The sequence below is a fragment of the Poecilia reticulata genome, chromosome 20 (genome assembly GCF_904066995.2).
Source record: "Poecilia reticulata chromosome 20, P_reticulata-male-v2, whole genome shotgun sequence".
In the NCBI taxonomy this organism is placed as follows: domain Eukaryota; kingdom Metazoa; phylum Chordata; class Actinopteri; order Cyprinodontiformes; family Poeciliidae; genus Poecilia; species Poecilia reticulata.
The window spans coordinates 16587006-17621974 of NC_088849.1; the positions used below are offsets into that span (position 1 = coordinate 16587006).

General features: G+C 38.8%; 23 protein-coding genes and 10 long non-coding RNA genes across 82 annotated transcripts in view; 18 read left to right on the forward strand and 15 right to left on the reverse strand.

Moving 5' to 3' along the window:
• Window positions 1-11101: 11101 nt before the first annotated feature.
• On the reverse strand, window positions 11102-12175 carry LOC103456546 (uncharacterized). Its single transcript, XR_532273.2, has 2 exons — window positions 12013-12175; window positions 11102-11589 (listed from the first exon to the last, which is right to left on the reverse strand). It is a non-coding gene; the product is annotated as an uncharacterized LOC103456546 (long non-coding RNA).
• A 17382-nt stretch (window positions 12176-29557) lies between these two features.
• On the reverse strand, window positions 29558-34861 carry zic1 (zic family member 1 (odd-paired homolog, Drosophila)). The gene is made up of 3 exons (XM_008396167.3): window positions 31509-34861; window positions 30988-31151; window positions 29558-30529 (listed from the first exon to the last, which is right to left on the reverse strand). The coding sequence occupies exons 1-3, from the start codon at window positions 32470-32472 to the stop codon at window positions 30332-30334; spliced, it is 1326 nt and encodes a 441-aa protein (XP_008394389.1). The 5' UTR covers window positions 32473-34861; the 3' UTR covers window positions 29558-30331.
• A 312-nt stretch (window positions 34862-35173) lies between these two features.
• zic4 (zic family member 4) lies at window positions 35174-41228 on the forward strand. 2 transcript variants are annotated; one of them, XM_081601502.1, is made up of 3 exons: window positions 35174-36669; window positions 36778-37443; window positions 39780-41228. In XM_081601502.1, exons 1-3 carry the CDS (start codon window positions 36243-36245, stop codon window positions 40244-40246), a joined length of 1560 nt encoding a protein of 519 aa, XP_081457628.1. In that variant the 5' UTR covers window positions 35174-36242; the 3' UTR covers window positions 40247-41228. The 2 variants fall into 2 exon arrangements, with proteins under 2 accessions (XP_081457628.1, XP_081457627.1); XM_081601501.1 differs by having other exon boundaries at window positions 35174-37443.
• Window positions 41229-50046: 8818 nt separating this feature from the next.
• LOC145549449 (uncharacterized) lies at window positions 50047-57026 on the forward strand. 2 transcript variants are annotated; one of them, XM_081601906.1, is made up of 7 exons: window positions 50081-50174; window positions 52152-52223; window positions 52619-52690; window positions 54439-54510; window positions 55770-55841; window positions 56643-56699; window positions 56770-57026. In XM_081601906.1, exons 1-7 carry the CDS (start codon window positions 50112-50114, stop codon window positions 56968-56970), a joined length of 609 nt encoding a protein of 202 aa, XP_081458032.1. In that variant the 5' UTR covers window positions 50081-50111; the 3' UTR covers window positions 56971-57026. The 2 variants fall into 2 exon arrangements, with proteins under 2 accessions (XP_081458033.1, XP_081458032.1); XM_081601907.1 differs by having other exon boundaries at window positions 50047-50174; window positions 56643-57026.
• Window positions 57027-121557: 64531 nt separating this feature from the next.
• Window positions 121558-179562, forward strand: LOC145549321 (uncharacterized). Of its 6 annotated transcripts, none has more exons than XR_014085239.1 (6): window positions 121559-121973; window positions 127192-127306; window positions 136575-136663; window positions 138748-138809; window positions 138923-139014; window positions 179474-179562. It is a non-coding gene; the product is annotated as an uncharacterized LOC145549321 (long non-coding RNA). The 6 variants fall into 6 exon arrangements; XR_014085238.1 differs by lacking the exon at window positions 179474-179562 and adding an exon at window positions 139936-140788; XR_014085236.1 differs by lacking the exons at window positions 138748-138809; window positions 138923-139014; window positions 179474-179562 and adding exons at window positions 151492-151622; window positions 152166-152254 and having other exon boundaries at window positions 121558-121973.
• On the reverse strand, window positions 137136-178338 carry LOC145549320 (uncharacterized). Of its 3 annotated transcripts, XR_014085233.1 has the most exons (6): window positions 176299-178338; window positions 172661-172912; window positions 153039-153101; window positions 152373-152410; window positions 152153-152230; window positions 137136-138989 (listed from the first exon to the last, which is right to left on the reverse strand). It is a non-coding gene; the product is annotated as an uncharacterized LOC145549320 (long non-coding RNA). The 3 variants fall into 3 exon arrangements; XR_014085234.1 differs by lacking the exon at window positions 176299-178338 and having other exon boundaries at window positions 172661-173398; XR_014085235.1 differs by having other exon boundaries at window positions 152153-153101; window positions 177029-178338.
• Window positions 179495-185758, forward strand: LOC103456928 (phospholipid scramblase 1). Of its 3 annotated transcripts, none has more exons than XM_017301992.2 (7): window positions 179495-179582; window positions 180223-180301; window positions 180845-180887; window positions 180971-181191; window positions 181698-181859; window positions 182250-182411; window positions 183899-185758. In XM_017301992.2, exons 2-7 carry the CDS (start codon window positions 180233-180235, stop codon window positions 183926-183928), a joined length of 687 nt encoding a protein of 228 aa, XP_017157481.1. In that variant the 5' UTR covers window positions 179495-179582; window positions 180223-180232; the 3' UTR covers window positions 183929-185758. The 3 variants fall into 3 exon arrangements, with proteins under 3 accessions (XP_017157481.1, XP_017157480.1, XP_017157482.1); XM_017301991.2 differs by lacking the exon at window positions 179495-179582 and adding an exon at window positions 179589-179703; XM_017301993.2 differs by lacking the exon at window positions 179495-179582 and adding an exon at window positions 179710-179881.
• Window positions 185759-195346: 9588 nt separating this feature from the next.
• Window positions 195347-231622, forward strand: plod2 (procollagen-lysine, 2-oxoglutarate 5-dioxygenase 2). Of its 2 annotated transcripts, XM_008396812.3 has the most exons (20): window positions 195347-195957; window positions 208141-208232; window positions 209710-209846; window positions 211871-212034; window positions 215124-215236; window positions 215330-215393; window positions 215510-215607; window positions 218808-218909; window positions 221339-221464; window positions 221561-221682; window positions 222470-222574; window positions 223438-223563; window positions 224419-224560; window positions 225420-225482; window positions 227007-227120; window positions 227354-227419; window positions 227619-227723; window positions 228970-229116; window positions 229615-229740; window positions 230702-231622. In XM_008396812.3, exons 1-20 carry the CDS (start codon window positions 195855-195857, stop codon window positions 230855-230857), a joined length of 2271 nt encoding a protein of 756 aa, XP_008395034.1. In that variant the 5' UTR covers window positions 195347-195854; the 3' UTR covers window positions 230858-231622. The 2 variants fall into 2 exon arrangements, with proteins under 2 accessions (XP_008395034.1, XP_008395035.1); XM_008396813.3 differs by lacking the exon at window positions 225420-225482.
• A 119987-nt stretch (window positions 231623-351609) lies between these two features.
• On the forward strand, window positions 351610-355620 carry LOC145549319 (uncharacterized). Its single transcript, XR_014085232.1, has 3 exons — window positions 351610-352263; window positions 355005-355080; window positions 355183-355620. It is a non-coding gene; the product is annotated as an uncharacterized LOC145549319 (long non-coding RNA).
• A 611-nt stretch (window positions 355621-356231) lies between these two features.
• LOC145549415 (uncharacterized) lies at window positions 356232-357211 on the reverse strand. Its single transcript, XR_014085385.1, has 2 exons — window positions 356948-357211; window positions 356232-356874 (listed from the first exon to the last, which is right to left on the reverse strand). It is a non-coding gene; the product is annotated as an uncharacterized LOC145549415 (long non-coding RNA).
• Window positions 357212-363719: 6508 nt separating this feature from the next.
• Window positions 363720-383045, forward strand: LOC145549387 (uncharacterized). The gene is made up of 2 exons (XR_014085338.1): window positions 363720-364502; window positions 382815-383045. It is a non-coding gene; the product is annotated as an uncharacterized LOC145549387 (long non-coding RNA).
• Window positions 376551-381037, reverse strand: LOC145549386 (uncharacterized). The gene is made up of 2 exons (XR_014085337.1): window positions 378383-381037; window positions 376551-376921 (listed from the first exon to the last, which is right to left on the reverse strand). It is a non-coding gene; the product is annotated as an uncharacterized LOC145549386 (long non-coding RNA).
• Window positions 383046-460859: 77814 nt separating the features above from the next.
• On the reverse strand, window positions 460860-500729 carry dipk2ab (divergent protein kinase domain 2Ab). The gene is made up of 4 exons (XM_008396811.3): window positions 500044-500729; window positions 489143-490017; window positions 470072-470375; window positions 460860-464079 (listed from the first exon to the last, which is right to left on the reverse strand). The coding sequence occupies exons 2-4, from the start codon at window positions 489794-489796 to the stop codon at window positions 463733-463735; spliced, it is 1305 nt and encodes a 434-aa protein (XP_008395033.1). The 5' UTR covers window positions 489797-490017; window positions 500044-500729; the 3' UTR covers window positions 460860-463732.
• Window positions 500730-502117: 1388 nt separating this feature from the next.
• On the forward strand, window positions 502118-580668 carry LOC103456924 (sodium/hydrogen exchanger 9). The gene is made up of 16 exons (XM_008396808.3): window positions 502118-502541; window positions 503425-503624; window positions 509451-509528; window positions 509682-509758; window positions 515032-515147; window positions 522704-522809; window positions 527300-527438; window positions 528923-529028; window positions 533069-533157; window positions 535330-535443; window positions 539412-539523; window positions 540432-540585; window positions 565296-565341; window positions 566480-566535; window positions 579255-579360; window positions 579450-580668. The coding sequence occupies exons 1-16, from the start codon at window positions 502391-502393 to the stop codon at window positions 579615-579617; spliced, it is 1818 nt and encodes a 605-aa protein (XP_008395030.2). The 5' UTR covers window positions 502118-502390; the 3' UTR covers window positions 579618-580668.
• A 2807-nt stretch (window positions 580669-583475) lies between these two features.
• chst2b (carbohydrate (N-acetylglucosamine-6-O) sulfotransferase 2b) lies at window positions 583476-587631 on the reverse strand. Its single transcript, XM_008396807.3, has one exon. The coding sequence runs from the start codon at window positions 587090-587092 to the stop codon at window positions 585695-585697; it is 1398 nt and encodes a 465-aa protein (XP_008395029.1). The 5' UTR covers window positions 587093-587631; the 3' UTR covers window positions 583476-585694.
• A 3465-nt stretch (window positions 587632-591096) lies between these two features.
• Window positions 591097-620535, forward strand: trpc1 (transient receptor potential cation channel, subfamily C, member 1). Of its 5 annotated transcripts, none has more exons than XM_008396805.3 (13): window positions 591097-591972; window positions 592513-592667; window positions 593141-593263; window positions 593365-593567; window positions 595067-595198; window positions 595528-595723; window positions 609208-609544; window positions 611633-611772; window positions 613447-613608; window positions 617332-617525; window positions 618092-618293; window positions 618573-618767; window positions 620032-620535. In XM_008396805.3, the coding sequence occupies exons 1-13, from the start codon at window positions 591807-591809 to the stop codon at window positions 620257-620259; spliced, it is 2433 nt and encodes an 810-aa protein (XP_008395027.1). In that variant the 5' UTR covers window positions 591097-591806; the 3' UTR covers window positions 620260-620535. The 5 variants fall into 5 exon arrangements, with proteins under 5 accessions (XP_008395027.1, XP_008395028.1, XP_081457837.1 ...); XM_008396806.3 differs by having other exon boundaries at window positions 591099-591972; window positions 593141-593242; XM_081601711.1 differs by lacking the exons at window positions 591097-591972; window positions 592513-592667; window positions 593141-593263; ... (1 more) ...; window positions 595067-595198; window positions 595528-595723 and adding an exon at window positions 600622-600676.
• A 737-nt stretch (window positions 620536-621272) lies between these two features.
• Window positions 621273-631304, reverse strand: pcolce2b (procollagen C-endopeptidase enhancer 2b). Of its 2 annotated transcripts, XM_081601715.1 has the most exons (10): window positions 631202-631304; window positions 630195-630396; window positions 629833-629941; window positions 628585-628840; window positions 627234-627358; window positions 626692-626828; window positions 626421-626584; window positions 624627-624710; window positions 622617-622784; window positions 621273-622276 (listed from the first exon to the last, which is right to left on the reverse strand). In XM_081601715.1, the coding sequence occupies exons 2-10, from the start codon at window positions 630317-630319 to the stop codon at window positions 622146-622148; spliced, it is 1299 nt and encodes a 432-aa protein (XP_081457841.1). In that variant the 5' UTR covers window positions 630320-630396; window positions 631202-631304; the 3' UTR covers window positions 621273-622145. The 2 variants fall into 2 exon arrangements, with proteins under 2 accessions (XP_081457841.1, XP_081457840.1); XM_081601714.1 differs by lacking the exons at window positions 621273-622276; window positions 622617-622784; window positions 631202-631304 and adding an exon at window positions 622791-623852 and having other exon boundaries at window positions 630195-630409.
• Window positions 631265-643581, forward strand: u2surp (U2 snRNP-associated SURP domain containing). 3 transcript variants are annotated; one of them, XM_081601709.1, is made up of 26 exons: window positions 631265-631394; window positions 632097-632199; window positions 632312-632422; window positions 633782-633906; window positions 633994-634064; window positions 634177-634265; window positions 634413-634448; window positions 634557-634639; window positions 634828-634993; window positions 635089-635300; window positions 635644-635687; window positions 638208-638312; window positions 638404-638470; window positions 638586-638749; window positions 639410-639572; window positions 639654-639733; window positions 639820-639907; window positions 640011-640145; window positions 640229-640418; window positions 640536-640616; window positions 640694-640745; window positions 640836-640983; window positions 642094-642204; window positions 642291-642418; window positions 642511-642696; window positions 643054-643581. In XM_081601709.1, exons 1-26 carry the CDS (start codon window positions 631353-631355, stop codon window positions 643190-643192), a joined length of 2919 nt encoding a protein of 972 aa, XP_081457835.1. In that variant the 5' UTR covers window positions 631265-631352; the 3' UTR covers window positions 643193-643581. The 3 variants fall into 3 exon arrangements, with proteins under 3 accessions (XP_081457835.1, XP_017157352.2, XP_017157353.1); XM_017301863.2 differs by lacking the exon at window positions 634413-634448; XM_017301864.2 differs by lacking the exons at window positions 631265-631394; window positions 632097-632199; window positions 632312-632422; ... (5 more) ...; window positions 634828-634993; window positions 635644-635687 and having other exon boundaries at window positions 635165-635300.
• A 32-nt stretch (window positions 643582-643613) lies between these two features.
• LOC103456915 (nephronophthisis 3) lies at window positions 643614-686918 on the reverse strand. Of its 2 annotated transcripts, XM_008396794.3 has the most exons (46): window positions 685551-686918; window positions 684991-685116; window positions 684739-684889; window positions 684491-684643; window positions 684018-684151; window positions 683006-683166; window positions 682376-682532; window positions 681643-681717; window positions 681342-681512; window positions 681128-681231; window positions 680805-680919; window positions 680567-680710; window positions 680369-680466; window positions 679925-680027; window positions 679758-679840; window positions 679252-679390; window positions 678975-679139; window positions 677870-677964; window positions 677652-677774; window positions 677375-677564; window positions 677033-677274; window positions 676825-676900; window positions 675860-675987; window positions 675477-675717; window positions 675246-675371; window positions 674767-674882; window positions 674513-674677; window positions 668289-668388; window positions 667552-667677; window positions 667105-667266; window positions 666846-667010; window positions 666623-666764; window positions 666412-666536; window positions 665154-665260; window positions 664643-664754; window positions 664199-664276; window positions 663893-664031; window positions 662213-662320; window positions 660029-660127; window positions 645913-645982; window positions 645226-645311; window positions 645066-645137; window positions 644779-644933; window positions 644580-644696; window positions 644237-644346; window positions 643614-644008 (listed from the first exon to the last, which is right to left on the reverse strand). In XM_008396794.3, the coding sequence occupies exons 1-46, from the start codon at window positions 685872-685874 to the stop codon at window positions 643894-643896; spliced, it is 6093 nt and encodes a 2030-aa protein (XP_008395016.2). In that variant the 5' UTR covers window positions 685875-686918; the 3' UTR covers window positions 643614-643893. The 2 variants fall into 2 exon arrangements, with proteins under 2 accessions (XP_008395016.2, XP_008395020.1); XM_008396798.2 differs by lacking the exons at window positions 674513-674677; window positions 674767-674882; window positions 675246-675371; ... (22 more) ...; window positions 684991-685116; window positions 685551-686918 and adding an exon at window positions 668473-668706.
• Window positions 648946-654050, forward strand: ackr4b (atypical chemokine receptor 4b). Of its 2 annotated transcripts, none has more exons than XM_081601717.1 (2): window positions 648946-649133; window positions 651813-654050. In XM_081601717.1, the coding sequence occupies exon 2, from the start codon at window positions 651834-651836 to the stop codon at window positions 652947-652949; it is 1116 nt and encodes a 371-aa protein (XP_081457843.1). In that variant the 5' UTR covers window positions 648946-649133; window positions 651813-651833; the 3' UTR covers window positions 652950-654050. The 2 variants fall into 2 exon arrangements, with proteins under 2 accessions (XP_081457843.1, XP_017157354.2); XM_017301865.2 differs by having other exon boundaries at window positions 651829-654050.
• uba5 (ubiquitin-like modifier activating enzyme 5) lies at window positions 669981-673069 on the forward strand. 2 transcript variants are annotated; one of them, XM_008396796.3, is made up of 12 exons: window positions 669981-670285; window positions 670446-670491; window positions 670762-670851; window positions 670951-671060; window positions 671168-671254; window positions 671335-671419; window positions 671502-671606; window positions 671694-671821; window positions 671928-672063; window positions 672236-672314; window positions 672400-672506; window positions 672651-673069. In XM_008396796.3, the coding sequence occupies exons 1-12, from the start codon at window positions 670134-670136 to the stop codon at window positions 672726-672728; spliced, it is 1203 nt and encodes a 400-aa protein (XP_008395018.1). In that variant the 5' UTR covers window positions 669981-670133; the 3' UTR covers window positions 672729-673069. The 2 variants fall into 2 exon arrangements, with proteins under 2 accessions (XP_008395018.1, XP_017157484.1); XM_017301995.2 differs by lacking the exons at window positions 669981-670285; window positions 670446-670491 and having other exon boundaries at window positions 670767-670846.
• A 1011-nt stretch (window positions 686919-687929) lies between the features above and the next one.
• Window positions 687930-691113, reverse strand: LOC103456914 (uracil nucleotide/cysteinyl leukotriene receptor). Its single transcript, XM_081601718.1, has 2 exons — window positions 690993-691113; window positions 687930-689570 (listed from the first exon to the last, which is right to left on the reverse strand). The coding sequence occupies exon 2, from the start codon at window positions 689555-689557 to the stop codon at window positions 688646-688648; it is 912 nt and encodes a 303-aa protein (XP_081457844.1). The 5' UTR covers window positions 689558-689570; window positions 690993-691113; the 3' UTR covers window positions 687930-688645.
• Window positions 691114-691258: 145 nt separating this feature from the next.
• kiaa1217 (KIAA1217 ortholog) lies at window positions 691259-818001 on the reverse strand. Of its 24 annotated transcripts, XM_081601693.1 has the most exons (23): window positions 793624-794917; window positions 746744-747030; window positions 727809-727889; window positions 726670-726865; window positions 721166-721364; window positions 719523-719616; window positions 714186-715018; window positions 712209-712313; window positions 711715-711764; window positions 709500-709642; window positions 709170-709345; window positions 704498-704628; window positions 703482-703629; window positions 702556-703051; window positions 701182-701380; window positions 700823-701088; window positions 700389-700544; window positions 699987-700109; window positions 697183-697263; window positions 695425-697077; window positions 694779-694910; window positions 692623-692899; window positions 691259-692490 (listed from the first exon to the last, which is right to left on the reverse strand). In XM_081601693.1, the coding sequence occupies exons 1-23, from the start codon at window positions 793964-793966 to the stop codon at window positions 692375-692377; spliced, it is 6285 nt and encodes a 2094-aa protein (XP_081457819.1). In that variant the 5' UTR covers window positions 793967-794917; the 3' UTR covers window positions 691259-692374. The 24 variants fall into 24 exon arrangements, with proteins under 24 accessions (XP_081457819.1, XP_008394985.1, XP_081457821.1 ...); XM_008396763.3 differs by lacking the exon at window positions 793624-794917 and adding an exon at window positions 817383-818001 and having other exon boundaries at window positions 691259-692899; XM_081601695.1 differs by lacking the exon at window positions 692623-692899 and having other exon boundaries at window positions 691259-692596; window positions 793624-794918.
• On the reverse strand, window positions 790606-791334 carry LOC145549410 (uncharacterized). The gene is made up of 2 exons (XR_014085379.1): window positions 790751-791334; window positions 790606-790677 (listed from the first exon to the last, which is right to left on the reverse strand). It is a non-coding gene; the product is annotated as an uncharacterized LOC145549410 (long non-coding RNA).
• Window positions 818002-818857: 856 nt separating the features above from the next.
• On the reverse strand, window positions 818858-822067 carry otud1 (OTU deubiquitinase 1). The gene has a single exon (XM_008396757.3). The coding sequence runs from the start codon at window positions 821803-821805 to the stop codon at window positions 820585-820587; it is 1221 nt and encodes a 406-aa protein (XP_008394979.2). The 5' UTR covers window positions 821806-822067; the 3' UTR covers window positions 818858-820584.
• A 3416-nt stretch (window positions 822068-825483) lies between these two features.
• On the forward strand, window positions 825484-832403 carry tgif1 (TGFB-induced factor homeobox 1). The gene is made up of 3 exons (XM_008396756.3): window positions 825484-825970; window positions 828689-828918; window positions 830759-832403. Exons 1-3 carry the CDS (start codon window positions 825874-825876, stop codon window positions 831413-831415), a joined length of 984 nt encoding a protein of 327 aa, XP_008394978.1. The 5' UTR covers window positions 825484-825873; the 3' UTR covers window positions 831416-832403.
• A 2425-nt stretch (window positions 832404-834828) lies between these two features.
• dlgap1b (discs, large (Drosophila) homolog-associated protein 1b) lies at window positions 834829-946586 on the reverse strand. 4 transcript variants are annotated; one of them, XM_008396753.2, is made up of 12 exons: window positions 946267-946573; window positions 910123-910208; window positions 879792-880908; window positions 877060-877274; window positions 871341-871518; window positions 870518-870773; window positions 847018-847391; window positions 846867-846946; window positions 842295-842716; window positions 841262-841353; window positions 840380-840532; window positions 834829-839896 (listed from the first exon to the last, which is right to left on the reverse strand). In XM_008396753.2, the coding sequence occupies exons 3-12, from the start codon at window positions 880839-880841 to the stop codon at window positions 839681-839683; spliced, it is 3036 nt and encodes a 1011-aa protein (XP_008394975.2). In that variant the 5' UTR covers window positions 880842-880908; window positions 910123-910208; window positions 946267-946573; the 3' UTR covers window positions 834829-839680. The 4 variants fall into 4 exon arrangements, with proteins under 4 accessions (XP_008394975.2, XP_008394976.2, XP_081457834.1 ...); XM_008396755.3 differs by having other exon boundaries at window positions 839773-840181; window positions 946267-946578; XM_008396754.2 differs by lacking the exon at window positions 840380-840532 and having other exon boundaries at window positions 946267-946586.
• LOC145549411 (uncharacterized) lies at window positions 862083-863464 on the forward strand. 2 transcript variants are annotated; one of them, XR_014085380.1, is made up of 2 exons: window positions 862083-862614; window positions 862680-863464. It is a non-coding gene; the product is annotated as an uncharacterized LOC145549411 (long non-coding RNA). The 2 variants fall into 2 exon arrangements; XR_014085381.1 differs by having other exon boundaries at window positions 862688-863464.
• Window positions 946587-962800: 16214 nt separating the features above from the next.
• On the forward strand, window positions 962801-967269 carry LOC108165700 (uncharacterized). Its single transcript, XM_081601926.1, has 3 exons — window positions 962801-966215; window positions 966330-966463; window positions 966832-967269. The coding sequence occupies exons 1-3, from the start codon at window positions 966175-966177 to the stop codon at window positions 966978-966980; spliced, it is 324 nt and encodes a 107-aa protein (XP_081458052.1). The 5' UTR covers window positions 962801-966174; the 3' UTR covers window positions 966981-967269.
• A 589-nt stretch (window positions 967270-967858) lies between these two features.
• On the reverse strand, window positions 967859-970369 carry LOC145549454 (uncharacterized). Its single transcript, XR_014085441.1, has 3 exons — window positions 970280-970369; window positions 970040-970199; window positions 967859-967945 (listed from the first exon to the last, which is right to left on the reverse strand). It is a non-coding gene; the product is annotated as an uncharacterized LOC145549454 (long non-coding RNA).
• Window positions 967939-970806, forward strand: LOC103456906 (uncharacterized). The gene is made up of 6 exons (XM_081601924.1): window positions 967939-968283; window positions 968358-968471; window positions 968551-968695; window positions 969824-969972; window positions 970065-970204; window positions 970286-970806. The coding sequence occupies exons 1-6, from the start codon at window positions 968195-968197 to the stop codon at window positions 970441-970443; spliced, it is 795 nt and encodes a 264-aa protein (XP_081458050.1). The 5' UTR covers window positions 967939-968194; the 3' UTR covers window positions 970444-970806.
• Window positions 970807-990720: 19914 nt separating this feature from the next.
• Window positions 990721-1007649, forward strand: htr5ab (5-hydroxytryptamine (serotonin) receptor 5A, genome duplicate b). Its single transcript, XM_008396751.3, has 3 exons — window positions 990721-991316; window positions 995617-996397; window positions 1004306-1007649. The coding sequence occupies exons 2-3, from the start codon at window positions 995690-995692 to the stop codon at window positions 1004636-1004638; spliced, it is 1041 nt and encodes a 346-aa protein (XP_008394973.1). The 5' UTR covers window positions 990721-991316; window positions 995617-995689; the 3' UTR covers window positions 1004639-1007649.
• Window positions 1007650-1029419: 21770 nt separating this feature from the next.
• Window positions 1029420-1034969, forward strand: part of LOC145549495 (uncharacterized) — a 6536-nt gene continuing 986 nt past the window's right edge. The window contains exons 1-5 of the mRNA XM_081602020.1: window positions 1029420-1029606; window positions 1031569-1031640; window positions 1032036-1032107; window positions 1033853-1033924; window positions 1034752-1034823. Coding sequence (XP_081458146.1) covers window positions 1029544-1029606; window positions 1031569-1031640; window positions 1032036-1032107; window positions 1033853-1033924; window positions 1034752-1034823 — 351 coding nt within the window. The 5' untranslated portion in view covers window positions 1029420-1029543. The remainder of the gene's footprint in view (window positions 1029607-1031568; window positions 1031641-1032035; window positions 1032108-1033852; window positions 1033925-1034751; window positions 1034824-1034969) is intronic.

The window sequence follows — 1034969 nt, forward strand, 5'->3', positions numbered from 1 at the left end:
CAGCACAGACACACACTGAACCTTCAAGGTCAAAGCCTGCGAAATAATGAAACAGCGAGTCGAAGAAAGAGACACACACACACAAACACGCAATTGGGAGGTAAGACAAAACTAGAGAGTCGTTAAGGCTTTTATCTTCTGGTTTGAAGGAGAAAGATCCACCTGACATCCCAGAGGGCGCTGATCAATCACGGCCTGACTGGTTCAAACTGTTTGTGCTGGATTCCACATTTATCACCATGCGATGGAGCTCCGTGTCCGTCTACAACGCCTGAAAAAAAGAGGGAGCACTTTCAATTAGGGCATGGTAAAATAGATTCACTTCTTGATTTATAGTGCACGACTAATTACACAGGGCCTGTTTTTTGTTTTTTTTGTCTTCAAAATGCAGATGGAGCTGAGACTTACCCTCGTACTTAAGGATCTTATTGTGCTATGCTTAAAAAAAAAAGAGAGAGAAAAGGTTCTTTATGTTACGACAAATGTAAGAGACGCTTTGATGTTTTGAAACAAAAAATACTTTTAACTGATGATGAGAAAACATGTTTCATTTGAGACTTCACAGAAACCAACAAAATGGCATGTCAAAAAAAAAAAATGAAAACAAAGTTAGAATAGTTGATCTTTAATGGTGATTTTATGCAAAATTGTAGATAATTTTTTTATTATTATGGTAGTGTGCTTAAGCTATGCTGAATAATATTAGGGATAGTAAACTAATCAGTCCCTTGATCTATCAAAAGTCAGTATACAGTGCAATTTATTTACCTCTTTAAGGAATCTATATATTCAGAATTTATTTACAATCAAAAATAAATCATTCCTTTTCAGCTAAGATCATAATAAGAATCTATCAGAGCTGGAAATCAAAAACTACATCTAATAATTAATGAACTACTATAGGTTTTAAATGCTACACTGAAGAAAAGAAACAAACAAACCCAAAGACTAACTTTGATTCTAATTTCTAATCCAAAGAGAGGAGGGGAAGGAAAAGGACCAATGTCTTTAACTGAGATCCATGAGCCTCCTGCATCATGAGGGAAATAAAAAGTTGCTAATCTTTAAACCCCATTGTTTTATGGAGCATTTACAGATTCTTGTAAATGTTGCACAGATTGATTTAGGGAGTGCCCCAGTGAAATGAGTAACTGTGTCTTCAGCATGTAGAGGAATTTTGGCTACTGGTAGCCCGGCCATTGACTTCCTGTGCAATTCCGCTTTAAAAAAAAAAAATCTCCCTCCCAGCACAGACTGGGCTTTCTCCCCTTGACTGTCTCCGGTCGATTTTTGACCGGTCCAATCAGCGAACAGAAGGAGACAAAGGTTTATTTTCTGCGCTGTTTTAGAATTGTAGTCTGCCTGTAGTTTTAGCAATGGCAGTGGAGGAAGTGAACAAAGTCGTTCAGTCCGTACTGGCCGTGCGTCCAAAAATGTAAACCTTATTTAGGTCGGCACTTCTCTTTGGAGGATGGTTGCTTACAGTGCAGGCAATTTAAGGTAAGCTTCATAGTGTCATACTGCCACATTACCCATTACCCATCGTTATGGGCAAAAGTTAGCAATAGGCTAAATTTAAAACCTCAACACAGTCCACACTTCCAGCAAGGCAGCGATCGTTTCTCAACAGCCGAGAGCCCAGACCCTCTGTGTACTACACAGGGCTGGTTTTTACCAGGCGAGGCTTCTGGTAATCACTGTCAAAAATAACTATCGAGTTATGTTGTCTAAAATCAACTGACAACTGTTCAATAAGTTGCACTGAATCAAATCTTTTCAGTAGATGTTTGTGATCTCGTGAATCTTTGACTACATCAAAAAAATAACATAGCACTGTCTAATGAGTTGATGTTATCATTTGTAACCAGTGCTGCTACTGTAAAAGCCTGACGGAGCAAAAATATTATTATTTATCAGAAACTGTATGGTTATGTCATTTCCTTAAGTGGAGACGCTAGCATTCTCCTTCAGGGGGAACATAAGAAAGGCTTAGCAATAGGTACAATCTACAGGCAGATCACCAGGGCACATTGGAGTTCATGAATATCATTAAACGGGATCTGTTTTTGTATTACACGGGGATTACATCTAACCCTGGAATGTAGCCTGATTGTGAGTGCATATAGAAAATGTAAGAGCACAACTAAGTAATCATCATGTTAAACCATCCCAGTTGGTCTTTTATGTAGACAGGATATTGATGGGATGGTGATAAAGATTGAGCCTTTCTTTCTCTCTCCGTGCATATAGCACATATAGTCAGTTCCTTCTGGCAGCTGCAGGATCTAAAACGTCACAGGCCTCACTTGCCATAGGTAATGAGAGAAAATATTCTGCGGATTGATGAGACTAAAGTCTAATCTTTTGGAAGGTGTGTATTCCTTTCCATTTGATATAAAAAGCATGTCAGAAAAATATATAGTCAAAAATATATAGTCTGCCACATAGCAGAGCTAGCCGGCTAATATGAACCATTTCAGTAAGATAAAAATAAATAAAAAAATCAACAGAAATAAAACCTCATGGCACTATATGCCATTATTGTCTGTATAAAACAGCTTGATGTAACATCCTGTTATTAGTTTTTATTGCTATTTTATCATGAAACAAAGTGATTAAATGGATCTAATGGTGAAAAATATGAGTACTGAATGGATAGTGACACATTCTTTCTTGCTAGATTTGTCTTGTGTATCGTAGAAGAGTTCTCTCATTACAGACACTTTTATTTTATGTTCTAATCTATAAAATGAAGAGGGGACACAGCAGCCCATCTAACAAAAATATTAAAAGCAGTACCTAATGTGTTACCATAGTACCATCTAATGATAGGATCTCTCTTTTTAAATTCACAACTGATTTGAGTGTTTGAAGTTGCAAAAATGTTTTTTGAGTTGAATATTTACACCAACAAAACTGTTGTGCTAAGATAATAGACAGTTGTGATTTCACAAAAATACTGAGGATATTTTTCGAGTGAAACATTTGTACAGTGCCAGTTTTTCAAATTCACTACAGCTTTTGTGTTAACTTGCAAAGTGATGTAGACATTGTTTAAAGTTAAACAGTCAGAGTTTACTTGCGTTTTTATTCTCAGATTTGCAAAAAAACAGCAATAAGAGACATTATTGATAAGTGAAAGAGTACTGGCTCCTGCTAATTCCAAACTACGTGTCGACTGATCAATATTGGGTGCCTAAAAAAAGGTAGTAGTGACACCTCTTGATATTTTTTTTCACTCTGATAGAATGCACTTAATTAATCTAAATTAAGTGCTATAATCAAAGAATAAATACAGAATACAAAATTAAGTACAATACCAAAAAAAACTAACTTTACAAGAATCATTTTATAACCCTCCAAGTTATTAATCTATTTTCAATCTAGTTTCATTCAATAAAAGTAAGACTGTGCCCCAGCATCGATAGCAAAGTCGGTTATCTCAAGCCACTGGATCCGTGCTAAGGGAAGGTGCCAGAAGCTTGGTGTAAAGTTGGAAATTTAGACACTTTTTTCTCTGGTAAACCTAAAAGGATTTCACACTCTCACTTAAAACAGTCGACACCCCGTATTAGGTGTTAGATCGCACATGAGAGATGAGAATATGATGTTGGTTTGAGGGGAGAAGACTGTCTCCAGGGACAAATGAGAATTTTTGAAACCACTTTCTTGGCAGACTTAAGCCACCGCAAAAATGATTATGATAAATATACTAATAATAATGTACAAAAGTCGACATGAGACTTTTAGAAATTTATATGAATAATTTTAATGTAGTTGTTTTGCCAGACCAGAATGCCAAATTATGCTGAAGCTTATAATTCTAAATACCTTAAACATAGCTTCGGTGATTGCTAAAAGAGGCTTTCTTTGAGTTTTCTACATTTTTTTATAACTGAAATGCCTCATTTTAATTACACAGATTTATTTCTTTAGCTTTTTAGGTTACTTGTTATGTTTGATTTGATTTTGTTTTTCAAAGAAGGATTTGAAGTTGCAGTAAAAAAAGCTTAGACTTAAAAAAAAAAAACAACTGCTCTGACACTGACAAGAGGTTCCACTCTGATTAAATTTGAGAGCTGCTGATCAACCTCCAGTTAAGGCCAACCGATCAGGACCGAGGTGTCGGCGCAGAGCTTAGCTGGAGGCATGAATGCCACACTCCTTCTTTAAACGAGATGAAAGAATGTTCCGCTTGATATGTACACCTCCTAAACACTTTGACGGAGGCGATCGACCAATCCCTCCCCCAAAGACGAGCGGTGACAACAGATGATCTACTCAGGTAAGCACCGTCTTGCTTTTCAAAGTGCTTTGCACTGCAACTCATCATAAGAGGTTGATTTCAAAGTCATTGCAAGTCTGCAGCGCGACAGATTTCCTGCCCATGTGGATATGTGACGAAGTCACGGATGTCTTGGAGGCACAGGTGATAATAGGGCCTTAATCGCCCTGCTGGTTCTGCTTGTCCCTCTCAATGTCACATATCCGGATGAATGCAGTAAAAATCAGTCCTTAGCTGGAATAATGCCACTTTATCTGCTTTTGTCAGACCAAGGTCTTGGTCACAAGAAGTGGGTGAAAGATGAAAGGTGTGCATGATTTGTGGAATTTTTAAAGCCAGTGTGCTGTATAATCACTGGGTTAATACTATTTGGATGGTACAAGTTTGAAACTCAAGGATTAAAAATAAAGCTGAAATGCATATTTTTGCATGCAAGATGTAAAGGCTTTTTGAAATACAGGCGGCTCCTTAGCATTTTCGACACATGCAGGTGATCAGAGCTTAGGCGTGTGATGATTTCACCTCTTGGTCAATGCGTTCTGTTGAGCAATAACACTGTTGGAAAGAGGACTTTAAAAAAGTAGATGCGTTGTTGATGTTTAACCAAATGATTAAATGCACTAGCCATACTTTTCTTCAAAACTAAATTTAAATCTACTACTTTACATTTAGTGACATTACAAGAGGCATCAGGTGACCTCTTGTGGCTTGTAGTTTTTTTTTTTTGTTTTTTTTTCTACTCTCATTTGGATGTCTTTGGTCAAATCCCCCCTTCGACTGTGTTTTCCTGTATTCTGCACGGTTTGGAGGAACACTGACGGCTATCATGCACATTCTTTGTGAAGAAGGACATGGCAGCCTGGAATATTCAGATTCAAAGATCTTCAGTGATATTTTAAAGCAAAGTTCAAAAGAACATGACCTGGTCAGTTGGTTGAATTTTAAATTTTCATGTTTTCACGATGTTTTGTGCTGCACGTCATATATGTTTACAAGTATGTGTTTTACAAGTTAAAGTCAAGTGACTTTAACATTTTCACAGCAAATGTATACCATCTAGATTGCTTGAAACCATGGTATTGCCCCAGGTTATCAATTCAACTCATTATCCTTTAACTTATTTTACAGAGGAACATCTCTATTGTATAGTGAACATACTTTATATTTTTTGCACCACAATTTCAAAAGCAAACAACAGAAAAACACAATTCTTCCAGAAGGATTGTCTGACAAAGAAAGCTCTCGGCCACTCTACCTCCTCTTACCCCTGACTCCGCTCCCCGTACCTCATTGAGCTTTGCCGAACCGGCCCCCCTGCTGCGCGATACCATCTCATTTGTCATGTATCAAATGCAAACTTCAATGTATTGCCCTCACATATGCTGTGGAAGCAAAGAATATGATGGCCTGGCTGCTGTCCAATCCTCAGCTGAATAAACACAGGGGCCATTTGCAGGTTGGCAGACGCCAAGATGTTTGTCTTTCAAGGCAATCTTCCACCATCTCTCCCCTCCAGTTTGCCCCACTGTCAACTCAAACACAAAGGTGGATAGTCGATGAAAACTAAGCGCTGAACAAGTCACTGTGCTGCTCATAGGCTGACATAAATTGTTGTGACAGGCGGAGAAACATGAAATAATGTGTAAGATAATAAATCAAATAGAACAAGAGGCTAACTGTGCAAAGGTGCTGCATTGTGCTTGACACAATGGCACCACTGATGTTGGGAAAGACATGGACAGAACCTGTGGGGTCTGGACTTTGCTGGAGGGTAGTGTTGTTAAGTCGCAAGACCAAAAATGATTTAAGTGTAACAACACACATGCACTCAAATTCAAAAATAATATTAGTTGTGGAGTTATTTAACCAATTACAAAGGACCCCTGCCAATCTGCAGTTCAGTGTTTGCCAATTCACCTATTCACAGATTTTCCTATGAAACTTAACTCCAAATTGGTCGCAGAAGGTTCGGCTATACATACATGTTTTTCATAAGAGTGTATGTAAAATATGCTAAAGAAAATGCATATTGGAAGTTTGAAAAAAGAGGCAGAATGGTACAGGGCATCCTATTTGCTGGTATTTGCAAAAGCAGCAATCCAGGAGCGACATTAATTTTCCCCACTGCTGATTGACTGAACCCTCAAGAGTGGACATAAGGAAAGCCATAGATGTTAGATATGGATGTAGTGCCAAGACATTTTCCACCGCATACTTTGGCAAATTAAGATATATTTGATTTTCAAATCATTAAAATGGGCAGCAATAAGAATTTTTAAAGGAGTCTCAAGTATTTCAGCTGGTCGCAGTCCCTATCCTCCAGTAATAACAGAGGTCCACGATATACAGCCATGGAAAATTCACAAACAACAAATTAAAAACTGTGGAAGCTCCAAGTGTGTTCCAGTAAAGGAACATCCATAAGTTGTTGTGATAGATTTATGTTTTGGGTCAGCATAGGGGACGCATAGACGTGAATCAAGTACCAGGTGCAAAAAAATATGATTTTGTCTTTCAGAGCATTTGGATCTTTACAGTGGTGAGTGTCAAGACATGAATTTTGCCCAAAACTTCTTTTGAGATAAATATATGACAAACATAATTTCCATACAGAAAGTTCAAATATATTTTAAATTTTCATATTTTTAAAAAATATTTGTAAAGACTAAGATTGGCTCCTGTAAGTATGTTTTTTTTATTCATAGATTGACCTGCAAAATTTCTATTCTAAAGGCAGAAAGAGAATATTCATGCAAAAGTGTTCATTTCTAATAAGCAAGTTTTTTTTAATATATATATTTATAAAGAACTTTATTAGTATGATTATTTGAGACATTCAGTCATTCAGAAAATGTAATTTGACTTTTATCAGATTATTAAAAATATATTAGTTATACATAATATGGCCTTAGTATTTTTTTTTCTTGACATTTGGCAAAAAAAAAAAATGACGTAGGTCTTTTATTTTAGGACGGTGATGATATGGAAGACAGGTTTATTATATTCCAACATGTAAAATAAATACATATACAATACATTCATAAAAACTGTGTATGTCATTCGGTATGTCACTCTACTTGAAAAATAAACCTTATTGTATGAACTCAAAAAAGCAAAAAGTTGAGGGGAAAAATCTACCAACTGGAAAACTGATCAGAAGAAACAAAAAGCTACTACTTCATGTATTCATGACCAGGCTCTTGTTTGGAGGTGGCCCTTTTTACAAAACACAAAAGCAAGCAGGTTCTGCTGTTTCTGTCGATTTAAACAAATAACGATGCAACAAAAGTGCTTCCAGTGAATGGGAAATACACTGCTGAATTACCAGTGGAGCTCCACAATAGTTAGCCATGCATCACAACAGCCAGGACAGGCTCAATATTAACATTTCCTTTGACAAGTGGCAAAAAGGTTTTTTTTTTTTTTTTTAACCCACCGAGGTTGAATAGGAATCAGTGAATAATAAGAAATTAAAAGCTACAGAGGACACAGGGGAAGAGTGAGGGAGAAAGCCAAATCCTTGCCCCGGGGCTTAATGTTAGAACACAATGGCCGCTGAAGCAGCAAAGGAGTTGACGTTTCTTATTCGCCCCCTCCTCCTAGAGCCACCTGCATTACAATTAACCTCATGGCAACCTTGAGGTCTCTGATTAGTGATGGCCTATTGTCTCGAACCCATTAATGCTCGGCCCCCAATCTGCCCTCAGCACACTTGCATCAACAAATCAAACCTGGTTTCCGGCATGGGCTCTTACTGCAGGGAGCTGGCCTCTAATGCGGGACATTTGAGGCCAGCTAAGAGATGGGAGCCCAGGGGGCCTGCAGGGAACAGCTGTAAGCACCTGTGACCTCAGGTAAAAGTTGCAAGAGGAAATGTATGAAGTATACGTAAAGGTAAATCAGCATAACAAGATTTAGCCCCACACAGATTTCTTTTGTTTGTGTCCCACTTTAATGTTCCGTATTCTTATTAAGCACTTTTTGAATTATGTTTTCGTTTGTTTAAAGGGCCGCAGCTATCCAACCCAATGTACCGTTGTGAAAGAAAATAGTAGATCCTGTTGTTAACTCATGTATTAACTGAGCCTGGCCAAAATTTATAGAGAGCTTAGTTGATTCCACTAACCATACGCAGACCTGATCCCTGTAGAACAATAAAATCCCGTGTGACAACAAGAAGTAGACTAGAACATTCACGAACAAGTGATTAAAAATTCACTGACAGCTGTTGATCTGGAAAGGCCTCCCAAAGTTATGAGGATTTGAGACAGAAGCAACCTCAGTTATAGCCTCAGTTATAGCCTTTATCTATGGATTTACAGTAGAGAAATTGTGGTTAGCATTGCCAGAAGTAGCCAGGTTATAGAAACTGCATTTCTCCAAAAGCTAATTGATGATAATCAAGACTATTGAAAAAGTTTTTGTGGACTGATAAGACATAAATCAACTTTTTTTTTTTTTTTGTAGAACTCTATGCCCTGTTAAATGTGTTCTAAAACCACCACACAGTTTTAGAAAAAGCACACCAGATTAAGAGTAAAGCATAGTGATGGTTGTCTATAAGCTTAGAGCAGCTTCTCTGCTTCAGGATCTGGACAGGTTACCTTTAGCTCCTTAGCTGATGCAGCAAGATAATGATCCAAAGCACAGCAACAAGGCCACCTCTGCTTGCTTGACTGAAAACAAACCAAAACAAACAGTGCGGTTCTAAATCTGACCGAGATGCTGAGACGTGATCTTACACATGCTTTCACGCTGTCAAGTTATTGCAAACATTTGATGGCAGTCGTTGGCACCAAGGCTGCACGACCATTCGCTAGGTTTGGGGAGCATTTGCTTTTCATACAGGCTCAACTGTGCTTGGATTGATTTTACCCAAATAAGTAGCAACATCATTTGAAAATTAAACTTTTAATTTTCCTCAGGTTGTTTGGGTTATTTTTGGAACGTTTGTTCAATCATCTGAAACAGAGAAGCAAAACCTGAAGAAATCAGCATAGAGACAAATATTTTCACTCTGCACTGTACGCCGTTGTATATTAGAATACTGAGAAATGACCTATTCAGTCTGAGGAATGCGTCGGTGACTCTCTGGAGAAGTGAAAGACTTAGAAGAGGGAGCATTCGAGGAATTAAAATCGTGCCAGATGTTGGGAGCCCCTCAAGGACTAAAGCGACACATTAAACATAATATCACCTCGTGCACTGGAGTGCAATCACTAGTTCTCTCCAGGGAGCTGTTACACTATGTGTTGCTGCCACAGTTTAAATCTCAAGAAGTAAAAAGTAATGCAGCACAGACGGGGGGTTGGCCCACTCAAAGAGGACACTTGGGAGCTGGAGCGGGGTCTGCCACTGTGGTGCAGACTGTGTTTCTATTTGAATTGGGTTAAAAAAGAATCAACTGAGTCAGTTGAAAGAATTCAGATTGAAATCATTTATAAAATACGTATACTGTATGCATAATTTCGTAGCAGAAATGATCAAAAATTGTGTAAAGACAAAACATGTTATTTACAATAAAATAAAAACAAACTGGAAAATCTATTAATGTGGCAAACATCAAACGATATTTTGATATTTATGAATTAGAAAGCTTTTCAAGTTTTTTTGATAAGTGCTAAATCTGAGATGTGTGATAAAACTGTTGGGTTAAAATTGAAGACTAAATTACAGCAATGTCATTTCTGTAATGAAATGAAATGACTCCAATTATTACACTCTAATTATTGTAAATACAAGATGTTTAATTTGAGTTTGATAATTAGCTGTGCTCTGAAGTAATACATTAATTTCATATCACAGGGTCTGAAATTGTGCGTTGGCATTAGGAGTTTAGCAGAGATAAATTCACAGTGAAAGATGCCAAACTCATTTTGTGTGTTTGTGTGACTGTGTTGTAATCTGAGCATCTTCATTTTATGTCCCGCCTTAGAAAGTACTTAGTACATAGCCCATAAAGTAAGAAAAAAAAACTTTTTACAGCATCCAGGCAAATAAAAACACAGTACTATCAGGAATACAAATAATTTAAACATGCACAGATAAAATTAAACAGAAACTAGAAACTAATAACATTGGTTCAAAAAATAAAAAATGTGAAAATGTGTTTTTTTCTGCAGTTTGTGAATTTAGTATCTTATGTTTTTTTTCTTTTCTTTTCTGGTGTCTCTCTATACAATTAAAATTCCATGCATTTGCAAAATAGTGTGACAAGGATATTAGACTAAAGGCAACATTGTCTCTTCTATGTCTTTTATTCAAAACAGCGCTCAGTGGAGGAAGTTGGCTGACCAGCACAGTACCAATGTCAACCTGACAGAACATCCCTAGGATGAGTTAGAGAGAACATTTCAATCCAGTGAAATAACGGATTAATACCATTTTGCCATTTTATGATATATTACCATATATCATGGATATGTTTATAAGTATATCTTCAAATAAAAGGTGGCAAATATTTGATGTAATCTGGGACATATTGGCGACTTGTTCAGAGTGTAGCTCTCCTCTCACCAAGTACTGCTGTTTTTCAAAAAATAAATAGCAGAAAGTTGTTGATTTTGCTTAAATATATTTTTGTTATACAGAGCTTATCTCTTGTTTTATCATTGTAAACGTTCATCATCTGTTCACGGCTCTTCCACTGCATGAATTTGCTTTCATTACAGTGCTACAGGGCATTTGAGTTTCACAGCCAGTTTGCTCCAAATAAGGATTTTAATTAAGTAGACTATGCAACCTCTTGGGTTTATTTTTATTTATTTATTTATTTTTGCTCCATTCTTATTCCCAGTAAGTAATTTCAACTTTAAAAAAAAAAATTAGTTGGAAAATTAAGTTTTCCAACTCTCATTAGTCATCAAAAGTGAAGCTTTGTTACACATCTACTCTCCACCACTCACATCTTCTTTTGCCAATAAGTTGCAGATGCTATCGAGTTTCTTTCTGCAGGTAAAAGGTCAACAAGAAGATAAATGGGTTTAATTTAGCTCAATCCTTTATGCAATTTCATATTCATCGTGGTCCATTGAGATTCGAAATTGTAAACAAGAGATTCTCTCCTCCAGAAGCCAGGCAAGCCATTAAGCATTTAATTCAAGCAAGCCCAGGTGTGTCTCTCTCTGTCTAGCTAAGCAATAAAACAGTTCAGACCACTTATGAAGTGTCCAGTGTGCAGGTGGCAGAGAAGCTTCTGGGGCACACCTGCCAGCTGATTCACCCATTAGAGGACGTGCCACACCGTCTACAGGCCCCGTCCCATGAGGGAGTCCCTGACCACGCAGGTGCAGATGCAGATAAACCTGTGATGGATTACACCAAATTTAGCACTAGTTTCCTCAAAAACCTCTTTCGTGAGTTCAAATGATGGAACTGAATGTTTAGTTTCAATGCATTGGAGAAGGTTATGTTTCCATGGGGGAGTAAGTATCTTCGAATGTAAGCAACATGAAAGAATGAAGTCAAATTAGGCAGTTTTCTGCTCTCCTTGTGTGTTTATTAACACAATTTAGCAGTAAGCCTAACTCCAATAGAATGAATGCTTGAGTCAGGATGCAGGTTCTTTACTTCCGCTTTATTCTGGTGACCCGAGTAACATGGAGTAAACTAACATCAGTAAAATAGCTGCATTTATTATGACTAGAAAAGAGTTAAAACAAAGAACACATTCTTAACAAATAAGATATTAAATAAAATCTACTCTTGAATATTAAACGAAAACTTACAGACGGTGATGTCAATGGCGCAAACGAAAGGCTGACTGACAGATTCACCTCTTGTGTGACTGAGTAAAAAAAAAACTAAACGAAATGGCTGACTTCCTGTCCCACACCTACCCTGACCTTCAAAATAAAAGCCTTATAACTCTAACAAAAAATTAAACTAAGAACCTATTTTACAATGAATTAACGGGCAGAACAGGCAGGAAGATATAGATTGAAGATGTGCGTTTTGCAAAACAAACAAACAAAAAAAAATCATGTTTCCTGAATTTCTTTCATATGCTGTCAAATTATAATCACAAACCGGAATGTAAATCGATGGGGTTTCGATGTGATGGAGCAACACAAAGTAGTGCATTGTTGAAAAATTATGTCTGTTTCAAAAAAAAGAAAAGAGTTTTGACACATGAAATTCTAAGAAGTTGGTAGGTCAAAGTATTCACTCACCTTTGCCAAAACAGAAAAGAGTGTAAAATTTAATCAACATGAATCTTCAGTAAAATCTTTATCAACGAGAAGCAAACCTTGCAAATTATTGAAAGAAAATCCCCCAAAAATTATTGCCAACAAATCAGCTGATCAACGGGTCAATTTGACCCAGAACAGTATAAGTGTCTCAAGTTCAATTATAAAGATCACCCACTGAAAAACAAAATCATAATGTAATAGATGTTTTTTTTTTTTTTTTTTTTTTTTTTTTACAAAAGATCAATTTCAAGGAAATTATTGTTTTTTTTTGGGTCTAGGTTTTCCACTTTTTATGTCCAAATGAGTAAATTAGTAAGTTGCTGTCATTGATCCTTTATTTGTGAGAACTAAACAATAATAATAATTGCATAAATATTGGTTAAAATGGTTAGTATTGCAGTTAATAATCAGAAACAAAAATGTTTTGGAGGATTTTTTTTTGTTTTTGACACTACTGCATGATTAAACACTTCCCCAGGTCAAACTGGCCCAGGAACAATATTGCTGTACCTCAGAAACAAACAAAACAGGAGGGTTAATTATTAAACTGCTTTGCTGTACAAAATAGCTTTTTGGTTTTACCACTACTGACCATTTATTGTTTCTTTATTACTTATTCTAACACATTTTTGGTCTCTTATCCAGCACAAAAAAACTGAAACAGCAAAGAAACAGCTAATTTTCTGTGTGCTCATCACTTAGAATTCAAACTTTTTTTTTTACAAGTTATCTTCATTTAATATCTCCAAATATACTGTGGTAGACATCACTGAAACTGAATAGCTAATGTGATGAAAACTCAATAATCCACTTCTATTGTCAGAGGACAATAGAAAATTGAGGAAATGCAAGCAGCTCCATTCTGCAAGCACACCCTGGTACGAAGAAAACCTCAGCTTACACTGGCTTCACCAGGTTGCTGCTACAGAATTTTAAAGGAAAATTAAAAGATTTCATTTAACTTTACCAATTAATTACACAGCAGAAATTGGCTTGATAAACAACAAATGAAATATACAAATTTCACAATTGCAGCAGGGGGTGGACAAATCATATCCATCTGCTGTTTTGGATAAATTCAAAACCCACTAAGCATTTTTAGTAAGCTGTAAATGTTGTCCTAAGTGGTTATAAAAGCATGATTATTATTATTATTTTTTTTACATAGACAAGTTGCACTTTATTAATCGGTCTCCCAAATTAGTGATATTTTCTCAAATTCCATTGTATCCCCTAGCAAACATACCGCATTAAAGCTTATTCTTTTATCTTTTTAATGAAAACTTTACTAAGTCAAACTTTTTTGATGTAAAACAAAATAGTAATTTGTCAACAGCTGGTAATGAATAACATGGAAACTCATAAGCACCTGGGATGTTTACCCAGGAATATAAATAGTGGGTGCTCTATTAATATTTTTAAGGGAATGCTTAGGCATGGCATTATGTTCAACAAGATTTATCAGTGTGAGAAATTATTTCCCCGACCCCCCACGATTGCAATTCTTTATTCTTGCCACTGTCTAAACTGAATAATTGAATTAAAAAAGAATTATTATTTTCCTTTACACACAAACTGTAAGATAACCCAAAGTAAATTCAGACAAGTGAGTATATACGTTCTTGTTATATTAGTCACAGGTGATACAAATTTAGGGCAAGAAAAAAGGAGTTTGATTATTATGAATCCATTCAGATCTCTTCAGTCAGAAGTGGGCTATTTCTTTATGCAGAAGAACTCCCTGGAGTATTTTGTCATAATGTTGTATGTTAGCACAGCTAAATGAACACTTGATTTTAATGTAGGTATGTTATGTTAGTTTATTAGTTTCTGGTCATCATACAAAACATACACATATATACTAATATTATTGATGTCTTGATAATATACGCATTTTTTGTTTTGCTTCATAGTTATTTATCGCTAGATATTAATATGTGCTTTCAATACTTTAAAATAGTGGTCAGTCAAATACATGGATGTTTGCAGTTGCTCTTCTTAGCCAGGTATTCTGAACTAATCTCTAAAGACTTGTGGACAAAAATGTCAGAGTAAAGATGTTCAAAGAAGTAATCAAAGAAGTTTTATAAGTGCAACAGAAGCAAAACTATTGACTCAAAACTTAAACCAGACCACAATTTTCTAGTTTTATTCAGAAAAAAATATTGATAATCATGTCTCCAGAATTGTGCATCATGTTTTGATCTGTCACATACAATAGACAAAATTAATAAGTCAACACAATGCGGAAACGTTAATGTGGTGTAAATACTTTCGCGAGGCAGTGCGGATACATGTAAGCAACAAACACATTGGGGTGTTTGGGTTTTTCTCCAGCTTGACTTTGTAAGAAATTCTGAGCAACGCAGTTATCCGATCAAACAATCAAAACAACTGTTTACCGTGCAACGCAAGCCAACAGTTCTGCCTTGGTAAAATATGATACCAGGTGAAGCCACGAGCCTTGACAGGTCACCATTTCGGGGCCACTAATTTGGTCCCATTCTGGCAGTAGCAACTCCCAGCACAGCAGCAAGACAATTATATCCAGGTGCAAGGATTTGATTCAACAAATTCTAGGTGGATCATTTCTACATGCGCCAAGCCATACCACCACCCCCCCTCACCCCAACCCTCCGCTTTCATCACCCCCACCCCTCCGCTGTGTTGTCTGTCTTCTGGGCCAGCTTTGAACAGATGCCCTTGAAAAATCCACAGCCCTCATGTGTGACTGAGGACCTTGACAAAAAAAAATCTGAAGCACTTCCAGAAACTTGAATGTCATGAACCGCGTTGTATATTATAATAATTGGAGTGGCAGCAAGTGGAAACATTCCCCTGAATATTCCAGGAGATAATGGGACATGCTAATGAGCATGGAATCAAGCCAATCCAAGAAATGAGAGAGGAGGAGAAAGGGTGAAAGGTGCCCAAAAGAAAAAAGGATAAATTAAAGACAGTGATACGTTTGGGTGCACGGGCTGTGATCTATGTGTGCTCTGTGTTTTTGGAGAGCACAATAGCAGTGTACAGCTCCTCCTGTCAAACTGTCGATGAACGTTTGGGGGGAGTATAATTTAGGAACCCGCACCTGGCAGACTCTGGGATTTCATGCCATGCTGCTATGCCAGGGCGCGCAAGTAATGCTGAGCTAAACCCACAGCATTTCCCTGCTTGCTACACGCAAAACATGACAAAGTGGACATAAATATCAATGCTTTTCCAGGTGAGAGTTCTACCAAACTTGATTTGCTTCCTAAAGGACTTTGGCAGAAACTGCTTGGTAAATTTAAAATTTGATTGGTGTCTTACTTTTGACCAATCTGGATAGAAAAGAAAATCTGTTAACGCCAAAGTCACTGAGTGCTTGTGACCCAGTGGTAGAAAACAAAAATATAACTCAGCAGTAAGTAACTTTACACAAATGTTATACAATAGTAATAAAGCACATGATGCATACAGAAATCTGGATCTGCTTGGTGAAGCTTGCTTGTTAAACCAACCAGGGAAAAGCTACTTGTTGCTTCCGTGTGTTCTTCTTTGTTTTCCTCTTAGTGCACTTTTTGGATAAAATTAGTCAGCAGGCCATTCCTTAGAAAGACAACCACTGTTACAAGTTTTCTCTTTTCATAGATATTGGCTCACACTGTGGTTTCCCGGAGTCACAATATCCTGGACTTTGCTTCATAACCCTAACCCAACAGACAAATGTGAATTTCTAAGATGCGTTTCTTTTTTTATCAGTACTTGAATTTCCTCAGATTGTGGCATAATGTGCTGCTTTTTTGAGATATTTTAGTTTGCTTTGCATTGTCAGACAGGTTGCTTTCTCAGTGATTTCTTTGTGTTACAGGTTTGGCAGAAATCATCTCTCGGTGAAAATCGGACTGAAGAATAACAATTGGACAGTTATAGATATTTTTTATAGATATTTTGGATCACCGTTGTTTGCCTTCGTCATCACACCATCATTTGAAAACTGGAGTTTGTGTTCACTTGTCAGATATTCTCATTTATTTATTGATCAGGAAAAACTATATGTGGCAAAAGGGCAAAAGCAGCACAAGTCTGTTGTCCAGAGCACGTGCAGTCAATCCAATAGCTTATAAAGAAGCTTATAAACACTTCCTGGTTGTTTGATGGTCTACATTAGCGTAATATTTCCAATACATCATATTATAAGTATATTAAGTGGGTGTACAGGGAACCATCTTATTAAAAACGCTGCATTGCATCTTTGCCTTACAACAAACTCTGTCATCAGTGACACACTACATCTCAATCCTGCGGACAGTTGATTGGATTTACTCAAAACTTGGGGCTGGAGAAAGTCTCACGCTGTGAGTAAAATTGACTTAGGCCCTGTATTCAGAGAGAAAGATGAAGGGCATCCAGTCTTATCATTCTCCATCCCATGTCTCCCTGCAGCCTCTTGCATTACGTTCCATGTGAGAATCCGCCTCATATGATATCAACATCAAGTCGGGACGCAAAGTCGGGGGACTTTGAATCAGGGGTGATAAAGCATTTTATGCCTTCGGGAGCCGAGATCATCGGGCAAAGATGTGAGCGAGAAAGGCTTGTGAATAAGATGAATCTTCAAGTTTGCTGATGATTTGGGAAAATTGTCAAAGTTACCTCTGCTTGCTTCGTTAAAATCATCAATTCATTTATTTCAGGGGCTAAACTAATATTTCCGATTGATGAATGTGTTCACGGCATCAACATTTTATTGTATCCTGCATTTATTCGATAAACCTCTGCAGCCTCTCCAGAACAGTAATATATAAAAATGCAGACGGTGTAACCAGGGGTGCTGTGTATAATTTCATTCCCAGTGCATCCTCACTGGGGTGCTGCTTCTTAGGCTTTAGCCAGAACACAAGCCTTTATTTGATTTAGGGAACTCTCCCTCCCTCTTCCATGTGTCTCCTCCGCTCATGAAGTGTCCCAGTATGGAATGTCTGCATTATTGCTCCGCTGACAGAGATTGATGCTTCACCAAAACCATCTGCACATGCAGCAATCATCAACTTGAATGAACTTAATTGCAGACAAAAGAGAGGGGATTAAGAAAGAGGCTGTTTAGGAGAAGAAAATATGATGATTTCATTTTGGAAGTTGTGAAACACATGTTTGGTGGGGGGGAGCAAAAAGAGATTTCTTGGTGGATATATAGGATTAGAACAGGTCCATTGGTGGGTGATGCCTCTGGTGAATTTGTTTGATCTACAAGTAGATAAAGCTAATCAGGGAAGGTTGATCACAACACCTTCCACCACCAACCAAAAGCTCCAAATGTCTTAAACTTTGTATTTTGTCACCGACAGTAAATCAGAGGCACCTTGAGGTTTTCAAAGGGACAGCTAGGTGGGGGGTTGCTAATTAGCTTGGAACGGTAGACCAAAAACCAGAGAATTGCCGTTTTACAATTTAGGTAGGTGAGAGGTGCGGAGTGGTGTGAAATTAATATAAGGATAATAGAAGCATGAATAAATATGACAAATAAATCACTAAATAAACAAAAAAGTTGCATCAAATTGAAGACTACCTTCTCCACTCTTGAGTTCAAACTCATGAATTATTCTTTTTTTCTCCAGGTCCCCAACAAGCAACAATTGAATCTTTATTATTTTCTAACTCAATACTATTCCACTTTAATTCCATGGCACGCTCCCCCGTCTGTTCCACTTTCAGGACTGGTTAAATGGGATAATAGAAGTTATTGAGAAATAATTAGAAGTTGCTAGGCACTTTAACAATAAAGTAAAAGGGATTATAGAAATAAGTAAGTTTAAAGAAGTATGAGGTTTTTTTTGTGACCATTTCTTGATTTGCCAAGTTCAGCATGTGTCAAACTTACTTAAATGGCATGTTCTCTAGCCTTTCTCATTTTGAAGAGTGCCTTAGTGAAGCACCAATAATGTGGCAAAGGACATAACATAACATAACATAACAGTTATGATTCACATCAGCATAAAAGAAACTACAGAGAAAATCCCAGTAGGATAAACTGTTCAAACTCTTTGCATTGTGTCACCTTTTTGTCTAACAGGCCTCAGGATCAGAACACTAATCCTTCACACTCCCCTTGGTTATAATTAGCTTTTAGTGCCTGATGCAAACACTATTTTAAACATGTTTCTATGGGCTCTAATCCTGTTCCAATCTGTACTAACTAGAGGAGTTGAGGAGAAAAGACAAGGTAACTTTTTTGGTTCACTCTCACTGTGCCTCTTACTTTGTCTTGTCGGCGAAGCCTGACGAGTATGTTTGCATAAACAGGCTGTAATTTCTTTCTGTCTTGGATTCAGCATGAAAGAAGATATTTTGATTTGCCTGATTGGGAAGTGTGACTAAAACTTGAAAATTGTTTAATTTATTCAACAAGAGAAAGCAGAAAAAACACTAAAACATTTGGATTAAACATCAGACTCCTTTATTTCCAACTTTTACAAAACTCATCACTTGCATAATTAAAAGCATAAACAACTCCCGCGGAGCAGTGACAGTTTAAACAGTAAGACTCAATTACAGATTGAGACTTTAAGGATAAACAAGATCATTTCTAAAGATTTTCCACATACACAGACAAATTACGGGGGGATTTAAACACGAAAGTGCTGAAATAATTTGCAAAAATGGGTGCTTTCAAAACAATCCTCCTATACTCACCATTAGGTAAGCAACATGCAGCCATTTATGTGCGCGATGATGACAGAGCAGCAGTTCTCTGTGAAGCAATGACAGACGAACAGTAACATCACATAAGATTGGGAGCAACGTTTAACCGGGGGCTCTGCTCTTTTCAGAGACAGCTTATCAGTTGTCCATATAACCCAGTCCACTGCTGCGTGTGGCATTATGTGTCTAATGACAAAGTGTGGATGCAGGGCAGGGGGTTGTCATATACTAAAGAAATGAACTAAATAAAGTCAAGTCAATTGACAACTAAACATTAGTCCTGATATTTACTGCGCTGAGAGTAAACAGGTGTTCACATCAACTTAAGCCAAGATTTGATATTAGTACCAGAACAAATGTTATTATATCCTTTGAACTTTTTTTTAGATTGTCACTTTGCAAACTGAACTTATGTGTCTTATTGAGATTTTATGTGATAAACAAATACAATGTAGAATTGTAAAGCGCAATGAAAAGGTTTAGCTTTTTTTTTTTGTTTCTTTTTGGATTAAGTCCACACACTTTATGCGTTTTGAAAAGTATGCATTTAGTCATTTTTTTGTAAATAAATAAAATTCAAGACCCGTATATGATTGGATTTAAAACGTAACTTTTCACTGGGGCATTCTAGCGTTTTGTTTTAGATCTGTGTGTAAGCTCAGTGTCATTGTCCCACAAGAGGGTGAATCTCTGACCAGGTTTTAAGACTTTTGAAACCTTCTTACCAGCCATTTATTTAGCACACACCTCCTCCCAGTAACTTCTGCTTCCCTGTCCCTGTTGAAGAAATGCATGCCTACTGCATATTGTCATGCACTACATGTTTCATATTATGTGTTATGTACGGTATTAGTTTCATTTCACGCATAATGTTTTTTCATGCAGTCAAAGAGTTGATATATGGTCTTCTCTGACCTGAACCTCTTTGTCCACATACTTGCTATGTCTGTTTTATGGCTTGCTTTACAAACAGCACTTCTGGTTTTCTTGAATCAAATGCTTTCTTCTTAGTAATGGTCAAATTTGTGCAGTGTGCATCTCTTAGATGTCCTTTCTGACAGAATCCACCACCTGAGCTGTGGATCTCTGCAGCTCCCCAGACGTTACAGTAAAAACCTTTGGCTGCATCTCTGATTGGGTAGGCCATGTCTTGCACTTATGATCGGAGTATAAGAAGAGGTATTCGTGCTTATTAGACAAGTTCTGAATTGAAGTGGTTGTTCTTGATTTTTTTTTGGGGGGGGGGGTTACCAGAGTGCAGAAGTGTACAATACAAAAGCACACCAAGCTGTTCAGATTTTTTTTTTTTTAATGGAAAATGGAAAACTATGAATAAGTTTCACATATACTTCAGAACTGAGAAAGTCTTGCATGCCTTAAAATGTAAGGTTATAATGTGACGAAATATAAAAAAAATGTTTAATGAGCACAAATACCTTTGGCAGGTATTTCATTATAATAATAAAAAGCTTTAAAATTGAATTTGTAACATACATTTTTGAGATGCCACAGCTGCTGCAAAGCCCTCAGCAAAGCCATAAACAACAGTACTGGTGAGGCAATATGTTGACTGTTGTTCTGATGTGGGATCGCACAATTGCTCTAACATAAACTTTCATTCAGGGTGGAGCTGCAGCGCTCCCACTTTTTAGCAGGTTCAGACCTTGTTAGACGCTTAAAGCTTCGCTGTTTTTCAGAACTTGATCTTGTGAAAGGATCTGACCTTTCACGAGCGTTAACATTTTATTTGCCCTTTTGCTGGAGTGCTTTCATTATACCTCAGCAAAGCTGAGCTGCAGCGCGCAGGCATTCAAGTAACTTCACTCACACACACACACACACACAAAAGAGAGAGGGAACATCTTCAAATGAGTCGGAGTAATGAAAGAAGCTCAATGTTTTCGTGTTTTCTGTGTGGAGGTGACACATTTTATTGTAAAGGTCTTTATTATTGCAGCGCTTATTCAAACACATTCCAGTCTGGCAGTGAAGTGCTTCCATATGTCGACATAAAAATCCATCACACTGAACTTACCTCGGCCAAGAGAGAGACTCCTCTAGAACTGCAATGACCCAATCAGAGCGGGTTATTTTTTTTGCTCTTTATGTCACTCAGACTTCATAGCTTTTTAAAAACAAAAATGTTTTATTGCAAACCCAAACACTTGTCAATAAGCATTTTGATATTTATCCTTCCAAGGAAGCATATTGCTGTGAGGATTTTGCCAGAAGTGAGGAAATAATAATTTCCATCGCAGGTGGAAAACACCAATTAGTGATTAATTGGAGAAGGAGGGAAAATAATAAACAGCAAACACCTGGACCCAGCAGATTTGGGCCAATTGTTATCAATCAAGCCGTGAGTGAGCAACGGGCAGCTGGAAGGAAGCAGGAAAAAAAGAAAAAAAAAAGAAATAATACACACACATAAGCCTTGCAATGCAGAAAATGTTTTCTTCATAAATTAATATTTGCAGACAAATTTAACGATCACAGTTGCAACTGTCAAGCGGTTGGTTACTCGGTTAGAACAGATAAATCTTTTTTGCGAAAACATAAAATGGTGCACTAATGAAAGACTGAATTTGTTGATAATACGCGCTACAACAAGAAAAGAAAAGGAAGTAAAGCTTGATTCATTTATGCAGTTTCATCAAAATTAGACCTTGAGTTGTATGTGTTTTGAATCCTTAACCCTTACATGTCTACTAGTTAACTCCAGTATCACATTGTTGTGTCTTAATAAGAATCTGGAATCGCTTTAAACCTCCTGGATGTGTTTCTTGTAGTCAGAAAAGGTGTTTTATCATATCCCATGTGAGGAGATCTAGGAGGTCGTTGCAGCTTCTGGGACCAAAGTGACACTATTATATCACTCAGTTAACTGTGGGATCAAAGAAGGTCAGAGTCAGAGATGTAAAAAATGGAGCTGGAGTCAGCTGCTGCAAACAGGTCGGGGCTATGTGCTGCACACTGGGGGCTTGCCGAGAAGTATTTGGTACATCTCACTTAGTATGGGGTTATCGGCAACTTCCTTAAACCGAAGCATTTTTCATTGGTTTTGTTTTCTTGTTAGAAGCCATTACAGCCACTGTTTTGTTTACTTTCCTTTGGTTTTGAAGTTTTCTTTGCATTCCTGTTCTCTTGGAATCGGTTTGGGCTTGGCTGTCCAAATTCCTTCCTCTGACAGCATCGTGTAATATATCCTGGCTGTGTTAGATTGGTGCAGAGTCCTACAAACACTCCCACACAGACAGACACGTTCAGGGTCCAAGTCTTTCCTGGCTCTCGCAGTCGCTCGCCTTGCATTTCCACCTGTGTCCCGCTGATGCAGCTGGCAAAAAAATGCTTTGTGCCAAATGCTCCTTTACGCTGATGATACCTTGATTTCCGCATTCTGTTGCCAAATTTTACCTTTAATTGCCCTCTTTCTGCATTGCTTGTATAATTGTAAATGGGTGCACACACACACTCTGCAGAGATGGCCTGGGATTGAGGCATCGGCATTAGCCGGCTGCCGTTGATTTGTTGCTTAGCAGTGTTGTGATCCTACAGATAAGATGTCAGAATGACTGAAAGGTCAGCGCAAATGTGGAATGAAAATATGTTTCTAGCTTAGCTGCACGCTTCCAGCAAGTAATAAAATTTTACTACAGGGTTTTGGGGGTAGGGGGAAGGGGGTTGAGTTCTGGATTGAGAACTCTGTAACAGTTTTATTCCATTCTTAACCGTCTCTGGCTCAGAAGAGCTTTCATAATAAAAGGATGGAAAGTGTCCAAATGTGCACACGACAAACACGATGTAAGTAAAGCTTTCTTGAATTGCTATACCTGTTTATCAGGTGCCATCACACATTACCAAAAAAAAAAAACAGATAGTATATCTTGACTTTACCACAGAGAATAGCAGCAGTTGTGTTTGCACAAACCGAGTAACCAGGGGAATTATGAATCCAGTTTATTTCTTTGCACACTTTTTTTTCTTTTGTTTCCTGGAATGATTCAGCCACTAGGGAGCGAGAAAATGCAACTCGTTTTATTTAAAATATCTTCACTCAAAACACAAGGCAGGCAAAACAACTTATATTTATTGCTCGTTGTCTTTGAGAAATATTTGGAAGGCTTTGGGCCGCAGCCCAAAGAAAGAAAAAAAAAAGACAAAATAAAATAGAGAGGGAAAGAAAAAAAAACAAGAGGATATATAACCCTGAGACTCTGTGCGTGTGCAGAGGATAGAGAGATTGTTTGACTTGATGACATGTTGTTCATACTGAATTAGGGAAGAAATACTGCCAGATAAAAGGGGCTTTTTATTATGACTTTCACATATCAATCTAGAGGTCTGATTTTGTAAGATTTTATTTAATTTTTTTAAGTTAGAGAAATAGTTGACACCCCACGTAAGATATTGAGAGCAAAAGTAAATCGGGTAATAATTTGAAGTCATTGCTTAAAAACAAAAAGTCTACAACAAAATGAGAACTATAAGATTTGTCCATATCACACTTAGGGTGTTGTAAAATACAGTTATATCCTGGCAGGATTTGGTTCCAGCTATGATTTCACCCAAAATCACCTTCACTCTAATAATACAAAGCATGGTGATGCAGAAAGGATCAGTTCCAGGCTGTTCCTGATTATCTTTGGCTCGTCGTCCTCACTGCAGAATAAGGTGTCATTTTCAGACTTATCAGACAAACAGATGTCGACAAGCGACTCCGTAAGCGAGAAGACCTTTTCTCCATTGAGCAGCTTTAAGGCACCATATGTACATTAAATTTAAAAAAAAAATATGGGCAAATGATTAATTCATTAAAGGCAATACTGCCAGGATTTGAGCTTTCCACTTACACCACTAACATGTAGTGGAAATGAACATGTGGAGGTTGGTTTAGCTCTTCAATGGAGATCTTTGTTTGGGAAACACATTCTTTTGGTTTAAAAGAACAAACAAAAAAATAATGCTTTTTTGATTTTCTCTTTTCAAGTGGCATATGTCCAATGTTATCTTTTGCCAATGATCCCACTTTTCCTGTTTATAATTATTCTAAGCAAAGATATTGAACATTATCCTCGGTTAACACCATTTCACCAACTCAAACAACTTTTATTGCAAATTTAAACAGCAGCAGCCTTTTTTTGACATTCCACCTTTGAAGCACAACGTTGGCTAAACCTACTAATAATTTTTTGTTCAGAAATATGCTTAACAATGTCCAAACAGTCAGATTGGTATTTGGTCAATATTTAAAACAGCTGAAGACGTGCAAAAGAAAGATATAGATTTATTGGCAATTTAGATAAGATTAACTAGGAAAGAAAAATAAAATCTGAAACGAGCCAGGATCTGACCAATAGAGCGGTGTACCACAGACTTATCACTTATATCCTCCACATTGAAGTCCGTTCCGACGGTTTTCCCTTTTCCAATGTTTATCCAGAGCAAGCAACGTATGAACATGCGTGTTTGTTTTCCGTGAGACTTCAGAGGTGCGCAGCGGTCTCACGCTGCCGCAGAGCGCTAATTGGAGTGGCCTCATTTAGCAACGAGTCAATAAAAAAAAAAAAAAAAATGGAGAGACGCGTCACGAGGACACCGTGTCAGTGCCTCCACAAATCTCCCGCGCGCTCTCAACTTTAATGGCGTGTCAGACTTCACAACTGATGCGAAGGGGGTCACCGTGAGCCTATGCTTCACTCTAACGAACCTCCTCTCTTCCCCAAATCCCTGGTACCGCGGTAGCAAAGCGGAGATTAATGTCCCAAGCGGTGACATGGCTAAATAATAATAATAATAAATAATAATAATTAAGAGTCATAGAATAATAACAATAATAATGAGAATAAAGAAACAAATCAAGACATCATATATATATATATATATATATATATATATATATATATATATATATATATATATATATATATATATATATATATATCTTGATTAGTAGATTCATTCTGCAATACACAGAGCACAGAGAAAACTATAACTTTCTTATATTTAGAGGAGATGTCATCTATAGGTCTGCATTTTCATTTACACCTTTAGTGTACTATTGAGCCATACTATTTGAGCATTCTTTACACATTCAACCATTTGAAGCACCGTAAAAATTCAACTACATAATGTTGTCCCCCCCCCCCACCCCCACCCCTCCCGCACCCAACCAAATTAGATAAAACTTCTGTTTCTCAACTATTGCTTCAAATAATCTCTTATGCCTTTGCTCTGCCCTAGAAGCTAACATCTACACGCATGGAGATGATGAGGTGGTGAACGTTTTAATATACAACACATGGAAACAAAGGCTTAGAAAGACTAATGAAATTATGTCAAATAGATTTTAAGTACAGTCCTTTAAGGGTTAATACCAGTTATGTGGTGATACTTATGAAATTATAACCCTTGTTTAAAATGCTGAGTAGACCAATTTAATTATTTGAATTATTTTTCGGTATACGAATAGTTAAAAAAAAAGACATTTGTCTAATAATAATGTGAAATATAGAAGAGATAAACGATCATCGAATTTTAATTCCTGACACCATCTGGATTTTTGTTGTAAGTAAATTTTTATATATATTTTTTTCGATTGATTCTGACATGTGGAATCGTTTCATGGCTGAAACTGTATAAAAAAGTTGCGGTTTTATAAATGTCTGCAGACTAATAATGTGCACTAAAGTGCCCTTGACTTGAATTTGACCTTTTCTCTATGGATCTTCAAGCGGAGCAGATACAGTATATGGATAGCGACGTTTTTTTTTTTGTTTTGTTTTGTTTTTCACTCCCTAAATTGCATTTTTTTTGCACACACAAAAACAACCAGCAACAACAACAACAACAAAAGAAACATTAAAGTTAAATTTAAGTGCAAATGTCGAATTTATTGATTTGGTCCTGCTCTGTAATCAGGGTGTAGCAATTATTCCCAAAAAATAGTTAGTCTAAAGGCTGCAATTATCTGCAAAATGTTGCATGCGTTTAAAAAAAAGTCTGCAAAGACAAAAAAAAAGTACTTCCCTCTGAAATCAGAACCTAAGAAAACACGAGAAACAAATCTCCTCATGTTTCTTCTTCTTTCCAAACGTGCCACGATAGCCTGCACCCATGCACCGACTGTTGTTTGTTGTCAAACAGACAATTCCGCCTCTAAATGTGTGAGCAGCAGCATTCTGATGCGCAAATAAGCTGCAGACTGCGCCTGCACCTTTTGCTAACACACACACACACACTTCAGGCTCGGTTTGCTGGCCACAAGTGAAGTGCTGCTGATAAATATTCATGACGGTGGCACTTGCGCCTTCTCCGATATCTGGAGCGGTTGTCATTTCCAGACTTTGCGCGTAAATATATCTGAAGTAGATGTTTTGGATGCCCCGTGTCCCCCCTGTCTGTCCCCCACACCCCGCCATACTATTTGAGCAACTTGTCAACACATTTTTTTTACGAGCTTTTTCCTTTTTTTTTATGTATGTGATTGCTTGGAGTGTATAGGTTTGACAGTATAAAAAACTGTTTGAAATTAAATAGTATGTTCAAAGACCGGATTTTTTTTTTTTTCTGTAAGTCGAACTGGCAGGCAAGACCAAAGGCGTTGCCAAGCAATTTTTTTTTACTGGGGTTCGTGCACTTAATAAAATTCTCCGATTCGATATCCGAGAAAAATGTGTGAACATAAAATAAAAGAAATTGCCTAAATATCCACGAAAGCTAAAATGCTTGGATAATAATAATAATAATAATAATAATAATAATAATAATAATAATAATAATAATAATAATAATAATAATAATAATAATAATAATAATAATAAAACAAATTCACTGTAAAAGTTTCGAAAAATCGAAGAAATGTTGCTTGTCCATGTCTGAACACGGAAGCAGCAAGTTACACTGTAAAACATTTCTGTTGATTTAACAAGAAAGTTATAGTTTTTAATTTGCTGTTGGAACAATCGCAATAATTCATGGTTTTCACAGTTAACCCAATGATATTGTCTCACTGTAGATTTGAAACGCCTTCTGAAAACAATCTGGTTCACTAACCAACCAGGAAAAACAGGAGGACTGCACCCTGAACGGGATACTATTCTTGACTAAAGTGGAATATTCTCCACCGACCAACATTTTTTTAATTATTATTTTTACATTTGCTAAAAAAACAAACAAACAAACAAACAAAAAAACAGCCTTAAGGTGTACAACAAACCTGCACCATAACGTGCATTAATTGTTATAAATTGTGTTCTGTTCAAAGGTAACTCTGGAAATTATTGTTGCTTCATTTTATGGTAAAACCGTTTTGTAGTTGTGCCACTATTACTCAACACGTAACTTACTGGATGGTTGTTGACAGCAACACACAGTTTAGAATGTAACACAAATGTTTCAACTCTAATGTGGTTCTAGAAAAAAGATCGTCTTACGCTGAAGAAGACTTGAAACTTATTTAGACCATATATTTTAGTCAGAAAAAAATGCCTTTCTCCTGCCTTAGAAGTTGTTACCTTCTGCCCATTGTTAATTCCACATAGATAACAAACTATTGGAGTACATATTAGTATGTACTAGTTCATTTAAAGTAAAAAATAATAATAATACAATTTGGAATTATTTATATTCCGACATTATGCCCCAATAGCGTCTAGCATCTCCCTTGCATGCCTGTTGTTGTTGACTGTAAAGTTCTGCACACAATTAAAGAAGAACAATCAAGTCAAATTTGCAGCTATGTGCAGCAGTGGGTGAGCAGGAATTCATACAAAACTCCTAACATCTTGGGAAGTCTTTAACGCTCCAGCGCTTCCCTTTTGTAAATGATGGCAACGGAGCTGGATTTAAATGACAAACAAAGCCATTTTATCTGAATGTCGGTCATAGTTTTAAACGAAATGCACGCGTCCACTTTAAATTTTTGTTTTGTTTTGTTTTGTTTTAATCTATAAAGCTGCTAAGTGACTTCCTCGGCCTGGGAAGTGCGAATTGTCCCCCTGTCGCGGTGCGTCGTTGGTGCATCTGCACTGAGACCAGATAGATAGATAGTGTTAAATAGAGTCGAAAAAAAGTCATTTTATTGCCATCCTTCATTTATCTTCACGTGTAATAGTCCGTGAAAAGAAAATATGAATACATTTCAATACATTTCCAGCATAATCATCTCATATGAAGCTTGCTCTGCTTGCTATACGCTGCAGCGTTTTGAGTTTTTCTTCTCTTCTCTTTTCTTTTCTTCCTTTTTTAAGGGTTGACATTTTTATTTCGGCTGCATGTGCCTGCAAACTGACAGATCGCGGCGGATCCGTGCGCCCTGGCAGTGTTAACCATGATCAGTGGCGGCTGCTGATGTGATCTCTGCCTAATGGGGCGGTCAAGCAAGCTGCAGCCAGGAACAATGAAGTGTGTGTGGAAAAAGGAGGGATGAGTGGAGAAGGGGAGGAGGGGTCCCACGTTGACTCCCAGGCTCTCCCTCTTTCCCTCTCTCTCACTCTCTCTATTTCTCTCTTTCTGTCTCTATCTTCCTCTCTGTCTCTCTTTTTATCTTAATCTAGGATAGGAAATCCGGAAAAAAACAACAACAACAAAAAAAAACGCAAGAAGAAAAAGGAAAAAGAAAATAAATTAGATTTGAAAATTAGATTCCCGAACAATTAAGTAACGCAAAATAGCTTACTCCGGTTTTATCCACCGAGGAACAACAGCCGTGATTAATCGATTTAATTTGCGCATTACTGGAGGGCAGAGCGGTGGATGTTAATTTTGGATAAACAGAAGATCTAGAAGCAGCAGAAAGAGAGAAAGAGGGGGGAAGTGAATTTAGTAGTTATTATCGAGTGTCAGGAAAGTTCTAACACACACACACGCTCACACACCACACCTCACACACACACACTCTCGTCATCTCTCCATTACTCTCTCTCTCCGTGTTTCTCTCGGTCCCTCTCTATCTATCTCTCTCTCTCTCTCTCACACACACACACGCAAACACACGCCCACATACGCACGCACACGCACACACGTCATTATAATGAAGACTTTAACTTATTTGCTTTAGAATTATCCACGTAAATAAATTACTTTACATAGGAAAAGATCTAATTTGGTACTTATTTTCAGTGTAATTTAAAAATCAACTCCCAATAACCTCCAATGAAATACATGTTCTGTATTTTTTTACAGTCCTTTAATATAGTACGAAATGTATCCAAACATTTTTTTTTTCATTATTATTATTATTATTATTAATATTATTATTGTAAACTAAAATTTGACATACTGTACGAGCGCATTTCTCCATAAATACCGATCATATTCTAACATGTTACCGGCCCTTTTACATGCGGATAAATATGGAAAAATCCAGGTACTTTACATGGAATAATACTTCCTCTCAGACAGAGCAATTGACAGATTTTTATATATATATTTAGCACGTACATAAACAGATTGACACGGATTTTTTTTTTTTTTTTTCACTACACGATTCATCGACATGACATTAAATAACAACAATGATACTCTGTGCTATTCAAACTGGACCTTAATTGGACGAAAATTAAGAAAAAAAATAAAAAAATAAAAATATGCTGCACTGGATAGGCTACAAAAAGCACATTAATACTAAGAGTCGGTTAGGTCGACGTGTAGACTGTAGTAATACTGAATAATTCACATTTTGGTACACAACTAAACATTCTTGTCCCCCACAGTAACCTTAGAGGCCATCCTCATATATCTAAGGGACCATTACATTTTTCACAAATTCCCCTCCCCCCACTTAAAACTGTGATATTTACAAAATAAAATATTACATTTCCTTTTCTTTTTTTTTCCTTTCTTGCTGTGGGTTCCAGTTTGGTGAAATCCATATTTACAAAAAAGCAAAGAGAAAAAAGAAAAAAAAAAAATCAGGCCTCTACTCGGAGATAGCATGCTTTTTCTTTTTGAGATCTGCTTCTGTACAGTCTCTCAGTAAAAGGAGGAGCAGACCGTGTTTCTGTCCATGCATGATGACAGTCTTTAACTTCACCTCCCCTGCTTTTTTCCAAGTCCATCTTTCTCACTTAGAAAGGTCGAAAAAGTTTTTTGCTTTTTTTTTTTTCCTCATGTCTTCATAAATTTTCCATTGTCTTTTTGTGCGTTTTTTTTTTTTTTTTTTCAAAAATATTTACACGTACCATTCATTGAAATTTGACGACAGCGTGCTGTGGCTGGTTGTGTGGTGGACTGCTGAAGCTGCTGGTGATATGGAGCTGCTGCTCTGGTTCTCTGTGGACGGTGACACGATGGTGGGAGGCGTGGAGGACTCGTACCCTGAACTGGCAGCTGGGGAAGGCTGCGATCCGGGGTTGGTGGATTCGTGGACCTGGGAAAGTGAAAAGAAGGGAAAAGGGGAAGTGTTGGGGGTGGGGGGGTGATGCAGTACACTCGATTTACTTAGAAGCAGAAAACAGAGGAAGAGACGCTATTTTACTTCTGACATGACTGCTTTGGACATGCTCACAAATCGAAAACAGAGTAAAGCCCAATTATTCTCATTCAAATCCTAATCTTATTTTGCGCTTGAGAAAAGATAGGATTAACTTTCTTTATCTTGCTAAAAATAAAACAAACAGCCCCCCCCCCCAAAAAAAAAAAACAGCAACAAAAAAATAGTAATAAAAAAAAACTAAATAAAAAAACTACACATAAAAAGAGAAGAAAACGACATTCTACTATAACACATATAACATGAGTTTCTAAGGTTATTTTTGCAAAGAGAAATAAAAAAAACACACACGTATATATAATTTACAATATTAGTATATAATTTTTCTCTTTTACCTTCATGTGTTTTCGGAGGGAGCTGGGATGCGTGTACGACTTGTCGCACATTTTGCACAGATATGGCTTGTCCGACGTGTGGACGTGCATGTGTTTCTTGCGGTCACTGCTGTTTGCGAACCTCCTGTCGCAGCCGTCGAACTCGCACTTAAAAGGCTTCTCACCTAAATAATGCAAAGAATGAAATATGTTTTTTGTTGTTGTTTTGTTTTTAAAACAGGCACTTTGATGAAATGCATGTTTTTTTTTTAGAAGTTGTATTCAAACATTGTGCAGTACGCATGCACTGCACATAATTCATTAATGCTAAAATTACATTTAAACAATATTTTTGCAATGAAGTATTTTCTGTCGACAGCTATAAAGCATCGCATGTCACTTTGCAGGTTCCAACTGCCCCTACTGTAGTAAATAACCACCCGGATCGCATGCATGTTTCGGATGGGATTTTGTCGGCATCGATTTGGCAGAATATTTCTTCATTTTTTATTTTTTCATTTTTTTTTTTTGCCATTTCTTACCGGTATGAGTCCTTTTGTGAATTTTTAGATTTTCCGATCGGGCAAACACTTTGCCGCAGCCGGGAAACGGACACGGAAAGGGCTTTTCTCCGGTGTGTACTCTGATGTGATTTACAAGTTTGTATTTGGCTTTGAAGGGCTTCCCTTCTCTGGAGCAGTCCTCCCAAAAGCAGATATGGTTCGTCTGTTCAGGCCCCCCCACGTGCTCCACTGTCAGGTGGGTCACCAGCTCGTGCATGGTGCTGAAAGTTTTGTTACACGACTTTTTGGGGTTTGTCAACTGCTCCGGCTCGATCCACTTGCAGATCAGCTCCTGCTTGATGGGCTGCCTCATGTAGCGGAAAAAGGCCCCCGCTCCGTGGTGCGCAGCCATATTCATGTTCATGGGGCCGTAGCCGTGTAGCTGTGTGGACGCGTAGTGATCGGAACGCGGGCTCGTGACATGCCCATACTGATCAGCCCGGCCGTACACGTCCCCCGAGAAGCCCAGTCGCATCTGGCTGTTCACCACGTTGGAGGACGCGTGGCTCGCCGCCTGCTCGTGGAGCCCTGGGAAGAGCAGGTGCCCCGCCGCGTCCGAATGTCCGTGCGGCCCCCCGAAGCTGCCGGAGGCAAACAGGCTGTGCTGCGCCCCAGCCGCGTCCCCGAAACCCCGATTTCTGAAGAGAAAGTCCCTGGTGGAGTTGAACGCCGCCGTGGAGTAGGAACCAACGTGGGTCGGGTGATGGTGGTGTCCCAGGGCGGCCGCCGCTGCATAGCCGGGAGCCTGGGATGAGAACGCTGTCTGCCCGGAGCTGATGTCGTGGGAGCTGTGGTTGATCTTGAAGGCGCCCATGCCGTCCGCGAAAGGGTTGATCCCCAGCGCCACTTCCCGCTCCGCCACCTCTCCTGTTGAGTGATGCCGAGAGGAGCCGAAAGTAGTGACTCCTATGGTGGGATACTGCGGTCCTGCGTCCAAGAGCATCTTCAGTCTTGACTCTTCGAGACGACTGAGCGCAGAACTCAAAGAAAACACGCGCAGATATTCTTCCTCCTCCTCTCTCTCTGCAGCTTATCTCTTCTGAACTCGAATCCAACGAATTCTCTGTTTACTTTTTTTTCGTTCACGACGCAAGGAATTCCCCTGCACCGCTCATCCGATGCGTAAAAAAAAAACAACAACATGTATTTACTACATGCAATATTGTCTTTTTGCGGTTTATCTTCCTGTGGCGCAACTTTCACCTCCTCAGTCAGACGGTGAGCTCTAGACTGATAGTCGCAATCATTCCTGCAGATAAATGAATTGAAAAGACAACACAGTCCAGCCCTGATGAATGGGAGAGGAGAGGGGGCGGTCACGTGGGAGCTGCAGCTGCTCGTTCATTGGTGCTCCCCAATAACATGCACTCACCAAATAACAATCCACCATGCTGTGGCCCGCACGTCCATGTCTCTTGACATCATCAGTCGCAGATATTTTCAGATTGCTGACTGGGAATTTAGTTAAACGGCGAAATAGTGAGGGGGGGAAACAAATATTACCTCAGAACATAAAGAAAATATGCGATGACCATAAAGTGTTCCATTTTCTTTGTCAACCACATTAAATTGGGAAGAGCAGCCCTTCGATGCCTAATTGGACACATTTAGTTCAATTAAGAACATTGACGAACGGACTTTAGATTGTCAAGTCTGTCCGTCTAATGTTTCCTAAAAGAAAAAAGGACAGAATGGGCTTCTAGTGGTCAGGGCAGTTTTTGTTCTCAGGTAGAAGCTCTTTAGTTTTGGAGGAAAATTGGAGACGTTTTCATTTCAAGTATGTTTCTCTAAAGACCAACGGGGAGTCTCGTCTAACGACCTTCTGAATTTTGTTTTATTATGAAATTATCACTTTACCTCAGAGGATATCAAAATCTGAATACCTTGTTTGCCTGTCTAAATTGTGGAACATCTGTGATTTCGGTTTCCACCTTATTGTTTAACTTGGACGTACAACCACGATCCCTAATGCGTCCATCGCGATTCGCCTGTTTGCGGTAGAGCAGCATGGCCCCTTCTTTGCAAGCCAGTGGTGCATATAGTCCATGGGGTTGTCTAAGTTATCAAGTGGGATTTGCGGTGTTCTCTCTGCAGGAGCCTCCGGGTGCTGGTGGTCAAAGCCAAAAGAAACAACCCAGACCAGACCATTATGGGTCACTCGAATTGGGTTGTAGAATCTGAACGCTGCTTTTCCAAATCACTCTTGGAAACCCAAGAGGAGAAGGTTTGGTATGAATACGCAAACGAAGACAAAATGCTTTAAGAAAACAGTAAAAGTTCAGGAGTAGAGATTTGAGATTTTTGGGGGCTTTTTTTAAGGTATGAACTTAATATGCATTGCAAAAAATCAAAGGGATCTCCTTTGACACGTGCAAGTGTCACAACAGCAGGTAATGAGCAACAAGTGAGAATTAACATAAATCTGGGTGACGAGGAAAAAAAATGTTGAGTAAAAGTTATTCAAATGAATAAGAGACCTAATTTTGAAGTGCAAATTATGTTGCATAACTAAAAGAGCGAGTCTTGTCTAGTGCAGTGACAAGAATGCGCAGAATTTGAATGTCACCACCATGTTTATTGTCACGGATTTACAGCAGATTTAAGGCCAACACCACTTTATGAGATGTCGCTGCAATATGCGGCGTTTATGTTTATGATCCTGTGCAGCTTTCCTGCCTACATGTCGCCAAGAGCTACTCGGTGACTCATTGAGTGAGTGCATGCTCAACTTGGATCAGAAATAGCCCCTTGCCGACCAAGTTTTGCATTACACTGCTCACTGTTGCTGTGATGCCCCTCTTTGAATTCTGCAGCTGTGAGTCGGTCGCGCGTAAAAGGCCTTTTAATAAACGTCTTCGGGATCCACCACGTCTCCAAATATTGACTTATGATCTAACGCGATGCTGTCAGCGAAGGCACTGACAGATCAATTCGTGGCAAATGTAAAATAACAGGGCAGTTTTGTCTTTCATTTGAAGTAATAAGAAATGATAATTAACCAGGCAAGTGCATTAAATTAATTTTAAACCATTACTTTTTTTCAATTATCCAAAAAGGAAAGTCACCTAAACGCTCCTGCCATCATATGGACCTCTTTTTTTTTTAGCACAAACATAAAAGAAAAGCAATGAGATTAAATTAATGCTCACTAATCTTGAAGTATAACTTTCTCAAAATCATATAAAGTTAAAGTTAACACCAACGCGACATGTTCTCTATATAAAAACTTTTAAAAGCGCATTTCTTCTTAATTTTTGAGTTTTTATCATTAATATTAAACAAATAATACAGTCCAAACGTTGAAAAACGTGATGTGTTCGAACAGTTTTTTAGAAAACAAGCAGGTTAAAAACTTATAAAGCAGAGAAGTGATGGAAGTTTTGGTCTTGATAACAAAAGCGGAAAATCCACATTTCACCGTCCAGGGAATTGTTATTGATTCTGCAACTTTGTTTCATAAATGTCTAACCATGCAATATCTGCTAATTGTTATATTAACTTAAAAAAAACGATCACTTTCGTCAGCGAATTAAAATAGAACGTCCGCAAAGGTTGCTAAAAGAAATTTCCCAAGCATTATTTTTTTCTTTCAGTATTCAGATCAAACCCGAAATTGTTATGTAAGAGAATGTTATTCTCTGGGGTACTCACAGCACACACTCGTTTTATTTTGGAATTAAAGTCTTCGACGGAACCACCTCCTGTGACCCTCATCTGCTGCCGTCCTTAGGTCTAACGCAAAGGGGGGAAAAAATCGCTCCGAATCATAACAACAGGTCCCGTCCATTACATTTTTCATCCTCTCCGGGAGCATGGCCGCGGGTCGCCCGAATGGTTCAGGCGCTGAACACACACAGACACGGATCCGGATCTCCCTCGGGCTACAGCGGCGAGCCAACTCCGCTGCAGACGCTGAAGAGCATGGGCGGCTGCATATTTTTAATACGAAGCTTCTTCCAAAGCGCTTATTAACTATTTTTTGCTTCGGTCTATTTTAAAGCTCGACACGCGGTGCGAATCTTTGCACAACTTTTTTTTTTCTCCCCCTCCACTACTATCAGCGATCATTTTACGTGCGTAAAATTGTGCGTAATTTGCGCGTATAGTTGGGGCTGCGCGCGTTGCGGTTCAAAATGAAGATATCACTGCATTATTTATGATCTACATAATTTTAGAAATATATACGTCAATATGCACGCTCTTTCATGTAGCCGCGGAAAGAAAGAAGAGGGTTGAGGGTGTATCCTTTCACTTCAGCCTTTGTTTGCTGCGTCAACATCAAAGGACACCGAATATCCAGATAAACTTTTTAATAGTTATATTCTATAATAACCTTTCCATAACTATTTTTTTTCACAAGCGCTGCCTCCAGCACAGCGCATGCGCACTGACTGCTCGCTGTCACTAAGACATTTTTCATCACGTTGGGAACTGTCACTGGTGACGTCAATCACAGAGCTCTGACCAATTAGAGCGCGGGGTGATTGTTTGGCTCCACGGGCTGCAGCGCCTACCATGAATCTCTATTCAGTATCAAAGCGTCCTGCTGCTGCCTCTCAACCGAATGGGATTCCATGTTGTCTGCAGATAGATTTAACTTTATAAAGTTTTTTTTTTTCCTTTATTTTTTTTTTTTTTCATTGCGATTAAAATATATTTGCCATCATCATTATTATTTTGCCTGCTGTCAAGTTATTCTAAAATTAGGAAGTAATGAGCGTGGATGCTTTGGGAAGCCCCGTGATGGACCCTGCGTTTTCCAAACGGAACACGGCGCTGAGATTAGTTGACTTGGCAGGGGCTCACCACCATCACCATCATCACCACCATACCCCTCAGAGCGTGACAGGCTTCCCGGGGTTCGGCAGCCATCCACACTCAATGGCTCACTCGCACCCTGGGGAGATTACTGCGGAACCCCGCCTGGGGCCGAGTCCATTCGGGCCAGAACACATGGGGCACTCCGCGGCCCTCAAAATCAGCCCAGCCCATCATTATCCCCACCACCATCACCACCACCACAATCATCATATGGCAGGCCACAGTGAAGTGGTCTCCAGTCAAACGGGAGCTTTTGGCCCGGTTCAGCCGACGTCGGTCCCTTATTCTATGCCCCATACTGCCCAGGCTCTATCCGCAGGTAGGGATTTCCTCATCCGGAGAGATCTGACGGCTCAAGCCATGCCGGTACTGACCGACCAGACTGCTGGTCCAGCTTCTCACCACGGAATGTTTGTCTCAACAACAGGTAGCTATCCCGGACACTATGGTCACCACCCTGACGCAGGGAACCACACCACCCTCTTCTCCGGACTCCACCACGAGCAGCCTTCCAGCGGATCACCGGGTGGCCAGGCGCTGAATGGACAAATAAGGTTAGGACTACCTGGAGAAATGTACGTTCGGTCTGATCACTTGAGTCAAGTAGCAAGCTCCAGGGCTGATCCCTTCTCCGCCTCGCCTCTGCACGGCTACGGCGGTCTGAATCTGAACATGAATCTCGGCGCTCACCACCACCACCACCACCACCACCCGCACCATCCCCACCACCACCACCACGGAGGACCGGGGGCTTTTTTCCGCTACATGAGGCAGCCGATAAAGCAAGAGCTGATTTGCAAGTGGCTGGAGCCGGAGCACTCGCCCAAGAAACTCTGCTCTAAAACTTACAGCACCATGCACGAACTCGTCACGCATGTGACGGTGGAGCACGTCGGAGGACCGGAGCAGGCGAACCACATATGCTTTTGGGAAGAGTGTCCGAGGGAAGGCAAGCCGTTTAAGGCGAAATACAAACTGGTGAATCACATTCGAGTGCACACCGGTGAGAAACCGTTCCCCTGCCCCTTCCCTGGCTGCGGTAAAGTGTTTGCAAGATCCGAGAATCTAAAAATCCATAAAAGGACACACACAGGTGAGTGAGGGGGGAAAAAATGCATACACGTAAAATGCTTTGGAGGGGTATTTTTTTTTTAATGCATGGAGTAAAATTATCAAGTTGCATGAATAAATTATTAACCTCTAAAACAATTTTCGCAATATTTTAAAATTTGCCCCGATTTTAAAAGTTCGAAAATTCCGCTTTAACCAGCACGCAACAGGCACCTGTTATAAGAGTGTATTGCAAGTTTCTCAAAGGACGGATTTGGAGGGGGGTGGGGGGATTATGGTACAGCTCACTCAGGCGTTTGACGGTTCAAACCTCTTGTTTACATCGCGGTACAAAAGCTGGAGGCCCACGTCACGTCTTGTGTGAGCAGCTCAGTGTGTGCCAAACCATGACTGGATAGCAAAAGTTGGAGAGAGTTGCATCTTTCACAATAACGGATACGGTGATGTTTCTTTATTTACATTTTTTGCTCTTTTTTCCCACTTGTTTTGACGACTGCTTTTTAATTACATGGTGGATTTTGGAGTGATTTGCATTCAGTCACTAGAGCAGTTGTTGTTTTGTTTTGTTTTGTTTTGTTTTGTTTTGTTTTGTTGCGTGATGAACTGTTTCAAATAGTGGTTTGCAAGCCAAATGCAACAAGTTGACTTGTGCAGATCAGATCAGAGTATACTAGTATATAAGGAGTTTGCATACTGACTTGTGTGTGTGCTGCGCAGATGTAGCATAAAAAAAAAATCTAATGGGTCAATATGGCTGCCTGCCTCTGTGAGCCAGAAGGAAAATAAAGGCCTCAAAATGTCGAGTCAGACTTGTAAATGATTACAGTGACTACAGCACTCCCCCCAGCCCCCTCCACACACACATACACACCACCCCTCCTTCTTCTGCTCCATTCCTGCACCCCCCCCCCCGCCCCCCCAACAATGTATTATTCATATCATTTGCTCACATTACCTTAGTACAAATCTGTTGAATTATTTCTGTGTGTTGACTCCCGAGGGGCCTGGTCTTTTTGGTATCATGTTTAAAACCCAAGCTGAAAGTGTGGTTATGACTAGGGTCTGCCCCTGGGGTCTGTTTCCTCGAACGGTTTCTTGTACTACACTAATATCCTTGATTGGCTCTCTCAACCCAACAGCTGAAGGTCAAATTGATATTCAACCCGCAAGTGTAATTAGACAGAGGCAATTACATATTCTCAAAAGCTTTAATCGGAGGAGGAGAAGAAGAAAAAACTCAGCGGTGGATGATTTCCGTCTAATTTATTCAGATAGTCTTTTTTTTCCACCTCTTTCTCCCTCACTTTTCACTCATATTTAATCAGAAATACTCAATGATAATAAAAAAAAAGCCAATTTAGATTCAGTCCATATTTGAGGGGTGTGTGGTAGAATCGGGTAGCCTGTGCTACCAATCAATATCCTGAGGATATTGTGTTGTTCTTAATATTTATCAGCGTTTCCAGTCAGGTGTAAGTCGACGGTGCATGGCCAGGTAAAGACACAGGACAGCAGGAGCGCAGAAACCCCGTTTAAAAAAAAAATAAAAAAACTCACATCTCCAGAAAACTTTAGACAATGCAACTATGGACATGGTTAATAGATGTAAATGTTAGAACATTTAGATTTGCAATGAAAACCTTGCAATAAATAAATAAATAAATAAATAAATAAATAAATAAATAAATAAATAATGATAATTTCCCCAAATGCATCAACCCCCACCCCCCAAAAAAGTCAACTTCAAGTATTCATATTGCTTTTGAAGGTAATAGTAATTGGCTGTTCATTTTTTTTACCCCATGCAAGCAAAGAATAAATCAACAGAAAAATAATCAGTTGATCATCTTATATATATTGGAACCAATAAATGCAAGCTTAAAATTAATCCAGTTGTTTATATAGCTACAATTCAATGCACTCTTATTTTGCTATATAAGTAGGTCTAATTCCTTTCCAGGTATACAGAAAAAAAAAAATTAATCTTGAAGTATGATGTCCACAAAAGGCATTCGAAAACTACTAAAGATTTAACTAAAAATCTCGACATCCTACATAACAGCTATTCATAGTTTCTAATGGTACGACTTTTGACTGATCATGCAGTCCATTACATATCCACACAGACCGATCAAATGGTCAGATTCAGCTGTAAATATAACACAGTGCAGTCAAACGCAATCAATGCCAACTCATAAAACGTTACCTATCTACGGACGCTCAGCAGAATACTTAAGTCTCTCATCTTGAGCAAACAAATGAACGCTTGCATTTAGCAACAGGAATCAATGCGGTTAATGGGCAACGTCAAATATTTAATGCATTCTATGTCTTATTGTGTCTCCACGCTGCAAACAGGCGAGAAACCCTTTAAGTGTGAATTCGACGGCTGCGACCGACGCTTCGCCAACAGTAGCGACAGGAAGAAGCATTCCCACGTGCACACCAGCGACAAGCCCTACAACTGCAAAGTTCGGGGCTGCGACAAGTCCTACACGCACCCCAGCTCCCTGCGGAAGCACATGAAGGTGCACTGCAAGTCCCCCCCGCCCAGCTCGGGTTATGAGTCGTCCACTCCCTCTCTGGTGTCCCCGTCTTCGGACTTGGGTCGGGAGCCAGCCGGGGGACCGTCGGTGGTGTCAGAGCCGCCGGTGGGGGCATCTCAGCAGCAGCAGCAGCAGCAGCAGCCAGCCAATTTAAGCGAGTGGTACGTGTGCCACAGCTCAGGTGCTAGCGGTGGCCAGACACCACCCAGCGGCCACTCCACGCCCGACCCTTCGGAGGAACCTGCTTACAGGAACCCCCAACCAAGGGACGCGTTTTGAGTTCCTTGCCAGTACTTATTTCCTAACACTCAACTTCTAAAATGGTTTGGCTTTAGTGCCTATATACCTGTGAGGGCCCTCTGGTCCGCTCCCACCGCCCCCCCCCCCCCCCCCCCCGCACCCCCACCCCCAATTCCTTGTTTTGTTTTGGATAAGCCACCAAAACTGGTACTCAGAGCCAAGAGACGCACTTAACTGCACTGGACGGAAAATGCGCAATCCTTCCAGACGGGCTTTCAAGTAACAGGAGCATATATTATTATTATTATTATTATTATTATTATTATTATTATTATTATTATTATTATTATTATTATTATTGTTTTGAAGTTTATCCAAAACTGATGGATGGGTGCTTCTCCTGCGAACTGTTCCACTTGTGGGGAGGGTCGTGTAAATCTCATTAGACTATGTCGTACATTATTGTAGGCTGTAAGGCATGATGGTGTGCAGCTTTTTTTTGTAAAAAAAAAAAAACAAAACAACAAAAAACAGACAAACAAAAAAAAATCCCTTCTGCCTTCAGTATGATTTTTTAATTTATTTTTCAATCGCATATGGAGGTATTTTGTACGATCGAACCAAAGTGCATGTTTTCAAAACCGGAGCAGAATTGTACATTTGTAAATTTTGAACAAGTTTCAATGTGTTTGGATGTTGACTAGATTTGTAAAGAGCGGTTTACATCTTTTTATATTATTTTTACTTTATTTGCAAATGGATTTGTGCAAAAAAAGGGAGAAAAACAACCCCCCCCCACCCACCCCAGCTGTTTCATAAGCTTACAGTATTTCGTAAATGACGTTAATTATAAATGTTTTATCAAAGTAAAAAAAAAAAAAAAAGAAATCTGGTGATTTTTGTATCATTGTCTGTTTTAAAATTTATTTTTGTTTTATCTTAAAATTGAGCACTAAATGCGTACCGAACTGCCTTGTATTTTGTGAGTATTTGGAATAAATCTTGTACGAAAGTGAAAAAATTTTGAGCAACGCAGATCTGTGGGAAATTTTTTTTTTTCAACATATGGACACAAAAAACGTCAACATTTTTGCTGTCCCAATACTTCGTTTGAATATAATTTTTACATGTGTATTAATATATATATATTTATTTCCGAATTATTTTTTTCCAACACTGATCTCTCATCAAGTCTTTGAACCCACAGAACACCAACAATTACTATTGCAGTTTTCATTTTTATTTACCGGCGGAAGAGGGAAAGTATTGTGCATTATGCTCCACTCGTGTTAAATCTTACTCAGCTCAGCTTTGCTTTGGCCCAGACTGTGGGCTGCGAGTTTGATGAAAGGCTACAATATTCGGATCCAGACTTCAAAGAGCCATTTTGCACAATGAAACCATTTTTTTTTCTTTTTTGCACAACGGTGAATCCTCATGGTGAATTAAGATTTCTATAGCAATAGCCAAGTCAAACTCAAATGATATGGGGCCAGGTCCCAAGGACTCAAAAGCTGGCTCCAAAGAATGTAATATTTGCTACCCATGGGGTAGGAAACGGTAATCTACGTCCTTTATGCTGCAGACCAGAGCGGCAAAAAAGAAAGGGGGGGAAAAATATATTCTTTTGCTTTAAGGCCTACTTTGGGAAAAATCAAAGGAGTGGCCGCTGAAACGCAGTTGTTTGTCACCGCAATAGACTCCTTTTGCAAAATGAGGCTCAAAGAAGACCCTCATATTTCTGCGTCTATACATTAGCGATAACGACGCGTTTTAATTGCAAGGAGGGTAGTTGATTATCGTCTAGGAAGAAGCGCGAAAGGAATGTTTTCATTTTCTTGAAATTGTAGCGAAAGTAGGTCGAAGAAGAACTCAGCTGTTTTGGACGGGGAAACTTGTGGCGGCGTATAGAGTTTCACTCTGGCCTTGACTTAACCAGAAGAGGGACGGGGGCGGAGGGGGAACGGCAATACTGATACTTTTACAGAGTTTGGTTAAGTTCATGACGGAAAGCAGTTCAAAAGAAGAGCAGGAGGAGGAGGATGCCTCTCTCCCTGCACCAGCTCCTGTCGCTTGCGCAAAAAGAGAGAGAGAGAGAGAGAGAGAGAGAGAGAGAGAGAGAGAGAGAGAGAGAGAGAGAGAGAGAGAGAGAGAGAGACAGAGAGAGAGAGAGAGAGAGAGAGAGAGAGAGAGAGAGAGAGAGAGAGAGAGAGAGTTGGATCTCAATTGAAAGCGATTCTTTGAAGTGTGGAGTTAGTATCAGAGGGATTCTTTCTGGGTCGTCTGAACGACGTTGATGACACGGAAAGCCTTTTGTCGCCGATTTGCTGGGATCCTCTCTCTCTATTTCAACTCTGAGCATCAAAATAGAAAAGAATGTGCGACGTTTTAAAAAAAAAAAAAAGGTTGTTTGGTTAGAAAAAAAGTAAGAGGGCGAGCTTGGAAAAAGCAGTGCAATTAGATATGGAAAACTTTTTTTTTCTTCATTTTTCCGGATTCGGTTTTGAAGTTTGAATAAAATATTTTTTTTTTTTTACTTTGACAGTGAAAACTACAGTTAGACAGAGCATCGTTTCTGCACGTTTGTTAGTGTGTGTTCTGCAGTCGCTTGGTGACCTTAATGCTTATTAACCATACAACACCAATCGAGAGTTGCTTTCACAAAGTTGCTACTGTCCCTTAAAGTCTGCTGTCTGGAACGGATGGACGCAGCTTCTATACAGATATGGTTGTTTCCGCCGTATGGAAATATAAAATTGTGCGTCATATTCTTTTGGCTGGGAAAATAGGACAATTACGTCACCATTATTGGCGAAAGTGTCAATTTTGATGCAAAATAGAGAAATTCAAAATTATTGAAATACTGTCTTATTATTTGCATCCAATTAATATTTACGGTTTTTCCATGTGTAATGTAAATAAAAACATGCCCTAAAATGCCAAACGTATCAAATATGGTACTGATCCAAGACAAACCCCAGCGAGGTTTTTTTTTTAAATCTCTCTTTTTTTTATAACAAGCCAGTTAAGTTTGAAAGCTGCATTATTTTAAAAACCTATGATAGTGAAAGTGTAAGTTATACAGTTTTATCACATAAAAAAATAATCAAGAGTCATATGCAAATTGTTTTTGAAATTAGGTATGTTAAATAAATACATCATCAAAAATACGTTCACTATTCATTATAATATAATAAGTAAACAGCTCAGTTTTTTTCTAATTATTTAAATACATAACCAAACATGTGTTACTAATCAATTTCAATTAATCCAGAGGATATTTAAAAACAAATTGACATATTAAAGTTATATTTCTTGAGGGTTATCTGGATAATTTGTGATCAATGTGTTTTTGAGTGAGCAAATGAATAGTGTGCAAATCTTTGAAACACGTGGGTATAAACTGATGGTTTGAATTTGTAGGAAGGATGAGTTACCAGTTAAGGTAAATATGATCGTCTTTACGCACTGATTCTGTTATGGACCTTTGATCTGAGAGCAACCTAAGGGTGAAGAATCAAGAACAGGTGTGTGTGTGTGTGTGTGTGTGTGTGTGTGTGTGTGTGTGTGTGTGTGTGTGTGTGTGTGTGTGTGTGTGCGTTGGTAAATGTGGTTTAGCAGGACATTTCGTCAGAATACACACAACACTAGCAGGACATTTTGAATTAACGGGACAGGAGCGGTGTCCTGCTAATTTTGACAAAAATCTAAAAGCGTAGAAAAGTTTCTATTGGTCTAATAACCCCAAAAATGCAAAAAAAACGAGATGTCCGGTTAATACACATAAACCTGATTTTGTGTATAATCTGTGTATCACCACAGCGCCCCCTATGGCAGGTTTGTGTAATAGCAGGACCTCATGAATATTCACACAACCTCTCATTCTGATTGGTTGTCTGCCGGAAGGTCCTGCTAATTACTACAGTGTCTTTCTAATTCACGTGTCGCTGTTTACACACATGAATTGTGTGTAAATTGCCAACTCTTACACTGGGGATGAGATGGCAATATGATTACTCTGTGCTATAAGACTGAATATTTTATAAAGGTTAGTTGGATGCCTAAACCCAACTTTGGAATGTATGTGGCACCTAAAAATATACAGAAATTAATATATATTTTGATCAAATTTTGTTTAATTAAAATATTATGAATAATAAATGTGTGGAATAAGTGCATGGATAAAAATAAATATAAACCATAATAAAGCAATTTTTTCACCAAACTATTCCACTGCTAACAGTTTGTTGATTCTGGTCTGCTCTGCATCCCCAGAACCAAGCATTTTGAAGCAGAATTTAGCTTCAATGTACCACAAATCTTGAATAAACTTCCAGAAAACTGCAACACAGTTGAATTCCTTTAAATCAAGGCTTAAACCACACCAATTTACAGTTGTTTCTGAATCTTAATCATTGGTAGATGTATCAATATATTTTATGTATATGATTTTAATTTTGATTTTACTTTGTTTTTCTTTTTATGGTAAATGTATGTTATTTTTATGACTTTTTAGTTCTTTAATGTAAAGCACTTTGGCCTTGTGGCTGAAATATGCTATACAAATAAAATTGACTTGTCAGCAGTTTTCAGATCTTGCCAAAGAATCTCTGCTGAGTTTATGTCTAGACTTTGACTTTGCCATTCTAACACATAAATATGTTTTTATTTAAACCATTCCATTGTAGATCTGGCTTTATGTTTAGGGTAGTTGTCCTTCTGGAAGGTGAACCTCTGCCCCAGCCTCAAGTCTTTTGCAGACTCCAGGTTCAGGTGTGTTCAGGTTTTCTTCCAAGATTACCCTGTATTTGGCTTAGTCCATATTACAATCAACTCTAACAATTTTCCCTGTCCCTGAAGAAAAGAAGCACCCTTAGAGCAAGATGCTGCCACCACCATGTTTGTCAGTGGGGAAGGTGTGCTCAGATTGATGTGCAGTGTTTGTTCTCCACCACAAATAGTGCTTTGCATTTTTGCCAAAAAGTTCATTTTGGTCTTGTCTTATCATTTTTGCTGTATCCCAATATGGCTTTTGGCAAACTGCAACTTCTCATAGTTATAGGGACTTCTTATAGTTTTCTTTATACCATGGCTTTTCTATTGCCACTCTTCCATAAAACCACATTTTTGCAGTGCATGACTAATAGTTATACTGTGGACAGATTCCCCCACCTGAGGTGTGGATATCTCTGCATTTCATCCAGATCCACCATGAGCCTCTTGGCTGTATCTCTGATCAGTGCTCTTCTTGCTCAGCCTGTAAGTTTAGGTGGATGACCTTTTCTTGGTAGGTTCACAGCTGTGTGATTTGCTCTTTCCATTTCCAGATGATTAATGGAACAGTAGTCTGTGAGATGGCCTAAGCCTGCTTTAAGCTTCTCCACAACTTTATCCCTGTCCTGTCTGGTGTGTTCCTTGGACTTCATGCTGTTTGTTCCCCAATATTCTCTTAGCAAACTTTTGTGGCAGTCATAGAGGAGTTGAATTTTTTACCATTAGCAGTCAACTTCTGAAGACAATTGGTTGCATTCAGGGGACGGGGGCTGAATACTGGACTTTTAGCTTTTATTTTCCATAAAATTCTGTGAAAATATATTTGCAGTTGTGACAAAATATGGAAAAGTTCAAGGGCTATGGATACTTTTGCAAGCCACTGTACTTACAAATAGTAAGGCAAGTCCAATGACAGAAACAAGGTCCAGACAATCAACAGGTATGCACTGACAGCTCCATTTGACAAAGTCTTAGACTGAACCACAACACAGAGGCAGTATTCATGATGGCACATAAGCAGGTCCCTAGAACCAGAGCAATAACGACCCAGATTTGTAATACCAAGCAAGATATTCAGTGAATGCTATGCAATGAGTCCCCTGAGACAATCTAGTAGCTAACACCAGGATGCAAGATGGTAGCATGATAAGAATACATGGAACGCCACAACCAAGTACCCAGAATAGTGTGAAGAAACATCTGAAGGGAATATAACCTTGAACACACCTCTTTAAAATGGGAAATGCCACACAAGGTGGTAGAAAACGTACAAGCTAAGATTCTGTGGGCCTTCCATATACAGGAAGACAAAACAGGAAAAGCAAACCAACTGAACATGGTGATCATTGAGCAGCAGAGCAAAGCAGTTGTTATGATGTAGCTATCCTGAATGAACAGAAGGTACAGAAAAAAACTAGAGAAATACCAAAGACTAAAAAGAACCATCATCCTCCTAGAACCTGAGAAAAAATTTGTCCACATAAGTGGATGACTTATTTTGGACTGTCTAGTCCACAATACTAAATTTTGCTCTAGATGGGGTCTGGTGTCCACACGTTAGGCCATTATTTTATGACTTAGTGGTGGTGGAAGATTATAACACATTACAGGTTAGACTCAAGATGTTCAGTGTTTCTTTTGTTGTGTAAGTTTACAAAAGTTAGCAACTGTATAGCTTTACCATGGTGCTAAACATGGTGATTTAAAATGAATAAGTATTTTTCTGAGAAAAATGATGTCCAGATATCATATAAAAAGATAATTCTTTGTTTTTGCAATCATTAGGTCCCAATCAACCCAAATATCAGACGAATTAATAATGCATGCCATGCAAGAGTTTGGGTCTTAGGTGGTTACAAAGAATGTGGAAGTTGAAGTCAACAGTAGTGCCTGTGGTCACTGAAACCCTCAGGGTAATGACCCCTAAACTGGAACAGTGACTCAAACAAATACCTGGAGATACATCAGACCTCTTGATACAGAGAAGCACACCTTTGGGAACTGCTAATATACTGTGAAGACCACTCACGCTCCAAGGCTTGTGGTAGAGGACCCAAGCTTTTTTTTATTTAATTTCCCTTTTAGGATCAATAAAGTATTTTTGAATTTGAAAGAAGGGATAACCAGTCATGGAGTAATACAGAATTACAAATATAAAAATAAAAAGCATTTATTTAAAAAATATTTAAAGTGCCAAAAATATCATGATTACTTATGTTACTGTTAGCACAAAACTTTTAAAATGTATATTTTGTCGTAATCTCAATGTCGCTACTCTGCATGCATGTAGATTGTCTAGGTAGTCTAAATTGTCTATTGGCAGGTACATCAGCCAACCTTTTTCTGCAGGTGTTGTGTCTGCCATTAGACAACAGTTTATGTTGGATCTTTATCATAAAAACAGTTTGTTTTTATGATAGTGTTTGGAACTGCCCTGCTGCTGAAATGTGCTATACAAATAAACATAATTAATTGATTGAACAGAAATGATTAAAAGAAGTGACAACATTGCTGGTGGGAGATACCATCTAACTGTTGCCTCTTAAATAAAGAAAAATGTATGATAAACTATTTAACTTTGAAATATTGAATGAAAGTTACAAAATATTACTCAAATAGTTTTTTCTTGTTCCTGGAAAAAAATCAGACCTTGTGTGCTTCAGAAACAAAATGGAATTCTCCTTTTGTTGTATCCCTCCTCCTCCATCAACTTGGTACAATCCGACAAGTCCAGGTGCAAGCCATTAGTATTCATTTAACTTGTTTCATTTGTTTTGCGTGGAGAAAGAGGTAAGACTCATACAGAATCTCTTAAGACATTTAAGTACATATAGTTTAGTAATTTTGCAGAATGTTGTAGGTTACTTGATGCTTGGATACACCAAAGCATCTGATTTGCAGCAGTTTAGCTAGTAATTACCAACCATGTTAGCCAGTGTACCAGAGTTTAAAGGGAAGGTGGCTCACTCCAGAATTAGATAAAACTGTATTTGGTCATTTTCTGTACATCAGTGAGTGATATTGTTTCACAGGCACAAATTATCCTAGATAGTAATCATTAGTATTAAGATGATGTTTTAATTTTTTTAAGATTTTGAGAACCTGTCAATAGAAAGTCAATTATGTAGAACTGTGTACTTCAGTACATCATTTTCGCATAAAATAACACCAAATCATATTATGTACAGCAGGGGTGTCAAACTCAAGGTCTTGAGGGCTGGTGTCCAGCAACATTTAGATGTGTTTCTGATATCACATGGCTGGATCAGATGGGATGGTCATCAACTTGACTGCACTGAGAAGCTATTTCAGTAATATACTTAAGGTGTTTTAGACCAGACAGACATGTAAAAGTTGCAGTACACTGGCCCAGGAGGCCTGGAGTTTAACACCCCTGGTGTACAGTATCATGTTGTTACTCAGCAACACATTCTCTGATCTTTGCAGAAGATGTCAGCAAAGAGGTCTCAGAGAGCAAACATGATTCCAATTGTTATTGCACCTTAGGTGAAGATAAAGAAGGATTTGATGTAAAATACCCCAATTCATTTAAAGGTGAGTTGTGACTTTATTATGCATAGGATTCCAGTGTTTATTAAAGGATTGTTTTTTCCTTTGTTTTGCTTTTTCACTTTTAAACTATTTTTATACTACACATTATTAGCATAGATCATGTTCGATGATCATTATAATCAGAATACCTTTCTTTTTCCAAAGGAGACAAGCAACTGCTCAAAATACAAAAGCTTATATTATATATATATATATATATATATATATATATATATATATATATATATATATATATATATATATATATATATATATATATATTACTCAAATAGTTTTTTCTTGTTCCTGGTAAAACAAGGAACAAAAACAATAGGGAGGACTGTTTTCATATATATATATGAAAACAGTCTGAGTTTTGAAATTACAAGTACAAAATAATGAGTTGCATTCAGTTGACAAAAAATGTTTAAGTAACCACAGAAAGACATACAATTAGATCAATTGATTTTGAAAAATGTTAATTTCATTTGCTACTATTTGATATATCTGCATTGTTTAAAGTTTATCCTACTTATTATGTGTACCTACAGGTAGAGGTGTGTTCAGCTAAAGGTGCTTTGCTCATATAGTTGGTGGACTTTATTTATGGAATAATTCAGTGTACATCCCTTCATTTCAGATTTCCAAAGTTGAACCGTCAGGCTGGTGATGTGGACATGTGGATCCTGTTCAACCAACCCTCCAAAGGTAATTTTGGTCTCCAACGACCAACTTATTCTCTAAAATAAAGTAATTGAAATGATATTAAATATTGTTCAAACACACATGTGTTGTGTAATACTAGATATGTTAGCTGCATAAAAAGGAGGACTGAGTTTTGGAATGACAAGTATAGAAGAATGAAAATTACATTTAGAAGCGCACATACACACAGGTCCTGTGTAATACTCAAAATGTAAGGTGCAGGAATAGGGAGGACTGAGTTTTGAAATTACAAGTATAGAAGAATGAAAGTTACATTGAGGAGCACACATACACACAGGTCCTGTGTAATACTCAAAATGTAAGGTGCAGGAATAGGGAGGACTGTTTTCTACATTGGGAACAAACTCACATATAGTGAGTGTTCTTTACATTTCAGATTTCTAAAGATGAACTGTGTCAGGCTGGTGACGTGGATGCATGCGGATTCTGTTCAACCAACCCTTGCAGAGGTAATTTTGGTCTCCATCGACCAACTTATTCTCTAAAATAAAGTAATTGAAATCATATTAAGTACTGTTCAAACACATAGGTGTTGTGTAATACTAAATATGTTAGCTGGATTAAAAGGGAGGACTGAGTTTTGAAATTACAAGTATAGAAGAATGAAAATTACATTTAGAAGCACACATACACACAGGTCCTGTGTAATACTCAAAATGTAAGGTGCAGGAATAGGGAGGACTGAGTTTTGAAATTACAGGTACAGAAGAATGAAGTTACATTGAGGAGCACACATACACACAGGTCCTGTGTAATACTCAAAATGTAAGGTGCAGGAATAGGGAGGACTGTTTTCTACATTGGGAACAAACTCACATTTAGTGAGTGTTCTTTACATTTCAGATTTCCAAAGATGAACTGTGTCAGGCTGGTGACGTGGATTCATGCGGATTCTGTTCAACCAACCCTTGCAGAGGTAATTTTGGTCTCCATCGACCAACTTGTTCTTTAAAATAAAGTAATTGAAATGATATTAAGTACTGTTCAAATACATAGGTGTTGTGTAATACTAAATATGTTAGCTGGATTAAAAGGGAGGACTGAGTTTTGAAATTACTAGTATAGAAGAATGAAAATTACATTTAGAAGCACACATACACTCCTGATCAAAATCTTAAGACCAGTTAAAAAACTGCAAGAATTTACATTTCGCACTATTGGATCTTAAGAAGGTTCTAAGTAGAGCTTCACAATGTTAAGAGAAGAAATCAGCATAATAGACAAAAACGTTTGAGTGGGGAATTCATTGAAAACTGCATTTACACTCAAACATGATTTTTTTCAGCTGATCAAAAGTTTAAAACCATAGCTCAAAAAAACCAGAGAAACCCCCCAAAACAGAAATCAGAGTGTCAAAAAAAGGACTCAGTAATGAGTAGCTCCACCATTCTTGTGGAGCTACAAGAATGGTAGCTCTTCAAGAATGATTGAAGTTGATGACTTCAATCATTTAGGCATGCTTGATGCCAATGTTTCCAGGAGGCTAGTGGAAACGTTGCTCCAAGTGTTGAAGATGGCTTCACGAAGGGCATTCACTGTCTGGAACTGATGTCCATTTTTGTAAACTTACGTTGCCATCCATCCCCAAATGTTCTCAATTGGGTTTAGATCCGGGGAACATGCACGATGGTCAAAAAGAGTGATGTCATTCTCTTGGAAGAACTCCCTTGTCAGGCGGGCATTGTGAACTGCAGCATTGTCCTGTTGAAAAACCCAATCATTACCACACAGACAAGGGCCCTCAGTCATGAGGGATTCCCGCTGCAACATCTTCCCTTATGAACCTGCACAACCTGAAGCTCAATTGTTCCATTGAAGGAAACGCACCCCAAATCATGATGGCGCCCCACCACTGTGCCATGTAGAAAACATCTCAGGTGGGATCTCCTTGTCATGCCAGTAACGTTGGAAGCCATCAGGACCATCAAGGTTAAATGTTTTCTCATCAGAGAAGATAACTTTCTTCCACCTTTCAATGTCCCATGTTTGGCGCACCCTTGCAAAGTCCAAACGGGAAATTTTGTGGCGTTAAAGAAGACGTGGCCTTTGAAGACGTTTTTTGTGTTTTGTTTCTGAAGCCCTTCTTTCTCTCGCAGATGCGGTCTGATGGTTATTGGGCTGCAGTCAGCACCAGTAATGGCCTTAATTTGGGTAGAGGATCGTCCCGTGTCTTGACGTACAGCCAATCCGATCCTGTGGCTCAGAGCTGGTGAAATTGTTTTGGGTCTAAAACTTGACTTTTTTGTTCCATAACCCTCAGGATCATTTAAAAAATGCAAAATGACTGTCTTACTGCGTCTAACCTCAGCAGCGATGGCACATTGTGAGAGGCCTTGCTTATGCAGCTCAGCAATCCTACTACGTTCAAAGTCAGTGTGCTTTTTTGCTTTTGCCATCACGAGGTCTTGACAGTGTAAAGACTTGACAGAAAATGACATGGAATCCAGAGTTTGGCACATCTTTTGGCTTTTAAAGACTATGGTCTTAAACTTTTGATCAGCTGAAAAAAATCATGTTTGAGTGTAAATGCAGTTTTCAGAAAATTGCCTGCTCAAAAGTTCTTGTCTCTTGCACTGATTTTTTCCTTTAACATTGTGAAGCTCTAATTTGGACTTAAGATCCAATAGTGCAAAATGCAAATTCTTGCAATTTTTTGACTGGTCTTAAGATTTTGATCAGGAGTACTCACAGGTCTTGTGTAATACTCAAAATGTAAGGTGCAGGAATAGGGAGGACTGAGTTTCGAAATTACAAGTACAGAAGAATGAAAGTTACATTGAGAAGCACAAATACTCAGGTCCTGTGTAATACTCAAAATGTGAGGTGCAGGAATAAGGACTGTTTTCTACATTGGGAACAAACTCACATTTAGTGAGTGTTCTTTACATTTCAGATTTCCAAAGATGAACTGTGTCAGGGTGGTGACATGGATGCATGTGGATTCTGTTCAACCAATCCTACAGAGGTAATTTTGGTCTCAATCGACCAACTTATTCTCTAAAATAAAGTAATTGAAATGATATTAAGTACTGTTAAAACACATAGGTGTTGTCTAATATTAAATATGTTGGCTGCATAAAAAGAGAGGACTGAGTTTTGAAATTACAAGTATAGAAAAATGAAAATTGCATTTAGAAGCGCACATACACACAAGTCCTGTGTAATACTCAAAATGTAAGGTGCAGGAATAGGGAGGACTGAGTTTCGAAATTACAAGTACAGAAGAATGAAAGTTACATTGAGAAGGACACATACTCACAGGTCCTGTGTAATACTCAAAATGTAAGGTGCAGGAATAGAGAGGACTGTTTTCTACATTGGGAACAAACTCACATTTAGTGAGTGTTCTTTACATTTCAGATTTCCAAAGATGAACTGTGTCAGGCTGGTGACGTGGATGCATGCGGATTCTGTTCAACCAACCTTGCAGAGGTAATTTTGGTCTCCATCGACCAACTTATTTTCTAAGATAAAGTCTTTGAAATGATATTAAGTACCAGTGGTCCCCATCCTTTTTATCACCGCGGACCGGTGAAGACTTGGCCATTTTTCTGTGGCTCGGGTTCTTCTTTTTTTACCCCGAATTTCTCCTTACAACAATCTTAGAACGTTGCTTGCGATAATCGTAACCGTTCATCCTGCCATCTATGGCATGCTAAGACTGATCACATCCAGTCGTAGGAACATTGGGACTGCTCCGATCTAAAATCGGGCATATTCTCACAGCTTGTAGGGTTTTCCTTGATTGGGAGCTAGAACTCAACCTGTTCAATTTGACAGGCAGCCAATCAGAAAACGCTGTGACGTAGCTCATGGAGGGGAATCCCAAACAGCTGAGTTGACATGCCCAAAATGAGTCCGGTGGACATCGGAGATATGTAGAAACAGCATGAATGTTTATTCAGCATTTTGTACAAAGAATATCCACAGAAATGATGACGAGTGGAGTTGGAGCAAAATTGCTACCACAGTTGATAAACCCGGTAACTTTTCAGCTATCCATCATTAAATTAACGTGACACAAAGCTATTCATTCAGTCAAGGCTTGATGCTTGCACTAGCTATATGCATTGCAGGTAGATTGTAGTTGTGACATCATTTTGTACTAAAGCCTGCTCACATGGCAAGATTTGCTCCTGTTATGTGGCTGGACACATAAACCTGTTGTACTTTTATCAGCTCTGTGGTCACAGAATTTGGAAAATCGTCTGACAATCCTAAAATCTTGCCGTGTGAACCAGACTTAAGACTTAAAAGCTATACTCCTCTTTTCTCGTCTCGATCACTGCCATAATGCTCTCTGACTCTAGTCGCTATGCTAACGTTCACACATCCCTTCAATATAAGATTTGAAAATGCCACAAAAACGAATATTTATTTTCATGAAAATTTTAACTTACGACAATGACAAATTAATGGGAGTCCTGAGCTTGTTTCTCTGCAATGAGATGATCCGACCTTGGAAACGATGACACACAATGCAGAGGGTGTAATGGCAAAGCAGTTTGAAGCTCCATTGCCTCATTTGTAAGCCGGTACATATTATGCAGAGTGGGCTTGGAACATGGGAGTCACCTACAAGTCCAGGATAAATCCACTCTCCTGTCTCTGGTCCTTTTCCCCTTTTCCAAAGAAACTTTCCTAACATATCGCTTTCTTACTCATTGTGGGCTCAATGTTGGTGAGCAAGACGTAACCGAGAGAATCCGGTTAAAGGGTTTTCAAAATAAACGATCCTCCATACTCAGACAATATGTAACACAAAAATATTTTTCTTGTGCGGCCCGGTACCAATTGGTTCACGGACTGGTACTGATCTGCGGCCTGTGGTTGGGGATGACTGTTAAGTACGGTTCAAACACACAGGTCTTGTGTAATACTTGATATGTAAGCTGCATAAAAAGGGAGGACTGAGTTTTGAAATTACATGTACAAAAGAATGAAAGTTACATTTAGAAGCGCACATACACACAGGTCCAGTGTAATACTCAAAATGTAAGGTGCCGGAATAAGGAGGACTACGTTTTGAAATTACAAGTACAGAAGAATGAAAGCTGTTTTAGAAGCGATCATACACACAGGTCCTGTGTAATACTCAAAATGGAAGGGGCAGGAATAGGGAGGACTGTTTTCTAAATTGGGAACAAACTCATATTCAGTGAGTGTTCTTTATATTTCAGATTTCCAAAGATGAACCGTGTCAGGCTGGTGACGTGGATTCAGGCGGGTCCTGTTCAATCAACCCTCCAGAGGTAATTTTGGTCTCCAACGACCAACTTATTTTCTAAAATACAGTTTTTGATATGATGTTAAGTACTGTTCAAACACACAAGTCTTGCGTAACACTTGATATGTAAGCTGCATAAAAGGAGAGAACTGAGGTTTGAAATTACAAGTACAAAAGAATGAAAGCTACATTTAGAAGCGCACATACACACAGGTCCTGTGTAATACTCAAAATATAAGGTGCAGGAATAGGGAGGACTGAGTATTGAAATTACAAGTACAGAAAAATGAAAGTCACATTTAGGAGTGCACATACACACTGGTCTTGTGTAATACTCATCATGTAAGTTGCAGAAATTTGGAAACCTGAATTTTGAAATTACAGGTAGAAAAGAATGAAAATGACATTTAGAAACGCACATACACACAGGTCCTGTGTAATACTCAAAATATAAGGTGCAGGAATAGTGAGGACTGAGTATTGAAATTACAAGTACAGAAAAATGAAAGTCACATTTAGGAGTGCACATACACACTGGTCTTGTGTAATACTCATCATGTAAGTTGCAGAAATTTGGAAACCTGAATTTTGAAATTACAGGTAGAAAAGAATGAAAATGACATTTAGAAACGCACATACACACAGGTCCTGTGTAATACTCAAAATATAAGGTGCAGGAATAGTGAGGACTGAGTATTGAAATTACAAGTACAGAAAAATGAAAGTCACATTTAGGAGTGCACATACACACTGGTCTTGTGTAATATTCATCATGTAAGTTGCAGAAATTTGGAAACCTGAATTTTGAAATTACAGGTAGAAAAGAATGAAAATGACATTTAGAAACACACATACACACAGGTCCTGTGTAATACTCAAAATATAAGGTGCAGGAATAGTGAGGACTGAGTATTGAAATTACAAGTACAGAAAAATGAAAGTCACATTTAGGAGTGCACATACACACTGGTCTTATGTAATACTCATCATGTAAGTTGCAGAAATTTGGAAACCTGAATTTTGAAATTACAGGTTGAAAAGAATGAAAATTACATTTAGAAACGCACATACACACGGGTCCTGTGTAGTACTCAAAATATAAGGTGCAGGAATAGGGAGGACTGAGTATTGAAATTACAAGTACAGAAGAATGAAAGTCACATTTAGGAGTGGACATACACATGGGTCCAGTGTAATACTCAAAATGTAAGGTGCAGGAATAGGGAGGACTGTTCTCTACATTGGCAACAAACTCACATTTAGTGAGTGTTCTTTACATTTCAGATTTCCAAAGATGAACTGTGTCAGGCTGGTGACGTGGATGTATGCGGATCCAGTTCAACCAACCCTCCAGAGGTATTTTTGGTCTCCGACAACCAACTTTGTTTCTTATATAAAGTCATTGAAATAATATTAAGTACTATTCAAACACACTGGTCTTGTGTAATACTCATCATGTAAGGTGCAGAAATTTGGAGGACTGAGTTTTGAAATTACATGTAGAAAAGAATGAAAGTTAAGTTCAGATGAGCACAGACACATGGATCCTCTGTAATAAACTGGATAGGTTCATACATTAGGTGGACATTGTTTTATTTTTAGAAACAATCATTCAGTGTTTATCCCTTCATTTTAGCTCTCCATAGAGATGCCTTGTCAGGCTGCTGAGTTGGATGCATGCAAATTATTTTCTGGCAACTCACCTGACATAAGTTTTATCTCAATGACCTTTTTATTTTCTAAAATAGTCATGAGAATACTAAGTACTGTTCAAACACATGGTTATTGCGATTCAAAACAATTAATCATAACAATTCATTGGTTTTGATACCTACACAAGTGTCAGGATCAAATTCTTATTTTAAGATTACACTTTTTTCGGTTAACGGTGGTTAACTGTGTGTGAGATCATGATATCATCCATGATGAAATGTCAAGTTTAGAAAAATATTTATTTGAAGGACTGTTTTCACCTCTGAAATGGAGTGGTGTGTGATGTAAAGGTAATTTTTTTGAGAATGGGAATTGGGTTCATCTTTTGAATATGATCTTCCATGTCTAGTTGTGCTGTATGTTGAAATTGAGTCATAGTGCAGCACTGACTTTTTAAATACTTATGCTACCTCCCTTTGTCAATTCTTACTTTTCTCTGTCTAGTTTGCAACCAGTCCCTGCACAAAATGTGTTATTGTAAATAAAAGGAGGACATCACTGGTAAGCTTTTAGTAGAAATATTCTTGCTGAAACGCTTTCAATGTATACAAAATATGTTTTTAATCAACAGGTCTGTCCAGAACAAAGTTCAAGTGAAGCGATATCATCAGAAGAGGAGTATGCTCCTGATTCCGTAGATGATTCAGACATCTCATGGGATGACAAATGCACTCCACAGAAATATGGACTAGTTATAGTCCATATTTCCATTTTTGGACTTCTTAATGCACATGAGTTTTATGTTTTTTGTATGTGTATGCCATGGTCCTGATAAATAAAATTGGCCCTGACAATTACTGTTGGTGTCATGGGCGGAGCCAAGCACCTCATTATCGTTTGTCCTTTTAATACAGCATTGGGTCACATTCTTGTATTTTGAGTTCTGAAGTGTGTATCTAAATTTTTAAGTGAGATCTATGTTGTGTAACTCTAACAAGATTTTTGACAACTTACTACGTCTTTCTAGCATAAGTGGAAAGGGGTGTCCGTTTAGTGTTGCAAAAAACTGGTTTGAAAAAAGTGTCCTGCTAGTACACCAAAACCAGTATAGGTGTGTGTGTGTGTGTGTGTGTGTGTGTGTGTGTGTGTGAGCACTAGAGACCCTGGAAACCAGTGGCCGAAGGGTAGTTTCACCGGAAATACATATCCACATTAATTACCGTTGTTCGAAGATCTGGAAAGAAATGGGAGGTTCTCAACTTCCAAAGCGTTACAAAAGCAAAAGAAAATGAATCTATTTCATTTCTTGCTAGAGAATGTCACCGCCACGGCTGCGTCCAACACAAGGTTTCATTTGAGTGTGAAATGTCATTTCTTTGTAAAATAATGGAGGCGGTAATCCGACTTCCGGAAACTGTCCGGCGTTATTGAACAAAGCCCCTTTAATAGGGGGATTAGCAGTCTTGGAGTAAAAAGGACCCCCCCGCCCCCCTTACACTCCTCTTACACACACACACACACACACACACACACACACACACACACACACACACACACACACACACACACACACACACACACCGCTTTCCACCTCCCTCTTGTACTCCAACTCCTATACCCAACTCCAACTCTAAACCATCAGCACTTCTAGCACCAACCAGGTCACAATAATCAGGAATGAAGTGGCCGGAATAGGCATGGTAATGGGAACGAACAGGCACGGCTGAAGGGCAGGTGCAATAGTAATCTGAGAAAGGAAGAAGAAAAAAAGATGGCTTCACTTGATCAATGAGATTAATTAGAATTATTACATAAATAGCCACGTCCCTGTTTGCGTAAATTCGCGTCACTTTTTAATTACAGGACCTCGATGGAATACGCAGAGGCGAGGTCAAAAGCCAAACCGCGCACCGCGCATAAGTTAAACACAACCATAAAGGCTGTCACGAATATTAAATATTTCACCCTGATACCATCCAAGGTTAAGTTTCCAAAGGGGATGCCGAGCGATCACGCTGACTGTGATATATTGGCCAGCACGGGCTTCCGTGATAAAGATTTATGACTGCCTTTAAAGCCGAATTAACTGTATTTGGTGTGCATTAAAGAATAAGAAAAAGCAAACAAACAATAAACAGTGAGCAGGCTGGAATTGCTTTTTTAAAGAGCAGTCCAAATACACACGTCACTATATATATATATATATAATTTATTGCTTCTACTTTTCTACATTCTTGTGCAAATTTTAGGATCTCCATCAGTGTGAATCACCCCTCTTTGCTATCCAGCATATATAGGGCTCGAACACGGATTTCTAACAACCCTCCACATTATATGGCAGAATGTGCCACATACTTCACACCTGCACCCTGAATAGCGGCTCCCTTTCAGACCGTGATACGCCTGTTGGCCCTGCTCTCAATGCAGCTGCGTGAGTGAATCGGGCGACCCGCTTTATTTGCTCTCTTTTGATCTGAGATCTCTCATTTGGTGCGGCAGTTCTGAGTTGAGGACTATCTAGTTAGCAGGAGCCGTGTGATGACTTGTATTATGCCCCCCCCGCCCCCCCCCGGCCCCCCACCCCACCCACCGCCTCCTCCTTCAACAAGCAGATTTTACACATGCGTGAGGAGGAGAACTTGTTGCCTCAACTGGATAGACATTTATTTCAAATGTCGCTGGAGGTCTATTCAGTCAGAATGCGTGCGTTAGGTAGGAACAAATATGAAGAGTAATGCGTTAAAAACAAAATAGAGCTGACGTCTACGGATGTATTTATTCAGGCCGTTTCAGGTCTCACAGTCTCTGTATTTATCGAGGTCAGAGAAGAGTTGAGAATGTCATATTAAACCGAAGCTGTCAGGTTTTTTTTTTTTTTTTTAGCGAATGTGACCAACCCCAGCAACCTCTGAGGCACAGTTAAATATTAATAGATGTCTTTAAGTGTTCTTTGAACTTTCACTTTGTAACTATCAACCTAAAAGGGAACCTTTTTTAATCAAATGGGGACTGTGAGTACTTTTGATTGCAATATAACCGAGCGTGGATTACGATCAAATGTAAATTATTTTTCCCCCGATCACTTCTCCGTTGGGCTTAAATAGGTATTTGTTGTGATTAAGTGCTTTATAGACAAGAATAAATTAATTAAAAACAGATACACCTTACAATCACGTGGCCACAGATGACATTTTTTTGTTAGCATTAAAACAATGAAATGACAGCAACTTTCCCATTTAACTTTTTGCCACATGTTTTATGCATTTTTAGATTGCTGACAACAGTTGTAAATTGGTCCTGAAAAATGAATCAAACTGAATTTAACCGAATCTATGTTTTTGACTTCCTCCTGCTTTGAACCTGTGTGCCCAGTTTTTTTTAAGAGAAAAAACCATTTGCTATAAACAGTTTCCATTTAAAAATGAACTGAGTTAAACAGAACTTGGCAGACTCGTTTAAATATCTTTCTAACCACATTTTCACTTTTTTAGGCTGTAAACAAGTAACAATGTTTATTGCTATATAAATACGTGAGCACTTCTGTTGACACGTTTTCACATCTCAAATCCGTTTTGAACTTACTTAGATGAAAGGTGACGTTGCCTTTTCTGTTTTTCAGCCAAATTTGATTCCGGCTCATGTGACTGTACGAATCTGATTTCTTCGGAAACTGTTTTTTGCAGCTTCATTACAGGCCTAGAGAAGCCGTGAAAACTTTTTTATTCAAAACACAATTCTACATAGAAATAACAGAAAACATGTCCTGACCGATGTTTGACCAAGTCTTGCGATTATAAAGTAAACTAATCTGATCTATGAGGATTTCTTTTTTTTTCTTCTGGAGCTTTTTTTTTTTCATGCAAACGTTTGGTTTCATTATATCCAGCATATTATAAATAAGAGCTTAGTTGGGTTTATGTCTTCGAAAAATAATATATAAAAAAGTAAAACCAGGCTCTGGAAGCAGATTTACTCAGTCGATACATGCGTCATATTCCATATTTTCAAATGTTCGGGACGCACAAATCTAGCTTAAGAAAATGGTGAAAGCCAGAGCGCTGCTAAAATAAAAACAAGAATACGACATTGCCTCGCTTCATACTGGAAGTGCTTCACAAACAGGGAAATGGGCCGTTTTAAGGACAAAAAAAAAGGGTGGGGGAAAGATCCCTCCTACTGATTTAGTCAGAGTCATAATGGCCAAAGTGCGTTCACACACTCGATAAAAGAGACAGTACATCATCATATATCAAAATAACACGCAGTATTAGGAGATGCAAATGCTGCCAGCATTATGAATCATTGCTTTATCTGCACTATTTCACACGTCGGATGGGGAAACTGCGCACAAACAGACGCGCAAACGCACAGTTTGAGTAGCAGTATAATGCCCGTGATCACTCTAGCAGCATCAAAAGAGTTTGGGTCATTTCGCCATCTCCCGCAGGAAAGACATTACGCCTCTCCCGTATTTACATACTCTTTAATATTTGTCAAACATTCATAAATTACACACTAATGAAATGTTCGACGGTCCTTGGAGATGCAGCTAATGAAGACATGGACTTTTTTTCCCCCCTCTTCTCTTCTTTTGCTTCGTGACATGTCTTTGTTGAGTTTTTAATACCACTCCCTACATCACGCTCTATTAACTATTATTATAGTTATGTCAGGCCACCGCTGACACGTTGCGACATGAGGATCACCTGCTGTAGGTGGGCCCGCCGTGGGAAACCAAATGACCTCCATCTATAATACCAATAGCCTATAAAAGTGCTAAACGTTTGTAAGACAATTTTTTTCAAACAGTCTCCCCTCCACCCTCCCGAAAGCATCTGGATGCACATTATTGGTTTCTTTAAAGTGGCAAAAAAAATTGAAATTACTTGTTCTTTTTATTCGTTCGGGGATTTTTCTTTCTTTCTTTTTTTTTCTTTTTTTTTTTTTAACCAGCCCTTACTGCACTTTAAGTCCAAACTAGGCGCAAAATGTTTTTGAAGTAAATGTTGTCCCGCTCGGCTTGGGTGACCACTACAGCAGCGTCAAGAGGCACTTCTTGGACTGAGGAAGAAAAGGGCAGGAGAGGAAGAGGAGGTGTAAAAGGATGCAAAGAGGGAAGACACCAATTAAGGAGAATCGTCACCAACGTGGAGTTAATTTCCACTCTGGCCATGTTTTCGTTTTATTTATTGATTGAGTAGTTTTTATCATCATTTAAAAAAAAAAAAACAGCTTACAACTTTCTAACAAAAATGTAAAACAAAATGAAGCTGAACAAGCAAAACACGACACAAAAAGCTAAAAGTAACTTACAACAAATCAAAAAAAAAATATCTAGAATGTTGACTTCATTGTCACTGCGACAAATATGGATCCTTGGAGACGTGTTTATTTGACAGAGCAAATCCCCAGCGTGTCAAGGTTGTCATATCCCCCCCCCCCCCTTTCAATGTCCAATGCAAATGTCTCGGCAGCAGCATGACGCGTTTATTACCTTGTCAATCATTTGGAGACGCGCAATATTGAAACAAACGACTTCGCGTCTGGTAATGGAATCAATGTCAATTAAGTAATATTTAATCTTTTTTAAAGTTATTTATGTGATTTGTAATACGTTATAATAATATGTGCAGATTATTATTATTATTATTATTATTATCATTATTATTATTATTATTATTATTATTATTATTATTATTATTACAACTTGCTCTTGGAGAATCTTTTGAACTACAGAACACTTGATCCTGACACAAAGGAGAACTTCCCTCTAATTTTATTCGCGCTCTGTAAGGCTTATCCTCCTTGTCCATGAGTCAGTTCAACAAAAGAAAAAAAAAAGTTTCAATAAGATTCGTTTTTTTTTCTATTCCCTCCCTCTCCCCTTCGCACTTGCTTTCAATAATAAACCCACCACTGTGACATTCTTTGAGCTTACGCGCTATCTTCATACACATTTGTGTGGTCAAGGAAACTGTTCAGACCAGACCAAGACCAAAGCTTGACGGACTCTTTCTTATAGTCTTTTTTTCATAATATATATATATATATATATATATATATATATATATATATATATATATATATATATATATATATATATATATATATGAAGAAAACCAAAGCAAACAGATGAAGCGCACAGAGGGTAAGTATAGCTGTTGCTGTATGGTAGCTGAGAGCGAGTCCCTGTCTCTCTTATTTCCTTTTTTCCCCTCTCTGTCCCTACCCAGACGCTGGAGCTGTCTAATTTCCAGGCATAATTAACTTTATGCTCAAAATCAATTGTTTCCTGTACGCAGCCAGGGTCCAGGACTCCAAGCAGCGAGAGGCCTATTTGAGCATGTGAGAAAGCAGGAAGCAGCCCTACCTGCCACTCATTAAGCCCACAAAAACTCAATAGAAAGAGGGGGGAGAAAGAGGGATTAGACCTGCTCGTTATACCTGCCGCGCAATTAACACTGCTTATTCTTCTAATCCCTCTGTTCTGGGAATAATTCAGTAGCCTACGGCAATAAGGACGCGAAAGACAATTCAGATCAAATGTCTAAATTGTAGAACAATGGGTCTTTTTTTAAAATTTCGTTTTACCATTAGTGCGTGTAAAAACAATTATAAGAAGTTTCCTATTGGACGAGGGAGTCGGGCTGCCGCGCCGTTTACGCCCGCAGTCAGCGTGGATGTTGCCTCCTCTAATTTTCATCTGAATTAGGTGTAGAGATGCGTCCTCCTCCTCTTCCTCCTCCTTCTCCTGCGTGAGGCGGGTATAATCACACCGCCCTTTTGGAAACGGAGGTAAAGCAGCAACTCTTTGTGCCCGTTGTGTTGTAGGTGAATCGCAGCACACTTGAACTGAAAGAGGACTTGACCTTTGCCTTTATGCTTCCCACCCCAATGTTTGTCTAAATCACAATCGTCTTTTGTGCTTGGGGACATGCGCGGCCCGCGACACGTCCCATTTAAGGCGGATGGATGTTCCCCCATCACACAAAAGCGCTGAGCGGGTCCATGGCTCATGTAGGTGTTTTGTAACTAGGAAACAACAAAAGCAATATAGGACTACTGGATAAAAAAAAAATAGAATAAACAGTTGAGAATGCAAATTGGAAACTTATTTTTCTGTTTTAGCGTTTTACACACCAACTTTTTTTGTGCTCCTGTCATCAGTTTTGTGGGTCAGCGCAGCTCTTCCGGTTTCTTCCGTTTTTCCACGGACAAACATCGCTTCACAGCTTGAGATTTTACAACTGATGATAGATGATCACCACTCAACAAAAATGCACCTTGAACTCTAAACATCACAATTTGGTACATTTATTTTTCTCTTTCGGTTTATAACAATTAGAAGAGGAACAGAAATCACATCATGACGTGACGTGACAGAAGAAACGTAGTCGAATCAAAACATTCTTAAACATGACGTATTTTCACGACTTGGATATTTTAAATTCATATTTATTCACGTTGATAAATGTCTGCATTCATATCTGAATCTAGTTTTTTTTTTCCTTATTTCAAATACCAAAAATCTCAAAAAGAAAGAAGAAAACAAAAGTCAATTCTAACTCATTTTCAAATAGAATTTAGTTTTATTTCCTTTACTTTTTTCAGGTTGTTATTTATTATTAATTTGTTTTGTTTGTTAATTGATTGTTTTTAGATTTTTTTCACCAATCACCTGATATATATATGTGCATTTATTACTGATTTTGAACAACACATTTTTCACTTCCCCTCCCACACACAAACCATAACCATCACAAAAAACATCTTCCCAACTTTTCAGTTTTTACTGTATCTTTATTTTGTGCAGTTGCAACCTTGTTGCATATCTTCTCTTCTCTTCTCTTCTCTTCTCTTCTCTTCTCTTCTCTTCTCTTCTCTTCTCTTCTCTTCTCTTCTCTTCTCTTCTCTTCTCTTCTCTTCTCTTCTCTTCTCTTCTCTTCTTCCCTCTCCTCTCCTCTCTTCTTTTCTAAAAGCTGCGGGATGGTTGCATTGGGAGCGAAAGAAAAACATTATAAGGGAGGCCGTAAAAGCACCGCTGTTTATGACAGAAGGGGACATGATGGCGCAGCTCTCAGCCTATAGGGGAGCAAGAGTACGTTCATTTATCACGACTGCATGGCAGCGTGCGAGATGACAGAGAATCCAGATCAACCCCCCCCCCCACCCATCTCCTTCTTTTTCTTCCCCCCCTTTATCTTGAAGCGACATTAGAAGATGATGACGATGATAACAACTCCCCTGCTCTGTTTTTTTTCCCCCAGCCTGTATAGTTTTCCACATATCTATGATACTAGGTCAAAACATGTGAGTGACATGCTTCTGTAAAAGAATGAAGCTCTGTCAACTTTAGGTTGGAAGTGAAAATGCAAATCATTCCCTTCTTACGCTGCGTTTCCTTTGACACCATGCAACAATCAGCTATTCCTAACATCTACCTTCTACTTTTAAAACTTGAAAACAACTTGGTTGTCCTGCAAGTTTGCCTGCCTGATCACATAATCTGATTTGCAGAACAACTGCCTTTGGTGGTATCTTTCAGGGGTCGGAGTGTGACCTCAAAAGAGCTACTTTTGTTGAACTGTTTTTAGTTTTTTTTTTTTCTCACAGGTGAGATGACCTGTTAACAGATACTGTACCCACTCAATTGACTTCAGCATTGAAGATCTCACAAGGGTTTCTGAACATCATAATTAATGTGCAAGGCAGATTTGGAAATGGGAAGACTCTGGCGTGGCCTTGAGGGATTGAGGGAGAATGTGTGGAATTTCATGAGCCTAGCACTTAGCCTGCAGAAAGATCTGCAAATTGAGTTGCTGCAATAACTCTGCGACATTTTGCCAGTCTTTTTTTCACTCTTTGCACAGTGATTAAGATGCTATAATCAGAAACTCTTTTAAAAGTTTAAAATGTGCACTCAGCAGTGAGCTTAAATTATGCATAGTTCACTTGTCATCTTTGGAATATTTGATTTCTCACAAAAAAGGAGTTTTCATTGTGGGACTGATGTTAAATGACTTACAAAATATGAGTAGGAAACCAGCACTAGTTATAGACAGAAGGCCTTTATGTTACTAAATCACTCTCTGTTATGTATGGGTTCAGGTCGGCTTTAATGATTTGGAGTTCCCCCAAAAAATGTTGTATGTTTAAAAACAAAAAAGAAAAAAAGAAAACAGTTAACAAAAAAGAATTAAGAGTTTTCAAAACTGCTCAATTCGTTTCCAAATAAAAAATACAAAACATCCAGGCATTTTTTTTTAAAATATGATATTTGGGGACGAAGCTAATACACCACTGTTTTCGAAATAAGATCTTATAACCAAATGTTCACCCTCATTTGATGTAACAGCAAACACACTTTCCATACTTTTTTCTTCTGGTTTAGTGAAGCCTATTACAGGGACTTGGACACAGCACCACATACAGGACTGGCATAGTTACTGCAGCAATTTGGGTCTCATTAAATTAACTTCTGGACCAGTTTGTATTCTGGGCCTCCAACAGTTTGGGTACAAAATCGAACAGTGATAATATGTGAGGGGAGTTGTGTGAGGTGGAAGCTCGGCTGGCAACTGGAACTCCAAGAAGGAGCTACGAAAAAATAGGCGGTGTTTGTGAAACCAAGCATTTAGGCACCCCTCAAATGTTTCCCATGGTAGATTCAATGATTTCTCAAAACATAAATCCAAGAATCCAAGCAACACGTCATGTATGTTTCTGATGAGGGAATAACATTATTACTGGGGTACTACTTTGGATAATACCCAACATTTATGTTGAATGACTGTGCTATTGCTAGAGTTAATCTTAGTAGAAAGTTGAGCTTGTTATTTGTGGGAAAATATACACTTGTTAGCTTGTTAGCAATAGGTTTCAAAAGTGCATCACTATTTCAATCATATTGTATACCTTAGTTGCATAACTGCTCTTATTTCTTGTTTCTAACTTGACAGAGTGTGAAAAAAGGCCAAATAATCAGGGCACAAATGACACTGACTGTATTTAAAGTTGTATACTTACACGGTTCAGAAATATGTGAGAAAATATATTTAAATAAAATGTATGCATTTGTTAATGACTTAAATTATAACAGCTGATGTTGATGCTGGATTTGATGTCATTCAAGAGCCTTACTTTTATTTTAAAATTTCCTCTCATAATCACAACTATTTTTCTTGATATCTTCCAAATCAAAATGTGAGCACTTTGAAAAAAAAAAAAAAAAGACTTTAATGTCAAGTCAAATTTTGACTCACTCACATCTATCGGCACCCTGCTGTGGCCACGTCTCGAAACTATTTCCCACCAGACATGGACCACAGATGCTCCCTGGAAGAATCCTTAGGAGGAGAAAGCAACTTGGCTGCAGCTAAAAAGCTTCGGATTCCTACAGTCAGGAGCATTAAATCGACACCCGGGACCCTTTCTCAGCCTCTCCTCCCTCTCCTTTCTGCGGACTGACATGTCTGATAGACCACACTTTCTTGCCGCATTGTGGCCCCTGTCATCCTAACAATGTACATCTTTGGGACACCAATTTTCGAGGCCTTTGATCTGTGGAGCGAGAAGAAACAGAGTTATGGAGAGGAGAGGGTGACAGACTTCTTTTTTTTTCTCCTCTCTTAAGGTTCCACTTTAACAAAGCTGAAAGAATGAATGTGGCCTTTGCAGAACCCTTCCCTGTGTCAGCGCTCACATAAATGTCATATATTTTTGCAAAGCTTGTAAGTTATTAAGTGCAATAGAATCAAAGACTGATTCCAGGGCATTCGGGCCTTTGGGCTGGAACAAGTTGTGGTGCCCTACCCCACACAAGTTTCTTCTAACCACTCTAAGCATACAAATAGATTGACAGCACACATCATCTTGACTTTGATGTTGTTAAAAACACAACAATTTTAAATGAATAAATAAACACATGAATTTGATTTTACTAATCCAGAGAGATCCAACAAAACATCAGCAATGGCTGCAGATCAAATATTTCCCTATATTAATTTTTTTGCTGTATTAATTTGAGGAATGAATATTTGAGCAAGGGGACAGACAAGACCCTGAGAAAAAGACACAACCCCTCAACCCCCCCCAAAACTTGAATGCAGGTATTGTTCCCGGCTTTCGAATTCTGATTCACCATATCATAACCCCTGCAAGGAAAAGAAACATCAATATCTGTGGGTGGACAGGACGGGTTTCTATGGGAAAAAAAACCTTAGGAGTTATTTTTTTTTCTTTGCACTAAACCGATCTAGCACAGAAAAAATTCAGGCATCAACTGTGCGACTCAGTGGGGCTTTTTGTGCAGACATTTTGCGATGAAAATTAAGTTTTCAATTACACATTTGAAAAAAAACCCACACAAAATAAAGTCCTTTCATTTGTAAATTGAAAAAACTAAATTTGTGACAGTTTTCCTTTTCTGTAAAAAAAAAATGCAGTCACACCTGGCGTTAAATGAAATTGACATCGTGCTTTCTACGTTTTATTCTTCGTATAAACCCGACAGCAGACAGGAAAGCTGGTAGCTGAAATGTCTCAATTTCTACATCTGTGCACATTTGATCTGTCCTCCCTGTCTCACGGCATAGGAGAAAAAGAAAGAATGAAGGAAAAAAGAAAAACCAACACTAAAACACACAGGACTAACCGGAGACTAGTCCCTTTGTTGTGCCAAAGGCAGCTGCCCGGCCCTCTATTATCGGGGAGCAGACTGACCGCATCCTTCCCCACTGCCCCCTCACCAACCCATTGCACAAAAAGAGAGGGATGTTCTGCTTGCATGGGCAACACTGTCGTTCCAGCCCTTAGCAGTCCTCTTACACCCCATTGAAAGGAGTGGGAGTAGTGGACACAGCCTGATCTACGAAGTACAAAGGGCCCTCCGTAGAGTCCCATTGGAGTGAAAGGAATGAAGGGGATGGAAATTCATGAAAGAGGGTCGCAAGGCTTAGAAAAAGAACGGAAGTTTTTTTGTTGTGCTTGATTTCCCTTCTGAACTAAAGGATGGAGTGGCTGGATAAACCACTTGTAGGTAGTTTACTCACCTCTTATAGCAAGAAATCAATTGTCTTTTAAAGTATGTCTGTTTTTGGCAGAAAATATAGCTTATCACAACAAAAACGGTCTGTATTTCACAGACAAAGTTATTATAGTTTACATACTATAGGTTATATTTGCTGTTTACTATGTTTTGAATCATAACCCCTCTTGCATGAATTGGGCCATGTGTGACTCCCTCCTCCATCTGGCCCTCCAAATTATTTTTGCTTTCAAAAACCGATTATGATGTTTCAAAAATTCTAATTATGGTTTAGAGTACCTTCAGCGTTGGCAGAGAAATCCAGCTTTGAACCTACTATACATTTTGTTTTTCTTTTTGCTTATTTCATCAACAGGTGCAGGGGTCACTCCAGTAAATTGTATGAGGATTTGCCAAATGACATTTTCCTCCCAATGCTGGCGCCGTTTCTAGAGTAGACAATAATATTCAACCTTTTCTTTTTTGTTTCTTACATAAAAAATGGTTTCCGAAATATTCTGGGTCTCAAAGACCATTCATTTCAGGTCTGATCAGCTCCGCGTTCAATGCTCAAATGTACAGCAGATTCTTTTGAAGATGACAGAAATAGCAAATTGAAATAGCAGGTAATCGGAATCTGTAATTCAAGTACCAACTTCAGCACCCTTATTCAAGTGGTGTGCAGCTTTCCTTTCTTGCAGTGCTTATACCGTAGTAGCAAAACGTCAATCCTTCTAGGCCTCTGCTTTGAGCATATCTGAAAAAGAAACACAATTTTTGAGGTGAAACTGATTCATTTTTCCGATCCCCAGATTTAATGGCATCCTGCATGGGTAGAAAAAACGCCATGGATAATAACTCCCGAAAGTTAACAAACATACGATTAGAAAGTTTGACATTGAATACGCTGCCTGTCAGAGGAAGGACGGGGAGGCCCATGTGTCCCGTCGGGAATCCCATGCTGGCAGGGTTTATGTGGACACACACACACAATTTAAACAAGGATCCAACATGAGCCTGTTGTTTCAAAATGGCCTCCTGATTTATACCCATCTAGGTTTTAAGAGGCTTGTCATTTCTGCTGAAATAGAGGTGTTGACAGCCGCACTTGACAGCTTCTGGCTCATACTGTTTTTATGTTGGCAAGGCATTGCTGTTTCATGTGCTGAACTGAATACTCACCACATAGGCACACTGTACTAAGAAGCACATGCATGTGTTTGTTTTGCTATGGCTTCATGCTTCAAATTCAAATAATCTTGCAGGTCTTAATGGTTTCAAGTTTCACGATCCACGAATCAAAGAAAAAAGAGCGTTACAAGTGATTGTCTCTTGTGCAAATACAGGAAAGCAACGTGAGAGTTCAGTTGAAGGTGGCAAAAACGCACAAATAAATGGTTCGACACAGAGGTGGGCTTTTAGTATCCCTTTGAGAAAGTCATGCAGTCTGAGAATCACTTTTAAAGGCAAATTCCACATGTCACAGTGCAGACATGGCACAGTCAGGCTGCTCCATCCATATCAACATTTGCGTGGGCTGCACAGCAGCCCCCAGGCCAAAAGGAAACATGCATGGGAGTTCTCTGCCTATAGTTAGCGAAAGCCCAGCTCCTTGAACGGGGCAAGCGACTGAGCACAGGCAGCTCTCAGAGGAACTCTGTCCAATGAGGCTGATAAGGCTGAGACTCGTTCTGTACGCTGTGGTTAACTGGTAACGGAGATCCGCTGGTGGTTACCACACACAGCAGGTCTCACACATCTTGCATAAATAAAGGAGACCCTGTGTTTTGCTACCAGGTTATTCCAGATTCGAGTGAGTGCTATTTTAACTCTGTGACACCGCACCGCACCACACCCCCCCACCCTCCACTTGCAATATAATTACATCATCTTGAGCCATGTCATTCAGACAGTAGCATGTGAAGCATGTAAACCCCACGCTCAGTCATATATCACCCTGCTTTGCTTGACGTTTATGCACAGCAAAGGTCTTATGTAACTATGAGCATGTACTGTTCAGTCAAACATTTAATGCCTTGTAAAACAGTCAACAATGTGTACTGTACAGTGAACGGAGAGGCTCCTGTCTGTGAGAGGACGTTAATAAGACTGCAGTAGTAACATGCCATCATGCACCACTAAGAAGTCATCACACTCAGTTTGGAGTAAGAAAGAAATATGTGCAAATGTGTCAAAACGTATTTGTCTCATGACAGAATACTTTTTGTGTTATTTTCTTAGTCAAACTTTACTGCTTCAGACATTTTACAACCACACAAATATAACCATATAACAAACCAAATGTGTTTTTTTTTTTTTTTTTGTTTTTTAAATCATGATTTAATTTCTTCAGTGAAGAAACTCCGGGGAAGGTTCACCTCTCGTTCATATTGTCTTTCAAAGCAAAAGTATGGCATCAATGGCAACAGCAGCTCCTTCAGTGATTTTATAGGAGAAAAACGTAGTTAAACATATGAGCTCTAAGCCAGTACTGAAATCTGTGCCTACAACACAGTAATAGCTCCTACAATTGCAGTGTCTATGAGAAAGGCAAAGTTAAACACAAAGAGGAAGAGTCAACTTTTTTTCATTTGTAGCGAAAAAGAACATACTCCTTCACAGTCACCCTCAAAATGCTTACATGTTAGACTAGCGGTTCTCAACGTGGGCGGTACCGCCCCCCAGGTTGCGTTCAGAGGACGGCAGGGGGCGCTGGCGGACATTTTTACAAAAGGGGAGCGGATGCCTTTGGGGGGCGTTTAGTCGAAGGTAAACTTTACACCTTAAATCCACAACAATACCAGTTTAGACTTTGAGCTACTTGGTAAAACTGTATTGTGTAACATTAAACCATGCTTGGCTGCAACTGTATCGATGGCAGCTCTTCTTCTATTCAGTGTTTGTAGCTTCTTGGCACAACTCCTCATCAGTTCAGCGTTACACCCGCTGATGACGCTGCTGTGATTCACTTTGTCTGGTATTTATGTAGGCTACAGGTTTTGGCAGTTCTGTGATCATGTCAAAGCAGCAATTTATAGTAAAAAGTGTTTTATTTCCGTTTGAAAGCTGCCCGCTTCCATGGAAGGACAACAGAAAATCGCTCTTATAAACATGTAATTACTAAAATAACGACTTTGTATCCCTCTGAAAAATGAACCCATTTAAATAAAGAAATCCCTCCATGGGTGATACCATGATAGAGAGCGTTCATTTTATAGCGTTAACACCGGTGCTGCAAGTGGTCCGGTGTGAAACGGGGGTGATAGAACAACACAGCACTTTTAAATTTCAATAATTGGAATACCGAAATTGTTTCCGTTGTTTTAAAAGGTTTATGTCAGTCTGCCTTTTCCCCATCGATACGATTCCCGACCGCCCTGCATCTTTGGGAGTTAAAAAAAAACAACAACAAAAAAAAAAAAAAACCGCCGCGCGCATTGCAAACTCTGAAACAGGAGAAGCGGGACATAAAACGGAGCGACGAATTAGATGTGAATTATGGCATTAAAACAGAGAATCCGACGCTGAACAGTGAAAAAAATCAACACATGATGTGAAACACATGATGATTAGGCGGTGCAGCAGGTGATGAGTGAAAATTACTGGTGGTCAATAAACAATAAAATAAATCTAGCAACAGGAAAGAAACTAAAGTGAACATAGCAATAAACCAAAAGAGGATAATGCTAATCAAATGAAACTAAATGAAAATGAATGAAGAACAAAATGCAAGAATAAACTAATAAACTAAAGTAAATACGGAGGAATAAACCTGTATGGCAAGACCTTTAGAGCAATAATTAATACAGAGACTGTATGGCAAGACTAAACAGACACTATTTCCAGATAAAAGGTAAAATAATATTGTCGAAGTGCCATGGGTAGGGGCGCAACTACACATTATTCAGGTGGATGAGAAAACATAAATCGGCGCCCCCCCCACGAAGGAGCGTAGAAACATACACTCGCCTCCCCCCTCCTCCAGATGCCGATACATTTAGGGCAAAACTCGCTACATTTACCCCGTTATGTGCGCGAGGTGAAGGAGCGTAAGGCGCGCTGAAGTGAACGGGAAAACATAATCGGTGCGCCGATTCAAAACATCTACAATAATGATAGTAACATTAATAATAAAATAATTGTCAGTGCAAAGTAACCTATAAATTCTTTGGTGGGGGGCGGTGAGGGACCTGGATAAAGGCTAGGGGGGCGCTGGCCCAAAAAAGTTTGAAAAACACTGTGTTAGAACAATGTGTTCACGAGAACACCAGTGTCCTCATGACAGTCAAGGGGTTAAAGTTTTGGTAGCAGTAGTCCACCCAACGACCCCCTTCAGGAAGCTGTCACGGCTAAACACAAGTTTCTATGAAGAGGAAAACAGAGAGAAATAAAGTTAACACATAATAGAAAGTATTTCCCAGTGTTTAAACTTCCTAGAGGACAATCTTCAACTCACTATCCAAACTCAGAAAAGAGAATAGCATAACTAAAAACTGACAGGCACATGTCCATTCACCTGGATAAACCAGTTAACCTGTCCAGTCCGAGAGGCTCAAAGTGCTGTGGAGGATCTGCAGAGATCCACTGCTCAGGTGGGAGTATCTGTTGACAGGACAGGTTCATCCCACACACCTGACATTCATGGAATAATGGCAAAAAGAAAGACATTGCTGAAAGAAAGCCATAACAAATCCGTTTTGCAGCTCGTCGTGAGTAACACGGGAGATGGCAAATGTGGAAAAAGATGTTCTAGTTAAGCAAAACTGAATCTGAATGTTGTGTCCCACATGCAAACTCTCTACACAAAACTAACCAAACTAACTACCTAACTAGACCATGAAGTCATCATTTCCTTGTTGAGACGTGGAGTTGGCAGCATCGCGCTATGGTTATGCTCTTCTTCAGCCGTAACAGGGGATCTGGTCAGAGTTGTAGGAAGATGAAAACCAATAAATACAGGGTAACCCTGGAAGAAAACATGCTGCAGGCTGCAAAAGACAAATCAACTCTTTCTCTCTCACAGAAAACTACAGCTGTGGTCCTTTATATTTTCATATGTTTCTGAGTCCAGGAAAAGAATTCCACTGTGATTCTTCTCAGAGCATATCTTAGACACTATTGTCAACATCTGCAAACCATGGTTTCACACTCCGCCATATAAATAGAAATTGAAGTCCTTGCCTATTTTGTGCAAAACTCGGTCCAAGGCGTTCTCTGCAACTGAGTTTTTCTAACTATGTTTATGTTCTTTTAAGTTTTGGAAATCAAGCAGTTCAAACATCCGAGGAGAGCAGAAAAGCAAGAAACCGGTGACACATTCAAACTCACATGACAAGATATTTATACATTTCAGAAAGTCAGTTTTGTCATTCTGAGACAAGATTCGGTGCATTAAGCTTTTGTCAACACTCAACTGAGACATGCAGGTATTGTCACTCTATTTACTTACACTTTCAACATGGCCCCAGTTATTTGACGCATATTGCCAATGCCACTAATTTCCACTTTGAACAAGCGGCACGATGTCAAAGGGAAGCGGCACATATCCAACCTAAAAAGATCGGGGCCTAATGAATGCACAAAAGGCAGAGAGAGCTCTTTGAAATAAGGCTGAACACATGGCGCTTGAATGTGTTAACTCAAAGCAAGTTGCCTGTTTCTCCCCATGGGGAACTCGATGTGTGGGAATAGAGGCTCCATGCATGGTTGCCATGCATTGGCCCTTACGTTTTGCACATGTAGGTAAACAATCCCGCCTTGTCTACTGAGAGGCCTGCGTTTATACATGGGTGCAAAACATGTGTTGCAGCCAAAGTCGCATCAAAGGTCACTAAGCTATGCTTTGAACACTTCAAAGCCAGGGGGATGAGACTGTAGCTTTTAAGTTTTATGGCAGGTGTAAGCAGGGGTTGCTGACCAGCCCAGGGTGGTCTGCTCCCCGGTCCGCATGAGGCTGCTGGTAGTTAGCCCAGTAGCTGTGGCGTTTGGAGGTCTGGGCCCGACTCGGCCAAGGCGTCCTCATGCAGCACGTCACATTTGGACTCCTTGCATCTGAAAGGGTTTCTGGGAGCAGACCGGACACAGGCAGACGTCCACTTCAAGGGTCTCCGGTTTCAGAGGACCTCAGCAGGGTACATCTAAAGGCCTGTCTCAGTCCCGTTTTGAGACAGATACAGTGGCAGAGAGCAGCTAGGGGGCCAAAGCCTGATGACCATACCACGGAGTGACCACACCACTGCAACCCCTCCCCTGACAGACTAGAAACAGACCCTGTAGCAAGTTCAAAGGACCCTAAAGGGGTCTTGCCAAAGTTCATTTGCTGGGCTTCATTCATCTCAGCACCTGATGGGGTTGACTGTGTTGGTTAAAATGTGGGACTTCAAAGGTGGCGAGAATATTAAGAGTTGTCATTCCTAATGATTCTTTTAGCTGCAGAGCTTTACTTGTTTTTTTTGTTTTTTTTTAGTTTGCATCCTGTCAAATAGAGAATAATTCTCATTTGTAAAAAAAATAACAAACTGCAGCAAACATATTTTCTTTTAATCAAGTCCTAAATCATCCACTACTTTTCTTCGGCCTTATGAATGACTTTTATGAAAATGAAACGGATCTTATTAGACTGCTAAAACGTGAGAAATATTCTCACCTCAAGTTGTACAAAGTCCATAATCTCTAAAAGAGCTCCGAGTTCTCACAGTCAGGAGCTCTTTTATGTGCCACATTGCGAACATTGAAATCAAACACAAAGTGGCTTAATAACTCCTCCGGTGACATAGTCTGGTAAATTGATCATTTGAACGCCTTACAATATTCATAATTATGCGAGCGGAATACAAGGTGGTGCTGTGCGTCTGCTTGATGATCCCACTATGACAGGCCTATAACAGCCCTCTCTCCTTGAGCTAGTCGGAGAGCCACATGCACATTGAGAAAAGCCATTACAGGCCCGGGGTGAAGCAGGTGTGTTTGCGGCACTTCACAGATGGCTGGGAGTGCTGTTAATGGGAGAATGGTAAACAGCAGAAAACTTCTTATCTTTGATGTGTGATTGTTTGGACAAGTGTGCCCGCTCTGACGCATCTGAGAGGTGGAATGTGAGGTCAGCTCCTACGTATGATTTGACTGACCTCTGCTAACAAGGTCTCTCACACCCTTGGCACACTTTTGTCATACATTTCACTGAAATTTATTTATTTATTTTTTACAGATTTTGACATTTGGAGCTTTTTGAATAGAAACACCATTATTCGCATGGATGTTGCAAGAGCTAACTACATTTATTCAAAACTGAACAGAAGTCAAATATCCGTACGAATTCTGCTCAAATAATATAACTAATTGGTTATTGCAACTATAGTCACAATGTTAAAACAATTTATTTGACTTTTAGACAGAGACAGTTTTGCTCTGTTTGTTTGGTTTGTAGAGAACGAAAGAAATCCTCACAGAGGCCCAGCTCTTACTGAAAATATGTCCAAACTGTCCGATCCACTGCTGTGCTATTAAGTTTTAGACATCTACACTTTCAAAAAAAAAGAATATTGTTGGGATTTCATTTTTTTTTTCTTAGCCATTCAAAGATCCTGTATTTGAATGGCTAGACAAATGTATCGGTTTAAACTGCTGGTGTAATTTTATCAAGAGAATAAGTTTCCAAACAAATAGGAGAGCTAGAAAAACGCCTGAGTAAATTATATTTGACGCTGTTGGACGAATGATCTTTACTGATCTTGGCTGACCAGCTGGAATGACACAGCAACCCCAAGCCAGCCCAAAGCATAAGCAAACTACTACACCTGCTTAGGACCCCTAAGCTATCAGGGCCCTCCCCTAAGTACTTGAACTTTGACAGAGACCACACATTTAAAATGTATATTTTTGTTTAAATAGAATCTTTTACTGTTTTTTTATTTTAATTGAAGATGAAAAGTGCAAAGAATTATCTTTGTTTGATTGATGTGTAAACATGATTAAAATCTGATTCTTCAAGTTTAATCTTTTCTTTGTGTTTGAGCCCTTTTGGTTTACAAATTCAAATAAGAAAATTTACATTTTTTAGAAGGGCCCAACTAAACTTGGCCCCTTCTAGTATACAAGGGAAAAGTTTAATAGTGTTCTTTCAATCTTCTGACTAGTAGAGTACAGTAACAGGTGTGTGATGGGGAATAACATCCACTGTTTGTTTTAAACAGCCTGAGAAAGACTTTGGTCACTCCCACAATTTCTGTAGCATTCTATTAAAATGACTTTAAATCACAAAGAATTGTACAGAAACATAACATATAGTTTTCTTTAACCATAACTTTAAAAAAAAAGGTGAATCTTGATAGTAGTCTTGTCTCATTGTCAATCTCAGACAATTAATTCTAAATCTGTATTAACGATGATTCTCATTATATTTCAACAAACAGAACAAAACACACATGTGGATAGTGGCTAAATCAACCAGAATGCTAATGGTTAGCCTTATTACAAGCCAGCTGACCAGCAGTCTGCAACAACGCCTGGGGAGAGGTGTCACTCCAGAACTTTTATTGACATCTAAGGATTTCTGTAGTAATGAAAAAAAGAAACAAAGTTGTTTTGGAATAGAAACATTTAAAACTTTAGCGTACCTTAATAACGAGAATGGAACAATAACCCGGATGGTCACCACACAAGTTTTTTTTTTTTTCTTTCTTCCTGTAACATGCCTTACAACTTCCATTTTTTGGCAGCGCAGCCAAAAAGACGAAGAACTTCTTACAGACTATTTATTAATTGTTTCATATTAAAAAGGAACACTTTGCAACACCCAGAGACACATCATCTTCACAGAATGTGGGACTTCTTTCTGCTTTATTGTTGCCCTGAGATCTTGAAGTGAGATGATTAAAAAGTGCATTACCTGGCGCTTCATTGAATGAGCCAAGGTAAATTGGCCATTTTCCACCTCGTGATAGATTGAGCTTCCATAGACGCGCTTTGTTTTTCTGTCGCCCAGTCATCACCTATTATCAAAGACAAATTTTCAATATCACACTGGGAGTCCAATTAAGGATTTACATTGTGACAGTATTTTTCACTTTAATTACCGTGCGCGGCGCAAAGGTTTGACGCATTTCCATATTTATCAAGCAACATAGTGGAATGGAATTCATCAAGGAAATGGATAGTTACTGGAAAGCGTAATTGCGGCTCTTTTCGCAGGTGAGAGAAAAACTGAAATAAGATGTTGCAACACAGCATTTCCATATTTTAGTTCAAAAGATCCATGGCGACGTGGGGATTGAAAACAAATGGAAAGAGGAAGATTAAAATATTTAACTTCTCAAATGAAGTAGCACAATTCCTGCCTACTACGCCACGGGTTCCCAAAACACAATTGGTTGTGGGATTGGGGAGAACATGTAAGGTCAGTGATATAAATTTAATTCTGCCTCATGTCGGGCAAACAGTGGGAATCGCTTTTTAACCGGCGGCACTGGAAGCAGCAACTGGATGGCCACCAAATTCGACTGGTACACTGAGGCGTTTGACACAGGCATTCAGGGACTCACTCGTAACACTTAAAACCTAAACGCCTCATTGCTGGCGACGGCTGCAGAAGTGATGAAGTTAAATGACTTCACATTGAAATTTCCTGTGGGTTTCCAGACTTTGCATATGGAGACAGTAAGAAGTCCAATGGCCCCGGATAAATGTAAATTTTCTTCTCGTGGGTCTGCAGGGTAAGAGGAATGCTGACAGTTCCTCTATGCGGACGTACTTTGAATAATCATCTCATTTTTATGAGAAAAAAAAAATGCAATAAATAAAAAATACTGTGGCGATCCTCACTAAGTGATGGTTCCCTGGAAGCACGGCCTGCAGTAGATTGAAGCAACCCATGGCACCCTGCTTAATACCCAATTTCCATAGAGTATCTCTATCAGCTCCTTTGTGTGACCCTGCAAATATCCTCTGGGCCTCTTCATTAGTCTGTCAGGCCTGTGTGCAAAGGCTCTCCAGTTAATTTGCCCTGGCGAGACTGTTTTCCTGACTGGAGATTGGCCTGGAAGAAAAAAAAAAAAGAAAAAAAAATTGCCTGCTGCAGTCTCTTGAAGATTCATAGAGGCACGCTTCATGCAAATATATATATAGCTGGTTTCTGTTTCTCTGTTTTTTAGCACGTCCCTCCTCATCCATTTTAAGTGCTCCAGCAAATCTCTCACACCACTCATTGGCTTGTTTATTGCCAGCTTTCTGGGGCCGATCTTGTCATGCACTGGTGATATGAGCACGGTGGTGGTTCTTCTTTTTTCTGCATTGTTTGGCCGACCACTTGCTGCTACAATTGACCTGCAAGTGGAGCTGATGACCAAGATGACTAACCCCTGGGGAGCCCAAGTCAGGGAAATCATGCGAGAGATGGAGAAAGACAGCCAGGCAGACCGACTCACACAACACGACACAACAAAACACAACACAACACACACACACACACACTCTCTGTACCATATTTCCACAGCGCTCTCCGTGGCTGAGCTCCCTGGTTGAAGCATTTGCGGCAAGGAGAGATGCCACATTTATGCAGCACAAGGCCGTCATTTCTTTCTGGGGTTTAGGAGCTCCTAGTGTGATGCTGGCGTGATGCGCCCAGCTCTGACAGGTGCTGCCATCCCAGCAGCTCAGCCAGGCCCGCCGACCAGACATGAGATGTCTGCTCAAGCCGCGGAAGATCCAGAACCTTGCTGGGAGCATGATCCCAAACTTGGCACGGAGCGGCGCAACAATCACTGGAGCCAATTTAATTGTGTTACTCTTGGGAATAAAGAAGCCAGAGGAAAATAGAAACAAAAAGGCTCGGAATCGCCACCGCATTTTACCTCGGAACACAATTTTTTTATTTTTTATAGAAAGTGTCTTGCAATCACTAAGACACCTTATCATATAAATATATATATATTTTTTATTATCATTATTATTTTTTACATTTTCACATGTTACTAGAGACTTCAAAAGAGCTTTCTAGGACTCCTTTTGCTGTTTTGGGGGGAATCTTTGGCTTTCTGAGAAATGTTGCAATGTAGCTCAAGTTCAATCAGGTTAAATCCGACATCTGTCTGTCAATCTGTCTACAGTTTTATTCCGTGAAAGTGGGCTATGTGACTTTTATTCAAAAGAATTTTTGTTTTTTATTTACTTATGTTTTTAGATTTGTTAAAATTGTCAACGTGTTATGTCAGTATAAAATGAGACAGATAATTGGTGGGAAAAAAATCAACCTCCTCCTAATGCTGATATTGCCGTCTGAAGAAACGCACCACTCCCAGTCAAAAACAAGCATTCAGAGTGAGTAGGAGTGTCTTAGCGCCGTCAATCAAACTCGTGCATGCTCTGCTTAATGTGCTAATGGTGGAGGAAAAAACTTATTGTTTCATGAAAATCGCTTTCCCCCGGTCATCGGTGGCCATCGGTGCTAAGTAGACTGAGCATCCACAACAGCTTCTTTAGACAGGGAGAAGCTGTAGTGTAGCATAGAGCAAGAGGGAAGCTGTGTGCAGCATGTACATGAGCCAGATTGACATCGCTAAGACCCGCCTCCTGACTTTGATTGATTGTTTCGGATCAAGCTGTGTATTTCTATAGTTAGCACTGGGAGAAGGCAGAGGAGCTATTTTTTTCCCCAGAGATGATCTAAAACATAGCTTTTATAAAAGTTACATATCCCAGGTTCAATGCTTCTATTCAGATACATATTATTAAGAAGTTTTTTTGTTTTTTTTTGTGTAGAACAAACTTCTAATGTATTGTGGGGTAGCAGTGATTAGCACTATTGGCTCGTAGCAAGAGAATCTCTGATCCAAATTTCTGCCTGGGGATGGACAGAGGGACGGAGGGACCGAGGGATGGATTTTGCTATTAAAGTAAATATTTTTGGTTGTGGCTGTATCAACAACCACTACTGAAGGCACTTGAGTGTAAATGCATCCCACACTTTTCAGATTTTTATGTGTAAAATAAAATTACAAACCTCCAGTCATTAACCTCCATTTCGGGATAATGCACTCTACCACATAAAACCCTGTTAACGTACCTCAGGACATGCAACTGGAACTTGAAAAAGTTGAAGGGGTATGACTGCTCTCGCGTATGTAGCCCTAACAGCTCCCTCCTCGGGCTTCAGATGAAGCATTTTCGTTTTCTAAATTGCCAAGGCAGGGTGCATCGTCCAATAGCTGTGCCGTGTGTGATCTGAGGGGAAACAGAAGGAGACAAACCCTCACCGCGAAACATGTCTTTTTCCCCTCCAGGATTGTGTAGCTGCACATGGAAAACATTAAGCAATTTAGAGATCGAATAGGGACGGGCTAATAAAAGTCAGGCAATTTCAATAAGCAGAACCAAACCAAACTGGGTGTGACTCCATCAGTAGCCTCCCGAGATGGCGCTACATTCAATAAGAATAAACAGTCCTCACCAGGTCGTGTCTTACTCTGCAATTAACTCACGTGAAGGTATTTTTATTTATGATCTATGGAATGAGGAAGTGACAGTAAATTGATTCTAAGTTGAACGGAAGGTTAGAGAAATATGAATGAGGTAGGAATTTCTCGATACATCTGTAAAAGTGTAATGAAGCATCCCCAGTTCCTTTTAAACATTTTTGAGCACAGCTGCTATTCACGCTGAACAGAGAACGATGCTGTTGAAAGGAAGAGAACCTTTAAAAGAGATGAGATTAGCACTGTGGTCCTGTAAAAAAGATCAAATTCTAAGTTGACGAGATTGAATCTGTCAGGTGTAATTTGGGACTTTTGGCTCGGCTCAGTGTGCAGATGATCTGGTCTGCACTTTTTATTGGACAGTGTCCAAACATGCCTATGTGGAAGAGTTACTGGGGCATGGGTCTTTGTCCACACACCCCTAGGAGAGCTAAGATGGGCCCCATTTTCATTGGTTGCAGTGGGTAAAAAGCACAGTGGGGTTTTATGACTGGATGTTAAATATCTACATGAAACTTGTCTTTGATCATCAGACGCAAAAGTTGTCCTGATCAGACAGCATTGCCTTTTTTGTAATTTTTTTTTTCCTTTTTATTATTTGTCCTGTTTGGATAGAAAACAGCCACTGTTTGTGAGAGGAGATGCCAAAAATATTCATGCTTTTAAAAAAGTTCCACCATCTGCCTCATGTCTTATTTACTCATCCTCAGTGCCAACACACACTCAAAGTTTTTCCCTCTTATGCCTGAACTTAGGAGAAGTTTAGATAATGAAGCTGTACTCATGAAGTGACCATTTTTCCTGCTCATCCCTCAGCTCTGAGATTTACAGGGGGTAGAGCCGTCAGAGTAAAATCATAGGTCTACAGATGTTTTCAAGATGTTTTTTTCCTGTCAGTTGCAGATTATCCCCTGTAGCAAAATCTCATTAAAGTGCAATTTACAGAGCTGCGCTGATGTTGCCATCAACCAAAATTAAAGGCATTAATTTTTCAAAGGAAGTTCACTGAAGTCCTCGCAATAAATGATGTAGCACTTTGTAAGAATGATTAGCCAGTGCATTATTTTTGGGGGAAGAAATTAACTCACATTAACATTGCGAGGGGATTGGACATGGACAGCGAATAAAAAAAAAAAAAGAAAAAAGAAAAAGAAGGAGATGTGCAAATGTGGCCATTTAGTTAGAGCGTGTCGGTATGGAGACATGCATATTAACGCTATCATGCTGGCACAGATGAGGGAAGAGGGAAATATGAAAGCCTGATGGAGGTTATGACATAGAGAGATGTGTGCACTGGAGGGCTAAAGAGCTACCCCTTCTCTTCCACTCACTGGTGATGAATGCAGAGAAATTTGAAAAATGTACAAGCTTTTTGGTTTCAAGTACTCTCCAATAAAAAGTTAACAGTATTAAGATGTACAATAAAATTGTTAAATTGCTTTTATGTTGGACGTAATGGCTTTACCTTATTCCAGTCTTTACTTGTGTATTACTTCTGCACACATGCACACACTCAAAAATGAAAATATATATTTATATTTTTTTTTGCATCATACTTTTTCCATATTAGCACATGTGGTAGATATTTAAAATGATCTACTTTCTCAAATTTTTTTTTCATTTGAGTTATTTTTTCTGTTGTATTTATGTAAAAAAAAAAAAATCAGAAACATAAACAATTACACACAAGCAAACCTAAAACCTTGAATACTAACACTGAATTGAAGACATAAAATATTAAAAGTATAAATGTTTACATGTATTCTCATAACAAAAACGACTGTTTGGATCCTAAAACATAACAGACAAAATTATAAAATCGTTAAATTATTATTAATGATATTAAAGTAGTTCCGGTAATAATAATAATAATAATAATAATAATAATAATAATAATAATAATAATAATAATAATAATAATAATAATAATAATAATAATAATAATAACTTTTTTTTCTGCTGTTCTAATGAACCTAGTCTCGTTTATTTCAGTGACATATCACAGAAATTACACCCAGGGCGGATTTTAATATCGCGTAATTCACATTATGAATTACAAGTGATTAGAAAATGGACAATGGGCATGGGAAGTGGGAGTCCATCTTTTATCTGCATTAAAATGAATTCCATAAAACGGTCTGTGTGCGTGTGAAGAGTGCGCGGCCACAGTCCTGCAGGCTGCAGGGCTGTGATTTATAATGATGGGGATGTTCTCCAGCAGACCAGGCAGGGGACATTAAAAAACTCGGAGCATAATGTTACAGTGTCCGGTGATGAATGTTTGTATTTATGATTCGGAAACGGCGCAATTAACTTTCGGTGACTTGTGGTCCGAATAAACGCGGCTATACGGTGCACTTCATCAAAGTTAGTTAGACGCATTTTTTATTTTTTTTCACGGCTTCATTATCTTCGTTTCTTTGAAAAGTTTAACTTTTGTTCGTCTTTTCAAAGTCGCTGGCCGTGACATGTCTTTGTTTTTAGAAGTTGAAGGTCTGTCTGGGCGAAACAATGTAAAGGCGGATATAGGTTTAATTAAGTTAACTGGTGAAAAAAGATGTCACAGCATGCAGCCGGGCACATTATGGAGTCTGAAGTACAAAAAAAAAAAAAAAAACAAAGAAGAAGAAGAAGAAGAAAAAAAAACCCGGCTGTCTTACAGCTGATGCTTTCTGAGACATTTGTTTTTGTCCTCTGCTTTCGAGGTTGTGCACGCCAAAGCCCATCAGCTAAATATCAAAGATGGAAAGTATCGGGATCTTTCCGCTTTGCATTTTTACCTTATTTCATTCCATCCCACCTGCTGTCGCCGGTTAAGTTATTTAAATGCAGCTTCTTTTGGGGACGCCGCCGCTCGGTCAAAGTGCCATTGTCTTTTCTTTTTCTCTTTTTTTTATTCGTTTCATCTTCAAATACAGAATTATTTGCAAAGAAATTATGGGCCTCGCGAGGGCACGTCTTTTCCATATTAATTTTGTTAGACTTACCTCCTGTGGTCAACGTGCGATGTGACCATTAGTGGGGGCATAATGTTTTTGGCTCCTTTGAAAATAAAAGAAATAGTCTTTGTAGTATAGAGACAATTTATTATTTATACTATACGCTAAATATAAATTTTAGAGAACGATATAGATAAACCTAGAACGAGGCCTTTAAAAGATACGTACAAGCAGAGCCGGATTTATAAGGATTTTGGCCCTGGGGCAGAAAAGCCACTTTTGGTGCCTTGGTCTCACAAACAGCAGCGGTTGTTGCAACTATCCCCCGCCTGGTCCAGATTAAACCCATAATGTGCCCAATATTCACAATTCCATATACACAAAAAATGAGACAAGAAGACATTTTAACTATATTTTTGAGAAGACTAAAAATTTATTTTTTGTGACGTTTTCTTTAAAAAGTGTAATAACAGTAAATGAATATACAGCTACGTTCATGAACAGCATCATGCATAGTGTTTTCTAGGAAGAACAAAGAAACAGATGAAATAAAAACAGTTCAATCACTTAAAAGACTGACTTTAGTTCACAAAAAACCATAAAACAGACAAAATAATCATTTAAACGTAAGTACGGGCGTAAGAAAGGTTAAGTCTTAGTTTTATACATATATTGCTATATTTAAACTTGTTTCAATGCGGGGATCCAATAAATGCATTTAAATTGTTACTTTTTATGCTTTCACAAACAAATGAAAATTTTAAAACTGGCATATCAATAACTTCTGCAGGCAAATTTAAGTTCAACCAATCTGGTCCTTTGGTTTCCGGACTAGGAGTTTTTCTTGAAAAAGAATTTTTCTTGAAAAACAGAGAATTAGACCTTTAATTTTGCACCAAACTTAACCTAAATATGTAGAAAATGTGTAAGCTAAGTGTCAGTTACGATAGCAGTGTCAAATTCCTACTGGCTGAAGATGCAAATGAGAATTAAAAAGAAAACTTTGTCGGTGCAACTAGGAGAACCTTTAACAGGCTGTGCTCTGACGGAGTGGCACCCCGCTCAATTAGTAACATTGTCCATATCAAAAACTGCTATTGCACACAACTTTATTTGTTGCATGCAAAATGCAAGAAAAAGACTGGTAAGCTCGGGCGTCAAAGTTTTTAGGCTTCATCCACACAAACACTTCTGTTGATATATTTGAAAATGGGGGGGGGGGATGATGCAAATGTTACAGCATCTGTGCCAATCCAGTATGACAAAACTGTTACAATTTAAACAAAGGGTTCAATAAATACACATTAATCTTTTTTGAAAATAATTCTGCAAGTTTAAAAGTTAAAACACATCAATCGGTAAAAAATTTCTGCAGATTTTTAAAATGTATCTTCTCAACTAAGTAAAATAATTTTTTTTTGCTCATTTTGTTTGTTTGTGCTAAATGTTAAAAAGAAGCAATAATTAGGAACTGGTTTGTAAACATGTAATCAAAATTCCTCTCCAAATCAATTCCGACAAGGTGTCACGTAAACGTTTTCTGTAACAGGCACAGCTATAATGAACCATTTAATGGCAACATTTGCCTCAGTGTTAAGAAACTTATCTTGCAAGTTTGATATTTAGCATTACTACTGTTGCTGAACTAGCCGCATTGTGTTTAGGGCCCCAACATTTAGGATTAACTTCTTTTTTTTCCCCTTTAAAACTGAAACCTTCTCAGGTACCTCTTTTATGACAGCTGTTAATATTTACTAAGTTAATATATGAATTACATAATACAGTACAGCACTGTTATCTGTTGGACAGAGCACACAACAAATGGGAATGACCAGCTGAACAAACATTTTCAGTTTAAATTCAGATTTCTAGGCGAGATTGGTGAGAGTAACTTCTGTTCTTTATATTTAATCATTATGGAAAATGACATATATTAATTTGCTTAATTTGGTAGATTTAAATGAGGCCATTTAAATCTACCCCATTTAACTGATTGCGATGGCTAATGTTTTACGCTCTTGAAATCTCGTTTTTTTATGGTGTAGCACACAGGCCAGTGGTTTTAGGCACATGTGGCAATCTCATATTATACCTCTGTAATATCACACCTGCATGTGTTTTAAGGAGTTATTAACCTTGCATGGCCAAACTTGGAATTCCTAATCATGTTTACTATTTTCCAAACCACTGACTTTTATTTCTGCATTCTTACTCAGCCTTCTATGCTTGATAGAGTTACACAACCCCACAAATCTGCTTTTATTAACCAGTCACAACAACAACAAAAAAAGGTTTTAAAAATGTGAAAGGAAATATTTTATACAGCCTTGAAAAATAAACACTTTCCCTGTCCACAGATTTGTTAAAAAGTGAAGCAGAGGCGACAGAGATTTTTACTGTTGGCTACTCCTCGTGGGGGAGGTTGGTGAGTTTGAATGGCAGAGGAGGGGAGGGAGAGAGGGCTTCAAAAGCTGCTTACCAGCAGGTGGCGGCAGCATAACGTTTGAGGAGCCCCACCCCTCCAGCTTCTGGGGTTGTGGACTTTTCTCTTGGTATTGACAGGTGTTTTATCCTTCAGCTCTGGAGAAATTAAAACCGTCAACATGTCTGCAGAAATGATTCCATTGATCACTGATGAGAAAAAATTCAAAGCATCAGTCAGATGGTGTCTGGAAAAGACTTGAGTTGAGTTAAAAAAAACACCACGTTTGGCCAGTAATGACCATGTTTCCATGGTGGACTCCTGCAGGCACGTGTCTGATTTTGAAGATAACACCTTTTAGGCAAGACTTTTCTGTGTAACTCAAACAAGATTAACAGAATTTTGTACAAGCAGGATATTTATTGTGGATGTTTTGTGACTCGCCCTTAGTGGTCAAATTCCCTTTGTGCTACAGGAGACATTCAGAAGATGAATCACACTATGCATTTTTAATTTCCCAGCCGTGGCTCTTGTCCAGGACTCAGTGGGTCTGATGGAAATTAGCTCTGGACAGGCCAGCGACATCAGTCGAAGAGGGCTGCAGCACTTAAGGCATGATGTACGACGGTCATTACCGGAGGCTGGTCAGAAGGGAGTCCAGGTCATCCCTGACAGCAAAGAGAAACAGCAGATGAGACAGAATGCTTCTAGCCAGCTTAAAAAATACCAGCATCTCTTTTGGTCCCTCTCTGGGAATGCACACAGGGCCCCTGATAGGCGAAAGGTCCCCAAAGACAGCAAGAGATTATTACCCATCCTCACCTCTTGCTCTTTGTTCTTGTACAGTAGTGCAGCTTGAAGCAAAAGGCGCTCTCATTCGCTCTCGGTTGCATCACAAATAATGGTCTGACATATGTGCCACTTATCAACACGTCTGCAGACAAGTTGGCAAGTCACACGTCTATTTTAGTTTGAGGTCGACTGATTAGCGGCACTGATACGGGATGGAGCACATGTGTCACTTGCACTCCTTGTGTTGGTGTAACTCCAGCACAGTGGAGGTTCGGGCTAATTACCATCGTCTGACGGCCTTTTTCTTTCCCTACCTTTGATTGAGGGTTTGACTTTAGTCTTCTCGGTCATGTCATTTAATGGCTCTTCTTTGTTAATGCTCTTCTGGGTGGCAAGTAGAGCAACTGGTCGCAATACGGGGCCCTCTGTGTTGTGTCTGGTGTCACAATATTTGGGCTACCAGATAGGGCAAATAGATTAGAGCAAAGCAAGGTGTGAATGTCATTGACTATCACCACACGTATGTCAACTATAAGATTTCTCTTAGCTTCGCTGCCGAGAGAGGAAGGGGCATTCAAAATTAAACAAAAGTGTCTGACAAGTGGAAAGTTAATTGCATTCAAAGCCAGTTCAAACCTGGCATCTCTAACACGAGGAGAGGACAGCATGTCAAGGAGATTAAGAAGTGAATCAAGCAAGGAGAGAAAAGGGGAGGGGTAAAAAAAAAAGAAAAAAAATGAAAGGAAATAACTAAAATGAAATAATGTGCTGGACCACCTCTTGAGCATGTACAAGCGTGGCATCTGTGTCAGATGTTGTTAATTAACGTCAGTATGTTCTTCGCTGGCACTCGGCTTCTTGTCCTTCGTGCAGGGCAGATACTGAAGGAGAAGTGCTTATGGGGAACAAATTTGCGTGTGTGTGCGGGTGTGTGTGTGTATGTGGCTGGTTCTAAGTGGGGGAGGAAGAAGGGTACAACCAGTGTCGGTAGGGGGTGTTAATCCCACTCATTATAATTCCAGTTTGTGGCCTTTCTTGGAAAGGGGACCACAGGGGCCCTACGCTGTATCTTATCAGTATGTATTTCTGTTTTTTCACCTTTCCAATTGGCCCCTGAGAGCACTCTGGCATACATACCCTCTGTTTGTAAAAGTATAATGTAATATGTCATTGATATATAGTGAGATTTAGCCTTTTACATTTGGGGTCATAAGCTAGAATAGCACCACAAACAGCATCATATAACAAAAGCAAGCTATGTACTTTTTATTTGCGTATGCATTTAGTTAATAATGAGTTAAAACATACTTCCATGAGAAATGCAATCTTGTTATCATTTTGTGAGTTTCATGTATATATGAAGTTAATAATCATCAGTAAAAAAAAAAAATCTCCCTTTGCATGGGAGACATAAACTACAACAGAACCAACAAAGGCATCGTGTAACGAACCAGTGTGCCTAAACCTAGTTATGTTATCATCTCTACTTTTAAAATGTAGTATCAGAAAAAAATCTAATTAGGTTTAATTTTAAGAACTTGATGAGAATTTGGAATATGAAGCAGAGGATCATCAGCACATGGTGGGGATATAAATTGTTTCACTTTTGCTTCAGATGATGCATGTATTTAGTTAATATTCCTTAAAGTTTTGCATAGGTGCATTACCGAAAAATACATTTAGGACTTTGCTTCGCTACAATAGCACAGATACAATCACCATGCAACAGAGTCAACTTCATTTATGAGCACTTTTAAAACCGCAAACTGAACGCCGAACAGAAATCATATAAAAACATCAAAATAAAACAATCACAATCAAGATGTAACACACAACTTGACAAATAAAATGACCTTTGTCATGCTGAGTCAAAAGGCAATGAAAAGAGATGGGTTTTCAAAGCGGTTTTAAAAACAGACAGTGAAGAGGACTGCCTAATGTGTAGAGGCAGTACATTTCAAAACTTTGGAACTGCCACAGAAAAAGCGTTCTCTCCTCTGAGCTTGCGCTGAGTCCAGGAGAAGCTGGTTTGCTGACGAAAATGTTATGTTATGAATAGTGTTAAGTAATTTATCATCAGTATAAAATGTAGTAAGGTTGTAAACTACAACAGCACTGGTAAAAAAAAGAAAAAAAAGAAAAAAAAAAGAAAAACATGTATCAAAATCAAACCATGCATTATTTTAATTGTTGTGCAAGTGTTCATTTTCTATCCAATTAAAATGTACCGCCACAATAAATGTAACCAAGTTTCCATTTCATGAGCTTGATATCAGTGTTTTCTTTAGCACAGTTTCACTTTGCACAGTATCTTATATCGAGTACTTGTACATTTTACCCCGTCTTTGGGGAAATCAAGAAGGTAAATTATTTTTAATGCTTGCACAAAAAAAAAAAATAATAGACCATTTTCTAAATGATGTGCCATGCTGGTGCCTGGGATCATCAAAATGCCAGTTTTGCCTCCCTGTTGATCAGCTAATTTGAGAATGAGCGCACCTGGTGTGTCATATTGCACTGCAAAAGTACAGAAATGGCAGTCAATCTAAAGCGTTTGGTTATTTCCATGTAAAACTGCGGTACACACAATGCCAACATTATCAGACACCAATAAAGTGCCGATAGATGAAGTCGTTTCTGCAAAAACAAAGAGAGAAGTTATTGCACATTTGCTGAAAAAGAGCTCAAAAAGGGATGAAGGTGAAAAAGAAGCTGGGTTTTCAAAATGGCCACTGTACCAAGTGGTTTGTTTTTTATACGTCCTCCACTGTGCAGGGTCTCAGATTATTGCAGACAGAAGTGTGACAGAAAAAGTCAAAATAGACTGCTGTCGTAGTGATCCCACTGGATCTTGTTTCAAATGGTGCATGCCAGATGACAAAATCGAAATGGCCGTGCAGATGTTTGAAATGTCTGCAGCCAACACATACCCAAGGAAAGCTTTAAAACCTTTAAAAACACTGCAGAGGGTGATGCTTAAGGTTCTGAGTATTGAGGTCCATGGGGCCCGTTTATCGCCTTCACATGCCCCGATTGCTCGACTGGGATGCCTGAGTGGAGACCGCTTTCACGGGAGCTTATCTTTTCAACAGGTTTTGCATTGCTGTGGACAGCAAAATCAGGGTCTGGGCTCAGTGAAGGAGTGGAGCACAGTTTGGGGTGGCGCCACACCTCGGTACTAATTTCAGGGTTAGCAGAACGCCCAACAGGAGGACGGCATTGCCATGGCAACTGCCAACAGCTACAATCTGATAGGGGCCCCCAAATAATCAGTCATCATGACACACAGCCGATTACTGCAGTCTTTTTCTATCATGGAAAATTTCAGCAACGGCCTGTTTCACATTTCTGTGTTGCAGAAGGATCTTTTTTTTTTTTTTATGTTGAAGATTAGGCGTGCTTTCATTTTTAGATTTGCTACTAAAGCCTTTTACTTAGCATTAACACACTACACTAGGACAATAGCTTTACCCATTTGTCTCTCATTTACTACTTTGTTGATGTTCTACAATAAAAACACCATTACAGCTGTTTTCCAAACCAACCAGGCAAATTTACTCTCTACATGTCCTGTGCATGATGTTGAAATTATATTTTTTTTTTCTTTCCTCCATACATACGAGTGATAAAAAAAAAAAAAAAAAAGCGAACTGAGATTGTAGGAGTTGATGGCAAATCGGAGCGAGGGAGTGGTAGTCAGTCAGGGGCAGCCACAATGTACTTTCCATCAGGATCTAGTCAATTTATCAGTGCAGAGATGTTATTAGCTTCCAGATAGCTGCTGCAAGAGCATGTAGGTATTTTCCTCCCCATCAGTCTCCTTTTATATTTTTAGATGTTCTTTATGTGAGTACAATGGCCTCAATATCAAACATTTTAAATGATGCTTGAAATACTAGTCACTTGACTTTGATGTCACAGGCAATTAAATCCAACCTAACCTCTTTCCACCGTTAATAACAGCAATCTTGCCCGACCTAGTGCCTAATTAATATGTGCTATTTGTCACTTTGCCTTGACACATGTATATCAAAGCGGGGGTTGGGGAGATCGGCTGGAGGGGTAAAGAGGTGGTTTCGTAAGGGGGAGTAGGAGGTGGTTGGAGTGGTATTCTGTGCTTTCATTAGGTTGCAAGGTAGCACTCCTCTTTTCCCTCCCTCTCCTCACTGCTGGGTTAACGGCAGGTGTAGCATCGTTTGATTTTTTAGTCTCGGGCGTAAAGCAATGCACAGAAAGGACTTTAAAGCCAGTTCTTCAAACACTAGACATCAATGGACATCTTTTTTTTAAGAATATGTAAGGTTGAGTAAATCCTTATTACTTGGCTGAGAGAATATGATTGAAAACTGGATGATTTAGATGTTTAAAGCCATGGTGGTCAAGGTCTTTTAATCTACCCTCATAAATATTCTGTGTGTCCTAGATGGATTTTTCTCCACAACTTTTGAACCGCATTTTGACTTTACTATGCTGTTTTTTTTTTCAATAGCTACTTTTTTCAATAGCTGTTTTTTCGATAGAGTATTTCCACAATAAGCCCTTAAAAATAAGTATGTACCCCAGAATATTCTTTGACTGACATGTATATCAGCATTGTTCAGGAAACCTGACCATGGTCAGGCGTGTTTTTACTTTAAGTCCTATGACCAGCTGATAAATACTACATCACATTCTTGAACCAGAGGGACAGCTCATCCCTATGTAAGTCCTCTGAAACAGGACTTTCAGAGGACTCTGAGGTGGCTTCTTGCGTGCCACCTCAAACCCCTGTCTCGTTCTGGTTCTTTACAGAAAACAGAGAGGGACACCAAGAAGCCATTTCAGCTTTTGCTTTAAATGAGATTTGGGAAAGATGCTGATGTCCACTGTTATTCAGACAAAGTGTGGTTATGGTGCTTGAAGTGGTAAGTGAAAAAAAAAGGTGTTTCTCAACGGTGACGCATATGAGTGAAGTGACGCGTTTTTTTTATAGCTTGATTTTACAAGAAAAATCTTCATTTCATTTGCTTTGTCTGTAATTTTGCGCCTTTTAGGAATATCATCATCCTTCAGTGGAGTTTGAATGTGGCAAACCAGTGCCTATAATTAGGCGTGCATTTGTTTGTTTGTTTGCGTGTCTGCCTGCTTGTGCATTATGCATTGTGCATGAGCGCATGGCCCATCACTGCCAGTTTCAGCTTGGTCTCGGTGGGTGGGGAGGGCCTTCCTGAAACGTCGCAATGAAATCAATGATCCATGCTTCTTTAGATATGACCAACAAACTACGTCGTCATCTCATTCCAAAACAAAAGGGCTGACTGTGGGGGGAAAAAAGTTGAAAGTGGCCCTGTGCCAAAGCCATTAAGGATTACATTGCAAATGCGCTGGCTTTCTTTGAGAGTTGCATTTCTAAGCGAGGTCAGTAGAGAAATATTCGCACTTCATATCGATTTAATATTCTGTCCTTCTTTTTTTGTGCCTGAAACCTTTTTGCCGAGTGCTGCCAGGAGTTCACTTCTGTGCCGAAAATGAATTGTATCCCAGAGCCCTCTGAGTCAAGGATTCACTTGTAAAGAATGCAGTTTTATTGGATGAACAGACTAATGTACCATGCAATGTAGTTGCACTAGCATTTTATGCCACATTGAAAGAGTCAATTAATTTGCATAATTCAAACGAGTGTACTGCCGCTTTGAAGGCATGGCTGGGCATCTTGGCTAGTCAAGTCAGCTCCTCCGTTTCTGATAGATTAATCATTCCTGCCATACAATTAATTACATTTTATGACAATTTGAACCCTTTTTTTTGTCCCACCCACTGGTACGGCAATTTTACAGCCAGGCGGCGATATCAGCGCATCCTGATGAAACCCTTGTGATTTAGTGAACACCTTAACACAGAGCCTGTGCCTAGGGCTGCAAAAAAATTAATATTTTGTTTCCCATCTGGTGGAATCAGCAGAATTAATGAGGGAAGGAGGCCTGTAGCAAAGCAGGATCCAGGGATCAATCTGCCTTTCTCTGCTGGTTACTATATTCGATGCTGGAGGTGTGTGTGTAAAGCCGGGGGGCTGGGGGGGGGATGCAGGATGAGATGGAGAAGATATTGGTTTATGCACTTCCATAGCATGGGCATCTACAATAGGGTGATCACTACTGTAAATGAGTGATTACAGCAGCTCCAGTGCCCTTCCACTTCCACACCCTGACAGACAGCGCCGCTCCCTACCCACCACTACCCCACTGATTAATTTTCAGCCTTTGCTGCCCGTCTGTCTTTTCCTTTGTCACTTGTTTACAGCCTTTAATTGAATCGCACTGGGGCAAATGTTGATGTCGTCGGCACAGAGTGACGGCGGTAAAGTGACAAGGCAGAGTGGGGCTGGTTTTGAGCAAATAGCTCAGCGGCAGCTAATCTACTTGTGGTTCTCGGCACCGTGAGGAAGGATGAGGGTCAGATAGATTCTGGCTGCTGTCCAATCAAAAGTAAGAACCGCATGAACTATTTCCTTGAATTCAGTGCACATTTAAAGACAAATATAAACAGTCTGGTCAAAACAAAAGGTCAGACACTCTACTGTTTTGTTGGACCGCCTTTGACTTTGGTTATAGCGCACGTTTGAGGTGGTAAGGTGAGTGTTACATTCATTTTTCATCAAGAGTTCACATCTGTGCCGGCTTTGAGTATTGCTGACCACTACTCAAAGCCTTTTCCACCACATCTCAAAAATGTTGTGCTGACATCATGGATACATCACTTCGTCTGGTTCTCTTCTTACCCTGACACACTCATCTCTCTGGAAGAGGGCAAATCTGCACTCATCAGATCACATGATCTTCTTATATCGCTCTAGAGTCCAATCTTCATTCTTCCTTGAAAATTGTAGCTTTTTTCTCCGGTTAGCCTCATTAATGAGTGGTTTTCTTATGACTACACAGCTGTTCAGTCCCAATCCCTGGAGTTCCCTTCGCAATATGAATGTGGAAATATAGCATTTAGGTTACTTCTAATCAAACTTTCTATGGAAAAAAATGCATCTAAATCAACAAGCTAGGAGGAAGGTCATTATTCTTCAGACTGCCATTTTGACAGCATCCTGATCAGACCTCAAAGAACATTTTCGACAGGTTCAGTGAAGAAATGACTATGACAAAATTATGACGTATTTTAATGTTAATTACGCCCTGCGACAGACTGGCGACTTGTCCAGGGTGTATCCCGCCTCTCGCCCGGAACGTTAGCTGGAGATAGGCACCAGCAACCCTTACGACCCCATTAAGGGACAAGGGTGTAAAGAAAATGGATGGATGGATAATGTTAATTACCTTTTTTATTAGTAATCCTGTCGTGGTCTTAAGTCAATTTCCAAAACCACACACACACACAAAAATACCTTGTAAAAGTACACAGGGAATCATTTAGACCCCACAAGTTTTTTACTCTGTGCGTGGTCCAGCAGGGTTGCACTGACCCCGCTTTTACAAGGATTTTTTTTGTTTGTGTGTGTGTGTGGTTTAGAAAATTGACGCTCTGCTGGGAAAACTCTCCTCTGCCCCATCACTGTTGACCATGGTATTTTCTGCACTCCTCCTGAGCGTTATGCTAAGACCACAGGAGGGTTAAAAAAGAACAGTTTTGTTGACTTCCCATAGAATTAGTTTTTGCTTTTTAAGTGGGCCAGCTACCAACAGCTACATTAACTCTTTCGCCAAAAAAAAAACAATTGTTCAGTTTAAAGACGGTTTCTCTTTTTTTTTGGTTTTAGCCAAAATCATTTACATGAATTAACTTTTTTTGTTGTTGTTTTTTTGGGTGTTTTTTTTTTTACCAAGAATACAATGAGCACCACAGACATCTGAATTATGTGTATCTAAACCAGTCTGTCTTTTTGTGCATCTGTAGCTTGTAGAAGACACCCCAGCAACTCAGGCTTGTGTTCTTAGTGCTGGCGGAATGTGTTCTACTGGGAGACGGGGGGGCCAGACACTGGGTTCTGCTATGTGTTAAGATCTTGGAGGATTTATTTATTTTTCCAGCCACACTTCTTCTCACATCTCACATGCAGTATCAGTAAACTGTAAAACAAATATGGCAGATGGAGTGTGGAATAACCTCATAGCTACAATGTCCTGGTGGGAGAAGGATCTCAGAAATTCTAAACTTCCAGAAAACACACAGAGATAACTAATACCCGCTAATGGGCCATTTATATCATTAAATTACATTTACAGTACACACTGAGTGTAATTTTTTTTCAGCCCAGCTTTTAGAAGTCTTAACATTAAGCATAACTCAACTTAACTTGAATTGAACACCTTATGCTGGTTTTGTGTTTTTTATTTGTTTATTTTAGCAGTTTTTATAGTTTTTAGAATGTACAATAGAAACAGCAACCAGAAGGGTGAATGCCACAAATTAAAAATTATGTGGTTTTTCATCTATGATTAAAAACACAAAATGCAAAAGTATTATGACATTTGTCAATAAGGTATAGACGAAACAAAGCTACAGTATACATATGTATATTTTGTATTTTGAAACATCTTGCTATAAAAAGCAGTCATCGAATGAGAGATGGGGTGTAGCCTAGATTAGGGGTTCTGAAACATGTTCATAGGTCTAAGTCTTATTTTCAAAAGGTTTCTGAAATTATGTTTCTGTTTTAGTTATATTTTTCTTTGTAGGAAAAAGCAGCAAACATATATGGAAGTAAATCATTTGTGTAAAATAAAATCTCTACATATAAACCTGACATGGGGGCCTGATCATTAAAGGAAAACGAAGCAACACATATTGCACATGCATACTCACATCTAAGGGGAAACCTGGAGAAGCAATTATACCTTGCATGCATGTGTTCTGAGTGTGGGAGTCCATAGAACTGACACATGCATGTAATGAACATGCAAACTCTACAAAGACAGGCATGACCAGGATCTGAAAATCCGGACTATATCAGGATTATATGCAAAAAGAAGAACAAAAACATGTGGACAGGTGTGGGATAAAGATGGAGACATGACTTAAGGTGTCCTTAGGTGCAGCATTAATTTTGTTTTGATTTTTTTTTAATCAAAATAAAATAAAACAGAATAGAACATGTGCTTTTCAAGCAATAAACTCAAACAGCGTCCACATAAAACAAAGAAAAGCAGCTTCCCTCCTTCCAGAACAATGTTTAATTTTCTGTAAGCCTTGCCCCAAGCTGCTCTTGCTTTTTCAAAACTTCATTTATACATTTCAGAGATATTTTTCAAAACAGTAGACTTAACTAACTTATGAAATATTTTTGAAATATTTCGTAACATTGAAAGTGGATAAAAGGATTTGAAATGTACTATCTTGGAAATTTGCTCCGAAACTAAGAAAAAAAACGCCACGTGTTCACTCAGCATACAATGTCTTAGCTTGGACACAGTTTACTTCTGTAGCTGTCAATTTATCACTTAGATTGGAATAGAAGAAGAGACAAGGAAAGCACTTGTATGACAGAAACCGCAATCCCACTATGTCATCCATTCTGGGCACCCCATTAACTCCTTCTCTTTTTCTGTTTGTCTCTTGACGGTGAGCTTCTGTTTGTGTCTTTGCCGTTTGAGCTGTCACCCCTCGCCACCTCCCCCTTGTCTGCCTTGCCTGCTCCGGGTGGCATTTTGTCGCTCAGAGAAGGTGCTAGTGGTCTCTTTGAAGTATCACTTCAATTACAGGGTTTAACCCCACAGGTCAGCCCTTGATTATTTACACAAAGCTGGTGTAATTCTGTCGGAAAGCCTCGCCTTTTGCCATGAATACAAAGCCAGGCTTCAGTCTAATAGACTGAGTTTCACATCAACACTCATTCTGCTTTGACCTGCATGTGATAGTGTGAGTGTGGGGGTGTGGTTCACCTTTAATGTTTGAACTCACCGGATGCGCACAGGCGGCAATGCGATTCAGACGAAGTGCGAAAAAAGTAGGAAGTCGTGTTATTCTTGTTTTTGCAATGTAATTTTGGTCAGGCCAGGGGCGTTAGATCATATTAGTCATGTTGACATTAAGGTCTCACCATATTAACTCATTACTTTGCTATCAAACTGGTAATTTGCAGATCCTTATGATTCCAGTTGGCATGACACCTTCACAGATGCTTCAATATTTACAAAGTGAAATTTATTATCTGCTTGGCTTACTTGTTAAAGAAGGACCTTGTAAAAAAAAAAAAAAAAAAAAAAAAAAGATCTTGCCAGAAACGGAATTAAATAATAGATAGTTTTGTTGATCAGGTTTCTATTTACCTGCCCACCTTTTCAAATTCCCCATTCTCTCTCCTCGCAGCTGGCAGCCTTCAATAGACTTGTTATTTTTTCATGAAGCGAAGTGAGGACGACACCGAGTGCCGCGCTCCTTCTTAAATAATATAAACAAGAGAACAACAAAAGGAGGTAAAGTCTAAGTCATCTTCCCTGTTAGTTCATTTCAGCTCAGATGGCCCTCGTTCGCTGGAGCATGATGCATGCAATGGAAATACGAGCGTCCTCCTCTCTCCGAGGGACGTGTGCACCACACAGCCCACCAAACCCCCCCCCCATAAAAGTTGCAACTGCCAGCTCAGGTGGAAAAATGTTTCAGGGTAAAAGATGTATTCAATAAATAGAGAAGGACAGCATGGGGTCTGGGGAAAGTGTGCATGAGACGGAGGTTTGGAGAGTGGAATAATGGAAGAGAAGGTAGATGGGGCATGAGTGTACATTAAACAGCGGTGCTTGACGCCTGCGAGAAAAAGCATACCGCTGGGAATATAACTCTTAACTAGTATTGTCTCCTTTCAATTTGAAGGTAGAATGAGGGCTGTCATCTATGTATTTCCTTTTTTTTTAGGTGAATAGCATTTTTCATTAAAGTAGATTTTATCACTAATCAGAGTTTCTTTGTACTTTTTGTGCCCTGGTACCACTGCTTCATATAGAACTTCCCCTTACAGTCAAAATCTCACTGATTTTGATTGCATCTAAGAATAAATTAGTGCTTTTCTGCAGACTTAGTAGAGGCACAAAAAGCAGTCTGTCCGTGTTGGAGACATGTATATTAAACGCTCAGAAAGGCATTTTTTTTGTCTTAGATGGTCAAAATAAAGTCTCGGTCATACCCATTTTAAATTTGGTATGTAGACAGCACTCTCCACACTTACTAGAGAGACTCATCTTCTCTAGATATGTTTTCAGTTTTAATCCCCTTTGGTTTGGCTTTTGATTGAGTATAGCATTTTAATTTTATTTTGATCTTATTGTTTTTTTCTGATTTCTTGGTTTTATTATTTTTTTATTATGCCTTTTTTTTTTTACATTTATTCTATGTCTTTCATGAGGGTACAATTTGAGATTGGACTGAAGTGGAAACTTTGATCAATGTGTTCTTTACCAGAAGTCACAAAATGTCTGTAGGTCATTGTATTCGCACTGCATGGATAATGAAAAATAAAACAAATATTAATTTCAAGAAATTTAGCAAACTAGCAAACGATATATTTTCATTAAACTGCACCTTTCCTAAATCATATAGTACCCTGGAGATAACTATGTTACATTACAAGTAAGAAATTCACACTCAAATGTTATTTTGAGTGTGCTATTTTGTGTTTAGTGCTATTTTTAAAGGGGCAGTATTATATGTTTTCCAAGAACAAAGTTCCATTTTCCGTCACAATAAATTAACTTTGCTTTCAATTGCTATAAAAATGCTGTCAAACATGACTTGAGAGACTTCACAATTTAACAACTTGAAATTGGGCATCTGTCTCTTTAAGAAGTTCCAGCTTATCACAACAACGTTTCTCCACTAAGCCGTTAAAGGGGGAGTATTATGTAAAGTTGATTTTTTTGAAGCTTTACATCATCTTATAATATTATTCTCTCATCAGAAACATACTTGAAGTTTTGCTTTGATCTTGTTGTGCCTGTTTGGGAAGTATTTGAATCTCTTGTGGCAGCCATTTGGCTGTGCAAAATTATTGATGGGGGCTGAGGGCTGCTTTCGAGGGCGAAGCTCCTCCTCAGTGCTGAAGTTTCCAATCTGTTGAGCTTACATTACAGATCACCCCTCCCTGGCGACTCTGCCGCTCCTCCTTCAGATTAGCCAACAGCAACTAGCAAAAAACCTGGTGGAACTTTGCATCTGCTGAATTCATTATACGAGCAACTTCTCAGTGCAATGGGGTTAAAATGTTATTAAAGGGTTGACAGAAAAGTGCTGTTGTGATGACTTCCTGAAGGCAGAGTGTCAGAAAGATCACAATTTTCTTAAAGAGACAGAGGCCCGATTTCAAGGAATTAAACTACAAAATCAAAATTATTTTAAGTCATATTTGATATGTACAGCATTTTTATAACAACTGAAGGTAGCGTGGTTACTTGATTGTGCCATAAAATGTGGTTGGAAAACACGTAATGCTGCCCCTTAACATCACTTTGCACTAAGAAGTAGTTCCTATGATAAACTCCACAGATGCGTGGTTCTATCAGGTGTTGGCTAATTGCTGCTTCCGCGAGTCTCAAGGAGCTGAGTAGGGTAGTTGTGTTGGCAGGGTGTTCTGTGAAGAGGAAGCTCGGCTTGGAGACTGCAGTTTTTAGGAGGACCTGTGTGGAGAAGGCAGCATTCAGTGAAAACAAGCGCTTAAGTACCCCAGAGTTGGCTGCCACTGGAGATTAAAGGACTTCTCAAACAAGCATGAAAGAAACACCTAATGATGAGGATATAAGACTATGACATGATGTAAAGCTCAAACAAGTTGATTTGATATAGTACACTCTTTAAATAGTGTGGTTACATAATATAAAGCAGTACATGTCAGACATTTTATCACTAAATATACTGTGTGCTAACTTTCTAACAATCATACCAAATATAATCACCAGGTTTCACAGTATAGATGAAAGAAAAAAATCTCAGCTCTTGAAAGACACATGCAGTCTGAAATGTCCTCGTGCTGTTGGATATGCATAACAAAGAGTTCTTGGAAACCCTGACATGCATGTCCTTCGCTGAATAAATACAATACGTAACTTCTGGAGTAAAGGGTTTCTCCCCAAGAGCCAACTACCAATAAGAAGACCTGTGTAGGTCTTTATTTTTCACAGTGAGGGTAATTACAGAGGAGGATTTCCAATAATCAATCAAGCCGATCTTAAACTGTCAAAAGTGAGCACAGAAAAGTGTCATTGTCATGGCGGTGATGGCGACGGTGATGTGGCTTTGAGGTTCACTTGTCAGATCAGCACTCTCCTGACCTCCAGTGCCTCTGTTTGTCAGTTGCACAAGACAAGAATGATGTGAAACACTCTGCATTCAGTGCATTTTAGACTTCATACATCGAGACAGCAGCATGAATCCTTGGAATAGTCTTAGAAATTGTTGCGGCATTATTGCTCCTTACCACAGCACTTGTTGATGGATACAAATTTTTCTTAGTTTGACTCTTTTAAACTGCCAGCCCTCTGTGCTTTCAAAAGCGAGTCAGAACGCCCCAGAGCCGAATCCCACAATGTCCCGGTGGACTGTTTTTGTGCTTCTGGGACTCTCTTCATTCATTATACCTCCTTCTGTCAATTTTAGACAACACATCAATTTGAAGATGAGAGGTACCACAGAGTGGGAAACTGTCACATTTTCTTAGTCAACAGTGGCTATATTTCTCTTCCCATGGCCTGGATGAAAGGAATGGCCTCGCCATGCATCTGTGCCATCTTTTCATTCCCCACAGAGATGTTTGACTGTGAGATGACGCTCCCTGCGTGCCATGTACACACACAAGAAAACCAAATGAATGCATACATAGTTCATTTTGGGGTTATACAAACCAATAAAAGCAGTTTTGAAGTACTTTGTTTTAAAACAAGCTGAAATACACGGTCTTTCGCATTCTGTCTCCTAACTACAAACTTCATAAACTTTTCGTATTTTGTTCTGAACTTTATGTGATTGATGAACATAAAATAGCACATATTTTGATGTAGAAAGGAAATTATACAAGGAAACATTTCTTTACAAATAAATAACTAAAAAGAGTAGGGTGCATTTCTTTCGACCACCACTACTGATATACCTCTAAATCAGTGGTTCTTAACCTGGGTTCGATTGAACCCCAGGGGTTCGGTGAGTCGGTCTCAGGGGTTCGGCGGAGCCTCTGCCGCGGAGGTAAAGACACACTTGTGTAAAGTCGTGATGACGCCCCGCTTTGCCATCACTTGCTGCAGAGGATCACGTTACATTGCTTAGCCAATCAGAGCTGCAGAGGAGCCCTGATTGAAGGAGCTCCACTCTCAGCATGGATTTGAACTTTAGTCTTTAATTACTTCAACTAAACTCACCGTTTTTACCAAATTCTGTAGTCTAAATCTGCTCCTTAGTCGCATCGTTTCGGGGTTGCTACTGCCTCTAGTGGTGTGGGGGTGGTTACACAGCTAATATAATTACATTACTAAATCAGAATACCGCAAAGTTATTTGTGTGTCGGGGTGATGGGGGGGTTGGAATAAGAAGGGTTCGGTGAATGCGCATATGCAACTGGGGGGTTCGGTACCTCAAAAAAGGCTAAGAACCACTGCTCTAAATAAAATCTAGTGAAACAAATGGCCTTTAAAAGTCACCTTGACAGTAAATGGAGTCCAAGTTTATAGCTTTGACAATCCTTCTAATAATCTGGAAATTGTTAGAGAACATCATGAAGACCAAGGAACACAGCAGACAAGTCAGGGAGAATATTGTGGAGAGGTTTAAAGCAGATTTAAGTTACAAAGCATTTCACAGGATCTCACATAAGTCAGCATATGGAAACACAAAGAGCATAGCAAATCTGAAAACCGACTAAGACAAATTAGGATACTCATTGAGACCATTAGTCAGAATGAGCCAAGAGGCCTGTGGTAAAATTGAAGGAGTTGTAAAAGTTTCTGGTGAAGGACCATACAATACAAAAATCTGAAAGCGTTGCAAGAAGGGCATATAATTGCAGAGTGACGTAACACCTGTTACAACACCAGATAAAGTCCCAGCACACATTGTAAGCTAGAAAAAAAAGGAATAAAATGTAAAACTGATCCACTAGTGAGATGGTATCATCCTGCAGGGATGCTTTTTTTACAGCAAACATTGTAAAGTTGGATGGATCTAAATAGGACAGTCCTGGAATAAAACCTGTTAGATGCAGTAAAAGACTTAAGCTGGAAATGGTGGGAAAGTTCAAAGGGGAAACGTGTTTATAAACTGTAGTCTAAAACCTACTTTAAAAATTCACCCAATGTGTTTTTTTTTTTTTCCATGCTAGCTGTGAAGCGCCGTTGTTGTAAAGGATGTGTGGCTCTACTAAAAGAACAACTGGTAGACTCATCTCCTTGCTAAAAACACTTTTCTGACCCCTTCCTTTGCTGACCATTCATCTAAAACGCTAATGAAAACTCATCGGCCTTGGATGATTTACCTTCGGATTCTATGTTTAGAGCTGAAATATTTGAGCTTTGCTAAAGCTAAATTATGACAATACCACAGCACATTATAACTGTGGTCATTAAAGGCTGAAGACAATAGCCTAACAGGATCAACAATGAGGCGACAGCGATTTCAGCTATGCAGCCTGGCTTTATTAGCACGGCTTTATCTCTGATATCATCAAAACACTATCATCAACTAAAAGTTAACAGCATAAACCCTGAGCTCCTCTATCTCCTGAATGCGACGCACCATCATTTGGTGGGGTTTTTTTTCCCCCTGCCCCTGTGACTGATTATCATTACCTTTTCTTGCAAATACCATGCTCATTACGTTAGTGTACAGCCAAAACATTAGTAGAGGAAGCCTATCTCTCTCCCACAAAGGGGAGAGGAGAGGAGAAGAGCTATAGAGGCAGATTTTCCCCTAGCCTCAGCAGCCAGCACTGGCACGCTCGGCTATTAACCACAATGAACATGGGCTTTGTTATTAACATCTGTTCATCAGGGATCGGGCCCAGGCCTAATCACCCCTCACACCTTCTGTTTCTGCACAAGAAGAGAGGCAATCAAGGGCATCATTTGGCAGCTGGCTGGAACTACTAATGCTTTCTCCTGCGTCTACTCCGGCACTCCCTCCCAACCCCCCCGTTGCATTTTCTCTCCTCGCTGCAATCATTTTTTTCTTCCTGTTTTCTCTTCTTATCCTCAAAAAAAAAAAAAAAAAAGCCCTCTTATGGGATTATGAAAACACACAGCGGAACAAACAAACAAACACGCTCACACAAACACAGGCAGGGCGAGAGTGAAACCTCCGACAACGACGAGATGGTAGATTTACAGACGGCCGAAACGAGTCCAGCGCCGCGGGTGGTTCACGCGAACTCAACCTCATCTCAACCTTTCTGGCCTGCTCCTCCCGCTGTACCACAGGCAGATGTTCACAGGTTCACATGAACCCTCCGAAACGAGAAAAAAAAAAAAAACTGATGGGGTGTGAAAGAAAAGACAGACACAGGAAGAAATAGAAAGAGAGATGTGAGAACCAACAATAGTGAGAAACCAAGAGATAATAGCATATTAGTAGTAGGGGAAATAAGCCAGTGGGAAAAACACATCCCCAAAGCATATAAATATCCAAAAGACTATTCTTTGGAGATATTTTTGTCTGTAAAATATGTAAGACGTACTAATGCAAGCCATAAGCTACATCTCATTTTAATTTTGGAAGTTTTTATGGTTTTCTTTGAAATGACTGCTGGTTTGTGGCAGAGTTGTTGTGAACATATGATATGTATTTCTCTGCTGTGACTCATGCCAGAGATTGCACCATTTGTTGTCATCGGATTAATCCCTTTGTCAGCTCTGGCCTCTTGAGCACATTGTGTCTCCTTCTGTTGCCCACAGGAAGGAAGGACTGGGCATCTGTGTTTGGGTTGGCTATGTCTAAATCAGCATTCCTTGTCCTGCCGCACACACACACACACACACGCACGCACACTTTTGCTTTTCCAGTCTGTTTTTAAGTAGGAACAACATGTACTTTTCTGTCTCGGTAAAGATGGTATGCTATAATCTTTTTTTTTCTTCTTTTTTTTTATGTGTGGGTGGTGGTCCACAATGGTTGTCACACATATTTTATGAGTTATCTGGGGCTGTCAGCTTGAGGTGATGATTACCAGGATGTTGCTGTCAGTCAAAAAATTCACTGTTTTTGACAGTGTTTTGCTGTCATTTTTGGCCAGTACAGCTCTACCAAATCTCAAACCATTATATACAGTAAAAAGAATATATTGAAAACCTTCACACCGGTTCCAAATTTTAATCAAGCTTAGATTTAGTTTTTAGTTTTGTTTGGAGTCAGCTGGTTAGCAAGTCTTTTTTTCTTCTTCTCAAAATCAAATCTTAAGTATTTAAGGACAAGTTAGGTCCTTATCATGTAGTATTACCTCTATCATAAGTACACTCAGAATGTATTCAAATAACTAGTAAAGACCTCAAAATCTTAAAGACTGCACTAATTGAGATTATCTCATACTTTGGTGATGTAAAAGTTGGATGAAAAGTGACACGACCACTTAGAGTGAATTTAAATTTTTATTTTTTTTAAATGAAGCAATGATTTAAGTAGACAATTTAAGACTATACATGCTAGAGGTATGTATCTGATGTAAAAAGAAATCAGATTGCTGCAATTTACACCGTCTTAAAAAAAACAAAAAAAACAATAGGTCACATATATTCATAAAAGTCCAATTGGGGCCATTTTTTCCACATGGCCATAGAAACACCAACGAAAAGATAGCCTTTTAAAATATCTCAAAGTTTATATCCATTGGATGCTGTGTTATCTTATTAGTAGATGTTAAGCCTTCAAAACAGAACATTTTCAAATTTGTCACATTTTTTTATTCAGTAAAAACAGCTTCTAACAGTGGGAAATAATAATCCATCATGATTAACTGATAGGGTTGATACACTGATTAAACTTCTTTTTTTTTTAACATCTGACATCCAAACACAATATGAAACCTTTCAACCCCATGCTACGTTTACGACCTGTAATTGCGAGCAAGATCTGTATAATATGTCTTTTTCACAGGCTTCAAACATCACTTTTAATGAGGTAACAGGTCCTCCAGGTCATTTCCTTTATTCCAGCTTGTGTGTCCTTATTTCCAGGCAAGTGTGCGTGTGTGTAGGGGTATACGTGCGCGCGTGTGTGTGTGTGTGTGTTTTCTCTACCGTCTGTTTGTTTGTATCCTCCTTTTAATTTGAAAATGTTGACTCAGGTTGTCTCCATCTGCTAAGTGAGGAGCAGCATGACTGCAAATAATTATGACCTTTGTTGTGTGTCTCCTCTCACGCTGCTGTACTTTCATGAAAAGAGTAGCTTATAAAGGTAAAAATAGAATACATCCACTGTTGCTTTTCTTTTTTTTACATGACTATAAATACAGTGGTGTGAAAAAGTGTTTGCCCTTTCATGGTTTCCTTATTTTGTTGCAAGTTTGTCACAATCCAGTGTTTCAGAACATCAGACCAATGAAAATATGAATCAAAGACAATACAAAAAGCACAAAATGCTCTGTTTAAATAAAGGTGTTTATTAATAAGGTATAAAGAACTTGAAATTTACATGGTCAACTCGTGTGTGAAAAAGGGATGGACACTGGTCAGCCAGGCACTCCTAAGAAGGGTTACCATCGTTTCATGTTCTCAACATTTGTGGATAATTGCTCTCACTGTGGTTCGTCCCAAAGTTGTAGAAATTGCTTTACAACCCTTTCCAGACTGTCTCAGTTACTTTCTTTATTTGCTCCTGAATTTCCTTGGATCTCTGAATAATGGCTAACTTTTGGGGATCTTTTTGTGTTCTTCTTTTTGTTAGACAGGTCTACAATTAAGGGATGTCTTGATGGAGAACAATTGAGGCAGTAATCAGGGTGAGGTAATCATGTTTTTACACAGGAACACTTAGGGTTTTTTTTTTCCCTTTCTTAATTATGAACATCTTTCTTTGAAACTGCATTTTGCGTTTACTTGTGTTGACTTTAACCAATGTTTAAAATGCTTTGACGTTCTGAAACACTGAAGGGTGACAAACATGCAAAACACAAGAAACCCGGGAGGGGGCAAGCACTTTTTCACACCACTGTATATTACCTGATTATACTTTAACAGTGCTATGTTTAGACAATTGTCTCAATATGAGTCTTTTCTCTTCAATGTCACACAACCACTGTTTGTCTGTAATTCTTATTTGCTTCCTCCATTTTCCTTCTTTTTCTCCATTTCTAGCCACAGGGGTCAAAGATAATGCAAACGGTTGACGTTAGTCAACAATAGCTTTTTGGTCATGGCTCACAGCATCCACACTTTGCCTCTAAAGACAAGGGTCGTCAATTTTATTGTTTAAAAGTCATTCTGCCTAACCTCTACGACTCCATTTTCTTTCATTTCTTGACCTAACTACCCATACAGTTCTCGTCTCCCTCTCGCCTGATGGTTTCAGAGTGTATGTATTCACCACGCAAGAGCTCTCTCATTTCCAGAGTTCTTCCCATTGTCATCTCATTCCTCACGGACAGCTCGATTTCTGTAATGGTGCATGGTCAACCATTATCTCTCTATCATACATTTCCGTGTAAGGTATTTACCCATATATAGATTGAGATTGTCACCTTTGTGTCACCTAGGATTGTGATGTTATGGCTATTTGTATCTGTCTGAAACTAGTTTCCAGAACCAGGCTGTACAACTCCAGCCCTATTGGGTGAGATTTGCTGCCATTCACATCAGAAATTGGTGCATTAAGAGGAGGACGTGTGCCCACAGTGGAAAAGATAACCGAAGAGCCGGTGTGGGTCCACATAGCCAGGGGAATGCTGTGGTCCCTTCTCTGTCAAAGTAAAAACGGTGAGGTGCTAAACACCTTCCATACCAGCATTGGCAGGGGGGCTCACAATGCCATTAGAAAAAGTGGCGAAACACTGTGCGTGTCAATTCCTCACACTGGTTTTACTGCAAGACTCTGCATGTCCAGGGATGCCGCTTCCTTACCAATAAGACAGAGCGTAAGAGAGGGAGGTGCTCTGAAAAATATAAACACAACTTAGACGGAACAAGAGGAGGACGAGGACGGGTGCGGAGGGTTTGTTTGCTCCCAGGAAAAGGAAGAAAAAAATACATAATTTCACTTTTATTTGCCCTTTTGGATCTTGTAGAGCACACGAATGATGGCAAATAAGACTGAACCTACATAAAGAGAGAAATGCATGCAATTGTAGAGGTACACTTTGTTAGAAAGACACAGTTGAATGTTATTGGAAAGAAAAAGTCGACCAGGACTTGATGGGTTAAATGGCCATGTCCCCCCTGTGTTGAGGGGGAATGTGCTCCTGTGCTGTGAGCGATTGCTTCCTCTCTCAGGGGCTCCAGCATGGGGCCAGACTGGTGGCTGTTAGCTGGAGATGGATGACTCCTCATCATGCCTCTTCCGACAAGCAGAGTCTGTAGACAGAAAACAGCACAGATATCCTGTAAAAGCCACCGGAGTAACTACGGTGTAAACACAACTGACTTGGACGCTCACCTGGATGAGTTTAATGGAGAGGGGAAAAGAATAAAATGTAAAAGTGTAACAGCACATTTGGGCTAAGACACAGTGTGTCACAAGTGATCACAGGAGGTCAGTATGTGGCCTCATGATCTCTCTTAAGTGTAGGATTTCAGACTGTACCTCAAAATAAATCCACCACTTCAGTGTCCGTATTTTTTTTACAAATAAACTACCAGCCAAGATTTTTGCTAAGTACGTGTTATGCCGTTCATTTACCTTTGAAATTGATACTTTTATTTGGGAATGCCATCATGCCTAACTTTGCTGTGTTCGGATTTCAAGATGTAAAATACATAATTCTCTAAAAGGGACAGCTTCTGATCCTGAAAATGAGTAATACTATCCAACTATGTATAAATATGTACATGATGAAAATAGAACTAAACGTCATACAAATGCTACCTTCCCCCAAGCCACTCTTGGGGGGAGGAAGGGATTTTGAAGTGTGATACTTCACTAGCGCCACTACAACTAGCTAAACCCAGTTACAGGGGTGCTAGTGCAAGTCAAACAGTGGCCCACCTTAATTTTGCATTAAAAAATTTTCAAAGTTGACAAGAAATTTGAATGTAGAACTAAGTAATTATGTATTATTGGAGGCCATCCTTCTGTATACTTAAACATCAACTTTAGTGTTTTTTTTTTTTTTTTTGGTCGTCAGTTAAATCTTAATTAACCCTTGTAAACTGTTGGGGTCTGTGGGACCCGTTTTCACTTTTTATTATAGCAAAGTGAATAAAAGTAATTATTTTTTCAAACTGAGACTCATTGGCCATGGGTGTCTTTCTGTGAAGAACATTATTCAGAATAATTCACCCACCGTACACTCCCCTACACATTTACAATACACTCAGGATGTTTGGGTCTACCAGCCCCAGACCTGATAAAACTGGGTACGTTCATGCTGTGCTTCTTTCCAGCCCTGTTGTTTGTGTGTATGCATGTGTCCGTGTGTGTGTGTGTTTGATTATTATAGCCATTTTCACAAACAAAGAGAAGTCATTTGTTGAAACTGAGAACATTTTCCTGGTCTTTATTTCTTTCAGTTGCACTATTTCTACATTTCCTGTCAACTTAACATTTTTTAATACAGAGAACACAGTGGCCCACTGGTGGACCACACTGGCACCTCGCCTACCATGCTTTGCAAGGTTTTTGTGGTAAACCCTTCTCTAAACTCTGGAAGGACATATAAATAGAACCGGATTCTGTTTATGATCAGGTATAAACTCTTAACGGATGGATGAAAATAAACATATAATTACTCAATCTTTCAACACATTGTATCCACAAGCCAGTCATGTTGGATTGTGAAGATGGAGCTAGTTATACATTTTTAGTTGTGATGCAGAAACACACGCATACACTTTTCTTTGTAATACACATGCTCTATACAAAGCAGAGGGGCAACACGTACTTCATCTCCATGCACGTAATAAGACAATTTCTTATTACGTGCTTCATTAGTTCATCTTTAAAACCATGTGGAACCATGTGATTCAAAACATATGTGCCTTCAAATGAAAAAAGTTTGACAGCAGCTTCAAAATGAGCAACCTCCAGACATGAGGTTGAAATTTCTAATCCTGGAAGAGATACAAAAATCCCAAAGCTAACAAGGAAATGCCTACAGAGATCACTGCGACTTAAAAAATATGCATTAGCATGTTCTACTGCAGAATAACACTGGAAAAGACCACTAAATGTAGACTATAATTTTAAAAAGATAATTTAGCTCTAATGGGCGAAAGCTTTAAAACAAAGTTATATCAAGTACATTCACAAAATTGGGAACTTAATGTTTTTTATAGGTTGAAGTGTCTTTGATAATTCTCTTCCTGGACTTTCAATAGAAAATAATAATCAATCAATTCGTCTGTGCATCTGTCCATCCATATGTGATCGCCTTCTGAAGACATATGTACTTTTTCTATATAAAGTTTTATAAAAGGTGACAATTTCCCAGCACTGACATGGTGATGAGGTCTTATTCAAAATCTTATTCAAAGAGTTTAGCTCCAAATAATTCACAAGGAGTTCATTTAAAAAACCCTCACTAAAATGAAACATATCATGTCAAAAAACAGCTGAGAAAACACAAAGTATACTATGATGTCAAAAATGACTAAAATGACAAACAGTATGCTCCGACGTTAAAAGAAGGAAAGCCATCCTCCTTCCTCCATGTGTTTTGACCATATGAGCTTAGAGCACTTCATCATTCATCTACATGGTCCAAAAATCTGAGGTCACCCTCAAAGCCCAGCACAAAGAGTGGACTGATCCTGTGGTGTTGACTTTAACATAATGTCCTCCCTCCCCTCCATGGCGTTCAGAGGGGCCTGGGCAATGTATCTGAACTGAAGTTCGCTCAGCAGGTGGAGGTTCAAATGGGTCTGAGACCAGAGGCACATTGGGAAGGATCAAATGGCTGTTGCCTGAAGGCCTGGCCAAAGTTTGACCCAAACCAAAAACAAAACAAAGAAAAACCAATGAAAAAAAACAACAGTCTTGTTCCAGACCATTGGTGCTCAACCCCCTCTTGCTAAAACAACACAGAGGAAAGTGTGTCATTTTAAGTATGGGTTCTGTTTTAAATAGTGTGCATGTGAGTCTATAAAGGGCTTAAGGTGTACATGCACCTCAAAATACTGGCCCAAACACCTAACTAACCACACAGTTGTCCTTTATGGTTTTCCTTTCGAGAACTTGCAATGTTCCCCTGAATGTGTCAGTGCATGAACATGAGGTATAATGTATGAGATATATAAGATATATAAGATATATATATATATATATATATATATATATATATATATATATATATATATATATATATATATATATATATATATATATATATATATATATATATATATATATGAGGTGATGTTAAAAATTTAGACAAATTTAGACATTTTTGTGTCCAGATCAGAGTACAAATTGAAGCTTCTTTTTTTCTGTTTTACAGAACAATTATGTACATCTTTTCTCGGTTTTGTCTTCTAGTTCTAAAATCATGTAGCATATAATGATATAGATGTAGATCGAATCTCCTGAAAACATGTCTAAAACACGGAGAATAAGCCAGACATATCATACAGCTGAGATCTCTCAAGATCTTAAGAGCCACTGATGACCGCCAGCTGTTGGGCCCCACCCTTTGCTCAGTGAGCGATTGGCCAAACTTGACCTTCTCTCTGAGAGGCACGATCTTTGGAGCTGGGGGAGATTGAAAGTATCCTCTGAGCGATAGCTGCTTTAGAGACTTGAGGCACAGAAAACACAACCTGTGAGTCACTCTCTGAAAAAGCAAACAGTGACAGACCAGATATGCCACTGTCCAAGGGAATTCATTCATATTGTTACATCTAAACACAGAAAGCTATAATCTTAAACTGATTATATGCAGATGAGGTAGGTTTGAAAAAAGCATAGATCATGACACCAGGCTTGGAGAATCACATTGTCAGAATCTTCCTTTCAGGAGTTTTTAAAGAGACAGAGGCGACATTTCAGGGTGTTAAATTATGAAGTAGAATATATTTTAAGTTATATGTGTTGTATGTATAATTTTTATAACAACAAAAGTTAATATAGTTAGGAGTTTGTGCAATAAAATGACACAATGTGCCAAGAAAGCACACGATACTTCCCCTTTAAGACATTTTCAAAAGAAACCATTTCTGAGTCTCCACTCAGAGGAGCCAAGTAACTTGACATTCCTGTGCATGTCAGGTGGTAGTGGAAGGAAGCCAGACCCTCACATGCATAGGGAGAACATGTAGAAGTTATCTCCCTGTAAAATTGTGAGAAAATCTGAATTTGCCACACATGTGCCTGTGTAAGTCTGTGCTCACTATAATCTGCATGCTTTGATGATACAATCTGTGCTTAATTCACTTAGTATTTGCAAATATTCTAATCTGTGGAGTTATTTAAATGTTGGATAACCTGCAAGTGGCCCCAGAGAGTCGGAGTCAGGAGAGGAATAGAGAAAAGAAGCTACCACTTAAAATGTATTTTAAAAAAAGGTGGTGTTCTGAATCACTCACGCTAGTACTATAAATTATAATTTTATCTTTTGTGTTATATTAGTTTCTCGGACATGTGCAGTAAGAGAAAAAACTGAGTTGTTAAAGGAAGATACATAAACAAAGAAGTAACATGCACAGCTTAGCTAACACCGTCATCTCTGTACTACGTCTCCTACCGCAGCGTGTAATACCCACTGTCGACAGCGCATGCTTGGTTCCCCAAATTAGTGGAAACAGACGTCAGCTCTCAACTAAACACCAACATTTGAAGGCATCTGAATGGAACCAGTTTATAAACAAGAATTATTTTGATGGAAAAGGCCTATTTTTGTTCTGCCTATGTGTACTTTGTGTGTACTTTATGTGTACTTTGCTGTCTTCAGAGGCTTTTTTGAGTATGTAGATCAAAATATTTCAGAATGAATGAATATACTTTATTAATCCCAGGGGAACATTCACATTTCAGTACAATCTGACCAAATAGTCAGGTGCTTGAGGCTGCAGCCCTCCACCCTAAAGAGGGCGCCACCGTGAAAAGACCAACAAGATTAGATTTCCTCTACTCTACATGGAGAAAGATCCCAGGTGAGCTTTAAACCTAAGATCTCCTTGTATCATTGTGCTGGCCTAAGAATGAATTATTTCTGAGGCCAAACTCACCTCACATGGCTTACATTTCCCAGAAAAAATGCTCACGATCAATTTAGAGAAGAAACTCCATGAAATGATGAGACAAAACTGGACGTTTTGAAACAATGTGCATCCTGCTATGTCTGGTATAATATTAACAATTTTTTTTTTTAAATAACATCATGTCAAGCATAGTGATGGTAGTGTAATGAACTGGGACTGCTTGGAAAACTTGCCATAGTTTTTGGAACTAATCTGCTCTCTGTCATAAAATCCTGAAGGAGAATGTCCAGTCATCATCGTGTGGCCTTAAGTGTAAGTGCAAGTTGGTAATTCAGAGAAAAATAATCTAAAGCACACTAGCAGGTCCACATATGACAATCTGGTATTTTTTTTTCTGCTCACAGTTAATTAAAACTGCAAACAGAACATGCCATGAACCAATTTGTCAGCCAGCCATGACACACAGTTGAAGCAAGCTAAAATTAGCAACCAAGTCCCTATGCTAATACTTTAATAGTGTGTGATGCCTGTTTTTAAACCTTTTTGTAGCTATACTTCTAAGTCTGATACTCCTTCAGAAATAAATGATAAAGTTGGATGTATTTTGGTGAATTCTTGTTAACACATTATAGCAGCGCTGTAAACTCCTGTTAAGACAGTGTTGGAGCAATTATAGATTATATTATTACAATCTGAGGACAAAAATAAAATTGAATTTGCAAATATAACATGTTGAGGGATGAAAAGATAACTAAGTTAATCACATTTAGGCAAAATTCATATACAATTAGAGAGTTTGTTCCACATTAGTGTTATAATTTATAGGAGAGCATGGTCACAAACAAAAAATCTTTGGCATAAAGGGTAACAATAAATTAGCAAAATTTGCTTTAAACCTTTGTTGCTTGTCCCGATTAACTTTAACTTTAATCTTGAAGCCATATTTGGATCTCTGAACATTAAGTTTGATGGGCACTTTATACTATATTATGAAATATATGATGTATTGAAAGACTCATAGACCTTTTTTCAGGGTGAAAACTTAAAGTTTAGCTGGTTGACTTTTAATTACATAATGCTATGCACCTTCTGTAGACATTTTGCCTACAGAATTTTTCAAAATCCCTCTAAACTCTATTCATTGCATAACAGAAAAGCAAAGAAAAACACATAAATCACATCTTACTACAAAAAAATGCAATTAAGCATAGCAAAATCAAATTCCATAAAATAAAAATAACTACACACTAACAACGAAAAACAGGATGAATTGATTAACCAGGGGAGTAGTACATGCTGAAGCTCATGAGACAACACCCAGTATTGGGATCAAGATGAGAAAGATGAGAAAGTATTTATCTTTTTTTTTCAGAGGGGAGGTTAAGTGCATAAATTTCTTTCTCGACATAAATAAAGATCTCCCAAATCACAAACTACGTTTTATACAATCTAATCAAACTGGAACATGCCGTTCTAGTTTGACTAGTCCCTATGGTAGTTTTTATGTTTCAAAACAGATGACATTAGCGTTATTATCTACTAATGCAGAGACTGTTGCATTACTATATCAGAGCTTACAGGTCATTTGTGTCTTGACTCTGTAGCATCATTTATTTTCTTACACTGAGTAACCAGGTTACTGCCACACGAATAGGCTAGTTGTAAGCTAACGCTAAAAAGAACTCTTTACTTGTCGACAAAAACACTCAAATCAAGAAGTACTTGACTGACATTTTTTGTGGTTTTGACTTGGACTAAAACGCAGGAGTACAGAAAAAACATGATGGATTTTAATATATACACAAAGAACAAAAACTTACAGTGAGGCATGAAGAGAACAGCACAAAACCTGGGCAGATAGAAACAGAAGAAACTAGCAGTAAACTCTGGAAACTAGGGAACCTATACACAGAGATGTGATCACTGACATGGAAACCAGGTAATTATAATTGCAATGTTGCCTGAAACCAGTGGTGGGAACTTAAGTACAATTTTTGTGTATCTGTACTTTACTTAAGTATATTTAATAATGGGTACTTTCTACTTTTACTCCACTACATTTTACAGTAAGTATCTGTACTTTCTACTTCACTACATTTCTACAAAACTGTCGCGTTACTCGTTACATCCAAGTCGCGTTGCTCTTTTTTTCCGTTAAAATGTGAAGTTCAAGGATTTAAGGTGGCGCCGTAAAATCCGATCAATAACGTGACTTACGTGTCTGTTGTCACCCATCGCCTCCACCTTTACTCGCACACGAAGCTTCAAGACATGCGCAGTGGTTTCCTCTGAGCGGGAGGAGATGTCCATCTAATGTCAGTAATATAATAGCGCTGCATAAATTGGTATGGCGACAAGTAAAATAAGCAGCGCTTCGCTTTCACAAATGGTGGGGACAAGTAAAATGTTCGTTTTTGTGGCGCATCTGTATCTTATTTTGAAGGGATAGGTAAACGTTACCATAGCGACCAGCGTCAGAACGTTTGGGCTGCGGTCGAGAGGAGATGAGTAGAGCTTGAGTCTTAAGTCTGGTTTAGACGGAAAGATTTAAGAATTGTCAGCCGATTCTCCAAACCTCTGTGACCTTAGAGCTGATAAAAGTCCAACAGGTTCGATCGGTTCGTGAGTCCAAGGCAGGAGCAACACGAACCGATTCCAGTCACGAACATCCCGATTCCAGAGGATAATCCAGTTAAACCCCCAACATAGCGGGAATTTAGAATAACCAAACACGGATAACAATGTAGAAGCAATAGTGATAATTTGTGGAGTCATTTTAAGAGATAAAAGACGTAACGAAAAGAAAAGGCGGTGGATAAAAGACGACGGGAGCAGCCGCTCTATTTGCTGCACTATGATTTGGAGGTGAATATGTTTTTTCATAGTTAACATTTTTAACTGAATAAACATAATAATGACCTTTAGATTTAATAATAAACATTTCCACATATTAACTCCGATATCCACCCGACTCAGTTGCGCAATATGTCAGCTGTTTGGGATTCCCCTCAGTTCTTACGTCACCGCGCTTTTTGATTGGCGATGTGGAGGTTCCTCCACCTTTTCCTCAGTGTTAGTAATTATTTAAATGTTTTCATGTAATATATTTAGAATTTCACTTTTTCTTTGGTGGTTTTTCTTTGGTGGTGGTTATTGCATTAGGTTGTTCACTAATTTGGGTGCACACATTTAGTAAACACCTTATGTTTATTTAAGATCGAAGGGGGTTGGCTGAAAAGAAAACCAGGAAGTGGAACAATCCATCAGGCTGCTGGAAGCAGGGGACTTGATGTGAAACAATCTGCCTCTCTCCACTAATAGCATAATTGCTAAAACCTTTTTGGTTTAGGTTATTTTGGTTTTTATAGTTGTGATAAAGTTAAAATGTTTTACTTTGAATTAGTCATTTATGTTTATACATTTGTCTTTGTCTCCTTCCCTACCCCTCCTCGTTTGTGTAGGCTAGCCTGTTTGTAGAAATTCCCCTGTATGTTCATTGTTAGGTCAGTCTTTGGTTTGTTACCTTGAGTTATGTTGCCTTAGTTGATTTCTTTTGGGCCCATTTTGTTATATATTTTTTAGATTTGTTGTTGAACCTTTTTGTTATGATATTCATTGGAAAAAATAAATAGAACATATTTTTTTATATATGCCTCTGTCCTTTTGTTTTACTGGTCGGACCGTAACAGGCGACCTGTCACATTCAGCAGGTCGTATTCTCATTCGCAGACAGGAAAAAGCTCCAAAACTCCAAGACAACCCAAATTGGGTATATTCAGGATTTAGCGGGAACACCAACCCCCATCCCGGGAGAGAGAAGACTTGTGGTGCGAGATGCTCTGGAGAGTTTTGGAGACCGGAGAGCAGCGAAGCTTTGGTTTTTACTAGGAGTGTTTCGGATGAGTTTTTTTAGACGATAAGTGTGTTAGTTGGAATTCGTGAGTGTGTGTGCAGTGTTTGTAGCAGTTTTGTTGGTCTGTGTGTCAAAATAAGCCATCGCTACATGGCTGCAGAGCCAGCTCTGATGCACGGAAGAGGAGCAGACAGCCCTCACCCCTGTATACCAGTAAAATGGTCCCACAAGGCATCAAATACAGAACACACACCCACACACAACAGGCTTCTAGTGGCTTTGATGTACCAGTGATGTCACTCATGCTCTATGACATCACTAATGACTCCCTTTAATGCTAACTCATTTGCTGTGCATGTCAGAAGAAGAACACTGCAGACGAGATGGACAGAACACGAGAGCAAGAAAACCAGGAGCTAAAACAGACCGTCGAAGCCCTCCGGCGAAAGGTCGAGAGCTTAAACTCTCGCCCTTGCAGGTCTAGTCGCCTGCAAGCACGATATAACCTCCTGGAGAGCAATTACAGCGCTATCCAGGAGCAGGTGGCGTCGGTTTCTGCAAGGCTGGACCAGAGAGAGCGAAACTGTCAGGATCACCGGACGGAGCTACAAACCTCAGAGGAGAAGATGGACCATCAGGCTAGAGAGCTGGACGATCTTTGGGGACAGCTCTATGATCTGCGCGGCCAGCAGCGGACCAATAAAAAAAGAATCAAGATCCTGACAAAGCAGACAGCAGAGGCGATGGACGAAGTGGTTCTCCTTCGACAAGGGCAGGCAGAAGAGAAGAAGCAGAAGCCAGCATCAGTTGTGAGAGAAGCCGCTGCATGGACAGGCACAGTTTTAAAGACCATGTACCAGTCGGGAACTTTGAGATATTTTGTCCCGTTTTGGATATTCTAGTTCCACTGGGTTGGTCTTTAAAACTGGTGCTTGCTCTACGAGGGAGTACCCAAAAGTTTCCAGTTTTTGTAGTACACGATTCTGCAGCTAGTTATTTGTTCAACCACGCCTTCTCAATCAGTATACCAAGCGGTGTTGATGTGGAAGGTTTCGTCTACCTCCAGTGAGTTTTCTTGGAAGAGCCGTTTTGTCCAGCCGTCGTTTTTCTTCATGGAGAAGTTTTATTAGCAGCGCGTGGCTGAAGTTTTGCTTCCTGCTCGGGGAAAAAAGCATCGGAAACCGTTCAAATGTTGAAGACCGCTTACAAGGATGACGCTATGTGTCAAGCTCAAGTTTACTCGTGGTTCACCCGCTTTAAAAATGGTGAAATGTCAATTGATCAACTGCTTTTTTCCGGCTTCACAGCACAGCTGTGAAGTTTTGCTTCATGCTCCGGAAAAAAAAGCAGTTGATGTTCAATTGACATTTCACCATTTTTCAAGCAGGTGAACCACGAGTAAACTTGAGCTTGACACATAGCGTCATCCTTGTAAGCGGTCTTCAACATTTGAACGGTTTCCGATGCTTTTTTCCCCGAGCAGGAAGCAAAGCTTCAGCCACGCGCTGCTCATAGAACTTCTCCATGAAGAAAAACGACGGCTTGTTAAAACAGCTCTTCCAAGAAAACTCACTGCAGGTAGACGAAACCTTCCTCATCAACACTGCTTGGCACACTGATTGAGAAGGCGTGGTTGAACAAATAACTAGCTGCAGAATCGCGTACTACAAAAACTGCGCGTGCAGCAGCTTCATTCTGGAAACTTTTGGGTACCCCCTTGTAAATGCTGGCTTCTCGAGTCGCTGCTGGCTTCTCGAGTCGCTGTAGTCTGCCCGAGTCGCTGGTGGCCGTCCTCGACTCGCTGCTGGCTTCTCGAATCGCTGCAGGCTGCCTGACTCGCCGGTGGCCGTCCTCGACTCGCCGGTGGCCGTCCTCGACTCGCCGGTGGCCGTCCTCGACTCGCCGGTGGCCGTCCTCGACTCGCCGGTGGCCCTCCTCGACTCGCCGGTGGCCCTCCTCGACTCGCCGGTGGCCGTCCTCGACTCGCCGGTGGCCGTCCTCGACTCGCCGGTGGCCCTCCTCGACTCGCCGGTGGCCCTCCTCGACTCTCCGGTGGCCCTCCACGACTCACCGGTGGCCCTCCTCGACTCTCCGGTGGCCCTCCGTCCTCGACTCGCCGGTGGCCCTCTGTCCTCGACTCGCCGGTGGCCCTCCGTCCTCGACTCGCCGGTGGCCGTCCTCGACTCGCCGGTGGCCCTCCTCGACTCGCTGGTGGCCCTCCTCGACTCGCTGGTGGCCCTCCTCGACTCGCTGGTGGCCGTCCTCGACTCGCTGGTGGCCGACCTCGACTCGCTGGTGGCCGACCTCGACTCGCTGGTGGCTCTCCTCGACTCGCTGGTAGCCCTCCTCGACTCGCTGGTGGCCGTCCTCGACTCGCTGGTGGCCGTCCTCGACTCGCTGGTGGCTCTCCTCGACTCGCTGGTGGCCGTCCTCGACTCGCTGGTGGCTCTCCTCGACCCCCTGGTGGCTCTCCTCGACTCTCTGGTGGCTCTCCTCGACCCCCTGGTGGCCCTCCTCGACCCCCTGGTGGCCATCCTCGACACCCTGGTGGCCGTCCTCGACACCCTGGTGGCCCTCCTCGACCCCCTGGTGGCCGTCCTCGACACCCTGGTGGCTCTCCTCGACTCGCTGGTGGGTCTCCTCGACTCTCTGGTGGCTCTTTTCGACTCTCTGGTGTCTGTCCTCGACTCTCTGGTGTCTGTCCTCGACTCTCTGGTGGCTCTTCACGACTCTCTGGTGGCTCTTTTCGACTCTCTGGTGTCTGTCCTCGACTCTCTGGTGGCCCTGCTCGACTCACCGGTGGCCCTCCTCGACTCGCCGGTGGCCGTCCATCCTCGACTCGCTGGTGGCTCTCCTCGACTCGCTGGTGGCCGTCCTCGACTCGCTGGTGGCTCTCCTCGACTCGCTGGTGGCCGTCCTCGACTCGCTGGTGGCCGTCCTCGACTCGCTGGTGGCTCTCCTCGACTCGCTGGTGGCCGTCCTCGACTCGCTGGTGTCCGTCCTCGACTCGCTGGTGGCCGTCCTCGACTCGCTGGTGGCTCTCCTCGACTCGCTGGTGGCTCTCCTCGACTCGCTGGTGGCCGTCCTCGACTCGCTGGTAGCTCTCCTCGACTCGCTGGTGGCTGTCCTCGACTCGCTGGTGGCCGTCCTCGACTCGCTGGTGGCTCTCCTCGACTCGCTGGTGGCCGTCCTCGACTCGCTGGTGGCTCTCCTCGACTCTCTGGTGGCTCTCCTCGACTCTCTGGTGGCTATTCTCCACCCTATGGTGGCTCTCCTCAACCCTCTGGTGGTTTTCGACTCTCTGGTGGCTCTCCTCGACTCGCTGGGGGCTCTCCTCGACTCTCTGGTGGTTTTCGACTCTGTGGTGGCTCTCCTCGACTCGCTGGGGGCTCTCCTCGACTCTCTGGTGGCTCTCCTCGACTCGCTGGGGGCTCTCCTCGACTCTCTGGTGGCTCTTCTCGACTCTCTGGTGTCTGTCCTCGACTCTCTGGTGGCTCTTATCGGCTCTGTGGTGGCTCTTCTCGACTCTGGTGGTTTTCGACTCTCTGGTGGCTCTTTTCGACTCTGGTGGTTTTCGACTCTCTGGTGGCTCTTCTCGACTTTGGTGGTTTTCGACTCTCTGGTGGCTCTTTTCGACTCTGGTGGCTCTTATCGGCTCTGTGGTGGCTCTTCTCGACTCTGGTGGCTCTTTTCGACTCTGGTGGTTTTCGACTCTCTGGTGGCTCTTCTCGACTTTGGTGGTTTTCGACTCTGGTGGCTCTTTTCGACTCTGGTGGTTTTTGACTCTCTGGTGGCTCTTCTCGACTTTGGTGGTTTTCGACTCTGGTGGCTCTTTTCGACTCTGGTGGTTTTTGACTCTCTGGTGGCTCTTCTCGACTCTCTGGTGGCTCTTCACGACTCTCTGGTGACTCCTCGACTTAACTGACTAAAGTCTTGATCTACTTTAGCATAAATTCATCATTTGTGTTTTAAGAAGTGATGAAAGTTATCGATTGAGTTCATCTAAAGTTGATTGATTGATAGGCCCGTCACAATAAATCAGTTCATTATATAATAAATTAAAACAAACCCAATATTTTCAGTTTGCATTATTTATCGTTTTTCCAAAAACTGGATAATTCTTTAGTTAGACGTTTAAGACAATTTTGTTTCCAGAGATTTCATAATTCATTTTATTCGCTTTATTTATACAATTTAAAATGTTTTCCACTTCCAGCGTTTAAAGTTGATTGATCTTTGAGAATGTTCTTGTATTATGCCAACACCATTATATTAATTAAAAATGGTTTCAAAACAATATCATCGTTAATCGCAGTACCTTCTGGGACAATTTATCGTTCAGCAAAATTTATCATGAAGGGCTAAATTTTTCATAAAACAATAAATTTAACAAAATAAATTACCATTTTGTCTCATCTGTTAAATACAGGCTAAATGAACAGAAATGTCTTTATTTTTCTCATGATAGGTCCATGGACACATACTCCCGTCGATTTTACTGCAAGACTCCGCCTCCCCCAGTCTCACTTTCTTTTTTATTTTTTTATTGATTTTTATAACTTTGTATAAAACATCAACAGAAGTAAACAAAAACAACCCACCATAAATCAACAAGGAGCACTGCAGTATTCGCATAAAAACATACATGTAGCCTACATACACAAAGTACAGACAGACATTCTGTCTGGTTCCAAGTAGTCAAACTGTTGGACAGCCAAGTGAGTAATACATAAGACTGAGATTCCAGATCCAACCATAAAGAGTTCCCTCTATTCATAAACCAATTTGATATGATTTTAAGTTGTGCTGACCAATAATAAAATTGCAGGGATGGTAATGATAGCCCTCCAAGATGTTTTGGTTTAGTTAATATAGAAAACTTGACTCTTGGCTGTTTATTGTCCCAGATAAAGCGAGATAAATAAGAATTTAGTGATTTGAAGTGTGCAGAGGATAAGTAGCAGGAAAGATTTTGCTATGAATAGTTGAGTCGCGGAAGGATGTTCATTTTTATAGTGTTAATTCTCCCTAAGAAAGAGGTTGGTAGGGAAGCCCAGTTTATTAAATAATTTTTCATCTTCTGAATTAAAGGTGAATAATTAGTTTCAAAGAGATAATTGAGATCAGGTGTAACAAAAATACCCAGATATTTGAAGCCTCTCATAGACATTTGAAAGGGAGATTGCATCAACCTTTCTGGGGGGATGCTGAAAGGGGTGGCGACAGACTTTCCTAAGTTGATTTTGTATCCTGACAAATCACTGAATGTAGCCATAGACTCCAGGATAGCTGGGATTGATTTCTCAGGATTGCACAGATACAAAAGCACATCATCTGCGAGTAATGAAATCACATGGTTTCTACTGCCTATATTAATTCCAGATACATCTGGATTAGTCCTGGTGATCTCGGCCAGAGGTTCAATAAACAATGTAAACAATAAGGGTGAAAGGGGGCACCCCTGCCTACAACCGCTATGATTCTTGAAGGGCTCAGACATCAAACCATTTGTGTTAACTGAGGCTGTTGGGTCTGAGTAAAAACTTTTAACCAGATTGATCAAATTTAGGCCCCGACCAAATTTATATAACACCTGAAAAAGAAACGGCCATTCAACACGGTCAAAAGCCTTCTCGGCATTGAGGGAAACAATTACTGTTGGCTCTTTGTGAGTATTAAGGTACTGAACAACGCGTCGTATATTGTCTGTGCCATATCTCATCCTTATAAACCCCGCCTGATCTGGGTTTTTTATTTTAGGGAGGATGTTTTCCAATCTCCGGGCTAATACTTTTGCCACAATTTTATAATCGACATTAAGTAAACTAATAGGTCTAAAGGAGGAACAACGCAGGGGACTTTTACCTTCTTTTAAAAGCCAACTAATGGAGGAGTGTCTCCATGAGCTGTTGATGCCATTTCTCAAAATGTCATCAACAGCGGGCATGAATATTGGTTGAATCTCAGGCCAAAATGACTTAAAAAATTCCAACGGAAACCCGTTGGGTCCAGGACATTTTCTGTTTGGCATAGATTTAATTTCAGCCCAAACTTCCTCCGGAGTGATAGCAGCATCTAAGAAGGCACGATCCTCTCCCGTGAAAGAAGGTAGAGATATACTGCTGAAATAAGAGGCGACATCTTCTGGGTCAGCCACGTCCGTGTCGTATAGTGTTACGAAGAACATAAGGTAGCCGTTGATGTTGTAACTGTTATTTTTATTGCCGAGTGCTTTACGCGGACATGCCAGTTAAACTGTAAATAACGTTAAAAAAAAAAGACAAACAAAACGTCAATACTTAATATTGCAATATTCAAAGGACACAAACTAAAACATAGGTTTACATCATTAATATTATAACTCACCACCAGTGGTGGGAAGTAACGTTACTGTACTTAAGTAGAGTTTTCGTGTATCTGTACTTTACTTAAGTAGATTTAATAATGGGGACTTTCTACTTTTACTCCACTACATTTTACAGTAAGTATCTGTACTTTCTACTTCACTACATTTCTACAAAACTGTCGCGTTACTCGTTACATCCAAGTCTCGTTGCGCTTTTTTCCGTTAAAATGTGAAGTTCAGGGGTTTAAGGTGGCGCCGTAAAATCCAAGCAATAACGTGACTTAGTGTCTGTTGTCACCCATCGGCTCCACCTTTACTCGCACGCGGAGCTCCAGACATGCGCAGTGGTTTCCTCTGAGCGGCAGGAGATGTTTGTTTAATCGATAATAGCTGCATAAATCATAAGATATGGCGACATGTAAAATAGCAGCGCTTCGCTTTCACAGACGGTGGGACTTCGTACAACTTTTAGCGTCACTTGGAAGGAAAGCTTAAAGAAAGGTAAGATCTGTGGACGTGATGCTAGCAAAGCTAGCTGTTCAGAGACACATGTTGCATCTGATGAAAAAAAGTTGTCACTCATGCTCTGAATTATTGTGTGGAGGTGTTGACTGAGGTGTCGCAAATATGGGACAACGCTGTGACCAAAGTCTGCAATATAGTGATATAACATTCAGGAACGATCCGATTCTTCTGGACGGATCTTTACTAAGTCCTAAGGACTGAAGCCGACGAGGGTCCCCGTGGTCAATCAGTGTTGCTTCCTAAGTGGACAGTTTGATTTCACAGAAGTTTGATTTACTTGGAGTTATATTGTGTTGTTTAAGTGTTCCCTTTATTTTTTTGAGCAGTGTATGTGCTCAAAAAAGCACATACATATATATATATATATATATATATATATATATATATATATATATATATATATAGTGATGTGATTACTAATCACATCACTAATTATGTGATTAGTCATAGATCCCATGGGTAGGATCATCAGGTGCCTAACAGTCATGCTTTTGGACTTTGGGAGGAAGCCGGAGTATCCGGAGAGAACCCACGCATGCATGGGGAGAACATGCAAACTCCATGCAGTTACTATGAACCCCTAGAGATCGGGCAGGAGACGGACAGGACGCGCTATGAAGACCTGGAGAAGTGTATTGCATATTGCATTTTCAAAAGTGTAGTGGAGAAGTTTCCGACCACGCGTCTGAATACCGGTGGCTGCTTCTGTGGCTGTGGCTGGTCTGAAGCAGCTCCAAAACACGTGATTAATGATGTGATTAGTGATCCCATGGGTAGGATCGTCAGATGCCTAACAGTAATGCTTTTCTAATTTGGGAGGAAGCCGGAGTACCAGGAGAGAACCCACGCATGGGGAGAACATGCAAACTCCATGCAGTTACTATGAACCCCTAGAGATCGGGCAGGAGACGGACAGGACGCGCTATGAAGTCCTGGAGAAGTGTATTGCATATTGCATTTTCAAAAGTGTAGTGGAGAAGTTTCTGACCACGCGTCTGAATACTGGTGGCTGCTTCTGTGGCTGTGGCTGGTCTGAAACAGCTCCTAAACACGTGATTAATGATGTGATTAGTGATCCCATGGGTAGGATCATCAGGTGCCTAACAGTCATGATTTTGGACTTTTGAGGGAAACCGGAGTACCCGGAGAGAACCCACGCATGCATGGGGAGAACATGCAAACTCCATGCAGTTACTATGAACCCCTAAAGATCGGGCAGGAGACGGACAGGACGCGCTATGAAGACCTGGAGAAGTGTATTGCATATTGCACTTTCTACTTCACTACATTTCTACAAAACTGCCGCGTTACTCGTTACATCCAAGTCGCGTTACTCTTTTTTTCCTTTAAAATGTGAAGTTCAGGGACTTAAGGTGGCGCCGTAAAATCCGAGCAATAACGTGACTTAGTGTCTGTTGTCACCCATCGGCTCCACCTTTACTCGCACGCGGAGCTCCAGACATGCGCAGTGGTTTCCTCTGAGCGGGAGGAGATGTTTGTCTATAATATAATAGCGCGGCATAAATCATAAGATATGGCGACATGTAAAATCAGCAGCGCTTCGCTTTCACAGACGGTGGGACTTCGTCCAACTTTTAGCGTCACTTGGAAGGAAAGCTTAAAGAAAGATAAGATCTGTGGACGTGATGCTAGCAAAGTTAGCTGTACTGAGACACATGTTGCATCTGATGAAAAAAAGTCACTCATGCGCTGAATTATTGTGTGGAGGTGTTGACTGAGGTGTCGCAAATATGGGACAACGCTGTGACCAAAGTCTGCGATATAGTGATATGACATTCAGGAACGATCCGATTCTTCTGGACGGATCTTTACTAAGTCCTAAGGACTGAAGCTTCACTTAGAGCCGTTCTTTGTTCTTGTGTACACTGTGGTAGCTATATATATATATATATATATAGACATTTATTTAATTGCTGAATAAGTAAAAGTTGAACGTATGAACACAGAGCATGCTCATTGCTCATTGATTGATTTCGTCTCCTGTCATGGTGGCAAACATCGCAGCAGGAGGGAGGGTGAGAACAGTCACGGTGCTCATTCTGCTTGGTTACTTGTTGTGCCGTTGGACAGTGTTCATAGTTGAACGTTATTTACCGTTAATTGTGATGTTTCAGTTGTGGTTCTGACATGGGCAATATGGGCAACCGCCCAGGGCGTTATTTTTCTAGGAATAGCAGGAGACCTCTGCGGATTGTAGCACAGCGATGAAAGCAAAACAGAATGAAGTGAGTTTTAATTGATACTGGTTAAATTCATTTCAGCTCTTAAGTATTTAATATCTAGGTGTTTTTATGGGAATGTGGATCTTTCAGATCAATCTGAAAACCAATTTTGATAGGTAAACTTAATGTTATTGTGTCATTTAGCGCGGGGCGCTGGTCTTGGGTTCGGTGGTCTTGACTACAACTCTGCTACATGGCTCCTTGGTTGCATGTCCTCCACCCCCCCCACACCTTCTTTACATCCCCTTTCAGTTGGATTTCTTTCTAAATAAATGTGACTAATGAAGTTCATGCTATGTTAGGACAGGAGACAAAATGTTTCCATCCCTGAAATTATGATTCATAGAATCACATATCCAAGTCTAAACTGTTACAGAGAATAAACACAATAAGAACATGTTTAATCTGTGGTAGTGTTAATTAAAATGGCAAATTTCTGATGTATTAAAATTAAATACGATCGGCACACTTAATGATATTAGCGATTAGGTGATGCATTCAGCGAGTACTTTTACTTTTAATACTTAAGTATTTTTAAAAGCCAGGACTTTTTTACTTTTACTTAAGTAAAATGTTAATGTGGTACTTTGACTTTTACTTAAGTACATTTTTGACTGTGTATTTGTACTTTTACTTAAGTAAATGTTTTGAGTACTTTCTCCACCACTGCCTGAAACTGAACCATGAAACAGAATAATAGTTTTTTCATTTGATATTGATTATTATCTCCCAACGTTATCATGCTCACAAAAGAAATGACCGACCCAGGCATGTATTAAATCATAGTAGACATGGGAATTTTACACATACATAGACAATGCACTATTCTCTGATTATAGGTACAATGTGGGGAGAAAAAAAATAAATAAAAAGGGAGACGACAGTGGGTGCTTTTTGATTATAATTGATGAAAAGACCGTTTTAAGAATCCAGAGGTGGGTGATATGCGATGGTGGAAATGTCTGATATGCTGCTGATTTACAGTCTTTCAATTTAAATCAGTCATGTCAACTTAAAAAGGCATCGGGAGAGGATTCATCTTTTTGTCTTTATTGATAGGACAAGCTGGCATTTTAATAATTCCTCTCACTTGTAGATGAAATTAACTATATCAAATTCAATTGTGGTGGTAACTGAAGTTTCCCTCCCCTATTTGTTAGATGGTAATATTTATATTTTGTGATGTGATACTATTTACAACGTCCTCCATGATTATTTCTATCCCTGTAAAATGTCTTACAAAAGTCTAGAAATAAATGGCCACTACAGAGACCCGATGAGTTCAACAACTGTTCAATGTGATACTGACCAGTTTATCTCTTCAGATGGGCTGGGTATAATATATGGTTAAAATTACACATTAAATGGTCAAAGAGCTCCAAAATCTAGAATCCTGATGGACATTTTGGAAAAAGGAAATAGCGGGAAGAGGAAAAAAAATACTTGTGGGGTTCCTCAAAGCTGACCACTGGAGACACTGTTTTTACTTTTTCCTCTTGAACATTTTCAACATTTTTAAAATGTCACCAGGTATACTCTTTGTAACAAAGAGGGATGTAAACATGTTACAGATCATGACGCTAATAAATATAATTACAACAAGAACTTTGACCAGCTACTACTTTTTTCATGCCATTTAATTTCTTTTAGGTCAAATAAAATAAATAAACAGCTATGAACTACTTCCATTAAACATTAATATATTAACTAAAATAAATAGCTTCTGTAAAAAAAATCCTTTGAGGAGCAGTTCATATTATGTTTTTAGTATAGTTTCGCAAAACGTGTCATCCACAGTACTGCATGCAAATGAGGAGGCAAACATTAAATGAAATAACTAATTTTAGTTCCTGTTGTTCAGTTGTGTTGCTTTCTAGTGATAAATTAGCATTGGTATTTTCAACATAGCCATTATCTTACTTATTACTATTATTTTTTATAGTAGTAACAATAGTAAATATGTTGATTTTAACATTTATGATTCCCAAAATTTATTGCATTTTATTTTAAGAACTTAGAAATAGATCATTTGCAAAAGCAGCAACAGAAAAGCCGTCCAGATGAACGACAAACACCGTGTGTGTTGGGTTGAAGCAGCCAGATACCACATTAAAGGGGACATCTCTTGATAGTCATGCTTGAGAGACGGCATGAGGAAAATGATAGGCACCCAGGTGGTCAAATGTTCTTTTTTTTGTGCTTCCCTCAACAGACAAACAGTGCTGCTTTTGTTGTTGTTCATCACTTTGAAGAAGGACCCATGGAGGGTGTTTACGGTTCCTCGCTTTCCCCTCCGTCCTGCATGCTTCCATGCTCCTCTGGTCAGGGTAAGCAGGAGCTTTGGTTGTGGGAGGGCGAGAGAAAACTTACATGAGCTTATGGTATGTAGTGTGAAGGTGTAAGATGTATGGTTCAACTGAGTCCCTCCACAACTAGAGTCCCTCAAGCTCTACATATTACATAGAGCAACCCATTTATTCTAATGAACAAGAATATACATATATATACACAATGAAACTGCTAAAATATGGTGTTGCCAGTCATTAAGGCTAGATTAAGACATATGTATTTATATAAAAAGGAACAAAATGATATTGCTCAAGGCTGAGATCCATAAATTGCGAAGATATAGTGTCACCAGATAGAAGGCATATGGCCATGGTAGGACACTGCTCCTTGTAATTGAGCGGTAGAGCAAGCAGTCCATAAAGATGCCAAGACATAGTTAAATATTTATGTAGATGAATGGAGTAATAAATAAATGGTTCAATGAATAATGGCTCGATTAAAGCGATTGCAATAGATAAGTCATGTTTTATTCAGGACCTCTAACCCGTTTAGGATTTTTTTTTTTTTTTTAAGACGTTACTCTAATGAGTGGTTTGTTTAATTTGGGAGAGTTATTTTGACAGATCTACATTTTTAATGCATGCTTTTATAATCTCAATAAATTCACACACTTACTCAAAAAAAAAAATAGTATCATTCTGTATTCTCTTGCATTATATGAGTAGTTGTTTCAGTCACTGCAAAATGATGTAAAATCAGCAAAGAAATGTTGCAACAATTTTGTTGTTCATCTCTCTCAACCAAAAAAATCTCTTCCCTTTGTAGACAGATGAAAGTCGCACTGTGTTTCCTCCTGCTGAGGATATTGTATGTCCATGGACTCACACTGAGCTTGACCAAGATTACTGCTTTGGCATGCCCTCTACAGGTTAACTGTGGAACTGTGATCACAGGGAGTTTTTAAACATAATAATACAGTTTTGTAACACGAGTTGAGGTTACGATGAATAGAAAAAAAAAAACAATTAGCTACTTTATTTCTAAATTTCTACATATGTACAGAGCAAACACTTAATCTGATCTTTATCATCTAAAACTGAACCAACATAACCATTAAAATCAGAAACATTTAAGTTTTCTGCTTTCCATCTACAACACTTTTGCTGCTTGTCTGGATCACCTCAGGCCTTCTCCGCAGGCTACTAGAATCCCCCCTTTTTGTCTTCCAGATTCTTCTCCTGTGACACTTTTGGTGAATAAAAACGCTGCATAGCGACAAATGCGGGACAATACATTAGTCTGTTTTTGCACAGTAAGGGCAAAAGAAGAGGTTTCAAAAAAAAGATATAAAGGGGAGCAGCAAGGCGAGAGGCAAAAAAAAAAAAATAAATCATGGAAAAATATTTACAGGAACATACTTAACGTTTGGTTTAGTTTGAAGGATGGGAAAGAGATGTGTTGATGATGAGGAGGAGGAAAAGACAGGAGAGGTACACATGAATTATAGGTTCCAAAAATTCTAGTAAGAGATTTAAAGCTGAAACCATAAATAATAAAGAGGATAAATGTTACATATCTTACTGTACTACATACAATTATATTTGTTGATGGTAAACAGAGTTGAGCTCAAACTCACTTTAATTCAAATAACTCCATTAATCTCAGCAGTAAAATCATATTTAAATAAAATTACTTAAAATTCACAAACAATCCAATGGAGATACATACTGTATATGATAAACTGTCAAATTAGGAATATAAGTTCACGCACATAAATTAGGATCAAATTAGGAATATAAGTTCACGCACATACAATTTATGTTGAAAGCCTATTAGATGTGGGACGGGTACAGGTTTTAAAACCACCACAGTGTGCTGTCGTAGCATTTGGACAATTTGAAGTCCTTTAAATGGAAAACTAGAGAAAGTTCTGTAGTGGTCCATTTTTTGGGGTGTGAGGAGTATAGTAGCATAGTGCTGCCTTTCTCCCACCTGTTGATGCCAACAATTGTAGCTTTTCCACTTCATGGAAGTTGTTTCTGTTTTTGCATAACATAGTGATGTGAAGCCATATTATTTTTACTCAAGGACATACTGTGAGAATCTCATATTGACCCGTGTCCCATCACTGCTATTAATCCAGAACTGTCACGCAGAGTCTTTGCAGATTTTTGTTCGTGTGTATTTATGTGGAGGGTTAAAAATATATACACATGTATTAAATACATGTATCCATCCATCCATCCATTTTCTGTACACCCTTGTGTCTGGTGGAGTCGGGTGGGGTGGGGGGTGCTGGCTCTTATCTCCAGTAAGACATTTCGGGCGAGAGGCGAGGTAAACCCTGGACAGGTCTTAAAAATATTAAAACATAAAAAAAAAAAAAATAGAATTAGGTTTTATTGTTATTATTATTTTTTGTTCTTTCTACCTGGAGAGTGAGTGGAATTAATTAGTGAACTTGTTGCCAAAAAACTACACTTACATGCCCCTTTATTTTTTTGATCCACACTTGGAGACACTTTCATCAGAGCCCCTGCAGAATATTAAAAATATGTGTGCTATATTTGCACAGAAGCCACCAAAACTGTCACAAAAACACATAAGCAAAGATGTAGTGACACATTCAGAGTCGCTCAAAGACCCATTATAGGAGAAATTAGGCAAACAGGAGATGAAGAAAGGAGAGAAACGCAGCAGGATTTCATGATTTGTCTGCAGAAGCTGCATGATACTATGGTGCAAAAAAGCACTATTGCAAGAACATTGCTTTTTGGGTTTCTTTTTTTGGGGGTGCGGGGAGTGTCTTTGTTTGCTTGTGTGTATTTGACTGGGCTTTGAAGACACTCCCTTCCCCTGTGCATCTTTATTACGGAGCAGCTGAATCCCTTCCTCAAGCTCTGTCCAGCAGACACCAGCTGCATTCACCGTCACAGACCTCTGTTGGCCTTTGATGTCTGCTCCACTGCCCGGCCTCTGACCACGAAGACTCCGTGTATCTCCGACCATCTCCACAAACAAAAGACAGAAACAATAAAGGACAAAACTACCTTATTACTATTTACATGGTTCCTTTATCTAACGGAAAAGGAGAAGTTGTTTGATATTGTGAACAACAACAGAAAAAAAAAAAAAAAATCAAGTGATTTTGGGGTGTGATCGCTCTGGGGTGTCGGGCTGATTGACTGCATGGGCAAAGTTCCCAGGGTCTGCCTTTGTGTCCAACAGCTTTTCAAACAGCCCCAGGCTTGAGAGATTTTCGCCTCAGGCAGGAAAAAAAAAAGATAAATTACAATTACATTTTGCCAAATCAGAGTCTGGAAGGTTGGCCGAATATCCTAGAAAGGTGCAAAAGAGTGAAATGAGATAGCCTTTTATCACGTGCAATCAAAGGACAATGGCGTTGGCGACAATGTAGATGTCCCATGAATATGCAAAATGAGAGCCAGGGATTCCCCGCTGATGGCATTTGATGGGACATATTTTATTTGGTTTTTGGATTTTCATGTTTTGCACATTAGCATTGAGACCCACAATTTGAAGAGCTGGATTAGGATTTCTTTGATGCCGCCTGAAATGTTCATGCTTAATAGCAATGTTCTGCATGACCATGTCTCCCAGTAGGAATTGTCAAATAATGTATTGACTCACAATGCTGTGCAATTGAACACTTTCACATTTTGTCACGATGCAACCTTATACTGTAAAATGTGTCCTATTGTGGTTTCTTTTAGTTGATCATTAAAAATTGATCATTTAAAAACAACACGTACATGTGAAATGGGATGGGGAATGAGAAATGGTGTTGTGTTTTTAATTCTCACCATCCTAGAGTTTTTCCTTGGCTACCATATTTTCACTGTAATTGAACCTGGAATATGTTTCTAGCACCTTTGCATAACCCTACCCTAACCTCAACTAATTTGTTTTTTGCAAAATAGCTTAAGCCCAGTCAAATGTGATACAAGAGTTTTCTGTGAACATCAACTCTTTAGTGTAGCTGCAGGTTCTACATTGCATATAGATCTGGACTTTTTGTAATTTTACCACATCTAAATCGTTCCATCATGGGTTCTGTATGTTTCTGGTCATTGTCCTGCTGATAACTGAATCTCTGCCCCAGTTTCTAGTTTTTAAAGCCTCTAACATAATTTCTTCCAGGATATTTAGATTCTTCAAGTTCCCTTTCTAACAAGTGCCACTGTCCTTGTTGATGAAAAAGCATTCTCACACCACGATGCTGCCAAGTTAAACAATTGGGAAGATGTCAGGTTTTTTTCCACATATGCAGTTTGCATGTAGGTTAACGTTTTAGTCTCCTCTGACCAGAGCAACTCTCCTTCCCATGTTTCCAATGTGATCTACATTACTTGTGAAAAACTGCAAATTGGACTTCTGATCATTTTCTGTGAACAACAGCTTTTTCTCTTCCACTTTTCTATGTAGGTCTGAGTTTGCAGAGTGCACGATTAACAACTGTGCTGTCAAAAATGTCTCCCTCCTTGGTTGGGGATCATTGCAGCTCCTCCAGAGTTTGGCTATTTCTCGGATTAATGCTATCTTTGGACATCCTGTCATCTTATGTGGACTGTCAAGTCTTGGTGGTTTACAGTTATCCCATGCTCTTCCCATTTTCAGTTGATAGATTGTTGCACTGGATTTCACTGAGGAATATCAGAATAAATAGAGTTTACGTGGAGATGCTTGCCACATTTTAACGATAATTTTTTTGAACAATTGAAGATTATTTATCTTTCTGCTTAATTTCATAATGAACTTCATAATTTCTTAATGATGTCGTAGTTTTATTTGTCCACTCAAATTCCATTAAAATACACGAAAGTCTGTGCTAGTGTCTAAACAGAAAATGCATCAAATAGTCAGATCGGTTTGCAGTTTAAGAGTGCTGTTCTCACCAAGGCTAAACTAGTCCTCCAGTGCCGACAATGCCACTCCAGAGATAATTCAACTACATAGCTCAAAATATCCTCTTGCAGGAGGATATTTTGGGCCAACTTTTGGAACTGGACTGTGAATACAGAAGTGTCCAGTCAGCTTGAAGCCCCTGGATGAGTGCAGCACAGAATGTGAAAAAGAAAACAACATGCCTCTCTCCTATTACCCACCTGTGTTTCCACAGCAGCAGGTTTTTCAGACAGGGTTTGCATCATCACCCCTTAGAAATTCCCCAGGTAACGTCGCCTCCATCAGAGGCTCCGCTGCATCCCAGACAGATGACACCGGCGGCCATGCAAACCCCTGGATGGCGCCTTGCTTCACGAGCGTTGTTAGCCTTAAAGCCCTTGCGCAAGCAACTCACAAATGCCTAATGGTCTTTATCATAAATATCAGTACTGCAAAGGTTATAGTTGGATGGATATGTCCCTGCGCTCCATTTAGCCGCATCGCAGACAGCTCTGACTGATGCTGCTTTCAAATGCGTGGATGCACATTGATAGAGGAGGCTTAGAGCAAAATAACAAGTGGATTGCTCTTGGGGTAATCTTAATGCAGGTGAAATATCTGCGCTTGTTTAAAGGTTATCTCAATATAACTTCTACATTGTTTTCTCAAATCTCAGCAACCTCCTCAGTTAAACTAATGGAAGACCTTGCCATTTTACAAGAGAGTAAAAGCAGCTGAGTGGGGAAAAAGGCTCTCCATCAAAATATAACCGTAACAACAGAAAAAAATAAAAGAAACTGCAGCTTTCCCAAAGAAAGCCCATTTAAGTTTTGATTAATGGTTTACTTGACTAAATTATAATCACATCATGATATCTATTGACCGTCATTGATTTGCTATTAGAGGACTAGTTTAACCTTGATTTATAGCAGTAGACTTGTCGAGTTCAAGGCCATAAAGGGATCATTGACAAGCAACAATGGGGTTTCCTAACATGCCCCTAAGGTCCCCTTCAGCAGCAGATCAATAACTGACCTCTATGGCTATTATTTACAAGCAAATGCATTTCAGCTTTTCTTGAAAATGATGTACAGTATCTGTCTGAGAACAAAATGAACACATTGCTCTTAACATTGGGCAAATAGAGTTTTGCAGATCCTGATGACAAAAACAAAGCAAAACAATAACAAAAAAAACAGAACAAACCTCAGAAATACCTCATGCCATGGAATATTAATGAAAACCAGACAGCCGATATACACAATTTTACTACATTTATTTATACTTTAAGTGTTTATTCATATTTTTCTGTAACTATTTCAACTCTACTTTTTGAATGCTATCTTGGAGTTATAGAAAACATATATAGGATTTGATGTAGACGGTTTTTAAAGTACATACAAACTGTGTTAAAGAGTTGGAGGACTAAAAGACTGGAGATACAAAAAAGAGCTGCTGTTATGCAAGATCAAAATGATCTTTAACAAGTGTTTTTTTCTCTATTGTTAATGTTATTACACTTATTCTGCATACTGCATACTATTTCAAAAAGTATCATTCAACCCTTGAAAAATAATTTTACAAGGGTAAAAGTATTATATTATACACAAAATTAAACAAAAAAACAACAACAAGAAAAGATGATTAAAACTTTGGGCACAATTAGCCCTTTTAACCCTTAAGAAGAGTAGTAAAATATCTAGAAGTTTGTTGATGCTTCAGAGAATGAGCAGCTTCTCAACAAAGGGACATTTCACCAAATACTGGTGAGGGGTGTATATGTGTGCGTGTGTGTGTTTATATTTGTGCCTGCATGTATAACTTGTACATTGTATCATTAATTATATAAGCGCTCAAATTAATAATTAAAAGTCCCATAATATTATGATTAAGGCTGATGAGAATTATATGAAAACCTCCCACTGGACTGTGTTTAAATCATGGTTGATTAGAGAAAAACTCTACATCCATAATCGCCTCTTGGTTTATTGAGTTATATTTGCATGTATGTTCTTTTTAGATATCTGGTTAAGTTGCCTCCCCTGAATGTAAATTAAACTTCTTGTCTGACAAAAACAACAACAACAACAAATAAAATAGCTTTCCATTAATGAAAAATAAATGGGGGGGAATTGTGTGTGTTTTTTTTTTTTCATATCATTTGTTGTGCGGACACAAAAAAATTATCATCTTTACCAAAGTTGTCCTTTGATAGCAGCTGAGATGTGAGCATAATGAGTTCATGCTGTATTATCCGTCAGCAGAGTGCACTTGCTTCGAAAAGCTACAGTGGCTCCACATTAAGAAGGACCTGAAGGGACAGAGAATCTCTCATCCAGTGACCTTTATTGTGAACACAGCCCATGGGTCATTGGATGTGACACATATGTATTACGCTGATTAGGGGTGCAGCCCTGACCAGTGTCTGCAGGTGTCCAGCAGCATGAAACCGGCAGCCTCTCTCCATCCGAATTAAAAGTAAATGACGGAGGCTTGTGACCTTTTTAGTTAGGGAATAAAGCGGCGTCACTAAGACATCCGGCGAAGGAAAAAAACACCTTTTCAACAAGGTGTTTCTTCCAAGCTAATGGTTAAAAAACAAATGAAAATGCTGCTTATATTGTTCTACTTGACATGATATATCTTTAAAACTTTAAACTTTAAGCTTTAGCTACAGTGCCTTGCAAGTATCCATGTTTTCACACTATTTTGCACATTTTTAAAACATTAAAATCACAGTCTCCAATGTGTTTTAATGGGATTTAAATTAAACACGAGGCTGTGTGTAATTGTACAGAGGAAGAAAAATTATGCATGGTTTTAAAACTTGCTTTTTTTGTTGTTTTTGTTTTTTACAATTATCAATTTAAAGAGTGTGGCTTGTGTTTGTGTAGAGCGCTTGTACTTTGATAACCCTAAAAACTGTGAAGTCCAACCAAATTCCCAACAGAGGTCAATTTATTCCTGGGGGGTGGTGGCTCAGGAGGTAGGGATTAGTCCTGCAACCGTTCAACACATGGACTCAGGTGGAAGAATCTGTTGACATTTATTTGTCATGGAATTCACAAATCTGGTCTTTAAGAAACACTGGCGGGAAAGAAACCGTGGTTAAAACGAAACCATTAGAAGATCCAGTTTGCAGTCTGCTAAAAGCCATATAGGGGACACAGTGAATATGATATGGTGAGCTAAGATGACATTTTAACAAGTTGACTGATAAAAAAAAGAAAAAAACTGAGGGAAACTGATTATGTAGATGGAGTTAAATATAGTATAATACAATACAAAAAAGAGAGAAAACATCTATTAGGACACACCAAATGTTTAGGATTGCTATTTCTTAAAAAAAAAATTAAAAAATGGTGTTCTCTATTTGGTCTATAACTTAAAGTCTAAAAAAAAAAAAAAATAGTGATTTACGTTGTTACGCGAAAAACTGTAGAAAACATCAATTAGTACTTTTGCCAGACACTGTAACTCAATATGTCATTTACTAATCATAGAAGTGCAGAGAAATTACCAATAAATATTAACATTTCAGTCAGCATCAAATAAGCTCTTCACATCCCATGTGTAGATGATCCTGGCTGAGATTGCATGATTACCTTTTACATCAGTGTTAGAGTGCGCCGGTCAACAGAATCCATTTGGACAGGTGATGTGAGTGAGTAATTCATTATAAGGCTACAGAATCCCTTCCTCAGCAGTGCACAGTTTGAGTGCACTCTGTGAGACCCTGGCGGGCCCCAGAGCCAGGGCCTGTCAAGCCAGTACAAGCAGTGATGGAGAGGCCACACCACGGTGCACTGGAGTCCTGCTTTCACCCACGCATGTCACTTATGCTGCACATCCAGCAACCTGTTCGGTCGCTGCAACCCAATCCAGATGTACTGATCATACATGTATGCAGGCATGTGTGAGTTGGTTGGTACATTCACATGTTCTTGTCATAAGAGCATAGGCATCTGTGCCAAAAGAGAGTCAGTGGAGATTAAGACATTTCCTGCTACTCTCCTTGTCTGAATGTCTGTCTGTCTCTGGGGTTTATAATATTCCCATTACTGAAGGGAAATTTACTCAAATCCCTCATCCTTGACAGCCATTGACATGTAGTCACAGGGGACGCTGGGTTTTCCCTCAATGGGACGTTAATGAAAAGGCTGCCAGCTCCCCGAAGAAATACTACACTGCATAGTGCCGCACCAGATAATGGCCAAGGGAAACTAAAAAGTTAACTCAAATTTTCCATGAAGTCATTTCTACATGTCTCCTCATACAAAGGTATTTCCTGTATTTCATGATAACTTGAGATAATAGATCAGAAAGTCCGAAAAACATATATTGGCCAGAGCAAGTGCTCACATTAACTCTGTTCTCTTTTTTATTTCCTCTCGTTGCAAGTCACGACTGGAGCTGGAGGTCTCTTCCTGCTGAAAGTGAGTTTTCCTCTCCACTGTAACCAAATGCTGGCTCATGATGAGGGATTACTGGTAAGTCATGAACTTGATGCGATTGGTTTCTCTTCCTTTTAGAGAGTGTTTTACCAGTCACTAAAGCAAACTGAAACTATGTATCATGTGGAATCAAATATGCATCTATCATTAAATTTATATTGGTCGATGTCATTGTATTGTATTGGACTGATTCAGTGACACAGCAGTTGTACAGGAATGAATTGTAGCTGTTTTTCCTCAGTGTACAGCGAACACCGAGGAAATACATACACTGTACTTTAGTGAAATAACAACCTATGATATAAAAGCTCAAAACTCACACTTCAAAAATACAGAACTATCCCGTTTTAAAGAGCTCATAAAATCGGTCTAAACAAACAGATGATTCCAGACAATTTTGAATTAGTTTTTTTGTTGTTGTACAAGACTATAAGCATCCATATCCATTTTATGTTATTGATAAACAACATCAAAATTGAAATATACAAACTATACTATACAAACAAGGTAAACACAATTCAATTTTATTATAAAGCAAATCTCACTGTGTTGATTGAACCAAAAGCAGAAGCCTAAAATTCACTTACTGGCACGGTGATGTTTCCATTTTCTCATGGAGAAGTGTGTGTGTGTGTGTGAGAGAGAGAGAAAAAGAAAGTTTTTTTTTTTTTTTTCAACCACCCTCAGTGAATAAAGATGCACTGGATTATTATAAAACTAAATCAATAGTGTGTGGCACTGCTGCGTCTTTATTGTTTGTCTGGGGAGCATTCAGTCTTAAAAAACTCACCATATTACAGCATGGGATTTGTTAGCTTCACAGTTTGGGTTATTAGATTTTAAAAACAAAATCAAATCTCTGGATAGCAATTCTGTTTATTTAGAGATACATAAGTCTACAATAGTGATTCATGAAATAATGAGATTGTAAGTGTAGACATGATATTGGTTTCCTTAATATTTAGATTAGCATGGAAACAGATGTTAAGCATGTTCTCTAGCTCCACAGATAAGCAAAAACAAAAACAAAAAATAGGTCTAACAATTCAGATCAAACAAACCTCGACGAATGACTATAGCATGATGCACTGATGTGCGTTTGAGTGTGTGGTTATGGAGGGAAATATCGTAATGTGCGTACTCACGAGCGTTGTCAGCCTGAAAATCAGTTTGGGACTCTCTGTCAGAGCACTGGGATCCGGTATTCAGATCTGCTTGGAAAAGCTTCCACATCATTAAATTATATTGCACTGGAAAGGTCACATTGTCTCACTGAGAAAGTTCGGCTAATTTTCTTACTTCCTCCGTACAGAACACTGTGTTCCACAAAGACTTTCTCCGAATGAAACTAAGTGCCCGCCAAACTTTATAAATTTTTTTTTGAGATTATTCAAGACATCTGTCTTTCTGAAGAAAACGACTTGACATTCTGGATCGTTCAAATATTTAGTTGGTTCATTTCCATTGCTTATGATTTAAGGTGTAAAAAAACTTGCTTAGTAAAAACTGACATCAAACAAAAGATGCTAAGGTTTAGAGAGACAAATTTTGAATTAAAAATCCTAGTTTTTTTTTTTTTTAAATGAAAACAGAACTACTTTCGTGTGAAAAAGTTAGGACCCCCCAACATTATCACCTTGTGTTACCCCATTTTTGCTGAAATAACGTAAGTAGAAAAGGTCTTCTACCTGCTAACCGTCGACATCAGTCTGAGGAAAGTTTGGTAGGTGATAAAGATTATCTGAAATGAGTTTGAAGGATTTTACAGAAATGTCCTGTTAGTAGCTTTAAGATTTTCGTCTCTTGTGATAGTTATCCACTTTCCCCACCAGACACGTTCTGCTTCAGCTGTGAGACTGCCAACATTCCCAGAGTGCTGTCTTTGAACTCTTATTTATATTTCGCCGCGGTGAATATTGCTCCAGATATTTGTACAGCTACATACTGATGTAGTTGCATAAGTTAACCGTCTATCATCAAAATATCATTAGCCGTAATTGAAACTCCGTGCAGATCTCTGCCCTCTAGGTGTTAGAGCCGTCAAAGCTGGTTATGTAAAGGACGAGATGACAGTGGATGATGTTTGTGTGTGTCTTTTTTTTTTTGCCTATGTGTGAAAGGTGAGTGTTGCTGCTAGCTTGGACAGTTCGCAGCCCAGCGGGGACATCGACACTCCGGCTGGGTAGGTAATGACATCAGATGCCGCGCTTGACAACAACAGGTGCCTTGGCACTGCCACCTTCTTCTGCCACGCTGTGTCAATGACATCAACACCGACCCACTGGTTAATTATAGATCAGCAATCCTCCTGCATCTTCGCTGCCCGGCAATGACAGGCGCTTGACGGGATGGGGGCGATGTTCTGTGGAAGTGGGATGACAGATTTGGTAAGGAACATTAACAAGATTTTTTTTTTTTTTCTTTTTACACTTTTTCCAACATCCTTCATGCATATAAATTAACTATGCACATGCGTGGACTGAACTGAATGAAGACTTTGTCCCTGCTTTATCACAACACACCAAAACGTGATTGCATAATCTTACTTTTTGCACCTTGTGAATAAAAACATGTCTCCCTCACAAGAGACATAGAAATTTTGTTGTCAGTTGCCTCGCATGTTTTCGAAGCCCCTGTCACTAATTCAGTGGAAGCGCTCGGCTCCGGGGTGGAGATTGGGAGCAGATTTAGGTGCAGCATTTGGATGACCATATGGAACTCTTTGTGGCGCCAAGAGACCATGCAGCTTGGAAACCTGATCACCATCTCCCCGGTGACAGCTGGAGCCTTTACACCATCAGAGCATTTGTAGACTTCTAATTTGTCATAACCACCTCCTGTGGCAAGGAAATATGCTGTAAAATTAGGTAGGCAAAGTTTGGAATTTCTAGAATTGGGGGTGGGGGGGAGATTTCAGGAGCGGGGCCAAGGCGAAAAGACGGATGAGGAAGTGGCAGGGAATGCGTGTTAGTCTGTGCTTGAGAGTATGTGAGAATCTTGTTTTAAGCTTCTATAGTTTCGTCCACCTTGTTCACAGACACAGACGTTCTGGTTTAAAGTTAAAGGGTTTTGTTTCTAAGTTTCTTCAATATTTCTTTAGTTTGTAAAATATTTGCATAGCTCTTTTATAAGTTCTGCATTTCATAAAGGTATGGGAGGTGATGTCACTGCGTCCATTTTGTGAAACTGTGAATGGCAACTTTCAAGTCCTGTAGATCTTCAGTTAGATTTACATCTGGACTTTGACTGTCATGTCTTATTGTTGAGATGACAGCTTTGGAGTGATATTCATTAATTTTCCTCCACAGATTGAAGTTGTGATGCACCATGACAAAACCAGGAACAAGTTGCTAGAGCAGAAACTGATGAAAGACATAAAAATCGTACATTTCTAAGAAAATATAGATTGTTTGTTTGTTTTTTTTTGCTGCGTGTACTAGCTGAAGTCATGAAGAAATCAACCTCTAATTTAAATAGCAGTTTTTATAGTTTTTAAATTGTAAACTTTATGTTTGAATTCAGCCTGTTTACAGAGTAAATCGGAGCCATTTTGATGGTTGGGGAAAAACTCACACCTGATTGACATACCAGGTTCAATAGTAAGTGGCAAATGACCTGTTCTTGTACACAAGTGTGGGACAAGTGTGCTGATATTCAAATTGAATGATGCCCTTCGTGTATTTTTTACTTCTATCTGTTTGACATCATTAGAAAGTTTGAAATCCACACCACTACTAACTGTCCTGTCCACAGATCCCCTAACTTAAGCTCAGCAGCAACGTCTTGGTAGGTTTTGCAGTTGTTCTCTGTGAGATCTTCAAAGCCTAGGATGTTATTTTATAACCTGACCTGACCTGCTTTGCATTTCTCCACAACCTTCTCTGCACCCATCTGCTGTGTTGCTTCGTTATACTGCTTGCTTACTAATGTTCTGTAACAAATATCTGAGGCCTCCACAAACTAGCTCTATTTACAACGAGACACTTAATTAGGTGATTTCTGCAGGGAATTGCTTGAACTGGATTTTAATTGAAAGCGTAAGACTGAAAGGGGCTGGATATAAATCCACACACCATTTTTCAGATCTTAATTTGTTAAAATCTTTAAGGACCATGTGTTCTTTTCAATTTACTTAAAGATAATGCACTACATACAAAAAAAAGTTAGTAATTTTTGTGTAACAAAATCTGAAAAGGTTCTTTGAGGTATATAAGCTTTTATAACTCAATGAGAACATTTCGGTTCATGTACATCTTCACCCAGTCAAACAAGCCCTACATCTCTTCCTGGATTCCCTAAAGACACCTGCTTGTTGTGGCTGCTTTTCGGTAAATATACCCCATAAATATTTCATGAAATTGTATTTCTGTTTTTTTTTTTTCTCTCAACTTACCTTCTTGTCTTTAAGCCATTTGTCTGAACCAACCGTGTACCTTATGCTCATTGAGCAGAAAATACTCCCCTCCACCCACTCCCCTATCTCTGGTGTATTACCTCTTACCCCTAAGGGGTATAATAAATTTCCGCCTGACAAAAACACACAAAGTAATCACTTATAGCCTCACAGCTATTAGATTTAATAAGAACTTTGGTACCTCTGTAAAGGTAAGATGTCATAGAATGGTTTTCTGGTGTCAGCACCATTGTAGCTTTGACCCTGCCTGAAATATTAGGGACAAAATACAAAATATTTTGCATTTTTTTTAACCTCGCCAAAATTTTCTTTGAAATAAACATTGAAAACACTACCAAAATAGTATTTGTAACACAAAAAAGTAGTACAGACTTTTAAATCTAAATGTTGTGTAAAGTATACCAAATTTGGACTCAATCAGATGAATCATATTTACTTTAGAATGGTATTAGTGAGAAATGTCTTAGGCGGAGAGGCCATTTTGGCACATTTATCCAAAATGTCACCAAACTGTGCCAAATGTGTTTTTTACATCAATACTGGGGGTTTGTTAAAATTAAATAGCTTATTACCATCTAATGACACTTTCTACATATAATATAACCATTGGTCATGACATTTACCCCATTTATATGCAAAATGTACCATTGTGCACAGTGTAATATGTATAATAATGATGACCTGAAAGCTCTTTCTTTGACTCCAAATAGAAAACTTTTATTGAAACAAGATAAAACAGTCAAAAATACTTTTTGAATAATTTAAAAGAGCAAATAAACAATTTTGAAAATCCACCACCACCATCACCACCAAAAAATGGACATCTTACCTCAAAGAAGGTGAAGAATCATGAGAGGTGGGGGAGGTGGGGGGAGGTTCAGCTCCACCTGAGCTTGATGGTTCGGCTTCCACTCGACTATAAATAAAAATAAAGTATTTGAAGAATTAGAGGTTTATTACAAAGTAATGAACCAAAGTAAACATGAAATCCTTACTAGTAAAATAAAACATATTTTAGTAAAACATAAATAAACAAATAACCACATGGTTTTACTTCCTGCCGTTATTACAAGCATATAATCACTGAAATAAATAAATAAATAGAACCAAAACATCAAATATTTTGTGTGAAATTGCGGGGGGAAACTTACACATCACCGAGATCAAGTCTGTCTGCTGTGTCCGGCTCGTCCTCTTCCTCCTCGTCCGAATCCCACCAGCTATCAGAAGAGCTAGCTCCACTCGTAGCAAATCGGAAAACCGTTGTTGTTCAAAAGCCTTCAAAAGCCTCTAAATCGTCCAGTTTCTGCTGCTATGATCGATTTATCATAAATAAATCAAAACTGAACTCACGGAACCGAGATAACTCCACGTGCTCAGACTCCCGTATACCACACATGCTTACGCACGGAGAACGCTTGGAGAGCGCAAGAATTACGCATTCATTTAGATGGGGTTCCGGAAAATACGTTATGATTTTGCGTAGCCGACATCTTGTGCCATACTCTGAGAGTCTTTCCACTCTCACGTGAAGCCATAAAATGGCCGTGATGATCAGCTGATCGGGGGTTTTCCGGGCAGTTGCGTCATCGCCCGAGGACCTTTAAATCTCATCAGCTGTTTTTAAATAGCTCTAAAATCTTAACATTTTGGGCAAAACCTTTATGCGGAATAGTTTTTGAAAGATTAAAGCCTCTTTTAGCGGATAATAATAAAAAAATTTAAAGGCACACGAGCCTTTGTTTACAGAGCGAGTCGAGGTCACATGGCAGCTGGAACCTCGGAGGGTCCGTCGGCTTAACAGGTTAAGTGTTTTCTGCCTGAAGGCACAATGCTCTTGTCATTGTTGTATACTCTGGGCCTTGTTGTGCTGTGATGTAATTGTTTTCTTTGGAGACCCTTAACAGCAGCAAACTGAAAACAAAGAACGGTTTCGTGATCGGCGCGACTCCGAACCCTTTTTAGACTCACAGTGAGGAATTGTAAATTGCGACTGCTCAGCTTACAAATAAAGGTGTGCAAGCAAATACAAGATGCAATAATTGCTTGAATACAACTCCGTTATCAGAAACCAACTGGGTGCTGCTGTGGGTTTGTATCGCCGGCAGCAAACCGAGAGACCTGAATGCTCATTGCACTTAAAGGAGCTCTGGGAAAGGCTTGTAATGCAGCATTTTCTAGTGGGAAATAGACCTTAGTGTATTTTTGTTGCTTGGTGGTAATGCGCTCTAATGCTGATGGTTGACTCACTGCATGCAGTCTCAACAATTCTCTGATGGGCCTTCCCTAAAGCACAGACTGAATTAAGTGGATATGGCTGCTGGATTTTTAAAGTGTGTCACAGGGCAAAGACTGCTGGTCCGCCGTGACATTAGGTGGTTGTTAACTGTTCTTTAGTGGATTTCAGCAGACAATGGCATGTGTCTGAATGGGCACATAAAATCCAGTTTGCAGTGAACACATGAGGGACAGATTCTATTTCCCAGAGAACAGCAGAGAGAAGAAATAGCAAACATAAGATTTAGTTTTGGGGACAATCAAAAGGAACCCAACGCCTTAAGGATAAAATAAAATCCACTGGTTTCAATTTGATTTGGCATGTGTGAGATAGAAACTGCAATGGAACCACTGCACATCTGCAAAGCAATTTTTTCCCCCAACATGAGACAGCTGATTTTTGTAACAGCACAATCTATTTTTCGCTTCCACAACAAATCTAATGAAGATACAAAGATTAGAAGATCATGCCGTTGAGTTAAAAAGTGAAAATAAAACACTTTACAAAAGGTGAAAAGATGCTTGTGATCAACGTGGACTACAAACATGAATCAGTTACACAAGATCAGTCAAGAAAAATGGTCCAGAATTCCAGTAAACCATAGTGAAAGGTTTGAGGAAGGACACCCAGAAGCACAGAAAAAGATTATCTTCTTATGGGGGGAAAGGAAACAAAAACAGACCAGAGAAAATAAATGGCAACAATACAATTCAAAACAATTGACAGCTTCATTGAGAAATGAGATGCACATTTACCTTAATAACTCCTTTAATTTTGACGTCATACTTTTTTTAGCACTAGAAATATCAAGAAACAGCTAAATGTATATTTATTTTATGCAAAAGCTGACTACAGTTTTCTATCAGCCAGCTGACCTGCAGTGTACTGCAGCAGGTGGGGTAAGGGCATTACTGCATCACTCCAGTTATTTCAGGACTTTTGCTGACATCATTTCAGCCGTATGAATGATATGATGGCTTTGAAACCTTCAAGTTTTGTCAAATGCTTACTAAAGAAGTAACAAAAGCATTAAATGACAGATGGTGAGGAAATGTTGAAAAGCTGTGTTTAAAGTCTGATTAGGTTTTTTTTTTCTTTTTTTTTTTTTTTACAATTAATTATCATAACACCTGTAAGTCTAAATGAAGCTGGGTACTTTCCCTGTAACTGTTGTGGTGACCAGTTTTTATTTTTTTGTCCTTGTTCCATCTGAGCACAGAAATAGAAATTGAAAAGGGCTAACCTTAGAAATGCTCAGGCAAAGTGGACTGTAACATAGATATGTAGTTTTGCAGAGTGAGAGAGAAGGCTATGGATTTTAATCCATCAGTCGATAAAGGTCAGTGTTCAAAAAGGCTTTATTCCTCAGCTCCACATCAAAGTGTAAATCCGCTGATTGCAGGCCCTCAATGGGGAGACAACAAGGCTCCATTTGTGGTCTGTTTCTATGGCTCAGTGTGTGTAAGGCTCCGCGTGCGCAGACCCATAATACAGGGGGTTTCTATCAGGGGCCCCCTAGATCAATGGGCCGCATGACCTTTGCATTGTGCTGCCGGCTTGGCCCGTGATGTCATGCCATCTATCCGGTGGCTCCACTTAAAGGGGTGAAAGAAAAGCAAAGCAAAGTCCCACACCTTCCACCCACTGAGTTGCAGAAAAGATAGCATGAAAGGCATCATCTGCAAATGTATCCACCTGAAACCGGATTTATTCCCCTTAAACCACCTCGACAGATTTTGGTGCCTCTCTGAGAACTCGGTAGACGCTCAGACTGAGTCTGACTGCGACACTGACGGCTCCAGGTTATGGCTCGGTCACTGCTTGAATGCATGTTTGTTAATGTTAACAAAAGTCCTGCGTGCCGATTCAGATAGTCCCATCACTTCTGGAGTGTTGTTCAGCATTGATCTATGGCTACTGAAATTAAACATGGTGGAGCAGAGACTCTGTGCCGAGAGAAAAGAGAAGCCCTCTCATTGTTCCCGAGTGAAAGGTCCTCTTTGTAGCGAGGAGAGACGATGGCAGCTGGTAGGTTCTTCCCTCTATAGAAGATAGAGCACTTTCACAGAGTTGTGGAGTGCATTTGAATGGAAATCTAAAGAGGTAGGCGTGAACCATTTGTTTTGCCGTGTTTGTGTTTGCTGTCAACATGTCTGTCTCTGTTGTGGGGCGGCCCCTTTTTACTACACAAAGTGACTAAACCCCCACAATCTCCGCATCCCTGCCCCCCCCCTCTCTCCCCCCCAAAACCAAGACACATTCAAGGGGTAGGAAGAGTTACCCCCAAAAGAGAGTGGAGGAGCCATCTTTGTCATGATGACAGATGTTGTAATTGCCAACTGATGGATCACTTGTCAAGGGTGTCATTAGGACTTTGGTGGCCAAGCGCAATGGAAGAAGAAAAGGGGTTAAAAAGAACAAGTGGGAAAAGACAGAGCTGGCTCAGGCGGGAATGGATGGCAGATCAGGTCACATATATTAGCCCTTTGACTAATAATGTGATTGGCCACGCATTAGAGGAGACACCATCAAGAATAAAAGGGATTCTGCCGCTGCCTCCTTGTGATGGCATGAAAAGTCTAAAAGATGGGGCGTCTTAACAAAACAAACCCTCTGTGGTGTCCCTTAAAGCCCCATCTCGCACTCTGGCATTGTGTTTCAAGAGATGGACTTTGTGTGACAAATGTTGTCCACATGTAGATTCTCCCACAAGTGCTTTCCGCCCCCTCCCCAATTCTGCAAGTGGATTCAGAAAAATATTTAAAAATGTACCCCATAAAGGGGAAAAAGCCAACAGGATCTCTAAGGAGACTGTCATGAGGCACATTCAGTGTCATTTACCAAAGTGAAGTGTTACTCAGGACCAAAGTGAATTGTCAGTTTGTTTATTCTTGCCATTTGATTGTGCAAGCCACCCTCCACCACCACACACATGCACACCCACGCACACATACGTATGCACACACCAAAAGCTCCCCAGAGGTCAATTAGGACAGACAAGGGGCTTTCAAACAAAGGGTGCTAGTGGCCCAGAGCAGCCAAGGGAGTGACATAATTAACAGTTATAAAGTACTTTGCTCTGTTAATTTAATTAGTTAATCCTTTTATCAGTGATGCTTTGTGGAAGTGACTCATTACGGGGCTCCTCTTCCGCTGTCGGGGCTGAACGCTTGGTAATGGAGCTTTGCAAGTGATCAGATCTGCGAATGGCCTCGGTGGCACACACAGAGGGCCCAGAGCTGTGGATTTTATTTGGAACGTCCTATGTTGATTTTCTACACCAGCCTGCAGCCATGGCGGGGTGTGCAGTGGTTTGTAGCATTCATGGCAGCTGGATGTTTTCCACATTTAGTCACTTTGCAGCCAAAAACTTTGATATTATTTTATATTTTAATGGGGTATTTTTTATGTGGGTTTACACCAACACAAAGTGGTACAGCATTATGAAATGGAATTATAATGAGATAACATTTCAAATAGTTTTTTGACAAATTTTCCAGAAGCTCCGGCACATGTTCATATAAGAGACGACCTGAGTGTGATTTAATGTAAGCGTGCATACACTGTTCTGTGATAGAGAATGTCAGATTCATGCAATATATTAGATTAGATTGATGATTTATGAAGTTGAGGAGAGGTTTAAAGCAAGGTTATGCTCTAAAATAAAATCAAAAGTTTTGAATATTTCACATGGCCAAAAATTAAAAGTACATGGAAGAATTGCTACAACCTACAAAGACATTGTCATCCAACTAAAATGACAATTCAGGAAATTAAAGGCTCAAGAAAAAAAAAAAAAAAAAACCATAAGAAAAGCCAATGGTAATTCCAGAGCAGCTGTTTGAAAATCTGAGGACAAGATAACTATTAGTGGTCCACTCCACAAATCTGATCTTTTTGGCAAAAAGAATAACCATTGCTAGAAAGCCAACTGAAGTCAAGGGTGACCTATGACACAAACTACATAGGAGAACATCTGGAAAAGATTTGGTTACGTGAGACAACGATAAAGGCTTTTACCTACAAAATATTGTATGCATATATCAACACAGGGGTTTGAGAACACTTACCAGACATTTAAGATTTTTGGTTGTAAAAAAATGCTCAAATTGTAGCTTTTTTCTTTAAATTGCTTTTTCTTCCTTTCCAAATGGATAGTACTTTGTCCAAGTCTATCGCATAAATTCCCAACAATTTTGCACCTGAAATGAGGTGAGATTCCTGTGCATTATTAGATACTTGAAATCAAACGAATGTTACGCCTTCATGTCCTTCTTTGAACACTCCCCAAAAAAGCATATCTGTATTTGCACTCTTGAAATTATTCAAATGAGCAGAACTTGTTGCTACGTGTATTTTACACTGCCACTTGAAGTGTTAACAATAACGTGCATGTAATCCTGTGTGATGTCGATGTCACCTCCTTTCAGGTGCAGCACCTTTGAACATCAAATATTTATTTTTTATTTTTTTGAAAATGTCTAGCTAATCAGCTCTGCTGCCCCCTGTCAGGCGGTTGAACCTGCCGTCCTTGGATCAGGTAAAGCTACAAGACACCCTCCAGCCCTTCCCCTGGCAGCACTTTACACAGCCGTTTAACTCACGCCCAGGGATAACACTGTGAGGCAACTTTAAAATTTACCTCCAAATATTCACAGAGGAAAGAAAAAAAATAAAAAAATCATCATCCAGCTCTGTGTGTGCCGTCACCCCCCATTCTGTATTAAAGTGGAACACAATGTCCCGCTGATTGCTACAAGCCTCACAGTCACAGCATAAAACCATTACTGATGCGCATTCTGGGTTGCAGGTAGAATTTTGTGCCACTGCATGTAAATATTCTGCCACACAGTTTGTGTAACACCTTCACATTTGCGATGGTGCATTTTGTTGATAAAACATGAGCAGCGAATGTGGCGTGTCTGTGCCGCACGACGGAACATTAAGCAGCGCCTCTTTCTTCCTGAAGCACATTTGTCACACCTTGGGTAATCATAAGAAGACCCCGGTTGTAATAACTCAAGAACACTGCAGTTGTCAAGTTTGCCTAACCAAGGCAGTGACTGACGGATGACAAAAGAACAGAACCCAAAACGATAGTCCTCGTCTGACCAGATGGCTGATTGTTTGCTTGTGAGAGAAGAAAAATGCGTGTCACTGATTGCAATCATCCTCAACCATCGCGGCCTCATTAGGCAGCATTTGGAAATCGTGACAATGTGGGCACAGAACCCTTGTTAGTTACCATCTTAATGTGGCTCCGGACCGACACGTCTTCCCAAACATGTCAAGAGGAAGTCCGAAGGCATGTTATACCGACTTCAAATTAGCCTCCAGTTAATTAGGTGCACCTGCTTGAGCTTGCTCTGCAGCACTTCCTCTTCTTCTCCTCATCAAAACCGATCAGCGTACTGATCGTCGGTGTTGGTGTGTAATTTACCTCAAGTACAGCAAAGAAATACTTGGATCACAAGCCTTACAAATGTTCCATAAAAGCTTCGGTGTCTAAATGCATTAAGTTGTTTTTACCTATTAAACATAGAAAAGAAAAGCTTGCAAATTATTAAATGTAAAAATGTCAAACGATCCTATTTCATTGTTCAAGCTCTTAATGAGGAGGAGACCCTTTAATGCATTTAATCAAATGCTGCAATCAAGTGTTTGATTTTTGACATTGTCACGCTCTACTCTAGTGGTTACGTTTGTATTTGGCGATATTCTCAATTGCATAGTGCTGTTGAGGAAAAGATGAAGTGTTAATCCAATATATTTAATTGGAAGTTATACACTTACACACAGAGCTGTGAAAAGATTTGTTCCATTTTAGTTTTATTGCAACACATCAACATCTACAGAAGTTTAAAATCAGGCAAAAATACCCCGAGTGAAACAAAAAACGCAATTTCATTTACGGTATTTCATTTATTCAGGGAACCAACCCATATAAACAATTCAGACCCTTCGTGCAAAAGTAATTGCCCCCTTAGCCAAATAACTGTCTGTGTTCCTTTTACACCAGCAACTAGCATATCAAGTATTTGTGATCATTTTTATTGAGCCTATAACATTTCTGTGGTTTATTTAAGCCACAGACCTTGTCTGGACCACTTCAAAAAAGAAAAAAAGAAAAAAAAAAAAACACAAAGCAACTCAAAACAATCATCAATGGGATTATGTCCTTTTTCCGAAATGATATCCTAGTTTTACACCTGATGTAACAGAAAGCACAGCTTCTGAAAAGGTCCATATTTATCTGATGTGTTCTGAGAATATTTGCTCAAAAATTTGTTTGCTGTAATCAAGTGCATTTGCATTATTTTTGGTCAGCAGTCGTTTTCACTTTTGACAGCTGTCTGCCTCATTCTTGAGTCATAAGCCTTTACCTTGACCAAGTCAAGTTAAAACTTCAGTGTTTTAGATGTTGTCCTTGTTGACCTCCTGGAAGAGTCGTCAATACACATTCGAATTTATGTTGGACAGTTTACCATTGTTTCATGCCTCATGCGGCTTTCACTTGTTGTCATTGGAGCCTTAAAATTGGCTATGTGACCCTTTCTATGCTGATAAATGTCATTGATATCTTGAAAATCGATTCTTTAAATTTTAGACAGGGTCATTATATGTTGTTTTTTTTTAGCTGCTTAGCTTATTCTATTTTGTTTGAGTTTTTTAACAAAACTGTTATGTTTGAGTAAACAAAATGTGAATAAGGTTTGTTAGACTTCTCAAGTTTTCTTCAAGAATCTTGTCTCGTCTCATTCCTAAGACGTCAACGTTGACTATTAGCTTGTCTGTAGTTTGTAGATAATCAGATGCAGATTTCACAAAAGCAATCTGAGTCTACTTGCGTCTTTATCAATGTGTCCCTGCTTAAATCTTATTTTTGCCAACATAATATTTGTTGTGCATGTACTTAAGCCATAGCATATCAGAAACTGGTATCAGTTTCCAATTTGTTGGTGGATTAACATTTGAATGAAAAAGGATGACAAGTAATCATATTAATTCTCAAATCTCAGATATGAGGAATTATGACTCCTAAGATATTCAAATTAACTTCAGCGGGTGGATTTTATGTATTGATTTTCAAAAACTGCATTTTCTTACAGAAAAGAGTAACTTGATGAATGAAAATGATTTTCTATGATGTGTTTTCAAAGCTTGTGCGAACGCTAGGTACAAGTCAGCACAAGATGGTCTGTTTGAAACTAAAAAAATACAACACAGAAAATGAGTAAAATAACTACTCTACCAAAAACATATATAATGAATATCCACCTATAAACCTGAACATATAGGACTTAAAAACATTTCAACCACATCGTTAACATCAAAATATATTAAAGAAGTCCAGCACATGGACAAACTGACTTTATTGTAGATTTAATCTACTGCATGCATACATAATAAATGCTAATGTAGTGCTATAACCAACTCAACTATAGGCTATACCATCAAGTTTATGACTCCCCCCATCAATGAGAAAATGCCTTCTTTATGATTTCTGGCAGTCTTTGATTGGGGATTTGTGCCCAAATGAAAATGCATTTGAAATGAGCAGCCCTCTGTGGTTCCCACAGTGTGCAAAGATGGCATACAGCAATAATCTTAAAAAAATGTAATTAAACACAGATAAGATTAATACAATCAGGGAGAGATGATTGAAAGATGCTGTTGTTGTGTAGGAGGGTGGTCAGGCCCCGGGGCCCCGAGACCCCCCAAAAAAACGGGTAAAAACGAGGCGAGGAGCTGCGGGGAGGGAGGGGGGAGGCCTTCGCGCTGGGATTAGCTCGGCCAGGTGGGGGAGCTTCGTGGTTGGAGCATTTAAATTAGCGGTGAGATGACAACCCCCATTAGGAGGGATTAAAGGCCTGCTGGCAGGCAGAAATGCACTGGCACTGGCAGGGGCATCCGTCACGGAAAACCCAAGGCAATGTGGCACAAGTCAGTCACTCGACAGCTGCTGTGGCCCTCATTACAATCACACTTGACAATGTAAAGTAATCTAGTTGTATTTAAATTGCTTTTTGATCAAAGCACAGGAGGGTATTTTTTATTTATTTATTTATTTTTTCCGCAATTACAGATGTAACATCACGTCATAGTTTCATCCTGATCCTAGAGCACTGTAAGTTTAGGTCTGGCTGTCTATTGATTTGTTTAAAACTCTAGACGCCAAGCCACGCGGCGTCCCTTCATGTTGACTCAACAGAACAAGACCCGAGTTCAAAGGTGAGATCGTGGACAAGTTCAATCGCCGTGGAAGTCCCTGCAGAGAGCCTGTCTGTTGGTGAAAATATGCGGTAAGAGTAATCATTGGCTTACAATGCCGCTCTTTGTTTCAGACGCATTCTCCAGTTATGGAGGCAAAAACGAAAACAAAGCCATAACCAGCAATCCGATTAAACCAATCTCTTTTTGGGTCTTGATTAACATACATTTACATGAGAATAGCCCACCACGATCAAACGGTGGTAGGTGAGTGTGGTACCCTACGCGGCATGATGGCCCCACACCACAATCGCAGCAACGAGACTGTTTGGCCTGCAACCGTCATCGTAAATGTGTCATTTCTCCCGCGGCAGCTTAAAAACATGAAGTTTTAAAGCTCACCACCCACTGCCCTTGGAGCTGGGATCAGGGCGTGATCAGAGGATCGTATCTCTATGCAAACTAACGATGACAACTTCCAGCTAGACATGAAAACAGCTGAGGGGAAAAAAAACCCCCAGAAATATCAGGCAGAGGGGATCTCATATTTGAAACCCTACTGAAAAGAAACTCTGAAAAAATATATTTTGTAGTTTTTTTAATTGGTAACAGTTGTTCTTACCTTGTGACTGCAGGTAAGGCTGAGAAATCATGCCAAATTGTCGACTGCTGCTCCAGACGGCATGGTGGGAACTGGATACTAAAAAAAAAAAAAACAGGAAATGGAGACAGACAGCGTCGGATGTCACAATTTGGTATTTCTACAAAGCTCCAGAGAGAAAGGCTAGCCTAAAGCCATCACAGCGTTATAGACAAATAAAGGGAGGACGAGCTGTTCCCACCTGGTCTTTTTTCTCCCCTCTGCAGAGAACCGAACTCTCTGGTGAGCACAGAAAAATCAAACAATTAACAAGAGGGTAGCATTTTTTGCCCTCTGAACCTTGTGGAATATGGCAGCGGTATTTAGAAAATGCTGCTGTCTTTTCCAAGCACTGTAAAATATACCAATGCGAAGAAAAACATTGTTTTATTTTTTAAACAAACAAGAAAAAAAGTTATAATCTCTTTCTGAAAATTATGTATGAGGACATCATATAAACATTCACTCTGATTTTATTTATGAATCCAAATGAAATAAATTTATCTGGTAAAAATTAAGTACAATGTTAAAAGTGGAAAACAGACCAGCCATATGTTTAAGCATCATGCACATTTTTCTCTCACAGATATTGATTTGTATAGATTCAGTAGGGAATACAATGTTAAAAAAAACTCCAATAAAAAAAAAGAAAGAAATGCAAGTTTATGACTCATCCAAAATTGTTTTCATGTAGTTCTGCTCAGCCAGATGGGCATTGAAGCTCCATTTAAAAGGCTAACCGAAGCAGTTTCAGAAGAGAGCGAGCGAGAACATGAATCTACCCCCGTACCGTGTCCGAGTGCAGCGCACTCTCTAAGTGGAAATCTTAACTATGGGACCTCTTCACAGCGAGGAGTTCTCTGCTTACATAAAAGAGCCGGGCGGCGTCTGGGACATTGCACTCGGGACTGGGTCATCCCGGTCCTCTTGTCTGAGTGGAAAAGAGAAAAAACACGGACATTAATGTAAAAGCAAGAAAACAGGGAACATGTTTTTTTATTTACAGATGGGGTTGAAAGTTTCCGGCTGGAGTTGTTTCGTGTGAACTCAGTGTACTTAAATGTGGGACAACACGCAGGGAGTAACAGTTTCTGGACTGTATATTTATTATTTGGAGACATATGTTTTACCATCCTGTGGATCTAAAGTATTGTTTTAGATTTTTTCTTTTTCTTTCGACAATGATATATTTATTGAAGTAGATTCAGGATTTAGACATTATAGGACATAAAAAACATAAATAGCAAAGAAAAATGCTGTAGTTTTTTTTTTTTTTAGATTGTTTTGTCAGATGAAACAAATGGAAGAATCAATATGTTTTATTTTAGGGTGTTCGCTTTGGTTATAAAATGCACTTGCACTGCATGTTGCATGTTGCACTTGCATGTTTATAAAATATATTTTCTGTATTATTTATTAACTTGCAGTAAACTGCTGTATCTCTGCAGAAGACGACTTCAAGACAGTACTGCAAATGGTTCTGTTAGAATTTAATATCATTGAATCGTAATCTGTTTGTCCTGTTAGTTGTGCTGAGACTTTACATTTAATATGAACTGACACTGTGTTCATAAAACAAATTGAACTGAACTGAATATTAGTTCTTTTGCACACTTCCTGGAAAAATTACCAGGAATTTGTCTCGGCTACATTAAAGTGACATTAATATATATATATATATATATATATATATTTTTTTTAAGAATATATATATATATATATATATATATATATATATATATATATATATATAAGTGCCAATATGTAAATATTGGCAAAAATTAAATCAGAACTACTAAACATAAATCATATATACGGTGTAAACAGAGCAGAAAAGAAACTGGATTTTGGCTCTTAATTGTTACCATACTAAATCATAGCTAATGGAAATGAAAAGATTTGATGGTGTGTGTCTAAGAGAAAATAGTCAAACTGACTTCCTTTTTTGGATGAAGCAAAGTGCAGAGAGTGTTTCTGTTAACAAGAAAAAACGTATAAATCAAATGCTTAACCAATATTTGTGACAGCTCGTTAAAAATATCTAATTTATCATTATTTTTCAGGTTTTTCAATCGGTTATTTACCTGAGTGTATATTGGAAGTATCTGTCATACGCAACCTTTTCTTCTTAAATGTTAAAACTGAATAATCAACTTTTTTCCCCATTCCTTTGCAACATTGATTGTACCAAATTTCCTTCTTTTTGGCAATTGTTTTTTTCCGACTCCCTTTGCTCGTTTCATCCTGTCTCTTCACATGAAGCCGAGAACACACACTGTTCAGAGTCCATAGAGCCACTGGAGTCCAGTGTTGGCCTGACCTGTCCACATTTTCTCCAGCCTGTCTCCGTGCTCCCAACATACCCTTGTAAAGCGTAGTGCTTCACACTCAGGCACCCCGACTCAGACTTACGGGGCGCAGGGGGGTGTTTGCTTTGGTAAAAAATGGATGCACTGGTCCTACACTGCCCTCAAATGGCAGCAGCCGCACTCGCACTCGTCATCATTTCTGCCAGTTAAGAGAGGAGTGATGGAGGCTGAGGCCACAGTGAGGCCAAAGACAAGAGGCGCCCAATCTGGAAAATCAGCAGATGCGTGTGTACAGATGAGGCATGTAGCTGGAAGGTTACAGGCAAGTGGCAAGAAATTTGCTTCCAAATGAATTCTCAGTTGTTAAGGGTTTAGTCATTGCATCCTTTGTGAGTTAAAAAGTCAAAACATTTTACATTTTAAGATGTAAAATGTTTTTTTATTTATTATTATACACGATATAATAATGGCGATACATGCATATATAACGTGGAAAATATATATACATGCATATAAAGTAAAAAATATATGTATATGAAGTTAAAAAAACTACATATGGAAATCCACCACATCCACTACACCCCATAAACAAGGGGCCCATAAAATATACTTGAAGTGTGTAGCACTTGATGCACACATTTTCACCACAGTTTTCTTATCAAACATAAGTGGGATTTAGTAGTATTAAATGTATTGCTGATTTAAAAATACTTCCTTAAATAATAACTTGTCTTATATTCTGGATCCATTAAAAGTAGCTATCACACTCCATGAAAGCTATGCTTCTTAGAAAATAAATGCAGCCGTATTAGACTTAGTTCTCCCACCATGAAGTAGAAGTAGAGGATTTTATATGTTCTTTTTTTGAGGAATGTGACAGCTTTGTTAAGTATAATAAATATAAAGATCTCAGAAATATGAGTAACATAAATTATTGATGTTACCTCAATAGGTTAAGGTGTACAAAGTTCAACAATGTGGATTTAATGTCTCCAACTTTGGTTAAAATTGCACATATATTTGCAAATTCTTAAAAACTGCTCAATTCTAAAACTTGTGCAGTTTGATGCTTTGGGCAAAATAGTTTTTAAAATAATTTTGCCAGGATTTCTCTTGCTTGCATACAAATTAATACAACAGGTATAATGCGCATTTCATAAATCCCCTCACCAACAGAAAGGATGTGTATTGTTTGCCTTAAACATACAAAATAGAAATTACATTAAAAAAACAGTAACTATAAAATACAGAAACTTTTGGTACCAACATTTTGTTTTTTGGATAAATGTTATTTCTGTATCTATTGAGAAATGAATTTATCCTCCATAAAAACTCTACTTCTTAGAATGTGTGTGTAGTCATCTCAATCTCCAAACTTCCACAAGAGGGCAGAAGGTAGGTGTCAAATTTGATACAGCAGGTTTAAGAGGAAAGTACAAACTTTTTTTAAAAGAGATAATTTAAAGAGAAATTAAAAAAATATATATACATTTGGTGCCATCTGCTTAAATTACTAGCCATTAAGCCAAAAAGTTAGGATTTTTGGTCATTTGACAGGTCTTAATTGTTTTTCTCTAACCAAAGAACCCCAAAAACATAAAAAAAAGTACCTCAAGTGTAAAACTAGATTCACACATTTTGATTTTTTTTTTATGAAACTCCTATACCCCTGCGTTTTTATGCCAAAAATAATTTTGCTTTTTAAAATGTGCTGGTAGCTTTCATAGACTATGCTTGTCCAAGATGGCTATATGCACCTATGATGATGCAGTTCTTTGAAAAAAGCAACACATTTACTTAAGATGAAAAATGTGTATTAAAAATCATGAATTTGGGATTATAGCGGTAAGCTTTCCAAACCACAACAATGTAAATCTGTTGACGGCTACCGTTTTTCTCTACTTCTATATTTTAACAAGTACGCACACTGCAATAACTCCCATGCAAATAGGCACCAATAAGCAAACTTGCGCACAGTGCTGCATATAGTTCATAAAGATAAATCTAGGCAGTGAGCTGAGGCCCAGATGGCTTAGTCACAATGGCGGTGCAGGGCCGCCTTTGATGGGTGTGAGTGATTGATTTCAGGCTTGACTGGTTCTGATAGAGTCACCTCAGGAGGCGCCTGGCAACCGCAGGCCCATGCCAGAGCCTTTCTGCAAGGAACAAGATGGAGCTCAAATTTGTTGGATGCCCAGCAGCTTCATTCCCTGTCCTCATAGAAGTCCAATACATTCTGGGTACTTAGGAACCACTGGAATTGGATAGATTTTGTCACTAGCTTCAACTTTCAATGGCGAAAAGCAGTTTACAGTGGCGTAATTGGTCATTCAATACGTCCCAGCATGTTATCCTCAACACAAAACACGTCTATTTTCAAGTATTTCTTCTTCGTTTTTTTTTTTTATATCTCATCCTCTGAAAAAGCCCAGAAACAACAGCGAGGCCGTGATTTACAACAAAACCCAAAGATAAGCACAATTGGTATGGTACAGACGACTCACTCAAATAATTCTGCTTGATTTTACATCCATATGGTTTTTCCTTTGTTGCTTTATGCTCTGTTGAAAACGCTGTAATTTGCCCGGCGTGAAGATATTGAGCGATAGCTGTAATGGAATATGACTGTCATCTTGGGGTGACATTTTCAGCACTGCCACTGTGCTGCGACCGACTCCGCTGAGCTTGCTGGGCGGGAGGGCACTGTGTTCTCCAGTAACATATTTGCCCCGGAGTCATCTCAGTTACCCGCTACAGTGTGACATGATTTGACAATCAATTAACCGTCCCCTCGACGAACGAGACCCCTCGATTAGAGCCAGTCCGTGACGTAGCGAAAGATTTTCCTCAAATAGAAGACCAGTCGTTGTAAAAGGAAAAGTTTTGTCTTAAAAATGAGTCTGAATTAACGTTTACTTTGTTCCCGACAAGCATTTTCCTGAAGGAACATACATGCACGGGTTATAGAGAGAAAATAATGAAAGGAGCTGTTAAAAACTACACTCACAAGATGAAAATAGCCTGTAAAAATGAAAAAAATTGACTTAAATCTGCAATTATATTTTATTTCTAATCACACCGCCTAATTGCTTTAACTAAGAAACCGCACTCTGATTTGCCATGGCAGTAGAATTTCCATGGTAATAATTACTACTCCGATGACATTGACATCAGGCAGGTACACTTGGCCTCATTTGAATAATTAACATCTTAAGACGCACTGCTCTTTCTCCGTTTCCCCTCTTTCTTCAATCATCCTCCGTTTCTGCTTCTAATTGTGAGTTGTTGTTTTCTTTAAGGATGGGATTGATGAGGCCTGTGCATAATTTACCAATTAGTTCTACACATGTATGAAACTGCAGCATATAATAACAGTGTCACATTTATTTAAGATTAAAGTTTAATGTGTCTTGCTGCCGATGACTTGAGAAATTAATTTATCTAAGAATATCCCCGAAGCTATTTTTTCTGGAATATGAATTATATGTTAGAATACATTTGAGGAAAGAGCAGAAATATTGTCACCCAAAGTCTTAATTAATATCTACTTTAAATTATGCTGCTGATGGTAAACAAGCTGTTGAAGAAGCTGTTTGAAATCCAAATCTTTTTTTTTTTTTTCTCAGACATAAAAATCTATCAGAGGGGTATAGCTGCCACTCACACAGGCCCGGCTCCAAACAGGCATATATCTCACTGGAGACGGAGGGGCGGGCAGCGAGGTGACAGAGAGGGCAGGACAGCGCTGCCCGCCTGGGGAGTTTGGCATGTGCCCTCCCTGGGCCTCCTGCAGACCTGAGGTCAAAGTAAATAAAGGGGCGATCGCGAACCGCCTCCAGCAACCCCCTTACAAACTCCTTCCCCTGCACCCCAGTAGCAGGAATTGGGCTCTTTATGAAGTAGCCACGCCCTCTCTGCGCTATCCATACCCCTACTATCTATGCCGCCTTTTTCTGCATTCTCCAGCTCCACGTTGAGGCCAAGGCCCCTTTTCTCCACCATGTCTAACATGGCAACAGTGTTGGGCTATGCGATGTGGAATATAGTGAAACATGTGCACTTAAAATGTACAGCTGTACTTGAATCGTGTGTAAACATATACACAAGAAACAGCGCCTCGCAGAAATTCAACATTTATCCCGCAACCTTTCCTGTGTTTTGTCACATTATAACCACAAACTCCATTGTGTCATGGTATGATAGAACAAGGCAAAGTGGAATATAATTGTGAACCAAGTGTGGCTTTTTGCACAGGCACATTTAGTGATAAATAAACACAACCATTTTTTGGCAATTATCTGTAAATAAGCCAAAGCTCAACAGGAAAAAAATGGAGAGAGTCTGTAAACAACAATTTTCAAGTCTTGTCACAAGTTCTTGATGTGGTCTGAACTCTAACGGAGCCATTCTGACACATGAATACTTTGATCTAAGTCATTAAATGACACCACTGACTGTATATTTAGGGTTATTCTGCTGGAAAGTGATCGTCCTTACACAGACAGCATGTAGCCAATCAGCCCAGCGTTTGAGTCACGTGACCCAAACACCTTCTTCCGTGCATGACTTTGGGTCGGTCAATCATTTCAAGTACCGATAGAATTGTTCTATCAAAACGGAAGTCAGGGGATCTGAATACTAAATCTAGCTGTAGGATTGTGACACATCACACCGCACACATGCACGCATTTACACACTTACATACCTATCTGTTCTCCATCTTACAGAGATTACAGGCGAGCCACATGCATAAACACAAGCATATGTCCATGAAGACACGCACACCTTCTCCGGTAATGAAATCCAAACCTCCATTTCATTCAAACAGATGAATAAGGCCTGCTGACTGATTTCAACTAGACACGGTGTTGGGGAAAGAGTGTGCATTCCCCCTATAAGTTTAAAAAGTGGAAAATGGTTCACAGATAATAAAACAATAAGAAGCTGTGGTTCTCGCTGAGCTCATAGCAGGAACCACAGGTTTTGCAGTGTGAGATGAGAGCTTAGGAGACTTGTAAGGTCATGTTAAATGTCTGCTCATAGTGGACTACACTCACGTTATTCTCCTGAAAAGGTTTTTTTTTTTTTTTTACCAGTATAATAAAGCAAACTTTCACTCTTGTTACACATTTTGACACCCAGTCGCCTCAGAATGCATGGCGGCGAAGCATCTGGAGCTTTACCACATCTGAAATCATTTACAACAATCCACAAAAGAACACTATGCCTACATCCTCTAAGTTAACGTCAGGGCAAAGACGACACATGGAGAACAACTCCCTCTCTCCTCCTCCTCCACCACCTTTTCCCATCCCTCCATCCTCCCGTCCCGTCCCTCCCGCTGGAGGAATTCCCAACCCTCTCTGCAGGTAGCCAGCCAGCCAAGACCAGCAGAACATGTGTTTTCCTGCCCTGTTTGGGTCAAAGCGGGGTCGTTCATTCATTCCCCGTGATATAGCGGCCCAACTCGCCTGCTTATGCGCTTTGTATCGCATGCCGGGGCCCTCACAACAGTTGATGAATTCCACTCATACAAGTATGGATAGATAGGAAGATGGAGGACATAAGCAGGATAGCAATGAAAGGACTCCAGCGAGAGAGTAAGAGACCCCCCTCTGCTGCCTGCAGACGCATCTCGTCTCAGCCAGTTTGCAACTCAATCAGAGACATGTGCAATGTTTGGAGAGGATTTGTATGTTATGCCGTTTTTTTTTTTTTTTTTTACCCACTTTTCAGATGTTCAAGCCGGGGATGGTTTTGAACTTTGACCACAAAGTTATGAATTTTCTTTTAAGGCTCAAAGGAACTTAAGGAAAACATTTCCAGGAGAAAGTACACAGGATATTCGACTTTCAAAAGCCAGTTCGTATTATACGGGGTTGTCGTGCTTTTAATCATGCTGTTTCCTCAAGTTGGTTTAGTTCAGTCTTTGGAACATCCATAATATTTCTTTAAGGAGCTCAAGACTACAAAAACACAACACGGTTAAACGATATTATGATACTTCAATTTATTTTGTTAACATGTAAGGCAAGGCTGTAGATAAATGTTTAAAAAATGACAAATTCCACTCTTTAATATGTTCAGTTAAAAATAGCTGATTTAAGCTAAATTCCTTTGTTTCCCCATTCTAAAATAAACAGAGTGAGCGATCTCAGTGGTTGACATCAAAGCCACTAAAGGAGCAGATTTTTAAAAAATGACATGACTTGGTTGTAGATTGCTTGATTTACTTTCTTTTTTTTCTTTTTCAAAGAAGATAGACCAAAAAAAATGCTTACACTGGTTTTCTTTCCTATTGAACATCTTCTTGGCTCACTGCTGCTGTGCTTAGATGTTTCATTTTTGGACAAAGTCATTGAGATGACATTTGTTGCGAATTTGGTGCATTATTAATGAACTAAATTGAATTTTAAAAAAAGTAGTCACTTGGGAAAATATCCTAATTATATAAATCGATTCTGCTTTCATCTGCAATCCCGATGAAAGAGTCTTTTTTTTTTCACTCTTCAAAGAAAAAAAATATATAATCCTTTGTGCAACATTAGCATACGGTTATGCATGCAAGCCCCTGTAACAACAGCTGTAGACAAGCTGAGATGGCTGCAGCACTAATGAGACATAAAATGAATAAACAACAATAATAACACTTAGGTATCGCAGCCTGTACTTAATGTTTATCAGGTGTCGTGGCGCCCATGACACAGTGCTGAGTAAGACTCGCAACAGGAGGCATCCCCTTGGCCCCGCAACCAGCATGTGGGCACCGACTGGAGCTGAAAAGGCGAGACAAGAGATTAAGGAGGCAAGGAGCTTTGTCTGTGCACCCTCTTTGCCTCAAACCCAAGCCTGCTCCTCCGCTACAACACACACGCACACGCGCACATACATCGTGGTCCCATTTTTTCTTATTACCGTAAGCACGGAGAGAAAGGGAAGAGTGGAATAGTACTTACTAATGGACCAAAAATGTACCTAACTCCCTTGCTTTTCACTTTCCAAAAGCGCTGAAGAACCATGCACTCACCAAATCTGTTCTCTGTCCCACTGTTAAGGACTACATTTAGTCAATCATACAGAGCCCTGTAAGGACGGGATTTCGGGACATTTTGCAAGACTGGATGAAATTCGAGTTAATGGGTAGAGAGTTGGTGGCTGAGTGAAGAAGCCAGGGAGAGTAGGTAGTTAAAGAGCAGAACAGTGCCTTAGGGGTACTCAGTGTATCCGGACTCACACTGGGAAAAGTGTATTTATCAACTTAATAGCAGGTGTCTGATTGAACATGACTATGATTACAGTAAGTTGTTCCTTCTCTTGGCTCCTCTTCTTCCTCATCACGCGGCCCCCCTTTCTCCGCTTCCTCCTGCTTTCAACCTCACCATCAGCCACCTTCTTTTAACAAACATTGTACAGCAGCTGCTATTGTCAACAGAAACTGATTTTTTTCCCCCCCAATGGCATATTACAAATTAAAGGCATGCTTATGTAAATGCAGAGTACAAGTAGTGTCAACAGCTTGAATCGGCAGTGCCGTATCAAACACGGTGGTTGTTTCCTAAATTTTCACGACAAAATTTTGCTAAGCTGTGTGAGCTAAAGTGAAGGGTTGCCATGCAACAGCAGCTTTGGCAGTATAAAATTATTAGAACTTTTTGAAACATTTTTAACAAGTCACCTTTAAAAAAAAAAGTTATACATGTAATTTAATAACAGACAATGAAGCAGAAAAAAAACTAACGTCCTTCAATATTTTGATTTTTCAGAAATCTCCAGTTTGACGCGTTTCTTCGCTGACCAGTCTTTTTCCTCTTTTATTGCCTTTTCCTGTTTAGATGTGTATCAAACAGTCGTTTAGGGATCGTATTGCCATTGCAAATTTGCATTTTCCAAACATTCTGTGGCGTGCCTTATTTACTTTAGTCCAAATACGTACAAATAAATCTGAAATAAATAGATGTCTTTGCTGATTTCTATAACGCGCGATGTTGCATTTTGCACAGACCTGAAGGAAAAGCTTGTGCGTGTGCTTTTCTGAGAGGGAAACATTTGAATAAACAAAACTGACTTGTGGAATAGGGGGAGAGGGAGCCATTTAGCTGATAAGGCAAGGAAGGCCCTTCAGGTGTCTCCTGCTCCACTGCTGTGTAAATGAGCTCCAATTAAACAGGCGGCCCCTTGCTCCGGGTCTCCCCGCAGCCCTCCCCAGACTCCTCCATCGCTAAAGCCTCCCCCAGCCCCTTGCTGCTCGCCGTAAGGCCCAGCCCACCCCACGGCTCCTGCAGCTGCTCGCTCACTCCCAGTCTCTGCTTCTAACTCACACTGCGTGACCCAAAGGCCTGCTCGACTTGTGTGTGTGTGTGTGTGTGCGTGCGTGCGTGTGTGTGTGTTAACAGTTGTCTATTGATGTGTTTGCTTGTCTTTGCATTTCTCTGTGTTTGGAAGCCCAGCAGCATTTCAGCCTGTTGTCATCTCCTGATAAGTGACAGAGCGATCCAAGTGTCGCATCTCTACGTCAAGTTGCTTTGTTCGCATTGCCGTTATTGCTCCGAAATTAAAAACTTTGTTGTTTAAACATGGAATAAAAATAAAAAAAGAAGACCTTTGTATGATAGGAATTGTTTCCTTATAACCCATGCACCCATATGTTATGATATCTAGATGCATTTTTTGGCCAATGACAGAATGTTAACAGTTTGCAAACATCATCTGATTCCTCAGAAGGCCTTTGACATGCAACAACAGGGGCCAGGGAGCAGCAGGCGTTTTGGCCAATTAGACAAGGTGGTGATTTAGGTGACCAGATTGGGAAAGTCACTGCTGGCTCCTGGCCAGGCCACTGGGTTGCAGCCCTCAGATGAGGAAACCATGCCACGAGTTCCTGGAGGACCAAACCATCAAGATTCAAGTTTTAAAAGTATTGCCGCAACATTCGGAGTAAAGTATGTTGGGGCAGCAATGACATTTTTTATGCTAAATTAATTTATCTAAGAATATTGCTGAAGCTATTCTTACATAAATCGGCAATGATACTTTTTTATGCGTTAAGGTGCATAAAAAAGAAGTTAGATCAGATTAATCTTAATTATTAGAACACAGATGAGCTGTAAATAAGATATTATGAGCTGTATCATTACCTATTATCATGAGCTTGTGGTTTAAACTTGACATGCTCCTGTATTAATGTTTAAGGCTTTTACTTTGAAGTAAGACAAGAAGTAGTTCTTGAGATTTATGTTGTGTAATTTTCCACTTTCGAACTGAGTGGCAACATTTCGGTCACTCCAGAGGAAAAAGGTAACTGGGTAAGCAACTAACTTCTAACAACACAATAATTATGGAGCTTCTTATTGGGTTTTAATTCAAGGGCTATTAAGATCAGACTGAATATGAGCTTTTTTTCTATTTTTAGCTCGAAATCTAAAAAAAAAACAACCTAAACTGGATCACTTGATAGTTTGGAAAGGTTCTCTTTTAAAAAAAAATATTTCAAGATTCATAAAACTTTTCTATTTCTGATAGACACTGGGCCCATTAAAACTACAGTGTGGGTGTCAAAACTTTTAAGCGTATACTAATTCAAAGCAAGCATTTTGACAGCCAGACAAGCTTCCTCAAAATCCAAATGTTAGCAGACAAGCCAACCTTAGCTAATTATTTCTGTACCACATTCTGAAAATGTACAATTATGTTTTTGTACGGGGCAATAAAAGGATTAAGTGTTAAAGTTTAAATGCATCAATACTATTCTCCTGTCTTGTGGGGTTGAAAATTCTGTCTGCATAGGATCTAAAATTGCCTCTGTTTATGTCAGAGCCGCTAGTCAATCTGCTTCCCAGGTCGGTCCCACTTACCGTAAGAGAAAGAAACAATTACCTGCTCTCCTCAAGGTATATAGGCCCTGTCAGTGGTGCCTCGTGCATAATACATACCTGACATTCTTCAAACGTTACCTGCCACATGTAACCAGTCTAACAGTAAAAGGTATTTGTCTGCACCCCTGCTGCTCCAAATGCTAGATATTTAAAATTAATGGCAGAGATTAAGATACCTTAAAACCCACAAATGGTATATTTAAATATTAAGTCACATGTAATTAAGCAGGAAGAAATATTCATTCCTGTTGTTAGGGCAATTATAACAATTTCCATCAAGGGATTTCTCAGCTTGGCTTTTGTTCTGAGCGATAGTTATTAACATTGCGTCTAATTGAAGTCATTTTCCCAGACTTGGGTTATTTCTCATCCCTGGCCTCAGAAAAAGAGGAAGCTGGACAGAGCGCCAGCAGCAGGTGGCAGTGGAGGTTTTAACTATTTGATTTTCTCCTCCCTGGTTTCTTCCTGTGAGCATATTTGACTGTGCATGGGGGGGTCATCCGCAGGTGCCTGTGCTGGTCAGTTTTCCCAGAGGGAGAGGTGAATCAGTGGACAGTCGGAGATGAGGACACAGTGGGGGAACGCCACTGGGGTTAGCAGCCATTTCCTTACATCACTTAGGAAAAAGAAAGGAATTAATTGTGTGATGTCCACCTTGTTGGGTGGTAGCCGCTCGCTAAAAAAATCACAATGTTGTGTTTTCCTCTTAATCAGACGAGCCTATTAAAATGACAGTGGGAGTCAATCTTTTAAAGTGAGTTCAAAATTAGTAATTTTATGGATAACTTTATGATGTCTCTAACTTTTACCTCAACAAGAACATTCGGTAGCTTAATTTAACATCAAACATATTTTAGAAGGATATAAATTCTTTGATTTAACTTGAAAGTAGTCTGTATTTTTATTTTTACTGTTTTTGGCTCTAACAGCCCTTTATTTGAAAGTGCTCAGACATAAAAGTAGAGTATTCAGAGAGAGAAGACATGCAGCAAAGGGCATCAGGCCAGGAATTGAACCTGCGACAGCCGCATTTAGGACCAAGGCCTCCTTATGTGGGTTGTGCTTAAACCCTGCGCCACAGCACCCCAAAAGTAGTCAATATTTTAACTAATTTGGTATTACGTTGCTGATGAATTTCAGAAAATATTGTTGAACTTCCTGTGAGGAAGTAGAAATTTGAGTATCCCCTCTCTGGACCATGTGAGGGAGAATGGATGGGGAGGATAGACACAATTTGAAAAAAGGATCAGTTTATCAGCATGACAGTATTTTCCAGGTTCTTACTTTGATGCCATTAAAACCTCTGAGGTGCTTTGAAAAGAATCCAACTGTCTGAACACTAATGAAATCACTGTTCTAGAACACTGATCAGTGTGGACAGTTTTTTTTTTAATCCCTTTTATCTGAGACACTTGTTGGCATCAATATGTGATTTATTTAGGGGAGGAAAACCAGAATGTTTTGTCTTTATGGACATTGTTTACCTCAAGCAAATTGCTCCAACATTTAATGTATGGTGCTCTGATTTTGACACAAAGCAGTGTTCTGTTTGGGAAAGGGTTTGTCTTTATGCTATAAAAATACTTTTGCTATTTTAAGACGGTTTATGTTATATTTTGAACCTGCCAACATATTGACTTATGTATTCATTATTGGTGTCAAAAAGCAAGGCTCCACTCGGAGTTCCAACGGCGGAGCGTTCCAACAGGCCTGGTAAGTCGGAGCACAGATTATGAAAATTGTCACATAAACACTTCGCGATCAAGGAGATGATAGAGTAGTTTATTTCCATAGTTACCATAGTGACCACGGTAACTACGGAGGAGCTGCTGAGATCCACAGGTGAGATGGGAGAATCTAGACAAAACACATTTTAAGTCTGGCATTCCTCAACTCAAATTTTTGGAAGAGTAGTAAAAAGAAAGAAGTCATAAAAATACCATATGCAACTTATTATGACTGTGGTACCGTTTGCCACATGCCATGTGGGGAACAATGTGCAGATGCACTTGTCAGAATAGTCCAAAGTTGAATTTTTTTGGCCTACATGCAAAATGTATTTGACAGATAATACTCACTCACTGTACATACAATCTCCATGGTGACACGTGGTGATGGCTGCATGATGCTGTAGGGATCATGTTGTTTCTTAGGGACCAAGAAATTAATTCGAAGTTGAAGGAATAATGGCCAAAAGTTGAGACTGTTGTTGTGCAATGCTGACAGGAACACAGGCTAAACGACAAGTTGTTGTAATTGCATGTAAATGCTTTTGAGCCTTGTACTGAGTGAGAAGGACTGAATACAAAAGCTTACCATACATTTTAGTTTACTTTTTGTAAAGCATGTTGAAAGCATTCTGCCTTTTTGTCATTGTGTCATCAATTACTCTGTGTTGGTCTGACGTAACTGTGATAAAATGCCATTAAAATTAGTTTTAGTTTGAGGCTGTCGTGAAGTTGTGACAAAATTTAAACTTCAAGTTTAAGGGCTATAAGGCCTTTGCGATGCACTGGGTAGCTGTGACTACCCACAGCATTATCAATTCCATTTTTGGGAGAAAACTTTAGGAACATTAAGATGCACAAAGCCAAGATATGTTCTATTTTTAAAATTCTGGTAGTTCAAGAATGTTTTGCATTGGCATAGACTTTGACTGGACATCCCCACATAACAGCAGCAGCAAAATGACTCAATTCCTAGTATGTGTGCGAGTTTTAAAGTCAACATAATATTAAAATCAACATCTCTGACAATCGCATGGAAGGTTGCAAGAGTGTACTTAAGAACTGTCTGGGATTGCATGAAGAGTACAGCAGCCTTCCTTGTCATTGAACTAAGTCAGTGGTTTCTGAAAGCTCTTAGAACAAACTAGATGAGTAAGCACTAAAACATTCATGTACCTGTACCTCCGGTAATTTCCAAATCCAATTTACAACTTCAGACGTGAGTATGTACCTGGTCCACTGTTGTCCACTTCACATTATTCTGGAAGTTTTTGATTTTTATTTTTTTTTACAAATGTTCTTAAGCACATTTTATAATATATATGGTTCACTTATTCATGGTGGGCTATGTTTACATTAGAAAATGTTTACTAGCTCCTAAATGGGGTATTAATAACTGCCTATGCTGAAAATAGATCTTTGTATTGCTGAGGTGGACAACTAATAGAGGACAAGGCAGCAAGACTAAGTACGGTTGACATTGTCAGTCAAACTGATGAAGTGGTATATTGAATTTCTGTTTTGGATGACAAGTTCACAACTGCTGTTTGTCATTTATCAGGATTGTCATTCATAACTCCCAAGTTATTTAACTAATCATTTGTCAAAACCCAGCCAAACTATCTAAAGGCTGCAGCACAGAAAGAGGTCCAAGTTATCTTGATACCTTCATTAGCTGGTGTCCGTGCCAGATAGTGAAACTCTATTTCCAAACGTGTCTCGGTGTAAGTAATATGCCTGCACACTGCTATGAGTGACACGGGTCTCTCTTCGGCAGCGCGTGACCCGTTTTAAAGATCAACGCCATCCCATGAGCGTGTACGCAGCAGTTGTCCTCACACTGAATGTTATTACAGAGAGAAGGAAGGTCAGACTGCTGCCTTGATGATACATGGGAAGCACTTTCAGATTAAAGAAAAAAAAAAAGTCTTCCCTTTTTTTCTGTCGTGTCGCATATTGACCTTGGCATTTTTGACAATAGCATCCATCACACGAGTAAAACCGTTCCAACAGGCAACGCTGGTCCTCCGAGCAGCCAAGTGAATCAGATTAAGGAATAACACCAGTAGATGGATGCTTGACGTCAAAGAAACAGAGGGATCAGTCTTCCCATTCCGTATGCATTCCACTTCCTCTGCTAACCCCCCACATACCCGCAGCCTGGCTGGATTATGTTTCTCCAATTTTGACACTAATGATTAACGGCTGTGAGATTACAGCATTTTTTTTTTAATCGATCCGCCAGCACCGAAGGGGTGATTAATATAGACGAGCATTGAGAGGTTGTCAATTTAATCATCTGTTGACCACATGGTCAATCAGTTTAGAAAATGATGGTGCTTTGTCTCCATGATGACAATTACTCATGTAATTTCAGCACGATTTGTACTCTTGGGGATTTTTATTTTTTTTTACTGTAATTTAAAAAATATATAAATATAATACATATAATGAACTTTAAATATTCCTCATGCATCAGTATGGGCTTGCAGATATATTGATAGCTATTAGTACTAATGAAATACACATTCACCCCTTTGATATTTCTGCGGATGATTTTGCAAGAAATTTCTATATCTAAAAAAAACCCTGACAGAAGCAATATCAAGATAAAAAAGAATTATTTATTAAATAAAGCCACTTAGCTTGAAGTTAAAAATACGTATACATTTTAATATAAGTACTATAAAATGTGTTCAATTAAATAAAAAAAAAGGCATTAGAATAAATATATGTTTTCTTTTTTAAAATCAGCAGAGAATAATTTAAGCTTCATGAAAAAATACAGGGCTTAACTCTCTGCTCTAATGTAGAAAAATGCTAAAATGTACAAGTTGCATTAAATAACTACCTCCTATTAAAAAATAAGATGATTAAATTGTTTAAATAAACCTAACAAACTGTTAGGAAATTGCCTTTTTTTTTTTCCTGAGTAGCTGTAGGAAGGCTACGATCTCCTCGACTGCTGGGATTTCCTGGCTTTTGTGGTGAAGTACAGGCAGCACAAAAGCCAAAGCTTTATACAGAGCCAACATGGAAAAAGACATTAACTCTGCACGCGTGGATGTGTGTGTGCATGTTTCAGAGAAGGGCTGCACTGCAGCACTCAGCTGGGAGCATCCAGTCACTGACCCCTGTCTTCCCAACTGTGTGGAGAAAACTCTTCAGCGTGCATATATGTGTGTGTGTGCGCGTGTGCCTGCGTGAGTATGAAAGAGGAAGAGGAGTGTATGTCTGCAGGACAGAAAGTCAGTGAGACAGAAGTACAGCACAAAGAACAGAGGAGCATTGTGCACCTCAGGCCCTGTCGTCCACATGCTGTCTGTACACAGCCCGAGGAGAAGTCCTGAACCGCACCGGCCTTTGCTCTTTGCACTGACACTGACTCACGCAGGGCAACATGGCGGGCCTCGCTGTGTTTTTTCTGGTCTGACCGGGTTCCTCGGACTCCTGAAACTGTAAATACTCAAACTGTCGGAGCCGTTTCTAATTGAACCGTTTTCCTTTTTCAAATTCGGCAGGGCCTTTCATTCAAAACTGAATTCTGTAAATATTGCCTGTGTGCCTAAACTTCAAAATGTATGATTATAAGAATAAGTGCAATGTGTGAAACGTAAATAAAAAGTACGTATAAGTTGCAATTTTCACAAAAAACTCCAGAAAAAACAATCACTTTTAAGAAAAGTCCAGCTGCTGACAATTTTGATGGAATAAAAATCTGAATCTAAAAATGTAAATGACAATGAAATTTACAAAATACCCAATAATGGTAAAACAAAATTTTGCACAATCAACAATCCACAAAAAATAACAGAAAAGTAGCGTTTGCGAAGCCATTTCTTTCCCGTCTGCTGCTGCAACCAAATTTGAAAATAAAAGCCTCTCTGATTTTCCCCTTTAGTGGTCTTAGTGTGATGGGTGTTTTCTACAATCAAGTTTTACTGTGTGCCAGCAGGACCCTGTGTCCACGGGGACTCTCTGGAGAAAGAGGTGAGCACCAAGTGCTGTGTTTCCCCACTCATGCTATCACCACCACACCGTCATGGCTTTCTGTCCCACGTTACTTTCCGTCCGGCCTCCCCAGATGCTGCAAAACAACAGGATGGCACCACAACAGCTGCATGATCTGCAGCTCTGTCCACTTAAAGCTCGTTTCAAACAATTCACTGAAGCTTTTATTCATGCTGATATGACTACTACGAAAGAAAAAGACTGACCTTTCTAGCGACTTACAAACTACCCTAAAATGAAGACAATACTTTCATTGTTTCTTCTTTTTGAAGAGCGGGGATACTGGGTAGCAATGCAGGGCTGCAATGCGCCGAGCAACATCAAACATGGAACAGGAGCACCCTCTACTTATCGAAAGTCAAAATGCAGGATTTCGCCGCGTTCCCAAAATCCTCCCTGTTCCTACGGCTGCAACTGTCCGAGAGCCAAAGGCCGCGGTACCGCTTTCCACAATTTTAACAGAAACCATGAGAAAGGAAACAGCTTTAAAGGCTTCATCAACTGTGACCAACCGCCGTCAGCGGTAACCCGTGTTATACAGGCCGCAGTTATGACACCCTCAAAGGGCTGCCCCTGGGGAGGCGGGCGACAGGGAGGGGTTACAAGCGGGGAACGGGGCCTCAGAAGTTTCCCACCTTCCCTTGAACCACAGCCGCACACCCTCGGCAGGAGGCGGACAGGGCCAGCTTTGAAAAATAACACCTTTGTGATCCCCTGTCTTTGGGGATGGACCGTGGCCTGCAGATGGCTCTGGATACTCTCTGTGTGGATGGATGAAAAGGAGAGAAAAGAGCAGGATGAGGAGGAAAAACCAAACTGAAAACTCTAATATTAGGATTTTTTTCTTTTTGTTTTTGTTTTGTTTTGTTTTGTTTTGTTTTCAGGGATTTGCATTCAAAACCATACTAATTATTTGCATCTACCTAAGAAATTTTGATTGACCTTTGCACATAGATGCAAAAAATCTGTCAATACAAGGTTGACATAATGGCAGCCTAATAGCTGCATAAATAGCTTGAAAATGTATTGATGCCCTTTAAATATTTTCATATTTTACCATGTCTATTAAAAAAAAGAACAAAACAAAGTCATAGATAATTATTAAGCCTACGAAAAATGATGCATGGTTTGAGCATTTTTTTTTTACAGATAAAGATTGTGAAAGTGATGGAAAAAATTTTTCAGCCCCCTTTACTATTATCACCAAGTACAATTCAGTTCCACCAATTGCTTTCAGAAGTCACCTAGTTAGCAAAGAGAGTCTAGTAAAGACTAGACTCTCTTTCCCATTTCAAAGTCTAGGAATATTGTTCTCTTATTCAATATTGTAAGAAAACAATTTCATATGAACCACAAAATGGAAACCCAGGTCTACAGCAGATATGTAATTAATAAAATTGTGAAGTGGTTTAAAGCAGTGTTAGATTATAAAATCGTAAGCTTTCAATATTTTCCAGAGTGCCTGTTAATTCCTCATCTCAAATTGGAAATAGTATGATAAAACTCCAAACTTACCAAGACATGTACATCAACTAAAACTGACCGACTGGATTGGGAAAGGTAAACATTTATAAGAGAAGCAGGCAACATCTCCACAGAAACTCAGGAAGAATTTAAGAGACCCGCTGCTCAGATGAAGGAATCTGTTGACAGGACAACAATTAAATACGTTTTCTAAAAGAAACTGACCAGGTAAGAGACACAGCAGAGACACAGCAGACATGTGGAAGAAGGTGAACTGGTTAAATGAAATGTAAACTTTCTTTTTAACAAAAAAGCATCTGCTGTATTCTTCCTCAAAGACAGAAGCTAGTCAGGTACTATGTGAAGGTTGATAAAACTTAAGACTTGAGACTGTGGTGACGGTTCACCTTCCAGTTTGGCAACAACCTCCAAGCTCCATTGTAATGATTTAGATCAGAAAATATTCATGTGTTGACTTGTTTTGCTATTGGCCGTGCAAAGCATGTCTCTAGATGTGCACAGCTGGTGGAAACATCTCCCAAAAGACTGATACTGAAATGAAAAGTATGGAATTGAGGGACTAAATACACTTTTTAGATTATTTGTAAAACAAAATAAATTTAAAAAAAAGCATAAGAATTACTATTATCTGACTACCATGCGTCAGTTTTCTCCCAGTTAATTATACCTCTGTCTTGGTCTATTTCATGAGATCTCAACAAAATGCCTCATAGTTTCTGGTTTTCATTTTACAAAATGTGACAAGTTTAATAAGTATGAATACTTTGCAAGCCACTGTAAATAAAGTCAAACAGAAAGACAGACATTCAAAATACACTTCCAAGTTATGCAGTGGAAGGTGAACTTCTGTTGACCCAAACGTCCTGACAGTATTGAATTGAAAACATCAAACTAATTTCTTACCCTAAATTTTGGATTGAACTTTAGTTGTCCCACTATAACATTTCTTTTTTTTAAATAAAGTAGATTTTTTTTTTATCTTTTTGCCACAGCATGATTTTCCACTCTTTCAAGACAGAAAATGTTTTCATCCAGACACTTTTTCTGTTTCCACACATTTGAACTTCAAAATGCATTGGTTCTCACCTACAAGAAGTGAAGTTACAGCTTTCAAACACAAGCATGCTGCTTGCAAAGTCAGCACGGGTGTAGGTCTGGAAGAAGACAGCGTCTTGCGGAGGGCTTGTGTTGCCTCCAAACAGCTGTGGTTGCCTCCTTTGTGTTATTTGGAGGGCCTGTTGCCCCCTTCCCTATTCACGGCTTTCAAACCAGTCTCACTCACTTCTCACTCCCTGGGTTCCTCCTCACAGGTCATAAATTAAGCCGAGGGAGGGGAGGCTAGAGATCAGAAGGGGAGAAGAGGGGAAAAAAGATCAGTCAGGGCCTTATTTCAGTTACACAGTTAAACATATGAAAGAATACTGTTTCCAAGAGTTTCCCTGAGCAACTTGTGAGAGACATTTGTAGATTGGTAATTTAGCCGGAGCGATTGGGCTCATCTCGTTGCTGTTGACAATATATGTTATTTTAATGACCTCAATTCGTGGCTAAGAGCTTCTGTGATGCTGTGCATATGTTGGTGCGCAAGAAGAAGGGTGGGTTGTGGAGTCGCAATATGGTTATGGTGACAACCAAACAGCCTCTCCTGTCAAAACAAAGCCTGCTTGGGGTGAATTAAAGCCAGTAGCAGCACAGTTCCAACCTTTTTGTTGCCATGGACTTGAGCTCAGATGGACCAAATCCTTATTTTCGCTTCCTATTTTTTGGGGCTAAAGAAGCATAATAGACACATTGTATTCAGTAAGGTTGGCAGAACATACTGTGACAATGACTTAATGACATGAATAGGAGAAATATTGCACAGTTCAGCGGCTCACTTCACGTGCCATTATCCCCTTTTGTGATACGGAGAGATCAAAATTATGAAATATCATGCGGCACATGTGGGATCTATTCAGCGATGTCACAAAAAACTCCCATTGCAAAAAAAAAAAAAAAAAAAAAACGGAAAAAAGAGAAAAGCGTTAAATGGCTTTGCATGGCTGTGTACGCAACCATATGGACACCTCCACATCTCCTCATTTCATACATGTTTCTTTTGACATCAATAATGCCTTGGTATCCAGTGGCGTCTGGAACGCATCCAAAACAATTATAAAGTTGCCTTGGAAACTGAGGTCCTGTGCCAGGGCGAGGCATACTGTCTGCGCTCAGATAACCACATGGAAAGTCAGAGCAAACAAAGCACTTGACAGGGGTGCAGAAATGAGAGAAATGAAGAGACAGAGGGAGGCGAGGGATGGGCAGAGGTGGAGAGACAAAGATGGAACAAAAGCCGGGGTTTTTTGGAAAGGAATAAAATTATTATTATTATTAATTGGAATATTTTTAAACTAGGGTGTGAATACTTCAAGAAAACGTCTGCCAGTTACCAAAATTCCATAAGAAAAAAAAAAATATGTCTACACTGAAGATCAAAATCGTTTCAAGGTTAAGCTGCACCTTCAGTGACACTCAATTGTCCATGTACAACATAGGGGCTAGATGCACTGTAACCTTATATGCTAACCTAATGAACAAGAGGATGAAAGTGGTGTAATGGGGGTATTTTTACATTCATCTTTAGGCTCCTCATTATGCGGCCAATCTGACAACCTCGTTAGGAGTGCACGAAAGATTACCCAAGCGTATAAAGAGCAGTACCTTTACACAAAAAAAAAAAATAAGAGCAGAGAAGAAGAAAAGGAATCTTAGAATAGGTAGGAATGTCAAGCGCAAAGCCTCTATGATTGGTACACACATGCATATTATCCAAAGGCTTCACCCCAGTGGGAGTAAGTGGGCTGTGGGAGTCAGTAAGTCAATCTGAAAGGCTTTCAAAGACCCCTGACTGTCCAGTCTGTTTATTCAGATGAGAGCGACTATTTCACAGTCACTGCATCACTTTGTTTTGATCACACTGATGAAGAACATGTGTTTTGCTTCTTTGTGAGCAGTTGGTATGATAAAGAAACATGTCCGTTTGGGTCCCAATGCATTAAACATTTTTATTTCACAGTTTTAAAACACCAAAGTTGTCTATTGCTTTACCAACACAAGGTCACTATAAGCGATGGCCATAAAACCAATCAATTAAAACGCATTTTTAGGCATTTGCACCTGAAGTGTCAGCAGATCTGCGTGCGAGTCATCATTTGTTCTCATTAGCGTTACTTGAAAAAAAAATCAGTAGCCAGCCCTTGAGAAAATCAGGTAATTTGTATTCGCAAATAAGGATACTCGACCTAACAACGGCACACAATTTATTAAGCGGCAGCAAGTGCATTTGTGTGCATCTGTGTGCGCCGAGTAGGGTTGAGTGCAGCCCTTTGCAACTAAAGGGGTAACTCCGCCGTTTGGCCAACGTTACCCTGTGATTCTAGCTCAACACTGCACTCTAGTGGATGCAAAGTGTCATAGTGCAAATTTAGAGTTTTTTTATTGTGTTTGTGCTTTGGTATTATTTGGAAGAAAAAATAAGGTTTGTGCAAAATATTCTATTATTCAGCTCTCCTACTCTAGGACTCTAGGACAATCTAACAACTTTCTTAATTTATGCTTTCAATAATTAATATGCAACATCGCAAGCTTGAAATTTATTCTCAGTCCACTTTACAAGCTAAGAACATATTAGCTTTAAATGCAATACCATACAATACAGTGATATTGCACTTAAAGAACATTTGCAAATGCAATGCCACTGTGGAAAACTGATGACAATTTTGATTATGATCACCTATATTTTCCAAATGCTTCTGTTTTTTTTTTTTGCGAACTGTAGCATCTCATCATCCACAACAAATGCACATCAGGTGTGAGCAATAAAGGTTGTTAGAATCCTTTCAGCTGGCCAAATATTTCATCAACATGCAGTGCATGAGTGCTTAAAACTGTGAATAATGTAGCCAACCAAGTATTACATCCAAACAGTATTTTGGGACATAGAATATGGTTGATATGTATTACAGGTCCCAAGTACCAGGACAGCGAAAACAGTGATGTGCACAATCTGAAGAATAATAAAGTAAGATTCAGTAATGATGACCGAACGACTGGTTTTCAGATTGCGTCTGTTTCATTTGTTAACCAACAACCTTTTTACAGTGTACAATATTAATAATTTACATTACCTTTGTTTTATAAGACTAATTTACTTTTCTGAATACTAACAAGTAACATCATACATGACCCATTTCGCGTTACAATCCCATCACTGAGAACAACCACGATATAGTGTATTAAACAGGATAAAGCAACTGTTTTTAGTAGAGATGTGCCGATCAGGTTTTTTCCTGCCGATACCGATTCTGATCACCCATGAGGGCCAATCACCGATACCGATCACCGATACCGATCACATAATTATTATTTTTTTAATCAAAAGCACTACCGGTTACATGTGGAAAAAGGAACCATGAATTCACCTTAATTTAGACAAAAATTACTTTTTAATAACTTTTCCCAAGAAAAAAACAGGCATTGTGCAAATTGTACTGCTATCGGTAATACTATCTTTAACAGACTGAAAACATATGAAGGCTCTGAAGAGGCTAAATAATGCAAAGAGCCAAAATAAAACCTCTCAACATTGCCAAAAAATTCTAGTATAAAACTTAACATTCAAAGGCAAATACAGGATCCATTACAATAAACAATCCTGAGTTACTGAGTGAAAACTGCTTTACCTGCTGTCTGATCCTCCATGTCTTTTTTACTGCTGTGAGCCTCGATGTAGCCAAACTCCATCAAGTATGGCATTGTTTTTATGCCATATTAGATTCGTCGTGTTGATGCATTTTGACGTACTTCACCCCACGTGCTTCAATTTTCTGCCGCAACAGGCAAACTTCCCCATTCACTCAGTGCGTTATAGTTCCACATCGCATAGGATTTGTTGCTGCGCATTTGCGCAGTGTGAAGGAAAGAGGAGCCTAGCTGCATAGGCAGGCTGCGAAATGAGATGCAGGTGATCGGTTTGTGTGATCGGCAACAAGAGACCGTGATCGGCGATCACCGATGATACACATTTCCACGGAAATCGGCCGATTATGATCGGTGGCCGATCGATCGGCACACCTCTAGTTTTTAGTTTTACTGCATTTAGATGCATATTAGCTGGCATGGATATCAAAACGCACACTGATTTTAACTTAATGATCAAAAACAGAATAACATGACTTGCAAAAAATACTAAATTTAACATGGCATTGTTTCAACTTCTGAATTCCCACACTTCATGAACAAAGATTAGTTTCTCTACCTTTAACTTTGGCTGGGCTCACTTTACTCATGATCTGAACTAGTTTATGAGTCAACAAGCAACATGCACTGAATATTATTCAAACAAACCTAGAAAAACAGAACTCCTAAAAACAGGAGTAAGGACTTCTAATTACCTAACCCCGCGGGACTTACCCAGCACGGGTTGGCATCCTGCCAGTCCTAACGTCTGCTGATAAAACTTACGACTACCAGCAGAACGGTGCACAGGAACCTCAACACAGTGTTATTTCCTGATAAAAAATAAGAGGTAAACATCGTACAGAGTAGTTTTGATGTGTTTTCACTGTGTACTAACATGAAGAATAATGAAATAAATTTCAACAATCACAACTGAAATACTACTTTTAGCATTCGCATTTGCGTCTGAGCTATGCGTCTGAGGCTAACAGGAAGTCCGCCCCAAAACCAACCCGGAAGCAACGTCCCCTAAACAAAGGTTCCGTTTCACCACTACTGCTCCCATCTCAACCTCAGGAAAACACTATCACTGCAGACAGAATACCATGTCAAAAAGCAAACAAAATCTAATTTATTTAGAAAAAAAAGATAGAATACAATGTACATGAAAATATTTCAAAAATTCTAAAACCAAAATAATGTGGTGACATTTTTAAGAGACATTTTAAGTCCACCATGCATGATGTCATTATTGTGCAGCTATTATGAATCATCTGGAAACCCTCAGGTCATCAGAGACATCTCCACCAAAAGTTGACTAGAGCTAAACTTTATTATTCCCTCTATTATTGAAATGTTGTTTATTTATTTAAATTTTAGTCTGATCATATTCTGCACAGTTGTTTGTTTACTGTAGTCAAACTTATTTGATTTTCTGGAGTTAGGATTTTTTGGTATGTATTTTCTTGTATTTATGTTGGTCTTTGGGACCCCAGAATTGACTGATGAGTACCGGCAGTCCAAATGGAATGCGGCTCTGGGCGCTGAGGCAAAAACTGAGGCGTAGGAGGAGTTCGGAGAGACCATGGAGAACAACTTCCATACAATTTTGAGGCGTGTGTGGTCCACCATCCGGTGTCTCAGGCGGCAGAAGTGGTGTGTCACCAACACCGTTTATGGTGGGGATAGTATGCTGCTGATATTGACTCAGGACTATGTAGATCGGTGGGTAGAATACTTCGAAGACCTCCTCATTCATACTGTCATTTCCAGTGAGAAATTATAATGGATGGACGTTGGGTCTAGATGTGATCCTCCTATTCATAAAGGGGGATCACATTCCCAAGCCACCCTGGTAAGGTCTATTCAGGGGTTCTGGAGAGGAGGGTCAAATCTTCGATTCAGGAAGATCAATGTGGTTTTTATTCTGTTTGTGGAAAACTGGCCCACCTCTACACCCTCAGCAGAGCGCTGGGTGGTGAATGGAGTTTGCTCACGCATTTTGTATTGCCTTGTTGCAAAAAATGTGTATAAATAAAATGACCTTTACCTCTACCAGCCAGCATACGTTTTGTGGACCTTGAGAAGACATTCAGTCATGTCCCTTGGGGAATCCTGTGGTGGGTACTCTGGGAATGTGGGGTACCAGGCTCTTTCATATGGACTTTCAGTATCAGAGCTAGGTCTGCGTTACCAGCAGCAAGCCAGATTCGTTTACAGTAAGAGTTGGTCTCCGCCAAGGTTTCCCTTTGCCACCAATTTGGTTCATAACCTTTATGGACAGAATTTCTAGGAAAGGTCAAGGTGTAACCTTGTGATCGTGTCTCTGCTTTTGGCAGCTTATGCAATCCTATCGCCGTCATCAGGTTGTGATGAACTTCGAAATTTGGAGTAAGCAATGGAACACTCAGATATGGCAAAAAGGCCTAATGTCAAATGTTTATCCCACCAACCAGAAATTTGCTTCTAAATGTTTCACTTTGGCAAATTTAAAAACTATCATGTCGAAAGATAAATTAAAAGTAGTAACCCATGCCGTTGTAACAAGTGGGCTGGTTTGTGCTGTAATTACTTGTACCTTAGATTTATTAAGTCATCTTTCTAATCCCTTCAGTTCATGTAAAATACAGCATTTTTTAACTGGAACACAAAGAAGAGCACACGTCCCTCCAATTTTATCCTCTCTGCAATGCTTGCCTGTCCATTTTATAGTTCCGTTTCAATTTTTTTGTTTTTAAATCATTAAATGATCTTGCCTCTCCCTGCCTCTCTTATCTACCACTTATTTTTACTCTTATTAATTTTATCGGTTTTAAATTGTCATGTTTTGTTACAATAAGCAAATACATATCAAACAATTTGCTCTCTCGCTATGCTGACATTAAGTTGTGTTTATGTAAATATAGTTAGGAATCATGGATTTAAACTTTGACTCCAAGAGTGGCCAAACGATAAATTCTTATTTCCTATTGTTGATTCAAACTTTATCTCTGAGTCGATAACAAGGTAGAAAAACAGATGAAACATTTGATAAATATATGTTTTTTTATTATTTAAGGATTTCCTGCATTAAAACTCCCAGCTTGCAACACCTCCGTGTGCTCTATTTATTTCAGCTCTAGTCGCTTCTGTTTGCTTCTGTTCGCTTAGATCTACTGTTCTATATTCCCATTGGCGCAGGAGAGTAGGAAGCGCTGTGACGTCGTCCAATCAGATTAGAGGTTTATTCCACGGCTTTGCTTCCATTCTGAGTGACCCGTTATTATTGGAAGTAGCACGTCAAAGACCGGTGAGTATTTATTTGTCTCGCGTTTTATTTCTCGGTTTTAATGTGGAGTTTCAAGCTGTGCGCGACACGCGTGGAAAAAGCAGCCATACGGGAAGCTTTGCACGAGTGTTTCAATGAAGAGGTGGGCAGATGAGAGGTCGGTGAGCGCTCGATTCTCTAACTGACGAGACGTGAGGAGTAAACATTCTAACACGACCCGTCGCCGCGATCTCCATTGATGCAACCTCCAGGGACACGGCTGGCGTGCTTATTGTTGGAGTTCACGTTTAAGTCTGTTGTTCGCGTGTAAACGAGAGCAAGTAAGAGGATTTCCCACGCTGCCGAGTTATATCTGGAAGCCTTTCACTTCCAGATATAACCAGGAATGTCTGTGTCGCCCACCAAGCACGTAGACCCCATGTAGCAATGAGATCCCCCTGGCGATACCGATGACTTGAGGGAAAACTCACTTCCTCATTTTTTTTTTATATTTAAAGATATTAACTTTTATATATATATATATATATTTTGTTAAATGAAGCAAAGACACTGTATGAATTTCCTCAACTGCGATGGTTCAGCACTTGTTTATGACTGTGACCTAAATTATCACAAGATGGCGCCAGTTTGCTGTTTTAAACAGTTTCCTACACATCAACAGGTCTGAAAACATGAACATGTACGCTGTGCCCAGCCCAGGAATACCAGGGTGTCCACCGGGATTAGAGTACCTGACAACTGTAAGACCATGTTGCCCTACATTAAAGTTAAAGTGCACCTTGATATGCATTGAAAAAGTCAAAAGTATGTTCCCAGTGCCTTGTGAAAGTACTTTTCACAAGGCACTGTGAAAAGTGCCTTGTGAAACAAAAATGCCAGCAGGCATTTTTGTTTGTTTTTGGTACATTACAACTTGTATTTACATGTCTTTATTTAATTTAATTTCTTGATAATACATCTGCACAAAATATTCTAAGTCAGTGAAGTGAAATAAAAAAAAATCTATGTATAAATAATAACTTAAAATATGCATGCTCACCCCTTTTCCTATGAAGCCTCTAAAAAGTTTCTGGCCTTCAGATGTTCCATGCGTGGTGAAATAAAATACACTTGTGTGCCACATGATCTGTCACCATACACCTTTTGTAACACTTCATGCATTGTCTCCTTTGTCCAAGCCTTGTGAATCCTGCCACATAATGTCTAAAACAACCCCCACCCCAACAAACTCCCTTCTTTGTTTCTATTTTTATTTTTTTGCATAAAAAAAAAAAAAATTCCAGGTGGATCAGCTCCTCATCAAACAGAAGGTTGAGGTTGTTGAAGGTACAGTATATAGCATGAGTATTTTCCTCTTTTTTTTTTTTTGCTGCAACAACAGCTAATGTTGTGTGCTTCAATTCACACAGCCCTAGTCGGTTTTGAAAGCAATAACAAGTATGAGGTGCGAAACGTCATGGGTCAGAATGTGTTCTACGCCGTCGAGGAGAACGACTGTCTGAGCCGGCAGTGCTGCGGCCCCCTGCGGCCCTTTAACATCCATGTCCTCGACAACTTTGGCCAGGAGATCATCAGCATCACCAGGCCGCTGAAGTGCATGTCTTGCTTCTTCCCGTGCTGCTTACAAGAAGTGAGTTCAATCGCCTTTTTTTTTTTTTTTTTTTTTTTTTTTGACAAGTGACAAAAAATACAGTTCTGAACGTAAAGCCAGCAAAATCTTCTCAACAGGACACATTAAACATGTGGAAGTAGGTGCTTAGGTCAGATGAGGCCAAAAACAAACATTCTGACCTTGCAAAACACTATGTGTGGCAAAATATCTATAGCCACGCAACATCCTAATCTCACCATTCTATGGTGAAGCGGTGGCGGCAGCATCGTGGTGTGGGGATGTTGTTCTTCAGCAGAAAGTGGCTGTAAAAGACTTGAGACTCAGGAGTAAGTTTATCTTCAAGCAGGACGATAACATAGAGAACTCTTATTAAATAAAATTCCAGTCAAATAGGTTTACTTTTGTGGCATGATGTCAAAACGTATGCATGGCACAATATTTGTTTTTTGTATTTTGCATGTATTTTGAAAGCTTGGTGGTTTAGGGTGTAATAAATACCAGTCACGTTTCTCTGCCTCTTCCAGCTGGAGGTGCAGGCGCCGCCCGGCAACACGGTGGGCTACGTGATACAGCAGTGGCATCCGTTGTCTCCTAAATTTATTGTAGCAAATGAACACAATGAACCTGTACTGAAGATCCATGGGCCCTTCTGTGGCTGGAGCTGCCTTCCTGATGTTGACTTCGAGGTGGGACTCTTTATTTAAATGACTTGAATCAAACAGTCTAACAGCTTTTCCCTTTAACAAATGTCAGGAAGTTTCCAGTGACGAACAGGACACACTGACATTTTGGTCACAACCTGGCCTTTGCTCCGTGGTTCGCGTAGTTTTATTGGACTGAGCCGTAAAGGGGGTTCGGGGTCAGTGATGTAGACGTTTTACAAGACCCTGAGGATGGGAAAATGAAACATGTTTTACGGCCATGATTTCTCTCTCGGGTCTTTGAAGACTTTACAGAAACAAAGAAATTCCTTTGGTCATAAGTAACAATATACATGACTATAAACTGCTCACCGATCCGTATCCTAATTCAACACACTTTTTTTTTTCTATATCCTGGATGCTTTCTTTCCACAGATTTTGACAATGGACGAAGTCAGCAAGATCGGAAAAATCAGCAAGCAGTGGACAGGACTGCTACGGGAGGCATTCACAGACGCTGACAACTTCGGCATCCAGTTTCCCATGGATCTGGATGTGAGGATGAAAGCTGTAATGATCGGCGCATGTTTTCTCATTGTAAGTGCAGCATAAAAAACATTTCTCTTATAGTACATATACTTATAGCAGTAAATCAGCCTGAAATGTGATGATGACTTGTAATGTCAGGATCTTGTAAAGGATGCAGTTTGGGGATTCTCACGTTGTAATTTGAAAGCAAGCATCTGTATAAGTGCGGCTGCCGCAGACGCCCTGGCCTCACTTGACCCTGCTCTCATCGGGAAAGTTTCTTGTTGCTGGTAGTCAGGATCTTCATGGAGCTTCTAATTAGATTACCACTGAGGCTACATTTAGTATTATTTATGACCTAAAACGAAACCCAGTCCAAGACTGAGCTACAGTTTGGATGAAACGTTTACATGGACCTACAAAGGCCAGGAATGCCATTTTAATTTGGGGGTTTCGATGATTTATTTGATTATTTTTCTTACACAGGGTTGAATTTGGAGATTTTTTTTTCTTCCCCACACAGGGTCAATTGTGTACATATGCCCAATTAAGTATTTAAGTAAATATCCTGAGGCAAGTTGACCACAGGCATTCTGTAGTCTTCAGCAAGCTGCTAACATGATTCTGGCTTTAAAAAAAAAAGTGATCTTGTGATTTTGGTTGTCTAAAGGTGTAGCGAGGCGGAAGCGGAGGAGAACTTTGGCCAGTGTTCTAACATAGACTTGACTGTTGAGGGTAGTTTGCAAATTTCCAATAAGGCCTGGCTTTCCAAAAAGCTCACTATTGTCCTATTTTATCCACTCTAAAGCCAGATTTGGTGTGTGCTTCAATGCATATAGAGAGGGATGGAGATGAAGTCCTTATTTCCTCATAATTCCTTCTATTTTGTGCCAGCACTAATTGCAGCAAAAGGAACCCAACAACATAATGCTACCAACATTCTGACTGACAGTTGAAACAATGTTTTTTGGTTGGAAAATCTCACCTTCACAAAATTAAATTATTGTCCCCTCTATCCATAAAAATAAGGCATTGGTCTTTCCCTTTTGGCACCTGCAAAGTTCAGATGAGCCTGAAGGTGTTGACTTTGGATTGAGGGCTTCATTCTTGGCCTTTAGCCTTTCAATACATGGTCTCGTTAAAGCCTCGTTTAATGTTTTTAGTTTTACATAAAATCAGGATCTAGAGCTAAACATTGGACACAATCTGGTATCGCTATCCCCAAACTCACATCAAAATTGAATTTTGGATAATAGATAAAGCTGGTTACTATTAATCTTTTGGAGTGACCTCCCCAAAGCCTTCACTGCAACTGTGTTTTGTGGACCAGACTTAAAAGTTGAGTCAGAATCTGGATCAAACTAATAATAACGAGCTGCACGTACAATAAAATAAAGGTAAAATATGACTTATTGTCGACTTACTGTCAATTTCCATTCAGTAAATGTATTCCGAGCCCTTTCATGATACATTTCCACCCAATAAGTGACACATGAGTACGAGTTTTAGTTTTGGCTTCATCATTAACACTTTCTTCTTGTTCTCGTTAACAACAGGATTTCATGTTTTTTGAGACTACCAACTGAGACTAGGAGCCAAGCAGGATTTCTACATCGCATTCCTAGTGGAACAAGGCCACAAAGCCATGATGATCAGTCCCAAAATGCAGATCGATCAAACAACCTTCAATAAATAGAGTACAAAAATGAGCCCAAAAGTTCTAACGTTGCATGAACAATGAAATGTAGAAGGTTTGTTTTTTGCTTCAGCTGCTCAGGTTCGTTTGTCGTGTTTCTGTGGCTGTGTGGGTTTTGTTATTATTATATTTTTTATTTTTTATTTAATAGCAGTGATTGTATGGATGTTGCTGTGTTTATTTATAGGGTGTATTTACATGATGGCTACTGATTACATATTGAGCCCAAGAGTTTTAATAACTGCTATGAATTTTTTTTTTTTTACAGTAAGAAGACACTGGTTTAAGATTTAGAAAAGGAAAAATAGCCATGTTCCGTTATACACTTTGAAAAAAAGTATGCTAATAGAATTTTGTCCATTCAGATATTTAACACACACGTTGCCAATTTTGTAGGTATGTTAGGTGGTGTGACAAACGATTCATGTAATGTAGAAGTTTGGAATTGTGAAAAGCAAAACAAGCTTTGAGTGTGTGTTAAGTGATTCATATACTGTAACGTTTTAAGGTTGTGCAGCATCTATAATTTTATTTACACAGTGGATATATGTATAATTTTTTTTAGGGAGGAACTGTAGCTTCTTATGACATGTCAGCAGTGACCAGGAGAGGGAGCTAGATAATTACTTAGTATTGGTTCATTTTTCCAAATGAACAATTTCAAAACTCACTAATAGAAGTTGGTTATCTATTTATTATTTTTTTTCCATACTAGTCTGTATTTTTGGACATACTCAGGTTGAAATGCATGCTGCTGCACTGTAGTTCTGATTACTACTGATTTTGGAAATTACACACCTGCATTTAATTCTACATATATCAAGATGATTTATTTATTTATTTATGTATTTATTTATTTTTGTTTCCATCCTGTGGAGCATGCATGGCATGTGTATCCATGTTCTTGCAGTTCCATTGTGATAGTTTTGCAGTTTAAATATTAGAAAGCATACAAAGCCAATAGGTTCTATTAAAGCCACTGGCAGCTACTTGCTCTTTGACCAAGTGGAAATGTAACAAGAAAAACATGGATCATGTTCTTAATAATGCCAGTATTTTTATAGTGCTGTTAAGGAGTTTTATAATTTTTTTGGTTTGTTTTGTTTAGGCTTTTTTTTTTTTTTTACTACCCCCATCAATTTGCAAACTTTGAAAAAAAGACCCATCTTAAGACATTGTATGTCATATTTAAGTCCTGAAATTCTATAGACTTTTATTTTTGTAAAGAATACTGCCAGTTAGAGAAATTGATTATACCTGTGTAAACCTAAGATGTCCTCTGTCAACAGTGTTTTTCTCTGCCTTCAGTGAGCCGACACTTACTTGTAGAATTACCATAAGTGGATTTAATTCACCAGATCTATTTCCATTTTGATTTGGAGACTTTATGAGTAGTTCTTGAGTTGGTTGTCTTTTTCTAATTTAATGGCATACAGATTACCAAGGTAAATCTGGTAAAATATCATTTCCGCTGACCCGATCATTTTACAGCGCAGTACAAGTTTGAGATGCAAATGCATTTTGTTTGGGCGTAACCTTCGGTTTGGGACAGAATGTGATGCAGTGTAACTTTTAAACAGATAAAGCCTGTATTCTACTTTTGCACTAATACTGTGAATTAATAAAATGTTTAGTCCTTGCAATGTATTGAAACTGAGCTTGGCTTAAATTGTGCAAATAGTCTGTAAAACCACCTCAATAAAATTTGCAAATTGTTCAATTGCAACCTGTTCAATTTTACATTTTATACTTAATTGAAGACTTTCTGGAAGCAGTCTATGCCACTGTATTTCCAGTCTCAAAAATATACATACACCCTCTCTGATAACTGGTTTGGTAGCCCTCAGTACGCATCTCCCCTAATTTCCTATTTTGAGCTGTAACGCAAGGAAGAATGGGAAAAGAGCATCTGTCTCTATGTGTTTATTTCTCTTTGAAAGGGTCTAACCGCATATCTAACCACGACCAGAAAACTCCCCTCACCCCCAGAAAGAAAACATCTCTGATTCACTGCTGGAAAACATTCATTTCTTGATTAAACTGAACATTGCACAACAAAATCAGATGTTGAGTAATAGTCAACATTTGGTGTGAATTAGATTCAGCGACCACAGGAATACATAGATGTCAATAACACAGTGATTTGCTGCTTGAGAGATCTCAATCTGTGGGAAATAAATGAGCTGGTGCTCAAGTGAGAAGATGTCAAGTGGAACACCCTGTTTTGACCAAAGCTTTAACATGTGTTCTTATGGACACATGTCAAAGCTTGGCTTCTCATAAACGGTAAAGTCTCTGTATGTTCTCTATATGGGAGTCAAGCAATTTAAACAAACAGCAGTTGAGACATTTTTGATTCGTTCTGTTTGACTGAGTAGGATTTGCCAGATGGAGCAGCCAGAGACCGTTTGTTGTACCCTGTTTACACCCCTGATGGATTCCCATCGTATTGGGTGTTGGGTGTTGACCATTTAGTTTTTAACAGAGCAGTCCCTGTTCATTAAACATATTTGGATTGGCTTATATTTAAAAATATGGACCTTAAATATTATTTTAAATTCAATTTTTTTTTTCTTTTTGAATCAGGAGATTTTTTTTTCATTTTTAATGCAAACTGTGGTTCATAAACATATACAGATCTGAGCCAGTGGAGCCATTTCATCCTATGACAAGTCATAAAAAAATAATACTTTCATAATTCCTGCAACTTAGCATGCACTGGGAGCTCTGTGGAATGCATTGTGCTCTGCAATGAGGTGACTCTGTACTGGTGTTCTCAAAGGCACTCACTGGAATTTGAGCTATTTGTGTTTCAAACATATTGGGACAAACACATGGCTGAATCCACATCTGAGCAAGCACAGCCTGAGAAAACAACACACCCAGTAGGTTAAAGACACAATCTGTAATTGTCACATAATTGTTTACTTTACTCTAGAATAAGAAAGACAAATCAAGAACAAAAGAGGAGCTAAAGTTAAGCTCTTCATAAGTCAAGTGTACTGTATTGGCTAAGTGGGTTGCACTATTTCACTCACCAATGCCCACAGTCAAACATGGTCATGACAGCATTATGATGTGGGACCATGGCTGCGAAGCTACAGACTAGTAATTAGCGAGCCAGTTTAAAAGCCATCTGGATTTTTGACAGGATTGAAAAAAACCCTAATATTTCAGTAAAACTTGGTTCATAAATGAAAGTGGCCCAAAGGACACATGATGCATACGATCCAAATTAGCCTCAGTGGTGGAACTAAAATTTCAAAAGAGCACTGCCAAAAAAAAAAAAAAAGAGGTGGAAACGTCTAAGAGTAAAATATTTGGTAGTTGCTTCCCTGCCTATCCAAACATTAAAAGCAAAAATGGACTAACAGAATTAATGGTAACTCCTAACTCAACCAACGCCACAATCCAATAAAATATAGATTCAAAAGCATTTCTTCAAGTGGCAGGATGCCTGTTGATGGAAGCAGAGGATGGGACTTAGGTCCTGCCTCTGGGTTTTTATGTGCTAGGCAGCCAGACAACCCTGAAGAGAGCTCCCCATAACCACTAAGGAGAGCTCAATCATAAAACACACACACAAGGCATAAAACACCAAAAACAAATTAACTTAAAAATCTCTAAAAACACACTAGTGCTTCAAGTTTCAGTCCCAGCTGAAGAAAATCAAAAAATATCCAGTGAAGAAAAACTGTCAAAGAAAAAAAACCACCATTAATAATGTAGAATTATCTTCAAACTTATGAAAATTTACATTCTGATGAAAGTAACTCTTGTCTCTCAAGATTAAACGGAAAGAAGGCAAACAGTCTTGCAGGAATTTACGATTACACACACTAACTCAAGTGTAGCAGCACTTATCGCAACCAAATCTTGACAGGGTGACTGGTCCTCATTCCAACTGATTGTGCAAGTTTTCTTGTGGTTCTGATGTTGTTTTTCTTTTTCTTGTCGGAGCCTGAATCTCAGAAGTCCTACGCAAATGGAATATCTGGGAGACGATGATCACAACTGATCAACTAATCAGTGGTGAAATTTGGAAAATGTTTGGCCATGTCATTTTACTAAGTGTGTTAAAAAAATAAAGAAATTGGAACCTAAAATTTTTCTTATCACATTATTTGAACTCAGTGACATGGAAAGTAATTAATGCAAGCAAATTTCGCCTGTTTACAATCCTTCTCTTGCTGGCTAAAGCAGCCTCCCACATCAAAATTTTAAACATATTTCCATTCAGTAAAGCTATAAACAGATCACACAGTCTGATACATAATAAAAATGTTAAGTTAGCACTGAATATAAAGGAATTCTATATTATTTTAAATGCTCTATCACTTTTTAAATAATAAAAGAAACAACATTCACATATGAAGGATGCTTAGACAACATCTACACAGAAAACTTTTGAAAGCTTAAGTTCCTGGATGCATTTTGACCAGATTTATACTCGTGGCAAACTCTAAAAGAATGTGAAAGATCTGATCCGGTGTGTTTCTGCGCTCTATACTGCTGTGTTCTTCTTTTGTAGCTTTGTTATTGTTCTCTAGCCAAAAGTCTTTTGCAATCACATTTCTCTTTATATAAAAAAACAAATTGTCAAATTGTCATCTTGTTCTGTTTGTGTAAAGTTATTGCTTAATTATCTTTCTCTATTGTTTGAGGGCTGTGGCAGCCTGGCAGATCCCGTGATTCCTGGGCAACTATATTACCCTTAATTTACAATAAACAGCCCTATGATCCTTTTAAGTTTGATCACTTCTTATAACCCTAATTCAATAATTAGGGTTATAAGCTTATAACCCTAATTCAATTTACTTTTAAGCTTTAAAACTGCTAGATTTCCTAGATAGCACACGATGCTGAGTTTTTAGATGTCAAGGCTTATTAAACAGGAGTTTTTGCAGTAACCATGTTATGAATATGCCTGGTCGAGGTGTGGTAAGAACATTTCAGATCCTATTTTTAGTTACATGGACAAAAGTGACTCGCTGAAAGACTAAACAAAAATGCCAGCCCATCCTTTTTTCTGTTTATCCAAAATTGTGATGCTGGTGCACCAGGTCTGGGAAAGGAACCAGATATGTCTGTCCCCAGCAACATTCACCAGTTCCCTGTAGTGTTGCCAGACCGAAAGAGGGTCCCTCCATCGAGTTCTGAGTCTACTTAATCTCCTCCAAGTGGAACATGCCTCTAAAACATGCAGAACAGCAGCATCTCTACTTCAAACTTCTCTATGATGATTGAGTTCCTCACACTATCTGTAAGGTTGAGCCCAGTCACCCAACAGTAGAAGTTTATGTCTGCAACTTGTGTCCAAATCCTTATTCTTTCACCCATGATCATCTAATGAGTCTAGTTGACAGCAGGACCTTTGGCGAACCAGGGACCAGAAAGTATGTTCCAGATATAAAGAGGTCACACATCTCAACCTCCTTGAAAACATATTACAGTGTTTGAAAAAACAGGGTTTGACCATTAGATGAGATTCCGATTTAGGAGATTTGTGGCTTTTGTCCACCGTCACAGAGTTACTGAGGTGTAAGAAATGTGATTTTATAGACCTCATTTGCTTTGTGGATCTGTATGCATTTGGCTCATCCAGTTCTTGAACAACTAGAGCAATTCACTTTCTCTCTTGCGCTCAATGAAGGCGGACACTTTTTTCCCCTGCTTCCTCCCTGCCCATGCATGTCCTACTTGCTCTGTTTTTGTCCTGTCTTTTTCTATGTTTTTGGAGCCTTTCTTTGCATATCATCCAAATCTACAAATTATGGATCTGGTCAACCGATCTCTCAATGCAATTGATCACATTTTTGACAAGAAGTCTGGGCACAGGAGAGCCCGCTTGTCCTCCAGGGACACACCCGATGGGATTCACCCTGGATTTATTCATGATAACAGGATTTCTGCTGTTTGGAGTTTGTGGATTCCTGGATTATCAACAAATTTGTGACGGACTTGGCCAAACTGGCGAACACTCGGACTGTTGGTGTGGACAGAGACGAGGACTCTAAAACTCACTAACAGGATGGAATTGATCTTGGAGAAGTTGCTAGTTTCGGTTCAGTGGAATGACCAAACTAATTTGGATGATTGGGAACTGAGATGTATCGGAGAGACTTTGGGGAAGATTTAAATTTATAATCTTCCCGACCTAAGACATTCTGTTTATGAATTGGCTTTTCCTGTGTGGCCTCGGAACGGCAGCATATTTCCAATCTCCTTGAAGATATGTAAACACACAACGCTCTTCCCTCCTCACCCCCTCCTGTATCCATGAAGGTGTGAAGCTGGACACTCCCAAGGACATAATGCGTTGATAACAACACCTCAGTAATGTGAACTCATGGCCCTTTGACGTCACCGCCTTCACTCGTGTCTTTGTTTTGCCTTTTATTTTGTCTGAATGTTGCCATTTGCCCTAATGTGTCCTTTCCTCTTTTTTGTTTTAGAAACGGCGAACTACTCCCTATTTAACCCAGAAACGGATTATTTTAGTTTATTAGTAATATCATAAATTGTAGAGTACGCATTATTTAGATCAATATTATACAGCCCAGAAATAGAATCAGAATTAGAATTAGAATAACTACGAACTTGGAATCCAGAAATACTTAACAGGAACAGTCACTGCTTGGTTTATATTACTTATAACCCAGAAAAGGATATAGAATAAACTTAGAATTGTGGAGTACTCACTTTAACCCTGAACAGGAATTAAATCAGACACTCTTTAGCTTATTTTATCAGAAACTGTAGAATACTCACTATTTAGAAATGGAATTAGTTACTTAGCAAGCCTGAACAGGAGCACTTAGTTTACATACTTTAGAACAACATTAGATTAGTTTTCTTTCCTATTCTTTTTCTTTCCTTTGGTTTATTTTGTTTGGATTAATTTTTTACTCATGTAAAGCACTTTGAATTGCCTTGTTGCTGAAAATGTGCCATATAAATACAATTACCTTACCTTAAAGCAAGAGATCTTACCACAAAACTGAGCTTGTTCCCATTGAACTCTCCATGGGATTACTCTTGTTCTACGTCCTGTTATAGGTGTTTATGAACAACCAAAGTGTAGTCATGGAGACGAGGGTACGTTTGGAAAACTCAGGGTTTTATCCTTGCTTGTCTGTTTCTGCATTCCGGCCATGATGGTCTATGTGTACTGAGTATGAAGCAGCTGAGGGGAGTGTTTGCTCCTTTAAATCTGCGACCTTAGTTCTCCATCAGAAAAAGGTGGGACTACTGAGTACCTGACTTGCAGAGGGAACAACAATCTTGGTATCAAAACAAAAATGAGAAAGTAAAAGTAAATAACAAGAAAGGGTTTTTAACAATCTGTACTAGTGACCGTGAATTGCAGTAGTTAGACAGGAAATGGGCAGAGAGTGGAAGACATGCAGCACAGAAACTATGGATGCCTGCATCAAAGATTAATAGCTTCTTTACCTTTGAGTGGCGTGCCACCCCATAATGAGATAGGTTTAACAAAAATCTAGTTTTCACTGTCTTCAATGATTGGAATCACAGCATTGGTTTTGTCTTAGAAAAGCTAATAAGTAATGTGTGGCTATCCTCCATGGCAATGAGAGTGCACTGTAAGGAAAGGTTTGGAGGAGGGTTTATTTTTTATTTTCACAAGCTTTGTGGTTTTAACATGTGGTTGCCGAATAAGGATATTCTAATGAAACTGCCCAAAGAACTCATTATGTGTAATTCTGAGAACACTGTCCAAGTACCTCAATCTGCCAAATGTAAAATTAATTGAGGTATAGCATGTGCAAATATCTTCAACTGTTGCTCACAGTAAAAAAAAAAAATCCTAGATAAGGTTTGAAGTGAAATAATCAAAACATAGCCTCTTACGGAAAAGTTTTGCACAAGTACTAAAATGCAAAAGATTCACTGGGTAAAGTTCTTGAGTCTTTAATTAAACAAACCAATAGCAAATCCCCTAAAGAGGTCCTTTATAGTCTACCTCTCCACCACACCCCAGGTCAATAGATGATTTGCATTCCCATAAGTGTGACCACAAGAGTCTGAACTAAACAGGGCATGACGCAGAGATTACATTTTTTTTTTAGGAGGATGAGCTAACTAAAGTAAATGACCGATATGCTTTCCACCCATCTGGATCATAATTAAACTTTCTGTGAGGTGATCAAAGAGTTTGAGATAAAAATACAACCTATTCTTTAACAATCATAGAGCAGTTGCGGGTTCCCGAGAAAAGGTTTAGGGGGATGACTTTCTAGGTTATGTGACTCACCAGCATGATTGCAAAACCATCCAGTTTTACCACTAAAAGAAGTTGAAAGTGGTGTAGAAAGTAGATTGAAATTCAAGGTCTTTCTCAACTACTTCTCAAAGAAATTTGCTGTCTTGTGTAGCCTATGAACAACTTTTTGAATAACCTAACAGTTTTGTAGCTATTGAAGAAAACAAAATAAGTTAAAAAATGTTAACATGGGCACGTTCGCTTGAAGACGGTTTTTGCTTATTATTCATCACCCTCTTTGCAGGCTGCATTCTAAGTGGAGTCTAATTACACAGTGCTTGCAAACCCACTGTCTCCACAACAGCACCAAAACAGAGGATACATCACTGCTGTCAAGGAACGGCATCACTAATGCTTGTCATCAGGGAAGTCTGCAGGCTTGTGAGTTGAGAAAATAATAAATAAAGCGAAATAAAAAAACTAACACTATCCATTGTGACATAAAAAAAATTCCATGTGGCTTTTTTTTTTTGGCTAAAATGTTTATAGCTTGAGGGCCGTTGCAGCATCCACTGGTACCCAGGCAGAGTGGAGATAATTATTTGCAGCTTTGCCTTGTTGTCCACACAGGCTCCAAGCCTTTTACTCTGTCCTCCTCCAGCTAACCACAGCCACCTCTTTACTGAGGTATTTTACCATTTTTGAGCAATTAAATGTCATTTTCTCACCCACTGCTCCTGTACCCCACATTTAAAATTGTCGCCAGTCTCACTGCCTCTACCTACCTACAGTTTACTTGCAAGTACCGACTCAGAAAGGTAGAGTTGCACAAACGCATTGTCTTGTAAAATGCTTTGACAATACAACCTCTATGGTATAAACCAATTGTAATTTATAGGGATTTTAAGTGGTAGACCAACACAAAGTACCACATAACCACATGGTAAAAAATGCTGTATTACTTTATTACTTTAAATAAATATCTAAACTAATGTGCTGTGTAGTCAGTTTGTATTTTGAGTTGGAGGTTGGTGAGTTGGTGAACAATTTCTGAACATGTGGAATATCACCATTAGGGTATTTCCTATTTTCTTGTCCAAGTTAAAAATAAAAAAATAAAAAAAGGTTATTAAAAAAAAGCATGCCCACAGCATGATACTGCCACCTCAATATTTTAAGGTGGTTATTGTGTATTCTGGATTATTTGCATTTACCTCACAATAAAATAAATCATGGTCTCATTTTTGCAGGCTTTTGGGTGCCTTGATTTTATTAAAGGATATTAAATTAAATGAGTCTGAACACAAATGCAAACTATAAAAATTTTGAAAACTAGATTTTTTTAATCCCTCTCCCAAATGGTTTAATTTGTATTGGTCTGTCTCATAAAACTAAACAAAACACAATGACATTTGTCGTCTAAATATTTCAAAAATGTGTAAAATAAAAAGGAGCATGAATACTTTTTCAACACACTGTGGGTATCTGACTCAGAATAATCTTCTCAGAACATGGCATTGATGGAACGATAATCCGCTCAAAGGATATTAACACGTGTAATGCTTTCCTCAAACTAATAAATATAATGAATTTCAAAATCGATGGCAGGTGTGAAATGAAATAAGCCAATGAAATAAAGCAACGCCATATATCATTCTGCAAAAATGTGTCACCGTTTCCAACCCCCCTGCCCATATTCTATTATCTTCATGTTTCAGACAATCGCTCACAAGCCCAAACAAACAAATGAATGTATTTATGTCATGTATTTGTCTTGAGCTGTTTAAAATCACCTTTGAATACAAATGTAGAACTGACACCTCTAAGCAACAACCAAGACGAGGGGTAATCTGTTATTGTTACTTTGTGTTTGAGTTTCACAGTGGGGAGACTGACCTTTGTCTGATGTGTTACAATACGAGAGACAGACAGCAAGCGTCAAAGTGGTAATTTTCTCATGACATACCAATTTCCATAGACATGCCTGCTCCTTACTCACTCTAGTGTGAGTTGCATGCTAAGAAGAATGGCTGACGTCCAATTCAAGCTTCTTATGCTGGTTTTCTGGCACAACTCTGCATTTCCGAGGTTTATCAGGGCCTCACTGGAAGCATGTAATTTACTTCATATAAAAGCTTGAATTTCTACTCACTCTGCATTCGGATGCATAAACCCATGATGTCATTACATATGCTGGAAGTCATCAGCTCTGCCACTCACTGCCAAAAAAACAATGTTAGCGCTTAAGAGGCAACTTTATTCTAAAGCCCTCTATATATTGTGACTTCAATGGGAAACAAAATCCTCTTCATAAAATAAAAATCCCTCCTCGTAAACTTGGATTCTTACAATTCATTCCCCCTGCTTATGTTATTATGGAAATAATCTACTGCCAGTCATCACAATGTCCTGTCAAGTGTTTGCAAGGAGGAGAAACCAGTCGGGGGAGGTATGTCTTTTCTTATTAATAAGGAATGGAGAGAAACAAATGAGATGTAGCATTTGGTTTAAGGTTCAGCTGGGACACAGATTAAGTCTGACAGTAATTGGAAGCCACATTCAGTGCCTGTGTTTTTGCTTCATTCACCCATTTCCCAAAGTAAGGAGGGACAATTGGTTTATAACATTGAGGCTGATGTATTTACCAGAAACGGTACCAACTACTAAATAAACATCTGTCAAGACTGGTTGAAGGAATCTTGACAAACTCAGTTCTCCAACTACAAATACCACTGTTGTGACACGGGTTTTACTCCTGTAAAAAGAAGCAGATACAATTAGACAACCGTGACTTTCTTACCTCTTCGTAATCCTGCATTATGTTGTGCTGGTCCATGACACTTCCTACGTAGCCCCAAAACAAACCAAAAGAATAAAATAATTTAAATGTGTGGTAGTAAGCAAATATTCAACAGGTTTTTGTCACAGAGCACACTATTTGCAGGATATATATTTTCAATGAAACATCTAAAATGTTTTTTTGAATCAATACAAAACAAACAAAAAAACTGCTATTGGGAATATATATTTTTTTGCCTTATTGAAAGCTAGGTTTTAAAATGGGGGTGCCACAATTGTTGAGCTTTCCTGTGCTGTGGGTGTGATTTCCATGCGTTTCCCTTAATGAGCTTGAGTGTACAGCTAAAAATGGTCAGCTTGACGCTCAGAGGGGAGGAAACCATAGTGGAGACACAGCCAGTGGGTGTGGGGCACAAACACAGCTGTGTTTAGTCGCACTTTCACGCAGGACGTCCCTGTGTCCGTGAGGAGGACCGTTATCCTCCCTTTCTCCTCCCTCCTCATACCCTCTGCTACGGAAACGCAAGTGGCTGCTGCGGCAATTAGTGAACCACGCCTGCTGGGCTCTAATTTCTCTGAATTGTGCTCCTTATATACAACCCCCCTCCGCAGCTGAACAAACTTGTCTCCAGTGGCTGCAGGTCTGCTCGTCCAGAAAACGCCCTATTATACTTGTTCAATTATTCTAACCTCGCGAGAGCTTAGAGTTAGACCCCTCCGGGGCTTCTTTTGACGGGCAGGGAATTGGAAGCTCAGTCGGTCACACTGACCGGTAACAAGCCCAGCGACAGCCATGGACCCCTTCAGGTTCTGTTTGATGTTATCATTCTACATGAAGTTTGGAAGTTCTGTCTTCTCAAATAATACGCCTCAAACTCTTGCGCCTATTCCTAATGGTAAGACATCATCTTTTTTTTTTTTTGTTTTTTTTTTGCGCCTATTCTAATTTTAAAGTGAGTTAATGTGTGAATACCGCTCACTATGTGAAGGGAACTTCTGGGCTAATGCCTAAGATTTATACCACGAAAATGATGTCACTGCAGCCTATATAAACATGCAGGGTGCATTCACGTGTGGGAATGTCATCGTGTTTGGAGCAAACATATGTGTACAGCGTGGAATTGATAGTGCGGTTTCTCGCAGTCTTGTCTTGTTTTATGCTATTTGGCGCAGCTTTTATGTTACATACGAGATGCAGTAAAAGTTTTAGTGCCAGAAGCGCTAATTGGTGAGCAGAGTCTTTGAAGTTTTTTCTGTAAATACCGCAACGAGGGTAGATGGTACACATGATATAGGCTACCAAACCGTAGAAAGTAAAAAAAAAAAAAGTTTATAACTCATTTAAATTGTCATTGAGAAACAGAGATGTGCTTGTAAGTTTGTTTATGGGCAACTGAGAAAAGCATTTCCTCCTTGAACCTGTACTGTTGAACCCATATGTCTAACTTTTATTGACCTAGATATCCCTTCCATGTCGGCAAATTGCTTCTGGCGGATTGTACCAAATTACCCTCAAATCCAGACAGACATTCACACAGAGGTCTTGTAAAATATGTGGATGTTTAAATGTTTATGTTTAGTCTGGAAATCTGAAGATAAATTGCTATATAGGCCTGTAAAAAACAATCACTGGAAGAAACACACCACTAGAAACAAAAACATGAGCTTTTATCATACTCTTAGTCTGTTTTAGAAGAACGAGCTTGTTTTTTATCGAGCAATCTAAGTTTAAATGTAAAACAATGTACCAAAATCTGTGTTTCCACTGTATCTTTAATTTGTGTAGAACCCTGACCAGAATTTGATAAGGTGCCTGGATCAACCTCAAGCCACCACTGCTATTTCTTTCAAATTGTTTGAGTCTGATTGCTGCATTGTGCTATGTTTATAATCTCTAAATAAATGTTTTACTACTGAGCTTACAACTAAATTGAGGGCTAGTTTGTATTTTTTTTTGGATGAGTTTGTGTGAATATATATCAGGAGTAGTTCCTTATCTTAGGTGCACATAGATAAGAAACCGTCCATGTGAACAATATTGAATAAATAAAAGAAGTGCTGGAAGCCTTTGAAGCCTAACATGTTGTCAGATGGTTGCACCATTTCTGCAGTTTTTAGCTGTTTAAAATGACTGAAACCTAAAGTGATCATATTATTTGCATTCAAAGCAGCATTAATGGAGATTAAATATTTGCCCTTTCTTAAAAGACTGCAGTTATTAAAATGAAAATTACATTGGCTTAGTCTGCTGGTTGTATCAGTCCACAAGGGTAATTTCTGTGAAAAGTCAAGCTCTAGTAGCTGGCCTGCTTGTAGCTGCTCATTTCTCTTATGCCTTAGACTGGCACTGTGCAGTATAGTGGGCTGAGGAAATGACCTTTGTGAACTCACTTGCAGGACACCCAGGAGGCTGTGGTTTAAATCCCCAGGGCACTTTCAACACATGTTTGGTTTACATTTAGAATTTTTTAAAAAGTTTATGAAAGAGAACACATTTCTTGGTTTACGGGACTCTATAGGATCCTAACTGTAAGGTAAACACTTCACTGTAGCTTCCACACACAACTGACAAAAAACAATCTTGAACTGATTAAGATTGACCATTTTTAGGAAATGTTTTGTGAGTGGAACCTAATGTGAAACTAATCATAATGGACAGGCTTCCTGCAGCAATAGTTGAGTCAGAAATAAGAAAAAAAATAAAAAAGGATTGGGCTTATTTCACAGCAAAGATGTGAGTTTTCATTGTGAGAATCTAAACCTCACCGCATTCTCACAGCTTTCCCCATCTCTTTCCTGAGAGCTCCCTTCCGCGGCCAGAGCTCAGATACAGACAGTGATTCAACAGTGAAAGGGAGCAGTGGAAGAAGGAGGAATGCAGAGCTCTCCGTTTCTCACCAGCTTGCACCTGGCCGGTCACTGGGAACAGTGGACATTGCTGTTGGTGTGGTCAGTTTTGGAAAGTTACAAAAATTGGGCCATGCAGACAGCCGCTGTCCAGCCACCTGAAAGGACCCTTTCACTTATGTTTGACTGTTTGAACAGCAATTCTAACAAAGTAGTGAATTTAAGATGTTGGTCTTGGTGTAAGTTAGAAACTCTGCAAAGTTTTGTGCCTTGCTCTGATACTGAATACTTTGTATTTTAGTATCAGAATAAATGTTTTAGTATTTTTTTAGGGCATTTAGAGAGATGTATCTTAAATTTGATAATTTGGTCAAGTGTTATCTGAGTCCTTGATTTGTTCTGCCCTAATGCTAAGTTAACTAACCATTTGTTTTTTTTGCTTATCAACATACTATTCCCATTTCTTAACATTCATCCTCATTATGCATACAAAATACTCATGGACTGATTATTTCTTATCAAATATGTGTAATCTGGATGTTTTTGAAGGAGTAATGTCCTAGCTAAAGAATGTTAAAATTTAAATTATGATCTGTTTTAATCAAAAAGTCACTTTCTCCATTCCATACATCCAAATTGGTAGATTTACTGTACATAAAAATAGCTTTACAGAGTGGAAAGTAATAAAACATGAGCACGTCACCGCCACTGTCACATGACCAAACACATACCACATACAAACCTCCACCAGAAACCAGTGGCAGCAAGATGGAAATACATATTGGTTGTTGATATCAACCCAGTTTTATTTATTGGACCGATACGGATATTTGAAAATATGACTAACATCAATATTAGTGCCAGTATATTCTACATCCCATAAGAAAAGTATTCAAGAAAACATTTTTAAATAGGAGTCAAAGTTTAAAAACTTATAAAATACTTGAAGAAAAAAAATGCATTTAAAAAATACACAACTTGTTCAAGTGCTATGCAATACAATCACAGTTAATACAAACAACAATACAATTAAAAACAAAAAAGACGATGTAGATGTCAAACTAGCCCAGGAGACCTAAATGGTAACATTTATTTTGGAACACTAATATTTAGGTGAGGCTTGGTAAATGCCATCATTCATTATCTAGTAAAGTGCCCCTCTTCTACACAGTAAAAGCGACTCTAGATTATACCTTACCCAGACATCTCTGACGTGACAGCAAGGAGAACTTTATAGAAATGCAAAGGAAACTCCACCTAAGGCTGTCTATGCCATTCTGTGAAACAACACTCTCTATTGCCTGTAATGCCAGTCTAACAAACTAACAAACCCTGCTGGCAGGCATGGTCTATAATCATCCCGCAAGACATTGTCACTGTATCACCACAAGGTTGGGTCCATGCCTTCTTTCAGCCAAACATGTGTTGAGCTGTTTGTTTTTAACTTAGAGTGTTTTTACAGTAAAGCACTCTAAAAACTACTGAGTTACACATAGCATCTTCATATGTACTTCAAAGACAGACTTTTATGGATTTTTCTTGTTTGTTTTCTTGAGGAAATATCTGTATTTTTTTTCTGAAGAAGTCTTTAGGTTATTGCTAGGCATTGACTGTTTTTTCACTCATTTACATTTGATTCAGTCCAATCAATGCCAATAAAATAGTAAATATTCAATATAAAAGAATATAATGCCAGTTATGCCATCTTGGTTTTTTTTTGCAATGCAGTTCGGTTAGCCTGACAAACTGAAAAGTTTGAGCTAGTCTCAGTCTCAGTATCAAGCTATCAAGCTATCAGTATCAAGCAAATTAGGGCTATGTTATTGTGAGACATATGCCAATTCTTGTTGGCTTTGCAAACATTTACATTAGACTGCTGATACCTTAAATCAGAGGTTCCCAAACTGTGGGGCGCGCCCCCTAGAGGGGGCGCCGTGCCATTGCAAAACAAAACAAAACATGAAAACAGTATGCGCTGTGTTTTTACCTTAGAATGGCCAACTCTCTGTTATTCCTTTGTCAATTTGATACAATAGGGGCTTCCGCACTTCCTATATCTGTGTCCTCTGTCACTTTTATCAGCAGTTAAAACTGTTTAATCCGTTGTTAACATGTCGTAACCTGTTTTTCCGAGCCGCCTTTAAACGCAACATGAACGCTACGACGCTCGCGCTGGGTCGTAGCGCGAGCGTCGACCCAGCGCGAGCTGCTGCTCGCGAAGGAGAGCAGAGACCTGCTGCTGCTGTGCAGAGCTACTCAGGTGTGTTAGAATCATGACAGCAAACCAGCAAAGCGCAAAGAACTTTTCACAGTTTTTCCCCCAAACTAACAGACTGAGTTGAGTAAAGCTGTTGGATGCAGGTAATGTTAGCTAAAGGATGACTAGCTAGCTAATATCAATACTACACCTTGAGCTTGTTAACAAGTAGCTTGTAGGCTGCTGGTGTTGTTGTCTATGTTCAGCTATGATTCATTTTGCCCCCCAAAAAGTTGATTCCCTCCACCCCTTGTTCGTTTGGAACCGGGGCTGAGTATAACAGGGAGTCTCTAAGAATCCACCCACCCCCTTCGCTCACATACATCGTTCAACCAGACAGCTATTTGTAAGCCACAGGGGGGTCCCAGAAAGAGTTTGGAAACCACTGGGGGGGGGGGGAAAGTTTGAGAACCACTGCCTTAAATAAATATTCATGATTATTAGGATTTATGCTCTTTGAAGTTTTTATTAGTAATAGTTCATTTGCCTGTAGTCGAAAGACGCTATGCCATAGTGAGTTTCTAGAAAAGTGAAGAAATCCTGAGAGTGATCGAAGCCTATGTGAAACAGTAATTGAGTCCTAAACCTTACCACTGGTTGTTTCAGTCTTGGTGGCAACATCTGCCATCAGCCGTAATGCATTAGCTTACAAAAGTGGCAATGCCAATAGTTTTTACAGAATTGCTGCATTTTAGTCAAGAATTAATTGCCTGTTGAGGGTCACCCTGCGGCTAGGCAACAAAACCTTCATTTTGTTTGTTAAGCTATTTAGAGGTGTGTATTTTGGAGTGCAGTGTATTTTTCACCTGCTGTATAACCCAAAAGCCTTTGAGGAAGGAATTCATGTCCAAATCATGAAACAGCTGCAACCATATTTGACTACATGTGTAATGCTCATTTTCTTAAATGCTATATTTTTATATTTTTTAAGTTAGATGTAGTTTCATTGACTGCACCTTCCAAAACGTTAGTCTTTTGTTCAACAGTCTGCAGAATATTTTCTCAGAGGTTTTAGGGTCCGTCACGATCATTGTGGGCATAGTAAGACAGACAGGGATTTGTGTTATTTTTGCTCATCATTGGTTTTTCAGGATTTTATCATTGATGCTATTTTTGCTGTTCTATTTCCTACTTTCAAACAATCACTGCTATATTTAACTGAGCCAAGAGAAGTCAATAAATCTTTGGATTGAATTTAGTTTGGGGTTCTTTTATGACCTCCTGGATGACTTGTAGGTACACTGCTATGTAATTTCCGTTGGCCACTTTTTGAAAGGTTTGTCCTCGTTCCATGTTTTCTACATTTGTAGATAAGATTAGCTCACAGTGTGGCCTACCAGAGTTGCCAGTCTTTAAAAATATTTAGTTTTACCCTCAGACTGACAGACGTCAGTGGCTTTGATTCTGATCTGTTCTCAATGTTTTCTTTTTTTCTTTTACATTGGGTTATGGTGTGGGTTGTTTAAATGGATTTTTTTTATTCTATAGCTTAGGCAGCAATCAGGTCTGTGTATGTCATTTGAAATTGAACAAAAGCCAAAAATTGAACCAAACCAAAACTGCAGCTAAATTTCTTAAAGCTGCATTATGCAGCTTTAATGTGTTAAAACTATCACTATGACAGATAAGCAACAGATAAAGTCTTTGTGTTGCTCACACCCTTCCTGCTCCTCTCTGCTACCCTACAGCTGGTTCATCACAACAGACAAGGTATTTATTTTTGGTTATTTCAAAAATAAAATGAAATTGGAGTGTATCAGGTGCAGTTTCAGGCCCTCGCCCACTAAAATTAACACTCCCACACACTTTATTTATGACTTGTTAACAGTTACTAAATTGTATCGTTTGGTAAATCTGCCTCATAATGTGCAATGCTAATTTATGAGTGAGGATTATCTCAGTAATTGGAAACTTAATGGTCTAAAGAAAATGGCCATCATAACTGCTGGCACGCCACCTGAAGCAAACATCAAAGCTGCTTTTGTAGGATTCCGAGCTATTCTTGACGCAATATTTTCTCTGACGTGACAAAAATTGTTTTTGGCAAAATATTTTAGAGAGGCATGCCACATCCTAAGGCTAAAGTGCCTGTGGTTTCACACATGTAATTGAAAATATTATTATTTTTTCTGTGGGTTCAGAGTGTGCCTAAAATTTCATGATAATTTTGTGCATTAGGGCAACATTAAAAGAACATTATAAATAGGATGTCTTTATGTTTTTCCCTTCTTTTCTTATTTGACTAAATTACTGCAATGTGCTAAACTCACTTCCAAATACCTTAATCTAACTTCTTTGAGTTTTATGTTAGTTTTGCAAAGTTCTCTTAATATTTCACACAAATATGCTTATTCTCTTTTTCCTCTTTTAGCTAAAAACATAAACAATTATTGATGAGTTATCTATCTCAAGAGATGGCGCAATCTCCTGAGATTGGGAAAATTTCCCATTTTCTGATTTGTGTTTTGAAGAAATACAAACACAAAGAGGGCACTGATGATCTGACTTACATTGATCACAGGAATGGTATCAAAGTTCCTGAAATCGCTTGTATTTCCCCTGAACTGAGAGTTTTAGTGACTCTTGGAGTAAAAACCTTCTTTTGTTTGAATGCCCAAAATAGAGCAGCAGTTTGCGCTCAGAAGCCCCAACAAATAAATCCTGTTACTCTTTTGAGATACTCTCCCTCGATGGTTTCCCTTTTGAAAAGAAACGTATACCTAAGTTATTCTCTACCGAGTAAATCAGGACTTCTGCTCACTGAAGTGTGAAAGTTTAGCCAAACATCGCAACCAAACGTGGGCCACAAAAATTGTGCAAAGGAAAAAATTGCTTAGAGAGTCTATGCCTTTCTTGGTGAAGAAATTCAGTAGCTCCGTTTGCTCTACATTCCTCTCCTCCTGGGCTGTTCAAACAGCACTGTCAGGAGAGAATGCTGTTTATTCTGACTGGACACTCGTCCTCTAAAATACCAGCTTCATGAGAAGCTCCCTTGTTTGCTGATGATGTCTGGATCTCAACTGTGCTTTAACATTTGTCAGTCTACGACAAAAAACCCCCAAAAAAACAAAACACTTCAAAGAATTGAACAATTTGCGGAAGATGAGATTTCAGTTGAAAAATGTAACATAATTTGATTTGCTAAACTTTCTTTGTCTGTGTCTAAGCAAAAACAATGAAGCGTTACAATATATCTCTACATACAGTTATTCAAATACTTGAGTAGGACTCAAAAACTGGTGTGGAAAACACTGTCATGAAAAGAGGAGTTAGAAGTCCCCAAGAGAACAATTTGAGACATCTGGCATTTTTGGGTGTTTGTGATTCAAAAGAACATTATTTAATTCCTAGTTTATTACATATTGGTACTTAATCTGGAGTGAACACAGTTGTGAGGGTAGTGTCTTAAGGTAAATTGTGTCTTTCTTATTCACTCACCGCTGAAGAAATACTAGAAATACTTACATTATTATGTTTTTGGGAGGAGGAGTACAAGGAGTAGATTAAAGATAACTTGGTGCAGAAAGGGTGTTTGATGACATAAGGCAGGAACAAAGATGGTGTTCCATTTAACAGCAAGAAATTGTAATTAGGAATAAAAATATGTCTTCATGAGGATGTCTATATGGTTAAAAACGTTTGGTTGACTTGAACAGAGCTTGATTTTTAATTTTAAGCTCAATTTGGCCAAGACATATAAGAAAGTCAAGATTGTTTCTCCAAAATAAATAAAGAGAAACAATAACCTTAAACTGAAATAGCCATAAGATCTCCAGTATCTGGAGGGTCACAAGCTGTTTAGTTTTTTTTTGTATTGCTACTGATGAATACACTTAAAAACACATACGCATGCCTATAGTAGTAGGCAATGTTCCACTCATTGTGCCAGACAAGAAGCTGCACTTTGGCTTTAGTGAATATACTGTATTATGTGTCATGTCACCTTAGAAATGTACATTCAGCTGATGAATAGACGACGTCAGTTTTTTTTATATTGTGTCCAGAGTTGCGGAGAAGTCTGTTAGTGATTAGTGTGAACTCAAGTATTGTAGAAACCACATTTAAACAGTGTAATATTTTTCTGACATTGGTTACTAAAATGACAGTTAAAACTAGCCTATTGTTTACCAATGTTATTAATTAGAATTTTCTAGAACATGGTTGTTTAACACTTTGTTTGATTAAAAAAGTGAAAGAAAACTCCTCTTTTCATGCAGATAGCCGTAGGACAAAAGCCTGACCTCTCAAACAATAATCAGAAACATAGTAGTAGCACTTATTGTCTGTTAGGGAGATTTTATGTATTGTTTTGTCAAGTTACCCATAGAAAGTCATGCTGTGTTTGACTTGATTTAACATATACTGTTATAGAAAACAGAAATTTCCTACTTGTCAACTCCTTCAAGTGTTGTTTTGAATACAGATACCGATGGTCTGGAAAAGCGAACTTTTGATGAGTGTATGTAGTTAGCTGTTACAGTTGTTTGAGATGTGAGACTTTTCTTTTACAAGCAGAATTTAGATTTGATTTGATGCAATAGGAGTAAAAATGTATTTGCTTACTATGCTGTGATCTCTTCACACACGGTCATCTTGATATACAACAAAGATTTTCCGATATTATTTGCAGTAGATGACACATTTTTTCCACCAGTTGTGTATGGAGAAACCACAGGCAAACTGTCTGAGTAGTTCATGTAAGGCCAGAACCCTACGTTTTTCCTCGTCTCTTTTAAATCCGAGACAGTGTGCACTTCAGGGTGTTTAGGGTGTACTTTCATGGGAGCTTGCATATTTGAATGCATTCATTTGGCCTTTATGTTTATGAAAGACTAAAAGGTGTGATTCTATAAGTTCAGGGAAATGTTAAAGGGGTTGTTAGTGATGTTATATGTGCTTTTTTTCTTTCTCTTTTTTGCTACTGGGAAATATCTTGGTGACATGATGAGTATTTCATAAATGTAGTTTATGAAATACTCATAAACAGCATGTCACTGCAAGCTGTTTTTAGTATTCAGTGTCTTTGCTGAAGTAGAACCTCTCATTGTTTGGCTCTTTGTGAATGTTAAAAATGTCAAACTATTTGTTCAAAGTAATCAGATGAAAATGTAGCTTTGTTGCTTCAACATTAAATATATTTTCACATATTATTATTTTTTTCTCAGACTTGGCCTTGAGACAAGACATGTGGCAAAGAAAAAAAATCTTATGTCCAAGAAAAACACCAATGAGTCACTGAATGACTTTTGTTACAAGGTGGGATATTTTGAAAATAATATTTTTGGACAGGATAACATTAACTCTACAAAGTGTTGAGCCAACAGCAGCACATTCTGCTATTGTCCATGCGTGGATTTGATGCTTATCCAAGGTAGTCGTTTTACTCATAATTCTAAGAAATAGCTCCTTGACCAGAGTTAAATAATGTTCACCGAGAGTAACTTATTTCAAAAGTCCAGAAACATTTGGCAATTATCAGATTTTTTTTTTTTTGTAAATTGAAACTGTAGGCGTTAAATAAACATTGATAACAATGTCGTAAGATTTTAAACTACCTCCAAGAAACTTTTTGGATCTTAACGTAATTGAGAATCCGTGATCACCTTCTAAGAAGTATATCAACAGAAGCAAGTACTGTGATAGACAGTAAGCACTAATAAGTCAAAAAAAGTATCATCAATAAGGAATTGCTCAAGGATTTAATAGTGAGCATGTGACTACACAATACAGTAGAAACATAAAGGAAGGATGAACCTTAATAGTTATTCTATATATAAAAGTGATGTGTTAGTTGATTTTATTTCCTTTAACATACATTAGAAATATTTGACCATGGGTGTAGATTTAACTGTTAGGGGAAATAGAGGCCTGTAATTGATGAATGGAATCGTTTTACATTTCTGTAAAACAGCTCCTGCTGTTTTACACAGTTGTAGGAAAATGTGTTTCCTAAGGGACATTATCTCCTTGGCAGTGCTTTGCTCAAGTCTTTCTTCACACTTAGAATTGGAACAGGGAATGCATGTTGCTCACAATAGGTTACATTTTATTCCTGGTGGTAAAACCAATGGTCTTCTGAACTGCCTTTTTTGGGATAATGTATTGTAATACTAGGACAGAAAGTAACAATTATCTTGTGCCTAACCGCGGATTAGGCACAAGATGATCAGGCATAACATTGTAACTAAAGACAGGCGTGAATAACAGATTATCTCTCCATTATACTGTCTGCTAAGGAGGGGGATATAGCATGCTGCAAGTGAACATTTTGTTCTTAAAGTTGATGTGTTTGAAGCTGGAAGAAAATATTCAAGTGTAAAGATTTTTGAGTTCCACAAATCTTTACACTTTTTATATTGGGATGGACTGGATTACAGAATCTCTATAAGTGAAGTTCTTCCCATTTTGCAGTGTTACCTACAATACCTATTGGAAGTGGTTGAAGAAAGAAACAGAGGCCAAGGCTCTTTTGTTGCAAGTGGGCAATGAAGTTTGAACCATGTCTTCTGATCCAACTGCTGGTGTAGTTTAGCTCTAATTTGGAAGAAGTTGAACAGATTCTGATAGAAAAGCTTTTTAAACCCTGGCAGATCACATTTTGATATGTTTTGTGCTACACAGCTTCGGACCAGTCAGGGTGTCTATGCTGACCCCTTTCCACTGCTGGAAGTGCCAGCTGTGAGCACATGATTATTAGAATTGGACCATGGACCTATAAAAATCAGGATGATGTTCTCATCCTGAAAGCGAATGATCACAGCAACTGGTTTGAGGTGTTTACTCGGCCTCCAAAACTCACTAGGTCTCAATTACACCAAACATCTATGGACTATGCAGGATAATAAAGTCCAATCTAAAGAGGCTCAACCTCACAACTTGCAAATACATTCTGCCTCTAACATCATGGTGTCATATAATGCATCATACATTCAGGGTAGTAGAAAAGTCCATTCCTTGAAGGGTTAACATGGGTGTCAGAAGAGAACCAGCACACTATCAGCCAGGTGGTCATATTGTAATGCCTCATCAGTGTAAAATGCATTATTATCAATGAGGGTTGTACTTGCTCTTTAGCTATGATGAGGCTCAAAATGTCATTTCAATTAGCTCTGTTAAAGACTTTTAAAAGACACAGGGGGATTCTCTTTCAGACTTGATTCATAACCAGTTTAATGTCCCATTGACTCATAAATGATTTACAAGTGGTTGATGTAACATGCTGTCTATTAAATAAAGGTCAGATTTGCTTTTCGTTTTCAAGTAGTCTTATAAAACTGTTTTAATGGGCCAATAAGTTTTTGTTGCCCTCTCTGAAGATTAGCTCATGTTTAGCAGACTTCTACTGTCTGCCAGGAGCAAATTAGTCTTCTCCCTCCGTGCAGTAATAACATCTGATGAACAAGATGTAGAGATGTTGGAAATTTTCTCACCAAACCTTCCATTCAAGGTTTGGAGGTTATTCAAAAAAACTCTTCCTCTTTCTAGTGTTACATTAGACTACTGGTGAAAATGTGTGTTTGGCTAACCCGTTCTAAAACCTCAAACTTCAGCACTCAAGGCAACTGGGAATGTCCCTGAGGTTTCTGGGAACCTCTCTATCCCAAGAGGAAATAGATAATTGAGTCTGTGTTTGAAAATGTGCCACTGTTTTTAAATGAAATTAAAATTACAACAGTCATTCCTAAATCAAGACATAGGTTCAGACTGCTACACCAAATGGTCAACAGTATGTTGACATAGGTTTGAGGTTTACAAGGGACATGCTTCACAGGATAGCAGAGGGAATCTCAATACTTATATTTAAGCTTAGGAAAATAAATGTTTGCGGATATGTTTTAACTCCAGCCAATTTTTTTTTTTTTTTACAACTTTATATGTTGTAGTTTCCCTGTGTATGGACATATCCCTTCATCCCTATAATTTAGCAGCCAAAAAAATATGTCATGAATTTTAACCAAAGTTGTGTCCATTTCAGAAAAGCTGGTAGTTTTAACTGTGGCAACTAAGGAAACAGATGGCTTCCAGCGCTTTATGCAGACCGCCAGTTATTTCAACTACACTGTGAAGGTAAGAGCATCTCATTTACTAAATCCATGCCCAAACATTCGTATTGTTTGTAATTATACAGAACTAACACACACTCTGCAGGAAAATGTTTTCCACACACAGTTGCCAGAATCAATTGAGCCTGTTAAAGGAAACACAGATGTGCAGGAAACTCCATGATGTAGCTCCATAATTGACTTTTGTGGTTAGAAGAAACCATTTTGTTTGTTCTTAGCTTGGAGGTTGGTGGGGACATGTCTGCACTGCTAACCTCATGCGCCCCTATATGCAGTACTTTTACTGTAGTTTGATTCTAAAACTAATCTCAAATCTTCAGTAATCAGGTTACAGAACCAGAGAATATAACTATATTGGTGTCTTAATTATGTTGTCATTTTAAGTAAATTAGATTATTTTTTGACTTCTTATTTTTTTTCTATAATTCACTTCACCCTTAATTGTGATTAAATGATAATTGTTTAACTCTTCATTTAAAATTAGAATTTCATCAAACATATAAATAAAAAACACATAAATGTGGGCTTAATGAAAATTATTATTAATATTAATTTAAAAGTTATTATGTTGACAAGCTGCTTTTAATATTTCTCTATCAAGTTACTTAAGACTTTGGTCCATAACCAGTATACATTTTACTGAAGGTTATGAAAGTCTACCTCCTGTCTTAATTGTCATCATCTTTTTTATAAATAACTCCAGATTTCAAACATTAACTAAAAGACAGATGTTTGAGGTAAAATAGTGATATAATAATGTGGAGGTTGAAATGGTGCAAAAACCTAGTTGCTTTGTTTTACATATCTTAAACTAATACTTCTCCACATTTTCACCCAGAATCACTATTCAGTCTTCTTCCGTAGGTGTTCCATTCATTAACTCAGCAGTATTTGTCCACTGTTATATAAAGACTCTCCAAATCTGTCAGATTCTGATCACATCTCTCGTCCCTCGCCCTCTCCAGGGGATTCTTTCACAGATCATCTCTGAGATTTAGTTCTGCTTCTGATGACAGAAGTGCATACAAGAAGATTGGAATTGAATCAAAATGTAGATTAGGGGTGTAATCTACATATTCATATTTTCCCTCTTAGAGTTATTTTTTTTTCCAGTTGAATTAGACGTGTTGTTCTAAAAGGTCTAATGTTTTTAACATCACAGAAACATGGTAATTCAAGAGGTGTGGGTAGACCTTTTATATCCATTGTTCATCAGCAAAAACACACATGAAATAAATCTCCCCATTAAAAATGTACATGGATACATGTACATGGTTTTTTGGTAGCATTTATAAATAGGAATTAGTGAAATGTTCCTTCCAGCTCTCTGACGTATGACTTAGAAACATGGGGTCGACTCCTTCAGAGGTTTTCCAATTAGGAGACTTATGGCTGCTTAGATGTAGATGTAAATGGACATTTCCACAAACAAACTTTATGTGTTCAGCCAGTTCACAGTCTGTCTTTTTTGTCTGCATCAGGTCTTGGGAATGGGAGAGATGTGGAAAGGCGGTGATGTTGGTCGTTCTATTGGTGGAGGGCAAAAAGTCAGACTACTGAAGGAGGCCATGGAGAATCTGGCTGCTCAGGAAGATCTTGTCGTTTTGTTTGTGGATAGGTATGTTATGAGCCAAACTAATGTTTTGCATCAGTCTTTTTATTGTAACATATGACATACTTGGCTTTGAGTTTGTTTTGTTACTTTACAAACGTTAGTTTGATTTACCTTTCATTTGATCTACATTTAACTTCCAACCAAAAAAGGGAGCCAAAGCACTTTTTGCAGCCTGGTGCAAATGCTAACCACCATGTGCTGTAATAACAGATTTGAAAGCCAGAACTTCTTAGTGAAAGGTGTTTTTGTTGAAGCAAAAACACCAATCAAACATTCAGAAACGGGCATTATTATACGTGAGGAGAACGATTCTCAAATACAGGTAGCTGAACTGTAAACTTTTAACACGGATGGAAAATACTTCCGTGGGTAAAGCGAGGGGATTTAAAATAAATACTTTGCACAAGTCTTTATCTTTAAATAGAGCAAAAAAGAATATTTACAGTGACGTCTTAAATGTATAATTTTAGTCATAATTGCAGGTCATAGCACCTTGAAGCAGGTTGTTAGAGAGTAATTTTCTCTCTTTTAAAAGAAGCAGTTGTGGTCTAATAAACTACTTGGAAATGTCAGAGGATTACAAGTAATTCAGTGTGTTTTTATATTTGAAATCCTCCTGGCCCACCAGGAGTGTTTTGGCAGGTACTGATTCGACCTTGCATCTTGTTTTACGATTCAGTCACCTATAAAGTTAAGTATGAATTAACTTATCAGTTTTTTATTGTAAAGAAATGCGATTCAGAACATGCATAGTTTCTGAAATGAATAGAAAAGACTACAAACACTTGTCAAGCAGCATCATTTCAGACTTAAACCTATTACTGAATGTCTTTTGCATTACTATGCCTAGCAAAATGATTAATTCCCTATAACGTTTTTACATCTTGTAAAGTTACAGCCTCAAACTTCAACATTGCATTGTTACTGTCAGAGATGGAAAAGCACAACATCTTTTATGTTTGGGAAGTGGAAGGAAAATGATACATGGTTATACAATTATTTATCCTATAAAAAATGTGGCATGAAATTCCTTTAGGCAGATATCGCACTGCCCCTCTGCCATGATAAATAAAGAGCTCCATGTTTAGCATTGCTGCTCCCCTTGCTGCTGGCTAACTCATCACTCAATTCAGTGTTAAAATCGTTTAACATATCCTTCACAATCATATGATATTATTTAGTCTTTTTAGTTCCATTACAGACGCTCTCATTTTGGTAAACACTACAGGCAGCCTGAAAAGCAATATAATAAAATACTTATAAATGGAAATTTGAGATTTCCAAGCTAGACTTGTCTTGAATTTATTTCCGTGTAATTCTCAGACACAATCTTGAATGGTTTTATGGAGAGCAGACCTATGTTAACGGGATAAGTACGTGATTTATGATTTAACAAGTCGCAAGGGATCTTTATATGAACATGTGTCTGCCAGATGTCAGCAAAACTTTTCAACTTCCTCGCCTACGTCAGGCTTCCTCTCGTGGCTCAACCTTTACTTTTCCTGCCATCTTCTTTAAATGGGCCACATACTGCACTATTTTTAGACCCACATACAAGCTGAATATGCTCTCAAGCTTTCAAACTCGTGCTGTCACACGAGCAGAATAAAAGCTCCCATTAATTGAAGAAGCTACAGTCAATGACTCTTGTGAAATTCTCACAATTTAGCTCTAAAGACCAACTGCACACGCCAAACTAATAAAAGCACCAAATAAATTAAATTACTGATACTTTAAGATCCGATAATTATGTTGTTTTGTGTGTGTTAATGTCTGGAAAAATAAACCCCATTTGGAACCATGGCACTGCACAGGCAGTGCCATGGTTCCAATTCTCATACAGTCTTACCAAACACAAACGCTGTGCTATGCTTTGCTTACATTCAGATTTCTATTAGTCCAAGACAAATGAAAGCCTATACTCTGTGTCAAACTCAGTGAAATATGTTGAAGACAAAACTGCTCCTCCAGGATAAATAAAAGGCTAACAATCTGTTATATTGTATCTTCTTTGCTCCCCCCCTAAGTTATGACCTTATCTTCGCTGGGGGACCAGAGGAGATTCTCAGGAAGTTCCAACAAGCCAATCACAAAGTGCTGTTTGCTGCAGAGGGAGTGATATGGCCAGATAAGAGGCTAGCTGACAAGTACCCTTTAGTCCGAAGTGGCAAGCGCTACCTCAACTCTGGAGGTGGGTTCCAAAAGTTCAGTTTGTCTTTAAGGGCTGAAGTGTTTTGATTGCTGTTGGAAGCCTGATCATTGCTGTTCACACTGTAAAACTCACCCACAGAAATCTTACAAACTAACGTTGCACCTAAAATATATTCATTGACTAGCACAAAAGTGAGACAATCACATTTCTCAAATTTCTATTTGTTTATTGTCAAATATTAGCAGATGTTCTGTAAAAATGCGTAATGATATCAGTAAAAGTTGTCAATGAAATATGTATCTCAAGTCATGCATTAAATTCTTTCTGCCAGATATTTTTAACACATAAATAGCTTTTTATAACATGTACCACATCAAATAAAGTTTGTTCTTTTTTTATGCACCACTGAGATAACAGATATTTCAAAACAGAATTTTGCTCAAATGGAAACTTGATACATGCATTTTCACATAGGGCTAGGTTCGTCTGGACAGCTAACATTGGATAGTTAACATCAATTCACCATTTGAAATTTGTTTTAAGTTTCTACTAAGGCGTTTTTGTATGGTTTTAGCATTGGTTTGAAGATGTGATGCAAAAAAGCTAATTAAACCTGTAAAGGGGCAAACAGTGTCTCAGCACTTTACCTGAAGGCATAATCTAGACGAGTGCAACAAACACTGGGATCACTGCTTGTTTATGTAGCTATTTAAACTGTCTGTCTGAGCTTATAACAGTCTTTTACATACTAATATAGATGTATTTCCATAGTATAAGTACAGGGATTCCACACAGAGCTTTAAATATGTGGGTTTCCATCTATATTATGTCTTTAGGGTACAATAACTCCTAAACCACCCCCAATTTGATACCTGTGTTTAACCACACTTTACACTATGTCTAACATTTGCAGAAGATTTTATTGCAGTCTACTCTATGCATGCGTAGAAAATTGAAGTAATGCTGGATTACACAGGTTAAAACCACTTACTCACCCCAGTTCTCTGGATGTAACACATTCCACCATTAGCTGTTGAACTCTGAGGACTTGCAGGCCTCTTTCTGGAATTCAGTGGGCTAATCACACTGTTCTAGTATTCGGTGCAAAGAGTGTAGCAGCACCAAAAAGGAATAGTAATTAGCATGTGTTAGTTTTAAAATAGAAAACCCCAGGATCTTTATTGCTAATTCCTGGTGTAAAATTTGAGTATATTTTCCAAGTAAACTTGGATTGTGAAGTATTTCCTGTCTATGGTGAGCAGAATGTGGGAGGAGGAAATTTGCCCAAAGTTTAACCTTATGCTTAGACATCTTTTTTTAGCTGTTATCCTCCCAGTGGTCCATTAAACGTAATTACGGTTACATGTCGGGATGCTTTCTAAAAGTAATTGCAAATGGTGCATCATGGAGACTTAAAAAATCTACGTAGGTAAAACATTTTGCAACAAAGCAAAAGCTTATTTGTGGCTGACCTAAACCCCATCGTTTCCAATTCTCTGGAGCATTGGACTGCTCCTTTCCCTGTGGTCATCAATTTGGTGCGACCTCCCATAGTGGAGCCTTGCTGTCTCAGACTGATCAGAGACTGCTTTTTGCGTTCATTGTCATTGACTTGACATGTGGATTTGTCTTGGGCCCCTGAGTTGTGCCACAGTTTGCATGAAATTGCAGGTTTTGTTTGTGTTCCTACGGCTACCGCCCAAGTGACCAGTGAAGAAAGTTTTATAGCATTTGGACATGCACAGTTGTGCCACAGAGAGTGTAGTACTCTGGGGATGGAGGAGTTGAGATGGAGAGATTCCGTATTGGTGTTAGACTGTGAATATTTAAACAGAAGAGCAAGAAGGTCACTTCAGGTCACTTTCATTTTGCTCCTCGATATAAAGCAAAGTTTTGTCAGACAAAATGTTTTCCAGTGCCAAGTCTCAATTTTACATACTGTTCTTCCAATTTTTTACATCATAGATTTCACACTAGTTAAACTCATCTTGCCAGCATGATGATTAAGTTGCAAAGCTCAGTTAATCTCATACTGTTCTTCTTGTGCAGCGCAATAAGTTCACTGTTCTCCAATGACCTCTATTGGATCACAGTTTGGTCTAGCACTTTTGGGATTTGCTGGAAATGCTCAGGAAGGTTGCAGACTGCAGACATGTACACCACACTATTTGGTACATTCCACTACAACATTTCTTGTAATTAGTTTCAGACAACATTAGAGCACTGACATAGATCAGGATTTGAGTGCCTTGAGCTGCTGTAATGCAAAGTATTATCAAGGCATCAAAAAAATAATGCCTTAATAAACATCCCAAAAACTCTGATCATGTCTGGGAATTCCAGGATAAAGCTAATTAAAGATGGAACATTTGAATTGGAGTAAATTCAGCATAATAATCTATTACCGTGTTCAATTAAATCCAGAAGTTTCATGCTACATTGTTCATGTCTTTTTGGTATTTTGCAGAAGGAATATTTTAGAGGGATCAGAGGATCATTGTGTCTTTTTCGCTCTAAAGGATAGGAAGACTAAGGCAGACTGTTCACTGCACTTTCCCAGGATCTGTAAAATGAACCACATACCAACAATATAATCTGCATAAAATTGATGATTTTGCTTTGAACTTTCTTCCCTCGTTCCTACCATTTATATTATGTCATGTCTGTCCATTGACTTGTTTACAGTGTCTGAGGTTTTTCCCCAATGATGGGATATAAAACGACACACACCAGCAACATAGCTAAACCCTGCAATCTGTTACTGTGGTTGCTGTCCTTGAGCGACAGAGTGAGAGAAGAAAAAGGAGCTCAAGTTAGAGAGGAGTATACCATGAGAATGTACATTTAGAGTTTAAGTGTGTGATGTAAGATGGTCACAACAAATGGATTGCAGCTTTTTGCAAACCGCTTTTACTTTCTGTGGAAAAGAAAACGTCCCTGCCCTGTGTTTATGTGTGCCTCAGATAATTGCCAAAAATCACACTTTGTTTAAGGCGTCATGGCTTCCTCGGATGAAGTTGGAGGCTGTTAAGCCAGCCAGCCACCCAGCAGCCTGCCAGTTGTGTAAACATCTCTCACCATATCATTTACACGTTGGTATGCATTTCACACTGTTCATTTATTTGCAGGTATAATTGGCTATGCCCCGTATGTAAACAGAATAGTTTCACAGTGGGATCTCCACGACAATGATGACGACCAGCTCTTTTACACTAAGATTTACCTGGATCCATTGAAACGAGTAGGTCGTTGTTTTTTTTTTTGTTTTTGTATTGGCATTTTTCAAAAGAAATGTTTTGGACACCTAGTACATTTTTATGTTCACATCTTACAGGAATCTCTGAACATGACTCTGGACCACAAGTGCCAGATTTTCCAGAATCTGAACGGGGCTGTTGGTAAGTAATTATTAGTATTAACTGAGCTAGTGAGAAGACTTAGTTCTTGGTGAACTAACGTCATATTGACATCAAATCTGACCTTGAAATCTGGTGGTCTTTATGTTTTTTGGCAGATGAGGTGCTTCTTAAGTTTGGAACCGACAGAGTGCGAGTAAGAAACACAGCGTACAATTCTTTGCCTGTTGTCGTCCATGGAAATGGAAACACTAAAGTGAGTATGAAGCTCTGCCCTTTGGTACAAGTGGGAATGGGCTTGCAATCTCTTTAAGAATATTTTAGTTTCCAAGCAACCCCAAAAGTATGCAAAATGTCTATCATTATCCAACTTTTTTTCTTTAACAGTCAGACAATAAAAAGCAACAGTTATTTCTGCTGCTACTCAGATAATGTATCACATAATTATTTTTAGTTATAAAAATAACATCTTTAACATTTATTGTTTGTTTCCTTGTTAACCATTTGCTAAATCAAACATTTTGAATTACCACCTGGTAAATTTTGTGGTAACTTTAAAGTTGTTGATTAAACAGGACATGCATACATATTTTTATCCTTTGTTTTTTATAGAGTAACATTATAACTACTTGATATTAACTGTGTAATTAGTCAAGCTGTCTGAATAAAGACTGAAGAAGTTGTGGTTTTAAAAAACAAAAGGGTTTAAAACCACATCAAAGTTTAAGGTGCCTTACTGGCTAGACTTTCTTTTTAATGATTCAACTCTTGTTAGATACATTTTACTATTTATAAAACAAAATCGTAGTTTTTCACATAGTTGTGCTATTTCATTCTAAACCAGTATTTACTTTGAGTATGTGGAATGTAAGCTGTTTTTTTGTTTGTTTGTTTGTTTATTTCTTCTTTTGTGAAATTATGTATTACTATGTTCAGCGAATGCACTTTTAACAGTGCTTTATTTCACCTTGAGGCAGCTATGACTCTGTGGAACGAGTAGTTACCCTGCAATTGTAAAGTTATGAGTTTAATTCCAGCTCCCCCTATGCCAGATGCAATTGGTTTGCATTTGGGCAAGCCTCTTCACACCAAGTTGCCTATTTGTGTTTGTGCATGTTAGCTAATTCGACTAAGTGAATGTGGCACTTGCACTAAAGCGCTTTGGTCAAAGTGATGCTATAAATGTTCAGTCTATTTACTGTTTGTAGTAGACTGTGTGCATATAACTAACTGAGGCAATACTAACAGAATGTGGCAATTATGAATGGAGAACATGTAAGGAAATAAGTATGATGGAACACATCCATCCATCCATTTTCTTACACCCTTGTCCCTCTGTGAGGTCGGGAGGGTTGCCTATCTCCAGCTAACGTTCCGGGCGAGAGGCGGGGTACACCCTGGACAGGTCGCCAGTCTGTCACAGGGCAACACAGAGACACACAGGACAAACAACCATGCACACACACTCACACCTAGGGACAATTTAGAGAGACCAATTAATCTGACAGTTATGTTTTTTTGGACTGTGGGAGGAAGCCGGAGTACCCGGAGAAAACCCACGCATGCACAGGGAGAACATGCAAACTCTATGCAGAAAGACCGGGAATCGAACCCAGAACCTTCTTGCTGCAAGGCAACAGCTCTACCAACTGCGCCACTGTGCAGCCCTGATGGAACACATAAGATAGGAAAATAAGGTTCAAACCAGTTTAGGTTTTAAAGATGGTCATTATTCACACCTGGAGATATTTCCAGAGAGAAGATTTTGTCTTTCTTCTAAGTGAGGGAAAGGTTTAGCTGTTTCATTCAGCCACCTAACCACCTGTGCAGCAACAAGTTGGGGAGGAGCAGCACTACATTGCTCTATGCTCCATAAAACCAGGAAATATTTTAGTCTGTCTGGCAACTTACCGTAAGGAATGTAAAACTCTAGGAACAGTATAATGAGAACTTTTGGTGGTTTTGAAACCACAACTGGTATACCTTGATGTTAGATGGATTTCTTTTTACCCTAGTCCTTTATGTCTTTCACAGTAACCACTCATGATGAATAGTGTATTTCACTTGATACATTCCCCCACAATGAGTGGAAAAAAAAATGCAGCCTACTGGATACTTGCCAGATGACCCTCGCCATAGTTGGCTTCTCATCCATGTCAAGGTTGCTTGCTAATGCTCCTGACCATGTGTTTCTCATTTGCTCAATGCCATCATTCAGTTATCAGTCCAAGAGAGTCAGTAAGTTAACAGGATGTCTGTAAGATAATGCTGCAGTTCTGCGGAAGTTTAGTCTGATATTTCCCGTCCTTTAACTCATCACAATCTTTTTCCACTAATGACCACACGAGCTTTGAACGAAACCCACCAATTTATTGAGTCATTTTCCCCAAAATGTCATACCAGCTGGAGCTGAAGCGCTTAATGGTAGAGCACTAAATCCATGCCTTTCTAGGACTGGACAGTTGAATAACTGGCATATATTTAAATACTACCTCATGTTTAATCATCTGCAGCTCATTCTGGTTGCAAGAAGATTATATGTTTACTTTAGCATGGGGAAATTAGCAAAGTAAATTAGATACTCTTATACAAAATGCTTTTGTTAAGATAAATATCCAAGCACTCAGCAGCAGTTAATGAGATCAGGATATTTAGTAAATAATTTAAAAAATATTAGGATACCACTTGAAAAAGTTTTGCAGTGGTCAGAATTTGAAATACTTTTTTTTTTTTTTACCAAACACTCAAGTTTTTTTTTTTTTTTTTTTAGATAAATGTTCAATCCAGTGCATGTCTCTTACTTATATGGCACAATGTATAGGGGAATAAACAGGGTTTCCAATATTATGAGACATATTGCTGAGAAATATTGTTACAAAAAGATAAAAAAAATGTTACCAAACATATTTCTTACTTTTCTAAAGTCTACTTGCTTTTGTTTACACAATGCTTCATGTATTAGAGTAATACAAACCAACTCATTGGTGAAATAGATTGTTTTAAAATCAATATTGGTGGTGGCTTGACTTCTTGTCACTAATGACCTAATTTCATTTTCTGTACATAAGTGTTTCGCTTTGGATTTATTTAATTGAAAAACAAAACTAGAATGTCTTTTTCTCATTTTACAAGACTGACATAGAGGAGGCTCAAATGAAAATAATATTAACACAACTTAAAACAAGAAAATCAATAAAATGTTAATTGAGATGAAAAAAACAACAACATATGAGCTAGTCATGTATACTTGGCACCAATATTTGAAATGTTGTATTCCAGTTACTTTTATTACAGTAATCAAAATACACAGATTTGTCCATTACATGAATTACTGAACATTCTCTGATTTCTAAACCAATCGTTTTGTTGCACCACTAATTTTGACCACTTTTGCTGAATAGAAGTCTAGAATAGAAAATAAATAACCATTATACACTGACTTTGTTCTTTCCACAGATGTACTTGAACTACCTGGGGAACTATGTCCCCAACTCATGGAATTATGAACATGGGTGCAGCCACTGTGATGACGATCTTATGGATTTGTCTCAGTTACATGTAAGTGATTCACATTTAGCACTTTTCCATCTGTTTGTAATGCTTGTTCTTTCTAAAACTGTTGCCATGGAAACTTTTTTTTTTTTTACGTTTAATTTTTGGTGAAGTAAGGAAAAGATGAAACAGTTTCTTGTATTTCCAGTACGAGCCGTCTAGCTCCGGGTAACCGTCTAGACAGACGGAGCAGAGCTCGGTTTGTCTTCTTTCAACAGATAAGTGAGGCTGTCAGTTTGGCCTTCTCTCCTGCAATAATAGCCTCATACGTTTTTGGACATTTTTAAGGCGCACAAACGTGATGTGATCCACTCTGGAGAAAAGGGAAGCATTGCATGGCTGTGGTGCAGGATATGGTTTCTGAGGTTTTGAGAAGTGCTCATTTAAAGGGGAGTCACTGTTGACCAGCCTGCCTTTTAGTGGGCTCCGCAATCCGGCTTTTTTCCACAATAGTGAGTTATAGCGGTCATGCTGAAAATTTGTCAGTCTAGGCTGGAGTTGGGCAAGACTGGCAGGCTTTCGGAAGCTTCTCAGGCAGTGTGCTGCAATCTGTGAAGAATGTTATCAAATTTGTCACTCTGGGCATTGAGCTTGGAATCTATCACCGATTTCTTTTTTATTTATCTATTGCTTTGTTTTTGTAAGTTTTTCTTCACAGTTTAATAACATCAGGACTTTGCGTTTGAAAAAAAAAAAAATCATTCACCTTTCTCATTTCAACCACAAATGTCAATGTTGCTTTAGGAATTTTCTGTGATGGTCCAATGCAAAATTGCATATAATTCTAAGTGAATTTAAACATGGCTTGCATTTGTATTCAGGACACTTTACTCTGATATTCCTGCAAAATTTCACTTCTACCAATTACCTTGGAGACTACAATTATTAATTCTAGTCTCAGTGGAAATGCAGCTTTTTTGTAAAGGCCTCGTGGGTTTATTAAAATGCAGTAGAAAAATATGTAGAACAATACAGGAAAAGGTCCAGGAGAAAGTTGTGGGAATTTTGAACCTGGGTTTAGATTTAAACAATGGAACTAAATGCGTAAAATGAGAAAAATGTGTTTATTCTCAGCGAATTCTGCACATGTTGACTATAAATTTCATGCCACCACAAACCCACCAAGACAGTAGCTTGCGGTTTCTGACACTGAGCTAATTTGCAAGGAAAATTGACAAAGATTTCAGTCTCTGAATGTGCAACGATGCTGGAGAAATACCCCAAAATACTTGCAGCTCTAAAAACCAATTGACAAGGGAGGGTTGAACGCAACTTTCAGATTTGAGAAAAAAAAAAAAAGGAAAAATATATAATTTCCTATCCTCTTTACAAGTATGCACTGCTTGCCTTGTTTTGTTTGTTTATTTGTTTGTGTTTTTCTTTATATAAAATACCAATAAAATAGACTGGAGTTTGCAGTTACCCTGTCACAAATGTGAGAATGTCCAGTGGCTACAAATGTTTTAAACTTTTAAAAGTACATTCACACTAACTGAGGCACATAAAAAGCCTCCAGCTGACCTTTCACAATGAATGCAGAAATGTTTGCTGAAGTAAAATAGTCTGAGAAGACATATCATTCCGCTGTGTCTCTTTGTTTGTTTGGGACAGAGACGACCAGGACATCGGGTCACGTGGGAACACTGTTCCAACTGTGTCTACACTGTGCCTTTCTACTCGGGTGAACTCAGTCCACTGACAGTCCTGTGTGGCTTTTACGAACTTTAACTTTGAACCTTTGGCCCTGCAAAGACACTGGACGTCTTAACCCACCAACAAAGACTAGCCATCCAGATAAGCCCAATTTCTGGGTCTGCTTCATGTTAAACCTTATTGTAAATGCTCCAGTCTGTCAATGCGACCTTTTCTTCTTTATTGGTCGGCCCTATCCACAGTCCTGGTGTAACAATTTAAGCTTGTGTTGGCTTGATGTTTGAGGTTCCTTTCCTGTGCCTGAAATACAGTCATTGCGGAACGTGCAAATTAGACGGTTCGGCAAAGGAGGCATTTTATCCCTGGCCCAGACCTTTTGCTGTGAACTGGTCAAGACGATCACAAGTCCAGACTGGCCCGTGTGGGCTAAGCAGAGTATCATGGGAAAGTCTTTCCTCATCTCTGTGTCCTCTTTTATTCCCATCTATGTATAGCATGTCCACAGTGTCATTTCGTGAGTCTTTTATGTGCCTTCAATCATCACTTGGGCTTGAGTGTAGGAGAAAAGCATGCAATGCAAAGAATAGCACTAAGTAAGGCTATTCTGTTGAAGCATTACTTAGTGCTTTGCGATGTTGGCGACATCTGCAGAGCCATAATGTTTATATATCTGTACGTTTGAAGCGAACTGTAAATATTCTTGATTTATTTGAAACAGTGTTGCATCACTCTGATTAGCTGTTTAAAGCAGAAATGATTTATCTTTCCTTTTATCCAAACAGGAGTATCCAGACGTGCTGGTCGGAGTGTTCATTGAACAGCCAACTCCATTCCTCCCTGAATTCTTCCAGCGACTGCTCACTCTAGACTATCCAAAAGATAAACTGAAACTCTTTGTTCATAACAACGTGAGTGTGTGCAGCTGCTTTTTGGGGTTTTCTTTTTCTACATTACTGCAGTTCAAATCCCTCCCAATAATCTGTTAATATTGGCTCCCTGCCCAGGAGGTTTATCACGAGAAGCACATTCAGAGGTTCTGGGAGGAGAATAGGGATGTGTTCAAGAGCTTCAAAGTTGTGGGACCAGAGGAAAATTTGAGCCAAGGAGAAGCCAGGAACATGGGAATGTATGTCCGCTTCCTCTAAGTCAAATATCTTTCAGAATCTTGTGCTTGAAAAACAAAACAAGATTGAGGTAACCAGTTCATAATGGAATAGCTCTGAAAAACCTTTGTATTTAAGCTACTGATGCACCAAATCTCACCTGCCAGCACAAGCTTTTCTTCAAGAACTGTAATTAAAAAGACAGCATTTTTTGTACACAAAAAGTCAGTTATGAAATTATCCAAACTGAAAAATTAGAGAAAAAGGAAAAAGGATTCTCAACCATTCACAGGTTTAGTTTTTTACTATAGTTGCCTGAATGTACAGCTTATATGGAAATTGCATTTTTTTTTCCCTTACATGGAATTTTATTCCCTTACATGGAAATTGCATTTCCCGTTTAAATAACAACTCCCGCACTATGAGCACAACCTGTCTAATGCTAACATACATTGTTATGACTGGAAAAATATTTTTTTGAGTTTCCAATCCTCCTGTAGTTTGTTTAAAAGTTAATCTATCGGTGCATCTCTAGTTAAAATATCTTCAATACGTTTAAATTAAATATATTAAATGTATGTTTCTTAACATCTCCAGTCTGAAAGACAAAATCAATTGAATCCCACTATAAACAATTCATGCTCTCTGCATTTACCTGGATAGATGACACTTAAGTATGAAATATACAACCAATGTTCTATATAATTCATCATCTACATAAAGCTTAAAGATACTCAGACTATGTGCTTAAAATTCTCTTATGCATTAAAAGAAGAGATGTTTGACAATGTTCCGTGTTTATTTTATCAGGGATCTTTGCCGCAAAGATGCTTCATGTGGCTACTACTTCAGCATAGATTCCGATGTCATGCTCACCAACCGGCAAACGCTGAAGCTCCTCATTGAACAAAACAGGTACTCACACAGCAGCTGAAACAGGAGTCATACCAGAAGTTACAGAAGTTAGCTGTAACGTCAGCGTGCTGAAGTGTGGGATTCATTCCTAAAGTGGCAAACCCACAAGAACATTACAGCCAAGTTAATTCAAGTTTTAAAAAGGTTGCTTTGTGTTCCAGTATTTTTGCCCTGCCTCATAGAAACAGATGGAGTCGGGCGCACTAGTCCTAAAATGCTACTTGGAAATACCTAAAAAAAAAAAACACACACATACAAAAAACAACAACAAAAAACACGCAAACCCTTTTTCCCCATCTGCAGCGTATGATTGTGAAGAAACCTTCCCATAAACTGGATGTCACTGTGGCTTTTGTTACCGACTGGAAGCATGCAAGGCGAGAGACTTTCTAGGATATTTAAAGGCACCATGGGAATTTTCTCCTGGCACTGGGGCTGTTGGGGAAAAAAAAAAAGAATAGAGAATGCGCTTTGCACGAGTCTGTCGTAGAACATACGACTACCTAATTTAAATTAAAACAATTTTGGTGTATCTTTTTTTTATTAAGCTGTAACAAAACAATATTTCACAATACATTTAGAATATTTTCATTAATAATAAGATTTGTCAAAGCACTTCCCCTCCAAAATGTGACACAGTGAAACATTTTTAGAACAACCAGAGGCAAGGCATGGGAATCATTTTAATTCAATCAAGCATAGTAAGTGGGCCTGGTTTCCATTAAATGTTTATGGGATTTGTTACTGAATTGGCAGTTATTTCAAGCAAAAGTTAATTGCTCAGCTCCGGCAGGTTTTTAAAGGGAATCTGTACATTAGACGGTGGTCTAGTTTTATCCGTTTTTTCCACTTTGCCTCCACAGAAAAGTCATTGGACCACTTGTCACTCGTCACGGCAAGCTCTGGTCAAATTTCTGGGGAGCCTTGAGTCTGGATGGCTACTATGCACGATCTGAGGATTATGTTGACATTGTACAAAGGAAACGAGTGTGAGTCAAGCGTATACCACTGAACAACGTTTCTTTTTTTTTCATCTTTTTAAACACAGCATGCATGTTTTAATCTCCGAGTGTTGATGTAACTCCTATCAAATGCATCTCAGCGTTTTGACAACATTTTTAGCCACTATTAGCGATACATAGCAACACAAGTCCAGTAGCTCATTGGAATCAGTGCAAATACTTGAACGTTCACCTTTAAAGTGCACATTTGTTACATATTCTACATAGTGCTGTGTTACACTTAACTCACCTTCCATTGCTACTCAGGACAACGTAATATGTTCTGTGTTTTTCATGACAGAAAATTGCTTTGCTGTTCTGCTAGACAACTGTTACAGTATCATTCTCACTGTAACTCTCTTTGTAAAGGCGTAAGAACAGATTGATTAGACTCCGTTTGTCAACATAATGTGTGTAGCCTAAGATGAGCTTGCTGGCATTTTAAAAAATGGCTGTTTAAAAAAAAGACTACTGCACAACATACTAGTGCCAAACAACAGCCATATTAGCAACACTAATTGTACAGTAATTGTATTATGTGCAGATTATATAAACAATTGACATTTGGATGATAAAGAGTTTTGGCAGGAATTAATATGTACGATAATCTAAAAATGCCATTACTTGGATCCCAAACCAAACAGTCCCAAGCAAAAAAAAAAAAAAACAGAAAACAAACTTTTGAATATCACATAACTTACATCAACTTTGTTAACCACATAGTTACTACAAGTCAGTAGTTGTTAAATCCTAAATCATGCATGAAGTGAATCAAATCACCAAACTCTCTTTCTTCCCTTAAGATAGTAAAGTGAAATATTTTATGTTTCTTTTTGCTTTAAGGGGTGTGTGGAACATTCCTTTCATGGCGCACATATACCTCATCAAGGGAACTGTATTGAGGAATGAACTTAAAGAAAGGAATCATTTTGTTCTGGAGAAACTGGACCCAGATATGGCTTTGTGTAGAAACTCCAGAGAAATGGTAAGAAGGTGGGGGAAAAATGGTGTGTAGGATTTTTAATATTACAATGAATATGTTTTGCTATTAATAAGCTTCTGCCACACTGTTTCTATACTTGGCACATATTTTGGCACATCTGAAAATGTTTTTTAAGATAAATGCATATGCTACAATATCAGTTTTGTAGAATGGCAAATGTTGGAGTGTTTAATGACATGCTGGGAATAGTAAAAATACAAGGCAGCTAGGCAATAGTGTGACAGAAGTGTTAAGGTATTAGAAAAGGATTTTGTTTATATACCAAGAAGGCTTAATAATGCCAGTAGAAAATGCAACACATCTAACTTGTAATAAAAGTCAGTGACTCAATGGAAACCAAAAACAGGGAAGTATGTAGGTGTTTTGAAATGTATTTGTCACCAAGGCATGACCCAACTATGTTCTTGGTTTGTCTACAGAGCCTTAAGGTACTCTGCTCTACTTGCATCCCATCATCCTTTGTTTTTTGCTACCATTATTGCCATGATCTCAGTCAGTTGTAATGCTTGGCTTGGCAGCTGACAACACGTATCTTGCTTCTTGCTTTTTTTCTTTTCTGAACACCTTTAAACTGTTCACTTGGCTCCGCTCTGTGCCACCTACTTGTCACCTCTCATCAGAGCTGAAGCACTGCCCTGCTCTGGATGCACTCCTCCCATACTAACCCCGAAAAAACATCAGCTTCAGAGGGAATCTTGCTCTTTTGATCATGCGGGCGCGTTTTCACTCCTACTAAGTTCTACTATGTGTGACATGGACATATTTTAATTGTCACTTTGTCTCCTACTGTTGAGCAAAATTGATACAGCCTTATTTACATGATGCTTCTCCTTTATTGTAGACCAGTCACAGGGAAAAAGACTCCCCTTCTCCGGAATCATTCCATATGCTCAGGTCCCCAAAGGTCAATATTTGCTTTGATTGTTCTGCTGTCTGATATTTTCATTTTCAATGGTATTGCACTCAGACATGAATTGATTGTGACTCTTGTAGTAGGTAGTGCTAAGTTAAAATGTCAGGTTCCAATAACATTTAACATTGAGATCGAGAATTTTCTACGATCTCAAAGTTCTACGACCCCTTGAACTTTTTCCACATTTTGTCATTTTACAATGGCAAACTTCAGTGTATTTAATTGGAATTTCATATGGTTAACCCACACACAAGTTTGCCAAATTAGTGACATGTAAGGAGAAGAATACATCATTTTTAAAACCAGTGCAATCAGTTCATAATTAATTTCTGTCAACCTGAAAAATAGAGGTCTCTGTGGTGTGGGCAGCAACATGCTGTGAGGATGTTTTTTTGTTTTTTTTTTGTTTTTTATAAACACAGACAGGGAAGCTGGTGAGACTTGCAGGGAGGTAAATACATTGTAATTAGGAAAATCTGTCTAGAGCTGTAAGAGGCAAAGGTTCATCTTCCAGTATGATGGCATCAATACAAATACATTATTTTCATTCAATTTCTCAACTATGCATAAAGAAAAACAGATAAGATACGACCTGCGTTTGTGTATGAAACATGAAAAAATGTAAAAAAAACAAAAATAATAAGCAAAAGTTCAAGGGTTTGAATGCTTTTACAGTGTCTGTCACAGTGTAAGAAGCAACAACAAAAAAATAATTCTTACAGTTTTGGGGAAAATAACGTGAACCTTTTGTTTGTGAAAAGTTTAAATTTATAAGCAGTTTAGATTTAGATAGACTTTAAAGGGCTTAAGAGTCATTTTGCAAGTCCTCTACTCTGATGCTTTACCCCTACAAGCCAATCACGCGTTAGCAGCACCTCCCCCACTGAACACACCGACTGATCTCAGACTAGGCTCCAACACAACACACCCTTTTACCTCGCTTCTTATGCATTTGGCCTGAATCACATCTTTGCAAACACGAACCGAGACATTTGCAATTTGGAAACTCGGCACCACACGACTGCCAAACAGACCCATAATCTGTGATTTCTGACATTAACAAAGCCTAGTCTGATAGTGAGTCCAGATCCACTCCCACACAGCACCCTCCCTATGCATCACTGAAATTAGAGCGTCCTCTCTAGATCTGCTTCATCCCAAGATGCCCTTCTGGTCTTTCCTCCCCCCTCCCCCAAACCCCTTAATGACTCTGTCTTGTCCTTACAAGAGCAACTCAGAGAAGACTGACCAATAAATAATCTCGGATTATTTATATGCCACCTGTCTACTTGAACCTAGAGTTAAGCATGATTTCAGTGTGTTTTTAGACACACTTAAATCGGTTTTTATTCTCTTTCGTATGCCAAAACCACTAAGGGATTTACCGAGCTTTAAATCTGCATGTTTTATGGTTATGTAGACGCACATCTGTTGTAAATAGTGAGACATCAAGAGATTTTTCACCTTCAGCATTTGTATGGCATTTAAGAGCATTTATTTCCCTGTTTGCTGCAGGGAGTATTCATGTACATAACCAACCGTCATGAGTTTGGGAGGCTCATTTCCACAGCTAATTACAACGTATCTCGTTACAACAACGACTTGTGGCAGATATTTGAAAACCCTGCGGTAAGTCATTATGGTCTTTCATTATTTTTACATGCATGTGAAATCTATTTTTTGCCACCTGTAAAACTTATTAGAGGTAATGGAAGGATTAGAAATATGAGACAATAGAAAGCTGTAGTGCAAAAAAAAAAATGTTCCTGGCTGGTAGGGAGAGTGATTAGCCCTGTGAGGTATGCAAGTCCGTAAACAGCGTGAAAAAATGTCTGCTTATCTAAAAATCTTTCTGCATGCAGGACTGGAAGGAGAAGTACATCCACCCAAACTACACACAAATTTTCACTCAGAACCAGTTGGAGGAGGTTTGTGTTTATGTGTGGCTTTCACATGTACCGACTGAGAGTGCGAGAAAGACAGTGACATAATGTCGCCTGGAAATCCCAACATCTGGTTTTAGCATGTCTGGGTATTGTATTACAGCAGCTACAACCCCAGGTGAAGATGTGAATCAAGTCTTTCCTCTGTAGTCACTCCATGCATGTGTTCATGTGTGTGTTGCAGCCTTGTCCAGATGTGTTCTGGTTCCCGGTGCTCTCAGAGAAGGCGTGTGATGAAATAGTTGAGGAGATGGAGCATTATGGTTTATGGTCTGGAGGCAAACATGAGGTCAGTACTGTTGGTGGAGACTTCCTGAGCATAAAAGTGAAAGGTATTGCAATACTAGTGCATGCCTGTGGCCACTGTTTTCTGGGATTTCTTTTTTGCTTTTTATAAGCATTTTGTGTGTTTAAAAATAATATTCTGCTTCTAAGCAATTTTTTTCTTCTTTTCTTTTATTCTTATGTATAACTTTTGATTTAATGGCTACATCTACAGTTATGGTAAGAGAAAAGTACACCCTGTTCTAAGGTTTCACTGTATAAATGATATGGCATAATTTGGTTTCTATAATCATTTCAGTCACCACTCACCACAAATTCCTCACTGCCAATAGTTATTGAACAATGACTGGGTCAAATGGATTTTTTTTTTCAAAAAAGCATAATACACTACAGAAACCCAAGATGCTTACAAAATGTGTCAATTCCTACAATTTTCTTTTTGCAATGATTATATGCAATGTAAAAAGTCATATTGGAGAAGTAGAAGCTGAATACAGCTAGTTCCTTGTTTTTAAATGTATTTAGTTTCATAAATAAATGGAAAATCCAAAAGCATGTATAGCTAGTTTGAGGTAGCAGTTTGTGGCTAAGATATTTTCATGCTCTCAAATACATCTCAGTCTTAGCTGAATGACAGCATGGGCTTTAATAAGAATCAACCAGCGTAAAAAAAAGTTATAACTTCAATCACTGGGTGTGACATAAAATCTTCTGAAAATAGGTTACAATTAAACCTGATAAAGTTCAATACATACCCTGCAAGGATACAAATCCTATCTCTTTCCCAGGGCTACAAGTTTGAGTAATTGCATCCCTGGTTTGGGAGCTCTAACAATGCTGCCTTCCTACTTTATAACAGAAAAGCTCATAGACACAGAACTAACATACAGTAGTTCCCATGTCTAAAATGAGAAGCTGCACTAAAGAAAGAACTAATGATCAACATTTATTTTCATGGTGTTTGGCCTGTTTTATGTTGCTTTAAATTGGTAATACGGTGTGTCTGTGAGTTTTCCGGGACAGACTGAATTCATACAGACACTTTGAATAGCTCTGTTCGGGAAGTGACTCTCCTGGATGGGTCATTAAGCTTCATGCTGACAGACAACAGCCCTGCCTGTGGTTTTATTGGCACACAGACACACCAGCATCATCATCACGGTGAAAGCTGTGGTCACACACTTTTGAGAACGGCGGGTCATTTGTTCCATTGTTAATCGCACTACTTTCTTTTATCGTCCTTCTTTCAGGACAAGAGGATCGCCGGAGGCTACGAGACCGTTCCGACGGATGACATTCACATGAAACAAATTGGCTTTGATAAGGAGTGGCTGCACTTTCTCCGGGAGTTCATATCGCCCGTCACATTGAAGGTTTTCTCCGGCTATTACACAAAGGTTAGTTTGACATGACTCAAACCCCTCTTCTTTCTTCTAAAAGCTAAAACTTGTCTCATAAACCCCCCGGGGGATGGAAAAGGTAACAATATCATGAATAGAATGTCCAATTGACTTTTTTTTCCCCAGATTCTAATGTAATACCCTCAAAACGCTATGCAAGTTGTGTTGCTTTGATTCCTTCATTCTTGCTTGAGGAAACGTTGGATCTCTCATAAAGCACCAACTATTTCCACAAAGCTCCTCCCTGGAGCTGCAGTCTCCAGCTGACCTTCTGCTTCACAGAGCAACCCTCCGCAACGCTTTCCACACACAGCTCCACCCTTCTGGCTCTGTTGTTTTGCTGCCAGAAACGTGTTTCTTTTAAATATAGGACACAATTCAGGAATTGTTTTGCTTTATAAAAACATTTAGCCTGATGATGTTTACAGGCCCTATTTGTGTGTCATTCAGATTTTCTAGCCAGTAACGCAGTGTGTTTCTGTTCTATCACGGCAGGGATACGCATTGATGAACTTTGTAGTTAAATACACACCCAACAGACAGGCCTTCTTGAAGCCCCATCACGACTCCTCCACCTTCACCATCAACATCGCTCTCAACAACAAGAATACTGATTTTCAGGTAAGATGCATTTTGAAAATAAGTCACATACTGCCATTTTGGTTTCTTTAGACTAGAGCAGTTTATTCTAATATTGCTATTAGGTCGGTCATTTTTCTTTCTTTGGCCAGAAACACAATGGATGCAGTGGTGATAGACAAAATCTTGGACCTTTTGGTTATTTTAACCAAAACGCTTTTGCCCCTTCATAAAATTTAAGCAAATTTTTGTCTTGAATAATATAATTTATATTATTTTGAATATGAATATGAATGTGAATTCTTTTGAATTCTCTTATAAACTTCTTTTGCCTCTCAGTATTTTCTGTCTCAAATCAAATTACATATATATGTAATTTATATATATATATATATATATATAGTCATGAGATGCCTAAGTAAAATGGGTATCTCATGGCAACACCAAGCAGGTGATGTAATCCAAACGTTGTTCTGCAGACGTCTGCAGGATTTACAGGAAGGACTGACCTGGTATTGTATTATATGTACTATGTACATATAATACATCAAATTATATGTAATTTGATGTATATCCCTTGAGAATTTTTTTGTTCTAACAACTCCTGTTCAAAATACATCTGTTTGAATTTACTAATACTGCAAGCTGATGAGAACTTTTAATTCTGGCCTGGTGTTTAAATCCCTGCATGCAATCAAAGTTGCATGTTTTTACTGTTTTTCTAAGTGATGTTTTTGTAAGTGTTGTAAATCAGACAAACAGAATTTATTTTGCGAGACAGAAGTAAAACTCTTTTTGGAGAAAAGCATCTATTGACTCCATGAAAACATTCCTATGTTGGAGACGATGGGGCAACGCTAGCTTGGAATAAGACATTAAAATGAAAATACCTGTGGTCTAGCAAGGATATATTAAAGGGACTTGGTGAAAGTTCTTGTTTGTTGCACTTTGGGCATCTTAAAAACACAATGTTTTTCATCTGCTCTGTTTACAACCAAATTAGGGGGGAGGCTGCCGTTTCCATCGGTACAACTGCTCCATAGAATCACCAAGAAAAGGCTGGAGCTTCATGCACCCAGGACGCCTGACTCATCTCCACGAAGGTCTACCCACAACCAATGGCACTCGCTACATCGCTGTGTCCTTTGTTGATCCTTGAACTGTCCTTGAATGCCCTGCTATAAATTATTTTTTTCTTTATTTTTGCTTTAGTATTTTTTTTTTTGGTTCGTTTTTGTGTTTTGTCATCACACGATGCAATTCTCTTTTTTTTAAAGCAAATGCTTTGAAAGAATTATTTTTTTTTCAAAGAATCTCTGTCAAACAGAGTGAAAATGGTAAAGAAAAGTGACTGAAATAAATGGCATAGAGCAGATTGGAAGTAAAGCTAAATCAGACAACATTTATGTGTACTGTAGGTTGCCATAATGTTTATAATACTGATTTTACCATCATGGTAGCCGTCATACACACTGGTATCTTCACAAACAAGCAGCTGAAGCATGTGCACATTTAACTGGAGTAATTGTGTTTCATGTATAAAATGTTCTTCACAGTTTGAAGCTTACTACTACTGGTGCTACTCGACTTCTTTATTTGCTGGATAGCATGTTAATTTGATTTTCTGTACTGAAGCAGCTTATTCAAGACTTTTATTGACAAAACTTTGAAAATGGCTATTTTCTCAGTATTTTTACTAACAAGCAAGTCAGCAGATTTCAGTGCACCTGTTAGAATTTTCACATTTTCCTGCCCTCTGCTATTTTTTGCTTTATTGAAAATACCAAACATTTGCTTTTCTGTAAATAAAAATACCTTTTTTTCCAGAGAGATGTGAGTGACTGAATTTGGAAACTCAGAAAGCGAACATGTTTAAGTTATTGTCGAGATTGAATAAAATCTGGTTGCTCCTGTATTATTTTGATGATTGTGCTCCTGTTCCGGTTTCTCATACCAGGTCAGCCCTTCCTGTAAATCCTGCAGACGTCTGCAGAACAACGTTTGGATTACATCACCTGCTTGGTGTTGCCATGAGATACCCATTTTACTTAGGCATCTCATGACTTCGTTAACATTGATTTGACATGCAACTTCCTGACTTGGAATCTATATAATTGAGTTGAATTTACTTTTTTTATTACATGTGAAGTGGTATAAGAGGACAAGTGTTTGTTGTAAATTAGTGAACAGAATTGAACTGAATTTAATTGACACTTGTATCTCTATGCTTAAACCCAACTGAGACATTTTTTTTATCTGGTCTCTGAAGTTGCTACACTGTTCTTTCTGAGGATCTTAGGCAGCTTTCTTGATCTTACCATGATATTCACTCTCACTTCAACAATAAGGAGCACACTGAACTAAGAAGGGTCAAAGGTCCTTCTCCAAAGACCTATCAGCTTATCATCTTGCCCACTCATCACTTTTACAGACAGACCTACATGTTAACCTGTTTCAGGTTGTTATCACGTTTAGACATGTCACATGTAGAATCAATCAGGCCTGTTTGCTCTGAAGGGAGCCGCACGTGTGTGTTTTGAGGTGTGGTGTGATGATATACATAGGTAAGAATGTAGTTCAGTGTATCTTGGAGGGAGTGTGCAAACATGTACATGTACACCTAAAGAAAACTTTGCAGGTCAGAGATGTAAAGACTGAGAGCGTGCAGATGGGGAACCTATAGCGGGTGAAATGGGGTAAGGTGTCATGCTTTAAAATAGTGATGTTCAGTCAGTTTGAATAAATTCAAACCGGTGCTTCACTGATATGAAACATCTAAGGTCTCACATTTCTCATCAGTTCTCATTATATTTTAACATCCACAACCTCTAGAGAGTTGTCCCCACCTCTAGGGGCCATGTTTTCACCATACGCTGCTGGCTGCCTGACCAAAGGCACGTTTCTGCTGCTTGTAAAGCTGAGATGAAGGCTGAATGTCTGAGTAGCTGCTATGAGCCAGGGGGGGGTGGACGCGGGGGAGATTTGGGTCAGACTAGGGAGGGAGACTTATTGCTGCTGAAAGAGCCTTTTGTGTCCATCATTTCCCCCTGAACTGGCTCGACTTCATACCCTCTGAAAGGTGACATTGATTGTAACCAGGAATGCAGCAAAACCTGCACTCTGACCGAGATAGAAAAGTGCCACATAAATGGTTTTATCAAATAGAGGAAGGGATAAAGAAAGCTCGATTTATTTTAGTCCAACGCAAGGAAATGTAAAGAAGATGTTGTATTTGAATCTTAAAAGGCAGGTTGTGTTAGGCACGCTTTAACTTGTTGACATTTCATGCTTAAAAGTAAAGTAACAGAATAACATACATTGACGTAAATAGAAATATGTCAATAACTATACTGTTCCCAGGGGGAGTGCAGTGATTTAGGCATTGCCACAGTTTACACTCTGCCCTGAATGGATTTTTAAGAAGTGTGTTTATAATCACAACTGAAATGCCTTAACCCAGCCAGTGTGTGATCACAGTTGGCCCATGTCTCAAAACTGGGGAATGTGACGACAGCAGCTACCTATCTATCATTTCGGTCTCCTGGTCATGTAACAAACAAATACCTAAAACATTTAGTCAAAATCTGATATGTTTGTCAAGATATTTGCCTATTTTTAACAAATTCTTAATGATCAACCCAGGTATGCTTCAGTGGTACAGGTATGACCTATAAAAACAAAAACACAAAGCTATGTGTTGCATCACCTCTGATTCTGAAAGAAATTGCTTGTGGCACACACTACCCTAATAATCCCACTGCGCATTCATCTGCAAACATATTTTGTTGAAATGTTACATTGAAGAAATACATTAAGTTACGTCTCATGATGCTTGGTTTTATTTTATTTTTTTAAGTAGTAATCTGAATTCAGATTTAAGTCTCTTAAGTCCATAGCTACAAGCAAAATACTACCACAGTTTTCGAATATGATTTAAGTCTGCATGTTTGAAGGTGTATTCTAACACATTGACATACCCTTTCATCTAAATTATTACATTGTAGCTCAACTGTAGTTTAGATGTCCTGCTGGATCATACAACGTCTGCCCCAGTTTTAATTCTGTTGCAACTTTTAATAGATCTAGGTTTTCTTCCAGCAATGCCCAGTATTTAGCTCCATTCATTTTCTAATCCGTTTTCATGTTGTTGGGAAAATTATCCCACCATGGTGCATTGTGCTTTCAAGAAACTATTCGATTAATAAAGGCCACACTTCAAACTTTTAATTGTAATCCAAATATTTTCTTTCCACTCCCCAACCACACAAGACTTTCTCTATCAAAGAAAATCACAATAAAATGTGGCACTAATTGGTTGTTTATAGCTGTAGCACTGGGAGCATATTTCTCATACCAAACTGTCACAAAACAGTGAGATTTGAAAAAATATGTAAAAAAAATAAATAAATAAATAAAAAAATATATAAAATATAATAAAAAAAAAAATATATATATATATATAAAACTGAATTTTGCGTTAAAACAAATACTGCAGTCAAAATAATTGGAATTCACTAATGACATAGGAAATTTGTTGGTAAACGGAACAAACTATTTGCTAACTTTACATAGGTGATTTACAAACTTCTGCTTGGCTTCATGCTGAAAAATTCTGAAAATATATAAACTTCCAGAAACCTATCTTTAATATCTAGCCCAAATCAGCTTTTCTGTGAGGAATTATGAGGAATGCAGCCACAGCTTTTTAAACCCAGGCACATCACTTGAAGAGGCCCAACTATTTCTGCACTTGTGCATTGTATATACAGGATACCACATGGCTAGCTCACTGTAAATTTCTCTAATTATGTTTGAGGAAGAGGGCGGAGGTTGGGGATATCTGGGTTCAGGCACAGTGCAATTTAGAGTTAGTGGAAAAATACTCCAAAGAGACAAAAAAGTGAGGAGAGATTCGGTGCAGCTGTGTATTTTCTGGCCTCGTGCATCACTGTAAGATTTTTGAAATCATTAATCTTCATTTCACACAAATGTTAAAAAGTGGAATGACAAAAAATCCATCGAAAAACTGAAAAGTAAAAACATATTTTTTATACACTTAACTTATGCTTTGTACTTTCGAATCACTGGCGGTGGGAGGCCTCTTTAACATATGCTCTCTTTATCCTCACTTTATTATTATCTTGCTATGTTGTTTAATGTCTTTTTAAATTGTTTTGTGTTGATAAAGCTCCATCTGGGGACATGCATTGCAAATTAGATAAGGCCATAATTGGTATAGTGCTCTGTTTTCGTTCATAATGAACATGTCTCCCCATGCAAATGAACAATAAAGAAAGAAAGTATGCATGACGTGTTCTGCTGGACCAACACCTGTTCATTAAGTGTTTGTGTGTCAGCTTTAAATGAAACACATTTTTTAGACAAAGTTTCCATCCTTTGTTGTGAGCCAAAGCTTAATATAAGAGCTGTTTTATTGCAATTTTATTATTGTTGCCTTGGCCGGTTATTTGCTCAACTTTCCCATCCTGTTCTGTTTAGAATGAACACATCTATTGTATTGACAACAATTAGGAAAATATTCTGAGTATTATTTTTTTTCCCCCATTTTATGTGCCATAGCCATTTATGTTTTTTTTATAGGGATTTTATGCAACAGACCAACACAAAGCAGTGTATAACTGTAAAATAGAAAAAAGGCTATAAAGGCACTTCTAAAGATGCTCAGTCCCTAATAAGCCTCCTTTACTTTAAAAAAAGAAAACTTATGCCTGAATGAAATCTCTTTCAATCTGAAAGCAGTGTCCAAGACCTTCCAAAACATGGCTGCCCACCTATCCTCAAAGGCCTGGCAAAGAGAGCATTTAGTACAGTACAGTATCAACCTGGAGGGTTATGGTATCTCAGTATCAGCTGCAAACATCCAGGGTTCAGGTGGAAAAATCTGATAAACATTAATCATGCTTCACAAATAGTCCCTGAATAGAAAAAATGTCAGGAGGAAAGCAACTACTGCACCAAAACCATAAGAAGCAAACATGTTTATTAAACTTTGTATTTGCTTACATGACAAAATCCTCCGTTCGATGCATACTTATTGTCTCGCTGCAAGATAAAGTTCTTTGCCAGCTGTAGTAAGCAGTTGGATTAAATTCCTTCAATTTGAAATCAAATAAATACTTGGCTGCAGTAAATGCAGCTGTAGCATTAATACACCGTCTTGGACCCCGTCTTAGAAACGTAAGATTCGTATCCTGTGTGAGGTCTCACTCATCCTGAGTTTGTGTGTGGTTTGGGGAACTGACTCCCCCACCGCCCCCTTTTCTCTCCCTCCCTATCCCCGCTGTCCAACATCCCACACTCCTCCTGAGCGTCACTCTAAAACCGCGAGAAGATTAAAAAAAAAAAAAAAAAGTCAATAGAATTTACCATTTCAAGCCTATGTATGAAATCACAAATAATATACCTGTGTGGATGGACTCCCTTCTGGCAGCCTAATATCTATGATTATAAGCAACCCAATGATGTGCTGGCAGGGACAAGAAATGGGAACTTTGATCCGGGCGATTTAACAAAAAAAAGGGGGATTATTACGAGCCTGTCATCACGCCTATCATTCAGGTGGGTAATCAAATATGCTCAGATTATACACCACCAATTATAGCATGCCTTGAGACTATCAGCACACTCCCTTTCTAACCAGCCAGACTGTTTACCATCGTCATAGCAAACTGTTTGTACATACCATTTATCCAAATTACACATCTACACTCTGTAAAAACAATCAGCAGCCCCACACTCCCAAACATATATTGATTTATGGAGAAGACAAAAGTGGAACAGAGGATGGGTGGAGGATGGGGAGTTGTCAAAAGCCACAGGAGCTCCATTTATAGCCAGCTAAGAAAATCAAAGCAGGACTTTTATGAGCTATTCTGGAGACTTCTGAATGATCTTTCAGAGTGTTTAGTCTGACTTTTGCGCCTTCAATCATTTCTTTGTAGGTTGAATTTCAGCTGAAAAAAAAAAATAGCAGTGTAGGGTAATTTGGTGTCAGGGTGTGTCTGTACGGGTACACAGAGGCTACGTGTCTTAGGTCGATAAAAGTGCATGAAAAAAAAAAGAGGCTTGCGTTTGGGTCCCTCTGTTTACAATCTATCAATCCTAAAGTAGATGCAATCTTTTCTAAAGATTATTGAAAGAAAGCTCCAAAGACAAACTGTGAAATACCAGTGGAAATGTGAAGAACTGTTTTGCAACCATATTAAGGCTTTAATTGCTGTAATTCCATATTTCTTTTCCATTGGTTGAGAAGATAATAAATATCAGTGTGCCATTGTTTAATAAAAATGTAAATAAAATACTTTTGTTTTTTCAAACTGACCCAAATTGCGCTTTTTACATTGATCATTTTTGCAGAGATGCCAATCTTATTTCCTTCCAGAAACAAACTTCTTGGTAAAAATGGAAAAGCCTTTTCTGTTAGTTGTTTTGAGGTTTGTTTATCTTTTTTTTTGTTCCCTTCATCTCGTCTTTTTTCTGTTTTATTGGTGATTCTAGTTTATTTCTTGTCTCTAGTTATTCTTTGTTACTTTGTCATGTGTCTTAGATTGAGTTATTCCTTAGTATTAGATTTATTTTCTTGGCTCCTGTGTGCTCTCTCTCGCCCCCTGTGCCACGTTGTCTCTCTCTCCCCTCACACTTGCAACCTGTTAGCTAATCAGCTCAGATCTTTTGTTCCAGCATTGACCCTGGTAACCTTTCTCTTGCTCATACTCCTTGCTAATTCCTCCTGTTAATTCCCATTGACCCTGGATACCAGTCAATGGGATTTTCCTGGATTTTCCTGAAGGTGTTTTTTTCTGGATTCTTGGTTTTTGTTTGGCTCTGTGTCCCTGTGCTCCCATGGTTTTTTGTAAGTTTTTGTATGTATTTCTCCATTAACGTGCTCCCAGCTCCTGTCTGCATTTAGGTCCATTCTTAAACTCTCACATCATGACATTTTCAATCTAAATTTGCCAGGTGCATGACTAATTTTGGGCCTACCTTTTTTGCTGTCTTTGTTTAGTTTGATCATTTCAGTTGCCAGTTTTAAGTTCAGTCCACATGTGGACTGCAAATTATGATTTTTACCTTTCAGAGGAACACACTTGTTTTTGTAGACGCAAGAAGAAGCTAAAACAATGAACTGAGGTACAGACCTACAAAACTGGTCATTCTGACCACATGTTTTGACCTAGATGACAAAATGGAGCAAGAGTAATTTGGGGAAACTTTGGAATATTCAAAAGACTGTATTTGGACACTGAAATCAAAACACTTGATGTTTGATAAAGACGGGCAGTGGCAGCAAATGGTTCAGAAGAGTCTGCTTGCTTCAGTGTTTGTTTTCGTATAAACACATTTGGTTCTGCTTACACGAAGTCAATTTCCTTGCTACTTGCACCAGAGATGGTTTGTGATTCTTGGCATGACACAAGAGACAGCCACCCAAACTTATCGTTTTCATACTGGATCGCAGTGTAATAAAGTTCTGTCAATCATATCCGTCTTTCACAACCAATATTCCAATACTTGGTTGAGGGGATAATTGCTTAGGTCATAAATGTGACTTAGCTGTCATCTACAGCTTAGACCCTATCAAGTTAAAACCAGTCCAGGTTATCGTTTTTGGTCTGAAATACTATTAAAATATCTGCACCTAGCTGAGGCCCACAATAATCTATTTCCCAGGTCTTTGTCCCTGCTGCCACTTGTTGGTGCTAAGTAAAATGTATTTCATTTTATGCTGATAATAGCTATATAGCCAGTTTTCCTTGACTGCCTGGTTTAAATAAGCAGATGGATGGCACCGGATTTTCTGAATGCTGTTAAGGTCCCACATCAAAAGCAGGACCCACTATATCACTATTTTTTCCCTAAATTTGTGAGAACCATTAATGTTAGTTTTCCCCCAAATGTAGTTCCCCATGAGTTATTGCAAATACCTGCCCTTTATATGTTGGGATCTAAAACGCAAGAACTTGAGAGCGATTATCCTGAAAAAGTTTGGTTCTTGAAAACATTTTGACCCCTGTGGCCCTATTTTCTCAAAATGGACTGATCAAAGTGCAGTCTTCATGGATGTGGTAAAACGTTTTCAGTTTTCCTTTTTCTTTGCTGGCCACACGTTGAACACATGGGTCACGTTGGACACATGACGTTGGCTGGAAACGTTGGACATGGGAGACATGTTGAATACATGGGGGACGCATGGGGGACACATAGAGACATGTAAACATAAATTTATTATATACCCATTAACATATAAAGTACATTTTATTATTTAAGACATTACATTAGTTTGCGTAATTGCGCAATTAATATGAGTTTGTGTTTTGGAATCATAAGTAACTTGAAACTTATCTTTGTGTCATTTGCCATTTGACAGCCATGCTGTGTACACCATGGAAGTCACCCAGTCTGACATTCATGAGGTTGGCTCCCTGCACTCACAGTCACTTACAGACTATGCTGTGTCACAGTATGCTAAGTTGTCAGACTTTCTGGGAGCCGACATCAGAATGTGTTTTCACTCCCCCTACGTTAGAGAACTGAACGTGACGTCACGTTTAGGTTCGATACTGACGGCCTGGTGGTGGAGCTGTAACGTGCTGCGGCACTTTTAGCTCCCATCCACTATCTGCTGCTGCCGCATTGTCAGGTCCACATGCTTCAGGATTGTTATAACTTCCTGAAAAAGCATGTGGACCTGACACAGTGTGCCCCCACAGGGCTTGAGTACCCTAAGACAGCTGTGGGCACACAATTGGACCTGTGGATGGTGGTTACCACCTGACAATAATATTCACACACGCCTCCTTGACCCACCCAGACACACGTCTCACAAAGAAGTCCCTGTTTGGGATTTACGCTTGTGAGATGTTTAATTGCATTGTGTTTGAGTTACAGAAGGAGCTGAAGGCGGCAAAGGGAGAGGATAAAAGCAGGCCGACCATACAGAAGCAAATACTGACCAATAAGAGTCGATATCAGGTCTCACCTGTTCTCGGGTCTCGCCAAAGCACTTACAAAGCACTTTGCTGTGCTTTGTATTCCAAAGAACAGCGAAGTACAAAAAGCCAACAAACTTCCAAGATAAAGCATTAGATTATTGTTAAACTTTAATAGTCAATGCATGTCTGTTTGTTAGAACCATACCATAAATTAAGGATAATGGCTGGTTGTTTTCTAGTGGTTAGATAACCCCCAAAGTTAATAATCAAGAGTAAGGTAGTAATTATGTAATGTCAGTTATACTCAAAGGCACTTAAACAAAGAAAAACAATAGTTTCATTGATAATTTCAACATACACAAAGCTTCACGAGTCTGCCTGAACGTGTTCTTTTATAATTAAACACCTCACCTCATTAATCTTTGGCGAGGTTCCTCCAGGAAAATAAAACTCAACCACAAATACCATTTTCAGTCTGCATTTCTACCATTTTTGTTATATTTTCAGCGCCGAAGGTTACGTAAATGTTTTCAGGAAAAGAAGACATGAGATCATTCCCATAGTAACTCTTGATCTTTCATTTTATAGAAAGCACTGTGCCATTTCCTTTCTGTATAATAGTTATAGTTAATTGTAGGCTGCCAGTCTCGAGCCTCAGTAAGATTTGCAGCAGGCACTTCTGTCCTGAAGTCTGATCAGATATTTCAGATGAAGAATCCCTCACACGCTGAGGGTGTGTCTGTTTTGAGCCATCCGTGTGAACCTGTTGCCCTCTAAGGAGAAAGAGGCATTGGAAGCACTGCAGTAGCAGACTGGCAATCTGGTAACCACAACACATCAAGACAAAACCCAGTGGTGATCCACCCTTATCCTTTTTTGGCTGCAACCTAAAAGACCAACCACAAGTAAGGGATTTGTTTTTTTTCTTTGAATATTGTTGGTGCTTTTACAATGGAATATTCCCTACTGGACACTGTGGTCTGCAGGCCACTACTGTGCCACTGTGTCTTCCATCTGGGAATCTTGCCTTGGTCTTTGTTTTGCTCTCAGATTCACAAATTTGTCTAAATGGATAAAACTATTTTACAAGAGAAGTTTGCACAGAACAAACAACAAAAAAACAAGCCTGAGTAAAACAGGTGAAGGAAGATCAGCAATGGATTTTGGATTCTTAAACTAACAACAATTTTTCTCATGCAGTTTTTGAATTAGAAACGTTGCACACGATGGGCCTGTGTAGTGTGTTACGTGAGTTGTTATCTGCTGATATTTTTGGAAACAGGAAGTAATGTTCCTTGGTTTGGTATATGTTTAGAGGTACTTCTCTGTAATATTAGGTTGGTCAGTAATTATAGAGCTAAACCAAGCTTAGCAGTGGGTCCTCACCGTGAGATGGCTGAGTAAATTTAGCCTTAGAAGGTGAAGGTCTGATGAAATCAGCACAGAGCACAATCCAAAGTCAAGTGGTTATTATGAAGGACATGTGGAAACTCTGCTTCCTTGCGTGAGGTTAGAAGCCACAGGAAGTTGAGAGAGCTAGAAATCACACAGATCTGTTGAAAATAACAAGCTCTCTGGAATGCAAAGCTGAAAACTGACTCAAAAGGTCAAATGTCTTTCCTCCCTCTCATGGCCAATCCTTTTAATTTCCTCTCACTCCAGCATTTTGAGTTCCATTGCTGTAAAGTATGTGTGACAACTCATTAAAACTGCTAATTACTGCAGACTGTTGGACATTTTCTGCTTTAGGTCATGGGAGTAACCAAAGAATGCAACTATGTGGTAAAATTTCACCAAATTCTGGAAAAGGAAGAACAAATATTATGATTTTTATCTGTTTAAATGAGCATTCATCCTCCTTCAAAAAAACTTTATTATAAGACCTTGCATAGAACTATCAATCTTTATGAATATTTTTTTTTCAGATATGAGGTGTGCTGTAGCCTACGAAGGTTAATTATGAGGTTTACCCAATTATACTGTAAATTCTAGCAATGCCTTTTTTAACACCAATCTTCTAATTTTATGGGGGTTTTTTTATATTAAAACTGTTCTTTGGTGATTCTTGTTTTTCATATTAAAATATATAAAGATAACAAATATGTTTTTCTAAGAGGTACAATGAATCAAGAGGATTCATTGTACACTCCAGTGTTCATTGCGAACACTGGAGTTCGCAATGAAGCGAACTCCAGTGTTCGTTTCATTGCACTTCCTATTTCAAGATCAATTTAATCTTCCTCTATTTGTTTTAAATGTCTTAATGAGCAGCTTCTTCATGCATTTTCATCTTGTTCATCAATATGGTGCTGGATGACTCCTAAATCACAGAATACATCAAGAGTGACTGAGAGTTTTATGTTGTGGCCCCAAAGCTCTGGATTGAGCTTCCTCAGCACGTAAGAAGAGATCGCTTTGTTCTTGTGTTTAAATCTTAGTCAAAAACATTCTTTTGTTAACCCAGTGTGAAAGTAGCAGTGATTGTTAGCGTTTTAAGGGTTTAATTGTTTTTGACTGTGTCTCATGTTTTACCTGTTGTGCAGTACTTTGATCAACCATGTGTTGTATTTTATAGAGCTGTAAAACTAATCATGATGGGTAGCATTCAAGACTTCTACAGCTAGACCAAAAGTTTATTCCAGCCAAAAGTCTTTCAAATCTCCACTGAGGCCTGATGGTGTTGTTTGAATTTTATGGCTTCAATTTAAGATCAAAGAAGTATTTTGAGAGAAACAATTGTACAAAAGATGTAAAGTAATTACACGGCTGTATTTTGAACTATTGACATGATTTTAAGACGTCCACAAACACTTACACTCTAACCCTGAATTGTCCCACTTCTTACCTTCATCTGTTACTCCAAACAGCATTTTTGTCCATGTTGAAGGAACAAATTCCCACAAAATGATAGTGATGAAAACACTATATTTTATAATGGGGAAAGTGTGTCTACAGTTAAGTTTCTGACTCCCTAAACAAACCAAAAACACCAAAAAGTTAATCTGGTCTTTCAAAGAGAACCTTTATATTCATGATTGATTTTTTTTTAATGGTATTGTTCTTTCCAATCTTTCATTAACATAAGTACACAACTTATTTGCTGTCGTTTCCCCCACCTGAGATGTATCTCTACCACTCCTCAAGAGCTTGAGAGACACTTTCTGGTAGGCTTACAGTTTGTTTTTGGCTTAAAGATGGAAATTATGTTGTACCTTGAAAAAGAACTGCACAATAAAGAGATGGTGTAAACTTTTGGTGAAGCCATAGACATGGAGAGAAAGTGAACTCAAAAGATGCTGTTGGAAAAAAATATTTCAATCATAAATGCCAGAGTTGGTATAAAAATATTTGAGAAATAGGTGAAACAAGACCCTTTATAAAAATGGCAGCAATAAAGTTGTACAAGTTACTGTTTATAAAGGTATGGAGGAATAAAGGCAATTTCTCATGAACCAAGGTATACCACATCGTCTATCAAAGTTGGAGCAGGGAGTGTAACAGCAAGACCCTGAGAAGCTGCCGAGCCGACTGATGTTTGACGTGGCTGCTGAAGACAGAAGCAGCACGAGTGACTCTGAGCTATATTTAGGATGCAACTTGAGTTTACGATATTGTTCACTTGTAAGTAGTGACCCAACACATATCAAACCACTAATCGAGAATTACTTTTATGTAAAGAAGTTAAGTTTGGTGAACTGGTAAGACTTTGTGCTCCTTGGTCACCCATTTATCTCTAACAAATCTTCATGAGGTCATAACGGAGCAGCTGTATTTGTGCTGAGATTAAATGCCACGTTAAATGCTCTCTACTAATTAGATTAATTTTATAGGCAATTGCTTGCAAAGGATATTTAAAAAAAAATAAGATAAATAGGATTAAATAAAACGGAACACATGGTAATATCACAAAAAAATATTATTAAATGTTAGAATATGTGGCTGTGATGTGACAAAGTAAAGATTAATGCTTTTAAAATGCACTAGTTTTGATTTGTGTGATTCCAGCAAAGTTGGTTGTTTTACATGTGGTCTTTGTGAGACAATTGAGGTAAATGGAGGAGGTTTGACAGATCACCTCCCACGCAGTTTGGTGGGTTTCCTAGATAATTATTGCAGACATAGTAAAAACCATTAAGTAACCAAGGTATTACAAGGGTAATCCAGGGGAGAAACAAGGTGAGCTTCAGGAAGGTAATTGAAAGGCACAAAAACTTCAAGGAGAATGTAGCAAGCTTTCCCTGGAGGCATAAAAAGAAAAAGAGCTGAAATACCACAACTGAGACAAACAATCTGGCAATGGCTGGGAGTCCCGCTGGTGCTTTTATACCAACTCGATGACATGATACATTGCAGGTGGGTGAGCAGTGTAGCAGGAACAGCCTTGGCAGCAGGAACAACCTTTGTCTCGGAAGAGATCAACGCCACAACAGGAAAATGGGGTAAAAGGAAAGGTGAGAGAAAACCAACAACACACAAACAATCCAGCTGGTGAACATCCCAATTTTACAAATGTAGCATTGCGGTAGTCTTCAGAATTAAAACAAAAGCCCATCAGATCATATTGTTTGTTAAAAGGTATGACCGATGTGAAGAGCTCAAAAAATAGAAGAAATAAATAATTTTAATAGTTTTAGTTGGGTTCTTTGAGGTCTAATTCCAAGGTTGAGTCTCACTCAGCTCAGCAGATTTGCTCCTGCCAAACAATAACAAAAGTCATGTCAACTCTGACCTAACTATTTTAGCTCTGACATAAGCAGAAGAAATGGGGCATGATATCCTGCAAAAAAATAAAAAATATTAATAAAAAATCAAACCCTTGAGCAAATCTAAAGGATACAACTCACAGTCACACACAGATTATCTCAAATCACATATTTTAGGTAGTCAAATACTTTGACCCGACAGAAAGGGGAACTGGGCTGTATTTGTCTACGTGCACACTCATGCATAATCGTCTATAATTTCTGTTTGTGCTGCAAGCAGGTTAAACGGCCTCCCAAGAATGCACGGTTTAGCGTCAGGCGAGCTGACTACCTGCTGTTTTCAAGTTCTCCTACAGAGATCTTATGATCTACCTCCCCTCTGAAAGGAACGTTCCTTGGTGTTGACTTTGCTTTGTAGAGGTTTTAGTGGACTACCTCCTGTTCCCATTTCATGGTTAAGACTCCAAACTTAAGAAAAATAATAATAATAAATAAAATAAAAATACCCACAGAAGGCTCTAAATCACTGCGATTTACAGCTCCCTGTGTATAAGAGTTCAACCTGCAGTCTGAACCCTGTATAAACTCTCTGGCTTGTTTGTAATGGAGAGAAGAAACATGAAAATCCAGTATGTGTTGAGAGCAGAATGTAACGCACCAGGTATTTTTCCCTCTCAGCGTGGCACTGCCAAGACGGCCACAACTGCCAGGGCCCCCCTAATATAGGGCAACATGAAAGCTCAGGCTGAAACTAATGAATCATGGTAGTCTGGGCAAAGGGTGACATCATTTCCTTTAAGCCTCATTGGGTCTGGAATCTGACACCGCTCCTCACCCTCCCTGAAGCCCTGGCGGCACAGAGCTGTGTAACACATCCAAAATACTAGAATGTTCTTCAATGGTGATACAGGCTGCAGCACGCCTAAAGAATGCTTTCACTTAGGGTATTTTAAGCTCCATTATGAGAATAATGGAAGCCTGCAAAGACGGCAATATTCTGGTTCTTCCCAAAGCTGCTTTTTATGGAGATGAACAGTAATCTATTTTTTAAATTGTAGGGTACTGCTGCTGCAAAAAAAAAAAAACACCCATTAAGAGGCTGATTCTTCCCATTGTGTTTCACTCACAAATGGAACATTAAGTTAAATTTCACGCTGCACAGTGTCATTATTTTTGGCCCAATGAAACGTATTAGAGTTTAAACAGAAGTGTGTAACAGAAGGGCCGAGTGATATGCATTGAGAGGATTGGAGAAGCTTTTCTCCGCTCCCCGAGAGCCCAAAAGAGCGATTCTTTAAAATGACGTCTTTTCCCGAGAGTTATTTCCGCTGAACTGACTTTGTGACTCAGCGCTGATAAAGTGGATAAATTCCCTGGCGGCTTGAAGTGATGTATGAAGGAGAGGTCTGTTAAGAGTCATACATAATGGCTGTAACACTCTATAGCCTCTCTGCTGCGTGGGACAGACATATGGTCGGTGAAGAATGGAAGTGGGATGAAGCCAGTCATGCAGCAATGTAAGAACAAACCTCTTGCTCCCACGAGTTTTAGCTCTACTGAAATGTAAGACGAGTCTTACATTTTTCAACCCTAATAAGATGATTGAAACCTTAGTTTGTGTTATTGACTTGATTTGTATAGGGAAACAATGAATCAAACTACACCAATCGGTAATTCATCTTAACAGTAGTGGACATTTTGCCCTCAAAACCGATGTGTTGGAAGCAGGGGAAAAAAATGAGCAATTCTAAGAATTTGAGTTAGTTTGATAAAGCTAGACAGCTGGGCGTGAGTATCTCCAGAAGCGCAGCTGTTGTGATGTTGCTCAATGCATTAGTCAGTAACTATCAAAAATGAGCACCTTGGAGACCAAGGCTCACGGAGGCATGTGGGGTGCAAAGCCTGACCTGTGTGTTATCCCTGACTACAAGAAGAAGAGGTGTTAGAGTAAATCACAGTTTGTTCCTGCTGACCATTCAGGTTGTCCATGGTGTTCACTGTCCAGCCCTGAAAGCATCAGCAATCTGGATGTAAACTTAGTAAATGGACGACAGGACAATAGAAGAAGGGGGTTTGGTCAGATGAATCTTGTTATCTTACTTGAAGAACCTGACATCAGGATGCATGGCAGGAAAAAAAGTAAAGCTAGTGAAGGCAGTGATAATGGGCCTTGCTACTTAACACTGTAAAACTCCACTGTGGGCTTGTAAAACCCCACTAGCTCTAGCATTGTTGGACCAAATGATAAGAGAGCTTTCTATTGAAGGTAAGATATTAAGTTCATGAGATCATGGGCTTTTCACAAAGCCTTTCTTGGAAGAAACCCTCAGCTATGTGATAAACAATATCTTTCCTTTTTGTAAATAAGAAAGGCTTATTTGCTATAAAAAAAAATAATACAAATTTTTTAAAAATGATTCTGTTATGCTGAATCTTTATTCGTTGTGTCATTTCTGAACACTGAAAGACCAAGAAGTAAGATTTTCTGAAAATCCATCCATCCATCCATCCATCCATCCATCCATCCATCCATCCATCCATCCATCCATCCATCCATCCATATTCTTCCGCTTCATCCGGGGTCGGGTCGCGGGGGCAGCAGCTTCAGAAGGGAGGCCCAGACCTCCCTCTCCTCAGCCACTTCTTCCAGCTCCTCCGGAGGAATCCCAAGGCGTTCCCAGGCCAGCCGAGAGACATAGTCCCTCCAGCGTGTCCTGGATCTTCCCTGAGGCCTCCTCCCGGTGGGACGTGCCCGGAACACCTCACCAGGGAGGCGTCCAGGAGGTATCCTGACCAGATACCCGAGCCACCTCAACTGGCTCCTCTCGACGTGGAGGAGCAGCGGCTCTACTCTGAGTCCCTCCCGGATGACCGAGCTTCTCACCCTATCTCTAAGGGAGAGCCCATTTCGGCCGCTTGTACCCATGATCTCGTTCTTTCAGTCATGACCCAAAGCTCATGACCATAGATGAGGGTGGGAACATAGATCGACCGGTAAATCGAGAGCTTCGCTTTTTGACTCAGCTCTCTCTTCACCACGACGGTCCGGTACAGCGCCCGCTGCACGGCAGATGCTGCCCCAATCCGCCTGTCGACCTCCCAAAATCCCAAAGAGTTTTTTTAGTTTCTTTTGCTAGTGGATCCACATTTCAAATCCCATTATCTAATTACCCTAACTTTGTCCTTCAGCAATCATATAATCATAAATTAAAACCATTAATTTGCACTTTTTTAGTCAACTAAAATGGAGGGCTAATATATCTTGATATTCTTTTCACTCCACAGCTTACATATTTCCTGTCAGTAAAAAAACATTTAACCCCACACCTTTCTCCTTTTTGAATTTCCCTCAACACCAGGTCGACTGTTGAGTTATTTCAGGTAAAAATTAATAAAATGTTCTAAGCCAAGGGACCAAATCAACGCGTCATGAGCGTTTATGCATAATTTCCCCTAAAGAAACTGTTACATCTGATGATTGGACTGTATGTGTCTGTATCTGTGTGGACATGTTAATTACTATGGGAGAAATATGTTCAAGCTGTAATGGGAACTTGAGAGGCAACTATAGAGCAGCATTACAAAATATTGATAGATGGTACAATATTATTGTTCAATATTTCATTTAAAAAAAACACACAAATTGGACTTGAAGTTGAGATATTCTAATTGCATTGTCTTATGCATGTTTCTGCCTTCATGATTTAAAAGTCTGATGGCAAACCCAGTCGTCCTGGCACTGTCTGTAACAGAGATTCACGTTCTGTGATGAATGCAAACATGTTGCTGATGTCCTCCACAGGGTGTCACTGTCAGATCAAGCCTGCTTCCAGCATTAATATCTCCAGCCTAAAGCAAGATAATCACATTTCAGAGAGAGTTTAAAAGTTTGCTTCTTAAAACAGCTTGGATCAAAAATTCAAATTACCATTTGCTCATTTGCATTTGTCAAACACCCAGCCATCAAAATTATCAGACGCTGACTGAAGTTTGTGTCAACATCATTAACAACAAAGCAGAATTTCAAATGAAAAGGAAATATTTGATCACTGAGATGAGACGCTCAGACCTTTTCATCTGCTCCACTTCTTTCCCCATGCTCTGCGAAAGATGGGGCGCAAATTCGGGCGGGGGGGGGGGGGAATTAAACTTGCAAGCATATACTTGAAAAGCCCTAATCTCTGCTTTTAGAGAAAGAGAAAGGCTGCAGGGATGTCTGATCTTGGCAAAGAAAAAAAATAAAGTAAACATCAGTAATTACCTTATGTAACCTGCTGTGCTATTCAAAACAGATCTTAAAAATTGAGCAGTAAGCTCTACTGTTAACATATTTAAAAGGTTTTCCACTAAAGAATAGAAAGAAAAAAAAAACATGTTCGCTGCCACACCACAAGGGAGCGCCAGTGATCTTTAAATAGATTCCTTGTTTAGGTTGTAGCCAAGCAGCAGTTTAACTCCAAAACTAACTGCTGGCACTGACTGTGAGCCCTTAATTCATGGTGTGTTTTTTTTTTCTTTTTTTTTATCGGTTTCTGCTTTCTGTGTGATTCACTCAGAGCAAACTAGGTCATAATTAACAAACATCATTTAATAATAATGCCAATTCATTAGTGCAAGACCCAGGCAATCTCTTTCATCAGTAGAATAGAATAATGCCAGTGGGGTTTGAAAAGCGGGTCGGGGGATGGGGTGGTGGTTGAAGAGAAGCAGGGATGCGGGGGTAAACAGCACTGCTGATTCTCTGCTTTATTGTGGCTTCCTGGTGGATTTTTCTTTGCCCTCTGTGAATTTGTAATCACAAACAAACCCAATCTCCTAAGCATAAAGGCTTTTCTTTTACAAGGTGAGGAACAATTTGGAAAACAATTTACATCACGAGGAAAAAACAAAAAAAAAAAGCTCTCTTTATAAAGAAACTTGTTGGCCCAAATCTTTTTTTGAGAATAATAATTTTAAAAAAAAATGCAGGATGTATATCCCCGTGAAGATAAAAAAAATAAAAAAATCCTATTGGTGTCAGGATTTTCTGAGGCAGCTGGAGTTTTAAAGTGTTGTAAACAAGAGTTTTCATTCAGTCATCCGGCTTTGTAGATGATCAAAGGAGACTGCGGCAGTAAAAGAAGAGGTTGTCATGACAGAAGCCAGGTTTATATCCCAAGTATTTGTGTTCACGGTGATATATTAGATTCTAGGACAGCAAGCGGCTTCCACACAGCAATAATACACAGTTGAATGTGTGAGTTTCTTCAGCCCGGGGTCTTGTGTCACCCCAGGATTAGAATGCTTATCTATGAAAATTGCACTCCTGAGATGAAGCATCAGGTGGAAAAAGGAGCAGAACTGGCAGTGATCCTGCTCTTTGTGTCTGATAAATAGAGCCACCATAGGCACTTTCATCACATATTGTATAGCAGTCTTGTTGGAAATCTTCACTCATGTTTGAGACAGTGTGGAGAGTGAATGTGAACAGGAGTGGCAACAAAAGAATAAGCAACAAACCAAGAAATTGCACTGATCACTGACTTTTTTTTTGTCTGCATTCTGGTCTCCTGTATTTTGAGTTATTCCTGTGTTCTGTGCTCTCAGTGTGTCTTTTGTTTTTACACATATTTAGTTATTGGGCTCATTTACCTATTCCCCCCAGCCCCCTGTGCATTTTACTCTTTTAATTTCCTTGGCTACCAAAAGCTCCTGGTGCACAGGTGTTCTACATCAGTGTAAATAAACTCACCTTGTCCTTGTCTCAGCAATCAGTGCCCCTCGTGTTTATACTCCTGGTATGCTTCCAGTCATTGCCAGATTCACAATTTACCTCTTCCAGTGGCTCAGTGGTTTGAGCCTTGTTTGAACCTTCCTCTGGAGAATAATGTTTCTGTTGCACATCTACCCATTTTGTCACAAGATGCAACTCCATCATCACTCCATTTGCCACCTGTGTGCATTTGAGTCATCTACAACACAAACCTTTCACAAAGCACTAAAATAATAAAATTCTTTTGGTTTTTACTTGTAATAGTTCACTGCCACTGCTACAGAGTTAATGAAGGTTTTGCGCAAAGGTTTCACCCAGGAGCTGATGTTAAAACTGCAGCAGGCAACTTTTATTAAAAATATGGTTTTTGTATTCATTTTTTAAAACTTAATGTGCCCTGACAATATAGGAAAGACAATCTTCGCTGCTTCCTCCCTGTGGTCCTACTGTTTGGTCAGAAACATCCAGTCAGATCCAGGAGGAGGGTTGTAGCACTGTCAATCATGCTTGTGTATATGCTGCTCTCACCCTCTCCCTTGCATTCTGCGACACTACGGCTTTTTCTACACAGCGGAGCTTGCACGGTCTAGTAAGCAGGACCACTGATGGAAGTGGATAAACAATTTTCGCTAAGTAAGGTTAAGTTATTACACCACCATTACCACACATAGAGCACATACACAAGCGTGATTGACAGTGCAAAGACACTTCTCCTGGTACTAATTGGTAGTTTTTATATGAAATTACATACCTTTTAGCAGAAAATAATTTAAAAATCTCTTAGTTATGGGTTGGTATTGATTTTCTTCCATCGTGAAAAAATAACAAGAATTAGCCGCACTGATGGGAGGCGAGGTCAGGGATGGATTAGGTGTATTTTTGAAAGCCTGTTAAAGACTGACTAACTGTGGGTCAGCTGAGTTCACATCCTGCCTATTAAGTTATGATAATGTTCAGCAGTGTTCAAAGACATAATCCCGTACCTCAGTGATACAGCACATTGAATTCTGAAAGCATTTGAAATTGCTCATCACCCAAACCAATAACGTGAGTCGTAGAACAGGACAATGCAGGAGGTGAATTAATTCAGCCATGGATAAAATCTATTCAGATCTTCGCATACATTTTAATTTCTTAGATAAAATCCCCCCTTCCCTGTGGAACAGATTATTAATAGAAGGCATAATTCAGCCTGGCATGCCTGTCTGGTACAAAGCTTATTTTACCCCAAAAAACAGACAATAATCCAATACAAATACAGACAATACAAAGTCAACTCCTTTAATTCGAAGAATGTTTTTTATACTAATTTTGTAGAATAGAAAGTACACATACTCATGCTGCCGAGACATCTCCTTAAAACTTTAGTTACTTACTAGAGCCTTTGTGAACTCTGCCTTCGCAGTGTTTCAGCGGGCCTCTAGAGTATCACAGTCCCCACTCCTGTGTGGGTGACAAAGGCATCAATAGTGGCAGCAGGTGGTATCTCGGTGATAAATTTACGAACAATGTGGGAGGTGAATCATAAATTGAGACATCACCTTTCTACCCCTGCAGGCTGTTGCCTGAAGTTCTCTATCTGACACATTCCCATTACATTCTCCCACCGTGTTTCTCCTCCGGTGAATCAAAGAAAAGTGGTAAATAAGAGAACCAATGAAAGATAAAAACAAAAATAAAAAAATACGGAGGGAGAGAACCTGAAATGCAGCTCTGTATCTGTAGTCCTCCTTTCATAAACGCTGTTGTCAGTGCTGGATGTACAAACAATTAATCTCAGCCTGGGGAGGAAAACAGCTGAAATGCACAAGAACAAAAGCTCAAGATGACAAGATCTAGTTCGTTTTATTCTTCTTTTTTTTTGCTGTCATGAATGGAATTATATGCAAACGTGTTAATATTGTAAGTATTTCTTATGTTTGGCTTGTATTTGGTGACATCACCCATGATCTTTTGCAGAAGCAAAACAAAAAATGAACAAGGATTTGTAATATTTGTGCAGTCTATGATATATTGGTAATTAACTTAACATACACTCTAGATGCTTATCCAAAGAAAAGTATATTTTATAAAATATATAACCTGGACATTGTCTTCCTGTGCAATTCTGCTCCAAAAAAAAAAAATTCTCGTTTACACACAGTCTGAGTTTTCTCCCTTTGACTTGGATTGTCTCCAGTCGATTTTCTATTGGGCCAATCAGTGAACAGCAGGAGAAGCTGTAAACAATGACACTGATTTCCTGCGCTGTTTTAGAATTGTAGTCTGCCTGTAGCTTAACAATGTTAGCAGAGGAAGTGCCATTCAGTCCGTGTTGGTCATGCTTCCAAATATTGAATTAACATTAATAGTTAGTTGTAGAAATAATAATAGTAGTAGTACGAGTATTTGTATGTTAACTGGAAGCATTTTTTTTACTCAAAATACAAATGAATCTTTATGTGATTTTCTACAATTAGCTTTCATGATCTGGGATGTGTGGCGTCTTGATGGGTAAGCACACTTCAGCAACCAAAAATATGCATACAAATTAGGTAAAGTCAGGATTTGAGAGCAGTAAGATAAGTATAATGAACAAAGGTGGAAGATTAAATAATTAATTACAACAATTAAGACAAATTAAGCTGAAAAACTATTTTAATGTCAAACATTGTAACAGTACAAATTTGATTAAATGCTAAATTGAATCCTTTACTGATTCAATGACCATCAAAATTAGATAACAAAGATCATTCAGAATATCTTAATTATATTTGAGCTCCTTGCATAACCTAAAGTTTAGTTAGTTTCAGAGTAAAATTTTAATCTGCTTTTGTTATTAAATTTCAATAGATTTTTCACACAGTGACAACTTGGTTTAGATAACTTTTTCCTCTTATTAAATGAAATCCCTTTTGATTCTTGCGTTTTCTGATGTTATCTTTGTCTGATATTAAAATTAGTTTTAAGATCAAAAGAAACCTCGAAGGCAGGATGGGGTGTTGCAGCCTTATTGTCAGTGCAATCATTCGAACTTCCAGGAAAAAAAAAAAAGAAACCTTTGGCAAAACCCTGCCTTAACCCTGGCTTTCTTGATTTTACTTTCTGCAATGTGAAAATTGTGTCTCACATTGTTTTGTATATGACCGTGAGCAATAAGACGCTACTGTTATAGTACAGGACCTCGTATGTGTATTAAATTGAAACATATTTTTGCTTCTGTGTGTTGAATAATGGGAACTTTGGGAAATTACTAGAATCTGTCAGGATATGAAAACTTTACAACATGTATAATCATGATGACAGATGATTAATGGTAATCTGCTTGTGTGTCAATACTTAGCATCTGAAAGGAAAACCTTCGGCACACATTTTTCATCTTAACATGACTTGACATGTTATAAAGTACTGCTACAGTTGCAGTACTTTATGCACAATGCATTACCCATCCCAATTGCATCCTTTCCCTTACCTTACTCCCTTTTTGCATACACCATTGCTACTCTGGAAAAATAGATTTTAGTTTACAAAAAAAATTAAAATCGGTTTCTGTCAAAGACGTGGTGGCAGTTGAGTTTCCAAAGAACTGACAGTAATAAACATGCATGGTACTTCTGTGACAGATGGCATGAGTCTTGTCACTGATATTTCAAAGAAAGTACAAATCCTGGACTAAAAATCCTCAGAGCTACATTACGTCTTGTACCGCTGTGACAGCTGGATATGTTTTCTTTAAAATTTTAGAATGTTGTTCAGCGTCTGACTCATTTCTCAGGACATCAAACAGCTCTAGGATACAAACGGTAAACACAGACTGCAGAGCGAACGAGCGTATGTGCAGCACAAAGGTATGCAGACGCTAAGTGAAAAATGATGAAATAACCTAAACTGAAACAAATTTATCCAACTCACTAATGACAAAAACTTTAGCATGGGCTTTCACGTTGTACATATTTGCAGGAGGTACAAACACAGTAAGTAAACAGGTTATGCTTAAATAAAGTTCTGTCACCTTGAGGCATACAAAACTTACAATTGTGAGTAAAGTCCATGCAAAAGACCTTTTTTTTCTTTTACATGGAAATTCAAATTACAAATACAAATCAGACATCTTTTAACTGGTTTTACCATAAAACGTTTGCTGCTGTGGAGTTATGTCCATTCAAATGATCATAGAGCTTTTTGTGCAGTTTTATTTTCATTGAGACAAGACGAACTCAGGTTTGGAACTTAGTTGAATGTGTTGCTTTTTTGAGCCACAGACTGGATTTGTTTTTGTGTGTGTGCGTGTGTGTGTGTGTGTGTGTGTGTGCGTGTGTGTGCGTGTGTGTGCGTGTGTGTGTGTGTGTGTGGGGGTGCGTTTGCGTGTGTGTGTGCGTGTGTGTGTTTTATTTGTTTTTGTGTTCCATCAAAATTAAAAGTTTAATTAAAATACTATACAAAAGTAAGATCACCTGCTCTCATAAGAGAACCAATACATAAATTCAGGCAAGTATAAGGCTTCTTCTAGGAACATATTTGTCAAAAAAAATTATTTAAAAAAATTTAACTTTGCAAAGAATTTTGTATGAAAAAAATGATTTTATCTTTTTGATTGTAGATGTTAATAAACACATTTTTACAATCAATTTTCAGTACCTCTGACTCGGTGAAGGGTTTTATTAGCCACGCTATAATTCTATGGGATTTCTACCATGTTTTTGTTTGTTTATGACATGGAGCAACTAAATTGCTACATTTAATATGCAGGTAAGCACTGACAATGTTTGCTAAAAGCACATACACAGACAGGCACATTAAAAAAATGCTTAAAAAGCCTGAGGGGAAAAGGTAAACTTACATTGCATCAGAAAGAGCATTAATCCATTGTACACATGCAGAAAACACTAACAAACTGAAAATATTAAAAGACCAAGGTATTTGGGGGTTATATAGTAATTTCTGTTTAATTTTTGAGAATGAGTCATTGCAGTTTATTTTTAGAGGCAGCCATCAAATGATGGAAATTTTTTTTCTGTAATTGGGTTCTATTGAAGAAGGGGTTTACTTTTAATGCCACTGAGGAACTGGATGTCCCAGGGACGTGAGCAATGGAGGAAATTATGTTTACAGAAGCAAAGAAGCACCCTTCTCTCAGAGGTGCTTAACCACTTTACATTACAAAAGAGGGAAACGGCAACAGGGAAAGCTCATTATAAGTCTGATATTTACTATTCAGCCAGACAATCTAACACAGAGGGTTGTTTTTGTAATTTTTGTCTCTGTATTTGATAAGATACGGAACACAGGTCCGACTTTTAATAAGCACCACGCTGCCTTTCTTGCTCCCCCCCAAAAAAAAATCCACCGGAGAGAGACGGGGAAAATGCATACCAAATGGGAAATCATTATTTCTGTCTTTGACAATGCAAAAAATTAAGGGGCAAGAGGTTTTTTTTGTTTGGTTGGAGGGTGGATGGAAATCATTTAATTCTTATTTTATTATATATTACTGTCTGTTTCAAACAGCTCAGAGAGCTTTTCATTTCTGTGTTCAAGAGCGAAGCCAAGAATAAACCATAAATTGTGCAATAACACAAGTAACCTTTAGCAAGGCATTAATGATTTCCAAACAATAAACACTGACAGTGTCATGTACTTTGAGAAAAGAAAAAATGACTGCTAATTAAAAAGCTGAACCCAAGGCTACGTTCAGATTCTGCATGAAAAAATATATTTCTTCTGGTTATACGTTATTCCAAACACCAAGGACTTTGAATTTTATAGCTATACATTTTATGCTCAACCTACAAACAATGTAGAGGCAGACTTGCTTGGTTATTTCAAATCTGATTGGGGTCCATTTGAGGAGATGATTTATTTTATATAATTCTTTGGGCTGTCCTGTGGATTCCTTAAAGAAAATTAAAATAGGCAACATTTCTAATCTCCCTATAGCTGTTTTCTTGGATGGTCTCCACTTCTATAAGGTTAGTACTTGACACATAAATAAACCCTGGATATCTTGGGATGCTTCGCAAATATTAACTTTGGTTCCACTTGATGATCTAAAATAAGAGAAGCTTGGTCTGATTTAACTTCCGACAGAAAGAAAAAGCTGAATGTGCCTTCTTATCTGGGGTATGCAAACTTCTGGTTTCGATTGTAAATGAACAACCCACCATATTGTTGGCACATATAACTTAACAGAAAGACGGAATATGCAAAGGAATAACACAAAAAGCAAGAAAAAAAACATTTACATTTAATTTTTATTACTGAGCGCAATAAGAAGCAAAAATACTTTGATTGTGAAACTGATGTCGGCAAGCATAAGGCTAAATACTATATCCCTTGAAGTTGGTGAACAGGCCTGCACACATCTAAGAAGTGATTTGGCTCCACTTCCCTATGCAGATGCTTTAAAAATCCTGAGGGGTTTTTGTGCAAAATGTATGTGTACATGCATTTAGGTCGTTTTGAGATGTCTCAAGGCTTGTCTAGCACTGCATGTTTTGAAACAATTTGTCCTTCTTTAGATTTTTAGCGTTTGATGTGCGTACAGTGCTTTCAAAGTGGCAGATGCTAGAGTTGGAGAATCAGAACTTTTGCAGCTGGACGAGGCACATCAATCAATCAATCAATCAATCAATCAATCAATCAATCAATCAATCAATCAATCAATCAATCAATCAATCAGATATGTGATGTGGTAGCCTGTAGTTGGAAATGCAGGCCCCGATGCCGGTTAGCCGGTTGTCAGACTGGGCATGGGTGAGACGAAAATAGCATTGAAAGCAATCCTCATCACCGTTCAGCTTCTGGTGTAGGTGGTGAAACTCATTAATCTCAGAACATCTCCAAATTATGGAGATAATTTGGAGATGTTCTGAGATTAGAACATCTCAGAACATGTTCTAATCTCATTTAGATTAGAACATGCGCCCAGAGGCATCTGCGTCTGCGTCTGGGACGCAGACGCAGATGCCTCTGCGTCTGGGTGCAGAGGCATCTGCACCCAGACGCGGCGCAGAGGCATCCAACGATGACGCTTCTCTTGCTTTCAGGAAAAAAAGACACTGAAAAAAGTGACTCACAGAGACTAATGGCAAAAGGAAAGAGGCTCCCTGCAAATGTGCATCTTTCAACACTTTGCTCAGACACATGCTGAGAGCGATTTTGACGCTTGATATCAAGTGTCTGACTTACACAACCACAAGCGTCCAGCACCACAAGCTGGATGTCTATTGACCTTTTTGACACTCGTTCATTCTAAATGCAGCCTTACTCTTCCTGTATGTTAGTAGAAAAGCTCCAAAGCATAATGTTTCTACCTCCATGTGGCTGTGGGGATGGTATTCTTGAATTCATGGTCCATCTGTCACCAAACCTCAAGGTGATGTTAAACATCTTGGCATTGGCCACACATTCTTCCCATCCTTCTCTGATATTTTAAGGTGCTCATTGGGCCTGTAAATGTGCCTCCTTGACCAGCTAAACATTGAAGGCACTACAGATGATTATGGCAAAGTGAGTTACCAGTGGCTTTCTTTGTGACTGCAGTCCCAGCTTTCTGGAGATCATTAACAAGTTTTTTCTGTGAAATTGTGGGTTGATCCTTTACCGTTCTCACAATCTTTCTTACCCCATGCACAGAGCTCCAAAGACGAGCGATTGTTACGTTGTACTTTTCTATTTTGAAATTCTCAAGCCGGCATTGATCATCTTCACACCAATCCTTTTGCTGATGATCTCATGTCCCATCCCCACCTGTAGGCGGTCTATTGTCCTGCTCCTGAATTCTTATGACAGCTCTTTTGTCCAGTATTGCTTCAAGGGACAAGACCAACATGCGATCCTCATGGGCACATATTTAGAGTAAGAATTATTCCGTTGTCTTTGTATGCTAGAGCTAAATTTGTCTGACTTTGTGCAAATAACTCTACCATAGAGATAAGAGACAAATTCTTTGTTAGGGCCTACTTTTCAGTCACGGATCAACTAATAAACTGAACTGATTCAGAATATGTCTGAAAACTTTTTATTAAGGGATGTTAATGGCTGTGTTTTTCTATGCATGCAATTCTTTCCATGTGAGGTGCTTAGGGTTGCTAAACAAATTACTTTAATATCACTTCCCTCTGTATTAGTCATTCAGAATTCACCAGGCAGTGCTATGCGTAATCTGCTTCATATTTCAGAATTGTGCTACTTCTATAAAGATACCCATAAACAGCTCAGATTTTATTTATGTGGTGATGCACAGTCCTCCTTACAGAAACCAAGAACAAGAGATTGTTTGTCGATTGCCAAAGTTATAACCCTAAGCCACAAATATTTAAGCTATGTTGTATCCAGAATGTTATTGACCAATTTCGTCTGAGTAAAACTCCACTATACAATGATGAACAGCTGATGCAAGGAGTAAGACATCCCATTTCTCTGGTCTCTCTCACAGCAATTTGGCTTTTACTTATATTCTAAATGAAATAAAACTGTAGGAGCCTGGTGGAAAGCCTCCAGTTCAGGGAACAGTTTGATAGATTACTCCTGGTTTAATTACAATGTACATTTTAGCGGCAATGGAGAAACGTTTGCTTCAACTAAACTATTCGAGAAAGGACAACAACTGTGCTCTTGAAAGTAACATAAACTTGCTTTCATTGTTGTTTTTACATAAATGAATAAACATGGAACGTAGGTTATTTTTAGAGTGCTGAGTGTAGAGGTACTGTTGTCTGAGGTCTCGTTCAACAGCTACTTAGTGGCTTGAGAACAGATGGCCGCTCAGTTAGACTTGGGCCACGAGTCAATAATATTTGCATATTGGATCGCTGTTGGCACAGAAGTCACTCAGTTTGATTTTACCTGTTTCACTTCAGGCCAATTGAAATGTCTGTATATTGTGCCTCGGTGCATAGTGAGATGCTTCGGGATAAAGCAGTGATGAAAAATGATCGCGTTTCAGTTCCTACATTTGTTTGAAACAAGTTGTTAACATTAGTTTTAAGTGTTATCAGTTGTGAGCAAGGATATTTTCCTTGAAATAACAAATGTCCCAATGAAAATGCCAGAATCGGTTCAAAGACACTGCATTTTTCTTGCGGGGAATTCATCCTGTGACCTTCTGCTTGTGCACCTCCGGAATAGGAAATCCAGTACAAACTATCTTACAAAGATAAAACAGTTTGTCATGATCAGATTCCAATGTATTTCATTGTCATTTTATTTCTCTGCTTCTTTAATTATGTTTACAAATAAAAATCTGAAAAAAATAGGTTGCGCATGCACTTGTATTTAGCCTCCTTTTTTCTGATACTCTACATGAAAATGCAGTTTAGAGAACTTCCTTCAGAGATCACCTGATCAGTAAGTAGAATATGACTGCAAGTGCGTTAAAGCATAAATGCAGCTATTCTGCGAAGGCCTCAAAGGTTTATGAGAGAACGTGAATGAACAAGCTTCATCATGTCGACCAGACAACACCACAGACAGATCACGGTTGAGGTTTAAAGGGATTTTCAAAGCGGGGTTTGCTTATAATGCAATATCCAAGCTACAATTCAATAGCAGAAAACTGAAAGATTATGGCACAACATGCAAACCCTACTAGGACCTGACCACCAACCTCCAACATGCAAGTAGAGCAAGTGGAACATTAATCATAGAGGCAGCCGGGAGGTCCATGGGAACCCTGCAGAGATTTACAGCTCAAGAGGGAAGAATGTGTTGACAGGACAACTATTGGGTTTGCACTGTGCAAAGTCTTGCCTTTAGACTTGTGGCCTAAAGACTTGCAGTTGTAATTTCAGCAAAAGGACAAAAAGCGTCGACTCAGAAGGGGGTCTAAATAGAACTCTATCCCTTATTTCTATTTCTATTTGTAAACTAAACTACGTGTTCTTTTGCTTTTGCGTCACAATTCTGAGCTACTTTGCGTTGGCACACATAAACTTGTAACCTTTATGGAAAGTGGCAAGCAACATGTAAGCAAGGCTCTATTACATTTGCTTTAGCTAAAACTGTCAAAGCAATGAATTTCAAGGAACCAGTAAAAATAAACATAAAATTTCTCAAGCATCTTAAAAGATTTCCTCACAAAGAAAACCTGTTAGTTCTTTCAAGACAGGTGCTAACAATGATGAAAGAGAAGCTCTTTCTGGGGGCAGAAGAAAGGTACGCTCCACACTTTTGGGAATAACTTTTCTTATTTTTTTGTGGTTACGCACAATGAGGCTTGTAATGAACTTGCTCACTTCATGCTTGCAGGTTATAGAGAAAGATTATGTGCCTGATTGGACTTTTCTTTCAGATTTTCCTTCTGAGCTCTTTGTGGCTGTTTGCTGGAAGGGCGCTTTGCCCCCCACACCGCACCCCCTAGCTCGTAAATTAAAGCAGGCAAATGTGATTTATCTCCTCCCGTTTGGATCCTTTCAGCTAACTCCCTGAAATAACAGCAAACATAAATAGGGGGTTATAAAAGGAGCCCTGAAAGCTTGAAAGTGTGGATTATGCTATGAATCAGTTTATTAACGGCAGCCCATGGAGCAGTGCTGGGACCGGAGGAAATTTATTCATTCATAAAGCAGTGTTTACAGCATTTATCTTCACCTGAGAGCATGCCTCTTAAAATGTAACAAAGCACCCCAAGACAAAGATTTTGCATGATGGATCTAAGAGTCGCTGTGTCAGAGCTGCCAGCAGACTCAAAAGGTATTTCTCTGCTTGTAGGTTTGCTGAGGGATAATATCCTCCTCTAAACTGTGATGTGTGGCAGACAATGCTGCTATTGTTTCTGCACCCTGATTGGATCTGGGTAATGTGGAACAATTCTCCTGTGAGACTGACACAGGTGGAAATAAATGACACTTCAGAAGATCAGGGATCTCAAGGTATTGTAATCTGTAATCTGTAAAAATGTCTTACAAGATATGGAATTTTTTTTTTTTTTTGTTAAACATTCCTTAAATATTGTGATTTTACTTTTCTTTTCACTCACATATTTCTTTATAAATAAGTTCCTGGTTGTTCAGTATAAGTTTTAGGAGAAATGAAAAATAACCGACTTAATCCAGTGTCCAGTATCGGAGAGCTCTAACTGAGCACTTATGTGCAGAAGCCTATGAAGTTTAATCCATATTTATAAGTGTGGTTATAGCCTTGAACTTTAAAGAGCCATTAAAAGAGCATTTCTGTCACAAATTTCTAAGTCAAATGACAAAGCCAAGAGAGAACATGATACAAATGCATGAAGATAAAGTGGGAAGGTGATTTCCAAAAAAAAAAAAAAAAGAAGGAGTAAAAGCGTACTGATTACCATCATCTTTTTAGGTTCAAGTTTTCATCAATATTCCAGAATTTCCAGCAGATAAATGTTGCAAGTTAATGTCGGTCAAATTTGCCGACGTCTCATGCTGAATTTTTACATCGCAGCCAATTGATTAGATGGACGAAAAGATGGATGGAGTTAAATAGAAAGCAATTTTAGAAGACAACCTGTAAGATGATGGAAAAGGGCTGGAAACCATTTACAACATGCCGTTAAGCTAAAATGGGCTGACTTACATCAAAATTCAAAATATCATCATACGAGTTCGCTGTCTTCAAATTCGGCTGAGGAAAAAGGATAAGCTGGGAAGCATTTTCTAAAAAAAAAACAATAAAATAAAATCAGAATTTGACATAATAAATGTTCAAGGAGGAAGCACAGTGTTTCACATTCTTAATATGAACCATGAAAACCTCAAGTGTTCTCAACAGCAGCACCTTGCCTGCTATATTTGTGTGAATAGGAACGCCATTTTACGCAACTTGTCAAAGGTCAGTGTGGCTCAATGCCTTCTTTCTTCTTTTTTTTATTCAAAACGAGTTCAAAGACTATCTGCAAGATTAAAAAGAGACAGACATTTAACTAACTAAATTGTCTCTTTGTAAGAACATTGTGATTCTGCAGCACGGTGGAAAAACCTATTTGAAAACTGGTTCAAATTAGAAAGATAAAACAGTTTTTGGCATATATATCCATATATATTTTAACTATATAAAAAAGTACTCTTGCTGATTAGAAGCATTCACTCATTGCTGCTTTTAAGCTGCCACCCTTGGGTAGAAGGTATTGCTCCCTGGTCCTCTTAAAAAAATAAAATATACTGCAAAACAATCATTTTTACTGGAAGCAACTTTCTTAAGCATGACAAAGCAAAATATCTTAATAAAGTGTCTTTCATGGTCAACAGGTCGGAACTGGTGTAACTTTTAATTTTCTTCTTTTCTTCGCTTATGTGTGTTTTGACGGAAATTGCGTGTCTAACTACTCTACTTTTTGTTTTGCTTTTATGTTTATAAGTCAATATAAATGCCTAGCGTCATCCGTTCATTCACTGAGAAAAACCTTCAGATTTAGACAATAAAGTATGTGTTCCCTTCATTTGCATCATCTTCCACATTTTTTGGCACCCTTGTAAAGACCATTAAAACGCCTAAAGAAATCTTTTATTGCAGTAGCATATTTTTCAGGCTGAAAACAACTGGAGTCATTAGAGGTTGCTTTTACCCTTCTTGTCATTCTGCTCACTGTATACAGTGGCAAGATAAGCCTGTGACGTCCTTTAGCCTTGCTTGTTCCAGCTTTTTTAAACGTTATTTCTTCTAAATATGGACAAGTGAGTGTCTATTTTCTTCCTAACTAAGAAAGTTTAAAAAACATGAAATACTGAAGTAGCATGTTTTCTTGTCTTTCTCATTTATAAGAGTGGCAGAGAGAATTCAACTATAAAAACAAATGCCTTTTAAAGGAGTTTGCAGGTGGACAATCAGTGCTACGCTCTGTTATTCTACTGCTGCAATAAAATATATATTGCAATGTTCAATTTCTGTTGCTGCTGTGGATAAATAAGTCTTATTCTGCAGCAGCACATTAAGAACACATCTTTAGTATCTGAACTGTCTGGAAGTATTTTTTCTCTTCTACTAAGCTGCTGAGCTTTAGAAGCACAGTCATCATTCTGCAATAAAATATGACCATGAACCCCAGCTAAAGATTTTGTGCTGTGGTTTTTTTATTGTATTATAATTATTCAGAATGAAAGTTAGACCCCACGCTCTCACGGTGGGATGCCTTCCTGGAAACTGCAGGCAGTGCTGGTGCTTCTCTTCTATATTACTGACTGTGGTAAAGAGGTGAGAGGTGACTGCCTCAGAAGCAGAAGTAAAAGTGTTCTTAGTCCACATCTGTTGATCTAACAGTTACAGTAACAGTTGATGCTGCATATTTGTAAGTGCTGTCAAGTTCAACACTGCTATTACTTTCTACTTCAGAGATATTCAAAGAACAGCCTAACAGCCACTGGTGGCCCTTGAAAAGATTTTCTGTGGTTCATCACTGCAATTTGAGAAAAATACAAATTTGGCCCTTAAGCACGAGCGACTGGTGCAGAAAACCAATTATTTAATGTTTCTGGGTCAGCTTTTTTACAGAAAAGTGAAAAAGGAAAATATTAGACACAATGCAAAGTACTTGTGTTTTATTAATCAAATTGGTAACACTTTATTTGAAGGGGTGTGCATAATACTGACATGACACTGTCATAAACATGACATAACACCTGTTATGAACATAAAGAAGTCTTTATGAATGTTTATGACAGTTGTCATGAAGTGTCATTCAGTAAATAATGACACTTTCAATGCAAAGTTGCTCTAAAAGTTGCATTAAAAGTCCATTAAAAATGCCAACTTTGCATTAAATTATCATAATTTACAAAATCATGCAAAAGTATGAGAAAACATTTTAATGTGTAAATATAAAGTGTATTTTTTAATGTCTGTACTGTTTAGAGAAAGAAAGAACATTAAGTTAAGTACTTCACTCTCACTTGTTGCCTCCAATCACTGTGCCTACTGCTTATGCTAAGTTAGTTAGAAAGTGTGGCAGTTCACCTGGGTGAAAAAAGCTAGTCTTATCAGCACAACCAGTCTTTTTATGTATAAAAACGTATATATGCTAATGAACAGCCAACTGTACCTATTCGATTTACAGCAGTAATGTTGAAAACTATCTATTTTTTCGTTTGGGACTTGGTTTTACCTCTCCTGAAGGCTTAGTCTTGTCTTGGTCTTGGCATGGTCTGGTCTGGTCTGGTAGGTGGAAAAACTACTTTCAACTTACTGATTTTGGCTCAAATGGCAAAATGTTTGGATACCATTATTCTGTTGGACTTACATTGTGATGTAAGCAGGTTCAGCAGCTTTTTTGCTTGTGCAGTCAAGAGAACACAGAGACTCTATCAGTTGATTCTGAAAGATTGAAATAATCTGTATGTCGCAGCATAGCATATAGCATTTTATGAGGATGTTCCAAGATATTAAAAAACACAAAAAAATATGCTAATAACAAAATTAAACATGAGTGTTCAAAAGTTTAACATGCAGTGTGGCTTGAAATAATATTTCTACGCCTTTGACCATCAATAACACCACAGTGATACCCTACAAGACAAAGCAACAGAGGTCATAACCGAACAGCAACTTTGACTCCTGACAGAGTCCACAAAGTGTACAACAAGAGAGCAGATAGATGGTAAAGGGACTTTGAGATGAAATGTAGAGCAGATGGCACTCTGTGGGTGGTACCGACCATCTCTGATATGGGCAGTCATGCTGGGTGAGACACAGTCTGTCACTGATTGGTGTCTATCTGCCCCACTGGTTGGTTGATTTCTAGCATCAAACACAGCAGGAGACGAGGCCCAGTGTTTTTTGTGATGACAGCATGGTGGAGGAATCATTATTACCAAGGACTGACTTCAGTGGTCATCAAGACATCATTCAAGAAAAAAAAAAGAAGGAAAAACTAAAGGATGCTTCAGTCTGAATCATGATTGACAGCTGAAGAATAAATATGTTACGTTGCATACCGGTAAATCTAAAAAAATTAGAACATTGTGAAACAATTACATATTTTTTGTCACTCTTTCCAGAAAACAAAACTGAGATATGTAGATTCATTAGACATAGAGTGACATTTTCAAGTTGTTATATATCTATTTTGATGATTATATTTTACACATAATAAAAACCCAGAATTTAGTTTTAGAATATGAAATAACATTTTAAGTACTTTTAATGCATACACATCAATGATCCTTTGCATGTGACATCACACTCTTCAGAAAGTGGCCCACTCCACCATGATGGATGACAAAACTGAGATATGTAGATTCATTAGACATAGAGTGAAATTTTTAAGTTGTTATTTATCTATTTTAATGATTATAGTTTACACATGTCAGGGTTTGGTGGGTGGAAGTGGTGAGGAGAAACGCTGAGACCCAGGTTATTGATGAAAGAATGAAGAATTTAATGAAAGTGTTCCACAACAGTCCAGGACAGGCAGCACGGCAGCTAATTAGCACACAGCTAATACCGGTAGCAACTGACAACTGAAGACTTAAACGAGACCTAAGCAAACCAGGACTTCACAGTTCTACTGGAGAGCTTCAACGAACGACATAAGACGAATGACGACTAACGTATGACGAAAGACAAGGATCCGACGAGGAACACAGACAACAGGTGAGACTAAATACACTAGGAGGGTAATTACAGGAACTAGACACAGCTGGGATCCATCAATGGGGAGGACAGGACAGAGACTCACAGGGAAACAGGACTAAACACAGAAAATCTCAAAATAAACTACACTGAACAATACAGATCATAACAACACATAATAAAAGCTTTTCAAAAAGTAGTCTAATGTTGGTTGTATTTAGTTCATTTTATAGTAACAATGGTCATAGGCTGCTGCACAGTCAGCTGCACAAACAGACAAGGATGCAAACCAAACTTGATATTTTATTGTAAACCTTTTGATGAGGAAAGAAGACTGTGGCAGATAGCAAAATAGAACAATTATAAGGACTGGTAGCCTTCGGCGCATTCGCAGATTTGCAGTGAACACTTTTGACAAGATAAGAAGATTAACATTCATGTACTGAGAAAGTCAGATTAGGAAGATGCAATCAAATATTGCATTATGGCGAAGTTAGATATATAATCCTGACCCTGGAGAAAATGCCCTGCCATCATGTAGGAATAAAACCGGTACGCATCTAGACTTTTACAAAGGTCTAGATGTCTGCTCCAGTGACACAGTGCTATAAATCATGTGAAATAAATTCTGACAAAGTCAGCGATTTAATCAGAGCATCATACCTACGACAGCTGGTTGTATAAAGGATGTTGGGTCAGCAGCAATGACCACAATCTTGAGATCATTGTCAAGCAAAATCAAAAATCAAGATCCGTAAGTGGGAACAAATTCTACTCATGGGCTACTAATGTCACATTCCTTGTGTCAAAGTCCCTTCAAACCAGAGATCTCAGAAGTGTCTGACCTGGGCTAAACAGAAAACTTATTTAAGCTATTGCTTGGAGGGTAAAAGTCCTCTTTAAATCAAAGTAAAGTTTGCATTTCATTTGGATGTAAAGGTCCTAGAGTCAGGTGGAAGAGTGGAGAGACGCAGAATTCACGTTGCTTAACTAAGTAGTGAGTTAAAAGAAATGAACATGTTCTCAGAAGCCATACATTTCTGTTTAAAAAAATGGGCAGCCATGCACTGGTTGGCTCAGGGTTCGGACCGGAGACAACTTGAGGAGCATCCTGTGTTCTTGCTCTACCTCTGATCCACGTGGCGCCCAAGAATTATACATTTTATCTAAAAAAACTGGGTGTAGTGTTTGTTTTTTATCAATCACTTTCAATGTTCTCATCGGTTTATTTGGAAATGTCATGTTTGTACTCAGACAAAACTCTTAAGATACTGCATTATTATATTCACTTAAATAAAGCATGTGACCTTACAACACTTCTGTACCCTGAATTATTAACATAAATATAATGCATTATTCTAAGTGCATATGTGGCCAAATTATCTGTACTAACCTGTATGAGCACCGAGATCAATCTTTGCACTGCGCAAATTACTGTCTGTAATATGGATGCACTACACAAAATTGCTTCTTTGAACCTCTCTATTCAGCTGCCAGAGAGGCCACAGCACTGCCTTACGTGATTATAAATCATACAGCTGATTCAAAGCTTGGAAATGTAAATAAGGTTGTACCCCAAAATAGGATTTGTTTATAGCACAACTGATCTTGCTAATATAAGCTACAGAGTAAGGAGTAGGCATCATTTCTTAGAGGTATGCAGTATGTAAGGAAGATAATACAGTGTTGATCTTGAAATGATTCACATGAATATTTTCAGTAGGAATTTTAGGCAGACAATTCATAATAAAAAAAAAAAGAAAAAAAAACTTGTAAATTGTCCGAAATAAGTGCATTTGGTGCAGTTGCTGTAAAGTTCGTCTTGCAGTCAGGGCGTCAAGGATTTAATTCTCCGAACAGAGTTTGAACAATCTCCCATTGCACGTGTGGGTTCTCTTCCTTCCACAGCCCAAAACTATAACTGTGAAGTCTAAAACAGGCCTTAGGGATGATTATGTGCATGCATGGCTGTGCTTCCTTTGTTCCTTCGTATTTCCCTCTAATGGATTGGGAAATTGTTCAAAAAGTAGCCAATCTCTCGCCCAAAGACAATTGGAGACACCTGTCCACTGCAATCCTCCAAGGATATACAGGCATAGGCAATGGAGGGATAAATGGATAGTTTGGAGTCTTATGTCCAATGTCTGTCAAATCACTCAATGAGGATGTGTTTCTCAGTGAATTATTTTTCCAGAAGAAGGAAATAAAGAAGTGTCAAATAGACAAAATAGGAATTTTGCATCCCGTGAAGACAGCACTGGCTGGAAGGACTATCGGTACATCGGTTCAGTAGTTCAGTCTGCAGAGCCTGCTGTAGGAACGGACTTAATCTGGTGCGGGTTTAGCATAGAAAAGCTATACAAATAAAGCCATAGCTTAATGTATTTAGTCACTTACAGCTTTTCTCTCCATTCAATATATTAATAACTAAAGGAGAACAAATATTTAATTTGTTTGAGTGACTAGTTTTGTCAACTAGTTCTTTTAAACATAATCAGGATTTTACCAACCAGGATCAGCAAAGTGACTGCAATTAATATGACTTTCAAATGGACACATTTGTCAAAATGTAAAATTTTGCTTTTGGACAATTGAAGCAGGAACATATGTAAATGAAATCTAACTTCTTGGGGGATTCCTTATAAGCAAATGGAACAGACAGGAGAAAAATAATCAGATAGCAAAATAAATGTGCTAGAACAAGAGCAGTGACTATTTTAACGGAATGAGACAGTTATGTCTGACTCACAAAAAATATTCACACCGAATAATCATTTTTTCATTTTTTTTTCCCATAATAACAAACTGCAGCGGATTATACAGGAGCGTGAATGCTTCTGGAAGATGCTGTGTGGTCGTCTTAAATTGATAGCGGTTTTGTTGCTGAACACTTCATTTTATAGATACCCATCAACTTGAACAAGCGATGGTGTGCTTTCATCTTCTCTTTACATAAAGCATCTGAGGCCACGACAAGCTGTTGCTAGGAGGCGTGGGAGTGGGCTGCAAGCGTCAGGGAAAGGCACAAGCCAGCAGGTGGGCACAGAGGAGCCAGAGCAAGAGAGACATGGAGGTCAATTGCATTAACTGTCTATAGGTGCAGGGATACCGCTTTGTCTCTCTTACTGTATTGGGAAAAAAATGGATACAGCTATCAAGTGTGTGTATGTGCTGTGTGATATGTTCCAAGTCAACCATGCAGATAAAAAATACACTTCATGCTAGATTAAGCAGCTATTAATTGGAATTCCTCCTGCTCATCTTCAGGTTGCCCGAGGATATTAGAAACATCTGAGGAAATAAATGAAACATGCCATCTAGACAAGACACTCTTCAAACCTGGCACAACTGGACCAGTTATGAGAAGTGGGCCAAAAAATCATTTTTTTTCCAGTGAAGATTGTGCAAGAAAATATCTAGTTTATGTCCAGGCCTGTTTCATTTATCTTTTTTTTTATGTATGTGTTGACCACAATTTAATAGCAATTTCTGCTTTCTTATTCATTACTTTTGTCAAGTTCATGTCATTCTGGTGACAATTGTGGGATTTTCATTCATTAACAGAGGCATACCAATAATTTTGATCATGTACAGTATGTATGTGTACATTGTAAATATATAACCAACATTTTTGATTCGCTATTTTTAGCTTTCAAGTAACATTTTTATACATTTATGATCCACACAGCAGGAAATTTCAGCCCTGCAGTAATCTCCATCATGTTTTCCCATACAGCCATGTTCCTCAAGTCCAATGCTATAAAAAGTTTGCCCACATCGAAAGTACTGCTGCTAGTAACATGAATTTATCTGCTGTTGGTTTGTGTACAATGTGGGCTGTGGCCCCAGAAAAGGATTTTTATGATTATCCTACACTTTTGGTGAAAAGTTAAGAAAGCCAGATTCTCGCAGAATATTAAAAGAAATCTATTCTTGGAATTAAGGATGAGCCCAAAACCCTGTGATGCATAGACAACATAGTTCTTGTTCATCACTTCAGCTTGTTACAGGTAGCTTGAGCAGTCAACAGCCAAACCATCAGTCTCTGCCACTGCTGTTCTTTGTGAACAAAATATTTATCAAGTGAGAAAAGGCTTTATGTGGCAGCATTCCTTACCATTTATGTGATCTGTCAGTACAAAATGTCTGAGGATGTCAACAGATCAAATCAAGAAACTGTTTTCTTTGAATGATTATTCTGCATTGTTGTCTAAAAATATGTCCTGCAGCAAAATAAATATTCCAAATATTCCCAAAAGTAAATATTACAAAAGTACTCAACCAGCAAGATTAAGGCATTCGGTAACACTTGATTTGAAGGGTGTGCATAAAACTGACATGACACTGTCATAAACATGACAAAGCATCTAACATGAACATAAAGAAGTCTTTATGAATGTTTATGACAGTTGTCATGAAGTGTCATTCGGTAAATAATGACACTTTTAATGCAACGTTGCTCTAAAAGTTGCATTGAAAGTCCATTAAAAATGCCAACTTTGCATAATTTTGTAAATTATGATAATTTAATGCAAAGCAAATGCATTCTTGTGCTTGTCCTCACCAATGGAGTATGTGCTACAAGCATAGAGGAAAAAAATGCTGCTCCACTCATGCGTTTATCTGGCTTTATGACGTCATGGGGATTCCAGCTGTGACTCCTCTCTCCTGGGAGCGGTACATAAAAATGGCTTAACACACATTCTGGGATTCAAGTTTTCATCGGTCTCTTTTGGGGTTTTTAGTTCAGTTTGTTTTCTTCTTCATAGGGTTAGACTGCGTTTTGTGTTGCAATTAGAGAAAAACAAGATACATTCTTTTTTATTCATCAACAAGTTTTGAACATCAAATACTTTCCTGAAGATCCCAAAAAGTTTACAGTCCTCAGCTGTATTTTTATTCTGTTACTACACCAGGTTTTCAGAGGATTTATGCACTTTAGAGGTGACAGGCTAATTTCAAATGAGTCCCCTCTTTCTTTATGCTGTTTCAACACATTTTCTGGAGCAGCATTGAAATTCAGCAGATCTAGTCCCATTTTTTTATATATTACACATGTATGTTCTCTCCGCTCTTTCTTAGATCCCTACCTGTGAAGGGAAACACTAAATGATTTAATGCACCATCTCTGTGCGTACCGGGAGAGAGTATCCACGTGGCTTTTGTCTGTGTTCCTAGCTGCAGTACAGAAAACGCATTTATAATGTAATTTTTTTTTTTCAAAGCTGCAGTTCAGCTCACCTGGATCTTCGGCTGGAAAGGCTTCAAAAGTGCTAAGTGCATTCGGAAATGTTACGTGCTTAACATTCATATATGAGTCTCTGATCCTCTGAAAAACACACATTGTTCACCGTCTTTCCTTTCACGGCTACGTTGTTGGCATGCTCTATTGCTCCGACCTGCTCTCAACCACGGACCTTATTAGCTACTTGAGAAAGGTCTTTTGTCCGGGGTCTTGTCTCAGGAGTCTTGATTGGCCTAATAAAGCATGTCCACAGGCATGTACTGCACATTGATTCAGCCAATTAAGAGGGTGACAAACCCTGGACATGCTCTCTATGCAGACGCAGACTCCCATGTTGGGATAATGATTCAGGGGATGAATTCTGAAAAGCTATGTCCAGATAAAGCAGTGTTAAAGATGTCACAGTCAAGTAATAGTGCTCAAAGTCAAACAGTTGCTTTCCCCAACACTTTAATCAGGTTGATCAAGACTTACTTTCATTGTTAATTGTAAAGATAAACTTCATTTTAGATGAACACTGATCAGTAATTGTGTTCTTCAGATTTATTGAAGAGCACATTACTTAACAAATTTCAATACTTAAATTTAAGAAGCTGATTCCTCACTAGAAGCTTACAAGGTGTTGATTACTGTACTTCTAGTTCTTCTGGTTAGTGTTTCAAGAGACTCAAACAACTTTTGTTATTTCTTCATAGGACTGCAAGCTGTGTTGTTCATTTGAAGGAATCCAATAGAAAAAGAAACAGATGAAGGACCATTGATTCTTCGAGCACTGACTGGGCTAACACTATGAAATACCAAATACAGAAACAGTCAAAAGACCAAATATTGTGACCGACAACAGGTAGGGGGAGAAAACTTTGCTCCTCTTATTAACAACAGTAATTCATGTAGAGTCTGATTGTTACAATTACATTTCACTTTTTATTATCTTTTTATGCTTATGTGTTAGTGTAGAAATTATGCACATTTTGTGAAATATTATTCACACATTGTAACAATTCAAGTTTGCTCTTCAGTTTTTTGTTTTTTTTGCCATATTACCATCTTGTCTTTTTTTTCTCTCTCTACCTATGTAATGATTGACTGAAAGTCCAACATGTTCAATCAAAGTCCTATTGTGTCCCAAAGAGGTCAGATAATTGTTCACTGAATTAAATAAATCAAATCCAACTTCCTCACTGTGTAAGCCATTTCATACACTTGGCAAGCCAAAGTCAGCAGATCATCCGTGCTGACAAAGTCTCCATAAATAAAACGTTGAAATACAGTATGTATTGTGCTATAAGAGTCGTGTTGTATCTGAATTATTTAACCTGGATACTGTGAGTCTTGGACATGTGGTGTACTTTTAAAAATATTACATTTTAGGAACAGCAACAACAACCTTATGTCACTACACTTATCGCCTATAAATGTGCTTAAACACATTTGTCATCAGTTAATTTTTTTGGCTACTGTTAAAATTATACTGTATCGCAAAAATAAGTTTTAGTATTTTACTATGTCAGCTTACAAAGGCAAGGATGGCGTGTAAGAGAAAAAATTTTATGCAGGATGCAACGTTTCTTTTTTAACCTCAGTTTGAAGGTGACATAAATCACTTTCTTAGTGAGTGCTTACATTCCACCTTGAGAGCACCTAGTCCCATTTTTATCAGTATTAATGGTTGTCCCCCTTACTTAGCCAAAGCTATTTCACACTTGGTTAGGCCTGGTATTAGAACGTCTCCTTGCCTGTATATTTAGCAAAGCCCTCCTAAATATTTTCGAAATCCCTAATAAACCAAGCAAAGGCTACAACCAACACGCTGTGCAAACTAACAAAAGTAATTCATTTTTGTTTCCCATGCCACGCATCTCTGAGTTAACGTGCCACGCTGTCTGCAGTAAGGGTCTTTAAGAATCCTAAGTGGTAAATGTTCAATAATGCTAAGAAGTCCTGGCTCAGACTGTATGCAGGAATACTGACCCACACTTACACACTCCCTCCACCCCCGCAGTCAGCCCGCTTAAAAAAATCACTGACTTTCAGTGATGCTTAACATGCTGAAGCAACTTTTGACAAAAGTGCCTAAAGGAGCGATAGATTGGTGGGATTGGTTTAATAAAGACACTTTTAAGAGAAGTTGTTCAAAGGAAAAAATAAAAATGAAGATGAACTTCATTTCACAGAAAAGCCCAAAATTTATATTTTCCAGCACGAGAAGCTTTACTGGATCACAATTGTTAAACTTCCACAAAGCCAGGCTTTATCCCTCACCCCATGTGGCCTCCACAGAAGCACCGTTTCTTCCTTCCTACTCCGCGTTTGGAACACACTGAGGAGAATGTGGGTCAATATCTGCATAGTTTCCTGTCTCCATACTCTTCTCCCACTTGATTCACTCGTACTTATATAGCTCCTGGAAAAGAAAAAGAAAAAAAGAAAAAAATGAACTCGGGCACACAGCCATGCTCACAGGATCTCATAAAGGCAGGTGGAAACCATTTGGTATTCAATTCCCATTACTAAAAGGTATGTTCAGGTTGGGAGGTAAGGTTATATCCTTGGCTAAGGTAGAGCTCAGCTCATAGGACCTGAATGTGCATAAGGTGATCTTATTATTTCACTTAAAGGTACAGACTTGCCCTTCTTTAAAACAAATTCTGAACTGTGAAGGTGAACTGTAGAGAAGACTTTCATATTTAATTTGAAAAGGGGTTAAAATTCACTGTGGGATCATTTTTGAGGGTGCAAACATGAGACCAGAATAGCTGTTCGCACAATTCTCGCTAAATCACTTTTAAAACGGCGCGCAATATGCTTTGCGTAACTCACACCTAAACATAACACATATGAAATGTGTTCCTCAATGGCCTAAGCTCTATTTAAATCTAACAAGGCATGAAATAGAGTTTGTTTCTCAGTTAAATCCAAAGCATCCTTCTTGACTTTGACAAACTAAAACAGCATACAGAGCCAGTGACAAATTTACCCACACTCATTATGAACAGGGATGTCATTTGAGCTGTATAGCTTAGATGCGGCAAGTTTTAATGAAAAAAAAAATAGAATTGGTTGCAAGTTTTATACATATCTTTAATCAAACTCTAGTCCATTTGCCTAGACAGTTTGTTTGGGGGTTTCTCAATCAAAGTCTTGATTGTGACCAAAAAGCAACCTCTGGTTCGTCTAAAAACCTAGATCTCAGTTTGGTTGAATTCAACTCTGGCACAGTTCAAATGCATTATGTGAATGCAAAGCGGACAAAAGGAGGAAGCACAGGGCGTTCTAGGTAAATGTAACCAAAACAAATATGCGAGTCTAGCACTAGCGGGACAAACTGTCTCTTTTGTCAAAAAATCTGACACCGCTCCATTTTTGTTTATATTTTGTGAAGAAGAAAGTTTTGCTCAGTGTCTTCTTCAGAGGTTTTTGTGTCATTTCCTTCAGTGGTTCTTGGGGCAGCGCCACCACAGGCAAGGCAGTAAACAGGTTTTTAAAAGTTTTGGATTGTCTGACAGTGCAGTGTGAAAGCGAATTGCACCAGCTGAAAAGATATCACGTGCTGCAATTTTGGTCGCAGTTTGAACCACGTCTACTGGAGTATCAGTTGTGGAAACACCCTGAAAATAAAAAATGTAACACTCGTTACAATTATAGAAACTTCTCCCCAACATATTATAGACAGCACAAGTACTGTGTTCCAGAAAAAAAGAAAGCCGAAGACCACGTTTTTGCAGCGAATTTAATGAAATTTTAAAGTATTTCCAATTTCACAGATGTGATCAACCATTTCGGGAGCAGAGGTAGTTGTCTCTCTCTGTATGTGGCATGATGTCCCACTCTCTCTGAAAAAGAAGCATGGATCTAATGAGTAAGTTCATAGGTTTCTGCTCCACCCGTTGTCACTCCTCTGTCTTGATGATTCGAAGACTCTTTCTCTCTGCAGTAGCAGGATGCTCGCAGCACACCGCTGGACCATGAAACTGCCAAGCTTGCCCTTAAAGCAGCTGGTCTACCCTTGAGAGCACACTCTGGCCTGAGTAATTTTAGGATATAAAATTTGACTTCAATAAGAGTATAGATGTTCCTCCCATAGTGATGACAAACATTACTTTGACAGAAATGATGATTAACAGCTTTGTAACAGGCCCTCCGCTAACATCAAGCGCTATTGTTGACTATAGTGAACCCAACTACTCATTTACCTTGAAGGTCAATTGAGAACATTTAATGGAACCGAGGCCCTTCCTCTCCTCCCCACTCCACCAAGAGCCGTCTAACATTAACTTTAAGTGTGACTGCAGGTGTAATCTGTCAAATGGGCCCCTCACAGTGAGTCATTGGCTGAGTGCGCATGGATTCAGCCCAGACCTCGGAAAAAGCCCATGATTAAATGGGAAGTGTGACATAACTCTTGTTTAATGGTAGAAAAACAGTGTGTTGGCAAACAGCCTGGCCCATGGAACATGAATTCCATGTCCCCGACGAATGGTGCTTGTAAAAGGTCAGCATGACTTTGAATTATTTTACTCCTAAGAGTTAAGAAGAGGCAGAGGACACTGATCCCTTTTTTTTTCCCTTTTTGTTTGAAGATCCCCAAATACCACATTTGTTAAGAGAGGCAACAGGTTGTTCTTAAAACTGGAGGAAACTTAAAATAAATAAATAAATACCAATATTCTTCACATTTCTTATGCATTTGCTGTTTTCTCTGTCTCCAAGTCCTACACATGTAAATCAGCCCAAGGAGTGGATCAGGTATCGGCTTTTTGTGGTCTTATTCAAAGATTCCCACTCATTTTTGTTTATACTGTATTTTGTTGTATTGAAATCACACACTTTATCATTGGAATGTTAGATAATCAATAGCCTGGTCATTGCCTTCTTGTGCAATTCCGCTCGAAAAGAAAAATCTCGCTTCCATCACAATCTGGACTTTCTCCTCTTGAGTCGAGATTGTCTCCGGTAGGTTAATGGGCCAATCAGCGGACAGAAGTAGTTGTGAATGATGACGTCAATTTTCTGTAATTTTAGTAACTGCAGCGGAGGAAGTGAACGAAGCTTTTGAATTAACATTAACAGCCGCCTTGTTCGCATTGGTACATCTCTCTTCGCAGTGGAGGATGGTTGTTTACAGAGCAGGCAATTTCCGGTAAGCTTCTTAGCGTTGAAATGGCGCATTACATGTGTCATGGGCAGATGTTAGCAATTGGGTAAAATTAAAAACCCCAACAAAGTCCACACCTCTCGACTGTTTCTCAACAGTCGAGAGCCCAGACCCTCTGGACGAAACAAGTAGCATAGTAGGGGAGGCTTAATTTTACCACGTGATGCCATCAGCAAAACTGGCAAATAATGGGAAAGTGGAAGCACATATTTGACATAGTTTTAAAGTTAGAAAATAATCACAAAAACCTGAAAAAAATGAATGTATTCAGCGGGACTGAATACATTCATTCAGTCCCGCTGTACTCTGATAAGCCAAAAATAGAATCCAAGGTAACCAAATGCCTTTAAGGGGAAATTGATTAGCACGTAGAGTCCACTCGGGTGCAATTTAATCTCAGGATAAATCCAGCTGTTCTATGAGTGCCTTAGAGAAAGAAAAAGCATTATGTAGACCAAAGAACATATAGAATAGGAAAGAGAGGAAGTTGTGGAGAAGCGTAAAGCAGAGTTAGGCTACACAAAACCACCATGAGCTTTGAACATAATCGCACAGCTCTCTAGCACAACTGCAAACATACTAAGAAATGGTTGAGTGCCTAAACTTACAGGCCAGGAATGGAACGCATTAAACAGAGAAGCAGCCAAGCTCTGGAGCTGCTGCTGAGAACCATCGCTCAGATGTTTGACAGGACAATTATTAGGCATGCTCTCCACAAACCTGATCTTTATGGAGGACTTCTAAGAAGAAATCTGTCTCTCATTAATTTATAGAGGACAAACCTGAGTCTGTTTTTGTTTTTTTTTTTTTTGTTTTTTTCCCTTGACCTGGTCTCTTTTTGGATATATAAATTAAAGGACCAACTGCTGTCAATGACTATAAATAGCCTGTTTTTCCTCCCATAGATTTGACCACTGGCTATGGTTTATCTTTGTTTCTCTCTAACATGAAGCCACTGAAACAGTTACAGATGATTGTAACTTAATGTTTTCTTTAACATAGAAAGTATTCTTGGACTAGAGCTTCTTTTTATGTTGTCTCTCTTGCTGTGTTTTCTCATATTCCCAGCAGGTTCAGTAGATGGTTGCTCCCATTGAGCTGGGTTCTGCTGGAGACTTCTTCCTGTAAAAAGGATGTCCTTGTTCTCCACTGGCACCACCTACATATACATGTAGACAATAGGGAGGCTTTTATTCGGCAGGGACAGGAATGCTGTCCACAGCTGTGGGAAGACAAACGGAGCTAAATAAAGGGGGATCCTGGTAGAAAAGCTAACGACTGTAAATACCACAAGGCGGAGGTGGAGGTTCAGTTTTCAGTAGGACAACAGCGTACTACACTCAGAGACGCAATGAAAGCAGATTAATATGTTAAATGACCCAGTCGAAATTAAGACCTACAGCCACTGAGCATCCATGGCAAGAAAGTAGCTGTTTACACACATTCTCTGTTCAATCTGATTGAACTCGAGATATTTTGCAAAAAAATAAAAACAAATATTGAAGCTGGAATTGCAAACAAAAGGTGATTTGACAAAGTGCTGCCTCAGTGGAGCCGAATTCAGATGTACCCAAAACTTTTTAGATTTTTATTGGTAAAAAAAAAATTGGAGACACATATCTCATTTTCCTTTCACTTCACAATATGCGCCCCTTTGTGTTGCTCTATTATATAAAATCCGAACAAACTGCTGTGAAGTTTTTGGCAATAACGCAGAAAAATGGGTTTGGCATGAAGACTTACTGAAGGCTCGGTAAAATCATAAACTAAACTTTTATTTCTTATTTTAAAGTGGAATTTTTTAAGTATTACTTGTATTTGGACTTAATCAAAGTAATAAATCAAGAAAACAACACAGCATATAGTTAGACCTGGAAAGGCATTAAGGCAAAATATGGTTAGAGACAAATTTTTTGCCCAGGAAGCAAAAGAGATGATGATTTCCAGCTACGCCAGCAGCTTTAATACATCACCCTCAGTGCACCTTGATAAATATCCCCTGGTGTCGCTTGTGTCCATAATACCACCGCGTCAAAGTCAATTCTCTGACCGCCTGACAAGCGTGCCTTTAAGAAAAAGCAAAGCAAAGCATATGACACAAAGAAATTGACTTTGCCTAGGGTCCTTCTCTGCTTGACCAAAAAAAAAAAATAGAGAGAGAAAAGGACAACAACTCAGCTAGTTCTTGGGAATAATCGACTTTTCCTTAGAGGATGCAATGAATAATTCTCTTTTACCAGGAGAGACGGAAAAAAACTCCCCCGGGGTATTGAACCAAATCGTCTTTTCTCTCTTCATTAGAAAAAAAAAAAAAAAAAAGTCTACAAAGTCTTATCAGCAGTCTGCATTCTCTGCCATTGGAGCTCAGATAATTGATTATGTTTAGGAGGTTCACTATTGGATATGCTGTGCCTTCGCAGTGGAAAGAGATATAGCAGTAAATTAAGTTTACCTTCACAGGGCACAGTCAGACAGAGATTCTGTGACCTCAGAGAATACAGGTAAATTGAAATTAGATTATATGGGGGGAGAAAAAACATCTAGAAGCCCAAATGGCTGCACATGTGGTACCAATTGTCCTTTTTTTTTTTTTTTATGCAAGACAAAAACATGACGGATATTTTTTTACGTCTATGCGAGCTTGTGTTTAACGGCTGAATTGAACTGCTTTTGATGGTGCTGTAATAATAGCATTTAGAGGAGCTGTTGTTCCCAGGTAATTTTACTATGCAGTCGAAACTGTTCTTTCCCCTGAACCACCAATGCTGGTTCACAAACATGTAAACTAGACCACTGAAAAATAGCTTTTCTGAGTTGCACGCCTGTCAAAGTGTGTCTCCATCTGAACTCACAGGTGGGCTTCAGCTGGTCTGCCAAAGGGGTTACTAATTTTATCTTATTATATTTTTTTTCTCCTCTCAAAATTTCCCTCAAAATAGCATATAAAAACTTGTTCCTATCCAGACTGTGCCTTTAAAAAAAAAGGTAGAGGTCTTCTTGAGGTTACAGCTTACAAAAATCATTAGTTAACCTTCCATCTGCTCTTTGTGCCACGGTAATTTGTTACTCTGTGAGCAGTGTCAAGCTGTGTGCACTGTGTAGCAGAGGTGTTGACAGAGAAATCCACCAGTTTTGGCTTTTACCCTGCAAATACAAAAAAATAAAATAAAAACGCCGTGTCCCAGCCAAGAACACAGCTGACAATATTTAGTTTACATTTTCAGCTTGTTTGGAGGTTTTGTCGGGACAAATAAATGTTGGCAGAAATGCAAAATAATATTCCAAAGGGTACCAATGCAGAACCAAGTATATTATCTCTATGCACCAAGATAATTTGTCCACCAAAACTGATATTTTTCACCAAAATGTTATCCAATACATGCCAATCAATGTAATAATAATAATAATTTTAAAAAATGCTGCATCATTCCACACCTGCACTGTAAACAAATATAACAGTTCCTCTCTTTATTTATTTGTTTTATCTTCGGAGGAAGTAAATGGTAAGAGAGTGCTGACACAATAGGTGTTGTCATTAGAACATGCAGGTGTCAAACAGAAAAAGCTGTAATCTTCACCGGCTGCTGCATCCTTCCACCCATAAAACAGCACAAAATCATAACAAAACATTTATCCCACACAAAAAATGTACATCTACCCTAACAGTACAATTTCCCCCCTCTCTTTGATTACTCCTGAAGATGGGTGCACATCTCCGGGTAGGAAAAAAAAAACAAAAAACTACATCCTCCCATGCTTGTTGTGAAAGTGAGGGTTCATCTTATTGCCTCCAGAGTGAATAGAGAATCCTCCAACGAGGTTTCTTATATGAAAAGCCTCCAGTATAAATATTCAAACCACAGTTTCTTTTTTTGCTCTACAGTTGGATACATCCTCTGTTCATGAATGTTTCTTTTATCACAGTCCACAGAGGGACCTTGGGAGATGAAGGGGGCTATTAAGAAAATAAATAAGAGCGTGTTCAAACACTTAGCTTGATCAAGACCAAGCATTAAATAATTACTGTAATTCACTTAGGTTTCTTTTAGGCTGCCTAACGATTTTTTTTTTGTTTCCCTTCTGCATAAAATTGATCTGAAGAGGAGGACTAAACAAAGGACCTTTAAATTAATTGGGATTCTGTCCTCCGAAAAAGTAGTGCATCTGTCTCTGTGCAGACTCGAAAAAGCTTTCACAGAAATGTAGATAGGACGGTGTGAATGAAAAAAAAAAATCTGAAAAACCTGCTACAACCTTTGCATCAGGCAGAAATGTTGTAATGAAATTGAAGGTGACTGGTACATTTAGAGAACCAAAGCCACAGAGTGAATTGGAATATCACCTTGTCCTTCTCCTCCAAGAGAGACAGAAAGAGAACAAGAAGAAAGAGCGAGAGGGGGGGAAAAAAAAATAGAATAAAATGTTTGAGCGAACACATTTCTCTCCATGTTCACTGTGCGTCTGCATCAATGCTGAGGTCAGTGAGCTGTAAAATAGACCGAATGAGGGGGAGACATGAAAGAACTAAAGAGAAGAAAAGCACTTAAAGAAGCCACACCCGAGGTGGACATCACTGGACATGACACAAAGTTAATCTAGACAATTTCGGGTGGGCAAGCTTCGAGGCCAAATCCTCTCAAAGTCAGCTAACGTTATCCTCGTAACACAGCCGCCGATCGGCGTCCGTCTTCCAGAGTGAAACAAGTGTCCAGAGGCAGAGGCAGAGCCGTGAAGTGAACAGTAATGTCAGTGCCGCTCTGCACCCATTCCCCCCCATCTCGTACTCCTGGTGGTGGTGCTTCAAAGAACCTGTCCTCCTTTGAAGTAGAAGGGCAGTTCGCTTGGGGAGGAAGTTTTTTTTTTTTTTCTTCATTCCATAGGCTAATGAATCAAATTCTACTCCTAATTATCTCTCCGTATGGAGGGAAATTGCAGAAACATCTCTATTCGTCTTGCTTTTCTTTTGCCGTCAGCAGAGAGGCAATTGTGAGCACTGAGATTCCACAGGTGTTTGACTTCAGTCCATGAAAGCAATTTCAGAGTCCGCTCTATTAATGTGCAGAGGAGGAAGAAAACTCAGATAAGGCATTAACCCTTACACCAAGCAAACAGTGTTTGTGACTAATGCGTAGACAGAGCTGAAACGCCGTCATAAATCTAGAACTAATTTTCCCTGATTCTTATAAAAAGGACAATTAAAAACCCAATCCCCTTGCCTTTCAAACACTTTCATCTATCAGAGAACTTCATGTTATGTCAGAGCCGCCTTTTGTCGGGGGTGGGGGGCGATGCTACAAATACTAATAGAGCAATTAGAGTAATAGTTTCCAGATGAGCTTGACTAATAAAGTAAATACACTTTAACTGAAGTTAATTGCAGATTTGAAAAAAAAAGACTTATTTGACCTGTCTTCATAGGGTAGTTTGATCTCCTTTAAGATGGCTTGTAACGATGAAATCTTTTATAAAAAAATCAATACAAAAACGGAAATACAGATCATTGTTATAATGTTTTACAAAGGTATCTATGCTGTTTGAAATTGTTCACATTTGGCCAAGCTACAACTCCAAACTTTTTGGGGGATTATATGTGAAAGACCAACACACACCAGCACATAATTTTAAAGTGGAAGGAAATTGTTCCATAATTTACAAATAATAAATGATTTTAGTGTCTCCAGGCTATTGCACTTTGCTATCTAAAACAGCAGTATTTGTTATGTCTCGCTAGCTGACATCAGCTAAAATGGGATGCCGTTGATAATATCACCCAACATCTAAGGAAGATTTACATGTAGAAAAAAAGTGAATTAAAATAACATATCAAGAACAAGTCTGTTGACAAAAGCAACATTAAAATCCACTTTTGAGTAATCTACGTCTGACCACTGAAGTAAATGTCTGGCCATATCCATTTTCTTCTCAGTAAGTACCTCTTTAGGGAAATGCTAGGTCTATTATCAATGCATTCCCAATTTACCAGCTTGTAGCAAGACTTTCCTATTTGCTAAGGTTTTCAGTTAATAAAGTTAACTTAGATTAATGACGGCTATTTAACTGTTATTAAAAAATAAAAGTATGCTTGAGCCTGAAAGAAGGCTGAGAAGAACAAACAACAGAAAGCTCATCTAAAGATGCATAAATGGCATCTGCGTAATCAGCTTGTCTGTGCCGTTCTCATTGCATGTAAAATTTGGAATTACAGCTGTACTCATTCCTTTATCAATCTCCATTATCGCTTCTCATTGAGTAAAACTCTTAAATTCTAAATATACACCATATCCCATTCAATTCAAACAACTGACAGCAAGCAAACTTTATCACAGGACTTTTTTTGTGGCATAGTCTTGTTTGTGCCATTCTAGAATAGGAATGTTTCTTTTTCTGGTGAAGTAATTTTCACTCTGTACTGTTTCATTAAGTCTGTGTTCATGCGTGATGTTGGCTAACATTAATAACACCTTACGTCTATTTAGCCGCTACTGTCACTCCGAAAACATCCGAAAACATTTACATGTTGTCCAGTTGGTTCAGGAGGACACTCATGTCCTCATGACAGTTACGTTTACTTCCATCCGACTTGAAGCGGCAGCAGTGGATAAATAAGGGCATGACAAATTGCAATGGTAACGGAAAAAAATAAGTATGTGAAATTACAAATTTATCTTAATCATGTCTATACATGATTAAGAAATACTGTTAGACACGAGTTAGTCACTATCACTAAGGGAGTAGCACTGAGCCAGATGGCAGTAAGTCTGGTTCACGGGTGTATTACAGCTAAGTGAGCACATTTTAATTTAATTTCAATTGTATTTTAATCAGATCACACATAGAACTCAATGTTGTGATTGGACACAATATGAATATCGCCTCTGATAATCAGCAAGGCTAATAATTAGTAGAAGCTCTAATTTGCAAAATACAAAGCTACTGAGCAATACTGTCATTATTCACATCCGCTCTGTGAATGAGAGGAATACAAGTGGGCCTTCATTGTTCTACTCATGTGTGAACAATCAGATACATGAGAGGATTTTACTGGTAGCAAAAGATATTATTTGAGGTACCTCTATTTAGAGCTAAAAGAAAAAAAAAACATTTATGTAATTCCAGTTTTCTTTGCATTGGTGTTAGTTTGGAGCAGTATGAATGCTATTACCCAACATAGTCACAAATGTGGAAATATAATATGGAATATATAGTTCCCATTTCTGATAAATCAATCGTATGATACATCTAAATGTGTTTTAGATTTTGTAAAACAAACATTCATGATTATTATCAAATACACATTTGAAATGTAAGCATTCCATCCATTTTCTTTACACCCTTGTCCCTCAGTGGGGTCGGGAGGGTTGCTGGTGCCTATCTCCAGCTAACGTTCCAGGTGAGAGGTGGGGTTCACCCAGGACAGGTCGCCAGTCTGTCGCAGGGCAACACAGAGACACACAGGACAAACAACCATGCACACACACTCACACCTAGGGACAATTTAGAGAGGCCAATTATTGTGACAGTCATGTTTTTGGACTGTGGGAGGAAACCGGAGTACCCGAAGAAAACCCACGCATGCACAGGGAGAACATGCAAACTCCATGCAGAAAGACAGAGGCTGGGAATCGAACCCAGAACCTTCTTGCTGCAAGGCAACAGCTCTACTGCGTCACTGTGCAGCCCTCTGTAACAACTTTGACTGGTTGTTTATGTACATGTCAGTAGGATCACAGTCAGGAGACTGTTTTTTTTTTTTCATAGATTATTATGTAAAACTGTCAGGACATCCATCCATCCATCCATCCATTTTCTTTACACCCTTGTCCCTTAGTGGGGTCAGGAGGGGTCCTGATGCCTATCTCCAGCTCTGTCAGGACATAGTGAACGTGATAAAAACTAATATGAAAAAAAAAAAAATTAATAGAATCTTCTCCTATGGCACTGTATTTCTGTGCTGAGAAGTAATAATGGGTATTGCCAGTTACAGTGAATACGCCGAAGATTATTTTTATTTGTTAGTGTGTTCCGTTGATATTTCGATAGTCTGCTTTCTTTGTATCATAAAATTAAACACGTTATAAAACTGGGTTAGGGGTAGGAATGTTTTATTGGATAATTTGCTTCAATTTCTTCTGACAGAGAACAAACTAAGTATAACAGAGAATTTTTACATTCGAGCCCTGTATGTCCATGAAACAAGTGCAGCTTCCTCCTAATGGGAAATCAGAAAGACAATGGTGTAATCTCGTTGTGGGATGTGAGATGTCTTTTGGTGTTTGACTGCTGACTAATAAGGCTTAATGCCAGCAAGCTTTATTAAGGCTGAACCTACGATGAGATTTCTGCTTTGGGCACATGCAGCGTTGTGGCAGATTGAAATGAATCACCCCCTCAAATCCGTATCTCTCTCCCTCCAGTGTTGTTTTTCACAGCAACATGACTGCAACAGCATCAACCCACCCGAAACGCTGCACCTTTCTTCTTTTCTGACATAAATTGGCAAAAAAAAAAAAAAAGGACCTACTTCATGGAAGCTTTTACTGTGCCTTAAAACAGATGCAAAGAAACACCATCTGCCCCAAATAGAAAATCCAATCCTATTTAACTGTGTCATTTGGGGGACCTGTGGCATAGCAAGGAAAACAGTAAGCTGCTCCTTTCTTAAGGGCAGCATGAGGCGAGTGGGAAGCATTAATCACCAGGGCACGCATGGAAGCAGCACGAAAGTGAGGATTGGAGTGGGGAGTGGGTGGTTGAAAGGTTGCGCTGGCAGAAATTACCACCAGTTTGTCACTGTTGTGGGTTCGAAAGCTGGAGGCACCTGCAGACCAAGTTAGCACTGATTACTGTTGGTTCCAGCGACATCAGGTTTGGAATGACTAATCAGATTACAGAAGCTAGAGAATAACTACATTCAAATGTAGTTATTGCATACCAATAGCTGGTATGCAAGTCATTCAACAAGCTATGTCCATGTGCATAAGTTTATTGTCATAGTGATTGACAGTCTGATGTCTGTAAATGTATAACTGGCTTTGCATTTGTTATACTGGGAGTGTTCATGTGGAGCAAAGCAACATTTCAATACATTAAGTTCTGAACTGTTAAGTATATAATGGAAACTAGATATATGCACTGTATAAACAGATCCTGAAGCTTCATTGGATTTAGATAATAGAGTTTAGATCATGTAAGTTATTTCAATTTTACCAAATTGAACTACTTTTTCACATTAACACGAGTGACCATTTTTGTGAGATCTTTTTTTATTGCTGCTTTTAAAGACATATATTTACATACACTAAGATTACGTTGCCTCTAAATAATTTAAATGATGATGATGATGTCATGGCTTTGTGTGCTTCTGATAACGGTTAAAAAAAGATGCAGCTGTGGTTGTTAGTTTAGTTGATTTCAGAAGAAATCAACTAAAATATAACGACAAAAATACTGGTCCTCCACAAGTGTGGTTCATCCTTGGATATAATTTGAAAATCCATGAAAGATTCCACATCCATCTGTTTAAACAGTCATGAAAAGTATAGCTATACAGATGTATCCATTTACAGTGTTGTCAGATTATCCTCTATTTTCAGTGCAACCAGCTCACAATAAAGTTAATCATATTCATTATTCCCCATCTCATCATTTTGAACAAGTTTAGAGTTCCGACATGAACTAGTTCTCATTCATTTATCTTATTGTCATTGTCTGGCATCTGTATAATTTTCTCCTGCTCTCTTTGTCCACATATACTGTGATTCATGGTGACTCAAATTCCAAAGCAGCATTCACATATTTTAGTGCTTTTATCAAGAGGAAGAAAAACTGAAACTTTGACTGATAAATGGTCCATGTGGACTCCAACTACAGTCACTTCTAACCTTCTTTTTATTATCAAGCTATAGCAGATTTGACAGCAGATTTGCCTTTGTTTTTGTTTTTTCTACCATTGGAATGACTATTGCATTGTCACAAATTCACATGCTCAAAACACCATAGGAATACTGAACAATTGCCAAAGTTCTCTTGGATTTTGGTTCATGATAGAATTTTTCAAAATACTCACTGGAATAAAACAGAAAAAAGTTTAATCAGTGTTTTTTTTCAGTCCATCACAGCAAAAGTTTGTCATTTTACACTGTGGTGCAGCTGTTGGTGTAAAACGTTTTTTTTAATCAGTTTAGAGAGTTGTTTTGTAAATGTGAAATATGTTGGAGAGTTTTATTGCTCTGCATCCCTGCAGACCATTCTATTGGAACACAATGAGCATTGATAGTATACGCTATTATAAAGGGAAGGAAGAAGTCGGTGTATATCTACAGAAAGTCATTTGTGAAAGTTAGTTTGTCTCTTTTTAAGAAGCATTGACTTTCAACATCTGTGATTCAGCACAAGAGTTGAATCTTTTCAGGACTTGATGCAATCTTAACACCAACTTCTACCTGTAAAAACGTTGTCGTCAAACTGGAAAAAAAATAAAATATTTTTATCATAAAACCTTTAACTTTTGAATTCATATTATTCTGTTTCTTAGACGGAAAATTGTGCAGCAGCAGCAAGACGTAAACAATTAACAACTCTACATTTTTGAACTAAAACGATTTACTTTTGCAGTTTTCCGGAAGCCTTATATTACCAGTCTGAGAGGAGTACCGCAAAATCCGGTATTAAGTTCTAGCCCAGTCTGTGACTATTATCGAGGTGTTTATGATGCCATGAGGTGAAACCATATTCTCCGGGGCCTGAAAGTCAAAAGGACCCACACCATCACAGATTCTCCACCGTCCTCAGCAGTAGACATGAGGACGTTTTATTTGTGATGGGCCATTCATACACGCATTTGTGCTAGTTTCCAACAAAGTTGTTCTTAGATTTATTTAACCAAAGCACAAAGTTCCAGTTAAAACCCCAGTAAGATTTAACAGTCTTCACATATTTGCATAAATAAAAGGGGGAACATAAAAGGCATTCTCTTTGTTTGCCTTCCAGATAACAGATGGGGATGTACATAGTGTTCATTGGCTATTGGAGACTGGGATACTCCCAAGATGCCACTCTTTGCTGCAGTTCTCTACAAGCAGGCTTTAGAAATATTCGTTGAGGAGGTAATGGAGTTTATGTTAATTTTAGCCCATTTCCTTCTGGAAATGTCTTCAAATTTTCTCCAAAATATTGCAGTTTTATAGGTCAGAATAATAGCTAGCCTCAACAGGGGAAAAAAGGAACAAGGAAATCACATTTGGCATTTGGGCTTTTTCAAACAAATAACTGCATATTTAAATTTTATTGCAGATGGCCAAAATGCCAATATCTCCAAAGCATTGGAAAACTGCATTTGACCTTTTGTTTTTCCTCAGTCTGATAATAAAAACAGGCTGTCAACATCCTCCGTAGGCCTTATTGCTCCAACACGCTCATGCTGATATTCATCTCACATTCTGTATAAACATATCCGGAGAATTAATTAACATTTTTCTCCATTTAGCTGTCAAAGTCAGCACATCCAGACTGTGCCAGTTTTGTATGAGTCTCGGTTTTAAAGTATTTCATGCAATGCATAGATACTTGGGAGTTATCGGTGTGTCAATGGTTCAATTCTACATGTGCTAAAAGCTTACAGTATGAAAAGACAGCCTTTTGACAAACTCCCCCCCCCCCAAAAAAACACTTTGGTGGTAACAGAAGGTCTAAGATCTGCTGATTGCCCCTTGGTGACATTTAAAGTCATTCAACCTTTTGTAGAATCTGCAAAGCTCGAGGTGCTTCACAGATCAAATTAAAGTTGTTTACAATTTTTCAAAGGTTGTTCGCACCAAAAATATAGCTAAAGGATAGCATTTTGTTGTGCTTCACAGAAGTCTCCTGGCTGATTTCTTGGCATTTGGCTTGAGGAAAAAAAAGCTGAAGATGTTGAGTTTTCTTTCATGAAGTAATTACAGGGTCTTTCATGCGTGTGCTTTTACATCAACTTCTCCTAATCTGTCCTCAGGAAAGAGACTTTTAATACAAAAAAAGAAAAAAAAAAGTTCAGTTTCTGTGCACTGATCATAGTGATTATTGGTGTTGCCAGCAAAAACAGTCTGCTAATGGACTCTAAGCCATTCACACCGTGATGACCTGGGCCCTACTGTTGCAATCTCGTAAGATATCAAACCAAAAGACAAGCTTGCTGTGCAATGAGAATACCCACCACAATTCATGGAGATCAGCCCAGCCCAGCACCTTTAGTGTCCTAGGCATAACTTTAAACTCCAGCTTGTATCACTCAATCATTCAAATTTACATACTCATACACTGAACACTGTTTTTTTGTTTTCTTTTATTCGGAAACACAAACTGTTAACCAGAACAATCTATCTATAAACCAAAAATGCTGAAAATATTACTTAAATCTTCATGGCACAGACTTTGTTCAGGCGTGTATCGATTAATTTGCATAACACACTTGTGAATAGAGTAGGACTGTTTTAGTGCCAGATGACAGTTGTTGGCATATTGGCAGCTATGATGTCTCATTTTTTACGCTTTATAATGTACATGGTCATGGAAAAAAAAAAATGTAAGTGAACATGCTTTTACAAAAAAGATATTTCCATAACATCAAAAGTTGGGTAATAACAGGTTTGAAATAGAATAACTCAGTGCTATAACGTTAGCTCTTAACAAACCACTTCATCTTAAGGGATGACTTTTAACATCTGAGACAAAACAGTGCAGGCGGGAAGAAGAGCATGTCTTGTGTAGGATGAGGGGAACACGTGATATCTAACTCTCTTGGGACATAAAACTTTAACTTCCAAATTTTTTTACACATCAAACCATCTTCACCACAACTCTCTATTCCCCTGCAGGAGCAGCCTCACTCAAAACCCCCTGCTTCGCAGTAGCCCCATCAAAACTGGTGCCATCTGTAGCTTCGGTAATGATGATGGCAAAGAGACCAAGCAAAGCTTTGAAAGTCAGCGCTTTGACTTTGCTGGGCCAAGATTAGGAATTGGTATGTGCTGCTTGGAACAGTCCTGTGACTTTGAACCCTCATATGGTTTGGGATGTAGGTGCGCATCCAAATCTGCTATCTGTGATACACACACTTCCTAATTCTACGTGTGATGTCAGTTCTATTAACCTCATCGGTCCAAACACCGGTCACATCAATGAGACGGTTTTTTTTTTGACAAAAAGAAATTCCCAACAAATTTTACTGACAGATTGCTATGCTTCTAAAAAGAGCAGAATGCCAAATATGTAGGAATACACCGATCAAAATGCTGTGGCTGATTTCCAATGTCAAAGACAGACATATTGTCTCTGACATTTGGTATTTCTGAAACATTGACCTGCTGCCACTAATTTTAAACAATTTTGATTTCTCTTTAAAAACTATTATATACTTGTGTTTAATAACAAAAGTCTTTAGGCTTGACATTGAACGCAATTTATTTTTTGTCTCCAAACAAACCTGACATGTTTTGACAGCTGGCTTCCTTCAGAACATGTCAGCCATGCTAAATGGAAACAACTTCATCAAGTCCGGAGTCCCCCAAAGGGTTTCACACTACATCCAACAATTCACCCATTCACATTCATATTCACACTGATGGTGGCAAACTACAGCTACCCTGGGGTAGTCTGACATAAGTGAAGATGCTATATTCACTGATGTCAGCAGACCGCCTGACCCCCACCACCAGGCAAGGCGGGTGAAGTGACTTTTTTTTTTTTTTGTAACTTTATGTGAATTCCAAAGTTTACATACATGTGGTCCATATCAGGCAAACTTGTATTTAAAAGAGGATGACTTGGGTCAAACCTTTTGGGTACTACTGGGAACCAGGCAACCTTCTGCAGGAAAGAGGTCAAAATAGGGAATGCGGTTAATCTGCAATATGTAATATTAAAGCAATAACTTTACACATGTACATAAATAAAATGTAAAGTATTTCATAGAAAAGTAAGTCGTATTTAATAAATGTCACAAAATGTAAATGTACACAGTGAATTCTTCAATAGTTGTAGGGTCAGTGTAATAATTTAAATAATGATTAGAGTTTCAGTTTGCATAGTCCCTATTTTTATTCAAGTTTATCACATGGTGAGAATCTCATAGCGGCCCATACCATGGGAGAGAAAAGGTTTTCTTCTTCTGGACTTCATTGTGGTCTCCATACACACTGCAGCTTTAATGTGACTAAAATATTAAATCAGTTAACCCAAGAGTTAATAGTATCACATAAACAGGATCCTAAAAGTCGTATACCAACCCTGTGTATATCTTATGATCTCAAAACTACATGTATTATAGTTTTATGTATAGTATGTATATAGTGTGTGTGCAGTTTTAAAGTGTGTGTGTGCAGTTTTAAAGGAACACTGCTATCGGTATTGGTTGTGGCATCACACACATATTTCACAGCTATTCCTTTGAGTTAATCATCAGAACAAATAAATCGATTATGACTTAGAATTTTAAATGCAAACACTGTGAATAATTCACGAGAAACTCTGCAATTTGGACACAACCGGCCTTTTCATGTTTTGAAAAATGTGTAAAATATTGATGCTGTCCCTGGATCCACGTTCAGTAGCAGAACAACAAAGATGTGAATCACAAGCAGATCTAGCTATTTTTTTTTTCTATTTTTGGTTCAAAGCAACTTAGAGAAATCTTTTGTCTGTGTTATTATGCTTTCCTCTGAATCACTTTGTCTTTGAAAGTAAATTACAGGATGAGTTGCGGTGCAATTCAAACAGCTTTACTCTCACTGGGATTTGTGCCACTTCTGCATCTTAGTTAAAACTTATATTTCCACTGCTTCACAAAGCATTTCTAATAATGAGAAGATTTGCGGCAATCTTTTAGTGGCTTATTTGCATATATAAGAGTGGATTTGCTTTCACTGATCTCCTCAAAAGATAAAAACGACACTGTGCAGTGAGCTGAAAAGGGACAGGTTATTGTACAAAGATTTGCTTAGGCCACTGGAAATGGAAAACCATAGTTGTATGAGGTAAAATATTAAAAATGCAACAAACTGTAGATAATTGCCTAAATAGACCTTTCAGCACATTTAGATGAAAATCATCTATATACAGTACAAAAGGATCTTATTCTGCAGATTAAGACTTTATCAACGCCACACAGGATCAAAAGAAATATTCTGTAAGTATTCCTGCTGCATAATCCATCTTTGAGATCATATTTTCTCCAAAATACAGACATGTCCATCCACATATTTTGAAATGAAAATCAGATCCCTTTTACGTCTTTCACTCTCCCAGATTGAAAAAAAACAACAACTGCAGTAGACAGCAGTGTTTATGAGATTGTTGATTGAAACCATGACTCAAAAATATTTGCACCGCTTTTGTCTGACACAACATGTTTTAACAGACAGGTTTGCTCTTTCAACTGTCAATCTTAAAACGAAAAGGGAATTTTGTGCTCTGCCTCATTTTCCTCCTTAGCCTTATCTCCTATAAACTGTGTCATTTTATCAGACCGAGCAATCATCACTGTTTTTGAACGCATCTGAAGTAGCAAGTCAACGAGCTGTCTAAGAAATCCCCTCAAAGTGAAATCCTGATATTTGCTTTTATCTGTGTTGCTGTAAGTCACTAAATTCCTTGTCATCTGTGCCATCTCTCTGATGCACACAGTGTGGCAAATCAGGGAGTTGTTAGCTATGATAGCTAATTATGTGCAGCATAGGATGTGGCTTTCCCCCAAACTGTGGATCATGAAGCCCGTGAAGAGGAAAAAGGAGTGATTAAACATTCTCCAGCCGTTCCAGCTACCCCCCTCTGCATTTAAACAGGCTTTCCCCTGTGCTGTCACACCTTGTAAAAGCTTTTTTTACGCAGATGAACAGAAGCATGCTTTTACCACACATATAAGTCTCCAGAAGCGACATCTATTTTTTCTGTTGAGATTGTCTGTCTGATTTTAGTGTCTTTATGTAACTAACGGAGCAAGTCGCATAAAATAATCCAAAACATAGTGGGACATTGTCATTCTGACATAGTACGTGCAGTACGAGCTGTACCTTGCAGTGAAGATCAACCAGGGTTTTCTTCAATGGCAATTACAGTCACTGATTTTCTAATCCAATCTGCCACACCTAACATTCCCACAGGAAAATGTGATTGAATGTGACTGATCTGAACATCCTGGAATCGGTCCGGGATAACATTAAGAGACAGTCGGAATTGGCAAATCAAATCCACAAACCAACTGTGGCAGGATGACTGGGACAACTATATGTAGTATCACATATATATAATTTTTGTAGATCAAGAAACGACTTGAATATGTTGTAACCCTTTGGAGTTTTCCACCTCTATTATCAGCAACAGAATGAGAAAGGGGACCTGTCAGAATATCCATCATCATTATCAGAAAAATCACATCTGTATTCAGCATCAGATGTGGGGCGAAATGTGAACCTGCTTATCATCCCTCATGGGCTACGGGTCACTCTTCAAAAGTCAAAGACAGATCCTGCATGCCAAGATAGTCATCATGTACCACATTTTCCATCTCTCTTTGAACTTTAGATATATTCTCTGGAGAAATAATAATGCTTGCCCGTGAAAAATGCCACTTGCTAGATCAAATGCCCCATCAGCTCCAGCATTTTCATTATGTTCTGATGTTTTGAAGTTCCTCTGAACATTACATTGTTCATCTTGGATGTGAACAAATCAGTTATATGTACTGTGTCATTTTAGAAGATTACCTCTAAAAGGACAGAGAAACATCATTGTCCCTCACAGAAATTTGTCTCCAGAACACATCACAGTTCTCCACAAAACCACTGAGATATTTTATATATAAAAAAAAAAAAGAGTCTATTTGAAAATGATTCACAATCAAGGACCATGACACAAAGATATAAATTTAAAAGTTTAATGAAGGAAATGTTTGGGGGAATAGATGGATTGGATGTGAGAATAGATCATCTGGGAAGACTTTGCTGATGTAGGCTGGGGAGGATGAGACTTATCGTGGAGGTGCGGTTTTCAGGAAATGGCTTTCCCTGAGTCCACTTTGGACCCCTAAGGTGGAACCTGCTACAAAGAGGAAAGGATAGAGATAAATAATGACACTAGGAAATAGGAAAAAGGATGAGGTTATGGGTGATGAAAAGCAGAAAGAGAGATTGGGTGACAGCTGGTTGACGGCAAGGGAAGGTGAGGTTGAAGGAATGTGACTAGAGGAGTGATTGAACTGGTTGTAAGAATGCTGCTGGGTAATTAGACGTGTGGTTGAGATGTGGCCCTGCTCCCAAAGCTGAGTTAACATATTAGCTTTAGCATGTTGATGGTGATTGCTGGATGCACTTTTTCTTGATTTTTTTTTTCTTCAATCTCCTTTGGAGTGTCCATCAAAAGAAAAACAGAAAAGCAGCTCAAGGGTAAACTCACTAGGTGGTGGTGTCACACATCTGATGCATTTTTTTTTCTCATCAGTTTGAGGCCTCTTTGCATTCTGTGTGCTGTACATCTCCTCTGAGAAAAACATAAAGTCAAACAGCCACAGAATAATTCCACCATCCTGACCTCTACTGGGATCATACCTTCTTAATGCAGACAATTACAGTCTTATTGACTTGGAAAACAATTTCGGTGCAGTAACTCTGCAAGGCTGAGCAACGGTGCGGCATGGGGAATTAGAGGATGGGAGATCTTTAGTTTGGTTCTTTTCTTTCTTAATGTTTTTCGTGTAAATCATACAAACATGATCAAAGCCTAATTGGAACAGTTTTCATTTCCGAATGGAATTGTAATGTTTAAATTGAAAAGTAATGTAAGTATAATGTCTAATTTAAACAGATATTGTGTTGTGATTTTAAATACTACTCATATCTTAATCAATCTGACCTTTTTTTTTTTGGCTGGATGAAATAATTGAAGTCAAAAATTATTCTAACCACTGAAAAGGATTGTTCAGTCATCAAAGATTATTTGTTAAATGTTTATCACAATTTCGTAAAGAGCTTTTGAACTGTTTTGGCCGGATTTGAGGCCACAACAACAAATAATTGCTTTTGGGAAAATGGGAAAAAATATTGATTTTTTTTTCCCCTCAATCTTAATCACCTCTAATAATAACATATCCACTGTGAGTGTTTTTGCTCACGTTCATACTCCCAGATTAGCTAATCTAGTTTTAACTAAATTAAGATCATGAAAGTTATGTATTACTGGTGGTAACCAAACAAAATTTGCTAATTTGTGAAATTCTGAACTATCCCTTTAAGACACGGGTCTACTGCATAATACAGAGAGAGCTCTATCAGGCAATCCCAGTCTTATTCAGAAGCACACTTTAAATCTGTTTGATAATGGATTTAATAAAATATTTTTCGAGATCTTAATGTAGCAATACACTAAAAAATGTAGCACTCAGTAGGAAAGTGTTATGAATTATGACTGTACAGCTTTTGATTCAAACATGGCGTTCTCCTCCTTGCATGTGCCGTGACATCTAACAAAAGAGCAAAGTGTAGATTAGAGTGGGCAGTTTGATTAGGTAAGGATTTTTCTGTCAGGGGGTAAGAAAGGTGGGTCTGTGAGGATGCTGGCACATCCCTCCTTTCTCTTATCCCCATGCTGATTAATGGCAGAGTCTCACATCCCTCTGACAGATCACTGAGGCCCAGGGAAACCTCCAGAGATGAGGCTCCCTGCCAATTACCTTCCTCAATAATGCCTGCTCAATGCCTGAATGACAGGGATCCTCCCCCAAGGATCTAACTGAGTCGCTATTAAAACCAAAAAGGTGGCGGCTTTGTGATTTGTGTGGCTGCATAAGGACACATCTGTAGGTGGGGGAGAATAAAAATGTATTATTGCTACAACACTGCTGCTACCCATCACAGCTTCTGCTGTGTGATTATGTATGAAAGAGTGTGAAGAGGGTGAAGAAGAAGCCATAATTCAGCTATCATGGGCAGGAAAGTAAAGCCTGCATAAACACAATGATCTCAACAGCTGAATGTTTTAAAGATATTGGTAAAATACTATACTATTGTGTAAGGCAGTGTTTTTCAACCACTGTTCCGTGGCACACTAGTTTACGGTGAGTGATCGTCAGGTGTGCCGTGGAAATTATCCAATTTCACCTACCGTATTTTCCGGACTATAAGCTGCTACTTCTTTCCTACACTTTGAACATGCGGCTTTTCTGTGGATTTCGGTGCAGTAACCCCTGCAGTAACCCCTTCAACCACCAGGGGGCTCTTTAGCAGGAAGTGAATCATTGGAAGTCAAAATTGGAAATCAAAGAACACGCTAATTTTAATTTCAAACAAGCACATGCTAGCAGCAGGCACGAAGGAGAAATGTTTTCAAACTCATATGATGCAGCTTCTAAGTTGAGGAGTATCGATCTGGCAGTACAGGAGGGAAGTAGAGCCGCTGCACGTAAACTCGGCGTGAACAAAACCGGATTTGGAGACGGAGAACTGCATCCTTAATATATCCAGCAGTTATTAGGACGCGTCCCTCTGCTGCCCTCTGCTGGGTCCTTATGGGAAACCGAGAGCGGCAGAGATACCAGCGGCCTGTAGCCCAGTGCGGCTGATATGTGTAAGTTTCCAGGGGGGCAGTGGGGTTCAAAGAATTTGAAGGTATGGTTTAGTATGGTGCGCTCATAGTCCGGAAAATACAATTGGTCTTAAAAGATTTTTTGAAAACCAATTAATTATCTGCAAATAATGCCATCTTTCAGTGTCTTTGCTGTAGTAGTGACTAGCGGCGTAATCATGTAATTTTATTATCACTAGATGGCAGTAGGTACAGAGCATTTTACATTAAAACAAGAGAATTAGTGATGCATGACATTCATGCATCACACATGACAGTGTTGTGGCACTGTTCATGTGTATTTTTGAAGTGGACATGTTAAGTGCAATTTGAAATAAGAAATGTAAAATATGATAAAAAATAAATACATTTTTGGGTTTATTTGATTCCTATTCAAGACACTTTGATAAGAATGACTCTACTGTATATATAATATAGAGTATCTTTGTTTACATTTTTGGTTGGTGGTGTGCCTCTTGATTTTTTCAATTAAAACAATGTACCTTGGCTCAAAAAAGGTTGAAAAACACTGGTGTAAGGCAATATGCACGGAGGGCTAAAAAAAAATAGCACAAAAGTCATTTATGGCTGTAAAAAAAGAAAAAGAAATTCTAAAGTCTGAATATTTTTCCAAAATATTGGAAAAAACATTCCAAAATATGCAATGGGCAAGTCTTGGGGATCATCACAATGTGCTTCCACAGATATGAGACAAACATGTATGTTTATTTTAGTCAGCAGATGCTTTGTTTTTTAACTATTTGTACTATTCATTCCATTTTTGCCCAGTCTTTTTATTCATTTTGACACATTAACGCTGACCTCAACTAGGAGGGATGCAGTTTCTCTGAAGTTAGTTTGACTTTATCAACTTGAGTTGTCAATGCTATTTCGGGTTAAGTTTGGAAAATCAACCTCTCTTTGGAAAGTTCATCATTTGCTCCCGTTGACTATATTATTGCGCAATATGACATTTTCTAAAATAAATTCTATTAATGGAAAAAAAAAAACTTGTGTTTTTTTTGTTTGCGTTTTTTTATTTTATTTTATTTTATTTATTTCACAGTAATGAGACCTGGGTGTGATTGGTGAAAATAATCTCACTTATCCAAAAATGGGGATAGTCACAGTTAATTTATAATTTAACAAAAATATCTATTTTATTTTTCACAAAGGGAAAGGCTGGGTTGAATATTGCTTTACCTCTTGATAAATTCAATCATCACTTCAAAACTGTCTTTGACTGATAGTGAAATGTGGATGTGATCATAAGAAAAGCTAAGGAAGAAGAAATCTGCAATGGGCAAATACTTTTTTGTCAACACTGTACACAGAGGCAGGGAAATCAGAGGTTACAGGCTGAAGTTCTCTGCACTAAACTTTTAGATTACATATCTGGGGAGCAAGAAGTTAGCTTTCAAGGATAGGGCACAAGGACTTCCAGTTGTTCCCCGTTTGGAAAACTTCCTCTGAGATAGTGCAGATAAATGAGGCTGGAAAGAGAGATTAGGAGCTTGCAGGAGAATCTGCTTCTCCCTGCTGATTTGGACATTCATTTTAATGGAACACTTAACACTTATTCAGGAGCTGGACTAGGAGGCTCAGGGTTCCTCATAGCACAGTCAAACAGCTCCCTTAGCAGGGAAATGGTAGCCATTGAGAGCATCAAAAATGTATTACCTAAGCTCCATCTGCTCAGTATTCTCATCAGTCCTGTGGCTTATTGTCAGCATGGTACCTCACTAACAGGAATCATTTGCAGAATAAAAGAAACAGTGTTGAAAAAAAAAAAAGACAGAAGAAATAATTCCAGACATTATAATTATATTGCAGCAGCACAAAATGGCTATCCTTAGCTAAGAAAGTGGCTGATATTTCTTGAGAGGAAAAAAAAAGAGGAAAATTATTTTATTTAATTACCTACAATTTCAGAAGTAATCTTAACTTGAAATATTTGTTCATAATGCAAAAGGGAGAAAGCTAACCCGCAATGAGATCTCTAGAACATTTTGTTTTTGATTTCTAAGGAGTTGGTACTTAACTCCGTGGTTCTTTTGTCCAGGAGACAGATCGATTCTCAGAGTGATATCTCATTAATTGTTTTCACTGTAGAGCTACTTACATTCAGCTTCTTTCTGAAAGTGGGACTGTCCAATCATGTAGGGTCGACAGACACTGTGAAAATCGATTCCAAAGACACTGAAGGTATAACATCAGGAACACTGATAAGAGACATCAGCAAAAAGGTGTAATTGAAAATTACAGAGATCTGCCCACTGACAAAAAATGTGGCCTTCAGCACCTTCTTGCATTTTATAACCTAAGAAACTATGGGTGCATGCTTGAAAGCATCAGGTATTCCTGTTTTCCCACACAAAGTTACACCTAAAGCTAGATGATTACATACACTAAATTAGTTGACATTTTTTACGTTTTCAAATACAATGATGTTTTTCATTTAAGTATTTTTGTGGATTGGATTGGACTGTCTTGATTCTTGACTATATCAGAAAATATTGTTCAGCTATTACTCAATCAATGGCTTTAATTTTCTTGTTAACTGTGTTACATTTCAAGTGACTGTGTTTCCTCTAATGGTATTTTAGGAGTAATCCACAAGCATCTTTGCTTGTGAACAAGACATGATATTCTTTATGGAATAATTTACGTACATGTGTGTGTAAATAGCAAATATATGCAGGAAGCAATCGAGGTGAGAAGGTTGTTGTGTGGTAATGAGCACACTTCTGGAAAAAAAAAATTCTGAAACAAACACCTCTAAAATGTCTACATGAAACTGACCAATGAATAACAAGAATCCTGTAATTACAAAACAATAATTTCTTAAATTTCCCTCTTTTATTGTGTTTTAAGTGTACACATGTAAAAATACAAAACAGCAAATTTGATGTCCTTTGTTTCTTTTGTTCCTTTTTCTAAAAACATAAAGCAATGTTTGTAGAGAGTGACGTCCTATTTGGGTTTGTAGCTACTTGAGACCAGATGCAAAAATGGCCATTAGTTCAAATTGCAAAGCAGGATCATTGGTTTCATATATATTTCCAGTCTGTTGCATTTAAATTTAGGAGCTACCTCCCTATTTAACAATGTTATGTTGCCTCATGTACCCTGTTTAACACTCAGCCCTCAACCTGTAACCCAGGGGTCCCCAAACGTTTTCCTGTGAGGGCCACATAACTTTTTCCTTCTCTGGTGGGGGGCCGGAGTCAGTTTGTAACAGAAAAAGTGTGACGATTGTGCACATTATTCAGGTGGATGCGAAAACATAAATCGGGCCCCCGCCCCGAAGGAAGGTACGTCAGGGTGAAGGAGTGTAGAAAACATACGCTGGACTATTTTCCGAACTATGAGCCGCACCGGACTATAAGCCACAACCCTAAAGTTTTTTTTATTTTTTAAACCAGTAAAAATACACATAAGCCGCAGATATCTCTGCCGCTCCAGGTTTTTCACAACGATGCAGCAGCAGCGGGGGCGGACACCCAAAATTTGAGTCATAACAGGTCAATTGAATATTACATTTATTACGGTTGAAAAACAAAAAGTTGCCAAGATTAGATTTAACTGAACTGATTATGGTAGTTTCTGAACGGTAACTGTAACAGTAAAAGTGCTGATCCTTTGTGTCTGCTACTAGCATGTGCCAAATGAAAATGGGCATCTTCTTCTTCTTTAGATTTCAACAGCAGCTTGCATCCATTATTGTTGCACTACTGCCATCTACTGAATCCTAATATCTATACCTCAAATTCTCATAACGATCCCAGTATTATTTAAAAAATAATAATAATATTTTTCCCCTCAGTGCTATTTAACTGATCAACAACATTCTCAAATTTCAATTTCCTATTAAAACCTAATTCCGTTTTAATGGGCGCTTTCTTCTTTTATTTCCAATTTTGACTTCCAATGATTCACTTCCTGCTAAAGAGCCCCCTGGTGGTTGAAGAAAAGTCCACATGCTCTCTGGTATTGTTCAGGGGACCGGACCAAATGTGGAGGCGGGCCGGATCCGGCCCGCGGGCCGTAGTTTGGGGACCACTGCTGTAACCACTTCTATATTATACATGCAGTGAATGTACAATTGCATACATAGTTGTAATGTGGAGGCGGGCCAGATCCGGCCCGCGGGCCGTAGTTTGGGGACCACTGCTGTAACCACTTCTATATTATACATGCAGTGAATGTACAATTGCATACATAGTTGTAATTGTATTCAAATTGAAAGAAATCACTGGTAAATAATAGCGGAAGCAACAAAATGCCTTATACATGTGTGATTGCTGCACTGTAGTCAGCTACATGTCCAGGTTTAATTATCTGCTCTTCTGGTTCCCACTCTATTTCTCTGTTTTGCCACATGTAAACTTGCTGGTAGATGGCTATGTCATTTTCTAAAGCTCTGCAGCTGAATAATTTGATGACTTGTGTTTGTGTAAGTTTTCATGATTTTAAAATTTCAAATGAATTTTACATCATTATAACTCTTTATTTACTTGTTCCACCACATCCCCATGAATATTTGAAAATGGGCTTTTGTAATGTCTTTGCTGTATTGTTTTTGTTTTTTTGTTTTTTTCGGTGTTTGAGCTCACAAATCCCAAAAAACAACTTAGAGTCTCAGGAGGTAACCAATTTTAAGCCATTACAGGCAGAGCCAATTAGACTGAGTCAAGTACTGTAACAAAGCCCCCCCATCAAATTATTTTTCTCATTTCCCCTTTTTGTCCTCAGTAGAAACAGAGGCTTCAGACTGTTATGAACTTTGTGCATGCTGTGTGCATTCATATCATGTGATAATTCATGTCTATGAAAAAGGACAAATTACGGTCTTCATCCACTCAAAGCTAGAACACACTTACTTGATGGAAGTAAAAAATATGTTGGCAGTGCCATCCTCAAACAGATTTATTTATTTTTTTGATTTTTTCATTTTTTCCAACTCTGATCTGCATCTTTTGACTATCTCTAAATAGCTTTTCTTTGGTCATTTTAATTACATGCTACATTAACAATGATACTATATTCTTTAATTTTAGAATTCAAAAACTGTATGAAATTCACTGATCAATTCTTTTTCTAGAAAAACTGTCTAGTCTTTTAGTTGCTATAAATCTATTCTTTATCGAGAGAATATTTATTCCATCCATCCATCCATCCATCCATCCATCCATCCATCCATCCATCCATCCATCCATCCATCCATCCATCCATCCATCCATCCATCCATCCATCCATCCATCCATCCATCCATCCATCCATCCATCCATCCATTTTCTGCCGCTTATCCAGGGTTGGGTCGCGGGGGCAGCAGCTTCAGAAGGGAGGCCCAGACTTCCCTCTCCCGAGCCACTTCTTCCAGCTCCTCTGGGGGAACCCCAAGGCGTACCCCCCTGATCCGGAGAAGGCACTCTACCCTTTTCCGGCTCAAGACCATGGCCTCGGATTTGGAGGTACTGAGCCTCATCCCGGCCGCTTCACACTCGGCCGCGAACCGTTCCAGGGAGAGCTGCAGATCACGATCTGACGAAGCCAACAGAACCACATCATCTGCAAAAAGCAGAGATGCGATCTTAAGGCCACCAAGACGGATCCCCTCAACACCTCGGCTGCGCCTAGAAATTCTGTTCATGAAAGTAATGAACAGAATCGGTGACAAAGGGCAGCCATGGCGGAGTCCAACTCTCACCGGAAACGAGCCCGACTTACTGCCGGCAATGCGGACCAGACTCTGACGCCGGTCATACAGGGACCTGACAGCCCGTATCAAAGGGCCCGGTACCCCATACTCCCAGAGAACCTCCCACAAAGCCCCCCTGGGGACACGGTCAAACGCCTTCTCCAAGTCCACAAAACACATGTAGACTGGTTGGGTGAACTTCCATGCACCCTCCAGGGCCCTGCTGAAGGTGTAGAGCTGGTCCAGTGTTCCACGACCAGGATGAAAACCACACTGCTCTTCCTGAATCTGAGGTTCGACTATCCGACGGACCCACCTCTCCAGGACCCCTAAATAGACCTTACCAGGGAGGCTTAAGAGTGTGACCCCCCTGCAATTGGAGCACACCCTCCAGGGGGACCACCACCCTAGTCTGCCAATCCAGGGGAACTGCCCCCGATGTCCATGTGATATTGCAGAGTCGTGTGAGCCAACACAAGCCTACAACATCCAGAGCCTTAAGGAACTCAGGTCGGATCTCATCCACCCCCGGGGCCCTGCCACTGAGGAGCTTTTAGACCACCTCGGCGACCTCGTCCCCAGAGATTGGCGAGCCCAACCCAGAGTCTGCAGGCTCAGCTTCCTCAACAGAAGGCATGTTGGTGGGATTGAGGAGGTCTTCGAAGTATTCCGCCCACCGGCCCACAGCGTCCCGAGTTGAGGTCAGCAGCGCACCATCCCCACCATAAACAGCGTTGGTGCTGCACTGCTTCCCCCTCCTGAGACGCTGGATGGTGGACCAGAATCGCCTCAAAGCCGTACGGAATTCTTTCTCCATGGCCTCTCCAAACTCCTCCCACACCCGAGTTTTTGCCTCAGGAACCACCCGAGCCGCATGCCACTTTGCCTGCCGGTACCCATCAGCTGCTTCCCACCGGTCAAAAAGACCCGATAGGACTCCTTCTTCAACTTGACAGCATCCCTCACCGAAGGTGTCCACCAAGGGGTTCGAGAGTTGCTGCCGCGACAGGCACCAACAACCTTGCGGCCTCAGCTTCGATAAGCCGCCTCGGCAATGGAGGTACGGAACATGATCCACTCAGACTCAATGACACCCACCTTCCCCGGAATATGTTCGAAGTTCTGCCGGAGATGGGAGTTAAAATTCTGTCTCACAGGGGACTCCGCCAGACGTTCCCAGCAGACCCTCCCTACACGTTTGGGCCTGCCAAGTCTGACCGGCTTCCTCCCCCACCACCGGAGCCAACTCACCACCAAGTAGTGGTCAGTGGAGAGCTCAGCACCTCTCTTCACCCGAGTGCCTAAGACATTCGGCCACAGATCCGATGAAACGATGACAAAATCGATCATCGAACTGTGGCCTAGGGTGTCCTGGTGCCAAGTGCACATATGGACACCCTTATGCTTGAACATGGTGTTCATGATGGACAATCCGTGACGAGCACAGAAGTCCAACAACATAACAACACTCGAGTTCAGATCAGGGGGGGCGTCCTTCCAACCACGCCCCTCCAGGTCTCACTGTCATTGCCCCTCCAGGTCTCACTGTCATTGCCCACGTGAGCGTTGAAGTCTCCCAGTAGAACAAGGGAGTCCCCAGGAGGGGCACTGTCCAGTACAGCCTCTAAGGACTCCGGGTAATCTGATGTTCAGATTACTCGCAGATTACTGTGCTTACAGACAACGGGTTCTGACTGTTGTCTGTAAGCACAGACAACAGTCAGAACCCGTCCCCCCACCCGTAGGCGGAAGGAGGCTACCCTCTCGTTCACCGGGGTGAACCCCAACGTACAGGCGCCAAGATGGAGGGCCACAAGTATGCCCACTCCTGCCCTGCGCCTCTCACCGTGAGCAACTCCAGAGTGGAAGTATGTCCAGCCCCTCTCAAGGAGACTGGTTCCAGAACCAGAGCCATGCGTCGAGGTGAGGCCGACTATTTCTAGCCGGAACCTCTCAGCCTCACACACTAGCTCTGGTTCCTTCCCCACCAGAGAGGTGACATTCCACTACCCAAGAGCCAGCTTCTGCAGCCGAGGATCAGACCGCCAGGGTCCCCTCCCTCGGCTGCCGCCCATAACACATTGCACCCGACCCCTTTGGCCCCTCCGACAGGTGGTGAGACCATTGGAAGGGGGACCCACGTCTCCTCTTCGGGCTGAGCCCGGCCGGGCTCCGTGGGTAAAAGCCTGGCCACCAGGCGCTCGCCATCGTGCCCCACCTCCAGGCCTGGCTGCAGAGTGGGGCCCCGGTGACCCGCGTCCAGGCAGGGGAACACCAGATCCAAAGTTATTACTCATCATAAGGGGTCTTTGGGCTGCGCTTTGTCTGGTTCCTCACCTAGGACCTGTTTGCCTTGGGTGACCCTACCAGGGGCATGAAGCCCCAGACAGCATAGCTCCTAGGGTCATTAGGACACTCAAACCCCTCCACCACGATAAGGTGGCAGCCCAAGGAGGGGAAAATATTTATTTTTCAAGCTAATGTGACAAGCACACATCTTGGCCGTTAGGCTTCATTTAGCAACATAGTATGGGAAGAAAGAAATGCTGAAAGGCTAAGTATATAACAATTACTTTTGGTCTCCTGTAGGATTATTGTATTTCTAGCTTGTATCTTAATGTTTTGCAAATATATGTAGCTTTAAGTAAAAAAGCATAACAGTTGGGAGCATTTAATACTGTTGAATTGCAAGGCTGTCATGGCTTCTTTGGACAAACCCCAAATATTTGCAGCATGAGCAATGCTACTCTAAGAGAAGTAAATGACAATAAACCAATTTCTGCAGTACTGACTTAGAGTATCTAACAGCACTGATAAGGATTCACTCACCACAGCCTGCCAGAAGCTCGCAGTGAACTGAACAGTAGGGCAGTCCTACCTATTTTTAGATTAATGTTTTTTTTATATTATTTGACCCAAAAGGAAATTATTGTAGTAATTGGCTTTGTACTTGCATAGCACCTTTTCAAGCCCAGGGTTTCCCAAAGCGCTTCACTATAGTCATTCACCCATTCACGCACACCTCACAAACTGATTGTGTGAGGAAAGCTACTGGACAGTGGCCACAACTGTTCTGGGGCAGTCTGACCACCACCAGCAGCCAAGGCAGGTAAAGTGTCTTGCCCAAGGATGCAACGAGAGAGGTGGATGGAGCAGGGATCGAACCAGCAACCCACCAATTGTGGGGAGAACTTCTACCCCTGCTGCCACCATCATATGATGCTTTAACTAAAAATGAAACAATGACGCCATGGAAAATGTAGCTTAATCTTTTCTGCTGCAGCAGCAAACTGCATTTCACACCGTTGGCCTGAAGTCGCATCATCAGCAGCTCCCATATGTCCTAAATGTCAAGACTTATTGTTTCATAAATGTGCTTACTTTCTTCACATTTAGATCCTGTGCTTTTAAATAACCCAACATATAATATTGAAAATATTAGGGCAATGTGGAACGGAATATTTATAGAAACATGGATTTTTTTTAAAGAATCTTTTTGGATCTAGTGGCTTTTATTTGATGGTGAAGTGACAGGAAAGGACTCGAAGCTGTGACAGCCATGTCCAGGACTGATGTCTCGAATGTGGGTCGTCTGCTGTACCCCTGTGCTATTGCCATGCCCAGAGACATGGATTTTTTACATAAATTTTAAAAATACAGACAATTAAAGTAATATAAAGGTAACACATTTGAAATGTTCAGGTTAAATCCTGAAAAAATGCACCATCTACAGGTCATAAATTTAACTGCATTCACCCTTAGACGGCAAGACAATCTTCAGCTGACGATCGTTGCTGAGGTAAACTGTCTCTGCAATGTCTGACAAAGAAAAAAATGTTATTTTGTATGTATAAAGTACACTTATAGGTATCACATACATGGAAAAGATTCATTCAGTTTTTATGCTTCTCAAATCTAGAACAAACATCCAGAAAATTGTGAAACAGCTAAAACATTGTAAATCAAGGCTAAATACCCACTTTCTTAGAGTTCCCATTCACAACAGGCATATTTATCAATATATTTTATTAATATTTGATGATAATTATTCTTGATGACTTTTGATTTGACAAAATGTAAAGCTTGTTGCTTGTTATTGTTATTTAGCAAGACACCGCTGCAGTTGAAATCATTCTACGATGTACCTTTGCTCAAGAAACATAATAGGAACTTGAAAACAACACTCCGTTTCTGACTGGAAGGAGTGCATTTCTGCAGATGGTAGTTGGTCCACAGAGAGAGGACAGATTAGCTTGATTTTATTTTTTCACAGCAATCACAGACATGAAATGTTCACAGCAATGCATACAGAACACAGCGTATCAATTTGCAAAGTACTTTTCATCTCCCCCACTCTTCCATTGTTGATAAGGGCAATAATGGGAATACGAGGGAAAGCAGGAAAGAGAGGGTCAGCTTGTTTGGTTGAATTGCCTTCCTTATCTGAACTCAATCCATTGACCTTCTGTCTCTAATCTCCTAGAGAACAGCAAAGGTGGCGTCTGAGCTTACCTACCTTTACATTTTGCTGATTTGCCTAAGGGCGTCGTCAATACTTTTGTTTTCACATTTAAACACACCAGTGAATTACAGTAGAGTGGGAAGCAGAACGCCTCGGCCCATGTAAACGTGATACAGACGATGATACCAACTGATGTCACAGGTACAATTGAAAACTGGGGCTAAAATGTGACTTTAACTCAAGCCATCACCTCAAATGATGCTGACATTAATGCATTTATTTCTGGTGGCTGAAGTTCCAAAAAAAAAAAAAAAAAAAAGAAATGTTCAGCTTTACGCAGACACTAATCCCATCAGACGTGAACCCTTCTCTGCCTTCACTGATTTCAACCATGTCACTCAAGATTCTGATTATTTGAGAAAAAACTATTACTTTCTCAACAAGGATGATTTTTACAGCACAACGTATCCACAGAAAGGAAAGAGCGCTTTATAATAAAAAGAAAAAAATAATAAATATTAGACATTTTTTTAAAGCAAAACCACCACCTTGTGACTTTTTATGTAGCCTTTTTCTTTTCTTTTTGGATTATCATCTTCAAACAACCACTTAACTGTTTTGAAAGAAAATTAAGTTTTTCATGTGGTGGGTCCAACTGTGGCAGAACCCAAAATTGGTGATCAGAGCCAACATTTCTGTGGCTCATTAAAAAATATAATTGTAGAACCGTATTGTTTACTTTGGAATTCCACGAACTATGCTAAAATCATATTATTTTCTATTACACACTTCAAATGCAAATAGTAACTGTGATACATTGAAGCTTTTCTTACGAAAATATTTGTAATTTTTATTCTGAAAAGATAAATTAAACCAATTTCCATCACTGGTTGAGTTTCAGATGTACAGACTATCCTAATTCTGCAATTTGGTTAAATATGAAGGTTTTTGATTTTTTTTACAGTATGTTTGATGTGGAAAGCCCAGCATAGTGCTATTTAGTCACAAGGAGCCTACTATAGTATTGCGAGGCCTTCCATAAGATGAAAAATAAGAGCTCATCAGTATCTTTCAGAGCTGCCAAAAATGGCCTTATTAAGCTATTATTGTTTCTCCTTTCAAAGTATCTATTTGTCTATTTTTTAAACCCACTTTGTGCTTGCAATGTCACAGGGGACTGAGAACTAGATCAAGTGTATAATAGGCAAGAAGAAAGGCATACACTGAATAGGTCGATAATCCATGGAGACGTAGAACTATGCATCCACACACTTACTCCTAAGGACAATTTAGAGAGACCAGCTAACCTAACTTGCATTATTTTACATTAAGGGATGAAACTGGAGTGCCCAAAGTGAACACAGACATGCATGGGGAGAACATTCAAACTTCATGCATAAGCTGGACAGAACTGAACCCAACACCTTCTTGTTTCAATGCGATACTGCTAACATCTTCACCACTATGTGCCTCCCTTTCAGAACACACTCTGTCTCTGTTAGTATGTTATGCAGTTTTTACAAACTCATGTCATGGCATTCTGGCTTTAGGCTCGAAATAAAAGCCACTAAACGGTTAGTGGAAGGAGACTCTTTTAGATTCCCAGGCAGATCTAAGATGGCCTTAATAGAAAATAGTGCTAATAGCATTAAAGTGACAAACATCATTGACCGACCTGAGTAATAGGGGCCAGTTGGTGTTAAACAGTTCACCCAGGCTAATAGGCTCTGAGTTTTTTTATTGATTGCAATTCTGCTCTGACTGGTGAACAAACAGTTTCCCAGCAAGCCTTTGTTCTAAGTGTAGTGCATTACAAAGTAAAGTATGTATGTGTTTGACAGATGTGTTTATCACCACATAGCAAAATGAGAAAAAAAAAAAACTGCACTGTTTAAAACCTTACGTGATCTATAGAAGCTGTTAAGTGTTAACTAAAATGTTCCAGAGCACAGCTGTAGCACAAGTAAATAAAAACTATTTCTTTGCTTTTCATCTCTTTATCCAGCACTTTCTTTATTATGACTTGAATAGCTACCCAAAACAAACGGTAATGGAATACTTTCTTTCACTCTGATATTTATACAGCCCTCGTGCCCCCTCCCCAGCAGACTTTCCGAAGCTTAAAATTACCCTGAATATTTGTGCTCAGTTCCTTTTTCAGACCAAGATAAATATTGCCAATCTGGCCTCCCCTGCCTCCTGCTCGGCTTCTATACTGTGGCCAAAAAAGAGAAAAATAGTCTGCTCTCCCAAAGGGGCAGAGGCGACGCGGCTACGTGCAGGGCTATCAGGACTATATTTTAGATATTAGATTGCAATTCCTGCCATGAAAAAAAAAAGCCATTTATCTCTCCAGTCTCTTCCACTTCAATTGGTGGAGATGGCTTTGTCTGTACAGATGTCACGGGTGACATTTCGAGACATCCAGCTCAAATTGAACGTTTGAAGTCAGTCAGCACAATACCTCAAATGTTGACGGCACAGGGTTTGCCAAGTCATATGAGAGTACATCCCTCAAGTGATGCATTTTAGAGGCTGGCTCCACCATATGCCAGATGGAACAAGATTATGATGCCCTGGAAACTCTGACAGCATCTGGTCTTGTGCTGGCAAACGCAGAATGCTAAATTTGTTTACATATCAATAGCTACCTGTCTACATAGCCACATCAACAGAATTTCTTCATTATCCTGCTCGGAAGGAGAATCATTTGTAGCTCAAACTGATTGAATGAAAGTTCAATTTGCACTTTACTTTGACGGAATGATAGATACGTTTTCAGTGGAAGAAATCATGGTTTTGGATAGGTGTTCGATAGCCGTGGTGATTGAAAACTATGATGCCTTCGATCACAATTATAAGTGTGAATTGTTCCTTTATAGGGGTGTCAAGACATGTTTAAAGTGGTGAGATCTTGGCTTCAATCGGCAACCTAACACTTCTACAATAGTAATTAGCTCCTCTGAGACATAAACAACACAGTGCAGAAAAAGATATCATTACTTCCTCGTGCTCCTGTCAGGAGTCGTGAATCCTGTCCCAGTTAAATAAATACACTAAAATCAACAACTTTTAAATGTAAAACATGTCATTATAACATCTGTCTGTGTTTTCCAGGGATGTTTAGTTGTCTTCTTTGAATCAGACGTGAACAGGGAAATGCATATTTCCACATAAATTCTGCGCTCTGGCATTGTGTTTTCAAAAGGGAATACAGATTCAATATAAAAATTGAAAGTGCTACGTTATATATTTTTCGAGGATTTGTTTTGTGCTCCCTTTCAGATGACTCTTGTAATTCCCCAGATTAAGTTGTTGTTGCCCTGAACCCACCTTGATTCAATAAACATGAAACAAGGCCAGACATAGATAAAAAGACAGACAATACATTATAAACAGAGTAGGGAAAGCACTTCCATAGAATATGAATGACACTATAAGGTTGGCTAAGTTCGAGACTGTGAATACATTATTATAAAATAATGCTAACCTAAGGGGAAATGTGAAATAACTGTTTATTGTTGCAACAATATCATTTGTAAAACTTTTGCTGTTTTAGCATGATGAATGATAATAAGAAAATATTGAAGGGGGGCAGCATAATTAAATGACAAAAATAATTCCTGGACACAGCAGCTGGTACAGTCCGTCCGTCCGTCCGTCCGTCCGTCCGTCCGTCCGTCCGTCCGTCCATCCATTTTCTTTACACCCTTGTCCCTTAGAGGGGTCGGGAGGGTTTGGTACAGTATAAAAAATCATAAAGAGTGAGCAGAGTTGGGCAGTCTGGTGTATAAGACTGGGGAAGACCCAAAGGAAGAAGCAGTGGAGTTAGTTTGGTGCAGCAGCAGCAGCACATCAAAAATGGAGCACTGTTTCTCGAGGCTCCATAACCAACCCTGAGCAATAACTATATACCCAAATACAACAACAATGTATCACTCTGGATACATTACATGTATAGAGGCATTACATGCCCAAATCTAAGATGAAGTACAGCTTAATTTCTATACTTTTGAAAGAAAAATGTCTTTGTTATGGTTCCTTATTCTAAAAGATGTTAATATGACAAGGAGCAGAAAACCCTTGGAAAACACAATCAGACAACATTGAATGATCTAACTCCTGCCAAAAACAATATTATTTATGGGAGAAAAAAATAAGTTAGGTGTTCAAAAGTGTGGCACCATTACAAAATCATGTTATATTGATTTACAAGAGCCTCTGGACACTTGGAGTTATTTCACACACTGAACCTGTGCAGACCACAGAGATGTATACCTTGGCAGAGCCACAGAGAAAGCCAGTGTATTCTGTCTTCATAGCGACTCAGGTTATTTGTTTTCTCTGTATTAGATTGATTCCCTACTGCGTTCCACTTGTAATGCCTGGCTGCTGTCTGCTTTGTCAGCTGTTAAGGTGAGCCTTGAATGGGTCCTTTAAGCTTGGGCAACAAAACAGGAAAAAACCTAAAACGCAGCATAACTCTGACAATTGATGATAAACGACAAGTCTTCAGTTTTTTTTTTTTGTTTTTTTTTTCCTTTCAGTATGGAAATCATAATAAGAAAAGCCTACTTTTTCTTTTATTTGTTGATCCTGCAATATATTTTTAATCAATTTGGTATTGATGACTATGCAAATGGCTTCGTAATATGAACTGTGAAGCTAAATGCATTCGCCAAAGCTAGTTGAGCAGGTAAAACAAATTGATCTCTACTGTGTCGAAAACCAACAATATATTATCACATTTTCTTTAGACAACTGTTCGTTTTTTGTTTTTTTTTTCAAACGAAACTGCAAATTGTGTTTATCACAGTTAAATAAACCAATGCACTTTGAAGCAAAATTACGAAGCATATAGTCAACAACTTTTTATTTAATGGATAGAGTGTTATTGTTTATCATGGTACGGTGCTGTGAAAATGAATTTGCTCATGCCAATCTGATCAGCTATTTGTGCTTGACCTGCATTTAGCAGTACTGAAGAGAAACGTTTTGCATACTATTCACAAGCTAGCTGAGCTACTCGAATGGATCATTTTTCACGTTCACCGCTCTTCATGAAGAACTACTGAAGAGAGAAGAAGCAGCAGAATACTTTTACAACACCCAGTATGAACCTAACAATGGTAGCGAACAATGAACTTCTACTACATTTATTCATGTTTCAAATCTATTGATAGTTGCTGATGCTCTTATAAAACAGTGGGGAAAATATCAGATATAACAATTGCAGAAATAATTTATAGTATTTAGTTCAACTCCTGTTGTACTTTTGATATTTACTGAGGTCATGCTTGTTATAAAAAGGTTGAAAACCACTGCGATAGATCACATTTTAATTCACACATTTGTGACTCTCTTTGTTACATCATCTGCGTGCCCCCTTTGAGTAACTGAGAGCAATAATGTTGCAAAAGATAGGAGGTGCTTTTGGATGGGAAAATATGGTGCAGTTCTCCTCTAACAAGGCTTGGCAGGCTTTGAATCTTCTCCCTATTTTGTTTAATAAAAGTTGAAGCCCCATAAATACATATGCAACATGACCAGGCACAAAGATCACCGAGTCATTGCCTTCCAGGCATACATTTTTGGCTGTTACTGTATAATAAATACAATCATTTGCAAATTTTTTGCAAAGCTTACTTTGCGCAAAACACAAAGACATGATTAAACTGGCCTTGAGCTTCTTTCATCTTTATAAGAGAAAATTCCCCTAAGGTTCATAACATTTTGAATCATTCCACATTAAAATGTCAGAGAAAACGCAGAGTATTCACACCTGGGGTTACACTGTTCCTACGATAGCTGGTGACACCTGCATCCAGACTGACAGCTACATAAGCATCTGCTTACAACAGAGGCCTTCTGTTGTTAATGCTGCACACTTATCTAAGATATCCTGGGGCAATGTTGTCTGTGCGGACAATACATCAAGCTGTGAAATTATGTGTGCTTGCCTACAAACAAATGAAAGCGTCTGAATGTTTCCACCAGAAAGACTTGCTTGAGCCTGCTGGAAACATGTTCTTGTGTTTTAAACAGCATTTAGAAAAATGAATCGCTTTGGAACCATGGTACATGAAAAGAAAATACATTTTTAAGAAAAACATACAGATGTATATTAATATATTCCACTTGGTAAATTGTTTACCTGCTAACAGATGTAAATTCAGAGAGCAGGTCTCCTTATTTTACGTATTTGTGGCCCATTGCATCATTCCATGATTTTCCACATTTAAGAACTTCAACATATAAAGAGCAAGACCTACCAATCCAATCCATAACAAAGTTGTTACCGACATAATTATGTAGGTGAAAATAAAATAAAATTAGAAAAACACATACATGCACATGTATTAATTTTTTCCAATACATCACTCAATATGTCGTTAAATACTTGAATGTATAAAATTTGTATTTGTAAAATTTATTTTATTTTTTCAAAGTTGATCGCCCGTTGTCTTTGAGTTTTGGGCGCAATAACTGTTTATTGATGCATCTCCTTATGCCATTGCTATTCTACTTTAATTTGTCAAGCTTTAAGAAGTATTGCTCCTAAAATACATATATTTTGTTTAAGCCACAGTGACAATGTTTTCTGTCCAAAGACATCCAAAGATTGTGTAGGAAGAATTTTATCACCATATAGTCAGCGATTTACATTTTTGATTATTTGCAGTCAAAATATCTAATGTGCAGTCTATTATCTAATATCTATTCCATGTGCAGTTTATTATATTTAATTTAGCATAGGTTAGTTAAGGACTGTCTGATCATCTTGAGAAGAGGGTTCAAGTCAATACAGAGTGAGTGACTCCTTTATCAAAATGAGTCGACTTTATTTAAAAGTAGCTCAGATTGCCCTGCTGTTTACCCACTTCAGCATTTGGCATGCTGATGTGAGTTAATCTTTAGTGAAGTCAGAGATCATACAGAGCAAAACATAAAATTAATTACAATTATTATTGACTTATTAGTGTCTTTCCTGGATCAAAACAATGCTATCATCTGACTGCTTCTAGTCAGTAAAGTCTATACAATGACATCAGTTCTTGGCTTATGGCAGCCATTAATAAGAAAAAAGAGCATTGTGGTTTTTCACCATCTTTAAAAAGCTCCATTGGTTTGAACTGTAGTTCAAATGAGCCCAAAAAATAATTTTGTCCAATATAATGTTTTTGAACACTACAAGACACATTCTTGGTCCAGCCATGAATTGAATGAGAATCAAGAGAAAACTTGGACCAACCTAAAAATGAAATTTTGCTCATATTACAGCAATCTCACTTGGGAAAAAGTCTGAACTAGTTAATAGGGGGGGAAAAAAAAGGTTGAAACTTAATGGCAAGTAGATTTACACATCTTTAACCCTAAGCCTATCATGCAAATATCTTCAATGAATGCACTGTTTGCTTCCACTTTCAGGTGAAACATAAAACAATCGCATTCATAGAGTAATAGAGTTCATTTTTTATTCTTTTCACTGACAGCTGTAATTTGAGGCACTTGGCTGGGATTGCCTGAAGACGGTCCACAATCTCCTCGTCCTACAGTGAGCTCGCTCACACTCTTTATGACAAAATGAAGTGCTACTCCTAGTTCACACTTCATTACCCACAGTAATGCCTAAGCACAATGATGTATGGAACTCTTCTCTTTCCTAGACTTGCTTCTGGCAGGGAAGGCTTGCCAAACTTGTGAAAGTGCTCCAAAGAAATGTGTCAAACAACTAATTTGTCTTGCATTTCTACACTATCACAGGATGAAACTCAAGGTATACTTGAAGAGAAAGTCTAACACACTTTTGAATTAAACACATCACAGACAGTTTCATGAAAAGCATTCAGTTCCCAGGAGGAATGGCAAATTTAATTTTAAGGCTACAGTACAGTTCATCCAAAAGTGAACTGATTTTAAATATGCAATTTATTTTTATTATGATAGAAGGCGAAAAGCATGGTGCTACAGTTTCTACACACCTTGAACTCTTTCACATGTTGCCACATTAGAAAAAGAAGCTTACATACCAACACAAGGGCTGTTGTGTGAAAGGAAAAGAAACAATGTTTTTCAAAAGTTTTTACAACTAATTTCTGATATAATTGAGTCATATATTTTTTAAGCACCATGAATCGATATTTTGTAGAACTGCCTACTTACGCAATTACAGCAAGTCTTTTGAGGGACATCACTAACAGTATATCTGGAGACTGAAATGTTTTATCCACTGGTGGAAAATATTTCAAGCTCAGTCGTATTGGACGGAGACCATCTGTGAACAGCCTTTTTTTAAACTCTTCCCATACATTCTTAGTTGGACATGAGTAAGCACATGAGTTTGTTTTGACATAAAAGCCTCTGCGGTGACCAAGTATGAGTTTGGGAATCCAACTATAGGACACATTGAGGGTATCCATGTGCCATCTAGTCAGAAAAAGAGTCTGTGGCCAAATTACTTCACCTTAGTATGACAGGTACCCATTCTCATTTCAGCTGTCTACACTGATGATAATAAAACTGCACTTATGGGGCAATTAAATCTGTTTGAAAGAAATACAATTTTTCTTTCAAATAGATTATATTTAAAAGAAAGCAGACATTTTGAGTGCAAATATTACAAAGGTATCAAATCCTGCTCTCGTATAGAAAATGTAAGCTCCCGGTACTTCACATTTTAATTTCTGCATATGCCCTGGAATACTTTGCTGAACATATGGAAGAGAAATGACAAGCAGAAGTATTGATCTTATCAATCTGAAACAAATATTTTCCCTTGTATCAATATTATTGATATTTAGATTGATACGCCCAGCCCTACGTTTCAGCAAATTTAGCCTCTTAAGCTGTGGATCTCTAGACCTCTGACGTTCTCGTCGAACGACTTGTCAGTTTAGATGTTAGTTTAGGTGGACATCCAAAATATCCTTGAAGTTTGTTGTTGGAGCATGACAAATAATTGAAAAGCATTCAGTAGTGCTGCATTTGTTTCACTGTTGGTACAACACTTGTACCAACAGTTATTCCTTTGTAAACTCTGGCGTTCAACTCATGACTACAGACGAAAACAAAGACGTAAAACTTCTGACACAGTGTACCCTCCCCTTGCTGCCCATCAATAACCACACCTTACATTTTCTCTCAATGATACACTTCCCTTTTCACTTCTCCTCCAACATCATGCCATTAATCATCCACTCACCCACCTTAATCACCCTAAAGAGACCACTGTGAGCAAAGTTAATTGGAATTGTGTGGTAACCCATATAAAATGCAGATTGAAGACCCACTAACAGAGAAAAAGAGTGATAGACTGAGAGTGCAACACTTAATGGAAGCACATAAGAGTATCTTAAAAAAAAGAGAGTAGAAACTACTGCCCCCTTAATGGTCTTAAAGTAGAGTAAGTACATAAAAAGCTGCAGTTTTTTTTTTTTTTTAACAATCTTGATTCTAATGAAGACCTGTATGTAAATGTATTGAGTTACTTTACCTTTTTATTCAAGCAAGTACAACTTACTTGAGTAAAGTAACTGGTACATTACTCGAATCTAAGATAATTAATTGTAATTAGCTGTAAAAACCAATGTAATAAATAGCACTCTGGAAGAAACAGCCATGCTGAATGCACCAGTGATCTCAACTATTGACCAATAAAGTACGTAGGCCCTGCACGACCTTGAACAGCACAAAGTAGGTACAGGAAATTGAAAAGTAGGTAAATACAATTCTAAAAGCTGAATAACATGAGTTAAAAATAATGAAAACTAAGAAAAAAAAAACAAGATTCACATCTCTAACCGAAGTTTGTAATTATAGTTATCATGGAAAAAAAACCTTCTGTGTTGCCTGGAATTAGTTGATTAGAATCTGATTAAAAACAAACATTAAACAAATTGTCTAAGAGTAAAAAGGCAATTTCTTTAGCTTTTCTATTTCTTCTTCTTGTTGTTAAACAGCCATATTTTTTCAAATACAATATTCTAACCATCCCAAGTGAGCAATCATACTTAAAAAAAAACACCTCTAGTGGCATGAGTAACTAATTTCCTCCCAGATAATGATGAGAGTTCCAAGAGAGGGCCGTGCAAAACCCTCATTATTATTATTATTATTTTCTTTTTGCTGTCAACAGTTTTCATCAAATTTTTGATGGGTAATTGAGATGTGAAATACACCAGGACTCACATAAAGAGGCAAACTGAAATTAGCCACAGCCACAAGGCTGTTCCTTTCCTCAAACAATTAAAATGAAATATGTGCAATGCTTTTCAGCATTGGCCAAATTGAGCTGAAAGACTATTTTTAACTTTGAGTGCCGCATAATGACAAAATAGGTGTACAGAGGCAACCAGACCATTTTAGCTTGTTTTTTTTGTTTTTTGTTTTTTTTTGACAAAGCAAACACTCTAAATTTTAATAAAAAGTTAAGATAGCTATTTAGAGAAAATTTGCTTTGCTCTCTCAGGATCACCAGATTATTAAGATGTTACCACAGCAAAAGTTGCGCTGCTTTAGGTAACGCTCCAGTCCAGACATTCTTAAGCACCTGATACTGTAGTATGTACCTTATGATTATCATCTAAACTGGGCCAGACTTATTTAGATATGTTCAAAGAACACATGGAACAGCATATAGGTATACAATAAATATGCACCACTGCTACAAAGGTAACAGGTACTCCCCAAATTTTGCCTAATTATTCCGTTATCGAGCCTTATGCTGCAGAATCTGGCCACAGCTCAGTGTGTCCTGAGGTAAAATCTCCTCGGCACGCAAAATGCTTGGAGTGGTCAAAACTGCAGACAGTTCAACCTACTTAATATTTGCCGATTATTCGGTTAATAATTAGTTGACCACTTGAGGTTAATTGTAGAATGTGTATAAAGTAGATTTAATTAGGGGAATATTAAGCATAAGAAAATGAGAAGGCGATAGGATTGGTGTTGATTAAAAGTCAGTAGTAAAGTTCACTTATTTCAATCTAACATGCTTCATTAAAAAGCAGAGATTACTCTGACCTGACAGGAGTTGGTGTTTTACAAAATGGGCTCTTTTCTCTTTGTTTATACCCAATACAGAAACAGAAATTTTAGAAATGACAAAAATATCCAAAGGTTAAAATAATAATAACAATAATAATCTCAATTTGAACACTTTCTCTAATCATCTGGTCAAAGGTTTAATCAAAACAACCTCACTTTATGCATCCATGATAGCAGTCTTTGCAAATGCTATCTTTCACAGCACTGTCAACTTTTATTGGTAACTTTTAAAGGACAGCTTCTCAAGACAGTTCCCTGGTGGAAAACCCTTTCTGACTTTCAAAAGAGAGAATCATTTTCAACATTCATTTTATAACTTTAAATATTTAAATCTCACACCAATTACATTGCTAAACACAACTTGTCATGTTTTATATATGTCTTCCTTTGAGCACCAAAACACGTCTGAGCTGCCTAAGCTAGTTTATAATACATCTAAAGCCGTTGAGTAGGATTCGGGTTGCTCTCTATTCACTTTTAGATCTCTTTAATCATTCCTTAAAATAACAAGTACAGCTCAAGAATTGTGGATATCTTTAAAATGCTCAATATCTTTTGTCTTTGAGTGAAACTTATGGTGCATCAATTCATTCCGCACTGTGGAGCATTTCAAGCCTTTCATTATGTGATGTGATGAATGTGGCTTGCAAATAAAACTTAAAATTCTGTGTCGTAGAAAATTTGATGACATAAGATCAATAAAAAGGAGATTTTGAAGAAACAATGTGGGCTTATGGAAAGGATGCTTATTTCTATGCAGTGGTTTGGCATTCTTTTGCATACGTTACTGCATCAATGTGGAACAGTTTGGTGACAATCTGTGGCACTGCTGAGGTTTAAGTTCAGTTTGCATCGATAGAGGCCCTTAGGCAATCTGCATTGTTGGGTTTGATTTGAGTTGTGTTTTCTGTGTGCCACCATAGCCCTCAGACCCCTCACAAACCGTAGTTTGTGTTTCTCTTTGTTTCTAATAATTCTTATATCTATCGATGTTCCTTTGCGTTCTTCTTCACTTAAAGTTGTAATTTCAAATGGAAAGACTGATGAAAGGTAATCACTGGTCTCAAGTAAAAGTTGATTCTAATCAACCATTGTTTATTTGATACTGATTAACTCAACAAAAGAAGCAAAATTCTCCAAACTGCTTTTGAGGTTCAGGTGAGAAACTCTTCTGATGAGACATTAGACAGGTAGGAACTAAAATGCTGTGGCTCTTCCGGGTTTAACCAAGTCAGATGGAAGTGACAAACCAATAAGATGCAGTATTATGTAGCACATATATGGTGCATATACCATATATTTTAAATAAATTGGAACTTGTCCATCCATCCATCCATTTTCTTGCACTCTTGTCCCTTAGTGGGGTTGGGAGGGGTTGCTGGTGCCCATCTCCAGCTAACGTTTCGGGCGAGAGGCAGGGTACACCCTGGACAGGTCGCCAGTCTGTCGCAGGGCAACACAGAGAGACAGACAGGACACCCAACCATGCACACACACACTCACACCTAGGGGCAATTTGTTGTTTTTGGACTGTGGGAGGAAACCGGAGTACCCGGAGAAAACCCACGCATGCACAGGGAGAACATGCAAACTCCATGCAGAAAGACCGGGGCCAGGAATCGAACCCAGAATCTTCTTGCTGCAAGGCAACAGCTCTACCAACGGCGCCACTGTGCAGCCCGAACTTGTTCCAATGAGGCATATTTTCCAGATTAAAAGTAGCTTTTAAAAATAACTTTTCAGCAAGTAAATTTAATTAACTCCATTTTATTTTATTTTTTTTTTATTTTTGTCCCAATCTTCTAAGCAATTAAATATTGTTTTAATTAGTTAATATTAGCAGAAAATGATCATAAACATAAAAAGTAAGGATTAAAAATATTGGCCTGTATGTAATTAACTTGTGTTTTGCCTAGTATATTGAGTTACTGAAATGAAACAACGTTTTGATAATGTTCTAACTTTCTGAGATACACCTGTAATTATTTCAAAGTTTAATTTAAAAAAAGCCTTATAAAATGCACATATTATCACGGATAAAACAACCTATTTTTTTACCCGTGGTAATTAATACAGACAGTGACATTGATTAGATTATCAACCATTTTTCTTTAATCTTAAATTTATAATCTACATTAATTAGAGAACACACCACTACTTTAAAGGTCTGACACAATCATTAACCGGTAACTAATGATACATCAATGCATGGTGTGCCGAATTTCTCTCTTAGAAAATTAGGAAGGACAGATATTCAGGCACACACCTTGAGCATAGCAATGGCCTACGTATTTTGTGTTGTTGAACTGTGGGGCACTAACTCCATGACCAGGGAATTAACTTTAACTGGATCAAAGGCGATCTGGAGGAAAGACATCTTAAGAATGTCAGAGTTCACCTTAGCAGGCCTTGGCTACATGCTGTGCAAAATTAAGTGCAGTGTCACGACAAGCTGGGTCACAACAATCTTCTTGGTATTTAGTTTTTTTGGAATGTTTTCAACAAGTGGAAAAACTGTCTAGTCTTCCAGTGTTGCAGTCGTTGCTTGTTTCTTCCTTATTTACAAAAATGTGCATTTCCATGGTGACACAGCTTTGCAAGGACCAGGAGCCCTTGGCTCGGACTCTGTGCTGCTGCAGACTCTCAAGGTGCTGCCTTAAGGTAGCTATGGGGCCTTACTTAGTAATGACGATGGTGTATCATTGTTTTCTTGGGTTGCTAACAACAACCATCAAATCTGACTGTTAAAGTAAGTTTACCAAAGGCAGGACAACACTTGACTGCAGAAAATGTCAATCTTAACCACCTAAAGTAATTAATAATCATTCAAATGATTTTAATATGGTTTTTCATGGAAATTAAATTAGATATTTGGTTCCAAACCTATTTTTTTCTGTTGTATCGCTGGAAAATTAACCAAAAAGTTACAGTCCTGCTAAACATTATGGAAACATGTTTGTGTAAGAATCCCCTGCTTTATCATTTTACTCACAACAGGACACATTTTTCTCTGTTTATTGTCAGAACCAAGTAAGAGAGAGCACACATAGAGATGCAAATACCAGCTACTCAACTGAGATCAAACAGTCCCGATTATCCTCCCATTAACCTACAAAAACCTCCAAACAACAGTCACATGACAACATCAAAGTAAATCTTTTAAAAGCTCTTTGTTGGCTGAAATCTGCAGCTGGCTGATAATAACAATTATTCTTAACAGTGGATGGAGCCCATCCACAACCTAATTACAGGGTCACAATGTAAGTGGGCACTTAATTGCTCAATGACACTAATCTACGTTGAGTTATTCAATTTTCTTTGTTAAAATACTGCTTTTCGGGTGTAATTTGTTATTTTCATGCTCGTCAGACAGGATTTGTCTTCTCCCCAAAATCAGGCGGAAAATCCTGATGGAAAGCTTAGAACAGATAACTGGCGATGGCTGCTAATGCCAGCCCAAATGAGTATTAACCTATGCCCCTAGAATATTGACAGGGAACTAAAAGCTTGGCCCTAAAGAAATCCTGTTTCGAGAAGACTTTCTCGAGAGCAGACATCAGAATTCCAACGCTGTCAACTTTGCAGAATAAATTATGGAGTTAGGGTTTTCATCCACCTTCTCAACATCCAAAGGTGATGCAACGCTGCACAATAGCACACCACTACATCATGGTTCGGTGGTGAAGATCAGAATTTGAACATTGACACAATATATACGTATGTTACCAGCATGCGTACATCTTAGTAATGAGACATTCGGTGCATGGTAGTAGAGGTTCAATTTGTGTGAGTTGAACCCAGTTAAGTGATCTTGCCTCAATTTTCATATTAAAACTTTACTTACAACAGGTAAAGTTTAGGAACAAATTAGTTTTAGTCTAACAACAGAAATAATATCCACATCTAGAGGCCTTATTGGAGCACACCCACTCACGGCAAGCAGAGACCTGCTATCGCTCGTGATGTTTCCGGGTACATAATGATCGCCTAGACCTTGTTTGACAACAGATTGGGAAATACAGAGTATGCAGCAAATTATTTGTTCACGTGGCTGACTAGAGCTTGAGCAAACTCTTCTAAAATAACTGATATCCTTGTCGTTAGTTTTTAGTGGTTTATTTGAGATGATTGCAGGTTCTGTAAGAAAATTGTACTTTCATCTTAATATTTATCATTTTGACATTCCAAAATCCTTGCTGTCTGTTTTAGGTGATACAGATTATGGTAACTGAGGCCTCAGTGAGAAAGACGTGCATAGAAGTTTTTCAAAAACAGAGCAATTTTTAAAGAATCAGTTCCTCTTTAAAGTGCCAAATAGCAGCGCCTACTATCCTCTTACGACAACTAAGCAGTTTCACGTCCCCAACAGTTCCAAAAAGCAAGTTTCATGAAATTTCATGCTTTGTTTTAAATGTTGTCATCACTTTTCTCAGTTTAGTTTTACAATCCAACAGTTAAACGGATACTTTAGAGGTTTTTACAACTCTACTTTATCGGTACCTCCAATAAAGATGTTTAAAAAAAAATCTAAACAAAACAATGTCTTAATAGTATAATACCCCATAAACTCACATTTAAAAAAGTTGCAACTTTTGCAGTTTTTAAAAAGTGATAATAAAAGATTTTAAAAGTTAGAGATTAAGGTGCTGCAGTAAAATATAAATGTATTTTAAAGCTTTTTCCTCATCATCATTGTTTCTTGCCCAAAAATATAGAGGGGGTTGGACTGGACAAGATAAGGTTAATAATAGTGGATCTATCCATTTGTCAATTTTTTTTCAGTTCAGAGATTTTTCTGTCAAAAAAAAAAAAAAAAAAACAGCTGCTGGGTCAAGTGCTGTTCAGTGTTCCTTCATCGTTTGGGTTTTATTTTGAGGAATTTTCCTCTGAAAGTCGAAACATTCACTGACTGCTGACAGAAGAATCAAAGGACCTGCTGTTTGTACCTAAATAAAAATAGAAATACTTTCCAGTTAAAACTAAGCTGGCAGCTGGAATTAAGGGATGATGATATAATCATGCTCCTGCTGATATTTGTGCACTTCTGTCAAGCTGCCTCAGAGCTTTACTCACTGGATTAGGCTGTTGACCAGAAAAAAAAGAAAAGAAAATAAAACAATATTGGCTTGGCCAACCTTGTCTCTCAGCCATAATTTACTTTTTACTGCACTGTGAATAGCTCCAAGGGCATATTGCAGGTATTCATTATGAATCAAATTAGAGTACAAGTACTAAAATATGCACTCCGTAAATCTAACAAACAGGCCAATTTTGAAAACGATGTGGCTTTTTTCACCATTAGGGTACAGGAATCGATGACTTTTGAGTTTAGTACAAGCATCATAGAGGAGAACAATGCATTATTTATTTAGTTTTATTTTTTTTTTTAATTGAGCTCTTCTTGGTTGATTAAGAAACAAAGGTTAATCCATGGCTTGGTAATAAATCAAAGCGTGAACCCAACAAAAAAATTGAACTCTCGATGACCAGTAACGTGAGTTTTTACTTAATGGTTGGTTCATCAGGTAGTTTTTATATGGTACATTTTTTGCAAAGGCTAGAACAAAAATGTTCCAGATGGATTCCAAACAAATTGACTGCAATCCAGTACAATGGCTCATGAAGTGTTTTGATATCGTCATACTTCTGTGACTTCCTCCACAATGTCTTTCAGCTCTTCTCGGATGCCCTGCAACAACATTGTGTGACCAGAATCCCATTCGCATTCATCCCCTCTCCACAGCGTTTAGTCTCTATTGTTAGTACCTCACACATTAGCATCCGACTTATTATCATGCCCAAAGGTGGTAGCGTGGATCAAAGGCAAGGATGTACTGTTTAATATTTCTGCCTCATTACAGTGGAAGGGCTTTTGATTATTTGCCTTTGTGTGGTGTTGTCAATTTAATGCAGCGATGTCCTTTGCTGTGCAGCAGGAAGTGCAAAATTACTAGAGGCACGTCACTCCTAAATTAGGAAAGCATGGAAGCTGCTGCAGAGTGACTTTTATGATGACAGGTTCTGTAATTGGTCTTCGTATGTCACCTGTCTGACAGTGTTCCTAATTTGGGAAAACTCCTGTGCCCGTCAAATTATAGTATATATACACTGAGGTTCTGCCTTAAGTGTAACGGAAAGAGTACTCCTATCGCTTGACCTTTTATATTTTGTCACATTAAAACCACAAGATTCAATGCATCTTTTGGAGCTTTCATGACATCCAGCACAAAGTGCTGGTTGCATGTACAACAACGTGGAAGGAAAATAGCACATGTTTTTAAATCACCTTTCAAACTGAAATCAGAAGTCATACCTTGTGTGTAATTTTAAAGGACAACTGTTCTATTGGAGAACATTAGTGAACAAGCAACATCATGAAGCCCAAGGAACATAGCAGACATTAGAGACAAAGGTGAGGAGAACTTTAAAGCAGGATTAGATTATAAAATATTATCCCAAGCTGCACCTCCTCATGACCTCCAACCCCAGATGGCAAACAGAGAGCGAGGCTGTGAAAGACCTGACTTTATAATCACCTAAATAAAATCCTTTAGGTCAATACATCTACAAGATAGCTGGAAAAAAAATGCCTGTGTACTTTTTGCTAATATATAACCAAACAATTTGACCACCTTTTACCAGAAGTTCTTGATGAATACAGTTAATATGTACTGAATGCCCCATGGCCTTAAGGAGAAAGCGACTGACTAATTCAGTCTGAATCAAAGCTACTACTTAATGCACCGCAACATGCCATCAGTGAGCATGAGCGCTGCAGTCCAACCCTGTGTCAGTGTTATGCAGATCAGGCCATTATCTGCTCATTCACTGGTCTGAGGATGCATCGCTCATTTCTAGCTCTAAGACATCCATTTGCTTTCTAAGCTATCCAGGTGGCCATATCTTGGTCCTCTATGCTTGAGCGGTCATCGGCAGAACCTCAGGCAAGCATGAAGGTTGTTATTGTTTACCATGGATGAATAAACAGAGTGATGAGATGGGCTGGCAGACTGATGGCACAAGAACTACCCTGGTGTCAATGCATCGATTCACTCGCAGGCTGAAGCCAATGGTGCCGATAGCGCCGTGATCATCGCCCCCTCCTCTCTGACCACAAAAAAAATATAAAAAATCAATGTCTCAGCTACAGGAAAGTAAATATTGGCTTTGTCAATACGTTGTCTCTTTCATAGAACGGGATTATATAGTGCGTCCTAATGTTTAGCTCACGCCATATTTTCTACAGACAACCACTTCCACCTGTTAGGTCATGCAGAGGCTATTAAAGTATCGACAGAATGAGATTAAGTACTTTAGTTAAAGCCGGGAGTAATGATCTGATGACCAGATCTTTCAAATCTTTTGTGTGTTTTGTGTGTAGTGGATTAAAAAAAAGGGTTTTGAGTAGAGGAACACCATATCATTTAGAATTCCTATTAAATTTTGACATTCAGTCATATGATAGCGGAACAATAACATGTTTGGGTAAGCATTAATTTTATAGATCCTCCATTCTTAACTTTGGTATTAGCAAAGGGAAGCAATTGCAAGAACATCTACTCTATGGAGAATTGGTTGTAAATGTGTAATCCACATGAATTCATTAGAAACAGCCATGGAACTACAACTACCAATGCCTCTGCAATAGTGAAGGTTAAAGTTGAAGGATGTCTGGCGCATTGCTGTTAGGTGGAAATTTGATTACATTTAGAAACAGCATAAAACCGGATGTAGAAGGCTAAGCAGCATCTTGGTAGGTGTTAACCTTGTTCTCTGAAGGAGCCAACCCTCCATAAAAGTCGTGCAGATCAGTGATTGGGTTAAATCAGTGCAGAATATCCATTTCTCCTTTCAGGCATTCAGTCTTGCATATCCATGGTTTTTGCTATGTAGGTACCAAGCAAGATACTTTCCTTTTCTTTTTCTTTTTTTTCCCCTGGTGTTTTATTGGTTATATACACATGATGAAAAGTACAGTAAAACTATATGGTGATCAAGTATCAATATTTTTGAGGGTTTTACAGAACCTAAATAAACCAAATACAATTAAATTCATTATAGAAATTAACTTTCAGATTTTTTTGAGTTTAAGCCATTGATTTTAAATTAGGAGACTCCACCTCTTTAAACCAAATGGGTATCCCTCATTGTGTTTTGTGGGTGGTGTGGGGGTTGTACGGAGAATCGAAGATGTTTTTAAAAGCTCCCTGGTTTCTCTTTGACCAATGCAAGATGTGTGTCCTTATTCTTGACAGAAAGCTGAGCTTGTTCCCTTCTTACTAGCTGTTACCATCTTTGTACGTATTTTGACAATATAATTTTGGTGGTGAGCTCCACCTGCTTAAGGGTTTATTTATTTATTTATTTTTCTCATTGCTTTCAGCTTCTTAAATGCGAAGAAGAAGTAGAACACCTGCTTCCCTTTCGTGCCTATGAAGTTCAGCACTGCCCCCTGTCACTGCAGCACAGTAATTTCTGCCTCACACTGTGCAGTTTCCCTGTGCATTCATGGCCAGTCAAAAACAGTAAATATGTCACTCTCATCCATTAAATACATTAGGCACACTGTGTATTATCAGAATGTGTAGCACATATCCACTACTTGCTTCATTCAGTGTGTGTGAGACAGCGCCACCTAAGGTGAGGCATAAAACAGCACTGTATCACCCTGCAGTACTTTCATATGTTTGAACAGTCACATTGTAAAATGTAAACAGATTAATAGGATAGTCAAGTAGGTAAACCGTTTTTTTCTCTACACATCAACTGCTTCTTCTGACTGCATATCACTGTGTTTTTTTTTTTTTTATATATTGAGTTATTGCTGCTACATTTATGTCAATTCTGTAGTACTGGTGTATAGAATATATTGCATCTCTAATTTGTATTTCTCTTGCCACTATTTTTTCCAGGTTCTGAAAGCCAGACAGGACATTTCAGATGCTCTGAAATGTGCTGTTGTGTAAAAACAACGCTAGAGCATTATTGTAATCAAGAAATGCAAAGCTGATTTAAAAGTATTAACAGAGGTGTAAATCATTTGCTTTGGTGTATTTCAATAGATTACATTTAATATTCTAGTCAATTTTCCCTTTCAAGTCTACAAAATACCTGTATGTTTTGTAGCTCAAATGATTTGCAGCAAAAATGCCTGTGAAACGTCATTCTTTACCTTCCCTTCTATTACATTTAAACAGTCTTCCTTGAGCATAATATTCTATACATATGAGGCATAACTTTGTAATGATTTGTTGGTAACCCCTTTTTTGGCAACAATGTGGACTCCTCTGTATTTCTGATGGTGTGGTACGATGTGCAATGTGATGCAGTAGTGCTAAGGGAGGTGGCCAATGAAACACCCACATAAGAAACATGACCCAAGATTACAAAATGTTGCATGATTTTATCTCAGTTGGTTTGTCTTCTCCATGTAGCTGATCTTGGTGCCTCGTGTTTCCCGGGCGCGAAAGCATCTACCCAACCGTTCACGCGATGTGAACAAACAAGACTAATCAAACCAAGTCATCTTCTACATTGCTTTGTATTCCGGTCAAAATGCACGTGCCCATTATTAGTTTTCTCAGCAGGAGACTAGTGTCATCCGGGGGCACCGTGACTTGTCTTTGGATGTGAAGCTCAACATGCAACAAAATGCGATGCACTATGTAATCTTACACCGTTCCAGGAATATCAACACTATTCAGCATTTTTAGCTTTGCTCTCCACATCCATCAGTGAGCATTGATTCGTTTACTGACAGAACTCGACAATACCAGTTGAAAACAATCAAATACATCTTTGAAAATGTAAATATCTGAGCTATGTTAATTGGGACATAAGAGAACTCTCTTACTACTAATTAAACGTGGCCCTAATTAAGCAATCCCTCAACAACTACTCTTGTGTCTTGTGTGTTAATGTTTCACTGGTGACTAGTATTTACTTATTCAATATAATGCAGCAGTTCTGACATTTGCATTGAATTTGAACTGGTTTTTAAGTCATTTGTCAATTTTGCCGTCTTTCATACATATTTAGCTCAAGTTTTAGATAAATGATGAAGTTCTGTTTGAAGAGTGGGGTAGTTTAATATTCAAAGACTGAATGAAACTTATCTATACTTCATTTATTATATATATATATATATATATATATATATATATATATATATATATATATATATATATATATATATATATATATATATATATATATATATATATATATATATATATATTTGTGTATGACAGTAGTTTTAGAACTCACCCACTTCATTCCTAATGCCACTTGAAATTCTCATGGAAATTTAAATTATAGCCTCTCAGGGCTTATTATGGCCTCACAGATCGGCTAGACAGCATTTATTTCACATAAAGCTAAATCACCAGAAATAATGGATAAATATATTGAGCAATTTCCCCCAATATTTGTTAACAGCAGCTATAAACACAGCCTATTTTGCACAGAGTATAATAATACCTATTAAGGCCATTTTATATATGCCCTACGACTTGAACGCAGGAGATGATTTACACAAAAGTGGATAGAAACGATTAGATGATTTCGCAAACACTCCTTTTTCTGCACAGAAGAACCAACAAAGCATTGCACACCTCTTGTTTATACAGATGAAAAGGCCAACTTTTAGCAGTGTGTAGCATTAAATGAGGCGGATTCCCTCTGATGTTCCTTATCACCTCATCCCGCTCATCTCCAGGGTCCACTAATGCCTCACTGCTTCCCCCACTCCTCGCTGATGCTTGACAGAGCCAATGCAGCCTGGAATGAGATGTGCGGCTGGCCCAGATATGACAGAGAAACAGACAATGCTGAGGTCCTCTGCCCAGTAGGGATGGGAGTAATTACTGACAATATTATCTCCAGCTGTGGGCTGCTTGTACTGTTGTATTTTTTTTTTCCCGCTCTTTGCCTCGAAGCCTCAAGGTCCACTGGGAGCTCCTTCTGTTGTTTTTCTCCTTAACATTTTCAATTTACTGCACAGTTGCTAGAAACGGGATGCAAATTTGAAGCGAAATATGCAACACTGAGAAAAAGTATCTCCTCTCTGTCATATTTATGCTTTTTTTCCACACCTAAAATTGCCAGATGACTCAACAAATTTCAAATAACCAACAAAGGTAACATGAGTAAATGCAAAAAATACGTTTTGAAGTTATTTAGTGTATGAATTATTCAAACGAACTTGGTCATGAATAAAAAGTATGCTCAGTACCTATTCAAAAAATGAATTTTGAATACCAACATCATTGGATGCCTGACTTTAATTTTCCCAACTGTGGTCATGCCTGATTACGATCTGACTTGAGGAACTAAAAATTTACTTAAACAAAACCCACCTGACAATATGAAGTAGGGTAAAATATTTCAAAAAACAATGGCATGCCCAGATTACAAGCATAACTACTTTCTGCTGCTCTTTGTGGCTTTTAGGACCTCAGGCAGCAATTTGTTATGCAAGAAACCGTTAATTCTACTCTCAACTACACCTTAATCTGAAGCACACTTGAGATTCTTTGCAATGCCCCAAAATCCTTCAGTGTGGATGAATTAAAACATCTTGCAAGAACAGACTCGCTACCACTTCTTGCAAATATTTGATGAAAATTATTGCCATCAAAGACGGTGCAAGAAACTTTCCGGTTTACTGGCAGGTACTTTTCACATAAGGCCAGTTCGGTTTGGTCATCATTTTTAAATTGCATTTGCTTGCAATGTTAGCGTCTGATATTACCATTTGTCTAATGATGTGAATCACTTTTGTGCGACAAAAAAGAAAGAAAAAAAGAAAGAAAGAAAAAAGTCTAATATAGGTCATGCACTTTTTCACAGCCTTGTAGTATAAATGCTTGAATATGTCTCTTAAGAATGTACAACCACACTCTTTGCATGTTTTTTTTTTTTTTTTTACTACTCTGCAGTAATGGATGCGTGTTATCATTCTGCAAAAGATCCTGACAATCTGTAAATTAAGTGAGAGGAGAGTCTTGTTAATCATTGTCTGTTACATTCTAACCTCAGGGAAATTACATCTCAACCGCAGTTTTGTTTTCATTGTTAAGGGCACGTGAGGATGGAAATCCATTATAGGCACTGGGGATTAAAAAAATGAAATGCTCCTCGCCTTGTTAAAACATGCGCATGGCTCAGGAAGGAAAGTTAAATAATGAACCAATTCCTGCATTCTTTCTTTTTTTAGAATAAAAGCTTGAGAGAACTAATGGTCCGAAGATGACAAATGTATTTTAGTCCAAGCTTTTTCTGCCTTAGCAGGGCTGTTTATCATGATGAGAAGTACCCCATAGAGCTTATGTCAGTCACTCTAGTAAAGGCAAAAGTGTAATCAGCTCATTATGGCTCTGGAGAAAGCTTCTTCCCATCCACCTATATATTTGTGGCACATATTACCGCTGGGAAAGTGCATAAAATAGAAAAAGAGCTGCATTGCTTAGCTGCATTCATGGTAATTTTTCTAAAACTGAGAGTCGAGCTGGGATTTCAGGTCACACCGACAGGATCTCTGTACATACTCGATGTTGCATTATACAAAACAAAGAAAATGGCTTATTGATTTTGCCATTTGTAGTTGAATAGAGTTAAGGATGCAGGTATCTTTGCTTTACAGAAAGCCAAAGTACCATTGCTTTTCTCGTCCACTGCAGAGCTGCAATACACAGGTCTTTCGTCCACAAATAATACCTTGTTAAAGTGTGTTTTCACAATTTGTCATTGTGCAAATACAAACTTCGATTTGTATCTCAACATATGTTTTTGGGGAATTGAGGCGACAGGACCGAAACAAAGTAGCACGAAACTATGATGTGGAAGATAAATTCTAAATGAATTAGTTTTAATTCTTTCAAAAGTGAAACACTCAGGTAGAATTTGTATTCAGCATCCCCTAGTCAAAGATTTACGGAATAAATAAAAGCTGATAGCAATGTCTTGGTAGGCTATGAATATTGTGATTATTGCAGTTGTTGCCATAATCTTCCCATTTTGGCAGGACGTATTGAACAGTGCCCTCAGAGATGTTCAAAGCTGGAATACTGTTTGACAACACAGCCCAGCTTCAAACTTCCCCTCAACTTTATCCCTGATGTAGCTCCTTCTCCTGCTGTTAACAGTGAAAAACAAAAGCTGAATTTTCAAAACAAAAAGCTTTTTTCATGTATTTCATGGACATTTTTTTTTTATTAATCTGAATACCAAACTAAAACAGTTGGAAAGATATTATTATGTTAAGCAGTTGTTAGTTGATGACTTCATGTTTGGTTATCACAGACCGATTGCATGTACTCCGACAGGAATTACAGTAACTTCAAATTAATGTATATGTACTACATGCTGTGATCAAACAAAACGATATGTCAAAGTTACTGTCTCTGATCCTTTTCTAAGACTTAAACACACTTTAAGTGGTCCTCGACAGGTATTATTAATGAGTTGCAGCAGCTTAATTGATCAGAGCCTAAGAGAAGATTATCAAAAGCATTTGAGAGAGAAAGTATTGATTCTTTGGGTTGGTTGCTTAGCTATTCCACTGAAATCTCATTAAGGATGAAGAGCCCTGCCACAGCTGGCTTTGAGCTGTGTTTACCATTTTCCACATAGAATTTTTTTAATTATAGGAGCTGCCTAGCTGCCAGAATCGATAGTTACGAATCTCACATTGGGTGAATTGGAGGAGCAGAGGGACAGGAAGCCCTTCTTCAGTCTGGAACTGGGGAAATGAAACAGATGGAGCTGAGCTCTTTGCACGGGGGCCCAGATTAGCTGCAGTGTCCTTCAAAATCTGTATTTAACCCGCGGTAATGTGCCAAACGCAACGAGATCAAAGAGCCAGGCCGTAGTTTAGAGGCAAAAGTTTTCATTTTAATTTTCTTCTTACATAATAAAAGAGTAATCAGTGTCAAGTTCTAACCCTTTTACCATCTCTTCATTTATTTTTTCCTGTCTCCACATCGATTTTTGCCATTTATGAAAAATGTTTCAGTTGCACCTCCAGCAGATCTTAATTATGACTACTTTATTTTATTCTGTGTAAAATCCACAACAGCACCAATGCTTTTTTTTTTTTGCTTTTTTTTTATAGCACCAGGAAAATGAAATATTTGCACTGGAGCACCGAGACTCTGTTTAAGCCTAAATCTAACTGTGACTGCTGCTGTGGTAAAATGTGTTTAGCCTCACTTCATGTCAGTCTCTTTCTGTTTGGGCAATCATATCTGCTTGTCCAGCACAGATAAGATTTGATGAAGCCATTGTGCAGAAAACTGCTGAGACCTTTTTAAACAACATAGCTGTTCCTGACATGGATCTTTGGAGTCCACTCACATGATTGAAAAAATAAAAATGGAGTGCCTGGCATAAGTATCCCAGGTCTGGTCTTTAAAAAAGCCATTCAAAGACATTTATTTGATTTGGTCCAAACTATTTAATTGTAATCCTGTTAAGAACATCTTCTTTTTTTTTTCTTCTTTGATTTTTTTATGCATAAATTAAGTTACCCGCATGTGGACTTTGTTTCCAAATTATGTGACTTCTCAATGCCATTTATTTGTTGTTCAGAATGGCAGAAGAAGTAGGTTAAATACATATGCACCAACTCATTTCAGATTTTCTTCATATAAATTTTAAAAACTCCTTTCTTTCACTTCACAATTATTTATTAGATGGTGTTGGTTTGTTGGGGGGAAAAAAAAAAAACATCCCAATTAAATACAATTGAAATTTGTGGTTGCAACATAGCAACATGTGACATTCTTCCAGGCATGTGAATAGTTTTGGAAATCTTTTTTCTGAATCACAAAGAAAAACAACCTGCTGCAGTCTGGTAACACTCATGCACAGCTCAACCCCACATACAACATTTTGCTGCTCTTGAATTTGGTATAGCGCTTCCAAATTTCACCACTTTTCAATCAAATCGTGTCAAGCTTAATTTTATCAAAAACAAAAAAGGCCAACATCATTACAGAAGATACCAAAAACCTTCTCAAAGTTAGCCATTTCCTTCTGCATTAGAAATGAACTCACATAGCAAACATGGCTGAAGAAAATCTGGATTTAATGAGAGCAATGCTGCATCAGAGCTGGTGAGAGAGTATAAATTTTTCATTGAGTAGACCGAAAAGGTTCATACAGCCTCTGAATTTGACTCCAGGCAACAAGGCAATGAAACAATTCTGAGACCTGTCATAATATTTGACTGTGTTTCAGACATATTGGAGTTACCAAGTTTAAAAAAAAACGTAAAGTTGAAGATGAGGCTCCTGAATGCTTGGGTGTGTTCCTATTAAAGCGGGTCTCCAAAGGCTAATCAAAGCAGTGCACGGAGATGTCAACATTGATCAGAGTAGTTTTCCAGACGGAGCGTTAGAAGGTTCATTACATGCTGAATACATAGCTGAAAAAGGTTTAGAGGAGCTTAATTCAATTAGCCGTTTCCCTAAAATAATGAACCCTTCTTTTCACTCACCACGCTTACATCCACCCAGTCTGCTGAAGCCAATAAATAACAAGCCATAATTAGCATGAGTAACAGTAGCCCTTTCTTTCTCTGCACATCAAGAAACCTTTATGCTGTTTGAATAAAGTTTCATATTAAATTAAACCCAACCCCAACTGTGAGATTTTGATCAGCTAACATAGAAATTACCTTCAAATTCTGCAGGAGCACGAGTAAGCAGCAGGAACGGCTTTTTAACCACTGGAAAGAGTTGAGATCACGACACTAAATACAGCGTGACACTCCTTCATTGTCCACTCAGTCTGTTTTATGGCTAATGAAGGCTTATCCAATTTTGCTGAACACGGCGCGTGACTGCGAGAGGGAGCAACATAAACAGTATCGACACACAGCATACATGTTTTCTTGATGTCCTCGTCAAGCTGTCGGGCTTAAAAGCCAGCTGCTGTAATTAGCTATGGATTTGCTTGTATGGTGACTCGTCCTCATTATTTGACATGATAGTTTATGTCCGAACTGTAAGTGTTGGAGCAGCTGCAATATCCTGAACGGGAGCAATAAAAGATTATACAGGAGTGGAGAATGTCCAGAACTGCCTTTTCCAACCTTTCCTAGCTCATACAATTCTAGAGTACTAATTTAGTCAAAACAGGATGCAGAGACGTCACACTATCACTTTCTTTTGCCACAAATTCTTAGCTGTTTCATTAGAGGCAGATTTAATTGTTAAATTCCTGTCTCCATTTTGCACATCTCCTCGTATTTCAGTGGTACATTGAGATTAATGGCAATAAGAAAGCAACGTAAAAGCTTTGCCTATTGCCTAGTCTAGCATATCAAGCCGAGTTTGTAGTAACCCCAAGTTGCACCAAGTTGCAGGAAGTTTTATTGCTAAATTGGTTAGTAAATTCTAAGCCAGGATCGCAGCAAATAATCTGAAGGAGTAAGGAAACATCATATTCAGATCTGATCAAATCTACTGGAAAAGAAAGCAATTTCATTTCACTCAACTAACCAGAAAGCCTTGTTTTACCTATCAAGCAAATCATTTTATCAATATGGACTTTGCTAGCAGAGGACACCCTACCTCCCAGTAGCTTAAGTAACTAAAATAATGCCAACAAAACAGTTTAGAGTCATCCTTTCTTCCATTCCCAACTCTTCACTTTCAGTTATGTTTCAGGATTTTTTTTTTTTCCAGGTGGTGTCAAATTTTCTCTCAAACACTAATATACAGGAGAATTCATCGTGATTTGTATTAGTCAAGGGTTGCACGACTTCAAGGTCAACATGATAAAAGTCGAGTCGACTTTGACTATTTGCTGTAAACCCATTTAAAAAGAAAGAGAGCGAGGGCTTCACAGCAACGTTCAGGCTTCACTAGCATTATTCACAGCAAACACTGACAGCTTAGACAATATTCTATTATGCAGAATAAAAAGAAGAGAAAACATGACATTTTCCTGGACTTCTTCTGCAGCAGCAGAGCAGTAATCTCCTGACACCGTGGTCCAAAACATTTCACAAAGTTCACATTTTTTTCACAACATCAGCTGGTACTGATGATCATGGAATATGCTCATTTTGGAAAGCGGCAACTATAGGAGTCAAATTATTATGTCTACTACCATTGTGCAAGTTAGAACATTATAAACTAAGCGTATTTTAAACGGGCCATCTTTGATTGAGGGTACAGTTAAATTCAGCAATGTGCAGAAGGATTCTCTGACAACATTGTGGTACAAACCCAAAATGCAGATGACAGCAGGGACAGACTCTGTCAGATCCTCAGAATGCAGCTTAAAATGTAAATTCCAGATGTTGTCAGAGTTTCTATAAGAGCGTAAAACGCACAAAGCAATAAAGTGCCTGACATGTAATGTGTCACATATCACAACTGTAGCCATTGCTGGAGTTTGCAGCATTTGCACATTGTTTTTTTTTCAAACTGTTAAGTCACACTATGACATTCCACACCCAATTCCTCATCTTCCTTTTCTTGGAAAAATGACCTTTTATCATGTGATTGCGACTTGTCGACTTGAAACGTAAAAAAGTCATTGCAGAGCCCAGAATCAACTAATCTAAATGTCAACAAGTTGGTGCAACTCTTAAATAGTGAACTGGCTTGTCATTGCATCTATAAACTATGCCACTTCCAACTCTGCTTAACTGTTGGCAAGAGGGTCCTTTCTTGGAATGCTTTATTACTTATTGTTTACTACTAAAAATGTCCTCTGTTCTGGTGTTGAAATACAGTCCTGGTTTAGTCCACGCTCTTGTTTTTCTTAGAAAGCAAAAAAGCAGAAAAATCTTCATAATTTTCTTCGCACATTCCTTTTCGTGGTATGTAAATTGTGAAGCAAAAGAAAAACTACATAGTTTCCATCATTTCTATCAATAGTTATAGTTGTGGCAAAATGTGAAGGGACAATGAATACCTTTGCAAGGCTTTGAGTATTTTACTTGAAGGGTAAGATTTAAAAAAATAACAATAAGAACAGTATTTTCAAATATCTCCAACTCATCTCTGGCAAACTGGCTTAGCTGATGGTCCCATTGCGTATACTGCAGTGTCAGATGTCCAGAAAGGCAATGCTGGGCCATTATTTATTGAAAGCCGCTTATCTTCTTCATGTATTATAGAAATGGGAGGTAGATATGTGATACAGTAGTAGGAGTTGAATGGATCCACATTAACATGGCATCTGCATCAAAATTTGCTTTGTTTCTTCAGTGCTGTAAAGTAGCATTTTTAAATACATACAGTTAATTGACAAAAGCACGACATATTCAATAGTGCACAAGCCAGAAACGTAACTTTAAAATCAAGTACAACATTGACACGACACTTATCCAATTATTTTTTTGATCTGAGATGGATTGTTGGAGGATGTGTTTTATGCAAGAGGAGAATTAGTAGCTGATTTCATTTGCAAATACTCTCTTCTCACTATTGTTAATGCCACACACAAAAATATCTCAAGTTTTTATTCCAACTTCTGAGGCTCAGGAAAAAGTATAATTTCTGCTTAATGTGACGTTATGACATTTAATTTCCCTTCATTGATGTTGAACTCAAGCAAATCTGCAGGACGTTTGCTTTGAAATATACTTGCATCAACAAGAACAACACCAATGTTATCCATGACATTGACCAAGTTCCGATTAGTGCCCCGAGCTTTTAGAGAAATCCTGACAATGAGCAGCAGGACACCCTCTCCCGAGGGAAAGCCAGTCTCATTAAAACACCTGTGCATTTCCACCTGCCACAAGTAAACATGGGCAAAGTGGTAGAACCAAAAAATATACTTTTCGTATTTCTGAAAAGAGAAGAGTTATGATTTCATAACATTAGAGAAGGCATGTATTAAAGTCAAGATATTTTGTATTTAAGAAACTCTCACATTTCTACGGCAGCCCTGAACAGACAAACAAAGCGGCATGTAGCAGAAATAGGTCTTTCTTTATATATATGGTTTAGTGGCCTCTGTAGAGTCACCTACCCCACAAATACCAAGGCGTGGACTGGGTGAGATCGATTAGTCCTTGAAAATAGTCCCTGTGCTCTGGTAGAAACCAGAGTAAAATGAGCTGGAGGCCTAATTTATTATCTCCTTTAGCTCTGGGCATATTGACTATCCTTAATGAAAGGACAGGAGGTAATGTCACACTACACTACATTCAAAGCAATACCAAATTATTTGCTGACAACTAATTGGTATTCATGTAAATTATTTTTAGGACAACTTTAACAGGGTGAATGTGGACAATAAATAGTTCTAATGCATCCCGATCCTTCTTCACATTCCTGCATTGCTTCAACTCACAGGCCTTAGTCATAAAGAAATGTTTTATGTCCGTCATCATTTTTCTTCTAATAGCCTGCATAAATTATACATAGAACATATGGAGCAACATAGTTTATGCTCTCTTTCAGCCCAATGTGTGGAAGCTTCATTCTTACACATCCACCTCTCTAACATCTAAACTGAATGTGGCCTTGCTCTGTTTGCAGTGCAGACACTTTTCTGAAACTACTAAGGGGGCAGTATTATTAAAAAATTGACTTCTTGAGATTTACATCAAGTTATAATTATATACTAGCCTAAAAACAGACACTACTTGTTGAATTGATTCTTTCGTGCATGTTTGAGAAATCTTTTGCTCTACCCTATTACTCTATTCAGGGTGCATTAACACTTGCGCTCCCCCACTCAACTCCTTCAGACTAGTGGCAGCAGCATTTAGCCAACACCTGGTGGAGCTGCACATCTTCTGAGCTTATCATAGGAGCTACTTCTTAGTGCTATATTTGAAAGGATGTTAGCAATGAAGAACAATAAAAATACGCAATGAAGAATAATAGTAGTATGCAATGAAGTGTGCATACTAGGATTTTGAAAAAAACAATAAAATAAAAATAAACAGTGACACAGTTTATAAGTTAAGATTGATGGATAAATTTAATGATTCCAAAACATCACAAAAAAAGTAGGATGTTTGCTCTGCCTTTATCTTTTTGAGTCAATAGAGGTACTGTACCCTGATCCTAAATATCTATGTGGCCTGTAATGAAGGAGGTTTTTAATATGTGCTAAAAGTCAATGTTTTGTCAGTAATGTTTTTTTTTTGTTTGTTTTTGCTCTTTTCCACCCACATGGATCTCCTAGGGAGCCACAATCTCACTCAGACTAGAATATTAACATCGATTCTTAGGTATGTTGTTGCAAAAATATATTTATTTGTCATCAGCAACATTCTCACTTTTCCTTTGCGCATTGAAACTGCTGTAGTTCGAAATCAGTAAAGCCTTGAAATAGGAAGTTACATTCATTTCCTCAGTGAGCTGTTCTGTTTTGTGATTTATTTGTCCTGCAGTGTAACTGAACAGCAAAGTTTACACGACCTAGAAACTGTTAATTTTTTTTCTCTCTCCCCCACATGAACAGAACTAATAGTTCAGCAATGTTCAGATGACGCTGTTTCCAGTTGCAGTGCAACGAAGTGGCAGAGAGATTAGATTGCAAGAATGCACTGTTCCAACAAAATTTAAAACCACCTGCACCAACACCTGCACAAACACCTGCGAGGCGTCCCATGTGGAGTTCTGTGCAACGCTGCTTTCAACACAAACTAAATCAGCACACAATGTTCTTATTTAAGAAAAGAGAATTTCACAATGTGCTTCCGCTGCATTACACTAAATCAGCCCATCAGCTTTCTCTTTTTATGCTCCCAACCAGGGGAAAAAGTCAAGGAAAACTATGCACCCCTCTTTGGTTCTCGATAAGAACAAGACATTTTGATTTCCAAAATGTGCATAAGTCAAAAAGCACAATGCACAAATAACCTCACCGCTGATTCATTTTCATTTCAATTTCAAACATGCCTTCATAAGCTCTTAAAGTGACTTTCCAGTATCTGTAGGACTGTGGGAGGAGCCAAGCTTAGGCATAAAAGAAAGAATGAGGTGCAAACTTCACTTAGTGTAACTAACCCCAACTGAGTGTGTAGAAGAGCAGAGGGGATTGTGGGTACGCTTAGGATTGTTGACGACTGTAGTGGAAAATTTTAAGATTACCATATGATTTTGAGTAAAAAAATGCATAACAGTTTCATGATTCTTGTGAGACACACACCTGCTCTAAAGGGAGTCTAGGGAGTCTTCCAGAGCAGTTCCTCTGTCCTTGGTAGTACAATAAATCTATGGAGTCATTATCTTTCCTGGAATGTTGTACATAGTTTCTGGATTGTTTCTGATAAAACTGCAAGTTTTGTTTGCTCGGGGATCTTTCTCCTGACTGTGATCAGTGAGCAGAGACTTCGAACGCTGTAGAGCCTTCGAATAAATACTGATTAAGAATATATTCTTTCTCTGGTTCCTTGGGTTTTTGAAACAGTTTTTCCTCACTCCTTGTTAAAGGAAAATCTCCACAACACGACTTATCAACCTTTGTCGCTACATTTAATGATTTTTCAGACTCCCTTAGTGACTTTTTTCTTGAGTTTGTTTCATGTTCCGACTGGTTGATGATTAAAAAAAAAACTGTTCCAAAAAAATTTCAAACTTAAAATAAAACTTCCACTTCAAATTTGAGTAGTTTGTGTTGCTGAACTCTGGGTCTTTGAAACATGCCTCCAACCATCTTTTCTGCTCTGTTTGCACGTCATGTTAAAGTACAAAATGTATTTTTATAAAGAAAACCAAGCTTTTCCAAAACTTCACATATAACTACGCATTATTATTTGGACTGTCTCAGTTAAACATACAATGTAGACTGCAGGACTTAATGACTGATAGTTAAGGATAAATGGTGTCAAAGAAAAAGAAAATCTTTGCACTGTATAGATTTTTTTAAAGTGTCATTTTATTGTAGATGCCCTGAGTGTTCCAACCTTTAAAATGGCTCATTCTGATTAATGGAAAAAAAAAAAAAGTATGGATACTGTTTAAGTAGGTAAAATGATATCTGTACTTAGGGTAATTCAGAAACATTCAAATAAAATGAAATAATAGAATTACTAAATCATAATGACAGCTTATCATTCCTTGTGAGGTAATTGGGTATCAGACAGAGTTAAGTTAAACTAAATTCTGCAAACTCTAGAATGTTATGCTCTGCTACATACAAATTAAACAACACGAATACTGAACCGCATTACCTTTTCGACATGTTATTTTACACGCAGATTTCCCCTTCTGAATGTGAAGTGAATTGACTGCGCAGTTGATTTATCATTTCGGGTTCAGCTGAGCATGACAAATGTATTTTATAGTACAGCTAACTCAGTCAACAAGACTAGAACAAACCTTCGTTCTGCATGAGCACGAGCGGCAACGATTTCCTCTGTGACTGATCTTCTGTTTTATCTCCGTTTCCACAAACTCAAACGTATCCAGGCGATGTCCACAGTTCTTCAAGGTTAATTGTGGAAGCAGTGTTTCCCCTTCTTGTAGCCTTTGCCATGTTTCTTTCAGACAATATTAATGTTTGCAGATCTGAAACAAAAATAACATGGGAAGACCTTAACGCGGACAGATAAGGCAAATTTCAATGCAAGCTTAAGTTTCGTCTTTTAGGGAAAGTAAAGTAGGAGGGTTATTAAAGCAATCTATCTGGCACAGTAATTGGGTGTTATTTTAGTTTTTGTTCCCATATAGTTTAATGCATGAGTTATGCTCTTTACGGGCTTCAACTTCTTATAATTGCGGACCGCTACTTTTCTTGAATCTGTCATAGGAGTACATAGAAAATTAATTTTACCTTTTGCTAACTTCTACAAAATATATTCACAAACCTTGTACTAAAAAAGCTGAACTCACAACTGGCAGCAGTGAAGAGGAATAATCAATTTGACTAAGCTGAAACACAAAAGGTAAGGAGCAATTAAAATTAGGACGACGCTGGCAGACAGTTGTGGTGTAATTAAAGCTGTTTGGCATCTCTGTTTCCACACTAGAAGAAGTGCCACTCAGTGCCAGGTCTCCTCTGAGCCTGCTGAGTGGATTCTCGTAAAGATACCAGCAGGCACTGCAATATATTCGTTCATTACCAGATTTGTACGCTGCATCTCTTTTTTCAAAGCTAATTAAAAAGTTTGTTCTTAACTTTCTTTCATGTTATTACCACAAATAACTTACGATGGCAATCTTACCATTGGATCCAACTAAGTCTCACACCTTATCGTAGTTGTAGTAGCCATCACTATTATTAAAATCTGTACCCTGCCCATGGAAAAAAAAGGGGGGGGGGAAAAGAAACTGTGCCTACTTCAGCACATCAGTTGCTGAATGTGCATAACCGAGTTTTGTATGTGATCTATTAATATTCATTCTAAGTTATTGGGTTTCAGAGCAGCTTAACCCTGTCCAGTGCTTTGAAAGATTTATGTGTTTTAAACTTCAATCATTAATCTTTCATCACAACATAACGCAACAGAAGGATTTCTTTTTTTTTTTTAAACGTGTAATTTGCAAAGCCATACATTTTTGTGAGGGTTAATTTGATGTCTTTGCAGAACCACATCATCACCAAGACAATAACTGGACATTGTCTAATATTGCTGAAGAAGTTAAATAGTGATAATGATGATAATTTCTAGATTTACAGTAATGGTAAAAAGCAAAAAAAAAAAAAGATTTAAACACCGTTAAATAAATCATAATATTAAAAGCTAATCCAAAATATTACATCAAAGTTTGAAAGTAATTTTATTGTTTGTCTTGCAGTTGATAAAATAGCTAATAAATAAGTTGTCATTGTGTTTACATCCATAAGTATATTTTTGTAGTAATATTACAGACATTTATTTATGCCTAGATTCATTTATAGCCGTTTTTACACTTTTTTTGCATTTTGCCACATATGGTGGCTTGTTTGAAAAAAGTTATACATGGCTCTAAAAATGAAGCAATGAGGGATAATTTGTGAAAAACTAAGTCATGTTAATGAAAAATGTGTTGTGTTTGATTTACCCTAGTTATGTATGATGGTTGTATATTGGAAAAATAATGGTAAGAGATAATATTTTCTCCAGGAATGCCACTTTCTAAATATTTTTTTATGCTGTTGTTTTTATCATGGCATGGCGTTGCCCTCAGGCAACAAACCATATATCTGCACCTCACGTCGCTCTTTTATTTTAATTTTGGGTGTTGATGATTTAAAATACCTCCAGACATATTTTTGTCCAAATAAAAGAGGTATTGAGGTTCATGTGACCTTTTACATGGAAGAGGAGCAGCTTTTTATGAAGCAGAGGTGCATGCTGCACTTTGCCTCCTACTTGTAAGTTATACATCACGTTTCTTCATGTTTAAATTTGGGTCACTCTAACTAAAAATATTTTCATATCTGTGAGTATGTAAAGAAGCATTGTAGATTATTTCAAGACAATTTTTTTAAAATAATTTATATGCTAAAACTGTGTTTTTTTGTTTGTTGCCTCAGGGCAACATTGCACAGTTAGGGCCCATTTGCTCGGACAATATTATTCTAATGTGATGATATGCAATTGATTACAAAATAATTATCACAGCCAATTTTGTAAACTTTATTATTGACTAACAGCAACAGGAGATGGATGCAAGGTCATTTCATGGACAAAATGTGCATGGTTCATAAGTTGGGGTCATTCCGATGAAAACACGAGGATCCACTGTAAAACCATTATTTCATTGTTTGTTTATCCTCAAAACTGACTTCAGTCTCAAAGGGCGATGACCTGGCCATCAATGAACAAATGGCCCCATTCCAAGGCAGGCAAAGACTGAAGCAATACATGCCAAACCCAAATATACGGGTCTGCAGGGTACTTTGTGTGGCTGATGTAGAAGATGTTCCTTACAACTTGAAAATCTACACAGGGCGGGTCGTGCAACCACCTAATCTACCAGATATGGGAGCTGGTGGAAATGTCCTTTGTTTGGCTCAAATTCTAACAAAGAATCAGAACTACAAACTCTCAAAAAAGAACCTGCAGCCCTAACTCCAGTCACTGATGGGAATCTGGTCGCCACAACCCATAGATAATCAGTTAAACAGATGGTGAGTCCCAGGTACGCCAATAATCAAGTGCCAAAAATGTGATATACACTCTTTTCACATCAGCAAGCAATTCCTTCCTGATGTTTAACATATAATAGGAAAAAAGACTGATTTCAACATCCTTAGTGATTCTAACTCCACCAAACATTACACACATACAAACACACAAATGCTTGTTTTAGTAATTTGCTTAAATGTACCGTTCATTAATGACAGTTAGTTGTTTATTTTATATTTGGTGAGTTGGAACCATGTCTGATTTATTTTTGTAAAGAAAAAGTTTTTTTTATGAATATAGTTTTTGTTTGATTTGTATTTCACTTCTCATATTCACTGTAGAAAACCTTGGTGTTTTAGACCCCTTATAGCACAATGTTGCCCTGAGGCAACAAACCCAAATCCGGTTCCGGGAGGTGTCAGGGTCCAATTTTATGATTGATATGTAATTAAGGGCCAACAAGCTCCCAAAGAATGCAGAAAAATATTTTTTCCCCCAAAAAATAAAAAGTCATGCCATAGAGGGCTAATAATCATTTCACCAACCAGAACCACAACACATCACTCTTCATTCATTAATCTGAGATTTTGATTTTCGATGCAAGATTCTATGAATCTGATAAACAAATATAATTTGGTTTTACAACTTACACTTGACATCACAGCAGGATTCCAAAAAATTGGCATCAACCAATAACAATGAAAAGAGCAGAGGGCCATCAGCACTGGATCAAAAGTTAAAGACAAAAAATCAAGAATAAAATACAGATAAAAGAAGAGTGACAGCCTACTTAAACACTGATAGCATAAGGCAACTGCAAAAGGACATTTAATGGCAAAAATATCAAAGAAAGAATTTGTGAAGGGAGCCAGAAAATATGGTATTTACTTGTTTATCCAAATGACACATTTGATTTGTTTTTTGTTGTTTTTCTTTCCCCGTGTAGACGTAGATTTGACTTTTAACTACTATTTTGACTTAATATGCAAGTCCGTCTTGTCAACAACTCAATGTTGGAAAAACGGGTGGGAAACCCACTAATTAATTGAATCAATGATAGAATGGCTGGAAAACAAAACAATCATCCTGGTACAATGGGTTAGTTAAGGCCAGACCTTAATTCAATACTGTAGAGTGAGCCCTATGGGGTTTGCATGCTATTTACATCACAAAACTAACACTTTACATTTTCATGAGGCAACTAAAAAATCTTGCACTTGCCAAAGTCCACACATGCACATTTAGTCTGCGGTAATTGATTACTCTCCAAGAGCGTGCACTGTATGTGAAACATCAATATCAAACTCTGAGAGACAGAGAGAAATCGGTTATATTAATTTCACCGTCCACACACGCCCTGCAAATCAAAGCTGGTTTTACAGTCATGAGTATTGCACTGAAGTTTGTCCATGTAGCAACGACTGCTGAAGTGCTGAAATCTGCACTGGATATTAGTAGATTCACATTTGTCATCCATATTTTCAATCACCTTGTATGGTCAGTCAGCAGTCACCCAAAAGCCAATTCTTAATACTAATGGATCTTTTGTGTTAATTACTATAATGAAACACAATTAACTTAAGTATCGGTCGGGTGTCAAACATTTGCCAAAGAAATACTTTAAACGGTAAGTGATTTCACACCATAACTGAACAGCCATTAAGAAGTTTCCGCTAAAAGCTTGAAAATACATTGAAATTCTAATTCTTACTTAAATGTTATGTATATTGACATTGCTTCGATGCACGTTGGATATTTTCTGGATGGTCTGACTCAGATTATCACAATGTATTAAAGATACCAGAGGGACACACGGTGACAGTTGTGTCCACAGTAATTCTGAGAAGTGATAAGAATTCGCTTTCATTCCCCCTGACAGCCCTTTTGTCCACTTTTCCAGCTCCTTCCCTTGTCATCTTTGTGCTGTCACTTTCTTTTGATCACAATGTCAATATCTATTCCAAGTCCATTTCACAACACGAGTTACTGTCGTTTAGACATAAAAATTCATTCGGCAACTTATTAATACTTGATCGCAAGAGACATTTTTTTTTTTTTTTCTGTAACATTTCTTTACATTTCCTGAATATCCCTTGGACTTTCTCCAAATTTTAATTCCATTCGGTTATTGTTGAGTAGTGTAAGTGCCCGTGTCAGGACATAATTCAAATTAAAATTCTGAAACTCTGCTTGGGGTGAGAAATGGAATACGCATGAGGATATTCAACAAGCTGACTGAAATGACAGATGCTGGGAGGGAGCCACCCACCATGTAATTGCTTGTGCATTGTTATTCCCCATTTATTCTCCAAGAAAATGTTGCATGCATATTAAACTCTGATCCATAAGCAGTACAATAACAACGGACTCTCTGGCATTCATACCTAAGATAAAATGTGCCATAGACCACAGAGATAATATAAAGTTAATCTCCATCCCTCAGATGTTTAAGTTTATGTAATTGAGATAATTATAGCTAATGGAGACACAAAGAGCATCTTATAAAAATGTTAAATTTTCTTGCCTAACTGCATACTGGAACGTAACGAGAGTAACGGGGTACGGTCGTGGTCGTGCATACGAAATTGTCATTACATATGCATAGCCATTAATAGCAACTTTAATATGACGGATACAAAAGAGCGTTTTCAGATGACAATGTCATTCATCAAGAATCAAAAAGCTTTTCTGAATGTACCTAAAACCCTAAGAATGAACTAATGAATGCAGACAATTTTATAGTTTTTGAATTGATTTACTCAAATAAATGTAGTAAGTGTCAGAAGTGTTTCACTTTCAGTAAAGCGCTCTGTAGTACAGCTAGATGTCTAAATCACTAAAATGATGCAATGATATGGGCTTATTTGCTATTACTTGCTACTGGTTTCAAATGCTAAGCTGATTCAAACTCAGTTTAACCCTGGTATTCGCTGGGGTTAGGCCTGATCCTGATTCTTAAAGGTTCATTTCATATATTCAAGGTTCCATTCGTTTTGCATAAAGTTTGGAGCTGTCATCCAACAGTACCTCTGGCTTATTAAAACGTAAAAAAAAATCAGCATTCTCCATAATCTGACTTCTGCAATGGATTCCAGGAGTTGGGTTATAGAGCATAGCTCCTCTTGTTTTAATGCAACATGAATTTGACATGAATAATTATTTGATATTAAATGGTTTGACTCCCCATCTGCAATATTATCTCAGTGTTTACAGAGGATTCATTTATCTCTTCAAAAAAAATCCCTTTCGGAAAAATAATGGTGCGCTGTTTAGATAGATGGACACAAACAACGTGAACGTTTGCCCCATTTTTAGTAACTGTAACCAACTTAATATGTTGATTATTTTCAGCGGACTCTTCATTTATTTAATAACCTTTTATCCTTCCTTAGCTTATCTATCATACGGCAGGGAAATAAGAAAAAGCATCGCAGACGGAGCCTAAATGGTCCATATTTTACCTCCCGTCTCTCTCTCTCTCTCTCTCTCTTTTAAAGCAATTTCGCCAAATCTCTTAATCAAAACTTCAGAGCAGTGAAGGATATTATGGATGAATGTTTTTGCACTAAAATTAAATGGATCGCATCTTTTGTCATTACAGAGCCCTCGTTGGTTCCCTTTCCCCAGTTGGCACAGTTGATAAAGAACCTTGTAGAAATGCAAGAAGAATGTCCTCTGTCATTTAAGCCATTCAGCCACAACGCATGTGGCGTTGCCACAGCCACGGCCCTTTTAGAGAATGACATATTCCATTGTCTCATCGACAATGTCAGCTAATGATAAACAATCCTGTAACTGTCAACCTGTGCTTGCGTCTTGTGCTCTTTTCCAATTGCATCCTGGTTGAGTGTTATTGTTGGCAATGAAAATAGGCTGGCATAATGGCAGCTAATGGGGCTTTAATGGAGAGTGTCATGAAATAATCAATCTAAGGCAGAGAGCAGAGGAACAGTAGCGCTAATGAATTTCTGCAACAATAAAACAATATTTTTCTTACAGCATCTTGTGCGGTTCATTGGGAATTTAAACAAACACAGACAAACAGAAGGCCACGGGGTTTTGAATTCAATTTGTATAATACAGTCACTTCCGCAAAACAAACAGAAAGAAAACATTGTATTTTTTTAAAAATCGACGTCGTCTTTGCCACAGCTTGAGTGCATAACGGTGTCAAAACATCCTGGAAAAGGTACTGAACATGTCGATGGCTTTCTCACTAAGTATCTTTCAAGTTAAGCTTTTCACAAAATGTTGGCAACTTTCAGGCATTCTACACCAATGCATGCATAGATTGTACCTAAAAGTATTCAACAGACCTACTGAATATTAGTAAATACTTCTAAATGTCTTCCAGTTTCTTTTTCAAATGTTTTGCTTCAAAGAACCTTAAACAACCTTACACATGCTTTTTTTCTTCAGCAGTGGAGCCTTGTACAGTGACGCCATTATGGTTGAATGGATTGATTATTCGCTTACTGAAAAATAAATACCTGCTAATTCCAGATATTGCATAGCTCTCTCTCTCTCTCTCTCTCTCTCTCTCTCTCTCTCTTAGTGATCATTGGCTCTTCAAAAACTGCTCTGAGTATTCTTTGAACTTTTCAATCTTCCAAGAAGCAGGGTCAGGATTGGTTTATGATGCGTCTTCTTTATTCACTTTTAAACAATAGCCCTAATGCTGCTTACTGGAATATTCAGAAGTTTGAAAATACATCTATGAGATTTTGCAACAATGAGAAAGATTTTTACCCATTTGTTAAAACTGTGCCATGACAGTATAGTATTGTGTACGCACTGCTCAATATGGTAATGTCGGAGAAGCAACTTACTAATAATCTGTTTATCCTCTGTCATCATGAATACTAACCTGAGCATTCGAGACATGATCTACCGGTAGATGTAGCAGAGAGTAAAAGGGAAGGTGTGAGCAGCGTGTATACAAGAATGTTTGACAGCAGTGTATTTCTGAAAATGGCAATAGGAGCATTGGAACAATGCATTGATTGAATGTTTTCACAGATTATTTGTGAAAACATTCGCAAATAATACTGACAGTTTTAACAATTATGTAGACAACATATTTTTTTAATAAACGTTAAATACCTCAACTTTAAAGGGAACTTGAGAAAACATGGGCATGTTCAATCTTTATTTTATCCATTGTATACATTATTTACTACTTTATTTCACTAATGGCATTGGTAATTTTTGAAACAAGTTCACAAATTGACTGAAACGGAAATTGTGCGCCTGTGTGTTGAGATTTTTTTTTTAACCACCTACAGTCCTTTCTATGGTCTTGTGATAGATCTGAGTCACTCACACTGACCTAGATGTCAACTCTTTTTGCTGCACAGCTAAACATTCAGCAGGACCGGTGAACCAGTGTGTGGCAAGTTCAGGGCCAAAGCCACTTGATATGAAAAGAAACATTTTTTTTTTCTTTTCAAAAATATTCCAGACATTTTGATGAATAAGAAGTGACATCGCTGCCAAATCACGGCTTACTTCAAACACTGTGGTTCTGTCTAAAGACGGTGATTCAGGCAGGAAGAGGTCCACACTGCAGCCCTGTGCCAGACGCTTTGGAGCTTTAACTGACTACAATTCTAATGATTTGGTTGAACAAGACTGCTGGCATTTTAGCCTTCTTCCACTGAGATATTAAATTACTTCTTTGTACTCCACTGGACTAGAAACTATTCTTGGACCATCTATCAGCATACAATAAGTAGACCTCAGAGTGTCCAATAGATGGGCTTCCCCCAGGGGCCCTGCTGTAAGCAGATAGATCAAGATAGTGAAATTGTTTTGTAGTCACTCAGATGAGCTTTTTATTTCTGTTGCAGGTTTGACATCCTCAAGCACAACAATGAATACAATATTCTTGTTACAAATACTAAAGAATGGACAGTGTAGAAAGCTCTACTCTCTGGTTTGTATTAGAGCTATAAGATTTTAACATTTCTACTTTGTATATTTGACCTTTGTATGTCGAAATGGGATCCAACCGACCCCACACACGTAAAACTTGTATCATTTTCCATAGTCCTCTACGTTTGCCTCAGTCCTCGCACGCACAAGGGTTAAATCTGTTACCATAGCGCATTCTGTGAATAGATTGTATGTTAAACAGTCTGGATCAAGTAATGTCACCTACTGGTTTGATGGTTTGAAGTTTTTGCTTGCATAAGACTTTTAGATGACCCTCAGAATTTCAATAAAGCATCCATAAACACAGAAGAAAAACAGAGAAGTAAAATTTTTTCCTCTAGGGTGACCTAATTTATCTTTCCATCAACAGTTTCTTTCTTCAACATTATGTTCCCTAAAAAAGCATTCGCACAATAAATTGCAAAGTGCACAAAAAAAGTGCATAGATATGAAGTGGACAGGAAACTTGTGGTTTTCAGGAATTTTGACATAAAAAGTGAAGCATTCGCCAGGGTTTACTTAACATCTTTCACTTCATCAGCTACTCTAATTACCTCAGTCTTAATTGAAATCTGGCAATATTTTGGCGCCTCCCTCTCATTTCTCCAAGGCAACTAAATTTGGTATTGCTACGAGAGTGATGTTTTGGATGAACAAAGATGAGCAGGAGCCAAACCTTAAAAAAAAAAAATCTTGTTATATCATTTGCTAAATGTGTGTCACGAGGAATATCTTTAATCAATATTTTCTCGTCTAATCCTCTTCTGCCTGCCCTCTCACTTTTCAAAATATGGATCGGCCTGACTGTTTTACAGTATGTATTACATTTTGTCATCGAATTCTTCCTCCTCAACCACACCCTCCATCACTGCCGAGCACTTCTGCAGAGCACTGATCAATTACGAGCTGGCCTGCCAAGCGATCAAGTCTATAATAACACAATCTCTCTATCTTGTTCTGCTGCAGTAAATTACCTTAGCTGCAGGACAAGCTTCTCACCCCGACCAATCCTGGAGGAATCTTAGTTATTGCCCGAGCTTTACATCAAATATATAGCCAGGTGTCCTGTAATAGGAATCAACACCAAGCCTGGACTGATTTAAATGTTAATATCGGTCAAAATCAATCAACCGGCTAAGCATACTTTTTCTTTTGTTAATAACGCAGGATCAGAGGTGTGTGTTTGAGTGAGATGGTGAGGAGGTGGAGTGGCTTCACATACTATTCCATCGATACCTCTCACTTGAGACTTTGGCATGAAACATCGTGGCATTATAAAATCAGCAAACTAGCTTTACACACTTACCGTCAGTCAAGCAGAAGCCCGACAGGCCCTCGCTCTCCGTGTAACCGTTGCCCCTCCCTCATCTGCCAGCTCCTCAGGCTCAGAGCTGAATATGAGCGAGCTGGAAGTTGAAAAGCAAAGGAGAACAGACGAATAAGAAAACAACAACAAACTTGTGGTAATTAAACATCAAGGGTGTGGAAAGGGGAAGTGCTAATCCGCCCGACTCAGCTGATTCCAACATTCCGAAAGCATTTACACTTTCATTAAAGTGTGCAACCAAGTAGAACAAAATCATTTGGAAGCCCCTTACATAAACACCAGAAGTGAACCTGTGGCTGTCTAGTCGGCGCAGTTTGGAATACAATAATTAGGGAGTAGCTGCTGTAGTTTCAGAGAGAAACTTCTTAAAAGAAAAAAGCAGCGTCGGATTACTTCAGCCTCCACAACAGATCCTGCTGATGAAAAAAAATATTTAATCGTTTGTTATTTTTGTACAATCGAGCATTTTTAATAATTTGCTTCATTGCTGACATTTTTTGCAATGCAACAAAACAAACAATAAATGCATTTGCAATACATTTGTGTATTCACTAATCAGAGGCATTGTCTTTTTTTTTATCTTGATTTTAATGTAATTTGAGAAAATCATCTTGGTGGGATTTTGTTAAAATACTGTAGAGTAAAAAAACTAAGATGCAAAATTTTCAGATTTCATATGCGGTGGGCATTTACAATTAAAACCCTTTTAATTGTAAAAGTAGTTTCCTAAAGCATATTTTGCCTCTATAGCCAATTTCCACTCTGTGTATGGCACACATTTTCTGCCATCACTGCCAAAGTTTGCAGAGGAAAAAAAGGCCACTGCTTTAATTGTACACTGTACATGGGAAAATTGTGGCACGTTTAGGACAGTATCTATTTCTACTTTCACATATCATATCAAAGACCTTTGTGTATGCCCTCATTAAAAAAATGAGAAAACAAGAATAAATTTAGTCCTGAATGACCTTACATAACTCACCAAAAAGAAAGAACACCATAAACAAATGGATGTTTTTCTCATCAGTGAATATAGCAAACATAACCCTCTTATAGTGCCCCACACCAACCAGCTGGAGCACCAGGCCATCTCTCAAGATAAACTTTTTTTGTCCCCAAGGAGCAATTTATTTTGCAGCCAGCAAAGAACAAAAGCAAAGAGAAGCACAAATACTTCTCTTTGAAATAGAAAAAATAACCACAACATCCATGATACAACCAGGACACAAGCCTAGTCTGCTACAATCTCTGTTTTGGCCAATCAGGTTAAATGACCTATGAAAAGCGAGTGCAAGTCAAGCCTCAAGCCTTTTGGACCAATTCAGAGTCATGGCTCAAGTCACCAACAACTAAAATAAATATTTTCTTATCACATTTACTTCAGCTCTCCCTGCACGGCTCTGGGTTGGGATTCCAATCCAGCACTGTTTGTCCCTCGGCCATTCATTACATGAGTATTTTGTATATGACATTTATTGTATTGGAATTTTTCAAATGATTATCTTTTAATCATTTACTATTTTACTTACCATTCAGAAATCTACCAGAAGCAGATTCATGTGATTCTGAAAGTAGTTCAGTGTAACATTTACACCTGGTGATCTGTTCAGGTTGTATCCAGCCTTTTGCTCAATGACATCTGTGAAACCTTTCATCAGCATCGACTTAAATCTCAGACCGTTTCAAGTCTTTTAGGCACAAGCCTAAATGAAATCTGAAGTTTTTTTGTTTTTTTTGCGACTTAAGTTTGATTCTAAAACTTAAGTTACCACTTCTTCTACGTTTCTACCATTTCTCACTATAAAAAATTCTAAAGACAGATATTCCACAAGCTTCTCTCATGTCTTACTTCTAAAAGAGAAATTAACAGGACTCATTGTTGGGATAAAACATTTTTAAATAACCCGGCTTTAGAACGTAATTGAACAATGGATTTGCATTTGAATTTATAATTATTTTAGTCATCTGCCAAAAGAAGGTAAAAGACAGCCTTTTCGAATGAAACTTTGTAGTGGTTGTCATCTCATTCAAGTTAAACATTATGTTGAAATATCGAGGTAAGACTGTTTGATGGGTTGAAGATCAGCTCTGAGAGAAACTTTTAAACAGGGAAGATGAAAAGGGCTCAAAAAGAAGAGTTTAAAAATGTATATTTCATGAGAACTGCCAAGTTCCATCTGCTAGCAGAGCAAAGAACCTTGAAGAGAGAATGCTGGGTCAGATTTTCAAGATTGTCTGCCGTGTTAATGTGTTAAATATTGTTGAAGTGGTGTTTATGGCCCCGGTACAAGACAAGAATTTTGATATATTTGACTTTGCAGTTGATGGAAAAAAAAATAAATAAAAAATGAGACATACTTTTGCAAATGTATAAACTCATAAATATGTTATTTTCACAGATCACTGCAAATTAAGAGCAAGTTAAAGCCAGAAATGATCGATCTATTGCAATGATTAAATACAGTGTACAGCAGATAATAGGATGACTGCAATTTATAAATGTGTGGTCATTAATTACTTTACAGCAGATATGGATTACTGTTTAGTCATTTTTGGTAATTTATTTGTATATAATAACAACAAGATTTTATGGAGCCTCCTTTTAAATTGATTAAATCATAAAGCTTTTAATTATGCATGGCAAAATAACTCACTAACTTCAGCCACATAGGAAATGCCGAACTCTATGATGTCTTTTTCTTCCTCCTGTTCATACAGTTCATTAAGTTTTAAAATAGGAAAATCAATGCCCGGAATCTATATTGTCAGCGGTGGTTTTGAGTAAATGCAGTCAGTCGGTGGGCAGAAGTGGAAGTCAATTCGAGACGTTCGAAAAGGCTCACACTGCTACCGCTCCCACCTGCTTCGCTGCCATCAGCATCAGGCATTTATTTTTTAATGACTGTGTTTTGAGCAGCTAAGTGCAGCAGAGCACGCCCGGGATGTGTGCTCGGAGCGTATTGACAGGAGGAGGTAAAGGGGAGAGAGAGAGCAAACCTCAAAAGCGCTAGCCGCAGAGTTCACAGGAGAGAGTTCAGAACGTGTGGCTCTGGCGGCTGCGACTGGGGACATCAAAGTCAACACTGCGACTGGAACGAGCTGCCTCTGCAAATTGCTTGGTCAGAATGACTTCCCTTTGCCTCTTGAAATGGTGAGGATCATTTCGACAATTTATGCCAAAAGCATTAAAAAAAGAAAAAAAAAAGGAAAATCACATCTGGATTCTAATCTAATTATAGCCATGCACTGATAACAGTGAAGTTAATTCTGATGAAAGGTTTTACAGATGCCTACTGTTGTACCATGTCAGCTCAAGCTCTTTGTTTCTAATCAGCTAGGTCCTATAGGCTAAGGGTTCAGTGTGCTTGACACTGTTACATATCTTGCCATGTTTATTTGGTTTATCTCAATGCATGCAAATATGAGCAAACTAAGCACATTTTGGGAGTCTTAAAGTTAGTCAGCTGTGAGAGGTTCATTATTTATAGTGCATGTATACTAGGAAGAATGGTGTGAAACATTTATAAAGTGCTGCTGCTTCATGGCAAAGATACTTATTATTGTCACTGACATCACTTTATCTATTCCTAATGATCGTCTGACTACCATCTGGCACTTTTCCACTTGATTTTGACATGAATATCCAGATAAAGCCAGTTTTCTAACTAAAGCTGTGCTTACCTGCTGAGAGTTGCATTAGAAACTACACCTTAAGCACACATTCAAAAGTCTGTTACTAAAACCCAAAGTAATTTCCAGAAGCAATTAAACCTGCAATGTAAAAGTAAAGTTGGTTTTGTGAAGGAAGTTAGATTTAGGCCCTATAATCACTTGCGTCCATTAGGTAAATGTTATCGAAGTCCCTTTACTGACTTTTATTGAGGCTAAAATTATCCATATCAAATTATTTGACTCAAACACAGGAGCTCTGAAACTTTGCCCTTTCCTACTCAGACTGTGAGATCTCATACATTCTACTACAAAAGACTGTCAGTGGGTGCACAAAGTAGAGCCACCCTTAAAATCCTGACAAGTTAATGTGAAACTTTAAAACCAGCAGAACGGACACGAATTATAATTGCTTTACATATTTCTTTGATATTCTGAACCTTCAAAGGCCCTCCATGACAGATCACATTGTGAGCTTTTCACGCTAACAGTTGAGAGAATAAAATAAAAAAAAAAGTGTCAGTACCTGATTTTCTTTGTACCAACTTTACTGGTAACCAATGACCAATGTGAAGAATATTTAAACGACACTTTGGAATTGTAGTCCAGGAGTCTTTTTTTATCTAAATGTTCATTTTTTGTAAGGATACTCCTCAGTCTGAGTAATCACGGAGAATGAGGAGCTAAGCTAACATTGAGCGAAAGATTAAAAAACAAATGGTTTCCATACTAAACAACTCAAACTATGGCATCACCTAACAGTACGAAAGCAATTTTGCCACTTGTCACTTTTACAATCAATGCTTACCTTTTTCAACTCTCTCTATACCAAAAATTATACATGTTATCTCTGCATATTACTGCAGCTGATCGGATGTAATTAATCTCCGGCTGATTCTTCTGCATTCGTCTCTCTCCATGCAACATAGTGTTGCAACACAGATGTTAATTGTTTGACAAAACCGAAGATGAAATGAATAAAAGTTTGATGCAAAAGTGAGAGTGTATAAAAGTATGTTGCGCCGACTAAATCAACATGAAAGTGTTTAGCTTTTGGTTGTTTTAAAGCATATTCAGTTGAAACAATAAGTCTACATATGCTGAATTAAAAGACACACAACTTTTTTTTCTTACTGTCTAAAGCTAAATCATGCTAACCTTCTTTTCTTTCATCTTTGTTAGTATAACCAAAAATAACTTTTATCTACTAACTGGCGCAATATAAGGTGAATTAATAAGTTAGCTGTATTTAAATCTCCAAATCAGAAGTTTACAACACTAAAAAACAAACATTGGTTAAAAAAATCTGCTCAGCTTTTTTCAACCCTGAATTTATTTGCAGTTATCAGGTTAGCAATGGGGAAACAATTATCTCAACTCGAGGAGGTTTTTTTCACCTCAGGGGTGTTTTGATGCTGTTTAGACCATCAATGTTAAATGGTGCTAAGATCAAAAATTCCAAAAATATTTGCCTCTCTCCCAAAGTTATACAGAATCAATGAACCCCAAAGGCAGTCCTAAAGCAATGATCATCATTAAACCTTTCCAAACGTTAGCATAGATTATTTGCACATCAATTACACAGACAGAAGGCTGGATTTAATTTTCAAGTGACATCACTGGCGAGTAAAACAGTTTATTTCTTTGTTTTACTGCATCAGTACTTTTACTACACAGCTGCTGTCTGTTGTTCAACCCCATTTGCTTCCACATTGTCTCCATCAACAAACTCTTTCTCCTTGAAGAGTTGTCCTCCACTTTATCTGCGTGCTTATTGTACCAGCTTATGCACTTCAACTTAACTAAAATCACAAATGCAAAAAGAGAAGGTCATTCTGAACACATATGAAGAAAATCTATGGCACAAACATTCAATCTGTTGAATATGCGCAGATATCAATAACTCTAAACTTCCGAAAGGAAGAAAAAAGAAAAACAGAATTATGTGATCATTAACTAACTCAGCATGGTGGCTCTAATTAGGTCTCTTATTGGTGAGAGCCGGTGTAAACTCACCAAGTCGACACAAAAATCAAAATGACTTCACGCAGTTATTTGTCCCGCTCATAAAAACAGCTTGGGTTTGGTTGTTATGCATAGGTGAATGCTTTTTATTCATTCGCTTGTTTATTCATAGTCAATAATTAGACATCCAGTGGTTCAGAAATTCAGGAGCAGCCATGACAATACCTCAAAACTCATGTCCCCCTTGTTCAAATCTAGACCCTGTTTTTCTCTCCGCGGCTGAAATCGAGCATCCTTGCAGCGGAATGGTCTCGCCCTTATCCTCAACGTGCAGGTACACGAACATCAAAGCTTGCCAAGTGCCTGGTCGCTTTTTAATTAGGCCAGCGTTCAAATGTATCTGGAAAACACTGTTCATCTCTGTGTGCGACAGCAGCATGTGGCTTGATTACACCAAGCACTTACAGCGGAGGACATCCATCTCCAGCACATGCAGAGCCTGCAAAACCGATCTCATCAGTTGGCTTTGCGCTGCCTCAACCTGCAAAGCGTCCACTCCTGTCCAAAAGGAGACAAATGACAGGTAAATACACCAAACAGCCTGTCACTGTACTCATCCACTGCCCATTTTTCATTCGGTAGTAACAATGCAGGGTGGAGAGTGTTTTTTGTTGGGGCTGCCGGTGCGTGAATAAGTTGGGGAGGAAATAGGACCAGTAATTATTCTTTCTTCCACTTGTTCTTCCTGTGGCATCCCACCATTGCTCATACACTGAAGATACAAGCAGCTGAATTCTGATGAAATCACAGCAAAGCAACAGCTTGCATACCTGATGCATCACCACAGTGCCTTGCAAAAACACTCCAAACCTTTTTACTCTCTCTCTCTCTATATATATATATATATATATATATATAGTCTGATTATAATTTAGAAAGGAGGTCAGGTAAATTGTTGTGAAGTTTATTTAAATTTATTATTAAACAATGACCAAAATTATGCAAATTTCCTTGCTTGATTCATTATTTTGAAAACGGAACAAAAGCAGAAAAGTGCAAAACTTGCATGATGACAGCTGCAAGAAGTGGACTGGCAAAAAGAGAAGCAGAATCTGATGGCAGGCAAACTATTAATCCTGTTTGCAGTTTGCCACAGGCCATGTAGAAGACAACAAACATGTGGAAGAGTGTGTTTTTGGCCTGTTGACATCATGCTGTGCCATTTCCTTTTTCAGCAGGAACAAGAACGCTGGTCAGAGTAGTTGGGGGGAAATAGATGGAGCTAAATAAAGGGCAATCCTGGAAGAAAGGCTGTTAGAGGTGTGGCAACCTGGGGGGTGGATTTTCTTTATTTTTAATTATGAACCCAAGATATAAACTCTTACAGGTTATAATGACCAACAACGCCACCTGGAATAATTCCAGGAAAATGTAATGAAAGGACGCAAGTACGTTCTGCTGGAAAATGAGACAAGATTCAGGAAGTTCTACAAAGTTTATTCATCTTTATAATCTCTTTTTAAAATAATGATCTGAAATTGAATGGTTAAAACAGTGAATGCAGTTAACAAGATTTATCATAAAACGTCTAAATTGCAAAGGAAACTGAGGCTTACCAGTGGGGAAGTAGTGAGGGAAAGGGGCAACATCCAGTGCAGAAAAAGGGAATCACCTAGACACTACAAAAACACGGCAAAGAAAGAAAAGGTGCTCCAACAAAACACGCGAGACAAGACACCGCCACCAGGGGTCACCACCGCCACCACAGAAGCCTCAGTCCCTAAAAGAAAGACAAAAAAATGAAACAATACAAGTAAAACAGTGGTACAATGGCGCTACAATGTTGCAGTTCATTCCTTCAATAGCGCCATCACTGCTCCCAGAAGCAGGGCAAGTTCAAGTTGGTCTTTTTAAAACAATTTGGAGTTAGGCAAAACAATTTGGAGTTAGGCAAAACAGCAGCGAGTATCAATCCAGGTGCAATGCCGAAGAGTCATCAGGTGGCTAAAAAAATATAGCAAATTAATTCAACTGCTACAACAAAATTTATAACTTGCAGCAGCCGTTTACCTGTGACCTGATAAATGCCCAATAATCAGATCCTCAGTACCACCTAGATGCAGTGCAACTGTAATAAAAAACGGTATGTGAAGGTTTTGTTTACATGAAACAGGTGTTACTTAGCCACGCTAAGCTCTTACCTTCCTATCAGCAGAAATGAATGGACAGATCGACCCCGATATTAAAGGTGCAGCGAAGGAGGCTAAGCAGACAGACCAGTTGACATTAATAGCCATTCCTAAAGCTGACAAATGATAAAACAGCCACGCTTACCCAGAACGGCGCAAACAAAGGGAGCAACTTCAATTTGACGTCACGACGCAAGCAGCCTCATGTCAGGTGAACGCTTGCTTATATGCAGCAGCTGAAATTACTCTTAAAGTGGCAGCGTACCATTTATGCTGCTACAGAGGTGCCAGAATGTTGGTAGTAGGTTGATGGTTCACCCTTCAGCAAGAGAACAACTTGAAAGATACAGTCAGAGAGGAAAGGATGGTTTGGATCTAACAATCGCACAGTGTCCAATTAAGAATATGTGATAATGCTTTAAAATGTATGTTCCCAGTCATTCCCTATCCAATCTAACTGAGCTTGAAGTGTTTTGAACAGAAAAATGTACAAAAATGTATATCTTTTGATGTGTAAAGCTGGAAGCAACCCACCTCTAAAAACGTCTTGCTATAATTGCAGAAAAAAAAAAGCAGTTTTGCAAAGGTTTGACTTACAGAGTTGAATACTAATGTGTGTCCCTCTTTCCAAATTTACATCCCAAAGAACTTAAAAATGCATAAAGTTTTCCTTCCACTTAATTTGTGTTGGTCTGTCACATAAAACCCCAATGAAACTCGTTAAGATTTACACTTTTTAACATGACAAAAATCATAAGAAATATTCACTGAATATTTATACTTTTCAAGACTCTGTGTGCAGCAGTGAATGGTTATACCCACACACTGGATTTGAAGGACTGGCACCTATTCACTACACACAGTAAAGAGTACAAGCTGTATAAAGTGATCAGTCTGTAGGGGGATTAAACACATATTTCATGTTTTCTGCGCCGTAAGCTAATGGAAATAATATCAGCCAGTCAGGTGTGTCAAGTGTTAGGCACGGAATTTATTCCTGAGTGATAGCACAACCAGTTTGTTACGCAGAGTAAGCATAATATGAAAATATGGAGTATTAAATAGAATGTCAAAACAGAAGGAAGAGAAGAGCTAACCTCAGGCCAAATGCAAATGCCCTGTAGCATAAATGCATGACAAAAATCTACTTAGCGCAAGTGAGTCATGGCCGCAAGATGGGGGAATTGCGAAAAATGGTAACACTGACCTTTACTATGGTAATATAAATATGTAGTGATGTTCTACAACAGGAGGACGTATGCGTTTTATTTACATTGAACCGTTTTTTTCTTGGCACAGCTGAAATAGAGAAAAAAAAGTCTGTTGACCTGTGAAAAGCTCCTGCTCTCCCAGGTTTCTAAAATAAAATCCCTCAGTCTGATAGTCTCTTTGAGCCCATGAAAAGAATACATTACTCAATAAATATCTATTATTAATATGTACTGTCTTGTGTGCAGACTCTAAACCATCACACACGGGGCTTTCATCTCCTGATAAAAACAAATGAGCTTTTCTTCCAGTTGTTTGGGTGTGCATCTGAGGAATTCATCTGTCCACCGTGGTTCAGATAAAATATTCACTGCTCAGTGTGCACCCTTGTGCAGTCTCTGTGCAAACACCCGGCAGAGCACAATAAAGACAAGGGCCAGAGTGTGCTGCTCCAGATGGCAATGCTGCTGTGCTGGGGAGGATGGGAAGGGCTACTGAAAGGGCTGGCTGCTGGAGGACATGAAGATTTTCTCCCTTCTGGGAGACGGAGGTCTCTCTGGGAACGTAGAACTGCTGCAACACAGTTTCAACTGTCAAGGCAATGACTACATAAATAGATTTGGAACTTTTGAAAAGAATAAATAAAAATTCAACAACCACACCCATCTATGTATTTTATTAGGATTTTATGTGAAAGACTAACACGTAGACGCACAAAGAAGGGGAATCTAAAAAGTTGTGGTGTGCAATTCCTATTACTCTGATGAGTCTAAATGTAATCCAGCTGCCTTTGAAGATCACCTGATGAGTCAGCTTTGTTGCCCTTATTTAATAATAATAATAATAATACACCACAGTGGTAATGTTTCTGTGATTGCCTCTGAGGCATCTCTGCGTACAAATCAACATCATGGAAACAAAAGAATGCACCAAATATGTCATGGATAAAGCTTGAGAGAGGCTGCAAACCTATTAAGCCTCGACTTTTCACCCAAACTGACAGACAGCGAATCCACCAAAATTGGTCAGAGTTGATTGGGGGGAAAATGGACGGAGCTAAAGCCAGAGCAAACTTTAAAGAACAACCAAAGGCAAAGTTAAGGTTCACCTTCAGCAGGACAGAAACCCTAAACATAGAACCTGAGCTAAAATGGACTGATGTACTTTAAAATCCATTTTGTGGAAAAATGTGAAAAAGTTTAAAGACACTGAATGCTTTTAGCAGGCACTCTGAAAAAGTTCTACTCCCTGCCTTGACCTTTGAAACCATGTTGCAACAATTCTGTGTCCATTTGTGTGATGGTTTCTCCGCTTCCGTTGGCTTACAGTGAGACAAATTATTTTACAAATTCCTCCATCTTCTGCCCTTCTTGAGCCTACAATCCCACTTGTTCAAACAAGAGAAGAGCCAAGGCAAAACCTGTCATAACAAATGACTTAAAGAGATTTCAGTGCATGTTCACAGAGGCGTGTAGCCAGTCAGAAGCAACAAATATCGAACAGGCACGTCACAAAGAAGAGCCCACAAGCGTACCAGCTTTTGTGCATGAGCAGCGGCACTTTCAGGTCATCCCAGGTCTATGTTCAGAGGTGGATTTTTAAAATTATGATTATGAGGCTGATGACAGCAAAATAAAGCAAATCTGACAGTAATGAGAATGAAGGGCATGCATTTGTAGGTGGAATAATGCGGCTTGCGTGCCCACCCCCTTGAAACACCTCCATGGGTCGACCTGTGCCTCAGGTTAGGTATGTAATCAGATGTCAGAGTGTGTTAGTTCTCAGCAGGTCCTCCACCTTTGTTTTTTTTTTTTTTTCTTTTTCTTGTCTGCAGGTTCAGCCCACACATTCACCGGCCATAAATTCACATCACAACAGCAGCGGCAGCAGCCGCAGCCTTGGCCACTCGTCAGCTTTGGTTTTCCCACTCTGCTAAAACTTCACACTCGTTTCAGTCAAGGTCCATTGACTTTGTATGCCCTTAGTCCTCGTCTAGAACACTTGTTACCTTGCATGTATTACATGCTCTGACGGACTCTTGCTGAGTATAAGAGGGAAAAAGCAGAAGGCAAAGAGGGAAAGAGAGTTGACAGAAGTCACAGAGGTGCATGGATTTCTGAGTCACGGTGTCATTATTTCATTAGTTTTCTTATGCAGACCACAAAATACTCCACAAGAGAAACTATTTTAGGGTGTCACAATTGTGAGTTAGGTCACTTCTCATTTACCTTGAAAAGCTTTCAGATTGCTATGTAAATACAATTTCAATTTGAAGGTCAGGGTTTATCTTTAAATAAAGAAAAACAAAATCACATTATAAGTATAGCGAGCATACATTTTTGCAAATTACGGTAACTGTGGATTTAGCCATCCAGCAAAATTATACTTAACTATACTTTTAGGGCTGCAACCACACATGTAAAGAATTTTGAACAAACACAAAAAAAGCATCACCAAAGCAAAACAGTGCAGAGAAACTAGAACTCAAAGACCATTGATTTGCACTAGAGGGCAAATATAATAATATGTTAAAGCCAGGAAGTCTTAAAAACTATTGTGTTTAGAAAAATGAATTACAATCACTCGTTTTATCATTTGTTAAAGGCGATAGGGAAAAAATGCTTAGACAAAATTATGGGGCTCTTTGAACTACAGCTATGACAGGAAGGCAACAGCCAGGCCACTCATAGAAATGGTATTTCTTTTTAGGAGTGTGAATTTTATCAGTAAAGAAAAATCCTTCAGTCGCTGTGTTTTTATTTTTTTCTATGACGCATCTCTCAACACAAATGACCTGTTTACATTTACAAATTAATTTATAAAATAAAAATAATACCTCTATCTTTTCAAATGTAAAAGCTAACAGAACCATAAACCTTCAATCTGAAATATTACTGAATCCATACTGAATTGTGACTTAAAACGAACTTCAGCTATTTTGATTGATGCTACATGTTTAGCATGTAGGCAACATCTGGAACGACTGGATTATTTATGTGACTGGAAAAAAGAAAATCTGAATATTATACTCTGAATGTGTATTCACTGAAGTACAATTAAGCACAACTAATTAAGCATGACAGCATGTAAAGCCCTGACACCTTGGTTTCTTGCACAAAACACACATTTCTGAGCTATCAGGTGACCAGGAAGGAAGAAAGCAATTTGCAATTATGCTTCATTCCGACTAACCATCCCTGACAATGATCAGTGTGGATCATAAACCTCAGCTCCAGCAGGTTTAAGTCTTGCCCAGTAAAGAAATTAACAAATATGACCTTTTGTGAGCACGTAAATTCTTAAATCAGTGGCTGCAGCCATTATTGTTAACAAGCCCAATCCATCCATTTGTTCCCTCTGCTCCCCAAGACTGGCTGTAAACAGGCTATTAAAAAGGTCTGCCCATGTCTCAAGCGGCCTCTGGCCTTGGGCTCGCAGCACCTGCAATGGAGCTCTTAATGAGGCGGAAAATTAAAAGGTTTGGCTGGACACTGAAAGCTTGTTTCCTTCTGTGGAGTTTGTTTTCCATTCATCTTCTTCTCGTCTCGTTTTCTCAACATGGCCCTCCACTGTCACGAAATTATAGGTGGTGGTTATTTTATTTAACTAGCAAAGGGCTTCTTATGTAAGAAAGAGAAACAAGTCCGTCTGGAAAAAGTTTTATTGTTTTTGTAACCCGTTTCAGTTTCAATTGTAAGACTTAAAGTGAAAGGAAATGGTTTATGAATATAAAGTAAATTTCACTTTCTGAAATAAGTGACAAAAATAGTGAACTTTTTCATGACGTTCAATTTTTTTATATGTACCTGTATATACAGTATAGCCCATTAATTCAATAAAAAGAAATTGAGCCAAACTTACCATTACATGTGCAAAACATTCCAAATGTAAAAATGTTTTTCCATACATTTCACATTACAATTGAACATTCAAATGTTCCTGAATTATTTGTTAAAAATGAAATTAATCAAACATAGAAGCCAGTTATGGTATTATCCTTTATAAAGTTCATTTCAGTGTTTTAAAAGCTTTTGCCAGTTTTGTACATTTTATTATCAGAACGGTTCTACGTTCCCCAAGTACGCAATCTGTTTTACAGAACCCTCAAGTAATTTTTAACGTGAAACAGTACAAGGTTACTCCCACCCACTGTATCACAAGTTATGTTTGATTTTGCACATGTGAAATGTATGTTTATGCCTGCAAAGGGAAAAGCAATGAAGAGATGTAAGGATTAGGAACAAAGACTTTTCTTCCAGGTATTTTGAAGAAGACTTTTAGTAAAATCCCACATAAATTATAAGAGATGTGTGTTTCCAGATCGCCAGTTTACCTCTGAGCAGAAAAGAAAGTCTAATAAGGAAATGATTGCAGGATTTGCACAGATGGAAAAAAAACAACAATAAAGTGGTAAATCAAAGCAAAAGAATATGATGGTGGGTGTGTTTTCTTAGGTTGTTTACGTCAGTTAAAATGCTTAAGTCAGAATTTGTCTTGTCCGGTTCAATTTATTGGAGAAAATCATACCTATAAGTGTGGTCCTGTTGTGCTTTGAATATGTCACCTCCTTATCAAGAAACCATTACACAGGAAAACCAACCCTGACATCCTGTTAACCTAATGCTATGAAATATTAACCAGTCTTTATGGCTTCCGTTTTGTACAAGCTGGACCCACTTAACTGTCTGACAGCAGTTTCAATTCAATAAACAGGTACAAAGAGAGCTCTATCTGTGACAAGATCAAATGATACTCTTAAATGCCACTCATTTTGCCTTTTAAAAACATCAGAAATGTTGTCACCCTCCCAAGAGACCGTTTAAAAATGAAGGGACAGAAATTACGCCTAGTCTGCTTTTTCTATTTTTTATAAAAGGACAGCAATAGATTTAAAGGTCTGAGGGTCTGAAGCAGACCCATAAAGCCCAGGAAGTCACTTTTTTGAGGTGAAATGTAAGTGTCAATATCACAAGCCCACTTGCTCTAATTAAATTTTAAGAGCTCAGCTGAGAGAAATCCTGAAATTCTTTTGAGAGGAAGCGAGAGAGCCCACAAACACGGCTGATTGGTAGCCAAGGGACGGGAAAATAGTTTGCCAAAAGGTAACAGGAACTTTCCTCTGGAAATGGCTTGCTGACCCCTTCCATTGACCTCAATCAGTCAGTCTTGCCGCGTCTCACTGTTCCCCCCCCCATCGTCTGGCAGTTTCCCCGGGTTACCACGGTAATGGCCTAATTTGGAAGAGGTTGTGGGAGGAGAGAACGAAGACACTTACTGCGGGAAAAGGACCTGAGTCTTCAAACCAAGGATTTGGCCCGGTGACCTTCTGTTCCTGCTTTATTTGTGTTGTTTTGCTGAGCAAACATCGGAACTGGTTTGGCTTTTGTGTTTAGGTCTACCGTCCTGGAGGAACTCAAAAAGAGGACTGTGTAAATGTAACTTACTGACAAAACAATTCTTTCAGCGAAATTCCAAAGCTAAGCCGTATTCCAACACAGGGTTTCTTACTGCACTTCAAATCATATCCATTCCAAATCAACCAGAGAAGAATGACGATATTGTTCAGGGTGGTCAAACCATTACAGTTAAAGTCCTGCTTTTTTTTTCAATTTAAGAATTTGATACACTAAAACATATAAAGGCTTTACTATTTAAAACATTTTTATTTAAAGATAATTTTGTTCTTTTGGTGTTACTGATCCAATTGTAATAGACCAAAAAGGCATCAAGGGTTGAAAAAGAATTGCATGATCAAAACTGCAGTCGTCAAACTGAAGAGAGCAAAATGGAAAACTCCAGCAAACTCTACAACAGAGAAAATCAGTGGGCTTAAATAAAGACACGGTGTGATTAGTAGCATTGAAAACAGGTGAGTTTGATTGGAGCACTAATGAACAGCTGATTGAAAGTACTGAGTAGGGGAGCTGTTGAGCCAGTAACAAGCATGGTTGTAACAGTAAAATGTGTTGGACATCCAATCATGGGCCAAAACTGAATCCAAGAACCGGTATGATAACTATTGATTGATTCCAGCAGAAGGAAGAGTAGTTGTTTCAGGATGGAAACGGTTTTGTCATGGAAGCCGATAACAGACAGGGATGGTGACATCCGGGAGACTGTGTGCTATTTGAACCCCTTTCTTCACAGATGGAGGAAGGCAGCTCCTTATCCGGGAGCTATGGACCCCAAAACTATGCAGGTTCCAGAAGACTGCTGTGGACAACTGATGCTGGCTGCCCTGTTCCAAGCCTATTTTCCATTGCTGGGCAGTGTTTTGCTAGCCACAGCAGCTAATGAATCCTGACACAGACGTTCCGAATGGAGCAGGTCCCAGATCACAGTGTTGGTGAGGCTAGAAGTAATTTAACTGTTCAAGCTTCATTCCAGTTTGATCACTGATAGTCCGGTAACATGAACTCATCTGTACTTCGGTACAAAGAGGCCATGGATCCAATGGTATGAACAATATTACATGAGTGTTGACCCATAAAGGGTTGTTTTAATCACATAGTGCTTACTCCCTTTTACATGAGTTTTGCTTTAATAAGCTAGAGGCAGCTGTAGATACAAAAGACATTTATATGGTTTGTTTTGATTGTAGGATATTTTAAAATGGAAATTATTGCTCTATTGTTGATGTCAAACATCTACGCAGCCCTCCATGTATGGATATATTTTGCATGGAACACACTTGGGTTCAACCAAGTCAGGCAAGCTGCCATTGGTAGTCAATGAAATTTGGCAAAAAGTGACAAGTTTTCTTTGATGTTGATCAAACACCCGAAAAGCACGGCTAACGGGGCAAATGTGTTTTTTCCCCCAAAGCTGACCCGAGGTAAGCTTTGGAGCACAAAGTTGTTAAGCTTTTCTACAGATAGATGTCCAAGGCTTCTGTACTCTGATCCGGTCCAATGAGTCCTCAGCGAAGTGGTCACACAGAAGTATGCTGTCCTGTCTCCCTGTCACACCAGTTTCACGCAGTGCTGCTTTGATGATAAGCTGAGTCATCCAAACTGAAGGCTGCTGTGAAAAACCAAAGCACAGAAATGTACCTGGTGCCAGAATCAAACAGAAAATGTGGTAAGCCATTTCAGAGAGGACAACACAACTAATTAAATAGCGCTATGGTATTCTAGTATTTATTATAAAAAATATTATCAATGTAATAAACTTATATATATATATATATATATATATATATATATATATATAATCAATCATAACTCAACTGATGTCTCAATGAAGGATTGAGTTCATGCATATCAAGAGGAGAAAGATGAATCTCAGGGAAGAGAGAAAAAAAACTAAACAGACTTACAAACAAGATGTAAAAAAAAAAGAAAAAATCCTCTAGCTTGTGTTTATCATTCCAGATGTCTAGCAGAAATCTGTTTATGCTATGATTATGTGGCTTGGAAAACTGAACTACAGGAAAGGAAACCCACACTTATTTTGATTTAGATTAGAATTTAGAAATATGCTAACAATTTGGTATCGTATGTCTGTGACCTCTTTTTGTTTGTGTCTTTTTGTCTTCTTCTGTCTGTTCCCATCTTTCTCTTTTTCAAAAAAAAGCCCACCAAGAAACAACTGGTACACACAACTCACTAAAGTTTAATGTTGTATAAACCCAACAGTTAATTCGGCAAATTACATTAAAGAACAAGATTCCTGATACAAGCAATTGTAATGAGCACCCACCGCAGTTTGATTGGTCTAAATCAATCAAACTACGGTGCCTGCTTTAGCTCCTACTAGTGAGAACAAGAAGTTGTGTCGACATGAAGCTCCCCAACAGAGGGAAGCATTAAGCCCTCTAAAATCTCCTGGTAGTGGACTGAGCTGACAGTGGACTACATCAAACACAACACCAGCACGTGACATGGCTCCCCAAATCATTACTGGGTGTAGAAACACCTTACTGTACATTAAGCAACTTTTATTCTGTGCAAATTAAATGCAAAATATATTTCTATGTGAAAAGAGAACTTTATTCCACTCAACAGTTTGTTGCTGCCTAGGGATGTCCAAATCCCAATTAGAAGGGGACAGTGGTGGGAAGTAACGAAGTACATGTACTTTGTTACTGTACTTAAGTACAATTTTCGTGTATCTGTACTTTACTTAAGTAGATTTAATAATGGGTACTTTATACTTTTACTCCACTACATTTTACAGTAAGTATCTGTACTTTCTACTTCACTACATTTCTACAAAAGTGTCGCGTTACTCGTTACATCCAAGTCGCGTTGAGCTTTTTTTTCCGTTAAAATGTGAAGTTCGGTGTCTTAAGATGGCGCCGTAAAATCCAAGCAATAACGTGACTTACGTGTCTGTTGTCACCCATCGCCTCCAACTTTACTCGCACGTGAAGCTCCCGACATGTGCAGTGGTTTCCTCTGAGCGGGAGAAGATGTCTGTCTAATCGTCAGTTATATAATAGCGCTGCATAAACCATAAGATATGGCGACATGTAAAATCAGCAGCGCTTCGCTTTCACAGACGGTGGGGACTTCGTCCAACTTTTAGCGTCACTTGCATAGGCGTAGGAAGCGGGGGACATGCCTCCCCCTAACCCCCCCCCCAATATTGAAAAGAGTCACATTCGTCCCCCCCAATAATTTCACCTCAGTTGCGAAGAATTTTAAAATCTTCCACTCGCATGCTTTTACAGCGCATTAGCAGAGCGCTTAAATAAGCTAAATTATTTTATTATGAGAGGAGCAGATCAGGCATAGGAGAGCCAGGTGGAGTTTCAGAGTGTGAAGATATAAAAATTATATTAATTAATTATATTAATTATATAAAAATTATATTAATTACATGAGACAATAAGAAAAGTGCTTGAGGAGAGGTTTAAAAATAAATTAGTGAACATTTTTTGCTACAAATAGAGTTGAGATGTATAATAATGTATACATCTGAAAATGAAGTTGTTTAAATTCTCATTCTGTATGATAAAAACATACTTTTTATATTTAGTTCACATTCTGATCCTGTAAATTACTGTAGTGTCTGTTGTAAATCCATGAATCCATGCAGGAACACCAGGTTGCAGAGAGTCAGAGGGAGGCAGAGACAGAAACACATATCTGTAGATATTTTTAATTAAATGTTTGCGGCTAAAAATGACAGGAGAATAAAAACATTTAGGCTTTTTGCCTCAGTGTTTTTTATGGCTCATGTTTGCTAAGTTACTGAATGCAGGGCTGGAAAGTGAGACTGAGTTAACAGTGAAGAGCTAAAGTGTCTGTTAGACTGAAAAGTATCATTTTTATTTATTTTGTAGATCAAACTGTTGCACTGATGTAGAGAGTTGTTTAGATTTTATTTTTGTTGGTCAAACTGCTGTATTGAGTTTAAAACTGCCGAGTCCTATTTTATTATTTGTTTTTTACTTTGGTTTTAGAAAGAAGTAGAACCAGTTCAACTGCAAGTCAATTTATATCAGTGCATTTTGACCAATAATCAAATGTCTTTTGACCAATAAGATATATCAGAATCTGTTAGCCTGTCTGTGCTACCAGAGTATGTAGCTTGCTAGTTGTGAGGCAAATGCTAAAGTGAGTGTTCATCCTGGAATCCTGATTATTGGATTGTAAATAGTAACGTGTTAGAATACTTCTTACTGAAACAAGGGTCAGATTAGAGTAACGCATTACTGATGTGTTGGTGGCATAATTGTTTGACATTTCTGCTCAAAATATTTACTGATCTGTCAGGTTTCCGATATGCGTCGCCCCCAATGACAGACTCGTTCCTACGCCCTTGCCTAGAACACTCTAAAAGGCAATACCTATTCTTACTTAAATTAGGTTTGTATGCTTTACTCAAGTCTCACTAAATTGTTTATTCAACTCAAGTAATGTGAGCAATGTACATGTTTGGCCTGAGAAAAGTACAAGACTACATTATTTTGAGTAAACTGGATTTGACTATTTTTGTCACTGGAGTGAATGCTTCAGCTCAGCGGTGCGCATGCGCAGTAAAATGCGGGAAGCTTCCATTGGAAGAAACAGAGCTTCTTTAAAGGTGAGTTATTCGTCTTTAGTATATTTTCATGTGCCATGTATGCCTTTACTACTCGCATATATGGTTACAGGTTAATTTTTCTTTGAAAAGATGACGCATAAAAGTCTTTGCAGGCTAATATGCTAATGTTAGCATTGGCTCATGGGTCCAACATTAGCTAAAACTGCCACGCCTTTTACTTGAGAGCCTTTAATGTTTTTGTCCATTGTTGTGGAAAAAAAACTTACCAAGCACTGTTCAGGTAAAATCACTCAATCAGGTTTATTTATGAATTATGCACAATACAGAGAGCTTGTAGGACAATCAATCATGAAGCAATTCTGGATGGAAAGCTCTGCCAGGCAGAGACAACACATGAGTCTTTTACACACATTAAAGTTAATTTTAAATTGACTTCTCTTATGTCTAGAAGAATGAATTTCTAAACTCTTAAACATCCTTAGGAGTCAAACAACTAAGAATGATCATAATTAAGCTACCCAATTTCATGTGTTTTCTAGAAAACCCAACAAAACAAAAAAATTACATTAGTGCAGTGAAGGTATAGATAAGTGTCCGTTCAAAACCCAACAAGAAAGCGCAGATTTTCCATCTGGAAAGTAGGTAAAGCGTAGAAGCAGGAACACTGATCGCCTGCTCAGGAGGATTTGTTACCTCCTGTCATAAAAGTATAAATCTTCACTCTCTGCTTCGGTCACTCGACAGTGGACCAGCAATAGTTCTTTGAGTGGAGAGCCTTTCAGAAACATCTAAACTAGCTGTTGCTCTGGACATTGTCCTCTTTGGTGTTAAAAGTTGAAGTACTTGATACTTGGTAGAGTGAAGTTTTGCTGCTCACGCTGTTGCTCTGTTGTTTCAGATTTAAAGTCGTGATATAGATGGACGTTACAGACAAGTCGTCCTTCACAGTGGTTGGTGTGGATTCATGTTGTTCCTTCCTTCTCGCCCCTCTCCCCCACTCGGTCTCGGCGTTGCTGAAGCCAAATCCTCCCCCGTCTCTTTCCTCTGGCTTCCTGTCAGTCCAACTGGTTCTGGTGTTGGATCTTTGGGTTGTCCAGATCGTCCCTCAGGAAATGTCCATGTTGTCCACAGATGAAACAAGCGTCAACAGTTCAGAGTCGTCTTCTCTCACAGCTCTGAAGCATGTTTAGCTTTTCTTCCTCTACGCTGATACTGGACAGCAGACCAGTGGAGGTTGTTAAAGCTCAGTCTCACACAGTTTTCAGTCCAAATGCCCAACAGGAGACTGACAGTTGTCCCCTGGAGGTGACGGAGGTCTTTTCTGTCTTCTTGATCCTCCAGATCTCCTCGATCATTTTCATCGGCTGGTTTTGTAGGAGGGACATCATCTGGTCCATGGGAGGACAGATGGGAGGAGTTGAGGTCGGAGGTCAGATGCACCGCGCGAGGCTCAGACAGAGAGAAAGAGAAAAAGCAAATAGAAATCAATTAGGGTTTGTTTTGTCATTTTCCTTGTTGTTTTCTATACATATATATTTATGAATCTTATTTTAACCTTTTACGTGATCATATAGTTTTAGTCATTTATTATTCATCCAGTATTATGGCTCCTGTTTGTGGAACAGTTTGTTATTTCCAATAAAGGTCTTTAGGATTCCAAAAAGGTTTGGTTCCCTCAATTTAGAAAACTCAAGGAATCACCTGCCTTATTTACCTTCCCTATGACTTGTGTTTAGTCAGAATGCTTGATTTGGGGTGGAGCCCTCCATGCATGGTCAGTAGTTTCCGAGTGTCTTAACATCGGTGGCCTTCATCTCCTCCTTTGGCCAGCTGATTATTCCTGCAGGGTCTCTGATTACTCTGGTGAGTAGCTGTTTATCGCACGGATCTTGTTCTTGCCATTAAGCTGGCTTCTCAGGACTTGCCTTATTCGTTGGAGGTACGAGGGGGTGCCCAAAAGTTTCCAGAATGACGCTGCTGCACGCGCAGTTTTTGTAGTACACGATTCTGCCTCTAGTTATTTGTTCAACCACGCCTTCTCAATCAGTGTGCCAAGCAGCGTTGATGTGGAAGGTTTCATCTACCCACAGTAAATTTTCTTGTAAGAGCTGTTTTGTCCAGCCGTCGTTTTTCTTCATGGAGAAGTTCTATGAGCAGCGCGCGGTTGAAGCTTTGCTTCCTGCTCGGGAAAAAAGGATTGGAAACCGTTCAAATGTTGAAGACCGCTTACAAGGATGACGCTATGTGTCAAGCTCACAGGTTGATGATCAACCGGAAAAAACCGGTTGATCATCAATTGACAATTCACCATTTTTAAAGCGGGTGAATCACGAGTAAACTTGAGCTTGACACATAGCGTCATCCTTGTAAGCGGTCTTTAACATTTGAACGGTTTCCGATGCTTTTTTCCTGAGCAGGAAGCAAAGCTTCAGCCACGCGAACTTCTCCATGAAGAAAAACTTCACCCACATGGCATTTATTGTGCAAACCAGAGCTTTCAGTGGAAAAACAAAAGTTCCAGGTCCTTTTAATGCCGTACAAATATGAGACAGAAACATGGATTATATCTTTATATAGACCTGACTATTGATTTATAGATTAATAGTTTTACTGGACAGAAATTACAAAGAACAAATCTGGTTCTTAATCAAATCCTAATGAGTCAAATTGAAAGTGTCATGGAATCATCAGCCTCATGACATTAACACTGACATGAAAATTAATATTGAAGAAATAAATATATCAAAGCTAATTAAAAACATAAATAAGTGATCAGTTCTTTACTGTTATGGTCTGTAAGATATATTTATTCTCAGTACTAGATGTGGTCTCAACAAACCCATGACATTTCAACAATATTTTACCTTTATCTGGAAATAGTGTCTGTTTATTCTTGCCATACAGTCCTCTGTATTAATTATTGCTCGAAAGGTCTTGCCATACCAGTTTATTCCTCTGTATTTACTTTAGTTTCTTAGTTAATTCTTGCATTTTGTTCTTCATTCATTTCCATTTAGTTGCCTTTGATTAGTATTATCCTCTCTTGATTTATTGCTATGTCCACTTTAGTTTCTTTCCTGTTGCTAGATTTATTTTATCATTTATTGACGCTCACCGTCAGTAATTTTTACTCATCACCTGCTGCGCCGTCTAATCGTCATGTGTTTCACATCATGTGTTGATTTTTTTCAATATTCAGTGTCGGATTCTCTGTTTTTATGCCATAATTCACATCTAGTTCGTCGTTCCGTTTTATGTCCCGCTTCTCCTGTTTCAGAGTTTTGCGCAATGTGCGCGTCTTTTTTTTAAGCCCACAAGGTGCTCGGCGGTCGGGAAGATTATCGATGGGGAAAAGCGATGCAGCACATATAGGCTATACTGCATTCTGATTATTGAAATTTAAAAGTGCTGTGTTGTTCTATCACACCAGTTTCATACCGGACCACTTACAGCACCAATGTTAACGCTATAAAATGAACGCCCCTCTATCATGGTATCACCCATGGAGGGATTTCTTGATTTATTTATTTAAATGGGTTCATTTTTCAGAGGGATACACAGCGAGGGTATCGTGATTTTAGCTACCAGTAGAAGAAGAACGGAGCTGCGCCAAGAAGCTAACAGAAGCTACAAATACTGAATAGAAGAAGAGCTGCCATCAATACAGCTGCAGCCAAGCATGGTTTAATGTTACACAATACAGTTTTACCAAGTTGCTCAAAGTCTAAACTGGCATTGTTGTGCATTTAAGGTGTGAAGTTAACCTTCGACTAAACGCCCCCTCAAGCATCCCAGCGCCCCCCTTTTGAAAAAATGTCCGCCAGCGCCCCCTGCCGTCCTCTGAACGCCCCCTGGGAACCGCTAGAATAGAAGAAGAGCTGCCATCAATACAGCTGCAGCCAAGAATGGTTTAATGTTACACAATACAGTTTTACTAAGTTGCTCAAAGTCTAAACTGGCATTGTTGTGCATTTAAGGTGTAAAGTTTACCTTCGACTAAACGCCCCCCAGCGCCCCCCTTTTGAAAAAATGTCCGCCAGCGCCCCCTGCCGTCCTCTGAACGCCCCCTGGGGGGCGGCAACGCCCACGTTGAGAACCGCTAACCTAGAGGCAGTATCGTGTACTACGAAAACTGCGCGTGCAGCAGCATCATTCTGGAAACTTTTGGGTACCCCCTCATATTTGGCTGTGGCCCCTTTCCTTGTGACCTCATTCAGGTTGCCATTTGCTTGTGGTATTCCCAGGTACTTGTAACTGTCCTCACTGTCTGCTATTGTTCCTTCTGGGAGTGAGACCCCTTCTGTGTGGATGACGTTCCCTCCATCCGCCACAGTTCTCTAGTCCGAATGACATCCCAATGTCAGTGCTGTAGGTCCTGGTGGTGCGGATCAGTGAGTCGATGTCTCGCTCGCTCTTGGCGTACAGCTTGATGCCATCCATGTAGAGGAGGAGACTTTTGGTGGCTGCATTCTTGAGTCGGTATCCGTGGCCAGTCTGGTTGAAGTTTGGAGCCATCCCGTTCTTCCAAACAGCGATGGTGCTCAGAGGGGCTTTCCTCCCTCATTGCTCCTTCCCACCTGCCTCACCCGGAGAGCCAGGCCGCTGCTGCTGGGGCCTCTGTCCGTGGAGCGCCGGCTCCTTCGTCCAAAGAGGCGCAGGCGATTCTTCTTTGTGCCTGTGTCCTTGAGCTACAGGCGCACCACCTGTAGCTCTGTATGTTCTTTTTTTTTTGCCACCATTCGGATCACAGAAACGTGGGTGGGCATCTGCCTGCGCCTGCTTACCAGCAGGTTTCTGGAGGTCCATATGGTGGCTAGGGTGAGCCACATCTCCATGAGGCCCTTTTTTATGTTTTCCGGTGGCTCACCCCGTGCAGCACTAGCTGCGTGTCGAGGACCTCCCTTACTGGCAAGTATGGGAATTGCAAGGAGCCGGCCTTTGCCCACAGGTCCACAGCAGCGCTACACTCCCACAGAAGGTGCCTAACCGACTCCGGGTCGGGGGCAGATGTCGCGGGAGTGCATGACGGCTCTGACCGGGAGGATCCCATGAGTCACCATCCTGGAGTCTGTTTGGAAGGACGGGATGGCTCACGTTGGTGATTTGGCTGAGGGGATTCAGACCTATGCAGAACAGCAGTGGGGGCAGAGAGTTTCCTGGAAAGAATTATGATTCTTTCCAGAGTTTTTGATTTCTGCCCCATTTGATTAACACTTGTGCAAGTGGTTTGCAGTTGCAGGTTTTTTTAATTTATTTATTTATTTATTTTTTAATATATATACTGCAAACTGCACAATTGGTTTGCAGTTGCAGTTTTTTATCCATCCATCCATTTTCTTACACCCTTGTCCCTTAGTGGGGTTTGGAAGGGTTGCTGGTGCCTATCTCCAGCTAACATTCTGGGCGAGAGGCGGGATACACCCTGGACAGGTCGCCAGTCTGTCGCAGGGCAGTTTTTTATTTATTCCATCCATCCATCCATTTTCTTTACACCCTTGTCCCTAAGTGGGGTTGGGAGGGTTGCTGGTGCCTATCTCCAGCTAACGTTCCTGGCGAGAGGCGGGGTACACCCTGGACAGGTCGCCAATCTGTCTCAGGGATGTTTTTTATTTATTTATTTATTTATTTATTTTTTTGAATATATACTGCAAACCACTTGCACAATTGGTTTGCAGTTGCAGTTTTGTTTTTTTATTTTATTTTTTATTTATATATAATGCAAACTGCAAACCACTTGCACAAGTGTCCACTGCTGTTCTGCATCTGAACCCCCTCAGCCAAATCACCAACAAGACTGGCTACGGATACCGACTCAAGAATGGGGCCACCATTAATGTTACCCTAACCCTCCTCTACATGGATGACATTAAGCTGTACGCCAACAGCAAGCGAGACATCAACTCACTAATACACACCACCAGGATCTCCAGCACTGACATTGGGATGTTATTCGGACTAGAGAAGTGTGGTCGGATGGAGGGAAGGTCGTCCACACAGAAGGGGTCTCACTCCCAGAAGGAACAATAGCAGACATTGAGGACAGTTACAAGTACCTGGGAATACCACAAGCAAATGGCAACCTCGATGAGGTCACAAGGAAAGTAGTCACAGCCAAATACCTCCAACGAATAAGGCAAGTCCTGAGAAGCCAGCTCAATGGCAAGAACAAGATCAGTGCAATAAACAGCTACGCCTTACCAGTAATCAGAGATCCTGCAGGAATATTAAAACTGTATAATTCATGTTTAAGGTCAGAAATCAGCAACTTCCACCCAATATACAGAAAATGTTTTGTGACAGAGAGGGAAGTTATAATTTAAGAGGTGATGGACATTTTAAAAAACAATGTATTAGAACAACCATGCAGAGTTTTTGTTTATCGGTGCGTGGATGAATGGATTGAATGATGAGTTCAAAAAAGTTTTTGAACTGAAAGTTTTTGAAAGCTGGTTTTTTAAACCAGCTTAAAAAACTGATTAAAAAGAAGCTTATTGCAAAATGTTCTATAAGATGACTGTTTTAAAGTCTGTAAATACTATTGATGATATAAATACTTTTTAAATAATGAGACATCTTTAAATGTCATGTAAAATGGAAACAAGTTGTCTCGTTTTGATGTTTTGACAGTTAATTGATTATAAATTGATAAGTATGAAAGGGGCAGGACATTATAAGATATTACATCTTCTGCTCCTTTTCAAACAGAAAATATAAAATTTGCATGTCACTTGGGCATAATTTGTTTTACCTCTTATTTCTCTAGTCTGTTTCATTCTATTTTATTTTTTGCTTTCTTGATTGTCTTTTCTGTCTGTTATAAATAAAAATAAATACATAAATAAATAATTAGCTGGCCAAAGGAGGAGATGAACACCCCGGATGTTAATACTCAGAACCTACTAACCATGCATGGAGGGTCCCACCCCAAATCCAGCACCCTGAGACTAGCCACAAGGAAAGAGGCAGAGGACTAGTGAGTATGAGAGCCACTGTCCAGGATGAAACATCCAAGATCCATAAATACACCAAGAACAAGATCTCAACAGGCAATGTGCTCAATAAATGTCTCATACAATGGGGAACAGAGGATGAGGTGCTGGAGGTACCATCATGGGAGGACAAGCTCCTACATGGGATGTACCACAGACAAATAAATGAAGTGGCTGATATCAGGAAATCCTACCAATGGCTGGAAAAAGCTGGACTCAATAAAGCACAGAGGCTCTCATCCTGGCTGCACCGGAACAAGCCCTAAACACCAGAGCAATAGAGGCTCAGATCTACCGAACCCGACAAGACCAGAGGTGTAGGTTGTGCAAGGAGGCCCCTGAGACAGTCCAGCACCTAACAGCAGGGTGCAAAATGCTAGCAGGGAAAGCATACATGGAATGACATAACCAAGTGGCAGGCATAGTGTACAGGAACATCTGCAGACTGGAAGATCAAAGTGGGGAACACCCCCAAAGGTGGTGGAGAATAACCGCGCTAAGATCCTGTGGGACTTCCAGATCCAGACAGACAAAATGGTAATGGCGAACCAACCGGACATTGTGGTGGTGGATAAACAACAGAGGAAAGCCGTTGTGGTGGATGTGGCAGTACCAAGTGACTACAACATCAGGAAAAAGGAGCACGAGAAACACCAGGGCCTCAGAGAGGAACTGGAAAAGGCCTGGAAGGTGAAAACCACAGTACCATACCATCCCATACCAACTTTATTTATGAAGCACTTTATACACCAATAAATTGATTAAAAACAGAAGAAAACTGACCAGCAGTAGAAGGGTTAAGAACACGATAGAACCGAGCTGCAGTGCATGCTTTAGCTTTAGCACAGGACAGCGTTATCTCAAATAAAACAGGCATATGGTCTGAAAATAATGAGTCACCAATCACTAAATTACAAACTGGTAGACCATAAGATAAAACCAGATCAAAACTGTGACCATACTCATGGATAGCACCAGTCAGACTACACAAAATTAAAAGAATTGGTTACATTAAGAAATGACTGAGCCATAGGTGAAGTAGGACGACAGACAAGAATATTAAAATCACCAACAATGAGAACTCAGTCATACCTTGGCATAATATCAGCCAGGAAATCAGAAAAGTCATTTATAAAGTTTTTGTTGTACTTCGGTGGCCGATAGACCGCTGCACACAGCACAGTGTGAGAGCTGCCAAGTTCAAATAGGCTGATTTCAAAGCTACTAAACGAGGCCAGAGCCAACTGTTTACAAGTAAAACTGCTTTTAAAAACAGTCACTATACCTCCACTGGACCCTGACATCCTTGGAGCATTAAAATAGCCGCAGTACCGTGGTACAAGTTCATTAAAAATGCTGGAGTCATCAAACCACTTGTCCATGATTCTGTTAATAAAACATCCAATCAATAAGAGGAAAAGAAATTCCTAATGACGAAAGTTTTATTTGTCAGCGACCTGGCATTTACCAAACTGATCCTGGCAGAAATCGGCGGGTCTACACCATCAGGTGGCATCCGGTGCTCCCGGCAAAGAGGCCGCAGGTTGCTAGGATTCACCCTGCGTCTACAGGGCCGAGGAGCGCAGGGACCTGTGGTAGTCTAGCCTGTGGTCATTGGGGCCCTCGTGGCAGTCATCCCCAAACTGGAGCAGTGGCTAAAACAGATCCCAGGAACAGCATCAGCCATCTCAGTCCAGAAATGTCAGGTTCTAGGCACAGCCAAGATACTGTGCAGAACCCTCAAGCTCCCAGGCCTCTGGTAGAGGACCCAAGCTCAGAGGATGAAAGAGTCCACCTGTGGAAGGGTGAGAAGGGAATTTATATAAATATGAATAAATATATATACACATTGTCTGAGTATCTCTAAGTAGGTTTGATTTTAACTAGCGTTTCACCTAGCAGTAAACTACATTATTTTTTTCGTATGTGCACAACTATCAAACGTTTCCCAAATACAATGTGACCCCAACACTGAAACTGTGAGTTTCTGTAACAGTATATGTTGAGTAACTGAGGGAAATAACATAAACATACAATATTTAGGGCTCTCTAACAAGCACCATGATGTGCAGAAGTGCTTACATCCCATAACTATTTCTAGCATTTGCAATGCTGCAGCCACAAATTCCAAGATATTTTACAACAAAGATGATTACTTCAGATCAACACAAAGTGCTGCATAACTGTAAAGTGTAAAGAAAATAATTTGCAAACTTTCTACCTTTCTGATAACATTTTAAAACTTAGAAATCTGACTCGTTATCAAATTTCTGGGCCTCGTCAGAGAACTTAGGAACAGGAAATTTAACAAGGCAAGTGATATCAGATCTGAACCTGTCTGAACAATATCAGATGATAAATAAGGTGCTCACAGAAAGGAACATTTTAAGTCTGCTTGTAATAGAATTCCTTTAACTCAAGAATTAAAGCCAGTTCTAGGAGTTTAAGATAAATGGTGTTTTTTTTTCTCATTTCTGCCTTTGCAATGATTCTGCTTAAACATCTCTTTCTGTAAATATTTCTGTCTTTGTTCTGTAGCCTATACTTGGTATCACAAAACATTAGGCAATATCAAGATCGAATAATGGTAATATTAGCCTAAATGCAGCAAGTGGCATGTGGGCTATAACTAGCATGTTGTCTTACATTGACTTCCTCCATTCAGTGTGCTAAACATGGTTAATAAATAAATAAAATAGCTAAAAAGCTTATTTTAGGAAAAAGCCTACTTTTAATGTGGGCAATAGTTACATTAGAAATGTTTGTGCTCTGCTTTTTGTTCACTTCGTGGCACTTGGTTACCAGTAAACACACTCATCTCTTAGCAACAGATTAGCAACAAAAAATTGTTATTGTTCAAAAAACATAGGATTTCTTCTGCTCTCTCTCAGACGTTTACTTTATGGAACTTTGTGGAACTTGGTTACCAGAAAACGCGATCATCTCTAAGCAACAGATTAACAGCGTAGCAACAAAAAATTCTTATTGATAAAAAAAATAATGTTTCTCCCGCTCTTTTGAAATACCACTTATTTTACACTAACAAGAATTGTGCAGTTGGTCAATTTTGCAGAAAAGTTATTTTTTTGTCATTAATGGCAAATAGGCTATATTAAACACACATTCAACACAAAAGTAAAAATCTCGATTTATACTTCGTGGCAGTGCGTTACCAGAAAAAACCCCGCTTATCTCTTAAAACCAAATTAATAACAAGTAGTTTATAAAACAAAAGCTCTTTTGAAATAACGCTTACCTGATTAGATACAAGACATTTACCGTTGGCAAATTACGCTAAAGTAAATATCTGAAGTTCACTTCGTGGCTCTTGGTTACCAGTAAACACACTCATCTCTTAGCAACAGATTAGCAACAAAAAATTGTTATTGTTCAAAAACCATAGGATTTCTTCTGCTGTCTCTCAGAAGTTTACTTTATGGAACTTTGTGGAACTTGGTTACCAGAAAACGCGATCATCTCTTAGCAACAGATTAACAGCGTAGCAACAAAAAATTCTTATTGATAAAAAAATTATAATGTTTCTCCCGCTCTTTTGAAATACCACTTATTTTACACTAACAAGAATTGTGCAGTTGGTCAATTTTGCAGAAAAGTTTTTTTTTTGTCACTAATGGCAAATAGGCTATATTAAACACACATTCAACACAAAAGTAAAAATCTCGATTTATACTTCGTGGCAGTTCGTTACCAGAAAAAACCCGCTTATCTCTTAAAACCAAATTAATAACAAGTAGTTTATAAAACAAAAGCTCTTTTGAAATAACGCTTACCTGATTAGATACAAGACATTTACCGTTGGCAAATTACGCTAAAGTAAATATCTGAAGTTCACTTCGTGGCTCTTGGTTACCAGTAAACACACTCATCTCTTAGCAACAGATTAGCAACAAAAAATTGTTATTGTTCAAAAAACAGGATTTCTTCTGCTGTCTCTCAGACGTTTACTTTATGGAACTTTGTGGAACTTGGTTACCAGAAAACGCGATCATCTCTTAGCAACAGATTAACAGCGTAGCAACAAAAAATTCTTATTGATAATAAATTATAATGTTTCTCCCGCTCTTTTGAAATACCACTTATTTTACACTAACAAGAATTGTGCAGTTGGTCAATTTTGCAGAAAAGTATTTTTTTTTGTCATTAATGGCAAATAGGCTATATTAAACACACATTCAACACAAAAGTAAAAATCTCGATTTATACTTCGTGGCAGTTCGTTACCAGAAAAAACCCCGCTTATCTCTTAAAACCAAATTAATAACAAGTAGTTTATAAAACAAAAGCTCTTTCGAAATAACGCTTACCTGATTAGATACAAGACATTTACCGTTGGCAAATTACGCTAAAGTAAATATCTGAAGTTCACTTCGTGGCTCTTGGTTACCAGTAAACACACTCATCTCTTAGCAACAGATTAGCAACAAAAAATTGTTATTGTTCAAAAACCATAGGATTTCTTCTGCTGTCTCTCAGAAGTTTACTTTTATAATGTTTCTCCCGCTCTTTTGACATACCACTTATTTTACAGAGAGCAAGGAAAAGCCAAAAACTGGACACATTTTGTTCGTCGTCTTGGAGATGAAGCGGAGTTTTTTGTTGGCAGCGATTCAGACCCGCCAAAACTGCCAGCCCAGCCAGGGAGCCAGGATAGTTACAGGTAGCAACTCTAATGTTAATCACAATGTGTGAGTTAACTGATTATAAACTGTACCAGCCCCAAGGTTTATAGTTAAGGTTTACATTGGAGCCGCCTGGGAGAGCGGCGCGCGTGATCCGCACCGAGTTGCAAAGATCCAGAGATGCACGAGGCGCTGCGACACGCTGCGCATGCGGCGACGTCAGCTCGTGCCGCTGCGTGTCCGCTTCAACGCGCACAATGAACCGAGCTACGTGCTCATGATAAATTAAAACAAATTCAATAATTTCCATTAGCATGATTTATCACTTCTCTTTTTATTTCTCTTTCTTTCTACAAAAAACTGTATGATAAAAGCTTTCAGGTTGGTGCTTTGGTCTCAGCTAAACCTTTTTTTGAAGGAACATTTTATTTACAAAGACTTCAAAATTCATTTTATTTTTGTCATTTTGTTTATTTATTTTGGATATTTGAAATGCCTTCCAGTTGCAGTGTTAAATGCTCATTATAATTTAAAGTTTACTGATCTTTCAGATTGTGTTCTTGCATTATAATTTTCCCATTAACATTTATTACTTAAAAATGGTCTAAAAACAACAATAATATTGTTTATCAAAAATCAAAATTTGTTATTGTGACAAGTCTACACACATATGATTTATAGTGTAGTTAGTTTATTGCCATGGATGGCATAGTTACTTTGAAAGAGTAATTTGATCACTCAATGAAAAATTCATCCATCAGGTATAAAATGTGCCTCTCTTTTCCCTCCATCGTTTACGTTTGTGTCGCTGTTATGAAACCTATTTCCCCAAGGAAAAAGAAGAAAGCAACAATATGTGTTTTCTGAAAATAATCACAAATACATAAATCTTTCAGATCAATTTGAGAAGCAATTTTAATAGGTAAAACTAAATTTTTTGTGTCACGTAGCGCGAGGTGCTGGTCTTGACTTGGTCTTCTTGGGTAGGTCGTCTTGACAACAATTCTGCTATGTGGCTCCTTAGTTCCATGTCCTCTCCCACCCACCTTCTTTCCATCCCCTTTCTGTTGGATTTCTTTCAAAATAAATGCCACCAGTGGCAAAAAAAAGTGAAGTTCATGCTATGTTAGGACAGGAGACCAGATGTTTCTATCCCTGAAATTATGATGCATAGAATCACATATCTAAGTCTAAACTATGTTACAGAGAGTAAACATAATAAGAACATGTTTTATCTGTGACATTGTTCATTAAATGGCACATTTCTAATGTATTAAAATTAAATACGATCGGTACACTTAATGATATTAGTGATTAGGTAATCCATTCAGCAAGTACTTTTACTTTTAATACTTAAGTGTTTTTAAAAGCCAGTACTTTTTTACTTTTACTTAAGTACAAATGTTAATGTGGTAGTTTTACTTTTACTTGAGTACATTTTTGTCTGTGTATTTGTACTTTTACTTAAGTACATTTTTTGAGTACTTTCTCCACCACTGGAAGGGGATCCATTTTTATCAGTCCTCTGGTAGTCATCTTCACATCATTTTCTTTTCTTTTATGATTGGTCTGGGTGGGGTGTAAATTCAGGGTGAGCTAAAACAACAAAGGTCTATTTGAAATGCCATACCACAACAAAAACAGAAAAAAATAAGTTATAAGTTAAAAGACAGTTCATCCCTACAAACTTTACAAAGTGATTTTCACAAAAACTCCACTTGTGGGCTACAGCAGCGACATCCAATCCTCTTGAGCCCAGTTATAATTCAGACATTATCTCTGGTTCGGGAGTGGTTTATCACCAGGATGGCTTCAATTAAAGCTCATATTACCTGCACAACCATTTTTCCATGTATTTCCCTTTCACTGAACCTTTTTTGTTTTTATGCTTAGACTAATCCCTTTGTGATCTTTCTAGCAATGACATTTTGCATTTTGTGACTTACCCTCCTTGTTGAGGGTGTCATAACTTTCAAGTCAGTCGTCAAAGTAATACCTTTGCCAAACACTTCTGTATTTTGTTTTTCCATTTGTCACATTCAAATTTTCTGAGAATCACATTTGGCGTTTTCATTAGCTGGAAGCCAAGATCATCATAATTAAATGAAAAACAAAGACTTGAAATGTAGTCCTCCTGTGTGCAATAGAGCTTTACAGCCTAAGTTTCAGTTTTTAAATTGAATTAGTGAAACACAAACTTTCTGATGATAGTCTAATATAGTGATATGCACTTGTCACTTCTGACATAAAATGAATGAGAGATATTAGGGAGACTTGGATTCCCTAGTTTAGCAGTTTAGCTAATATGTCCACCTCCAGTAAACAGGACACATTAGGTGGATGGATTTACATCTGAATCCCAACAGAAAAAAGAGAAAAATAAGTTCATAGACTGAAACAAAAATATTCATCATACTATAGCTAGTGAATAAAACCTCTTGAAGCATTATACACAATTTGCATGCCATTCCATGGCACAATTGGAAGCATATTGTGATAATATAAAAGGCATAATAGGAAATAAAATGCTGTTGGAGAAAAAAAAAAAAGTTTACCCGAGATGTGTCCTAATAAACTACACCACTAAGTGTGTTTTCTCACCAGTGTCACATAAATAATAGAAACCCTTTCCAAGGACCACCACAGAGACCAGAAGCCTGTCAATTACATCAGAGACCAGAGAGCAGAAGATTCTAAATTAGTCCTTTTCTGGGAAAGACTCTACTCCAATATGCAGTTTTGTTCCTAAATGCACACTTAGGATGTTATAAATATTAAACAATCAGAGAGTGTGATCAAAATACTCATGATCATTTTATTAATGTGCTGTGAAAAGCCCAGAACAAGGAAGGAATTATCTACGCTTGGCTGATTGACAGACCAAAGTTATCGCTCATGATTTTCTCCCACTGATCCGGTACGTCTCCGGGACTGTACGTATATATCTGCAAAACTGGCAGAGACATCACTCGCTTTCTTCTCCATTCTTGATACTTGTGATGAAGTGGTGGGTGTGATAGAAAATCTCTCTCATCCCTTTCCCTGCAGTTAAGATGGCAACCAGACGAGCAGGAAGAGAAAGCGGCATGCCATGGCGGCTTCCATCACTTATCCGCCACTCATCCATGATTGAAAGGCATCTGCAAGCCTGAAGGATTGCAACATTTATATCATGCCCCTTAAAAAAATCAAAAGGGAAGTATCGGATTCAGTTAATATTGACAGAAAACTAAAGAGAACGAGAAAGTCTAAATAAAGTGTAAGTTGGTTTCCTCTTGGGTAAAGCTTCGACTTTTTGTCTTTCGTTTTTCCTTAGTTCCTGCACTAATCTTTTGGATGGATTCAGCTATATTCTTACAGTATGTGAGACAACATAAACGGAGAGTATCCAGGGATTTGGAGGCACTATTAAGGAGACAAAATGATCTATCAAAGCAGCTGTTGGGAAAGGAAGCGGGAAGTAAGGATGATGTGAGAGAAAAAGCTATTTTAGTAGAAACGCAGCATCTCTTTCTCCTCTTCCTCTTTTTTCATCTTTTTCCAAGCCTCCTTCGCTCTCTTGATCTGACAACCCAACTGTGATGACCTTGTTGTGTGTTTTCTTGCTCTACTTAGTCTTGCTTACATTAACACGAATACATTATACCGGACCTTTCGGACCTTTGACAACACAAGAAACTGAGCCACAACGGGGTCAGGGCCTCACGCCAACACCGTGGGCTCACAGATGGACGATCACAGTGAGAAATGAGAGCAAGTTTCTGTCTTTTTTTTTATTTCTCTCCCTTCTTGTCCTCCTTCTTGGTATCAGTAGCTTCAGGAAAGCAGAAGATTTCTGCCATCAGTCAGAGCCCAGGGGTGTCTGATGCGTTGAATCTTCATTAGATGCCTGGCTGGTGTTGAGAGAGAAAGGGTTGAGGAAATGGTAGGAGGTGGAGGATGGGGGTCACCAAACTGATTAATGGAAGAAAGCAGCATAGCACTGCACGCTCCATTTTTTTTTTTTTTTTCCCCACCCACATCCTGCTCAGAAAGCAGAGAGATACATCCAGCACACTGCTGCTGCAAAAACGCAACCATCATCCAGCTCTGGATAGTGAGTTAGAGAAGCCAGCTTATGTTTTAGATGTTTTTTTTTTCCCCTTCTCTTTCTCTGTGCCAGCGATGGATGGCTTGGACCTGTCAGTCACAGGTGCAACTGGGGTTTGATGCCTTTAGAACATGTGATATCATGCTGCGATAGGAGGCCAGAACCCAAAGAACTCAGGCAGGGAGTCCAGCAGGGAATCGAAAACACTGCAGTATTTTAAGCAATGTTTTAGGAGCCTTTTGGCATACAAAACAGAAGAAAAAAAAACAATGAAAAAATGAGGTTTACATAATGAAAATTTATGGTGCCTTTCTTTAAACTTTTTCGCATATTAAAACCACCGAATTGAACACCGTTGCTTTGAACACTTTTCAGTCTTTAATGTGTAAATAGAGTCAGAGCACAGTTTCCTTTCACTTCAGGAATAAACACTAATTTCTGTCCATTCAAAGAATTACAAAAAAATGTAAAGATTTTGGTTTGAACCTACCCTCTCAATGTCCTGAAAGGAAACATTAATATTCAGTTCATGTATCTGTTGTTTCCCTCATTGTTTGGTAATTATATTTTACTTGGTGTAAATGCTAACCTTTGTATTTTTTCCATTCAATTTGGCATAAAATAGTCAATGGGAAGGTTTTCTTCTACAAGCTGATGTTAGCATTGTTTGTAACTTTTGAAAGGGTTGTCCTAAGAGCAGCTGCCTTATTTAACTGCTGAAAGCTTAAACTCAGACGGTAACTTCAGTCGGGCATTTTCCCAGCTGAAACTGATGTGAACTGATTTTTGAACAGCCTTGTGGGACTGTGTTTTCTCTGCGGAAAGCCAACATGGTGCATCTCAGCTGTTGTTGTATGTTGAAGATCTGTTTTTTCCTGGCAGATGTGCTCTAGAACAGTTCACAGCTTATGCTAAGCCAATAAGTTAGAGTCACACCATAGTTTTCCCCAGGGCACCACAATGATTGGAACAAGCTCTGGTTCAGTGGAAAATATTTCCAGAGCTCCAAGTTTAAACGAAAGTAGACGAGAACAGCCAAGAATAATTTTCGATGGTTTCTTGTTTACTTTTGAAATCAGAAAGTGACGCAGGGAGTGACATCAAACTGAGCTAATAGTGTTTGAATTGCCAGAAAAGTCAGAAGCCCACAGCAGAATCATAGTTCCTTCCTGTTCTCAGTTACAAACTAACTACTACTGGAAATGCTATTAGCGTTCAAATTTATTTGAGGTATTCAAGTGTTAAACAAAAATCTGCCCAGACATAATTTTGTAGAAAGAAACAAAATTGCAGAAGTGTATGTAGCCATTTTTTTTTTTTGCTTCAATATTGAGAGGTTGTGATAAACTTCTGACTATTCCACAAGGAATTCTGACCTTGGAAGACCATGCTGCTTATTTATCCAACTTGGACCTTGAAAATATTTACTTTTAAGTAAACATGGAACGCAAAATCAATTCATATGATTCTCCAAAATGGGCATTGTCAGTTTATTTTTCCCTGTGAAAAATATCCACAAACTAGAAAAGTCAAGGCCCTGCTATATTAATATTTTAGAATATCTGTCACTGGAGTGGTAACAATTGAAGTGTGAAGTCAGAAATGGTACTTGTTAGAGAACAGTTGTCTAAAAGTGTTTTTTAGTCACACAAACAGCAGCCATCTTAGGCATTAACTAAGAAAAATTACACTTCCAACCTAACTTAATGTTAAGCAAAGTGAACAAAACTCCAGATAACCTCACCAGTAATAGGAACGCAGACTGTTTCACAGATTTAAAACTCCTGCTCATTATAATTTTTGTACAAAAAAGTTGAAATAGTTGCTCTGCGTCTCCAAAAATATTTCGAAGATGAGCTTGGCACAGCGAGCGTCAGGGTCGCGTCCTTAAATCCTGTGCAAGTCTGAGATAAGGATGGTGATAATATCTGGCCAGCAGATCAGAAATCAAAAGAGAGAATCCTGCCAGGTGGTGGGGGAAGAGATGATAAAAATCAGACAGAATATTTAAGGAAAAGTACATTTAATCTTCTCCTCAGTTCCCATCAAATAAGCACCACTGCTCTGTGAATTTAATTAATGCCTTGTGCAGCTGTGGCAAGCATCATCAAGTGGCTTCAGTCGTCTGATAAACATTAATGGTAAGTGTTTGAGGATGTCCGCTTGTTCTTATCTTTAGTTTGCAGGGAGAGTTTAGTAGCCCAAAAAATGTCATAAACGCATGAAAAAATAAGTTATTCTCTGCGCGATTAGCTTTTCATGCCTCTGCATAAATTCAAGCTGCCTAATTACAGTTAAATAATATAAATATTTGTTCAGAAGTCATACAGGTTCTTGCATCACACATTATGTGTATTTACATTTAGTACATTGTTTGTTCTATAACTTTATGCTTTGACAGAATTGTTTCTCTCCAAGAAATTAACTTTTCTCTTTGTGATAATTACCTGTCACTAACATGGCTGCTTGAACTAGTTTTATTACTCCTTAATACTTTTTTACGACATATTTTATTAGGATTTTTTTTAAACATACATATTCAAATACATACCTAATTAATTTAAATGACAACGCAATCATATGACTACACTTCATCCTCATAAACTAAATAATCTGACATGAAGGATCATGTTAATGAGAGAGGAGGCACTTTCACTAAACACTTCAAGGCAGGATTAAGATACCTTTTTGACATCTCTGTGCCTGGTTGTTTCATTCCTGTGCAGTTCTGTTTGATTATAATCTCACAGTTTGCGCTTTCTCCCATTGACTTGGATTCCACCAGCAGAATTTCTGCTGGGCCAATCAGTGAACCGACAAAGACATTATGAACAATCACGTTGATTTTCTGAAGTGTTTTTAGAATTGTCATCTGTCTTCTTAGCAATTGCAGCAGAGGAACTGAACGAAACCGTTCAGTCTGTGTTGGCCACACATTCAAAAATGTAATTAACATGAACAGTGCCTGGTTCAGCTCAGCACTTCTCTCGTCGCTGTGCTGGATGGTTGTTTGCAGCGGAGGTGATCTCCGGTAAGCTTCTTAGCATCAAGCGGTAGCATTGAATACGTCACTGCCTGGTGCAGATTCCCGCACCAGCAATGTTTTTTCAGTAAATATTATGTTTTAAAACAGAACAAAACCTCCCAACACTGATGTGTTTAACCTTTCAAAATTTTATTACACTTAAGCTCAGGTTTGAGGGACATCAGCGGCTTGATATGCAACTTTCAAATGACCAGAAGCAGCTAAGAGAAGGGCATCCGCTCTGTTTTAAGACAGAACTCATAGAAAAGTTCCTAAATGACTACTAGTCTACTAAGTACTCTTACAGAATACAGATTTGATTTACAAAAAAACTGTTGCATCAGACCACCTTATCGGCCCCCTCCCCCCATCCCAGTCATGCTGTTGTGAATAATGTGTGGCTCCTGCCAGAAGACTTGTTTGATCTGTTAAGCATAGATAAAAGACAAACAGCAATGGATAGACCGACTGAAAAGAAAATACTGTGCAGCTACAACAAACAATGGGAAGCAAAGCATTTTGTACATAAGTTTAACTTATCAGCAATGGCTTAAACTACATGACCTAGGTGCATTTCTGATTGTTAAAAAACAGCAAGGTCAATCAATGTCAAGGGAGGTCATGAAGAAAAAAAAAGCAATAGGAGAAAATAGTCATAAACTTATACTGCTGACACATGTAAGTGACTTTCAAGTTGAATTGTTGGCTTTCATAAATACTACTTGAACAGAATTCAACTCAGATTGTGAAGAGTTCTAATCCAGTCTGATTTTTTTTTTCTTTGAAGAATACTACTCTGAAATCTTGTTCAGTACACAGTCAGTTCAGTCTGAAATGTTTAGACTAGAATATGATTCTAATAATCCACAAACTATGATTGATGTTGGCGTCAATACAGAGGCTGAAATAAGCAGTGAAAAGTTAATAATTGTCCACAAAACCTAAACCAGGATGAATCTAGTTATACTGCTTAATGTTGCTCATTTGATTGATTTTTTTGCCCATATTAAATTGCCACTGGGAAATGGCAATTTTCTCGTTCTCAATTATGTGACATGCCAGCAGAGCAGTCATACCGGTGACATATAAATCCACTGTTAGATACATTAAACACTCTGCAAAGTGCATGAGCAGACCAGAGCACTTAATTTTGTGACTTGTTCAGAACTGAGTGGGGGGGCTCCATCTAAATGTTCGCTCTTTCAGTCGCATATCAATCTTTATGCTGTGAATAAAAATGTACCTTGGAATATCTTTAATGCAAAGTCAAGTTTGGATTTACTGGTTCCACTGAGACGTATCCTCGGTCTCTCTGTTTGGCAGCCCTTGCAAGTTTTGGGAGGTTTTGCAGCTGTTTTCAGGTGAATGAAATCTTCATGTTTCAGACACCCTGGTCCTCTTCGTAAACCACTTTCAATGTGTTTTCTATTTCTGAATTATCCTGGAGCCTACGCAGTCTTCTCCATATCCTGTGAGTTGTTCCACAACCACACATAACACACAAGTAACCCCTTTTTTTTTTTACAAAAAATGTGAATTAAATGGCATGAAGAAAAACCCAAATAGATGTGCATTGAGTACATTACTAACACCTACTATGTCTCTCGCTGATGTGCACAAAATACAGAATTTGGTTTGTTTTAAGATTGAACACATTGGAAAAATGAGAGTGAAATTTTTTTCAAAACATGCTGCTTCATTTTGACAGACACTTAACGTTTATCTTGCAATCATGTTTAAATAACACGCAGAAGAAAGCACGTATCAAAATTAAAAATGGAATTTGAAAATGCAAATGGAAAAATGTGCTTCAAAGCAAATTTTAAATTTGATCATGGGATGAACCAATGCCAGATGCCACGTATGAAGTGTAGTTGGCACACTTCATACGTGGCCAACTACACTCGCTACTGTGTAGTCGCTACTGAGGGACAGTAGCTGAGGATGTAGGGATTTGTCCAGTAACCGGTGGGTTGCCAGTTTGAATCCTTGTTCCGTCCATCTCAGTCATCTCGTCTCAGCTTTGGACAGAGCACATCACCCGCTTTGCCTGCTTGCGTTGATCAGAGGGGCTGATGGCGCCAATTCAATGGTGGTCTCACTTCTGTCAGTCTACCCCATAGTGGCTATGTGTAGCGTATCATCATCACTGTGTGAACATATATGTATGACTGAGTGAACCTAAATGTAAATGGACAGATCACTCAAAGCAGTTTACACTACAGACATATTCACCCATGCGCACTCACATCGGAAGGCAACTTGGGGTTAAGTGATTTGCCCGGGGACACATAGATATGTGACAGTGTGTAATGTAAAGCGTTTTGGACGTCTCAGCCTTGATAAAGCTCTATACAAGTGCAGATATTTTACCATTTTCCATTTACCTAACATTTAAGACAGACATGGAAAAATACAGCTGTCGGTACTGGCAAGGTAATCATTTTTATTTTGCTTTATTTACTTATTGGCAAGCACTATCTCAAAATCATCACTTGAAAACCTTGTCTGTAAGATGCTCTCTTTACATGTCCTATCTTGGCATTTCTGGCATGTAAAAAGAAGAATGGGGTTGCCTACATGTGCCAGGGCAGTTTACTCTACAGAAAGCCAGTGGTGGGAAGTAACGAAGTACAAGTACGTCGTTACTGTACTTAAGTACAATTTTCGTGTATCTGTACTTTACTTAAGTAGATTTAATAATGGGTACTTTCTACTTTTACTCCACTACATTTTACAGTAAGTATCTGTACTTTCTACTTCACTACATTTCTACAAAACTGTCGCGTTACTCGTTACATCCAAGTCGCATTGTGTTTTTTTTTCCGTTAAAATGTGAAGTTCAGGGATTTAAGGTGGCGCCGTAAAATCCGAGCAATAACGTGACTTAGTGTCTGTTGTCACCCATCGCCTCCACCTTTACTCGCACGCGGAGCTCCAGACATGCGCAGTGGTTTCCTCTGAGCGTCAGTAATATAATAGTACGGAAGCGCTGCATAAATCATAAGATATGGCGACATGTAAAATCAGCAGCGCTTCGCTTTCACAGACGGTGGGACTTTGTCCAATTTTTAACGTCACTTGGAAGGAAAGCTTAAAGAAAGGTAAGCTCCGTGGACGTGATGCTAGCAAAGCTAGCTGTATTGACTGAGACACATGTTGCATCTGCGATGACTGACATGTCGCATATATGGGACAACGCTGTGACCAAAGTGCAATATTGTAATATGACATTCATGGACGATCCGATTCTTCTGGACGGATCTTGACTAAGTCATATAGTACTGAAGCCTCAGTGAGAGCCGTTCTTTGTTCTTGTAATGCTTTGCGTAGACTGCAGTAGCTATTTTATTTCATTAAAATATCTTTATATTTAATTGGTGAATAAATAAAACAAGAACGTAAGAACACAGAGCATGCTCATTGCTCTTTGTTTTCGTCACCTGTCGTGGTGGAAGACATTGCAGCAGGAGGGAGGATGAGAACAGTCACGGTGCTCCTCCTGCTTGGTTACTTCTTGCTTATTGGGCCTTGGACAGTGTTCATAGTTGAGCATTGTTAATTGCTGTTTAATGGTGCAGACAATTATTATTTCTGACATTGGCAATATGGGCAACTGCACAGGGCATTATTTCTTTAGGGATGGCAGGAGACCTCTGTGGATTGTGGCACAGAGATGAAAGCAAAACAGAATGAGGAAGAGTTTGAATTGATACTGGTTAAATTTATTTGAGCTCTAAGTATTTAATATCTAGGTGGGAAAGTGAATCTTTCAGATCAATTTGAGAAGCAGTTTTGATAGGTGCACTTAATTTTATTGTCATGTAGCATGGGGTGCTGGTTTTGATTTGGTCTTGGGTTCAGTGGTCTAGACTACAACTCTGCTACGTGGCTCCTTGGTTCCATGTCCTCCTCTGCCAGTTGGATTTCTTTCAAAATAAATGTGTGGCAAAAAAAGTGAAGTTCATGTTATGTTAGGACAGGAGACGAGATGTTTCCATCCCTGAAATTATGATGCATAGAATCATATATCTAAGTCTAATCTATGTTACAGAATAAACGCAATAAAAACATGTTTTATCTGTGGCATATGATCATATGATCGGTACACTTAATGACATTAGTGATAAGGCAATGCATTCAGCAAGTACTTTTACTTTTAATACTTAAGTATTTTCAAAAACCAGTACTATTTTACTTTTACTTAAGTAAAATGTTAATGTGGTACTTTGACTTTTACTTGAGTACATTTTTGTCTGTGTATTTGTACTTTTACTTAAGTAAATTTTTTGAGTACTTTCTCCACCACTGCAGAAAGCATATGCTTATCTGAAGAGAATATTACTTGCATATCTGCACTATTCACGCCTGCAAGGTCCATCATCCTACAGTCATGGAAAATTGTGTTTCCTGTGTTTCTGTGGATGTCTAATCCCCTCTCAAACCGTCATAGCGGAAACCGGAACAAGGGACACGAGCAGTGAAAACGTGAGCAGTCAGCATTCCCACCTGCCAGTCGGGATCTAGAGATCTCCAAGATCAACCAGGATCAACCAGGATCAACCAGGATCCCAATCATCATCAGACGAGCAGATTAACATGGCTCCTTATTGTTAGGCTTAAACCTGGACCCAGCCCAAACATTAGCTTGGTGATTACACACCAATACATCTCTTTTTTTCTCTAGAAAATATGAGATCAATTTCCTTATAGTAATATCAGTAAATGCAGTCATGATGAAGTGAATGACAAAAGTCAACAATACATAATGACAACAAGATTGTGATAACCACTGTTTACTTACCCTGGTTTGTGACCGGTAAATGAGAAAATGTTTCAACTATCCTCGTTATCTCTTATAACTTCAGTTTACAATAGCTCAAAAATGTAATTTTGTCAAATAAAATCCATATCTGGCTTCGCTCAGGTTGCAGACTCTGTTGCAGCTGTCCAATTTAATATATATATTTTTTCTTAAACAAAAATATGAACAATATCTTTACTCTAGAGTAAGCCAAGTATACTGTCTATTGAGCTTCTGGCAGATTGCTTTTTGACCTCAGTTTAAGAGGAAAAGTTAGCAACCTTGTCAGCTTGCACAGTAGCTACAACTACATAGTAGCTAGTGAGAGAACTTTAGCCTCAGCGGTACACCCACCTTCCACTCACCTGTCCCAACTATTTTTTTTTTTTACAAAAAAAAGATTGACAGTCTGCACAAGACACAGCTTTACACTTTCCCTCATTTACTCCTTTTCTTCTAACAACCAGAAGAAGCTTATCATCCAAACTTCATGGGGGAATTACCTGTGATTGATTGTGGCGGCCTACTTTTCAAGGACTCACCAGAAGGATGCGTTTGGGGACAGGTATGCTTAGCTGACCTCCCTGGCTGTTGATTAATGCTTTGTGTGCTGCTGATTTGTATCACTCTGCCTGAGAGTGCTCAGAGAGGCCCTGGAAGACGTAGTCCTCACTGCTTTGATAAAACTGGTGAAGGGAGAAAAACACACTTTCCATGCCCTCTTATAGGCAAATACCAAGTGATTTAGGTGGTAGAAACTCAGGCACTCCAGCTTTGAGCTCTTCCTATCTGTTGCTTCTACTGCTGCTTCCAATAAGTTGCAAGGACATTGCCCAGAGGCTGACAAAGGAAAAAGTGAATGAAACAGAGCTTCGCTACTGACACAACCCATAAAATGAGAAAAGCCGGGAAACTTTTGTGTAAACACAATTGTGCTTTTGTGCCTCCAGGGAGAAGATTTAACATCCCAAGAAAGGTTCCCGTGGACAGAGAGGCTCATGCTTAAAATCACACCCAGGCACTGTTTAGTAACATGCTGCTGAAAGGAAACAGCCTCGGCACATGCAGACGGGGGCGAGGCACGCGATTCGTTTCATGTGTTTATACTCAAGGCCAAAGAGCAAAACAGGCCAGCGCTGTCTATCCCCAGGCAAAGGGTTTTTGTTTGACACAGATCTGTTGAACTTTGTTTGCCATTTCCTTGATTTTCTATTTGGGTTCCTCTCTCCACAGCTGCGGGGCTAAACACATGTTTTGTTGCAGAGGATTGGAGTGATACCTAAAGTCCCCTGGCTCAGAGTTGAGTGTTTTGACTGATAGACAGGTTCCCCTTTGGACAATGCAGCATGTCTTTCTTTGCCTACTAATACTCAGAGCATCAGATGAGAGGCAAAAATGCCTCAAAACGAAAAAGAAATAACTAGAGGGAGTTATTTTGATGTAGACAGAAGTATTCTACTTTTTCCAGTTTGGGGAGTTCAATAAATTCTTTAATTTTACACAAAAAAAAAAAAAAATTATGATTAACAAACTTTACAGCTGCAGTGTTTTTGTTTTTTTTTATTCCATACTCTACTAGTTAAAGGTTGATGTAATCTCAGTACATCACAATTTTTATGGATGGTCATTTACATATGGAGACAGAATCATCAGAGAATCCACATAAGTAATGTAAATTATGAAACATAAACATTCCTATTTATGCACATGCAAATTTCACCTGATGCTTATGAAGCACCATCTGAAGTATTCATATCTGTTTAAAGGTTTTCACATTTCAATGCAAATGCAGCTGTAAGTATTTTGGGGTATGTCTCTGCCAGCTTTGTGCTGCCGGCTACACACTGAAATGTTTTCCCGTTCTGCTTTGCAACGTAGGTCAAACACAGTTTGATCGAATTAAACCATTTGCATACTTCATCAGTTTTCAATTGTTCAGTTCGTATAATCGTGACGCATATTAGTTGTATTCAAAAAACCTAATGTGTATTTGAAAACAGAGCTGTAAAGGTTTTTTCAGAATTTTTAGAAAAAGTTTTTAAAGAAATATAGGCCACAAATATTTTTAAAAATTTAAATGATTTTCTCTTATTGCTATCTTAAAAGTCTGTCTGCCAACTTCACACATTCTTTTTTGATGAGCTTTAAAACCAGTCACGTAAAAGGTGACTTCCTGTTGAGAATGGAAAGGAATGAGACAAATTGCTACAGTGGGGAGAGCATGTCCCATGGGTGAGCCCAGAACAATACGAGCTGCTAGCACAGGTCAGGAAATCACATGTATGGGCATTTTCAGGCACACGGAATGTGTGAAATGTGCAGTCCAAGTGAGGTAATAAATAGGCCGTAAAAATGACAGATCAGAGGCGAAGATAGGGAAAAAAAACGGCACAGAAAAGCGTGGGAGGGGCACGGGGTATCATCCATCCAGGTCTGCGGGTGATCCATCAGGACACGTCGGGGTCCAGTAAAAGGCCATACCCAGGAAAAGTAGCAGCGGATCTGGCCGCCAGATGCTGAGCACTCTTGTGGGGATGGATCATCTTCCTGTTTTGTGTGCTGCTCAGGGAAAGAAGCCCAAAAAAAAATGATCTGAGAATATCTGAATGGTCATGCATTTGAATGAGGGAGGCAGGGTGTGGGGCATCCAGCTGTGCCTGTCTGCCTGAGAATTACCGGATACCACAGGAATTCAGACAAAGCAAAGGTAGGGCTGCAAATACGGTGAATATTATGTGCTTGTGCATATAGTTAAGACAAATAATAAAAGAAATGAAAATCCAGGATCACAAGCTGTGCATAAAACTCTGCAATGGACTGGGAATACATGAATATGTTTAGATTAGAACACCATTGTGTATGACCGTTTGTGCAATTCAAATATACTTAGGGTTATTGGCCTGCATTAAAAAGCTGTGGCACACATGTATCAACCAGCTTGGCGCAGACACTGTGCACGAGAGGAGCTACATGACGAAGGGCTAAAACAATATCCTTTGTGATAACTGGAGAGTGAATGGGAGGGAGATTTGCTCCAGTGTTTATGCAGTCAGACACAGCAGCCGCTTTGATGCGTGATCATACTGTCGATGGCTTGAGAGTGCACACACAAAATGACAGTTTGGCAATTCATATATATATATATATATATATATATATTTATATTTATATATCCAAGACACCCAGTCCAATAGGCACACAATCAGTAATACACACTAATCCACAGAACGTTGACTTGGCATCCTAGAGTAAAAGGTGAGCGAAAACTTAAAATCACTGTTGCTACCTGAGGTTGCCGAATCAAACAACATAGCTCCTGAGAAGAATGTTTGACAAACATTGTTTTGTATCTGCAGTATCTTGCAGAAGTATTAATAACCCATCACACACAACAAAACTTCAATTTATTTTCTTTTTATATATATATATATATATATATATATATATATATATATATATATATATATATATATATATATATAAACAACAGAAAACAATGCTTAAATATATTTTGGGTTGAAAAGCATGCATAGTTTTCAACATAGTTCACATATAAACATCTGATGACCCTGAACAAAGTGCAGTAAAACCAATGATGGCATTATTCAGAGAAGCAATCGAGAAGTCTAAGGCAAGTCAAACCACAGTCTGATAACAGAACAAGTATTTGCATTGACCTACACAAGTATGACCTCAGTGGAAGAGTGGACAGATTGTTTAGTTGTTGAAAAGAATATTAGTCCCAAACTGTGGAACTTTGACATGTCCAAATAAATCTATGGTGACCTTGCTTATCTGATGGTTAAATTATGTATAGCAGAATGGCAAATTGCTGGTAAATGAGTGCTATTTTTCTATTGTATGTTGTGCTATTAATGGTGTAATAAAGGCATGTAACACATTGCCAGAAGTGCAAAATGGCCAGGGTGGCATCCTGCTGTGAAGATGCCCATCTTTAGCAGGTACAGGAAAAGGTGGTCAGTGTTGATGGGAAGATGATTGGAGCTAAATTCAGAGCAATCTGGGGAGAAAAAAAAAGAATCTGTCAGACACTAAGAAAACTGTGACAGAGATTCACCTGCTATGATGTAGATCTCAATTTAATGAAATATTTATTACAAGACTTGTTAACTGATGATCAGATATGCTCTGTGACTGAACTAGTTTAAAAAGAAAAATGACTAAATTTTAATCTTGCAGTTGGTAGAGAGATACCTAAAAAAACGTGTTGCAGTGATTGCAGTGAATTGTAGTTCTACAAACTGAATAGATATCAATGTCACAATTTTCAGGTTGTAGTTTGTAAAAAAAACTTTTGAAAACTTGTATGACATCCCTCCTGCCTCAAAATTATGCCGCGTGTTGTGTTGCCTATCACAAAAGTCTCTGTACCGGATTTGAAAACGGTCAAAGCTAGTAAATATATGCTACCAGATATATTAGAAGATGAGGAAAAGCCCTGCAACATACAGACACACGGCCGAAAATTCATACCAGCTCAAGGCGACTACGATACGTGAACGCTGCCGACTACAACCCAGAGACAGAACATTAAAAAAATCAAGATCAAATCTAAGCTTCTCTGCTTTGATACACATCTTCACCCTTGTATCCAATGTGTTATCAGACAGCGGGAGCAGCAAAAAAAAAAACACCATAAAGACATTTTGTCTCTGAGTACTCCCTCATTAGCTGAGGCACATTTACAATGTTTACATTAATAAAGCAGCAACTTTAAATGCCATTATTCGTGTTAAGTCTGCAACAGCAGCAATGAAGCCAGCTCATCTTTGCGACAGCATTAGGGACATATGCACTGGTTAATGATGTCTCCAGATTGCAGAGGGCTGATTAATTGATTAGGCCCATTAGGAAAGGCACATTAGAAGAGCTATTAATTTTGCAGCAGCAGCGCCCCTACATGTGCTCCCAGAGAGCAGATGGCAATGAAAGATGTATTTTGTTAGAACAGTAAATATTGACAGGTGCGCCTGGTAGCCTCCTCGGGCTCCCCATAGATTGTGCAAAGGGAGAGGACTCTAATTAACCGTGTCCAGCGAGGAGACCTCTGGAAAGCAGATCTCCTGACCCACTTAGGTCTTAAAATGGCCAGAGTTAACTAGGCCTTGTGCGTTGCCCTCTGTAATATATGTCTAGATGGAGAGTTGGAAAGTGGAGGAGATTTTGAATCTAATGGTCTGGGCTTGACCAGTGGAATGGTCTGTAATAGGTCCTCGCCTCGCACCTCTTTGCCTCCAGTCACAGTGTAGCACAACATTTCAATCAAAAAGCCAAGAAAAAACTCATTTCTGAGCAACCTTGGCATCTGCTGCACTTTGTTGCTCAGTGGTAATTTTTAATCTACAGCTACGGATCCTCTCCTAGACCGAACCGATTTCTCATACACAGAAAAGTAACAAAATAGAGGTACAGCAACAATGAAGCTACACTGATTGGCATCATTCATCCTCTTTTTATGACATATGTATCAAAGCTGTTACCTGCCTCACTCCTAAAAGAAAATGTTTCTGTGGTTTTTACTCAAGTAGACAGAGATGATCTTGCAATGCAACATATTTATTTTTTATTTTTATTTACCCAATTTGTGCTTTTCAACGGGAAAAGAAGAAACAGCTCAGAAACATGTGAAAAGCAAGATGTCATTAACGTATTGATCATATGTCCTTCATGCTGAGAGGCAGCAGAGCTACCAACTGAGAGATGTGTCTGCGAGGAGCAAGGAAGCAGATCCCCTGGGGTTTGGGTACCATCAAGATAATTTCAGTAGACCCAGGTCAGTAGCTCGAAGGTGGGGGTGATGGCGGGTGGCCACATAACTGAAATGATCCTCAGCTGGGATCATAGTGAGGAGAGCAGCTGTGCAAAAACATCAAACAGTACCTATTATGGATGCTCAATGAATAAATAGGAATAGATATAAAAACACATTCTATATGCAAAGTTAAATGTTGCGCCATGTTTTTTTTTTGTTTTTTTTTTTGGAGATGTTACCTTGACTTGACTTTAACAATAAAATACAAAAAAAAAGAGGAGATCCTGACTAGAAAATACAACTGATTTCTTCCTCGGTCTTCTAAAATATTTGTGTAAATAAAAAAAAAAAAAGAAAAAAAAAAAAGAAATATTTTACAAAAAGCTGTATGCAGTAGTTTTTAGGGGTATTAACAATTTCTTTTAAACTAAACATTAGGCAACTTTTGCAAGTGCAAAATTGTCTGATATTACATAAGATTAAACAATTTTTGTTTTATGAGTCAAAACAATCTGAAAGATGAATGTGTTGTAAGTTGATCTACTAACTGGTTTTAAGATTATTATCACTTTAAAGCTGCTGTATGGAACTATTATTAAAAATCACATGTTTTTAACAATAGTTAAAGACAATCACAATCAATCACAATCTATCACAATCAAAACACCATACTATCATGTATGGTGTGCAATAGATAATCTCTGACAAAGTAAAGCTCCTTCATCTCTCTCTAGTGCTACTATGGCCATCTGTAGAAATGCACCGCCCCCATTCAAAAACAACCAATCAGAGACAGGAGAAAGGTCCTAGCACTGTCAATCAACCTGGTGTAGGAGATCAATGTGCTCATGGTGGAGAAACAACTTAGTTTTCAGGAAAACTGTTTATCCTTTGTCTTTGTTGGCAATATCTGAGCATTCACAACAGGCTCTTCTGTCGGGAAGAAGCTGTGGCATTGCAAAGAGCAAAGGTGAAGGGTGTGAACAGCACATACACATGAGTGATTGACAGCACTAAGACCATCCTTCTGGCTCCGATTGTTGCTTCTGACCAATCAGAACCACTGGGAGCACATGGAGAAGGCAATTTAGCTCATGTTTCCACAGATTGTCTGTTTCATAATATACTGTCATGACATATTGGGAGTTTTATGAAATATGTAAAAGTTACATTCTGCAGGCAATCTCACAGGCAGACTGCAGGCAGCAAACACTGGCTGCAGTCTGAGCCGAAAGGAGACCGATTCCACTTCGTGTCCACATTGCAAATGAATCACAATCAAAACAGCATCAATCAATGCTCGCAATTCCAACTCCTGACTCGCCAATTGGGGGCCTGAGTGAGATAGTTATACACCCAAACACAGGGCTGTGACGTAAACACCAACCAAGCTGCACCGTTTGTCACCAACAGGACAATTCCACTGCAGCCTCCTTTCAACCCAAATAGGTCAGCACTAAGACAGTTTTAGCCTCAATATTGCAGAATTAAGCAAATGTCACAATTTGCACAATAATATAAATATAGAAACCTTAAGGCCAATTTGTACAATCTATCTGCAAAGAAATGATGTGGGTTTAGCTACACTTCAAAACAATTTCACGAGCAAAGAAATTGTATTTAATTTATGTTGTTATGATATGTAAAGCGCTCTATACTGAGCAGCTTTATATTGCTTTACTCACATCTTTGGCAGAGTCACAGAGGCTCAAACTGTGTGGAAAAAAAATACACTCAGCCTTTCAGTTACACGACAAAGATGACTGTTGTTTGATAGAATTGTTTTCTAAGAAGCTTTTCCTTCCAGTGATACGTGTCGTTTTTGTTATTTTCCAACCAGCCATGGTCCCCAGGAGAAAACAGCTGATGATCCTCAGAAGTATCTATCTGGAAAGTGAAGGAAGAAAAGCTCCCCTCCTTCCATACTCCATGCTTCCTCTGTCTCTTAAGTGTGCTGCGTGTTGGTCTTTGAAACTCAGCAGCACGCTGTTCCAGTTTTGTTTTTGAAAACCTTTACAAGATGAGTGTTTTTGGTCTGCTTGTTATTTTCAAGCATATTATTTTTGATGATGTGCCTATTTTGTAGCACTCAAAAGACACAGACTAAAATGAGCATTTATTAGATTAACTCTCACTTTCTCATTTATTTAATATTTAGAGAAAATTATGCTTTTTGAATCTTTTCTAGTTTTTGCCTAGGCTTGACCTCTTCCTTTTAATAGTCATGCATTTAAAAAAAAAAGTAGGCAGCATCTAAAACATAAAATGGCAAATTAAGTTAAAAAAAGACTCCATCGAGAACTATTGTGAAGAAGCACTGTGATGCAGTTACATATATATAATTTATTAAATTTATGTATTTTAAAGTTTTCTATTTGGTTACAGGTAGCATAAAAAAGGTTAAGACAAAACAAAAACAGGATATGAGCTTTTTACCAATGTGTAATTATTATGCTTCCATGTCTTTGCTCATGTTTTTACGGTCCAAATGGGTTTTTGAAGATGATTCATCGTTAATATTTATTTCTTATAAAAACTGCAGTAATCTACGAGAGGGGAAGGCATTTCTAAACAGACACTTCAACCTTCTCCCTCTTTGGACTATGCAAAATCTTGTTTTGATATCCTAATGCCAACTTTTATAACTATTGTTGCATCTTTATCTGTCTTCTTTTCATTTTGATCTATTTCTATCTTGAAATTAATAAAATAAATTACATAAACTGTACAACATTCAATCATAAAGAATTCAGTTGCACACATTCCGGTTTTATCTTCGTTATAAAGCAGTTCAATTAAGCAATTTTTTTTCCGTTATTTAGTACGATTCCCATCAAAAGAAACCTAATCATTTACTTTGTAGCAATCCATCATTTTGTGCATGCATGTGGAGACAATGGAAAGAAAGACTGCCTTTCAACAGAAAGAAACCAACAGCTGTACCTAGTTCAGTGTGAGTCTGCTGAATGAGGCTATAAGAAGACCCAACACACAACAAACACAGAAGCATTGGCCTTTGAGTACTTTATCAGTTAGAGAAAAAGCAAGGAGCTAATTGCAGCAGTTGCTACTCATCTTGGAAGAGTTGGAAAATCTAGAGAACAAAAACAGCGCATGCAGTCACAGCAAAGGCTGATTCCTTTGCTTCATCTAGGAGAGACCAAGGGATAAACACAAAAACCCAGGCAGATGTGTCGTCTATGGAAAGAGAACATTAAAGTACTGGCAGGAGTAGCCGATGGCAATGTCCCATCCAGGAAGCTAATCAGTGCCACTTCTGATGAAACGTCTTTGATGGGAAAAACAGACATAAAATATAGAGCTTTAGGCAAAAATAAATAGTGAAATAAAGTAGAAGAGCAAGGACAGGTTCTCAACGGTCAGTTTGTCCTCCAGCAGCATAAGCCTGTAGCAAAATAACTACAGGATGTGTATGACAGAGATGTGAACTTACCACTGTTCCTCCATCTCTTTCCCTGCTCACATTTATTGACTGGTGTCTACTCACCCTTCGCACAAAGGTCACAGTCCAAAAACACCATGTTTGGAAGTGTGAAGTGAAAGCTGAGGGCGGTGTCTGTGCAGGGAAACGGACTCAACACACGCATGTTTTCTACGAAAACACTGACATGATTATTTTTTTCATTCTAGTTTCCTTTGATTTTCTTGGCATTTTTTTTAATAAAGCATGATGACAGAGATGAATGCTATGCGAGCAATTAAAAGGTTACCCAGCTGAATAAAAATTCATTTGGTTATGTTTGTAATATGTGGTGCTTTAAGCTTCACCAGAAAATGTTTTGCTTTTAAAGACTCCTTATGGAAGGACAGCTCTTTCATAAAGATGTGACCTTTAGTATTAACATCCAAGTATATTGGGTATTTTCTTTTCCGTGATGCACTGCTGAGTTTCTGGGCACATTATGAAGTTTGATCAGTGTTGGGGGTTTATAATGGAAAGCCGTAGGCATGCACCTGTCTCCCTTTTTTTTTGCCTGAGAACTACTGCTTAGCTTTTTTCTTTTTCATTGTATTCTGCAGAGCATTCCCCCAAAAGACACTACTTCTCTGACATTAAGAAACTGCTGCGCGTCATTTACTCAGTCAAAAAAAAATATCATCAGCCACAAAGTACCCCTCCATTGATCAGCCACAACCCAATATATGGCCCTGGTGCTCGTAGGCAAGATCATTGCTGAGCCGTCCCGCATTGGCCCGACACTTTGAAATTTTTTTCCCTGAGGAAGAGAATAAGGATCCAAAAAACAAAAAATCCTGCAGGAGTAAGGACTAATGTTTTTACTGGAGAGCCTGCTCTGCTAAAACTGCACATTTAATATTATCTGTACTGGTAGTTTATTGATTTATTGGGTGCACATCTCTCATATAATCCTTCCACAACTTTCAAGAAATGTCATCTAAGTTGACATTTGCTCAAAATAGCCGTAGTCCATCATAATTATGCGATAGCTTCCACCTCCACTGTAATTCAGTTAATTATATACGGGCTGTCATTTAATTATGCCTCTCTGATAGTCATATGTCCACCTTCCTCATACATTGCAAGGATAATATTTAATTACACATGTACAGATCTGATATTTTAATGGAGTTGACATTTAAACAACCGATGGATCCGCCTATCAGAATGTTCTTTTACACAACTGCTTGCGGTCACTTTGTAAGATATATTTAAGTCCGAGTCTATTATGACTCTGAAGACTATTAGAATCTGTGTAAGTAAGTAAGAAATGATGCCAGGCTGCCCTTCAACCCAGGAACCCGAATGTTTTTTAGGCACTGAGCCAATTACACAACACCCCACTCATTCATTATTTAGCTACATAAGAGCAAATAAAGGGAGCTAGCTATGGAAGACATTGCCAGTAGAGGACAAGTGAAGAGAAAGAGGTGAGTCATTCTTCCAGTGTCGTCCTCTAAGCCTTATTAGCAAGAAAGAAATTGAACACAGCTGATGCATTATGGAAAAAAAAAAGGACTAAAAACCCAGGCTATCTCTAATTGTCTTCACCCTTGAATAAAAGGATGAAATAAGGTCTTTGTCAGCAGTTTGGGCATCTCTCCTCATTCCCTCCTGCTTGCCTTGAGATAAAAGAATCATCAAAGTTGCATAATGATTGTTAATGGGATCTTTATTAACCAAATTATTGTCTCGCAGATAATAGCTCTCTCAATGTCATGTAACTTTTTTACACTGCAATTGAATTAAAGTTGGACATTAGTGGGGTTGGTTAGCTACTATCAGAGTGCCTCTCCACCACCTTTTTGACTGGGACAATAAAGCGAATTTCGCTTTAGGCGTTATCTGTGTTGTTACTGGTCTTCGTCCGGTGGTGTGGGACTTTGTTGGCATAACAACAGAGGAAAATGATCACAATTTTATGGCATTGAGCTAAAACATATTAAAAAAAAATGCAGCACCCACAGATTATTGTATTTCTTTTATTTAAGAAGAAAATAGGTATTACTCTATTTTGGCAAAAATACTCTGTTGCACAGATTATCACTATAGCTATACGATTGCTTTATTACTTGTTTTTAGGAATTTTGAATTTCACTTTAATGTATGCATCTGTCTAAGGATTGCAAGTGAAAAATAGCCTTCTGGCTAACCCTGGCATATTGATAGAAAATATTATGAATATGCACTGTCCCTGTGATAAATAAATATGATAATAATAATTTAATTTAAATCAGGGTCATATTTTGAAAAAGAGAGCCAACAGGCAGTGTGAAAACAAATGCAAAAGAATGAAAAACTCAAATTAACATCCAAATCCACCTGCCATATATTGTAGTTGTATACTACTATTACATTTATTTATTACATTTACTGATTTTAGCTAATTAATTAGCCATGCTGCATATTTTACCTGCAAACTTGATGTTCAAAGTAGCAGTGACTTAAAAAAAAAATACTGGGTGGCATCCATCTGGCGTAATGTATTTTTCTTTTTCTTTTATGAACAAAGTATAATATTTAAATTTGTGTTATTCAACACTCATGTTACATAGCTTGCAGAAACTTGTGGGGGAGATTAAATGCTACTTTTAAAAGCAATACAATCTGTAATTGTTGTGGCATTACACTACAGGCAATTTAAACCACAGGAACTCTATGATACAAATATTTCTATTTTTTTTAGCTATTCCTTTTCGTCGGCAATTTATTTCTTTTCTTTTCTCAACAGAAAGGCTAACTCTTGTCGATTAGTGAAAACATTTTGTTTTGAAACAGCAATGACCCACTGGTAGTCAAACCATGTCTGTGTTTTTACTATCAAAACAAACATCTGCTTTTTTTTTCTTCTGTTTTTTTTTTTTTTTTTAAATCAAGAAGAAATGTTGCTTTCTCACATTGGAGATAGCAACAACATGTGGGGAAAGAGAAGGATTATTCTATAGTGTTCGGAAAATTAGTTTTTGTTTACTGCTTGCTTTTTTAGATGCCCTTACTCTCATGGCTTGATGCAAAATGTTTGTTTCAAAACAGCAGTGCACTAAGAAGAGTCCTCGCCGGCACTCTACTGGTAGCAGAGCCGCGGCCGCCTTTGTATTTAGTCACCTAAAGGATAGATAGAAAAGTTGGCATTTCATATGTTTACATTTTAAATACTTTTTTTAACACAATTTCTATCCCCATATTAGGCATCAGACTTAACTGGGCAAACATTTTGGTAAAGAAAACACTTCTACGAACATCATACAATTTAAGAGTGTCCTAACGTGTTTACCGGATCACACTGAAATCCTTTAATCCATGGAAAAAAAATATGACCCAAAATCTTAAATTGAGCCTTTATAAACTGTGCTTTTTCTTTAAATCAAAACATGTTACTTCACAAGCAGTATTTTTCATACGTTGCTTCACATATATCTAAATTATGTGCAGAGTTTACGTTTTATTCCACCGGAAAGTGGAAAATATTTACATTTTTGTTCCTTTTAATTCAATAATTAGCTAGTAAGAACTTCGTTACAGAGCAAACAATGTTGAAACGATTATATTGTGTCTTCGGATATTAGTGCAATAAAGGTTAAAATACTATAATGAAAATCAATTAATCTCCACAAAAAGATACCTGTACAAAGGCGTCTATCTTGTATGTGTTGGGTTATAAGAAACCTCAGACTTCCATCTAAAAAACCATTATGTTGAAAGGACAGAGACGAGCTTTGCTTCTATTTAATTATTGGCCCAGCAGACTTAACCCCACCTCATCAGTCTAACTGAACTACGGCCCCACAATTAATTGACTCCTCTAAGTTGTCATGGAACTTCATTTCCTAAGGATACTTTGAGTGTGCCTCTGAGTTCCCAACACATTTTGCTTACACAAGTTTCGAGCATTCACTTGTAATATGCAAAGTCCTACAGGGACTTTGAAGTTCAACATTTCCATCTTTCTTAAAGCCGCAAGACATATTCGTCTGTCTTAAGAGTTCAGCCACTAATCAAAAAATTATCTTCTTTCATTTTTTCCCCCCTCTGCCTATGTCTCTTTTCCAATTTGTTTCAGGTTTAATTGTTCTTTTGAACTGCCAGTACATTCACGCAGGCTCCAGCCGGTGACTCTAATGCTTTTCCTATCAAGCTGTCAAGAGAATCTGAGTTATACTTTTGAATTGTCAGAAAAATAGAATGCAAATTAGGTCCATTTTCATTAACGGCTGAAAGGCATAAATTGTCTTCCGTGAGACAAAACTTGCTCAGACAGAAAATGCAACCTGAAGAAAACAGAGGATGTCTTCATGCTGCATCGTTTTTAAGAAAAATGGAACTATCAATTATGTCTTTGCTGTTTGTAAGCATAACTGTCCTTAGAAATGAAGCTTCATCACAAGCTAATAATTTAAAAGCCTCAGCCTCGCTGAATAATCAGTGGTAATGGAGAGTTTGGTATCCAAAAATATAAAAGTAGACATATACACTTAGCTGGATCGAATACTGTATGACATTAGCAAAATATATGATTAAACCTTGACTGAAGCTGTACAACCTTAAATCAGCTAGAGCACTGTAATAAAACCCTTCCTTTAATGAATAACAAACCATCCCAGTAGTGTAACACATTTAATTATCAATTTAAACTACCACTTAGGTGATCAAGCATGTATTTGGATAGAGTATGGATGGATGGATGGATGGATGGATGGATGGATGGATGGATGGATGGATGGATGGATGGATGGATGGATGGATGGATGGATGGATGGATGGATGGATGGATGGATGGATGGATGGATGGATAGATGGATGGATGGATGGATGGATGGATAACGCAAAGCATCTTAAATGAAACGTAAAATGTAAATCACCTGGATATACTGGGTTCAATGTCAGAGGGTGTGCTTCAGACATATAGTGTGGTGCAAAGTATTTACAAATATCTTCTATTTTGGCTTTGTTTTTTGGGGGAGGGTCAAACTTAAATTATAAATCAACAAATTTTAGTATCAGTTGGAGGAAATATCACTGTACAAGTCTTGAACTTGTTTAGACAACTAATAGCTGCTTTTAGTTTTTTGGGGGAATATAGTCAAATCAGAGCACAACTCACCTGGTCTCCATCCTCCAACATTCATAATTAATGCTTCAGTCCCAGTCACTTCCTGAAATAGACAAGTTGAAGTTAGCTAAGAATGCAGACTGTTCCTAACAATGAAGGTAGCAGGAATTGATGTGCATCTGAATCAAAGTACATTTAGTGTTACATGGTACGACACAGTCAGGATGATTTTCATGCTCACCGCCACAACAGACACAGACTGTCTGAATCCCAGTTCATCCAGGCTGCAGCACAGAACCAGCAGCATAAAACTGAACCAGGCCACATTTGGTGAAGCCATCCTGACTGGACAGAAGATCAAACCAAACATCAGTAACACAGTTAAGCATTGACTTACTGAATCATGCATTTAAGGGACAAAAAACAGAAACTGTGAGAGATGCAGCATTAATGAGGTGGAATTTGTTTTTCTCCTATGGATGAATTTTTACAAAATGTCTAAATAACCCATCATGCTTTCTAGGGTTACATGCAATGTGTTATTTTTGTATTGCAATGAGACAAAATTTCAATTCGATTTTGTTCATTCAAAAAATGAATTAATTTGGATTCATTTTTCCAACTAATTGAATCTACTAACTGACATTAGTAGATGGATGGATGGATGGATGGATGGATGGATGGATGGATGGATGGATGGATGGATGGATGGATGGATGGATGGATGGATGGATGGATGGATGGATGGATGGATGGATGGATGGATGGATGGATGGATGGATGGATGGATGGATGGATGGATGGATGGGTGGGTGTGTTCACGCTTGTGTGTGTATATCACCCAGAGAAGAAAACAGAATATTAACACAAACACAAGGTAAATCTCCGAGCTCCACACAGAAGGGCTCCCGATGGAATATGGCCTTCTTTCTGTGAGGCAACAGCCAACACACCATCAGTTTAAATGTTTCTCCACACATTCTCCACAGGAGACTTGTCAGGACTGGAGGCAGTGTCCTGTACCCTTCTCTTTTACCGCCAGACCCCACAATGTGTACAGAATGCGGTTTTCCATTGCACTATTGAAAAATGCATTGACGTTCCTGAAAATGTTTTTGCCTGAAGGCAGCATATTGCTCAAAACTCAGTCTGCTAAAACTACATGAATGAAGGAGCAAACATGCATTTACACAAGTAACACTGAAGGGTTTTAGTTGAATAGTCAAAAAAAATAAAAAATAAAGGTGTGACTTGACATTTAATCAAAGAAACATAAAACAGCAAATCAGCCAACAGTAAGCTATAAGCACTATTAAGTCACGCCAAGAAGCGAAAAGGATCTAACCGTAGGAAACAGAAACAGAATATACTGGGTAATTTTGTATAAGGTCCCATTGTAGGACTGAGTCTTGACTGCTAAATATTTTATTTATCCAAAGCTAAATATATATATATTTTTTCTATTTCATTGTTCAACAATTTTTTAATTTCAGCTGCAATTTAATCTATTTCTACCCTGAAATCACCTTTTATCTGCTTGGGTGATTTTTGTCCCCCCAAAACAATGGGAATTTAAGTGAAAATGTTTTTTTTTTTCATTTTGTTTTTTTTTCCTTTTTTTGTAATTCCTCTCATAGGCCCTTGATAACCCCATTGAGATTTTTGTGAATTTAACAATGAAAGAACAGGCTTCATGTGGAAATTACCTAAACTCAGTTCTGTAACAGTTTTTTTTTGTGTTTTTTTCATCTTTTTCTGCTGGAAAAAGATTTCTGGTCTTTGCTCTCCTCTCCTCTCTGATTCTCTTACTTTTCTCCCTCCTGCTATGAATCACCACAGCAACCAGTTAGCAGGTGATTGGCTGACTATAGTTCTTCCATAGTGTTTCAGCTAGGCGCCATGTTGAAGCACCAGAGCCTCCGTGGCTCTGGAAGAGGCTGCATTTCTGGGACTTGTTTCAGCCTTTGAAATAGGACAACTTTCATCATACCGTTGTTTTTTTAGGTGAACTTTAGACAGGCATTAAAGTGGAACACAATTATCATTTTTTCCTCATAGGATGACATACCCTATACACCTACAGCTTGTTGAGGCAACAATTTGTAATACATAAAAAAACTTTGATGTTTAGTTTTTTAGGAAAATGTTACACATTTCAAAAATATTTTGCATATAAAATCTGAAGACTGTGGGACGCTTTTGTATTCAGATCCTTTTACTCTGATGCCTCTGAATAAAATTCCACCTAAGCAGACAGACCAGGAAAGCGTAGATCAGAGAAGCAGAAAAGAGATATACGGAAAATATGGAGAAGATACACAGATCAGGTGGGAGAATAATATGTCACCAAGGCAAATATAAGAAGTGCACTACATGTGGCTTCCATAGAAAAGTGAAAAGTAGAAAAATATTTTTAAAATAAAGTACAAATTAATATTGTTTGCAATTTGCCACAAGCTCAAGAAGAGACTGTAGCACACATTATGAAACAGGTCCACCATTTAGATGAGACCGAAAATAAACCTACATCCCAATTGCGTTAGTTTGATCAACCAGTAATCATGTAGGTAAGTTATTTTGTGTTTGTGTTATGTTAAATTAAAAATATGGCTTCAGTTTATTTTATTTTATTGTGTTACTTCTTTTATCTTACCTTTATTTTTTTATCTTTCAATGGCCCTGTATTAATTGTTCGAACTTATTGTTTTGGGAAAATCGATTATTTTCTTTCTTTTTTTTTAATTACCTCTGTGTTCTCATTGGCTAACTGGCTCAGTCCCTCACACTCGGAAGTAAAACCATTAACCTTGCCAATTAAAAGCAGCTACATAATGATTCATGAAATTTTGGCAATTATGACAGAATTTTTCTTTCCATCTGGTTTTAAAGTGTAGCAGTCTGAGCTGCAGTCAGCATTCTGTAGACGGCAGATTGCGACACTTAAACTGCACAATAAGGCAAGTGTCCTTTTCTTTAGTACGAGGGTTGTAAAAAATAAATTTAATGTATTCATCTGCAAAGGAAATCTGCATCCATACAGATGTCACAATTTGCAACCAGAATGCTACAGAGAATATTTTCACGAAGTTATTTATTGCACGGTAAACTTCACTTTTTCATTTTGAAATATGCCAAATGGTGACAAAGATGCTTACTGCTTATAAATGTTTCAGTCTGCACTATCCCATTAAGCTGACATAGATTTGAAAGTAGACGTATTTATGGTTGATGAAGTGCAATCTTTAACGTGCAGCACTGAATTTGCAGCAGAGCTGCATGAGCTCAGCAGGAGCGCAGCATTTATACTGAGTCCCATCTGTTATACCTAGCTACACACACAGTCGCAACTCCCATGCAGAGCATCGTCTCCCTGGGAAGATAATCTTTTGCATAGACTCGGTGAAACGAGTCAATCTTTGTAGAAGCAAACTGTATTTTTGCAGCGCCTCTTCTCTGAGAAGAAACCAAAGTGTTTTGATAACGGCATTAACTTAAGACTTCTCAATATTATTAGTGTTTCGCCCCACTTTAAGCAGCAACACATTGGACTTAATATGATATGATTCACACAGGATAAACACTGGATATTTGTAAAAGCAAATACCTTGATGCATTTGAGATATACACTATGCAAGACTGTTAAAATCTAAACAAATAGCAAACTTGTCCATGCAACCAATTAGGTAAATATAATTAAACTTCATCGGTTTTAGTTCCATTGGCATTGCTAACATTCTATCCCTTTTCTAATTAAGAGGAAATATTTTTTTATAATGTAATTTTTAGAATTTTTATGACAAATTTGTAGGCTGCCTTCCTTGCTCACACACACAATTAAAGTTGTGTTTTCACATATTCCACAGGACAGAGATCAGGGGTTTGTGATGGCCACTCAAGAACATTGACTTTGTTCTTCTCATGCCACTCTGTTACTCCCCATGTTGAAGGAAGCCCAATTTGCACCAGAGCTTCCTGGCTAATGTCTTGAGATGCTGCTTTGTCATTTTCATTTCATGTTCTTTTCTCTTGATACCATCAATTCTGCAAAGTGCTTCATGCCCTCCTGAAAACATCGACCCGGCATGATGCCGCCTCCTCCATACATCAGAGTTGGGATGAAGTTCTCAAGTCATTATGGTCAAACGTTGAAACTTCGTCAGATGTTCTCAAATTTTAGGATCTTCGTCCCTGAGTGTGTTATGCACTATGTGTATTATGAGGTCAAGCTGAGATGAGATTTTAATCTTTTGGATTAAGATACTTTTTTCTCTCTACTCAAACCCAACTGTTTAGATTTGCTTTTGAACCATAATGAATAGAAAATTGACCAACATATTTTAGTTTTCATGGACGATTTTAACGATGGGTTTAGAAATGAACTTTATCACCAGTTTTGCTTGCTCATACAGATTCAACGAGACTCCATTTAGTCTTCATTGCAAATATAAAAAACAGAATTGTCTGTTAGGATACTTCTTCCCTATAATGTGTCTGTATACCATGAGTTTCCCTTCTTGGAGACATAAAAAGAAACATTATTTTACTTTTTCCTGGTGTCACCTAGAGCTGTCCTTTTAAAGAGCTTTTAGTTTAATTTCTTTCCCCCACCTCCATAACTACTTCTTCTTAAATTAATGGGCCCCTAAACGTCTATCAGTTGAACACATTTAGCAGTGCTTCACTGTGCCTCAATCACTGCCAATGCTTTCAAGCATTATAATTTTCCTGCTTTGCATCAGTTAGAAACATTCACCATGTGCATTAACCTCATTACAATTTTATTCAGAGCTCAGAACACTTGCTAAGGAAAAGAAAAAAAAAAGGAAATAACTTCAAATGAAGGTACTTTAAGAAAGTTTATGATTATATCTTCATTTCTTTTCATGCGCTGACATAGGAAACTTGGATTAGCAATGAGCAGTAGATGTCAGTAATTATTGCTCCATCCAGAAACACTTTCAAATGAGTCACCTAACAACCACTTATTATTCAAGTGAAGGACACATTGTCAAGGTCCTGTGTACGCATAAAGAGGTCCTGACATGCTGCACACTAAGTAATCATATTTCATTAAAAGCAGTTTCACATTTTCTTTGGTTGGGTAGTGCAAGAGAAACAGCTTATGTTATCATTCATTCTTTCTTTCATTCTTTCAGAAGAAGAGGCATGCAAAGCTTCTTTTTTTTCCCCCTTCATATTGTGTTTTCACATTTTGCTACATGACAAGTGCTTTCTCCAGTGTAATGCTGTGTAGTGGAAACAAGATGACACACAGTTTTAATGTTCAGTGCTATTGTGCCCGTGGAAGGTCCACCTCTATAGATTTTCTTCCAGTATGTCCCGTATTTAGCTCCATCTATGCTCCTTTCAGCTCAGAGCAGCTTGCAGATTATTTCTATGCCTTATAGTCTTAACAGAAGTACACTTAGAGGCGCAGAAATGAATCAACATATGAAACTCAAGGTTGCAATGTATTTTATTCAGGGGTAATAGAGAGCAATAGGGTGATTTTTATTTGTAGCAAGTTTTGAAAACCACGTATCTTCATCTTTCCCCTTCGTAGTCACCTTACATAATTACTTTAGCGTGACAAATTTTCAGGGATATGGATATTTTCGCAAAACATATTACGACTTGATCGACAGCAGCTGAAGCACTGACATTACAAATAATAGCCTTTGAGTCCAGCTGGCATATAAGATGTTATCAAAAGGTACAAGCTGGGGAAGATGAAACATGTTGGAGAAATGATCAAAGAAGTCATGGAGTATGATGTTTTCCTGCTGTCTCATGAGAAAATGCAATTTAGGCGACACATCAGGGGAGGGTGCCGAGGGGTACCACTGTCTCCAGTTGAGGCCGACGTGTGATTCGTGTATCCTTTTTTGTTAAGCTGTCATGTGTGGATGACACAGATCAGCCCCTGCTTGTTTATGCCAGGAACAAGCAACGAGGCTGCGAATGAATGGCGCAGAGACGTGGCTGATCTGGAATCACACACACGTACGCGCACGCATGCAGACAAACACAGCTGCCGCTTGTTGTCAAACACAACACACTCCTACTACAGTATCATATTGCACACTCAGCCCACAACAAGATATAGGGGCTATCACATTCCCATGTGAAACATCAGAGGTAAAACTGCAGGCGAGCGCACATATGAAATGTATCAGAATTTATTCAGGAGGAGGCGAGGGGGTCCAGAGAGTGTTTGCCGTTGCCGTCTTTTCTCCCTCCATTTCTGGCCGGCGAGGATGGAGCCTCTGCCAGGTTGGGAAAGGACACAAAGGAGGGAGCCTTCAAAAACCACAGAGTTCTTCATTTCCTTTCAAATGTGCTCCTATTTATCCATCAACCTGCCAAGAAAGGAGCAAAGGGAAAGGGACGAAGCGGGGACTCAGGAGGGGGTGAGGGGCTGGGGGTTCAGAGGGGGAGTTTGTTGACCACAAATTAAACTGATGGAACAACTCTGAATATGATTAATGAAAAAAACAGAAATAAGACGCATAGGACTGAATCATCCATTTAAGGAGTTGTAATGCCTCTTCATACGGGCTTGGCGAAGTCAGAAATGAATCAAATAAATGAAGAAGTCAATGCTCATTTGGAAATGGGCCAATAAAGCAGTCCTCCCGGCTGGACTCATATTCGACATTCATTGCGTTTGACTTCTCGCAGACGTGCCGCGTGCACTCTGCCGTTTGCTCAAGGCTGCATCAAGAGGCAAGGCCATATCTAAACTGAGCATGCATCCCATTTTCTGCCAGACTTAACAGGTTTATATTGATTTCAGAAAAGGCAAAGAAAAAAAAAAGAAAAGAAAATGCAAACATTTTGAATATGTCTGCTGCAGCCAGAGCTCTCAGGATCCAAGTGTAAAGTCCTCTTTAGAATCAAAGTATAAGCCCTCTGTGTTGCAGTCGTTTTTGCAGCTCAACTCAAGCTGTAGCAAAGTGTTATTGTCAGGTCGCCTTTGTTTTGTGGTGTTAGCCATTTTAAATGTAATTAGCTGTCAGGGTTAGTGAAAGAGGCTAATTCTCGTTCTATTTTTTGCCTTCCCAAGAGGGTGCGCTCAAGTCTGACACTGACAATAATTAAAACTCTGCCTTGATGGTCTCTTGTGAGCTGTTTCACTTTCGTTTTCACCCGAAAAGTTAAGTGTGTGCAATAAAACCAACTTTGCCCTCACCTTTATCCCCCACCCCCTTTTGAGTAATTTGTTCCCCCTCAAGGGTTTGACCCTTCACAAGAGAGGGTTGAACATTTTAACAATGCTATCACTCTAAAGCCTAGTTAAGAAGTGTTCAAACTCAAGCCCTTTTAAAGTCACTGGAATACAAAAGCTAATAGCAAAGTTTGTTTTCCATAAACTTCAGCATTCATGAAGAGAGAATATGACTTAAGGGATTCAACAATCCCCCAAAACAGCCATTGGTTTTTATAACTTTTATATCTTGTTTTGTTTTACACTCTCAATACTAAATAACTAATTATTGCACACACTTAATTAAAGTTTAAGGATGCACATAGTGTCAGGAGGAGACAAGAAATTGTTTGTTTGTTTTTTGTTTTTTGCTGCAGCTAAAAAAGAAAAAAAATCAACCAGGTCTTCTGCAGGGAACTCTAGTGCTATTTGGATATTTTTTAACTATCTTGTTTGGAAGGGATAGTTCAAATGTGCAAATATGGAATTTCACTGACTAGTTTTGACAGACAGTATCCTAACTGCAGACCAGGAGACGGTGGTTTGAAATTAACAACTTTTTCTTCAAGGATGAATAAAGGCAGCTTAAAATAAATATATCAATTAAATATTATGAAAAACTATTTTAACTATAATAATAAATATGTGACCATTTTTAGAATTGGGAGCAACAAATGCTGTCTTTCTGCCTCTCATATATTACACATGTACTTTTATCTAAACACTTTAAATGTCATTTTTATAGACTGTTTTCATACTATGAGAACCTCTTACCAGCCTATGACTTTGTCCTTGTGAAAACTAACTCATCCCTCCAACTGAAACAAAAGATCTATTGTCTTAGACTGATAGTAGATTGTGAAAACTACTTGTCAAAGCATGCCAGTGTTTTTCATCCAGCTGAACAGCAGTGCATGTGCAGTGAAGTCTGAATGGAGGATGGGGAACTTTGCTGTACTAAGCTGGAGAAAACTGACTTAAAACCAAACAAGAGGAGGGGCACACTTCACTGTGGATTATTTATTTTAATTCATACAAGATGTGTCCAGTGTAGAACACACACACACACACACACACACACAAAAATAATTAAAAAATAAAGAAAAAAGTCTCCAGCCACTGTCTGGATCTATTTATTCCTCACAGAATTATGCATCTAGATAGCGAGAGCCGCTTCTCTAATCATTCTCTTTAGCACTCATCTCAGTGTCATCATTACGCTCATCATCATCTTAACCATTGTGTTTACAGAAAGAGAAGAAATTGATCCCTGCATATTTTCAGCCACGCACACACAAAAAAAGGCTGTTTAAGAATGTGAGACCGACGCAGCAACTTGTATGACACGGCGATATTCAGACAGCAAATTGCAATCACTTTATCCAATTAACGTCAAGCTGTAGTCATGGTAACCCTGTTGGTAAAATAAAACCCACTTAGGATTATGTCTTATATTTGAGAGGGAGATGCACATATGTTTGCACTCAGAAAATGTTCTCTTTAAAGACTCTACATATAATAACTCGCAAAAATATTCATACCTCTTGCACTTTTTTTTTCTTTTACTGTAGTGTAGACACTGAGATTAGGTGAAGAAATGGAAACGAAACAAAATGTGTGAAAAGATTAAATGTAATCCTTTAAATATTTGTGAAATGTGTTTTTTTTTTTTTTTTGAATCTCTTGAGGTTTTATAACTTGGTTTGCATAACAAGTCGATATTTTTAAGTACGTTTTTTCAATGTTATATATGATATATAACACGAAGTGGTTCAGACATGGAGGAAAAATGAAGCACATTAAAGGAGGGTACTATGTATTTTCCAGGCACATAGTGAGACTACATAGCACAATCAAATAACTATGTCACCTTCAGTTGTTATAAAATGCTGTAGATATAAAAAAAAATCTTGTATGATGCAAGTTTGTCGTTGTATCATAGCCGTATCTCACACTTTGAAATCAAACTGACCTCGGTCTCTTTAACAACCACAAGTTGTAAACTGACTGACAAACTATAAAAAGGGGTGAATATTTGTATCAAGGCACTGGAATTGGAGATACATTAACAGCAACTTTAGTGTGGAAAAAGTAGTGCTCGGGCAGCCGTTCTCCAGACACACGGACTAGACATCTCTTTAATTTGTTATACGCTCAGTATTCTGCTGCGTGGATCAAAGGGACACTTAATTTTCCTCCCCTCTCCCCATTATGTGCAGTGAGGAATGAGGCCTAACCTCGCGGGAGCAGATTTGATTACGGTTTATCATTACTGTCACTCTCCATGATGACAGAGGGGCTGATCCCAAAGCCACCAAATAGATTAGCAAGAAGACCTTTATTTTCTGCTGTGATTTTATGCACCACTTGCACTCTAAAGTCTTGTTAAATTTTAATTGTGAGGTTGTTGTACGGCATATTATTTCCCCGTGCCAACAGCAACATTTTCTAAGATTGCACTTGTCCTCCAGCAATGGAGAGCTATTTAGGAACCAAGTTTAGACAAATAAAACTATTCTTTAAAAAAAGTATAAACAGCTGTAAATCCATTGTATTTACTATACAGGGGACCAAACAACACATAATTATCTCCAGTTTTCAGTGTCTCTGCCTCCAGTCCTTCCTTATGCATGACTCTCACTTTAAACCCACTCCAGCCCCTGCACAATTGCGAATATTTCCTAACCTCTCACTACAACGGTATTCATTTTCAATTTGGAGATACTGCACTTTCATCTCTCAAGTGAAGCTGGTAATTTTTTATTCGATTTGCTCCCCTCCGTAACGCTTTTTTTTCTTCTCTCTTCCTCTCCTTGTGTGATATTTTCCTGTGTCTACATTAGCATAAGTGCAGCACTGATCTGCTTCAGGTTGACGGTTTTTAATAGGGCGGCATTTCCATTTCACAGAGGACGCATGTGGTGGCGGGATGTCGAGAAGGGCTTTTTGGTAGTAGACATGAGGAAGAGGGGGTGCGGGAGGGGGTGTGGGGGGGGGCAGTGTTGGTGATGGGGGTAAGGGAAACAGTACAAAGAGAATGGGAGAGGCACGCTGCAACGAATCCTGTCACACTTAATAATGCAGCAGAGATGGGAAAGAAGCAGTCATCTTCATCCTTAAATGGCAGACCTCAGTTGCGTGGCCAAGAACGCCACAGAGTCTAATTATAAGAGAAAGTCTGCTTTCTTATCCAAAGGGACGTAAGCACCAATGGGAAACCACAAGAGAGCCTGGCAGAGCTATAAGGTTTTCTCAAAGGGCTTCCACAGAGCAGAGGTGACACACAGGTAAGTCACAGGGCCTGGGGGGACAGTGACATACCAGGAACTTGTCATGAATGTCAGAGGGACTTGACCCAGTTGCTGGATAGAGTGCTGGCAGCTGTCTTGTCAACTGAGCGTCTGTCAGTCATTTTCTGCCAAATCCACATGCGAGAAACATGAAATGGCGACGAAACTCTCAAACTAGCTGATCCTCTTAAGAGATAAGTGGGCATTAGGAAAATGTAATCCAAGAGATACGAACAGTAGTTTGGGTCAGCGATGTGGAACCGGGCTTAAGAAGTTGTGATTCCACCTACACATTCACTCTGCACTGTGTTAGGCACCCCTCTTTGGTACCAAGTTGAAAAACTGTTCTTCTTCAGAAGTACCAGAGTTCTTCATTGCACATATTGCCCAAGGTTTTTGACCCATAATTATATGATAGCATCACTGTCAGGAATGTGATCTGTGGAGTCTTTGTGGTATTGGAGCTATAGAAGCCAGTTGATGGCACCATGGAGTTCCTGAGGCTGGAACCAGCAGGTTCCCAAGGATGATTGACAGTGCTAAGACATTCATCTTGGCTCTGATTGGTTGTTTCTGGCCAAGAGGAGTATATTTCTGCAGATGGTAGTAGGACTACATTGAGAAGAGGGAGGAGCTTGATCTTTTTCACAGATTATCTGTTCACCGGCCCATGACTGTTAATGTCAATACTAATGTTAATTTTTGCACTTCTGCTGCTGCAACATGTTCATTAAAGAAAACGTTACAATACTAAGAATAATATTTAAGATGCACCATCATCGTTGCAAATTAAGACACTTTTACTGCAGCTATCACTAAATTTATATGCAAGGATTTGGTGTTAAGCCTCAAAGTCATGGTTGAAAGAAAAATCCCTGATGTTCCCATTCAGAATTCTCACCACAAGGGACTTTCCTCCTGATTTATCCAATGTCAGACTTGGAAATTTCAGTTTCTGAGTAAAAATGGAGCACATATTTAAACTGAATTCTTAAAATAATCATGCTGTGTCAAAGAATAAGAATTTTTCTTCCTCTTATTTTGTTCTATTTTCCTGACATACCAAAACAAGTTAAACATGTTTAATCCTGTAGTGCTGATTTAAAATGTTCCTCAAGAGGTACTTGTTACAAAACTAAACTAAACAAAAAATAATACAATCTGTGTACCGTTTTTAAACTTTGAACTTTAAAATACTGCTGCCCTAATTTTGCTCACACAGCTTCCATCTTCTTCTAAGAGCAACACAAAGGTCAGCTTGTTTATATGTGTATCAGTCGTAAGACAACAGAAAGATACTGATTAGTCAATCAATTTGGGTGCAACAAGGTCAAATCATTTTTTGTAAATAACATCGCAATCTCAAGAAAAGCAGACCTCGGCTTGTATCATTTCTACCTTATCTTAGTTCTACAGTTTTCCCAGTAGTGTCATATATCTTACAGAAAATAGAAACTCTAAAGAAATGTATGTATTCATCAACTTTCATTCTTTTTATTTTATTATGTTGATTTGGTCTGTAAAAGTCTTTCCCTCAATGTTATAGAACAGATAATAAATGGGGGGTTGTAGCGATGTATTTAAACCCCATACGTTTGCAGTCAAAAGTCACATTTAAATGTGTTGGGTGTCGCTTGACGATTGTTGTGAAAGTTAACTGGTCTGTAGATTTTGTACTCATCATGGGCTTTCAAGCAGATGATATGAGAACCATATTTATTACTTTATAATTACAACCTTTTATGGTATTCTTGTCCACGTAGTCCAGAAAACTGTGAATGATTTTCCAGATTTTTACTTTTCGTGCTTCTCAATAAGCCACTGATAAACAAAACTTTTGATCACGAATCTTTTGAAAAACTTCAGCTATTGTTCAGGATAGGCCTATAACTTGCTTGCTTGTTTGACAAAAAAGTATCTGCTAATAAGTTTAGTGCCATGTTTCCCAATGGATTGAATTAGCATGTGTTTTAGTGATTTCCTTCAAAGAGCCATAGATGGGCATGTCCTTTCATTGTTCAAAGTTTTGACCTGGTAAGGATCCAAGTTGGATCGAAACATTAGCTAATGAAAATCTTATTCCCACTGTGAAGGTCAAGTGTTAAGGCCCTTCTTTATTCATCTTCATTAAAAGCCTTTTACAATCCTGCACCTTCTTCTATTAACTTCCTATTTTAAATCCCATTTTAAGAATATATGTATAGTCCACTTCTTAAGACAGTTTTTGTGATTTACTTTTTTATCCAGTCTATTTTATCATTTGCCTGTTACTGTATTCTAAAGACATGCATGGACTTGATATTCCACAAATGTTTTATTTTATCATGTTTACATTTCCACAGCACATGCTTTTCAATATTCCTGCACACAAGGCAAGAGAGGAAGTAGTTTGACAGCAGCTTAGAAACCTTTACTTTGGGAAATGTTTGCCTTAAGGTTTATTTTCACACGAAAAATTCAATGTTTGATTGTGGGTAACTTTCGCCCCAGAACCAACAGGATAGATTCATGTCCAGAAGCACTGTATGGGGCTCGTTGGAGACAGTGAAAGCTATTTGTTTTGTAAATTTTCATTACCACATGTTATCTCTTTGGTCTGGCATCAAAGGATGTGCACTGTTATCTACATGATAAGAAATCAGCGGGAGAGACAGACAGGGTAGTGCTGGCGCCGACCTTGTTAACCAAGGTTTTTTTTTTTTGTTTTTTTGTTTTTTCTGTCAGACCTCTGGATAGTGGAAATATTTAAAGATCCAAGCAAATTTTGTTGCAGAATGTAGGGATAGTTTTGTGTTGTTTTCAACTTTAGGTGGACACAGACAAGAATAGGGGCAGCGGTTATTTCTTGATTGTTATATGACCTTTGATTCTGCACAAAAAAATGGCAAAATAAAAAGCTAATCTTGATATAGCAATTATTTTTATATCAAAGCAACTCTAGACATTAAGATGTTATAAGTTGCAGTTCCTCTGATTTAAAAAGACCTTTTTTGAATAGCAAGTTCACATTCGCAAATTAATCAGTTGCTTTCTGTGTAATTTACTGCTTTCTGATTTGGTGTTTCTTTATTTCTGTTTTGCAAATTTTAAAAAATGTATGAAATAGAGTGTCATCCATGGTTCCCATGGAGGCAGTTTGTACCATGTCACAGAGGCACATTTCTCTTTCCCACTCTTCAAAATGGGGAACCCCAAAAAAAGGCCTTTTTAAATCAGAGAGGAACTACAATTAGACTTGAAATAACACCTTTGTTTCATTCCCATGAAATGCAGATTGCAATGTTGCAGACTTATTAATAAGAATAGGATTGTGTTTACCAACACACCATGCATTTAAATGCCAAAGTACCACCACATCATTGAGTCCAGCAGAATCTGAGGTTAAATCCAAAGAGACCAGCATTTAAATTCACATGCAAAGTTACCGCCTGTATTCATTTGGAGGAAGACACATGTACTTGGAATGCAAAGGCTTGTGGAAAGGTGAGCACTGAACATTTGCGAGCAGGGAGGGACACTCAAAAAAGGAGAGCTCAGGTTGTCTATGTAAATTTAAGCAGAGTGAAGGAAGTGTTGGATAATGAACCGCCAGGTGTCTTTTTGATTGATGCCTGCTCGTAAAACATGCTCACCTAACTTTGCCTGCACTGCCCGAAGTGTGCAATTTAAGACAAACATTGTCACAGAAAACAAAATCCCCAGTATTCTCAGGTTTTTTTTGTTTTTTGTTTTTTTTCTGGGTTTTTACATAAATAAATAGATTGAGATATAGGGAAACAGAAAGTGGTCTAGCAATGTAAAATGTTGTGAGCATACACTAAATCCACATATTTGCTGAGAGTTATTTTGGCCAAATGGCTTACAGACTTGCATAAAGCACATTCTGACATTCTCAACCTCTTCTGTGTACTTTTGCTTCACAAATCCCCTCTTGTGACTTTATCAGAAAATTTCAGCTTTTTGCACATCTTCAGCAACACAAAATAATATTCCCTTTGAAATGAAAGCGAGCTCCCGGTTTTTGTTTGTTTGGCCGAGTCTGGGCATGCTGGCACCATCCTGATCGGTGAAGCAAAATATCAGGTGGCACATAGCCTTGTGTGGGATTCTAATACTCCCTGTCATTTTTAGCACGCTTGTAAGAAGCCGACAAGAGCTGGGGGGGGAAAAAAAAACGTTGGAAATGTCGAGTAAATGACGCTCTGGATCGACAAGCAGAATCCACTGAAGCAGCCGTGTTTCGGCACACAAAACAGAAGCGTCTCCTCCAGCGGAGACAAGCCACTCTGTGTTTCTTTCACTGTTTTATTTCATTTGCATAATTACAAACAGTGAAGGCGAGACAGGGCTGACACACACACACACAAAAAAAGCAACAATGAAGTAAAGTTGAGGCAGCAGCCAGAAAGGAACCGGCAGTAGTGAAAGCTTTTGATTTTAATTACAGATCATTAGAGTTTTAGCAAATATTGAGCTGAGTAAAATGCTGTCAAATATACAGTCCATATAACAATCTGTGATCTTTGTTATGTCACAAACATACAAAGGACTCCGAAAAAAGCATTGCATACAGTGTTTTTTTCTGTGTCATATTAGTAAAATACTGCCAATTAAGTAAAAAATAAAAATAAAAATAAAAACTGCAGAAATGTGTAATGTAGATTTCCTGCTGTTCTTTTGCAGCAATGTAAGTCAAATGAAAGTATGACTCCCCATGGGTATCCTGTAAAAATGCTGGCCTAGAACATCTCATTTATCCAGCAGCTTTCTGGTAATGAACACAAAGTGCAACAGTGTGCGTGTGGCATGGGTCTAATCACAGCTGGCCCTGCAGTTTACAGAGCAGCAGCCGCAGCAAGGTTACTGAATAAACACAACAATGGAGCGGCAGCTAATACAACAAAACGAGCCCAACATAATACAAGGGAGATGTAAATAGTGGCTCATAATTAATGCAGCACAATGGGAAAAGCATACATGTTTTACAAGGAGAATGGAGACCAACATGTGTTGACCATTTCTTGTTGACAAGTCGGTTTATTCACCTTTGATGCTTAAACATTATATTTAGAAAATTTCCCCCCCCTCATAGTTTGATACTTTGCTTGATTTTAGTTTTCTTTGAGCATATTTTAGTTTAGATTCTGATACACATAAATAATCTACTTGGAAAAACAACATATTATTTGGGAAAACAAAACAAAACAAATGCAGCACTGCTCTTGTTCAAAAAGTTAATAAATATTTATTTATTTTTATTTTGTACACCTGAAAGTAAATATGTTGCTTCTTTCATCCATTGACATCTGACAGGCATCACCACATGTCAGTGATTTAAACTCACAGCCAGAATTAGAATCAAATGGCTTAGCTGTAAGCATATACGTTTGATATAATGGACCAGTCAAAGTCCAGACAAAGTGTTGGGTTTAATTACAGCAGGTCCTGCAGTAACACAACACTTACGCATCCACATTCAGGGAACTGACTAAACATGGTGAATGAGTGAGAACACAAAGACCCCGACATAATGAAAGGGAGACGTAAATAATGACTCAGTGCATGCAGGACAATGGAAAAACACACCAGCTGTTAGAAAGGGCAACGTAATCTGATGTGCCAGTTTATTCGTGATCATTGCTTGAAAGACACTCTCTGTCTACTACGGTCAGAAATGTCCGTAGTTTACTGACAGCTGGTCTAAAGACTAATTGTGTAGTCACTTTCAGTTTGGAAGTTTAGCTGGAGCATTTCCAATATGAAAAGCTGAAGGTTCTCTTCGATCCCGACTTCAACTATTGCTAACGTAATGAATCTTCAGCTAAATATCACTTAATTTTGATCATCGTAGTGGTTTATCAGTAAATCAGCCCCACAGATTATATACCACACAAATTCTGGTAGAAACGATGTGGCTACAATGTTTGTATTTTCAAAACACAGAAAAAAAGGCATTGCTGTTAGCTTGTAAAACTAATAGCATCTTTAAGCGTAGAGTTAATGAGTGAGCGCTTGTTTTTTTCAAATGACATCTAGTCTAATAACTTGCATATAGAACATGATTAAATTGGGGGTAGTGTCTGTTGCCGTTTGGAGTTCAGTCATCTGAAACATTCAAAATGTTTTAGTCAAGTGGTGACAACATGGTATCGAGAACAGATCAGTTGGGTAGTTGTCCTGACATCAATATTTGTTAATATGTTGTTAACAGGTTTCAAGTAAGTCGTCACAGACTAATTTAGTTGTCTTCTCCAATTTTTGGGGGATTAAAATTCTATAAATATAGATTTTTTTTTGTAGCCAACCCCAAGTGGGATTTGGATAAACTGCAGCTGTTTGCATTTTCATGTCCTCGGCTACATTATTATACAGATAGATCATTTGCACTTCTATTAAAACCTTGGCAATAACTTCCTTTCAATTGAAAAACAGTCAGATAAAAACTCATTACAAGAACTATATGAGAAACCCACTGTGGTCTGTTGTATTTGCTTCTTCGTCTTGCATATTAAATTCCCACTGTTACAGGTACTAGACCTATTTACATCTTGACCTGCCAATGTAATGAAAGGGCAGAGAGTTATTTCCTATTTAGGGAAACTTATGCTTCTCGGCACACTGGCTTGTTCTGTTTGCTTACTAGGATGAAAGTAATGCTATCTGATATGGAAATTCAAAATGCAACTCGTGAAACACCTTTGTTATAGTAATATGAACTTTACATAAAATTATATATTCCTGTTGTCACACTGTCTTTTTTCTCACCCTTTATTCCTTTGTATTAAAATGCATTATTTAGGTCTCAGTATGAGGAAATTAAGCATGTTTTGGAGAACATTAGATCCTGTTCGGTCTTTGTAGCATTATGTGCTTCCATAAAATGAATAGGACATGCATAATGGAATCAAAAGTGCACAGATCACATTGTTCTGCTGCATCAGGACAGGATGTGGTAATTTTGTCATGACTTCTCATGTGTCTGTTGATTTAAAGATCAACATGCAAAATGGGAATAAAATTAAACAGAAAGTAAGTCTTTGTGTATGGTATAGTGTGCAATGTATGTCAAGTCAGTGTTGTAATGTCCTTAATCTTTGCATCAACTCATTAAAACCAGTTAGGCTATAATATGACAGAGTTATAGGGAATAGAACTGCACTTCTCTTCTCTTATTCAGAAAAGTAGTGTATTCCTTCAGATAATATGAGACATTTCAAACAGAATGTGGGGCAGGAGCAGCAAATGTCACATTTCTTGACATCCAAGCAGGAGCAGACTTGCCTAGGAAATGGGTGATTTACTGGTCAGAAATGTTTCTCCAAGTCAGCATCCAGAGTCTCTATGGTAAAGAAAATGTAATCAATACAACACTACCTAACATCGATTGTATACAGGGTCTGGTACTTTTTGATGCATTTGTTTGGGGGTTCAACTCTCGTCCTTGAGCTCTTTGCCTTATGCCGTCCCCTGTTCTCTTTCTCTGTGCCTTTATTGACAGAAATCTTTGTGATTCCTGTCAATAAAAACCAGTTATGCTTCAAAATCTTAAAAATGGTTTGTAGTGAAGTAAAAAACAGCAATATATTTGTGTTTACATAATTATTTTTTTTGTATGTCGTTCCTTTAACATTATTGAGAGTGGAATTGGGATTGAACACTAGTGTGACAGGCTGTTACCACAACTCTCGGGAACTGAGACTTCAGACGGCTATCTTTTGCTGGTAAGACAACGTCTCTTGACAATTCTACAGAATCTCACTTCAAACCTGAGCGTTTTTTTGTGCTATTCCTTACTTATAGCCATGTAATACCTACTATTTTTTTTTTTACATTACCCAGTGTAGAAAACTTCCGAGGTGAATTTTTGTCCTGGAAGGTTATTTTTACTGATGTAGCTGTTTCAGGTAGTCGTTGCCCGGAAACATGCATCAGAAAAGGTTTTTAAAAAATGTATTATGTCAACGGGACATCATTAAAATGGGTATAAGCATTCCAAAAAACTTAATTGCAGCCGTTGGACTAACTCTTGACAGTTAGTAGTGTATTGTTCTTTATTCACTCCCAGCACATCAAAGTAGTGCCATAACAAGATTAATTGTCCAATCTTCAAAGTTCCTAGTGAGCTTGAGAAGGCGTAAAGCCTTAATTGAAACTCTGACAATAAACACACATCACACTGTTCAAAAAAAGTAACATAATAATTGATTTCAAATGAATTTCCTACATAACAGACATGCAAAAGTACATGCCTGTAGCACCAAAAAGAAAGGTTAAAAATAAACTTGGTGAGAATGATGTGAGATTGAGATCTTACCCTTGAGCTTAAATATGCAAACATCACCTTAGACAATGGACTATCAGGGGACTGAAAAGAAATGCAGCACAAAAAACGTTTCCTGGATTCTAAAATTGTTAACTCATAATTAAGTTGACAATGTTTTATCTTTTTATGTTCATACTACATGTCACAATGAATCAAATTTCTTTCTTTTCACCAGAAATGAAATAGATGCAAAACTTTCGGTAACACTTTATTTGAAGTGTTACTTCAAATAAATAAGAATAAGACTGACATGACACTGTCATAAACACCTGTCATGGGCATGAATAAACCTTCATAAATATTTATGACTGCTGTCATAAAGCGTCATTCGGTAAATTATATTCAAAATGTCTTCGCTATGACAACTTGACATTAACTAAGAAATCATTACTGATATAAATTTGTTATAAAAGTATTACTGATTGCACTTTAAAAATTAGGTATCTTTGTAAAGTTTAAACAGTAATGATTTCTTGGTTAATGTCAAGTTGTCATAACGAAGACATTTTGAATAATGTCAACTTTGTATTAAAAGTGTCATAATTTAGCGAATGACGCTTTATGACAACAGTCATAAATATTCATGAAGGCTTATTCATGTTCATGACAGATGTTATGTCATGTTTATGAAAGTGTCATGACAGTCTTATTCACCCCCCTTCAAATAAAGTGTTACCAAACATTCATTGCTTTTCTTGCTTTTATTAACATGATTTCAATTAAGGCTTACAGTGAAGGTGTAGCAACACTGTGTGCATAGGTTGTGATACTTTAGGTGGCGTTTTATAATTAAATGCATCAGTTGTCTTAAAAAAGAAATCAGCCTTGGAGAAAATGTGAATCACTTACACCTGATATTTACATACCCTGTATAAAAAAAATATACATAGTCACTATTTCATTAAAACAAACAAGGATTTGCAATATCCATTTGCAAAATTCCATAATCATGAGAGAAGAGGGGATTTTTTAAATTTTAATTATTTTTTTAAGAATGTGCTACCTTCTTCAAATTTGGTAAATAACACATACTAAGAGTACAATGCCTTTAAGGAATTTTGGGAAGCCCAGTTAAAGATCCCATGGCTTTGTAGGCTTCTAGTTAACTCACAGCATTTGAGTTCATTGGAGGCTGTTTGCAGTTAGAGGAGAACCTACCATGTTTTGAGTACAAATGGATCTTCCAATCTGACAATGACTCTAAACGCGCCACCAAATTAGTTGAAAAGGGGCTTAAAGACAGCAAATTAAAGCCAGTGTTTTGGGTTGTCCGTTGGGAAGCCCTAATCCCACAGAAAAGCAGAGCTAAAAGGAAGCTGCGAGTGAGCAAGGCAGCTTACAATCCTGACCAAGTTACACCAGTTATTTAAGGAGAAATGAGCTTCTCAACTGATGCCAGAAGCTCAAGGGAGGACACCCAAATGTTTGAACCACAATATACAGTAAAGATGCAATAGTAGGTAAATATATGGTTTCAATAGTACATGGCCATAAACGTCTACCATAAGATATTACATAAAAAAAAAACAGAAAACAAGGTGTGTTTGTGGTTTTTGTCAAGTGTAAGAATTTTCTGAAAGTTTTAAAGACTTAAAGAGTGAAGAGCTATGTTGCTGAATGCCTTTGTTTATTATTTATAAGAGACATAATCATTAAAAATAAAGGGGATTATACTACCTACTTAAGGTCCCTCTTCATTTTTAATAAAAAAAAAAAAGTCAGTGTTTTGTCTATGTTCATGGTTTTAATGAAGTAAAATGTCATTCATTTTGAGCTGACAGAGGTCTGTAACTCCTATAGCAGAGCTGACATAAATCAATGTATTTAGCAGGAACCTATACATGATCTGAGTAGGCAGTTGGCAATTTTTTTTTTAATCTCCATCTCAGCTGCTACGGGCAGCCAGGCATTCGCGAGCAGATGGCACTTTATGTACTTATAATTGTCCAAACATTGTAAGAACCTCTCAGTATTTGGATCCTGTGCACACTAATTAGCCTGATGGATATAAATAAAGTACTTAGGATTTTTGTACATCAAGCGTTAATGCGAGTATGTGTTTTACACCGATGCCTGGGCATAAAGTGTGCACTCAGCCAGATACCGTCTAATATGTATTTCTAAGCAACACCTACCTGCTTCCATTATCTTGCTATTCGATGTGCTGGCAAAAGGTTCACTCTCAGAAGCCAGAAATTAATCTGAATATTTTGTATCTCTTCACTTTGAAAGAAAAGCAACCAAAATATAAGTATTTTTTTACACTAGTATTCTTTGAATTTTTTCATATTTTGCCACAATGCAACCATAAACTTCAAGCCTGTATTCAGTTGGAATTGAAGTAATTAACCAGTGATGTAGTGAACTGGAATGTAACTTATGCAATTTCAGCAATTGTTTATCAATTAACACTCTGAAAATTATGACAAATATTCAGGTCAAAGTCAATAACAGAATAGACACTTTTTTCCTGATGGATACATCATCTAAGATGTAATATCACTGCTCAGTAATGGTAACACAAATGTTAACCCTAAATTGCTACCATGTTGTTGTTTTTTTGTTTTTTTTTTAACTTTATGATTCATGCCAGCATTTCCAGGAATCTCTTAAGCAATAATATAAAAATCAGTCAAACTTATTTGTATTACTGAAAATTGGAGTTATTTTCATATTGTTGAGAGAGAAATACCTTTTAGGTCACAGGAGAAACCTGAGGACTGACATGGCTCAGCAAGATTTTTGAAGTCTGCATAAATTACCATTTCAGGAGTGACGGCGCCATGTAAGAGCAGCTGTTACAAAATAAAACCTTGACACTGACATTGTGTTATTGTTTTTTTGAAGGACCCAAAGGCAAATCACAAATTCCGACTGCAGTCATGGGTTACATACATATGCAAAACCTGGCCTAAAATATTTCGGAATTTTATGGAACACAAACCATGGCCTACTTGGGTTCCAGCATATTTTAAATCACGCTGACCTGTGTGTTATCACCTGACTTTAAATTTTTAGACAGTTCTCTGGCAATCTTTGGTGCTACAAAAGGTTACTGCTGCAGGTCGCCACTCAGAAATGATTTTTAAAAAAGTAAATTCAATATGTTCTGACAGTGTATTCCCCACAGCTTTGTTTGGTGTTACTTAGTGAGCTTAGACAGAGGGAGACTTACTTCTTTTCTGCTTTTTCACTGATGTAAAGTTTAATTATTAGTTTCATGTGCTTCTGTCAAGGTTTTTTTTTTTAACAATTATAAAGGCAGGTTAAATTCAACGATCTAACTCCAAACTAAACATCTGACATATTTTTGAGGTTAACTGTTTAGAAAATGACAAAAAGAGCAGTTATGCTGTTAAATACAACAAGATATTTACCACAGGTTGAAATATATATATATAATGAACACAAGCTTTTTCTCAGGAAATATACATTTGATGTTATTGCATTTAGAAGATTAACGCTTCAACAATAAGTCATATTGTCACAAGAATTTTTTTATGAGAAGAATCAAGGAAGTGTTTGATTTGAATATTATGTATTAAAATAAATATCTTTGGATCAATACATTTGAAAAGCAAAGCTTTTCTATTACAATTGAACATTTTCTAAATCACATCCATCCAAGGATGAAGAAGCCTCCACTCTGGGAAAATTTAACATGAAAAGCAGATAGAAAAAAAATATATTTTGATTAAAACATTCTACACCAACATAACATTTAAAACACAGTGGAACAAGCACGTCATACGCTGATATACAGAATGATCTCATTGAATGTTTTGATTTTACAAAAAAGATCTTACTTTTTTCATTCCACTTCTGAGTCAACTAAACATGAAGGACCAAATAATTCCCTACTGCTTTTAACCACAAGCTACATTGAGAGCTGCTCACATCGCTGATCCAATACAATGAGAGCTGACCCCATTCCTAATCAGTAACTTTGTTACTGCGGGGTAAAAATATATCTGTTACCATCTGTAACACAGCAACGCAGCCCTTCTGCCCTCCCAGTAAATGGTCTTCTCAAGAAGTACGGATCAGAAATACAATATTCCAAAGGTTGTTTGTTTCTTTATCATTCTTAAAGGAATGTCAAACTGTGTAAGCAGCACTATTCTTTTGCTTTTGCTCTTGTCTCCTTGATGCGCATTTAAAAGGAGATAAAATCCCTCATGGTAGGGAAGAACACACAGTTTCAAAGTCTCAAGATTATGGAAGGCATGTACAAGCACACATTATACAAATTAGAGTTATCCACAGGGTGCTTTGAACTTGGCTTCATCCTTGGAATCCACTAATAACCAATTTATAAAACTGAGGGTATAGAGTCACGCATCCTAAGTAAATAGTGGAAGATCCATTATAATTTGGAGTGCAAGGTGTCATTGCTGCTAGTTGAATTTGTATTGCCTCAATCCAAACTGAAGATTTGTAGTCAGACTGTTATGCTGGGAAATACGGCAATCTTTTCATCCAGATATGCTCATGATAAAGTCACATTTCACCTCTGATGAAGTGTTTACATGTGAAAGGCTTTCCTATTATGATAATGTTAATGCTAGTTCAGTTCTTTTTGTTTAAATACGTCTTTAATGCTACAGACACGCCACTCTGGTCAATTTATAAATGTTTCATTTAAAACAAAGGAAAGCATGATTCCCCATCCATTTAGTCAAATGTTTCTAAATTGATCCAACATAAAACCTATTTGCACATCCTTGACCGGGTTACGTTTAGCTCCAAATTTAACCTCACTGTATGATATATAAGAATCCTCTCATTTGGTAAAAGATTTGATGGGTTAAGTAGCTGTTGAAGTCTGGACAGAGAAAATGTATAATTTGTAATTTGTGTTCTTATGTAACCTGTTAGCAGATTAAATTGGTCTTAACCATAAAAAATATATTTTTACTGTTTCAACCCCTTAAATTGCTCTGTACAAGTCAAGAATTTTTTTTTTTTATTATTATTATTATTTTTTTTAACTCTATTACCTTTTTGATTCAGCACCTTCTGTAGCTTCTCGGACACCATGATCTGTGTCAGGTGTGGACCTCCAATGCACTGACGCTACATAAACAGGCTGGATATCTGATAGGCAAAATGTGTTTTCAAAGCACTTGGGAGATATTTGCTGACTGTTTTTGTATTCTCACCTGTCAAATATTTATTGCACAGACCGATATTGCGATGACAATATACGTCTGATGTATCGTGCAGCACAGACTGTTACTTCTAAAGCCAATTTAATAGCAAAATTATCTAGCATTGTACAATGCTGAAGTGTCAAGCAGACTGATGTATTGGATTTTAATTTTATAGATGCTCAACCTCGGTGTTAAGAATGTTTTGGGAACCATTTTACCTAGCCTGGTGCCATTGCTAATGAGAAGGAAAAACTGATTAAACCTACTTCAAGAAACTGTTCTCATTACACAGAAGTCCTTACTGCAAGTGTGTTTAAGTGCATTGTTATTGGAGAGACTTCAACAGCACTCTTCACAATTCTCCATAAAGTCACACCTTTTTCACATTCACTTCACTCAAGCCTCTTCCGTTTGTTTACGTTACATGCGAGCCGCGATAATTATGCAAGAGCGCTATTGTAATTTATGGGAAACGTGTCCCATTTTGATGTAGAAGGATTAAGATGCCTGCGAGGCTTTTTGACACCAATTCACATGGGAATGAATGTAAAACATTCCGTGTTTGTCGCCAGCAGCCAAATCTGCATCAACAAAATTGTGCCGTGGAAAAAAGAAATAGAGAGAATATGCTTATGATGAGCGTGCTCAGTAGGTTTAGTCATCCAAACACTTTGTTACTTTTTTTTTCTCTCTTGATGTACAGCAGAGCTGTTGTCTGGCCTCATTTCTACACAACTGTTCCTGTTTTAACTGATTGAACAAGAATTTAAAAAAAGAGAAAAAAAAAACATGCATCCAGGGCTTCTTAAAGCTGCCTTCAAGAAAATACTTTTAAGGTATAAGTCAAATTGTCTTCGTTTTCTCTCTTTTTTACAGATGTAATTTCTAGTACTCGTTTTAAATATGTCTTTGGAAGAAAAACAAGAAGTTTTGATTGTTCTTTAAAGCCCCCTTATGGCAAAACTAAAAATGCTTTAAATGATTCAATAAGGCGGTCAAACACAGTGCCATACAAATGTCCCTCTTCACAGTTATTCACATCACAGCCAAAACCTGCAAACTAACACATAATAGTAGCACATGACTGTGAACTGTAAGGAAGAATCTGATAATTTAGTTATTTTACAAATACTGCGTCTGAGTAGTACCACCTTTATTTGAAATTACAGCTGTTGGTATTTTGAGGTTTGTTTCTGACAGATTTGCAAGTGCCCAGTCAGAGTGAATGCAGCATGTTTGCATGAAAAGCAATAATTCAAGTCTAGCTACAGATTATCAGATTTGGGTCTATTCTTTGATTTGCCCATTCTGACATGTACCTTATTATATCTGAGACAGTCCAGTGTAGTTATGGTTATAGTTATGTGTTTCGGGTTACTTTCTTGTTTGAAGGTGAACCTCTGCCTCAGTTAGACACCCTCAGTCCAAACCATATGTGGTGGATGCTCTTAGCACCACCACATCTTTTTTTTCTTTATTTACATTATTATTAGTTACAGATTACAGTAAACATAAATTAAAGTTATTTGATTTAGATATATATTTTCTAATGGGTGCACACTTTAATTTGTATTTGAATGGTTTACTCACACTTGTTCTTTTTGCTTTGAGGTTCAGCCAACAGATCAGCTGGAGGAGGAAGTCTGGAACATACCGCTTCTATTTCCAAAAGACTGAGGCGGGAACTTTATTTGTTAAACTTGACCTTGGCCATTTAATTTTGTCACTTTAATGTTCACCTATAGTCGTGTTGAGTTAAAATTAGTTTTGCTTTTTTGTCTCATATGTTGCTTTAAGCTTATTTTGTAAGGGAAAAAAATACTAACACTATGTGGCGGTGATAGGAGCATCCATCACAGGGTAGCAGGATAAAAGGCGCTCAATTTAAGTGCACGCCACACTTTACAGATTCCACATTGCTAAAAAAAAGCCTTTTAATATTGACTCTTTTCTACACCTTCAGTGATGCACTAGTTTTTACTTATAATATGTCATTAAGACATTTCAAAAGAACATCTAGATACAAAGTAAATGCACATGGAACTGAAATACATATAATATGGGGGATGTTAGACATTTTCTTCCACTGTTTACTTAACATGAAAAACCCAAATGCCTCAGGGAGGCCAAGATTTATCTGGAACAAACAGGCTCTGCTCTCTGGGCATCAAGCTTCTCCTGTCATCTCTTCACAGCAAATAAAAATCCATTTGCTCTCACTTAAAGCATCATCAGCTACATCCATGTGGGCACAGTAAATAAAACATATTGACAGAATGATACTGCTTTTCTCACCCGACCCACAACCCCAACATGTTTGTTTCTCTTTCCTGCCAACATGTGCGTGGGTTTGGTTTATTGGAGTCCTCTGGTAAGTGCTTTGTTCTGGATTCACATGAAAACAAAATAAACTTTCATTCCTGTAATGTCATATTTAGCAGCGCAAAGACTGCCTTGTGGGACACACAAAAGCTTCGCTGCGCTCACAGAATAACTCAGCCGCAAATGAGATCCTATTTGTTTTTAGATTTCGTAGTGCTGAATCACTGAACTCTCTCAGCTTTGAGGTACATGCAAAACCTTAAAAAAAAAAAGAAAAAGTGTGACTTTGTGTAAGTAAAAGCCATAGCTACATCTCTGTCTCACGTGATGCATTAGACTTTTCTCTCTCGGCTTCAACATGGTTCAATATTTATACGCCCATTGGCGATTTTAAAACGTAAAAAAAAAAAAGCTGCAGTGAATCATTACTCAGTCCATAGCACTGTCAGAATTTTAAGTCTTGTTTTGCAGTCTTAGTCCATCTGTGGTATAAAAAGATGTGATTTCTTCCAACTTACTGTATTAATATATGTGATAATGTAATGTGCCTTTACCCTTTTTTTAAGGATGGCCACACTTTCCAAAATATTAATAGAATTGAGTACATGTCAAACAGTACTGGGTATACGTTCTTACGTAATGGCTATATGTTCTTAATTATTTGATTTACAAAGACCCAGTGCATCTTGACAGAAGAGGCATGAAGTGAAGAAAAGCAGTTACCATGCAATTGCTAAAGCATTGAGAGTTAATCACACCAATGAGTGAGGACACCTCAAAGCCTTGTCGATACATTCATAGAAGTGCACTCCAGAAGTGCTGTGGATATTTTTTACTCATATATACATGGTATTTGAAGGTGCCTTTTCAAAGCCCCAGAACATAAAAGTGAGAAAATATAAAACAGTAAAAAAAAGCACGAATTGACTTGGTTCCCCTTAAAATAATATTGATTAATTTCTTGGTGCTTTTCTTGGGCGCAGGAAAGGAATATGCATCTGTGCTTCATTTTAAAATAAAATAAAAAATCTTATCATGACTGGATAAAGAGGAATATTCAAATTCCATGAAAGGTGTATATTCTCTGCAGCCTGTGGTGCTCAAGGAGACATATGTTTAATATTGACTCCATGCAGGGTTTCTGCTTTGTTTTCAGGGGAGATAAGGATAATCGTCAATGACGTCTGAAAGAAAATGCTTACTACAGGGCACATTCTTGTGGAGGCTGCCAGTAGTTGATCAAGCTGACTGAGTTTGGATGCATAAAATACAATGTGCTTGGATACAGCAGAGTCATTAACTGAGCTCTTAGCAGGCCTGCATGAAACAATCAGACCACTGTTCTTACTGCTAATGCTTGGTCCTTAAATCAAAGGGGGGATTATTTACAGCTGCAAATAAGAGACTGCAGCATTATTATTCTGCACCATGTCAATACCAAAACATATACCCGGGACAATACAATACCCCAGCACTACTAGTTGTTTAGGGTTCTAATATCCTTCCAGCCAGATAACAAAGGGACGGGTCTGCTACATCCTAATGTTGTGGCGTATATGGATTAAAGCAAAAGAAGCAACAACAACTGGCTACCATGGAGACTGGAAGCAGGCTGGTAGAGACGACACGCAGCTGTCTAAAGAGTTTCACAGATTTCTTTGGCAAGTCCTACTTCTGCTTGGATGTCAAGAGATGTAAAATGTGCTGCTTGCCCCAACCACCAAAGGGGAAATTAATGAACAAATAACAAGGAATACTTGGGGAAAGGTTGAGTGTTACTTTGAAAATGCATCTGCTTTTACTAAATTTTGCAAGCATCGACAAAGCATTGTAAGAAATGTGTAGCCTTTTGCTCTGCATTACTTTGATTTATCCGAGCGATCCAGAGGAATTTCAGTGTGCAGCGGAAACAAAAAGTGCACACCGACACGAACGATCGGAAAGAGGAAATGTTTTACAAAATATCCGTTCCAGGGTCACGTTCAAAGACGAGATGATTTGAGCAAGAATTTTTCAATTAGCTTACCCAAAGGCAACACCCATCTGACTTAGCTCCTATGCACAGCAAGGACTTTGTACAGCAGCAGAGACATGTCATGTTTTTAAGACAGAGAAGTATTAGGGTTTTTTTTTTTTAAGATCAGTGGTTCCAAAACATGGTCCACAGGAGACAGTGCCCTGCATGTTTTAGGTGTCTCCTTATTGCCACACATCTGACTTAATAGACTTCTGCCACAGTTAGTGGCAGAAGATATCATGCAATCATTTGAATCTGGAATAGAGACTCATCTAAAACATGCAGGACTGCGGTCCCTGAGGACCGAGGTTGGGAACCACTGCTTCAGATGATCCATGAAAAGACCCACTGTTTTTCCAAATCAAGGTACAAACCAGAAATAACTTATTTTTTTTTTTTGATTTTGTCAATGTAAAAATTCTCACTTTAAGTGTTGTGAGAATTAAAAAGCAGCGTCATGAAGCTACAAAATTACTGTCCCAACTTATCAGCCTTGTCAAGCCTAAGATTTAAGGATTAAGATTTATGCAAATGCGATGCTGTTGTTGATTTTCCATTTTTCCGTACTGAAATTGTCTGCTTTTCAGAGCGTACTTCATAGTGTGTTTAAATCAGTTGGCTTACCTGACCTCTTTCCACAGATAATGATGGAAAATGCTATTTTAATGTGTTTTTCCTTAAACAAAGCAAATCACACTGAGTAATTGCCAGATTTAAAGCTGACCACGCAACGTCAGACCAAATCGTCCATGGAAGGTTTAATTTTAAATAGTTTTGGTTAAATCTTAGCATTCTGTGTTAAATCAGCTTTAATTCTTATCTCCTGCTATAAAGTTAGCGTGTGGATTAACATACTGCTCAAATTTGACTGCGAAGAGAATTTTAAATTAGAACATTTTTCAAAGAGAGCCCATTATTTATAGAATTAGTTCAAATTGGGTTTTGGCTGTGATGCAGAAGCACAGTGTGTCCTTTAAGGTACACAGAGAAGAGATAAAGTGAATGAAAGTGTATCACTCAGCCAAATCCCGTCGACTGTGTACTTTGCCAAACGTGGTGTTATTGTTTCATGGATCTTTAGATGGCTGGTTTCCAGCACGGGCAATTTTGTCATATTTCCAGCTCATCATCCGATCACTCTCTGTCTCTCGTTTTTTTTTTTTTAGTTTTTCCACTGCGAGCAGCTCTCCTTATCAGGCTTCGCCTCTTGCCTTTTCTTTCTTTGCTTTAATGCACGTTGTCAAATTGGGTGTCTCAGAGTCGCAACTCCTTCATTTGTGAATTACAGAACCCTGTAGGGAGTCTTTTCTTCTTCTTCTTCTTCTTTTTTTTTCTAAAACTCTGCCTTCACTCTATTCCTTCCTCTGCATATTATTCTGTATCCTCCTTTCACATTACTTTTTTATGTGCCAAGATAATAGGTCTGCACTGGCAATAAGCTTCTTATCCCAAACTCTCACCTTCTCCGGCATTCATGATTGTGGAAAAACAGCAGGGAAAAAAAAAAAAAGGACAAGTAAATACCAGGTCACGTTAACAGTTTCTGTGCGTATGCACCTCTAGCTCATGTTAACAGGACAAGACTTCATCCTGCTGAGGATTTACATTAAGTGGTCAGACTTTCAGTAAACAGCTGTGACATGTGAAAGCACATCTGCGTGTCAAATCTCCTTCTTCTTCTAAGCCAAGAGTATCACAAATAGCCTTATGTGTGTGAGGGTGAGGTTAAAGCACAAAAATAAAGTAACAAACTCAGCAAGAGTGACCTACTTAAACCAGTGGTTATGTGCTTCCTTTTGATTAATGTCCCAATTGCAAGTTCTGTGAAGATTTTTAAACTTTACTGAATAGTCTTAAGGGTTTAGGACCACACAAGTTAGGCTGCGGCCTTTTATCTTTAAGTTTTTTTTTCTCTAGCAATCAGTGGAGAAGTGTGTCATTTTCAGTCTGGTCTTCTCACACAGAACGTTTAAATGAATTTTATTGGGACTTCATGTGATATACCAGTGAAGTAGGATGTGATTGTGAGCTGGATTAAAGGTGTATAATTTCGAATGTTTGTTGCCATTTTTCATTTAAACAGTGTGGTCACATTTGCGTAGGCCTCCTTAACTCTGATTCCCATAAATAAAATTGATTGTATCCTAAATGGTTTCAGTAGTCCCATAATCAATAAATAGATTTTATGTGAAAAAACTTTTCAAGCATCAGAGGTTTGTCAGACAACAGTGAAGAAAGATATAGATAAAAATATAGTGCCAAAGGATAATAATGTTTTTCTCCTTTTTTGTTTTTATTGTGGCATAACACAACAAGCTGCAATAAAATCCAGTTCTATCACTGTTGGACAAAGTTAATAAAGATAGTGATGCTTGGTAAAAGCTGTGTTTACTCAGGTGGAACTTTGATTTGAAAGTTACAACTAGTCTAAAGTGTTGACACTGCCGATAATGTTTGAGTTTTATTTACACAGGAACTGAAGGCCACAGGGTGTAAATCAGTCTATGCTCCAACAAACACAAAGAATTTGTTCTTTCATTGGAAATAATGGGATGGGTTTCATTCAAGTAGCTGGTTAAAACACAGTCACTACATTTTCTTTATTCTTTCCTTCTCCATCAAAGAAAGCACACAACCACTGTACAGATAGATAGTCATAGTATCAGAAGTTGATTTGCTGAGTGAGCTCAGTGAACCGCCACCATTTATAAAGATTTCTATTTTATTTATTTATTTATTTTCTTTAAACTTCTTTGGTCTCAGCAGGAGGCTGTATTTGTTAATTTCTCACATCTCTGCCCAGGAAAGTGAGAGTTGCCAGAATGAAAAAAAAAAAAAAAGAAGAAGAAGGAAGGAAGGAAGGAAACCTTCTCCTCCTGTCTTGTCCGTGATTTCTCCCGTTCTCGCTCAGCTCAGCACCCCATGGCGCGGTGAAGCCGAGCAGACGGCTGTCCAGACTCCCCAGATCATTACACGGGAGTCACACTGGGAGAGGTGTGTGGGAAGTGGCTGTGACTCAGTGTGCGCACCAGTGTTTACTGACATTCATCTCCATATGTCACAACCCCAGCCAATCAGAAAGCGTGTAGTTGTGTTTGGATTTGAAGTTTAACACCCAGGTGCTGCGTACTATACGTTTATTATTGCACTAGATAAGATTGTGGCCGCCCTGACACAGTTCATTTGTGCTCCCTACCCCATCCAGATAAGACAGCGATTTTCACTGTACGCACTGATTGAGGTGTGGGTTTGGTAAAGCACACTGTTCCGGCGATATGATTCCCATGGAAGGAAAGGAAATCTCAAACGAACACTCTCGGATCTCCGACGAAAACAAGCGACTCTTGTACAGACTTCAATTACATTTTGGCATATCAGTATGAGAATACACACTCCAGAGCAAATTAAGCGCCGAGCTTAACCAACCACTCCCCCCCAGCAATTCAATTCTATGCCGAGCTGAAATCACTTCTCTGACTACCCTGCCAATCTCTCCATATAAGGGGAAAAAATTCGCTCTTGAGTTTTTTTTTTTCCTACTGAAAGTCTAATAAGATGAACCCTCACACTTGCCACAGTTAGATAAGAAGTCACTTGAGCGTGTTCAAGTGTTTACCAGACCTTAGAGTTGGTTTCCATTCACGACAACCCTACCCCCCCTTCCACCCTTTAAAGTGCCTTAACCATTTCATTTCTTCACAAGTGCTTTCAGAACAAAGCTGCATCAGTTTTTCTTTGCTTTTTATTAAATATGAATAGACTTTCTTTGATTATATTTAATTATCTGTCTCTCAAATAATGAAGAAAGTTTATTTCTTGTCATTGCCAAGGTCTGGGTTGATTATTAGGAAAAAATGGAATACTGCAGCACTTGTGAAATGACCCATGAGAGGAGCACCCTGGAAGGCCTTGGAAAAGCTCAAGGTTAGTGAAACTGGGTATCAATTGCATCAATTTTTTATACTCGCAAAAATTCCCAGTGGGATTTCGGGTCTGACCTTTGACTAGACCGTTATAGCGCATGCATATTTTTTGATCTGAACTATTTTATTTTAGTTCTGGCTGTATGTTTTGAATCGTTATCCTGCTGGAAGGTGAACTTCAGCCCCAGTCTCAAGTGTCTCACAGCCTCAACCACTGTGATTTACGGTGAATTCAAGGTGTATTGGCAGTTTTTTTTTTGTTTGTTTGTTTGTTTTGTTTTTTAACCACATAGAATTTTGCAAGTAGACCAAAACATTCAGGTTCAGTCTTGTTTTACTGAACCTTCATTCACATGTTTGCCACGTCCTCTACACTATTTGTGGTAAACAAGGAACTAAACCTCTGGTTGCTTTCCTTCACTTCATTATTACTCTTCCAGAATTTGTGCAGTCCTTGTCCATGTCAGAGATCCTCTTTGCAGATTCTCCAGAGTTACTCTGGAGTTCGTGGGCACTCATATCTTGGTTTCAACCCAAAGAATTAACCCAATTCTTTGGGTTAATTCTCAGCCCTTTAATGCATTTCTCTGAAGATTATCCTTGCCCTGTTCATTTCTCTGAAATGCTGTGTTGTTTATTCACTAATATTCTGTCGAGATTTGTGGCTGTGCCATGACAAAATATGGAGAAGTTCAACGGGTATGAATACTTTGATATGGCACTGTAAATTGCATAATTGCACATTAGTCTTTACCTATCAGCTGGACCAATGCAAATCCCTGGTGCAGTGCTGCTAATGTCATCACAAAGCATGAATTGTGTGTCCTCTCTGATCAACCTCATGTTGCCGATGCATCAGCTTACCCGGCCCTCCGACACCCACGCGAGAGCATACGTTTCAACGTGATAGCTGGCATTTAGGCTGCTATGAGGGGGCCACGTTAAAGCACTGGAGCAAAATGCAGCACGATCGCTGTTCATTAATGAGATTAGTCTTTCAAGTGAGCTGGAAGAGGTTTGCAAACATGACCTCAGTGTGGTAATTTTTGCACACACTCCCACTCACATAAGCTGAACTGTCAAAAGAGGATTTTCTTCTTGCTAAAAAAGAGCAAATAACTTAGAAACATTTGCTATTTTTGACATCCAACCCTTTAAATAAATGAGTATCAATGTGATATTTTTTGTATATGCAGTAGTTTATTTGAAGTATTTTTTTAATTATTATTTTCAAAGGTGGAATGTTCATGTGGCAAATTAAATAAATTGTACCGCCACCATTTAACCTTTTAATAAATTGTCATGGGTTTTCTACATCCCACAAAGTCTAAACTCAAGCATGTACATACATTCATGGACAAAATTGCTGGAACCCTTCTGTTAATGACTGAAAATGAAACAAGAAAAGACTTAAAATGAACCAGTTTTCAATTGTGTCTAACTAGTGAAACAGGCTTAGTCAAAAATGATACTACCTCTGAAAAAGATTAAAAATCATTTCACCATGGGGACATGTTAAACTCCAGTGTGTCCTCTAATTAGCAATACAGATGTCTTCAAGCTTGGTTATGTTCTGCATCTGCTTTGCTCCATTTGACACAGTGTGCCTTGAATCTGTGCAGGGCACAATGAAACCGCAAGACCATCAAGGCATTCTGGAGAGAAATGTGCTGCCTACTGTCAGAAAGCAGAAAGCGTCAGAAAGCGTCAGAAAGCTGTATTGTATAAACAACTAAACCAGTCGGGCGTTTCACCTGAACAATAATTCCAAACATCAAAACTGATTCCAGAAAACATGAAGCAGACATGTATTTACTGGATTGACTTTGAGCGTACAATCTACCCTGTAACAGTCTTTATTTATCAACAAAAAAGCAACTCTTGCTTTAAGTCGTTGTCCATCGCAAACATTGTAGAAGCCATTAGTTTACAGAACAAGTTGTTAAGTCAAATTACATTTATTTGTGTTTTTCTTTGTGTCTTATTTACTTTTATTCTTCAGAAAGATTTACTCGTGTTCTCTACAGTTACAACAAAACCCTTGGGCCGCATGTTATAAACACTGCATCTTTTTCTGGGTAATTTGGCAGCAAAAAGACGGAGCCAGGTGGACTGAAAAGGGGCAGATTGTGTTTCCCAGTACCAACTATATATTCTGCCAGAACCTGTGAATCTTCCACATTCTCTGCCTCAACAGCTGAGAATAATCGCCAAAGACGCAGACAGATGATTGGTTCAGTTAAACCAGGTAGGCCCAACATGGCTGCATGTGCGACATGATCCAAAGTATGTTATTGATTGCAGCATAAACAGAGAGATGTCTTGCAGGGAGTAAAAGACACGAAAAGCAACTCCTGCTTCAGTTTTGTCACGAAATAAAGTGCTTCACTTTGTGGACTTTGACTTTCTCATTAGGAATTCATGCTTCAGGAGCCATTAAAGTTAATAAACATGTACTGTCTGTCCTTATAATACCATCCGGTGACTCAGAAGTTCACATTGCAGAAACAACATGCTTTTTTATGCTAAATTTCTGCATTTAAAAGAAAGACAATTCCTTTTAAATGAAATCGTACAGTGGAGAAAGTACACTTCCGGTGACTTATTTCTAAACTCTTGGAGAGCCCTGATCTCAGCTGCATTGAACATTTGAAGACTGTGCTTAAAAGTAAGGTCTGTGGAAGGGAAACCAACTAATTAAAATAAAATCTACTAATTCTGTCAAGAAAAATGGTCAAAAACCAAGCTAAAATTATGCCAGAAACTGATGGTTACAAAAAGTGGGTGGAATTAATGTCATTTCATGAAGGTTTTAACCAAACACAGTAATAGTTGGCATAAAGGTTTGTTCATTTTTGACCCAGTACAGACCAGACAAAACCCATAACAAAACCATCCATCCTTCAATCCATCCATTGTATCCTGCTTATTCAAGATCAGGTTGGGAAATCAACAGGTCCAGGAGCAAAATATCCCTCTCCCCGGTAATAATTTTGTATACTGCTGAGTGTATTTTCAGTTTCCTCCACATTGGATGTGGTTAGAAAATCTCCATGCCAATTTGCCCAGGAGACATCCTGATCAGGTGCTCAACGCACTTCAACTGACTCCACTTGATGAAGGGGATCAGTGGCCCTACGCCAAGTTCTCCTCTGAATAATGGAGCTGCTCAACTTATCTCACAGGTAAAGCCCGGTCAACCTGTGGAGGAAGGTAATTTCAGCTGTTTGCATCTAGAATCCCTTTCTTTCTTTGAGAATCAATACCTTAAGCTCAGAGGTGAGGGCCAGAGGATGGATGGTCTAGTAAATTGAGAGCTTGGGGTTTTTGGCCCCAGCCTTTTCTTGTCCACATTAGAGAAGACAAGGCCTAAATCCATCTTTCCGTTTTCCGTCTCCTTCCACCATCACTCATGAACATGACAGCAAGATGAACTCCTCCGCCTTAGGCAGAGAACGTCTCCCCAAACCTCCGTCTCCTGTAGAGCTGTTTACTTTTTCTTGGCCTGAGAACCATGGCCTCCGACATGGAGAACCTAAATAAAAGCACAAAAGTTCTACAGCAGCCATACCAACGATGAGTCCGAACCTAATACCAGAACACTTGCTGATATTCTCGGTGTAAAGTATATCTTGCTGTTGCTCCAGTCTTTTCGTGACGTTTGTGCATATTTTTAGAAATGCCAGCAATGACCATCTATTTATAACAGTGATTGCAGAAGCGCCGGGTTACAATCAGCGCTCACAATGCAACTTAAGCGACCTGCATTGGCTGATTGTTCTCGTTGAGCGACAGGTTCTTCTTTGATTATTGCAGATTGATTGCTGCAGGGAAAGAACACATAGCTGCATGCTCTCACAGATGGTCTTCTCACCCTCTGCAGCTTCGTTGTCAGGATGTGACCCTTTTGTAATCAGTGTAACTCTTCTTGTGATAGCTGTGCGTGCTGGAGGAATGAGTTTACTACCGGAGTCAGCTGCTGCTTAATCTACTTGGCTCCTAGGTTGTAATCCTCCTTCTTAGACCCTGACCTCGAGGGGTCTAGAACACAAGAGTGAATACACCATTCTATTGAGATGATATAATAATAATAATGATCTCTCCTCCTTCTGAGCTGTGCCCCTGCCTGCACCGCACGCCGCCATGGATCTCTGTAATTATCTCTGTGCCACACATGTTAATATTCCGAGGAGTAAAATGAGGATGCACACATTTCTTGAGGTTACTCAGTGCAACACCCCTACCTGAATATTAATAGCATGAGTATAACTGCAAGGAGGGCTGCTGTGAGAGTGGTTTACGTTGGTAATTGGCGATTTTCCACTCCAGCACAGGGTGAGGAATGGAAGGTAACAGATGTCTGTCTGACAGAGATGTAGGTCAGCGAGTTTCCTGCATGAGCCTCGGAGCGATGCCATCGGATAAAGACGTGGCTGTTTCTGAGGCCGCTCCCCGCCACGACGTCCTATCTGATCTATCGCCCCGTCCCACTTCCTGCGCTTGAGGAAAATCTATGTCTTTCGAGAGTGCTGTAGAGGACACATCGGAGTAATTACTGTGCAATGATAAAATCTACCCTCCGCTGATCCTTTAATGGCAACAAAAGCCAAATCCTTACATTGTGAGACCCCAATCTTTTGTGTTCCTAATCCATAAACTGGACGTGCTTTTATTTTTGGAAATATGTTGCTATCTTGTGACGCGATCAGTAAGGGATGACTGGCATTGATGGATGCCATCAGGCCCTGATAATATGCTTAATTATGCATTTTTCTCCCAAAAAACGGGCGCCAGAAAATCCTAAACACTATTCTCTCTAAGCATCTTTTATGATTTGCTTCATGCAATAGGGTTAACAAGGAGCTTAATGGTGTAATCTCTTCAGCTGCCAATCTGGCGGACTGTCCTCTTAGTGACTTAACGTCTTGGCTGCGGGTCAAAGTGCACAATCCAAAACACAAAGCAGAACACTCCTGTTAAATCCAAGAAGACTTGCATGTATTAATACGTGAAATTTACATAAATAAACAGATGGGTTTTCACTGACACATGCTTTTGCCTTTGAATACCTCACAGGCCAGACCTTCCTCGATCACATCCCGCAAAGTTGACCCTCCAGTCAGCACCACCTGGCACGAGGCCTCTATGGCCCTCACAAAGCGCAGCAGATTAGGAGAATGCCTTGGGGCAGGCTGACTGGCTGGTTTCACTCTTTGCCAGGCGTGACCCACATCCTGCTTCCTGGCTAATCCTTTTGTTCCTGCAATCTCTGAGTACCTAGCCACATCTAATCCTGTGTGCTGCTTTATTTTCAGAGATAGATTTCATCTCGTCCGAGCGTCTTTCTGACAAATTACCCCCATCCCCCATTGGCGGCTCCTTGGCGTGAGTGGAGTCTCTTTTAGCAAGGGGTTAGGGACATAATTGAAACTGGGTTTCTAAGGAGCCTTGAAAAATGTAATTTCATCAAAAAAATATATTTCCTACGCCTGGATAAGTGTGGACAGAAAAAAATGTTTTCATTTCTTTACATTACATCCTCCTATAACCAACCAACCAACCATACATACATCCATCTATCCATCCTACAAACTCTTTACAGTATTTGGGTTTTGCAGAAGTGATTCTTAAAAAACATCTGCAAGAAGTTTTGTTCTCTTTGTTTTAGAAACTACAAAAAAAAAATGTACTGAAGACACATAAAATGTCTGGACAAACGTGACCCATTGATGTATAGATATGTGGAAACCTATTTAAAATAGCTCCTTGTTAATGTACCCTTATCAACCAAAAGTCCAGCAAATTGGTGAATGAACTGCATCATGACATGCTAATAACAAATTAACTTACAAATAATACACTTTTAAATGATTGCAGCTCACAAATGATAATGCTTTTGTTGCACAGAGTGAAAGGAGCAAAATTGAACTGGAAAGTTATTTGGCCTCTTGCATTGACTGGTCCATCCTGACTGGATTTCATATGGCGTAAATATATATTTGGAGCCCTGAGAAGAAATACTCAGTATGGACTTGAATAAATAATACATTCTACATCTATTATGCATGAATGGACACCAAGAGGAGAAATAAACTAGTACACAAATTAAACCAATGTTACAGTAAAGGGCTCTGTGGCTCTGTTAGAAAATATGAAAGTTGGATATATTTCTGTGCTGCACATAAAGTGTACAGTATTTTTAAAATAAGAATAAACTCAACAGTCAAATATTCATACTAAATGCACAAAACTACTTTTGCAGGCAAGGGGAAAATGATTCAAGCACTCACCTAAATATAAAAACGAGTAAGAACATTTTCCTCTCAGACCATTATCTCTCCTAAAGTCCAAATATGCTCCGTTACGTCAACCAGCATGCAGGATAAACCGCTAAATTAATTGTTTTTGTTAAACAAGTCTCTACATTAAAATTTTTTTCTCCGTAGATTTATCACATCTACGGAATACAGCTCTTTTTTTCTTTTAGGGAAAAAAAGAGCTGTTTTTATGCCAACATTTTATATTTATCAGTTTGTTAGTATTCAGACACAAGAGGAAACACATTCTTAGGAGGGGGGCAAATGTAATCGTCTAAACCAGGTGTTCTCTACATTTATTGGAAAAAAAAAACACCTCTGTAAATATCAAGTTTTCCAAGCACCATGATCTTGACTTAACAAAATAGTGTCAAACAAATACAGCAAATTATATTTTAAAAATGAATAGATAGATAAATATAATTCTCCACAACTGGTTATAATGTGCAATCCAGCTATGTGTTATATTTTTACACGAGTGAAAACTGTCACATTGAAAATACCTAGAGGCATTAAGTTAAAGTGTGAAAGTTGTGGATTTATCAACAGTCCCGCTTTCAAAATCCATTATGGCCACCTTGTCTGTAGTGAACAGGTAAAATGCTAATACTTGTTCACTGAGCATATCAATAAGCCGACCCTGCTGGACGACATGAATAGATTTTCTATTCTTAAATCCAATTTCTAACTTCAAAGATAAATGGAATGCAGCGTAAATGCTCCCTCATATTTCTTCCTTCCTTTTTCTTCAGAACATACTGGGAGTTCCCAAAATGTTCGTAACTGCTTAATTCCTCTCGAGAGGATTTTGACCAAGTTAAGATGAATGAGTTTGGGCAACTCACTCATTTGGTATTTGTTGCCTATTAGCTCGACGTTACAGCTCATTGTTTTCATTTACAAACAAACCCAAATCTTTTTCATGTCTGTCAGTGACACTTATGTTCTTTTGATTGTTGATTCTGTGTTGCATGACTTTGTGTTTTTGTGTTTGTTATGATGTGAAGCACTTTGAAATGCCTTGCTGCTGAAATGTGCTGCACAAATAAAATTTGATTGATTACATTTTGATTGACTTATACTATAGATTATGAGACATAATGGTTGAAACAATCATTTCCATGTCCCAAGCAAATCACTAGTTATAAAGCTTGTGCATCATTGACATTCTGGAAAATTGACAATATGGCTGGAACAACTTCATCAGAGAGGGTTTTTATCTTGATATTAACGTAAACAACAATATTGAAAACTGATAAAAACATAACCATACAAAAAAAAATTTAAAAATTAAAACATTTTAACCAACAGCTTTCTGGAATTTTACCACTTTTCTGACTTCCAGTGGCAGCTTGCTGTACTGTTGTACAAGGATTGATTTGGTCCCAGAGGTGTGGTATTCATTCACTGCTCTGTACCAGTTACCTCAAACTTGCAAAAGAAAAAAAAAAAAAAGCAGGAACAGCAAGTGAAGAATCGATCTTGGCTGTATTATTTTTATTTCTCCTCCACAGGCTAACAAAATATTTGTGAGCTTATCCACTTGTAAAGAAAAAAAAAATGATGCTCTTTGCGGAATCCTGTCTAATGTTCCAGTTCAGTAAGCTGCTATTTCTTTATCTGTCACAGTTCCTGCAATCCCCCATTTGCCGCCCTCATGCTTGTATTTTGCTGATAGTCTCCTAGGCATTGTGGTATTCGAAACACACACACACCTGTTTCCTATAAAAACAGAAGCATGACAAGAAAGTTTTGCTATGCTTTTGCATTGTCCTGGGGGAGGTAGTCTCCGAATAGCTACAGTTCACAAATATGTCAACTCTTTTCTCAGGCGGACAACATTCTGGTAGCAGAAGCTGCCTGGTTTCTTATACTTGAGTCGTTTTTTTATATTCATTCATTTATTCGTTCATTCAAATTCAGTGTGAAAAACAGCAAGTACATTTTATGACTCAGCTTTTAATTTGTGTTTGATAATTAAGGGCCATTTTATTTATTGTTATAAATATTTTTTTACATGTCATAAGGATTTTGCTGGAAGGCTAAAAATATTTAATTTAGCAGATGGAATTTCTCTAAGAAAAAAAATGTTAGCAAAATTTGTGGTTATTGATTATAGAAGTGCCAAACAGGAGCAAATTGTGATAAAAATGTCTCTTAAAAATGTACTTTTTGCGCTGAGGAAAGAAAGCCAAATGACTTTACAACAGTCTTTAAAAAACTAAAGTGAAATCTGAATGTTGTGTGTTGTCGTTTGCTATTCCACAAAGACAAAGTGTGAACATTTCTTGATGACACCCTTTGGTTTGTGGTCTACTATTTTTAGGGATTGAAGATGGCATTTAATTTTTTTTAGACATTATAATGTAATGGGAATGAGCAGCTGCATTTCCTGCTTCTAAGGGCAACATGGCCAGATGGGAAGATTAAAAAATCATATAAGGGGCTTTAAGTGATCATCTTTTAAGAAAAAATATTATCTCCAAGTTACAACAAAGAGGGCAAAACGTGTAGTATATCTTAGTTTTAAAGAATCTGAACATTTCAACACCCACTTCAGCACATGCTTAAATAGTTGCAGCCTTGTGAAGCAGTTCTCATGCAAGATTTATTGTTCTATTGCAGTGTGGGTGGTAACTTTTACAGAGATTAAAAGAACTGCCGTAACATTCGTCATTCCATCTTCAGACAGAATTAGGATCTATGGGAAAAGTAGAGAGCTAAGATGTGTTACAAGTATAATCCCAACATCCAGGAAAGCTTAGAAGTGCATTAAAGTGAAATACAAAAAAACTAAACCTATTTTTTTTTTCTTATTTGAAAGCTTCTGACCTTATTAGAATGGTTGAACTGAACTAGACTCAACTCTTTGACCCCAGCCACATAAGGGGCAGATACCAGAAACTCTTGCACTAATGTAGATTTTCCACATGCAAAACATTTGCAAACCTTTTGAGTATGATTCAAAAGGAAGAACATTTGGAAGTGTGCTAACCTTTTGGAATATGCATGTACAAGTCTGGTATTTATGGGGTTCACATAAATACCAGAGATCACAACCAATACAACAACTTCTAGATATTAGTCAAGGTTAAGAAAGACAAATTACACTAAAAAGGGGGAAGGGAGAAACCACCAACTTTATCAGCGGTGGGACTACTATGTAAAATAATCTATGATGTGGAAGAGCTTTTGTAAATGTATGATTTCTTAGTAGTTCATCCTTAACAACAACTTATTTTAAGTGAAGTTTACACAGGTGACAATTTAATGAATCCCTGCTCACACTCACAATTTGTACTAAATGCACAGCACCACAATGAAATCACTTTTTTCATCAGCCTTTTAATGAAATAAAGTCTTTCAAACTATGAAGATCATGACATTACGCAGCCAATTTGCATTTCGATTATGCCATTGCCTAGCATTTGCAACAGCCCCCTTTTTATCTATTAAATTCTCAGCTGTTCTCTTTTCTTGCTGCAATTTGAATTAGCAGAATTTTTAATAAAGCTGCTTTGATCCACACAAATTACGTTCTTGTTGTGATTGTCAGAAAGCAAAACGAGTCTGGATGTCAGTTTGGAAAGCGGTCCGGTGAGAATATGAGATAGGTGTCTCTCTTTATTAAAATCCAGATTTGTGTCAATTGACAAAATTGTCATTTAAGCAAATGAGTTATTTCAGATGTAGCTGCCTCTGCGATCGCCGGTTAGAAAAACTAGAAAACGGATGCATTAAGAGACCGTTTCTATGCTCTACTTGTCTCTGCCGCACATCTCGGCTCCGTCACCTGCAGGAAGGCTCCTGCAAAATAATAGAACAAGGGTGCAGAAACAACAACGCCGTCTTATCATTTGTGAAGAGAAGGTCCCGAACCTTCGCTTCAGTGCACATCAAGAGGAGAGAAGCATGCATATTATCTCTTTGTGCCACACCTGTGCACAGGCTAAGAAGCTCCTGCTATTGAAGGGAAATGCCTTCTCTGTCCACAAAAAGCTAAAGGGTCCCCTGAATGTTTTTCGGTTCACCGAGTGTTCACCCTTGAATGGAGCGCTATTGAATTGCACCAGACAGAATGATGTTTAATGCAAGTTCATCATGTGAAAAACAGCACTAATAAATCCCACTGTTGTCCAAAATTATTAACACCAAATCATTACTAACACCCTCATTTGAGCACATTTGTGCACAACATTGTTAATAATATATTTAAAATAGTAACATTTTACCCATTATAAATGAGTTTGGGTCTGAGGGAGCCAAATGTATAACAGAGCGAGCGAAACAAGTCTATTCTTCCAACGTTTTACAAACTCTGCGATCCCCCGTTGTTCCGTCGATCTTCTTTACAGACTTGCTCGATATATGGATTCATATTTCTGATATGCACTGAGTTGGTGTTTAAGATTTCCTTCAGGATGGGATCAAACGAAAAAATTACAACTTTTTATCTTTTTATTTTCACAACTCACTTCCTTTGACATAAAACTCATTGTTAAAAGATGCAGATGCATTCTTACATTTAAGCCACTTAAGCCTCAGCGGACATGTGGTTTTTGGCACTTTTCATCTGAAGAAATGCACAAACAAGCGCCAATCAATTTGTCCTGAAGAAACTCGGGGGACTGAAATGATCAGCTGGTACATTTTTACTGCTCTTTTACTGTTTTGTAAAACTGTATTAAGTAATCAGTGTCATGCCTTGTTAATAGATTTTATTAACGACAATTTTCTTCTGTTTTAATATCACTCTAGTATCCTGTTCTCACAGAACAGACCATAAATTAGAGCAAAATGCAACTGCGGTTTTAATCTATTAGTGTTTTATTTGGTGACGTTATATTAAAAATAATCCGTCAAATGCAATGTCTCCAACAAGTACAATTTTGCATATTGTGTAGTTTATTATATTATTTTCTGATTGCGAGATTTTCCTCGCTCCAATGTTAGCACAATTGCTTCAGGTGAGCAGAAGGGTCGCTGATTCATTCATGTAAAATGAAGGCAGTTTCAGCATGTGATTTATTGTAAGAAATGTCAACATGAAGGTTGAAAACCAATATTTCACCTACATAAATAAGTCAAACACTGTCCTGGGTTTCATAAATATGGAGAATTTACCACGGTTATCACAAATGGTAAAATGTAATTATGCCAGATTTACAATCAACAGCCGGGTTACATCAAAAAAATAACTCGCAGTGTATTTTCCAATAAGGTCCCAGTTATCCGTCTTAAGTAACGTCTGCAGTCACTTTCAGCACCTGTCTTTGTACTCCTGTCAGTGAAAAATCTCTGATTGGCTAGCGAAGATCCAATTTAGACAGTGTGTCCCTTTCAAGGTTGTGCTTTTCCACTTTGCTCTTCTGTGCACCAATCTCATTTTCCCTTAACGCTTGCCTGATCCAGTCTCAGGAGAAGGAACCAATTTGATCTTATGCAAGCTCAGATTATCCCAGAGATAAGCAGTTAACAGCCACCAATTTACTCAGAGGATTAAAAAGGACACCACAGTTCATTGTGTCCGATGTGCAAACACATTAAAAACGAAATGAAACAGAAAATCAAAACCCGAAACATAAGAAAGATAGTGTGACTTCATAAAGCAAGCCAAAAGAAACAGAAAAAAAGATAGTTAATTTAAATTAAAGAAATTTTGGTTCTAAACTACATATTTTGCAAAAAAATGCTACTTCCCCAGTTTGTGTGTTCACCATTCTGTTCTCTTCTTTCCAGACTTTTGTAGTGATGAAAGGGAGATGTCTGGCAATGGTTTCCACAGCGTGAACCTTTGACCACTGATCATGTAATGCAATCTTCTATAATCTAATAATGATATAAAATAATAAATAATAGAATTTACCTCCACATGGGGTAGTCCTGGCATGAATGGCATCATGGGTGCGTTATTTTGTTTGTAACCCATATGCTGGCACACACACACAGACACACCCCCACACGCACACTCACATCTTGACATAGAAGTCCAATGAAAATCAAGTAGCCGTGTTTTAAACACTTTTCTGAAAAACCAAGAATACCTCTTTTTGGTGTAATCAGAAAGCTGTTAAAGATTTTCCAAATCTCAAACTCTTTCATTAAATAATCTGCAGTTGATTGTCAGTTTGAGTTCAATCGGGTTGTTCCAACGACAAAAAAGAAATGGAACAATATCTTATTTTGGGTTTTCACTCACAGAATCTACCTGAAGAAGAACATCAAACGTTGAATTGGAAATTGTGAGATGCAGCCCAGAGTCTTTTAAAATAAGTAGTAATTTCATTTTGAGACCATTCAATGGCTCCTATCACTAACCAGCCTCAGTCATTAGCCAAAAGCCCTGCAAACCCATATTTCTTTTTCTGTACTTATACATCATTCTTCATTGGCAAGATATGCTGATTAGCAGCACGACATTAATTCAAGGCGGCTGAAATAATTACAAATATATATCCTTAAACATTGTCGCATCTCCTGAAAGGTTTGTCCTTTGGGCAGTTAGCCAGTTCTGAACTTCTTTATGGACTTGGACAGTGTGACAGCAATAAATATTGTTTATTAACATGAGGTTGCACAGTTATTTTTTGCTTGATTGGGGGTCATAACTAAACTGTGCAGAGACAATATCTCTAATAAGACAGACTTAAGCATTTTCCTTCAGAATTGTTCAACATTCAACTGTATTTAACAAAAGAAGCTAGGAGTGATTCATTAAATGGAAGAAAAAAAGGTGTAATTTCACTGGCACAAAGTGGAAGTAAACTTTATTTATAGAGCACCTTTTACAGGTTAAAAACCACAAAGTATATTTTTAAAAAATTGAATATTAAAAACATGGTCTTGAAATGTGTTTGTGGAACTATTTACCAGCCTTTGACCAGACGATCTCAGGCTGCAAGAAGAGGCATAAGCGCTCCACAAGGTCAAAGAATAGAAGAAGATTGGGATAAAACAGCAACATCTTGGAGCGTTCTGTTTTTGGGGATGGGTGTGTCACCTGCAGACACTTATTGTTAGTTTATTTTTTTTTCTTTTCTTAAAAAGTAGTTTTAAGCCACAATTTTAGATTTTTTTTTTTCCTTTAAGTATCCTGGCGTGTAAGCTGTTTTTTTTGTTTTTTTTTAAGTTCTGTGCGTTCTTGCTTTTTGTCATGTCTTGTGGAGCTGTAATTTTGTGTATTTGTGTGTTTGTTTGTTTGTTTTTTTTAATCTCGCGCTGCTGTAGTTAGATTTCCTGTTATCAGGGGATTTCCAGCCGTTAACAGTTGTGATGTTACGTTGAGTGAAAATGTGCTTTCAGCCTTTAGTTGTGTTCTCCGTTTTGTTGTGATTTATTACATCTTTTGGTGTCTTCACGCTAGTTTCATCCAGTGTGTTTTTCTTGCTTCACAACTTTAGCATACTGTGCGTGTGGACTGCTGGCAGGGAACAAAAAAAAAAAAAAAAAGGGCTTATGTTTTGTCTCAGTGTACATACCCACTCTCGCGGACCCCCTCCTCTCGTCGGCCTCTCGCGCTCACATGCCACCTGCTTCTTGGCAGTCGAACACCGTAACTACTCAACAAATTGCCGTCCGGCCCGCTGTAGGCCCGTGAGCATTGTGTCTTAGTATTGGAGCGACAGCTTTGAATTGCTTATGAAGCAGTTTCTCTGGAGTGATCTGCTTGCACATGCAAGCTACAGTCTCGGTGCAGCAGCAGCTGAGTAGGGAAACTGTGGAAATAATTGTCTGTCTTTCCTTGTTGGCTGCTTTGACGTCTAGCGAATCCCTCAGAGGGCCACTAACAGAGCTGTTTGAAGTCTCTGTCAGCATAGTGGCACAGCACAAACGTGCGCTACATGCTAGTTCACATCTGCGTTGCATCTAGCTATCAACACAGAGTGGCTGGTGGGCAGATGAGAGCTGACGGAAGGAGATGGGTGCATTTAATTGCTGCTGGTGAGACCCCAGCAGATAAACATGACAACTTCTGATTGGGTGTTTCAATTTGTTGTTCTTTTTATTATTATCTACAGACCAAAGCAGTTTTTAACCAAAGTGCAGGGAGGGGCAAGGGGGGGGGATGTTGCTCAAAAAGTTCTCTGCGAAGAAATTACAGAAAGTAATAGCATTTAGAAAATTTCCCCCCAGATTTCCCAGTTTGATTCGAGCAGGAATATCTGCAGCATTAATCAAAATCTAAAGTAAATAATATTGCCCCATAGCTCACTATCGACCCTAATGATGGATGTGGGTGTCTAATGCTCACTCGGGCATTGTATCTGAAATATTTATTCTCACAGTGCTTCCAGTCAAAGCTGGAATGGAAACCGTTGAATAACTGTAATCAACTTTTCATGAATTTTGCGCTTGTCAGGGAGAAAATCGTGCAAGATTATAACAAGGCTCCTCCACTTTGCTCGTGTCAAAATTCCATACTTTTCCATTACTCAAGTTCCTAGTCCATATGTAACCATTTGTAAACAGTTGATGCTAAAGCTCACTATGAATTTAATGTAGATATACTGGGACTTCTGTAAGAATCACAGATGCAGGAATAGAAGGATGGGCTATCGCCACTCTGTAGTATTAAAACGGCATATACTGTAGTTGTCTTTTAGATATAATTTTTTTTGTACCTGTCCATTGTGGAGACCCATTTTCTAAACTCAAAGGAGAATTGAGCAAACAGGACACAATCCAGAGAAGAAGCTTTCCCCCTTACGCTATCGGCTTTAGCCCGCTGTCACTCACTGAGCTGGACAGACAGCACAGAAAATGTTTCATTTTGTCCACTCAAGTGTCACTAAGTGATGGGTGCCTCTGGAGTGTGTCGGGCTGAAGTTGTGCAACCGCCTGCGGGTTGGGGGAACGTGAAAAGCTCCGAGGATTTTAGCGCTGCTTTTCACAGGCACAGCGCACATGCCATGTGAGGTCACACAGGAGTAAATTTATCCCAGAGGGAGTGAGGACCTCACATCAGATGTGCCGTCCTCATCGTCCTCCGGAGGGCACCTCAATTTAGGCCGGTGAAGGGCAAGAAATGGCCGCCTAATGCTCTAATGGATTATAGGATTTTTCTGCCCGTGCGATATAAAGATGTCTGAAGTGTCTTATCTTAGTTTCTGTTATTGCGTCTGCAGCGACATCCCTCCGTTCTGGCGACATTTTGCACCCTCCCTCTCCAGTGAAGCTGCGAACGGTTATCACAATCAGTGGAAATGCCACCTAGTGTCATCGTCGACTTGCTAAATGCTTATTACATCTTGCCTGAATCACAGCATTCCATATGGCAAGTGATAAGATTTGGGGAAAAGAAAAAAAACAGAATTTAATCTCAGCTTTCCTGTGGACAGCCTGAAAAATTCAGTGGAATAAAACAGGGAATTTAACAGATGTACACGTCAGATTTTGATTCATGGGGCTAGAGTCTGTGATTGATGCTGCCTTTCATCTGGACCACTGATGCTGCTGGTGATCTGTGATACAGAAACTTGTAAAATATTCATACCCCTTAAGCTTTTTCTCATTTTTCCATGCAACAAATCAATGTGTCTTATTGGGATTTTATGTGATAGTAGTTCTTTTTTTTTTCAAACAAAAAACATAAAAGTGGGGCATGTATCTTTGTTTTCAGATCCCTTAAATCAATTTATAGATCCACTTTTGGCTAGTGTGGGTGGGTGTTAGGGTATAAGATATTGGACAAAAATGTTTTATTCATGTTTATAAAAAAATAAATAAATAAAAAAGCCCAAGCTCCATCAGTTTGGATGGACAATGTCTGAACAGCAGTTGTCAATTTTGGCACCAATTCTTCTAACTATCTGTGCTACCCATGAATCCATCCTACCTTGCGGTAATGCGCATGTGCACATCGATGCACATGATGTACCTCTTACTCGCACAGATAGTCGGAACACAAATTCTCAATTTTTCCTATGTCTGGCCTTTTGAACGCCCCATTCTAACCTTTCAGTGTGGCTGTGTGTTTATGGTCGTTTTCCTTCTGGAAGGTGAACCTCTGCCCTCAGTCTTAAGTTTATTGCAGTCTAAAAATTTTTTTTTTTTTTCTGAGGATTTCCCTGTGTTTAGCTTCATCCTTCTTTCTATAAATCCTAACCAGCTTCTTTGTTACTTGCTGAAGAAAAGCACCCCCTGCTGACACCCCCATGTTTCACTATGTTTGGTGAACGATGCTCAATGAAAGGTCAAACGCCTAATATATGGTTGTACAGCTTAACTGCTAATAAATTCGCCACAGCTCCTGTCTGCTGTGTTCCTTTGTCTTCATGTCTTCGTAACGCTGTATGTTCACTGATTCGATTCAGTTTCAGTTCAGTGTATTTGTCCAGCATCAATTCACAGCACATATCAGTTGAAGGCATCCATGGAAAAAAAAAACAGAAAAAAATTATGTCCAATCATAACATCCATTCCAATTATTTGTCAAACGATGCAGTCGAGTTCAGTTTACTATTCAAATGTGTTAACATCTAAGCGAACCCAGCAGATTGCTTCAAGTGATTTGCAGCATTCACTCATCTCGATTTTCTATGACAAACCTTTGAGGCCTTTATCAAACTGCTGTATTTATAATGAGATTAAATTACCCACATGTGCAATTCAAGTTGCTGACCTCTTAAGGAATCTTTTTGAACAGGATTTTATTTACGTGTATCCGTTTAATGGGAGGCATGCCACAATATTTGTGCAAAGAAAAAGAAAAAAACATGTCTATTCTTTTACAATTGCTAATTTGTATAAATCTGTGAAGTAAGACCCCAAGAAACTCGCTGAAATTTGTACCTATGACATGATCGATCTAAACACTATTGCACACCACAGCATTTTACATTTAAGGGCAAAGAACACACGCCTGAACGAAGGGGTTTGCTGAATAAATGATGGTTTTAATCACTGCCCTGGGTGTTAACTAATGTGTCGAGGGAGATGAGGAGGGAGCCTGTGGAGCTCCTCATCTATCCAAGCTACCCCCACCAAATGGAGATGATTATGTGCATCTAAACTGCTGCATAGATGGGTAATGGGATTGCAGGCATGCTGGTCCCCTGGTATATTAGACCCCCTAAGAGTGCCTGTGACCTCTCCCCCAGTGGAGAGGACAGAGAGCCACAGCATGGCTCCCATTTGTTTGTCTTTGGGTTGGAACCTTTATGAAAGAGCAATACGGGTAATGATAAGTGAGATGGTTATGAGCTGCAAATAAAAGCTAAGAAAGAAATACAAGTTGAAAGACGGCAGATAAAGAATCAAAACACATGTGCTTAAAATTTCTATGACTTTTCAGATTGAAGTTACTGGAACATTCTTAACCTCTATGAACCTTTTTTTTTTTATACGTCTTGGAAAAAAAGAATATATTCAATTTGTATACTGACAATCACAGAGTATTTACACGATAGGTACTCTTAATGATATTGTATTAGCGATTAGGTGATACATTCAGCAAGTACTTGTACTTTTAATACTTAAGTATTTTTAAAAGCCAGTACTTTCTTATTTTTACTCAAGTAAAACTGTTAATGTGGTACTTTTACTAGAGTACGTTTTTGTCTGTTTATTTGTACTTTTCCTTAAATACATTGTTTGAGTACTTTCTCCGGCACTGCAGAGTAAACATCCAGAGCTAAGAGACTGCATGTGGTTAGCAGTTACTGTTCCCCTTTTGCCAAAGTGACCTTGTGACCTCTTTCTGAAAGCAGTTTGGTCCAGTCAGCATGTCAGTCAGCATGTGTTGTAATGAGTTTCCAGACGGTTTTGTCAGATTTAGTACTTTTCACTGTGATTTGGACATGATTGAAGTCCTTTTGGATTTCTGTAGTTATTTTATAAACAGTGCTGCTAACACACTGCTGTGGAACATTCAGATTAGCCTTTAAAACATGGAAAAAATACTTTTCCTTGCATTTTTGGAAAAGTATTTCCCAAAATGCTCGGGTTTTGTGATTGTGTTCATGTTTTGCACTTAAAAAGAAAAATCCCCCCCAAACATACATATCGCACCTTTCGTGTGGAGATCGCTGATCATTAGGTTAAAAGTTCAACATAAAACTTGGGTTATTGCCTCATTTAGTGTACAAATAATTAATATAGTTTGGATTAAAAAATAAGCACATTGATAGATCAGCTTTTACAGAAAGTAGCAGTTAACGGGGTCTTGAAGTGCAAAACTCAACATTTGTGATGAGATAGCATATGTTCTAAGCTACCCTTTATTTAAAGTGTCGCTCATAATTTAAAACAAATTTTTTTTTACGTTTTTTGAAGAGAGCATTGATTTATTTATTGTGATAATCTTTGACAATCACAAAATCACAGATATTTCAGGTGTTTCATTGCTCTACATTTAATTTTGCCATGCATTTGTGCTTCCGTTTTGATCTTTAGGAAATGTTGAACATGCCCGGGTTTTGTGATTTTTGTTTTATTTTTTTTTATTTTTCTGCCATATGCTAGTTGTTTGTGGTGTAGTTCTCCTTCGCTGCATGTCCTCCACTTTTGAGTCACTCAGTAAGCGTGCTCTCACAATCAATGAAAAGGCTGCAAAAACTCTGCTCTTTTTTTTTTTTTTAGGAAACCGTCCTAAAGTGCATCTGAAGTCAAGTTTGGCTGAAAGAGCTCATCAAACTGAAACCAAAATGAGCTCTTAGAAAGTCAAAGCAAATCCTTTCTCCTAGAATACTTTCCTTTCTCCTGCCTGTCAAGCACACAGAGCACAAATATTTTCACTGGTGCACTTTTATGTTGGGCCAAAGTGTGCTGTGGTGTTTGAAGAAAAAAAAAAGAAAAAAAAAAGCATCCCAGCATTTTCCAAATGAGGCATAATAGATGTGTTGGTGACATAAACATGTTGAAGCGATGTAAGCGGCCTGACAGGAACATCGCTTCTAGCAAGTCCTGTGTTGCATTAGTGATGATTTTCCAGGAGGAGCTTACAAAGAACCTTCGGAGCATTCAGACCCGGAAAAGACCCAAAACAACAGGCCGTGCTCACACGGGTGAGTGCTCCGAAAAACACAGCTTGGCACGCCGTTATTCCTGACCCACTCCGAACACTAAACAATCTACCCTCGGAAAAAAAAAATATATATAGGTCATTCTGGGTCTAAAAATGGCTGGCTGTCCCTGAGGCTCGCCGGAGCATGAAATAGACTTTACATCACTTTAGCCGAGCCACAACAACCAGGAAACTTTCAGCTTTTGCCTCATTTTTTTTATGCCCTTTTATAGCCATAATCAAACATTTGGCACTTCCCTCGCCTCCCATTCTTTCTTTCAGTTGATGACCTGAATAAGATATCAGCAGTTTCCCCGGGTTTGTAATATGACAGGCGAGGCTAAAGTTATGTCGAGATTTAGATAACATGGCTTGCTGAACACTAAATACGTTGTGCACCTCTGCGCTCCAGACGTCCCCCTGTCCCGATAAGCTAGAAACCAGGGGTGGATTTATTTTATTTTATTTATTTTTTTTTAAACCTGTGGACTTGTGATATTGGAAAGATAGTCACATGACAGGCACCATATTTATTTCCAGCCACCCGCCTCCCCAACTACAGGCAGATTTCTATTAGAATGATAACAAGATGTCCTCCTATAGGGTGCATTCTGCATAGTTGCAAGCCACGCTAAGCAAGCTGCTGTCGCTTGTTTTCGACGCCGACAACTTCAGGCTGCAATTTGCGAAAGTAAACTCGCTCGCAGCAAATTGGACAGCGTGGTGAGGAAATTTCTATTTCTATTTGTGGTAATTTCTAGATGCTTTTCCTCCACAGCCATACTGTTTGTCTCATCCCTCCACCCCCCACCACCCACCACCCTACCGGCACCGACTTCTTCCCCTCTCTGTGCCTAATGTAGAAAAATCCCCGGTGAATTTGCCCCGGAAATGGCCTCATGTTTATTTAAGCCTGTTTATTAAAGTCGAGCGCCCGCTTCCTCCTCCTCCTCCTCAGCCCCCCACATTCATTTTTTCTGCGGTGTTTTCTTACAGCTGGCCAACCCTGGATTCATTCATCAATTGGGCCTACAGCACGGGGACCTTTAACAGCTCTTCACCACAACGACTGTGACATCAGCTCCGTGCACAAACCAGCGGGTGTATCAAAGAGACGCACAATTACAGAGGAGGAGATGGGAATAGGTAGAAAAAAAATGACCATGCAGAGGATGAACAGAAAGTGTGTGTGGGTGTGGGGAAGTGGCAACGAGTGTCAGCGATGCAGCTTCTAATTGTGGTTGTGGGTTAAGCACTACTATGTCTCATTGTGAGAACTTGGGCTACAATTAGCAAAGACAACACTCCTGCACAACTCCAGGTCAAAGACTTTACAAACACTCATCAGCACAAAGTTTTGTCCATCCATCCATTTTCTTGCACCCTTGTCCCTTAGTGGGGTCGGGAGGGTTGCTGGTGCCTATCTCCAGCTATCGTTTCAGGCGAGAGGCAGGGTTCACCCTGGACAGGTCGCCAGTCTGTCACAGGGCAACACAGAGACACACAACCATGCACACACACACATCTAGGGGCAATTTGGTGAGGTCAATTAACCTAACAGTCATGTTTTTGGACTGTTGGAGGAAACCGGAGTACCCGGAGAAAACCCACGCATGCACAGGGAGAACATGCAAACTCCATGCAGAAAGACCCCAGGCTGGGAATCGAACCCAGAACCTTCTTGCTGCAAGGCAACAGCTCTACCAACTGCACCACTGTGCAGCCCGTACAAAGTTTTGTCAATTGAGTTTTATATCAACTTATTTGGAGAAAATCAGCAAACAGTGTAATAATAGCCAATGTTATAGGCCTAAATATTTTTGATTATTTTAGAAGTCAAGCCAAATCACCCCTAACAAGAATTAGTTCTAGATTCAGTTTGTTCACATTAAATTGCGTGAATTAATGTCGCTGCTTAACACTCACAGTTCCCACGTGAACTAGATCTCGTTCATTTATCATGCTGTCTGAAGTTGTTTATGCCGTTGCTCGAAATCTGTTCAATTCTTTCCTGTTGTCTTTGCGAACATAAACTGTGTTTTGAAATGGTCGAATTCCCAAAACAGCTGCTCCCATTCACATTTTTAAGCTTCTGCTTTCAGAAAAAAAATAAATAAAAATGAGTCTGAAATGTTCACCCAAAACACAGAAATGTAAAAAAAGACTAAAGCTGCAATTTATTCACCTGTCTTTTCTGTATCTTCTGCCCAGAAAACAATATTTGGTGATGTTAAAAATCCTCGGCTTAATCTATTAATTCTGAGAAGTGGTACTTGAGATTTCAAGTAAAATTCTTCTGCATAAAGTAAAGCACGAGGTGGCACAGGCAAGATTAAAGGCAGATGATGCACGATATTGGTTTGCAATAATAAAACGGCTTAACTCTGACAAATATACCCACCCACACACATACACACACACACACAAACCACGCACACAAGCTCACCTTGAGAGAAAATGCTGTGCCCGTTTGTCATTTGAAAACATAAACCATGTCCAGTCCAAAATTATTCATATCCCTGGCAGTGTAGGGTTTGTTGATAATCTTAAATTTTTTTTCATTGTACCAACATGTTTCAAGTATCAACGTTTCTGAAGGCGTCTAGCCAGAGTCCCAACTTGAATCTGACAGATCATTAATTAATTAAATGAAGCAACAGCCAAGAAGGTTTCCAACTTTAAAGATTTGAAGCCCATCACCAAAAATAAAATGTAAAGATACTAGCGCAAACATCCTGGTCTTCAGTTATATGAAGGTGTTGATTTCATACTCGGTTTATATTATCTTGTGAGATATATCCACCAGAAACAATCCTCCTTGATTGCATTAAAATATTTAATGAAATCTGCTGGGGGTGGGAATAATTCTGGGCTTCACTCTATGCGTGAGGAGTAATTTTTCTGTGGAAACTGTACTTGCACAATAATAAAAAAAAAGAACAATTTTACTATCTGTGTGACCAAATTGAAGTGTGTAAGAGGAAAGCTTCACTGAAAGGTTACCATATTAATATTTAAAGCAATCTTTGTGTAAAGATGTTGAATGAAAATAATAAAACCGGATAAAAAGGGAAAGACTCGCATCTTAGTTCAGTGGAGAGCACAACAAAAGGAAGCCTGGGCTTTTAATTTGAGGGAAGATGAAGATATAAAAGATCAAAACAAAGGATAACTAAAAAAGACTTGGCAAACATCGATATCCAGCTGTGCTGCAGTGAATCAGTTTTCTTTTTTTTAAGCAACCAAACTGGAGCCAACTCAAAAAAAACAAAAAAACAGGAAACAGAATCAAGAAGAGTCCACACAGAGCATGAGTATATTTATATCTATATATATATTTATATATATATATATATCTTCATTTATTTTAATATTTAAATCCACTAAAAGTTGTAAATACAACTTTTGAATGAAAGGCACAGGAAAAATCAGACAACGCTGATATAATACTTAAAAGAAAATTACAGTACAAAAGTGGACAGTTAGTTACGCATGAACAAATCCCTCTAGGTTCAATGTCCTCCATAGTTAAATATATCCGACACATGGGTAAACAAACAGCTGTCACAACAAATGATGGAGTTGAAACAAGAGAGAGAGAGAAACGACAAAAAAAACATAATCCATAAGCCAAACTTGTCTTTATTGCTTTTCCTAGCTGGCAAGAGTCATACCAGTTTCATCAAATGAAGCATTCATTTGATTATTATCCCAACTTTTTATGGTCTGCATTAAACAAACCTCCACTGGGTATTTTAGGATCCTACTTAAACCTACAAAAAAAACAAACAAATGGGACTTCGAGGCAGATTTTTCTTCTTTTTAAACCAAGTTATGCTGAGTAATGTATCCTATAAACCAAGAGCAAAATGAGCCAGTATTTGTGATTATGCTTTTAATTTGTTGGTCCACCGAGTGTAAAACCATCCTCAACCTCTTAAGTGGTGAAGAGTGTTTAAATATTTAAACGCAGAGATTTCTCGGCTGCAAAATTTAGAAAGTGCAGGTCCGGAAGCCGCTTCTGGAACAAGAAAGTAATTTTAAATCTTCATTCCCTTTTCTTATACCACTGACCTGACAGAGGTTATTGCATCGAGCAGCACTTGGAGAACTCTAATTCATTCATCAAATCAAGACAAAGAAGGGGAAATGGAATGGGGATTAATCATGTGTTCTGGTTCTTTCAGAATCACTTCATTTTCTCTTAAATCAAGTGGCTTTATGACACTGATGGAGGGAAAAGTGTTCAACAAATCATTTATCAATTCTGCTGGAGGCCGACAAAGTAAAGGGGAATCGTTCAAAACAGCTATGGCTGATCATTGTTTAGGAGAAAGAATATCAGTACTCAGTCAGTTCTTCAGCGTGGACCAGGCGTTAGGAAAGGTGTGGTCTCTTACTACCAGTAGCCTCTTTGGTATCGGCACATCTGCATTAACGGACTGCCACAGTCCAATTATCGCCTTCCTTTTCCTATGAGCAGCTGTCTCACCGTTTCAGATTCCTAGTAAACAGAAAACTAATAATCCACGCAAAAAAAAAAAAAACAAAAAACACAAAATGATTGCCACAATCCTGAAACCTGAATGATTGGAAAACAACAACAAAAAAGGTGCATCTCAATAAATGTGAATATTATCGAAAAGTTGGTTTCTTTCAGCAATTCAATTAAAGGCAATTAAGGATTCTTTACACACAGTTATACAATTCAACCACTTATTTCAGTTCCTTTAGATCATTATGGCTTATAGCTAAAGAAATCTATTACTTTTTTTTTATTTCAATGCTACCTGAAATAGGGCTTCACAATACATCTCAGATTTGCAAGTCATGTTGTTTTTGTATACTGCAAGTCAGATTGCTATAGAAATATTCACCAGAATGCTACTAAAGCTGTATGCTTTTCCAAAAGCTTGCAGTCCTAATGTAATGACCAATAAGCAGCATTTGTTTTCGTCTTTTCTGTTTTGCATTGGGTAAGCCTCAAAAAGGCATTGCTAAAGAAAATGGGCTATTTACAGAGTGCCGTTACCAGGCACATAAATGGAATGGAAAGTTTAGTGGATGGAAGAAAAGGTTTAGGGGGAACAAAAGAATTGTGAAGGAAAGACTATTCAAGCATCATTCATGGCCACAGACCATCACTTCTTCAAGAAAGAGTTTTATTTAGATGTGTGACGCAAGTGTCATACATGAATATATATTTTCAGTCTAATTTAATAATCAGAAAAAATAGATTTAGAATTTTAAATCAGCTACAAGCCATAATAATCAAATTTAGCAGAAATAAACACTTGAAAGATTTTACCCTGCGTGTTATGAATACATCTATACATTTTTCTTTTTAAACTGTATTACTGAAGTAAATTGACTTTTTGATTATTTCTGATGATCATTGAGATGTACCTGTACATAAAGAGTAGCTGTCAAGTTTTTTTGTACATGTCCTCTGAAATCCAAAACTTTCTAACCCACTTTTTTTTTTCCTCCTCTTTTTTTTTAATTTTTTTTACCTCTTCTCCCTTGGCCTTTCCTGCCATCCTGCAGCAGGTGATTCATGCTACTTCCACCTTCCAGGCAGCATTGCTACAGAAAATAAAGAGCCACAACACAGCAAAAAATAACCATGGCTCAAATGACTACAATTCAGCTCTGCAAAACAGAATCAACCCTTCTAGAAATGAAATAAAACTGAGAACTATGACTAAAACAGATGTTAAGGTTTTTAATGGTATGAAAAAAAAAAGAAGAAGAAACTGAGGCATAAAAAGGAAAATAATCATCATCTGGGCTGTGTGATGTTACGGCTGCTGTTGCTTGGTTACTGTTGATTTGCGTTAGCCTGACTCCAATGACGGATGCGCTTACCGGAGCCTCCTTATTTCTGCTCCGGAGGTGGTAGCCCACCCTGAGAGCCGACAGGTTAACCCCGTAACCTCGCTCTCTTGGCTCAGGTAGGTTTTTTTTTTTTTTCTTTTTTTTTGCAGTGCCACAATCCTCTCAAACAAAGCAGAAAAGTCAAGGTAAAAGCTAGGGCTTTAATAAAGTTTGATTCAAACACCTTCTTCTTGCTCCAATGCGCAAAGGGAGCGAATGACATCATGAACAAGAACCGATAGTTCAAGAGTCCGGAGATAAAGAGTACAAAATCGTGTCTCGAAGCGTCGGGCTAACGCCGACCCCATGCATTACCTTGCCATGGCGGAGGAGGATGCGGCAGATAGCCGTGTGAGGTATTCGCGCAGTTCCTTGGCCGCCTGAAAGCGGCCGTAGCGCTTTTTAGGTTTGGTGCACTCGTCCAACAAAGCCTCGAGTTGTCCATCTTTGGCTATGTGAGCGGGCGGGTCGTGAAGGAGGCCGCCAGTGGTTCCCCGCCACGTGGCGTACTGCGACAGTAAGTTCTGGCACACGGCATAATAGTTGTGGTCCACGGTGACCCGGGAGCAGAGGGCCTCCTTGGAGAAAGAAAGGCAGGCCTCCCTGTCACACTCCTCGAAGCGGCTCTCATACCACGCGTCGTAGTTCTCCGGCTTGTCTGCAGGTGGACACACATGAAAATGTTTATATTACTTTTTTTTTTTTTTTTTTAAATCACCTTTGCAGTGGGTGAAACATTTAATTTAATACTGTTCAGATTTAAGTGATTCTGATATAGAATCACCTAAACCTTTAGTTAATACTTTTTTTTCCCTTCTTGGCTTTTCATAAATAAATAAAAAAAAAAGAGACTTTGTTAGATTACTAATACAATTACTAATACAATACACAATAGTAATAGTAAACATTGTGAATTGCATAATTTTATTTACTATGTTTGCATTTCATTTAGTTGGTTTGGTCATTGGTACAACTTAAGCACTATTGACCTTTTTTTTTTTATTATTTTAGATCTGCTTTATGTATAAAGTTGACATCAGATTTTTTCCCCCAGAGAGAGGAGGATGTTTTGGGTTCTTTCTTTTTTCTTTGGTTCTTTTAAGGCTTTGTTCTGCCAATAGCAATTTTAACTTTAATTTCTTTCAAATGACCATTTTGTGACAGATATGAAAACAAATTATATTTTTAAGCTTTCTCCTGTAAGTGGTCATTAATTATAGCTTAACAATGTTAAGGGGGATGTCACCGCAAAACAGTGTTCAAGTATTTCAAAAACAGAAGTAAAAAGCAAAACATTTTAAATTTGCTTCGCATCTTATATTAGCTACTAGCATGACTAGCATTACATAAACAGTATTATTTGCCGTTTTCTCTTGGATCCTTATCTTTTCTCTAAGACTCTCAAAAAAAATTTCACAACCCACTATGCATCATAGCATGAACATGACACGTTTTAAAATGTTTTATAATAATAAACCAGAGCACCTTTTCCTCCTTGTTGAGCGACCCTGTTATCTGATGAAAGCCTTGCTCTCTTGCAGCCTCAGTGAATGGAAAACACATCTCAATGTGTCATTGAAAACACTTTTCTTTTAAATATGTCACAACCTCTGCTTTTGCTTCTTGTAGTAAGTTTTAAAACACCCTGGTAATACTGAAATGTTCAACTTTGAATGTCTTCACTCAGTAACTGCATCCTAACCAATGCAACAAAGTGTGGTGTTGTAAGCATGACTTGGTAATGATTATGTATGGTGTATTCACTGATCAGAAAAATACTGGGATTTTCTTTAAACAACAGAGTTCTCTTAGAGAGAAAGGTGAGAAATGTTTTATCACTTTAAGGCTTCACATTTGCTGGTTGGATATCTCACTGTAAATCTTTATCATTGACAAATACACAGGTTACAGTTACAAATTCTAACCAGGTAAATTGCAAACATAAGGTTGCTTGTAATCATTGTCAAATCAGAGTTTGCTGAAAAATGCTAAAAATGGGCTAAAAAACAAGAAATGTCAAAAATAAAATTTAAAAATCAGATTTTTGCATATAGCAGGTTTAAGATTGGGGCTTTATTGACTCCTGGTTGCTCCACGTTTTAGAATATTTTAATGATAAAAAAAAAAAAGGTAAACTACAAAACTAAAAATGTTGAGCAGAATTTACACACACACCTCTCGTAGTTGGAGACTTTGTTCTTTGTCATTTATATTTATGTAACAATTGCGTTTATTTTTTTAAATAACCCCCAAAAATTTAATAAACATATCAGCCGCTGAAGAAACCAAAGAATCTCTAAGAAGTCTCCAGCTATTGAGAGAAGGGCTTTTTTTTTTTTTTTTCAGGGCTCACAGCCGAACAACCATCTACAGTTTTATTTGACAGAAATGAACCCTTTTACTTGATTTACAGAGCAAATAAAATTCTTTCCCCTGCTCATTTTATTTTCCTTTTTCATTCTCTTTAGAGGATTGGGTTAGGAAAGAAGGGAGGCAATAAAAAAAATAAAAAAAACCTGGAATGATGAGAGAGCTATTGGTTTGCGCATTAAAAGCAGATCAATAACACTGTTGGTAGACTGGAGGGGACCCAGAGGATGCAAACATATAATCAGTGCATCAGGCACTATAATGCACTTCTCCTCTGGCTCATCAGAACAACTCAATCAAACATCCAGAACTGGTCCGTTAGTAAGAAGAGGGGGGTCCCACTGTGGGGCCCACCCCCCAAAAGAGGCGAGACACATCAACCTCAATCAGTGTGGGTGATGAAGATGGATATATCTGCGCACCGGTGCATATAAAGATGTACACGAAAACGCAGCGAGGTGAGGTGAAAAGCAATTAATGCTTCAGAGCCGGTCAGGCGTCAAACCTCAACGCTGATTGACAGATGGCATCGGGAGAGTGTCCTGCTCTTCTCACAAAATTGTACCCCCCGCACACACACGCACACACACACGCCGGTTAGAAAAACCTCAGAAGAAAAAAATAGGGCCGAGAAAGATATACTCAAGGACACATATGCAAAGTATTTTGAGTCTCAGAAAAAAGTGAAAAGGACGTTATGAGGCCCAATATAGTGCCTTCCAAGAGCACCTTTTCACATTTCGTCAAGATGCCTTTTCAAATGTAAATGCCCTTCGTTGAGATTTTGTGCCATATGCAGACTGTAATGCACACCTGAGGAGGAAGGAAAATGAGGGAAAAATAAAAATGAATTCAAATCCCAAAAGTGTGGCATGCATTTTTATTTAGACTAACAGTCACTCTCAAAATGCTTCCAAGTAAGTCAATAGATCTACGAGGACACCGATGGCATGATGGCAGTTAAGGAGTTTTTCAGATGCCCCCAAATAAAATCTAAAAAACAAACAAATGAAAATAGTGTCTTCATTGACTAACTATGTAGTAATTAGTTGGGGCAGGGCAGCAGCACATGGCCCCCAAATACTTTTTCCTTTGTTATGACTACATGTTTTGCATTGTATTTTATATAAGGGTGTCTTTACGTCTGATAGTCCGGTAGATTCTGTTTGACTGGGGACCAAAATTGTAACATTAAATTTTAGGTGGTGTGGCTCGCTTTCACACCGATATAAATTTCAGTATATCAAATGAACGAAACCCTTTGAAAAATCTGCCTCCCGAAACCCACATGTGGTGGTGCTGCACCAATTACTACTCAAGACAAGTAGAAGACGTGAGCGCAATTTCCTTCTTTGCAAAATGCTAAGATGGAGTTACAAAGATCCACAGCTCATTGCAGCTCTTAATTGTGTAGACAAAAATGTTGTCCTTAATTGCAAGAAGAAAACCAGTGTTCAGAGAACATCATAAGAAGCTCTGTTTCCAGAGGCGGCAGATATGGCAAACATGTGAAAAAAGATCTCAAGGTCATTTAAGTCTTCGTACAAAACAGTATTTGAGGTGGAAAGCCAACACTACAAATCACACCATTCCCATTATGAAACAAGGTGGTGGCATCATGTTGCTGTGTTAGTGGGGATAGAGATGTTAGTTAAAGCTGAATACAAATCCAGGCCAGCCTTAAAAATGTGCATTCGTTTAAAAAAAAAACAAAAAAACAGTATATCAATCGTATGTTTTTGTGTTAGTTTATTACACGAGATGCTCATAAAAATATGTTGAAGCACATTAGTTCAAGGACGATGAATGCTTTTTGTAAGACATCTACCCTAGTTTTTTTTTCTACCTGCAGTTCTGGGCAAATTTACAAAGCAAACTAAATCATTTTCAATTCAAATCAGCGGCAGAATCAGGTGAGGTATGACCATCGAGCCCCATGTGTCTCAGGTATCTGGCATCTTCCATGTTAAAGAGCTCAGACTGGACCTGTGTGCATTCCTCTCACACCTCTGCCTTCACAAGGTTGAACAAACTTTGAAGGCATGGCCTGAGACCTCGTTAACATAGCCTTACTGTTGAGTTCAGAAGAGAAAGTCGGATATTGGGAACGGAGACAAGTGTGAGAGGAAAAGCAAGTGCATCTTTGGGAGACTGTGTAAAGGAGAAAGAGGAAAATGAGTGACACGAGTGTTGTCAAGCCAGCCAGTGACGCCATGAGCTCAATCATGGGGAAATCACTCCTTTCGCATCGCTGGACTGTGCAGACAAAAAGGGCACAGCTCCCCGTCTCCGGAACCCCCTGCATCCATATGGATGATTCTAATAAGAGGGTGGATTGGCACGTTGCTTTCTGCGCGTTTGATTTACAAATCGATTGGTTTCAGTTTGGACCGATGACTCTGGCGTCGCACGCTTCAGCATGCTTTCCCAGCTCAGGCACTAATTGTAGGGATTGGCTTCTCTGTTCCCAGAGCCTTGGGAAGTTGCCGCGCCTGTTTCCTACTGCTGTTCACCACACGGCCGTGACCTAGTAATGCTCATTATCGCCATGATCCCCCCCCTCTTCTTCCTGCTGCGTTGCAGCGCTTTGGCACACATACACACACACACACACAAACAGATCCAGGCACACAAACACGAAGGAAGCAAATAAACTTGAGGCTTAAGCTCTGAAAGGCCAGGGGTAAGCAGCTTGAGTTGTCAGGCTCTAAATGTGTCGGGCCAGACAAAGGGAGTATCAACCTGGATTGTGCTCCAGGACTGGCAAAGGGCTTCGGTGACAGGCTGGAAAATTGCAGCTCTTGGCAACAAAGATAAATATACACACTTCTGAGGAAGGCAAATACATGAACACACATAAGCATAATCATGCAGAAATGAAGCAGAAATTCAAGTGAAAAACAGCAGGGATGTTGGAGTTCCTTCACACGTTCTACATTACTTTGTGGTTCCCTGGAGTTGAAGCTTGTAATTTGGTAAAATGCCGCTTTATCCCGGGATAAATTTATCACAATGCTTCTATTATGTGTTAAAAAAAAAAGGAAATGCACACTCCCTTTCACTTACGAGCAATATCTCATATCCGTCACAGGGTACAATGGTGAAGCCTCAACATCTAGCAACACAATAGTTTATCACTTTAATAGGATTTCAGCACAAGGGGACAAATCTAAGTGTCGGACGAGGTGGCCGTCGCTCTCTCTGAAGTGGCCCCTGGAAGGAAGACTGAAGGGAGGCGAGCAGCAGCACTCAGGGTGTGATGTATAGCTTTCCTGGACCTTGTTATGGGCTCTTTTTTTTTTTCTTTTTTTTTCCGCGAGGCAAAAATCTAGGGCAGCAGAGATGGCTCGTTATCCGAACAATCTTTGCTTTGATGGGGACGCATGTGTTAGAGAGAGTGGGGGTGCCGGCTGGATATATTCTTAGAAGAGAGGAGACTTCCAGCATATGCAAATCTAGCCTAAAGTCTCAAGAGGCCATTCCTAAAACATTCAGTGATTGCTCATTCGAATCTCTTTTCTGCAGAATTGAAACTATGGTCAATGCTTCATGTCATGTCCGAGCTTCTGAGCAAGAGTGATGAACAAGAGATGGACCAGTAGTAAGGTTATGGATGGAATTTCACTTTTAAAATTTCAATTTGTGCAAATTACATGAAGTAAAAGCAAACTGTTTCTCCAGAGAAGAGCTGGAAACATGGTCTATTTAAAACACCCTTGTCAAAAGATGTATAAAAAGCCTTAAAAAAAATTAGTCTAATTGCAAATGCTCGATGTCATACTGAGAAAAATTTAACCTTTTCAATTTTTCTCTGAAGGTTTAACAAATTTTCATGCAAAGAAATGATTGTTTCACAAAATCATTTAATAATCCTTTTAAAATTAATTTAGTTTTTTTTCTTAAAAATTCTGAGTTACTTTTTCAAGTTGACAAGATTTACAGAAGCTTTATTAGTAATCCATAGCGCCTGGTTTCTCTCATGTGGTACTGTTAACATTTGGGGGATGTCACACAGCCACATTTAAACTGGGATTGAATACATAAAAATAGATCATGACCTTGTATGTTTATATTCCAACTCTTAAGTATGGTGGAGGATCTAAGATGCTGTGGATCCATTTGTCCTCCAAAACCCCTGAAAATAGTTCTTAGAAATACCAGGAGATTTTGAAGAGAAATCTAGACTAACTATATACTGAAATGTCAAAAACGAAAAAAAAAGAAAAAAAAAGAAGAAATGGAAGCAGCTATGTGATAAACAATTAGGCAATGACCCTCACCTTGCTTTATCTGTCTTTTGTCTGCTACCAGGACGTTTTCGGCATCGACTATGATGACTTTTCCGTCCCGAGGGCCGACTGCAAAGTTATCAAAACTGACATCCAGCAGGTACAGGGCAAAGTCAAAGTCATTGTTGGTAAGCTGCTCGGCAATGTCCATCAGCTGCCGCGCCAGGTCAACCCTCTTCTCCCACGGCGCATTGTAGAAGCTCCACAGCTCCTCGCCCACGTAGTTGACAGCTACCATGCGCCCACACGCTCCCAGGTACTTGGCGAACGGCCACCCTTCATCCGATGGAAAGCTCTGAGAAGAAAAAACGTGGATAAAAAGGGTCAGGTGGTGAAAAAAAATGAAGGTAAAGGCTAACAAATGAATTGTGGAAACAGTCACCATGTCAAAGGATAGTTTTTTAATTTGCTCTGAAATCAGTTCCTGAATCCAGAGAAAGATGAAAGGGAAAAAAAAAAAACAAGATGCTAGTGAAGCCTTGGGTGATTTCTGATATACAATTTTAAACACAATAGCTGAAAATGAGCCAGAGAATCACGTGAAGCAGCGCAAGCTTGGGGTATAACGGATTAAATTTAATAAAAGCAAAGAGTCCGTTTGTGTTTAAGCCCTACAGCTACGAGCCGAAGCTTGCTGCTGTACTGTGTGCTTCCAGAGAACTGATAGGGGGTGATTTGTGGCAGGAGCAGTTAGCAGGAAAGCCTTATGCTTTCTGATGCGACTGCAGGGCGCTTAAACTGCTTCGTGGTGCCGTTTAACCCGGTTAAATGCAGTTTGGGAAACTGACAGCATTTCACTGCATCTTATGGGTTCCAACTTATTCAGAACACCAAGATAAACCTACAGCTTAGCAGGTTTATCTTTTAAATGCTGCTGCATACCATCAATAAATGAAAGCCAAATTTGCCTATAAATAAATAAAACAAACTTTCTCTCTCCAGCCGCTATGAGACTACAGCTCTGGCATTTCCCAATGTTCCTTCCCTCCGTTTCCCTCTTCTAGATCCATTTCATTGTCTCAGGCAGTTGCAGCGGTCGAACAAAATCGATGGAAAATAACAGACGGAATCCAACTTTTCTGCAGACGCAAGGCTTTTTTTTTTTTTTTTTGCTGCAAATGATAATAAGCTCCCATCATGTAACATAAACTCTCCACCAAGGGCCTCAATCTTTCATAATAAACACCTGCCATATGCTCGGCTAATGACAGCTCACAATTTCTATCCAACAAATTTCTGCCGTTTTTCTGGCCCGCAGCCGACGCACACACACATCCGGCAGCGCTTCATTGCTTCTCTCTAAAAAGAGATGTTGGAAAGGAAACACCAAGACGCTGCAGCTAAGGTGTGAACTATTATGACTGTTGCGTCCCAGCCTGCTCTCTTGGTAATTCAATATTTTACCAGCTTTCAATTTCTGCTGAGAGGCTATTGGGGGGGTTAAATATGCATGGCTGCCTCGACTTGTTTTAAACTTTAATGGAATACAAATTATTTACAGGCGTACGTGTTAACCACCCTCTGCAACGCTCCCCACCGGTTACGTAGAGGGTGTATCTCCAGGATAACAGCTGGACCCGTACCGCATATAAACTATAGATCTAAGTAGGTGCAAAAGCTAAAGAATAGGCAACTGTGCTTTGTGAAAGTAATCATACCCTGTGAACTTTTTCACATTTACCATGTTGTAGTAAAATACCTAAATGTATTATACATGATAGCCATAAAGTTAAGCAGTACATTTAAGAGGGAGGAGGGAAATGGTTTTAAATTTCATGTTTTTTAAATTTCCAAGCATTTGAAAAGAGTGGCAAGCAATTGTCAAGTCACCTAATAAACAAATTAAACATCTGAAGATAAAGACAGATTATGGAACAACTAGAAACGAGGGCCGCCCACAATATGGCTGAAAAAGGTATCTTATATAAGCATTTCCCATCAGTCAATTTTGATAATTATTGATTAGATTTTTATTTTAAATATCTAAAATACTGCCAAGCAAGTGACGTCATGTGATCTTTCCTCTTTTATTCACAATAAAAGAGGGGCAGCTGGGGTGGCATGTCATACTCGGTCTCCCTTCACTTCACTCTCATTTTTATTTGGAGTTATGGCACAGCAGCAAAACGCAAAACTGATTCCACATACTATGGCGCGTTGTCTTAAGGTCTGTGGCCGCGCACTGTCCAGAAGGTTTGGATTTCATACTAATGGTAGTAACGTTTAAAATCTAATAGTAGTAAAATCCCAATAAAACAGACTGAAGTTTGAGATTGTAACTAGGCAAAATGTGAAAAAGCTCATGGAGGTTCAAACCATTTGGAAATGCACTGGAAACAAAATGTGCAGTTTCACTTTAGAATCACAGACAATCACTGAGGAATTTCACCTTAAGCAATCCTCATAGTGTGTTGAGCAACATGCAACAAAGTAATAATTCCTTCAAGAGAGCAAAATAGGATCACTTTAAAAATCAACAAGTTTATGCCGCAATAATTTTCCACACATAAGATCGACCTTTTACAGAACATTACTTTTTTATGGAATTAATCCATTGATTCTGTCCGATTTAAGAAAAAGCAGGGAATGATGATAAACTACATGCCATATTAGTAGGATCCATTTCCCTGAGGTGGCCCAATCAATTGTGGGCAAGACAAAAAGTCTGTCCACAAAGCAGTGCTTGCTTCCCTGCAGCCTGTCTGTCTGTGCCTGTCACTTGGCAATGACTCACCGGGACTTCTCCAAATCATCTCGCCTTATTATCCTTCCTCTACATTTTCAGAGACAGAAAACTTGACAGGATGAAGGTTCTGTGGCTGTAAAAAATAAAATAATAAAACAGAGTTGAACTGACTGCACTTTCCAAATACTAGCTGGATAGGAGACAATCATGTAAGCTTTCCCCTCATAGGAGATTTCAGGATTAGAGACTTAATAGGCTATAAATCTAAAATGGCTTTCTAATTTCTAAAGTTGCCTATAAAACGATTAAGCAGATGATGGATCAGATGGTACATCCTTTTTAAGCCCACACACCGTACTTTGACCCATAATAAACGCTACTGGAATGTATTTTTTCCCGTTGGTGGAAATATTTGAAGCTTTCAGTGCTGTTGACAAAATGCAGCCCATCCACTGTTGCAGCTAAACTAGCTTTGTAAAACACCAGCGTCCCTCTCTCACCCCCGCAGGGCAGATAGATAAATGAGGGAAAGGTGGATGGAGGAGGTGGTTGGCTGGTGGGGTGGGGGGAGGAGTGCGAAGGAGGAGAAATGAGAGATGACGAACAGAAGAGACAAACAGAGCGTCTTTCGCTTCTTCGCTTCAGTAGACAGGAGGAGTAAACCGGCAAAGACCTGCCTGCTAAACACATCTCTCTCTTTGTTGTCAGATTGCAGGCCTGAATGGGAGCAAAAGTAAAGCGACGGCAGAATGGGAGTGTGGAGGGGGGTTGCTGGATGAATGCCTCGAGGCTACTTTCAGACACTGTCAATGGCTGTTATGAGAAGGCCTTCATGTCTGTCTGGCCCCCGTCCTCGGCTCTCAACATAGTTGTCGGTCATTTACACACACTGGCAGGCCCGTTGCCTAGCGATCTGCGCCTCAACTTGTACTTCCGCACTGCTTTAATGAGCTTCTTAAATTTAAACTTTTGAATGCTAAAACGCCTTAAGGAGAGAACTACTGAACAGTGCATGCAGGCACATGGAAGAGCGCACCTGAGCATCCAGATTCAAGCCCTCCTATTGCGCGGGTTGATAAATACTACACTCATTCTTCCTTAGCACTCCCTAAATGGTTACACTGCAGAAGTCATTAACGGCCGCAATGAGGCGTTCTGAGGGAAGTACTGGTGGTGAGGGAGGCAATATAGAAAGGCTCAGCCAAATATTACATCTTTTTGCACTGTAAGTAGACCTAGGAAGTAAAGTGTGAAGATGTGTGTGGTTGTGAATTTTACCAGTCGTCTCCTGATGGTATTAAGCTTTTCAAAAATGCTGAGGGTGCTAAACTGCCAATGACATCCTAGAAACTTACTACTTTTAAAGGCCTGATCATCCTGTCCCATGATAAAAAAGAAAAACACTCCCTTTAAAATTGTTTTAATTACATTTCCAGCACAATATAAATCCTCTTCCTCAAGACTTATAAAACGTGCACACTTTGTCAAACTGAATTTTTTCAAAACTTCCAGTTGACTTTACAACGTTCCGGACCTTTGAGTAAAAACCAACTTGGGTTTTATTCATCGTTTTCCCTCAAATCAAGCTAAAGCTGGCTTTAGATTCTGCTGTGTGGCAAAGGTACACAGCAAAGTTTTCATTTTTAGAAAACTTAGATCAGTTAAAAGTGTATAATACTTAGAAAAGATTTTAAAAAATCTGATCTTTCTGCTCTGTGAATGACAACAATGACAACTCTCTTTAGTATTTCTTACTGAGAAGATTTGAAGTTGGCTATTTTCAATATCAGAGAGCTGCTAAAATACAGACAGAATTACATGGCAATTTGAAATTGCCATGTAATTTGAAAAAAAAAGAAAAAAGATCAGTGCATCAAGAGGTAAAGCAAAACGAACATACAATCTTGTTCAAGATTGTTTACCAGTAACTTACAGAGCCAAGGCTTTTTTAAATCTAATTTTAAAGGTTCAGCTGGTGCACTGCAGCAGCATCAAGTCCATGTTGGAGGGGGGTTGATTTTTGACTCCTTTACCCTGGAACACAACAGGCTCACTGGAGTCTTCTCCTCAGGGTGGGATGGGCGGGGAGGCGGGAGGGGGCCGAAATGAAACAGGGCCACAGACAAATGGGCCGCCTCTGGAGAAGAGGATGAAACGAGTGAAGCGAGAGGCGTAGGAACACACACCTGCGTCCTGACATCTGCTGACAAAGGCGTGCCCTTCTACAGGACCACTCAGGGAAAAGCATTTTTTGTGTGTGCGCTTGTGGAGGGTTCGAAAAGAGGCTCCTTGTTTTTTTTTTCCTCGTGTGCAAGTGAGAGCGTGTCTATGCGCAAGTGTATCTGAGTGAATGTGAATGAGAACATGCAACGTGACCGGGGCTGATAACAACCTCTATTCAGGAGCCGAGTAAACACGAGTGGCTCCCAAGATTATTGCTTTGGCTGCCTTGCAAAGAACACTGGCCCATCAAACACATACACACACAAATATGGTGAGCACACATCAGTGTTTTATTAATGCAATATTTATGAGGAAACAGAAGCATTGCTTTTGCATCTACAACTACTTCCAGCCAAAAAAAAAAAGAAGGGGAAATTAGCAGTTTGCCCCAAAGTGTTGCATGTGAGCGGCTTAATAAAACCCTGAGTGGGGTGTGGTGTAAATTCTTAACATTTTCTCTCCTGAATAAAACCGTATTGTTTCAACAGCAAACAAGCATGGACACGTCTCATCTGGAGTCCAGGGATCACTTTTCAAAGAAAGAAAATGCAGCGGGCGACAGCATTACGCCAAACAAAGCCTACATAAACCTAAGATTGCCAGATGAAAACTTTTTAGTCTGTTTATCACAGGGGCTTATTGCTAAAGAAGAAGTCACATTTGCTCTGTAAGGCTGGCAGCACGGGGCTGCCAGGCTGGAGTTAGAAACACATTGCTTTTCTGTGTAGCTCTCCTGTTGACCTTGAGTGTCTGGAAGGAAGTGTGGTGAGCCCCGTCTGGCATTTTGCTGGCCATTTAAGTTTAAAATACAGTCTGTTAGTCCAAGGCGAGTGCTCAGGCCCCACAGGGGAGCATGCGTTAACTCCTCAGCCAAGGCACACATGGTCACTACCGCTTTTTTTCCCCCCCCGTAGTGCGGCTCGTATCAAGCTGCTACTGCTGCTGCTTTTCCTGCTAACCCCCCCATCCTATCTTTGTTCCATCCACAAACCCAACAATGATTCTGTTGTAACCGTAAAGCCAGAAGCGCTCTAATCAGATACTGTAGAGTCACGGTGGTTGTTTTCAAACCAAAAGTTTTAAGGAAGGGAATTACTAAACCCCGAGTAAAAATACCAGGTTCACACAATCATTTGTATAAGCATTTAAAATAGAGCTGTTTAACATAATACAGTTATTTTTAGTTTTAACAGCAAAGCATGTAATTCTACTGATGCCAATTTAGGAAGCCGATGTTAGCTGGTTTATTATAAGGAAATTTACTAGATTTTTCCCCTCAGTTGGCCCTGACCTGGTCAGAAATACAAAAATCGGATCATTTTTCTGGATCAGTGAACGCACCATTATAAGCTCAACCTGGTCATGCAGTAAAAAACAAAATCAAGCCCAATTTTTTGGGGGTTGTAAAACAAACTCCTATGACTGTTCTCTTCCACACAGTGGCATGTCTTCACTCCGGCTTCTAATAAAATTTAACAAGTTGAGGAGTGCTCACATAAGGAAGGCTAGGAAAAAAAAAAAAAGAAAAAAACGTTTTCAATGCTGTTCTCACATCTTAAAGTTCTCAATAAGAAACTGGAATTTATAAACACTTTAGATAATCATCTAAAGTGAGTGGGGTATGGTGCAAGTAATTCCAAGTAATCATCTTAGAATCCTAATCTGTGAATCTATTATTTTTGCCTGATTCTTTACTGGTATAGCTCACCTGCACTCAGCTGTTTTAAAGGTCATTCTTTTAACACAGCATTACCTTTATGCAACCAAAGGAAGGTGGTCCTTTATTTGATAGATTACGACAGTTGTTCACAAATGTTATAGCTTTTTTTCCAGGCAGATGACCAATAATTCAGAATGGTGGCACTTTCTTTAGGTGAGGTTTAAACCATTAATGCACGTTACGTCATTAACAATGGTATCGGTCAAATGTTAGTCATTTCTTCACATATTGTATCGGCCTGATGAGAGAAAACTGGGCTGACATAAGAATCAATACTTTTTTCTATGCTGGTGCTGCTGGGGACATGTTTTTGGGGGAGTCCGCCATGTGGGGCTTGGTCATGTAACAGTAGTAGTGATGCTACTAAGTTATAGATACTGTCTATATAATATAGATAAATATTGGTCAAAGGCCCACTGTAAATTATAGAAACAGCACAGACTTGCAGTGGTTTTGAAACTTTGAAGAGGATAAGACCCTTTTCAAAGGTTCTTAACACCAGACTTGCCATTAATATATCTGGTGTGTGTTTTTGAAAGGATAACTGTATCCAACACAAAAACATGAATAGTAAGAATCATCCGAGATTTTACATTCTCAAACCAGGAAAAGTAAAGCTTTACAGCACTGACAGAAAGGGCACACACGTGACTCTGTTCCGTCACACTGACAGAAATAGGTTACATAGGTCTTTGAGTTTTTCAGGCCTTTGCTCTGTAGAGAGAATGAGAACAGGATGAAGAATGAGTGCAGGGGACAGTGCAGCTTGAGGTTGAAAGCGCATACAGCGTTGTTAGTGGACAGACAAAACCTTTTCCCGACCTGGAGCTGAACCACTGAACATAAAGGCACCTCGAGCCCACCCTGCTGGAAGATGAGGAATGTATTAAGTCACAGGCAGTGGGGTGTTGACTCTCTAGGTGGTATTGCTGCCCACACAACAGTGAAGGAGCCTGAGTGAAACTTGGCCTCAGACCTGACGAGTGTGGGTTTAAAGGCCTACATGAAGGCCTGTACGTTTCAGAGCAACACCAATTATCTCGGGGGCAGCTGGGGTGGCATGGCGAGCAGGAAGAGTGCCGTCACTGACCTCACACTTCAACCCGTCTTTGAGAAGAGCATGCACAAACCCCCCACCACCATACAACCCCAGTTAAATATCTCAAATGTCAGCGGAGACCTCAGACCTAATAAGAGGTGCCAGGGTTTGACCAGCTTCCCCCCTAACATCCACAGAGAGTTTTGATTAAAGTAAGTCATTTTTGCTGTAGTAGGGGGTGCAAATGCTAAAACATGAAAGCGATGCAGTATACTGCTGACCTCTCAATTTCTCCAGCAGGAACCAGGTGCTTCGTGCTTTAATGCAGTGGGCAGTTTTATTACTGCAGGCAAGCTGATGTGCTAAAAAGCATATTCTAGCTCTAACATTAGAGCCTAATCTCCCCAGAGGACAAAGTAAAAAGCTGCTTGTTACTGATCCATATTGGCCATCTTAAGGGGCCCTGAGAGAGTTGGGCATGTCTTTCACAGCAGAACTGTGTCCTCTCAAGCTGGGCATCTGGTAGGTTGCGGTGCACTCTGTAACAGTAGGAAGCTGGGGCAGGGGGGCTGAGGGGTGAATCTAAAAAAGGAGCTGGAGGGTGGGATTGGGGGTGGAAAAGGGAAAGGGGGGTCGCCACAGGCATTTACCTAACCAAACACAGCTGTCAGGCGTGTGTGTATGTGTGTGTTTCAATATGGCAGGAAAGAGAGGGATTATGGTAACACAAGCAGTCTGGCTCATTCAAATGGGAGAAAACACCACAAAATTGTGGCTAGAACAAAACCCAGTGGCAGAAATGCTCTGTACATCTCTTCTCCTTTCCATCAGGACCCATGTTCAGTGAGGGCCCGCCAAAAAGAAGGGAGTCAAGCTCAGATAACTCTCTGTCTTAGCCTAACAGGATTCAGTCTGTACACAAAGACCTACAGGAATAATGAAAGGAGGTTTGGGAGCACTTGAAGCAGGGTTAAGCAGCATGCACAACCTCTTTTATGTGCCAAGAGTGCCATAATCCCCCAGACCTAAAAACAAAAGTACTAATCAAAGACTAGCAACTTAAAACGTAAAGACTATTTACTGGTGGACATCAACCACAGAGTGAGAACATTCTATTGCTCTCTAAAACTGAAACACCGTGTAACTTGTTGATTAAATAGCAGGAATATATATAAATGAACCAAAATGGGATCACAGAAAAACGATGTCTTACAAACTAATCCATGTTTTCTGCATTCCATTACATTCTTCCAACAAAAATGAATGTACTTTATCTTAATTTTATGTGACTAAAGAACTAATTTTTATTGCATAAACACGCTTTGATTGGAATCCCTCCATTCTAAGCTTAGGGCAGTTATCCTGCTGGATGCTCAACTTGTAACACCCTGTCTCAACTACATTCTAGGCCAGGGGTGTCAAACTCCAGTCCTCGAGGGCCGGTGTCCTGCAACTTTTAGAAGTGCCTCTGCTGCACCACACCTGAATAGAATAATTAGGTCATTAGCAAGGTTCTGGAGAACTGAGGAGGTAATTAAGCCATTTGATTCAGGTGTTTTGCACCTGTGGCACATCTAAAAACTGCAGGACAGTGGCCCTTCAGGACTGGAGTTTGACACCCCTGTTCTAGGCTATAAAACATTTGCATCATCCTCCCATCAATTCTGACCACATTCCATCTACTGTTTAGGGAAAAAAAATCCCAAACCATGATACTGCCACCCCCACCATATTTCACAATGGGTAATTTGTGCAGAGTCCTTATGAGAGATCAGGAGCGCCGCCAGGAATCTTGGGCCCCATGACAAAAAATTAGATTGGGCTCCCCCACGCAGCTGCTGTTACAATTTTTTGAGTCCATTTGTCCCACAAAAATCATCACAATTTTAAAGGCTTGCAACTGCCTTGCTTTCTTTGGTAAAAATTTGAAAACCTTTGGTCCAATGCTTTGGTCCAATACTAGGACAATATTTACTGCTCATGAATTTTATATAACAGTTCACATACAGTATGCAAGTAGGTTGCTTACATTTTTTCCATTACTGAAATGGCTCTCTCCACATCAACAGTCATAGGCAACGTACAAAAATATATATAGAGCAATCCAGACTTCTCAAAAAATGCTATGTAGTTGCATTTTATTCAAGATGCAGCATATAACTTTAATAAAAACTATGTTTTATCCACATTAGTTAAAGATGTCATGTCGTGCCAGTTTGGTATGAGACAGATAATCTGTGAAAACAACCAAATTCCTCCACCTCCTCCCTGAACTACTATTGCTAGCTAAAGTAATGCAATGTTCCGGAAAAAGCAACCAATCAGAACCAGTAGGACGGTCTTAGCGCTGTCAATCAACTCATTCACTCACTGTTAAATATGCTAATGGGGAAGAAAAAACTTATTACAGGAAAACAGTTTATCTGCCATCGTTGGTAGCTTTTCTAACTAGAATGAGCATTTACAACAAGCTGCGCTAGCTACAGCATAGCACAGAGCGAGGGGGATTGGGGATGAGCAGCCACATAAAATTGTGATTGACAGCACTAAAACTTTCCTGCCACTGATTGGTTGTTTCTAGATAGCACTGGAAGAAGGCAGAGGAAATAGATTTTTCGCAGATTATCTCTCATGCCGTACTGTCACAATATAAAGACAGTTTTAACAAATACGTAAAAAATATATATATTTTTAAAAAGTTACATACTGCAGCTTTAATTTCACTTAGGAGAGGGCAGGTCAGTAGGGACGTGGGTTAGAGCTGCTGCTGACTGATTCATCTGTTGTTAAGTGTGATAAAAGGTACAGGGACAAGTTAAATAATTTGTTGGTAATTTTTTTTACTTAATTCATTAAATGCTAGTGAAACGGAGGCAAGCAGTAGTCTATAGCTAAGCTAATTATGCTGAATGGTTGACAATCTGACCGTCTACTCACCTCTCGGAGAAAAACTGGGTTGCAAATTGACACTCTTGTATTTTGCTCTCCCTTATCTCAATTTTTTTGAAAACATGATTTTCTAAAAAAAAATTTGTAGCAAAATAACCGTTAGTCATTCTTGCCTTCTACTGACTGCTGCTGAACACTGTCACCATCAAGCGCGCTAAGCAGGAATGAACCATTTCATGCAGATCAGTACAAATATGGATGTGTGCTTTTTGGGCTGGCAGTGGTAACATTTAATTTTTACTGATAACAATTTTAGAAAACACAATGATTAATTTTGTAACTGACAGGGCCCCATTTTATTTAATTTCTACAAAAAATAAAATAAAATGTGGAGGGCCCCTGTTGGTCAGGGGCCCTTGAAATTGTCCTAACTTTCCCCCCCTATTTGGCACCCCTGTGAGAGATTCCAGGAGAGTTGATATTATGTGACTTGTTCATTGTTGCTACATGCTTGTCCAGGGGGATGGATCGCTACAAACTCAGTGACTCAATCCGACTGGGTTTCCTTAGAAAACCTTTGTAGCAACTGGCATAATAAATGGAAGTATGGCTGCAATGTTTTATGACTAGAATCAAACTAGCATGGATGTTATTGACTGGGTTTCTGGTGACAAAAATACAGAAGTAGGACTTTTATTGGATTCCTTCCACTAATGGCTTGCGCTCTCTAACAGTTTTATAAAAACTACATTTGTGAAGTGCAAAAATGACAATGTTCTCAAATTCAAACAAGCTGTGGATTTCTGAAGCTCCTCCAGTTAAAGTGGGTCTCACAGCAGCTTTGGTGATTGATGCAATGCTTTTCCTGCCTTCGAGTTAAAGTGGACGGCTGTGCCTAGATAGTCTGGAACCAATGCAAACCTATTTTTAGATGTTTTATCAAACCGTGCTATGAGATTATTAAAGATTAAAATATTATTTTATTACCATACTCTGCTTTATTACGATTTCCTACCTAAATAGAGTTTTGCATTTCTTGGTCATCATGATGCCGTTTCTTATCAAATGTTCTCTGACAAACCAATTAGCATTGCACAGAAATACAGCACTTTGCACTTAGAATAACTTCTGAAGGGAATTTGATGCACTGGAGTAAAGGGAGTGAATACAAACAGATGTCTGATTTTTCAGATTTATTTGTTTGTAAAAATATTAATAGTATTCATTCTTTTCCTTTCACAATTATGTACTACATAAAATCCCAATCAAATTCATGAAAATGTGAAAAAAAGGGGTGTGAATACTTTTCAAAGCCACTGTGTATGACTGATGGGGGTGCCAGTCTAAAATAGAGCAAATTGCATTTTTCTTTTTTACCAGTTTTTGAAACACTCTAAAAATATTGCTTTTCTGAAGTGGATTTTAAACAAAGAAAAATAAAACCAGAAAAAGCTAAATATTTGTTTTGTCCTAATTTCTTACATCATGTTACTAGGTCAAACCACTGGATTACATTACACATTTAGTTACCAAACCACCGTTTGAAATACCTTCAGTCCATCAGGTTTTCAAATTTTTATCTTCTTGTTTTTTGTATGTTTCTGAGTGAGCTTTGAATAATTGGTGTTTGAAAAATGCTAACAGAACAGTAGATAAGAAAGTATATCAACCTCCATCCTGGTTTCAAACAGAGCAAAAGCTACACAAGGAGTTCATGCCATCTCATAAGTACATCTTCTGGTCAGGTGATGCAAGCAAGTTAGAAAGAGCATGAAGGCAGAGGAAGAAGTAGATGAGAGACGGTAATGAAAATATGGAGAGGGGTGGCTGGACTGCACAGATTTGAGTTTTAGAGGAGATGAGCGTACCACTGACTGAGTTAACCCCACAGGCCTGTCACATCCTATTCTCGGCTTCGCTGAGCACGACATGGCTGAGGACTGAAAAAGGGTGCAAGTGCAGTCACATGCTTCTGGCAAACTCGCCGAGCTTAATGATTCGGAAGGCAGAGCTGGGCTAAATCGAACTAATTTAAGGTTGGACCAGATGCACTTCATCAAACACAACCATCACCTGATGAATCAGTGAGTCATCTCGCTTGAAGGAGAGAATCCAAGGATGGCAAATAAGATTCGAGCCATGGAAATGAGTAGAATAAATTACTCACTTCTCATGCAAACCAAGTTATTCTTGAATAAGGAGTAAAATTAAACAGGATCATGTAATTCCTCCGATAGTCAAAGAGACAAGACCTTGACAAAAGTTGATTAATCAAAGTTATACAAAGACTTCAAAAGCAATTTAACAGAAATGGTAAGAGGAAACAGAAATATGATTAAGTTAAGAGGAGATGTCTCTCATTGCACAAGGATTTTTTTTTTTGTTTGCCTGTCGTTATTTTGTCTTCCAAAAATATTTACTCCTCAAAGCCAAAATGTCCTCCACGTGACAATGAAGAGGGGGTGGAGTGTGTGTGTAAGCGTGCACAGAGAACACACAGAAAACCCATTGTTGGCCAGACCCGAAAACAACACAGCAGATTGTTTCTCCACGGACAAAGGAGGTCTGGTTTCTCATAGTGATTCGGAGCCGATTTACTGCCTGTGGCTTCAAAAGAGTGGAAACAGAAGCCCCTTCTAAGTGTGCATGCAGCTCACTGGGCAGGCAGCAGAAATGTTATTCACATTTTTCAACTGTAAAAACAAAACAAGGAGGAGAAAAGAGAATCTAAAGATTATTACTTTAGTTTCACATAATGCAAAATGTAATGTGGTACTTGAAGTCATCTAAAATATTTTAAAGTGGTGATATTTAGATTACTACAGGTGTTCACCGCAAGTAAAATATGCAAAATATTTGTGGCAACATGATATTAGACTAATAAAGGATTTGAACATGTCGAGCATGAAGGCAGTTCAAAATAGATAATTCAATATAAATTCCACGATATAAAAGGTAAGACTTTCATTTTTCTGAGCTGGTGCTTACAGACAAAGTTATGGATAGAAATCATAACATTGGTGCTGGAAATCTAAAACCATCAGAACAAGGCATGAACGTCTGGAGAAGAGCCAATGCGACTCTCTTGGGCAGCTGTGACTCAGTGGGAAGAGTAATCATCTTGCAATTGGATAGTTATGAGCTGCTGCCCAACACATGTCGATTTGCAGTTAGGCAAGGCGTTTAACCCCAAGTTGCCTACCAATCTTCATATCATCACAATAATGGATGCACATTTATGACCGAGGCCGGATGAATACTGCTTGTAGTGTAGAAGCACTTTGAATGGTGGGTAGGATTAGAAAAGCACTACACACATTCAGGGCTACCATCCCATTTATCTTTAGTCAAAAGGTAAAAGGAAAATGCTTCTTAAGAGGCATTTTGTAGATGAGGCAGACAAACAGGAGGCAAAGGGTGTCCATAAACTTTTTGGATGCTGTGCGTCATAGTGACGACTAGCAAATGGAGCTGCGCTACAAATTAGTGGAGCATCTTAAAAACACTGATATTCAAGAAGCTTAAAAAGGTCATTGAGATTTAAATCTATGAGTGTTAAACATTCCAAATGGATAAACAAACATCCTTTAGAAACTTTCTGCTACTCCCGTTACAACTCCTTCCTGCTACGAAACCATCAGCAGCAGATCTCTTCATTTCATACCAAAGAGTCTTGTTTAAAACAGCTACCAAAATAAATTAAATGGTGATATGACATGAAACTCAGTCTTAATTTTTCCATTCAATAGTAAGACAAAGAAATTAGCAGCTATGGCTTGTAATAAAGTTATTAATATTTAAGAAAGCATTCATGCTGCACATTTCAATGCTAATAAACAGTATTAGTATAGATTTACTTGATATTCACATCATTAAAACACATGCAAAATAGTGAAATTCAACTAATTGGAATCCACAATAACACACATAATATTGTTGGATTTGTTCATTTGTAGATTAGAGCTGCAAAATACGTCGCAAATATAGTGTCTCTGTGATATCAACGAGTTGATAACAGTTTTACGATATGTATACTGCACGCACTGATATAAAACTGAGTCCACATCCCATTGTCTCTTGTTCAGAATCAATCACAAAGTAGTAGCCTAACCTCTGGAAAAACAGGAGACTGAGGTGTTGTAGTGCAGCACGTCTCCTGTTCAACTTCTACAGACGCCATTAATTCTTTATGGTTCACTGCTGCCTAACCTTGTGTATACGGTCTCACAGTCTCTCAGCAAATTTTCTCATCTTTTGAGCTCAGTGATGCTGACGAACTGAGGATACCTGAGAGGTTTCTTCACATCCCATCCAACCACACAACCCTATATGTGTGATACCCCCATGGGTCACAAGTTTTGCACAAGATAAACAATTCATGAGTCCCTGTAAACATGTGAGGGCTACAGAGAGTGGGAGAGAAAAGAGAGCTGTGGACAATGTGTGTGCATGATGTGTTGGTGTGAGATGTCTGAAGCTCTTTGCAAGACAAGGTGATTCACCAAGCCTCTGAACTGAAGCGTAATGGCATTAAAAAACACTGATGGCATTATCCGTGGAGGGAACACTCACAGAAAAGAGAGCCAAGCAGGGACATGGACTGACAGAATAAAACGCTGGGGAAAGGAAGGAAAGGAAGGAAAGAGGACAGCGAGCAACTACACAAGGCTAATCAGATTATATAGATTTGGCCAAGCAAAAAAAAAAAAACAAGGTCTCCTTTTGTCCTCCAAAATGCCCAGAGCAATGTGGTATGTGTAAGGTGAGGAGGGGTTAGCACACGTTATTCAATGTCTACATGGGCTCAAGACCATTGTTGTTGTGTCCTCTCACGAGACGGGGTCAATGCCAAATAGAAATTGAAATTGATTGGCTGCTCATAAATCAGTGAGGGGAAAAGATGTGGAGCGTGTTTATAGGGCATATGGAGGGGCAGGGTTTGACATGTTGGATGACAGAACAAAGATGGGCCACATTTTTATTTCCAACATCCTCTCAAATACAAGTAAGCATATTTTTTATATAAGAAATGTTTAACATTATTAAAAAGTAAAAATAAAAACACTTGTGCTTTTGAAATAATCTCGCTCAAAATGATGATTGCAGTAATTACATGTTGTGTTGTATTAGTTAATTTAGTTTTCTAATAAAAGCAACATTTCCATAATGTGAAACTCATCTCCAGAGGAAAACATATTTAGAAACAAAGAAAAAAAAACTCTTGGAAGATTAATGAAGGATGAAGAATACTGGATCTGATCCCACTTAGCAGCTCTCAAGAGATCCTGCTGCTCCAGTCGCCCACAACTGACAGGAGTCCAGACGACATGGATGTATATTAAAATTAAAAACAACTTGGACCGTTTACAAATGCATCCTTGAATAATTCAGAACTGCCCTACATTTGGTGTTAAATATGCAATTTTGCCGCCAGCCAAAAATCCCTCATTTTTTTCAGAGGCCACAGCCTTCAACTCGTCTCTATTCTGAGCAGAGGCTCCTGCTCCACATAGTGGCGTGCCGTCGCGCTCTAGTCTAGAGTTTAGGAAAGGGTGTAATTGCTCGTCTGAGATCTATAGAAGAGGAAGGAAAAAGATGATCCCCACCCTATAATTTACTGAGGGGCTTTTAGTGGCCAACACCCTGGTTCTGATGCTCTGATCCTGCCGTACGTAATCCAAGATCTGCAGTTCATACACTAGCATGGTAACACCTGCTGCAGCAGATCAGGTGACAAACATCTATTTATGTAAATGTAATTTATTATCCTCTTGTCCGACAGTCAAACATTCTTCTGAGAACAATTTAAAACCGTGTTCTCTCCAGAGATAACTCAAGATTAAAGTAAACATTTTTTCCAAAGCATACCATCTGGTCTGCCTATAGCACTGAACTGCTGTAGGTTATGAATTTAGGAACCGTTTTATTTTTAGAAACATTCAACCATTATCCTTTCAAAGATATAAAATTCGATTTAAAAAGCTGTTGTACTGTAAACTGCTGTGCAAATTAAGTTACTAGAAAGACAGTATCAGTCAAGTTTTAAAAACGGTTTCAAAACCACTACAAATACAATAAGTAACAAGTTGTTTTAATGAGAAACCAGTGTTATGATTTTAGCAAGTGTGGAGATCATATTTCTTTTTGAAAACAAAAGCAATCGTGTCATGTTAAATATTTGTTTAAATCTACGTCTCAATACTGTGACTATTTTCAAGTATATCGTACTGTAAGGATTCCATTTCTGTCACAAATACATTTCTTTCCTCAAAGAAAATTACCGTATTTTCCGCACTATAAGGCGCACCGGATTGTAAGGCGCATCTTCAATGAATGGCCCATTTTGAAACTTTTTTTATATACAAGGCGCACCGCATTATAAGGCGCATAGAATAGACGCTACAGTCTGGGTTGCCATAGTCTATTATTACTATTTCGCAGCCTGCCTGTGCAGCTAGTCTCCTCTTTCCTTCACACTGCGCAAACGCGCAGCAACAAATCCTAAACAATGTTGAACTATAACGCACTGAGTGAATGGGGACGTTTGCGTGTTGCGGCGGAAAATTGAAGCATGTCAAAATGCATCAACACAACGAAGTTAATACGACATAATAACAATGGCATACTTGACGGAGTTTGGCTACATCGAGGCTCACTGCAGTAAAAAAGACATATGGAGGATCAGATTGCAGGTAAAGCAGCGCACAGCTACAAACACTCACCCGGATTATTAGCATGATGGTCAGAAAGCTAAACAAATAACCCAAAAAATTATTTAAGTTTTCGAACTGCGATGTAAGACGCTGGTTCTGCTCTCGCTGTTGAACCGCTGCTACGCGCTACAGGTAGTAATATTTCACAGACGGAGCGCCGCTTCTGCTCCACCTGGTAGTGACTCTCACACCGAACCTCTGTTTAAAGCTGCAGCATCTAACCTAAAAAAATACATTTTACATACGTATTAAAACTTTCACTGTCCTAACATGAGACACATAATCTCTAAAAAAAAAAAAAAAAAAAAAAAAAAAAAATCGATCCTTCCCTGTTCTGCATAATTACTCCACTCAGTCAGAAACAGCCACTCAGAACTAGCAGTAATCAGCTAGCCGCCATGCTATCAGGAAGTTTTCATTCAGTAACTCTGGATTGTTTATTGTAATGGATCCTGTATTTGCCATTGAATGCCAAGTTTTATACTTGAATTTTTTTGGCAATGTTGAGAGGTTTTATGTTGGATCTTTGCATTATTTAGCCTCTTCAGAGCCTTCATATGTTATCAGTCTGTTAAAGATATTATTATTGATAGCAATACAATTTGCACAATGCCTGTTTTGTTTAGTTTTCTTCTTGGAAAAAGTTATTAAAAACAAGTTTTTGTCTAAATTAAGGTGAATTCATGGTTCCTTTTTCCACATAATGTAACTGGTAGTGTTTATGATTTTAAAAAAAAGTAATAATAATTATGTGATCGGTATCGGTGATCGGCCCTCATGGGTGATCGGTATCGGCAGGAAAAAACTTGATCAGCACATCTCTAATTATTACACATCCACATTTGTAAAGAAGAGGTCCCCGAGTACTTTATATAGTAGTCTTCCCCAGTCATTGTTTCACTCACGGTATTGCGATATTGTGCCTAACTGCTTTCTGGGTAACACAGACCAACCGACATGCTGCCGCCGCAGTCTCTGTTTATCTTCCCCAGCCCCCCCTGCCCCCGCTGGCTTTCAATGTATTATCAAACATCATTAACAAACCAGCATTCTGACAACTATCCCAGCATGCACCGCGCACTTCTTCTACGGGGAAAATGAAGTCGGCGGCTGCTTACCGTAGTTGCTAGACCTGTTGTGGCTCAATATTGGTCCATATACAAGGTGCACCGGATTATAAGGCGCACTGTCGGCTTTTGAGGAAATTGAAGGTTTTTAGGTGCGCCTTATAGTGCGGAAAATACGGTAGTAGAAATAGTTGGAAATATATTCATGTCTAACTTCTGAATGAATCCAACAGGAAGTGGTTATATTTTGAAAAATGTGAAATGTCCAATGAATGATGTCGTAATCATCTACAACTTTACCACACAGAGAACAATGAAGGGTTGGGAGGGTTTTCTTTTCCATGCCAAGTCAGAAGATTTGAATGATTTACAGCAAACCTTATAGCATCTGCATTTTTAAAATTTTTGGTGAATCTAAAACTTGTCCAAAACCATACATAACATACAAAATTATGTAATTATTATAAAGTTACTGCATGAATTTGTTATCATTTGCATACACCCATCAGATATGTGATCAGTGGTTTAAATACTGGCTTTCTTTTATCCCTAATGACATGACAATATAATTTCTAAGTTTTAAACCTCATTTGAGTCAAATCTCAAGTATTTTGAGCATAAATCTAAGTCAAGTCTAAAGCCTTTGTATACAGATCTAAAAGCAACTAGAATTACCATCTTTGGTTAAAACATACCAAATTAAGAAAGGAGATAAGATACAATACCTGCAGTACAAGTGGTTCTGGGTTGAATGCCAAAGTCATCAACAGCTGCATTCTCTCCGTGTCTTTCAAGTTCTTTAGCAGGAAGCTGCCCGAGTCTTTAGTTTCAGCATATCTTCGGACCACACGGTCCAACAGCCTCTGTGAGGGGCAGTGCACCAGGTCCGACCAGCCCTCCACCACGCCTGGGGTGAGCAAGCGAACATCCCCATTGATCCGGGCAAACTCAGTCTTGTACATGGCCTGGATGAGGTCACAGCGTGGTCTGCCTGTTGCCCTCTTGCAGATTTTCTGGTCTATTTCGGCCAGCTCCTGATTGGAGCCAAGTCGCTTGAGCACCACGCGTCGCGTTCCCTCCCTGGGCTCTCCGTACTGCGCGAAGTAAACATTCTTGACATTGAAGACGTCTAGAAACCTCAGTCGACCCCAGGTCTCAAAGGAAACCTGACCGTTCATGAACTTGCGGCACCAGCTGGTGCCGAAGCAGGCGGGACACTTGTTGAGGTTAATGAATCGTCTGTCAGTCAGCTCATTCTTCTGAAAGGAGGCGAACAGGTTGTGAGTGTTCATCAACAAGATGACGGACAAACCCAGCACTAACAGCAGCTTCAGACAGCGGTACAGTCGGCCCAGTTTGAGAGGCAGGAACCGCAGCATGTTGGGAACGGGTGGGGATGGTTGGGTACCAAGGGATGGGGAAGCAGGAAGGGTATTGAGTCAAATGTCAGGGAATAAACCTTAATGATTATCTGTCATGGTGCAGTGGAAACTTCTAAAGCTGCAGGCGGGGGCCCGGTTGGCACATCTGCCCACTGCCGCTCTCTGGCAGTGGTGAGTGCGTCATGTTCTCTCTTCCTGGAGTCTGGGAGCCAGCAGTTCTGAAATTAAACACAGAGAGAAAAAGGAGAACTCATAACTTTGGGTAAAATAAAAGAGAACTGCACTGCCTAAATCTAAAATTGTCCCTTTGGTCAGAGATAACAATTTGAAAAATGGTTATTTCATCTGGCCCTAACCCAATTCCCAAAGTGTGAAACATCAAATAAAAGAAAAAAAGGACTTTCAGTGGCATAGGAAATTGTCTCACAAATTTGAATTGCTTGGGTCATTTAGGAGATTTCATTACTTTTCTGGACAAAATGAGTTGGCCTACAGCCAATGCAATAAACCTGCCAGTGCCGTCAGAGCCCTCTCTTTCTTAAACTCCTTGTATATTCTACTGTGAGACAAAAGCAGGAGGGGGGAGAAAAAATAAAGTGTCAGCTTTCAAATTAAGAGGAAATATACAACTCTCTTACAGTGTAAATGAAAACGTACACACTCTGAGGATGATTGCTCAGAGGAGCTCACACAAAAATCCATCACTTGTCCTCCCAAGAACGGCTAAATAACTCGCAGTCTGCTTGCCTCGACAGTTACGCTGTGCTCAGGAATCTTAGGAGGAATCTTGCTCTGCATTGTGAAGTCAGTCACGCTGTGCAAAATTTAACCTTTGATCAGAGCTGCCCTGCTTCCTTTTAATCACACTTTGAAGTGGTTTCTTTGAAAAAAAAAAACAAAAAAAAACGGCGGGTGTCACTGGAATAACGTTTGTGATTGAGGGAGAGGGGGTCTGAGAATATCCCCACTAAGCAAACTGGTGTCAGCAGAGGAGTGAAATGGTAAAAGCAATGAATGAAAGAGATTAGGCAACAGAGGGAGAATAAAAGCTCCTGATAGTATACCCCTGATGAAGACGTTCCAGACTCTCCAATCAGGTTTTTAGCAAAGAGTCTTTCTTCTAAGGCGCTTTAAGAAAGACAATGACTCAGGCTACGCAAATTAGCCATTCTCAATTAGAACTCATTAAGACACGCCTATCAGGACTGCTGACTTGAGAGGGCATGGCTAACGAGGAGGCGCGCTAGTACCAGCAGGCGTGTCAACGGGCTCCTTGGATTCTCGTCTCAGATCGAAGCAGCAGAGACTTTTAAAAGGCGAGGTTTGAGCGCAGCCAGGGAGCAGAGGTTCTGAGAGATGCCTGCAATGTGTCAGATAAGAGCAAAAGGCATTTACTCTTGCGTCTCGTTTCTGTCTGAGAAATACCTTGATCAGATCAGGCTAACATGAGTAATGTAAAAATAGAAAATATCCAAAACATGGAGGACACAGAGAGTTATGTTGCAATTTTTTAAAGGCAAAAACAGTTTTTGTTTACTGCTTTTTATCTTCTAAGAGAAAAATATTTAAAACTTTCAAATTTCTTAAAATAATTTGGGTCTGCTTCTTCAGCTGATATTTCATAAAACACAAAGACTGTTATTGTAGGCATAAACATTTACAAGAGGTAATTTTATAAAAGTACATTTTGTCACCTTATAACCACTAACTTCAATTTATTTTACTGTGATTTTATTGTTTTTAATTGGAAAAAAATTGATGGATAGTTTAAGATTTTAACAAATACAATCTTGCAAGGTGTGGATTTGTACAAGCCCCCCCTTTTACTCTGCTACACCTGAATTAAAATTCAGGGTAAAACATAAAACAATATGCCTTTAAACATCACACTGTGCACTATTCATTTGATTCCTGAAAGATGGTAGTGGCAGCATCATGATGTGGGTAGGTTTTTCTTCAGCAGGAACAGGAAGTCGATCATGGCTGATGGGAGGATGAACTTAGCTAGATACAGGGTGATTCTGGAGGACAATCTGCTACAGGCTACAAAAACGTTGAAACTGGGGCGGTGTGCACCTTGTAACAAGTTCAAACACAACCAGAGCTACAAGGGAACGGTTAAGATCAGTGGTTCTCAACTGGTCAGATTTCAAGAGCTTCCCCTTAATGACAAGTCATGACCCACATCAGTCAAGTTTCATGGAGCTGTGATATTGTAGAAAGGAATATCACAGCTTGGCAGAACATACTTGGCAGCTCGATGATGAACCAAAACTAAATTTACACTATGAGTTATAATTAAAAAACATTTATAAAAAAAAAAAGAAATAAGAAAAATCCCTTTTCATGAAGAGAATCAAAAGTAATTTTGTGCACCAGACATAAAGACGTTCACCTTACTAACTAATTGAGTAATTTGATTAAAATGATAATATTAAAAAAACAGTGGCACATTTTGCAGATTTTTTTTAACCATTCAAGCTTATTTTGTAGATTAATACAAATTCATAAAGATACAAATAAATAAATAATTCCTTTTTTAAATAGGAAAAGCATTATATTACTTAAATGCAACAATTTTGTATTCCTTTACAGAAGCAAAGCATGAATACAATTAAAAATATATTAACATTTTAACAAGTGAAAAGCTCAGCCTTTCCTACTTGACTTATCAATAAGGCTGATGTTGATTTTCTTTATTAAATTAATAATTGGATATTAAAAGGTGCCTAATAGTACATTCTTTTTAAATAATTTGAACCAGCTGTAGCCAACTATACTACTTGAGGAGTATGGGTCTATCATATTTACACACAAAGAAGGATCTCATCTTAAATGCAAAATATATGTGTTTTGTACCGTTTTGGCTTAATTACTACTACGAGGATGTTATTCTTACAGAAAAATGGCATGTTTCAATCTGTATATTCTAGTCAACTATTAACCAATTGCTAGATTAGTTAACTGAAAATGCATTGAACTGAAATTAAAATGTGCAAGTATCCTTTAAAAAATGATTGAATTGATGAATTACTGGCCTTTTCTTACAAAATGTAGGAAACATTGCCTACTTAAAAAAATTAACTCCATGTTTGTTTTTCTTCCACATTACAGTTAAGCACAACTTTACATAACTGTAATCCCTTTAAATTGTATTAAAGTCTGTGACCTTAAAGGGGCACACTGTGGATGGGGGTATGAATACTTTTACAAAAGGAATACAGTGGAGTTGCGCCTCCACCCCTCTCAAAAACAACAGCTTCAGAAGGATTCACAAGGATGTGCTTGCCTTCTGCTGCAGAGACGTGAGAGGAAGCTGATTGCTTGAGAGGAAAACTGAATATCCTGCTGCTCTAAAAGCCCGATTCAAGTGCCGTTTAGTGTTTGACACAGGCAACCGCAGCAGACGTAGCTCCAAAATCTTGGGAGCAAGATATGACATTTAAGTAGGACGAACTAAAGACTTGAATGCCACCCCACAAAACCATGGAGTTGTTTCACCTCTCTCTTCATTTGGGAGAAAGACAGAAACAGCCTGGGTGAGCGACATCAAGAGCTTAACATCACTGACTAATGAGGTGCAAAAGGTGACGAGTGATACGGGCGATTATTTGGCGTATTACTAAAGAGGTTTTTTATAATTTGAACAAGATCAAATCATACAGCTGAATAAGGCACCAAAAATACATTCCAACTTCTTACACAGTTTTCTCACATACACGATGTTTACATTTTTTTGTAGGAGCTGGCCCAAGTAACTGGAGAGAGGGAAGTCTGGTTCTCTCAGATTACGCTGCTGCCCTCATGACCTGACCTGCGAACATGACTGATTGATTGATTTATGGATGGACTCATCAAGGAGGACACAAAAGCACCCAGAACATCTGAAGCACTGCAGGCTTTACTTGCCTCAGTTAGAAGAAACATGTTTAACAAAAATAGTGTTTGAGCGTGTGCCCAATAGCTGGAGGCAGCTGTCTGGGGTTCTATTCCCGAGCTCAGCACTTTCGATGCATCTCTTCCCCTGTTCTCTCTCTGCCTGTTTCCTTATGACTGTGAGTAAAAGCCGCTGTTGACGCAAACGTTTAGAAAAGACTGGGCAAAAATGGCCGCCATGGGTGACCCCAAGAACACTACTGAAAAGGAAGAATGCAAAGTCATATCTGAGATTTTGGGGAGAAAAAAAAAAAAAAGACATCTTGATGACCCGACAGACTTGGTAGATCAACGTTTTCCGTAGAACTTTTCAGAAGGTGTTTGTCCTGTTACATCTGGTGTAAAAAAAACAAAAAAGAATGGGGATCAGTGATAAAGCATAAACTTTGACTCTAAAGATCTAAACAAGGGATCTAATTGGATACTCTCTAGACAAGTGAGACTCAGTTTTGTTTCATTGAGTATTACTGGTATACACTAAATGACAATTTTTAAAAACTTTTTATTCTTCTTAGCGTTTAATGGCACTACTGTGACAATGCTGTCAGATTACTGAAAGCATAATGTTTCATTTCAACGGAAGATGCTGTCAGCACACAGCTAAGCCGCTGCTCCCCTGTCAAAAAGCTCAACGTTCTCTAGAGGTACAGTTCTCATGAAAACACTGCATTTTGACATTAAAATTGGGTTTCGAGCAAATAAAAAGCCAGTACTTCATTAAAACCGTGACAAGCGAGACTTGTAAATACCGACTGGCTATAACGTCAGACAGTAGCAGATCTGCACTGGAGATGCGTGAATGTTCTCTCATTTATTTAGCTGACAGTGAAAACAATGAGTAGTGATCTGACCGAATCATCTTAGCAGTTGATAATTGTTTGAATCAACTTACGGTACTGTTGATCCGCACATGAGTTGAAGCAACTGTAACGTCTTGTGATGCGACACATTGTTCCTCAAATTTGTGTCACAGAACGCTAACCACCTCTCCCCCAACCCAAGAAATAAAAACTTCACACAAACATGTCCGGTTGTCACCTGATTAATGAAAAGCAGCTTATGTGTCAAACTTGATTAAGTGCACTAATTGTTCAAGTGATGGGTTAATTTACACACGCCGTTCTGTTAATGAAAAAGACGTGAGGTGAGGCGATAACATCCTTAATATATTGTCAGTTACATCTATAAATCGAGCATATGGCTCATCTGTGATTCTTTTTCCTGGGAATATTAGGCAGAGAATTTATCAACCAGGAAGTTAATAGATTAAAAAAATATTTCCTGTAGCGGGCTGGTGCTGAAGTTTAAATCAAGATTAAATCATTCAGTTAATTGAAAGGATAATATGGTGAAATAAGACTGGGATATTTTTTCCCTCAATTAATTACCCACTGAGTGACTTTTTTTATTATCATTTCACACCTGCAAAACCTTTTATTTAATTTGTTCAGGGTCTACAGCTAAATACAGAAACCTTGACGTTCATTGGCACTCCTGGAAAGGATAAGGCATGCACTGAGAAATTGGCCAAGTCAGGCAATTTTCAGCTCGATCAGCCTTGATGAGGTGACCAATGGATAGGAAACTCAGAACTCCAATCTTTTTCCAATCAGTGAATGTCGCATTGAGCTCTACCACGTGTTGACAGACACTCTTTGGTTTGGATCGTGTTATTGAACAAAGAAAAGTCGAAGTTATTCAGTTTTTGCATCAACAACAGAGTACAACAAAGTAGCCGTTTCATCTTTTAAAGTTTTCCATCTCTGTCATAAAATAGGGCTGGGTACTAAATATAAAAATATACATGTAGACATATGATAAATTTTAACAGAAAGTACATCTGAAAGAATATTTTATAATTTCACTGAACTCCGATCCAGAACCGCACAGCATTCTGGGGGATGTAGGCAGAGGAAAGGCTATGGCCTCTCAATTTCTCAAGGCCAGCTGAGAAAGGTGAGTGGCATCAACTTAATTACTCATTGGTAACCTAGCAACAACTTGTTGAGTGACTTGCGCAACAACAGCAGAGTCAGGTTTAATTTATTTTAAAAAACAATAGCGTGGAATGAAAGGAGAAAATGCGTACAGCAGCTTGAGAGGAAATATTTACGCAAAACGGGGAAGGTCACGTCACCAGTTTGGCAGTATTTCAAATACTTCAAACAAAACAAAAAAATCAATAATTATAGACATTGACTGATATAAATTGGTTATATTGTGATGAAAGACATGGATTAGGTTTTGTAGATCTCAGAGTTGAGGTAAGGATTATAAAGACAATTACACATAAAGATGATAGCAGGGTTAGCCATTTAGGAAGAGTTTGGTGGACTAGCCATAATATTTTTCCCTACAAGGAATAAATACACTTCTGTTTAAAGTTGCATTTTTACAAAAGTTCTGATAATTATTTAGAGATAACTTTATTGCAACATTTTAAGGCTTTTTAAACAGGGTTTAAAAAGGGTTTGTTTAAAGCTCCTTCAGCCAACAAATGAAGCACATTTAGCCATATGTGCGAGTTAAAGGCATACTGTGAGGCACTGAAGGGGCAAGGTCACCAACTAGAGTTCTTGACAAGGGTAAAGTTCAGTTGAAGCTCTTTAAAAAAGCCAGATGCTTTGCATTCAAGCACAGATGTTACACACTGGAATGCATAGTGTTAACCTTTAAAGCTGAGTTGTCTTTTTAGACAAACCTGACGGTGCCCACAGAAAACTTGTGTTTCTAATTAGTCACCCCCACACTACTGCTCTCCCACGGTGACACAGAGATAAAGAGAGAGGGCCTAGATCAAGAGGAACACCTTATTTGGAGCAAGCACCAATCATTAAAAGAAGAAGAAAACAAAAACACTACCAAATTTGGAACTTGGGGGGGCAGGAGGGGGGAACAAAAAAAGAAAAAAAAGGTTTGTCAGCATGCTTTTTCTACAAAGTACTTCGGTGAGCACTTTCCAAGAAAAGAGGGCAAATCAAAAGGGTGCCTGACTCCTCATGCATTGGAGATGAGTCTTGCAAGCAGAACGTTCCAAGTTTGGCAGATGTTAAGAGCCGCAAAATGGCTCATTACTGGGACAGAAGAAAGCACAAGATAAAGCAACAGGCTCAGCGTAGGCTTAAAACAGAATGGCAAAGGTCGACACAGTGGAGGAGGACAGGGTAATCTAATATTTCGTTTTGCATTAAACTTACATTTTTGACAGAATAACTGATAAGACAGAGGGAGGTTAAAATGGAAATGTTCACCCATTTTCCCCAGCTCTTTGTGTAAAACTGGTTTCAGATAATAGGAGTACAAAGGAAAAGCCGACATTTGGGGGTAAGCGGTTTCTTTCGCGGCACCTGGGGGTAAACTTCATTACAACATAATGAAGTCAAGCCACACAGCAACATGCTTGATTTATTCCACTGGAAATGCAAAAGGAGGGTGCATGTTGGAATTATGAGGACTCAGTCAAATGGAGCAAAATATGCGTCTAATTAAAATCCAGCAAGAAGGGAAACTTTGAGTTATTGCTTTTGTGACTGAATCAGAGTGGCTGTTCTCCTCTGTCTGACAGAACGCCCGCACAAACGCACTAATGTCTGCTCGGGAGGCTGCCGGCATCATCACAAAGCCCCAAAGCTCAGGAAAGAGTCCGCTCTATAGCCACCAGCCTCCGGCCGCGTAGCACTGTCCGCTTCTTGCTGTGGAAACAAACTACTGTACTGTAGCCAAGGTTACTGATGGGGCAAATTGATAATGTTTTATAATAAAAAAAATAAAAAAAATGTTTCAACAACAGCTGGATCGCCTCGAAACAGCAAACATGTGGGACAGTCAGACGCAAGTCAAAGGGGACGTTTTGACAAAAAGAAAAATAAAAGTGCTTCCAATATCTGCACAAATTACCTGCATCACTTTGACATTAGCTTATCCGTCTCATCCTTAAATCAAAGAGCAGCTGGTTTTAAGAGAATATCAATACTGCGCGCTCTGCAACAAAAAGATGCAGCAAATCAGAAGCACAGGCAGGTTTGGATTCCAAAGCAGATATTTGTTTTGTTTGATTTGCTCAACAGCATGTTTCACAACCTACATCCCTCTGCTGGAGTTTGAAGAGCCATCCATTGATTTAAGTCCATGCAGTACGCAAGAGAAACACATCAAGTTTGGCAACGTTATCGATTAAAAACAAGCTGTTGAAAGATGCAGCAATTTGAAGTAAAAAGATGGAGGAAAACGTTTGGACAATTGACTGATTACATGACGTTTCCAGACACGTTCGTCTGTCTGCTGTAGCTGTTGTTTTAGCTTTAAGTCGACTTCCAGGTAAAAAAAAATTAAATAAAAATACGCCGCTCCCTTGGGAGCTTTTAGGCAGCAATTACAAAACGACCCCCCCACAGAGCAATCAGAAAAATTCAAATCAACCACCAGCAGAAAGTCTTAAATTAATCTTTTATACAATTCTAGTAAGATATTTTCCTGTGAAATAAAATCAAAGGCACAACTGTGAAAGGAAATTATGTTCTCACTTTTGTAGGTTTTAAATTTAAATAAAGATTTTTCAAAGACGTTAAAAAGTTAAACTATTTCTATATTTTAAACTTTTCGAGATCAATTTTATTTTAAAACTATCAAGATCTAAAAAAATTAAAAATAGAATGTTAAAAAAATGGGTTTTTTTTAAGCACAGGCAGGCAACTCCAGTACTTGCGTCGGTAGGTTCATTAACTTTACCCCCCTTCTGTCAGTATATTATTATTAGTACCGTTTTTGATGGCAGGTTTTACCCAACCAATTAAAACAATTATACTTTTAAGTCAAACCCAGTTAAATATGCACAAATGGTAATGAATGCTGTAATGAATTAAACTATAATAAGCCTCTTTCAGCACCAGAAATTTAAGACACCAGTAAAAATGTCATTCAAGACCTCTTAGGACCCATTAGAGCTGAAACTTTGTATTTTTTTAAGCAATAATTTAGACTCTTTAAAGCCCCACAGCAGCCATATATTACGGAGTGAATCTCACAATAAATGTCTTTTAGCAATTAATCTAAATAATGATTTTTGTCTAAACTAGAAATTCATCAATAAGAGATTGGAAGGCCTTTATCTGCAAGTTAAATACTGAAAAATATATATATTTTCTATTCCTTAATTGCATAAAAGCAAAGATTTTGCACCATTTCCAGTTTACAAAAAATATATTAATTAAAAGCATGCACTCTGATGTACCCAAAAACACCTGATAAAGTTTAGGAACTTATTTTCTCATGCATAAACTCATTAGGACTTGTATTGTAACCCCTACCGTTTCATTTTGGAGTCATAAGAAGCATCCTATTAAGGAAACTGCAGCACAAATCAGCAGGTCAAACTAAAGAAAATTTGAGATCAGCATGAGTAAAGAAAAGCCTCATCAGTGCACCTCTTTACGGTGTTATTATTGGGCAATAATCTCATGTAGGAGCCTGCTGATGATGGGCAGTTATCGTTTTCATTTAAAAGCTATGGTGAATTTGATCCATCCCAAAAACTGACACCATGATTGAGTGTGTTACTCTTAACTACGCACTTGTTGGTATTCTGAGATCAAGACAAAATGCACATGATTAAATGAAGTTAGTGTGATATGTTTAGCCACACTGTATTTTATTAGATAGTGAGTCAAATTAATTTTTAGAGCAGCATTAGATGGTGTGTTTGGTATAAATGTAGTGACATATTTTGTACCTTAAAAAAAACGGGATGAATTTGCAAATACAGTTTATTATTGTTGCAAAAAATCTGCAGCAATATAGTTTGTTTTAGGTTGTCTGAATATTGTATCAGCATCTTTTCTACCTCCTTTTCGTTTCGTTTCTTTCTCCTATGCATTAATGACATTACTTAAAATGTCAGCTGTGTATTCAATTCTTAATGACGCTTTATTGTAAGATCACTTTTTGTTTATTAAAAAGATAACTTTACATATAGTGTGTACATGTCTGTATTGTAAACAGTTTTGTCTAAATTAAGAAAATTATTAAAAGGGAGATTATTTGAAATACATTAGGTAGATTTGTCGTACTGATAGCAAAAAGCCTCCTCGTGACCACGAGGGGTTTTATATTAGAAGTTAATGATCTTTCAAGTCCCAACAGTGACGCTCAAAGTATCGCTGAACCGCAGAGAAACACAAAGGAGTTTTTTTTCTGCCTTCAGAAATTGAGGGAATCTGGGATTCAAGAAGCGGATTACAGTAATTCAAGATAAACCAGTTCACGTGAGATTCAGCTATATTGATCAAGAGAGAAGAAACAATGAAACAAACCTGACAGACTTCTCCGCTCTTCTGGCTGTGAAGTAATAGTGAAATGGTCAGAGCTCACTCAGCTGATATCATTCTTTAAAGTTGCGCCTACTTTCGAGTCGAGCGTACGGTGCTTTAAAAAAAAAAAAAAAAAAAAAAAAAAAATCTCAGCCAACGCTTATCTCTTCACGGAAAAGCCGCTTCTCCAGAGCTCGACGACTCCACACGGACTTCCAGTTTCCAGCTCAGTTACACACATCTAGCCGAAGAGCTAGCCTGCTAGCTGCTGAAATAAACACTTGGCTTTGTGGGGGCTCTTAACTCTTCAATTTCCGGATCTTTTTCCGAGTGGACGTAAAGGTCCCTCTTCACAGGGGGCGGCAGCAGACGTGTCGTGTATAAACGTTCATTTCTGTCCCCCTTTTAATAGTCCTCTTTGTGCTCACACAATTTCTTCTTTTCTCCTTCTCTCAGACAGCCGCTCACTCCTCTTCAACACACCACAATGGGTTCTGTGCCGACTCTTTTCAACACAAGCGTCCTTACTCGTTACGACGTCCGACGTCGCTTTGCGGCAGTGGTTGCTTAGCGACATTTTTAATACATGTTGTCGAGTCTGGAACGCCGCCTCCCTGTGCATAATTTCTCCCTTTTTATTATTCTCATTGTATTGAGAACTCTAAGATTAAGCGAAATTAAACCTTATTTTGGGTTTATTTATGAATATTTTACAAAAGTGCTCAGGCTTTATGTGTGCAAGGTGCAAGATGCTATAAGGATCCATGTATGGATGTTGGATAGTTTTACAAGAAACATTAAATAAAAATATTAAAGTGGTCATACAATACAAAGTGAAATGACAAATGTAATTTTTTTTATAGTCAGGTATCAAATTGTACGATTATTATACAATTATATATGAGGTGCTCTTTGTTCATTCATATTCACCACAAATAACTGCAAATTCTTAATGGATTTAGACAAGGATGAAGAAAAGAAAATTGTATCAGTTATTGCATTTGGAGCCAAATCGTAACTACTCACCCCCATGCGTATGGGCAGTGACGTCACTGGAGTACATATTTGCACAAACTCAGGGGTAGTGGCTGGATATAAGTAGGCTATGTTTTGTTTCTTTTTTTTTTATCTATAAATAATTCCAAGTAGTATTTCCTGTACTGAATATACAATATTTTGGGATGATATATATATATATATATATATATATATATATATATATATATATATATATATATATATATATATATATATATATTATTATTTTTTTTTTACATAAATGATAGAATTTATTGTGGCCATCCCGTCCCGAACTAAACAACAGGAAGATGAATCCACAATTCCACAATCACTAGGAACAAAATGAATAAAACAATTACTGGATTTTTTGTTTATCAAAACCCACAATAAATAAATAAATAAACATTGCTCTTTGATTTTAGTTGTAATATAGTTATTAAAGTGAAATTCAAGGTTATTTAACAAATTTGATGTTCATGAAATGACTGTTTAATACAATAAAATCTTAAAATCTCAAAGATAAGGGAAAATGTTTTTCAGTAGTGGTTCATCGCGGGGAAAGTACAATTATCTCAACTTCTACGGATTATAAATAAATTTGTGAATATGACCTAATACATTTTCCCCCACAAAAACAACTTTTAGCTCTAGACTAGTGTACTCTACAACGTCAATGAGCAGCAAGATTTTACTGAAATTTTGAAGGCACTGCCTGCATTAGTTTGTCTACTGCGCCATCTGGTGGAAGATGAAAAACTTTACTCATTACTTTAGATATTTTCAAATGCTGAATAAGTATCCCCAGCAATCATACAAGCCAAAATAAATGAATGAATAAATAAATAAAAATAAAACTCAAAGCATTAACTCGTTTAACAGCAAATACGGAAAATCACAATTCTATAAAAAAGATACAAATAAAATGCAATAATAAATAGCCTAGAGTTTACTACACAAGAAGCTAATATAAAGTCAAAAAATTACATTTAAATAATTGACAAATTAAAAAAGCTAATTCTTCGTTTTAAAAAAAAAAGCACACTGTCAACTATTCTTTAGTGTTTATGTTCATGTTCAGAGTCGAAACTTGTCCACGTTAGGTAAAGATATATTTAACCTTGCTCGTCTTTAAGTAATTACATACTAAGATCAATATCAGCTAAGGCGTCCTTCCCTGATAAGTTTATCATTAGTCCGTGACGAGAAAACAAGAATTTCCGAGTTATCTGAAAGGCGTCACGCACGTTGCAGATGCGGATGTTGCAGCGGCGTCTTTCCGAAGTGTCACAGTTAACTCAGAGGAGGAAAGTTTGACCCAAACACGGTGAAGATGTCAAACGCCGCGAGGGGCCGACAAGATAGTGCGGCACTGTTTGTTCTATCCGCAGTATGTTTAGCCTTAATAACAATTATCAGCGTTTGGAAATTAAAGAAATTCAAATACAGGCTCATTAATGAAGCTGGAGGTGCAATGTTTTACGGTAAGTAACCCCAGACCCAGCTCTTACAGGGTAAATCGCGGAAGCTGCTGCTCGGCAACACTTCCTGGACTCAGTTCAATTAATGTGCCACAGTGTTGCATCTTAGTAAATTAGAATATCATTGAGCAAGTAGATTAATCACACACATAGCCGCATAATTGGGGTTTATTTTAATCCATTGTTGCTTACATCTAAGCAACAATTAAAAGAAAATAACCTGTTTCTCAGAAAATGTTAATTTTGCCTAAGGTCAACTAGAAAAAAAAAATACAGACATGCTATATAGGATCATGTTATGGTCCATCCACTCTTGCTCCATTGACCTCAGAGAAATAAAATTGACTAATTGACAGCAAGGATGTGCAGTGAATCACAAACTTGTAAAGGACATTTGGACAGGAAAAAATATAATTAAATTATGCAAGTCCAATGAATTGGTGCTCTGTAGGCCAGTAATACATTTTGTGATGCTCCTGCTAAAGCAGCAGAAACTGTTTTATGGGGACATTAAGATGTTTCAGTAAAGACATTAAGAAACTGTATTGCCAAGCAACTTAGTTTTCCATTAGCCAGATGAAAAGTTCTGTTCTGTTACTCCCTCCTCACGTCTGTGCTCACAATAAACTCAAAGCTAGAAGAGTATTTTGTTTATTGTATTTAAGTCATATCATCATTACTGCATTCACCACTATTATCGCATGATTTTCTTTTACTGCTGAGCCCTAAGCTGCAACAAGCGTAAGGGGAAATTGAAAAGATAATAATCAGCCATTATGCATTATTTGCATAGTTTATATATATATATATATATATATATATTTTTTAAATTATTTGATTGACCTTGATTATATTTCGCAAGCATTTTTTTGTGAATCTTTTGCAGGTGTCTTTCTGGGCTTAGCCATCAGGTACTTGTGGGTGGACCGAGAGGAGCATTCGGAGAACATGGGCAGCATTTGTTCTTGCCACGGTCTAAATGGCACCCCTCACGTCATAATGGTCAGCATCTCATCCCACGAGCACTGTTACAGACTTATTGAAAAGAAGGGCCAACGATGCTCGCAGCTCCCAAGTCCTCACACGGTAACTATGGCAATTTAGTTTGACCTTCAGCGCAGATGCATGGCAAAGCAAATCTTTTACACGGATAAACTTTTGTATGTTGTGTGATTAGTACAACTTGAAGCGCCGTGTCCTACAATCCCACTGGCTTTGAAAAGACGTTTAATTAGCATCGGAGCAGGAATGTTTGAAGCGTTCTGGATGCACCCCAAGAATTTGCATCAACAGGATCCGCTAATGGCTTCTGGTTATTAGTTTTCCGAGTCGTTTTCATGGTCCGTTTGTTATTAGAAAAGCACGGTAGCGCATATAAAGAAAGGAAGGCAGCTATTTAATTCATATTAGGGATTATTAGCGGACAAATACGGAAGATTGCTTTTTTTCCATGTGTCGTGTAAGGACACTCGAGTGAAGCAGCTTATTTTCATTCTTAGGTTGATATTTGTAGCAACAACAAACTGAAACTCTTTGAATGCATAATTTAACCTGCTTGAAAAAAAAAAAGTCTACTCAGGACAATTTCCCAGTTTGTTGTCTCCATGCTGAATTCCCATAATAAGATACTTTGGCGAGGGGGTATTGGTGGCAGATTGCACTGCACTGCAGAAAAGAGAGGAAAGTGTCTGAGCAGACTCTGCAGGTTTTCTCCTCTTGAATAGACACCTTACACGTCAACCTGTGGCACAGGGCTCAGTAATGGATGTAGATAGCTCCCATCCTTTTTAAAATGACAGGCTCTATTATAACACAGACACTAAAGCATACAGTGATGTGTACAGTTTATGGTAATTGTAGCCTTGGAGAGATTTATGGCTGATGAAGACTTAGAGAGGTGGAAATGGAGGTAATTAATTTCATTTATAAAGGCTGCAGCGAGATCATTATTCCTAAGAGATTGAAGATTTTATGTAGGAATATGCTCTGTCATTGTTTTCTTATCAACTCCATTGGAGAAATGGTGTTTAAAATGCTGATGAGAAAGTTTTAGACTATGTAGACACATTTCCTCATGCTACATCTTAAGCCTGTATTTTTGCACAAACCTGACGTGGAAGTCAAAACACATAGGCACACGTTTTCTTGAAATTGCAGCTTAATCACTGTAAGATGCTTACAAATCAAATGCAATACTAATGCATTTGATTGTCATTTAGCTGAGATGACATTGAAAAACACAGAAAATGTTTGTGTTATATAGACTAATTGCACACGGAGTGATTTATTTCATGAATTTATTTCTGTGAAGTTGGTGGCCTATATCAAATGTATAATAATTATAAGCTTTATATAAAAGCTTATAATGTAACCATTTGATGAGCTGTACCAGATTATAGCATAAGCTAATGAAAATTATTTTTGATGAAAAGTGTTATATTATCATGGCCTTCACGGACATGTGGAAGTCTGCTTTCACAAAGTGTAGTAACGAAAAGTTAAGTGGATGAAAAAAGTTTGGTAGAAAAAAAGAGCCCAAGCAGCAGGGACAAAAACACCCATGAGGAAATTTTTACAGTTAAGTCTATCTAAGAGTTTTGGGGAGAATAAATGTGAACTGTGGTGGAATGAGTGCTTCAGCAGTAACAACACAGAGATGGGTCCATAATGCTTGTTGAACCCGAGATAACTTCAGAAGCAAGTCTCTACTCTGGAGTGGGCTTATCCTGTTCCCCATAGTTTCTGGCTCTCAAATGTTTGCTTTTCAACAGCTGAATGGTGCTGACCTACCTTCCAGTACTTGTAATCAATATTTTATCTGTGCAAATAGTGTAGGAAAAATTATGTTAAATAAAAATGAGCTGAGACGGGGGGAAAAAAAAAAGAGAAGAATTTACAATAATTAACAGTAAAACCATGTGGCAAACGATCAAAATTTATCCTTGAGTGATTAAAACAACAGTATAGAAAAAACATCAGTAACACTTTATTTGAAGGGGTGACATGACACTGTCAAAAACATGACATAACATCTGTCATGAACATAAAAAAGTCTTTATGAGTGTTTATGACAGTTGTCATGAAGTGTCATTTGGTAAATAATGACACTTTTAATGCAAAGTTGCTCTAAAAGTTGCATTGAAAGTTCATTAAAAATGCCAACTTTGCACTTTTAACTGCCCGCTCAACCATTTGGTTGAGCACATTTTGGGTCTCTATATCTCAAATGAGCAGTGCCTAACTTAGCTTAACCTGATTGAGCCATCTCTGCCACTTGCTTGAAGTATAATATGCTAAAGAAATTAACTAGAGGGCACTGTTTCTTTAAATAGTATTCTTCTTCTTCCCCTCTCCAACCAGGAAGTCAGAAACACAAAACTCTTGTCACAAATATCGACTGGTTGTGGTAAAACTTTGAGAAGTTGGAATAGTTTAAGCTAATGTAGTTGACATTTATTTTTTTTGGTATAAAATCAAAAGTCATTTTCCTCTATTGGTGCAAATATGAAACAACAAGTGTTATTACAGTGTTATACACTAAGAATAATTATAACATTATCTTACTAAATAATTTTTGTGACTTTCTGAGTTGATATTAGCAAATATGGTAAAATTTTAGAATAAATGTGGGAAAATCATAATTTTCACAACTACTAACTAATTTTAACTTTTCAACCGCCACTAGATTTACGCTAAATCCTTCTATGGTGCTTGACCACGCAGTCTTCTTGCCCTTGTACCAAAAAATCCTCAAGAATCTGATGGTGATCTGATCGATGATGACCAAGAAGAAGATCCTGATCATCAGCCCACACAAGCAGATGATTCTGGAGACTGCTCTTTTGAATCCCTGGATGAAGAGGAGGCTCCCTCAACAAGCAGATCTTCTACACAGCCACCTTGTAAAAAGAGCAGGAAAGGGAAACACACACTAAACACTGTTCCCTTGGAGCAGCCAAATGACAACGCCGACCCAAGTTACACCTCAGGCCCCAACAAAAGCACAAGAAGAATCTGGAAGCAGGAAGACATTGATGAGTTCCAGGTTCTTGATTCAAGATTTGAACCCCCTGAAGCTGTGCCCTCACCCTTTCAGTATTTCAAAATGCTCTTCACTAATGAGATGATTGAACATATCACACCAATTTGTACTCTGCTCAAGAGCTGGGGGATCCAATCAAGATTAGCCCTGAAGAAATAGAGCATTTCCTAGCGATCGTTCTTTTTATGGGTGTTTTCAATTTCCCGTCACTGGAGGACTACTGGCACCATGAATCACGCTTCGACCTGATTGCTGACACTGACTGAAGATGGGAAAATTAAAAATGCAATATTTCCTTGTTCGACGCAATGTTTTCCTTGGTTGAAATTAAAACCAGTGTTTTGTGGCATTTTGACAGAAATATCCAATACCCCAGACATTTTTTGTAGTTTATTTCTTTATAAATTTGCATTTTATTTTAATTTATCTACTGTACTTGGTATTTTTATTAGGTCATGTACCTAAACCATTAAGTGACATCTCAACCGTTTGGTAGAGATCAATATTTCAAAAACCACAGGGTCTGTTGGAAAAAAAAATATTGATTGTGTTTATGAATCACCCTAAGGTAAAAGAAATACAAAGAAAAAAAATGTTCACAGGTTTTTTTCTTGGTGTGGTTGTCTAATTTACAATTACAATCATTCAAAGTTGGCACTTTTAATGGACTTTTAATGGAACTTTTAGAGCAACTTTGCATTAAAAGTGTCATTATTTACTGAATGACACTTCATGACAACTGTCATAGACATTCAAAAATACTTATTTATGCTCACAGCAGGTTTTATGTCATGTTTATGACTGTGTCGTGTCAGTCTTATGCGAACCCCTTCAAATAAAGTGTTACCACAACATCAATATACCAGCATCTGAGATTATATTTTAGTGATTTGATGTGAGAAATGTGTCATACGAAAAGGCCAGGTAAGTTATTTTCTGCACTTCACACATACTCAGCAAGCATGAATGTGGAGTGTGTTTAGAAATTTGTTGATGAAGCTTAGGGGATGTTTTAAACCAGGAAGTGACCAGCTGTGGACCTTACAAATCATGCAGGCCAAGTGTAACTCTTCTCTAATGGCTTCGACTCCTTGGCCCGTTATGAAAGCCAAGGTCTCATTAGTAAACCAGCAGAGGCTACCACAGAGGCCATTACATCAGTCAGATCGTGTGTAGACTTTGAGCCATTAGGCCTGATACATATGGGGAGCTAGCAGAGAGAGATAAGGATTTCATCGCATTACTGAGTCCATTATGTGCCACCGGGGAGAACAGCATTAAAGTTTGTGGTCTGATTAAATTTAGCACTGCTGGGCTGAGAAGACAATTAGTGTACACAGCACACCTCCATCCTCAGCGTAGTGGTGCAGGTGGCCCTTAGAATAAAGCTGCCAAGATATGCATAATTTACTCGCTGCAGTGGCCATATTGGTTTGTGTCGTGCTTATTTGTGTTTATCTTATATTTTAAAAATTCATGGATGCTGTTCTTTGTTGGTAATTGCAGCCACACAAAAGTAATTTATAGAGTGCTGGGTTATGGCTGCAGAGCAATTTGTAGATCTAGTTACCTCTTTAAATGCAGAATTACTCAGAGAGCATGCTGGCTCGCTGGTTTCTATAATGGACTTTCCAACATTGGATGTGTTCTGTAATTTTATGAAACATGCAACTAATTCACCTCTGGTAAATATTCATTAGAGTACGAGGATGTCCTAGATCGAAAACATTAGTAGAGGCTTTCATCTATTCACTTCTTTGATGCTCTTCAGGCTGTTATTTTAGTTAGTTCAAGGGCAGTTTTTGGTTGTTCTCACCAAACCTCATCATTTGGATAGAACATGTGACTATTCCAAATCTTTTTTTTTTATTATTCCTTATATTCCTTAATAATATGTATTTTTAAATAAAACCAGAAGGTTGTTGCAGTTTTTTTTTTCTTTACAAATCTACCCACAATACAAATTAAAATCATCCAAGGGTGAAATTGTACATGGAATCCTGCCTTACAGATTGGCTGGTATTGCATCTCATTGGCTGAGATGAGAAACATTCAGAGAGGATATAAATACAGAAATGTCTCACAGTATGGCTACTGTTTGTGTTGAAGGTAATTCGCAGCATGGATTTTATTGCTAATTTATGGCACAGCTCAGCTTTAATGGTGGTACTTTCTTATTTGTATATGTTCTAGAAGCTTCTTGGATACAGACGGCTGCAATTTTCATTTTGCATTGTGCTTTTCATTAATCATATAACCTCAAGACACATTGGCAGTGTGCTAAATCAGTACACTGTCATAAAGTCACTAAGTGCAGGAGAGCTTTGAGGCAGCTAATAACATCAATTCCAGCTTTCAGCAACTATGTCAGTTCATACTGGCACTACAATCAAAGTTTCTTATGTTCCCCATTTTTTCTGACACCTCATATATTTCTGATATGTTTTTATTTATTAGAATTGATTACAACCTTTTAATTCAAGCAAAAAAAAACCACTGGCAGTGCTTCAAATCATACAGAGAACCTACTTTTAATGTAAACTTTACATTTGTTAAAACTTTGCTTCATTTCCCTTTAAAGGTAATTCAACAAAGACCATTTGTCTATTATATATCTACATGCCTTTATGTGAAGTAAGCAAATAAAACTGTTAAGACTGATTTATCATTTCATTTACAAAGAATCAATCTTTCTTACCTTTGAGTGGTCGTTAGCACAGAAAAAGAAACGCAAAGAGATCTCTGTACACCCCTTAAGATTCAGACTTTATTCAAAATCAATGCAAAAAAAAAACAACACTTCGATTAAGCATGTGTTTTTAAATACAACTGAATCAATCATCCAATAAATGAAGTGTCTCTCTTTTCAGGCTATGCTTGATCCGCAAATCCTGTTCGACCTTTTCCTGCCACCCATCATCTTCTTTGGGGCTTACACCCTGAATCAGGTGAGACGGCTGCGTTTGATGTCCACTGGCCCACCAGATGAAAAAATAAAATAGAATTGTATTTTGTGCTGCCTCATTTATGGATGTGTTGACAACAAATCTTGTTTGTTTCATGTTTTATTGACTGCATCTGCCTTTTGATTCGTGTTCTAGAGGCGATTTGTGGAGAATCTGGGCTCTATTGTGACCTATGCTTTTCTGGGCACCATGATCAGCTCCTTGTGCATAGGGTAAGTGTTCTGTTCATTCACACTGATCAATACCAAACAACAAACACTCCAGAATGTGTATCTCAGTTTCTATGTACGTTATGTTTTAATCAGTTTATGTCTATGTGTAGACACAAACATGTCATATATGCAGGAACTCGGTTTCTCTATGTACTCATTATCCACTGGTTTTTGCTGTTGAACGACAGATGTTTGCAAGCTGCAGCAAAGCAGCTAGTTTTGATATGTGATGAGCTTTTTATTTTTTTAAGTGATTGGTTTGCAGTTTTTTTTCCTGCAACATTTAATAAAAATAGCAACTGGTTCCTAACCAGATTATTTCACTGCTGGATCAAGACCAGACTATCTGAGTTAGTTTGTCTTCATTACTTTCATCCATCTGACAATTCATACTCCAAATTATCAAAGCAGCTAACTCAGGCCTAAAAAGCTGCACTCATGGTTAAAGTGACATATTTTGTTTGCAAAAGGCTCTAACCAGACCAAAACATTTAAAACATGAAGCAAAACCAAATATTACCTTCAGCCAACTGCATGAAATTTCCAATCATCCACTACATAATGGACAACAAAATACGGCACTTGCTTGTCAGTGTTGTCCAGGGGTTTTCAAAGTGTGGGAGAGCTAAACCCTTTTGAGAGCAAATAGAAACTGTAAAATACATTTCTACTATTCATTCGCAGTCTCATCTGCATTGGATCCATGCTGGTAAAGAACAACACAGAGATGGCACGTTTAAGGACTGCAAACTGATTGTGGGAAGTAAAAATTTGTGGGATGTACAGTGAAACAGGTGCTTCAAAGGGTTTATACTGATTTTGGTAGCTTCTAATAGTTTGAACAGGGGATTTCTGTTTTTTTTTTAATTACTAAATAATGGAGTTTGGACTGCTTGAATGGCATCTGTTTTAAATGTTTTGCTAAAGGGTGGGGAGAATATGTCAAACCAATCAGAAATGGTTCCTACATTTGCAAAATAAATCATCTGGTCTGCTGAACTTCTGATGATGATAACTAAGTGGATCCCAGTTCCTTTAAGCAGATCCAAGCAATCAAGAAAACCTGTAAATCCTACAGTTCTAGATTGTGTATTTATTCCAAGGACAAACCCCAGGTCCAATAAAAGTTGCTGTTTTTGGGCTAGGTTGAGGACTAAGGTGTAAGCTGAATTTAGTTTAGGTTTAGGCGTTTACACTTAATGGTTACATTTAGGGTACGAGTCAGGATTAGGCTATGGAAATGAATACAAAATTAATGCAAGTCAGCGAAAAGTACTTGTGAAAAAAGAAAGGCATACTATGTGTATGCGTGTGTGTTGGGGTGTGCGGGGGTGCGTGTGTGTGTGTGTGTGTGCGCATGCGTGTGTGTCTTGGTGTCACTCATGCTCGTGGTGTTGGAGAGTGAAGTAGAACATCTGCACTCTTATCTGTGAAACTCCGTTCTTCCTTCCTTGTTCAGCATGTCTCACAACAATAAATGAAAATGCAAAAAGAATGAAATAAAACATAATCCACAATTCAAAGTTTGAACAGCATCCCAGCACATCGTGCTGTCCACTGCTACACCAAAAACACCAAAGCAATACTGTAATATTAATATTTCTGTAGTTGCAGAGTGTACAAAGCAGATAAATGCGAGTTAATGCTGCAATTTATTTGTCAGTCCAAGTAAAAGTCACTATTATCACATTTTGCTGGTGTGACCGTCAGTTTTGCATCTCTGTATAAAATTCCTCCTTGCTTTATTGTGCATAGTGTTGTTAAACCAAGAATAGCAGAGGTGCAGCAAATAACGTTAATTACGTTCTGGAAGCGGGGCTGCACAGTGGCGCAGTTGGTAGAGCTGTTGCCTTGCAGCAAGAAGGCTCTGGGTTCGATTCCCGGCCTGGGGTCTTTCTGCATGGAGTTTGCATGTTCTCCCTGTGCATGCGTGGGTTTTCTCCGGGTACTCCGGTTTCCTCCCACAGTCCAAAAACATGACTGTCAGGTTAATTAGTCTGCCCCTCGGTGTGAGTGTGAGTGTGTGTGTGCATGTGTGTGTGTCCTGTGTGTCTCTGTGTTGCCCTGTGACAGACTGGCGACCTGTCCAGGGTGTACCCCGCCTCTCGCCCGGCACGCTAGCTGCAGATAGGCACCAGCAACCCTCCCGACCCCACTGAGGGACAAGGGTGAAAGAAAATGGATGGATGGATGGACGTTCTGGAAGCGCCCCAATCATCTGGTTTCAGTGTGTCAGTGTTGGTGTGGTAGCTGCACCCTGGAACTGATGGACTGAGCTGTCATTAATCACACCTGTGCAGCTTATTAAGTGATGAATTACAATGTCTGCAAATGCTCTTAGTGTGCTGAACTGTGCTAAAGATGTTAAAAGGTCTTGGAATCATCTGACTCTGCTAGTGGAGCCAGAATATATTGATTTATTTTTTTTAATCAGCTACTGTGCTGATGCATAGTGTTGCAATTCTGTCCTGAAAGCACTAGATGGCAGTCTCTGACTTTGGATCCCTGTTAGCTAAATGACTACAGCCACAGATAATGTTAACCATCCTGTAGCATCTGTTTGAAGTTTTTTTTTTTTTTTTTTTTTTTTTTTTTTTTTTTGGAGGATTTTGACTTTAGGATGAAATTTTTTAGCGAAAGCATTTGGTCTTCAGTAGAATAAAATCCAGTGCTTGCTCTTATGATACGCTAAATATTTCATAGGTTCTGCGTCAAGAGATCATTCTGAATTCCAATCACAAAAAAAGGTAATTTCCGTATGCTAGTTGCTTTATCTAACTGTTGATTAAGACATTGTGCTCCCCAGCACAACTACTAAACATGTTGGCGAACTTATACTTCTGCTTCACTAACTCCAGACATTTTTATGCAATGCAAATCTCAGCTTGCATTAGGTAGACTTCAAGATTGTGCAAATACGGAAATAAAATAATGAAACATGGAAATGAATCATTCTAAAGATTTGCATATCCCTAGTGTACTACTATATAGTAGGAGGAATGCTAGACCATTGCAATTATAACATCTGTGCAGACATACTACACTTTACATCGCAGACTGAACCAGGACCTTAATAGAATTTGATATTAGCAGTTAAAATAACCAAAAATATACTTGTTTTTGTGTAAAAAAAAAAAAAAAAAAACTGGAGCGTGCATGCCTTTTAAAAACTGCAGATAATATAATTGCTCTCCAGATTTGCAGAGTTGCTGTGGATGGTAATATTGTGGGCAGTAAGATTCTCCAGTGTTGGTCAGTTTTGCAACAAATATGAAGAGGTTTCTGACTGAAATATGTTGCTGTGTCGCAGTCTCATGACAGTAACACGCCTTGGATGATGCAATCAGTTGTCGGCAAGCACTGCTAATCCACCTCATTTGCTTTTGTTGCTCTTCTTTAAGTCACTGTCTGATTTAAAGAGTATGTCTCTCTGCCCCAGCTGGTTAGAAAGCCCAGGTAGAGACACACACAAATAAATTATTTTATAAAAATCATACATTGTGATTTACGGATTTTTTTTTTCTTTTTTCTTTTAGATTATGTCTCTCACAGTGGACATGCACCTTAGATGAACATTTCAGACCCCTCTATGATTTCTAAATGGGGGAACTCACAAAGTCCTCAATGTAAATCAACAAATTCTAACAAGCTTCATTTCTTTCTGCTTTTCATTCCTAGCTAAACCATAGTTTTATTGAGAAAATTGCCCCTGGCCTCATCTGCTGCTTTGTAAAAGATGGAGCTTAGCTTATCTGTACTTTATTGAATTTTATGCTCTTCGAAAGCATTTTCTACTAAACTAATTAAGTTCATTCACTTGAACTCTTGGCATAGAGTTCCCAATTTAGCTAATATATTTTGTTGTCATGTGAGTTCTTTGGTTTGTGAAACTTGCATCCAGGAAATGGTTTGTTCATTGACACCCATCCACAACTTTAGGGAAAACACAGGAAGAAACGGAGTGTGACCAACTCAACTGAAGCTAAATTTTTCTTAAGTCTACAGCCTTTGTAATATTCCATACTGGGTTATTTTTTTTTTAATTGGCTAGAAAAACAAACAAACAATAAAACTGCAATTACTTTTACTTTACAGCCTGATGCAGAAATGTGAGTTTAGTTTGTGTGATTTCCAAACAGTAAGTGTTTCCTCTTTCCTATTATGTTTTTCTTCTCAAACTGATTCAGTGCCACTGCGAGATAAGCCACTTACCTCACACCCTCCCTTCTCCACACGCTGTTAGAGCTGCTGATATTTTGTTGAAACACCTGTGTGAAGTTTGCAAACCCATGTTTAAAACGTGCATATAACCTTACATTTAGATGTTATAATGCAGGCTACAGGTTGGTGCCATTGCTTGTAATGTGTCCTGTTTGAGAACCTAACGGGCAAATCTGCCAGACACTCCTCCTGCCTGCTTCTCACTGTGTGTGCGTGTGCCTGAGTGCCTGACCCTAACTGGCATGCTCATACATGTGCATGCACACAAACACCCCACCGGTGGAAACACAATCACTCTAACCTCAAATCTCCCCTTAAGATACATGAATAAGGCAGCTTATGTTGTTCAACGTGAGGACAGTGCTTTAAATCCCGACCATAGGGACACAGTTGTGTGCCAGCTCCATGGTAACAAAGTGACACTGAGTGCTCCCCAGAAGACTCAGTGGCATATTGATTATTATGGGATGTGTCTTTGCTAACTGGATTAGGACTTAACACACCTCGGTCTTCGATTCAGGAGCTGGCCTGCAGTTATGAATGCTGAATAGAAAAGTTTTTTTTTTTTTCCTTTGCCTTCAGAGTGCCTCACTTTTAAGGGCGAGATAAAGCCGGGGACAGTTGGAGTTTGAGATTTATTCCAGGCTCCAGGGTTGATAAGAAAATTCTTTCTCTGTATTATTCTGCTGTGATGCCCTTCACAAGGTCTTCTCAAAGTCTTTTTTTGAGAAGTGTTTTTGTTAAAACACTTCACACACAGAGATTTCAGTTTGCATCCAATTATTGTTCAATTCAAAATTAAACTCCGAATCGTGTCTGTAGACTGAGAATGAAAAAAAAAGGTTGCTTTGTTTGTATTGCTATTACTATCTGGAAAAGGGTCAATGCGCCTGCTGGTTGTGTCTAGCCCCATTAGCCTGACTACTTTGAGGGGTGGGGAAGCCCTGCTGCGTTTAGTAGGATGACTGATAGGTTTGCACCTCCCTGCTCTTCCAGAAAAAAAAAAATGACCACAGTGTGTTTTTCTACTGTCTGTTTGATCCCAATACCAGGGCCCTTGTCTACGGCTTCACCAGACTCATGGTGCTTCTGAGACGAGCGGCAGATGGAGAGTTCTCCCTCACTGACTGCCTCCTGTTTGGTGCAATCATGTCAGCCACTGATCCTGGTAGGTCACCTACAGAAAAAAATCTTCACATAAAAGTTGTTTTCCTTCGTACCGGCCGAACCGATCTGGCTTCACGCAAGTACACTCCACACATATGTGAAAAAGAGGAAATGGTTAACTTTAAACATGCAAAACGAAACACTTTTATAAGAAAATCAAGATCTGTAATATGTTGTTACACTTTGCGCTATATAAATAACCCATTGAACAAAATTGACTTAAATGCTATAGGAATAAGCAACAAACAAACAATGAAAACTATAACCTGCAGCAAAATGAGATGCTAAGAGTTCCCAACCGCTGGACTTAACGTGTCTACCTGTCTTAATGCAATCTAGTGCAGAAATAAAGCAGATAGCAAATCTGTTGCAAAAAAATATAGAGCAGATTGCTCTCCTATGTGAATTTCTCTCTGTGTTCCCTAAGACATGTTAAACCATTATTCAATGAAGTGACTCCGACAATGATGAAGTTCTTGCTGCAGATGAATTATTTATACCAATAAGTGATCTCGGTGAGCATCAAAGGCAGGATTTAAATTGTGGTTCAGCTGAGAGGCAATACTTTTCAATGCCACGCTGTGCTCATTCGTTTTGACCCCAGTGCACTCGTCACTTTGATTAGACTCAAACTGAATGCCTAAAATTGTAAGGCCCATAGGCTCTGTATTGTGCTGTCAAAATATAAAATCCAAACCCCAGACCTTCTGATTTTTAATTCAGCATTTTAGTGTGCAATCCCGCATAGGCTGGCTTAAGTTTGTGGCCTTCAAGAAGATGTAACAATTAAGCAATACCGCAAGCTGCATATAATCAGATATTACCCAATTTAAAAAAAAAACAAAAAAAACAAGAAATAAGAGCTTTCTTACCTCTTAAACTTTCCCTACATTTTAATGGATGTAGTGGGATTTTATGCGATAGACCATCACAAAGTATTGTGTAATAAAGAAATGGAATGGGGATGAATCAGGATTTTAAAGTGTAACTGATCTTCTGCAAACATAAAAAGAGAATCACACAAATCCAAAAAAAACAGGACATGGCTGTTCACATAATGGTAACTCTAGAAAAGCTGCAGAGAACCATATTCAGGTGGGAGGATCAGCAGGACAGCTATTTCTGCTCTCGATAAATCTGCTTTTTATGGAAGAGCATCCCACCGGCGTAATGCTTGGCTTAAAATGCAAACTGCGCATCAGTTTGAATACACCAACCTCACAGAGAAACTCTGTACTGACAGCATCATGGTGAGGGGAGGTTGCTCATAAGTGAGGAGAGGGCATATGGAGTTCATGGGAAGATGAGTTGAGCAACATACTGAAAGTGACCACATTTACGCAGTATGAATACTTCTGCATGGTCTTTTATCTTTACATAATGATTAGTTTAAGGCAATCTGTGGTTCTGTAACATCTAGCCATGATGTTTTAGATTTTACTAAGCTGAACTGCACGCAGCTTCTCTGAAACCCAGCTACTCAGATTTATTCTTATTTTCCAGAGTATGCTGTGCAGCTTGTGGAGATGTGGATTAAGCGTCTCCATTTATTAAAAAACTGTTCAAACAAATTCATGTAGTTAAAAATGTTTCAATATTTTCCTAACTTTTGAAAGTTGAACTTTTCTTTTTTGACATTTACTATGCATGAGGCACCTTTGTTTTAAGAGTAAACTGAAATCTATGGTTTAAGTAGCTGGTTTTACACTGTGGTGGCTGAGGACTTTAGCTCAGCTGAGCTACTTCTTAAACGTGTGACTGTTGCAAGGACTTCTCGCCTTCAACTGGAGAAAGACAAGACGACCAAATGAAGATTGTGTTTTGTTGTCAGCATACAAGTCATTAAAAAAACGTCAATATTCTTCTAGAGTTCTTTGTATAATTGCTAGAGACAATATGGTAGTATTGTAAAAATTATAATCTCATAAAAAAAAGAAACCATGTTATGGTTTAGAGGTCAAATAAATTCTGCCGTCATTTAAAGGGAGATTAAAATAAAGGTAAGTAGGGATGAAGAGGCATCGATGTATGATGCCTCTTCATTGCAGTGATGAATTAAATTCAGCCACATAGTGAAAATCTTTTATCCTTTTTCAAAATATGTGTTTCATTCACTTTTCTTCTTAAATGTCTTTTCCCAGCAATTCTCAGCAGAAAACAAGAATAAAATTTGAAATCAAATGAACATATATCTACAGTTTTGATAAGTTTGAACAAAGATAAATAAAATCCTGTCACTGTTTTTTTTTCTTACCATGTATGAAAAATGACACAAAGTACTGACAAAGTGAGCTGTTTAGAGTGATTGTGCTGTCAAGTTTTTAATTGGTTTTTTTATTTCCTAAAATATTTTGCTGTTGAGTTTTATGCAATCAGTGCAGAATAAGCTGATCAGACTCTGTGATGTCTCCTGATCCCAAAGGAGCCCTCCTCCACTACCAGCATGCAGCCTGGTTTTAGCACAGATATGCACCACAAAACTAGGTCCAATGGATAAACATTTTTTAACAGACATAAATAATCCATTATTTTAGCCCTGAAACTAATATTAAGACAGAGGGGACAGAGTGGTGAGTGACACAGAACCATATTATCAGGAAAAAAAAGTTGGGTTTTATTCCTAACTGGCTAGCTAACAGTTAAGTAAAGTAAGTTTGTTTTAATCTCTTCATGCACTCATATTATAGAAACGAACAACTGTATTTATTCATTTATTTCATTTAGAGTTGCAGTCATAAAGAACAGTGTTTAGGACATGCTGTAAATGCCTCTTCTTCTACAGTGTTTGTTCACAATAGCATATGTCAGTTAAAATTATTTATTCAAATAATAATGAAGTAAGATACCATAGAAAGTGAGTATCTCTACAGAATTCTCATGTCATCTTAAATACTAATACTGCAAATAACAACATAAGTCAATCTGAATCTTCATAAGACAACTGCTCGTTCAGCTGCACTCTCAGGTGAATTTTCTTGATTTGGTGGCACATACATGTCATCAGTTCGCCATGCAAAAGCATTAACCTTGACCAAATTGCTTCCAGTCTGTCTCTGAATCAAACCTTTTTCAAGATCCTTGCTGTAGTTACTTACTTTTAAGCACAAAATAATAAGCTGTAAACAGCCTTAAGCGAGTTTTCAGATACTTCAGCTTTCTTGACATAGGTTTTTGCATTTTCTTCAAAACCAGTGCCTGTTTAGTTTGTGGTAAAAGATTCTTCTTTGGTTAAGAATAAGCATAACATTGAAAAAGGTTCATAGGGGAGAGTTAATACCTTAAATATTTTTGTTGGGAGTAGGAGCAAATACACATTTAAATCTGCTTTAAATGTCATAGAAAGTCTGCTTTGATGCTCTTTTTCAGTATGCATCATTTGATTTTACAAAATAACCAGTTTTCTACTCAGTCTAACTGTTCTTCCCTGATTTAAATATAGGACCAATAGTTCGGATCAAAAACCAGGAGGCCTGCTGTGCTGCATTTATAGCTGCAGGGGTGGTTACTAAGGGTCGGTGAAATTCTCACTTAACATGAGTATTTTTCAGTTCCACGGTTCTTCCTTTCATCTTAGAGTTCGTATTTTTGTAGTTCTCCTCACACGAAAGAGAGTGCACATACATTTTGTGTCTGCGCACTGCAGACTTTAAAATAATGCCAGATGGTAAAAATTTTTAGCAGTACAAATGTAGTTTCCCTTCTCGGTTATTACTCATTGAAATAGATTTTTGTTTTGTTTGTCAACAGACAATCATCCCAGACCCAGTGCACAGCTGGCCAAAAAAACAAAAGAAGAAAAGGATTAGATCCTTAAACTTTCTAAAAATTTATGGAGTGTGTCAAAAAGCTAAGCCAGTGCCAGGACACCAACCAATTAAAATGAGCTCTACCATTTCTGCCAGCTCTTTTAATCTGCCAGCAGTCTGCCAGAAGCTTTTTGATGGCATCTAGGAGTGCATAGTTTCTCTGCAACTTGCTAAGGAGCAGTTAGCAAGATAATATTGAGTATATCTATACCCCCATGCACCCCATGGATTAGATAATATCAGTAGTTGAACAAAACTGTACAGTCACTCCAGTTTGAATAAAACCATCAAAACGTTCCCAATAATTAGTGAATGTTCATTTTTTGTCAGAACTGTCATTTATTCAGGGCTAGTGACTTTCTAAAACTTAGTATTAAAAAGCATCGAATCTGGTAATGAGTCCATGGCACAATTTTAATTAAGGAGAGGTACAAATGTTCCATCCTTCTTTAAAACCTCAGTGTTGCCACAAAACATAAACTACACCAGATCAGGCTTCAAAAACTCTAACCCAAAAGTTACTTTGATCAAAATTCACAATATAAATTTATTATATTGCAATAAACATTTAGAGACTTTGTTTTTGTAAGTTAGTTAGTATGGGTCATCACTTACAAATCCTCCCTGCGTTTCCACACTGAACTCACTAACTGTTGACCATTGCCGTTATGGCATTGATTTTCCGAAAATGCTTCCATCAAATATACATGAAAAAAAATCTTTGATGTAACCTCTTCTGAAGTTGTAAAATGCTTGCCCATCAGAAATCTTAAACGCTTGTATTTATGACTTTACCACTCAGCGCTTCACACGTTATAGCAATTTTTCTCCACTGTTTATTTTGTATCACTTTCAGCATTGTCTGCCTAATTCACTCAAGTAAACAAGCAAATCCTCTGCTTTTTTGCTTCTCGTTGTCACAATCTTTGTCTCCGCTAAACATCTGCATCCGGGGTAATTTGACCTGATAAGACTTCTTTCGACCCTCTCAGCTGTGTTATGTTGGAGATAATTGTATACTGTCTACCTTATGCTGTTGCTGTGGAAACTGACAAACAATTGACAGCTGTAGGACTGGTTGCCATGACTACACTGCCACCCTCCTTGTGTGAGAGGAGATGATTTTTTTTGTTTTTTTTCTCGTCTCCGTCTTCTTGTTTTTGTCTAGCAGCGTAAGTGTTACACAACATGCTCGCACCAGTCAGGCATTATGGGAGCGGGAAGATGGAACAATCCTTACTCCGGGCCCTGAACTCAGAAGAACTCTAAGCCCATCAAAGACCAAAGAGCCAGATCTGTCAAAATATGTCTGGAGGCAGTTGTCTCGCTATTGTCAGTCTGCTCATTTCCTGTCTTCCTTGCCCCTCGCTGGCCTGTCATTTCCCACAGGGCCAAACATTACTGTTAGAACTGACTCTTTATTCAGATCACAAACTTCACTAAGGCTAATTTTGTGGATTACTTATGCACTATGGTCCCATCAAATGGGATTTGAATCCACTTGGAGCCTATTTCATCTTGAAAATCACATTATATATTGCCAGCTTAGTACTATAGTAGGTCACATGCATCTGCATCCAATGTAATAGTAGTTTGAAATGAAATATTACATTATTTGTATCACAAAACTTCCATTAAAGGATATATTTTACAGTTGATCCATTGTAGAAGATTAACCAACTCATTGTGAAGTGTACAGGCAAGTCTAATTAGGGTCAAGATTCCTTCTGAAACATTTAGACCACCCTCTAATGCCAAACAACTTACAGCATCCACAAGTACAACTGGCGAAATGTGTAAAAAGCCTGTTTTTTAAATGTATTTTAAGTTGTCATGTCTCATGTCTGAAGAATGTTTGTATTTTCCCTGCACATCAAAACACCAGTAGAATGAACCTAGCATCCGGCATCGTAAAGACTTCATAGCGCTCTGGTAGCATTAGCTTTAATATCCTGGGTCTTCTGAGACAATGCAAAATTATCTTCATCATGTGGTGAAAAAAGGGTAGAGTGATCATATTTTCACAATTTTGGCAAATGAAAACCACAAACATCAATGTATTGTATTGGCATTTAGACTAATTCTTATATTGAATTAAAATGACGCACGTTTGTTTATTGTCTTTGTTTGTTTCTAATTTTTTGTTAGCAAAACCTGTTTGTACTTGGCTATTTCCACTCCCAACAACCATAAATGACATCCCTTGCATCTACCTTCCTACTGTGTATAGTTTGATATCATTGCAATTACAGATGTTCTGTAAAGACTAAAGAACACAGATCAAGGATAAAATTGTGAAGAAGTTTAAGTCATGGTTAGGTTATAAGACGATATGCCTAATTTTAAATATTTCTGAACATGGAAAGATAATGGCACGACTGCAAACCTTCGAAAACTTGGCTATCCACCTGCACTGGCATTCCAGGCAAGGAGGAGGTGCTCTTTATAATTTACATCTAGAATGCTACCGATGCCTAACATCATTATTCAAGACACACCCATGTGGGGATTTCAAATGTGGCCCATTTGATAAGATGCAGCGAGTGCATCTTATCAAAGCAGGGAGTTGCTTGCCAGCAGTTCATCCACATCAAGTTGTAATTAACTTTTCTGCATGTTTTAATCAGCTGATTATGAAGCTCAAGCCTCCCTTCCTTCTTCCTCTAGCAGCGTCCTTTCATTCCAAGACTGCTAGCTGTTGTAAAGAACGCCTGTATATTTATGTTTTGCAAGTAGCACCGCAATATAGAACAGAAACCTGTGCCGCTCTCATAAGGAAAGTGTAATATGCTGTATGTTCAGGATAAACACGATCAGAACATCTGTTGTTTTGCAGTTGCACTTTGTGACCAGTAGGTTCAGTTTTATTGCATTTCTAGTTATGTGCTCTAACATCCAAACACATTTGAAACATTGACAAAGGACCATTAACATGCAACCATGATATTATTTTTGAGAAATTATCAAAAATCAGCCACAAACGGCATTCATTAGCAATGCTAAGCCTTAAGTGTTTTGTTCACACAGCAGATCTTGATCCAATTTGCTGCTGAAATCCTTTTTTTTGTTGTTGTTTGCGTGGTCGTACATACTGTTAGTTTTACAAAGCATGCCATTCAAGTAAGGCAAATAAAGATAAAAAATACTCCAGATAACATATTTTTTAACCTTCACCAAGAGTACCTTTTTGTAAAACAAATATTTAAATAAAAGAAAAAAAGTTCCCAGAGCTGCAAATCAGTTGAGTTGAACTTATATATGCAGAATAATATATATATTATTATTTATATACAATTATAGGTTCTATTTATGAGTAGGTTTTAATTTGCCACTTTAAACCATCAACAAATGTCAACATTAAGAATAAGCTGACCAAACTCGTCAACAGATACTATAAGAGAATAATTAGTCTAACCATTTAATTTCTCGGTACTTTAACATAATTACTAGACTTTATGATAGAAAGTGTTTTTCTTTGATCTTTGCCTGAATACAATTTGCTTTGTTAGTGTTTCAGACAACTTTTCTTTTCCTTATCATGGTGATTTCACATTTCCCATTAGTTTTTATTGTCGCATTGTGATGTTACCGCCCTTGCTCTTCTCTGCTTATTGCAGTAGAGTTCCCGAATTACGCTGCGTCTTTGCAGAGTAATTTAGTTAATTACTTTTTCTCTTTACGCATGTGTTGTTTTAGCGTCCTGCAGTCTTTAAGGGCAGCTTCTGTTTTGTTTGTTTGTCTTTTTTTAAAGTCTCAGTCCTCGGGCTATTGTCGGACCTACGTGTGGACTCGGATTTACACACCCTGCTGTTTGGCGAGAGTGTCCTTAATGATGCCGTGGCCATTGTCTTGACACAGTAAGTATCTCTCTGTGTTCGTCTTTGCCCTTTGAATGAGTAAGTTTTCCAGTTTAATTGTGTGGGTGTGAGGAATTCGCCAGCTGGCAGCGTGGAGGCGGACGCGTAGCGGTGGAGGAAAACTGAATGGAAGCTGCCAGCTGTACAGGAAAGGTGTGATTGCGTAAAGCAGCATGGCCGCCTTGACGGTATGCAGTGGGCTACATAAGCAAGTTGCCTCCAGCGATGTCAGCATCTCATTAAAGAAGTCAGCTCCTGGAGTTACAACACACTCCCAGGATAACACAATGGGCTACTAGCCTGTATGTGCTGTCAAATTCAGGCTGAACTCGGCATAAAATATGTGAAAGCTCAATGGATTATCCATTATAAACTTGTCCCTTGTCCATGCAGTGCAATCCTCCTATTCTTTTCAGTCTGCTGTCCCATCTTTCTCTTGCACGGCTCTCAAATATGCATTCAGATTCTTGCTAGGGATTGTCTGGTATGTTTATACAAAGCCAGTCTTAAAGATGAGCAAACAGATGGCAGATAGAAAGAGTTCAAAATTCACATACAGAGAACTATAAAATTAATGCAATCCACTTGGATTATTGCGCATAATGAGTCGTCACGGTATACACTGCAGACCACTGCATGGAGCCTGAGCATTCTCCCAGACAAAGCTGCATAGTGCCACATTTGTTCATAAAGTGGCGTGACTGTCCCTCATGCCGCCTCCTGTCACTTGACTGCCGCGCTGAGGCTCCACCACACAAAGCTGGACCTTTTTACCGAGTCGTGTCGATTCCTGGCACCGGATTGCTAACGAGCTCGGGAGGCAACTCAGCCGTAAGCTGATGTGCCCTCTCCCAGGCGTGTTACTGCTCCCACCCATACCGCCACTCAGGCAGGTCCAGCATTTAAAAATGTTGAGGTTGTGGCCGAAAGCGAGCAGCACCAAACCATTGAACACGCAGTCTTTAGTAGTGCACACTAAAGAAATTGACTTGTGGCTAAATTAAGTGTGCTAACGCAATCGGAGTCTTTATTTCCACAGAGGGGGTAATAGATTTTCTCTTTTCATTTGCAGAGCTCATTAGTGACAACTTGATTGATTTCTCCCTTCCTGCCATGGAGATGAAAAATGCTGTGCTGTTACTGGCTCATTTCAACTTTAAGCTACTAGTCAGACCTTTCTGTAAAATGTATAAAATCAATCAAACCCATTTTAGGTACTTTTTGTCTCCTTTAAAATGACATAGCATGGTAAGATTTTGTATTTGTTTGGCTGTTAAGCTGTAAATGTAGTGAAGGAATGTAAAAATCAACCCTCTCAAAACAAAGCTACATCCATATTCCTCTGTTAACTTTACATAAGCCTTAAACTAACTGATCAATATTTTTAAAAAGCACTTGGTTTTTCCTTTTTTCCCTCTCTTTTTACATGGTTTTATTTAAATTCCTTATTCACAAATGTCTACTTGTATGTATGATCCCCCCAAAATGATTAAGCCATGTGTGAAAACACCACACAGGTGTTTTAAGGAAAACTTGATTAAATAAGCCATCCTACTCTGGATTTTTGGAACAGAATTTTAATTCTGTTCTGTTTCCAAAAACATCAAGTTTCGGATGTTTTTGGAAAGCTCTGAGCACCCAATACAAGTTGTAAGTGAGTCAGACAGATTTCTCTTCAAGAAATAGAAGGATATGAGAAGAGCAGTCAAAATATACGGAATCTAGCTCTCTAAATTAATGTGAGGCAGAAAGAATAGGGCATTAAAAATGAACATGAAACAATCAGACAGAAAATTTAAAAAAGGAATGAAGTAGAATTTTTCTCCCAAGTTGAAGCTTTGAAGGTTGTTCTCTATGCCACACACAGCAGCAGCACTTCTGACTTGGGGGAACATCAAAGTGAAACTTTGACTTTAAAGCTTAAGCTTGAAATATGTTGCTACTGACATGATTCAGAATCAACCAATTTTTAAGTTTCATAATTCAGTCATCAGCCAAACATCAATGTCAGCAAATGTAACTCAAATACAAACAGAGCAATGTTAGTTTTCTTACTGTAATGTTATGAATTCCTACAGCAGAAATCAATATACTTCATTACTTGCTTATATTTTTATTGTTGGCATACATTTGTCATAATTTAAAAAAAAAATTAGACCACAAAAAAAGTCCTTTATACATACTCATCTATTTTTAAGACTCTGTGTACTGTATGTGTTTTTGTGATCAGTAATATGAGACCTTTTGTGAGTTTTAGTTAACTCAGAGTCCTAACAGTGTTGCTATATGTGGTCTGCTGTGGTTAATGTAATCATGTCATTCCACAAATGCAGCCGCCTCTGTCGGTTACTTGCATGGCTGCTTGTCCCTGCATGCTTCACAGCTGTCGCCTCCTTTTCTCTCACACACACACTCGCGCACACACACATGCACACCCACACAGTCAATCAGATAATTTCTCTTTCCCTCCTTCTTGCCTGCGAGGGTTATTTTGCACTTGGTGACTTGCATGTTGAAGTCCCCCATCACTCCAACAGAGTAAATATGATAGCAGCACATATAACGTTATGCTGCTATTTTTATGATCAGCAGCAGTGTCCCCCTCCTCTTTCCAACACTGCTCTGAAGTGTTTGTGAGGGAAATCATCTGGAATGTGTTGTTTTCCTGAAGCAGATTATTCTTCCTTAGAAGGCCATGTGTATGTAGAAGTGACTGCAGGAAACTAAACTTGGAGGGCTTTGCTCAGCATGTTAACATTGGAAATGTATGCTCTCTGCTGCAGACTGCTTCACACCTAGAGATTATCGAGTCATTTTTCTAATAACGCCACTTGACTCAGACCAATAAGCTATATTTTTACATTATAATAGAGCATTTACAAAACCATATTTTGTAAATGCTCTATTTACAAATGGAGCGTTTGCTCTGTTTGCAAATGCTCTATTTGCAAATAGAGCATTTACAGTACCTTGATAAAGTTTGACTTTTACCTGTTTTTTCACATTAAAGCCATAACCTCCTCTGTGTTTTTAGCTAATTTTATGTGATGGACCAAAATGACTGTAGCTCAGTTATTTGAAGAAAAAAAGAACAGTGTCTGGGTCAATCTCACACATGATTGATCAAAACTAGCAGTGTCAAATGCAATCACAGAAGGAGCCAAAACATGAAACACTGGGAGATATTAATTAAAAATTATTTTTAGACAAGCAAGAATCTTGTTTCTAATCAATGGGAAGCTTTAAATTCCTCTAGGTGGCAAGTTAATGGTGACCCAAAGTTCTAGCTCCATCTTTATTTCTCTTATTTACTGACAAAGTTGAAACCAGATATTTACATACACAGAAAAAAAGACACAAACTGTTTGAAGTTAAATCAGACCAAATTTTTCTTCTTTTAGCTTAGTTAGAATTACCAAAATTATTTCTATTTGCCAAAAAGCCAGAAAATTAGGCAAGGACATTTTTCAGTAGTTTGTAATTACTTGGCAATCCGGAAAACTGGGAAAATGTCCCAGTTAAACGAATCTATATCTAGGTGAGAATCCTTGTTAAATGACATCTTAACTAAAACTCTGAGGTTTGAGAATCCTTGTTAAATGGCTTTTAAACTAAAACTCTGAGGTCTGAGACGTTTAACTGAAGTCCTACAAGGGGTGTGGGTTTTAATGTTTTTATCTTTTTTTAACCTTTTTTTTTTCTTTTAAAAAAAATTATTTGTCTTTCTGTTTATTCACTGTCACATGCTGTTTTTATTTAATTATGTAAAGCACTTTGAAATGCCTTGCTGCTGAAATGTGCTATAAAAAATTTTTAATTTGATTGATTGATTGATTGATTGATAATTCTTTCTTGTTGTATCGAAGCTTGTGCAGCACTGTCTTGAGCTGAAGTAGCCGTTGCGGTGCGTTTATAAAACATGTAGCGTTATCGGTGTGAGCACTATGTAACTTTGTGGTGGGCTCTGATATTTGGTCAATAAAATAACCTCACTGCTCGGATTTGGCCTGTGAATTTTGACCTCGACGTCTGATCTAAACCTTTCGATTGTAGCCCTCAGGCTGAATTCTTTTTCTCATTGTCCTGCTAGAAGATGAACATTTGACCCAGATTGAACTCCTCTGCTGCCTCTCACAGGTTTTCATCTTGGATAGCGCTGGATTTACAAATCCAGTTACAAATAGAGGTCAGAAGTAGATGTACTCAACTTGCTAATTAGGTAACTTCTCCAGGCAAGTGGTTGAACTCTATTACATTTTGAGGTATGGCAGTGAAATGGAGTGAATACAAATTCACAGCACACCTTTTAAGAGTTTATTTGGTAAAAATGTATAAATAGTTTTCCTTCCATTTGCCAATTATGCATTAGTTTCTGTTAGTCTACCACCACATAAAATTCCATTCAAATATATTGAAGTTTGTGGAAAAAAAAAAAAAAGTTCAATACTTTTTCACTGGTTTAATTTCTCCTTGCATCTTTTTTCTCCCAGTGCCATCGCCTCCTATGACCAGATGGAAACAGGAAACGTCTTTCAGACACCTGCCTTCTTTCGCTCTGTTGGTTTCTTTGTCGGAGTGCTCATTGGCTCCTTCCTCCTTGGATTCATATTCACAGTAATAACAGCCCTCATATCCTTTCATCCACTCCTCTTCCCTCCACCCCAGACTCAATTATCACCTCGGCATCCGCTGCAGTAAATCTACTTCCTCGGCTCTGTAACTGCCCCCTCCTCCTCCCTAACAAACCCAATGCTGCACCCCTTCATCAGCAAAAGTAACAGGATGGGGTCTGAAGTGCTGCTGTGGGTTTGATGGTCTCAGAGATGTCGTGAATCACACCAAAAGCGTGTGATGAAATTTCGACTGGCGAGGGGGTCCTGCGTCTTTCTCTCTCTCTCTCTCTCTCTCTCTCTCTCTCTCTCTCTGACTTTAGTTAATTAGACTTTAGAGTGAAAAATGAGGAGGTGTCAAGTGGGGTGCTCATTTCTTATGTAAAGGGACTGATGTTTATGTGCAGGCAACCAACAAATTGAACTTTTTATTAAAATTTTGCTGACAGCAGCCATAGCAACAAATTGCTCCCTTCATGCCCTCTGTTCAAACACAAGGTCCTTATAGACTGCTTATGGCAAACATAAAGTCATTAGCACATCCATATGTTTTGTTTTTAATGCTGCGAGGCATCATGAGGGAAATAAGCAGTTAGCATCTTGTTGTAGTCTCAGTAACAGAGATCCCAGTCTGGGTTGCATTTAACAAGGAAACGTAAGAAGAAACGTAAGGAGCTCATCTTTGAGATTTAATTGTCAGACCTAAAGGAAGCTTAGTCATTAACATAATAGTTGCTGTAGACGTAGCTACTTAAAGCCCCTCATTATTGCCAGCTTCCTATCTTTGAAGACTGCACCCATCTGTACTATGCCTACTCTGAGACACTCTCACAGGTGTGTTGTTTCCTGTATCTCACTATAACCTGAAAAGCTTCTCTGTTTTACACGTTACACTCAGATCTGACACGGAAAAGAAACGGTATCCGCAAAGCTTAAGCTTCCATCAGCTTGCCAGGAAGGTTTTATTGTATTTGTAGTGACATGACAAGTGTTGATCTGGTGGAAGAAAATTCTTCTTGATTTGATGAAATAAAGTTTTAAACTGGATATTTAGATTTTTCCAGTAGAGAAGTAATGATAAAATCTCATCTGCAAATGAAGAGCTCGGAATACTCACATATTCATGTAATCAGTTGAAACACTGGGTTTTGGGAAACCCAGTGTTTGCTTCTATGAAAAATCAAACACATAGTTGGTCAGGAAACTTAGATGCAGCATAGGTGGGAAAGTGATGTAAAGAAGGGGGGGGGGGGGGGTGGGGAATTTTCTCATTCAGGTCCGGTTCTTATTGTATATGGCAGGACTCCAGGCTTATTGAGCACCTACTGCATTGGCTTGTTATTTGCAGGCACAGCACTGCAGTAATTCTCAGCCTCCTGTCTGCTGCATTGGAACGTACATGTACAAATTTGTACTGCAGATGCACCAGAAACTTTAGTTTTATTGGAAAAGGTGTAAAAACTGCATGATTATCATCTTGTAAATCTTTAACCCTCTCTCCACTTCACCAAACTCACCCGACTCCATGAGAGTCCTCTGCTGGAAACATCAATCTTCTTCCTGCTGTCCTGGAGCAGCTTCCTCTCAGCAGAAGCCTGCGGACTGTCAGGTGAGCGTTTCTTCTCTTCTGTTACTCGTGTGTCTGTGGCCATATCAGAACTGTGTTGGTGGCTGGCTGCTGGATAAAAATCCTTTCAGTGAGTCTCGGCCTTCATCACCTTCCGCTAACAACATCCCCCTGTCCCTTCCCCCAGTCATCACTTCTAAGCTGCATGCGCTAACTTGCATGCGACCCCTCGGCATCGGTCGCACAGGCAGCTGTTTGGTTGGCATGTCCTGCTGCTGCATCAAGGGGAAATCTGACAGTGCATACTCAAAGGTTTAGAGACAGTGCCAACTTTATAAATCTCCAGTCCAAATCCGAGTCACTTCTCTTCATGGCAACCTCGTTTTTTGAATACAGCAGCCTGCACTGTGCCTACTATGCCTCTCCGCAGTAAAACTTTGATGTATTTTACTGCGATTTTATGTGATGGACCAAAACGTAGTAGTACATAGTTAGAATAATTCTTATTCTAGTGCATTCACAGATTATTTCTGACTGCAATGTCTTGGAGGGTTTGCAATGTACCAATACACTGTTTTTGTTCGAAAGATGGGCAGTTGTATTTAATGTATCCCTGCTGTGCTCTGTCTGGCATGTTTCTTTGACAGGGTTCATGATGCTTTTTGCACACTGGTGTGCTCTAAAAAAACCTCTGAGGCCTTTAAGAACAGCTGGATTTTACACTGAGATATTACACACAGCCGCACTATATTTATCCAATAGCTGTCTTCTATAAGGTTCCAATTGATTTCATTTAAGGCAGAGATAAAAAGCATCCCCTACTTCTCAAATTTTTACTAGTGAAAAATTTCAAGAAGGATGAATGCTTTTGTAAGGAACTATTTACATTATATTTACATATATGTAAAAATGAATCACTCAAAAATTCTTGGATTATTGGAAAACTATATCACACATTCCAGTCTTCATGGAAATGCACTTATCTTCTTTGTGGTCAGTACATATAAATGTAATAATTTAACACCAGTTTTTTTCTGAATGTTAATGCAAGGTTTCCTCAAAATCTACTCTAATGTAAATTTGATTTAGTTTAATGAGGGACATTGGAACACTATGTCATTCTGCTTTGGAATTGTTAGTGTGTTGCATTTGGAAGAATAAGTCTTGACTTTCTTGCCTGATATTGTCTTCCTCCACGCTGACCACAATGATGGGGCTTTAGAATATTAATTTAGCATTTGTATTCAACAAACACTGTGGTCTTGTTCCTCCTGCCGTGGCTTTATCAGAGGAATACCACTGAATCAGCTGACAAGCTCGCTCTTGCTTGGCAGTTAGTCTCTGTGGCCTGTGGAGGAAGAGAAGATGGTTTCTAATGAAATAGCTTGACCTTTATCCTTTTGGCCCTGTTTGTGAAGAGCACCGCCCTGCATATTACCCAATGTGGTACATACACACACACACACCGCAGAAACACACATGTTATGCCAGTGGTTCTTATAATGCTTCTTAAGATCAGAAGAAATTCTGCATTGAAGAAAATGTCAATTTTATTTGTTTTTTTTGGGGTGGGGGGAGTTTACCACTACAAACTGGAAACTGGGAAACTACTCTGTCCTTGTTAATGAGCTTAATGTAATAGTCATCTCAGAGGGCTGCAGAAGGTATATCTCGTTCTCAGGATGAATGAGCATGAGTTGAGTGGGAGCTGGTCGTTCTCCCTGGTGTTGTCTGGTTATCGAAGCACTTTCTGTTTCCGATAATTGCTTCAGTTTAGGGGGAGGGCGATACCTAATGACCCTTAACTCTACAATTATTAATCTTACACCCTTTGCAGCTCCTTATTATAGGATACATGTAATCTATTTACAAATTCCCTCCTTGCTTTTTTTGTAGATGGTGGATGAAATGTTACCTCCGTCGGTGTTAAATAAACCAATGAGGATGGTAAACTAAAAAGGACCAAAAAGCAAAGCCAAATTCTGGTTGAAAGCGCATTCTGAGCACTGGTCGCTGAAAGTAGCATACAGTGGCAGGTCAGTGTGTAATGATTTTATGGTGGCTGGTAAATAGAGAGTATTTGTCCAGCTGTGGTGATGTGCTATTTACTCTGTTGGTGCTTTTATTGCACACATCTTGACCAGTGCAAGTGTTGCTCCCTATCTGAGTAAATTCGCGTGATTCCTTTTTATGTGATTCTCCCTCAAAGAAGAGAGGTGGAAAAAAAAGTATGAAATTCAATCCCTGCAACAAAACAAGCATGTCCTGTGAGGCAGCAACCTTCTTTCTGTGTGACACGCTTCAGATTTCTGTTCACCGACGGGGGCTCTCTGAGTGAAACTATCTTTTTTTATGAATTTGTACTGCACTTGTTTTTTCTTTTCTTTTTTTTTTTGTCTTTGTTTGTTTATGTCTGTTCATGACTTATCGAACAAGGAACCAGTATTGAACTTCAATGTATATCATTGGGGTGGAAGGACAAACTCTAGGTTATTAAACAATATTACAAACTTTAAACATTTCACATTCCATTATCTCAAAATGAGAGAGTATGGTACAGATGCAAACCTTTCAAGACATGATCTTTCATTTTAACTGACAGACAAGGAACCTATTGATGAGAGAAGCATCAAGGATGCAGGTAGTAACTTTAAAGGGGCCACAAGTCATTTATTGGACAAGGCAAAGGAAATAAGATGCTGTGGTCAGATGTACCAGTGTGGCACTAGGGCTGTGTAATAATATCGATTTTGCAAAATATATATTGATATTTTCTTTCCTAGAAAAAAATTGATATTCATCCGCAAGTATCATAACATCCAACTGTCACCTTGCTCACTCACTGCTTGCTTCGCCGGGAGAATGATTAGGTCATCAGGTTTAGAGTGATTCTTTCAGATGTTAAGTGTCGAGGTTAAAAAGGTATCAAACTATTCAGAGCAGGGTACTTGGTGGACTTTATTTACTTTACAAATGCATGTGAGCTACAGTTTGTACTGTTTCAATTAAAAGAAACATGTTTTCTCACCACTTCTTTGATTCATTTTGTCCAGCTGTCGACTTTAAGTCTGTGTCCATGTCCAACCAGAGCCAGGTATTGTGTAGTTGGTGCTTTTAGTCAGTTTTCAGTTAAATTAATTCAGTCCAACTCTATAACAGTCACAAAACGTCACCAAAATCACTCTGTCCCTCTAAAATCTTTCAGAAAATCACAAAAGAATTGTATCGTTTGTTGAATATCGCAATATATATCGTGCTGTGAGCAGAATATTGTGTATCGTATCGTATTGTATCATGAGATTATTGTATCACTACAGCCCTATGTGGCACACTTCTAGGGTTTTTTTTGCAACATATTTATAATCCTTTATTGTTTTCATTTAAATGTACAATTATGCACAACTTTGTGTTGATCTTTCACCAACCCAATACCCAGTTAAACACATTGATGTTTTGGGGATTAATGCTTTTACATGACACTGTGATATTTTAATTACATTTTACCAAATGAAAATTAGATGGCGATCTTATTTTAGTAGTGTAGATGAAATTTGAACATGTACTTAGTCATTTTGGCCTCACAGCTAGTCTTCAGTACTGTCCTACAGGATGACATTTATAGAATTAGAAATCTGACCCTTTTAGAGAATATAATATCTGACGTTTTTATGTTTTCATATCCTGACAAATTTCAAGCAATGTACCAGACTTCTGTCTCTATGTCCTCTTTCGTCTGTCCTTTGGTTTTCTGGTTGTGGCCTGGTTAATGCCTTTGTGCAGATAAGAGATGCAAGAGCTGTAACTGGCTGAGTATGATAACATGAACAGGAAGATTGCCCTGCCCTATAAATTTCCCAAGAGAACTGTTTGTTATTGTTGCAACTTTGCCAGACCCCAGACCTCTGTGCAAATCTCTATAATCTTAGTATAACGAAATAAAACATGCAAACATCTCTTTTTGTGAAACCACTGAATCTGACCGATCCCCATTATTCTTCCACAATTTGCCCCCAAAGTAGATTGATTGCACTTTCAGAAGTTTAATCGACTTCATTTGCACATGTTTTGTTTTGTTATTTCAGGCATTGTGGCAGTTCTGTTTTGTGGCCTAAGCCAGGCAAAGTACACAAATCTCAATTTGTCGCACGAGGGGAGCACAAGAACCAAACAGGTATATTTATTTTCAACAACTTCAACTAATCTTACTTCCACTTTCAAGGAACATTTTTCAGTTTTATTCATTCATATGTTGTTGTTTTTTTATGGAAGTCTGTTTATCATCTCTGCATGTAGAGCCAGATATTAATTTCTATTAGTGTTCTGGTCATCCTGTAGATGTCTGTGGGGCAGACAACCCTCCACCTTATCTGCTTAAAAAGCCTAGCACAGATGGGGGCCAGCACTTCTGATATACTGAGCAGACAAGCTTCACAGTGGAGCAAATAAATCAAAAGTGTACACATAAACTCATCTGTGCATTTATTATGCATTATCGGTGCCACGGTGCAGCTGTTTATCACGGAAAAGCTTTCTAAAAGGTAACACAGTTGAACACCTCGCCTACAAAGTAGATCTGAATAGAGCAGTGTGTTTACTTGGCAGCATGCCTGTATCCATTATTTCATGTTTTATACATGCAGCTCCAGCTGAAATAAAAAAAGGTACAAAGAGAGCATTTGAATAGTGAGTCGAAAATATATTCTTTCACTGGTGCATCTCTGGTTAATTCAAGCTCATGCTTTCTATAGAAGCTTTAAACCAAAACAGCTTTATGTAATATAAAACATATTTTTTAAGTAATTAATAAAAGCTAAATGTCTACTTTATTGTTTATGAGTAACATTAATTAATGGCTTTATGAAGAAATGAATTGGAAAAAATGTATTTGTTTTCAATAGAGGTAAATAAGATCTGTTGGATTTTTCTATCTGGAAGTATCAAAAAAGCTTAACCAACATTCTGTCTTTTTTAATGGTCAATATTCTGTCTTTTTGCTTTTCACTTATTACGGCAACCCACATATTTGCAATAAAACTCCTTTGAGTGTAAACCGAAAAAAGAGTAAAAGAGACTAAAACAACTCAGCTGTTGAACGCCAAAAAGCATCATGCCCTCGGGCCGCAGATTTCTGCAGCTGCTTCCTCAAAGGGAATAACGTCAAAAGTGAATTTGTCATGTTTGTACAAATGTCAGCTTATTTAGTGAGGAGTCCTTCACTGTCAGACTCACATTGCATCTACATCGCATGCAGACAGACTTCCATAAATACTGATCTGTGGAAGGAGATGAATTGAGGCTTCATCTCAAACACCACTGACACCAAGCTGTTTTCTTGGACTGAAATCCTTTGGCGACTTATTATTTGATCTTAATGAACACTGAAACAAAGGAAGTTCAGAGGAACTATTTTCGGATGGATTTATAAAGCACTCGGGTGTGATGCAGAGATTTTAGCTGACATAAATAAACGTACAGTAGCTGGCAGAGAGCCGTAATGAAGGTCGCTTTGTGCGGCACAGAGACATTAACAAATGCAGGCAGGCAATCTTAAAACATTAAGGAGACAAAAGGATAATAATAATATCAAAAGTCTACAGTTCCATCTGAGCTTTACAATCATTGACATGTCGTCACATTAGTTTTCTGACTTTAATGATGCATTTGAAGCATTTTTCCATCATAGAGGAATATCATAACATGGCTTCAGGGTACATTTTCCAAACAAGATTTGGGTGCACATGTTTGAATTTATTGTAGACTTTCTCTAATCTACATGATGTCAGAGTCATGCAGGCTCAATAGGTACCTCCAAGTGAAAAAAACATTAATGTATGAAAATTTCTAATGTAATAAAAATGAACATATTAATAGAAATAAGAGCTTGAAAACACCCGACTGTGTGTCATTAATCTATTTAATGTGTTTCTCTTAGTGAAACAAATTACTGAAATTAATTTACCTCTTAATAATAATCTAAGTTGTGGAATATTACAATATATTTAGACTCTGTGCATGTAATTTAACTCTGTATAAATAAGAGCGAATTAAAACACTATGAAGCTTATGTACTCAAATTGTAATTATTTGAACGCACACTGCAGATGTATAAAACCACTCCTACAAACATAACAATTTAAATGAATGCCATTAATGTCCTCTAGGAGTAGATGTAAAGTTCTGAGCCAGGCTGTACCGTAACTCCACCAGCAAACGGCTTCACACATTCCCCCTCTCTCTCTCTCTCTCTCTCTCTCTCTCTCTCTCTCTCTCTCTCTCTACATACATGCTCATCTTTCTGACCCTCTCTCTCAAGATTCTTTTAATCCTTTTTTATAATTTGCAGCTCTTTGAAGTCCTCAACTTCCTCGGGGAGATTTTCATCTTCGGCTACATGGGATATATATGGTTTACATTTCGTCACCATGCCTTCAGAGCTCTCTTCATCTCTGGAGCATTTGTATCCTTTTTCTGCAATGCAACAGAGTCTTTCCACCCCCTGCTGTGCAGCCTCTGGATTTCAGTCAGAACTCACTCCGTTTGATTTCTCTCAGTCTGCTGTACTTTGAGACCGATCCCTTTTTGTACAGTTACTGGAACATCTTTCTTGTTTTCAATTTGGGATCCCGATCATCCCAACAGCCCTTCAAATAATAATAAAAAAAACACAACCCAAATCTTAAGCTGCTCTGAAATGAATTTTATTTGACTGCACAGATGGCATTCAGCTGCCTGTCTGTGCTTTAATTCTGCAAATTCACACCCAACAGTACATCTTCACTATAAAATTCCCATAAATTTAAATAGGTCATTTATTATAATCATTGTTGCTAGTTTTCCATTTGCTGAAAAACAATTGGAAATTGTGGCTATTTCATAAAACTCAGAAAGGAGGATCTTGTTGAATTGTTTTTATAATTTCTGTCTTTTTTTAAAGGTAGATTCAATTAAAAAAATTATTTTGTTATATATATTATTTAAGCTGATCATGGGCAGATTTGGGCATAATTACATATTTAAAACAATTAAAAGAGTCTTAGACAAATACTTAATTACTCAACTCAGAAATTGAGGCTCAATTGACAGCACCAACTTTATATACACTATTATCCCTATATAAATCTATGTAAGTCTAGGTGAAGACATTGTTGGATGTTTGCACATTCAAAATTAATAACCAGGGCCCAATGGTACTCATACGTTAAATATTTTAATGTGTACCATTAATTTTTAGTATAGGTTGTAATCTCCGTCGTGCAGCAATAACCTTCTAAAATTTGGCATATAATTTATTTATTTATTATTTTTTTGTTGTGTTTCTCCTGCTCGCCAGATTTAGATAAAGTTCTTTGTGAGTTTGGTTCTGCAAGAATATAGAGAGCACATCCCAATCATCTTGGGGGTGGGCTTGGCATTTTGCGTTCAGGTTAGATGGATTTACTTCAGAACTGCCCTTTTATCTGTTTTTGCACAGCTTGAAAACATCAGAAAGTATTTGTATTTTTTTTTTGCAGGAAAATCAGTTATCTCTTCATGAAACTGTATAATGAGCTCTGCAGGGTCCAGCACCAAACAAGCAAGCCAGATTTTTGACTTTTCAGAGGGAGTTGATTTCTCAGTCAATTCATTCCCAACTTGGCAAACAGTAGAGCGGAGACAAAACATTGGTATGCAAAATAAATTTAAATATTTAGTTGATTTTCGTGCAGGCTGAGGCTGAGAGTAATATACAGAGTTTTAGGTCATGAAAGATGCCACTTTGGGAGAAATGAGACATCCAGTTCAGAAAACAAGACTCAGAGTGGTTGCATAGGAAAGAGGTGATGAGACGTCAGCAATATTTGGGGGTGTAGGGAGAATTAACGACATTTTGTTCTGTCTTTGCTATATGCTGATTAGTCTGCTTATATCAATTTTAAGATTGTGCAGCTAGAGTTAGTTTGAAATAATATCCCACGTCCCTACGATGCTGAAATAGTACGGTAGCTGCAACGTTATGTATGCTAACTTATCTTGTTAGCATTTTCTTTGTAAAATATTCTTTGTTTGTAAAATAAATGACCTTTTTACGCTTTTTCAGGTATTGTAACTTACATTTATCATCTCTATTTGGTCAACTGCTTCCAGTGTTGTTGATAAAACTCTAAAGTGTTTATAGCTTTAAAAAAAAACTGATACGTGGTAACAAAAGCATTAATGGTACCTAAGTAGCTTTGGCAAAGTTTGACTACGATAAGACAAGTCTTATGCTCGAAGCTGCTGTTGTAGCCGTCAGCTGTTCTTTGTTGGAGAATGAAAGGGAGATTTATTTGTAGGAACTGGGTGTTATTCATTGTACAATCATCCTTTCTTCAGAGCTGGCATAGAAGTAAAAGTGGCTGCACTCCAAGGAGTTGTTCTTTCACAGTCCACTGCTCAGACGACCAGCAATTATTATTACAGATCACCGTCCAGCACAGGGTCAAGGGGGGTACAGAAACATGGACAGAGCCGATTCCTATCCCAGTGCTCCTGTTTAGTCTGAGTGGCTGGCAGTGGAGGAAAACTTATGACTTGAGTATAACTGTTCTGCTCTATAATATCCACCAAAATCTCACAATCATCTCCCACTGGAAGCTGACCGGGTTGTATAAACAGAAAGAAATGGAGGTCAGAGTCATCTTGCAGGGCCGTAAACGTGACTATAAAAATGAAATAACCCGAGTCATTCACCCCATGTTAATCGCTCTTTGGCTATTTAGTAGATTTTAATCGCTGTGGCCTCCAGCCTTAGTTGGTGACAATGGAGATTGGCTTTTATTGGAAATGGAGCTGAGATGAAAGTGCTTAATTACCTCCATTCAAATAGCTCAGAGGTCTTTGTCGGAGAGCAATGCCTGCTTTTGGGAGCAGGATATTGCTTTTGAAATTCCATAGGGTTCAGAAGATTTAATATTGACTGCAGGATGCAAGAGAACTCTGTTTTAGTAATAGCTCTGTCAGACTAACGTCCCCTGTCGTAGATATTGATGCTGTTTTGATTTCTTGCATCATATTTGAATTTCCCTTGAGAAAGACTAAAATCTATTCCCTCCATGGATCTAAAACAAGGTTACCTGTCTGCATAAATGACTCTCATGCATCAAAGATTAAAAAAGGGTTTGAAAATACGTTTGGCTCTCTTTAGCCCTGTCCTCTTAGTGTCACAAATGCAGATTGTCACATAATAACAAGAAAACTGTAGGTTCAATCAAGGTCAGACGACACTAAAAGAGGGCAATTGGAGCTTTTTTGACAAAAGACACTAAGTGTTTTGAAAATGGCAGCTATGTCCCTGATAATTGCCCACCTATCATCTTCTGTGTTACTGCCCTGGACACTTAGCATTCAGTACCATCCTGTGTGGGCCATCAAAGTGGATGTTTAGAACCGAGACAGCAAGCAGCGCCTGATTGGTTTCATGCATCTGCAAGGTGCCACACTGCTGCGTTTGCATCATAAACCACACATTGTTTAGAAATCTTTTATATATATATATATATATATATATATATATATATATATATATATATATATATATACACTCAGAGTTTGTGTTTGAACCTTCATATCATATCACAGTTGAAGCTAGAGGTTTGCATAAAGATATAGCATGTTTTTCTCATAATCTGGCATTAAATTAAACTGAACCCATCGTGTTTTAAGTCCATTTTGATTACAAAAATTATTTACATTTGCTAAATGTCAGAATAATCAGTCTTGCAAGTTCCCATTTTTTTTTCTTTCAAATGTAACAATCAACATTATGACCAGAAAATTTGAAGTTGCTTTTGGAGTTATGGTTTCTTCCTCAAAGAGTAGTCTTTGCTTTTTGCCTGGGAGTTAAGTACATTTCACAACACATCATATTCATCTCTGGGACACAGCTTACCAATTCCCTCCCTAATATCTTGGCTTATTTTGATGATGCTACACAAGCAGCACGTTTGAGGTGTTACTTTGAAATGCGTCTTGAGGTTCTGTAATCAAACCTGACAATGAAAAACAACACATCAAGTCCCTTGTGGTGATCGGTGCTTATATAATTATTTTTTTAGAGAGCACTAAATAGAGTTCAGCTTTCTCTACATTTTAAAAGTTACTTCAGTAAAGTTATATTTAATAATATTGCACCAAAATCATATGTTTAATGAAATAACACAAGATGGATAATCTAGGGTTCACAATAAGATTTGTGGTTTTATTAACAATAATGGGTTGATGTGTTTAATGCTGAGATAGACTGAACATTTTTACCACCATAGGAATTAATTTACTATATTGCTTTGTTAACTAGAGAAGCATTTACACACGTGATGACTTGTTTGCTCCTTGACGTTAGCATCAAACATTTAGTTTTTTCCCAGGTGAATTTCATATATTGTCCTTAACCGTACTCAATTCCTGCAGTTATCCATTTTTATTTCAAGAGCCTGCAACATCTACCCTTTGTCTTTCCTGATAAACCTGGGTCGCACAAAGAAGATTTCCCGCAACTTCCAACACTTCATGGTGTTTGCAGGTACTGTTTTCCTCAACTTCTAATCATCACTAAGCCTTCAGCATTGATACAGTTGGGATTGCTGGAGTGATAAAAGTTGGATTTCCAATCCTTTTTTTCTGCAAGTTTTGAAAAAAGAAAACTTTCCCATTTCATTCATCCCATCATTTAGGGCCTGCAGCTACTATTGTTCGTGAGGACGATAAGGGAAGGTGTCTCTTGTGGAACGAGTGTAACACAATGTCTTGATGAAGTTAGTTTGACAGTCACAAACGCCAGCACCTACTTAAAGCCTTTAATATTTCATTACTTTTTGCTCCTGAGAGCAGTTCTGCTTAAACGGATATATTCAGAATCACCAATGTTTTTATTTTTCACTCTTACCCTGTTAGTTTATGTTTAAAGTGATGTAAATAAATCATTACCTTTATATAGGTGTGTTTGACAGTAATATTTCAAATGCTTTACAGTTAAAAGACTAGGGAAAGGGAAAGAAATGTTTTATAGAAAGTAATACACCATCATGTACTGTATGTTTGCAGGTCTGACCTACTTTACAGCTTATGTAAGAATGCTTCGTTATGAAAACCCCTTATCTTGCAGTTTTTTTTTTGTTTTTTTTTTATGTATCCACCAACATAAGCAACCAACACCTCCCCCATTTTTTCCCACGGAGGCCAATTAATTTCCATGGGACATTTCTTTGCTTTTACACTCTTCATCACGCAATCTAAACTATTTGTTGGCCAAATGGTTTATGGTGACAGTGATAGTCAGAGTGTAATCTGTTTCCCTTCTACGGCCTTATTATCTGGATGGCTTGCTGCCTTTTATGCACAATAGTTGTTTGATATATTTCTGGTAGTTTTACAGATGCCATTAACTCATATGTTTGCTCAAAAACAGATTTGTTTTCTATCTGTACCAAGGTTTAAGAGGGGCTGTTTCTTTTAGCCTGGCTGTAAGAGACACTTCAACAGAAGCACGACGCACCATCCTCACCACCACTCTGCTTCTGATTGGCTTCACCGTCTGGGTGCTGGGTGCAGCTGCCGATCCCCTGCTGGGCCATCTGAACCTCAGGTCAGTGTTTGCTGGCTATTTAAAGTCTGGTTCTGGTGTTGGATATCTGAATGTTTCTCTTGCTGAAAAAAAAACAAAACTATTGTATGGAGAAAAGCTAGATAAAAGTGGCGAATAATGGCGAAAATGTCCCGCAAAGGAAAAAAAACTGCTTTTCTCAACCAAATAAAGCAGAGTGATGATGCTTGGATTGATTTAATTGGGGTTGTCTTGTTGGTGCTGTGGTTTCGTTCCCTGTCTCAGCTCACAGAAAACCTTGCACAGTTGCATCAGCCTTCTGTTACCAACCCTTTCTGAAGGATTAAAAAAAAAAAACACAAGCCATTGGCAAAGTTATGGTAAGAAATTAAGACAATTCTCTTACTGAAATCTTTGGCTTCCTACAAGGTTTTATCTGTTACTCTATCAAGACAAGACAAGTGTGTAGTCTGAATTAAACACACTAAATTACTTTTCAAGTGATTCAACTAATTATGAATTACTCATGGATCATTTTGAAAACTTACTGAGTTATTAACTAGAATAAGATCTTTCACTTTAAAAGGTCCATTTAACATGTATTAATGTGCATGTATTAATAAACAGTTTCCTGATCATAACTCCTCAGGGACATAAAAATAAATCAGCTGAAGACAATACAAGGTTGATCTTGAATACCAACTTGGCAAAAATATTAATTTAGCTCAAAGTAAAGTCATAGTGACCTGCAAAGACCTTGGCCAGAAGAGTGAAATGAGGTTAGTAACTTTCTTAACAGAAAGAGGAGCCTAACCTGTGTTGTGGAAGATTGTGTTTAATGTGCAGTATTGTATCAATTGCTTAAAAACAACCTTGATTCTTCTGTTATTTGTGGAGCTCTCCTAAGTTCCATTCTTGGGTCGATTTTATTCTAGACAGACATTTTTTATAGACTGTAGTGTAAGGAAATGTTACATTTCTTTGCCATGTAGACGAGGCTCAGACCTGTTTACTTTTGAATCACAGTTCTTTTTCTTTAAAACCACTGTATAACTGGGACTGTCTTTAATTTCCTCTATTTTAATGAGTGAAAAAAAAAACAGTAATTGTTTTTGGAGAAAGATGCAATTGCCCCACTCCTGATATAGAGGTAGTAACTTTCTGTTTCCTATTTTTTCCTTCCATTGGTGGCATGTGTAGCTCTGTGAAAAAGTGTTTACATATTTAGCCTGATTTTCTTGTTTATTAATCACACGTAGATGTTTCACCTCATCAAACTAAGTATAAAATCAAATGAGAAACAAATGGAAAATGCCATTTTAAATAGCGCTTTTGCATTTTTCCAATAATGCAACCAAAATTATTTCAAGAGTGTATGAATATTATTAAGTACTAATTAAATAATCATGTTAAAACGGCATTTGGTGTTACGCGGGTTAGCTGTTTTGGTAACACTTTATTTGAAGGGATGTGCATAAGACTGACATAACACTGTCATAAACATGACATAACATCGGTAAATAATGGCACTTTTAATGCAAAGTGCCTCTAAAAGTTGCATTAAAAGTCCATTAAAAATGCCAACTTTGCATGATTTTGTAAATTATGATAATTTAATGCAATGTTGGCATTTTTAATGGACTTTTAATGCAACTTTTAGAGGCACTTTGCATTAAAAGTGCCATTATTTACCGAATGACACTTCATGACAAGTATCATAAACATTCATAAAGACTTCTTTATGTTCATGACAGGTGTTATGTCATGTTTATGACAGTGTCATGTCAGTCTTATGCACATCCCTTCAAATAAAGTGTTACCAAAACAGCTAACCCGCGTAACACCAAATGCAGTTTTAACATGATTATTTAATTTAGTACTTAATAATATTCATACACTCTTGAAATAATTTTGGTTGTGTTATTGGAAAGCGCTATTTAAAATGGCATTTTCCATTTACTTCTCATTCGATTTTATAATTAGTTTGATGATGTGAAACATTTACATGTGATTAATAAACAAGAAAATCAGGCTAAATATGTAAACACTTTTTCACAGTGCTACACATGCCACCAATGGAAGGAAAAAATAGGACACACAAAGTTACTACCTCTATATCAGGAGTGGGGCAATTGCATCTTTCTCCAAAAACAATTACTGTTTTTTTTTTTCACTCATTAAAATAGAGGAAATTGAAGACAATCCCAGTTATACAGTGGTTTTAAAGAAAAAGAACTTCAAATAAAGAGTTACCGCTGTTTTAAATAAATAGTTGATCATTTCAAACATTAAAACATCAGTGAAAGGGGACATCCAGAGCCACTGCCTACATAAATGTGCATTATTTACAATATATATATATATATATATATATATATATATATATATATATATATATATATATATATATAAAAATACTGCTATATACTGAGAATTTGCTAGCTGTTCTAGCTCCAAGTCTGAACACAAGCTATGATTTGAGGATTGTGGGCCATAATGATAAAGACGGACAGAAGCATCCATCAAAGAAAGGATTTAAAAATAAAACGATTTACATATTATGGTTTGTCCAACTTAAACATGGGAAAAACTCCTGACTTTTAAGACAAGTCCCTTTTTTCTCCTGAATCAGCTCGGTCCTATCTGAGGATTGAAGGATTTACTCTGTCATGTGGGAAATGTAGAAATTTAGTTACCCAGCAATGCCTACGTCAAAGGATTGAAATAGCTTCTTATAAACAATGAAAACAAAGTCATTTGTGAAGTCGAGCAAAACATGGAACACCCTTGTTGTTAATGAATTGCAAGCTGGCTTTGGTAGTTCAATTGGCTCAGTTGTTTGTTCAAGGATTTTGCAGCCAAACAAGCTTAATTTCACAGTTATAAAGGGGGGAAAAGAACCATTCTCTGCATGAAAACAAGCTGGACACAGCTTGTTTTCATGAGCACAAGCTCTAGAAAGTGCTTGTGCACTTTCTAGAGCTGATCATATTCTTATCACCGGAGACTGAGCTGGTATGAAGGCCGAGATTACCTGCTGTAATTCCCAACTTTCTGTGCAATCTGTCTGTCCTCTGAGTAAATCTCTGAATAAATCAAAATCATTCAAGCCCAGTGAATCCAAACAAGGATCTCCTTGCGGTTTCAAAGGATCTCTTTACAGTTTTACAATGGTGAAGCTGATTATTCAGCCTCTTATTGACTCTCTGTGTTAGCAGTTCATGATGTTGCCTTTTTTGCAATCCAAACTTAGAATCGTATTGATCTTATGTTAAATAACAGAAAACATAGAAAGTGTTATGCACAACATTTTTTGATAGTTTATAGTATGGATTGGTTACTTTTAGCATTCTAACATCTGCCTAAGATTTAAAGAATGACTTGTGAGTGGAAATTCCCTATGGAGGCAATTCAAAAACACAGGAGTATAATGGTCCACTGTGATCTGACATAAAAGCAAAACAGAGAACATGCAGCAACCCACTATTTCTGAAATGGCCTTTAAATTACCTTACAGAGCCCACCTGAGAAGGCGTAAATGCACTTCCATATAATCACTTCCATATAAACAAACATCACTGATGTTTGTTTAAATCTTTCTGTAAGGGACTATAAAGCTGAGAATTGCGAGCTATGTGTTTTGTCTGTTCCCTAAAGATGTTTTTTTTTTAATCAGTAAATATCTCTGAAGCTCAAAGCAGAAACATTGCAATCCTGATCCAGAAAATAGCTGTTTCTCACTTCCCAAACATCCACCTAGAGAGTATCATGTAACACTTTTTCTAAATCATTATATGCTTTCAATTATTTTATATTTTGTCACATACCAAGACATTTGCGTATCTGAACATCAGACAAGTGGCAACATGATGAACTCTTTTACCCCTAAATAAAACAAACAGTGCAACTAACCAACGGTTCCATTATTAGTTAACTGTGGCCAACTGTTTTTAATGTAATCTCAGAATTAATACAGCTGGTCTGTCAAGGCCCCAGAGGTTTGTTAGAAAACATTAGTGGAGAAAGATGCTCTGATCAGATTAGACCACAATTGCACTTTTTGAGCTAGATAGAAAATTCTGTCTGGCAGAAACCAACACAATGTAAAAACCATGGAGCACAAAACCTGTTGGATGATGATGAATGAGATTGGGGCAGAAATTCACCTTCCAGCAGGATTACAACCCTGAACATACAGCCAGAGCTATGAAGTAATGGTTTAGATTAGCAGTCTGCAACGTTTACAATCCAAAGAGAAATTGTTTCCCTCAATCCTGCTTGTTTAGAGACCCAAATGTTGTATGACCTTTTGAAAGAGGAAAATGTATATTTTTTGATAATCATATGCAATTTTTTTTCTAAAGAACCACTATTTTATTAGAATGTTTAGGTTTGTATAATTTCTTTTTCTGGGCTGTTAATATTTGTGAAAATGTATTAAAAACAAACAGAGTAAAGAATATATAAGTGTTAGTTTTAGGGTTATTCTAATGCGGAAATTAAATTTATTTATATATTGACAAACCTTTTCCTTGGTATTATATTTATATTTAAAAGCATTATATTTTTTATTTATTATTTCCAGTCAAAGTTATTAAGAGGCATTGTAGAAGGTCCGAAGAGCCATTTGCAGCCCTAGAGCTGCAGGTTTCAGACCCCTGGTTTTGATGAAAGCATATTGATTTCTTATAATGGTTGAAACCTAAATCTAATTGAGAGTCTTTGGCAGTGCTGGATAACTGCCTCTCCATCCCATCTGGAGCTATTTTTGCAAACATGAGTGAGCAGATATTTCAGCCAGTAGATGTGCAAAGCTGTTAGGAAGACACAGCAGACTTTTGGGGTAATTACAGCAAAAGGTTGTTTCTATGACTTTAAAATGATAGACTTTTGAAGAGCCGGCATCATTTTTTGACTATTCTTTGCTATTTTTCATAATCTCCCTAAATTTTATTGTAATTACTGGTCCAATAGAGCTTAACAAGACAAAATAACAAGCTATGGGCTAAATTTAATCTTTTAATCTTAAACTCGTTTCTTTCCCTTGTGTAACCAAATTATGTACCAGATTTAGTTTTCCAGACTGAACGCCAGCATTTAAGAAAGGAATCCTCAGATTTGATTAACAAAGTCCCTGGAACATCCTTCTGGCAGATTTCAAGGGATGCAGTCTTCGTTTGACTAACCTTTCAGGCAAAAATAGAACAGCACGCAGCTTTATATGTGTTGGCACTGGTGGCTAGACTTCTTGAAAACCCTTAAATAAATTAACATTTTTATGACTGAAGAATTATCTTGTCATAAAAGCTAAAATCAATGTAACCTTCTAATTTTCAGTGGGGAAAAGCCCTACAAATATATATATATATATATATATATTTTTTTTTTTTTACAAATCACTTGTACTGTAGTCAGAGATATTCAGTGAATTTCTTAAACAAATCTAATGCATACTTTTCTTTTAACACTAACCATACTGTTTAGAAACCTTAATTTAATCATCCGAGACATCTGATTTGTCTGGGACTTTATAAATGTAATCGAACACAGAGGCCCAGTTGTCTTAGCATACCCTCAAAATGGCAGTAGCTCACATAATCAATCAGATTAGAATATTTTTGCGTGGTCTGATGAATCACATCTACAGCTGCAACACTGAGTGGGTAAGGTCAGAATTTGGGGTAAACAAGGTGAACCAAATGCCATATCCTGCATCATATCAACGATCCTTGTTGATGGTTGCAGTGTCATGGTGTGGGGGATATTTTTTTCCAAACACTTTGGACCTCTTCATTATAGTGGAGTATTGTTTAAACAACAAAGCTTTCTTAAGTATTGTTACAGACCATCTTCATCCCTTTATGACTCCAATGTACCCGTCTTCTGATGGCTACTTCCATCAGTGCAACATCACAAAGCTCAACTCATCTCAAACCGGTTTACCTGCATACCAATGTGTTCGTCCTCGAATGGTTGTTTTCTGATAGTTTGTTCCACTTTAACGAAGCATAAAAACCAAATCTTGGTCCTCTGTGTTTGGTGTCTGGTATATGTATGTATGTATATATAAAGTGGAAAACCTGGACTGAATTATTTTACAGTTGTTACAGATTTGAAGCATGGTTTGGATTTGAGAGGAAAATAAGTAAATAAATCCAAATTGTTACTTTATTCCAAAATACAACTGAAGTCGTCTTTTCTCATCGCGACCCCTTCTCGTTAACCCAATATTTAGTTCTCTTAAGTGGGAGCAGAAGGTGGGACTCGCCCAGGGCTGCATTCATTCAAAAAGAAAAGATACAGTTGCTTGCAGCAACATGTTTCTCTTTGCCTTTTTGTGTTGGTGGATAAGAAAATTAAAATGAGCAGTCCTCGTAACCTGCAGGCCATTATATAACAGCTGGAGCCTGGCTAATGGCTGGCCTGTGTGTTCTGGATGGACAGATGGACGGGTGGAAAACCCATTCCTCTGATGTCTCTTCCTCTCCTTCATGCCCCACTGACCTCACGTCAATCACAATCTCACTCTCTGTGTGTCTTTGACGTCCATCTGCTTGTAGCAAAGATTCGTCTCAAACAGCAGTTTAGATTTGAGATGATGGGCTTTTTAATTCACTCTCACACTGAACAAACAAATGGATGTCCTCTTTTCTCTTAATAAATGGGGCAAAGTGTCCTAAAGGAGAAAGGAAAGTCATTCATACACCCACATGCATGCAATGCCCGTTATAAAAATATGCCAAACTGATTGCATGAAAGATACTTGAGAGATGAATAATGCTTGCATAGGTCCTGATAAGACAAGAGGATAATAAGAGAGGAATGAAGACTTTTTAAACTTATTTTTTTAGACTTTAGTTGCCTTTATGAGCAGCACATAGGCAAGAAATGCAGAGAGGTGAGAAAGGGAAGACATGCAGCAAATACCCGAGACCGGGAATCAAACCCGGGACGACCACCACACGATGCCCACGCTCTACCATCTCAGTCACCCAGCACCCGAGAGAAAGGGAGGATTAATTTTAGGAAGAAAGTCTTTTTCTTTGACCCGTCCTCAGATTATTCCAGACATTGTTTTATTTGAGGATTCAATCTCACAAAGCTATTTTTAGGTTAAATGTATATGTGTAACAAATGTATGGCAGCTATTTTCTCAAGTATTAATTAAATGCAGTCATGTGCTACTGGGTCGACCTGTTTGACCAAATTCATCCATCAAATTTGAACCACCGAGCAAATTCATTATTCATGCAACCCAATGATCTGGTGATGGATTGGAGGTATTGCGCTATTCCCGGAACACTTTGTCTCATATGTTTATCAGAACAACCTTCTCTCTTCCCTTGCTCTGTCCCTCTACCCCGTTTCCCCTTCACTTTCTCTCTTTACCTGGTTTTCCTGAGTGAGTTTTCCCCTTCCTTCCTTTGCCAAAAGTTCCATCTTTAATTTCATTATTGCCCCCATCATTATTGCCCGTCAGTAGGCATCAGGCCTTGGGTGTTCCACACTGAGTGGCAGTGGAGCAGTGCAAGTTCAACCAACTGTACAAACCATTATTTCAAAGCCACAACTGGAGCAGGCTGCCTTGGTTTGACTCAAAAAATGGTTCACGTATTCACCACATCTTGGTTGGACTCTTGCAAAAGTCCTACCAACCCCATCTTTAAAGTCGTTGCACTTAACACTGCAGCAAAGTCACAAGACATCACGTTTCTGTCTCATTGATTACATTTATCCTCTTTACGCAGATTCCCTGTAGTTTGTAGAAGGTATTTTAAAATCAGTCTTTTGCATGCAAAGTCCTGAGGGGTGCATAACCTTTAATTATCAAAAAGAGCTCATATTTGCACATAGAATTTTCTCCCACAGATAAACGTTCCTGGTTTTCAGAGTTTCTGGGTCAAAAATGAGAGGCAAGCATCAGTTCTTAGGTTCTTCATCAGTTTTGTCACAAAGAAAGAAATGTCTTTGGATTTTCAACCAAATTGCTCAAGTCACCCTTTCTTTGTACACCATAGTCCTCCCCTTATATCCAGTCTGTAGATCAAAATCTTTTAGATTCTTTGTGGCATTGCCCTAAAGTGTTCAGTTTGACACATTATTAGTTTGTGGTGTCTTATTCATCGACTGAAGACTGTAAACTAATTTAGTTTGGATCGCATTTTAGTCTTCTGTAGTAATTTGCTTTTCAAGTGAGTTTAAAAACCCGATACTTCTGTACAAACATGTGCATTGTATTAATGTATACTTACAACATATTCATTTTTGAAATAATATGAAAGCAGAGGAACAATTATAAAACTTTAAGTTGGAATAAGCCTTTGTTTAAAAATTGCTGTAACTAACCCAATTTCAAAGTCCAACATTTCTCTTTGACCTGAACTATAAATGAGCTATTGCAAAGATTAAAATATTTCAGCCATTTTTAAATGTTAGGTCAAGTAATTGGGGAATGATCCCCTTGAATTCTGACTGACTGCATAAAGCTGTCAGGAAATGTAAAAATGAGTACTGGTGTTAATGGATGTAGACCCAAGAGAGCCAGGGTATGTTCATTCAGCTAACTCTGAGTTTCTAAAACGCTAATGTTTTTACTCCTAGAATCATCTTCATGCAGCCCTGCACAGAGGACAGCTCCTGGTAGCTTCCAGCTACTCCTGTGAAATTGAGATTGACACATTCTCTTAGTTTGCAGACTTTTAAAACACTTCAGTACCCAAGTATAGGTACCAAAGCATTACCTCCAATATGCTCATCTCTTCTCTATTCTAGCCTGCTACCTGATGTCTCTCTAGCACGGTTACATTTTTGTCAATTACCGTTGCTCCACATTCAGCAAGAGTTGTTCCCATAAAAAAAGTTTTTCTTTCCAGTATTGACTTTCTTCCCTCAAAGCCGAGAATCACTACTATCTGGTTCTCTGTAGAATTTTTGTTATTGTGCCTTTTTGCACAAGTTAAATTAGACTACATGCATGCAGCCATATCTTATACCAAACTCAGGATTGCTGAGTGAGTTTAAACTTTCCCAGATGGATATCTGGCTTCTGCTGGCATTTTAGTTGCGATCAGAAAATCTTCAGCCATTCACGGCAATTAATTTCATTGTTCCCCTCGATCTAAATTACTTCCCGTTTAGTTTTCATATTAAAGGCAACTGATAAAATATTCTAATTGTATTTTTTATTTTCAACAAAATTTTGACCAGTAGGACTCTGAACTCCAAAACAACCTAACGCCAAGTCTCCATTTCTCGTTTTCTACTTAGACGTATCAGCAAGGTGTTGGCTATCATCACGTTAGGCAACCCTATGTTTTGCTTGACCTGCTGTTCCCCCTCATTCTATATTCATGAAGAGGAAAAGACAAGTCAGTGCGGATTGCAGGGTGTTGATGACACTTCACTGTTGAATACCAGGTCAGAATGGGGTCAACTCCCGGTATAATTGATGATGCCGTCGTTACGAGAGACGACGAGGCTGGAGGAAACCTGGTGAGTTATGACTCTGATGCTGATCAGATGCGAAATCTTATCTCCTCACATTAGCCTGCAAGGGTTATTATCTGTGGCACCAGATCCAAATATACTGCTTGGTCAGCTGAGCTATAAACACGCATACACGGATAGTTGAGCTCTGCGTGTACAAGTAAAACACAGGTAAGGGATTACGGAAAGAGAGCTTTTACCTTCTGACACACAGTTCACTGGGTTCACTCACTCGCAGGGGGATTGATAGTCATGGCTGCGAGCGGATTGCCCCGGTAACCGCATCTGTCAGATCGGCGAAAATGGTGAGTTTATCAGCTCAAAATTGACTGTAGGCTAAGGACTCTTAGCCTGGAGTTCTGTGCACCAGCCTCCACTAAAAAGGCCCAGAGGTGCAGCCTAATGGATATGACGTCAACATGAAGAGGGTGGAGGATGGCCATTAAAAAGCGCATTAGGGCAATAAAAATGACCACTTGTGTGTCTCTCAGTTTATTTGCGCTGTTCAGGAAGGAGGCTCATGTGGATGATTTTACACATGAAAAGCAACTATGTCTTTAGTGCTCTGGATTTGTTGAGAGGTGCCTTCTGTTTATTTTTTAAAATTCCTCATTTAGGCAGCAGAAATAGAAAGATCCTTAGCGTGTTTGTCTGTCAGGTGTCCCTCGGCTGAAAGAGGATCCACACAAGTATGAATAATAAAACAGTCATGTTGTGCCTCAACTGCACGGACTTGAGCACAAATACTGCCTCAAACCTAACACACATGTACATGTCTACAGTTGTTTGGTGGATGAGCATTGCCTTAAGAAATTTGCTTTCGTGTGATGAACCAAAGAAATGGGAACGTTGTTATGGTATGACAGAGTTTACCGTCTGCAGATCGCTGCACAAGTAGAGATAGTGCTGCGTCAGAGTGTTGGTTGTGTAGAAGAAAGATGAATAGGTTTTGTTTATGTGAATTCATCGTTTTAAAAGTGAAGGCCAGCAATGAATTCAGCTCACCTAACTTCCTCAGCCTGCCGAGCGACCTCACTTCTCAATCATTCTCAATGGGATCCTCTCAGTTATGGTGCCATTATTTTTAGCCCTCTATAATTTTAGCTGTCGGCCTCTTGAGGAATTACAGATTGAACTTTGAATTAAGACAGATGGTGGTTGGGACAGAGTGAAATTTTAAGATCATGCAAACATAAAGGTGTGCCAGCACACGTTAACTTTTAGTTGTATGATTTCTTGTTTTCATTTTAATTTAGTTTTTTCGCATAAAGCAACAGTTACCACATGTCCTCTGAATTATGTTTAATCATATTAAAAGACTCCAAGTCAGATATGTACGTTCCAATTGATCCCATTGAAAAAAAAAAAAAAACAATCCAGTCGAGTTCAGTTTATTATTTAAATGGGTTAAAAACATTTTTTGTCTAAGGAAACCCAGCAGACTGCATCGAGGCATTGACTTGCAACATTCAGTCCTTCTGGATGTGGTGACAGTGGAGACAAAATCAAATCTTTATATACTTTGAAAATGACAAAAAAAACAGATGTCAGAGAGAAAAATATCAAATTAAAACAAATGGGAATAGAAATCAGACATAAACAAAACCTTCATATCCATCTCAAAAAGGAGCAGGACAAAGCCAATCCTTTGTCATTGATTTTGCAGCAAACCCTCATACTAACCTTGCGCTCGGTGTGTATAGTCGTCTGCCACAACTGACTGAAGGCTTGAGAAGCCACAGCATCCACACACACACAAAAACCCCACAGAAATACTGATTATCAGTACTATTTATTCTTTCTGTGAAAAAGAAAAGTAAAAAGTTAACAACAGTAGCTCCTTTAGTGGCTTTATTTAGGGCAGAAATACATGCAAGCTGACGAGCTCTGAGTCAGTTTCCAAGTCCAGAGGATGAAAGGCGGCACATATAGTTACAAAAGTCCAGTCAATAAAAACGGATCCCTGTTGTTTAGGAGAGAGACGGGGTTAAACACTGATTGACAGGGTCAAGTGTATCATCTACAGAAGAACATGAGGTTGCTGGCAGGAGCAGGCCCTCTCAAGAAAGGTGTCACATATAAACAGAAAGCTAGACCAGGTGTAGCTTTTTTGAAGAGTAAACAACAGAGTGAGAACAGAAAGTTGAGAGCTGTAACAATGGCTGATCATGCAAAATTGGAGAGGAGGAGGAAAATGGAGCAAAGACGGGAGAAGTGGTCAGTATGTCTTCGAGCAGCCCTAAGACTCTAGGGGCAGAACTACAGACTTATACAGTTTTGGTCTGCACTTTGATAAATTATGAATATTTTTTTTACTTCAGTAGATAATTTATTAATCTCTTCAATAAAACATTACAATACTAGGTGAATATTAATGGATGTCACAAGCTTCCAGTCTTTTAAACTAATTAGTGACAGAAGATTTATGAAGTGGTTTTAACTCTTTTTTTAATTGTAAAGAATTCTTTTTGTCTTTGTCTTTTTTTTTGTTTTAGTTCAATGTAATGCAAATATTCAGCATATATGTGCATATATATTTCAATGTAATATAAACCAAAGCGGTTTTTTTTGTACTTTACCTTTATAAGTTGATCAGCATTTCAAGGATTTTCTAAGTAGTAATTCAAGAACTTCTGTTTCCCCAGAGCTTTAATTTGACTTAACATATGAAAGCCGATAGCAACATTTATATGATCATTACCCAGAGTGAACAAGATGATGGTTGAGGCAAAAAAAAAAAAAAGCTAAAGCTAGACCTGGCCCAGGGATTTTTGTAAGAATTTTGATCAGGCAGTTACTGGTCAGGCGGAGCAACCCGATGTTGGTCAGCAGCTGATTACCCTTTTCATCTGTAATCAAAATTGAACTGCTCCTTGATTCTTGAAGGAAAAATGTATTCCAATGTTTTCACAACTTACTGCTTATTGATGAGATTCTGCTCACTTTTGGGAAGAGAGGAGCATGTAAGCACACACCCAAACAGACTGATGTCTCTGTATAGTGGCCCTCCTTATTCCATCAACAGAAAGCTGAAATATCAGTGCATCCTTTTTCTCTATCTGGCGGGTCTTGAATGAAAACATAAAACTAAGTCTCTTGGAAAATGTTAGTACTGACCATAAAGCTGACCAAAAAAAAAAAAAAAAAAGACGCACTGTTCAACAAAATCTGTTCAGGATTAAGAAGTATCCTTAAACGGAAACTGAAATGCAGGCATACTCACTCGCTGAGACAATCAAGTAAAACAAGAGATCGAGTGCTGCAGCGCCGTTATTAATTCAGCCTTCTGAGCTTTGCCGCTGCAAAACTCAAGCCTGTGCAATCAAATCTTCATGGAAGGCAGCTGTTATGTAACTGGTCCATTGCTGAAGGTGACAGCGAGACCCACAGAAATGTAGCTTTCAGCACATGGTTGCGCTACATCTTTGTGTACGGTCTGTTTTCTCAACCGTCTGACTTGGACTGTAAGACCCCCCCACCCCCAAATTCCTGCCTGGCAGAATCAGAGGAGAAGAACAACAGATTTGGCAGCCGAGTTTTTTTTTTTTCCTGCCATCTGTTTCTGTGGTCAGTCTGAACCTAGGCCCTTCAACACACACCGATAAACAATCCCTTCGCTTTCCTGTCGGTTTTCACATGTCTTGCATTTCATCATGCCTCGAGCATCTGGCTACCCAGGCTGCTGTGTCCCCTGGCCATGTGTCTGGACTTCTGTTCAGAGGTTCTGGGCTTTCAAGGAGAGTGAAAAAGAGAAAGAGAGTTGGGGTGGAGGGGGGGGGCAGATGCTGGCTATAGGGAGTTGGGGAGGACTCATATCGATTCATATCCACCAGCAACACACTAGAAAAGCTGCTTTCATAATCCTCCCCTTAAATAATTCAGTACTCACCCTCAAAATTTCATCAGCACCTACATATAGAGAACAATCTCCCCCACAGCAGCTGCAGCAGAAAAAAAAAGAGAGGGAGGGAGTGATGAGGCTGCAGAGGAGTGAGCAGGTGGAAGATATTTGGTTCATAATCCTCCTATCAAAGCTCAAAATCAGCAATCAGGGAGCAACACAGGCATCTCTGTAGCTAATGTTTTTTTTACTTGATTGTGGCAAATTACACAATTTTATCATGTTAAATATCAAAGTTAATGACGGTACAGCTCGACTAATTTTTGGAAGGGAGAAATCAGAAAAAATAAAACTCAATAGAAATATGGCTGGACAACTTAGGTTTGCAACGTTGTATTTGAATGAACCATGAATCAAGTGTAGCAATTTCCTTTGGACAAATGTGGCAAAAGTAGACATATTTAGCCATACTATACAGCATGTTTGGCAAAAAGCAGATACAGACTCGGCAATACTGCCTCATATCATTTGTCAAGCATAGATCTAGAGAGGTGATGGTTCAGGCTTATTTTAGCGATGTTGATGTCATTGAGTCGACTGTGATCTCTGCTGTATACCAAAGCATCCTAGAGTCGAGTGTGAATCCATCTGTCTGGCAGGTAGAGTTATCCACAATCAATCCCTCAGCTGGTTAATGGCCCTCCACACCTCAGCAAATTCGCAACAGAACTTCTGAAAAAGAAAACATTTGAGGTGTTGCAACGGACTTGTCAAAGTCGAGACTTCAGCCTGTTTGTACTGAAGGACTTTAAGAGTGGATTCAAGCTTCATACTCTGCTCCACCGCCAAGTCTGTGTGATGTAAACTGTTTCTAATCTGTAGCTACCAGGGGAACCAACTCTCACTGTTTTGGAGTGAGACCGTATATCTGAGCACTACCCAGGTATACAGCTGGAAATTCAGTTTTAGACAGGAAATAAAGATATGTAGTGACATAATACCTTCCTGAGTACCTAGACCTAACCCTAAAGTATTAACTGTGCAGCTTGTTCTTCTACTTTCATAAAAAAGTAATTGTGCCTCATGCACGTTTTTTTTTTAACTTTTTTCTTTAAATTAAATAAACATCAGTGACATCCAACTGTTTAATATCACCCCTATCAGCATTACTTAACTTTTAGTGCCACTCAAAACATAGTAATTGTGACCTAAAAACAAGGGTCCACCTACTTTCTGTTTCTAATTTTAGTTTTATTTTTGACAATAATACTCTCAAACAAAGACCGGTGCGTTAAAAACAGTAGTTAAAGAAAATAAGTCAGATTCCAGGCACAACAAGAGAAAACGCAAGTCTTGTAATTCCCTCCCCAGGGACCACAAGGACAAAAACATTGCTTGGCTTCTCTTCTGAGAAGACGCTTTGCAAACCAGTGCATTATCACCTCCTGTGAAGCCGTGAGGAAAACTTCTCATCTCTGAGTGGAATGATGAGGCTCAACTGACTTAAATTATACTGGATATATCTTTCTATCCTGACCTGAAACTCTCTGCAGTACACTGGGAGTTGTATTATCGAAACTAAGGACTTAATCAGTCCCACAACGTTAAAAGCATATAATAAAACTAACTTTAATTGCAAACAACTGCTAAGAGCCAACTCATTTTGTAACAAGTTGAAGCTTGTTGCTAAAAGGCAACACCCTGCATTAAATTGACTCAGGCTTGTGGGGCTTTTACTTTACTCACACCACAAAGCAGGAATGCAATGGGAAATAATTGTTTTGCTTTGAGGGACTTTCTGAGAGTCTTAAACAATCATTAAACAAGTTTCATCCAGGTTGTGTCCTTACCAGACTTGTAATGGGAGATTATCTCACAAATAGACACAGCAGTGATGCTAAAAACAAATAGTAGGACTTCTCTCACCTTTGTATTATAGAATTACTTGTAGAGTATGCTCAAATAATCACTAGATATAATATTTGTAATAGGTTGCTTCATTTCCCTCCTACTAATCAAAGTTGTGGTAAACTTAACTAGGTTACATTAGGTAAAACTAAAGCTATTGCAGAGCCTTCCCAGCTTTCGTCACATTGGAGCCACAAATTTCAGCAGGTTTTATTTGGGATTTTACTCGAGACCAACACAAAGAAGCACATAACTGCAAACAAAAAGAAAAAAAAAAATGATACAAAGTTTTACATTATATGCATCTAGAAAGTGTGGTGCTTATAAGCGCTGGGCCCTTCTGAATTGATGCTTTTTATAACCACCTTTCATTTCAGTTACATCTTAAAGTCTATTTATGTGTCTCTAGACTAAAATCTTTAGAACTGCCACATCTTTAGATCCATCCATTTTCCCATCAAGTCTGTAGTAATAGTGTTGGTCTGAATCCTTTTATTTATTTATATCTAGTTTAGTTTTTATCGCTTGTTTTTTAATCCTGTCTGTTAGAGATTTTGAGTCAGGGGTGGACAGTGCGGACTTGTATCGCAATATTCTGTGGTACCTTTGTGATTACCACAAACCAAATCCTTTTTTAGGCAACAGTGTGGTTGTGACTGCCAGGCACAGCATTCATAGCACCACAGACGTGCTGTTTTTGAAAATCATCCCCTTTTTAAATAGGCTTTTTCAGGACACCACTTTAAGAAGTGTGATTTATTTCAGTAAAATGCAGACAGTAACTGCATTTCATGTTTTCAAATTTGGGAGAAAATGGTAAAAAATAACACAACTGATGATACTGTAAGTTTTTTTGTTTTCTTATTTAATATTAATTTAAAAATTTCGAGGCAATGAAAACTGAAAATTATTATAAGTTCTTCATATGGTATACATACATGGCAAGCAATATGATAAAAGCCCACTTCTACTTTAGCCTTAGAAATGTGCTTTTTCAATAAACTTTACTTTTACATTACATTTTTGGCAGATACATTGAACAGTAGTACATGAGATGTTTAAACATTTGGACTTTGTTTAAGAAATTTAACTTGCTTTGTCTATTGGTCTTCATGCTGCTGTTTTTCTACTTCTCTAACAAACAGAGGCCTTCACAGACCTGCCGGAAAGATACTGAGATTAAATTACACACAAGGAGAGTCTTTACGGATGAATATATAAAAAGGGCTGAATTCATTTTAGTCTTCATTTGTAAAAAGTTTTTTTTTTTTTTTATCATATTTTCCATCCATTTCATAGCCGAGCCGAATCTACTTTGTGTCGATTTATCAAAAAAAAATTCCGTCAAAATGCATCAAAACTTGTTGTAATACGAGAAATAATTGAAAAGCTTTAGGTGAGTAAATTAAGTTTTTCTAGGATACTGTGACTGAGAATTTTGTAACAAAAAGCATAATTGTTATTGAAAAAGACTTAAAAAATGTCTACAACTTACCATTGTGGCAGTATTTTCCTTTTGTGTAGACAATTGTCACCTCGTCATATCCTCCCATGCCTCAGATGGCACCACTAAACTAAAATGACTCTGTTTCCTTGTGTCACGTTGAGGAATCCAGGTGAACGGCACGCTGGAAAATGAACTCTGTGTCATAGCAATAGATTTGGCAATCCTCACCTCATCTCCCCGACTGTCCTTGGCTCTGAAATCTCCTAAACAATTCCTTCCTAGTGAAGTGACAAGATCCGAAACACTGATAGTTGTCAGCTCCCACATTGCAGGGACATATTATGTATTCAGCATCTCAGACAGTGTTAAAATATGTGAGAAATGTCAGACGGAGCAGAATTGCAGAACGAGGCGAAGCAACAGCTGCTGTGTTTCACCTTCCGTTCCCGATCGAACGGCAGCATGGATCAGTGGCTGATTAATCAGCAGAGGAAGTGTCGAAAAATGTTGGTGTACGTTTTAATCTTACTTGACACAGTCTTACATAAAATAAAAATAAAAAATAAAAAAAACATTTAGAAGAAATCCATGTGAAAGAACACATTGCTGTACATTTTATCTCATAGAATTTCTAACCCTTAATTAATTAAAGTCTTGTCATTTAAGTTTAATGAAGATTAGCTTTAGATAATAGTAGCAAATCCAAAACCCTCCCTCACCTCTTGATTTACTTGTATATTTTTAAATAAGACACAAAGTCAATTTGTACGCTTTAAATGAACATCTTGAGCAGAACAATGCCTTTTGTTTCCCTTTCTTTAAACTCTTGACAAAGAGATCCTGGATGCCGCCGCTGGCTGTGATTTTGTTATATTTAGTTTAGAAGCATAAGAGTCGTATTGATCTGCTGCAACAAAGCAACTGCACATTTTCCAGGGTCCTTTAGGTTTTGCTTATATACAAGTAATGCAATGTTTTTTATTGATGGCGCCATTTTTCACTCCTAAAATAGCAACTATCTGAAGAGCCTGTCAGATGTTTTTGTGGACCTTTTGAACATCTTAGCCGATGTCTTGTAATACAAAGTGACACTTTGGGTTGGGTGTGTTTGGCCCCATTGAATGTTCCAATCAGACAATAATTCAAATTTACAATTAACCTCAAAATTATTCACACCCTTAGCAGATGTAGATATAAAATTATTTCCATTTTGTTATGGAATTTGTTTTGACAGGATTCTCTAAAAGATGATAAAATAATGCAAAGGAAGTACCAATTTGCAAAGAGAGATTATTTGTATTAAATTTTAAATTATAATTATTTCATTAATCAATGAAAAAGCATAATCTGGCTTAAAAGCCGTCACTCTCTTCTAATAACTGCTGAGCAACTTGTTTCCACTGATATTTTGGTAATTTATCTTTGGCAATGAGCTCCAAGTCTTTCATGTTCGTAACCCTCCTCATATCTCCTGTCAGATCTAAGTTGTTCATCTAACCAAGTCATTCAAAACTCCCAATCTAATCAGAAGAAACACGCTAGTAAAATTGAAATATTATTTTAAAACTAAATCTTCTAGGGTCAAGAGTAAATTGGTCCTGAACTATACGTCCAAATTGGTTTTGGAATGGATGAATCAGGCGTTGAATAGTACCACTGATCGTTTCTGTTATGAAAAGCACTGTTTATATATATATATTTACTTATTTTTCTGTCTCTATTTTGTTGCTAGCTAGCCACCTAGCTTACTAGCTATCTGCCTTGGCATCTGTATTCACAGTTTACTTGTACAGCAAGTTTACAACAAATATCATCTCTGCATACTTTACAAGACAAGACCTGTTCAAATCCAGCAACGTAGAATCCACGCACTTGTCACACAAGAATGTTTAAAAGACATTAAAACAACCAATGTGATTTGTGTCCGTCTTATTTCCGAAGCATGAAAAGCTTTCCTGATTACATTCAATGTAATTTATGTTCATTATTTCCCCGGAGGTCCTAACAACCCTAACAAAAGAATGAATGCCCAAACATTTGGACATCTGTTGAGTGGGTGTTTGTTCGTCGGCATGCCAAAAAAGCAAATAAAGCGGATAATGAACCATGCTGTAATGTACATAATTTCCACAGCCTGCCGATATCAGTCACATTCATGCATCTGATAACCTGCACCAGTGCACACACAGAGAAACACTGCTGTACTCTGCCAATTTTATTTTTACACCAGCTCAAGTCATGCGGAATTGAGGTTAAAGCTTCAGAGGCAGTGGGATTCTCATCTGCCGTTTCTGCAGACTGACCCAAATATAGCAGGCTTGGATCTGGTCATATGTGAGCAGCAATTCTTTTTTTCTTTTTTTTCTTTTTTTTAAGCTGACAAAACAAAGATGGAAACCTATCTTACGTTGTTCTTTGTTTTTATGTTTGTATATTGAAAATCGCAACATGAGAGGCCTAAGTGATCCTCATGCATGACGACATTTTGTTTCTCCAAACACTCGATTTTCTGATGAAGACTTGAAATCTATTCTTAGAATCAGAGACGGAAGGCCATCTGTCTATCTTGAAAGTTAATTTACTTTGCTGTCTCCTTTTCAGAAGAACATTTAAAATTTTACTTGAGCATAAAGGTATTTGGATAAAGATTAGTGACTCGGCATCTGTTGGTGTTGGTTCATTGTGTTTTAGTAAGCCCAAAGTCCGCATAGTGTCTAGCAGGAAAGTTATCAGAGTTCTGCAGTGATGTTAAATTTTCTCAAATTCGTTAAAGTCATGCGAGAATAAAAAGTGATATGTTTTTGTACCTGTATGTCCAAGCAGATATGATCTGTAACAGATAAGTGACTAAAATGTCCATTTCGATTTGTGTTTTTAGCACCGTATTCTCTTTGTATATGTTGCACTGGGCTGTAAATGTGTTGTGCATGTTGCTCATTCCAGTTCCTGTCGAGGCGCTTTGTACACCATCGAGTATGTTTTTAGTGTCTCCAGAGGGAAAAAGCAACCCAGTGGGAGTCGGGAACAGGAAACTCCAATGATGACTTACAGCTTTCTTTGGTCTAAACTATGTGTTGGAAAAAAAAAAAACCTCAACACATTCCCTGTGAGCCTCCTTTGTTTTTATCTTTAACATCACCCACTCCTCTTTAAATTCCTCTTTCTTCCTCTCACCCACTCTGACGGAAACAGAGGGGCCGGTCAAATCTTTTGCAGTAAAGTTATGAGCTCTTCTTCGTGGTCATTATGTGAACACAAACAGCCTGGCTTTATCATCTCCACCAGTGTCGGATGGACTGATGGCGCCACGGTGACACAAGCACACGTTCGCACATACACACACATAGCAAACCGTCCTTGTTCATCCTGCATAATAGAAGTGTCAACTTGCAAGCATGGATGTTGCATGCCGGATTTTGTTTGGCAAAAATGATGTAAACAAAATAAGGTACTGGAACTATTAAGGTATTCCTTGAAATCGTGATGAAAAGCGAAGGCCAATGCGCAAAGTGCTGTGACGTGCCGCAGTGAGTCAAGAAGCGCTTGAGTCACAACTGACCTCTGAGGCAGACGGTCCAGATTTTATCAGCACACAGGAGCTCAGGAGGAGGAGCTGGGACTTTTCTGTTGGATTCGTTGCACATTTCAGTCCCACAGCTTTAGCCAGATTGCAAGAGATCAACTTGCAGCCATTGTGCGCTTCTCTTTGAGTGGGGTGTTATTTGTGTTGGGTGTGCTTTCCCAGCAGAATGGAGAGCTCGACCTTATTTTGGGAGCCAGGCGGGACAATCGGGGCTTCACATCATGCCGTTTCAACTGGGCCGATCTTTATTGTTCTCCATTTCCTGAAATGGATACACATCTATGCTAAGTTTCTCGTGTTTCCGTCTCTCGTGCACTTTATTGCGTCTTCTCATTGTTTGTTTATCGTTGTCAAATTTCCAGTACTTTGTTCGGCACGTTGCATCCACCAGGACTGTTAGATTTTATTGAAATGGTAGAGGATACGCCAGCAGAAAGTAATCCATAGTGTAAACAAAGGGACGCTTTATTTTCAAAAGATTTTAAATTGGAAAATTGTGGCATGCCCCAGATGTGGTGACATCTGCAATGGTTTCTACTTAGATCAAAGTAAAGAAGCTTGAAAGCAAATGGATACTGCACATCAAATTTTTTTATTTGTAAATTACATTTTTTTTAAATATGTTATAAGCTTTGGAATTATTTTGTACATTTTTGTTAATCAGTTGGAAATATTGAAACTTGTCATCATAAAATAAAAAGAAAATGCGCCGGATTTGAAATGTTGTGAATATTTAAGCCACTGTGACAAAATTTCAGATTGATTCTTCTGAATTGGAGAAGAGTTGAGGAGCTTGGGCTGAATGAATATAAAACAATGGCTGCAGAGAACAAGAGGGGCATTGATAGTAAAAAGCAAGGCTCTGGTAGGAGACTGACGTACAGCTAAATATTTTCTACAAGTCACAAAGCAGCTTCTTCACACAGAAACGCCCCCTTCCTTGTCTTTGCTACACGTTGGTACTGGAAAAATCGCAGCTCTCTCATATCCCCTTCCACGTCTTTTTCTCAAACTGCTCTTGCCCGTCTCCCGCTCAATCTTTTACTCACACATTCTCCGGCATTAGATCAACCCATCTTGTCACTGTCAAGTCATCACCTATCATCCACCGTCGTGCTCACGACTCTGGATCCGTCTTTTCCTCTTTCCCTCACACCTCACCTGCCCGTTCCTCTCTCCATCAGCTCGGTGACGCAGCCTGTCGACACGGAATAAGTCCCGCCAGACGAAGGTGCTGTGCCATGTGCATCGCAGGCTGCCCAGGCCTGTCACGGCCTGCCACATCCTGCAGCGAGTTGCACTGCGCCGTAAAGCAGCAGTAAAAACAACAGCTCCGTAGCTGAGCCACCATAACGGCGCTTGTGAGCCACAAATCACGTGCGACTACTTACCAAAACACTTGTGCGACTCGATTTAGTCTTGTTTTTCTTCGAAAAAGAAGAATGGAGTCCTGTGTTGGCTGAATAATTAGAACAGGAGCTGAGACTTGGAGGTGAGAAGGAGGAGAATTTAAAGGAGGTGTTGTAAAAACAGGAAGAGTAATCGGGGAGAAGTGGTCGTAGAGAAGATAAAAAGGGAGACAAATTACTGCAGACAGCAGGTGTTGCAAAATAGGTGTAAAAACAGGTGAGAAAACTGCCTGAAAAGAAAGGCAGAAAAAAAAGAAGCTACAATGAATTGCGAAAGTATGCATACCTCTTGAATTTATTCACATTTTGTCACAATACAACACCGAACTTCAGCAAATTTCATTTGGATTTTATGTCACGCATCCTGGACAAAAAGTAGTGCATAATGAAAGAGACATGAAAAAAAAATTATACATGATTTTCAAAATGTTTTCTGTATAAAAATCTAAAAAAAGGTGGCTTTTTTAAAAACCATGTTTTGCAGCAAATACAGCTGCCTGTCTATTCGAAAATTCAAGCTGAATGCTTTGCCCATTCTTCCTTTTGCAATATATGTTTTAAGCTCAGCAGATTTGATGAGAAGAGAAAATCTCACAATATTCCGTTGGACTTAAGTGTGAACTTTACCTGGACCATTTTATCACATTAACATGCTTTAATCTAAACCATTTTAAAGTATTTTCGGCGATAGAGTTGGGGCTATTCTTCTGAAAGGTCAGTGCGCTTTACCTTCCCTATCACTGCCTCAAGTCTTTTAACAATCTCAATCTATGTATTTCCATCTGTCTTTCCACCGACTCTGATCAGCTTCTCTGTCACTGCGGAAGAAAAACATCCCCAAAGCATTATGCTGCCCCCACTATATTTGAGCATAGCAATGGTCTGTTCAGTTGGACGCATAGTGTTAGTTTTAGAATGTTGCTTGTATAAAAAAAATAGCTCAGTTTTTAGAGGTTTTATATTTAAGGAGGTAGAGAACGCAGAGGTCTTTGGTGTTTTTACATAATAAAACAACTGAAAATTGTTCACTTTTGCCCTTCTTGTTTCTATGTCGTATCGCAAGTATTGTAGCTATGCTAGTTTGATGGCGACAGGAGGACGTATAATGGAAAACAACAGAACATACGAAAAGCACAAAATAATCTCAGTTCTGTTGCATACAGGACCAAAACTGAAAATTAAGTTACAGCAACATGATGAAGAATAATCATCTGAGAGGCAATATTTTAAGTCTGTTCTAAATAAACAGAGAGAGAGAGAGAGAGAGAGAGAGCTGGGCTGTGGAGGGAGGGCAGCCAAGACCCAAATGTGCACAGCTTTAAGTTGTCGCAGCACTTTGTTGATCTGTTAAGAACCTCCTGGGCGGTTATTGCAGGGAGTTGTTGGTAAAGGCCTTTTGTGTCAGCACATTCAAAAGCCGCACAGACACACTGTGATGAATAGCAGTAGAATATCTCAAAGTGTCCTGAGCAACACTACTGGGCTCTTAGAGTTAACTGCTGACCTGTAGGAGCAAACATCAGCAGCCATTTATGCGCCGTGAGACATTTTACTCCCACAGACCAATGAGTTCACATGGATTAGTGGAGTGAATGAAAGGCAAGATGATGCTGTTGTTTTCCCAAGAAGTGGCTCACTGGGCATTCAGAGGCTGCTGCTGCTGCTGCGTCACTGTATTTCTAGTCAAAGTGAACAAGCCGAGCAGCCGACGCGACGCTGCACCTCTGCAGTGTAATCACAGCAGCTGTGTAGCATGTCTAGCAGATTCCTGCTCCGCTTTGTCATTTATCAAAGGTTTTACCCCACTGACATTTTCCTGGTGCGATGCGGAAGAAGTGGGTGATTTTGATGAAGGTGCCTGAAAGGTCATTTTCAGATCTCGGTTTGGTGTTCTAAGATGACTTTCATGCTCCATTCATGTTACTTGCTGTGCATGATTGGCTTTTCAAACTAAAGCTCCAAACAATCTGGAAATGAAAACCCTTGAGATTTGACTCTGTCTCTTTGTGGTTCAGTTAAATTCAGTTCACTCGTTTTTTTGTTGTTTTTTTTTAAAGCGGCAATTAATGACAAGTATTTTTGCAAAGGCTGTTTACAACACAAAAAAGCCAGATGTGTATCCAACTAAATAGATTTTAATCGATCCCAATTCAGTTCATCTCAAGTCCAGTTCATTGAAGTACAGTAGAAACATATGATCAGAATCATAACAAATTGTATTTGAAGGTCAGTTTAAATTATAGCACATTAAAATTTTATTGATCATATAATGCCAGTTGGTACAGAAGCCACCTCAGTCCATGTAGTTAACTACATTTTCAGCAATCCCTCAGTCTGTGTGAACATGTGGCACCATTAAATAAAACTCCAGCAGGGCCACCCTGGGAGATAAGAGAACAACGGAAAGAACTCACTGGCCTATAAGTAGAAAAGTAAAAAGAGTAAATGGGAGCAATACCTACGTCAGCTTCCCCACTATGAACAAAAACAAAAGACAGCTAGCACAGAGTTGAGGGTACTTTCTACATAAAAGCAAAGAAAAAGCTATAGTACACAAGCTAATAGGAGTCAGACGTCTGTCAGAGTCCAAGAAGGACACATAGCTAAATGAAGAAGTCCAGAGCCTGGGGTACTTTCTACAGCAAAGAAAAACAAATAGATTATACAAAGTTATTGGCAACAATTCCTCCTGCAGTTACTCCAGAAAAGAAACACTGCTAAACACAAAATTTTTTTTTTTTTTTTTTTTTACATTTTTAGTCATATTTCTAAACTAAAAACCCCTAAGCACTGAGATTCAAGTACATTCCAAAGCTCACAAAAAAAGGACGAGACCACGTTAATGGCAGCAATAGCACTTTCGGAAGCTCAATCCAGGAGCAAGACAAAGCTAAACACATAAAAACCGGTCAAGAAGAAATTTCTATAGGACAGAAAATCAGAGTATACTAAGGTAATGTTAGCAATATCCCTGTCAAAATCGCCATAAAGAAAAGACACAACTAATCACAGAGGTGTTTCTATGTTTTGTGTCATTGAGTCGGGATGTTTTCTGAACCTTTTTGTGCCTTACTGCAGAGTGGAAGAGGAGACAGACGGCAACCTTCAGGATGTTTCCTCTGAGGTAAAAGATGAGGATTTTTGATTTTTTTTTTTTCATTATTAAACATATCTGTGAATCTTTTCACTAAAGTCTACATTTTTAATTTTTCCCTGCAAGCTCTACATTGACTTATGACTCTTACGAAAAAAAAAAATAATAATAAGCCAGTCACTGATTATCAAAGAAGTACTTGTTTCAAATGCAATTGAGAGGACTGGTGACATACCCATCACAAATTTATCTTAGAAAAGTTTTTTCATTACAAAACATTTTTTTCCAAATGAACCTTGGAAAGATAAGTGCGGGTTTCCTTTAAAGCATATCAGTAACATTAGCATGAAAGATGTCAGCACATATTTTTTATGCCGTGTGTAGAGGCTGTTAAACTGTATTTTCTGAATCTGCACACATACTTGTAAGTGCCCTAGTTATTTCCTTTTTTTTTAATACTACCCAAAATTATGAGTTACTGCTAAAATGCATCCAGGTCTCATATTAAAGAGACCTGGATCAAACCTTCAATCTGATCTCTGGTTTTTAGTTGCACACCACCTAACATAAAAGTAAAGGAAATGCACTTTTGAGTCTCGTGCACCACATCCTACGCTGCACAAGTAAAAGCTGATGTTTTTTTTTTTTTTTTGTTTTTTGGCATGGACGCATCTACGCATACAAACACCTCTCACCTCATCTCACTGGTGCATCCCAGCATCTCTTTAGCATATCTCTTTCATTTTTTTTTTCCTTGTAATCTTTCTCTTATCTGCATGCTATGAATCAGAAGAAGTCTGTGAATCTCTTTTGGATTGATTGGCCAAAGAAAGATGGGGCCGTCAAGGCTGGAGATTCATCCCGCTGGAGGTACGAGGCCAAATTCTGTTGTGTTTTTAACCTGGCTCGGGGTGTGACTCCGTACAGGAGAATATCAGGCTGTGGTCTCACTGTAGCTGCGCTTTAGGGATTGTGCAGGGTATGAGATTGGGACGTTTCCACTATGGCCGCCCAGAGGTCTCACTTGTATAAGAGGAGATGAGTGGATATAGCCCCTCAAGCTGTCCAGGAGTGCCGGTTTTCATCACTTCCCATCACACAGCAGACACTTTAGAGAGTGTTTTTTTGTGTGGCTAAAGAGTAATATTGCTTCTCTTCTGGTCTACAGGTTGATACCGAGAGGCAGGACACATCACAAAGCCTATGGCACCGACTGGACCACCGGTATCCTTTCACCACTTTTTCTTTTTCTGAAAGACTCCTGGATGTGCTTTTACTCCCAATAGTTAATGCACTGGTCTTTATCATAGTACTGCATGGTAAGTTTATTATAAATAATGATCACTGGAGAGAAAACCTGTGGTATAAGTCAGTGCCACAGATTTTATCCAAATGTTACTGAAGCTTTAGCAAATGTAATAAATGTGAATTTTCTTTGTTTTACAGAAATCTAGGAGAAACTTTCAGTTTTTCGTTCTTGTAGTACAAATCGCTTTGCAACTATGCAAGCTAACAAAGTGATTTGTAATAATTTTCAAGTACCACATAATATGAATACAATTAACACTGATAAATATGCGAGGGGAAACAAAACAATTACCTTTCTGATTTTCTGTCAAAATCTGCTACCACATCTTTAATACTCATGCTTAACTCAAGATTTACCTGAGCTATGTAAAGACCTGCTAGTTATTCAATTACAATCTTGTAATTATCCCCTTAATTACAAGATTTTGAAATCATGTCTGCTGGAATCAGCAGACATGATTTCAGCATGTCTGCTGAAATCACTTCTCATCAGCTCAGTAACTTTCTCACATTTGAAAGCTTGTAGCCTTACAAACTTGTAGCCTTTTCTTAGCTGTTAACCAGCATCTCTGACACATATAACCACAAACAAGTTCATACCCAAGCTAGTGTTGTTTTTTCTTTATGCTAATCTAAACCAGAATTGTTTTCACTTGCGGCAAAGATGTTTGAAAGGAAATAGATATTTTACTTCAGCGTGATAACGTCATAAATTAAATATACAATTAAACCTGTTGAATTTCTTCTAAGAGAAGATCCAGGAGTCACTTGAATCAGGTGATCCAAAGCTTCCTGTTTGCTTGGGGGATAAACATGACACAAGTTTATCTTAGTCACTTAAAAAGGGTAAATACAACAGAACATCCTATGCACGTGTAAGTTGGGAAACAAAAACATAGTGACTAACCTAAACTTTCATAGTATTGTTAGAACTGTAACGCACCTTTACCAGGAATATCAATAAATGGGATGGAGTTTACAGATGCTAACTGCAGTGTTATTATAAAACAGAGGTCAGACATACAGATTTATTACACAGATTTATTACTTTTTCATGGATTTTTTTATTCATTATAATCGGTCTATTAAAAATTTTCCAAGTTGCAAAACAACTTGGAACATTCAAGTTCCTTTTTTTTTTTTATGACAAACAAACCCCATATTTCTTGAAGGCATCGGACTTTATCAAATTATTCACCAAATCACTCAAGTGATTTTTTTTAGATCTCTTCTTAGCTTGACTGGAGATCACAGATGGCATAATAAAAAGGAAACCATGAGGCTGGAAGAATTGTTCATAGATCTGTGAACCAGAATGGTGTCACAGAATGGATGCAAGCACAGCAACAGCCAACATGTTCCAACTCATCAAATTTCTAAATTCCAAGTATTTTGTGGATGTCAGAGACTCTTATCACTGCACTCCACCGGTTCTCGTGTTAATCAGATAGGGGTAGTTTATCTGTGAACCTTCAGAGTTCTTAGACCCTTATCCCAGGATTAATGTTTACATCAGAACTAGACTCTCTGTAAATGCTAACTGAGTTGCCAAGAAAGCAGAGCTATTGCTTCAGGAGCAACAAAATGGAAAATAAGATGAATGAAACAACAAGAGGAACTGTTGTTTTACGAAACGCTTAGCAAATATTATGCCAGGGTTCAGAAAGACTTTAATTTATTTTTTCACAAATTTGCAAAGCATTAGCAACATTTTCACACAATAGCATCGGAAGGTATTGAACATAAAAAAAAAAAAACGGTATTGAAACATCTCGAAATGCAGGAAACCTGAAATGAAAACTAAATGTTTGGATTTTTACAGGGTGATTTTTCAGATGCGTGACAGCAAAGCAGACAGTCAAATTAGTTGGTTGTAACAAACTAGTTTTGACCTTTCAATGAAGTTTCACAAAACCGCATTCAATTTAAAATAATCCAATTTCTCTCATGAGCTGGCCTCCTGACTTGGACATATTTCATGAAAAGGAGATTATTTTGCTGTGCGTCAGTCATTTCTGCAACAGGATGAGCTGCACATGCATAGATTCAGATGACTGCTTTGTGTGTCTCCATGAATCCGTGTTAATTATAGAACTGTGAGCACATATAAATGGAAAGAAGAAGAACCGAAATGGATGCATCAGCAGGCTGCTGCACAGAGAGCTCTGGATTTGCATTATTTTTCCATTTTACTTTTCTTTTTCCAAGTCTTCTTCTGTTGCTTTGTGTCTATTAATTATGTTCGCACTAAGTTATCTCTCTTTGTTTTAGCTTCTTTGTAATTAGGGCTTCTCATTCTGCTAATCTCTTTAGAATGTTTTGTCTTGTTTTCTGCTTGGTGTTTTTGCACTTTGCTTTCCTTATCTATTGTCTGCTTGTGGTTAATGTGTTTTTTTATGCATTGTTACATCTGTTCCAGTCTTCTCACACCTGCTGCTCTTAATGTTCTTTCTGCAGTTTTTCTGGTGAATGTACTTTTTTTCTGTCCTTCTTGGATAATTTTTATAATAGATGGTCTTTGGTGTTATTTTGGCTGCTTTGCAAACACCAGCCAATAGCGTCTCTAATAGTATTGGACGTTCATATCTCAAAAGTTGCAATATATATATATATATATATATATATACAAATCCAGCACCCTGAGACTGTACACGAGCCGTAAGGAAGGAGGCAGAGGACTAGTGAGTGTGAGAGCCACTGTCCAGGATGAAACATCCAAGATCCATAAATACATCAAGGACAAAGCCTCAACGGACGATGTGCTCAGCGAATGTCTCAGGCAATGGGGAACAGAAGACAAGGTGCTGGAAGTACCATCATGGGAGGACAAGCCCCTACATGGGATGTACCACCGACAAATAACTGAAATGGCTGATGTCAGGAAAACCTACCAATGGCTGGAGAAAGCTGGACTCAAGGACAGCACAGAGGCTCTCATCCTGGCCGCCCAGGAACAGGCCCTAAACACCAGAGCAATAGAGGCTCAGATCTACCACACCAGAGAAGACCCAAGGTGTAGGTTGTGCAAGGAGGCCCCTGAGACAGTCCAGCACATAATAGCAGGGTGCAAGATGCTGGCAGGGAAAGCGTACATGGAATGACATAACCAAGTGGCGGGCATAGTGTACAGGAACATCTGTGCAGAATATGGACTGGAAGATCAAAGTGGGGAACACCCCCAAAGGTGGTGGAGAATGACCGAGCTAAGATCCTGTGGGACTTCCAGATCCAGACAGATAAGATGGTAATGGCGAACCAACCGGACATTGTGGTGGTGGATAAAGAACAGAGGAAAGCCGTTGTGGTGGATGTAGCAATACCAAGTGATTACAACATCAGGAAAAAGGAGCATGAGAAATTGGAGAAATACCAGGGCCTCAGGGAGGAACTGGAAAAGACCTGGAAGGTGAAGACCACAGTGGTGCCTGTGGTCATCAGGGCCCTCGGGGCAGTCACCCCCAAACTGGAGCAGTGGCTCAAACAGATCCCAGGAACAGCATCAGACATCTCAGTCCAGAAATGTGCAGTTCTAGGCACAGCCAAGATACTGCGCAGAACCCTCAAGCTCCCAGGCCTCTGGTAGAGGACCCGAGCTCAGAGGATGAAACGGACCACCCGCGGAGGGTGAGAAGGGAATTTTTTTATGCATCCTTGGAACTTTTAAAGATCACACAATCACACAGTTTGTCCCAGTTTTGTTTAGTTAATACTATAAAAATGGCAGCATAGTTTCCATTCGAACGGCATGAAGGTTGCTACTAAAGACAGAGCCAAAACCTGTCATATACCTGCATAGTGTGCAGTGTATCCTCAGAAACGATTTTTGCCCTATAAAATGAAACAGATATTCCAGAAAAAATGGGCCGTCATATTGTTCCTTCTTGCTCTCACACATCTCCATGTTCCCGCCACTGAAATGCCTCCTCACAGTTTGATATTGTCTCACCCACACTCGCACAGAATGGTGTGAAAAAGAGATTTACTTCGCCTGCCAAGTTTTAAAGAAACACAACGCTTTACAACTGAGGACATCTATGCTCATGTTAGACGTCTTTGCAGAATAGAATTCCCGTTTATCGAGTGCTTTTTGGGAATAATTTAAAACGGGACAGCAACTATTTACATAATTGGGATGAGCATTATGTTTTCTTTTAGGATCAGACGGGTTTTAATCAAGCGCTGTTTGAGTTCATGCTGCCAAAGCGCAGAATAAAGAAGTGGGGAATGTCGCTGAATACATTGAAGCTGATTATGAATTTTATTTTTGTGCCTGAGCTGGTTTTTAATTAGTTGCACCTTCTAAGAGGATTTACTTTTTGTAAAGCAAGGTGTGAGCTGTCTTGATTAGTGCTATATCGTAGAATACCAAAATATGACGATTCAAAAGTGCATTTCAAAAATGCACCTTGAACTTTTTTATGCTATGTCATACTGCAAATACAAACTTCGATGTGTTTTATTAGCATTTCATCTGATGGAATAACACAATGTAGCATAAACTGAGATAAAAAAAAAAAAGAAAAATGAAGTGGCACCTACATTCATATGTTTACTGTGTCACACATTTAGAAAGTGACTTATTTTACTTAGGGTTATCAGAGTAAAGGGGGCTGAGCTAATATGTACACAGCACTTTTTATTTGTATACATTTTTTAAAAAATCATGTCATTTTCTACCTCTTGACAAATAAAACCTTTTACCTAATATGAAGTCCTCTGAAAGTTGTGGTTGAAAGACATTTTTTTCAAGAAGAAGCTTTCTCTCACAATTGAGAGTTAATTTTAAAAACATTGATTAAGTCAAAAACGTTTTCAGTACAGGAATGAAGCTCATTCCTGTAATGTTTCGCACAAACCTGTTCCCAGTGGCCGTGTTTTAAAAGTACACGTAATGAGTTAATTTGCACATATGTGGGAGAGCTGATTTTTATGCATTATCCTTATGCAAATTAGAGGCAAGGCGCGAAGATGAGAGAAAGTGTGAACAGGATGAAAGAGATGTTTCTGTCTAGTGTTTCATAATGACGGTGGGAAAACACACACACACACACGCACACAAACAATGTGAAGGTGCTTTCAGGTGGAGCAGTAAATCCTGCTGCCACAAAGTCGAACTCCAGCTCTACTCACAGGTGTCCAAACCTCCAGGCAATCTGCTGCTCCCACCCTGCTTTCCTATCCACGCTGTAGACCTGGGTGTGGGACACATTTAGACAAACATTATACTCCTAGGTGTTCATTTAGATGGAGATCAAAGTCTGTTTGATGCTTGCTGCTGATCTGGTTTGAACGCTGCAACTTTAGAGGCTGGAAACAGCTGGTCTTGCATCTCGGCGGCCACCCATGGTTAAGAATTTTAAAGCTGGTGTTTTCCGTGAATGTGATGTGGCTTTGGCGGCTAACCTTTATTTACAGTAGCGCGTACAGTTCTTTGTCTTAGAGATGAACATGTTATGTCTAAAGTATGTGTTCCAGTCCCAGAAGGAAAGCCAAAAGCCTTATGAAAATGCTGGTTGAAGCTCATAAGAGAGTTTCATAAGCCCCAGTGAAACTGGGGTAAAGTTTTTGGTTGTGGAGCTTTTTTGCTGAACACTATGATAAAATAATAATACGCTGAAATGTTGAAGTACCATCATAATCATCAGCCAGAAAGTTAAAGATTGGGCAAAAATGGGACCTCCAAGAAGAAAATGACTTTAATTAAATCACCAAATTAGTCACAAGGTGGTTTTAAGGACAACAAACAGAATGTTTTGGAGTTGAGAATACAAAGCTCTGACCTCGGTCACATAGAAAATTTGTGGGCAGACAAAAACAAAATGGTGCGTGTGAGAAACGCGGTCTACAAACGCAACTCGGTTGCACCAGTTCTGTCAGGAAGAGTAAGCCGAAATTCTGACCTAAAGCAAGAAAATGTACCCTGACTTAACGTCAAACTGTGTTAAAAACATACATAACCTTTTTTTTTTTCTCAGTGAATAGTGCTGGCAAAATGTAAAAGATATCATCACATCTAAATGACTTAAGCAAATAAATGACGTGATGAAAAATTTTAGCAATTTTGAAGCTGTAACTTATTAAAACCTTGGGATAACTTGTTTGGAAAAGAAAAACAAGAAATACGAGTTTCAGTGGAGATCAGTGGAGACATGTTTAGATATTTATACTTGCGCAGGCAAAACTGCTATCAAGCAACATCATTGACAATCACTTTTGCATTAATGCTCTAACGTTGGAGTTAATTGCCTTCCAAAGGTCTTCGTTATGAGTACAGGTCTTCTCAATCACGGCTTCATTCTCACCAAGTCTACTTCTTCTTGTTACCTTGTGGTCTGCTCTCTGACGTCAAGCTAAAAAAAAAAATGTGATTTTTTTAACATGCCAAACTAAACAACTCCAACACAGGAAACTTTAACAGCAAAAAGTACTGTCTAAAATTAGGCTATGTTAATCTATTCCACATGGTCAAACAAGTTTTCTGACCTACATACAGAAACCCACTATACATATAATGATTAAGATCAAGGAAGCCAAAAAAAAAACAAAAAAAAAAACAAGTTTTCTCACAACCTTGATATTCATAACCAGCTCGTCGCTCTTCCGTACAAAAACATCATTTTAGGATTTTTGACACATTCCATGTATCAGCACTCATTTTCCCATCACACAAAATAATCAGTGTACAGTAATTAAAAGCAGCAACTAAGCTGTGACATAGTAAACTCTTAGTAAAAGGGGGTTAGACGTGATTAAAATAATTTTATCTGTCACCAATGGTCATCTTCTTTGTAAAGTTGACATCTATTGGCATGCAGTGGAGAAACTTTTCTCTTGGATAGCAGACGACTTGTGAAGAAAAGGCAGCAAAAAGGTCACTCCTTTCCAAGAAGAACATGAATGATAGAATATAGGATCTGCAGGAAGTACAACGAGAGAGTGAAAAATCTGATAAGAAAAATATGTCTGCAGAATAATGCAACTCATGTCTTTTACTGTTTTGTAAAAGAACACTTTTTGTGTAGGAATCACAAACCCCCTCCAAGAGTATCTCCTTCAAACAATGTAGGCACTGGTGAGTGAAATCGTTTCCAGTACCATTAGGCAGAAGACAGAAGTGATAAAATCTCTAAAGAACTGAGAGTTTGAACTCGTGTCAAAGAAAATCCGTAGATCTTAACCTCATTTGCGAATCGGGGACATTTTCAAAAGATGCCTCTGGATCAAAACAAAAAACTGATATTATGCTCAATTTCAAGCACTTGAGACAAGAATGGATCTCAGTCAGGATTTGGTCAGTCATCTGAAATCAGGCCTGCCAGAGTGAATTAAACAAAACAAAAAAACATACAGCACAACTTTTTGTCATTTGTAAAAACTTTGGCAATGACTGCATGGAACTAAATGTCAGAACATTTGCCATCCTTAACCATCAAAAATGATTTATGTCATCTTTCACTTTCACGTAGCAGTGAAGCAGTAAAGGAACGGAACTTGTGTTTGTTCCATGTTTTTCTTGTTATTACAGCACTTCTTGGCAATAAATCTTACTCATACTGTCGGAAAGCCTGTTTATTTTTCTTTGTAAGGAAAATGAATTTGTTGGTTGAGCAGCAGAGTTGATTATCTGAGGTTGTGCTGCTGAAAATCGATTCTTTCCTAATCGCAAACAGTGGTGGCAGTGTGACAGTTTGGGATACCTTCTCCCTAAATGAAAATACAAAGTTTGTCTTCAATTGGAGGCGATTTTAGTGCAGAGAGATACTGAGATGAGATTATTCAACCATGCCATAGTCTTCTGGGGGTTAAATTAGCAAACTTTTAAATTGCCAATATGTCATTTTATCTTACAATTCCAAAAATCAAATCTAACAAATGGCATTAATACATAGTTAGTAATAGAATAAGACATTTGGTACTGCCAGAGAGAATTTGGCAAGTTTTCATAGACTCAACCCACACACTCAACTCTGCTGCTTAACCCTCAAATGTGATTTCCTTGTAAATCTGGTGCTTCCTAGGTAAAATCAACACTCTTTCCAACAGTATAATAGTAAGTGTTATTGCCAAGATGCACTGATACAACGAAGATATAATCAACCAAAAACAAATTGTTTGATTATATCTGCCACATAGACTAAAATCACTTAATCTATATGCTAGTGAGTTTTAATCCTTTTTGATATTCTAAATTTTCCTTAAAGGAGGTCACCTCTAATAGTTTGCTTGGCCAGATCAGTTAACTTGTCAGACTAGATGTTCCTTGCATGTCCAAAATACAGGTTATAAACAAAAAGGTGAGGATTGATTTTCAGGCTTTATAGAAAAGCAATGGAATCGATTACCCATTCAAGACAGTTTGGACCCAACCCAAACACTTTCTTTCTGACACCAAATCCAACTGTGCTATATTCTGGTCACAAAAAAGTATGACTACTTGTGATTCAAATTTGTGAGAAGGTGTGTCTTATGTCCTGTTTATTGTTTTTTGTTCTGTTTAGTTCTTTGTAATTTATTGCTCCCCTCCTTGCCAGGTTTTCATAGTTTGAAGTATTTGAAGTACACAGACGAAATCCTTATGGTCTTATTGTATATTATAAGTTTTAATCAAAATGACAAACATGCAAAATAACATCAGGATATGTTTTGGTCCAGGACTGAAAAAAATCTGGTTCACTTCCTGCTGCAAATGAAACAAACAAAAAAACTTTGTGTACCTTGATTTGAGTATTTATTCTTTGCATCTGACTGTTAACCTAAAAAATATTCGATTCCTCTTAAAACTCACCAGCTTTTTTGATCGACAAGCAGATTAAACACCAGTAAGATACTAAAATACATCAATATTTTCAAGCATACTCTGGAGAAATGTTTTCTAGTACTCGAAATAACTTTTTTAAAGAAAATAAATCGAAATAGAACCAAGGACAACCACTCTGCACATGGTGCACACACTCCTAGCACCCAAATTAAATAAATTCTAACAGAAATAATTTCACCTTAGAAAGCGAAGCCTGATGCTGTTTTAGTACACGGCCTTCTGGAAGGAATAACAAAGAACTGGAAACTAACACAATGCTCCGTTGGATAAATACAAATAATGACGACTGATGTATAATCGGTGAAGAAGCACAGTAAACTTAACTTAAGAAAACACTGAGGCTACTTATATATCTATATAAATACAGCGTCTTCCAAAAGTATTCCCTCTATATATGAAAAAGATTGAAGCTGGACCAAAATGCTGTCAGACAAATACTACGAAGTTCAAGTGAGCAGGCTCTTCTTCGATTAGATTCTGAAAGTCTTTGCAATCCTGCACCTTGCGTCATCCTGTGTGGATCCATTCATTAGAGACAAGGTTTAGATATGAATGGAAGATGGATTGAGCTCCTGTTCACTGTTTTGGCTTTGAATTCAGAATTATTATTTTTTTTGTTTCTTTGTTTTTGACTCGTCGCAGCAGCCACACTTTATAACCTAAAAAGAGTTCATTTTGAGCTTTCTGAAAATATGGAGCTGTAAAAAAAAAAAAAAAAAAAAAATTGAGATTCAACAGACATGAGTCTCTTCTCCCTTGTAAAATAAAAAAGGAGAGGCAGCTTTTAGCTGTAAATCTGTAAACATTTGACAGCGATTATAATGTTAAACTATAACCAGAATAAGTTTGTGAAATACATGACAAACTCGGAACATCTTTAGCCACGCACGCAAAATCAAAAACTAAAATTAGAGATTGCAAAAACTTGACACTGGGGTAATCTGCCAACCAGCTGGTAGATTTCCCTTAACATAGAACCAGAGTTTAATTGGAAGGATTTAGATGAGAGCACACTTGTGTGTAAGATGGCTGCAGCCCTAAGAATCTGTGGCAATCTAACTGTTTTTCAAAGAAAAGCAAAAGTAATTCCTGAAACATTTTTTTTATGCCACTGTTTGCGTAAATGGTCACACTAAGGGATATAAAAGGCTGTCAAAAAGTAAAGGTGTGATAGTTGTGATAAACGTTCTCCAAGACTTAACGAGAGGCCGGTGAGGGGAGACGTGGAGGAGAGCGGCTGAAACAGCAGCTCGGCTTCTTCCAGCTCAGAATTACTCAGCACATTTTTACGCAAATCTAATTCGACACCTCCTTGAAACGGAGAGCAGCTCTAGCAATAACAACCATCCGCTGAGCTGTGTTATTGTAGCGCAGAACCACGCCGACTGCTCCACCTCAAAATCCCTGTACCCTCTTTTGTTCTCTCCTTTCCTAATTTTCAGACTCATAAGTGAATCCTGTTGGCGAACATAAAGAAGCCTATAATCCTAACCCTTTACTCATTGCTGACGAATAAGATAATTGTCTTCTTTCATTTGATTGTTGTTTTTTTTTTTCTTTTTCACGTCAGGAAATTGGGCACTTTTACATCCCACATTATCCAATGCACACTCAGATATAAATTTTTGCTTTTGTCCCATTAGGATGACAAAGGTGAAGTGGGGCTTTGTCTCTTTTTTTTTTTTTTATAAGGAACAACCAGAAGTAGGAAAGTGGCTAATAATTAGAACTCTCAGAACTTTTACAGCTGAAAGCTAATGAGTGTGCCGTCACACTTAAGGAGCTGTAATAAAGGGGATCCAGGATCAAGTGTTTTATGGAATATGCTGTCACTGACTGCCTCGATTAGGGAGGTTTTGGAGTCTTATCACAGGGTGTAATTTTTATTATGCATTAACCAGAAGCATGTTGATATCCTTTCTTAACATTAGCACATCATTTCTGTCTGTAGTCGTTCCCTCCGCTCTTTGCATTACTTTGCAGCAGCTCTTAAACACATTTGGAGACTAATTGTGGCCTTGTTTCTGATTTTAATCAAGAGCCGCATCGACCCGATTCCCTGAAATAAGCTAACACAATTTATTTCTATCTCCGTCTAACTTCCAGAGATCCCCGTAGCTGATAGGAGCATGCACATCCGTGTGAAATGAAATATATTTGAACCCTTTAGATATCCAAATTAAAAATAGCACCTAGTACCTAGAGCTGCTAATGACTAATATGGAGCTCTCTGTCTTGTAACAAAAGAGGCTATTGGCTCTTAATGACCTCATAAAAAGAAAAGGCCTGCTGGGCGTATCTGGAAAGACGTCCGTCATTTTAGCTTTACATCATGTGAATTTAGTGAAGCCGTTGAAATGTGCTGGTTTGAGCCATGAGACGGCAAATAAGCAGTGATTCAAAGACAGGGTAAACTCAAGTGCGTTCATAGACTATCATTTGTGCTACAACTCTAAATTTGATAGAGGGATGAAAAGATATTTTTGACATGAATTAAAATTAATAAATATCCACGTGTGCAAATATGTTGAACACAGACATTTTTTGAGCGTACTTATATTTTTACTTCAATGTGTAGCTATCTGCATTTTTACAAGTGTGCTTTTGGAGTTAAAGTAGCATAGAGTAATACATACGTCTACATTGTACTGACCTTCATGTTTTGGGCACATCTAGGTTTAAACGGCATTGGCCGTTTAAGCATCAGCTGTGCTGAGCTCACCAGTTTTCAGGCCGATTCAAAGTGAATGAGAAATGAGGTCAATGTCAAATATTGTCAGAGGGCCAACTGATGAGCTCAGATTGACTGATTTTAGGTTCTTCTCTCATGCTATTCAGAGAATTCACCTTGTTAAAACTAAACAAGCCGGCTGCAGCTGCTTTATACTGACAGCTCTAGACAAATTGATAAAATATTAAGGTGCCTATCGGTGTTAAAGAAAGACTAAATATCTGCACTGTTATACTCTATTTTATAAGTGCACATTCTGTAAGCATGCCCAAACAAGAATGTGCAGCTATGCCTGTTTTTCAGTCAGTTGGTTAAGAACCACTGATCCTAGACAGTCCAGTCAGTGTCCTCTGCTGGTGGAAGGTGAGCTTCTGTCCTACTTTTTTTTTGGGGGGGGGGGGTTTGCAGCTTGTAACAAGTTTTCTTCTGGGAATGTTAGGTATATACTGTAACACCATCCATCTTCCCATAAAGTCTGACAAACTTCCACACTCTTGCATCCCCAGAGCATGACTCTCGCACCTCCATGTTTCATGCTGTCGATGGTGTGTTCAGTGGGATGTGCAGCGTTTTGCATGTAGGCCAATTTCTTCTTACCTGACCTGAGAACTCTGTTCCACATGTTTGCTGGGTTCGTCATGTTTGTGGCAAAGCCCAGACAGGACTTCTTCTGGCTTAGTTTCAGCAGTGGCTTTGTGTTTGCCTCTCTTCTATTAAGGCCGGTTCTGTGGCTGCCTCAATAATGGTTCTTCTGTTCATATATATATATATATATATATATATATATATAGTGGCTTTAAGTTGTGTTTCATATCGCTAAAGTATTGCTCAAAGATGATTTTACAGCTATTTTAAACATGGTGAAGTGACATGTTTGGTATTTGAGATAAGCAGCTAAAACGGAAAGCCACACTTATCGTATAAGAAATAAAAGCAAGATGACTGATAGCCTTCTGTTCAAATTGTCCAACATTCTTTCATTGCATCATTAAACCTGTAAAGTTGCTCCTTTTATTCCCAGTTTCAGTATATTAAAGGATTTCTATTGGTTATACTGACGATGGTTTTGACTTAACGAGGTTACAGATATCTAAAGCCCCTGCTGACCCACTGCGGCCCCCCGCTGACCGACTCACTGCCACAGTGGTGTGGTAGGTTTGCTGGAGTCTTCTGTGGCCACCAAAAGCAGGAGGTGATCAAAACTTTACAGTGAATCTTCTTAGAACGGATTGAAACAAAAGAGATTTTTTTTTCCCCACTCTATTGTTATTTACCTTTCAGGATGAGGAGCAGCCCTTTGAGACTGAACCAGACAACTTTGACATCAATTTGGAGAAATCTGATCTTCCGTCCACACAGAGCAGCGACTCTGGGTCAGAGCAGCGAGAGGACCTGCTGGAGGGAGATTTGGGCCTCGGCACCGGAGCGGCTCACGTCATTGAGGAGTGAATTTTCCCACTCTAACTTTACCTTATCATTCCCCACTCCCCTGTTGCCTTAATGCTAGCCCCCACCTCCCACAGAGCGCAGGGACCATGGTCTGTGTATTTCAAAGCCACCGAGTGGGAGTTTGTTACTGTGACTCGCATAAGGTCACACAACCCCCATGTGCCGAGTTGTGTGCAAAAACACACTCACGCTGGAAGGAAGAGACAATTAGTGGAGGCTGGCATTCTTCCTGTTTCTCTGCTGGAGATGTATTGTCCTGCTTTGTTTTTAAATTTATTTTCATCTGCAGGAGCATGTCTGTAAATTAGAATGTCATCAAAAAGTTAATTTATTTCAATTCAAAAAGTGAACCTCATGCATAGATTTATTACACAGAGGAATCTCACAAGATATTAAAAGATATATATTTTTTTTTAACAGAGAGGCTATTTAATGGGAGTGGTACATTCTGCAGACTCCTGGGGGATACGGTCGATTTGACAGTCCTCCACAAGGAGTTTAAGTTGCAACAGGTTAATTGCTAAAGGAGCTGGCTGCTCTTCGAGTGCTGTATACAAAATATTAATGAAGAGTTGAGTGGAAGGAAAAACTATTATAGGAAAAGGTCCACAGCCAACAGGGATAATGGGATTCCAGCCTGACGCCCATTCAAGAGCAGATGAAGTCAGCGCTTTAGAAGTTATGTCATGTTCTGTGAATGTAAATATGTCCTCCAATGAAGCTTGTTTGTCAAATTCCCAGTAATTTTTGAAAATGACAACCTTTAAGCAGGTATTAAACGTAGTTTTTATTGAAACTTTCTGCACTCAAACTGTTTTCTTTTTTTATAGCTCTGTTTAAGTATTCTAATCCTAAATGTTGGAACTCCGTTAATCTGTTCATCTAGTTTAGTGAGTTACTGAAATGAAAGAACTTTTCAGTATTATACTAATTTATTAAACATGACTGCCTTGGACATAACACTGTGAAGAGAGAGGCTCTTAAGCACCGTTTTTGGCTTATCCTCCTTGTGAAGACTGTCGGTGACAAATAAATGTCTTTCACTGATCTATGTAATAAGCATTTTTAAAAACTGCGTTTTGGATTCACATTACTTATAAACCATCTTCATTTAAATCAACAGCAACAAAATGCTTGGGATATATATTGTTATCGCTGGTGAATGGAATTGGTTACATTAACTGGACAGAGATGGTGCACCTATAATTTTTAATTTTTTTAAATACAAAAGATGAAGTGACCCTCCTGGTATGTTTCGTAAGGTGGGAACTCTCTCACCAGCATACACAGTGATTGAATGCCACAGTGTTTCTTCGAATCACCCAGGATGTTATTTCAGTGCCTGTTCTGCTCCTCTTTTCTGCCCATCTCCTGATTAAGTTTTCATTGCATTTTTGCCCTTTCAGCTGATTCAAATCCCCCTACTCATTTTCCTCCGTGTCCCCCTTATCGTCCAAGAGCATTCTGTAAACATAACGGTTCTGGCTTTTATTATAGAACGCGCGTTGTTTCCTTTTTGACTCATAAATCTCCGGGCCGTCCCACTTTTATTCCCCTGGAGTGAATCAGGGTGCAGTTTGCTGTAGGTTAGGCTTTGTGTAATACACCCGCTGCCCTTGAAGTGATCTCTCTTCTATTTATGCAACAAATGCATGGGTACATCTGTGGAATGCAGGTCTGTCAGCTGTTGCTTGCTGAAAATGTTTACCGTATAAGCCTGATAGCAAACCTGATAAGAGTTGCGCTCTTGATTAAAGAGCTGAGAACAACAGCCTTTCATCACAAGTCTCCAGACTAAAATCCTTAAAAGAGCTGTTTTCTAAAACTAACTAAATATAGTGTGATTTGCTGACACAGTTCTTCTCCTCACTGATGTAGTAGTTGCCAATCAGATCATTTATAGGCAGAGGAAGTTTGACCAAATACAAGGACCTGCTTTTATGGAGCTCAGTGTTTGCCAGTGGGAAATAGAATCAACCCCAAAGCCTAACAAACAATTCCTTTATTTTATAAACGCCACCGTTTTTCTCTGTTAATTATGCCATTTTCTGTATTTTTCTGTAATAACAATCTTCTTATTGTTATTTTTCACAAAACTGGATTTAAAATTAGCAAGACATGTGTCTCTCAAATGATAAATGTGCTATTTGTCTTGTGCTTGAAGTACTTTTTATGAATGCAATGATTTTATATGGTTTATCTTTGTCTCTGGTTACTTGCGTTAAACGACACACTTGTTTCTGCAAACAGCGTGAAGTTGAACTATAAGCACTGATCACACTGAGAAAAGCGCGAGACTTTTCCGTCACACTTCTGTTGTGTCAGCTTACTGTTCTGTTTAGGTTTTTCCCTTTTTTTTCAGTATCACCTAATAAAAAAGTGAATGTCTGACAAAATAATGCCTTTTGTTTGCAACCGTTACTTTACTTTTACTTCTTCATGCAGATATGAACTTATCATTAAAATCCCTTCGTTGTAGAAAAACACATTTTATCAGCTCCGCTTTGGCTTTTTATACGAACTCAGTGCAGATAGACAAAAGCCAAATCCAACTCATTCTTAGCTTTAACTCTACATTTTACTCATTTACACGAAGGAATAAGCTCTATCAGGGGTTCCTGAGTAGGTGCAAAGTAACCAGACACAAAATGCACTACGTTTTCCCTGAGACACACATGGAATCAAAAAGGTAGGAGCCCGCTTTCAAGTCTAACAAACTTAATACTTTCAAAGTTAGCATACTGTTGAAGGCAAAAAATAACCCCACTGTCTTGTTTGAAGTGATCACTTTTGGTCTCTGTTTTACATGTCAGTTAAAAATACTTCACCAAGACAACAAATATTATAATTCAGTCTAATATGTAATAATTTATTTAGTCTGGTATTAAGTTTAACACTTAATGAGATTAAAAAGAACCTATGATTATATCTGTTGCAGGGTTAATATTTACACATCTCCTATAGATATATTAAGGCCCATTACTTTACATCTGAGGAATCAGTGAGAACTGATGATGCCTTAAAGGGGTGTCTCATTTCTCAGTTAATATTTTAACTTACCCAGACCAGAGAGACACAAGGGGTTTGACTAATCTTGGAACAAATTAGTGTTCCAAGACTTTTAATAATGGCAACTAATGACTACACTGGACTAAAATGTAAGGTCTAAAGATAGAAGTCTAAAACAATTCAACTGTTCAAACTGCTCATCTTGTGAAAGCATGTGCTATGCTCACATGAAACCATCATTTATTAATTTGGGCACAATTCGAGAAGGGCACAAAATGGCATTTCTGTTTCCCCTTGGAAATATGGAAGTGAAAAATGCGGGATGTTAAGAGACTCAACAAAGATGACTGAATTCTTGAAATGAATCAGCTTCAACTAAGTATTTGTTGTGCTAACCAACAATTTTTTTATTTTTATGGATTGTTTTCCTCGAAGAGTTTAGTTTGAATTGTCCTGGATAATGTGACAGAATGTGGGGAAAAATCATTTTGTGACATCACGGTAACCTAGCATTTTGACAGGGCATGTAGCTCTTTTATTCCATCCATATATTTCATGCAGAACTAGATTAATAAAACTGGGTTGCTGGGTCATAATCCAGCAGCTATTTGTGTGTATGGAAGAAAGTAAAAGGGATTCAGTACAAGTCAAAAGGGTGCTACAGATAAAAATATATGGGTTTGTTAAATATTAAAGCACCTGCACTACTTACCTCCCCAAAATAAAACTCTGGATCTAAAAATAAGTATTATAGGAATTTTTCTTTCAAGGGGAAATAATTTTAAAACAACACTTCTGAAACTTGTTTAGCCCTAAGAGTTGCACACACTCCATCCACGCCGATTAACGTTGAGTGTAAACAAAAGGTATATTTACTAAACGACATAGGGCACCCCTAGGATATGTAGTCATTGGCAACAAATGTATGACATTGCGGCGGTACGATTGCTTGCAGAAATACAGTGTTGTGAAAAAAAACTGTCCCCCCTTACAAATTTATTTCACTTTTCTGTCACACTTCTGTTGTTTCAGATCATAAAAGTAATTTCAGTATCAAACAAAGATAACCCGAGTAAATAAAAGATGAAATTTGGAAAAGTATAATTTCATTTGTTTAAGAAAATAAGCCATCCAAACCAACCCGGTCATACAACTCCTCCTCTTATTACACAATGACTGAGCTATGATTAAACTTCGAAAGTTGAGTAAAGTTTTACATGCTCCACCCAGAGCCTGTTTGACTGTGAAATAGACGGAAAAATTTCAAAAAGCAACATGTCTTACCCCATGCTGAAAAAATAAAAAAAAAAACAAATGAGAAGCAAAATACTTGATAATCATCAATCTGAGAGGGGTTACAAAACCTCAGCTATGGCGTTAGAGCTCAGCAAACCACAGTGAGAGACATTATCCATAAATAAACATCACATAAAACATCAGTGTTTGTTCCCAGTGGGAGACCTGCCATGATAACGCAAAGAATGCATCAAAAACTCATCCAGTTCACAAAACAGCCCAGAACGACATCTACAGCACTGCAGGGATCACTTGCCTCAGTTAAGGTTGTTGTTCATGTCCAACATCTTGACTACTCTATGATACTTCAGAGAAAATGTTTTATGGACTGATGAAAATAAAGGTCTAACTTTTGGGAGATGTGTATCCAGTTTAGCCTGCTGTGAAACTAAAACTAGCATTTCAGAGAACAAACGTCATACCCACAGTCAAACAGGGTCAGAGTAGTGTGAGAGTCTGTTGCGTCAGGACTTAGACAAATTGTCATAATTGTTGGAAGTCAGGAATTCTGCTCTCTGGCAAAAAATCCCAACGGCCATCATTTCACTAGCTTAAGAGCAAGTGCTCTTGGATTACAAAACAGGAAAATGATGCAAAGCACCCTTAATACACCACCGAATAGCTCACAAACAATAAAAAGGAAAATTTTAGAGTGGCCTAGTCAAAGTCTGGACAAAAATCCTACAAAAACGCAGTGCCTTGGCCTATATTAAAACAAGCATTGGCCAAAATTCCTTCATGGTGATGTAAAATATCCATTTAATGTCTGTAATTGTTGCCAACAAAATCAGTAATTAGCCTAAGGGGGCATATATATATATATATATATATATATATATATATAGGGCCTGGTTGGTTCAAACTGCTTTTTCCCCAAATAAATTAAATCATAACTTAAACAGCACATGTTGTTATTTACTTATTTTCTCTTGTAACATATATATTCTAGACACGAGCAAAATGAGACTGAATATTTCTTCAGTTTGAAAATGTTACACTCACAAATGATGCATAAAGTCGTTTACTGTGAACTTTACTCAATGCAATATTTTTTTTTTTTTTTAGATCAGGTGTTTTCATAAGAGCAAGCAATTGTAAACATTTGAAGATGGTAGAACAACAGAATGCTCACACTGACACAAAGAGAGGTTGTCCTGCTCCAGAGTTATGACCAAAAGTCCACAGTGCATGTCAACATCCTACAAGGACGTTGTGACAAAATGAAATAACAGTTTAAAAAAAAACTATATAAAGTACTACTGCTGTTCTGATGAGACTTCTAACTATGGCACGTCATCAAATCAAATCACTGATTGTCTCTGACTTTAACGGGGTATTAAAAATAAAAATGATTTTTTTTTTTTAATCTGTTACTACTTTTTTTTCCTTTCATCTACTAGTTTTTCTTTTCACTTGTACAGACAGTATGGAGAGTGAAAAATAATATATATTTTTTAAGATTTTAAACATTCAAAAATAACCTCAAAAACATCAACTTTTTAGTGTTATAATAATACCAAGATACATAAATTATCCTTTTGTTTCCTATCTTAAGTCATTGTCCCACAGCCGGTGTTCCTGTATAAAAGAAGTGTACAAACTGCAGCTCAAAAACAAGATATACATTCCAAATGTAGCCAGCCGGAGCTCCTTTAACACTTGAACGTAAAGCTTTAATTCCACAATAAGAGGAAACGGCACTGCATGGAAAAAATGAACATTAAATTAAAAAGGTCTTTGGTGGCGAGGAGGATGCTTTTGTTATTTTTTCTTCACAGTTTGGAGCGCGTCAGCAGCGATTTGCTCAAATCCTTGGCCTCCCCGGCTGTTCTCACCCTCTCGTACCCCAGGACGGACATGGAGTGGTGGCAGTAGTCTTCCACCTGCTTGATCTGCTGGATGCTGAGCACCATCCTCCAAGCGCTGGCTGCCTGCGTGGCGTTCCGGGAGGAGACGATGAAGGGCTTGGAGGAGGAGCTGGAGCCGCTGGTCATGTTCAGCGCAAACGACTCAATGTCATGGTTGGTGGTGAGGTTGGCGAAGCGGTAAACACTCCTCAGGGTCTTGACGGGGTTCTCCACCAGGTCCTCGTAGCGCACGGCCATGTACTTCCCCTTCAGCCAACCTGGAGGGTTCAAGGCAGTCCTCAGAGTCCTGGAGGTGCGGTCGCAGATCACCTCCATGGCTCCGATGGAGTGGTAGTCGGAGCCGTCCTTCTTGTTGACCTTGTGGCCGGGATCTACGAAAGGTATCCGGCGCAGTTTAGGGTCCCTGCTGCGGACCACCTGCAAGTTCTCCCTAATCAGGCCGTGTCTGGATTTGATCCTTGAGTTTGCCACTGCCCGAGGATCTCTAACCAAATGGATCACTTTCAGATCCAAGGATGGGTCCTCCATCAGAGGGGCGAGAACATTTATATCCAAAATGCGCACCCCTTTAATGACTATAGTGTTGTACTTTAGGCACTCCTCCTCCAACAGTCTAAGGCTCTGTGGGGGACACTTTTTGCATACCTTGTCATCCACCATCCCCACCACCTCCTTCCTGTAGGCTGAGCACAGGGGGTAGGAGCACACAACCTTGTTCAGCGTGGCACCAAACAGCCCTAAGGAGGTGAAGTTTTTGCCTCCGGGGCTGTTGTAAAGTTGGAAAACAGACAGATCGCAGCGATACAAGGAGCTCAACATGTCTCTGGCCGCCCCCTGCAGAGACACCGCATCACCAGGATACAGCTTCTGCCAGATGTGCCACATAGGTTCATACAAGAAGAACACTTCTGGATTTTGGTTGAAAAGCTCACCAAAGAAGGAGGACCCCGACCTCCAGGTGGTCAAGACGTAGATGAGCTGTCTCTTCTTAGCCAGGGAGGGCCTGTAGAGAAAGCGAATGTCTGATCTGCTCTGATAGGTGGTGCTCCTCATCTGATGGTTGCACTGCTGAGGCTCCTTGGTCCATTTATAATTGGCCAAATTGAGCATGGTGAGCACCAGCAGCAGGAAATAGGCCATGAATAACACAATCCTCTTCCTGCGCAGCACTTTCATCACGATCCCAGGCTGTGCTATTATCTTTGTATGATTCCTGTAGGTTTTGAGCTTTCTCCCAAAGCCAGCATCCTTCTCCCAAGGCGCTGTCAACTTCAGTGGTTGATGGTATTGTTTGCCTCTCATCTGTAACCCCTGGAGAGAGTGGCTCCCACCACTGGGCAGAGCTCTTTACATTGACAGTAATGCACCAAGGCGCGCTCTGTAATGTGTATGTTGGGAATTTATTTTCCAGATGATTAGGTAATATATATTCCAAAAGCCCGATTCACGGCGTTCACTGCACTGCGCAATGTTCCTCATAGGAGCGGTGGTGGATGGTGATGATGATGGAGACGTTTAGGCTGTCCATACCAACGATCCGCAACAACACAGGAAGGAGCCGCCGCCGTCTTCTTCATTGTAACAGACGCCCTTGTTTGCTCATGTTCAGCGGGGGCATCTCTGCGCAGATACTGTCTGATGCATCTTTGCAAACACAGCCGGGCTGAGATCCACACATAGACACGGCGCAACAAATCAGAATGAGTCCTGCGCGAACGGCTTAAATCATCTGAATGCAATAAAGCAGCGTAAACCAGTCTGCATCCGTGGTCACAGATTGAAGAATCTCTCACATAGCGACCTCCTCTGCTAGTCTAAGTGCCACACACTGAACGGGTTCAGTCCAAATGCAGGCGCAGAGGCCCGCCCTCTGACTCGCTGCATTGGTCCAATTGGTGACGTAATGCGGCAAGTGGCTTCTTTATTGGGCTTTTTTGCCCGTCTGTTTCCAGAGCCTCCCAGATAGAGATGTAAAGAATAGAAGACGTGAGCTTCCACGCCATATTGTGCGGGACAAATTCGTCGAGGAAAATGAGGGGTTTTCTGAATAAAACATTGGCCGAATTTTATTTTCTGCTCGTTTTTATAAATCACTTTACGCAAAATAGGATATGCTTCCTTTTTACTACGAATAGAAGCCACTTCTGACACAAAAGTGAGCTATATCTGTGAATCAAAATAAGCTCGAGCATCTAGTTCGAAAGATGGTACACGTACCTAAATGTGCGTAAAATGTACCTTAACTTTAAAAATTATCTCGAGCCACTAAAGTTAGCTACATTTTTTTTTGGTTGTGATGCTTAACAATGTTAGATTTGTTTAAACTGTCCATGATTTTAAGTTGCGATAATAATAATAATAATAATAATAATAATAATAATAATAATAATAATAATAATATAAAAGGGAATTGTCACAAATGTTCATTTAAATTTTAGTGAACATAAAATAGTAATATATGAGCATTAACAATAAGCATAATGAGTATTAGTAGTAGTGGTAGCAGAACAAAATTATGTACTTATTATGTACAGTTTACGTGACTGTAACTTCAACCTGCATAGAGAATGTTTTACAATTATGATTAACATAACTATTGTAACTGCAGTTTTTTTCAATTCCTATTTTATTCTTTCTTTGTGTTTCTTTGTTTCTTCCTTTCTTTCCTTCTTTCTCTCTTCCCATCCTTCTTCCTTTCTTTGTATATTTTATTTATTTATATTTAATTTCCCTACAGTATATCAACACATCGCACGGTCACGAGCTTGGCCTAAAATTGGCAAAATTGTCTTTTACAGCTTTTGTGTCTCAACAACAACGCCACTCAAAATATGGCGCCATGTTAACGTATGCTGTTGATCTCACTGTTGTACATCTATGTCGTGCAGAGATGGCTCATAGTGAAAGCTTTTATTATAAGCCATAGAGGTCTACACCCATCATGATACAAAAAGTTCAAGAGAAAGCGCTCTGAAGCTCTTCATTATTTCACGGCCCCACATCACGTCGTGTACTGAAATCCATACTCTAAAACAAAAGCTGTTCTATTTCATCTACTTTTATGTACATTAGATAGGAAACTTGTCTGTTGGGAGGGTTCAGCATCCCAGATTAAGTGTATGTTTTCACCACTTCAGTCTCGGGATTTATTTTTTCTATCTGTTCAGGCATAATATTAATATTATGACTACTGACTGGAGACGTTAGTGTGGCAGTGATCTTCTACCCTGCGAGAAAATCTTAGTGTATCAGCAGCAAATAGAGCACAAAAACACACACACACATTAAAGAATAATGACAAAAATAAAATACAATTTAATTTAAAACTAAATAATTACACAGTATTGTAATATACAGACAATGTTTATATATATATATATATATATATATATATATATATATATATATATATATATATATATATATATATATATATATATATATAGAGAGAGAGAGAGAGAGATGGAATCAGAAAGGGTAATATATCTTATTAGTTTAAAATTAAAAGCAAACAAACATCACAGAGAATATGTGGTCTCATCCTATAATTGCATAAACACACTGGTTTCTAAATGAAACGGTTGTAGGACTTTTTCTTTGTCTTGTTTTGTTTTGCTTTGTTTGGTTTTATGTAAAGACATCTGTCAGCTTTTCCCGAGGAAGTGGCAAACATCTTACTAAAATTTAAAGCTTCTGCTGGCTGAAATTCTTCTCAACCAGAGGTGGAGGGATTGAGTGAAATGATCCTTTAACCCCAACCATAAGTTTGCCCATCTGTAATGGCCACATGTTTTTTTTTTTCTTATTTTATAAAATTAAAAAAATATATTTTAATCTATTATGTTTAATCTTTTTGATTATATATAAAAAAATAGTAATCACAATGAAATAGCAGCTTTTTCAGAGAAAATCTTAAATTAGGCCTAATGATCTAAAAAGAGAATTAAAATTTCCTTGCTTTATAAAGAATATGACCGCATTTGTCTGCATCCTACACATGCTTCATCGGTAGTGAAAATGTTTACAGATGTTCTAAAAACCTTGAACAGACTGCCCTCTGCTGGATAACGGCGTGTTCAACCCTCACAATAACGCAATCAATGCAATGCATTTCATTTATATAAAACCCCCAGAAATGTAAGACATAGGCCTATTTCAATGTAGTGATTCTTTAAATAACCGTTTCATTCAATATATAGTAGCAAATAAAAGGTGATGTGAATAAATAAAGTCAAATTAGAAAAAAAAGAGGATTTGTTGAATTAATACATCAGCCATTCAATTTCGTAAATACAAATCATTTTAAGGGATTGAGTCTGGGTTTCGTGTAAAATCTTCTTTTTACCCAACTGCCTGCCAGGCTTTCATTTTGACAGAACTTTTTATTTAACTTTGTAGCTGCTAGCACTATTTTGTCAAACTGCAAAAATAATCCCAACTTCCTGAATCCTCTCTGGTAAAACATCTAAAGATGTTAAGTGTTCTGACATGCTGGTGGAAAACTCCACATCTGCTCCATTAAGGCCTGGCAAGGACTCCATCAGTCTAGACATAATTAATTTCACAAATAGATGTCCAAACATATCTATTGCACAGTTAAGCCAACATTACCGGCCACTGAATTTAATGCAGAGAATTACCCAGACATACGATTTCTATCCCAGTGTGCTGAGATACTGAGTATAGCAAAAGTATAATCTATCAATGTTTTGACCTCCTTTCAAGCTACAACCAGAGTTCAATGTGCTTTCAAAAGATCAAGATTAAATGATACATGTTTTTTTTTTTTTTTGCTTGTTTGTTTTGGGGTTTTTTTAATAATAAAAATTTGACAAGTGTGTTCAGTTTCTTTTACTCTGATACCATGAAATGAATTCCATCTGTACAGTAAAAAGAATGCATGTATGTAAGTATAGATGTATATTAATCCAAATATAAATGCAGCGGTTTTGTGAAGGTGGTTCAAAGATCTGATCAGTGTAAAAAACAAAACAAAAAAAAAACTGTAAAGATCAAGGAACACACCAGGCAAGTATGGAATGAAGTTGGAGAGGAATGTAAATAAAACAGTCTCCTAAACTTAGGACACCGCAAGAAGCATTGCTTTATCCATCTTTTAAATTACTTTATCGCTTAGTTTGTAGATACAGATGCAAGATATGTAGATCAAGGCAATCCGATGCCTGCATTACAGTGTTTGTAGTGCAGCCAATTTGTAATCCGTCATGAAAATAATATCATCCAACTGCAAATCTAGCAAATCATTTCTGACCATCTAAATCAAAACTGACAAGCCCTGCTAGGAGAACATTATTCACAGAAGCAACAAACAAGAGGAACTACAAACATCCATACCTAAAGTGCCAGTATCTGTTGACATATTTGCCAGGCACCCCACAAAACTGTCCTTTATTAAAGAATGGTATTTTTTTATTTTTTATAAATAACTTCCAGCATTGTGCGCTTTCTGCTGCATAACAGATCAAGTCTCTGCCTCTGCACAGCCTATACGGTCAGCAGAAAGAGTACACAAAGCAGCACTGTTACGTAATTCTGAGTCACACACACGGCGCCGCGCGTGCACGAAGGAAGCGCGTGCGACTCGGAGGAGGAAACATGCGCAGTAGCGTCCTCGTCAGCAGCATCAGGACCAAAAGGATCCCAGCAGCAAACCTGCGATGTGGGGCAGAGGATGGTGCGTGTAAACACGGCGAAAGGAATGGCAGTTTTGTTTTTCTTGGCGTAAGCCGACATTTGACTCTGTTAATCCAGTTTCATCGAGTCCGAGGTCGGATAGTCGGCAGCGGAAGGTTGCGTTTAGTCGCACTAAAGAAAACGCAGCGTCTCGGAGTGTGTTGACCACACATGAAGATTTCTCCTGATGACGACGCTGTAAACCTGCCTCCGTTCCGCTCCGACTCGCTTCGGGAAGGATTCCTCCACTGTCCAGCCACACATAGCAATGACAATGACGATGACGGGCTTTCTTGTGTGATGGTCGCAGCTTTCTAGTGGGATGCACATCAGTGCTTGGCCGTACTCGCTCTCCGTCGTAATGGCAGCTCTGTACCAGGGCACGGACACCTCCTCCCCCGACAAATTCCTGGCCTTGAAAGACGTGAGAGAAGTAAAAGAGGAGACGACGCTGGACGAGAAGCTCTTCCTGCTGGCATGCGAGAAAGGTTCGCCCATCTTTCTTCCAGCCCCCCCCCCCCCCCACCTCCTCTTTTGAGCTATGTTAGGCTTGTTATGTCCTAGAAGCTCGTATGTACCTGCAGTGATGCAGTCAGGCCAGCAGTAGAACATAATCCGTAAACCGGGAGTGTGTGTGTGTGTGTGTGTGTGTGGGGGGGGGGGCTAGATGTGTCTGCATGTTACATGATTCATCTGCTGAATCTCCACAGCTCCTAACAAGGAGATGAAGCTGATGAGTTAAACGCAGGTCAAATAGCACAGAGGCATGGGCATTCTCAACGAGTCATTGATAAGTTCACAAATTCCCCATATAAAGCCTCTGTAAACACAGCGGAGAAGCCAAGTTACTCTGAGGCTTTGAGGGAGATGTTATTGTTAAGCAAAGATTTAGGAGGCTGCTTCCTGTTCTGTCTCACCACTTTCCTTGGAACTGCTGCTGAGGTCTGGAGGCGTCTCCTTTAAACATCTTCGAAAGAATCACTTGAAAGCCACGTGTGTGAGTTTTATGAACAATTTTGTCTTCTCAGGTGACTATTACATGGTGAAGAAGCTGCTGGAGGAGAACCGCCACGGGGAGCTCAACGTCAACTGTGTGGATGTGCTGGGCCGGGACGCGGTGACCATCGCCATCGAGAACGAAAACCTGGACATCCTGCAGCTTCTGCTCGAGTACGGCTGCCAGGTATGTCAGAAATGAAGATGCAGTGACCTGCAAATGTCGTTTTGCACATCACTGAGTTTATACTGGGAGATCTTTGCATATTCTACATTGCAGTTCACTTTTTTTGTAGATCCTATTTAGCACAAACATCAATATGCTTGAATAACTATTCTTTTTTTGGTAGTTATTCACCCTTTATATTTAACTTGCAAATGAGGCTGATACCAAACCTTCTTTGGAATAACACTCTCTTAGGTCAGTTTCATGTCCAGTCAAAGTCCAGGCCTAGATCCTATTGGATTCCTTTGGCAATGTTTGGAAATTTTCTGCAACCAGTTTAAATGAGGTATTTTTCTAATAGGTAGGCTACATGTGAAAAGCCGGTAAATGGTGTGAGTATTTTAGCAAAGCACTTTATATTTTTCTTTCCCTCTGTCTGCTTTTTTGGGGGTTTTTTCCCCCTCTTTTTTTCTAAAATTATGTTTTTCTGGTAGGCCACAGATGCCTTGCTGGTGGCCATAGACTCGGAGGTTGTGGGTGCTGTGGACATCCTCCTCAACCACAGACCAAGACGCTCCTCCAAGCCTTCTATCGCTGTAAGTCCCCTGTTATTGCAGGTGATTAAAACATCTTTCCAGACTCAAATAACTGAGTACCACAGCATGTAATTTTTTATTTATTTTATTTTTTTTAAATACTTGCTTGCTTTGCTTTTCAGAAACTGATGCAGCGGATCCAGAACCCAGAGTACTCCACCACCATGGATGTGGCTCCAGTAATCCTGGCAGCACACAGAAATAATTATGAGATCCTCACCATGCTGCTAAAACAGGACATCTCCCTCCCGCGGCCTCACGCTGTAGGCTGCGAGTGCATGCTGTGCAATGCTAAAAACAAGAAGGACAGCTTAAGGCACTCCAGGTACATGCTATTGCAATGACTTATAGCTATTAAAAACTGGCATAAAGTGGTATTTATGATGGCTTGTTATATGCAAAGCAATCATTTGTAGAAACTGTGTAGCTGTACCTACACCTATGGTCATGAGCTTTGGGTCATGACCGAAAGAATGAGATTACGGATACAAGCGGCCGAAATGGGTTTCCTCCACAGGGTGGCTGGGCTCTCCCTTAGAGATAGGGTGAGGAGCTCGGTCATCCGGGAGGGACTCAGAGTAGAGCCGCTGCTCCTCCACGTCGAGAGGAGCCAGTTGAGGTGGCTCGGGCATCTGGTCAGGATACCTCCTGGACGCCTCCCTGGTGAGGTGTTCCGGGCACGTCCCACCGGGAGGAGGCCTCGGGGAAGACCCAGGTCACGCTGGAGGGACTATGTCTCTCGGCTGGCCTGGGAACGCCTTGGGGTTCCCTCCGGAGGAGCTAGAAGAAGTGGCTGAGGAGAGGGAGGTCTGGGCCTCCCTTCTGAAGCTGCTGCCCCAGCGACCCGACCCCGGATGAAGCGGAAGAAAATGGATGGATGGATGGTGTAGCTGTACTTTAAATTGTTTTATGTCTGTTGACACAGAGGACTACTGATGCAATGTGTCACTTTTTCTGCTGAGCAAGAAACAGCATTTAGTATTTGTACTATGTAGCTGTTTTACTCTGACATGTAAAAGAGATTTCAAGTCTAGCTTAAGCAAAAGGGAGAAAAAAAGCCCCACTGTGTTTTCCCCAGGGGAATTGGTACGTTTTGCTTTCGGATTCCACCTTGGATTGAAAGATGTGATTTTACTGAGTTATTTTGCTGGGCAATTTTATTTTCTGTCCCACGCAGCGGTCTGAATGAATCAATGTGTGGCTTCTCTGCCAAGCAACACAGAGCTTTAAGCAGGGTCAATTCAAGCGACTAGAAAACTGAATGTTTATTTTATTCAACGCATACTTCTGCTTGTTGGAAATGTCGAGCCTTAACATTTAGTTTTGAAGCATTTGTAGCAGGACTGTGGTGCTTTAACCTTAAAACAACTGATGCATCTGTAGCTCAGCACATTTCATGCTGATTGATAGTCTTACTGCATCCCTTCTTTGTCATCTTCATATTAAGATCTTTAACTTCTTCCAATGGCCCCTTTTTTTGCACATGCAATGATTTAAGAATACAAATATTACACCATCCACATTTATTGGAACATCTGGTAAAGATGTAAAAATAAATCCATCTTTAATTGCAGTACCATAATCTCACTTTGAATAAGCTTTTTTTTTTCTTTATTTTATACTACCTTTGTTTTTATTTTTCTAAATAAGCGACTATGGTAATGGTAATTGCACACCAAAGCAGTTACATAGAGTTAATGAACGTTAATTAGTTTATACAACATGTGCCCTAGTGTTGGCTATGTGCTGTTTCAGTTGAATACTCATTTTTGGGCAACTTCAAACCTCTTTTTTTTTTTTTCTTAATAAAACTTTGTCCTTCAGGTTCCGACTCGACATCTACCGCTGCCTGGCGAGCCCCTCCCTTATCATGCTGACCGAGGAGGACCCCATACTACGAGCATTTGAGCTCAGCGCAGACCTGAAGGAGCTCAGCCTTGTCGAGGTCGAATTCAGGTGAAAATATGACTTACTCATTAGCCATCTCTCTGTCAATCTATTCAGCTCTCAGGTCATTTGTCCAGCCATAAATTGCCATAAATTCATCTTTCACTTTTGGATTTATCCTTAAAAAAAAAAAAAGTTAAATAACACTGTTACTTCTGTGAGTAATGTTCTCCTAGCAGGGCCTGTCTGTTACTTCGATCTAAAAAAAAAAACAACTAAAAAAAAACTATGGAATTTTAACGTAAAAACTGTGCAGGTCTCTCCCTTTCAGCACAAACAATGATGCTATAAGCTTTAGATCTGAACAGGATATGTTTAAAAACCTATCGCTGCTGTAGGAATGACTACGAAGAGCTGGCGAAACAGTGCAAGATGTTTGCCAAGGATCTTCTGGCTCAGGCTCGAAACTCTCGAGAGCTGGAAGTGATTCTCAATCACACCTCCAGCGACGATCATGTTGACAAGAGGGGCCTGCTGGAGGAGCGCATGAACCTTAGCCGGCTTAAGCTGGCCATCAAGTACAACCAAAAAGAGGTAAGCTGGAGAAAGTCTGCAACTCCAAAAGCTTACAGGTTTTATTACTTTTGTTATTGATCTCCTGTACTGTACTTGCTGTCATATTTATGAGCAACAGCAGCATGTTGTGAACTTGTCTTTAGGGAACAAAAGTTTGGCAGTTTAAAGTGCTTCCTTAAGGCAACAGCAGTCAAGGATAAACTTAAACTCTAAGATTGAAGCTGCTAAATGATTTATAGCCTGTGTGAAAAATATGCCATGTGTTGTACAGCTAGCAGCCCAGTGCTTCCTACTTTAGAATAAAACATTAATATGGTTATGTATAAAGCTGCACATGAGAAATTAGTACATAAGAATCCGTGAGAAAAAAAAAATATTTTAATAGCTATGTAGATTGAGGAAAAAATGCTGTACTTGTAGTACAGTACATTATCTTTATTGGTTTTTCAACAATGTTTCCAGTAATATACAGCAGTGGTCCCCAACCCCCGGTCCGTGGACCTGTACCGGTCCGTGGACCAATTGGTACCGGGCCGCGCAAGAAATAGTGAAATATTTCCGTTTTATGTATTATTTGAGTCTGGAATATCTTTTATTTTGAAAATCCTTTAACCGGATTCTCTCGGTTACTTGCACGCCAACACTGAGGCCACAAGCAGCAAAATGAGGAAGAAACAGATCAGATGTCTTTGGAAAGTTTTTTTGCGAAGGGGAAAAGGCCCAGAGAAGAGACAGGTGAATAGATTTATCCCGGACCGGTAGGTGAGTCCCACATTACAAGCCGCTCTGCTAACGTGCGGCAACCGGCTGCTAATGAGGCAATGAAGCTTCAAGCTGCTTCGTCTCATAGAGACCAAGCAGGCTGTGGATATAAGCAACACTTCGGGTGTTATTGCCTCCCATCACTCCCAAATGGGACCGTCTCATTGCAGAGAAACAAGCTCAGGGCTCCCGTTAGTCAGTATCGTGAGTTAAAATTTTCATGAAAGTAAAATGTTCGTTTTTGTGGCGCATTTGTATCTTATTTTGAAGGGATAAGTAAACGTTACCATAGCGACCAGAGTCGGAGCGTTTGGGCTGCGGTCGAGAGGAGATGAGTAGAGCTTGAGTCTTAAGTCTGGTTTAGACAAAGATTTAAGAATTATCAGCCGATTCTCCAAACCTCTGTGACCACAGAGCTGATAAAAGTCCAACAGGTTCGATCGGTTCGTGTGTCCAAGGCAGGAGCAACACGAACCGATTCCAGTCACGAACATCCCGATTCCAGAGGATAATCCAGTTAAACCCCCAACATAGCGGGAATTTAGAATAACCAAACACGGATAACAATGTAGAAGCAATAGTGATAATTTGTGGAGTCATTTTAAGAGATAAAAGACGAAAAGAAAAGGCGGTGGATAGAAGACGACGGGAGCAGCCGCTCTATTTGCTGCACTATGATTTGGAGGTGAATATGTTTTTTCATAGTTAACATTTTTAACTGAATAAACATAATAATGACCTTTAGATTTAATAATAAACATTTCCACATATTAACTCCGATATCCACCCGACTCAGTTGCGCAATATGTCAGCTGTTTGGGATTCCCCTCTGTTCTTACGTCACCGCGCTTTTTGATTGGCGATGTGGAGGTTCCTCCACCTTTTCCTCAGTGTTAGTAATTATTTAAATGTTTTCATGTAATATATTTAGAATTTCACTTTTTCTTTGGTGGTTTTTCTTTGGTGGTGGTTATTGCATTAGGTTGTTCACTAATTTGGGTGCACACATTTAGTAAACACCTTATGTTTATTTAAGATCGAAGGGGGTTGGCTGAAAAGAAAACCAGGAAGTGGAACAATCCATCAGGCTGCTGGAAGCAGGGGACTTGATGTGAAACAATCTGCCTCTCTCCACTAATAGCATAATTGCTAAAACCTTTTTGGTATTAGGTTATTTTGGTTTTTATAGTTGTGATAAAGTTAAAATGTTTTACTTTGAATTAGTCATTTATGTTTATGCATTATTTGTCTTTGTCTCCTTCCCTACCCCTCCTCGTTTGTGTAGGCTAGCCTGTTTGTAGAAATTCCCCTGTATGTTCATTGTTAGGTCAGTCTTTGGTTTGTTACCTTGAGTTATGTTGCTTTAGTTGATTTCTTTTGGGCCCATTTTGTTATATATTTTTTAGATTTGTTGTTGAACCTTTTTGTTAAGATATTCATTGGAAAAAATAAATAGAACATATTTTTTTTATATATGCCTCTGTCCTTTTGTTTTACTGGTCGGACCGTAACAGGCGACCTGTCACATTCAGCAGGTCGTTTTCTCGTTCCCAGACAGGAAAAAGCTCCAAAACTCAAAGACAACCCAAATTGGGTATATTCAGGATTTAGCGGGAACACCAACCCCCATCCCGGGAGAGAGGAGACTTGTGGTGCGAGATGCTCTGGAGAGTTTTGGAGACCGGAGAGCAGCGACGCTTTGGATTTTACTAGGAGTGTTTCGGATGAGTTTTTTTAGACGATAAGTGTGTTAGTTGGAATTCATGAGTGTGTGTGCAGTGTTTGTAGCAGTTTTGTTGGTCTGTGTGTCAAAATAAGCCATCGCTACATGGCTGCAGAGCCAGCTCTGATGCACGGAAGAGGAGCAGACAGCCCTCACCCCTGTATACCAGTAAAATGGTCCCACAAGGCATCAAATACAGAACACACACCCACACACAACAGGCTTCTAGTGGCTTTGATGTACCAGTGATGTCACTCATGCTCTATGACATCACTAATGACTCCCTTTAATGCTAACTCATTTGCTGTGCATGTCAGAAGAAGAACACTGCAGACGAGATGGACAGAACACGAGAGCAAGAAAACCAGGAGCTAAAACAGACCGTCGAAGCCCTCCGGCGAAAGGTCGAGAGCTTAAACTCTCGCCCTTGCAGGTCTAGTCGCCTGCAAGCACGATATAACCTCCTGGAGAGCAATTACAGCGCTATCCAGGAGCAGGTGGCGTCGGTTTCTGCAAGGCTGGACCAGAGAGAGCAAAACTGTCAGGATCACCGGACGGAGCTACAAACCTCAGAGGAGAAGATGGACCATCAGGCTAGAGAGCTGGACGATCTTTGGGGACAGCTCTATGATCTGCGCGGCCAGCAGCGGACCAATAAAAAAAGAATCAAGATCCTGACAAAGCAGACAGCAGAGGCGATGGACGAAGTTGTTCTCCTTCGACAAGGGCAGGCAGAAGAGAAGAAGCAGAAGCCAGCATCAGTTGTGAGAGAAGCCGCTGCATGGACAGGCACAGTTTTAAAGACCATGTACCAGTCGGGAACTTTGAGATATTTTGTCCCGTTATGGATATTCTAGTTCCACTGGGTTGGTCTTTAAAACTGGTGCTTGGTCTACGAGGGAGTACCCAAAAGTTTCCAGTTTTTGTAGTACACGATTCTGCAGCTAGTTATTTGTTCAACCACGCCTTCTCAATCAGTATACCAAGCGGTGTTGATGTGGAAGGTTTCGTCTACCTCCAGTGAGTTTTCTTGGAAGAGCCGTTTTGTCCAGCCGTCGTTTTTCTTCATGGAGAAGTTTTATTAGCAGCGCGTGGCTGAAGTTTTGCTTCCTGCTCGGGGAAAAAAGCATCGGAAACCGTTCAAATGTTGAAGACCGCTTACAAGGATGACGCTATGTGTCAAGCTCAAGTTTACTCGTGGTTCACCCGCTTTAAAATGGTGAAATGTCAATTGATCAACTGCTTTTTTCCGGCTTCACAGCGCAGCTGTGAAGTTTTGCTTCATGCTCCGGAAAAAAAAGCAGTTGATGTTCAATTGACATTTCACCATTTTTCAAGCGGGTGAACCACGAGTAAACTTGAGCTTGACACATAGCGTCATCCTTGTAAGCGGTCTTCAACATTTGAACGGTTTCCGATGCTTTTTTCCCCGAGCAGGAAGCAAAGCTTCAGCCACGCGCTGCTCATAAAACTTCTCCATGAAGAAAAACGACGGCTTGTTAAAACAGCTCTTCCAAGAAAACTCACTGCAGGTAGACGAAACCTTCCTCATCAACACTGCTTGGCACACTGATTGAGAAGGCGTGGTTGAACAAATAACTAGCTGCAGAATCGTGTACTACAAAAACTGCGCGTGCAGCAGCTTCATTCTGGAAACTTTTGGTTACCCCCTTGTAAATGCTGGCTTCTCGAGTCGCTGCTGGCTTCTCGAGTCGCTGCAGTCTGCCCGAGTCGCTGGTGGCCGTCCTCGACTCGCTGCTGGCTTCTCGAATCGCTGCTGGCTTCTCGAATCGCTGCAGGCTGCCTGACTCGCCGGTGGCCCTCCTCGACTCGCCGGTGGCCGTCCTCGACTCGCCGGTGGCCCTCCTCGACTCGCCGGTGGCCCTCCTCGACTCGCCGGTGGCCGTCCTCGACTCGCCGGTGGCCCTCCTCGACTCGCCGGTGGCCCTCCTCGACTCGCCGGTGGCCCTCCGTCCTCGACTCGCCGGTGGCCCTCCGTCCTCGACTCGCCGGTAGCCCTCCTCGACTCGCCGGTGGCCCTCCTCGACTCGCCGGTGGCCCTCCTCGACTCGCCGGTGGCCCTCCTCGACTCTCCGGTGGCCCTCCGTCCTCGACTCTCCGGTGGCCCTCCGTCCTCGACTCGCCGGTGGCCCCCTGTCCTCGACTCGCCGGTGGCCCTCCTCGACTCGCCGGTGGCCGTCCTCGACTCGCCGGTGGCCGTCCTCGACTCGCCGGTGGCCGTCCTCGACTCGCCGGTGGCCCTCCTCGACTCGCCGGTGGCCGTCCTCGACTCGCCGGTGGCCGTCCTCGACTCGCCGGTGGCCGTCCTCGACTCGCCGGTGGCCGTCCTCGACTCGCCGGTGGCCGTCCTCGACTCGCTGGTGGCTCTCCTCGACCCCCTGGTGACCCTCCTCGACCCCCTGGTGGCTCTCCTCGACCCCCTGGTGGCCCTCCTCGACCCCCTGGTGGCTCTCCTCGACTCGCTGGTGGCTCTCCTCGACCCCCTGGTGGCCGTCCTCGACACCCTGGTGGCCCTCCTCGACACCCTGGTGGCTCTCCTCGACTCGCTGGTGGGTCTCCTCGACTCTCTGGTGGCTCTTTTTGACTCTCTGGTGTCTGTCCTCGACTCTCTGGTGGCTCTTCACGACTCGCCGGTGGCCCTCCTCGACTCGCCGGTGGCCCTCCTCGACTCGCCGGTGGCCCTCCTCGACTCGCCGGTGGCCCTCCTCGACTCGCCGGTGGCCCTCCTCGACTCGCCGGTGGCTCTCCTCGACTCGCCGGTGGCCCTCCTCGACTCGCCGGTGGCCCTCCTCGACTCGCCGGTGGCCCTCCTCGACTCGCCGGTGGCCCTCCTCGACTCGCCGGTGGCCCTCCTCGACTCGCCGGTGGCCCTCCTCGACTCGCCGGTGGCCCTCCTCGACACGCCGGTGGCCCTCCTCGACTCGCCGGTGGCCCTCCTCGACTCTCCGGTGGCCCTCCTCGACTCTCCGGTGGCCCTCCTCGACTCGCCGGTGGCCCTCCTCGACTCGCCGGTGGCCCTCCTCGACCCCCTGGTGGCCGTCCTCGACCCCCTGGTGACCTCCTCGACTCGCCGGTGGCCCTCCTCGACACGCCGGTGGCCCTCCTCGACTCGCCGGTGGCCCTCCTCGACTCGCCGGTGGCCCTCCTCGACTCTCCGGTGGCCCTCCTCGACTCGCCGGTGGCCCTCCTCGACTCGCCGGTGGCCCTCCTCGACTCGCCGGTGGCCCTCCTCGACTCGCCGGTGGCCGTCCTCGACTCGCCGGTGGCCGTCCTCGACTCGCAGGTGGCCGACCTCGACTCGCTGGTGGCCGACCTCGACTCGCTGGTGGCCCTCCTCGACTCGCTGGTGGCCGTCCTCGACTCGCTGGTGGCTCTCCTCGACTCGCTGGTGGCTCTCCTCGACTCGCTGGTGGCTCTCCTCGACTCGCTGGTGGCCGTCCTCGACTCGCTGGTGGCCCTCCTCGACTCGCTGGTGGCCGTCCTCGACTCGCTGGTGGCCGTCCTCGACTCGCTGGTGGCCGTCCTCGACTCGCTGGTGGCTCTCCTCGACTCGCTGGTGGCTCTCCTCGACTCGCTGGTGGCCCTCCTCGACTCGCTGGTGGCCCTCCTCGACTCGCTGGTGGCCCTCCTCGACTCGCTGGTGGCCGTCCTCGACTCGCTGGTGGCCGTCCTCGACTCGCTGGTGGCCGTCCTCGACTCGCTGGTGGCTCTCCTCGACTCGCTGGTGGCTCTCCTCGACTCGCTGGTGGCCGTCCTCGACTCGCTGGTGGCTCTCCTCGACTCGCTGGTGGCTGTCCTCGACTCGCTGGTGGCTCTCCTCGACTCGCTGGTGGCTCTCCTCGACTCGCTGGTGGCCGTCCTCGACTCGCTGGTGGCCGTCCTCGACTCGCTGGTGGCTCTCCTCGACTTGCTGGTGGCCGTCCTCGACTCACTGGTGGCTCTCCTTGACTCGCTGGTGGCCGTCCTCGAGTCTCTGGTGTCTGTCCTCGACTCTCTGGTGGCTCTTCTCCACCCTATGGTGGCTCCCCTCAACCCTCTGGTGGTTTTCGACTCTCTGGTGGCTCTCCTCGACTCGCTGGGGGCTCTCCTCGACTCTCTGGTGGTTTTCGACTCTGTGGTGGCTCTCCTCGACTCGCTGGGGGCTCTCCTCGACTCTCTGGTGGCTCTCCTCGACTCGCTGGGGGCTCTCCTCGACTCTCTGGTGGCTCTTCTCGACTCTCTGGTGTCTGTCCTCGACTCTCTGGTGGCTCTTATCGGCTCTGTGGTGGCTCTTCTCGACTCTGGTGGTTTTCGACTCTCTGGTGGCTCTTTTCGACTCTGGTGGTTTTCGACTCTCTGGTGGCTCTTCTCGACTTTGGTGGTTTTCGACTCTCTGGTGGCTCTTCTCGACTTTGGTGGTTTTCGACTCTGGTGGCTCTTTTCGACTCTGGTGGCTCTTTTCGACTCTCTGGTGGTTTTTGACTCTCTGGTGGCTCTTCTCGACTCTCTGGTGGCTCTTTTCCACTCTGGTGGTTTTCGACTCTCTGGTGGCTCTTCTCGACTTTGGTGGTTTTCGACTCTGGTGGCTCTTCTCGACTTTGGTGGTTTTCGACTCTGGTGGCTCTTTTCGACTCTGGTGGTTTTTGACTCTCTGGTGGCACTTCTCGACTCTCTGGTGGCTCTTCACAACTCTCTGGTGACTCCTCGACTTAACTGACTAAAGTCTTGATCTACTTTAGCATAAATTCATCATTTGTGTTTTAAGAAGTGATGAAAGTTATCGATTGAGTTAATCTAAAGTTGATTGATTGATAGGCCCGTCACAATAAATCAGTTCATTATATAATAAATTAAAACAAACCCAATATTTTCAGTTTGCATTATTTATCGTTTTTCCAAAAACTGGATAATTCTTTAGTTAGACGTTTAAGACAATTTTGTTTCCAGAGATTTCATAATTCATTTTATTCGCTTTATGTATACCATTTAAAATGTTTTCCACTTCCAGCGTTTAAAGTTGATTGATCTTTGAGAATGTTCTTGTATTATGCCAACACCATTATATTAATTAAAAATGGTTTCAAAACAATATCATCGTTAATCGCAGTACCTTCTGGGACAATTTATCGTTCAGCAAAATTTATCATGAAGTGCAAAATTTTTCATAAAACAATAAATTTAACAAAATAAATTACCATTTTGTCTCATCTGTTAAATACAGGCTAAATGAACAGAAATGTCTTTATTTTTCTCATGATTAAATCTTTTTTCATGCTAAGCTAAATTTTTATCTTCGAGCCGGAAGGAAATTATATCTGCAGAAAGATTAAAATGTGAATGAAAACTAAATAAAAATCCTAAGAATAACTAATTTATTTTATTAAAGCAGCATATCTAATGTTTTCAGCTTGCTGCCACAGCATGACGCGTCCTCCACCTTACCTGACTAAAGTCTTGATCTACTTTAGCATAAATTCATCACTTGTGTTTTAAGAAGGGATGAAAGTTATCGATTGAGTTAATCTAAAGTTGATTGATTGATAGGCCCGTCACAATAAATCAGTTCATTATATAATAAATTAAAACAAACCCAATATTTTCAGTTTGCATTATTTATCCTTTTTCCAAAAACTGGATAATTCTTCAGTTAGACGTTTAAGACAATTTTGTTTCCAGAGATTTCATAATTCATTTTATTCGCTTTATCTATACCATTTAAAATGTTTTCCACTTCCAGCATTTAAAGTTTATTGATCTTTGAGAATGTTCTTGTTCTATGCCAACACCATTATATTAATTAGAAAAATGGTTTCAAAACAACATTATCATCGCAGTATCTTCTGGGACAATTTATCATTCAGCAAAATTTATCATGAAGGGCTAAATTTTTCATAAAACAATAAATTTAACAAAATAAATTACCATTTTGTCTCATCTGTTAAATACAGGCTAAATGAACAGAAATGTCTTTATTTTTCTCATGATTAACCCTCATAGGTCCATGGATGCATACTCCCGTCGTTTTTACAGCAAGACTCTGCCTCCCCCAGTATCACTTTCTTTTTTATTTTTTTATTGATTTTTATAACTTTGTATAAAACATCAACAGAATTAAACAAAAACAACCCACCATAAATCAACAAGGAGCACTGCAGTATCCGCATAAAAACATACATGTAGCCTACATACACAAAGTACAGACAGACATTCTGTCTGGTTCCAAGTAGTCAAACTGTTGGACAGCCAAGTGAGTAATACATAAGACTGAGATTCCAGATCCAACCATAAAGAGTTCCCTCTATTCATAAACGAATTTGATATGATTTTAAGTTGTGCTGACCAATAATAAAGTTGCAGGGATGGTAACGATAGACCTCCAAGATGTTTTGGTTTAGTTAATATAGAAAACTTGACTCTTGGCTGTTTATTGTCCCAGATAAAGCGAGATAAATAAGAATTTAGTGATTTGAAGTGTGCAGAGGATAAGTAGCAGGAAAGATTTTGCTATGAATAGTTGAGTCGCGGAAGGATGTTCATTTTTATAGTGTTAATTCTCCCTAAGAAAGAGGTTGGTAGGGAAGCCCAGTTTATTAAATAATTTTTCATCTTCTGAATTAAAGGTGAATAATTAGTTTCAAAGAGATAATTGAGATCAGGTGTAACAAAAATACCCAGATATTTGAAGCCTCTCATAGACATTTGAAAGGGAGATTGCATCAACCTTTCTGGGGGGATGCTGAAAGGGGTGGCGACAGACTTTCCTAAGTTGATTTTATATCCTGACAAATCACTGAATGTAGCCATAGACTCCAGCATAGCTGGGATTGATTTCTCAGGATTGCACATATACAAAAGCACATCATCTGCGAGTAATGAAATCACATGGTTTCTACTGCCTATATTAATTCCAGATACATCTGGATTAGTCCTGGTGATCTCGGCCAGAGGTTCAATAAACAATGTAAACAATAAGGGTGAAAGGGGGCACCCCTGCCTACAACCGCTATGATTCTTGAAGGGCTCAGACATCAAACCATTTGTGTTAACTGAGGCTGTTGGGTCTGAGTAAAAACTTTTAACCAGATTGATCAAATTTAGGCCCCGACCAAATTTATATAACACCTGAAAAAGAAACGGCCATTCAACACGGTCGAAAGCCTTCTCGGCATTGAGGGAAACAATTACTGTTGGCTCTTTGTGAGTATTAAGGTACTGAACAACATTAAGAACGCGTCGTATATTGTCTGTGCCATATCTCATCTTTATAAACTCCGCCTGATCTGGGTTTTTTATTTTAGGGAGGATGTTTTCCAATCTCCGGGCTAATACTTTTGCCACAATTTTATAATCGACATTAAGTAAACTAATAGGTCTAAAGGAGGAACAACGCAGGGGACTTTTACCTTCTTTTAAAAGCCAACTAATGGAGGAGTGTCTCCATGAGCTCCACAAAAACGGAAACCCGTTGGGTCCAGGACATTTTCTGTTTGGCATAGATTTAATTTCAGCCCAAACTTTCTCCGGAGTGATAGCAGCATCTAAGAAGGCACGATCCTCTCCCGTGACAGAAGGTAGAGATATACTGCTGAAATAAGAGGCGACATCTTCTGGGTCAGCCACGTCCGTGTCGTATAGTGTTACGACGAACATAAGGTAGCCGTTGATGTTGTAACGGTTCTTTTTATTGCCGAGTGCTTTACGCGGACATGCCGGTTAAACTGTAAATAACGTTAAAAAAAAGACAAACAAAACGTCAATATTGCAATATTCAAAGGACACAAACTTAAACATAGGTTTACATCATTAATATTATAACTCACCACATTGGGCAACACTCATGAACATTGGTAAGATTGGTAAGATGTAAATTTATGGCAGGTTCGGCTTGTTAGTGTGGTTGCTTTGCAACATAAGTACACAACTGGTCCGCCGTTCGTTTCCTTCTTCTACACATTAATCCATGTACCAATACAAAGCAACTATAGAGCCCCCTAGTGGAACGGGAGGAGTGAGTCCAACATATAGAGATATATAAAAATCCCGGAAAGTGCTGTTAATAATTATTGGGATGCAGTGGTGGGAAGTAACGTACTTAAGTACAATTTTTGTGTATCTGTACTTTACTTAAGTAGGTTTAATAATGGGTACTTCCTACTTTTACTCCACTACATTTTACAGTAAGTATCTGTACTTTCTACTTCACTACATTTCTACAAAACTGTCGCGTTACTCGTTACATCCAAGTCGCGTTGCTCTATTTTTCCGTTAAAATGTGAAGTTCAGGGATTTAAGGTGGCGCCGTAAAATCCGATCAATAACGTGACTTACGTGTCTGTTGTCACCCATCGCCTCCACCTTTACTCGCACACGAAGCTTCAAGACATGCGCAGTGGTTTCCTCTGAGCGGGAGGAGATGTCCATCTAATGTCAGTAATATAATAGCGCTGCATAAATTGGTATGGCGACATGTAAAATCAGCAGCACTTCGCTTTCACAGACGGCGGGACTTCGTCCAACTTTTAGCGTCACTTGGAAGGAAAGCTTAAAGAAAGATAAGCTCCGTGGACGTGATGTTAGCAAAGCTAGCTGTACAGAGACACATATGTTGCATCTGCGATGAAAAAAAGTTGTCACTCATGCCCTGAATTATTGTGTGGAGATGTTGACTGAGGTGTCGCACATATGGGACAACGCTGGTACCAAAGTGCAATATAGTGATATGACATTCAGGAACGATCCGATTCTTCTGGAAGGATCTTTACTGATTAAATTTATTTCAGCTCTAAGTATTTAATATCTAGTTTTTTTATGGGAATGTGGATCTTTCAGATCAATTTGAGAAGCAATTTGAATAGGTAAAAGTTAATTTTTCTGTGTCACATAGCATGGGGTGCTGGTCTTGACTTGGTCTTGGGTTGGTGGTCTTGACGACAACACTGATACTGACTCTTTGGTTGCCTGTCCTCTCCCACCCACCTTCTTTCCATCCCCTTTCTGTTGTTGTTTCTTTAAAAATAAATGCCACTATTGGCAAAAAAAAAGTGAAGTTCATTGTTAGGACAGGAGACCAGATGTTTCTATCCCTGAAATTATGATGCATAGAATCACATATCTAAGTCTAAACTATGTTACAGAGAGTAAACACAATAAAAACTTGCTTTATCTGTGGCATTGTTCCTTAAAATGGCACATTTCTAATGTATTCAAATTAAATACAATTGGTACACTTAATGATATTAGCGATTAGGTAAACCATTCAGCAAGTACTTTTACTTTTAATACTTAAGTATTTTTAAAAGCCAGTACTTTTTTACTTTTACTTAAGTACAAATGTTAATGTGGTACTTTTACTTTTACTTGAGTAAATTTTTTGAGTACTTTCTCCACCACTGGTTGTATGTAATGTCCTTGTTCTGCATTCTTATCATATTAATTAAGAGACTACTATCTTGATTTTTCAATAAATGGGAAAGCATGCGACTGGACTTATTAGTATTTCTGTTTTGTTTAAAGCAGTGTTTTCTGAACTTGACAAGTGTAGTCTATATTAAGCTCAGACTTAACAGCCATTCGTCCCTTTAAATTGGACAATGTTGGTGACTGTGTATTTGCTCCAGTCGGATCAACTCGCTTTCAAGGCCGGTTCTCCTCTCTACTAGAGCCGCTTTTTGGTGAGAACTATAAGATGACCACGCAAAGTGGCTTTTGCTGCATCCCAGATTATAGCAGAAGATACAGGAGAGTTTTTGTTGTCGATAGGTTACTCCGGACAAAGTTGCAAAAGGATTTATTATCTAAAAAGGATGTATTGAATTTGCAGGTGAAGGTTCTAGGGATACGAAATAATGGATCAACATCTAAAACTACTGGTGCATGGTCCGAAAAACCTATGGGGTCTATGCTACAGCTTCGAACAGAATGTAAAAGCAACCTCGGGATAAAAAAACAATCCAATCTGGAATAAATATTATGGGGATGTGAATAAAATGTATAGTCCCTTGCTTTAGGATTTAAATGTCGCCAAATATATATCAAACCAGTGTCCATGCATACATTTTTTAGGACAGCTGAATCTTTTGGGTTCGGCAGTTTTGCAGAAGAGGACCTGTCCAGAGATGCGTTCACTGCACAATTAAAGTCACCAGCCATAACTATTTATTGAATTCATTGTCGCTAGCCGGGGTGGCAACAGGGGTGGCAAGGCTCTCATTTGGGGTGGCAACTGCCACCCCATACCACCCCAGTAGATCTGCCCCTAGTAATCACTATGCTTTTAACTCAGTTACATAACAAATAACCAGTGGTGGAAAGTAACGAAGTACAAGTACTTTGTTACTGTACTTAAGTACAATTTTTGTGTATCTGTACTTTACTTAAGTAGATTTAATAATGGGTACTTAAAAGCACAATTTTCCAAGTCTTGACCAGTCCGCGGTAATTAAAAGGTTGGCGACCACTGATATACAGGACATAAGTGTGCTCTCACATCAAAGGAAACATATTTACACTTCTGAAATTAAAAAAAAATATTTTCTTACACTCTCAAAGCTTTGTGTGTAGCCATAATCAAGAAATCGGAATATTATTGAAAACATCATCCATCTTAGTGACTTACCAAGTGAAACACATTATGTAGATTAATTACACACAGACTGGTGTTTTCAAGCCTTTATTGCTGTTAATTATGAGGATTTTCCTTTTACAGCTAATGAAAACATGACATTAAAATTACAATATTTAATCAGACCAATAAATAGAAAACATTTTAATACAGAACTGTGGACTTAATGAAAAGTATATTTAGTACTAGCTTGTTATTTTCAAAAGGTGCTTTAAATCAGAGAACACATGTGATTAATTGAATATCACAATATTTCATTGGGGTTTAACGTGATTGATTGACCCAAAGTTAAGCATAGTTGTAAATAAGAATAAAAGTGATGCTTTAAAAAACAGTCTTATTATTATTTTTTTTTTTTCTTATGTCTGTCAATTCCTGTGTTGTCCGTCTTCACAGTTCGTGGCTCAGTCCAACTGTCAGCAGTTCCTCAACACCGTCTGGTTCGGAGAGATGGCCAGCTACCGACGGAAGCACACCTGTTTGAAGATGGTCACGGTCCTGAGCCTGGCACTGCTCTGGCCGCTCCTCTCCATCTGCTACCTGCTGGTGCCCCGCTCCCGAGTCGGCCAGATAATCCACACGCCGTTCGTGAAGTTCATCATCCACAGCGCCTCTTATTTCACCTTCCTGCTGCTGCTCAACCTGTACTCTCTGGTCTACAATGAGGGCAAGAAGAACATGATGGGCCCCCCACTCGAGATGATTGATTACCTGCTGATCCTCTGGATAATAGGTAAGGTATCTATCTGATGAAGGATGCATTAGGTGTGGTTTGGTATGAATACATAACAAACAAAAGAGGTCTAAAATGTGTAGAGGAAAACTAATAGTGAGCATCACCCTGAATATAATCTACATGATGAAAAGTGGTGGTGGCAGCATCATGCTGCCAAGAACAGGTAGGTTGGTCAGAGGTGTTGATGAGAAGATGGAAGAAAATCTGTTAAAAGATTCAACAGATCTTAGATTTCAAGAAAGATTCAGCTTACAGCAGGAAAAATAATCATGGGCTTGTAATCAGGGGCTTGAATGGTCTAATCAAAGTCCAAACACAAATCAAGTCACTGAAACTGATGTTCGCAAACACTAATCTGACAGAGTCGTAATTATTTTAGCAAAGAAAATTTGACAACATCTAACTATTTAAATTTTTGCAAAGCTCATAGACAAATAGGGGCGAGGGAGGACTGGTGGTTCGATTCCCAGTCCGCCCACCCTCGTAGTTTCTGTCCCTGGGCAAGATACTTCACCCACACTTCTGTTGGTCAGAAGGGCTGCTGGTGCAAAATTGCAGCCTTGCTTCTGTCAGTCTGCCCCAGGGCAGCTGTAGCTACAAACCAGCAGTTAGTAAATTACTAACTATCCTGGCTCTGAATTCAACTGCACGCCACAGTTGCAAAACAAGTTATTATTTTCCCTCGACTTTTATTTTGGTCTATCACGTTATGTCCTAATAAAATGCATTATATGCATTTAGAAAAGTAAAAGATTTCCAGCTCTTGCAGCATGAATATTTGTGCAAGACACCAAAATTATATGCCCCTACTTGCTTATCAGAGGCAGCTAAAAAGTCACATTTATAAATGGACCGTCTCTGGAGAGCAACCTCCCTCCCTACCTTCCCCGTCTGCCAAGAAGCCATTATCATCATGCACTTTGGGTCTTGTTAATGGCTCTGGCTTCTTGCTGGGATGTTTGTAAGTGGCTGTAAAATCCTGCTTCCCCCCCCCCCCCCCCCCCCCCCCCCGCCCTCCAACTCATTGTGCTGTAGGTCTCATTCCGCTCACCGCTTGGTTGATAAATCATTCTATTAACAGCACCTGACGGGTAATAGAATTCTGTAGCAGAAGCAGTGAGATTAATTTGTTAAACTTTAGAGAAATGGGTGTTGGGACGTTTTCAATTTGACGTCAGTGGAGTCGCGACAGAAAAGTGAACCTGGGTTCTGCGTGTGTCCCTCAGAGGTGAAATAATTCTTCATCTGTTGCAAAAGAACATCAGAGATCAGGTTGAGTATTTGTCAAGCTTTATTTAAAAAAAATGTGATGTGTACACCAGGAATCCTGTTGCATTAATACGACATTCTCTGTCAGGCAAATAGAAAAGAGGTGTCCATGATTGCCCTTCCCTAACATATTTTGTTAGCAGGATGTGAGCAGCTATCAAACTCCCTGCATGAGTTTGATCTTTACACCCAGCAATCATTTTTTTCTGCTCTCTGTTGTTGGCTGTTTTGTCTCCTGCTGCACCCATCTTCTCGTATTTCTCCTTCTCCCTTGAGCCAGTTGCCTCCCATTAATGGAGAAATCAGATGCTGTAAAAGTGTGTGTGAGCCTTTGCGCGCGGCTGCATGGACGTGTCTTAATGTTTCTCATGTTGTGTTTGTGTGTCTCATTTCTCGAACACAATGAGTGGGTGAAGAAACGGCTATTAGGGTTTTCTGCGCCAAAGGCTGTCACTTCTTTGCTGGCTTCCTTTTAAAACTCCTGACAGATAAGTCATCTCTGAATCACAGTACACAGTACATATTGGCTGTTTTTATGACCTGTTTACATGCAGGACTAATGGATTTTTAATATTTTTTTCTGAAGAAAGCTCCTTCCCATTTTTATTAAATGCCACATGGTTCCTTAAATCCCACTTGACAATTTTTTTTTCTCTTTAAATGCTAATTTTTGCATATCATACCTCTTGTGTCCCCTACGACTCAAACTGACAGATGACTTATGGGTTAATCCGAAACAAATGTTCCACATAGCTGCAAAAATCAGCGTGTCTGTTATGTGAGTGTATCTGATGGTCACTTTCTGCACCCTTGCAGGAATGGTGTGGTCGGACGTGAAACGTTTATGGTACGAAGGGCTGGAAGACTTTCTGGAAGAGTCCAGAAACCAGCTGAGTTTTGTGATGAATTCGCTCTACCTGGCAGCCTTCACTCTTAGAATAGTTGCTCATAGCAAGGTAACAGCACACTACATTATTATTTTTTTTCAATTGAAAACATAGCTAAGATCAATAGAAATAGTTATGGTTGGAATTTTCCATTAATAATGGAATCAATTTTGATCATTTCTGGGTATTAGTTATATATTTTAGTGTTATTTTTATAAGATTAACGAGACTGTATTATGGACAATTTCAATAATTTTTCAACAAGAAGATTTGAGTGCAGAAGTTGTTAAATTCTGGATATTTGGCCACTGTCAAATGCCAGAACTTTTAGATATGTAACCTTTCTGTCAGGGATCTGTTTTTTTAAGTTCACACATTTTGAATGGGATTAATGTTGTAGCCATTCTAGAACCTTTATTGTACACAGCTATGACCATTTAATAATAAGTTTTAATGCATTCTTGAGATTTTTGTTCTGTTGGAACATTGAACTTTTGTCCAAAGTTTCAATCGTCTGGCCCAAATTATGTCTTTCATTATTTAGGATGTTCCAGAGCAACCCATAAAGTCCAGAGATTGCTTTTATGCTTATTTGCTGAACTAAACAAATCCTCCCTCGATCAGAAAAAAGTACCTGGAGCATCGTCTATGGATTTAAGAGTTACATTATGACATTTTCCTCAAAAATGAATTGTTATGGGAAGAAATCATTATTTCAAGAAACTATACAGTTTACAATAAATAAGGAGCGTCTAGCTCAAGTTATTCAATCTGATGGCAGACCATGGTTGAAATTTCTACAGTTGGATGATGCACATTAACACATTAAAACTATAGGATTGGAACAGTCAAAGTAAATTTCTGGGAAGTATTTCACAAAAATGCAAAGAAGACAATTAAGCTATTGCCCCTTAATCATACTGAATTAAACAATTAGGTTAAGTAAAAGGGTCTCCACCAACATCACCCACATTAATAAAAATTGCCTGCATCAGGGTTACTTTGCTCTGTTTGTTTTTGAGACTGCCACCAAGTGGAAGCAAACAGCAGTACCATGCATCATCAACAGAGCTGTGCAAAGCAACAGCGCTCATTGACACAGGACATTATTTATGTTTCCTTAATGGGCCAGGAAGGGAGGAGACTGGAGGCTGGATGCAGCCAAGCAGATAAAGAGCTCTAATCAGACAACAGCTTTACAAGGATCTCATGTATAGTATTTCTGAGAAAAGAGTTAACTAACAGTGATCTTTTTTATGTGCCTTATTACTCTCCTCACTGTGTGTGGGAGCAAATTATGGGTCCTCGTCCAGGCCAGAGGCTAACTATATATATATATATATATATATTTTTTTTATTTTTTTTTTAATGTATACTAACAGTATATACTGTATGTGTTGTGTTTGTATCGAGATTGTTGAAAAAAAAAATCAATATACACTAATCAACTTAAAAAGCAAAATGTTGATTTTTTTTCTGGTCATTTTGGTGACATTTTTTTTTTGCCCCAACTGAGTAAGTATACTCAAATAAAAGATTGGATTTTTCTGCACAGGCTCCTTGCACATTTTCAAGGGGTGCCAAAAATCCTCATAGTCCTGTTTTTATAAGATCAATGTTGCCCCAAAACAGTTTTTATTATTTGTGTTAAAACTATCTGTGGTTTAGGATTTCAAAGCACTGAGAATGTTCCTGACACAAGTTTCCGCCTTCAAGACAGTTTTCTTTTCCTTTGATCTGCAGTTCAAAAATTGCAAAAATGAAACAGACACACTAGACAGGAAGGACTGGGACGCCTTCCATCCCATCCTGGTTGCCGAGGGCCTCTTCGCCTTCGCCAACGTTCTGAGTTACCTGAGACTCTTCTTCATGTACACCACCAGCTCCATTCTGGGGCCACTTCAGGTTAGTAAGGAGTTATGTAAGAATTATGAAGCTACTTCGTTTTTTTTTTTAAATATTTTATTTTTGTCACACTTGCACAGACAGACGATCACACCGCCCACTCTCTTCCGCTCTCTATTAATGTGATAACTCGAGGGCAAGCCCACTCTAAATATCACACCAGCTGTGCTTTTCTGTCTGATAACATCGTCAAAGGCATTAAGTACAAGCGCATAGAATTTTTGTAGAGGATGATTTTTTTTCCCTGTTTGTTAATAAAACGATTCCGCGTACTAAACCGTACTAAACCTTCACAGATTGTTGTCATTTACATTACCATTCTGCTCCCATTATCTTTGGACAACTGCTCTTGTGTCATTTATCCGTATGGATCAGATTTCGTGGTAGTTTAGAATTCATAGTTAATCCTGCTTTTAACTTTCTCACAATTGTATCCCTGATCTGCTTGCTGTGTTCTTTGATCTTCATGATGCAGATTGTTCACCGATTTCTTGTAAGAAAATGAGGCATTCACAGATCAGTTCAATACACACCGAGATTATATTAAACTGAGTTCTATGTTCTAATCTCTGAAAACAACCTGATTTAAGAGTGAAGGCGGTTGGTTCTTTGTGTAGATGTCACATAAAATTCTGTTAAAATACATGGAAATTTAAGTTTATTATGTAAAACAAAAAAGTCCAATGGTTGAGAATACTTTCTCAAGGCACTGCAAGTCAGAGTCGAGCAAAAAGCGTTCAACACATTTTTTCAGTCCATGAAACCTTTAACTAGTTTCATTAGTCTTGCTAGTTTTCAGTGGAAATCTGTAAATTTTTTAGCAGTGCAATTGCTCTGATTAAAACAATTAAAATCTAAGCATCGGCTTGTGAAATCTGGATTTTACATTTTCCACTCATTCTCTCCTGTTATTTCAGGGCCATCTGTGCTCCCTGATCTTAAATCATGACATTGCCTTCTTGGAAGATTTATATATATATATATATATATAAAAACAACCAGTGTCCGGATTTCTTCTGGGTGTCTAGAGTTTTATTTTCTCTCCCACTATGTGTGTGTTCTGTGTTACATAAAGCAGTCCTCAGGTATGCGCCGACATATTTCAAGGAACAGCTTCCTGTCATTAAGTCTTGGTTACAATTTGTGGTTGGATAATAAACACTAATTCCCCACTGCAAGCGGTAAACATGCAGGTTCCAGCTTAAATCTCTTTTTGCCTTTCTGCTTCGTCTCTTCCCCGTCTTTCTGCCTCACTCGTGCATCAACACGTGGCCTGGCAGAATGGAAAAATGATTAGCTCTGGAAACAGACGCCGCACTCACATGGCAGACACACCTCTCCCAACAAATGTGCACGCACCCACACATTTCAGCACTCTCGTGATATCTGGTCGAGGCAGCCTTCCGTCCAGCCACACCCAGACATCCCCCTTTTCCATGCAGACAGTGACTCATGATTATGGGGGTTGCAGTCATACTTCCCCCCCCGTGCTGAGCTTGGAAAGGATGATTGGATGTGTGTAGAGCTTGCTCGCGGCCCAGACTTAACCTCACTGACAGTATTAATCCATCATACCTGATGGTTAACTCCATACAGGAATGCGCTCGAGAGTACAAACACAAGCTGTGGCCTAGCTACGCAGTATATCTTATTCTAATAGGGTTCTGAGTAATTGCTGTGGGGAGATTACACTGTAAGTCGTAAAAGAAAATGTACTGTAAAAACTGCCAATATTGACACTGAAACATCCTGTGCTTCTTTGTGTGTCTTTTATGGTGTTGTATGGAGATGGGCCTCCAAACTTACAAGTAACACCGGTGTGTAAAAAGTCTTAAACAAAATGCCGTTTTATTGCAGACTGAAAAAGTTTGGAAAACACAAGTGCGATTATTCAGACGTTCTGTGATGTCATGCGCAACAACAATATTCTCTGGGCCTCTAGAAAACAAACGCACCCACATCATCACTGATCCTCCGTTGTAGTTAACGGTGGAGTGCTTTAACACATATATTTGTTTGTTTTACAGCAGGCTCATATGGAGTGTTTGCTGTTAAAAGCTTGTCTTAGTCTCAATCGAAGCACACAGTTCCAATAGAGTTTAGCAAACTTCACACCCTCATGGTTTTGATGGCAGCCTCTGTTTTTCTGGCATACCTCCTGAACACCCTGCGGCATGGAGATAGCATCTAAGACAGGGGTCTGCAACCCATACTACCCAAAGAGATATTTTTTGCCTCCTGCTAAATAAATTTTGTCTTGAACCACAAAACCTTAATGACCCTTCCGAAAAAAAAGATGTCTTGACAAGTTTTGTAATAGTTGAATTTTCAACTATTGATGCCTTCATTTTTTTATTTTCTTTTTTTTTTTTACTTTTTCTACCAGGATTGCCATAAAACTTTAATATTTAATCAAGAAAACTGTATCTGGCAGCGTTTGAGCTACACATTAAGCCTTTTCAGTCAATGTTAGGGGCAATTGCATCCGGGCTCTGTTTGTACGGTTACTAAACTGGGCTTTATGTCATGCCTGCCAAGGAAGGGTACAACCTCAACTCGGCTCTTAAATCACCCGTAGTGGTTTGGGAATTTATATATGACAAGAGAACAAATCATGCTAACAGACCTACCCTTCTGCTCAAACGCGCTGGTCATCATTCACCCCGCGGTGGAGGCAGAGCGGTCGCTCTGGAAACACTGTAGGCTTGTGATGTTGTTACAGTGACAAGCTTGTTTGTTTGAGCATCCTTTCTAACCAATAGGGGCCACGAAGATTTAGAAATAGCAGGCTTCCAGTAACCTTTGAGGACATTTTCTGTCCCCTTTGTTTTAACCTCATGTACACAGGACCCAGAGCTTCCCAGCTGCTTTTCCACTTCCACTGGCGCTTTGCAAAAACAAAGATGTAAAAATAGGCAACCAGGGTACATAAAGAAGTAAAGATGGATCCGAACATCCTGCTTAGTTTGCTGTGGAGCTGTGTTTTTATTTGTTTTTTGCTTTATATGCCTTCTTGGACTACATGCATTGTAAATATGTACTTGTTGTATATAGAACTATTTATATTGTTTATTAGTACTTGTCTTATAGTATTCTATCATATTTTATTCTGTTCCGTCTACTCTATTACCGATATACACCAGTTAATTAGCCAGAGACCAAAATAATATATTTTTTTCTTTAACTAGCTTTGATTTGTGATCATCATGTCAGATATTGATTTAGTTTTCTTCTTCTAATGAAAAGCATCAATATAAGGAACTCACATTACTTCTGGTATGTGAGAACATCAACCCACACTGTGTGCTTTGATGCATTTATTTTCACTAAATAAAAGTCAGCTTAAGATTGGGGGCGTATACTTTGACAAAGAAATCTTTTTCTGTTGGACTTAAAACTTCTCCTTCTGTAAACAAATCCACAGCATTTTTTGCCTTATTTTATTAATTTATTTTTTAGCAGTGTATATGTTTTTTATGCATTTCCAAATGTGTTACAGTTCTAGTGTTATTGGGGAAAAAATATGAATCTGCACATTGAACCAGATTACCAGAGTACCAGAAATTATTATTATTGTTATGTTGCATTATGTTCTACAGGTGTATTTTTATTTATTCATTCTATCATGTAAAACTAAAGGTAACAATAGCATTATTGCATTATATTTCTTTGACTGATCTGTGTTACCAGCACTGGAATGACAGGCGTATTAATGTCCCACAGATCTCCATGGGTCAGATGCTGCAGGAGTTTGGGAAGTTTCTGGGCCTCTTCCTGCTTGTGTTGTTCTCCTTCACCATTGGGTTGACTCAGCTCTACGGAAAAGACCACGCTAAAGACACAAAGGACCAGATTAACCAAACCAAGGACTGTGAGGGCATCTTCTGCCAGCAACAGAGCAACGATGCATTTCACACGTATGTGCCGAAAAAAGCTATTTTTAAGACGATGATTACTAGCCAGAATGCTCATTAAACCATTTACTTTCTTGGGGAAAGTATGGAGTCAGCTGCATTCTTTCTCTTGACAATAAGTGACCATCCACCGCTTTGTCATATTCCCATTACTAAGGTCATTCATTGTTGGAAAAACAGTAATTCTTTTTAAGATAATAGGCAATTGCACCTTCAGATTCCAGATGGCCATCTATGGTACCGTCTTTGTGCTTTAAACTGGCAAAAATAAAAAGGATGTGATTTATTTATGCGTTATGCTTTGAAGCTGAGGTAAAAAAAAAAAAAAAAGGTATATATTTTTTTTCTATCACTTTTAAGCACTTAGGTTATAGAATAAAGCCACACCTTTTTTTCCCCACTACAAAAGTGATTCCAACAAACTGGTTCATTGAGCACATCCACCCTGCAGCTTTGAGCGATGGCTACAGGGTTGGAATTTATAGCTATGTTAAAAGTGGTTATATGTGCCAGATGTTTGTCCGGCAGCCAATGCTTCTGTTTATGTACTATTGTCTTCTGTTTTCCAGGTTTATGGGGACCTGCTATGCTCTGTTCTGGTACATTTTCTCCTTGGCGCACGTTGCGCTCTTCGTCACCCGCATCAGCTACACAGAGGAGCTGCGCTCCTTTGTTGGTGCCCTGATCATAGGCACCTACAACATCGTGGTGGTCATCGTGCTGACCAAGCTGCTCGTGGCCATGCTCCATAAAAGCTTCAGACAAATTGCTGTAAGTTTAAACAGCATTTGGCTCAGGAGTTGTCTCAAGCAATCTGAGTTTGTGTCAGAGCTGAAAGCAGCATCTGCTTTCACTTACTGTTAATAATAGATGCTGCTTCAAGTCACCCTGAAATGCTTCGCAGATGGCAAATGATTTCTGTGTTTGTTCTTTGAATAATTGTTTGATTCTCATTAGATTAAACTGGTGATTTTTGCATTTACGAGGTGGTTTCACTTGAACGGTGAAAGCTTCAGAGAATGAAGGGTAATTCTTTTATGCTTTATGTAGAATCATGAGGATAAGGAGTGGAAGTTTGCACGGGCCAAACTGTGGCTCAGCTACTTTGACGACAAGTGTACCCTGCCCCCTCCTCTCAATGTCCTAACCTCGCCAAAAACCGTTTGCTACCTGGTGACCAGCATGAGAAAGTGGATCTGCTCTCACACCTCAAAGGGCAAAGTGAAGAGACAGAACAGTCTCAAGGTGAGAAGGCTAATCACAGTCATGCCTGTCATCCTAGCAAACATCTTTACTTCAGTCTTGAAGTTTATTCAGATACTACTTGCAAATTTTAAGTAACTTTTGGCAACCCTTTCAAACAAGGCAGTCATTTTCCAATTGTACCATCATGAATTTTGACATTCAATGTGCTGAATAAGGAAAGTATTTCACCTTTAACTTTTTGCAACTTATCCTTTCTGTTGTAAAATGATGATGGATCTCAAATACTTTGGAAACAGGCTTATAAAGAGTTCATGGAGGTTTTAGTCATAAAAAGTCTTAAGAAGGGAAACCAACTAAATTGTAGGGGTTAAAAAGTGCTAAAACTGACTCCATCTTAAACTTCTATGTGCTTTCCTTCTTGTAATGAGTGTTTTTTTAGCATACCTCTGGTAGTAAGCAATTTATTACAAGTGCTATAGGAGTGCTACGGTTAAGTAATTGGGATGGTTTTACAGTTTTACAAAATTCTGAGGCTTGGTCTGCTATGTTAGGCTACACAGACTTCAGTAGTTTACTAAACTTCTTATCAATTAATCATCAAGAGTATTTCATTAATTTAAAGTAGCACGTAGCTGCTATTTTTGCTCTTACACCATCTAGAAGCAGAAAGGGTGCCCTTAGTTTTTCACAGATCTTACATTTTGTCATGCTTTGTTTTTATACCATACCATACCATACCAACTTTATTTATAAAGCACTTTAAAACAACCACAGCTGATACAAAGTGCTGTACATTAAAACACAACATAATAAAAAAAAATAAAATAAAAACTCTTACAGTTTAAAAACAAAAACATACACTCTAAAACTAGATCCCGCAGGAGTTAAAAGCCAAGTAAAATAAATGGGTTTTAAGACGAACTTTAAAAGTGGACAGTGAAGGGGCCTCTCTGACCTGCAAAGGCAAGTCATTCCATAACTTAGGACCTATGACAGAGAAAGCCCTGTCCCCTCTGAGCTTCCTCCTGGATCTTGGTACCTCCAAGAGCAGCTGATCTGCTGACCTGAGAGACCGATAAGGTACGTAGGGGTGAAGAAGCTCAGAGAGGTAAGCCGGGGCTTTATACAGCTATTATATCTAGAGCAGGTTATTTCCCAATATTTAAAACACTAAAGCTAACAGAGTGCCCACATTATTTTTTTACCATGACCTCTGAAGGTATTGAAAACCGTAACTAGATATCTATGGTTTCCACAATGTCTCACCATGAGTCTGAAGTCTGTCGGTGTGGTTACCCTGCAGGAGTGGAAGAACCTGAAACAGAAGCGTGACGAGAACTACCAGAAGATCATGTGCTGTCTGGTACACCGCTACCTGACCTCCACGCGGCAGAAGATGCAGAGCATGGATCAAGCCACGGTGGAAAATCTGAACGACCTACGCCAAGACCTGTCCAAGTTTCGCAACGAGATGAGGGACCTGCTGGGCTTCCGGACATCCAAATACGCCATGTTCTACCCAAGGAGTTAAAGCGAAAAACAAACAAACAAAAACAGATTCTTTCCTCTTCCTTCCGTCTTGTTAAAATCTTTGCTTCATGTTTATCTGGGATTCTCCCAAGCATGTGCAAAAACTCTGCTCTTTGAAGTCTCTGGGGTCATTTTAAAACCTGGACCTTTATTAGAGAAATATGTATTCACCAAAGCCTCAAGACTCAGGCCTCCTATCTATTCAGCTATGTAACCTTTACTTTGTAAATAAAGAAAGCCATTCTTTTCAACGGGAAAATAAAAGATTTGTGGAAGATTTGGACTTTCTTGGTGATGACTCGCTTAAAAATCCGAGACAAAGCTAGAGGTTTTCCTTCATAATTTGACTTAAAGGCAGTGGGTGTTGGTCTACAGAGAGTGCTGGGGCTACACCCTCTCTGATGTGGGGAGGAGGGGGATCTTAAAAAGATCTATAAACAAGATTTAAAAACTGTATTAACCAATTTTCCTTAATGTGTCTGCCTAAATGTAATCAAAACTAGAAAAATGTGCATTTCCTGTGAAAAAGAAGGGAGGGAGCAAGAAAAGAAGGAAGAAATGACAGGTTTAAAATGTCAACTTTGTGATCAGTGTGTATTTGCTTTAAAATAGCTAAATCCTATGTTCCTATTACAAATATGTGTTGCACACCCATACCTGCCTAAATAACTCCCTAATGCAAAAGAAGAGAGAAAAAAAAAATATTCATGAAATGGAGTTTGCGCATACATGATTTTGTTGACACTGGAGTTGTTTGAGACGTCTGTGTCAGTTTTGGCCTCTTTTGGACAAGTCATTTGCATCAGCCTCTTGAAGTTATACTAAATGAAGACTTTATGAAAGTTATTTCCTGCAGGTGTTAGCTGCTAAACAGAACCTCTTTTCAAAAAAACAGAATTACACCCTTTTTTTTTGTTCTGCTCATCAATTCTAGCAACAGTGTCCATGCATATGTCTCATGCCTGACCCACCACCATGCTAAACAGGACATAGCTTCAAACAGTCAGACAAAAGGAAAATGTCAGAGTTTTATTAGGCAGGATAACGAGAATGCTTTATAAATAATATAATCTTATTTATATGAAAATAATTGCCTTAACAAAAAGGTGACAGTATTTAAATGACATGATGAGCTGATGCTGGTGCGTTGCGTCGATAAATGTCAGCATTTTAACATAAAATCGGAAAAGCCTTTTTAAAAGAATGAATAATTATTGCACTTTAGTCACCACATTTACAACATCTAAACTGTTCCTAAAAATTAAACAGAATATTTTTAGCTGATTGTAAAAAAAAAAAATCACACACATCAGAAAAGAATGTTAAATTCAAGAAGCCTTTTTTCACATTATAGTCCACAGCTTTAATTGTTTAAAACATTAAAAAGTAGCTTGGATTCGTATTAAAATGAAAGTGCCACTATGGAATCCAGAACAGATGTGCAGCCCCCCCAACCCCCCAAAAAATAAATAAATAAATGGAGGAATGTTTTTCTAAGTAGCTACAATTTAATCTGTGAGAAGCGTGACAGGAATGTAGGGAACAATCTGTGGATAGAAGGAGAAATTTGAACTCATTTTTTGCTCATTAATCTTAGTTTAAATGACAAGCTGTTCTTTTAAACAGGAGACAACCTGCAATTACTCAATGCTGCATGTGCCCAACAGGCAAAAAAAAAAAACAACATAAATAAAAAATGTCCTAATAAATGCACCAATATGTGTTACCCTTAATTTAATGAAACATTGAATTAAGGGTTTTGCTGTGCCAGCTTGGCGCCCAGATTTGGTTCTGTGTCATTGAAAAGGAGCTTTGTTTCCTGCCTAATTGTTTCCATCCACAGCTGAGCCTCTTTAGGCGGGAGCTCCTCAGCGCGACGGGGAAAGATCAGCACTGCCTGTTTTTCAGAACGTTTAGTCCTTTTCGGTTCTTCTTCTTGAAGGCCATGACAAAGTGCTGCGGGGCGATCTTCCCCCGGCCCTCCTCGTCCACCTGACCCATGAAGATGTAGTTCAAGCCTGGTGAGGTCACACAAAAAACACCTGAATGCAGTGGCAGAACGGCAGAGACATTCAGGGAGGCCCGGCATGAGAGTCTGCGTGTGGCAGGTCTGTATGCATGTGAACACGTATAAACATATTTGCTTGTTGTTGACTGTTTGGACAGTGAGTTCTGCCGCTTACCTAACGCCTCGGATAGATTGGCAAAGGAGCAGAGGAGGCAAACTCAAAGCCGTTTGTTATTTAAAACAGTCAACCTGGAGCTGCATTGCAACTATGAGCATTTACATAACATCATTTTTTTTAATTAAACATTTGAGAAAATGTGATTTAATTCCAGCAGTACCATATCGCTTACCTCGTCTGATTAATGGACACTTTTTGCACAGGATAATGATCTTGGTGCTCATTGTCTTCCCCGCCTGCTGGATCGCCAGGCTGCCTTCTTTATACACATTGATGATGGAGACGGTGGCATACATGCTTCCTCCTCTCATCGCTGCAGTAATGACCGTTCCAGTTATCACTGTCACAGACACAAAAGAAAAGGAGGATAAGGGATGGCAAGCAAAAGTGCTTAAATTGTGATAATTACCCAGTTCTGCATGTGTACTTTCTGAAACAATTTTTACTTATTTTCGATCTCAATGAGAACTTTTCCAAGTTAAATACTACAGGTTTTTATAAACAAGTCTACAGCAAGTTTTTTTGTCAGGAGGGGGGGTAGGAAAAAAAAGGAATGTAAGCTAAGAATTTAACAGCTGCAGGGCAGAAAATTCCTGTTTCATCTTTACTATTAATAAACGAGATGCGGACAGTATTTGTCCAATCATTTTTTTTTTTGTTCTTTTATTATCTTGTCTTTGAAGTGCAGTGGAGCCGTAAAAGTGTCATTGTGAGTTAACAAGATCATCTCTGAACATTTGATGTCGAGTCGCAGCACCTCCCGCCTGAACCTTCTCAAATCTGTTCGTCAGCCATGAGCTATGAAGCTCCTTCACTGACATAGAGAATGTCAAATACAGTTTTACTGAGACGTTTACAAGAACCCGTCATGTGCATAAATTGTCATGTAGATGTTGAGCTTTTAGCTGTGTATTTGAACCGTCCTCCTATGATCTTTAATGATTTAACGATTAAACATAAAATGTTACAAAGTTATTTTAAGAACAAGAATCAGCAGCATAAGTTTTATCTTAATTTAGATTCTCTCTTATCCGTACAGGGCTCAGAATTACGCATGTAGACTCAAATATTATACAATCAAGTAATTGTTTGTAACTTGATCATTCTATCAATTATTATTGAATATTTATGTCTTGGCAGTGATCGTGATTGAGTGCATAACGTGCAAATTTAAAGCATTTAGTAATGGAGTAAAATTAAAAGATCACATCTCCTCTTCAGAAAAAGTCCATAAGAAACCAATTATTTTCTAATATAAAGCAAAGCTTCCACTTCCCCCAATGTTAAAACAATGCAATGAAGTGGGGGTTAAAATAACTTCCTGTTTAGTCTGACCGGAGCCTCCAGGAGAAGGACTCGGTGTTCTTGTTGCAACTCATGGAAACGCAGTAACGGCTGGCAAGTGACCCTAGAGGAATCACAGATAAAGAGAACCCAAAGGATTAAACTGGACTCTGTACACTGATGGCACCACTATGTCTGCGCTGACAGAGCTGAGAATATCCAGAGTGGCTTTCTCAGTCAGTTGCTACTGCTACACAGACCAGAGAACCGCTTTGGACGGATCTCAGAGAACTCAACCAGATTAAACACCAGCTGTTTTAAGACTTAAAGCATTGATTAGACAAGAATGTTTTCAGTCTACTGTCTCACCACTTCTAACATCACGAGCTAAATTCCCCCCAACCAGAACATGCAGGGGATGTTTTCCACATCGTTAGCTCATCGGTTTTCTGGCTCAAATCCAAGTGCAGATCTAACACGTATGCAGCTAACATCTCACAGTCTGTTTGTTTTACACCGAGTTACCTTACGGGCTCTAGGCGTATGGGTGTGTTTATGTTCATACTGGAAGTTACTGTGCACCGAATGTGTACAGTACTTCAGTTTCTGACTGCCTATCAAGGCAGTCTTTCAGTTGCGAGACCCCAAAAAAAAAAAAAAAAAGAGAGAGAGAGGACATGATCAGGACTGTAAACAGCTACTTACGGGGCAGGGGGTTGGCTGTCAAGAACTTCAGCTGATATACTGATCCTCAGCTGAAGAGCTGGTTGGGATTAGCATATTTGCAATAGTTCCACAACCCATTACACACCCTGGCAAGTCAATATCAGCTGCAATCTATTAATTAGGGGTAATTTATGAGGGTTGTATGAACCACAACTTGCATTGATGTTCTCACCAAAATTGCTGGAGCAGTAATTGCTCTCCAGGGTTCCTCGTCTTTTGCACGTCTGTTGACACAAGGCGGCGGAGTACTTCAGAGCTGGAGGGGGGGCACACGAATGCACATGTAAGTTTTGTCAACCAGTGATGCAAGCATATAAGTTATGTCTACATCTGCTTTCTTGTGGTTTCTTTACTGGATACTTTCAGTTACACAATACTCTCTTCGCTGTCAACTTCGAAGGCCAATAATAACATAATGGAATGCAAAAACATCTGTTTTTCAAGTTAGAATCTATAAAGGGAAGAATTATGGCCTCAAGAAAATACAAGGTGACTGACTAAATATGTTTTCACTGGAAAGAGGAACAGCAGGGAGGATGAAACAAACAGAAAGCAGTATCGTAGAATGACATCATCACATGGGGGGGTTTGCCAATATAACCTGGCTTAACTAAGGGAAAAAGCAATAGCATGTGGGAACATGAGTGTTTGAATATGAAAATGAGCCATGATTGTGGGCACAGACCCATGCCCACACTGCAAGTCAACGTGTTTAATGTACAGTTTACTCAGAGGAAATGGTAGCAAACACAGACTTTTAGGATCAGCTCTGTAGGAATAAGTGCTGCTAACTGGGGCTTTCCATGTCCGGGACTGGGTTTTCTCTTCAGAAGAAATTTCACTTTACTTTTCTATCTAAAATTACTTTTAGTGTGTCACACTATAACATTTATTCACTATCAAAGTACAGCGTCCTCCACACTTATTGGGATTCCTGGTAAAGTTGTGTAAAAAGCCTTAAAATAACTCAATCTTTTATTGTGGCAGCAAAATCTCACTATAAAAATGCAAAAAAAAAAAAAAAACTTCATCTTTCAAGTTTTTTAAATTAGATTATGTGATGTTAGTGGCCTGCGTTTTCAGTAATCAGAAAATGAACGGAAGGACAACAGAGAAAGACGAGCAGGAATCAAAGCACTGCTGTCCCAATCAAGAAATTAAAACTATGAAAAAAAAAAAGCTGGAGGAGGATAGAAACTTCTCTTGCCTCGTGGTAGGGCAGGAACTACAGCATCTTTGAGGTCACCAAGTCTCCATAACAACCACTAGTTTGTAACTAAATGCCAACTTATTATTTAAGGAAGAACCATTTTTTTTGTTGTCCTTTCATCAAACGTGGTATTTTCCAAACACTACTCAAATGATAAATAAAGATGTGTGCTCTGGGAAGAACAAGTTAAGATCAAGTTCTTTGGCAACAGATACTCCAATTGAGTTTGATGCAAAATGATAACAAATTCATATCTTGAAAAATGTAAACGATTGTGAAGAACCTGTGATGCATTGGGACTCTTCGTCTTGCATCAAACTTTCTTTGAAATAAAAATCTAGCAGGAAACTGAAAATGGGTGACCATCAAATTTTTTAACAGGGTTACCACAGTCAAAAAAATAATAATTCTATTATGGCCATCTCGGCACTCGTCAAAAGAAAAGCTAAATGCTCAAGAAAAAGATTAAGATTAAGCAAGATAGGGCTATCCAAAAATATTCTTGTTTATTGAAAATAATTATTTTTAATTATTTTCATCCACTTAATAAATGTACTCCAATTAATGGTTGCATTTTTCTATATTTTTTAGTGTGAGATCATGCATCTAAAATTAATTGTTCCCAATAAGTGTGAGATGTACTAGATCAACAAATGGATATCCAAATATTCTTTTAGTTGATATATATATATCTATATATATATATTTTAATTAATTTATTTTTTATTTATTTGTAGGAATCAAGTTACTACGTACGTATGGGCCTAGTGGTGACCGGCTGTGTGGTGGTGGTTGGCGGTGTGGTGGTGATGGGCAGCTTCTTCGGTCTGAATTTGTAGTGTCCGATGAAGCCGTCCGCAGTCAGGCTGAGATCGGACAGGAACTGGATCAGGAGCTGATTCCCCTCCGAGAACACTGGCCTGAAGAGCGGCGCAGAGAAGTAGGATCAATGATGAACTGAGATGAAGTCATGAGATGGAGATTCTCACTAGAAAATAGTACCTTCTGCATGACAGAAATCACCTACGCTGGGGGGCTGTCTCCGCAATATTTGCCGATTCTTTTGGCGTCGTTTACTTCTGCCCCATTGAAAATGGAGACGTGGTCGTAGCGGCAGTAGTTGTCCCGCTCAACGTCGAACTTCTCAAACTTTACTTCAATGATCTGCGGCAGTAAATAATTCACAAATGAATTGTCTTAATAGCCCTGCATTCTTCTAAGTAATGGATACTTGAATTGCACAAAGCTCAAAGGAATATTTGTTAATTTGAATATCACAAAAAAAATTATATTAGTAGATCAGTTCAAATCAATTTAATAGTTATGTTTTTCAGGCAATAAAAAAAATCTCAAAATTCAGTTTCTTAGAAATTACCTCATATTCCTTTGCTACCATATTTTTTCTTCCACTAAATATTTCATTGTTATGCTTGGATTCTGCACCCCAAACTTCTTATTCTAATTGCCCACATGTAAATGCTTTACATCAGATGTGTTGCAATTTTTGTATTTAATTAATGGACTAATATGCTATTTACAGAGGTGCCCCTGTAATCTCAGGTGACTGACCTGGTTTTTTGGTGCCACTATACGCCAGAAGCAGGTGACACCAGCTGGATAGTCCTTTTCAGGCCAGTTAGGTGTTTTGAAAGTCCCAGAAGGCTTATCAAGTCTGCCTCCACAGTACTGGTCACCTATGAAGACAGAGGGCGAAATGTCAAGCTGTTTTTCAGTGGATGATTTTTCAAATGTTATTTATTATTCAAGAGCTCCTTTAACATGTGTTCAGTCAGTGTGAACTTTTGAACTTATTTTCCTGCGTGTGAAAAGAATTTGACCACTGTAACAAAAATAGAGTATGTTGCTCTGCTCAGATACGAACCTATTTTTGTTGCTACGATAAAGACACAGTCCAGCTAACTGTACACTGAGACAGTATCCATTACAGCCGTGAACATGGGTATGTACAAGGAACCATCCATTAAAATTCCACAGAAAAGACGGTAGATGAGGCATCAAACAGAAAAATACTCATTTAACTCTAAGTGATGCTTTAGAGTAGCTTTAAACTGAATTCCTCCAAAGGGCAAAAAAAACCAAAAAAAAAACAAACAAAAGACAGCAGTGAGAAATTCCACAACATGCTGAGAGTAAAAACTGACATGCACCTCTAGGTTACTTTGCAGAAACTTTTATTTTCAAGTCCTGTACCAGACAATTTAGACACCAAAAGCTAAAACGCAAAGAGCACTTAAGGTCAATTAAGGTCACCTCCATTGTGCAAAACTAGTTCACATTTCAAAACTCCATACTTTTCCAGACTCTTTCAAATGTTCTAGAAGTTTCGGCTTTTTTACTATGTTACACAAATCATAAAACAACTTGATTCTTAAGTTGGCTTTAAAGTTTAGCATTCCAATAACAAGCTATTTTGATGCTTTCTTTGACATCTGGACTAAATAACTATTGACATCTGGACAAAATTCTATATAAAAAAGTAAAAAACAAATCAATTAATTCACATAGGACTTGTATTCCACTACTTTCTTTTTCTTTTCTTCTGTTTTATTAACTCTTATCAGTGATTTCTCAGCCAGCAACTCATGGGTTTCATGGGTTTAAAAAAAAAAGACTTTAAAATTTTATGTAACTCTGCAAAAACAATTTTCTATTTAAACAATTTCATTTTTAGCTTTTGCACACTTTAACAATGTAAATCTAAAGTGCTGGTTTTGTTTTCTTTTTCATTGCAATGAATGGAAATGAATGAAAGAAAATTCCGTCCTGATATGATATCTAACACAGTTCGACGACAACTTCTTTTGCAACACCATCACAGTGCTCACTACGAGCCTGAAAACCTGAGACAGCCGTTGTCACAATGGCTCTTCCGTAACCATATTCGTATCTTCTTGCCTACCTCTCTCATGAGGAGGGGCACTATCGAAATCCGCAAGGAAGCCACTGCCAGCAGTGTTGGCATCAGACACCATCTGCAGGAGCATCTTGTTGCCTGTGGACACGAGGGCTCCGGGCTTGAAGGTCCCACAGAAACGACCAAGTCTCTGCCCGTTGACATGACCACTGTGTACGTCCACGTAGTCATAGCGACAAAGGTTGTCGTTCTCCAGATCAATGGAGCGAAATGTCAGTATGACCACCTTGCTTTCAGGAACCTAAGGTTGAAAATTTCACATGGCACAGAACACAGCAAAAGTTCATTTTTTAATGATGACACGGTTTTACCTGCTCCATGCACTGTGGTGCATAGAATAAGTAGAATGTCACATAGATTTTTAAAAAAACAACAACATCCAATGCAAATAATTAATTAATGATAAACAAATACCGTCCATGTCAAATGTGATCTGCATCAAAACAGAGTAAATGAAAGGGTGCAGCTTAGTCTTTCATCCAACTCTTAACCGTTGTTTTAAATAATTTCATTTCAGGAATTAGATTAAATTCAGTTGGTAATGTGTTCCAAACTAGACAGCCCATAATGGACAAAGCAAACTGCCTAATCGATGTGGTATTTTACTGCTTCTATGCAATTCATTTGGGTTTTACATCACACATCAATACAAAGTTGTGCATCATTGTGAAGTAGATGGAAAACAACTCCTGCTTTTTTTTCCGTCAATGGAGAAATTGTGACTTTGGTGGAGCTGCACAGATCCACAGCTCAAGTGGGAAAATCTATCAAGAGCCTAACTATTGCTCCTCTACATCATGACAAATCTGCCCTTCACTGCACACTAACAAGAAAAAGTGCATTGCTGAAATTGGTTCAGATCAAAGCATGTTAAGTGTTAAAATGGCCCAGTCAAAGTCTGGAAACTTTTTTTTAAAGATACATTTTTTTCTACCAGTTCTGCACATTCCATATGCAGAGGTGGTAAGAACATACTGTACAGATCAACGTCTTAATCAGCTCCTGCTTTAGAGTATAGTTATCTAAAAGAACCAAGCAGCTAAAGAAAGAACAGGCTCAGTCTGATGTGGCTGCTCAGAAGTATTTTTAGAATGAAACTAGTAGTTAGATCTGTCATATTTGACTAGTTCAACTCTTTAGAATTTTTGGAACTATCAAACTTTTTTTTTTCCCTCCAAAATGTTCTTAGATCATGTTTAACAAACAGGTAAATATGCAGCTAACTGGACTCACTGTGATTCTCCACACACATTTGGTGTTTGGAGGGTAAACTCCTGGGTAACCTTGGCTTCCGATGACTCCAGACTCCCCTGTGATGTTTCCGCCACATGTAAAGGTTGTTCTGAAGGGGACAATTTTCACATAATGATATAACAAAACAAGATTTAAAAAAAACAAAACAAAAAAAAACATAACGTGATCTGAATTTTAATAAGTTCTTAGCAAATAAAAACACATTGAATGCTTAAATATATGGCCAGAGGCAGCTCAGATTGCAGAATATTCCTCTCGAAACCCCTCCTGTCGTCCTCGTCACCCTTTCTGTTACATACATTCGAAATAATAAGAAAACATATATATATATATATATATACCTCTGCTGAGACTGCGCACAGACTTCTGTCAGAAAGAGCAGAGTCCATGCGCAAAAGATACTGCATGTCCTCCACATGGTGTTGTGAACGGAGCAGGCGTTGCGCCTGTTTTCACTCCGTGGCATTGCGCTCAGCGGCTGAAGCTGTGGAGGCGACGGAGGGGGCTGGTGTGCCCAGGAGTTGCTGTGGGGCGTTTGAGCAACTGCAAGATCGAGCAGATGAATATAGAGTTTGTCCTGAGCTGTAGGAGGGGACAGAGCTCGGAGTAATAAAAAAAAAAAAAAAAGGCGGGTGGAGGGGGGACGCTGGAAGGGTGTATAATATCGCCTTACTTCACCTGGCCTGGAAAGCACTAAGAAGATGGCATGATTAAACTTGACTGAGCTTTCATGCATGGTTTGACGTTGCTGTAGACAAATTCCTCCATGTGGCAGGGGCTTGAATGAAAGAACTCTGTATCCCACTTTTTAGGGAATTGCAGGTCAACTTAGTTAGAGCTAGTCCGGCTAAGACAAAAAAAAGGGGGGCGAAAAGAGCAATATTCATTATAATAATGGTAAAGACGAATCGTCACTCACGTCAAAAGACGATGAGGCGTCAATCTCAAGTGGGTGGAAGGAAAGCGCCACCTGCTGGAGTTATATCACACACTAAAGGTGAGTCTCCAAATTAACACGAAGCTGGTTTAATTCCGAAAGAAAGGGTGAATTCGCATTCTCTCATTTTCTCCTAAGAAATTTAAATATAATCTTAGATTTAAAAAATAGAGATAAAAAAAAATGCTAAATTGACAGTTGACTGATACCAATCTTGGGACAAAAGGTTTACACAAAGTGCTGACTCCAAGTTATCAATGGAAAGTTCAGTGAAAGGAAACAAGGTTTCCAAGCAAGACAGATAGCTGCAGCCTTGAAAGCCCAAAACAGACGCCATGAATTAACAATATATAAATGAAAATCACATATTTCCAAAACAAAAGAAATCGTAGTAGGCCATATTTAACATACCTTTAAAAAATGCTAATTCTTCATTGTTTGTTTTGTTTTTATCTAGTTTAGCAAACACAACATTCTCACTGACTCGACGTTCGATTGTAGGTCCTGTGCATTCAACTTAGCTGCTATCGGTGATCGATTTTCTTTTCAGTTGAACAGAAAGATGGCGGACCGAACGCCTGGCTCTCAAAAAGCTAGCGCTAAGGTGAAATTTACCGTTTGTTCTCGTGTTAGCTAAGCTGTTCCTATCGTAGTGAAAGCTGTATTTTTTTAGATTCACGGAAAACGTTTGGTGTTAACATGGTAGCTGCCAAGAGCTACGCGCGCTTACTGAAAAGTGACACCCCGCTCTAACGAAACCTATCCATGTTAGCAAGGCTAGGCTAACCATGTAGCTAATGCACCCCGGGACTAAGTCGGTGTAGCTATTTACAAACCACATCAAGGCAAAGCTAATAACTTAAAGTAGTCACCACACAAATTATGCATGTTAAAATATAAAATTTAATGTATATTCTCACTAAGGGACAGACGTCATGGTAACGTTAGCAGCTCAGCGTGCTGTATTCAAGCAGTCCCGCTGTAGCTTACACCGAGCTGCTAGGCCTCTGGTTAATTTTTAGACGTCAGACTGTAACTTAGAAGAAAAATTACAGTAAACGAAACGCATACAGTCCAAAACAGTTATGTTGTCTGGCTTTTGCAGCTTTCGTTGTATATGTAGCATTATAATTTGCAGTTATGCACAAATTAGCTGTCAGAGAGTCTGTCATTTTGTCGGAACAACACTGAGAAAACCCAGCTCAGCTTCTGGTTACCTGAATGTGTTGTTGATTGTAGAAATTGTCATTCTGAGTGCTAGTAAACATTGTCCTGAAACGTAGCTGCTCTTTGTTTACATCGACAGGCGCTACTTGAGAGCAAACTCAAGTCTTTTAGCATTGGCAAGATGGCTGTGGCGAAAAGAACTTTAAGCAAGAAGGAACAAGATGAAATAAAGAAAAAGGCAAGTTTGCGCTTCTTTTTTTAAAATTAAGATTACTGATGTAATCAGTTTCTAAAAGGTTTTATTAAGTATGTTATGCTGCATATTTTATGTTGATTTTTCTCGTATTCAGGAAGATGAGCGAGCGGCGGCAGAGATTTATGAAGAGTTTCTTGCTGCTTTTGAAGGAGGAGGAGAGAATAAGGTCAAGGCATTTGTCAGAGGGGGTCTCGCAAATGCATCGAAAGGTGCAGTATTTGGACTGATCAGTTACATAACTACAAGCTGTGGTAATCTTTGTCAGTTACATGTCATGCTGCAAAAGGTGGCATTACTATATTTTATACCGCTTATGTTTTTTTAACATAAGAAAATATATGTGCGTATAATCATTGCAGGGCCAAGGTATTAATTTAAGAAAGAACATTTTTGCCCAAGAAAGATAACAGGCCAACTGTGGGAGATAATTGTGTTAAATTACTTTGGAAATTAGAAATTGTCTTATTTATGTTTGACAGGAAGTAGTGTTGCATCATATGCTGAGAAACAATGCAAAAGCTTTTTATATGAGCTGGCCATGCACTGATCAGATATTTTGACAGATTTCTAAGGCCCTCATATTATCCGTTTTCTAATTTTATAATGTAATATTACATTTTTTAGGAAGTTTTCTCCTAAAATTTAGCATTTTGGGTTTAAATTTGTCTGAAAAACATTTTAGAATGCAACTGCATTGGTTTTGTACAGTAAAACAAATTGCTTGGGAAGAAACAGACTGAAAGTAAAATAAAAGGTTCTTATAGAGTAGAAAATTTCTAATGAGCAATTCTCTAAATCTTAATGATAAATAACTAAATAGAGAAACGCATCCTTTTATGAAACCATACTAAAACAATATGAAATATAACTATTCAGATTTTGTTTTTGCACTTCTGAAAAAGTAATGTATCACAATCTTGCATTTTTATGAGCCCTAAGGATCCTTTCAGTAGTCAATCATTAGCTCTTCCTCATGTATGCTGACAATGCTGACTTTAAAGTCAGACTAAGACAGAGCAGTTGGAGTTACACAGATCTTAAATACATTTGCACTACAAAATGATCAGAATTGACATTTTAAACTTTTTTTTAGTATTTATATTGGGGATTGGTGTGGCCAGCGTTACTAGCAACAGTGCCTGTATCCGCTGTATAGTTCGTAGCTCTTTAACTGAACTTCAAGGTTTACTGCAAAACTGTCAACATTTGCTAATCCAACACGCTCTGTGACACACGGAAGAGGACACCGAGAAATATTAAAACCTCCTATATCCTCATGCTTCCTCTAACTTCTCTTTTGATACTACTCATCCTGAAAATGTTAATTAAGTTGCATCTTTATTTTTAGCGACAGCTCACACACCAAAGAGTGTTAGTCTCACCTCGGGTTGCTTTGCTGTGGTGCTGTTCAACGACTGGTAAAGAGATTGGATTTTTAGTTTCCGACAAGTTGACCTCTGATGAGGGTAAAATACTAGTCACTGTGCTATTTCCGGGGCGCGTCTCTTCTTTAAACCAAAAATATTAACAGGAGGATTTTGAAATAAGAACACGGTTTGTCTTTTCAGAGGAATCGGCTTCTGATGAAAAAAGGGGAAAGTTGTACAAGCCCAAATCCCGTTTTGAGACCCAGTCAAAAAGCATCTTGCCTTTGGAGACTCCCTCTCAGTTTTTACCAGCAGACAAAAGAAATGTAAGTGCTTTCAAGGTCAACTAATTGTGTCTCCTGTTTGTGCTTTACAATTTATTTTGTTTGTAATAATATGTTTCTGTTTCTCAGACTTTAAAGAAGGGCAGTGAAAAGGAGAAGAAGAAGAGTAACTTGGAACTTTTTAAAGAAGAACTTAAACAGTATGATTTATCATATGACAATATTAATTTCTATTGGTTTTGTTTTGTTGTTTTTTTTATAAAATCACAAAATGTATATTTTCTTAATTTTAATATGTGCCACTTGTTTCAGAATCCAAGAAGAAAGGGACGAAAGACACCGGATGAAAGGACGCGTCAGTCGCTTTGAGCCTCTGCCGGGATCGGAGGGAAGACGCTCCTGTGAGTGAATTTAAGCTGCTTTAACGCCTTCTGTGCACTAACATGGCCGACGCGGCCCTGTCCAGCACGCCTCACTCAGCTCCCCGCCCCCCTGTGTGCTCCTTTCACCCTGAAACAAAATTTATACTGCTTTTCTGCTTCTTTTAGCGGATGGTTCTTCAAGAAGAAACCGTCCGTCCAGTGGTAATTTTGACTTAATACAGTGACCGTGAATATCTCCAACTTGCTGAGAAATCGAGTCGAGGTTTCAGACAGCAACGGGAAATTCTTTTCTCATTTCTGTGTCTGCAGTTTTGGACGACTGCGCGCCAGGATCCCATGATGTCGGCGATCCATCCACTACTAACTTGTATCTTGGAAACATCAATCCACAGGTACTTTTCTTTCCTTTTCTCGTATTGAAAGGCAAAATAAGACAGAAACAGCTTTGACTTGAATTGAATGCTGTAGTTTCAAATACTGCTTAATCCAGATATAGAATCCTGCAGAGAATTGTGTTTTGCAGATGGTTATTTTTGTCTCTGCATATTTTTGTAAATATTTCCTATTTGAATCATTACAGATGAATGAGGAGATGTTGTGTCAAGAATTTGGGCGGTATGGCCCTCTGGCCAGCGTAAAAATCATGTGGCCGAGGACGGACGAGGAGCGAGCTCGGGAGAGGAACTGTGGATTTGTGGCCTTTATGAACAGGAGGGATGCTGAGCGAGCCCTCAAGAACCTTAATGGTACGTTTTTCGTTCATAAAGACCGCAGAACTGGTATTTTACTCCACCCTCATGATGTAAACACTTCTTTTTTTTCTGCTTTCCTTTAATTATAGGGAAAATGATCATGAACTTTGAAATGAAATTAGGATGGGGCAAAGGTGTGCCCATCCCTCCTCACCCCATATATATCCCTCCTTCCATGATGGAGCATACACTCCCGCCCCCTCCCTCCGGCCTACCCTTCAACGCGCAGCCCCGAGAGAGGCTAAAGAACCCCAATGCTCCAATGATTCCTCCACCCAAAAACAAGGAGGAGTTTGAGAAGGTAACTCAGAATGTCAGCCTGAGCTTTCATGGTATATGGTAGTGTTTAATTGTGCTGGTATTGTGTTAGCTATAGTAGTTGGCAGTCAGCACAGGTTTTATTTATAGTTTATTAGATTTTTTTTCCTTGTTAAATTTAATTTACTAGATTTTAATAGGGAAAATTTTGGATATATTCAGTTAGCTTGTCTTATACGTAAGTGTTTATGGGTTTTTGGCGTTTAGTAAAAGGAAATGTGTTCTCTCTGTGAAGTTTGAAATGCATTTTTTATATTTTTCTCCTGTTGCCTATTTAACAATACTCACATTCTATTGTTTATTATCTGATGTGACTTCATATACAGACTCTGTCGCAAGCCATAGTCAAAGTGGTTATCCCAACAGAAAGGTACATGTTTTTTTCTTTTTTCAAATTGGTGTACAAACTTAGACAAAAAAAACAACCTAACATCCCATTTTGAAGCTAAAAGTTTGATCAATTGATCACTGCATGCTACAGGGGGGCAGCTCAGTGTGGATGAGCAATGGTTGAGACAAATGGATTCTTTTTTTTATGCTTGCACATAATGTAGCACCGACACATTTTATCTCGCTCCTTCATTTATCTCCATTCTTCATGTTTTCCTTTAAAACGATTAGTTGAGTTGAGATTTTTTGAAGAGAGGTTTTTTTTTAGTATCGGTTCCCTTGCTTTTAGTGAAATTGAAATGGCTTTTAGTGAAATGTCATGTTGAATGGTGTTTTTTGAAAAGTGAGTAAATCTTGAGAGCAGTGGAAGCTAACAGCTAGTCAAGAAGTGGCTCTGGTCTCAGATAATTACAGGGACATTAACCAATTGTCTTGTCATGTGTTCACTGATATCATTTTATGCGATCAAACAGATTTTATACACCGTCTTAAAAAAAACTAGCACCCACACCTCTCTTTTGGAGGTGTGGGTGTTAAACATCCCCCAAAATGGTCTTGTGTGTAGAGATGCACTTATGAAAAACTGTTTATGACTTGTTTTGTATTTGTAAAGCTTAGATTCTGAATTTAGCCAATTAAGATTTATCTTTTTAGTAAGAGGAAGATATAAGGACAGAATTCAAAATATCCTTCCTGCTGTGAAAACAAGCTTTGATAAGGAGAAGAGGTGGCTTTACTGTGTCTTATATTAGCACTTTTTGTGGTTAGCATGATTAAAATGGCAAATGTGGGCCTTTACCTTAACTCTTGAGATTTTCAAAAAGCTTCCAAATCCAAACTGTTTCATTAACCTACAGAGGTTGGAATCTTCATGTTCAGCATTTGGTGGCACATAGTTTTCCTTTAATGGCATCACATATATATTTCTATAATAAAACTGTTTGTGAAATTAAATTAAATCTCTCTACTATAGCTGAGGGAATAACCAGGGTTTGCATCACAAAACCTCACTCCAAAAAATCCGTCCCTTTAAATCTGTAGCGAAGCATCACCACCTTTCATACTTCCACATCATAAACAGTTGATTGTGTTAATCTAGATTAGTGACATTGAGCTCTACCACATTCACGACCTGCTGATTCTAGATCTGAAGCCACCTCTCTGGCCATTGCTCACTCAGACCGTCTCCCCCCTTGGCCTCTGTCACTCTGTGGGTGAGCTCAGTAAATCTGGCCCCCCAGCCAAGAAACCCACCTTAGAATTAGCTTCTGAATGACCTTTGACATTGGCCTTGGTGAGCAGCACAAGTTGAACAGTCGGCAGCAGCGAGGGACCTGAAAAGCATCATGGGATGGATTGGGAAAGTATACAGAATTTTACCCCGCCATTGGTACGATCGGCTCCAATACACATAAATGTTATCTGTGTTGTCAAATGAAAGGCGCCACCTGTCTTATTGGCTGATTGTTTTCAAGCTGCAGGACACATTTCCCTTAAAATCGTCACAAGTGTTTAAATAATCTCCTCTGCACCATATGCAGTCAGCACAAAGTCAACCAGTTGATTGTCTAAGTCAGGCAAAGAATCCTGTCATTTTTTTTTTTTTTTTTTTTTTTAACTTCAAACTAGTCTGGAGTTGAGTGGGACGTAAAAGCCATTGCATTGGCAAAATATTTTTATCAAAACAATGTCATTTCAGTGCTCCCCACCTCTTCCCCAGATATGTACAGCTCCCTCTGTCCTTTCTGTATCATTTTTGAGTAATTCTGGCAGTGCAATGTAATTAAAATCAGTTGCACTTTTGCCTTAGTGAACAATGGTACTTAACATATCACAGGGTTTCCGAAGGGTCTTTGAAAAGCCTTAAATCTAATAATTTCATAGGACTGAAAGTTCATCAATCACATAAATTAATCTCACAATAATTTTTTAAGTAAATTGAGAATAATAATAATTAAAAAAAGCCTTTAAGTCAACTTATTTATTTGGAAGGCATTAAGATCTTAAATAAAAAACCTTTCAACAATGAGTAAATTTAAGCAATAGAAAAGATTAATCTATTTTAAATTCATGATTGTTTTCATGTTAAAATGTAATTTTTGGTATTTATGTCAACGTTGACCGGAATATGTAGTTACAGTTGTATTTAACTTGTGTCTGGTGTTTTGACACCCCTTCAACAGTTCCCCCCCCCATCAGATTTCCTTTCAACAAAACATGTTATTGTACATTTCCAGAGCATTTATTCACCATCTGCTCGTGTCACTTTTCCAGATCATTTTTTTGTCGTATCCAAAAAGTGGATGTTTGTGGTCGTAGCTGCAGCGTTTTCAGTGATAAACGGCGTAATTACAAATGATGAATAATGTAATTTTCAGAGAACTGTTGTGGGTGTCAAACCGCCAAGCGTGATTTATGCTTTAATGAGGGAGGCAGGAAGTAGTGCTCAAGACTCCAGTCCAGTCTGAATCAGTTTGCTTTAACTGTGTCTTTCTTGTAGGAATCTGCTCTCTCTCATCCACCGCATGATCGAATTTGTGGTGCGTGAAGGCCCAATGTTTGAAGCCATGATCATGAACAGAGAAATCAACAACCCAATGTACAGGTCAGTTAAATTGCCCAACAGATATGCTAGAAGCGTATTGTCTCTACTGTTTACACAGATTAGACTGATGATTGTTGTTGTTTTCTTCCAGGTTTTTATTTGACAACCAGAGCCCGGCGCACGTATACTATCGTTGGAAGCTCTACACTATACTACAGGTTTGTCGTTAAAATTGAGGGGGAAAAAAAAATAAATAAACACTTTACCTTCTGATCAGATTTCCTCCAGTTGTTTCTACATCTTTATATTAAATGTAAATGCTTAATTTTTCAGGGTGAATCCCCGGCCAAATGGCGAACAGAGGACTTTAGAATGTTTAAAAATGGCTCTTTATGGCGTCCGCCTCCTCTTAATCCGTACCTACACGGTCCGTATGACGACGGTGATGAAGAGGAAGAAGAGGAGGAGGGAAACAAGAAAGGCTCCTTGAAAGAAGAGTAGGATTATGACCTAAAATGGTTGCACATTTTACTCAGAATATGATTGGACTTTACCTTGCTGTTTAACTCGTGTTTATTGATGAGGCTCACGTTGATTTAATATCAATAACATATTTAAAAACACGGCTTATCATAGTTATTTATAATAAACAGTAAAGCCAAAAACCTTTTTCAAAGTAAAACATAAATATTAGACATAAATTGCTAATTTATAGCCCCACCCTCAGCTATGGATTTGGCTCAAACTCACCCCATGAGATTATGCACCGAGTCCATAAATGACACCCACTAGGGGGAGCTTTTGAGTCTTGCTGAGAAGGAAATCTGGGTTTCACTTCTGGACCGGCTGCACCTGCAATCCATCCTCAAATAAGTGACGGACAAGATAAATGGATGATTAGATAGAGCTACTGGATTTGATATGCGAGTATGAACCATGGGTGGCCAACTTTGGCCCTTAGGGGGCGATGTTCAGCATGTTTCTGTTCCAACAGAGCTGAATTATCTCCTCACTCTGTGTGCAGCATAATTGCGTTCAAGTCCGTTTTGAATGCAATGCGCAGCACATGTAGAACAATCAGAATACCTCCTGTTTGGTCTGGAGTTAGCCGCCTTCAGGATGAACTGTGATCGGTTATAAAGTGATGCTGTGTTCAGGGAGCGGGACAAACTGGAGGAGATGCTCCGCGGTCTGTCTCCGAGGAGAGGAGACGTGGCAGAGGCCATGCTGTTTTGTCTAAACCACGCTGAAGCTGCTGAGGAGATTGTGGAGTGCATCACTGAGTCCCTCTCCATTCTGAAGACCCCTCTGCCAAAGAAGGCACGTCCAGAGCTCGGTGCTGCCTCCCTCCAACCGTTTGTCGGCGACCTCTAACCGTCATGCTGCTTGTTAATCTTTCAGATTGCACGGTTATATCTCGTTTCCGATGTGCTGTACAACTCTTCTGCCAAAGTGTCCAATGCGTCTTACTACAGAAAATAGTAAGTTTAGTTTAAACAGAATCGATAGTTTGGTTGTTTTAAATAAATGAGTCTCAGTGAGTAAATCTGCCTTTTGTTCTAAATAGTTTTGAGACGAAGCTGAGCCAGGTTTTCGCTGATCTCAACGCCACATACAAGACGATACAAGGACACCTGCAGAGCGAGAACTTCAAGGTTGCTGCATTAGTTTGTCAGACTTCACAACGGTTCGCTTCGCCGGTGATTCACATCACTCAGCTCACGTGTTTATTTCCTTTTTTTTTCTTTGTCGTGATAGCAACGAGTGATGTCATGTTTCCGGGCGTGGGAGGATTGGGCCGTGTACCCTGATCCCTTTCTCATTAAGCTGCAGAATATCTTCCTTGGACTTGTTAATCTCTCCTCGGAAAAGGAGGTCCCTCTTGTTGTAGAGGTAATAAATCACACAAGCATCCCCAAATTTTTATTTTCACTTAGACATGATGCTTGATCTTTCTCCTCCTCGTCTCGTTTCAGCCTGAACCTGCAGAAGACCTCGACGGGGCCCCTCTGGGGGAGTTCGTAGATGGAGCCCCTCTGGAGGACATGGATGGGGTCCCTATTGATGCAGTACCCATTGATGGGGCGCCAATCGATGGAGCTCCTCTCGATGACTTAGACGGGGTTCCTATTAAGTCCATTGACGACGACATCGATGGAGTACCTCGTGAGTGAAGCGGGGACCCACACGGAGAGGCCAGAGGAGGGCAACGTCCTGATCAGGACTTATCATTATGGATTGTTTCAAATCTCCAAATAATAACTTTTATTCTGGTTTTGACAGTGGATCAGTCAGCGGGAGCAACTTTCAAGGTTGCACCCTCAAAATGGGAAGCGGTGGATGAGGCAGAGTTGCAGGCTCAAGGTAACGTTGGGGAGCCTCTACCTGTCGATCATATTTAATTTTTCCTGTCTTTTTAATTGAACCTCATCACTCCTCAGCTGTAACAACCTCAAAATGGGAGATATTTGAGCAACCGGAAGAAACAAAGAAGTAAGATGCCGTTTTGTCTCCCATCTGCTCATCGTGGTATATACTTGTGAATTTGCAGACTATTTTCACCACCTCATTATATTTCCGTAGGGGCGAGGCAGACAGCGATGACGACGACAGGAGCCCTCGCTCAGAGGATAATCAGAGTTACTCCAACCCCATCAGAGACGACTCTGATCTCAAAGCCAAGATGTCTGAAATGAATGAGGAGAAACGCACCAAGCTCAGAGAGATTGAGGTTTTTTTGTGTTTTTTAATCCATTTTACAAACTAAAATATATGTCTAAATAATGTAAATGATTGATTGAAATGTTTTCTTTTTGAAATGGATTGATTTATATAAATAGCACAAAAAGATTTGGGGGGGGGGTGACATGAACAGAAGCCGACCATGGCTGAGTAGTATAGTATATTAGGTTCCTCATTCTAACTAAGTTGGTTTCTTGGCACACAACGTCTTTTAAGTATGGAGAATTCACTTGAAGAGCTGAGCAACTGCCTGCATTATCTGTTCCGCTCATTCAGAAAATTCCGGTTTATCAGGTGATCCGAGGAATCACAGCAACGCAGTTAGAAATGTAAAACACAGCAGCAAGAGCTGTCAAGTTTTAAGTATCGCATGTTGAATTAATGGAGATTTTAGCTGGTCTCCATTCAAACGGATGAAGTTTACGTTGTGGTTTGGGATCTAATCAGATAAAAATGCGTTGAACTTTCCTACTGCTTCCTTATGAGACCAGTAATCTGGTCGTAAATAATTTGCTCTGCGGCTGTAAAACAGCCTTTATTACCTTTCTGCTGGTTTTGTGGCCATTATATGTATTCATTTGAAGGTGTCTTTATAACATTATAACTTTAAATCTTTTTAAAATAATTATTTTACAATGTTTTTGATAAACCTAAAAAGTGCAATTTGACATCATTTTTTGTTAGTTTATGGCAGGATTTTTATTCCCTTGGCACTGTTGTTTTCTAGCGTGTCAGGGTTTATTTAAACAGTCATTGTCTGACGCACAATGTTATAAATACTGATAATTTTCTATAGTTCCCAGTAACATACAGTATTTACACATTTGCTGCTCTGACTACTTGCCAATGAACATTGCTCTGATGTTTTGGTGCTTGGCTCCTACATGCTCCATCAGGTTGCGTCAAATGCTTGTGTTTAGTTGTTTTTTTTTTTAAGTTGTGCTCTGCAGATAATTTTGTTGTATTGTCACAGTTTAGCATGTGTTTGGCCTGGTTATTTGTTGACAAAAACGATTAAAAGATTGAGACAAGAAGATTATGCCAGTGAGGAGAATGCATAGTAGCAGGATGTCATGGTGCAAAACATTTTCGACAACAGGTTAAAGTCATGAAGTTCCAGGATGAGCTGGAGTCTGGGAAAAGGCCCAAGAAGCCTGGGCAGAGTATCCAGGAGCAGGTGGAGCACTACAGGGACAAACTGCTACAGAAGGTAACAACCTCAGTTATTGTTACCTCTAATATATTGATACGGGACAAAACAATAACCAAACTTTCTTTTGTCTCGCTTTTAAAAAGGAGAAAGAAAAAGAGAAACTTGAGCGTGAGAAAGAAAGGGAGAAAAAGGAAAAGGAGAAAGCAGAGGCGCGGTTAAAAGAACTGAAGAAGGAAAAGGAGAAGGATGACACGCCAACCAGGAAAGAAAGGTGATGCGGACATTTTAAGTAGAGTCAGATTTCCAGCGGTAAAGCTTCAGCTCGACTAACGCGCCATCTGACACGTCTCCCCCTCCTCTCAGAAAGCGGCATCACAGCGGCTCTCCCAGTCCGTCGAGGAGCGGCAGCAGGCGAGGCCGGTCGTCCTCACCGCGTTCAGAGCGCTCGGAGAGATCGGAACGCTCCGATCGGTCGTACTCTAAAGACACAACGTCACGCTCATCCCATAAAGACTCTCCTCGGTCCAGCAACAAAAAATCGTCCAAGAGGTAAAAGCCATACACTGCATTTAAACATTTGTTCTAGCTGGTTTTCCGTCTCCCCCGTCCAGTCCTAAAATAAGATTGTTGGTTAATTTGTTACCCTTGAGTTGTCCTTAGTTATGCGTGTGACTTTTCAAAGTTTACATACATACTGCAAGTCTATTAATAATCTAGATGGCATTCAGAGAGAAAAATGAAGTGGAAACATAAAAAGCAGCAGGTAGAGCTCGGGAACAAATGCAGCTTTTCTTTTTAAAGTGTATTGAAACACCTAGATTAAATCGTATTGTTAAGGGAGATTTTATTAAACTTGAGCTGTTTTTAGGAACTCTTAAATGTGTAATGTCCCTTTAATCCCACTAGATCTCCATCTTCACCTCGCACACCGAAGCGATCGAGGCGGTCGCGCTCCAGGACACCCAAGAAATCAACCAAGAAGTCCCGCTCCAGATCTAGATCCCCCCACCGATCTCACAAGAAATCTAAGAAGAGCAAACACTGACATCTTTTGTTTCTCGCTCGTAAACCAGCCCCTCTCATTCCCCCTCCCCCACCCATCTCTGCGCCACGTTTGATTTAAAGGTGGACTGATTTGGCAGCTGAAGATCTGCGATGGCTGTAGGTTAACCGACGGACAACAGAGTGGAGGGTGTTGCATGGGTTGCCATCTGGTGTATCAGATAGATGGGGCCACTGCTGTTTTATATTGTAAAGATTAAAAAAAAAAAATGTGTTTGTGTGTCCTAATTTCTCAACCTTACAATGGAAATCATCCATGTGGTAGACCACACCCATGTAGTGTGAGAGGAAAAGTCTTACATTCATGCTGTCGACTTCTGTTTTTGTAGTTCACATTAAAAGGAATTCCTAATAAAAGTGTCATTTTTTTAAGATGTCTGGAGCAATGACTGATGAAAGTAGCGTTAATTTAGTTACTATTTATTTCATTTTCATCTTCACCCACATCGTAAGATCTGATCACAAAAATACTCCCATCTACTTTGTTACCCAGTCACCTAAAAACTGCCTCGCAATCCTGCAATTTATTACATTAATCATTCAAACTCCACAGGTAAGTATTCATTTATCCCCAACAAACTGCTTAACCTGCATGCAGAGCACCGTTTTTTTTTTCTGCATTTTTAGAAATACAGTTAATGGACTGTTTGGAATTTTTTAGTTCAAAGCATTATCGAATCATTTTCACAGCCTGGCCCGCGCCTGCTTTAGCTGATCCTTCAGTTCCAGTATTGCGATGGAAGAAAGGTGAACCTCATCGGGTCCGTCAGCGATTCGCAGAGTCCGTGCATACGAGTACCTGGGAAACGAGAGGAAAGGTACAATCAGAAGGCTGAATCAGAAATTTAAAAAAAAGTGCACCTTCTCATGAATTTGTATGTAATGACACTCGTTACGTAATCCAAGAAAATACATTTCGGGTTCTCATTTGCTGGAAGCCATAATCACCCAAATCACCACTTAAATTACAACACACTGCATGATGATTTATTCATATGTGCTTCTATGCAAAGAAAGACAAACTTACATCTGTGCCAGAGGGAAGTCCCCTGAGACTCCTGCGCCTCCATGAACCTGGATGGCACAGTCCACCACCTTACACACCATCCTGGCTGCTGCCACCTTGATCATGGCAACCTAGAGGACAGATTGTGACATTAGCATGCTATGCTACTAATTAGGCTTTAAATGCTTAGTTTTGCAAATTAGAAAGGTAATGAGCATTCTGAACAGCTGTCAAAGTATGAACCCCTTCCAACTACAGTAAAGGAGAACATGCTTAATGTTTGTGTTTACAGGTGGATTTGAGATTGGGATTTAATATTTCAGCTCACATGCAAACCAGAACCACAAACTACCAACAGTGTCACCTGTTTGCGAGCGGCCCTGCTGCCTAGAGCATCCAAGGCGTGAGCAGCGGAGAGAGTCAGTAGGCGGGTCTGCTCAATCATCAGGCGGCACTCTGCAATCCAGTGGGCGATGACTTCCTTTAAACATCACAGAAACACAATTTTATTTAACATGTCCTTCGTCTGACAGCAGAAGGAAATGCCTGTGTGACTCGCTCACATGCTGGTAAAGGTTTTTCCCAAACGTTCGCCTGGAAGCGGCCCGCTGACACAGCAGCTCCAGAGCCTGCTCGGCGCAGCCAACGGCTCTCATGCAGTGGTGCAGCCTGCCTGGACCCAGACGCCTCTGAGCGATCTCAAACCCTCGGCCCTCGCCTGGAGAAAAAAAAACCACAGGGGTGGGGGAAGGTTATTAGGCTAACATTACTTTCTCTCTTCCATAAAACATCAGTTTCTGAGGCCTCAAAAGGTGTGTCTCCTATTTAAGACGGGAGAGCTTTTTTTTACCCAGGATCATGTTGGAAGCTGGGACGCGCACGTTTTCAAAGTGGACCTCAAGGTGGCCACCATGGATGGCGTCTGAAAAGAAACAAGGAGGATCTGTAAACCACATCACATCGGTTCGACTTCCAAATAGCAAATAGGGGATACTGAGAGACGATCCAACCGTCATTTCCGAACACGGTGAGTGGCCGGATGAGCTTTACGCCCGGCGTGTCCATAGGTACGAGGACCATGCTGTGCTGGCCGTGCCTGAGAAAGAAGTTCAAACAACGCCCTTAAATAATGAAGCTTATCCAAAGCTAATCAATTTTTTTGATTTTTTACTAAGGTTTAATCAATTTTACAGCTGTTACCGCTGGTGGCAATGTGTCATCAATACTCTGCCAAAAAATGTTGGGTGTGTGTTGGAACTTAAAACTTGAAGTTGGAAACAAGGACGTGTTTTATATCGAGGGTGTGACTGTTAATAGATTTTGTTTCCATTAATACTTGTAGAGACAAGAGATATGCAAATCTGCGAGTTTTAAAAAAATTTTTTTAGATCATGTCTTTATGCAATATAAATATGAAGATTAGTGTTTAAAAGTAAACGCACTTAAGTAAGTAAACTTCAATCAGGAAAAGTTAATTTTAGTTATGACCTAAAACCTCACATGGTGTGCTGAAAACATGAAGTTTTGGTCTCTATAGCGTAAAAAAAAATACACACAATAACCTAAAACCATTTGAATACAAAATGGAAAATATGAATGAAATGAAATTTTATCATTTGTGCAAAATTAGACAAATGTATAAAATGTGCAGCATATGCAAACAAATCACAAAATAAACGTCTGAAAACCCAGCTGACCTGCTGTGGCCATGCTCAGAGCTGCTCCTGCACATAACGATGGCCACTTTGCATGTGGCGCTGCCCGCACCTGGAAACACAGAGCACAAAAACTCTGACTTCAGATTTGGACGCATATCTAGTCGCGTCATTGCGGTGGACCAGAAAAAAAAAAAGACAAATAAGATGAGCTGAACCATCCACTCTCCATGACCTTAACCACTCCATGACCTGAATATGCCCGGAAAACAGTCCTTGTTGTTCCCTTGGAAGTGCTGAGCTTGGATGGAGCCTCGAGAGAGATTAACGGCCCCGACAGCGGGGAAAGCCACAGGTTGATTTACATTTCCGCAGTTGGATTCTTTTGGGTTTTTAGCTTGTTATTGGAAACAGACCACGTTTGTTTGAAATTAAACAAAAATTGTTTCTTTTCTTGACACGAAAATCTCCCCCTAAAAATTGCATTTCAATACTGCCACTAGAGGGCACTATTCTATGCTGAATTTTAATATTCAGCATAGGAATCTTCAGCATGACACAAACTGAAAACAGTGAGCACAGAGATATGAATGACCTCAGTGGGCATTTGAAAGATTTCTTAATATGAAAAGTGTGGCATGCATATGTATTCAGACCCCTTCAGTCTGATACCCCTATATAAAACCCAGCACAAACAACTGCCTTTAGACGTCTCCTAATTAGAAAAGAATACCCATATCTGCAGATTTCAATCTCAAAAGTTAAAATATTAACCTCTAAATGAACTACAAAAAAAACAAACACTTTTGCTGCAATTGTAGTGAAAAGTTCACTAATCCATCAATCCATGGGGACTGAATACAGAAGTGCACTACACTTTTCAGATTCTTGCACTTCTCAACTGCGTGTTCATAAATCATATAAAGTACATTAAAGTTTGGAGTTGTAATTTTACACAAAGTGATATGATAAAAAAAAGCATTATTCCAGAAAGGGTGAGAAATTTATATTCCAAAATTCTTTTGATTTTTAGGCATTTCCTGTTTTTATGTTTGGTCCCAGCGCTGTTATTGTTACGGTCTCCAAAATGTTGAAGGATTTCTTTATTTTCTTCATTGTAAGCTTTGAAAAAATGCCATCCTTTTGGGGTTTTTTCTGTCTCGTTGCCATGTTTACCAAAAATATTTTGCCTTTTGTAGCTTTTTACAGCCTCAGAGGCGTGACTCCAAACTGCTGATTGGTAAAAAAATACAGATTACTTTGGAATTTCCTTGGTTAGACGTCCATTTCAGGTCATGCCCATGAGGCCTAATGTACACATGGAGAGGACTGATGGCCTGACTTCCTGTTTAAATCATTGCCCAGCTGGAAAAACTGTCCCCTAAGGACAAGACATATGGTCACCAGACTGGAACAGACAAGAAGACGAGAGTGTTTTATGGAAATCACAGCATGGTAAACTCAGCACGACTGCATGCGAACTCTTTCAACCAATTCGTTGTGACAGATGTGTAGTTACTAAACAAACCGTAAAGAAGTCAAAATAACTGATCATACCAGCCTTGTAACCACAAAAGCAAAATATACAAACAGCTCCACCCAGTACAAAAAAAAAAAAAAAAAACACCTAGGAAAGCCTGTTTGGCCCGAGGGCACGTTCAACTTTCTCACTGAACCCTTACATAAGTCACATGGACCACGATCTCAGGTGATCATGCCCAAACAAGTCCCATCCACACTGGAATGAAAACAGACATTCCAGATTCCAGCACTGACACCCAAACATGTCATAATATTACTCTTTTTTTATTTAAGTCACTAACTCATCCTTCAAAATGACATTTTTTTAGTTGTCAGGAAAACCTTTTTTTTTTTCTTTTCATATTTAGCTGTTTATTTAATTTCTGGTCCCAAACAAGCTGGCTTTGTTTGCGCTGTGCAAACATGAGGAAGGGAAAGACGAGGAATGTGGCACTGAAGGATATTAAAAAACAATCTGGAATTTCTGAGGAAGCAGACAGAAAAAAAATACCAAACAAACATTGGCACAGTGTTGGATTCATAGCGTCTGAAACAGATCTGCTAGTAATAGTGCAATGCATGCAAATACATAAGATCCGATCTTTCACACATGTAACTGCTTTCATCTTGGTCATTCATAAGTTCCTTTCTGGACTGTAACAACCCTCAAACCCACAAAGATGAGATGGCCACGTGAAGCCAAATCAAATATCTGTTTTTATGATCTTCACTATCAATCAAATCAAGGCTGGATAATATCAGAAAAGCAATTATTTGTGATAATATTGCTGAATATGTTGACGGTAATATCAGCTATGACAAACCAACATTTTCATACAATTTCATCCTTTAGACTCCTGACAAATCAACAGCTCTCTAAAATATGTTTTATTCACATTTAATAATGCATTCATTCCAAGTCATAAAAATTCCTGTCAAGGAATTGTGCATTGTGTGTTGTCTGCCTGAACCAGATATGAGCCATCATGCCTTAATTCAATAAAGAAAACTATGCAACAGAGGTAATTTAACCCTCCTATATAGAGCAAATCTGCCAGTGACACTGCATGGCAGCCGCACCCACCCTACTGTCAACTGTTAATGCATAACACACAAAACAAATGACAATGAACAATACAAAAGATTTAAATATGTTTTTTAGTAAAGGAAAGGATTCCTTCAAACATTCACAGACACAGCAAAGCTCCTACTGACACTCCCTGCTCTGAATGACAAAAACCTGAAAAAAAAACAACAAAAAAACTAGAGTTTATCTAAAAAAAATGAAAAACTCCACTTGTCCTTGCATACTGCGTTGCATGGTCCAACAAACAAAAACTGTGGGATTCTGAGTCATCCAAACTATGCATTCAGGAAATGACCCAAACTCAGACACACACACACACACACACACACGAACACACACGCACACACACACACACACACACACACACACACACACACACACACACACACACACACACACACACACACACACACACACACACACACACACACACACACATGTATTCAAAGCTACGTGGAGAAGGCACATGCTCCTCGTGCCGTCAGTGCAGGGAGGAGGGCAGGCTGAGCAGCACAGATTAGTCACTTCAGTCCTGGAGAATACACTATCGCACCTCCTCCGGACTCAGTTACAGTTTGTGTGCGGCTCACAGAGGTTTTTCCAATCCTTACCGCTCTAAGAAAAAAAAAAAAAAAAAAAAAACTGCTGACAACAGGTAAGACATTTTCTGATTCAACCCATTTAACACTAAGCTGACAGAGTAATAGTATAAAAGCTTGGTTATGCTAGTTTATTCTGTTGATTCTGAATTCAAAATCCCGTTTTTATGTTCCTGACTGAGACGCTGTTTAGCACAGAAATTAATCTTGCTTTTTATTCAAACAGTAAAGAGTTTGATTTACAGTAAGCTTGAAGTCAAAGTCCTGCTTCGAAGATTTTATGACGTTATTAAACTTAGAATGAAGTCATGATAAGTTTGCTTTGTTATCATTGCCTCACAAATGCAGCCGCGGTGAGAAGTCCCAGTGTTTTTGTCATTTGCAAAAAACATTTTCAGAGAAAAATCAAATCAGATTATTGATGCTACAACTTCACACCAAAGCATCAGCAACAGAACATCTTATATAAAGTAGATTTAATTAAGACAGCTAGAATAAAATAAGAAAAAGGTTTAAAAAAGGTTTAAAAAAAAGAAGATATTCGCATTACTTAAACTTATCAAAATATACCAGAAGTATCTATGCATCACAGGTAAAGCAAAACATAATTTTAATGCGAAATTAAAAGTGGAAACTTTTATGACAATTCCTTCTTAACACCTTTAAAACATTTCACAATTGTTCTGTAATTTGCTTGTAAAGTCCAAAACAAGCACTTTGAAAGAATGGCAGCAAGTCTGAACCTGCCATAAGTGACACGCAGCTGTTGACAGTGGCGAATGCTTGGCATTTTATTCTGTTATTCCAAGAACATCTGCTACATTCACTGCCACTCCTCCCATTCGGAACATCGCTCTTCATTATGTAACCGAACTGGACATTTGCATGAAAGGAACAAGACTCCCGTTATCTCAGCGAGAAGTGCGCTCAGAAAAAAAAAAGAAGCTCCGGAGAGATACCCGTACTCCCTCGGGAATTATGTCATCAGTCTCGTAACAGGCTTTGACTTTGGGGTGGACAGGTCATTAAACTCCGCTTTGGCTGAATCAAATTAGATGAACACAATCCGCCCCATAAATCATTCTCTTTAACACCTAAATCCTGATTCAAGAAATGATTGTCGGTAGTAAAAAATACGTTGTTGGTGAATGTCATGGATTTCTCAAATTCTTTCTGTATCACAATTGATACATTAAGGTATCGATGGTCCTTTATAGTTCATATTTACCAACCCAAAAGGATGTGGATTGTATGACGGCTTCAAAACAAGCAGAAATACACTTAAAACAACTTATGTACTGGGAATCATAAATTATACATATTTGCCTCACTGTTTTTTTTTTATTAAAAATAAATTTAGCATCAGTCATTTGTGACTGCAGGACACTGTTCTAAAATTGATTATGTGCAGTCAACATTTTTAAAGAAATGCTTTGTATTCCATGAAAACTTCATATAGCCATCTTTGATTTGGATCTTTGATCAGCAAGTAGAAGAAGAAGAAAGGAGTTAAATGAGTAGGATTTTTTTTTTTTTGCAAGCCAACAGCTTATTTAAAGATGATCTCAGAAATCAGCTTATTAAAAATGACGATAACCTTATAAGGTTAACAAAGACTTTACTGTATGAGGCAGTCAGACTGTCCAGACACATTGTGCAGTGAAGTGTCAGTGAAACGGGTGTTGACATCACAACCAATATATCTCAAAAGTCTCACATAATGGGATGTCCTGTTGAAGCTGTGCAACAGAACCAGGATCCTGGGTTTGAAGCAGGGGAGAGAAAAAATAAAGTTTGCATGTCACCTTCATCCCTTGCTGCACTCATTTCCTGTCAGTTTTGGATTGCCCCTGCAGCCATTATTACACAGATGTGGGAAAAACACAGGCCGCACTGTTAACTGATATAAACATGCCATCTTAAATACCCCGCAGTAGATGTTATCAGCTTGCACAACAGGTTGTACAAGTAAAAGTCTATAGACAGATTAACTGTGTATTACTTTATTCAATAAATCAAAAGCCGCCGTTTCCTGAAGTTTGCGGCTCACTTGGCGTCGCTCGCTGCATGCAAACTAAGCAAACTCAAATGGTAATTAGAAGCTCTTCGGGCCAGTTTGGTTGCTTTCTTTCATCGCCCTCTGCAGAGATCCGTTTACTGTTGTTTTTGAAGCCCACACATGCACGACAGGCTAGACTATAGGGAAAAGCAGGGAAGATTCCTTTGAACCCAAACAGAATTCCCATTTCCTGTTTCACCACTGGCAGTGCCTTGCAAAAGTATTCATCTCCCTATAACGAATTAAAGGTTGGTTTTTTTTCTCTCCCCCCCATCAACTTCCTTGTATTTTATTGAGACTATTATGTAACACACCAACACTAAATAGAGCCTAATTTTTAAGTGGAAGGAAAATGATGCAAGGTTTTGTCAATTCCCTTTTTGGTAATTAGATTTCTGAGAAGTGTGGTGTGCATTTCTTTGCCCCCTGATACTTGTAAATAAAATCCAGTACAGCAGCCTAATTAATAATAAAAAAATTCACTGAGCCTTTGCTCAGTCAATTTTAACATAAACCATTCTATTGTAGCTCTGGTTGTGTGCTTAGGGTTATTGTCCTATATTTTGTTTTCTCTAGTATTGCTCTGTATTTAAGTCTAAAGGCTTTTCCATCAACTAACAAAATGAGAGAATGTTTAAGGAGTGTGAATATTTCTCCTATTTTACTTTAAATTCAGCTCTTTTCATGTGCAGGAAACATGGAGGACTTCTACACCAGTGACGATACGGATATCAGTTTCAACGATACTTATGAATACGACTATGAACACAGCGTCTGCGAGAAAGAATCGGTGCGTTCTTTCGGCAGCGTCTTCCTCCCAATCATCTACGCCCTGGCTCTGGTGGTGGGCCTGGCTGGGAACGCCTTGGTGGTGGTGGTCTACACGTCCAAGTTGAGACTCCGGACCCTGACTGACATGTGCATCCTCAACTTGGCCATCTCAGACCTGCTGCTGCTCTTCACCCTGCCGTTCTGGGCCGCCGACGCCGTCCACGGCTGGAAGCTGGGCGTGGCCGGCTGCAAACTCAACTCCTTCCTCTACAGCACCAACTTCAGCTGTGGCATGCTACTGCTGGCGTGCATCAGCGTGGATCGCTATCGGGCGGTGGCCCAAAACTCAGTAGGCAGAACTGGGACGGGTACCCGAGTCAGGAGGCAGTGGATCCTGGTGTGTGCAGCACTGTGGACTTTAGCCAGCTTCTTTGGCCTTCCTGAACTCATCTTCTCCACGGTGAAGACTTCCCATCACAGGACCAGCTGCACGGCCATCTACCCAACCAGCATGGCCCGACCTGCGAAAGCTGCCCTGGAGCTGCTGGAGGTCATCCTTCGCTTCCTCGTCCCCTTCCTGGTCATGGTGGTCTGCTACTCATGCATAGGCAGGGCGCTAACCAAGGCTGCCGGGGTGCGCAGGGAACGGAAATGGCGCGCGCTTCGGGTCCTCCTCGTCGTCGTGGCCGTGTTCCTGCTCACCCAGCTGCCCTACAACGTGGTCAAGCTATGTCGAGCGATGGACATCATCTACCACCTCGTCACGGACTGCGAAATGAGCAAGCGCTTGGACCGCGCTCGGCAGGTGACGGAGAGCCTGGCGCTCACCCACGCCTGCATCAACCCCGTCCTGTACGCCTTCATCGGGTCTTCCTTCAGAGGACACGTCCTGAAGGCTGCCAAGCACCTTGGACAGAGACTTGGAAGACACTCGAGGCAAGTCAACGAGGAGCCAGCGGTGGAGATCGCACTCCACTCAGCGAGCCAGAACCAGTCTCAGTCTGTTTCAGAGGACCAGGACACCAGCACATTCACTATCTGAGACTTTAGCACATACAGTGTTAGCCATCTGTACTGGCACTCTTGGTAAATATGCGTCAAAAGCCTCAAATTAAATTCATTTTTATTGCAGTAGCATATTCTCAAACTAAAAGAAATTGAGTAAAAACAATCTCTTGCCAAGAAATATTTATGGCACAATAATTGATACATCCCCTGAATCCTTTGCACAAACTATCAATGCTCATAAAACAGGACTCATACTGTGACATTTTCACAGAGGTAGCACACAATTCAAATTAAAGCAAAGTTTACCAACCTCTGCACATTTACCGTTTTGATGGTAGGTAATTGAGACTTAATGGATGAATGTAACTGAAGTAATAGGTCAATTTTTCTTATTTTTCAAAATTAGAACTTAACATGTTTAAGATCATTATGATTTGATTTTCATTAATTTTTTTTTTTTTTGGCATGCAACAAGTGCTCTCACACCTAATGTGAGGGTTGGGCATGAAATACTTAATTTTCATAAATTAACTGGTTTTACTTTTTTAAAACAATTATTTTTCATCCGAATCATTTAAATGTAAAATTTCATATTTTTTTTTTTATTCAAAACCACCCACCTTTAGTCACAAACACCCACATTTTTATATACAGATAAGCAAATCGATGGGGAAACTTAGAATAATGTGTTGTCGCCCTGGGGGACGTCAGCACGAGGAAACTGGAATCTAACCCACAATTTTCTGATTGTAAAGCACTCCATTACCTCCTGAGTCACTATCAAGACTTTGCTAAAGACTTCTTGAAGCCTAATATTATCATATTAAAGTGTTTTAAGAACCTTGCTGAACCCTATTCTTAAATTTACAGCATGTGATTATCCTACTGTAATAAAAGAGGAATTTGTTGAAGGCTTTTTACAGATATTTAGATCAGGCACACCTAAAACTCTCTAATACTATATGCCTATTTACTTGATATATATTTACGTGCATTAGCCATCATACAAGCTAGACAGGAGTTAGCCGCACATAACTTAACGGCTAAAAAAAATATGTAATATAGCGTTATACGCACTAAAGCTATATGTGTTTTGTATAAATTATGTATTTTCTTAAATAAAAGAACAAAGCGACGTGCATCTGTTACAATTAAATGCAGCTGAATCACAAGTTGCTCAGGGGAACCGTTCAGAACAACTCCAATCCAACTTTACAATCAGCCCCGTCTTCCAAAATCTCATCTGCGTCGCATTTCATCACATCCTGCGGCTTTGGGTTGGGATGACGGATGGCTCGGTTGCACAGTGGGTGACCCATTGAGTCGAAAAACATTTGGCAAGCAAAGACAGGAGAGCTCGCAGCAGGAAGGACCCTTCTATGCCATTAGAGCAGTAAACAGCAAAGTTGCATGTTCCTTAGAGGAGCTTAAAGCCTAACCGCTGTTTTTCATCCATTTATATTTGTTTATTTCAATAAAGTAAAGTTTAAAGAGCAAATGATTTGCAGCGGAGAAGAACCTCCCACTAGATCTCTCTCTTTTTTTTTTTATGATGCCACTACGCACGATAATGCCAGACTAACCCTGATACACATCACATCTTGGCTCAGAGTGCCGGGTGGCCAGAGTCCAATGCTTAATAGTTTGTTTAAGCCTCTGTGCTTGACAACAAAGAAGGTTGAGTTTGTCTTTTCAAAGCCTGCTCTTAAAATCCAACTCAGATACTTCCAACAGACACGAAACAATGTTTACTTTTTTGTTTTTTTTTGCGTGTTTAGTGGCTATCAATCCACCTGAGTCGGCCTCTCTAAATACTTAAAGAACATTGGTTCTTACATCAAAGACAGATGTTTAGCCTCTGCATGTATTTTTGCCAAACCTCATCAGTGTACAAATTCATAAAACAAAACCCCGTAGTAGAAAACCACAAGAAGACGAGATATGGTACCTTGCAAAAGTATCATCACCTTCACAAATTGTCCCACTGTAACCACAAAGGGATGTAGATTAGTGCAAGGGGAGAAAAACCTTAATTTAAAAAAAAGACATTTTTTACAAATGAAAATCAGAAAAGCAAAGAAATCTCTCTCTAAAATCCTGTGCCGCTTCCAGGCACCACCCAATTAGTAAATACAGTCAACCTGTATGCGGTTCAATCTCAGCATAAATACGACGTCTTCTGTGACGGCCTAAAAGGTTTCTTAGAGAACATTAACCAACAAACAGCTTTATGAGGAGCGTACAGCAGACGGGTCAGGAAGCTGGTTCCAGAGCAGCATTTAAACATATCAAGGAGTTCAGTCCGTCATCTGAAAATGAAAAGCGACTGCAGCACAACTGCAAACCCATCTAGAAAGGGACTGTCTGGGATAAAGCAGAGCATTATTCAGAGAAGATGACAAGAAGCCTATGGTAACTCTTGGCAACAGGCATCAACCGCTCAGGCAGAAAAAGAGCCTCTGGTGATGAAAAGCCACAAAACGTTCTGTTTTCAAGTTCACCAGAATTATGTAAGAAATCAGCAAACATGCGGAGGAGCGTCAGATGGAAATGTTACGCTGTTCGGGTGTTATTCCTTAGCAGGGTCACAAAGCTGGGGAGAGTCAGTAGGAGGATGAACTGAGGGCTATACTGGAAAAAGACCTGCTAGAAACTGCAAAAAGAGGTGAGACTCGTTTTGCACTCAGTAGAACCGCCTGAAACATCCAGTCAGAACCACAATCCTGCTGTTTCAACTGAAGTGTTCACATGGCCTACACTCAAATCTAAACGGAAATGTGGCATGAGATTTGAAAACTGATGTTCACAGGTGCTTTCCATCCACTTTCACTATGCTAGAGCATTTTTACAAAGACTCAATTGCAGCAAACAAAGTATTCAATCGTGGGGGACGGGGGGGGGGACACAAAAAAAACAAAAGCACGCCACACCTTTCAGATATTTATGTTTATTATAAAAAGGTGGAAAAACTACTGTTTTGTATTTTTATTCTGTCACTATTGTGTACTGATCCACAACATAAAATTCTAATAAAATACAAACTAAAACTGAGATTTTGTTTTTCTCACTTCAGAGGTTTAAGATTTAAATTAAAGTGACAGTAAAGGCATAAAATAAAGGATCCAATGAAAAAAATTTAATTAACTTTAAGAATCGCACCAGAAATGAAATGCATGGTCCTTCTCTTCTGGTGAGTGTTTTGCTTCATTCCTCCAAAAAAATAAAATAAAAAAAAGTGCAGAATTCTACATTTTGAAAGAGATAAAAAAAAAAACCTATCTAGAAAAATATGTGGTTTGCAAAGTTTTTGGTTGTTTTGTTTGTGTAACGGTGCCCCCCCCCTGCCCCCCCCCAAGCCCACCCCCAGAGCATGAAGATAACAGATAGCAAGTCTGGGAGTAATTTCAGTGCATTATCATGCCCATGGGACAGAATTATACAGCTTCCACACCACAGAGTTGCATTGCCAACCTCTGTGCACCCTTTCATTTAGAAACCGCGTCTAACAGCTTTACGGGGAAATGGTGAAGGTGAAAACTGCCTCTTTATGTGATGCATATGGTTTGGAGGAACTCTAATAGGTTTAAGTCCAGGAGTGTATTTCTACGGCAAGTAGCCGTGCTTTTGAAACAGAAACTAAACTGTTTTTTTTTCTGACCATGAAACCTTGGTTAAGGAAGTTCCTTTTTTGTTTCATTATGGAAAAATAGCCCGCAAAACCAAACCAAAGAATCCCCCCCTATTAGATTTCTCTGGGACACACCCGTCCCACGTCGATGAGGAACCAGCATCGATTACTGGAAACAATGATTCGACCACAGCAACACTACCTTGGAAATATGCTAAATTGCGACAGCTCTGTCAAGTTTCACTTGTCTTGTTTCCTACTTAGTGAAGTCAAACAGATCCGAGTTTGGATATTATGACTCATAGGGATATATACATATATATATATATATATAAAAAAAAACTTGTTTTACTTTTTTTTAAATCAATGCAATAACCACGGGTCGCAGAGAGCAGCAACCCGTCCATCAGCACACCCACATTCTTCCTGCTAACAGGAAGATATATTCATGCTGGCAGAGGATCGTTGTCACATCACAAAATTCCTTCCATCGCAGGACATTTTGCATCCAAGAAAAGGAGGAAGGTTTAGAAGGGAGAATGTCAATGCAGATGTGTGACAGACTTGAACTATAAACTGTGGATTGATGGCAAGAAGAAAGAAGTTCAGGGGAGAGAAGAATTCAAGTGCAATTCAACAGAAGGTTTTCCATGATAACAAGAGGAAAACTTTCAGGTCACACACATCGGGGAAAACCCCCCAAAACAAAAGAACGGGGAATATGATTCATAATAATATTAATTCCTTCTGTGGTTTTTGGGATTGTAAAAACCAAAATACTTGTCTGCAAACTTCACATTTACATTAGTGAAGGTGACGGGTAGGACAGAGAAGGATTTTTCTGGCAAGCCTCCCGTAACAAGGGACACACCTGGGTATTGTTGTTTCCATAACAACTATGATAGTTGTTATGTAAACTTTGTGCCAAAGAAATGCCAATCTTTGCTGTGCAATAGTGAGCTTTGTAGATTCTTTTTTTTTTTTTTTTTACCATCCTCCTCGTTGTGTGTGGTGGCAACATCGACGTGGATTCTCATCCGGCCTTGTTAGCCAAACTTCCAGTTGTCTTAAAACTTTAATTGCTGCACTGACTGTACATACAGGCAAGTTTGAGCCAGTAGATGTTTACTGGCAGCAATTTCCTGACATATAAATTAAAAGACACATCAGCTTTACTGGAATGCACTAAAACACTTGCAGGAGTAATTCTACTGTGTCTGACTTTTTCCACTTAGTCTCACCATTTTTTATTTTATTTTTGCAGCTTTTATTCCAAAAGTAATATTATCTATATTAGTGGTGTGAAATAAAAATGTGCTATATATATATATATATATATATATATATATATATATATATATATATATATAATTATTTCATACCGAAAACAAGGTGAAATGTTTTTACAGAAATAAGTAAGTAGTTAGAAAAGTTGAACTTGTATATTTTTGTAAGGCAGTAGCTACAGTTTCACTGTAGAAAAAGAAACGTATGCATCTGCACAGGTGATGATTTTACTATTGGGGGAAAAAACATGACAAGGAGCTGTAACACTGCTGCATATTAAATCCTAGCTCCCATATGTCTGTCTTGTGAAGCAGCCAGCAAGCTGTTTGGTGCTAACAAAGTTAACAAATTTCACTACTTCAGTAAACAATGTTTCAGTATATTTTTTATGAAGAAATATTTCTTGAGGAGTTGCTGACAGTCTGTGTCACAAACGCACAACCCACCCAGAAGAGACTTTTTAACTTTCTAGTTTAAATTTACATGCTGAATCGTGACAGTAGAAGAAATTAACCCGCTGTTTTAGCCATTTGGACCAAATACAAATGATGACAAAACTGCTTAAGCAAAAAATAAATAAATCTATGCTACCGGTAACAAATCTGTTCAGCTGGTAATGACCTGAAAAGCCAAAACATTTCTAAAGACTGCAGACATCCATGTCGGAAAACAGACATACATCATTAGCCTTATGAATGCAACCAAACAATTAAACAAAAAATAAAAAATGGTCAGATTAGATATTTTTTAGTATCTTTCATCCAACTTATTACATTCTGCAGCACTGTAAAGGCATGCTCTGTTATCTTTCCCATTTTCAAAAGTGTTGCATCATATTCACGCTCCAGGGAAACAGACGGTCATAATTAAAAGTTCCTGGACACTAAATAAAGTAAAATATATTATTAATCACACCAATAATTGTGGATTCAAAATCATATATTTAACATGGGATTTTTTTCCCCCTACGACAGACTGGCGACCTGTCCAGGGTGACCCCGCCTCTCGCCCGGAACGTTAGCTGGAGATAGGCACCAGCAGCCCTCCCGACCCCACTAGGGGATAAGGGTGTAAGAAAATGGATGGATGGATGGGATTTCTTTCCATATGTGATAAACACATTATTAATTTAAGGGTTATATTTTTACTGGGTTTCTGCTGATGCAATAAAAACCTTTTTTTTTTTTTAAGGTTTTATCTACCACAGCTGCCACAATATGTGAAAGCTGCTGCACCTGGCTTAGGTTGGGAAGAAGATTAAAGCCTGCTGGAGTGTGTTAAGGGCGTTGTTATAAACATACTTGAGGTTTAAACGTTACAGGTGCTGCTAAATGCATTTTGCTTTGTTTTACTACAATAATTCCCCCCTCCCCCCATTAATAAAATGTTCTCAAATTAATAGTTGGGTGTTGCCTTGTGTGACATCATCCTGTTCAGCATTTTCTTATTCAGTAAATATTTAAAATGTAGTTTGTTTTTTAAAGCCAATTAGAAACCGACGGTTAAAAAAAGAATCATACAAATAAAAATCAAATGAAAAATTTAATGGAGGCAGTGCTCGTAAGCCTTTCAACATTTACAGATTAAACGTGTTGCCTTTTAACCAACTTCTCTCCTTTTGAATGACTCACATCAGAGGTAACACTTACTTCCCCTGACTCACACGGAGAGATTCTTTAAAACACTTGGAATCCACGACCTTTTACCATGTTTATCTTCTGGCAAACTAAAAGCCTATTTTTTACAAAAAAAAAAAAAGAAAAAAAAAACCGAAACCACATTCAACACTTTTGAGCTCATTAAAAAAGTTTTATGTTATATAATAAGCATTGTATGAGTCATCTGTATAAGTTTTATGGTCCATATGAAAGCACTTTGAGTTCATATGCATCTCTTTAAGGCCCTGCTTAGAAATCATGGACAACATCTTGTTTACATCTACGGCTTGTTCTCTCTGAGAGACAAACCTTCGGGTGGACAATAAAATTTTCAGGATTATACTTGCAAAAACATTCTCTTGTTTTATGAGTCTGTTCCATTTATGAAACGCTCTTAAACGACCTCTGTTATTCCAAATAAAACTACTTGTTCTGCGTTTATTAAGTTCAAAGTGTTCTGGGTGCATTTTGATTCCCGATCAGGACAGAAACCTTTTTTTTTTTTTTAATAGAGGATCAAATAACGTTTGACGTACTCACCGCTGCTCCACCACTTTTTGCCGTTTATGATGTAGGTGGTTTTGTCTCTGTGAAGTCTGCACTCCATGTTTGCTGCGTCGCTGGAAGCGACGTCAGGCTCTGGTGGTAAGAATTTAGGAGAAAATGAGTCAAGGAGACTTCCAGAGTTTTCCCGTGTCTTTGTTTTAAGCTCAGATTCCAGCATAGGCCGCAGTCGGTAAATAATATAAATAAAACAGAATGCTCAACTCCAAAATGTAAACGACTGGCCCGCAAAAGAGGGATTCATGTTCCCACGACATCCGGTGAATTAAATAACTGTTAATTTCCCTCCCGCCCCGTAAGAAAAAAACAATTGTGTTTAGAAAAACCACAGGGATGTTCACCTTCTCTGTATTCACCTCTGGCAGTGGCGTGTCGCCATTTCCAGGCAGCGTGGGAAGTACGTGGATGGGAATTACTCAGTGTTTGCTGCTGCTGGCAGGTGATGTTTTGAAACGGGAGATTCACAGTGTCTGTAGCAGCCGAGGGTAGTCTAACCTCGCTCCAGACCACAACCATTCACACGAATCCAGTGGAAAGAAGCTGAAGGATTTTGTAGCAGTAGATGAGAAGTTTCGACTTTCCAACTCTTTATGAGTTCAGCTGTGAACATTTGTGTTCACGCCTTGCCTTACAAAGAACAGGCTATTCCAATAGTGTTCAGATCCCTCAAAACCCTTTCAGATTTTTCATGGTTGAGCCACAAACTCCTTTATGTGTTATTCATGCTAACTGCAGCTATAATCCTATCAGGAACGGTGCTCTGTAAGATGTTCAAAGACTGGAAACAACCCTGTGTGCCTCAGTTTTCACGACGTTGTTTGTTCTCTAACAGACCTTGGAGGTCTGCACAGAACACCTGGATTTATGTCAAGATTAGATTATATTCAGGTGGATTTTGTTTCAAAGCATCCGAGCAAAGAGGGGTTTGCTTGGGCTTTGAGATTTTTATTTGCAAAGTCTACACTTTTTTTAATATCTTCTAATTTATTCTTCTGATGATGTATCACATAAAATCTTAATGTACATTTAAATTTATAGCTGCAAAGTGACAATAAGTGAAGTACAGTGATGCGGTGCGAATGCGTTTGCAAGAGAGAAATCAAAAGAAGAGGGGAAACAACTGAAGTGTGATCCTTCAGCATGAAGGGGAAAAACTCCCGAATCAAAACACAACGTGAAGCTCATAAACTATCTGGTTTCCATTTACAGGAACGTTTGAGAGCTTCACTGCACACACAGATTCCTCCCTCACACAAATAGGTGATTCTCTACTGTTGTGTTACATTTCAAATCTTCACGGCCAAGGAAAAAGAAGGAAGCGGCTGCTGGGACAGATCTGGAACTCTGGTTCTGTGTTTAAAGCTGTCAGAAGAGAGGCTGGGCCCGAAGACAAAGAGATAAAGTCTTCTGGGAACATCATGTCCAAGAGTTTAAAATGCAAACCAATTTCTAAATACATACATTTTACTGTCAATCCCTCTGTTCTAAAAATCTACCATGTATTGTGAATCTATTTTATGTGGATCCAGATCGATTTTGGAGGATTTTGATCTCAACAATTAGCCAGTAAAACAGGGAGCACTAAACTAAACCTCCCAGCTTCCAATAACAGAAATAAACAGTGGCTGAGTCTAAATATTCAGGCAGTGGAAACTGTTGCAGCAAAACCACATAAATCGAGGAGAAGCTTTAATGTTGATGATTAATCCCAGGAGGTTTGACCTTTGCCGTTAACAGATGTTTTGTTTTGTTTGTTTTGCTTTTTTTAACAGTGCAACAAAAAGAACGAGACACTCTAATGGAAAGTTTACTCTTCATATTTCTCGATCCAACGGAGTGACTGCATTTGCAAAAAAAAATAATATTTAGCAACCTAATCAAATTTAACTCATGACTGAATAACTTGGACTGTATGTTTTCATTTTACTTCACTTTAAAAGCATATCATTAATCAAGTCGTGAACAAATTAGAATAAATGATTTCTTAACCTCAGATTTTTTTTCCCCCACTGCATAAATGAGCTAAATTTAAAAGTGTTCCACATTTTTTATTAGGTGAAATTTTGCAATAAAAGAAAAAAATATATATATATTTCAAGGCTATTTCTTTTTTTTTTTTTTCCAGCACGGTTGCCAATAAATACTTGATCATATCGATACCTGTCATACAGAAGCAGGAGCGGATTTCTCCGCTGAGTAGAGGCTCCAGCCATTTCTTCTTCTGCTCCTCGGTGCCGAACATGTGGAGCACCTCCATGTTTCCCGTGTCTGTGGAAAAACATCATTAATGGAGTTTCTGTACAAGCTTCTTCTACACCCCCATTCTATTGGAGGAGTTCTTTAATCAGGAATATTTCTTAATGAACTAAGCCAATGGACTGAAAAAAAAAAAATACTCCTATGTCTTGGTAGGTTAGCATAACTGGGAACCTCCCAAGACATGGCTCTCCACAAAAACAAGTCAGGCCAGGGTAACATTAATGAGAGAAGCAGCCAAGAGCCCCATGGACTCTGGAGGAGATCCACAAGTCAGGTGGGAGAATCTGTAACTATTAAGAGTCGCAGTTCACAAATCTGACCTTCAGGGGAGAGTGGCAGGAAGAAGAGAGTCCCATTTGTAGTCTACTATAAGCCATGGAGGGGAAACACATGGGAAACAGGTGCTCGGGATCAGATAAGACCAAAAATGGATGTTTTGCCCTACAAAACAAAAAATGATCTATGTTGTGCAAATCACAGTGGATCTTTTTCTTGTTATGGGAGAAATAATGGGATCCCTGAGACAGGTGCTGTGGGGGTGTTAATATACAAGCTCTGGAGAAGATGAGGAAAAACTTCCATCATTGCTGAGGTAAACTCCCAGTTCCCAGCTCACATATCAAGCTTAAAGAGGAGTTGATGACACGAAAATTTTCGAGGACTCGGAACCTCCCAACACAACAGCCAGGCTTCTTCTTGCTGATTTTTTTTTCCTCAGTTCAATAATAGGAAACCTCACATCTTGGCAGAAAAGCTCCCTTAAATTAATCTAAAAAAACAGCTTAGTTCTATGGATTATGGACTTTCTGACAAAGAGGCCACAAAGGGTGCAAGTGTATAACATGTGCTATCCTGAGGTTTGACTACAATACCACAGAGAATGTAAAAAGAGTGTCACCGGGCGTGGCAGCGGCGCAGGCATAGAGCGTGAGATCCGTGTCTGGAGGGCTGCAGTCTTCGACGCGGCCGTCATGGGTTCAAGTCCAGGCCTTGACCTTTGCCACATGTCTCCCGCTCCCCCCTTCACAACCCACATTCCTGTCAATTCAGGAATGTAGGTCACAGACCAACTATGAACTCTTGCTACACCGCTGCACTTAGACTACATAAGCGCTTCACGCAGCACAGTCACCATAAATGCACTGCACTTTATACTATTTGTGCATGTTCACATACCGAGTGTATGTGAATTTTATGAACTCTTTTCTTCTTGTGCTACTCGTGTAAAAACTAATTCATTCATTCATTGCGAGTCAGACTTTTTTTGTTTGTTGAAAAAAAAAAAATCGTGTAATTTTCGTTCCACATCACAGTGGAACAAAAATTCTTTCTCTGTGCCGTCTGTCACATAAAATCCTGTAGGTGTGCTTGTGTCATAAAAAATGCGAAAAAGATTAAGCAGGTTGAGTTTTGATTTAAAATGTTGTGACAGCAGGAGAAAATTTATTTTGTATGCATATTATATATTCGTGCAACTTAAATAAATAAATGCTTGTGACATTTATGAGCCCCATATATCTCGAAAACACCTCAGGATATGACATTATTTAGTTGCTTTCATTTTTTCATTTTTTTTTTTACCTGGAGCTTGGCAGTTGAACACTTCGGGAGCGAAGAGGCAGCGGCCCGTTTCTTCCGCGATGTAGGCATAATCCAACTGAGTGAGTCCACTGACTGCCGGCAGGAACAGGTTCCACAGCCCGGCCTGCTTGGCTTTCTCCTGCACTCACAGAACAACACTTATTACAAATCTGGAATAATTCAGAATGAATGACATTAGACTGAGTCGATGGCGAAAACCACTTTGGTAATAATATCGATGAAACATCTGGTGAAAAAGGACTGAAATCCAAAGTTAAACAAAGTCTGTATATTCTTCCTGCCTACCTTTAGATCCTCTATTATTTTTGGAGAGTGCCACCTCAGAGGAGACTGGGAATGTTTAGTGTAGTATTCTGCAACTTCCTGAGGAAATAAACAATTGCATTATGAGAAAAAAATTATAATAATTCCATCCTGATTTTTTTCTCTCTCATGCAATACAAAAAGGTTAATTTGCTCAAGTCTTAAACTGTATTTTGCTGGTTTGTTTTGGTGTGCCCAGTTCTTTTACGAGAAAGCCAAGTCAGCAGAAATTCTTTGATGTTCAGTGAACAACGAGGGCTCTGTGTGCAGTAAAAAGCAAACAATCAACAGACTTATGGTTTTCTCCATTTAATTAACTAATCCACGTGGAAAAGATGAATTGGTCTGTCAAATCTTCCCACGTCAAAATGAAGCGTTTGAGCAAATAAAATGCGCCCTGTCCTCGCCGAAGCTCTTGGCACTGACCTGCTGAGCAGGAAGCACGTACTGCTGCATGAAGTCTTTAACCTGCTGGAGCACAGCCTGGCCTTTGGCAGTCTGAGGGAACAGCCTGTCTTTTGTTGGACCTGCGAGTGGGCTGGCAGGAAACAGATCGGAAACATGTGAAAGGTTGGCAGGATGCACTCGGCGCAACAGCTGAGAGCCAGGCTCCGACTCCGGCTTGCTTAAGATCGGTCCGCACGTGGATTCGATTAGTATTCTCACCTACAACAACAACAAATTCTGGTAACGAGGCTTTTGACGTCAGCCGTGGTGGGCTGTAATTATAGTGGTTTGTTCACATTAAACTCATCCATCCATTCATTATCCTACACGCTTATCCCCAGTCGGACTGCGAGGGGGTGCTGGTGTCGAACGAGAGGCGCGGCCACCCTGGACAGGTGGCCAGTCCGTCGCAGGGCTCGCATTAAATTACGACTTTTAAAAAATGTGGATTTCTGTGCATTTTTTTTTTCATTTCATGAGTGGTACTAACCTTTTGGCTAGCTGCAGCGCTGCTTTAGCCAAAGGCTCGACATTCTGGCCATACTGAGCTGCATCAGGCGCGCTGGCGTTGCCCTGCAGGTAACGAGCGTAGATCCCCTGCGATAAAACAGAAAAATTATAATTTGATGCAAAAGACTCACAACTGTCTTTACAATATAAGCCGGTGTAACTCAAGGACTGGCTTGGATGCAATATGTGGTACAATTTTATATTTCAAGTGTCACATAACCCGGCGATGCCTACGAATAACGTATTTGGCCAGGTGGGTGGATGCTAATGCTCGTTGTGTCAGACTAAAGGGGGTTAGACTAAACCCCCTATAGTCTGACACCCCAAAATAAAATCAAGTGAAAGCTACCTCACTCAAAGCTTACCAAATTACTGCATATTCCTGAGTTGCACTTTTTTCATATTTTGACCACTCCTGCGACTCACTACTATAAGTCAGAAAAAAAAATGCTTCTTTCTGAAGCATTTTTGATTGTTAAAATATAATTTCAAACTGAAGGACAAGAACCAAAGATTAAACATTACTGTCTATGAAGCCTATAGATGGGCGTATAATGACAGTGTACTGACAATCTGTGCTACCTCATCAGATTTTCCTACCATAGTGCATCTAGACAACGATGTCTCAAAAGGTTCTACCTTTTGAAACTGCTATACCTGTTGAGGCTTGTGAACCATGTAATTACTTCTCCAAGCCCTGGTAGTCGCCAAGGAGATAAATGTGAATTTCTTTGCATGCGGGCTCTTATGGTGTTATTTTAACGCTTATTGCCCCACATCCGCCTCTATGCCAGCAGACTTCCACGCCAAAGTCCACAATTTCCGGGAGTTTGTTGAAAAGTAACTGAACACAGCGTGTCACCAGATCATATCGAGAGAATAGGCAACGTTTCATTCATGCTTGACAATAAGCTATTTTGCAAAAAAAAAAAAATACAAGAATAGGCAACAATTTCAGTTTCTACTAAGACACCCCAAAAGACCTAAGCATGTTGCGGCTTTATCTACAGTGAAGTGGTACCACGAAGTATTGACTCAGCAAAGCTGAATACAAATGCATGTCACACTTTTAAGATTTTTTTTTTTCTGAGAATTTAAAAAGTCATCCATCCTTTTTCATTCTTTATTTTTCTTACACTAATAACCCACTGAAATTTGTGGCCATATAACATACACCGATGTGGTTTAGTTCTATCACAAGGGCAAGTGTGTTTGCACAGCAGGATGTGGTGGAAGACCTGAGAAATTGCAGCCGCTTTAAAGAGAGACAGAGCCAAGTAGAAGTTCAGCGGCGGCAAGGAAGCAGATGGGATCCCCCGGCACCTGCAGTAAATGGAGATCAGGTCACTAGGCGATGGGATACCTGCACAGAGAAAAGTTTATACATATATGTTTTTTTGTTGTTGTTTTTTTTAATTGTGAACAATTCGTGAATTATTATTGCATTACCTTCTACTTCTTTAAGGTTGAATATAAATCTCTTAATGTTGAGAGCCGAGGGGCAGTAGAGAGGCACGAGGAAAAAGGCCAGGTCTGCTAGAGGGCTCCCAGTGGTGGACAGCTCCCAGTCGAGCGAGGCCATCACTCGGGTCTGATCATAAAAAGGACAACCAATGAGGCAATTGCTGAAAAATGCATTCTGCGGTCATAACAACCTTTTAGGAAGTCTTGCCTCAGTTGGGTGGAATATCAAGTTGTCAAGTCGGTAGTCTCCATGGACGAGTGTGACCTCATCATCTTTATCTGGCAAGTTTCTCATCAACCAATCACAGAGCTCATTCACAGCAGGAATGTCTCTGTGGGCTGATGCGGTGTACTGCTTCGTCCAAGTAGACACCTTGGAAAATGAAGCAACATTTTTTTACATTACAAATCTGACTACATACGTACAGATGTAAGGAAGCTTACTGAGTGCAAAGTGTTTAGCTAACTTGTCTCCTGCAGTATCCCGGCCCTCTCCCGAACCCTTCGAGCTTTAGTGATGGTAAATCCAGTGAGTGCAACTTTGCCAGGTTTTCCACCGCAGCTGTATATACGGACGTTCTTTGAGCTGGACTCATTCCAGGGAGCTGAAGATCCCTGAAAATGCGGCCCTGCTCATGATAAAACATACAAAACAGATAAAAATAAACTGAATGGGTATGTTGTTGTGTAGAACATAGAGTGCATTGCAGCAAAAATATTCACACCCCTTGAACTTCTTGAACATTTCTGTCATGTTACAACCATACATTTTCATTTATTTTAGTGAATTTAAGTGTCCAACACAAAGCTGTGCATAGTTATAAAACAGAAGAAAAAATGCTTGAAAGGGACTTTGTGAAAAAGATCAAATGAATGCATATGTTGTTGTACAGTACATGCATTCAAACGCTTACCTTTACATGTTCCATCAAATAGAACTCTGTTCCTATTACTTCAGCCTCATTGCAGAACAAAAGCGGCTGAGGAACGGGAAAGCCGGCAGAGAAGAGAGCCGTCTGCACCTGGTACTCTCTGTCCACCTGCAGGATGTCCGGACACAGGTGAGCACATTTGGATTGTTCACACAATAAAAGGTGAATCTTGGGTGTTGACACACCAGATAAAGATTTTAACCAGACTAATTATTATTACAATCTTCGCCAATAAGCTGATGGCTGTCAAACAGCTGAATATCAGTCATTATATCTCATTGTTGCTTGGAGAAAATAAATTAAAAAAAAACAACAATACAAAACAATTAAGTATCATTTTGCAATGCTGTCCTGTGTAAGCACGGTCACTTCTAAATAATGTGAAAATACAGATTTTTAAAAAAAAACATATTTTGAGAATAAAGTTTTAAAATCTGTGCACAAAAGTAGAAAAACTACTATTTCACTTTTTAAAAAAAAAAAACCTCAACCAACTGTACACATAAAGCATGGCTATAATGACAATACAGCGTTAAATCGACGGAATAAAACAGATTCTCATCACTGTTCCAGTAATAATCTACAAATTAAATAGGGCTGTATTGCTGCCCTCTGCTGGAAAGAGACAAAACTGCATCCAGAAAGTTTTGTAAATGGAGTTTTTTAAAGTCTCGAAACATTGTTGCGAACGTGATTGACTACACATGAGTAAAGCTCACCTTGTGCGCCCCCGGCAGCAGCTCACCGGGGGGCTTCTTCCTGAGAACATAACTTCTTGAAGGTGCCTGAACCAGAAAGGTTGGGTTAGACTGGCCAGCGCTGCAAAGATAAAGGATATAGTTAGCATTCTTATCATTAGTGACTGAGAAAGTGAAAGCAGACTGTTGAAATGTGTTATTTTACCTGTACTGTCTCACGGTCAGAGTGTCGTTCTTAGATACCAGTGACTTCTCATACAGGTATCTTTGAAGGTTGCCAACACTGAACTTATGTTGTTCTCGCACAGATGTTAGTTGGTCTTCCATGTCTCAGGCCAAGTCTTCTGGTTTAATCAGCACTGGGTTTAATCATTAACTGACACTGGTGAGCTGAGCGGAATGCGCAAACATTTCACTGGGCTGAAGTTGGTTTCTTATTCAAAGCTTCAATTTGACTATTGGATGAAGGACTACTTCAAGGATTATGTGCCACGTTGTTTGGGATTTGTGAATAATTTACTTTATGAAAAATGAAGGCAGTTTCAGTGCTGTAGTCTTAAATGAGGATCTAAGTAGTGAAGTAGTGACTTCCAAATTTTGCTTTTTTTGTTGTTGTTGTTGTTGCTGCAGTTTTTTAATGTACAGCCCCATCTAAAATAGCTGCAACAATAGCACTGAACATTTCACTGAACATTAGTGTTTTCAATTAGAATTAGAATTTTTACAAATTATATGTTTACATTTTATATATGTAAACATATATATTCATGTATTGCATGCAGAAAGTCGTCCAGGTTAACCAGTATTAAGAACTTTGCTGTCTATAATTGCAAAAGTAATAATAATAATAATAATAATAATAATAATAATAATAATAATAATAATAATAGACATGCTAAATAAAAATAAACTTGTATTTTAATCTAATGTTATTTTATGATTATTTTATAATTTCTATTTATTAATATTAATTTTATTTTCTTATTTGACTATTGAAGAAAACTCCATTCTGGGTTTGTCCATTCTAAAAACCGAGTTTAGAGAAACCACATTAAACACATCACTTTAAAAAAATGAAGGCAGCACCACTGCCAGTTTTTTTCTTCCACAAATAATTATAGGGCTCATAATGTGAAGGAAATTCCTTATTTATTATTATTATTATTATTATTATTATTATTATTATTATTATTATTATTATTATTATTATTATTAAGTGAAAAAACAGGTTTGAAAAAAATCAGGTCAAGTGCCAAATCAGATTTGACCAGTAAGATTATAAAGCAGGGACCCCCTTGAAAATGGCTTAAAAGCAATATTTGTTTGTTTTCCTTCATCATAGATGTTTTTATTACAGAAAAATGCAGTCCAGATTTTACTGATGTAAGTATTCAGATGTCCAAAGTGCTCAAAAATACAAATAAAGTAAAAGTTTCTAATCAGATTTCAATTACAATTACAGTTGATACTAAAAAAACTGTAAAATAGCCCTTTACACAAACGAGGAGGCGGGAGCTATTAATCAGACTCCAACTTCAGTGATGCAATTTATTTTTACCTGAGAAAAAATCTAATCTACCTAATTTTCACAAATATAGCTTATAATAATGTAACTAATATATTGACTTGTACAAGCAATATTTTAATAATACTTCGGATAATTCGTCGAAAATCTCCATGGATGTCGGAACAGTTGACGGTCCGCTTTCCACACGGACGCTGTTCAACGACGCACATATCCTGACAGCTGATTCAAGAAAAGAAGACGTGTACTTCTCTCTGCTCTGTTTTGGTTTTAAGCGTGGTTTCATTCCCTCTGCTTTGGCTCATAAACCCACACTGCAGCGCCGTTCTTGAGCAGGATCAATGGCGACGGTGGAGGAGCTGAAGCTGCGGGTGAGGGAGCTGGAAAATGAACTGATTAAGTGTAAGCAGAGGCAGTGTGCAGCGGAGGATGCTCACAATAGACCCAAAATTGACAAGATGAGCGCCGAGGTAGTGGATTCCAACCCGTACAGGTGACTTTTCCAATTAAGTTTGACATTTTTTTCCCCATAGTTTTATTTATATTTGTGAAAGAGTAAAAAAGTAACGAGAGGCGACGCCTTGTGACTCACCACCTCCTTGAATGGATTCCCATAGACCACAAACTAATCTCTGCTGTTTTTTCTGTTTCAGCCGCCTTATGGCTCTAAAAAGAATGGGCATCGTGGATGATTATGAGGTAGGGTATTTCATAGAAAACGTTCTCTATGTTTGGCTGATCCTATTCCCGTTCATATGTGTTTTTGCTAAAGATAAACATGAAGAAAACAAAGGGACAGAACTGATGTTCACACGTCCACACATGCTTAACATTACATATATGTAGGATTATTATTAATGCTGTATTATCGTGCATGCTTGCATATTGTGACTGGACTGGACTGGATTTTACTTGCTTCACATTCTACCAGTTGGGTTGTTGAGCAACCACTTGGGATTCTGTTGACAGAAAATCCGGACATTTTCAGTAGCTGTAGTTGGTGTCGGAGGCGTCGGCAGCGTGACAGCTGAAATGCTCACTAGATGTGGCATTGGTAAGGTAATAAAACCTTCCCGTTTTTACGTTTGTGCTGGACACTTCTCCATCTTCCTGCCACATGTTCAACGCCTTCATGCCGTCTCACTGTTGGCCTTGCAGCTGCTGCTCTTTGACTATGACAAGGTAGAGCTGGCCAACATGAACAGACTGTTCTTCCAGCCTCACCAAGCAGGGCTGAGTAAGGTGGAGGCAGCAGAACACACACTCAGGTAAGATCTTGTCAGTGGAGGGAAACCGTCCCCCCCCATCCACAGCTTCCCTGTTTCTCCTATATTTATCAGTCTTTATTCCCCTCCCTTCACCCCCCACCCAACAGAAATATTAATCCAGATGTGGCATTTGAAACCCATAACTACAACATCACAACACTGGACAATTTCACGCATTTCATGGATCGCATCAGGTTGGTTTCCCCACTTGACAGATTTGTACGCATGAAGGCTTGTTTGTAAATATAAATCTGTTTTTTTTTTTTTTTTTTAGTCACGGCGGGTTAGAAGAAGGAAAACCAGTGGATTTGGTTCTGAGCTGTGTTGATAACTTTGAGGCCAGGATGGCCATCAATACAGTAAGCGCCTCACTGTGAGAACAAAGGGGGCCGACAGGACGATCCGTTCATATATTGTAACATCTCTGTGTTTTTATTTCAGGCCTGTAACGAGCTGGGTCAGATCTGGATGGAGTCCGGCGTGAGTGAAAACGCAGTCTCAGGACACATCCAGCTCATAATTCCTGGAGAGACCGCTTGCTTTGCTGTACGTAAGCAGGCGCAGGAGCAAAAGCTTCCGTTTGTCATTAATATTGTTCTTTTCACCAAGATTATGTGGACTTTATCCTCTTAGTGTGCCCCTCCGCTGGTGGTAGCCGCCAACATCGATGAGAAAACCCTAAAGCGGGAGGGTGTATGTGCCGCCAGCTTGCCAACAACTATGGGTGTGGTTGCAGGCCTACTGGTCCAAAATGTCCTCAAGTACGTGGCCAACTTTTCTGTCTGACATGAAACCTAAAGTGGTTTTACAAATACAAAACCTCGCAGACTTTAAGGAGAAACGTGAATGTAATGTTTCGCTCTTCAGATATCTCCTGAAGTTTGGCACGGTCAGCTACTATCTCGGATACAACGCCATGCAGGACTTTTTTCCCACCATGGCCATGAAGGCCAACCCACAGTGCAATGACCGCCACTGCAGGCGGCAACAAGAGGAATTCAAGGTTAGCACACCTGACTCACGATATTCTCAAGAACTTCTGCTTGGCGCTTTTACTGGTGCTTTGTATCGATATTCACACCACCTGAATGAAAACGTGGGGGTGTGAATTCTTCTGCTAGTTGTCTTTAACCAGTCAGCACAGTTTTCTACCTGTGTGGTGTTTTTGTCTTCAGAAAAAAGAAGCAGAGCGGCCCAAGGTGGAAGCTGTGCAGCCGGAGGAGGAAGAGATCATACATGAAGACAACGAATGGGGTCAGCAGAAGCTCTGGTGGCTCTAGTTCTAGTCCTTGCTCTTTCTAAGCTACTGACAATAAACACACCCAACTTGGTTGTGCAGGTATCGAACTGGTGTCTGAAGTGAGCGACGCCGAGTTACAGGCTGCTTCGGGGGCTGTGCCTGATCTGCCAGAGGGCATCACTGTGGCGTACACCATTCCAGCTGGGGTGAGTTACCGTTAGCTTTCCACCGGCTATAGAAACTGGTTAAATTCCTTAATGGCACAAAGGAAAGACAATTTCTGTACGTGTCAGTCTTTGCATTTACCTGTAAATAATTTTGTCGTTCATGTCCTGTTGTGTTTGTACCAGGAAAAGGTCAGTGGAGACACCGTGGAGGAGACTGAAGTGAGCTTGGCAGATTTAATGGCTCAGATGAGAAAGTTGTAGACAGTGATCTGAAGACTCTTTTCTGCAGCACATTTAAAGTTTTTCTTTTTTTTTTGTCTGTATTCATATATTTTTTTTAACATTCTCATCCCAAAGTCCAAATGTAAAAAGATAAACTGAAGGTTAAAGATATACAGTGCATGATACTGGTTGCATGCACATGAAATATCACTTGGAATGACATCAGATTCTCACAAAATGCCTAACACCCCAAATTAAAAAGCAATTGATTTTTAATCTGTTTATTACAATTTTACTTTGAATCCTTAAACTTTTCAATCATGTTTTTCTGCTACTTACTGAACGCTGTCTCAATAAAGTATTTATTAGATTCAATCTAATCTCTAAAATGTTGGTTGATTCATTTTTCAGTATATTTGTACATTGCGACATGACTAGAGTGTATACAGAAGCTGCACACGACCAAGTAAAAATGTCAGATATTTCTGATTTACAGAACAAAAACTTGATAATTTTAAAACTTTTTCATGTTTAATGTAACAGATGCCATAAACAACTCTAGTGTAAAAAATATATTTTGGTTTCAAGTTAAACATTAAAATAATAGAAAATAAACATTGTACATTTTAGTAAGACAAACCTTTGAACGTACATAATCTCAAGCGAGAAATGTAAGAGGCACAAACATGTTTAAGTATGTTTTGTTTTTTTTATTGTCATTAAATCTAACAGGTTTTTTTTTGGATAAAAATCATGACGTTGACATTTCTTACACATACTAAAATCTTGTTTTGAACTGTGCTTACTTGTTCCAAGGTTAGGTAAACATTACAAGTGCTTTAATATAATTTATAATATTTAAACAGTTGTCATTGTAAAATGCAGTTTGGATTATAAACTGACAGCTTTGAAATATGTAAACATGACAATGTAAGTGATTGAGATCTCACGATCCTGATTATTAAAGGGCAGTGAGTTTAAACTTTAAATGAGAAAAAAATCCCGTTTTACTTGGATGTTAGTGTCGTTTTCTCTTTACTATAGTAAAAATTAAAAGTGCATAAAAATTAACAATGGAAATCCATAAGAGTAATAACTGGCACATTTTCAGGGTACTTTAAGGCAAAAATAGTGATGTCTGCTGAGGTAAACTTTAAATACTAAATTTCTGAAAATACTTATTTAAAAGTTTCCGAGGGTTTCACAAACATTACGACACAAATGAGAATAGTTTTCCTTTATATTAGTGTTGTGATTCAAAATATTCAGAGAAAACTTGCCCGGATTAAAAGTGAATAAAGGTGTACGTGCTGGTTATCAATTTTTAGAAAGACTTCCATAGGATCAGGAATTTGTGATCCTATGGAAGTCTGGTTTCAAGACTTCCATAGTCTTGAAACCAGACTCTGCTCTTTGTAAGGAGAGCAGAGAAAAAATTATTTGAAATGCACTAGCAGTCTCCTGGAAAACTGAACGTTTAGGCCGTTCACAACTGCTCATGGTTGCTCTTCCTACTTTGGATTAACAATGTTAATCCAATGATTAAATGTGCACAAAGCAAATGTGAAAAAAGCCAAACAATAAACCACCTGTACCTTTATCCTGAATTTATCAGAAGTTCGTTTGGAAGAAATGCTTCAGCGTACCGTTTTTGAACACATTATCGTTCTGTGCTATGCTTTTTCCTCCACAAAGCATTCTGCTCGTGCCTTCATAAAGTATCTATCACAGTGAATGATTCCCTTTTTGATAACGATTGGGATTTTCAGTTTCAGCTGTTCTATAGCGAACCATCCTGCAGTGATAACGGTACACAGAGTCACCTCGCAGCATGCGGTTGAGGAGCAGGCGTCTTCAGACTAAAAGTGTCTCCGCTGGAGGAATGATGTGACGGAGCGTTGCCACACACCAACGACGGCTCCGCTTCTTTAATCTCCATCGCACGCTTGTAAAGTTCTGCAGCCCTCTCAAAGTCACCTTCCTCATAACTGCATTAGAAGATAAAAACAAAAGAAGTAAGAAAGAATGTAAGCAATGCAAAGTAAAAAAAAAGGATAAATAATCGTATTTTTCGTACCTTAGCACAGCGAGGTTCTTCAGGGTTTCTCCGACCCGTGGATGTGAGCGGCCCAAACTATCTTCATAGACTTTCAGTGCCCGCTCATAAAGCGGCAAGGCCTCATTGTGCTTCTTCTGTGAAAATAAAAGAAACCTGCAGGTAGCTTTGTGCCATAAAACCTAAAAACAGTAACGGCTGAAACTACAAAAATAACAAATGCACACAACTGTGAACATACACTCCTGATCAAAATGTTCAGCTTAGTTGAAAAATTACAGGAATTTCTATTTTGCACTGTTGAATCTTAAGAAGGTTCTAATAACAGGTTTAAAGTGCGAAAAGAAATGGAAATGAGACTTAAAAAAAACAAAAAAACTCTGAGTAAGCATTTTATTGCAAACAACAATTAAGCTGAAATAGCCCGTTCATCAGCTGATGATGTTGTGTATGAATATTTTTTTAACAATGTACAGTAAGTATTTGATGATGAGCCTCACCAGTTGGCAGTAGAGAACAGCGAGGTTCACCAGTGCTGTGGCCACGCTCGGGTGTTTTGGACCAAAACTTTTTTCCCTGATTTCCAGAGACAGCTCATAGAGCGGAACGGCCTTCTCCAGCTTGCCCTGCGTAGGACACATCAAACCAAATTTTAAATACCAAAAACAAAAAAGTAAAACAGTTTGAGGTCACAAGAAAAGTATCTAAACATCTGGTTTCGATTATCTCACTCTGCGTTTATAGAGCATGGCCAGGTGCTTGACGGTGTATGCCAGAGAGGGGTGGTCCGGCGACAGGGCCTTCCTGCGGATCTCCAGTGCCCTCTCGTACATGTCCTCGGCCGTTTCGTACTCCCTCCGTTCTGTGTGCAGCGCGGCCAGGTTGTTGAGAGACTGAGCGCAGTCTGGGTGATCTGGGCCGAGGACACGTTGGCGCATCTCCAGAGAGCGAGTCAGGAACACCTTGGCAGCACTGATGAGAGGTAAATGAAGAAGAATTTTATGGATATAGGTTAAAAAAAAAATGTATACTGGCAAATGTTGCTGCTTCAGACTAGAACTCCATGCTGGGTATTTATTATGCAGTGCTGATAGTGAACTGATGTAGGTCTTACTCCAGGTTGTTTTGGAGGTAGTAGAGGACACCCAGCTCATTGAGCGTCTTGGCGCAGTCTGCAGAGTCTTTCCCCAGGGTCAGCTCTTCCAGCTGGAGGGCTCTACGCCTCAACAACGTGAATCCATACTGATACAGGATTAAAAAAAATGAACACAGTAAGCTTAAGATGTTCAATTAAGTCAGTATGATACCTATTTAATTGACTAGTGGACTACATAAGGGATCATTTTTTAATAACAATAGATATCAAAGTGTTATACTGGAATTGTATGTGATAGCCCTACTTAAAGTAGTGTGAAATAGTGACGTCTTAAGGAAGGGCTACAGTCGTCCCCGAGGCTGCATCGAGTTCACCCATCTTGGAACATCTGCTGCATGTCTTCCTTCTTTCCTATCAAGTTACTGTTAGATAAAAGCAACACAAGCTTTGCTGCGCTCCTTGGTCTTCATGATTCTGTTCTCTCTCTAATGTTTTCGAATAAACCTCTGACGCATTAACTCAACATGTAGATTTACTGATATTAAAATGCACCCAGGTGGACTCTGTTAACTAATTATGTGAGGTCTGAAAGCAATAAGCTCGACTGGGCTCATTTACAGTGAAGGGTTTGAGTACCATTCCACATCAGAATTGTTTTTATTTGTGCCACCCTTAGAAAACCAATTATAACTTTCCTTCCACTTAACAATTTTGAATCACTTACTAATTAAATTAGTTTTGAAGACTGCTGTGGATTTTATTTAAGTGCGTCAGAGTAAACAGATCTATATATAAATACAAGTCAGACTTTTTGACTTCTGTGGAAAACATTTTTAAAAACATGTATCAGTTTCCTTCCTCTTCACAATTCCTCATTATTTGCTGGTCTATCACATAAAAGCCCAATAAAATATGTTGAAGTTGAGGGAACACGAGTGCTTTTGCAGTTTCTCGTATGTTTGGCATCTGTAGAATTCCCTCACCATCTGACCTTTTTGTCGCGCTGTCTTTTGCCGAATCCTTACTGACCTCTTCCTGAGTTTCTCAGCTTGTTCATACCTGATGGTTAAAGGGCAAGAAACAACAAGTCTTGAATGTAAATTAGATCATGCAATGAAAAGCTGAAAAGCCTTCATAAAAATAACCCTAAATGACCATATTAGTTTGAGAGTACACGAAAGTTACATTTACTTGTTTTGCTTCTGGTAGAGCATGGCGAGCGACTCCAGCTCCTGTGCCACAGCAACATGCTCAGCGCCGTAGGCGTTCTCGCTTATCTCGAGTGCTTGCTTGTACAGCTGTTCGGCATTCCCATACTTCTTCCACTGGACATAGACTCCTGCCAGCTGGTGCAGAGAGCGTGCGACACTGGGATGGTCAGGGTCCAGGGCTGTCTCTCTGATCTCAAGAGACCTTTGCAAAGGAGCAACAGCCTACAAAAGACAAAAAAAACAACAACAAAAAAAACATCTACGTCAGCCAGACAGAAGTGTTGATAGATTTCTAAGTATGACCAAAACAAACAAGATCTACCTGACTCGGCAGGCCCAGGTCTTTGAGAAACCGACCTAAAGTTTCGTAAAGGTTTGCAAGCTTTGTCATACTGTCCTCGCTTTCACAGCTCTTCTCGTAACGTTTTAGGGAGTCAAAGTACTCAGTTGCCATGGAGCTTTTGTCTTTGCCCACATACTGCCAATAAGCCAGCAACTCAGAGAAATGACCCCTGAGGAAGAAAAGCAAGAGGCAATACCTTAGAATGAGGAATATCGTCTCACAACTATACACGTTTTCAGTCAACACAAATATTTACCTCTTGTAAAGGTTTTGGGAGACAAAGAGGTTCAAAAGACTGAGCTGAAGTTTGGCTTTGTCCTCCTGCTGCTGGAACAGCCAGGGAAGCTCATCTGCAACTCGCCATGTGACGCAGTCCTGGCTACAAATTTGCAAAGAAGTGATTTGAGTTTCATCAAATGAAGCGTACAATACGTGATGCAGATGTCAGAGGGGTGGATGAATATTCTGCACAACCTGAGCTGCTGGTTGAAGTAATGGATTAGTTTCTCTCTGTAAGAAGCACAGCCATTTCCTCCACCTAGGAACTCCAGCCTCACAGCTTCACAAGCCTGAAAGGCAGACGGGTAATGGTAATAATAATAATAAAAAAAAAAACACATCTCTTCCACTCACAAATATTATAATGACATCTATTTTAGAAATGTGCAAATTACATTAAATCTATTAACACAGTAATGCTGGACCTTACATATATAGATTGACTGAAGTTAAACAGTCCACATCACAGAGTGGTTTTGGACAACCAGGTACAAAAGCACATTGGAAATTAGACTGTCATTAAACTGTTGATATGTTTCAGGATTTCAGTTAATAAAAATGAGTCAGGACAGTTTTTTCTTCCATTTAACTTTCCATTAATATGCTTAAATACTGTCCTCTGATAACACGTCCATAACGTAACATTTCCGTCTGGTGTTGTAAACTATTCAAACTACCGGAAAAACTGAATTTTGGATTTTTAATTAAATTGACAGAAATAAGCTCTGGAAATACGCTACTGTGTGGCATTTGAGTTTTTAAACTATACCTCTAAAATAAGTAAACTTTTTCATGGCATTCTATTTTATTGAGATGTGCTTGTTAATTGTCTGTGGAAATGTACAAAAAAAATCTTGGAATCCTGGAAGAGTTTATCTAAAAAAAATAAATAAAAAAATAGTACCACAATGGGTCAGCAGGTGTCAGCATGTCTACTTCACTGCAATTCGGTGCTAACACGGTAAACCATGAGGGTGAAGTGAATCAAATGTGATTCGCCTCCCTCTGCATGGAAATATCTGGTTTCAGAGGCAGTGATTATAGAGAAATCTGGCCTCTATGCTACTGGAAGAATCATTTTAAGCAGAAATAAATGATGCCACTACAAAGACATGGAACTGGATGAATGAACTGGATGAATCCAAATTATGTTGAGGTTCCAGCCAGAAAATGGACACCGATCTGACAAACAAGAACGTCATCATTTAGCTGCTCTTTAGTCACAGCACTTAAATATATTGCGCTTATATACATTTTGCATTTTCTTTCCCTGTGTGTTCTTGCCAGTGAGCCTGTTTACCTGCAGGTGCTGAAACCTGATGAGTCCACAGCGGAGAGTCACAATGCAGAGTCTGTTCAGGTGGTAGAGCAGAGAGGACAGAGCGGCCCACTCTAGCTCTGGGAAAAGATCTAATGCCTCCGATTCGCTCACTCCGTTGTGGCTGGAAAATACAAGGCACAGCATCTAGGAAAGAAAAAAAAATACATTATGCAAATATTTCTGCAGAGCATCAAAACGTATGCAGTCCAATGTGAGTATTTAGTGACAGCAAAGTCCAGAAACAACTTTGCTTTACCTCTTTCATCATGTGTCTCTCTTTGTCTGTGTTGAGGAACTTTAACATCATTTTAAGCGCCAGGCGGTACAGAGACAAGGTGTCCTGACACTGCAGACACTGCTCCAAGCTCTTCTCCGAGGACCAGCCAGATTGAAAACTATGAATCCAAAATATGCAGAAATATTCTTAGAAAGTTAAATGTAACATAAAATTGTCAGAGAAATAAACATAGTCTACGAAAATGTTGAAAATGTTTTCCCAGCAAGTCAGACAAAATACACTCATACACAAACACTAAAAGTAGGCAATTTAAAATTCTGACATGTTTTAAGAATTACAGTCCGGTTCACAAGCAGCTTTTAAAGAATTAAATAGGATCTAAATTGAATTGTCTGTAACTGTCAATAGGATCGAAGAACCTAAGGTCAATCTGATCTAATCGATCTAAACCCAAACATCTACAATTTTCTTTACTTTCCTATTTTTTTCTGCACATAAAGAACCAAAAAGTTGACACAACAGACCTGGTGATCATCCTTGCCAACAGTGTGACATATAACGCGTTGCACGTCGATGCAGAGCGGCAGTGCCTTTCCAGCTTTTTCTCCTACAACAAAATTACTAAATGTATAGGTTTTACAAAAACAAACATTTGTTTTCTATCTCAAACATTTCAAACGAGCAGTCTGACCTGATCCTTGGTGAGCCTGAAATCCGTGGTTTGACACTCTGCACTGACTACACTCTTGACTTCTCTGGCACTAAGTGGGTCCAAGTGAAGTGTGGGCCACAACCTAAAGAGAAAAAGTATCTTTTCTTTTTTGTTTGTTTGTTGCTGTTTTTTTTTTACAGATGCAACCAAAAAGTGCAGATTAAGAAATGCTAACGAATGCTCACCAATTTAAACATTCTTTATTATTTCTTATGAGAAGAGTGGTCAGTTATCCAGCCTGAATGATGCTAAAACCGTGTTGATGGCTACAGAAGAAGCATGCAGTTTCTCTGCAACTCAATCAGGGATATTTACCCAAATATATCTACGGGAGTGTATGCATACATCTGGGCCTGTAAGTTCAGTTTCAAACCTGTATGGATCACACTAATAAATTCAAAGTGTTTCAGTCAGAGTTGTTACCTCCACGCCTGAGGACACGTCTCCACATTGACAGACACAACCACTCTGACATTTACGGGAAGAGGGTCGATCAGCCACTTCATGTGTCTTTCTGCTTGCTGAAATGGACAAAAAATGATTCCTGAAATGTGGAGTTAAACCGTACACGCTGGGATAAAATATGTTCAGTGATGGGTTTAAATTAGAGAAGGGCTATACCTTTATTTGGTCGACGGAGTCAATGATAATGATGATGTTCCCTTGGTGCCGTGCAGATAGTCTCTCCAGCCAGCGAGGAAACTCTTCCAAAATCTTACTGGGATCCATGGATAAACCAGAAATGGACCAAAAGTGCTGCAGCAACTAAGTGACATAATATTAACAGTAAACGGATTCTCCTACTTGTCAAGCAAAACATGTTTTTGGTTGAAGCGTGTCAGTGTTAGAGACTCTTTACCTTCACTGTGAGGCGTTTGATAATGAGAACTGGCTCAGAGCTTATGGAAAGTGGGCGGCCGACAAAATGATAAAGGAACAAAGTGTTGGGGGATTGCTTCTGCTGCAGCTCAATCCTGCAGAAATGAAACAATTCATGACTAATAGGAAAAGCACACAAAGCTAAAAATAAGACTATATTTGTTAAAATTCTTGTGTAATAAAACACAAATAAATACCAAAAACTACATTTAAGAGCTAAACTGAATGAATCTTTAAGTTGGTTTAAACAGATCTTAGCCAATATAACTGCAAAATGTATTTTTTGTGCAAAAATCATCTCACCATTTGGAAAGCAAGAGAGACTTTCCTGAACCTGGACCCCCGGACACCAGCAGAGGCGGGGTGGGGGGCGGGGCAGCTATCATGTCGTTTAAACGATCTATATACTGAGAAGGGCAGCGCATGCAGCACAGAGCGGCAGATATTAATGAATAAAAAGTAAGGCATTTTGAAGGTAATGATCGCGATTAGAACAGACTATGCATGCAGGTTGTACCTTTTGGAAACCTAATTGGGAGGTGGTGCTGCTGCAAGCCTGTTGGTAGGACTCGATCTGCTCCTGTTCGTCATGCAGATCCCAAAGCACGTCTCCCAGGTCTTCCTCACGGCCCTCGTCTATGGCGGCGTCCTTGGAGTCATCGTCTCCTCCTTCAAAACCCAACAATTCCTATACAAGGAGGGTAAAACTCAGTGTTTAAAAAATCATGGAGAGGACAGCCAGTCATAAATGATTTCTGTATACACCTCCCTTCAGGTGATGAGACAACACAGACCAATGTATTTGAATAATGGTACACCTGTTTGATGACTTTCTCTAGCTGAGCATAAATCAGGCTAGCCCCTTCTTCTGCAGAGCTGCTGTGATCCACCACCTGGGGAATAGTTGAAATTAAAGATTATGAGTCTGAATTTTGTTCTATATTTAGTAATGGATAGATGATAAACATTATGATAAGCACTGAATAATATTATTGTAATATTATTAACAACTCTTGGTGAACAGCAGCAAGGTCAAAGCTGAAAGTATTACTCATACTATGTCAGATATTACAGGCTATTAAAAGCCTAAATGTAAGGTTCATACAAAGTTTTAATTTTAAAAATGTTATACCTTTCCCAGAACAAAATTTCTAGATTTTTCCAGGAGTGCAAAACATTGACCACAACTTCAGCAAATTTTGAAACAGCACAACGGTGAAAATGGTTTTCATTATTTTTTTGTAATCTTGGTAAAAATCACCCTGTTATTAAAAAGCAGTAGTGAGACAAAACATAACCACTATATGAAAACTTCTATGTATAAAGATGGAAAAGCTAAATGAGCTGAAGGAGGAGTGTTTTATTGGTTTAGAAAAAGTAGGCAGATTCCCTTCATTTTCAGCCTGTTCTAACAAACACAAGATTGTTTGTGTAACTATAAAACTTATAACAGCTTACAGTGAACTGAAATAATAATCCCAGAAACGTTTCAGATGGTCCTGGTGGAATATATCCGCTCCCTTCTATTCTGTTAATGTATAAGCTCCACACCTTGACTTTGGCACCCTTGTCTGCTGCATTAACCCTTTCCAACAGCTGCCTGATGGGTCCAGTCAAACCCCTGTCCTCTTCAGTCCTGAGGTACAGCACCAGCGGATGTCCATCTGGGTTTTTAACAAAAGCCTCCTCACAATCTTCCACCACGGAGCTGCAAAAATGAATGTTTGTCACAACATTATAAAGATCCATTACTTCTGAAGACAAAAACTTACACTTTCTGCATGTCTGACCTTAAACCAGACAAAGCTCTTCCTGTTTAGGCAAGTTATTAATACAAAAATGATTTCTGTTTGATATATGTCAAAGTACTGAGTAAAATTACTCTGGCTTGACATAATTTGGAGATTCGCAGAAAATCGCTGACTAGATCACTCCCAGTTTGTCCAATAATTTGCCCTGACTAGTCGACTTTATATGCTGTCAAAATAAAATCTGTGAATAATGAATTAAGTTTCACTTATCAGTGTTTAACTCCACCACAGTAAGGTAATTATCAAAACTGTATTTTGAAGACATTGCCTGTCACAAAACTCAAATTCAGCTGTTCTCCTTAAAAAAAAAAAAAAAAAGTTTTTGCCCCTACAGAAAAGTTTTTAATCACACACGATGTGCAGTCAATACCTTGTAACGGTGGATTTGAGAAGAAGCACACATATTGAACTCCGCTCGATCTCCTGCCTCCGCACCATAGCATATGAAGCAGCATTCTCCTCTGGGAAGTAAACGTTTAGGTAGAAATGGCCCAGACCCTCACACATTCTCCGTAACACCGCAGAGTGTTTCTGTCAATACAAAAAAAAGACATTTAAAAGAAAATTATTATTGAAAGCGCCTACCAATTCAAATAAGTGCTTAGACACACATCAGTACTTTGCGATGCGAGAACAGTACACTGGAATAAAAGTCCCAAGTTAACATTAATCATGTAGAAAGATATGCTTAATCTATTTTGTGTAAAGTTCCTGCAGAACTTTGCTTTTCCATTAACTTTACTTTTTTTTGTTTTTCCACCGTGGACACTCCTTTAGATGAAAGGCCACTATCATCATATAAACATTAAACATTAACTTTAGAAGTTGGGCCATAACTCCATCAAACTCCAACAGAAACAGCTTCCACTTGTAGGGCAACCTTTTTTTTTGTCTTTTAGACAAAAAACCTAAATTTCCCCATTCAGTTTAAAGTTAAGATTTTAGACTTGGAAAAAAGTCACAGACCCTCTTGTTCTGGGTTTCGAGGACCCTATAAGATCCTGATAATTTATTTATTTATTTGATTTAAAACATGTTCACTTTTAAAAATTACTCTGTAAATTCATTTGTGTAGTGCTTCACTCCTTTTCATTTTACACTTTGATTTAGTTAATCAGCACTGAAGCAATATTGTTTGATTTGATATTAGTTTAGAAAGCAAGCTATTCATTCCTTCAGATAGACACGGGACTGACCCAGTTATGAACATTAGTATAGATAAATGTACTTTAAATTTGCTCCAGTCATTAAACACCAAGTCAGATACATGTCTTTCAAACAGCCATGTCTATGAAGGTGAGTTATACATGCTATATAAATCTCAAAATATCCCCTAAAAACAACATTTACAGTTGCTGACTGTAAATTTCAATCAAACTGACCTTGATAAAGATCTCCATCTCTGCTTTGGTATCTTGTGTGGAGATTAGGTAGCAGCGCACGGTGTTACTCCACAAGGCCTGGGGCACGTGAGGTGACACTTGAAGTAGACTGGCCACCGCAGCATCCCAGTCATCTGAAGGAAGAAAAATACACGTGAAAATAATGCAGCCTACATGTTAGAAACTAATCAATTTTTTTAAACAAACTTTCTGTGATATATCAATGGTGTTAAAAGGAATCGCAAACTCACAATTTAGTTGCAACTATTGTGGAAAATACCAACATTATTATTTATGCTTTTATTTGATGGTTTGGGAATACAGGTTAGAAACAGATGACACATTGAGAGAAAGAACCAGTCTATTTTTAAAACTAAGACTTGAGCCTTTTGTACACTGAAAGTCTACTCAACCACAGTGACTAATTTAACTCTTCCTATCTCTACAGGATGCCTTTGCAATCATGTTCTTACCTCTGCTGACATTTGCAAAGGGTCCTTCCACATCTATTAAACTGTGTGCAAACTCCGGTCCTCTGAATGTCTGCTGCAGCTGCATCATGCTACCCATAGAAGGTTCGCTTCCCAGCACCCCACCAGACCAGTATTCACACTGAGTTCCTACAGCTGTAGAAAGACAAGACGAGAATGTGGATTTAAACCACAACTAGACGGAAAAAGAACAAAACTGGAGCTGACGTGTGTAGATATTTGCATCTCACCAGTCACAGTGGTTTGATTATCATCTGAGTCAGAGTCATTGGGGCTAAAAATGTGGATACCCTGAGTCTGCAACTGTTGCAGTTTGGCCTCCAGATCTCTCTTTGCACGCAACAGATCTTGTATCTCTTTCTCTTTCGTCTCTCGGAAAATCTAAATTTAAGCAAATACCCAGTTTAAATTACCGGTATGAATTTAAAAAAACTTGCTGCCACAAATGTATAAAAATAAAAATAGTACTTGGTGCATCTTACCTTAAACTGCCGTTTTACTTTGTCCCTGTCATGCTCAAATGTGGCAGCCCTCTCCATAGCTTGGTACTTTGTCTCAAGAGCAGCCTCTTTCTCTCTGAGAATCTTCTGGTAGGTTTTCTGAAGAGCCTGTCAAACCCCAGCAGAACAGTTTAAACACCTGCCTTCTTATAAATACAGTTATATGAACATGTATGCTGCAATAGAGATTTCTTCCTTCTTTTGCTTTTTTGTCACTATAAAATATTGCAGAGCATAAAAAAAAAATCTACGTTGATATTGAACAAAGACTTGCCTACACACAAAATGCACTTTTTTATTTAATAAAATAAATAAATGCTTTTAATTCACCCTGGTCTTATGTGAAAGGAGGTAAATAATTCTTCATCGAGGAGAAAGATGCTTGAATATTTTTTTTTAATCAAAGTGTATAGTTTACTCAGGTTGTGTCTGATGACTTAAAACATTGAAAAGCACAAACAAAACAAATATGCAAGGAGATAAATACTTTTTGACAGAACTGCATGTTGCTGACTGATTTCGATATGTAGCTCTTTATTAACCTGCAGCTCGGCTCTTAACCTCTTGTTCTCCTCGTCCAATTTGGCCTCCTTCTTTTGCATGGATGTGATCTCGTTATTTTTGCTGACGCGAAAGATTTCATACTCCTTGCGAAGTCTCTCGTACTCTGCAGCATACTCCAGGTCCACGGAGCCCGTGGATTTGAAGCTGGCCCCGATAACTCGAGGTCCACGGCGGAAGGAGCTGCGAAGGAGTCGGGCTTTGGGCTTAACTTCAACGGGTATCTCACATGCTTCCCCTCCCTCACCGCCATATCCATCCTCGATCACCTCTCCTGGATTGACCAAAGAGGATGCGGTGCCCATAATGTCGAAGATCCAAGATTTTACCTTTTTCTGAGGAACATAGCTGCTACGGAGCCGTGAAAAACAGAGCGCGGATGGACATTTTTATCTAGCGAGACTGAAACAAGAATGAGGTTATTTCCACTACATTGCCACAAAGCTACAGTTATAAAACTGAACTTGTTTACATAGTAGAGACAAGCAGCAAAATGTGACATAACACCAGCAACTAGAACTATATTTAAGTAGCTCTATACGACTAAAATACGAAAACTGAAATAACGCGACGTGGCCGTTTAACAAACTATTTGATGTTGTCACATGCTAAAAATGCAAACACTGTAACAAACCCATTTCGGTAAACATTTTTGTCTCGAAATATTATACACTGCTAGTTCGGGTCGAAAAGAAAACTTGTGAAGCTAGGGAAAAAAACAGGCACATAACGGTCCGCTCCCTTTTTCGCAGCTTCCTCCTGGCTGCCTTGGTAACAAACTCAGAATACGGAAGCCGTAAAAAACCAAACAAGGTGAAATTTGACTTTTAGTTTTGAAGGAGTTTACTAAACTGGTAGGTTGTTTATTCCAATGAACCCACCTACTTAATTATCATGTATTACAATGCTTTGGCAACATTATAAAACAATTTAAAAGTTTTTGCATTTTGTGATGTTACAAGCTTAAATGTAGTGCTGAGCCTACACGTGAAATGGAAGGAAAAAATATACTGTTTTTCCAGATACTAAAAGAATTCCTTTGGGACATTCAGTCTTCACTGAGATGCACTCTGTTAACTAATTAGGTGACTTCAGAGTGTTATTGGTGGGACTGAATTATACTTTGGTCTGTCAGAGTAAAGGTTGTTGATACTTTCATATTTTTATTTCAAAAAAAATATTGATCATGCATCATTAACTTTCCACTTCACAACTATGCACTGCTTTGTGTTGGTCTGTTATAGAAGGCCCTAATAGAACAGATCAAAGTTTGTGGCCATAACATAAAATGTGAAAAGTTTAAGGAGCAGCATAATTATCTTTGTATGGCAGGCACACTATGTTATTTTTAAATAGGCCAGAACTACTTTTAAAGCTATATTTATCAATAAGAAAAGGGAAGTTTTAGAAAAGTTTTAATTCCCCTGTGGTTTCTGCTTTAACTGTTCCAAGAAGTTTCTCTGAAGTAGAACTCTGCCTTTTTCCGTTTGATTTTTAGTGATAAAAAAAACAACAGTTTAGATATTTAACACCTGCCCCCACAAAAGGATGTTATTCTTCATAAAAACGTGGTGTTGCCCTTTCACTATTTCTCTTTCTTTTAGAGTTGGCTCTAAAATGATATGTTGTGTGCACATAAATTATCTGCAAAGTTTTTTCAAGTCTATATCTCATTCCTCACAGTAGAAGTGATGATTAAAATGTGTTAAGGTTACTGTTTTATTTGTAGAATTTAATTCAGAAAATATATTTCTAATGCAAACTGACGAATAAAAAGAAAAAACATTTTTCTAGCAATAGCCTGTAAAGTAATGATTTTGCACAGCAATATGCATTGTCACTGTTTACACTGTGAACTCTCTTCTGGATAACTTGCAAGTCGCTTTGACCTGCTAAACTGATAGTGACTCATTCTTTTCTGATGGACGTCAAATTCCTCATTGTTTTCGAAATTTTAAGTTTTCAGCATTCAGCATTTCTCTGTTTCAGCATTCAGTTTCAGCATTTCTCTGTTATGATGTTTTGGGGGGGGGGGGGGGGAATTGGCATTTGCACATTTCTTTATTCATTTGAGTGTTTTATGGGCATAGAAACAGTGAATTGACATTATTTCAAAAGTTGTGTTTTTAAATCTGGACATATTTCCATTTTTAAGACTCTGGCACACATAGCCCAGCTGTTTGCTCCATTGGGCTGTTCAACAAGTTGGAACATTAATAAATTTAAACTAAAACTTAAAACCCTACTTACAGATGTCAATCCAGAAATTATGGAAGAAAGAGTTTAAATCAAATGTTAAAAACAACCAGGTGGGTCACGTTCTGCATTTTTTTTTAGTCTCAGAACTTGGTAAGAGCTTGTACTTTCAGCTGCAACTGTCACACCTATCTGGATCTTAAATTTCCACAATAATTTATTGGCTGTGACTGTATTCTCCTTTACTTGTTTCTGAAAACGTGATATTTCTCTTCAAAGTCGACTGAGTATGTGGTTTAATTTTCATTTTTCTCTGATGGACATAGAAACATATACATAGAAACGTACTATTTTTTTTGGAAAATATTGATTTTCTAAAAGAAGTAGTGGTCAAACCTGTCAGAAATCCACAAGAGAGCATATTTGCACAAAAAAAGCATTTTAATCCAGTCTTTGTTCATAATAAAGAAAAACAGAAAGTACCTTTTCCTATAAAACAAGTTAACAAAAAATAAGTTGGTGGTTGACAAAATCTAGAACATTGAAGGGGAGAAAACCTTTTGAATGCAATCTAAAGCTAATAGAGCTTTAAGTTCCTTGGAAAAAGCATAAGTAGGTCACAGTTTCATTTTTTTTTTACACTGAGGTTCGAAGCTACACTCTGACTGTTGAATGTAAAGAGATTTATATATTTAACATCAGTCAAAAGTACCAGAAAAAAGCATATCAAACTCTTTACATTCTACTTGCTTTACAGATTTGAAAAAAAAAAAATTCTCCAAAGTTCTCTTTGATGTGTTAAATCATACTTACAAGACCTTCCAATCTGTAAAATGTCCAACAATAAGACAGTCATTCAGCAAGAATTTTACTTTGATGCTTACAGAGAAGGTCTCCGAGTTTTAAAGAACAGATGAAGAAATGTATTCCTGTAAACTCGGTTCAAAAAGAAATACATGACGGGGTCCAGTACGCCGCTGATGCAGCTCAGTGCAGATGTGATCTGATTGGCTCTTTTCAATGACAGCGACTCCAACCTTTCAGCTTTACTTTGACTGTATATCACCCTGCACACGTGATAGGGAACAAATGCAAACATGAAGTTTAGCACAACGAGTACGATCATTTTCATAGCTTTGTCTTTCACTGGACGCTCTTCTTGTTGTTTCAGGTTCCTCAGCTTTAAGAGAATCACTAGGGAGGTGATAACTATGGTGGTGAAGGGAATTAAAAAAGCAACTATGGTGGAGATCAAAGCTTTGGCTGATTTTCCTTCAAGGTACAGCATGCTGCAGTTGTTAGCCATGTTGTTTTGGTTTTTTTGCGAGAAAAGATTTGGAATCATAGCCACAATGACTATCACCCACAGTATGGTCACGCCTATATGTGCATGCAAAGGCTTCCTTACCACCTGGGACCTTAGAGGTAAAGTCACAGCTAGCAATCTGTCCAGGCTGATGAAACTCATCAGGTAGAGGCTACAGTACATGTTCACGTAAAATAGAAATCCTGACAGTCGACAGAGGATGTCTCCAAAGGGCCAGTGGCTGCCAGACAGGTGGTAAACTATACGCATAGGTAAAATAAGGACATAGCAGATGTCTGCAATAGCCAAATTTCTCAGGAAGACCTTGGAGGGTGAAGTGCTCTTCTGATGACAGAATGCCCACAATGCCAAGGAGTTCCCAGGCACAGCAATGATGAAGATCAACATGTAAAACAAGGCGAGGATAATATCCCACGGAGGTAATCTGTTGGTCTCATTCCCCATGGAAATATTTGCCTGTGTCATGGCAAGGACCAGTCTAGTGCAGGGTAAAGCATAATGTGTAGTCAGTGATTATCACTCTTAGCACATAAAGGTTTGTCTTAATAAAATTAAAGCATATTAGATGTTTATTTTAATTTTTTTTGTTGTTTTTTGTGATTATGGCTACAGATAATGAAAAAAAAAAAATCAGTTTCTCAAAAAATTAGAACATTGAAAGAGACAAATAATAAGAAAAACTTTTACTACAAAAATATTTGCTTTTTGGTTTTAATATGCTCAATGGGCTGGGTATTATGTTCTTATTCTCTGTACCCCAGGCTTTAACTTCCTTTAACTTTAAAAGTGAGAATATAAAAGTTGCCAAAAGTATTGGAGACACCCTTCCAAGTTACTGAATCTGGGCGTTCCAATTATTTCTATGGTTATCTCTACAAGTATTTGTGAAAAAAAAAGGGTCACTTTCAGGAGCTTAGTAAACTCCAGCATGGTACTTGACATGCCATCTATACAGTTAGTCCATTGACAATTGTTAGCAGCATAGCAAAAAGGAAGCAATTATCAATAAAAGGAACTTGGTCACATTAATCACTGAGCATTGCTGAGAAGTCATAAGATATCTGCAGATTCAAGTCGCAAACCTCCATACTTCATGCAAGCTTCATATTAGCTGAGGAACAGTGTAGAACAGATGCTTCCAAATCTTACAACAGCAAGTGCTACACAAATGTCGACTGAAAAGTTTGGTTTAAGTCACAGCACCAATGGACTCCAAAGAAGTGGAGACAGGTTCTCTGAAATGAGGAGTCACACCTCTCTGTGTTGCAATCCAATTTACCTGATTGCACTATGTAAGCTAAGTGTATAATTTGGTGTAGGGGAGGATTATGTCTTAATAAAATTGAGACATAATCCACACTAAGACCCTTCTCATGGCTCTGATTAGTTGTTTCTAGATATCACTGGGACAAAGCAGAGGAACTCTGTATTTTCACAAATTATCTGTCTCAGAATACTGTATGTATTTTATAAAAGTTACATACTGCAGCTTTTGGTTCACACATATGTATAAAATCAAGCATCTAAACGTTTCTGGCAATAAAATGTATGAAGATAATGACAACTATCAAAAGGTCACTTGTCAAGAAAGAAGGAACTCATTGGTTTCCTGTTTATAAGCAGGATATACAATATTTATATAATGTACACCTAGAACTCTTACTTTTTTCTTTTGCCTTCCTGAGAGTTACTGTGATTAAAGGGTGATGTCACCTGTCAAGATAATTTAAATATCAAATATTTTCTAGCAGTCTAATTGCATATGACCTGGTTAAACGTGTGAAGGTTATTAATCACAAGGTATAGCCTTCATACAACTGTATAGCAGAAATAAGTACAGAAAAAGTAGCAAGTATGCAAATATTCTTTAGACTGCATTTAAAGTCTCCAGTGATCTTACCTGTAGTTGTACTTGGACCTTGTTCTAAAGTATGCTCACTAAGAGTGGAAGACGTCAGTGTGTTACTGGGAAACTGATTGTCAAGCAGAAGTGAGAAGCTACAAAAATGGTTTGTGGCGTGTTAACCATTATATTTACACACAAACAAACACACACACACACATGCACGCACACGCGCACACAGGTTTACCCACATGTACACACATTTCCATGTGACGCAGGAAGTAAGACAAAAAACATGTATAAAAAAAAACTAACAAATTCAGTGCACTAGAAGCATGCAGGTCTTTATTTGCGTTTGCTACTCCACCAAACTTTTGCCTTTAACCACATTGTTCATTTATGTCATGACTTAAAGCTTTACAAAAAAAGAGGAAGACAACCAAAATATTTACAAAATCTATTTGTGCAAACATATTTTTGTCTCTTTTACATTACTCTCCTAAAATATTTCAAAGGCATGCATACAAATAAACTTTGGTATGTTAAAAAAAACCTACTTATTTTCTTAGTAGAAGCATTTACTGGTATGTACATCTCGCTGACTTTGTTTTCAGTACAGATCACATGAACAGCAACAATACATACATGTTAGCACAACTTTTGACCACTGATGTCAGCCGTCACACCAAGAAGAGCCAAGTAAAATTTCCAAAAGTAGATGATTGTAGTTAGGCATGAAGCAAGTCAGTATACAACCACTTTGGCAAATAGGCACAATAAAACGAAAACTTGTGTTAATGATGAGAACAGCTGCTATGCTATCTGTTAAAGAAGTTGGCAGTTCATGATGGTGAAAAATAAGAAAATACTCTTGAAAACTAAGTTAATCATGAGTTTTCATCATAAATTCTGTATAAATTCATTAAAGGCTTTTACATTTTGTCTTGAATGTAAGAAATATAGAGGATTAAATATACTAGTCAATACATTTCTCTTTTTCCCAAAATTTAAAGAATTTATATATGTTGATTGCAAATTAACTATATATTCCCTATTCGTAACTACTGCAAAAAATATAGATTTTCACCACAATTAAAAACTTTCAATTCAACTACAAAATCAATCTACAGTTATGTGAAAGAGCCATTAAAAACAAAATTACAACATAAGTCATAGGGTTCACCTCTGATGCAGAATATGAATCCATACAAATGTTGTTTAAATCTAAAAGTGAACTGAAGGAAAAGGAAAAGAACTGAAAAGAAATAAACAGTGCGCAAATGCCAGTGTCAAAATATAAAGAGTGAGTGCATTACTTTAATAATACTTTCAAATGATAAAAAAAATGTTCAAATAACAGAAAAAGCAACAAAAAGTATTACATGGAATATATTCAGTTCTACCTGCTGTGCTGTAAAGCACGCTTGGCGATAATGTGGCTAAGTTGTGTCCTTAGCTGCTGTAGTTGTTGGGATGGAGGATTTGCTGCTGCTGCCGTTGTGCGATCTGTAGCTGGTGAAGCTGGGGGTGTGTATGGTGCGGATGCTCTTTCCACCTGGCCCCAACGGTGTGGGAGACAGAGGGGAGGGGGAGAAGGAGGAGGAGGAGGAGAATGAAGAGGAGGAGGAGGAGGAGGAGGAGTGCACTCGACCATTCTGAGTCTGTGAGGAGAACGAGAGAGCTTTACCTGTGTGTTGTGAAGGTGTAGGGAGTTTGAGGGATCCGTTAGACAGTGAGGGGATATGGGATGAAGGTAGGGAACTGGAACGGGGGGTGTGAGAGGACTTTGTCGCAGAAGGAGGAGCGGAAGAAGGCGGGTTAATGGGATTAGTAGCATCTGAGTTTAGCGCAGACTGGGAGCTGCCTTTAGCAGAGCTAGGATAAAAAGCAGGGATTTTAGAGACGGGTATAGTAGGGGGAGCAGTTTTATGATCCCCTCCCACTCTTTTAGCACTTCCATTAGCCTGCAAACAGATGCCAAAACAGATACTGGTTGTCAAAAAAAAGAAAACTGGTCACACAACACATGTAAAAGGCAAGGCGACGTTAAAAAAACCCCCACAAACTAAAAGTTATTCACATGGACAAATATGGCTGCACAAACAATAACATCAATAAGGCAAACTAAAAGATACCAAAAACATACAGCAAAGAAAATAAGAATTGAACACACAACCTTTTTCTCAGTCAATATATGTCTATTGGGCCTGTCGACTTGAAATGTACACCAGTTGTCAGGAACAACGCAGGCAATCAACATATGCAAAGAAATCAAAACAAGCAAGTCCATAAATAATGTTTTTTTTTTAATGTTTTTTTTTTAATACAATTGAATTACACAAGCTAGAACTATTAAACATACTAACTTAAATTAATTAAATACTTATAAAGGACTGTTGACACGGATAACTTCAAGGTGTCTTTTGCACAGAGAAACAAGATGGACGAGGTCACAAGTTCTTCTCTGCATTCTGATTACAAGTTCCTTTAAGAGATTTTCAAATGACTTTACAACACAGGACACAACAAAGTGTCTTCAGTTGCGTGTCTGCGTGAATGGATAAATGACTGTAGTGGAATTGCTTTGGGGGCCTCTGGACTTGATAAGGCGCAATACTAGTACAAAGCCTTTGAGGCTTCTTCACATGCACTGTGAAGAAGTGCACTGTAATGCAGACGGCAATAGGAGAGAGATCCCTCCTGTGTACAACAATAACCACACACAACTGTTCCTTTAAAGAAACGTTGATAGCTTGGACAGAGTTAATACAAGATTTAATTTCCTGTCGGGATTAAAAAGCATTTTTAAATTGACATTAAAATCGTAACAATGGGTTAACTATAAAGTAACTTGCTTTAATTTTCTGTATGTGTGGGTTATTTGGGTTGCTACAGACATCTGTTTTAGCTTTAATGACAACAGGGTTTAAGAAATAACTTAACTGAGAAAAATGTATGAAGTGCTTAATACTTATTTTGGATGCTGTACACAAAAGTTCAGTTTTTTTTTTTTATTATAGAAGTGAGAGACACGTTACCGAAAAAGAAACCACTGCAAAAGTTAGACAGCATGATGGCAGACAGGAGCATCTCTGTGTTAGAGGGATTGTTAGGTATTGGGAGAGGCTGCTGAATAAAATTGAGAAGGCAAAGATACTCTCAAGGAGCTAGAGTGAATAGGGAAAAAGTGTTAGAAGTTAAAGGAGTGGCAGCAGAGAGGACAAATGTGGATTTGTACTCCACTGAACAATGTCAGTAGGTTATGCCAAGGTCCTGACGGCAAGAAAATGCATCACCGTGGGGTTAAGGAAGCTGAGCAGTGATGTCGGGTTTGAGCAGAGTTGGAATATAAGAAGAGAGGAGCCAAACAACAACAAGAAAAAAAAAGTTAAACCTGTGGTTGAACATTGCCAGAAGGATATTAGGATTTGGCGACACTGTTAAGGAACTCAGCTGTGATGGAGAACTGGAGGTGTGATGACAACTCAGATGATGATAAGACAGGGATCCACTTTTCTTTGCCTTTCTCCATTTTGTTTTTGTATAACCACCAACACAGTGAAAACCATGAGCAGTGTGGACATGCAGAAGCATACAGTACAGTGATGTTATGGGGTAACAGTCAACAGTCAAACATGCCTTTGCGTCTTTGCAGATTCGAGAGAAACAAGAACAGATCCACAGTTGCCACCATTGTGGCTTTCATTTATTTATTTATTTTTTCACTTGCGAGATCTCACGGCTTTGGTAGTCTTTTTTCCCCCCTCATATATATGCTCCATGCTTTCATAAGGCATGACCTTAATTCTGCTAGTCTCCGGTAAAACCCTACAGTAAAACTACCTGTCGAAACTGCCTCTGAGCGTCCTGCAGTTTTTGCTGTTTTCCAGCTTTGTCAGTTGTAGCCGGCGACTGTCTGGACTTCGCAGACAAAGGGACCGGCATCCGACTAGTAGGGGAAGCGGCACTGGTGTTCTGCAAGGGGATCCAAACGAAAAACAAAACAAGAAATAAAACAAAAGGTAGGAAAAAAAAAACATAGACCAAAACAGGAAGTATAAGAAGTCAAAACACGGGAAAAAAGTTCAACACCTCAAAAAATCAACACCAGTAAAAGACCATGCATCCAGAAGGACCATAAACCTCAAAGGCAGTATACATAGTGCATGCAGTTGAGAATAAGGAAGTAACGACCATCGCGACAAAGTCTCTGATGATCAGTGCACCACTTGCTGAAAACCTCAGAGTTTTAGCAATGAACTGCAGGAGATAGATGGTAGTCAGGCACCCGACAAAATGCCACCCCGATCATGTCACCATGATTTTACAGTGGCAGAGAGCCACCAGGGTTGCTTTCAACATTTCTGAGCACCTGTGGAGTGGATTAATGACTTTGTAATTTCAGTGGTTAGGGTTGGAGTGAAGGTAGGTTGAAAAGTGAAATAGAAGGACCCAAACTCTCCTGGAGCAACAATAGCTAGAGAGAGACCTGTTGTATGCTGGTGGGTACACTGAGGACTGTGGTGGAGGTGCTGGAGGAAGAAGTGGCGACAACAGGGCGAGGAAGGAGCTGAGGTTTTGTCTTCTTCTGCAGCAAACTTTTACTGGATACTTTAGGCCCATGCGCTCTAGAGGTAGGGAGAGAGGAAGACCTCTTCAACCCAACCACATCAGATTCTTTCCCAGTTCTTGCCTTGGTGTCTTCGGTGCTGACTGGCTCCTCCGGGGAGCATGGTCCCATTTCATTAATAGTTGTTTCCAGCTGTTTGATGGTTTGTTCAAGACTGTCCAGAGTCTTGTAGGCATTCTTCCGAATCTCATTGGTTCTGCAAAGTGCGTCTGAGTTCTGGTCTGTTTGTGTGGTAGACACTGATCCCTTGGTGCCCTCTGCGAAGGATTTTGAGCGAGTGATCTCAAATCTCTTTGCTTCCCTCTGCTGCCGAACTGTACCATCGGATTCTTCCTCGTCTTCATACACCACCACTTGTAAGGTTTTCTTTCCAGACTTGGTGCCTGTGCGAATTGCTTGTGTCAGTGCTGCTAGCTGTTTCTTTGGGAACTTAAATTTAAACTTCTTCTTTCCATCTTGCTTGGCATCTCCATTTGTATCTGTGTTCATTCCACTGTCCATTAGTTCAGATATTGAAGATGAAGATGAGGATGATGACCCTGTGTGCTCCGCAGTACTATGTGTGGAGATGATCTTTTCACCATCAACAATTTCTGCACCGCCAGCTCTAACTTGCAACCCAGTGCTTCTTTCAGTGTCGGACTCCTCACTTTCTTCATCTATGCGCTCTTCTGCAAGCATTCTCTCCAGTTCTTCTTCACATTCAAATATGGTGGACAGTCGCTTGTAAGCTGAGCGGATATCCATTGGCTCATCAAAAATGATGATGACAGGCTTCTTGTTGAAGCCATTGTCTTGTGGCATAGTGGGATCGACTGTGGTGTTGGCTTTGTTTGATGCGCTGCCAACTGTGACCGTCTGGACACTACCCTTCTTGGCGCTGACCAGTTCTTGGTACTCGCCACAAGAAAGCGGCTGAACCTTTTTGTTAGTGATCATAAATGCAATGTCTGGTGGCGGGGGAGCTTCCTCTCCAGGTAAGTCAGGGCTAAGACTGGTTCCATCATCACCATCATCAAAACTAGCTAGAGTCAAATCACGTTTCTTACTTGCAGTCTTTCCGAGTCGCTGAACTTTAGGCACCTCTTTTACAGGATTGCTGGTTGTGGGTAATATTTGCTGAGGCTTTGGATTTTTAAATGAGGAAACATGCTCCGAGGCCTGTTTGGTTTTCTTTTCAGTGTTTGTTTTGTTGAGTTTCTTTTCCTTCTGTACTTCTGCGCTAGTTTTCAAGGATTCAGCACGCTTAACTTGCTTTTGTGGCAGTTTGAATCCATTGAGTCCAGTGGGTTTAGGTGATATCGGTGGGGGTGTAACAGGTGGAGGTGATTTTGGTTGTGGAGGCATCTGCATCTGCAGCATCTGCTGTTGCGGGCTTGGAGAATTGTCATTAGCATTGACATTTGACACCTGTGATAGAGGCTGTGAGGACTCCCTGTGTTCTGGGGTGTCTTCCAGTCCTGATGGGGGTGGTTGATCTTTAGGAATCTGGCCAGTCACATAATATATGACCTGTCAACGGGACATTTAGAATGTAGTATTACTCTCAAATCCTTAAACTCTAGAATGAATATTGAATGAATTGACAGAGTGTTAAGTACAAAAAGTTGTACATACCCCAGGGCTTTGTCTTGTAGTTGTGTTTCCATTTTCATCTGTGTCTGGATCTTTATCCTCTCGACTTGGTTCTGAGCTCTGCTAGGACAATGTGTGAGGGAATAATATTACTGTGCAACTGGTGTACCAGGTTGCAACAGATCACCTCTATATCAAAAAACAATATTATTTATCGTCCATGGGTCAGTGACAAGATATTACAATGTCTTTCTGAATTTGCTTCTTTTATAAAGAGGGGGAAGAGTACTAATTTGATTTGGTTGTCATCATGTAGATAGAAATGAACAGTCTCCTTTTTTTTAGTTTTACTATAAAGAAGAGAGAAATACTGTTAACTGTTCTTACTGTACTTCACACAATATTAGTAAAAAACAGAAGGAAAAAACAACACTGGTGAAGAGACGCTAACTTCTAGAACTTTCAAAGAGATACTTGTAAAAAAGGCAACATTTCTGTGCCCTTTGTCACCAAACAGAATAGACCTGTACACGTAGAAGGGAGTGAGTGATGACTTCTTTAAAGTCATAATGGTAAAAATTACTTTAATTACTTTTACTTTTTACCATTCCAAATTGCTGCCAACTCACAATCCTGTCTATCATGCTAATTAACTAATCAACAACAGTTTGGTCTCTCCCAGAAACTAAGTTGAGTCAGATTTTTTTTTCTCTTTCTAATACTTTGCTATCATTTTGCGTTGTCATTGGCAAAATGATTGTGATTGTGTCAGCTGTGCTCAATGTAATACAAACCGATGTTGAAAATTTATGTAATCTGTTGCTTCTAAGATTTAGTTGTTAACAATATTCTCCAAATTGAAATAAAAAATAGAGACTGTTCATTTGAAAACCAGTTGGGTATGTAACTTCTTGTAATCTGAGGTTATAGATTAATAACAAAATCCTTATTTCAGAAACGTTTTGACTTTGGAACATAAACATTTTATTGTCCAAATTTATTAATGGCACTTAGTTATAGAGTGTAACTAATGTTTTATAAGATGTTTTGATGTCATTCCAGAAACATTACCAAAGGTTGTTCAAAGTTTACAAACACATGCTTACACTCATCCTATGCCACACTAACATCTGTGTTTTACAAAAATTACTTAGATCAGATTTGTTTAAAGTGTGATCCTATAAAGTTATCATTGGTCACAGTTACCTTTCTTGTGATGCAAAGATTACATATTACCAGTAGCTATTTGGAAAAGTAAATTAATCCTATGAGTAGGAAGCCAACAAACTAATCCAAAGAGCAGTATGTCAGTCTGCCTCATCAGGTGATGATCTGATAATTTATCAGTCCTTATCACCAATCTGGAAAAGCAAACAGAAGAACTATCAAGATTTAGAAGGTCTTTTTGTCATTGAATAACATGGAAGGACTTATGTAATTTAACACTACACCATGCCTGCACCTGCTCTTTGCATATTCGTCTAATCTCTGACTCTTACTGTAAAATTTAACAAAAGAAGACGGGTTTGCAATATTTTCAGGCCTGACTAGCTCAGTGTTGGGCCATATCTAGGCCCAAGTCTACCTATAACACTTTTAGAGACATCTGTTGAATGTGGACATGTTGAATTTAGGCTTAGTGTTGCTTATGGACAAATTGCAGATTTTCTAATGCTAATGCTCAAAAAGTTTATAGCCTGTTGTGCTTATCAATAGTTACTATAAAATAGGGGGAAATACCTTGCTGGTAATAACAGCTGTGTTTTCCTTTGTATTGGCCACTCACACACTTCCTACCAAACTAGACAAACTCGTTGAGGACTTCACTGACAACACCAAATTCTTTACATTAATAAATGCAATGTTAGGCAGCATAAGTAATCAAGTAATCATATTTTGGATCTGGTGTGGGTCTAATCTATCAATTAAATTTCAAATTTTAAATTCACTCTGTCTTTATTAATGACGTATAACTCGTTTTTCCTATACTCCTATAGGAATATATGTTGCCATGGTTTCACTGATTATTTGTTCTCGGTCTGACTTGCTTGTTAGTCTTCCAGCACTCTTAGGACTTATTTAATTTGCAAAATGCTGATGGTGATATGATGTCATTCTGCTAAAGATAAACAAATAACTTCACACAATTAACTCTTTAAATATATGTTTGAATATATCCCATATTCTTCAGAAAGAGTTTTATCAGAATAATAAACAATATAGTTGCAGTTGGATTGGATAAATGTGTGAAACTTGAAAAAGCAAATTGAGGTGAAGTTGTGCAAAGAAAGGGAGATTGGGAAGTAATATCTCAGAAAATAAGTGGGGGACAGGAGCATGCAAAGTGGCCAGATTGACCTCTGGTGAACCAAGTCTGCAAAAACACATTGTGTCTACAAATGTAAGTTTTCTGAAGCGTCAATCTGTAAATTCCTTTTTTTTATACTTAATTTTTCTGTGACAAAATGTCTGTAAAAGAAAGACACAAGACAATTTAATTGCCCATAACATACAAAGTACATTACAGGTCTTTATTCGTTTGGAAGAAAAGACAAGTGATAGTTAAATCTTGAAACAGGTCATACAAAAGACACACCAGCTCAATTTTATGCAGACTTAATCCTGAAAGAAACCAAAGCTGTGGAATCCAGCAGGTTCAAACAAGGGAAGGAACCAAGCCAGCAAGGAAAGGAGTTTGGTGGAGACAGCTGCTATAGGTTTCTCTCGAGCCAAAGCGGGAGCACAGGGGTTGTAGAAGTGTTAGGAAACAACAGGCAATTAGTGCATCACACAGCTGGTGGAGGCAGGCGGTTAGTTGGGCAGCTGCACGGCGGCACATGTGTTACCTTTTTCTCTTTGTGGGGCAACAAATTCCCTGGTCTTAGTTCTTTGATTTGGGGTTCAATTCGATTGGTGGGCTCAACCAAATTTTTTATCCCTAGATCCTTAACTGTGCACTTCTGGAAAACCTGAAGGTTGGAGACAAGTCAAAGGGATATGGGGGGGATAAAGATTTTTTAGGGTGGGATAAAGACTTAAGGGACCACAGCCACAGCTGTACCAACTGTTGTCAGGTGACAAGGAGGATCCTTTGTTTTGGCACCTGTTAGCACCCAGCCGTTGCCACTTCCAATAAAATCAACGACCGCAGGAAGAAGTGATAAGCAAAAGGCACCCAGTAAGCAGAAATCAATAAACCCTGCCCATATGTTTGCCAGGACGTGTGTGAGTGTTCACATGCATCTAACCTGAAGCTCCGCCATGATCTTGTCCCCTTCATCCTCCTCTTCTCGGTTAACAGAAGCAGTGACAGGAGAGGGTGTGATGGGCTTCAGCTTGGTCTCTGGAGCAGCCTTTGTGGGCTTGAACTGAGGGGATGGAGGAGGAGCATCTTCCTCAACCTCCTGTGAAAAATCAGTGAATCAAACTACTTCACATTATGCAGCATAATTGATATAGACAATGGATGGATTGACATGCAGCAAGTATTCGCTAAGTTTTAAGCTAATAATACAAAGGAACATGACGGAAAATTGAAGAGGGCATGTTATGTACTTTTAAATGAATCAATGCAGAGTTTAAAGTGGGTTTATCACTTAAAGTGGATATATCAACATTTTGTATAGCCAGGAAACCTATAGAGCTACCGTCAGTAATTTGATATGACATTAATGTGACTGACCTGTGCTGAGATGCTTTCCTTCCGAGTATAGACCACCTCTCCAGAGCGTGTTGTAGTCATGCCTGAGTTTGAGCTGGAGAAGGTTTTTCTTGGAGGTGGCGGTGGTGGGGACTTGTTGGATTTGTCAGACCCCTGTCTGGTCAAATTGTCAGTGGCTGCTGATTTAATGGCAGTTTTTGAAGATGCTGGCTTGATAGATTTCTCCAATAAAGGCTTCGGTAGTTTATCAGACCCCTTTTTGGAGGGTTTGTCTACTAGAGACTCCTCTGCAAAACACATTATTCAAGCAAACACTGCTAAGTAAAGTGATATTATGCATAAAATGACTCAATGAAGTTGAATGTATGTTTTATTTGTACCTGGTGGTGACACAAAAGGGCTGGGAATGTCTCTATGTTCTACTATGCCAGCAGAGGGCAGTATTTGGCTTCCCTCTACCTCTAAGCTTGGAATTCCCTTCATCATGTTGGCCTGAGCCTCTTGAAGGATCTTCTCAAACTCTTTGCCATCATAATGACCCATATGCTGCCTTTTCTCTTCCCATTCCTTCTCAGCTGCCTACAAGAAAAAGACAGAAGATAAAAAGTCTCTAAACTTTTTAGAGACTGCATAAAGTGCAAGACAATTGCCAATTTCATTTCATAAAGTGCAGACTTCTAGTTATCTAACTGGCTAGCTGCTTAGATTCTAAACTTCTAGGTGACTAGACATATAAAATAAGACAGCAAGGAAAATAGACAGCTAGATAAAGCGGTCTGCAAAAGTATTACAACCTCTTAAACTTTTTTTGTACTTGTCATTTTACAAGGACAGACTGCAATGTATTTTAATGCAACTGACCAAGACAAAGAAGTGCATAATTGTTAAGTGGAAAAGAGTGATAAATTGTCTGTAGACTTTGATTCAGCTTTTCTTTTCCTACTGAACCATAATTAGTTTTAATCTCATCTCACTAGAGCTGCTTCTCCCACAAATTTGCTGTTGCTCAAAATGACAGATTGTTCCTCTTGATTTGTACTTCTACAGCTGGCACAGTTACCATTCTTGGCTGTTTTTTGTGAGGGGTGCAAAGTGGAATAAAACATGTCTAAAGTTCAGAGGAAATTAAAAAATATGACTAGGCAATTGAAAGACATTATTAACAATACCTAAACATAATTTATGAAGATGAACATATAAGAAAAAAAGGCAAACATAAAGAATTACAATTATAATAAATGCCAGTGGTTTCATCCTAACTACAGTGTCCAAATATTTTTTATCAAGCCTGGTGGGGGCGCAAGTAAAGCCTGGTTGCCTGCCAGGCTTATAATAGACCAGGGGAAACCTTGCTTACCCTGATTTAAAATATCCACAACATTATTTCTGATGTGTCTGCTGTGTTCCTTGGTTTTCCTGATACTATTTACTCATCAATATTCTCTAAGAAACATTCAAGGTCTTCAAAGAACAGCTGTATTCATAATGAAATGAAATGCACACAGCTGGACATTTGGTTGCACTACATATAGGAGTTTTTGAGTGATAGAAATGAAACCAAACCAAAGTCAAAATTGAAAATCATCAACTCTTTTTCTTCTGTTTTACAAGTATGCACTACTTGATGCTGGTCAGACATATACAATCACTATGAAATACTACTGAAGCTGCAACTACTGAAGCTGCAAGTGTGACAAAATGTGTAAAGATTCAAGGGTTGTAAACTGTAAAATATGAGCAACAGTTAAACATACCTCAATGGACATAACTCTGTTTTTGCTTTTCTCCTTGGTGTTCTGGAGCTCCTCTATTACAAGATCCTGATGAGGAGCGCTGTTGCCATTATTCACCAGATTCCCATGAATCTTCTTGAGGCGGGCAGGACTTGGTGGATCTGAGACCGACCCTTTAGGAGATTCCCCGTCTTGAGGCTTACTCGGGTTGGGACTGGGAATCTGAGTAGGGCTTGGGGTGAGGGGAGGACTGGGCTGAGCTATGAGGGCTGCAGATTGCTGGGACTGCTGCATGTGAACTGGAGAACTCTGGACATGATGGATGACCACTGGGGAGGAGGGCATCACCTCCGATCTTACGGTGGAGCTCTGTGCCTCTGGTGGAGCTGAGGAGGAGGTGAGCTGGACTGATGTTGATGGAGCTTCTACAGCAATTTCTGCAGCTGTTGTGTGGTTGACACCTACTGAGGCATTGGTGGAAATATCTACGCTTTTCTGAGACCCCTCAGTTGCATATCTGCAGAGGAAAGAAATGGTATTTGAGCTGATGTTAAAAACGCTACGAAATAAAAAATGTGTGAAGATTTTCTTTTTTTTACAGATGCAACTGGTGCAACTGGTGAGCAAAAAGCCAAGACCGAGCTTGGTATATGTGACGTATTAAAATGGAAATGAGGTGATACAATCTCCACTAAGTTAATTCGCTTATCGGTTCAGTGAAGGTGATGAAAGGAAATCTAGCTGAATCCTGGATTCACACAGAGTCACCTCTTTGATGGCACGGAGGCAGTATAATCAAACAGCACAATCTCCACACATCAGACTTCTGCAAAGAGCTCTGCTGAGGTTTTTTTTATTTAATCTTGAATTGCCCCCTCCCACACTCACAGTATACTCCAGGAGCACCTGTTCACCTCATTCCTACTTCAGCTGCATTTTCCTCCTACCTTCTCAGGCTGCTGAGAGCATCGGTCAGGCTCTTGACCCGTTTTAGCATGCTGTCGAGTTTGTGAGGCTCTTCCTTCAGAAATTTAACAGCCTCCACTTCCACTCTGAGCACAGCTCGCATTCTGGTTTGCAGGGCTGGGAACTCTCCTGAGGAAACAAACATAAGAAAAATGTAAAGATTTTTTAAAATTATTTTTTAATTGCAGGAATATTACTTGCTATGCACACAGAATATCAATGTTACAGATTCGTATGATGGTATCTGTCATGGTGATTATGTTTTCTTAACTAGGTTCCTCTTGAATCAGTTAAATTCCGTATCAATTTAATTTAACACAATTCATCTCCATTTGTTACAGTTTAGTGCAATTCACTTCAGTTCCGTTAAATTAACTTATTTATACTCAATTTAGGTTCATTTATTCAATTAAGCTTCATTCATTTTGTTCTGGTTGATTTTAGTTTAAGATAAATAAATTAAATTCTGTCCAAATCTATTCAGTTCAGTTGGATTGAACTTGATTTGCCAACTGCTGGCTCAGCTCGGTTAAATTGATTTACTTTCATTTCAGATCAGTTAAATCAGTTTGGTTGAATTCAATAAAATTAAAGGTAATTAAAGAAATTCAATCCAGCAAGCAACAAAAGGGAAGTAAACGCCTCCAACTGAAATTCAGTTGCATACAATTCAGCTCAATACTAGTAATGAATGCACATCTAAAACAGCCCTGTTTATTTCAGATGTTATCCAATCGCAAATAATGCATAGAAAGTCAGTTCATTCCATGATTGCTCATTTTAATTTATTATCATTAATATTTAGCAAAGTCTAATTTGAAAAGGTTTTCAAACAGGAGACACTAACTTACAGTTGTTAATAAGGTATTGGCAGCTACTGCCTGGGAATGTTTTAGTCCTACAATTGCTGCAAACTCACCTGACGATTAATATTTATGCTAGAATGTGGCTAAAGGGAACTGAAATGCTCTTTGTATTTTTATTTTTATCATCTTACCTTTAAGGCCAGCCAGAGACTCTCCCACCTTCCTCAGAGTTACTGCTCCCTCCTCTACATCCTTTAAGGTCACCACCCTGGTTGTTGTTGCTGAATCCGGTTGCAGCGATGCTACATATTGCTCCAGCTCACTGTAGAAACAGCAAGAAAGATAAATAATTGATTAAATAATAAAATATAAAAGATTTTTTTTTCTCCTTTCGTTTAAATAGTTCATGAATATATACACTTTTTGTGCTGTGAGTTTCGGCTGTACAGTTCAGAAAAAAAAAGAAATAAATAATAAATAGTTGTGTAGTATATACACTTAGCAAACGCCAGGGGGCATGGAGCGGTAATTTATCTCACACTAGAGTAGAGGAACAGAGGAGAGTGTAATTACATGGTTCCTAGAAAAGGAAATAGTAAATTGAGTCTATAACATGTTCAGAATATTGACAATAATCATCACCCACCATTAAAGCCAACATCCACACTATAATTATTGCTTAGACCCGACTTAACCAAGTCCAACTCCAATACCGCAAATGTTTACACACTGATTGAGGGCTTATTTGTGAGATGGCAACTCCTCACAGTGAAAATGTTTCACCAAGCCATTTCAGAAAACTCTTAAAGAAAGGCACTAAATCCAAGGGGAAAATGTGCTGAACGATAACATTGTGTGACAAGTTGGTTTGCATGAGAACTGCTAAAATGGTGTTTCATTGTGGTCACGTACCCTTGAGATACAGCCTTTTATGGAGCTCCCCAATGGGAACAGTGAGTTGAATGCAAGGCTATGCCAAGGCCAGCTGGTGAGAGGAGTCATGGAAATTGTAGCTGGGAAAACAGATTTCTCTTTTGTATCAAGGTTTTGCCACGATGTGCCTAAAAGTTTTCTCTTTCTTCTTGCTTTAACCCTTCTCCTGTAAACTGTAATTATTACACTGGCAACATTTTGAGTTATTTTTTTACAGGACCCATTGCATTATTTTTAAAACCTTTTAAGAGACAAATAAGTAAAAAGTGAGATTCTAATCTTTTCAAACTGCAGCTTCTGACTAACCCTGAAGCAAAATAGTCCTAATTGCCACACCATATTTAGAGTGACAGAAGTCACGTTTGCTAACCTACAATTGGCGTGACAACCCATCCGGTCCTTCTGCCAGGTTCTATTTTAAGAAATTATAAACTGCTATCATTGAACTTACATTGCCCTTCAAAATACTTTCTCAAGGCACTGTAAGTCCAGTGATAGAAAGTGTAGTAAATAAACAAAATATATAAGATAAATATACACCTATTGAACTTTTTCCCCAATTTTTCAAATAGCAACCAAAACCGTGAAGGGTTTTATTTAAAAATTTTTTCCTGACACATCAAAATAAAGTACTACATAAAATGTGAAGTGAAAGTTAAATTGGACATAGAAAACTGAAAAGCACAGTGTGCAAATGGGTTTAAAACCCTAAGTCAACACCTTGTAAAACCACCTTTTACAAAAAGACTAAATATTTGTCCATTTTATTGCAATAATAGCTTAAGCCCAGTCAGACTGGATGGAGAGAATATATAAACAGCATTTTTTAGCCCTGCCAATGATTCTCAATTGGATTTAGGTCTTGAATTTCACTGGGCAATACCAACTCACGGCGGGGCTTTGATCGGAACTGTTTCATTGTTTGTTTAGGGGTCTTTGTCCTGGTCAACTGAAAACCCTTGTCACAAGGCTTTTACAGCCTCTAGCAGGATTTCTCTGTGTATTTAATTACATCCAACTTCCCATTAACTTTGACTGGCTACCCTGTCCCTGCTAAAGAATAGCATCCGTACAGCATGGGGCTGGTGCCACCAAGTGTCACAATAGATGTTTTGTATTCAGGTTGGTTTGCAGCCACAGTTTTATGCATGTAGGAAAAAAGTCTAATTTTGGTTTAATTTGATCAGACTATGGTGGTCAAAATAATCGATATGATGGTATAATTAATGCTAGATAAAATAATTATCCAAAGAGGTTCATTTGAGACATTGATGTTTCAGTGGAACTCATAAATGCCGGTTAAGCTCCTGAATTTGTAGCATTGAAATGTGAAACCATCGCCATCTGTTTAAAAATTTGCGTCACGAACATGAACAGCCCAGTGATGGTGTTCTGTTGGTTAATCAAAATACACTTCCCAAATACAAAATTGTGAATCTCACAAAACTCAGTCTACTGTGGTATGAATGAATGCAGGAAAATGTTGATCAGTTTTCTACTAAATAGGGAAGCAAAAATCACAGCAGTGCAAGCTGCCCTGCTGCTGCAGTTGATCACTGAAGAAAAATATTATACAAGATTACTAAAAGACAGTAATTGTAATATATCTGCGTGGACCAGATCCATGTTAGGACTCCATGCTGCATGGAATGACTCTTTGTCCTTCTGTAGTAAAATTTCTAAGTAACACCATCAAATTGACTGGTTAATGGAATTACACACTGGCACACTAAAGATATGAAATTATGATAAAAGAAAATATTTGCACAACTGACTCAAAAGGACGTATTTTTTCCACTTTCTCTCTCTATATATGTTACCTTATAAACTGTTTTGCCAAACAGCAAAATGTCATTTTTTAAAATTATATATTTTTATAAATAAGGGCTGAATTCTCCACTACTTATTGGTTTTGCCCCAATTTAAGAAGCCCCTCCAGGGTAACCACAGGCCTTTCGGCTGCTATTCTGATTATTGCTCTGCTTGCCACATCTGTCAATTTAGGTGGATCGCCATGTCACAAGTGGACTAGTTACTACAAGGTGTTTTGGTTGCCTTGAATATTTATAAGAAAAAAAACAAAAATTTCCTTCTGCATTAAGATTATGTGACAAAAAAATTCCCAACAAATTACATTGCGATTTGTAGATGTAACATAATAAAATGTGGAAATGTTCAAAAGCAATGAATACGTTTGAAAGGCTCTGTGCTGATTAAATACAGAACTTTTTGTCCTTGCATTGCAAACGCATCCAAATAAAAAGGATTTAATTAGGGATTCCTGTTGGCATGACAAGGCAAGTGAATTAAAATAAGAGCAGGGTAGTCAGTAATTACCCTATTGTTCTTTGCAGCCTCAGAAGCGCAGGCACAGCTTGCTTGTAAAAACCTGAGCTGCAGAGGGTTTTGAGGGTGTGGTTTGTTTAAGAGGACAAGACTGAATGGCTCAGGTGAGCTGAGGAGGATGAAACCTTCTGGGGGATTTCCTACAAGTGGAGCAGCACTGACTGGAGCTGCACGGGTGTGTCTGCTCTCTGCTTGAAGACTCGTAAAAGCCTTTGATGCAGACACAACGCAACTTGTGTGTGTTTAATTTGGGCTTATTTTGAACTGCTATTTACCAAGGCACTTCTAAAAGTTTATAATGTGGTAGGGTTCTCATTGTGTTGCATCAGTTTATTTTTTTTAAACATGTTTTAGGAGCTGAAGGCAAATTTTGGTTACTGCATTTTGAACGGCTGACAGGACAGCAGCTCAGCTACTTCGGCACATTCACATTCTATCATAGATTTGTGCTTTTCCAGGTTTTCAGGGATTGGTTTGAGATTATCTTGCTGAAATTTTGATGTGACCCTTGAAAAAGATGCTGTCTGAAAGATAGTATTACCTTGCCCAGTATGCTAATGCACTTCTGTGCCATCCAAGGATGATTCAGCTTTGGCTCTGAGGATGTGCTCTTAATGACTTCCATAAAGGAATTTAAAATTAGATACACTATGCAAAAAAAAAAAAAAAAAAGCCTCCAGAAGGCAAAAGTATCTGTCGCTCTTGTTTAGCACATGATTTTAGCTGTGCACCTTAAAACATGGTAACGCAGGGGCTCAAACATTTAAAAACACAATGACACAAATATTTTTAGAGAAGATTTAAAAATAGCAAAATACAGCAGATCTAATGGGTACATAGCAGGCTGTTCTAAAACCTGGAGGGTGTTTTCCCAAAGGCTCAGTCACCTCTGGTTTTTAACCTAATCTTTGAGATTTCTAGAAGTAGCTGATTTGCTGAGCGAAGCATCCTGACTGGTTTATGAAAGTGCAGCATGTCAGTGAGATGGTGTGGTGCAAAACTACTGGGCGCATTTTACCAAGTTACAACTAAAAACTTCAATGAATTTAAATGGGATTTTATGTGAACAATATAAAGTAGGGAGAACTGTGAAGAGAAAGGAAAATGATACACGAGATTAAAGTAAAAAAATAAATAAAACCTGAAAAGCATTGTGACTTTATAGAACTATCTTTTGCTGCAATTACAAACAAGAAAAACAACAATATTCTTGCCACAGATTCTTAATTAGATTTAGATTTGGGTCATTCTGACGCATAAACCAGTTGTGTTCAAATGTGTCTCACAGTGACAGTGGGTCAAAAGCAACAAGTTAAAAGTACTTTAGGTCCTTTTTCTTACTTAAAGGAGCAAAATATATGTGTTGTGAATTATTTTCTTTATACTTGATCTGCAATATTAAACATGCAATATTTTAATGACATGAAGTAGTCTTTTTCAAAGCTGAACACGTTCTCATATAGCCAAAAAATTAAGTAAAAAAATGTGCAAATATTTTATTTGATCCATCTAATACGCCGTAAAATAACATGTAAACCTTAGCAGAAATTAAAATGTGAATTGTGTTTAATTTTCTAGCCTTACCTGAGCTGTACAAGAACACGCTCCTCCAGACCCAAGTACTTATGCCTGTCCTCCTCTACCAGAGCTCTCTGCCTCTGGACAGGGTCTTCCGCCCGCCGCATGGCCTCTGTGAGTTTAATACCAATTTCCTGCTCTGCCCGCTTCAGCTGCACCCGTAAAACCTCCTGGTTCTGGACCTGGAGGGGGATGTACACAGTAAAACAAGATATCAGAGGACTCCGGCCTGGAGCCTTAAAGATGCGAGTATGCTCAGATGTGTGTAAACAAGTTCTAGTCTGAAATTTAACCAGAACAAGTACAGATCAGGTAAAAAGGAGATGGAGTACTTGCCTGCAGCTGTCTCATCTGATGAAGTTGTATCCTGAGGTCAGAAACATTCTTTCTGAACTGCATGAGATTCACTTTGAGTGGAGATAAGTTCTTGTCTGGTGGGGCTGAATTGGTTTTAGGAGCCAAGGTAGTAGATCCACCTGCTGGGGCAAAGAAAAAAAAAGTATATACTTTATAAACATTTTCATAATTTCCGGCAAAGCTTTTAGCTTTTAAAGTGAGCACAAATGCACCAATAAACCACACAGTCGACAACGTATGGATTTTTCTTTAATATTTTCCCGGAAATAAAAGGGAAGCTGAAACCATTTAAATATGTTAGCTTGTATGAATATTATATATAATCTGTTTGACATGAAACCATATATACACCAAGTACTAGCACCCCTGCTATTAACACTTTGTGCAACCCGCTTTTCCCAGAAAGGCAACTTGGGCATTTCACACAGCTTGGACCATATAGATCACTTAGAATCCTGTATACTTTCTTATGCTCTTTTTTCTTTTTTTTAGCTCAGCTCTACAGGTTTTCTATTGGATTTATGCCTGAGGACTTTAATAGTCATTGAAGAACAGTTATTAAGTGTCTGGTAAACCATTTCTGGGTAATTTGGCCAATTGTCTTGGATCATTATCTTGTTGAGAGAGCCAGTGAGGACCCATTTTCAATTTACTAGCAGACTCTGGAATATTGGTATTAAAATGTTCTATTTTAGTTCATAATAGCATTCATTCAAAGAAGATTCCTGGGGCTTTTGGAAGAGAAACAGACCTGCAGCATGACAGATCCTCCCCTGCTTCAGGAGTTTTCCACATCTCATTCTTTATTTCACATTAGTCACACCTAGAGTATTTGTTGCTGAAAAGCTGTGTCTCCTCTGCCCCAAGCACGTGGTTCCAAGTTAAGTCCCGTCAGGGTTTGGCAAAATTCACAGTTGTTGAACAGAAGGTTTTAGATGGCAATTTAGAATATATATATATATATATATATATATATATATATATATATATATATATATATATATATATATATATATATATATATAATATGTTGTGTTTTCTGCTGTTAAGTGTCTGCTGAATAAATCAGATTGTTAATCTAAATATTGCACAAATAAAATTCTAAATTTAACAAAATAACCCACAGCTGGGCATAACTGTAGTCAATAGACGGTGGCAATATGTTGCTAATATGATAATTTGTATGTATGGAATTGCATCAAAATGTATGCCACTTTATTATTCTTTTGGCTATCATTTTATTAGGGGTAAGGTACTTTGAAGAGCTGCAAATGACCTACAGAGAATCAAGACTACTGACTCAAGACTGAACAGCCAAGTATGTGTTGAATCATCCTTCCAAATTTGGTTGCATTGCAAATGGAAATTGCTCATTTAATAGGAAATCAGAGTAATCATCACTTGAAAACCTTTATATCAAAGTTAGCTATTTTGCATACTCAATCTATTAACTTCAGAAACCTGTCATCAGGAGAAACAGACCGTGAGGCTGTAAAAAAAAGAAACAGTAATCTGCATAATCCTTAACATTTTTCACGTGTCCACCTGATAGATGCCATGACCTGAAATACAAGTTACAATTCAAACTGTTGCTTTTGTTTGGCTCCGAGAAATAACTCGCATCTAAAAAGGACACATTCAGTACTGTGTTTTATTCTCGGCGTGTTGTTATGTTTATTCAAAAAAAACAAACTGATACTATTTCAGATGCTTTTTTTTAAAAACTGCGACAAACAGTCACAGGAAAGTTTTTGTCTTCTGATAAACTTTTCAAGCACACAAACAGTGCCATGTTTTCCTCTGCCACTGGCGGTGGCATTTGTGAATCTTTCTTTCAACCCAGATCAGGTGGCAGGGGGGCTGCAGAGCATAGATTGGATCACTGAATCATCTTGGCAGGCTTAGAAACTAACAGCATCTTGTTTTAAGAAGAGCTTTGAGGGGTTGGAGTGAGCTCTGCTGTCTCTTGCCTCTTACTTCATATTAAACTGGATGTATTGTGAGGAAATATAAGCTGATGACAAGCAAAAGAAGCCTGACTTTGTGTTTCTTTTTCACTCCCACCACACTCTACTCATTGCAGCCTGTTGACAGATGCCAATGTGTGGTCTTGTCTGCACAAGATATTTTGGCATTAAAAGATAGAACAGATTTAGAAAAAAAGAAGTTTAAGGGGCATTACAGTAATACTAACCTGAACTAGGTGCGCTGTGAGCTGGAGATGAAGTATTTGGTGTTCTCTCGCTGCAGGCAGAAAAATAACCCATTAGAGCAGGATTTTGACACACACACACACACAAAAAAACTATTGAAAAAAAGTTTACAGGGTAAATATTAGTAATGATGAAGACATTAACAAAGTATGAGAAGTTAAACCAGAGGTAAAGGTGGTGTTAATGATGTTAAGCTTAATGACATTCATAGAAACGTGTAAAATGACTGCATTCACATAGACTGCACTCTAATTTTAAAGTACACATTAAAACAGAGGATCATAATGCAAAGAGTCTAAAATACAGCCAAAACCATAAACAAAGTCAATACATAGAGAACAACTTTCAAATCAGTCGAGTCACTTTCACTTTTGATTATTTCCTCAGATCATTGATCCTTCCTTTCCTTTATTGAACCACTAATCATTTTTACTTTCTCTCGGATCTCACTCTCTTCTATAAGAGGCTTGCTTACCTTTGAGACTCCTTGTTGCCACTAGAGTTTGGAGCCTTTAAAAGTACATGATGAACAAGACCAGTCAAGCTGGTAATCTGTTGCTCCATAACCTTCATTCGCTCTCTGCAGAAACATTAGAAAATGCTGCTGATGTTAAATCTTGCGCTAACACATTACGAACGCTCTTAACCCTTGTGTCTAGAAATGGAGTCCAACCGACCCCACACACGTAAAACTTGTATCATTTGCCACAGTCCTCTACGTTTGCCTCAGTCCTCGCACGCACAAGGGTTAACACAACAGTTTGTTGGGTTTTATTGCTTACTGAACATTGATTGTTTTTTAAATTAAATTGACTTGCGAATAACCGGGAGTAAATATTACTGCTTATGTCTTCTGTTTTTGGTGAGTCAGTAAAAAAATTAAATAAAATAAAGAAAGTGAAATACTAGCAACATAGTGGAAATTCTTTCTTTATTATTTTTAGACTCAAGTAGACTGTGTGTCTTTGTGTTGCCCTATGACTAGCTGACACTCTCCCCACGGTGAACTCACACCTCTGACAAAGCAACTGCTGGGATAGGATCCAACCCTCATCTATAACCCTAAACAGGTAAATAACAAACAAAAGGATGGAATTATAAATAATATTTTGCAATAAATAATAATTTAATATGTGAAAGCAATCCCTAATCCTTAATACACTTTAAAAAATCACTTGCAAAGTCACAAACATTTGATTGAAACATCTGATTGTAGCTTGTAGCTGACATGATATCATAAAATATTCCAGATTTTGTTTTACAATCTTTCTTTTAGTGATGGTGTATATTTTTCTATAAAAACAAAAAAATACAGTATTTATACACATACACATTTTGCATTTAATAAGTGTTATTAAATCCAAATCAACTTAATAAGTAAGAACACTACTTTTCATTTACGACACCAAAACATAGTTAGCATCCCGCCCCCCCCCCAAAAAAAAGATTAATAGACAGGGTAAAAACAGTATCTGTTTTACTCTCTTTAAACAAAACGACTGTGGTAGCCATCAAAAACAGAATAAAAATGAAAACTGAAAATAATAACACCAGAAGAAGGAACACAAAAGTATACAATGAGATTGTTTGTGCTTGGAAAAGTGAGCAACTTTATCTTCTGCTCTGAGTGTTTATCTTAAGAAGAATGTGAGGCAAGTTAAGGACAAAAGGTCAACTGTGGTTGTGGCTACTTTGGAAAATAGATGGACACACAGTCAAGTCCTAATTACAGCCTCACGCAGAATATCGCACACGAATAAACATGAAGGCAGCTCAACAAAGTTTGTTTTAAAGGTTAACTTTAGTTCTTTCCAACCAAATTCCTCTGCTCATTTTAAATATTTATAGAGCATTCCTAATGAAAGTTTTAAAGTCTCCCAGGTGGTCATCTCTGATCTTTGTTTGGCTGACAGAGCGAGTAAAGCCAGGTCAATATTTTTCTGGATTTTCCAGATGCATAAAGTTCTTGCAGACACCATGGAAGAGAAGCCTCTAGAACTTTCATCTGTACATACAGCAATAAAGATCCAACCCAGGTACTAGAATAACTTTGCAGACCTAGCCGAATGATTGTTGATGAGAGTATGTTCACACGGGATATATTTGTAATTTGAGAGACTGTCTAGTTTCATCGTTAGCACTGGGCACATTAACTCCAGAATTGGTGCCGATGGTAAAAAACTGTAAAGTTTTGAACTGATGTTGGTATACACAAATGAATTAGTCTGCATGACCTAATTTTTAGACCTTAAAGAACAGTGAGAACACAGGTTATATTTGGCTTTAGTTGTGGGTGATGAATTAGAGACATGGCCAGTCACAGGAGCTCAGTAGCTTATGGTGAAAGTAAAACTGTGATGCAGAATTAGTACATGCTCTCATGCTATGCTTTAATCCTAATACAAACAATCCCATGCCAAATGACTACAACATCCAGCATTCAGTTGCTTACCGTGTCTCCTGGTCATTTGGAGCTGGAGTGGGTCCTTGAGGGTGACCCTGAGGGTCTGGGACCACAGGAGATCCCATGCTGTTCCTGGGCTTGGCCCCTGCAACTTCTTCCTTCCTGAAGGACTGGCGCACTGGTGAGCCTCTCTCCAGGGAAACACCATGAGGCGGGACAGCATGAGGTGGAACACCATGAGGTGGTACACCATGAGGGGGCATGCCGTGGACATCAATCATCCGTACCTCAGTCATCCTGTGAGGGGACGGAGGAGGAGTCTTGGAACCCAAAGTAGGCAACTGACTGTTTCGAGACTTCTGCCTATACAAAGGAGAGTGATCCACAGAGTCTGTTGGACTGGGCCCACCAAAAGAGCTTGTAGAGCGGATGGAGGCACGGTGAAATCCCCCCATGCCATGTTCTGGACCATCAAGTCCAGGGCTGCTGTGCTGCCCAGGACCTGCAGTCATGGTGATTCGTCCCTCTTGGAGCAGATATGGATCTGCATACAACCCCTCATTCCCTCTGGTTAGAGTGTGGCTTTTCCCACCCAAGTCTTGATCTGGCTTCACATCCCGTCTCTCCAGTATAGCGCTGGGACAAGGAGAGACGGACCGGGTTGAAGGATTGACATTAGACATCCGGTCCCTTGGGATAGTGGCGTTTCCAGGGACAGAGTTCTGACGTGGGCCAAATGGGATTCGGGAGGGGGATGGTGGCATGGAGTGGGGAGTAGGTGGGAGTGCTCCCTGCAGGGGATGGTGTGATGGAGGACCCATAGGTGGATGTCTTAGAGGGTGCTGACCATCACGAGTGACATGTGCCATCTCGCTGTGCATCTGGAAAAATCCCAAAACATTATTATTGTTTCATGTAAAAGACTCTTTACAGAACCTGTCGAATACAGCGATTCTGTTTCATATCTGGAGAGTAAGAAATTAAGCCAATAAGAGCAAACAAAGGTGGTATAAATGTTAATCTTTGGATGGACATTTATTAGCAACTAGTAAAAAAGGTGAATAAGATATGGGTTTTATTTGTTCAGCTATTATTGATAGTAGATTGCAATGCAAAACTACTTTTCTGCATTTCCTTGTTTTAATGTCTAGAAAGACAATAGTATTACTAGCCTAGCCCTTTATCTTTGCCCAATAGTCTTTCAAGCTTAGCCTAGCCTATGTGTTTTTATTTGTCATTTACTATTTCCTTAGACTCAGTCTTTCCATTGAGTGCCTTTACTGTTTATTTAGTATTTATTAAATATATTAAAAGCTGTTTAATCATATTTTTCTGGTGTATTTGACAGCAAAGCCTTATGCACTATAGGCTAAACTAATGTGTCCAAATACACCAATGTCAGACCCTCTTAACAGATGTGCAAGCTTAAAACAGCATTTTTGTACAAAGCTGTACAAAGTATTTAATAGCCACTGAAAATCTGAAAGATAGTCTGCTGACTGTTACAATTATATGTAAAAAAAACTTTGTCAAATTCAAACAAAGAAACTGACAACCCACCGTGTTTAGTAAACAATAAGCCAAGATGCTAAAGGTTTGTACAGAGGTGCTTCTTTGTATTTCTTTATTTGAATATTTGAAAAGACAGTTATATATATCTTAGCCTAGACTTTTGTCTTCATCTTTTCATCTTTGGCTGCTTGCTTAGCCTAGCCAAGTGTGGGCCTTTGTCCTTGACTACTACCCAAGCGTAGATGTTTGTTTCTGCCTTCGACCACTGTCTGGGTACTTTCTGACATTTTTACTGCTAAAGCTTTTGTGTTCATTATTTTTTATGCATATAGGTACTGATAATTACCTATAGCTTTAAGGGAACTCACTTTGCTAGAGATAAAATTGTGGTTTTCTTAAAAATGAACCCCCGGGGCTAGTCTGCGGTTGGTAAATTTACAACAAGATCTGTCAAACAATGTCTGTTTAACCAGTCAGCTAATCATTGTGATTTATCTTTAGCCCAACTACCTTAAAGAAACATTAATGGGTTATGTAGTAAAAATGACACCAGATTCCTATAATTACTTTTGAGGAAATTACCTTTGAGGTTTGGTTAGCAAAACTAATAATTGGAATCAAGATGAACATCTGGGTTTTGTAGTAGACCACGAGATGTGATCTAATCAACAATCTAAAAAAACAGTTTGAACACAATATCCCTTTGTTTAGCTGGGCACAATGTGTGGATTACTCCCACTAATGTGAATAAATGTATTCACTACAATGAGAATTTGTTTACGTGAGTTCTGGAGTGCATATTTTGTTTCAATCAAGAAAAGTTGAAAAGTTCAACCTTTTAGCCACTTTAGCTCACAACCTGCAGCTGCAAATATATACCTTAGTACATACTGAACAAAAAAGTAACAACGTTCTCTGTATTACTAGATTGAGATAATTAGTTTTTGACAAGAAGTAATTAACCAGCAAGACTAATATCGAGTGCACAGACAGTAATAAAACCTCAAGATTTGCGATATGCTTTGTATGATAACACTGCGAAGGAAGCTGTCGCATGCAGATCTGGATCCACTCCATTTTCCTTCCTGTCAAACAAACAAGCTATTGTTTCATCAAGGCATGACTCAGAGGTTACACCTAGAAGCCAAGATGTGTCAAAAGCCCTGGTGGAAGTTCTCAAACACTTCAGGGACAGTTTTTCATTGAGCACCTTTTTGTGCAGTGTTGTTTTTGTCTGTTTTATTCAAACACGCCGAGACAGATCATCGTAGGGAAGAAAACAATGACGTGGGTGTGACTCTTGCGTGTGCAAAAGTGAGTGTGCTTCGTGAACTTGAGGAAAACAACTCCTGAAAGTGTACTGTAACAAAGAGTTCATGCTTGGCTGTGACAACAAATGAAAAGAAAAACATACTTTCAGAGAAAGTTCGCACAGCCTGCATAAAGTATCATGAGGGTGATATATCACAGATCTGCAGACCACATTAAAACCCAAACAACCTCTTAGACTGAAAGTTTACACCTTGATAAAGAAAAATATCTTGACTTTCTCTAAATGTTGGTACACAGATGCAAAAACTAATTCCTATTCTAACAGAGTCTTAATCGGAAAGGATTAAGCCATTCTTGGGCAATCCCAAGCAGACGCTAGAGCCCTAAACTACCAAACAAAACATCTAAAAATAGCCCTAAAATACACAATTTTTGTTGTAAAATAAGGATGAGTTTCTGCTTTGAGATAAAATTAAAAAACAAGGCAGCGACTTGAAAAATAAGCACACGGGCAAACAGATTAGACTGATGCGAGGGGTCCTGTTGAAAACAGCTAACTCCAACACCCAGACTTATTTTTCCACTGTGGTCTTAAGCCTCTGGTAGCGCGGGTTGCCTATTTGGTTTGTGTACACAGAGCTGCTTCAGTCTCTTGCCGTGTCAGCATTGGATAAGGTTTCTACACTGATTCACAAACTGCAGAGAGTCACAGGACGCCAAGCTAAACAGATAAAGAGCTGAGCTGTGGTGGAAAAGCAGTAGAGTGTAAACATTTAGAGAAGCTTCACTGGATGGGTGCACTGTGTGTAAATGTGTAAATAACTAATGATGTTAGAAGGTGATTAGAGTTTGGAAATAATGTTACATAATGCGAGTCATTTATCATTTCAATATTATCATTGAAAACAGAAGTTGGGCAATAATGAACGTTCTGTTTACAAAGCGTATTTTTTCAGTGTACATAACAAAACTCTCTGACATAGGCTACTGGTGACAACAGAAGTCTGTAAAATCTTGTTTGTTTTGTAAACTGCTTAGTAGTAGGTGATCTAAATAAGTATTAGCATCTTAAAATATTTGGTTTTTCGTCTTCAAATAGTATTACTAAATTTCCCCTATTGCTAGGCAGTTTGCACCAGTGATTATGAAGCATTATATTGCTATTTCACCAGCAACAAAACAAAGTTGATACCCAAGTAATGCTCTGCAAGTGCTTCACAGGCTTAAGTTAAATTGACATTAAGTAACAACACAAGTTGTTGTGGTTGTAGAAGTAATTGGGTAGACAGATCTGATGGCATTTAGTTGGTACTAAAGCCCCAACAATAACCAATGGGCAATAAGCAGAGCGGCACAGGGCAGTGCAACAGTATATTTGCAAAGACTTGATCTACTCTTGATCTTCATAAGAATTGGATTTGCGCCTGTAATATTATAAATTGGCACCAATACAAGGACCAATCATTTCATAGTTTTTCTGTAGCATTTCCACATCATTTGTCATTTCAAATCTTAACAGAAACATTTATTGGTCCCACAATAAATTTTTTATTGTGGTTTTGTTTTAGTGTTCAAACTTGCAACAATGACGTTATTGAGAAAGAGCAACATTGGTTTGGATTAATGGGTAAAATGTCAACAGAGTAATTCCTTTGGTTATACTTCATCTCTAGTACCACACAGCCTTACGCAACCCTCAAAGTTTATGTCAACTGCTGGTTTGTTAAACAATGACAGAACTATTGAGGACAACAACACTCTTCTGCAATGCTGCCTCTGTGCTAGAAACTGCACAAAGTTTGACATAATTTAATTCCTTAACAAATTTAAGTATTTCTTTTTCTTATTTCTTTTTTTTTTATTTCTGCATTTAATAAGTATTTTCTATGGTGTGTTTTACTATCTTGTAGGTACTGATAAAAAATTGTCAATGCAACTTGTATTTATTAATTCATACATTTAATATTTTTTATATTTTTACTTAAAACTTATACTACCAACTAAATTCAGATCTACAAAACCAACACTGTCCCATACATAGTTTGCTATCAATCTTATTTTTTTTCACAAATTTCTGTAAAACAGTATGATACACAAGGCCTGGTTTGTGGCAACAAGTTTATGGATAATGCTAAAGAAATATTGCCAGTGAAACAACAGCAAATCTGTTGAAGGCAGGAAATAACAAGATAAAGAGATAAAGAGCCATAAGGATTACAGAGGGACAGATTGACGAGGAACATTTGAGGAAATAGGTTTTTGGGCTTAGGTTTTGCAAAATCAGCAGGAAATAAACAGCAGAATTAGAAACCGAGAAAGAGATTAAGGCTTACATTGGGATAAGAAATGAGTACGGGAAATAGTCCGAGGAAAGGAGTTGGATTGTCCCCTAAAAAGTTTCACTAGAGCGTATAAGGCAAGGTCTCTGGGAGAACAAAAAGAACCCCCCCGTAGACAGATTAACAAGAGCCAGGGGGACATTCCTTCCCTCAACTGCAAACAGGATGTGAGTTTAAGAACTAGAGGGAAAGCCTGCTTTTTTTTATTGCACCAGATCTATTCATCTCCCCTGAGCTGCTGGGACAAAAGAGACGTACTCACCCTGGCATCGCCGTTGGCAGGCCGAGGTCCATGACTGAAAGCCTGAGCTGGATCCTTGTGGTACACCTTGAGGCAAGAGTGATCTGTGATGTTCCTGTAAGGGAAGGAGGTGTTGGTTGGTAGGAAGGCGGCCCAGATATCCCCGTCGGAGTGCGGCCGGTCTTGCCTCAACCTAGATCTCTTTAAGTGCTCAGCCAACGGCACATACTCTGACAGAGGGTTTGACAGTCCTTCGTCAAGTGACATTTTCTCTAACAAAAATATCCACTAATAGTTTTCTGAGATGTGTCAAGCGGACCTGTTATTTCCTTTGTGCTGATCTCATTCTAAGTGTGTTGTACCTTGTACCAACCTTAAGGCATCACGAGACAATTTTTTACAACCTTGATAAAGGATTAGTCACAAAGTACACACTTCACTTGAGCGGGATCTCGGCGGAGGCAGAGGGCAAAGTTTATTATGTCTCGGCGCATTTGGTTTCTGCTTTTATCTCTGCACAGAGAATCTCCAGCATTTTGATGTACTTTTCTAGTTAATGCCAAGAATCCACAAGAAGAAATAAAACATGTTCTTAGATACAATCTGTATCGCTGTGCGCATAAATGGAATACCACACAACACCATACTTTTGAAGTTTTTTTCCCCAAAGCATAAACAAACCGAAAGTTTTGCAAAACTTTTGCATAAGAGAGGACAGAAGACAAAAACATTTCCAAAAAGTCTTCCGCTGTTTGTTCGAGACATTTTGCCACACAGCTCCACATTCAAAATAACTTTCTTTTTTTTTTAAACATGGATGGGAAAAGGAAGCAAACTTTCCTGCCTTTAGACATTTCCTGTTCAAAGGAAGCTAGGAACAAAAGGGCCAGATATCAGACTAGTTTGGCTGGAAGATTTGTCACTGAAGCGATAGATTTCCTTAGGATAGTTCTGGGTGAATTTCCTAATGAGACAGAGCTTTCAATGCACCAATAAAAATGTTAACTTAGTTTATACTGATCCTTCCTGTTTTTTTTGTTGTTTTTTTTATTTGTATCTCTGACTTGTCAGAAAATTACTGTATTTGAAAATCAGAGATTGGATATTTTCAGATGTTTAATGCAACAAGTGAGAACCCAACTGTTTCAGCTGTCAGTAAATTGAATTGTAATGTTCTAACTCACAAATCGTGAGCTAGAACATTAGTATGGCTTAAATACTTTTCGAGCAGATATAAAAAATACCCTGATATATACGTTTGCCTTTTGACAGCTTGACGTCTCGTGGACACTGAGCATATCACTAATTGCTAGAGACTCTGATTTTATTATTAGTCACTGATTCTACAGCAATGTGTAAAAAAGCTAACTATTGAATTATTAACTGGATCACAGCAGAAATAAACCAATTAAATGATTTCCAAAGGGCAAAAAGTCAAAAATGTTGAAACGGTTTAGCTTCTGAGTTTTAAACTACTAATGTTCTAACTTCCTGCAGCAGCTAGCTGTGCTGAAATGCTAACACTAGCTTATTACGTGACACAACATTTTGCTAAAACTGACAGCATATCACTAATTGCTTGAGGACCTTGTGTTAGGATGGATATTTTCATTTAATTTCAAGTAATGTTTTCCTTGATTTTACATACAAACATAACTTCTTACCTGACATCAGTGAGTTCGTAGTACATGTTCCTCATGTCGTCTTTGACGTAGACGGCAACACTGGGTGACTCCAACATCTTCATGTTGAGCTGCTGCGGGAAGGCACTGACGAACAGAGCTCTGATTGTATCGATGCTGGTGATCTCATTCGGCATGCGTATCTGTTTGGTCTCATCGCCGTACTGCAGGTAGAGTACACCTAGGGACAGAAGAGCAATGAAATTAGAATGAAATTAAGATCTCAAAAACAGATGTGGTTTCCAAGTATGAGAATGCATAATCTAATGTATTCCCTACAACAGGAAACCCACAACTTTTAATTTGGTTTGGTTTGTGGAAGTAATCCATTTATGAAGCTACAAAACTATAAAAACTGTCCAGTTAGGAAGCAGTAGAATGTCTTTACTGATGGTGGTAACTTAATGACTGTACACCAAGACTGAAAAGCTGTGATATAATCGCTCTGTCTTTAACTGAAGTTCTAATGTGAAGCTTAAAGTGTAATCCAGTAAAAGCTAAGGGACAGAATGGAGGGATCTGGGTGACAATGTTAGCACAAGATTAACAAAGATATAAGTTTAATATATCCACACTACAAGATCTGCCAAAACTGGTAGTTGATATGACATGTTTTGGAATACAGTACAAAAGTATAGGCAGAAAAAAAAAAAGAAACTTCTAGAGATGCACAATATATTAGCACCAACATCGGCATGGGTGTATGTTAGTCTTTTTTTACATATTGGTATCAATCTAAAAAGTAAAACCGGGCCATTTGTGAGTGTTTCACGAGGTGGAATGGAGTGGGTTCAACATGTGGTATTGGTTTGGTCATGTGACAGAGATAGTGATGCAGTGCAGGATTGTTAGGGTGTTTGAAGCAGAGAAGCAATGTAGGTGGTGTGGTTGCTTTCACAGAGTCATAAGTGTAGGGAAATACATACAATGTACATATAATATCAGTAAATTTCAGTCTTAACATTAGTATTAATAAATATTGGATATTGATATCAGTTCAAGTTTTTGTACTTCTAGAAGGTTCCTATTTAGTTGATGACGCACAGTGACCTGAGTAAAAGTCCTAGCTGAACTGAAAATCATTACTTTCTACGCTGAATGATTTCTACACTGCACTGTGGAACAAAAGAAATCAAAGTGAATCCTTAAAAGCTGTCAAGTTTTCTATAAGCAGAAATGTATACATCTTTCACCCAGGTTCTATCTGTGCTGGAAAATAGAAAGTACTTTTAGTCAAGAAAATTACTTGATAATAACATGTTAGTTGGGGCAGAGGCAAAGCTGTGCGCTCTGGGAGGAACGGTAAATGTTGTGTATCAAAAAGACCAAAGTCTGAACCTCTGAACTCTGGGTGTGGCTTCTGTGCTGTGCTTTAAAAAAAAACTGATGGCTCTCCCACAACATTTATGAACACGCCCCACACTGCACTTGTATAAACAGTGCCAGGGGAAAGAAAACAAATTCTATTTTCTGTCTGATTCGATGGTTGACACTGAAATACAGTGTCAACAATGTTTAAAGAAACATTTAAAGTTGATACAATTGGATTGCAAAAATTCAACCATTTTATAGCAAAAATGTCAATTATTCTTACATGTAAAGGCAGATTAATAGTATGTTTATAATTTTTCCAATGGGAACAGAAAGGAGGCGTGATTTTACTTGGTAAACCATATAAAAACCAGGTCTGTAAAAGCTACCAGATGTTAGTGAAATATTATACAAGACACTACATGCTCCATGAGACAGGGGGGAGGCAAATCCAGGAAATAATCTCTAATAGTCTCTGCACTGCACTCCTTGGTCTGTCTGTTTCTGTGCAGAAACAACTTCACACAGTGACCCATTTGCATCTTTTTCTGTGAGATAGGTTAGAATAAAGTGATTTTTTTAATGCAGATTTTGGCTACTTGAAAAGGAAAGTTTCACACAACTATTATGAGGATTTCTTCTGCATTTAAAGTATTATGTGTAGGTCGGAAAGAAGAATTGAGTTACATTCCAGGGTGCCTGACCTCGCTGAAAGCTTGCAACAAATGGCTAGCTGGTTTTGTAACCAAATGGGCACAGACTGGAAACTTTTTTGAGTTTAACACGTCTTCACTGAGAACAGATGTACAAACTAAACACAGCAGTGAAACCCCTCCCTTTTTCACTTGGACCACAACTAAACAACAGTAAAATACTACATTTCAGCCACAAGTTAAAGCCATTTAATAGAGTCCAACTGATGCTACACTGTTGAATGTGATACTCACCGAAGAGGTCTGGAGGATTTCCAGTTTCCTTGCTCAGCCTTATGTAGTAAAGAAAAAGACCATGCAGCAACTCGTGCCGCGAGAGACGAGGGTACAAGGAATCCCCAAATGTCCGTTGGGACAAAGTGGAGTGTGTGCCGTTGCCTCCTTGTGTGCACACGTGTGTGTGCCTGAGAAACTGTGGGAGGGACACAGTTGTAAAGCGGTGCCCCCCGTTTTCTCTCCACCCCTTCATCACACCATAACTCCCCACTGTCCCCACGCTTTGTCCTGATGTTTTCGAAGGAGAGAAGGAGCGTAAAGGAGCACAAGTATGTGTGAGTTTGTTCATGGGTGTACATATATGTGTGTCGTAAAGCCTCTTTTCTGATGGGGTTTTGCTTTTCTGCAGTAGAGTCGTCGTGCTGAACAAATCAAAACCTGTGAAAAACGGCACCCCGCAGCTTGATTCTTTTCGACAAAATACGCAACTCTCTCTTTATCCGTAACTACGGGGTTTGCTAAGAAGTGAACTTTTTTATCTAAAGAACTTCAAACATTATTGTTTGTTTGAAAAGTGTGAAAGGTCCTTGCAATAATACATCCACCATTTTGCAAAATTTTTACATTTTCTGCATATGCACACAGGTCTTAGGAATTCCATGGGAGGATTCACTAAGATTTCAACAGGAAAAAATGTATACTAACTAAGACAAAACTAAAAGGGGTGGTGGAAAGAAGTTGAAAGAAGAAATATAAGAGGTAGATAGAACATGACGGAAAAAATAAATTAAACCACAATTATTTTTTTGTCCTGAATTGTAAAGTGAATTAAAGATATCTTTCCATTTATTAGATTGAAGGCAAAAACGGTATAATGATGTAATGATGAAAGCAAAAAAGTACATACAGTTTTGCAACAAGAATGCATATTAAAAATAAACAGGAAACTAACATCTTAAGGCAAAACAATTAAGTGTTGATTTGTTGAACATTAAGAGGGATCACTGGGAGCATTCAGATATGTATTTATTTTTTGTCAGTGAATTCTGGGAGAGTAGAAACATAATCATTTTTGTGTTCAATTACGTAGCAGTTTGCTGATGTCAGAGCTGACTGATGATTTTGAATGAGTCGTTAAAAACCATTAGTAACCGTAAGTGAGAGTTACAGTTTTGAATAACAGTGTAAAACTTTTTAAAACGACGGTTAACTTATAACCAGTCATAAACACTAACAGGTTTAACAAGAGTGGCTCAAATTCTTCATGAGATTTTCTTAGCAGCATGCTTTTATTGCGGTTTCATGTGACAAAAGAACATAAATTAGTTCAAAACAGTTCAGTGGAAGAAAAGAGGAAATCTGATAATACGGTTGAGCATTTCAGTTCAACCCCCCCACCCCCACCCCCCCATTATTCAAAAATGTAAAACTACCTTCCACTGCAAATACTCTTGTCACTTGTTTGTGATGACTTGACTAGTGTGTATTCTTTGAATTGAACTGTTTAATACTAGCTTTGGATGAATGTTTAAGGTTGTTTATGTTTAATGTTTAAGACTACATTTATTACTGTGTCCCCTGCACATCTTGTGGTAAACTGCAAATGTTATTTATTAACTTTCTTTCAAAAATTTATTTCTTTTTGTCCCTTTTCTTTTAAACAAAGGTCAAATATGTAGATTTGTTAACAAATTTTCTCATTGAAGAAGTTGATATTTGGTTGTTTTTATGATGAATGCTCATCTTGCTCCCGCTGTCAGTTCAGGTTTTAAAACCTAATTCCCTTAACCAAACATTGGGATTTCAACATGGTGTAACAGCCAAATTAGCCCTGAATAAACAAAATCATCCACCCGTAAGTTCTTCACTTTAGAGAAGTCAATCCTGACAGTTTTTAGGGCAAGACAGCGAATAATGAAGAGAGAGGCATGAAGAAGCTTTCTCAAAAAAAAAAAAAAGGAACAAACTATTTTTTGCATTTTGCACGTTGATCTTCTTCAGAAGATGTTAGTACCAACATCAACTGTTTTTTGTTTACTTGTCTACAAGCCTTTATTGCAAAAATATGGATAGTGTAGGTGTTTTATTCGTACTGAGCGTAGAAGTTTATCAATTTAAAGAGAAAAGATTTTCAATGTAAATTTGTAGACTGAGGCTGTTAAGCCATCTGGGGGAGACATGAAAAGAAAAAAAAAAGTAGTTCAACTAGTAAATTTCTTCTTCTTCTAATATATTTTCTCTTTCATTTTGCGATGTAAGCCTATGGAGTAGTGAGGTGATGGTGGGCCCGCCACAGGGCTGAGTTTGCAGCCATTAGGGTCATTTGCTCAAGAGACCCATCCTGATTCACTGACTCCCCAGTCTCACTAACTTCCAGCCCCGGGCTAAGACTACTCTGCTCTGCTTTGCACTACTCAGTTTTGACAGGGAAGGTTTTCTGGCTCTCTCATGAAAAATAGGAATGCAATGCAGTTAGGGAAAGGACAACCCTGATCATTAATTTGTTTATGTTGAGTCTTTAGAACTAGTGGAAAACATAGTTTTGCAAAGTAAACTGAAAATTAGAGGAACTGTTGGCAACAAAAGATGTGGAAATTGCAAAGTCTTCTACCTTATTTTGTACTTGACTTTAAAAGTTTTATTACAGGCCTGGTTTCAGTGCCGCATTGCAGAAAGACATCACCATGTACAGAAGGCTCATAAACTTTGTAATAAAGTACTTCCTCAGAACACTTTCTTTAGCTGTCCTTTCTGATAATAACATAAGCTTTATAAATGCTTCTCCTGCAAAGTCATCAGCCTTATTTAAGGACTACTGTATTTGCTTCAAGTGATGTAATAAAACACAACACACAAGTTCCGCAACTGTGTCTTTCTGAACTAACAGTCTGGATGCTACACCGCTAGTCCTGATGCATTATCCAATGCAGATATCAATCCCTTGTAAAAGTATTCATGCCCCTTTAAACCTCATTAAGCCCCTTTAGCTCCATACCCCATCCCCTTTAATCAAGTTTCGAGTAAACCCGCCTCATGATGCTGCCACCACCATTTATGGAAATGGTGTTTTCAGGGTTTCCACAACATAGTACTTTAAATAATACATAGATTCCGACACCGCATGACATACGGTATGCCAAGGCAAAATGTGTCTGATAGCAGCAGTTGTAATGTGACAAAACATAAAAAAAGATTCAAGTATAAATGTATGGCTAAGATACCAAAGAAGCAAACAAGGGAGCATACCTAATGAGCGGTCCTTTGTCTGATTGGTCGATCGCACCACTGGCAGGCTGGCACGGACTCGGCTGCCGCGGGTGAAGGCTGTGGGTGCGTCCGTTTCAGACATGGCGTCCAGCGACTCTAGTGAGGCCAAGGATAGGTGGTCGACCTGATCCCCAACGCCGGGCTGTGGGCTGGGGCCGTGTTTTGGACTTCTGCTCTGGAGTGGGAGGAGGCAAATGGAAACAGGAGTGAGACCACAGATGCTTATGATGAAACTGCACATAAAGTTTGCAATCCTGGAATGAAAGATAAAAGTTCAAATTTGAAATTGTTTGCTTTGCAGGACCACACTGCTCATAACTTGGACTCTGTCCTGTGTTTTTTTTTTAAGTCAAACACATTGCCCTGCTTGATTCATGCACAGTGACAAAACAAGCTAAAACACAGCAGCCATGCAAATGTGCAGGGACGCATTAATCTCAAAAACGTTCCTTGAAAACAATTTATAGAAACAATAAATAGAGTCGGAACTTAAAGTCAGTGGGTTGGTTTAGATGAAAGGACTCTCAGCTCTGACTGCACTTGAGCATTTTGTGCAAGACATGAATGTTGAATATTAATGTTGACAAATGTTCTCCATCTAATCTAACTGTGGTTGAGCTTTGTTTTTTTGGGTTTTTTTGCAAAGAAAATTCTGCAAATCATGCAAAGCTGGTAGGAACAAACCTCAGATAATCTCACCGTTGTAATTGCAGTAAAGGAAGATTCTACAAAGTATTAATTCTGAGAGGTTGAATACTATGCACACCCTTTTTCTGATTATTATTCGATAAAACATTTTTACATTTTTCCACTCAATTGTCACTTGTTTGTAATATGACAAAATGTACAGAGCACTATTGGGTTATCTAATACATGCTACTGAACATTCATAGTCATTTGTTGAAAATGTTAAAAAACAAAGTTTTGTTTTTTTAACTTGATATTTTAGAAGCCTTCATTGGCTGGACCAGTTCAGCCTGGCAGCCAAGGCGAGAAGCACAAAGGTTGGGAACACGGTCACACAACAGATGCTAGTAGGGGTGAGAACACAGCCACACACACACACCCTATGACACACAAACCCAGCATGATGCAGATAAGACAAAAGGCAAACTAACTTGGTAGGGTGATTGGATTTTCATCAAATACCTCTGAATGTCAAGCTCAGAGTGAAGAGAAGCAATCATGGCCTGTAAAGACTGATGAAAGAAAAGGGAGAAAAGGAAGAAAAACAAAAACAACATGGCTAAAAAATGCCAGTGGGAGCTTGAAATGGAAAAGGAGATGTTCATCAAAGAAAACAGAAGAGCCTGGTAGCAAATCAACCTCTTTAGCAGAAAAAAGAAAAAGAAGAAAGAAGCAGCATGAGAGACCTAAATGCAAGACATGTGAGCCGTTCACACCAATACGTTGCATAAATCAGGGATTAAAATGTGATGCTCCATGTAACAGCATTAAAGAGCGCTCATGCGTTTGTAACGTAATGTTATGGTGACCTTTAAAAGGAATGAGGTCACATGGAGTTAACATGTAACCTGAAACCAGACAAGTGTTGGGAACTTAATCTGAGCACTGAATGATTTAAAAGCTCATTCAGTGATGGTGGAAGCAAACAACCCTCCCACACCGCTGCTCAAGCTTCTCGCACGCTCCACTGGGAGAACCAGCGGTTTCCACCAACTTTAGGTACTAATTATGTCAGCGCGGTATGTCTGTGTAAACCTAAATATCATCTGAAAACTCCAAAGGTGCAGAAGAATAATACAAACTAAAAAAATCTTTAAGAAGTTTAAAAATTTAAGCTTCACTGCATTTTTTTTCTGCAACAGCACAAAATATAATAGATTTCCATCAGAAAGATAAAACAGAAATATTTTTTAAACTTTTTGGTGAATGCAGTGGCTCTATTTTTCCAAACCTGGCCTTGATCAAAGGTTCACTTTCCCTTGTAGCTTGCCTTTTATTATGACTGAAATGCTATGTTGATTGAACAGTTTGTCTGTTACGCTTTGGACTGTGGTTCTGGAGGAACAACTGGATCTTCCATGGCTCTTACTAATATGGCTAAAAATCATATATGACCAACGAATGTTTTTGAATACAGATGTAGGACAGGTTTTAGATTTTTTTCCCCCCTGTTTTTTAATGGAATAAACACATTGAAGTTCTAGAAAAAATAGCACTGAAAGTATCAGTAATATATTTTTAGATATATTAGCAACTATTGTAACTATCCATTGTTTTTTACATCGTTGTGCATAAATGGAAACATTCCAAAAAATAAAATGTATCCTCTATGTGTAAAAGTTTTGTGTTTTTCTTTATTTTAAAATAAAAAAAAACACTTTACCTTAAAACCAAAAATAACACTAGAGTTTTTTAAACACAGATGCAAGTTTTCTTTTGTAAATACATTATCTTTTTTTAAGAGGTAATGTTTAACACATTTTATTTTACTTGACCGAAGGCAGAAATTGCTCTTTGGTTTGTAAAGGCTGCAAACCTGGCCTGGATTCAGCAGAAGGGAGAGAGCAATATGAGGAATACCTTTTAGTTTCAGGTTTTCAAATGTTTAGATTGTTTAGACATTTAGGCTTTAAATTAATAAAATAAAAACAATTATTATTTAAATTCTATTATTCTCCCACAACCTGAAAAAATATCAGATAGAGTTGCTCCTCAATCACATTTCCTATATTACAATGAGCATTGATCCTGGGTTATTTTGAAATTTTAAGCTTCATTGTTGTTACTCTACGACTGTGGAGGCAGAATGTAGAAAAGGTCACTTATGCAGCAATCTTGGTGGTGATGTGGTAGGTACTGCAACTGAAATTCTTCATTCCATGGTGACATCACAGTTTAATGTGTTTAAACGTTTTGGGCATTACCACTACCAAAGCAAATTGATGAAACAAAAGTGGATTTTATTTTTAAATATTGCTAAAATCTGTCAGTAAAAAAAAAAATCTTGGGTCTTCAAGTTTAAATATGCCAGGAATATGAATAATTTTGAGCTTACCAGAATATTATCAGTTTGAATGTAATGAAAACACAGCTGTCCCAGCCAACAGCTTTCAGATGTGAAAGCCGCGACTGCAAAACCCTCTTTTAGCTTTCTTGGACCTACAGTGCATTCCATCCCACACTCCAGTCAAAATTGTGCAGCCTGTGAGTCTCTGTTTTACACCGCATTGGCTTTGACAGCTATGATGAATGTGAAACAGAGACATTGGCGTTAGCTTCAATACTGAAATATGGAAAGGTACAAAGTCATGAAACAAGGCTGCTAGGAGGCAATATAACACCTGAACGTGTCAAAAAAAAAAAAAAAATCTGAAAATGGCGTGTTGTGTGGTGAGCTGCAGTCAATGCCCGTAGGCTGTTATAAAACGCACATGTCCAATAGTCACTGTGATTAGAGAATGTTAGAGAAGGTCTAGAAATAACTCGGTGCCTAATCAGAAGTCTCAGTTGTGTGGCTGCAGTTGCAGCCAACCTTTTCCTCGAGTCATCAAGCCTTTGCTCCTAAATTTGCCTGAATGCCATGCATGAAGGGAGCTTTATATGACATGGATGTCAAGACTAATGCAGTGTGGGCAAGCAGTGATCAGGCAAACAGCCATGGTTGTGGGGAAAAAAAAACAAAAAACAAAAAAAAAAAACAGAGAAGGCTGGAAGTAGTTTGGTTGCACTCTGTCTCTTTGTGTGAGTCTGTTTGCACGCCCATGAAAGAGTAAGAGGGATGTAAAGAAGGACTGGGTGCGTGCATGAGTGACTCGGGCCATTGTTCCAGAAAATGTGACCTGAACCCGGGACATCCTGCAAACATTTATGCAACAGTCTGCTGTCATCATGAAGAAAGCTCGGGTCTGTGTGTTGAGGTACTGTTCAAACAGAGCAGGTCGGAGCTGTCATTTCTAGATTTTCAACTCGTCTATAAGAGCTTTTTTACTGCAACTTATCACATGTTGTGAGTCTTTAAAGAGCTTTTTAAAAGCAAAGTGGCTATGTTTTATGATTTCTTAAAGCAATGCAGATGAAGTTATGTCATCCCGGTGTCGTCTTGGCTCCTGACGGACAGGCTGCCACGTGGAGCAGAGCTGGAACGATTAAAGTAAATTATGATTGTTAAGAATAATGGTGGATCCCAGCAGGAGCCTGCTGTGTCACTCATGGAGATTTAAGTATAGACGTGGCCTCAAAGGTTGCCGTTATGCACACCTCCTGCAGCCAGTCCACACAAAGCCATCTGATTGGTGCCTACGTTCTTTCATAATCTACAGTATACAGCTCGAGTTATAATGACTTTCTCTTACACAAACCCTCTTTTTTACTGTAAGAAGTGGACATTTGCCTGAAATTTTTCCACAAACCCCGTTTGACCTGTTAGCTGCAGCATGTCACTATTAAATGTAACACCACAGTTTTTTTTATATTTTGTCACATTTAACGACAAAAGCAAGGCATTTTGTAAAGATTTTGTTTTAGACAAAAACAAAATTTTCTGCATGATTCTAAAGTGGAAGGAATTTGTAAATGAGTTTTTAACAAGTAGAATATTTGGGGGGGCATGTCCCAGCTTCTAGAAACTGGCATTTTCACAACACCTGAGCTGTGAAACTCTGACACTCCTCCAGAGTAACCATGGACCTAGTGCTTCTAAGTTTAATGCGCTCCTTGCCTTTCTGTTAGGATTGATGTCCTTCTCTTTCCATGTTGGGGTGATGAATCAAATGGTACCCTAAAAAATTTCAAAGCTTGGGATATTGTTTCATAACTTAACAAATGTTCTTAGGTAAATGTCTCTTGGACAAACGTCTTCAGAGTTCAGAGAATAAATTAGACATTTAGGAAACTATCTAAGGGTATCAGAGATAAAGAGGGTCAACAGAAAATGCATACAGCAATTTTAAGGTTTTGTTTGCAAAGAAATTTAAAACAACCCACAATTTTCCCTCCACCTTAAAATTCTAAGTATTGTTTTTACTGGTTTATTACATAAGATTCCTTCAAACAGAAAAGTGATGTTAAAATGTGACAAAACAAAACAAAAAGTTCAAGGGGTGTAAGTACTTTTTTATGGTACTACTATATCATCCAAAGATACCAAACAAAGGTCACCTGTGGAGGTGTTTATCTTAAAACAATAGAATGTATTCACACAACATCTACTATGTGCACAACCAGAGCAAATACACACAAGGTAACCAGAGAAACACGTTTTATTCACCCGTTCTATATGGTGGAAAGAATGCCAACAGAGGACGGAAGAGGAGGTTGTTATGGCTTTAAAAATGCAAACACTGATGTTGGGAGCACGACTTTTCACTTAAGATGCTAATTTGGCTGGAGCTCTGGGGAGAAGACGTACAGCTTACGGTAATTACCGGGATGTGAGCTCAACAGCAAACTTATAAACGGAACAAGGCAGCTTTTAGAAATGCTGTAACTTTCCTTTTTTTTTTTCTTTTCATTCCAACACATTATTTCAAAGAAAGAGCAAAGCCTGGGAAAATTGATGTGATAAGAGAAAAAGTTCAAGCCGGACTGCCCTCATCTCCTTAGGATAAATGTGTTTATGTGTGCCTCAGAGACAGTGTTCAGCAGAGCGAGAGTTAATTGAAAATCAAGCGCATGAGTCTACAGAAAGCTCTACACAACTGGTCTGTACTCTGTCTGTGGTCTGACGATCAGCCTTTGTTTTCTATACTCTAAAAGACATTATATCAAAATTCCCCAGTCATCCATTCCCATTCACTGCAAACACCACCCTCTGTCCGCTCCCTCCACCGATGCATTCCTCCTCTAATCCTTTTGCTACAAACCTCACATGACCTTTCACAGATGGGGTTGTTTGTTAATTGGTGTGTTAATTCAGATGACTTTATAGTATTAACAATCAAAGCTTACAATGGAGAGGAAGAACGGTGCCAGAAAACCCAGTAAATATTAAGAGACCCTCACAAAATGAAATATGCAAAACAGTAATAACAACTCTTATGAATTAATTAAATATCAGATTGAGTAGAAGGATAGCAAACGAATCTCATGCAAATCAGGATCGTAGCTACAACACAGGGCATTACATAAGATAATAAGATAAAGAAAGCATTACAAATATATTTTAGACACCTTGTAAAAGGAGCTGTGAGAAAAAAAAAACATATAAAGCATTAAATGCATTGCACACTAGTTCTGCTATTATTTGCCCTGTGCTTATTAATAGTTAACATAATATTCAATCTCCAATAATAAATGAAACACAAAACCTGGTAGAGAGCTAAAAAAATGCACTATTTACCATTTTTGCCAAGTTTCAACAGTCCACCAGTGAGTTCCATGTGAGACTAGAAACTCCCCGCTCTGAGAGAGAAACAGTCTCTTCCTGTGTTATCGTCGCAGCACTTGCTCTGCACAACTGGCCCCTGTCCTGCTCCCTTCCCTCTCTACTCCACTCCATAGCGGATGCAGACACCGCCCCCCCCACCGCTACAACCATCTACCACATCCCTAACGATCCAGCAGCACATTGCAAGCAAACACACAATCCACAGTAGGAAGACAGCAGGGGGAAAGCCATTGTTTTTATGTGAGCCATTTAAATTCCACCATGACTGTCCAGCCCAAGTTACGGAGTGTTAGGGACTTATTGAATGTGTCTGAATATTTCTCACTTTCATGAAGGTTCAGAGGTTAAATTCTGGATACCTGCAGCAACCCTAAACGTAATAAATAAGACAAGTTGAAACAGACACTTTTATTTAATAAAAAACAAACTGCTCCAACACTACAACATGGGTTTTGGTGTTGATGCAAATCCAAAGCTAGTCTTCAAACTCATGGGGCTAAAATGATAGACACATATCGGTTTGATATTTGGTAAATGAGTGGGTTGACATGGTTGACTGGGGTGAATATCTAACACAAGTCCTGCAGTTGAGGAAGCAACTTAATGGTGGAACACCGGCTTCAGGTTTAAACTTCTGCCAATTGTGCCATTCCTGGCACAGCTGTAAATCAGACGTTGCCAGCATTTCCACTAAAAAGACATAAACCAGGATTTTGATGGCAGACATAGTCACACAATCACTTTGAGTTTGTTTAACAGGAGAGTTTGTGTTTTCTTTCTGACCTTAGTTCTTTTTCCCATAAAGCAAAGGGTATTCCTACTTGTTCCATCAATGGAAGTTTTTGTGGCCAATGTTTGATAACTAACCTGCCAACACAAAATTGAGTATGCTATATTCTTTTCTTGAAAGGCTCATCTTGTTTTTGAGTATATTCTAATAAGTCATTACCAAAATGTTTTGCTTTTCAAAAAGTTACTTAAGCCTTGCACTAAAGACAGGCAGTTATAAAAGATAACAGGTCCAGACTTACACCAAGACCGAAAGAACCCTTACTGAATGTAGTAATTTGCACATATTCAGTCTGCTTCTCACCTACCTACTATCCTTCTTGCCAAACAAACACACGCAAACTATTTGCTTACGGCTTGATTTGTCCCAACTTGCTCCTGGATGTCGACCGTGAGACTGAACATTTAGAACAGCCCAGAACTGCGCAACATGTGCTCGATTTGCTTACATGTGCAGATAAATCCTTCATGGTAAAACAAAAAAGTGGACACATTTGCCATCACTTATCAGAAAACCGGTCTTTGCATGAGTTACGGCTGTTTTTACAAAGAGAAACAAAGTTTTATTCTCTCCTGTAAAAAAAAAATCCTTTGTGCTGTCTAGCAAACTGAAAGTTCACAAAAGGAAGAGTGAAACATATGCTAACTACTTTAGGTATATCTTTTTTTAATGCTTGTTAACACACCGTTTCAGTGCAGTTAGCTATCTAGATGTAATGAAGACTGGTTCAAGACAGCAGAGAAGGAAACATTGATGAAATAACCCTTTGTTGCTGCCATGGTATGAGGAGCACCATCTCTGACTGTACAGCAAGTTGAACCTTGAAGTAAGTGACTACGCCAGCTGAAGCCGACACTGGATTGCCACCGCGCTCAGTTCAATACAAAAACTGTAGTGTCGCATGAGAATTTGGTGTCAACAACATAAAGGGATTCAGGAGCGTCAGGCTGGTGCTGGTAGTGTAACAATGCAGGGAATATTTCCTTTCTGCACATTGGATCAATGAGCTCCAAGTTATTTAAGCATTATTGCTGATCCTGTCCATCTCTTTATGTCCGCAGTGTACCCATCTTCTGATGGGTTTTATCCAGGAGGAAAACGATGAGTTTGCTATACTTCATCGGTCTCCATGGTCATCGGATCTCAATCACTCAGAGCACCCTTTGAGAGGCGGTGGAAAGGTGAATTCACCTCATGGACGTTAAGCGGACAAATCTACAGGAACTGTGATATTATCAAGTTGATTTGGACCAAAATCACTAAGGAATGTTTCAGAAACATTGTTGAATATATGCCACCAAATAGGGGTCCATACACATGAGTGTATTTAAATAACTGATACAAACAATGTTTTTTGGTTTTTTTTCTATGGGAAACCAGTTATCTTGTAAGACACAACGTGTTGTCAGGAATTCTTGAAACCAATTAGCAACTTCCTGAAGACTGCATGGCTTCTTTGTGCCGCATATTTATTATACCTGCTTTCTGCTTGCATGAGCAGATACTTAATAATTAGCCCAGGGTTTTAAAAAGAATCACAGACAAGCACCTAACACTCAATGTTACTGTACTTTTTCCCCTCATATTTTTGCTGACTCGTCCAAAAACTTATTCCCAATCATCCACCTTTGTCCCAGTCAATTAACAGTAGAAACCATTAAATCTCTGGACTTATGCTTTAATGTGTTAGCAGCAACTGCACTTTTTAAACTGCAGTCTAAACAAAATACATGATCAATTAGTAGAAAATATGACAAGCTTGCGTATGTAAAGCATGAAACCCCAGTTGAGGCAAAAACATTAAGAGAACCGTGCCGCACACTCCACATCTATCAAACCAATTAGTTACAACAAATTAGCTCCAAAAGCCAAGAGAAACTTTACTGCTGCAAATTACAGGTGCTTCCTATCATCCATGTCATCTTGCTTAGTGCAAGACAAATCTGTGCACTCATTGTATTAGCTGGAAAACGTACTTCAAATATCTTATGAATGCGGCTTATTTGACTTTAAATAATTCAGCTGCTGTGCTGCCAACCCATCCCTTTATCTTCACCAAGAGCGAGCCAGCGGGAAATAAAATACAGAGGATCAAAATAGGTTTGAGCCAGATGCTCAGAGCTGTGAAATCATCCCAGTACTCCATCTCTGAATCGTCTTTTGAAGTGAGGCTCATTCCTTTGACGCAAACAAATGGGTCCAGATGTAGGATAGACTTGCATTCCAAAGGTTTAAATTGGAGGTAAAGGGGGAAAATTCAACCTATATATTCAAATACAATGCCCAAAACTATTCTTGCCAACATTGAGATGCTTACTTATGCTTTAAATGTAAATTGGTCAAGCTTACTTAGTGTTCTTAAGAAGCTACTCTGTTGCTGCAGTTTTTCTGTATTTTTTACTGCTTGGTCATCATCCAGCCTGTTTGTCACAGTTCCAGTTGTTTTAGAGGTTATTAATTATTGCTCCAACAGCAGATATGGGGAACTTCAGGGAGTACCTAATTTCTGCCCTATGAATGTCTGGCTTGCATGAATGGCATGTTGTTTTATGTTTCCCATGATGAAGGGAAACATAAAATGGGAAACATAGGGACAGGAGACCAATAGAAATAGGTCTTATGTCACATTGTATTTATACATTAGAGAAGCGTGAGCTTTGGGACCACCATTTAAAAATCCCTACATTTTGTTTTTAACTAAGTGTTAAAAATAAATCACAAAAATGGTTTCCATAAAAAGTGTTGTAGAAATTGGTTGTAGTTGCAAGAATTGCACTTCTTAAACATACTTTTGCATGGCCTTTGCATATATGAATGAAAATTTTTTTTGGCAAGTTACTTTTTGCTCCAGCGCTGTCTAACATCAACTGATGAACTTTACTTATATAGAGCAGCTAGTGAAAATGCACACAACCAACAGAGGATAATTGAACGTTATGGGAAATTAGGATGTTCAGGGGAGGAAATATCTTTGGGGATAAATATCAGAGTAGCTGTAAAAGATTAACCTTAACAGAATGAGGTAAATTTATTTCAGACTTTACCCAAAGTCAGAAAGGTGATTTTCACTTTGGCTTTGGCTGACATTTATGTAGTAAGTAATGATATCCAATTTCAATCCTTTGAATTTTGCGAGTTCAAAATAAGAGGTCAAATGTAAGCACGGCTATATCATTTGGAAACCCCAGTGATGGACATATTGAGTTTTATTTTAGCAAACTCAAATTCTTTAGCTGTCCCTTTACTCAACTGAAGTGTAGATTACATTTCACCAACATGAAAGTGCTGGCCATAACATTTTTTCATTAACCAATCAAAACCAACAATGACGTTGACCAAAAGATGCCTAAATCTGCACATACTGGTCAAGAATTACTAAATACCAATGACAAACCAAACAACTAAATCCAACAACTGCCAAATCTGACTACGTTTAACAAAGATGCTAAAATTAAAGTTATAAGTCACTGGTTTAAATGTTGTCAGATATAAGCCCTGTTCACTGTTGGTACTCAGATGTACTTTTCCACTGCAGACTTATGCTGGTGTTGAGCCTCAGCCACAACATTTATACTTCTACCACTGCTTAGTAACATGGCCAGAACCATAACTGTAAATTCAGACATAATTAATGCAAGCTGTCTTTACTCCAGAGTGATTCCATTATTGCTCTTCAATTCGAAATGCATTAGTCGGAATCATCACAAATTAAAACAACTTTTTGCTAAGTAATGGAATTGCCTCTTTGCCTTCTTTGTGTAGTTTAAACAGTAGGTTTTGTAAAAGGGCAAACAAGTTGAAGAAATATGTTAAATAACCAGCCAGTAAAACTCCTATGTTGACAAACAGCATTCATGGTGCTCCAAAGGAGCGTAAGGGCACAAGGTTAAAAATGTCACTGCCTTTGCCTGTCAAGATGATCCAAACTTCTTAGGATCTTCATCACCTTTGCATGCCTTTTTGGGGTAGAGCAGCACCAAGTCAGACCGCTGTTGTTATCTTAAGCCAGTGGTAATACAGCTCTGTTTTTGCTGCAGAACTGGGCACAGAGAAGAGCTCAGACCTGATTAGCTGGTCTGATTAGTCCACTGGCGTTGCGTTTGAGACAGCGTGTAAAATTCTGTCTGGCTTGCCTCATTATCAGCATTGGTCAGTGGCAGGTCCATCAAGGCCTTCTGTCAGAGCAGCTTAAAACTCCCCACCCCTCCAATGACACTTGGGATTAGACACAGTTTCGGCGCCACTTGTCCTCTCAGTTGGGATGCCGCACCCCTAAAAACAAACCCTATACCCCAACAAAATATCCTGGTTAACAATCCAGTCATTAAATAGACATCTCCATCTTTCTGCGTCCTGTTTCTCTCAGATCATCATTTTATGTAGAAGCGGCAGCAAGAACAGCCCCTGCTGATTTGAAAAGTGATGTTTGGGTCCTAACATTGTACTTTACATGAAATTTGTAAACCAAGCAGCACACCCTAAAAAAAAGATTTACGACTCAGAGGTTTCACATCAAAATGCAATCCAAACTTTTTAGGTATGTATTGTAAAACTAAAAAAAAAATCAACTAAAAATAAAATACAATTAAAGTTATCTATAATTAAACTACTGCATTCAATGCAAAATGTAACCAGCAACAGAATAACATGAAACCATTTACTAGGATTTTAAAAATTCCAGCTTTTATATTTAAATGAGTTATTCTGTGAAATCCTACAGGGATACTGAGGCAGCACTGGATATTAGTAACTTATCTTGGGTTTAGTATTTATTTAGAACCAGAGGCGATTCCATCCCAAGACTAATCCCAGTTCAGTTCAGCTTTTCTTTAATCATGTTCCGATCTCTTGCAGGACGCTGCACTTGGAGTCAGCATTATCTTGTTGACCTTGAATCTGTGAGGCAAGAGTGTAGCGGAGCCAGGAACCCACAGAGAAAAGAATGTGGGGAGGCTGGCCAAATGTTGCTTAAAAAAGACTCAGGTGGAGGCTTTAAAAACTGCCTTTACTTTCTAAACTCCCATTTTCAAAGTTTTTATTATATTCAAACATGGATTAAGCTGCTAAAAAAATGTGGTAAGGCGAGGTCTTTTTTTTCAGTGGTGCATTGAATTCATAATCCTCTTTTCAGATGCAGTTATACTCTATAACATGGTTTCTACAAGCATAGGTACTTTAAGGGCCCTGTTCACCATTTATGTACCCATTAAAAGCTTTATGTTTTCCTGTTATCAGCTAATCAATCAAAATTTATTGTTAGATTTCTAACAAGAAAATAACTACAAATCTTTAGGTTAAAGGTTATGAAATGTTGCATTGTTGTAATCTATTTTCCCACACCACATGTCCAAGACTACAGTGGTACAAAACAATAAAATGACAAAAAGACCAGCAAGTATTTTACTGCCTGCTGCACTAAATCCAGCTGTTTTTTCAAATAAAGTGCGCTCAACTTATCTGTGAGGGCATCCAAGTTCCAACTTGTAAACCTAATCCAAAAGCATAACTGCAGAGTTTAAAATAACTTGACACCATGTTTCAAATGGGTCTAAGTATTTAGGAAAAGTTTAAGCTGAATGTATAGAAGTAGGAAAGCTACCCCAAATGCTCTGGAGCATTGCTTCAACACAATCTTAGGGAAACTATGTGGAAGAAATCCACTTAAACCGCAGATTACGACACTTTAAATATCTTCAGAAAATAGACAAAACACACTAAAGTAAGCAAAAGCAAAAAAAAAAACAAAAAACAGCTGTGATCTGAATAAAACAACAGCAAAAATGATTACAACATGTTATATAAAGCAACATCATAAGAAAACAGCTGCTTTTGACTATCAGTCAGGCCTTTATCAGTTTCAATGTGCATGTTCACTCAGCAAAGCAGACTAAAAAAATAGTATATGTTATCACTGCAGATCTAACATTGGAGGAAAAGTTAACATAAAAAACTATGGAAATATCCTTGTCAGCAAAATAAAAACTTGAACTCATAAGCACTGAATGCAGTTTTTATGTTCATACTAATTCAAATGAACAACAGAATAATTTTAACATATTTTAAATAAGAAAAATGATCAGCTCTTTCTTCAGTTTGTTCTTCAAGTGATATTCCAATGACATTGATTTATTGATCTTTAAAGTGACATAATTCAGAGTTGATACTTTCATCTTCTAACATACACAACCTAGCAAATGTTTGGATAGAACCGTGAAGCTTTGTGAACTCGAAAACAAGAAATACTGAAGAAAGCCTTCCACATTCTTGGTACCACTGGTAAATATATGAAAAGCACTTAAATCAGTTAACTTTTCTTTGCACAAGCAATGAAAGATCTAAATGAAAGAATTTGGAAAATCACTTTAATTGGAGTGATTTTCACCTTAAGAAATAATTGACTACAGTAACTGAAATGACCAAAAGGCCTACTACAGTAATTTATGCCCCCAACAATTTCTATAAAACCAGTTTAATTAAAGAGTATACTTTAAGTATACTTCGCTTTTGATATGTTAAGAGTGTCGAGGATTTTTGAGTTAGTTTAACTTCCTGTTTTTCTGGGCCATTAACACAATGTGAAACAAAAGCCACATTTGTCCTACCTACTCTTCAAAATTGGAAAGACAGAGAGACATAACTTTCAAGTAAGGCAAATGAGGGTTTATAAATGCAGAAAATAGCTCCAACAAAATATTTTCTTACCTAAGCTAGTCTATGCAATAATGAAAAACTGATTCAGAAAAAGTTTCTCTCGCCATAATGCAAAGTGAAGATGATGGTGGGGGAGATAAAATAAACAATCCCTTTAAAATTCACTATGAAGAGAAATGCAACAATTGGTAGAATAGAGGCCTCTATAAAGACAACATCGTTTTTGGCTTTTTGTACCAAAAATGCACAGAGAAATCAACCGCAGGCCAAAATTGAATGATTTTCAGCCTGGAATCCCCTGAACTGTGACCACTCTTCAGTGTGGGAGATGTAACCGAGAAAATAAGCAACTAAACTTAGAAAGCTAATCAACAATAGGTGAAGGTGTGTACTAAATCTGCCATTTTGTAAATTTTTGCTTTGGTTATTTCATACCTGACTTTTTCAGGTATCTTTCAGTCATCTACCACAGGCCTTCAAATCATATCCATCCTGGGGACATTTTAGTTAAGTTCCAAAACAGTAACCCAAAATTGGTATGAGTAATGGTCTGCATTCTTCAGAATGATGAAAGGAGACTGCTAATCATGCTTAAAGATGAATTCAATGTACTCTCGGTCAGTTTGTCTGCCTGTTGAACACAAAGGCACTTAGATGCTCCAAAATATCTGCTCTATTCTGTTTGAAAACCTGTTCACAGCTCATCACACACACAGAAACTGACACAGCCACAGGAAGGAATTTGGATTTTGTGTCTGTATGTGTGTGTTTGTGATCGGTCAAGCAGCTCATTTAGTCACAGTCGTCGCCCCTGGGCAGAGGCAGAAGGGTGAAGAGGATGTGTGGCAGTCTGGGCCAGTGGGAAGTTATCTCATCTCCCTTAGGGAGGCTTCCAGGTGTTTGGAGGAGGAGGGGGGGTTATGAGGAGTGGAGGAGATTAAGCCACTTGCTTTTGTTGTGGCTTTAAGGATCACAGAAGTAGAAAAAGAGTATCTCATCAGTCTCTTCATTTCAGTCACTGTTAGGGCAGCCATTCAGAAAATACAAGGGTCATCAACTTTTCCGGCTTCCGTGATATTATCTTTCCAACCTCCGGCTGACCTTGATAAAACTTCCACCTATGTAACTCAAACCCAAGCAGACATTTCATTCTCGCCTCTGAAGCGTGCACTGCCACCGATGCGGCTTTTCCTGTATGGCCGGCATCTTTACACCTGCGTGGGAAAGGCAACAAATCCTCCACTCTATCGCTCACACAGCAGTGCTACTGTGAGGCTTGTTTTCTGCTTGTGTTGTCTTGAAGCTGAATAACACCTCCCTGGGATGCAAGATGACAAATGCTGCAATAAACTCTTTGTTTGTACTTTGTTTTCATTTTCTCCCGCATCTGTTAGCAGTTACTGATTGCATTCCTCTTGAGAATGCCAATCAGATTATGCCAAGCACAGTTTACAATCACGGTTTCCTCTATTCATGAACCCCGAATTCACTTGTCAAATATTCATACTTGTATTCGTCTGCCTTATGGCAATATCCTGTAACAAATTCAAAGTAATCACCAGCAAGCTCCATCTCACCAATCTGAATAACAAACTTGCAATCAGCATTAGCTGTGCCTCTAATCTCTGGGTTGATGAACTTTAAAAGCAACAAAACATTTTGTTTTCTACACTATCTTAACTTAGATTAAAGTAATACTACAGAAATGACCTCTTCTGAGGATACTGGGCTACATCCATAGCAATCCATGTACTTGGAATGACCCAAAGTATATTTAGATACAAAATAAAATAAAGGAGCTTGGGGCTTCCTGTAAGTAGGCAGCAAGCATCTGGTCTTGTAAAATTGAGATAATGATAGACCATGAGAGCCAAAACAAATTAAACAATTCTGAACATGTTACAGACATCCCATCTAGCATCAGTCTTCATCTATAAAAATGTTCCACGCTTGATTCAATGCAATGTCTAAAAATGTCAAAATTACAAAGGCAAGGAAGTTGAGCAGCAACAACTAATACACTACAAAAAAGGGAATTTTGGGGGTATTAACTATTACCATACACAATAGGGCTGTAGTGATACAATAATCTCACAATACGCTACACGATATTCTGCTCACGATACGATATATATTGCAATATTCAGCAAGCGATAGAATTCAATACACTTTTGCGATTTTCTGAAAGATTTTAGAGGGACAGAGTAATTTTGGTGACATTTTGTGACTGTTATAGAGTTGGAACTACACAATACCTGGCTCTGGTTGGACATGGACACAGACTTAAAGTCGACAGCTGGACAAAATGAATCAAAGAAGTGGTGAGAAAACATGTTTCTTTTAATTGAAACAGTACAAACTGTAGCTAACATGCATTTGTAAAGTAAATAATACCTTTTTAAACTTGACACTTAAAATCTGAAGGAATCACTCTAAGCCTGATGACCTAATCATTCTCCCGGCAAAGCAAGCAGTGAGTGAGCAAGGTGACAGTTGGATGTTACGATACTTGCGGATGAATATAGATTTTTTTCTAGAAAAGAAAATATCGATATATATCGCAAAATCGATATTATTACATAGCCCTAATACACAACAACATCCGCCTATCAATCTCCTGCTCTATTTTTCCCTCATTTGTGAACAAGACTGCGGGATTGGTGCAGATTGGTGATACATCTGCAGTGTTGTGGGGTCTGTACCAAACTTTTTTACAGTGCAACTTGCCACCATCTGCCTGAATGTACTGTGAAGTACTTTGGGGTTGCTCTGGACTTGATAAAGTGCTATACAAGTGCAGGCCATTTCCCATTTATTTATTTTTATAGAATGTCCATTTTAAAAAATGCAGTCAAGGCATTGGGTGTTATTTGTTTTGCCATTCAAAGACTGTTTGGGGCCCTCAGCAGGCAACCCATTTAAAAACTTTCTGGGAGCGCCCCTGTATAAAAAACAAAACAACAAAAACAAGTACACAGAAGTCAATATTCCAAGCAAATACTCGTCATTACTATGTCATCACAATTATTTTCATGCACGACGCAACATGTAGCATTGCAGACTCCGCGATCATAATGTGACTTATTTTGCAATTATACGACAAAGTTCCAGGAGAAAGCATTGTTTTGATCATTTTCGACCTCAATGGGCATTTCAAACGAATTATCAATTAAGTCATACAGCAGCTGGACATTTTTTAAAATTTGTGCGCAAACTGTGACAGCATGGCACGGTAAGAAAAAAAAAAAAACAACTCAAGGCTGGCGCACTGCTGTGTTAGAAAACCGCAACAAAAACACGCATCGGTGTGATCTCTTCCAGCTCAAACTTCCAACACAGTAGCAACTTAAACGACTTCAGCTGCACTTGCTGACTAGAAAGACATCGCAAATTTCGATGTTCTCTACCTTTACTGCTTCTGATCCGGGCTTCTGATTGGCTCGAATAATTTCAGAAAGTTCCTTTTCAGTTTAATCCTCGCCGGACTTCACGTGCAGTGAACCATATCCCTCCAAACCACCTTTAGGTCCATAGCCCGTCCAAGCAGAGCTCTCCTGCTCCTCTCACACCGAGCCAGTTCTCTCCTACAAGCACCTACACGTAAACTGAGCCCTTCAGCTGTGACATCACGAGTCCCTATGGCAACCCTGACTCCACCCCGGTCCGGAGCTGATCCTACCTGTCTGACTTCTTCCGACTCGGAGTATTCTCCTCCCTTTATTTTTATTTCAGTAAACCACACGATTTGTATATTTATCTATATCTGGTTGAGGGGAAAACTCTGACTAGACTCAGATAAATGTAAACAACTGGGCTAGTGATGTCCTATTATCTTCACCGGCTGCAGATTTGCATACGTCAAAGTCTATGATGTTGATGTGGAAGAAGGTTTCACTGTGCATGTAAAGGCTGCCTGACAAACCCCCTCTTGGACAATGCTTTGCACCCTCGCCTGGAGCTACCCCATGACTCAGTGCCTATCTTACCATTACCTGAATTGTTTTGGCTACAGACCCTCTGTTTGCTCATCCTTTTTGTGTCCTCTGACCCAAAGCAAACATGCAGAAAATGTCCAGGTGAGGTGAAATGTTCACCTTGATTCTAGCCCAGATGCATCAGAGTGTTGAAAGACACGGCACAACTTTATAACCTCTAAAACCTCAGAAACAACACTGGGAAACATACATTCTCCATCACTGTGTCACTTAGAGTATATCAGTGTGCTTGAAGCTGAAGAGAAGTCAAATAAGGTGATTAAAGCAGGAGCATATATGGCCAATTTGAACTGTTGTTATTTGCATGTTTCCTGCTATACTTCATAACACTCTTTCACCACAGATGTGGGAGGGAGCAATGACAGGCAGATTTATTGGACGCACCTCAAATATTACCCGCAGCAAAAAGGAGGAAGGAAATAGTTTTGAAATTCATTGCAGTCTACAAAGAAAAGTAATCAGCATAATTTAAAACTAAACAAAAGCCCTTTACACAGCTGTTCTTTTCACAAATTCAGACATGGACACGTTTCTTACCTCGCCCAGAAAAGATGAGTAAAGACCTTTAAAATAAATACAACATTCTTGGCTGTAGCATAATGACAGCTCAAATTTCAGCGCATTTTTTCAGCAGGAGAGAAAAAAAAAAAACATTACATTTTTTTTTTATATAAAATCACCAGAGGCAAAATAGTCAGCATCCATAGCAAACCATTTAAAACTAAACACAAACTAAGCATTTAGAACATTTGGAAACATTTATTTCTCTCAGTTTTCCTGATGCATAAATATGACATGACACTGCAAAGAAAAACAAACGAGGAACTAAGCTTGTCATCAGTCTGCATGAAGAGCAGGAAGAAAGTACAAAAATCTCCAAACTCCACTGGCAGAGCAGAAGGAAAGAGTGGCATCTTAAGGCTACAAGTCTTCATAAAGACCATTAGATGCCATCCATATGTCAATCCTTTGCTTAGGAGACATTCCAGAATAGAACCCCATGAGTCCTACCATCACAAAAAATAAGTAGATTTGACAAAATAGCATCTTCAGACCAGAGCAGGCTAAATATGAACTTTTTGACAACAAACATCACAGACAGGTTAACCATGAAGCATAATGAAAAAAACATGTCATAGCAAATGTTCAGTGTGGGGCTGGAAGAATTTCTCTTCCAAAGAGGAAACTTAAGCGAGTGCATGAAACTCTTTGAAATATAATGGCATTTAAATAACATATATGGTGGATTGTGGTTTCAAAATCTGTCTTTTCCCATAGTCATGCCCGTCCTCAGCTAAACCAGTGGTGCATTATTCCATCTGTATGGGGTATTTTTTGGGTTTGTTTTTCATTTTTGTTGCAAATATTAGGTTATTGTATGTTTTGTATTTCAGAATGTAAATAATTTCTTCCATGTTTCCCGTTTTTAAAGGCTGGTGGGAACAAAAAACTGTCAAGTGGGGTTTCCTTTAGCTTAGGTCACATCAGGCATTATGTCTAATGTCTGGTTTCACTGCAGCTGTTCCAGATCTATTTGCCAACAAAAGACAGGGCTTAACTTAACCACAGCCAAGGCACATATGGGCACCAAACCTCTAAGAGGCTCTAATGGCCACTAACCCTACTCAAACCTTAATGTATCACACAATTTAGCAACTTCAGATTTCGACTTCACCATCCGCTTAAACAGCTGTGCACTGTCTAATACGTGCAGAAAAAAACTAAGAAACAGTTACAATCTTCCACATGTTGCAGACAACTTCTGAGTTACTTTGTATTTACAAAGAGAGACAGTTATCCCATTGTTAAGTCTTACTGTGTCTTGCAAATGTATTCATATGGTCATATCTCCAAACTCCAACCTACATTTATGTTTAACCTTACAGCAGGATAGGAGACAAACATATAGCCAGAGCTCAAGTGAGGATTTGCTTCAAGACTTTAAAGAATTCAAGGCTTTTAACAAGAAAGAGCTGGCAAAAGTTTCAGTACTTAGTTGTCAAAAGCTAGTGTACCATTTATCTTCTTCTTAATTATGCATAAAATCTGAATAAGATGGCTTGTTGTCACATGAGAAAATATGAAAATGTTCAAGAGGTGTGCCTACTTTTGCCAGTCACTGTAAATACCTGCTTGTTTTTGCTTAAAAAAAATTGCAAAGCATTGTTTAGTGTAAAAGGAGATTGTTCACATAAATCATACAGGTTACATAAATTAACTCCCGTTCCTGCTGGAGTTAATTTAGACCTTCTTAAACCCACTGACCTGCTCTCTCAGCCTCTCCTGATGGCCCATGATTGCTGAGGCATGATGGGGGTATTTCTGCTTCAGGTGCTCCAGGAAGGCCTCCCTCTTCTTGTCCATATCTGATGGCTGCATGGCCAGTATCTCTTTGGAGCTGCGGGCCCCACCTAATGTGTGCCTTCGAGGGACAGTGCGGTTGCCTTTGGCATCCCCTCTTGTAGAAGCTGTCCCATTTGGAGACGCCTGCCTGCGGCTTACATGCTCAGTGTCCTCTGGGGAGGTCACCTTCAGGTTGCTTTTGCTTTGTTCTGAGATAGCAAAGAGAAACAGAGAGACAAGGAGTCAGAACTCTGGACAATTACTATTTTAATCAATCCCACCTGCAAGTAAAATCCTAATTTATAATGTCTCCTGTCAAAGTCTGAACCCACAAATCCAGGATAAACAACTATTTTGTAGAATTTTAAAACAGGTAGTTCACATCACTGTAACCAAGGTAATATTTCATTGGGTCTGTTTTTGGCTGAAATAGTTAATGAACAGCATTTATGTACTTATTCGATTGCTTCTCCACAAAAGAAAATACACATTCACACTGAGACACACATTTGCACACTTATTTGCAGATCAGGAGTTTGATGTCTTACTTGAGGATACTTTAACACATTGTGTAAGGGAGTTCGAAAACCAACAGTCTTTGAACTACCAGACTAATTTATAAAAAACCTGTTATAATTTAAGTTTATTTTCACATATTCAAATCAATTTGGGACTGGAAAGCTGTCACAGTGCCTTGGGAAATGTGTCAGAGGGTAGAAATGCAATATCTTGAAATTATCTGCTTTCTTGTTTTATAGGCAGGTACAATCTGTACCTTTTAGACAAATAGAAATAGTAAAATAAAGCACCTCTTGCAGAGTTCAGCCCATGAACAGTTGAATGAATAATTTCCAGAGAGTTGCCACAGTTTATGCCTGTAAAAGCTTAAAAGCACACAGTGTACCTCAAATGCAGGAAAGACTTTATTTTTTTTCTAATCTTACCCTCTCAGAAACTTTGGGGCTGAGACTGAGATAACCTTGCTGTAGGTTTAACAGCTGCAGTATCTACTAATAATTAATAACTACTAATAACTGAAGTACGCCAGAACTGAAGAAGCCTTTGAGATGAGATGTGAAATATTCTCACGACACACAAATAAAATCCAGAAGGCTTATTATCTAAGCACTGGAAGACGGAGAATCAACCCAGAGGACTGCACCTTTCACATTTTTGTTTGTACTGTCTGCTTTGTTCTCACCTATGATTTTTTTTCTTTTTACAAAAGCAGGTATAATTTTGAGAAAAAACCCCAAAAAACTAAGTGGTCTTGCGTCATCCACCCAAACCTCCACCCTGCTCATGTCGCAGCATGTCTCATGTACTCAATACTATTTTTAACTCCCAAAACAGTTTCCCCACTGCTAACAAAATTACACTCAGCAGAAAGAAAACACTCAAATACTATGAAAGATGTGAAATAATTTGTGGGAGGCATATCAAAAAGTTCATTACCTTCCCTAAGTGAGTTATCTTTAGGTTCATCAGCAATTCCTTCTTCCATTGCTCTATGAAATCAACCTTTGAAAAAGAAAAACGAAGTCCAAGCTGGGAGGACCAACTCTCAGCAGGCTTACAGATTCCAAATGCAGCTCACGTGGAAAAAAAAAAGGGGGCCTGAGATAGGCCCTGCCCCTCTGCCCCAGGATAGACTAGTGGGGATTTAGAAAGTCAACTGCATTCCAGGACACAGAGCGACCAGACCCTCACCCCTCCGGCTAAAGGCTCTACTGCTGCTTTGGAACAATCACAGACTGAATGCAAAATAGAAAAAAAGAAACAAAACCCAACAGATACAGAGCAGAAACTATCATCACCATGTACTAAGAGCCTAACAGGTGTCAGATTGACTGACACACATAAACCCTCACGCGTTTGCTTGCAATCTGTTCTTGATCAGGATTCTGTCTGCAGGCTGTGTCTCATTACGTTTTCTGTCTACATTGAGGGGGGGCCCACCAGATGCTAGAACGCATCCCAATGTGTCAAAACCTACTTCTGAACACATCGCAAACTGCCCTCAGCATATGCAGTCGGCTATTATTTAATCAACTCATTTGAAGTATGGGACAGAAAAAGACACATGCCGGTCCAGTAGGTAATGTGGTCTTCAATTGACACAAACTATTACCTACTATTACCTCCTGACTAATAAAGATTAGTCTTAACAGAAAAGATCTGCATCTGTTTGCAAATCGGTTTTTCTGCAGCTGCTGGTGTAAGGTGACACAGTCTGAATGTACCAGCAGAAGGAACAAAGTAATGTAGTTTTATCAACAAAACGTGACAGGATCAATGAGCCAGTTTGTGGCTTGTGTAATCGAAACTTCTGGGGTGAATGAGTGAAAAGAACCCACAATGCAGCAGCTGACCTGTAATGTCAACCACATGAGGACGAGCTTGCCTCTTTCATCCACCCACATGCTTGGGCAGTTGCTCACAACTGGCTGAGAATTAGCAGGCCACAGGGAGAGGTAGTGTCATTTGGTCATACTGCGGAGCTGATGCAATGCTGATGAGGTCCCATGTACTCTGTATTCATTATTTGTAGAAATACTTACGATAAATTTCTACCTCACTATGATAATATGAAACTATGTCCCTGGCTATAAGCTTTAACACAGTACTTACATAACATCATTCATATAAATCTTGCTCTGGTTGTAGGGAGTATATCATGGCCTTCATGATTTGCATAAAACTGACCTAAAATACATTTCACAGTCTGTAAATCAGATAAATGGAGCCCCGGAAAACTAATTGTATAAAAATGCAATATCTAGTCATCTGGGTGTTGCAAAAATAAACCTTTTATAGACTCCCTCCCAATACAGGGTTTGTCTGAAATATTTTTTTTTGTTGCTTTTAGCGTCTAATTAACCAGCGTGTATGCAGGTTTTATTGTTCGTTTTTGATGACAGGCAGTTTTCCTAAAACGTTTATGATTGACAATAACTGAATTAAATTAGCACATTTCCAATGTGCTAATTTAGCATGACAGGAGAACTGTCTCATTTGTGACCCAAGGATTTGAAAAATGAATGCTATTACATTGGGAAAGAGTTATTTTGGAGTTATATCTTAAAGTTAAAGTTAAGTTACTCCCCCAAAAATTCTATGATTTCAAAGCAGTGCTAGTGTTTATGTGTCAAAACTCCTCAGTCATGACAATGACAAACCCATCATCCCAAACCAACAGGTCAGTCTTTCCAAAACCAAACCTGTAATCAAGGCACTTCCCCCAAACCAACAATTACAACCTTACGTCCCAACCACCTGCGTGGCTGCACTTTCCGCTGTCAGCATTCCAGACCACAAAGGGAAGAAAAGACATCCTCCTTTTAGGGTGTCACAAGAGACCTGAAAGTGAATGTGAATGTGATTCTCTTCTGCCCAGCTGCCAGCGTTCAGTAAATGATGGCCCTCTCAGTTGAAAGACAACATGGGGCACTTGCTCAATGAACAGCAGGGCAGTCCTTCTGTTTGCAGTGACTTTCTGCCTGTCACTTATTTATGGAGGAATGCTTCAGCGTGCACACGCCCACTCTCCCCTGCTATTACTGTCCCATAACTATGCAGTTGGATACAAAGATCTGTTGTGTGCAATAAAAGCAGGGCTCACATGGCAATACCTTGAAGCCATGAAACCAATAACGGTTCTCTGCTATAATTACAGCGTTTATTATGTGTAAGTAATCAGAGAAGGAGCTGTATCACAAACACAAAGTAAGGAATTGCAATAATCAACATTGACATATGAAAATAATGAATCTTATAATTCATTATTGAGCCGGAAAAGGGTAGAGTGCCTTCTCCGGGTCAGGGGGGTCGTCCTGCCTCAAGTGGAGGAGTTTAAGTATCTGGGGATCTTGTTCACGAATGAGGGAAGAAGGCAGCGGGAGATCGACAGGCGGATTGGGGCAGCGTCTACTGTGAAGCGGGCGCTGTACCGGTCCGTTGTGGTGAAGAGAGAGCTGAGCCAAAAAAGCGAAGCTCTTGATTTACCGGTCGATCTACTTTCCCACCCTCATCTATGGTCATGAGGGTCATGACCGAAAGAACGAGATCACGGGTACAAGCGGCCGAAATGGGCTTCCTCCGCAGGGTGGCTGGGCTCTCCCTTAGAGATAAAGTGAGAAGCTCGGTCATCCGGGAGGGACTCAGAGTAGACCCGCTGCTCCTCCATGTCGAGAGGAGCCAGTTGAGGTGGCTCGGGCATCTGGGTAAGGATGCCTCCTGGACGCATTCCTGGTGAGGTGTTCCGGGCACGTCCCACCGGGAGGAGGCCTTGGGGAAGACCCAGGACACGCTGGAGGGACTATGTCTCTCGGTTGGCCTGCTATTGTTGATACATGCATTGGGTGTTATCAGTCATATTTTTACATGTTGGTTTTAGTTGGGTTGTTAGATGTAACGTGAACTACGTGAATGTCTAGATCATTCAGTCAAGTCAGTGTTTTGTGGAACTCCAATTAGAGAGTTTCAAGAATTTTCACATGAAATTTTACATGGAAAGACTTGCAAAACAAATGTAAAAATAATATTAAGTTAGATTTATATTTTAATCCCAAATGTATAGTTGCATATAACTTTGAATAGATTTTCTGACTTTTATAAATATCCTCTCTTGGTCCTCTTCTTATGACAGCCTGAGACCACCGTATTATATGCTCTTCATTTGTTTACATACACTTTCCTCTGCCCAAATCATCTGCACATTGAAGCTACCAGAAAGAGCACTAAATTGTAGAAGCAGCCTGTGAGATTAAATAAGCTTGCATTACAGATATGAGCAACCTGTTTCCAAGGATGCAGCTTCATAAGGCAATGCTGCTCTGCCGGAAATTTCAAAGTCACTCAACACATTCATACCCTAAAAATCCACTGACGGAAATATATTTCTTCTGATCAAGGTATTGGCTTTCCTTTTTTGAAGCACAAGGTATGACAGTAAAACTCTCATACATATACACATTTCACACATTGAGTTTTAACCTTTGTATACAACTGCTTATTTAAAGGGGAAAAGAAATACTTTATATAATAATTAAGAATAATTTCACTACTAGTACACTCCTTAAAGCCCAACAGCAACAAAACAAACCAACAATCATATGACTTGTGTTTTTGATAAGAATTCATCTTTCAAATAAATAAATGAGGCCCACGTTCATATATATTATATCGGTTTTAAGTCAACAAGTCTGAAAATGGCCTTACTGTGTTTAGTAATATCTTTCAAGTAAGTTTCCTTTATTAAACTCACATAATTCTGAAATGTTGTTTTATGATTATGTCTGTTCATTTATTTTATTTATGCTTAGGTGGTCTGCTGAGTCACAAATTAATTTAAAATCCATATGCTACTATAAATATGTCCCTGTTCTGAACTATTTAAAAGAATAAATCAGAATTTTTGAAATGAGATTATGTTAAAAAGTTATAAGCAGGTAAAAATCTGAAGTGTGGTGGCATTTTTATTTGGCACATATTCAGAGTAGTTGGTGCCTGGGGCTGAAGATAATGGTAGTCAGAGAGAGGCCAAGATCAAAGCAGACTTCTGCCATTGTGCGTTCTGCACTGGGTGGTTACTTACAGAGAAGCAGATGATTATTTCTAGGATGACAATGCGCTACCGATAACCTTCTTTTGTGACTAAGATTGTAACGTCATTGTCTGCAGGAAAAACATGTTGGTGAATTAGCATTCTTTTAAACTTCTGTAATAACTTTGTTTTGTTTTTTTATACCTTGTTACATTTCTTTGACCAGAATTGCTTTATATACTCGCTACTTCAAAACATATTTGACACAGGAAGATCCGTGGTGGCCTCCAATCTCTGATGTGTAAATAATCATTGGCTTCTCTGTAAATAAGCACTGAACGCAAATATTGCAATGGTTTAGAGGAGCTATGAACTTTTTGAGCTTGGGGTTGTTAAGGATGGTGGAAGTCTGCTTTAGACTTGATCCTTCAAACCCAAGTAATCTGGATTCATACAACATGAAAGCACAGACAGAATGACTTACTGCAAATAGACCACTACCTGTTATACCCATTTATCATAACTTCACTTCAGAAATTATGAATCATCCCTTTAACTAAGATCACAAAGACTTCTAAATCTAAAACTTACAAACTAATCTCTGTGGGACATACTGTCACTGCAGCTATTATTCAAGTTAAGATGTGTGCTTTATCAGTGTGAGTGTGTGTAATAAAATACACAAGACTTTCCAGACTTTCTGCCCTGACATACCCGCATTAACAGGAAGGCACAGGGCCAAAAGATGAGCCACAGACACATGGTGTGTGTTTACTTGAGCATCAGCATATGGGAGTAATGAGTGACTAGTATACCAAAGCAGCTCCAAAGGAGGATGTGGGCTACTTAAAGACAAAACATGGGTACAGAAGAAATACCAAATGTTAAATGAGGCTATTGGCAGCAGTAATTGATTTTTTTCTGTTTACTGCCTCCTGGAGAAGCTCCTCCTGAGAGGCTGACAGGTGTAAATCTTTAAATGGAGTGCAAAGTTTACATCCTTACTGAATAGACAATGTCATTAAAACTCTATATGTGCAGTCAGTCATAAAGAGATGCTCTATATTCCTTGTAGAAGTCAATATTACATCAGACAAGTGTAAAGTCGCTCGTTGTGCTTTTGGAGATCATTCACTGTCCTCCCCCTCAGTCTTCCTCCCGCATTGTTCAGCCAGCAAAATAAACAAGCAGAGAGGAGGAAAGAGATGAGCTGTGCAACTTTTGCTTTAGACGTTCAGAGGCCAACCAGATCTCCACCCATCAGCAAAAATAATAAATAAAAGCTCCTGTCTATTTGTGACCTAATGAATCCACAATATTGTTTAACCTGTTGCGCCATCTCTACCAAACAAAAAGTAGCCGTTTACAAAGATCTGCCTCTTCCCTCCCCACCAGGGGGTGCTGTTGAATCCCCCCCACCCCCCCTGTGCAATGTTTTGTTGTCAAAATATGTGCGTGTGTGAAACAAAGCATCTGTTGCAAACATCAGGCCAGAAACAAGCTGTTAATATTTCCTCTGTCATTTATTAATTAAAACACTAAGTGCTTCTTACCGGACTGGTGTGTCTGTTGCTGTGCTTTTTGCGTTAGCTGTGACTTTGTGCGTGACTGCCAGTAATCTCCAGCAGTGTGTGCACTTCATTAACTCATAGGCCAGAGTAGATGTAAGCCAATCCAGCCGTCGGCTCAGATGTCGGCTAGTTTCCCTTGACAACGTTCGCTGGGGCAACAGTGGAGTTCTGAGGGAGGGGTAAAGCGACGCTACGGACAGCTGTGACTGAGAGGACATCAACCGAGGAGCCAGGGGGGAGGAATTTTTTCTCCCTCTCCGACTGTGTCTCTAAAAACTAACTGCAGAATCAGGCTCGCTCTGGCTTGACCGCTTTAATAACCAAAGGGAATTTGGTCTCTTGCTGGATAAAAGATAGGAAGTGCTCTGGGTACAGTTAATTTAATCATAACATATACCCAGTGTGAATAACCAGTTTAACATCCAACCATGTGTAGCAATGGTTGTGGTTCTTTGGTCATGTGGAGAAAAACAAATAGTAAACAAATGGTAAGAACACAAACACTGTAGATTACACTCACAGAAATACTAGTCACACATCTTGAGCTGTTTCACATTTTAACAAATGGCTTACATCTGAACAGATGAGCACAAAATGTATCTTTCTGGTTAACATTCAATGACTTTTCAATTGTTTACTATTATGAAGACAATATCAAAAGTTTAGATCAAAACTGCTTCATGAGCCAGAATGGCCCCCCTCAGACTTAAATCTAATTGAGAATCCACAAAAAGACATTTTCTGAGCTATTTTGGAAAAATAAATGCAGAAAAATGTTGTCTTCAAATGTGCAGCTCTAACAGAAACATAACCTAAAAAAGTGCAATTCCTTTAAAAAGTAAGTATTGAAAAATGGCAAAAAGGCAACAGAAAACAAATGCATGCTATGGTTTTCTGATTCTCATCTGTAAAACAAATGTGGAAAACCACTTCCCACTGCTTTGTGTTAATAATTCACACAAAACCTCAGTAATATGCATTGAAGTTTGGTGTTACCTTTACACAATGTGTACAACGTTTAGGGGCATGAAAACTTTTACACTATACTATATGGCTAAAGTAAATATGTCATTGCATCTAGCATATGTTTTTATCAGATGGCTCTCATTTTTATCAGTATAAACCCTATGACTATGAAAGATTGTTTCACAGATATGGACATTTCTAACAAAACGTGACCATTGAGGTTTGTTTATTTTGAAAATTTCATCAGAATTTAAAGGAGAACTACCAGATATTCGAAACTCTTTTGATTGATAGTATCACACTATATGTGCCTATGGAGTAAAGCAAGATAACAGTCTGCCTCTTTCTTACTAAGAAATGCAATTGCACAAACTGAGATGACAAAAAGGTAAAACTCAGGCTTTTCAGTATGTGTGAGTGTGTATGAATTGATAACATATCTAAGATCTGTTTTGGCAAGTTTCTATGTCAACTGACACGATGGACATGAACACACAAGAAAACACAAAGCGTACAGAAAAGATTTGGATGGTGCCCAGACACAGATGGTTTTTAGGTGATATGAAGCTTAAATTTCTTCTTTTTTTTTTTGAAGTCAGTTGGCTTAGTGAACATAGCCATCACAACCAGAAAAAATATACATGATACTACTTGCTTAGAACTGAAGTGCTTCAAAGTTTTGGAATAAATCATTCAATTGAAATTTAGATGCAGCCGGGGAGACTTTAGGACAAAAGATGTGCTATAATTGCAGTCCTATGCAAATGACTGAACTGTTTTCATCTGCAGGAAGTTAACTACGTATTCATCCTGCACAACCCTTCCATTTAAATATCTGTTTTAATATGCCGGCTTTCTCACAAGTTTGTTAAAAAGTGATTGCGTTGCAATTGACTCTCTCCCACCCAGTGATAAGCAGCTTAAGACCCAGACTTTGCAGCCAGTCAATCATGTGTCGCTCACTTTTCTTGCTGCACCTCATATCTCGCCCGTTTCGTTCTGCCCTGCATGCAAGCCAGGAGTAATCAGCTGTAGCGGTTATTACCAACTGACGAGTCAAGTATGCAAAACCACAATTCAGCGTTTGTTCAACCAGAAGATTCACATTGTGGCATTCTGTTTTAAACGGTACTGTCCCCCGTCAGCTCTGAGCTTCTTTATATTCAGTGACAAGATAAATCAGGTCCAGTTCTGTGCGTTCAAGGGTAGCAGATGAAGCTGAGTGTCTGCACAAGGCCCTGCTTGAGGGAGGTGAGTGCTGCCTGAGCTGATAAGTGATGCAGGTGGTGGGAGATGAAATAGGGCCCCCGTGAAGGGGGGGGATCCACTCCTGAGAACACTGGTGCCTCTGTCCCAGTCTTTATCTGTGAAATCCTCAGTGTGCTTCTGACTGTGTATTCCCACATTAATGTATATGTGTGTGCCATTCAATGAGCTGGGTGGATTGTGTCCAAGCGTACAAGTCCGAGGAGCAGACAGGGGGGTTCTACTGGGAGGTTTTTGAATGTGGACCAGTTTGGTTGGATCTGCTCTTAAGAACAGTGGAAATTTGGATGAACTGCAATGTAGCTGGGTTTATGTTTCCCATAAAGGAGCTGGAAGCATGGACTTTCTAATGAGATCATAAGAATGCAGGTGATTATTTCTAAGGGGATATTAGGAAAGAAACAGAAGCTTTACTGTTGTGCAGATGTGAAAAGCAAATAAATGTTACAGCTTTCCCATGGCAGAGGCTGACAAAGAGCAACTTTCTGCAAACGTTAATAGTTATACCATGTTGGGGCCACAATACTAAAGCTATTATCAGGTCATGGGAAAATGAATCAGAGGAGAAACGCACAATATGACAGATTGTTTTTTTTTTTTTTTTTTTACAAAATCTCAATAGAAAGTTCTTCCAGATTTTTTTGCTCTCTGACAGGGTACAATGTATGTCTTAGTAGCAACAGACTAAGTTAATTATTACAGCGAGATATCAAATGATTTACTTTTAAAGCTGCTTTAATAAGAAAATAGCTGTAAAATTCAGATAAAAAATGGGATGAATAAAATTATTAGACAATATGTGTTAGACCGCCTTATTTCCTCAAAAATGGACACAGAAGTCATTGTAGGACCTGTTCCATGTGTGACTTATGAAACAGTGTATGAACTTGCTAAGCTCAGTATCTGGCCACTGGGAAAAAAAAATATTTACATAGCACAACCCTATTTTATTAATAGGTCATTTGTGGTCTTTACCACAAAATTGATGTATGGATAAATTAAAGATGGCAAAGAATATAAATTTCTTAAAGAGGGAAACTGACCACATTCTAACCGTGGTTTATGTCACACTGAAATACAAACATGACCTGGAACACTGTTCCTCACAGGAATAATCTCTTTGAAAATGTCGTGTCTTATTTCATTGACATGCTTGTCCAACGTTTTAGAAGTGCTGGATGAGTTTCTGTATCCCTCCGACAGCCCTGGGTTGCACATTAGTTCATCTCGCAGCACAGCACCAAATTAAGCTCATCTTTTCAGCTAAATATTTTGTGGAAACTGCATAGATAAATATATGCTGAGCAGCGATAGCAGAGTTCCTTCAGCTGATCAAAGGCAAGCCCTTTTCCCCTCCAGGACTAAGAAGTAGAGTGGCACTGGCCAAGATCGCTGCTTTACTAAACATTTTGCCCACCACAAAGCCACAGAGACGAATGCCGAGACTTTTCTAAAATGACCGTTATGTTCCAGTAAAAGCCCTCACCCGCTTCCCATTTAGTATGATATGTTAACTTTGGACAGTTCTAAAAGGCACTTCTGGCATTTTTAGAATAGTTTGTGTTCTTTTAACAGGGACAGGCGGAAAGCTGTTTCTTTATGAGTTATTGAATTAGTTAAACACTTTTTTCCTTTGTAGTTATATTTAGATATCCTGCTCAAACTTTCAGGTCGGCTGCCGATGCATTTTGTCTAATGACAGTGGCAGTAGCAGAATGCGATAAAATCGGTTTAATCACGAATGTAAAAACAAGTAGACGGGGGGAAAAGGCTGCAGGAAGAAAACTCATTTTCAAAGAAAAGCAACCGTTTCATCTCCGCAGCTGGCCAGACTGTAACAACCTTCAGGTTTTCTGATTGGCTATCGATGACATCATCCTCCAGGTCCAAACCTCCTTTCCAGCCCGACGATGTAATCAGTGCCGAAGCATCTCAGTGATGTAATGCAGGGAGGGCCGTCATAAACGCTCGAGTAGCACCCTCCTCTCCTCTTTCTCTTCCACCACCTAACTCTAATTTCTTCACATAATTCCTCCATCTTTTCTCTGCACCCTCTCATCTCATCAGCTGGATTCAGATCAAATCGTTTCACCGTCTGTTTAATAGCACTCAAACGCGATAGGCCAAGAGCAAGTGAGAAGCTTCTGAAACAATCATCAAGACATGACAATTTGCAGTTTTTAATGAATGCCAGTGTCCTGTGGCTCTCATTAAAATATATATCAGAGACTGTGCCTTCTTTCCCCACTGAGGTGCTAAATGAGGTGGGCATTGCACAGTTAAGCACTAAACTGCTCTGGATGAAGCTCTAAATATTACACTTGGTGTAATACCCAAACTTTTATTACAAATTCAACCTCTAAGTTATCAAAAATGACACTTGAAGCAGATGCAAATATGTAATCTGAGATTTATGTCAGCTTGTTCCTTTATAATTTATTCAGACTATTTCATCCGTTTTTTGGCAAGACCTACACATATGTTTTTTTTAATCACAGTTTGTTGGTGTGTGTGTGTGCGTATATGTGTCCTCGGCAAACATCCAGAGCTCAAGCGGATTAGAGAGGGTACTCTGCCCTGATCAAAGCGCCGCAGAATCCAGCTTACTGGGACAAACTGTGCAACAAATAACCCACGCAGAGGCGAAAGCATGCAGGCCACAGGCAGACAGTTCGCCAACTTTAATGAAGAATCACTCTTGAGCAGCAACAGTTGGAAGCATTAGTAGATCTTTCTTACAATTTGAGGAATCCCAGTCAGAGGGAAACAAAAAGAAAGATGGAAGTCGGGGCAGGGACATTCAAAGTGCTGCCGTCAAGTGCAAAGCGTGCAGCTGTCAGCTGTTCCATAGAAACTCAAACTGTTAATGGAGACATATCAGGCCCTCTTTCTCATGCGTCGACATCAGCCTTCCAGCCCCTGACATAATATCGGTAATGTGTTTGGTCAAAAGACAAAATGTTTACAGAACTAACGCCTTCTTTTGAAGCAAACTGAACCCCCACGCTAGACCAGCTATAAGAAAAAAACTGGAAAACTCTTATAAGCTATTGTTTGTTGTTTTAAACCATCTTTTAGAATTATCAAGTCAGTTGATGAGTTGAGTTTGAACTGCTTAGATACAAACTTTATGCAATGTGACAGTTAATTATTGCACATCACATTTATACCATAATTTCTTCAAGTTTTAATTTTTTTATCATTGAAAACTGTTGGTATCTTAGGATAAAAAGTTACCCACGTTTTTCCTAAATGTCAGTTTTTTGTATTTTTATATCAAAAGACAAAGATGAAAAAAAAAAATACAATTATTTTCTTGAACCGAAAAACAAATATTAGTGTATTTCTTCAAAATATCAAACTTGTGGTAAGAATTTGCAGCTAACAGTAAAGCTAAAGAATGCATTGCATATTCATTTTGGAACACACTCAAGTTACTACATTGTCTTCAGCTGCTGTGAAAATCCTGCCAATATCAAAATTAACTCAAAAGAAATTTGAACTCACATCACGCCTCGAAATTGGCCTCTTTTCCTTTTTAGAAACTGCAACCCTTTCCAATATTCACCTTCAGCGTGTCATCACAACAATGCTTCTTCATGATGCGATTTACAACCCCTCATAAGAACCTTGTAGTTTGCACATGATGAGCTGGTGTGCAGTTTTACCAGATACTAATTGCTGCTGCCGCTAGTCTGGTGGGGCTTGTGTGGAGGAGGTTCAGGGGAGGGGTGGTCTGTGAACCGCCGGGAACCGAAGCGCCAAGTAGGAGCTTTGGTTAAATAGGCGGCACTTTGTATGAGCAACCAGGCACTCCCAAATGGCTGCCACATTTTGCTGCTATAAACTAGAACCACTGACAGAAGCAGATAGCAACACCAAGGAGCCTAAAGAGAGCTTTTCAATTTGGCAATGATTACTCTTCTAAGTACAGTAAAAACACATTTCAGATATAATTTACGTTTGTAGTCAAAATGCAGACTTTCCCTATTCAAACAGATTGTTTTTGGACAAACATCAAAAACAAGTACACAATTTTACTGTTGTAAGTTACCAAAATGGGGGGTGGGGGGGAATCCCACCACACTACATTTTTTTATGATCGTTCACCTAATTAAAGCTAAAAACAAGTGGTAAAATAAATAAATCATGCCCGCTGCAACACTTCCTCCCAGTGCAGATAAAGTAATTTAAAGAACCTTAACTTCTTAACTACATCATGGGTATTACTCGGCTCTAAGGAGAAGTGCATCAACATCAAGCCATGCATAATAGATGCCCACTCTGTTAATTCAGTTGAAGATAGTGACTGTAATTAAGTAATTCTCCAGTTGTACAGAGAGCCCTCCATCAAAATGTCTGAGCTGAGCTTTGGGAGGCCAAATGAGTTGAGGCCAATAATAAAAACCCTCAGCAGGGCTTGCTTCTGTGAAAGACAGTGCAAGACAAGAGTACATTGGGTAATTTTCAAAGTGAGTCAAACTGAAGTTACAGTATGCAAGCAAGGCATATGGTGCTATTTTACACTTTCTGCCAGCTCAAAGGAAAGTTTAAAAAGCTGGCAATCTGCTGGTTGGAGAGCATGCACGCCATATTTAAACACGGATGCAGGGAGAAAGTTGAAACAACACCCTAGTCGTTTCTTCAGCTTCGTTTTGCACCCAGTGAGATAGTTTTGTGATGTCTGTTTGGCTAACCACAGTTATTGACGAGTTGATGGTTTTAGCATGTGCCCACCAGACCATTGGCTCCAGGGGTCTTACATCTTGGAAAGTTGAATGAAGCGGGGCATTGTTGTCGCACTGCTGGGAAGGATACACTCTCCTGTGAAAGGAAAACCCTACAGGAAGGAAACGTTGAAATAAAGCGCTAAGAAAAAGTGGCGAGGGACATAGCGGAGGCAACAATGTGAGTGCATAAAATAGTGTGTGAAGTGGATGTTTCCACAATTTCTGTTTCTAAAAACAGATACATGCAATTCCTTATAAAGCGTTCTGCAGGTTTCATTTGAAGATTTAAAGGTAAAATGAGTAACTACCTCATATTAAAGAAGCTATCAGCAAAATGAAAACCTTGACATAAATAGAAATATACAGGTAGATGAACTGTTAGAGTGGTTAAAGTAGATGGTTCAGGAAATTAGTGTCACAAATAAATGTCTGTGCCAGGTTCATGTTACCCAGAAATTTTATTTAAATCTTCTTGTAAAACATTAATGTCTCCCTAATGGATAAAAATTAGGGAAAACAAATAGACATTTGTTAGGACTGCCAACTTAATTCAGTGCTAAATGCAGATATTTAGCTTCAGAAACACACAAATGTTTTAGCTTAGCTTTAAGAAAACACTAAAAACTAGACGTCTCCATGTCAGACTCTAAACAGGAAGAATCTCTCCACAAAATCTCATTGTGGTTTATTGGAAAATGTACAAGAAATGTCAGTCATAGCTAAACTTTATGAGCTAACCAATTGTCAGACAAGCGAGCAAAAGTTATGCTTGGCTAAACATTCCTAGGAAACATGTTTGTTCACAATGTTCTGCATTCAACATGTTTCACCAAAATTGTCCTCAACTGCAGTTGGACTTAAAGCTGTCACACTTGTATAATCCAATTCAAATAAAGTCCTCAAAGATTATGGAGTCCATTCTGTGCAAAAATAGCAACTCTCTGAATACATACCTGCCATTACATTTAGCATACAACGGTTTTATTAGATACCAAGTATTAAACTGCTCTGCCGGGCGTCCTTCCAGTATTTACATGGTCCTGTCTATTTATCAGTCAAGGCAGGAAGCAGTTTTCCAAACAGACCACGTACAGACAGAGGACAGGTTTCCTCAAAAAGTCCAAACTCCAGAACCCGATTAGCCACCGTTCCTAGAATATCCCGGCTTTAAAAAAAAAAAAAAAGACATCCTGCGTTTGTCACGGACTTACCAGAACTATTTCAGAGATTGGCATTTTGTTATCTCAGTCATGCTTAAATAAGAGTTTAGGAGTCTTGATGAGTAATTATACAATCATGTGTTAATAATGACTTATTAGTGGAAAGTCAATTCAATCCATAGAAAGCATTTTAAAAAAGCACAAATCTGAAGGACAAGGGCAAGCCACTGCAGGTTTTTAACAAGGCTGGAAGTCTCATCCATATTTATTGGGATTAGTTGGCCTTAATTCTCAAATTCAGCCATTTCTTAATTACTGCTTTGTGAGGATAAAAAACCTTCGGTGATGTATACTTTCAAAAAAAACACAAAAAAACTGTGGTATGTGGGCATATTTGTAAGTTGTTGATGGAGGCAAATTCAAATCTTCATCACATTTTAACCCTCTCAAACATGATTGTCATTCATTTCCCTAAGGGTTCACTACAGCACTAGCTCAGTCATATAGCTTTTGTTCATTTGAATACAAAAGTCATCCATCACTGGCACAAGCAGACCCTGGTAGCCTCTGTGTAAAGCAGGAGGCACCATGTCTGGCCAAAAGCCTCAGAGACTTGATAAATGGGAGACACAGGGGTATTTATCTTGAAAGAAAAAAAACAAACACAGCAGGTTAACAGTATCAATGTCTTTTTTCATTTTTTTTTATCATGTTACTTAACCTCATCCATAGTTTGAAACTGTGCCATAAAAAACTTTATTGCCTTTTATTCAGATTTTATGTGGCACAGCAGCACAAAGGACTGCATTATTGTCAAGTGGAAGGAAATTAATACACAGATTTCAATTTCTCTTTGCAAAGAGGTACCAGTAATACAAGATGTGCATTTGCATCCGGACCCTTTTTTATTATGACACACCTAAATTGCATTTAGTGCAACCAACAACCCGTGTATAATTTAATGTAGGTATAAATCTTGCGTCAGAGTTTTGTTTGAGAACACTAATAAACACACAGCATCATGAAGACCAAGGCACACTGTCAACAGGTCAGGGACAAAGTTGTGAAGAAGTTTAAAGTTTAAACATATAACAAATAGTTCAAACTTCGAACATTTCATAAAGCACCGTTAAACCGATCATCGTTACATCAACAAGAACATACCATCCCCATAGTGGGACATGGTGGTGACCTCACCGTGCTGTGGAGCTACTGCTAATCAGTAGATATAGGGAAACTTGTCTGAGCTGATTAAAATGCTCTTCCGACACAAAAATCAAAGGGAAAATGTTCATTTTACCCAGTCAAAGTCTTCATTGGCTATCCTACACTATTTTCATTGTATAATCCTCATTTGAACAAATCCCTGACTCTAACAATGCCCAACAGAAAAGATTATGTTGACTATCTTTTTGTTGAGTATACATCTTATGTATTTATTTATACAAATACATGTTATGTATTTATACAAACTTTTTTCTAGTAACAACTGCCAGCACTCATTTCCCATCTTGTGTGGTTTAATATTGAGTTTATCAGTCAATAGTTTTCTGAATAAGTGCAAATACCAAACACAGTAAACCACTCATTAGCTAAACCGTATTTAGTAAAATATGGGAGCTAACTGCTGGCCAAACATAAAAATATTGGGAAAACTTTAGCATAATATTGACTTAGATTAATAATGTGTTTTTAAAAAAAAAGGGTGTGTCTGCCCTAATATTAGACTCTGCTTATGTGAGCAGAAGCCGACCAAAGCCTTGAGATTTCCATTGTGTGGGCATGTTTAATCCCATCCGTCTCCATCCATGCCTAGGACTGATAATGGATGTTATCTCAGAAGGCTTGATCAAGTTCAAGAACTCAATGTGTCGTCAGCTAACTTGGGCCACACAGAAAGATGATGGTGCAGCCAGCTTAATGGAGAAACTTCTGGTCAGATCTCTCACACAATTCCATAATAAATCCAGACTTGTAACCCAACGACGTCTTCTGCTTCACTCACCACATGCCATTGGTGCAGGTGAGTAATCACAAATCTCTATGTTCAATGACAGCCATCAAACTCTGTTGTAGATCAGCTAAGGTAGCTGGCCCAGGTGCTTGATCTATGTCACAAATGAAAAGTGCTTTGACTGATCCGCCAGTGTTAGTTCAGATTGGTATTGAAGCATTCAAATTCAATACTTGTTAATTGTCTGATAATGTTAGATAACTTGAAGTATATGATCCAAAGCTACAGAGTACCTCTGCTTATAAAAGCACTGCCAAAATCACTGCGCCTCATATGCTAGCACTTAGAAAAACAGCACAGCTATATTACACTGGCAGCCAAAGCTCTGCTTTACACTTAATAACAGTTTCCTGTGGTCTTGTAAAAAAAAAAAAGACAACTTGCTATATCAGCAAGGCACACATAAAATCTGTGAGACAGTTAAGTTAAGCCAAAATGCCAAAACTGGTGATGGATGATGAATTTTGGGGGCTCTCAAATGGGTGTAAGGGTGAAAGCTCGTTTGTCTTTTTGAGAGGAAAACTCATCTTCTGTCTTTTCATCGTGTTTCCCAGCAGGAAGACTGAGGTTGATGTACTCGCAGCTCAAACAGACACAACAAATCACAACGACAACTTGCGATTCAGGAGCTAACAAGTTCATTTAATTCAGCAATTTAGAAAGGGAAGCTCATTTAGCCACAATTCAGTTTCTCAGAAAATCTGAATAATACAGAACGCCAAGAAAAAAAGAATGTTTAATCCAGAAATGTCCATATTGCAAGTTGCTGCTTGGCACAGAGGCATTTAGACAGGTTGCTTTATTCGCTGTCTTTGTTTAGTCTGCATTGGAGTATCTGGTGTCTCTGATTTTTTTCTTAAAAATAAACGATTCTAAATAAATAATGAATAAACGATCAGATCAGTTTTCTGTCCAGAGATATTTTAAGCATGTGTTGATACATGTGGCAGCGTGAGTAGGTGCCAAGTCTTGCAGGAAAATGAAAATCCACATCCTCATTAAGCTTGAAGAAAGAAGCATGGAGAGTTTTAAAAGTTGAATTTTGACTAACCCTGGACTAAATAAAACCAAGACCTGCGATGACATGACTCACTATGGAAACTTCAGAGTACACCTTAGTCAACTTTGACTCTGTGCTTCTCCTTTACACTGGCACCTTGTTTTACAAATGAAATATAAAACATCTAAAAAGGACCATCGAGGTTCACTCAGCATAGGAAAGATCCTTTATTTATCTTGTTGATGTTGCTTGTGCAACTTTTGTGATACATTTTTTTCTTCCACTAAACTTTCAAATGACATGTTTGAATATGGTCCTCTATAATACTTCTACACTTGCAACCTTCTGTAGCTTATACAAACTTGTGCAGGGTGTCCAGAATTGTCTGGTGGGCAATTTTTGTGCCAGCAATCTTAATCTGGCAAAAACAAAACGTCTATTTAAAAAACACGGTTTTTATTGGTCTGATGTAATATATTCTCATTTTCAGTGGAACTGTATCTTGACTTTTCTTTATCTGTAGACCATAATGAAATTCACTTTCTTAAATAAATAACTGAAATAGATTCATTTGTCTGTTATATTCTGACTCTTTGAAATCAACTGTAGTAAAAAATAAATATGTAACATTTTGGTTGTACCTTGATAAATTAAACATATGCTTAAAGTTTCTAGAGGCAAAGAAAAAAGCAAATGGTCTTCAGAGTTACAGAAAAGATCCAGAGGAAATTATGGAGATAAAATAGAGATAGTAACTAATTAGGACTCCCTTACAGATTTTACAGCAGCTAAGTCCAAGATTGCTCTGACACTAATGTTTAATTTGAGTGGAAGAATGCAGAGTCTTCCTAGTAGGAAAATACTGAAATCCATTAGATCCAAAAGAGACCAAATCCACAGTAAATCTGAAGCATAAGTAGCTACTTTGACGCTACAGATATCATCTCTCTGTGATCTGAAAAGACGAAAAAGGCTCAAAGGTTGAGAAAAGTTCAGCTTTACAGATCCCAGACAGTTAAAATGACAGATAGTGTGAGGACTGTGTCTTGTAAAAACATTTTTTTTTTTTTTTTCCCCCAGTTCACCCTCTCATGATATGACCCTCGACACTCTCCTCTCCCCCCATCAGCTTAATTAGACAAAGCCACACACACATTAGTGGCTCCCTTTTTTCTCTCCCTTCTTTCTGTTTTTTTTCTTTCTGCCCTGTACTGAATGGTTGGCTGAATTTCAGGCCTCCTCAACTCCCAAAAAATAAAAACAACCATGCAAAACAAGCAACTTCCAGAGCCAGGGTCAGCATCAGAAAGTAGCAACACTTTAAGAACAGTGAGCTGAATGAAAAACCTCCGAGTCCCGGTATAGACAACATTGTATACTGCAAGTGTGGAGATACTTCTTAAGTAAAACAAGTTTATTTCCGTCTGCATGAATCCACAGCGGGAACAGACAAATAGAAAAAAAGGGGGTTATGTTTGAAGACGAAACATCCGTGCTTCTATCAGCTCTCTGTGAGAGAGTATGTTATTGTATGAGATGCAGCTACTCACCCTGAACTCTTTCTGTAACACAGTATGTCCTGATAAGATTTCTTTTTCTGTTCCCACTGGAAACAACCACAGCGACGCAAACTAACACTCTGCTCCCCGCAGCCCTAAAACTTTTTGCTCTCTGCCGGCAGATCTCCTGATTTCCCCACCCAAACTCTCTCTCGCTCTTACTTCAGCACTTCCTGGGCTGTTGTTTATGCTCCAATCAGGCCATCCAAGAAACTACTGCTAGCCCCTTCCCTTCTCTCTCTCTGTCTCTCTCTCTCTCTCTAAAAAGTTGTTTGTCAGAGGCTTGTCACATGCAGGCGTCCATCCGTTTGTGTGTTCCCTCCGTACTTTAAAAGGTGTTGCCACAATTTGGGAATCTGATTTTCCTCAGTCACAAGACCAAGAGAGAAAGGGTGAAGGTGGAGGAAGGGCTTCCTGCTAAATCGTCTTACTGAGACAGATACATTTTTAAGGCATATGGGAAAAGGAGGTGCAGTGTTCAGTTGGGCTGGGGGTGTGTCTGGAACTTTCTCTCCAAATCCAACAGCTTGTTGTTAAAAACCACAGCCGACTCAACCCTTCATAGCCCCTACAGAGCCTCAATCTCTCCCACAGTCTGCCAAGAATTTTCTCCATACTGCCCAAACCCCTTCTTTAAAAACGCTCAATTATTATTTCCCCAGCAAGCTGGCCAATGTTCATTTTAAACAAAAGAAGTGCTAAGGTGCTACATGCGAGTACAGAGCAGTAAGGGCAGGGGAGTGGACAACACTAACAGTGACCAGGACAAGCTAATGCCAACTCTCCTCAGTGTGGAGGATATTACTGAATGAACAAGGATCAGTGACTTGTTTAAAATTAAGCTGGAGGTTGCAGAAAAATGCAAGAAGCTAACTAGAAAAATTTTTTTAACTATTTTTTAAACTATTTTCTACCACACGCCTTGGATTCTTTCAGGTTCTTTCATTCCTGGAAGAAAATTTACTGTCATGGAGGTTCAACCTGAAGCAGAACAGTGATCTCTATTGTGGCCAAAGCTACAAATAGAGTGCATTAGATCAAAACCAAAATCTAACAGAAAATTATAGGCAAAACTTTTAAATTTCAGTTCACAGAAGCTTGTTTAATCCATTTCAGCTTGATCAACTTTGAATGGGCAATATTCTGGGTCTTCAAAAGTTGGTATCCCAATACACCTGCAGCTGTTTTACAAAGTACTGACTTCAAAGAAGCTGAAAATAAATTCATCCCATTTCAGATTTTTATTTCTATTTGCAATTTTTTATCCACTTCACAATTACGTGCAACTTTGTGTTGGTCTAGCCAATAAAATCCTAATAAATGCATTGAGATTTGCAATTGCGACAAAATGTAAAAAATATTCGAGAGGTCTGAATACTTTTACACGGGACACTGAAATGACCAAACTGAGCCCCTATATCATCTTTCCTTCAATCTGACTGTACTAATTTCACCCCATTCCTCCTCTAACCTCTCCTTTCATCCCATTTTGAATGCAAGTCTTTCAGCCATTCAGTCAAGACACATGGGCAGATTGGGGTGCTTCTGTGCCAAGTTGGATTCAGGAAACGTTCGTCTTGTTGTTTAGTCTGGGCACCATGTGTTGGAGCAGAGGCCTCCCTCCTTCACCAAACCCCTTTTTTTTCCCTTTGGCACAGAATAAAAAAAAACCACACACTGACAGACGTGATCTGGACAGTCACACAAAGCAACAAAAAAAACTTTAAAGTACCGGCTAGTATGGAACGAAAAGCAGAAATGTGCAAAGATGAAATGTGCTGTCACTCTACCTGTGGTTCGGATATGCAGGCATGAAGGCCTTATGCATTAGCATTTATTTAATCATGTAATAATGGGTGAGAAAGACATGTTGACTCAGAGTGAGGGTTATTTATGGAGCAGCAATCTTTGTTTTGCCTGGGTGTGACTTAACTTTGTTCACTTATGTGTTCTCACATTGGTTTTGTGCTGGTGTAACATTGAAGTTCCTTTCCTGATTTTTTTTTTCCCATCAAAACTGCAAATGGGTCTTACTTTGACTAATCCCTGAGCGTTAAATCCTTCCACTGCTGAAAGGAGACCCAAACAAATGCCGAAAGGAGACAAAATAAATCAAAACAGTCAGGGATTGAACAGTTAAAAGAGCAGGTGAGGATTTTACCTCAGGCTTTTCAGCTCAGTGTCTCAGCCTGTGCCAATCTGCCTCTGAGAAGTCAATCCTTCAGTCACCACAGTGAATGAGCCACCTGTGAGTCTTGGAAGAACTAGACGGCACTTGTATTATTGAACTTGAGTAAAGAGGGTAAAATGGCGCGCGGTTTGCCTTCTGTGATACAAACGGGATGCAGAAAACGAGGCTGAAGAGCTTTCTGATCTCTACGGTGAAAAAAAAAGTAAAACTGATCTCAACATTTCAAAGATGGAAGAAAACATGAGCCTAGATGAGGCTGAATGAATTCATTTAAAAGATGTCTTATTTCAAACAAAAATATGACAGAATGTTTTTTTACATTGTCAGCTAAAATGCTATAAAAAGTAACTAACAGGCAACAACTTGTGTTGATGTCTGTGTATAATTCTGAATATTCAAACATTGTCTGTGGCATACAACAGGGGCTTGTGTTAAAGCCAAAATTATTCACCATGCATCAACCTTAAAAACTCTGCCAAGGAGTTGTATCTTCAGAGTGATTCAGTCTCTACTGAGTGAGGAGACGACAGAAATTTCCATCTTAGTGAGGAGGTGAGATTGATCCTGTTGCTCGGTGTGATGCTGTCTGTACTGCAGTTGGTTCTTCTTCTTCTTCTTCTACTTCTGTTTTAATGGCGGTTGGCAAACAACTTAATGGAGCACCACCGCCACCAGCAGGTCAGATGTGTGGACCAAATGTCCTCGATACAAATATACAGGCCCACTGAGCAGTCTTTTTCTAAAATGTCATTAAACACTGAGGTTTTGAGTAAGTGGACATTTGTGTTTTGACTGCAATCCATCCTAGACTGCTGGAAACACGCTTATAAAGCAGACTGTTAAATCTGCTGCCATTTTGAGTTTCTTGGGAGCAGGATCTAAACAGACTTTGATTAAATAAATTAATAACACGTTGAAGTAATGAGAATGTGAAGTGAGAGGTGTGACATCAGAGCCAATCTGCAGAAATGAATGTGGCACTATGAGGCCATCTGACGGTCCTGTAGCCTGCTGCTACAGTGACACAAAAGAACAATGAGACAGAGCTCGGCCGGTAAACACCACACAGGAGGTCAGATGAGCCTTATGACTTTGTTTCCGTCTCCTTTTTTTTTTTTTTTGTCATGTAAACAAGTAAAGGTGAAAAAATTGGCTGAGACTGGGGTCTAAGTTGGGGTGGTCTGAAAATATTGGTGCTTTGAAATCTGATCAAAGGATAAATCAATTCAGTAATCTCAGCTCAGTTATTCTTAGCCATATAGAAGAACAAGAAATTACAAAAATTGCAATAAAATGTAAAAATAAAACATCAACTGATTGGAATGGCATTGATATGATTTTTTTATTTACAAAAAAAGTAAAAAAAAAAATCATCCAAAGCAATTGGAGAAATAAAAAAAACAATTGCACACAATTATAACTTGTGTTTTCACACCTGTTTATTTCCAAGTAACATGATACCCTTTTATAAAGCAGGCGATAGAAATCATTTTGCAAACTACAGACATGTTTCTTTATTATTTCAGTTCTCCAAGATTCCAAGATGAAAAAAGGAAGAAAGTTGATAACACTTCAATCAAATCCAAATGTCACCTCTCCAAATTTTTGTGACTGAACCCTTCTGTTAGTTCCACAGTCCACATGCATGACGAAACAGGCATAAAAATGATGCACAACGCTACCTCTCCAGTCAAAATTTCATGCATAAATAAATGTATGTGCCTGCTTTATTTAAGTTAATACACTGGCTAAAATTGAATTCATCAATAGAAAAAACTCTCATTTCAGATATCTACATGTGAAATGGGAAGAAGACAAATGTGTTTTAAATTAAATGTTAAAATTTCTTGTCATATTTAAATGGTGATCACACTGGGCAAGTTCTCATAGGGGAGAACTCAACAAGGATGTTGTCCAAGCTGTAAGGTCCAAAGAGCAGGGCATTTTCTGCTCAATCAAACTAGGCACTGGCAAAAATGGAATGGTTCACATGAATGGTTCACCAGTTATGAGCCTATTTTGTGTTGCATATCGCCCCAAAAATACAAAATACATTAAAATTGCATAGCTGCTGCTACATAAAAAAATGTAGAAAGATTCTACAGGTGTGAATATTTGTGCAAGGCACTACAAATCTAAAGTAATAATGGGTGGGAGAAAGCAGTAAAAATGCTTAAACGAACAAGGAAAGTAAAATTCAAGGCACACATGTAAATCATTGCAAGTGCAGCAAACCACAGTTGTAAATATGTGTTTTGTTGTCATAGAAATCTAGATCTAATAATGTTTATGGAGTAATAAAAGGCATTTAGCCTAATTGTGTTTGGCCCATGAGTGCACTTTTGTACCTTCTGGTGCAAGACAAGAATGATTGGGCTTAATAAAATCCATTTAGCATTGCAAACAGTAACAAGTATGAAATATTTATCAGTTGTGCCCTACGATGTCAACAGAAACATTGCTTTCACAATGAGCATGGGATTTACAGCAGGCTGAAGAACTTGATCCATCTAAAAAATATTCATTATGTAGAGCATGTCTACAAGGACTTTGGATATAAAATCATTTGCTTATCTATAAATGCTCACTTTATTGGTACTTTTAAAAGTGTTTTAGCTGTGAATAATTGATGATTTTGAGCTTCACATTAAGTGACAGATGTCGCCTTGTGAGCTGTTGGCCTCAATCAGCAACTTAGCATACTTCTGTCTACGTCTCATTAGTGCGAGAACTCGCACAGTATGCCTGTCAAAACCTAATTTCAGGGGATCATGCAACAAACAAATGCATTATGATATTTGCAGCACAGAGAAGCATTTGGTCCCAAACACAATTAACATTCAATCTGCTAAAGAAGAGAGAGTAAAAGAGAACATCGCTTTGACTGCTGTCTGGGTGCATTTGTGGCATTTTTCAGGCTGATCTTTGTGGTGGATGAAGGGGTCAGAAAGAGTACTTTGAGGAAACTCTACAGAGGTTCGTGTCCAGCTGAAAGAACAGCAAAATGTCAGAACAATGTCGTAACATTGATCTATAGCAAACACTTAAAGGTCTCCACATATTTCTCAGTGTTCAGGAATGCATGCAGCTTGGATCGCACTGAGGGGAGTTGAAGCTTAGACTTTGATCCAAGTATTTATTTATTTTTTTACTAAAGCGTCACATAGGGGGCGACAATGGGCTTGTTTGGTAACTTTTTAGAAAACTGAAAAGACAGGATTATGCAATTTTTTTGTTAGCATGTTTGTGTCCTTAATTTCTTGAGAAATAGATTTACCAAATGTTGGAAACACCAAATCTCCTCTGAGGATTTTTTTGCTGTTGTTAATTTGGGTGATTTTTGAGTGAGGTTCACATTCTGCAGGAAGCTTTGCAGGTCAGGGCTGCCACCAGAGTGTCAAAACTCAGCATCTGTTCTGTGAAAACAACAAGCCTCCAGGGACAGACCACATGTGGAACCATCCACAGTGTTACTACCATCACCCGATGAACTTCACATGCAACGGCACCTCAAAACAGCTGCATTATTACCTTCTTCCTCTTTTTATAGACTTGTGATAGCAAAGTGGGGAATCTACAACATTCAGCACTCAAAGAGAAAAAGAAAGTTTTATTTTTTTTTTTTTATTAAATCACAAAGTTAATTCTCAAGTTCTCTGTTGTTTTTTTTTATTCTAAAATATGTACTCTTTGTGTAGCCTTGTTTTTCCCCCTCCACTGTTGTCATTCAAATAACTTACTATATAACAAGAGATGTAATGCCACGTTCACACAGTAGAAACAATTTAATACGTATTCGATTTAGTACCACATGTGAAAGTGACGCAAATCGGATTTTGCTTTTGGGTGCGGAGATCGGAATTGGGATGCCGCGAAAAAGTCAGATATGGGTTGCATATTAATCAAAGAATTAAATTATAATAATAAACATTAATTTCTTGCAGAACAGCTGCCAAAGTATAATTATTTGAATTATTGTTTTGCTGCTGCTTTGTCTGTTAAGTACTCACCAAAGCCACAAAATCCGATTACATATTCAAGTTTTTTGTTCTTAGATGATTTCGACTGATTTAAAGTGAGGTGAGGTGGGGAAAAAGAAATGAAGCAAAGAAAAAAAAAAGATGGAAACTTTTCTTCTGCGTCACAGTTTCCTGAAAAATAATCAAAACCTCCAGCTGGTGATTACAGTTAAGCAAAAATCCCCTTCTTCAGTCTTCATAATCTTGCACAAAAGTGCTGCGTCAGTCTCATCACAAGCTTTCGCCGAGGAGCTGAAAAGCATGCGAGTCTCACCAGTGACGTCATCTCACAGCCAAACCCTTTCATGCCCCCTTTTGAGAGAAGAAAAATCCCCAGATTTCAGAGTGTGGGGACAGAATATGTTTGATCCCTGCTTCAATTTTTCTTAGTGTTTGATACTGTAAGAATGTATCGGAGACGCTCAGAGGCACAGGGCAGCTGTCGGCTCAGCTTCTCTGTTAACGGGGTGTAATAGAGAGAGAGAGAGAAACTTGGCAAAAGTGAAGTTTTAGTCACATCCTAACTGAACGAGCTGTGCTAGCAGGGATAAAGTGAATAGGGTCACATTAAACTCTATCAAAATGAGAGCAAGGGGGAAACTGCAGGCTAAACTTGAAATCCAAGAAGCCGTACACCTGGGGGCGCTACTGTACACGCCAGGAGATTTTGTACTCAACGACCTGTTGTGGAGGGAATTTTTTTTTTTGTAAAATATTTTACTACTGTTTGTTGTAATTTATTGAAGTTGTAGAAAGAATGCAAGCTACTGAAATGTCTCAATATGGGCCAAACAAGCTTGTCTGAAACAGATAGACTGAAAATATACACTGCTCAAAAAAATAAAGGGAACACTTTAACATTTAAGTGAACACTGAAGTGTTCCCTTTATTTTTTTGAGCAGTATATTTTAAACATCCATTCCCAGATAGTTATGCAGTTAAAAACATGACTTTAGTTTTTTTCTGTATTAAACCAATTTTTTTTTAAATCTAATTGCTTTTATTACTAAACATAAATTCAGTGACTAAAAATGTACACAAAAATGTAAAATTAACACTAGCTGAAAGTAAAAAGTAAGCATGTTCAATATATTAAGCATTATGCTGAAGATTATTGTGAGTTTACTGTTGGGACCCCCATAAGGTTGAATGTAACGTTAGAAGTCTGGTACATTGGTGTTAGCTTGCTAGTTAGCCATCTTTTCTGCTCCGGTAAGTAGCCTGGACTGCACTGTTTATTTTACCAGCAGACCAGATGACATCCAACAAACACAAAATTGTCTGAAAAGAGTGATGGATGGCATTACTCTTGTATCCAGACAATGATTTATGTTTTTGGTGTTATTTGCTACTGCAAATGTTTTGTAGTTTGAAGGAGAAATTTCAGAGAGTTTTTCTTCAAAAGGCTACCATCCACAGCTGACTGACAGATTGAAGTAACAACAGGGAGAAAGGGAGGCACTACCCTACACTACATACAATGTGATGAAAAAACCCATACTGCTATGGGTATGTCATAAAAAAAGTACTTAAATCACAGAAATAATGTTTGAAGGAATTCACTTTTAAATCAAAAACCAACTAATGGCTCTTGTCAAAGGCATCAGGGAAATATAATTCTGATTTAGGGGGAAAAAAATCAAAGATAAATAAGACACATGTGAGAACAACTAAGAGCCATGTGAATTAGTTTGATAGTTTTCCTCTAAATGGCAACCCAACAAAGGGTGAATAACTTAGGAATCTTGGCATAGCAATTCTTATGGTTTAAAAGCAAGGCAGGAAGTTAAAACTTTAGATAGGACATAATTATGTTTGTGTTGAATTAAAAAATAATGAGTCAGTTATCTCTGGTAAACCCAAGGTCAGGCTCTGAACTTAGAACCAAATGCTTGCCTCTGAAATTATTTGTGTCTTATTAGTACTACAGCGCAGATGGGAAACAACCTTGTATACTCTGTGACTGAAGTGAAGCTCTGTGAAAAGCAGGACGACTCTTTATCTTTCTAATTAATATATGATCAATGTTATTTTCTGTGGAAACTTTAAGTTCTAGCGATTCAAACATTGCATTACATATTTTTGACTCATAATATTTGAATAAAGTCTTAATTAGGAATATGATCAAAGCCCAAAAGCAGCACAGCTGATAAACATTTAAACTGAGATGCTAGACTCCCCCTCTAAAAGTAAATAGAAAACTGGTACTTTCAGAAAAAAAAAAAAAAACATTAGTAAAAAATAAATTGTTGAAATGCACTAAGGAATATCTGAATTAAATCAATTTATATTGAGACAGAAACTGGAGAAGAATTATAGCTTTACTTTATAGCAACAGGAATTTCGAGGGAATCCAATTTATGTCTCATCTTGCAAACTTAAAGCAGACATTTGCCAAAACAGCCCGTAGATCATTAGTTATTATTTATTATCCACATACTGCAGACTCTGGCAGTCATAAAATGGGGCACATTCCAGTAAAAATCTACCAACCAGATACTTCAGGGGTAAATAAAAACCCTGAAGTAGCAACTCCACTGATAACTGAAGTCTGCAGGTAAACATATCCTGCATTCAGCCTCCGAATGAAAAGACTGCAATGCAATTCCAAGCAAATTCAGCAAGAAGAATTGTGATTAGTGACTGCTACAGAGCCCAGATAAAGATCAGAAAAATGATCTTATTCTGCTGGTTAATATATTAATTTGTTTTTAAGGTCCGTTTTGTTCTGAAAGGATGAAGTGAGGGCGATACAGGGTAATAGAGAGGCCTTTTAGATGATTTAACATTGTCTTATCCTGCCCAGCTCACCAGGCCCAAGTCATCAATCTTAAACTAAAGCCTTGATGTAAAAACAAGGGCCACATGTTTATCCTTGTCCTAAAAATGCTTTAATTCTGTATAATATTGAAAATGTATGTTTTATTTTTTTAGAATGCTTAAAATACATATTTTTTCTCATTTACTTCCCATACCTACATTAGCTCCATCTAGAGTAAAGATGCACCAAGATGTGTCCTAGTGACTGGAAACGGACTGTACACTTAATCAATGAATAGACTTTTCAAAGTGCAACCTTGGTAGCAGTGACAACAACACTCTTCAGTTAGTGCTGTTACTGAGTGAAGTACACACAAAAATGACAGTTTTCTTGGCCTAGACATTTTGAGTAAAGTTAGGTTAGAGAAAACACAGAAATACAAAAAACGGTTTCAAAGAAAGATCTAGTTTCTACAATGTGTCTACAGTGCGAGACTTTCAGCGGATAACAGAAGTGTTAAGTGAAAAGAAGCTGTGGTTTGTCATGAACTTTTACCTGGCGATTGGGTTTTACAGACTGTGGAAGAGGATTGAAGGGAGCCCTTTCAAACAGCCATTTAAAACACTGTCCCATTAATGTATTTATTCTCGTAAATCCAGTCTGACCTCAGATTTTGAATTCATCTGAAATAGTGAAAGTGGAGTGCACAATTTAGGTGACGTCATGTGGTATTTGCACATCAAATAAGCTACATGTGTGTTCTGCACTACTCTTCCTAAAGGTATCTATATAACCCAGAATGAAACTGGTGCATGGGCAATTTTTTCAGTAATGGGCAGACTTGATTTGTTGGGTATTCCTTACATATTCTGCTAATAACAAAAAAAGTTGGTAGAATACAGTGACATCTAAAGTCAATCAAAAATAGCTACATGCAGAACATAACAGAAGTTCAAAGAGCCATCATTCACTGTGCTTTGACATAGTGATGCTTCAGTCAACAGTACTTTAGTGAACGAGTTTCGACCAGCAGAAGCTTAAAAGGTCAGTTGTTCCAATGTTACAGTCTACTGAATAATCTCTTTCCTTCAGATGGTGTGTGTGAAGTGGAACAGACCTATAAACATAATTCATGTGAAGACCATGTCACAAAACACTTAAAGCTGGAGCTTAGCTGCCTTCAAGCCATCTCTGTGTTTGAAGTTTACCCCTCCTCTGAGCTGCCAAACAAGGTAGGGAAGGAATTGGAAAAGAAAACTAATGAAAGGGTTAGCCAGTTTTTGCAGTTTAAATGTGGTATATGGAAATGAGAGATTTCTGGGTGACCTTAAATGTAAAAAACAAATGCCATGGGGTGGTCTCCTGCTGCAAAACTGTTATTCTTCAGATCAATGGGGTTTTACTTATTGGTCGGTGATGCTTTACAACTAAACAAAACTAACAAATAAACAGATATACAGAGAAACAATTTGGATCAAGATTGCTTGTGCCAGAGATGCATCTAAAAATTGTAGAATATTGGTGCTCAAGGACTAATACTAGGAACAGCAACAAATGTTCTACGTTATATCTTCTCTGGCTTCTCTGTACAAACATCGTTCTATTAAAATTATAAGAATACAGGAGAGGAAACATTTAAAATAAGGCTGAACAGCAACAAATGTTCCACTGCATAAAATTACTTATCAAGTCTTGGTGTATTATGATGTTTCCTTCTTTTATAAAAAGTGCTTAAATATCCTCACTAGATAACAGATCAAGGTGTATCATCAAATAGTATTTTAGGAACCCTGTTTCTTTTCATCTCAGTTGTTTGCTGATCTAGGTTGCTGTCAGATGTGGTTTGTTCACAGTTTGCTGTCATTTTCAGTGCTAGAAACTGGGGCAGACAAGGGCACATCTGAGGCACTAAAAGCTGCTGCCGCAGTAAAGTGGCAGAGAAGACAAGAAACTAAAGTTGAAAGGAAAATACAGAGTGACTGTGGTGATTCAGACACCCATAATGCTTCTGTTGGAGCAACCAATTACAGAGAAAGAAGTGTTTCGTTGTTTCATTGTGGGCATGACATAACACAACTTCAGGGACACATTTTTGCCCGCCCAAAGGCATCAACAAAAAGTAAGCAAGAACTGCCTTTTCTGTACTAACCTTATGTGCTAGTCTTATTTTCAATCCAGAAAATTCACCTACATATACTAACCTTATGTGCTAGTCTTATTTTCAATCCAGAAAATTCACCTACAGATACATACACACACCCACACATACACACAAAGATACGATAGGTAATATATTGGAGACGTAATAAACTGTCACCCAATAGAGGAATCTAAAAACTTTTTGGCAAACCTAGTCAGCATTTAATTGCTTTGGGAAGTTTTTTTATTTGAAACTAATAAATAACTTGCAGTTTTCAAACCGATATAATTTCTGCGATAATTCCAAATAATGTTTCTCTGATGTCAACAGAAAACCATAAGCACATGCCTTCCAACTGTCATGAAAATACCATATGTTAGCATGGGATGCAGTTTTTGTGCAAATTGCAATTATAATCAGTGTGATTTACTGAAGAAGGTTCAACTGCACTACACCAATGTAGTGCATAGGCACTTGGACATGGAGAAAAACACGAGCAGCTCCAAAGCCAACTGACGTGGCTAAATGTGATGGTAGAGGGCTTATTGATTCGCGAAGCTGCTAAAAAGTAAAAACCGCTGAAGATAAAAGGACCACTTTATGCTCACAAACAACAGCAGTGATCACCTCAGTGCTGCAGCTGTTGACTCCATTAGCGATTTCTGATCTAGTCATAGAATTAACTGATATATCCTCTTTCAAAATTTGGGTTGTTTCTTTTGTTATGTCCAAGAATAATAGTTTATCATAGCCCTATGGCAAAAAAAAATGTCTAATGAGGAAGATATGACTCAAAACACTTTTTTCCTTGAGATAGGCGTATTACAAAAATCCCCTCTGTGCTTTGAAACACATCAAGACTATTAAGTTTCCTGGCTCTACAGTAGGATTAGCTTTCATTTCAACAAAAAAAACCTTGATTTTTAGCTCATCAAAGCTAATTAGGTAGCTTTACTTGTGTCATTTATATTGTTGTTTAAGACTGTGTTGCATGGCCTTAATCCATACCTTAAATTTATAATGTAACAATACTCAACATAACATTTCACATGCTATGTACAAGGTAGATTATATAGGACTTCATATCTTATATAAGATATGAAGTCTTATCATGGTCAAGAAATGACCATGATTTACGGTCATTCCTTGACCATAAATCATGGTCAAGGAATGAAGAACTCAAAGGCAGGACTACGAGGCTACAAGCAAGAAGGTAAACAATCCAGGAGTTCTATAACAGGAAAAACAACTAAACAGAAACAGACAGAGCTGTGAAATGTGACTCTAGATCAAACAAGTTGGGGAAAAACAAGCACAAAATGGCAAAGAGCAATCCAGGAGAAAATATGGACTGAAGGGAGTAATTACAAGGAGCATCATGTAACTTCACAACAAACAGAAACCTTGTTTCTTAATGAAACAGGAAGCAAATACATCTGTGAACACAAAACCTTGTCTTTATGGGAGATTTATTTTATTTTTTTGTTTTTAAGTAAGGTTGTAAGCATGTGCTCTCCTGTGCCTAGTTCAATGCGTGAACTAGGCACAGGTTTTATGTTTGTGTTTTATCCTTTGGACTAAAACACAAACATAAAAAAAGATCTATCTCGCAGACATATGTCTAGATGGAAAGAATTTCACGCTGCATTTGGAATTTTTTGCTTTGATCATTTTATCCCTTCTTTCAACTTAAAACAACTTCTGTCACAAAAAAATCATTATTTCTTTTCTCAAAATAAAATGATTAAACATTTAGGCTAATGTCACTGCTACACTACATATAACCATGATTATTTGCAGAGAAGACGATGAACAAGCACATTTTACAAGGGTACAAATATAAATTAATGGAAACAAAGTAATTGACTTCTATGTGAATAAGATTGAAAGCAAAAACAGAGTTGCGATAGATCCAGACCATCAAAGAGCAATCATTTACACAAACCGAAGACCAATTCAGTGTGGCAGACCAAAGACGCGTATTTTCTGAACTGTGGGAAGAAGCTGACATACAGGCCCCAGCTGGAATTTGAACCCATAATCTGAACCATGCCACACTGCCCTCCCGGACATAAATACCACTTTAACAAATATTGAATGGATAAATATTTGCAATTTCAAAAGGTAGAACCACATTCTGAGACATGACAGCAGGAATACAGTGGGGATTATGTGAAGCTAAAAAGGCATCTAAAAAGAATGTCTTTTTACCTAGATGCCTTTTAGGTGAAAAGGCATCTAAAAATGTCCGTCTGGACGGACAAAAAAAAAAAAGAGTCAAGCATCACAACTACATTATCTAAAGAAGATGTCATCCTCAGCCCCAATAATACAACACAAGTGAATGAATAATTCAAGCCAACTATCTTTGAAAGGCGGGCCAAACCCCAGTATTACCTAGAGAGCGACATATTTTGAACGATTATTGTTTATTAGTAAATATAGCATACAATATTTATATTGATTGATAGTGTTGTATTTTTTTCCTGCATCAAAGCAAGATATTTCTGATCATTTGTGGATCAAATGTCTAATTAAAAATCTTAACTTGATCTTATCTTTATTCAAAAGCCCATCCTTTCTATTAACTACATGGTTAAATATGTGCTTTGCAGAATTGAAACAATATTCACATTTCAATCAAAGAAGCACAAAAATCCACTACTTTAAGAGGTTTAAATTTAAAACATACTACATAGATGTCTGCTTTAAAAAGATCTGACGTCGAACAAATATGTCTGCATGCTCTTGCTTACAGTCAAAGGAACAGACAGACATGGATGAATACATATGTGTAAGCATCACATTTGCCTGAGAGGGAAAAAGAGCGAAAGAAGGGAAGTGGAAAGATATCGATTTCTCTGTCGACTCTTTTGAGAGGAAACCCTGAGGGAGCCTTTAAATTCACTTCCACCCTTCAGTTGGCTGAATTAACTTCATTTATCCTTTGGACTAAAACACAAACATAAAAAAAGATCTATCTCACAGACATATGTCTAAATGGAAAGAATTTCACGCTGCATTTGGAATTTTTTGCTTTGATCATTTTATCCCTTAATCAAGCCAATGAATGGAAACTGTGGAACAGAAAAACATGCAAGATGTTTATAAATAAGTAAAGACCTTGCACGTGCAAATCAGAGAAACTGTGACTGAAAAAAATTCCTTTGTTTCATCTTGAATCAAACACACAGAGAAACCAAATCCCCTCTGCTGTTTTTCATTGAGAACCGGACAGACCAAGGATCAAGAGAAAAGCCTTGCGTCCCTGAACTACACTTTAGAATCAAAACATACACACACCAGTCCCAAAAAGAAGGATTTACAGTAGACACTCATGAGTGGCCACATAACTTTAGCTCTTTCTTCCTGCTCAGCGAACCAGTTATTGTCCGTTTGTGTTTGGCAGATGAGTCACATCCAATCATCGTCTGAGCACAAGCCCCGGGTCAATGAACACACCATTAACTCACCTATAGTCCATTGCTTCTAATGACTCATTGGACATCTCTTCAGTCCCTGGGTACTTATTGACAAACCAAGGACAAAGGTAAGTTGTCCCCTACAGCTGTGAAAACATCCTGGCATTGTGGCTGCCTCCTTTGAGGCATTTAGATGGAAAGCCCTGTCCAAACTCTCTTAATTGACTTTTTTCTCCTGTAGAAGGAAAAAAATCTTTAACTTTAACAAAAGCAACAAACTTAGAGGGTTAGAGGTTCAAAAATTGATTTGAGATATACTGTCTCCACTGCATTGTATGTCACTTGTTTTACTTTTCTTATTGCAGTGATCTTTTTTTTTAAATTTATTTCTCTCAAGTTCTTTAAGCACAGAAATCAGATAATCAGATAAGCAGAGAAGTGTTTCTGCTTTGGATACATACAATAGCGAGTGATATGGGTTACAAAGACAGAGCTCTGTTTCAATATGATTCAGTTTTTCTTTTGGTTCTCTTTTTAGAAATCTTTGCAGCTTAATATTGACCCTTCTTTTAGCTTTTTTGTGCTATATAAAAAACTGACAAAATTGATAAAGAGAACTGAGACAACTTTGGTCAAATAGAATTATGCTGTTACAATGTCTCTATTCTTGCCATGTATGCTGATTTATTGAAAACTGCATGTTTCACATGTCTAAACGTGAGACAATAACAGGGATATGGATGAATAGCAATTGCACCTTTGAAGCATGTTTGTTGCTCTTATTGAAGTCATGTTCCGAATAGTGCATGACTGTTGGGATCGAAACTGTGAAATTCAGTATTCTGCAACACCATGTTTAACTTTTTATGTTAATTTCACAACGGCAACACCATCTTGTTTAAATATTTCTCACTACCACGGAACCTCTTATAAAGTAGGCTATTAACATTGTCAAAACATCCACAGCAACAACAAAGAATGAATCCAACAATTAAACCTCAAACAGTCGCCATGGTGTAAAACAATTACATCGACTGTTCATTAGTCTTTTTGAACTGTTTCTTTTCTAACCTGTTCTATCAGTTGGCTGTGCTACAGTGCTGTAAATTAGATTTTACATGAAAAGAAAAATAAATTGATGTACACAACTGTTACATTGCAGTGTTCAAAACCCGAGAAAAAGGTTGCGGCTTATAGTCTGTAAATTACAGTAATTTACTCTGTCAGATTACTGAGCTGTTTTTTAAGCTGAGCCATCGCCAGTGTGTTTGTATAGCGAGATTAGTTATACTAGCATGCAGTGCTAAACCAGTGCATAAACTGATGCTTTTTTTTTTACTTCTTACTTCTAGTGGAGATACAATATGTGTCAGCATTGCATATCCAAAAAGGGCTAAATATGATGAGCATTCTGATCGATGACTCTTGAGGTTCTAGCTAGCCTGAGTTATGTAAATTGAGGAACCACAGATATGGTTTATTTTCAGCACCCATTCTCAAACGTGTGCAATACAAATGACTAAAACTACCTTAATTATTTCCTCAAGTGTGTTAAATTTGCAGCTTTATGTTGTCAACATTTGCTTGCTCAGACCCATTAAAATACCTCCTGAAATTTTCTCAGTTATGTGCAAATGAATGTTAACATGTAGGAATAACAGAGCATAATTCACATAAACCCATAAAATGAGTTTCTGATTGCTTGATTCAGAGTAAAAGCAGGGGTTTTAGCTTGCAATCAACCTCCTACTTACTGACAATCTATCAAGCCATTCAATTCAAATGTAAAGACGGGAAAGATCCTTTAAAATCACAGAAAATCATTCCTTTCTGCCTAGTAAAGAATGCAAGCTTAAGTCTACATGGCCTCTCAGATAGAAGTGGTTTTAAAATGGATTTGTCAAAATGTTTAAAGGGTTTTCATTAAATTTGACATGCTATGTCAGCTATATGTGTAAGCTGCTGTTCTGGTCTAATTTGGTATTTATTTTTGCCATTTTATAGTTGTCAAAGATGAAAATATCAGGAAATTATGCTTTTTTTTATTTGTTGTTTTTAGAAATTGATTTTATCTCCAATCAAAGATTCAGTGTCAAATAAATAGATGAACATATTCCAATTTGAAAACTCATTTATATCATACTAAGCTGCTTTTCAGCTTTTTTTTTCAAGAAACAAACATAGCCACCAAAATGTCAGTTACATATCAACGCAACTTTAACAGTAAGTGAGCAAAACTGACAAGACAATCTCAGCAGTGAATATGTCAAACTAAATCTCTCACCAGTGAATCAAACTGTTACAGACACGCAGGCAAGTACAACAAAATATCAAATGCCTCACTAACCTTTGACACTTGAAGGCAAGCTGAAGCAACCCTGCACATATTGATGTGGTTACACAGTTAAAAGCCAGACACAGCAAAAACCCAAGTGTGGGTGTTCTAAGTCCCTTCCCAGTCATCCAGAGTTGAGATCATCCAGAATCAGAGATTCCCAGGGACAAATTGCTACCTGGTGGGTCATAAAGTCTAAAGACTTAAAATGATCATACACATGATAAAAACGTTAAGTTTGTCTAGACCGAACAGAGCCCTGGAGCTTTGATGATAACAAAGACTGATAAGGGAGCTAAAGACAGGATGAGTCATTATCAACAAGAGACTGTCCAAATGTTAACCTTTCCAAAAACCTGTAAAAACTGATTTGATTTTCCAGGTTAAGATGCTCTCATAAATACACTACAGCCTTGAAGTTTTTGTTCAAAATAACCTGAGGAAGTTCATGTTGAATTTTCAATAGTCTATCAGAGTCACGCTGAAACAGAAGAAAACTGGGTTTCATCTCTTGCTTCTTGAAGATGTTTTACAAGATTTTGGTAGGGGTAAGATGTTGTGGGGTTTTATTTTCTTGCAATACTTCAATTTAAATTAAGCATAATTTAAATGCCACAGTCTCCCTTAGTACTGTTGCTGGCCATGTCCATCTTATATGAGCTCAAATCATCTCAAACTAGTTTCTAGAAATTTACTATTAGTTAGTTCAGTGTGTTCCAGTGGCCCCCAGAATTGTCAACAGAGCACCTTTGGGATGTGTTAGAACAAGAGATATGCATCACATATGTGTAATTGACACATCAGCAACAACTGGGTGTTGCAGCAACTGTGTGATGCTTCAACCTGTGTGCATGATGCTCCAACTTGTTGCAAACGAGGTGCACTTAAAACAAAATTGGTCAGTGCATTCCTATGCGCTTAGCATATCCTCAGAATATTGCTTCCTTTGTCAAACCTCAAATGAAATGATTGTGTTTCTTTGCCACACTGTCTCACTGCTTTCACCCCTACAAAGTTTTTAGTACGGGTGACTAAAAAGTTTTTAAAATGTTTGACATGATTAATAGATTGGATTTTGCAACTTTTATTTTTTATATTTTTATGTGGTACAAAACATTCATGACAAAAGTGCAACAGTCAATTCACCTTTCTCGTGTCTGGTGCTCACTGCATATCATAGACACTTTGTGTCTGTCGATGTGAAGACAGACTTTTAATGTCAGCCCATGTGTCCTGATGGGCTGACACATTTCACTTATGTCAATCACAACATTTGACAACTCACATGATGACAGTGTCTAATATTTATTTGGCTGCAGAAGATTATACAGAGGGGGAGAAATGGGAGAGGTGACAGACTCCCACAATGGAGAGCTAAATTTAACTACAACCTCTTTTACCAAAAGCACTTCTTTACTTTTGTCACAAATCAATTCTAAACAAATGCTTAAAATTTTAGTCAAAAGAAAGTTTTTTAGATTGGAATCATCCATGCGTTAGTTCATCTGTTAAAACACATAGTCAGTCCAACAGAAGAAATTGATTTGGGAGCTCACTTGCAAATAAGATTGTCAGCCACCGCTGCACTAATGTTTTTGTTTGTTTGCCTATTACAGACATATTGGTGAGGCCACAAATTTAACCTCATCCCAATATAGAAACGGCAGTGAACAACACAACAAGCACATAAGATTTGTAAGGATGTTTTCATAAGTGTGTGGGAACAAATTTAGCTATGCTTACTTCAAAAACACTGCTCCCTACACATGACTGGCCATTGAAACAAACTGCTTTCCTATAACTTCTGCTTTCATGCCAACTGCATACTGGCATTACACCAGTTGGAAGTACAAGGCAACAAAATGCAGATTGCATCTAAGCAAAACTGCATAAGCAATGAGATCAAATAACCAAGTTGTGCCCAAAAACAAGCCAGCATTGTCATGTTGGCTTTAAGGTTGCGAACCCACATGCAAGAACACAATCAGACAGAGCGAGTCAGAAACAATGATGTTTATTGAAGAGTCAGGGAGCTGGTGGCGAAGCCGAATCGGCGGACCGGTTCTTCTACTGCCAACGGGAGAAAGCAGGGTTAGCGGGAACTCAGCGGAGTTTCTCCAGGAAATGACTGAGGTGAGCTTACTTTGGGTGGAGGTATATGGGGCGAAGCGGAGCGCGAGCCAAGAGTCCGTTGACGAGCGATAGTAGCTCTGATGTCGGGCACGGCCTGGAGCCTGATCCGTCCAGGCGGTCCTCCGGGAAGTTCGGGCGTGGGCCTCCTGGCCCGTAGCGTCCCGAAGGGGAAATCCCGGAGAGGGATCGACGAGGGGGGATAACGCACACACACACAGGGAGTGGCCTCTGACCGGGAACACCGGCAGGGTCGGGAAATCACACAGGAGGGAGGTGATCCACAGCGGGGAGACAGACTTACACGAACGCGGGGCAGCTGGTTTCCGGGAAACAACTAGGAGACGGCGGGAGAATCGTAGTAGGCAAACACTCAGGCGGTGAGACGGAGTGTAGCTGTTGCTTATATCGCCGGTCCACGCCCTCTTAACCAGCTGCAGGTGTGTGTCCGGGTTGAACCAGGACACTTCTCAGGGGTGGAGCATGGGTGACATCTGCTGGATGTCTTGAGAAGTGGTGGTTCCAGGGACAGGTGGAAATAAAACTAACTAAAGGAAAACAAACTAAGAAACTAGGACGAGGGGAGGACAAACAGACCCTGACAGTACCCCCCCCTCAACGGACGCCACCTGGCGGCCGAACAGAGGACGGGGTCTGGGAGTCCCTAAAGTCTCTAATAAGGGAGGGGTCTAAAATGAATGATCCAGGAACCCAGGAACGTTCCTCAGGGCCATAACCCTCCCAGTCGACAAGGAACTGGTGACCCCGACCTCGTCGCCGAGTGGCGACAATCCGGCGGACGGAGAAGGCCGGATGGCCATCGATGACCCGGGCGGGTGGAGGGGGTTCGGCCGGAGGGCAAAGTTCACTGGAGAGCACTGGCTTAATTTGGGACACGTGGAAGGTTGGGTGGACACGCAGAGACGGGGGAAGGTGGAGGCGTACAGCTGAGGGGCTAATGACTGCCAGCACTTCAAAGGGGCCAATGAACCTTGGAGACAATTTTCTAGACATAGATTTGAGGGGAATGTTGTGTGTGGACAACCATACCTTTTGTCCCACTGTATAAGCAGGAGCAGGGGTTCTACGACGGTCAGCCAGGCGTTTATTGGTAGCGGAGGTGTTGTTGAGGGCAGTGATGGTGTCCTTCCAAATCTTATGGCTTCGTCGGATGTGGTGTTGTACAGACGTGATCGAGAGGTCCTCCTCGTCGGAGGGGAGGAGTGGTGGTTGGTAACCCAGGACCACTTCAAACGGAGAGAGACCTGTGGCTGCAGAAATGTGGCTGTTATGTGCATACTCGACCCATGGGAGGTATTGGGCCCAATCGTCGGGGTTCGTGGAGGTCAGGCATCGCAGAGTCGTCTCTAGCTCTTGGTTCATACGTTCTGTCTGGCCATTGGTTTGTGGATGGTAGCCAGAAGTGAGGGATACCTTAGCCCCCAGAGCCGAGCAGAACTGACGCCAGACCTGTGATATGAACTGGGGGCCGCGATCCGAGAGGATTTCCTGCGGGATGCCATGTAGCTTAAAGACATGTTTAATTAATAACAGGGCAGTCTGGGCAGCCGTGGGCAGCTTACGTAGGGGAACAAGGTGACATGCCTTGGAGAAACGGTCGACGATGGTGAGGATGGTGGTCATACCTTTACTGGTTGGGAGTCCGGTAACGAAATCTATGGCCACGTGGGACCAAGGGCGCTTAGGTATGGGTAGTGGTTGTAGGAGTCCTGCGGGGGGTTGATTGGAGGACTTGTTCCGGGCACAGATTGGGCAGGCTGAAACAAACTCCTTGACATCCTTGTGTACGGAAGCCCACCAAAACCGTCTGTTTATTAGCCCAATCGTGCGGCTAACGCCGGGGTGACCTGAGAACTTAGAATTGTGTATCCACTGGAGAAAACGGGATCGGACAGAGGATGGAACATACACCTTACCCGGTGGGCAGGACTCTGGGGCTGGTTCTGTTTGCTGAGCTTGATGGACGATGTCTTCGATCTCCCAGGTGACCATTCCCACGGTGCAACTGGGAGGCAGGATGGGAGCTGGGACCACCTCAGCGTCATCTGGGGAATAAACTCGAGATAGGGCATCGGGTTTAACATTCCTTGAACCTGGGCGAAATGTGATAGACAGGTTAAATCGAGAAAAGAACAAAGACCAACGAGACTGGCGGGGATTGGATTTCTTGGCTGCTTGCAAGTATGTCAGGTTCTTGTGATCGGTCCAGACCAGTACGGGGTGTTCGGCACCCTCCAGCCAGTGGCGCCACTCCTCCAAGGCGAGTTTAATCGCGAGGAGCTCTCTGTCGCCCACGTCATAATTCCTCTCAGCTGGCGAGAGTCTACGGGAAAAGAAGGCGCATGGATGGAGCTTATGGTCGTGGGTAGACATCTGGGAAAGAACCGCGCCGACCCCGGTGTCGGAGGCGTCAACTTCCAGAATGAATTGCTTCTTGGGGTCAGGCTGGACCAGAATGGGAGCGCGTGCAAACCGGGACTTGAGCTCCTCGAAGGCGGCTTCTGCTTGAGGGGTCCAGACGTATTCTCTCTTGCTGGAAGTGAGAGCGGTGAGGGGTGAAGCAGTCTGACTGTAATTGCGTATGAACCTCCTGTAGAAGTTTGCAAAACCCAAAAAGCGCTGTAATTGTTTGCGGTTTTCGGGTTTAGGCCAGTCGAGTACTGCCTTGATCTTGTCCTCGGATGCTCTAACCTGTCCCCTTTCGAGGATGTACCCTAGGAAGGTTACTGAAGGGCGGTGAAACTCACACTTTTCCGCTTTTACATACAGCTTATTCTCCAGAAGGCGTTGGAGAACCAGACGGACATGTTGTTTGTGCTCCGCGAGGGATTTGGAATATATCAGGATATCATCCAGGTAGATGAACACAAAGACATTGATGAGATCCCTCAGGACGTCGTTCACCAGGGCCTGGAAGAAAGCAGGTGCGTTAGACAACCCAAACGGCATGACCAAATATTCATAGTGGCCCATGGGGGTTTTAAACGCCGTCTTCCACTCATCACCCTCCCTTATGCGAAGGAGGTGGTAAGCGTTCCTGAGATCTAGTTTTGTGAATATGGTTGCCTCTTGGACGGGCTCAAAGGCTGAGGATAATAATGGCAACGGGTACTTATTCTTGATGGTGATCTGGTTGAGTCCACGGTAGTCAATACAGGGCCGGAGAGAGCCATCTTTTTTTCCCACGAAGAAGAACCCTGCTCCGAGGGGAGAGGACGAGGTGCGGATAATCCCTGCGGCTAGAGACTTGTTTATGTACTCCTCCATGGTTTGCCTTTCTGCTCTAGAAATGTTGTATAGCTTACTGTTGGGTAATGGGGCGCCAGGCAGTAGATCGATGGCACAGTCATACGGTCTGTGGGGTGGCAGAGACAGGGCTTTGTCCTTACTGAAAACAGGAGCTAGATCATGGTACTCACGGGGAATGGAGGAGACGTAGGATGGGTCGATCTCAGCTGGCTCTGTAGGCGTAGTGACGACTGGAAAGGCGGAATGAAGGCAGGTACTGTGACACTTAGTGGACCACGACTCAATCTTGGTCTCGGCCCAGTCTATGTGCGGGTTGTGCTTGTATAACCAGTCGAAACCAAGGATGATGGAGGCACTAGCGGCAGGAAACACAAGGAAAGTAATCTCCTCTGTGTGATTACCTGAAGTGAGTAGACGCACTGACTTGGTTTGATGGGTGATCTGTGGCAGGTTCCCTCCGTCGAGGGCTGATACCCGGAGAGGAACTGGAAGCGGCTCGATTTCAATAGACAGTTGCTCGACGATGTCTGAATTAATGAGGTTCTGTTCACACCCTGAGTCAATGAGGGCTGATAAAGAATATGGTTCGTTAATGATTATGGAGACAGGGATGATGAAGCGAGATCTTACTGTTTTAGTCTCCGGCAGTCTCCCCGTCCTTACTGCCGGACCTGCGGGTTTAAACGTACTGGACAGTTAGCGATGACATGATTGGGTTCACCACAGTAAAGGCAAAGCCGGGATCGCATCCTCCTCTGCCGCTCCTCTGGGGTTAGCTTAGCGTGTCCCAGTTGCATGGGTTCTGGTCCTGTAGATGAGGGAAAGGTGGGTGGAGGTTGGACAGTCGACTGGTTACTGACCTGTGCGGAGCGCGGAAGGGCGGTGCGGCGGGATCGCTCACTCATCCTTGACCGAATCCGGTTGTCTAGTCTTATGGCCAAGTTAATAAATTCATCCAGAGACTCTGGTTCATCTAGAGTAGCCAGTTGGTCCTTTATCTGCTCATTTAATCCATGAAAGAATGCGCTTTTAAGCGCAGCAGGGTTCCAGCCTGAAGCAGCGGCCAAGATTCTAAAATCGATGGAAAAGTCTGACACAGTCTTCTGGCCTTGCTTCAATCCGTGTAGTTCACGGGAGGCTGAAGTCTTTTCAGCCTCTTGACAAAACACCTGCTGTAACTCCTTCAAAAACTCGGGGAAGGTACACCCATAGTCAGAGGCTGAAGAAAACCGGGCTTCGGCCCACTCTAGGGCTCGACCCGTCAACAGGGATAACACGTAGGAAATCTTAGCACTGTCATGCAAAAAACTCTGCGGTGAATGATTAAAGATGATATTGCATTGGAGAATAAACCCCTTGACCTTCCTGACGTCACCTGAAAATTTCTCTGGCGCTGAGGGTCGGACGTCCGAAAACATGGAGCGGGATGGTGGATCCGGAGCCTCAGTCGGGGAAGGTTGAGAGCTGGGAGCCTGCTGAACTGAATTCCGTAGGAAAGTGGTTAATTCTGTTAGTTTATCGTTAGTCTCGGCTTGACGACTAGCTAACTCCCGTAATGCGGAGTCATGTGACTGGACTAGCGCGTGTTGTTCGGACAGCGCTCGTCTGATTGCGTCTGCTGAGGTTACGAACTGGCCTGAGTGTTCTGTCATGTTGGCTTTAAGGTTGCGAACCCACATGCAAGAACACAATCAGACAGAGCGAGTCAGAAACAATGATGTTTATTGAAGAGTCAGGGAGCTGGTGGCGAAGCCGAATCGGCGGACCGGTTCTTCTACTGCCAACGGGAGAAAGCAGGGTTAGCGGGAACTCAGCGGAGTTTCTCCAGGAAATGACTGAGGTGAGCTTACTTTGGGTGGAGGTATATGGGGCGAAGCGGAGCGCGAGCCAAGAGTCCGTTGACGAGCGATAGTAGCTCTGATGTCGGGCACGGCCTGGAGCCTGATCCGTCCAGGCGGTCCTCCGGGAAGTTCGGGCGTGGGCCTCCTGGCCCGTAGCGTCCCGAAGGGGAAATCCCGGAGAGGGATCGACGAGGGGGGATAACGCACACACACACAGGGAGTGGCCTCTGACCGGGAACACCGGCAGGGTCGGGAAATCACACAGGAGGGAGGTGATCCACAGCGGGGAGACAGACTTACACGAACGCGGGGCAGCTGGTTTCCGGGAAACAACTAGGAGACGGCGGGAGAATCGTAGTAGGCAAACACTCAGGCGGTGAGACGGAGTGTAGCTGTTGCTTATATCGCCGGTCCACGCCCTCTTAACCAGCTGCAGGTGTGTGTCCGGGTTGAACCAGGACACTTCTCAGGGGTGGAGCATGGGTGACATCTGCTGGATGTCTTGAGAAGTGGTGGTTCCAGGGACAGGTGGAAATAAAACTAACTAAAGGAAAACAAACTAAGAAACTAGGACGAGGGGAGGACAAACAGACCCTGACAAGCATCCAAGTGGATCCCGGTTTTGCAGAAGGAATAATGTGAACAAACTTTGGAAAGTAGAACATTTGTGTTACGTAAGGCTTCAACGTGTTAATCTCTGCTGCCTTTCAGAAGCTTTTTGAAGTTTAATAAATATTGTAAAACTTCTAGCTTACCAAAATAGTATAAAATTGAGGGTTACTGCAGAATTTTGAAGAAAATTATACCTGAATCTACGCTTAATGTTACACACTGTCTGGAGCAAATATATCAAACGGATTTCACTCTTGGTGGGGGATTCCACTTTAACGGCTGAAATTGGATCCTTTGGTGAGCAGCAGTCATCTTTGAAGCTTTTACACAGTGGAAATGTCACCTGTCACACACACTTATTGTCTGACAGGCCTATGTGCAACAGCTCTGTTTGACTCGTGGGCTTGGGTCACTGCTACCGTCAAGCCCAGTGGCTGGAATTATTTCAGGAGTTGACTATACAGGGACTTTAATTTTAACACTCAGTTTTTATAGAGGTCACGATATAGCTAATAATACTGCTAACAGCGAAATGTGTTTCAAATGCAAAAAACGAAGACACCACTTAACAGAGGTTGCATTAAGTCAAGACACTGCATTGCACAAAGTTTATACATCAAAGTTATGGGAAATAGGTTTAGTTTGTTGCAAGTTTCTGCAGAGAGTGTGCTGCTGATGCACTGCCTTTTCAACTGAGAACTTCAAAGGTACTGTCCAGAGATATAATAAAGTTGAACAGCCACTGAAGTAAAACTCCTACTTAAAAATGCACTGCAGGACGGGCAAATGCAGAGAACAGTTCATTTATTCTATTTGATGGTCTTTTGTGAGTTTATGATTGCCTATGTGCATGACGGGGGCTGGTGGAGGAGTCTTTCAATAATGCTGTCATAACACAACAGGAGAAAGAGATAGGAAGAGGAGAGTGACTCAAGGAGAAACAAAAGCAGAGAGGTTGTTGGCGAGGAGAAAGACAAAAGGAATCACAGAGAGGAGTGAGGGAAGACAGAAGAACTCCGTGAGGACATGAAAGAAAACAAAGAAGGCTTTAATTACCGGACATAATCAAAGTGTGGTTAATTAAGAACTCTGGGTTTGATGTTTAATCATCTCTACAGGGGCTGACCCAGGCTTTTAAGAAGGTCATCAGTTCTGCAGAAAGACCACTTCTTTATGTAAAGAAGATACTACAAGCACATCTGGTTTCCAGAACAAACCTGCTCCCCCTTCTTACCCCTAACCTGACTTCATGATCCGAGATTCACACACAGACACAACTCAGGACCTGTTGATTTCCCAGCATGCCCAGCTCACATTCCTGACCTCCTTCTGTCACTCTACCATTGGACTCCGCCTTGTTGCCTTTATCTACATCACCCCATTCCTTTTGCAATTCCCTGTCTTTGACTACAAACCAATCAGTCTGCAGTGATTTATGACTGACTGACAAGGAACGTTACAGCAGCTCAAAGAAAAGTCAGTCAAGCTCTCAACAAGAGCATCATAGATGTAAAGCATTCTGATAAATCTTCAGTTGCATACCGTCTTGCTCACATTTCACTTGAAAGTGTTAAAAGGTTGAGTCCTAGCAGGACATGAAAGCAGGTGTCATGCAGAGTTGGGAATGTTGAAAGGAGGACCAAAGGGGAGAGAGATAAGCACTAGTGGACACCAACACAGCAGGACAGTGACAGAGGTTTCATGTATGTCAACCCAACCACAACACTCTTCAGTGTGGAAGCTAAAATGAGATATTTTAATGTACTTGAAGCAGAGAAGCTGTAAGGACATATTTTAAAAGGAGGGATGTCAGCTGTTTATTCAGGCAACTACAACAGACAGAGTTCGCTACATGCTCTAGCATACATTTCTCTACCATTTTGCACTTTTGCCAATTTGATTATTTGCACCTGAAAGGTTCCTAAAATTGGTGACAGGGCTCTACTGAAGGTTGCAAGGGTACAAGCTTTTATTATTGTTGGCAGAATAGTTTTGGGGTGTGGGGGATCATCCAATTCCTTCTCATGATATCTCACTTCAGTCAAGATTATATTTAAAAAAAAAACTACCCCTCAACCAAAAATTAACCCCTGACTACGTATATTTGCATCAATTTATATATTATTAATGTTAACAGCAGAAATAATAAAAAAATATGGGAACAATTCCAATACTTATAAATCCAAACAAAACAAAAGTACAGCATACCAATAAACCACAAAACCAATAACAAACCATCTGTCTGTGAATAATGAGTATTTGTTACTTACTTTGCACTGAGCCCTGCTGCTGACTTGAAACTTTGGGTGGGCTGATCCTGCTCTTGGAAGATACCATCTCCACATTCTGGTCCTTTTCACATGGACTCTGGCTAGTGTCCCGAGTCTCAGTCTGGGTCTCACTTTGGGGTTTGTCCTGTGCCACAGCTCCAGTTAAGGGCTTCTGTCTGTTCAGGGCACCATCGTTGCCTGCCCTCATTAGCTTCTCCCCCACACTTAGTACCCGGGCACGGCCAGCCAAGGCAGCGGTGCCGGGGCATTCCTTCCTCGGGGAGGGAAGCTTGGATCCTGCTCCCGCCGATGGGGGGCGAGCAAGCCGGGAGGCTTTAGACATCCTGTAGGTTAGTCAACAAGTGAAAGCTACTTAGTTTTCCTCAGCCGGGGAAACTGCAGCTGTATCCTGAGGGCATTCTGGAAGATTTCTTGCCTTTCTGTTACTCTGGAGCTGCAGCGTGTTGAAACTGGTGCAGGTAAGACAGAAGGGCCAAGAAAAGGAGTGAGAAGAGAGAAGGAGGGTACTTTTGGGAAGCAGGGTGGGAGGAAACTTAGCTGCTTGGAAGGTGTTCACCTCTCTTGGCGTGGCCTCCTGGGATCATCCTCCAAAGCAAACAGTGAGCATGTAAGTAAGTGTGTGTGTTGGTAAATAACTGAACGTGTGGTCAAACCTGTGGAGTGACAGGACTTGCCGTGCCAAATGCAAACAAAAACTCAGGTCTCCAATGTCAGCACATTCCAGCTTCTTAATCCCCCCTATGCCTCTTCCTCCATCCCTTTCTTTTTCCTCTCCTGCCCCCACTTCTCTGCACCTACACTCATAACACAAACATGAACTTTTCTTTCCTACCTCAAACCTAATAGTTCCTTCCAATGTTAATGTCCGCTTTTCTCTTGTCTCCCCGCTTCTCTTTGTCTTCAATTTACATGCTCTTCTTGTCTGATGCACAGCGGGAAACCATCCCAGCGCTATGACAGGCAGTAACCAGAGAGAGAAAGAATTACAGAGCACCAGAAAAAAAACTGGGGGAAAAAAGAGCAGAAGGAGGAAGGAGAAACTGCCGGCAGAGGCTGCGCGGAGGAGCTTTTCTCTTCAGGTGCAGCTTGCACAAGCTGTTCCAGATGTGAACACAGCGTTTCACGTCATCGGCCAACTCCTCGGAGCAACACTCTTCGCAAACCACTACTTCGCCTCGTCCTATTTTTGCCTGTTCTTCTCTTCTTCAACTCCTTCTCTGTCAGCTTCGAGTTATTTAAATCCAGTCAGCCTGCGCTCCTCACATGTGATGAAATGTTCAGAGGCAGGAATCACACATGCGCAACACACTCATGTGTGGATTTTTACAGAGAATTACAAAGCCCAGAGGAGGGAATCCTCAGAGCATTAGTAAATGTGCATGAGTTTGCAAGATACACATAGTAAAGCTGATTTGCGTTGTTGCATGTTCATATTTGACAAAGACAAAATAAAAAACAAAAAGCAAAAGACGATCAAACTTTGTTTTCTGATCAACAGAAATATCTCATTATGCACGGTAGCCAAAGCAGCAAGTTAGGAATACTAACAGTTCTCACATAGCAACATCACATCAAATGACCGCTAATAGCAGGAACATGTGAAAAACATTTTCCACACTGTACAACAGGTCAAACCTTTACAGAAAGCCCATAAAATTCAGAGTAATGCATCTCTAAAATACATTCTGACACTTGTAAAAACAGTTTTGACCTATAATATTTGACATTCAGTGGAATTAGTTATTTAACAACTTATGAAACATTTTATTTTATTGTTGACATAAGATACACCAAATGCAGATTTGTGCATTTCAACATCAGTTTATTTTCAGTTGTTAGAATAATTATTGCTAATCTAAAAAAAATGTGCCAAACTCTGCAAACAGGTCACCGTATCCACATGCCACACGAGTCTGTGACACTTTCAAAATGTGCCACAGCATCCAAGCAGACATGTGAAATGACACGCACGGATGTGGATGTTTGCTTGCTGAGTAAACACCAGAAAATGGATTACAGCAAAGGATCAGCTGTGATCAGGCAACACTCATAAATAAAAGAGCAGCAATCTGCATAGACTGTGGCACAGGACTTACACACAAGCTCCAATGCATGAAAAGTCAAATGTGCTGCCGCAAAGTGATAAAACACAGAGATTTTCTATAGACGGTTTTAGTTTCCCATCCCCCCTATGGACTGCCTTTAACACTTCTAAGCCTGCTCTGAACATGACAACAGCCATCACTGATCATATAGATATTAAATATTAATCACATTGCCACTTATCTCTGTGGCTCTAGACAAAGACCAAAGCAGATTGACCTACATACTTTCCCAACGAATAGTTTGCTGACAAAAATCGGAGGGATAAGAACCTCATGAGAGCTGCTGTATGTCTGGTGGATTTTAGAGAAAAGGGTGGAGACAAGATGAAATATTAGAATTGTGTAAGATTATATTTGTGCGTCACTACTGTAGCTGTTGTGTTTACAAAATTATAGTAATCAGGATTACATCAAGTCTAAGAAACAGGGACAGTGGTGAAGCAGGCCAAAAAAACGGCAACTCTTTTATGATTTGATTGTGGCTTTGGGTACATCAACATATATGGTTGGCGTAAATGAAAGCCCTCTTCAGCGACTGAAAGCCTCCAACACTTAAAGCCATAATCCAAATATACAGCAGGAACTCACCTCAAAGAGTTTTTAAATATTATATTTAGGAATGGATATAATTCAGTTTCCCAATTAAGTCTGTAATTTTGTATAATTTGACTGATCACAGGGCAGATCAATGCAGAGGGGAAATGAATCAGGTGTAAAAAAAAAAAAAAAAAAAAAAAAAAAGAGTCAAAGCAGAAAACAATCTACTGCTCACGCTTCAAATTTTCAACTAAGCAACTTGGAAAAGATGGTTATTTGATGAGTTAAAACCAGCACCAGCAATTAAAGCAAAATTAGCAAACCTGCAGGCTGTTGTTATGCAAGTCCAGGCCTAAGAGCCAGCTACAGTGTGAACATTGGCAGGTAAGAGACTGACACATCACAGTAACAAAACAGCAGGTTTTGTAGGAATATGGAAATAAATGGGTGCCAGATAATTCCACAGACTTTGATCTTAGATGATAAATGAGCAGAGGAGTGGCTGTTAATTCAGACATCCCTATAAAAGTGACAGGCGAGTAATGAATGTGTGAAATTTGACAATAAATCAAGAAAGGCTGAAGACATTTTTAGAGCATGTGAAATGGTTTTTCAGGTTTATTCTAATATACCAAACTGGTAGTTATGTGAATCATTAGCTGATGGAATATTAAAAGGTCATATTTAAATTTAGAAGCAACTTAACAAGTTATACTGTAATCATTTGGCTTAAAGATAACGTAGTAAATTTATCATCTGAAAATGGCAGTACATTGATAAAATATATATTTTGACATGTTTGTTGAAACTGTCACTATGTTATGCGACAGATGTTATGCGACAGATAATCTGTGAACAAATTCAGCTCCTCTGCCTTCTCCCAGTGCTAACTAGAAACAACCAATCAGAGCCTGGAAACGGGTCTTACAGCTTGTCAGTCTCAATCTGGTGTGGCGCTGCTCATTCTCCTCCAATGCTAATATACCCCCCACTCTCTACTACCGTTACAGCTTTTCTCTGTCAGCAGAGCCTGTTGTGAATGCTCAGGCTAGTTAGCATAGCCACTGATGACAGGAGATTAAAGTTGTTTCTTTACCATTAGCACATTTAGCGATAAATATATGAAGTTGAGTGACAGCGTTAAGACCCTCCTCCTGGCTCTGATTGGTTGTTTTTAGTCAGGAGAAGTGCATTTCTTCAGACGTTAATAGCTCAGGGAGAAGGTGGAGGAGCTTGATCTTATCCAAAATTATCTTCCCATAACAGACTGTCAGGACATTGTGATAGTTTTAGAAAAACATACTATTTATAAATGTTACATAGTGCAGCTTTAATGGCAACTCAAAAATATAGCCTTAATGTATCAGCGGGGATTGTGTCTACTACAGTTTTCAGAGAAAATGCTTCTCCTGTAGTTTTGCTCAGGGCAACACTCTGACAATGGTCATTGTGGAATTGCCTTAGGGTCATCATGAGCACTCAAATAATTTAGGAAAAGCTGTATTTCAGAATCTATCAATTTTCTATAGCGAGTACAAATTCCTTATAAACCGCTCTTTCTTTGATTGAAAAATCAAAGTGAGCTCACCAGTTGTGTATTTTCCATAAGCTCGTCTAAGAGGCCTTTCAAAAAAGAACTGACGACGATCACCAATACTTTATGCAGATACAGCTTCCCATAACTGAAGTGGTTAAATGAGGGGAAAAGAAACTATTCTAAAAACAAGACAAACCAAGAAGGAGGTAAGCAGTATTATTTATTTAAAAACACAATCTGCCAGAGTTCTCAGAACAGCTCGGCGGAGAGGATGTTAACGAATTACTGCTGTGCAGGTCTGTCTATACAACTGTGGAACTTTGAATTGTAGCTGACTTGAATTCAAGTTTAGAGTTATTCAATGCATTTCCAAGCAACATTATGAAGGTAGAGATTATATTCTTTATAAAAAAGAACTCTAAAATGTGTTATCAAAAGTCTGATTCAGTAAAGTATTAAGAACTGTGTTTGATTTGCAACACTATGTTTCCACATTCTGACCAAGTTTGATAAGTTTGTCTGATTAGAAGTATTAAAGGGGCAATATTATGTTTCCCAAGCACACAGTTCAATTTCATAGCACAATTAAGAAACTATGTTACCTTTAGTCGTTATAAAACTTCTGCATGTCGAATATGACAGAAGGAGTTTGACTCTGTGATTTAACGCCTTGAAATTGGGCCTCTGTCTCTTTAAGAAATTCCTGCTCTTTCTGGCGATCCGTCTTCAGGAAGACGTCACAATAGCTCTCCTCTATTAATCTTTTAATAACATTTTTACCAGCATTGCACTGAGAAGTAGTTCATATAATGAGCTCAGCAGATGCACAGTTCTGCTAGGTGTTTGCTAATTGTTTAAGGCTAGTCTGAAGGAGCTGAGTGGGGGAGTAGTGGGAATAGGCTGCTCTGTGAGGCAGAAGCTTGAAAGCCTGGAAACTGCAGCTCCAAGAAGGAGCATTCTCCTTGAAGGTGATGCTCTGTAGCCCCCCCCCCCACACTCCTTAAGTGTTTTGCACAGCTGAATGGTTGCCAAGAAAGATTAAAAGATTTCTCAAGCAACACCCCAAGCAATCTCAAGCAATCAAAGCAACACCCCAGGGATGTTTTAGATAAGGGAATAACATTATAACATGATGTAAAGCTCAAAAAAGCCCATTTTACATACATAAATCCTAACTCAGAGGTTTCAGGTATTTAAACAGTACTACTTTGTACCATTTTTAACAAATACTTCTTTTTTTTTATCATACCTGGTGACTCTGTTTACTTTTTGTATTCAAAAATGACTGAGCTAAGCACCACTATGGCTAAAAAAAATAAATAAATTGAAGCATTTGTCTGTCTGGTTTGTGGTGATGGACAGGAAGCCTGCAGGGCCCTTATCAGATTGAATTTTAAGGAAGCAATGGTGTCTAAACACAATGTTGATTAAAGAGCAAAGCTGTGAATCACTGATAATTATCAGTAAACTCAATTTATCTGCAGTTTAACTGAACACAAAGGTTAGGTCGGCCTGCAGTAGGAGCAAGACATGGGAGGCCGATACAGGGGGAAAGGGTGTGCTGTGTACTTCTTTGGAGAGGATTAACAATGAGTATATTTTCCAACCCTTTAGGGGTTGGTTGCTTTTTGTTTTCCTTCATTCCATCTCAGAGCTTCCTCTCAACCATATCATGAGTCATTAATGACTGTAGCATTTGGTTGATATCAACAGTTGAATCTGTAAATGAGGGCAACAGAAAAGCTCCAGAGTGACAAAACTTTTGAGAATTTTTTTTCTTTTGTGCAAACAGAGAGGTAGCATTACCAATGCTTCCCACAGGAAAGGACACTAAATAATCATTTAGTCTGTAGCTTGTTGAAAAAATGTGTCAAGGTCTGTCAAACTTTCAGTTATACTGCAGTTGACCTAAAATGATCTCCATCACAATTTCCTTCTTGGGCAAGCCATCAATGTTTGATTAGAGACTTTTTAGTAACTCTCATGAATTTAAAATGTGCTTCCAATCTCTCTCTGAAACACACCATTCTACACAAGAACAAAGTGAGCTTTTCATTTTCAATAAGAAATCCTTTACTCCCTTGTGTATTTTCAGCTGTTGATTGTCCCTAAATCCCTTTTGAAGAAAAGTGACTCAAGGGCAGAAATGAGACGACTAGATTCGCTGCGACAGTTGGAACCAATTAGCTTTAAGTTGCAGCAGTTCCCCGGAGAGAACCACCAACCATGTTTCACAGTATTTGCCGCATCAAGTCAAGATAATACTATCCTAATCATTGGAGAAAGGGCCCATCACTCAGTCAACAAGTCTGAGATGCTTTTGTAGTTAAGAAAAGTGTTTATCATCTGTTGCTTGAACCAGATTCATGATACATGAGACTCTTCGGGAGGATAATTGACCATAAAGAGGTATATAGATGCTAATCATTCTTTGGTGACCTGTACAAAATCTTGGTCAGCACAAAGAATTGCATAGAAAACTTTCCGACTGAAAAAATGTGCGACAGACAGAAGCTAACACTGACTGTTGAATGTGAAAAATGCTACAGTACTAGCAAGAAAGTGACTTTTTTACCTTACAGAACGCTAAACCTAATTGATTCTAAAAATGAAGGATGGACAACATACAGCTTCTTTCACTAGAAAACTTAAATTCAACAATTACTTGAAAGTTTCTGGGTGGATGGACGGACGGATGGATGCCAACAAATGGCTGATCCCAAATGCTTAACTGTAACTGTTAAGGGTGGCAAAACCCGTAAGGTGATTCCGTAATCATTCTCATTTAAATCCAAACTAGTTTTATATGTGCATTCAATTTTTATTCCCTGATCCAGTTTGTTTTTTAGTTCAAAATGACATGTAAGTTTGCATACAAAGTGCTACTATGACTGCCATTTAATGCATAAACCCCTTTAGTTTGGGTTTACTTGAAAAATCTCCAATGTTGTTCTTAATAGCCAAATTCTTTCCCCCTCGCTGTTGTAACAGATGAATAATGAAAGATATGAAAGTGGCTTTGTCTCTTTTTTTCAAGCTGCTGTGAAGGTACAAAATATTCCTACAACCCCAGCAACAAGCCAGTCTTTCTTAAGAAGAATCTAGATAGTTTATTATCCCACAGACAAGAATATAAACATTTTAGCTCAACTGTTGCATGAATCAAATATTGAGAGACTGTGAGGTCGAAAGAATCAATAATACAGGTTCTAATGAGAATGCAGTACTGTCATCAGGGCTTTATATCCTGTCTCTGGGGCCCCCCTGTGGCCTTGTGAGACAGTTTCGGTCCTCGGTCTTCTGGGGATGAAGCATGTGAGCACCAACTCACCACTTGAAAACATCTAAACTTCATATTTCCGTCTCTTTGCCCCACAGGCAGCAGCTACGCCTCAACATTTCAAAAAGAATTCAGCTTCTTATTTTGACAGCATGTCAAGTCTGAGATTGGAGAAAAGCAGAATGCTTCTGCCTGAAGTGGACAAAAGGGATACGAGGGAAGACAAACTACCTCTCCGTCCAGACTGATGTAAATAAATGGTTTCTCCATTCTCTTTATGGCATATTGATTTTTTGTTCAGCGGCCGACTGCAGAGCAAGAACGGGAGATAAACTGATAAGCAGAGAGGAGTCCCAGGCTCCTTTCTGTTCACATTAAAGGCGTTCTGTTAGGAAAAGGAAAACAAGTGTATGCCTATCTAATGAAAGATAGAAACAGGTAATCACACTGCTGTAGGGAAATTATGGTAATTTATGTGTTTATTTTATTACTTTATATACTATTTTGTCTGTAACTACAACAACGGGTATAAACATAAACCTCTTGCATTTCCTTGTGAGATTGTCATCTTATGAGAGTAACATTCTTCCTAGAAGAATGTGGAATATTTACGTTTGTAAAATGAAAAATGTTTTAGAAATTATTCAAACCTAAGCAGTCAAAATACTTACAACGGTTTTCTAAATGTTACTGTTTGCACTCAAAGAAAAAGGAAATAAATATTTGTAAAAGAGTTTCTTACTTAACATCTTTGGTAAAGCTAAATTAGAACTCAAAATGAGGGCATACAGTCATGAAGACACTTGAGCAGGTTAGCACCTGTGTGAGCTTGTGCTTATTATCATGCAAAATGCTCGAGGAAGGAAGAAGCATCTTATTGAATCATCTGTTCGGCATGAGGAACAGTATGGTTTCTGTCTTACAACTTCAGTTTCACTCTTTCAGAACAGTTTAAATGCTTGAGTCAAAACACTGAAAACACTATAAACCAGAAACCTGGGACACACATGGAAGGCCAAGGAGGTTCATCTGCAATCTTTCTTGCAAAAGGCACTTCAAAGTGAAAGAGACATGCATTAACAACTACAAAAACATTAAATAAATACCAGGAAACATTACCGAGCTGATAAAAAGAATTAAACTTTAAACAGCTAATTTAAAACAAGTAGCTCTAGAAAACTAAAATCAGATAAAAAAAATAAAATATATATATATATATATATATATATATATATATATATATATATATATATATATATATATATATATATATATGTATAGTTAAAATATATATGGTTAACCTCTATGGTTAAAATGTATTAAACAGTTATGTTATGTCTTCAACAAGCAGTTTCTACACATCTTATTTATTGAGGGAGTACGAGCCAATCGTATGTTCCAGAGAATCATAGAAACGAAATGTTGCTAAACAGGTCTATAAAGCCTTTGGTTATACCTAGGAGGTCTAAACAGTTCCTTATTGAGAAGCAACAAGGAGTATATTTAGGCCCAGGACTATTCAGTGCCTTTAAGACCATTTTTATTTTTTTTTTACAAACAAGAAACCACTGCACTGATTTCAGAAATGATCCTGTTTCCTGGTTTTCCTGGTCAGGACCTTGTTTTAGAATTTTATTTGTTTGTCAACATAACCTATAAAGCAAATTGAATCAAATATTCACATTTACAAACCCAGAAGCACCTCTATTTTCTCTTTAGAGGCATCACGAATCATGTCTTAAGAAATGGTGTCATGTGATATCCTTCCCCTTACATTGAAACCAGGCTAAAGAAAAAAAAAAAACTTGAAGGAATATAAAATTAAACTAAACAAAACTTTATGTCAAAATGTATTTAATGTGTAACATCTATATATGAAAAAAAATATAAAAGTAAAATGTTGACACACAATTATTTTATCTACACTCTTAACAGAAAGAGACGTACATACAAGTACAGCTATTTAAAGCATTCTAAAAGGTCTGTTTAAACTTCACAATCGCATAAAGGTGTATGTTTTCAGAAGGATATTATACTGCAATCTTTTCACACCCACCATTGCTTAATAGTTACACTAATACACTTTTTTTCTTCCATTTAAATGTGATCTGGGCTAATTATTCCACAGTGCATGCACAGAAGAGAATTTTTCCACCATTAAATCAACATTCAGGCTTATCCGAGTGGGACAGAATGGTTATAAAATTCTATGAATCCTCCACCCAGAGTGAAATATGTTGCGAAGAGAGTGCTCACTGAATTATATAGGCCTTCATAAGGCCAAGCTTGAATTCCTCACCAATTATTCAGCAAGTTTTTCAACCTGAAATAAGTAACATTTTACAGTGATGACTCCCTCTGGATCATCACAGCATATGTGGTTGTAATTTACGCTAACAGTTATTTCATTTGTGACCTTTCACATGTGAAAATGCCACTTGTCTGAGCACTCTCCGGGGAGATTATGAATAATCTGTGTGTCTCTGAGTCTATAGTTGCGTGTCATGCTTGCCCGGAGATTTCCATTGGAGGATTTTTTGTGCTTGGCTCTCTAAATCAAGCCAATCAGTTTCAATGACTGAATATCAGCAAAATAATTTAGCATGCTGTATATTGCATGTATCTTTTTATTTTCCATCTCAAGTCTAGAAAATATTTAAATGATATGATTAGTTGCAAATCAGTGGAGCAGAGTGAATACAGAAAGTCACATGCTAGAATTATATACCTTTAAAAGAAATTAACCAATGTTTAAATTTCTGCAACAAATTAACTGGGTTAGAATTAAATAGATAATTAATTTCAAAACTTCAGGTAATCAGTGAATCTTTGGCGTGTCTATCTACACTTGAGAGAAAGATTAGACCAGCCACGCATGTAAATGTTATAGGTCCCAAATGGCATTTCTTCCACACTTCATCTAATCCCTCCCTCACTGCAAAAATATGGCAGATCTGGGCAGGAGATTGGATAAGACCTAACATATACACCTATCTATCATGTCATTTAAACTGATACAAAGCCATTTTACGTCCTAATACCTGCAAACAGACATCCATTCTTGCATTGGCAAAATTTTAATGTATGGACTTCAAATATTCTACATAGCTAACCAAACACAAAGAAACTCATAACTGCGATTCAATATGTACTGATGCTCTTATTTTGCTACGTTTTTATTTTTAAAACAGACCGAAAAGAAAATTATACTTCCCTGTGCTTGTGACCCTTTCTTTAATACTTAGTTGAGAATAAAGCAAAGCATTTGAACTGCAGCAGCAGCAAACGCCAGCATCTATGTCACTACACAACAGGATGTCTCCCATCAGTGCACATAAATGCAAGTGGACAGACATGCGAGCACATATGTATGGCCACACAAACACACAGAGCTTCAGTCAGCAGTGGAGATCTGCTGAGCAAACAAGAAACGTTTGGCCCGGGCTGACACCGGACAGAGATAAGAATCTAAGTCAAAAGAGACACACAAAAAAGAGACAGACACACATAGGAGACTGAACAAAGTTTGAAAAGGCTGGATGGTGTTGAGAGAAATCATGGCATAAAACGGACTAGAAATAGGTATGAAGGACAATGGGGGAAGGAACAGCTTTGTGGGATATCTACTTGCAGTAATGGGTTCCTGGCTTGGAACTAGAAGGGTCATTCTTTGGCTCTTCTTCTCTTCATTATATAGTACAGTGGAATCCCACAGGAATAATGGTCCCTCAATTTATGGGTTCATTCTATGGTCATAATTCACATTTATAGTCAATTCTCTAAGCTAGAACTATCTCTAACTTGAAGCTAGTTGCAGTAAATTGCATCACAATTTGCTCCAGCCAATTTTTTGGAAGCGGATACTTAAAACAAGGATTGTGGTGGAAATATTCCTTTGGAGAACATGATTTAATATACGTTGCCCTCTTTAGGATAAAAAGGTAAAGTGGTTTACTAGCACGTTGTTCTACAAGAACTTCCTTTGCCTTACTTGTTCTCCACTTCTCCCCAAAGGTTAAGGAAACAACAGTGGGTCATTGTTTTCCTGAGCAAATGTGTCGCTTCAGCCAGAATGGAAACACAACCACAGCACACATGTTTCTGATTGGCTTTTATTTTCAGAGCTAAGGTCAGAGGTCAGTCAGGGACGCCCACTTTGTCTGGTACCTAACCTAACCCTTTTGGCTTCTTGTTGGTTTGTCTGTACACACGTTTTAGTGTTTATGCGTCAGAGCCCTTTGGGTGTGTTTCCTATCCCGAGTCTTTGGAAACCTCTAATGCATCCCCAGTGTGCTACTTTGGGGAAGGGATTCATCTGAGGAAAGCCCCCCCCAATGAAATGATAAAATAAGTTACTCCTGATGCCAAGAAACTGGATTTTAAAAAAAGACATGAAGCGAGAGGACAGTACAGGAAAGGAAACTATACTCCAGGAGAAAGAGAAGGAAGAAAATCCCTCTCTTTTGAAGAGACTGGTTCTTCATTCTGCTACCTCACTGCTCCAAGTAAAAGAGGGAGGGCGGTAAGAGAGTTCTGTGGCTTTGGCCAGAAAACCCAAGAGCCTGATCCTCATTAAAGAGTCCAAAGAACATCAAAGACTAACCCCAAACCTTTATCAGTGAAGACCAGCCACAATCCCCATGATATTAAAAACTGGGCGCCGCTCAGTGTCAAGTTCTGATACATGAAGAGGAACTTGGTTGACTCTGGGGCTGGGGGACTTAAAGGTCCTCAGGGTCAGTAAAAAGTTAACTTTTGCCCACCTCAGTGTTTCCCTGTGGTTAACAATCTTTCTGTGGGCAGAAAAAATAGGAGATGATGATAGCCAGCAGCTGTGGGATGATAATGGGGGAATAGGAGTATGATCTAAAACACTTTACAATGAAAGACACAAGTCTCTCAGATGCTTTTAATTAGTAGAACATAGTTCATTTAAAGTTTATTTATTAGCTCTATTGCATACTTGATCTCAAAACTCTATGACGCATTTTTTTTGCATTCAATTACTTTTTAGCGTAGGATGTTTTTCTAGTTATATTCCGGAGTGGAACAAATTCTGACTTCCTTTGCTTATTTATGATTTTCATAGTTTTCTAGTAAGCTAAAATGTAATATCAGCTTGCTGGGATTAAACTTAACCTTATTGTGGCTTGCTGCAGTTATTGATTTAAGAAAATACCTTCAAATTTGAACCTATATTCTAAGAAGGTCTCTTGCAACCAAATTTCAGGCTAGGTGGTAATTTAAACCTCTATGAACATACCATTCTGTAGTAACTATTTTACGTTGATAATTTATGAGCAGGTATCAATAAACTAAAAAATTAAGAGTAAAATGAAGCTCACTGCTGTGTCAGGTCCTGTTGTGTATTTATTTCCCTTTATTCCTTTCTTTCTCTCATTCTTTCCTTTTGTTTTTTCTTTCTTCCTTAAGTTTATAAGGAAGTTTTAAGTTTATAAGGAGCAACAATTATTTCTGTGAGATTTTTCTGCATATTATGAACTGGAACCTGCTATGTGCAAAATGATCAACAAGTCTTATTAAAACTAGAGATGTGCCGATCAGGTTTTTTCCTGCCAATACCGATCACCCATGATACCAATCACCGATACCGATCACATAATTATTATTTATTTATTTTTTATCATAAACACTACCGGTTACATTATGTGGAAATAGGAACCATGAATTCACCTTAATTTAGACAAAAACTTGTTTTTAATAACTTTTTCCAAGAAGAAAACTAAACAAAACAGGCATTGTGCAAATTGTACTGCTATCGGTAATACTATCTTTAACAGACTGAAAATATATGAAGGCTCTGAAGAGGCTAAATAATGCAAAGAGCCCAAAAAAATCTCTCAACATTGCCAAAAAGTTCAAGTATAAAACTTAACATTCAAAGGCAAATACAGGATCCATTACAATAAACAATCCAGAGTTACTGAATGAAAACTTCCTGATAGCATGGCGGCTAGCTGATTACTGCTGAGTGGCTGTTTCTGACTGAGCGGAGTAATTATGCAGAGCAAGGAGGAGATCGATTTTTTTTTTTTTTTTTTGAGATTATCTGTCTCATGTTAGGACTGCGAAAGTTTTCTATGTCAAATGTATTTTTTTAGGTTAGATGCAGCAGCTTTAAACAGAGATTCGGTGCGAGAGTCACTACCAGGTGGAGCAGAAGCGGCGCTCCGTCTGTGAAATATTACTACCTGTAGCGCGTAGCAGCGGTTCAACAGCGAGAGCAGAACCAGCGTCTTACATCGCAGCTCGAAGACTTAAATAATTTTGCGGGTTATTTGTTTAGCTCTCTGACCGTCATGCTAATCCGGGTGAGTGTTTGTAGCTGTGCGCTGCTTTAGCTGCTATCTGATCCTCCATATGTCTTTTTTACTGCAGTGAGCCTCGATGTAGCCAAACTCCGTCAAGTATGGCATTGTTATTATGTCGTATTAGCTTCGTTGTATTGATGCATTTTGACGTACTTCAATTTTCCGCCGCAACACGCAAACTTACCCATTCACTCAGTGCGTTATAGTTCCACATCGCTTAGGATTTGTTGCTGCGCGTTTGCGCAGTGTGAAGGAAAGAGGAGACCAGCTGCACAGGCAGGCTGCGAAATTAGATGCAGGTGATCGGTATCGACAACAAGAGCCAATGATCGCCGATCACCAATCATGCACTTTTTCACGGAAATCGGCCCGATTATGATCGGTGACCGATCGATCGGCACCCCTCTAATTAAAACACAATATAAATGCTAATGTTTGCACAGCACTTTGTTTTGCCCTAAAGGTATTGGTATGAAAATGATATCAACCATTTAAAAAAAATACCAGGGATTAACAAAAATAAAACAAACCTGTCATAGATGGCTCCACACATACTAAAGAGATTAGTATTAGATTAGCACTGAGTCCATCTTGGTGGTCTAAGAGCTGCAGCTGGACAGACTCGTACAGAAGGGAGACGCTGAAGATTAGAAAAGCATTCAAAGAACATATGTTTTTTCTTAGAGTAATGAATCATAACCCCAAGCAGAACCCAAAGTGTTTGTCCAATAAACTCCAGATCTGCACTTACTGCACACATAAGCACGAACATTGACACATGAACTTATGCAGCAAAGCAACATGTATTCCTGTGTGTCATCATCTAAAGATAAAAGCAACCACAATTCCCTGGGGCATTGTGAACATTTAGAAGATAGTTTCGAGTACAGGGGAGAGGCCTGAGCTCATGTCTGGAAGACATCGGATTTTAATGCATAGATGTATGTGAGGCTTAGATCTTGAACCATATTTTGGATGTCTGTTCAATCGTGACGGAAAGGTTGGTTTTATAAGTAGAGTTATTTACTGAAAAACATTTCAAAATGTTAAAAGGATCCTACAACACTTCGTATGAGTCCTGTGTCCAAAAGGTCTCCATGTAGGATCAACAAATTACTATTTAGGCTGACAAACACAAAATGATTGACTGGAAGAGCCAAAGAGTAAAAGCTCTCAGTAAGCTTGCCAAAATGTCTGATGATCAAGCAAAGCCACAGCCATTAAATCTCTTACACAACTGCTGGCCTCTGCAGTGGCTTCTGACAGCCAAGACCTCATCATCACAGACTTCAGAGGCTGCTCATCATATTTTAGTTTTTAAGCCAGATTACCTGTGAGAGTGCTGATTAGTTTACTTTAAAGATGTGCTGATGTTTAATAGTCTGAAAAATCCTCATGAAATTCTAATTAGTTACTTAAAAAAAAAGCTAAATCAATACAAGGATTGTTTTAATCTTTGAACGAAAGTGCTTGACCATAAAGTTAAGAAATAATTTCGTTGTCAGTTCTTCAATATGAAAGAAACAGCAACTAACTGACGGAATCCTCTGTCTTTAGATTAGAGGTGGATCAAAGGATCAGCAGCTATTTGCTGACGTCAGCTTTGCACTTATTGGCGTGTTCATATTTCATAGACCTTTCATTGAGGAAAGTGGATTAGCCCAAATTGTCCTAAAATATCAAAAGAAGTTAAACAAAACCAAGTAGTTCTCTCAAAACATGTATTCTGCATTCATTTTATGAGACAGATGCTGATAAAGCAGTAGCACAGTGCTCATTATTCTCAGCTGAGCTCCAGCAACTTACAAAAATAACTTGACAGTTTTTCACATTTTGTCACACTGAAACTAAAAACTGCAATGTACTTTAATGGAATTTTATGCAACAGATTAACATACTGGGTGTGTTTTCGGAATTGTAAATATTGAGAACTAAAAAGAAAGGGATATGTGGTTTGAAGATGATTTACAAAAGTGCGATATGACAAGTGTGGTATGCATTTATGTTCAGACCCCCTGAGTCAATATTACCACTAATTACAGTTGCAAAACTTAAAGGTATGTCTCTACCAACTTTGCACATTTGTTTCTGCTCATTCTTCTTTGTAAAATAACTTGGCTTCAATCAAATGGTATGGAGAATAAATTTTGTTAGAGACTAGCCTAGATGTGGTAGAAAAGTGACTCTGCTACCAGTATGATTCACCATGGGGGTTTTGTGCTTGGTGTGATAGTCAATGTTAATTTTCTCCCATGTTTTTCATGCAGGCCAAAAAGTTACTTTTTAGTTTTATCTGACCTGAACACCATTTCCACATGCTTCCTGTGCCCTGTAAATAACTTGTGGCAAAATACAAACAAGACCTCTTTCGGGTACCTTCTTGGCATCCACCCATAAAGGCCAGATTTGTGGAATGAATGACTAAGAGTTGTCCTGTCAACAGATTCCTCCTCGTAGAGGGGTGTGAATATTTCTACAAACTTTGAAAACTATGTCTTATCATAATAAGATATTGACTGCACAGTTATTATCTATTTTGTGTTATGTAGCTCAGTTGAAAGAGCACCAAACTTTTAATATGAGGGCCCAGGGTTCAAATACCTGTTCGTGTGGCATTGCTTGTTTCTGACACTGGCACCTAAGCTTCCCTCTCACACACCGTCTCTTTGTGCACTTCCCCCCATGTTTGCACTCTATTTCTAGACTGTCACATCAGACAAAGTCAGACAGACTTCCTTCTAAGTAACTTATTGTTATCTCTGGTATTAATGGCACTATTATATCCTCATTTGTTATTCGCTTCAGATAAAAGTATATGCTGAGTGTATAAACATAATTAATCACATAAATTCCCTGCAAAATACATTGAAGTTGATAGCTGTGACATACAGTAAATGTTAAAATGTTCAAAAGGTATGAATATTTTTGCAAGACACTGGATCATCCAAAGAGGACTTTGAGCAGCTGAAAGGGATAACTGCTGTATAAGGATTGCAGTTAAAATCTTCTCAGCACTTTCTCAATGTATTCCTCCCACAGCCGCTATGCTGCTACCGCACCCAATCAGTGGCGTCCCATCCAGTTACACACAGCCGCCCACCCAAACCTCCCATTTGTCATATTGACAGGAGCGGCTTGCGGTTATTGACTGGGAGCAGACTGTCTTCAAATTCACAAGCGTAGTTATCAAATTAGATACAAAAGCAAAGCGTGTGGAATGTTAAATGATTGGCGTCTGATGGCTTGTGTTTGCCAAGTGAGGTAAATAATATGTAACCATAAGGAGCTGTTTAAATGAATGGAAGTTACAGAGTAAAAGTATTAATGCTTTTGGTTTCTCTTATACCTCCTATAACTTTGACTTACTTGTCTAGGTTTTCTGTTGGGTCATTTTGATTTGTGACAAGCTCAGAAACTTTATTTTGTACTTTTTAAATTTTACTGGTCTTATTGTTTTTCATTTGAAGTTTTGATTTTTTATTGAGCCCAACAAAAGTCAGATCCAATGATGGTGTTAAAAAGCATTACGTTTTTCTGTAACTTTCTTAGTGTGTAAATGAACCTTTTGTCTGTGTTTGGTTGAAATGTTTGTTACCTGGGTTTGTCTTTTGTGGCAGCCATCTTGGGAGCCTGTTAAAAGAGGAGGCCTGCCTCAATCCAGCTCTTTTATAGGAAGTGCAGTGACAAGAGCTGGAGTTTGCTTGGTTGAAGCTTAAATAAATTAAAACAATAAAATGATTTGAAAATTGTGCTTTTGCATACAGAAAATGTTTTCCTCATATGTGTTTACATTGTGTATATTAAAGTTAACTTTGTTTTATTTTTCTCCACTCTGGCAGACTGAGGTCATTGGCCGATGTAAATTGAGAAGGCGGTATATGGGTGGACGGCTGGATGTAGGACTGATGGGAGAGGCTGCCATTTTTTAAATCTGCTGCGTTGCATCAGACTTAATAAACCAGCTTTGTTTGCTGTACAGCCAAGATTGACTGACTGACTGACTTCTCTATCCAAACCACATCCAAACCTCTCAGCATAACAAATGGTTTAGAGTACTTTTCTATAATCTATTCAGTCTGGTGTGGTAATATGTCTCATGACTCATGAGATTTTAAGTAAAGGTCAGAAAGGCAATCTTTGTCAAATTTACAATTTGCAGCCCCTAAAACTCTTGCTAGGTCAAGAGTGATTTCGCTTGTATGCAAACTTGGAATTTTATTATATTATTTTATGCTGGCTTGATAAGTGTGAAGTTGATTTTTGGCCTTTGGATGGACTAACTCCTCATGTCCTAATGTCAGTCCTATTTCCTATCAGAACTATTTAAAACAACCTAAAATAAACCTAACTCTGACAGGAGTAGGAATAATTATGATCTCAACTGTAACGGATTAAATCATAAAGTATGCTTAAAATACTGTTTTACAAACTCATCACCCCCTTTGTTACACTGTCGCAATGTTCAACATTGCGACAGTCTTCCTTTCTTGTATTCTGATGAGCTGTTTTCTAATAGTTTTTTCAGCAGAATAGTGCATAATATGTGTCTGACAGCATTGTGTGGTTCAGTCCCCATGAACTGCTGGAGTGAATTTGACTCATTAAAATCAATAAAGATTGCAGATATTAATGCTGAAACAAGATAACTTCTCAAAGAGTACAACAACACAGTGTATTTTAGTACATGCCGAGAGTGTATGGGGAAAAAAGTCAACCATCTAAGTATAGAAAGGTTTGATGTATCAAAAAGTGAATAGAAAGGAAATCAACTCTTTGTGTATGTGTGCGTGCATGCACATGTGTGTAATAATAGCTGACCTCTGCAGCAGTGACTGAGATCCTCTGATCAATTTGTGAAGTCATTAAACCCACCAAATGTGGATGAAAGATTCAGTGTTGTCAGCATGGAGTGTAGAGATAAGCTTTACACGAGCTCCATTATCAAGTACCGCCATACAAGGGTGTGTATGCGGACATGAATGCAGATGCACACTTTGTGTTGAAAATCAGCGCAAACCCTTATGAAACCTGGCCCATTTTCTCCCCGCACACCTATTTGGTATTTTCCTTTGAACATAACCTGGCTGCAACATCAAACGAGAGGCTATTTCACTTCTAACTCATGTGTGCCTAAATCAGTTTTTTGCTAACATTGCTCCCTTGGAAAAAAAAATGAAAAAGGAAGCTTAATCAGGGAGTGTATCATGCATGGTTAGTGGTAGAGAAGGGCATATGCAGACTGTGATTACATCCTAAGTTTTAACACTGAGACAAACTGTCTCACTTCACAAGTAAAGAGCAGCAGCTATTTACAAAGCACATCTTGTGGTGGATGAATAATAACCCTGTGGAGAGCTGTGCAGCCCCTCTGGGTGTTTTTATTTTAACAGTGAACATTTTCTTCTGTGTTATCCGACCTTAGCTCCTCTGAGATGACTATTAACATCATAGGCATGTTGGTTGTTTCTCAGCTGCTTCTCCATGTGACAAAAAAGGAGCCAATTCCATTCATCACTTGTTGCTGCCAGAGACGACAAACTACATTATATCCGACTTATACCATTACACTAAAATGCATTTCTTTAGCTACTCCATCATGTCATCTTCAGGAAGGAATTCATGCAGGGGAATGGTTTAGAAAAACAAAACAAAACAAAAATGAAAAGAAAAACATCTGTCCCTCCCCTACAACACCAGTATCCCACTGTAGGAGACACTGGAGCCTCCAGCAGAGGAAGAAGACAGAGGAGGGCGGCTCATTCATCAGGCATCTAGAGCCTCATCAGCCAGCTAGATGGAGATGATGGCTCTACCAAGACTAATTGCAACCACAGGAATAAGCTACATAACAAGTTTCACTCCCTCTTGTCCACCCCTGTTGTGTTTGTCTTTCTTCTTTAGTCTTGTAAAAAAAGTTATAATAATAAGCTTCCCTCCCAATGTTTATCTTCATTTCTCAACTAAGACCTTTATTCAGACTTGCCTTCCTCACACTTGATAACAAGACAAAATGTCACAAGTCAGGGTGTAGTACATACCGTTTTCTTTTTCTGAGATAACATACACTTTGAATATGCCGTGAATTAAATGACAGTCAAAAAAAATATGTCCACTAATGTAGACTTCTAAGCTTTAAAGTGTATTTTTAAAAATAACAATTAGAATAATTCGTTATGTTATTGATTTATGACTAAGTTAACTATGTTTTTGGAAAAAACAATTCTGAATAAAAAATCAGATAGGAGACAAATTTCCCTCAAAAAAGAAGCCATTGTACAAACAGAGACACTAAGGAGTGAAATGACCACTGTTGAAAGAGGGAAATTCATAGCGTTTCTTTTTTTAGAAACATACGGGATATCTGAGATATTATGACACAGTCATGTGAAATTACTTTAGGCAGAAAGGGAACAGCTGCTCAGTGGTGCCATTTCCTTTCTGACCAGGTCAAACAATTCAAGATGTTTTTAGGGATGTCCTTATCCCACCCACAGAATTGAACCGGGATTGCAGTCAAAGCAATTTAAACTGATTGTATTATAGATTTTTACTATGCTTTGATTTTATGTTATAAAATGTCATGCTGATGCTTTACACAAATAGCATACTCAGCATAAGCTAAACTTGAATTTACTGAACAGGGTAGTTGCAATCTAGACAATGTTATACTAATAGAATACAGTTTTTTCTCCTTTACTGCGCTTTAAAGCTATGAGGTTTCCAGGTGTATACAAAGCACACGTTTTTCTTTCTTAACTTGTAGTATGAACTTAACTATTGTACTATTAGATTGGAAATTAGCATGCCGAAACTTAAGTGATGCTCATTGGCATTTGGAACATAAAATCTTAATTTTGAGATCCATAGCTATTTCTATCCCCCTAAAATCCTATTTAAAACACCTTAAAACCACCTCAAACTTTTCTTAAGCATCAGGGGAAATGTAGTGGGTTTTATTCTTTCCACTACTTCACTTTTTCTTTTTTTACCTTTTCTAAGAAAACCACTGGAATGCAGCTAATTAAAACAGGAAGTACAACAGCATGTTGTCCACGCTTAATGCTTTGTTTTGCTCTCTAGGGGAACTTAAGGAACCCTTCAGGGACATGTCTTTAATTAAGAGTAAAAACAGCTGTTTAGCATTTTCAACAGCTTGCAAAGTCCAGACGGATCACCTCAAATGGTTATCAGATGCAATCATCCTACCAGATTTTGCTATTTCCCACTGTACCTAAATCACCAGCAGCTAAAATGAAAAAGAGCGAATGATCCCTCAATAGCAGAATATGTCCGAGAAACATAAAGCTTCATCCTCACCTTCACGTCTGTTTGATTTGTTTTCACAGAGAATTATAAGATGCACTGGCAGGATCTCATCTCAGCTTCTGCAGATTAATGTAGACACAGACACCATCTGCTTTAAAGAGATGGTACATAAGTGTACTCTGTGTTTATGTTTCCAACACAGATTTTACCATATTGCTGAAACTATCATGCAGGGACTAAAGGTGACAACATGCAATCAAGTTTATTGCTTGTGTACTAGGCAGTCATCAAGAAAGTAAAGATTTTTCAACAACGTAAACAAATAAAAATAAATTTATTTACAGTTCTACGTTTTTATTACCTTGCACTTCTTCTAAACTAATGGTTTCAACCCGAAGGTATGTATCTCGTCTTGGAGAGACTGAAAATATCATAAATCAGTACTGAATGATAATTTCTTAAGCAAAGCATCTTCAGTAATGTTCAAATCAGGGTAACATACTCCAAAAAGCAGACTAGAACAATGAATTGTGAAGCGGGTGCATTACCGTTATTCCCGTGATCATATGCTTTATGAGCATGTGCATCAGAACAGAAGAAGATGAAGACAGTGAAATTCGACCCCATGTCACCTGCCACAAAGCGGCAGAAAAATGGATCGGCTGAGTCAGAATGTGTAGTTTGTTGCTGAAGCTGCTGTTGTGTCCTCGCACACATCAACCCCACATGGCCCACATGCAATCTGAGTTCAACCTGCACACAGCATCAGCACTTCTACCCTCTGCAGTCAAAACGAATGTCCCTGACCTAATCTAATGACTTAAAAATTTTTAAAAAAATGTAAAAAACTGTATATGAAGTGATGATAAATTGTCACAAATGCTTCTATTGTATCACAACTAAAAAGAGACCTACCCACAAAGGACTACAGATGCACTCCTCAAGCGATTTGCAGTAAACAGGCAATTTTCCAACCATGTCCTAGCTCACTTGTTCTGTCACTCAACCTGTCACTATGGAGATGGGCTCAGTTTCTCTGCCATAGTCCCTATGCTGCAGTGCGCAGCTACAGAGGAAAGCAGAGATGGGTCACATCTAATATCACAGAGAACAAACCATATTTGTACTATATCTTCAATCTTCTATTGTTGATATACTATGGTCTGACTTCGTTGATACTCGAAAAGATGGCGGCTATAGTCAGGTCATCCCTAAATGCTCTACAAGGTCAGTGTCAGCTTAAGATCAGGCATGAGAACCGCTCGACTTCATGATAGGCGGGTCTGACCAGGGAGGAAAAAAGTTTGCAGCATCACGGAAAGGTCAAACTGCCACCTCAGATGAGTGTATTAAAAGGGAAGCACATGGAATAATCCCAGTGATGCCCATGCTCAAAGGACCACTAGCAATGTTCACACTGTAAAAACCAACTGAGGTATATACAATAAATTTACTGGAAGCTGTTCTTCCCACAACGTCATATTACAGTTGAGAATGTATTTCTGTTCACAGTAAATTATCTCACAATATATACTGTAATAAAATATATATTATGTATTTTTAAAAATACATAATATATTTTGTGACATCATAATATGAAGCATGTATCTGTGAAAACATAAAACTCCCTCCCTTCTCCCAGAGCTACTACTGCCATCTGCAAAAATACCAAATTACACTGGCGTCAGAAACAACCAATCAGAGCCAGGAGGAAGGTCTTAGAATTGTCAATCACACTTGTGTACATGCTGAAGAATTGTGACTTAACTTGAAACCAACTCACCAACATTGTAGATATATATACATTTTAAATGTTCAATGTTTATTTTGTAGAAAGGGCAATTATTTATTTAACTTTGTTGGTGTATATTGTTTCAAAGCTGTATATAAAAATTAAACCAAGTTCAAATTTACACAAGAGTCACATTCAGCCATTCACACTCAGAAATACACACATATTTATACGCTGAAATGTAGATTACTTGGGGTTAAGTGTCTTGCCCCGGGGAACAATGACATGTGGAGGCTGGAATCAAACCTACAAGCTTCCGATTATAAGAGAACTACTCTACAGACTGAGCCACAGTCACCCACATCAAGGTATACGTGTATACATAGCAATAACAGTGGGGGGTTTGTAAGCAAATGGATATAATTCATTCAGATCAGACTATCACATAAGCCACTGCCATGTTTTAAATAAACTTGCAGATGTCAAATATCTGACTAAACGGAACTATTTATCCCTAATGGTTCTGATAAGGACACAATGTATTTTCCAAAATGAGATAGATGAGGAAAGAAGGGCACTAAAACTGATTTAAAAAAACAGCCACTGGTTGCCAGTAATTTATCATAAATCCCTCATTTTGTTATTGCAGTGTATGACTATCACAATTTCTAGTAGCATGAGTAACATATTAGTGAAAGTAATGTTGGCTAAAAAAATTTATTTTTAAGAACAAAACGACCATTTAAAAATGCAGCATTTTTAACATGCCTAATAATGCATAAGAAAGTTTGGGCTTTTTAGGCAAAAATGTGCTATACAGTTAACTAGCAATGTTAAAGTACAGTACAGCTGTTTTAGAGCTAATTAGGTGTTTCAAAGGTTTCATTTAATACTGGTAATGGAATAAAACGCACTTTATCAAAAAAAAATATAAAATAAAATTTCTTACTGGCAAATTTGGGGCTTCCTTTGTGCTCACTAGGAGGAAGGTCCGCGAACTGCACCCGGTGTCCCGACATGTTGGCTGTTGGTTCCTCAGAATCCGCTCCGTAAACTTCCCCAGTGTCGAGGTGGACCGTGAGTTCTGGCGCGTGGGAATCCTTCACAGGCGCACCACGCGCGACAGAAGAGCGTCAGTGTCCGTCGGTGACTTTCTTTCTCTCTGTGCGCTGATTCAGAGCCAGCACAGTAGCCCACTGCAGAGAAGGAGTCCGATCTTACCTGTCTTCCTCTTCTCTTCTCTGCTCTGCTCTGCTCAGCCTGCCTGCTTGTTTATGATCCGTAGGAGAAAACCCAGGCGCCAGAGGAGCCCATTCCTCTTCCCGCATTAAAGAGGAGATTAAAACTTTCGTCTATGTGCCTGTGATTGCATCGTTACGTCACTATTGTAAAGGTTTCAGGTAAAAGAATATAACGTAACAAAATATAGTTAACTTAAGCAGCAGTTGAAGCACACATCACAAAACATGGCCATTTTATGTTATTTTTAGGTTGTTTCAGAAATAAGTTACATTTTTAAACTAAAATGAAAATCGTAATATGGCGTGCCTAAATGCACACTTTAAAAATATACATTTTACTATGACCTGTGCTTTGTCCGCTGAGTTAATAAAGAAGCCCCGAGTATCCCTACGTTTGAACAAAAAGAGAAAAAGAAATACTGCACAACATTAAAGTAATTTTGGAAATATTAGAGTGTAGAGTGCCATCTAGAGGAAGCAAAGTCAAACTGTTTTTTTTTTTTTTCTTTTCTTTTTCCTGGCATTGTGGCAGTTTTTCTTGGATGCAACAAAAAAAAATCAAGGGTCATTTGGTGTACTCCAAATAATTTACTGTAACAAACCATGATGGAGGTATTTCGGAAACACTTCCAGGAACCTTATAAAAATAGATTGGAATGTGTTGCAGTAAGACTAAGGTATTTTTTGGTTTTGAAAGTTGTTCTCCTGCAGACTTTGCTTTTAAAATCCTTACTTGGTCATAAGATTCATAGATACAGATTACTAGTGAAGATCCTTTTCTAAAGTGACAAAGGTTGGTATCTCCATCTATTTCTGTTTATAAATCCATAGATTTGTCATGTACTGTGTGATGCACAAATATTCACATCTCTAAACGTTGTCACGTTACAGCCACAAACTGTATTTTAATCCGATTTTATGTGACAGACCAACACGAACTAGCACTAGCACGAGTTTGCTGATGTGGAAGCAAACTCATGATTTTAATTTTGTTTTTACACCAAGTTCTGCAGTTGGACCCGAATAATTTGCTGTAGGATCATCGTAACTGACATCGTTCAAATGGAGTTAAGTACAATCTTTGTACTACAAAGCCTTTCAGATAATACTAGCAACAGTACATTAGAAAAAAAAATAAGAAATGTTCATTTGTAGATTTAAAAAAAAGCAGGAAAATGTAATCTCATTTTTACATTTTATTCAGAAACAATCCAAAAAAATAAAAAACAAATCCATGAAATTTATAGAAATAACTCAAGATCATCAAGACACCAAAACTTAATTGTGGTGGGACTAGGCATGGACTGAAAAACGGTGTGAAGCAATTCTGGTTTCACAAATTCTAAAATATACTATATTATGTGCCTACAGTTTAAGGTTGTTTTAATGACAAGTCAGATAAAGTGCCAGAGTGACTGGAATTTCTCCAGTTGTGTGGAACATAGACTCTCTACCGCTACCCCTCCCCCACATGCTGCTGCTAGTCAGCTGTCTGAAAAAAAAGAAAATACACCTTTTACTTGCTTAGAAAAAAAGAGAGAAAGAAACATGATTTTAAAAAAAAAGAAAAAGAGAATCCACCCGTCACTCTTACTAAGGTACTACGTTTACTTTAAAACTACCGCAAAACTGAGTTGGCACAATTTATATCTTTGTATATGCCAATGCATTAAGATAAGAAAAAATGACAAAGCAGTTATATCTGTAGTAATATATTACTTCAGCAGCAGTAGGAAAGTTTTACTGATCTAAAGAAAACCAATTAGAATATGTTATGCTTTTTTGTGCTACTGCGGATAAAATGTGGTGAGAATCCAATAACCAACTTATACCTAGTTGGAACTTTTGTGCAAGAGAGAAAACAGATTCTTTAAAAATACAAAGATTAAAAAAAATACATATGTAAGAAAATGCAATCTAAAATTCACTGCATTTCAAACTGGGTTTTTACACATTTCAAAACAAAATTCCATACATTTCCCAGTTCAAATGGACAGTTTTTTCAGCAGTCTTAAACATTTTGGACATTTGAATATAAAACACTGATGTTGAAATGGGTTAAATAGTTGTCAGTTGTAGGTTTTGCAAGTCATGAAAATTAAACTGGCTTTATTTTTTTGGAATGCAAGGTTTCACTACTTTTTTGTGTGTCTGGACTAACTGAGATCAGCTCCATCTTAAAATCTATAATTGATTTCTCAAATAAAGATTGGAGGATCTCACATAAAATGTGGGTTCTTTATATTAGATCTAGAACTTTTTTTTCAAGTTTATTAGGGTTGGTCAAAATCATCCACTTTGCAGTTGCCTGAAACCTAAAAAGTAGTGAAATGGTTCTTTGTGGGGGTTTGAGATACATTCAGTCAGTGAGTAAAAAAACCAAACATAGTAATGGGTAACATTAAAATGTAGTTGTGATGAAGCAAAGACAAAGCAAGTCGTTCAGACATAAAAACACTTCAATTTTCTTTTTGGCATTTTTAGATGTTTATCCTCAGAAAATAGAAAAGGAAAAGTCAGAAATTCAATAGTTTTCTAAGTGCTTTTTGTACAAATTCCAGACTGCATTGGAGCCCTGTTTAAAATGTGTCAACTGTTGCACAAATGATGTCAAAAGTATAAATGGTCGGCCAAGAAAAAGGCAAATAAATGTTGTACACTGCAAAAATACTCAAACTCAAAGCATCACTGACGTCAACATAACTAAAATCATCCAAAGAACAAGCATACATCCTTTCAAACTCCAATCTGGACGTTTTGGTATGTAGAAAAACTCAAGTCTGTGCACTGCACTTTGTTTCACACATAGAAATATTATAAAAAATAATTTAAAGCTGGAAGAAAGTCATCAGAAGAATCTCCCTCTGTCATTCTGTAAGAAAATATGTCCTCTGTCATACAAACTTTATTTCAAACATAACCATTTTGTTCTAGGTACATCTTAGACAGCGAGGCTGCCATAGATTTTGCCAGCTCCTCGTCCCGCTTCCTCTGCATCTGTGATTGTCGACACCAGTCCTCATACTCTGGGTTGGGGAGACGCTTGTCCAATACGACATCGTAGTGACCATTGCTGAGCCAGCTAAGCCAGATTGCCGGTTTGGAGGCGTCCTCCTCCCCAAGATAGTGCACCATGGTGGAAACAGTGGAACTCTCCAGGCTGCCACCAGTCGTAAGGTGGATGTTGACATTCAGCATTTGACTCATGGCTAGGAGCTCTGGATACCCAGCCCAGGCACCGTCCTGCGCCGCGTTGATCAAGAACTCTCCAACGTCCCCCTCAATGATGGGTATGAACTCGTCCAGGTGGTCGGCGATGTGGTGCACGGTCTGCTCCCGCAGCTCCCCATGCCTTGCTTGGTCTCCGTATGTGGCCTTGCACACAGCTCTGTACAGGCAGTTGCCATCTGGAATGATGTGGTACCTGTACTTGTGTCTCTCCTGGAGGTACTTGTTCTGCCTCTCCACCTCAGCCAGATACCTGGTGACCTTATCGTTGATGTCCCCCGTTTCTTGGCATCTCTGTGGTGGAGACTCCTGGAGGACACTGAGCTCAAAGGACTTCTCCTCTTTACGTGATGACCCCATGGGAGAATGTTCTTCAATATCCACAGAGTTAAATCCATTCCTTCTAGAAGATGTTTCTGAAGAAGTTTCATCCTCGTATGAATTCCTCATCGTCCCATTGATACTGCTGCTCCTAAAAACATGATTCCCAGGAAACATCTCATCAGTTCCGTTGCCCAGATGATTAATCATCTCCACCATTATATCTGAATCACAGTCATTGCAGGGCTGATTTTCACCTCTTTGCGACTTGTTCTTGGACTTCTTGACGATGTGAACCGGTACAGACCTTTCCACTCCATCAGGTCTACGGATTATTATCTCAGCCGTCGATGTGAAGTGAACTGGCTTCACCGGTGAGGCTTCGTAGCAGGAAAATGCTGGCATGTTTGTCTCACTCCCGTTAGTCGCTGAAGTTGTGCGCAGTCGAAGTTGTCCGTCGACCTCAGAGGAACTTTGCGTGGCCGCGTTGGGGTGTTCGGACGCCGGAGACAGATTGACAGTAACTTTCCTGGACCTGGACGCCCTCGGGTAGTGTGTGAGAACGCTGTTGTACAGCTGCATGTTTGAAACGCAGTCCTTTATAGCGGGCGAAGCGGCCGTGCCGTTACGAAAACATGACAACAGCGGCTAAAAATATATGAAGACCCGTGTCATCGGTAACAACAGCGGGGGGCTGTTGGGAACGTCTCCATGGCCCCCAGTCCCCTTATCAGCAACACGCAGAGACGACGACACGCTCCTGTTCGGGCTCTTTGCGTCACTTGCAGACAGGGTGCCTCCCTAATTTTAGAGTTGAAACTGCAACTGGACCCTGCTGGTTAAACAGTCAGGCAGGATTCAATCACATACACTTCCCTTCGAGATTTTCAAGATAAAATTACATTTTAAAAAAGTTTCGATGTTTTTTTCAAGCCAGTTTCTTGTGTATAATTGTCCCAAAAAATATTTTATAATATAAAAACACCAATCATGAATTGTGACATAGAACAAGATAACTACAGTCAAACATGACAGCAGATAAACACAGAAAACTGCCTTGTTGCTTCAGGGCCTGGGCAAATTGCCACAATTATTAGAAACTAATAAAGAAGTCCAGCTGTCAGTTGGTGATTTTTAAGCCGTGAGTTATAAAGAATCGCTATCACGCCATTAAGTTCATTTCGGATTGGCCTCTTCAAAGCCTGAACAAATACGAATACGACACTCATACTTTGAAATCCTACAATGTTCCAAAAATAAAACAAATATCCAAAGAAGAGTTACTCCAAAGTGTTATGAAAAGCCCACCAACAGTTTTCACAAATGCTCTCTGGCAGCTGCTGATGCTTAGGGTTTGTGAAACAAGCCATCAGGTTTGGAGGATAATAACATTTAATATAAGGTCATTCTGGTTTTTTTTTATTGCCCTTAATAAATTAAATCCTATTCTGAAAACATCTTGTTTCATTTACTAATGTGAAACAACACTTTGGGGAGCATTTGAGGTGTGCAAGCAAAGGGTTCCTAAAGCAGATTAGAACACAGAAACAGGTTTGTATGATTTTTTCCCCCTTCCCTCATTATTTAATTCAGTAAATAGTCTTTCAGATTATTTGTGTTTACATTTTAATAATAAAATGTAATTGATAAATGTAAAGACTTTTCTCAAATGTATTGATAAATTTAAGTTTTCATTAAAAAAAACACACACATTTGACTTGACTGCAATCTGTCTAAACATCGAAGTCAAAATAGCTATTTATAACGTGACTAATTAAGAGTTTGTATTTTAGCTACTTAGCAAGTACATGCCCAGGAAGGTGACAACATTTTTGTCGTAAACAAGTGGCCCAAACGTTTATGTGTAAAAATAAAGTTTTATTTTGAAAGGACGCATTTGCCATCTGCTTTGTTTTGTCACTAGGTGACTTGACCCATCTTCCTGACATCAGCGCAAGTCATAGGAGGACACTTTTTTATTTACAGTATGACTCTCCAACAGCCAATGAGAAGCGTAGAAAGGAAAAGTAAAGAAAAGTAAAGAAGGAAAAGTAACAATTAAAAAAGAAAGGAAGGAAGAAAAAGATAGAAAGAATCTTATGAGATTTGGACATAATAATTGGGGATACAATAAATACATACAACCACAATAGCTGCAAACAAACTACAAATTATTGAATACAATATTTATATTACTGTATTAATTACTAATATTATTATTACATTTTTCAATTGTACTTATTCTTGAATGACAAAAGGCTATAAGCCTTTGATATGACAAACTTGTTCATATGCCTATATTTAACGCCTGGACTGCTAGACCTTGTGGAGATTCCCAGAATGTGACTGCTTTATATAGCCTTTACCTCATAGCGGTCATGTGGTTACAATTCAAGCTGTTACATGTTCTGATGAATTGATATCATCAGAACATGATATAGATCATCATGTTCTGATATTTCCTGAACATGCATTCCCTGATGCACGTTCAGGAAATATTATGCTTAGTAATAAATGGAGGTAATCATTTAGTCTGTAGAATATTCATGTTCTGACAATGACAATGACAATGCAGGTGCAACCACGTATTGAGAAAGATTTTCTTGACGATCAAGTGTGGATTTTCCTTCTCCTTCCTCTTAGCTCTAACCAGGCCCTGCCGAAGAAAACCTTACTCTCAGATGCTCCCACCACCAGCATGTTTCACTTTAGATATGGTGTATAGGAGGAACCAAGTAGTGTAAGTCTATGTTTACCACAAATTTCAGGTTTGTTTAGATCAAATCATAACACCTTCATCCATGTGTTTGCTGTGTCCTCTACATGGCATGGGGACTTTCTTTCAACAATAACATTCTTCTTGGCAGCCTTCCATAAAGTTGAGCTAGGGCCCATATTTGTCCTGCCCAAAGATCCCCCCCCCCCCCACACACACACACCCTAAGCTCTGGATCTCTACAGCTGCTCCTGGATTATGATGGGCCCACCTACTGTTTGTGACTGTTTGTCTGATTAACGCTCTCCTTGTCCAATCTTTCTGCTGAGGTGGACGACCATGTCTTCGTAGGTACAGTAGTAGCATAATTTTTGGACATTCAGATGATGTATTGAGCAGTGAACCGTTTGATCGTATATTATCTTTAACCTAACCCCGACCACAGTTTTTTGTTTTCCTTATCAATCTCCTGTATTCTTTCGTCTTAATGATATCATTTGTTCACTAATAAGCTGCATTCACACTGATATTAAACAACGCAAATGTAGACACTATTTATTAATTGGGTGACTTCTAAAGGCAATACGTTCAAATTCATTTTAGTTAGGGGACATCAAATTAAAGAGGACTGAATAAAAATCCGCCTCAGTTTTTGAAATGACAAAATCTGAAAAGGTGTTGGGCATTCTTTTAGCCTCTAGTAAAAGTGTAAACAGATATCTTCAGTTGATATGTGGGCTGCAAAGAGATATTTAAGAAGATTTTCTTTTACTTTATAGTTAAAGTATTTATGCATGTGGGGTTGCACGGAAGCATCTCAGCTGCCAGAGGGCGCTCGAGGACCTCAGGTTTCCCTCATATTCAAACATAGAATCTGTGGCAAAACGAACCACTAGAGGGAGACATTCTCACCTCAAAGATGGAAGCCAAGCGGTTGTTTGGAACAAATTCATGCAAACAGCCGATGCCACAGCAGCTGTCGCAAGGTTGTGGTGCGCATACAAATGAAGGCATCGATCGTTTCCCTCCCCATCGCCGTCCTTGTTGTTGGTTTCAATAACGTGAACTGGCGCACTGTAACCCTCCAGCTGCTGCAAGGCGGGGTCAATATGTCACTACTACACACACGTCTGGAGGGTTATACTAGGAATGGTAACAGTATTAACAAATTTAACTAACATTCATTCATTTCCCGTTGCAACAAGGCAAAATGAGAGCGAAAGGAGGAGTAGTAGGAGTGATTTAGGGTACTTATATTGTCCAACACTAAATAATTGAACGGTTTGAACCCTAATGCACATAATAGGATCACCCTCTTAAAAAAATCACAGCCTTTGGTAGTAAGTCGGAAGATAACCCCACCACACATGTTCTAGATTTTTTTCATCCTTTTTTTTAAGAGGTTTTGCCTAAAGGCAAACCGTGTTTGTTTCACTCAGTTACTGCCACGAGGTCCGCAGTGCTCCCTCCGACAGCCTGTTTTGTTTTCATTCCGATCCCCCTCGATGAAGAAATAACATGCTTTCCCAGCATATTGTTTTCAAATGTGTGTGTGTGTGTAAGTTATTATGCATTTAGGGGGAATTCTGCAGTAGTTAAAGCCTTACGAAACCGTATGTATTCATGTCAGTGGAACAAGCCGTGCTGATGTCAGAGATTTTCTTCCCCATGCAGCTCAACATGGTGGGAGGATCTCTGCGTTGAGTCACGCAGCTGTCAAAGATAGCTGTCACCCAGTTTCAGGATCAAACACACACACACACACACAGAGTCAACGAGGAAAAACGGCTTTGAGAGCCGAAGGGACGGAGTGGTCTCAGGTAAACCCCCACCACCACCTCTACTTTCTTTTTTTTTATACCACGATTCACAACAGGGACCAAGAGAAGAGAGACCAGTATAAAATTATTTTTTTTTTTTTAAAAAGAAACTTGATGAATAAGGATTTTTTCCCCCTGGGATACACACTGAACGGACGAAAAACAGAGGAATTACTGGGCATTTTACAAACGGAGATGAAGACGAAAAAAGGTAGGTGGGATGTTTTGGATGAGATTGTTGTAGAAGAATATACGTTTTCCCGTAACTGGGAAAACGGTAAACAGAATGATTCTCCTCATATGCAAACCATGCAGTCCATTGTTTCCTTCTCAGACATGACAGGGGGCTTTTCTTCCACCATGTGCTGGCGCGGTGTCAAAAGTCGATATGCTTGTTTTTCACTCACCGTTTAAGATTAGTTACACGTGTGTTTATGCTACTTTTGCGCTATCCTGTGTTTACGTGTTTTCATAAGGAAGTCTCGACCTAAATTGAAAGCGCAAAAACGTTAAAACTTACGAGGAAGACACCGTGCTTTTGTTTTTTGTACCTTTTGTATTTAGGCATTTTTCATTAAATAAGTGACGAAGTAATACATTGATGATAAAAGCCAAAGTTGGTGGCACTATTGTTGTGTTCGCGAGTTTGTGACGTTTTCACAACGTGCTTTCGAATAAATAAAAAAAAAATAAAAAATCGATACCTTGTATCTTTTCGGTCTTAAAGAGACAAACACATTAAGCGCGGTTTTAAAGCGTCTGAAATCAGAAAGTAGGCTAATGTTCTTATTGACCTCATTGTTGGGAAGTTGGCTGTTGCCTTGTTCGTGGACCTCGTGGTGCAGCTCCTTCACGCAGGCACACAATAGAAACCATCTTACAAGTTGTGTTAAACTTCCTAAACCAGCGACTTGAATGAGTCTGAACACTTTTCTGATCATTCTGATTAGTTGCAAGTTTTAGGAAGGTGTTGAGTTCACCATAAAGTATCTCTTGGCGAGTGGAAACTTTTCAGTTGGGTACAAAGACGCACGCAGCCCTTGGGTTCTTTTGTTTAGTCTGGAGACGCTGATTTGCAACAGGTCTCCCCTCCCCCTTTCCCCTCTTCTCCAGCCTACGTAATTACCTCATCCTGTTGGGAACTTTCTTGCTCTTTTCCCACTACTTTGTTCTTATGCAGACCTCTTAAGCCTCATCTATCCTTTGAATTTTCTTACATGGCTCTCTAAGCTGTTCTGGTGTAAATATTGGTCTAAATATCACAAATACTGGCGAGCTGCTTCAAAAGTTATTTCTTTCAGGAGAGGAATTTTCCAAATGAATACTTCTGCTTAAATGTAATTTTCAGTTTGCTGCCAGTCAGGGCAGGGATTATATACTCTTATCAATATGTTGAGGTTAAATTTGAAGTTTAAAAAAAATTCCATGTACCGTTCTTAAGAGTTTAAAGTAATTTGCATAAGATGCCAGGGAAAGTCCCAAAGCGACTGGAGTTTTCTCCAGCTTTATAGGGCATAGAGTAACACAGCACTGCCCCCTTCTGACCTGTTGCTGCGTACTGCTGGTCTGCTGGCTGAAATGTTTACTTCTCTCATTTACAAAACCCCCCCCCCCAAAAAAAAACTCATTTAGCTGTTTGGAAATATTTCTAACCAGACCAGCAAGAATTTGCAGTTTTACAGAGGCCATCAGGGTTCGTAGTCCTAAGGGTGTTGTATTGTTCCAAGTAGATATTCTGTACGCAACTAATTCACAAATACAAACTTAAACTTCAAACCCCAAAATTGTCAGATGTAATGCCTCCTCCTTTGTTTTTGGTGTACTTCAATGACTGCTATTTGTCGCCACCTACAGACATAGTTAGTGTGACATTTGGATCACTTTTGTTTCATATGCCTGGACAACAAATATGGCCTTGTTTACAAAGAATCTTTTGGAAAACACAAAAGGATAGAAAAGCATTCTCGCATGGATATGGCCTGAAATTCTTGAATTTGTCAGTCAGGCTGACAGTCATGGTGTAAAAACCTAAGAGGTGTCACCCGTCGCTCTAATGTAGGACTACTGGGTCTAACAAATATCAAAATGAACATCAAATTGTCATTTACAAACTACCGCAGATTTACTGGGCGTTATTTCTGGTTTAATTTCATGTATAAAAATAAATTAGTCGCTGCACAGATTAAGGGAGCAAAAATGCATGTTACCGATGACACTCACTGGGTACAGTAATTAGAAATATTTTCAGTTTTAACAAAAAAACAAATGTATTGCCTCAATTATTACAGTTTTTGCAGCATTAATACTGCTAAAGTTTGCTTTCTTGTGAGGATCACATACCAGCCTTTGACGAGTCAGCATGAGGAATTGCTTGTTTTCCCCCAGCAGAACCACCACTGACACTGCAAGACAACTAGACCCACCATGCGGTTTACCTAAGATGACATAATAAATAAATTTTGCGGCTGGCAGCAGAGAAATTCCTGGAAAAAAGGGGTTAAGTATGTTATTTAGTTATGAGAGCGACTTTGTTGATATGTCACTCTCATGCTGATTCAAAATCCCCCAAAACCTTGTTTGATAATGACTAATATTGAAAGCAGAACCTTCTAATCTTTTTTTTAAAGGCACCGCTCCTTACAGAATCCCTTGTAAATGTTCCTTTCCCTTGTTTTTGTTCTGTTTGTGAAGGCAGGGCTTTTTAACTGACACAACATCAGGCAAGCCTTTGTGACGTCCCCCTCCTCTTTTTTTTCCTTCTCACATCCTCCTTCCCTCGCTCCTTATATGAATCACATGGCTGAACTTGACAGCTCGCTTCCGACACATCAGCTGCCTTCCAGACAGCCTCTGCGGGACTTGATGAAAACAGGATAGTCTCTTCTCCCCCCCCATCCCGTCCTAATGTGCTCTCCTTTTCTTGTTTCAGGTCTGACAATGCTGTCGGGGAGCGAGACAGATGACGAGGATAGCGTTGACGCCCCCCTGGATCTGTCCTCGAGCTCCGGGAGCAACGGGAAGAGGAAACGGAGAGGCAACCTGCCCAAAGAGTCGGTCCAGATTCTTAGGGACTGGCTGTATGAGCACCGTTACAACGCTTACCCATCAGAGCAGGAGAAGGCCCTTCTCTCTAAGCAGACTCAGCTCTCCACGTTGCAGGTATGAAGTGAAGTCACATAAAATTACCAAAGACTCGCTGCCAGTAAGCCATTAAAGTAAAACAAAAACACCCACCACTGTAAAAACTTGAGAGGAAACAAGCGTGAGCTTTACTGACTCATATCCTGTCAAGATGGCAAACGCAACACGTCAACAGTGAATTGAAGGTCATCCAAACCAGCTTGACGTTGCAACACGAAAAGTGTATGAGGCAACGTGAGTAAACTCACTCCCTGTGAGTGCTGCGGGTTTGGCTAAGAGACATTGGACAGGAATTTCCCTCCCTCCAGCCTCGTTCCATCCCAGCTGTCTGGGAACAATGCATAGTCATTTACATAGTTAAGAGTTACAGGCCTCCCCGAGCCAGTTACAACTAGCCTAAAGGGGTGAACAGAAAGAGGGGTGGGACAACGGTTGTTAATAGTTTGACAAAGGAGATTAGCTCTTATTGTTAAACCACATAATTTAAAGGGAGAGTTGAGGATTTTTCAAGTTGAGTCATGGGTAGTTAATGTGCTACTCACTTAGCATTTTTATTCAGCATTAATCCAGATAAGTTGGCTCGCTACACTGACGTTCAAGAACAGGGTTCATCATCGAAAGCGAAGTTCAACTACCTTTAAAAATATAAAAACTACAGTCACATACAGGTTTAAGTGAATACTATTTTACAAAATTTTAATTCATAGTTAATTTTGTTTTGGTTGGCTATTTACAGACAAGTCTCACTTTTGAGGTGGTGTGTCACCAGTGAGCTTCCTGATAGAAACTGCAGTGTAAAGTAATACTAAAAAAAAAAATAATAATAAAATGTAATTCACATAAATGCCTATTTTCTCAATTATGCACTTTATCTCTCATAAAGTGGCTGCATATCTTTTACATGTTCCTTCTCAGGACGTGTTTCACTGAAGAAGCTCATTGGTGATGCACAAGATTCAGACAAGAATCTTTTAAGTGTTGTCTGAATAATCATAGGCAATTTGTGAATTTAACTGCCTAATGATGAAATAAGGGTTAAAGGTTCGTAACATAGCATTTGCTTTAGCCACTTTGTTTTTGAGATAAGAGTTGTTTTTATGATGGCAACAGCCTACTTTGATCTTGGCCACTCTTGGACTAGCCATTAGCTATCTCTTTTAGCGCAACTCATTTGGACTCATGCGAATTAAATGGTGCCAGTGGAATGATGGTGAATGCTGTTTGTGCTAAGTGTAGTTTTGGTGTCTCCAGTGAGAAATGCAACAAGAAGTCCTCCTGAAGTTTGCAGTCTCCCTAGTGAAACTATGGTTTCTAGTGAAACACGGGTTTCACTAGAAACCCTAGTGAAACCATAGTGAAAGTTACAGGGAATAAGAGTTGACAAGTGGCACACAATATGTTCCTGCAGTGTTGAACATGTGAAATTTGGAGAAATACATTATCAGCACTTTTAATGCCAATTCAAGTTGGTGCCACAACAGTAAGCAAAACCCAGTGACTTTCCTGCTTGGAACTAGAGTTTGACTGGAGGGTTGCGTCATTCCCAGAATGATGCAACATTCCCAGTTCTTATGAGACAAATCGAATGAACCACCATTTACTTCTGGTCTTGTATTAACTGCTCATCCTTAAAAAAAGAACCTTTAAAAAGTTTCCACTCTATGAAGTCTAAATTTAAAACTTTGTATTTATAAACTCTGCACTTCTGCAGTCCCAGAACATGCGGCTTGTAGTAATTGCATTTTACCCACTTCCATCAGTTCTTAATTTGTGAAAAGTTTTTTTTTTTAAGGCATAAAATAATAGCCAAACAATGCAGCTTTCTCATTAAAGTGACTCATGTGCTTGTCTCTTTCAGGTGTGTAACTGGTTTATCAATGCCCGGCGACGACTCCTCCCAGAGATGCTGAGAAAAGACGGAAAAGACCCCAACCAGTTCACCATCTCCAGGAAAGGGAGCAAGGCCGGCGACAGCTTCTCCGACAGCTCCCAGTCCCCGAAACACAACAGTCCTGTCGCGGGCGCAGAGGAGGCCTGTGACAAACGCGCCCTCCACCCTTCCAGCTTCGATCCCAGCATTCCCAGCGTCCTGAGGAAGCCTGTGTCCCACTCCATGTCTTCTCCGGTCTCCTCGTCTCCCTCTCCTGGCCTCATTCCAAACCGGCCCTCTGTCATCTGTCACACCACTGTCACCACAGCCATGCAGGCCAGCCCGACAGCCTCCCACCCTTCAGTGCCAGGAATGAACTGCGACAGGGCGGCCGAGCTGTTGCAGTCCGTGCAGGCTCAAGCGATGTTCCGGTGCCGGGATGAGGGGCCGCTCTCTGCCACCACCACCATTCTCAGCAGCACCAGCATGGAGGGCAACCTCAGCCCCCGCAGCGGCCTGTTCAATACCCCTCCCCCGACCCCTCCGGACCTCACACAGGACTTCAGCGGCTTCCAGCTCCTGGTGGACGTGGCCCTCAAACGGGCTGCGGAGATGGAGCTGCAAGCCAAACAGCTGGTGTCCTAAAGGAGAAGAAACGGGGAGGGGTGGGGGTGGGGGGGGGGCAGGAGGAGGTCGGGAAGGAGACTGACTGTGTCTCGAATGTGGATCTCCTCAGTTCAGTGACTTTTTTTTTCTGCTGCACGCAAGAGAGAACAAAACCACATGAAAGCCTGATCATTTCTATTTTTGGTATACCAATCGACATGATGAGGATGGTTTTTTTATTTTTTATTTTTTTTTGTCATTTTAAAAAACTGTATCAAGGTGCCTTGGCTGTAAGTTTAGTCATTTCATATACATGCGTATGTATCTACATGTGTATTTTATTTGCACACAGGGACCAAAAAATGTTATCAAAGAAATGCTGCCTGTCTTTATGTCTTTGACTTGTACTGAATATCGCCGTAGAGGGATGGAGCAAGAGCTGGATGATTCAGACGGGTCGCGTCCACACTCATTTACGGTTAAAAACATTTCAGAGTTCCTGATTGCTCTGCCTCATTCATTTGCACACTAAAGGCAGAAAAAAAAGGTCATCTCAGTGTCTTACACTTTGCTCTTGGCATCGATGAAAAACCTATTCACTACTGTAGTTAATGTTTAACTGTTTTCATAAGTATAGTTATGATTTTTGTCATTTACTTTTAGCTAATTTTAAAATAAACTTTTTTTATACTCTTATTTTCATACCAAGGGATATTTTTCAGATGATCAATGTAGCAGGTTCTTAGACTGAGCCTTCACCCCTCACCGTCACTCAGCGAAAACAACGGCCAGTGGACTGTAAAGTTATAAACACTACGTATTGCTGTTTTTCAAACTGAAAGACAATTTTTTTTGTTTAGTTTTTTTATTTTGAAATCACCAAAAACAAACATTTTCATCTATAATAGGATCATGTGTACAATTGATGTGACACAATGCCCAATGATGTGATTTCTTTTCATACTGTGCAATGTTTGTGGCAAAAAGTGGTCACATGGGATTCAAATAAAGTCTTGTTTTTTCTAAATATTGATCTTTTTTTTTTTTTGCGATAATTCCTTGTTGCTTAAACCACAAATTGTCATTGTTGAAGAAACCTGTAATGGCTGCGCTGTATCCAAGCAGGCCATTAGAACATTGAGTGGAAGGAAAAGTTCGCAGACAGAATAACCTCGACAGTGTGGTCATCTCCATGAAACGCAGCATTGAAGTACTAAGAGATGCAAAAGTAGTCACAATCAAATATTCACTCGACATACTGTAGAGTACACTGGTATGTTTTAGTCTTCTAATTATTCTATAAAATATGTATTGAGTCCGAGATTTTTTTTAAATTATAGTTAACGTACTACCTGTATACTAAGAACCACACGCAATGTCTTTCCAGTTACAACTACGAACTGCCTAATAGAGTAGTAGGGCAGTAAAAAAATAAAAAAGAGGTTACTTAAATATTTGATTTTTTTTGTAGCAACTCGCTATCGGTAGAAGTAAAATTAAGTCTTGGGAGATATCTACTGAATTAGACATTAGCTACTTAAATTTTTTTAACAAAACCACACTTCAAAAATCCTCAACTCTCCCTTTAATAAGCATTTACTCTCCTGTAAATCTAATTTAAATTTGGAGATTACATTTTCACCCTTTCAAGGTAAGCAGAAGGCTTTGAGTTAGACTGTTCTGTAAATAAAAACAAGGAATACAGGAGCACAGAAACAGCGTGGCACCCCTCATCTTTCTTTCCACGGGCATCCCAGGGTGTGAGAGGTTTTACGACAAGTCCTGTGAATTAGCATAATCCTGCATAAATTATCACGGAGCAAACTGCAGACGTCAACAGTTTCTTGCCAGCGGGGGCTGGTGCGTCTACATCTCAATGGCTCACCACAGGCAGAAAACGAAGGCTTGAACTGCATCATTCTGATCCCGCTGAATACTTTCCATCAATGGCCTTATCAAGATTTTGTTTATTTAACTTCAAAATTTATATCTAAAAAAATGTATACGTGTTTCACAAAAAAAAAAAAAAGAAACCAAAGATTTTTAAGTGAAGCTTATTTAGGAGATTATGATCAGTCAGCATCATACCTGTAGTAACTGTCTATTGGGACACTTGATTTAAATTCTGAAATATAAATCTCAGAGTTGAAAGTCGGGAAAAATTCATGTGTCACCAAAGAGTGACTTCCAGTTTGGAAAGTCAGTCAGCAGTCCCTGGGTTCCCCGAGGTCAACATCCCAGAGAGCTGGTGTACATCAGCAACATTGTCAAAATAGCTGAAAGCTCATTTTTTTCCCCCACTTCCAGCTAAAAATATATTTCTAACATGTTGAAAACAATTGTTTGTGTTAAAACTTGTCTTAATTCATGTAAATGCTGTTTTAAAATGTTTGAACTGCCACCATAGTTGCATTAGATGGATATTGACTAAGTCATGATTATTTACAATGATTATTTGCATGCAGAAAAAAAAATCAAAAATATAATTTGATGCTCTCTTTTTTTATAGCATGTGTTTTACTGTTTGTTCCACACTGCTAACTACCAGTCTCCAGAGTAAATAACCACAGACTCCTCTATAAAGGTTTAGTTTCCAAAGTAGCCCTCATATAAATTGTTCTATTTTTAAAAATTTCCAGTCACTTGAACATGCCATAAAACTAGAATTGTATTGACCCATTAGCTCAAAAATTTGCTTAATCCATTATTTCAAATATACTAAAAATGTGTAATGAAACAAAATAATTCCTCTTGTTCGAAGGATATAAATGATGCAATATTTTTTCTTTAGGTATGGGATATTAATTTATGTCTGGAGCTTAATAATAGACTTGGTACATACAGCTCTTGGAAAAGTATAACAGCAAACACTCAATTCTAGAGGAATCAGGATTTTGCATGGCAAAGAAAAATCTATCCTTGTTTTAAGTTTGCTGTTGATTAGAGATTAGAGATATTGGTTCCTGCGAGATCTCAACTAAAAATGCCTGGCAGTGTTTTAAGTCCCAAATGCTTTGGTGTAGGTGTTTACAATTTTTTCATGCTTTCTAAAATCTTTTACACCAATAAAAAAGTTTAAGGAGACTTTCAGGAACTGTAGGTACTAACCACCAAGTTGAAGCATGCATATGGTAGAAGACCTTGGCCCAGGGGGCACACAAAGACAACATCCTCCCAACAACCATCACAGCACAAACCCCTAACCCCAATTGTGACCACCGAGACCAACGTGCCTCCCTCTCAGCATGACTGATGTGCGAGTGACAAATCACCAGAAGCTGCGCTGTGTACGGGAGCATCAAGGCTAAACCGAGCCCGAGAGTGCCGTCTAATTATGGGGCTCTGCCCCTGCGGAAGGGGAAACGCCCAAAAACGGCCTACTAATCTGCTTAATTATATTCCAATTGAAAACACATGTGGAGACAGGGAAAGAAGAAATGAACCCAACAAAATAACAGCAATGACTCTTTTTCTTTAATGCTGATAAGAGCTTATACATGTGCCATAACATCAACAGTGTAATAACATAATTACAAAATGTATATCTGTTCAGTGTGTTGTTCACGTGTTTTAGTTTACATTTTACATAGGGAAACATTCATTTATGTACAAATATTTATCTGACCAACCACAGGTGCACCTCAAATTATAATATCGTCAAAAAGTTGAATTTCAGCTATTCGAATCAAAACGTGAAACTCATGTAATTTTACAATTTAAGTGATATTTAAAGCCTTTATGTCTCTTAATTTGAATGATTATGTCTTTCAGCTAATGAACGCCCATCATTTCAGAGAATCAAGTTTCTCAGAAAATTCTGCTGCTGGCCCACAGACCTCTTAACTCAAAACCTGGATGCAACTTAAAAATAAGAAAAAAAAAACTAAATCTCGACCCCAACGGACCCTTTTGTTTTGTTACTTTTTAAAAACATCACACTTCGAAATTTGAACTGGATAAAAAAATATTTGTTTTTGCTTTATGATGTAAAACATGCTGGAAAAAGTCAAAGTGCTTGAAGCTTTGGGTAATGCCATCGCTGAGAAGACTGCAGACATGATGATTATCCAACAGTTGTCACCGACAACTTCCACAAGAGCGATCTTCTTGTGGAAGAGAAACTCGCATTGAAAGTTCAGTGAAAAGTCAGTAAAACGCGTAAAGAAAAGTGAAAGAGTACACAGGTAACTGATGGCTTAAAGGTATCGGTGAAGCAAAGTCCATTCAAATATTCAATCACAGAAGTTTTGCTATTTTTGGCTGGCCAGGAAACCTGCCTGACCTGAACTCTGTTAAACTACAGAGACACCGGCAGTTCATGCAAAAGGAGCCCCAACCAAGTATTGAGTGTATATACACTGATGTACATTTACATTGCTTTCAGTAACCCTGATATTAGAAGTTATTTTTATTTGGTGTTATGCAACGTTAATACCAATTCAATTTTGGTTGAAATTGTAATAGTGTTAAGTGATAATCATCAAAACGAGTAGAAATAAAAGCTTGAAATATATCACTGCGTAATGAGTGCATATGAGTTTCACTTTTTAAACTGAATTATCAAAATAGGCAAAGTTTTCAAAGATATTTTAATTTATTGAGATGCTGGTGTACATCACAAGCTTCAGAAATGTCAAGATTGTTGCCCACAATTCAACATTCTGGTTTCTAGTTCCCTGCTATACGAGGAGGTTTATACTGATATGTTATACTAAAAAAACAGAAATAGAGGTTCTATCTTTTTTTTACCAGACAATTTAATGCAAATACAAGTATATAAAAAAGAAATGGAAAAAAACAACCTAAAATGGCCTTGACCGAATATATTATGTGTATTCTCTAAAATTTCATCCATCCAGCAAAAAGAAATACAAATTGTAAGATTACATCATCACTTCTGTCACAAATGACTTTTTTTTTTCTCAATGAAAACTTAAGGTAGCCGTTTTGTAAGGTAAAATAGCAGAATCAAATGTATTCCCGCATATTCAATGGCACAAACATCATCAGATCAACATGGACAACTAAATTGCACATGACATCCTGTTGTTCGGTTAGCTAAACTAATAAGAATGACTACAGGCCGGATCGGGATTGTCTCCACATTCAAGCAGCTGACTGAAATACCTTGTTACAGTTGAAGAAAGTCGGGTCAAGTGTCCCCAACATCAAAATTGTTCAGAATATGGCAGAAATTATTTTCAGTTTATGTGGGATAATCCTTATGAGAAGGATTAAACGCAACAAGAAATGGAACTTTGGGTCACATACAGTAGAGGTGCAGTTCAATAAATTAGATTAGCATAGAGACGCAATATGTAATATATATGTAATGCAGTAATTAAATGTTAAATTCATACAGGCATTCATTAGACACAGAGTAATATATTCCAGCTAATTTTAAAGATGACACTTTATAGGAAATTATGAATATTTTAGTTTGAATTTAAATATTTCACAAGATCTTTTTTTTCTAAAAAGATTCATCTACTTATAGCCTATGCAACAGTTTTTCCTTTCACTAAATTTCTCCTTAATATGCTTCAACCCAGGCAGCTTCTACAGAAATGAACTTTTCTATCTTGTGTAAATGCAACACTGGCAAGTCAAAATTTCCCCCTCTGAATGTGTAGAAAAACAAACTCTGGAATAAAATGATCAAATTTACTAAAATAAAAAACCATTGAAATATTTCACCCTGTGTGTAATTATTCCATGTTAAATTTTCAATTTGTCTGTAGTAAATTAACTTTTCTATGAAATTTGAATTTGCTGATTTACTAAAACACACTCACGTGAAGTAAGACACACAGTCACTCACAGTCACTCACTCACCCCCACACACGCACACACACACACACTCAACATGCCCCTCCCCCTGAGACTGCTGTTGTGCTCAACTATTGTAGTAGAAATTAAGGCTTATCACAGAAACAGAAGAAAAAACCCAAAAGGTGCCTTTCATGCAGACGAGCCAATAAACAAAACCCAAACACAGTATAAGGGCCGTATAGTTAGTGCATATTAATATTTATAATAATAATCACAATGTCAATAAACAATCACCCCTCCCCCATCAATAAATTAAACATGAATACAAAATATTAGAAATAGGATTCTTCTGTATGACCTTCAGTAATTGCTTCATTTGGAGGCAGAGATGCACACACAGTGAGGAGAAATAGTCCCTTTCCACTTCTCTAGACTCAATTATACCAAGACGTCTGTTGGCTAAAAATGACATTTAAGAAAAATATAGTACAACTACATTATAATGTACCAAATATCAGTATTTTTAGCTTAAGTCTGATATACAGGAGGTGTGTGAACACAATACTTGGTTAGGAATAAACCTAAAGAAAAAAAAAAACAAAAAAAAACGTCCACATGCGAGTCATGTTACGTTATACTTGTGTTTCCTTTTTTACAGACGTCTCACTGAGTTAAGATGAGACAGGACAGACTCCGTTTGTTGATGCTGCTACCTTGACAGTCAGGACTCTTTAGGCTCTAGAAAAATAGGAAGCACTTTTGAGATCTGAACGAAAGCACACACTCTTTATGACACTCAAACACACACAGATTTAAGCCTGTGGCTCCTTCAAATGAAGGACTGCAGTCCCAACCACTTGGCCTCATGTAGATCCAGCCTTTCGATCTGCTCCAATGAAGCCCAAAAAGACATCTAGTTGTGACAAACACACGGCCTTGCAAAAGTATTCAAATGTTTTGAACTGTTTTTAACGTCACATTGCAGCCGCAAATATTCACGTTTTACGTGATGGTGATGTGAATGGAAAACAATACACTTGTTTACAAACACTTTTCACGCAGAAATCTGAAAAGCGTGGTGTGATTTTTGTATTTAGCCCTCTTTATTCTGATACCTCTAAATAAAATTAATTAAAAATGAGACTTCACTCGTGTCTAATTGAATGTCAAATTGAATATGACTGTTCTGTAAGCCTTATGTTTGAAGTTTGTTAGATAACACTATAGCATACCTCTGGGGGAGCGGCAGAGTTCCAAAGCTCAGGTGTGAGAATCTGTCAAGTGGACAATGGTGTTTGAATGGAGATGGTTTTAGGTGAAACCCAAACGTTTCTGTTGCGATCTAGCCGCTTGTTTACACGTCTCTGGTGAGGAGACCTGGTCTTAAGAGGGGAACGTTCCGGAACACCCCCAACAGAGGTGTGAAGTATTCTGCAGGTGTGAAAGGGCACACGTGCAGAACGCACAGCTGCAGGATTTGTTCTACGTATGCACAGGCGATAACAGTAAAAAAAAAAAAAAAAGGAAGGTGGTTAGCGTTACTCAATCTTTTCAGTTTAAGACATCTTCTGATACGGCGATGTCTTAAACTGGTTCATCGTGTCAAAGCGCACACAAATTTCGACGCCACATAGAGACCTGCCACGACAACTGCAGCAGATTCAAGGCTTCTTGGCGGTGTCGTCTAAACAGTGATGCAGTGCCATCTAAAAGTGGAACTTTTCCCCAAACAACATCTAAAATACAGACCGTTTCCAGACGGCGGTCTTGTTTTAACAAAGTCTTAGGTGTGCACTTCCCAGATCGAAGCCAAGATACATGAGGTTGGGCAGAGATTGATGTACAGTACGATGATATTAATTCAAATACATATTGCACTTTTCAGATTTTCATTTTGGGGAAAAGTAAAATTGTGATTTTTTTTGTCTTTTTTTTTTTCACTTTATATTATGAAATAGAATTGTGAACCCACTTGTCCCACACTGAAACATGGCGGTGTCAGCATCATGCTGTGGAGATGCAACACACTACGCACGGCAGAATATTAACTCTGTAAACACGCAATTTTCACCGTGAAACATGGTGGGGAATGGCTTTTTTGTAAAAGCAATACTCCGTGCTGCAATATGGCATAAAATCAGAGTAAAACACTGAAATTGGTGATTGTAGTGTGACAAAATGTGTAAAAGTGCCAAGGACGTGATCTCTTTCTCATGTATATGAACAGAAGTGGTGTTTTTTTTTCTTTTGTTTTTTTAGACAAATCTTTGTGAGTGATGAACAGGATTGCTACATCGAAGCTGGGAAAAAGGAAATGAGCGTGAGATATATAAATAATTCAATAAATACTGTAAATGTACAATTCTTGTTCAGACACCCTCCACGGCGAGTGAGCCCACAGTGATCTGGAAAGTCGGCAGAAAAGGTGATTATATTAATGCTAGCACCCTAGCCTTACCATTCAGTGCTACTACAGTGTTTATGAAACAGTGTCGAATATTAGACGTGTAGGCGTACGCGCTTCCGTGTGTCTCAGAGTCTGGTCTGAGCCTCGGGAATATAGATCTCGATGCTGTCTGCGCTCTCAGTGGCCGAGCTCTGCCGCACCGACGCGGCACGTTTGGCAGCAAGCAAGCGTTTGCGAGCCTCCAGGCGCTGGCGCTCGGAGCTCTCCAGCGAGCGGTCCCTAGCCAGAGGTGGATGGCCCTTCAGGGGCTTCTTTGGCACAGGGGGGGGCATCCTTCTCTCCTGGACAGGGATGACAAACAGTCTTAAAGCTGGGATTCCTTTGGGGGCAGGCGGAAGCTAAAATAAGCAGGAAAGCTGCAAGTTTGTATGGAGGTTAATGCAGAGCAGTTGGCGGCATAATGTGAGAGCATGCAATCTCAAATGAGGTTATGGTTCACGGTGGCAGCCGTTTGCGTGGGGTAAGAGAGCACAATGGTGGCCTTTGTGTGAGGTAAAAAAGACCATTGGAGATGGACAGGCCCCAACGGTGCATGGCAGGTAGAGTGGCTTCTCAAAAGCAGCTCACTGTCAACAACGAGATAGAGCAAAACACACAAGACAAGTAGCGGCGTCAGGCAGGCAACACATATACACATGCTGCAACAAAGCTAATACGACAGCAGAGAGCATGCAAGGTTACTAACGCATTCCAAGTCCATGTCGGAGGCTAAAGCACTTTAAGATTTGCTCTGTGGATTTCATGTGTGCCACATGTGTGCGCACCTGAATTTCTGGGGGGGTCAGAGGTTTCCAGTTGTTGGCTTTGAGCTGGTGGAGTTCGTCAAACTTCAGGCTAATGTTCTCGATAGACAGCTGGAGCATGTCCCAGAAACCCGCCAGGTCCTGGGAGATGGGCCGCGGGTGTGCATTTGGATTCTGACGTATAACACATGAACACAAGCATGCAGACAAGTACTGTTTATATGCCTGATTACTCACAGCTTTGATTATTGGTTTTCCTACTGGCGCATATTTGAAGGAGGCGGCGTTTATCAGACACTTAAGCACCATACTGTAATAAGTGGAAAATGGGCTGCTTTACAGTATGTGTCTTGACAACTACATTACCCCTTGTTTTTCTTCAAGTGAGGATGAAGAAGCTATTTTTTTTATTTAATCTTTCACTTTTTAGGTTTTTTCACCTTACAGCCATAAACTTTAATGGAATTTTTGGACTCAACAAAAATTAGAATACATTAAAATGTTGTTTGTCATGAAGGAATATGAATACTTTAGGAAGAGACTATCTTCATGTCATTTAATAGACAGTTATACAGGGCAAAACAGAAAGAAAAACCTTTCATAATTTAGTTTCAATAACTAGTGTTTTTTTTTTTGTTACATAAGACTGTGCAACAAAGGGTATGGAGTTCTAAGCACGTACAAGTGTCTGAATTCAAAGATCCATCTTCATCAGGCTACTAGTTAAACTCAGTAAGATCTTTTCTATATGTGATAGATGAAAGAGATGGAATGTCTTCACTGGATGCATACTAAATGACTGCTAGTCTGGCCTGTCAGCATGATTTGTGCAGGATGATGTCAGTGTAAAGAGGGGGAGGGGGTTACAGAGGGACGGCATGCAGAGGATGAGGTGACACATACCAGATTCTCCTCACACAGCTCCCGGAACTGCTGAAACTTCTGGGACATCAGCAGCTGGGCACTCCCCACTGCACTGCGGATCTTCCCTAGGACTGCAGAAGAAAAAAAAAAAAAAGACACAGAAGCACATGCATGCACACACACACACACACGCACGCACGCAGACATACCAGACACACATGCACGCAATTCACAATGCAATTACTCACAGAGCTGCATACTGCAGGCATGCTGCACCACTTACAGAAGGGGAGGTGCATTGGAAATGTAACAAAAGGACGGGTGCTTTAGAGGATATAATCCATCCTGGAAAATTGAATATTTGCTTAAATTAGATATTTCTGCCCCATATTGCACACCATTTACCAGACAAGTTAAAATGCCACATTTAGAAGAATCAAAACCTGAGAAGGGGAGTAATGAATTGGCACTAAGTCTTCAGCTCCCTCGGGGTGTTTGTGTATGTGTGCGTGTGTGTGTGTGTGTGTGTCTGGTAGCGTGGGATCTGGGAAAACATAACCTTGAGACACCCTCCCTGTTCTCTGCGCTCTGTGAAAGAATCTCTTGCCTGGAACCAAAAACACTAGCTGCATAAGCAATGACATTTTCAGTATGGCATGAAATCAGCTGCGCCGTTAGGACAGGTATAAATACAGGGCCTCCTGCCTGGGGGCTTGTTTGTTCACACTGGTATGACCGTGCACTCGGGAGCTGCTCATGGGTTTCTTCAAGATCAAATACTTGCTCTGGAGCAGCACTGAGGGCTGCACTGTTTGGGTGGAAGATCATTACACAGACTAGAAGACACATGTGGGGCCGGGCCGGCAGTGGTCTATTGATAAGTATGCACGGTATGCCTGTAGAGGCCAGAGGGCCTGAGACAGGAACAAGAAGCTATTGTGGTCCAATACCATGAATGCCTGCACCCTCTAAATCTAGGGAGGATGCAATGATGGGAAGCCACATCTAATGCTACTGTACAAACTAATGTTCCTGTCTTTATTTGACATTTACATCAAATTATCCAACTTACCCTCATCAGGCAGCTCATTCTCCACCTCATCCTGCTCCATCTGTCGGCACCAGCCCTCCATACGCTCCGTCTCGGCTTGCAGTAGCTTGAGGAACCAGCGCCCGTCACGGGGGCACACTGACCTGCTCACGGCCTCCAGGGTCTCCACTGCTGCCGCCGGCTCGGGCACGCTGTCCATCCAGGGGTCCGGGGGAGGCAGGATGGATGGGTCGAAGCCCACCTCGCCGTACTCATCGGCGGCACAGGCGTGGTAGTGGTTCCCGGAGCCCTGGATGCTGACGGTGGAGGTGGCGGCGTCGCGGGAAAGCTGGCGCGGCATGGTGGCATACTGCCGCAGCGGGAGCTCAGGGGCATCAGCCGGGTCATCGAGGTCGGCCTGCACAGCTGTGGTCACGCTGTTGGACCGGGTCATCCTGCGGTGACTGCAGACAGATGCAGAAACAAGGTAAGGCATTAAGAGTTCATGGAGTACCTAGCAAATGTATTCTTACCCCTTGATCTCTTTAAAGGTTTTACCATGTTGGAACCATAATAGTATTTTCTTGAGATTTTTATGTGACAATCACAAAGTGGTGGATTATTGAAAATTGGAAGAAGAAAATTTCTACATGGTTTTCAATATATTTTAGAATCCAAAATCTGAAAAGTGTGGTCTATATTCTAAAGATATTATGTAGAAGATGCAGCAAACATAAAAGAATGTGCTATGGGTCAGATGAAAAATCAGTTCCACTCCATGTGACCCTAAGCACAGCACTCTTACTGTGAAACACGGTGGAGGCAGTATTCTGCTGCTGGAATCATTTTTCCTCTTGTTTGCCATGCATCATTTTTATGTTTTCTACACAAATATGGATTTGTGCTACTCTGTTACATTAAATCCAGATGAGGGAGACGATGGTTAAGTGACACCAAAATGCGAGACTTTTTGACCTCCATCAAACATTACGAAACATGACGGTGGCGAGGTCATGCTGTGGAGACACAAAACCTTATACTGCACGTGTGTATGTGTGGTGGAATGTTAATATAGGAAATCGCACATCTCTTTGGTGGCTTCTCACAAAAAATAAAAATAAAAATCACAATAAAACTAAATTGATATTTGAGGTTCTAACATAAAATGTAACAATGAAGAGGTGTGAAAACTTTGGGAAGGAATAGTTTGTGCCTTCCTCTTCTCATGCTGCAGCCAACTCATCAACACGGAGCTCCTGGAGGGGCTGCCGAGAGTGAAAAATTGAAATCACCATCACAGCGATCTCGCCGCAGATAGTGATGAATAGCTTTTGTAGTGCCGATCGTTTTAAGCGCATTTGTGTTTGTGTGCGTGCGTGTGCACATAGGTAGTGTTTTGTCACCTGTCTCATTCAGGAGCAATAGTGTGTGCAAACATCTGTCACACCGCACAGGCTGCTGCGGAGCCGTTGCGCAAACAGCGTACAAGGCTTGAAAAACACCCTCATTCACACACCTGGGAGGCTGCGGTGTAATGTTTGGCTCTGAAGCGCTGTGCCACTGCCTGCCAGGCTTTGCGAAGCTCTCCACACAACGCGACTGTGAAGCCACACACACACGTAGACAAAGTGCTGCTTAACAGACCAGTAATGAACAATGTACAGGAGGGATGCGGGCGTTAAAGGTTTGCATGGTCGCAATGGACGCACCAGTGACTCAGTAGCCAAGTCTGTTCAAAGCGCTCTGACCCAAACACGACCACAGTGTTCTCACACAAGAACCTAAGCTTGACCTGCCCGTACGATCGACCAGAACTCCCATCACCCCCGCCTCGGCCCCATCTCCGGATGAACACTCCTCCTCCAGAAGCATTCATCTTTAGTCCCCCCCACCTCCTCTCCCTCATTCATCCCTCCTCTTCTGTGAGCAAGAGCAGGAGAGCAAGACCTGGGGGAGTGGCAGAGCGCAGATCAAACAGCGTGTGTGTTTGCGCTTCGTGTGTGCGTGCAGGCGGCCCTGGTGTGTGTAAGTATGTGTGAAGAGCAGTTAAAGAGTGACTGCAGTGGGCAGGTGTTCACTTCTAATGACTTCAGCTGAATTTCTACAACTTCCTGCAGGGGAAGAGAGAGGCGAGGCAAAGCACGGCCTAGACAGGTAGGTGTATTGATTAACAGGAGGCCAAGAACGAGAGAAAGAAAGGCTTTTAAGGAGAAAAAGGCAATAAATGAGGACAACATGTAAGATTTTTACCCAATATTTTCACATGCATTTGTTTTACAACCAGAATTTTCAATATATTTAATTGGGAAACCAATAATTTACACTGCACATTACTCTGAACATGCCACTGTAGGTGTGAAACACGGAGGTGGTAGTATGATGCTGTGGTAATGCCTTACTCACACTTGTAGAAAACATTTAGAGAGTTGGGTTGTTTTAACTACCCCCTTCCCCCAACCCCATAAGACATGAAACTAGATAGTAATAAGGCTTGTTTCCAACTCAGAAGCATGGTAAAAGGATATAATTTGGCATCAGATTAAATATATCAGATTAAATTTAGAATTGAGATTAAATTAAACCCAGAATAATATTGGATTGGGTTTATCTAGATCCTCTGAATACCAGATTGGCTTTAGTGATATATATTTTTTTTGTGGCATTTACGCCAAATCCAGTTCAAGAAACGTGGGTCCAGCTTGAAACCCAATATAAGTATCTTAGAGGTCAAAAAGCCATAATATGACACCTTTTTTCTTTTTTGATTGACTTCGTCTTTGTTTTTCATTTTTTATTAAAATGATGGGTGAGTTGGACAAGTTGTGGTGATCAAACCAAAAATAAAGGCCATAAAATAAACATAACTAAATGCAAGTGGCTCCTCATCTTCAGACAGTACCGATTTGATTAATGAAACAATTAGTGAAGCCAGAAAACTTAAAATGATTTTTCCACACCAAGTTTTTTATGCACTTATCCTGATTTTGAAGACTATACAGTTCTGTGCTTCTCCAGGCATTTTCAGACAGTGTAGGAACCATGTAAATACAAGGCAAAGAAGCCAAATTTGTGTCTGTAATGTGACCAAAAGGACGACTAGTTCAACTGGCATTAATACTTTCAACAGGCACTGTAAACAAAAAGAGGTAATTGATATAAGTTGGATTTTGTACAATTGCTTAAATCACAAAATATTAGAAAAAACGAAACATTAGTATTAAAGTAAAACGGAAGAACTGAGTGACTGACAACAGAACAACACATCCGGAAAGTGACAGCTGAAAGCATGAGATTCCTTGTTGTCTTCTCAGCTTAAAGTCAAATGTCAATACCTTAGTCAGTAAGGCAACAATGAAAAGGCAGCTGCCTGTTACAAACACATTTCCTGACTGTGGCTTAGTCACTGCAGAGCTCAGACTGCAAAGCCATCTGCCACCAAAACGTCTAAACCCTCTCCTGAAAACTCAACACGCTGCTGTTTTTCAGCATGTTTTAAAAGATCCTCCACAAAGCTGCTATGTCGTACTGAAAGAAATAAGCGGGTAAGTTGGAGCATTTCCAGACATTTTAGAAGGGAAAAAAAGTCTACCACTTTGGTCTGTGATTTTCATTTTTTATTTCTTTTTTTTTTTTACATTTCTTGAATCTAAAACACCCCAAGCAAACCAAGAAAGTAGGTGCATGCCAAAGGGTAAATAGTTTATATAAACCACAAAAAAAATGCAGCTCAACTAACTCTAAACATTAACCGAGAAAGAAAAAGAAGGGCTCTGTGCTGCAAAACATCCCACGCTGCCAAGACAGACTTGAAGGTGTCTGCATGAGTTAATATTTGGCTTGGCGACTCATGGAAATCCGAGCTTGGCTGATCAGTTGAGACCTAGTCTTTGAGGAAATCCCCTCACATTCTCAGACACTGTTCAAGTGTGCATTTGAAAAGAAAAAAAAAAAGAAAAAAAGAAAGTGCTGGACTCAGCTCTCCCAGGGATCTTTTTAGTATAGCTGATCTCTTTGAAATCTAGAAGTTAACAGCACCTTGACAACAGAGGTAAAAAAAAACAAACAAAAAAAAACAAACAAAAAACTTGTACCGGTCACTGAATGGAAGTTCACTGTATTGACGGGGAGAACACAAGTGGACAAAGAGTGACAAACGGTGTGCAAGCTGGGCTGCTAGTCCCGAAACCGAGCAAGAAAGAAACTCTGTGTCTCTCTGAGGCAAACAAACCCAATAAAACACCCTCCCTCTGCTTTCTCTCTCCTCTGTCCTAAACATACACAAACACAGAGCCTCAAAGTTGCCTGAATCACAATGTGTTGAGCAACAGATGGCTGTCAACTCTTCCCCCTCACCCTTCTCAGCTCGTCCCACATCCTCTAGCCCAGCTGTCGCTTGGGGCCCCTGGATGAGGGGACTCTGACGCCAACCTCCCCTAAACTGGGGACAGCTGCTGAGGAGTTGTCAGTGTGAAAGGAGGGGTGGGAGTCAGAAGCTTGCAGCCCACGCCACAATCCCTATCTGCCTAAACAGGCCCAGTCCAAACAGACCATGCCTCCCCTTAGGCTGATCCGGCTTCTCTCTTTGTGCCCCCACCCCACCCCGCCCCAACTCACCATCGGTCATCCTCCACCTGAATTCCTATCGACTGGAATTTCGATTGCTCGTCTGTTGGCCCTCCTTCCTCCGGGTCCACCTAAGAAGAGGGAAGGATCTGTCAACACAGCAGCCACGTTTTATTTTCAAACGTTTTCGCTTTCTTCAGACCTGAATCCCGATGGAGAGGCACTTTCTGAGCGCTTCTCTCTGCGCCTTGGTGTCGGCCGTGACAGAGGTGGTTGCCGTGGCGGTGATGGTGATGGTGCTGTTGGTGACGTGCTGGCTGGCGGGGCCGTGTACCTGAGCGTTGGCCGCCTCGATGGCCGCCGTCAGGGCTTTCATGCTGTCGATGCTCTCCGTGGAGTTGGAGAGCCCCTGTTGGGAGCTGATGCCGGCCCGCTGGCTGGAGCCTCCATCCATGTATGCGTCCTGGGCTGACTCGGTGCTGCTCTGGGCCGTTATGGAGATGAACGGTTTGGACGGGGTGGTCCTTGGCGGCACAGGTGGAGGCGTCTTTTTGTATGTAGTGATGCATGATGACACTGCAGAAAAATAGCAGGAAAAAAAAACATTGATATCTGGAGAATGAATCAAAAGCATATTTCACGTACTGACAGTAAATAAAACCGTAAGGTAATGAGGCATAAAAAGCTTTAAAATAAACTTTACATTAGATTACATTTGCATAGTCTCAACTTCTTTGGTGGTGAGTTTATTTAAAATGAGCACATTTATGCAGTGAGTGTGTATATGTGAAGAAGGAAAATCAAAATCTCTGGTTTAACCTCTTAAAATTCTCTCTTAAAATGAAATAATTGTCCTAAGTGTTTTGATGTACACTGTACTTATTATGTTAATCAGTGTCTATGAATTTTTTCATCATGATCTGTGATGCCCTATTTTCCTAGGGTGTATTCACAATGTGAATAGTCCATTCCCTATTGTGATTCCTCAAAATGGGAAAAACAAGAGAAGCTTTCATTCAAATATATGATTTGAATGAAATCAATGAGACACACTGATTGGCCTTTATCTGTCAAGAACTGATTTAGTTTATGGAGATAGCACATATGAATCCAAGTAGCTTCCGCAATGTTAATTGCATAGGAACTGTTAGAGGAGCTAACAATCGCGATGCTATTATATTTTGTTAAAACAATTACATGATGCTAGTTCCAAAGCTTTTCTGCATCTATAGTCCAAGTGTTGTAGTCACGTTAACAGTAGATTAGGGGCAACTTTGACAAATCGGAGATGCATCTTAAAATAGGATTAACATGCAAGCGACTTGACCCACTGATCTAAATGGTTAAGCTCTCTGCAAGCTGACTGTATCTAAAACAATTTGGTAATGCTGACAAAATGTTTGCCTGCTGATGAATCTGTCTGTTGTTTGCACAAGTAATTACCACAGAGGTTAATTGACACCGCGAAAAATCAGCAACAGAGATCTATTCAACCTGAATAAATATCTTTTAAAAAAATATATAATGAGAGCTGTCTTCTGTAACACGCTCATTCTTTCTGTTAGCATTCCCTCCTTCTCATGTTACAGCTACAGGTCGTGTACAGACAATGGAAGCTCTCACACACCCTGACTCAGAAGCTCGTCTATAGAAACGCTCCAGCAGACAAAGAAAACACAGCCTGTCTGTGGAGAGACCAAAATGGACATCTAACAACATTATGACTTGGAATCCCCTCTTCCTGTAACGGTGCTGTCATCAAAACTAGGTCGCGCTCTCTCTGTGCTCTGCGGCAAAAGTAGGCCAGCGGGTTTCCTGGCTCTCTTTTAATCCCTGTAAAAGACAAACATCCTACCCTGGTGAGATTGGCGCTCTGCATGCAGCAGACAACCTGTTGTCAGCCACACCCAGCGCCAGTAGCCGTGTCTAAAAACTATTAGAGTCGAGGATCTTGTTTGCTTTGTGCCCCTGACATACTGGAGGAGAAGAGAAGAATGACTTCATCCTGATTTTGATTTGCCTGAGTCATCTGCCGCCTCCAGCTGCAGCAGTGATTGGATGATCCCAGACAAGAGTTCAGTCAGACCTTGACAGGCTGGAAATGTACCTCCGATGATCTGCACTGTGCTGAGATCATGTTTGACAACGTGAGTGTCTTTAATGACAGCATAACAGAAAAAAAAAAGACCATGTATTCACGTCAACAACTGAATGTCATCTGCTTGAAATGTGAGTAGGAAACTCAACTTGAACAATTAGAGGATGCATAAAGTAAGCAGGGCTGCACAGTGGCTCAGTTGGTAGAGCTGTTGCCTTGCAGCAAGAAGGTTCTGGGTTCGATTCCCGGCCCCAGTCTTTCTGCATGGAGTTTGCATGTTCTCCCTGTGCATGCATGGGTTTTCTCCAGGTACTCCAGTTTCCTCCCACAGTCCAAAAACATGACTGTCAGGTTAATTGGCTTCTCCAAATTGTCCCTAGGTGTGAGTGTGTGTGTGTGCATGGTTGTGTGTCCCGTGTGTCTCTGTGTTGCCCTGCGACAGACTGGCGACCTGTCCAGGGTGAACCCCGCCTCTCACCCGAAACGTTAGCTGGAGATGGGCACCAGCAACTCTCCCGACCCCATTAAGGGACAAGGGTGCAAGAAAATGGGTGGATGGATAAAGTAAGCAGGCCACAAAATGATTATTCTGAAAGCACATAGCGTCTTTAAAAATGAGTTCAGAGTGTGCGTTATTTGGTTTTTATGTGGTACACCAACAACACCGTAACACATTGTTGTGAAGTAAAAGGAAAATAATATTTCAGTCGATTTTTTCTGCAATTACAGTTGCAAGTATTTTGGGGCATCTCTACCAGATTTTTACATATAGAAACTGAAATCATTTTCTATTATTTTTATTTTTTGAAAAATAAGGCTAAGTCAGATTAGATGGAGTATGTTGACTGTACCAGGGTAAACTCTGTTGCAGCCTCAAACCACCAGCATTGCTCTGTTTACCTCCATCCATCTTCCCAGCAACACTCTGACCAACTAGCCTGTCTGTGCCGAAGAACCCGCAGCATAATGACTCTCTCAACGATGACTTTGTCCTAACAACTTTTCTGTAAATCCCAGATTTGTGTGGTTGATGGCTAGCAGTTGTCCAGTAAACAGATACTCCAAACTGAGAAGTAGACCTTTGAAGTTCATCCACAGTCACAAACTCTAATTTATGCTCAGCCTGTCAGTGTAGGTGGATGATCATGTCTTGGTGGATTTTTGCAACTGCGTCACACGCTGCACTAACAGAGACAACAAAAGACCCTGGAGATGTTCAAACTTTGGGAAATTGTTCTGTAGCCTGATCTCCGCAACTTCATGCCCTAACCACGTGGTGTGCTACTTGGTCTTGGTCTCGCCGTTTGTTCGCTAATGTTCTCCAACAAACCCCTGAGAACTTCAAAGACGAGCTGTATTTATGCTGAGAATAAATTACACACAGATGGTCTCCATTTAATAAGTAATGATTGCACTCGGTTACATCTGATTTTATTCAAGGTTATTAAAAATCAAAACACGCCTCAGAATTTAACAGGTAAAAAGATTGGAGAACCATCAATCATTTTTATTTAACTTCACATGTATATGCAGTACTTTGCGTTTTTCTACCAAAATACAACGCATGGAAGTTTGTGGTTGGACAGTAGAAACATCTTAAAAAGGAATACGAATATTTTTTGTTAAGCACTGCAACCGCCCTTTAGGTAAAAATTGGAGAGGGAAAAAAATCCCCCTGACAAAACACATGCAGATGCACTGAGGGAGAGGTCCTGCCCCTATCAACCAGGAGGTTCAAAGGATAAAATGTCAGCTGCTTTCAGACAATCTATCCCCTGAAGTAATCTAAAAGTCACACATGAGGGTGTGTGTGTGTGTGTGTCTGTGCACTCCTCTCGGGCCCTCAGAAGAGTTAGAGGGTTTTCATCCGCTCAATAAAGCACTATATGAAACCGGAGATGGCAGGGTAGCGTCCCACCTAGCTGTCAGGGCAAGAGCCAGGGACTCCAGAGAATGACAAGCGGTTTCGAATGCTAAGGCAGGTTAAGTAAACACACAGAAGAGTCTGGACAGGCCCACGTACACATGAGAAACACTTATAACACTGACACAAGCCAGCGTAATGTTTCAGCCTCTCAACATCAAGACGTAGGTGGGGGGTAGTGCAGACTTCCTGTCCGTGAAAATGCTCTCCATCCATCAGGAGGCGTCGTCAACAATGTGCTGGTCTGTGCAAGGGACTATGTTGGCGTTTTAAGAAGATTCCACTGACGAAAACAAGCAAATCCCTAAATTTGTTCCGGCCTGACTGAAGTGAGAGGAAAACAACTGTCTTGATAAGACAAGGGGCAGGGAGAAAGGGGGGGGTTGGTGAGGTCAAGCTTCCCATAGTTTCCACCGATATGACAAAACAGTTTGGTTCTGTTGCAGAAATGAAGGCGCTGGGAGAAGCGCGCTACACCCAGACCTCCCACGTGCAGAGACGGTCAAGGACAGAGCAAAACAGGAATGTGACACAGGATTCCATCAAATCCTCTCATGATAATTAAGGAAAGATCTCCTCACCTAATAATATCAAAGACCAAGCAGGAGAGAGTACTTATTCTCTTGCATGGCACAGAAAAGGACAGCGTTCCCACTTCGTGGAAATGGTCTCGAGGAATTTCAGCTCGTTCCCCTCCTCCCTCCCCCCCCACCCTCACAGAGGTAGCTGCAGCCTGCTGTGAGCATTGTCATCCCAAAAGGGGAGAGGAGTTTGTGAATGACAAAATTCTAGTGTCTCCCTGCCAAATCTCGTTTTATTTGACAAATGCTTCAAAAGTCTCATGCCGACAAACTGGTGTGAATAGTGGCTTGTTTTTTTGTTTTTTTTTTCTTCTTTTTGGCAAAGCACTCTCCCCTCCCTTGGCTTTGATAATATCAAAGAAAGCCTTCTTCCCTCCCCCGGGACAAAGCGGCCTCCATTCATTTTTTTTCTAGCCTCAGCAACAAAAACAGAACTTGCCAATCCTGGAGCCCACCTCTTTATTTGACTCACAGATTGCTGTGTCCCACTCCGTGTGTCTGCCTAGGTGTGCGCCGTTTCCTTTGTTTTAATCACTGTGCTCAGATTGAAGGCAGACAGCTGCTTTGTAACCTCCAATCTGTGGATCTGTGATAGGCCACTTCAAAGAGCAGATGGTTTGGTTTAAGAGGGCTGGCTGAGTTGGTGGAGGAGCGAGTGAGCTCCCCCGTGCGGAGGCCAAGGGGAAATCCACTGCTAGCCAAACAAATGCAAAGATAAAGAAAAGGGGGTTGGATGGTGAACGACTGACAGCTGAGCCCAGCTGCACTGTGTTCGGGGGTGAAGGTCTGTAGAGGGGGGGGGGGAATCAGAGAGGGGGAAAAACTGAAGTAGACTGAAGAAATAGAGGAACAGGAGGGATGAGGATAAGTTACGGCACGGCTCTGTCTGCTTGCTCTTTCGTCCATTTTTCTGTCTTCTCTCTTTTTGTCTGTCACACTCCCTCGCGCAGGCTCCCACTGTGAACCAGCTGGAGTCCTTTGTAACAGTGTCACCATGGTGAAACACAGCAACACAAGGTTTGCCAGTAGGCCCGGTGTTGTACCAGCAGCAGGCAGAGGAGAGCTTCTGTTGGCCATTTGGGACACCACTCCGAGCGCCAACCAACAAGAAAACACAGCAGGAACGCCGGCCTGGCAGCCAGCAGAACACCGACGAGAAATAAAACGGAAAGCAGGATACACCAGCGTGTCTCATGCCTTGAAGCATCCGCTTTGTGAAGCCGATTGCTAAAACTCTCCCAACCAGTTTGTCTTGGATGCTAGTCAAAAAAAAAGAAAAAAAAGGCTTGTCCTTTTTCTGGGGCAGCTTCACAGAATGACAATGACGTTACAAGGTTCACACTGTGCAACATTACACCATTGTTGTGAACAGAAAGGCAAAGAGCACCACATGACAGATGCTACTTGATGAGTTTATTGTTGCCTGGGTGCAATCACTGGTATGGATGTGTAACAACGCCTCAGACGTAAATTCAGTAGAGTTATTTAATGTTGAATATTATGATTGATGAGAAATTTGTGTTTTTCTGTTTTTCTGGAGTATGAATGTGACATGACATTTATAGTACTGGCATTCCAAGAAGTAGCACTTCTTGGAAAGAAAGGACAAATGAGCATGCCATTCAAGTTAGGAAGATGTGTGCTGATCTTCAGAAATCAGGAAACAGACCTTTTTCCCATACAATACTACCCTGCTGTCAGTGCTGATAAGGTAAATGTAAGTCCTCTTTACCTCCTAAGGCAAGTAAAGAGGGCTTACTCATTTGTAATAGAATCCTACAAGTGAGTGGCTATTTTTTGCTTTAGCCATTTTCTGACGTCAACACACGTCTGAATTACTTGAATGGCAAGTTCTCCTGTCTTTCCTATTTTGAATGGTGGGCTACTACGTCATGTCATGTTTATAAATCAAGAAAAAAGCAGGTCAGGGATTACAAAAGTAAAAAAAATTACCAAACACTCTGATCAATTTACAAAAGTAAAATATATACTAAAAAAAAATAAATATTAGCTACATTTGTCATACAATAATGTTATCCAGTACCACCATTTTTTTTTCTCAAAAGAAATACTTGTCAATGTGTGATCAGTTTTCCCAGACTAAAAAAATGCACTCAAATTAGAGGATTTTCGAAAAATGTTAAAAGGAGTTTTATGTCTTTAATTCACAAGCACAGGAAAAGCCCCCCTGAATGCTGTATACAATAGTCCCTTTAAAAGGAACCTACTGACAGCTCTCTGAGCCACCTGAAAGTCCCTCTGAAAGCCTCATGTCAGTCTGCAACTCTTAGCCTGCAGGGGTCAGAGGTCACAGTAGAGGGTTTCTGCTCTCCAGATGCCTGAGATCTCAAACACAATAGCTCACTGTGTGCGCCTATGTGCATGTGTGAGCATGAGGGGAAGGTGGCAGTCTGAGAGGGCCTTTTAAAGGGAGTATATTTAGCATTTGTGAGCGATGGTTGGGGAGGAAGTTATAAACATCCTGTGCTAACTTTTGCACTTTTTTTTTGTTTCCTTCTTTGAGATAAACTACAGCTTGCATTATCACTGCAAAGCTTTGGTTTGTATGTAAGTGCAGTGTCATCTGACAGGCAACGATATCAACAAAGCTGGGCTGGCCTTTCTGACACAAACCTGTGTCAATAGCGGTCAACTGCCCCGCCAGGCTATTCAATCTCTGAGATAAGAGTGTGTTTACAACTGTCGGCTGCCACTAAATATGGGAGCCAACTGTGTGGTGTTAAGCAACAGATCCACCTCACTTAACCTACTTTCCTATGACCCAAGTTAAACTAAAAGCCATGTTACCTCCATGCTTCTGGCTTGAGGCTCTCCACGCCAAGTATAGCGATGAGCTGAATTTCACAGTTTGAATCAAATTGTTTTCAGGTTGACTTTAGCGCAATGTCTAAGTTTTATTAGTTTATGTAAACATGATGTATGCAGATGATTGTTTGACAGTCTTTAAAATTAGCATTACTTTACTGCAAGTTGAAACAGTACCCACTGGCAGCAGAAAAGGTTGTAGTTAAATCTTTGATGCAAATCTAGAAATCTGGAATATTCTAAATACTGTCATAAAGACTTTTCCTACATGAAGGTAACAGTGTCTTACTACACATTGTGGGATGAATCTCCACTGGAAATGGATAACGTTAGCGTCATCAGAAGGTACTAATACTGATAAACTTCTATTATCAGTATTTGACAGCCATTCAACTTTTATTGTAATTTGTTAAGAGTTAACTTTGGAATTATTATCCAACAGTGTGAAAACTCCCTACTACTTCCTATATCGTATACTTTTGCACCCACAAACAATTCTAAGAAATATTGCAAATGTTGCACAAATATTATTCAATATAATATTTTTTCTTAATATGACTTGCACCAAGTGTTTGTTCTTGCAAAGTTTTCCCAACATTTGGCATTTGCAAGAAAATCTCTGGTTAACTTTAGCATAAGATAAAATCCAGAAGATCTGATCCCCAGATATCAGTACAGGCAAATTAAGCGGCAGCGGAGACTACATGTTTCCAGTGGTGATTCTCTGCCAATGTCTCTGGCTAGACCTCACTTCATGAAGGGGTTTTCACATGGCAGACCTGCTCTGTCACAGCTCCAGGCCGCTTCGCATTGTTCTCCACTCCTCCTTGGCAACGGCTTTTCCCTGACTAGCCCATAACTATGTGGAGAGACACATCAGTCTTCTTTTACTGTTCAAAAGACCTGCCTTCAGGGGACGCGGAGATGGAGAGAGAAAGAGAGAGAGCATAATCATTTAAAGGGGAGAAAAAAGTGAGAAAAGGTAGAGACAAAAAGAGAACGGGACAAAGGGGTTAGTTGGCCGTGCCGTTTCCTTCAGCTCGTGTACATTCCAGCAGCCTTGTGGGGCATAAACTTGAGGTTTAGCCAAAACACTAAAGCAAACACACCCACACATCTCACGCATGCTTTCACTAGTCTCATTTCCCAAAGCATTGCTCACCGACTGACTGATACTTTAAAAGCACGACTGTCTCACTGTGCTGAGTGACACATCAGATGTGTCGGCAGCAATTCCAGTGGCAACTGCAAGGAGTCCAGCATAGCTGAGGGCAAAATCATGTAGCTGGAAGAAATCAGTCAGTCATTAAACGAAACTGGATTTGTGACTGAGGCTGAAAAAGGTCTTTGAATATATAACTAGTTAACGGCAAGCGAGTTTTGATGAACACACTTTTTTGGGGGGGGCGTATTTTAAGTTGATGACACAAAGCAATTAGAGTAAAGTAGAAAAGTAAAAAATAACCAGAACACCAACAACTCCTCACTGTCTTGAAGCAGCAAACACAGCTGTGGCCATACATCACTGTCCACTAGGGATGAAACAAGATCTCAAAAGATTAAAACACCACTATTATTCTCATCAAAGTGAAATCTGCTGCTGGTGTGCTTATAGGAGCTGATGGTTATGTGTTTTAATGTTTGAGCCTCTTATCTTGAAGTAAAAATCTAAGTAGTTGTGTTCCGTTAAATCTGCTCTGTTGTGTTGACATTGTCACTTGAGAAAGACTGTTTGTAGAGTTGGCCATTCACACTCTGTTAGAAAAAGCACTGAAGAAGCTATTAGCACTTTTAAGTCTTTGAGTAGGAGTATGTCGGTAGCGACGGCGGCAAGAGTTTTTCCCGTTAGCACTAGGTTGTCCGTTCCAACCCTCGCTTCTTCTGTCTTGGTCGATATGTTCTTGGGCAAAATCCTTCACCCACCTTGCCTGCTTGTAGCGGTCAGAGGCAACCTCATTTCTCTCCAACTGTCCCAAGGGCAGCTGTAGCCACACTGTAGCATGCCACCACCAGTGTGTGAATGTGCGCGAGAACGTAGCTTTAAGTGTTTTGGAGTTGTCTGGGCTAGAAAGGGACAGATTCCTTATAAGGGTTCTAAATAATGAATGCATCCAGCTTACAGGAGATAAGAAATGTTTAACTTGCCAGAATAAGATGAAACTAACAATATTTTGCGGAAAATTAAGAATGACACTTTTGTTGTAGCCATGTCAGCCTTTTTTTTTTCTTTTGGAGGGGAGGGGGGTTAAAAAAGGATTTCAACTGTGTCTACTAAATACGACTTTTCAGAAAACAACTATTTTGTTCAGCTAACTATTTTTATTGAAAGGAGGAGCTGCACAACAGCAGTTTAATTTCTTTTAGATCACTGAAATAGATCTTAAATTTTGCAATTTGATGCGTCACAAGAAATACTTATGAAAAATAATATGAATGACATTATGAAATATTTCAACCTCTTCAAGACAATTCAATATTCTACAAATATTTTTGTAATATTTTCTTTCCACCTCAACCACCTTGTGACTGTTCAAATTCTTGCTAAAATATCGGTCTCTTAACTCGTTACCCAATATCGTGTACAAGCTTGTCTTGTCTACTGTTCACCAGATATAAATCCTAACAGTTTTGTAGCAAGGTGTAGAAACCCCCCCCCAAAAAAAAAAAAATTAGCACAAACCTCTGAAATAAACCACACGTAAGAGGCGCAAAGGAATCAGCCTGAAGGGCCTGAACACAATGCTGATGTCGTGTCATTACATGAAAGATTGCTGCGCTCGCTGCAGCTGTTATTTACATATAAATGCAGCAGAATGTGGTCAAAAGTTCACTTCTTTCAGTCTTCTGCTGAAATCTCTCTAGGGACTCGCAACAAAAGACCAAAAGCAAAACCTGCGTTTTAAAATTTCCAAAAGAAGACAGTTTCATTTTGCAAGTGCGCCGAGTTTACTTTTTGAGGAATGTAGTAAAACATCAGTGTCGATGACTTTTTTTTTTTCCCCCTGTTGCATTCCTTTCTCTCTCTCTCCCCCTGTTTGACGTTCTTTGTCCTGACCACTTGCACATGGAGCAAGGTTGGAGGGGGAGAGACACTAGCAGCCTAATCCACTGCCAGAGGCACACTTAAGCCATCTGAGCCCAAAACCAAACGTCAGGCCTTCTATGAGAGAGGAGGCGATGCGAGATTGGATGGTTCGGAGAGAGAGGAAGAGGAAAACGAGGGAGACAACAATAAAAAAAAAGGCAGGAGGTAGAAAAGAGGCGGGGGAGTGGAGGGGATTTGGAACAAGAACCAGGCAACGGTGGTGCATAAAGTTTTTCGTGGTTTCCAGTCCTGACCCTGTGACCCTATACATCCTGTTGAAGGAGGAGGAGGACAGAGAGGAGGAGGAGAAGGGATCAGATGGCAGCTGTAGGTCCTGGCTGGGGATGTTCGTTTGGAGGAATGTGCTGTGCATAAAAAGCATATTTTTCTGGGGAAAAAAATGAATTAATGAGCTGATACATCAATGCAGGGTCTGTCTGGCTGAGGTGTGACTTTTCACACCAATCTTCCCTCCTCGCTTCCTGCGTATTTACATTCACTACCTGCATAATCTGACTGAGGACTTGGGGAACAATGGCTTCCCCAGCATTCCCACTCTCCTGCCGAGAGCTGTAGTTTGTCTCCTGCATTCCTTTCCCCATTCATTTCTCTCTCCCTCTGCAGAAGAGAGAAAGAGAAAAAAAACCCCTCCTGCTTCTCTTTACATGGAGGAGGGGACTGAGAGCATGTCTCAAAAATCTTGAACCAAACTCCCCCCCCGCCCCTCCTCCTGTTTTACTTGGTTAGTGAAGCAGCAAAGCGTTAAGAAAGGGAGGAGAAAGAGGGGATGCATTCTTTCTCTCTTTTTCTGTCTCTCAGTACGTATCAGGGTTGAGTTTGTGGTTTATTTTTAATGACCGGTTCAAAAAAAAAAGAAAAAAAAAAGAGTGGGGAAAGGGAGGGGCTGGGTCTCTTCCCCCGCCGGCCGCCGCTCGCACACAGACTTCTTGCTCAGTCATATTACTGTAGCCGAGTCTGGGACTTTCACAGAGAAGTCTTTAATTTGCACAGGGGCCTGGCCTCCCACACTGCGCAGCCCAAACCACCCACTTACAGCCGCGCACCGTTCCACTGAGCCACTCCGACGAATTCTGCTCTGAAAGCAACAAGAACTCAGTAACCGCACCATTTAGCTGTCAAGCGGAGTTTCAAAACATTTGATATTCTGCAAAAAAAAAAAACAAACAAAAAAAAACGCAGCGCCGAACAGAAACATGTTTGTCCTCCCCTGCATGAAGTCTGACTATACAACCCGCTCCCTCATGTTTTTCATTCCCTGGGGCTTTAGGTTTGCAGGCCCTGCCCTGCCCAGCTTCAGCATGCAGGAGCCACGGGGATCATCCACAGTCAACAGTGAGGAAATCCTTTCGGGGCTTTGCTTTTTCCTTTGCTCTTTCTGATGCCAAAACACGGGCAGGAAACGGTAGGAGTGGGACGGAGCAAACCCACCACACACCTGATGCGCCAGTCGGCCCGTTTACTTCTTTTCCAAACCTGGGAAGGGTGGGTGTAATCCTTGCTTTACTTTTAACTGGAAATAACTGCATGTGGGCTGACAGCAGGGGTGTTGCACAGCCGCAGCCATTCTTTTGCCGTTTGTCGTCACCTCCTCCTCCTCCTCTTTGCGCCCCTCTCTCCTAAATTTTTAGGTTTTTTTTCCGAACTGAAAGCAGCAGGAGAAGCATGAATGACACTCTCATGCTTTGCTCTTCCTGTGTCAAAAGATATCCAAACGCCACTCTTCCTCCCTGAATGGCTATAATCAAAGCATTCCAAAGGCCCCCAACAAGCCAGGACCAATTAAGTCGTAAGTAAACACAAACACCCCGCAGCGACTGAAAAGAAAAGCTTAAAGTCCTTCTGATTTATCCTTTTACCTTTCATTCTGCTCCCGAGCGTGCTCAGGCAGGTTACGGGGCGATATTTCAGGTCACAAAAAGACAAAGCTTTTCCTGAAAGGTTACTTGAGATCACATCATGTCACACCTTACAGGGGCTGCATTCGCTTAAGCTGAATCAGATTACACAAGCTTTAATAGCGGCGTGCTCACACACAGGTGTGACAATGGTGACATCTAGTGAAGAATCTGATAAAACATTTTGGCACCAAATAATCTTCAAGGCACGAGAATAAAAGACAAGAAAGTTTCAGACATCTGGAAAACAATTGATTTCTCTAAATGTAATTCTCTGGTACATATCATCTTGTTTCATATCTCGTATTGTGCTGCATAAAAAGAAGAGATTTAATAATGATTTATAATCTATGGATCACTAAGTTTTTATACATTTACTTAAAAATCTTTATCAAACCTATGATACATTTATTTAAATGGGAAAGTTCTAGTAAATCACTTAGTCCTGGCTGCACCTTTTACAGATATGAGGGATATTATAAAAATTTATTGTCAGAATAGCAATGTTAGTAACTAAAACAAAACAACTCTAAACTACCGTAAAGAGAAATTATGATGGGAGCTGAAAATGAGTGTGCAGAGATAATTCAATGCCTAACTTTATCAAAAGAAAAATCAAAAGCTAAACTAAATGTTCTTATGGCTATCTGAGATTTCTAAGTATGCCTGCAGTCTAAGTTTGGATAGGTTCCCAAGCCAGAAAACAATGAAAGTATAATTAAGCTTGTTGGATCAGACAGTGAACAATTAAAAAGTTACAATTAATACAAATATTCATATTTAAAAAAAGTTATTTTATGCCAGTTGGGCTCGCCTCTTGGTTCCGTGTCTCCACGTCTTTTAGCCCATTATCCTATGGCTCTTTTCTCCATACTCTCATTGAGGACAAGACAACATCACTTAAGTTGACAGAGAAATAGGTTCTACTTTTTTTTTTCTTCCCCATTTTATATCCCTGTGCTTGAGGCAAAAATGAATGTCTCAGACAAGCACCGACTTTGTCAAACACAGTAAAAGAAAAGGAAGGTAGCATTAAGTTAAACACTTAATCATCTGTCACTTCAAAAGCTTATTGACTTCTAAACCTGCAGAATGATGTGAATATAATCATTTGACAGGCACTGACATATATGAAAGAACAGCTTCTCTTAACACCTACACAAGACTTCAGATCTAAAAGTTAAAAAAAAACAAAAAAACATTCACACATATCATTTGGCTCTATTTATGTAGCAGTTAACATTATATGTCGATAATGAGCTGTTTGAAAGAAACACAGAGTGCTTTTTTTGTTGTTGTTTTTTTTTTGTTGTTTTCTTCTTTGTGTCAGTGAAAGAGCGACAGTGCAAGTTCCCACTGGCTCGCATTCTCAGACAGCCGTGACAGGACGAAGTAATTACCGAGTGGCTGACACACCAGCATGGTAAGGATTTATCTCCTCCAGGAAAAGAGATAGCCAAATCACAGTTTACCCACATCCAGCTCCCAGTTCAGGCTTGATCCCGCAGCTGCGAACCAAGAAGCCACACACAAACACTTAGACACCGTCCCATGTGCGCACACGCCCTCATGCTCCAAAGCGAGTACAGCTGCCAGCCAGGACTTTTATCTTTTTTCCTCTCTCTTTCCGTTTTATTCCACATGCGAGCAGTGCATGAGCGCAGTGCGTCCCCACATGCCTCGACTCGGCCCTTGTTTCCTGTCAAACACACCCACTTGCACCTTCAAAGCATTGGGAATGACGGCATTATATGCAGGTGTGTAGAGGAGACCAGAGGAGAGAGAATCCGAAAAATGGATGACAGACAGAAAGAGAGAGAGAGAGAGAGAGAGAGAGAGATTGGTGTTTAATTTATATCCCTCTTTGAATGTAAATTCCCTCTTAGAAGATGGAGACTTTGATCCGCTCACACGCACCTGTAGTTTGCATGCAAAGACACACGCAGTTAAATCTGAGCTTTAACTGGGCCTGTAATTAAAGAGCAGAGGAGGAAACAAAGAAACCTACGAGTGTGTTTTGTGTGTAACCAAGGAGCACAGGAGGCTGACGGAGCTCAAAATGCAACATCCTCACAAAAAGCGGCTTAATCTTCATGACTTGGAGGCATATATACATCAAGTGAAGCGTGAATGTCAGTCATGACTCAGGGCTTTAATATCCAACAATGCTCACACGCTGCATCTCAGAATCCATCTCTTATGTAAACACACTATAATTATGTCGATACAGAATCTGGTCCTAGAAGATAATATCTGAGAGTGCTTGCAGAAAATAAAATAAAATAAAAAAAGTTATGCATTTCTTCATATTTAGATGTCTCTTGCAGGGATGCAACACAAATTGTTAGGAATGCAGCTCCCTCTAGTGGTGACAAACTGATACTGATTAAATTAAAAAGCTCAGTGTCTGCCTTTTTCCTGCTCTGAGCATATTTATTATAAGCTATTACAGTCAGGTCCATAAATATTTGGACAATGACAAGGTTTGGATTTGGACATCAGACCAGATGTTGATGTGCAAATGTTAGAAATTAGGACCATTGCTATATACATTTCCTTCATTTTAGAAGCTCAAATGTATCTGGGTAAAAAAGGAAAGATTGAAAATGAAATACTATGTTTGAATGCCGACTGCCTGGTCATGGCCAGATGCGGAGTTTTTATGTTTTTGTTATGCATTGCTTTTACCACAATGGCCTTCAGTTAGTTTATTTTGGGGTCTTTCCATCTGAGGTTTAGTCACTGAGAAGTGACTCAACAGGGCTGAGATCTTAAAAACATTGCCCAGCACCATACGTTTAAACATTAAGTGTAAAAGTATGTTTAAGTTGAAGCTTTATGGTGACGATCAGAATTTGCAACTCCTTTTACCTTAAGACAAATGAAAACCATCAGTCTCCCTGAGTAAAATTACAACAGCATATAGAATAATTGAATAATAGTGTAACGAAAACACATGTAAAATATATTTGTGCTAGCACTGTTGCCGGCATTTACAAATTAATCAGTGTTTTATCTTCCATGTATCTACAGGGCAACAACTCTGTCTTTTTAAACTCAAGGTTCCTATTCATACAATAGTAGTATAATCCCTCATGACCGTGGCCTAGTTGGATGAACATGCCCATGTTCTGAATATTTATTTGTGTGTATCCATGACATGTTGTGCTCAGCTGGGTTTTTCAACCTCCCCTTAAAATAGACTTCTGAAAGATGGCAGGTGAGCGAGCGAGCGGCTCAGCCTGGCAAGCGTCTCCCTGATTCATTTAAACGCAGATGCTTGTACAGAAACATGGGTCCACAGACCGCTCATCTGTCAGGCGGCAGGGCGTCAGAGGTTCCCTATCAACCCTCGCAGGCCGTGGACCGGTAAGTGGCACCACTTATCTTTTCCTCCTGAAAGCATTTAGGGTGCAGCATCTTTTTTCTCTAAGCGGCACAGAACTCTGAGATGAAACCCGGTGAAGCCAGATTCCAGAGGGGACTTTAGTGTGACCCAAATATCCAGACCATGCAGAGGCTCATGTTTTGATACAGTATCGCCATGCCTTCCTCCATCACCTGTCAGCCCGGCCCCCCCATGTCTGCAATACGTCCCAAAAATAAGCCCAGAGCTGGAAGCTTCCAACAGCGGTCGCTGGGAGAAACAAGCTAATCTGACGTGGCCACATGCTCATATGGAGTCCATTTTGGAGGGAAAAGAGAATGGAAAGATCCTGAAAGTTTATAAAGACCTCACTGCTGTAAGCCACAGTTCACTTACTGTGTCTTTCAAATGTATTTATACCACTTGAACATTTTATCCAACACCACCACAAACCTCAGTTTAATAGATTTTATGTGTTCACAAAATGCAAACTAAACTACTCCATTGGAAGGAAAATGATCAATGCATCAATTTTTAATCCTGCTACACATTCTTCATTGAATTTAAGTCTGGACTTTGAATAACTCACTCAAACAAATGGATTTGCTGTGACCTGAGCCATTCCATTGAAGCTCTGACTGTGTGTTTACTGTAGTCCCGCTGGAAGGTGAACCTCCACCCCAGACTCAAGTCTTTTGCAGCAGCTTTCAGCAAGTACTTTATTCAAGATTTTCCTCCAGCTATCTTCAGATCAACTCTGACCAGCTTTCCTGTCAGTGTAATATCTCCACAGAACATGTTTTTTTCTGGATGTCATGCATTACAATAAATGAGACGTGTTTCTTTCAATGATTCCCTCCCTCCCCCCGTTATTCCTCTATAAAGAAAACGTCTACATAGAGCAAGACACATTTAATTCTATAGATTCTCCCACCTGAGTGGTGGATCTCTGCAGCTCCTCCAGTTACTGATCTTGCTTGCATCTCTGATTAATGCTCTCCCTAGCCAGACATAAGGTCTTGTCCACATGGGAAGATTTTTAACTTTTTTTCCCCACATCCACACAGAAACAGCATTTTAATGATCCAAAGTGGAAATGTTGCCCTTGCTTATTCATGCGCAGTGAAAAAAAGCATATTTTGAAATACTAAATACGGACACCACAATTTAAGAGATATACTCCACTTAGTTTACACTGGTCTATCACATAAAAAATGAAAAACGATTAGGTTTGGGGTTGTGAGAAAATGTAGAGATCCTTATGGGTATACATTTTTTTTTTTTGAAAAGACACAGTGTGTCTATAGGGTAAGATAACCGCCTTTATTAAACTACTAGACTGAAATTTTGCATTAAAAAATAACTATAGAAATATAACAAAGAAATAAATTACACTATTTTCATATAGCACTTAATTTAGTGACCTCTAAATTAATTGCTTTGTAAAGACAAAAAATGCATTTTGAAATGAAGGATGACTAATCAGAAACCATGAGATGGGTGTTGGTGTCTATACCTCAAAACGTGTGAGAAATCGTGAACCCGATTTTCAAAGTATATCTCAGTACCGTTTGGACAAATGAAAGTTCAACTTATGCCACCAATGTGGCCATTAAATAGTTTTCTTTAACAAGCAGAATTAAGTTTGCACAATTTTCAGTGGATTCTGGACATACTTAACCTTTTTTTTTTTTGTTTAATTATTCAATGAAACCATGCTCTTATTCTGAAATGACCATCCTTGCTTCCTGTGAACGCTTCTGTTTTCAATTCCCGGTCCTGATGCCGTCCTCAGAAACAAACAGGAGTAGAAGCTTTACTTACAGAGTCGGATCCAGAAGTCCCACATGCTGTGGAGCGTGTTGTACAAACACTGAAATATCTCCATGAAAAGTCTCTAGATCTCAGTGCAGCTCACACAAGACGGCATCCGCAGTCCTACTTTTCCCCCTGACACAAGTGGATCTTGTGTCAGTGGAAACCCCCCACACCCCACTCCAACCTAACATATCCGACACAAACGTATCCAGGGTGGGACAGTCTTGTTTACGGTCATCATCCTAGCCTTCCCCCGCAGAGCCTCTTGACTTCTCAAATGTCTACATATGCAAGTGATACGATTCACCCAGATTTAAGAATATGACAAAGTACATTTTTGTTTTCATTTTTGTAATAATTTGTGCATTTCGTTTAGAAGTCCAGTATTAAGCTTGTGTCACAAATTAGTCATTGATTCTTTTAGTTCTTGCACTGGGAAACATTTTTCTCTTACCAAGTAATTACTAAGTCATAACCTGTCATGACAGTCTCCTATGTCAACTTATTCAATAATTACATAGCAAAAAAGGGTTTTTGAATTTAAATTGTTTGATAATTAGGTTATAGTTTTTGATTAAAAAGTAATTAATTGCAACCAAGCTCCACCACTAATTTTTATTAAAGCAGTAGCTACAACAGTGATTCTTCACCTGAATTCCCTCACCCAGCCCAACCTTCACAACGAATATGAAAAAAAAAAAAAGAAAAAGAAAAAAAGTCCCTTAGAGCGGTCTTTTCTTCTGCTTTCACCACACTTGAGTCACCCCGGCACATGACAAACAACTTCTGGCCCTGCTCCTGGATGTTTTGCGTGGGCCCGTGCTGCTCGAGTGGTCGGCTTGATCTTGATCCGGTCAGACTGTGGCACTCTGTATCCCCGCTGCCTATATTTAGCGCTGTGGGAAATCCGATGATATTTATTCTCCCGGGCTCTATTCTCAGATCAGGACCTACTGAAAGGAGCCGGCGATGGCAAGGATTGTTCTTAATTGGGTCAAGCTGTCTGGTAGTTTCTCCATCCACCTACTCACCCAGCTACTGTAGAAGAAGGGGCAGAGGTGGAGTGCTGTGTTAAACTGAGCCCCTGGGGGCAGTGTTGTACAGGTCTTCACTTACAGCTGGTAGTACTCCACTGTAAAACAGAGCGGCAAATACTCAACAGCACTGTGTTTTTCCAGGATAGTGGAACAAGAAGGGACTTACTAAGGCCATGCTTATGAGGTGAGTAATGCAGTCTAAGCTCACCGCATTTAGTTTTCAAAAAATTATTATTTAATTAAGTGGTAAATTATGTGTCTTTTATGCTTATTGGCATAAAATCTAATCTTTATTAAGTTGAATACATTAATTCAATGGAGAAAATGTACGCAATTTCACGACTTTTTCTGAAGAAGAATATATTTTAAAGACTTTAAATGCACTTTCACCATGAGCCAAATGCAGCCGGCCCTGAATACAGGAATAGCAAATATTCAAAATAAATGTGGAATAATTGAAAACAAATCAATCTGAGTGCCTGTGTGTTCTGTAAAATAATAAGTCGGCTGTTTTTAAGCATTTAAAATGAGGAAAAAATATATTTTACCCTGCAAACAGCTTTATCTACCTTTGTTTAGCTGCTCCAAATCCAGCATAGCAATGTAGGCAGATAAAAGCACATCTCCACCTGAGAGTTAAAAACTAAATGAAGAGGTGATATTCCACTGAGTGTCTGAAAAGGCACTCAGCAATTTAAACTGCTAGTATTCCTCAAATGCCGAACCCCTTAGGGAGTGCTTTATTCAGTACAACGCCTCTCTTTGGAGCTGAAGAAAATTCACAGCCATTAAACACCGACCTGGATCGTTTTATAGAGTCTAGGTGGAGGGAAAAGCCTAGCATTTTAGTCAATCTGTTACCACTTCTATAGAAAAAAAATGCATAAAAAATTAGATTAGACTATCAAAAGCAGGCCAGAGAAAGAAACAGTAAATTATGACAAGTTTCCATTAAAATCAGTGTGACACGTTTATAATTGAAAGCTTTCTCGCTTAAACCTTTTAACTATAGAGAAAAGGAAGGGAATGTGGCAGTTGTAACACAGGCGAGGGAGGTGCGAGACGTAGCAGGGTGAAAAGGTGATTAATATGTTAACTGAAGACGAAGCGAGGTGGAGGAGCCACAGCTTAGTGGTGGCGAAATCCTCACGTTAACTGATTACTATGGATTTTCCCGAGCTTTACAAAGAGGATCTGCCGCAGATTCCGTTAAACCGATCCGATGGAGCTGATGTCTCAGCCAAACGTGTCTGTCGGGGGCTGCAGTTAGCAAACACGTGAGTGATTGCGAGCGTACCTCGAGTGTGACGCGGTGTGTGCCAGTTTGAGTGGGCAGACAGGCAAAGACAGAGAGGGATAGAGCAAGAGAGAGAGAGAGAGAGAGAGGAAGCCACTTGACGTTCAAAGAGAAGAGATCAAAGGTTTGGTTCTCCTCCTTTGGTTTAAAAGATCATCAATAATAATGGGCAGGAGAAGCGCAGCGGTGAAACGGAAAGGAAGCTGATGGGATTCTCACAGCTTCCAGAGTGCGAGTGTGTGCTCGGTGTGATATTTTGGCGGTTTGCCACTGGGACAAACGGGAGCAGGAGCCATAAGTGTGGGTTGTTTTTCTCTGGAACCAGTGCTTGAGAACAGCCCTCTGAAACATCGTGCAATATTTACTACAACATCTTCACTTCGCACTTTGGGGCCCCCAGCTGATTTCTTGTGAAATCCACCGTAATCTCCGCATGTGTGCATGTGCATGAATGCCTGCTTTTTGCGCTTCTTCTGTATTGTGGAACAATGGCAATAAACAACTGTGAAAAAGCTGTTAAAGGATTTCGCTTTGTGAGAAATGACTGAATAGTGCAATGCAAATGCTGTCCACTTAACAATATGCAAGAGCATAAATAAATCAAGGATGTGGTTTCCCAAAGGTAAAATTGTTTTTGTCCGGTTGGTAAAGTTAATTTCTGGATGTATTTACTCTCCATAAATACTGACATTCCTGATAAAGATGTATAAAAAAATCTGGTGGCTTTAGGAGGATGAATGAAGAAGTTGGGCCCCTAACCTGTCATCCTGCTGAGAATCCCAGTCATGACCTGTTACGACATCACCTGTTTTTCCATTTAAAATGTCCTGGTATTTTGAAGAGTTGAAATTTATTCATTATTATTTATTCATTTAATCATTCTTTAACAGGGATTGGGAGAAAGGCTATGTGCATGGGATTAAAAAATACATTCTAATTATGTAATGCTCGTACAAGGCAACCCATGCAGCCTATTAGTGTTTTATTCAATGAAAGTGATCTAAAAATATCTGACAACAAAAATATCTAAATGGAAAAACCGAACATTAAGGGACATGAGTGGGCATTTAATCATATTTCTTGTGCAGCCACGCTTTCAGTATTGCATTATGCTAATAGAGGTCACACAACAGATATGAAAATAAAATAATAGCCCTCAATTTTGAAGGATGTAAAAGGAGAGCTAATTAAGGCATGGAGTTTCTTCAAGAACGAGACTCGCCATGACACCTGCATTTAACACTGCACGAGCGGAAAATTGCTGTTGTGCCACCCTCTCGATAATGTTAACCTCTGCACACGAGCCTATGTTCCGACACGCAGCGAGAAAGAGAAAATGTGGTCATGCTGAGCTGTTCTCCCTCTCCAGTCACCGCCTTCCCACTGGACCAGGCTAAAAAGCAGCAGCTAATTAATTACACTGACTGATGACGAGGTGGTGAAAATCTCAGGAAGTGATGAACAGTGGAGTAGTGCAACTATGACAGTAATGTGAAGTAGTCCTTTATCCATGGCGAGCTGCTCCTGACATCACCAACCTAACCTCCCCGTCTCGTCTGCTTGTTTGCAGCTGATTATGAGGCACATTTTCATTCAAAGGTCAGAAGAAGTCGAGAACAAATTACACACAACTCTGACAGCCAATCAGGCGCAATGCTGTATCGGCCCTGACCACACCGCCAACTAATCTCTTGTCTTGTGGCAAACCGAGGCTCAAAAAAAAAAAAAAGAAAAAAGAAAAAGGGATGTCCACTTAACTGCCCGCTTCTCTGTAGCCATTATGACTGATACGAGTGCTTTTTTCTGCTGACATTTAAAGTTGTTGTCTTTGTGTTACAATTGAGAAAATATTTCGGTGAAGGCTACGAGAGACAGTAAATAGCAAAAGAGAGGAAAAGAGGAGGGATTCTCTGTTGTATATCTGCGGTGCGGCAGCTGTGCAGGTTGAAAAACAGAGTTTTGTTTCTCACTGCATCTCCCCTGATAGATGGCTTTCATTAACTGCTGCTTCCTCCTGGGGAGGAACTGCAAACGTCTGTGTCTTCATCTCAGTCTTCGACAGATCGATACCTACAGTCACACGGCTGGACAATCAGCTGAGTTAATCATTGTCTTTAATTGCAATGTTAACCTGCACTGTTTGTGATATACAGCGCCTTTCTCGAGGTATTCATTCCCCTGACATTTTTCCACGTCACGTTGCTGCCTCACATATCAACGTGTTTTCTTAGGATTCTGTGTTGCAAACAAACACAAAATAGATCGTAATTGTGAAACTGAAGGAAAGTGATACATGGATTTGGAAAATTTTAACATATTTCAAACAAAGTCTTGAGCCCCCTTTACTCCAATCCTCCTAATTAAATTCACAACAATAAATTACCTTCAGAAGTAATTTAATTTGAAAACAGAGTTCTCACTTTAAATCCAGCTGTTCCGCAAAGGCCTTAGAGGTTTGCTAAAACTTATTAGAGAGCAATGAGGGTCATGAAGACTCATGACAAGTTTAGCTTGTTTAAGTTGATGGGGAAATGGAGGCACCCACATACAAGGAAATCCTGGAGCAAAGGTTAACAGGACAACGACAATACACATGCAGCCAGGGCCAAAATGATTTAGAAGAAGCATAATCATGTGTTACAATTTAATGGTGACACTATGGCACGTCTTGTAAAATAAAGTTTACAGTTGTAAACATTATGCAAGCTATTTAGGGGAAATAAAGGGCAACATTTTCATGCTTCAAAAGAACAATGCCCATGTGTCTGCACATGCATGCAAACCTTTTCCAATTTTCTTCTGTAAAATATTTTAACGTCATGCATCATTCGCCTTCCTTTTTATAACTAAATGTTCATTCCTCCTAATAAGTAATTATCCTAATAAAAATACACTGAGCTATGTGACTATAATATAATAAAATGCACAAAGGTTCGAGGGTCGTGCAAGGCACTGTGATGACGCAGAGATTGCCTCTGAAACCCTGAAAGGAGTTAATTGAAGAGGAGTTAAACTGTGGTGAACAAAACTTTTGTCACACTCAAAAATTTACTTGTTGTCACCATTGTTCCAGTTTGCAACGAATGTGTTTAATTAGTCAACTGCTGTACTTGTCGGCTTGGTTTGGGGAAATGCTCTCGTCTAATTGGCATAATTAAATAAGAGCTGAAGGGAAAGCCAGGCCGCATCAGGCGACAGAGACTCAACACACACAATGTACCCGAATGACGCTTGGATTTTTTTGCAGCCTGAAACATGGAGGCACTCGGTGCTGAATGCCAGCACCGCTAAGCATCAATCCGGCATATAGAGATACTGAAAAGTCAAGCTCTGTAGACCATGAGGCACAAAAGGGGGCTAAAATAAGATCCAGCAGTCCACAAGCTTCGGAGCTTAGTTAAGCTCTCTCCGTGGGAAAAAACAGTTCTGGCTTCAACTAATTGTATCGAAGAAGGAAACTGGGTCAGGTGGACGGCAACGTAGAGGACGGTTGCAGAGTGTGACTATGGTCTGCAGATTAATCACGGCCTTTTGTAAGGGCTACCAAGTGCAATCAAACGTCAATCAAATGCCTTCGTTTGCTGTAATTGGAACACTCTTTTCTTTCTCACAGTTAATTTTATTCTCGAGCTGCATTATTTAGAAACCACGGCGCCCTCTCTGCACCCAGATTAATATATAATGGGCTATCGAATATGTGTGTTAGGTGGAGTCACATGAGTCGGCATGTGAAAAACGAATGTTTCCCCTGACCTGTGCTGCTCTGAATGGTTCGGACGGTGGTGGCGGTGCGCGGGGGGGAGTCCATCCCCCTCTCGCGTAGCGCGACGACGCCCTCTTCCTCCTCCTGTGAGCAGCCCTTCTCTATGGCACGCACGTAGCTGTGGCTCCGCATCCGGAAGCAGCCGGGCATGGGCAGGTCCAGGGCATCCACCGCCTGCGACTCCATCTCACTAAACACCGACTCGCACACCGCCTCTATCTGCCCGTTCACCTCCACCTCGCTCACCTGCGACAGGAAAACACCGCGAATTACAACACGCCACAAAGCACGGGATAAAAGAGACTTTGAAAGGCGACATTTACGAACTGATAGACGAATCACAACAAGCTGGAGAATCAAGTCAGGGAAACATATTTTGGCATGTGATGATATTTGATTCTGATAAAGCCACAACAAACTTTATGCATATATATAACATGTTTGTTAGTTTGAATACGTTTAAACCATGCAGAAAAATATTGGACACCTTATTTGAGATTCTGCAAATTCACCCACATTTGCTACTTTTGTTTCGTAGAATGTGTTGAAACAGTAGAAAAAGCGAATCAAGGAAGAAATATGAGACCAGGGGGTGTTTTTTTCTTTTAAATAGCCAATTTAAATACTAATGCATCACCTGAGCCTCAGCAAACAGACTAATTAGGAGTCCTGGGGTTTTCCTTACTTTCTGTCTTTGCAGGATTATTTGTTGCAACTTTAAATTGACCACACAGAGGACTTACTCCCACCGCAAAAAGCTTACAAGACACGGTGGATGAGCTACAAGATACGGGCCTCCAGATATCCACTGACCTGACTGATGGTACTCATGGCTCTCATGTAGCTCTCGTTGCGGGAGCGGAATTTAGGCGAGGCCAGCAGCCCCGCTGGGTCCAAGCTGTCCAGGCTCCTGTTGATGGAAACCTCGCTCACCGCCCGCAGGTAGCTGTGACTTCGGATCTGCAGCTTGGGCGAGTGCTCCGTGGAAATCCTGCCACAAGAGAAGTGAAACGGATTACTGAAGAAAGGAAAAAAAGAGCATGAGCCAATCACAAAAAATCGAGGTAGAAGCAGGACAAATGGGTGGGAGTACATAATCTTAAAGGGATTTTAGAGCAAAAAAAAAACAACAACCCTGTAAATAACTAAATTAGAATCTGTCTTTACATTGTTTTTAACAGCAGACATAATTTGATAATATGCTTTTCTGATGTAAAGAGAAGTTAATGTTGTGTCATCTAGGCTGACCATTGTTTTGGATGATAAATGACTAACAATTTAAAATAGTAAATTTATTTTCTGAACAGTTCCGCTACTCCAGAAAACTTTTTACCTCAGTATATTAAAAATAATTGCAGCTTTTTGCTTCAAAAGAAATAAAAATCAGACCAGTGTTACAGATAAATATAGGTGAATCAGCAGACAGACCAGTAAAGTGACCGTGGGTGTTGTTAGTGAACAAAAAGCGTAGTTATGACTCAATGACCAAGCCTGTGTCATGTGTAATTACCCCCATTCATTCATTTTTATCTTCAGTATTTTCTGCCCTGTGATTGGTTTTTCCCCTTTCAGACTATTCTTTGGATTTGGAAATAAATTTAACTGTAGGTATAATGTGTAGGTGGAATATTTTCTTTAAAACAGTGGCAAAACTGCTAAAGAATTATGCTATTTTATGTTACAGAGCTTAGAGTATGTGAACATGAATATATACGCTGTAATGATCCAGCACTGCTGCTTCAGGACAAAACACTACAGTATTGCAGTAGCACCTTTAGTCTGTCCTTGAGATACTTGGCAACATTTTCTGAAATACTTAACCATCGAGACTCTTTCATACATGTCAGGAAACGGACGCGACTGCACCTGTGCCTTTAGGTTTGAGTTAATTCACAGACTTTTGAATCGAAGGAAATGAACGCAACAACTTTCAGCCTGGTAAAAAAAAACCCGCCAGGCCCGTCTCTAAGGGAGACGAACAGAGTGTCTCGTTATCTTCCACCTGCTTCCAATCTGATTGCTCAGCATGATTTGTGGTGCCTGTTTGCATAGGTGTGAGAAACTGTGTGTTTGGGTCGTTGAATACAGGTCAAACAAGTCGTCAATCAGGGGACGTCGAAACAGGAATCAGACTTGTTCTCCTCGCCGTACATATCGTGGCCAGCTCACGAAAAAACTAACATTTACAAGATCATCAATTAGATTCTTAAACCTACTAATAACATAAAGGCAAACATATTCAGTGTTTCCCTCTCCTTTTGGCTCCCATTTTATTATCCAAGTATTTAAGAACGTCACATGAACACATGCTGTACAGCTCCTGCTCTCTGCCTCCAGGTCAAATCTCTTCAATTATGCATTTCTTCCTTAAAATAGAGCCTGGTTGCCACAGCAAAGCAAACCAGATTAGTCATCCTTGGATGGAACACTGGAGGATAAAGGTGAACTGAAGGGACAAATTATTGGGACAGGAATAAGGATTGTCAAATGCCCATTTAGCAACCGCAACATTTTCATCCATGTTTGTTTGACCTTCTTTCAAGAAGTATCAAACAATATGGATCTCAAGCACCTCAAGGATAGTTTGATTGTCGTTCTTTTCATATTCATTTCCCCCCCAATATATTCTAAAAGCACAGCTCCATGTCTTTTTTTCTTTTTATTTATCTTAAAAGTACAATTTTCAGGTCACAACCCAGGAATATCAAATATGAAAAAATAACTCCTCAATCTATAATGAACATTAAAAGCAATTTCATGCACGGCCAGTGTTCTTGAGGGACTAGATTTAACATTTTTGAATTAAAACCAACTGCAGACCGTCTTGCTCAATTTAATCTGCTAGGTTTATTTGTGGCATGAGCAGCTCTGTTCAAACTCAGTAAGTACTGAAATTTCATTTAAATGTCTCTTAAAAATGGCTACATTTACGGGACTGACTTCATTGAGAAGCTGCACATAAGAAAATATGCTTACTAGCAATTTAATAAAGTCTGTACATAATACGTTTGCTTTGTTAGTCAAGTTGGTTTGACAATTTTGTAAAAAAAAACAAAAAAAAAACAGGGCATCAAATAAAAGCCTGAGTGTTTTTCTAACATGTTGGGAAATATGAATATTTCATAAAAACAAAACAAACAAAAAAAACAACAACAACTAAGTAGCATCCAAAGAATTAAAACAGAAGTTGTGCCAACCTCGTTCCCACTATATTCTTCTGCACTCAGGAGACATTAGATACTTTTCAACTGAGCCAAATTTGTCACACCGAGTATTTCAATTGTCAGAGATACTTGTGAATCATTCATAACAGAAACTTGAATTCCATGTGGGTGTGGGTGATGCACAGAGGAATGGAGTCAAAAACAAAAAAATCTACTGATGCCTTTGTTCTGCACATCTTTTTTCCATATCTCAGTGAAGACTGTTTATGGAATCAATGACCTCTGTTTTGACATTTTAAAAGCAAGATCCAACTTGTAACACAACAGACTGACTGGTCAGTGTTTTCTAAAGGCTCTCTCCACGGAGCAATTGACATTTAGGCGTGTTTCATAGCCGACAATAAATAATAGAGTAACTCTAGCTGTCTGATGAAATCATTTTCTACTCCTGTTCCCCACTTTGCAAATTCTTTATTTGTAGTTCTTCTGTTAAAAAGAAAAAAGGAAAAAACAAACAAAAAACATTCAAGTAGCAGAGAAGAATAAACACGTTGCCTAACTTTTTGGGAGCAATTCCAGGCACACCAAGGACAAAATGGTCACAGATTGCCTTTTGAAACATATGGACGAACAAAGCTGATTATTCAATCATTGCAGGGCGGAACAGACTTGAGCCAGCTCACAAAGACTCAGTATGAAAACAAGTTGTCAGCGGCTCCCGACTCACTCCCTATCTCCAAAATGCAGCACTGCAGTTTGGGGTTGTTTCGCTGGATTGTATCAAATGATGATGGCATTCCCCACGCCTCACTCAAGTCATTAGCGGGGCCCCAAGCTGTGCCACATGTTCTTATATAAGAATGTGTGTCTTTGCATGCTAGTGTTTGTGCAACCACGAACAAAGACTGAGCATACACTTGTGTTTTTCTCATCTCCAAGTATTACACAGCTAATCAGTCACAGCCCCGTGCTTCAAAACAAGAAGGGTGTCCTCCTTTCTTTCTCCATTTATGTGAAGTATAAAGTAAAATACCTCCATTTGGTGAAAGATAGAGATCGAGTGCCTAGGACTTAATGAATGCTTTAAAATATTTATAAGGACTAGATTTGTTTATTGGTATAGAATAGCCTTAAAACTTGCATGACTGCATTTTTCTACCTTTGAATAAGCCATCTATATACAGGCGGTGTTAGTCGCCAGGCAACCGAACGCAAGTATGTTTGCAGCAACATGTCCTTTTATGATGGTAAAAGAATGTATGATTGATTTATGAATGTAACTCAAATTATTTGCGTAAAACTCACTTATTTGTGGATTGTATTGTACAACATAAAAATTCAACAGAAAATACAGCTTTGGAAACTCGAATACCTGGGCACAATGCTACTTGACATGCTACTGGCTGCTGTTTGCAAAGCAACCAATCAGAGAGTAAATATGCTTTATGAAGCCACGGAATATTGGTCACTTCCGCAATTTTCTTGATATCACATTAAAATCGCCATTAGTCACAAACAGTGAAAAATATTTTTGCTCTTCTTAAAACCAAACTTGGCATACAAGGTGTACTTTAATACCTTTAGCCTTCTTAAAGATTTAAAAAGTTTTTTTTGTTGTTGTCTTCACAGTGCTTTTAGATATTTGCACTTCAAGACTTTTATAGATGTCCTTGATGGACTTACAGCTGGAAACATTTCTGAATTTGTGCTGTGAGGAATAAAAGCAGCCCTGAGAAGCAAACGCCTTAGCTAACAATATCATTAAATGATTCTCCATTAATAACGCTCAGCTTTTAATCTCACATCTCAGTCACAGAACTGCTTTGAGAAAGAAGAAGGAAAAAATCTGACAACATTCTTGACCTACAGCAGATTTTTGAGCAATGTTGTAATTGGTTTCAGAAAGATTTCTGCACACAAACAGGGATCCATTTGAAATAATGGCTCGGTCTGTTCAAGGTGTTTTTGAAATGAAATTTAAAGGTTATTTTAGCTAGTCATCTTTTAGCAAACTTTACCTGTATCCAACAGCTTTACTCAACTGAGTCTGTTAGTTTGGGGGGAAAAACTGTGAAACGTTCTTTGTGCTTTGCTGGTTTTGCTGCCATGATTCGAACACACCTGCGTAGCTCTGCACAACAGCAGCAGGTCTCCTTCACTGCCACACAGGTGTAAACCCAGCGCGAGTGTCGTAGCGCTCATGTTGCGTTTGAAGGCGGCTCGGAAAAACAGGTTACCACATGTTAATGGATTAAACAGTTTTAACTGCTGATAAAAGTGCGGAAGCCCCTACTGTATCAAATTGACATATGAATAACAGAGAGTTGGCCATTCTAAGGTAAAAACCCAGCGCATACGGCGTTCATGTTTTTTTATTTTTTATTTTTTCATCCAGACGGCTTCCCGCGCCCCCTGCAATGGCACGGCGCCCCCTTAGGGGGCACACCCCACAGTTTGGGAACCTCTGCAATAATATATCACGGTTAACAGTGTTGAATGTTGCACTGAGGTTCAACAGAATCAGCACTGTGGTTCTTCCCACAGTCTATTTATGTGAATGTCACTGGACACTTTGCCAAGGGCAGTCTCAGTACTGTAGTCGGCACAGAAACTGGACTGAAAGACGTCAGAGTGGTTGGTCACGGTTTGGAAGCAATTTAACTTTTGAAACACAGCTTTTTGGAAAAAAAACCTTGCAGGTGAATGAAGGGTTGAAGATTGGCCTGTAATTCTGCAATAGTGACTTGTCCAGATTGATCTTTTTTTTTTATCAGTGATTTGATAACTGCTGTTTTTAAAGCTTGGGTAAAACTCCTGATGAGAGGGATGAGTTTACCATTTCAATCAGATCAGATGCAATGACAGGAAGAACTTTCTTAAGAAAACTTTTGGGTAGATAATCAAGACAGCAGCAGGAGGAGCTTAACCGATGGGTTTGTCAATGATTTCAGAGAACAATGTTTTATTTTATCACGATGACCGCAAAAGCAGTCTATTCTAGAAAGTCATACATTCAAACAATAAAGTATTAACTATTGTGCCTCACAGATGGGATAATTTGTCAAAGCAAAGAGAGTATTAAACATTTTGGCAATCCAGGCAAAAAGATGAAAGAGCAAATGCCTTCTATTTCATTGGCTGCTGGGATGTTTGAAATTGGGCTGATTCTCAGTCCGCACTACCTGACTGAGTCCAAATTCAGTTGAAAAATGAACTAGATGATGTTTGACTGGCTGTAAAAAAATATTGTGAATTTCTCATGCTGACTGTCACCACCCTTTAATATTGCATGTCAATGCAATTTTGAGTGAAAACAAAACAAAAAAGTCCTCCCAAAAATGACCAAATCATTTACAGCATACACTCACTTGAGCGTGGTCATTTCAGTAAGAGAAGGCTGTGTGGCCTTCAGGTAGCTGGCTCGCCGTGCCTGGACCTTGGGCGAGGGCTTAGGGCTGCAATCTGAGTCGCCACTATCCTCCTCTGCCATGGCCTTGATGTAGCTGCCACTGCGCATTCGCCGGCAAGGGATCTCATCATCCTTCCCCACTGGAGAGAAGCCGCTCCAGTCATCCTGAGGCACCTGCAGAGAAGAGATGAGATTAGTAAAACAAAGAGGAAGAAAAAAAAAAACATCCTTCTCACAAGCAGATCCAAAAATGGATCTAACAAGACTAGAATATATTCTAAACCGGCCTGTCTTGATCCTACCATTAACCTCACAATGCCGATGGCCTTCTTTTGTCCGTCCCATGATGCGTGCTGCATATCAAGCGTGGGAAAATTAATCGTTTTGACAGAATACCGCTGTAAACCCTGGCCTCTGCCTGCTCTCCTGGCTTTTCACACTCACTAATGAAGGTAGAAAAAAATAAATAAAAGGAAAACCCATCTCCGAGCTGGTATAATCTAAAAGAGAGCGAGTCAAAGACAGCAGAGATGGAAAGAGGAGGGGAAAAGACAAAGGGGGTTTTGTTCGACAGAACCACTGCACTCCCAATGTGAGTGGCTTTTAGGGCACCGGCTCTGAAGTGAAAGAAATGAGATACAGAGTGAGAGGAAAAAAGTGCAGGGGAATCATTCAATGGACAACTGCGTAGCTAGGAAACCGAGCTGACCTTAATGTCAGGGGCAACTACAGAGTGGTAAAAAAAAAACAAGTTTGCTGTCTGTGAAAAGAGGTGTGTGAAATAAGGGCATGCTTAATTTTTGTACTTATTGTTTTACACTTCATAAAATAAAGCACTTGTGATATGCTGGACGGAGATTTTCTTGCAAACATTAGCTTGCAATATGCTTTTTTTCTATAAAAACATCGGTAAACATGTGATGCTCCCACTAAGTGCTTAGATGCACTTTGAAGACAAAGGGAAATCCCCCCCCCCAAAAAACAAAGCTTTTTATGTCTGAAAGAATTGTTGCCTCGTTGCAATGACAACGTCCTTCCTTAATCGGCTCAGTCGGCTTTCCAGGATGTTAAAATGCATGGCCAGACAGAACACTCACTGCCTTTGCCTTCCCCTACTCTGTAATTTTCACTCATGCTTTTCTCTGCTGCCCTTATTTACTTAGTGTTTTTTTCCCTTCTTGTAGTGTATGCACACACAGGCATAAAGTATGTACATTGACACTCTTTCTATAATCTGTCAACATTTTTAAAAGGTATATTTTTAACTAACTACACAAGACGGTATAAAACATCGTACACTTTGAACTTTGGAGTAACTTAAGGAGAAACGCAAGGAAAAACTTAAATGATGGACCAAAACAAAGTACAGCAAAACTGTGAGCAGGAAAGGCATTTTAAAGCAAGTTTAGGATATAAAAACAACATCTTAAGTTTCTAAAATGAAAAGGGTGTGAAAACCGTAAACCTGCACGAGCCCAGGTATCCACTTATGCTGACAGTCTGGACAAGAAAATGATCAATAAGAGAAGTAAATTTTCCGTCAGCGAGAGAGGAAAGCTGGTAAGAATTGACTGGAAGATGGATGGAGAGTCCTGGGGGCAAAACATGGTAACTACTACGAAACGATTCAGGCTGGAGCGTACAGCCCAAGCTAAAATAGAATGATTAAGTTTGGAGCATATTTAGCTCCAATTTGATTGAGCTTGAACAATTCTGCTAGAAAAATAAAAGAAATAAAGCAGTCTGCAGATGTGGTAAAATGGTCAGGACATAACCCGGCAGAGTGGCAGCTGTTGTAGTTAGCCATGTCCACAAAGTATTGACTCATAAGACCCGGATACGAATGTACACTACATTTTTGTCACTCATTTTATTTGAAACATTTTATTTTCTATTTGCTAATTTTTCAATGAATTAAAGTAGGATTTTATGACTATTACACAAAATCATTTTAAAATACATTCAAGCGGCATGAATACTTTTGTAAGAAACTGAAAATCTTGAAAATTCTTCCAAGAGCAGAAAAAAAACAAAAAAAACCCTAGCGTGACCCAGCAACGTTGCAGTGTCAGTATGCATGTCTCTCTGTGTTGCTGTGTGACCACTGAGCTTTGGGACTGGGGCAGTTTACTTTCAGCTTCTGTCTGCTGAACTCCTGCTCTCTCTCTGATCTCGCAGAGGCACCACTCTGACTAAAACACGCAATCTCATGACTGCTGCTACGACCAGACCGAGCACGATCTTGACAGCAGAATAAATGTAGTTTGACGCGAAAGTGTGCCACTCAAAACAAATTACATTTGCGCTCTAAATCTTCACTGTACTGTACACTGTCATTGTTCTACAGAAGAAACAGTCAGTACATAATCTTGCCCCTACTCCTTAAACATGTCACAGCATTGGCATATACAAACTTACAAAAACCAAAATTCAGCGCACATCAACACAAAAGAGGAGATGCCATGGTATGGTTTTTCAAGCATGTTTTATGAATATACAAAAGACAACAACACAAGACAATGATCAAGGTTTGACAGGATGAATCAATCATTCAACTCCTACAGACAGACAGGCATAAACAAATGCATATTCATGCGGGAATATAAAACAGATGCATGGAGTAGTAGCGGGCCACAGATGATATTTGAAGCATGACATGCAAGAGAGATGGGGATGATGCTACAATCCTACCTGTAAGAAATGGCAAGTGCGTCCTGGCTCGGCTTTGACGAGAGCTTTATCTAGATTGACAGAGGCCTTTTGGTACACCTCCCTCGCTCTGCTCACCGTCAGCGTAGAGGACCATGAGCTCTTCTTCAGCTGGACTTGTCCATCGAGGGCACTCATTAGCGGCAGACCTCCACTGCTGCCACCTGAGCACGCAGAGCACTTGACGTCGTTGTTGCTGCGTGACGTCTTGAGTGACTGGGCGCTGATGGTGTTGTAGGACTCCATGAAATATTGTGACTGGGATTTATCTGGGTGGCGTCCAATAGTCATGACCCCTGAAGGCATGGAACCTTGGTGGTGATGGTACAGACACACCTCCCGGTCAAGCATGTCATCTGAGCTCCAGTACCCTGATGTAGTTGTACGCATCTTGGGTTCTGACTTGGAGCGGTCTTTGCTCTTACTACGCTTACTGTGCTTGAGGGTCCCAGAGCACGAGGGAGGATCATCTGGGCTGGATTTGCTGCCATTTATCTTTCCGCTCCCACCTCCTCCAGAGCCCGAGGGCCCCTCTAGAGAGTGGGACTTGGTGAAAAGCTTCTGCACAGAATGCACGAGGTGGCGAATTCGACCAGGGCTGTCGCTGCGTTGGTGCTCCAATGCCGTATGCTTGTATTGCAGCGTGTGGTAGCCTTCGCGTCTCAACGGAGCTTGGGTCTCGAACTGCTCGAGCAAGTTTGACGGTATGCGGTTGTTGTTGTTCCCTCCGCTTCCCTTACAGCTCCCCGTAGGCCCGGTGTAAGGCACCAAGGCGCTGCACTCTTCCTTCAGCTCATGGTGGGAGCTGTAATGTCTGCGAGGGAAAGTACAGCTGGTCAGGTCAGGATAGGCACTGCACTCAGTCTGAAAGGCGCTCCGCTGTGTGTAGCAGGGGTTTTCAGTGGGATGAGCTTCCCCTTGGTTGAGGAAGTAGGACCGGCGGTCGGCGTGCCCCAGAGTCATGGAGTCATAAGAGGGGTCGCAGGTCACTGTGTGGTGACTGCGGCTGTTGGACAGGCCTTTCATGGTCATTTTGGCCTGGTTGGCTTGTGCACCCGACTGCTTCTGCAGAAAGTCTGCACAGGCCCCAAATCTAGCTCTACAAAGAAGCACGCATCCATGAAATAAAACAGACAAACAGGAAGAGAAAGACAGAAAAGAGAATTATAAATATGTTGGTGCTGACTCTCCATCATTCATGACATTTCTTACTGAAATAATAGAAGACAACTAGATCTCCTGTTTCCTAGAGGGGTTTCACCAGGTGGGAGCAGAAAACCTCTCAAGTAACATAAGAAATCAGGTTGCTTCCTATTTAAGCATAATGAGAACTATATATCTGAAACACTACTGTACACTCAAAGCACATTATAGCGCCTGCTTCAATTCGGAGAAAATTCTTCATAACCCTGAAATGCAGATGAAAACGTTTGATGCTGAACCTGTTCATCTCAGTCACCGTTTTATGTTTGTTCTTTAAAACCTTACATGGAAAGACCTCTAAATTTAGAAGCAACAAGCTACAATGCCACTGACACCCATATTTGTCGTCAAGCTTCTGTGTACATTTTGTCTGTTTGGCTTGAAATTACCAGAAAAAAAATGTCCGATATAAACTGCATTTGTTCAAGGATGTTGTCAGATTACGCAACGATGTAATAAAAAAAAAAGACCACAAACAAATGGGTACAGCAGTTTTAAAAATTTAAAAAGGTGGTGATATGTATTTGCCAGGCAAGCAGTGGTAATTTATACTACAACCAAGTAACTGTGTTGCCTCCAGTTGTCATAAAATTGCTGTATATATAAAACATAAATCAAAATTTGACTTTGCAACTTGACATCTTAAAATTGACCTCTGTCTCTTTAAGAAGCTCCTTCTCTTCCCAACACTTCACCCTCAGCTCATCATCAGAACACAGCATAAAGTAACAGTTGTTATGCCGTTAACAACCATTCCTAGCAGCATCTACTGAGCTCATCATACGAACTACTTCTCAGTGCTATGCTGGTAAAACATTGCATTGTTAAAGGCTTAATGGAGGAACACTGTTGTAATGACATGCTGAAGGCGGAGTGTCAAATACAGCAGGAGCTTCTTAAAGAGACAGAAGCCCAATTTCAAGGTGCTAAATTGCAAATTAAAATTTCCTTAAAGCCTTGTTTGACAGACAAAATTTTTATAACAACTGGAGGTGACAGGCACTTGAATGTGCAATAAAATGACACTACATGCCTGGAAAATACATAATACTGCCACTTTAAATGTCTCCTTTAGGCTGCTGAGCAGGGGTGTATCCAGGAAGTTTGTAAAGAGGATTAAATCGGAGGAAGTGATCATCTCGGAGTGTCATGCCAAATTAAAAACTCAAGTGAAAAGAGGGCTGGTGTTGGAATAAATGTATATAGTTTTATCTCATCTTTGTAAGTGTGTGTGTATTTAGAACTTCTTGAGTAGAATATGCTGTTTTACAGAAACTAACTGCGCGTGACTTGAGGAAATAACTGACAGCAACCAACTGCGCGTGACTTGAGGAAACAACTGTCAGTATTGATCGTACCCTCAAGTGAATCTGCAACAGCACTGAAAAGGAGAAAGGCAGAGGGGGTTGTTTCCTCTAAAACCCCCTCAGACCATTTCCTGTAGAATATTGTGTTAGGAGTTGATTGTGCGATATGAAGCAAGCTTGAATAGGTTTCAGTTGGTGTGTTTCCCCCCCTTTAGTAACTGAACCACATGTAACTAGGGCGTTCCCAAACTAAATAAAAAGCCTGGAGAGCGGAGACTGCTTCAGAGTTGGGTTGGAGGATTGTAACTGAGCAGTCTCCGAGCAACTCTCCTTGCAAGTATACAGCTCATATTTGTCTGTGTCTCTTTATTGCAGATTGGTGAACAAATGTAAGGTTTCAGACCCAACAGCTGGATTAAACTTTATGAAAGTGACACAAAGGTCAAAGATTGACATACACCTAAATACATGAAAGATAAATAGTTCTAATTTATTTTCTTTATTAAGTTAATCATTCTAAAATGTTATAAACATAAGACTCTTAATCAGGGCAGTTTGTGGAGTGACCTAAATTCAGGTGGTTTATGATGTTTTATATTCAGATATTTGTCATGTTTTTGTCACTAATAACTACAAAATGATACAAGTGAAAGTAGTTCAAGTCTGACCTTAAATCACTTTCGTCATCAAAGAACACTTAAGCATGCCGGATTACGTAAGTGTACAGTTCAATCTGTAGGAAATTACTGTGAAGTTTTACTCAAAATATAAACACAGAACAGATACAGCAGCCCTCCAATTGGTCTCAACTTCCTGTTGGCCTAAGCTCTGACAATCGTTATCAGAATCTTTACTGTCAGGCATTTCACTGTCCTCTTCAGAAAATGATAAAATATGCAAATATCAGAGGTGACTACAATACAAACTACTGAATAGATGCAGATCTGCAGTGCACGAGTACATTGTCCTACAAGTTTCAAAATGTCTGGTATGTGGTATTCTTTATACATCGCTTGCAACGAGTGATTTTAGCTACTGTTGCCTTTCGATCATCTCAAACTACTTTGCTTGTTGTCCTCCGATATTAACAAGACTTTTTTTCTACACAGTTTTCCCCTGGATTTGTTGTGTTTTATTTACCATTTTCTGTAGACCTAGTAAGTTATTGTGAGGGGGAAAGTCATCTGGGGGAGCAAATCGATAGTTTCCAAAATACTCAGATCAGGACTAACAACCATGTCATGTTCAAAATCCTTAAACTGCATCATCAGCAAGTCATCTCCACCACATCTAGATTCCTAAATGCAGCAAGTTGCTGCCATGTGAATGATTTAGTTGACATTTGTGTTAAGGAGAAATTAAACAAGTGTTTCTAATAAAGAACCTAATAAAAGCTTAATACAGGACTTTATCTTACAAAAACAAACAAGCAGGAAGTAGGTCTTAATCGATTCTTATTGGTTAAATACAAAAGAAAAAATAATAATTTTTTGTCTTTTGTCCACCAAGCCTCTGGACACGTACCCAGGGCAACCATCAGATCCAGGGCAGTGGACGGGTCGTTTTAATTCTGCTGGAGAACCTCACACAAACTACCCACAGTCTCAGGCTTTTAATCCAGGGCTTTTACAGAACACTGGACGACAAAACTGGGTCAAAAAGAGCATTTATTTTTAGGCTTACAGTACACCTGCACACAGTGGATTCATGCACACGCCTGTCCGCAAACATGAATTGTGCTTGTGGACTTTCCCCTCTGTACCTTCAGTTATTTACATGGCAAACTATCTGACCCAACAAATATAGCTTCTGGGCTTCAAGCAGCAACTGTAATAAATGACCTTTTCCTGTCACGAAAACAAACGCATCCATCAGCACCCCTTAAACTACTTTTCTTACTCATCTGAGGATGGCTAGTTGCTGAATCCACACAGTTTTTAATAGACTGAAAGTAAAGGTAGCGAAGCAAAAATAAAGCCCCATGCACCTCAGCGGAGCACACAGACAGCAGAACGGCTGAGCGTCAGAGTGCAATTCATTACTGCGATTTATAATACAGCACAGACTGTTTGGTAGATAAACAAAATGTGGGGGGTGGAGGGAAAGGGAGGGAAAGAAGGATAAAAAGGAAGAAGCAAACCTTTATGCAAGTAGAGGACAGGGTACAGGTCAAAAGCAAGATATTGAGGTCCATTTATTATTTTCTTGCTTGATTCGTTGAAAACTCAGAAATTATGTATGCAATTTTCCTGCTAGTATTAACACGGGATTATATCCAATACCAACATTAAGCAGCTCTGTCTCAACAAGAAGTTAGACAGACACTTCTTGCAGGGTTGTGTCCAGCTAAAGGTATTCATTTCAGTAGACAGAGATCCTTTCTGTTGGCTACTGAAGCACAGAACGTGACCTAAATAAAGGGCCCTCATGGTGATCCACAGCACTGCGTCTGTGGCACAGCTGTCTGCTACACTGCACTAGCGCTGTAAACCGACGTTCGGTCATACATGCCGTTTTTCCTGCGAGCAACAGACATGTAAACACGCACACATGAAAGCAAACACAGTGTACAGCTGACAGAGACCATATCCGTGTGGATTTTTGACGCTGCTCGAAAAGCGCAGCTTTCAGCAGGTAGATCTGTTGGGTTTATTGTGCCTGTCAGGTAAGGCGCACACTGGCAAGCCCTCAAAGACAGATGTGGTCATGGATTATACTTTACGTCCATCGTAGATGACTGACCTATTTGTGTCTCTACCTCTCGGGTCAAACCTCGCCATACAGCACATGAACAACCCGACAGGGCTCTTTGAAGTAGGGTCCAATGGTAACGCAGCTTTTCACACAGACAACTAATTTCTTCTTTGCTATACATCATAACACTAGTGCTTTTCCACCCACAGCCCAGTATACCTGATGATTATTTTCAGGAATTTTAAAAACGTTCAGACTTGATCCTACGGATGTAGCATGCTGCTTGATCAATCAAAAGTATAAACCAAAACCTAACTGAAGTGTCACCAACTTTTCCAAATTTAGTTTACATTTATTAAAAGTTCTCCAAAAGGCAGTCTAAGAATAATCAACAATAACTGAAGTAGAATAAAATGGGAGATATGAACCTTAGTTCATGAATGCTATTATACAATGAAACGCTCATCTGTAATGATATTTTTAAAAAATCCATATCTGTTGTATCGTAAGTTAACATTTTAATAAAAGATTACACACTGAAACTATGATAGTGCAAATGCGATAAAGAACAAATACAATCTCTTCATGCTCACTAAAACTGCATCAGCAAAAGGCATGGATACAATCTGTTTTTAATGGTTTCATATGTCATAACTTAGAGACATATTTCACTTGTTGTCTTTGTTAATAGCTGTGGTGCTTTGCAGTGGTTAGCTCCATCTTTAATGTTCTTTGCATCACCTTGAGCCTCAAATCTCCCTAAAGTAAAGTAAACAAATGTGGTATTAAAATGCAAAGCCGCATTGACTCACTCCACACAATCTTTAAAAGGAAACGGGGAAATCAATAAGACTTAGTGCAAGAGGACTGTCACAGCTGCTTTCTGTTGGAAAAAATAAATAAAAGTCTGGGGTAGGGACTACAATTAGTACGACTATTTTGTCTTAAAAGTCCTGTTTGAAAAACAGAACTGAGGGATTTCATACACACATGTCTAGATGATCAGTCTAATAAGCCTTGAGAATATGACTAAGTGGACAAGTATATATGTTGTCAGGTAAAACTTAATTTAGGTTTGACAAAAACCCTGTGTACATTACTCTGCAAAAGAGGTAAAGGCGAGTCACTGTGACAGAACCAACACTTGTAGTTTTACTGCTGAAGATGTCCCCCACACTCAGCCTCTGCCTGAACGAGACCTTGGCCAATATCACCGTCTGTGAGGGGATCTGCTAACTTAATGGACTCCACAAGTGAAAATCCTGACAAAAGCATGAGAGGAGGCAGGGAAATACTCTAGCTGCCACAATTGAAAGTAACAAATGAACAGCATTCAAACAGCATTTTGCAAGTCACGCCTCACTTTGATGAGACATATTAAAGCATTTTAATATTGTGAGATGTCGTTGACACCCAAAAGAATAAATGTGACCCCATGCAGACAGAAAACAGGCTGGGATTTAAACCCAGGACTGTCTTGCTGCCACCAACTGTGCCACCATGCATCCCTGTGAAAGAAAAAGAAAAAAAGAATATAAGGAAAGAAGATTTTTGAAAAATCTATATGAGACAATCACCCGAAAGCTGTAGAGAGAAAATAAAAAAGTGACTGGATGCAGTCAGATACAGACATCATGAATGTTTAAAGAAGAAATCTACACCAGAATGATATAGCATAGTGTTTTAAATTCACCCAGAGGCCAGTCAGACATTACGGATGATGGTATTTTCTTGTGTTTCCGCAATGTGCTGGAGTTGATTTAGAGATGTCAGGAGACTCAGAGAAGATAACTTTAATGTATTGCTGTTATAAAGACAGGTAAATGATGAATGCACTAATCTCTTGTTCTTAGCTGTAGTAAGAACAGTGGTCAAAAAGAAAAATACAACTCACAGCTTGTGGTTTTGCTGATCAATTTCACACTTTATGACCATCTACAGAAACAAAGGCAAACTTATACAATCTTATGTGGCAATATTACCAAATAACTCATACAAGAGTGGTTTTAAACTTACACCCAGAAAGATAAAACACTAAACTTGTCTTTGTCATGACTGCTTCCAATGACATGTTTTCATCCTGATGTGGCTGCAAGTAACAGCGTGGCATGTCCTCAACATTCTCAACAAGTCAAATGTACAGCAATGCTTTGAAGCATCTACTTTCTCAATGGGATGATGCGCTTTGACACCGAAATCTGCATATTTCTGCCAGCCGTATTGGCTGCATTATTATACAGCAAGCTTTTACGGGTGAATGGATGCGCCTGGTTCTTGTAAGACAGCTCCTTAGTCACAACCAATATAATTAGGCCGACTGTCGGGGCCTTTTCCTGACAAATGGATTGACTGTGCTGACTTATGGCAGGGGACCCACCAATCAAATCCCAGAGACAAATTCCTCTAGTGATGAGGACTATTTGAGAAGAGTAAACAATTTAACCTAGGCAGTGGGTCTGGGAGAAGTATTGTCGTTGAAGCTCCTGCTGTGCGTCTAAAGAATTTGATTAAAAAATATATATATATATAAAAAAAACAGGTTTGGAAGAGGGAAAACTGACTTGACAAGCAGCTCACCATTTCTATAGAAATACAAACCATATAAAACTTTAATCAGCTTAAAAATATATTCTCTCCTTTGTATAAAATATGAATGTAATCATTTAAGAAATCTTGGCATCCGAGTCAGAGGGAAAAAAACAAAACTGAAAAGCCCTGACACTTGGCTTTGACTTCACAGCAAAAGGCCACGACTCCACTGAGATTGCTTTTGATGGCTTAAGGTTGACTCCGTCAAGGGTATATGGTAGGAACTGAAGAAAATGATGGCAGCCCAGACCTCTGCTTTTCATTTTAAAGGTTACATTTACAGTCAGATATGAAGTTATTCTTTATCAGGCAGTCATATCAGGTAATTCCTAAAAAAAAGGAATTACCTCTCTCTTTCTATTAAATGTCACATCTATAAGATGCCAGGTAAAACTCTGATGATCCAGTTTAAATGCAAAATTCACAAGAAAGCATCACAATGTTAAAGTGGCAGGACTATTTTTGCCATGAGGAATTTGTAATATCGCTGTGCAAACAAATCACCTACTAGATTTTCTCACAATAACGTGTAAATTCATTTCCTTAGATCGTTTGTGTCATTAATTAAAAATGACACAAATCTGGTCATGGACTACTATTAGTAGTCCGCTCAAAAGATGATCCCAAACTGTGCAGCGTATCCCTGCTGCTCCTCAAGAATTACCACGGACCTCTTGGCTGCTTCTCTGATTAATGCTGTTCTTGTCAAACTTGTTAGTGAAAGTGGATGGCCATGTCTTGCCGAGCTTCCAGAGGCGCCATGTTCTCTCCATTTTCAGATGATGGATGTGAAAAAATGTGATTGAACTCGAGGGGCGTGAATACCTTCGCTAGGTGTGTTGGGCAAAAAGCTGTACTGAAGTTCAAAATGACGTATTCAATACAAAAGCAAAGAACGTAAACTTGGATCACTTGGAATGGATGAATGACTGGACTGAATTGACTTTTTGTAGAGCCTTGACATGGCATGTCTTGTGAATGAGAACCATCTTCACATATAATGTTTGGAAAGTCAAGAATTACAGCCAGTTTAACTAAACATTTTCTATTTTCTATCTTTTCTGCCATCATTACCTTGAGAGGATGCGAAAGCATATTCTGCCTTTCTTCAGAATTTCTCATAAAAAAAGAGGTCATTTTCTTTTTTCACAATTCTAAACAGATTGAATAAAAGGCCACAAGATGCACTTACACACAGCGCTAACTGAATATAGAGGTTGTCCAAAAGCCTGTTTTGAGGATAATTACAGCATTTAAATCAAAGGTAATTGCAAGCCTTTTTAACTAATCCATTTTCACTAACCTTGATGTAACGCGAAATAATAATTTCCTGCTTTCTTACTTGTTTTTCTTTCATTTTCCTAAGTCGAATGAAAACATCCATAAAAAGCAGCCATAAAAAGCAGCCAAGGGAAATTAGACAAGAAAGGAGGGCACCATCATCGTCACAAATAGATTTTCTGTTGAAAAAATTATATATTTTTTTTCTTTATGAAAACTCACAGGTGGTAGGTACTTTGAGATTAAATGTGAGTAGCAATCACATGATCACCTTTGGTAAGTGTATAAAGGCTTTGTAGGGAAATTGTGAATATGCTTTAGCATTCTCCAGGGGATGATGGTGTGAGCAGTAATCTTTGATGTGGGGTGGGGGGGCATAAAAGTACAGACTATATTTCTGCAAAGTATTATTAGAGGTTAACAATGATTCCAGTAAAGCAAACTGTAATAATGCATTTTGTTGATCAATGAGGATCAACAAAATGCAAAACCCAGAACACAAAAACAAAAATGACGACAAAAGCCATTTTGGCTTCTAATATGGAAGTTCTGCCAACTTCCATTTTAGCATAGCTTCTGTTATGACTTTTTAATTGTGTCATGTTGTTGACCCATCTGAGTCACTGTAGTATTGTAGCTATTGTCCTACAGTGATTTTGGCAAATTAAGTAAGGTTTTATTAATCACAAACTGTATAACAATTTTCTTAAAGTTTAACTTATCCAACAAAGATGACCCAACTCAAGGTAGTTTGGGGAAAAAGCAGCAATTTTTGTGTTTTTAAAAGAGCAGCAAAATGTGAAGTATATCAGCAGTGCATGATGCACATCAATAAATACACCTCTACACAGTTCAGTCAAAGCAGTCCACACCAGCACTGTCTTCAGCTCCATGGGATTTTCACGCTTTTAAATTTTCAAACACTCTTGTTTCTGAAAAGAAAGTGAAAAAGGCTAATATCATAAAATCTGTGTCGTCTTTGCACATTTCAGCTCAATGCATCACACGTGTGTGTTCAAGGTGAAAAGTGACATCCATCAAGAGTCTGTAAGGCAGGAAACCTGAACAAACAGCACAGCTAGTTTATGCCAGTTAGGTAGTTAACCTGTAAAAAGTAAAAATGCTTTATTATATTTTGTACAATGAAAATTGAGAAACTGGCTTTTATATTTGCACTTTGTTATTCTATATGTGCTTTGCTTTTAAAAGGTCACGTGGACTTTACAGTCTTTATTCATTAGAAGCTTCAGAGGAAGAAGAGTGAAGAGAACAGGAGAAGGTATGTTGTACTTCATGGGTTCTGGACTAGAGCCTAGAGCAGCCAAGTTATTCATCATATAAGCTGCACCTGCGCTATTCCTGAGTCACAAAGCACCCCAAAACAAGAAAACAATATAAAATATAACATTATTATATGTGTAATCATCTGTTGTGATATTGTATCAACACTGAAATTGCTGATGCTTGTTTTAAATAAAATAAATTAGATGTCGTCACGCATACTGTATCTTTTAAATTTGCTTATGGTTACTGTGATTAAAAAATCATTTTGTTTTTACTAAAGCAATTACACCGTGACTACCTCATACCAACTCAAGCCTACACTGCTTTTCATAATTAAATAAAAAGCAAATGTATTTTTGCTTATTTTTCCCCCCTCAATATACACCATTGCAACTTCTCTCAAATTGGGGCACTGTAGCATTCATGCAGCTTTTATTTTAGCACGTCAATATACAGGCTTTTGAAGCGTCCGATAAACAGCCTTCGCCTGTTTGGATATATGCTGTTTTCTCCTGCGCTCAAACAGAAACGTCGTCACATTTTCTTATTAAAGCCCGTAAAAAAATCTGGGGCAGCTTATTCTGGTCTATGGGAACGCAGGCTAGCACTGTGATGGAGATAAGTAAATCAAAGCCTGGTGAGTTCTGAGCGTTATTGCATATTGGGCCCTGATGCATCAACTGCAAGCATTACCCAGAAGGTAGTAAAAGCTGCTGTAAATGTCAATGTGAGGCTTGCCTCAGTTTCCTCCTTGATTCCTTCTTCATTTATTGTAGCTTATAATAACTGTACAACTTCATTATCGCTGCTATTTTTAGCTATGCAGAAGCTTGGGAGTGCAGCATATAGTCAGAGCATATACAGATAAGAGGGACCCAACCAAGTGCATTTTCCAGCTGTTTCTATGTTAATATCTTCCTCAATTTAGGACAAGATGTCCTGTCTAAAGTGACTCACCTTCTCGGCAGGAAAAAAAATAAAATCTGGTCATGTTCATGCTCTTTGATTGTACAGTATGCACAGTATAGTCACTTGCCTCTGTCATCCAGCATTAGCATCAAAATCCTGCTAGAGGGGGACACAGTGTCAGGTGATTTCATGCCACTGACTACAGTTAATTACATGTAGGGAAAGAAAGCTGTGTGCACACAACTAATGTGTTATTATGCTCTTAGCTAATGCAGTCTAAGTACACATTGAATGTCTATTGCTGTTGCATTTATCAACTTTAATTGAACATTACGTGCAGAATAAGGATTAAATATCATATTAATAGTGTGCTGGAGTAAGACCCAATCGTAATTAGGATTTGCATATATTGTTATTCTAATGAATTCAGAAAAAAAGAAAAGAAAAAAGTCATAAAAATAGACCAGCAAGAAGCCGTTTTCAACAGATCATTCTACTCTTCCTCCACAAAGCTATGTGTTAAACTCATGAGGGGAGAGGTCATGACTTCGTAATGGGAGGTGAAAAGATGAGGGAAATCTTGATGGTTTGTACCTTCCCTGTGCCGTGGGTGGCACGTCATGTCAAAGACACATGAACGGACACATTGACAGATCTGGGAGTGAGATCCAACTGAGCAAGAGGGAGGAGAAGAAGGGAGGGTGGGGTGCAACTTGCTGTCTTCTTCTATGAGCACTGGTAGACACGTATCCACTGCGACACCCACATGCCAGAGTCAACCAATCGCGAATACAGATACAAACCCCAAGGAAACACACTGGGACACGCAGACCCCCACTGTTGAGACTGGGAGGAATTATTCCAGCTCTCCCTCAACACCATGGAGATTTCCCTCCTACACCAATGCCAGCGTAGAAAGCAGGTGTCAGAGCAGGTGAAGGCTGCACACTGATGGTTGGCAACTCGGCTCCCAGCTGACCTCACATAAGAACTTGGCGACATGAACAGGGCATGTAAATTACTAGGTAAACAAGAGTCTACAGGGTTTATGCCAACAAAGTGGACATTATGTCTCATGTCAACCCATGCTTAGCCAAAGTCTATCAAAGAATCCAAAATGAAGTCCAGTTGCTTTCATCTGATCAAAGAGTCGCTGGGACCTGAATACTCCCTGTAGGACATGTTTAAGTCTGGTTACTTTGGTTGTTTCTGACGGTGCCAAGACCTTCCTCCTTGCTCTTGGTTGTGTTTGACTGGGAGCAGTGCATTTCTGCAGGTGGCAGCTGGAGCACTGGGAGGGGGGAGAGGAGCTGGATTTTTGTTTTTTTCCCCAAAGACTGTCATATATCATTCTGTCACAATATGGTGGCACTTTTAACAAATATGTAAAAAAAAAAAAACATGTTTGAAGAAGTTACATATTGCAGTTTAAAGTTTTTGTCAATAATACGCATTTTAACATTCTGAGATATGGGGAGAAGCTTGCAAGGATGTTTTGGGGGTATTTTGCTGCAGGATGATGCATCTTGAGATGGTCTTAAAGTAACATCTCAAGAAATTATCCCGGCTTATGATCTCCAAAAGGACAATGACCTTAAGAATACTGCTACGAAATGCTATAAAAATATGTGGAAACCTTTCAATTTTAAATCTTCTTTCATCATTCTGGCATTTTAGCCATCAGAAGAAAGTAACCCAAACTAATCTGAAACAAAGTGTAGTCTGATTTAATTTTACCTAGTGGGAAAATAAATTTTGATAAAGAAAAAAAGTCATTATTAAGACGTAAAATAAGTCTGCAACAGTGCAATAAATATCAGCAATATTTCACATGCTGCATAACTAATTAAAAACTTTCAGAATATTCTTTTTTTTTTTTTCAGTGAAATGGTGAGAACGGTTCCAGACTTAACGTTCTCCTTCAATATCACCTGGTGTTCCCCCCCCATTGTAAATGTCGTATTTTTAACAATGCTTAAAAATCTGATTTTTTTTTTTTTTTTTTTTTTTTTAGTGTGCAGATAACTGGTGCACAAATTTCACCTGTATATTTTTCCCACTTTTCCTGTGCGCGAGTGTTTGAATTTCCAATAAACTCCAGAGAATATAAAAGGTGATTTGCAGTTGGGTGTTTTATGAGCAGCTAAATGAACTGTGAAATGAGCAAGTTGAATTAGCTTCCCATTTCGTAATTTGCCCAGGTACACACAGATAACTGCTCCCTAATTTTACTGGTAACCGAGGTGACACGGTGCATCAACGAACATTAACTTCTTGCCTATTAGATGTTATCATGGGTGTTGTTTGGATGAGTATTGCACATAAAGGGTCTTGGTTTTCAAAGAGAGATGATCTTAATTCACGTTTGAATAATATAAAAAAAGTAATGTTTTAATTAAAACTTTGAAAAGTAATTAAAAATAAATTAACTGAGGATGCTTGAAGGAAAGACTAAGAGTCAAAATAGCCCCTCTTAATACCTTAATCCAAAAATGTATTTAAAAAAGTGCTGGAGAAGCCTTAGAAATACCTACAATTTCTACAACTTAACAACAGGAAATCATCCCTATAAATTGCGTGAAAAGTCATCACTGATGTGTCAAAATGATTTTTGGATCACATTCACAGCCACATCACAGCTTCATAATTCTGTCTCAGACGTATCACCTTCTTCAGAAATCTATTTTTGCCACAGAGTGTTTTGTCTATCGTCTTTGCACACAGTGTAAAAAATGAATCACAACATTCTTCATTAGATACTCCATCTGAACAAATGTGTCACGGCATCTCCAGTAGATTATCCGAGACGGTCTTATATATTGTTAAACGGAGCAGAAATGTAGAAGTGAATGTTGCATGAGAAAAAGATTCAACACTCTCATTCCGTCAGCTGTGTATTCAATATTTCTCTGCATGTCCAATCATGTACTTCACTTTCCTTTCTTCATTATGTCGCGTTTTGCTTTCGACAACAATCGTTTTCCAAGCTTTAAGGTTAATCTTCCATCATTGCACAATTCCTATCCATTGCCTGTGCATCATCATCACCAGATCCTGTGAGGATTCAGTCCCCATTTACTCACTAGCTTGCATGTAACATGCACCTCTGATGTTGCAATGAATCATTTTCCATCTTCCAGTTTACATCAAGAACTTTGTATGTGAAACGATAAAAATATATATACAAGACAAAGCAGCTCTGAAGAAATTTTGGACACAATCTATGCCTCCAATTCCCAGGCCTTATCTATTTTTAATGCTTCCTCTGATACTCAACTTTGTGGCTTAGAGTTGGTAAAGAACATGGCTTATTTTATAGCCTTCAACGATGACCCATGCCAAGGCAGTGATATGTTCTCAAGTGGTAAGCTCTGCTTGCAGTAAATCCAGTTAATTGGAAGAATTCCTTGGCCTGAGGATTCACAGCTGGCTTGCAAACTTAAGCTGATCAGAAAAGAGCCGAGCAATTCAACAAGTTACAATTTTCCACAGCAAAAGCAAAAAAAAAAAAAAAAAAAAAAAAACATTTTTAAATTTAGTTTGGAGAAAAATTCCTCAGAATGCTGAAGATTATTTTCAAGCAATTAATGCTTTTGTGAGACAAAATTGCTGGCAAACCTTTTCAAAAATATGTAAAATTATGAATTTTTATTTTTATTTTTAACAACTAGATAATATTTTTGCATAAAGCAGAAGGAAAAAAAAAATATATATAAAAAATTAGCTGTATGATATGATGAAAAAAAGATGAATCTGCAATAACACTGTTGAATATTGAGACCACCAAATAAATATGCCACATTTTCATAAATTTTTTAAATTTTTTTATTTTCTTTTACATTATTTCAATTCGCCAAAATGTTATTAAAACCCTCAAAAACTTTTTCTAAATGAATACGACACAATGAGCATATCTGCACGCTAATTCTGACACGACCACCTGTTTTACCGCCTAGCAAAATGAATTCTCTGGTTGTCTGCAAAGAGTTTCCTTTGACTTCATGGTCCGGTTATTGTCATGATCGGTGCAACAAATCATGAGACTACATAGCCTCAGGTGTGTGCCATTTTTAAACCGTGGACTGACTCAGTTTGCCTTGTGTTGACATACATTTGTCACATCTGATTTAATGACAAAACAGAAAAAAAAAATTGCATGTTTGTTTTGGACACAAGTAAGAAAATATCTAAGTAAGGAAGGTTGATATTTGATTTTAAAGGACATCAGTTTTAAAAAATATAGCAAAAATATTTCAGTGCTGTTGTAGTTTAAATAACATTTTGAAATAATAATGTATTTCGAGCAGAAAAATTATGAGTGTTTGATATGAATAAGTAGGTCTGTCACGATAACAGATTTTGATGAGCGATTAATTGTCTAAAAAATTATTGCAATAAACAATAATATTGTTTCAAGACCTTTTGATACTGATTTAATGACATAATAATGCACTGCGACAGACTGGCGACCTGTCCAGAGTGACCCCGCATCTCGCCAGGAACGTTAGCTGGAGATAAGCACCAGCACCTCCCGACCCCACTAAGTGACAAGGGTGTTAGAAAATGGATGGATGGATGGATGGATGGATGGATGGATGGATGGATGGATGGATGGATGGATGGATGGATGGATGGATGGATGGATGGATGGATGGATGGATGGACGTAATAATGCATGCGATTTCCTGTCATAGATAGATCCACTTTATTTTCAAAAGAACACACAACACTGGAACTGATAAACAAAACAACCAAAAACAAAAATAAAATTGATTCTCGGTCTCCATTAACAAAAAACATACTTAAAATAAAACAAAACAAGATAAAGCCAAAGTGGAAATAAATACTGCATTCAACCAAAAGAGTGCAGATTATGAAGTCTGTACTCTTTGCCCTTCAGTAATCACTAGATTTAAATAGAGAAGATGGGCACATCCGACTACCTAATGCAATAGTTCACACTACACGATTTTTTGCCCCCATTTTCCCCTTAAGACAATCTTAGATCGATCCTGTAGTGTATGGTGTGTTACTGTAGATCGTCGTGGCCGCTCCAATCTAAATCAGGGGGTTTTCCCCGACTGGGAGCGTTAATGTGACAGGTAGTCAATCAGAAAGCGCGGATTCTCCTCCGTGCTTTCTAGGGGGAAATTACAGAGGGGAATCCCAAACAGCTGACCCAAAATCCAGTGGACATCGGAGGTGATATGTGGAAACAACATTAATATCTATTCAACATTTCATGCAAAGAATATAGAAATGACAAGGGGAGGAGTTGGAGCCAAATTGCTACCGCATTTGATAAACCCGGTAGGTTGTCAGCTGTTCTTCGTTAACGTGACATAAATAGGTTCCAATGATTTTCATTCAGTCAGGACTTTACGCTGACACTAGCCACATGCATTGCAGATAGATTCTAGTAAAGCATTGATTAATAACTGGTTTTAAAATTAGTTAACTGGACCTGTAGCCATTATTTTGTGCCTGTGTGGCTGGACACCACACCTCCTTGAAATAAGAAATGGAAAATGTGATAAAAATAAATATTTTTGTTTATTTGATTCCTATTTAAGAGACTTTGATAAGAATGACCATATATGTAATATAGGCGGCTACAGAGTATCTTTGTTTCCATTTTTGGTTGGTGGTGTGCCTCATGATTTTTTCAATTAAAACAATGTACCTTGGCTCAAAAAAGGTTGAAACACAGTTTTAAACTACGATGTCAAAAAATGACCAAAGTGACACATACTAAACTATGATGTCAAAAAAGGATAAAAATGACTCAAACTAAAAACCATGTCAAAAAACGACCAAAATGACACACACTAAACTATGATGTCAGAAAGGCAAAATGAGACATTCCACACTATGATGTCAAAAAACTAAAGTGACGCATACTGTCAAAAAACAACCAATATGAGACATTCTAATCTATGATGTCAAAAAGCGATGAAAATGACACGAGCTAAACTCTGATGTCAAAATACACTATGAACTATGAAGTCAAAAAACAACCAAAATGAGACATTCTAAACCATGATGTCAACAAATGACCAAAGTGACACAGACACAATTCTATGTCAAAAAACAACCAGTGACGCATACTAAACTATGATGTCTAAAAACAACCAAAGTGACATACAAAAAACTATGATGTCAGAAAGGAAAAATGAGACGTTCTAAACTATGATGTTAAAAAACTAAAGTGACGCGTACTATCAAAAAACAACCAAAATGAGACATTCTAAACTAGGATGTCAAAAAGCGTTGAAAATAACACAAGCTAAACTGTGATGTCAAAAAAAACATGTGACACACTATGAAGTCAAAAAACAACAAAAATGAGACATTCTAAACTATGTAAAAAAACGACCAAAATGACACACACTAAACTATAATGTCAAAAAACGATGAAAATGGCACAAACTAAATTCTATGTCAAAAAACAACCAAAGTGACGCATAGTACACTAAGTCAAAAATCAACCAAAATGAGACATTCTAATCTATGATGTCAACAAATGACCAAAGTGACAGACTAAACTATGATGTCAAAAAACTATGAAAATGACACAAACAAAATTCTATGTCTAAAAACAACCAAAGTGACACATACAAAACTATGATGTCAGAAAGGAAAAATGAGACATTCTAAACTATGATGTCAAAAAACTAAAGTGACGCATACTGTCAAAAAACAACCAACATGAGACATTCTAAACTATGATGTCAAAAAGCGATGAAAATGACACAAGCTAAACTGTGATGTCAAAACAACCAGTGACACACTATGAACTATGAAGTCAAAAAACAACCAAAAATGAGACATTCTAAACTATGATGTCAAAAAACAACCAAAGTGACACATACTGTCAAACAACAACCAAAATGAGATATTCTTAACTAGGATGTCAAAAAGCGTTGAAAATAACACAAGCTAAACTGTGATGTCACAAAAAAAAAAACATGTGACACACTATGAAGTCAAAAAACAACCAAAATGAGACATTCTAAACTATGTAAAAAAATGACCAAAATGACACACACTAAACTATAATGTCAAAAAACGATTAAAATGGCACAAACTAAATTCTCTGTCAAAAAACAACCAAAGTGACGCATACTAAACTGTGATGTCAAAAAACAACCAGTTACACAAAAATATTACGAAGTCAGAAAGGAAAAAATGAGACATTCTAAACTATGATGTCAAAAAACAATGAAAATGACGCATTCTAAACAATGATGTCAAAAATGAGATAAAATGAGATTCTAAACTATGATGTCAAAAAACAACCAAAGTGACACATAGTACACTAAGTCAAAAAACAACCAAAATGAGACATTCTAATCTATGATGTCAACAAATGACCAAAGTGACACAAACTAAACTATGATGTCAAAAAACTATGAAAATGACACAAACAAAATTCTATGTCTAAAAACAACCAAAGTGACACATACAAAACTATGATGTCAGAAAGGAAAAATGAGACATTCCACACTATGATGTCAAAAAACTAAAGTGACGCATACTGTCAAAAAACAACCAATATGAGACATTCTAATCTATGATGTCAAAAAGCGATGAAAATGACACGAGCTAAACTCTGATGTCAAAATACACTATGAACTATGAAGTCAAAAAACAACCAAAATGAGACATTCTAAACCATGATGTCAACAAATGACCAAAGTGACACAGACACAATTCTATGTCAAAAAACAACCAGTGACGCATACTAAACTATGATGTCTAAAAACAACCAAAGTGACATACAAAAAACTATGATGTCAGAAAGGAAAAATGAGACATTCTAAACTATGATGTTAAAAAACTAAAGTGACGCGTACTGTCAAAAAACAACCAAAATGAGACATTCTAAACTAGGATGTCAAAAAGCGTTGAAAATAACACAAGCTAAACTGTGATGTCAAAAAAAACATGTGACACACTATGAAGTCAAAAAACAACAAAAATGAGACATTCTAAACTATGTAAAAAAACGACCAAAATGACACACACTAAACTATAATGTCAAAAAACGATGAAAATGGCACAAACTAAATTCTATGTCAAAAAACAACCAAAGTGACGCATAGTACACTAAGTCAAAAATCAACCAAAATGAGACATTCTAATCTATGATGTCAACAAATGACCAAAGTGACAGACTAAACTATGATGTCAAAAAACTATGAAAATGACACAAACAAAATTCTATGTCTAAAAACAACCAAAGTGACACATAGAAAACTATGATGTCAGAAAGGAAAAATTAGACATTCTAAACTATGATGTCAAAAAACTAAAGTGACGCATACTGTCAAAAAACAACCAACATGAGACATTCTAAACTATGATGTCAAAAAGCGATGAAAATGACACAAGCTAAACTGTGATGTCAAAACAACCAGTGACACACTATGAACTATGAAGTCAAAAAACAACCAAAAATGAGACATTCTAAACTATGATGTCAAAAAACAACCAAAGTGACACATACTGTCAAACAACAACCAAAATGAGATATTCTTAACTAGGATGTCAAAAAGCGTTGAAAATAACACAAGCTAAACTGTGATGTCACAAAAAAAAAAAACATGTGACACACTATGAAGTCAAAAAACAACCAAAATGAGACATTCTAAACTATGTAAAAAAATGACCAAAATGACACACACTAAACTATAATGTCAAAAAACGATGAAAATGGCACAAACTAAATTCTCTGTCAAAAAACAACCAAAGTGACGCATACTAAACTGTGATGTCAAAAAACAACCAGTTACACAAAAATATTACGAAGTCAGAAAGGAAAAAATGAGACATTCTAAACTATGATGTCAAAAAACAATGAAAATGACGCATTCTAAACAATGATGTCAAAAATGAGATAAAATGAGATTCTAAACTATGATGTCAAAAAACAACCAAAGTGACGCATAGTACACTAAGTCAAAAAACAACCAAAATGAGACATTCTAATCTATGATGTCAACAAATGACCAAAGTGACACATACTAAACTATGATGTCAAAAAACTATGAAAATGACACAAACAAAATTCTATGTCTAAAAACAACCAAAGTGACACATACAAAACTATGATGTCAGAAAGGAAAAATGAGACATTCTAAACTATGATGTCAAAAAACTAAAGTGACGCATACTGTCAAAAAACAACCAACATGAGACATTCTAAACTATGATGTCAAAAAGCGATGAAAATGACACAAGCTAAACTGTGATGTCAAAACAACCAGTGACACACTATGAACTATGAAGTCAAAAAACAACCAAAAATGAGACATTCTAAACTATGATGTCAAAAAACGACCAAAATCACACACACTAAACAATAATGTCAAAAAACGATGAAAATGGCACAAACTAAATTCTATGTCAAAAAACAACCAAAGTGACGCATACAAAACCCTGATGTCAGAAAGGAAAAATGAGACATTCTAAACTATGATGTCAAAAAACTAAAGTGGCGCATACTGTCAAAAAACAACCAACATGAGACATTCTAAACTATGATGTCAAAAAGCGATGAAAATAAGCGAAACTGTGATATCAAAAAAAAAACATGTGACCCACTATGAACTATGAAGTCAAAAAACAACCAAAAATGAGACATTCTAAAATATGTCAAAAAACGACCAAAATGAAACACACTAAACTATAATGTCAAAAAACGATGAAAATGGCACAAACTAAATTCTGTCAAAAAACAACCAAAGTGACGCATACTAAACTGTGATGTCAAAAAACAACCTAAGTTACACATACTAAATTACGATGTCAGAAAGGAAAAATGAGACCTTCTAAACCATGATGTCAAAAAACGATTAAAAATCCAATTTAAAGTCTCTAAAAATAGCAAATTGGGGATCTAAATCTGGCTGGGCTTTAGTAAGTGAATGGGCAATGCTACAAAACCTAAAATGGAAATCTAGGATTCACATGGTGTAATACAAAATGTATAAAGTAAATCTACTGAACTTTACCCTGGTCACTTTTGGAATTTGGACTACATTGTCGTAATTCAGATTCACACAACTTAACAACTAGGAAAGCAATAAACTTCAAGGTCTCCAAGGCATAAACAAAGCACAAAAATATTCCCAACTGAAAATGAAAACAGTCCTTATCTAATTAAAAATGAAAGTACAATGCATTACTTATCTGACTGACCAGAAAACAGGAAAGGATCAAGTAAAAGAAAATGACAAAGAATAGCTACCATAGTTTCCATCTATAACAAGCTATCTTGAAAATAACTGGTACACAGGATTATGTTTAACAGTCGAGGAATTGATTTGGCACTGAATGACTGAAGGTTTTATGGAGTTAACTGATGAAGAGAAAGTGATTTTAGCTGTGCATCAATGTGTAACAACAAGCTTGCAAACAAAACAGAAATAAAGAAGCTTTTTTCGACTAAGAGAGCCCCTAGAGGTCAGTGGATGTAAGCAGCAAAATGCTCAGTCTAAATATGGAAAGCTGATAGTGTCATAGCCCAAAGGACTTGCAACTCTAATTACAGTGAAAGGTAGTGCTCTAAATTATTAACTCAAGGGGCTGAATCCATTTATACATGTAACCATTTTTACGTTTTTTTTTTTTGTAAGAAAAAAAATGAATTAAAAACTTGTAATATTCAGGTTTTTATTGCACCATAATATTTTTGGTTGAAATGGGGCAAACATTCAAGGGATCTAAAGACTTTTGCAAGGCACTACTCTGTCTCATATCTGATATCTAAGCCTTTCTTGTTCCTTTAACGGTGACTTAAATCAGAGATCAGGAATACTTTGTTTATCCCTGGGGGAGAAGTTTTGTCACAGCTACATCGGCCAAAGATTCAAAGTACATAGAAGTGTAAAAGTAGAATATTTGCTAAAAATAGTTTGATAATAAATAATAAAGTGCTAAACAAAAACTCTTCCCTAAGAAACTTTTAGAACCGCCTCTGCCCACAACAAATGCAGTGACGAGACAAGAAATTGTACGGGGGAATAGAGAAAAATGAACAGACTGAAAAACATGTCCCAAAAAGAATACAAATATATCTACGCAGCACTAGGAGATAAGACACTTTTTTTGCACTCCTAGACACTCAAACTACAATAAAAAAATGTTAAGGGTCAAAAAAAGTTAATTTTGCATTTGTCAACCTTAGGATGTTTTGTAGTTTGATTTGATTATAGTTTTGTGAGGGTTTTGCTGCAGAGGGGACTGGTGTATTTCAAAATATACATTTAGTCTTGGGAACAAATGGGTCTTCCTAATGGGCAATGACCGGGTGCACCACCAGTAGATCAAAGTAGATCTTGGGATAACAAAATTTATTACACCAGTTATGCCTGGAAGGGTCCATAATTTCTGCAAAGTATTTGAAGCAGATCGTATCAAGAAGTTCAAAATGTACGACTTGTTCCAAGTCAAGTTGAGGTTTAAAGGCAATGCTTCCAAACACCAAGGAAATGTAAGTAAACATCTCACTATGAATATGAAAAAAGTTTAAAAATGTGTAAAATATTCCTCTTGCATTTTTCTACATCTTAGTAGATGTGAATCTTTCTTGTAATCTTAATTTAAACTAAGATTTTACTCCAATTTAGGATTACACATGAAGAAAATTGTTTTAAGTATTCATGTGCTATTTGGTACCAACTGTGGTTATGAGTTTATTATTATCTGCAAACTGACCAAAGACAATTTAGACCCATCATTGTAAAGCATACAATTTTAACCCTGCAGGACCAATATATATATTTTCCACCATCTTTCTATGATTCTCAGACTTGCTTTAACTCGGTGTTCTTTTGGTTTTTTTAATCAACACATCATTATGTTTTGTTGGGATCTTGTTTCTATCACCATCCTCTGTTTCCGTGTGCACAGAGAAATTTTATGTTAGCAATTAAATTTAGGGGGACATTTGCGTCACAGCAGGTTTTTATTTACATGCCTTCTGGAATAATAGCTGTTTAGAAGTCTCTGGGGGTGGGGGGTAGATTGTCATCTCTGTTATGCATGTGTATTTTCTGTATTTTTGTTATTTCATTACTTTTCCTCACTTTTATTCACCTATGTTTTTAGGCTGATTCTTTAACTTTTAATAATTGCCTCCTTTGTGACATAATCCATTTTTGTTGTCTTTTTTGTTTCATCTTGTGTGTTGCTTCTCATTGTTTCGCACTTCAAGGACACCGACTGCTGAATCCACAGAATAGTAAATCTGTGTAAACACCAAGTGACTGAGAAAAATCGTTTTATTAAAATGGAAAATGACACAAGCTAAACTGTGATGTCAAAAAACAACCAATGTGACACAAACTAAACTATGATGTCAGAAAGGAAAAATGAGACATTCTAAACTATGATGTCAAAAAGCGATGAAAATGACACAAGCTAAACTGTGATGTCAAAAAAAAACATGACACACTATGAACTATGAAGTCAAAAAACAACCAAAAATGACACACACTAAATTCTATGTCAAAAAACAAAAAGTGACGCATACTAAACTGTGATGTCAAAAAACAGTTACACATACTGAGTTACGATGTCAGAAAGGAAAAATGACATTCTAAACTATGATGTCAAAAAACGACCAAAATGACACACGCTAAACTATAATGTCAAAAAACGATGAAATGACACATACTAAAAACTATGGTGTCAATAAACAACCAAAGTGACACACACTAAATCAGAGGTTCCCAAATTGTGAGGCGCGCCCCCGAATTGGGGCGCCGTACCATTGCAGGGGGGGTGCGGGAAGCCGTCTGGATGAAAAAAAAAAAAAGACATGAACGCTATATGCACTGGGTTTTTACCTTAGAATGGCCAACTCTCTGTTATTCCTATGTCAATTTGATACAGTAGGGGCTTCCACACTTACTATATCTGTGTCAGCAGTTAAAAACTGTTTCATCCATTGTTAATATGTGGTAACCTGTTTTTCCGAGCCACCTTTAAACGCAACTTGAGCGCCACGACACTCGCGCTGGGTTTACACCTGTGCGGCAGTGAAGGAGACCTGCTGCTGCTGTGCAGAGCTACGGAGGTGTGTGTTAGAATCATGGCAGCAAAACGCAAACAACTTTTTACAGTTTTTCCCCCAAACTAACCGACAGAGTTGAGTAAATTTGCTGGATGCAGGTAATGTTAGCTAAAAGATGACTAGCTAGCTAATATCAATACAGCACCTTAAGATTAGAATCCTCTAAGAATCCTCTCTCCCCTCTCCTACCCCTTCCCACACGTCAATCAACCAGACAGCCATTTGTAATCCATAGAAAATGTTTGGAAACCACTTGGGGGGCGCAGGAGAAAAAGTTTGGGAACCACTGCACTAAACTATTTTGTCAAAAAAACACCAAAATGACACACACTAAAATATGATGTCAAAAAACGACCAAAATGACAGTATGATGTCAAAAAACGACCAAAATGACACACACCAAACTATGATGTCAAACTGTGCTGAAAAAGACACATACTAAAAACTATGTCAAAAAGGGCCAAAATGAAACAAGCTAATCTCTATGTCAAAAAACAACCAAAGTGACGGATACTAAACTATGATGTCAAAAATGAAATAAAATAAAACATTCTAAAGTATGATGTCAAAACACAACCAAAGTGACACATTAAACCATGATTAGGTCTGTCACGATAACAAATTCTGATGAGCGATTAATAGTCTAAAAAATTATTGCGATAAACAATAATATTGTTTCAAGACGTTTTGACACCGATTTAATGGAAATGACGTAATAATGCACTGCGAGAGACTGGCGACTTGTCCAGGGTGACCCTGCCTCTCACCCGGAACATTAGCTGGAGATAACCTTCTGACCCCACTAAGGGACCAGCGTGCTAGAAAATGGATGGATGGATGGATGGATGGATGGATGGATGGATGGATGGATGGATGGATGGATGGATGGATGGATGGATGGATGGATGGATGGATGGATGGATGGATGGATGTAATAATGCATGCAATTATGGATGGATGTAATAATGCATGCAATTATTACAAATAAGAACACAGTGTTGTGTGTTCTTATTTTCAAAAGAACACACAACACTGGAACTGATAAACAAAACAAAACAACAAAACAACCAAAAACAAAAATAAAATTGATTCTCAGTTTCCATTAACAAAAAACGTACTTAAAAAGAAAACTAAACAACATAAAGCCAAAGTGGAAATAAATACTGCATTCAACCAAAAGAGTGCAGATTATGAAGTCTGTACTCTTTGCCCTTCAGTAATCACTAGATTTAAATAGAGAAAACGGGCACATCCGACTACCTAATGCAATAGTTCACACTACACGATTTTTGCCCCTATTTTCCCCTTAAGACAATCTTAGATCGATCCTGTAGTGCAGTGGTCCCCAACCTTTTTATTACCGCGGACCGGTCAAGACTTTGAAAATTTTGTTGTGGCCCGGGAGGGCGGAGGGGCGGTGGAGGAATGCGTGAGGCGGTGTTTGTGTTCTCGCTAAATCCTGAATATACCCAATTTGGGTTGTCTTGGAGTTTTTATCGCAAACTGTGTTTTTTTTCCCTATCTGGGAACGAGAATACAACCTGCTGAATGTGACAGGTAGCCAATCAAAAAGCGCGGTGACGTAAGAACTGAGGGGAATCCCAAACAGCTGACATATCACGCAACTCAGTCCGGTGGATATCGGAGATGATATGTGGAAATGTTTATTATTAAATCTAAAGGTCATTATTATGTTTATTCAGTTAAAAATGTTAACTATGAAAAAACATATTCACCTCCAAATCATAGTGCAGCAAATAGAGCGGCTGCTCCCGTCGTCTTTCATCCACCGCCTTTTCTTTTTATTACGTCTTTTATTCAAATGAGTCTACAAACTATCACTATTGCTTCTACATCGTCATCCGTGTTTGGTTATTCTAAATTCCCGCTATGTTGGGGGATTTACTGGATTATCCTCTGGAATCGGGATGTTCATGACTGGAATCGGTCGTGTTGCTCCTGCCTTGGACACACGAACCGATCGAACCTGTTGGACTTTTATCAGCTCTGTGGTCACAGAGGTTTGGAGAATCGGCTGACAATTCTTAAATCTTTCCGTCTAAACCAGACAAGACTCACAAGCTCTACTCCTCTTCTCTCGACCACTGCCCAAACGCTCCGACTCTGGTCGCTATGGTAACGTTTATATATCCCTTCAAAATAAGATACAGATGTGCCACAAAAACGAACATTTTACTTTCGTTAAAATTGTAACTCACAATACTGACTAACGGGAGTCCTGAGCTTGTTTCTCTGCAATGAGACGGTCCCATCTGGGAGTGACGATGGGAGACAATAACACCCGAAGTGTTGCTTATATCCACAGCCTGCTTGGTCTCTATGAGGCGAAGCAGCTTGAAGCTTCATTGCCTCATTAGCAGCCGGTTGCCGCACGTTACGCAGAGCGGCTTGTAATGTGGGACTCACCTACCGGTCCGGGATAAATCTATTCACCTGTCTCTTCTCTGGGCCTTTTCCCCTTCGCAAAGAAACTTTCCAAAGACATCTGATCTGTTTCTTCCTCATTTCGCTGCTTGTGGCCTCAGTGTTGGTGCACAAGTAACCCAGAGAATCCGGTTAAAGGATTTTCAAAATAAAATATACTCCAGACTCAAATAATACATAAAATGGAAATATTTCACAATTTCTTGCACGGCCCAGTACCAATTGGTCCACGGACCGGGGCTTGGGGACCACTGCTGTAGTGTATGGTGTGTTACTGTAGATCGTCGTGGCCGCTCTGATCTAAATCAGGGGTTTTCCCCAACTGGGAGTGTTAATGCTGAATGTGACAGGTAGTCAATCAGAAAGCACGGATTCTTCTACGTGCTTTATAAGGGGAAATTACGGAGGGGAATCCCAAACAGCTAACCCAAAATCCAGCAGACATCGGAGGTGATATGTGGAAACAACATTAATATTTATTCAGCATTTTGCGCAAAGAATATAGAAATGACAAGGGGAGGAGTTGGAGCCAAATTGCTACCGCATTTGATAAACCCGGTAGGTTTTCAGCTGTTCTTCGTTAACGTGACATAAATAGGTTATAATGATTTTTTTACGGTCAGGACTTTACGCTGACACTAACCACATGCATTGCAGGTAGATTCTAGTAAAGCACTGATTAATGCCTGATTTTAAAATTAGTTAACTGGACCTGTAGCCATTATTTTGTGCCCATTTGGCTGGATACCACACGACAAACCCGATTGAACCGTTATACCTAGGATTTCTGTCGGCTAATGTGTGGTCTCTCAGGTTTTGAAAATGGTCCGACAATCGGCCGACAACTCCTGTAGTGTGCGCTGGACATTACACCAAGGAAATGAGGAAGAGAGGGTCAGTGGAGAGCACCGGAGCTGAGCCTTCTTCATTCAGTGTCATCAAGAGAAAGACAAAAAGGCAGGAAGAGACACTAAAGCCGATAATTAAAATTAGGTCGATAGGTTTAATTTATCGAGCGATTAATTGATATATCGTTTATCGCGACAGACCTATGAATAAGCTTCTAGTTCCTGGTTATATATGAATCAATTTAATAAAGAACAAAAAAGGATTCACGGAAAATATCTAAACTTCACACAACCTGCTAGGAAATTTATTTGAGTCTCAAACTAACTTTGGGGTGTTGAAATACATCATCGAGGGGCACAAAATTCACAAATTATTATTTACATGAATGGCAGATTAACATTAAAATTATTTTCATTTCAGTAAGACGTTTGACTGTCTTCATGTTGAAAAATTCTAGTGAAGTTTAAAAACCATTGAAACTGCTGACTGGCTTTTTGCATTGTAATTGAAAAAATGTCAATCTTAACTGTATATGGTCACATATATAAAACATTTGAATGTTTATTTCAATAAGTTTTCTTTGTCAGATTAAAAGTACCTTTTCAAAATAAATCTTAAACAGGTATTAGACATAATATACTTTAGAGAGTCCCAACCCTAGGCATATATACAGTTGAAATGTTTCTAGTTGTTACCACCATTTGGGCCATTGCTTTTGCCCTTTTGTATAGCTGTAATCTGGTGCTTTTAGGCAAAAAATGACGATAAAGTGCACAGCTCTATGGCATCCATCAACAAGTTGATACAGCAAAAACTACTATCCCTAGTGTCAGATTATGAAAGTATTAATGTGTGCTTTTTTTTTTATAAATGTGTCCCTAAATCCTTGGCTCTGCCTTCTGTTTTGCTTTCTGCACAACACTGCAAGAGTGCTAAAGCTTATGGCTGGCAGAGAAAACATGTTCAGCATTTTTACTTGCTATTAGGCATTTTTGAACACTTTGTCCACTTGTAAATCCCACCACTGCCATCTGCTCTGTCACCAGTTATCATTGCACACAAACAGGAACAATTATTTTACCCAAGCAGCCTCAGAAAACCTTTTATTTTGTCTGTCCTTTGCAGTCCCTCTCATTCCAGAATTGTCCCATAATCTTCATCTTCCTGACTATTTTTTTCCCCCAGACCATCAGTCTCAGAGACATCTTTGTGTCTCTCCCTCTCGTTTCTGCTGCTGATTGTAACCTGTCAACCTTGACAGATGCGTTTCTACTGAAGATGCACCACAGCTGCACCACAGAAGGTTGATCTCAAAAGGTCAGAGGTGAGTTATGAGTGTGTTGACTTAAATTTGATATTGTACATTTCAAATGGTTTATTCACACTACGGTATTGGATTGTTCATGTGTGACACCGTGGCCAAAGCTGTATATAGTGAAGATTGTTGTGCAGCGCCTGATAAAAGTATTTATTTCTCATTTTGTCATGTTACAAACATAAATGTTGGTGTATTTTATTGCACTTCTTTATGAGAGTTCTACACCAGCTAGTTCATAATGTGAAATGGAGAGTCAATTTTATGTGATTTTTTTGTTTTACTCTTACAAATAAAGATATAAAAAGTGTGTTGGGAATTTTTTTTTTTATTTTAATCTGAAAACCCTAAATAAAATCCATCCACTTTGGAGGCTTTCGCTATTGAAGTACTTCAAGAGTTCCCCCCGAATGATGAGGTTCTTCACCCTATCTTTAAGAACAAACTTGGAATAAACTAATTTCAGCAACTTGTTTCAGGCATCTTGGTTTTTCGGTCACGGTCCATATCCAATGACAATAGCTGATGGTAAATGATGTTCATTTTCTTTATGCTCTGGCTCAAAGAAAATTAACATTCATCTCCTGGTCCATCCTGCCACCTCTCCTGAACAAGACACCAAGGTGCCCGAACTTCTCCCAATGAAGGGGAATGAGAAAAACAGGCCGACTCTCATTGCAGACGCTTCACACTCAGCTACGAACCACCCCAGGGAACACCGAAGATCACAGCCCGAGAATGCCAACATAATCTCATCTGCAAAAAAGGAAAGCTGTGTCCCAGAGTTCTCAAACCAAAGCCCTTCCTTTCCACAATGGCACCTTGAGGTCCCGTCCATGAACAGCAGAGACCTCGGGGACAAGAGGCAGTCCAACATGCACCAACGACAAGCTTGACTTTATGTTAAGAATGCAGACACAGCTCTTGGTTAATTTATGGAAGGACCTTGAAAGCATGTCTTAGGGGAAAATGATCTTCTTCAGAGCCAGAAAACACAAGTGGATGTTACAATTTTTTTTTTTTCCAAACATGCGTGTGTGGATTTGTTTTGCACCATTTGGGGCAAATCTTTAGAATGTAAGATTGTTTAAAAGTGTGGCTCAAAGAATACAATGTGTGAACTAGTACTTAAGAATTTGAAGAGGCTTATCTGCTGTTTTGTATTTGAGAAAGACTAAAAAAAAAAAGTCTACAATTACAAAACACCTATAGGATTTTTCTCTCAGACTTCAAATTAACAGTTAAAAGGCACAAACACTATGTGGAAAAATTCAAGGTATAAATACTTTTGCAATGCACTGTAGGAGTTGTAATATTCACATAAATAGCATTCATCCACAGTTGCAAGTAACTCACCTGCTTTATTGTTTCATCTTTGGCATCTTTTTTTCCAGTTTCTCAATTCCGCACTCCTTGCCGTCTGTGTTTCCACATTTCTGCACCTTGAATAAAATAATAATATAAAAAAAAAGAAAACACACAGTTAGTGGTTAAGAATTCATCACAACACATCAAAACACTCGTAGAGCACCCCCCCCCACCCCCCCTCTTGTGGATGATGTGTTGGTCCATGTGCCATGTGCTCATGCTGTGCTGTTGCTCTCTGCTCTCTTTCCTGTACTCACTTCAGAGTGCACCGCATGTGTTTCATTACTGGTGAAATGCTTGGTGACGGAGCATGGTGTAATTCTTCAAAAGGCATTTTTAAGAATCTGTGCCTACTATTAAAATGACCTTGAAATGAAAAACTAGAAAAAAACACAAATATAAAATGGTCTGGATTAATTATGTTAAAATATGTGCATACCTAACTAAATCCCATTTTGTTTTAGTGAAAAAAAAAATAAAAATCTGCGCTAACATGTTGGTTTTGATCCTAAAACCCCGCCTGCTTGGAAAGCTGCAAACAGAAACGGAAAGAGGGAGGGGATGTGCAGAATTCATTTTAAGCCTATTTGCACTTGCTTAAATCTAGCATGTCAAGTCCTTGAGGTATTCTGAAAGAGAGTGAAAGCCAGCCTTTGTCTCAGTGCAGTGGCTCCTCACCGCTGAAAAGTAGAGCAAGCAGATTGCGTTTACCTTCCACTTCCTATAGCTTCTATCAGTGGCCCCATCCTATTAATTTTCTCCTCACACAAATAAAGGTAATGCAAACTGATTTTGTCTTTGGAGCAAACAAAACCAAACAAAAGACAAAAGCAATTATATATATATAAAAAAAAAAAACACACAAAATTGATGCTTTTAGTAAATTAGGTTCACCAAAAGCAACAATTTCCTGATATTCTATGAAAGTGGCATTTAGTTCAGCGTGGGGGCACCGAACAGATGGTGGTCTGTCTAACTCACGCCAGGTGCAACTGGGATGGAACAGGTTGCGCACACATATACACACACATACTATCTCACAGGTCAGAGGAAGGTTACTAATACTCCAGTGAGCACCAGAGTTTTTTTTTGTTTTGTTTTATGTATATATGGAGAAGATGAAAGTGTAGGTCAAGCAAAGATAGTGTGAAATCCCTAAAAACAAAGCGTGTCTTCGCTCACAGCGGACGTGACGATGCAAAAGCAGAACTTTTGAAAACGGAGCAGTAAACACCTCTCAAATTAAGATTAACTGGGTTCATCTTGTTTTTATTTGCAAAGAGGATTATCACCACAGCATTAAACCTGACATCTAGTTTAAATGAAGTTGAGTGGAACAGCTTAACACTTTGAGACGCTCATTTTTCTAAGTGCTAATACTGAATATTAAGACGTTTTTGGAGGGGTTTCTGAGAGAAAAAAAAAAGATTTACCTTTCCAATGAACCCATCTGTCATTGAAACATAATAAAACGAAAAAAAAAAAAGGTTTGGTTGCATCTTCAGCTTTACTTTTTCCTTTGGTCCAACATTGGAGATTATGAAAAAAATCCAGACCCTTTCCATGGTTGATGTTCACACATGCACTGCACAGTGGGAGAGTTTCTGTTGGAGATGCTCTCCACTGGGAGTAGCATCTGTTTAAAGTACCAAGGGGGCAGGGCTTAGTGCTAAAAATACACAGCAGAAATCATTTTTAGCTTTTCCCTTTACTTCACACCATAAGAGAATATGCGGCTCCCTGATTTTTCACTAGCTTTTAAATGTATTCTCAATGTCGAAGGGAGATTAAGAAAAGTAGAGGTCAACAGATAGGCGCTAAGATGCAGAAACTCTTACAGCGCCCCTCTCACCAGATTATGTTCACCTCACTGGTTTCCAAAGAGGGGGAAAGGTGACATTTTCTGTCATTGTCTGACAGCTGCTGGATCTGGAAAACTTTGGAAAACCAAATTTTAATGTAAAGGAACAAGAATATCACACTGGCACCACAATGTTTCCCCTATACCACCAGTTTAAGCCGTAATTTTAGGCAGTTTGAAATCAAATGTTCTCCAGCTTTTCTGTGCTTTGAAAGGATTCAAGTGAGGGGATTTTCTGTTCAAAGAAATGCAAACCACATGGCATGGCAATCCCATTCAATCACTTTAATCTGTTGTAAGGCTATGCATGCATATATTGGGTGGAGTCAGAAAAAGTCATCCATATACAATTAGTTTTTAGGGTACTTTCACACCTGATAGTCTGTTAGACTCAGTTCAATTGAGGACCAAAATTGCAGCATTTGTTGCATTTTCAGCTGATCCGATTCGCTTTCACACTGCAATGTGTCAAACGATCCAAACTATTTGAAAAACCTGCTGTGGTAGTAGTGGTACTCCACACCAAGAGTCAGTGAAGAAAACGGTACGAAAACATACAAAGACGACAAGAGCGCAACTTCCTTCTTCACAAAATGCAAACAAAAATATTTTAGCCTCAGATTTTAGCAGTTGTGGGATTTCTACTTTGCCTTTAATCTTAAATTTTTCTTCTTATAGTGTTAGACTCACATGTTTGTTTTGGTTGTATTGACCCAGAGTGAACTGTACTGTAGTTCGCCATAGTACAATGCACGGTCTCTGGTCCGCTTGCATCTACATATGCATTTCACCAAGACCTAGGTTTTTAGCTTGGGAAAATATTTCCTAACCTAAACATTTTAAAACAACATTACAATAAATAAATAAATCTCTTAAGTTAAACATTGAAAATAAATGTCTCCCTCTCTTTTTGCCATATTATACTTTTATTAAAATGTAATGTGCCACATATCAGCAAGTAGTTAATACAGCCAAGACAGGAAAACTACTGCATCTAAAATTGAAATCTTCTTAAAAACTACTTGGGGTGTAAAAACGTGTACCGCAATAGATTTTTGTCACTTTCTCTTCCTTGAATTATTTTCACCAACTCTTCCAGGAAAAATGTCCATTTCACACACTTTGTGCCAGCATACATTTAACACATCACCTAAGCAATAGTACAGCAACAAGGAAAAAAGGAGGAGCAGCAATCTAGAAAGTAATATATCAATTTACAGTATAATGAATGAATAAATAACCAGGAGAAAAGTTTAAACAATTACATAAGAACCGTTGTTGGCACACTAATAAAATATTTTGAGCGGCAGTTTTGAAGTTCTCTCTTTAACTGTGCTGTGAAAGAAACAGAGACTCCATTATTGCCATAATTAAATGTACAGAAACATGCATAACATTACCGTCATTTATTTTTTAATTAATATTGAAATTCAGCAGTGGAACTGTAGCGGCAACTTCCCAGTACATCCTACCTGAAGGCTACATAATTTCCATCCATCCATCCATTTTCTTTACACCCTTGTGCGAGAGGCGGGGTACACCCTGGACAGGTCGCCAGTCTGTAGCAGGGCTAAATAATTTATCTGTGTTAAATTATTTAAAAAAAGAAAATGATTGACCTATCCAAAAAAAAAGAAAAACTTGTAGAAAGGAAGTGGAAACAGAAAAATTGAGAGGAAATGAATAAATTCTCTCCGCAAGGAGAAAAAAAATCCATTCTCCTGCTTCAGAGGGATACAGAAATAGCTTTTTCTGTAGTCGTGAATCTCTCAGAGCTCAATCAATGGACTAAGCGATACATAAAAGATGAGGCTGTGTTTGACCTGACCATGGAGGTGGAGGGAGGGGAAGTGAACTGCTGAGCCTGGACTGAAGGAGATGGCGATTTAGACTCTATCGGGGGATCCTTTGAAGTTCTGGCAGCTGAGGACGGGGTGTGGATCAGCCCGTTTGCCCCGCTGCATTAGCCTCCCCCCCCCCCCACCCCCAAGCTTCAGCTATGCTCGCACGACATCAGCAGCAGCACCAGCTGGCTGCCAGCCGGCCCAGCGTGAGGCATAATCTCCACTTTTGTGTAGCACAAGTCCATTATACAAAACCAAGATTCAAACTTCAGCAGCAATTATCACTGTGCTTTGTAACATTTTCACAGCAGTATAATTTCACACCTGACGGCAGCAGCGGGCCTCCTGTTGCTGCTCGTTTCTGGACGCAGATTAAATTTGTGGAGCAAGAGCTCGTGACACTCGGATGTTGTTTTGATTCCTTATCAGTAAGCGGGAACACCAAAGTGACAAAAAAAACAAAACAAAATTCAGATCAGTGAAGATTGATACAGAACGATACAAACACACACTGAAATTATGCCTGATTAATTAAAGGAGGACAACACTGGAAAGTAAACTGTGTACAAACAGCCTAAAGACCTACACGTTAAGAGGCTACACTATCAACAATCGTCAGTGTGGAAGTGACGACTCAGTCGGATGTTTTCAGTGTCGGGGAGGCATTTAAAAATGAGGTCAAATGGAAATGTGACAGGCCGAAGAAGCTTTTACAAAGGAACCGTATTTTCTACAGACTGTTCACTTTGCCCATTACAAACTAGATGTCAACACATAACATTATAAACACATTACAGCAAAATTGCTCTGTTGCTTTTGAAGAGTCCAATTCTGTTTGCCATACAAGAGCATGGATCAATCTTTTAAAAATGTCCCCCCCTCTAAGTGGATACACACAGACACCAACGCTAGCAACATAAAATTCTGAACATGGTTTGCATGTCAACATCACCATATCCCTTTCACATGCTGTCTTACATTGCCATAGGTCCTAAAATAGTTATGATCTTACTGAATTAAAGCCATCCTGGTACGGTAACTGAAAAATAAAGAAGGATTGACCCAGTGTTTTGTTGTCATTTTTTTTTTGTTTCCTAAGGGAAAAACTGAATCAACTTAAATTTGCATGGGCAGATCAGACCTTTACAAAAATGGGGATCATATATTCACAGCTAAAGTCATGATATTTCCAGCTGCAAAAATAATGTTTAACATTTAGCTTTATCACCTCATAAAAAAATCATTTCAAGCTAAGTGACTTACTCAGTCTATTCATATACAATGTTTACCATTTGTACCATCAGTATAGATCAAGTAAAAATCAACTATAGAACATATCTCGAAACCCTGAAAGGCAAATGTATTGGCAAGCAATGCATGGAAATCGTAATGACTGTGAGCTTTTAAAATCTCATCTTGCAACAGAAAAAAAGAAGAAAAAAGAAAAAACAATCCGATTTAGCATACAACCAAATCTCTATGTGATTAAAGTAGTTCCAGATTTGGAGTAATAAAACAGTAGGTGATTAAACTAACAGACTCATCTGATGCCACAGTCTCTCTGAGTCTCAAGTTTTGTTTTCTTTACTCCTGAGGAAGCTCTGAGCTGCTGAAATGCACCTCTAGGCCCCTGGGCTACAATAAAACTTAAACACATATCTTGCCCGGTCAGTCAAGATTATGTAAGGAGTGTTTGACTGTTTAATCTGTGGTGTTTGTGCAAGGACAACGAGAAGACTACAGCATTTGCAATTGAAATGCAGGGAATGATTTGGAGGGCAGAGGGGGGTTGATGGCACCCCACCTGGTTGCTTAGACTTCCAAAGGGCACTTTTAATGAATTCACAGTGGTGCAATGTGAAAACCCCCACACTGGTGACAGGCTCTCATTTATTAAAAAGCAGGTGTTTGGCTCTCTAGTGTGTTTATATATGTATATTTATATAATGCTTATTCAGGTGTCGGTGAAGTGAATTCAGGTCTGAGTATTTTCAGGAGTGGATAAAAGAATAATTCTTCGATGTTTTTGTTACTCTCAAAGTTATTTTGAGAGTATCGTGTGTCTTATCCTTGGAAACAATGATTTTAGACGAGTGTTTTGTAGTGCAGCTGCAATGATATGACTGATAAACAAGGTCTCCTCTGGTGAAAGGCACTACACGCGATTGCTTTCTGGAGTAAAATAGCTTGATTCTAACGCAGCATACAAGGCTTTCATCGGTTTGATTCTGATCATAGATTTCATCTGTTCAACTAACCCCGCTTTTCTCAAAGTCTGGATTGAATCTGTGCATTTCACGCACTGCCATGTGATATTCTTCTTAATGACGAGCTACTAAAACAGTTCTTCATTGTTCCTGCAACAAATTGAAATTTTTGACACCACTGTCAGTTCATGTTAGATCAGATTAAGAGTTACATTGTTGTTTGCCTAAAGACAGCAGCCAGTGTCTTCAGATATAAACTAAAATCTTGGCAGGGAGAGTGAAAGCCTGTAGTGCCAATGCTGTAAAAGGAGAAAATAGAAGCATATGGCGCATTATGTCTCACTGTGTGACTGTTACTGAGCCTGTGAATGAAATGAATACCAATGTGATATTTATGGAATCATAAAAGGCAATACAAGAAACATTCTACATTGTTCTGCTTTCTCCAGACTGAGGATACTCCCATTGTAGCATCTGAGTGGATCTGTGTAGACGTGTTCTCATTATAATTATTATTGTAACATTAGGCAGCTTATTTGAAAGAAAATCTAATTTTCAATCCAAGATATTGCAGCCAAAGACACTATACAACAGGAAATTTGCCAACTGCTATTTTCACATCATCATGTATTTGAACAAAATCACAATGCTGAAAAAAATAGATTGTTTTTCTACCCCTAACCAAGTAATTGTGTTGCTTGTTTTATATCAGGCATTGTGGAGTAAGAAATAAACCATTAAATCACAAATCAAATCATAAAAAAAAAAAAAAAAGTTACTCGCCGACTTATTAAAAAGGCCACAAAAATTAACGATAACCTGCCTATTACAGCACACCTTGACCATGGGCAAAACGCAAAACTGGCTGGGATCTGCAGCTTCAATCCTCAAATGTCTGGGAGATCTTCTTGGAATTTTAAAGATTAACAGTAGAGTAGAAAAAAAATCTATAACCTTCAAATAGTTACTGCTGACCCACCTAAAACTGACCAGTGGGTTGACATTGTTAATGTAGCTAAAAAATTAGTAAGGCTAATATACCTCCTGAAGCAGAAACAACTTTACACTGTAAGGTGTTGTAAATGGAATAGATACTGGCCAGAAGGGATGTAAAGAATCACTGAGTATTGCTGACATGCTTTCTTACCCTCCTTTTGATTGCTCAATGTCTACAACAACAGATTTAATGTGCATACTCTGCATAATTCCTTGTCATCAAGTCACATTTCAAAACAGCTCCACTGTATGTTGTGAATTATTGAAAAACTGACTATGTAACCGGCAAACGTTTTGTTCTGACTCACTGGTTCACCAAGGAACAATACAAATTACATTGAAAAAATAAATAAATAAAAAGAAGATACACGGGTGCATAAGACAATAAAATTAAAGTCCAATAAAAATGGAGCTAATCAAAGGTCATAAGGGGGGATCTGTCCAATCTGCCAACTTATACGCAAGTCTATGTGCCCTCAACCTGAACACCAAGGGCAACAAAATTCCACTTTGTGATATGTCAAATACACAAAAAATCTAAACAGAAGGAATAATGATTTAAACTTAATTTCTGAAGGGCGAAAACAGATGGTGCATTTGCCTCTCATCTCCACACGTACCCCGATTTAAAATTCTCTCTCATGCATAGCTGGACTTTCTTCCCATCTTTACTCTCTTGCCTCAAGAGAAGAACTCGTTTGATCTTTTCTTTCTAACTCCATTGCCCTCAAGTGCCCAGAAAGGGTTGGTGTAACCACAAGTCAACTTTTCAGAACCTGTTGGGGTAGTAGTGTTACTATAATACAACACACGCTCACGCACGCGTGTAGAAAAGTGTGTGCCTTGCTGCAGCAGATCAAGCAATAGTCAGCACTAGTGATTTCATGCAAATTTTAAAAGTTGCCCTAGGCTGTAAATGATTGGCATAAGCTGTTGGAAAGGGGAGCATGCAAATAGCAGTGGAAGAGAAGGGTGTGCTCAGTGATTAAGTGGAAACACAAACTGGGGACTCTAATCAGACCAAATCAATGTGGACTAATCCCGTACCAATTAAGAAACTGTGGTTGAATGCCCCGGACATAATTCAATTTCTTTTTGAGCTCCTGGTGTGAATGGATTGATTGAAACCTCTGGATGCAAGCCAGTTCAATAAAAGAAGCAAGAGCTCCCTCCACCCTCCACCCCTTCTGCAGACAAATCTGATGGTATTCAGGCTTATTCTGACAGCAGGTCAGACGTCAAGTGTTTATCTCTGGTCCATAGCTCAATGCTCAGCAGCTTTCTGATAAGATGAAAAATACAATTTATACGGTGGAAAAAGGGAAGAGTAATGACAAAGACGATGGTGGCAAAGTGATGACATTTTTCCTCAGCCTGATTAGCGTCTTTTGTCATTTTTCTCTTTTATCTGTCTGTGGTATCCTCTCTCTTTCTTCCGTTCTCAACAAAAACCTTTTACTGATTATAAAAAAATAAAAATCTGTGCACAGATTCATTTTCTGCTTCTCTGTCATGAGTAGACCATCAAAAGGTGAATTATATTTCTGACTGAGAGACGCAAACAAGGCTCAGGACGGAGCCTTTGCCTAGAGCTAGAGACTGAAAGGAGAAGGAGGCAACAAAGAGAGAAGTACATTTATTGAAATAAACTACTTGGTTCTAAAAAATCTTCTAACAAAATGTGATGGTTGGAATTTCTTCTGGCACCGGATTACAAATCACAATGTCGGCTAAGTTTAAATGAATATGTTCTGAACTTGAAATAACTGTAGAGGACTGAAGGCCTTGTTAAAAAATAGTTTTCCCAAGTATTCCTTTTAACAAAACATTCAAGAGACAAAATTCAACAGCTTCAGTACATTACATACTGAATAAAAAAAAAAAAACATAATCATTGTCTTTCTATCCGGTTTTTCAACATACAACAGATCCGAAAAGGTCTTGGTTAACAGTGATGCATCTAAAATGTTTTCTTCTAGATGTTACATGATCTTCTGGATTGACTGGTATAATGGTGCAGGGGTTCTGATCTTAATGGGCAAATACTTTTCTGTCATTTAAAAAATCCAAAGTCAATGCTAATCCTCAAGGCTCCATTCTAAGGCCACATATTTTACTCCTGCTTTTTTGCCTACATCTGATTAAGCCAGAGAAGCTAAACCTCAGGGAGTTTGTAATCCTGCAAAAGAAATAGTAGGATAATGGCAGTAATTGCAGTCACTAACATCAAAATATTCACTAAAACAATCAGATTCCTGTTTTTGTAGAATCGTGCAGCAAATTACATCTTGGTGGTTGTTTAAAATTTTGCTTTAAAATTTTTTTTTCTAAAGTGATGCTTTTATATTACTATAGAGTTTCTTTGAACATATTTCAAGTTTTCCGACTTTGGTTTCTTTATGTAACGTGAAGCACTTTGAAATGGCCTTGCCATGCTTTTGAACCTGTGGCTGAGTAAATTATTCGTCATTTGCAACACTACGGAACAGAGAGGAAACTGATGCATAGAATATTCTTTGAGTGTAGTGCCTATCCTCAGCAACACCATGTACTTTTCGGCGAATACAGAACAAATAAATGAAATGAAGACATTCTATTGCAAGCCTTATTCAAACATCAATAACATGAATGAAGCGACCTGTTGTGAAAGTCTGAGTACATCCAAAAATAAATGTGGTTCTCTGAGATGCACACCATGGGCTCCGTTAGAACAGCTTGTTCTGAAAATCTTACTGAGATATTAAAGATTAATCATATAAAATACTCCATAAGGAAAGATTTCTTCCAGATTTTCTTGCTTTGAAACACTCATTTGCTTATGTTTTTTTTAGTAGGAGGATGCCCACAAAGACAGGAAGAGGACATCTTCCACTGTGAGTGTTAGACTTAGAAAAATAGTCAAATTGAAGAGGGGAGTGTTAGAGTTACAATCATGGCCTGCATGCAATATTGCTGAGATAAGAGTAGAGAGTGTTATAACTTGTGTTAAGGCTGCCTTAATCTGATAGACCTGCAGGTTTGGGTCAACTTCATATTAATGATTGTTGTAGGATACTAGTGTGGACTACAATTTGCATATTTGCATCAGGTAAAGTCTAAAAAAGATATCAATCAATCAAGTTTTTATATATATATATATATATATAGATACTCCTACATGTGAGGCAAACAACTTTATCTGCACAAAAGGAAATGGCTGATATGTAGATTCTACCAACAGATATAAAGCTGTCTTACTGCTCCCACTGGCATTCCCACAGCTCTTTTAGTCAGGACCCCCAGGCCGGCCCCTCCTCTTTCACTGACAGAATGCAACCCAAAAAAGGTGCACATCAGCAATATTCTTTCCGTTGCTTAGACAGAATGCTGAAGAAGGGTTACAATGCTGCTATGAGCACAGAAATAGCTTCGCTCTATAACAGGAAGGGAGCAATGATAAATCTGTCCACGTCCAAAGGGCTTACTATATGTATCTGTTGTGTCAGAAGAAACTGAATCCAACTAAAGCAAAAAAGAAAAAAAATGTATGAACCAGAGATGCACTTTGCAAAAAGAAAGACTCCAGACTTGACTTGGGGTCTTCATCTCACCAAATATGTGTGAAAGGCTGCTAAGTGAGGATTATTTAAGTAATTGTAATTGTCCACTCCAAGTTATTGGAGTCTATACAAGCAACTGGTTGTCATGGTAATTTTCTGCAAAGTACGCAAGGGTTGTTCGCACCGTTTCTTCTCAGTAAATAGAGTAAAAAGGCAGCTGTCAAGTTCATCTTTTTTCATGCAATGCTACCACTAAGCCTGCATTTACATTAAGAAAGCCACAGATTCCCAGCTCTGAAAGAAATGTAAATACTTAAATAGCTGTTTAAATTATTAAAGGAGGGAATTTGTCGACTATGACGTATACAGGTTTCTCACCTGACTGTTTATGCGTGTTGTGCATTATGATATCCTCATGGATATCCCTGAAACTAAACCCTTCATTAAACAACTTTGGGTCAATTCAAAACAAAATCAATTTAATGTTCCTCCTACACTGATTTTCCAGTGTAGGAACACTGAATAAGTGTTCCTACACTCTTCCTCCCTTTTCCTCTTCTTTTTTTTTGTAAAATAAAATAAAAAAATAAAAAAAATCACAGCACACACATTTTTTAAACTGAAAGTTCTGGTAAACAAAACAAAAAGTGTTACATTTTCCATTTGTTAAATTACGCTTAAGGTTACACCCTGGGCTGGTCGACAAAGGACAAACTGTGCAGACACACACCCATGGCTTCAAGACAATGGTATGAATTCATAACCTACCGTTTTACATGGACTAGATGTTATGCACCTTAAGTGAGAACGTTATTTTCAAACATTTGCATACCTGATACATCAATTTCAGGACTATATGCACAAATATTTCAGTCTGAAAGGAATTTTTCCAGCTCTTTTGAAGACACTTACTGGCAGAAGGAAAAACATGTCAATTTCTTAGCTACAGTTCTCAATCGAAAGATAAGGGCAACATGCAGAACCCATCACTAACCACATTTAACCCAGACAGAAAGAGAAAATTGTGTTTCGCGGAGCAATAAATATGGATCTGAAAGAGCACAAACTGTCACTTGAGTAGGTTACTGCAAGACAGATGAGCTGTGCAGCTCAGGTGGGTTTTTCACACAACTATTCTAAATGCTTTATTTTGGTTTTTATGTATTGGATATACTCAAACTCACAACATAAGTGATCTCTCATGATCACTTATGTTGATCTCTCACTTGTCCAATTAAGTCCAACAAAATGCTTCCAATTCCCTTTTCTCCTATAGATAATTCAATGACATTTTAATTGTTTAAAATTGATGGGTTAGTTTTCTTCTAACTTAGGCAGTGACAAAATGTTAGAATCCAATATGTCTAGGAAATACAGACATATTGGAACCAAGGAACCTTGGTTTAGATTGACAAGTAAAGACATTTAAGGAGCTCAGGAAGTCTCAATTCCTGCCATTTTCAGACATCTCTTTATAACTGCTAGAGGCACTGCTTGAAACCCTTAAATCTCAGTTTTTCCTTTGACAATATTTTATGCGGCTCAGGATTTGAGTGAGAAACGGCTACATCGTGTTTGGAAGATGTGTGTCTGCCAACAAATCAGACCCATCTATTCTGTGTACAAGTATTAATTTTGCATGCAAGTCTGGATAGCCTGGTTTTATTTTGAAAGGTTTTGTTTCCCGATTTTGAAAACTCTGCAACAACCAGGTTCAGCAGTGAACCACTTTAAGAAGACTCTGCACTAGTAAACAGACAAATTTCAGTCAGTGTTAGAAATATCCACTCAGAAAAAAAACCTTGAAAAACTGATAGTTGTAACTGACATGAGCCTAAGTATTTAAAGAAAAAATTTGTTGCAAGACCTTTGGTCCAACCTAAAACCCAATTTGTGTATATGGCTGATGGAAGTCTGGTCAACCTTTTTGAGGTAATGCATGGTCATAATTGTACTTTATGACGTGATGAAGTGGCTCATAAATGAAGGCATATGCAAGACCTAGCTTTTTGAAGAACATTACAAGATAATTTACTGTAGAAAATCAAGAATAAATACTTTTTTACACAACTAAAGTTACCTCCAACTATGTATCAATAAATAGGATGCAAAATGAATATATAAAGGAATATCTGTAGAATAGAATAGAATAGAATAGAATAGAACTTTACTGCCCACTATAGTGGAAACCTGGCACTGGCTCTCCAGCATACAAGACAAATTCTCAAAAAAAAAAAAAAAACCTGCTGAAATTTTGATCAATACAATGATGACCTTATAGCAGATTCAAATCTCAAAAGACAAAACATATTTGCTGAGGATTGGCAGCTTTGACTGCTGTCACACTTAAACATGTCCCCTGGCTGCCGGCATAAGCCAATTTTATTTAATCGCAGCAGCGAGATGACCGCAAACACACAGCTTCAGGCCCGTCAGGACAGCTTCTCTCGAGATTGTCAAATCTGCTGCTTCAGAAACTAAAAAGGAGGTATTTGTTGTTTACATATAAAACAAACATAGTTCAAATTCCCAATCCATTTATGAAACAAGGGTGAGTCAAAAACACAAATAGAAGATGCAACAATTTAAGATGAAGCTGTGTTATATACTTTTCTATTAACATTTGTAAAAAAAAACAAAACACTTCTGATTTATATGAGGATTAAATGTAGCTCATGTCAAAATGGCCCTTACAATTATTGCTAATGTTATTTTCTAAGTGCAGAATTAAGTTTAGTTTCTATAGGTCAACAAAATAAACCTATTATTGTGAAGTAATTATACAGATGTTACCTTGATGTTGAAGGTTTAAGTCCAAGAAGGCAGCACCCAACTTTTAGGAACCAGTTTTCATTTCGTAAGTATTAGTTTTTCTGAAATTTTCTAGAGCATGAAAATATTTTTTCATTATTAAACAAAAGGTTTTAATAGACACATACTACAAAAAAATTCTACCAAATACCAAATGGTATATAGAGAAGTTGTGTGTTAAAATCATGTGTTGTCCATGTTTAATGTGCATTGACATTTTTTGTGAACTGTTGTTTTGAAAGATTGTCTTGGGATCTTTCTGCATTTTTTCCACATTCATGTGAGAATTTTGAACAGGGTTCTGTTCAGGTACTACAGCTTCCGCGTACAGTTAAAAAAAATGCACATTAGGCTAATTTGTCTCTATAATTTGCCCTTAGATATAAGTAATTAGATGCATTATTGTTTGTCCGATGTGTCTCTATTATTCTGTGATGGGCTGGCAAACCATTCAAAGTATAAAACCATCTCTTGCTGAACGGATGACTACAATTTCCAGATACAACAGTTGTGATGTGCGTAGTTGGGAAACCAGATCATATTTAAAACCATCCAGTAAAACATCATGAAAAATGTTCCGACCTGTTTTCCATATTACGTTTTAAAGCATTATGTTGTTGTAAAGCTTAATAAAGACTTTTTCTTAAACAGCTCAATTTATAATCAACAACAAAATAATGTACATGACATTTAATGCATAAAAAAGGGAAAATAATTAAAAGAAAACTGAATCAAAAATATATGGCTCATCATTACATTGACATATATCAACAGATAGGAAAACCTAAAGACAGATCATTTTGTGTAGAATATAAAAAAGCCTGCAGAAGGAGCATCTCCCCATCCATCTTGTTGACACCTACAAGCTATGCAAGACAATCCCCCAGAAGTAGACAGTACATGGTCATTAAATCTGTGTGTACACAATACGTCCAGTCTCCTATGAAATTACTACACTGTGTGTAACCATGGACAAGTTGTCTGAGTTACAACATTAACACAGCAGAGTGTGACATTTATGCAAGAAGAGGGCTTGATTATTAGAACAAAACAAGGTTGAAATCTCCTCACCAGACAAGTCCATGTTTAAGTGGCTATGTGGGAATATCTCTGGGACATAAGAAGCTAGTTTCCATGCAAAACTAAACCAGGTTTATGATAATAAATTCAAGAAACGGCATGCATGTAAAACAGGATTTTAATAGCAACATAAATGCGTGAAAAAAATGTGACAGCACAGGATTACAGTGTAAACATTATAGCACACAACATATGTTTTAGTATGTTGGAGGGGCTTTACTTTGAAAGAAATCCAAACGCAAAGCTGGATCAGGCATTTTATTATCTAGAAAACATGTGTTTTGCCTCAGAAAGGCTCTCCACGCTGGTCGTTGAGGAGTCTTGATCGCTCCCTCTCCTCATCTAAAGTGAAGGTAGTAGGGATATCAGAGGGGAATTTAAGGGGATTACACAAGCTGAACAAAATGAGGCTTAGTCAGAAAACTAGAAGATTTGCTGCATGCACAAGGACATGTAACACACAAGAAATTCCCGTGTGAGAAAAGTAAATGAATCATATTTTCTGCAAAGTGGGATATGTGTAATACGAGCTCTTGGCTTTATGTTCTACTTTGACACAGCAGAGGAGGGGTGAAGTTATTTTAGAGGAACTTGACTACAAATGCTTGCACCCATCATGGATGATCTTTAATAGAAAAAATAAAAAAAAAGAGTAAAGCAGCAAGTTAACCGTTTGTATTATTGATCAACTATTGTAAGAGTTAAGAAGCATTAGAAAAGAAAAACGTACACTGGATTAAAATGAAACAACAAGAAGAAAACCCCTATGTGAGATATTACAATATTTTAATTTAATCAAAACAGATAAATCAACAGTTCTTTGCCAAGCTTCACTATAGATTTGGGCAATTCCCAAGACATTTTTAATATTTTATTATGGACATGTGGAATATATTTAGTCTTTTGTCTGTCCACATGAACTCCTGCTCCCACTGAAAATTCAGACAATCTCAGCCTCCTGGTATCTAGGTAATATGTTGAGTGATAAACTTTCCTTTCTCCTCCATGACTTTACACAATCTCTTATGAATCATCAGCACCAGATAAACTACTCAGCCCACTACAGACATCGTGGTTTCTTGGCTCCCGTGACATTTTCCAGTGATTTTTAATGAGCAACAGTTTACAGTTTACCAGCGTGGTTGTTGCAGCCTACAAGAAAGCACGATCTCTGGAAACCCAAGCGTTGTGTAGTCAAGTTTGATCCTGGCGTTTCTACAGTTTTTTTTTTTTTTTTTTTTTGTCAAAATTACAAATCAGACTCAAATATTCTGTTACACTGAGAAGTGTGGTGTGGAAAGAGACATAAGTAAATCTTGGCTGTGCAGCAAACAAAGCTGGTTTATTAAGTCTGAGGCAACACAGCAGATTTCAAAGATGGCAGCATCTCCCATCAGTCCTCCTACTACATCCAGCAGTCCACCCATGTACTGGTTAAACCCCGCCTTCTCAATTTACATTGGCCAATCACCTCAATCTTCTAGAGCGGAGAAAAGGAAATAAAGTTGACTTTCACATACAGTGTAAACACTAGCACTTATTTCTCAATAATAAAATAACAGGCAAAATTATTGGTGTGCAAATGCACAATTTACAGGTCATTTTATAATTTTAATTACTTTAAGCTTCAACTAATAAAACTCCAGATCTTATTACTGCACTGTCCATAAAACAGATGGGTCTGAGGCTAGCCTCTTCTTTAGCAGGGACCCAATATGGCTGCTACAAAAAAACACACCCACAAGTAGCAAACATTTCATCAGAACATACACAGAATGTTCATTTACACACTCTAGAATTAAAAAGTAGGTTAGAGAAAAACATTGCTTCTTATATTCATTCCAGATGAATCCATTTGTTGTTCTTAAGCCATGTTGTAGCCAATTTGACGGTGTGCTGAGGGTCATCGTCTATTTGAGCTCTACGTTTCTTGCTGGTGACTGGAGATATTGCTTTGGCATTTCCAAGTGGGTTTTTACTTCCTGATGTCATCAAATATGTGAAGTGCATCAGTCCTTACTGCAGCAAAATACCCACTCAACATGGTGCCGCCACCTTCTCACTTCAAAGTTGGAGCAGTGGTTTCACATTTCTTTATCGGACAATTCGCCAAGAAAGTGTTCTTGTTGAGTTTTGACTTCATTTGTTCTTTATGTATTTTAGGATCGTATGGACACAACATTGCCACAACTCCAAAAGCATTAAAAAACTGTATTTTGACTTTTTATACTGCTTTTGGAGTCCATACCTCCAGCAAGAGCCATTGGGCAAGAGCCAGACTACAGCCTGAACAGATCCATCACAGAGCAACACAAAGGACAAACAACCATGCACAAACTCACTCACTCACACCTCAGGGCAATTTAGATCAATTGACCTAATCAATTGACCTAATAGCCACAATTTTTGAGAGTGGGAGGAAACTGAAGACCTGGAGAGAACCAATGCATGCACAGGGTGAACAGCCACGCTCCGTGCACAGAAACCCCAGGTAGGAATTTGAATCCAGGACCTTCTTGCTGCAAGGGAGCAATTACTTTGATTGTATAACACTGTATGTTCACAATAAAGATTCTACTTATTCATGATGATAGAAGTAACTAAGCAACAACAGGCTGCCAGAACTGATAGAATAAAAGCACTGAAAGAGAGACCCAGAAACACCTTTAAGATGATATTCTATGGGGTTTGTTGTTCTTAAAGAAAATTGCAGCGTTTTACAGACCCCAATTTTTTATATTCCATCATATTTTGAGCAAATTTTTGTCAATTAATGTAACTTTAATTGCCACTGCTTACTACAGAAAACACTAGAGGAAATGTACCAACTGCTCCACATGCGCAAAGTACGTTTTAAGCTTCATATCTTGTGACTCAAAACAACCTGATCACTAACTGCTTGTCAGACAATTTTGCTACATATTCGTTTTAAACATTTTACCCAAAATTAGTCATGGGAGCGATTATTACAACAGAGATGCACTGAAATTGTCACACTCCAGTCCTAAAGGTCCAGTGCGCGGCAGGTTTTAGATGCGTCTTTGCTCCAACACAGCTCATCCAAATGGGTGAATTACCTCCTCAGCATGCCACCTAACCCTGCAAAGGCTTGCTAATGAACTATTCAATTCATTCAAGTGTTGTCCATAACTGAGAATCACAAACTAAAAGAATAGAGTTACATGATATTAGAAAACAGGCATTGCCATCTTGCTAAATATTGTCATGATAATACCAGTTGTGATTAAGCCATATTTTCCCCTTCTCGTCGTTTTTCATCAACATAATTTCTCCACCACTCTCCGTGACCTTTACAATTTGGCCTCTGACCAAATCTGTTTGCATGTAGAAACATAATACAGATCACTTGAAATAATACAGCCTGTCAAATACTGCTTTCAAGCAGTAAAAACGAGAGATAAAGATAAATATTTGAAAGATGGTTGTGGTTTTATCTATTTAGCAGTTCTAATTTGCAGCCATGTACAGAGAAGACAAAGAAAAAAATCTAAATCCACTGTTTAAATTTGTCAGCTACCATCCACAGAAACAGCATCCCATTGACTATTTAAGGCTAAAACTATCTGTAAAATAAGTAGGCTTAGACATAAAACCCCTAATGGCAAGAAAAGGAAGTTCTTAAGAAGAAGAGAGTTGTAAGATACCTGCATGTACTCCTAAACCAATAAACTGACAGCTGCAGCATTAAACTTAAAGCTTGATTAGTCAATCTTTTAAATGTAATCCATTGGGAAATATTGAATTACTACATATACTGAAAATGAAACATTTTAAACCACCACATTTGTTTGTAGTAAGATTTAGTGGGGAAAAAACAACTCAAAAACATTCACCCTCCACAGAAAATGCATTGAGTTAATTATTCATGCTGACATCTGGCTCAGGCAATATGAGAATGTCTGACACATTAGTATGGCCTTATTGAGCCTTCAAAGAAATCAATAAACACACATTGACTCTTAGATAATTGTATTGCTGTGGGCAGAGTTTAGCAGACACCAGTTTTAAAAAGAAATTTATTCTAACAACTACAGTGTTTGTGTTTTGTTTAATATCTTTTGTTTAATATCTAACTTAAAGACATCCAATCAGTGTCATAATTTGCTTTGAAAACATTCCACCAGTTTACTGTCAGGAGAATGAAACTACCACAAATTGTGGTTGGCACTGAGTAAAAGCTTAATTAGAATGTCTGAAAGCATGGTGTAATTTTAACAGGGTCTGCTCCAAGAAATTATTACATGGCTTGAGACCAAATAAAATGTTTTTTTTTTTTCTCTCCATCAAAAGGTTTTGTCCTGAAAATGTAATTAAATTATCTGGCATCTGAATGCAGGAGAGATTCCAAACATGCAACATCAAAATTATAAGTTGGCAACTTCGCTAAAAAAAATTATGAAGCAACAAAGTTTATGGCTGAGAGAAACCTACTGTGATAAATTAGACAAGTTAATTGCTGCATTTAGTAAATGCGACTATGCTCTAGCAGTGTGTCAAAAATGATCCAGTATTGGAGTTTTCACATTTTTATGCAACCTGCATGCAAAGCACAAAAATCAATGCCGTTAAAAAGGAACCCTTCTCATAACAAAATATGCACATATGCTGCAGCACATACATCAATGTGTGTGTATATATGTTTTTGTGTGTGCGTGTGTGTATGCATGTATGCATGTCTACATAAATTATATGCATCTCTCTCTCTGACACGCCGAATCATTATGACAGTGACTGCTCATCCCTCTGGCTGCCTCATCGTCAAAGCTGGCCCAGATTCCATCAGATTATAGAAATGACATCACTGAGTGTGTTATTGTATTGTGCTCCTGCATGCAAAGGCTACGTTGCATTCTTTCGACATTGTGCTACGACGCTGCTTTATCTGCTTGCACATTCCCAAGCATTTCAAAAGTACAGATATCATAGATTGAGTTTCTAAGCATTACACAAAAGCATCAACATTTAAGTTGTATAATATGCTTCTTTTGTTGTTGTGAACACAGAAAGAGCTCATAATGTCTACATAACTTACTTAGAAGAAAACTGTATGAAATTGCCCTTTATCTTGCTTAAAATATTGCTTCTGTAAAACTGAAGTCATGACAAACTAAGACGGGTTTATTTTGATTTGCCAAACCTAAAACCAAATTTGAGCCTTCAGTTTATTTTAGAGATAAACCAGCCCAGTTCCAGACTTTGTGGTTGATTTCTAATCACTGAGCAGATTAGTTTTGAGCAGAGAAGTTCTGTCCTGTCAATTCTGACTTCAGTAAAAAGAAAAAAATCGACATTGTCTAGCAATTGAAAATTGCTCGGCAAAGTAGAGGAATGAATGAAACAATTATTTCTCAAACATAGCTGAAAGTTACAAAGTTGTCTCTCTTTGAGTCACTGAAAAAAGTCTGCAAATGCAGTAAAATCTTCAGTTTTGGGACAAAGGGTTCTATAAATAAAACCCAACTACAAAGAATTAAAGCACATCCCATTTACTCTTCTCTCCAAGGCATATTGTAGCTCACCAACATCTACTTCTCAAAATATGTGCATCATATTACAAAATGTATTTAAAATAAATAATTCCAGAAAGAAGAGTGATGTCCAACCCAACACGTCAGTGTAAACCTCAAGGATTTTCTGTTATCATTTACTGATTTATTGCAGCAGCCATAGAAAAGCCTGTCATGGATGGTCATTAATTACTATATCAGGAACCGTGTCAAACTGTATGAGAGAGAGACAGAGAGCGACAAAGAGACACAGAGAGGTTTGTGTTGCACAACTTTACACTTACCGAATCTCGCTGACATTTAAAATAAAGACATAGTTACTATGAGTTGACGTTTAAAGATATTTATAGCATGCTTAATTTGTAGAAAATTTAGCACAGCTAACATTATTGTGTTTCACCTAGAACCAGGAGACTCATATCTGAACTATGGGAAGCCCTTGAGCCTGCAAACATTTTCTTAAGTAGCATGTTCCATGAAATGAGGAATTGTACTTGTCAAAAAACAAATAAATAAATCAACTGTGATGTAAAATGTTTAGCATCCTGTTATCTGCTGCAGTCATGCTGTGCTGTGGCAGCCTGAATGATCCGACATGTCAAGATAGAAAATCCACTTTTCTTTCTCGAAAGTGTGTGCAAGTTTAGCATCTCCTCTAACTTCTTAAATTAATATTTTTCAATCTAGCAACTCCACTCACCAAACAGTGTTGTTGTCAGCACAGTGTATTGCACATAGATGATTTACTGATCAGAAAAAGTTCACAAAATTCAATCCGATTCATTCCAATCAGTCAGATTCAGTTCGACATAATACTCAGCAAAGAGTCGTTCATCTAGCAAGCAGATTTAATCGACTCTGCATATCAAAGATTTAATCAACTTTGATGTGCGCAGTGAGAATCACTTATTTAATTTGGTATCCAAAAACACGAAAATTTGATAATATTAAAGTGATTTTACCTGAGGAGGACACATGGCCAACAAAGCACACTTTTTCTGAAATATGAGACGTCTAAAGATAAAGATGGTAATAAGTGTGTTTTGCATTTGAAGCACCCAGCCTGCCATTTGCAAATCTAAGGTTATTAAACGAATCAATGGGATATCACTGCAGAAATCACAAGGTTCGCCTTGAGTGATAGAAAAAAAACAAGGGGATTAGAGAAATTGTTCATGATATTACACTTTCTTTATTCAAGGTATTAAAGCTTTTGCACGTGCATTGCTGCTTTTTCTTCTGCAGTTGTATTTGCAGAAAAAATGCTATTGCAAATGCAGTACTATGTGTATGTAGTATGTGCAACATATTGTATGTGTTGCACATACATTACACATACAATAGTCAGTCTTTTGTTTTATTTATTAATCATTAGCTGCATAACACATGTGTGCAATGTACTGGTATATCATTTTAGTGGTCTATAACCAACCCTAAGATTAAAGAAATGAGAAGGTTATCGTCTTTCCTGATATAAAAAAATGCAGCTTTAATTCTGCTTCAATATAGGTGTGGTCTTGAAGGAAAGAAGACTTGAACCTTCTTTCAGTTTTACAAACCAGACCATAAAAAGAAAAGAAAACATCTTTGTACATTTTTAAAATCCAAATTCAAATGAACAAAAGCACAAAAGATTCCTTTTAAAATACAGTATGCATTAAGAACCTAAGAACAATCCGTGATGCAAGAGCTTGTAAAAACACCTTCCACATGAAAGTCATCGGTATGACTAACAGTCACACCAATGTGAAGATATTTTGCTCCTTTCTACTTTTACAAACTTTCTTATTTACATTAAGCTCAACTTTTACTTAAACTTTATGAAAGAATGACAAACTTCAAATAGTTTAGAACAGGCCTGTCTTTCTTTAACTATAAAAAGAAAAATATACTTCCTCTGACTAGCTCAACTCTTATCTGGTAAAAAAAAAAATCCAATACTCATGGCTGATGTAACTTTAGTAAAATGTATGCTGGGAAAGTGGCATCATTAAAATCTTTTCCTCCTCGGTTTCTTGAAGCCTGAGGAAAATGCCCCAGCTTGTCACAGCTACCAAAGCTGTTGGCCAGTGATGACCCTGACTAAGCCATGTTCTGCTGCATGTGCACTTGTTTCTCTCTCTCTTTCTGGCAGAATCACCAAGGAGCTCTGCGTCTCTTCACAAATGCCTGTATTTCAAGCTTTCAACACATACGCTTTTACCGTCAGTCTTCCTGGCAGCATGGAAAGCAGTTAGAGAAGATGAGGCACAAGAGAAAAAAAAAAACGGCTTTCTGTTCTTAACAGAATAAACAGATTTTCATCATGCATCCGTTACATTTCACTGAAAGGGCAACAAAAAAAAAAGATAACCGATTTGTTTTACCTTCACAAACTAGAGTGGAGAGAAGCTTGTCCATATCCTGTACATCTTTTTGAACAAACCAAAAACTTAGGCCAGATTTTCAAAATATGAACGCCTGTACCTTTGGCAAAAATAATAACTGAGTGACGTCTTGGAAGTCAGTGAAATGGAAATACCACGTAACGTAGAGCTGAAACACAATGAGAGACATGACCTCAGACTCAGCCCTGAGTGCGGTGCACTAGTTGTTTAAACTCTCATGACTCTGTCACATCCGACAGAACCAGCCGTTTAACAAAGCTGAGCACCAACTCAGTGGGACGCTTCTGCTCAACAAGATGCAGTCAGATCTGTTAAATTAGAACTATCACATAACAAAACAGAAAACTATCTTCATTTTATGTTTCGTAGAAATGTCAAAAACAATCTAATAAAATTACATGGGTTATTGTTTTTTGTTGTTGGTGGGGTTTTTTTTCCTCTCAAAAGATGATAAAGTTTGTTAGAAATGAGGGGGGCAGACAAATTAAAAGATAATGGCTCAGTAAGGTTGTTTCCTTCTGCACACCCTGCAAACACGTTTGCTGTATAACATGAGCCGCAAATTTCTGTTGCACGGCAGTTTTCATTCATCTAGAAATGAGCATTTGCATTTGAAAACTGGTGCTTGTGTGGATGTAAACCGTGTTCACCAGCACAGATAAGAAAACATTGTTGTATGCATGAAGAACTTAGCGCTGTCCATGGTGCTGAAATCATTCCTCACAGCTGCTAACTTTTACTGGATGTTGCGAACATTCATTCATCTTCTGTTTCCTTTTTATATACGCAAGCACTCTTAACAAAGTCATTTTGGCTGCACTCCCCCGGCCCGCTGATTAAAATACAAATCCAAAACCACCTATTATGCACATCTAGATTATCTATACTAAAAATGGCATGGTATCAGAAAAAAGCTCAGTCAGAAAAGTGACCTGAAAAGTGGCAACTAAACCAGGAAATAAGCTGGGTAATTCCAGAACATCCACCCCGTCACCCAGCCCACAGGGCCGGGCTGAAGCCTGACCTCCAGCTGTCTGTTCATTTTTGTGCTCAATTAGAAAGGAACTCTCCCTCTGCATGCACTGGATCTCAGCAAATGTGACCTTTTCTCGCTGCTAATTTAATTACTAGAAAATCCAGATGAAATTTCTTCGTCACAAATGGGTGGATGTGGATGTCAAGGGTAGAGGCGAGCCGATACGAACGCGACTAATTTGTTTCCCCACAAACTCATCTGCAAGTGGGAAGCTGGTAACAAAACCATATTAACCATTGTTCAGGATCCAGGCCAATTTGTAAAACAGGGTTGCTATGGTGCAACTATTACCAGCTGCAACATTTTGTTAAAAAAACAAGATTCAGCCTGGGAGTGAAAAACGGACTATGCTGATGTGAAAAAATTGAGAACTTCCATTGAGAAATCTTGTTTTTGTTTTTTAAACCTGCAATCACTGCAATTATTTTAAGATCTTTTAGGGCAGTTATTATTTTTGCAGTTTATTCTAAAATAATATGTGGCATTTATAAGTTTCCGGTTTATTTGGAGTGCTGTATTTTGAGCCACAAAAAGCAAAAAACCAATGTGACTAACCCCGTTTTCTCCCAGTGAGTGAGATTTGACTAGCAGTGAGTGATTGTGCATGACACATACAAACCAAAACTGTTACAACGTACTTATTATGGTCTCTTATGTACTTTTTACAAGCCTGTTTCCTGCAGCAGTAAGTAGAAGGAGGAAAAATTACCCTTTTTCTTCCAGTGTAAAAACATTACCCTATCTCTACCTGCTTTGCTGTAAGATAAAAAGGGAAGACAAATAACAGAGAGGCAATCTGGATGATTGGCTCTGAAACAAGGACTCTGTACTTCAGGATCCATTCATGTTGACTATTAGAGCGAGAAGAGGGTTTTTCCCTCTTATGTTCTCTCTCTTCTTCAGGCCTGCCACCTTGGTACCAGCCATGTTTTTGCGTAGTAACACCTTTTTGGGCCCATTTCTATCCTGCCTCTACCTATACTTCACTGGCATGTTTAATGGCCTCTTGTGATGTCATATGACCTTCGTCTTTTGTGAGCACAAACATAATTGGACAATTTATTCTCTCCGCAAATGAGGAGATAATCTGGGTATTAATACAAACATAACATTTGGTATTTTGCCACATGCTGTAATGTAGGCCAAATACAGAGAATACCAGCTGGTAGACTCAACAACAAAAAATATATATATAAAATGGAAATATGCAATGAAATGATTGAAAACAAAGCTTGTTTTTGCTACATATTTTTCAAAGTGAAGTTTTAAGATAAATATACTCAGAAAAAGATGGAAATAAACCTACTTCTTTTAGAAGTTATTATATAAAATCAGGGATGCACCAATATCAACTATTTAACCAAGTATCAATATACATTTCCCTGCACTTTCAACAACATGAAAAAATTAACAGACCATTCACATTGCTTCTCTGCTTCAAACAGCCCACAATCCTGCACTACATCACTGTCCAAACCTCTCCCTATCAAAATGCATACAAAAACAGTAACAAGATAACTGTGTGGAACAAACTGAAAATTGACAAACATTGGCGGATACCGAAGATAATGCAGATATGTCTGCATTCTTGAAGCTGAAAGTTTTTTTGTTGTTGTTTTGATTTTTTTATACCAATTGTAAGTTGTGGAAAACTTAAGCATAATATGGGATAAATACCCTTTAAGTTTAGGAGAAGCATTTACACAAATGCAATTACTGTGGTGGATATTATCACTTCTTCACATACAGTCACACTGAAACCTAATATTAGCTGGCTAATTAGTTGGGCTCCATTTGTCCTCCTGCTCTCTAACTAAATGCTCTAGACATTTCAGATATCAACTTTACCTTAAAAAAAATCACAACTTTAATAACTGGAGAACTCTGGGTGAAACCGCGCTTAAGAGGTTTCACCCAGAGTTATGAGAGTGGCAGGGTTGCTGTTTTATTAAGCAGGGATGGAAGGATAGGTGAGGAGAAACTCTGCTCCAAACTCAGCCCCCTCCAAATGTTCCCTGGCATTTTATTAATGGGACTTAAAACCTTTGGAACAGTATCCTGAAAAATCTTACTTTTTAAAGCTGTGGTGCCTGTGTGTGCCTTCTTCAGGTTGGTAACCCACATACCGATTTATTATAGCAGAGTAAGCGGGGAAGAATATAAAATAATGCCAAACTTCAGAATTTTAATTTTGCAAGCCATGACTCATGTCTTCCACACTACTTTGTGTTGGTCTATTAAATAGGTTTTCAATAAAAATCAGTTACATGTGTGGTTGTAATGTGACAAAATGTGAATAAGGATTTTTTTTTTTTGCCAGACAAGTGGATAATGATGCTCAAATTTTCATCTAGGCAGTTTTAGCATTTTTCATGTAAGATTTTTAAATGCTGTCAGCAATGCTTTCAGATTCAGAATAGTTCTTCCATGGCCTGAGGCTTTTCTTTGACAGCAGCCAGAACTGTTTTCATAGTTTGGAGCTGCTCTGTTTACTATAATCTGCCGATAACCTCACAGGAATAGCTCCCTCAGAATATGACTGCATTTTCATGGCAGTATGTCATGTAAAGGTTTACAACTTAATGACTCTACAAATGGTAAACGGGGCCATGATCATGAGCCTCCAAATAAATCAAAACTGAAGAAAAACAACAAACTTAATCATTTCAAAGCCGGCGGCTATCGGTGTCACCAACTGAATTACCACATTTGGTTCCCTTCTCACTTGTTTCTGTGCAAAAAAAAAAAAAAAAAAAAAAAAAAAAAGGGTACTCATGCAGCGTGTATTCACACACTGACACACATGTATGATCGCCATCTGTTGCGCTGTAACCTCCCCAAGCTCACCTTCCCTTGCTGCTCCACTGGGACATCCTCACTAATGATTCCTTAACTTTGTTACCGCCTCATTGTGGCAGTTAGCATGAGCCAAAACTAGATTTACATCTCGGTAATAGACAAAGCGTTGCACACTCATCTGTGTGACAGTTGCGCTGATTCACCAGTCCATGACGTACATGTACAATGCTGACATCCACCTGCTCTCGAGTTACTCCAGTCATTATGTCCATCTGCCTCATACCCTTTTGTGTCTGATAATACAGGCAGAACAGTCACGGTGCGACATTTTACCGAAATATGTTTTCAAATTCAACTCCTTTTACAAACAGCTTTCTAGGGATCATGATGACTGATTAGTTGAATGCCAACAGAACTTTGTCGCAACCTTCAAAATTAGTATTTTCTCCAAGAACAAACTGACTCCAGTGCCGTCTGCCTCATTAAGAATAAAGTAGGGAAACTCTTGTGTATATATAAAACAAGAAAGATGTGCATTTCTTTATCCAGTCTCAACATTTTTTGTCATTTGAAAGTTGTCATCATAGAATGATTCTCTAATTGCCAGAAATTCAACCCGCTGGTTAACTCATGCAGAGATCTCAGTAAGTGGGTTTCATTTTGCTCTGAACACATCAAGCAACTAGCAGTAAAGAAAGAGAGACGGGTTGGTGAGGGATAATGTGTGCATAGTGAAGTTGGTGAGAGCTGGTTCACTGGCACTAACACTATGATGACCTTTTGGTCAAGAGATGAGCAGTTGGTCTTTGGAGCAGATAATCCTTTGGAAAAGCTGGTCTTACAGACTTAGCAATATTCACTCCCCACTAACACACACACATACACACACAGGAAACATTAGTAAAGCTGCAACAGGACAGTTTGTAAGTATAAACGAATTGCTTCAATATGTTACCAGGGATTTATGGCTTTGCATATACAGCACTGTAGAACTAACTTTTGAACAGTTTATCAAGTTACTATCATAAATTTCAGTGTGTTTTCATAGAATCGCATGTGAGGCTGCTACTGGAAGGAAAATGACATGTTTTTAAAAACTTTTTGCAAGCAAAAATTTGTACAGTCAGTCAAGCATGAATACCGTTTGTATTTTACCCTCCTTACTTTAATACCCCAAAGGGAAAAAAAACAAACTGTGGAACAACACAGTGTTGGGAAAAATCCTCACACCAGTCTCACAGTACATAATATTAGCAGTATTATGGTATGGACACTCTTTTTTTTCTTCCTTTGCCAAAAGGCTGAGGAAAGCAAGAAAAGCCTGGTAGAGGATGCAGCTGATTCACGAATGGGGGGGAGGTTCACAATCAGTTACAGTTCAATAGTTTGAATTCATTTTTGTTAGAAGGGCCTCGTCAAAGTCAGGGCCAAAATCCAAATGAGTATCTGCGGCAAGACTTAAACTTTGATTCGCATAAATAATATTCATTTAATCTGATTAAGCTTTTGCAAAAACAAAAAAATTGGTAAAATGGAGTGCAGTTGAGCATGGGCTTTATTTAGGTTAATCAGAGTAAATGTGGCTGAATACAAGTGAATGCCTTAACCATGCATCATTTTCAGCAATCTTTTCATATTTTATAGAAGCCATCTACACAATTTGGTAAATTGTCACTACTGGCAAGTCAACTGGATTTTCTTTTCAATTAATTAAACAGTGAATATTAAAAATAAGATGGGAAACTTGGGGAAAAAAAGCATTAAGTATTATATATACATCATAAACTTTTAGAGAGAAAAAAACTTTTTCTTTAATACACAGCCTCACCAAAATAAAATACACTGCAACCTTCCACTCCAACACCTGCTCATATTGAAACAAAATGTAGCAGGCTAAAGATCAGCTTTTCACTAATTCAGCGAGTCACAGGGAATTAATTAAATATAACTACTAAAAAATTAGAGATAGGTGGGGATGATTCCTTAGATTTCTTTCTCTTTTATTAAGTTTAATTCTCATCATCTTACACAAATGGATTTAAAACTTTTTATGAAAAGGTCTGATGTATAAATAATTTTAAAAAACAACTTTTACATCACAATTGATCTAAGACCTAATAAGACCATGGTTTGGATCCAGACTTAGGATCTCTGATCTGTTGCCAAAATCCACAAAACAAACAAAAAAGAGAAAAAAAAAAAAAACAGAAGTTTTTGTGACGTAAAAATGTGACAAGAGTATAAATTATTTCGCAAGACACCTTTATACTGTATCATCTTATCAGTGAAAATAAAAAAAGAATTAATTAGGGTGTTTAAACTGAGGATACCAGTGCAATGATAGCTCGTTGTGTGTGCTTCTTCTACACAGCACATTAGCTATCTCCGCCTTGTTCTACTGCTTGCTTTGGCTCCTCATTCATTGGCTCTTGTGCCTGATTTAGCCGGCGCCTGGGGCCAGCAGCATCTAGCAGTGGTATAGAGGGCCATGTAAATGTCACCATCTCAGAAGCTGTGCTCTGCGGAGCGTGAAATGAAATCTGGCAGAGTTTTAGGGCCCTGCCTCTCCTCACATGGACATTCCACAGTTCATGGGCCCCAATATAAAATCCATCACCATGCTATGATTACATCAAAGCCCACACCTTCTTTCTTTATAAATTATCTATTAGCCATGCATGTTTCCGTCACATCAGTACGACTGTAAAACTCGCATAAACATGATTCTTGTCATGTGATGGGTTTTTTTTTTGCTAAAGGAGCCTTGTCAAAATTGTTATTAGAAAGCATTGATGTATAAGTTATGATTAATTAGAAAGGAGCATGCCTAAGCTTTGTACTCCAACAAATTTAGTAATATCAATTTAATGCTAAATCTAGACTGGCTGATGCTAAATCCAATGGAAGATGTTGGAAGAGCTGCAAGCTGGCACAGAATGACGTTGAGCAGTTGAAGGTTTTAAAGCAGAAAAAGCTTCTCTTGGCTTTTCTTACTGGAAAACCTGCCGGTAGACTCAAGAGGCTCTCTTAAATATTAAAATCAGGAACACAAAGGGGCCTTTAGTTTGGGCTGATGCCAGTTGGATGCAAGACAACGGCTTCAAACCTTTGTGCAGAGTTAGGACTGCCTCAGACCATCTATTACATTCTCTTTTCTCGTCAAGGATGAGATCAAAGAAAGGACAGGTCCTCTGTTTTCAAGCCCTTATAAAAAAATAAAAATAAAAATAAGAAATATTTTTTTAAAAAAAAGAGTATAAGCCATCCATCCACCTGGTGCTGTCAAGACTTGGGATGAGCTCAGTTAAAATCTCATATTTTTCTTCTAAAAGAAACATATGATCTACCTTGTGCTGCTTATTGCTACTTCATCAGCTCAGATTTGCACTTCTGTTTTAAAAATAGGCTCCAGTGAACCATTCAGAGACCTACCTTTTCCAGCTTATCTTGTGTAATGGGCTCTTGAAATAAATCTCCTTGCCTTAAATACACAGGATCTGGGCTCACAAAGGCTTACTTCGATGTTTGGAGACATGATAGTCTGACCTCCTGCGGAGACTCAGACCAGCATAAGGTAACTTGGGACCAAATACTTCTCCAAAGCAGGGAGACGTAGACAGATTCAGATCTAGTTGTGGAATAAGCTGATAAAACTCTAATAGATAACGATGGCATTGTGAAACAATTACATATTAGTGGAAGTATGAATAATTGTTGCTATACTTGCATTCAGGTATGACACTATGAGAATCTCATGCAGTGTGTTCGATGAATCAGGATTTTCAAAAAACAGAATTTACACAACAGATACACAGTTTGGTCAGTTACATGGTTCTCAAGCAAACTGACTTAAGAACTTTAAAATAAATGTAACTGTGATCACACGCTCCCTCACTATCTGACAATCTCCGGAAACCGAGTCGTCATCAGTGCCGGGGAGATCTTTGTTGTGCATCTGATTCATCGCCTTTCTCCATCTACTGTCACAGCTAGTGAGAGGAGGCCAAGCCAGAGGCTGCAGGCTACTGCAGAGAACTGTGGCATGGAGGGACACTGGCATAGAGGCTCCTCTGCAGCTCCAGAAAGTTAATCCATAGCTCTGGGAAACACTAAAACTGTCAATATAACCACGTGACTGAAAGTTCCCCAACTGATGATTGAGTTCAGCTTTCAGAACAATAACCATTGACCTACCATCATCAGAAAGCCTGGCTGTCTTTTTATGCAAGATTATAATTTTGTTATGTCAAATTATGTCAAACTGAAATATAATAAAACAGAGGTCACCAAGATATTTGGAAGACAAATTTCCCTACTCGGTGCCTGGGAACAGTGGAAATGTCACACTAATTGGTTATTGTTGCACATGAAATCTGTACTTTGTGGAGGTTAAATAGGCTGACATGACAGCAGCACTGACTGCGGATCATCACATCCCGGCGACTGCAGTAAAATTATTACTCCTACTAAAATAATTAGACAATGTACCTTGGGACTATGACACATTAAAAACACGTCTCACAATTCCAGGTTGACAGCAGACACCATTACACTGCCAAGATAATTGTGACAGTAAAGTCTTCAAGTGTCCCTGTTTTACTAATTAAAAATATACAAAGTAAAACAGATTTGAATCAACTCTTTTTGATGAAAACAATCCTAACTATTTTCTAAACTCCAAAATTCAAACTGTCCCCCCCCCCCCACTGGAAATAGTTCCAGGATAAATTGTTTTACTGGTCCATAACCTATAATGTCTCTAGTCATAAAAGAATAATGCGTAATTTTATTTTTTTTATTAAAAGGCATGAATACTTTTTTCTCATCATCGCCATACCGAGTCACATGACCCACTGGTTCAAACCTCTATTCAGTTCAATGTGTCACTTGACAATCCTATGTTCTGAACGACATGATACAAATTATTTTCTTTAGAATCAAAATGTCACAAAATGCGATATAAAATATAAATTGAATTGTAATTTGGGCGAATAAGCCCTGCTTGGCAATATTATGTTCTATAAATGAGCACCAACTATTATATCGTATCGTATATAATAGGTATTTTTGGGGGTTTTATTCTAAAAAAATATATATTTTTCGTGTTAAATACCCAGCTCATTTGACACTGAACTTACATAACAATGGTTGTTTTGTACCTTGTGTTGTTCACCTAATGGTTGTTCACAATTCATTTTTAAATGCTTGTTAATTGTTCTTTTTCTTTTGTATTTGTACGCTTGAGTTGGAACTGAATTGTACATGCACAGTTGAATACTCTTTCGAGTACAAATATGGCATTTGAAATATTTTTCTTTCTAAAATCACACGTGATTTGATGTGATAATACAAGTGTGGCAACAACAAGTGCATGATATGCATAGTCAGTGCTGTAAATCTACTGTGTGCTTTCTGCTTGTGAGCAGCAATGCCTGAGCTTATTAGATTCCAGGGAATCCAATACAGAAGCAGAAGTCTATATAAAATCAATCTTGAGCCACAGTAACCATAAAGAGACTTCTCACAGACACATTATTATCTGCATCAATTCTGCAGATGACCATACACTCCACAACACTTCATTAAAATCATCAACACACCATTATCTACGGGATGCCTTTACCCCAGAGGAGCCATTTGTATATCCACATTTGGCCATATATCTGCTCACCTTGACATCATGAAAAAACTAAATCAGAATCTACCACCATCGCTGCCATTCCTCATACAGGCATGGCACATTGCATTCTTTAAATTCAGAATTATAACAAGGTTAGTATGTGTATACTCCATCACACAAGTTAAGTAACAGTTGCTTAGCATTCTGCAGCAGACTCAAGCACTGAAAGGCATCTGGATCCGTACGGGGACGTTGATAAAGGCAGCTCTCCCCCAGTCTCCGGCGTAAGGCCTCCCTGGTGGATTATGTTACCCAACAATGGCACTGGCCTTTCACAGTAGGAGCATGCTCCAGTTGCTGGAAGGCATACAAACACGTCTTCCTTTCCTTCTCCCTACTTCTCCCACCACAATTTACAGTGTCCCCTGACAAAAAGCATGCCTAGAATACATTTTTATACTACCAAAGCAAGTCCTATTTTTTGCAACAAAGAAGAAAACAAACCGTTTTTGTTTTGTTTTTTAAACAGAGTACGTTCATGACTGATGTCCAGATTGTTTTGATTCTTGTAAAACGTAAAAAAAAAATAACAGTCATATTCTTTATGCTTAAGCTGACAAAAAATGGAGACAGACAAAAGCCTTGAAATAACAATGGAGTACTAAGCTTGTGCGCAAACATACAAACTACAAACAGAGAGGAAAAGATACCGCAAGGGGTATATTGTCAAACTACCGTCAGAGATCAGAAGGTATGAATTTTTTTTTATTTAGCATCATTTTAAACAGTCCTATTTTCCATCAGACATTAAATTAGTTATGATTTTAAAAAACCATGACACACAGAAATCTTGAACATAAACCTGCCTATCAAGGAAAGCAACAGAAATATCCAAGATCATGCACTTTTTACCAGTGCATGATCCAAATTGATCAAAAATGTTTTTTTTATTTGTCTCATCAATGATAATATCTAACATATAAATGAGTCATGGTAATTAAAGGGGCAGTATTATGTGTTTTCCAGACACAGTGACATATTACAGCAGAATCAAACCACTATGTTCTCTTCAGCTATTATAAAAATTCTTTATCTATATATCAAATATGACTGAAAAGACATTTTACGTATTAATTTAACACCTTGAAATTGGTCCCCTGTCTCTTTAAAACCTTGCCGTTTCTGAAATTCTGCCTACATGAAATCATCACAACAGTGCTCATCTATTAACCCATTAACATTTTTACCAGCGTAGCACTGAGAAGTAAAATTAGGAAATTACATTAGACTGCTAGTAGTTCTTTTACGACAGCTCTAAGACACAAAAGTGCTCTAGACAGTATATATGCTAAAATTACAGAATTTATACAGGAATACTTAGGGAGTCGCCTTATCAGCTAAAAGTGTAAGTATGTTCACCGTGAGATTGAAGTCTTGGAAATGGAACATCTCCTGTTCTCCAACGCAAGTGACAGAGGGTTAGCGAGACATTGTTGGGCTTGACGGGGCCTGATTCTCCAACAGTGCGGCGTAATTAAAATTTGGCAAAGGAAAAAAGCACACGGGCACGATTTACAGCACGTCGGAGAACACAATAACACCTGACTCATCAGTGCTGTCATCCACAAGCGTCATTACGACACAGCCGAGACTTTTGGCCTTCTTTAATAAAAGCTGCAGGGGGGCACAAGTTATGAGTAACAGGTCTGTCATCATTGCGCTTTGCAGAATCCTCTTGTGCGAGAACCCCTGGGGTGTTAGAAAGCAATCATTGTGCCAATGCTCCTCTACCCTCTGGTCCTTGAAAACGCAATGGCCATTTGTTACATTTATATCTAGATGTATAATTTCATTTTAATTTCGGTGTTCTGATGCTTCAAAGTCAATCTCAAACAGTGCAACAACAGGGCCATTCTGTGATGACGCATTTCATCTGGACAGCATTATCTGCATAATCAAGCGAGACGTGCTGGGGTATGTGAGAAGTGTGAAAAAGATGCAGAGATGTTGAATTATTAAACAGCTCTTATCTCACTTGAAAGCATCCCCAATATTCCACTGGCATCACCTACAAGGGCTTAACTAAGGCAGTGTTTGTAGGCATCTTGTAGCAGAAAAGATGACTATCAGTGCAGGTCAGGAAATGCATATACTCATGCAATGGCATAATGTGATTAAATTTGGGGTGCTAATGATTTATTTAAACTTTTTCCAGAGCGGAAATAAGCAGAATATATATATTTCAAACTTTCAACAGTCTGTTGATGGGGAGTATTCTCTTCATTATTTCATATGACTGTGAGAAGGACAACCCAAAGAATAATGCGGTCACCAATATGCCTGACAGTTAGTACAGTGTTTAGGTTTTAAAACCTCTAATTGGCTCCAATAAACTATTGTCAAACTGATGGTGAAATGACCCAATCTTTGTCTCATCTGGCCATAAACATCTTCCTTAATCATTTAGGCAGCTGAAAATTTCACATGTGCGTGAAGGTGTTAATTTTGGAGCATGGTCTTCCCACACAGATGTTAAGCTCACATTACTGTAGTGGCCCGTATGTACAATTTTGAGCCAGTGTGAATTAAAGAAAATCACTAACATTGTTTAAAAGCTTTATTAAAAGTGCAGAGATCAATCACACAGACATGCCAGTTATTATTATTTGAAGCACTTCAAATTTTGTTGTGGCTGAAAAGTGCAATGCAAATAAACATGATGATGAACTTGATGATATTATATGTAAAGTTGAATAAATAACTCAGGAGCAGAAAAAAATTATTGGCTCACTGACAACAAAAAAAAAGAGCCAAATAGGTTCCAGTCATAACATATTTGCAAAGAGGTAGATTCGTTTCATTTATTAGCAAAACTGAAGAGAAAAATATGGACCACAATGCATGAGCTCCTAGAGTTCAGCACAGAGACTAACATTACTTGACAGGCAAAAAAAAGCAAGACTTCTGTTTTCACAGTGCAATAAAACCCCTACAGTCAAGGAAGAAGCAGACAGTCTCTGGTGTGTGAGGGAGACTGCTGTGGCCTTGTGAATAATAAGGAAAGCGTGCATGTTTGGTCTTTTCACGAGTTCCACAGGCAGCAGTGGGAAGATCAACAGATTGCTGGATTGGACTGCTGCATACTTTAGATAAGAGAGCAGAAAAATGTCCGCCTTACACCTTTTGGTAGAAAAGCAAAACTAACGATAACACAAGGAGAGAAGAAAAAAAAAAGGAATTCAGTTCAACTGCAGCGTTGAGACGTGTTTTCCCCGTTATTCAGGCTTTGCATTCTAATTAGTTGATGAATTATGGCTTCGGCAATTTTCACTGACCTCTTATTCCTGATCTTAGGATTTCAGTCTACTTCTCCAGAAAGAAGAGGTTTATTGCCTTCGCCTCAGCTCAAACACTATTGCCTAATTACTGGGTATATCCTAATAGAATAATTTTCATCTTCATCTTCAACCAGCAGACAACTTTTTATCACCCAAGACAAACCGGTCAAGCATTTAGATCAGACAAGTGATCCATTCAAATCGCATCTGGATTCAGTCTGGAGAGTAATTTGCAGATGTAACATTGTTCTTTTATACTGGCTGAATTGCACTGGCAACGCTACTCCAGGCAGTGTTTTAATGACTGTAATCACACAGTCAGTGTGGAGAAGTGCTAGTAGGGAAGACTCAGAGAAACTGAACTATCTTTGAAGATAGCTGGGTACCAAAGAGGCTGAATAAGTTTGGCATGGACACATGAATGATCCATGTAGTCCCGATTACTAATATTACTGAGGATGAGGGCGAAAAGGTTTGAGAGTGTTCCTAAAAAACGAAGATATGCTGTGGAATGACTGGAGGCTTTGGTCAATTTAACATCCCACAGCCCTTAATGTGCGGTGAGATGACACGGAATAAAGCTGCGACCTCATCCCACAAGTGATAACAGCGTTAATGGATGGTAAAGAGAAAAGGTAGAAGTACGATCGCTGCAGAAAAACAGAAATCCTGCAGCTAGTCCTCATATTTAAATGCCAAATACGCAATAGCAGACGCAGGTCTGCCGTCAAAGCGCACGGATGGGGATGATTGGATATTCCACAACTGCCTCGTTATCACAGATGGCGATAGTAGGGACAGCTGTCAACGCGCCAATTAAAATAAAGCAGTCTACCAAGTTTGTCGGGCATGTTAACCTTATTTCTAAAATTACCAGAATTAAAAGTTGTACATCTCCGTGCAAGTAAAAAAAAATAAATAAATCAGACAACACGACAAGACATTACGGTCTGGGTCCCACCAGTCCAAAAGTGCATATTTCATAAAGTACATGATCACTTTACTTGATGACAAACAAATTGTCTCTGCAGAATGAATGAAGCGTAAGAGGGGGGGAAGCGCAACATGCACACATTTGCTGCCTACCTTGTCTGAGCGGAGTCCGTCCGGCAGCCCCTGAAAGAGTAATCCTGTGATTTCCGCTCAAATCTCCTTGTTTCCTTTAAAATGATCTGAAGTCAGCACTGATCACGGCTCGTCACTTGCACGGTACGGTCCCGCAGAGCGTAGTATCTTCCTGTACCGCTCAGTCTGTGGGCTGCAGAGGCATCACTGAACGTATGAACCAGCGCTGCACATGAAGGGAGAGAAGGAAAATCCGGAGCGGAGCATGTTTAGTGTGGATTCTCCAACCTCCAGTGCACACTGTGCCACACAATCAAAATGATGGAAATAGTAAAATATCACTCGAAATGTTCATTCTGGAGTACTAAGGAGTTCTAGATTTTTACGCATCTTTCAGCTCCAGCTCTGCACCTTAAAAGCCTATAATTAATAAAAGAACAGTGGGATATGTTGATTGGTTTTATGTTTTTGTGTCTACAATCAGGTGAACTAAAGACAATGGCAAAGACTAGATGTTTTTTTTTTTTTTTGCTTTATTCTTTTATGTGTTTAGTGCAGGGATATGGAGAGGATCCAAAGAAGCTATGTTTTAGCTCAAAATTCCTTTTTGTGAGGTGCATTAAATGCTTGTTTGATTCTCTGAACTCCAGGGTCAACAGCTCAATTTGTCCAGTACTGTGCTGTATGCATCCATGTCCTTTCAATACTGAAATAGTCCAGGGATCTTGTAAATCCTGCAAGAATAAAACTCAATTCGAGTAAATAAATCTATATTTTCATTGTTTACAATAATCTGTAATGTTACTGGGGTTTTTTTTTCTTTTTTTTTAAAAGATTACTTAAACAGTAATCTTTAAGGTCAACAAGGTTTTAATCGCGTTACAAAACCAACAGAGGAGGACTAAATAATGCAAAAATCTGCACTGGCAGTTCCATGATAAAATAAGTAAATCCATCCTGGAAAAGATTATTATGATATAAGCTCAAAATCTTTTTATGGGAGCTATTGTGACTAGATTGTTTTGGTCATTCTCGTGTTTTAAAAGTGGATTTATCTGTCATTACATATAGAATTGTTCACTGTTTAATGAACTTCATTAAATGGCCAGTAGTTTTGGTAGATGTTTTACAACACAAGCGATACTGTACATTTCTTACATAAACCCCCCTTTTGCCATCTAATTAGAAGAAGTTAAAAACGGCGCACCGCACCATCTTCTTCCACCTCTCTGTGTTTCTGATGCTGTGGAATGACTGGAGGCTATCCTGCTGGGAAAGACGAAAACCAACAAAGCAACCAAGCCGCTGCCTTTTTGCCTCCCAGGCAGCCTGGATCTAATAACAAGGTTGCATACTTTGATACCATAACCCTGGCAACAGCAGCCGCAGCAGCTGCACCAAAACCCTGAACTTGCTGGAGGCTACCTGGGTCTGCTAGTGTGGCCTTTGAATGATCAGAAATCAATGACAGTATGCATGTTGAATCCAAGCAATGACAGGGGCTTGGGCATGACACTGCATTAGAAAACATTTGCACTCGGCCGTTATTGGATCTCTTCACCATAGCTCGAAGCTTTTTCATCAGCTAGCTTTCAACCATTTATTGGTGGCAGCCGGTCAATAGTGGTGTTCCCTGGAAGTGTCGGTGGAATCAATATTTCCCCCGTGATGCGGCTAACATTTCAGAGAGAGAGAAAAAACAACTGGAGTGATAATGAGAGGCAGTACTTGCTTTGTATGCAGATTACATTGATTACTCGTGTTGCTAGTGGAGCGTTATGAATTAACTGAGCTGAAAGAAATTTGTATAATGCACAGCTGATATCATACTGTGTTAATATCAGCCATCAAGTTTGACGCCATTTCACTCTCTTTGAGGTTAATTGTTAGTGTGATGATTTAATCCTGCTTTATCCCAGTGTGAGAAGTCATTTTGTGTTTGGAAACAAAACTCTTACGCAAAGACGACTGCAGTAAATAACTATGGCTTTACCGAGAGGGGAGTGCATAATTTTTTGTTTTGTCTTCAATTCTGTTTGCACCAGCAGACTTTGATTAAACCACTATAGAATCTCCGATCCGGTTCGTCTGCGATTTCGTGGATGTTTCGCAAGTGCACTTCTGGAATAATTGTGGTAGGCTGGTCTGTCTGAGAAAAGTTCATCCCTGTCCCATGTTTTCTCCTTTAGTGTGGTTCACTGGAATCCCAAAGACTGAACAATTTCTAATCCTTTCCAAAAATCAATGACTGTATAGGATTAGATCCCACCGCTCTCTTTTCCTGATCATGACTCTAATGAGCCTGATGATGCTCATTAGGTAACTTCCACCTGGTGTCTTGGTGAGTGAATAAGTGATTAGCTGAAACCTACGCTTACTTAAGTTAATTATGTGTCATGGTGTCTCTCTTCTACCGTTTGATTTTTTCAGAGCTGGGCAGAATGTCATGATTTCTGGAAATCTTTCGGCCTACTTCATGTTGTCAGACAAGTGCGTTTCGTAGTAATTCTACTGGTCGGTCTATCAGGCAAGTCGGTGGCAGGTAAAATTAAACAAAAAAATATGGTCAGTAAGTGTTAATTCTGAATTTATTAATTGCATCTTCACATTTTTGGCAGTTTTTTTTCTTCTGAATAATTAAAATACTTAAAAAATATATGTATATTAGTTTGCATCATCTTTGTCTGGTTCAAAAAATTTGTCTGGTGGCCTGAAACTTCAGTGATACAAAAAGCAAAAACACAAGAAAGGGAAGGAAATACTTTTTTTCTAGTTTTGTGTCCTTTTAAGAAGCAAAAACCATAATAGCATGAGCATTATTAATAAGTTAGTCCCTTTTACTTTTGTCAATGCAAGCAACAGATGTTTAAGATGATTTCTGCAACTGACTTTTAAGGATTACAATCCATATCCTCTTGGCTGAGAGAATACGATAAATAACCATAAATTCCTAAAGTATCAACGATGATACGCAAAATGAGACATTCTGAAGACAAAGAAAAACTTGTATTTGTTCTATTAAAAGAATCCAATAAACAGCTCATTTTTAAAAAAAATCCAAAATCCTCTGATTAGAGTTTCCTGTATCAGGTTTTGAAGGGGTAAGGGGCTTATTGGTACAGTGAGTCTGCACTTGATTGTGTGTCGCTCTGTAAATAACAAAAGCGCAAGATTTACAAAATCCTCTTACTAATGAGCTCATTTACAAATTAGTTTTACAGTAAAACAGAAACTGAAAATAAATAATTTAAGCAGAAAACACAAGTGTCCAGAATGCATCTGCTTTTACATGACACAGGGGGAGTCTCCTTAGCAGCTAAATCCAGTGCAGGTTTTTCCTCGGCCTTAAGCTCAGCATGCAACAGCAGCTATTTATCAATAATTCAAACCAGAAAAAGGTTTGAAAATGTTTGAAAAATGACAGAAAGTGCAAGGTTACCTTTAAATCACTGTTAAGAAATAATAGTTTAACAGTTAAATCACATTTAGACAGTCTGTCTGAAACGGATCAGGCCCTAAGCAAAGAAATCTCAGAATCTCTGTTTACTACAAATAAAGCCATAATTGCATCCCAAAAATGATCTTCTTCAGCAGTTTACATGATATCTTCAGTATAATTACTCAGCCTATTGTAATTGCTATGCCTTTTATTTGAGTGATCAAATCAATAGTTGTGGTAGATGAAGCTCAGGCTATATTGTTGTGAATTATTGATAACTTCACAGTAAAAAAAATTATCTTGATGCTGCTATTGCAAATACAGCCTTACAGCAATAATGAAGTCTGGATATCAAAACAAATTACCTGCACATAAAAAGTCTGTTATATTTTCTTTCTATATGGCTCATTGCATGCAAAGTGCAATGTTTTGTGCTTTGCAAAGTATTCATACCCTCTGCACTTTTTCACATTTTGTCACATTAGAATGATATAATTCAAAACACTTCATTGGATTTTTTTTAAATTAGACAACAGTTAGTAAAGCTAAAGGAAAATAGTGCATATTTTTAAAATATTTTATGAAAAAAAGACCGGTCTGTAGCGGAACTCTTATTTGTTAAATAGGTGCCTTCTAAAGGTAGACACATGCATTAAATTTTATTTAGGGGTACTAATTTGAGGACTAGATAAGTATGCCACACTTTTTAGATTTTATTTGCAAAATAAAAGTGAAAACCCTATATTATTTTCCTTCCACTTCACCTTTACGCTACTTTGTGTTGTTCCTTTCCCCAAAGTAAAAATCTTTTTCTGAGAGACTCTGTATTTGGAATAGAGTTTTAATATTACCAGTAATAATTTTCTCATGACAACACCACCACCACAAAAACAGTTATGCAACCTTGATTGCAGCACCTTCTGCAGTTTTCTCAATCTCACTTTTCCTTCTGTCTTTATACCTATTTGAGGAACGATTTTAAAGACTTGAGAGATTAGCAGATCTGAGCTCTGAGGCATGGTTGGATACAAGAAAACACACACACACACACACACACACACACACACCGAATAGGAAACTGTAAGCACATTCCCACCAGTGCTTTCGATCGAAGCTGGTGAAGAGGTCCAGGGGGACATCTGCAAACCTTTGATGTTTCCTTGAAGACTCAATTGCTTCCCAACATGATTTAATCTAGGCCTCTTTATCTTGAAACACGATTAATTCCAGTCTAGGTGTTTGTGTGTGTGTGTGTGTGTGTGTGTGTGTGCGTGTGCGTGTGCGTGTGTGTGTGTGTGTGTGTGTGTGTGTGTGTGTGTGTGTGTGTGTGTGTGTGTGTGTGTGTGTGTGTGTGTGTGTGTGTGTGTGTGTGCGTGTAACCATGAGTGCGTAAATTCAAGCCTGCAATTTCATTGTTGCATATTTTTCAGTTCCCAGCCAATTATTACCCAATTCTAGAGATCCCAGGGTACCCGGAAGTTTTCGTGCATAGATGAGAGTTTTTGAAGGTAAGGATCAGAGCTGGGAATCTACTGTTTATGTTGTTCAGTCCATATGCTGAGGCTTCTTCTGCAGCCATACAAACACTCGTAAAGTACTAAGAAAAGAACTGGCACTGAAGCTGAATTATTCAGATGAAGGGGGTGGAATACACAATGAATTGTGAGGTTTCGAAACAAGCCATGGAAATGTTGGCAATCCATCACCATTACTCACAATGAACTATGTATCTGTAGGTGGGATGTGTCGATTTGGAGATTGTTTGATTGCACTTTAACAGAACTAAATAACATTCAAAACAGAATTGAATTCATTCACTGACACCCAAAACGTGTCAAGTTCATTCATTAACACCGACTTGATTTGTGATTGTGAGTCGAGGTTTAGTGAAAAATACACAAAAATAGCTGAGTGAACCCATGTGGATGAGGCGGACTAGTAAAGATGGACGTAATCATGATAACACTTATGATGCTAAAGAAAATCTCCGCTAACTCTTCCTGTTATTGAATAGAACAGGTAGAACTTAGAATTTTCTATTTCTCTCATTCATGCAGCTGCCAGCCTCCATCCATCATGTGAGCCTCTCTGTTCTCTCTAAGGGACACAAGTTTTTTCCTCTTCCCTAAGCTTTACAAAAGAAATTCATTGGGAGCTATTAAATATTGAAGACTGTCTAAGGGTATGTTACAGAGGTCTTTTGACATTGCATAGGGTGACAGAGTAAGAAGAAAGGGTTAATATGTCAGGTATTGATATATATTTTTTTCTTTTAAAAGAAGAAATATCATTCACAGAGAATCTATAAATAATGGCTTTTATTCAATCCTCAAATTAAGGACCAATGTGATAAAAATCTAATAAATGGGCTTGGTTTGAAAAACATTAGGACCTCAGAAAAATATACCTTTTAGTTTCTTTTTTTTAAATCTTTATCCTGGTGTTTTTTTTAACCCTTTAAAGTGCAACACTGGAAATAAATGTCTGAAAAACTGAATTAGTTAACACATAGCCAAAACATTTCTTCATTTTCACACAAATTTTTCTATCATTGTATCATAGTTCATACATTAAGCATTTATGTTGATGCTGCAGTTTTTCCAAACCAACAGGGTGCGAGTCGTATGCCTAATAAATTAATTGATACTTTGATACCTAAAGTGTCCAAATTAACAAGCACAGTTTTCTGTTAAACATTTAATTATAGCTTAAGCTATTTTCGGTGTATGTAAAAGTGTAAGATATACAATACAGCAGGTTTCCAAGGAAAGTGACAGTTTGTAAAAGATGTTTTAAGAAGAGATCTTAAAATAATATTTCAGAAATAATGCGTTTGATGTCATCATGTAAAAGCTCTACGTGTGGTGTGGCCTCATAATGTCCCTCACAACTGTCAACTATTCTTCCACACAACGTGAAGGAAATCGGCTTGGGAACCTCTGCGGAAGACCATAAAGTTTTATCTACAAGTTTATTGTCACTTGTCTCGGTATGGATGTTATTGATTCAGAGCTTTTAATTGTGAATTTAAGTTGATGACACAAAAGGACATGTGTGAGGTTTCAAAATCAACAGCGTTTTCAGAGCGGATTTTAGAAGTCATTTTGTCCCCATTTTTGTGGCTGCATGGCTGTTAGATAATTTATTTAATATGTCTGTGAAACTCAGCTGTGAAAAATGACTCGGAATGAACGACGAGGCATTTTTTTTTTTTTTTTTAGTCAGTCAAAATATTTTGAATGGTATAGAAACCGGAGGACATGAATGCACGTAGCGTCATCGCATGTACACAAATTGAAGCGTTGACCCCTGTTTTATGAGAAAACCTTTGTCTTTTTAATAAGCAGCATGCGGCTTTGAGAGTGAATGCTTCACAGATTCCTTACAGCTGAGCCTGGGAGTTTAGTTAGAGAAACTCCTGCTCCCTGGAGCCGGTTCCTAATACTGCCACGGTGGCACTGTGTCTTTACTTTCTGTCATCACTTTGCTGCCTTGTCCTTTTTGGTTGAGACAGGCAGGAGCAATTCCTGCTTGAACTATTTGCTGACAGCTAGAAGGTGCTGAGGGAACCAAACGGACTACATTCTGTTTGCTTCGCTGCACCGCTTTCTCTACCCATCTCCCTCTCTTTGCCCTCTCCGTCTCTCTCTTCCCACCTGAAATGACAGGTGTCTGAGGGACTCCCCTCACATTCTATAAAGACTCTGACCTTGGCAAAGAGTATGCGTCACATTCATTAAGACTTTTCTGTGTGCTTTCCATCTGTGTGCTTTCCATCTGTCAAAAAGAGCATGAATGTGCCCTGTTCGTGAATCATTAAAATCCACATTCAAGTATATTTTGAAAATAAAATGTGTTTTTTTTTTGTTTGTTTTTTTTTGTCACATGTAGTCTGACAATATAAGTAGCCACTTGCTGCAAGATGCATAAACCAAAGTGGGAAAGAGAGAAAAATACACACCTGTAGTGACAGCTCTTTTAATGTTATGAACTGTTGCAAGAAAACTCCAAATACAAATGACAAATTATATTTGACTTTCAAGCACTCAAACCTTTTCACTTCCCCATATGACACCGACGTCAGTTCTACCATTCTCGTCGAACAAAAATATCCCCTCAGCAAGATACTGCCACCACCTTGTATGGTGCGTTACAGGCTCTGTGCAGTGTTAGTTTTTCCACCGTACGGCGTTCATGTAGAAAAAAAGCTACAGCTATATTTGGTCTCCCCAGCTGTTCCAAACTTCCTGGGAGTATCTTGACTTCTCTCATCAATGCTCTCATGTTTGGGTTATTAGTTTCAGTGGAAAGTCATGTGTTGACAGATTGACAGTTGTCTTTAGGTGCTCTATAAAATGTGCGGAGTTTGGGATGTTTTATTTATAACCCAATCCCCGCTTTAAACTTCTCAACAACTTCGTCCATCACATGTCTGCTGTGTTCCATTCAGTGCTCTAACAATGATGCCATTTGTTCACTTATGTTCTCTGTGCAGAACAGCTGGATTTATGCTAAGATCATATCACACACAGGCGGACTCTATTTACTAATAATGTGACTTCTGAAGGCAATTCTCTCCAATTTGTATCCATATAAAGTATTGCAAGATGTGTCATTTTTCTTCCCCTCCAAATCATGAATAACGTTGTACTACATTCGCTCAAATTTGTGGTGGTTGTAACTAGACAAACAATAACATAGTTTAAGGTATATGAATACATTAATGAGACACTGTTTTATAAGACATCTTATAGCCATAACTTATCACTTAGCGGATGGAAGGACAATAAAAATTGGGCTTTTTAAAAGGACATTTCAAAAATAAAAGTTTTACAAATCGCTGACATTCTCCCTTAGAACTAAGCAGTTTTACATTTAAGGCACTAACAATGTCACTAAACCACCACGCAGCCTGCCGCTGGGAGTTTATGACTCTGACAGTATTGGATTCAGAGATGAAAGAAGGAGGGGTGGATGGATATGAAAGTAAATCACACAGGACAGAAAGAAAGAGAAAAAGAGAGACAAGCCGCTGCAGGCAGACATGTGTTAAATGTTAGTTTGTAAAAAGGAAAGCTTTGCTGTCAGGGCATCAGGGAAGGATCACGGCTCTATATCCACCATCAATAGAAATCACATTCACACCATCTTTGTGGGATGTATGCTGCACAAAAGTACACTAAATCACTGCAGAGATCAGAGGAGCTGAGCTATACTGCAAAGCACACCTCGTCCTCTTTCTCGGTCTCACCAGACCTCCTGCTTGTTTGTCATCTGTGAAGCTGCTGTTTTCTCTCATGCATGACAAACATTCAATTTGTCTTAATTTTGTTTTCTGGTCCAAATAAGTTTAGCTTCGTATGGAGTGCAAAGCTGGGGTAATTAAATTAAGGAGTTTGTGTTCTCCATCCTAAGGATAATGAATGCTGCTGTGAGTTGAAAGCTGAAAAGTGACTTTGACCTGACAGGACTTCAAATATAAATTCAGAAACGGAGGTCCATGATTTGAGCTAAAGCCTTGATGGCTTTACGGATGCGGAAATCTGACGTGTTGAAGGTCAAGCCAGCAGGAAGTTACTCGCTACAAAGAACGGGAACCGGAAGAAGACAGAACAGGCTCAATGCCCTTTAACCAAGGATCTCAGGAAATCTCCCGGAGAGATGAGAAGATTGAAAGACATTTGCTAATTAGAGGAAAGGTTGATCAAGATGGAGTTATTTTATCAATTCAGCTTGTATTTTTGGCCTTCCATGTCTGAAATATGAGAAGTCTTTGCCCATTCACACTTTTTGCACTCGTGTGGGTGCAAAAAGTGTCATGTTGAGTCACAACACTTTACATGATCCTCTTTTATTTGTTTGTGCATACAAACACCTCAGATCTGACATTTCACACACTTTTCACTGCTCTCTTCCATCACCTTGTTAATGCTGAACTTTCCAAGTTAGACACAACAGCCTCTTCACACAATCCTACAGATGATGGACCAATGTGTTGTACTCAATGGCTGTTTTGGTTTTACTAGCATTTAATGTAAAAGAGTTCTTTTCATATAGATGAAGTTATTTTTATAATTTAGAAATTCTGACAATTTCCAAATGTCATACAGAGCTGTTTGCAGGTTGGTGAGTGTTTTGTGTGCAGCTTCCTTCTCTGATTGCAGGGTGCGACCGGCAGGTGTGTCTTCACAACTGAAGCTAAATAAGTTTAGTCAGGAGGAGTAAATTCCCTTGAGGCACATGCCAGATTGTTCTTACTGCACTAGTAATCAAGCCTCCACTAGTTTATTGTTTGGCATTTGGCGCATACCCTCTTTGTTATCCTGCTATTGGGAAAATCTGTTCCTGTTCATACTCCATTCCCGGATTCCAGCGTTCTACTTCCTTGTTCTTTGAGTGCATTGGCGAACTCACCTCAAGATCTTCTTCATGAATTTCCTCACCGCTCCTGTGATTCATGCTGTCTGGACTTCTCCTCAACCATCATATCCACGGACCTATCATCCAATGTTCCACTATCTCTCCATCTCCTTCTGGAAGAAAGAACAGAGAAACCATGACCAAGATGCATCACATACCACCTACTGCCGATCTCAAACTTCGTGGGTGAACTTGTTTCTTACCTGGCAACTCTGTCATCTCACAAACAGTATTGTCACATTTTGTACCATCTCGTCATATAGTATCTTAATGACCACTTACCTTTCCTCCACAGTGTAGACCTAGCATTCCTGAATCCGGACAAACAATTCACGCATTATCTTGTCAGTAAACTGTTAAAATCCTTTTTAGCCTGTTATTGCGGCCTTCGCTATTGACTCACTTAGAACCAACACAACACTGCATCGCCAAGCAAACCCCAATGAATACAAAGGATATAACATATATAGCTAGTGTTGTATAGTTTTGCATCAGAACAATCAGGTATGTAGATTTTTTTGTGTTTGATGTCAAATAATAAGACAGTCAAAACAATTCTTGTCTTGTTCTAATGCACATTTATCAAATCAAGGCCCACCAGGGGCCAAATCCGGCCCGCTTTGTGGCCCTGTCTAGCGGGACACATGCTAGAAATATACTTTATTTTATAAATCAAATCAAAGCAGTTTGTATCTATATACTGACAAATTATAATACCAATATTTCAATATTTAATTTTAAGAACTCATAAAATGTAGTTAGCTTTTAATAATTAACCAGTTTGTAAATTAGAAGTTATGTTCTGCTACAACACTTTGAGGACATTTGTGATCTTGATGTGGATTAAAGAAAAATTAAGTTTGACACCCTTGGCCTAATGTAATTAGACACAATTAGAGAAAAACACAGGGAAGAAAAATCCTCAGCAGAAGTAAATGCTGTACATATGCTGAGAAGATAATAAAAACAAAAACAAGAATAAACATTCTAAATAAAACAGTAAACAGCTTCTTGCCAATCTTATTGCCTTTCAGTCAGACTTTACTTGAATCAGCAGGGCTTAACAACGCCCACTACCGCACATCACAGAACCCAAGGACCCAAGCAGGTGAGCAGAATTTGCTGCTTTAATATTGAGTTTCTCTCAAAAGATGGAAAACCGTGGGAGTCAGGAGTGTTAGACTTGGAAGGCAGACAGAGACCGAAGAAAACAGCTCTCCAACGAGATAACCAGGAGGTTTGTGGAGTAATTAATAGACAAAGTAAAAAAAAAAAAAACTAAATCAGTCCAAAATGCACATGTTTGAATAAATAAACAAAACAGCAAACATAAACGGCAGTTACAGGACTTGTAACTTCTGTCCTGTAGTCCTGTAACTGTTGTTTATTATGAACTTGAAGTAACTGGTGAGATAGCTCTGATTGTAATTGGGTGAGTGAGCGCTACATTTTTGTTTTTCTACATTTTAATAAAACGATTTTCTCAGTCACTTTATAAGCTTGGTGTTTACATGTTGTGTTTGAAGCGTTCCAAGTCATTTACACACTTAAAATTGAGGCGCACCAAAAAGGGTCAAGCAACGCATCTGGTGGTATGCATTGGATGTTCATCTATCGAATAGTGAGAGTGTCACTTAACTCAACTACATGGGTGATATAAATAAGTCACATTGTAAATATGCTACACAGCTTCTTCAGCTTTTTTTTCACCTGAAGATGAGAACAATAAACTCCATCTAAAGCAAACTATGGTACTGGCCTATCATTTTTGTCCAAGTTATAACAGAGTCCTGCCACAATATCTAAAAAGTGTTTCATGAGGCTCTAAATGTGAAAAAAAAAGAAGTGAATCATTTTTTTCTGTACACCTTTGACCCTCACCAGCAGCCCCAATGATTTGACTGACAGGAAACTGTCCACATAAGGGCAATTTCTGAACAGTGTCTATGTCCTAAGATCTGAAAGAATATGTGTTGGTTTAAACTTGATTTGAAGCTCTGCAGCAGTCTGCCGCAGTTATTGGTCTTCTTTGTAGCATGAACTGATTATTTTGACAGGCTCTTGAAGACCAAAGAGGTTTCATATGTGAGGATTTATTTTATATGACAGCTTGTTGAGGATAGAAATGTGGGAGATTTAAGGGAGGAAAACTGTGATCCCTGTAAAATTTCCATCATCAAAATTCAGAATGTATTGCCGCAGGCCGGCCATATGAGGTCAATAAGTTTTCTAATGAACAATATTGGACAGCGATTTACTATTCTGTGGATTCAGCAGTCGGTGTCCTTGAAGTGCGAAACAATGAGAAGCAACATACAAGATGAAACAAAAAAGACAACAAAAATGGATTATGTCACAAAGGAGGCAATTATTAAAAGTTAAAGAATCAGCCTAAAAACATAGGTGAATAAAAGTGAGGAAAAGTAATGAAATAACAAAAATACAGAAAATACACATGCATAACAGAGATGACAATCTACCCCCCACCCCCAGAGACTTCTAAACAGCTATTATTCCAGAAGGCATGTAAATAAAAACCTGCTGTGGCGCAAATGTGCCCCTAAATTTAATTGCTAACATAAAATTTCTCTGTGCACATGGAAACAGAGGATGGTGATAAAAACAAGATCCCAACAAAACATAATGATGTGTTGATTAAAAAAACCAAAAGAACACCGAGTTAAAGCAAGTCTGAGAATCATAGAAAGATGGTGGAAAATATATATATTGGTCCTGCAGGGTTAAAATTGTATGCTTTACAATGATGGGTCTAAATTGTCTTAGGTCAGTTTGCAGATAATAATAAGCTCATAACCACAGTTGGTACCAAATAGCACATGAATACTTAAAACAATTTTCTTCATGTGTAATCCTAAATTGGAGTAAAATCTTAGTTTAAATTAAGATTACAAGAAAGATTCCCATCTACTAAGATGTAGAAAAATGCAAGAGGAATATTTTACACATTTTTAAACTTTCTTCATATTCATAGTCAGATGTTTACTTACATTTCCTTGGTGTTTGGAAGCATTGCCTTTAAACCTCAACTTGACTTGGAACAAGTCGTACATTTTGAACTTCTTGATACGATCTGCTTCAAATACTTTGCAGAAATTATTGACCCTTCCAGGCATAACTGGTGTAATAAATTTTGTTATCCCAAGATCTACTTTGATCTACTGGTGGTGCACCCGGTCATTGCCCGTTAGGAAGACTCATTTGTTCCCAAGACTAAATGTATTTTTTGAAATACACCAGTCCCCTCTGCAGCAAAACACTCACAAAACTATAATCAAATCAAACTACAAAACATCCTAAGGTTGACAAATGCAAAATTAACTTTTTTTGACCCTTAAAATTTTTTTATTGTAGTTTGAGTGTCTAGGAGTGCAAAAAAAAAAGTCTTATCTCCTAGTGCTGCGTAGATATATTTGTATTCTTTTTGGGACATGTTTTTCAGTCTGTTCATTTTTCTCTATTCCCCCGTACAATTTCTTGTCTCGTCACTGCATTTGTTGTGGGCAGAGGCGGTTCTAAAAGTTTCTTAGGGAAGAGTTTTTGTTTAGCACTTTATTATTTATTATCAAACAATTTTTAGCAAATATTCTACTTTTACACTTCTATGTACTTTGAATCTTTGGCCGATGTAGCTGTGACAAAACTTCTCCCCCAGGGATAAACAAAGTATTCCTGATCTCTGATTTAAGTCACCGTTAAAGGAACAAGAAAGGCTTAGATATCAGATAGGAGACAGAGTAGTGCCTTGCAAAAGTCTTTAGATCACTTGAATGTTTTCCCCATTTCAACAACAAATATTATGGAGCAATTAAAACCTGAATATTACAAGTTTTTAATTCATTTTTTTCTTACAAAAAAAAAAACGTAAAAATTGTTACATGTATAAATGGATTTAGCCCTTTGGGTTAATAATTTAGAGCACTACCTTTCACTGTAATTAGAGTTGCAAGTCCTTTGGGCTATGGCACTATCAGCTTTCCATATTTAGACTGAGCATTTTGCTGCTTACATCCACTGACCTCTAGGGGCTCTCTTAGTCGAAAAAAGTGTCTATTTCTGCTTTGTTTGCAAGCTTGTTGTTACACATTGATGCACAGCTAAAGTCACTTTCTCTTCATCAGTTAACTCCATAAAACCTTCAGTCATTCAGTGCCAAATCAATTCCTCGACTGTTAAACATAATCCTGTGTACCAGTTATTTTCAAGATAGCTTGTTATAGATGGAAACTATGGTAGCTATTCTTTGTCATTTTCTTTTACTTGGTCCTTTCCTGTTTTCTGGCCAGCCAGATAAGTAATGCATTGTACTTTCATTTTAATTAGATAAGGACTGTTTTCATTTTCAGTTGGGAATATTTTTGTGCTTTGTTTATGCCTTGGAGACCTTGAAGTTTACTGCTTTCCTATTTGTTAAGTTGTGTGAATCTGAATTTGGACAATGTAGTCCAAATTCCAAAAGTGACCAGGGTAAAGTTCAGTAGATTTACTTTATACATTTTGTATAACATCATGTGAATCCTAGATTTCCATTTTAGGTTTTGTAGCATTGCCCATTCATTTTTTTTCAGACTTACTAAAGTCCAGCCAGATTTAGATCCCCAATTTGCTATTTTTAGAGACTTTAAATTGGATTTTGATCAAAACTTTGATTGGCTCTTTTAAACACATAATGTACTTTGATCTAAACCAGTTCTGGTTGTATTTTTAAGGTAACTGCACTCTAGGAAGATGAATCCCTGTTGTGGTCTTAAGTCTCTGTGATGGAGACCAGGGGTTCCATCCCATGTTGATTATTGATATTATGTTATTTATTTTCAGTTCAAATGTATTTTGTATCAGTTCTTTATTTCAGTTACTTTGACATTTGGTGAACATTCTTTTTGGGTAGGGAAACTGGCCATCTTTCCTGTTCAGAGAATGTGTGTGGGGGCGGGGGGGATGTCAGTTTGTTTTGATTTAGATTAGTCAATTTGAGTTAATTGAGTACTTGCCTTTCTGGGTGTGTCTCAGCAAGGTGGAGCAGAGAGGGAGACAAATGCTCCTGGAACATACCAGCTTCCATTAAGAGGGGTAACACTCTGAGGATTTATTTTGTTACCTTTACTTTTTGATTGACCTTAGAATAGTTTAGTTTTAATAATTTGCATGCATGTAAATATTTGTTGGATCATTTATTGTTGTTAGGTTTGTGTAAATAGTGTTTGTTGTTCTTTTTTGATCACCCCTTCACCTGGTGTAAGTGGAACTTGCCTTAGGTATAAATGTAAGCTGCTTTGTTTCACTAAAAGTTGATGAGGGTGTTGGTGTAACTTGGAGCTCCTGAATAAAAACACCTCAAAGACATATTGTCGCCTCACTTCCTCCTTACTAACGCAGAGCCTCCGCCGGTCAAAGTGACAGTCTCTAACGAGTTTTCTTCCTGCTCTGAGCTCTGTCTATCTTCCCACCAAATTTGACTGGTTTCTGAAGACAGTGGTGTATCAAAAAAAATAGCTGAATACAAATACATACCACATTTGTCAAATAATTAGAAAATAACATCAAACCATGTTTTATCCCAGTTCCCATGATCCTTTGTGTTGATTTGTAATATAAAATCTGAATAAAGTGAGCATTCAACTTTGTGGGGCATTCAACTGGACAACAGGGGAAGAAATTCAAGGGGTATTGCACACTTCACCCATACTTCCTCACCTTTATTGTCCTCTGCCATCCTCATTTGTAATCTACGTGGCACAGCCACCAGTATTGGTCATGGCAGTATAATTGTGACATTAACAGGCACCTTGGTTCTATGGGGATCCACAAATGTTATTCATAAATTTGCAGCGTGAAAGTCACATAGTCTGCGCTGGGGACAGACGAATTCACGGAGCCTATTAGTCAAGGTCTCTAAATACCAAACGTTGTGTGCAGGATGGTCCCTATTATCCAATAAAGCCTACACAGAAATGTCTTATAAGCATGATTTTTCAACTTCCCTGATTGAAAGGTTTTGCAGCTTTTGCAGAAATATCAGATAAAAGTTGCTTTTCCTGCAAACAACAAAAAAAAATATATATAGGAGCTGTGCTGTCATTAAACAATGCTTCAGTGTAACTACAGGATTTATTGTTGCAAAGATCTAAATGAGTCACAATGTGAATCACAACATAATCCCAAAGTGACAGTGATCTTTATTAAAACCCATCATGCACATATCCCTCATAATGAAAGTGATCAAAAGTGGCGGGCGTGTAATTGGATGTGATTTGGCTCATTAGATGATGAACAGCCAACAAATTGGGCCTTGTCCTTTGCCAGCAGCCTGGGTCACAGTAATCAGTCAGTCAACATGAAAGAGTTGTCCATTCTAAGCTTTTGAGCACAACTTCAGCTGACACCAAATATTGCTCTGACTGTAAGGTTTGTAACAATGTCAAGTGTTCTTTTGGTATATTTAGCTTCAACAGAGTGAGAAGAGCTCGTTGACTTAAGTGTCATGAAGAGCTGTAACAGCAGAGAGCTTTTTATCCACTCTTCTATGATGACTATCAAATATAATCATTAGTTTCCTGCAGCATACCCACATAAACACTGATTGAATCTGTGCTTATAACTAAAAAAAAACCCAAAAAACTGTAATCTGAAAAAAAAACAACTTTATAAATTATTAGAGACACATCAGAGGAGTGCAATCTCTCTGTATGCGTACGGCGTGATGCTGTTGTAGTAAACAAAAGTGGGCATATAGATATTGGATAATGTGACAAAAAAAACGAACAACAGAGCCTTAGGGAACCCCAATTGTCAAGTTCCACATTATATTTTCAAATTAGACTTTACAAGTCGGAACGTTAATATTCGCTTTGATGTTTTATTTTTAAAAGCAAATTAAGAATTAGAATATTTTCTTATGCATATCCAAAAGATAGATTCTGCGGCTACACTTAAACGAAAAAACCAGCAACTCCACCTCTTAATTGATGAAAAACACCACAGAGGTTTTGGAGTGGCCTCGTCAGACTTGAATTGGATTGAGATTGTAGCTTAAATTGGCTGTTCATGCTCCAAAAGTCTCGCAAAGCTTGTTGGTGATTGTTGCCACCAAAGGAAATACAACGAATTAGTGGATTTTAGGGACAATTCAAAGCACTGTACAGAAGTGTGAACACAACACTAGTTCAACCTAAAACTCGGTGAACATTTCAGTGCCTCGAGCATACCTGGGCCAAAGTTGAGTGGGTCGATAAAAAGAAACAAAAACCAAAAAAGTTCCAACGTTTAGAGCCTTAGATTAAAGTACTTCACATAATCATAGTAAATTATCACCATGAAATCTGCTTTGTTGGAAGCAAATACAGAGAAATTAAAAATGACTCAAAACTTATACATAGCATTGTGTGTTTTGTCTCCTGCTGGCAGACGGAAATCCACTCCAGCTACATTTTCTCAAATCTGTGCACTATTTAGATGAATAAAACACTCAGAGTGGTGGTAAGTCTCGTCTTCTTAACTGACCATGTATTTTTATGCAAATTCATCTGCAAGCTGCTGGTCCACACGTCTCTTGACAGCTTCACAATGCCACCGTATTAAGCAATGGTGCCACTGTGTGGACAAAAGCTACACACACAAAACCTGCAGAGGCTTATCTTGACTTAAAAGGAGTCAGCACTCCTTGTAAACAGAATTTGAATCTTAACCATTCAGTTACTAAAAATACAACCTGCATTTGCAACCTGCCCTAAAAAGCCAAAGTAGAGACTGTAGTAAAAAACACAGCAAACATTTAGAGAAATATAGAAATGAACAATTTAATAAACTTTATATATTTTTCACTAAACTATGAACATTAAAAACCAACAAGTTTGTGGCACATCTGTTGTCTTTACAGAAGAGGAAGTTTGCACCCATGGGAAATCATCACTCTTCCTTTATCTTTGTTAATCTTAGAAAGCTTTATTTCATTTTTTTTAGTTTATAAACTCCCCACTGCAGCCTTCAGGGTAACATGTGTTGGACACATTCAACTGTTTCTTGTGTAAAAAGATCAACTTTTTACACAAGTTGATCTTTACTCTTCACCCTCCTTTTTAACAACAAAATAACAAACTGTTTATGACAGAGGGAGATAACGGATGCTATGAAAAGGACACACTGTGACACCAGTTATGATAGGTCTTGTCCTTCCCTGTTATACGGCTGAGACTTTACTCCGTTTGTTATTTGAGAGCCATAGGACAGATAAAAAAAGTCAAATAGATTCAACTTTTTTTTTGTTGTATTTTTAATACTTTTTCTGACAAACTTTTCCTCCTGTGGATTTTAACCCCCTCACATTCACCATGGTAAACCACAACCCACCCAGGATTATACTGATGCTTGTCGGATTGTTTGCCTTATTTCCTGCAATTACTTTAAACTTTCTTTCTGGCTTTGGAGATCAATCAGGTGAATATTTTTTTTGTTTGTTTGTTTTACGTGAATCCAGTCATCTCAAGGATTTAAAAAAAAAAGGATCCTCCAGAATAAATAGGTAACTCTCAATGCAGGTGTCTTCAGGCAGCGTACAGAAGATGTCGCACTCAAGTACAAGACATCTGTGACTCCTGCTCAGTGGACGTTTTTCGTGTGGGATTTTGTTCACTTTTGGTTTTTTGCCATGTTTGTGTACTTTTTGGCTGGACTTTGTAGAAGGTAAGCACTTTTTTAAAAAAAATGTATTTATTCAGTACTTACAACACAAACTCATTGGCGTAAAACCACATGCTCAGTTTTCAACACTTTCGAGTTATAGACGTAAAGGTTCTACAGCTTTTTCACAGAAGGAGTATTTCTTTCTGTTTTAATGCTTTACATTACCCTTCTGTCCTGTCACATGTGGGAAATCAGACTTTCTTGTACCGAGTCAATTTACTTCTCCCCTGGTACACTCATTCTCTCTTTACACCTTCCAGATTGCTCAAACATCGTAGGAAAAGACCGATTATTTCCCCACAGGCTCCTTCTGTTTGTCGACATGTGCTTAGTATCTTACTGTATTATCTCTGCCCAGTGCAGGAGTACATATGAGTGGATGTACGCCACACCTGCAGTGTTGCCTTATGGGTTTCATGTCAGCGTCATCACATACCTTAGCTTGAACATCACCTGGCTCTTTCTGTATGACAGAGAGTAAGTATGCCAACTCGCACCAACCATCAGGTTCCTCCTGTTGTCACCTCTTTTGATTCATATGGACGCTATATTTCTCTGTGTCCAGAATGCTGCTCCCAGTGCTCATAACCTCAGCTCTAATGACGCTAACTGATTACATGATGCTATTTTTCTCCTGCCATGGGCTAAAGATTTACGGTGCCTGGTTGAGCAAACATCGCAACGCAGACCTCTGGATGTTCAGGATATTGGTAAAACTATAAATATAGGGCAACATTCCTGGGCGACTTTTTATTTGGTCTTTGCAACATACTTACTATGACAGGTATGACTAAAAGCTTGTAAAATCACATACTGAAGCCAGCTTTGATAAGCAGTTGTAAAAAAAAAAAAAACACATAAATTTTTATGCTGAAAATCATTAAGATGAATTGTAACTTCCTCTTACTTTTTACTTCCCTGTTTTCTGTTTTTATCTTGTTTTTATCTGCCGAACTCACCCATCAAAGTCAATGGGTGGGGCTGACACCGATTTGTCGGACTTTCTATATTTAGAAAATTGTTGTATTGGAGGATTTTTTTTTTTTTTACAATTATTAGACAACATAGAAGCAGCAGATTGTGAGCTAGTGAGACAACATAGTTTACGTATGTGTTCTATCTGATGCCACCAAAACGCAAACAACTGTTCATAAGCAAGTAACTGGAAGAGTGTCTAAATAAATTAATCAAAAACACACATCTTTGCAGCATTTTACTAACTGGTTTTTGGTTCACTCGAGCTGTCTCTCATTGTGTCAAAACAGGTGCAAAATGGAGTGGCGGTGTATGCCACTTGGGGGACACTCTCCACTTTGCTGAACCTGACAATCTACTTGCAGCATCAGACGGAAGCATCTCGATATCACTGCACAATGTTGTCACTGCTGCTGCTCCTGATGGAGCTGTTAGTGTGGTGAGTCTGACTCCCAGCTGCCTTACGCAGTTTAACTGCTGCTGTTGCTTGTAAGACAGGAAAGAGCAAAGGAAAAAAAAAAACAAGCCTTTTTTTGTCTACTGCTGCTTTCAGGTTTCTGTTGGAGAACTTCTATCTTGACGAGCACATGCGCTACACTGCGGCCATCTACCCTGTAGTTATCCTGTGGCTGACAGGCATCCTGGACAACAATGCATCTCCTGTAACCAATTTGTACATCCTTGAAGGTAAAATTTCAAGCGTGCATCAATATTGAAAAGATGAAACAGATAAAACGTCATTTTGCATGTATGGTTAATTGTGGGCAGGTTGTGTTTTTCTTTTTTAAGAAATAATTTTATTATTGAACAACTGCAGTGCTTCCAGTAATGCCTAAATGTTAATGAACCTCAAACACGGGTACTCAAGAGAGTACAAGTGAGGTGACGAAAATATATGTGTGGACAATTAGTGGGAAAATATTAAAGTTATTATACAGCTAAATGAAATAGGAAAAAAAAAGGTCTCACCTCACTGTAAATCTGCTGTTTATGAAGGGTCTATAAGTTCCAAGATCATGTATAGTTGAGTACTTGATTTCTGTCTCACTCTGCAGTTTTGATCCTGGTGATTGCCTGTGTCCTGCTTGTGGTTCGCATCATCCTGGTGGGATGGAGGCATCACAAACAACCGCTTTACATGGACAATGAACTCAGTCTGACTCCAGTGGAAATATCGTTGTCACAACCCAATCTTTTCCTTTGAATACCTTCCTGTAATGATGGTAAAATATTACATCTACATAGAGAGAAAGATTTTTACATCATGAATGCTTAGGATGGCATTCCACTTTCTTAAGAAAACTTGAGACAACATGCATACCTCGGACTGCTGGAGATAGACACCATGTCTCCCCACAAAACTGAAAGAATAAGCAGATTTGGACAATGACAATGTTTTTTTGTTCATGGAACATAATATATTCATATTCTTGAATGTTTCATTTTACCCACAGATTGCATTAACATTGTTAATAAAGAACAGGTGGAAATCACTGAACTTGCTTAGGAAAATCTCTGAAGATAAAATCCAGATAACAAATATAGTTTTGTAATGATTTAATCACCGGAGGAAGCATGCACTGTGTCATTACACTCCATGTTGGTTCAGAACTTCTGTAAACAAAGAATGACATGTAGGTTTAAAGTCCAGAACCTGACGTGCTTCACTGACAGCTGAGAGCAAGCCATATTTTATAAGCTCATAGAAGACATACATGAGTGAAAAGAGGCAGCTAATGATTTTAACACCATTATACTTTATTCCTGCTGGGAGTTAAATGTACGGCTAAGAGAACAGTAAATTGTAAGAGGTGTAATAAATGTTTAATTCAAAATAACTATATTTTTTCTCCTTGGAGAAATTCTATTTATGGGTCAAATAGCTGGACTCAATAACCAAGCTGTTTGCAACATGTCATGGAAAAGTAATCAGAGCAAGGTCATAAAATTTCTCAGCAAAAGCCAAGTTTCAAAGTCCCACGAACAAGATAATAGTACTAATGCGTTGTCTTCAGAATCTCCCTGCTGCAGTCGGTCAGTATATCACAACGTACAACGACTTCCATCATGTTTCCCCGGATTGAAAATACTGGTTCCTATTTGGCGATGCACGCTGGCAGCGTCGTTCTTGCAATCATCACTCAAGTAATCTCAGAAGTCTTTTTTTACCTGGCGAAGGAAGACAAAGTGCCCAACGGTGAGTGATACATCATGCACGCATATTTCAGTCATGGAGTTAAAACTCACAGATTGTAGGAATCAAAGAAACGCTGTTGTCTTCTCACGCAACTTTTGATACTAGCGTTTTTTGCGAGATCGTGAGTACACGCAGATTAGTGATCATTAGCTTTTGGGTCCTCAGCTGTTTTTCAGACTTCATCCTGGAATGTGTCCGAGACTTTCTCCCTAGAGTTGACTATGGACTCGTGGTCTGAGAACTTCTGGATCTGGATTGACCTGTGGTCTAAATTGTGGCTTGTTTATGCAGCTGTGAGCCTCTTCAGAAGGTACATCTGCGGTGCAAGAATAAAGGTTGTTTTTGCCTGAATTTCTGATCTTGACATTGCTCTCCTGTCTATAGAAATGTACTCGGCCCCCAGTCGTGCAATCCTGAAATCCACCCTCCCAAATTCTTTCTGATGTGGGCCATCTTAAATATTATAAGAGTGTGTAGCATGCCTATGTGGGATAGACAGTAAGTTGTATGCAACACTGTAGATTGAACAAGTAAACAATTTACGCCAGTAAATTAAAGCTATTTCTGCTTTCTACAGCTATATCCTACCGGCAGTGTTGTCTAGGTGGATTTTACCGCTTCACAGCTTCTACATGCTTTTCCTCTCCTACTCCAACCTGAACAAGCACGAAGCCTGGCTGGCAATCAACAACCCCGGTGTGATTCCATGGACACATTATCTGGTGATGAGACTGTGATTGCTTTTGCAGTGTTACAGTGCCTTACAGTAACCGCAATAACCATTGAACTTTTTCACATTTTGTCATGTTATAAGCAAACATTTGGATGTATTTTATTGGGTTTTTAGGCAGTAGACCAACACAAAATGGTGCCTAATTGTGAAATGGAGGAAAAAGAAATGGAGGAAAAACATGAATGCTTTCTTTTTCTTTACAAGTATTTGAATAGTGTGGTATGAACTCAGAGCCTCTGAGTCAGTACGTAAGAAGAAGAATCTTTCACTACAATTACAGCCACAAGTCTTTTGTGTTATTTTTTTTCCTAACAAAAATAGGTTTTCTTTGTTAATGACCAGGAGTGTGGCCTGGGTGCCACTTCCAGCCCTTCGATTGTTTTCTATGGCTTCTGACTACTGTTCATGAATAGTTCCAATTTCACACCCCAACTTTACACAGTTTTTACTCTAAATCACACTAGTTAAATACAGCAGGAGTTTTCAAAGGAGAAGTTCTTATTGCTCACAACAGAAAGAAAAATATCCACTTATACACTTTTCTATTGATGTGGTAAAGTCTCAGTCTTTTTACGTTTTCGATCTGTGACTTAGAGACCTTTTTGCTCACTTAAGACACATTTTTATTGATTCAATCAATCAAGTCAGTCAATAAAGTTCAATTGTATAGCACATTTCGGCAACAAGGCAGTTCCAAGTGCTTTACATCATAAAAAACACAAAAATCAACAATCGAAACATTATATTTTGCCACGTGCTGTAATTACACTTAGTCTAGATTTAAAGGAACACCGTTTTTCAGCTGTTTTACTATTTTCATTCAAAGTGTGAATGAACTTTAGTTGAAGGTATCAGAGTAAAGGGGTTGAAAATAAATGCAGGTCACACTTTTAAAATGTTTAATAGAAAAAAAACTGATAAAGGCAGTGATAGTTTTCCTTTGTCACCAATTATGCACTATGTTGTGGTCTATCGGAGTATAAATCTGGTTAAAATATACTAAAGTTTGTGTTTGTATTTGTGAAGCATTCAAAAGTTTGCGAGGTATACATAATTTTGTGAAGTGTTGAAGGAAGTGAAAATTATCAACGTTCAAATCCCTCTTTTTTTTCTTTAGACACAGAATGGATTAGCTGTGTTTGCCTGGTGGTCTCTCTTTCATTCTGTGGTGGGCTTCGGCATAGTGCTTAAATATCATGCCGGCGTGCAGGACCGAGTGGCCAGCGCCACTGTCCTTTTCATCATCTCCGTGTTCATTTTTACATGGTAAGCGCAGAAATTCAGAACGTGCATTTTGCTCGGGGACGTGAAACTAAAAGAATAAGAAACTGACCATGTTTGTTGCTGAACTCACACAGGTTCACCCTGCAGAACTTCTTCTTGATCAAGTACATGCGGCACACATTCAGCATTTATGCCGTCCTCATTCTGGGACTGGGTGCGATGTTCACCAGCAGCTACCGTGTCCAGGATTTCTCCATAAACACCGCCGTCTGTGGTAAGTTGAGAGAGCGTGATGGATTATCCTGACAGACCACTTCATCGCGGAGTTTCACACTGAGCATTTTTGCACCTTCAGGAGTCCTTATGCTTCTGACAACCATCATGAGCTTCATCCATCTGATCTCTGCGTGTCTGGAGAAGTCCCACAAGCCTGTTGCTGCAAAACTGAGACTTGAAGGCTGTGAGACCGTGTGCAAACCGGAAGGGAACATTAAACACAAACTAGAGAGCTGAGTTGAATTGCAAACAAAGAGACTCATCATTTGACCAATAGATTTATTTTCAAACTACAGGATAATTAAATCCATCGCGTGTCTGACCTCATTCGCTGAAATTTTTTCAAGTGTGTGGTTTACATCATTCACCAAAAGGTGGCAGCAAACGCTTAGATTAATGTTGAGAAATTTCAACTGGAGCTGCACCAGGAGATGGCACAATGACGCAAGCCTTGCATTTAATGCTAATGAAGGAAAACAGTTTTAAAATGAGAAGAATCAACAGTGGCCTACTACAGATGTTAATTTTATTAACCTTTGTGGCTGGAATTGTGCTGCATTCTAAACTCTCAAAGTAACTGAGTGAAGCTTGAAAACACACTGTGTGTGTGTGTGGGGGGGGGGGGTGTTTGGGGGGGTGCGCGCGCGCGTGTGTGTGTGTTTGGGGGGGGGGGGGGTGCGCGTGTGTGTGTGTGCCTCGTTGTGTTTACATAACTGTAAAATCCTCTTAATAAATTAGAAAACATCTGTATTTTTCATCTCCCTCTCTGCTCCTCTCTGGGGTCTGTGACGCTGCACCAAAGACATAATCACACTCAAGTTTAAGAGCTCTCTCTCTCTCTCGCTGTCTTTCTCTCTCTCTCTCTCTTCATCTCTCTCTCTCTCTTTCTCTCTCTCGCTCTCTTTACACTGCTTAAAGAATGGAATATCAAACATGCCCTTTGGCTTCAGGGAAGAGCAGCTCAACCTTTGATGAGGACACTGAGCCTTATTAAAGTAATAAATGAAAGCAGAAGAAACAAAGACAAGAGATCATACAATGAACGCGACCGTGGCAGTGACATTTGTTCGACAAATAAAGATTTGTCATGCAAAGTGGGTACTGGTTTGAAAGATGGAAATGCAAAATTCAGCCACTTTCTGCATCATCCGGTTAATTTTATTTCACATCTGCTTATTACGTGTGTTTTTCTCGTTCTTGCCTGCCAGCACAAGGCTGCATTAGTATTTGGACGCAGACATTAACTTGTAAAACTGGCCTCTGTGGTGGGCGGATGTCATTGACCCTCATCATAAGCTTAAATTGGCAATTTGTGCAACAGTAACATGTTTCTTATCTGCAGGAGATTATGAGCTCTGATTTTTTTAAAGCCAGATACATTTGCTTTGAGGATTGTTTAAAGACACTACATCAAAACCAGAAGAAAATCTACAAAGAGATCCTGCTTACTTGCACTCTGTAAATATGCTATGGCTAACTAAGGGATTTTTCAAACAAAGTTTAGTCTGAACCTCATACTATGTAATAGTATCATACTGTAAATACTCTCACTGTACAGCTGTTTAGCTGCTCATGTCCCATTTCCTCCGTGTAAATTACTCATTACTCATGTTGTGCAGAGAACACCTCTGTTCTTACTGTACTTTGCTTCCCTTGGTCATTTTAAAAGAGCCACAATAAACTTATTTTTCTCAGAAGACATGCTTTTACCATTAAACAGCTCAATTCAGGAGATAGAAATGTATACACACTGATCATTTGTTGACATTGTGGCAAACAAAACAATTTTTCCTTATCAGCTGTCTGGGGCAAAGCAACTTGCATGTTTTCCAAGCTGTGCTGTTTTTTTTTCATCTTTTAAATATGGACAGAAATGAAAAGAACAAGAGTCTAACAAGAAACCTTACCTAGCCAGATTGAGCACAGGACCGATCGCCCTCTTGGGATTAGATTTTTGATGTTTTGTGTTGTGTGCTTTTCTGTGCACATCTAATGTGTGTCTTGAGGAGGGAGCCACCTTATGACAAGATTCACAATTGTGTCAAGATTCTGCTTTCAGTTGATCAGCTTAGCTAATTGGTGTAATCATAATCAGAGATGGATTTTTTTATTAACTCTTTTGGATTCTTGGTGGGTCGCCAGTAAATATATATATATATATATATATATATATTTTAAAGACTTTTTACCTGCATTAATGAAGGTGTAATAAAAAGGAGAACAGAGCGTGATCTCATTTTTTTGGAGATCACACAAAATTTTCCCTGAATAGTTGAAGAAAAGCACGATTCTTCTGTGTCCTGCTGTGGGAAACCTGTTCACACGAAGAAGGCAGATTCTCACAATATAATTGAGGGGAAGTGATTGTGTGTGAATGTGTGAATTGTGTCATCTTGTAGCATTACACTCTGGATTTTGCACAAAAAGATATACAGATTGCTGTCTTTGCTCAGTATGTGAGGCTGAAAACCTCCAAGATAAAAAACATCTCTTCTCTGCAGCCAATTAATGCAGACAAATGTATTTATGGAACATTCTTTCATTTGGAGTCTTAAACATGTGCCCTTATATGATGTCCACAAAGAAAAAACAATTCTATCAGTATTATACCATTCTGCAAAGAAAGATATTATATATATATATATATATATATATATATATATATATATATATATATATATATATATATATATATATGAGAGCAAGAAAACTTTTTGTTTTCTCTAGCTTATTCCAATTCAATTGATTATGCCCGTTGTTCGCTGCTAACTGTTTTCTGGGTCCCTGCTGCTCCCTGTAATTGCGAAGCAGATTCAGCGCTACGCTGGCCTGTTCCCCCTGCTGTTTTTAAACAGAGGGAGAGCAAAAAGCAGACTTTTACAGCTGAATTCACTCCGTTCCTGTTCAGCAGACAGAGCCTATGGATGAAAATCTGAGACAAAGACTGGTGGAAGGCAGTTCTTTTTGCTGAATTTAGATTAACCCCGACATTCACACAAGTTAAGAAACACAAGAAAGGTTTGCATGGTTTGTTTTGCTCCCACAGTACAGTTGTGCTTTAAATACCCCCCCCCCCCTTCCCCTCTTAATTGAAATCCCATTTCCCTTGAAGAGAACCCAGAGTTTTATTTTTTTTATTTTAAGATTAAAGTAAAGTTTGATTTTTTTATTTGGAAATCAAAGTCCCAGACCTTGAAGGGTAGAGAACCACAGAATCCTTGTTACTTGAAGTGCCATGTCATCTGCTGGCGCTGTTCTAATGTGTTTTCTGAATTTACACAGTTGAAGTCATCTGGGAAATATTAGAAAACCTCATGCTTTCTTTTGACAAGCTGTATGGAGATGCTGATTTCATTTTCCAGCAAGAATTGGCACCTGTCCACACTGCCAAAGGCACCAAGGTGATTCAGTCACTGTGGTGTTACTTCAGTTGATTGGTCAGAGATCTTGGCTGATATGAACCCAGGAGAAAACCTAACAGATACTGCCAAGAGGAATATGAGAGACCCCAGACTCAACAATGCAGATGATCTGAGGTCACTATCAAAGCAAGCTGGGCTTCCATTACACCTCAGCAGAACCACAGACTGAATACATCCTTGCCATGCAACACTGAAGCAGTAATTACTGCAAAATGAAACTCAAACAAACTCAAACATGGAGTTCATAGAAATGAACATACGTTTCAGGAACTTGACATTTCTTTATAAAATAATATTTTTTTAATTGATCTAATTCCAATGTTTGTTGTGATATTAGTAGCCCCAAGATGAGTGCCACAGTTGCCATCTTCATTATCATGCTTGCAGGCCAAATTAGCATACTATAGAGATTCATATGGTCTGGATGAATGATCCATTATATCACATTATGTTGTAAAGTAATTGAAAGTAATAGATTAATAATTACAGATTTGTAAAGCCTCTGATTAACTTACAAGAGCTAAGTATATAAAAAAATAGTTGTTACTTTCACCTTCACAAAACCATTAGTGGTGAAACATTAGTGTTTCCTGACTAACTAGAACATTCTCAACACCCACACATTTTTTCTAAGGAGCTTCCGGTTTAACAGGACACTCTGGCTGTTTCACCTCCAACAATTCACTGCACCAGACCAGAGGATTAAAAATATCTTTGGATTTTGGCACAATAGTCTTAAAATGCTGGAGGGGCGGGGTGGGGAAAGAAAAACGCCTCAGCGTGACTATAAAAATGAGATTCTCCTGCACTGTGTACTAGCTGCCATGGGTTCCAGAAGGTATAATCTCATTTTCTTAAAAACATAATTTTCAGTGCTTGCTTCTCTGCAAAACAAATTATAAATGCCCAAGTGGTAATTTTAAGATTTCAGGTGAAGGCCAGTAAATTGCTTCACGGACGGCGCTCATGCGCACATATTGCACCACAGCTTTATCACATCTCTCTGGAGCTCTGCGGCCAAATCCTCCCTGGGGTGAAACACTGGCTGAAGGCGGCAGACGTGTTGCGAGAACTGGTGGTATTTCACTGTCTGGCAGCCCTGTAATTGTTTCTGTACTCTCCAAAGACCTTTCCCTCCATAAGAGAAATAACCTAGATATGCAAATGTGTATCCCCAATTAATTTCATTCATATAATTATGTAGAGGAAAGAGATTGGGTCGGGGGAAGAAAAAGAAGTGTTACCTTGTGCCAAGTTGTCCTCCCACTTGAGCCCTCCCGCTCTACAGGGTACAGCTAAATTAGCTTAAAATATTGAAGCATGCTTGGCTGCCCAGATGAGCATCAATTATCTCTAACATTTTAATGTGAGGTCTTCAGAGTCTGAAATCAACAAACTGTGCTGCTGGCAGAAATCAGTACAAGAGGTTTAAATCCAGCGGCTAAGTTCCTGAACATGACCCCATTTTCAGATGTTCTTAAAGCTTAAATTAAAGTAGAGCTTTAACGTGAACCAAACGGCTGCTCAGCGTAATGCTCCTTATAAAGGAGCTGATCTAAAGTGAGGAAAGCAGTCTTTGTTTGGGACAAGAAAACATTCACGGCTGCTGTGTATTTAAGAAGTGGCCTCGAGGAGTTTTTAGAGAAAGCAAAACTTTGTTTTGGATTTAATGATGTGTCATGTGTGGGTTATGATGTGTCTTTGAACAATTATTATGAATAATATTTTTTACTGCACCAGTGATCATGTGAGAAAATATTTCCACACAATTTAAAAACAGAACTACAAAGAATTGCTTTTAGGACTTTCAATTTCAGAACATCATTTGCAAATGCCAAACGGTGAGATGATTTTTGCTGTCTGATTATTTTGGTAAATGCCATCCTCATTAAGGTTTCCTCATCAACTAAACCAAAGGAGGCCTCATTTGTCATTGTGAACACTTGGGGAAAAAAAAAATAAAACAAAAAACATTTGAGTACAATTATGCATCGTTTGCAATCAACCATTTTTATGTTTTTTATTTTTATTTTTTTATGATTATCATTCACATAAACATGTACGATCAGTATGAACATTTTGAAAATAAATATTAAGGTCTTCATAATAAAATATATAAATATATTTTAATCAGGGGGATTAAAATATATTTTAATATCAGAGTCCTGGTCAGTAATGTATGAATGATTATAAGCTTGTCATAAAGTACAGGGATGTATTCCTCCACTTAACAAATTTACTTAATATTTATAGAACCAATATTATATTTAAGCAACCAAATATGAGGATTACATTGCTTACAGAGGCAGGTGGGCATTTAAATGAATTACTCTTTCTAAGAATGGCCAAACTGCATCATAATTCTGAAACGTTGACACCCAATGCAATATGCATTTGAATTTTGAAATCCTAAGAGTGAGAATGCAGAGTTTTTTCACCAAGGAGAAAAGGATCCCAGACAGCTTCCAGCAAAAAAATGAGGATCTAGCTGAAAATGAAGTAAACTTTTTCAATACTCGCACACTCACGCACACACGTGTGCACACACGTGTGCACACACGTGTGCACACAGATTGTATTCTTATTGGAAAGCATGGGTTGACTTAGCACACAAGTGTCAAGCTGAAGTCTTTAAGGGCCAGTGTCTTGCAATTTGTAGACGTGTCTCTGTGTCAACACACAAGGATCACATAATTGGGTAATTATCAGGACTCCGTGGACTCCAGAGTTCAAGATGAGGTAATTCAGTCTTTTGATTTGGGTGTGTTGGACTTGGAAAACATCCAAAAGTGTGCAGGAAACTGGCCCTCGAGGAAAGAAGTTTGTTACTCTGTCTCAATTAATTAACATTCTTTTAATTAATGTTGATGATGCATTTTGTTTGTTAATGACTTTCAAAACTCCCAAGGACACTTTTACAAGAAAAAACAACACAAGAATGCACAAAATATGAAAACAGGGGTAAAGACAAGAACAAAAAAAGACATAATATCTTCACGAATAAAATGACAAGATGAGATAGAAACCATTACCCTAAAATGTCAGTAAGCAATAATTTTGAATTCCAGCCCTTTTTGGACCAAAACTAAGAGCAGCTGATGTGATTCACACAGAAGTTGTAATGAACAAACTTTGGATGAATTGCATTCAAGTGGTATTTTGGGTTTGGTGCATTTCACAAAGCTAATGGAGCAACAACAACATGCATGTGGCTGACATATTTACTCGTTGCTGGTAACAAACAAACTTAAGAAGTCCTCAGTATTTCAACTGTGGCACACAGATGCCAATTAGTTTGCCAAGACAATTAGAATATATGTAAATGCTTCGAATTAATTAATCCCATGGCACACGAAGACTAATTAGCCAGTAATCCCTGACTCCTTTTTTGCTCCATATTTAAGACAAACCCACCCAGTCCAGATACAGGGACAGGAGATAGAAAAGTGTGAAATCTGTAAGAATAATTATTCTTTTAAACGGATGTGGGTTGTTTTTTTTTTTAACTATATTTGCCTAATTAGTGGTGATACAATTCTGTTTTTGCAGATGTGCATTTTAAGATATCTTCTAGGACTGAGGCAAACCAACAAGGACAATCTTCATCTTAATCAAAATATATGCACTTTAAATTACAGTTGTAATTAAGGCAAGCAATAATTATTATGAGCGTGGTTCTCTGGTGGTCCACGAGTATCTTAAATGAGACAGAAACATAAATCATTTATAAGAATTATGACAACTGAGGATCTTTTAGAAGTTTTTTTTAACAGTATTGCTTTGAATTCTTACATCCCTGCATCTTTGACCAAATTCCCTGCATGTTTATAATAATATTCATTTTGTGCACTCACTGTTCTTTTTTTTTTACGAAACCAGTGTTGCTATAAATGTGCATTTTGCTCTCATTTGTGGGAATTTTAGAAACTTACAAAATGTTGATTTGAAAATGTGAAAGCAGACTAAGATTTGTCTCATTTGTGGACCTTCAAAGACTGTATTCAATTAACAAACACTATGGGCTAATTCACAGACAGAACATCAAGCTGCATGTTATAAGGATTTAAATAGAATGATTTAAATATTTGTACTGTTAATTCTGAAACACGGAAAATAATTTAAATGCCTGGACCTTTTAAAACACACACACAAACAAACCAATTTGGTTTTGACCCCATTTATTAAACTTCATCTTGACTTGGTTTAAAAAAAGAAAACAACAAACAAATCAACAAAGAAACCATGCTAGTGACCAATTAAAGAGAATTCTTAACCAAAGTTAAGGATTGTGATATATGATCGCATAACATTTTACAGTGTATTTAAGTAGACGTGCCGTGTTCTATGACGCATTTGTTTTAGTTTTTGTGCTGCACCATTGTCACACAAAGTGTTTTCTTTTTTTCTTTTGTCAAACTTGTTATTACTGGTTTGTGCGAACAAACTTGACAAATAAAACTGATTTTGATTTTCTTCCTGATCATAAATTGCTTGAGTTGAGTTTTTCTTGTTACTTTGAAGCTTATTTTGTTTCGTTGACTTGCTGTTTTATATGATTTTTGCGTTTACTGGTTTTGTTTGTTCACCACTCAACTTCCTCGTTAACGCTGCCCTGCAGCCGTTTCACATTAAGTTAATCAATCTCACACGTTGCCACTCCAGCAATTACCTCCACAAACATTACATTTACTCTGTCTGCCAAGTCATTTGTCAGACTTTCCAGTTGCTGTTCCTGTTTCTGTCTTCCCTGCCCCACTTTGATGTGTACTATTTGTAGCTTTGTGTTGACATTCATTTTTAAGTTTTCTAAAAAAGAAAAGAAAAACTGTTACTTTGTCATGCCATTAGATCTGATTAGTTTTCAGCTCCACACATACTTTATCAATGAGCTTGTTCCCTGTTCAGTTTCCCCTCCTATCATTGAATTTTTATCTTCTCACTTCATTCCTTTTTGTCAGATCTGTTTGTTTACCACTATTTTGTCAATTTGTTCCATGTATTCCAGAAGTAGTGCTTAGTGAATAAAACTTCTCCACATGTAACATTTTTGTGTTCTTGGGAGTTTCGCATTTCCTGTTTATCAAATTCAGAAAGGGTTTTGTGTTATTCTGCATAACATCTGCCATCATTTGGTTTCTTTTTTTCTCAAAATTGAAAAATTTGTGATGCATTTCATGGTAGCGGGCCAAAGCCCATAGCAACATGTTGATTAGACCACAAGAAAGTCTGAAGAAATGTTGATAAAGAACCCCTTCTGATCTAACAGAAGTCTTACACAAGAAACAAAATAATACTGCAATGTTTAATGTTTTGCCTTTTGGCAAAATATAAGAACCTCTACTGATATGCTGGAAAGTATGATTGGAAACATTACAAGAAACAAGAAATCATCAAGTTTGTTGCTTCTCCTGGAGAAATAAGATGCATTAGATCTCTGTCTGCAATAAACTACATTCTTCAAACAGTTAAAGCAATCATTTAGGTAATGGGGAAAAACGTTAGTAGAAATGTGTTAAAATTTCCTCTGTGTATGGCTGAGCTAAATCTGATTTAAATAAAATTTTGAGCAGAGTGGCTAAGTATTGATTTATGCTATATTTAAAAAAATATATACTAAGGGACAGAGTAACTACCAACAACAAGGCAGGAAAGAAGACACCTTTCAGAATTAGAGATGTCAGTGATGACTTGATGTTGTTCTCACCAACACATCAACTCACCTAGATCAGGAGGAGAAAGCAGTCTGTTACTGTATGTTCTCCGACGGGGATCAATTTCAAGTATCTGACTCAATGTACCCGAAAGGTCTGAGGTCTCTGATTGCAGCAAATTACAGATTAAAGGACCCTTCATGCTGTTTCAGAAGTGGCCGTGACACACTGGTGTGAGTCTGACAAGAATTGTGAACAGTGACGCTGGGGAGGGCTGTGTATCCATTGTGTCATTTTCTTGGAAATCAGTGGGCTTATTACTTCTCTGAACAAGGTGAGAGAAGAACCAGATTGTCCTTTCAGGTACCAGATGGAAGACATTCGAGGAAATTATTAGACCCTGACATCATATTTTAAATGTTAAACTCAAAGTGTGTGGTTAATAACACAGCCGGAACAAAGCCTGGGTCTGCAAGCTAATACACAGGGTTATGGGTTTGCTGGAATTATTACATTTTTTTTCATGCTTTGTTATATCATCTTAGAGGGATTTAATGGAGCAGAACAACACTAAGTTGTACCAAATCTTACAGTAGAACGAAAATTATACAGGGTTTTTCTACATTAATTTTTAAAAAAAGTTTTATCAACAACAATGCAAGAAGGCTGTAGTTTGTAGAACTACATTTCTACACTGGAGTTACAAATAAAAATGGTTTTGTTTATCAATCTACCTGCTTTGCACATTTAACCTCAAAGTTTCCCCATTTTCTTTTAAAAAAATGGCAGAAGCTCAGTCCAACTGAAAGAAGAGAGTGTGTGTCGTATTGCTTGTGTTGAACTTGTTTCTATGCTCTTTCCATTTCTGGATGATGTGCTGGATGGTCCACTGTCAGTTGTTCAAAACGTGGGATTGTTGCTTTATGATCTAACCCTCCATCAGACCTCACCATAATTTCATCTCTGTCCTTTGTTCTTTGGTCTTAATGATATCAATTTGCATGACATTTACATTGAAGCAGAAGTGTGACAAATGGCAACAAAGATCTAAGAGGAATGAATATGTTGGCAAGGCATAACTACTTCAAACCCCAAAACCAAGAATGTCATGTGTTTTTCATTGGACAGTCTCTAGGAGCCACAGACAGATAGCTCCTCTGCTAATTCCATGTCATATGACCTTGACAATTTTGTTAATTTTCATATGTTTTTTAGGGCAAACCCTCAGGCTATTCTGTTAAAAAGGTAATCAGGGGATCACTTGACACATTATATGTGAAATTAGACAATTACTAGTTAAAGTACCTTAAGTAGTTCATTAACTATTTCAATTATAGGTTTTTGTTAAAGAATAATTAAATTAAAGTGATTGAATTAGCCCCAATACTTTATGTTCAAGCTTTTCTTTCATTTCAATTAGTCAAAATATAGTAATTATTTGAGGTGTTTCAGAGTAGATTGGCCACCATTCAATTAAATTATGCCAGGAGTATTTGAGGGGGGAAAGAAAATATCATCCTCAATTTCATTCCAAATCTAAAAGCTTAGCACTTTCATAAAGAGAGATTTGTGGAAGATATTCAAGCGCAATAATCCTACTTTGAATCCACTCATTGCAAAGGTTTTAGTTTGGGAGAAATGTAAATAAGACAACTGGAATTGGAACTCAAAGTACTCCCTCTGGTCTGTGGATGTTTTTGTAATTGGATTCTCTTATCACAAACCAGTAATGAAAAAAAATAACAAATGGTCGACAGGCTTTTGCTGAAAATAAAACTTTTAATTGAAACACAAACCCCTTTTTTCTTATTCTAAATGGTAATCGGCCTGCTCTTGTATAATGCACCTTATCATGTCCGGAGGAACACACAGCATTTCACACCATATTCACCCTGTGCATGCATTCACCCATGCATGAATGGGTGAATGCACTGATGGTGGCAAGCTACTAGAGGTTACCCACAGCTGCCCTGGGGCAAGTCTGACAGAAGCGAGGCTGCCATGTACCTGAACCACCGGACCCTCTGGCCACCAGCTGGAAAAGTGGGTGAAAGGTCTCGCCCAAGGACACAACAACTTAGAAAGACAAAGTGGGAGATTGATCTGGCAACCCAAGATGGACTCCTATCTCCTGAGACACATAAACCTTTCTAAAGTCTGAAATTGATGAGCAGAAAGTTACTTCAAAAGATTACAAAGTTCTTACTCATCTGCTTTTGACCAGAAGAAACAAAATACTGTTTTTCATTTTAGTTCAACATTTTGTAGTTTAAAACATAAATTCAACATAAATTCAAATAACAGTTGGTGCATTTTTAAAATCAGGATTGTAAAATATGGGCAGAATAAGAAACAAACCTGCTTCCTCTGTAAAATCTAAATTCTAACAGAGAGCAGCAGCTACTTTTAAGTAAATATAAACTGTAGTAGAATTTCTGGGTGGGATTCTCAAGATTAGCCTGTGTGAAGAGTCATAAATAAATAAGCAGTACATCGAAAAATGTTATATACTAGCAGTTATATTAACTGCAAGGCTAACGGTCTGACTCAATTAGTTTTTTTTATTTTTGGAAAGTAAATAGGTGGTAACGAGCAGACACAAACTTGCCAGTTTTCCACTGCTTCAAATTCAACTGAAAACATAGGAAGCTTGGTAAAGTATTTCTATTCCTGGCTTGTACACTGCATCACATGAGGGCCTGGGTAATTTATCAATCTGATGGTTGCACAAGAAAGAAACCTCTGCAGTACCAAGTTACAAGCATGTCCAGAACCCAGATAGCAAAAAGAGGAATAATGCAGGAGCATCAACTAAAAATGTAACTCCTGTATTAATGAATCACATACAAGCAGGAACACAATGATAGGCGACACAATGGGTTTGTTCATTTTTTATTTTATTTGTTTATTTTTTTGAATCCCCATGTGGCATTGTATTGCACTGGGTCCTGAAGGGACTTGTAAACGTTTGCCTAGAAACAAAACAAAGCAGTAGGGTTTATCTACAGGAATTCACATAATAACAGAAAGACTGAGACAACATAAAACATAAGAGCTACACTGAACTGAGTGCCAAAGGATATGCATCAGGAGCAAGTAAGTAATGATAAATACACAAAAAAAGATGCAACCCCAAATGCAAAAGCCATGATCCAGCCTATTCCTGCTGCAAATGGGTCATTTCACATTCTCCTCTTACTTTGTCTATTTTATTTCTTTTGTGCTACAAAGTTTCAAAATCCAAAGTTCACCACAGACTGTTAGAAAAGTTACCTTTACCCACATGAAGCACTCTTCTGGATTTATCTGAAATGCCTTGAAGGTATTTCACTTTTCTTTTTTTTCTTCCCATGAATGTCTACATCAAACCTGATGTCAACCATTCAATGCAATTTTCTCATGACCTCGGTCTCTTTTCTTGCCAAGAAAAATTTCAATGCATTTCATACTCCAGCACCAGGCAGTTATTTCTACAGCTATAAACATAATTTTAGACAAGGTCCAATTCCACTTCAAAAATGTGTGTCTTTGAAAATTCCACTTTCGAAGACACAGATTCCTAGACACCTTGCTGCATGTAGTGGTTTAAAAAAAATCCAATCGAAACCAGGAGCTTACACACTAAATTAAAAAGACAAGACATGCACCTTCATCTCACTGTGACATCAGGCTGATCATCTCTTGTTTTAATTCAGTTAGTTACCAACATAATTGCTCCATTATTATAAGCTATCACTCCAAAATGCACATAGGGAAAATACCTTTATTTTTGAGGACATGTCTTGTGGCCTAATGAAACTAAAGTAGAACTGTTTATTCTTAATGAGTATTATAACTGTGCTGCCCTCATCATATGTACTCTTTAATGGCTCGACAGTCAGTTAAATGCTTTCTTAATAACAAGACTGTGAACGCAGCTCACTCCACGTCCACAGGTTAATTGATGTTGCAAGGATGTCGTAACCGAAGCACACAAACTACAAACACACTCTGCCCTTACCCATTTAACTTATGAATGAACAAGTAAAAACATTGATCAGAAGTCAAATAATTAACTTTGACACCAGCTTTATCTGTTCATTTATTTATTTATCTGAGGTGGTGTAGCACATGAAACAGCCTTTTAAAGTAGATTGGCAATGTTAATTCACCACCAGTGAATATGTTTTCACAAAAGAACATTTCCCCAAAAACGATAAACTAAAGCTACAAAGAATAGCTTTGTGCTCTGGGGAGCATAATCTTAGTAAAGCAGAATACATTTTTTTTTATATATGTAAGCCTGTTGTCTGCAAAACAGACCTATCGCCATCCAGCGGTTAAAGCAGTTGTCATCTAATTTGCAACTGGAAAGAATAGCACATTTTAGGAAATCCAAATAATATTGTTTTGGCAAGATTTATGAAACTTTCATTAACTCATATTAAGAACTTAGACTTGTCAGAGGGCTTGTTGGACTCTTGATTGGCTGGAACCTGCAGTGTGACACGCTGAATAGAATTGTACAATTAACAAGACGCCATCTGTCAAACGTTCCAGGGGGTTTGTTTGTTGGTTGGTTTAGATGCAAACTAACCAACAACAGCTGCTTCTCCAATGTGTATGAAAGGTCTTAACAACTCAGTTCTAACTAATTTATGAAAACCAAAATAATGGGGAAAGGAGTGTCCAGTGTTACTAAAACCCTTAGTGGCACCAAGGCTGAATTTCATCATAATTTCATCATAATCTTCACATCCCAGCTCTCAGATGATTTTCAAAATGCCATAAAACCACAGTACATTCAAGCATAGAAGTGATTGCTGTAACAAAAAAGGCAAAAGCTTACCCTCTCCTTGGGTGGCAACAAGTGTTCATATCACAACACATTTACATAATGCTGCTTGCCCAGTGGCAGGTTTGGTGCATCTTCAAAAAAGAGTGAACATCTGTTTTTTTTTCTCTCTCTGCTGTTTTGATGAATGAGAGCAGACAAGACCTATTGGGAGAAGGGCCTTAAAATAGACATGAGCTAAAATAAGGCAAAAACAAAAAACAGTGACAAGAACTGCAGCAGCACCACTTCAAGACAAGCTGTAGATTATGAAAACATGCAAACCATTCCAAAAATATAATTTCATGTAATGTAATGTTCAATGTAAAGTTGAAGGCTGTTTTAATTTGTGTTCATTTATATAAAGAATGAGTCTCATAATCTATTTTAACAATTAGTTCTGAAGGAGGTATTTGTCATTTCAATTCAGTTTATTTAAATAGCACCTGCTCACAACAAGTCATCTCAAAGGTCCTCTTGACTCTGAATTCTAGACTGGGGTTGCATGTTCCCTTCATGCATGCATCATTTTCTTTGTACTGTCTTTTTGTGATTATAGAATACTCTCCTGCAGCACTGGTATTGCATTTACATTCGTGTCAATTATCCAAGTAAACAGCCTTTTCATCACCCACACACCTTCTCAGAGTCTGGTGCAAGCTGACAGTCTATTTCTGCTTATTCCTCCTCTAAGTACAAGGTCATGCCTTTGTCTTCTTCCCACTCAAAACAAGTCGATCGGTTCCCACACTGTGCCTCAAATTGGCCCAATATTTCCCTGTTCTCATCCTCGTGACCATCACTGACAAACACAAAGGTGGAGTAATCTATGTGTTTCTGCAGGTGACACATGTCTTGACTTGTACTCAAAGCTTAAGATGTAGAGTGCGACACGCAACCTCTTCAGCTCATACATTGTGGTCAACCTGTCGGTCGCTACCACGGGCAGTTGTGGAGGCCTCTCGTTAGATTTTCTGGAGCTTTGCACAAAACATGGCGGGCTAAGTTGTTTCAATGCTCTGGAGAAATGAAAGAATGTGATTCTCAAAGAGGCTCTCTGAAGCATGAAGACAGATGATGGCATCTTCAATCCCTAACCAGTTGTTAACATGTTGGAGTGGCTTTAGAAAAGTGGCTACTTCGCCCCTTAGGTCCGCCAGCAGGAGTCTTACAAGGATATTCATTTTCTGGGAAGTCAAAGGAATTGGGTTGATAGTTTACAGCCAGGAGGTTACAAAGATCAGGCAAAACATCATCCACAGCTTTTATTTCAGGCTTGACTAACGCAGGCCTTAAAAAGTCGTGGTCCCCCCAAGATGTTTAAAACACCTGAAAATCTAAATCTATCTTTCATTAAGATAAATTTAGCATAAAAGTGTGGGTTGTTTCATAGAAATCAATAAGGACAGGTATACTTTGCACTTTAATGGGAGGTATTGTGTACTTTTCAGGTACATAGTGTCATTTTACAGGACAACCAATAACTATGTTAACTTCAGTTGTTATGAAACTTCTCCAACATACCAAACATAGTAAAACGAAATTTGGCTTCACAATTTAACCCCTTATAATTGGCCTCTGTCACCTTCTCATGCTTCTCATTATGCTGTTTACAACCGTTCTTAGGAGTGTTGGACTAAAAAGTAATTTGTATGATGAGCTCAGCAGATTCACAGTTCCAACAAGTGTTTTCTAATTGCTGCTGCTGCTAGTCTAGAGGAGCTGAGCGAGGAATGCGTGGGAGAAGGGTTCTCTATGAGACAGAAGTTCAGCTTGGGGACTTTGTGAAAATGTACTTGCTTTGAGAGAGCAAAGTGTACAGGCACCCCTGAATGGCTGCCACAGAAAATAAAAGGATTTCTCAAACATATATGATTTGAGTTGAGTATATTTGAGTTGAGAATGAAATTATGACATGATGTAAGACCCGAAAATGGGTTTTTTGTTGTTGTTGTTGCTGTTTTTTACCCTCCCTTTAACTCCTGCCTTGGTTTTTTGTTTTCGAAAATGACATAAATTACAGGTTATATTTTTCTATCTACTTTCAGTGTGACATTACATTGCTACCGAGGAAATCTGTTCATCTATGGACCTTTGCCACGTCATCACCACAGGTGGCAATAAGTGTGGTGGATGTTGGAAAAGGTAGTTGAAAAGGCATGGAATTATGTTCCACTTTTCATAATGCAGCGTGTTGGTGGAGCACAGAATGAATCCAACAGTTTGTTTTTTTCTCTTGTAGCTGCTGACACACTGTTTATAAAGTTAAACATCGTTCGCTGTGATAAAACCGGCATGGTTTGGCTCTCCAGAGACTGACGTGAATATATTTCGACTGTTGTTTGTAGCCTGGCTGCAACTGATCTGATGATGCCTTTTGCTGTGTCATCAGAAGCTAAAGGCCTGATATGTGCTGCCCTAAAAATAACACAGTAGAAATCTCTGGGTGAATGTTACGAAGGAAAACTGGAGGCTAACAGTTTAATGTGTACAGCACAGATCTGCTCTTTCACAGCAATACTTCTGAATAAAAAGTGTTTGTCTAAGCAGCTGTTGTACCAAACGTTACTTCCAGAAAAATATTAAAATAATTTTAGAATATGTAAAAATATAAATCTATATTTAATAATACATGTTCAGCCTATATTTGGAGTGTATTTTGAAGCTGTTGCACTGAGGACAACAACAACAACAACAACAACAAAAAAGAGTAAACAGTTCATAACCCCAAAACGGTGTGCTGCAGCCTTCGGCATCTATACAAAGTCTTCAAAATTAAATCCTCAGCTTGAGGGAATGTAATATTTGCACTAACTTAAATTTGAGCAACATTTCTGAACACACCACAAGTTCAGAGCGTCGTTCAGGAGTTTGTGCTCTCTTGGTGTACTCTGCCAACAGCCTGTCAAACAGTGTCTGTTCCTCTCCATCCTCTCAATGTATTGAACGTCCTCTGCTTTTCCTTCGTTCGGAGCTGCTTGCCTCAGCACATCACAGCCTAACACCTTGCCTTTCCGAGCCTCCACTGGCTTTCACAGCCACTGACATACGTTGATGCTGTAATTAGCTATGGGTGGTAGAGTGGAGATGCATGTCATTAAGCTTCAAGGGCAGCAGAAAGTGCAGCATGATAGTTTCCTTTTTGTCTGCAGTGCAAAGGAAAAAAAACAACATTTAGTCCTGATAAATTTAACCAGGTACACAAGTGAACACATACAATTGTTGGAAAATGTGGTACTTACAATAGATGCAGCCAGCGGCGGCTCACTCAGCCAAGTTAACCAGAACAGGAACAATGCCAGCAGGGGTAATGATTTGGTTTGGTGTCTTAGACACAGAACTTGGACCTCTTAGAAGTCAAGAACACATAACTGAACCTATGATTTTCAAAATTAAAAAGTGGAAGCAAAAGTTTGACGTCCTTGTGTATTTTTGTGTGATTCACAAAAGCATCAAAGTTACAGATCCAGACATTCACTTGGATTTAATTAAATATGTGTTAGCTTTCTTTACTTCAACCACTCACTTATAATCATCAGCAAGATTCATGTATAATTTTAGATGAATATTTAACCACTAGTGTTGGCAGAATCTGAATACTTATTTTTCTTATGCGTGGCTTTGCAGCCGGGATCTGGCTTGAGCTCTTGGCTGCTTCTTCTTTTAAAACCCGGTTCTTTTTTTGAGGTACGGTTGAAGGATTTGGATTCAGTCCTACGTCTTCACAGACTCTTCCAGACATAGAACTTTGTGACCTCATAGCTTAATCTATGAAATGTTTCACTATAAGCCATTTGACTTATCCATGAAAGTAACTGCAAATTTCAACAATAGATTTTACAATTTTACACATTTTTAAAGATTTTGCAGACTTTTCTAATTCAGTGCTCTCTCTTTCCACTGTTACACGACAGTGTCTCACTGGACACAGTGACACTGGTGGTGTTCCAGCAGGCCCCTGTTCATGGTAAGCTTGGGATTTGGTGCTTCCCATGTTCCTAAACCTCCAGATGACAGTAGTGTCTGCTTCCAGACCTTGATGACATATCTTAGCTTGTGCTTGCACAGCAATGTTTGAACTGATGCTCTTGAAATCTGTCACTGCTTAGAAATGGCTCCAAAGGACTTTCTGATGAAGTATTCCTCCTTTTAAGATCTTCATTTCATTCCTTGGACTTTAATATTGGATTTTTATATTGTTTTTATAGATTTCTCAATCAAATGAGTTCAAACATCTTTTTCATGCTAGCAAAATAAAAATAATAGCTTCAAACAATGGTGTAATTAATTACATGTATATAATAATTTCAGAAGCTTACCCAATCATTGTCTTATTTTATAAGGCCTGAATACTGAAAAAGGGACCCAAACACACCTGTTAGGCATCCTGTATGTTGATTTTGTGTGGAACTGAGTGAAATCATAGCCAACTTCAATTATCAGAAATTGAAGTTGAACAAAGGACACGTAAAGGACTAAATCATGGCACTACTTTAGCACAGCAATCAAGATTTTTCTCTGCAGATCACAAGTTTACCAAAGTGTGACGGTCTGGGATCACAGAACATACAGAGGACACCCTAGAGTGAGAATCCATGTTTAATTGTTTTTTACTTTCAGTCACACCTTACATTGATACTGTAAGTCACACACACACGCACACCCCTACACACACACGCACACTGGCACACATCCAGGCTAGAATTTATGTGACATGTTTACCGGTGAAGTCCCTCGCCCAAGGCAGCGCCATATTTCCACTCTGGTCATTTCACAGGACTTGCAGAATGAAGTTATAGTTGCTGATGGCCTTATGCTCTGGTTGCAATAGCAGTAATTGATGATGAAGGCAATTTATGGGGAAGGACAAGTGTGGCAGGACAAGGTCGGAGATGTGATGAGTGAGAAGCTGCACAGATAGAGAAGAGAGGACTCCGTTTCGGACAAGGAGGAAGGATTTTCATGAGAGTTGATTCCCAGCAGCTCAAAACAGGGCAAAGTACACATTTTCCCCCAAGCAGGTACACAAGTAGTAAAAGGCATGATTGGAGCTTTCACTTTCCAGTGCAAAACTTTACTTACCTCGCAAGATGTGAGCACACTGTTTTTCTTTACTGCAGTGGATTTTTACCTCATGAGGCCTTAACAGTTGAACACTTTTAGTCATGGTATTGCATCTGCATGTGAAGGCGAAGTGTCACATGATGTGTGGATTGCCACGAAGAGTATTTTTTGTGCAGCAGCACCTTTATAAGAGAATTAAGGGAGATTTTAGAGTAGCTGAAAAGATGCTTTTGCCGCCTGAATGTTTCCCCCCGTCCCCATGACAGGGCTTATGTGATAAATTCTCAGTGTGCCTTTGCATGTGTGCAGCTGCATATTTCATAGTAAGTTAGCAGACGCTGTTTTGTCTCGGAGAAATCCATTGGATTAGAAAAGAAGTAAGTGTCAGAGAGTTGGATAAACCTACTCCACACACACTAGAGCAAATGAGTTGGATGGTGTGTGTGTGTGTGTGTGTTTGTGTGTGTTTACATATCCGTTGCAGATCCAGCGGAAAAGCTTGTAACTTCATGCAGCCTGTGCAAAAATAAACTGGCTTGCTATTGTGTGCAGTAAAATGGAAATATCCCTTGGCGCTGACCGTGGTGCTGGAACCAGCTGTTCAGGAGGTACATTTATTATCGGGTTTCTTGTTTCTGTTTTGATGAAATTGCCCATCAGGTTAATACTCTAAACTGATTTTTTTTTTGTTATTGTTATATTTATAGCCATCTGAATGTCAGCCTACCCCCCCTCCTCTCCCCCCAATTAAAAACTTGGCATTATAACGTCTTAGAAGAATCATATTTTACTAAGGCAACCTCATCTATCATTACTTTGCTTGCATTATTTTTGTTGTTATTATTAGGTCTTTGTCATGATTTGTTTGTGGTTGATTGTGGACTCAACTGCAAAATAGCAGAGGTCTGGAAATAATCAACATTTGTTTAACAAAAAATGAGAAACAAGAACTTACAAATATCCACTGGGGGCCAAGGCAGAAAATAATTTTAGAATCTAGGAAATAATCGCACGGAGACACGAGGGGTAACAGAGCCGAACGAGAAGTAACAGAAGGAACCAGCAAGGAGAGACTGAAAGAGAGGAGCTTAAGAACTGGAAAACAAAGAACGGGGCTGATTGGCAAAATTGATTCCATGTGTGAGGGGAGAGAGTAGAAAGGCAGACTGAGGAGCAAGAGAGAGAGAGAGAGAGAGAGAGAGAGAGAGAGAGAGGGAGGGAGGCACAGGGGACGAGAAAATAAATCTAACACTAAAAGAATAATAGTCACAAGAAATGATTAAACTGTAGTAACTAAGAATAACCAGAAGAAATAAACACAACTAAAAACACTAAGAAAAACTGAACTAAAGTAAAACCACAACATGACTAATCCAAAGTTCTTTGTATAATTCAATCTTTATGGGCACCAAGGGTGAAATAGTCGCAGAGATTTTCTTTCTGCGGTTAGACCAAAGCTCAGCATTTGGGTTCATTTTATGTAACTCAGCACGTTTCAGGGTGTATGAAGGCTGCTACATTAATGAGTCTCAAAGGAAAGTTCTCAACTTATTTTTTGCAGGGCAGCATGTGTCCCGCTGGATCTTGGTCCAATCAGCAAGAACTCAATTAGAAGTTATACAAGGACGCTTTCTCCGAACATAAATTGGATTTCAGTTACTTTCTGCGAAATAGGGGTTCATCGTGTTAACCTAGAAAGATACTGCAGGGGGTTCTGAAGGATTATCAATCACAAAGCAGCGCGAGCGGTTCTCCTGAAGCAGGCTCTGATCACTGCATGGTCAGACTAATTACAAACAGGGAATCTTTCCAAGACGCGCTGCTGACGGAGAAAAATGTATGCGCGTCGTTCCGTTTGTTAGAGAAAATAAAAGTTGTGTTCAGGTGCAGATCATAACCAGTCAAGTCTCCCCACTCGCGCCAGAAAACGTGGCGTTTATCGTTTAATTGGCGCGAGCTCCCCCCCCCTCCCCTCCTTCAGCTCGCGCCGTGGTTCATTCCAGCCGCTCTGTATCCTCCGGAGCGAAGCGCGTTTCTGCCGTTATCCACACACTGAGCCAGGCGGTTCAATCACAGCACTGAAACACCAGCAAAGTGAATATGGATGAAGAGATCAGGACCGAGATCGTCGGGACTGCTCCGTGTTTAACTGTCAACGGGGTGAGTTGTTATTTACAGAATGATGACCCGAATGTTGTTGTACCAACAGGACATGAAAATTGTGTTTTCTGACGACTGTTGTCTTCAAAGGTAAAGGTGTGTTTCTGGAATGCAGTGTAACAAGTGTCTTCCGAGATTATCATGGTGAAAGTGGTGACTCTGAATTGCAATCCTTTCATCTTATTGTTGTTTAAAATCGAAATTATTTTTTGGACGTTTATACATGTGTAGCAGAAGCTGGCTGAAAAAAAAAAAAAACACTTTGCATTGCTTGACAAATGGGTTCTGCTGTGCCAAATTGGGAAAAAGTGAGGCTTCGCTTTCCTCTTTTTGCATTTTCCTTTTGAGGTTTTAACACAAGTCAGAGGACACATCTCAGTACCTCCGTTTCCTTTCATCCGCAAATGTCAGCCTCAGAGAAACTCTCCTCAGAGGAAATTGTTCAACAGCTGAGCAGACAACAGTTTTCCTAATGAAGAGCTTTTTGCACAGAGAGAATGTCATTCACGCTGGTGCAGTTTTAATCACAGGACTGGCTGTGACACTGCGTTTGGACCCCAAAATGTGAAATGAAAATGAGATGTCACATTTGCTATTGTGACAAACTTTGCTGATAAACTTTCTAAAGAAAAAAAAAGTCACATTTTTATCTGCAAACTGTAGCAAGAAGAGACAGGAAAACAATGGAAGAAACAGACATAAAAGAGAGGTAATCACCGTGGAGACAAAGTGGCTTTCTTTCTTTCAGAAAATAACGTTTGCATCCAGAAGATACTGGCTGCCAACTGAAAGGATTCAGAGGAAATTTCAAAAAGGAAACATGCCCCTGCAAGTTTTTGAACTCGGTGTCGGATGAGCCCTGGAAAGGTTTAAGCTCCTCATAGATTGCTGTTTTTACACCACAATCTAATGCATTCTTCAGCTTGAAACCCATCCATGCCTCTTTCCTCCTACTAAATGGTAGACGTGGACACCTTTCCGTAGGTAATGAGATTACAATCGCAATCCATTTATGCCAGCTAAAATTCCCAGGAGTATTTCACCCAAGAGCCAGCTGGTCCTTTCAAAGTACTAAGCAATGTATTTGCTGCTCTTTGACTTAAATGACTGTAAGGCCATTTGGAGTCATTTTCTCCATTCCTTTCACATCTGTGTGTATGTGTACAGTTGTGTGTGTGTGTGTGTGTGTGTTTTTCTGTATCCTTCCATTTTGGGTGTTTAGTTTTTGCAGAGCGTGTGTCCTCTGCCCTTCCTGACACCTGGCCCTGCTTCTGTAATGTCAGCAGAGCTACTGCAAGATGGGTGTTCAGAGTGCATGCATGCTTTATCACCTTTTTCCCTTCACAACAGCTGTCCCTTTGTACAGCCTTTTATTGGGCTTGTTCATGAGAGAGGGCAGGAGAAGGAGCACAGGGGTTAGTGGTGTGTTGAAGTCATTGATCGGAGGAAGCAGATTGTGTCGTCAAGAGGTAATGTAATACTTCACTTGCTGGCTTTCTCACGTCATGTCACATCCACAAATTTTGGGAATGTTTTGGTGCATTATTGTGAAGTGAAAAGAAAATGATGCGGGTTGTTTACATTTTTTTTTTGAAAATGAAAACCTCAAAAGCTTGGCAATCAGTCCTGTGCAATCATCTTTCTCTTCAGGTCCTATTGGGTATGTCCAGTTTTGAAGACGCAGTGACTAAATATGTTGCCCAATCTTACTTAAACATAAAATTTCTAGCTTTGCCACAGAATTTAATTTGGATTTATGCATTAGGGCTGTTGTCCTGTTGAAAGGTAAATCTTGACTTCAGTCTCAAGTGGATCTCTGCAGCTTCTTGGTTACTTACGAATAGTCCAACCAGTAGATTTAAGGTCAATAGCCATGCAGTGGTAGGTTTATGGGTATGCTGTTCTCTTTCTGTTTTTAACCTCTGATGCCTTCACAGAACAGCAGAATTTGTCCTTAAATTCGTTTGCACTCTGAGGGCATTAGTTTGGTGACTTTTGACAGCAGTGAGATTCTACCTAGGAGTTGAGCTTAGATTTAAAGTAATATTTTTAAATTTGGCCAATGTGCTCCTTCTAAGTGGCTAAAATATAGATGTCAAAATATGATAATATAATTCAAAGATTTTAGCTATGTTTGACTTTAATTTTATGTAAAACAGCATGCCCAGAAGTATTCATACTCATTTCAAATTGTGAAGTTAAAGGTTCTGGACGGCATTGTTTTTAAAGCATCCCAATTGCCCATTTTATTTCTGAAAAGTGCTTTGCATCAACCTAGGACGGTGAAGAACATCTGCACTTATTTTCTGACAAGTCATGGTTAAAGCTTAAAGAGCTCAGTGAGAACATGTGGCTGCTCAAAACTCAGCTAACAAGCCTGCCAGGCCTCATGTAAATTGTATGTATCTTTAAGTTCCAGAGGCTGCAGTATTAGACGTCCCACTCTGGAAAATCTTAGAGGATGTAGTCGGAAATCAAAAGTGACACCTGCACAGGCAAGGCCGATGGTGTGTGCAAGGTGAAAAGGTATATAAGGATAATCACCATTCTGAACAACATCAGCCAAGCAGGTGGCAACATCACAAGGAAGACAAAGCTGGGGGAAAGAAGCCATTTCTCAAAGTAAGGCCCACAGAAGTGAGCATCGCCTTTGCAAAAGCTTATCCGGACAAAGAATATAATGCTTTGGATGTATTTTTAGCCAATGGGGCTGGAAACCTAATGAAAGTAAATGGCATAAGGAAAAGAAAACATCAATGCTGAACGTGAGTTGATCTGCTTAGAAACAGTTGCTGCTTCAGAATGGTCTTAACTGTATGCAGCCCATCTTTTTCAGATTCTTTTATTTTTTTAGTATTTTCATAGTTACAACACTGAAATGTGCCCCGCCACCCCCCAAAGGACCCTCAAGAACAAGCACGAGTGCTTGTGGTAGTAACATGACTGAAGGTGGAAAAATTTTGGAATAGGAAGAGACCTAAACTTTTACAAGACATTATTCTTACAACAACTGATGGGGAACGGTGTCTTTTTGTGAGGCGCAGAGAGAAAATCCATCTGATTAAACCTTTTGGGTTAATAAAGCTATGATACATAAAGATTTTGACCAAAAGATTCCTTTGCTATCTGCTACACAGATCTGTTTTTATTCAGTTGATCAAAATCTGAAAATCTAGTTAGACGTTTATTGTACTGATGGAATCATATTACACAAATTAATTTACCTTGTTATGAACAATTGGAATTCAGAGTAGATGAGAAACCAGTTGTCATCTTGCAAAGCATGCAAAATGAGTGCTTCTGTTAATCTTTTAAATAACTCGTAGGCGTAAAGGTCAAGCAAAAGTGTTCTCAGTTTTCCCAGAGTTCCTGGGAGACGTTAGAATTTTTAAAGCATGCGAAACCATTCTAACGTTGCACGTAGAAATAGCTGTTGTGATTAACTGTAAAATTAGCATCTTAAGGAATTGTTAAACATGCATGGATATGTTTTCCAAAACACAGTGCATGAATTTTTTTTACACTGGTAGTTTAGTTTAGGAAAGAAACACAGAAATAAAGATTAATGCCAGATTAAGGGGGGGGGGAATTATATGTCACATAGTAACAGCAGCACTTGGTGGGTTGAAATGTACTGTTTCTGCTATGCTGAATATCACGCTGTGCAGACTTTAGAACTAGGTGTGCATCCTCCTGTGAATGTGTTGACATAGTTGGCACTTTTTTTTTTCCTTGGCTTGAAATTGGAGTAATAGTATGTTGCAATAGAATCTTCTCAAAGCAAAAAATCCTCTTCATAGCAAACATACGCATTCCTAAAGCTTATGAGATACACATATATACACACAAAAACATGTGACATTTCGCTGTTAGAAAAAAATAAAACTGCTACAAAAACTGTTTGTTTCATCGTGCAACACAGGTCTGCTTCTAATGCAAATGAAAGCGCAGCAGTGCGATGATGAAACTGAATATTTATGGTCTTTTTTTGAGCTAGAGATGTTACCCTGAGTGCCTCTGAGCCTTTTTAATAGCAGATGAAATTGCACTTGAAAAGTTGTAGGCAGGTTGCTTGACTGCTGAAATGAGAGACTCAAGTGTGTTTTTACCATTGTGAGCAAATCACTAAACTACCTCTCTTCTAGAAGCACAATGGTGCACTGCAGCGCAGTTTAAGAGTGTAAAAATTATACTAAATGCAACACATTAAATAGATATTCCCATCTTTTAACCTTCATTTGCGTCAGCGAGACTCTGTCCAGATTGAGTCACAGTCCCCGTTTCTGTCTCCTCTCTGCAGAATGCATCGGCTTCCTGCAGACGTTTTCTCTGAATCGTCTCGGCCCTTGGCTGTGGGGTCGTGAGCAGCTACCATGACATACAGCAACTCCAGCTCGCTGACAGCCAACTTCAGTGGGGCTCTGGACGGCTACGACTCCGGGGGAAACCTTTACCGTCCATTTTCCGTTTTCAGCGTGCTCACTCTCACTTTATTGGCAATGCTTGTGGCGGCCACCTTCGTGTGGAACCTCCTGGTGCTGGTGACCATCCTGAGGGTGAGAACATTCCATCGGGTGCCCCACAACTTGGTGGCCTCCATGGCCATCTCAGACGTGATGGTAGCCGCGCTGGTTATGCCGCTCAGCCTGGTTCACGAGCTGAACGGCAGACTGTGGAAGCTCGGACGCGTGCTCTGCCAGGTGTGGATCTCGTTCGACGTGCTCTGTTGCACGGCTAGCATCTGGAACGTGACGGCCATCGCACTGGACCGCTACTGGTCCATCACCAGGCACCTGGAGTACACGCTCAAGACTCGAAAAAAGATCTCCAACGTGATGATTGCGCTGACATGGCTGCTATCTTCCATAATCTCCTTGTCGCCGCTCTTCGGCTGGGGAGAGACCTACTCAGAAGGGATGAAGTGCCAAGTGAGCCAGGATCCATTCTACACCATCTTCTCCACCTTTGGGGCATTTTATCTCCCACTTTGTGTGGTTTTGTTTGTCTATTGGAAGATCTACAAAGCTGCTAAGTTTCGCATCGGCTCCCGCAAGACAAACACAATCACCCCTATGGCTGAGGTAATTAATAATTTGTATTTTATAACAATCTCCTTAAAGCAGCTTGTCATCCTTACATAATGCCTTACAGAAATATTTACAAACATGGACATTTTCTGTGTCATGTCTCACTACAGTTACCAACCTCATTGCATTGCATTGAAATTTTATGTGACAGAGGAACACAAAAGGCATGCATCCTACTGCAGTAGTGTCAATCAAAAAATCAGCAACAGAGTGGGCGAGGGCCTCCAGAATTTCCATTTTCAGCTAAGAAGTATAACTGACTATTCACTCATAGCAACTACACTTTTCAACTTGCATAGCTTCACAATAAAATCCATCGAAAGGTGAAAATGTAAAAAACTTTGAAGGAATTTCCCAGACGAAGCGGTCCGACGTCTCTTGCATCGGCAGGGGAAAACGGAGAGGAGACAGCGTTGGAATTGCAGAAGAAAAGCTGGAAGACAATAATGGGCCTAGAGAACCTGGAAAACGCCTTGAAGTAGCACATATTTGCAAAGTGAAAAGTTAATAATTCATAATTGTTTGCACATTTTCACAAATACAAATGTGAGAAATGTGGCATGTTTGTGTTTAGCCTCCACGGGTGTATCGCTACTACTGAGTCAAATCGCATTTTACTGTAATTGCAACTGCTCGACTTTTGGGGGTTTATTTCTATCAGCACAGGTAGCAACTGAGTTTGGACAGAGTGTGAGAACATTGCTTTTCAAGTCTTCCCACAGTTTTCTATTCTGAGTAGAGTGTGAATTTTGACTTAGCCTTTCCGAATATGCATTGGTATTCACAAAGCTATTTTAATCTGAGGCCTTTCATGGTATTTTTAGCCGTATAGTGTTTTCCTGCTGAAAGTTGCTCTCTCCCACTCTCATGTCATTTGGACCCTCAGTAAGTTCATTTCCAAGCTCATCCTATATTTAACTCTACCACCTATTACAACCTTCCTGTCCCTGCTCACGGAATCATCCCCACAGCATTATGCTACCAACACCATGTTTCGTCCACAACAGGGAAGGTGTGTTTTGGTTGACCTGTGATGTTAGTTTTCTACCACATATCATTTTGCTATTCTATGTTATTATGGCGTCTTCTTAGGTTGGTTGCAATAGATTTTACTTAAAGGAGCTGCAGTAAGACTTAGACTTTTTAAGAAAACCAGATCATCTAAGTTTCCTTCTACAACTCCGTTATGTACTACTTTGAGTTACTAATGCATATAATATATTGAAATTTGTAGTTGCAAAACGAACAAACCTAAAGGTTCAAGAAATCCAAATCCTTTTGCAAGATACTGAACTGTACGCATTGTGACGTGTGTTTACATTTAGCCTCCCATATTTAGTTCATATATAAGTTGCATCAAGCATGCACATCTTCTTTTCAACCTATTGTTTATTACCATCTCTGATGAGCAGCTCATCAGTAATCAAAGAAGTGCACAAGTATCTGATGTGTGAGCGTACGGAAAAATAATTGAAGTCATTCCGCTCGTCACCCGCAGACTGTTGATGTGTGCGTAGGCCGAGAGTTGAAGGCTATAAATACTGTCTCAGCATCATTAATAGGGGCCTGCACCTTCCAAGCTTTGCCGTTTAGCTAATTAGCGCACATAAAATCTGGATCTGTTCCACTTTACATTAGCAACTGTTTAATCAGGGAAGTTTTAGCTGAGGAAATTGAGCAACCCCTTACTTATTATTTTATTTTTTTGCATTTGTAAAGCCATCTGAAATTAACATTGGCATTGGTTAGTTATTCATTACATTTTTTTTTGTCCTTGAACCTAAATCTTATGTTTTCTTTTTCTTTTTATCTGAAAATCTTTCTACAGAGTTTTTTTTTATTATTATTAAATGTTCCCTGACAACCATTTTTATTTATAAATATAAAGATGCATATATTTGTTATGCATCTCTGGCATCAGCTCACCCCAAAATGAAAGCTCTTGGTTGAGAACTAAATAAATTAGCCTCATCACTAAATAAATTACCTTCTCTGATATTTCACTACCCTCCTTTTGTCAGGTTTCATCAATCAGACAATCAATCTCCAAGCAACAGGTAATAGATTTTATTGTGGTTTTTTCCCCCACAGACGGCTGTTGGATTAGCCGCATCTCAGTAAAAATTCTTCTCCCTTCATTTCCAGCCATAACCTGCAAACTGTCAATTTGAGCAGCGATGAGCAGTGGAATCCAAGAAAATAACCCTCCTGCTCTCACACATCAATACGCCCACTCAAACATTATGACGTACCCACACTTATAGACACTGCAGCAGAAACATTGGAGTATTAATAGGTGTGATGCACATATTCCTGACCTAGATGCACAAATAACACATAAAATTGATTGCTTCTTAAACCAATACTTCAATGTGCAAATATGCAGGAAAAAATTGAGCTCTGAACTCATAATATTCATCATAACCCATCTTTTGCTGCTGATTTGTTTTGTTCACTTACACCAAACAGATTGAGAACCTCACAAGAATCTTAAATCCTTCTTTTCTCTCTCTGTCTCTGTCTCTCATCCCTGGTGCAGTTCCATAAAGCTCCAGGATTAGTAACCTTTTTTTTTTTTTTTTCACTAAAGTTGAAATATTTTCTATTTCTCTGATGATACTTTTCCATTAACTTGATGTGAATTGCGCTTTCTGCTGATTGCTTGGTTATGGCACAGATCCCACCGTTTCTGGCTGTTGCTTAGCCAATGTAGCATATGCGCTCCAGAACTCAACAGCTGTTCCTTTCATATAATCACATAGAATGAACTAAGAAGCATGACTTGGCATGACTTAAAGCAGAAACCACAGCAGTTGTTTTCTATTCCTTACAGCTTATCACACGTTTACCAAACCTTCGTAATTATAAACTTATTTTTCTTGCAAAAGTAATGCACACAAATTAATTATTCTCTAGGGATTAAAACAATTCTATCGCTTATGTATATTTCAACGTATAATGTTATGTAAGTGTTAAATGTATGTGTTGTTGTCTGCACTATATATTTTGACTCATCATCTCCAGAGACTGTTTGCTGCTTTGCCCAAATGGTCAAAATAATAAGTTGATCTCTGAAAACTATTTTTCTGGGCTCCAAATGGTTCTATAATTTTGTATTTATATTGAAACTATGTGTAGCTGTGCTGGACTCTGTGTTTTAAGGTAAAACGAAGCAATATTGAAGGTCATCCAACTTATTTACTTTTTTTTTTCTTCCTCCTTTTAGTTCAGATATCATCGAAAGGTTCAGTACTAAAAGTTCACTTTGTCAAAACTCTGAACATAAAACCGCTTTTATTTAGTTGAACGGTTTTATGTTTAAAATACCCTGAATGTGCAAAGAAACACTTTGCAGGTTGTTTTTTTTTTCGTCAAGATAAAATGCGTAAAGATCACACGTCTGTGAAACTCTTCAACAGAAGTTATAACGGCTTTAAATTTTATATGGAAACCATTTTTTTTATTAACTCAGTCATATATACAACCCATGAAGATGTGACCTTTATGGTGTTTGATTTTTTCCCCCCAGCTCATGAGCAGAACATTATCAGCAGTTTTCCAGCAAGAGAACGTTTTTGTTATATTTTGGTGCATGTTGAGTTGAAGACTTTGAAGTTTAATAAGCTACAGCCAATTTTCTTGAATTCTAAACAAAACGACCCAGAATTAAAACCCTAGTTGGATCATTTTATTTTATGGGTTAATTCTTATTGTTTGTGAATGCAATGTTAAATGAAGAGATGTGAAAATGCTTTTTGATATATTTGCAGCAATGGGTTTCATATTGAAGATGGGCCTATTTTTACATTTTGGTTTGATGGTGTAAGGACATTAGAGGAGGCTCAAGAGGCTTTTTTGATCCCACACACCATGATATTCTTTCTACTCCTGATTGGAGCAGGTCAGGTTTTTGTGACTGGAAAGGAGGGACACTTTTTAAGCTTTTCACCTCAATGCCACATAAATTTAAAACACTATACCAAGCAAGCTAAATGTTCCATCCACTATATGTATACAACACATTAGTTGATACCTTGTCTACATCTTAAGCAAACCCTGATTATTTGCCTAGGTTTTTCCTCTGCAATTTTTTATACTCTCACCTAATGTGACATGTTGAGTTTTCTCAACAGATGCTAATCATAAAACACAAACTTGTTCTTCTCGACAGGAACTCAACAGAAAGGTTGGCGTAGTAAATAAAATATTATTCAGATCACAAAGCTTTTGAAATGCCCTCTTACAAAAACAAAATTAGCATTTTAAACGTCATCCGTCAAAAGATATTTACTCATGAAAATGGTTTCATTTCCCCCATTTGTTTCTTACTGAAAATATTATGAATTGTCTCCATCAAATCAGTTTTCCAAGATTATTTATTTATTTTTTTTCATTTAGTCATATTTATATTTGGTGCTTCTGTAACACTTAGGATGTGATTACAGTACTAGACTCAGAACAGAACCAGTGCTAGGTTCAGCTACGGGAGTAGGGAGAAGTGCAAGTGTATCAATGACCACAGACCAGAAAATAAGTTTAAACTGCCAGCTTATTATTTTTGTAGAAAAAAGAAAAACAACAATTATACAGTTTACATTCAATGACACAAATTCAATACAAAATAGTTCCCCTATTTCTTTAGAATGATTTATTTAATCCCTTCTTTGAAATCTAAACCTATTATTAGGTATTAAAGGATACTATTTATTTAAACCTAGTAGGCCTGTCGCGATAAACGATAAATCAATTAATCGGACGATAAAAAAACCTATCGAGATCATTTTAATTATCGTCTTTATCGTCTCTTCCTGCCTTTTTTTCTTTCTGTTGATGACGTTGAATGAAAAAGGCTCAGCTCCGGTGCTCTCCACTGACCCTCCCTTCCTCATTTCCTTAGTCTAATGTCCAGCGCACATTACACGAGTTGTCAGCCCATTTTCAAACCCTGAGAGACACATTAGCTAATTAACTAATTTTAATATCAGGCATTAATCAATGCTTTACTAGAATCTACCTGTGATGCATGTGGCTATAGAGTCAGCGTAAAGTCCTGAAGTCCACAAAGATCTATCGTAACACACCACACACACCGCAGGATGATCGGTTAGATCGGCCAACGATCTAAGATTGTCATAAGGGGAAAATAGGGGCAAAAAATGGTGTAGTGTGAACTATTGCATTAGGTAGTCAGATGTGCCCGTTTTCTCTATTTAAATCTGGAGATTACTGAAGGGCAATACAGACTTCATAATCTGCACTCTTTTGGTTGAATGCAGTGTTTATTTCCACTTTGGCTTTATGTTTTTTAGTTTTTATTCAAGTACGTTTTTTGTTAATGGAGACTGAGAATCAATTTTATTTTTGTTATTTTTGTTATTATTTTGGTTGTTTTGTTTATTTAGTTTATCAGTTCCAGTGTACAACACTTATGCTGTCTGTAATTATTACTTTTTTATATTTTTAACTGTTTTAAGACCTTTTTATTCACTATTTATTTTCCCATTTATCTATTTATGTTTAGTTTTTATTCAAGTACGTTTTTTGTTAATGGAGACTGAGAATCCATTTTATTTTTGCACAATAATATGCAATAATAGAGCATGCTTGACGTGATGGTGCCCAGGAAGTCATTCAAACAAGAACAAGTTGGGTAACAGAAAACCTTATCAACAATATGTTAGAATTTCTACAATTATGCCACATATGTTGAAGTAGCTCTGTTTGTTTTCGTAAATTTTTGTTCATGTTTTTTTCTTTTTTTTGTTGAGGCATTTCTTTTTGGAAAATTATTTCCTCTGGTTTTGAATGCTTTGCAGCAGCAAACATTCTTTTTTTTTTTTTTGAATGGTTGTTCTCATGACCTTTCGCAATACAGTTGAGTTTCTTTTTTTTTTTTTTTCATAACTCGAAGTAAGTGCTTAGCATCCACAAAACACAAATAATACCTGAACTATGGCCCCCAGATCCCAAATGAGTTGAAATGGAGGCTTCATGGATGCAGAGCAGATCTGATCACAGAGAGAAGGAGGAAGTTCAAACCGATTCCATCGATCACAATAGGAAAGGATCATATCCCCTATTCCAACATCTCTCTGTCTGGCTTTCTAACCATACAGACAGACAGATATTTAAAGAGGAAAGACAAAAGCAACATTTTATTTCACTTTGGGAAAAATAGTTTTTTCTTTTTTTTATTGAATTGAAAATGAATACTCCCCAGTGAGTTGTGGCGATACCGGGGTCAGCTGTAGGCATCCTGTCATCCTTTGTTCATTGAGCTTAGTTTATTCTTATTCATTTATGCTGTGTTATATTTTTATCCAATACTTAGTATACTTTCAAACCATATTCAGCTCCTCAAACTTGCAGATAAAGGTACAGTCTAAAGAGTGATGATGTTGTGCTTAGAGTACAGGAGGGTTCAGTGTCCGTCCAACATAATAGTTGGACGGACAACTTTTATAATTGTAAAACTGTATTTCAGTTCACAAAGTTGAATGTGATTTATGCAGTTAGGAGGAGGAAGTCAGGAGAACTGTTGTCTGACTACAGTGCATTGCAGACATAGAAAAATCTGGCACCCTGCAGAGAGATTTATAAGTTCTCCGTAGTGAGCCCTGTTGGCCTGTCAGGTACCACTGCGGGTAAAGACGGCTTGTGACTGAAAGTGTAATTGGAAATTCTGTCTGCGTTCAAATTCCCATTTTCCAGCCAACAATAATACTTTATATTGGCGAACCATACACTGATCATGCATGCACCTTCACACTCTTAAGGAGTTATACTGCACTGCAATAGTATAGTTGTCTATCTATAACCTTATGTAATCCTTTTGCCACACAAAGTATCAGCATAATTTTACATTTTTAATATCCTCTTTATGCTACTATTTAGTATCAGAAATTAGGTTTAATTCCAGGATTATTGTACATATAACAGATTATATTGATGGCGTCCGGCTGGAGAATTTCCTTACAGTAACTCATGAAGAAATGTCAAATCAAAACGTGCGCACCTCCTTCCTCTTTCCTATGTTGTTGTTTTTTTATGTTGTGTGGTAGTAAAAGTGGAGGCAAGCAGGGGAGACTTAACTGCCACATAAGTTGGTTATCTTGTTGGCAGTGTTGCAGCCTCAATGCAAACAGCACTTGACAGCATTACCCATGTGGGAGGGGAGGGTAATCAGTCACAGGAGGCTGCCTCCTTTGGATTTCACTTCTGTGTACCCAAACATGCTCTATGAGATTGCTGGAAAGGTGGCAGGAGTACCATTAATTTGGAGGGGTTTCAAAAGCAATTAATAGCAGCTAATAATACAGCTGTTCAAGAGGATACAACATTTTATTATCCGATGTTAATTTGTTTTTGTTTTCTTCTTTTTGAATTGTAGCTGATATTGCAAAGAGTCATAGCTTTGTTGAGAGGCTCTCTAACTGGTGACCGCATTGCTCCCAATTCTGGTATTTTTTAAGAAAATTGTTTTTCTCTCACAAAAGCTTTGACCTTGGTGACTTTGCCAAATAACAGGATGTCTATTAGTCTCGAGCTATGCATGGCAACAAATTAGTCAGAAGGAAATCAAATGAAGGTTGAGTTTTGTTTATCCTTCTCTACCTCAAAAGGAAAATAAAAAGTAGTACTCTAAATTCAAATTCAACTTAAAAAAAGCCCTCTAGCTTAATTTCCTTGCATGTTGTGTGCTTCCATGTATTGAACGAAAATCTTTGGTTTGATTCATACTCTACTTGGAAGTCTGCAATCCATCTTTCTGTTCACGCAGCATTCAGCGCAGTAATTGGCTGTTTGTCCTTTTGCTGTTAAAGATTTTCAATTATTGAAAGCAAACCAGGATTGCTCTGAATGATAAAGTGGTGAAGTGTCTGGCTTATCCTGTGCTCCTAGGTAAAGGAGGAAGCCCAACAACCACAGATGGTGTTCACCGTGCGCCACGCAACCGTGACCTTCCAGACAGACGGGGACACATGGCGGGAGCAGAAGGAGAAAAAAGCAGCCCTTATGGTTGGCATTTTGATCGGCGTGTTCGTGCTTTGCTGGATCCCGTTCTTCATCACCGAGCTCATCGTGCCGCTGTGCTCCTGTGACATCCCGCCGATTTGGAAGAGTATCTTTTTGTGGCTGGGTTACTCGAATTCCTTTTTTAACCCCCTCATATACACCGCCTTTAATAAGAACTACAACAACGCCCTAAGGAACCTCTTCTCCCGACAGCGCTGAGTAAATCTCGCAGTGTTACCCCACCCAACCAGACTGATCCATCTGTCACTTTACCATCTCGTCAAATAGGTGATAACCAGAGATCATCTAAAAAAAGAAATGTAAAAAAAACTTTAGTGTGCAACGGTTCTGTCATTGTCAATGTGTTTTGTTTTAAGACTGAGACAAGCATCTGCCTGCATTTTTAAAGTGGGGAAATGATTTGGCATCTAGTTCAGCAATGCTCTGAAAAGGAATCTGCCCCTTTACTGTCATCATCTCTCTTTATATTTACAGAAGCTATCCGAATTAATCTGGCCCTATGAGGAAAAGTGATCACTCAGCTTGTTAAAAATCATAAATTAACTCTGATCAATCGGAGGTGAACCGTGCCCAGGCCTGGATTCTGCCATACCTGTGGAACCAAGATATCACTTCAGCAGAACCTGACAACATGAAGTAGATTAGAATATCTCAAAAGTAACTCATGTATCAGCCTAAGGAAATTCCACAATGGATGAAAAAAATTTATTTTTTTTTTTTTCATCAGGGGGGAAAATGTGTTTTCCTTTTCACAGATAGCATCAGCCCAATGCAGCCTGCAGCCAGGAACACCTGTCAGACAGAGGAAGCTGTAGCTGGCCCTTTGTGACGTGAACCTCTTGGCCAACTGAAAGAATATTGTGCCAGTTTTGTGCAGCCTTGAGCGAGATGGTAGTTACAGGAACAGGATGAACAAGATTGTCTTCTGCCACACAGATGGGATTGTTTAGATTACTGACCGTATTGGAGTTTCTAACCATACTTTGATTCTCTCCAAGATAATCGGTAAACCAGGATACTTTTCCACACACGGTTCAATCTGAAAAGTTTGTAGTTTGAATTAGTTGATGACATGTTGCCAAAGGCTCATCCATTATTCTAGTTGATTTTTCTTTTTAAATATTTGATTAGAATAAGTAGATACTTTTTTGGAGGGGGAGTTGTAGCTTTGTCAGCTAACTGTGTGGAGATCTAAATGCAGACAAGATCAAGACAAGTGCGAATAATCTGTTTTACTTAAAAACAGACATGTAAAAAGTCCAGAGGGACCTAAAATAATACATCACAAGAGGAACACTAAGAAACAGGCTGGTGTGAATAACAGGATGATCTGACAGAAAAATATTTAAGCTGGAGAGTTAACTGCTGCTTCAGGATTAGAATAACTTGCTGCAACCATGGACTGTGCTCTCTCAAAAATCCTGCAAGAGAATTTCTGATTATCAGTTTGTAAAAGTTAGACTCAATCACATTTAGGTTTTGCAGCAAGATGATATCGCAATAATCCAACGCATAAATGTACATCTGAATAGCTAAGAATATTCTAACCTAGATCACAGAGGACCCTCCACAGGTGATTAATGCTCATAAATTGTCCAATGTCTCTGGAACAATTTATAGTAAATGCTTGATGGCAGTTCTTACCACCAAAGGTGGCTCAAACAGGCTGGGTAAAGAAATTGGCTAAGGCGTGATTGCTTTTTCACAAAGAACCAGGTTTGTTTGGATAGCCTTTTTTCTCTTAATAATTTAAATCCTCATTTGAAAACTGCATTATGGCTGTATTAAGGTTACTTTTGTCTGTTTGATTTTTTTTTTTCCTTTTTGTGAAGAAAGTAAAACAAAAACAAAAAAGAATCTGTTAGAGTGAATATTAATTTTTATACCTGTGTTTATTGTTCAAGTGTTGTTTTTATTCTGGTTCATGCTAATGAAAAATAAAAGCCTGGTAACTCATTTAAACTGTTTCATCATCATGCCTGCTTAAAAGCAGAGAAGGGAGTATGCCTCAGGAAAAAGAAAAACATCTGTCAGAAGTAAGCAAAATAAGTCTCGTAAATAATAAACCAAGCAACAACTGTGTATTTTGTGCAGAAATAGATACAGAACTGCTCATCATAGATAACATTCAAATGAATTAAAAACAAATTACAAAAAGATGGATTTTTTTTTCAGCTGCACTCTTATCTGTGTGTTGATAAGCTGTGTTCCTTTTCGATTTATTAAAACGTGTGTAGATGGAGGTACACTCTGTTCTCTGACACTCATTAGCTATACGCTTTACCTCCCACACACAATGTACATCCACACACCCACATTCTTTTCAGGAGAGCAACAAAATAGCAGTGCAAGTCATTACTTACACCATCTTTAAATAAATTGCTGCAACGAGGAAATGATTGGATTTAATGTCGGTTCCTACGAGCAGAGAAAATCACAGGAGGCATGTTGTTAAATCAAGACGATGTGAAAACTTGAAAGATGGCCACCAATCCTAATACCTAATACTCTCGCAATAATATATATATATATATATATATATATATATATATATATATATATATATATATATATCTGCAATGGCATTTTATGAGTTTCTATTTTGCTTAACCTTTATTAGTTTCATGAACTGATGCCAAGGATTTATCACTTTTAGAAAACAAAATAAACAGCGGTGCATTCAGACTCGTACCTTGGAACATTAATTTGCGGAAACAGCAGAGAGCCTTGGCAAAAGAATAACGGAGGCACAAGAAGTCAGGAGGAATTGAACCGAAAACAAATCAATGTAGCAATGAGTTCTCGTTGTGTCGAGAAGGTGAAGTGCCGCAATTCAGTTTTGTAGTTATGTGAAGCAAGGACGCTACCAGATAGCATCCCTATGTGCTCTCAGATGTTCACTGAAAACAATACTCTTTCATCTCGTCTTTTCATTTTCAAATGTTGTACAAAATGACTGTTTTCTTGCACAAATTGCCGCTTTCTACTGAAAGCATTCACTACTGTACTGTAGAATCAATGCGTGGACCTCTATTCACTTGTGTAGTGAAATGTACTGTGAAGAATTAAGCATGACTCAACGATTCTCGACAAAGTTGTACCACATGTAGTTGTGAGAGAAACATTAAAGCTCCTTGCATCAGTTTTTGCCAGGAGGTAAATAAATTCATTTGTTCAAAAAAATAAAATAAAAGATTTTTTTTGTGAAATTGTCCTTTTATTTGTTGGGAATGTTTGTGGGGGGAGGAGGGGGTTCAAATCGTAAGTAATAGAGGTCTTGTTGACAGAAACTGTGTGCAGAGATAATAATAATAATAATAATAATAATAATAATAATAATAATAATAATAATAATAATAATAATCAATTTAATTTATAGCGCACTTTTCATTAATAAAAATCTAAGTGCTACATGGTGCAGCTGAAAACAGATGAAATCAACAATCAAAAACAATAATAAAAAAAAAGAGTCATTTAAAAGTTGAGTAGGCTTGTCCAAAAAGAAAGGTTTTCAAGCCAGTTTTAAAATCGGACAATGATTGCGGGGCTCTCAAATAGTCCGGGAGAGAGTTCCATAGACAAGGAGCAGCCACAGCAAATGCTCGATCACCCATAGTCCTTAGTCTTGATCGAGGAAGGTGGAGAAGATTACAGGCTTGGGATCGTAAGGGTCTAGAAGTTGAATGTGAAGTAAGGAGGTCCTTCAGGTAATCCGGTGAGGTTCCATATAGACAGTAATGGGTGATGAGCGCAATTTTATACTGAATGAGATCATCATTCTGGGATTGTTGAGGCTCAATGTTCTACATTGAATAAAGTAGAATATTACTAAAAAGGAACTTTATCACAAAGTGAAACACATTAAATAGATTAATTACACAGAGATGTATATTTGAAAGCCTTATTTCTGTTATTTATGATGGTTTCCCCCTTACAAGTAATGGAAATATGACATTGAAAATTAGAATTTTACATCAGATCATACTTCATCTGTCACGTTTTAAGGGCAATGCTAATAAGTGTAGCACGCTGACATGTAAATACTAATACAGTGCTTTCATGTCAGTAGCAAGAGATTCTTGTGACAGAAATCATATATACTAAACTACAAAACCCCAAAACCCTTGCTATACTTTTAGGTTTGACATTTCGTGCAAATATTTGGAAGTTTTCAATGTGCCTTCGCAGTTTGATGGATGAGAAGTTGGAAGCAAATGTTCAAAGTAGAAAAGTAGAAACTTTGAACATTTGCTCAAATCTGTGCTGATTTGCAACTGGCTTAAAGGTTTCTGATACAGTCAATGTTTTAAGCATTGCAAAGCTTGTTGGGGTCAGAAAAATATAATACTGTACATGAATCCATAAACTAATTTTGTCAGATCAAGACAAAACAACCCAAAGAATATATCACAATGAATTTCTTTACCAGTTGTGTACCGCTACAGTTTTTTTATTTATTTTTTGTAAATATTTTATGTTTCTTTGGGAGAAAGTCTGCATGGGTTGGATGAACTTTTGAAATATAGCTGTAGGCTGTTTTTGAATGAGCAGAGGAAAAATTATGCAGGTGCTAAGAATTAATGAATAGAATTATTAATAATTAACCAAAGTCAAGCACATTAAAGCTTTGTTGTACTTCTTTTGGATTTGTTAACATCTCATATAAAAATTATTAAAAGACAGAACTCTCGATCAAATGGAGGGTTTATTAATAAGAAGTTTAGCAGATTAACTTCAGAGAATGGGGCCTTCTTATGGACCATATCTTTAAAACATTCTTTCTCTCTTATCTTTTTTTTTTTACGTCTTTTGATGCATTTGCAGATTTTAAGCCCTTTTGTGTTCAGTTTTCTTTCCAATCAAGTTTACATTTTAATCATCACATATTTCCCCTGCTGCTCGACCGCAAAAACAGTTAAGCATTGCAACATTTTAAACAAAATACCAAATTAACTACTTTTGGGTAAAATCCACACTTTCTCAGTTTAAAAATGGATGGACAATCATCACCCCTAGTGTGACGATTTCTTGCCAAATATTTTCAGCAGGGATTGTATTGGTGCTATAAACACACTGGTACGTAAGCCTACTGTAAGAGATAACTTCTAAGTTTCTAACAAATATGTCATTCAAGCTGAAGGATTAGGTGACGAGATGTGAACTGTGAAATGGCATTTGACTAACAAGGTGCATGTGCTGAACAATGATTACTGCGGTGCGTCGCTATGTGCCAAACTGTTGACTCAAAAGTTATTCAGCAAACAGTCATTGACGTCTCCACAATGGGATTTGTCCACAAAAGCTCTTTTGTGAAAACACTGCCTGTTTATGGAACATGGTAGCCAAGCACATGAATCAAAAGTTGAGTGATACAAGCTTCATAGAGCTGCTGATTTCATTTTCCAGCAGGACTTGATAAACCTGCCCACTTTTCAAAAGCAAATATCAATAACTGATATTAATGTGTTGGATTTGCCAGAGAACTATCCAGACAAAAATTAAAAAATAAATAAAAAATCTATGCCCTCTGTTAAGACCCAATAGTGTAGACAAACTGGGTATCTCCTCAGCTTTACTACAGGCTGATCATCTGCATGTCATGCTACATTAATGTAACAGGATCTCCAACCAAACGCTGAGTGCTTATACTCTGCGCTAGACACGTGTACTTTTCAGTAGGCTGATATTTACGTAATGTTCTGGGTTTTTATTAACAGCCATACGCATCGACGGAAGTAAACACTTGAAATCCATTATCGTGTATGAAAAGAATCTATATGAGTTTAGCTTTTTAAAATAGATAACCAGAAGTTTATAGAATTTTTTTTTTTCTTCTGAGTACTTTTATGATGATTAGTCAGCCGATGGAGGCACCTCCTAAATCTCTCTGTGGTGCCTGTGGTACATTTCAGGGCCAGGAGTGAGTGTGCTACTTTTCAAAGGATCACATCCATTCATGTCCTCAGGGGAAGACAGCATGCATGAGGACGTGGCTTGGCTAAAATGACTGAGAATTAGAACCAGGCGCCTCTGGCACACAAACCTGTGCTTCAGTTGCTGAATATTTCAGAAAAAAGATTCAAGCAGCCTTCACATGACAAATGCAGAGATATGCAGTAAAACTCCCTGAACGCAGAAAAGGAAAAGTGTGGAAAAACCTTGACTTCACTAGAAAAAACACTGGGAGGAGTGTGATGGTTTTGAATCTTGATCTTCCTCTTTCCTAAAACTGCATCCGATCTGATCACCTATAAAAAAATGTTTTAAAAAGAACTGGATATGTTGAATCTATGTAGTAAAGACTGTTTGTTGTTGTATCTTGCAGTGACTCATCTTTGTTACAGTATCTCCACAAGAAAGACGGCTCAGTCTCTTACAGTTAGAGGTGACATCGACTCTCCGAGTCTGTTGCTGTGCCACTTGCTATTCTTCTGCAATGGCTTGTTTTTTTTTTTTGTTTTTTTGTTTTATCAAAATAGATCCAGATAGAAACAGCCCAGTGGAACTGGGGAGAAAAGGAGATTCCGCTGAGAATGTGTATGTTTGTGTGGTGTGGATGCATCTATCAAGCTTGTGCTCTCATCTTGCTGGCTACTTTCCATCCAGGTTCTTGGGGCAAAACCAAGGTGATTAAAAACAAAAAAAAAGAAACAAATAAAAAATAAAATGAACTAAAGACTTGGTTATACTTAGTGGAAAGCTGCAGGCGTCCTGTCATTCACTTGGTTTTTATAGTTTAATAAGTTTTGCTCAGATTCCAATTCCTTTGTGAATGGTTCCTATAAAGCACACAAACAAACAGAGCAGAGTAATTAGGGTATTCATTACAAGATCTGTGCAATGTACTCGTTAATCTTCTTCCATTAATTTAATTGAATGCTATTAAATTGAATTAAAAGATTGCCTATTGTTGCCATAGCAACAATCGGATGCCGTGAGTTTAATCTTTGTGTCTGAGCTCAGTTTGTTCACAAATACGTCTCAGCAAATAGTAATAAAAATGTGTTTTTGCCTATTAAATGGCCTACTACTGTATGGCAAACAGCACAGAATAGCATGGCTAAAATGTGAGCTTAATTGAGTAATTTGGATCTGCAATACCACACCAAACTATTTGCTGATCTTATAAGATGAAAATGGTTCTAATATTTTATCACACTAGTCCCAAGAATCTCATCACTTCATGGTACATGAAATAGAATGAAACACATAAATGAAATATGCTATGTAATATAATGATTACAATGAATATTAATGAACTCTTCAATGTTTTCATTATACCACGGTGATATGAATAAAGCAAAAGATTGTAACTCGGGAAAGACACATGGAATTAGTCCAGGGGGATTAGCTATGAAGAATTTCAATAAAAAGGCAAAGAGAAAAATTTTATTAATCATGAGCTAAAAGAAAATCTATGTTTTAATCAACATATGCCAAGAAATGCCTCGTTGCTAAAGTTTAAATTTGACTTAAGAAATGTTTGCTATTTCGTCACATTTCTTCTGTACCAAATCATCAGTCTTTTTTTTTTCTAAACTGTAAACAAAACAAAAATCATCTGTCATTTCTCTACAAATGGACACACTGATTATGCTTTGTCTTTTGTGCGCTTTTTTTTTTTTTGTTTCCATTTTTGCTCTCAGGACTCATCAACTCTAATAACTGTCCCTCCATAGCATGAATCGGTAATTCATGCTATGCAGGGAATATGTGGTAAGCATCTTAATCAGATTCAGCAGATGCTGCTGTTCTGAAGAGCCGGTGTTGAATCACGATTAGCCTCTGACAAGTGGAAGAACTCTAAGGTGCCTGTCATGCTTCAAAACCTTTCAAAAATAGTGATACGTTATAATGGGATTTTTGTGTCATTGAAATGAATGCGTTGCTTTTCCCGAGCACTTCCTTCAAAACATGAACACACTGTATTCAATTTTTATGATAGGAAGACGGAAATGATTGAAAGACCTAACAAGTCAATAACTTCACACAAGTGCCGTCAAAGTTGTTGTGTTTTTTCTTAGCGGAAATACTAATAAAATGTTAAAGCAAAGTTACACATATTGAGTGTTTCTGCAATACATTTATTAAGCATAAAACATCAGGTGAGAGATGTTTTCAGGTTCAAAGAATTTAAATGTTCAAATGCAAAACAAAGAAATTACTTCTTTTTTTTTTAGGAAGAGTTTACTTTCAGCTCCTAAAAAAAGAGTGTTGTTTTTAAAAGTCAAATCCTGCCAAAATCTATTAAATATAGCTTTTTTAATAACCTGAACAGTTTTGAATAATGACATTGACTTGTACTCAGTGTTGGATAAATGAAGATATCACAGTAATACCTTATGAACAACTGTTCATAAGGTATTACTGTGGTATTGCAGATCCACTGTTCACTGAGAAAAGCAGCAAAGAAACTACATAAAAGTTAACTTGTATATACTTTTAATAGAAGACAACTTCCTGCTGAGATTAGACTGAATTTTATGGTTTTTTTGCCGTTTTGAGATAAATGTGCATCTCAAGCTAAGGGAGATGTGGATTTCTTGTAGTTTTTAAGATGTAGGAAGTCTTACTATGTCTTCATAAGAAAGACGGACAGTCGGAGACACAATATCAGAGAGCATTAGCGTTCGAGTTGTACAGAAAACCGACACTCCCGCAGGAAAACATAACAGGCAGAAACAGGCAATCCCAGTCTTTAGCTAATTTATCTGTGAAGCGAGTTGCAAACACATGAAACCCAGTTGCTATGGCACCAAGACATTGAAAGCAAGCATGATTCTTATGTTTAAAGATTTGTGAAAATCCGGGTTACATACAGTTAGTGTGAAGTCAAAGGAGGGGAAAAAAATGATGCTTGTGTAAATTGTACTGCTGCCACTCCTCAATAATCCATTACAACAGGTGTCAGTTCAGATAAAAGGTAAAAAAAAATAAAAAGGTGAGTGTAAATACTCTTTTCCATGCTCTGGTTAAATATCAGCACTTGAAAGCATTTTGTTTTGCACAGTCTGACGGACACTCCAAGTCTGAATAAAGGGCCCAGAAAAATCTGCACTGTTAGGCATGGAGAGGACACTTCTTCTGATGTAAGAGTCTCTCTGAAACTCGTAACTAGAAGGGGTGTTATTATTATTATTTTTTTTTTTTTTGGAGCAAGCATGTTCATGTGAATGAGCGCGTGCATCATCAGTGCTTATGCTCTCCACCTCAATCAGCCCGGAGGAGCTTGTTTGCAGGCCTCCTCTTTGATGTCTGATGACACGCGTGTCGGTGCCATGTTATCGTCGTGACTCACGTTTAATCCAGTGCGAGCGTCTCTCTCGGCTTTGAATTCCCTTGAATAAATATTACAATATGAATGAGACCTGTTGTGCAGAAACAGAATGTGGCTGATTAGGGAAAATCAGTTTAAAACAAAAGGGTGACTACAGCATATGCACGTGTTTTCTTGCAGGCACAGGTTTGTGCAGAGAAGACCCACCTTGGTGTCCACTTGTAAGTTTGTTAAAGACTAGTAAAACTACCCTAGAAACGATATGAGCAATCTGCTGCTGTGGTAAGGGCCAGAACTTCAGTTTATACAGTACGCTACAAACACAACAAGCACCGCTGGGAAAGCAAGTCTTATTTATTCTGCATTCCATTATTTGATTGAATTCCTCCTTAGGAGATGCCTCTGGCAGAGGCACAAAGAAAATCCACAACATGGCCCTGAAAGTCTTCATTTTTAAAACACAGAAAGCATGACTTTGTGACTTTTTTTTCTTTTAGTATTTTTGCTATGAAAGGCAAGCTCAACTGGAGATGTTTCCATTATTCATGCAGAGTTTAACACAAGTAAATCCCTCTTTTCCATAAATCCAAATATTTCTATCAACTCTGGCTCTTGGCATGTTCTGTTTTGTATTTAGCAAAATGCAAAGAAGCCACTATTTAATTAATTCATTGTTTCAGTTTGCAGATAACCGAAAGTTTTCACAACACGGGATGGAAGACAATTTCTACTTGTGGCACTGTAGCATTTCCTATCCGAGATGTGCAGGCTGATGTGTGTGTACACGTGTCTCTCCTTGCCTCTTTCTTCACAGGGTGTCACTGGCAGGTGCCCTCCCGCAGCTGCTGCTCATCAGGAACAATAAGGAGGAGCTTAAACTGTAGCAGATTCCCCGAGGCAGATGCCAGATTGTTTTGCTCTCGTGCATGGTAATCAGGCCTACCTTTCCTTGTGTTCTTTCCTCCCCGCGTGTCTGACGCTAATTCTTGCTGTTCTCCTTTTTTACAGGAAGCAAATCCATGTTCGTCCTCGGCTCATTCATTTCAGTGCTCTGCTTCCCGCTGTTTGTCGGAGGAATACTCCCCAAATTCCTCTGCGTGATTTTCTGGTTGTCCTGCTGATTTCAGCTGTTTGGATCATTCCAACAACTTATCACTCACTTCCCATCCCCTCTGGAAGAAAACAAAGGAAAGCATTACTAAAGCACCATTCACTTCAACCTGCTGACCTCAGACTCTGTAGATACTCATCTCCTCCTCAAACAGAGACAATCCATCAACTACAATATCTTATTTTAATTCTTTCTTTTCTTTATCTAACAATAAATACTTACCTCTCCTCCTTAGCGACAAACCGGAATCCTTCCAAAATCCCAGAAGAACCGTCAACTTGTACACTGCTGTCAATAAACCTTTCAAAACTTTGTGTTGTGTCCATAATTGTTGCTAGAGCTGAAGGAAATATTAAAACAAGTATGACATTTTCATTTCACTGTCCTTGACAAATTATTCATTGCTGGAATATTTGAAACGGTAATCTTCAAAGAACATCAAATTGAATGACTCCTGTCATCTTCAGGGGTCAGGCAGCACAACAAAACCTTTAAAGAAACCATTTTCTACTTTATTCGAAAATTCTAAGGATTGTATGTGCATTAGGATCATACACATACAGTGTGTCCACTTAAATGAATATTTGATTCATTTAACCAAAATGAATTAAAAAAAATGTTTTTTTTGATGATTTGATCAACATTTAATGTTTTAACAGCATGAAAACAATGTCTTTATGACAGTGGTAATATGCACAGTACTTTGCAAAAATGTTTGGTCACGTTACATCCACAAATTTCAATACATTTGGAATACTATGCAACAGACCAAAAATGCACTTCTGCATTATTTTTGAAAACAAAGAAAAAGGGCCTGTTTTCTTAATGTCTGAAAAGTGTGGCATGCATTTGTGTTCAGTCACCTACTCTGATACACTTAAATAAAATCTGTTGCATCCATTTATCCTTAGAAGTGCCAAATTTATAAACAGAATCCTCAATGACTTCTTTGGAGCAACAAATGACCCCTGTAAGACACATTGGACGAGTCCAACTGAAGTGTGAGGAAAACCTCCATTTCTGTGGCTTTTAGTCAAATGGTGTTACTTATTTATGACATCAGGGAGCATAGCATACCAATCAGAAACATATGGTAAACAAAATGACGTTTTCTGACTCACAATTGATGAGACTGTGAGTTAAACATCTCTTCATATTTTTCAACTGAAACACAAATCTTTTCTTAATTTTTTTAGAACTATGGTTTCACCAGAAACAGCGATGAAAGCTGGAATCAAGTGGCACTTCCCTTCGTGTTCTTCTGAGGAGTGTTGAACAGGCCCAAAAAGAACTGTGGTGATCACTTTCATTACGATAATTATTTTCTGCGTTAGATTAGTGCATAAAATCCCAAGAGATGAGAAGAGAAAAAGTTTATTTCGTATTAGTACTCCTGCAAGACCCTGAAGTTTCTTGCTATCCAGAAAGCCATCTGTGTTTTGTGTCTGCACCTCCCTGCACAATGCTTTTTATAACCACAGTTGGTCCACGCCAATCCCACACCACTCAGCCCACTTCGCACTTAAAATGGACTGCTGGGCTGCTGGGCCACACCGCTCCGCAGCATGTTCTCATTGCCAGCTCAGGCAGGTTCAATATCGCTCAAAACGAAGAGCAAAGCTTAAAATGAATTACACATTCAGCCCAGGAATTATTCAGTTCATGCACTCCTGTTATGTTCAAACAGTCAATATAAAAAGCTTCTGATAGCTCGCACCCAGAGGGCCGAAAAGATTTGAATTAATTGCTATAAGAACTAAACTAGTGAAAATTGGGAGCTAAATGGCTCCCCGTGGAATGTGATCAGGGAGTTACTGTTATCTTACCACTGCAAGAGTATCTCTAATGGCTGGCTGCAGTCGCTATCCACAGACCATTCTGTCCCTACTCACACATGACTATATTGTTTCAGCGTTTTCTAAAGGAAGCCTGTAGGGTTCATTAGTCCTTATTGATTATTTAATTAACCGGATCACAATGTGCTGAGTGAGCACAATCATGAGGAGTGAGGAGTCCCATTAATTAAAAGATGTCTTCATGTAGGAGTCTGGGTGAGAGTATGTACAATAATAAGATGCTAAAACAAAATGCAATGCTTTTTTGTTTCCTCTATAGTACTGAAAAGTGTATTTTGTGAAGGAACAGAGGCAGGGAGGGACAGGTAATGAGTTTTTGAACTTGTGCCTCTTGACTGGGTTTGGCTCCAACCCTGGGCTTTGCCAAAACCCAATAGAATATCTTCTTTGCCCCCAGTAAAAATTCCCAGGGCAATTATGAGCCAGTTTTAAACAAACACATTGAATGAGGATCCACTTTAAAGATCACTAGGTAAGGCAAATATACTTGTATAGCACATTTTCATAAACAAGTCAATTCAATATAATGTTAGATCTACATGACGCTGACCCACTTAGAGTGAAATATCAAATAAAAATGCTTACCTAGTGATACTCCAGAGTGCATCAATTGACATGAGTGAATCTACTCCCGGCGTCCAACACTTCCTAATCCACTTTAAAGTACAAATTAAAAGTAGTGACATTATTTAAAGATTCAAATGTGTCAGTACTTAATGGATTAGATTATGTCCTTGAAGTCTGCAAAGCAAATGAAGTAAAGCCCACTTGAGCACCGACAAGTGGTTTCGGTAATGAATTCTCTTATCCTGCAAACTAATTGCTGTCATTATGTCGGTTGCGATTTATTCTGAAAATTGTAACTTCAGCCTGAGAACATTTTTTAATTATATTTTTAGAAGGCATTATTTGCCAATAAGCGATTATAGATTATATTATTATGGAACAGCAGGTGAAGTTAGTGACGTCACAGCAGATAACACGAGTTTGGCTTAGGTTTACTTTGATTCATGCAAGGGTAAGGAAAAAAAAACACTGGACATCTACAAGTTAGCAGAAGCTTTCAATGATGTGGCAGATAACAGAAGACTCCATAGCGTTTAAATAGAGCAGATCAGAGGTTAGTGAAATTGCACGGAACAGACAGACATCAAATCATATAAATATTGAGAAGTCCAATTTAATCCTTATGGTAGACTTTGAAAGAGAACTTTCAAAGTCCAATCTATCTGCCTATCTGGAAACAGTTTTTTTTACGGGAAGAAACCTCCGGCAGAACCAGGCAGAGCAAGAACTATTTGCCCTGATTGGGTGTTCATGTCCTGCATGAAAAGAAATTAAATATTGTAGATTATATTTCACTAAACTTAGCCTTAATAAGAAGATCATAAACAATGTCACAGGATTTAAAGCAAGAGAGAACTGTTACATTTCTAACTTCCTGTATCAGTCAGCTGTGCTCCAATGCTAATGTACATTGTACATTGTTAGGAGAAAAATGGAAGATTGTTTTCTTGATGTTGTTGTCGTTGTTTTAGTTTCTTTACTTGCAAAAAAAAAGGGGTTTTTGTGTAAATTTACCTTCTTCAACCACTCAGTGGACTCATGACATTTTACCTGATCTGAATGGAGGGAATATTACTATGATTAAAAAAAGGAAAATATATCAAAAAAACATATGTAACATAAATCCATTATGACAAAACTCCCAAAATAAAAACCTTCAGAGCTAAGAAATGTAACTGGTACAAATACAATTACCTGGCGCTGTACCGTTTCCTCTGTCAACCCTTTTACTGTTTGTGTCTGCTTCAGTATCCGGTTTGCATGAAAACATATCATTTGTCATCATTTGGACAGGAAGGGACTGCCAGACAGAAGCAATTCCAGCCTTCATCACAGCTCTCCGATCCCCGGGAAATTTATATGCACGCGGGAACAAAGCGCGGACAAGCAGATGATGATCTTCAAAGCGCAGAGGTCATCGTCAGTATAACTGCTTTTGTGTGCATTAACAAAGACAAGTGAGATGGGCTCTCCATGCAATGACTCAAAGGAAACATTTATCTCTTTTAATAGGTGAAAAGCTATACATGTCAGCAATATATATATATATATATATATATATAACAACTTTTGTCCTTTTTTGTTTTCCATTTTCAGTCCTGTGTGATGGTCGCAACTAAAGACAGTGTGTTGTTTGTAGTTAAAGAAAATAATTGGACATGTCACTTTTTCACCCTAATTAAAAAGATTAAAAGTCTGTTAAATACTAAACAAATGCTCAGTGATGTGTGGGTTTTAACTCTTGGTGAAAATACAGCCATCCTCACTGGATGACATTAAAGCATGACTCTTCAAATGGTTCATTCCATTCCCTTGGCTATTTTTCACAGCCACCTACCTACTGGAAAAATCCAACCTCTTTGACTGGTTGCTCTTAATCTGTCAGAAAAAAAAAAAAAGTCCATATTTCTTACTCTTTTTGTTGGATCAAGAGATCAACCACACACACCCAGAAAAGTTTCCAAAGCCCCAGCATGGTGCCGTGTATCGGTAAAAGAGATAAAGGATCTTTTGCGTGCTTTAATTGAGATTCACGGTGGAATTTGGAGCGGCATGTGTGGATTCATGTGTGTCTCCAGAGAACGCAGATCAGTCAGCTACAGCTCCGTGCGCCTGTGCCTGTGATGTAACTGTGGGACATGTACGAACGGAAGGACAGACGGACGGAGACACCAACAGGATATAAATAGATAATGAGACCATTTGTTTGAATTGGTTGTTCCACTTCACTTAGCGTACAGATGATTGCCTCCACATTGCAGTGTTCTCTATTGCCAGCAATCTTAAATAATGTCCTAATCTACCATGTTCCAGCCCTGTCTGATCCGTTACACCTCACAATGTGTGGCTCTATGTAATCGCACAAATATGTTGCGAGGGATGAATTTTCTCTGTTTAATACATGCAGATAATTTTTTTTTTATTTGTGCGATTATGAAATATTCACATGAAGTATAAGACTAAAGTCCCATAGGAAGGAGGGAGTTGTTTTTAATCTGTGTAGTTACAAGTCAATAATAGTAAATTTATTTAATCCCAGAGAGACATGAGGTCATATTTAAGTTAAACAAATATCTACCTTCGTAATAGGGGCCTTGTATATATAGAAGTATAATCTGCTGAAGATATCTTTTTTTTTCTATTTTTGTGTTTATGCATTTGGCAGATGCTATTATCCAAATCAATTTGAACATGAGTATGTAACAATAATGTTAATATAAGAAGCTAAAAATTAGCTACCTTGAAGAAAGTGAGTAATTTTTTTTAGAAAGTATCTGTGTGTGTTGAACTTATCAACATCAGCAAAATGTTTAACTTACGCCAATTAAACTCCATGTAGGGTCTTTGCTGAATGTTGAGTACAAAAGATTGAAGTATATTTGAATTATTTGTCATTGTGTCAGATGGAAACCGAAAGAATCACAAATTTCACATGAAAAACGAGACTAAAGCCCCCATCACCGATCTGCCAGAAAAATAAGATGTAGCAAGAGTCCCTAAGAAGGGAACCTGGATTGACAGGAAACCTGGAGGACTGAAGTGATAAGCACTGGCAGAAAACTTGCGGGGTCCTGATTAGACAAGACAGGTGGTGATTCTGAGACTGACAGGACATCGGCAGACTCCAAGCTGAGAACAGAACCACATGGAGCCTTTGGTACAACCTGGAAGATGGACAGATACAATGTCTACATTCTTGCAGAATTTGACGTGCAGGACAATAATGTCACTAGGTCTGCAAGACTTTGTGGCAAATGTAAGCTCAAGATGTCAATACTTAAAGGTAAAGGGGGAAACTGTGGCACTGCTACAGTAACAAGGCAAGACAGCTTTATTTGGATAGCACATTTTCAGCAACAAAGAAATTCAAAGCTGAAGTATTTCAAAGCTTTGCATGAAGTTATTATGGTTGGACCTAAAGAAGTCCGATCTGGATGTAGTGGAGGACTCAGAAATGAATCTTCAAAGACAAATATAGACAGTTAAAACATCAGCCTTACGTCACCTGAAGAACATTAATAGAATAAAAGAACTAACATCCAAATAAGATCTAGAGAAACCCGCCTATGAGTTTATCTTCAGTCACATTGATTACTGCAACAGCGTTTTCACAGGTCTGCCTAAAACGTTAGGCAGCTGCAGCTGATCCAGAACGCAAAAACTAGACTTTAGATCTGGGGAGATGGGGTCTGTTTTCCTAGTTTTAGTCAGAATGGGAGCACTAACTTTATACCTGCCCGATTGACTTTACAGAAATTACTTATAGAAATGCTCAAGATGTTCTTTGGAATATTGATGTAGTTAATAGCCACATAATCACCATCTGTTCAAAATGAGTGAGTTAAGATATTGTGTTTTTTGATAGAAATCCCACAGATACGTTTTGATGCAAACGTAAAAAATACTCAATTAAAATATCCTAAAGAGTCTGTAGGAGCTGGGAACTGACTCTTTAAAACTGTACTTGATTTCTCATGATGTTGAGGTGTTTCAGATTCCCTTTTAAGTTTTAAATAATTTTGATCATTCAAATGTGGCTTAATCATTCTCAAGAGGTTTTCTATATTCCATTCAGTTCTCTACGTTTATCATTGCTTTAAACATGTTGTGATAGTTTGTGCATTTCCTTTTGTTGGTTTTCTTAGTTTTTTTTTTGGTTTGTTTTTTCTGAGATTTTCGTTCCTTGTACATTTCCATCTATTTCTCGTAGATTTATTTCAGGCTGTTTTCCCTCGGTTGGTAGTTTGTTTGATCCTTAGTTGAGCTCCCTTTGTGCAATTAGTCTCCCTATCTCAGTTTTCCCCACTTGCATTCTGCCTCAGCTGTTTCACATTTGCCTCCGATTAGTTTGTTTCGTCCGGTTGTCATTTTCTACCCATGTCTGCGTTTTTAAGCTCCTCAGTTTACATTGTTTGTTGCTGCATCCTTCTATTGTGCTGCCTGTTTTCTGCCTGCATTCCCTGACCTGCTCCTCCTTGTGTTTTTTTGTTTTGCAAGTTTTCTTTATTTTATTCAAGTATTTATTTTGCCACGGTCTGTCTCTTCAAACTTCAATCGTGAGAGGTCTGACCTAACCTGCTATGCTCTGGGAAAATGGGTATAAATTCTGGAAACAATAAAAAGATTTTATGATACCATGTGTGACATTGTTGTTTATTTGTTCTTGTTTGGCTGTTGCAGCTCAGCACAGACATCAAACTCCAACAAACACACTGAAACCTCACAATTGTCATTAGAAAAAACTCCATCTAAAACATTTTTTCTTTTTTTTTTTTTTTTACCTAAACCCACTCTGCTCAGTCTCCTAAAATATGAGGTTACCTTGCATATTTTATGCTTCCATTGATAAACAGAACGACTCCAAAAATTGCACCCACGAATGGCTACTATTTTAAGCTCACTGTGTAATTCTTTGTATTGAGTGTAGGTGTAGCTCTCTTGCTCTTCTTGTTTGCTTTTAAGAAGAATGATTGAAAAAAACATAGAAGTCCTTGAAAAGATGGATTCCACTGAGTAGCAGCAAATGAATCAAAGGGAGCGAGCTTGAGACTATCAGAGAAAGGCACTCCGTGGCTAGATCAAAAGTAGACGAGGTCTGCACCTGTCTGGGGCTGTGTGATGTGTGCAGGGGTTTGGCAGCACACTGTGGGGAGAAGGAGCCTCTGTCATAAAAGAATCCTGACATGTACTCTTGAATTATGATGCCGCCGTGTTAACATCAGGACCGATTTGTCAGGTCTTATTTTCACTTAACGTGTGCTTCAGAGCTTACAGCACTGCGATGGCAACAAGTGGGGAGGGAGACATAGATTATTTGTCGAAAGGGATGCATGGAGGTGTTTCATTCAACGACAGTGTTGTCGTAAATTCCCAACACGCAGTCGTGTGAGCGGAAAGGCAGAGTGGCGTTTTACGTAACAAATGCCACATCCTCTGTTCTTGACACGACTATATGAGGAGATGTTTTGTTTGCCATATCTATGAACCAGCTGTGATCACGACGGTGGCATTATTTTTACGTCAGGACTCCGTGTGTGTGTGTGTGTGTGTGTGTGTGTGTGTGTGTGCGTGTGTGTGTGTGTGTGTGTGTGTGTGTGTGTGTGTGTGTGTGTGTGTGTGTGTGTGTGTGTGTGTGGGGGTGTGTGCGTTGGTACATGTGGTTTAGCAGGACATTTCGTCAGAATACACACAACACTAGCAGGACATTTTGAATTAACGGGACAGGAGTGGTGTCCTGCTAATTTTGACAAAAATCTAAAAGCGTAGAAAGGTTTCTATTGGTCTAATAACCCCAAAAATGCAAAAAAAACGAGATGTCCGGTTAATACACATAAACCTGATTTTGTGTATAATCTGTGTATCACCACAGCGCCCCCTATGGCAGGTTTGTGTAATAGCAGGACCTCATGAATATTCACACAACCTCTCATTCTGATTGGTTGTCTGCCGGAAGGTCCTGCTAATTACTACAGTGTCTTTCTAATTCACGTGTCGCTGTTTACACACATGAATTGTGTGTAAATTGCCAACTCTTACACTGGGGATGAGATGGCAATATGATTACTCTGAGCTATAAGACTGAATATTTTATAAAGGTTAGTTGGATGCCTAAACCCAACCTTGGAATGTATGTGGCACCTAAAAATATACAGAAATTAATATATATTTTGATAAAATTTTGTTTAATTAAAATATTATGAATAATAAATGTGTGGAATAAGTGCATGGATTACAATAAATATAAACCATAATAAAGCAATTTTTTCACCAAACTATTCCACTGCTAACAGTTTGTTGATTCTGGTCTGCTCTGCATCCCCAGAACCAAGCATTTTGAAGCAGAATTTAGCTTCAATGTACCACAAATCTTGAATAAACTTCCAGAAAACTGCAACACAGTTGAATTCCTTTAAATCAAGGCTAAAACCACACCAATTTACAGTTGTTTCTGAATCTTAATCATTGGTAGATGTATCAATATATTTTATGTATATGATTTTAATTTTGATTTTACTTTGAATTTAATTTCTTTGTTTTTCTTTTTATGGTAAATGTATGTTATTTTATGACTTTTTAGTTCTTTGATGTAAAGCACTTTGGCCTTGTGGCTGAAATATGCTATACAAATAAAATTGACTTGTCAGCAGTTTTCAGATCTTGCCAAAGAATCTCTGCTGAGTTTATGTCTAGACTTTGACTTTGCCATTCTAACACATAAATATGTTTTTATTTAAACCATTCCATTGTAGATCTGGCTTTATGTTTAGGGTAGTTGTCCTTCTGGAAGGTGAACCTCTGCCCCAGCCTCAAGTCTTTTGCAGACTCCAGGTTCAGGTGTGTTCAGGTTTTCTTCCAAGATTACCCTGTATTTGGCTTAGTCCATCTTACAATCAACTCTAACAATTTTCCCTGTCCCTGAAGAAAAGAAGCACCCTCAGAGCAAGATGCTGCCACCACCATGTTTGTCAGTGGGGAAGGTGTGTTCAGATTGATCTGCAGTGTTTGTTCTCCACCACAAATAGTGCTTTGCATTTTTGCCAAAAAGTTCATTTTGGTCTTGTCTTATCATTTTTGCTGTATCCCAATATGGCTTTTGGCAAACTGCAACTTCTCATAGTTATAGGGACTTCTTATAGTTTTCTTTATATCATGGCTTTCAATTGCCACTCTTCCATAAACCACATTTTTGCAGTGCATGACTAATAGTTATACTGTGGACAGATTCCCCACCTGAGGTGTGGATATCTCTGCATTTCATCCAGATCCACCATGAGCCTCTTGGCTGTATCTCTGATCAGTGCTCTTCTTGCTCAGCCTGTAAGTTTAGGTGGATGACCTTTTCTTGGTAGGTTCACAGCTGTGTGATTTGCTCTTTCCATTTCCAGATGATTAATGGAACAGTAGTCTGTGAGATGGCCTAAGCCTGCTTTAAGCTTCTCCACAACTTTATCCCTGTCCTGTCTGGTGTGTTCCTTGGACTTCATGCTGTTTGTTCCCCAATATTCTCTTAGCCAACTTTTGTGGCAGTCATAGAGGAGTTGAATTTTTTATCATTAGCAGTCAACTTCTGAAGACAATTGGTTGCATTCAGGGGAAGGGGGCTGAATACTGGACTTTTAGCTTTTATTTTCCATAAAATTCTGTGAAAATATATTTGCAGTTGTGACAAAATATGGAAAAGTTCAAGGGCTATGGATACTTTTGCAAGCCACTGTACTTACAAATAGTAAGGCAAGTCCAATGACAGAAACAAGGTCCAGACAATCAACAGGTATGCACTGACAGCTCCATTTGACAAAGTCTTAGACTGAACCACAGCACAGAGGCAGTATTCATGATGGCACATAAGCAGGTCCCTAGAACCAGAGCAATAACGACCCAGATTTGTAATACCAAGCAAGATATTCAGTGAATGCTATGCAATGAATCCCCTGAGACAATCTAGTAGCTAACACCAGGATGCAAGATGGTAGCATGATAAGAATACATGGAACGCCACAACCAAGTACCCAGAATAGTGTGAAGAAACATCTGAAGGGAATATAACCTTGAACACACCTCTTTAAAATGGGAAATGCCACACAAGGTGGTAGAAAACGAACAAGCTAAGATTCTGTGGGCCATCCATATACAGGAAGACAAAACAGGAAAAGCAAACCAACTGAACATGGTGATCATTGAGCAGCAGAGCAAAGCAGTTGTTATGATGTAAGCTATCCTGAATGAAAAGAAGGTACAGAAAAAAACTAGAGAAATACCAAAGACTAAAAAGAACCATCATCCTCCTAGAACCTAAGAAAAAATTTGTCCACATAAGTGGATGACTTATTTTGGACTGTCTAGTCCACAATACTAAATTTTTCTCTAGATGGGGTCTGGTGTCCACATGTTAGGCCATTATTTTATGACTTAGTGGTGGTGGAAGATTATAACACATTACAGGTTAGACTCAAGATGTTCAGTGTTTCTTTTGTTGTGTAAGTTTACAAAAGTTAGCAACTGTATAGCTTTACCATGGTGCTAAACATGGTGATTTAAAATGAATAAGTATTTTTCTGAGAAAAATGATGTCCAGATATCATGTAAAAAGATAATTCTTTGTTTTTGCAATCATTAGGTCCCAATCAACCCAAATATAAGACGAATTAATAATGCATGCCATGCAAGAGTTTGGGTCTTAGGTGGTTACAAAGAATGTGGAAGTTGAAGTCAACAGTAGTGCCTGTGGTCACTGAAACCCTCAGGGTAATGACCCCTAAACTGGAAGAGTGACTCAAACAAATACCTGGAGATACATCAGACCTCTTGATACAGAGAAGGACACCTTTGGGAACTGCTAATATACTGTGAAGACCACTCACGCTCCAAGGCTTGTGGTAGAGGACCCAAGCTTTTTTTTAAATTTAATTTTCCTTTTAGGATCAATAAAGTATTTTTGAATTTGAAAGAAGGGATAACCAGTCATGGAGTAATACAGAATTACAAATATAAAAATAAAAAGCATTTATTTAAAAAATATTTAAAGTGCCAAAAATATCATGATTACTTATGTTACTGTTAGCACAAAACTTTTAAAATGTATATTTTGTCGTAATCTCAATGTCGCTACTCTGCATACATGTAGATTGTATAGGTAGTCTAAATTGTCTATTGGCAGGTACATCAGCCAACCTTTTTCTGCAGGTGTTGTGTCTGCCATTAGACAACAGTTTATGTTGGATCTTTATCATAAAAACAGTGTGTTTTTATGATAGTGTTTGGAACTGCCCTGCTGCTGAAATGTGCTATACAAATAAACATGATTAATTGATTGAACAGAAATGATTAAAAGAAGTGACAACATTGCTGGTGGGAGATACCATCTAACTGTTGCCTCTTAAATAAAGAAAAATGTAGGATAAACTATTTAACTTTGAAATATTGAATGAAAGTTACAAAATATTACTCAAATAGTTTTTTCTTGTTCCTGGAAAAAAATCAGACCTTGTGTGCTTCAGAAACAAAATGGAATTCTCCTTTTGTTGTATCCCTCCTCCTCTATCAACTTGGTACAATCCGACAAGTCCAGGTGCAAGCCATTAGTATTCATTTAACTTGTTTCATTTGTTTTGTGTGGAGAAAGAGGTAAGACTCATACAGAATCTCTTAAGACATTTAAGTACATATAGTTTAGTAATTTTGCAGAATGTTGTAGGTTACTTGATGCTTGGATACACCAAAGCATCTGATTTGCAGCAGTTTAGCTAGTAATTACCAACCATGTTAGCCAGTGTACCAGAGTTTAAAGGGAAGGTGGCTCACTCCAGAATTAGATAAAACTGTATTTGGTCATTTTCTGTACATCAGTGAGTGATATTGTTTCACAGGCACAAATTATCCTAGATAGTAATCATTAGTATTAAGATAATGTTTTAATTTTTTTAAGATTTTGAGAACCTGTCAATAGAAAGTCAATTATGTAGAACTGTGTACTTCAGTACATCATTTTCGCATAAAATAACACCAAATCATATTATGTACAGCAGGGGTGTCAAACTCAAGGTCTTGAGGGCTGGTGTCCAGCAACATTTAGATGTGTTTCTGATGTCACATGGCTGGATCAGATGGGATGGTCATCAACTTGACTGCACTGAGAAGCTATTTCAGTAATATACTTAAGGTGTTTTAGACCAGACAGACATGTAAAAGTTGCAGTCCACTGGCCCAGGAGGCCTGGAGTTTGACACCCCTGGTGTACAGTATCATGTTGTTACTAAGCAACACATTCTCTGATCTTTGCAGAAGATGTCAGCAAAGAGGTCTCAGAGAGCAAACATGATTCCAATTGTTATTGCTCCTTAGGTGAAGATAAAGAAGGATTTGATGTAAAATACCCCAATTCATTTAAAGGTGAGTTGTGACTTTATTATGCATAGGATTCCAGTGTTTATTAAAGGATTGTTTTTTCCTTTGTTTTGCTTTTTCACTTTTAAACTATTTTTATACTACACATTATTAGCATAGATCATGTTCGATGATCATTATAATCAGAATACCTTTCTTTTTCCAAAGGAGACAAGCAACTGCTCAAAATACAAAAGATTATATATATATGAAAACAGTCTGAGGACTGAGTTTTGAAATTACAAGTACAAAATAATTAGTTGCATTCAGTTGACAAAAAATGTTTAAGTAACCACAGAAAGACATACAATTAGATCAATTGACTGATTTTGAAAAATGTTAATTTCATTTGCTACTATTTGATATATCTGCATTGTTTAAAGTTTATCCTACTTATTATGTGTACCTACAGGTGGAGGTGTGTTCAGCTAAAGGTGCTTTGCTTATACAGTTGGTGGACTTTATTTATGGAATAATTCAGTGTACATCCCTTCATTTCAGATTTCCAAAGTTGAACCGTCAGGCTGGTGATGTGGACATGCGGATCCTGTTCAACCAACCCTCCAGAGGTAATTTTGGTCTCCAACAACCAACGTATTCTCTAAAATAAAGTAATTGAAATGATATTAAATATTGTTCAAACACACATGTGTTGTGTAATACTAGATATGTTAGCTGCATAAAAAGGAGGACTGAGTTTTGGAATGACAAGTATAGAAGAATGAAAATTACATTTAGAAGCGCACATACACACAGGTCCTGTGTAATACTCAAAATGTAAGGTGCAGGAATAGGGAGGACTGAGTTTTGAAATTACAAGTATAGAAGAATGAAAGTTACATTGAGGAGCACACATACACACAGGTCCTGTGTAATACTCAAAATGTAAGGTGCAGGAATAGGGAGGACTTTTTTCTACATTGGGAACAAACTCACATATAGTGAGTGTTCTTTACATTTCAGATTTCTAAAGATGAACTGTGTCAGGCTGGTGACGTGGATGCATGCGGATTCTGTTCAACCAACCCTTGCAGAGGTAATTTTGGTCTCCATCGACCAACTTATTCTCTAAAATAAAGTAATTGAAATCATATTAAGTACTGTTCACACACATAGGTGTTGTGTAATACTAAATATGTTAGCTGGATTAAAAGGGAGGACTGAGTTTTGAAATTACAAGTATAGAAGAATGCAAATTACATTTAGAAGCACACATACACACAGGTCCTGTGTAATACTCAAAATGTAAGGTGCAGGAATAGGGAGGACTGAGTTTTGAAATTACAGGTACAGAAGAATGTAAGTTACATTGAGGAGCACACATACACACAGGTCCTGTGTAATACTCAAAATGTAAGGTGCAGGAATAGGGAGGACTGTTTTCTACATTGGGAACAAACTCACATTTAGTGAGTGTTTTTTACATTTCAGATTTCCAAAGATGAACTGTGTCAGGCTGGTGACGTGGATGCATGCGGATTCTGTTCAACCAACCCTTGCAGAGGTAATTTTGGTCTCCATCGACCAACTTGTTCTTTAAAATAAAGTAATTGAAATGATATTAAGTACTGTTCAAATACATAGGTGTTGTGTAATACTAAATATGTTAGCTGGATTAAAAGGGAGGACTGAGTTTTGAAATTACTAGTATAGAAGAATGAAAATTACATTTAGAAGCACACATACACACAGGTCCTGTGTAATACTCAAAATGTAAGGTGCAGGAATAGGGAGGACTGAGTTTTGAAATTACAGGTACAGAAGAATGTAAGTTACATTGAGGAGCACACATACACACAGGTCCTGTGTAATACTCAAAATGTAAGGTGCAGGAATAGGGAGGACTGTTTTCTACATTGGGAACAAACTCACATTTAGTGAGTGTTTTTTACATTTCAGATTTCCAAAGATGAACTGTGTCAGGCTGGTGACGTGGATGCATGCGGATTCTGTTCAACCAACCCTTGCAGAGGTAATTTTGGTCTCCATCGACCAACTTGTTCTTTAAAATAAAGTAATTGAAATGATATTAAGTACTGTTCAAATACATAGGTGTTGTGTAATACTAAATATGTTAGCTGGATTAAAAGGGAGGACTGAGTTTTGAAATTACTAGTATAGAAGAATGAAAATTACATTTAGAAGCACACATACACTCCTGATCAAAATCTTAAGACCAGTTAAAAAACTGCAAGAATTTACATTTCGCACTATTGGATCTTAAGAAGATTCTAAGTAGAGCTTCACAATGTTAAAAGAAGAAATCAGCATAATAGACAAAAACTTTTGAGTGGGGAATTCATTGAAAACTGCATTTACACTCAAACATGATTTTTTTCAGCTGATCAAAAGTTTAAAACCATAGCTCAAAAAAACCAGAGAAACCCCCCAAAACAGAAATCAGAGTGTCAAAAAAGGACTCAGTAATGAGTAGCTCCACCATTCTTGTGGAGCTACAAGAATGGTAGCTCTTCAAGAATGATTGAAGTTGATGACTTCAATCATTTAGGCATGCTTGATGCCAATGTTTCCAGGAGGCTAGTGGAAACGTTGCTCCAAGTGTTAAAGATGGCTTCACGAAGGGCATTCACTGTCTGGAACTGATGTCCATTTTTGTAAACTTCCGTTGCCATCCATCCCCAAATGTTCTCAATTGGGTTTAGATCCGGGGAACATGCATGATGGTCAAAAAGAGTGATGTCATTCTCTTGGAAGAACTCCCTTGTCAGGCGGGCATTGTGAACTGCAGCAATGTCCTGTTGCAAAAACCCAATCATTACCACACAGACAAGGGCCCTCAGTCATGAGGGATTCCCGCTGCAACATCTCCCCTTATGAACCTGCACAACCTGAAGCTCAATTGTTCCATTGAAGGAAAACGCACCCCAAATCATGATGGCGTCCCCACCACTGTGCCATATAGAAAACATCTCAGGTGGGATCTCCTTGTCATGCCAGTAACGTTGGAAGCCATCAGGACCATCAAGGTTAAATGTTTTCTCATCAGAGAAGATAACTTTCTTCCACCTTTCAATGTCCCATGTTTGGCGCACCCTTGCAAAGTCCAAATGGGAAATTTTGTGGCGTTAAAGAAGAAATGGCCTTTGAAGAAGTTTTTTGTGTTTCGTTTCTGAAGCCCTTCTTTCTCTCGCAGATGCGGTCTGATGGTTATTGGGCTGCAGTCAGCACCAGTAATGGCCTTAGTTTGGGTAGAGGATCGTCCCGTGTCTTGACGTACAGCCAATCGGATCCTGCGGCTCAGAGCTGGTGAAATTGTTTTGGGTCTACCACTTGACTTTTTTGTTCCATAACCCTCAGGATCATTTAAAAAATGCAAAATGACTGTCTTACTGCGTCTAACCTCAGCAGCGATGGCACATTGTGAGAGGCCTTGCTTATGCAGCTCAGCAATCCTACTACGTTCAAAGTCAGTGTGCTTTTTTGCTTTTGCCATCACGAGGTCTTGACAGTGTAAAGACTTGACAGAAAATGACATGGAATCCAGAGTTTGGCACATCTTTTGGCTTTTAAAGGCTATGGTCTTACACTTTTGATCAGCTGAAAAAAATCATGTTTGAGTGTAAATTCAGTTTTCAGAAAATTGCCCGCTCAAACGTTCTTGTCTCTTGCACTGATTTTTTTCCTTTAACATTGTGAAGCTCTAATTTGGACTTAAGATCCAATAGTGCAAAATGCAAATTCTTAAGATTTTGATCAGGATTACTCACAGGTCTTGTGTATTACTCAAAATGTAAGGTGCAGGAATAGGGAGGACTGAGTTTCGAAATTACAAGTACAGAAGAATGAAAGTTACATTGAGAAGGACACATACTCACAGGTCCTGTGTAATACTCAAAATGTGAGGTGCAGGAATAAGGACTGTTTTCTACATTGGGAACAAACTCACATTTAGTGAGTGTTCTTTACATTTCAGATTTCCAAAGATGAACTGTGTCAGGGTGCTGACATGGATGCATGTGGATTCTGTTCAACCAACCCTCCAGAGGTAATTTTGGTCTCAATCGATCAACTTATTCTCTAAAATAAAGTAATTGAAATGATATTAAGTACTGTTAAAACACATAGGTGTTGTCTAATATTAAATATGTTGGCTGCATAAAAAGAGAGGACTGAGTTTTGAAATTACAAGTATAGAAAAATGAAAATTGCATTTAGAAGCGCACATACACACAAGTCCTGTGTAATACTCAAAATGTAAGGTGCAGGAATAGGGAGGACTGAGTTTCAAAATTACAAGTACAGAAGAATGAAAGTTACATTGAGAAGGACACATACTCACAGGTCCTGTGTAATACTCAAAATGTAAGGTGCAGGATTAGAGAGGACTGTTTTCTACATTGGGAACACACTCACATTTAGTGAGTGTTCTTTACATTTCAGATTTCCAAAGATGAACTGTGTCAGGCTGGTGACGTGGATGCATGCGGATTCTGTTCAACCAACCTTGCAGAGGTAATTTTGGTCTCCATCGACCAACTTATTTTCTAAGATAAAGTCTTTGAAATGATATTAAGTACCAGTGGTCCCCATCCTTTTTATCACCGCGGACTGGTGAAGACTTGGCCATTTTTCTGTGGCTCGGGTTCTTTTTTTAACCCGAATTTCCCCTTACAACAATCTTAGAACGTTGCTTGCGATAATCGTAACCGTTCATCCTGCAATCTATGGCATGCTAAGACTGATCACATCCAGTCGTTGGAACATTGGGACTGCTCCGATCTAAAATCGGGCATATTCTCACAGCTTGTAGGGTTTTCCTTGATTGGGAGCTAGAACTCAACCTGTTCAATTTGACAGGCAGCCAATCAGAAAGCGCTGTGATGTAGCTCATGGAGGGGAATCCCAAACAGCTGAGCTGACATGCCCAAAATGAGTCCGGTGGACATCGGAGATATGTGGAAACAGCATGAATGTTTATTCAGCATTTCGTACAAAGAATATCCACAGAAATGATGACGAGTGGAGTTGGAGCAAAATTGCTACCACAGTTGATAAACCCGGTAACTTTTCAGCTATCCATCATTAAATTAACGTGACACAAGGCTATTCATTCAGTCAAGGCTTGATGCTTACACTAGCTATATGCATTGCAGGTAGATTGTAGTTGTGACATCATTTTGTACTAAAGCCTGCTCACATGGCAAGATTTGCTCCTGTTATGTGGCTGGACACATAAACCTGTTGTACTTTTATCAGCTCTGTGTTCACAGAATTTAGAAAATCGTCTGACAATCCTAAAATCTTGCCGTGTGAACCAGACTTAAGACTTACAAGCTATACTCCTCTTTTCTCGTCTCGATCACTGCCATAATGCTCTCTGACTCTAGTCACTATGCTAACGTTCACACATCCCTTCAATATAAGATTTGAAAATGCCACAAAAACGAATATTTATTTTCATGAAAATTTTAACTTACGACAATGACAAATTAATGGGAGTCCTGAGCTTGTTTCTCTGCAATGAGATGATCCCACCTTGGAAACGATGACACACAATGCAGAGGGTGTAATGGCAAAGCAGTTTGAAGCTCCATTGCCTCATTTGTAAGCCGGTACATATTATGCAGAGTGGGCTTGGAACATGGGAGTCAGCTACAAGTCCAGGATAAATCCACTCTCCTGTCTCTGGTCCTTTTCCCCTTTTCCAAAGAAACTTTCCAAACATATCGCTTTCTTACTCATTGTGGGCTCAATGTTGGTGAGCAAGACGTAACTGAGAGAATCCGGTTAAAGGGTTTTCAAAATAAACGATCCTCCATACTCAGACAATATGTAACACGAAAATATTTTTCTTGTGCGGCCCGGTACCAATTGGTTCACGGACTGGTACTGATCTGCGGCCTGTGGTTGGGGATGACTGTTAAGTACGGTTCAAACACACAGGTCTTGTGTAATACTTGATATGTAAGCTGCATAAAAAGGGAGGACTGAGTTTTGAAATTACATGTACAAAAGAATGAAAGTTACATTTAGAAGCGCACATACACACAGGTCCAGTGTAATACTCAAAATGTAAGGTGCCGGAATAAGGAGGACTACGTTTTGAAATTACAAGTACAGAAGAATGAAAGCTGTTTTAGAAGCGATCATACACACAGGTCCTGTGTAATACTCAAAATGTAAGGGGCAGGATTAGGGAGGACTGTTTTCTAAATTGGGAACAAACTCATATTCAGTGAGTGTTCTTTATATTTCAGATTTCCAAAGATGAACCGTGTCAGGCTGGTGACGTGGATTCAGGCGGGTCCTGTTCAATCAACCATCCAGAGGTAATTTTGGTCTCCAACGACCAACTTATTTTCTAAAATACAGTTTTTGATATGATGTTAAGTACTGTTCAAACACACAAGTCTTGCGTAACACTTGATATATAAGCTGCATAAAAGGAGAGAACTGAGGTTTGAAATTACTAGTACAAAAGAATGAAAGCTACATTTAGAAGCGCACATACACGCAGGTCCTGTGTAATACTCAAAATGTAAGGTGCAGGAATAGGGAGGACTGAGTATTGAAATTACAAGTACAGAAAAATGAAAGTCACATTTAGGAGTGCACATACACACTGGTCTTGTGTAATACTCATCATGTAATTTGCAGAAATTTCGAAACCTGAATTTTGAAATTACAGGTAGAAAAGAATGAAAATTACATTAAGAAACGCACATACACACAGGTCCTGTGTAATACTCAAAATATAAGGTGCAGGAATAGTGAGGACTGAATATTGAAATTACAAGTACAGAAAAATGAAAGTCACATTTAGGAGTGCACATACACACTGGTCTTATGTAATACTCATCATGTAAGTTGCAGAAATTTGGAAACCTGAATTTTGAAATTACAGGTTGAAAAGAATGAAAATTACATTTAGAAACGCACATACACATGGGTCCTGTGTAGTACTCAAAATATAAGGTGCAGGAATAGGGAGGACTGAGTAATGAAATTACAAGTACAGGAGAATGAAAGTCACATTTAGGAGTGGACATACACATGGGTCCTGTGTAATACTCAAAATGTAAGGTGCAGGAATAGGGAGGACTGTTCTCTACATTGGCAACAAACTCACATTTAGTGAGTGTTCTTTACATTTCAGATTTCCAAAGATGAACTGTGTCAGGCTGGTGACGTGGATGTATGCGGATCCTGTTCAACCAACCCTCCAGAGGTAATTTTGGTCTCCGACAACCAACTTTGTTTCTTATATAAAGTCATTGAAATAATATTAAGTACTATTCAAACACACAACGGTCTTGTGTAATACTCATCATGTAAGGTGCAGAAATTTGGAGGACTGAGTTTTGAAATTACATG

Bases quoted from the DNA above. Each gene is read 5' to 3' on its own strand.
- zic1 (XM_008396167.3), bottom strand. From the start codon at position 32,472: ATGCTCTTGGACGCAGGACCGCAGTATCCCACCATAGGAGTCACTACT. The intron at 31,152-31,508 runs GTAAGAAATGGC...TGCATTATTTAG, and splicing joins TCACAAAAGGACTCATACCG to GTGAGAAGCCTTTTAAGTGC. The intron at 30,530-30,987 runs GTAAAAGAGAAA...TCACTTTCCCAG, and splicing joins CCCTCCGAAAACACATGAAG to GTCCACGAATCCACCAACCC.
- zic4 (XM_081601501.1), top strand. From the start codon at position 36,243: ATGAGCGTGGATGCTTTGGGAAGCCCCGTGATGGACCCTGCGTTTTCC. The intron at 37,444-39,779 runs GTGAGTGAGGGG...CGCTGCAAACAG, and splicing joins CCATAAAAGGACACACACAG to GCGAGAAACCCTTTAAGTGT.
- LOC145549449 (XM_081601906.1), top strand. From the start codon at position 50,112: ATGAACTGTGTCAGGCTGGTGACGTGGATTCATGCGGATTCTGTTCAA. The intron at 52,691-54,438 runs GTAATTTTGGTC...TTTATATTTCAG, and splicing joins GTTCAACCAACCTTGCAGAG to ATTTCCAAAGATGAACCGTG. The intron at 55,842-56,642 runs GTATTTTTGGTC...TTCTCTGTCTAG, and splicing joins GTTCAACCAACCCTCCAGAG to TTTGCAACCAGTCCCTGCAC.
- LOC103456928 (XM_017301991.2), top strand. The intron at 180,302-180,844 runs GTAAGACCATGT...AAAAAATTCCAG, and splicing joins GATTAGAGTACCTGACAACT to GTGGATCAGCTCCTCATCAA. The intron at 180,888-180,970 runs GTACAGTATATA...CAATTCACACAG, and splicing joins GAAGGTTGAGGTTGTTGAAG to CCCTAGTCGGTTTTGAAAGC.
- plod2 (XM_008396812.3), top strand. From the start codon at position 195,855: ATGGACCCCTTCAGGTTCTGTTTGATGTTATCATTCTACATGAAGTTT. The intron at 225,483-227,006 runs GTCAATATTTGC...TGTTTGCTGCAG, and splicing joins ATATGCTCAGGTCCCCAAAG to GGAGTATTCATGTACATAAC. The intron at 229,741-230,701 runs GTAAGATGCATT...CAACCAAATTAG, and splicing joins ACAAGAATACTGATTTTCAG to GGGGGAGGCTGCCGTTTCCA.
- dipk2ab (XM_008396811.3), bottom strand. From the start codon at position 489,796: ATGCTGCGGTTCCTGCCTCTCAAACTGGGCCGACTGTACCGCTGTCTG. The intron at 470,376-489,142 runs GTATTGTATCTT...TTTTCTTCTCAG, and splicing joins CAGAACCACTTGTACTGCAG to AGCTTTCCATCGGATGAAGG. The intron at 464,080-470,071 runs GTGAGGGTCATT...GTCCACCTGCAG, and splicing joins CAAAAGACAGATAAAGCAAG to ACAAGCCGGAGAACTACGAC.
- LOC103456924 (XM_008396808.3), top strand. From the start codon at position 502,391: ATGTCAAACGCCGCGAGGGGCCGACAAGATAGTGCGGCACTGTTTGTT. The intron at 539,524-540,431 runs GTACTGTTTTCC...ATCTGTACCAAG, and splicing joins ACACTTCATGGTGTTTGCAG to GTTTAAGAGGGGCTGTTTCT. The intron at 566,536-579,254 runs GTATCCTTTCAC...ACGAGGTTACAG, and splicing joins TGGCACCGACTGGACCACCG to ATATCTAAAGCCCCTGCTGA.
- chst2b (XM_008396807.3), bottom strand. From the start codon at position 587,092: ATGAGAGGCAAACAATACCATCAACCACTGAAGTTGACAGCGCCTTGG.
- trpc1 (XM_008396805.3), top strand. From the start codon at position 591,807: ATGCACATCAGTGCTTGGCCGTACTCGCTCTCCGTCGTAATGGCAGCT. The intron at 593,264-593,364 runs GTGATTAAAACA...TTTGCTTTTCAG, and splicing joins TAAGTCCCCTGTTATTGCAG to AAACTGATGCAGCGGATCCA. The intron at 593,568-595,066 runs GTACATGCTATT...TTTGTCCTTCAG, and splicing joins GACAGCTTAAGGCACTCCAG to GTTCCGACTCGACATCTACC.
- pcolce2b (XM_081601715.1), bottom strand. From the start codon at position 630,319: ATGCCACGGAGTGAAAACAGGCGCAACGCCTGCTCCGTTCACAACACC. The intron at 622,785-624,626 runs GTGAGAACATCA...TGTCTGTGACAG, and splicing joins TTACTGCTCCAGCAATTTTG to TGATAACTGGAACGGTCATT. The intron at 622,277-622,616 runs GTAAGCGATATG...TGACCTCACCAG, and splicing joins GTGTCCATTAATCAGACGAG to GCTTGAACTACATCTTCATG.
- u2surp (XM_081601709.1), top strand. From the start codon at position 631,353: ATGGCGGACCGAACGCCTGGCTCTCAAAAAGCTAGCGCTAAG. The intron at 639,734-639,819 runs GTAAGTTTAGTT...TGTTCTAAATAG, and splicing joins GCGTCTTACTACAGAAAATA to TTTTGAGACGAAGCTGAGCC. The intron at 642,697-643,053 runs GTAAAAGCCATA...TAATCCCACTAG, and splicing joins AACAAAAAATCGTCCAAGAG to ATCTCCATCTTCACCTCGCA.
- ackr4b (XM_081601717.1), top strand. From the start codon at position 651,834: ATGGAGGACTTCTACACCAGTGACGATACGGATATCAGTTTCAACGAT.
- uba5 (XM_008396796.3), top strand. From the start codon at position 670,134: ATGGCGACGGTGGAGGAGCTGAAGCTGCGGGTGAGGGAGCTGGAAAAT. The intron at 671,822-671,927 runs GTACGTGGCCAA...TTCGCTCTTCAG, and splicing joins CTGGTCCAAAATGTCCTCAA to ATATCTCCTGAAGTTTGGCA. The intron at 672,315-672,399 runs GTCAGCAGAAGC...TTGGTTGTGCAG, and splicing joins ACATGAAGACAACGAATGGG to GTATCGAACTGGTGTCTGAA.
- LOC103456915 (XM_008396794.3), bottom strand. From the start codon at position 685,874: ATGGGCACCGCATCCTCTTTGGTCAATCCAGGAGAGGTGATCGAGGAT. The intron at 681,513-681,642 runs GTGTACCATTAT...CTCCTTGTATAG, and splicing joins TAGAGAAAGTCATCAAACAG to GAATTGTTGGGTTTTGAAGG. The intron at 681,232-681,341 runs GTACAACCTGCA...TGCCCTTCTCAG, and splicing joins CCCAATTAGGTTTCCAAAAG to TATATAGATCGTTTAAACGA.
- LOC103456914 (XM_081601718.1), bottom strand. From the start codon at position 689,557: ATGACACAGGCAAATATTTCCATGGGGAATGAGACCAACAGATTACCT.
- kiaa1217 (XM_081601685.1), bottom strand. From the start codon at position 793,966: ATGTCTAAAGCCTCCCGGCTTGCTCGCCCCCCATCGGCGGGAGCAGGA. The intron at 700,545-700,822 runs GTCAGTCACATT...GATTTTTCACAG, and splicing joins AGGAAAGCATCTCAGCACAG to GAGGTTGAGGAAGATGCTCC. The intron at 697,078-697,182 runs GTATGTACAACT...TCCCGTTGACAG, and splicing joins CTACAAGACAAAGCCCTGGG to GTCATATATTATGTGACTGG.
- otud1 (XM_008396757.3), bottom strand. From the start codon at position 821,805: ATGCAGCTGTACAACAGCGTTCTCACACACTACCCGAGGGCGTCCAGG.
- tgif1 (XM_008396756.3), top strand. From the start codon at position 825,874: ATGAATAAGGATTTTTTCCCCCTGGGATACACACTGAACGGACGAAAA. The intron at 825,971-828,688 runs GTAGGTGGGATG...TTCTTGTTTCAG, and splicing joins GGAGATGAAGACGAAAAAAG to GTCTGACAATGCTGTCGGGG. The intron at 828,919-830,758 runs GTATGAAGTGAA...TGTCTCTTTCAG, and splicing joins CTCAGCTCTCCACGTTGCAG to GTGTGTAACTGGTTTATCAA.
- dlgap1b (XM_008396753.2), bottom strand. From the start codon at position 880,841: ATGACCATGAAAGGCCTGTCCAACAGCCGCAGTCACCACACAGTGACC. The intron at 870,774-871,340 runs GTCAGTGGATAT...TTCCTGTCGCAG, and splicing joins CCATGAGTACCATCAGTCAG to GTGAGCGAGGTGGAGGTGAA. The intron at 840,533-841,261 runs GTATGTGTCACC...GTTATACGTCAG, and splicing joins AGCTGTGTGAGGAGAATCTG to AATCCAAATGCACACCCGCG.
- LOC108165700 (XM_081601926.1), top strand. From the start codon at position 966,175: ATGTTGTCACTGCTGCTGCTCCTGATGGAGCTGTTAGTGTG. The intron at 966,216-966,329 runs GTGAGTCTGACT...TGCTGCTTTCAG, and splicing joins CTGATGGAGCTGTTAGTGTG to GTTTCTGTTGGAGAACTTCT. The intron at 966,464-966,831 runs GTAAAATTTCAA...CTCACTCTGCAG, and splicing joins CAATTTGTACATCCTTGAAG to TTTTGATCCTGGTGATTGCC.
- LOC103456906 (XM_081601924.1), top strand. From the start codon at position 968,195: ATGGACTCGTGGTCTGAGAACTTCTGGATCTGGATTGACCTGTGGTCT. The intron at 968,284-968,357 runs GTACATCTGCGG...TCCTGTCTATAG, and splicing joins GCTGTGAGCCTCTTCAGAAG to AAATGTACTCGGCCCCCAGT. The intron at 968,472-968,550 runs GTAAGTTGTATG...TGCTTTCTACAG, and splicing joins ATGCCTATGTGGGATAGACA to CTATATCCTACCGGCAGTGT.
- htr5ab (XM_008396751.3), top strand. From the start codon at position 995,690: ATGACATACAGCAACTCCAGCTCGCTGACAGCCAACTTCAGTGGGGCT. The intron at 996,398-1,004,305 runs GTAATTAATAAT...CTGTGCTCCTAG, and splicing joins CAATCACCCCTATGGCTGAG to GTAAAGGAGGAAGCCCAACA.